This window comes from Plasmodium yoelii, assembly GCF_900002385.2.
Source record: "Plasmodium yoelii strain 17X genome assembly, chromosome: 5".
Taxonomy (NCBI): Eukaryota; Apicomplexa; class Aconoidasida; order Haemosporida; family Plasmodiidae; genus Plasmodium; species Plasmodium yoelii.
The window spans coordinates 274,348-1,210,876 of NC_036177.2; the positions used below are offsets into that span (position 1 = coordinate 274,348).

The following is a 936,529-nucleotide window of genomic DNA, read 5'->3' on the forward strand; positions in this document are numbered from 1 at the left end:
TAAATATACATATATATAATTATAACCCGCTTATTTTTGTCTTTTTTATTATCTTATAATAAGTATACATGAAAATAATATTCTCGTTTTATGTACTTTTTTTTATACCTTATCCAAGTAGAAAATAGTAAATATTATAATGTATTTTTTTTAATTTTTATTTTTGTTTTTATTTTTTTTAAAAAAAGAGACGAAATGAGGCATGACAAAGAGCAAATCTAAGACTGCGAAGTGGGTGTTTGATGATAATTTTTTATTACAAGTTGATAAGCTTATTCGTTTAGTTATTTTTTATTTTTATTCTTATTTTTATTCTTATTTTTATTCTTATTTTTATTCTTATGTTTATTCTTATTTTTATTCTTATTTTTATTCATTTTATTTATTTCCTTAATTGTGACACTTGCATATGCAATAATACTCTACACACACCATTTCAAAAAAAAAAAAAATAAAATAAGGAGAACACATTTTATACATACATAATATATATGTAGCATGTGTTAAAAGCATAAGTATACATTTTTTTAAACACAATTATGATGAATATATGTATATTTTTATTTTAAAAAAATAGACCAAACACTATGCATGCTCTTAAATATATAGTCTACCAAATTTTTTAAATATTTGCACACACATTTATTAATCTTTTTTTCAATACATTTTAATATTATATATATCTGTTTTTTTTTTTTTTTTTTTTTTTTTTTTTAATTTCGAAAAATAGTACGTTAGTATCGTCATTACTCACACTAATGATAGTGAGTATGAAATTATTTTCATAAATGTTTAACTACGTGTTTAGTATAAATTTATTTATTTTATTTATTTATTTTATTTATTTATTTATTTTATTTATTTATTAACATTTGCTCGTGATATATGGAAGAAAAAAATATCAACCAAGATAAGGAATTTATTGTTGGAAAAAACGTAATCCATAACAATTTTGAAAGCCCAAATTTTATGAGCAATTTTCGAGACCTTTTAAAAAATGTAAAAGATGCAAAAAATGTAAAAGATGAAAAGGATGTAAAAAACGTAAAAAATGAAAAGGATGAAAATTTGAGTAGCTATCCCAATTATTACATACTAAATAATGAACTCGGGGTGAAGAAATCTATAGATAATTATAATTTTATAAAAAATAATAAAGAAGATATAAATAAAGATAAACAAACAAAAGGCGATAAAAAATATATTATTCATTTAGTACCATCTAAAAACTCAAATTTTTATAATTTTATTAAAAAAAAAAAAAAAGAAGTCTTAAATATGTATGGAACTGATGAGACATATAAATATGATACACACATAAGTTTGACTGGATTTTTTTTTTGTGATAATATAAATACTTTTATAAAAACACTTTATATATATTTTTTTTATTATGCAAAATTATATTATATATACAGAAAATTATTAATAATTAATTTATTTTTTCATATACACCTTAAAAAAAATAATAACACAAATCATATTATATATACTTCCAATAAATACAAAAATAATAATTATGTAAATAATACTATTATTTATCAAGAGAAAAATGAAAAGAAAAAAAAACAAAAAAATTATGAAACTCCAAATGAAGAAATCACACACACAAAAAAAATTCGCACATACTTACAAAAATATGAAATAAAAAATTCAAATATGTACAATAATGATAAAAAACAAATATATGAAACACATGTTCTTAAAACAAATGATGGATATGTTATTATTCCTATATTATGTGATTGGATAAAAAAATTAATAGAAAATTTCCAATTTTTATTGAAAAATAATAGTTTTAAATCTGTTAATAAAAGAAAATTAAATAATCAAGACGATATATCTCGTACTTATATTTTTAAAAATGAATTTTTTTATAAATTATCAAAAAAAAATAATATTCCTCATTCCAATAATTTACAAATTATATCTAAAACTACATTAACAAAACCATCTCCTCAAAATAAAAAAGAATACACCAATTTATTACCTCACCCTAAATGCATAATAAAAAAAAATAATAATTCTATGCTAGTTTATCCTTCCCCACACATATCTATAGACAATAATTTTAAATCCGTAAAAAATGAGCATCAAACTAAGATGGTACATAATCCATATACACCAGTTTTGTCAAGCAAACAAAATATAAATAATGAAGAGAATGGCAAAAACGAGTCAAAGATAGCTTTGCTACGGTCTGAAAACGAAAATAATGAAAATCAAAATGAAAATCAAAATGAAAATAATGATAATAATCAAAATGAAAATAATGATAATAATCAAAATGATGATAATGACAAAATTGTAAAAAAACAATCACAAGAAAAAAATATAATAAAATATAAATATAGTAATACTAATGTAAATTTAACAAATTTTCGAATAAAACGATGTAGCCATATATCGTTAGCTTCCAATAGAGATGACCAAAAAATCAAAAATAATATTGCAAATATATATAATGATATTAAATATCATTTTCGTAATTGTTCATGGGATATAGTTATGTTTGAATGTGATGAAAATGATGTTAATCAAGATAAAAATATAAATAATTTTTTAAAAGAAATATTTCGATTTAAAAATTTTGCAGTTTCTTAGTTTTTCAAAATGCTGCATAGTATGGGTTGACTCAAATTTTGTATAACAAAAAAAAAAATGAAAAAAAAAAAAAAAAAATAATATAATAAATGAAAAATATATTGTACACTATTTAATTTATCTTAATGACCATATACACATAAGTATAAGCAATGGAGTATGTAAGCAATGGAGTGTTGTGCGTGTGTGCGTATATTCCATATGTGAGTAGTAAAGTAATATAATTCCTTTTCAAGCACATTTATCAATGTTGAGGGTTAATCGAAAATAAATATATAATTTTGTTTATTACATAAAAATAATATGTATTTTTTTTTCTTTTTAATTTTGAATTTTTTTTATTCATTTGTAGAAAATGTTATTATAAATTTAATATATTTTTTTATAAATAAAAATGCCAATACTGTTGTTATATGCTTAACGGCTACGAACTTGGCATTGTGTGTATAATAATGTATTCATGTTTATATTATAAATATATATGCAAATATATATACAAATATATATCTATTTTTTAATGTATTATGTTTTATTTATGCTAATTCATTATCATAATTAATTTATTTTATTAATTCATTTACCTATATTTATGTTTTTCCTTTCGCGCCATTTTGATCATATTTTTAAAACGCTTTACCATAGCCCTTTATGTTTTTATTCCTTAATTAATTTTTTACTTCACTTATTTCACTTCACTTTACTTTACTTTACTTTCATATGTTTTATTTTTATTTTCATTTATATTTTTTTATATTTTAATTTTTTTTTAATTTTTATTTTTTACGGGTTTGTCCTAAACCCTCATATATGCACACTAAGCACATCCAAACTATAACACCTTATTAATTCACAAAGACCGTTCCCTAAATTTATTTGCAATATCTTTAAATCGAATATTCGCTATTATATTGAATAAATTGTGTGCATGTTTTATGGAGGTATTTCCAAATTGGGTCTTCTCCTTGAAAAGTAAAATAAAATAAAGTAAAATAAAATAAAAGTTCTTTTCCATTTTTATCGTCCTTATATTAAAAATAAATTATACCCAAATAAATGCCAAAATGTAACCACAATTGTTTTATACTTAATTATATTCATGTTGTATATTAAAAAAAAAAAAAAAATTTACATTATATAATAAGCAACATCATATTTATTTTTATCCATAGAATATGTTTCTTTTTCCTTTTCATTATGCCCTTTTTTCTTTTTTTTTTAACATTTATTTTTCTACAAAATATTATTAAAAATTTTATTTCCTTCCAAAAAAGGGAAAAAATATTTGAAAGAAAAAATTACATAAATTCAACGATTAACGAAAAGGACATCATTTTTTAATATAATACCAATGTGTTGTATATAAAAATGTATCATAAAAAAATTTGAAAAATAAATAAGTACAAAAGATTCATATAATAACTAGCCAAATGCTCATGTTATAGAAATTGCTTAGATGGTTTACACACACAATATATATAAATATAGACATATTTATTAAAAAAAATTATAAAAAAAAATATGAAACGATCAGTATCCCAGGATTATGATGATATGCATATAAAAAGGAATAGATCTCCGTTGTACTTAAAAAAAGATAATAAAGATATTTATTTTTCAAAATATAATAAAATTTGCAAAAATTGTAATGAAATAAAAGAAAATACAAAGAAAAAAAAACATTGTAATAAATTTAGCAATTCATATTCAGACGATGATAAGTTAAATGAAAATGTGAATAAACAATTTTTAAAAAAATACGAACAAATATATAAACGGAAACTAAGAAAATATATATATCAAATTGGAGAAAATAATTCGAAAAAAATGAAAAAAATAAATAAATCCAATGAAAATGATAATAATGTAGAAAACGAACAAAATAATGATTATAAAATTCATTTTGAAAGAAAAAATCAATTTTCCAAAAATAAATCTCAAGAACATAATTCATACAACATTTTACACACAAATAAAGATATCCTTAAAAAAAACAAAATAATAAAAATAGAAAAAAATGAAACAAAATACAAAAATCAAAATCACCATATTCCATCAAATACACATAACAACATAAAACCATTACAAGTAAAATTTTTATGTCATGTCAAAAGTTATGATTTAAAAAAATTAAGTATTATTCTTTTTTATAAAAAACTCAAATATTGTTTTTTTGATAATAATAATATTTTATGTGTATTTTTAACTCCCGATAAAGTTACAAAAAGTTTCTATAGTATTGAAAAAATATATAATATTGACAACCTATCATTTAAAAATAATATTACTGAAAAAAATGCACAGTACATAATTTTTATATTCAAAAATGGATCAATAGTTATATGGGAAAATTTTTATAATTCAAAAAAATATGATTATTTTATAAATAATCTTATTTTATTTTTTAATCTATATTCTAATGAACCTTTACTCACATTTGCTATTCAGAATGATAAAATATATTATTCTCAAAAACAGAAAAAACAAACTAGTAATATTGCAAAACGACCATATATCGAATTAAACGCACATGATATAGAAAGTGAAGATAATAATGTGAATAAAATAAATGAACATATAAATCAAGATCTTACTATAAATCCTTTAGAATCAGACATTTTCAATTATGATAGTAGCGAAAATTATAATTTTTTTTTTCAGGATATAAATAAAGAAGAAAATCATGAAAAAAAAAAAAAAAAAATTGCAAGTACCAGAGTAATATACTTAACAAATAATTCTATAGAACAAAAATTAACAATATCATTTGCTTTGTCTCAATCTATTAGATTAGATGTACATGAATTTCTTATGGACAATGCTATCAACATATTATTTACCATATCAAAAGAAATTGCTTCAAATGGGAAATGCTCTGTTTCTAAAAAACAGTTATCAAATATGATAGACGTTTATTCTAGCATTATCAATGTTAATGCTGTACAGGATTTTTTAGATGTTCCCGAATATTTTTGGAACAAAGTTCAGTATGAGCACATGTGGTTTGAGGTATAAATTTTTTTTTTTTTTTTTATGTATAGAATTAAAGCTAACCAAAAAATGTGTTAGCTAATTTTAGCTCGAAAATTGATAAATGCCTGAACAAGCAAGAAAAATTATGAACGTTCAGAATTTTTTGTAGTTTTATTATTAATATTTTTTTTTTATTTTATATACCATATTCATTTACATATTTTCACATTTATAAATCTTTTATCCACCAGATGCACAAATACATGGAAATTCCCGAACGGATAAAGATACTAAACAAAAGATACACATATTATAAAGACTTTTTAAATGTCATCAAATCTGAAGTTTACAACAAGAAAACCTTTAACACATATCGAATTGTTGTTTTGTTACTATTCATACATGTGTTAGCTTTAATTTTCAATGATATGTTTTTTGAAAGTTGAGCAAATAAAACATGAAGACATAAAGCACCAAAAAAAGTTAGCGTGAAGCAGTATAATTAATTGTACAGACACAAAAAAATGAAAAAGTTGAAAAGTTGGAAAAAATTGAAAAGATTGAAAAGATTTGGAAAAAATTGAAAAAATCGAAGCATTTCGTTTACACTTCTCTGTGTGCGCACACACAAAGTGTAACAATCTATTTTTTTTCGTTTATTAAGTTAAAATACAAATATTGTGATATATTTTTACTGATATCGTTCTTATTTTTTGTCGAATTGTCATCAGAAAAATTGTTGGTGGGATTTTCCTTTTCTTGGCTCACTAATGATTTAGTATGATCAATAACATTTATTGTATCTTCATTAAAACGTTTTTCAATTTTATTATATTTATATGTTATTACTTTTTGTATTTCATTGTTTATTGGCAAGGATGATATATTTGAATTTATATTATTCTCTTGCTCAATTTTATTTGTATTTTTTTTTTCTTCAACTAGCGAATTTAAAAATTTAACCATTTCTTCCCATTCTTGGTAATTTTTATTATAAAATTGCAAAAATAATTCTAGGTCATTTAAATTAGTATAATTTTCAAATTTTTTTTTATTTTTAAATATTAACAAATCTATTTTTGACAATATATTATCATTATGAATTTGTAAATGTTTACAACATACTAATAGACGGCATAAATAAAAATAATCAAATACAAGAATAGTTTCAATGTTATCAATAACTAAATTTATAATTTCTTCCATATTATTATCAACATATGGAAGGACAGTAAAAAATTCCAAAATTAATATACGTTCTTTTAAATTTATTTTACTTGTTTTTACTTTTGATAGTAAAAAATGCAACAATCTTTTATAAATGTATAAATAATTAAAATAATTTAATTCTTTATATGCACATAATAATTTTATTAATTGATTTAACGACAAAAAGGCCAAACAGCTATTTACTTTATAAAACAAAAGAGGAACAATGTTATTTAGTATTTTTTTATGATAATCTCCACAACTACTACTGTTACTACTACTGTTACTACTACTATTATTATTATTATTTTCTTCCCCTTTTTTAGTTTCACTGTTTATGTAACAAAAATCGTCCCTTTTTTCGCCATTTTTCTCATCATTTTTTCCGTCCCTTTTTTCGTCCCTTTTTTCTTTGGATAAAACGCTCTCTAAATGTTTAATATCGTTTGTGTGTGCACCGATTTTAGCATCCAATCCGTCAAACTCTGATATGTCTCCTACTTTTATTTCGGTATCTTTTATTCTACCTATTTTTGAAGATACATTTTTATCAAAATCATATACATAATTATGATTATCGAAATATGAGCGATAAATTTGATCACGTTTTAAAACATCCAAAAAGTTTTTGATTTGTATTAATGTATTATATATAGAAATAGAATCCATTAATTTGATATTTTCATAAACATGCTTTATTAATTTATAATATAATTCTGAATATGCAATATTTGTTTTTTTTGAATAAGCATAAAATATATGATTAATATAATTATATTTCATTTCATTAAAATGTTCTAAAATATAAAAATTACATAAATCTAATAATTCATCATCAGTTATTTTTAATTTTACTAATGCATGTAATATATTACTAATTTTTTTCATACCAAATATATTTAAATTATTTTTTATTATTTTTAAAAATATTGTCATTAATTCATAATCTGTATAATTTAAATGATTACTAGCCAAAATATATCTATAAATATTATCATAAGTTAATTTATTATATTCTATTTTATTTTCTTTAAATATATATAATGTCCTATTTGACAAAATAGAATATACTTGGAAATTTCTTTCCTTACATAAAGCATAAGCTTGTAAAATTAATACAACATCTTGGAACTCAAAATTATTTGAATGTTTTTTTATTAAATCTGTGTATATATTAAACATCTTTTTATTAATAAAACAATTTTTTACACATTTTTTAATTCCATAACTTATATTTTTACTATCCATACTAACTAGCTTTTTTATTACATTATTTTCTATATCTGTTGTTATTTTTGTTGAATATCTTTTATTTTTTATGTATCCTATTAGTTTATTTTTCCCCATCCAAAACCCCATCACCTCTTTTCTTATTTCCCCTATAAAACGTATCATTTTCCTAAAAAATGTTCGTTTTTTTTTTAAATTTGAATTTTACGATACTATCTATTTTGCCATGTTACTACGGTCGATATATTTTATTATTTTATTACTTTATTATTATATTATTTTTTATTTTTTTATTTTTGTCACAATTATATACCTACATTATGTTGATAATGTAAAAAAAAAAAAAAAAAAAAAAAAAAAACACACAAAATGTATACATAAATAAGCTATATATTAATGGTACAATTTTCTTAAATAACATACCTAAATTTATAAGTGCCAAAAAAATAAAATTAACTATTAGCAAATCATTACACAAAGCTTAAGAAAAATAAATTGCTTAACTATAGCATAATAATTTTCCTACAAAAATTGTTTTGTTTTTTCTAAGATTCATGTTTATTGCAAATTTTGATATAAAATAAGGAAAGAATCACTACTATTTTGTTGTATTACATTGTTATTCCCTCTTTTTATGCCACAATATTTAATTCAAATAAAAGCGAATATATAAAAAAAACAACAAATCTTTGACATATAAAATGTAATATGTCTTTCCATTTGGTTATTTTTTTCCTTAAATCATTTAAAATAACTAATATGAACTTTTATTTTGTATGTTTTAAAAATGGGAAATAATATATTTAATAGTACAAATATACATATATGTATAAAATCGATACAATTATTTATGATAATATATATACATTTAAACAGTTTTCACTTTTTTTAAAAACTATTTTCCTATTTTATTATATATACACAACTATATGTATATTATATAAATAATAATATTACAGTTATTTATAGATCGCAATAAAACTGTGTATAAAAAAAAAAAAACATATTTTATCTTAAAAAAAACTAATAAAAATAATGTATAACTATTATGTGTAGGAGTAATATACAATAAAAATAAACAAGTATAAAAGAAGTGAAAAAAAGTGAAAAAAAGTGAAAAAAAGTGAAAAAAAGTATAAAAAAAGTATTAAAAAAGTGAAAAAAAAGTATTAAAAAAGTGAAAAAAAAGTATTAAAAAAGTATGAAAAAATATTAAAAAAAACCACAAGGCCTTGTTATTTTATTTGCGCTGATTTTTAATAAAACAATTGGAAAATTGTATTTATTTTAACATATACATTATGTTTATCCAAAACATGTTAATACAAATTTATGTGATAAAATAAAGCTAAACCTATTTTATGTGTTTGTTTCATGAGTAATTAATTCGGAAAATAGCTTTTACAAAATGAAACATATATTTTTATTGCCCATTTTTATTTTGTGTGAATTGGAACGAAATTTCTAATTATTACTAATACATCGTCATTTTGAAATGTACATAAATAACACAACAAAATGTGCTTAAACTATTGTACATATGTATTATGATATATTATTATATGTATTATGATATATTATTATATGTATTATGATATATTATTATATGTATTATTATATGTATTATTACGTATGCATGTATTATGTAGGCAAGTATATAGCATTTTCTTTGGCTAAAAAAATGTTATATTAAAAATAAATGAATGAAATATAAATAAAAAAAAATTAAAATAACATATGAATAATTTCTTCATTATATACATATATTTATTTATACACGTTTATTTTGTACACTTCAAATATAGTTATCAAAATATGAATTATACAATATAATACTACGTATAAAAATTACATAAAAAAAAAATGACTAATGTAAGAAATGCATAAGTAATAATATAACAATAATACAATATATATATTACATATTTTATTTATTTATTTTTTTTTTTTATTTTATTTATTGTATTTATTTGCTTAACCCAGTTATATACTTAAAATTTTTTATTCAATTTTTTTTTTTTTTTTTAAAGTGTATAATTTTTATATACAATATTGTATTCCCTTCTTATATATTATAATGATTTATAAAAAAGCAGAAATGCTTAACTCCATTTATTCGTTCTTATATTTTCATTTTCCTAATCAATTTTATACTCTTTATTAAGTATTTACTATTTTTTTCTGCTTTTTTTTGCTTTTTATTAATATTTACTATTTTTTTCTGCTTTTTTTTTTACTTTTTATTAATATTTACTATTTTTTTCTTATTTTTTTCTGCTTTTTTCCTGCTTTTTCCTGCTTTTTTCTGCTTTTTATTGCTTCCCCTTTTATTAAAACTTATATTTTTTTAGTATTTTTTTCATCCCATCCAGTACAAAATATACTATATATATATAGTGTAAAAATAAAAAAAAAAAATATTATTAAGTGAGAATATCAAATATATCGAAGAAATTTAAAAAAAAAAAAAAAAAAAAGTACACACATTTCAGTAAAAGGCAGTGAATAAAAATAAAATTATGCTAATCTTTATTTAAATTTCCAAGAGTTACAAATAAAGAATTCTATATTACATATATATGCATGTGCGTGTATATGTATGATTCTAATATATTACTAATTTTAAGGAAAAAAAAAAAATGAGCGAATTGCTTATTCGATACAAAAGTGGAATAAAATTATATAAATTTGAAAAAAATGAAAATAAATACAACAGTAAAATAATATTTGAATATGATGGATATATACATGATGTTATTTGGTCCGAGGATGGAAACAGTTTCTTAATTTTTCATTCTACAAATGGTGTATTATTAGCATTAAACTCATCTACTAATATAAAAATTAGTTATATAAAATGCCAAAATAAATATAAAGATCTATTTACAAAAGATAATTTAGCATTAATTAAACATGTACAATGGTCACCCAATAATAAATATATAGTAATCTTTTATCCTTATGATGAAAATAAAAATAAAGAAATCGGTAATCTTTTATTATGGAATGTAGAAAAAAATAAAGTTATATCATCTTTTAAAATAAAAAAAAATATATGTACAAATTGGCCAATAATACATTTTACTAATGATGATAAATATTTTTTTTTACAAAAAAAATCAGATATATATATATATGATACATCTATATTAGAAAATGATGAAAATACAGATAAAAATGATGTTTCAAATAAAGATATACCAAATAATTATATCTATTCATGGAATCATCTTAATGTTATTGCTATTTATTTTTCAAAATATATTGATAGTCAAGATTCAAGATATTTTATATTACATACTAAACATAATTTTTTAGGTGATATATATATATATAAAATTGATGGACTAAGAAATGATAAAACATCTTCATCAAGTTTAAATCAAAATAATAATAAAATTAATATAACCTTATTAACAAAACGAAGTTTTCAGCATTTAGATAATTTATTATGTTTATATTCAATTTCTGGAAAATATGTTATATTTCTTGTATCAACCAATGATACAACTAATAGGTCATATGGATATGTTAGTAATTGCTATTACTGTTCATTATTATCAGCATCTGTAAATATTAAAAAAATAAATACGCAAGTTGCTCAAGATGCAAAATGGAGTAATTTATGTGATGAATTTTTAATTATTGAAGGAAAATCAGATAATATAGTATATTTATATGATTCTAATTTAAATATAAAATCTAAAATATCTGCTCAATATAAAAATACAATAAAATGGTGTACTTTTGGAAATATGATAGCATTAGGTGGATTTGGAAATCTTGCTGGTGATATAGATTTTTATTATAAAGAAAAAAATTATAATATTACATTAATTAAACAATATAGAGAACCATGCACTGTTTTATGTGATTGGTCTACAGATGGTACATTATTTATGACTGCATCTACTTTTCCTAGAATGAAAGTTGAAAATACTTTTAAAATATATACATATGAAGGTGATTTAATCAATAATTATAGTTTTAATGAATTGTATGATGTTAAATGGAAAAATTCTGTTCCGGGTATTTTAGAAGAACCACCTAAACCTAACCCTAAACTTATAGATAATAAAAAAAATGTTTACAAAATTAAATATGTAAATCATGATAATTTATCTACTACTAATAATACTATATCATCTTTACGAAATGCATCTATTGCTTTTCCCGCTACTCGAATAAATCGAAACCTTACAAATGTAAATATTTCAAATAATAATAATAATAATATTGTGGATATCTCGGATTCTCAAACTTCTAACGACACAAATATTCAAAAATCCGCTGATTTAACAAATGCAAGTAATATTTCTTCAAATTTTGATACTAATAATACCGAATCAATTGATAAAGAAAAAGGTGCATTATCTGCATCTAACCAAAATAATACAAATAAATTCTCACATCTACCAAGGAATCAAACACAGAACCCACAAAATAATACATCTAATAATACAAACCATATTATTAAACAGCCAAAAAAAAAAGAAAAAGCAGCTGGAGCAAATCATTATAATTGGGATATTGATTGGAGGAAACAAAATGCGGATTTAAATTTACATCCAAAAAATAAATCAGTTTCAACATCTACTGGATTCATAAATACAAATCAACATGCTACCGATTCAAATTTTATCCAAAATGGAATTAATAATTATAAAAAAACATCTGAATTTTTAATTCAAAATGATATATATAATAATTCTGATCAAATAGAAAAGTCAGAATTGTTATCCTCTTTGCAAAAAGAATATTCAAATTTATTTAATTCGGCTAAAAACCATGAAAATGGTATGGAAAAAGAAGTTATGAACAATTATGAAAATAAAGAAATTCAAACTGCCACATTAGTAACCAATATGTCCGAAACAGATCGACCAGAACGAACCAACCATTTAAAATTTGACGATTCAAAAAAAGGAAGAAATGAAAACACTAATATGGATGACAAAAAAAAGAAAAAGAAAAAGGAAAAAGATAAAGAAAAGGAAAAAGATAAAGAAAAAGAGAAGGAAAAAGAAAAGGAAAAAGAAAAAGATAAAGAAAAAGATAAAGAAAAAGAGAAGGAAAAAGAGAAGGAAAAAGACAACTCTAGCGCTTCGATTCCCAACAATCATGGAGATTCTGTTCAAAAATCAGAAAACGATCCAGATGCATCTGCCAAAGGTCTTAGCACCGTTATAAATGGCCAAGAGTGCAATAACAAACTTCTTATACATTTAAAAAATGATGAAAATAATAAAAAAAAAGGAAATGAAAAAATTTCTGAATCAGAAAATATTCCTGAAAATACCGAAAAGGATCAAAAAAAAAAAAAAGAAAAAAATAAAAATAAAAAATCAAAAAAAAAAAAAAATGAAATATTAGGTGAAATAAATGATAATTCAACAAACAATAACGTAGATCAATTAGGAAAACGTCTTATTAATTCTGAAGATTCAAATTTTCAAAATAATCAACTTATCAATGATAATAATATGTATTCATTAATTTTCCACGAAATAATCAAAAATAACAACACAGAAGATAATAATATAAATGAAATACAAATTCTAAATGAACGTTTACATAATAAAAATATACATCATGAATTAAATAAATTTAATGATAATCGATTTGGAAATTTAAAAGGAACTGTTTCTAATGAACATTTATATAATAATGGGATGTTAAATTTGGTTCAATCTGCTTCTACTATAAAAATAAATAAAAATGAAGAAATTCAAAAAGATATAAATAAAATTGAAACAGTTAATCGAAAAAATATAATTAATGATTATCAAACAAATTTAAATAATCTTAACGAATTTTCAAATAAAGAACAATTTATAAAACATATTTTATTTTTAAAGAAACAAAAAGAAAATGATATCACTGATGAACAAAACGAAATGAATCCTCATCAAAATGAAATATCTTATAATGACCAAATTAATTTAAATAATTATATAGATCATAATGAATATCTTAAAATAAATAAAAATATTAAAGATATGAACAAAATAGAACAAGATATGCAAAAAAATGATTTGACAAATATACATAACAATTCAAAATATGTACAAAATATGAACGAATTCAAATCAGGAAATTCAAATTCTTTTTTTTATAATTTTATTAATAAACAAAAATTATCAGAAAATGATTATCAAACATTTCAACCTCAAACATTATATAATGATTCTAATAATTTTGATCCCAATCAACAAAAACAAAATAATTATAATTCTCAAAATATACAAAATATATGGAATAATGAAATAAATAATCAACCATTTAATAATAAAAATATACAACACAATGATGATATTCTAAAATTATTTAAAACTGTTCTTCCATATGCAAAAGTTAATATTGTTGGAAAAAAAAAAGATGAATCAGATATTAATAATATACAACAAAATAGAGATAAAATTAATATACAATATTATCATGAAAAAAATAATATATCTGAACAATCAATAGAAGAGAATAATAAAAGAGAAGCTCTTGATTATAATACTCAAGTAGAAGAAAAAAATAATTATATAAAACATAAATATAACAATATTTATAAAATGTCTGAAAATTCATTGAAAGAAAATATAATTAATAAAAATAAAAATGAAAATATTCCACATATTAATAATATTTCAGGAAATATCAAATTACAAATAAATAATTTCGATTTTTGTGAACTTTTGAAATTCTATCACACATTAAATATTCAACAAATACAATTAAAAATATATTGGATATTCTTTAAAATAAAAAATTATGATAATAATAATAATAATCCTGAAATTTTGAGAAAAGAAAATATAATATTATCTAAACTTAAAGAAACAAAAGATATTTCAACTTATGCTAATTATATAATTAAAATAAATTATGAAAAAAATCCAAAAAAATATCAATCTTTGTTACAACAATTTATAGTTATATTGAAACATCATGATAATTTATATCGCCAAAAAAAAGATAAAATTAAATTAGAACATTATGATAATCATTTTATTATTAATTTTATTAACAACATTGATCAAATTGTAGAAAAAACAACAGCCCAACTGACCCAACTGACCCAACCGGTTCAATCGGTTCAATCGGCTCAACCGGTTCAATCGGCTCAATCGGTTCAATCGGCTCAATCGGCTCAAGATGTTAATAATGCATACAATTATCAAACCCATTTTTATAATCAAAAAAATAAATTAAAAATTCAAAATTATCCTCCGGGTTCCGTTTCTAATCAAATTCCTTTCAATAATTCATCCTCATCAAATTCATATGAACACATCTATCATAGAAATCAAGGATTAATATCACATACTTTTAATAATTATAATTCTGGAACAATGTCAGGAAATAATAGTTTTAAAGAAAATGAACAAACTATAGATAATAACAAAAATCTCATCCTTCAAAAGCTTATTGAATATTTTAAACAAATAAATGCTACAACAGAGCAAAAAATAAATCTTTTAAACAGAATCAATTTAACAGATGCACAAAAAAAATATATTATAAATAAAATTCATTTTAATAATAATGAACAAAATAATAATTACAATCTTAACTCAGAAAATGATAATCATAAATTATATAACATGTCTATCAATCAAAATAATAAAAATAATAAAAATACAATAAGAATATTACCTGACCATTTTAACATCTCAGAACAAGTTAGACATACTACTGATTTACCTCCTTCTACTAATGATTCTATTATGTATTCACAATTTGATAATAATAATGATGGAAACATAGATGTGACCTCTCCTATTTTGAACATTATCCATAAATCTATTGCTAATAAAAATAACCAAAAAGAGTTCAAAAGTAATGTAGATGTAGATGCAGATGCAGATGTAAATGCAGAAAATAACCAAAATTTATTACAAAAATATCAAATTCTTAATATGCTTAAACAAAAAAAAAAAATGGAAATGGAAAATGTAGATACATATGAAGATATCTCCCACTCATTCAAACAGCCAATATCTCAACATCATTTACATCGCCAAGATATTAACAATTTTTTTGATCAAATAAATTTCAGAAATTCAAATAATATATCATCAGAACCCATTGATTATCCAATTCAAGAAGATCCTGATTCTAAAACAACAAATTTCTCGTCATATAATTCTAATACTCATATTAATTATCCTAACAATACAATTATCAAAAATAAATTAAATACCTTAGATGATTCAAAACAAGATAATACACAAAATGTAATGAATAGAATTTATTTCAATTTTCCTCAACAAAAAGATCATAATAATTTTACCAATTTACCACCTCTATATGATTCTACCCCCAAAATCTCCATGAATAATAGAAACAATAAAAATGAATGTAATAAAACTGAAGGGGATCAAAATGTTAGAACCCAAAATGACAGAACCCAAAATGACAGAACCCAAAATGACAGGACTATTAGCGAACTTCATTCGAATGAACATTATATAAAAATAAATAAAAATTTTAATAATAAAAATAGTGAAGGATTAACAAATAATAGAGATAATAATAAAGAAGAAAAAAATTCAGATAATAATAATTCCAAAAATAGAAATGTTAGTAAGAATGGAAATAAAATTGATCGTAACCCTGAAAGAAAGGAACATGAACAAATTATAACTAATGATGTAAAAAATGAAAAAAATAAAAAAAAACAAAAAAATCAAAAAAATACCACAAATCAAAATTCACTAAATACAAAAAATATGACTGGATCGAGAAATGGAACAGAAACTCAAGTTCCTAAAACATTACCTGAAATAAATTCGCCAAAATCTAATTTGAATGAAGAAAATAAAACCGATAACAAAACAATCAATCTTTTGCAAGAGCAAAAAAATGCAACTACTCAAAATAATATTTATGATACTGAGGATACGAAACGTCCAGATGCATTAAGAGATAAATGTTGGCAATATATTGATCCAAAAGGTGTTGTTCAGGTAAATCAAGCTATTATTTATTAACATTTTTATCTATACCAATTATCTTCTTATTTTTTTTATCGCCTTACTTTTTTACCCTTACTTTTTTACCCATACTTTTTTGCCCTTACTTTTTTACCCTTACTTTTTTACCCATACTTTTTTGCCCTTACCCTTTTTATACAGGGACCCTTTTTTCTGGAAGAAATGAGAATGTGGAGCGAATTGGGATATTTCGAACCCATGCTTCCAGTTAGATGTTGTGATTCTGATCGTTTTATTGCTTTAAACAAATTGTTTCCTCCTCCACATAAGCCATTTACTATTGTTCCTAAACCCCAACCAATATTACAATGGGAAGAAGAATTACCATGAACCTTTATTTATTTTATATATTTTTAAACTTTATTTGGCTATATGCATTTATATTATTCTCATTTATTTCTAAATAAACCCTCGCCATTTATGTTTTCTTCCTTCCCGTGCATATATACATGTACACTTATATACATATAATATATGTATAAACTTGTTAATTGTATTTTTATTATTTATCACTGTATTTATCAGTGTTTTTTTTTTGTCATTGTTTTTTGTGTACATAATTAAATAAAATGAAGAAAAAAAAAAATGCATACATATAATTTTGTATGTTCATATTTTTAACATAAACATAATATTGTCATTTTTATTATTGTTATGCTATTTTTAGTGAAACATATTATATATATGCATATGCTTGTTTATGCATGGTTATAAAAACATATCACTACCTCGTCGAGGATTTTAAATTAGCCAAATTGGAGTTTTAGCTCAATTATTTTTTTTTAATATTCGTATGTAAATACACATATTGACAATATTAAATTTAATTCATTTTCAATATGCTCTATGTTTTTTCAAATATGTGTGCATGTCCCCGCACGGGTGAGTTTTAATAAAGCTTTTTGAAATTTCTCCCAAGTAAAACAAAAAAAAACATTAACATGTCAGAAAAAATAAACGTTAATGTGCAGGAAAAAATAAACAACATTAACGTGCAGGAAAAAATAAGCATTAACATGTCAGGAACAAAACGACATTAACATGTCAGAAAAAACAACATTAACATGTCAGAAAAAACAACATTAACATGTCAGAAAAAACAACATTAACATGTCAGAAAAAAACATTAACATGTTAGAAAAAAACATTAACGTGCAGGAAAAAATATATTATTATTCTCACAATTTTAGGCGAAGCGCAACCCCTATTTTCTTACTCATTTGCACCGCAACTTTTCATACCTATTTACAAGCGCAGACGTCCTTAAAAGTGTAGTTTTTTTTAAGGCAATCCCTGATTTTTTTGTTAAATAAACTTTAGAAGGTTTATTCAAATTTTTCCCTTGATAAATTATTTCAGGTGATGAAAATTTATAAATTTCATTTTCTCTTTTTATTATATTGTTATTAATAGTATTCTTTGGAATTCTGACATTTGTTCGATTATTATTTATATTTTCATTATCACCACTAAAATAAGGTTCCACATTACTACCTTTTAACATCGTTTCTTCAATATTTAAATTATAATTGTTAATATTTTTTTTATCGTTTATATAACCATTGGTGTAGCTAGCACCATCAATTTTATAGCTATCCTTAAAATTATTTTTTTTTATACAATTTATTAAATTATTTTCTCTTGTCTTTTCTTGTGTGCAAAAATATTTGGTACCATTCCCTTTCATAATTTCCTTTATATTTACAACATGTTCAATGTGTGCATTAATTTGAGATTTCTTGTATTGGAATTTTTTTACAATAGATAAAACAGTTTGGTCCATATTGCTATCATTTCCCCTTATATTAGCACTCATATTTTGTACATAATTTTTAAATAAATTATTATCTTCACAAAATAATTTAGCTAGTTTAAAATATTCAATGTTATATTTTAATAAATACTTTTTACATTTTTCATTTGTTTGGTTTTCTTTCTCTTCTTTTTTTTTATCCTTTAAATATGCTTTCATAAGTAAACTTTTATCTTCTTTATTTATTGGCTCCTCAGAATTTGGATATACATCATTGTTATTAACATTTTTTAAATGACAATAAAAAGATTCGTTAAAATATACTTCATCAATTTTATTACTATTTATTTCGCTACCTAAATTATCACTAAAAATTATTTTCTCTTCACTACTATTTCTACACATATTAATATTATTTTTTTTATAATTATTTATACATTTAATAGGAACACTTTCGACATATATATTACTACTTTTTTTTTCATTCCCCAAATTATTTTCTTGATTTTTTTTACAATATATATCACACTTATTTGAATCTCCAAATTCTTTACTGACATTGTCACCATCTTTTCCACCCTTTACATCTATCATCTGTTTTTCTAAACCTTCTTTATTATCATCACTCAAATGTGCACTAAAGGAAACATTTCTCGATTTAATTGAGCAAGTCTGTCTATCATCAAAATTTTCTTCTACATTATTTAATAGTGTTGGTTCTTTTTTTATAATATCCTTTTTCATAGCTTCGATTTTCATCTTTAAAATTTTTTTCAAGACAGCACTTTTTATGCTAGAATTATTATTTTTCATTTTTTTTTCCACCATTATATTATTATTATTATTTATGTCTACATTTTTTATTTTAAATGATTGTTCTACTTTTTCTTCTGAACATATATTATCTTTATCTAGATCAAATAAATTAAAATTTTTTTTATTTTCCAAATTTGCTTCTTTTTCATTTTTTTCTAGTATACCCCAAAAATATTCACTTCTACTACTTTCATTATGATGCGAATCGTTGTAGGGTGAACCATTATAATGAGAACCGTTGTAGGGTGAACCATTATGATGCGAACCATTATAATGAGAACCATTGTAAGGTGAACCATTATAATGCGAACCATTATAATCTTTATGACTTTTTTTATCAAAATATTTATTTTCTTGTTTTAACTCATCTTTACATTCATTAATATGTCGAGATAAAATTTTTATATCTTTTAATTTATTACTAACTATATTAGTAGCTTGTTTAAATTTTTTTCTTTTATTTGACAATTCTTTTAACATTTTTCTTGGAGTTATCTTATTTTTATCATTATAAAACCAAGGACTTATATTTTCTTTGTTTGGATATTTATGTGAATATACATTTACATTATCATGTTCTTTATTTATATTATCCATTATACATATATCTCTACTAGAACCATTTTCTTCACTTTTTATTTTGAACATATAAGATTCATCTTTTACATATTCATCCTCACTTATATTACCAAATTCATTTTCTTTTATTTCATTTTTTACATCAATTAATTTGTGATAATTTAGTGGATGTTTCATTTTTTTATAGTCTGGATAAGATCGTGAATACTGTTCGTTTATGCATATATTTTTTTTATCTGAAAATATCTCAGAATTATAAACATTCATATTACAATTTTTGAATAGACTCTCTTCTTTCTTTCTATGAACATTAATTGGATGCATATCGTCTTCCCGTTCTTCTTCCCTTTCGTCTTCCCGTTCTTCTTCATTTTCTTCTTCATTTTCTTCTTCATTTTCGTCTTCATTTTCTTCATTTTCTCTTCCATTTTCTCCTCCATTTTCTCCTCCATTTTCTCCTCCATTTTCGTCACTAAAATGGGCATTAGAAATGCTTTGTGTATCACTTTTATAATTTCGATTTTTTATATCATTGTCTAATATATTTTCTACAGACATTTTTCTCCACTTGTTTTGATTCCCAGATTCTATCATTCCATGCATCTCTTTGTTCATATTATTTTCATCCTCTCCAATATAATAATATTTTTTTATTTTATCAAATGTTTTGTGTGGATAGCTAGTTAACAATTTAACATTTTTGTTATAATCTTGGGGACATATATATTCAGATGAAGTTAAATTAGATGATTTAATTTCATTTTTTTTTGATATGAATAATAAATTATTATTTATTTTATCATAATCTTTATGATTATTGAACTTAAACCCTTTATTATTTTCATCTTTTGAAATATTTTTATGAATTATACCACCTCTTACTTTATTTTTATTACAATATAAGCAATCATATTTATTTATATATTTATATTCTACACCTTGATGAGCCCTATCAGTGGATACATATCTCATATTTTTTTTCTGAATAAAATAATTCTTACATATTTCACAAGGATATATAACAGTATTATATTCGTTAGATCTATTGTGTTTATACAAATTATTTTTACTCATTTTTTTACTCATTTTTTTACTCATTGTTTGAAACATTTCATTGCCACAATTGCTACTATCATCGGTTCGGGCAGTTCTTACACTCTGTTCACTCTGTCCGCTTCGTTCACTTCTAAATCGTAATTTGTTTGAAAGGATGTAAGAATCACTAGCGTTTGATAATCCTATTTCATCATTTATGTTGTTCATTTTATCTAAAAAATAATTTTTTTTGTAATCATTATAAGTATAAACATTTTTTTGTGTAGTAAATAATTCTATACTTCTTGATCCCATTGATTTTTCAGAATCTAAAAAACTTTCCTTATTTGAATTTTCAAATTCTGAGATGTAGTCAGGGTTGCAACCAGAGCAACATAAAGATTCTGTATAATTAGATGTGTTTGTTGAAAAAACAGTTTGAATAGATACTCTTTTTAATAATCCTTTATTATATGAAATTGATTTTTGAGAATTTACAGACATACTTTTTATAGATGTACAATTTGAAAAAATCGAAGAACATTTCTCATTTGATATTCTTCTAGATTCTTTTCTTTTTTTTTCGAAACTTTTTATTTTTTTTTTCATTTTTTTTTCAATTTCCATTAATTTTATAAAATCACTTCCATATGTTCTTTTATTAATCATGTATCTGTTCATATTTTTTATTTTTACAAATTTGTCACCCTTTTCAAGTTCTGTTTTACAATTTACTGCATCTACTTCACTGATATTGTTTAGGCAAGTGTCATACAAATTAGCCATCAAAGGGTTACACTTTTCCGAATCTGGATGTTTATCTATGGGTTCTACAAAACTACAATTTTTATAGCATTCATCCTGTGGATCATCCTGTGGATTATCTTTTAGATAATTTTCCATCCCATTTTCCAGCCCATTTTCCGGCCCATTCTCTAGACCCGTTTTTAGGTCACAATTTTCTGGTTCCTTTTTGTGTGTTTTATTTTTTTCACCATTTATCACATATAAATTATTAATTTTACAATTAACAAAATTTCGGAATAAATCGCTTAAATTATCTTGAGCTTCTTTTGATATATATCGAAAGTTTTCCCCATCTTCACATCCATACAAATTAATATCATTTTTATCTTTTAATGAATAATCATGAAATTCTTCATCATTTTGTATCTCATCACTTTTCGAATCTAATGTATATCTTTTTTCTTTTATATTCAAATTGCCAACTTTTGAAATAGTTTTATTTTGATATTTTTTCATATTTGCTAATTTGTTTATTGTATCTTTCCCTTTCGAAGAATTTATATTTTCATTATTTAATTGTTTTTCTTTTCTATTTTTTAATATATTCATTTTACGTTTTTTTAAACTATCCATTAATTTGTTATTATCACCACTCACATTTTTATCACCACTCCCATTTTTATCACCACTCCCATTTTTATCACCACTCACATTTTTATTGTTATTGTTGGTGTTTCCATTTTTCGTTTCGTCCCATTTTTTTACATTCCCACTTCTTGTTTTTAATAATCTAACTCGATGTTTTTCCAAAGACTCTTTTAATCGAAACTTGATTCTATCCAAGCTTACCATGGCCACTATATTTTTAAATCAGAAAAATAAAAAAGAACAAAATAAAAAAAGAACAAAATAAAAGACACTAATTACCAATTTAATCAACTTGCTTCTTTGCTTTGTCTATTTTTTCCCGCCTTGAGTTACCACCAAAAATGTATAAATAATTTAAAAAAAATGTATAAAATAATTTCTAAAAAAATATGTAATTATTAATAAATAGAAACATTTTCATTGTGTTCTTATATCACAAAAAAAAAAAAATTGTATTATATTGTGAAGAACATGTATATCTACACATAATCATGAATTGAAAACAAAATGGAAGTAGACAAATATAAAACAAAATATGAACAAAATATGAACAAAAAATGAACAAAAAATGAACAAAATATGAACAAAAGATGAGCAAAAGATGAGCAAAAAATGAACAAAAAATGAACAAAAAATGAGCAAAATTGTCCTAAATTGTTGCTACTATTTTTCAGCTATTACATTAAGTTATTTTTATTTTTATTTTCATTTTCATTTTTATTTTCATTTTTATTTTTATTTATATAAAAAATTCTACATAATTTATCATACACAATATACATATAAAATGTATGACCATCTTAATATTTATGTTCTTAAATATATTAATTATATAGATAAACAATTTTTAAAAAAAATTATATAGTTCAATTTTTTACAAAAAAAACACAACACAAAGGAAAATGTACTTACAAAATTGTAATATTTCCAATGTGTTAAAAACGAAATTATTAGACAATATATTTTATTTTTAATTATGGAAAATAAATAAAAATAAATAAAAATAAATAAAAATACAAATAAAAATACAAGTAAAAATACACATACTAATTTATAAAAATATTGTATAGAGTTAAATATTTATTCCATTTTCCCACATTTTTTTTTTTTTTTTTTTTTTATTTCACAATTAATTAATTATTCGCTAAAAAATACTATTCTGTTCATTTTTTTCATTTTTTTCATTCTGTTCATTCTGTCCATTCTGTTCATTTTGTTCATTCTGTTCATTATTTTCATTTTTTTCCACATTGTAAGACATATACATATGTATGCCTATATATGGAAAGGTGGAAAAAAATAAACAGAATGACAAAATAAACAGAATGACAAAATAATATCCCATTGTTTGTTTTTCCACTCTATATGTTTATGCATATAGCAAGTATGAAATAAAAATGGTCTCTATAATTCGAAATTTATATTTTACAAAAGTATGCACAAATATATGTGATATTTTGAATTCATAATTGTATATATACATGCATACATACATACATACATACATACATGCATACATACATACATGCATACATACATACACATAGTATACGCTTTATCTTTTTATTTATTTAGGTTCCTTTTCTATATCTCTATTTTTCCTTTTTAAAAAAATATCTTTTATTTTGTTTGCACCTAATTGCATTTATTTGTTCTACAGTTTGTATTATCCATATATCATAAATATATTTTATCTTAAACCGATTCAAGCAAAAATAGAAAAACCCTTATTAAATATAAAGAAAAAAATAAAACTTTTTTAAATGGGTCTCTAAATTATATTTCAGTTAAATATAAAAATATAATTCTCTATTTTAAAAAAAAATGAAACACTATATCAAATTGTTCAAAAGTAAATTGTGGCCCAAGGCCGAAAAGAGACAAACACATACGATAGTATCTGCAAATGGCAAGATAAAAACAAAAAAAAATGAAAAAAATGAAAAAAATGAAAGAAATGAAAAAAGCATAGACAGGCGAAGTGCGATCGAACGTGGAAACAACCCCAATACCAGTTTGCTTGCCCAAGAAAATGAAAATAGAAAAAAAAATTTAAAAAAAATACAATTAGGAAACAAAAGTAATTTATGCAATTTGAATAACATTAAATTTGAGATGAATAATATAAAATATAATGAAATAAGAAGATATTATATAAATAATTCTAACAATTTTGTTAATCTGGATGGGTTAAAATGTAATATATTATCAGCAATAAATTGTGATGATAATATTTTATTTTATTTATTTGTTTTTTCTTTTACAAATATAAAAAACAATTTGTTAGAACTTATACAAATACATATTAAAAATTCCAAAACGAATGAAACAGTATCTAAAAATATTCCATTTTTTATCATAAATTCTAACAATTCTATAAATCTTGATTCTAATTTTTATAATTCTACTTATTTATATACTTCAAATAATAACAAATTTTTTAGTAATGTTAAAATAGCAATCAAAATACAAGAAGATATAAAAATGACTAATTATGCAAATGAAAATACATCTATTCAAGATATTTCTATGGATAATATATTTTATGTTATAGAATATAGAATGTATAATGATTATGATAAATTAGTTCAAAATTAATAAGAAACATGTAGATATACATATGTCTAAGACACATCTACTTATTCAAATTAGATGCACAAATTCATTTTCAATTTTTTTAAATAATTTACAACATCATAATGTATTCCTTCAAATATATTTATATAAATTTTTTTTTTCATTTTTAAATTTTTTTTATATGAATAAAAATTGGAATGCACATTGTTATTATCATAAAACTGATAAATATTATATTTTATCTAAAGTGCGCAAATAATGTTACATCTATTAATATATACCCAAATGCATGTTTCGTGCATTTTTAAAGGAAAAAAAAACACAAAATAGATAAAATAAGCGCAGTAATATAGAATACAATACGACGCAGCGAAATAGAATACAACACAATGCAGCGAAATGAAATACATTACAACACAATGTAGTAGAATACAACGCAGCGAAATGAAATACATTACAACACAATGTAGTAGAATACAACGCAGCGAAAAGATAGAGGGAAACCCCGATTTGATGGGTCCTCCACTTTAGTTAGCTGCCACATTTTCTATTCGGCACTCTTTGCAAAATTAAAAACCATGTCGCCAGAAAAATTGATCGAATATTCAGTATCATCATCTAGAGGAAAATCTTTATTTTCGAAAAAAAAATTATTATCGAAATATATATCTTTGTTATTATTCGTCTCATTCACATTTTCATAATTAAAAAGATGTGGCTGTTCCCAAAAATCGCTACTGTTATAAATGTTATTCTGATAACCATTACTCAAATTATTTAAACAATTCCTATTTATTATTAAATTTTCAATATCATTATCATTTTGTAATAACATATTATATTCCTGATTCATATAACTATAAATCATTTCATCATTTTTATTAACATTGTCTTTAAAATTATTATTATTTTTTTGTTTATTTGTTTTATTTTTATAACTCTCGTAAAAACCACATTTATTATTGCTACTATAATTATTGCTACTATAATTATTGCTATTATAAGTGTTGCTATTATAATTATTGCTATTGTAATTATTGCTATTATAAGTGTTGCTATTTTCTATTTCTTTTTTTTCACAAGCCCATGGCAAATCAAAATATCTTTGCACTTCAAACAAACAATTATTTGAAAAATTTTCATTTTCATTTTCATTTTCATCTTCATTTTCATCTTCATTTTCATTTTCATTTTCATTTTCATATATATTCGAAGTTAATGTTTTTGTTGAACTATGTTTTATTTCTATACTATTTAATTCGTTTCCATTTTCATCATTATTCATTTCACTAAATTTTGATAAAATTCCTTTTATAATACTTCCATTCCTTTTTTCTTTTCTATTATTTATAATTTCGAACTTATTATCTAACTTATTTGACTCTTCATTATGAATTAGCAAGCAGCCCTTTTTTATTCCCATGCCGTTGCAAACACTGTTGCCATCGCCATTACCAGCATTGCCATGCCCCTTTTGCAAAATAGACGCCGCAACGTCATTTTTATAATTGTCATAAAAACCGTTATAATCTTCTTTTGCCATTAAACATTTATTTATTTCATTTTGTTTATTTTTAAGATTTACATTTCCTCTACAACAATCAAATGTTGAAATATAGTTTAGATTTTCCATCGAATTTTTTTTGATATTTTTATTAAGTTCCATATAATTAATTTTACTATTTGTTGTTGTTAATTTTTTAATATCATTCAAATTATGATTTTCATCACAATTATAATCGTATACATTTTCAATTTCGTTATTTATTTTCTCTATAGAATAATTCTCACATCTATCTGAATCATCATATATATTTTCTTTTTTTAAATATTCATTTTCATATATTTCTTCATTTTTTTTTTTTTTTATTTTTTTATCAAAATTATTAAGTTTATTTGTTGATTCTACTGGATTCATTATATCTCTAAAGCAATTCAGAATATTTATAGAATTCTCTTTACTTCTATTATTATTGTCATTCAAATTGTTAAATGTGTTCATCTTATTTTGATTAGATGTGATCATATCTTGATTCATTGATGTTTGAATCGATTTTGAGATAATTAAATTGTTATTTTTTGTTTTAGGAATTTTGTCTATATAATTTCTATTTATATATATATCAAAATTATTATCTTCATTTATTATTTTTCTTTCGTCACATTTAAATATATATTTTTTTAAATACATATCATTTTCAAAATAGTTATTTCCATTATTCTCATAACGTATGCTATTTTTAATTTTATTCATCTCCATATTATTGTTTCCTATTCCACTCATTTTAATATGATCTAAATATTCATTTTTATTTTCGTCAAAACAATCATTGCTTATCATTCTCGTTTCGGTCTCGCCAATTTTTCCAACCTTTCCAACTTTGCCAACCTTTCCAATTTTGCCAACCTTTCCAACTTTGCCAATTTTTTCAACTTTGCCAATTTTTTCAACCTTTCCAACTTTTAAATATGATTCATTTATGCCATTTTCTACTGCACCACTTTCCACTCCAAACTCGACACAATCATCAATTTCTGTTAATTTAAAACCGGAATTTGTATCAATTTCTGTTAATTTAAAACCGGAATTTGTATCAATCTCTGTTAATTTAAAACCGGAATTTGTATCAATCTCTGCTAATTTAAAACCGGAATTTGTATCAATCTCTGCTAATTTAAAACCGGAATTTGCATCAATTTCTGAAAAATTCGAGTTGGGCTTGCCCAATTCTTCTGTGCTATTTTTCTCTTTATCTTTTGTATATTTAAAATTATTTTCAACAAAATTAGATGCCGAAATTCTCGAGATGTTTTGTATAGCCATGTTTAAATATTTTTCACTATTATCACTATTGCCATTGCCATTCCCATTTTCATTACCATTTTCATTGTCATTATCATTACCATTTTCATTGTCATCGTTATTTAAAAGCGCATTTGCCTTGCTTACCTGACCATTCTTCGACATTTTTTCATTTTGATGCTCTTTATATATTATAAAATCTATCTCTCTTTTATCATTTTCATTATCCTTGTTTGGTTCCACAATTTTATATTTATTTTCCAACTCATATTGTTCTTTTTCTTTATCAATATCTTCATAGTTTGGATTTGTTAGATGTAATTCGAACCCATTTCCTATATTCATTGAACCCATTACTGCATCTATACAATTTGTATTATTACCCTCATTGTTACTCCCCAAATTAAATTCACACATTTCTCTAAACCCTGAATAAAATAAATCATTATTTTTTAAATCCTTTTTATCAAAATAATTTATATTATTTCCTAAATTTGTTTTTTTATTTTTTAAATCAAAACATGTACTAATATTCTCATATTTATTATCTATTCTACTACTAGATATATATCCATCATAATCATATATAACGTTTTCTCGACTATTTAATAAATAATCATTTCTATAACATTTTTTTAATTTATAATTATATGTTTTATCTTTTGTCTTATTTTCAATTTGAAAGTATGATGCTTCATCTTTAGTTAAATTTATTTTTTCTTTTTCAAATAAATTTATATTTAATTTATTATCATTTTTGATTCTATCATATTTATTAAATTTTGTTTCAACAGACATATCTTCTTGATTATCATTATAACATAGATTCATATAATTTAAATTATCTTTTTTATCATAATAATTTACATCTATCATGTTATTCATATTGTTATAATTATCTAATATATTATTATTTGACATATTCTGTATATTGTTATATTTAAGCCCCAAATTATTATTTATTATATTTTCTTCTCCATAATTAAATTTTATTTTTTTTTGAAAATTGAGAGATGGTCTTAAAATGGAAATATTATCTTCTATTTTTGAATCACATCCATGATTTAATATATTTTTTTCATTCTTATCACCAGAAATTGAAACTAAATTATTTTTTTTTCGATTATTTTTTACATTATCATTAATATTTATTATTGATAGCTTTGTATCTTTTATTATTTCATTTTGATTATTAATATCATTTTTTTTATCATTTATATATACATTATATCCTAAAATATTGGATTCAGTTTTTACCAAATTTGTCCGATATGCATTATGCCCATTATTTTGTCCATTGTTTTGCCCATTGTTTTGCCCATTATTTTGTCCATTGTTTTGCATATTTTTTGTCACAAAATTTCGAATAACAATATTTTTTGATAAAACTGATGAATTAGAATCGTTTTCCATTAACATACAATCTAATAATTCATTTCTTTTATTAATTATATTACATTCTATTTCAAAATTGGAATTATTATTTTTCATATTGTTCACCATTAATTGTTTTTCTTTACTTATTTTATTTAAAGAATTATTATCACAATTTGATATATTATTAATTTCACTAACTATATTATCTTCACAATCGTAAAATTGAACCAGTTTTGTGTTTATGTCATTTATTGAGTGTGCGAATCTACACTGGTTCCCCTTTATGCATCGCCCTGCAAAAAATCAAAAAATCAAAAAATTAAAAAATGAGGAGAATGGAAAAGGCGAAAAAATGAGGAGAATGATAAGAATGGAAGAATGGAAAAATCAAAAAATCAAAAAATTAAAAAATGGAAGAATGGGAGAGTGGAAAAATGGAAGAATGGGAGAGTGGAAAAATGGAAGAATGGAAAAATGGGAGAGTGGAAGAGGCGAAGTTACCCTCTCGGTGGAGTTGGCAAATGGCGGGCTTCCCTACTTCCCTTAATTCGTTCACAGAGTGAGCATATATGCAACTATGGTCAGTACATTTTCCTATTAAAATAAAATAATAATATATATTATAACAAATATTAACACTTTATATGAATTGTAGATATGTATGGCATCAACTATAATGACTCTTAAATATACCTAAAATATAACTCTTGCATAATTTTGTTTTTCGCATATCTGGTTTTATTCGTAATTCATTTATATCATGTGCAAATGTACAATTTTCTCCTCTATCGCATTTATTTATTAGTGCATATTTGCACATTTGGATTTTGTATATTCTGAATATGGGAAAAAAGGAGCAAAATGAAAAATGAGCAAAATGGAAAAAGGAGCAAAATGGAAAAAGTGGAAAAAATCAGCGTGCTTTAGTTAGATACACACACAAAATGAAGAAACATATTAATATCTACGTAATTGTTGGTGTTTATATTTTTATACTTAAACCGATGCATCTTGGTTTCCTGAAATTTTTTATTTTATTTAAATAGAAAGGGTCTTGCCCACAAACAAGGACAAAATAATCAAATATAACAAATAAAACAAACTAATAAAATATAAAGAGAATTACAATATCATGCACAAGCATACAAACGCACAAGCATACAAGCATACATACAAACGTACAACTGTTCCACTCTACTATTTCGAAAATGATTAAATATGTTATGTTAAAAGGTGGAAAAAATAAACATAATTATGTAAAAAGATAGCAATTATTATATATTATTTTTTTATTCTTGTTCATATTTTTTTTAAAATATAACAAAACAAAAAATAAACAAACGATTATAATAATACACAAATAGTAGAAAAAAAAAATTGTCTATCTTATGAAAGACAAAATAAAATGAAAGCAAATGAAAGCAAATGAAAGCAAATGAAATCAAAATGTTATAAAAAAAAAAACAAAAAAATTATATTTTGTAAAAATAGCCAATTTAATAATAAATATAGCTTATTATGTATTCATAAAAAAAACAAAAAATGAAAATCTATAAGTTATGACATAAATATATGAGAAAAAATTGATTATACAGACTCAAATAATATATAATTTAAATATATGAAAATACAACATTCTGTATTATAAATAAAACTATATATTACCCATGCATATATATATGAATAAATGTAAGAATGTACACACACACACATATATACATACACATAAGCAATCGTATGGCCAAAAAAATTTTATTTTTTGTATTATATATATAAACAAAATATAATTACTGCATATGCATATCTATGTGCATATAGCATCCAAATGCTATTTATTTGTTTATTTATTTGTTTATTTATCTATCTATTTATTTTCATTACATATACATACTAAAGGACATGTCAATAAGCCAAGCAAATTATGCAACGCAAAATACACAATATAATTTTTAATACATATTTTATATTCTTTATTTTGTTCTTATATATTTGAGTTATTCATTTTGGAAATATTTTTTGCATCCTCACAGCAACTATGTGTAGATAAGCCGTGCAATAAGGCATACAATGGTCAAGATAAAATGAACAGACATAAAAATGACATAAAAATGACATAAAAATGACATAAAAATGACATAAAAGTGACATAAAAATGACATAAAAATGACATAAAAATAACATAAAAATGACATAAAAATAACAAACGCAATATTTTCAAGTTAATATTGTTCATATAACAAATCAATAAGAGTTATAAAAAAAACAACGATAAAACATATGCAGACAATGGATATACAAAAAAATACAAATTTATTAACCACAAATTGTATCAAATATTATATGATACCATAATTAAATATACACAAAAGCACAAAAAACGAAATCAAATAAAATATGTAAAATTAATTATTATCTTAATTTATAATAAACATATAAAACTATTCAAATATATGTAATGTAAATGCACATTGTAAAAAAATAAAAATAGCAAATTAGCTAACAGTATCGTATATAAAAATTAAATCTCAACAAACTATAATAAGTATGAAAAACAAATGAACATAAGAATTAATGCAAAATATCGAAATAAATATGGAAAAATAAAATCGAGTTACAAACTGGATACATAAAGCCTTAGTCTACCGAAAAAAATATATAACAGAAAAAAAAAAATTTTTTTTTTTAATATTTTCTATTTTATTAATTTTCAACCAATAGGCTTCCTCAGATTCTATGCGTAAATGTATGCACACATATATATATATTAATAAATAAGAAATGAAAATATAAAGTATTATTTTATTCTTAATTAAGCAATGTAAAACAATTGTATTTTTTTTTGAACTCTAGTGTGTGAATTGATGCATTACTGTGACATTCTACATATAAATATTATGTACAATGTAAAATGAATTTACATATCTATTAATTCGTTCACTAATTCGTTCACTAATTTGTTCACTAATTTGTTTATTATTTTATATATCTCTAATTTATATATCTCTAATTTATATATCTACTAATTTATATATCTCTAATTTATATATCTCTAATTTATTTGGCTCGTTTGCTAATTAACACAAGCTGTCTATATTATATAGGCCCACACAACATGCTTTAAATATTTGATATATAAGCATGTATAGATATATAAAAAATTACATATAAATATATACATGTAATAAAAATGTAAAAATCATTATAAAAATGCACACATATATTTAATAAATTAAAAATAAATATCATAGATCTGATTTAAAGAAAAAATCATTATTGTTCATATATTTAACACGTAAAACCATAAAAAATTATATATGTGTATATGTATATTTATATATTTACAATTTAATGTCTCTATTTGTTCTATATACATGTACATATACATATACATTTTTTTTAGCTATTTTTTATTGCCACATTAAATAAAATATATAACTTGATAAAAATATATTTTTTTTTTTATTCTTTTTTTATATACTCTTTTTACTACTGATACATAATATATGTTGTAAATGAAAAATATGAATTAAAAAATATAAACAGAATCATAATATATTCATAAATAATATCTATTTTTTTTTTCCTTTTGTTATTTATAAAACATAGAACATGTTTTTATTTAAATATAACCAATTTAACAAATAAGCATAATATTTTTTTAAAATATAAAATGTACATAAATTTATGAACAGTTAATAATTATATATATACTTATAGAGAATATATACATACACCAATTACATATCTTTATATATTATTATTTGCCGTTATAAAAATATATATAATAAAATAAAACCAACACACATATACACACATGTATATATATATATATAAAATCATGCTAGTTTTACAAGTTTAAGATGAAATAAATTTTTTTAATTTATTTTTGAAACTTTACGATATATATTTTTAATTCATATAATTTTAAATTCAATCGACAAACCTCTAAATTGTTTATATGCAATATGTCTCCAGTGCTTGTATATGATCAATGTATATCTCTATATATGAATATACAATATTTTCTATCTAGATTTATTCAATATGTATATAACATATATACGCAGCTATATATTTTTCTTTTTTTTTAATTTAAAGAAATGTATCAATACACTAAAATCAAAGTTTCATAAAAAAATAAATTAAATAATAAAATAATGGTAATGAAATAATGGTAATAAAATAATGGTAATAAATAATGGTAATAAATAATGGTAATAAAATATTTAACTTCTTATAACCAGTAAAAGAGAATTATAATAAAATAACTTAAAATGTTACCATAATTAAAAAATACACACATACACATATTGATATATATATAACATAGATATAAGAAAAAATTCCAGTTATTTTATAGGTCTATAAAGAAATGTTTCTATTTATAGATTTATGTAATTAAAAATATTATATCATATTATTAAAGTTGTAAAAATTTTCCAGGATACATATATTATTAAATAAATAAGGTAATAAAAACTGTTAAATAATAAAAAATAGAGTAAAAAAGTTAAATATATAAATAGCTTTAAATTTATGAATGTATCGCTATTCATTTTTTTTTGTATAAATAAAATATATGAGTATGCATGCAAAATATAAATTTATAAAACGTGCTACATTAAAAGGTTGTTAAAATAATAAAAATGTCTATATTTTTTATTAATAACAATAATAATCTATTCTATTCAGAAATAAATTTATTAGATTCTTTTATTTTTAAGGAATACATTATTTTATGTCTCCAAAAAAAAAAAAAAGGAAAATATTTGTGTAATAAGAACAACTATGAGTAACACAACATATAATATGTAAAATGATATAATTGTATAAACATATTAAGCATGTAAAAATTTATATAAAATACAAATTATAACATATATACACACACACAAAAAATGTATCTCTCTTTAATTATGAAACACATAACAGACATATCACGTAATAAATGTGAAAACATATTTATGCTAACCACCAAGTCGTGTATATATATACATGCATACATACATATATATATTTTTTTTGATTTTCTGCGTATCTGAATGTCATTAAAAATAATATTCCATATAGTGTGTGTTTGTATGAAAGGTATCAGTATACTTTTTTACAAAAATAAAAAATTTATAATGAAGGACACCAAAATTAATTTATCATTAAATATAAAAAATTTAATGTGTGCAATCAGTTTATCTATACATTCCTATTTAAGATATCATTCCTTAATTAAAATAAAAAATTAGGAAGAGAATCATGTAACAAACAAAATGCTTAAATAAAAGAGAATAAAAAAACACATAAGCAATAAATAAAAAAGAGAAATTTTTAAATGTAAAGATTTCTTCTTAAAATAAGTTTATCACTCTGATGATGAAAAATTTTTATATTACTTATTTTTATTTTTTTCATTATATGTATATATATAATATATATAGTAAATGTTAAATAGAAACTCTTTATAATGGACAAAGGACATATAAAAATAAATATCTCGATAATATGCAAATCAACTGTGAAATACAAAATAATATAATTTTTTTTTTTTTTTATATATAGCTTTATTTATTTTTTTTTTTTTAACGAAAATATTATTAACTGTTCATACAATAAACAACTTTAGGTACTTATACACAATGGTACACAATCTTTATATTTAAGTTTGGGGGCTTATTTTATATGTTCTCAATTTTATTAACGTTACAAATAATTATGTGTTATCCATAACATAAAAAACGTATTTTAAAACATTATAACAAATAAACTATTAATATCTTGAAAAAAAATTGTATTATTAATTATATACATGTGGAAAATAAAAAAAAAAGGTGATAGTGCATTATATGTACATATCTAACAATCGTAATATTCTTAATGCAACTTACTGTTGTAACTTAAAAATATACACATAGACCTTAATATTTTTTTTTTTTTTAATAGCACATATAATAATTCTAGTATTTTTAATATAATATTTTTACATAAAAATTGTAATTTTGCAAAATATATATATATATTTTTCTTTTTTTTTGTGAGATATATTCATTACTTAATTGTATCCCTATATTACATATTTTTTTCTTGGGTTTATAAAAAAACGCATGCACACTAGTAATTATATTTTTCAATATAAACTTAAAATATGCTTTAATTTTTAATAAAAAAAAATTCCGTATTTTAATTAAAATTAATATGCTATTTATCCATATACGTTCTTTAAGTCATTATATTTATTAACAAATAATTTATAACCCAACGATTTTACATGCTACATGTACAAAAAAAAAAAAAATATGTACATGTCATAAAAAATATTAAATTTTTAAGAATAAATATTAATTTTAATAGCTATTTTCACATTTTTAACATGTACATATGTTAATAAATATAAATTACCAAAGTTTAAATATACAATAGTTAGGTATAATATATATATGTGCCTTTCCTTTGTTTTAGGTGTAAAGTTAAAATTTTCCCTTTTATTAACAATACACCAAGAAATAAAAAGAATATGATTTCTACAAAAAAAAAAATATATATCTTAACTTTCTCCTTTAATTACACCGATAATAAAATAAATGCGTATATTAATAACAACTATTAAATTGTGCATCCTACAATGGGTTATTATGAATAGCAACTTTCGATTTTATATTTTACAATGTTTACAATGTTTACAATGTTTTACAATGTTTTACAATATTTTATTCTTTTTGCAATATTTTATTCTTTTTGCAATATTTTATTCTTTTCACAAAATTTTATAAATTGTCCATTATAATAAACAGTGTAACATAACCCATTCCAAAAAATGTGCCCAATAGAATATGTATCATAATAAGCAACCATACAGGTTTTATAAAAAGTGTGCAGAAAATTAACTCTAACAAAATAGCTAAAACAAAATGGCTAGAACAAAATAGCTAAAACAAAATAGCTAAAACAAAATAACTAAAACAATATATTTATATATAGAACTATTTTGTTTTTACAACTTGATTTGTTCTACAAAGTATTATACATAAACTGGTCATATATGCATTTCTCATTTTTGCATTTCTCATTTTTGCATTTCTCATTTTTGCAATATTTTAAAATTGTTAGCAAATTTCAAAACATAGTAAATAAATATTTGAAAAAAAAAATATATGCGACACCTTTATTAAACTTAAAGGTTTTATAAAACTGTAACATTTCAAAAATAATATGCAAACATTTTAACTGTTATATTACTACTACATTATTATATCACTACTACTACTACTACATTATTATATAATTATTATATAATTATCATATTATTTACATATTATTTTTATAAATTAAAACTAACTCATTTTCCATTTTAAAAGTTATTAACACGTATTATTATTTACAGAACAAAATATATAAAATACTATAACAGCAACTTATTTTTATGGGATATTTTTTATGGGATATTTTTTATGGGATATTTTATACGGGTATTTAATTTGGCCTTATAAGGGGTGAATAAAAATTATGACGTTATTATATTCATTAATAGTACCCCCCTTTAAAGTTTGATATTTTATGTTCATATTTTTAAATATTATTATAAAAATTTAAGTTTTTTTTAATTAAATATAAATTAAGAAAAATATTTATGCTTTATTTCTCATATAAATTATTTTTTTAAGGAAAAATTTTTAATTTAATAAAATTAACATTCAAATATTATAAAAGCCCTTGTACTAATAACAATAACATTCCATATAATATTAAATAAGGTTGGGGTAAAAAAAAAAAATAAAAAATATAAAGGTGTTAATTATAATAAGTATATATACGATAGCCCATTGCAAAGTATTTTTACTAAAATATGCGCATCTCTTCAAATAAAAAAAACAAGTGTATTTTTAATACATACATAATTATATACATACATATAAATATACATACATAATTATATACATACATAAATTATATACATCATATATGTATGTAGTATGTAGTATACACGACACAAATGCTGTAATTTTTATTATATACAAAAAATTACCTTTTTTTTAACTAATTAATTTTTAATTTTTTATTTTCTACGTAATGTTATTATTACATACAATACAGTAATATTATATATAAATATATATGTATAGGATAAATCCTTATTTCCTTTTTTCTTATCCATATTTCGAACCCTTATTTTTTTTTTAAATATCTTAATTTTTTTTTTATTGGAATATAAAAAAAAAAAAAATTATTATTTTAGGAAAAACTTTTTTTCATACTAAGAAAAAAAAAAAATATACTGTATGCTTGAAAGCAGAATTTTTGTATATATAAATTTTTATGAATAAATCGTTTTATTAATAATTTAATTCTTTTAAATTTACTGTTATACTAATAATTATCCCAAAATGGCAAAAAAAACAAAGAAAAGTGTAGGAGATAATATAAACTCAAAACTTCAACTTGTTATGAAATCAGGAAAATACCAATTTGGAAGGAAATCATGTTTAAAAGCTTTAAGAACAGGAAAAGGTACATTCATTTTTTTTTAATCTCTCTAATTTGTTATATATATATATGTACATAATACCATATCCATTTCTCAAAAAATAATTATCTTAATTATTATAAAAAATTCAATATCTCCTATATCCATTTTATTTACCCTTTTAAACTTATTACTATAATGGCAATATATATATTTTTTTTTTTTTTACTACGATTTTTAGGGAAACTAGTAATTGTTAGCAGCAACTGCCCACCTATCCAAAGAAGTGTAATCGAATATTATGCAATGCTTTCAAAATGTGGTGTTCATGATTATCATGGCGATAATAATGATTTAGGAACAGCATGTGGTAAATTATTTCGAATAAGTTGTTTAGTCATAACTGATGTTGGTGATTCTGATATAATTAAAACAAACGAATAAATAGAAAACCATTTGAATACATATAAAACAAAGCGAATACATATAAAACAAACGAATACATACAAAACTGACAATAGAAATAATAACAAGACCATATGATATAATTAACGAAAAAAAAAAAAAAAAATTATATATATGCAAATGTGAAATATATTTTTGAAACTTTTTTTCTTCGTTTTTTTTTTTTTTAATATCCATGCCTACATATATATATGCCTTCATTTTAATTGTAAACACATATATTTCAATAATAATAAATTGTAACGAAAATATGAGATAATATAAAATTTAAAAAAAATATACTGTTATATAATTTTTTCAACATATATAACAAAACAAAATGGGAAACTATATATCCCTTTGCTTTATCCCTTTGCTTTATTTCCCTTGAAATATGCAAAAATGGTTAGGAGAAAGGTATTTATTAAAAATGGCAAAAAATATCGTAAATTTAAATAAATGTTGTTTATATGTGCAAAATTTAGTACTCATATTAATTTGCCATATCAATAGTCAGTTTTATTTGTGCTTATAAAATGTATATAATAAAAAACAAATTAAAAAATTAACTTATCTATACATAATAATAAATTCATAATTGTTATATATATTAACTAATAAATAGCTAGCTATACCTACTTTCCATATTTTGAAATATTTTTTTTTTTGCATAAACACACTCTCTTATTTTGGACTCCACATTCCTAAACGCGTTCCAAATAAAACCTTCAAATATTTTTGTCTATTTATTTTTATTTTTTCTTCTATTCTCTTTAAGGTTTCATTAATTAGTAATAAAATTATGCTAAATATTGCCAGTAATAGAATTAGGGTTGTATCTGGATACTGTAAAAATGGAAATGATAAAAAAAAAAATGATGTTAAACAAATTGAAAAATAAAATAACACATATTCAATCGAAATAAAAAAAATATACACATTTATATAATTACCTGTTTTATATAATAAATTGGAAGCATATATATGCGAAAAGCCACATATAGAAAACTTAAAATAAGATAGACAATCAAACATGAAAAGTAGGATTTTGAATTTTGAATGCAACTTAATTTAAACAATGCTTCATACCTAAGAAAATGTAATAATGAAAAAAATGCAATAATGAAAAAAATGTCTTAACATATCTCTATTATTTTTTTTTATTTTATTTCATATTAATTGATTTATAATTTTCCCCATATTTTTTATAACTTACTTGTCACTATATGACAAAGAGGATACAAAAAAAAATAACGAAAATGAAAAAAAAAAAAATATTTGATATTGTTTTATCATTGAAACCCCAATATTATCTCTGTTCATATTTTGATTTTCAGAAAATCTGTGCATAAATATATGACATTTATACAACGATTCTGTAAAAAAAAAAAAAAAAAAAAAAAAAACAGAAAAAATGTGTCCGTGTCCGTGTCCGTGTCCGTGTATATATAAAGAGAGGAACTGTTAACTAGCCATATAAACATTGCGAATATATAAACAAATTTTCCCTACTTATGTTAATATTTTTTGAGCAATAATATATAACATCCTTAACAAAATTCTGACCCAAACTTGACAATTTATCGGAATTTAATGTCCCCTTTACAACATATTTATCCACAAACGTATCATTTAATATGTGTATATAATATACGGATACAATTATTGAAAATGTTAAAAAAGAAACCCAACGAATTAGGAAAAAAAACTGTCCAAAAAAAAAAAAGAAAGAAAGAGGAAATATAAGCCCACAACTATTTTATCCACATACGTTTGCAAAAATGTAAAAAAATAAAGCAACATCACATATAAATAAAACACATTACATATAAATAAAACACATCACATATAAATAAAACACATTACATATAAATAAAACACATTACATATAAATAAAACACATCACATATAAATAAAACACATTACATATAAATAATAATGGGTCCATCATTAAACTTACCAGTTTCTTTACCAAAAAATCGATACTTATTACTTTATCAGGAATATCGTTCATAATTGTTGAGTTGTTATTATTATTTAAAAGTGATATCGAAAGTATAGGAATTATGAACAAAATGAGTAATAGGTAATCCACTAGCTGTATTGGGGGAGTGAGAAAATGAGAAAATAAAAAATTAAAAAATGAGAAAATGAGAAAATAAAAAATGAGAAAATTAAAAAATGAGAAAATTAAAAAACGTGATCGGTGCTTATATTTGCACACACATAAACATTTTATGGAGAAAAAACTCATTCAAATGTATTAGCATGATCCTATAATAAAGCAACAATAATCCCTTTATCCATTCTTCATTTTTTTTCATTTCTTTTCATTTTTTTTTACCGATATAAGCGGCGGAAGAAAAAATACATTAATAACGAATAATAAAAAAGACAGGTAACAATAATAAAAATAAAAATAAAACATCGATATAGACAAATTTTTTTTGTAAATCCTCGAGCTTTTCAGCAACTTGTAAACTAATTCCATTATATTTTCGGACAAATCTACAAAATGGTGAAGGAAATAAAATAAAAAAAATAAAAATACTAAATTTGAATATATCAAATTATTGACATACACACATTCTAATTTTTCCTTTTTTATATTACCCAATATATTTTTTTCAATTGTTAAATTACAGGGAAAACTATTTACAAAGGATGAATATGCTATTAATGGATTTTTATTTACAGCCGGTTTTCCAAAAGGATTGCTTCTTTCTTTTTTTCCATAACAATCAGTACATATGTTATTGTAAGGTAATAACACAGATATAGAATAATTACATAATTTGTATAATTCAAAATTGCAACAATTCAAGCTATTTCCAACACATGTTATTATTTCATTATTTTCCTGTTAAAATCATAATTAAAAATGTACAAAAAAAAAATTAATATACATGCACAGTACATATAAAAAGGACACTGAGCTAGCTATTTATACCCATAATACCTTGCCTGTAATGTAAAAATGAACATTTAAGAAATAAAACACACTATACCTCGTTAAAACTACACACACATATAAAAAAAGTACTATAATATACTTATACATTACCAGTAAGATTTTTATCATTTCAGCTGTGTTAAATTGGTTACATCCTGAATATGATGAAACTCGAAGCGGAATATCATCAATCTGGATATCAAACAGAATTAAAATAACCAAATAAATAAATATATGCATACTAGGCCAACTCTTCAAGGGAAAATATGCATGCACAGCTATGTAATTTTTTTTTCGTTTTTTTTTACTTCTTGTATATGCGTTTTAATATTATTTATTCCACTTGGAATAACCACTTTCCCATCTCTGTTTCTAAAACTCGATCTAAAATGGCGAAAAAATTAAAAAACATAATGACCAGCTTACTCAATTCGTTAAACTTATTGTCCATCATTAATATTTGTAAATGAAAAAAAATAAACGTTAATGATGTTTTATTAATTAATTTATTTTTATTACTAACTTGTCATTAAGACTTAACGAAATGGAGGTATTCCAATTTGTTTCCATTCCCAATGTGTTGGAAATATTTCGTGTGTTTATTTGATCTTTGTTACTGAAATATACAAATCGTATTCCAGCCTAAACAAAACCATCATGCAAATTTTTATTTCTATAACTTTTCCATACACAATTAAACAGACTTATTTACATAGTTTCCATTCACATGCATAGTTTATTTTTCATTATTTTATAAAATTACATCATAAAAATCATTTATTCGGGCTTGAATATCATTGCTAGTTAATATTTTCACTGCCGAATTTCCTGAAAATGAAGAAAAACAAATACATATGTTTGACAAGACAAGCTTTTTTATACTTTCATTTCTTTGATGATTGTATCGATTTAAAAAAGAAACTAAATAGATGTACATAAATTTTATTACCAATAAAAATGCTCGTAGAAATCAAATGAGAAAGAAATCTTTCATTTTCTTTGCAAGGAAAATTTGGCTCATTATAAAAATTCTTGATGTTGTAAACTTTTCGCTTGTTTATCGTTAATATATATATATTTTTTGTAAAATTTGTTTTTAAATAATTTATTTCATCAGTACTTAGAGGCCTATATGCAAAACAAATGCTTTCAAGTCCTGCGAAAAAAAAAATTAACAAATATGCATATGTACATATAAAAACTTGAATCTCATCAAATTTTTATTTTTTTATCACAAAATACGAAACGGAGAAATTGTAACACCAACCTGATGAAATCCATTGCATATTTAAAATTTTTAAAACTTTTTTTTTTCGTCTTTTCAACTTTTTTATCATTTTCCCATCATAATAAAACATGCATTTGCTAACAAGGGCATCCAGTTGACCCTATGAACAAAATAAAACCAAAAGAAATCCATAAAAAAAAAATAAAAATATTCCCATAAATGTAAAAAAATAATTCACTCATATATTATATGTACATATTCTACTTATAAATTAGACAATAATAAATATGTGTAAAGATAGAGTAAAATATTATTACCTTAAAAAACATATGATATTTATTTTTCTTCTTTTCATATAAAATAAAAATAAAAACAAAATTATCTCTTGTTATTAAATTATCATATATATTTATTCCTAATTCATTTCCTTTTTCGTTCTTGTCAACATAATAAGGTATTTCCCCATCTATTTTTCCCTTCTTATTTCTTTTTAATTCTAAATTTTTTTTTTTATATAACTCATAATCACTCTTGTTTTCAATACAAAAAAATAACCTACACATATAAAAAATATTGATGATATTTCTAAAATCGAAGGACATACAAATTAAAGGATTTCTTTAAACATGGAGTATGCATGTATATATATATATATATATATATATATATATATATATATATATGTATGTATGTATATGTGCGTATTTTTTTCAACATCTCTTACATTCGAAACGAAAATTTGTTGTATGGATATGATATATTTCCAATGTCACACATACAAGTATATAAATGATTATAATCCTGATGGTTCATATAATTTAATATATTATTTTGAAAATCATCCAAATTTCTGTTAAAAGGGAAAAAAAAATGCTAATTAAGTTGCAAACACAAAAATGGGGATAGAAAAAAGACAAAAATACTTTTATCCATTTTATATAGATATACGATTAGACATAAATTATAATGAAGTGACCTACTTTATATATTTAAGTAGTTGTGTAAAATAAGATATTAAAAATAACGAATGTAAAATTTTGATATTCTGTATTCGTTGATAGGCATACATACTTTTATTATCCATAAATATATCAATTATTGTAAGTATGTTATTATAATAGTTATGGATTTTTTTCATATTATTATTATTATCATTTACATTTTTCTTATTATTTAACTGATTATATATACATATTTCTTTAACACTATGATTTGTATTTACTAAAATTCCATTACTGTCAAGAAAACATAATACTGAACAGTCACTTAAAATATTCAAATAACACTTATTTATTTTTATTCCCTACAAAAAAAAAAAAAAAAAAAATGTGTTTATATATTTTATAGGACATTACACATATTGCAATTGTATCTCCATTATTATAAACATTTAAAATATTTCCAAAGAAATAAAAAAAAAAAAAAAAAAAGAAAAAAAAAAGACATACCTTGAAAATTAAAAGAAAAATACTTTTAAGGGTATAAAATAATGCTAATTTTTTTTCTATAACAAAGGAACTATTTTCAGTTGCGGATGATAAATCAAATGAGGAAGTAAAACTTTTCTTTTCATAATTTGTTATATCTTTAAAATAGTTTTCATATGACATACTCAATGATGAACAGTATCCATAAATCAATTCTGAAAATATTCTATAAAAGTTGTGAACGAAATAAAAATACAAATATTTTTTTACATAAATACGACTAAAGAGACACAAAAGAATAACAACCAAACATATACATATTATCTATCTATATTTTTCCGTGAATGATTTTGTTTGGTAGCAAACCACAACCCGAAAAATACTTTCTCTTTACCTGTGAATAAATGGGAGTATAGACATGGACATTAAAACGGTGTAAGCCAGCCAATAAATTAAAAGATATTGAGGAATATCACGAATTTTTCGAAGGTTAGAAACGCTATTCAACGATAAAAAAAAAATTATAATGATCAGTATGCTTCGAATTATTAAAATTTAGACGTCTTTATATATCTCGAAAGAACGTGGAGGATGCTTTTTTAATTTTATTATTTTATTATTTTTTTTTATTATTTTTTTTTATTGTTTTTTTTTATTATTTTTTTTTATTATTTTTTTTTTTTTTTTTTTTTATTTTGGCTAGTTACTATATAAACATCAAGGCCGTGGATATCGAAAAAATAAATATCCATATATAAATAAATATTACATGGACTTTTTCCTCTAATACAACATTCCTTAGGTTTTCTTTACTTTTTGAGCTCTTACTTTTATCGAATTTCTCATTAATACATTTTCTAATTATATAGATTGATGCATTGTCATAAGATACGAATGCATAAAGGTGAAAAGATGGAAGATACTCTCTTTTTTCATCTTTTGAATATTTGGTCATTATATTAATACTTACTCGATATTTGTCCATAGCCATAAATACTTCATTACGTTGGTATTCTTTTCCATAAACTGCAAAGAAACCATAAAAATAGGAATAGATAAATATGTAGTCATAATTTTACGCAACCCATAGTCAGGTGTGTGTAGTAGCTCATCCTAAGCACATAAAAAAAATCACAAAAATCACAAACAATCACAAACAATCAAAACAATCACAAACAATCACAAACATTCACAAACAATCACAAACAATCACAAACATTCACAAACAATCACAAACAATCACAAACATTCACAAACAATCACAAAAATCACAAACAATCACAAAAATCACAAACAATCACAAACATTCACAAACAATTGAATTAGTATCAGTCATACCATTTTCATATATGTTATATTCTACACATCGGCATGGTATCAAATCTCCATCATGCAATAAAAAGACGTCATTTTTTATTAGCTAATAATAAAGGTGAAAACAAATATGAATATACAAGTAAGGGGATTAATAATTTGATATTATCAAATGGTAATACACACTAACATATATTTTATATTCCAATTTATTGACACAAATATATGAACATTTTATTTCCTACCAAATTTTTCGGTAAAAGTTCCCACTTATTATTTCTCAAAATAAATATAAAATTCGACGTTGTTAAATAATTAAAATGAGAGTCATCTTTTTTGTTTTTTAAAATATTTCGAACTGACAAAATGTTTTGCGCTTTCTCTATTTTTTTCACAAATTCTCTATTCTGAATATAATAAAAAATAAAATCGATATTTTACGGAATAAATCAAGTCTATGCCCACACAAGGGGAACAAACAATTGTGCACTTTTTTAGATAAGTTAATTCGTTAAGTAATAATTTATATTGACATATAAACAAATATATGTAAATATATTCCCATATTCCTTTAATACATACACAATAATATTTCAATTTTTTGAAATTGATTAAAAATAATATGATTACTTTCATTTTATTATTATTATATTTTTTTATTACCTGAGCTTCATTTATTTCGAAATATAATAGCACAAAAATAACCAACAAAAACGCTATTAGTAAAAACAGGACAGTTAAGAAATGTGGGCTTATGATGTTATTATCTGGTAAAAAATAATATAATTTAAAAAAAATTTAATTTAAAAAAAAATTAATTTAAAAAAAAATTAATTTAAAAATGAATACCAATGGGAATGACTTAGGAATAAATGTACATCAAATGAATATCATCTAGAAGGGCACTCAAATTATCGACATTTAAACGCAAATATTATTATATAACCATTTTCTTTTCATTTTAAAATACCTTGTAAAACTATTCTTCCAGCTATTAGGGGGATGAAAAAAAATGATATACAAAAAACTTCGGTCTTAAATATATAATCGGATAGGAAATTATTTTTGACCCTTTTCAGATATTCATCTCTTAATTTCTATAAAAAAGAATAAGCATGTGTAAATATGAACATACATGTCTACATAAAAAATAATCCACATATTTTCATCGAATTCTTTCCAGTTTTTGGATGTGTAAAAAAACAAAATATATTTTGTTACAGTTTTCATGAAAAGATATAATTAACATGATGATAATTATGATTAATGAGGGTCAATATATATACATGGGTAATCCTCGTTTTTATACTTTTAATTCCGTTTTAATGGCTTTGCAAAAATATGCATCATTTATCATTCCTACAGGCTCGCTTATCCCATTTTTCTCCATTTTTCACAAAAATATTATTAAAAATTTTCGGAAACACAAAAACCAAATATTTCTTAGGGAATGTACAATCTACATTACCTACATATGAATTCCCTTTCTGTTTGAAACATTAAATTGATTTTTTCATAAAGCATATAATATTTTGAAAATATTGGGAAGGGTTTCTCTTTTTTCTCATTCTTTAAATTTTAAATGGTTTATCATATGCTAAAATATGCATTGACATAAATTATGTATGAAAGTAGAAAGTACATGCATATGTTATTAAGAATATAAATTGTCAATGCAACGAACATATCATCACATTTTAATTTATACAAATGTGTAAAAATTCAAATAACATTTAATTGTGTGCTCTTTTTTTCATAGATTCAAATTTATCTATAAAACATGTAAGCATTTTATAAACCCATTACTATTATTAGAAATTATTTGATTTTGAATTATTTCTTCACTTCAAATATTTGTATCAATATCTTCTAATTTTTATTATTCACTTTTATCGCATATATTATCTTTTACTACAAACCTAAAAGGTGTTTATTTTCTGGTTATTTATTTACTTATTTTTTTACTCGTTTATTTTATTTTTTTTCCTTTCTCTTTTTTTTTTTTATACCACACAATATTATATATTGTAACATTTATCAAACCATACATAGGTTCCTTGGCATATTATGAATATACTTTAATTTTTATATTCTTCCATCATTTTTTCCCATTTATATAATTGTTAAAATAAGCACAAAAATTGTAATATATTTTGATGACACCGAAATTCAGTAGCCCAATGTATGTTCTCATAGGCCATTATTTTTTTTTACATTAGTTCTTCATTTCTTTTTTCACACTTTTTTTTTTTTTTTGATTATTTATTTTTTCTTTCTTTCATTCTCATCTTTTCTTTTTTTATTCTATATTTATTTCTCTTTTTTGTTTGATGATTTATATTTTAAAATCATTCTTTCTTTAAATTTTATTTTTTATTTCTTTAATTCCGTCGTTGTCTTTATCATTTAAATATATTTTTTTTAATGGCAAAAAAAAAATAATTTCTCCAACATTCTAACATTTTTATACATAAAACATTTGTTAATATTTTTTAAAAAATAATTAATATACACTTTTTGATACTTTTAAATAATTTGCACATTTTTTACCTGATTAGTACATATTTTTTAATCCTTTTTCCCTTTTTTTTCGTCTTTTTAATTCTATTTCATTCATTCCTTAACACCCATAAATGTGTAAATAAACAATAGGAATGCATACTTTATGTGTGTGTGTTTTTTTTTTACTTGTAAATATTTATTCGAAAATATGTAGCTATTAAAACATTGTCAACTTAAAAATAACCTTAATTGTACAGGAAATAAATGCGTTTGTTTTTTTTTTTTCTTAACAATTTCTGTTTTTAGCTAGATTTGTAAGCAATTTGTTATGTCATAACTATAAACACATTACCCATATGTTAAATATTTCTATATATTTACACACATTTAATTAAATTATTCCATCGCTTCGAAAATAATATTTTGTTTTGTTTTATTTTCGTCTATATGTCAATTTATAGAAAAGGCACAAATTTGCGTCTTATCCCTAATATGCAATGTTTTTCATTATTTTTTGGTATTTTTAATATAAATTTTTTTTTCGGTATTTTTCTTATTCCTTTTTTTCTGTCTGTTAACAACCCCATTTTAAAAAATGGATGAAAAACACCAGTGTAAAAATAGAAAAATACAAATTCATAACATTTATGATAAAACAATAAACAATAATAATGAAAGTAATTTCAATTTGTCTTCTATAAAATTTCCAGATTTTGAAAAAGAATTTGAAATATTTTATAAAAACACATCAAATGAAACGTCGACAAGACCTAAAACCGAAGAAAGCGAAAATATCCAGTATTTAAAAAAAACAAATAAAATGGAGCACCAACAAATAAATAACTTAAAAAATTTTAAGCAATTGAAAAAGGGCTATCAAAGTAAATTAGAAGAAGTTGAAGGAATCACTAAACCTTTTAGTGTAAATGTAAATACAAAAAATATTCAAAATGAAAATAGTTTAGGACGAAATAAATCTATAGAACAAATTTTAATGGACATTCAAGATGGACCCAATTTGAGAAATATCAATGATCACCAACAATTTATTAGTGAGCAAGAATATTCTACTTTTAACACTTCAAATAAAATATGTTTAAATCATGTAGTAAATCCAAGTGATTTCAACACAATATATGAACAGAATATGCAATATCAACAATCAGAGTCATCTAAAATCATTCATATTTGGTATGGAGATAACAAATTAACTTATACTTGGAATAGTACAATGGAAAAAGAATATATAAAAAAAGGTATATACGATCTTTGCATGAATATTATTAATGGTAATTTCTATTTAGTTCGAATAAAAAGACTGAGAAAAGAAAATGTAATCAATGCAGAGGAAAATGAAAAAATAAATGGAGTTTACTACAAATTATTTGAGGAATATTATTACAACGATTTTGTAAATATACGAAATTGTGAAGAATATTTAATAAAAAAAATCAATTTTAGTGAAAAAATCAATTTTAGTGAAATGGAAACAATAGGAGACGTAGAAAACTTGTCCATAGACAATGAAAAAAGATATGATGATAATTTCGAAGAACTTATTAATCCTCTTAATTTTCCAGAAGTTTTAAGAGCTATAGAATATGCAAAAGAAGGAAGCAATTTATTAAAACATACATTTTTTAATATTCCTCATTTAAGATATTTTATTTTAAGTAAAAATTTAAAATACATAAGATGGTTTTCATCAAGAAAATATGAAGAAGACTGTAAAATATATTTTAAAAATATTAACAGTTTAGAAATAAATAATATGAATGATCATATTTTTTCAAATTATCAAATAAATTTATTAAAAAATTTTACTTTTTGTATAATATATAATAACCAAAAAAAAAAAATAACATTAACATGTAAATGTCTTTATGAGTTTAATACGTGGGTTACTGTTATTCGTTCCCTTATGTTTAAATCAAAAAATTTAAAAACAACAAAAAGAATATTATTGTCTCACATTTATCAAAATAAATATGAATACCGAAATGGTAATGATACTAGTAATTTGGTCCAAACAAATATTCATAATAAAAATAAAATCGAAAATGACGAGGAAAATGACGAGGAAAATAAACTAAAGACATTTCACTTGTTTAATCTTATAAAGTTTCCGAATTATAACATTTATCAAGCTAAAATAAAATTTTTATTACTAAAAGAAAAATTCTATAAATATAAAATTTGGATAGAAGAAGAAATAAATGAATATAATTCGAGCAAAGAAAATGAGATCGATAAAGTTAATCTAATATCATCTCAGAACGAAAAAAATAATTCCCAAAATTTACAAATTAATGTAAATAATAGAATAAATATGGAAACATTATATGATTGTAATATTTTTGAAATAAGTGAAAGTGGATCCGATGTTATTGAAGAAAAATCTGATTCGTCTAATCCTGATTTAATCATAGATGCATATTCATATATGGATGAAGATTCAGATGAATTCAAACTTCGATTAATGATAAAATTTTATAATCAAATAGATGAAAAAATCAGAATTATTCAAAAAAATATTCTAGATGTTGGAAAATTACTAAAACGAAACGAATCATTATATATTCATCAAAATCAACAAAATGAATTTAACATAGAACATATATTTAAACATGCATTTGAATTATACAAAAGCGTAGAAAATAAATTGTTTAAAAATAAAATATCCAATCCTAATACAAAAAAAGATGACAATTATGATATAAAAGAAAATACAAAAGTTGAAAAATTGGAAAATGATCAAAATACTTTTAAAATCGAAAATATTATACCTAACTATCAATATTATAAAAATATTTTTAATAAATCTTTTCTTAATATTAATACAAATAAAACTAAAATCAAAACTGAAATATACAACATAGATACATCTGATAAATACTATGATTATGAAAATTTGGCAAGTATAGATAACAATTATCCTTATTGGAATCACCAACATAAAATTAAAGAAAATATGAAAACATCAAATGATATCGAAGATCCGATTGAAGAAATAAATAACTTAATACAAAAAATAATGTTCAACTTATGGATGAGTGAAATCAAACTAGCAAATGTAGAAGATATATATAATATATATGTTTATAATTTAAAAACAAAAAAACGAAAACAGCCTTCATATATGGCTAATATTGATACACAAAATATTTGGAAATATATTTCTAACTTGTTCTCAGAAACTATTTTGAAGCCCAGCTGCGTATGACCAATTCCTGCACACGCATATGTATATATCCATCTAGTATGATTGCTACTTATTTATTTTTTTTTTTTTTTTTTAACCCATTTTGTATATTGAAAAGCTTGTTCCCTAAAAGAGTATATTTACACATTTAGGGCGAATCCATTCATTGGATAAAAAAGATAAAAAAGATAAAATAAAAAATATATTTATTTTTTATATTATAAATTTATTCAATGTGAAAAAATATACAAGTAGTGAACCAAGTTTCATTCTTCTCACATTCACATATCACTGTATATCGATTTACACACATACAGAACTGCTATAAAATGTAAAACATACAAAAATAGACGTAAAAATAAAACTTAAAACATCAAATTACGGTATTTTGCTGATACTTATTGTTAATACATAAACATTTGATAAATGGAACTCTCCAAATGAATTAAATATCCATGTAAAATGAACATAAACATAAAACAAAAAAAATATAAAAATATAAAAATATAAAAAATAAAAAAATAAAATGAGCACATTTTTAACAATTTACAAACATGTAAGTATATATATACATGTGTTTCAAAAAAAAAATGAGCATGCGGAAATATATTTGACCTTTTTAATAAGTCAAATTTAACTGGGTATATATAATTTATATGTTTTATCAAATTCTAAAATACAAGAATTAATTTTTTTATGTAAATAATTTATTATATTTCCTTTATGATTAAATATAAAAAAAAATAGTGAATTTAATTTTTCCAATTTGTTCAAAATATGTTCTCTTTTATTTATCATCCTTTTAAGTTTTTTATCTCCTTTGAATTTATTTTGAACACTATCTTTAATTATAATATTTTCGATTCCAATTTGATCAAAATTATCATTGTCTTTATAATTTGACATAGTTGTAGATTTTGAGTTAATACTTGAAAATATTTTTAAATCATTACATTTATTTTTTTCCAATTCATCTGTTTTTTCAACAATATTATTAATCGCTTTATTTTCTTTCTCTGTTTTCTCTTTACTTAAAATAGAGACTCTATCAATATTTTCAATTTTTAATTCATTTTTTTTATCAAAAGTGTTATTATCTTCATCTAACTGTTCTATCATAAAATTATTCAAATTATTTTCATTTTTTAAAATATTTGGATTTAATGTTTTATTTTCAATATTAATATAATTATCTATATTTGAATTAACTGATGGGTTAGTAATATCTGAACTATATATTGTTGAATTAAATATATTAATTTGGTGATCTTGATTTTGTATTTTTTTACTTACATCCATGGTGTCTACCTCTTTAATTTGTTTACTTACATCCATGGTGTTTATCTCTTTAACTTTTTTATTATCTAAGATTTCCACCACTTTTGAGTTTCTTTTTTTGTATAACGCTTCATATATATATTTTTCAACATTTTTATAATATTTATATAAGACATTTATTTTATTAACAGTTAAGGTTAAACTTGAATCACATTTTATTATTATGTTATAATAAGATTTCATAAGTATGTTTAAATCTTGTACAATTGCAATCATCTTTATTTTATTTAGATCATTGCTTTGATCAATTTTCATAATTTTTTCTAACGTTTCGGAAATTCCAAATATAATAATAGGAAGTGAAGAATTATTAGAATAAACATTATTATCATTTTTATTTATAGAATTTTCTTTTACATTATTTATTTTTACACTATTTTTTAATTCATTATCATCTAATTTTATTGTATTTTTTTTATTAAGACTTCCATTATCTGTTCCTATATATTTTTCACTATTTTTCAAAATATTTTCGACATTTTTTATTACATTCTCTTTCCTTTTATAACTACAATTTTCATTTTTAACGCCGTCATTTTCACTTCCAACATTTTCAACGCCTCCATTTTCAACGCCTCCATTTTTAACGCCTCCATTTTCACTTCCAACATTTTCAACGCCCCCATTTTCACTTCCAACATTTTCACTCCCAACATGTTCATAACTTTCTAAATGTTTTAGTTCATTTGTTGAATTGGTTTCTATTTCATCGTTTATTTCTTTTGAAGATAATTTTTGTAATTTCCTTATCTCAGATTGGTTAACCAAATCATTAACCATTGTATTTTTTTCTCTGTATCTTTTATTTCGTGTTTTATTCATACTATGTCATATATACTTTATTTTTACTCTATTTTTTACCTATTTTTTACCTATTTTTACTCTATTTTTTGCTTTATTTTTTTATTTTTCACACACTTATTTGTAACAGCCCATATCGAGTACTTTCTATTTTTGCATTCTTTTTAATAGTTATTTTTTTGCAAATTTTCCAATAAATTAGTTTATTTTTATACCATATCAGTAATACACTTTTAATGGTATATGAAACATACTCTTTATTAAATTACACGCCGTAAAATATATGATATAAATTGCATGAATTTCCAAGAATATTTTGATTTTTTTTTGTAATTTTTTTAATCAGGTTTTCACAATTTATCAACAAAATAATAAAAAAAAATCGAAAAAAAAACATAAACATACAAAGGTAAATTATTATACAAGCTAAAGTATAAGAAAATAAATTATATAAGCTAAAATATAACTATATAAGCTTAAAATATAACTATATAAGCTTAAAAAATAACTATACAAGGTTAAAAAAAGTACAACTCTATTTGCCCATATCTGCACATATTTATTATATACTTTTAAATAGTATCAATACCAAACAAAAAAAATAAAAATAAAAATAAAAATAAATAAAAATAAAAAATAAAAAATAAAAATAAAAATTAAAATAAAAATAAAATTTTACTAAATGTGTATAAAATAACAAACCCGCTATTATTCCCCATTATAGTACACATAAAAAGGAAAAAATAAATAGAGAAATGGATGAAATAAAATAAGAAATGGATGAAATAAATAGAGAAATGGATGAAATAAATAGAGAAATGGATGAAATAAATAGAGAAATGGATGAAATAAAGAGGGGAGTTTCATATTTTGGAAATTATGTTTAACGGTGTTATTCATATATTATTATCTTTTCAATGTTTAAAAGGTTGTGAGATTGTTTTTTTTATGAATTTCCATTATCTTTTTATATATTCCAATGTTAAGATATTGATTTGTTATTTTTGCATTCCCAATACAATGATAATATATAGGGAAATGTAAACACTTATCGATGTTATAAATATATTGAGTTATATTATTTTTTTTTATAATAAATGGCAAATAAAAAGTAATAATTTGACCTGGTGATAAACCAATGTCTGTATTTTCTAATTTTAAATAACCTTCTTTATTATTTTTATTAAATATTAATTTTGCTTTTTTTATTTTTTCATTATTTCGTATTTTCACAAATATTATTACACCACTATTTTTTATATTTCCATTTTTATTTTTTATTTTTTTTAAATAAATCGGAATACCACCATTATCATCATATTTTCCAATCCATTTTATATTTTTTAATTTACATTTTTTTTTTAAAATAGAAAATTTTTTATCAGAATAATTTTTTGTAACATAAATAAAATTCTCTATAATTTTTTTTTCTCCATTTTTACATTTTATCTCTTTTTCCAATAATTTTTTATATATTACTGTCCATTGACATGATGAAAATAAATTTTTTTCATTTTTTTTTTTTTGAAACTTTTTTATATATAGATCATGTATATATGTAGTTATATGTTTGTTTTGTCCTATAGTATATAAATGAATATCCGAATTTTTGTCCATAACTATTTCATCATCTATATCTATAATATAATTTACATAATTTAAATTAAAACCTTTTATATCATTTTTTTTAAATCTGTATAAATCTACACTCTGCATTTCACCCTGCTTGCCGCTTTGCTCTTCACTCTGCTTGCCGCTTTGTTCCCCGTTTTGCTCTCCGCTTTGTTCCCCGCTTTGTTCCCCGCTTTGCTCCCCGCTTTGCTCTTCACCTTTAAAATAAAGCTTCAATAAAGAGTGCATATTTACATTTCCATACAAACACAACCCTTTAGTTTCGTTGGGATTATAATTGGTAATATTATTTTTTTTCATGAATAATTTAATATAATTTTTATTGTATAAACTTAAGGGAAATAAAAATTTTGATAATTGTTTTTCAGAAAAAGACGATAAAAAAAAAGTTTGGTCTTTTTTCAAATCATTACTAACAACTAATTTACATCTCTCTCTTATTTTATTTTTATCTTTTATTTTATTTATATTTTTATTTTTTATTTTTTTTTCATTTTTTCCTTTAATATATGGAAAATTATTATTAAAAAGATTGTTGCAATTTTCTGAGTTGTTTGTAGATATCATTGCATAGTGCCCAGTTGAAATATATGCATAATTAAATTTTTTTCCTTTTATTTTAGACATTTTTTTAATGGTTTTTAAAAAAAAATTATATTTTATTTTTTTATTGCAAACAATATCAGGGTTTGGAACTTGCCCTTTTGAATAACTTCGAAGCATTGGTAAAAATACATTCTCATAATATTCATTATTTATGTTAATAATGTGTAAATTATTTCGATTTTTACATATATTTTTTACATATTTTAAATCATTTTTACTACAATTATAATGTGTAAAATTAAAATAAAAGTTATCAATGTAAAATTTTTTTTTTTCTAACAAAATTAAAGCCATTAGTGAATCTACACCACCACTAAGCATATGTGCTACTTTTGGATAGCAATATATTTTCATATTTTTAGTAAAATTTATTTTTTTTTTATTATTATTTATATCAAATTTTGATAATATATTATTTTTTTTTTTTATTTTGTCCATAGTAAGATTATAATTAACAGTTTTATTCACATTTGTATTTTCTTCTTTTTTCAAATTTTCTGTCTTATTTATTTTTAAAAAAAATTTACAAATTTGTTTGTATATATGATTTACAATATGCTCTGTATTGACATATATTTCAAACATATTTTTTAAATCATTAGCTATTTTTTTTAAATTTATATTAAAAAAAAAATCTAAATCTAATTTATTTATTCCTTTTAATAATATATAAATAAAACTGCTTACTACTATATTATCACTACACCCATCAATTGTAATATAGTATTTTATTTTTTCATTTTTTAAAAATTTTTCTTTTTTCATTATTTTTTCTATTCCACTAATATCGTTCATTTTTAATAATTCTAAAATTTTTTCTCTTTCTCCTTCATTAGGCAATAACATTTCACAACCTTTAGGTTTGCATATGCCGCTTGGTGTGCTGCCTGATATGTCTTCACATCTTGTTCCTATTTCGTCATTTTCAAAACAACGCCGCTCTATATCCACACCCAAATAAACATTTGTATTGCATTTATTTATATACACATATTTAATATTGTCTCTAAGATTATTGATATAAAATTTGTGTTTTTTTGTATGATTAAATATATGTTTATTAGTAAATTTTATTTTATTTATGGGGATATAATAATCTTTACAATTTTTATTTCCTACATTAATAATATAATTAATTTTATCACTTTTTGTAATCAAACTATTTAGATCGTTATATATCTTTTCTATGTGATTTTTATAAATTTCATTTTGACATACATTATTAATATTATGACAATTAGGATGTGTATCATAAATTTTACTCTCAATTTCTTCTTTCCTGTTATATTTTATTATATTTTTTTTTATTTTATTTTTATCATCAAACAAATTTCCCCGTACATAATTTTTTATATAATACTGATAATTTATTTTTTTTACATTTTGGTAAAATGGTATTTTTTTATTTATAACAAATGATACCAACCAAATGGCGTATAATAATGTTAACGAGAAAAACATTAACTAAAATAAAAAATTTTATAACTACATTTTTTTTTATATTATTATTTTTTTAGTATTTATTATTTTTTTGGTATTTACTATTTTTTTGGTATTTACTATTTTTTTGGTATTTACTATTTTTTCAGTATTTTATATTCTCAATCTTTCCTCACTGTTTTTTATTCATCACATGTATTATCTGTGTTAATTTATTCTATACTTTGATTAACAAAACGTTATCAACAAACGTTATCACAAAATGTTATTCCCCTTCTTGTATCACCTTTATATTTACATGACGTTTCCCAAATTCTTATTTATAATAAAAATTTGCTTGATAACTATACAGCTTCAGTTCGGAGTTTGCATAAGAGTCGCTACAAATTTTACTTAAAAATGTAGCGCTGAAATAAAGCTACGAAAAGCAACAAAATATACAAACGGCCAAACAGCCAAACGGCCAAATAACCAAACAACTAAAATAGCCAAAGCGGTAAAATACAAAATTAAAACAATCTTGTAACGTATTTATATTAACAGATTAAAAATAAATAAAATTTCCCATTTTCTATTTCCATTTATTTTTTCCTCACTCTTTATATCCCTTCCAATATTATGAATATATTAATTTACTCATACCTTTTCTGTAAACCTTTAAAATGTTAATAACAATTTTTATAAAATAAATAATTTAAAAAAAAAAGAAAAAGAAAATAATAATATTGAAGTAATAATCTCAGATCATTGTATAATGCTATGATTTGGTATTTATAGAAAAGGGAATTTACAAATATCTGTTTTTATGCAATTAATGTGTCTTTATTTTTTTTCATAAAAACACATCAATGGTTATATAAATAAAATGCAATATCCCCAAATTACTAAAAATTGAACATTACAAGCCATTAACTTTTTTCACAAACTTTAGTTTTTCTTTAAATATTATTAACAAGTCATAAAATAATGATACAATTTGAGACCGCTACTTGAATATTATTAACAAGTCATAAAAAATATTAAATGCGAATGAACATTTTAAGAAATTATCAAAGTACCATTTTTTTCTCAACTTGATAAAAAAAGCAACATTTTCGTTGCTTTTGTTTTATGGCAAAATAACAATTTTAAAAGTTAATTCAAACTTCAAAAAAAAAAACAAAAAAGATAAAACATATATTCACACACAAACATACATATATATATGTGCATATGTGTATATATTTACAATGCGGTGAAGACAAAAATTAAACATAAACGATCATGAAAATATCCACATAAAATAAAATACAATAAAAATTCTGCATATTCATAAAAAAAAAAAGGAATAGAAATATGCGATATAATTCACGCATCACATATATAGACATAATATTAAATAAGTTTTAATAAAAATAAAATATAAGCATTATTAAAAAGTATAAGCATATGTATATGCATATATATATATGCCAAAATATAAATTAATTCACCCTCGATTCTTTAATAATAAATAACTATATATGTGCGTGAAAAGAGTCACACCTTTTACACATCAAAAAGTATATCATAAATATTGTTTGTAACTAAAAGTTTAAAAATAAGTAAAATACATGTACACGTATGTAATGGAAAATAATAAAACCTACAATGCTCTATAATTCTATATATTCATTTTCTATCCCTTAATGATATAAAAATATAGTAAGAATAATAATTCCTTGCTTAAATATGTATATATATGTATTATAGTCAAATCTATAGCACTATGAATAAAATATATGACTGCTTTACTATTTCGGTATATAAAATTTTATCTACAATAAATATAGTTTAACTTAATATATTTAAAAAAAATTTCTCTTGTATATCTCTCTTTATATAACATATACTTGTATTCAATTTGGTTCTATCATCTACATATAGAATTAGATAAAATTATTTATTACACAACATTTTTCAAATGGTATTAATATCTGTATACAATTCTGTATTTATATAAAAAAAAAATTAGCATTTTTTCTTTTTATCCAAAACAACTTTCACAACTGTACTCAAGATACAAATATCCATCTTCATCTTTATACATTTCATACAATTCTTGCATTAATAATCCTGTTTTGGGAATAATATTATTGACAAATAAATATATAGTTTTTTCTCTAAATAATTTCATATTATTTCCATATGCACTTTGATTTATATGTTGATGCAAAACAAATTTAAATTCACCCACTAACATATTCATAGGAACAAGAAATTTTTTTTTTTCAATTTCGGGTAAATTTGATCTATGTGCTTTTTCACATACCACTGGAATTCTATTTGGATATTTCGCTCGAATTTTATGAGTTTCTGCAACTCTACTTTCAAAGGGGATTTCTTCTTTTAATGATGGCATTTTCAAAAAAAATATAAATTAGCAAAAAAAATAAATGATAAACAAATTAACAAGAAAAATATAAATAATTAAAAGATTGTTTAAGATTAGCTACACACAGGCATTAGGATAAATGCGTATGTGTGCAAATATGTAAGTAAATAATTGGAAGAAAATTGAAAATATTTCAAAAAATTGGGGTATATAATATAGCCATAAAATTACAAAGAAAAAATCATTTTTTTCGAAAATTTCCAAACAATGTCAAATTAATTATCAAAAATATGGATAATATTTACAAAAAATATAATATTTTTCTACACACACACACATATTATCCTTTAAGAGAAGAAAACATATTAATTGTAATATACTCTTTGAAATCTTATTTTATTCTTCACTTTATATGTCTCATTTATTTTTTCATATTTATTAATATTTATTCATATTTGTTCATATTTTTTTCATATTTGTTCATATTTTTTCATACTTGTTCATATTTATTCATACTTGTTCATATTTGTTCGTATTTTTTTTTATTTGTTCATATTTTTTTTTATTTTTTTTTTTAAAATTATGTACATATTTTATATGTCTTAATAAAAATGGCTATATAGCTATATTTATTATATGAAAAAAAAAAAAAAAAAAAATTTGTTAATCTTCTATGACTTTTCTATATGCTATTTAACTGTATTAATAAATTAAGTCAATGATATTTTTTGGAATTCTTAAGATTTATGTGTGTAATAGTTGCATAAAAATGTATATGCCCACTTTTATGTATTAAAATTTTTTATTCTTCTAAAATTTTGTCGATTTTATTCTCGTTCTATTCTGTTCATAAGACTTATTATATATTTAGTATTATTCTGAAAATAACAATTTGAATAAATACGACACCATATTATTATAACACCTTTTTTATATAGAATTATAATTTATGTGTCAAATAATGTTACACTAAATGGTATTAATACCGTAATTAATTTTATCGTTTTGTTTTATGGTTTTGTTTTATGGTTTTGTTTTATGATTTTATTTTGTTATTTTATTTTATTATTTTATTTTGTTATTTTGTTATTTTATTTTGCTATTTTATTTTGATTGGTATTTGTTTAATTCTTATTACCCATATGCATATATGCACATCCATCCAGTTATCGCTTAAAACATACAAAAAATTCATATAAATTTTTAAATACAAATATAAGTTAAGAAAAGAAAAAAATAGTTTTCATTATGAATAAAATAGTATAATATAACAAAAAAAAATAAAAAATAAAATCTACATATAATATACAAATCCTGGGTCAAGTACTGGGAAAAATATTGTTTATATATTTTTTTTTTTATAAATATGTGTATTTAAATAATACATATAAAAATGCAATATATTAATTTACGAAATATTCAATTTATAAAATATACACATTATATTATATTTGACATGTGTTAATAAAATATCAACATTATTTTTAAAAAAAAATAAAAAATTCGCATGCTATATATTTGCAACATGTTTTTTTACTTACAAATCAGGGTAAATCTGTAAATATGAAGAAAAAAAAAATTAAAAAAAAAAGAAAATATAACAACATAACAACATAACAATATAACAACATAACAATATAACAATATAACAATATAACAATATAACAATGTATTAAAATGTAACAATGCATATTTCCAACATAACAATGCATATTTCCAACATAACAATGCATACTTCCAACATAACAATGCATACTTCCAATATAATAATGCATATTTCCAATGAATAATGCATATTTCCAATGCGTTTATTTATTACCCATATATTATAGGGGGTATGGAAGATGTTTCTTTTTAGTGTAAATAAATATCCTAATATATATTTTTTTTTTTTATTTTAGCATTATTTATTAAATTTATATATTCGAATAACTTAATACATTTTTGAAACAATAGGTTTTATTTATATGTAAATATACTTTGGAAAAATAGTGATGATAATATTATTACTATCTCAATGTTTTTTTATAATTGTCTGCATATGCATATATTTATGTTTTATCATATTTTTAATTCGAATATGTTATGGGAACAAATTAAAAAAAGAAAATTAACTTAAAAAAAAAAAATAATTATGTTTATTCTTTCCAATGTATTATGTAAATAAACGATAAGAAGATATAAATTAAAAATTTTGAAAATAAAAAAATAAAAAAATTAAACAACAACAAGTTTGAATAAAGTGTGTAACTATATAAATGCAAACATAAGAATAGAAAAAAATAATTTAACATTTCCTCATGACATTATTTCCAATTTTGACGTTTCCTCTTGACATTATTTCCAATTTTGACGTTTCCTCTTGACTTTATTTCCAATTTTGACGTTTCCTCTTGACTTTATTTCCAATTTTGACGTTTCCATTATTGGGGCGATGTTTGAAACGGTTTTTGTTTTTTTGTTTAATTTTTTTTGGCTCGTTTTTTTTAAAATCATTCTTTGATTTGTCTAAAATAAGTCAAAAATTAATAAAAAGGAAAAGAAATGAAATATGCATATTCTTTATGTATGTGTATATTTTTACAGATTTGCACCCAGTCAATGTGGGAATAATACGCACATATATTTATGTATATTTTTTTATATATTTTTTACTAACAATTTTTATCATTCTCTTTTTCATTTAATAACTTTTCAACAGTAATAACTCTATCCTAAAAAAAAAAAAAAAAAAAAAGTCAAACTTATGAAATGAGCTTTATATACAATTTAGATATATTTTAAATAAAACAGGATCTTACTTTTATTTCTTTTCCATTAAACATGTTTATAGCCTTTTTAACAGAAGCTCTGTTCTTAAATAATATAAAAGCAACACCCTATAAAAAAAAATAATAAAAATAATAAAAATAATAAAAATAATAAAAATATAAAAATATAAAAATATAAAAGTGAATTTATGTCTATATCTTGTATAGCTATTTTTTTTAAGAAAAATTCACACATCAAAATTATTTTATATTTCACTTTTTTTTATTATTACCCTTGATTGGCTATTTTCGACATCCCTTAATACCCGAACCCCTAAATGAGTAACCGAAAAATGTTAGAACCATTTATCATCACTGTGCATGGTACATAATAAGAGTGTATAAATCGTGTATAAATTGTGTATAAATTGTGTAACGAATCGCGTATAAATCGTGTATAAATCGCGTATAAATCGTGTATAAATCGCGTATAAATCGTGTATAAATCGCGTATACATCGTGTATACATCGTTACCAGTGTAACCACAAAGCGAGCTTTGCACACACGCTTCGCATGCCTACCTTTTATTTCATCGATATCCTTAAACAATTCATACAAATCTTTTTCGTTTAAACTTCTATCTAAATTTTTAAGACATATTGATTTTTTTCGACTAAAATAATTTTGATCGCCCAACTTATTTATTCGTAAAACATGTCCATTATACACGGTTCCCTAAAAGGTGAAAAAAAAAAAAAAATAAAATAAAATAAATAAATAAAAATAAGTAGTACAAATAGTACAAACATTACAAACATTACAAACATTACAAACATTACAAATGGTACAATTTGGCACAGTTAATATATAACAAACTTTTCGTTTCTCTTTTTTATTTTAAATTAAAAAAAAATACATTTTTATCCAAAAGTAAGGGAATATCCTCTTTCCTTTTCATTCTTATTAATGCATTTTTATTGTCCTTTACATTCTAATTTATAAAAAAAAATATAAATTGTTATTTAGTAAAATATATCGATATATGTAAATAAATTTTTATTATAATTATTATACCGTAAATTTTTTTAACATGATTCCAAGTCTTTTCTTATTTGCATATTTTTCTTCCAAAGGCAATGATCTGAATCTTACCTAAAAAAAAAAAAAAAATAAAATAAAAAAATAAAAAAAAATAAGTAAACATCACATATTTGTGAAATAAAAGGTTTCCAATTATTATGTATAAAATATATTATACCGATTCAACTAATGATTTATTAATTCCTAATATTTTTAGCAACTTCAAATTGCTTACATCATTTAAAGGTATGTTGCCTACAAACACTGTTCGATCGTTTTGTTCTAAAATAAAAATAAAAAATAAAAATAAAAAATAAAAATAAAAAATAAAAAATAATAAAATATATAACATATAACATATAACATAACATATATAATACTATCTTGTCATCTTTATAAGAAAAAAATGAAAAAATGTCAAACTATTTTTTACCGTCTATATCTGTGTTATTATTCTTTTTCGCTTTGGTTTTTTCCTTTCCTTTTCCCTTTCCCTTTTCCTTTTCTTTTTTTTGTGGACTAATTTCCAAAGATATATTTTCTTCTTTTTTTTCCACCTCTTCAATGTCTACATGTTTATAAAAATAAAAGTAAGCATGCAATATTTAACAATTTATTGAGTTATTCATTTTCCAAGTTTTATATTTTTTTTTTTTTTTTTTTACTTTTTTTATTATCCTCTTTTTGTACATATTCTGGTTCGTTTTTTTTCAAAAAGTTAACTATGGAATTAATTTCCTCCCCTGTTCCTACATTTTCATTTTTCTCATTCTCATTCTTGTTTTTGTTTTTGCTTTTGTTTTTGCTTTTATTTTTTTTCGTGTTTTTTCTTTTATTTTTTTTCTTGTTTTTATTTTTCTTGCTTTTCTTGGCACTCTTTAAATCGTCTGTTTTTTTTTCCTGACTTATAATATCCCCACCAATATTACTGTCTTTAATTTTATCACAATTTTCATCTTTTTGATGATTCTCACATATTATATCTTTCTCCATATCTATAAACTTTTGATGTTGTATTTATTTATCTATATTTTGTTATTCACTTTTTTGTTTTTTATATTAATCGATTACAAAATAAAGATGAATAAATAGTTGTAATAAATTCTATACTCTTATAAATTTAAATTAACCATATATTCATTTTATCTATACATGCATACTATTTTGATACCCAATAAAAAATACCAATTTATATGTTTTATAAATTATTATTTTTATTTTTATATTTATATTTATATTTATTTTTATATTTATATTTATTATTTTTGGGGTAATTTAAAATATAGAGATATTTTATTTTCTCTATTTTTATTTTAGTAAATATTTTTTTTTTAATTTTCCTTTGGCCATTTTGTATATAGTTCATATCAAATTGTAATTTTTTTTTTTTTTTTTTTTTAACAGAATAAATAATTTTGAAACGAAATTATTTATTCGATTTGTTTTATATATACATGACAATTTTATCACAAAGTTAGAAATATATTAAAAATGAAAAATGAAGAAGGAAAAATGAAAAATAAAGAAGAAAAAATGAAAAAAATGAATGGCGAAAGAATAAATAATATGGGCCGCATTCTAGCATAACAGTTGCTATGCTTTATTTTAAACATTGCAATTGAAAGTAATGAATAAATATAATTACCCAATTATAAGAATAACATTAAATATAAAATTTGTAAATAATCAAATATTTTGGATAATTTTATTTATTTATTATTTTTTATACAATATAATAAATAGCCACTTTTATTTCGTCTTTTATAATTTATGAATCCTAAATCTGTCTATGTTTATATCTTCATTTATTTTAAAACGTTATATTTTGCTTTTCCAAATATTCTACATAAAAATATAATAAATTTAAAAAAATAAATATGTACATGTTTGAAAACATATCTAGTTCAACAAACAAATATAAAACCATTTAAAAAAAAAAAAAAAAATTATAATTGTAAATAAATTCAAATTTGGAAATACCACTCTTGTTTAATTTTTATCCTTATCAGCATATGGATTCTGAATAACAATTAATGTGTAATCATTATCTGGTGCTATCATTATTTCATGCTTCTTTGATCGAAGCCGCAAAAAATTTATATCGTTCTGAAAAAATGAAACGAAATAAAATAAGGCACACACATATTCTCCATTTAAACAGTAAATTTATTTTTTTTTTATTTTTTTTTTTATTTTTTTTATTTTTTTTTTCTTTTTTTTTTGGGAAACCTGAGGATCTAGTTCTCTTATAATATCTCTTGCTTTTGTTGATAACTGAGTAAGTAAAGATGCATGTAAATCAGATTGTTGTTGATCAAATGTGCTTTTTATTATTAGTCCTTCATTATTAACTACTAGAACTCCTACCACCCCTCTATAGCTTTTAATTCTATTCAATATTTCGTCTGTTTCACTCTAAAATAAAAGAGAATAAGTATATATGAAAAAAAATCATATACATGGGTATTCCTTATTTTATATTCTATAAAATTTGTATAAACACAGTTATTATTGTTACATAAAAAAGAATAGAGGTATGAACATATTTAAATAAGTTATATCGTATTTACTTTCCCATTAATTTTAACTTGAAAACTCAATTTTCGTTTTCCTAATTTTAAAAAAATGCGTTTTTTCGCATATTAATGGAAAATATCATGACCTTTTATTATTATTATTTTTTTTTTTTTTTTTTACCATTTTGCTTTTGTCTTATCAATTAATTGTGTCAATTCTCCTTTTTTCCAAAAAATTTTAAATATTTCTTTTTCTTATTTATTCAATTTGTAAAATTATACAAAACATAACAAGCTCTAATTTTAACTAAACTTATGTAACGCCAAAAAAGGTAAAACAAAATACCTTCCTATACGTACCATATATATATATATATATAATATATACACACCTATAGAGGTAATTATTTTTATACAAAATTATACCTTTTTTATGTATTCATTTTATCCATTTCCTAAAGTATATTTAAATGAACGTCTCTATATAATATGGCTTGTGTGTGCAAAAAAAAAAAAAAAAAAAAAAAAAAAAAAAAAAAAAAAAAAAAAAAAAAAAAAAAAAAAAAAAAAATAAAAAAAATTATTTCTATTTTTTCAATTTTTTCAATTTTTTCTATTTTTTCAATTTTGTCGTAGCCAATTTATACGCAAAAATGGCATGATAAAAATGTGACAGTAAAATATTGGGATATGTGCTACATGAAAGGTGAAAGTGCACGCGATGCGTCTTTCCCTGTTCCATAATACTAGAACGTTTGTATTGTTTCAAGACTCGAAATCTCCTTTTCTAGCCATATTTTATTACACTATTTCGTATGTATGTATCTCGTAATTATTTTCAGCTTATCATCTATTTAATTAAATTGCGCTATGCGTATTTTATTAATGTAGAATTGAAATTTATTTATTTCGTAAGTACATAAATGTATAAAAATACATATAGCATACGAAAATATATGTACCTATAATATACATGTACATGTGCATATACATCTACATATACATATGCATATACATGGTAAGGGGAAAATAATTAATCCATAATGCGCATTTAGTATATATATTTTTATACTTCGCATATTAACAAAAAAAAAAACACAAATTGGAATAAAAAATTAAATAATATCAAAGTATTGAATATAGGTAGACAAAAAGGGTAAACACAACTGTAGATATACTCAAAAATGTAATTGAACGTATTTTTCCAAAATTTGGATTTTTATTTTTCCAAAATTTGGACCTTTTTATTTTTCCAAAATTTGGACCTTTTTATTCTTCCCAAATCTGGACCTTTTTATTCTTCCCAAATCTGGACCTTTTTATTCTTCCCAAATCTGGACCTTTTTATTCTTCCAAATTTTATATAAATATTCGTTATTACAAATGTTGAAACAAATCAAACGAGTTGCTATTGCTACTACTATTTCTATTTCCATTGCTATTTCTATTTCCATTGCTGACTCTACTACGCCCATTAATATTGCTTCCACTTCTTTGAATTTCTAAATTCGAAATATTTGTATTGTTGCTTATTTTTTTATTGTTCGAATTTCCATTACTACTTCTGCTTCTTCTATATGCATTACTAGCGACTTGATTAATTGGAGCCTTTTTTGTTCCAACTAGCGTTTGACATTCTTTCCGACTTTTTATTTTTTCTAATAATCTAGCTATATGAGGAGATTTTACTGAGCGAGTAGGAAGTTTCATACTTTTTCTGACAACATTAGGTGATGTTGCATCAAAATAACCAAATTTATATTGATCAGGCATATTATATAATTTATACTTATTTATATAAGCATCATTTTTTTGATTCACATTTCTATTATCTATTATTTTAGAATTATTACCATGTTTTGTCATTATATTATTAACACCATTATTTCCTTTTATTTGGTCATATTTTTCAGTTTCAATATTACAATTTTCTAAAGTTTTATATTCTTGTTTTTCTAACAATTCTTTATAATAATTTACTAAATCTTCTTCTTTTTTTAATTCAATATCCAATTCTTTATATTGATCAATATATTTTATTTTTTCATTTTTTTCAAATTCGACTTTTTTTAATTCATATTCAGATATTATATTTTTTGAGTATATGTCTACATCTTCTTTCATTTTTTTTTTTTCAGTAGAATTCATATCAATTTTATTATTTTTACAATTATATAAATTTTGGGTTTTTTCATCATATTCTTTATTTAATTCAGCAATTTTTATTTCCATTTTTGTTTCTTTTTCTTTTAATTTATTTTTTATATCAATTGTATTATTATGTTCTTTATTATAATTTTCTTCTAACTCTTTATTTTCTTTAGTTATAATTAATAAATTATTTTCATATTCTTTTTTTTTATCCTGAAGATTTATTAATTCATTATTTTTTAATTCAATTATATTATCTATATCATCTTTCTCTTTTTTTTTGTCATTTATTTTGTCTTCTAGTTCATTTATTTGCATAGTTGTAAGTTGAAATTCTCGTTCTATTTTCCATATAGATTCTTGTTCATTTGTAATATTTTTTCTTAATTTTTCAAGAATTAATTCTAATTTATTTATAATTGTTTCATTTATATCACAAACTTGATTTGCCTTAATTGAACAGTTTTCTTTATCTTCAATTTTAGATATGTCTACATCATCTATACAATATATTTCGCTTAACATATTATTTCCATTCATTTTTCTTTTTTCATTTAATACTAATTTTTTAATTTCATTTTTATAATTATTTATTTCTTCATCTAGGAAATCTTTTTCCTTTATAAAATCATTCACAATATTTTGATTCATTTTTTTTTTTTCATCTTCTATTTTATTCTTTAAAATATTTTCTTCACTTATAATTTTTAGAACCTCTTCTTCTTTTAATAAATATGTTTTTTCTAATTCTATTAAATTATTTTCTATATCTATTAATTTGTTTTTTTCCTCTTCTTTATCATTTTTTGTTTTTTCTATTATTTCTGTTACATTTTCTATTTTTTTTTTTGAATCATTTAATGAATCCTCTAATTCTGTTCTTCTTTTTATTGTCTCTTGCAATCCAAAATTTATCACATTTAAATAATACTCTTGTGAACATATTTGATTCTCTAAAAACTTATTTTGAGATTCCAACCTGAAATTTTCTGAAAATATATCATTTTTCTTTAGCATCAGATTCTCTAATTGGCATTTCAATTCCTTTTCGGTTCCGAGAAGACCCTTTTTATTATCCTCCTAAATAAAAAATTATAAAAAAAATGGCATAAATGAATCCGTGGCACTTCGTTTGACATGTATGCATATACACATTGCCTAGATAAACACGACGTAAACAATTCCATCTAAACTAACCAGCTCGTTTGTTTGACTAGATAAATTTTGTTGAGAAGCGGAAATGCTTAACGCAGCTTCGTCTATTTCGTTTATTATTCTCTCCTTTTCATCACACAACTTTTTGTAATCGTTTTGTAAAATTATAATTTTTTCGGAGTTTAAATGGGTCAAAATTTGAAACGATTCCAATGCTTCTTTATGCTGATTAATTTGGTAATCTATTTCTTTTATTTTATTAGATATGCTAACAGATTCGTTGTTCATAAGATTAATATTATTTTCGATTGCTTTCAATTCTTCTTTTAGTTCTACATTTTTTTCTTCATTTTCTTTCATTTCGGAATATTCTTTTTCTTCTATGCTTTTTAAAACCTTCCCAATTTCATCCGCTTCCTCATTTTTCTTTTTTATATTTACTAGAGAATTATGAAATAATTTAAAAAGAACATTAAAGTTTTCACATGACTCATGAAAATTCACATTTGTATCAAAATAATAGTCACAGCTCTTTTTACAAACATCTCCCACTTTTTTTAAAAACAGATATTCGTTCTCGACTTCCTTATTTTTTGTCTTGTTCTGCGATTGTATAAAGCAAACTTATGAAAAAAAAAAAATATACATATATATATATGCACCATTTCTATGTGTATATGAATAAATATAAAAAATTTTAATTTAATGGTACTTGTATTTTTTGAGTTATCGGCAAATTCTATGAGGGTATCCATTTTACAATTAAACTCTTTGTTCACGTTAATATTACATTTTTCATAAGATTTGCTAATAATATTCATTTTATTTGGATTCTCCAAATTTAAATCATTGACCAAATAACTATCTTTTAATGACATTTTAAAAAATTATATATGTATAACCACTTGGTGTTCATATAAATTATGACAATGCAAGGTAAAAACAAGTAAAATGTAACAAAAAAAAAAAGTTAGCTAGCTATTATTTTTTTTTTCTGAACAAAAGACAAAAGCTGTAGATATCTCGATTAGCACACACAAAAATAAACAGGTATAAAAAATATATAGATTATATAGATTATATAGAATGAATAAATAAATAATGACAAACCTACAAATAATACATCGAAAATATCAAAAAGACAAATGACTATAATATATACTAATGTATATGTGATAAAATTATTAAGAAAATCCCTAAAGGACAGATTAAATATTTTTAACGAAATACCTGAACAATAAATTGTTGGTATATATAAGTTCCTAACAATTTAAGTGTATGTACATGTAATGACAAGTAAAATAATTATGTATTCTTTATTTTTGTTCCTTTTTTTATTCATAAAAGTTTATAAAAAATGTAACACCCCTTGTAGAATTTTTATTAATTAGATTATCATCACATTTAAAAAAGAGAATAGCTAGTACATTGACATGTACAACCATACTATTATAAATATTATTTTGAAAAATGAAAAAAAATTATTTTAAAAACTTTATTATAATTACCAAATGTTTTAAAAAAAATAATTTACACACTTTATAAATTGTATATTCATTTAATAATCTTACATTTTGTAATAAACATAAAAGTAAACTCTCCTAAATACATAATTTTAAAGAAATAAAAAAAAAATTTATTAAAAAAAATAAAATGATATATTTCAACTAGTTTATATATTTCTATATTTACAGAAAAAATATTTGTGAATTTTCCTAATTATTATCGTATACAGCTATTTTTTATTTTTTACATATATAGTAAATTCTTTTTTTATTTAAAAAATTTATTATTTTTATTAAAAATATCCCTCAAAAAATAAAAAGACTATTATTATTTTTTAAGGGAAAATAAATATATATTTTTGTTTTTTTTATTGTAGAATTAGACTTATGTAAATTTTCCACGAATAATTCTACACACTCAAATTTGAGAACAAAATGTTATTTTTCATGGATAATGAAAAAAATACTTAAAAAGAAAATAAACATCCCAAAACAGGTAAAATATAAAAATAAATAGAATATACAAAATAAATAGAATATACAAAATAAATAGAATATACAGAATAAATAAAATATACAAATAAATAGAATATACAAAATAAATAGAATATACAAAATAAATAGAATATACAAAATAAATAGAATATACAAAATAAATAGAATAAATGGACGGACAAACCTAGGCTGTACGGAAACATTTTTTTCCTTTCCTTTTAAACATAAATATATATGCATGTATATACAATTTCTCTTGTGTGCAATTAACTATATTTACAAAAAGTAGCTTTAATTTATGAGAATAGCTATACACATATAAAATACTCAAAAAAATTGACCTTAAATATATTTACATAGAAAAAATCAGAAAAGGAGCTTATCTCTCTCTATATGTTCATTATTGCATATTATATAATTGAAGGGCTAAAGTAGCAAGGCGTTAAAAAAGGAAATACATGAAACATATACGAAAAATATACGAAAAATATACGAAAAATATATTCAGAAATATATTCCGAAATACATTCCGAAATACATGCCAAATACACATAGACAATTAGCGCATCCAATTTAAGCAAAACCAAAATGGACAGTGACGTGGAATATGATATACTCAAGCCAATTAATGAAGAAGAAAGAATAAGATTACAAAACAAGCTAAATGAGCAAAGGATAGAATTAGAAAAAAAAAAAATATATTTAGAAGAATTAAAAAAAATGAATGAAAATGGAATATTAAATGGTAATAAAATAACAAATGTTGAAGAAATTCCAGATCCTGATGAAATGGTAAAAAAATTTATTAATGAATTAGAAAAAGAACAAGATGAAGATGAAATAAATTTGAAGGATAAAATAAAAGATAATAGTAACATGAAATATATCGAAAATCATAGAATTAATCGGAATGCCAAATCAGATATGTTTCATGTAAAACAAAGATCTATTGAAGAGTATGTAGACAAATCTTTTCTTTTTAAAAAAAAAGCATCTGTAAAAAATTTTAATTTTAAAATAAATAAAATAAACGAAGAAAAATGTATACAAATTGAAAAAAAAATGATAACAAATTTTGACAAGTCGGTCCAAGTTGATATCATATCTGAAAAAGATGAAAATAATTTAGATACAGGAAATTATATGAAAAGAGATAAAAAAGGTTTATATGAAAAAGCAAGAGGATGCCAAATTAAACCAAGCGAAAAAGAAAAAGGAAAAAATAACGAAAAAAATGATGAGCAAAATGACGAGCAAAATGACGAGCAAAATGACGAGCAAAATGACGAGCAAAATGGCGAGAAAAATGGCGAGAAAAAAAAAAGCCAAAAAATAGAACAAGACATACAAAATAATATAATAAAAAGTAAAAGTTTTAATCAGTTTATTGAAAAATGTTCAAAGATCATAGAAAGATATATAGGTGAACAAGAAATGTTTAATGCTACACTTAATTTTGATAGAAATAAATTTAAAAATCAATCTAAAGATTCTGAAAATTGGGAAAAATTAAAACTTATAAATAAATACTATTCTAAAACATATACTAATAATAGACCAATAACAGATATAAAAACATGTAATATATATAGTGAATTATTTTTAGCTTCTTATGGTGCATCTGAAACAAGTGCATATAACGATCCAGATGGATATGTATTAGTTTGGAATAGCTTAATGACTAATCGACCAGAATATACGCTTATATCTCAATCTCCTGTATGTACATGTTTATTTAATAAATTTAACCCATATATAGTTATTGGTGGTACATATACAGGTAATATATTATTATGGGATGTAAGAATGAATCAAAAAAAATCAACTCATAAAACAATTTTATCATCACAAGGACATTTACATCCTATATATTGTGCAGAAATTATAGGAACACAAAATTCACACAATTTAATAAGTGTTGATACTGATGGAAGATTATGTAATTGGTCATTAAGTATGCTTACATATCCATCTGATATAGTTGATTTAAAAAAAATAAATAAAGAAGTATCTTGTTCATGTTTTTCATTTCAAGAAGGAGAAATAAATACATTATATGGTGGGGCAGAAGATGGTTCGATATTTCAAGCACAAATACATGGAAATAAAACTGGAATCACAGAATCATATAATATACATAGTGGACCAATCACATCAATGCAATTTCATCCATTTATTGAAGGTATGGAAGATAATAATGATCTTATGTTAACTTCATCTGTTGATTGGAGCTGTAAATTACTTAGTATAAAAAATCCAGAAAATATTTTATTTACATTTGATGGATTTGATGATTACATAATGGATGTTAAATGGAATCCTGCACATCCAGGTATATTTGCAACATGCACTAGTAATGCTAAAATTCAATTATGGAATATTTCGAATGATATTGAAAATTATTATTTTGAAACAGATCTTAATGTAAATGCTGTTAATAAAATTGCGTGGTCACATGATGGGAAAAAACTAATTGCTGCAGATTCAAATGGGTTCTTAACATTATGGAATGCATCTAGTGATATATATCAACCAAGATCTGATGAAATTGCAAAATTTGATAAACAAATTGAAAAACTCAAATCAAACTATACTGAGTTTGATATTCCTGAAGTGGAACCCATCTAATCACTAATATTTTTTTTTTTTTTTTTTTTTTTTTTCAACTTGTTACCCATAAAATATTTATATACACCAAAATAGCAACAAACAATTGAATGATATATTTTATTTATTAATTTGTCAGTTTATTTGACATTATTATTTATCTCCATCAATATATACAGTCTTTTCATATATGTATTTAAAGCAGTGAAAAATTTTTATAACGCATTTTAAAAAAATTGGCAAAAATAAGTGAATTTTTTTATAACGCATTTTAAAAAAATTGGCAAAAATAAGTGAAATTTGTTATTCCTCTTTTCTACATAATTTGCATATAAATATACCACGACAGTTATCTCGATTAGGGAATGTTCTGACACATTTATCAGAAAATTCATATTTACCGTTTTTAAAAAGGAATTTATCTGTTCCAGCATTTTCGACATAAAAGCCCATATTTTTTTCGAGCACATTTTTTATGACTTGTTCATTTTCTTCTTCAAAAAAAGAGCAAGTAGAATAAATAAATGTTTTAGCTGTTTTTATAGTTATCAATGCATGATTTAATATATCTTTTTGAAAGTTTGATAAATTGTTTATTTTATCTATAAGTGTGTTTGGGACTTTTGGAATTCTTTCCTCTGATATGTCAGAATAAATATCATAATTATTATATTTTTCACCGTCTCCATTCGGTTCATCCTGTTCACCCTGTTCATGTTTGTCACCTCCATTCTGTTCATTTTGTCCATTTTCAATCGCGTTAGCTTGTAAAAATACTTTGCGCATATTTTCTTTATGAACAAAATCCGGCATTCCACTAGATGAACATGACGGATCTATAAACACGACATCTATAATTCCAATTTCTTGGAAATCTTTATAAGTTAATTTTAAAAAATCACAATTATATATTTTTATAATTAGTTCATTGTTTTTATGTTTAATATAATATATATTATATTCACTATTTATAAATAAATCCTTTTTATCGATATTTATTTTATCTGTCTCGTTCATATTTTCATTAATATAATAACCAGTATATTCATTATTTTTTAGGATCTCTTTAATTAATGTATAACATCGTTTTTTACTTTTTTCTATACATATTAAATATCCTTTTTTTTTTAAATTGAATAAACTAAGAATTGCTTTGCTTCCAGGAGATGAGCATACATCAACAATTGTCATTCCCTTTTTTATATTTGCTGATTTAACAACTAAACCGGATGATTTATCTAATATTCTTATTTTATTATTTTTATAATATATACTATCTATTAAATTTTTTACCTTGCTTGTACATATTTTATACAAATCTTCAATATCCTCATCATTTTCTATAGGTAGCAATGTTTTTATTTCATTTATTATATTTGGATTATCATTCAAATATATTATAAAATATTTTGTCAATATATTTATTTTAACATTATTATTATTGTTATCATTTTTTAAATTATTATAAAGTCGGAATATCTCTTTTTCTTTTTTCAAAATCTCTCTTTTTAATTTCCCTCCTCCATCGATTTTTTTTCTTTGTATTAACACACATAAGAGAATAATTCCGAGGTATTTATTTTTGCATATTTTGGATAAATGAGTGTTGTAAATTTTGTTAAATATATCCAAATCTTCTAGCGATTTATGCACAATAAAATATATCTAAAAACGCATGAAGGTGATATATAAATATATAGGAAAAATGTCTCATATATAAGAATATTGTAAAATAGGTTGATCTATTTGGATACATGTTCTTATAATATAGTAGAAAAATAAATTAAGTAATACACATAATTATCAATATTTACTTTTTTTATGGATTTATCTTCTTTCTTAAACAGGACATCCTTTATTCCATCTCCTTTTGAGCATTGCATCAACATTTGTGCAGCCTTCCTATAAATAAATGACATTGTATTTTGGCTATTCCTCTTTTTTTTTTATTATTTTTGCTACTCCTCTTTTTTTTTTATTATTTTGGCTACTCCTTCTCTTTTTTTTTATTATTTTGGTTACTCCTTCTCTTTTTTTTTTTATTATTTTGGTCACCTTTTACAACCTTTAATTCGTTTCTTTTTATTTTTTCTGATTTATTTTACTCCCTTTCCCCAATTTTAAAAGTACATAATATTTATGACTTAAAAAATATTACTTGTTAATATAATATGCGCCACTTGCAAACAGCTAGTTGTATGACCCAAGTTAGTTCGTTTAATACGAACATAAATATATAATATATTTTAGGGCTAAGCAAAGTTGCGCATTTTTCGTTTAAATGGCAAAGGGAGAAATAAACGAACACCACAAAAGAAATATACAAATAATTAAATGAATAATGAATGGGAGAGTAAAACAACAAATAGTATGCTCAAAATAACACAAATAAAAATTATTGCCCAGTAAGGTATTTAAAAAAAAAAAAAAAAAAAAAAAAAATAATATGGCTAGCACAAAACAGTGTCGGAAATAGCCTATGCATAATTTTTTTTTCAATTATATTTTGATTATGTTTTCCCATTTCATTCCTTTTTATATTCGATTTCTATCCTATTTTTTTTTTCCACTTTCTCAATTTCCTCTTCTATGAATGTATTGTATCGTCCCAATGTAATATGGAGGAAAGCCACCCTCCTTCATTTTTTTACAAAAAGATACATGAACAGCAATAAAATTTTTGACACACTAAAAAAAAAAACTGACCAAAACAATGATAATAAGAATGGTGAAGGGTTAAATGAAAATGCAGGAGAAAAAATAGAGATAATAAATATTGATGAAAAGGTTTTTGAGCAAACAAATGTTTTAAAAACAAATATAATGCAAGAACAAGATTATGATGATGATGAAAATGGTAAAATTAAAGAAGAGGTGATGTATGAAAATATAAAGTCATTTAAAAATATGGATATTAAAACATTTATTCAGCAAACTTTAGATTATTATAGTTCAAATCAACTTAAAAAAGATGACAATTTTTTAGAACAAAATGAATATAATAATATAAATAACAAAAATGATGAAATCGTTAATGAAGTAAATAATTGTTACACAAATAAAATAGAAGATACATATTCTTCTAATTTTTATAAAAATAAAAAAGAAAACTATTATAAAGATGAAACAGATAAAAATACATTTAAAGAAATGACACCCGCACAAAGATTTTACGAAGAAAATAAAGACAAACTAATAAAAGAATGTATGAAATATTATAACGAAAGAAATGAAAAAATAAATAAAAATATAAATTATGAAAATAAAGAAAATTCAAATATTTATTATGACGATACATATGAAAATGATTATTATAATTCAATAAATGATCCCATTGTGAGACCAAAAGAAAATTATTTATTTGATTATGAAAATGAAGAAGAAAATGGAAAAGAAGATGAAGATTTAGAATTGGAAAAAGGAATAATGCCAACAATAGAACAAGTTGTTTGTATTTTAAAACATGAAAAAGTTAAAAATATTAAGGTTATAGATTTAAACAAATGTGGAAGAAGAGATATTGGTATGTTTTTAATTTTATGTACAGGAAATACACCTAAACATAATAAAAAAGTAGGTAAATTAATTAGTAAAATTTTTATTGATTTAGAAATTCCATATATTTCAAATATAATATATTGCTACTGTAATAAAACAGATGATTGGATTATATCACATTGTGGCCCTTTAAAAATACATATAGTAACAAAAGAGTTAAGAGAAAAATATGATATCGAAAATTTATTTCTTTATCCTCATGAACATTTTGACAATAAAAATTTCCCATCCTTTTTCGATTACACTCCTGGTATTCCTCCTCCATATATTATTAGAAGTAACAGTACGTTAGATTCTTATCATAATGACAATCTTTATCAAAAATTCATTGCCGACGTTTGAAGGGTGGTGAAACATAAAATGGTGAAACATAAAATGGTGAAACATAAAATGGTGAAACATAAAAATGGTGAAACATAAAATTCCTAATTAAATTTTTCAAATTGATTGAAAAAAATACTTATCTATATTTCATCAAGAAATAAACATCTACACATAAGAATCATTTTATACATGATATATTTTTGCAAATATATATAAGACACACACAGATAAAAAAAAAAAAAAAAAAAAAAAAAAAAAAGCGGTTGGAAATAACGGGATTATTAGAAAATTTTCATTTTTTGCTAAAATAAAAATCGGAAAAATCGGAAAAATTGAAAAAATCGAAAAAATAAAAAAATAAAAAAATAACAATAGTTATGCTAATGGAAAACAGCCTATTTATTTATATTAACTTGAAAAAAGAATGAATGATCGAATTCCAAAAAAAAAAAATAACATATCTGAAAGGGTGAAGGAGACAAAGGAAGAGAGGGTAAATAGGAAAAAAAAAAGCAAAAAAAACAAAAAAAGGCAGAAAAAACACAAAAAATGCAAAAAAAACGAAATATTTACTACCTCTTCAACATGGCGATTTTTGAATCAATCAGGTTTTAAAACGATTTGAAGAAAATAAAATAAAATGGGAAAAGAAAAGCAAAACCCTTATGAAAAAAACGAACAAAAAAGATACCCTAGCAGATCAGGGAGAAAAATACAGAGAAAAAAATGAGGTAATTTTACAAAAAGAATACAAGTATGTATTACATTAATTTTGTTTATTTGTTTTTTTTTTTTATTTTGTTTTTTTTATTACATTTTTATCGTTCCTTAACTAATATAGTTAAATACATTATTGGAATATTTAAAAAAAGAAGATGAGAAAAAAGTTCAGTGGACAAAAAATTTAAGAATGGAACCTGAAAAAATAAAATTCAAAACAACAACGAAAAAACTAAATATATACAATAATATATCAAAAGAAAATAAAAAAAATATATTTGATAAAATTTTTGAAAACAAATATCAAAATGAAGATAAAGAAAAAAATAGTGAAGATTATGTTTATGTAAAAAATAGAGATGCAAAGAAAGAAGAATATCAAGAAACTGTTGTTAATAAAATAAAAAATAATTTAGAATTTTTTTTGTCAAATTTTGCTATTCCATTATCGGATGATTTATATGTCCAAGGAAACCCAATTGAATGTGAAAATGAATCGAATTGTGAAAATGAGTCGGATAAACTTTCAAGCGAAGAGGTGAACTGTTTAGATGTGTTAGAAAAAGAAAAGAACCCGTTGGATAAAAATAAATCACAACAAGCTTACTCAAAACAAGAAAATATAAATAACACAATACATTATGATGAAATGCTAAAAGTAAATTGTTCATATATAAATATAGAAAATAATGTAACAAATATAGTAAACAAATTTATATTTCTACAAAATATAACATCATCAACAATCATATATATAATATATTTAAAAAATAAAATGAAAATAAAAAATGATGTATTATATTTTGATAAAAAAAGAAATTATAATCTTTTTATTTATCCAAAAACAGGATATATAAAACCTGGAGAAACAATAAAAATTAACTTGAATTTTATTTTTGATTCTTTTGCTTATTCTTTTGGTTTTATTCAAATTAAATATTTTTATAAAAATAAAATATTTAAAAAAAAAATTTATGTATCTATAAACCCATTTTCTGATATATTAGACACCTTTACGAAGGTTGGAAAAATAACAGATAATGACAAAAAAAAAACAAAAAAATTAATAAAAAAATTAAAAAAAAAATATAGCAATTTTAGAATACCAAATATAGATTCGGTTACACAAAATAAGACATATTTTCCAAATCAACAGAAATTAGAAAATATGATAAAATGTATATATTTTGATTACAATATAAATATAAACAATTTTGAAAGCATTTTGAAAAAAAGAAAAGAAAGCTTGGAAAATATACCCAAAATAATACCCAAAATAATACCCAAAATAATACCCAAAATAATACCCAAAATAATAACAAAATATCAAGATGATACAAACGAATCTAATATCACATGTGATGAAATAGTTAGTAACAATATTTACCAATTAAATTTAAAAAATAATATGAACTTTTTTTTTTATTATATAAAGAATAAAATATTACAACATATCAAAGAGTCATGCAATAATAATAATATTCCACTTCTTAATTATAATGCAAATGATTATGTTAATTTAGAATCAAAAATATTTAATTATAAGTTGGAAATAATTTTAAATGAAATAAATCAAATAGAAAAAGTTGAGGCTAATAATGAAATATTATATGAACCCCTTTACAATTATATTTATTATCTAATTTATTTTTATAAAACTAGAGAATGTATAAATAAAAATACAGATGTTGAAACTATTTTCACAAATAAATGTGATGATGTAAATTTGAAACATTTTACTAAAACATCAAAACTTCAAGATGCAAAATTGTCAAGAAATATCAAAACAAACATGTTCAAAAGGGAGGAAAAAAAAAAAAGCGAAATGAAAGAAGCGAGCGAAATGAACGAAGCGAGCGAAATAAACGGAGTGGCCGAAACAAAGAGAACCGAACGGGACACTCTCAATAAGACATTTGAATCCATTTTATTATATGATCGTAGAGAAAAATATTTTAGATGTTTTATGAATCATATATATCTTCAAAACAAGTTAAACAATTCATACATTTATTATTTTTATAACTATTTTAAAATAATTAAATTTATTAATCATTATTTTATATTAGATAAAAATTCAGTTGATTCTAAATTGTTAAAACAAAATGTCTTTATATATATGAATTCAAATTTATACAATATAATTTTTTTATATGTTTTAGAAAAATTGGGTTCAGATTTTTTTTCTGAAAATTATTCTAACATTTTAAATGATTCTAATTTATTTTATGAATCTAAAATAAAAGATATTATAAATAAATTAACAGAATTATTTTGGGATTATTTTTTATCAGTTATATTAAGTGTAAAAGATGGGACAAAAAATATCTATGCATATTTTGGAGACATAAAAAAAAATGAAGGGAAAGAAAATCTTTTCAATTTGTTTCTAATATTATATTTAAAAGGGTTTGTTTCTAAAATATCAAGAACACATTACAATATTCAAATTTTGGAAAATAAAGGTGACATTATTAAATATGTTGATAATACCTTTATAGAAGCAGATGCGTGTCGAGATAAGTGTAAGAATGATGACGAAAAAGATGGAAAAAATGAAAAAGATGAAAAAAATGAAAAAGATTATGAACAAAATTATGAACAAAATTATGAAAAAAATGATAAACATGGTGAAAAGATGAATAGCGACATTGCCTATACAAATTTGGATCTATTCTTTAAAAATAATAAAATATATGACGAAATTTGTAATTCTATTTGTGAATATAAAAATAATATCGATTCTGACCATTTAGAAAATAACCAAAATATGCTTAAAGGAAACATAATTTTTATAAAAGATCAAATAACGTTTTCACAAATTATTTATGAAGCAAATAAAAATAAAATACAAATAAATATAGACCATAATTTAGAAAAGTTGAAAGAAGCTAAACAGAATCGACAGGCCAAACAGGCTGAACAAGACAAACAGTCTGAACAAGCCAAACAGAATGAGCAAGCCAAGCAGAATGAGCAAGCCAAGCAGAATGAGCAAGCCAAGCAAGCTGAACAAGCCAAACAAAATGAGCATGGTAAAATAAAAAAAAGTAAAAAAAATAAAAACCGTGAAAAAAAAAAAACACACACCCTACATAAAGAAGACAAACATAAAGAAGGCAAACCTGAAGAAGCTAAACCAAACGATATTGAATTAAATTATACAAATTTTCATTTTTTTAAAATGTTTGAAAATTTGAATATTGATACATGTATAATAGATGATAAAAAAATATTAAAAAAATCAGAAATAGAATATAACCACTTTTATTCAAATATCTTTACATGGTTAAAATATAAAATTCCAGAAAATGTGAAAATAAATTGGGGATATATAATAAAAAAAGAAATGTATATTCTTCTATATATATTAAATATAATATCGATTGAACATATAAATTTTTTATTTAACCATTTTAAAAATTCAAATATATTATTGTATATTGAATATTTAAAAAGCAATGCAAATCATTTCTTAGATGTGTTTAAAAATGTTTTACAGTTTTTTTCTATGGAAAATTATTTATCGAAATTTATTTTTGAACATAATATTCCATTATCTATGCATTATGAGAATTTGGTAATAAATAAGATGGAATTTGAAAAAGAGAAAAAAAATGAAACTTTAAATTTTTCAGAAGATATTTATAAAAAAATAAGAGAAGATTGGGAAATAAATAAAATAAAAAACGAAGCGAACAAAACGAATGAAGCGAACGAAGCGAATATAGATGCAAAATACATATGTATTATATCACCAAATATAAAAAATAAAATTCTAAATTTTACAAATTTGAATGAAATATTAGAATGGGTCAAATTGTTAAATATAATTATTTTCTTAAACATTTCAGATGTATATATTTCAGGGGATCTATTTCTACTCTTTTTATTTTTTATATATGATTCAAATATTTTAAAAGGACAAATTTGCAAATCTAATAATGACATCCCAACTCTTTTTATATCTCCAAATGGTTCTACTCACACATGTCAAAATCAAAGTGGAGCCGAAAATGGAGCCGAAAATGGAACCGAAAATGAAATAAAAAATGGGGTGGAAAATGGAACAGATGGTGGGGTGGAAAATGGCTACTTCAAGATAATTGATACCTGTAACATTCCTGAAAATATTTTATTTTTACTAAAATTTTGTATATTTAACATAATAACACAATATGAAAAATATAAGATAAAGATACATTTTCCACATGATATTTATGTAAATTATAATTCTGATACTTGCCAAAATAACAACTCTACAATTTATTGTCTACTTCCATATAGCAACTATAGTATAATGATACAATATGCAAAAGATATATTTATAAAAAAATATAATGAAGATATTAACAAAACTATGCAAAAAAAACTAAAAGATCATTTGAAAAATATTATAATTAATTCGGATAGTAATCAAAATCTACTAAATGATATTTTTAATGATTCAAATAAATTATTAAAATGTAAAAATGGCCGAAATTGCCGAAATTGCCGAAATTGCCAAAATTGCCAAAATTGCCAAAATGATGATTCAACAAAATTGATAGAGAAACCAAAACTGTTTACATCTATTTTAAACATAGGTAGCATTTCAATTAATAACATTTTAAAAAATATAAATAAACAAAATAAAATATTATGGTTGTGTGGATCATTTGAAAAAAATATAAATGATGATAATACAAATAGTATGAAAATATTTAACCATATTTTAAATATATTAAAAAATGAACAAACTAATTTTATTAATATTCAAAAAGATATCCCTTTTGAATTTTATGCTAATAATTTATTAATTTTAAATAAAAAAATATATTACTTATATATATATCATGTCCCAAAAGAATTGCGTCTAAATTTTGTTTTTAATAATTATCATATTTTAACAAACATTTTTGATAATTATTCTTATTTCATTTCTCAAAAATGTGAATAAAATATTGTACAAATTTTATAAAAAAAAAAAAAAAAAAAAAAAAAAAAATGAAATTACAAATTTTACCAACTGATCTATATTAATATATTTACCAGAATAACAATCAATACTGAATTGGTAATAAATTATAGGAACCCCGAATCTACACAACCGTGCAGAAATTTACATGACCGTGCAGAAGTTTACATGACCGTTCAGAAGTTTACATGACCGTTCAGAAGTTTACATGACCGTGCAGAAGTTTACATGACCGTGCAGAAGTTTACATGACCGTTCAGAAGTTTACATGACCATGCAGAAGTTTACATGACCGTTCAGAAGTTTACATGACCGTTCAGAAGTTTACATGACCATGCAGACTTACATTTCGTATATCCCCATTAAAAATAAAGAAAACTGTGAAATAACATATTTTTTTTTAATTTCCCAGCACAAGAAATGTACATAAAATATGTTCATTCCGATATTTATCGTGAGCTGATGTTTTTCCATTTTTGATTCCTTTCGTAATGCTAATTATAAAACTTGGTTACATTTTCAGTTACCAAACTGGATAAAATATTTCTTATTTTTATTTTTATTTTTATTTTTTTACCAAATTGGGGAAAAATACAATGTATAATAATATAACAATACTACATGTTGCATTGTAATGTTATCATGTATAAAAATTATATTTCTCCATTTTGCTACATTTTTCTACATTTTTCTACATTTTTTCGTTAAGATATTCATTTTTTATTTTTAAAACGTTGCCAATACACGGGCTTTATTTTTATTCGCAATATTATTGGTTCTACCCGACGTTATTTTTTTTTTTTTTAATTTATTTGTTCATATTTTTTAACTAAAAAAATACGTTAATTTTATTTTAAAAAAAATAAGCTAATTTTATTTAAAAAAAAAAAAAAAAAATATTTTATAAAGATGAATATTATCCATTTTTAATTTTTTTTTACTTCTGGTAATACTAGAAGTTTTACAAGAGAAATAAATGTAGTGGTTTTATAAAAAAAAAAAAAAAAAAAAAAAAAAAAAAATAAAATAAAATAAAAAGATTGTATTTTACCTATGTAATATTGAATATGCAACTGTTTGTTTAAAACTCTACACTTTTTTTTATATTGCCACCTTTATATAGATACTTACAAATTCGAAGCATATGTATAAATTTATTTACGAGAGAAAAAAAAATAATTATCACTGAATTTTGATTCTGTTAATTATTATATCCTACATACACAGATTGGTTAAGGCTTTGTACATATTTTTCAAAAGCTATATTATTTTTCAAAAGCTAATTATTTTACATAGATATAAGATCCAACTTTGTATGCACTTCTAAGAATATATTATAAAATAACGAACCCATTTTCATGCATTTCCAAAGATGAAGAAAAAGGTAGACAGTCGAATCAAAACGCTTGTAGAAAATAACATTGCTGTAGGGCAACGTAGCATGTTTATAGTTATAGGAGATGAAGGAAAAAATGTTGTTATGAATTTTTATTTTTTATTAAATCGGTTAATTACAAATAATAGATCCCTTAATATTTTATGGTGTTATAGAAAAAAACTTGATTTTTTTACAAGCAAAAAAAAAAGATTCCGTGAAATGAAAAAGAAAATAAAAAAAGGAACATTTGATACACAAATAGATAATAATTTTGATTCATTTTTAAATAATGCAAATATACGATATTGTTTTTATAAAGAAACACAAAATATTTTAGGAAAAACATATTCTATGTGTATACTTCAAGATTTTTCATATATAACGCCAAATATATTATGTAGATGCATTGAAACGGTAATTGGAGGTGGAATCATAATATTTTTAATAAATAAATTAGAAGAACTAAAAGATATATATAATTTAACATTAAATTATCATAAAAAATATAATATGAATGGAAAATGTAATGTTTATAATAATTATATATATCGTTTTTTTCGATCTTTAAACACTTGTAAAAATGCAATGTTTATTGATGATGAAATGAATATATTACCTCTTAATGACAATCATTTAAGTATTAAAAAAATACAAGTTGAAGATTCTAAAAATATTGGAATCAATTCTGGAAAAACAAATAATGATGAAAATTTATTTGAAAAATCAGCAACATTAGGAGGGTTTTTATCTCCTGATAAAAAAATGCTTGCAAAAAAATTAAAAATTTTAGAAGAAAAATGTGAAAAACTTGAAAAAAAAAGAGAAGAAAGAAAAATATCTTTATATTCATCCAAATTTTATAATAAAGGAAATATAAAAAATGAAAAAATCGAAATAAATGAAACACAACAACATATGGAAAATAATTCAAATGAAATAGACAATGATACACAATATACATTCCTTGATAAAAATATAATAAAGCTTTTTAAAATATGTTTAAGTATCGATCAACTTGAAATTTTGATAAATATATGTAAAATATTACGAAATGATAATGAAAAAAAAAAAAATATAAAAGAAATATTATTTAATTTATTAGCAAATAGAGGTCGAGGAAAATCAGCTACTTTAGGATTAATTTTATCTTTAAGTATTTATTTTAATTATAGTAATATTATTACTTGTTCAGGTAATAATGATAGTGTTCATACAATTTTTGAATTTTTAGATAAAGGGCTAAATATATTAGGATATAACGAATTTAAAGATTATGAAAAAATATATGTTAATGGAAAAATAAAAGAAATAATTATATTTAAAAATATAAAATATTTAAAACAAAAAATCAGATATCTAGATATAATTGAAAATGATAATATTCCAAATTGTGAACTTATGATTATAGATGAAGCTGCATGTATACCTATAGATATTTTGAAAAATAAAATAAAAGGAGAAATTACTATTTTGTCTACTACATTAAATGGATATGAAGGAACAGGAAAAACATTTACTTTTAAATTATTAAAACAATTAAAAAAAAAATTCGTAACACAATTAACATATGATGAATTTAAACAAATAAAATATTTATATTTTGATAAAGCTTTTATAGATATAACATTAAAAAGCCCAATTAGATATAGTTATGATGATCAGGTTGAAAATTGGTTAAATAATTTTTTATGTTTAAATTGTAATGAAACATTTAGTATTAAAAATAATTTATTATCTTCTCCATCCAAATGTCAGTTATTTTTTGTTAATAAAAATGTATTTAAAAATTATAACCAAACTAGCGAAAATCTTTTAAAAAAAATTATGACCCTGTTCATAACTTCTCATTATAAAAATACACCAAATGATTTAATTATGATATTAGATTCACAACAACATCATTTATTTGTTCTAATAAGTGCATCAATCGATACAAATACAATATCTGTTAATAATATTGACCAAATAGATATTTATGGTGTTATTCATTGTTCTATTGATGGGATAATAGATCAATCAAAAATAAAAAAGCTAGTTAAAGTTGAAGATATTTCTCAAATTGTGAAAGAAAAAAAAAATATGACTGTTCAGGATGTTAACAACGAAAGTGCCAAACAAGATGGTGATGGTGATGATGATGATAATGATAATAATGACAATAATGATGGAGAAGATGTAACGGGAAATGGTGAAAATAGCAATGTAATAAGCAACCATATGTTAAAAAATGAAACTGAAGGAAATTTAATACCATATATAATTAGCGATTATTTTAATTACTATTTTTATAACTATATAGGAATCAGAATAGTTAGAATATCTATTCATCCATCCATGCAAAACTTAAATTATGGTTCAGAACTTTTAAAGAAAGTTTATGAATATTATAGCTTGTACAACGACCCAAAACGAAATATTATTAACAGTACAGAAAAAGAAAATGTCGTATTTTGTCAATGTTCAGGTGAAAATATATATTTTGATAATAAATTAAAAAAAATAGATTATATTGGTACATGTTTTGGTCTAACTAAAAATCTTTTAATTTTTTGGAAAAAAAATAATTATATTCCTGTTTATTTAAAACAACAAAAAAATGAAATAACTGGAGAATTTAGTGCATTAATGTTAAGGCACATAAATCCTAAACTCAAAAATATTTTTATAACTTTTTATTATGACTTTGTCAGAACTTTTTGTAATTTATTACCTTATTCTTTTAAAAAATTAGAATCTTTCATAATATATAATTTGTTAAATGATAATTACAATTTATTATCTAACCCCCCTCGTGTTAGTCGAATAGATGATTTAAAACAACTTATTCAAAAAGAAGATGCAAATATTAACATAAATGAACATATTCAAGAAACAAGAAACGATAATGATTCTGATGAAAATATGAATCTTGAAGATGATAATGACATAATAAATTCATTTTATAACAAAAAAGATAAACTAAATGAAGAAAATATTTTTTATTTTTTCCATGCAAATGATATATGTAGATTAAAAAGATATGTATTGGAAAGTAGAAGCTCACAAGAATTGTTATATTTAATGGATACAATAGCTAAACTTATTTTATTTAAAAAAGTAAAAATCGATTTAAGCATATTAGAGTATACAATTCTATATGCTGTTTCTTTTCAAAAAAAAACATTTTCTGAAATTTCTGATGAAATTCAAATTAATATCAACCAAACAAACGCTATTTTTAGGAAAATCATTCACCGTTTCTACAATTATATAAATGTACGTCTTCCTCCATTTTGTACACTCTCCATTTTGTACACTCTCCATTTTGTACACTCTCCATTTTGTACACTCTCTACATTTTGCATACACTCTCTACATTTTGCATACACTCTCTACATTTTTTCCTTTTATTTTTTTACACGTTTTCCCATTTTTCCGCCTCTCCTTTTAGGCCATAATGGAAAAGCAAATCGAAAAAGAGGTCAATGAAGAATTTGAGAACAAATTAAAAAAAAAAAAAAAACGACTCGTAAATTCTGAACTCCCATCAAACGAATATGCAGAAGAATTAGAACAAAATTCTAATAAAATAAAAAAGAAACAAAAAAAAGAAAAGATGGCACTTATTCAACAATTTAACTTATCAGGTATTCCCAAATTTGCCAAATCTGTTAAATTTGCCAATTTTGTTAAATTCGCTAAAATTACATCTACAATGTTTTACTTCATTTTTTTTTCTTAAACCTTTTCAGGGAGTGTTAAAAGAAAGCACATAAATTTAAAAGACAATGAATGAATATAAAAATCGGATTAATAAATATTCCTTTAAAACATTTATCATTTATTATATTCCCTTTTTTCCTTATTTTTGTTTAAATATTTGCATACATGCATACATATATGCATACATACATACATACATACATATTTATTTATTTATTTGGCCATTCATTTATTATATGAATTTATTTTTTCGCGGCATTCTAAAAAAAATAAAAACAATACAAATAAAACTCACTATTATATTTCATAGAAATATTTAACAAACAATATTTTTATTCCTATATCCCCGATTCGTATTTCTCTTTTTTTTTTTTTTTTTCATCACGACACATTTTTTCCACGATTTTTTATTTTCTCTTTTAAAGAACTATTCTTGTATATTTTTAATTCTCATATTAATTAGCTATTCAAAAAAAAAAAAAAAAAAAAAAAAAAAAAAAAAAAAAAAAAAAAAAGCTTGTTGGTTTTTCTTTTTATTATATATAAGAATATGTATTAACATTTTTATGTAGAGAAAATAAAAGAATACACAAACAAATTAATGTTGTTTTATATATTTACAACATAATAAAAATATATACATACATAGTGCATTTAAGATATAATAATAAATGAAGCTTGTGTGTGTTATAAAATATTTTACACACAAAAAAAAAAGTATTAAGTTGTATATAGAAATATTTAAAAATAAATAACTATATATATAATATACTTTATAAAAAAAAATGATGCGATACTTTATTTTTTTTCTTGCATTTTGGTTAAATATTTATAAATGTATTAACAACATTAAAAATAGAAATAGTTATGGATTCATAAATTTAAATAATAATTTGAAACTGCATCATAAAAATAAACATGTTCTCTATTCGAAAGTTGAAATTAAAATGCCTGCCCTATCTAGTACCATGACGAGTGGCAAAATTGTTCGCTGGAATAAAAGCGTTGGAGAATTTATTAACGTAAAAAATGAAAAAAAAACAAAAAAAAAACAAAAAAAACAAAAAAAAAGCATAAAAAAACAAAAAAAAACATAAAAAAAGCATAAAACAAAACAAACAAAATGACATACGACTTATCCACGTTTGCTTTTTTAATTTTTTTTTTTTTTCAATTTTAAGGTTGGGGATATAATTATGACAGTAGAAAGTGATAAAGCAGATATGGATGTTGAATCGTTTGATGAAGGTTTGCATCTGTGCATACAATTTTTTTATTTATACATTTTTGCAATATAACAAGAATGTAGACAATTTACCAATTTGTACATATTTGTTCTCTCAGGATATTTAAGACGAAAACTAATCGAAGAAGGGTCTGAAGCAAATGTTGGAGATGTACTAGGAATTCTAACGACTGAGGAAAATGAAGAAGTGGCAAATGAAGAGGCGGAAAATGAAAAGACGACAGATGTAGAGATGTCAGATGTAGAAACAACAAGTGTAGAGACGGCAGATGTAGAGACGACAGATGTAGAAGGGGAAAGTGTGGAAAAAGGGATATACAGTCCATCAGTGCAAAGTAAAAAAAATAAAGTAAGAATCGCTAAATGGTTATGTAAAGAAAACGAATTTGTGAATAAATCTGATGTTATATTTCACATTGAAGATGACAAAAGTACAATTGAAGTGGATAGTCCTTATACAGGTTAAAAAATTTTAGATAATGAAAAAAATATTGTTTATTTTTGTAATTTATATAATTGCATATAAATATATGTAACTTGATAATAAAACTATACAATTTATATTTATTAAATTGTTACTCTTTTTAAGGTATAATAAAAACTATTTTAGTAAAAGAAGGAGAGCTTGCAGATTTGGAAAAACAAGTTGCCACCATTTTAGTTAAAAAGGTGAAATAATTTCTCTATCATTATATTTTTCAAAATGTTATTTTTATTCATTTTATATTATTTATCCATATAATAAAATTCAAATTTTATAATTTTTTTTTTTTTTTTTTTTTTTTTTTTTTTATTAGGAAACAAATGAACTGGAAAACACCTCTATGAATTTGTACATATAAAAAGTGAAATATATTTTTTTATTTTTCAAAATAAATATAGAAATATATTTTATAATTAAATTTCTCTTTTTCTTTTATTTAGAAATAACAAAATAAAAGAACGTGATGTAATAACTCATTTTAAAAAAAAAATAAAAGACACTAAAGAAGGGAAACAATTTTTAAAAACATTAAAGTAAGATAAAAAAATAAAAAAAATAAAATTTTAAAATAAGACATATTTCAATTGCTAAGTTAATAGTAATACTTTATTTTATTTTTTTTATTTTTTTTATTTTATTTTTTTTATTTTATTTTTTTTTTTTTTTTTTATAAAAGTTGTGATACTGAAAAAATACTCGAGGAAAGACTCAAATTAAATAGTGATAAATATTATCAAGATATTAACAACAATTTCAAGTATCATAAAAATGAGCGAAATAAATGGAATAAAAATAAATGCACCTATTTAAGATAACGATATTAAATATATATTTTGTTTCTCTACTTAATAGATCTTCTGAAGCAGACCCTAAAACCATCAAGGAACATGCACAGCACAACCAAGAACATGGAATAGTAAACACCCCCATCCGTTTCGTTACATCCATACATGCATACAGCCATATTATATATATTTTTTTTTTTTTTTTTTTTTTTTTTTTTTGCAAAGTCTCATGAAAGAATAGTATTGCCATCTGCCATTGAACTTATGAAGAAACACAAACTAACCCCCGAAGATATCACGTAATAAAAATTGAAACCGCGTATCCGTATATTTTGTTATTTTCTCCGTGTTTTCTCCTTGTTTTTTTGCTTGCTTATTTAGTTATTTCTTCCGCCGATTGCCTTGAAATTCTCGCATGCAGGCACACGACCATACCGAACAGAATCACCTACGAAGATGTCAACATGTTTCTCGAAAAAAAAAAAAAAATTCCAAAAGTAGGAAGCGATACAAGAGTAGAAGGGGGAGGGCGAGTTGTCAAATTAACGAATATACAAAAGTCAATAAAAAATAATATGATGCTAACATTAAATGTTCCAGTATTTCGAATAACACATTTAATAAAAACTTGTCAATTATTAAAAATATATGAACAAGTCAAAGATAAAATAAGTATGTCAGTCATATTAAATAAATGTGTATCTTTGGCATTACTTAAAAATCCATTAATATATTCAACATATATAGATAATGAAAATGGAGAAATTTTATATAACCAAAATATAAATATAGGAAATGCATTAGGATTGAACGATTGTTTATTAACCCCTGTTTTAAAAAATGTCGATAAAAAAGATATATATACATTATCAACAGAATGGAAAGTAATAATAACTTATTGTTTGCTTGATATATGATTTTTATTATTTTATTTTGTTTTTTTTTCCAAATCGTTTAATTTTATTAAATTTCTTAGGATCTGGTAAAAAAAGGAAAAAGTGGAACCCTTTCAGCAAATGAAATGTCGGGAAGCAATTTTTTTATTTCGAATTTAGGAATGTTTAACACATATCAATTTGATGCTATCTTACCAAAAAATGCATCATGTATTTTATCTATCGGTACAAATATAGTTAGCATAAATCAATTTGAAGATTTAAAAATAAATAAAGGAATAATGATGACATTAACATGTGACCATAGACATATTTATGGTTCACATGCTGCTATTTTTATGAACGATTTAGCAAATGTCATTGAAAATAGTATAATGGACATATTTTTATAATCATTTTTAAAAGAAATTTATCCCAATTTTTACACTTGCATCCACAAATCCCCAAAACGGCCATATAAAAACGGCCATATGAAAGATTTATAATTGCCTTAAAAAGTAGCATGGAGAAATCTATATCATTTTGTTTCTTATAAACTTTTATAATTTATATATTTGTGTTATATTAATAAAAAAAACACACACATACAAAAAAAATATATAGATAAATATATATATATATATATACATACATACATATATATATATACATACATATATACATGCATACATATATACGCATGGTTCTACAGTTGTCAACTCAAGTTTAATATATGTATAGGGCATCATTATAAAAATGTATAATTCAATAAAAATAAATTATGCACATATATATATATATATATATATATATATATATATATATATATATATATGCATATGTATATAACAGTGTATAACATATTTATATAAATACTCAATAACAAAGTAATAAAATTTTAAGAATATGTATATATAAAAAAATATGCAGAAATGTTTACACAATATATATATATATGTATGTATGTATATATATATGCATGTATTTTTTTCTGCACTCTTCAATGCGTAACAGTTTTATCCATATTTTCTCATTACGTATTGTTTCGTCGCAAAAATAACATTATGAATTTTTTATAAAAAGTTAAAAATCTCAATGTAAAAAATTTCTATAATATTCCTGTACTTGACAAGTATATTGTCGCAAACTCGTCATACATTTATTTATTTCGCTGTATATTTTTCTGGAACATTTTGAGTATTTTCTTTGATATTAATTTTTACACACTTTATTCAGTCAAAATAACTTTTTAATTTAAAATAAATAGGATAATAAATATTTATTAAACACCAAAAATAATGAAGCAATCTCTAATCACTACTCTGCACATTCATATAATATATATACATCCATGCAAAGTATATGTTCATATAATCTTTATTTCTTCGTCTTTTAGTGTTATTCTGTAACATTGTATAGTCATAATATATTTTTATTTGGCATTATTTAAATGCGTGGTTAGCCAATCGAATCCTTCATATAATCCATCTCCCCTTGTAGCGCAGGTTGATTGGATGAACCTACAAAAAAAAAAAAAAAAAAAAAAAAAAACAAATAAAATAAAATAAAAAATAAAATAAAAAAAAATATGTAAAATAATGGCTAGCTGTGCAGGCTGATATTCCTTTTCCCCATTTTTTAAAAACATGGATAACTCACCAATTTCGTTCCCTAATCGTGTTAAGGTGTAATTTTTCAGTGACTTCAGCTGCAGACATAGCATTGGGCAAGTCTTGTTTGTTTGCAAACACTAAAATTATTGCGTCCTTTAATTCTTCTTCGTTTATCATTCTATGAAGTTCTTCACGTGCTGTAATACAAGAAAGTATGGATTTAATAAATTAGCAAAATAAAAAAAAAAAAAAAAAAAAAAAATAGCTAGCTGAATAGCCAAAATTTACTATTTTAATTTATTTCACTAACCATCGTCAATTCTTTCCCTATCATTGCTGTCTACAACAAATATTAGTCCATCTGTGTTAGAGTAGTAGTGTCTCCATAATGGTCGTATCTGGTCGAAAAAAAATGTACGTATGTTTTTCAAAGCGTTGCCAAAATTCAACACACAAGCTAGCAAGCTAACAAGCTAACACGCTAACAAGCTAACAACTTTATGAAATGCACACACACGTATGCAAGCATATGTACCTTGTCTTGTCCTCCAACATCCCATACAGTAAAGGAAATATTTCTAAACTCAACTGTTTCAACATTGAAACCTAAAAGATAAGGAAAGATGTGTCATAAATGTGTCACATTGTTAGTGCATGGGTGTGTAACGGTATAATGAATATGAAAAACAAATGAATATGTCTTTATCTGTTTTTTTTTTTGTTTTTTTTTTGTTTTTTTTTTTGTTTTTTTTTTTTTTTTTTAATTTCATTTATTAACACACCTATAGTAGGAATTGTTGTAACAACTTCTCCTAATTTGACTTTGTATAATATTGTTGTTTTTCCAGCAGCATCTAAGCCCACCATTAAAATTCTAACATCTTTTTTTTGAAACAGTCGATTAAACAATCTACTTACTAATAACCCCATTTTAACTAAAAAGTGAATAAAAATAAAAATAAATTAATATTGAGATACATTTCACACATATTCTTATATATGATAATAAAATAAAATACACATTTTATATGTACAAAAAAATGGATATATATAACACACATATATGCAGAAGCTTTTAACACACATATAATATGGATGAATATAAAGAATTCATTTTACCTTATTTATATATATAATAAATATCTTAAGAAAAATTATTATTTATTTTTCTTTAAATAAAATATTAAAAAAAAATTGTATACTACTTAAAGTTTTGGTAATGTATATAATTTTTAAGTGAAAATGTAGTGTAATGTTATTACAAAATATGAACACAAGTTTTATTTATTATTTTTTTTTCTTTTTTATTCACTTAGTATGGATATATTAAATAGTTGTATATTATATTAACCATATAATGTATTTATTAACATTTAAACTATATTTATTATATACATACATAAAACGTATATGATACACGTTAGTATAATGTTATTTTATTTTCATATTTTTTTTAAGAAAAAGAATTTATTATATATATATTATATTTATATTAATAGTAAAAATATACTTTTCCTTTTTTTCTTCGTTTTCTTTTTCTCTTTTTCTCATTTAATGACTAATAATGCATTATTATTGTTTATTTTTATTTTTATTATTATAATATTTTTTACAATATTTTTTTTTTTTATTTTATTAATTTTTCAAAACAATCTAAATTCCACAAATTCTTTATAAACATATGCAAAACTAAAATTTAGCAAATATGTAATAATAACATAGCATAAAGGGAAATTTTAAAGAAAAACGATAAAATACATTTTTATATATATATACAATAATAATTATTATGTATATGTAATGAATTTTTATTATGTATAAATATATTTATAATTATACGCATATTTTTTTCTATAAGTTTAACACTATTTTTTATTTATTTATTTTGTTTATTGCCTATATATTTTATTTATATAAATATGTATTATATATGTATATGTATATAATATATATATAATATATGCTTTTAATTATTTAGAGAAAAAGAGAATATTGATACAAAAGGGTAATAATGATAAAATAAAAAAATATATAGTGAAATAACGATAAAATAAATATATAGTGAAATAATGATAAAATAAAAAAATATATAGTGAAATAATGATAAAATAAAAAAAAATATATAGTGAAATAATACTATCAAATAAATTGAAAGGGTATCATTTTTAAAACTCGCAAAATTGTGAATAGGAAAAAAACATAAGTTGTAAAATTAGGAAGTTTTTTTATATTAAAAACTTTATTTCAGTGCACAACATTAAACTTTTTTTTATATAATAATACAAATAAAACAAAATTGTGTATATATATCAACTATTAAAAAAATGTATAAACAAACGAGTTCATTTTCCCAACAATTTATTTACATGAAATAATATTTGTATATTATTAAGGAAACAGATTATATATGTGCTATACTTTCATATGAATATATAACGATATACATATATCTATATAATAATACAAAGCTGTTTTACTATTTTTGTTTTTCAAGCAAAATCCGGAAAAATAACCAAACTTTGAAATACTCTATAAAAATATGCTAAATAAAAATGTAAAAAAATAAAATAACAATAATAATAATAATAACAATAATAATAACAATAATAACAATAAATTAAAAACACATAAGTACACAAATGCAATACCAGTTTATTAGGTTTTTACTGGGAATAAAAATTGTACATACATTATACACATATAAGCATGTATTAAAATGTGTGCGTATTATAAACACACAAATTAATGAGCTCTTATTATCATCTATATATAATTATATTGTTTAAGTACACATTTTCTCAATTCCATTGCACATTTTTTTTTTTTTTTTTTTTATAACTTTTCTATACATATAAAATAATACAACAATCTTATTGGTAGGGGCTAAAGTAGTTTATCATTTTTTAAATCCTTAAAAATAATAAATAATCAAATTAATATCTTTAAAATGAAAAATACACATTCTTTTTTTGTTGTAAAAAATAAACACAACCCTTTCTTTAATTTTTATTCCCTTTTAATTATGTACAATTCACATTTTATCCATTAATAATTATGTACAATTCATATTTTATTCATTAATAATTATGTACAATTCATATTTTATTCATTAATAATTATGAACAGTCAGCTATAATCACATTATTTTGGCTGTTTAAATTTTAATTAAAATAAAATCATATTTTATTACATAATATTTGTGCAAATTTCAGTGTCTCTATATTGTACACTTTATTTAAACACTATGCTTACACACACCGGATAAATAAGCATATGTATACTTTTTTTTCAAAAAATATGTAAATTAAAAAAAAAAATAAAAACAAAAAAAAAATACTATAAAAGATATGGCCGTTTATCGTTCCTTTTGCATTAATTTAGGCTGAAAGGAAATAAAATCAACTATGATACATTATATGTATATACTTCGATATTGTGTACTTACAAAACAGCAGTTAACAAAATATCGAATCTGCTCATCACTTTATTTTAAAGTCTTTTTAGGGAAATATACAACTTTTTCCATGTACACAAATTATATATAAGCGTTGCTAAAATTTATATCTTTTATTTTCTTTTAATTTCCTTTGTTCGCGAAGCATAATGAGGTATTCTTCTTTAATGACATCTCTAAAGTCTTCTATACCTATGGACGGTAAGGGGCAGAAAAATAAAGTGTATAGCAAAGCAAGCGGTAAAATAAAGACCAGACCAAATGACGAAGAAATGATGACGAAATGCGCACGGCTTGCTTCTCACCTTCTTCGAAAGCCTTAATAACAGCTAGCCGAGTTGGCACATGCACATTTTGGTGAACAAGTTTTCGAAACTCTTTATTTTCAGGTGTTAAGGCACATAAATTCTCCCATTCTAAATTAACATCATATACATAATAATTATACTTATCATTGTAAACACATTCTGTCATTATCTGCATCATTTGATATTCATCATATTGGGGAAATAACCCAGGGGCACATTCACCTCCATATTTTTCTTGTAATATTTTATTTTCTTTTAATATTTTACACTTTGTCCAAAATGGGGGTGGTAATCTATATTGTAAGGTTCGACCTCTTGCATAAAAAATTTTTATTTGAGTATGTATATTTGCTTGCAAAAATATTTCAAATAATGGCATTTTAACATCCAGTTTTAAATTTACTATTTTAACTTTTCTTCCGAATTTTTCTTTCACCTTGCTAATCAAGCTCTCCATTTTTTCTTTATCATTTTCCATGAGTTTACAATATGCGCCTAAATTGGGATAAAGAAGTTAAGAAAATTTTTACATGCTTATACTTCCCATATATATGAAATGAAATATATATACATATACGAAATATATACATATACGAAATATATACATACACGAAATATACGATGCAAATACGACCACTCAATAATATCTAACCCATTTTGGGGGTAACGAAATATAAAATATTTTTTTGCTTATTTTTTTGAATTTCATAGTTGCAATGATTTATTAAACGAGTTTGCCGCATTATATCCAATACTTTTTCTCGACTTTCATGAGTCAATTTATAATCATCCATTTCCCTTTTTTCATCTTCGTTTTTATTTCGTATTTCTTCTTTTATAATTAAATCTTCCCATGTTTCAACTGGTGGGAGAGGAGGAATATATCTGAGAAAGATTAAAAAAATTATATAATAAATAGATATATAAAAAAAAAAAAAAAAATATACCCACATATAAATAATGTGAGCTCGAAAGTATTTAAATACAACTTGATATGGGAAGGTCTTATCATTTCTTTGGGTAGTGCCACTTATTCCGTTCCATATACCTTCCATTTTGTTGCTTTCATTTTAGCTTCCATTTTAGCTTTCATTTTAGCTTCCATTTTAGCTTCCATTTTAGCTTTCATTTTATTTGATGTTTTGCCTACTCGTCATCCGTGAAATATTTGTAATCATCCAACTCCTCTGTCGCTTTTAGAAAAAACGAAAACTTTTTAAAATTATTGATAGGCTGATTAAGACTGTATATTTTCCTAATAATGGGCTTGGACGGATATTTCACATTCTTATATGAGATACATTTTTTAACATAATTTTCACAGAATGGTATAAAACATATAAAAATCAGTAACAACTTTTTTATATATACATATTTCGAATAATTTAGCATTATAAATATGTATATGTATATATATATGTGTACTGTACATACAAATATCGTATAACCACTGCTTATAATTATACGCTCACTATAATTCTACTATTATGGAAAAATTGAAAGGCTAAAGGTTTATTTTTTCATTTTAATATGGGGCCAATATTTATTATGTAAATGAAAAGTTAATTTCCCCCAAGTGCTTAAGCATACATACATATGCATAATAATTGTTAGCTACTTGAACAAATTTGATAAAAAAAATATATACCAAAACAAGGAGAAAAAAAATTATATTCATCAAATTGTGATAAAATATGTATCAATTAATTTTTCTTATTCTTTTAATTATCTCTTTTTAAAATTATTTATTATTCTTATTAGTTCATTTATATAATTGAAATATTTACATTCATGGCTAGAAAAAAAAAAAAAAAAAAAAACAGCCAAAATGCACTATTAACATGAACAGTTCATATTTTTTTTAACCATTAAAACTGCATAAATTCGCTAGTGTGTAGATATAAAAGTATTTGTATATATAGTAACACAGTTATATATACACCTCCTGATAGCAAAAGTTAAATGAGTTTTTGAAAGAATATGAATAAGAATAAATTATTCTTAGAAAAATAAAAAATAACTAATAAAATACGTGCAAGAACTAGCCAAAAATATAAATAAATACAAATTCACACAAAAGAAATAAAGAAATAAAGAAATAAAGAAAGAAATAAGTGTTATCATTTCTGTGCTCTATGTAATCTCAAATTGATCAACAAGTTTTTAAAATAGTCCGAGGAATTTTGCTTGATCAAATCTGAAACAATAGTTTGAAAATCGAACATATTTGAGTTATCCAGATTTTGCAATAACAATATGAACTGTTTAGTTGGCTCGATATTTACTAATTCATTAAAGCTCGTATTTTCGCTTATATTATTAAAAATATTTTTTTGTAAAAGGAAATAATTTTTGCATATTTTAATAAATGCGGATGTAAAAATATTTAAAAATGAATTAACTTCTTGTGGATCATTTTTAGTAAATATACTCATTTCTCCAATGTATATATCTATATTATTTTCGTCATGTTGAGTAAATAAAATATTCATATTGTTCATATTTTTTTTTTCATTCATATTTTGTTGTAATGTTAACATTGGAGGGTTATATAATAAAAACCCTTGTAAAATTATTTTCATAATTTGTAATAAAATAAAAAAGCTAGTTGAAGAATTAAATGTTGGCAATACACATATTGAATCAGACAAATCAATAAGACATAATAAACATTGTTTAGTAATATTGCAATCATAACTATTTAAAAGATATTCGAATGTTGGTAATACATAATTGAATAAACCTATTTTATCACTATTAAATAAATAATAATAAAAATATATTTTATTTTTATCTCCAAAATTTTCTTTAATTATATTGGAATTATTATTATGACCAGAATTTGTAGACACAATTAGCTCATTAGGTATTATAAATAAATTTTTGCATATTTTTAAAAAATTCAAAATATATTTTTTATTTTTATATAACATATCATAATACATTGAATATTCTTCTTCCCTAATATCTGTTTCATTGCTTAAATGTAAATTCACTTTTTTAATAAATTCATCTTGTTGTTTAAAATAATTATATTTTTTTTCAAAAAAAACCAAAAATATTTTAGTGAACCAATCAATTATTAACTCGTTCATATTTTTATTCATAATTAAATGTTTTATTTTTTGACTCAAAAATAAATAAATTGATAGTATATTATAATTAACATAAACATATGGATTATGTTGTAAGCCTAAAGATAAAATATCATTAAAGATATTTAATATATGATTATTAATAAATATAAATTCTTCCTCTATATATATTTTTATGATATTGCATACATTTTCATGTAATGATACAAAATTCAATTTCCCAAATCTTTTCAAATTGGCATGGTTGCTATTGGCATGGTTATTATTATCACGATTGCTATTGGCGTGGTTGCTATTGGCGTGGTTATTACTACTAGTTTTTGTCCGATTCTTTACTTGGCCATTTGAAAATGATGCAGCTTTTTTACCATTTTTATATTGGTTTTTATATGTAATAATTAATTCTCTTTCTTTTTTTCCCAAATAAAAATAATTGATATTTAAATAAAATGTTGGGCATGTATCAAAAATTAAACTGTTTATATTGTTATGTATAAATTCATTATATATAGATAATATAGCTATTGAATTAGCAAATAAATCAATAGAAAATTTTAAGATTGGGTTTTCATTTATTAATAATATATTATTATTTGCTAATTTATAAATTATATCACTATTTAGTTCTAGATTTCCATAATTTGGACAATTTGATAATTTTATCATATTTTTTTTGCTAATTTTTTTTTCAATTTTTTTATAAGAAAATTGTGAAAAAAAATCTTGTACTATTTTATATGTATCAAATAAGTATTCTACTTTAGTTAATGAATTTTTATCTGTGTATAAAAAATTGTAAAGATTTTGAAAGTTAGTAACTTGTTTATTCAAATTGTTTAAAAATTCGATTGATCCATTCATTATAATTTGAATATATTCAATGTTATCATTTATATTATCAACATTAAGTGATGATATTAACACAAGAATAAAAATCGAAAATTCTTTATTATGTTTAAATGTAGATGTAGAAAAAATCGATTCATTTTCTGATCCCATAGATGTAATAGATTTCTTACACTCAAGAAATGTTTTCAAAATGTTATGAATCACATCATTAGTTAAATGGTTTTTTAAATTTTCAATAATCGATGAAAATATAGAAAAATAATTTTTTTTTAATTCAAAACTAATGTTGTTATCATTTTGCAAAATAATTTTAAATAAATTTTCCATCATAAAAAATGCATATTCTTTTGTATAATTTAATATATATGAATTTTCTGAAATAAATTCTAATCTTTTTATTTCAAACATAATCAAATTTTTTGATATACTTATAAAATTTATAAAATCATTTTCAGATATTTTTTTATAACATGTTAATAAATTATTTATACAATTATTGTCTATTTCATAATATGGAGATGATTTATATTTATTTATGCATTTTATAATATGCAAAACTAAATTAATACGATTTTTTTCTTCTCTCAAAATTTTTATATCTTCACTTTCGCCACCATCTAGTTTATTCTCACCACCATCTAGTTTATTTTCAAAATTTATTTTGTTTCCATTTTTGTCTCCACCCATTTTATTCAATTTTATTTTTTCATTTTCCCTCTCAAAAGTTACCAATTTATCTATTTCATGATCAATACAATTTAACATATTATTTTTATTTTGAACATACTGATTCTTTGCCCAATTTTCATTATTAGAATCTGTTGTAGATGTAGAAAGTTGATACGAAATGATATCCTCATGAATTTTATGATTTGCTTCCATTATTATATTTTTACAATCTTTTAATGTATTAATTAAAAATGTTAACATTTCATAATACATTTCCAACAAGGAATAAATAAAATAATCTTTACATTTATTCGTTTCTTTAAATAAATTATCAACATTTATATTATTATAAAATTTAAATAAATCAGAAAATACGTTAATTGCTATTTGATACACTTCATGATTCATACTTATTATCGTTTTCATAAGTAAACATATCCGCTGTCTTAATATATTATTGAATGATGTGTTATTATCTTTTGTCATAATATTTGAGCATGTTTCAAATTGAAAATTAATATCATCATTATTTATTTCATGGATAGCATATTTATAATATGCATCAAACCAGTCTTCATTATATTCAGTTATATAACTATTAAAAAAATGTAACATAAATTTTTTATTTAAAGAATTTGAATCTTTATATGTTGGTATTTTTATATATCTTATATACATAAGAATAAATAATTTTTTTAAATCTTCAATAGATATTATAAATAAATTTTGATTATATTTCTTTGCATTATCATCATCTAATAATGCATTTTTTTCTAACTTGTAAATATTATTTTGTTCATTTTGAATTTGATCAAGTTGATTATTTTTTACAAAAATTAAATCTCGATTTTTTTCAAAAATATTTTTACATATAATTAAAATGTTAATTAATATATTAACATTTGGATGATGTATATTTTTAAATATACTAATCATATAAATATTTATACATTTTATTTGATTTTCTTTTTTGTGTATATAGTTAGATATTGGAATAGCTGATAAACTCATAATCATATTAATATACACATTTTCAAAATTGTAATGTTTTATATCATAATAATTTAAATCTATATTAAAAAAGTTTTCTAAAAAATTCATAAGTTCATTTTCATTAATTTGGAAAAATGTTTTATTATTTATTTTAGATACACCTTCTATTATGTTTGAAAATGTTGTTAATATTATTTCTTGTAAATTTGAATCACTAACAAAATTATTAATACATTTATTTAAATTTGAAAATTCGATTGATTCCATATTCTGGCCTTGCCTATATATATAACGTGTATATAAACAGTTGAACCCATCAGGACTCAGAAAAGTTATATTCTCACTATTTTCACTATTTTCACTATTTCCACTATTTTCATTATTTACACTATTTTCATTATTTACACTATTTTCATTATTTACACTATTTACACTATTTTCATTGCGAAGCGGCATAACTAAAACATTTAGTAAAAAATTAATAGGTGAAATATATGAACTGGTAAAAAATAAATAAATTGGAGAAAAAAAGGATAGTTCCTTAATACATTCCATTAATAAAATAAATTCATTTTTTTTTTTTAATAAAATAAAATAATAAAAACATGTATAAATAAAATTAAAAAATTCATTTATATCATTTATTATTATTGTTCTAAATGTGTTAAATTGGTGTCTTGTTAATATATTTGTAAAACTATCATTAGTTATTGTATAAAATATTTCTTTTAAAAAATTTATACTAATGTGTAATAATGCACTAAAATATTCATTTTTGTTTTTTACTTCATTTTCTTGTTTAAAAAACATTTCATAAATTTTTTGTCTTAACTCCATTGGATCTTGATTTTTCCCTGGTAATGCAATATATTCCATTTTTTTTTTCAAAAAAATAACAATAAAATATAAAATAAAATTATATAAATATCGAAAATATGTATAATCATTATACATACATATTATGCTTAATATTTGTGAATATTTATTTTTTGTTGAATTTGAATATGAACGAATCAAATAACAATCTGAACAGTTCATAAAATTTGACATCAAATAATTATTATTTTCATTTATAAATATTTCCATTAATTTTTTTTTAAATAACTCTAAAGATTTCTCTTTTATATTTAATATGTCCATATTTATAGAATGGTTAAACTCTAGTGATAAACCAAATAAAACATTAATGAAATTGTTTCGAATATTTATTTTGTCACCATAATTGTAATTATTGTAATATTTTTCTATTAACTTGTTCATATAACAAAATGATAAAAATGTTATATTTTCAATAAAATCTCCTGACTCACTATTTTGACCTCCACCCCTATTCCGAATTGAGTCCGAATTAACAAAATAAAAACATCCATAAAGTTCTAGAGAATCACCATTTTTACAATCATTTATATATTTAATACTTAAAGCGTCATTATTAAAATAGTTCATAAATATTTCACCCAACTCTTTACTTTTATTCATAATATGAACCATATCACTAGCCATCTTTCCTCAATATATATATATATGTTATGTCACAGAAAAATCTGCAACACTTTAAAATTGAAATTGAAAAACTTGGTTCCAAATTCTCCTAATTACAAATGTTTTCCTGAAAAATTATGTAAAAAGTTATGAACAGTTCATAAAAAAAAAAAAAAAAAAAAAAAAACGCTATCTGTGTGGTACATACTAACTTACAATATCTTAAATAAAATAATAAACTTGAAAAACAAAAAATAATATTTGTATAAATTATTACTATTCAACCATGCAGATTAATTAAATACTATTACTATTATTATTTTAACGGTTCGCAAAAAAAAATCATGTATATATATATATATATATATATATATATAATGAAGCGTAAATTCCCCTTAATTATAGTGTGCCAATATATGACAAGCCAAAAATGAAATGTTTTTTTTCACGTTAATGCAGCTAACTTTAAAAAAAAAAAAAAAAAAAAAAAAAAAAAAAAAAAAAAATATTTTTGAAATGGCATAAAACGTGAGTAATAAATGTGGGATAAAACGTGGCATAAAACGTGAGGAATAAAACGTGAAGAATAAAACGTGGCATAAAACGTGGGATAAAACGCGGGATAAAACGCGGGATAAAACGCGGGATAAAACGCGGGATAAAACGCGGGATAAAACGCGTATTATAACATGTACAAATATGAATAAATTTATTTTGAAAAGCTGGCTATACCCATGCATATTTCGTAAGTGTTATATACATATGTAAATATTGCCTGTGCATATTGTTGACAATATTACATGTACAAGCAAGGTATTTTTGGCTACAAAATTGGATAATGTGAATACAGTTTGTTATATATAATATATATACATACACGTTGTTATATATATCATACACGTTGTTATATACCATTTGTGTACCCACGCATTGTGTATATTATGCCAATATATGTGGGACCAATTCAACACTTTTCGCATACCCTCGAAAATATAATTGGCATTATTATTATTTTTAAAAAAAACTTAAAATTTTTTTTAATTAAAAAAATAAATGTACATAAAAAATATGTATTTTACATGCATCGTGCATACAATATATTTATATGTCCAATGGATGCATTAACTGTTCATTTTTAAAACTTGCATATATCAATTTTTATAGCTTTGATAAAAATAGACCAACATAAGAAATGCATTTTAACGAAAGGTACACAAATATACACACACAATGCAAGCAAAACGATTTCGTATTCCTTCTGTTTATTCTTTTGTTTTAGCATTTCATAGGACTAGCGAATAAAAAACGTTATGCTAAAATGTTGCAAAACGTTATGCTAAAATGTTGCAAAACGTTATGCTAAAATGTTGCATTGTTTTATGATTAAAATATAAATAATAATTAATAACGTTGAATTATAATCGGATATAATGATAAATGTAAAGAAACACATATTATCCAAGTTTTACATAAACAAAAAAAAAAAAAAAAAAAAAATTACACAAATATAATATGGCGAGTTTCCAATTACTACCTAGTTACGAGATTAAAAAATAAAAAAAAATTATTTAAATAAGAAAAATGTGGTAATAACTGTATTTATTTTTTTAAACCAACTAGCTATATACTTCTTATATTATTTTAGTTTTATTCTCCATTAATTTTTTTTTTTTTTCCCTAGCTATTCTTTTAGCACGTTCTAAAGGAGTTTCTTCAATTGTCGTTGGCGCATCTGTACTACCAGACTTATTTTGTGCATCTTGTTTACCTGAAACCAAGTTATTTGCATTGTGATTAATTTCATTATTTTTTTCACGATCTTCCAAATTATCTGTTTTAACATAATTAGTCTTATCAATTTCTTTATTTTGGGTATCTATATTAAAAAAATCCTCTTCATAAACATCCTGAGAAAATATATTTTCTTCCGAATCTTTTTTATTCTTGTTCATATTATTATTTACATCAATATTTGTTTTATTCTCTGACATTGAATTTTCGGTTTTGTTAAAATGTTCATCATGTCCTATATCATTTTCATCTTGTATTAATGAAAAATTATTTACAAATTTAGTATTATATACTTTTTTAAAATTAAAAATATTAATATTTTCATCCATTTTATGGTTTTTAAAAGTGTTATTACATATAGGATGTGTTGATTTATATTTATAAATAAGATATGAACGATAATGTTCATATACTTCTTTTTTTTGTGTTAAATTTTGTATTTTATTTAAAACATCATGTATATTATATTTTCTTCTAATTGTTTTATAAATATCAGCTAAATTATTTTTTTCATCATTTATTAATAAAACATTATGTATAGAAAAATATAATTTTGATGTTACTTCATTTATTAGATTCATAAATAAATTAAAACTCGTTCTTAGATGTTTTCTTTTATATTGTTTAACAGTTTGTATTAGTTTAACATATTTATATTCGATTCTATTTATTTTCATATTTAATTTTTCACGTTCAATTATAAAATGTGTATCAAGTTCACCTATTTTGTTATTATCGTTAAACATATATTCATTTTTATCATCATTTGGTGATTCATTATTATTAAATTCAAATTCATCCTCTTCTGATTCATTTAATTTAGACATTTTGTCTACTGTAACTTCTTTTAGATAATTAAAACAGTTACCCTTGTTATAAATATCAACTAGCTTTTTTTTTATATTCAATAAGTTATTTTTTTTATTAATTATTGGTATAGTTGTATTTTTATGTACATTTTCAAGATTATTATTTTTAAAAAATATGTCTATATCATGCACAATTAAATATTTTTCAAATTTTTTATTTTTAAATAATTCTTCAATAATCAAATTTTTATATTCATTACAAAAAGAATCTAAAACTTTTTTAATAGCATTAGTGTAACGTTCTTCAGTATAGTCTATTTTTCTTTTCTTTTTTTTTAAATTCAAATAAATATACATATCCCATAATTCATCTTTTTCATCTATAAGTTGTTTAATTTTATTTTTTTCATCTTGTACATATTTTTTTAGTTCATCATCATCATCATCATCGCTATATTTTTCTTCAAATTCGTCCTGACCCATCATATTATAATTATCATCATTATAACTATCTCTTTTTTCACTTTTTCTTTTTTTATTAATATCGTTATTAATCTGTTTTAGTGCGGCTTCATTGAATATATTTTTTAATTGAAAAGTTATAGTTTTTTTTTTTTTTTTTTCATTTTGTTCATTTTTTTCAAGCTCATCCACATATTCATCTCCATAACCTTCTTCGTTAAAATTCACTTCATTATTTCCAATATCTTCATTTAAATTATTTTCATGTGGAATTTCTTCACCTTTATTTTCATATATATCATCATCACTAAAATTTAAACTCATTCTATTATTCTGATGTGTTTATTTTGTTTGCTTTGTTTGTTTTGTTTATTTTGCTTATTTTGTTTGCTTTGCTTATTTTGTTTGCTTTGCTTATTTTGTTTGCTTTGTTTGCTTTGCTTATTTTTTTTATTTTTTTTTTTTATTTTTTTTTTTTTTTTTAGCTAGCTATTATTGCTAGTTTGGCTTGTTGTGCTTTTCTCTCTTATTTTTTCAAAAAAATTCAAACTCTTTTTTTTAATAAAATGTGTAGATAAAATAGAGTCATAAAGAGGAAGAATATCACAATTAAATCAGAGGGAAATAGAATATGAGAAAAAAAGATAAAATACGGGAACAATAAATGAGTGAAATATCTTTTCCAAAATAAAATAAAATAAAATGTTATATGCAATGAAAATTAGTGTGCATTCAAATTAAAAATTATAGTTTAAAAATGATAGTTTAAAAATGATATTTAAAAATAAAATTAAAAAAATGGAAACCTATAAATATATATGCATGAGACGTGGACAAAATTCAAGAAAAATTATATTATATATCCATATTATTTTACAAAATGTTTTAGGAAAAAAAATATATTACATGTATGCATACACACATATGTATCATAACTCTCTTACAATTTTCCCGCCATATAAAATTTTTGCTAACTCAAAAAAATATCACATAATATCGAACATAATAATAATTAAGATAAATTTTATTAATATGAAATTTTAAAAATACAAAAAAAAATGAAACATTCTTTAAATGCTTAAATTAAATTATATCGCCTTTATTTTTTCCACCTTTTTTTTTATAATTTTTCTAAAAAATATTCACATATTTACACGGCTGTTATGCCATCGGTTTGTATGCTGAATAGGCACAAATAAAAAGTAAAAGTAAAAGTAAAAATAAAAGTAAAAAAAAGCTAGCTATTTGGTAATATTCCTCGTTTAACTTTTCTCACTATCCTAAACAAATATAGGGTAACACAAATAACGAATTGCTTGTAAACACTTAAGATCTTTTTTAACGTTAAAATATTTTGTTGACAAAAAAATGCAGTATCAAAAAACAAAAAGAAATGTAATAAAAAGGAAATAATAAAAAGGAAATAATAAAAAGGAATATGATAAAAAACGTACATGTATTGTTCAATGCACACACCAGTCTTCATGTACATGCGATTAAAACTTGTAGAAAAAAAAAAAATAAAACATATATATGGATTAAAAAATAAATTATTCATGTATATATTATTTACAAATTAAAAAAAAATATCAATATACCTTTTGAAAAGGCATATTTTTATATTAAATAAAAAATTTGGCAACAAATTAAAAATATATATATTGCTCTGTGTGCATGGAAATGCGAGCATTTTCAAAGTGGAGAAATGAACAGTGAATATATAAATGTACATTGAATAACTAGCGAATGAATAGATCCTCCTCGTATCTCCTCAAATAGCTACTACTCATAAAACTTTGCAAAAAATTGTCTTGGAATTCGGGGCTCGATACAATTTTAGAATTTTCTCAAAAAGTAAAAATCAATTTTATTGGACACAATTTTTAGCATTAAAAGAGCAAATGAAAAAGAAGATACATATATGCCAGCAAATGATAAATTGTTTAAATAAAAATAAATCGAATGAACTATATATATATAAAATAATGAATTAATTGGTGATATAATATCCAATAAATATTTATATCTATGTAAGTATAATGCAACTTCATATATTTTATTATTTCCCAAATATAATTTTTTCAAAAAACTATATTGATTTAATAAGTTGACATAAAAATCCATCTTTTTCTTTTCCTTTATTTCTTTAAGTATTTCATCTTTATTAAAAAATTGTTCGTCTGTCCATTTTTTCACAAAAGATAAATTGTTTTGAAAAATCAATCGGGTATAAATAAAAAATAGCTGAGTAAGGGCAGCCCAACCGAGGATTTTACCTGAACAATTAAGGTAAAAAAATGGTAAAATCAGAAAAATGCATGACCATGTTAAGGTGAAAAATATATGACAGCTGGAAAACGATAAAAAAATAAAAATCAAAATAAACACTAAGCTACAAAAATTGGAATATTTTTATTACTTTTTTTTGACCCAAGCAAATGGAAACTACCCCAATTAGCTTGGACGAGGAGATAAGGGAAAAGAGAAATGTAAGAGAAAAAAAGAATATGAACTAAATTATTTACAAGATAAAATTTTTTTGAAAAGAAATCGTATGAATTAAGAATAAATATAAGTCTAAGAATACAAAATTTGTAGAAAAAAAAAAATAGAGTAGATAAAGTGTGTATTTTAACGAGTTTTTCTGTTTTCGTATTTTGAAATTCTCCAATAAATGCGTATCTTTTTTTAAAAAAGGCATATAAATAATTGGCTTTAAAACAAAATAAAGTAAAAAATAAAAATAATATATTAACTGAATTATAGCTTATCATTTTAGACAAATGTGTTGGCTTGTTAAAAAATGAAATTTTATTAATATACTCTTGTATATAGCTATTAGAATATCTATCTTTTAAATAATTAAATGATATATTATAATAATTTTTAAATTGATTATAATAAACTACTGAATCATCTTTTAATTTATTAGACACTATTATGTAATATTTTTTTGCATCATTATATTTATATAAAAGTAATTCTTTTGTTTTGGCTTTAACCCTTTCGATATCTTCTTTATTTATATTTAATTTATATTTACTGATAAAATTTTTTATTTTTTTTAATTTGCTTAAATCATATTTATCTGAATCATTTTCATTCATATATTTATTTCTTAGCATATCATTGTTCATATTATTTTCGAAGTTATGCATATTTATATGCATATACATTTTCTTCCTCATATGTTTATTACCATCTTTATAATATATTGGTAAATCAGAAACTATTTCAAAATTTCGATTTTTTATAACATTTAAACATATTACATTTTTAATTAACCCTACAATAATTAAATACCCCACAAATTTTATTTTCTTCATATTTTTTTTTCTATATATTCAAAAAAATTATTATTAACCTTGAATAAAATTTTAAAAAAATCTTCAAAATATTTCCACCACGTTGTTAAACAAATTTCCCCGTTTTCCACACTTCAATATGTAAAAAAAAAAAAAAAAAAAAGACACATTAATGTGAATATATAATTTTAGCTAGCTAATTTAATATCCTATCATACAAACTTTGTTAATAAAAATAATAGCGTATCAATTCGATCTGAGTTTTATAGTTCAATGGAACTTCTTTTCTTTATTTTGTCATGGCATTTCACAAACAATATTTCGTTTATTATGTTTTCTCAAAAGAAGCTAATGCGCATAGTTAAGCGAAATAGCAAAATAGCGAAGTAGCGAAATAGCGAAATGGCGAAAAGCTATTTCATCATAAAAAAAAAAAATTAATAAATTTTATGAACATGTTAATAAAAGTTTTCTTACGCTTTTGCATGTACTTTTTTATATTTATTCATATATTTGTCTATCATTAGTAGCTTTCTTTTTCTTGTTTTTTTATTATATTATTTTATAGAATGTGTGAAATTGCTTGCTTATTCTTGTCATCCTAATATATTTATATGTACTTTTATTTTAGATAGCCAATTATATATTGTGCATATATATATTTTTTACTAATTTATATAATTATATCTTTGTGTGTGCATATATCAAATAAAGGCAATTGGCTTCATTCTTATATTCCCTTTTTAGCTATTCGTTGTAAGGTTGCATAGTTTTAATCAGAGAGTTTAAATTGGGAAGTAGCCAGAAATAAAAAATAAAAAATAAATGGAAAAATAAACGACAAAATAAACGACAAAATAAACGACAAAATAAACGACAATATTATGAATGACAATATTATGAATGACAAAATATTATAATTCTAAAGATTTGGGGTAAACCCAGAAAATGTGTAAGCCACTGAATATATGTTTATTTTAACTTACACTAAGCCCTTTCCCTTTTTGGTTTTCCAATTAGTATAATATACATAAAAATGTATATACCCAATGGGAAATAAAATATATTTATAAAATTCAAAATGATAAACAATATAAATTCTTAATATTATATATAAATAGGAAAGGCTTAAAAAATGGAAACGTATTTGGCAAGGGGAAAATTAAAATAAAAAGAATAACCAAATAAAAAATGTATAAACTTGAATAAATAATAAGTGAATAGATAAATGAATATTACATAAATAATATACATATGAGAATGCTTAAAAAAAACACGAAAAAAATAATGAATTGCATAATTAAAAGGAATAAATAAAAAAATATATACATATATTTATGTATATATAGCCTTATGGTAATAGTTTTTTTTTTACTGGAAATGTATATATTATTTATTGCCCATATAAATTCCTAATATTTTTGGTTATTATTTATTTGTAGTGTTCTAAACAGTATTACATTATTTTATTATTATTTTATTATTATTTTTTTTTTTTTTTTTACTCTACAATTTTTATATATTATATTTAATTTATTTTTCATAACTACCATTCATTATCACTTTTTTTATAATCATCATTTTATTCAAATAAATTGTATATATTTATTATTTTATCATTAATTTTATTTATTTATGATTATTTTATTTATCTATGATTATTTTATTTATCATATTTTTCCATTAACATTTTTCTATTTGTTTATATATTACTACCTTTACTATGTGTTTGTATTCCTTTTATTTTGGTTACACCCTAAATTAATGTAAAATTTTTATAATACTGAGCTTGTGCATAAATAAATAAATATTATATGTACACATACTATGTGTACATGTTAAAATAAACATAGGTTGTATTCTTATAAATTTTATCAACAATAATGTTCTTATTTATTCCTATATTCCTATAAAATGCTGTATCGATTTCTTTGGATTTTTTTTTTTTTTTTCCTTTCAACTTTTTTTGTGAAAAATGTAAACTCCTATCTTCCTGGGATGAGCCCCACGGTAAGCGAAAGACAAAGAGACTATCTATATCAAAAAAAAAAAAAAAAAAAAAAAAAAAATACCAAAAAATTCAACCGAGTGAAAGTGCATGCCTGTGTGAAAATGTAATACATGAATATGTCGAATATACATGAGGTGTTTATTTCTTTTATTTGAAAGGCATATAAAGAAGGAGATAAAGTTGTTATTAATATAAAAAATTTATATAGTAGACGAGGAATTACGAGTTTAAATTATTTTTCATTTCATCTATGTTCCTCAAAAGATAATAACAAAAAAGAAGAAAGAGCACCAAACATTTTTAAAATAATATCAGGGGATATATTATATAATTCATTTATAGAAACTAATTTTAAACAAAATAAAACATGTGCAAATTATTGCGAAATATTAATAAACGATGATACTTATAATAAATATAAATATTTAATTCTATACAATTATAATATTATATATACCACTGATAATGTTGATATATTTCGAGAGGACCCCAAACGGAAAGGCCTATACTACTCAGGAATCCCCATTGGATTCATAAAAGATGTACGGAAAAAAAAATGAAAAAAAAATGAAAAAAAATGGAAAAAAAAAATGGAAAAAAAATGAAAAAAAAAATGGAAAAAAAAAAATGGAAAAAAAAATGGAAAAAAAAAATGAAAAAAAAAATGGAAAAAATGAAAACGCCGATTTTATCTCCCATGCCGACTATACACATTCTCGAATTTGTTTACAGGGAAAATACCATCTCTACAACTATTACAAAATAAAAATTTTATACAATACTGCAAAGCCAAACTCGGATTCGCATTACATAGTTGGGTTTGAAGTGAGTCCAGAAAGGTAAGGAGAAACGAAAAAATGACGAAAAAATAACGAAAAAATGATAAAAAAAATGATAAAAAATGATAAAAAATGATAAAAAATGATAAAAATGATAAACTGTGCCCTTTTACTCTTCGCACAGCCGAGACTTCCAAAATGACAATACATGTACTAATGACGAAACAAGTTTTATAATGGAAAAAAATAAAAAAGTTATATTTAAATATGATATCATATATGAAAAAAGTGACAATTCTTATCAGCATAGATCTGAGCATTATTATCGAAATCTTAATGACCAAAGCATTATACATTGGTTTTCAATTATAAACAGTATAATATTAATTATTTTATTATCTGGTTTTATAAGTACAATATTAATAAAAACATTACATAAAGATATAAATAAATATAATAGAATCAATACAAATATATTTGAAACAGATGACTTAGATGATAGAGGCTGGAAATTAGTTCATGGCGATGTTTTTAGAAAACCACGAAATTCTACATTTTTTTCAGCTTTTATTGGTGTGGGTATACAAATTATATGTATGATCATTGTTTGTGCTATTATATCATTCATAGGAATATATAAATATAAGCAAAGATATAGATATGTACAAATCATGTTTTTTATCTGGGTATTTATTAGTAGTATATCTGGATATGCATCATCAAGATTATATAAATTATTCAAAAGTAAACATGTCAAATTAACGGTTTTTAGAACATCATTGATATATCCATTTATTTTATTTCTTATTTTTTTTCTTATTAATATTGTATTAAAATATGAAAATTCTAATACTGCAATATCTTTTAGTTCTTTGATATTTGTTTGTATACTTTGGTTTGGCATATCTATTCCTTTAATATGTCTTGGATCATATATTGGGAATAAAAAAAAACCCACTGAATTACCTGTTCGTGTTAATAATATTCCAAGACATATTCCAAAACAACCTTTTTTTAATTCTTTTTTTGTTTCCTCCATTCTGGTTGGACTCGTTTTGTTTGCGTAAGCCACAAGAGACCAAAGAAAAAAAAAAAAAAAAAAAAAAAAAAAAAAAAAAAAAAAAAAAAAAAAAAAAAAAAAAAAGGGAAAAAAAAAAAAAAAAAAAAAAAAAAATGGGAAAAAACATTCACATTTATTCCACTTTTTCAGGACGATGTACACCGAGTTGTTCTTTCTGTTTACTTCCTTGTGGAAAAGAAATATGTACTACTTAGTTGGTAAGAAAAAAAATAAAAAATAAAAAAAAAAATAACCACTACGCGAATGAGCATAGTGAACTCATGAAATTATGCAATTTTTTATCTTTTATAGGCTTCTTATTTTTAGTAATATTCCTCTTAGGATTGCTAAGTGCACAATTATCAATAGCCATAACATATTATACATTATCTTGGTATGTTACCATAGTTATCTTTTATATATTAAAAGTTTATACCCCAGTTTTGCATAGTATGTGTATATTTTTTTTTTTTTTTTTTTTTTTTTTTTCAGTGAGGATTACAATTGGTGGTGGAAATCGTTTTTTGCCCCAGGATCTTCAGGAATATTTTTATTTTTATATTCAATTTATTATTTTTTTTCTAAATTAAGTATATACACTTTTTCAGAAACTTTTATTTATTTTGCATATTCATTTATTATGTCTTATACTTGTTTTATATATACTGGCACAGCAGGGTTTTTAGCTTCTTTTATTTTTCTAAAAAAAATATATTCATCTATTAAAATTGATTAAATTGATTAATTGATTAATTGATTAAATTGATTAAATTGATTAATTGATTAAATTGATTAAATTGTTTATATAATGTTTGTTTCACAAAAAAAAAAAAAAAAAAAAAAAATTACAATACTCTTTATTTTTCATTCATTACATATCCATATAACTACTAGTATATTTATTTTGTTGTATATATATTATTTTTATTTCTTTAATTTTTTTCAACTCAATATTATAATTTTTACTAACTTCTTTAGTTTTAACTTCTCATTTTTACATACTCGTTTTATTATTGTTGACAAATATTTAATTGACAAGGGTTCAGGGTTTAGACATTTAAAAAAAAAGAAATGTAATTATGAAAAATGGGGAAAAAAAAAGAAGTGTAATTATGAAAGATGTGAAAAAAAAAAGAAGTGTAATTATGAAAAATGGGGAAAAAAAAAGAAGTGTAATTATGAAAGATGTGAAAAAAAAAAGAAGTGTAATTATGAAAAATGGGAAAAAATAAATGTAATTATGAAAAATGGGAAAAAAATAAATATAATTATGATGCAAAATTTGAAAAAGTGGGAACTAGCTCGATACACGTCCCTTTCAAACTAGCCTTCCATTTTTGCTCATTTTTTTGGCTGATTTTTTGGCTGATTTACCGCTTGATTTACCGCTTGATTTACCGCTTGCCTTTCCGCTCGCCTTGGGGGGGGTCTGCCCCTGGCGAGGCTTAGCAAAGTGGTTAAATTTCGGTGTCGGGGCGAATTTAAAATTTTCCAAATAATCTGGAATTTTTGTTCCACTGTTTTTAACAAATCGTATAATATCTTTCATATATTTAATATTATTTTTAGTAAAAAAAGTAATCGCTTTACCTTCCCTTTTATTGTCTGATCTACAAACCCTACCAATTCTATGAATGTAATTATATTTATCATAGCATACATCATAATTTATAACTGTTTCAATGCCATTTATATCTATACCTCTACTTATAATATCAGTACATACAAGATACCAAATATTTCCAGACTTAAGATTGTGAAATATTTTATTTCTATCTTCTTTAGACTTATCAGAATGTAACATTTCGATATAAGAAGCACAATTTATATTATTTATATTAACATTTTCCATTAATTTTATTAAATTTTTATAAACATATTTACATTTTTCTATACTATCTGTAAATATTAAAACTGGTATATGTATTTCTTTATTTTTTATTAAGTTATTTAAAACAATAAATTTATCATCTTCACTATTTATATAAATTAATTCTTGCTTTATATTATTATTTATGATATTTATATTTTTACCAAAATAAACAGTAGCATAATTTATACATAATGTGTTTATAAATGATTTAACTTTTCCTGGTAATGTAGCTGTTGTAAATATTTTTTGAATTTTTATATTTTTTATTTTATTTAATAAATAATTAACATGTTCTAAAAACTTTATTTCAAAAAGCTTATCTACTTCATCAAAAACAATATAAAAACATTTTTGCAAACTTATTTTTTTTTCTTTTTCTAATAATTGTAAAAGTACTAAGGGTGTACAAATACATACATCGACATTTTTGTTAATTTCAATTTCTTTCTTTTGAAGATTAATTATATTAAATTTTCTGAACGACTCAAATAAAGTTATTGCATGTTCATAAATTTGGACACCCAATTCGATAGTTGGGACTATTACAAGACTTCGAAAATAAATCGACTCGCCCCCTTCGCTGTCACCCCTTTCGCTATCACCACCATTACTTACATTATTATCACCACCATTACCATCATTATTTACATTACTTACATTACTTACATTCCCATAACTAATTAACTTTAGGAGAAGTGGAATCAAAAAAGCACATGTTTTACCACTTCCAGTTTGGGAAATGCAAATTGTATTAAACCCATTTAAAATTGAGGGTATACATATTTTTTGGATAGATGTGGGATAGTCAAAATGTAATGTGTTCTTTATTGTATTCATAAGTTTTTTCACGTCATCCCCTTTTACTTCGCCCCCTTTTACTTCGCCCCCTTTTACTTCGTCATTTTTTGCTTCGTCATTTTTTGCTTCGTCATTTTTTGCTTCGTCATTTTTAATTTTTTTATCGCCAATATTATTCATCTCAGCTTTTAAAAGGGTTGCATTATTTTCTGAAATTATATTATCACAAATATTTTCTTTATTCACTTTTGGAGAAAAATTATTGTCAGATTTATCCACATTTTGAACAAGTTTGTTATGATCATAATTTACATTTTCAATACAATCAGCAATATCATTAAAAAAACGAATAGGGGTCACAACTCTGTTCAAATTAAAATACTCGATGTTTATGTCATTTTCCTTCATATATGCATTTACTAACTTTTCATTTTTTTTAAAATTTGAAAATTTTATAGATTCGCAATCTTTTATTATCCCTTTTTTTTTACTATTATTTATATCTGATACTGTAGTAGTATTTATATTTATTATATTTTTTAATGGCTTTAAATTTTCTTCTTTTAAATTCATCAAATCGTTATTTTTTAAATTTAGTCCATACGTCAATTTCTTTACTACATCCATTTTGTTTTTTTCATATCTATATAATTCTTAAGTTTGAAAAAAGGCATTTCATGTTTTCGCTAACTCACTCATTTGTTTGCAATGCTCAAGTACAAAAAAATAGCATAAAAATTGACTGATAAGTAAATAATTATGACTGATGAATAAATAATTATGACTGATGAATAAATAATTATGACTGATGAATAAATAATTATGACAAATACATAAAAAATTATGACAAATGCATAAAAAATTATGGCTATTAAATAAAAACATTTTTTGTTCTATTTTTGTCGCCCCTGATTCCTACATATATATTCCGTTTATTTGCTTTCAAAAAATGTTCTACCCAATAAATTTGCATTAATTAAAGAGGAATTATTATTCTCACATTCATATAATATGTTATCCAATTATTTCAAATTTTATAATGTTTAATTCAAAAAAAATATAACCACATTCAATGTAATAAAACATACAAATATTTATACATGTTATCGTATGTACATGTTAATATTTATTTAACTATTTGATTGTTATCCATTCGCACATTAATAATTCATTTATTCTATTTTGAATGTACGTACGTTACCCAATAATTTTCAATTAAATCATTTCTTATAATAAAATATCACACAATTATACATTTTCCGTTTTCTTACCAACGACATATAGTGAAAATATTATAAATAAGCTATTCAATTTTATTATTTTTTTTTACTACAACAATTCCGCATATTTTATAACTAGCTAAAATATTTAAAATAAAAATACCTTAACTGTTAATAATATTTTTTTTGTTTTTTCTTAATATATAATATTTTTTTTTATTTTTTTCACAAAAAATGGCTAATTATACAGAAAAATTCGCAGCGTGGTCAGTTATTTGCTTAACTGATCATACATTTTTGGATGAAAATGGCACTGAAGATGATATAAGGGAATTGTGTAACGAGTCAGTTAAGACATGTCCATTCGCAGCAGCAGTTTGTGTATATCCTAAATTTGTAAAATTTATTAATGAAAAAATAAAACAAGAAATAAATCCATTTAAACCTAAAATCGCATGTGTAATAAATTTCCCATATGGAACAGATAGTATGGAAAAAGTTCTGAACGATACAGAAAAAGCTTTAGATGATGGAGCTGATGAAATTGATTTGGTTATAAATTATAAAAAAATTATAGAAAATACTGATGAAGGATTAAAAGAAGCTACTAAGTTAACACAAAGTGTTAAAAAATTATTAACAAATAAAATTTTAAAAGTTATTATTGAAGTTGGTGAGCTTAAAACTGAAGATTTAATTATAAAAACAACTTTAGCAGTACTTAATGGAAATGCTGATTTTATAAAAACATCGACAGGAAAAGTTCAAATTAATGCAACACCTTCATCAGTTGAATATATTATAAAAGCAATAAAAGAATATATAAAAAATAATCCTGAAAAAAATAATAAAATTGGATTAAAAGTATCAGGAGGAATATCCGATTTAAATACAGCTAGCCATTATATTTTATTAGCTAGAAGATTTTTAAGTAGTCTTGCATGTCATCCAGATAATTTTAGGATTGGATCATCATCATTAGTGATAAAATTGAGAAAAGTTATTTCTCAATGTCCATTGTAATATATTTAAATAAAATTAAAATTTTATAATAACATCAAAGAAATTAAAAAAAAAAAAAAAAAAAAAAAAAAAAAAAAAAAAAAAAACGACATTATTATTTTCATAGTGTGCAAGTGCAGTATATAGTTTGAATTAATTTTCCGTATCCACACTTTTTTTTCTTAACACTTTGAAATTTACTCTTATTTTTATGTATTTTTTTTTTTCTATCATTTATTAACTAACGAAATATTAGCATATATGTTTATAGTGTTATTATTCCTGTAATGTAACAATATTAAAAATATAAATAGTAATAAAACTTAAAAAAAATGAAGACTGCTATCTAAAAGCATGTTCATTTTTTTCAAAATAAAATTAGTAACGAAGTTTATCATATTCGCTAAGTTGCTCGGTTCATATGTTTAATTAGTTTAAACGTGAAATAAATCGAATCAAGGAGTTACAAAAAAAAGGAAAAACAAAAAAGAAAAACAAAATAAAATCAAAAATAAAATAAAATAAAATAAAATAAAATAAAATAAAATAAAATAAAATAAAATAAAATAAAATAAAATAAAATAAAATAAAATAAAATAAAATAAAATAAAATAAAAAATAAAAATAAAAACAAAATAACAAATTTAAAATGATTAAATCTTTAAAGGGGGGGAACTAAAAACAACGGACATTTAAAAGCGATTTTCCATTACATGTAGAAAAAATAAAAATGTCTATCCTTTTTAATTTTAGTAAACTTTTGTAAAATGAACTAATCATTATTAACAAATCTGCATAAACATTCGAAAATATTCAAACATGATTGGAAATCCTCAAAATTTAATTTAAAGACAATATATTTTGGCACATTTTTTTTTAAATTTTTTTTTTTTTCGTTTTCAACTTGGTCATTTATTCCTTTATTTTCTTCATCATTCGATCTAGACTTAAATTTTATTTCTCCATTTTGCTTTGTTTGCCTTCTTTTAAATAATAAGTAAATAGGATAAAATACAATCGTCCTGCAAAGTAAAAATTAAAAAAAAATCAAATAAAAAAAAATCAAATAAAAAAAAATCAAATAAAAAAAAATCAAATAAAAAAAAAATCAAATAAAAAAAAAATCAAATAAAAAAAAAATCAAATAAAAAAAAGTTAAAAAATAAAAAAAAAAGTTAAATTAAATAAGCAGCTTATCCAACTTGTGCAATTCTTACAATTTCAAAAGGAGAACAATAAAAGTGGCAAATCCGTAGCCCTTCGAGCCAGTGCATCTACTCTCTATGTTAGTTTTATTTTTATTATATTTTTCTTTACTATTTTTTGCATCATGACTTGAGCTTTTAAATAGTGGAGAATAAATATTATTATAATTTTTTTCAATTTTAGAAAGATATTTAAAAAAGCTATTCGGATTATAATACACATTTTCCATTATGTTCATATTATTTTTAACAGTAATATTAATTGTTATAACATAATTTTGGTCATTATCATTTAAATTTATTATCTCATTTTTTTTTGTAAGTGCCAATTCTGAATTTAAAAAATAAATTATATTTTTATTTTCATTTTGCTCATTTGATGTTAAACTTTTGTTGTAGAACGAAGATGTGACGCTGTTGTTTCCGTCACATATTGTGTGGTCCGCTGCAAAGGTGGAAAATTGTGGAAAATTGTGGAAAATGCAAAATTATGTAAATGAAAAATTATGCAATGGTGAAAAAATTGTGCAAAATTATGCAAATGCAAAATTATGCAAATGCAAAATTATGCTACGCGAGCAAACTTGCCTATGTCGTGGCCATTCCTGGAAACGTTTTTTCTAAAAAGGCGACTTTCCTTTCGGTTATAAAAACGATTGATAGTAAAACTGTTAGTAAGTGTGTGTATAATTACGTCAATTTTTTTTAAATCATTTTTTCTGAACAGAAATAATATATTGCTTTCTTGTATATAAAAAAATAACTCTTTAGTATAAACAAAATAATTAATTTTATTTTGCGTTTTTATGTCAACAAAATCTTGATAAGTTAAAAATAATTTAAAAGATTGATTTAAAGGAATATATTTATTTAAGATATTATTTATTTTAATATAACTAATAGTAGATATATGGTTTATATTATTTTTATTTAAAAAATCAAAATATTTTTCAGTATTCTGATAATATACTAACTTAATAAATGAATCAAGTATTGTTTGTAAAATATTATTAACAGTTAATAAACATAATAATAAAAATACAATGTGTCCAAAAATAAATATTTTTATTATAGTAAATATAATTAAAAAAAAATTAAATATGAATGCAAATTTTCGTCTTTTTTTTGTATTTAATTTTAAATTGGTTTTTATCATATTATTTTCTCTTGTTATATCTTTTTTATTTTTTTTTATTTTATATAATATATTATAATAAACTAAACTAAATATATTTATATATAAACTTATATAATAATAAAACAATTTTGTTAAATTAAAATTATGATATTCTTCAATATTATTAGATACTAATAGTTTATTTTTTTCACACTTTTTATTTCTTAAAAATATTCTATTTGAATTATTTTTATTTATTTTGTCAATTATATTAATTAATGATTGTAATATTAATGTTACTGAAAATAAAAGTGATAAAACTAATTTTATAATTAATACATATATTCCTAAACAAAGACGTCGTATTTTTCGAATTAAATAAATTAGTTTTTTCCAAAATAGGACTATAAATGATATTAACACATTTTTTTTTCTTCTACTTTCTTTTCTTCTACTTTTTTTTCTATTTTTTTTTTTTTTTTTTTCTTTGTTTTTTTTTTCCGTTTGGCTAGCTGGAACTTTATTATCAAGTGTGCATTTTTTTTTTTTTTTTTTTTTTTCAAAATTTAAATAAGATATGCTATCACTTTGCATTATTAAATCTTCTAATTCTGTTTTATTCCATTCATTTTTTTTAACATCATTTATTGTAGACACAGCCGACGAATTATCACCATCACCATCATCATCATAATCTGAATAGGCAACCTTTTTAGCATCCCTTTCTTTCTCAACTTGTAAACTAATACTATTTTTAATGCTATTTAAATGGTTATCTTCATAAATTGTGTTATTTTCACAAGATGGATTATAATCATTTAATAAATGCATAATATATTTTTCATCTACCATTATATCTTCATTTTCATCTATTAATGAGCTTTCGTTTGATTTTTTAAATATATTAAATATATCTTCTTTATTTTGAAATTTTGAAAAAATATCTACATCTGGAAAATTATTACCATGATTATAATGACCAAATGAATTGTTTCCAATTTCTTCATCAAGCTTATATGATAAAATATCTCTTTGTGATAAATTTCGTGTTGCTCTTTTTGTTTTTGCTTCATTTTTACTATCAGCAATTTCATATTCTTTATCTTTTATAATTGTAAAAAATTCAACAAAAGATTTCTTAACATGTGCAATAAAAGATGTTGGGCTTCCGATTATGTTAAACGAAATTAGTAAATTCGATATATTTACAATAGTTTGGTTATAGTAAAAATTTAGTAAAAAATTAAATAAATTATTTGACCATGTAAATATATGAATATTTGAAAAGCTTTTTAAAATTATATTACAATTTGATATGTCTCCTAATTTATTATACACACTTATATATTCCTCATAAAACATATCATTAATATTATTATTATTAAGTTCTTTTTTATATTCTGATTTAAAATTTAATAATATATTTATTTTATCTATATATATATATTGTATATATACATGTTTATTAGTATCTCCTTTTTCACAAATATAAGATGTACCTTTATTATTTTTTACAGATTCTTCTTTTTTAATATATGTATCGCTATTTAGATATATTTTATCTTTTATTAATTTGTGTTTTCCTTTTTCTTTATCTAAATTGTTTTTTTTATCATCATTCCCATTTACCAAATTAGCCGAATAATAATAATCATCATCATTATTATCATCATTATTATCATCATTATTATCATTATCTACAACATTGTTATTTTTTTTATTTTCAAAATTATCCTCATTTAGTGTGTATGTATATATACTTGACTCACCAGTTTCATCTTTTTGTATTTTATTTATATTTTCTTGATCATTTTCAAAATTTTTATTATTGTAAAACGTTTTATAAAAATAAAATAAAACAGTGATTGTGTTCATATCTGCATTAATTACAAGTGGCTTTATGCTTAATAAAAAATATTTAAAAAAAATTGTTTCAAACTTTTGTACATATTGAAAATTGCATATTATAAACCCTGAGTTATCGTTAAAATTGCTCTTTTTGTCAAATTTATAATCACGAAATATAGAATCGTTCCCGTTTATATATATGTTTGAATCTAAAGAAGACGCATCGGAAATTTGGCCAGTTCGACCTCCACTTTGGCCAGTTCGACCTCCACTTTGACCAGTTCGACCTCCACTTTGACCAGTTCGACCTCCACTTTGACCAGTTTGGCAATCATTTCGGCACTTGGCCTTTCTTAGAAATAAATTTCTTTTCCTTTCTAACGTATTCATAAAAATGCGAATATTATTTTTTTTCAAATTAACTTCATCATTTGTGTATAATAATGCATAGACACTAAGATATTTATAAATAGCATATGATAAAATATTTTTTATTTTAACATCAACATTGTAATATCCTATATTTTCTATATATTCTTTTTTTACAAATAAATTATTAAGTTCAAAAGATATTAAATAATTGGATGTTTCCTCTAATAAATTTACTTTTATTCCTTTAAATAATAATCGAATATTTGTAAAAAAGTTTGTTTCAATTTTATTATTTTTTTTTGAAACATTTACAACATTGTTATTATCATAATTTATGTCTGAATAGCCATTTTTATTTTGATCACTATCTTGATTTTTATCACTACCTTTATTTTTATCACTACCTTTATTTTTATTACTACCTTTATTTTTATTACTACCTTTATTTTTATCTTCTTCACTATTAATCACATTTTCGTCTTTATCTGAAAAACATTTTTGCATGATTTCGTTGAACTCTATACTCTTAGTGTTTCTTAAAAATGATGGGTAGATTTTTTTCAGCCCTTTCAATTTTTTTTCATTATTTTTTATTTTTTTAAATATGTAGTCACTTAATTTTCTTTTTATTTTCGCATTTTTATTTATTACATAGTAGCTGCTCGGGTCGAAACCCTCAACACGTTCGCAATTTTCCAAAAGCCCAACATTATCTCCATCTTCAACCTTGCTAATCACAGAATCGCACTTGATAGAATCTTCTAAGCAGCCTGCATGCATCAAATTTGGGCAAGCCGGATGTGGATCTTTTTTTTGATCATTATCATATAAAAACTTGGTAATATTTTTTTTTTTTTTTTTCTTTCCTTTTATTGTTTTTTTAATAAACAATGCTTTTAACTTTTTTTCATCAAAATTTTTGGTCTTAATAAAACTGTTATTTTGATTTGTATCATATTCTTTAACTGATGTGTTAGACAATTTATTAGTTATGATTTTTGTATTTTTTATTTTTCTTTCAGTTTGTTTTATTTTTTGTTTTTGTTTTTGTTTTTGCTTTTTCTTTTTAGCTTTCATATAAATAACATTAAAAGGGTTTTTATTAATAATACTAAAATCTTTTAAAAAATTTTTTTTTTTTTTTTTTTTTTTAAATTTTCTATATCTCACAAATTTTTGTTTATCATCATCTCTATTTTTTTTTAATCTAAATTTTCTATAAAAATTAATTTTTACAATTTTTTTTTTTTTTTTTTTTTTTAAATTAATTTTTTTTTCATTATTTAATTTAATAAAACTTTTATTATTTGCAAAATTATTTAATTGATTAACTTCTTCAAGACAAAAAACTCGTTTTCCATTTTCAATTTTTGTGAAAATATTAATTTTTTTATTATTATTTAAAAATATACAATTATGTTCTTTAACAATATCTACATTACAATAAAAAACATAAATACCAACTTTTTTTAAAATTAAAAAAAATTTAACAACTTTGGGTTTAAAAATATCTGTCCATCCAAATATTTCTTTATCATATGGTTTTAATAAATTTATTATTTTTTTTTTAGTTTTTCTTTGATAATATACTAACCAATAATTTGTATTGTTATGAATTATTGTATCTGGATTATTATCAATAGATACATTTATTTCTATACTTGTGTTACTATTTAATGTGATATTAACTTCCGATATAATATTTTCTTCTTTATAATACCACCTTTTTCTTTCTTCCACATTTTCAAAATGGTTCGCACCAAACACGTTTCCACTATTGCCAAGCACATCTCCACTATTAGCAGCCACGCCTCCATTTTTAGCAGCCACATCTGCATTATTGCCAAACACGTTTCCATTATTGCCAACCACATCTCCATTTTTAGCATCCACATCATCGTTCATGTTTATAATAAAATTTTTGACAGATTCGATGCTATTTTTGATTGACAGTGCAACATCTTCTGTTTCATTTTCTTCATCTAATAAGAGTATGGTTTCATTTTGAGTTTTGATATGTTGATCATAATATTTTATTCCATCTACAATTTTAGTTTCATTATACATATCCAAATTTTTATTTTCGGTGTTTTCGATATTTTCGGTATTTTCGATATTTTCGGTATTTTTGATATTTTCATGAGTTTTATAATTTTCACATGGGTTACTAACTTTTATAAGAGCTTTGTGAAATATTTTTGTATTTCCAATTTTTTCTATATCTATAAGATTTGTATAAAATTGATTAAAAGATTCTTCTTTTTTTTTAATAGTTTTATCTGTATTTATTAAATATGTTGTATTTTTTTTTTTTTTTGCAATTTTTTTTTTTAAATATAATGCTAAATTTGTACTATCTTGATATTTATCCATGAATTCATAATTTTCATTGTTAGATAATATATTATATTTATTATTTATATAATCATTTATATTAGTGTATGCAAATTTAAGATAATATTTATTAGCATGTAATGGATGATAATAATAAGATTCACGTGGTTTTATTTCAAATATATTAAATATTTTATTTGAAACTGAAATATTTGATTTTTCTGTTACATCTGTATTCATTTTATTTTCTACAATTTTTTTGGGATCATTTTTTTCAATTTTAGATAAAGTTTTATTATCTTTTTTTATAATTTTAAACTCTTTACAAATTTCATGAACATATAATGTATGGTTAGTGTTATTTATAATTGTGTATCGATTATTTATTGCAATGATTTTTGTATTATATATATTAGCATATATAGTAATATTTAAAGATAAAAATAAATATTCTTTTTTTTTATTATTTTTACATGATAATATTATTTTTTTATTTAAACAAACTTCATTTATTTTTAATTTTTTTGAAACAAATAATTTATTATTATGCAAAATTTTTAAAACAACTTTTGTATTTTCCAATTCTCCAAATAGCATACATGAATTTTTTTTTACCTTTTGAGAATTTATATTTGATTGTATAATAATATCATTATCTAAATTATTTTGAAAATAAAAATAAGAATATAATAATAATTGTAAAACGTTACTATCTATTATTTTTTTAAAGCTATTAACATTATCTATACAACAAAAATCAGTTTTTTTACGAAGTACTATATTAAGAAAAAAAAAACGGGGTATGTCTTTACAAATTTGTTCATAATCTTTTGATGATATATATATACATTTTTTTGAGCAACTTGATGAAAATGCTGATATACTATTACTTATAGTTGTTTTTCTTCTAAATAAATTTAATTTGAATTTTTTTTTTTTATAAATTATATCATTTTTTTTATCATAAATACATCCTATATGCATTTTTATTTGAATATATTTACTGTTTGTATTATTTAATTGATTTATTGATATTTTTTTTGAATAAAAATGATAAATATAATTTATTTCATTATTTTCGACATTATTAGTTGAATTTCCATTCATTTTATAAAAAAATTTAATATAATTTGGTATATTATCTAAATATTTTATATTTTTTGATATAATTGTTTCTTTTTTTATTTTTTTTATTTTTTTTTGTATATTATTTATATTATACTTTTGATAATATCCAATTGAAATATCATTAAACATTAAATTGTGAATCTCAAAAATGTAATCTATTATAATTCCAAATGTATAAATTTTATTTACTTCTAAATTTTTTTGTTCACAAATTATAGTGTTACTAAAATTGCTTTGTTTTTTGGCAGAAAATATTATTTTTTTTAAATTTTCATTTTCTTTATTTTCAGTTTCGTTTAACACATCTTTCTTATTTGAAATTATGTTCTCTTTTTTCTCTTCATCTACAACATTGTTTGGCATATCACCAAAGATACTACTTGCGTTGCTTTCAAAATTTATGATATGCTCTCCATTTCTCCCCCGATTTTTGTCCACATTTTCTTCCACATTTTTTCCCACATTTTTTCCCACATTTTCTTCCACATTTTCGCCCCGATTTTCTTCCCGACACTGGCTTGCCTTATCATCTTCCCCATTAGATGAACCTTCGCAATAGTATTTAATTGCTCGAGATAAATTTGATCCCTTTCTATTTCTGTGAATATTGCCCAAATATCTTTCATTTTTTTTTATAGAATCTTTATTTAGCAATATATTACTTTTAGCGCTATTAAAATAATTTTTATTTTTTTTTTCATTTTTTTCATATAATGTCATAAATTTAATTAAATAATTTGAATCTTGAATCTGTTTTAATTCGATGCTATCTTTTTTTTCATAACATTCTATTTCTTTAACATAATTTACGCATTCTCCACCATTTCCACCATTATCAGCACAATCACCATCATCAGCATTACCACCATTTCCAGCATTATCTACAGCATCATTTAGCGTAATTTTATTTTTATAATTAAAAAGGTCAGCTTCGTTTTTATATTTTCCATTTCCATATTTACTAGCCGAATCACAACAAATAATTTTTATTGTTTTTAATTTCAAAGTTTGGGAAAATAAATTATATTTCTGAAAATCATAAGAGTGTCTATATATGATTTCCCTTATAGTTGAATTGCTAAATAATTTTTTTGCTCCATTTTTTTTAAAAAAATTAAAAATATCTAAATAACATTTTTTATTACTATAATATTTATTTATATAATAATTATAAACATCTTTTTTTACAATATAAATATTGTTTATATTTTTTATACTATTATTAATATTTTTATCATTAACATATATTTTAAGTTTTTTTAAAATTTTATTTAATTTGTATTTATAAGATTCTTTAACTTGATGTAAATTATTTTTATTCTCTATTTCGAGATTTTGTCTATTTTTTATTAAATTTTTTTTTTTTTGATAAAATATTTCTGCATCTAAAAAATTATTATAATTTATAGGAATATTATTATGTACATTATCTCTTGATATATTATTATATATATTGTTATTACTTAAGCTGTTTTTTTTATTATTTTTTAAATTTTCATCTCCTTTTTCATAACATATAAAACTGTTAGTATAACCACCATTATCATCTATTTCATTTTGTTTAAATACACCCTCTTCACAATCAATGTAATAACTTTTATTACACCTACTTAAACTGTTAACATCTGAATATGTTCCATTATATTTTTTTGAATCATTTGTTTTAATTAAATTTGCATTTATAAAATCTGCATCTACCTTTTCTGCAAAACCTGCATCTACCTTTTCTGCAAAACCTGCATCTACCTTTTCTGCAATACCTGCATCTACCTTTTCTGCAAAACCTGCATCTACCTTTTCTGCAAAACCTGCATCTACCTTTTCTGCAAAACCTGCATCTATTTTTTCTGCAAAACCTGCATCTACCTTTTCTGCAAAATCGTTGTTTTTTTTTTTCATATAATCATATATTACTAAAAGTGGTAAAAAAGATATAATTGGAAAATAATATTTTTCGTTCGATTTCAAAACTGTTTTAGTTCCTTTTAAAGAATTATTTTTTTTGTTTAAATTGGTATTTGAGGTATATATAAATATATCATTAAAGAGTAAAAAATAATAAATAACGGGATGATATAACACAACAAAATTGGTATTTGTTATGTTATGAATAAATAAGTTTGAAGAAAAATAAATAGTAACAATCCCTTTATCATCAATATTAGTTTGTATATATAATTTTATAAATGCTTTAAAAATTTTGTTTTTAACACTATATTCATTATACATATCATAATTATTATCATATTTTTTTATAACAATTTTTTTTTTTTCATCATTTTTTTTTAAATCATATATAATTGGTAAAAATCTAATATCACAAGTATTTTTATTTCTTTCAATATCTACTATTTCATATATATAATTAAATAATTTAATAATAATTGCAAGTTCACATACTTTTCCATTTTCATCTTTTAATAATCCCCCATGCCCATTATTATGTAACTCATAAAAAATAAATTTATTTTTATTTCCATAATTTTTTGTATTATAATTTCCAGTTTTTTTTTCATTATTATTTTGAACTTTACTTCTAAGAGATTGTTTAAATCTTAAATTTATTGTTAGTCCAGTAAAATTATAAATTTTGGAAATTATATTATTATTATTATTATCATATATATTATCTTTATATTCGATAACACTTTTAGGAATATTTTGATTTTTTATAATAAAAAAATTATTATAAAAATTTAATAATTTTGAATTCATTAATTGTTCTTTTCTTCGTATTTCTGCATCTATATTATCATGTCCTGATTCAATGCAAGTATTATATTTTTCTAATAATGATGTAGCATAATTTATAATTAAATCTTTTATTTTGTTTGTATATAATATATTAATATATGATGTTTCGATGTTAAAATTAAGCATATTCATTTTATTTTTACTGTTTTCAAAAGATAAAAGAATTTCAAATTTTTCTATTAAATTGTCATATAATATTTTATAGTTATCATATACATCTATGTTAAGATGAAAATTTATAAAATTCCTGATATTGTATTTTTTTTGAAAACATATTTTAATATCAAACATGTTAATATTTATAAGTGCCATGTTTAAGTTACTATTTCCTTCATATAATCTCAAATGAAAATCGTCTAAAAAATATTCAAATAATATATCATCTGTTTTATTATATAAATAATTAAGTATGTCTTTAATTATGTTATTATTTTCACAAGGTTCTTTCAAATTCTTATAATTATCTTGAAAACATTTTTCATCTTTAGAACAATTATTAATATGATTTTGTATTTTATTTATGCAATTTATAAAATAATTAAAATTATTGTAGCAAATTATCAAATTTTTTATGATTTCAATTGAAAAATTTATTATTATAGGATCATTATAAAATCGAATTATTCTTTTTATAGAATTTTTTATATTAGAATCTTCTTCTTCATCTAATATATCGCTAGACATTTCACTTAAATATGTATTTAACGAATTCATTTTTTGACAATTATTATTACCCATATTTATATCTTCATAGTTACTATTTTCTTCATCTATTTCTAAACTTTCATTATTTTCTTTTCTTTTTACATTTAATTGAAATCTAAAATCGTTTAAAATTGTTTCACTGTTTTTATCTTTACAATTAAAATTCAGTATACAAATTTTCCACCTTCGACTTTTTTTATGTTTGTACATTTGGATTGATGGCACAACTAGCTTGCTCCCGAAATTTCGGACCTGCGCGTTCATCAGGTTTTCCTCGTTTTCTGCGTTGAAGCGGGCGAAAAGGTAAAAAATATTAAAAAAACATGAACAGACATGTGAAAAAACAAAAAAAACATGAACAGACATGTGAAAAAACAAAAAAAACATGAACAAGTCATGTGAAAAGATAAAAAAACCTGAACAGACATGCGAAAAAGGAGAGAAAAACCTGCACAGGTAGCGTACGCGTGCAGAGGAATGAGCGAAAACTTACCATTGATAGATTTGTATGAACAGGAAAAATGAAATTGGATAGTAGGTAAAAAAGAGGTGTATAAATTATTTTTTGCATTTTCATAAAAAGTGTATTCATATATAGATAGTTTGTAAATTGGAATATATATTTTATTATTTTGTAAAAAAAGTGTGTAATTATATTTAGGGGTATTTTCATCTGATTTTTCATTAATACTATTGTGTGAATATGCAGCAAAATCTGAAATTTTTTTTATTTTTTCATATTTTAAATTTAATTTAGTAAACCATTTATATACATTTATAAAATAAGTATAATCAATAATAACTTCAAAATTAACTAAATGAAATGCTATATTTTTTATATCATCATTTTCTTTATGTTTTATTATTTCTATTTCTTCATATTCTTCATTTCCATAGTTATTTTCAAAATTTTCTCCATTTGAATAGCCATGTATACTTACTGATTCATCTATAGAAAGAGCACCAATTTCTAAATTTAGTCCGTTATCTTCTGCACCGTTTTCGACACCTTCAGGTGCACTATCTCTATTTTTTTCAACTTGATCAATTTTATCATTCTCTTTAATTTCTAACGAATTATATTTATTAAAATCATTTTCATTATTATCTAAATATTTCCCTTTTTTTAAATTTCGAAAAGTAGACACATCCAATTCGGATTTCCTTTTTTTCTCTAAAATCATTGACTCTTCCTTTTTCTGAGCATCTACTTTATTACTTCCGCTTGCGTCTGCTTTAATATTTTCGATTGGGTCTACTTTATTATTTTCGCCTGCATCTAGTCCGCTATTTTCGCCTGCATCTAGTCCGCTATTTTCGCCTGCATCTAGTCCGCTATTTTCGCCTGCATCTAGTCCGTTATTTTCGCCTCCATTTTGACAATTCTGAATTTCGTCAGATCGTTCATTTAATTCGCCAGTTATTTCACTCGAATTTTGTGTATTTTGTATTGATAAGAATTTATCATTTTCATCCGTAAAATAACTAACTTCATTACTATTTCCAACCAAATTTATATCTTCTATACATTCTAGCGAACAAATTTCATTCTTATTATTTATATCATTGTTTGTGTTAACATTCTCAACAAAATTCGTAAGGTCATCTATATTAGTTTTTCCATTCTCACCACAATTTGCAACGTCAACTATATTAGTTTTTCCATTTTCAATAATATTATTGCTTATTTCAGTAGCTATATTTGGAGTATTTATATTATCGTTTGTAGCTTCAATACTTTTATTTTGAGGATCTACAGGAATGATTCCAATTTCTACACTACTAATTCCTGCATCTATACTACTTGGACATATTTCAAGAGTATCATCATGATTAACTTCTTTTTTATCAGGCCCATTAAAAGTAAAATAATCAGCATTTAAATTATTATAATAATTTGTATGAATAAAATCGATACTTTTTTTATTAAATCTTTTGTTTATATTATCAAAATGAATTTTTTGAGGATTTTCAGAAATATTTATAGAAATACTATTATATAATTCTTGATAGCCATTTATTTTTTTATTAGATTCTTCATTTTCTATTTCATTATCTGAAATAACATTTTTATCATTAACACTATAAGTATCAATATTAGTTAAACTTTTATTAAATTTATTAATTTGTGTATTTTTATAATCATAAGAAAATATAAAATTACCATTTTTAGCTAATTTTAATATACTATTATATAAATATATTCCATTATAGTTACTATTTTTTTTATCATATAATTTAGAATCAATTTTATTTGTTTTATTCTGTTGATATTTATTTTCGAACCCATTGATAGAGTTAGTACTACAATATTTTTCATTATTAAAATAACGATTATTATTAGAATTTTGTTCATTTTTTACATCTAAATTATTTTCACATGTATTAGAATCATATCTGTTATTATTTGAATTGTCTATATATGATAAACAATTAAGAACATTAAATTTTTTTAAATTTAAAACGAATTTTGAAATTTGATCATCATTAAAAATATACATTAAAACATCATAAATATGTATAGATATCATACGTTTATTTTTTTTATAATTATTAATATATATTTTGATTTTACTTAAAAATGTGATAAATTCATGTTTATTACTATTTGATATTTCATTATTAATATTTCTATCATTTTTATTATTATATACTTTTTCATAATTATTTTTTTTTTTTTTTTTTTCTTTTTTTTTTTGAATCTTAATAGAATCTTTTTTTACAATTATATCATTTTCTGTGTTAATACAAACAGTAGTATTATTTTCGTCACATTTTTCAAGGTCAATTATATCAGTATTTTCTATATTTGAATTATTTATATTTAATTTTATATTGTTATTTGAATTTTCTTCAATATTATCAGGGTTTTCTATAGTTGAAACATAAATTTGATTTATATTATTATCTTCTTCATTTTTATTTTCACAAACTTTTGAAGATTCATTCGTTTCGATTTCTTTATCTATGATATTTGAATCATCTATTTCTGTGATTCTATTTTCTTCATTTTTATAAACAAATTTATTTTCATTTTCATAAACAAATTTATTTTCATTTTCATAAACAAATTTATTCTCGTTTTCATTTTTATTACTTATCAACCCGTTGTCTAATAATATCTGTAATGTTTTATAGCTTCTAAAATCAATAGTATTTAAATTTAAATTATCCGAATTATTTCTATTACATAATTGTTCATATATTTTATCCACATAAAATTTATAATGATAATAAAAAAAAATTAACTTAAAAATATGTTTATCATCAAAATTAAAATATAAATATTGTTTATAATTTGTGTGAATAAAAGTCAGTTTTTTTTCATTTCCATCTTTAAAATTATATATGATTGTATCTAAAGATATTTTCAAAGGTTTTAAAATATATTTTTTATTTTTTGAATTTTCTTCTAATAACATTTTTTGAATCTTTTCATTACTTTTATTTTTCATAAAAAAAATGGATAAATTAAAACATGATCTTTTTTGTTGAATTGCTGTGAGCATAGTTTCTTTTTCTGAACGAGTTTCACTAGTATTATCATCACTATCAATATTATTTTCTTTATTAACAATATTTTTTTTTTTTTTTTTTTTTTTTTTATTTTGATAATTATATGAATTTGTAGAATCACTTTCATTATTTATATATTCTTTTCTTTTCTTTTTTTTACATCTATCTTTTTTTTTTTTATGAATTTCTTCACTATCATAGTCATACATATAACCATTAATATGACTACTATTACTATTTGAAATATAATTACTATCATTATAATTTATACTATATATTTTAGATTTATATGAAGAGCTACTTAAATATCCATATTTATTTTTTTCTATATTATTAGATGTAGTAATATATGTATTTTTAATTTCATTGGATGAACCCATATTATTTAATTCATTATTTTTGATTCTATTTCGATTATATTTATGTTCAAATATTTTAGATTTTTCTATATTTGTTAAATCATTAACTCTTAAAAAGTCTTGATAATATTTTTTGTATTCCATCTTTATTTTTTGATTATCATCACATATATCATTATCTGAACTTAACATTTTATGATAATATGAATTAGATACAGATGTATTTTCCCTTTTAGAATCATTATAATATATATTTGAATATGAATTATTCAGTAATAATTTTGATTCATTTTCATTTATTACTTTGGTTACACTTTTCTTATCATCATTGATATTATTTATCAATTCGTTATGATTTTTTATGTGGCTAGTTTCTGAACTAGAACCATTTACTATTGAATCGTTAGAACCCGATAACATATTATTATTTCCTGTAGAACCCATGATTATTGAGTTGCTCGCATCTAATCCAGATGCATTTTCTTGATTTTCATTTTCAAACTTGTTATTATTATCATTTATCATAGTTAAATTCTCTAAATAAGCTTGAATGTTAGTTTTTGTAAAAAAAAATGAATTTAAAGATATATTTTGTATACTTGCTAATAATGAATACTTTTTATTTATAATTAAATTTATATAAACATTATTCATAAAATTAATGTTAATATCTGCAAAATCTTTTTCAGATGATATATATAATTCTCTACAATATTTTTTTCCTAATAAATAATAATAATATAAACTTTGATATGTTTTTATTTTTTTTTCAAAATCTAGACATTTAAAATCGTAATTTATATTCATTATATTATATATTTCTTTAACACTTAATGTAATTAATATATTTCGATTGCATCTAAAGTAAATTTTATTTTGAGATGTATCAAACTTGTTATAAATAAAAAATGACATAGCATGTTCATTTTCTTTATTTGAATTTTTAATTTTGTTATCACCTTTCGATTTATTATCATTCAATTTATTATCATTCAATTTATCACCTTTCGATTTATTATCTTCCAATTTATTATCTTCCAATTTGTTATCTTCCAATTTATTATCTTCCAATTTATTATCGTTCAATTTATTTTTTTCAATTTCCTTATTTTTATCTTGTTTATTTTTTACATTATTTTTACTATAAACACTTTTTTCACTTTTGGAATCAATTATAGATGTAGAACCACCACCATCTTTATCTAACCCCATTTCGTTACTACTGTTACTAACATTTGTGATTGTATCATTTCGATTAATCATCCCTTGTGAAATACTATTACACACATCTGGGTTGAATAAATAATTTATGCTTTTTCTTCGGCCTTTTTTATTAAATGATTCTCTTTTTTTTCCTTTTCGATTAACATTTCCAATCGAATTTGTTTTAAAAAGACTTAAAAGAGGATACTTTTTATTTTTATACAAAAATAAAACGTTAATATCATTTAACAATATAAAATAAGCAAAATCATTATTAATATAATTTTTTAATATTAGCTCAAAGTTATTCATATTTATTTGTATTATTTTATTTGTTTTTTCATAACTATAAATATTGAGATTTACTTTTTTTAATATTAATTTAAAATTAAGTATAACAGGCATTTTTTCGGATGATTTGGATTGCATATTTCGTACATTATGTAAATTTTCATCATTTTGTTCTTTTTGAATAACATTGTTTTTTTCTTGTTCATTTTCGTTTTTCTTTACTTTATCATTAGAATCTAATTCATTACTTACATCTAAATTAGATGCACTATTTTTTGAAGAAAATGTATCATTCTTCATATTATTATTACCATCATTTTTTTTGGTAATACTAGTTTTATTATTTATGGAATTATTACTTGCTTTACTTTCTTTTAAAATATTATTAACATGCTTCCTTAAACTATATATGATATGAAAACTATGAGTGTATTCAAAATTTTCAATAAAATCTTTATCATATTTTTCTTTTTTCCTTTTTTTTAATAATTCTTTTTTATACATTAAAATTTCTTTTACCTCAGGTATATTTAACCATTCCTCTAAATATAGTCCATTAACAAAACAACTATAGATTATATAAAAATTGATCATATCAAATATATAACATAATTGGTTAAACGATAAATTTACGTTAAACTCTTCAACATGTAAAATAAATGTAATATATTCATTTTCTTTAAAATTTATATTTTCTTCTAACATATTAAATTTGTCTATATTTGACAATTTATTTTCCTTAGCATTGAAATGTAGATTTGTTTCATTCCCATGTAAATTTTTATCACTGTTCATTTTTTTTTTACAACTTTCACAAATGTTATTATTTTTGTTATTATCTATTTTATTTTTGTTATTATCTATTTTATTTTTGCTATTATCTATTTTATTTTTGTTATTATCTATTTTATTTTCGTCCTTTTTTGTAGGAACATTATTGTTGGTATTTGGACCCATCAGTTCTTTTGCAAATTCGTCATTTTTTGATTTTTCTAAATCATTTTTTTTGCCATTTACACATATTGCACACCCTTCATTATTTAATTTATTATTATTACTATCGTCATTAAAATGAATATTTTGATTTAAAAATTTGTCAAATATTCCTTTTTCTTTTTTTATTTCTTTACATTGATACAGATATTTATCACAATGTGAACATACTAAATCAAAGCTGTTTTTTTTTTTAAAAATATATTTTGAATTATGATGTATATATTGTGAAGATTTTTCTATAGACAATATTGTAGACAATACAATAATTGGTATTTCAGAAATTATATATTTTTTTTTATGTAAATTATTTGTTATATCTTTTATTTTATTATATATTTCATCTACATTTCTATTTTTTTTTTTATTTTTTTTTCGTTTTTCTTCTTTTTTTATTATTTTATTTATCAAATATTTTGATTTTTCATCTTCCATATAAAATATAATATCAGTAAAAGAAAAATCTTTGTATATTTTAAATGTGTGATTATGATTTTTAAAGCTAGTTATTCTTTTTATAAATAACCCTAAAATATTTTTTTTTTTTTCAGACCCTTCTAATATTATTTCTACATTTTCTATATCAATAGATATATTATTATACAATTCATATAATAATGAATTTATTCCTTTATTTATTTTTTGGTTTAAATTAGCTCCGATACTATTATTTTCTTCAATTTTTAAATTATTTTTTTTCGCAATTTTTATTCCATTTATTTCTTCCACTATGTTAAAATCGTTGAAATTTTTTTCTTTTATAACAATTATCACATCTTTGATAGTTATCGTCGCTTTTTGAAACAGATACAGGAGAGGAATCTGAGAAAGGGGCAGACACAACCAGATGTAAAGGATGTAAAGGATGTAAGCAGATGCATACAGATGTAAGCAGATGTAAGCAGATGTAAATAGATGCATACAGATGTAAGCAGATGCATACAGATGTAAGCAGATGCATACAGATGCATACACCACATGGTTTGGTTTCCATTTTGTCTATTTTTATAAATACCTGAAGGTCGAGAGAGCGGATATATCCATATTTGATAGTATATGGAAGGTAAAGAATGTCAAAAAACTTTTTCTTGATTTTTACATTTTGAAGATGTACTTTTCCTCTAATTAGTGATGTCTGTAATTGTTTTTCTTCGATATTTTCAAAAAAAGACGATAATAAAAAATTAACGATATTCTTGGATAACCCCTTTATCATTATTCACTAATCTCGTTACATATTATATTGAGTAAGAAATAAAATTAAAAATAATAATTTATTATTTTTTACATGCATACACATATATATATATTATATATATGCTAACTTCAGAAAAAGAAAATGGACAAATTGTTTACGACCCATTTATCTTTTTATCATTATTATCTTCGACAAAAAAAAAAAGAAAGAGGGAACAAAGATATGCAAAATAAAACAATAGGTAGAAATAGATGTATTAAAAAAGTTAAAATAGAATAGAGTATACACGAATACATTATAAATAAATTATTACCATGTATATATACACATAATACAAAAAACGGATGAAATTAAAAATTAAAAAATATATGTTTTATATTCACGAATGATGATTAAAAGCAATATACATTATATAAATATTTTTAGTATGTATATATATAGAAGTGTAGATAATTTCTCTAAAGCAAATATATAAACAAATAGTTTTTATTTTCAGAATTATAAAATCAAAAAGCTTATAATAAAACAAAATTGTTCTAAATGTTGTTGAAAAATCAGAATAGCAAAATATATATTTTATATCAATACAAATATAAATAGGGAATATATATCTTAAATGTATATAAATAATATATCATATATTATTAACATTTGTATGTTATTAGGAATATATACAAAATTATTCCCTTTATTTATAATTTTTTAATATATTTATTTTCTATAAAATCTATATGAAAAATTCTAAATAGAAAAAAAATCAATTTTCCATTTTTACATTAAAAAAAAAAAACTAAATAATATACATTATTATAAATAATTCCATGTATTAAAACAATAGAATACCGAAATTATTTTTTATATTACTAAAAAAATATTCCATTATTAATATGTATATATATACATATATATATATACATATACATACATATACATACATATACATACATATACATATATATACATATATATTATATACAAAATCAATGGTAAATTATCGAGGGAAAAATAATCGACGTATATAATGGTATATGGGAAATTTAGAAAATTTAGAAAATTTAGAAAAATTAGAAAATTTCATTATTATTAATTGTTTTAAAACCTATGAATATAAAATATATCTAATGTAAATAGATGCACACTATGAAATAAAAAAAATTATATTTATAATATATATATCCTAACAAAAAAAACAAAAAAATAACTGTATAATATTCTCTACTTGTTTTGCATAATATATTTAACACATTTTACAATTTTCTATAAAATAGTATATAATGTAGATGCCCCATAGTCATTATTATCATTATTGTCATTATTATCATTTTTTTTTATTTTTAATATTTTTATATTTGCATAGTTTGCATACTTTCCAATTGTTAGATTTGTATAAAGAGAAAACTATTTACAATTTAAATATTATAATTAATTTTCAATGCACATTTTTTATTTATGTGCACAATTTTCCAGTTTAAAATAAAGTTTTCACATTTATAGTTAACAAAAAAAATGGTAAAAATATATGTATTAGAATTATCTTAATTTTATAAATTGTGTAAAAAAAATAAAATAAAAATATTCAAATTAAATATCACATATATATTTCGAACAAATCAAATATATCATGTATTATTTTTTAAAAATGTTAAAAAAATAATATTTTTAATTTTAAGCTATAATATATATATTTATTATATATTATATATTTTTCCCCAACTAAATAGAAAAGTTCAATCATAACCTTTAGAATAATAAAAATAGAAAACCACACATTTTAAATATCTAAAAATATAATGCACATATATATATATACACATATTTTCTTTCCCATTATGTGCATAATAATGTTAGTGTTATTTATTTATTTATTTATTGGATAAACATATAAAATACAATTGTCCCTATAAAAAAAAAAAAGTAAAAACGATGGGAAAATAAATTTATTAACACATTATATAAGAAATAAATAATTTAAAAAATGTAAAATATATATTTTGTTTTTCTCTTAAAATAATATACAACCTTTAAATGTGCATAAATGTGTCTATACATACATATTAATATTGTTCACTATTTTTTATTAATAAATCTATACCTGCTTATGTTGACAATTTTGAAAGGGGAAAATTTGGGTATGTAAAAAAACTCATCCTTTTCGAAATATTTTTCTTGGTTCTTAAAATAAATCTTTACCTTTTTCCCCTGATATATGTACCCAATCTGTATAGAAAAAATGAGAAAAAAAAATGAGAAAAAAAAATGAGAAAAAAATGAGAAAAAAACGAGAAAAAAATGAGAAAAAAACGAGAAAAAAATGAGAAAAAAACGAGAAAAAAATGAGAAAAAAATGAGAAAAAAAACATATAGTTTCCTCTTATTTTAGAGATGCTAAGGATAAAAAGGTGCATGCACACACATCATACAGTTTTGTCTTTTTATATTCTTCATTTTTTTTATTACCAAAATTTTATCATAACTATTCGAGCTATGTGCTTTGTATGGAGAAATTTGAACACAAAATAAATTTATGTCGAACTTGAAGTTATTTAAAGAGTTCTAAAAAAAAAAATAAAATTATTTTTATCGTCATGTATTATATAACCATTGTTTCTATTTATGCAATGTACTATATGTCATTATTATTTTGTATTTATTAAACCTGTTTTATAAGTGGAAAATATGCATTTCTTGTTTGGTTGCATCTATTTTCAACTGTGAAAAGAAAAAAAAATTAGTAAAATAAAGAAATAAAAATTGTGACACATTATAAATATATTAGATAGATATAAATTATACACAAACTAATAATGAAAGACTAATAAAAATTATGCAAATAAAATCAATATGTTCTAAACGTGTAAAATTGGAAATATATATATATGCCAAACAATTTATTAACAATAGTAATGATAGTTATATAAATAACCAATTATAATTTATTATTTATAATAATACCTGATAATTCTACATTAGAAGGGTAGGAAAGAGAGAGACGTATAGGAGTACTATTTATTATTTGTTTATTTTCAAAATTATTTAATATTACATTATTTGTTTTTTGTTTTTTGACATTTATTAACTCTTTTATATTAAGATATGATTTTAATTTGTCTATAATAAAATTCTGACTATTCATATTATTTTTTTTATCCTGACTTACCAAACATAATGTACTATTTTTTTCATGATCATTTTCAAGATCCTTCTTTAATTCATCACGAATATTTTCATTTGATTCCATAATTATATCTTTGTCAATTTCCTTTATATATTTACCTTCTTCGTCATTTATTTTTTTATCAGCATCTACATTTTTTATCTCATCATTTTCATTAATAGAAATTAATTCTCTTAAATTATTTACATCTGTTTTTCTTCGCTTTTGATTCAATTCATTTGTATCATAAGTTAAATTTTCACTTTTTTTTTTCTTTTTTCGACGTGTAGAAGTCTGTAACTCTTTCACTTCTTCGTCTTCATTTTTGTGGAGTTCAGAATTTGCATCTTTCGAATTTGTTGTATCATTTGTATTCATTGTATGCTCATCATTCTCATTAGTATATGAATTTAAAATGGATAATTCTTCATTTTTTTCTGTTTTTTTTTCTGTTTTTTTTTCTGTTTTTTTTTCTGCTTTTTCTTCTGTTTTTTCTTCTCCAGTTTTTATTGATGCTTCTAACTCGATGCCTCCGATTTCTTCATCCTCTATTATATCATTTTGATTTTTGTGCAATTCTCTGATTTCATTATTTATATCTTCATCATAATTTTTCATTTCTTTATTTTGCATATTTCTCTTTTTATTTTTTTTCATATTCTTAGTTTTCTTTTCTTTTGTAATTAATTCTTTGCTTTCCTCTCCCAAATTTTTATCCTGTTTACCATTTTCGCTGTCTACTTTTTCGCTGTCTACTTTTTCGCTGTCTACTTTTTCTTTACCAATTTTACTCCCCTTTTTTTTGGCACTTGCTTTTTTCAAATTCCCCATTTTTGATTTGTCTCCATTTCCTTTAGAATAAAACGAATTAAAATTAAAAAATGATAATTGTTTGTACATTTCGTCTATTTCCTTTTCTTTATTTTTTCCCTTGTTCTTATTTTTTTTCTTCTTTTTCTTTTTATCTAATAATTTTTTTTTCACATGTACATCTTTTTTCTTTTCTAAATTGGGTTCATTTTCTAAATTGGGCTCCTTTTCTAAATTGGGCTCCTTTTCTAAATTGGGCTCATTTTCTAAATTGGCTTCCTTTTCTAAATTGGGTTCATTTTCTAAATTGGGTTCATTTCCTAAATTGGGTTCATTTCCTAAATTGGGTTCATTTCCTAAATTGGGTTCATTTCCTAAATTGGGTTCATTTTCTAAATTGGGTTCCTGTTCCTTTTCATTAACTTTAGTCATGTCAGTTGCATCTGCTCCTGGTGCTTCAATAATTTCTTCTCCTTTTTCCGGAATATCATTTATTTGAGCATTATCATCAAGACTGTGTGCATCAAAAAAAATATTGTCATCATTTTCAATAAAATCGTTATCAATTGCAAGAATATTTTGATCCAAATTGTTTTGAAAACTGTGATTTAAATTTGTTATGTCATTAATTATGTTATCATTATTTGAAAAAGTGTTTTGATTATCTAAATTTTCATTTTCTTGCTCTACTTTTTTATCTATAACTTTAACTAATTTTTTTTTTGTTTTTTTTTTAATATAATTAACAACGTTAATAAACTTTTTTCTTTTCCTTTTCCCCTTTCTAGTTATTGCATCATTATCACTTCTATTATGAATTCTACCATTTACACTTTTTTTCAATATGTTACTAATATTATCATTTTTATTCACAGAATTTTCTCTATTTTGAATTTTATTATACACTTCATTTTCATACATTCCATTATTTATTTCTATCGTTATTTCATTTTCTTCATCAGTATTATCACTTTTATCTATGTTATTGTTAGTATCTTCATTTCCTTTTTCATTTGAATTATTCACATCTCGTAGATACATTTTTTTATAATAAACTGGACCAATAATATGAGGAGATAATTCTTCTAAATTTTTGCATTCACTAAAACCTACTACATCTATTTCTCCTGTTTCGGGATTTCTTCTGGTAAGTTCCCTTTCACCTATCCAGTATCGTAACGTTTTTATTCTATTTCTTTTAGGATATCTTCTTTTAGAATTGACACTACTAGTAGCAGTAGTTGTACCAACAGTATAATCATCATGTGTTGTATTTTCAAATGATATATTTGATTCTTTTTCTTTTCTTTTTTTTAATTTTTTTTTTACTAATATTACTTCTACACTTTTTTTTCTAGGAGTTCTATTACTTCTAGAAAATATAAGTGGTGAATTTGTTTGACATTCTGAATCTCTTTTTAGTTCAGAAGATTTTATAGGAGTATTATAAGAGGAGTTGGCATCTGTAAATAAATTCTTTTCATCATTTAAATCAGACAATTTCAGACCTGAACCCTTTCTTGAAGTATCATCATCATTATTATTATTATTATATATATCATCCATATATGTATCATAATTGTTATAGTCATTATTTATATCATTTTTATGTTCGAACCCTTTATTATTCTCCATGTCTAATTTATTTTGAGCTATGTTATCATTTGTATCATCAAAGTTGTCAACAAAATCGTCAATATTATTATTTATATCAAACGAATTAAGCAAATCAAAAGATTGTTCATCTTCTCCATTATTTAGATTAAGTTGATTAGTTATATCAGCTTTTAATTCTGCTAAAAAGTTTTGAATCTCATTATCTTCTTCATTAAATTTATCACGTTTGTTTTTCATCATATTATAATTGTTCATTAGTGAATCAATCTTTTCATTTATTTCATTATCATTTAAATTTATTTCATCATTTTTTATATTATCACCACAAGAAAAAATCTCGTTTTTTAATAATTTTTTTGAAAATTCAAAATCATATGATTTTAAGTTATTTAAATCATGCATCTTAATATTATATAAATCATACATGTCATTTTTTAATAGTTTATCATATCCATCACTATCTTTTAAGTCTATTTTTTCATTTTCGTTTCCGATATTCCCTCTTTCTTCCTCTGTTTTGTCATTATTATGTACACTCCCTAATTTTATTACATTACTATTATTATTATTATTATTTTCATTTTCTATGTTATTTTTTAAATCTATTAAGTTTTCATTCAAACATTCAATTTTATTATTTACATCATTCTTTGTGCTAGATCCAATTTTTAACATTTCATGACCATTTAAAGAAGGTTCTTTTGTTCCTTCTTTTGATAAATAATTGCTTTCACTAAGTGAGGCTGTACTAGATTCATTAATTGACATTCTAGTTTGTTCATATTTTTTTATTAATAAATCAAAATAATCTTTATCATCTTTACTGGTTATTGAGGGAGCTTTTTCCTCATTATCTTCTTCCTCCTCTTTTGTATGATTTGAATTTGAAACATGTTCACAATTATTTATATTATCCAAATTTTCATTATTATTAAATAGAATATGATTGTCTATTTCAGCATCTACCTTTGCCTCTACTTCTAATTCATTGCTACATGTTTTATAATCATCATTTTCTTCGCCTTTGATATCAAATGCTTCGTTATTATCTTTTTCATCACCATCATAAATGTCGTGACCATTTTCTTTGTTATCATTATTATCCTCCTCTTCACCAAAACCGCTTACATTTTTACCTTCACCAAAACCGCTTACATTTCTATCTTCACCCAAACCGCTTACATTTCTATCTTCACCAAAACCGCTTACATTTCTATCTTCACCCAAACCGCTTACATTTCTATCTTCACCCAAACCGCTTACATTTTTACCTTCACAATAATTATTTGGTTGTATTTCACTTTCCGCTTCTACATAATGTGGATTTTTTCCCTTACTTTGAGAATGATAATAAATCATATCCTCTTCGTGAATTTCATTTTCATTATCCCATGTACTGTTTCGTGGGGTTCTTACATTTTTATCGATATATATATTATGTGGTATTGAATTTTTGTTATTTTGAATTTCACTTGAATAAATAAAATCATTGTTGGGTACGCTTTCTTGACTATTATTAAAAATTTTATCATAATTATATATATCATCATTATATAAATTTTCACTATGATTATCATCACAATAATAATTATTATTATGCATATGTGCTTGTTGCTTTAAATTTTTTTGTATATAAAATTTTTTTAAAAATGTTCTATTTTTTAAAATATATTCATTTTGTCCAATTATTTGAGAATTGTATAAAGAACTATTATTCATTGATTTTCTCTTTTTTGGTAAAAAATGTAGAGACATATTTTCTTGTTTGCATATATCTCTTTCATTTTCATTAATCATATAACTGTCTAAATTATTACGATAATAATCACATACTTTTCTATTGGGCATAAAATATTTATTTCCATTTAAATTATTGACATATGCCTTTTTCATTTTTCTCCTTATAAATTCCTTTTCATGTTCTCTATAGTTTTCATATTTTATAAAATTTTCTTGATTTTTTATTTCCCTCCAATTGCTAATAACACTATCAGTCATACTGCTATATAAATTATTATCATCATCATTATCACTATCATTATTATTATCATCATTATTTAACATCTTATTCGTTCTCCCCCCACGCCCTCTTAGACGATGGTGTATGGTTAAAAATATATCACCATAATCTAAATGCTCAATATTCAATGACCCTTTTTTATCTTTTACAATATTTTTAGTTTTATTTAAATTGTGTGTGTTCACATCAGCAATACTTTTACAACATAATTGATAAAATCTATCGTTCAGTTTGTTTTCTAACTCTTCACTGCTTGCATTGTTCATGGATAGAATATCTTCAAAGCTATTCATCTCACCTTTATTCTGAATAAATATAATATTTATTTTTTCCTTTGGCATTTTGTCTTTTTCACATTTGTCTATATAATGTTTTTCATCATTTTTAGAAATTATCGAACATGTTCCATCATCGAAATAGCTAGATACAGAATTTCTATCGGAATGGTCTTTTGTATTATTATTATTATTATCGACATTTTCCAAAAGGAATGGAATTTCATATTCACATATTCCGCTATTTTCATCATAATTTGTTAACTTATCATTTTCTTCTAAATTTCCCAATATATCATTGACATTGTATCTGTTTATGTAATATATCAGATCGTCTTTATTTGGATGTTCGTTGTCTGTCATTATTTTATATTGTTTTTAAAAAAATATGTACTAAGTCATCATAAAAAATGAAAAAAAAATGAAAAAAAAAAATATAAATCGAATAATAAAATTAAAAAAATATATGATGAACCAACTTTTTAATGATAATCGTTTGGATAATTATATTTCACTTCGAATGTTCAAGGAACTAAATTAGTGTTACAAACATGAAGACACAAAATGAAATTTAAAAATTATATATGACTAGGAAAAAGGAAAAAAAAAATTTATTAGTGAACAAAAAAAAAATATATAATTAAAATGTATAAAAGATTAAAATGTTCATCATACATTCAATATATATATAAAGAACGAAATTAATAAAAGTAAATTCATAAAATAAATACTGAAAAAAATACACATTATTTTTTACTTTATATTTGTTATATTTTTATTTTATTTATTTTATTATTATTATTATATTTTTTTTAATAGCTGATTATTTGTGGTAACAATCATAATACCCATGTAACGAACATTTAAAAAAAATTTACTTTTACAAAAATAATACTCTAGATTTGTATCGTAATATTGTGTATATATAAATTTAAAATATTCAAAACATAATATTATATATATTTTTTCCGTATATATATAATATAATATATTATACACAAGTGTATAAAAATGTGCATTACTTTTGTTCAGTGCGAGTAATTGCCACATTTTGACTAAACAATAAAAGAAAAAATATTACTTAAGAAATAAATTTTTTTAAATATATTTTTTCTATTCATGTTATAAATTCCATATTTTCTTTATTTTACCCAATTTATTCTTGTATTTTATTTTTATTTTAATTCATTGCTATTATATTATTTTTTTTTTTTTTACAACTTTGTAACTGTATTTTTTTTATTATTATGCAGATAGCTATTTTGCACAATATCTTAGTAGAATTGTTAAAAAAAAAAAATAATGTAAAAAAAATATGAACATGGAATATATTTTTTCTCCTTTTAGACATTATTAAAATTCCATAAAATAATATATTGTGAGCATACCTTAAATACTCTACCCATTTCAACAAAAATATACATATTAAATGAATAATCACATTGTTACACTTTTTTTTTCTTGTGTACTTGCCTTTTAAATACAGTTTAAATCATAAATAAATGTATAAAAACCAAAGAAAATATAACTCACCATTATATAATAAAAAAAAAAAAATTTTATTTCAAACTAATGGCTTTCTCGGAAAATACAGATCAAATCGAATGCTCATAATGAGAACTGTCTACTATATACTACAATTTTAATAAATTTATTTTGAAAGATGAAAAAAATTATATTTCTTCGAAATTCTTTAAATAAATTAAAAACATATTTTTTTTTTAAAAAAACCTTAATTGTTCAGGAAAAAATGTCCATATATCTCTTATGCATAGCTGATGCAATTTTATTACTAAAAAAAATATAATAAAAAAAAACAACCATTAAAAAGACCCAGTAACATTAGTTTGATGTATAAACTCATTAAAATATGTACATATGTAAGCGAAATAATATCGAATAAACCTTCATACAAAATAATAAATGTCTTTTTGAGAATAACTGTAGCCTATTATTGAGGGATATTATTTTTCATCACCCCTTAAATTCGTCTATCTCAATTTCTATTCCTCTCTATTATAAATGTATATGTATTCAATCGTGTACAATGCTCAATCATGTGTAGTGATAGAATAATATTAAATTTCATTATTTAAAAGTAGTTAACTAGAGTATATTCGAAAGTTTAGTTTAAAAAATAATTCATCAAAAGAAGAAAAAAAAAAAAAAAAAATTATGGGCATGCCATTTTGCATTTTATAATCGATAAATACGTAGACGCTATATAACATTAAAATTAAAATTTAAAAATTTACAATAACACTAAAACATATACGCATATTATACATGTATATAAGAATAAATATTAATGGGTATTGCATGTGCACACACACAAAAATTATATTTATGGATAACCATTATAATAGTGATAATCCATTTCATTTAGCATAATTTTAGGATTATTATTTCCATAAAGTTTGTATGGATTGTTCATTAAATGCATATTTCGATTGTTTAAATAATTATTATAGTTGTATTTTTCATTTCCCATATAATCATATACAGCATTTTGCAAATTTGATAAATAAGAAATTAAATTGTTCTGATAATGCATAACATCCTTGTTAAAATTATTTGTTTTTTTAATATTTTTGCTATTAATAAAATTGTTATTATGGTTAAAGTTATAGTTTTTATTTCCAGTATTATTTATGTGATAAAATTTTTTTGATGCATTTTGCATTCCATGAAAATCTCTAAAATTGTAATATGAATTTTGAACAAAATGTCCATAATGGGGTTCCATATGTCCTTTTGCAATATCATTGTTATTTAAATTCATGACTTGTTGATTCATTTTATTTTTCTTATTATTGTTTTTGTTTTTACTGTTTTTCTTTTTCTTTTTATCCTCGTTTCCGTTAATAGGTGTGTCATTTAAAACACACAAATTTTTGTTATTTGCTACCTCTGATTCATTTTTTTCATTATTTTCAACGGATTCATTCAATTTGCTTTTATTATTATTATGCAACGTAGTTTTTGGCCCTTTGTTTTGTTTCAATGTGTAATTATAATTGCTTAAGTTAAATTTACCATTGTTGCTATCATTAGTGTTGTTATTACTAATGGTAGTAGTAATCAATGTGGTCCTAAGTTTTGGGGCCAATTTATTATTATCATTATGAGTTTGTATGCTATTTTTGTTTTCTTCGGCGTTTTTATCATTTTTTTCAGCCAATTCTCTAAGCTTGGAAGAATTTTTATTAGTATTTTCTTGGCCCTGATTTGAATTGTTCTTCAAAATACCTTTTTTTTTTCCATTTTGTGAAAAGTTATTTTTATTGTTTTGTTTTTTTTTCATGTTTGTAGATATATTTTTGTTATATTCTTTTTGATTGCTCTTTACCTGAAGATTATTATGTTCGGAAATATTTACATTTGTTTTTCTATTTTCTTTCACATTTTCCTCTTCTTGTAATATTTTTTTCTTTAATTTTCTGTACGTTTTTTTTTTCTCCTTTTCCTCCTCAACAATATAATCATATTTAAACTTGGATATAATATCATTTTTGTACATATATTTTATTAAATAGAAAAATATTCCACCTGTTGTTCTTTTCCCTTGTTTATTAGCTAATTCGATACCTCCATAATTTTGTATCAAAATGGTTTTTTCTAATAAACTTAATGAAATATAAACACCTAACGCATCAACAACTCTCTTAATTTGATCTTTATTTCGTTCTTTCAAAATAGTACTAATAGTTGTTGTTAAAATGTCTTTTATCATTTTATTATCATTATATAATTCTTTAGGATCCATTTTGTTTTCATCAACTATTTCTAATGAATTTATTGCATCACTATGAACATTTTTTGTTCCTTCTTCGATATCTTTTTTATCGACATTTTCATTTTTTGTTGATTCTATAGATGCGTTTTGTTCATTCTTATTATTTTCAGGTTCATTTATTTCTATATACTCTTTTTTCTCATCAACATTATCAGATTTAATTAGGCTCATTGTCTCATTTAACAAACCATTTGGATCATTTGGACTAAAATTTTCATTTACATATTTTGTTAAGAATTTTTTAATATCTTTAAATTTTTTAATTCGTGCTATATCTAAAGGACTCATATTATATATATCTTTTTTTTGAATAAAACTTTTATTTTTAGCCAAAATTTTAACATTTTCTAAAACTCCTCCTAAACAGGCTGAATGTATTGGTAATCTGTTATGTACATCAAATATATTTATATCTGCCTTTTCATCATAAATTAAAAATTTTAAATAATCTGAATTATTTCTATAAGCAGCATAATGTAAAGCTGTTCTATTTGATAAATCAGTATCATTTATCTTTGCTCCATATTTAAGCAAAAGTTTTGTAATATCTTTATTTCCTTTGATAGCGGCAAAATGTATGCACATACTAGCCGTTGTTTTCCCTCTATTTGGAGACAATGAATGAGGTAATAAAGCATGTATATTTGCATTATTTTTTAATAACAATTCGGTGATATCTTTATGCATTTTTGTTACTGCGATATGTAATGGAGTCCAATTTTTATAATCAGATACATTTACTTTAGCTCCATTTTTTATTAACAGTTCACAAATATCATAATATCCACCTGCACATGCATAATGTAAAGCTCTTCTACCAATTTTATCATAATAATTAATGTCAGCAACTTTTTCTAAACATTTTCTCACAACAGTTATATTATCTAAATATGCACCATGAAGTAAAGCTCTGTTTATATCTGGTAAACCTAAACCGGGGGGTATGGTAATATTCATTTTATTGTTTTCTCCAAACATGTTATTTCCACACGATGTATCTACTTTAGTTTCATTTCCAATATTTTCGGTATCTTCTTCTGTATCCATTTTTTTACTAATTTCTTTATTTTGCTTGGTATCCTCTACATTGCTATTGTTTTGGGTTTCCTCTTTGGATTTATCGTTTTTATTTTCATTCAACAATTTGTTAAACTTATCATAGTCTTCTATAATATTTTTGTTTGATTCATCGAAAATTTCTTCAATATTTTTTTCGACGTTTTTATCCATATTATTATCATTACTTAAAAATGAAAAATTTTCTTTCTCATCTTTTTCTATAGATGCAATAGCATTTAAATTTTCAGAGTTAATATTAATTTTAAAAATATTACTCAATTCTTCAGTATTATCGTTCATATTATTTGATGAAAATTCATTTAAAACATTCATTAAATACTTATTGCCATAATTTTTTACACAATAATCTATAAACTTATGTATTTCTTTATTAACTTCTAAATTTTGAGTCTTTCCTTTCTCAGTAGATGTGTCTTGTTGGACATTTTTATCCTTTTCATTAACTGTCGCATTATTTTGTTTATTCATAATATATTTTTCACCTATGTTACGATTTGCTGCAATGTTTTTGTTTTTATTTTCGTTTTTATTTTCGTTTTTTGTCTTAGGTATTTGATGGGTATTATACTTGTTATAAAAGTTGGTTCCCATATTTGTAATATCATGATATGGATTATTTGGGTATACAATGTTTTGGTAAGGAAGCATATAATTTAAATCGTTTCGATTCATTTTCATGTTCCATAGCCCATTTAAATTATTTAGTTGCATTTCTGTTCCATTATTATTTCTATAATCAGGGTTGTTCGTATGATAAGATGATTTCATGGAAGCATTATTTTTTGTATATTTTTTCTTAATCTTAATAGAAGCATTTTTATTTAAATCATTTTGTTCTTTCTCTTTATTTAATGTAACACTGTTTTGTTCTTTTTCAATATTTCCTTGATCTATGCATATATCATTATTCGATTTTTCTTTTTTATTTTGTGGTAAATCTGAATTGTCTTTATGCATTTTTTTTCCACTATCATAGGATATATGCTTGTTCAATCGATAATTTAAAGAATTTTGTTTATATGCATTTTTATTATTTTTCCCTAAAACATTATGCCCATTATTATTATTTCCATTGTAATTGCTAGCTTGATTCATGTTATTTATATAATTATTGTAATGCATACCATTCATATTGTATACTCCTTGTAGCTTCATCATATTCTCCATTAAAATGTTCCTTTGTGAATCGTTTCCATAGTATCCAGGATTATTCATATTGTTAAATGTTGCATCTGGATATTGAAAATAATAGCATTTATTTAAATTATAAACATCTAAAGGATTGTACATATAATTTAAATATGCATGTTTGTTTTTATCATAATTACATTTATTATCTTCTCCATTTGGCATTTGCACAAACTTGTTTTCCATCGCATTATTCATTATGTCCATATAATAACTATTAATCATTTGATTATTTGCATTAAAATTATTAGCTAAAATGCTTGAAGGTGCATAATTAAAATTATCTTTATTTAAATTGCCATTTTTCATATTATAAATTTTGTGATTAGTATTATTATTAAAATTGATATCCTTATTTTTCTGAAAATTTATTTTTTTGTCTTTTGTTTTTTCATTCATATTTAATCCTTTTTTTTTCTTTCCGCCTGATGCTTGTTGTGTCCATACATTAAGATCACTAGTTGAAGGATTTTTGCTACTTTGTGCTTTATTATTATATTTTTTTAAACTTTTTTTCCCAATATTTTTTCCTTCAATACCGTTACTTTCAATACTAATTGCTGTTGTAATCGTTTCATTTTCATTGCTATTAATATTGACATCGTTATTATCTGTTACTTTAGTAATATTATTTTTTACGCTGCCTTTAGTTGCATCCATGTCTTTCTTTAATTGTTCATTATTTGTATTATTATTTTTTTCCTTTTTTTTATTTATTTTTTTATTTTTCTTCGTATTATCTTCATTAATTTGGTTTCCTACAATATCATCCTTTTTCTCTTCATTTAATAAACTGTTTTTATTATTATTTTCGGAGTCCTTTTTCTTCAAGGTGTTTTTATTTTGTTCCTTGTTATTCTTTTTATAAAATCCAGTATTCTTATTATTAGTGTTGTTATTTTTAACACTATTATTATTATTATTAACATTTTTGTTCGTAGAAAGGTTCCCTTTGGTATTATTATCTTTTTTGTTTCCAGTATTTGGAGTCATAGTATTTTTATTTTGTTCTTTCTTTATTTTTCCTTCTATTTCTATTTTATTAGTGTTATTATCTTTTTCGTTAATTGTAATTTTCTGTGAATTTGATTCATCCTTTACTACGTCTTTACCTTCAACTTCTTGATCATTTTTAGTTACACAATTGGTGGTATTATTATTTGATTTTTCATTATTACTGCATACTTTGGGATCTTTCAGCTTTTCTTGGGAAACATTCACATCTTTTTTTTCCCCATTATCATCTGCAACTACAGTATTATCATTTATACTCGTATTTTTTTCTTCAATATTTTTTACGCTTTCCTCTTTTACTGTGTTTTCTATGCTCATCGTTACTTTTTGTCGTACTTTCTCTTTTTTTTTATTTTAAATAAAAAAACATATTCCTTTGGGTATACACACCTATTTGGTTATGCGGACCTCTTATGTCTGTATATAATAATATGCATATCTACGTGCATAAATGCATGCGCATATAATTATGCGTAGTTATAATTTCCATTCAAATTGTGGTATTTTAAATACCTTCCCTATTTAATTAAAGAGCTCGGAATGTTTATTTTTGAAAAGTTCTATGTATTTTGCCAATTAGCCATGCATACATATATATAAATGCATTTTTTCTAGAATTTCAACGTAATGAATTTATTAAAACACAATATGCATAAAAATATATTATTTGGGCATATATGTGTACATATATTTTTTATATTTCTTAAAAATGTGTAAAAATGTTATATAATAATAGTTATGAAGTTTTGGATTATCATATAATCTTAACTACAAAAATATACTCATTCACATTCAAGTTGCAAAAAAATTAAAAGTAATAATATGTATTTCATACAAAAAAATATCCTTTATCTTATGTTCAAATATTCTCAGAGATATGTTATATATATATATATAAATATATCTTTAAATTATATTACAAATGATCATTATAAAAAAAAATATTTTATTCTTATATCAGCTTAACGTTATCAAAACATATATTTTTTTAAGATGGGTTTTTGCTATTTAAAACTTAAATATTGTTAATATTATGATTGTTTTGTTTTGATATAAAGATTTTTAGCATGATTATTGCTTTTTTTTTTTATCCAATAATTGTGTATACATAATAGTGTATTTAACATTTTTTGTTTTTTTGTGTATGTGCGCCAAAAAACATTTTTCACATATGTTGATTATATAAGGCCATATTTAACTGATTAAAATAAAATATATATTATTATGAATAATGTGCTTATCCACCTAATAATTGTGCATTACACCTTTTTTTTTTTATTATGTATATTTTTTTTTTTCCCTATTCCAAAGCTATTTAAGAAGAACAAAGCTATTTTTATTAACAAATCATAATTTAATAGCTATACCTAGCTTTATATATTATTATATGTTCATATTTATAATTATATTTTTAAAAATATTTTATATTGTATTATTTCTAATTTTTCACGCTTTAATAATATGAAGGATTATTGAATATACATGAGCAAATATTTTATGCCACAAGTATATTTTGGTTTTTCGGTCATCGGTATATATTTAAAAATATATATATACACAATATATAATAATGCTAAAATAAAAAAACACACATAATGAAAGTACTGCGGAAAGCTAACAATCAAAATGGCTATATAGCTAAATAGCTAATTTTATAGTTTTTTTTGTTCATGTAATTTTTACATAAATTCTTAAAATAAAAAAAATGTAAAGCCATTAATGTTATGTTATACTATATAAATTAATGATAAAAATTGCACACCAATTTGGTATTTCATAGTTCTTAATAATAAAATATTCATAATGTTTATAAGGATTATATTATCAATAAAAACGCGTAATATACCCCGTTTCATCATTGAGTATTATTATAAAATTGAGAATAGTTTTGTTGTAAAACATTTTGCAATATATATAGCCATATATTTCAATATAAAACAAAAAGTGTGAATTATATATAATCCATTGATGTACCCATTATAAATGTGCGATTTATATATCCATACACATATTGTGATTAATACAAATATGTTTTTTTCATTATGAATACAAATTATATTATTTTGTGAAATTTAATACACTTCATAAATAACAAAACATACATTTGGGCAGTTTAATATGCACACTTCCTATCCTAATACATACAAGACAATTGAATAGTAAATATGAATATTTATAAAAAGCTCTGAAAATTATTAAAATATTAACAATGAATATACATATATTAATACTCTTGTTTTTTTTGGGGGGAGGGTAAAATTATAGTATTAATTTTAGTGGTATGTTATAAAATAATTAAGAAGATTTTCTTTTTCATTTTTAACTAAAAAAACACGAGAATAACATTGTAAATATAAACAAAATTACAATAACAATTTTTGAAAATAAAATTTCATAAAGTTGTCTAAAAACTTATAATTTATATTTTTAAAACGGTATGAATATACAATTCATCTTTTTGAGCTTTTGCAAACAAATACCATACAATCTTCAATTAAATAAATCTCCTATATAGTTTAATGCAATTGTTATGTTACATGTATGTATATATAATAAAAACAGGATTCTATATATATTTTTTTTTTCTAATTATTTATACACATTCTTACATACAATCTTAAGTACATAAAATAGTATATGAATTATTAAGGTTTTTTTTTTAAACCCATATTAAAAAATTACAACCATTAGTAATTTGTGTGTATTAAAAAAACAGCAACAAAGTGATACCAATCATCATATGTAGTATATATATACAAAATAATAATATGAATTAAATTATGGGGTTTGACGCTTCGAGTATATATCATATGATGTGTTTTGTGGCGTCAGAGGGGTATTTTTTTTCTAATATATACATATAATATTATATATGTACATGGTTATATATATGCAATGGTATTAACAATTTAGCCCTCCTCTATATAATATTTAAATAGTTCTTTTATTTGTTTTTGAGAACCGTATTATATATATAATTTTATAGAAACTTATTCATAGCCTATATTACAAATATTAATTAAAAATTCTGTATAAATCCATGCATAAGAAAGGAAGCATAATAATAATAATTGTATTAAAGTAAAATTATAAATGAATAAAATATTGAAATTTTATTATAATAAATTTCATTGCTATAACTTCTTTATATATATATATTTTTTAATAAATAAAATGATAATGTATGCAACTATAAATAAGTTTCAATTAAACATGCAAACAAAATATTTGTTTATTAAATTAAGCATTTTTAAAAATACAAAAAATAATTCTTTAATATAGTGATTATTATTTAGCCATAAGAATAAATATGACATATACAAATTTTTGATGTTATAAATATCAACTTAGAACTATTATTTTATTACTTTTTTTGTATTAACATGCAGGATATAAAAAAAAAGAAAAATTGTTCATATTTTTTCTAAGGAATAAAAAAAATATGCTTTTTGAGGGATAAATTGTAGTTATTTTGCCATTAAGTTTTTATAAAAAATTAATTTGTTAAAAATTAATAAATATCTTTTATGTAGGAGATATTAATGGAAAAAGAAAAAAAGGTACTTATTAGATATACAAATAAACCCGAAATAAAAATGTTCCCTTCCGTTTGAAGCTGCATGTTATCGTATAATAAATTTTTATTTATTAAGATTTTTTGTTTCAAAATAGCGGTACAAATTTTTTTCATCCACATCGCGTCTCTTTTGTATGCATTAAATATATGCAGTATTATTATTATGACAAAAAAAAAACGTATACTATCATAAATAATTCCATTTAAATATGGGGCATTTGTATGAATATAAAATGTGTCTGAATAATATCTTTTAATGAATTATTCTTTGTATCAATGTTTTTTATATTTTTTTAATAATGATTAATTTTTTTTTTGAAATAAATATTATATTTTAAGGAAATTTTGAAGAAAGCATTTCTTAAAAAAAAAAAAAAAAAAAAAAAAAAAAAAAATTATGTAAATAAAGCCATTTTATTTCGTTCATCCTTTTTTTTATTTAATAATAATAGTTACTCGATAATAATTATTATTAAATAATTTGTTTTATCATAAAAAATTATATTTTTTAAGAACCAAATATTTGTAAATAGCGTTATATATGTGTATTGACGTATGCGCATAAAAAATTTATGCCCCATTAATTTTATCTAAAACAACTATTTGTAAGTTGTATAAGTATACAGATATTTTATAGTATATTGAAAAAATATAATTTTTTTTTAAACTTGAATAATAATGAATTTATATGTCCCAATTGATATTATATTAATTTTTTATATCTTATATGCAATTTATAATGTATTTTTTTTTTTCTCAATTCATGCATCTGAGCTCAAAATAAGGGCACATATATATATTTATAATATGCATATATTATGTGGATTATTATGCAATCAAAAAATAAGAACGATGTTTTTGTAAACTTAAGCATAAATAATATTTTGTTTTATTTCTGCATTTTTTGTATTTGCTATTTACAAATTTTTTATTTTGTTGTATTTACATATATATATAAAAATAATAAATAAAAATAAAATTATATGTATCTCAAACAAAACCATTAAGACTCTTCCAAAATGTAATATATATATATATTAGTATAAATAAATGAAATGATTATATAATATATATTATTTTTTTTATAATATATTCATTTATTGAAGTTTATGTTAGTACATATGTTATGCTTTTTGATACAATTTAATACATATTAATATATTGTTCCAACATGATAATATGTTATTATATATATGGGTGTATTCGATTGGTTTATTATGCGTAAATACATGTTGTTATTTGTTTGTATGCGTTTTTTGATTATTTTATTTCGCCAGAAATAATATTTTTAGTTACCAAATACATGCATCGTAAACATTTTTTTTTTATATTTATATGCCATATTGAATGTAAATGATCTATGCTTATTTTTTTATTTCTTTAGCCTGTTTCCACTATATAATACTATATATGAAAGCGAAGCGATTTATTTAGTGGTTCATTAAATATATTGAAACTTATGAGTTACAGATAAAAATAAATTGTATGTCAAAATTTTATGTCAAAATTTCATGTCAAAATTTTATGTCAAAATTTTATGTCAAAATTTATGTCAAAATTTATGTCAAAATTTATGTCAAAATTTATGTCAAAATTTATGTCAAAATTTATGTCAAAAATTTATGTCAAAAATTTATGTCAAAAATTTATAATTTTTTTTTTCAAAGTCTCATTCTATATATTTGAATTGTTCTATGAAAATACATATATGAATATTTGTAAATTAATATGAAAATACATGTACATACAAACATAAATATATCCATATTTAATAATATAAATTTATAATACTATTTGATATAACATATTTTTATTATATATTAGCAGAATAACCTTTATTGAATATTTGAGTTTATAATTAGGTTAACACTTATATAGTTCACATACTTTTAGTACCATTTATTTCGTCTTTCTATTAAACCATACTCATAATTATTCAAATTTATTTATTAATAATCATTGGCTTTTTATATGTGTATGTATATACGTATGTATGTATGTATGCATGTATGCATGTATGTATATATTCTTAGTATTTCATATTTGGTTAGTAATATACAACCCTTTTATACATTATAAAAATATGAATTTTTATACATTTGTATGCGCAAGACAAAATTTTTGTATTAAGCATAAAATATAGATATGATATTTGTACATTTGCATGTTTGCATATTTTTAATATATTTGAACCCTATCTAATCTGTATATGTATAATGTGTTCTATATATATTTGAAATGTGTATTGTATGCGTATTATTAAATAATTGTACATGTTTACATCTAATTACATACCATCTTGTGTGTTTCAATCATTAATACCTAGTAAAATCGTTAATTATAGCGTTTTATTATTGTATTGATATGTCTATGTATGTATATCTATCTATTAATTTTCGCTTTATACTATATTAATAAAAAGAATTTGCAAAGAATTAATTATTAATTTTATTAACCCAATATTTGAACAATATAAAAATATATTGTCTAACAAATATATACAATGTTTATATGCGTTTATGTATTTTTATAAATTTAAAAAAAAAAAATTCAAAAATATATGAATCCCTGTTTCTATTATTTATACGTTATTATATTTATAAGAAATTTAACATTTTTCTTTTAATATATATTTTTTTAATTTAATTATTTTCGTTTAGTTTTTTCCTTTTTTTTAAACAAATTTTATTATACCAATGAACATAAAACATAACAACACATATTTAAACAAGTTGTATTATAAAAATAATACATCGTGTGATGTTTCATGTAATATAAGTATAAATTATCTTATATTAATAAAACCATAATACCTACATAGCGGCATGTAATATACTCTTAAAAAATAATGACAAAATATAGTTAACAAAAGATATTTCAAAAATATTTTGGAAACATTAAATACAATATCTCAAAAGCTATAGTTGAAACCCAAACAAAAATAATTTTGCATCTCATGAATTTAGTTTTATAACTAACTAAATAAAAAAAACACTAATTATAAAGAAATTGATATATATATTATATATACATAAAATTTTCAATGGATAGCAATTCAGAGAATAATGATTTATTTCTTACCGACGAAAATACTCACGCCCCCAATATGGTGAGTAATAATACAAATTATAATAAAAACGGTGATAAAATGAAAATTTTTAAAGGTTCTAATAAATTTAGTAGCACTTCATCTTCAGCCACAAATACTAGTAAATACAGCGAACATCTGTTAAACAATATTATTAAAAATATGAACACAAAAAACGGAAAAAATAAGTTCAATTTTCCTCAGGATTTAAAAAATTATGACCAAATTATTAAAGAGGATAATATAGACTTGGGAAATAACAGTCTTAATACTATACAAAATGTTCCAAATTGTGAAGAAACACATACAAATCGAAATTATGAAAAAAAAAAGAAAAAAAAAAAAAATTTGCATATAAATGGTTCAAAAAATGAACAATATATATATAACAATAATGGTAATTCTAATAATAGTATCACCACTAATGAACCTAATAATATCAACAATGCTAAGACTTCAAATTGTGCAGATGCAATTAAAAAGGGTTATAATTTATTAGACGAAAATAATTTTCACCATATGATAGATTATAAAATAAATGGTGATGAAATAAAACTTAATGATATAAATAATCAATTCACCAAGGAAATTAATAAAGATATTAAATCGATTGATAAAAATAAAGAAATTAAAGAATCCCAAGTTGGTATTTCTAATGATATTAAAAAAAATAAATCAAATTCCAATTTAAAAAATGTTATAATAACAAATGTATTCCTTGGTAATATCCCACCAAATATAACCGAAGAGAGACTAAAGAATGTATTAGAGATATTTGGATATATAATTCATATAGAATATAAGTGGTCGTTGGATAAATGGTCTTATGCATTTATTTATTTTATAGAAGAAAAATGTGCTATAAATGCAGTCAATATTCTTAACCAAAAAAAATTTTTCGATAATTCACCGAATCATAAGTTGATATGTTTTATTGTTTCGAAGCAAATTCCTAATCAAAACACTCTGCATTATAGCAAGGCAAATTTTTCTCTTTTAAAGGACGGGCCACCAGGTATGCATCTGAAAAGGTTGAAAAAACGGATACTATTGTGCACCGTTTTATAAAACCATTTTTAATGTGCACTAATTTTTGATTCATTATTTTTACTTTATTAACCTTTTTTTTTCTTTCTTTTTTAGGGGCTAATTTGTTTTTATATGGAATTCCTCTAAAATGGACAGAATTAAATTTGATACAACTTGTAAACAAATACGGGCATGTAGTTGGGTTAAGGATACCATACATAAACAATGATAATGATAAGAAGCAAGGAAATAGAGGTTTTGGTTTTGTGTCTTATGATAATAAAAAATCAGCTGTTGAAGCATTTGAAGAGTTATCAAAAATGTATATACATGGAAAGCTTTTAAAAGTTCAACTAAAAAATGGAGAAGAACATTTATTACCTGCAAAATTAAAAAATATATGTAATAATAATAAAAGTAAAACAAAAGATAGTAGTAATACAAAAACTGCCCAAAGCTTAGTAAGCACAACAGATACATTGAAAACTATCAATTCAGTAAATTCAACAGATGAAAAAACAAAATCCAAAACTAAATCATCTTCTAGTAATAATACTAAATCTATAAATTTTATAACAAATAAAAATAAGGAAAATAAAACCGATGTTCATACATTTAGTAGTATTAGTACTGTTTGTGATAATACTAGTAGTAATACATTTACTCCCGATTCGAACAAACATATGATACACCCCTCCACATATGATAACACTTCTTCAATAGACATGTATGGAAATTCTATAAAAAATATTGACGATAAAACTGTTGATAATAATGGAAGTAATAGTAATGACAGTGCTCCGTGTAATAATTCAAATTACATTGATTCATCTATTAATTATATAAACACAACTAATTTAAAAAATATTTCAGATAAATATTCCCAAATCCATAGAATAAATGAAAATATAACCAATCGCATGCTAAATAATAATTCAAACAATTTAATAACATCATCCCATTTAAATAATGAGTTTAAAAGAGAAGATATAGATTTATATAACAATACTGATGATAATAATTTTCGCTCTCAAGAAAATTATAATAAAAATAATAATTTTTTAAATTTTATAAATATGAACAGTAATACAAATATAAGAACACACATGAATTCAGAAAATGATGTAATAAAAAATGGAAATAAATATATTAACATAAAAGATAACAATAATAATAATAATGGAAACATTAAGATGAAAAAAAATGGGGTTAGCAAAAATGAATTATTATCAATATATGATAATGTAGAAAATAAATTTGAATGTATTAATGCATGCATTGATAACAATGATTTAACAGAAAAAGGGAAAAAATATTTTTTGAAAAAACGAAGGAATTTCCAACTGAATGATCAGAAGGAAAAAAATATAATTAAATCTTTTAATTATCCGAATAAAACAGATATGAAATATCATAAAAATTTAAACAATATGATATGTTCATGTACCACCAATTTTTTAGAAAATCCAAATATTAACAGAAATGAAATCTGTAAATTAAATAATTTAAAAAATAAAGGAATATATAATCCGCAAAAAAGTCATACCATAATTAATTCGAATGAATCTAACATTAATATATGTAATAAATTTTTTATAAATGATGTAAATAATATCTCATCTATTAATGAACAAATCCAAATTCCAAAAAATAAGTCTTATAAAAATAAAAGTGCAGAAGACAACAACGAATTGTTTAAGGCAGTAAATAATAAAACAATACCGAATGATGAGGGGAAAAGTGTAAGTTCGTTTTTAAACCAAATTTGGTATAATAAAAATGGCGAAAATAATATCGGTAATGATAACTACAATTCCGATCTTGAAAACCGTATGTATGAACAGAAAGCATCTTTTCATAATACCGATATAAATTACGAACCCGAATATAATACGTATAACCCGTATAACATATGTAATAATTTAAAATACAACTATGAAACGATAAGGGATAGTTGTATTATAAATAATAATAGCCAAACTAATGAAATAAGCAAAAAAAATTATATTAATAGAAATGTAAATAATTGGGAATATACAGGAAAAGAATATAATAATAAAAACTATCCTGAAAATGGAATTAATAATAAAAATTTTGATACTAAATATGAGTCTTTATATTTTCAAAAAACAAATATCGGTAATACCCAAAATAATATTAGTGATAATAACGATCGTATATATGATGACAAAACACAATGTTTACAAAACTTTAAACATATACATCAATTTTTTACACTCTTAAATACATATGCAACTGAAAACTCATTAGATGTATACGATTATATCAATAAAGAAAATATACAATTATATGAATTAATATGTTCGAAATATGATAACCAATTGGACAAAAAAAGTTTAGAAAACATATTTATAGCTTTTATGTTAAAAAATAAAGAAAATCAAAATTCTTGTAATATAGGTACAAAATATGAAAAGCAACATGGAAGGAAAATTGGCATTCAAATGGAAAACATGTTGGAAAAACGGGAAGATAATAAACAAAATGAAAATATCCCATCCTATTTAAAAAAAACAAATAACGATTCAAATTTGGAAAATGATGATTTCTTTTATAACAGATATTTTAATTCAAATTTTTTCACTTATCCTTATTTGTTTAACGATAATAATAATAATAATATAAACAACAGTATAAACAACAGTATAAATAACAATATTCACATTGGAAATATTAACAATAATAATATCATTAATGTCGGTAGTAATACTATTAATCGTATTAATGATAATAATAATAATAACAATAACAATAACAATATTAATGGAAATTGTCAAAATATTGTTGGGAATGCAAAAGAAACATATTTTGAACATGATGATATATTTGATAATGAATTGAATGAAATTTATACTTCTAATGATTATATGGGATTCCATAATTATGATAATTCATTTTTCAATTTGGATATAAAAAATTCCAGAAATAACGACGAAAATAAAATGAATGATAGTACCATACCTATTTTCCAGGATGATGACATTAACAAATTTATGTTATATTATGATGATCATAATGAAATTTAAATTAAGCTACAATTTTCAATAATATAAAAAAAAATATATATCCAGTAATTCAAGTCTTTTATAAATTTGAAAAAAAAAAAAAAAATCCCCATTATCTCCAATATCGTATATGCCTTATTTACATATGTGTATATTAGTGTATTTAGTTATCTTATATTCTATCTTTATCTTTCTTATTCACTTGTATTATCCCCATATGGCATACTAAAAATGTTATGCCGTTTTTTACATTTTTAAATATTTCCATATACATATTATATTTTATTAATATAAATAGTTTATGTACGTATGTATGTATTATATATATAACAAATTAAAGAACATTTTATTATTATTTGTCTAATGTGAATTTATTTTATATTAGTATATTTTATAGAGATATATATATATATAATTTTCATTTGCTCAGGAAAATATGTACAACTGTTTTCTCATTTTACAGAGTATATATTTTTTTTCCCAATTTTTGGCAATACCTTATGTATGTTGTACGTTATTATTATATATATTATGTTACGTTTGTATTTATTTTTCAAAATAATTATAAAAGCAAATGTCGTATTTACATAACATCATTTTACGTTAAAATGAAAAAATACCAATATATTATTATATGTGTGTATACATATCCTACAATATATATTTATTTATTTTTAAGAATATACATATAATATTGTTTATATTGTTAATTTTTATAATGTTTGTAAATATTTTATGAAAGCTGCCTTTTTACTTTTTCATTTTCCTATATTATACCTCCGGAAATGGAAAATGCCCAATTCCCAAATGAGGCATTTTTACATTTACATATTTTTTTATTTTTCAAAAAAATTAAACTTTTTTAATGTTTTAAAAATTACATAAATATTATAAAACAAATGAAAACGAATATATTTTAAATTATTAAAAAAAATAACTAATTTATTAAAAGGTAAAAAAAAAAAAGTGTAAAAAAAAGTAAAAAAAAAAAAGTGTAAAAAAGTGTAAAAAAAAAGGGCCTTTTATTCTTCTTTATTCAAAAAAGATATTTCTATAATGTCCTTAGAATAAATAGATTTACCTGTATTTGTATGAACTATTTTGGCAACAAGATTTAAATTTTTATTATTATTTATATAGTCCAAAAAGCTGATTGACCCAGCTCCATCTTCAAAGCCAAAATAATAAGATTTCGTTCCAAAGTATGCTTTTCCATTTGGCTTTAGATTTAATTTTATAATTTTTACGATACTAGAATAATTTTCTTTTCTGTATAATATTTCATTCCCTATAATATAATCAAATGGTTTTAATTCTTTAGTTTTTAATTTTTTGTTTAATTTATTCCATGGTTTATTAATAACAAAGCATTTTATGTCTTTTTCGTTTATTTTCATATATTTTTTTTTAAGTTTTTTTTTTTTTAATTTTATATCTAGATTTTTGCTTATATTTGGTAATAATAAATCATTAATTACCCTTTTGTTTAATTCTTGAAAAACAACACTCGCTTTATTTTGAAGAGCGTTTATTCCAACGAGCCCATGTGCACATCCTTGAAATAAAAAAAGTTAATTTTATATAACATATTAAATGATGTTGTAAATGTTAATTAAAATTAGTATATGAATAGCAATTGATCATATTTCAATCGTTATAGATTGATACATACAAAATAGCATACAAAATAGCATACAAAATAACATACAAAATTAAATACATACCTAACTCTAAAACGTTCGTATTTTTGAAATCGATTTCTTCTTTATAAAAGAACCTTAGCATTTCCCATGTACATTCCCATATGGTGTATCCTCCCTCATAAATGTTTTTCTTAACTACTTTTTTTTTTTTTTTTAATGAAATTTGACAATTTTTAAGAATTAATGGGCTCTCAATGTTTTCACGTTCAGTTGTTTTTTGAAATTCTTCATTTTTATCCAAATAGTATACTTCGTACATTTTTAGGAAGCTGTATTTTGAAAAAATTAAATCAAAAAAAAAAAAAAATAATAAAACTTAAAAATGTCGATAAAACGAAATTGATTGAAAAATCAGAAAAGAAATAAAAACTCAACTATGTTTTACATGATTCAATATTTTAAATACAAAGTTATAATTTTTATATTTTAATTTTTGTTTATACTATATTTTTAAAAAATAAAAGCTTAAAAAAAATTATATTTAAAATAGATGAAAAAATATTATATATAAAAAAAAAATAAAAAATAATAACAATTATAATAATAATAATAATAAAATAAATTAAACTAAATAAAAATAAACACATAAAACTAACAATAAAAGTTATTTGTAAAAATATTACAATTTATATGCAACTCATGATGAAATTAGTTATCATTTGTTCTAACATATCACAATAAAAAGTAAATTTGTTTTAAAAAAAAATATATATGCATATATTATATGCATAACGTCTTTTTTCAAAAAAACGACGGATTATTATCTGTATATTTCCTCCTCATTTCACCCTATCAAACAAAAAAAAAATAGATAAGTAACATGTTTTTCAATTTTAATATAAAAAATAAAATGAAATATAAAACTCTGAAAAATATAAGTAATAAAAAAAATTAATATAAATATTTCATAGATATGGTATATTTTACCCCTTTTGCTTATTTAAACCATATTATACTTTTGCTAATATGCATTTTTAAATACAAAAAAATAAATTATGTAACATTGGGGTTTATATATATACACACATATGGGCGATGTTGCAGAATCATGTTAATGTTACCTTTAAATTATCAATTATCAACCATTGTTCGCTATCTGAATTTGAATTTGATGATATTTGGAATGAACTATTTTTATTTTTCATTTCTTCATCTTTTGTTTTATGTGTCTTTATATTTTCATCCTTAAAACGAACAGTCTTTTTAAGAATATGGTTTTTTTCCCCTTTGTTAAATAAATTGATATTAAAATAATTTTTCTTTTGTGGCTTATTATATTTCAAATAAATATTATCTTTATCTTCTAAATTTAATGAAGAGGATATATACATGTTATTTAGTATATCTAATGAAATGTTAAAATAATAAAACAGGCTCGTACATGTAGTAAAAAAAGAAAGAAGCAAAACAATAAAAACATTTTTTGGCATCTGTAATATGATATCCCACATAAAATATCTTTTACTAATTAAGTTTGATAAATTAAAAGAAAAGATATATATATTAATTAAAGTTGATTCTAAATTTAGGGGTGCTTTTTGTATACATAATAATAATATTGGAAGTGCTAATATTTTTATAGATATATTTTGAACTATAATATTAAGTAAAATTAATATTGGGCTCACATATGTGTTCTTATTATAATAAAAATATATAAAACTTGCTATTTTAAGTAATATGTTAATTAATATAGTTATCATAGCATAATTTTCGTATCGCTTTTTATTTGTATATAATTGAAATATGGATATTCCTATTAATTTTGATGATCTGTATATATAAAATAAACAAATAAATGAATGAATAAGTAAATTTTAGATTAAAAAGGTTTATAAAACATATATAGAAATTGATGAATAGAGAACATATATAATTGTTGTATATCAAAAAAAAAGCAGTAACAAATATATAAGTATATCTGTGAAAATAATACACACAATTTTTTTCTTACTGTGATACGAGAGGAATATAATTAATCAATGAATTTGGCCAACTATAATTCTTAATTCCATGATTTAAAATTGTGAATTTTGTATCTATGGATGAATTGAATAGGATCAAAAGAAAAAGTATCTTAAGTAAATTTTCATTTAATAATATTTTTTTTAAAACAACAAGTTGAGATAATAAATCTACTGTATTTTTAACACCTATATTTTTATTCCCCTCTTTTAATATCATATTATTTTGTACATTACAATCATCATTTAATAAAAGTGTTTCTTCATTCGATAAACATGAAATGAGAAAAATAATAAAACTTTTTAAGATTAATATAAAAATACTAACTTTTAATATATATATATAATATAGCATAAGAGATGAAAATATCTTTATGCACATTACATAAGATATATAAAAAATTTGTTCAAAGTGCATTTTTCTTCGACATTTTTCAACTACAACACCTTCAAAAACACATGATGATAATAACATTTGGCTTGATATAATAAAAATTGTAAATAAATACCAATTATATTTTATCTTATTATTAAATATATATATAAATAATAATAGTATTGTTGTTATTAGTTCAGTTATAATTACATAATACTTTCTATTTAAAGGGAAATATAAAAAATTATTAACATAAGGATTATTACTATGTATTGTACATTTTTTAAAATATGTTTGTCCTGATGTTAAGCCATCTTTCAAATATTTTCTAAAAAATATCTTTAACACCATATGTTTCCCATTATATAATAGTCTAGCACAATAATATAATCCATCTTTAATCCAATTACATAATTCATGTGCTTTTTGTAATAAAAATAAAAATATATTATTTATATTAAAATATACATTATCCGTCAAAAAAGCAAAAAGTGGTTTTAAGAAATATAAAAGTATCAAAATGTTATATATGTTATTTCTAGTATCTGCATTAACTTCTGATTTATATCTGGTACTTAACACATAATCATTATATCTCAAAAATAATATATATATAAATTCACTCATAAAAAAAAGTGGAGATATGTTTCTCACCCACTTTAATGCTTTTGAATTATCAACTCCCCTTTTAAAAATATTTTTACTGGACCTTAAAGATTTCCTCATTTTTTCTGTTTCATTTTCATCTATATAATACTTTTATATATATAACATTTCAAAGTAGTACATACTTCTTTAACCTTCTGTTTCAACTCATATATATATATTTACTTTACCCTTAAATGTTATTAAGGGGAAATTATACTTGTAAAAATATACTATATATATAATATTATATTGCCAGCCTCATAAACATATATTTAAATATATATATGTATACATGCTTGGTTTTAACCATAAACGCTGTTGTAAATCCTTACAAATAACATATTAAAAGTATGGTATGTGCTAGTTTGTTTCTTTATAATACATAAACTAGATGTATTGTGTCACTTTAAGCGATAAGCACATACATAACATATAGTTTATCATTATTATTTTAATTTGTTTTTGTGGGTAATAAAGAAGTAAAAGAAATGTAAAAAATTATATTTTTTTTTGTATATTAAAAATGTTTTCACATTTATTTTTATTTTAATTCTTATTTTTTTTTTTTCTGAAATACAAAAGGGGTAAATCATTAATATATATATGTGCTTTATTATAAATATATATGCATATACTTACAACTGGAAAATATGCTTTTTTTTTTTTTAATTAAAAAAAACTAAATAAATTAATTTTTTCTCTCAAATATATAATAATGATTCTTTATGTTTATATAAATTAAAGAAATTAATATTTGAAAGTGTAACATAATATATCGATAAATTCCCTTTATATATTATATACGCATAAGAACCCTTTAAAAGTAAAGTCAACAAAAAACATATATTAAGGTTACAAAGTAGTTATCATTTTACTTAGAAAATAAATATAAGCTACCAAATAATAAAGAAAACTAATAAACATATGGTGAAAAAAAAAGAAAAATATAATGAAGCTATTTCTTAGACCTATTAACAATAATAATTTAATCCCGATAAATTATAAAATTAAACAACTTGTAATATATAATTTATTGGGAATAAAAAGTAGCAATATATTAATATGGTTAGCATTGTCACACAAATACACTCGTAAATATAGACTTTTTAATTTAGTTGGTAAAAACTAATTTCATCATATATACTATATCCCCATTTCTAACTTAATAAATAAAAAAAATACTATTTTATTCGGAAAAAAAATACATTTATATGTATTCACAAAATACATGTCGAAGGTATGTATTTCATGTACAAATAGAATAACTTCATAACGATACCTCGTAGATAATTGTATGATTTTATTATTAAATAATCTACATAAATTAAGAGAAACCCTTATTTTTTTATCAAATATATGTATATTGGGCTTTGTAACACATTCATAAATATACATATATACATTAAAAAAACAAAAAACGTCTTACACAAATAATACATTTTAATTATTCTATTTGCATATTAATAACTTTTATATCTATGTTGAGTTTTTTAAGTTTGTTAATACAAATCTGTAGGGAAAACATGATGATATGCTTAATCACCATATATATTCACCATTTTGGTTTCCCTATAACATTTCTGTCTATATTTGAGGTTATTTTTTAATATTTATCACGTAATGAATCTTTCGTTTTAAAAAGAACTTTCAATTATTATTATATTATTTACTCAGGATATATGTATATTATATATATATATATATATACTGAATGACTCACAAATTATTAGCTTTGTATTTTTATGTGCTCCGTAACAATGAAATATAATTTTATATTCATATCGACACAAACATTCGTAAAAACATGTAAACAAAATTTTTTTTTTTTCTGTATATAACTATAAAAATAATATAAAAAATAAAAGTATATTAATTATGTCCACAATATAAACATTCTTATGCGACTTAAAATATGATTCCCCTTATATATTACTTGAGTTGATGTATAAATTTTATTTGAGATAATAAAAATATCGTAAAGCAATTTTATTTTTCGTTCACAATTGGCTCTACAATATTTTCATATTCTTATATAAACACTTTTGTGTCAATATTATAGTAATTATACGAATGTAAGGATTTAAAAAACTCTCAAATTGTTATATTTCAGTATAAAAATTGTTTTATGATATAAAATATCAAAAAATAAATATAAATGATATTACATAAGATATATATATTATTAATAATACATTAAGATAATGTAGAACATAGTATTTTCCTATATTGCATGTGTAAAACAAAAATTAATATATATACTGTATATGTAAGCGTGTTTTGTAATTGATTCTTTAAAAACGATCATATATAAAAATAGCTCTCATATAAAATTATGCATATATAATATATAGATGAAATATGTTTTTTGAAATGCTACATGACTTCAAATTTATTACACATATCTTAAATCCATCATTATTTAATTTAAAAGACATGAAAAAACATCTTAGTAATTATAAAGTGAATAATAAATTTACTTAACATGTATATATAACATATTTTAAACGAATTTGATATAATATATATTTTATTTTATTTTCGCACTCAAAACAAAAAATGAGTTAAAAAAATTCATTTTGATTCGTTTTGATTCATTTTGATTAATAAATATATAATTATGGTTTAATCATTTTAATTCTGTTAAATTTTCTTAACATATTTAATTCTTTTTCTTAATATAAGTTTCATAAATCCGATTTTAATTTACAATTTTTTTTTATAAACATTTTTTCGAAGTGTTATAACATATTTAATAGTTTTTTAATATTTGTGGATTGTTTTTTATTTTTATTAAAACTGGTGAATTGTATTATATTAAGTGTTACTGACGAAATGCATCATATAAAAAATTAGCATAAGCAATATGGTCATAATGCTTAAAATATATATTAATAGTTGCATGCCGTTATTTGTATTTTCTATGGACTATTTTTATATCACAAACAATTTTAATTTTCTTTATTATTAAAAAAAAAAAAAAAAAAAGAATAATAAAATATAAATTTATATAATGTAATTTATAAAATTTATATATATTTATTATATAGACTTCAATATGACACATCGTTTATCATTTACTATATACTACATGTGGTTATTTTCATCATAACATATTTTTATATTTAACATTATATTTGATGAATATTTTTGCATTATATAAAATACTACAAACAACATTTTTATCAACAACGGATTTGTTCGTTTTTTTACTGAAAAGAGATGTGTTGCAAGACTACATTAACGAATTATCTGTAATTAAAAATTATATAGTTTTACATATATCTAATTGTACGTATAGAGAATATGTTTTTGTATAGTAAAATAATGTAATATATATAAAGCATGCTATTAATATTTAAGTTATTTTAATTTATGATATATATTTTTTGTTATTGTAATTTTGAGTATTATATATTTTATCAAAATGTGGCTAAAACTGATTCTGGCTATAGTTATCCTTATTGAATGCATTGTAGTCATTTATTTGCCGTCCCATATAGAGAGTAGGATTATAAATAAAAAGAAGCATAAGATTTTTAATATGGAAAATTTTGAAAATGTCGCAAGTGGTAAGTACATAAATATTAGCATTATGCATTATATTTTATAAATAAATATTAAAAATATATTTTTTATATACGTTCCTTATAATTAGGCGCAATTTTAGCTTTAGCTTTTATACACATGCTTCCAGAAGTTATAACTTTATTAAACAAAAACAATCTGACAATTTATTGCTGTTTTGGTTTAATACTTATATCAGTAACATTTTTGAATATAACAGATATATTATATGACCACCATATTGAAAATTGTTCTGATATTGACAACGCAGAAAATAAAAACACAAATAAATTTACTATTAATAGTACATCTGATCAAAATAATACCCGTGACCATATAGATATAGAGATGAAACCAATAAGCGTTAAAGAAAATACGAACCTTTCAAATAATTTTATTTTTGACACATTTAAATCAAACGCTTTTTTTATAGTTTTAAGCCTTTTTATTCATTCATTTGTAGAAGGTATCACGCTTAAAATCTATTTCATTTTATACTTTTAAAAGTTTAACGATGAATTGATATATACTTTAACTATTAAACTTTTTTTGTAAAGCATATATATACTTTTTACAGAATGAATATTCTTTTTTACTTATATAATTTATTTTATTATTTTTAAAGGTTTACTTATTGGAAGTTTAAAAGACAAAAATCCTATTATAATAGTTGGTCTTTCGATGATAGCGCATAAATGGGCAGAGTGTTTAATGATCTATAAAAATGCCGTCAAGAAGACAGAAGTAAGATCAGGGGAATATTAATATATATTTGTTTCTAGCATCTATATTAAACTTGTATATTTTTAAATATGATTTGTATACTTTATAAGTTGTAACGATATAGAAACGTTTTTATATTCACCTTTTTTAGGATCCAATTTTATCTTCTATATACGCATGGTCCTTTATATTGTCCTTACCGTTAGGAATTCTTGTTGCAGTGCTATCGTTTTCATCAAGTAAAAACACAATCACAAAAAAAACAAAAAAAAACAAAAAAAATATTATATTAAGATAAATAAATTATTACTTTTTAATTTGCAGATGAATTTGTGGAAATCATTTTTAGTTCAATTGCTTGTGGATTTTTTTTGTATCTCTCCTTTAATGTAATTACTAATAAAATTTAAACATAAAATAAATCAAAATAAGTAAAACTAATATAAAATGATATAAATTCATTATATTATATATGAATATATTTATAGATGACTAAAGACATAACGGTGACGAAAGATAACAAATTCTATATCTCATTTAGTTATTTTTTTGGAGTGTGTGGGATGTCAACATTAATGATAGTATTTAATTATTTAGAAAATTCTAATGTAGTTTAAAATAGTCATTCCCATTCCATTCAAATGGAATTTTCTATAATAATTTTTTTTAGAATTTTATAAAATTTACACTATCAAATTTGTATATTATATTTTGTTTCTTTTCATTTTTTTAATTAAATTGCTAATAAATGATTTTTTATAGTTTCACTATTGATGAAATATGTATTATATGTTTTCATTATTTGTTTTTATCTCCGTGCGAAATATAATACTTAATACATACATTGTTAATAAATATTCAATATTCATTTTGTTTAAAAGAATATAAAATAAAGCACTATATTTTTATGTAGTAGTATACATTTTTTTTTAATGTTTATATATAATTTTTTTATATTTCTATTAACATCATGTGATGTTTACAACTGTGTCACATTGATATATATATTTTATAAATTCAAAATAAATCAACATTAAGTTTTATACCTTTTTATTGTATATTGATAAATATTAACTATATTTTTTCTTCCAACTTTGTATTTTTCAAAAGATTTAAACATTTAAAAAATATATCAAAAGGGATATCCAAACATAAAACGTAATTATATAAGTATTATTTATTATAACTATTTGTCTAATGATAAAATGCTAATTTTAACTTAATACATCTGTATTAATGTTATTTTATAAAGTGTATCTTAAGAAGAATTGCAATTTCTTTTAAACAGTATAATTATATTTTGATATGTTTATGTATATAACAAGTTTTATTAATCCTTTTAAATTGTTATATGTATTAAATCAAAATTAAAACCGTACTTATATGTTTAATTTATTGAATTCTACAATATTACTATGTTTTGAACATATATATTAATCCGTATCAATTTTAATTTCGGATTTCCTATAAACATTATGTTTTTCTTGATGATTTACTCTGCATATAAATACATTTGATTTAAAATGTTAGCATTGTATTCGCATAAACTTAAGCAATAATTTTGTACATATTAAAAATACTTTTTATTGAGGATATATTTTGAATGATTAAGAAAATGTTACATATTTTATGATTATTATCATTATTTTAAAGTAATTCTAGACATATTCACGAGGAACTGCATTTTTTCAAAAAAAAATGTTATGACCTAATAAATGTTCCTTTATATTTTTATATTATTTATATATATTAGGATTATTCAAAGTAGATAGAAATCGTTAAAATATATTTCAGTTCAATAAATACGTAAAATTTCTTTTATAATACATTTCTTTATATACTTTAGGAAATACTTATTAGAATAAACAAGTTAAATATATATTCATAAAACATAAATAAAGAATATATGTTAAGTTGTTAAAGATTCAAAATAGTAAATGTTTCAATAAATTTAAAACATAAACGACCAAATGTATAGAATGGGAAAATGTATAAGACATGATATAATTCAAATATAACTTAATAAAGATAAGGTTAGCACAAAAAACATTATATAGTAAAAATTGTGTATAAAATAAGTTATTGTAATTAAGAAATTTTACTATAAGACATAAGATATGGTATTATACCAAAAAATTGTAGAATAGTATGTACATTTTCAAAATAATGATTGAAAGAAATAAATAATAGGTTATAATATTAAAATAGAAAGTCTATTTACGAAAGTTCTAATGAGCTTAAGTGCATTATGGTATATATAATACACACTATAATTCGAACTTGTATATAATTAAAATATAACTCTCATAATTTAATATCAAATATATTAATAAAAATTATGTACTATGTTAATAATATTAATATATAGACAAACAAAATGATTATGATACAAATACCTTAAAATAATTTAGGGATATTAATTAACAAGATATATGTAGAAACTCACATATAATTTTAATTAAAAAATAACAATTATATCAAAACATAGACATTAATTAAATGTTAATAATACATTTTTAAATACTATAAAATTAATAAAAATAATATTTATGTAATGTAAATAACAATTAAATATTTAAAATAATAAATTAAAATGAATATATAATTTAAATTAAATAATAAAATTATTGATATAATATAATTAATAAATATTTAAATATATTATATAATAAAAATATAATTAACTTATAATTATTATTAAAATAATAGATGAAAAATAAAAATATATTAATTTAATAATAAAATATATATGTTTTTATTAAAATAAATATTAAATTAAAATAATAATAAAATAAATTAATATTAAAAATTAAATATTTAAAAATATAAATCAATTAATATAATAATATAAATAAATAATTAATAAAAATAATATAAATTTATTAATTTATTTAATTAAATATAATATAATTAAAATATTTAATATAATATTTATAATAATTAATTAATTAAAATATATTTTTATTTTATAATTAAATATAATATATATTTTTTATTATCTTTAAATATATATAATTAATATAATTATTAACATAAATTAGACATATATAATATATATTAATTTAATATATTATTTTATTTATTTATATTAATTAAAATAAATAATTATTTATTTAAAAATATTAATGTGTAAAATATAATAATTATATTATAAATATTAAAAAATAAATATTATTTAGTATATTAATTATTTATTTTATATAATTTATATAATATATTTATTTTTAATTAATATAATTAATATTTTATTTTTAATTTATTAATATTAATAAAATATTATTCATAATTAATGTTTAAATATGAAAATTATTATAATATTATTATTATATTATTTTATTTTAATATAATTATTTAATTTAAATATAGTTATTAATTTATATTAATATTAATTAATATATTAATTGTTTATATTTATTTTAATATTTATTTAATTTAATTTTAATTATTAATTATATTTAAAATATTAATTATTTATATTGTTTTATATTTAAATATTATTATTTAATTAATTAATTAATTAATTAATTTTAAAATATAATAATTAATATATAAATTGTTTATTAATTATTATTTAATTTAAAATATATTATAAATTGTATTTGTTTTATATTAAATATTATTATTCAATTAATTAAGTTTAATATTAATATATTAATTATTATTATTTAATTAATTATATTTAAAATGTTTATATTAATTAATATATAAATTATTTATATTCTTATACTAAATGTATTATATATTTAAATATTAATTATTTATATATTTTTTAATATAATTATTTAATTTAAACATTAATTATTTATATACATTTTAATATAATTATTTAATTTTAATATTAATTATTTATATTTATTTTAATATAACCATTTAATTTAATTTAAATATAATTATTAATTATTTATATTTATTTTAATATAATCATTTAATTTAATTTAAATGTAATTATTAATTATATTATTATTTAATTATATTTAAAATATTAATATATTAATTATTATATTATTTTATATTTTAAATATTATATTATTAATTAATTAATTATATATTATTTTTTATAATTGTATTTATGTCTTTTATTATAAAATTCTACATATAATATATTAAAATACTAACATATTTTCCTTATTTCTTATAAAATATAACCCTATAATTTTTTATCTATACCTTTTTTGTTAAATATGACAAATAGTATTTATATGTTATTTACTGTGTGTTCTTTCCATTTTAATTATATATAACTTACATTTTTTATTCACCTTTGCATAAAAATCAATCATAATAAATAACATAGTAAATATCGAATTTACAATGTTCAAATAATTTTATAAATATTAGTGGATTAGTTTTGTCTTATATGGAAATGTCATTTCCGTGTTATGGCTTTAAACAAATATATTTTAGTAATCTTGTTACCCCTTTGTCTTTCCATATGGAATATACATAATTTTGAAACAATTTATCTTAATAAGCAATGAATATTGAATCATTCATTTAATTTGTCGTTTCATAGAAATGTATAAATTTAGTAACTTATATTTTTTGTTTTTTATGCATTATATTTCTAATGACTATCATTACAAATATGTATATTTCAAAGCTTCCATAATGTTATTCCTTTTAATATAATATAATAATAAATAGCAACTTATATAAATATATATGATCATTAAAAACGTTAGCATTTCTTATCGAAATCATGTATTATATTCCCATGAGTTTAATTTGTAGATGCTTCTTATGTATATCTTAACGTATAGATTTTAAGGTGTTATTTTGTTTGTTTTACATCATTCTCTGTATTATTTAAATGGACGAATAACTTATTGTATATTTCTTTCCTATTTATAAACTATTTCTATTCTCTATACATCATATTATCTACATTTATATATAATTAGATATAATATATATTTATTAATCTTTCGAATATCATATATGTTTAGATGTAATATAAAGAATATGTTTAAATCACAAATAACTCTAAGGGAACCATATTTAAAAACACTAATTTACACAACCCTATGTTTGTCTTAAAATATATTATTAATACTGTTTTTCATGACAGTATTTCAAAATGGACTTATAGCTATGTATCTACGTCATTAATCATATTACTATCATTGCTAAATCATAGAAAATAAATTAATGCAAAAATAAAATTATGTTAGTAATACAAATATTTAAAAGAAAAAATCCCTTTTATTAACTAGATTATATATAAATTTACTAATTTTTGAACTTTTAAAAGTAACTATTTAATAAAAAAAAACGTAGTCAAGTGAACCCTAGTTAATTTATAGATAACAATACATTTTAATCGAATATCATATATACTATTCCAATTTCCAAATCTATATGTATTGGTATCATTAAACATTCATTTAACAATGATACGTTTTTTACAATTTGTAGTAGTAATAAATCTATGTAAAGACCAAATATGTTACATTTTAATATTTATAAATAAATAACCTTTTTGGCAATTACATTTTTTAATAAACATTCATAAACATTACTTGAAAATGTAATATACAATGCATAATGAAATATATTTTCAAGAACAATTTTTGATTGATTCACCTAAATGTATAAAAAAGACTATTATATAATGCTTAATATTATAAGCATAAAATACCCCTATTAAATTTAATATATTAACCTTTAATAACAAAATGTTTTCCATAAATATATAATGTGAACAAATGAATAATTCTATTAATCATTATAAATTACAATGTTTTAAAAAACGTACGTCCTTTAATTCCTGAATCACCTTATTTCAATTAAAAAAATATACCTATATGTTTTTTGAAATGGTACTATATGTCTTTTCAACATTAATACAAACAAATAGCTTATTAAATTGCAACCTGATCTAATTTAAAAATGTGAAATATTATTTACAATCCAATAAAATGTTCCTAAAATATATATTTTTACATGGAAATATAAATTACCTCATATTATTGTTGTATTCAATGAGAAAATAATGTTGCACATACATGTATTAAAATAAATTTATACTATTTCTATGGTTTTTAATGCAATGTAATGTACTTTCAAATTATCATAAAATTATAGTATAAAGTTTTTATTGAAATAATAATAATTGTCATTCTACAGAAAAATCACAATTTTTTATCAAATATAGTGTGTATACATTTTACTATTGTTTTTATATTATATACATTTCTAACAAAAATATAAATATACATATTGGACAATTATAATTTTCATTATTTTTCCCATTTCTAAACAAAAATGTAAAAATATACTTAATTTATGTATACACATAAGTATATACAATTTTTTAAATTATATGATAATATCGTAGTTTATTTCCTCTATTTTATTTTATTTTAATAAAAGGAAATAATACATTTAATGCATTTTGTATAGAGAATCGAGTGTGAAATATATGTATGAAATAGCATATTAAGATTTAATATATTTTTATATATTAATTTATTTTTGTTTGTGTTTGTGGTATAGATGGATTAAAATAATTGCTTTTATAGTTTATATATAAAAAAAAGGGAAAAATACATATATATTTTAAAATATGTATTAAGTCTTTATAAAATATTTACAATATTAAAAATAAACATTTAAAAATACAATATAAAAAAAATACAAATATATATTTAAAAGTATAATGCATTTATAATACTAATAATGCTATTAATATTTTCTTAATTTAAAATATAATTTTATTAATAAATCCTATATACTATATAATTTCATTTAAAATAGGAATGATTACAACGTTCTTAACACATTCCTAATATTTACTAATACATTTTATTTGTTTTATTCCAATTTAATATTTAAAAATATTATGAGTACGATTAAAATGGTTAATTTTTTCTGTTTAATTTAATCAGAATTTTAATTTCCTTCAGTATTTGCTTTCTTTTTAGTTCTTCTACCTCTTTTGGGTTTTGTTTCTTCAGTTTGGTTCACTGAGGTGTCGTTATTATTCCCCTTATCTGATTTATTTGCATCACTTTTATTACCATCATTTGAAACACTTTTCAAATCTTCATTTTCACTTTTATTTTCCTTTTTTCCTTTTTTTGTCTTTTCAGCTTTTGGTTTCCTTTTAGTAGCCGTTTTCCTTCCTCTCGGAATGGCAGGAGATTTCTCATTTTTTTTAGATTCATTCACTTCATCATTTTTATCCTCGTTATCATCTCTCTTTACTTCCGAAGCTATGCTATTATGTCCTGACTTTTCAGATCCACTACGGCCTTGTCTTTCTTCTTTTTCTTCTTTTTCATCGATTAAAATATTTTCTCTTTTCACGTTTTTTCCTGCGTTTTGTTTTTCATTATTGCTAATATCTTCACTAATGCTTCTACTTTTTTCTCCACTTCTACTTTTTTCTTCGCTTCTACTTTTTTCTTCGCTCCTGCTTTTTTCTTCACTTCTATTTTTTTCTCCGCTTCTACTTTTTTCTCCACTTCTACTTTTGTATTCACTTACACTTTTACTATGACTCTTACTTTCTCTACTTCCCTTTTCTGAATGATATCTGGAGCCTTTGCTTGATCTATCCCTTGAAGTACTATAGTTAATTTTTTTCTTTTTATAAGTTCTATCATCACTTAATGAATTGCTCGATTCACTTCTACTATATTTATTATCTCTTTTCCCGTCAGAAGAATAGCTTCTTTTGTTTTTATGTCCATCTCTTTTTTTCTCCTTTTTATCATATGAAGTATCACTATCTGTCTCATATTTGTTATGTCCTTTGCTTGACGAGCTACTATATTTACTGCGTCGTCGCGATGTATTTGATTCAGATTCATCACTATATATTCGCTTTTTTTTATGTCGTGGACTATAATAATCACTTCTATGTTTTTTTATGTAAGATAAACTCCTTTTATCTCTTCTAACTTTAATATTTGTAACCTGATCATGAACTTTAAATTCTGCACGATCAAATTTTTCAATTGCATATAGCATTCCATCGCGGTCAACAAATTCCACGATACCTTTACCATGTTCAATATTGGCATATCCCACATCACCACATTGCCTCATTATATCTTTTAAATGTTGCCATTTGCAATTATCTGGTAAATTGCTAACAATAATTCGATGCTCTGTTCTTAAAGGTGGGCCAATTCCATCTTCTTTTCTTCGATATTTTCCAAAGCTAACAAAATTAATAAAGCACAAAAATATTATTTATTTCACGTATTGTTGTTATATATATTTTTTAAATGATAAATATATATATTGAAACCTTTTATTTTCTCCAGAAAATTCAACACGTAAGCGTTCCCCATCAAATTTATATCCATCTCTTCTTTCTATTGCATATTCTGCATCTCTAAAACGAAAAATATATGAAATGGTAATTTCTTGTTTTCAAAAAATATATAAACAAAAATATTCAACGTAGTAATAGTGTGTATTTTATTCTAATAGCATTGAATTTTATAGTTATATACTTTTTGGAGGGTAATATATATTTTTTTCTCATTTACACATTTTTTAAGTATTTTCTTACTTTATGTCATAATAATGAACAAACGCATATGCTGTAGAACTTGATCCTCTTGTTAATTTTATATCAATGTATTTTATACGTCCAAACTAAAGAGAAAACCAAAGATACATGTATAAATAAATTAAATAGTATACATAACATATTAGGCCATATATTATATAAACATCGAAATTTATATAAACTGAATATTTAAACAGTATATATAAACGAAAAAATTATACCAAACTAACACTATACACGTTTATAAGGGACACATATACAGACATAATTTTGTATATACCTTTCCAAATAAATCATAGACTTCGTCTTCCAGAACATTTCCTGGTAAATTTCCAACGTATATACACGATGTTCTATTATACCTTGAAGATCTATAACCCATTTTATTAATTCGTATTATAATACATTAAAATGTGTGCATTAATATAAAGTAATATATTCTAATAAATTATCAAAAAACACACATATGTAAATATAATGTAAATTCGCTTTAGGGAAAATAAGATAAAATTAAAAAATGCAGAAATTGGGTAGTAAAACAAGGAATGTATTCTTAATACACATATAACAAAACAAAAACCCAATTTAAACTATAAAGTTAGCCTTTAAAATGTTAAAAAAATATTCAACATATTTTGTATGCATTTTTTAGTAAGGGGTATATATATATATTATTCATATATACAATTGTTTTTAATAGCCAAATACATCATGTAAAATAAAAAAGTCTATCAATTTAATAGTTAATTTTTCTTAGAGAAAAATTATATAGCAAACAAAAATTATGTGAAATGTATGCTTAACATATAAATATTTTCTTTTTCTTTAAATCACATTTTCATACGTATCAATAAATTGAAATATATAATATATTATAAAAATGTGCTTTCCAAATAATACTTATAAATGTATAATATTAAAAAAAATAATAAAGGCATTACATATATGTACATAAATATCTATCATTTTATGGATATTTATTCATGAATAACTTATTAGGTTAAAAAAATATATTGCATATTGGCATTGGTTTGGGATATAAATGTTTCCTTAAAAACAAATGTATTAAATACATTAGTAAATCCATAATTCATTCTCAAGCATTTTTGTCATTTGTAAAAATATCATAAATATTAATTGAAATGAATGAGTTAAAAGGATAAAGAAAAATTCTTTTGAACAAATATAATATTACATATTTTGTATTAAGAACTGTGTGTATATATATAATTAGTGTGAATTGTTACATTAAAACTCAAACAATATTTCCCTTTATTTTGGTATTTAATATGAACATTTTACAAATGAGACAAAATTAAAATAATAAAAAATTAATAAAGGTAATTGTGTTGTATATATTATAGCACGCCTAATTGCTAAGAAAATCAAAAATCACAAAATATTCAAATATTGTATACGTATCATAAAATATTTACATATTAAGTATATATATTATCATAAGGAATATTACTTTCATAAATTTTACATTTATAAAAAAGGCCACCTTAAATATAGAAAATGTATAAAATGAAATGCCCTTTGAGTATTATATTAGATCAATTTATTGTATGTTATTTATTACATAGATTAATATTTAATCTATTAGATATCTGTTAATTTTCCTACATGAACGCTTTCATTAAATAAATAGGTCATGTTAAATTAATATTCGTTTTATTTTTTGATATAATTTAAATTGTAAAATATTGCAAAAATTAAAAAGTTTGTGTTCTAAAAGGTATTCATATTTATTTGAATTATGTATTGAAACACAAACATTATATATATTTGTTCGAAATGTATATATGGTGTGCAATATTTATCCACATTTGTGTACAGATTTACATAGGTAGAACACCGAACAAATATGCTTAATTTTTGTATATGTGGCTTAAATATTATAGCATACTCGCTTACACATGATCAAAGTGTATTTCCTCAAATAAACTTTTGAAATTACAAAAAAATATGTTAGATAAAAAAATGAATATACACATATTGCACATAGAGGTTATAATTATAACCACTATTTTAGTATATATATATATATAGCATCCTTTAAAATGGGTAGCAATATATCACGGTATAACGATCGTTCCTTCTCATTTAAAATGTATTTATAACTCGCTAAATTATTATTTTGACGCATTTTGCGCATATTTTTCTATACTTATCGTTATATTGGATTAAAGAAACAAATATAAATTAAACTCACACCTTAAAGAGAACCAAATATAGGTTTGGATGCATTGAAGAAAAATGTTCACGAAAAATCCCTTCTCGTTTTTACAACTTATGCATATATTCATCAAAAATTGTTTTTTTTTTCTTCCATTAGTTCTGATCTAACTTACTCGAATTCCTCTATTTTAACATAATTTTTTTCACAAATTTTTCTTAAATTGTATACATCGACTGATCTGGGGCGTTCTAATGGGTACATTAAACCTCGAGATAAAACTAATTGTGACATCACACCGATCGCCCTAGAAATAGCAAACAATACTGTATAATATTCGGGATACTTAATTCCATAATGATATAATAATGAGCCACTATAACAATCTACATTTGGGTAAGGGTTTTTAACTTTCCCAGTTGCTGAAAGAATTCCAGGTATTACTTTGTAGCACATTTCAAGTATTTCCACTAATGGATCATTTGGAAAGTTAGCTAAAGCAAAATTTCTAAAAGCTAAAAATCGAGGATCAGGAACTCTTAAAACTGCATGGCCATATCCAGGTATGACTCTTCCAGAATTTAAATAATTTTTTGCATATTTTTCAATAAATTCATATGATGCTTTATTATCACCTAATTTATTTTTTATATCTAGCAAAAAATTTAGACATTCTTGGTTAGCTAAACCATGCAAAGGCCCATATAATGCAATAGCACATCCAGAAAAGGACAAATATGGATTTCCTAATGTACTTCCTATTAAATGAGATACATGTGCACTTGCATTTCCACCTTCATGATCACTATGCAATAAAAAATACAATCTTAACAAATCTTTTACTTGATTACTATCATACCCGATCAATTTAGAAAAATTAGCTGACCAATCAAGATCTATGTCTAAATTAATTCCTTCTCCTTTTTTAATAGAATTGTCAATAAACGTTCTTCTAAAAATATATGCCCCTACAACTTGAATTTGAGCAATTAAAGAAACAGCGTCTTCTAAAATATATTTCCAATAATCTGATTTTAATATTCCTTCGGAATATTTTATTTTAAATAAGGATAATGATTCTAAAAAAGAAACTGTACTTATTAACTGACTCATAGGATGTGTAAATGGTGGTATATTATCTATAAATTCAAAAACAAACGATGGAATTTTGTTTGCTCGGCAATATAGTTCTCGTGAAAAAAGTTTTAAATTTTCTACTCCTGGTATTTCTTTTGTTAATAAATACCATAGCATTGCTTCAGCCATGGGATATTTACATGTTTCGTCCCATTTTGGAAAATCTTTTAAAATTTTATCTACAGACCTACCTCTAAATAATATTCCCTTTTTCTTCTCTAAAATTGATGTATCAGTAATTAAAGTTATAGTATTTCTTAAACCTCCAATCACATTATTAGGTGTACATATAGATATAGGCGTATTGGGATATGTATGTATAATTGTTTTTAATTGTTCTCTTGTTTTCTTTATGCAGGCATGTGTTTTTTCCTTCAAAACGTTCATAATTATAGATTCTTCACCATCTATGGTATTAATATATTGTCTTATCTTAGAATAGTTTTCAATATATAAGTTTGGTTCATTTATATTATTAGTAGAGAAATAACGAGCATGATTTCTGTTTAAAATATTCTCTTTTTTTATTGGAAACATATAAGAGGAAACGGAAGAAATCGACGCTTTATTCTCATTTACAAAATTTTCATTGTAGGTATTTAGTTGTTTTTCACATATTTTTTTTTTTTGTGTACTATGAAAAAATACTTTTTTATATTGGGATTTAAATATATCAAAATCTCTTTTATTTTTTGTAAATCCAGCATTATGTGATATGTTTTTTATTTTCTTCATTTTTGCAAAAAAAATGTGTTACACTTTCGTTTTTTTTTTTGCGCGCGGATTAATATATCTACACACTGTTAATATATAATTTCCCTTTAAATTGCAAATATTAAAATACAACCTTTTATGAATTTTGTGAAATACAAGGAACATATGATGAAACAGTATAAAACAAATAAAAAAGTTGTTTTTTAATTATTTATTATTATTACTATGATTTATTGTTTTGTTTGCCTTCTTTATTTTTGTTCTTTTAATCGATTGCAAGCCGTATATAAGAATTAAACTCAGCTTAAAATTATATTTTTGCACACTTTTTATTTTATTCTTTGTAAATGCATGTGTAAAAAATATTTTTAATTTTTTCTTAAAAATGTAATAAATATTGTTAATTTCATGATGTATATATTATATTATTATATAACTCAATGGCTTTTAAAAAAACATTATATTTGAAAAAAAATATTAGTAGTATATATTATTATCCATATTTTATATTAAAATGGTAATTTTTCATTTTTACGGCATTTATTTTATTTTTTTATTTGCATATAACAATATATTTATACACTTGTGCATGTCTATATCAATTAGCTGTATAGCTCATAATAATATATGACGTAAAGTAATATATATATGTAAACAAGTTGCTTCTTCATTAACTTTATTGTATATTTATTTTAACTTATTTATTTTTTAATTAATGTCATTGGAAAAATCATGGTATACAATTTTCTACATTCTCGTTTAAAACGAAAGACGTGATTATTACATGGACATGCGCAATTAATATAAAATATGAATTTATTAAAATGATTTATCTCTGTGTTTCTGTATACAATGAAAATGATGGGCTAAGCATAAATAAAAAGGGAATAGCTCAAATGAATATTTTATACAGTTTTATTCATACACATAAATAGTGCAATTTCACAAAAAAAATACTAACTGTTGTAGATCTTTAAAATTGGATAATTGTTCTTTAATAATATATTAAAATTATTTTTCGTCTATTTAAAACAAAAATATACATCACAAAAAAATACGTACAAAAAAAATTATATATTCATATATCTTATTCATGAAATTGCGTCAAAATATATAAGAATAAGTTAACATCACCTTAACACAAAAAATCAATGTTTCTTATTTTTTCCACGAAAACATAAAGGGAACTTTGAAATTAAAAAATGGATTATACAAAAAAGGAGCACTAAATTTTCTAAATACACAAATTTTATGTGTATATTACAATTTGTTATTTTATATTCAACAAGTTCATATAATTATTTTCACATTTTTATAAAATATATGAAAAATGTAAAAAATATATAAAATTCCATATTTTTATATTAATATATGCATTTTAAATAATAAAAATAAAATAATAACCGAAAATGGCGGTGATAAGAATAGCCTAGTGCTATAGGTACAAAAAAAAAATAATATCAATTGTTATAATACGTGATTACAATGTAAGGTTGTATAATAAATGGCAATAATAGAAATTTCTATTTTTTTGGGGGTCTGGAATTAAGCACAAAACTAAAAGGTATCATTTAATTTGGTATCCTTGAACAAATTAAAAAATATTAAAGAAAATATCATTTATCAGTGAGTATATATATATATAGGGTAAAAATAAAAACATGTTAGGTATGCGTTAAAAATGCTAATTAAAAATAATATTTAATAAAATTGATAAAATATAGATTGATTTAGATACAAAATTTTTAAACAATTTAATCTGAAAAATAATTACAAATGGGAAAGAAAGATAAAAAAAGTAAAGAAAAAAAGGAAAAAGCAAAATTGAAAAAAGAAAAACAGAAACTTAAGTCATTAAAATCAAAAAAAAAAAAAACAAATAATTTAAATGATGAGGATTTTGAAACAATATGTTTATACTATGAAAATTTAAATAAAAAGGATAAATATGGTCATATAAATATAAACACAACACCAAACAATAGTTTTGTAGAATGTGAAAAACCAAGTCCAAGGTCTAATTGCTCTATTACATTTATTAACGAAGAAGAGTTTCTTTTATTTGGGGGTGAATATAACAATAATAATGAACTAATACCATACAATGATTTATTTAAATATAACGTAGTAAAAAATAAATGGAAATATTATTTTACAACATGTAAAAAACCAAAACCACGATGTTCTCATCAAGCTGTTTATTTTAATAAAAAATTGTACATTTTTGGGGGGGAATTATGTACGAATACTCAATTTTTTCATTATAATGATTTTTGGGCATTTGATATAAAAAATAATGTCTTTGAAGAATTGGAAACAAAAAATAACAAAGACGATAAACCATCGCCACGAAGTGGGCATAGAATGATACTATGGAAAAGTTCAATAATTATGTTTGGTGGATTTTTTGATAACGGAAAATCAGTAGAATATTTTAATGATATATATATGTATATAATAAATAGTAATAAATGGATTAACTTGACAAACATATATACAAATTCGTTATTTAAAAAGTTAGCAGAAAGTAGTACTAAAACCACTTCTAGTAAAGATAGTCAAAATAATGATATTAATAATGTATCATCAACCGTAACAAATGAAAAAAAAAAAAATAGAAGTAATGACTCTCAAATTTTGAAAAGCAAATTTTTTAAAAATTTTGATCTCGATTCATATATGCCATCAAAAAGATCAAGTGTGAGTTTATTCACAGATATCAAATTTAAAAATATTTATATTTATGGTGGATATTCCCAAGTAAAATGTACTTCAAGAAATGCGATTGGAGTTTATTACAACGATTTATGGGTTTTAAATATAAACTTTGTGTGTGAAAATAATATTTCAGTAAATTTTAAAAAATTAAAAAAAAGCACATTTCAACCATCGAAAAGGGTGGGATTTAGTACATGTGTTTATAAAAATTCTCTATTTTTATTTGGTGGTGTTTTTGATCAAATTGATCAAAACTCTTCGAAAAAAAATACCAACAAAGGAAATAATTCAAATGCAAAAAATAACAACCAAATAGAAGAATCCTTAAATATGCACTCGATATTTTTCAACGATTTATATGTATTCGATATGAATAAAGAGCATTGGTCTTATTTAAGTTTAAAAAATATAGAAGCATCAAATTTAAAAAAAAATACTAAGGAATTAGAAGAAAAGGGATCAAACAAATTAAAACTGAAAGATAATAATGAAAATAATAGTAATAATGGTGACCTTTTAGTGGTAAATGAAGAAAAAATAGAAACCGAGGATGAGGTAAAATCGTCGAGGAAAAAGAAAAAAAATAATAAGCTCAAGGACACTGACTTTTTAGATGGCTACGATTCAACCAATTTATATAATGATGACAATGATGATGAATATTATTCTAATATTTTTGTATATTTTGATGAAAATGGAAACAAAAAAATTATACAAATAGATAAAGAGGAAGGTGAAAAACCAGAAACATCGAATGATAAAAAAGAATGTAATAGCGATATTACAAAAAACGAAGAATCAGATATATTATCAAATAAGGATGAAAAATATAATATTGTAGATCAAAATATTGATAATAATTATTCGATCGTTAAAAATTGCTCATATTTGAAGGAAAATAATAATAATAATAATAATACTGAATTAAACAATGGTAATATAAATAATTCGAACGGGGGAAAAAATAATTGTTATATAAATGAAGATATAAGTAATTTTATTATAAAAGCAGAAATAAAAGAAGAAATAAAAGAAGAAATAAATGAAGAAATAAAAGAAGAAATAAATGAAGAAATAAATGAAAAAATAAATGAAGAAATAAACGAGGAGATAAATAATTTAGCAAACTCAGACGTAGAAAGCGATAATGAAGAGCATAAAAAAATGAAATTCATAATAAATGATATCGAACCTATAGGAAGAATAAATAGTCATATATTTGTAATAAATAAAGACTTATATTTATTTGGTGGGATGTATGAATATAAAAATAATGAAATTATGCTTAACGATTATTGGAAAATTAATATTTTTAAAAGAGAAAAATGGAATTTATTAGATAAAGGTAATTTAGATGAAATATATGTAGAAGAATCTGATTCGAGCTCTATTATATCAATTGATGATTCCAACAAAGATGAAAAGGAAATTGAAGATTTAATACTTCATAATAAAATTAAAAAAATCGAAAATAAAATAAAAATGGAAACATTTGGATTAAATTTTGATCCTAACGAAAGTTTAAATGAATTTTTTGCAAGAACAAAACAACATTGGTTGAAAGAACTTAACACTCCAAATGAGAATAAGCAAAGTAGAAAAGATGCCTTTATTTTGTGTGAAAAAAAATACGTAGAGCTTAAAGTATATTACAAAAAAATTGATAAATACAGGGAATTGCTCCTAGATGAAGAATATGACGGAAGTGTAGATGATGACGATTCAAATGAAAATGAAGAAAGTTCATCTTCCATAAATGATTGATCGAATTGATAAGTTACACATATGTATATGTCCTTTGTATACCTATTTATAATTTTTTTTTTGTTTTACAATGTTTTTAATTTTAAAAAATTTGAATTTTAATAAGACTGTTATTCCTTAAGTATATTATTATTTAAGGTATGCTTAACTAAAAATATGCAAATACGCTTAGATATTATAAAAAGTAATAATAATAATAATAATAATAATAATAATAATAACAATAATGATAATAATAATAAACTCTTGAATAAACATATTAATTATATATTTGGAAACATGAATTAATTTTTACATTAAACAAATAAATATACAATAGATGCTACTAAAATAAATATTATATTAACGCAAATAAAAATATAAAAAGTTATGAGTCTTCCTTTTAGAAAATTGCTATATACTTGTACAACTCTATTATATGTGTTTTCTGACTGTTTTTTATTCAATGTTTTCACAAATTCCATTATCAAATGCATTATATTTATTTGGTATCATAATATATATAATCTAAAAATAACGAAAATGCCAAGAGCATCATTTTCCATTCTGGGTTTTTAACATCCTCAAAATTTAAAGTGTAATTATCAATATCTCGTTTTATAAATTTTAAGAAAGGAACTTCTTTTCGTAAATGTGCTATTCGTTCATGTGTTTTAGCATCACGTAAATAATAGTTGCTAAATTTACATGGCCCACATGGGCATGGACATAAAACACTCATTTGGCAACATGTATCATCCATATAAATAATTTTTTTATTTGATGCATCGAACAAATCAAATTTGAAAGAGCAACAACTAAATGGAGGCTTTATTGTACCAATTAATTTTTTATTATTATTATTTGAAAAATCATACATTTTAATAACTGGTCTATTTAAACAGCATATTGTAAATGAACAATCTTTTTCAATCACAACATCCGGTTTAACTAATTCTTTTCCATAACTTAATATTTTCATATTAATTGGGATACACATTTTTGGAAAACAATTTCTATTAAAAAATTCAGAATTTTCAATGGCAGTAAATTTTAAAAGCTCATTTCCTGCATCTAAAATTAAATATCTATTATTGAAATCCAATTTAACATTCATGATATAATCAGCTAAAAACTCTCTATCATCAAATTGTTGTTTTATTCTACAACTTTTTAAGGGGGCTAAGACATTTCTCCAATCATTAAAAAACATACCCATTTGTTGTTGTGGTGGGGGCATTATATATGGATATTGTTGAGAATTCATATTTGGGTAATTCATGTTTTGATAATTCACATTTGGATTGTTCATATTTGGATGGTTCATATTTGGATTGTTCACATTTGGGTAATTCATATTTGGATTGTTCACATTTGGGTAATTCACATTTGGATTATTTACATTTGGATTATTTACATTTGGGTAATTCACATTTGGATTATTTACATTTGGATTGTTCATATTTGGATTGTTCACATTTGGGTAATTCATATTTGGATTGTTCACATTTGGGTAATTCACATTTGGATTATTTACATTTGGATTATTTACATTTGGGTAATTCACATTTGGATTATTTACATTTGGGTAATTCACATTTGGATTATTTACATTTGGATTATTTACATTTGGATTGTTCATATTTGGATTGTTCACATTTGGGTGTCTCACGTTTTGTTGGCTGATGTTCTGATTTTGATCCTTGTTTATCATATTTGATGTATATATTGTTTTTTTTAAGGACGCATTTGCAAATTGGTTGTTCATTTTTTATAAATTTTGTATATTTTTTGTAACTTAATAACACAGACAAATATATACAATATATTTTTGTGAAAAGTATATGTTATAATAATATGACAGTGGTGTGAATAATATTATATAGGCAATTTAATATATTATTTAAAATTATGGGTCTTTAAATCCAATTGAATAAATGTATATATTACTACACTTAAAATAATATGCTTACATTTTTTTTTAAAACTCAGTCTATATAAATATTAAATGCGCATCTTTATGCATATTTACCAAAAAAAATATTTTCATAAAATTATAAGAAATTTCATGTATATACACGTTTTTGCTACCGATTTTTGTGAATAATTAATGCAGAATATATGAATAACATTTTACAGAATCAATTTTACAAAATGATAAATTTTGTGCTGTTGAAAAACTTTTCGAAAATGCTTATGTATATATGAATATCCAATTATACATTAAATTTCTCGTTTTTTAATAAAATCTGCGTATTATGGTAAATGTATATAATTTAATTAAAAATGATAATTTATTTTCATTAATGTCTTTTTTGAAATTAATACATTTCTTATATTTTTTAGCAAAGCTTTTTTACGATAAATACTTTTTTTTGTATATTTTTGTTTTTTTATGAGTTTTGAAAGTTATTTTTTTTTATTTTTATATGGTGAATATATATATATATAATATAGAACTATATTAATTTTTTTCACATTTTAAGTATTTTTTCTTATTGTGGGAAATAATATTCTCATATAATTTTTATAAAATAAAATAAAGTTTATAATGATCAGAATGATATATAAACATTAATATACTTTAAACAAAATGGTGCTAAAGGATTTATTGATTATATATAGTTTTATAATTTTATTAGTGTATAATAAAAGTAAATAATTATATTAAATAAGGCTTAACGACATATCAAAAGTTGGATTTACTTTAAAAAAAAAGAAAGTGTGCAGCAGTATTTATCATTTACAAGACGGTTATTATCACTATTGTTCATTTCTCCAAAAAAATATATAACAAATAAATAATTATAATTATACTATATAAACATTGGCAATGCTACATGAAACCTATAATAAGGGGTTATTTATTTATAAAATATTAAAAATAATATCCCTAAACTATAATATAATAGATTTAATCTTTAAAACATAAAACGAAAGTTTGTGTGAAAAAAAAACTTAGTAAAATGGGGATTTATACTTTGACAAATTGTCTGTTACTAGGAAATCAACACGCCCCCATATGAATTTACACATGCATATATCACGTCTGAAATTATATACTTAACACATATATATATAAGCTCATTGCATACAATTTTGAATATTACAAAATTCGAGTGAAAATATCCATGATATAAAATGAGATATTCATAATAAACATCACTTTTAAGATTAATATTTATTTAGACTATGTCTCATAATATAAATATTTAAATATCGTTCCAAATTTTATTGCATAATTAGCCATAATTTCATTTTTTTAAAGGAATATTTATAATACATATTAAAAAATGCTAATTAATTTATTCATGCTTGTAATAGTTAACCCCCAAAAATGCCCATAAAATTGTATGTGTTCAACCTATATTAATACTTATTTACCTATATGAAAAATCTATGGTATATTTAAATATTTCATTTTTACTTATATAAAAATGAGGATTTTTTTTCTTTTTTGTTAAAATAGTTAAGGAAATAAAACGCCGAATACAAATTATGATATAAACACAAAACGCACCAATTAGAAAAAAATACAAGCTTTATAAATATATGTGTACATATATATATATATAATACTCGACACAATCTGTAAACATATTTTAAATCTAAAACGCCCTAAAAACCAAATTTGAACTTCAAAAGAAAACATTAAAAAAAGCTTTATTTTAATATTAATTAAAAAATATACTAAAAAAAAATAATGTGTTTTTTTGAAAAGAGAAATTAAAGTTTAGTCGCCAATTTAGAGAATATGTAAAATACAAAGCCGTAATATACAATAAAACTGCCAATGATCTTTCAAATGTAAGATAAACGACAAAATTGTCATTAAATAATGGAAATGAATAATAATTGGATAAATTTTATAAGAGAGAAAAAGAACAAACCAGAGATATAATAATCCATAAAAAGGGGCACAATCAATGGCGAAAGATATACTGTTTAAGAAATGAAGATAACCAGTATGTATATTTACAGCTTGTTTCTTTATATTCCACAATTAGCTATCTTTCTCCTATATATACAAAATGTGCACATATTCCCAAATGGGTTTCTATATATGCATAAATGAATAATGTATTAGATCCTTTACTTTGTTATCATCGTTATATCATTTCTATACATTTTTTTTTCATCATTTGTTTTCTTTTATTATTATTTTTTTTATGATTTCCCACTTTCAATAATGCTTTAAATACGAAAATGGGTTGCGTAAAACGATTAATATTGTTTATAGTAGGGCTTTATTGCTATATAGAAATGAAAGCAAATATCCTTAACCACCATTCTGATATTTCTACCATATTTGTAAGAGCAAAAAATAATGATAAAAAAAATATGTACCAGTTTTTAATAAACGATCAAAGTAAGAGAAGAAGTAATAATAATGTGTGGGAAAAAGGGGATTATATTGGAAAAAGTTTACATGGAAAAATAAAAAAAAAAATGAATTTTAATTCACTTAGCAGTGATGAAAATAGCGATTATGAAAGCATTCAAAAAATAGAAACAGATGAAGACAAATATAATTTAATAAAAAATATAAAAAAATATTGTGAATGCACTAAACGGTATAAAAGATTGCCAACACGCGAAGTAAAAATTGGAAATATAAAGATCGGGGGAAATAATAGAATTTCTATTCAAACAATGACAAGTTGTGATACTCGAAATGTCGAAGAATGTGTTAATCAAATAAAAAGATGCAAAGATTTAGGTGCTGATTTAGTAAGATTAACGGTTCAAGGTGTGCAAGAAGTTGAAGCAAGCTATCGTATTAAAGATATGTTATTATCACAAAATATTACTATTCCGTTAGTAGCAGATATACATTTTAATCCTAAAATTGCTTTAATGGCAGCAGAGGTATATGACAAAATACGAGTTAATCCTGGAAATTATGTTGATGGGAGAAAAAAATGGGTAGATAAAGTTTATAAAAAAAAAGAGTTTGAAGATGGTAAATTATTTATAAAAGAAAAATTTGTACCATTAATAGAAAAATGTAAGCAATTAAATAGAGCTATAAGAATTGGTACTAATCATGGTTCTTTATCGTCAAGAATGTTATCATATTATGGTGACACACCATTAGGTATGGTTGAATCGGCTTTTGAATTTTCAGATTTATGTATAGAAAATAATTTTTTTAATATAGTTTATTCTATGAAAGCATCAAACGCTTATGTTATGATACAATCATATAGATTATTAGTGGCTAAACAATATGAAAAGGGAAATGATATATTCTTCCCAATACATTTAGGTGTTACTGAAGCTGGATTTGGAGATAATGGACGAATAAAATCTTATTTAGGTATTGGATCATTATTATATGATGGAATAGGTGATACTATCCGTATTTCTTTGACTGAAGATCCATGGGAGGAATTACACCCTTGCAAAAAATTGATCGAAAATTTAAAGAAAAGAATATTTTATACAGATCAACAAAATTCGAATTATTTTACGGAACAGAACAAGGAAAACAATAATGCCACTACTAATAGAAACAATCGTTATACCACGTTGGATTTTCATAATTTCAATGAAACATTTAGAAATTTTAATAATATAGTAAAGAGACAAGTTGTCAAAAAAAAAAATGTGCTACATGAGGAATGTACAATAGGTAATGCAGTTACTGTAAAAGAATTAGAAGATTCTTTACAAATATTTAAAGATTTAAATTTAGAATTGGATAAAAATGGAAATTTAAAAAAAGGTGCCAAAACTACTGATATAATTATTATAAATGATTTTGAAAATTTAACAAATGTAGCAAAAAAATCTGTTGAGAAATTAATGGAAGCAGGCTTACATGTATTAGTAGAATATGGACCAAAATCTGTGGAGTTAATTAAAAATTTAAAAGTAAATGAACTTAATAAACAAAATATATTATATTATTCAACATTAACAGATATATTAGATTTATTAGAAAAAAATAAAACAGATGGAATTGAACAGAATAATGTAAAAGGATATGCAATCATTTTAAATGGAAAAGAAGATATTAAAGTTATTGAAAAAATTAAAGATTTAAATCCACAGCCTTTATTTTTTATATTAAAATCAGATAATATATATGAACATGTATTAGTTACAAGAAGATTAAATGAAATACTACACACTTTAGATATAGATATACCTTATATACATTATGCTAATATTGATTCAAATATTTATGATGATATATTAGTAAATTCAACAGTATATGTAGGAACTTGTTTAATCGATTTAATGGGAGATGGATTAATTGTTAATGTAACGGATAATAATATTACTGCAAAAAAAGAACAAAATGAACAAATAAAAACTAGAGTTGCATTAAATTCATTTTTAACACTAAATATATTACAAGATACTCGTATCCGACTATTTAAAACAGATTATATATCATGCCCTTCATGTGGTAGAACATTATTTAATATACAAGAAACTACTAAAAAAATAATGAAATTAACAGGACATTTAAAAGGGGTCAAAATTGCTGTTATGGGATGTATAGTTAATGGAATAGGAGAAATGGCAGATGCCCATTTTGGTTATGTTGGAAGTGGGCCCAAAAAAATAGATTTGTATTATGGAAAAGAATTAGTTCATAGAAATATTCCCGAAGAAGAAGCATGTGATCGATTGATAGAATTAATTAAGAAACATAACAAATGGGAAGATCCATAAGGATTTGATATGAACATGGGAGGATATCGTGTACATAAGAACTATGTATATTTCCGTATATCTATATATATGCATATCATATGTATGCCTATGTATTAGCTTATTTATTAAATAAAGTTATTCTAAAAGTATTATATAAATTATAATTTTTACAAAAGGAAAAATTCTATAAGTTTGTTTTTTTTATCCGTATTATTGCTAAGCATTTACATATGTATGGATACGTATATATAGCAATTAAAAGAGGGGAAAGGAAATATAAAAAATAAAATGTTAAAACAGGCTAGAAAAAAATAATACATTTATTTTATTATCACATATTTCATATTTATGGATGAAATAACCAAGTTGTCATAATACCAAAGGAAAAACATGCAACATATGTAAATAGGGCAGCCTTCGGGATATTCTTATTTGCTCGAACCTAAAAATATTTCAAGAGAAAAATAACATATATTAACATATTTTTTGTGTTTTAAAACTATTTAATTTTTTTAATTTTTTTTAATTTTTTTAATTTTTTTAATTATTATTTTACTCATTTATGTGTTTAATTATTTATAACAAAACTTAATATTATTTTCGTGTATTATCTTTACCCATAAATCGGAAAAATCATAATGTGGCAAATGTGTACTTTGTCTGCAGCCACTCAAAAGTCTATACCCGCTTGATTGTGGTATATACATCAAAGGCTTAATTCCTTTGTAAAAAAAATGATGAAATATAATAAATAGTATAATACTTCATGTAATAAAGGATATATATATTGCGCGCATAATTTTTGTTAAAAAAATAAAATACACCCATTCAAGTATATGTAACAGCTTCTTCCATTTACACCACTTTAATATTAATGTTTACCTATTCCTTTATGTCCTCCATCACACCATGGTTGAGTTTTACTCGACCCGCACGCGCAATACCAATAAACCTATATTTACATTGCGTTAAAAAGAAGTTAACATTTTTATTGCAATTTATTGCATGTTTGCTATAGAAATAATTTGTGTTTTAACGCTCAAGCAGATATATAAATGAATAATGCAGACACACACATATGCATATTATGAAATGTGCAAATATATGCGTATTAATTATATATATGCTTATTTCATTTCTTTTTCGTACAATATAATATTTAATACCTTATTTTTTTCGACTTTAACAAGATAAGGATCAACTGAGTCTGTTTTTACAACTGGATCATGAGGCCACCATTGTCCCCAACTCATTTTTTCAAAATATATTTACTGCCCTTTAAAAAAATCGTTAAAATTGTTGTATACACACCGCTGTGTTTATAGTTTGTTTTTGCAATTATAATTATATATATACCCTTGTATTTTATTTAAAATTGTTTTTCAATGTATAAAATTTCTTGTTTCTTTACTCAATTTTTGATTTTCTTACATTTCTAAAATAAATATTCTACATATTTTTTATTTTAATCCATTTATTATTATTGAAAGAGCAATTCCATGGATGAACTTTGCCCTTCATGTGTGTTGAGTAAAATAAAAAAGTATTCATACATATATAAATAAATATATATAATGGGAAATATATTTTAAAAAATTTTCATTATCTTCCCAAAATATAATATACATAAAATAGTATTGTAATTTTTAAGGGGGAATGAAATTATATGCAAATTTTGTTTTTCGTAAATTTTAATTTTCGTATGCGATACATTACATAAAAACAGTTACCTGTGATGTGCGAATAATAAATAATTATACATATATGCAGCTTTTTTTTTCTTTATTTATTTTTTTTTATTTTTTTTCTTTCCCATTTTTTTAAAGGAACAATATTGTTCTAAAAACATTTCATAGCATATATCATATTATATGCAATTTATTATCCTTATATTTCTAACGATTTATGTTTCATAATTTTTTTTAATTATATGCTATGTACTTTTCAAAAGTTAATACAATATATAAAAAAAATTTTAATCACTAAATGCTAACATAAACCATATTGTTCAAATAAAGTCAAAAATAATAATAAAAAATAAATAAAATTAATCACGTTTTTATTATATATGTACATGTATTATGATGTATTACTATACAAGTTATATATTATAAATATTTTGGTGATATATTAGTTAATTAAAAATGGTATACAATCTTTTCACTAAATTGAATGATTATTCAATTTGTGGTAGAAATTAGTATACTTTTCCTTGCCCCTTTCAAATTCTCAAAACATTATCAATAATAGCAAGCAAGAAAGGGAAAAAGGTAAATATGGTTACCTTACCAAATTGTAAGTAACACAAAATCAATAGAAGAAAACTAAAAATAAATCTTCAAATAAATCTTCAAACAAATCTTCAAACAAATCTTCAAACAAATCTTCAAACAAATCCACATTAAAAACAAAAATTTTATATAAGAAAAAGTAAAAACAAACAAAGTGTGCAAATTAAAAACTTGTGTGTGGGGGTATCAATTATTAACTTCTTGATATGCTAAAATAGAACTTAATGTAAAGAAAAATGAAAAGGCAGTTACAGCGGACAATATTAGTATTCCCATAAAGAGGATGCTTTTGTAATTATAATATACATTAAAGTATGTTTCTGCTATTTTTTTTAAATGTATATCATGTTTTATGTTATTCTGGATATTTTCATCGCATATGCATGTTATGTCATTTAAAAAATAGTAATTATCCCAAAAACAATATTTATCATTTTTTCTATTAGTATACATAACGGAAATTAAATAATTTATTATTCCATATATCAAAACAAATAATGTTCCCGATAAAACCCCAGATGCAAAATCAAATGCATTAATATAATAAGAGGAATAATAAAAAAAATGATAATTAATTCTTCTCTTAATTAAATTATACAAAGGGTAAAAAATCATCAATAAAAAACAACTGATATACTTTAATATAAAGATAATATTATACCTTTTAGTTGAAAGTAACTTCCCACATAAAAAAAAAAAATATATATCATTTTTTTTATATTTTGGTGTATTATAAGAGAAAATTAGACTTTTTAAAAGCAATTCGCTTTCAGAATATTTCTCTTTCTTATTATTTGTGGTATTAATAATATCATAAAGGTTTTTTTTTTTAGTTTCGATAAATTCCTTTTTATTTTCATTTAAAATATTTTCGTCATTTTGATTACCAAAGTTGTCTTCAACACGATTCTCAATATGTGTATTATTTATTTTTATCATAAATTCTTCAGATTTGTATGAGTTTACTTTTGTTATTTTACCTTTGGGTTTTTCTATATCAATTTCTGTTATATCAATTTCTTTTGTATCAGTTTCATTATGATTTTTTTCAATTTTATTATTCTTATAAATGTTTTTATTTTCTAATTTATCAACTAAAAATTTCGTAATGTGTTGTGTAAATTTAAATGGGACCAATAAAAGAACAAATGTTATTCCTTGGGTAAAATGCCCTATACTTTTTTTGGTTCTAAACACAGTTTTAGGAATCCGGTCTAATTGCTTATCTTTCCCATATTTAAATATAAGTATCAGAGATACTAAAATATTAACAATTAATAAAACTAATTCCCATTTTATATAATTATTGATATATTTTCTGTATCCTCCATTACATATTTTACAATTCTTCATCTTTTCCGGCTTATTCTTATCATTAAAGAATGATGATGTTACATCACGATCGTCCATTATTTAATGTTTATATAAAAGAGACATTATATATAAATCTCTATGTATCCCTTTTAATAAAAAATTTGTATTTGGTGCTTTGCAGAAATAAATGGTGAGCATGCACTTTTATATAATACTACATATACATAAATATATATACGCATATATATATATATATTTGTTTTTCTACTTATTCCTATTTATATTTTTTACACTTATTCATTTTTCGAAAATTTGTCTTTCCATTTTATACTCAACGGTATGAATAAAAATATTTTTAACTCAAAAATAGGATAATTCCAAAGTATAAAACCCATAAACAGCAAAAAAAAATTATATCTATTTTCGTGCATGCATAATAAATATTTTTTTTTTTAAGTACAAAATGGAAACATATATAGCTAGCTGATAGCCGAGACAAAAAATTTATATTTTTCATTTATTTAATGAAATATTCTTTAAAATAAAAAAGCATCACCTATATTTTAACCTTAAGAAATATATTATATATATGTATTTTTGTATTCTTTGAGTTTTCATATACGGAAAAGCTGTAGGAGGAAAATTAAAAAAAAATGTTCCCCAAATGGTTGCACTTTATATGCTTTGGCTTAAAGATTTTAATATTTTTTAATTCGTGGTTAAAAATGAAAAATGTAATATACTTTTTCATAATTTATGTATATATTAATTACAAATAAAATATGTAAAAAATAGAATAAATAAAATATAAATTATAATTTGGCCATATAAAATAAATATGGTTAATTGGATAAAATAAAATACAATTTAATTGCAAAAAAAAAAAAAAAAAAAAATAAAGGGATTGCACTTATATGCATATCGTTATTCTATAAAAAAATTGCAATATCCATGTTTTCAATTAAATTACTCGTCAGCAATATCAAGAATTAAAGCTACTCCAGCGAGAATCCATTTTTCCGAACTTTCTTTCGTTTTTAAATTTATATTCGTTACATAAGTGTTACCTCTTGATAAAGTTTTATATACAGGACATTCATATACGTCCTTATCAATTTTCCCCATACTAACAACTGGCTTGCAATGTATAACTGGCATTAAAAAATATTTATGCTTTGATGAGGCATCACATAAAGTATTTTTCTCTATGTCATAATTAGCCCCATCTAAATATAATCCATATATATATGCACCTTCTTTTGGATATGAATGAATATCATTTAAGGATTTATTTGTTACTTCAACTTGCATAATAATTTTGTCTAATTCGCATTTTTCATTTCGAGATAATATTTGTTTAATTGCACTAAAAAAACTGTTAGGATTAAATAATAAAGAAATGTTAAAAACTTTAGGTGTTGATAAAGGATCGTTAAACCAATCCGATAAAAATGCGATTCTTTCTTTTAAATTATTTATCCAAGAAGATAAATTTCTGTTACTAGAATAAGAATTATTTTTCCATGATTCTGGTAATTTGTCTTTATATAGAAAATTCATTAAGTTTTCGATTTTACTATTCATATTAATTTCTCCTTTAATAGCTAAATTTAATTCTTTTAGCGAATCCTTCATATTTTTTGTTAATGAATTCATTAAAGTACATTCTTGAAATAAGAAATATTGTAATGGAGTTATTTGATCATCTGGTATTGATTTCATTAATTCATCCACGTTAAAAAATACATTATCTATTTCACTTAAAATTTCGGATAAAATATTTGAAGTTTTATTTTCTATAGTTTCACCTATTGTTAATTCTTCTACAAATGTAGATGTTTCTTTATTTTTTAGTTTTAAAATATTTTTTAATAATTTTGTACTCTCATTTATTCTAAAGTTCATTTCTGCATGTTGATTTAATCCATATAATATAGAGGACTCTCCAATAATTTGTGTGTCAATATATTTTAAAATTTTATCATATGAATAATTATTAGGACTAAATAATTGTGTATTTTTAGAAAATGGTATTAATTGCATTTTTTCTAATGATTGTTCTTTCATAAAATAATTTAAGTATGTTTTGCATATTAGCATGTCTTTATCATTAACTATATGACCTCCATACATAATTTCTCCAAAAATATATTTCAAATCATTCCAAGGAACTTTAATAGAATTTTGATTATCTAAATAATTGAATAAAACCTTTGCACTATCTCTCAAATCACTAAGACTAAATGGGTATTTTATGTTAAATCCCTTTGTTCCAAATTTTGCTCTTTCGACTATTATTGAATGAAAATAACATAAAGAAAATAATATATTTTTTGTTCTTAAATCTTTTTCTTCATAATCATCTGGTGAAAAGAAAGTAAAAGCTCTTTTTAAATTTTCTTTAAAACCAGTTGGTGCTTCATTTGTTAATTTTATTGATCTTTCCAATATACTTATTGGGATATTTGTTGTTATTTCTGATGTTAAGAAACAACGGAAATTTGGGTGTGAACCTTCGGCTGAATATTTATCAATTATATTTTCTAAAATTAAATTAAATTTTGCCATTAAATGAATATTTTCTAAAACTATCCAATGTCCTTCTTTATGAGATAACTCAAGTTTTGATAATGCAATAGATTCTTGTCCTTGTCCTAATGATACAACATGTAAATTATTATTTAAATAGAATTTATATTTCTTCCCTAATAATTCTACATATTTTATAAAATCAGAACCCGGTGTTAAAATAAATAATATTGGCGTAGAATTAATCATAAAGTTGTATGAAGATTCTAATGTATCTATAAATGAATTTTTTTTTTCCATTATTTCCTCACTTTTTGGTAATATATTTTTAATATATTTTTCTAATGTTACTGTTACTCTATCAGGTCTTAATGATCTAATAATTAATAATTTTTTAAAAGAATAATCATTTAATTTTTTCCATTCTAATGGTAATTTACATAATTCTGGTTGTATTTCAAAACACCATTGTTTAAATTTATGCTGCGCATCTATATGTATATTATTTGCAATGTTTTCAAATTCTTTAAATTTGGATAAACATAAAATATTTTCCCAACATTCATCACTTAGCCATTCTTTTAATGGATTTTCAATAACACCTTTTATATTATTTCGTGGAGGTTTTAAAAAAAAGTTTAGATAATCCATATTAAAATCTTTGTCATATATTTTTTTCGTTTCCAATAATTTAAATACAAATATACAATTAAATAACAATTTATCTTTTTCTAATAAACCTCGACTAATCCATGAATATATCGTTTTTCTAAATGATATAATTAATTTATTTATATGCTCATCATATATTACATTTCCATCTTCATTCATAATATTACTGTCATTTCTTTTCTGTTCATTATATTCGCCAAAATTAATATTAGATTCATAATAGTCAGTTTCATCTTTTTCTCCATTACTAAAACCTTTACTAAATATACTATCATGTTTTGTATTTATTTTGGAGTCAAGTTGGTTATTTCCGTTTTCCAATTCAGCAGTATTCACAGATTCGATCGATTTAAGTAATAAATTTATGAAAGAATCCAGAGAATATTGATACATGTAATTAATATTATGCATAAGGATTAGAATGAAGTAAACAATAGATGCTTCATTTGCCAACGTTCTATATAATTCTCTTGTTTTATTTATTTTCGTTTCAGTAATAATTGAATCTTCAACTTGTTTTTGTATATTAATAGATGTGTCTTTTGTTGTTCTCAAACTATTAATTAGAGAAATGTTGTCTATAATAGTTGATGAATCCGCTGTAGATAATTGATGTAAAATTTCATCTTCTAAATTGTTTAAAATTATTTTATATTCATTTCGATTTTTTACTAATAATTGTTTCTGTTTTTCCAATTCAGGTTTTTCTATATTCACAATAATAGCTAGTATTTGCTCTTCTAGTCCTTCACATGTAACACTAAAATTTATTAAAGTGCATTGACTGTTCATTTCTGGTTTGAAGTGAGGGTTACTTAATTTTGTTTGTAATATTAAGTTAAAGAAATTTGTTTTTAAAAAACTTCCATTAGACATTGATTTATTCACATTCTGGTTGTACTGTTTCTCATTGGTATCCATTCGGATGCTTAAATTGTCTGCGCTATCTTCATTATTTTCATTATTTTCAGCATTTTCAGCATTTTCAGAATTTCCCATATTTCCGCTCTTATCACTATTAAAAGTATTGCTAGAAGTGGTATTCGAATTTAATGTATTTTCGAAAAAATATTTAATCTTAGAAATTCGGCTAATTGCATTAGGATAATTAAATTGTATTTCTTCGTTGTCAATTTTGATATAAGTGTCGTTTCCTTTTTTGATAAATTCTCTGTTCAATAAACCATCAATAACGTTATCAATTTCCTCATTTATATTTTCAATGATTAGATACCCTCCTTTTAAAATAACGTTTTTTACTTTTTGAATAAAATTTTTGCAGTTAAATTGTAGACAAGTAATATTATTACCCCCTTTTACCTTTAACCATTTTAATCCTTGTAATTGTGGGTCGATTAATAAAGGCCATCTATAGCATGTGCTAACTATTAATGCATTTTCTATACTTATAATATCTTCTGGCAATTTTTCATTTTTCCAAGTAGCTATTTGTATATCTTGAACCATAATATCAATAGGAGAAGAAATATTACTAATTAAAATATTACTTTTTTTAATATGCTCTAACCATAAATTCTTCCATAATTTAATTCTAAAAGAACTCGAAAAAACACCGAGATAAGTAATAAAAGATGATAATAATAAACAGTCACCATATATATATTTTTTATTCGAAATAATAATAGCAATTTCATCTGACCATCTAGAATATTCATCAGATAACATATTTACTAAATTTTCAGCTCTATTTAATTTGTCTTTTGACTCATTATATATTCTTATGACATTATTTTTTTCTTCATTAACTTCATTCATTTTTCTTCTTAAATTTTCAACACTTTGTGTTAGCTCTTTTACTTTATTTTCAAGTTGATCTAATTTTTCTTGTGCATTATTTTTATTGTTTGTTGCTTCTTGAAGTTTATCCATAAGTGGTTTTACTTTTTTATATACCTCATTATATTTTACTATATTAATTAACCATAAAGCTAAATAAGCACATGCAGATGATTTTGTTTTCATCATTTCATAATTAAAAAATTTCTTTTGTATAAATGGTGCTAATAAATTTACAGTTTCATCATCCATATTTTCTGCATCAAAATTTTGTAATTTACTTAAAAATTGTGTTGGATTATTCATAATTTTTTGAGCAAATTTCCATGAATAATTTTTTATTTCTTTTAATGCAATAAGAACAGCATGTGTAACATCTAGACATTCCTTTGGGGGATTTTGCAATGATTTCAATTCTTGTATAGCCGATTTTGTTATACAATTTACTGCCTCTTTAGCTTTATTCATTATAGGTAACGCTTCACTCAATTCTTTATCGGCTCTTATTTGTATTTCTATGGCTTCTTTTGTAAATATTTCATTTTTTTTTTTCTCTTCATTAACAACTTCTTGTTCTTTATTTGTTACTTCAGTCGCCTCTTTTACTTTATTTAGTATTTCATTTACTTCTATTTTTTTCTCTTCTATATTTTTTATTTTTATCTCGATCTCTTTTTTTAAGACTTGCACATTTTCTTTAGTACTTGTTAACGCCAATAAACCTTTATTCAATCTTTCTACCGATTTTTCAATTTCAAAAGTTTTAACACTTAATAAATTTTTATAAAAATATATATACTCTAAAAAAGTTTTAGGAATAACATAATTATATCTGTTTTTTTGTTCAAGATATTTTTTGTTCATATCATTTGTACTAGTGTGGACATAAGCCATATGCTCGCAAATATTTTTTTTTAATTCTTCATTTATTTCAACATCATCTAAAAATTTATTAGATACATTTATTAAAGCTTCATATGGCCATGGTAAAAAATATATAAATGAAAAATTAGAAAGTAATGATGGAAATTTTATTAATCTGTTTCTGTATAAATTACTAATAGGTGAATGTGTGATAGCTATTTTGAAATTTTTTCGAATTTTACTAATATAATAATTAAACACATCTTCATTACTTTCACCAATATTTAAATACTTTATTTGATTACGAATTGATGAAAATATTCCTAAATATTCATCTTTTGTAAATAGATCATTACATAAACCAGTGGAAGTAAGATCATTTATGTAAGGCAAAAATGAATCTAATATTTCCTTTTCCTTTAATAGTAAAACATGAACAGTACCTGGTTTTATTGCGCATTTTAGATGAAATTCTTGTAAATCCGATTTAAAACAATTTACATCATATTTATTATTTGTAGATATATTTAATAAATTTAAAGAATTAATAAAAATACTTAATTTTATTAATGATTGCTTTCCTGAACCCCCAAAACCAACTAGCATCAAATGAGAAATGTTGAAATCTAAAACTCGACATATTTTACAAATCTGAATTATAGCATAATCAAATAATACTAATGGAAGTTCTACATGGTTGCTATTATATTCGTTTAATTTTTCTGCCAACACTTCCTTTAGTACATAAAATCGTTTCACATTTAAATACATCTTATCCATTCCGTTTCGTACAGATATAAAAGAAGTAAATATATTTTTACTGAAATCATATATTGGGTTTTTAGCCAAATTCAAATCAGCATTATTCATATCGCTATTATTACCATTACCATTTGGTAATCGTCCCCATTCTTTATTACAAGATTCATGTTCATCTGAAGAATTTCTTTTAATTTCATCATTATTTTCATAACTTGGTTTTCCATTATCTTTATCGTAATCAGAAACTATTGTATTCTTTTGAGACAATTTATTAACCCCCTTCATTTCTGCATTTACAGTGTCAAAAACTTCTTTATGTTTTTCAAAATCATCATTAAAAAATGGGAAATATTGTTGAATTAATTTATTAAATATTTGTGTAAATATATTAATATGGTCATAAGAAATTAATTTGTTTATATATCCATATTGTATTTCATGGAAAAATATCATCAAAAATTTAAATTGGTTATTATATATATCGGGATTAGTATATTTAATTATGTTATAAAATACTGTGTGTATGTCATTTAGATTGAATAAATAATGAGGTGCAAAGTTAGACAAATTAAATGCAACATTTCCATTGATACTACTATATAAATCATAAGAAAATAAAATTATATTATTTAATAGTCCTTTTATTGAATCATCAAATTTAAGTAAATGTTGTTTTAATATTATTTTATATATATTTTCAAATGTTTTTATACTTATGTCATCTATATTTAATATATTAAACTTATTTTGAATCCTTTTATCAATAAATTTGTTAGTGTTATTATTAATTGTACCAATAAAAGATATATCATGAATGTATTTTTTCTCATCTAAATTTTCTCGATCATATATTAATTTATATGTTAATAATTGTCTTAAAAATTCTAACATTTGTTGGGTATCACAATTATCTTTAGCTGTTATGTTTAAATCCTCTAAAAGAAAAATATGTTTTTTTTGATTTGGTGGACCATATGTCCTTGTATTTCTTTTTTCTACATTATTTTCAATTATTTTTTGTAAAACAAATGAGTTTGTATAATAATTTATACTTATTATTGTATGTGTAAATTTTTCGATATTCATATTTATATTGTTTTTTATACATTTGGTTTTTCCTGTACCATTATTTCCATATACTAAAATTGGTTTATTTCTTTCTAGTGAATATTTTATCATCTTTTCTATTCTTATTAATTCAATTGTATTTATATATATTTCGTCATAATTATGTGGAAGCATGCTTTCAATGTAGTTACTTGCAACTTTTTTTTTTTTATTATTTTTTTTTCTATTTTCTTTTTTTCCAACATTTTTTTCCCCTTGTATACTTTCTGAATTATTTTCTATTTGTTCAGATTCTCCATGCTCTATATCTTCATCCAAATCCTCACCTTCTTCCTCTTCATTCAGATCGACCATTTCTTCTATCTCATCATTTTCGTCAATTTCCTCTTGAATACTTTCTCCATATTCTCTTTCCTTATTTTCTGGATCGTCAAAATTCCATTTGATTCGTTGCAAAATCAAAATATCTTCGTCCAAGTATGTAGACAAATGTTTCCAACTATTTTCATAAACATTGTAAATGTAGTTACAACAATAATCATTTCCCATTTTTACCTTCAAATTACCTTTTATACTGTTATTAAAAAGATTTCGAGAATTCATTATCTTATCATCAACTATTAAATTGTTCAAAACCCACATATAGGAGTTCATAAAAAAACTATTATAATAATCTTTCAATATATCATAGTTATAATTCATTTTGTTCACTGTATTTTTTTCTTCATCAGCTAATTTCCCTTCTTTTCTATTCTTTTCAAAATCTTCTATTTTGTAATTACTATTGTTACTTTGGTTGGTGATACTACCATTAAACACTTTTTCTTCCACATTTTTTTCATTTTTTCTTATTCCTTGAATATTATCATTCTGAATTTGTTTGTTTGGGGTCACTGCTTTTCTTTGGCTTTCATCCCCTGTATGAGGAGAGACAGCATTTTCACCAACTTGCTGATCTCCGTTTTGATTATTTAAAAATATATTTTCTTCATTTTGTTTATTTTCAATTTTTTTAATTACATCATTAATATACTTTTCATATTTTGCTAAAAAATAATCTATATAACTACAAATAGATTTTGCAATATCTAAATTGGATAAATTGTACAAAAATTTACATTGTTTTCTTAGTGTTTCAATATTTTGTGCATAAAATATATTAAAAAGGTAATAAAATTCCGTTTTTGCAATATTATTATTTAACAAATTAATCCATGAACTTATAAATAACTTATAACTTATATCACCTTTATTAATGTAAAGAACACCACCTCTACTAACTGTTGCTGGAGATGCATATTTCATATTCGTAATCTCAAAAAATAAATGCATTTCTTTAGTAAAAGGAATTCTTTCATTACTTACTAGTGTTAATACTTTATTATCATCCATAACAGTATTCATACTTTCTATCCACTCTGCATCTATATTTCCATCTAATAAAATTATTTTATGTTTTATATATTCATTATAAGGTGATATATTTCTAGACATTTTTCTCATAATTGAAGATAATGCACCATCTATCCATTCATTATTTTTTGTTAAATATCCATAAAGTTCATATGATTCAATAGATTTCGGATTTATAATTTCGTGTAAACAATTTTCTTTTATTTTATTTAAACTTTTTATTAAAATCTCGATTACACTTGATTTACCACATCCATCTTCTCCTAATATAAAAACACAATGTCTTACATCCATTAAATCTTTTAATTGTTTAACTTTAAGTATAAAATTATCATCCATTTGAAGATTCGATTCTTTTAAGCATATTTTTATTGCATCTTCAAAATTGCATATTTTATTTGGGCAATTATTTTCTTCCCCTTTTGAATTTTTTTCTGAAACATTTTTTTTGCTTTTTCCATCTGAATCATCTACCAAATATTCATTATTCTCTATTCCACATTGTTCATCATTATTTTCTTTTGTATTAAATATATTACAATTTACATTTGGAAACAAATCATTGATTAGCCCTAAAAATATCGGTATATCTTCATGAGTAATTTTGGGAATATTAAAATCTTTTAATGCTTTCATTAAAATTACTTCTTCGTCAAAATTGCTATATTTCCTTTTTAAATTTCCAGCTTGAATTAGAACCACTTTAACTGCTCTTAATCCCCAATCATAATGGATATTTTTTTGTAACAACTCTTTACATAATTGATAAAGCTCGACAAATTTATACGACAATTTATTTGCTTTTATAAAACCAAAGGACATTAACATATTCTCACAAATAAATTTTATATCTGGAACTATCATAGAACAAGATCGAAATAAATTTTTTAAGTTTTCTGGTAACTCTGTTCTTCCAGCATATCCTGGGTTCATCGTTATAAAAAATCCACATGTTTTTTTTAATACTATTTCATCATCAATAAAATGAAACATGACTTTTTTTTCTTTAATAGCATCAAATATACATTTAATTTGTGTACTAACAACCGATAACACTTCTATACTTATTCTGTTAAATTCATCAAAACATCCCCATGCTCCAGTTTGAGACAATCCTATACATATCTGTGACATATTAAAATAGTTCATTTGGTTGCTACAATTAAATATAAATATAGCAATACCAATAGCCTTTGACAAATCTTTTGTTGTTTCTGTTTTACCAGTTCCAGCTGGACCTGCAGGTGCACCTCCTAAAATTAAGTTTAAAGCTTGTGTTAGTGTTATATAACATTTATCAGTTAATGGTGTTATAACTAATTTTCCTGAATTTCCAATATATTCATATAAATATTTTGTTTTAAAGTCACATATCTTTATTTCACATGTATAGTTATCTATTTTTTTATCATAAATCCAATAATATTTTAATTGAGCTTGCCAATCGAATGATGTATTATCTGATATTTTTTTTTGGATAAAAGATACGATTACATCTCTTGTATGCACATCTAATATTATTAAAGATAGCAACTTAGTCCTAATATTATAATCATCTGTTTTTTCAACCAATTTTATTAATTTATTTATTCTTTCAATTAACATCTTTTTATAATCTATAAATGCTGATTCATTACCATTTTCTAATTCATCAAAACATTTATTTATTTCTTCTGTTACACTTATTTGGTTACATGTACAAACTATTTGACTTACATAATTTGATATCATCGTTTCATCTCTTGTATTTTCATCTAAATTTTCAGAACATATTTTTGCGTTTTCTAAAATACTTCTCAGAGTAATTTTTAAATGATTTTCTAAATCTTTTAAATAATTTTCTACATTTCCTTTTAATTTTAATTCTTCAATAAAATTTAGGTATTCATTTTCAATACTATATACCCCTTTTGCTGTATATTCTTTTACTTCATATTGACTATTCCCTTTTTCATTTGTTTTAATTACACTGTTATATCCTTTGGATCTTTTATTCATTTTAGAACTATTTCCATTTATGTCTACTTGTCCTTCCATTTCGTTATCTGTTCCAGCATCTGTTGAGGAACCTGAAGATGATTTATTTTTGTCCCCATCACCATTTGAATCGCTATTTTCAACATCTATGTGAATATTCATATTTTTGATGCTGTTTTGGGGTTCTACACCTTTTTCATCACAATTATCAGAAAAATCTTCTCCACATTCGTTTTCAAATTTTATAGTTTTTATTGCATTGAAGACATCATTTATGTAAGGTAAAATTTTTAGTGGGTTCTTTCCATTACTTAGAATGTCCAATAGAGCTATATTTGAAAGAAAATAAAATCGAGGAAAAGCTTTTTTTTTTTGATCTAAATAATCGTTCAATGCCTTTTCACACAGTTCAATGTTTTTAAAAAATTTACTCAACAAATAAAATAATTCTTCATTTAAACAAACTTGTAAAACATTTTTTTGTTCAAAAGCACTTTGTATTATTTCTTTATATTCACTTTCGATGTGAAAAAACATTTTACTTTCTTGAGGTAATTGCGAATGAATATCTTCAGAGTTTAAATAAATGGGTTGCAATCTTTCAAATTTACTTAAAAATTTTCTCCATATATTAATTAATTCATCAATTTTTTTAAGGTTTTCTTGAGTATTTAATATTGTATCTTGTATAAATAATATGTATTTTTTTTGGTTAATGAAAAATAATATCTCAGATGTATGCATATCAACCATTTCTAATATTGCATCCATATTTATTATCTGTATATATGTATTTTTCTTAACAAATTCAAAAGCCATATTTTTCCATATTACATTTATTTCTTTTATTTTATTTTCAATCTTCTTTTCTTTCTTTGCTTGTTCTATTACATCATGAACTGCATCTACGTGTTTGTATAATTTTAAATCAAAAAATTCTTGCAACGTCAATTCTTTGTATTTTATTTTCAAATTTTTGCTTAGAGCCGAATCTTTGTTTTTTTCTACTCCCCAATTAAATTTACCACTATTACCCATCACACCACTTAAGTTATTGTTGCTCCTATTAATAGTATTTAAAACTTTTGGCGTATTCATATAATTTTCATCTTCTTTATTTGAAGTTGTTTGCACATTTTCACCATTTTTCACTTCATCATATACTTTTCCATTGTTATATGTATTGCTTATCTTAGTTCGAAGTTCAGAATCTAAATCCACATCTTCAAAATGATTGCTATTATGCGTCATTCCTCTTATGTTTGAATGTAAATTGCTTATTTTTCCTGATATGTTAATAATAATATTCCAATGTCTATCAAATATACAATCGTTATTCAAGTCTACTAACAAAGGCAAAACGTGTGACAATTTTTTTAATTCTTTAGTTATATATTCATAAATTGGTAAGTGTTTTAAATCAACAAAATTTTTTCTAATATATAGTAATATAAAATCAATTATATATATATTATTATTTACATCTATATCTCTCCACATTTTCTTTTTTTCTTCTTCTATAAAAAATATAATGTTATTTACTACATCCCATAAATGCTTTAAGCATTTTAATTTTACATCTATTTCATCCAATTCATCAAATACTGTTATATCTATTTCAAATAAGGTTTCTAATTCATTATGATATTTTTGTTTATCTTTATATATTTGAAATTTGTTTCTAAAATCATTAATTTTTTCATAAGGAGAATTATATATATCTTTTGGATGGCTTGGAATATTTTTAAATATTTCGTTTTTTAAATTTATTAATTCTTCCTTAAAATTTTTTATTTCTATTTTTATGTTTTTAATTTCTTTATTTTTATATTTTAATATCTTTTCTTTAATTTCATTATATTGAATTTCTACCTTTTCCTTGTTTTTTTCGACATTTTCTAACACATCATTATATTTTATAATTATGTCTAGCTCTTTTAATTTGTCTATTATTTCTTTTATTTTCTGGAAAAGTAATGGTATTATTTTCTTACTTAATTTTACACTTCTAATACTTCTCATTAGGTTATAAAATGCATCTTTTTTATTTACTTCATCATTATTAACAGTATCATTTCCGTTATCATTTTTATTTTGTACTACATCTATCATTTTTGGTGAATCAGTTGATATTAATTGTTCATCTTCCTTGTAACTGATTTCGTTCATTTTATTTTCGTCATTATTACTACAATTTATAGAAGTCTTTTTTTTGTCCTTAGATATAATCATATTATCCTTATCCATATCTTCATCATTTCCATTTTTATAAAAAAAATCGATAATATTATTCTCGTTTAGATGTGTAATAATATGTTCATAAAAAGTATTAATAGCATATATAACATCTTTTACAAAATTTTGCAAAAATTCTGTATATAAAGAAATATTTTTTTTTGTAAACTTAATTAAACATTGAATAACTTCTTCAGAGTAAAAAGATATAAAATTAATAGACTCATGTGTTTTCAAATTGTAATAATTATTTAATTCATCTTTTAGTAATAAAATAAATTTTTTATAAGAGGATATATTTGGAAATCGATGTGGTATATTTATTTTAATAATTTTTAATGAATCTTTAAAATTGTAATTATATTCAAAATAGTTTGGATATAAAGCAATTTCATTCTTTTCCTTAAAAGCTATAAACTCTTTTTTTATATCTCTTTTCCATATATTTTCATATTTTTTAAAAGTTTGCAAATATTTATATGCCTTTTCAATCGTACTTTCAAAATAATTTTCAATTCTATTCTTATTATAATTTACACTTAAACTTAAAACTACTTCGTTTATATAATCCCCATTTTTTATATCGATTCTTTTAATATCCGATGAAATATTTATAAAATCATGAACCCATTTATAAAATATGCTAGTAATAGAAAACGATTTTTTACTTCTTAATTTTAAATCTAAATTTAGTTTGCTATCAATAAAACTTATTTTAATCAAAAATAATTGTTCATCTTTTTTTCCATTTTGCATAACTTCATATAAGTTATTAAATAGCAAATTAGTAAGTTCAATCAATTTACCCATAACAATGTTATTTAAAAATTTTAAATAATTTTTCCACATTATATTATTCTTTTTTATTTTTAATATATCATAAGATTGTTTTATTTTTATATTGATATTTTTTAAATCTTCATTTAATCGATTTTTTAATATAGACATATTGTTCTTATACGTATTTAAATAGTTATATATGTCTTCGGTTTTTTTGCGTTTTTCTATTATTGGTTTTTTCATCCAACCTTTTGTTAAATTTAAGATAAATGAAATATTACTATGCAGAGAATATATACTACTATACACATCCGACATATCTTTATCGACACTCTCAATATATGTGTGTATTTCACTATCTGTCCATTTTAATTCCTCTACCCCTTTTAATAATATTCCCTTTACCAATACTAATTTGTCTTCAAATAAATCTCTTTCTACAGTTAACATTTTTGTCATTACACGATTATATTTTTTTGTTATATTATTTAATATATTAATAAAATTTTTAAACGAACTAGCTCTATTATATATTTTTAAGCATTCCTCATTAATAGGTAAATTATTTAAAAAAAAATTCTTTACATTATTTATAAACATAAATATATATGGATGAAAATTTACATAAAATATTCCAGATTTTATTTTAAAGATATTTTCATTTAAAAAGTTATTTACAACATTTATTGTATCTTTAAACCATACTTTGCTAATCTCACATATATATTTACTTATTTTTTCACTTATATTCTTATATAGTATATTTATTTCTTCAGTTTTATCATTTTTTAAATTTAAAATGTCTATTATTTTTTTCAACGGAAAATATTGTTGTTCTATCCTTTTTAAAAGAGCCATAAATAAATTTATTACTTCGCAAAATAATGCAGAGTTATTGTTGATATTTAGCTTCTTTAGACAATTATCTAAATCTCCATTGCTTTGTACAATTTCAACATTTGTAATTTCTTCACTTTCCTTCAAATCTGTAAGTTCATTACTTTTCTTACATACTTGAAATGAATTTTCCATGAATATACTCTTGTTGTTCTCTATTATAGTAGTATTTTTTATAAATAAATTGTCGACTAATATAAACTCATTTTTAAGATTCTGACAAAGCATAGAAGTGTGTCTAATTAATTCCAATTCTATAGAATGAATATCTCTTAATATCAGAAACGAATTCAATAACTTTATATTTTTGTTTAAATCATTATCAAATGAATGCACAAAAATAGAAATTAATCTTTTATTTAATTCTTTTATTTTATTATCAAATGTGTTATATTTATTTATAAAAATTGTTTCTTGATTATTTAATATTTCATGGTTTATATCTAAAAATGTAGTATTAACAGTATTAAAGCTTTTTAAAACATTATGTATTTCTTCTGTTAATCTTTTCCCCTTTTCACCTGGTATCTCAATCTTTTCAAGTTTCATATATGTTTGATAGGTCTTAACATATTCAACTAGCAATTTTAATTTATATATATATAAGCTAATAAGTGGGAAATATTTACACTCTTCTTCTACTTTTGAATCATTAAGGATATTTATTTTATCTTCATTTTTGTCGTTTTCATTTTCATTTGTTTTCACTGTTACTATCAAATCGTGTATTCGTTTTCCACTCAATTCATTTAACGATTGAAGTTTTACATTCGTTTCCTTTTCTTTATACATTTTAAATAAATATAAAAAGGTGAGTAAAAAATTCAAAGTATTATATAATTTACTTTTTAATACATCTATACAATTGTATATAGAGTTTATTATATCTGGAGTGTTCATGTTCTGATTACAGATATTTATTAATACTCTAGATAAAAAATTGAAAATAAATTTGCAATTCTTAATTAAATATTCCGATTTTTCAATTGATAAAGATAAAGAATGTACAATTGGCATTAAATATACATTTTTTTCTTCAATATTTTCTTCCTTTGAATTTTCTAATTTTTGTAAAAAATGTACTACTGGTTTTAAATGAGTATATAAATCGAAAACTTCAGATTTATGGCTTACTATCTCAGTTTTTATATTTTCAATTATATTTTTATAACTAGAATTTTTCTTTTTTTCTAATATTATATTAATTATTTCTGTAAAGCTTTCTTTATTTATCTCATCGTGTAAAAAATTTATGTCCGTATTTTTATTCTTTAGACATTTTAAAAACTCATTACAATTTTCATAATTATTTTTTTTATATGCCATAAAACTTCTTAATATTATATGATAGCATTTAATAAAATGTGTTAAATATTCTTCTAAATTACTTATATTTCCTTCTTTCACTTCTGAAGGTAAATTTGGTAATGTCAACTTCTCTTCCATCTCACCATATACTATTTTTAAATTTAATAAAAAATTATTAAATTTTTTTTTCATTTCCATAAGAAGAGACGAATTATTTATGTCTTCATTCTTGTTCATAAAATTAGAAAAAAATATTTCTAAAAATCGTCTAATAATATTTTCAGCATCATTATTCATTTCTAAGTATAATACTTTATTTTCAGGGGTTTTATAAATTATTATAAATTTTTCTTTCTTTCTTCTTTTATATAAATCTATTATAGAATCATATATTTTTAAACAATCTTTATCATTAAATATAAATAAGCATCCATCTGTACTATCATAAAACAATTGCACCATTTTAATTATATCGTCATCATTCTTTACACTATTTATAGATTCTTCCCTAAGACATCCTTGTATATTAAAATAATCCAACCCAATATTCATAATTTCTTCAACCCTTTCATCGTACCCACAATTATCATTATCTACACCATCTTCCCCATTCATTATATATATTTTATGTAAGACCAAAGGGAGGCCCTTAATTTTATATGTTTGTATACAAGTATATTATATGGCCTTATGCCAAGGCTTAGAAGCGGCTAGCCAATATTAAAATGTTCAACTGAGTATACCACGTTTAGGTATATTTTTTAGACACATTTGGAATATATAAATATATATACATGTATATACGTATATGCTCTTGTGTATCTTGAAGCATTCATACGTGCATAACTATATACAGATATTTTATGTACGTTTACATATTCACTTGGAAAAAAATTTATATTCCACAAATATAGAGATACAAATTTAAAAAAATTCGAACCTTTTCATATATAGGTAACTCTAATGTGTACCCATAAGCATATACCACATATACCATATTTATAATATAATAATATATTTCTCCTTTTTTCTCCAATCCTTAAAATTATGGCTATAAATTATTAAAAAAAAATAATATGTCTATTTTTTCATTATCTATAAATATTCCATAAAATATATTCGCCATTCATATTTATATGTGCACATGTAAAACATACGTTTATATATAGTATTATAGAGAGTATCTCCTTTTGCGCAAACTTGTGTGTGCATTTTATTAATAATAGTAACATTATTATATTTTTTATTACGAATATATGAATAAACCATATATACCCAATCTTATTCCTATGATTCCAATTCATGTGAGCATTTATTTTTTACAAGTACAGTGCTTTACGTGTGTACATTTATACACACAAAAATACGCATAAATAAATTGTCCCATATTTATTAAATTAATAATATTAAAATAATGTATACGCTATTATATTATTTCCCATAATTAAACCGAAAAAAATAAAATTCAATGAAAATAAGATGATGATAATAACTATTTTTTGCACCCATACTTATATCAACATTTCTATCAGTCTATAATTATATTTATTTAACTTCATTAATATATACAAAATTAATGAATTATAAATATATATTTTTAAAACTAATTTATTTGTCAAAATATCAGATCTATGAATAAATTTAAAAATTTTCTTTTTTTATGATACTCTCTCCTATATCCATTTAAATTACGCGGCATTTATAAAAATATTATTACTCTATTATGATGGATACATATAGCTTACTTTTTTTAATCATGAATAACCATATCTAAATATTTTCCATCTATATAATACATAGCTATATGTATGGGGAAGCCAAATAAATGTGTTATAAGAGGAAATGTATATATACACAGCGCTTAGTTCCAAAGTTTTCCATCCCAATACAAAGTCTGGCTTTAAAATGAAAAATAATCATATTAAATAATTATTATTGCTATTATTTTTATTAGAATAATTCCGTTCCTTATCCCACAAATGCTATGACATAAACATATGTTCATACATTACTCTTTTATATTTTGAGAATATTTTTTCAAAATAAATTTCATTATGTTCACCAATACTTATAATTGTATACGCTCCCCTTGTAGTATATATCTACATACATTCACATGTTTGTCTAGGAAATTATTTCCGTAAAGCTCACCATAGTTAAATTTCTCTCATTTTGATGAAATGTTTTTTTTTTGGCATTCATCAGGTAGCTAATAAAGTTTAAAATGCTTTAATCGTTTTTTTTTTTTCTTATAAATATTCTATCATATTGGAATGATAAATTTTTAAGTATCCATTGTTTTGGGCCTTTTATGCAATGTCGCATTAATTAATATGTGCAATTTTATATCGTGAATAATGTATAAAATGCAACTTGTAGGAATGTAGTATAAAAGGGAAATGTATGATAAAAAATAAATAAAATAAATAAAATAATAAAAAAAACTTTAAAATAATGTCATATGTTAAAATTTACATTTTGAATGCATTAGATCAATATATTTCGGTGTTTCATTTGGGGGAATATTTTAGCATTGGTGCCAATACACAATTCTACAATTTTGCAAGAAAAAAAAAAAAAAAAAAAAAAGTTAAACAAATAAACAAGTCACCAACTAAAATTCATAGCTAGCTATTTTTTTTTTTTAACAATAAAAAAAAGAAATAAAAAATAAAAGCGTGGAAACCAAAACAGCTTTCATAAAGGCATACATATTTATATATAAAAATTTAATAAAAATGCATTTTAAAACTAAATTAAAAAATCGAAGAAGTGAAGTAAATACCTGTTTGTGTATTGGGTTGGATCCTGATGAAGATGATATAAAAAACTTTATGAAAAATGAAGAACAAAATGGATATAAAAATATCAAAAATAACATGAACAGTAATAATAATGGAATAGAAAATATCATCAAAATAGGAAAGGAAATACTATTAACAGATGGAGAAAATATACAGAATTTAAGTGAAGAAGATAAGTTTTTTTATTTCTTTAACCACTTTTGTTTTTATATAATTAATAACACAAAAGAATATGCTTTGGTATATAAAATGAATTTTGCATTTTACATTCCATATGGCTCAGTTGGAATAAATGCTTTAAAAAATGTGTTTGATTATTTAAATAGTATGAATATACCAACTATGCTTGATATGAAAATAAATGATATCGGAAATACAGTTAAAAATTATAGAAAATTTATATTTGAATATTTAAAAAGCGATTCATGTACTATTAATGTATATATGGGAACAAATATGTTAAAGGATATTTGTTTTGATTATGAAAAAAATAAATATTATAGTGCTTATGTGCTTATTAAAACGACAAATAAAGATTCATTTATTTTTCAAAATGAACTTTCGATAAATGATAAGCAAGCATATATAGTTATGGCAGACGAAACACAAAAAATGGCAACAGAATTAAAAATCGAACAAAATAATGAATTTATCGGTTTTGTAGTTGGTTCGAATGCTTTCGAAGAAATGAAAATAATCCGAAATAAATTTCCAGATTCTTATATTTTATCACCAGGAATAGGAGCACAAAATGGAGATTTATATAAAACCCTTAAAAATGGATATAATAAAGATTATGAAAAATTACTAATAAATGTTGGAAGAGCTATAACAAAAAGTCCAGACCCCAAAAAATCTTCTGAATCTTACTATAACCAAATTATTCAAATTTTTAAAGACATAGAAAATGGTGATAATATTGAACAAGTGTAGTTATAAATATGAGTGCATTGAGTTTAACGGAACTCAATTAAATATCCAAAGAAATGTCGATGAGTGTCGGTGGCGTAATATATTATCCATATTTTTATTTTTTTACAATTAGCTGGATTCTTAAACATTACTCATATTGGTTACTTTAAAAAAAATCATTAATTCAAATTCTCAATTTTACAGTTTTGAGCCCTCAGCTTAACTTGTTTTTGTCAAAAATCGAGACCCGAAATAATAAATTAAAAGCTATCATCATTTTGTGTTATAAATATTATTATATGCTACTATTATTAATGCACATATTTTTTTTTTATAAATGTTTATATAAACATGTACATTCGAGCTGTTTTTTTTATGGATGAAAAAAAATTATTATCTGCTAATAGCAAAATTGTCCATGATACAAAATAATGTAAGCATTAAAAAATATTCGAAAAATGGAAAATCGTGTGTACACAAAAATATTGTTTTAAATATAACTAATAAATATATACATATAACAATACAACACAATTAACTTCTTCATTTTGTGAATGAATTTTAGTATAAGGATAATACTATCTAGATAGGCCAAATAAATACTTCAGAAGGGAATATATCCTAACTTAAACATTTGTAACATGATATCATATTTTGGGATATAATATATACTCCTTTAAGTGTGAAAAGACTTATGGTAATTCAATTCCATATATAAAAAAATTAATTATAAACACATGTGAAGATTCACACGCGCATACTGGGTACACACATTGATTTTTTCATTTATCTTTCATAATAATAAAGAAATTAATTAATAATTTAAAGACTATAATAGCCCAGTTTAAGAAAATTGTTATATTATATTTTTCCCAAAATAAGCACTATGCCCATATTTATAGGCTAAATAATTGCTTAACGAAAAATATACTACCCTATAAAAGCAATAACAACAAGAAATACTGCACCAAAAAATTGTGTACAATAGGCCACCTAAGCAATAACATATAGGATTTATCATATTTTAAAAAAATATACTATAACAAACTAAAATAAAATTTGTATATAAAAAAATAAAATAATAACATACTAAAATATGAATTCGTTTTCAATGTATTGTCAATATTGCATGCTTAATTTATTTTTCTGATATTTGTGTAGTTTCTACAAAATAGTAAACGAAAAAAAGTTAAAAAATGAAATATCTTAATTTATACAAATGAAATAAATTTATTAAACTCATATACATGTTTTTATTTTAAATTTTAAGAATGGAATGCAGAAAAATATTTTACATAATTACACATATTATAAATCCATAAAATAAATCGTTTTCACATATATAAAAAACATTGTACATATATCGATATGTGAAATTGTGCAAGAATATTGTTTTTTTTTTTTTTTACTTTCTTTAATTTTTTGTCTAAGTTGATATCTTTTCATAAGGTCAGATATGTCTTCATCTGATTTTTTTTCACTTTCACCTTGGGATAAAAATAGAATAAAATATAAAAAAAAGTTACATAAAATTTGTGTGTAAATTGACAACAATATATATATGAAAAAAATTAGAAAAAAATTATATAATTAATAAATATGTATAGAAAAAGAAACAGGTCTAATATACATGGAAATTAAAAAATTTCATTGTATACTCAAATTGAAACAACATGCAATGTATGCAAAAAAATAATAATAAAAATAATAATAAAATGAATTTAATAATAAAAAATGTTTTTTGTTGCACTATAGGAAGCATATATGTAATATATAATAAATTCATGAAAATAAAAAAAATAAACAAAAAATCAAAACAAAACAAAGCTAAACTAAACTATATTATTATCTTCCATACCTATGTTATAAATTTGATAAAAATTTGTGGAGCAAAAAACCACTTCAAGCAAACCTCCAATGAAAAACATCCCAATGTATAAATATGGGAGACGCTTATAAACATTTACTTTTTTCAAACTTCGTTGGCCCTAAAAAGTTAATTTAAATAATTTTTTTTTTTTTTTTCGTATATTTATGGGATAAACGGATGAAAGCTTAAATATCTACTTATACTAAGTACAATCACATATTTAAAAGTATACAATATTGAAAGATAAATATAAGAATGTATATAAATACACACATATACATTATTGTACTTTCACAATTATCAGAATTTATATTGACGTTTTATATCTCTATATTTATTTATCATACCTCCATGTTTCCAAAAAAATATCCAAAGAAAAAATGGAAACTTATTTATATGAGTTTATTGAAGCTTTCACTCATTTAATGCTTTATATAATGAGCATATATTCTTCTGGTTTGTGAGAAAAAAAAATATATAATCAAAATAAAATGGAAAATTATAAAAATATTAAAACGAGCCCATATTGATATATGTATAATTTTTTTCGTTCTTATTTTTCAGAATATTTTGAAAAAAAGAGAAAGTTCAATACTTTAGTTTGGTAATAATTAAGAAAAAATGAAAATTAAAAAAAATATATACATATAAGTGCATGTATAATGTTAAAAACATTTTAAAGGCATAACAGTTTAAAGCAAATACCTTGAAAATGTATTTGGTTTTAAGTATCTTTAGAAACATATAATATGTAGAATTATAATATAAACGAAAAAAACTAAAATAATTTCCCCTATACACAAAAAAATAAAATAATAATATAATAACAATATGCAAAAAGTAGCATAATCCTAATTCCATACAGAAAAAATTAATTCGTTTATATATATTACATTTTTGTATTCTCATTATCAACATGTTTGTTAATAAATATGTTTCCACCTAAATCATATATCATAATATAAAAACGTGATCATCATTTTATTTTTTATTTATAATGATAGGCATTGTGTGAATAATCAGATCGAGATATATATACAACAGGTTAGACGATGCTATTAATAGAAACCCATTTTGCGTCTATACATGCATATATTATTTGTGTTCATATACTTATATATCATGATTAAATATGGAAAATAAAAACCTATCTTTTGTTTTTAATTACAAGGCACTAAACCCTATAAAAAAATTTATTTTAGATAAAAGGTTACACAAATATAGACTAATTTTTAAAAATCTAAAAGATCAAGTATTAAAAATATATACGATCGAATTTGAACAATTTTATAAAACTCATAGTACAGAAATTAGTTATTCTTCCATCGAAAATTTTGTTTGGGATTTCTTTACATATGCTGAAATGTGCCTAAGCGAGCAAAATAATATAGGTAATGAAAATATATCAGTATTTCATTTTTTCTGCCCATGTATATATATGTGCATTTATCAAGGTTATTCAATTTTTTTAATTTATTTTTTGACTTTTTTTAAATAATAGAGAAAACATTTGAAATTGCCTTCGATTTATTGAAAGACTGTGAAGATAATTCCGAAATAAATGAGAGCTTAAAGGATGACTGGGAATTAATAACTCACGAAAGTATTAAATTATACACCCACACACATGCATACATAATAAAGTATTAAATTTTTTATTATAATAAAAATATACAATAAATCCTGATGTTTATATTATTCAATTTTTAGGTCAAAATATATACAAAAAACAAATCTTAAAAAGTATGCATCTTTCTGATAATAGTGATCCTAGAGTTATATGCCAAGTAAGAAAATAGAAATAGTTTTCGATCGAATATTATGCTTTATGTTTATATCTCTTTTTATATATACATTATTGCATGGTTTTGTGTGTATGAAGAATTTGGCAATCTATACTATATATAACAATACTTATCATTTATTTATTTATTTACGGATTTATTCATTATTATTCTAGATATATGTGGAAAGTTGTCTAGACTAATTTTAACAGATAAAAAAAATGCAAGGTGTACACATTATAACTTCTCAAGAATATTTAAAAAGTTGTAAAAATATCCACATGAAGTATTTATATAAAATATACATCGGAATTAAACCAACGGTTACATTATAATAATATAAAGCATATGGATGCATATTAAAAAAAAAAAAAACTGAGGAAAATATAACTGTTATTGTTGATAAAATTATTAAACATATTCCATAAAATATATTTATTGATTTATCTTTATATTTTTCGTCTGTATTAGATAAATTTATTTTTCTTTCAAATATGTTTTTAAATTCTTCTTTGTAACTGTTTTTTATTGCCATTATTGCATTCCTATATATAGTTTTACTATTATTGTTATTATTTTTTTTTTAAATACTTTTTTTCAAATTTTTTTTTTTTTATTTTAACAACCCTATATAATCGCTAGTTATTTAAATATGTCTTTTTCAAATAATGTATAAATATTTTCACGTTTTTCTTTTTTCTGTTTGGAAAAAAAAAAAAATTATATGGCGAAATAATTCAAAATGGAAAATATATGTAACTGCATAAAATCGAATAAGCATGTAACTTTACGTTTTTTGGGGAACTAACCTCTTTAAGGTTGCCGTTGATATTTTTATTATTCGATTTTTTAGTATTTTTATTTTGCTTATCGCTTTTTCTATCCAAATTAATTTCAAATCGCATTTGCTTTCTTCGCTCTTTTTCCCTTTCTCTTTGATACTCGTATATAAGATGCTTGTTTTCCTCTTCACAAAAAATAAAAATAAAAATAAAAATAACAAATAAATAAAAGCCCAAGTAGCCAAAATAGCGAAAAAGAAAAAAAAAAAAAAAAAAAAAAAAAAAAACACACACACACATATATTTTGGCGGTCTCCTTACCAGTATATTTATTAAGAGTAGTAATATATGAATAAATTTTGTTTTCCAATATTTGAAACTTTTTCATAATTTCATTAGTGTTAACATCATAAGAAAGCTGAGTACAAATATAATCAATTTTATTATTTATATTTGTAAATGTTATATTATATTTCGAATTTTTTGTAACATTATCATAATATGATATTTTATCAATATACTCTTTAATATAATTATTAATTTCTGTAATTTTATTATCCATTTCTTTATTCTTAATTTCATATTTATTTTTTTTATCTTGTAATTTTTTTTCATATTCTTCTAAAATATATTCTGCATTTTGTGTGTCATCAATTAGTTGTAAATGCTCTTCTTCCAATAAATTAAAATGGTCAATTAGTAGTTGGGAATTCTTAATATATTTTTCCATATTTTTAGAAAAATTTTTTTCTTTTTCGTCTGTTTTTATTATTATTTCATCATTTGATGGATTATCATCATTCTTATTACTACTGGCGAGTTTGTTAAGAAATTCTTTATATTTATCTAGCTCTTTTATTTTGTCTTCTTTTTTTTCTAACTCTACATTTAATTTGCTCATCTCAATGTTAAGCAATTGAACCATTTCTTTTTTTTTCTTTTTCCTTGCGTTTATTTCTTCGAATTTCTGTATAATTATATATTTTTCAAACGAAATAAATATGAAAAAAAAAAAAAAAAAAAAAAAAACAATCCTAGTATGTCTATTTTAGTAATTATATTTATATTACCACTTAGATAACTACTATTAATTGCTCTTATTTAACAGTGAAGTTGTTTAATTGTCTCTATACATAAGTTCAATATCTTATTGCCAATGAACATTTATATGAAAAAATGGAATATACCCACATTTCCATAAACACTAATTTTATAACTTAAATGTTATATTTTCATCTATCTTTATATGTATATTTTATTGCCTTTTTCATTATTTTTTTTATTAACAATTTGGAATTCCATATACTCATACATTGCTCTCATAAGGTTTATTTAAAAATTGCATACCTGAATTAAGTCCTCTGTCTTTTTAAAATTTTCTACTAATAGTTCTTGATATTTTTCAGATTCTTTAATCATATTTTTGTTAAGATTCTTTATTATTTTTTCTTTTTTATTTATATATTTGTAAATATTATCAATATTTTCCTTCTTTTTACTCATTAATGTTTTTGTAATTATTATTTCTTTTTCTAAACTAATGAATTTTCTTATATTTTCTTTATTTTTTTTAGACGTCTTTTTATTTTGCATAAAATTATTTTTATTTCTCATTCTATTTGTATGGGGTCCTTTTCTGGCAATATTAGGTTCTTCATTTTTTTTTCTGTTCTTTATTCCTTTTTGTATTTCTAAAATTTTTCTGATTTGTTCCATTTCTTTATCATCATTTATGCTAATTATATCTTTTATGTTTTTACTATGAATTTTATTTTTATATTGTTTAAAATCAGTGTATAATTATTGTAAAACATTTAGTTTAATTTATCATGTTTAAGAATGTAGATGTTTTACACATTGATCACCTCTGTGGATAAATATACCACCACAGATTTATACATGCTAAACATGAATAAAGTTTGTTTATTTATTTATAATTTTATTCTTATATTTTACTATTTTTTAGCATACCAATTTTCATATTCATTTTCCGAATCATTGTCCGTTAGAATCACTAAACCTTTATAATCGTAAAAATCGGAATTTGTTTTTTTTTTATCTGTTATTTGTATTTCTTCATCTGTGTTTATAAAATAAGAACAAATTATAAATTACTGATGGCCCATCAAAGTTATTTTCAAGATGTATACACATACATATGTCTTATTTTTTATTTGTCACCGTTTTCATATGTTATTAATCTTTCTTTATCTACAATCTTGCGAAAAAAAATATAGGTTAAAGAAAACAATATAGTATCAAATAAAATTTATTCAATTGTTACTTTTTATTTTTAAAACTACTATTGTGTTGTACTCTCTTTTTCGATTCCTCAATGTACTGTTCTAAGTTCTGAACAAGAAATAAAATAAAAATAAGCAAATATATGAACAAATTTTAGATTAATAAAACAAATGCCATGCATTAATAGGATAAAATATATAAACAATATGATCGATCTCTCAATATTTTAACATATTATTTGTGTCTAACAAGATAAAATTCGTCTTCATTCATTTTATTCATTAAATTTATAGAATTTTCGGACACAAATTAAAATAAAAGCATTTAAACAAAATTAGGTAATTGTCCCCCCAAACAACCATAGAATATATACATATATTTGTAATTGCAAAATCGTTTTATTATTTATAAAATTTGTTATTATTGTCGTATATTCTTCTACCACTTTCCTTATTTTAAAGAATGTAAAATTGTACTTTTTATTTTTCATACTTTTCTGCACACGAAAAGTCTCAACACAATATATAAATTTAAAAAAAAATAAAAAAATAAAAACAAAGAGAAAAACATATATTTACATATTAAGGATGTGGGAAAATTTAAATGAAAATAATTAGTTTATAATATATATTTAAAAGCGTGGAGAAAAAAAGACAGACGATAAATTATTATATATAGAGGAGATGAGAGAAAAAATATTTCGTCTTTCTCAAAAAATTAACACTCCGAATAAATGCGCAAGAAACGCTTATTCTTGTATGGAAGAAAATATTTTTTCCAGCATTAGGACTATTGTAGAGAATACTAAAATAATTAAAATGACTTTTATAAAAAGATAGAATCCTAAATACTTTAAAAGTTATATATATATATGCTTGTGTATGCATATCCACATGTTTATGTATAGAATACACACATCGTGCAATTTGTAAAAAGGGAATAAATGACAAAATATAGATATTTATTTTTGACGAAATAAGGAAAAAAAAACACGAAGGAAAAAAAATTTTAAGTTAGGAATAGCCCGTAAATAGTGATAATAGTCAGAAGAAGACGGCACAAAATTATACTGCATGAGCAAAATATAAAAAAAAATATTTAAAAAAATAAGTATAGTACAAAAACCCAGAAGGGACATAGTCATATATCAAAGAAAGAAAAATAAATATTATATTAACTCTGTGAAATATAATTAAAAAGTAGATAGAAATACAGAATGTTCAAAAGTAGTAACTTAAAGGAGGAACTTATAAAATGTGGAAAGGATGAAGAATGTGATTATAAATCAAGGATAAAAATAAAAATAGGAAATAATCAAAGAATATTACTTTTGTTAAAACATTATAAAGATGAATATTATTTAATATTACATCACCGAAAACTTGTAGTAGCATATCCAATGCGTTACCATAAAATTGCCCCACATAAATCAGATTTTGCATATTCCGGATATTCTGGAAAAGGGTATGGTAATTTTCATTTTCAAAATCGATTTGGAAATAGAGATTGCGTAAATTCTAGTACTCCTATTGATGAAAATACAGATGTGCCAGTATTTGAAGGTTTTAATGAAAGACCATATACAACCTGTTGTTCATGTGTTGATTACCCCTATGATGATCCTGCATCAATGCCAAAATTTCGAGGTATACCAGATTATTTAGAATTAGATTGCAGAGATCTTCCCCCTGCCGATGATGGAACAACGATTGAAAGAATAGTTGCCGTAAGAAAGACGTTACGACATTTTCTACCTCTTTATGCTTTATTTTATTTTAAGAAGAATGTAAAATATTTTACATTTTTTAATATTACAATTATAAAAAAAGAAAATAATTTTATGGATTATTATAAATTATATAAAGAAAATACACGCCTAGAAAGTATACACTATAAACATATATTAGATGAATCCACAAAAACTTTAGATATATATGATAATAAAAGAATTAGTATATCTCATTCTTCAATTGCTTTTGATAATATTAACATACCATATTTACATGATAAATATTTATTATATCCATTTTATCCTGAACAATTATATAATATAAAATATGATACATTAGAATATGGATGTACATATAATAACCCATCAGAACATTTTGAATGTATAGAAAAGGATACAAGTAAATGTGTATATACTGAATCTACGTGTTTGAATAATTCAATTTTAATACCTAAAATGTATATTGCAAAAAGAGAAGAAGATTGTAGTTTAATAGGATACAATAATGAATTAATTCATAAATACGAAACATGCCTAACAAAAGGTGACTGTTTTGAAAATACAATAGATAGTTATCTAACTGAATCTCAATTAGATGATCCAGAAGGTTATGAAATTACAACAAAATTACCAATTATAAATGGGAAATATCCTCATTATATTTATAGAAAAAGTAAAAATTGGAAAGAACATAGCGATAAAAGAAGTCTCGAATTCTTCAAAGATAATAATATAGAACATTTTATTGCTTATGAATATCTTAAGGAAGATAGAACTGAATTTGTAGTAAATATATCTAATAAATCCCCCACAAAACAAGTTGAAATTCCAAAAAAGATAACAAATAGCGGATTTTTCAAATTACTAAGCTGGATTAATCCTAGTAATTTTAATAAATCGCTTTGGAATAAAACTAAAGGAATAAATTCTGAACAAGATGATGTAGAACAAACGATTGAATATGATACAACCATTTTTTATATTGAAACATTAAAAGAATTAAAAATTATAAATATATTGTTATCTGATGAATGTAATGCAGAACGTCCAGAAGAATGTGGAATTATTATTCATGTATGGAATCCATCAAAAGAAAGCATAACAGGAAGATTAAAATTATATTGCTCAATAAATATATATACAAAATATGTTGATGAACAAAATATTGTATATGATGAAGGAGTATATCAATTTTTATATTTTTTTCAAGTACCATATGAAAAACTTAAATTATTTCAAAGTTGTACTATTAGTGCTTATGGAGCTTTTAAATTATATGATACAAAAAGTTATGCTAAAAACAATGATGGATATATTAGTAGATTATTTTATCATCAAAAAAAAGAAAGTCCTGGAATGTATTTATATGCAGACGGGATTAAAAAATTTACATGTTGTCGTGATGATGATAATACTTGTAAAATTCGAAATATTAAAAAATGTAAAATATCTGAAGATTTAAACTATTTTAATATATTTATTTTTATTTTAATAAATATATTTATTATTGTCTTGTTAATATATTATTATAATAAAAGAAGGAAAAGAAATTCAGAAAATAACCATATAGACACCCCTCAAATATAAAACTAATAGACCAAGAACTTTCAAGGAACAATATTAGCTTGCTATGCAATATAAAGAACATGGAAAAAAAATAAAATATATCAACAATTTTTTAAAATAAATTAATCCAAAATCATGATCTTAATCTTGGCCTTAGTCTTAGTCTTCATATTAATAATGCAAAGTCAAAATAAATAACACCTATCAATTTTATAAAATTTTATAAAATAATATGAATTCTCTAAAATTTAAATAAGAAAATAATTTGGCTATCTGGTTTTAGCCAGTATAACATATAATATGAATAAGTCAAAAAAATGTGTTTTTATTTTTTTCCAAATGTTGTAACACATTATAAAAAAATGGAAAACTAAATTGTGCAAATTTGCATATGTTATTTCTTTATTAAAAGTAACTTATAATCACATCTACAAATTGCATGTCTATTTTTGTGTATTTGTTTTTTTTTTATAGCTTTTTCTTTTATTTTTTTTTTTTCGTCCACATAAACAAATATTTATGTGTAACTATCTTAAATAAACAAAAAAAAATTATTAAAAAACATATAATAATTATGTACAAAAAAAAAAATTTAAATACAATGCTGTTTTGTCTTTTATTTATTTTTTTTTGTAAAATAATTACTCGTTGTGGTAGAATTACACGCCTTCATATTTCCATTTGGTGGAGCAATTGTAGGTAGCAAGTTTATATTAACAAAATAAAATAAATTAAAATAAAATACATGTATACATATGCTCCATATATATAACACATGACAATCTAAATAATTTTTTTTTGTTTTTTCTGAAGGCGCTGTTGGTTATCGACATGTCAACCTTTCCAACGTAGATTTCTTGTATAAATTTATTTAGATATGCTTATTTAACTTATTATGTATATATTGTGCGTAAAAAATATGCATGCACATATTTTTGCCATGAAATAAATCGTATACATATATATAATTGAGAGTACATCCTAACATAAATATTTATTTATTTGTTTCTCTAATTGTGAAAATTAGCATGCAGATATATTCTAATATATTCGCTACATACTTATCAGCATTTTAATATCGGTCTAATTTACAACATCTATGCAATTCAACTATTTTCGATGAACCATGTATATTGTTTTGTGAATATATACAATAGTAAAATAAAATTTAATATAAATTGTGAAATTTTTTTTTTTTTTTTTTCATGTTTCTATTCTTTTATACCCCTCTTTATTCTTCAAGCGCGTAACTGCTTCAAATTAAAAAAAAAACATAAAAAGGTAAAAAAAGTAGAAAAAAATATTACATATATCACGAACGAAATGCTAAGCCCCTTTTCAGAAATGAGTGATACACAAAAGGAGGAATATTCTTCTCTCTCTCAAAATTATAATAAATATGATTTTGCAAATATTCCTAAAAATAGTACAAGTGGTACTAGCCATTCAGAATTCGAGCATAATGATGTAAAAAAATGGTTCGTACTTGAAAATATAAGGCTCAGAAATAAAATACAAAAAATGAAATCAAAACATGAGAAACGTCAGAAAATTGCGAGTATTAAGTAAGTTTTAATCTAAAAAAATAAAAACAAGAAAATTGATAAAAAAAAAAAAAAAATAGACAATTTATATTCCTTGTTAATATGCATAAATACACACATTTAATTTTATATAAGATTACTCATTATCTTTCTCTACATATTTATATAGATATCAGCTCTTGAAAAATAAACAAAAGGAATTTCCAAACGATAATATTTATCAAAAGATTGATAAAGTATTAGGTAAGAGATTAAATGAAAAGAAATTAAAAAATTCTTACATACAAACTAACATAACATTTCTAAATCCATTTTTTGTAAGTTGGGATACATATTTTGAAAATTGTGATGTTAACAAATTTTCAAGTGATGGGGAAATTGATATTTTAAAAAAAAAACGGGTTAAGCAAAATATAAGAGAAACTAATATAAACAGAAGGTAAAATTATTATAACAACCAACTTTATTAGTGGAATATATATAAGTTTATATATATATATATATATATATATATTTTATTTTTTTTATTTTTTTACATTTCTACTTTTGTTCCCCATTTTTTAGTATAAGTATTAACCCGTTCAAAGTACCCATACACAATGTAGATAAAAATAATATTATATATAATTTATACACTGATGATAATATTATATTTATAAAAGAAACGACAGAATATTTCGATAAAAAAGAAAAATATAATAATAATAAAAACGAAAACAATATAGAGAAACCCAAACAAATAATAAAAAAAAATAAAATAAAATCACAAATTAGTGCCCTTTCAACTATTAACCCTTATGATAATAAAAAGAAAGAGAGTTCGGTAAATAGCAATAGCAGTGAAGATATATGGTTTGAATGTAGAACACCCCCCTTAACTGAATTTAAATGGCTAGACGATAATTTTATTTATCTACACTCACCAAACAATGCCCCCAATAATGAGCAAAATAATGTGATAATAATACAAGAGAATAACTATATGGAGCAAGACAAATATATTTTTTGCAACAAAAAAAATAAATTAAATAACAGTTGTAATGACAGTAATATTAATACCTACATGCTATATAAAAATGAAGATGAATTTATTGCAAAGCCATATGATGAATATTCCGTAGAGTTTGGTGGAAATACAAATGTATACGTGGATATAAATGGAGAGAAAAATAAAAATTGTGAGTCCCCACAATTTAAGGATATATATATTACTTTAAATGATAATAATGGGAAAAAATATGAACAAGATAAATATTTTGATATTCAAAATTGTGATAACATGTTTAATAATGCTAACATGCTTAGTAATTATCCATATGAACAAAAAAACAAAATTAAAAATATGCATTATCAAATGATAAGGGATAGCTTTCATTATTTAGAAAATAATTTTTTTAATGCCATGAATAAAATTTTTGTTAAGGATAAATTTTTTCAAGAGTTAAAAATCGAGTGTTGTGATAAAAAAGATAACGTATATTGTAAAGAAAAAAATAATGATATTGAAAAGATAAATAAAAATAAAAGAAAAATGGATAAAAATCAAAATTTTAAAGACAATAAATTGAGAGAGAACATAACAAACCTGACTAAGACAGGTAAAAATTGCTATATGGTTGATACTGATATATTAAAAAAGGAACAAATAAATAATAATGAAAATTGGGGTTTAACCAATGTGACACTAAATTGTGTAAAAAAAACTCCAGAAATAGAAAATAATACAAACATAAATCCATATAAGACACAATTTACAAAAAAAAAAAAAAAAAAAAAAATTAATAATCAAAAAGCTCATAATACATAAACCATAGAAATATTAACCTAAAAAAAAAATAAAAATATGGATCAAGTAATAACATAGTTGAAAAAGATTTATAATTTAACAACCCTCCAAGAAATGACGAAATGGGGAAATGAAGATAGACTGAATAAATATGCCACTTCAGAGGATATTCGAAATATTCATCATCTGGGTCTCAGCAATTGTTATTAAAAAAAACATTGGTAAGACCTAAAATTAAATTATTTTATTTTTTCAAATAAGGCCCCAAAAAAAGAAAGAATAAATCCCATACTAGCTAAATTCATGAACTAACCAATTAAATAATTCAATGATGAAAAAATTATAATGAATACTTGGAGGAAATACACTACACAAGGATGTTATTATTTGTGTTATACATAAATACATATATATGAGATAGCAACACTTGGGCAAAACTGAGGAAGGAAATATAATGTTACATATCAATGTTTCACAAGCTGAAGATATAGCGTTTTCCCTATTATAGCCACCTTTTTAAATCTATAATTCGAGCTACATAATAAATAAAACAATCCAAAGCATACCCAGATATATACATATACATATACATGTACATATACATATACATGTACATATACATATACATATTTGCGTAATTTTTTGCGAATATCCCTCACATGCCATTTATTTATAATATTATTCATAGGCGCATGTGAGGCTTTATTTATTTACATATACAAACTATATAAAATAAAAAATTATTACAAATTTATATGAAAATAAAGTTTTTACAAAAATTCCCTCATGGGATATATATGCATATTTTGCATGTATAATACATACATAAGAAAAAAATATATACAACATATAAAACGTTTTATATGCTCAAAAATAAAAATATTACAATAATAAAAAAAGAAACGATAAAATAGAAAAAAAAAAAAAAAATATATATATATTATACATAAAATAATTCCAATCAACAGAGTATTTATTTGATAATATTCAAAGTATTTTAGAGGAACACAATAATTTCTCTTTTTATTTTATTCATCCATTACATCGTCTGGATCATCTTCAGGACAAAGTAAACCCGAACATTTTTTGGAATAAAAAAATGAGATAATATTTTCCTCTGTTATATCAGCATTATCACTATCTTTTAAGTTTGAGGATTTAAATTTCTCATATTTTTCCTTTAAATTTTCACTTGTTTCGTTCACAAAATTAGATATATATTCCCAACCAGAATTATTTAATATATCTTTACATTCACTATCTACACAATGATCAAAAAATTTACCAATATAATTCCCAATATAGAAAATAAGTTCATCCGTTTTTTTACGAATATCATCAGATACTTGTTCCTCAGCTTGTCCTAATTCATTTGTTTTTGAAGATAATACCTTTTTTACTATTTTTAATAATTTTTTATATTTTTTCAAAGGTTTTTTTGTTAATTTATTTATACTATGTTGATCCATTTCTCTTAAATTGCTATTTTTAATTATTTCTATAATTTCTTCATCTGTTAACTTTTTTTTTTTTTTTTTTTTTTTTTTTAATTTTTTTCGATCATTTGAATCATTATGATATTCATCATCTCCATCAGGATCAATTGAGTTTACACATTCACTTCCCACAATGGAATCATTACCTCCTCCTCTACGTGTTCTAGTACTTCTACGTCTTGTTAATTTATAATTTTCATATGAATTCATTCTACTACTTCTGTTACTTCCACTACGACCAGATCTTTTTACAATATTAGTATTTATTTCATCATCTTCTTCTTCATCATCATCATCATCACTTCCATTACTTTTCTGTTCATTTGAAGATGAACATTCAGACGATTCAATAATACATTTACTATTTGTTTTTTCATTTTTTAATGTTACATTTGAAGATTTGGATGAAATACCTCTTCTTCTTCTTTTATCAAGTGTTGATGAGGACAATAATGTATTTTCTCCTCCTTTATTATTAATATCATATACATTCTCTAATTTAGAACTTGTTCCATTACTTCCAAGATGTGTACTATTATTTTTATTATCTCTTTCTCCCTTTCTAGAAGATACTACTCTTTTCTTTAATATCCCTCCATTTTCTTTATCTTCTTGTGAATAAATAGCTTTAACTCGTTCACTACTTCTTCGTCCATAATTATTAATACTGTGTCGACCATTTATACTATTACTCTTATTTATTCCACCAGTTCCCTCTGATTTAATTGATGTATTATTATTACCATTATCATATTCTTCTTTTATTTCATCATGGTTTTTATTTTTTCCTCTAGCTCGTCGTCGTTTCTTACCAGGTGTACCTTCCTTATTATTAGATGTATACTCCTCTATCATTTTCAATATTTTGATACATCGCATTTTTATTTTATCCCATTTTATATTTTTCATATGCTCTAAATTTAAATTCACATCTACACATATTTCATTGAATGAACCAAAACCATATATATAAATACCTTTTATTAAATTTTCATCATCTTCTTTAGTCCATGCTTTTACATCTTTTGTAGATAAATCTCTCAAATGATCAAATATATAATTTGGTAATTTTAATTTTAAATAATCATCAGAAGGATTACCACCTACTACAACCATAGATGATTCTGTAGCTTCACATTCATTAGAAGTTTTTCCTTCTTGTTTTGTTTCTGATGTAGTTGTTAAATTCAGTGTTGCTTCTTCTTCTACATCTGCAGTAGTAGTAGTAGCACCTGCTCCTTCGACTTCATCTTTTTTATTTTTTATTTTATCATTCTTTACAACGCTTTTATTATTTACTTCCACATTTTCTACCACACTATCTACCACATTATCATTATTTACAATTTCATTATTCGGATTAGTTTGAGGAGGTTTTAATGGTAACCTAAAACTATATTCATTATCATTATTTTGTTCCTTTATAAAATCATGCAAACTTTTAAATAATTGTAATCTATGGCATAAATCTAAAGCATTAGCTTTATTAGTACCAATATAAAATGTATATGCATCTATTTTCCTTCCTCTTTCACCTTTTGTTTTATTATTATTATCACTTTCATCATTTAATTCATCTTTTACTATATCATCATCCAACTCATCTTTAACACCATCATCTTCGGTCTTAGCTTTTATTCCCTTTCCTTCTATTTCATCTTCCCTCTTAGCACCAGTGCTACCTTTTGTAAATTTCATAAATTTTGAAAAAAATCCGCCACCATCACCACCGCCACTATTATTATCATTGTCATTATTGTTGGCTTCCTCCTTCTTCGAAACTTCAGTTGCTTCTACATTTTCACCAGTAGATGGGGTTGCAGTGGTTCGGACACCCCTTTTTCCTCTTTTATTTTTATCATTTTCATCATTAATATCTTCAGCTTGTTGGTCATTCTCTTCCTTTACCTCCACACCCATATCATTACTCTTTACATTCACCGAATTTGCATTAGTTGTGTTACATTCTTCATTATTATACTCAGTTTGATCGTCATTATCAGTTTTTACATTCTGGGTAGCTAAACCTGGTTGCTGACCATTAGTATTATTACCTTCTTTTGCTACCTTTTCCACGATTTCTTTACATGTATCTACAATGATATTTAACTCAGTTAGAATCACATTTCTATCAACTTTCATTAATTTGGAATCAAATTGTATATCATCTAAACGCAATGTTGGATTACCAAATTTTAGTAAAGATCTATACAAACGGAATTTATCTTTTTCTGTAATATGTGTAGATGTTCTTCTTTTTCGTTTTTTTTTATTTAAATTTTTATTATATTTATCAGTATATTTAATAGTAAATTCATCACTATCATCTCCCTCACTATTATTATTATGTGCACCACCATCATAATATAATCCTTGATTATATCTAGCATCTCGGGTTCTAGTTTTTCTAGGACCATGTACTAACAATTCTTCTTCTTTCATTTTTTTTAATTTCAATCGTTCTTCTAAAGGTATTGTTTTATCCCAAAAATCTTTATCATTTTCCTCTACATCTAATTCACCTTGCTTTGTAGAATCATTATATAATATATTGCTTTTTAAATTTTCAGGAGGTTCATATTTAAATTCAGTAATGTTATTATATGAACTTAATAAATCATCAGCAATTCCTCCACCAATATTATTTACACCATTACCACTAACCCCATTACCAAATAAATTAGTATTAGTATTAAAAAAATTACTAGCAGCACCATTTTGTAAACTATTTAATTCAGAATTTATATCTTTATTTGCATTATTAGTATTTTCATTAGCTTCTGCTTCTTCTAAAATTTTATCTAAATCAACATCAACACCTTTTATAATATTTTTTCCATCTTCCCCATCTTGTGGTGAATATTTTGAACTATTTTTTTCCCATAATTTTTGAGAACCAAATTTAAGAATTTTTGATAATTCTTCTCTTGTAAAACCATTAGAAGAATTACTACCTTCTCCACCAATAAAATTCACATTATCATTTTGTTTTTTATTTAATCCTTGAACAACTAATGTATCTAAAACCATTTTCACTTTTGCTCTTTCTAAAATAGTTTGTTCTATAGAATCTTTTGTTACTAAACGATATATTTGCACCGTTTTTGTTTGTCCTATACGATGTGCTCTAGCACCTGCTTGTAAATCATTTTGTGGGTTCCAATCAGAATCATATATAATAACTGTATCAGCAGATGTTAAATTAATTCCTAACCCTCCAGCTTTTGTAGATAATAAAAATACAAAATCATCAGAATTTTTACTGTTAAAATGATTCATAGCTTTTTTTCTCATTTCTTTTGTCATTGTACCATCTAATCTTTGATGTTTAAAACCTCTTAAAGTTAAATACTCACTTAATATATTTAACATTTTCACCATTTGAGAAAAAATTAAAACACGATTCCCTCTTTCTTTTAATCTTATTAATAATTTTTCCAACAAACATATTTTTCCACTTGAGTATACTAATCTTTCTCTATATTCATCTTTATCAATTGGTTCACAACATAAAAATGGATGATTACACACCTTTTTCAATTCCATACATATATTTTGTAAAGAATTTTTTGCACCACCTGATGCTTTAGCTAGTTGTTCATAATTTTTTGTTAAAATATTTTTATAATATTCTATCTGTATAGGTGATAATTCAACTCGTAAAATTCGTTCAACTTTATTTGGAAGTGATTTTTCAACATCTTTTTTTACTCTTCTTAAAATTACTTCATGTAATTCATGTTGTAATTGCATCAATTGTTTTTGTTTAGCTTCACCAATTAAACTAGTATTCTCAATTTCGTTATATTTTTTTTGAAATGCCTCATAATATGTATATTGTTGTGGATTTAAAAAATGTAATAGAGTCCATAATTCTTCCAAATTATTATGTAATGGTGTACCACTAAGTAATAATTTCGATTCAGCCATAAATTGTTTCAATTCTATAAATCTTTTAGATTGACGGTTTTTTAATTGATGTGCCTCATCAACAACCATTAATTGCCATGGTATTCTTTTCAATAATTCAACATCACTTACACTGTTAAGTATAGATGGTGTTGTTATACATACATCAAATTTATATCGATATCCTCTATTTTGTACATATACTTTTTTTAATTCATATGTTCTTATTAATTCTCTACTTACTGCATTACCATGATAACATACTACATTAGCTTGAGGTAACCAATTTTTAAATTCATTTAACCAATTATCTACAGTTGATTGGGGTACTAATACTAAATAAGGTCCTATTAATTTTTCTTTATATAACATATGACCAACAACTGCAATTGTTTGAACCGTTTTACCTAAACCCATTTCATCTGCTAATAAAACACTTAAATTTCTTTTCATTCTACTAACCATCCAATTTAAACCTGTCAATTGATAAGCTCTTAATTTTTTTCCATGTAAATAACTTGGTGTCTCATTATATGGATCAAATTTTGTAGCAGTTAATGGGCCTCTATTCCATATACTTGATAATGCTTTAGGACCATATATTTTGCTTTCTCTATCAAAATATTCATCTATTAATTTTCCAAAATTATGATCTAATAATGTTTGTTTAGTTTCTTCTGTACATTGATCATATGCACAACTTGTCCATTTTACTAAAAATAATTGTTCATTTGTAATTTCACATTTTCTATGAGTTATTATTCTTTCAGCATGTATTGAATCCATTTCGATTTGTTTTTTTATTTCAGAATAAATTTTTTCTTGTTCAATCTCATCTGCTGTCATATATTTTCTTTTTTGGAATGATAATCGAATTTTTTTAATATAATTATCAACTTTTTTTACACCATTAAAATATCTTAAATATTCATAAGTACAAAAAAAATTATGAATATGAGATTTTCCTATCCATTTTACTAAAAATTCAACTTCATTTACATCTACAATATCTTCTTCTTCATAAAAATCATCCAATGCTGGATCTTCATTATTTTCAACACCTCCTAATATCTTATGGCAACTAACATCAGGGGCACCATCTGTTCCAGCTGTTTCGGTAGCATTTAATGAATCAGATGACATTTCGGTTGATCCTATTAAATTTTCATTCTTTTTACTATCACCATTCGTATCACCATTCTCATTCGCATTCTCATTCGCATCACCATTCGCGTTCTCGCCTTGTTCAGGCTTCTTCCTATTTATAAACAAAAACGGGTTATTTTTAATACTATTAATGATATCCCAATCTTTTATTTTTCGATGATGAATAACACGATCAATACCTCCCATACTTTGTTTTTCTTGCCTAAGTAAATTTTTTTCCTCATCAACTTTTTTATCTTCTTCATCTGTTTCGTAATAATTATCTATTTGTGCATAATTATAGACTCTTTTTCTTTCTCTTAAATTTGTTCTACCACCTACTGCTCCAATATTTGGTGAAACAAAAATATCATTTTTTTCATTACGTTTCATTTTTTCAGTATATTTATCATCAAGACTATCATATTGTAACCAACTTTTATTACCATTACTATTTTTAGGTGCTGATTTTTTAACATAAGAATTTATATATAAATCGTTATCTTCTTCATCATCTGATTCAGGTATATTATTTTCATTTTTTTTTTTTCTTTTTTTCTTCTTATCTTTTTGTGTTTCATTTTTCTTTTTCATAGAACCAGATGTAACATTGTTATTCACATATTGTTTCCCAATACCCGTTTTTCTAACATATTTATTACCATTGTTTAAATTTCCATCATTCATATTATTATTCATATCATGATTAACTATACGATTACCCATTCCATCTGTCATATAATTTGTGTTTAAATCACTGTTATTCATATTGTTTGGAATATTTCGACTATTTAATAATCTCATATTCATATAATTCATATTATTATAATTGTTCATATTTATAATATTATTATTAACACCAACAGGTATGTTAGTATTATTGTTATTATATCGATTATCACTATATATATTCATCATATTATAATTATTAACATTTGGTAATTTGTTCATATTATTATATGCACTATTCAAATCACTCATATTATTAATTAAATTAAAACTTTGATAATTTCCACCTTCTACATTCATGTTAGATACACCTCCAATATTATTTATACCATTTTTATTGTTCATATTAAAATGGTTAATATTATTAAACATATTCATATTCATTGGATATTTTAAGTTATAATTTGGAAACATTGCATATGAATTATTACCATTACTATTAACAGAATCATTTAATTTAGGATCTTTTATCATACCATCTGTTCCATCTTTCATTTTATTATGATTTCCATCTACCTCATTTTTATATTGTTTATAACCATCAGAATCATTGTTTATTAATCCATTGGAATTACCATTATTATCTCCGATCACACCATCTTTATTATTCCCTTTTCTAATTTTAGAAATAGAAGCATTTGTTTTATTATCACCTAATAAATTTGAGTTATTACTATTACTTAATTTATCTATATTAGCTTTATCCTTATCTAATATATTCTCATCTTTAAAATTATCATAACCATATTCCATCCTATTATACATATTCATAGGATGATATCGCGTGTTATTATTATTATTATTATTATTATCGTCTATAGAATTATGTTGTTTATCTAATTGTTGATCACTATTTATTCGGTATGGAGGAATATTGTTGCATATACTTCCTATGCCTTTAAAATTATTGTTTGCCATTTTGGTCATATTATCTTTAACATTGGAATTAATTCCATTATTATTACTATTGTTATTTGTACCGCTTGTAATAGCAGTATTATTAACATGATGTCCCATATTTAAATTATTAACATTCATGTTATTTGATAAAGATTTGATTTGAGACGATTTATCCAAATTCTCAGAATCTTTATTTAATATATTGTTAATTGAATTACAATTTATATTATCACCATAATTTACTGAGTTTAAATTATTCACAAAATTGGAATTATTATTATTATTATTATTACTGTTACTAGAAATAGCATTATTAACACCACCAGGAGGTGCACTGGGGCCAACACCACTTCTTATTGTATTATCATATGGAAAAGACCCATTTATTTGATTAAAACTATTCATAGATGTATTATTATTATTAGTAGTATTAGTATTATTATTATTTGGTATATTGGTAGATGTGGGCTTAAAGCAGTTTGTTGATGACATCCCATAAAACCCATTGTTCATATATGGATAAAAATTTCCATGCATATTATTAAAATTATTTGAATTATTCCTTTGATAATACATATAATTTTGATCTTTATTATTTTGTTTTAATAATAAATCATTACCTTGCATAGAATTTTGTTTCATATTATTATTAGTCATTTGCATATTTTGATTCATTTCTTGTAATGAATAATTCATAGGGTTATATCTACTCATTACATTATTATTAGCATGATAATTTATTGGTGGCATGGGAACATTGCTCATATTATATGAGGATAGCATTGACTTTTGATAAGATTCATGCAACCCACCACCAATGTTGCCATTTTTATTTATTCCCAATTTAGATTTTATATTCATATTTTTATCATTGTTACTTAATAAACTGCTTGTTATACTTATAGTCCCATTATCATTATTAACAATATTATTATTATTCATCATGGTCATATTATTTTACTTTAAATATAAATTAGTACTTTTATAATGTTCCATATATTTATTATGACCTTTTTTTTTTTAATCACTATTTTAAATTTAATTTATATAATTTTGAAAATTACGTTTCAGATTGTAATTTTAAAAATTCGTCATACAATATTGCTATATCGATCATAACACTGCCTTTTAATATGTAATCATAAGACACTTCAATACAACATAAATGTATATATACTATTTTTAATGGTTTAAAATGTTGCTGAATTAGGAGCATTCACGCATGTGTGTGTGTGTTTTTTTTTTCTTTATTTTTTCTTTATTTTTTCTTTATTTTTTCTTTATTTTTTTCTTTATTTTTTCTTTATTTTTTTCTTTATTTTTTCTTTTTTTTTTCTTTTTTTTTTCTTTTTTTTTCTTAATATTTTTGTTAATATATTAATTTAGTGAACTTTAGAATTCCCTGGTAATAAAATTGAAATATTATTATTACAATTTTTATTATCATTCAGTCAATTCTCATTTTGAAAGTAGAATTTGGATTGTTCATCCATTCTTTTGTTGCGCTATATCTATAAACTATACTCATCAATATGCTCGTTATATATATATACGGATAAAGCGCACGTATGATCTTTTTAATTTCTGTATTTTCGTTTTTAACAATAAGTTTTATAATTATCATATAATGGATAATATTTTTACAAACAATTATATAAGAATATTTATGCATTTATTATCACCTTTATTTATGCCCTTTGTATAGAATATAAAATTTCGCATTCGATTATTCAAAATTGCTATATCGTCACATATAATATATACAAGTACGTATAGTGTGTCTTGAAATTCCTATTGAACAATCAAATATACTTTTATGTTTTCTAATTTTTTTTTTTTTTATTTTTAATTTATGTTTCTTCGATTAATTATTCATAAATTTTATTTATAATTCTCTTACAAACGATTTATATTAATTTAGCATACATATATATTGTTTTTTGTTAATATAAATAATGTCCATATCAGTTTTTGATATTGGCTAAAAAGACAAAAACTAAAAAAAAATATATATATATGCATAAAATAAATCATATATGGTATGGAATAACAGGAACGTATTTTATATTTCTATATATGTACATATGCAGACACATGCAAATATATGAAGATATAAATATACAAGTTTTGTTTATATGCTTAAAGTATAAAATTCGAGTTTTAATAAACTTCATAAAAACGAATTTTATATACATGTACACTCTAAATGATACAATATGCACGTATGCATATGCACATTTTAAATGATAATATAATCTAATTTCAAAAAAATTCATATATTACATGAATTGGTATATACATATATAGTATGCTTGTATAATAACTTCATATTATGTGTAACACAATATTATAAATAGTGAAAATACAATTTGACAAAAAATATTAACTGTAATAACTATTATAGAATTTAAAACAATGAAAAAAAGCATACATCAATTACATTGTATATTGAACATTACGCAGTTTTTATGTTTACCATTCATAATAATAACATAATAATAACATACTAAATGAATAAATGAGTGAATGAAATGTATCCCTATTGTCTAATAAACTATAACTCGCACGTACATTCTTTGTAAGTATATCGCATGCAAAGAAGAAATGCATAAATTAAGCACATAAGCATTTATTCAATATATACCCATAATTCATTAAAACTGTGAAATTGGTACTATAAACATGAGTATAAAATGCATACATATTCACATACTCACAAATATATGTACTATTTTTATTATTTTTTTTTCTATACCTTAAAACATTCCTTGAGGCTATATATATATCAGATTAATATTATATATATAGTAATAATCGTTGGTTTCACGAAATTGTGAAGCGTTTTTATGCACCAAATCGTATTAAAAATTTATGTTCATTTTTTTTTTGGTGATGCATAAAATGCTTTCTTTTTTTCTCTTTGCACTTTTAACTGTTTTTTTTAATATATATACATAAGAAATATGCGCATGATATTAAATTAAATTTTTATATATGCATAAATAAATATATATTGGAAACAATATTGCTTTTTGTAAATTATATTTTTTATTTTGTCCACAATTTCTTAAATATAATATATATGTATGTATTATATGTATGTATATATTTCTTTCCCTCTTGAGAATGCATAAATAATTGCAATTGAATATGCGTGCAAGTTTATAATATTTATTGTGTGCAAGAAACAGCTCTTCAATTTTTTTTTTTTTAATTGTTAAGTATTTACCAAAAAACAAAAAATATAATAAATAAATAATGTAAGAAATAAATAATATAAGAATAATACAAAATTATGTAATAAAATGAATATATCAAAATAAACTCTGTATTATGTAATTATATATTAAAAATTAATTATATATAAAAAGATAAAACTGAAAAATATATTGAAAGTTTAAAATAGCGTGTGCACGTATGTAATATATATAATAAAACACAATATATTTTTTTTTTTTTTATTAACGTACATAAATAAATACAGATTATTTTCTAGGTTTATAATACTATAAGTACATAACTTTTTTTTTACGTCTTTTTTTTTATTTTTTTTATATTATACTACTGAAAAGCTTATATACACAAAATAGTAAATACTTCATGCCAAGACATAAATATACTTCAATATGAAAAAAAAAAAAAATATATATGTTAACTGTTAAAAAATGTATAAAATATATATTATGTAATAAGCGAAAAAATGTGAATATAAAAAAATATAACATATACTTTAAAGGCTTTAAATACACTTCTCATACAATGTATTTTAACATATAAAATTAAAAAATTAATTAAAATTTGAAAGTTTTGTATTACCAAAATACAAACACTTTGAAAATACATAAGAGTATATAAAATATGGTATTTGTCCTATAAAGTAATAATATATATGTTAATAAATAAAGTATATACATATTATGTACATATTATATCATATTATGTACATATTATATACATATACATAATATGTACATATACATATGCATATGTCTTATTCAATAAACGATAATATGTAAACTTCCTTTTTAAAAATAATATTCAAAAAAGGTTGTGGTTATATATTATTAATGTTAATGTATAAGTGTTACAACATATCGCATTACATAAAATCGAAACAAACGAAAAAAACATGCAACATAAATTTATCACATAATTATGTATATAAAATAAATAATAAAAAAATATCATATATATATATAATACTCTTAATATTATATATAAAATGTTATTAATTTATTTATTTTTTTTTAAATAAAACATTCCCTTTTTCCTTATAAATTATATACATATAAATATAAGTACAAAAGTATATAAAATATTAAATAAACGACCTCATAATAATATAAAAAAATGCAAACTATTATTGAATTAAAATTTTTTAAGTATCACATGAATAATTTTAATACCAATTTGAATAAACAAGGCGAAAAACCTATGTAATAATAATATTATATATATGTAAGTTGATTATATACGCATATATCAAATATTATAAAAGAAATATAAAATAATATATAATAAGTACGTACATAAAATGGCACAAAACATAAGCATATAAAAAATATAATATAAATAATAATAATAATAATATTATAGAAAGGTTGCATATAAAAAATAATAATTACATGTACAAAAATAATAAAAAGCACGGCATTAATATATATTATATATATAATATATATATATTATATTTCATTGCGGGCTTATAAAAATTTATATTATATTAAGAGGCATCATGGGCTGTTCGCTATTTACATTTATATTTACATTTATATTTACATTTATATTTATAATTATATATAATAAATTATTGAGGTATTTTATTGGGTATTATTTTTTTCGGAGCATGCGCATTAAATGAATTTTAAAAATTAATAATGGTATCGAAATATTTATACTTAAAAAAGTACAGCATCATATTTTATTATAATAAAGCCCATTTTTTTTCTCTCTCTACGTTTGAATATATAATAATATATAAATAAATAATATTTACTATATATGACAATCATAATTGTAGAATTGTTCCCTATGCGTACGTACGTACCTCTATAGCATATATTTGCCCTGCATATTATACTATATATATATATTAAAGGAATTTTTTTTTAATTAATTAGATCTATTAATTTTTTCTATATATGCAAATATAGTTAGTATATATAATAATATGTGTTTTATTTATTTTTTTTAATTGCTACTGTTGGCAAAATATAAATATTTTTAAAAATCCCTTATAAATAAATATGTATAAATAAAAAAAAAACTATATATAATATATGTATATATATATATTATATATATTTATATATATATTGGAATTGTATAATAAAAAATTCCAAGATATTTTTTTTGTTTTCTACCCGCTTTTAATTCAATATTATAATAAAAAAATACTTATATTTTTGTACAATTTCAATTGACAAAATACATAGTATTTTTTAATATGCTATATTTGTAGGTACATTTATATAACATATAAATAATAGTATATATATTATTATAAAATATTTGAAATGCAATATTTTTTTTCATTATATTCAAAAAAAATATACGAATTATTTATATCGAAAAAAAAGTACTTGATAATTTTATTATTTTATCTTATATATGATTATACTATTTTTTAATCATATTATCATTTTTATAAGTTTATTTTATTATTTCCTTCTTTTTGTCGTATATATAATTTTTACAATTTTTTTATTTATTGTTTTTCATCTCAAATTAATCGTTTTCAATTGAGTAATTAGGTTGGTTATATATTTTTTGTTATTAACGAGTCTTTATATGTAATATAAGTTTATTATCTTTCGTTATTTTATCGAAATCGGTAATATAATAAACAAAAAGGGAAAGTTATATATGTTAGGGCGTATACAAATAAATTTATGTATAAGACCATTCTGTTTGTTCTTTTAAAAAAAATACACACGTAAGGTTCTCATATTTTCGAATTATTTATCATCTTAAATAGTCAAGTCACTATATCTTGAGTAAAAAAATGCATATAATACCAAAAGGAAACCATTTTAGTTTATTTTATAAAAAAAAATTATGTGATTTGTATAAGCCTTATATCATTTTTTTTTTACACAAATGTGTTTTTTTTTTAAATAATTAAAAATCTATAAACATTTAGTTATATATTAATCTTCCATTTTTAATTACATAGTAATAATATGGATGAATATTGTTTTAATTAAACATATAAAAGGCCCATAAAAAAAGTACAAAATAGTTAAATAAAGCATTACGACGATATTTTTTTTATGGTATAAATAGCAATTTTGTTAATATATTCCTCATTTTTCATTCCCCATTACTTTATTTTTAAATAAATCATAATAAATAGAATAACATATAAGTATGAAATTAGTTGGAAAGAAAACAGTTCCATTTGTTGTAATGATAGTGATGAGTATTTATCCTTATATGGAATTGTTCGCTAAAAATTTGCACACATATATTTATATAAGCATGTTCTTATTTAATTGAAAGCTTAAATTTTCATGATACTTTAAATTGCTAAGAAAAGCAATTCTTTATTATAGTTCAAATGGTAATAATATTTTTCAAAGTTGTTCAATTTTTTTTTATTTTTTCATTATATTGCATACTAGCAGGGCCTTTTATTTCACATTTTTACATGGCCTTAAAAAATTATAATCTGGCAATTTTTAAAAGATTTTCCATTTTTACTAATAAAAAAATGTAAGCTCATAACAATGTAATGAAAATGAATATTGCATTATATTGCATTATATTATATATTACTCTCCAAAACTAGGCTATATCCTTATTTTTGTTCTACTCAAAATTATTACGTTGCAGTTGTATATATATGCACGATTTTATGCGAATAAAATGTGCACATATTGATAAATATATTATATGAACGGTTAATATTTTTTTCCCCTTTTTTAAAGAAATAATTACACTTTGGCTAGTTCCATAAATAAAAAAAAAAAAAAGAAAAAAAAAAAAGTATAGGTACTATTTATTTCCATATATTGGATAATTTTTCATTTGTTTTTATCGAGTTCCTAGCAATTTCTCCCTAATTTTCTTAAGCATTATATTGATAAAAATGTAGTGTTTAAAAATAAAGGATTTTTTTTGTGTGTATGCTAAAACAATGAAAATAAAACTTCTTATAATTGTTTTATATTTCATATTTATGAGAATCAAATGTGAATGTTTAAGAATAAGAAGAAAACCGTATTTCAGTATATTAAATAAAAATGATATCAATGCAAATATAGCTAAGAACAAATTTATTAATAATGATACAACAAATCACAAAAATATAATTAACCAAAATAATAATAAAAAGGAAAGTAAGTTTATTCATTATGAAAATAATAAAAAAATATCAATAGATCCTTTATTTGATTCAGTTTGTAAGAATGTAAGTGTTAGTGAAGCTTGTTTATATAATATGCAAGGGTTTTTTAATAAAATAATTTTTAATAATGAAAATAATAAATTATTTTGTGGAATATTATATGGAAAATATGAAAATGATAATTCTGTAAAAATCGAAAATGTATTTTTTTCTACAAACAGTTCTCATCATGATTATAATGTAGATTATCTTCTAAATAGTAATGATCGAGAAAAAATGGACAAATTAGCAAAACTATTAAATTTACAAGTTGTTGGTTTTTTTTACGCTTATCCAGATATTGGGGTAGATTTAAATGAAGCCAATCAAAAAAAAAAAAATTTTATAAAATTAAATAAAAAAATTAAAACATTAAATCATGATGAAAATGAAATATTTATACCAATGGGAGGAAAAGAAGTTTTTTTAGCATTGAAAGTTATGAAACAAGTTCTGACCGAATTGATCCGAAAAAATAAACACGAAAAAATAACAAACGGAGAAGGAAAAAAAAATAATGAACAATATACACATCATGATAAAAATCGTGATAAAAATTGTGATAAAAATCGTGATAAAAATTGTGATAAAAATCGTGATAAAAATTGTGATAAAAATCGTGATAAAAATTGTGATAAAAATCGTGATAAAAATTGTGATAAAAATCGTGATAAAAATCGTGATAAAAATCGTGATAACGATAATGATAACCTTTCACATAAAGACAGTAAAAAAGGTCTTGAACAAGTTAATATCGAAAATAAAGGAAAAAAAAAAAAAAAAAAATATAATGAAAATTTAAAACCATTTATTATTTTGTCTGTTGGAATGAATAAAAAATCAAAAGGAATTATTGTTGAAGCATATGAAATGAATAATGATTTAATCAAATTAATAAACAATGATATGATTAAAGATATTGAAAAACAAAATAGTATATTGCAATTTGAAAAAAAACAAAATGTAAAGGAAACCAAAATAAAAAATTTTGATAGTGAAATAGATCTTATGAACGAACTATATTTAAAATGTAAAAATAATATTTTTATTAAAAAAATCGAAATAAAAAAAGTGGACATTTTATTTTGTGTAAATAATGTTCCTATATTTTCCCATAAAAGTAGTTATAACTATTTTTTCCCTTATCCAAATAATTCAAATTATTATAATATTCTTCAAAAGTTTAATAACACAATAAAATCATTAAAAAATAAAACCGAAATTGTAAATCTTTTTAAAGATTTGAATTTTCTTTTTTTCTTAACAAACATTTTTTCAATCCAAGATGATTTACCTTATATTTGCAAAGTCATAAATAATGCAAATAATTCATTAAGCATACCAGATCAATATATACAAATTTTAAAAAACCTGTCCAAAAATACAAATTTCATTATTTGATAATTTAAAATTGTAATAAACGAATAAATTAATATATTATTATGCGAAAATAATTGATTATAATGGCTTATCCAAATTCCATAACTTTTCATTCCTCATATAAATTGTAGAGACCAAAAAAAAAAGAACAAATTATTTTCATATAATAATATATCTATGTGTCTTATTCTATTTGTTTTTTTACTAAATCTGGCAAACTATTTTTATCAATATTTGTTATTTTTAAGTTTATATTTGAAATGTATATCTATTTTTTTTTATACACACAACACAAATTGTTTATCCTATATATAAATTTTTTTACATTTTTTTACATTTTTTTATATTTTTATTTATTCTATATATAAAAGAAATGTATATATTACTATGATAATTAATCAAATCCACTCATTTATTTTCCCAAAAATATTATCCTTTTTTTTTATAGTTTTAACTTTATTTTAAAATTACCCAACTTTTTAATATTATAAAATTTATGACCAATTTGATTATTTATAAAATATAATGTATACAAAGAAGTCAAAAAAAATGAATATATGAAATAAGCTAAGCTCAGCAAAAATTGTATCAACATAATAAATAAAGAACTAATAAAAATTATCACACTATTCCATCATAGGATAATAAAATGTGATAACTATTGTAAACAAATATCTAAAGAAATTTCCCATGAATATATTCTACACATATATCCATAGTATAAACAAACAAAAAAAACAAACAAAAACAAACAAAAAACAAACAAAAAACAAACAAATTAACAAATGAACAAATAAGCACGCAAAATACTAACTGGATGCTAAAATGCGAACCGCTTTTGTCATTTTCATTGGTGGAATACGCTCATGATTCAATTTAATATTATCTACATCCATTTGTGTATTTGCATAAAACATGTTTTGTAGGGGAAGCGGAAAATCACAATAATCCACATCATTGTCATTATTTTTACAATTATTTAAACAACATATACTAAACAAATTGTCAATAAAACCATATCTTAATGATTTAATATATGTTGTTACATGAGTATTCATGTTTTGTTTTCTTTTTTTAATTTGTTCTAATTTATCTCTTAACATAGCTAATTTATATTCATCATTCCACTGTTGTAATATTAAAAAAGAATGAGATCCCATTATATATTCGCCTTGAGATGAGTTAAAAATTATATTATACAATTTATTTCTATTGCAACCAAATAAATTATTTTTATTATGCAAAGGGTTTTGATTAAATAAATTATTCTCAGATATATTATATTCATTATTCGAACCATATCTTTTTTTGTTATACATATATTTATCATAATTACCATTTTTGTATTCCATTATTTTAGATGCAATTACATGTTCTTCTTCATCATATATTTTTACTATAGATTCTGTTTTTAATTCCTTTTTTAACTTGTCTATAATTTTATCAAAAATTTTAAGCACTAGATCCATATTATTCATTTCAATGTATTCACATTTGAATAGCTTTTTCATTAATTTTATCGTATTTTTACCACTATTACTTTTTTTTAATTTTTTTTCATATGTATCAAAAAAAAAATATATATCACTATAACATACTTGTGTTGTAGTATGTGGAAAACAATTTATAGTATCTATTTTAAATTTTTTTTCACTAATATCTAAAATATCCACATATTTTTTTCTATTCATATATTTTCTTTTTAATTTTTCTTCCTTTTTTGAAATTATATATTTCTCCAATATTTTGTTCACTTTATTATTTTTAATAATATTACTCATATTCTGAACATTCGACGGTTTGTCCTTTTGCTCAATTGAATCATCGGGTTCCATTTTGGCATTTTCTTCATTTTCTTCATTTTTTTCATCTTTTTCATCTTTTTCATCTTTTTCATTTTCTTTTTTGCTATTTTTTTGTTCGTTCTCTTTCTTTTCCCTTTTTGCATCATAACCCTTTTCTATAACCCCTTTTCCTTCCCTGTTTCTTTGCTTTGCTTTATTTTTTTTTTTTTTTTTTAAAACAGGTTTTTCCTTCTCCTCTCCCTTTTCCTCTTTTCCTACTATTTGTGTTTCTAATATATTCCTTTCCTCTGATTTCGAGTCTTTTTCATTGTTTTTGGATTTCTCTTCTTCTTCATCCTTTCTTAATTCGGCATCTTCAATTGTTATAACATCTGCTTCAAGTTTTGTTTCATTTTTCATATTTTTGGCCTCTACCAAAACTGAATTTTCTTCACCAATCTCCATTTTGCATCCTTCTTCATTTTCTATTTTGAAGTTTTCTTTAGTTTTTACTTTGGGTTTTTCGTCAGTTCCCATTTTTATCTCTTCTTCTGTTCTCGTTTCGTTTTTTTTCAACATGACAATTTCTATTTTTTCTTTCTCTTCCTCTTGACCTATTGTTTTTCTTTTTTTCTCATCATCATCTTTCACATCATCTTTCACATCATCTTTCACATCATCTTTCACAATTTTCTTCACATCATCTTTCACAATTTTCTTCACATCATCTTTCACAATTTTTTTCACATTCTCTTTCACATTTTCTTTCACATTCTCTTTCACATTATCTTTCACAATATCTTTCGCAATATCTTTAGTGAAACTTATATCATCTATATCCTTTTTCTTATATTTTGTTGTGTCTTTTATTCCATCTTTTAGTTTATCACTGTATATTTTTTTTTCTTTATATTCCTTTTTTGTGTTTATCTTTTTTCCACTTAACTTCTTCTTCATCTTCTTGAATCCCAAAATCAAACCTGACGATTTTCTTTCATTGTTATTTTCTTTTATGTATACTTTTTTTTTATCGATTGTGGTATCATTAATATTATTTTGTCTTTTCTTTTTCTGTTTAATTTTTGTTTTCGTTTTTTTTTCAGATATATTCTTTTTTTTCATACCATTTAATGAACTCTTTCGTATATTTTTTTTGGGACTGTTCGATTCACAACTTTCATTATTTTTTAAATTTTTTCCTAAATTAGTTAAATCATCTTTCTTATCGAAGTTATTACCCTCAATATTCGATTTGCCATTTTCAAGAATATGCTCATCATTTTTTTTTTTTTCTTTTTCTTCTTCTTCGGCTTCTTTCTCTTCTTTAAGCCGAATATTTATATTTCTATTACAGTTTTGTTCGATTCCATCATTTTCTATAGCTTCTGTAAGTTCACAAAATAAACTCTTATTATAATCGTTACTATTGACGCTCCTGGCACTATTGCTATTCTTAGCAGTGTTATCGTTTTTGATAAAATTTGTTATATTCATATCGTTGTTATAACCTTGCTCACTTTTTTCATTCTTATCAATGATGTAATACCGGTTTTTTATCATACTTTGCATATGTTCTTTATCATTAGTTGTATATTTTTCACTACTTTTGTCAATTCTGTGAAATGGGGCACGGTCTTTTATTTTTTCATTATTGTCCAAATTATTAGTAGGGTCATTGAAATTTTGTGTGCAAGGAGTTTTGTTTATTTCTAAATCATGCTTACCTATATCATTGGTTTTGTTTATTTCTAAATCATGCTTACCTATATCATTGGTTTTGTTTATTTCTAAATCATGCTTATCTATATCATTGGTTTTATTTATTTCTATTTCCAAGGGTGATAGATTAACTTGATTTGGTTCAAGTTCAGGTGTGTTTTTATTTTGTGTGGAAGGAAAGGATTCGTGACTTTTATGCTTTAAAATGCTAATTTTGTTTATTGATTTTTTTTTAGTTCCCTTTTTAATTTTTTTTTTTTTCTTTAACTTTTGAAATTTTGAAGATTCTCCTGAGTGTGTGCTTATGTTATTCTCATTGTGGTGAAGAAATATAATTTTTGAATTTTTTTTTTTTACAACTTTTGGTTTTAAATATTTACTACTATCATTGTTATTATAAATATTTAATTTTTTTTTTTTTTTTTTTTTTGTTTTTTTCTTATATTTTGAAGAAACCACTGATTCGTTGTCAATGTACAAATTGAGATTATTCGAGGTGTTTGTGTTTTCTATATTTACAGAAACATCCCCTATTTTTTTTATATTTGTTTGTTTTTTTTTTGATTTTTTTTTGGTGGAATTTGTTACATAACTTAATGCTTTCTCTATTCGTTTACTTTTTTTTACTTCATTTATTGAGGACTTCATGTTAATTCCTTCGTGAATTTTGTGATTATTTGGCATATGTGTTCTATTCATCCTCTTTGCATTTTTTATTTTTATTTTTACATTACATAGTATGTGTTTCTTATGAATGCTCTACAATATGAATGTATTTTTATAATGTCTATATGTTAACGGCATATAAAAATAACAAATTTTCATAAAAAATGTGTAATATTTAAATACATATATATATATTGTTTTATTGTCTTTAAGGATATTAACATGTGCAACATGTATTTATAAATTATTAATTTACAAAATACCCAAATATAATACGATTATTTTAATTAATATATATATTTCAAAATTTTTATTATAACTATTCTTAATAATAATAAAAATTAATATAGCTAGATCTACTTTTTCTGAACAATTTTCTTTCTTATTGATAATTTTTTTATGAATGTTCATAAAAAAAAAAATATATATATATAAATAAGTACATAAAAAATATAACGGGTAAAATATGTAAAAAAAAATAAAATAATTTTACATGACAAGTTAATAAAATATTGAATGAAATTGCAACATAAATTGAAAACAACTAAATATAAATAAAAAGTAAAAAAAAATACATGTACAAAATAGCTTTTTTTTTATTTGTATCTTAACCAAAAATATATAAATTTTAATTCTCTATTTTATTTTTTCCCTTGTCTATTTTTATGTGTGGTTGTTTATTTCCTTCTCTTTTCAGTATATATATATATAGCTATATTTTTGTGTTTATATGAGTTTTTTTTTTTTTCATAAATATATATATTTTTAAGGCTTTTATATGTAAAAATTAACGAATGAAAAATTGAGTGTGTTTTATATAATGTATAACAAGTGTAACATAAAAAGGGGACACATTTTTATATAACTATACAAATTGGTCTGTATATATACAAAAAATATGTAAAAAAAATTATGAGAATAATATTTTGGAAAAAACAAATTTAGGCTTTTATGTTATTTTCATAATAGCGAGAAAAAAAAAATATATATATATATATATATGCATGTTCCAAACAAAATAAAAAAAAAAAAATCAGGAAAGGAGTAAACTGATATATATATGATGAACAAATTGAAGAAGACAAATTTATGAAATTTAGGGATTAATTTTTTTTAACGAATACCAATTTGTGTTTTATTGCAATGTGTATGATATTTAAAAAAAGTGCACATATATATATTTGTGCATACAATATTTGGAATTGTTCATTGATTGTCTTTTTTGTATCTATCCCTCATCATTGTAGTTACATGTTCCTTAATTGGGGCTAAATTATGATTGTATACATAATCTATGTATATTTCAATATATCTATTTCTCAAAAATTTTCTATTTAAATTTTGGCAAGCATTTCTTGCTTCTTCAGCATCATCGAAATAAACATATGCATGCCCCGTGGGCTTATCTTTTATTCCTTTAATTATATGAATTGGATTTTTCTGATTTGCTAATTTAAAAGCACTAAAAAAATTTTTTATTTCATCTTCTGAAACATCAAATGGTAATCCTCGTAGTTTTATTCTTGGCAAATTAACTTTATCTTGTTCTATTTTACCATATTCACTAAACCCTCGTATATTTTTTAAAAAAGGTATATTATCATTAAGTGAATAAGTAACACACATTTTGTTTGTGTTATGCAATTTTTTTAAAGCATTTACATATTTCCTATTTTCAAATATTTTTAAAAACATTTTTACCCACTTAATTTATTTCCCTTTCAAATACCATTTAAAATTTGTTTATTTCATCTGCTTTAGTTGGAAATCTTGGAAAAAATAAGTAATAAAAAAAACTGCATATGCATATATATATATCTGTGTTCTACCATTTATGATTCATTCTCTATAAAAGGGACTTATTTGTGAATGTATATTTTGTTTAGCATATACAAAACACAATATTTAAGCAAAACACTATTTAAGCAAAGGGATAGTGTTTCATATGTATAAATATTTCAAAAAAAAAAAATTTATGCAATAATGAGAATTGCATTTTACATTTAAAAAAAATATACAATATATTTAGTGTATATATACATATATAAATTTATATATAACATACGCATATAATAATGTGAATTAAAAAAATGAAAATAATTGTTCTTGACTTATTAATCGGGTTGGGAAGATGAAAAATAAGCAAAATAAACAAAGCAAACAAAGCAAACAAAATAAAAAAAAGTATAATAACAATATCGAAAGTATTAACAAAATAAAAAAAAGTATAATAACAATATCGAAATATTAACAAGAAAAAAATACACTTTTTTTATTTTAGGAGGAAATAAATTGTGTACCAATGCTACATTTTATGTGTATTCAAATATGTTATGTTTCTGAATAAATATAAGTGTTTTAGGGATTAACACACACACATATATATATTTATATATAATATATATTGATACATTTCCCAGTAACAAATAAAAAAAAAAAAAAAAAAAAAAAAAAAACAATTCCCTTCTACACAGAGAATAAAATATTTTAGTTATAAAACAATGGAAAATATTAACATGGAAAAAAGTAATAATGAATTAAAAAAAATAGAAGACGAAAAAAAAATAGTAACAGGACAAAATTTAAATTTATTATTAGGGGATTTGAAAATGATGACAGCATATGAAATGTCATCAGAATGGAAAGATACAAATATGATGAATGAATGTTTTAATAATTTTTCATGGTTCGATTCAAGAATACTCAAAAATATACAAAATTATTTAAACGCTGATGAAGTAGAAAGATCAAAAATCGACTATGCATATAATTCTTTATTTCCTAAACCAATTGATATAAAAGATACAAAATTAAATATGATGTCATTATGGATAAAATCAAGGATACATTACAACAATACTTTTTTTCCTTTACATTTATCCGAATATGATTCATAAAATCTAACCATTTCACACACTACCACTTCCTTTTTACAAAACTATTTTTTTTTTTTCTAATTTAATATATGGGCATGTTGTATATTTTTACCTACATTTTTTATTGTACCTTTTTTGCTTATTTTATTTTCACGTTTTTTACAATTTTTTTGTTGCAACTTTTTATAGTTAGTCAAAAATAGGCGCAAATAAAAATATCATAACAAAGTTCAAAAAATTTTCAAAAAAATTATATAAACAACTCAAATGCTTACTCGTAAAATGGAGCCAAAAAAAGGACTATATATAGAGTAGTACTCAAATTATTGCTTGATTAATTTTATTTTGTAATTCTTTAATATGACCATAAAATTTATCAAGTACAAATAGCGGAACATCAAGTGCTTCCTTAATGTATGAATTTGCAGAAAATTCATTTTCTTCTGTTTGTTCTTTACCTATTAAAGTGAATAAGGTATATTATTTTTCAGATTTTTTTCAGATTTTTTTAAACCAATACTACACATATTCATTAATTATAAAATAATAAAATGTAGATACTAGCACATAATGAATAAATATGCACAAGTAAATATATAACCTGATTCATATTTTATTTCATTATGTGTCGAAAATTTGTGTGGTGAAGATATATTTGCAAATGTATTACAAAAAGATAAATTTACAGAAAGAGGAGGGAATAAAAATAAATATTCCAATATATTATATATTGAAAATATTTCGTTAAACATATATTTTATTATGTATTTAGCTTCATAATGTTGAAAAAGAACGATATTTTTTTCTATATTTATAGTATCAGAAGAGCTTAAATTGTTGTCAGTGATATTTTTATTATTTTTGTCCATCTCATTTTGAATCGAATTCTTTTCATCTTCAAGGATTTGCGTTTTTATATTATCATCATGGGTTTCCTTTTTATTTTTTAAATTATTATCATTTTCTATATTATTCATTTCTTTTTCCATTTTTTTTTCCATTTTTTTTTTTTCTTTTTTTTCTCTCTTACTATTTTTTTCAACCTTTTCAACCTTTTCAACCTTTTCAACCTTTTCAACTTTTACAACCTTTTCAACTTTTGAATTGTCTCCATTTTCTAATTCTCCATTTTCTAATTCGCCATTTTCTAATTCGCCATTTTCTAATTCGCCATTTCGGGTGTCTTTGCTTAGCTGAATATGATCAAGATAGCTTGTGTTTTTTTCTAATAAATTTACAAAATAGTTTATTGTTATTTCTTTTCGTTTTTTTTGTCTTTTTATATTTTCTCGTAAATTTTCCATAATTTTGTACATAACCATAATTATAATAGATAAAAATAAATTCAATTTATAAATATCTAGATTAATTTTATTTGCATATATAATAGCTTGAATTATTATTTCTATTAACAATTTATATTTTTTTGTAAATTTTGCATTTTTTGTATTCTTATATAAACAATTAAATATTTCTTCGCTAATTAATTCATGGTGATCATATGCATTTTTTTCATTAAATAAAAAGTTTTTTTTTTTTTTTTTTAATTCAAATGATTTTAATGTTATACTTTCTTTTTCATCTTCATTTATATTTTTATTACCTTGCTTGTTCATATTTTTTTCTTCAAATTTTTGATCGTTTTCATTGCTTAATAAACTTAATGAGGATATTTTTTTAATTTCCTTTTTTTCTGTCTTTTCCTCAATTACAGAATAACAATTTGAATCGAACAATAATTCACAAGAATTGCCAAAACTAAAAACTTTATGAGTATCTCTTTTTACTTGTTTAGCATTGTTAAAAACATTTAATATTTTTTCTAAATCTTTTATGGAAAAAAAAAGGGTAATATCTTCACAGTAATTATTTTCCATAATTATTTCCTCTTTTGCACACATTATTATTTATTCGTTATTTTAATACTTATTATTATATTTAGGTAAAGTTAAAAATGTGTGTTATTTTATAAAAAGACTTTATGCTAACTCAAGGAAATGCATAAAAGTAAATTTTTAACAAACCCCGTTGCTTTTCTCCATCCTATTATTCTGACCGCTGTTCCGTCTATTATAGCTATTTATTTTTTCTATTTTTAGGATATCAGCAAACAATAATAATGCATTTTTAATTATCACTTTCAATTAATTATGCATTTTTAATTATGCACTTTCAATTTTTTTGCATTTTATGACATCATTATTTGTTCATTGACTCACGAAACATTTTTGAATTATTACACATTTTGTTTGTAATAAAAAAGAAAAAAAAACAATCTTAACAGTTAAAAAAAATGCACTTTTATTATATTGCATGGTCATAATAATATGCACAATTTTTATAATAAATTTTATGAACACGCAAGACGATTTTGCATTTTAACATGATTAAGTAATATATTTTTTGAAAGGGAAAAAAGTACATATATATATATAAAATAAGATATCCTTATTTATAGAAAATATTAATTATAACACAAAAAACGTATGCTTTAAAAAAGACGAAAGTATATAATTTTTTTTATATATAATTTCTATAGCACAAAAATGATAATTATTAATCTAAAAGTAATATCTCTAAGAAAGAGAAAAAAAAAAAAAAAAAATGAAATATGATGTTTTCTTAAGCAAAAAATAAAAATAATAAAATTATTAAATTTGAAAGAATATATCTACTTATCATTTTTACAATATTTTTCAAATAAATATATATCTATTTTAATCAAGAACAATTTTTTTAAGGGCATTTGTTTTATTTCCCTATGCTAATAAATATTTATTATATTTTCTCTACTGATTGAATATCAAATTTGTGGCATGATATTATTTATGTATCATGGTTAAATATTATTATTTTTTTCCCTTTTTTTGTTAGAGGGAAATATTAAAAAAAGTAATAAAATAAGCTAGTAATAATAACACAAATCAGTTTCACCAATTCTCCTATTTTTATTTGTATAGGATATTAAGTTGGCTATCCATATATACACACACACATATATATCATACTTATTAATATACACATGAAAAATGAAAAATTATAGAATATACATTTTGAACGTTTTTAAAAAACCGTTCCCTTTAAGAATCGTCAGAGAAAAACATACAAATTCAAATGAGAGTATAGGAAAATTAAAAATGGAAGAAAAAATAATACAACCAAGCAAAAGTCAAACAAATATATTTATAAATAAAAATAAACAGAAAATATCTAATAATGAAAATAATAATATAAAAACATTTTTAAGAAAATATAATATATATATAACATATTATAGTGGTTTTATATTTATGTTTTCTATATTTTCATATTGTGTTATTAATTTGGCATGGATGTTTTTTGAAAAACCAATTCCCTTAATAATCGTAAAGGAAAATGTTTTAAAAGATAAAAAATTAATAGATGAATATGAACAAGTCATATTTTCCAAATATTGGACTGGTTATATTAATGAGGACAGTGCTCGAATTATAATTAATATCAAAAGTAAAAATAAGCGTGATAAAAAAGGGAAAATTATTAGTAATTTAATTAAAAAAAATAATGAATGGGTTATAAAAACATTAACATATTATAATGTAAAAAAAAATGATAATTTACAAACAGATGATTTGAAAACATTAAAACAAAACATGGCAAATAGCAGTTTATGCCCAATAAATAATGACAGTTTTGTATGCAAAAAAAGTACCAAATAATAATCTTCTAAAAATTTGTATTCAAATGTGTACTACAAATCTTTTTTTTTGTGGTAAAAGTGTTACATAAATATTGTGATAAATGCTGTGATAAAATTGGGAATAGCTCCACTTCTATTTTATTTTTTCCAATATATTTGTCTCTATATATTTTATTTTATCCTAAAAAAATGCAATAAAATGAAGCAAGTGGAATATAGTAAAAATTATGACTAAATATTTAGCAGCTTTTTGATAAAGCAAGCTTTTCAAGCAAATAATACGATTTTTATATTATTCACTTCGTTGTTTTTCACTTCGTTGTTTTTAAACTAACATCTTTTGATTTGTTTTTCCAATCCATATACTCGATAGTAACAATCTGTGTGCAAAATAAAATTATAAAATACCTTTGTGTGCATATCTCAAAAAAAACTTCATCCTCTTTTAAATATTTTTTTTTAAGAAAAAAAGTGGAAACTATTACCTTCCATTTAAGCTTATTTAGTATAAAATATTTAAGATTTGTTTTATTATTTATCTTTCCATCAAATGTGTAATAATGTGTAAACCCATTCACTTCAACATAAATCTACAAAATATCATACAAATTATGTTAATATATATAACTATACACATGCATACAATGATATAGAAACTTTTTATGATACCTTTTTTTTTTTCAATGCAAAATCTAATACATATGGACCCACAGGAAATTCCTTATTCACATTTAATCCGATTTCTGTGAAAATTTTTTCAACTTGTTGTTGCATTTTCGACACAGTTATTGTGTTTTTAATATTTTTTTTTTCAATTTTTTTTATAGCGTCTTCATAATTTTCCTCCATTGCCCTTAAAAAGTATAGTACTATGTGAAGCTACAAAATTTATTCATTCGTAAAAAAATAATATAACAAAATGGAAGAAGAATAACATAAATAAAATAAAAAAAAGAGAATAAATATTGTAGGTTTAAGTATCATCATTGCATATTTGTTATGTACCTGTTTCAATTCGTCATTTTTGAGCTTCTGCATATTATTTATTAACAAAAATACGATATCTTTTAATAATTCACTTAAAAATTTGTCTTTTACGGAACCCCGAGCTAGCCAAAGTGCGATGGAATATGAAATATTACACAAATATTTTATTTCAAATTTTTCATAATTTGTATATACATATAATTTTAGAAAATTCGAATAAATTTCATAATTCAAATTAAGTACAGATAGACTTAACAAAATAGTTGTTAGCACACCTTTATCCTAAAAAGATGAACAAATAAATATATACAATAATGTTATATTTTTTTTTTTTCCCCCTTTTAATTATATATCTTAAATTTTCATCTTTTCATTTAGATAGGCATGTAATAAAATTCAAAATTAATCAAGTGCACAAAAAATATATTTATATTCGGTACCTCATCAATTATAGGAATAAAATGGTCCGAAATAGTCTGACATATTTTATTGACAGTTATAAAATCGTTGTAATTATATTTATTAAATATATACAATATCATAGAAAGGTCAAATAAAGAAAAATTTTTAACTAAATTATTTATATAATATTGTGTAAAAAATGTTAAAGCGTTTAGATCTAAAGACGATGTTTTATGAAGATCAATTAACATTTGTGTTAATGTTCTTGTATTTATTACCGGTTTTTTTGTCATTATAATTTTTACAAAATTATTATATAAGGAATATTTTCTAAAATCTAATTTGCTAAAAGAATGTATAATTAAATATATTTCATCTATGGTAAATTGGTTCATATGCCTTTTTAATAAATTGCTAATATTATTTAATATACCCTTTTCTTTCAAATTAACCATTTGCATGTTCTTCACTAAATATATTAATTTATCCTTATCAATTTCTTCATTTGGGATACCATCAAATAAACCGCTTCCAACATTGCTTACATTTTTAATGTTGCTTACATTTCTGATATTACTTACATTTATGCTTATAATATTTTTATTATGATTTATAATCTTATTCTGTTTTTGTCTTGAGGCAAAACATAGAAAATTTTTCGAAACTAATTTTTTTATTGCTTTGTTAATCATCCTTTGGAAATGTAGATAGTCATATATGCTTTTCCATATTTTATTCCATGAACCAAAAAAAAAAATAAAAAAAAAAAAAAATTTAACACAAATAAAAAGCACCACAAATAATTTACCAAAAAAGCAAAAAAAAATATGAACAATAGCTCGAAAAGTCAGAAAAAAAAAAAAAAAAAAAAAAGTCAGAAATTTAAGGTAAAAAACATTACACTAAATAAAGTGAAAAATTCAACAATGCAAAGATGGAAGAATCGAATTATAAAGAAATGTTTACCATATAAGTAAAAAATAAATAAACAAGTGCGATACATATTTGCACGAATGAACGTAATAAATATAAAGTTAGTTGATTTCTTAATTTCACAGTTTATGGAATACCCAAGTGTATACAACTTTATCAAAATATTATATTTTTTTTTTCCAGAATTTCCTTTTTCATTTTTTTAATAATGTTAATAGGTATAGATAAATACACCTAAGGATATAGATATTATGTGTATTAAAAAATGCGCATGTATTTTTCGCTTTTTTTGTTATTTCATTAATATTTCAAAAGGCAAAAATAAATACCCTCAAATTATATACTATAATATATGGATAATATTATGTGAATATATATAAAGTAAGGAAAACATAGAATTTCAAAAAAATAGTAAATTAGGCAATGTATTTTTGTGTGTTGAAAAATAAAATAAAAAAAAAAAGTTTGAAAATATGTAGATATGGGCATAAAAATATTCACACAGAAATTGAACGAAACGAAAAAAAAGCTGATATTATTGAAAAGCTATTGGAAAGATATAAACATCTTCGAAATGAAGATAGAATAAAATTAATAAATAGCCATTTAGAAAATGTTAAAGAAAAAAATGTTAATATAATATATGAATTTACAAAAAAAAAAGAAGAAAAAGAGATAAAAGAAGAATATGAAAATAAAAGAAAAGCTAAATTATTCAAATTAAGAAAACCTGCTTATTTACAACCAAAAAATGTCAAAAAAAAAACTAATAATGAATTTACGATAGATAATCAATATGAAGAATTATCATGTTCAGAAAAAGAAAAAGAATTAAAACCTATTGAAAAATATACACTTATTGAAGATGTCTATAAAGCATATATCTATACTAAAGCGTTTTTCCTATTAAATAATAAATATAAAACTAAACATAAAATATGTAATGATTTTAAATATATTATGATCAACTCACTAAAAAAATATCTTTTAGAAAAAGTAAAACCAACACTAATAAATGAATTTAGTGTATATACAAATCCATATATGCTTCTAAAAAATTCTTTATATAATCTCATATTACATCAGCATGTCAAAAATAGTTATGATGAAAGCTTAATAGATAATTATATAAATAAAAAAATAAGTTTAAATATTTTAAAAATAAATAGTGCAGATGTGCCTGTCGAAGTATATGAACCCATAGTTTCATTTCATGGGAATATACATTATAATTATAATTCTCAAGAAAAATTTAAAGTATGCATAAATACGTTTCTCACCATTTTAGATGTTATTAAAAAAGGAGATGTAAATTCAAAAAATAAAATTGAACAAAATGAAACAATTCAGAAAATGAAATATAAAGATATGTCTATCTTAATAAATGATGTATTAAAAAAATTACCAGAAAATATAAAATACCCATTTGAAAATTATCCTTTCGAAAATTTAAAAGCATTTAAAACAAATATAAAAAAAAAATATATTGGAGGTATTAAAAATAATAAACCTCAAAATATAGAAGATGATGAAATCATTAATATGAGATATCCAAACTTACAATGTGTTTCTCATTCATTACCTAAAGATGAAAAATATCGAGATAATGTTATACATGCAATTAAGATTTTAGAGAGATCGAAATATTGGGACTATAATAGTAAAATAAAAGCAATTAACACATTAATTGAAGTGTGGAATAATATGAATAAAAGTGAGCATTATGAACAAGTTTTAGATAAAGCATTGCCTCCTATTTATTCAAAAGATATGTTAAGAAAAACAAAAACACGAAAAGATACATACAATAAAGGACTATCATATATACAATCTCTCACTACACAAAAGCCACTTCATATTCGTTCAAAAAAAAATTAATAATCTTTAATGCTCTACATCGTAAAAATAAAACCATTGCTTCGCTTTTTCTTTCATTTTTTTATTTCTAATAAATTGTGTCAATATGAACCGTGCCAATGTGAGCCGTGCCAATGTGAGCCGTGGGAGAGTCCGTTTTTGCATCACTATTTCTCACCAAATTTGGAAACGAAAAAAAATATGATATAGTATGGGTGGTAGAGTATAAATATGGTACCGTGCAGTTTTAACACATAACCCTTTTCTTAAAAAATGGAAAAGCCATAAATCGGAAACAAACCATAAATGTAAAATAAACCATAAATCGGAAACAAACCATAAATGTAAAATTGTTATTTATTATTATCGATTTTACTATTCCTTTTAAGTGACCATAATAATATAGAACACATTGAGAAGCCACTTTTTATGTTAAATATTTTGAAAAAAAAAAAAAAAAAAAAAAAAAAGGAAACTGTTCTTATAACTTATAGAAATAGTAATAGTAATAAATGGTGAAAAAAACGTGCCATTTTTTTGCCATTTTTTTTGCCATTTTTTCGGCATTTTTTTCGATTTTGAATTTATAAATATATTACTTATGGTAATGCCGTATTAGAGCAGGGTATTACTAATTTCTAATAGTTTTAACAGTTTCGTTTGTTTCTATTTTTTTAACAGCTTTGTTTGTTTCTATTATTTTTTATTTGCTTTCTTAATATATACTATAATGTAGTATATTCGCGTATCGCTATAATTTTTTTAAAAACATAAAATGGGGAAAATTATACAATACACTATATTTTATCACAATGTAACGATAACTTATTTATTTAAAAAAATAATTTAAAAATATGCCGATGCACATAATATATTATATACATACATATATGTAATACTAAATTACCTATTATTTTTATGTATTCCCGTTACTTTATAGTTTCAATAAAATAAATGAATATATATATGTTTAGGTACTTATTATATTTTTCATATTATTTATGCTAATATTAAAAAATTTCCTAATAAGATATAAAAAAAAATGTAATTGTTTTTCCGACTTTTTTTATAAAACAATTTGAATTGATACATAATTAAAAAAATATTTATCGTTCTTTATATATGCATATAATGACATTTTTATTTTTCTAATTTTATAAGTTTATTTTACAAAATAGTAATAAAAATAAAAAAAAAAAAAAATAATATTGATAATGACAATAATTAGAGGAATGCTTAAAACTTTCCCATATTATTATAAAATATGCATGTACGAAATTTTTTGTGATTTTTTTTTAATCTAACAAAAATAAATACTAAAAATTTTTATATATATACACAATACTAACTTAATCATTTTGTATTCCGTCCTAGCTTTAAAAAAGCTCTATATAAAATAGCATGAATATAGCATAAAATATAGCATAAAATATAGCATAAAATAATAGCATATAAAATAATAGCATATAAAATAATAGCATAAAATATAGCATAAAATAATAACATATGATTCCTTTATTTATATTGTATATTTAAAAAAAAAAAAAAAAAAACTGGTAAAATGATATTCAAAAAAAAACTCTTATTAATTATTAATTTATTCATCTTATGCGTATATTTAAATTTTCACCACGTTGATTCAAAAATAAATAAAATAAAATATAACAATGATGATCTTATAAACAATTACGTTGACATCCCAATTTCCTACTCGAATTATAATGCGGAAAATGTAGAGAATGCGGAAAATGCTGAGAATGTGGAAAATGCTGAGAATGCGGAAAATGCGGAAAATGGGGAAAATGCTGAGAATGGCCGAGAAGGAAGCCCGAGCCAAGGGTATGAACCAGGCCAGTTATTTGAAACGCCATTAAATATTAGGAAAATGTTTAAAAACCAAATGAGTATGAACAGATGGAATAATATTTTCAGCTTTTTCAAAAATAATAGAGTAAACAAATTTAAAGGAAGCAAAAATCAATTTTTAAATGAAATACAGAATAGTTATGCTTATAGAAACGGATTATATTTTAGTGCAACGAATGTTGGTGAATATAATAAAAAAGTTGATAGCAATAAATATTCTACTATAAATTTACCAGAAAATACTATGGTTTTAGTTGTAACAGGAAATAAATTATTTTTACAAAACTTAATATATTCTGTTAATAAAGAAAACGCAATTAAACAAAAATTTATATATACAATGAATAAAATAATAAAAAATTTAAAAAAAAAAATATATTTTAAAAATTATAATTATCAATATTTATATAAAAATGATTCATTTGCTAATGATGATACAAAAAAAATAATTGATATAGATTTATTAGGTGAATTATCCAATATAACACAAACAATATATGTTGATGACCATAAAATAAATATGCATAAAATATATGGTGGATGGTTTCATTTCTTGGGTATATTAGTAATTAATGGATATGATTATCAAATTCAAAATGATGTAAAATTTAATGATATACTTGGAGAAAAATCGAATGATCCTGTACCATCACATTTATTACCTAAATTTAAAAATTTATTTTCTAAAAAAAATACAAAAGAATATAAAAATGGATATTTATTAGGTCTTTGGAGAGATTTCCCAAACAATAAATTTGTAAATTGGAGATATTCTCTTGAATTATTTTTATGGGATATGTTAGGGGTTCTACCTCATGAATTGCCACATCCATCTAATCTAATTATTAGCTATAACAAATATGATGACGAGATAGAAGCAGCTCACGAGGTAGAAGCGGCTCACGAGGTAGAAGCGGCTCACGAGGTAGAAGCAGCTCACGATGTAGAAGCGGTTCACGATGTAGAAGCGGTTCACGATGTAGAAGCAGCTCACGAGATGGAAGATAATAATGGCGACATCGAACACAATTGGCATAAAATAGTTATGAATAAAATAGCATCTTACAAAGGGTTTGATGTCAGTATTGTTTCTGCACAAGATTATATGAAATATAGTGGATATGATAATGAACTATTATCTAAATATTATAATTTAAAAAATGAAAAAGATTATATATTTCTAATAATTTTAAATAAAGATTTTTTTATAGACGAATTTGTTAAGAGTCAAAATTATAGCATAAGCAAACAAAATTATTTTGAAAAAATATTAAAAAAAATAACAGATGATGTAGTTAAAGTGTTAGAACAGGTTAAAAATAAATTGTTTCCAAATAATGATGATGTTAAACCAATTGTATCAGTATATAATTATTTAAAAAATTTTAAAAATAATTCAGAAAAAATAAATCCACATATTTTAGGAGAAATTGCAGGAATAACAAAATATCTAAAATGCGAAAATTTATTAGAATCATCTAATACATGTACTAAAGATATTTCTATTCATCATAAATATGGTGGATGGTTTGAATTTGGAGGTGCTATATATGTTAAAAATGTAAATAATGTTGATATTTCATATGAACATAGAAATGATAATGAACCTATAATTAAACAAAAATATGAACAAGCAATATTATCACAAGCTAATTCAAATTATTCAAGTGCTGGATTATGGAGAGATATACCAGAAAAAAATATGACTCTATATAGATATCCATTAGAAGTGTTTGCTTTAGAAAACCCTGAATTAAATATTTTAAATTTAAGAGATATACATCCATTTATTGCAATCAACATTTTAAAAAAAGGAATCAATTCTCTACAATCTTTCGAAGAAATTACATTACACGATTCAGATCAAATTATGGCTACCTCATTTTCTTCTACAAATAGCAATTCAATTGCGTCGTCCAATGGTGATAGTGCTGAAAAGGTTGGAAATGCTGAAAATGCTGAAAATGGTGAAAAGGTTGGAAATGGTGATAGTGCTGATAATGACGATAATGATGACGACGCATTTATTATTAACGAAAATGTTGATGTACATGACAATGCTGATGAAGATAATGAATATGCAAACCCTTCTAATGGCCAAGATGATGGAATATATATAGAAATTGATCATGGAATTACTAAAAAAAATGAAGATAAAGAAACCTTAGATTTAATAACTAATAGAAATTTATTTAATACAAACACAAGTGATATGGTCACTGGAAATCCATTTTTTTCTAATAATAAGCATCAAAGTTTTATTGACAATTTTAAGTATATATCAAAAACAATCAGTAATGATAAACCATTTATAAATGAGGATGATGATGATGCATATGTTGAAATGGAAGAAGAAGATATGGATCCACGACTTATTATTCACAATAATAAATATTTTAAAAATAACAATGATTATTTTAAAAATAAACAAGAACCCGTTATTAATAGCCAAAATAAACAAGAACCCGTTATTAATAGCCAAAATAAACAAGAACCCGTTATTAATAGCCAAAATAAACAAGAACCCATTATTAATAACCAAATTTATATGATCTTGATAGTTTGTATTATATTTCTATTTATAGCTCTTTTGGCTTTAATAGGATCTATAATATATAATTTATTAAAAAAAAAAAAATCATTAGATAATAATCGAGGAGTTGCATTGTCCTTAAAAGAAAAAGGGGTTATCCCTGTTGCTCAAGGATTGCCCACCCCTTGGCTAAATGCTTAAATAAAATAGAATAGAATAGAATAAAATAAAATAAAAATAATTATATGCACATTTCCATTTATTTGTGATCACATTTAAATAGCCCGAGCAACACAGTAAAAAAGGACACCCGTTAAAACCACGTCACCATTTGATTGCATTATAATTTATTTCAAACAAATTAATTTTATTTAACATACTCCGAAACCCCGCATCTTGTAACATGTTTGTATTTCCATTTCTTAAGATAGATATATATAATATCCATGATTGGTTAATTATATTATGTATATATAGAGAAACATGTGTGCAATTTTTTAATTCGCTGATCTGTGAAATATCATTTTATTTATTTTCTTAATTTAATATTTTTAATTTCATTCCTAATACATGTATATATATATAATTGCACACGATTTAGTTTTTTTTTTTTTTATTAATAATAAAAATTAACACATTTTTGAGTCCTTATTGATTTATAGTTTTATTTTTAAATTAAATGAAGTTTCTATATATATTACCAATAAATTGCCTATAAATAATAAAGCCCTTTATGCTTTAAAAAAATGTATAGGTAGCTATTAGCAAATCCCCATATTATTTTATTAATTATGTAAAATATATATATGAATCAGGCATGTTATTTATACATTTTTTTCCAATCATCCATTGATACATACAAAATGGAAAAACCACTATTATTTAAAAACCATTCTCTCAAAAAATAATATGGCTTTAAACAAGTAGTTGCACAATTTTCGTAAACAATTTTTTTTTCCCCCACATTTTCAGAATTACAATGTTCGAAAAATTCGGTTATTTGTACATTTTTTAAGTATAAATTTTCGATATTATCAATTACAAATAAAGCTTTTTTTTTGTGTGCAGGAGATTCCTCATTTGTGTTTTCTTCCATTACAATGTCAATCATATAGGGATAATAAAAATATTTTACAAAATGAGCGATTTTTTTATTTCTGAACAAGTCAGATAAAAAAAGAGTAAATTGTTGGCTAGCTCGATCTTTTTCGCTTGTTATATCTTCATTTATTTCAAAATATTCTTTTTTAATATATTTACAAAAATCAAACAATTCATTAGACATCCTTCGTTCCATTGTCATATATAACATTTGCAACATTTGTGATATTATATTTAACAATTCATAGATTATTTTTTTTTGTTCATTTGTTTCATATTGTTCGATAACTATTTTTAATCCTCCTCTCATTTTATTACACAACATTGTCATTGATATTTCAAGCAAATCAATATTAGTTGGACATATTTTTTTTTTTAAAACAATTTCTACAAAATAAAATGATATAACTGAAAAGGCACATTGTGGTAAATGATGATCATATATATGCAAAATATTTTTTCTTAAAATTTCATTTAAATAACTGTATAATATTCGAATTTGAGATTCTTGGATAGAAGAAAAAAAATTTATGTACTGTTCAGAAAAAAACTGAAATAAAATTATTACATCATTTTCATTAAAAAAGTTTAAATGATTATGTACATAATTTATACAATAATTCAAAATATTTATATTTGTTATTTTTAAATCTGTACACACTTTTAAGAAATATATGAATGTGTTAATATCGAAGGAAAATTGTGAACATTTTTTATCAGGGAATTCTTCTAATTTTTTACCAGGAAATTCTTCTAATTTTTTACCATCAAATTCTTCTAATTTTTTACCATCAAAATCGGTTGTATTTTTTTCAGCAATATTAATGTGATCTATTTTTACATTTTCATTAGCCTTAGTGTCGCTAAAATTGGGACGTGATATTTCATCTTTATCATCTGTAGATAGTGCCGTATTTTCTTTCACATTTTGTCTTTTATCAAGCTTTTCATTATTTATGAACATAAATTGATCATATGTTATTGTTACATATTTATTTATTCCTATTTGCCATTTTAATTTCATATCTTCTACATGAACATAAATATTTTTATTTGTTTCGAATTTTTTGAGATTAAAAAAGTTTTCACGATTTAATATAAGATAAAATATATATTCTATATAAAAATTTGCTATTGAATTTTTGATATAAATATTATTAATAAAAAAATTATTTTTATTTTTCAAATAATCAATATTTTTATGTATAAGATAAAATAAATTAATTAATGATTCATTTGATAAATCTTTAATTTGTTTAAAAATATTATTTTGTGACAAAAAAAAATAAAAAAATTCTGAGTCTGTATATTTTAACTTAGACATATATTTTAACATGTACATGACATAATTTATATTTATTTTATTATTGTTATTTTTTTTTATATCATATTTTATATAATTCATAATTTGGTGGAAAATAGTAAAATTAATTTTATTTATAATAGACATTGATTTTAATAAATTAATTATAATAATTGGATGAGCAGATTTTTTAATATTATTTTTTAAATATAAAAATAATTGTTTATAAATTTTATCTTTACATTGAAAATATGAACAAGCAATAATTATTTCAATTATAAATTCAATAGGCCAATAAAAATTTAACATATGTGGTATTCTTCTTACTAATTTTCTAACAATTTTTTCATTTTCTTCTTCTAAATATTTTTTATTTAAACTAAATAAAATTAATGCTTTAGCATGATATCCATATTTCATTATATTTATATATTTATCAATTTCATTTATAAATCTTTTAATTATTCCTTTTTTTTTTATTTCAAAAATTGTATAAAATTCGAATAAATCAATTAAGTTATAATATTTATATTCATGTACACATTTTTTAAGTTCACAATTTAATGTATGAATAAATGAACTATTTTTTATTAATTCTTTAAAACTATTATATGTTTTTATTTGTTCATACATTTCAATATTTTTTTCGAAAAATTCTACATTTGTTTTATTGGAAAAAATCAAACTTTTGCACACATATCTTTTTATAAGTCTATGAATTTTTTGGTCATAATTAATATTATTTATTCCTATTGAAATAGAAAATAAAATTTTGTTTAAATGTTTGCATATAAATGTTATGTCATGTTCATCAAAATTTTCAAATCTCATAGATATTGTATTATCTAAATAATTAAATAAATTTTTGTTAAAATATAAATATTTATCTCCTAAAAATAATAATTTTATAATATCATTATTCTCTAAAATATAATTATTTATTAAATGTTTTAATAATGATGTATACAAATTTTCTAATTTATAAAATGACCACATAGGATAATTAACTGTCTTACCCACTTCTTCTATAACATTCCTTTTTGTTCTCACATTATTTAGCCCAATATGATGAAGAAATTCAAAAACATAGAAAATGTTAATTTTGCTAAAATAGAATGGGTGATCTACATTTTTGTCACTTTTTTTTTTTTCACTTTTTTTTTCACCTTTTTTTTTTTCATTTTGTATGCCTTCTTCACATAACCTTTTCAATAATTCATTTTCAATCACATAATTTCTAATATTTTTTAAATTCATAAAAATTGATAATTTTAACAAGTTGGTATTATTTATATATTTAACAACATGATGGTTATTTTTTTTTCTAATAAAAAAGTATAATTTTTTTAAATGTGTATAATTCACTAACTCTTGATTTATTTGGCTAATACTTTCATTTTCATCCATCAAAATATTATTTCCATTTTCATCCATCAAAATATTATTTCCATTTTCATCCATCAAAATATTATTTCCATTTTCATTTCTTTTTTCAAATAAACATATTTCATTGACAATTTTGAGATAATTACTCAAATTTATGTCTGACCTGTTATTACATTTGACATCACAATTTTCATCACAATTTTCATCACAATTTTCATCACGATTTTCATCACGATTTTCATCATTATTATCGACCAAATTATACTTGGGTTTGTATAAGATTTGAAAATTGTTATTAGAAAATATATTTCGGAATTTATTTTTATTGGCAACAATATTAGATATCACATTATTATCAAGATATAAATTTCTTATTTTTATTTTTTTTAATAATTTTTGTTTTTTAAATTTTTCTCTACTTTTCCTTTCATATAGTGGTATTATATTTTCTTTTTTCGATTTTCCAAAATAAGATTTTCTAATTCGAAAAATTCCAAATATGTCCATATCTTCATCTCACATTTATTATCATGTACAAATAAATATATAAAAAACAGCAACATAAACATTTAAAATAAAACAAAATATGTTCTATGATATATATATGTATATATACATGCGGCCTGCATCACTTCACAGGCATAGAGATATGGTAAAACAGTTTATTGCTACATATTTATGCAAATAAATATACATTACCACATAGATATTTACTATTTTCTACATTTATTTTTTTATCAATAATAAAAATAACAACACTCTTTCAAATATTACTAATTGCTACATTTTCCTTTTTTTTTTTTTTTTTTTTTTTTTTTGTGCATATTTCTTATAAGCAAGCAAATATTATGCGAATATATTTTTATTTATTAAAAAAAAGTTGGGGTAGTGAGCGGCGAGTTTGTGTGGATGTTGAAATGGAAACAAACAAAATAAAAAAGGTGAAAAAAATTGAAAATAAAAAAGGTGAAAAAAATTGAAAATAAAAATGGTGAAAAAAATTGAAAAATTATGAAAAAATTATGAAAAAAATTTTTAAAATAAAGGTGTTAAAAAAAACATTTGCGCGACTATGAGGCGTTTTCGTCGCTCTTAAGACTCCCATCTTTCAATGATAATTCGTTTGAGCTCTCATTCTAAGAAATAAAAAATAGTAGTAAAATAAATGAGCAATAAAAACCGAGCGAATGAAAATAAAGACCAAACAAGATGTAGCGGCTGTCACAAATTTGGGCGAACCTCTTCTTCTGGGCCTTCCTCGAGGGAGTCAATTTCATCGAGGCTGGAAAAAATATCTACACTATCCCCATTTTTAATATTTTCAAATTTTTTTATATTTTTTTTTTCGGACTTAATTTCATGATTCTGAAAAGGGTGAAAAAATGCAAAGTGGAAAATACGAAGTGGAAAATATGAAGTGGAAAATGCAAAGTGGAGAATGCAAAGTGGAAAATGCAAAGTGGCAAATGCAAAGTGACATGACGTGGCGAGCTTACCAACTCGTTAGGGATTCCCTTTTTGTCTGCAAAATACTTTCGTTGGAAAGATTGAGGTGGATTGTCATGGGCTTGAAATGTGGGGGTAGAGCAATTTTCAAGAGTTTTTTTTAATTGAGGATATTTATTTTTTAAATCGAGTAATATAGATTGGTTAGATAAAGAATTGAACAAAACAATCTGCTGATTTTTTACTTTTTCTATGTCCAAACGTTTATTAATAATGTTATTTAAATTATTTTGTTGGTGAAAAATATTTTTAACTAATAGCTGATAATCTGTATTCGTAACATCATATCTATTTTTTAAATCATTTTGTAATTTAAGAGCTTGTGCTTTTTGTTTCCTTAAATATAAAATCATATTCTTTAACATAATTAAATTTTTTTCATCTTTTTTTAAATATTTTTTTTCTTTATTTATAACTTGTTCTAAATCTTTTCTTTTTTGATCAGCCGTTCTAACATCTTTTTCTTTTTTAATATAACTTTTATTAATATTTAAATTTTCGATATTTATTTTATTTATATCATGTATAAGCTCTTTAATTTCATTTTTTATATTTTTTATATTTTCTTTTTTATATTTTATATCTTTATATAAGCATATATTTAAAAATTCAAGATTCCTTCTTTCATCTTTAAGGCATTGGTATCTTTTTAATTCATGTTCATATATATAAGATAATCTATTTAATTGATTTTTTTGTTTTTCAATATTTATTTTTTTTTCCGTATTTTCAACTTGAATTTTTTTATTGAGTTCTTCAATTTTATATATATCTTTATTTTCAATATTTCGATTTTTTATATTTCTATAATTTAATTTAGCTAATTTTGTTTCATTCACAAAATCTTTCCACATCCTATTTCGAGCTTCAACATTTTCAATATCTTTATTCTTTTCAATAGTTCCATTAGATGACACATTTTCTAATACCATGTTATTAATCTGTTCACTAACCTGTTCACTAATCTGTTCACTAACCTGTTCACTAACCTGTTCATTATGTTGTTCACTATTATGTTCATTATTATGTTCACTATTATGTTCACTATTATGTTCACTATTTTGTCTCTCCATTTTTTCTTTCCAATTTTCTTTTCCTTGGTTCCTTTGTTTTGCCCTTTTCTTCAGTTTTTCCTTTTCAGCCTTTTTTTCGTTTTTTTTTTCGTTTTTTTTTTCGCTTTTTTTTTCGGTTCTTTTTTCGGTTTTTTTTTCGGTTTTTTTTTCGTTTTTTTTTCCACTTTTTATGCGATTTTGTTTTGGGTTTTCTGGATCCATCTCCTCAATTTCAAAGCCTTCTTCATTATATGTCAATGTTTTTTCTTCGATTTTTTTTTTTTTTTTTTTTTTTTTCTTTTTATTTATTATTAAATTTTCATTATCATGATTTGAAACTTGTTGTATAATATCTTTTTGTTCTCTTTCTTCCTCTTTTCTAAAATCCGAGAATTTTTCACATTTATCCTTAAAGACCATGTTTGATTTAGTTACATTTTTTTTTTCTTTTTTCTTTTTTCTTTTTTCATACTCACTATTATCTGATTCTTCATTTTTAAACTCGAAGAAGTCAAATTCCATATTAAGCTTTTCATTATCACTATTTTCAACACTATCACTATTTTCAACATTTTCAACATTTTCGTCATTTTCATCATTTTCAACATTTTCAACATTTTCATCATTTTCAACATTTTCATCGTTTTCCGGTTTTAACAAATTTAAACAGGGAGACTTGTCAGATGCATGTGTCTCAATTTCTTTGTTCATGTGATTGAGTGAAGTATCATCGCCTACAAAATTAATCATGTCAAAATAAAGCATGTCAAAATAAAGCATGTCAAAACTAGCTATGTCAAAACTAGCTATGTCAAAATAGCTATGTCAAAATAGCTATGTCAAAATTGTAATAATTTTTCGATTTCGTTACCATTTATAACAAGATTGTGATCTGGGTTTATAGAACTAAATAATTTTTTTGGAATAGATAATGGAATATTTATTTCTTTTATTTTTCTTACTTCAACAATTTTATTCATTACACAAAATTGATTGAAAGTTAAATATCCATCATTATCATAATCAGAAATATTCCATATTTGCATGAGTTCACATATTGATATGTTTGATGTATTTAAATAATATTCTCTAATAACATTTCCTTCTATTTTTTCTTCGTTATTTATATCTAGCTTTTTAAAAATCTTTTTATATTCTTCTTTTTCTTTTATTTCAATTTTCCAATTTATATTCTCTTCTATATTTGAAATGTTTGAAAATGATTTATGTCGGATTATGTCAAAATTGGGAAGGCAAGGCGGTTCTGCAAAGTGGAAAACGTGGAAAATGAATCACTTTTATGTACATATTTATGCATGCTCTATGTATGCACGCGCTAGATGGAGTTTACTGGCACTCCAATTTACTTACGTATATTGATCATCTCGGAACTTAAAGGATTCCCATTTTGTGCATGAGCAACAAGCCTACAACAAATAAAGAAATCTTCCGGAGTCAAATATCCCTTATTTTGAACATCGCTATATTCCCATATCTGAAAATGGAATGAAAAATGGAATGAAAAATGGGATGAAAAATGGAATGAAAAATGGAATGAAAAAATGAAAAAATGAGATGGAAAAATGGAGGCGAGCCATTTTCTGCTTTCTTTATCTGCTTTCTATTTTTCCATTTCAAAACTAACTGAGTGCAAAACCGAGATAGATAAACCCGAGTTTTGTAAAAAAGACGATGCCGTTTTATTATCAATGTAATTTTTTTCATGTTTGTCATTTAGGCTGCAAAAAATGTTAAGAAGTGGGCAGAAATATAAAAACATACAACCATAGAATATATTTTTTTTTTACGATTTTTTTTACGTTTTTTTACGATTTTTATTACTTAAACAAATTTACATAATAAACATACTCCTTTGGAGAAAGTGTTATTCTATTGGTTGACCATACTGGATTTTCCGAAATGCTTAAAAGATTATTTTTATAGATTTGTTTATCGTTAAATGTGTTCATTTTATTTTAAATTGGGTTCTTTAAATAGTTATATTTCTTATATCAGTAAAAATAAATGATAAATTTGGGCTTATAAAATATATTACATATTTTTATACTGTTTAATTCTTAACATATATTATACACCAACTTTATGATCATACATTAATTCCTCAAATTTTTTGTTTCTTTTAAATTTTTAAATTTTATTGATTGGTGCTGTAGAGAAATCGGTCTTACCCCATTTAGGCACATATATGTTTAAAAATGAAAAATGAAAAATGGAAAATTAAAAATGAAAAATGAAAAATGAAAAATGAAAAATGGAAAATTAAAAATGGAAAATTAAAAATGAAAAATAAAAAATGAAAAATAAAAAATGAAAAATGAAAAATGAAAAATGAAAAATATAATAATGATGATGATGAAAAATATAATAATAATAATAATAATAATAATAATAGTGATGAAAAGTATAATAATAGTGACAAGATCAAACAAACACTGAGCGTGATAATAAACAGTGTTGAAACTATGAATGGTAAAAGGAAAGCTTTAAATAATTTACATAAATTCAAAAAATAAGAAAACGGGTATATACTGTCTTAAAATAAATGTCTAATAAAATAAAATCCTATTAAGATATATGCATACATATATATATACAATTGTTACCCACATAATGGTACACAAATTAATAAGGTAATAAATAAAAAAATAGAAATTCCCAAAACAAACTAAGCTATATGTAGGATGTATATATATCATGAGATTTGATATTTATGTATATTTTTAATATATTTCATAAAAATTTTAAGTATTTATTTTAAAACAAATATATAATATGATTGTATTCTATAATAATGTAATGACATATTACATATCCACGCAATTAACTTGCGAAGTTGATATGCTTTAAGTAACTATTTAAATATTTTTATTTTTTTAAGATAAAAATTATTGTAAAATTCGCAAAAACTATTTATATTAAAAAAATAAAATAAACTCTAAAAAAATTATTAAATAAAACTATAGTAAATAGAAAATATTAAAATAGTAAAATTATAATTTACCATAATTTTTTTTTTCTTTAGTTTGAAAATTGTTATATAGGTATACATTATTTATTATATTTTCTTTGCTCATATTTTTTTTAGTTTTTTTTTTTTTTTTTTTTACTACAAAAATAATATACTATCATTGTCCCATAACAATAAATGATATCCACATATTTTTTAAATATTGTCCAAACAAATAAAAATAAATTTATTAAGAAAAATATTTAAAATAATTTTTTATATTATAAATCGAATAAAAATATAATTAGTGTAGTATTTTCGACAAGTTCTATTATATAACCATACAATAGTAGGACAGTAAAACAGCCAATTATGTATATATGCCCTCTAAAAATAAATAAATAAATATACCACCATTATTTGACTGATTACATAATTACTAAAATAGGGATAGTTTGTAAATAAAACGAGAAATGACTAAAAAATTTATGCCAATTTAAAAAATGTACATATGTATATATTTCCAATTGAGTGGTAGTTATGGTTAAGACACCATCGTGGATATATAAGAATAAAAATTATTTAAAAAAATTATAAAATAGTGTTAAATAAATATATATGCATATACAACAACAGGGTAACCTAATATGGGTTGGGTACAAAATAGTGTTTTTTTTTTTTACAAAATAGTGTTTTTTTTTTTTACAAAATAGTGTTTTTTTTTTACAAAATAGTGCTTTTTTTTTTTTACAAAATAGTGCTTTTTTTTCCCATTTTGTAATAATTTAAAAAAAATAAAATAACTGGTTAAATATGTGTGTATTTTCCTACTAAATTAGTAGCCATTTTATTGACACATATAAACTTGTAATTTATTTTAAGCCTATCAATATGTTTATATAAAAGTCTGATAATACTAAATATTTCTATAACATAAATAGCTAATTATCTTTCTGTTTTATTATCAAAATAATTTAAATATATCATAAGGATAGAAAAGGTATTATATACATATTTAAGTGTGTATATATTCCATAAAAAAAAAAAAAAAAAAAATATATATATATATATATATATATATATAGAGATATGTGTTTGTTTTATTTTTGAGGTATATTATTTTGGTAATTTCACAAAATTATAATACATATTTTCCTCCAATTTAGTTATTTATACAATTATTAAGTCTTATTTTATTTATATAAATAAATAATTATTTTAATATATTTTTTTCCAATTTTTTCATATAATTTATTTTACCAATTTGATAAATAAAATATATTACACAATGCACAAATAAAAATAAATATACATATATAGAGAAAAAAATACAAAATAAGAATAAGGTTTTTCCAACAAAAAAAATAAAATGAGTACAATAATGTTATAATGAACAAATTTAAAGAAAATTGGGAATAAAATCATGATTACATAAAATACCCTTTTTAACGAAAAAGGGAATATAAATAGGAAGGTATGTGAAAGGTTTTAATGAAAAAAAAATACTTTTATGTTAATTACATTGTTTTATATGATTGGTATTATTAATTATTTGTATTTTTTATTATTTATCCCCATCTTATTTTATTTACAACATACAATAGTTAAGAAAAGACTTATTTTAGTGGGGACCTTTTTGGGAAGCGAAGAAAAATAAAACGGGAAAAATAAATATAAAATTTATGATTAAATATACCAAGAGGTATCCAATTAAATGCTAAAATGATGAAAAAATATAATTAATTTAGAAAATTCATTACACACACGCACATATATATATATATATACATACATGCATACATACATTTTGAATAAACCAAATAGAAAGTGAACTAAAAAAAGAGAAGAAAAAAAGAAAGACGGGCAAGCATGCCTTGTCGTATTTTTAGTTATATTTTATATTTCCAAACCTGCGAATAGGCAAAAGACTTGTAAAAAGTTGTAAAAAATTGTAAAAAATTGTAAAAAAATTGTAAAAAAATTGTAAAAAATTGTAAAAAAAATTGTAAAGAAATAACATTCTGTACAATTGTACCAACCAATTTAGTATTAATTGAATAAAAGAGGGGGGGATAAAATGAAGTCTAAATTAAATGCCTTTCTGAAGCGACTTTTAAATAAGCTCGAAAATGATTTCGGGTCAAACAAAAAAAAATATATCACTTATTTTAGGAAAAGTATATACAATGACGAGAATATTAAAAATACAAGATATAATAAATTGTGGATGCGATGTATATTTTCGTCAAAATCAGCCAATAATTTTTCTAGTCAAGATATGGATAATATTATTGAAGGCAATGGATGGAAGAAAAACAACAATAGATATAGTAATAAACACTTATCACTGAATTTACAAACATATGAATTGTCGAACAAAATTTTTTTGTTAGCCATGTTAGCTGTTTTGGGGATGTATGAAATTATGAACAGCAAGGAAGAAAAGGGTAAAAAAAAAAAAAATTTTTTTTTTGATTTTTTATTTCCAAAGAATAAAGCTAGCTGTTGTGGTATTATGGCATATTTAGGTGATGGAGATGCTTCAAAAATATTAATAGATGGGATTGAAATATTACAAAACAGAGGATATGATTCATGTGGTATGTCAACAATTGATAAAAGCAATTCATTAAAAACAACAAAATATGCAAGTAGTTCAACAGCCAATGCTATTGAAAAATTACGTGGAAATTACCTGACCAGTCATAAAAATGATAATATTGGTATTGCACACACAAGATGGGCAACACATGGAAGTAAAACCGATGAAAATGCACACCCTCATGTAGATTATAAAGAAAGAATAAGTCTTGTACATAATGGAATGATTGAAAATTATAGAGAATTAAAAAAATTTTTAGTACAAAAAAATATTCCATTTAAATCAAATACTGATACAGAAGTTGTTGCAAATTTAATTGGCTATTTTTTAGATCAAAAACAAAGTTTTCAAGATGCTGTTGTATCATCTATAAAACAATTAGAAGGAACTTGGAGCTTTTGTATTATTCATAAAGATTTTCCTGACGAAATGGTATTAGCAGCAAATGGTTCACCATTACATATAGGTATAAAAGATAATGAAATGTTTGTAGCTTCAGAACATTCTGCATTGTTTGCATTTACTAATGAATATATATCACTGAAAAATGGAGAAATCATGTTAATAAATAAAAATAATATTAACAATTTAAAAATGATAAAAAAATTTGATAATATACCAGAAATAGTTATACAAAAAACACCAGATCCATATCCACATTGGACAATTAAAGAAATACATGAACAATCTATAAGTTTGTCAAAATCTTTAAATAATGGTGGAAGATTTAATCTTAAAAATAATACTGTTAAATTAGGTGGTTTAGATCCATATGTAGAAGAGTTAAAAAATATAGAAAATATAATATTAATTGGTTGTGGTACATCATATTATGCTGCATTATTTTGTAAATACATTATGAATTATTTACATTGTTTTAATACTGTACAGGTTATGGATCCTATCGAGTTTAATATATCTGCTATTCCAAAAGAAAAAGAAGGAATTATATTTATATCACAAAGTGGTGAAACCCGAGATATTATTAAAGCTTGTAAATTAGCAGAATATTTTAACTTAAAAAAATTATCGGTAATTAATTCAGTGGGATCAACTATTGCTAATATGACTGGTCGAGGTGTATATTTAAATGCAGGTCGAGAAGTTGGTGTTGCATCAACAAAATGTTTTACATCTGAAGTTTCTGTATTAACATTAATAGCTTTATGGTTTTTTCAAAATAAACAAAATTTAAATTCAAATAATAAAGTTAGTTCTTTAATTAATTCATTATATAGATTACCACTATATGCGGATACAACTATTAAATCGTGTGAAGATACATGTAAAGCATTATCACATAAATTATCAAAAGCAAAATCAATGTTTATCATAGGAAATGGATTAAGCTATCCAATAGCTTTAGAAGGTGCATTAAAAATTAAAGAAATTGCATATATACATTGTGAGGGGTCGACAGGAAATGCTCTTAAACATGGCCCTTATGCCTTATTGGGAGGAGATGACAATATACCTGTAATTATGCTTATTTTTAATGATGGTACAAAAAATTCAATGATAAGTATTGGTGAGCAAATTAAATCAAGGGGTGCACATATTATATGCTTAACTGATGATGTAAATCTTTGTAATCATTTTGCTGATGATATTATATTAATACCAAATAACGGCTTGCTTACATCACTACTTGCTGTTATACCATTGCAAATGCTGGCTTATTATATGAGTGTTAATTTAGGCCACGATCCGGATAAACCTCGATCACTAGCAAAAACGGTCACAGTATAGTGCAAACCCGACGTTCTATTTATCCACAAGCAGTTTCGTACACGTAGTTTGTTTCGATTATATTCACCTTTTTCCACTTTATTATTTTTTACCATTTTTACCATTTTACCATTTTTACCATTTTACCATTTTTACCATTTTTACCATTTTTGATTGATTTTTTTGTTGTTACCCCTCTAGCGAATACAAACAGGGTGAACCTTTCTGGGTTACCCAAGATATCGTGTTTTTCGCTAATCTGATTATCACTGAGGGAAAAACTGTTAATTTTTTTTGATATTTTGTTCACAAGAAGTGAGATATTTGTATATATACATATATATATATATGTATAATGCATACGTATTGCTACTTGCTTTCCCATGAGTGTGTGCGCAAACTAGGTTTCGCCTAACTTGTTAATATAATTTCCTGTTTCTGTATTTATTGCTCTCATAATTAACATTAAAGATGATAATGTTAGCAACGAACTTGAATCCTTTATAATGTTAATATCGTATACATATCCCCATTTTGAAAACTGATATATATATTCCAGGTTGCAATACCGATAGACATCTTTGTAATTTATGTAACCTTTTAAAAATAAATAACTAAATATAAATGAATTTAAAATTTGTGTGCATTTATAAAAAATAAAAATTTCTGAATTGTTCATATTTTTAATCAAATTTTGAATTGTTTTATGAACATGTTCATCTTGTTCAGGTGTTTCAAAATTTTTAGCGCTATTTAATTTTATTTTATGAATATCTTCAAAAATATTCATAAATTTATTATAAATATTATTTTCTTCTTCACGTAAGTTTTTAATTTTATAATTTTCCAAATAATTAACACTATTTGGTAGATTTATAGGATTCTCTAAATCCATAATTTTTTTTTTCTCGGTTCCAAAAGAATTTATTTCATCACTCCTATAAAAAATTAAATCAGTTTTGAAATGGTCATAAATATTTTTTTCTATCAAAGCTCGTTGTATATCAAAGTGTGACATTCCTTTAATGTTGTAATTTGAAAATTTTGTTAAAAATTCTCCTGTTTCATTTTTGCAATTATCTAAGTATTTGCCAACATTGTTAACATGATTGTGAGTGTTGTTTTTTTCTTCTTTTTCCAAATTATTAATTTGATAGTTATTATTATTTTCAGTCTGAATTGTATTCATATTTTTTGTCTTTACACCTATTCCCTCTTTTGGATTTATAAAATCGATTAAGTTATTCATGAATAATGTTAAAGGCATTTTTAAAATATTCATTTCTTTACTATTTCGTAGTAGTTCTAATTTTACAAGAAAAGCTAGATCCATATTTTGAACTGCAAAAACATTTTTATTGTTTGTTAATAATTTTTTTCCATCAATAAATATTTCTATCTTGTTAATATTTTCATTTTTTTTCAAATCGATTTTTTTTAAATTCTCAAATTTCTTTAAATTATATTTTCCTTCACCAAAACAAATAAAAGAACTATTATTCTTTTTAAAAATATGAAATATATTATTTTGTATATTCTTCCTCTTCATATTGTAGAAAATTGGGAATATATATAAATTTAATATAATCTTTGTGTTAGGGTAAAAACAAAATCATTCATTGTTTTAAATTTTTTGAATGTTACAAATTGGCTTATTCATCTTATTTCTATTGTTGTTATTTTTTATAAACAGATACAAATCATGTAATCAAAAAAACAAATAAGCGAAAAGGGATGATTTCCCTCCTTAATGTTTAAAAAGCTAACAAGTTACACCCTTAAAAAAATATTGCCAATGCATGTAAAATAGTATATTGGCTAGCTGATATAAGAGAAACTAAAAAAAAAAAAAAAAAAAAAAACACATTAAATATAAAAACGGAAAAATATATTCTAAAATTGGTGAAAGAAGAATATCGAAATGATGCACATACCGACAAGCTCTCTTAGTCATAATGAGAATACATTTTTAAGAAAAATATAATAACGTAAATATTTCATTTATTTTGTTTTTTTATTTTATCGTATTTATTTTAAAAAATTCAAAAAGGAAAGCGATGACGCTATTATTAAAAAGTGTAAAAATAACAATATAATAAAATAGTTAAAAATTAACATAAAAATTTATTATTACAAAATAAGGCATAGCATTTAATTTTGAACAAAATAAAAAAATGTAAAAAGCTAAAGTAAAAAGCTAAAGTAAAAATCTAAAGTAAATAGCTAAAGTAAAAAGCTAAAGTAAAAAGCAATACATGCTGTAAAAGCATAATGAAAGCACGTGATACACACACTAAGAGGTTAACGTCATATTATAACGTTGTTTTTGACAAAGAAGAAATAAATGAAATATAAATCTATAGATTTAAAATACAATTTAAATCATTTGTTTATTCAAAAAATTCCTGATTGTTTCAACATTTGAAGTAGGTACATACTCTTGTTGTCGTTTTGTTTCTTACATGTGTCATAAACATTTTGATAACCATTTTTAACTGCATCGATAAGCATATTTCGTATAGTATCATTTTTTAAGGATTGAAGAATAAAATTTTTTAAATTATCATCATTTAATTTTTGTACTTTATTTAAAAGAAATATAATATCTACATCTTTTTCGTTTTTAATTGCTTCTTCTATTGAATCTTTTTTTTCTTCTTTATTATTATTGTTATTTTGTGGTGTATTGGTTTTAAATCCAATTACACTTTTTTTTTTTTTTTTTTTAAAAAAATTATTATCCATATTTGCACCTAACCCAAAAAAGTTATTTAATTCAGATAAAAGATCATGTTGATTATCATCATTTTCATTATCCATTTCTTCACTATCATTGTTATTATTTCCAAAAAAATTTTTAAATATTCCTGAAAATAATGAATTAGGGAATAAATCATTTAAATTATTATTCATTCCGTTATATGAATATCCTTCTCCATCTTCTTTATTATCATTAAAAAAATTATCTAAATTATTATCCTGATCATTATTATTATCATCATCAGAATTATCTGAATCTAAACCACCTCTTCGTATTATGATTTGTGTATGCACATTATTGTCATCATTTGTAAATCTTCTAACAATTACATTTCTTCGATTTTTGTTTTTATTATTAAGAGAACCATTTTTTCCGTTATTATTTTTTCCGTTAAAAAATACTCGCGCTTCTGCTACTTTTTTTATTAAGTCCTTTTCATCTTTAAAATATTTAAAATCGATTTTTTGTTTTGCCAATTCTTTTTTTAAATCGTTCAGAATTTCAAAGGAATATTCAGGATGAGATGTGTATATATTATATAAAAAATTGTATTCATCAATTAAAGCATTTTCATTTTTTTTATTTACATTATTAGACTTAAATAAATGTAAAGAATATGAATTATTATTTATTTCATAATTTACAAACTGTTCAATAAGTTTTGAAACTTTTTCTCCTCCTAAATTTTCATAACCAATAAAATTGTTATTACCATTTCTTTTCATAATATTTATAATCTCATTTAACATATTTTGTTTTTGTTCATTATTTAATTTTTTAAAAAATTCTGTAATTTCATTATATCTAATATCAAATTCTTTTTTAATATTTTCTCTATCATTAGTTTTTAACACACTTGGACCATAAATCAATTTAATTGCATATTTTTTTATTACATCATCAGTATTTTTACAATCTTTTATGTATATATTTTCACTTTCTAATTCATTTGTTATTTTTAAAAAATTTATTTCTTTTTTTCTTAACTGTTCATAAATTTCTTTACATTTATGACTTATTTCAACATCATCCAAATTTTGGCTGTTTTCGGAAATATCAACTGATGTATTCTCTTTTGATAATATATGCATAGATTTTCCTTCCAAATATAAAATTCCATTTTTTAAATCAAAAATTAATTTTTTATCTTTCAAAAAATCTAATCCTAATAATACAACATTTTTATCTAAATATTCCATATTTCCTTTATAAACATTATTTAATTCAGTATTAACTATTTTATTATTTTTTGTGATAATATTCAAATTTTTTACACCTACCTTTTGCACACTAAATTTTTTATTTAATACATTTTCAACCGTTTCACCATTTTCATCATTATATTTATCTGGAAATATGCTACTGTTTACAATAATCGTTTTAGAATTTCCTGTATCTATAAAACATTTATGAGGTTCTGATCCGTTAATATTTGCAATAAAATATTTTATACTATTTGAATAATTTCGTAATGATATTGCATACATATTTTCTTTCTCTTTCTGAATGTTATCTCTTAATGTATTACAATTTTCATTATCAATTAAATTAATTTTCATATTTATTGAATCAAATATAACCATGTTAAACTGTTTTAATATGTCAAATCCAATTATCCCATCAAAACTTTTACTAATATCATTATTTTTTATAACATAAAAATTGAATTTTTTTTTATCATCATTGCTAATAGTTGTGATAATTTTGGTTGCTTCAAGTTTTGAATTATTTAAATATATTTCGTCTTTTATTTCCTGAACATCATTTGGATGAAAATTCATGTATAACAACTTGGGATCATTCAAATTATTTGATAATGTGTTATTAACATTTTCTTTAATATCAAAAATTCCTCCTTTTTCATCTTTTTGAAATATAAAACTGTTATCGCTACATAGATCTATTACAAATTTTCTTTCCTTGTTATTTATAAAAAATTTACTATAAAAGAAATAATTACTATTATCATTACTTTTAAATTTTTCAATAATCAACTCTTTTGGACTAACATTATTTTCTGCATTTAAAAATGTATTATTTTTTTCTTTATTAAATTTTGTGTGTATGTGTGGCTGTATTTTATTCGCATTTTTTTTTTCAAACACACTATTGTTAATAAAAAAATGTCTTTTATATTTGTTTTTATTTAAGCTACTTGGAAATGTAGCTAATTTGTTACTCCCATTCAGTTGTATTATCTCATTTTCATTCCATCGTAATTTAACAGAATTGTAAAAACCGCATGATAAAAATGACCATGTTGCAAAAAGGAGTAGAACAAGCATTTTTTTTAAAATTTAGCTAGCCATATGAAAACTTTTCAAAAAAAAAAAAAAAAAAAATCTTTGAAACATGGTTTTCGTTTTTGAAAAATCTTACCTGTAATAAAATGTAGCATAAATATAAAAATAACTTAACTATACATACAAGCAAAATTAAACAAATACACGTGTGACACACAAATTACGAAACAATATCTTATTTACAAAAACTTCATTATATAATCATTTCATAGCTATCCATATGTTATAAAATGCCTGTACATGTCAGCACAATTTTATAAGTTTTTATTATGGCTATCACATATGTTCATATATCAATATATATGTATGCATGCCTTCCCCTCTTAATAACTAAGCTATAAATATTTACTTAAGAAATAAATTATCGTATTCCTTTTTATAAAATTAATGGTGGGGGCTATAAAATAATATTTTAAAAATAAATATAATAATTAACCAAATTAGCAAAATATATCTTTATTCCTATATAAAAAAATTGCATATCATAATATCTTTCCAGTTCCACAAAAAAAAAATATATATAAACAAAAAAAAAAATAATCGAAATCAGAAAAATAATAATTCATAATTTAATAGCATAGAATGATGAAAAAAAAAAAAATGTAATTTATAAATATATGTTGTACTCCTCTTCAATTTAAAGAGAGAAGAAACAAAAATATATGATGCCACGCATATATATCACTATTTATATTTCACGTGAAATATATAGACTTCTACTAATTGCACTTTTGAATTCGCGATAAATAGGTTTTATTTGTTCTTATATTAATTCAGGTTAAAAAAAAAGTAAAAAATAGTAACAGAAAAAAATAGTAAAAAAAGTAAAAAATAGTAAACAGAAAAAAATGTAAAAAAATAAAATAATTAATATAGTGATAGTGATAGCGATAGTGATAGTGATAGTGATAGTGTTCATATAGAGACTATAAAAAGCCATGATATTTTTTTCGCACTTATATGTATACACAATTCATCTTGTTATGTTTTTATAAAAATTTTAAAGATAGTAAAATAAAAAGATAGTTCCATTTCGTTGTAAAATAATAAATATATTGCATATACTAACTAATTGTGTATTGTTCAATTAAATTTTTTTTTTTTTTCCAAATCATAGTTGTATAATGAAATGCAGAGATTTGTTATTTTTCTTCGCGGGTATCCTTTTTATAGACTAAAAAAATAAAAGAGTAATAAAATAAATAATAAATAAATAAAAAAATAAAAGAGTAATAAAATAAATAAATAAAATTTGTCTCATACAACATTCATCCTCTATAATTTGAACTAAAGATCCCTTCAAATCGTTCTGTATACAAATATTTTCTTTCAATATTTCCATTTCATTATTTAGTATTTTTTTTAAATTAACTAAATGCTTTTGATATATGAATTTATTTTCACACTCTTTTTTAAGCTCAATTTTATTAGAATTAAAAGTTCGTATGCTATTAACTAATATATGTTTTTTTATTTTTAAAAATATTATATATGTATACATGGTTTTTATATTTTCAATATATTCTAAATCATTTAATAAATTTACTATCATATTTTCTAGTATGCTTTTTTTTTTTTTTTCTTTTTTTCCTAATTTTTTTTCATTCTTAGTTTTATAATTTTCTATATCCCCTGATAAAAAATTTAAATCATATTTTGTATTCAATATTCTTGTAAAAAATAAATTCATATTTTCAATTTGTCTAACAATTTCTATATGATCATCTTTTTCAAAATTTCCTTGTATGCTTTTTATAATATTATCTTCAGGTTTTGTTTCGCTATTTACGTCAGAAATAAAAGGTGTATGTGTATTATAATTTTGAGAATTGTTTTGGGGATAATTTTGAGGGTTGTTTTGAGAATTGTTTTGGGGATAATTTTGAGGGTTGTTTTGAGAATTGTTTTGGGGATAATTTTGTGTGTTATTTTGGGGGGTGCTACATATATCGATCGACCTATCCTCTAACATTTTTTCATCATTTATTTGGTTTTCTTGAAAAATATGATGTTTAAGATTTCCATCAATTATTTTATTATCGTTTGGTTGTATATCTGAACCATGATAATATGAAATATAATTTTGTTTTTTTAAAAATTTATTTTTTTTACAAACATTATTATGAAATTGTATATACTGATTTAGTGTTTGACATATATAATTACTCTCTTTTATTATTCTGAATTTTTCAAATATTTTATCTATTTTATATATTATTGCTTTGAAATATATTTGTATATCATGATCTTCAATAATTAAATTGTCTACATGTAACGAATATTCATTTTTTTTTTTAAATTTAAATTTTATAATATTTTCACTTTTTTTTAAAAATATGTATATATATATCGAAGTCATATAAAATGAAAAAAAATAAAATAATCCATCATTTAACAAATTGTAAACTGAAAAGCTAGGGCTCAATTTAATGTGATAAAATATCATTATCTGTTCTAAAAAATTTTTAGACAAACAATTAATTTTGTCGGGGCCTAAACAGGTGAGCGTGATAAAAATGAGGTAGCGAAATGTGCAGTTTTTTTTTTTTTTTTTTTTTTTTTATATTTTTTTTTTTTTTTTTTTTTTTATTTTTAAGCCTACCAAGTGCGGATGCAAACAAAACCAGGGAAAATATAGAGAGTGTTGTATAAATAAAGTAATATTTGTATTTTAAAAAAGAGAAAAAATAATGAGTAAAAAAGAGAAAAGATATTTTTAATATAGATATAATAATAATAAAGAAAGAAAATAAATTTCGATAATGTGTGTAGAAATTTTTATTTATTAAATCTTGAATCATTGATCTGAATTTTGTTAATTCTTCCATATTAAATATTATAGACATATTTTTATTTTTTATTTTTTCAATATAATCATTATAATGACTCATAGATTTATATGATATGATATTAAATAAAAAAAATAAAAATGATATAAGAAAAAAAAAAAATAATAAACAATTCATATAAATATTATTTATTTTATAATAATATGACAAATATATTGTTAACACAAAATAACCAACTATTAAGCTTCCTAATGTTATCATTTTAATTATATACATAATTGTATTCTCACTATTTATTTCATACACCGTTATTTCTTTTTTTTGTTTCCCTTGCCCATTATAGTGTGTACTCAGCGAGGTCTGAAAATAAAAAAAAAAAAAAAAAAAAATATGCGATAGCAAAGTTTGGAACATCGATAAATTGTTTATGCGAAATTGTTTATGCGAAATTGTTTATGCGAAACTGTTTATGCGAAACTGTTCACACTTCGTTATGTATGGATGTATAACTTTTATAAGAATTAGCCAATCTTTTTCGAAATTGTAGAGAACAGAATGGGTCTCATAATTTGTTTGGTCTTCTTTGGAATCATCAAAAAGAGCCTTATACGGGTTTAGTCCAGTTTTGGCTTGTTTTAAAAAGGAAAAAAAATCATAATTATGTTGTAACTGCCAATAATGTGGTGCACCAAAATTAAGAAAATATAAATGACCATTTAAAGGAATAGAACCACAGATCTGTCTTTTCTTCTTTTTCAAAATGTTCTTTACCAGTTTCAGAGTTATAGAAAAATAAAGAATTTTCAATAGTTACATTGTCTGTAAATAATAAAAATATAAAAAAAATTACGAAATATAAAATGATAAAAATAAGAGAAATTAATTAATATAATTATTCTCGAATAAACATATTCCTATAATATTATAATACCCAATCATGTTTTAATTTTATTTATTTATTTCGAAAATATAGAAAAATAAAAATTATATACCTTTTTGATTGTCTCCAAATTTAATATAAATATTGTAAGGAAATACAGGAAAATAATTTTCGTACAAAAATATATCACTATTAGCTATATCGGATTCAAGTTCATATATTTTTTTATTATCAATAAATTTTTTATTTTTCATTATATTATTTAGTATTACAAAATTTAAAAAATTATAATATTCCTCTTGTGAAGTTAACGTATCAAAAGATATTTCCTGCATCGAAACAAAAAAATGATAAGAATGTTTTTAATATATAACTGCAACATTTGGCATTTTGCCTTCCCATTTTTTTTCCACTTTTTTCCACTTTTTTTTCCACTTTTTTTCCACTTTTTTCCCATTTTTTTTCCACTTTTTTCCCATTTTTTTTTCCACTTTTTACCTGCTTCGATTCAGATGCAAACAGTTCATCCGACAAAGCCGAAAAGTGTTCATTAACATGAGGATAACAATTTTGACCAAATATTATATTAAAAATAAATAAAATAAAAAAAATGAAAAACAATGACAAATTTACTTTTTTCAACACTTTTATTTTTTCTTTATCTTTTTCAATTTTCACATTTTCAATGTTATTCAAATCTTGTTCTATTTCTTCTGGTATCTATAAATGAAAAGGAAAATGATAATTTTATCAAAAGAAATGATAAGACACTTTGCTTCAAATTTTGTCTATTTTTTTATTCGTTTTTTGTTTTTTCTTACTATTTGTTTTTTTTCTGAAAACACAAAAATATATTTTTTGATACTCTTTAAAAATGGGAAATTTATACGTCTCTTTTCTACAAATTAAAATAAAGAATAAACATAAATTGAATATCAAGTCATGAATAAAACTATTTATCAGAACAATTAAGTAATAATGATGTGTTGTATAAAAAAAATGAAGAATATATATTTTCTTCACTAATATAGTGTTTTTCCATCTTTATTTTTAGTTATTACTGAAATAGTGTTTATGCTTGTGAATAAGTAGAAATGTTGTTGTTGTTGATAATATTATTATCATAGGAATTATAAAAAATTGATAAATAGTTGTAAAAAAAAAATTATAAATATATTTTGTTTTCAATATTTCGTTGTCAGACAAATCATATATTAAGCTAAAGCTGTTGTTGGGTTCTCCATTTCCTAAAAAAAAAAAAAAATAAAAAAAAAAATAAAAAATAAAATAAAAAAAAAAAAAATTAAATTATTTTATTTTTCAAAATTATAAATAGACATGCATGAAATTAAAAATTTGATTGAGATATTCCTTTATACATTCTAATATTATAATATTATAATGTTCTAATATTATAATATTCTAACGTTTTAATATTTTATTAGTACTTGAAAAATAATTAAAAAGTGTTAAAATGAAAAAACCAAGAAGAAATATCAAAAATGAGTGGTTATGTTTTATACTATTTTGTATAATTTTTATTGAAATATTAAATGTTTTATATTTTTTTGAAAATTCATTAAATATATTTAAAATTATAAAAACATTATATATATATATAAGCCCTTCGAAAATTTGGGATTGAATCGAATTATAATATATTAACCCTATGAAAAAAAAATAAATAAATAAATAAATAAATAAATAAATAAATAAATAAATAAATAAATAAATAAATTAAGGTAATAAGAATATGTTTATTTCTCATAAAATTAACAATAATAAAATATACACATTTTATATTACCTATTATTTGTTCATAAAGGATATTTAAATTAATTAAAATTATGATTACTATATGGATTACATTTTCTAGAATTCTAATAATAAAAGAAAAAAGAAAAAAGAAAAAAGAAAAGTTTAAAAAGAATAATGATATATTTTTAAGTGTCTTATACATTTATTTTGCCATTTTTAAATGTCTAACTTATTAATACCCCATGCCCTAAATATTCTAAATGTTGTAACCACGTTAAACAATAAATATATAACCCACTCAGTTATTGTGTATTTATGAGAAATGGCTATATTTCTTTCCTCTTTAAATATTTCAGATTTAAATATTTTATTAAATGAAATAATATAATCTAGCAAAAGAAAAAAAGAGAAAAAGAGAAAAAACTATGAGAATAATGCACACATATTGAAAAAGAGAGATATAAATAAAATCTATAATACACAACAATATAACCATATTTAAATTGAAATATTTAAAAAAAAACAACCATGTATATGAAAAATATTATATATATATATATATATATATATATATATTTTTTTTTTTTTTTTTTTTTTTTTTTTTTATAAACCTATATATGTGTTAACATGTTTGTTATACAGATTTAGGGAAAATTTAAAATTATCATCTACATTTTTTAAATAATTAATTTTTTTATAATTGCATATATTTTTTATTTTTTCTAAGCTCTTGTCAATTGTTTCTATTTCATTTACATTGAAATAACCATTTTGTATAATATGGGATACTGAATTGTTAAGGCATGTTTTAAAGGTTCCATTGTTATATGTGTAATAAATGCCAATAATATTTATGTACAAAAATAAATGAAAAAATATTAAAAATATATTTATTAAAAATTCATAATCGTATTTTTTTCTATTATTTAATATCTTGTTTTGAATTTCTTCTAACTCTAAAATTTCATCACATTCTTTCATTTTAATCTCCAAAAAAAAAAAAAAAAAAAAAAAAACATTAAACTGTTCGAAATTAAATTTAATTATAGAAAATACAAAATATGCATACATATAATATATATGCTTATTTTTTTATTCTCATATTCCATCATAAGGTGTTTAGGATTTTTCATTTCTTTAGAAGTTTTTAAAAGTAAAGACATTGTATATAAATAAAGCTATATAGCTAAAAATTAACAGCTATCAAGTATATGACATATGCATATATATTTAATCATTTTGTTAGCTAAGAAAGAATCATACATCTAATTATACAATTAATTCTTCACATACACATATGTAGATATAAACCCAAAAAGACAATGTAAATTATGAAGAAATATCAGTTTACAGCTGTAATTATTTACTTTTTAGCGGAAATAATAAAAGTAAATTTCAATTTTGTTATGCACTTAATTGCATGACCAAAAAAAAAAAATACATGCACAAATATGGAAAAAATTATGAACAGACAGGTTAAAAAATTAAACGAAAAATTATAGTAGCATATGAACTTTAAATTTTTTGCAAATTATTTTGCTATGGATGCATGGCAAAGGAAGGAAAAATTGGAGACTAGGATCTGAAGGAGGAATACAAATAATAACAATAATAATGACAATAATGATAATAGTAATATAAATAATGTAGTCGAATAAATATATGATATAATAAATGAACAGCCAATTATAAAAAAAAAGCGAACTGCTAAATTATTTTACAAAAATACAACCGCATACTGATATATAACTAAATCTGCCTAACTATAATATACTATTCGAAACTAAATTAAATGCTTTAAACAACTAGATCTATTTTTCGTACAAAGATAAAAATAGTTAATATATATATGCATACATTCTTTGAGTGCAAATTTTTTCTTTTAAAAAAAAAAAAATAGCGTTCATAAAAAAGTAGACATATTTTTTTTTCTTTACCTTTTTGTACATGTGAATTAAATTTCATTATAGGACAGTAATAAATAAATTCATTATCATCAAATTTGTCTTTATTTTCAAATAAATCAAAAAATTTATTCGAAATATTTTCCATGTTAATTACATCATCTATAATGTTTTTATTCGAATTTGATTCATCGTCTTTAATTGGTTCGGTATCCTCATAATTTTCATAGTCTTCTCCAATTTTATCATGTTCGTTATTTTTTTTATTTTCCATACTCTCCTTTTTCTTTTTAATTTTTATTAGTATATATGGTGAGTCATAATAAAAACTTTTTTCCTTTTTCCTTACATATGCCATATAGCTATTTGAATATCGCATACTTATTGTTTTGTCACTAAATGATTGGTCATTTAAATTTTCTATATTTGTGTTGTTATCCTTTTGAACAGAATTTTCATTTTTTTCTTCTGATTTACTCAAATTTTTGTCTAAATTATCTTTTTCTATACTAAACGGTTTTGTATCTTCACATTTATTTTCTTCATTTTGAACTTTAAAATAAATATCATTTTTATTGTGTATTTTTTGGTGCACAAACTTCTCGGATCCTTTTACAAATAAACTTTTGTATATTTTAATCGGTGCTATCCAAATACCTCGTTCATTGCTAAGTCAAATTAAGACAAAAACGGATAATTAAAAAAAATGAAAATAGAAACGAAAAAAGAAATGAAAAGAGAAACGAAAAAAGAAACGAAAAAAGAAACGAAAAGAGAAATGAAAAGGAAAATGAAAAGGCAAATGAAAAGGCAAAATTATTATATTTTTATTGCCCTCCTTACTTGTTAATTTTCTCAGAAAATTTAAGAGAAATATTTAGCTCACGAATATTAGTTCCCATATTTATTGCATGTGTAAAATAAACTGAATAAAAAAACATCATTGGATTCGTGAAAAATGATATATTGTAAACATTTTTTTCACCTTTTTGTTCTTTTCTTATAAGTTCTTTAATATAATTTAATTTTTTTTTTAATTCTTCAAAAAATTTATATAGACATTTTTCCCCGTCTGAAAAATGGCGCCATTTCCATGGTATCTGAAAATAGATATAATAAAATTTTTTTTAAAAGTTACAAAATATTAATACCATTTAAAATTTATTGCATATTAGATATATGCATTATCTGATTCAGAAAAAAAAAAAAAATGATTCTTACTTTGTATCTCAATAAGCTTCGTTCCATTTGTTCTGAATATTCATTTGACATTTTAGACAATTTTGATGTAGTCAAATAATATTGAATTTCTTTTTTCATTTCATAAACACGAAATAGAATCATGTTGTATTCTTGGATCAGATAATTAACTGTAAAAAAGAGATGGGCAGAAATATGTGCAATGCATCTAAGCTTTAGCAGGGCCAATGCATCTAAGCTTTAACAGGGCCAATGGATCTAAGCTTTAACAGGGTCAATACATCTAATATTTAACAGGGTCAATACATCTAATATTTAACAGACCCAATACATCTAATATTTAACAGACCCAATACATCTAAGCTTTAACAGACAAATTATATAATAAATCATTTTTCAACTCACGTTGTGGTGTACTATTCAGGGGCTGATTTATAAAATGAAAAGAAGAAAAGTTATCAAAAGATAATAGAATATGATTAAAAATAGTTTTTTTTTTATATATATTAGTAATACAATATTTTGAAATAAATATTTTTTCCATAAATTTTATATTATAAGCCATTTTATAGATATTATCAAGTTTGTTTTTTTGAATAATATTTTCAAATATTTCGAAATTTTCTAAAACATATTTTATCAATTCTTCTAATGTTATAAGATTAGTAGGAATGTTTTTTAAAATATTATCATTATTAAATAAAATATTTTTGTTTGATAAATTAAAAAAATTATACAAAAATGATTCTATCATATTCTTCAATAATATATATTTTTCTGGAAATAGACGATCAAGAAAATTTTTAAAATAGTTCAAAAAAAAGGTTCTACATCTATCTGATTCATCTCTTTCATTTCGTTTTTCAGATGCAACACAAATTAAATTTTCACCATCGATTACATTGGATTTCATTTTCTCTGTCTCATCATTTTTAAAACCACCTTTTAAATTAGAAAATAATTTAACTAATAAAATAATCTCACTTATAATATCAACGTTTATATTCATATTTTCCAAATACATATATTCATTAATTAAAGTAAAAAATAAAATAGATAAAAATATATGATTTGAATATATGTGATTGGAACATATAGATAATTTATAAATTTCAGTAAAATCGAATATAAAATTAATATAATTTAGAAAATCAAATAGATCGAAACTAAAATCTAGATTAACATTAAATGAAATATTATTCAAACTGTCTGTTAATATATTTATGTTATTATAAAATATGATAAAAATTTTGGGTTCTACATTTTGTTCTGTATTTTTAAGAACAGTTTCTATAAAGCTTTCACAATTTAAAACATCCGATACAGTATATATATTTGCCACAATAATGTTACTTATTTTTTTAGACATTTTTTCGATATTTGTAAAATCTAAAAACAATATATTACTACATTTTAACAATGTATTTAGTATAATATTACTGTAAATATTTTTTTCCAAAAGAAAAATAATATAATTTTGTTTTTTTAAAATATCAAAAAAATAGAGATTATCATTTATATTTTTATTCGAATTTTCTAACACATTATTTGTGTTATCACTTTTATATTCAATTTTGTTAATAACATGATGTCTAAAAAAATTATAAAAATTGTTGTATACCATCCTTTTACCTTTATAGACAATGTCTGGTAATTTAATAAATATATATTCTTGAATAAAATTATTTAAATAATTTTTGTTAATAATTTTATCAATAGCTATTTTATAAAAATACATACATGGTTCATTTAATTCTCTAATTGGAAATTCTATTTTTTTTTTTTTTAAATTTTTTGAATATATATTGTCATAACTATTTATATATTCATTCCATTTTTCTGGATAGTCATATATATTATGTAAAACATTTCTATATATTTTTTTTTTAGAATCAACTAGATCTTTTAATTCTTTAATATAATACATTATACTCATTTTATTTTCACTTTCGTTTTCCAAAATTTTATAACCATCTTCATCATTATATGATGGAGATATCCACATTGTTTTTTTTTCATTATTTATTTCATTTTCTTTATCTTCAAAATATTTATGATATAACATTCCTTTTAGTTCCCTTTTTTTTATGTATAAAAGTGTGTATGCTTTATTTATATTTTCAGATAAGCTTTCTATTCTATTAAAAAATTTCACTTCATTATCACCATTTTCAACACTACCACCATTTTCAACACTACCACCATTTTTAACACTACCACCATTTTCAAATTTTTCAAATTTTTCAAATTTTTCAAAATTTTCATTTTTGGAGCCTTGTTCATATTTTGTTTCTTCTTCATCTATGGTGCCTAATTTGTTTTCAATTATTTGATAATGCTCATCATAGTTATTATTTAAATTTATAGAATTATTATAAAACATTTCAAAATGGTTAGCTTTTATTTTTCTATAAAAATTGTCATTTATTTTATTAGTTTCTAATATATTTGTAAATAAATATTTATCATCTTTTTTAAATTTTGTAAGAAATGTATCATCATTTTTATAAATATCTTGAATATTTTGTTCACTATTTTTATTTCTATAATTTCTAAAAAAAAGAAATATATCTCCCCATTTAATAAACTTATGTACAAATATGTCTACATATATACTTAATAAAAAATTGAAAATAAATAAATCATTTTTTTTCAAAATTGATATGATTTGAAAATACATATAAATAAAAATATCATTATAATTATTTTTATTGTTTATATTTATTTCTTCAAAACATGATTTAACAATTTTTATAAATTTACGTTCATTTATAAAATTCATATTTTTATTCACTATTTTTAATGTTTCTATTAAAACATAAAATGCATAAATTAGTAAAAAGTTTGTCTTTTCATTATTAGATCTTTCTCCAAATTGTTTTTTTTCTCCATTTTTTTTTATTTCTCCATTTTTTTTTATTTCTTCATTTAGTTTGCTTTTCAATTCCGATTCGGTAATTTCGTTTTGTAATAAAAGGGTCTCTAAGTGGGTTATCTACAGAAAAAGACACGTTTATTCATTTGGTGGCTTTTATTTATTTAGATGCAACCAAAAAGAAGCAAAAAAGAAGCAAAATGCAGGCAAAAGCGGGGATGCCAATTTTAGAAAAAGTACATACCTTGTCAATGTGATTCTCCTTTTCGATAGATAAATTTTTCACGTCATCATAATTGCCTCTATGTTTTTGATAATAATATGAAAACAAATTTAGAACGTTATTTTTTTTATAATCACAATATACATAAAGAATGTTTTTTTCATTTTCTAAAACCTTTTTGATATATTCTACTCGTTTGGAAATGTTAACAAAGATGTAGATATTTTCTACAAAAGATTTATTATATTTATTATATTTTTCGCATAATAATTGTAAAAGATCTTTATCCAAGCCTTTAAATATAATAACATAATTATTTTCTATATAATGATTTATTTTTTCCATAAAATTTTGATTAGCCATTTCGTCTTTCCCATCCTTTTTTTCGTCTTTTTTTTCAACTTTTCCATCTTCGTTATACAATTGAAATGTCATTTGATTCATGGCATGGTATTTTATATATACACATTTTTTTTCATTTTCTTTTATATTTTTTAAAAGATATTTTTTTATTTGAAAAAACGGATCTATACAAATATTTATTTTTTTTTTTATTATCTCTAACATATGGCAAGTATATATTATCATATTATCATTACATAAATTCATTTTTTTATATTTTTTTAAGAATGAAATATTAATAAAATTTTTGTAATTTATTAAAAATTCTAATTGTTCTTCTGTTTTATTTATTACATCTACTGATTCATTGTCACTTTCATTTCTTTCATATATTTCTCTTTGATCAATAAGGGTTTTAAAAAATTTTTGTTTTTCTTTGTTATTCATTTCACAACAATAACCAAAGTGTATCGATTTCATGATTAATTCTTTTCTTATCTTTTTTATTTCCAGTTTTATTTCAGAATAAAGAGACAAAAGATGGGTCTAAAAATTTGTGTAAATAAAAGGGTGTTATTAGGTGTGTAGACAATGTAGATGTAAATTTTTTCAACTTTTTTTCGTTATTTTTTCAACTTTTTTTCGTTATTTTTTCAACTTTTTTTCGTTATTTTTTCAACTTTTTTTTCGTTATTTTTTTTCTTTTTTTCTCTTTTTTTTTCTCTTTTTTACCAATAAATCCTTTTCATCTTGGGAAGAGAGGCAGTCTAAACGAAGCTTCGCAATCTGGTCATGTAACAAAAATATTTTAGAATCTAAAATTTTTATAGATTCATATTTAGATTTTAGAGATTCACGTTTTTTAACATAGTCATTGATAGATATAATAAAAAGATGAATAATATAAACAAATTTATAATTTAAAAAATTTTGAACATTTGAAATGTTTTCATATTTCAAGATTAAGCTTTTATTAATAAAATTTTCATTTATTTTTTTAATATGCTTTATAATATATTGATAATAAAATGTGTCTCGAATATAATTTTTATCATTTTTTTTATTTATATATAAATATAATATTTTTAAATATCCCATATAATTATTTTTATTTTTATGTTTAAAATATTCAAAATCTTCTTTTTTTATTTCATTTAATTTATTTTTAGCTTGTAAAATATTTTCTTGATATATTATTAACATTTTTTTAATATCTTTTTTTATATTTTTTATTTCTTTTTGATATGTTGTTATTTCATTTTTTAGATTTTTTATTTTATCTTCTACTTGTTTTATTTTATCATTTTCAGATTTATAATCATTAAATTGTATCAATTTTATTATATTTTTTATTTTTTTTTTTTTTTCTATTACTATATTTAATTCATTTTCACTTAATTTTTCATAAATTTTATACACATCTTCTACAACATCTGTTCTATAATAGTTAATATTAGAATTATTCTGTTTATTATTTTGTATTTCCAACATCTTATTTATAGATTCTGAAAGTTTGGAAATAAAACGAAACTGTTTATTTTCAAAATTCAAAACAAGAGATTGGATTGTCTTTTTGTTTATATAATTATATATAGGAAATGATAAATTAAAAGAAAATATAAAATTTTTAGAAAAATTATAAAAATTATAAAAATCTAAATGTACTATATAACATTTTTTAAATAAATTTCGATATTTATAGAAATATTTATTTTTAAACAAATCAAAATTATTAACATAAAATAAATAATGGTTTAAATTTAATAATTTGGGTATTATATAATTTTCTAAATTTCCTTCAATATTTTTTTCTTTATGTTTTAACATATTTATTATGTATAAATAATGTTTATTTATAAAATTGTCATATAAATTATCTAAATTACAATTATATAATATTAGATCATAAAAATTTAAACACATTTCATCTAATTCGATTTTTCCAAAAAATATGGTTCTTAATTCAAAGATGTTATTCATATTAGATGTATCAGAATCTATTTCATTTAATTTTGAAAGTTTTTCAATTGTTTTATCATAACTTTCACGAATTTTATTTTCCATTTCATTATCATTCCATTTTAAAAATACATAATTATTATTTTTATAATAAGAATAAATTGAAACAATTTTCTCTAATAATTTATTTTGATTATTTAAAAAAATTATATTACTTTGTCTAAATATCAAATAAGTGTTTATTATTTTTATAAATTTTATTATCTCATTATAAAATATATCAAAGGGTTCACATTTTGAAACTGGAAAATATGTTCTTAAATAATTTACATCTAACTTTTCATCCATGTTATTTTCTTCTTTTTCAACACAAATTTTGTTATTTCTTATATTCAATTGTAATGGATATCTATTATTTGTTATATATTTTTGAAAATAATTCTCAAAATTTTTTTTTACTATATTTTCAAATTCTATATTTTTATCATAAAAAATTGTATCATTGCAAAATATTCGAATCATATCATTTAAAAAGAAATAACAAATTTCATTCATATTTGTACAATTTTCTTTATCATATATTAATAAATAATTTATTATATTATTTATCATGTTTGTGTGCAAGCTTAAATTTGTCTTTTCCTTTTTTAATGTGACCATTTCAAATGTTTCTAAAATGCATGCGATGAAATTCTGGCATTCGTTTATCATGTCCTCGCAAAAGTTCTGAACAGGGGAAAACGGAAAAAATGGAGAAAAATGAAGCGGAAAAAATGGAGAAAAATGAAGCGGAAAAAATGGAGAAAAATGAAAAAAAATGAAGGGGAAACGACTTAGATGCACCTATACAACCACCACCGATTCTATGGACAAAATTGGAATAACAATTTTTCGAATGTCTTACATATTTCAGGAAAATGTATTCTATCATATTAAAATAGAGTGATCTTATATTCTTTGGGGAAAGTGATGAGATATTTAAAATGAAAAAATGCTTGTATATTTTTGATAAAACTAAATTGTTGTTTAAAGAGGGTTCTGAATATTCATGATTCAATGTTCCGAGAATTTTGCAGTTTGAAAAAGACACATTTTTGTTTTCGTCAGCGTCAAAGTATTCCTAAAATGGAGGAAAAAAAATAAAAAAATAATAAAATAAAAAAATAAAAAAATTAAAAAATAAATAATAAAATAATAAAAATAACGCCTTATTATGTCATTTTAAGGAGAATCGGGTTGGAAAGGCGTGATATCATTTTCTCAATCTTTCTCAATATTTCTCAATCTTTCTCAATATTTCTCAATCTTTCTCAATCTTTCTCAATCTTTCGGACGTACCTGATAATTTACCAGTTGGTGGAAAAACTCGAAGGAGGAACGCACAGAATTGCCACTCAAGCAATTAATGTCATCAATAAATATTGTAACATCTTGGTTAACATGATTTGTCGATAAATTAAAAGTTTTTTTAAACTTGTTAATAATATTTTTATAGTTAAATGAGTGATTAAATCTAAATATAAAGTTGTAAATATTTTGTTGATTATTCTTATTTTTTTTAATATATGAATTTAAAAAATTATAAATACATAAAGATTTTCCTGTACTTGAACCACCAATAATAATAAAAGGAATAGACATATTAGTTGATATTTTGATAAAATTTTTTATAGATAAAATATTCAAATCTTCAAATAAAAAAAAATTATTTTCATCTGCAATCATATTACTCATAAGTGTATTTTTATTTAAGCATATTTTTTCATTTTTATAAATTTTTTCTTTTTTTAAAATTTTGTTATTTTCAATATTATAATATATATGTGTAAAAGACGAATTTTTAGGTATTATTGATATATTGTTTATATATTTTATTATATAATTTTCATATTGTTCTCTTTCTTCTTTTTCCATAAATGTAGTAAACGTATAAATAAAACTAATAGTTATTATATTATTTAAATGTGTGTCTATAAGTTTTTTATTTCCTACATTTTTTTTTTTTTCAATCAATAATTTTAAAAAATAATCTATAAATTTTATAAATGTACATATTAATGTATTTATATGTATAGAAATATATCCTTCATTAAATTTTGAGAACTCGAATATTTCATCATTAGAATCGAAAACACGTTCTGCTTCTTTTTCTGCTTCGTCTTCTTTTAAATTTTTTCCTTTATTTACCTTTTTATCTTTTATTTGAGATTCTATTTTGGTATCATTCAAACTTTCTGATACATCTATTTGTCTATTCTTCTCATCTTCGAAACTATTTTTTTTTTCTCCTAAATTTGTATCACCAGTAGAACCGCCAGTAGAACCACCAATAGAATTGGCAATAGAATTGGCAATAGAATTGGCAATAGAATTTCCAATAGAATTCCCGACCGAATTCCCGATCGAATTCCCAATTTTGCTATCTTCGCCTTTTTCTTTATTTCGATATTTGATTTCAAAACGGTTTTGATTCATTCCCTTTTCTCGCTTAAAAAATTTGATCGTTTCAATTACCAGATCTTCAAAATGTCTAATGATTTTATTTTGTGCTGATTTATATATTTTTAATTTTTCAACAGAAAAAGTTAGAAAAGAAATATAAGGTATGCTATTTTTAATATGAATATAATAAAATGTTTTAAAAAAATGAGGAGATATTTTACTAAGATTTTCAGTTTTATAAATAAAACACATATTGTTAAATTCACAATTTTCTTTATTTATTTCATTATTCATTTTATTATTTTCTAAACATGTATAATTTACTATATTTTCAATATATTTAGTTTGTTCAACTTTTATATATTTAATAAATATTTTATTATGTTGTTCTGTATCAAATTTAATATTTATATTATTTTTTATGTCTAATTCGATCTCATCTTTGTTATTGTTTCTATTTTTATTCTCACATTTTGAATGTAGCAAATTATATTTTTGTGGTAAATTTATTTCATTTATTATATCACTTTTTTTTTCTAACAATATTGAATTTATATTTCTTAATGATAATTTTAAGACATCACTTTCTGAACAATATTTTAAATTTATCTTTTCTACTAAACATTCTTCACATTTCATATTAACTAATAAGTTATGCAAAATATATATTATTATACTAATACCTGAATATTCCTTTCCATTTATTATTATATTTGTTATTTTATTTTTGGTTTCTATTTCTATATCATTTATTTTTTTTTTTTCTTCTTTTTCTTTTATATTTAATTTCATATTTCGACTTAAAATATCGAAAAGTTCAATAGCTTTAATAACTTGATATTTTAAAAATATTAATTTTTTTTCTTTAGTTAAATTTTTAATAATTTCATTAATTTGATTCTCTTTTGATTCTTGTAAATCTGAAACAGATAAAATAGAAAATGAATTTCTTTTATCTACTATTTCTGTTTCTTCATTTTTTTCATCCATTACTATTTTAGATGCATATTTATATAATTGGTTCTCTTTTATTATTGGAATTTTAAATATAAGACAGATATTTGACACAACTTCCTTTAATTTGTTTGCATCTATAAAGTTGGAAACATAATTTATTACATGAGTTAAAAAATTATACTCTCCCTTTTCAGACATTTCTAAAGATTCTCTTAATAGCTTCACAACCTTTCCTTCGAAAATCCATCTCTTCATTTCGTCCTGAAAACAAAAAAGTTCACACTTTATTTCTGCACTTTTGAGTGAGCGGAAAAATGGCTACAGATGCAACGGGAAAACTGCTAAGATGGAACGGGAAAACTGCCTAAGATGCAACAAAAACGGGATCTACAGATGCAACGGTAAAACTGCCTAAGGTGCAACGGCGCGTACGTGGTGGTGCAGGTAGTTGAAGAGGCGGTACGTGGTTGCTGCCAAGTAATAAGCGTTTTTATATCCATGAGAAAAAAATATAAAAAATAAAAAAGGAATAGATATATTTTTAAAAGGGTTGTGAAAAGAAAACTGATAAGACATGTCTGTAAATTCGTTATTTGAACTTTTTGTATTTAAAGCAAAACTAGATAATGGAAAAACATTTTTCTCAAGTGAAATATATATAAGTGGTTTTTTATTTAATGTATACTCATGATTATTTATATTTATAAATTTTTTTCCATTCTTTAAATAGTTATTAATTTTACAAATTTGATCTTGTAATATTTTAACAATATCTTCTTTGAAATTATTTGCATCAAAAAAATAAAAAGAGATATTTGAAGATAAACTACAAGCTATATAATTATATATATTTTCTTTTTTTAAATATATGTTATTTATAAAAACATAATTATATCCTAATAAAATAGAAAAATTCTTATTAATATTTATAAATTTATTATTATTATTTTGTGATAACATAATTAAAGTATTGTTTATATAATTTTGAAAAAAAAATCCATAACTTTTCCATTCATATAATAAGTCTAAATTGTAATTAGAATTATTTAAATATCCATATGTATATTTTATATTGTTATTAAATTGGTTTATATAATAATTTGAATCTTTGACATAATGTTTAACTAAATTTAAATGGTCAAAAGAATTCGATGTTATATTTCCATTATCTTTACAATTTCTATTAGATATATTATTTATAAATAAACTAAATTTATCTTTAATATGTATAAAAAAACATAATAAAAATAAAACATTTTTATGATATTTATTTGGAAATCTTTTTGAAATATTAAGAGAATCATAATGTTGTATAGACATAGTTCCTATTTTATTTATATTTTTTGTTAATAAATAAATTATATTTTTCTTTTTATCATTAAAACTTTGAATAAAATTATCAAAAATATATGTAAAATATACAGATAATAAAATATATAATAATTGTAAATTATTTATATCTATAAAATATAAATATGTATTTTCTGATAAAGGTGTAAAAAACTTTTTATTATTAACATGTGATAAAATATTTTGTAAAACATTGTTTTTTATTTCTATTTCAATTTCGTTTAATAAAAAATCTAGCTTTTTAAATTTTATATTTTCTTTAAATAGAATCTGTTCATTATCTAAACTTACTATACCACATATAGATTCATTTTGAATTATAACTTTTTTAAATTGTGGAAATAATTTTTTTATATATATATTTATTTTTTTTAAATTATTAACATTTAAATAAACATTTAAAAAATCATCATCTTTTAATAAATAAAAAATAGGAAATTGTCTTTTCTTTTCTAATATATATTTTTCAACATCATTTTTTATTTTTTCTACATTTTGAAAAACCGATTTAAAATATTTAATATCATAATCTTTTTTCACATGCTTACTAACATGAGGATATATAAAAAATTCTTCACAAACATTTTTATAATTATTAATTATATTTGTAAACACATCTAAATTTGTAACATTTTTTATTTCATTTTGTTTATATTTATCTATATTTTTATAACATATTTGAATCTTTTTTATATAAATCAAAATATTTATAAAATTTAAAATGTTTTCACAAATGTTATATACAATTGTATATATATGTCTACTTGAATTATTATTTATAAGCAATATCAATTTATTTAAAATATTTTTTAATTCTATTAATATATAATCAATGTTATTTATGTAGTAAACCTTTTTATTCATTAAGCTTACATCTAGTTTATGTTTTTTTAATTCAATTTTTATTTTTTCCATGTCTTCATTTATTTTTTCTTCTTTTTCGTATTCTATAAAAATATTTTCAACTTTAGATATATTTCTAGAATAATCTAATGATAATAAATTTTTTAAAATTATATCACTATAGTTGTATGATATAACTTGTTTTTTTACATCTATATTATTATTATTATCATCATATTCCTCATTTATTTTATTATCTAAATTTTCAAACGCCTCCGAACTATTAATTATATCAATAACCGTGTTAAAATATTTTTTATTTTTATAAATTAAATTTAACATTTTTAAAATTTTAAATACATTTTCATATTTTGTATAAAATTTATTACATTTATTATATATTTTTATATCTATAAAATTTTTATTCATTTTTTTAAAATGCACATTTATATTACTTATTTCTTTTTCTAAACTCTCTACATCTAATTTTATAATTTTTGTGAGTATATATTTATTATCAAAACATATGTACATAAAATATGTATATACTGTTAGACTCGTATTTATAAATATATTTTTTAATAAACTAAAATTTACAAATTCATTTTTTTTGGTTTTTAAAATTTTTTGATAATATATATATTTATCAACATCTTTTTTTATGTCTAATATATTTATTCGTATAAATTCTAATAATGCAAAAATGTAGCAACTTTTTTTTGTTTCCTCTTCTATAACTATTTTATTATTTTCGCCAACTCGAAACGGTTCGCTCTCACTTTTTTCACTTTTTACATCTCCGCTTTTTACATCTCCATTCTTTGTTTCTCCACCTTTTACTTCTCCACTTTTTACTTCTCCATTCTTTGTTTCACCACATCTGAAATAAACTTGATCGATTTCTTCAATCGGGGTCACAAACTTAAGCGTGTGTTCCATCACATCTATAGGGTATTCTATAGAAAATATAAATATATCATTTTTTATGATATCTATAAAATTTTGTATTTTTTTTTCAACAAGATTTATTTCATTTGCTAGATCTTTAAACTGAGAATTGTATTGAATTTCATAATTTATGTCTGAATGTATTATAATTTTTAAGGAGTTTATTTTTTGTTTTATATGAAATAATTTAGTAGTATAATTTCCATTAATATTTATATAATTTTTTTTAAATAATAAAAACAAAGATGAAATAGATTCTATGCTTTCTTCAATATTTAATAAATCATTATTAAAACTGTTTATAAATTTTATATATTTTACTAATTCAGATAAACTTGTTGGAACCTTATTTATATTATTATATGCTTCATCTAATTTTATAGTTAAACTACTTATTGTTTTTTTATTTAAAGATGGTAAATAATTTATTAGTTCTGCCCATTTTCCATTAATACCTTTTAATAAATATTCTATTAATATATTATTATTTACTTTAAATATATGAACATTTATTTCTTTGCTAATTTTTTTTATTTTATTTTCTAATTCTTTAAGATTTTCAAATAAACCAGATATATAACCAACATCCATTATGTCTATATCTTCAACTTTTATATTTTTATATTTATTATGTAAACAAATTATATTGTTAAATTCATTACATGATTCTACCATAGAATTGTAGACATTTTTTAATTTTTCTTTTAATTCAATTTTCATATTTTGAATTATTTCATCATTTTCAACTTGAAATATTTGTATTTTCTCCTTTTCACAAATATCAAATTTTCTATTCTTAAATATTACATCATCTACATATATATCGCTTTTAAACATATTTTTTATTTTAAAATGATCAAAAAAATTTTCTCTTTTATTTATTATTTCTATACTTGCATTTAAATAATGTTCAATTATTGTAATAAGTAAATTACATTCTGGAAATATTTTTAATTTATCATTTTCTATTGTTAATGTAACATTAAATAGATGTATATCATTTTTTGATTTAAACACATTACCATTTGTTATACATCTTTTTTCATCTTTTTCTTTATTGATTCCATCTTTTTTTATTTTATCAAATAGTTGTAAACCATTTCCTATAAATCTTTCATTAGAATTTTTCACATCTACTTTATCAGGTGTTAAAACAAAATAATTGTTCAAAATATCAAGGAAATATTCATATGTTTGTATGATAATATTTCGTAACATATTATCACATAAATATTGACATAATTGTATAAATTTTTTAATATAAATTGAATAACAATGATTTAAAGCAACCTTATTATAATATATATATATATTTTTACAATTATTATTTTGATTATGTTTTAATTTATTTGTTTCATTATTTTTATTAAAAATTTTTTTTCTTTTTATTCTAATTTTATGATCTTTATCATATTTTGTAGATTCATCATCTATATTATTAACAATAATTGTATCATTTTCATCTATTTTATTTTTTTTTAAAAAATTATTAAGAGCTTTATGACAATATTCACATATAATAGAAATAATCTGTCTTAGTTTATCATTTACAAAACTATATAATTTAAAAATATGTTCATTTTGTAATTCTTCAAATTGTTCTATAGTCATGTTATTTATGTTTATGTCTAATAATTTATATTCCTTAAAATCAATTAATATGGAATTTATTTCTATAAGTCCCTTCAACATTTCATCATTTAAAAAAATTAAATTTTCTTTTATATATTCTTTTCTTTTTTTAAATTTATTATATTTTATTTGATTTTTTAATAAAAAATAATATTTATATAATTTAAACTTTTTTATAAAATTTAATCTCATTGCATTGTTTAACATACTTACATAATTTTTCCATTCATTTAATTCGTAAAATGTTGTCTCGTTCTTTTCATTTATCAATGCTCCGTTTAGTGATATCGAAATTACATTTCCTTCTTTTTTATTTTCGCAACTCACCTTTTCATATTGCCCATCTTGGCTGCTCAGGGGGAAGCGGGAAAACAAAAGGGGTGTAAGTAAAGGGGTGTAAATGGAAAGATAATACATGTACTGACTAGCCAGTGGCGTACTAACTAGCCAATGACGTACTGACTAGCCAATGACGTACTGACTAGCCAATGACGCACTAACTAGAGTGACGCACTAACTAGAGTGACGTACTAACTAGAATGACGTACTAACTAGAATGACGTACTAACTAGAGTGACGCACTAACTAGAGTGACGCACTAACTAGAGTGACGCACTAACTAGAATGACGTACTAACTAGGTGGGGAGCTTACCTTTTGATATACATGAACTCATTATTCTTTAAATTGTTTTTCACAAAATCAATTAAGTCAATGTGATTCCTCCATTTGTTTACAGAACTAAAACTTGACTCTACAAGATTTAAACTTTCTTTAAATATTACCTTTTCATTATTATTATTATTATTTTTTTTTTTTTCTACTAATTTGTTATTATTATTATTATTAACAAAATGAGCATCAGGAATCGTTTTAGATAAAGGTATTTCAAATTTTTTATTTTTTAGACAAATTGGATATTTACCAATATTATTTATTTCTACATTATTTTTAACATTGCTTATTATTGTATTAGTTGATTCTTTTTTAGAATTATTCAAATTTAAGATATCATTTATTTCGTTTAAAACATCTAAACTATTTTTTTTATTTTTTTTGATATCTTCATCATTATTCTTATTTATATTTTCCCACTCTGTTGTTTTATTTAGGTCCTTTTCAATAGACAAAGATACATCATTTTTTTTTTTTTTTTTTTTTTTTTCAAACTCATAATTAAATAATTTATCATTTGCATCGTTAAAGTTTTCTATTAGTTTTTTTTTCAACAAACTATAATTCATCATTTATGCAAAAACCTTTAGATTCTAGTCCGATTATTATCTTAATAGTTAAGAAAGGAAATGCGAAACTGTCAAGTTTGCTTTATATATTCTACTTATATATTCTACTTATATATATCTACTTATATATATATATATATATATATTCTACTTATATATATCCTATTCATATATATATTTTTTTTTTTTTTTTATTATTTTTTTTTTTTTTTTTTTTTATACACACAAAAAAATACATTTTCTCCTCCACATAATTATCACCCCTAGTTCGAAAATAGACAAGATGCACATATAATTAAAAAAAATTTTAATTAAAAAAATTTTATTAAATAGTTATTAATTTTATTAAATAGTTAATAATTTTATTAATAGTTAATAATTTTATTAAATAGTTAACATTTTTAATCAGGAAAAAAAAAGGAAAATGCGAAGGAAAAATAAATTATAAACAATTTTATAAATAACTGAATCGGAATATTCAAATATTATGACATTTTTTATTATCCTTAAAATTTAGTAGCTATTTTCCCAAAAAGGAAACTTAATAATCTTTGAACGTATATTCAAATTTAATAGACAAAACTTCGAATAATATAAATATCATAAGAAATGGGAAATTTATATAAATGAGTGGACAATAAAAATGGGAAAAATATAAGTTTGAAATTTAATAGGTACATTTCAAAATTGCTAAAAATTATACTCATTTTAATCAAAAAAAAAAATAAGAAATATAAATAACCAAATAATAAAAATTATTAACCATTATTATAAATAACTTATAATCCCCAAAAGGAATATAAAAAAAATGTAAAAATATACCATTACATTATCAGAGTTTAGCAAATTCATGCTCTTGTTATTGTATGTGCACATTCCTCTATATTTTTTTCTCTTTTTATCACTAAAAATTGTTAAACAATTTTAAACATTGTTAAAATAAATTTCTCATTTTATGGAAAAGGAAAATTACTATAATAAATGACGTGGCACTTTCCATAAAAATTGCGTAAAAAATTGCGTAAAAAATGTACAAAAAATGTATAAAAAATAGGTCCCTGGATAATAGAGAATTTTAATATATATAAGCAATGTTTATCCAATTTATTTAAAAAAAAAAAAAAAAAAAAAAAAAAAAATAAAATAACACATTTTTTGTGAGTTATTCATATTTTATGTTTATATTGTAAAATATTTAAATTTTTTATAAAAACATGAAATAAAAAAAGTCATCAGTAACTGAAATTGTTGAAATAATCAAAAGCAAAACAATTAATTATAAACACTACCACTCATATAAACATACATACATACATACATACATGTGTTATATTTAAGAAAAAAACAAAATGGGATTAGGTTTAACTAAGCCATTAAATACAACTGAGGAAAGTAAAACGTGTGCAAAAAAAAAGAAAATATGTTGTGTATGCTTAGATACAAAAAAATTAAGAGATGAATGTATTGTTAATTTAGGAGAAGAACAATGTAAGAAATATATTAATGATCATAATCAGTGCCTAAGAAATGAAGGGTTTGATATCAAATAATATATAGTATACAATTTGTTTTTCACATTTCTATCCCTATAATAATAATTCCTTTTATATCAAAATATTCATATATATCTCTTTATTATTGTTTAAACGAAAATTTTATTTTATGTTTCTTAATTTTGTTTTTTTTATAAACACATGTATGTGTGTAAATTTTATATCCCCTATAAAAATGCTATTAATTATTTATTTTATTCTGTATGTTTAAAAAAAAAAAAAAAAAAAAATAGCTAGCTGTCTGAAGAATTGATCTTCAAAACATTCATACTTAACCACCAACCTAGTATTGTATTTCAAACGAAAGTGCAAAAATAAATAGAGATAATAATAAACATAATAATATAGATAATAATATAGATAATAATAAACATAAAAATAAACATAATAATAAACATAAACAATAATAGGATACCATGGAATGGCTAGGGAACAAAATAATAAAAGGTTTAAACCCTAAATCAGTGTTGACAAATTATTATAAAATATATAGACAATATTGTAGTGAGCATAACGGAATAAACAAAATAGCTATTATGAATTCATTTCGAAATAGCCAAACGCAATGTAATAAATCAATTATGTTTCAAAATAATATCAATAATATAAATAATATCAATAATATCAATAATATAAATAGTATCAATAATATCAATAAAAGGTTTTATAATCCTAGGGAAAATATTAATTGGGTACTTATACGATTTCGTCATAGAGTATCACAATTAAGAAAAAAAAAATTAAAATACAAAAACCATTCGAAAGTTGCTTTAAGATTTCGTTTAACAAAATTTGGATGGGAAAGATTGCAATCAGGTAGAAATGCAAGTAAAAAAAATTTATCAGTAAAAAAATATAATGAAAAAATGAAAATAAAATATGTATCACGGGATGATATTAAAAAGTTTAAATTTCAAATGCCAAGTTATGTACTAAGAATAAGAGATTCACCTGTAAATTACAATCCTAATATAATGAAATCTCGAAAATTCTTACCATCTCATTTTGGCTAGTTTTTTTTTTTTTTTTTTTTTTTTTTTTTTTACATTTGAATTGTTCATATTAAATATGTAACCTTGTGGTTTATTTTCAAAAACAAAATAACAGTTTTAATTCATACAATAGTTATTAAAAATATTTTAGAACTAAAACTTGCAAAAAAAAAAGAAAAATTATAATTGTGCTTGTCGAAAATTTTATAAATATAAAAAAATGCACACAAAAAAAACTCAATTGTATATATAAGTATTTCATAAAAAAATTATTAAATAGTAAATATATATACACACACACAACTCTTCCAATAATCATTTCAATGTGTTAGAAATTTCTAACCCATTAAGAATGTTGACTGTCTTTATCATTCAAAACAGCGTTTTCGTCACCTAACCTGAAAAATGTAAATGCATTAACATATGGAATATAAAACGTGGAATATAAAACGTGGAATATAAAACATGTGTAAGCATAACAAGTTTCGTGTGCAGGGTTATTTTCAATGGAAATGACATGACCATTCATCATATACACACACAATTTTTGCATTTCATTGATTTTCATTTTTATAACCTCTTTGCGTTAACTTTCTCTAACCACCATGGCCACATAGTTAAGTTTGGATTTCGTATTTCTGGAATGTCATATTGGCTAAAAAAAATAATAACAATGTAGCGGTAAAATAGTCATAACAGTGTAGCGGTAAAATAGTCATAACAATGTAGCGGTAAAATAGTCATAACAATGTAGCGATGAAATAGCAATATTTTATTCCTTGTTCATGTAATTTTGTTTTTCTTACTATCTGGCTAGTTGATCTATAATGACAAAAAAACCAACGGTCCCAAAAATACTTTTGGCAAACCAGTTTTTCTTAAATATTAAATTGTATTTTCCCATTTCTATTAAATACTTATTTGGCTAGTTAAACACTTGCCACTGTATGTGTGTACAAAAGGAGGTATACTTTTTATTTTACTTTTTTAAGCATATAAATGGGGATACTAAATTACCAAATATAAGGAAAGAAAGAATGTATGAAAAATTCTACGCTTGTCGCCGTGCTATTTAAAAGAAATAATTTACGATTAAGTCTGTATTATTTATACATATATGTATGATTAAATATTTATTCGTACATATTTATACAATCGAAAGTATAATATATGTTTTTTTAATATACTATATATCACTAAAAAAAAAAATAAAAAAAAATATATAAATAAATAAAAAACAAACACTTTAAATATGTAAGATTATCTACGTATTTTATTTAAAAAATTGTAAAAAATAAAAATAGTCAAATATATTCGCTATAAATAGCATAAATTTGTTCGCACCTCATGAAAAAAAAAATATAAAACTAAAATATGTAAATAAAGTATGTATACAATATATATATCATTATATATTCACGGAATTGTATATAATCCCTAAACGAATAAAAATTATATCGTATGAAAAGGACTCATAAAGGTAAATAATAAAAATGTACACAAATAATTAGCTTCATAAATCATATAATAAATACGGAAAAAATAATACACACATTCTAATGGTTTATACATTTGCATATATTTTTGCCATTTTTTATATTTTTAATTTTTCAATAAAATGAAATAATTTAATATCGAAAGGAAATCACAACATTTATATTTTGATGTTAATTTTTAAACCCTCATTACTATGATAGGTGTTTATGAAGTTACTGTATTCTTCAAATTGTCAATACACTATAATCGAAAAAAAAAAAAAAAAGAATTTCCAAAAGTGTATAATTTTGTACAATATTTATTTCATATGGACAAATTTGCATGAATATGCACATGACACATAATGTTATATATGTATTTATTTATTTATTTATTTACATTTCCAAAAATTTTTATTTCGGCAGCTTGAGATTCAATCTAATAAAAGAAAAAAGCATAAATTATATATATATACTATATATATATTATATGTATATATAGTAGTGCACTTTGTCTATTGCTTGTTCATAATATTATGAACAAATCATATTTTTTTTTATTTATAGTACCAAGGCCAAAATATTATTTTCTGTATCATCATCAGTGTTTTTAATAGTATTTTTTATGGCCTTCAAATTGTTATATATGCTTTGTATGTTATATTCATTTTCTGATTTCTGAAAGGAAGATTAAAAAAATAAATTAATATATGAATATTATATAATTTTGTAAATTAACAAATTTAAGTACTATTACACTAAATAAATTGTCTACTAAATATATCAAACAAATAAACCTCTCATTGCATGCTTACATGTTTTCCAAACGACTTGACATAATTTTCTGTATTTTCAACGAGGTCTTCATTATGTTTTCCTTTCAAGAGCTAAACAATGAGCATATAAAAATAAATGTAAAATAAATGTAAAATATATATTAAAAAAATGAATTAATTGTGTGTATGTCAATTATTGGTAAGCCAAATGAAAGATATAATTAACTAGCCTAGTTACTAAAAAAATATATCATAGAAAATACACACACAAACACCCATCATATTTTTATTTCACAAGACAAACAACTTTCTAATTTTGAAAAATTGAAATGAAACATGCATGTTCATGTATTATTTTTTAATATTACAGCTAGTAGTTCAATCATTTTGTTTTTGCTTTTTTCCACCTAAAAAAATATAAACATATATATATATATATATGCATTTATATGCACAATTTTATATACTATATACTTTGGTGCTTTATACTAACTTCCTCGTCACTCATCCATTGCTTTTTATTAGATAAGGTATTGTCTGTTTCGCTATCTTCAGATTTTGACAAATTAGATGAACTATCTATATCCTGAGAATTTTCTTTAGATCCCTCATAAAAATCGCTATCATCTTCCTCTTCATATTCTTTTTTAAAATATTTTTTATTTTTTTTATTTTTTTTATTAATGCTTGTATCACGAGGTTTGTTCAAATGTCTGGCCCCCTTTTTAGTCTTCTTCGTTAATTTCTCTACCAAAAACTTTCTCTATAAGCATATAAAGCATATATGTATATGTATGTATATGTATCCATATATAAAGTATGTATGTATGTATGCATATGCATATGACTGTGCACCTTTAATATAAACACGCTCATACAAGCATACAATATACATAATATATATCATGATTTTAAATTATTCTTAAAAAATATTTAGTTAGCGAACATTTTTCAGAAAGCTTCCCTCTTCTTCACTCTCATTATCATCTTCGTCACAAGAGTTGTAATTTATGTGCTAAAATGTGGAGAAAGAACAAATGTGTAATCAGTCTTATGCATATATACATATATATATGTATGTGTGTGTGTGTAGGATATATTTTTATCCAATTTAATATTAGTGGAGTACATTGCTTAGGGTATTTAATTGGTCCTCAATTTTTTTTATCTAAAAAGAAAGGAAAATATATGTACATATATTTCATGAAATATTTATGTATTAAATTTATATTAACTTCCTTTCTTTTTTTCAATTTTACCTTCTCCTGTAATCCTGAATTATCTTCTTCATTTTTTTTATTAGATGATTTTTTATTGGCTACTTGACAAACATTGTTTATTTCTTTCGTCTTATCCACATTATGTGGGAAATTCTGTTCACTATTTATATTGGCTTCTGTATAAATCGTATATACATACACACATATATATATGCAACCATTAAATTTAATAAAATTAATTAACATTGAAAATATAACATTGTATTTTTCTTAACTTTTATTTGTTTCATATATTATTAAATTACCATCATTGAGGGTTTCAACTTGTTCTACCTAAAAAAAAAAAAACAAAATAAAAATATGAATGTGCATAATTAAGAAAATATTTTATTAAAAAAAATATAGAAATTTTTACCTGATTAAATTGTGACTGTAGATCATTTAGGCATAAAAATAAATTTTTTTTTCTCAAATTTTTTATTATCAATGAATGTTTATGCAATTCTTTCTCCAAATGATTAATATCATCTTCTAAAATATCTCGTGTTGGTTTGCATAAACTGAAAATATTAAAAGATCAATTACATATATGTACATGTACATACATATTATATTTTATGAAAAGACAAAATTGGCTAGCACAAAAAAAAAAAAAAAAAAAAAAAAGCTAACCATAAAGGATTTTTTCGATTTGTGTCTAAAACATGCGCCTTAACATCTTTCATTCGCTTTCTGAGTTCGTTTACTTTTACAACAATTCCATTGATCTATACATTTAAGAGCCATAAATACAAAGACATATATATGTATACATATGAAATGCACTCACACATTCTCTGAAAAACATGACAACTCATTGTTTTTAATTGCATAAAACAAAACTGTTACTAACACATATATATGTGTGTGATTATATAAAACAAATGGAAATGATTAAATTAATCACCTCGGTTAAATTCTCATTGATTATTTCTTCCAGACTTGTGACATAAAGAAGCTTTTCTTTTTTCGTCTGAACATGTTCAGAAAAAAATTAACAAAAAATAAATGTGTTAATAATAAAAATAAAATCCTGTGCACACACAAAAAATTAATTGTCTTTATCTTTTCTGCTTACATATTCATCCTCTACAATGAGAAATTTTATTTTCTCAAAAAATTCATCTATCAGATTTCTCAAATTCAAATAAAATACATTTATTGATTGGTGTACCTATGAAAAACAAAAATAATATAAAAATGTGGCATTACTTTTTTTTTTTTTTTTTTATTTTTCTTGTGAAAATAGTTACCTCGATAATAACATTTTTGGTTTGTAGAAAAATACTATCAACTGCATCAACAGAAACTTCTGATTTATTAATATTAAACATTACTTGATTATTTATGTTTTCTTTTTTTTTCAATTCTTTAATTTCCTTTTTAAATTTTTCATTTTCATCATTTAAACTAATTATTTGTTTAGCTAATACTTTTTTAACTCCAGCTATATCATGAGTTGACAAAATAGCTTTACCTAATACTTTTATTTGTTCTCTTAATTTTTCATTTTCTTTTTCAAGTTTTAAATTTTCCTTTTCATAATTTATTATTTTTTTCGGTGAAATATAATTTTTGTCTATGGCGTATGTACCAACCGTTTCACGCATTCTGTTGCATTCATTCTATATCCAAAAAAAAGTAAAAAAATTTTACAAAATAGTATCCATATTATTTAATTACATTATAACAATACAATTTTAGATATTTAAAATGTTTTTTTTTTTTTTTTTTTTTTTTTTTTTCTTACTTTGTACATTTGAGAAAGCTCATTAAGATTTTTGTTTGTTTTGGTAAGTTCAGAAACCTTGTTCTGTAAATTTTTTATTTTTTGATTCAAATTTTTTATTTGTTTATCTGATTTTTCATAATCAATAGATTCTATACTAGAAGCTTCAGTAGAACATTTATTTAATTCACTTTTATTATCACAATATTCTACTAATTTATTAATAGGAATATTATCATTTTTTTTTTCAAAATTTGTATTATTTTGTATAGGACATGTATAAGTTACTTCATGTGTGCAAATAGGGCTAGGGTGCATAATTTTTTGTTTTATATTTTTTGGAACCTTTTTTTGGATATTTATATTCTTCAAAGGAGAAACATTTTTTATATTTTTAGAATAATATGTATGAGGTGTTAAAGATCGAGTTCGAATAAATACATTATTTTTTATTGGAATATTATATGTACCATTTTTTATATTTTTTGGAGGGTTTGATAATGTATTTTTATATATTAATATTTCTGCCTTTAATTCAGGGTTCACATTTTTTTTATCATTTTTTTCTGAAATATTACATAATAGACTTTTTTTTTTGGGTTCTTTTTTTGGAAAATTATAAAATTCGGTTTTTTCATTTATTGTTACTCTATTCATTTTTTTAGAATTATTTTTTAAATGATTACTTTCATATTGTATTTTATGTACTATTCCTGGGTTAACTACATGGTTTGTATTTGCATATAAACAATTTGGTGTTTCATTGCCAATATTAATTTTATTTTGGGTTTGGAATATACGCTGATTTTGTGTATCATAATTCATATTATTGTTAGAAACTAAAAAAGTTGGCTGTATATTTTGTTGAGGAACTATTAAATGTGTTGATGGTTTTACATCTGACTGTATTATTGCATGTGTAGCAAATTGCATATTATTATAAGGGTTATTTACATTTGTAGGCATATGATCAATGTTATTATATAGATCTATTGGAATATTATATGTTCCAGAAATTTCAGATGTATTTATATATGTATCAGTTTGATTTGGTATATATTTCAAATTGTTTTGCATACTGTATTGGTTGGCATCATTATATGGGGTGCCACCATTATATGCATTGTTAATAAAAATTAAATTTTCCTCATATTGTGGATTATAGGAATTGTTATCAAATGTTACAGAATTTTGCTGTCTAATTTTTGTGGGTTCTTCATCATTTATTAAATATGCATCTGTTTCATATGTATTATATTTTTCAGATATATTATTATTACTAGATGCACTGTTTCCATCCTTTAAAATAGTTTTTTTTCTTGGCATATTTTCGTTAACAAAATTTTCAGAATTTGTATCAATTTTCTTTTCATTCTTTTTCATTTCTGTTAATCTTTTAGTGATTGCACTAAATATAGATGTTGATATATCTAAAAGTCCATTTTGTGTATCTAAATTTGAAGAATTATTTTTTTTTTCTATCTCTTTATTATTTTTTAATTTATTATCTGGTTCATTATTTAAACTATTTTCTTTATAATAATATGTTTTTTCAGATATTTCAGAACCTTTCTTATTTTCATGTAATTTGTTAATTCCATTATCAAGTTTAGTACTACGTCTATGTTGTAAAGCATTATCATTATATTCTTTAATATTTGAATCTAAATTTTGACTAGACTTTTTTTTATTCCTCTTTTCATTATGATTATCAAAAATTTCACTCATTTTTTTAAAAGAGATAGGAGATGAATTTATTGTATTGTCATTATCTTTTGTATGTATAGAATTTGAATGTGCTAATAAATTTCTATTTTCAATTTTTCCAACCATTTTTTTTTTTTTTTTTTTTTTTTTACAATTTTTTTTATTAGAATTATATAAAATTACGCAATTTATCTTCTTTACAAATTATTGCAAATATATCAAACCAAATATTTGTTTTTTCAAAAGACATTTTATTACTTCTTATATATCAAATATACAATTTTTATTTATATATTCTTAAAATGTACATTAAGATAAAATTTGCTACTATTTTTATTGTAAACAAATGTGTGAGATATGATGATAATACAAACACTGTGCAAAAAAATAATATATTAAAAAAAATTAAACTAAAAATTAAAAAAATTAAACTAAAAATTAAAAAAAATTAAACTAAAAAATTAAATTAAAAAAAAATGTTAAGCGTATAAAATGGGTAAAATACAATTCTAGAATAAATAGAAGAATACAAAAAGAGGAAAATACAAGAGGAAAATACGAAGAAAATACAAGAGGAAAATACGACAATTTTGTATTTAATTCCTTTTTATTATAAACCTTGACAATTTTATTATTTTGCACTATTATCACCTTTTAATGTTTCTCAAAAAATAGATAATTATGTAAATATGCAATGTGTGTATTACCATTTTTCCACAATTTTTCCACAATTTTTCCACAATTTTTCCACAATTTTTTTTCATCATTTTTATTTTCCCACAATTTTTCCCGCCATTTTTCACGTATAAAATTTGAATATTATATTTCCGCCCATGTTTCAAATTTTACTTGCAATAATACAAGAAACCGAATAAAAGATATGTAAAAAATAGTTGTGTAAAAATATAAATTAACTAAACAGCTAATGGCTAATATATAAATAAATACCACAACAAACTGTCTAAATTTGTAAGCATGTATGAATTATATCCTTATATTCAAATAGGAAAAATAAAATGTAGTAAAATAAAATATATACAATATGGTAAAATATGGAAAAATGTAGTAAAATAAAATATGGTAAAAATGTAGTAAAATATGGAAAAATATAGCAAAATAATTTAGGGACAAAAAAAAGTTAATAATAAATGTATATTATATATTTACATTGCGTATATAAAAATACAAAATATATGTCTGTACACACATACATATTTTTACATTGTATATGATTGAAATGGAAAATGCATGAAAATTATTATATATACTAACAAAACGCTTATAAAAATAGAATTTTGCTACAATACCGAAGCGTATACATATGCATGCGTATACATATGCATATGCATACATGATAAAGGACAAAATTATAATTTTTCTTATTCAAAGATTTATAATAGTAAAAGGGTTGCTCATTTTATTGCATCGATTTTTGTAATAATTTTAATTTCTGTTTTTCTTTTTGTTTTAATTTGTCTTGTTGTTTTTTTTTTAAATTTTCTTCCTTTTCAACAATAGCTATAATATCATCAACTTTACCTCCTTTTTTTTTTTTTTTATTTTGAATTTTATTCATTAATAATTTTATTTTTTCACTAACTCCGATTTCCTATAAAATATTAACAGCAATTAGTCGCATATGCTCAGGCACACACACATGCACGTGTACATAAATATATACATGTATAACATGCAAATATAGCTAATTATCCAATTATTATTATTTTTGTTATTTTTGTTATTTTCTATAGCTCACCTTTACATCATCTTCATTCTTATTATTTATATCACACGAATCAACCTGCTTAATTTGGGACATATTTTGACTATTTGCAGATTTCTCTTTATCATCATCATTTATATTTCCGTTACCTTTTTTATTTTCATCTTTATCATCGTCATTTATATTTCCGTTACCTTTTTTATTTTTTTTTTTTTTTTTTTTCAATTTATTAACATTTTCATTATCATCACATTTCTGATCATTGCCATTTCTGTCTTTACCCATTGGGGAGTCTGTAGGTTCATTTTCGCTCCGTTTTTCATTCTGTTTTTCGCTCTGTTTTTCGTTCTGTTTTTCATTCCGTTTTTCGCTTTCAGGATTTATATTTATGTTATTACTTTGTGCGAATTCTAATAATATATTGTCAAACTTTCCTTTTTCTTTTTTTTTTTTTTTCTTTTTTTCTGGTAAATTAGGCTTATTTTTATTAGGAGTATTATTAATCTTTTTTCCATTTATATTCATTTTATTTGAATTTAAATTATTTTCTTCATTTTCGATTTCTTCTGAGTCATCAGAATCACTACTACTATATTCATCACTTTCTTCGATAACTTTTTTTTTTTTTTTTTTTTTTTTTTTTTCCTGATTTTTATTTATTCCATTTCCACCTTGTTCCTTTAATTTATCAACTTCATAAAAAAACTCATCATACTCATCAACCATATCTGCCCACGAGGTATATTTACTTATCTGCAATGGGAAGGGGTCAGCCATTTAAATTTACGCTAGCACTACATGCATACATACATACAACATCGGAATTACACACTACGAGCATACAACATCGTCACTACGAACATACAGCATCGTCACTACGAACATACAACGTCGTCACTACGAACATACAACATCGTCACTACGAACATACAACATCGTCACTACGAACATACAACATCGCCACTGCATCGCCACTACGAACATACTGGGACACTGCGCGTGCACATCGTTTGGGTGCCGCTTTGCGCAGTTCCCTCTTTTTCTCTTTTTCTATTTTTTATTTTTCATTTTTCTATTTTTATTTTTTATTTTTCCATTTTCAACTTACGTCAAAGGAAAAGTTAGCCACCTCCTTTTTCTCATTTTCCTTGCCCTTTTCTTTTTTTTCTTGGTCTTCTTTAATTTGTTTGCTTTTTTTTTTTATTTTGTCCTCGTGCCTTAATATCTGGAACATGTTACTTCTCGAATTCATTCTGAATAAAACTTATTACAAAAAAAAAAAAAAAAACTTAATCTTATTTATGTGTGTGTAAAATATAAAATAACCAAAATATGTGTGCATAAATAGCCACCTATTATCAAATTTTGCTCTTTTTTTTTTTTATTCACTATAAAAATATATAAAAGAAAAAAAATAATTCTCAATCTCACAAATTTTATTAAAACCCACAAACCCTATATATCATATTTATCCACTTTCAAATTAATGTATTGCTTTCTTATGCATATACAATGCATATACATATATATATATAGGATTTATTTTTGGATTTTTTTTTGGATTTTTTTGGATTTTTTTTTTTTTTTTACTATGAATTTGGCAAACAAATTATCAAAATCAATAATATTTATACATGAGAATTAAAAAGGGATAAATATTTTATACATAAAAATAAATATACTATAAGTTTTAAATGTAAAATAAACATATACATGTATTAATTGGTTATATATGTGTATATTTTCTATGATTTAAAATATAAATAAAAACAAAAAAATAATTATTTTGTTGTGATGTTTTCAAAACTAACCAATATTATTAATTTTAAATAAATTTATAAACATTATAACAATTGTATAGGCATATATATATATATTCAACTTAAATGTGGATTAAAAAAATAGCTAAATTAAGTTATACTATTTTATTTAAAAACAAAATCATGTAAAAAAATATTATATATTTTAGAATTATATAATAATATTTCGAAGAAATTATAAATATTATATATATTACTATAACATAACAATATTTAATATTCGCCAGGATTATAATTTAGTGCTATAAAACCGTAAACATATTTTATATGTTGTTATTTTAAAACATCCTAAACTATTTATATAAAGATTTTTATTTCATTGAAAAGGGTATAATGTATAACATACCTATCATCTTTTATCTTATCATAAAATGTATAGCAATATGGCAATATAGAATATGGCAATATAGAATATAGCAAATAGCAATATAGCAATACAGTAATACATTATATATAATGCATATGTAGAATCATGGCGTATGCATTTTTTTTGTTTTTTTGTTTTTTTATTTTTTTGCTTTTCCCTTTTTTATTTTTTATTTTTTCCCTTTTTTTTATTTTTTATTTTTTACAAAGTTCCTCCGAAAAATGTAGATATACAAACATTGCAATAGGTTACATAAAAATGATGATGATAATAATCTTAGCATTTTTTAATGTTGCGTAAAATTAATATTTATATAAAAATCATAAAAAAATATTAAATGTAAAATAAGAGTTGGTATTTCGTCAAAATTTAAGGGTCGCTTTGGGTTAACATGTAAATATTCCAATTTAACATTTTTATTCTTAAAAAAAAAAAAAAAAAAAAAAAAAAAAAAAAAAAGTATATGTATATGTATATATATATATGTGGTACCCTTTTTAATCGTCTTTTTCCAAACTATTATTATAATAATTATTTTCTTATTTCTATATTTTGTCATAATTTCTAATTTTGTTTTATTTGTTACATTTTGTTCGTTCCAATTTTATAAACATGCAGTCTGAAATACTTAAAGAAAACGATGTGAATAAAATTATCCTAAATCTAATGGAAACAAAAAAAAAACAAGTCTTACCTTCCCCAAAAAATAATAAAAAACAAAATTTAAATAAAAATGATGTTAAAAGGTTAAATAAAACTTATCATCAAAATATTCTTATTTTAAACAACAAAAAAAAAGCACAATAATTCATTCAACTGTCATTACGCATATATATATATATATATATATATATATATATATTTATTTATTTATGTGTGCATATCTATATACATTTTAATTCGCTCTATTTTTTTACATTTCATATAATAGTACTATTGAAGCTTTTTTCAAAGAACAAGAGCAAATCTACAAGGCAGAAGAAAGCCTTACGATCAAATGTTTAGAAACTGAAATAAGAGATAAAGAAAAGGAAGTAAAAAAAAAAAAAAAAAAAAATAAAAAATAAAAAATAAAAAAATAAAAAATAAAAAAATAAAAAATAAAAAATAAAAAATAGATTTATGCTTGTACTTCTTCGTTTGCACACATTTATATACACTGGTTTTAACCCCTCATATTTATTTATCTATTTATTTATCTATCTATTTATTTATCTATTTATTTATCTATTTTGATAGCTTAATGAATATTATACTTATTGCCAAAATTATAAACAAACATATAAAAATAATTTCAATAATATTGTTAAACAAACAGAGGTTAGTATATACTTTTATTTTTTTGGTTGCCCATTTTTGGGTTAAATATTATTTCCTACATTTTTTACGAAAATAACATGTCCTCTACAAACTATATATGCATTTTTTTTATTCAGGAAATAAAAAAAGAACTTAAAGATATGCATATCGAATATATAGATAGTAAAATACTTTTAGGTATAAGCAAAAGCCAGTTATATATTCCTACCATTTTTAACACAATATATATCAACATGTGTATATTTATCAACATGTGTATATTTATCAACATGTGTATATTTATCAACATGTGTATATTTATCAACATGTGTATATATATGGCACATATTTTTTCATAGAAAATAAAAGAAAAATCGAATTAGAGTCTATGCTAAATTTTTATAAAGACAAATTATTAGACATTAAAAATCAATGGGAAAATAAAACATTTTGTGATGAAAATATAAAAAATATTGTTTATGATATATTGGGAGTAATAGATTAGTTCTCAATTTTTTGACATTGGCAATGCTGCTCTGTTTGTTCTGTTTTTTTCTGTTTTTTTTCATTTTATTATTTTTTTTTTATTATTTTTTTTTTTATTATTTTTTTTATTTTTTTGTGCTTAAACACCTAAAGTGGTGCACTTTTGATAAAAATATTTCGTTACCAAACAAATTCATCTCCAAGCATTGCGAGGCTTTTACAACGCCGTGGGCCCAACAAGCGTAAAGCGCAAGACGTGAAACGTAAAACGTAAAACGTAAAGCGTAAAACGTAAAACATAAAACAATGTAAGACGTAAAATGTAAGACAATGTAAGACAAAATATAACACAAAATATAGCACAAAATGAGAGATGCTGTGCTCGCTAGCAATCGCTCAAATCGTCCATGTCGTCATAAATGTTTTTTCGTGGCTTATTAAAAAGTTGGAGTAAAATTATATTTTTCCCATTCGAAATAAATCGGAGAATAATTTTAAATTTTATTTGTGTTTTTTCTTTATATTGTTCAGGAGCAAAAACATAGGCATTTAAAATGTCGGATCGCAAAAGTAGCTTTTCAAATTTCATAATTTTTTTTTTTTCTTGATTTGATATGTTTGTAATTAAAATACAATTTTCACTTATACTATTTATTTTTTGAATATTTAAAAAACAAAATTTTATATTTTTCATTAAAAAGGTATTACGGAAATTCTCCTTATTATTATTATTATCATTATCATTATTATCTTCATCATAATCATCGTTTTTAAATATTTTCTCCAACTCTTGACCATTAATTAGACTTAAATTAATCGGAGATGATATTCCTCCTTTTTTAAAACCCTTTTCATTTGGTTTATCCATTATTTTGTTATCATCACTTTCCTTTTCATCACATAATTCCCATTTAATAAATGATAATGCACTATGTTTGTTATTTTTTTCTTCATTAATACTAATTGGCATTGTTTCAATCATCTTTTTCATATTTTCATTTGCTTGTCTTATGGAATTTTTATTTTCATCTATTCCTAAAAAATATACTTTATTTAAATTATCATTTTTATTTATATTTATTTCATTTAACACACTATAAAAACAAGACGGAGAGTGCATTGGGAATGTTAAAATAGGATAATTAATACTTGGCGACCCATTAGGTATTGATAATAAAATACTGATAAGTTCAATAAGTAATGTACCATCATTACAAAATGGGTCAATAATATATAACTTTTTTATCGGATTTATATATTTAGCAATATTTATTTTAAATGCACCTGATGCTACTATTGTACCTTTTAATGAATGTTTACTTTTATATACTTCATATATTCGTTTATTTAAATCGTTACTTAAATTTATATATATACTCAATTCATTATATTTAAATAACACATTTATTTTTAATGGCGGTAACTTATAAGGATTTATTTTTTTTTTTTTTAAAAATATATTTTGGTCACCATTCTTTTCTATATATATCTGTTGTTGTCTTTTAATAACATTTAATATAATATTTTTTAACATACATGTATGATATAGCCTAGATTTAATACTTATTATAGCTATTTGTGGCTCGATATAAATATTACTAAAAGGAATATACAACGACCAATTTATATTTTTCACATCATTTATAAAATTTTTTTCATATGCACAAAAGGAATTATGTATTTGTAATCGAATTTGTTCGATACTTCGACTATTTATTAATAATTTATATAAATATACTAAATTCGATTCAATCTCTACATTATTCTCATTAAAAACATGACTATATCTATCCTCATATATATTATCTTCGAATGGCAAAATATTATCATTTTTATAAGGTACTAAACACGAATATTTATATACTTCTATCTCTTTGTGGTTTACTAAGCTTGTGACATTACTGTTATAAGCTCGCCTCCAGATTCTCCCCAATTTGCATTTCACAAAGGTTTTCCTAAAAGTATGCTGTAAGGTCATTTTATATTTCCATGTTTAAGCCATCCATTCACTCGATGCTATATATTTATGTAATTTATTTGTTATTTCATATTCCTTTATTGGATGTTTCTTTTATATTTTATATTTTATATTTTTAAATTTGATTTTTTTTTTTTTTTTTACAGCTTTTTTACTATCTTTTAGCTATATTATTATTTTTTATTATTTTTGCATGACTTGTTAATAAAATTACGGAGGAAAAAAAATATTCGTAGCAAATATTATGAACATGAAAGAAAAAATAACATATTTATAGAATGAAAAAAAAAGTTGTTTATGCACTATTTTTAAATACTGATATGTTAAGGCATTTTATTATGTGTGTGTTTGCATTTTATTACTTTATTTATTATTTTATTTATTACTTTATTTATTACTTTATTTATTACTTTATTTATTACTTTATTTATTACTTTATTATTTTTCTTTAATGTGTATTCCTATTTTGTAAATAAACAAAAAAATAATATTACGATACAACTTTTTATTTTATTTGGTTTATTCATTTTATTCATTTTTTCGTATCCCACAAAAACAAAAATACAGAAAAACATTGTTCTACATAAAGCCACGTCAGATTAAAAATAGCTATTTGTTGAAACAAAACACAACAACAAAGCGGAATACATATTTATTTATTATGCATTATGAATAAATGGAGGCAAATACGAAGAGTTGGATCATGATACACAATAATATGTTCCGAAAGTTTTATTTTTTTTCCTTTTTTTATTTTTTATACTTTTTCGTATATTAAAAAACGAAAAGAAAATCGCAATATTGTTTATACAAAAAGCATATGTGTGTATGTATACATATCCACATATATAATATAATGTTATATTGGTCGGGATGGAATTAGTAATAAAGACACCATATATAGAAATATTTGAAAAAATATTAAAATTATTTGCATCCATTTCTGAAAATATAAATTTTCGATTAACAATAAATAAACTAGAATTGAGTGGAACGAATAATATAAGCAACCATTTAATAATAACTATTGATAAACAATTTTTTAAATTAAGCAATGTAAATTATGATGGCCAAATGGTAGTAACTGGGACTGTAAATTCAAAAGATTTCTATAATTGTATATTTAGTAATCAGATAGTTAAGGGATTAAAAAGTCAAGGAAATTATGCACACAATCAGAACAAAAGTAGTAATAATAATAATGAAGAAATTTCTAATAATTATAAAAAAATTCAAAAAAAGAACTCAAGTAATAATAATGAAATCACAACAAGTTTAAATGTTTCTAAATTAATTTTAAAATTTAATAAAGAAAATACTAGTTTAGAAATAGGAATAAAATTTAAAAGATATAACACATATTGTAGTGCAGTAATAAAAATACGATCTTACAATAGCCCATTAAAAAGTTATATGTATAAAAATGAATCTCTTATACAAATAGAACCAACACTTTTTCTCCTTAATCTAAAAGATTTATCAAATGAAAGAAATATATTTTTAAAAAGCACCGATAACTCATTTATTATAAGTGCATTAGAAACATCAGATTTCAGTTTAAATAAAGAAAAAGTTAAAAAAGAACAATTTTTTTATAATAATAAAAAAATTAGTATCCCATTAAATAAAACAATATACTTTTTCAAAAACAAAAAATTTGAAGATCATAGTATGTCTTTACCACTTAATGAATTAAAAAATATAATTAAGTTTTGTTCTGATTTAAATTTATTATGTTTATTTTCCACAAAAAATTTTAAGGAAAATGTTATTATATATTTTGGAGATATAATTACAAATATCTTAAAAAGAAACAAAAAAAAAATATATAACATCAAAAAAGAAATGAACCAAATAAGTTTACATGAAAATACTTATAAAAAAAAAGACACTTTATGTGATGATCAAAATTGTTACGAAACTGAAAACTTTGAAGAATTTTCTTATGAACAATTATCAGAATATTCAAACAATAATGAAATAACATCATGTATATATTATATATCAGATAATAGCAATTCTAGTGATGACTATAATTCTAGTTTTGATGAAATGGAAGAAGACACTACTTTTTCATCTGAACATGAAATAAAAAATAGCATTTCCAGACCAAATATTAAGACAACATCTACTTATAATAATTATAGTAATAATTACGATACAAATTATAATGATATAATAACGGGCTATATTCATTTTAGTTCCTTTTTTAATATATCTTGCAATTTTAATGAAAATATATCTTATAAAAATTGTTTTTTTCAAACTAATAATGTAGATGTATATCCTAAAGAAAAGTTAACTGCACATATACCGAATGAAGAAAAACAAGTCATAAATGATGATCATATAGAAAAAGAAAAAAAAACCCAGAAAGATAAACATATAGACAATATATCGAACGATTTTATACACAAAAAAATCAATACATTAAATCTAAAAATAAATAAAAGTAATGATAATACAACAAATCAGAATGAAGAAGAAAATAAAATTAATAAACAAATGGAATCAAAAAATAATAATATAAATGAACTTAATATACCTTTTGAGGATTCTAAAAAAAAGTTTAAAAAAAACAATTTTTTTTATAAAGATAATTTTAAAACAGATGAAGATGATATGGAAAAACATGGAAAAGACATACCACTAAATGTAAATAAAGAAGAAAATATATTTAAGGAAAAATATGAAAAAGAAAATGATAATATTAAACAAATAAACGAATCTGAATATTTTAATTATGATAAATTTATGAGTAAAGACAACATTTCCGATGTTTATATAAATATGGATTTACAAATAAAAAAACTTAATAAAACATTAAAAAATATAAATAAATATAAAAAAAAAAAACCATTAATAAGCAAAAAATCGAACAACGGTATTTTTTATTCTAACGACCATAATAATTTTATAAAACCATTAATAAGCAAAAAATCGAACAACGGTATTTTTTATTCTAACGACCATAATAATTTTATAAAACCATTAATAAGCAAAAAATCGAACAACGGTATTTTTTATTCTAACGACCATAATAATTTTATAAAACCATTAATAAACAAAAAATCGAACAATGATATTTTTTATTCTAACGACCATAATAATTTTAAAATGAAAAGGAAGAGATCAAATAATTTTATTCCAAATTTAAAAAATATACAAATAAATAATAATAGTTATGCAAGTAGCATATGTAGTAGTGGAACCGAAAAATATGTTAGTAATAAAAATAGAGCAATACAAAGTGATACTTATTATTCATTTAGTGATGATAGTTTAGTAGAAAAACCACAAAATGAAAATAATATTGGTCATATAAATTATATAAAATATTTTGATAATGTATATTCCAAATATGATTTATGTAATAATTTCGAAAAATTGAAAAATAATATAAATAATAATTCTTATAAAGAATATGATCCTTATATAGATAATTATCATAAATGTATAAATATTTCACCATTAAATTATAATAAAAGTTCAAAATATAGACGAATAAATACTGATATTAATAATGAAGTAATAAAAGGTAATATTCCAAATCATATAAATTATAAAAATAATAATAAACTATTTTATAACAATAATCTTATATATAAAAAAACATGCTAATCTTATTAAACCCTCATCTTTTCATATCTGCTCATATATTTAATCATATAATATAAGACGAAAATAATACAATATATCATTGATAATCCCAATCTCACATAAATTTATCACCTTTTATTTATTAACCATTTGTTATTACTTCTTTAATTATTAATATTTTTATAATTTTTTAAAGTACATTTCCTGAACAACATTTCACTTTGTAATAATGTGTGCATATATGTATATACATAATTCCATCTATATTTATCATCCGAAACCCTCACCCTTCCATTTTGAGGTAGTTATATATAGAGGCATGCTAATTAGCTTCACATCCGTTGAATGAACAATTTTCATCACATTAAAGATTTTCAAGCACAATATAAGCATTACAGCCATTTTATATGATTAAGTGTTATACATATAAATATTAATTTTTACAAAATATATATTTATCAAAATTTTAAGAATTTTTCTTATAAAAAAATATAATAATCTTATAATATGTCTAAGTTTTGGGGATGCTTCGAAAATTTATGATTAGAATAATATATTTTTATTCTTCATATTAAACATCCTGGAATATATCATAAAATATTTTCTTTTCTCACACACATTTTTTTTTTTGCATAATAATATGAACAAACTAGCCAAAACTTTTTTTTTTTGCATGAACTGTTCAGGCATATATCATAAAAATGTATATTTATGTATAATTTGTGGAATGGACATATTTACTAAAGAAAAATTATCTGATTATTTCATAACAATTTTCAAAGGGAAAAAGTAAAGGTAAATTGTTATCATTGTTTTTTGGAAAAACATTCCATAATCTTATTGTTTCATCTGGAGATCCAGAAACAAGAGAAGTTCCATCAGGACTTAATGCTGCATATAATACTCTTAATTTATGATCTGTTAAGGCTGAGATTTTATTTAAGTTAGGATAATTCCATATAATAATTTGGCTATGTGTGTAACTATGTGTTGATATAAATTCTTTCGTATTTTTAGACCATAAAATATTTGAAACTTGAGAATTAGTATTTATACTATTTATACATTCTCCATTGTTAACATTCCAAAAATATATTTTTTTATCAGCTGACCCTCCACCAGTTGTTAATAAATTATGATCATGTGGACACCATGAAATAGCTTTAACAGCAGCTTTATGTTTTGTAAAATGAAAAATTGAATTATTTTTATTATGATCCCATAAATATATAGAATTATCATTACTTCCTGATGCTAACAATTTACCATTATAATTCCATTGTAATCCACAAACTTCGGATGTATGCTTTTCATATTTTATATAATTACTATCTTTAGTTCGTACATCACAATTTATTATTGTGTTATCTCGACTGCCTGTTGTTAATATATTATAATACCAACATAATGAACCAACTCTTAATTTATGATTTTTATATTTTCTTATTTTAATACCCTTTTCAATATCCCATATTTCTACTGCACCGTTTGATAACCCAACCGCCAAATAATTACCAAATATATTCCATTTTAATGATGTTATATTTTTTTTAATATCATTTTTTTTTTTTTTTTTTTCATTTTTTCTTTTTTTATTTAATATGCTTAAATCAAATAATTCATATTTTTTACATGTATAACTATTCCACATATATAATTTATCATTTAACCCAACTGCAATCATATTCCTTTTTGACCAATCTAATAAATTCAAATAAAAATTGTCTTCTAATTTTGGGGCACTTAAAACTTTATATGGCTTACTACATATTTTTCTTTTTTCATTTTTATCATTATAAAAAATATGTGATGGATACATAAAAGAATAAGTTGTTATTGGGTTATCTATACACATATTTTTATTTTTTTCATGGTTATATATATATTTATATTCATTTTCAAATAAAATATTTTCCTCAAAATTTGAATTATCATTGAGATAGTTATTATTTAAGATATTTTTTGGAGAATACATAATTTCACTTTTTTTAAAACCCATCTTTTTATGGTTTCGTCCCTTTTTAATATAATCTAAATTGTTTAAATTTCTAAAAAAATTACTATTCCAATTATTATAATTTTTGTCATTGTTTGAGATCATAGCTCTCTTTAATGTATATTCATCTATTTTTATATTATCTTCATTTTCTCGACTATATCTTGTTTTATAAATATAATTGTAATGTAAATTACTATCTTCTATATCTGATTCATATTCGTCTATTATGTTATGTTTGAAAATATTTTTATATAGATCTAAATTAGATACTGAAAAACTTCCTAACTTTTTATTTGGAATACATATTTCTTTATTTTTATTTTCATTTTTATTTTTATTTTCATTTTCTTTTAATAGACCCCCAAACAAGTTATTACCCACCTTTCCATTTGTTATAAATTCACAAAACATTTTTTATTCATTACTGTTATATCTATTATATATGACCATCCACTTAACAAACAAATTCACATGCACACATAATAAAAATATTACTATGTTCGTTAGTTTTAGCTCGATATATTGGCTTTACCAGAGCAGTAGACAGCCCATAGTTGGCAAAGTAAAAATCATTTTATTTCTTCGCGTATTTCTTCGCGTATTCCTTCCCGTATTTTATTTGGCTATTCACATTTTTATCCTTATATGCTTTTTCTAAAAATGTAAAAATACATTCATCCCTAAATTGTTGTTCTATGGAATACTAGCTAAATGCCCAAATTGCACACAAAAAATAAACCAACAAATTATAAAAATTGTAAAAATTATAAAAATAAGAATTGTAAAAATATTAACATGCGCTTATCAAATAAGGATATAAAATAAAACAGACATGACCAGAGTAAAAGGTTCCCTATAATTCTGTAAATCGATAGGACCAATTATGCATATTAGCAATATTTTCTCCTAAAAAATTTCTCCATATATTTTTATTTATCCGCTTAAGTAATATCGCATAAAAAAAAAAAAAAAGACAAATTGAATAAAAAAATTATGTACTTTTTTTAAAAAAATATCTCTATTTTTTATTCATTTTAAAATATATTAATTTATATCTCTTTTTATCAAATATAAAATAAGCTACTATTTTTTATACATAATTGCCAACTATCCTAAAAGGCGCTACAATTTTTTGATGACATTTCAAATATATATCGATATATATAATGAAGTTATAAATTTTTATAAATTTTTATAAATTTTATTTATTTATTTATTTATTTTTAATTATCGAAAAAGACAAATATATAGACATATTATTAATGTCCTTATAATCGTTTTCATAAATAAGGAATAATTCCATTTTATATTTTCTTAAAAAAATATACGAATTTAAAATATTTGCATTAGTTTTAAATTTATAAAAAAAAAAAAAATGATAAAAAGACGAATGAAGTAGTAATACGGCAATGGTTATTTACAATCAAATGAAGACATAAAAAAAGAAGAGAGTCAAAAAAAAAAAATAAGTTGTATATTTATCTTAAAAAAAATTATTAACATTTTTTTTTTGTCTAAATGGAAATTCTGAAAATTTAAATTATTCCTTTTTTTGCTAATTTGGCATTTTTAATTCTGATCTATTATGATGGTCCTTTTATTCAATTATTCTTCAAGATCCTTGGAATGGATGTAAATTATTAATTTATTTATCTCCCCATTTGGTTTCTTATAATGTTCAAAATATCAACAGAAATATTATCATCTTCCCTCACAACTTTTTATTAACAAATCAGCTGAACATAAAAAAATTGAAGCAATTGATGTTATTGTAAGAGTTACACAATCACATAATGCTTCAGTTAAATTACAACATGGATCTTTTGAACGTGGGGTTTCATATAATACATATCCTGGATAATATATTGGGGTATATATCGTATCATATGTGTAATATTGTTTGTAATACATTGTAATAAACTTAAAAAAAATAAAAAAAATAAAAAAAATAATAAAAAATAATAAAAATAATAAAAATAATAAAAAATAAATCAATATGGTACACTATAATATGTAGTAATACCTTTTGATGTGTATATAAAAATATGTGGTTTTAAATATTTTCGAATCTTATCTTTTTCGAATTTTAATTTTTTCGAATTTTATTTTTTCTCTTTTCGTAATTGTTAAAAATGTGTTTTAAATATAACTCTCTACAATTGTTCTTAAAAAATAAAATTAAATAACTACGTTTCCTTAAATTTTTTACACAAAAAATAGACAGAAATATAAACGCTGTAATTTAAATTTTTCATTGACAAAAAAAATTTACAACTCCAGTGATAAATTAAAATGAAATTATAAAAATGTTAATATAATATATTAAAAAGGTATAAAAAAAAAAGCTACTTGCTCAGAAACTTCTTCCATGGTCAGAAAATTGTCTACATAGTAAGAAAAATATCTTACACAGTAAGAAAAATACCTTACATGTTCAGAAAAAATTCACCTTTTTATTTTTTTTGCATGCATAATATACCAACTTTTTTTTTTTTTTTTAATTTGGCTTAAAAAAACAATAAATATAATATTCATAATATTGCTATCGAAATAAGAAAAAGGATTTAATTGATTATGTTGTATAAAAATGGCTTCCATAAAATGTTCATATTTACGTATTTTTTTGGGGGGAGTTAATTTATCATAACTCGTATATATATTTTTTAATAAATTGTCTTGAAATATATAAAAATGTAATTAAATAATTTGGGGATTATGAAGAAATTTTTACATTAAATTTTTCTCTGATGTGTGATTTTTTAAGTACCAAATCAACAAATTAATATATTTGTATGAAAAAATTAGTAAAATAAAAAAGGTACAATTTGTTCATTTTGGCTTTACCAATGAAAATGTATCGAAACTAAAAAACCACAATGTCTCTAAATTATAGAATTTTACAAATCGGTTAAACGTTTAGTTAATTTAAAGAAAGAATAATTACAAAAAAATGATAAAACAAAAACATCAAAAATATCATAAAATATCAGAAAATATCAGAAAATATTAAAAAATATCAGAAAGCACCAAAAAACGCATTAAGACAAAATTGAGTGCACATAAATAGCGTTATACACACAAATTTATAATATACTTAAAAAAGTCAAATATAATAAAATAAAAAAAACGGAATGTATTTATATTTACATATATATAATTTTTCCTGAAACAATGCATATTATTATATATATGTTTATATATACAACAGGCTCGGATACATATAACCCATTTTAATATAATACTGTTTTCGTTATTTAAAAAATAATAAAAATATATTGCTTTTTTAATTTATCTTAATTATATATTCATTATCGTTTAAATGACAAGTATTCCATCATTATATGTTAAGCAGCTTTGGGTTTATATTTGCTCAACATTGGTGGTTTTGTCTTTACTGCTTTTTTTAAAGAATCAATGTCTTTAGTAAAGTTGGTTTTAATAGGACCACTTATTACATTTTTAGGAAATTTTGGAACTATTTTAATAATTGGTTTTGATGGTATATGGTTTATATTTTCGTTTATTTTTTTCTCTTCATTGTTTGATTCATTTTTTATTTCCTCTTCGTGTTTATTTACTGAATTAGTGGGTTCTGCCGAATTGTTAGTATGGCAATTTGCGGTGTCTAAGTTTATAGATGATGTTAAGACAGATGTATTGTCAGTCTTAATAGAGTCTGGATTTAGTCGAATATCTCCATTTTTATTGTCATCATTTGTTTTATTCTCATCAATTTTTACATTTTCATCAATTTTTACATTTTTGATCGGCAATTCTTTTGATGGTAATACGTTTTTTATATTATTCAGCTTTTTAATGAAATTGTTTTTTTTTATAAGGGCCTTTTCGACATTGTTTTTAGGAATACCCGGCATCTTAGCTTTTAAAGGATGTTTCAGTATATTCGGTTTTTTAGTTACAAAATCGTCTTTCTCGTTCTTTTCCTCATCTTTGTTTTCCTCAACTTTTTCTGCTGCCTCAACCTTTTCTGCTGCCTCAACCTTTTCTACTGCCTCAACTTTTTCTGCTGCCTCAACTTTTTCTACTGCCTCAACCTTTTCTTCGGCCTTTTTTGCTGCCTCTACGCTCCCTTTGGAGACGCAGTGTTTGCTAGCTTTTAATGGAAATTTAAATGCGAACTTTTTTGAAATTCCAATTTTCGATACTATCTTAGAAGTACTTTGTTCCTGATTCTTCGAAGATGTGTTAGCAGTTTTATCTAAATGTGGCTCTCCACTTTCTTTCTCTTTCTCCTCCTCTTTCTCCTCATCTTTCTTCTCATCTTTCTTCTCATCTTTCTTCTCATCTTTCTCCTCATCTTTCTTCTCATCTTTCTCCTCCTTTTTCTCCTCCTCTTTTTCCTCCTCTTTCTCAGCATTTGCAACCGCCGTTTTTTCGCTGGAATTCAAGGCAAATGATTTTTCAATGTTGTCATTAATATTTTCTTGAACTGAGGAAAATAATTTTAGATTCATTATTTTAGAAATGGTCTCAGATGTGTTAAATAAAGATAAGTCAGTTGGATCCCATGTTTTTTCAGACTCTTCATCTTTCTCGATTTCTTCTTTTTCTAACATTTTTTCAATATTTTTTTTTACAGCCTTTTCTATAAATTTCCTTTCATTTGTATTATTATCTGTCTTAATTAATATGTTCTTATCTTTTTCCTTTTTTAAATCCTTCAAAGATGGTATATTTTTTACATTTTTATTTAGGGATATTTCTTTATGAACTTTTACTTTTTCTTTATCATCACATTTGGCTGTTTCTGTTTTGTTCAGCGCCACTTCATTTATTTCTGATTTTGTTTTGTTCAATACCATTTCATTTTTACCATTTTTACCATTTTTACCATTTTTATTGGAATTAGATTCTGAATCATTTTCTTCGCTTTTTTTAGAATCTTTATCATCTTGTTCATTATCATGTGTTTCTTTTTTTCCCGTTTTTAAAATCACACTTTTTTTTACCATTGATTTATTAAGACTTGGTATTTTCGGCATCATTTTTTTCACTAACACTTTATTTATGCTATTTTTTGCCACTACGTTTTTTTCGTCATTTTTTCCGTCATTTTTTACTTCTCCACTTTTTGCCTCGTCATTTTTTACTTCTCCATTTTTTACTTCTCCATTTTTTTCGCCATCTTTTACTTCTCCATTTTTTACTTCTCCATTTTTTGCCTCGTCATTATGTCCAGATTTTTCTTTTCCACCAATCGTAGCATCATTATCATTTACGTCTTTTCCTTCTTTTCCTTCCTTTTCTTCTTTTTCTTCCTTTTCCTCTTTTTCTCCTTTTTCTTCTTTTTCTCCTTTTTCTTCCTTTCCTTCCTTTTCTTCTTTTTTCAATTCATTGACATTTTGTTTTACACCATTTTTATGTTCGTATTTTTTCACCAAATGTTTAACTACACCTTTAGAAGCGGACTTGCAAACTTTAGGCACAAATTTTATTACCATTTCGTCATTTTGCTTGTCATTTTTTTCGCCATCTTTTGCCTCGTCATTTTTTACTTCCCCACCCTTTTCGCCACTTCTTACTTCGGCAATCTTGCTACCCAAAATAAGTTTACTATTTATGTTTAATTTTTTAAAAGATGGGTTGTTATTATCCATGTTTCCATTTATAGTTTTGATTTTGGTAACATTATCATTAATTGGTATCTGGTTATTTTCGTTATATTTATTTGTTTTGTTACTATTTCTTTTAGATATTGTTGGTCCGCTTCGGTTTCTACTTCCTATAAAACTATTTGAAAACTTTGAATTAGGAAAATTTTTTTTTTTTTTTTTATCTAATATATTAGACATATTTAAAGTTAATAATTTTTTATCAGAATTAAAAGAATTATGTTTTATTTTATTGTCATCTAATATATTTGCAACTGATAAGCTTTGGGTTTTTTTTTCAATTTTCCAATCCTCAGTTTTAAAGATGGTATTAGTATATGACTTATTCAAAAAAGGTAATTTTTTTTTTTTTTCAAAATTATAATTAGAATAATATTTAAAATCATCACTAATTTCATTTACACTTTTATTTTGAGAAAACCCACTATGGATAGATGTTAAACTATCACGTTTCACATTACATTTTAAAGATTTTACATTTTTTTTTTTTATATGATCAGTATCTACATCTTTGTTTGTGCTTATTTGCTCTTTGCTTATTAGAGGGTGCTTTAAAAATATAGACACGTTTTGATTTGCATCTTTTTCCATTTTTTTCACCATTTTTTTCATCATGTTTTTCATCATGTTTTTCATCATTTTTTTTTGTTTTTCCAAATCAGTATTATCTAAATGCAAACTTGTTTTATTTGGAACTTTTTCTGAATCTCTTTTTATTTCAAATTTATTTTTATCACTCACCAATGAACTTCTTTTTATATTTCCATATCTACCCATCACATTAATATATTTTTTTTCATCTTCTTCACCATTTTGAAATGGATATGCAAAATTTACATCTTTGTAAAGACTTCCATTTTTGCCACTTTCGCCACTTTCACTTAAACTCATAAAAGTTTCGTCATATTTATGACATGAATTTCTTTTATTTTGATAATTATTATTTTTTCGAGAATAATTACTGTTATTACAACTATACAAATCTGAGTCTTTTTTTTTCTTATATATATTTTTAATATTTTCTTTCATAACATATTTATTATTTTTAATAAATTCGTCTATTTCACATATTGATTTGCTTCCTATCGTTTTATCATCTAACATGTTCATATCATTTGAAACTTGTTTTCTATCTCTATTTTGAATATTTTTAAATAAACAATTAAAATATAATTTATTTTTTTCATAATTTAGACGTATGCTTATTGGACATTTATTTCTTTTGCTTAATCTTTCTGTTTCTTTTTTATTTTTTATTGGTTTGGCTTCCTTCAAATTGTAAACGCTGCCACTGCCACTGCCACCGCCACTCTCTTTTTTCCCCTCCAAATTGTAAACGCTGCCACTGCCACTCTCTTTTTTCCCATCCAAATTGTAAATAATTTCACTTTTTTTTTTCCCCTCCAAATTGTAAATAATTCCACTCTCTTTTCTTTCATTTATTTTTTTGTTACCACTCCATTTTGTTCTCAATACTTTGTCTTTTTTGGTTTCTCTAAAATTAGCTATTAATTTATTTTTTTTACATTTTTTAATATTTTTTTTTTTTTTTTTTTTAATAATTCTTTTTTTTATGCGAATAAAAGAGGACAGATTAATAATTGGAGTCCCTCCTTTTATGTGCCCATTTTTTATGTGCCCATTTTTTATGTGCCCACTTTTTGAGTGTACATTATTTATTTTCTTGTTACAATTCTCAATTAATTCATAATTTGACTTTTTTTTTAAATAAGAAGAACTATCATCTTGTGTTGTACAATTTTGAGAATGTTTTAAAAGATGTTTTGTTCGATTTTTGACTTTTTTTATTTTTCCATAAAATTTTACACCTTTATAATTTTTTAAATCGCTTGAGATATATCTTTTAAATTCATTGTTAATATTTATATTTTGTCCAACTGTCGTCTTATTATCGAAAATGTCATTATGTCCATTTAAAACATTATTACCAATTCTTTTTTTTGCTTTTCCTTTTATTTTTAAACAAAAGTTTTGATTTTGTAAAAATTTATCAAATAATTTATTGTCTCTTTTTAAAATAGAATATAAATTATTTGTAAAATCGCCATCATCATTATCATCATTTTTTAATTCTTTTTTTTTATTTAATATTTTTTTGGCAAATTTATCATCATTTAAATTTACAGTTGCCACAATATCATGTATATCATTATTTTGTAATTTTATTGAGCTCTTTATTTTTATTTCATTCATGGTTAATAAAAATTGTAATACAATTATATACCTTTATTTGTTAATCTTTACTTATTAATCTATAACTTACAGTTTAAATCTTAAGTATATTGCTATGTAAAGGACAAATCTATTCGCTTAGTTTATTTTGTCGGAAGTATATACACACTGTCATCTCTTGCCCATACATTATGCCATTATCATTGTGCTGCTATTACTATCACTATTGTGCTGCTATTATTTTAACCGTTGTTTTTACCTTGCTTTTTAAGTATAAATTTTTCACAATGTTTTATAGTTTCTACATTAGTTGCCTAAAATGCTTAAGCGAAATAAAATTTTCATTTTATACTTTTTTTTTTTTTGAGCGGTATGGAAGCATTTTTTCTAAAAAAAATAGCGAATTGTGTAAAAATAGTGAATTGTGCAAAAATAGCGAATTGTGCAAAAATATAAATCTCATAAATAATAAATCGTATTAATTTTGTTGAAGAGTCTTAAATACAAACGAGGAAATATATATAAAATAATATATGTAGAAAATATTCTGTATTTTTATTAAAAAATTATATACTTGTATAACGTTTAGATTTTATTTTTTCATCTAATAAAACAATATTGACTAAATACCTTAGGGTCTACAATTAAAAGAAAAAAAAAATAGCGAGCCAAATATTAATATATATAAAATTGTGTGTGTTTTTTTTTTTTTTTTTTTTTTTTTTTGAAAAAATCGAATAAAAATTAAATCGGTTACAAAAATGAATAAATTAGAAAAATGAAAAAATTACAAAAATGAATGAATAAAAATAAAATTGTATAGAACAAAGTTGCCGCTAGTAAATTTTTATAAAATTATTAAGCCTTTTTCTAATGTGTATATAGTACATATATACCTCTTTACAAAAATAAACAGATCATACATAAAGATTATAACAATTATTTAAAAAAAAAAATGTATAATCAAATTTACAATTAAAAAAATAAATTTCAAATATCTATATAAAAGGTAACAGGGTGGCAACACATAAAGCACAACTTTTTTTTAGAACAAAATTAAATAGTTGTAAGAAAAAAAAAAAACTGTCATTTTATATTTCAGGGAAAAATATATAATGCCACAACTTAACAAAATAAAATCATGATTTTGCAAAAAAAATTTGAAATAAATTATTAAATAATAAAGAAAATTCAGGAAAAATATAAATGTAGAATAAATAACTGAATTAAAAAGAAATCTGTATATTTATTATACACACTTTATTTGATAACAATTTCCTTGTTTTGCATTATATACCTTTCTAAGGAAGCCTTTCGAATAAATATACTTCATTTTTCGTTGTTTTGATAAATAATGAGACATCTTGACTATTTTATAAATAAGAATAAATCGTTGATTTATTTTTTTTTTCTTTTTATAAAAATATTTTATTATATCTCAAAATATAAAATTTGAGAAAAATTCAATTGGTAACTTATTCAAAAAATTGGAGGAAAAACGAAAATCATATGTAGTATTTACATGAAACTTTCAAATTTATTCTTTTGTTAAAAGCTTAATAAAAAAAATAAAGGAAGTATATAATCATTTTTTTATATTTCGAGCAGTTTGCCATTTAAGAAAAAAAAAAAAAATAAAAAATAAAAAATAAAAATATACATATATATATACACATGTACAGTGTGTGTCTGAAAGGTGGGAAGCTAAATTTTATAATAATTTTTTTTAGTTGGGAAACTTTTGCCCTTTTAACAATATTAAAAATATCGTTGAATATAATATACTGCATTACTGCATGTCTTTCAGATAGTAATTTTTTTTTATTTGGATCCAAAAAAGTGATAATAAAAAATTAAATAGTAAAGTGGCAAATCAAATAAAAAGGAAAATAAATATATATATATATATATATATATATATATATATAGGGTTCCTTAAAATAATTAAATATTAAGTGTATAAAAACACAAAGATTTATTTATATATAACCTTATCTAATTTTATAAGATTTAACGATATATTTTTTTAGCATGCATTATTACAATTTTCACATAACACCATTGTTGTATATCTGTTTGTTAGAAAAAATATTTTTAACTGACCCTATACTTAAAATTACTAATTTATTTTAAAAAAACATAATTATGATTGTAAAATTTATTAGCAAAAATATCTCCAATATTATTGCATGAAAAAAAATAAAGAAAACAAGAGACAAGTATTTTTTTGTCCATAATTAAAATTATAACTTAATAATTAAAAGGGTATAATATATATATATATAATATACACATGTATACTTATTTTTTAATATACAAAAAGTTAGCATTTAGCAAAAAAACATTTTTAAAGGTTGAAGCTATGCATAAAAGGTTTTTAATAACTTCCAAATTTATATTATAAAAATATATCTTAAAAAAAATTAAGTGTTATGAAAATGAGATAACTAATAAAGAAGAATAACGGGTTTTGTTTTGTAAAAAAATATGATATATCTTATTTTAATTGGAAAAAATATTATAAGTCATAAATAATTTTGAAATATTTTAAAAGTATGAACAGCAATAATAATAATGATAAAAATTCTGAACAGTCAGAAAAAAAAATGGTTAAATCAAAAACAATACTATTTTTTCAATATATAAAATATAATACTGAGAATAAGGGACCCCTCAATTCACCCTTGCCATTGAAAAATATAATAACCCTTATAAATATTTAAATGGGAAAATGTAAGCATAACGGAAAAAATTATATAACATCATGCATATTTATATACATTATTATATATACGCATTATTATATATGTAATATATCCAATATTATAATTTTTTTTCATATTCTGTTTTTTTTTATAAATTGCTTAAATATTTATACAAGGTTATTATATATATAAAATGGCGTGCGGGTTTTCTTAATTTTTTTTTTTATTTATGCCATTATATTATTAATAATACATTATAATATATCAACACTACTTTGTATCGTGCCCCCCCCAAGGCAATCCGTTTTTTATGAATTTTCTATACAAAAATAATATGATATACATATATTATATATCATAATAATGTACCTATAATTATGTATACACTTAAGCATATATTATTATAACGTTTTATATTCCTTTCCCCCTCAATTTTTTTTTATCGTATTATATAATATAATAATTAAAAATATATATATATATGTACATGTACATAATATTATTGCATTTTTTCACTGCTCTTCTTTTTTTAATAAAATCTATAATTAAATATTTGTAATAAATAATATATATGCAAAGTGCCTATGTAACAATATTTTTTTGATTTACAATTTTTGCATGATTTAAAAAAATAAACACAAAAAATATATGTTTTAGATAAACGAAAATAATTATATACATATAATATATTTATGATCATGTATAAAAATTAATTATCATTATATAGAAAGATACAAGCTAATTTATAATAATAGTATTGTGCTAATCGTTTTAATATAAAATAGATATAAATAAATAATATATATAATAGCTATTTTTCATACACTATTTGAATAGCCAAAATATATATTTAATAATTAATTTCCATTATTAATAATAATATAAATACTTTTAAAAAAAATATATTCAAAATGAGCAATAAGAAGGTACAATCCCCTAAGGAAGAAAGCATTGCTAAAATGCTTATTTGTAAAGTAAGTTTATAAACTTTAAAATAAACAAAAGAATGCCAACATATAAAGCGATCGTGATTTATAGAGATATGTGATAACTATACTATTTTTTTGCTACTCTTTTTCTATTTTTTTGCTACTCTTTTTCTATTTTTTTCCCTATTTTTTTCCTATTTTTTTGCTACTCTTTTTCCTATTTTTTTCCTATTTTTTTTCTTTTTGATGCACCACAAAACCATTTCTATGCATAAAAATAAACGAAATAAATAAAAAAATGGATATACAAACACGACAACTATTTGTTATATCTATTATACGCACATATGGATATGCATATGTTATATGACAGTATTGATATATATAAGCATGCACACATGAGTTTGGTTTTTTCCATCCATTTCACTTTGTTAGGTTCACATTGGAACTAAGAATTTAGAAAACAAAATGAAAAGATATGTATATACAAGAGCAAAAGATGGTGTACATATAATAAATTTAGCAAAAACATATGAAAAGCTTCAATTAGCAGCAAGAGTTATAGTAGCAGTAAGCAATCCTGCCGATGTTGTTGTCGTATCAGCAAGACCATTTGGTAGTAGAGCTGTTTTGAAATTTGCTCAATATACAGGTGCTCAAGCAATTGCAGGAAGATGGACCCCTGGTATGTTAACTAACCAAATTATCCAAAAATTTATAGAACCAAGATTATTAATTGTAACCGATCCAAGAACTGATGCACAATCAGTAAAAGAATCTGCATATGCAAACATTCCAGTTATAGCATTATGTGATTCAGATTCACCATTAGAACATGTAGATATAGCAATCCCATGTAATAATAAAGGAAAAGAATCAATTGCATTGATGTATTGGTTATTAGCACAAGAAGTTTTATATTTAAAAGGAACCATACCAAGATCTCAAGCATGGGATGTTATGGTTGATATGTTTTTATGGAGAGATCCAGAACAATTTGAATTAAAAAATTTAGCAAATGAAGAAGCTACACCTACTGCTCCTCATTTAGCTGATAATCAATATGCCACTGAAGCACCATATGATGATTGGAATAAAAAAGATGATTGGAATGACAATGCAAATGAAGAATGGAAAAATCCAATTACTGTTGATGAATGGTAATAAAAATTATCATTGTTTTTCTTATTTAACCATTGAAATATTATGAACATGTGTATATTATCTTATATCTTTCGAATAATTTTTTATTATATAAATTTTTGCGAAAAAAAACAAATCATATGAATTATTACATAAAAGCAATCAAGAAAAAAAAAATGATAATAAAACAAAAAATAAATATAGGAGTAGTACATATTACACGTTTAGATATACATTGTTATAAAAACATACATTTGTAACAAATATTATGGTCTTAAAAATTACAAAAAAAATGCATATTTTATATATTTTTAAGTCCCTTTTTATATACCCTATAATTTACACTAACTTTTTATTGACGTTTTTTATTTCATATCATTCAACTTTTTTTTTAAATTAATCATAAAACTAAAATTATAGTAAATATTTATTTATAAAAGATATAAAAAAAAAACAAAAAAATATCAAAGGAAAATACCATAGATATTTTATCATAAAAAAATGTATACTTTTTTACTATATGTATCTTAAACACGTCAATTGTTCGACAATTGTGTGTATGCGGTGAATGATACTTGGCTAGTTAAAATAAATATATTGCAAAGTCAGGTAAAATTTATTATTTATAGAGAACAATTATGTTTGTTTTGTGTGTATTCAATAAATTTACCTGACTTTGCAATAAATTTATTTTTTTTTTAGCTAGCTATGTTTGATTTCAAAGTTTTTTTATTTGAGTTGAATGTGTAACATAAATATTAAATTTGTTAATTTTTATAAATTCCGTGAATTTGTAAACATAAAAAAATTCACAATAAAAATAAATGGTGAAATATACGAAACTTTACATATGTGTATTAAAAAGTGATGTTGTTCTACAAAGGGATGTTTTCTTTTTTGAGCCCATAAATAAATACCCTCTTGATATATGCGAAAATGGCGACCACATGTACATACAGAACTAACCTATCAAATAGAGAAAAAAGTGACTAATAAAGTGGCAAATTTTAAAGCTTTAAAAATGTATGTATATTTAAAAAAAATAAAATAAAACATATTTATACAGTTTTCATTGCATCAATTTATATATTTTTTTTTATTATCTTTCTGTATCTTCAAATAAATAAAATTTTTAATACTTTTTTTTTTTTTTTTTAATTTATAAGAATAGCAGAAATGGAGAAAGAAAATGCAATACAATACGAGCGATTTTATGAAAAATATAATGCACGGCACTTGCATTTTGATGAATTGGATTCTACACAATTATATTGCAAAAGAAATATGAAGACATTTATAGAAAATGGTGAATTAAAAAATGACGAAAACATGATAATAGTTAGTTGTAATTCTCAAACAAATGGTATTGGAACAAGAGATACAAAAAAGAAAATAGATAGAATTTGGGTATCTGAAAATGGAAATGTATTTATTTCAATTATAAATTTATGGAAAATTGAACATATACAAAAAATAAATTGCTTATCTCAAACATGTACTGTTGCCATAAGTAAGACTTTAGAAGATTTTCATTTATTAACACAAATTAAATGGATAAATGATGTTTTAGTTGATTATAAAAAAATATCAGGATGTCTTGTAAATTTATGTTATTTAAATGGGTTCCCTGATTTAGAAAAAGAGTATGTTTGTGTAATTGTTGGGATAGGTATTAATGTAAATTTAACAGATAATAATAATATGTTATCAAATAATTATACATCAATAAAAAAACAATTAGAACAAGATTTCGATGTTTCTAGCTTAGTACCTTCAGTAGACCAAGTTATTCAAAAATTAATAAATCATTTTTATATATCTATTAATAAATTGAGAGATGAAAATTTTTCATATTTTTTAGAATATATAACTACTAGACTTTTATATAAAGGAGAAAAAGTTATAATAGATCAAGATAACCATCAAATTATCGGATACTTAAAAGGAATATTACATGATGGTTCAATCATATTACTAAATGACCATAATCAAATAATTTATGCAAATACTGGGCACTTGAGTTTGTACAGGGAATCTTAATTTGTATCCTGTACTATCCTTTGTCTGCACCAAGCCAAGCCAAGCCAAGCCAAACCAAGCCAAACCAAGCCAAACCAAGCCAAACCAAGCCAAACCAAGCCAAACCAAATTTTGTCTGCACCAAACCAAATTTTGTCTGCATCTGCATCTGCATCTGCATCTGCACCCAATTTTGTCTACGTTTCGTACATTTACATACGCTTCATCTTAAGAGAACTTTGCTAAATATAAAGATAATATTTTATTCATTTTTTATTAAAAAAAATGTACATAAACATACTGAACCTTTTTTAAAAAGTAAAATATTAATACATTCGTTTTGGACTTTCATATGATTCCATATTTAAAAATAAATTTATTTAATAGCATTCATTTACATGTACATTTCACATATCATTGAAAAAATGAAAGAAAAAAAAAAAAAAAAAATATAGCGAATTAAGAGATAGGCAAATAAAATGAAGTATAAATTATAATAAACATTTTTGGTTACAACTTGATACACTTTTTTTTTTTTTTTTTCAAAATTGTTATTTCTACAATTTAATAATCTGATAATGGTAAAAAAGGAGAATTTTTTCTCTCTATATTCTCTAGTTTTTTATTTGTACATGTGTTTTTTTTATTACTTGGCTGAATATATTTGGTACATAAATTGTTGTAATAATTAGTGGCATCATAAGATGGGTTTAATATTATTTTGTTATTTAAAGTGGATATATGTGAATTCATTTCAGAGTTTAACTTATTTTCTTTATGAGCTTGATCAAAGATGTTTAATTTTTTATCGCTATTTTTATTAATTACATTTTTTTCTGTTTCATCCAAATTATTTTTAAAATAGACAGAATTTTCTTTCCCTTTAAATGAAGAAATCATATTATTTATATATACATCTTTAACATTATTATTTTTTTTTATAATTTCATGAATATCAATCTTAATAGAAATAGAATCATTATTTATACAATTTTTTAATATTCCCCAATTATTATAACCAAACCAAGGAAATGTAGAATAGTTGTATAAACAATATTTTTTTTTGTAGATACCACATGTTACTGAATATATTATATCACAAAATCCAGTATAAGAAAATAATAGATCAATATAATTGTTATAAGAAAAATTTAATTTATTATTTATATTTAATAAAATAAAAAAATCATTAATAATTGTTTCAGTTTTAAATTCAGGAGATACAACATAATTATTTTCACTTGAACACAATAATGATATTTTTTTTACATTCCATTGTATAGTTAATAAAATTTTTTCAGAATTTTCTTTGATATTATAATTTTTTAAATTATTTTCATTAATTAAAATATTCTTTATATTTTTTTTTTCACATAAATTTGGTTTTATTTTTTCTTTTGTACTTTTACATTCTTCCTCTTTATTATTTATATAATTACTTTCAGTTTTTTCCTTTATTTCTTTATATATTTTTATATCATTATTTTTTGGACCCTTATTTAAATTTTCTATATTTTGTATACCATTTTCTTCTCCACTTCCATTATTATCAATATTTTCTGTACATATCATTTTATCTTTATTTTCTTGTTTTACATTTATTGAACTATCATCTAATGTCTTATCCTTCTTAAATAGTTTATTATTGATATGTGTATTTTTATTTGTTTCTTTATATGCTGAATTTGAATTATTTCTAAAATTATGGAAAAAAGCTCCAACTGATTCGAGCAAATTACTTTTCACATGACCATTACTACTACTGCTATTATTATTGTCTCCATTTCTATTCTCTTCTGTTTGTTCTGCATTTTTATAATACACTCTTTTTTTAATAATAAATTCTTGTTGTTTATCATTGTTTACAACATTATTATTATTATTCCCAATGCGTAAACATTTTCCTTTTTCAAAATTTATTTTAAAACATTTTAACAGATTTATTCCACTATATTTAGATTCACCTTTAGATGTATATACATAACTTCTATTAGTTTTATTTGTATGCATCATTTTATTAATTTCTCCTTTTAATCGACTACTAAAATAATTATCTATATTCTCGACTTTAACCATGTTTATACCTTTTGTCTTGTCATTCATATTTTCTGACTTGATCATATTTTCTGGCCTGATCATATTTTCTGGCCTGATCATATTTTCTGACTTGATCATATTTTCTGGCCTGATCATATTTTCTGGTTTGATCATATTTTCTGACTTGATCATATTTTCTGGCCTGATCATATTTTCTGGCCTGATCATATTTTCTGACTTGTTCATATTTTCTGACTTGTTCATATTTTCTGAATTAATCATATTTTCTGACTTATCATTTACGCTTTTTATTTTTTTTGTCAAATTATTTTTTATTTTATAATAAGACATATTGTTAGCTTTAAATAATACAGTATCATTGGTAGGTATAAAATGAAAATTATTTTGAGTTTCTACACAACTTTTTGAAGATGGAGATATACCAAAATTTGATTCTTTTTTGAATCTTACTATATTATGTACAGGAATTTTATTTTCCTGCTTTTCTCCAATAGATTTTCCTAAATATATTTTTTGCATACTATATAAATTGTTTTCATTTATTAAATTATGTTTTCCTAAATTGGGTTCAGGGTTTAGGGTTTTAGGATATTTTATTGATGATATAATCCCAAATTTATAATTTTTGGAATTTCGAATTTCCTTTTCATCAGTTTTATCTATTTGCTCTTTCATACTATAACTATTATTACAATTTATGTAATTTTCATTCTTTCCTTTATTATTTTGAGGATTCATAAAATTAGAACAACCAGAATAACTATCATAATTTTTAAAACATTTTATTCCATTTTTTGTTTCTTCAACATATTTACTAGAGTTATCATAAATAATAATATTATTATTATTATTATTGTTATTATTTTCTGACTTGTTCATAATATTTTTCATTTTTTTAGAATCCTCATTCATATTAAGTCTACTTTTGGATATTTCATTAAATGTATGTACATCATGTAAATATAATGGTATATCTTTGTATTCTATTCTGTTAGAATCATTATTATTTATATTTATAATTTCTTTTTTCTCGTTTTTTATATCATAATGTCCATTATATAATTCATCAATACGTATTGTTTTATTATCTATATCTCTTCTCAACTTATCTTTGCATATGTTATGTGATTCTATAGGTTTTAGCTTATTATTATATTGTTCATATTTTATTTTATTAGATGGATATATATAAAGTGTATTATTATGATCATAAAAATCATCCATAGTTGTATATGTACATGTGTGTTCCTTCGTATTTTGCAAAGAATTTGAAATATCCTGGAAAGTTTTATTATCTATATTTAGAGATAATTCTGTAATGGAATCATTTTTTACATCTGTTAGATTTTCAAGATTAGACAAAGTATGCATGTGTTTTATTTGATCATTTTTACCAACTTTATCAATTTTTGAACCATTTCTTAATTCAAGGTCCCAATCTGTATAATAACTTGCGAATAAATCGCCATAATTATTTTCTGATAAATCATTATACATTTCTGGATGTTTAAAATGTGAAATATATATTTCATGAACCTTTTTTCTAATATTGTCTGTTTTTATAGTTGTATTATCTATTGGGTCTACTAATTTATTCGAAAAGTAAATTCGATTGGTATCATTAAATTTATTATCACCATTTATCTTGTTCTTATTTTTATCTTCATTTCTACTTTTATCATCATTTCTACTTTTATCATCATTTCTACTTTTATCATCATTTCTATTTTTATCATCATTTCCATTTCCATTATTTTTTAAATTATTTATTTCATAAATTTTTTGTGTAACTATATTAGATTCATCATAACAGTAATTATTTTCTCGATTCAAACTATTACGATATTCATTATTTTTTATAAAAAAAAAAGTACCTTTATCTATTTCTTTTATTTTATCTCTACTTTTATTATGAACAATATTACAATCTATATTTCTATTTCTGTCTACTGAAAAAAAATATTTATTTTCAATATTATTATTTTGTTCAGATATGTTATTACATAATTTTTTCTTTTCTTTTAGAGATTTATCATTATCAATTTCTTTCCCCAAATATATTTTTGTATTTATTTCATTTTGCGATATTTTCAAGTTAGTATTGTTAAAATCATTTGAATTATATTCTTTACATGCATTAATATAATTTTTACAATAATCCGGTCCTAAAGATTTTTCTTTAATATTTTTTTTTGTTATTTTATCACTGTCTTTATTAATTTTATTACTCATTTTGTGAATCTCCATTTTTACAATACCATCACAAGTTTGCTTTTTTTTCGCTTTTTTTTCGCTTTTTTTTCGCTTTTTTTTCGCTTTTTTTTCTCCTTTTTTTCTCTCCTTTTTTTTCGCTTTTTTCCTCCTTTTTTCTCTCCTTTTTTGGTCCCTTTTTAGCTAGTATTTGGTGCTTCCAAATTTTGCTTACACTTTGTGTTTGCTCAATTTTCTGTGTTGCTATTTTTTTTCTCTTATATATTCTTAAAAAAAGAAAAAAAAAAAAAACTTTATTTATACCCCCAGTGTAGTTTGCAAGTGCGGCTAAAATTGGCATCAAAATCTGTATTTTATTTTATTTGTAAAATTTACAATATTGTTAAAATTAAAACAGTATGTGTTTCTTTGCAAATTTTGTGAAAAATATTATCTTATTTTACAACATATGTATATATAGACTTGAAAAAAATAAAATGAACAAATAACTAAATAGTCAGGTAAAAATCATAGAATAGCACGAATAATAATCAATCATATATGTAGTTGTATGTATATTTGTTTTATTATTATACATTTTTTGTTTTTTTTCTCGTATTCCTTATATTACAAAATTTTTTTTTTTTTTTTTTTTTTTTTTTTTTTTAATTTTCTTCTAAGTACAAAAATGTGTGTCAAAAAATATTCGTAGGTTTTATATATTTGGGTTCCTACAATAAGTATGTTTAATTAAATTTATTATTAAAAAATATATATAATAAAATAAAAAATATAAAATAAAAAATAAAAAACAAAAAAGTAAAATAGTATAATATGAATGAAAAAAGGGTTGTATAAGCAAAAAGGCAACAGATGGCTGTTCTATCACAAAAACTGTTAAGTATTTTTTTTTTTTTTTTTTTTTAATTTTATATAAATATGGTTTTATTTATGTAATGATCAAATATACCCTTATAACCAATACTGAAAAAAAATGTAAAAGAAAAGAACAAAGAATATACACACATGCAAAAATATTCATAAATATAGATTAAATATATATATGTGTGTAAATATAGGAGATATGTATTATAATTTTACAAGGGCATATTAGTTATAAATGATAGCAATACAATAATAATATTTAAAAAGAAATTCAAAAAAAAAAAAAAATAATAAAAATAAAATAATGATACTTGAGAATACCATTTAATTTAGCTATATAAGAACAAATCGTTAAAGATAAAATGTATATAAATATATGCCACTATTTGTTCGCCTTAATACTATTAATATATGCTAAATAAAAAATACATGTAATATAGCATAAAACAATTTTGTCGTTGACATCGCGTGCAATACAACTCCAAACCGATTAAGAAAATATTAAAAAATATGTTGAAAATAATAAAAAATATGTTAAAAATAATAAAAAATGTAAATAATCAAATATATAACCACTGTGTGTTGTAAAAAGAAAAAAATAAAAGAACGAAATGATTACACAGTTTTAAGCTTTATAAAAATTAATTCGATTGCATATTATTGAAGATCATATTTGTTTTTTTGAAAAATATGAAAATATATGAAAATATATGAAAATATATGAAAATGGTATATACTGAATATCCAATGGAAGAAATTCATACTTAATTTGAAGAAAGAGAACACATCAAAAGAGTCATAATATATATATATGAACAATGCTGACATCTTAATAATTTATACATATTTTTCCCCCATACATATTAAATTAATATTATGTTATCGACCTTATGCTTAATATGAATATAAGTGAAACTTTGTTTTTGTGATGTCGTAAAAAATGAAATTTAAATTTGACAAATTTTGAATTGTGTTGATAAAAAACAAATTAGTAAAAAAATGGCCACGTGTCAACATGCATAGTACGAGACCATGTTGCCTCCTTTGGAGATAAATAGAAGTATAAAATAAAAAATGTATAAAAACAGCAAAAAATATGAACAAGATATAAAAAAGGCAAAAAATATGAACAAGATATAAAAACAGCAAAAAATATGAATAAGATATTAAAAAAGCAAAAAAACATGAACAAGATATAAAAAAGGCAAAAAAACATGAACAAGATATAAAAAAGGCAAAAAAACATGAACAAGATATAAAAAAGGCAAAAAAACATGAACAAGATATAAAAAAGGCAAAAAAACATGAACAAGATATAAAAAACGCTAAAAATTATTAACGAAATGCTAACCAAAATCTTCCACGTCACAACAATATGAGCGTGTATTGGTACATGGCTATCCATATATACGTAAAAAAAAAAAAGGGATAAAGACAAGCATATTTATACATATGTAAAAAATTTCACTTTTTTTTTTCAGCATCATAAGCCATGGCATTATTTATACCCTGATTGTAATCATATTTATTTTTGACTTTTTTTTGTAATAATTGATCTTTTGATGATACACCATATTTAGCTCTATTTATTTTTTCTTCTTTACTTTTTTTATTTTTATCCATGAGATAATTATTTCTTTTTTGAAGTTCAGCAATTCCACCAGTACTACTACCTTGGGTTTGCTTGAATTGGCTTAATATTTTTTTTTTTCTTTTCATTTTTTTTAATTTTCTCAAAGATTTTCTTTCTTGCTTAGACATTTCATTAGACATTTTTACATGACCAGGTGCATAATTTTCTTCTGGTGCTTTTTTATTTTTTTCTGATAAAATAATTGGAGTATTTTCTTCAATATGTAAAGTAGCTATTTTGTCATTAGGGCCATTTAATAAAACAGGTTTTGGTATAAAATAAGAATTGGATAAAGAATCTAATGAATGCATAATTTTTTTAAATAAATTCATTAATTCGATTTTTTGTAAATTCATTTCTTTATTTTTTGATGAACCGTTCATATTATTATTTATTTCATTTTCATATTTTTTCGTATATTCATCAACTAAACTTAATTTACTTTTGGAAAAATTTAAATTATTAAAATTTACTTCATTATCATTATTGTTATTTTCATTATCTAATATTTCTAAATCTTCTATTTTTTTTTTTTCAACATCATCAAAAAGAAAATTTTTAATTCTTTGTTTTACTACTAGTTCAATTTCTTCATTTAAAATATTTTTTTTATCTATTAAATTTCGATCTTTATTATTTAATTCATCATTATCTTCATCACTTTCAAAATTTTTACCTACAGTTTTATTCAAAAATGTATCATTTTTATGTGTATTTATTTTAGGTATATCTACATTTAACGCAAGTATACTATTTTTTGGACGATCTTTTCCCGTTACTTCTCCTATCATTGACCAATGTTTTTTCGCAATTAATTCTTTTTCGATTTCTTCTTTTTCAATCTTTTCTTTCTCAAATTCATTTGTTTCTGTATCAAAATATTTACTAGTATATTCATTCATTTCGGCGAGGTCTCTTTCTAGCTTTTTGTCTGCCTCTTCCCTCAGTTTCTTTGACTTCTCACTTTTATTCTGTGCCTTCGCATGCATTTCCATGTCCTCACCACCTTCCTCTTCCTCTTCCTCATCTTCTACATCGTCCTCTTCCTCCTCATCTTCCTCCTCATCTTCTACATCGTCCTCTTCCTCCTCATCTTCCTCATCTTCTTCCTCCTCATCTTCTTCCCCCTCATCTTCCTCATCTTCCTCCTCATCATCTTCCCCCTTGTAAAAATCAGAATATTTGATTGCACCTGCCTGATTATGATCCAATTCGAATTGATTTAAATTCAAATCATCAGAGAAGTTTTCGCTTTCTTCATCATCCGAATTTTCTATAATTTGATTATCTTGCATATCAGCAAATTTTTGCATTTCTTCATAATTAAAAAATTTGTCTTTTTCTATTGTTCCTTCATTATCTTGTTCCGATTCAGTTTCTTTTGACAATTTTGATTTGGTAACTTTTCGTCGTTTTGTATTTTTATCTTGATCAATTTGGTGATCTAAAAATGTAACTTTTTTTTTTTTTTTTTTTTTTTTTTTTTTTTTTTTTTGACTTTTTTCTTCAATTTCTTTATCTATATTTTTTTCAAAATTATTAAAAAAAGCTGATAAATTTTCTAGCTTTTTTTCCTTTATCAAACATTCAATAAAATACCATAATTGTTCATAATCCAAATCAGAGTTGGAAATTAAGATTTCATCCATTTCTTTTTCATTATAAAAATATTTTATCAAAATATTTGAAAAATATTCTATCATTTCTAATAAATTATTTTTATCTTCTGTATTCCCTTTTTTCGAATTTAAATCAACTTGACTTTTTTTTTCAAACGAACTTATTAAGTTCGTATATTTTTTAATTCGTACTTCATCCATCTTAAGACAATAAATTTATATTTCTTCTGTTCCTATGATATTACATGATTAGCTACTTAATTAAAGATATATATATATATATACATATATATATACATACATCCCCCCCTTTCTGTATATATTTGATTATTTATATATATTCTTACTTTTATATGACCAAGTTAATATATTTTGTCAAGTTCAACACTTTTCTACAATATATTTATTTCTTCAATAATAATATAATTAAATTGTATGAATTAAAAAATGGGTTTAAATAAATAATACTGTTTTATAAACATTTATCGCGTACCTATATTTTACATACTCTACTATATTTTTTTTTCATTTTTTTTTTCATTTTTTTTTCATTTTTTTTAAACAAATATAAAAAATAATGTCATATTGTATGCAAATATGTACGAATTAACAATTTCGATAATAATAAAAAATATATATATGTATATATTTCCTTTTTTTTTTTTTTTTTTTTTTTTTTACAATTATAATAATAAAGTATATAGGCAATTATATTTAGTATTTTTTGCAACGCCCATATAGTAGCAGTTATGTTGCTATAAAATTTGCATAAATGAAAAAAATGAAAAAAATAAAAATAACACTTATATTTTCAGCCTATTAAAAATGACACTATTATATTTTCAGCCTATTAAAAATGACGCTATTATATTTTCAGCCTATTAAAAATGACACTATTATATTTTCAGCCATTTAAAAATAATACTTTTTCTTCATATATAAGCATAATCAAAATTGTAATTGTTTGCGTGGCAAGTTATACAAAAGTAGCCATTATGCTTAACATTCAATGTAAAAAAATTAAATTGGAAAAAAAAATATCATTAATAATAGTCAAAATAAATGTCTATACTAATCTTGTTATACAATAGTCAAACTGCTATATTTATATTGTTATAAATTTGTCTCTTTTTTTTTTATTTTCCTTTTTTTTTAATATATACAAAAATGTAAATACTATAAATTAAGAACACTTCTACCAAATTTAGATCCACACAATATACAACCATTTCATTATTATTGATACATACCTCCCATCAAAAGTGTGAATAAATATACAATATAAAACATAAGGGGAATGCATATATATGTAAATGTTGGCCCATAAATAGATACGTATATATACATGTAAATGGTGGCCCATAAATAGATATGTATATATATGTGCATATATTAGAATGTCTTTAAAACAATCTTTTATCACATTATAAATCATAACCCCAAAAAAATTAATACCAAATTCAAAAAAGAAAAATTGATCCTTGTATTATTTCACACATATGCTATTTCATATTGAGCACCAAAAAATATATAATTTGTTTATTTATATTTCGCATACAAATTGTACATATATATATTTGGATATTATAATATTCTTACTTATCTGAATGAATAAAGAGAAAATAAAATATTCCATTTTTACATTAAATTTTTAACTGTATCCTATAAATAATAAGGTCGTTTTTTTGTACACTTTTAAACATTCCGTTATTTATTTTTTTCTTATTTAAAAATAAAAAAAATAACACTTTTGCTCCAAATTAAAGAGAACATGATAAATGAAATGCTTTGCAAAATAAAACTTAACAAAATAAAACTTAACAAAATAAAACTAAATAAAATAAAACTAAATAAAATATACAAGTCAAGTTCAATAATTTTTCTAAACAAATTTGACATTTTTCTATATTCTTAAATAATCATTTAAGCAACCCTTTTATATTATATACATGTAATCCTTTTTTTTTTATTTTATTATAATAGAAAAATGTAAAAAAAAAAAAAAAAAAATTAATCTATATTTTGACATATTAAAATTTTAGTAATTAATCAAGTTTAGCTAGCTGAAAGTAATATGAAATAGTTATATTTTTTGTTTTTTGTCATGTAGAATTGTAAAAAAATTCTATAATTTTATCATAAATAAAAATATACATATATTATATATGTATTGGTTACTAAGACATAAATTTGTGTGTTATATGGAATTTACTCGAATGATGGAAAAGTCAATAATGAAAAAGTCAATAATGGAAGAGCTTCAGTTTTTTATTCCAAACATTGTATAGACTTGAGGGAAAAAAAAAAAAAAAAAAAATAAAAAAAAAAATAAACAAAAAATAATAACAAAATAAACAAAATAATAACAAAATAAATGCACGGATTTATGAAGTTGGTCAAATTAGGTATCCCTCGAATTGAGGGGAAAAGAGGAATTTCGGGGAGAGGATTCAAATTTGATAAAATCGCAGAAAGTCAAAGTTTAAGTGCCGAAGAAATTGAAGAATTTGATAAAGTAAGTATGATAAGTCTTAAGACCTTAAAAATACCTGACCATGCAAGGAAAAAGTTACATAATCTAGCTAAACAATTTGTAAAAAAAAAAGATTTAGAAAAATTAGGAAGATATATGACAAAACAATTAACAAGCCGAAATTGTGCAGAATTGCCAAGAATACTTCCATCAAAATTATTATGTGAAACAAAAGAAGAAAAAAATAAAATCGAAAAAATGCTTGATAAAAAATCTTATAAATATTTAAAAGAATTTATATCACAATATAAAAATAAATCAAAAGAAATTGAACAAATAGCATTAACACATGCAGAAGATTCAAGACATAAAATAAATATCACTTTTTTTCCAGAAGCTTCAATATCATATACATTACATCATTTTAATGGACATTATGGAATTATGTATAGAATATTTCATGAAATAAAAATAAGAGTCCCTGATTTTGTACCAAAAAATGTTTTAAATTATAGTGCAGTTCCAGCTGCTGGTATTGTTGCATTCTCTGAAATTTTTAATTCTTCTCATGAAAATATATTATCAATTGAATCATCACAACATTTAACATCTATAGCAAAATATATTCTAGACAATATACCAAATATTAAATATCAAATGAATTTATATGAACCTTTTAATTTATTTGACTTAATATGTATATCACATAAATTATTATCATTATATGATTATAATTCAAGAAATATATTTATACAAAATCTTTGGAATCAATTAAATAAAAATGGAATTCTTATTATAGTTGAAAATGGAACACCTACTGGTTTTCGTATGCTACATTCTATAAGAGAAATGTTTATTACTGAATTAAAATATAATAAGTTTCATATTATTTCTCCATGTTCTCATGAAAATATATGTCCACTAGCTTTAACAGGAAAAGATTGGTGCCATTTTTCTCAAAGGACTCTTAGATTATCTCATCATATTTATTCTAAAGGGAGTCATATGAAAAATATAGATGAAGAAAAGTTTTCATATATAGTAATAAGAAAATGTGAAGGTCCTAGAACTAAATATAATTCAGAAAATGAAGCATTAACAATTCATGAGAAATCTTTTTTTTGGCCCAGAGTTATTATGCCAACAATTAAAGCTGGAAAACATGTATTGATCGATGTATGCTCATATCCCTACAATTTTGAAAGACTTGTTGTTTCTAAAAGTTCATCTTTAATTTCAAATTTAAAAACAAAAACAGGAACTATTTTAAAAGGATATGGTTATAAAAAGGCAAGAAAAATATTATGGGGTGATTTATGGAGATTTACAAAAAGAATTAATAGACCTGATGCTAGATTATATACTCCTGACTCTACAAAAAATATTTTATACCGATTATATTTAAGACAAAAAAGAAGATCAAACATTAAAACGGTAGTAGATTCCAAATCTCAAGCTTATTATAATTCCCGATCAATTCAGTATTACGCTTCATAGCCGTGTTTCGCTATTTTTTCGATATTTTTTCGCTATTTTTTCGCTATTTTTTCCCTATTTTGTTTCCCTATTTTTTCTCACTTTTTTTACTTTATATATTCGTTAAATCAGCATATCCAAGTTTTAAAAACACAAAAATAAAAATTTCATAATACACCTTAAAAAATTATATTTATTTAAATGCTTAAGAAAATACATATATACCCCTACGTGTATATACTGGGATTGTAAAAAATAAAAATAAAACAAAAACATAGAAGAAACAGCAAAAAACATAGCAAAAAACACACACACATTATTATTATTAAATAGGAGGATTTCAAATATTTATAATATATAGTTATAAAGCATACGTGAAAAATATATATAACTGTGAAAGTGTAGATACCCCTCACCTCCACAAAGGTAACTACAAATTTATATATAAATAAAAATAAAAATAAAATAATCACAACATATGCATATACAAAATATATGCAAACTCATAACACATAAAATATACGAATGGTTCAATCAATGTTCGTTTAAAACATTTCAAATAAAGAAAAAAAACGGTAAAGGCCAATAAAAATTCGATAATAACAAACTCTTTTTCAATATACTGGCTTTCTATATTAAAAATATTTTATAAAAAAAAAAATTCGAAAAAAAAAAAAAAAAAAAAAAAAAAAAGGTATATATACAAAATCGAATAATAATAATATCACGTTTTGTGCTGTTTTATTTGTTTACTTTTTTTTTAATTTTTTTTTCATAGTATTCTTAGCATTATTTTTGCTAACATTTTTTTTGTTAATATTTTTTTTGCTAATATCTTTTTTGCTAATATTTTTCTTGTTAATATTTTTCTTGTTAATATTTTTTTTATCTATTTTTTTATTTTGAACTTTCTTTGCATTTTTTGATGAGGAAGCATGTTTATTTCCTTTGCTCATTTTTATTTGTTTTTTTTGTGGTACATTTTTATTTTTGTTATTTTTTGAGTTATTTTTTTTATTTTTATTTTTGCTATTTTTTTCATCCTTAACATTAGCTTTTTTCTTAGAATCTTTTTTAGTAATATTTTTTCCTTTGATATTTTTATTTTTCGATTTTTTATTGTCAATTTTCTTTTGTGCTTTGCTGATTAGTTTCTTTTTAACTTCTTTCTTTACTTTAGCAGATTTTTTAACTATTTTATTATTTTTGCTTTTTCCATTTTTTATGTTTTTACTGCTAATTTTATTGCTACTCTTTTTGACAACTTTTTTCTTTTTCTGTACATTTCCAGAAGACTTTGCTACTTTTCCCTTATCTTTATTATTTGTCTTTTCGCTTCCACTTTTTTCCTCTCCACTCTTTTCATCGCCACTTTTTTCTTCACCACTCTTTTCTTCTCCACTCTTTTCATCGCCACTTTTTTCTTCGCCACTTTTTTCTTCGCCACTTTTTTCTTCGCCACTCTTTTCTTCACCACTCTTTTCTTCGCCACTTTTTTCTTCTTCTTTTTCCTTTTCTTCCTTTTCTTCACCATTGATGATAAAGTTTAAGACATTCTCACAAGACGTAGCTGGTTTTACTCCTTTCTTCACATAAGACACTATAGATTCGTTAGATATAACAACATGTGATCTTAAAATTTTGTCATCTTCCTTTAAACATTCAATTTCTTTTAAAAGCTTTTTTTCTGTGTCACATAAAAGGGTGAATGGCAACTCAAGATCGTTTTTCCATTTTAACTGCAAAAAAAAAAAAAAAAATAAATAAAAAAATAAAAAAAAAATAAAAAAAAAAAAAAAATAAAAAAAAAGACATATCATATTTGGAAAAAGACAGGGCAAAGTGGCCGCTTTTAAATACGTGTCTTTTTTAGTTATACCTGACTATCGGCATTGTCTGCAGATAAACCATAAACTGCATATTTATTTTGGACAAATTCGTTATGCTTTTCTTTAAATAATTTTGCTTGCTCAGTGCAGCCAGGTGTATTGGCCTTAGGATAGATAAAAAGAGCAATTCCTTTTAATTCGCTATGTTTTTCAATTTCTGCTTTTAAATTTGTATTTTCATTCTGATCATTTTGTAATTCAATAGCTAGAATTTCGTCGGATATTTTGTTATCTAAAAAAAAAGGTAAAAAAAAAGGTAAAAATAAAGGTAAAAATAAAAAGGATAAAAATATTTACGAAATATGCTATGTCTAGTCTATATATAAAACAGATTCCAGACATGAATAAAGATGTACACATAATACTCTTTGACATTTTAGTAAAATGATATGAAATAAAAACAATTTGATATACCACCACTTATAATATTTGTTTTTAATAATTTACATATACAATTTAAATTCACATATAATTAGGACAATTTTTTTTTTTTTCCCATTTTTATAAAACTTACTTTGTATCATTTTATCCAGGGTCTTAAAAATGTATTAATAAAAAATATATATATTTATTTTCAATTAAAATAAAAATATTTTATAGAATGTCAAATAAAATACATTTTACAATATTCGATTTCTTTTAGAATTTGTAACAAAAAAAAATATTTAAAAATTGTTTATTTGGTTATTTTATTATTGTTATACTATTTTGTTTTCATATATAACTTTTATATTTTTTATCTATGTTTTTCAAAAAAAAAAAAAAAAAAAAAAAATTCAAGTACAAATTTTTATGTTATAAAATCGTGAAAAAAAAAACAATTGAAAATAAAATGGAAATATTATTTTAATTTTATAATTCTTTTATATTTTGTGCGTATACTATTTTTAAATATATTATTATCATATTTTTTTTATTTATATTTTTTTTTTGTTACATTTATATTATTTAGCACTAAATATTTTTAAATGCAAGTAGAAAATTTAAATAAAAAATAATATAACTTTTTACTATAAAATAATATAATGCATACATACATATATGTATATATAATTTTATAATTATAAAATATTGTGTTTATAGATAGTATATATATGCTAAATAAAATTAATGCACGTATCTCTTCTTGTTAATAATAATATAATATACAATGTTTTTTTAAAAAAAAAAAAAAACGCAAACTCGGGTTATCAATTACAATATTGTTTTCAAAATGTATCAGATTTTTTCTGATATGTATATAAATATTTTATGCAATTTTTTAACTTGTTCATTCCACATTTTTTTTATTTTATCGTTTTTTTATTTTTCTATCTTTTTTTTCTTTGCATTTTTAGAATAGATTTTTATTTCGTCTTTTTTGTACACATAACTTGTTTTATATCACATTAATATTTTTTTCAAAATAAAATATATTATAATAATATGTTATATACAATACTTTTTTTTTATTTAAAAAAAAAACATTTCTCTCTTTTTGTGTTGTATACAAAATTTGTAAATATTTTTCCAAAAACAATTATTAGTTAACATGCATATATACATATATTCGTTGGACATGTATATATTCAATACCGTTTATTATTTTTACATTTTTTTTTTTTTTTTCAAAAATCTTTATATAATTCGTTTCTTATAATTTTAGGGGAATAATAAAAATAAAAAAAAATAAAACAAAACCACTAACATTTTTTTATAGTACAATTATTTCTTTGGTTATCAAATATAAAATTTTCTTTTTCCCAAAATAAATCACTATGATAATATAAATATATACATTTATATTCACATCACTTTTTTTTAATTTCACATTTTTTCAATATAGTTTAACACTTTTCGTTATTTTATTTACCAAATTTTTCATATATACACTAATTTAAAAAAAAAAAAAAAAAAAAAAAAAAAACACAATGTTTTCTTTTCTCAGTTAAAATATTGTGCATGTAAAAAAATGGCTACTTAATAATAATTGTAAATTGTATATTTTTTTGATAATAATACAATTATAGTAAATAATACTGAATGCAGACAATAGAATATAAAATAAAAACAATTTTTTAATAAAAAAGACACAAATAAAATAATCGTTTATTTCCAAATTGTTGTTCCTCTATTTAATTCAAATTGTCTTTCGAAGTATTATAACCAAAAATTTCTTCATTAACAATTTTTTATTTAACTAGCGAATCGAACATTTGTGCAAATATTATCACACTAATTTAATTTCTCTCCCTTTTTGATTTTTTCAGTATATCTCCACTTTTTTATTTATCTTTCCTTGCCACCATGCGTGCATAAATATGTGTTCAATTTTACCAAACTTTTAATAATGGACAGAGGAAAAAAAGATATGTACACAATTTGAAGCATATTTGGATATTGTTATTTTTATTTTAATCTTAAAACTTTAGTGAAATACATTTTAAAAATTACTTTTTTTTCAATTTTTAAAAAAAGAAAAAAAATTATATTTAACGCATTTTATCTTTTCATTCGTAATGTCCTGAAAAGATAGACTTAACGATGCTCAAAAAAAAAAAATTAATAAAAGTTAAAAACAATAATATATAATAAATAAATTATAATATTTATGTACAGCCATGTCTATAAATATGTGTGCAATCATATATGATAAAAAAAAGGAGGAAATACATTTTATTTGTATATATAGACAAGTGTAGATATATCAATATAGCTACATAACTTGCAATGCATTTGATTCTATACATCCGAGATATTCATTATTAATAGTAGCAATTGCAAACATATTTGATAAGTCATATCTTATACCTTGTAATTTTAATCTAACAGTTGTTTGTGGCTTTATATTATGGCTTCCTGATGAAAAACATGGATAATGTGCATCTTCATTATATTCAAAATATTTGGGAATGGCAGTTCTTGATATAAATATTTTTAATGGTCCTGCTTGTGCAAAAAATCCTAACTTATTTACATCCGTAACGATTGCATCAAGAACCTATAATTTACAAAAAAAAAATAAAAGTAGCGAAAAAATAAAATAGTGAAAAAAAAAAATAGTGAAAAAAAAAAATAGTGAAAAAAAAAAAAATATACGTTTTTACATGAACAGTGCATAAAATTATGTACATATTGTATAGCTACATTAAAATAAAAAAAAAAAAAGACATAAAAAAGTGTGCAACTATCCTATAATTATGTAATACATTTTTCTCGAAAAAATATACATATCATAATAAATAAGTCAAGACAAAGGATTTAATTAATTTATTTATTAATTTATTTATTTTAAACAATACCTCATCTTTAAATGGCTTAAAAACTATTGCTTGATATTTAACTTTAACAACAATCATCCCCGTACCATCTTGAACACGCCCTGGTTCACTATGCATAATTCTAATAACACATATAATATATCCATATTTTTCAGTACATTGTCCTTCAATACTATTTCTTAGCATATCTTCAATATACTGCTGATATTTAGGGCCTAACTGACTAGGCTTTATAATCACATTTTTCCACTCTTCAATAACAAAATACATTTTTTTTTTTTTTTTTTTTTACAATTTATACATGCTAATATTTAAATAATTTTCATCATCTGGTACACAGCAATTAGGGTTTACTATATCCCATCCTTATCTCTTCACATATATATATGCATGTAGTATATTCCCCTCTTTTTTTTCACAAAAAAAGGAATTATAAGGATATTATGAAATATATAACTTTACGGCATTACAATTATTTTATATATATTCAATATGCCTTAAAAAAAAAAAAAAAAAAAAAGTTAATGTTCAATAACTATGCTTAAGCTGAATATTTTTACTTTTATATTTTTATATTTTTTTTTTTTTTTTTTTTTTTTTTTTTTCATCCTACGAATTTCCTATTTTTCGGAACCTTATGAAAAGATTATAGAACAAAAATATTTACGCATATATTTTTTGGGGAATGAAATAAATTTATGAAAATTTTTATATAACATATAACCTTAAATGTGGCAAGAAATATATTTATATGATACATGTTTAAGGGATATATACCATTTAATTGTTTTGCCCTTTATTACTCATGTATTAATATATTACATGTTTATATACTTCTTTATTTTTAAGTATATTCTATAATGACTTATCAAAGTTTTGGAAGTTTTACATCCCCATTCTATACATGCCATAGGCCCTTTATTTGACACGATATATAACCAGTATACACAAACATACAGATGTATACATATTTAAAATATATTTTTAAAAAATAAATGTAAGATGGGTTTTACTGCAGGAAAATGCTGCAAATATATCAGAAAATATTTTACAAATGGGCAAAGAAAAAATATACTACCATATTTTATGTATTGTAAAAATAAACCATTTATCATGAATCCTAAATTTATACAAAAATATTCACTAGAAGATGTACCACCAAAAATAATAAATAGGTTAGCTCAAAAGATTAAAATAATGTTAGTAAAATATTTCAAAGAAATATAAATAAAAATGAAAAAATTCAAAACAAGCTTATATAATATATACCCATATTTGTCACACTTTTTCCATAGCTTATAATTTATTACTTTTAAATTGGCGTATACATCTATATATCCATAGAAAATAATTTTTTAACTTTTTTGATGCCACTTAACAACTTGCTAAGTTGTTTTATCCAAATTTTATAAAACATAGCACCTTATTTTGTATTAAGACATTTACTCTCTTCATTTTTTTTAATTAATTTTTCAGATATATACAAGATAATAGAAGGTTAAAGGACGATTGTTTTTAAAAAAGTAAAAAATAAAAAATAATAAAAAATAAAAAATAATAAATATATATTTACCGCGGACGATTTACCGCGAACGATTTACCGCGAACGTATGGGGTGGAAGGACAGAGAAGTTGTCATTGTTGTACAGATAAATATATACATACAAAAGTGTTAAAATGAAAAAATATAAATAATTTGAAGTGAAAAATGTTTTTTTACTCTAACCACTGTTTTCTTAAAATTTTTTTTATCAAATAGTTTTTAACAAAGAATTCCATCCCTACATATTCAAAAGCTTCAATTTCAAATTTGATATTTTTTTCATTCATTTCAGAAATTTCTGTTCTTAATTTTGAGCTATAATATAATTTTTTATCATTTAATAAATTTTCTATAACATGTTTCTCTTTCATACTTAATGATAATAATGATTCTTTTGGAAAAAAATTAATATCATTAAAACACATCCCAACCCATTTCATGTCTTTACATGCATAAACAAAATTTTGATTGTTTTTACATCCTTCTTTATAACTTAAATATATTCGAATTCCATATGGATCATAGTCCCCTACATATACACACTGAGTGTTTGAAGTTGAAAAAGAAATTCATAAAATCGTATGTACAATTTGAAATCATGTAAAAGTAAACCCTTTTTTAAAAAGTAAAATAATAATTATCATCATTATCATTATCATTATCATTATCATCATCATTATCATCATTATCATTATTATCATTCCCTAACCTCAAAGTGAAACAAACTAATAAGTTCATATATGATTTTCCTTGTGGCATAATCTGGGAATCCTTTTCCAGTTATTAAAATCAATGGAAGAATCTATAAACAGTTTGTGCATGAAATATAACTTATCTTTTTTTGTTTTAAAAATGTAAATTTTCGTAGATATGTGTGCATTATATACTACACTATACTATTTTTATACTATTTTTTTTAGTACATTCCATATTTTTTTTTCACACAATTTTTGATAAAGAGAATATTTTTCCACAACAAGTATATAGTGAGCTAAACTTTCCACTTTATCCACATTTAAAAGATTATCATTTATCATTAAACCATATTCTGTTAATAAAAAATATAAATAATTCAACATATCTTTTCGTTATGATATTACTTCATTTTTTTCAAACAAGTATATGAAAATATATATAATTTTATATCTATACATTATGTTTCTCATTTTTTTAGTTATTATATACCAATATTGTTTATATTTAAAATTTCTCCTCTTTTTTTAAGTGTAAGAAGTCCAGCTATACAACCTGTACGTTCATAATTTGTGCGTTCATAATTTGGGCGTTCATAATTTGGGCGTTCATAATTTGTCGTTCTTGCACACACTTATAGCGAAATGCCTTATAACGAAAGTTATTAATATGGACATATATAGATAAAAAAAGAGAAAGTCTATAACCTTTTTCAGAGGCGTAAATATTTAAGGATGATCTTGGGAATCCTAAAATAGCACAAACATCCTATAAAGCCACAAATTTTATTTCATAAATATTTAATTTGATAAAATATGAACAATATTATTATTGCCATTTCTACAATTTTTTTTCAAAATTTTTATTAGTATAATAAAATTATTAGCTTACTTTTATATGTTTATTGGTTTGATATTGCTCATTAAAAATGTTATATAATTTGTAATAAATTTCTCGTTGTGTGCAGCTTTTATTCTTTTTATAAAAAAATTTAATTATAAAAAGAAAAAAAGTTAATGTCTTATTTTATGGTTAAGATAATATGAACATTAAACTTTACCTGTCCATTAATGTATATATTTCATATATAGTGTTTTTATTTTTTATTTTAACCTGAATGATCATATTATTTATAAGCTCGACAACGGATACAACTAAAAAAATGCACACACAATTAAAATTTTATTAATAATGGAAAATACAACTTTTCACAAAAATAGACAAAAAGTAAATGAATGAAAATCAAACAAGTGAATAAATGGAAGTAATATAACTTCGGCTTAGTTTTATCAGTTTTCTATCCAAAATGCTACTCGAATATTTTTTATTTGCATCATTCTTAAATATATCAACATTAATGTTTAGTAGCCACGAAATTATGTATAGAACAAAATCTTCTATTGCTAAAAAAAATAAATATCACACACAAATTATTAATTGTTTTTTTTTTTTGGAAATAGCTATTTTATAATAATGTGCAAATTATATGTCTTAAAAACACAATTAAATTAATTCAAAAATATAATAGACAGAAAGAACAAAATAAATAACCTTCAAAAATTTTCTCCTTGTCAGCAGAATTATATTTCATCATTTTTGATGAGAATAATAATAAATCAGTTTAAATTTAAATAAATAAAAAAGTTTATTAACAAAAACAATTTTTATCGAATGAAATTATTCAGCATGCACTGTACATGTAAATATATACATATTTTAGGAAAAAAAAAAAAAAAGAAGAAATAATATATTCAATGGTAGTATATTTTATATGTATATACATATAATGCTTTATAAAAAATTAATAGACATATAAATAATATTATAAGCCAAATATATATGCATACATATAAAATAATTATTTATTCGAATATTGAAAAAAAATAATCATCCATACATATATATAATAGCTACTTAGTTTGACATCGCTATAAAGAGGTATAGTAATTATTCAAGCTAAATTTGGATAAAAATATAAAAAAAGAAATAGGCTATCCCTCTAACGATTATATACAAACTATTACTCACACATTATAAATATTTCCATACAAAGAAAAAATATATTTATTAATAAAGACTAGTTTGTTTCATTATACTTAAAAATTCTTCTTGACTAATTTCGCCATCCATATCTTTATCAAACTCATCAATCATGGCTTGTAACTCGTCGTCTGATAAATTCTCACCCTGTGTGCAAATGAGAAAAAAAATAATTGCATCCATCATATATTTTCTCTCTATATATATGTGCATGCTTTTCGTGTAGTTATTTTTCAACTATTATATATTACCAACTCTCTGGAAACTCTTCTTAGATTTTTTAATGAAATTTTTCCTGTAAAAAATGAATAAAAATTTTGAAACAAAATCAGCTAGCTATTTTGCTCATATTTTTTTCATAATTTTTTGCCACCAATTTAAGCAAACAAAAAATATTAAATAATCTGATAGTTAACCTTATTTACAATTATTATTACCTGTATCATCATCATCAAATAATTTAAAAGCTTTTATTATTTCTTCGGTTGGGTCTCTATCACTAATCTTTTGTGTCACTTAAAAAAAAATATATATGTACCAAAATATATGAACTGTTAAATGTATATTTTGTATATGTATTACTTGTATATAAAATGGTGTATCTCTTAACATAATGCAATTAATATAGTTAGACATTTAAGGATAATCATATAATGGTAATCACATGTATTGTTCTTTTTATTTTTATTTTTCTTATTCTTTTTCTTTTTATTTTTCTTTTTATTTTTATTTTACTTATATCTAAAAAATCGTTGTAGTCTATATATCCCGAATTTGTTTTATCATATTCTCTCATCAATTCTAAGACATCAGCCTTTTTTATATCAAAGCCAAGAGCCCGAATAGCTACCTAAAAGATGGAAGGGATATAGTAGCAAGTTAAGATTAAAAGTAAAAGAAAATATGAACAGAAAAATCGAACAAGTATATTCAAATACGCCAAATAAAAATATAGCCATATGCACACATAGAAATATATATACCAATTGAAAAATAAAAAAAATATTTATACCTTCAATTCATGATAATCAATTTTCCCAGTTTTTTCTGTATCAAATAAATCAAAGGCTTCCTTTATTTCATTTTTTTGTTCATCAGTTATTTCATTTCTCCCTCGCCTTCTATTGCTACTTATGGGTCTATTAGTAATTGGTCTCGGTGTAAAACTTACGATATCACTTTTTCTGGTAATCATTAGCTAGTTTATTAAAAGTAAAAAAAAAAAAAAAAAAAAAAAAAAAGTAAAAATAAATATAGCTATCTATCAAATTTTAATATGTTAATAAATACATACACTAAAATGTTTTAGCGCAATTTGAGTAAACTTAAGTTTGTATTTTTTAGTATAAAATTGTGATGAAATAAAAACTAATCATATTTGAAATTTAACAAAGAGAGCAAAAAAATAATAATGTCAATATGATGACAATAATAATGTCAATGTGATGACAATAATAATGGTAATATAATAATAAAATGATAACAAAATGATAATAACAATTATTGAATGCAAAAATGAAAATGCTTATTTTTAAAAACATTAATAAAGGAGAATAATTTATTTTACGTTTTATATGTACCTTAAATATATGCATAAAATGTGTGCACACGTTATGACAAAAATACACTGAATAAATATTTAAGCGAAATTATTTTTTCCAATTCTCTGTTTCAAAAATTAATTATGATTTTTAAATTTTATAATGTTTTAGAAAAGGGGGAAATAAATTTATTACTAAGAGTGGTATTCATTTTTATGGAATGAAAAAAGGGGAATGAAAAAAGTGGAGTGAAAAAAGGGGAATGAAAAAAGGGAAATTAAATAAAGCGGAATGAAAAAAGGGGAATGAAAAAAGGGGAATGAAATAAAGCGGAATGAAATAAAGCGAAATTAAGATACTAATTATATTATCAAATTATTTTATAAAAAAAATTGTAACCTTGTATTACCCGTTTTGAATATACACATAAAGCATATTTATTTTTCCATCTTTTCCAATTTTTCCAACTTTTCCAATGTTGCAATATTTAATTCACGCTTCTCTTTTAAACCCCCCAAAGTATATCATCTTTATTTAAATATTTTCCAGCTCTCTTTAAAAATGAAATCACACTTAAAAATGGCAATACAATTACGAACTAGCTTTATTTTTCATCATTTTCGAACAAATTTACGAAAAAAAAATTAAAATGCGTATATGATGGGCATAGTATAGAAAGAGCATAATCAAATTATTATAAATGAGATAGTTGGAAATACAATTAGTATAATTAGTATTTATTTATTTGTTTACTTCTTATCTTTGCAGTTATATAATTTGACTAGCTGTAATGTGTTGCACATACAGGATGTGTATAAATGTATTATTATATACACATTTTATTAGTCCTTTAATAGTATAAATTTATAAATACATATTATTATAAATATTTTTGTAAAAGTTGTTCTTAATAAATTTTGAAAAATAAAAGATGAATATAGATAGAAAGAGGGGAATAAAATAATATATAAAATATGCTAATATAAATTTTCACCACTTTACATAATTGAAAAAACGCATGAATATTTACAGCACGTGTAAAGATACATATGTATACGTACATGTATATATATATACACAATACAAAAACGTGTTTTATTTTATAAATAACCCGGTGTTATCGTTTTTTTTTTTTTTTTTTTTTTTTTTTTTTCCAATTTTCGAATTATTTAATTTACCATTTGCTATTAATTAATCAATCATATCTCCCTCCCTTAGGCTTTTAAATCTTTCTTAAGAGGTCCATAATATTTAACTTTTTCTTCACTAGTTTGAAATCGTCCATGACCTAATTTAGAAGATGTATCTATAAATTTGAGAGATACTTGTGATAATGCATCTCTAGAAACTTGTGGTACTAATGTTTTTCTTAATGTAATTGGTCTTTTTTTTGTTCCAGATATACAACCTTTTAATAAAATAAAATCTTCATTTACAACACCATAATGTGGAAAACCACCCATTGGCGTTATTTTTTTTTCAGTAATATCAGCATCTGTAGATGCATTATTTTTATCTTTTTTCAAACCAATTCTATATATTTTTTTATTTCTTTCTGTTCGATGGAAATAACCTTTTTGTCCATGTCTTGGTACTTGAAATTGTACTCTAGCTGGATGCCATGCACCAATACAAGCAACTTTACGTAAACCTCGATGTGTTTTTCTTGGTAATCTTTTAACACCATATCTGCTAACAACACCTTTTGTTCCATGACCTTTTGTTACACTTATTACATCAATCATTTCATTAGTATTAAATACATTAGTTACTGGTATATTTTTTTCTAATAATTCTTTAACAAAATTTATTTTATCTTTCATATGACCTCCATTTATTTGGATTTCCATAATATGTGCTTTCTTTAAACGTAATGGTGTTTTAGAAGGTTGGGTATGACAAACAGCTCTTAAAATTGTACAATATTTTTCGATTCTATTATATAATTTTTCTTTAGTAGTATCAGGAATATTTAAACATTTTGTAAATGCTTTTTTATCAGATTTATACCAATTTTTATAATATCTTCTTCTAAATTCATCTGATACATGATTTGCCCATACAGCTGTTAAAACCTTTAACCCTTTTGGGGTTTCTCTATATCCAACCATTCCAACAACAACCATTGGTGCACATTCAACAATCGTACATGCTTCTACAATTTCTTTTTTATGTAATTTTGATCCTGGTTTATCAACTTCTCTAACTATATGTGACATTCCTGATTTATATCCCATAAAAGCTGTAAAATGGGGAGGTAGTTCTTTATTATCTTTAGGGAATGATCGTATTTTTCCTCTTAATCTTTTGCATCTTTTTCTTGGTAAAAAACCCAAGGAACCGTGACGAGGCCTTTCAAATTTTCTATGCGACATTGTATATGCTTAATTGTAATAAGTATCTATACACTATTTTTTTTTTAAAATAAACTATTTATATAGTAACAATAAAATGGGGATACTAATGTATGTATATATTGCCACAATGTGGAAAATAAATATTCTTTTTTTTTTTTTTAATATCGAATTATTACATACATGGAAATTTATGTATTGTAAAAATTTGGTCAATTGAAATTGTATATGAAAAATTATAAAAATATGGAAAAAAAAATGGAAAAAAAAATGGAAAAAAATATATGAAAAAAATATATGAAAAATATATGAACAAATTATGAAAAAATATGAAAAAATATGAAAAAAATATTTTCTTTTTTGCAATTTTAAGAATGGTCACTATTTGTATTTATTTACTGGCATTATATTCTATACTTATTTTTTTTTTTTTTTAAATTTAAAAATTAATTAAATTATTAAAAAACATAAATATAAAATGTATATATTATTCTATGTATATATATATATTATATGTATATATTTAATTTTGGTATTGTAAATAATTATTACCCACAATTTATATAGGATATAAAAATTATGCTTATATATATTTTTTATTTTTTAAGCAAATTTAAGATATATATATATAATGGCATAAATAATAATAATAATAATATGTATTTATTTTTTAAATAATCCAAGGAAAATATATTTTATAATTTTATTGTTACTAACCCAACTGTCCCGACAAAAAGCATATATAAATAAAAATTGCCGAGTTTGAAATTTATAAAACCAAAGGGGAGTTTAAATTATTCATGTACGAAATGGCATAAACTTAACAAGAATATGATTAGTAATGCATTATATATACATACATACATACATACGTAGTAATACGTTAGAATATACATACGTATAATACGTTAGCACGAATTATGTATAATCCGTTAATGCTTAACTCACTTTTGCCGACACAAAGGTTGATTGCCCAAGCCTTTTCTTTCTTAACATTTTTTTTATGCGAACATAATTTGTTTTGACTGTATACACCTTAGAGTTTAAAGTGCATTAATTTGACTTGATGGAAAAAATGAGGGAAACATAAAAAACCAATATAAAACAGTACGATAAATAAAATCGTACGATAAATAAATATATGATAAAACAGTACGATAAATAAAAAAAAAAAAAAAAAAAAAAAAAAAAAGTTACATATGCTTGTTCTCCTAATAATACTGTAATTATTTATAAATTTTTTGAAATTAAAAAAATATTACTAAAATATATTATTATATAAAATAGTTAAAAAATAACAATTTATATAGGTATATATATTTTGGCTTTCCCAAAAATAATATTTTTTTTTTTCTTAATTTATGCAGAAATGCATATATTATAACTCTAAAACTTAAACATAAAATCGTTATATAGGATGGTCAACAATTTATATTAAAAATAACGAAAAAAACGAATTCGGTTTGTATTCATTTAGTCTATATTATTCTTTGCCTTGGAATAGTAATACTACTAATTTTTTCTCCAAATTTTTGCATATAATATATTTATAATTCAAAAAGGTTTTAAAAAAATCAATCTTTTAAATATTTAAAAAGACGAAAAAATAAACAAAAATAAATGAGATAAGGGATAAGAGGTGTACCTACAAATAATACTTACAATTTGTTCGTTGTATTTTTTTTTTTTTTTATAATTTAGAGGAAAATTATAATTTCCTTTTTTTTTTGTGTGCGTTTTTTTGTCATCATAATTTGAATTAAAAATAATAATTTCAAATCGAATTAATTTTTTTTTATTTTACTATCGAACTTTTATAATTATATATACTTTTGCTATATTTATTAAAAATAAAAAAAGCATGTTTGTCTATTCCTTTTTTATTATTTTTTTGTCATAATATATTGCACCTTTCTTCTTTGGTTATATATATATCCAAATTGTTGTATATTATAATTCTATTGCCATAAATTACAACAGAAATACAACTATATATATATATTAGCTTAATTTGTATATAGTTCTAGTTATTATTATATATTAACGTTTTTTAAAATGAACGATAGCAAAAATAATGTACAAGGCATACGGCATTTGCTGCCAGTAATGGTAATGAATTATTAAAAAATAAAGCAAAGCAAAGCAAAATAAACAATTTAACATGCTACATTGTAGCTACATTGTAGCTACATTGTAGCTATCTATTTAACTAATTTATAAATATTCAAGTTTATAATATTTTTTCATGTCCTTTTCTCATACAACATGTATTTATAGCTTATCTGTTTTGTGACCCTAGTCATGTACACAATATTTGTTACAGTAATATAATTGATAAAAAAAGTGATAAAAAAGTGATAAAATAATGATAAAATGATGATAAAAATGATAAAATGATGATAAAAATGATAAAATGATGACAAAAATGATAAAATGATGATAAAATGATAAAAATAATGATAAATTCAAATTTAAAACTCCCCACATATATTTTATTCGTTTAAAAAAAAGGGAAATATTTCATCATGTGTATACGTATAGGTGTATTTGAATTGAAATATATGTTATTATTTTTTTTTACAATTTTTTCAAGTTTTACTGTTTTTTATTGTTGCAAATAAATGTCGAAAGACAATATGTAGACGAAGCATTACTAAAAGACGGATATATAACATTGATTACTTGTATAAAAAAAAATTTGATTATTTTTTATATATAAGTTTAAACATGTCCTAATATGCATATAAATATTTATATAGCCATACTTTATACAACTCTTTAATATGTGACTTTATTTTATTAACAGTTCATGTAATATTGTTCTTAATGATTTGGTCCTTTTACAAAACATATAACACAAGTCCTGGATATGTTCCAAGTATTAATACAAAAAAAATATATTTATATATAATATTATAGTGTCTATTTATTATTATTATTTTTTTTTTTTAAGATACCCATGAATGGAGAGTAGAACCAGATGTTAAAAGGATAAAGGAAAGAGAAAAAACGGGTTAAATATAAACTATGAAAAGGTGTTTTTTTTTGTTTTTTTTTAGTTTTTTTTTTGTTTTTTTTTTGTTTTTTTTTTGTTTTTTTTGCGATATTAGTGTAAGGACCATAATTATTACTCTCCCCTTTATTTTCTGCTTTTTCAAGGTGAACTAAGATATTGTGCCTACTCGAAAACATACAAACCAGACCGATCTCATTATTGCCGGTTATAATTTTTTACAAATATATTTTATAAATTTAGCTTGCATTTAGATATAATCAGCAAATTATGCATGTGCCTACTTACAATCATAATTTCATTTCATTTCACTTCATTTTATTTTACTTCATTTTATTTCACTTCATTTTATTTTATTTCATTTTATTTTGTTTTTTTTCAGAGCGATTGATAAAACTGTTTTAAAGATGGATCACTATTGTCCATGGGTAAGAAAATTATACATACTTATAATTATTTAAAAGATATATATTTTTTTTTTATTTGAACTAGCCACTTTTATAAAAAATGTGATATAATACCTGCACCGTACATGCGAATAAATTATTGTCCTACTATTTGATCTTTACAAGAAATATAAAAAAAATATTTTTATGATATTCATAGAAATATGAGTTATAACAAGCATTGTAAATATAGATACGTATACACACATATGATATTTATAATTTCTTTTGTTTTCTTTTTTGAATAAAAAATAAATATCAGGTTGCAAATTGCATTGGATTTTACAATTACAAGTTTTTTTTATTAAGTCTCCTTTATGCAAACATATGTTGTTTTTATATCGGAATAAATTGCTATTCATCTTTCCCCTATTTTTACACTAATCCCAACATACTGTTTAATGAAGTTTTTTACTTATTCCTAGAAATTGTTTTATCGGCTGTTATTATATTGTAAATAAGGAAAAATAATAAAAAAATTTCACATATATTATTGTATGTTCATATAATATTTCATTATTTATTTTTTGTGTACATATATTATTGTATGTTCATATAATATTTCATTATTTATTTTGTGTACATATATTATTGTATGCCCATTTAATAGCTAGCTAACTATTTTTTTTTTTTTGCAGAATAATTTTCCCCTTTTTTCTTTTTCATCTATATCTAACATCACAAAATTATACAACTTTGGAATTTTGTGTGGTAAGAATATTTCTTTATATTGCTATTTATTTCATCATGCGATTCAAAATAGACATATATACACACCCACTTATTTATTCATATATATTTTTATTTTATTTATTTATGTGTGCATGTGGGATTATAAATTTACAAAATTTACGAAATTTTCCAAATTTTTTAGCTTGGTGAAAGGGCTAAGCAAAACATATATAACTTGGGTATCGAGGAAAACTTTAAGCAAGTTTTGGTAAACAAATTAAAAAAAAAAAAAAAAACATATTATAGACAAATATCATGCCTATTATTATCCCAAAACTTATCTCTACATTTATATTAACATTTTATATTCACAGGGTGACAATATATTAATTTGGTTATTACCCATAGGAAAGCCCAAAGGGAATGGACTATTTTATAAAACATTATAAAAACATTATAAAAACATTAATTTTTTTTTTTATTTTATACATATATACAAATAGAATAAATATTCAATTAAAAAAAAATCACATTTTTGTGTTGGAAAAAAAAAAATCACATTTTTGTGTTGGAAACAAAAAATTGAAAGTATCTTTGTCTCTAAAAAAATATATACATAGTGCACATATACATATATGAAAGTGTTTTAAAAATAAAGTTGCTTAATATAATTTAGTATTTATTATATTGAACCTGTTTGCTTCTACGTATCAATTGGCGCCTTGTAATTTTTTGAGATATATTTTTTAAATCTTATTGTTATTATTTTTTTTTTTATTTCCTAAACTTGTAACAAATTTGTAAAAATAAATTAATATTTTTATTTATTATTTATGTCATTTTTTTTCTTTTTTTTTTCTTACATCTGTTTTTAATTTAGAAAAATAAATTATCTAAAAAAGTTGGGGATAAAGTTGGCAATAAAATAGATAAGATTGGGGATAAGATTGGCGACAAAATTTGGGATAGATTGGCGACAAAATTGGGGATAGATTGCCGATTGAATGATTAGAATGCATATTTATTATATAACTGCATATGCAACTTGTTTAAATAACAATTTAATTTTTTTTTCAAATTAAATATAAAAATAAAAAAGGAAATGTATATAGATTAAGCATATACATATATCCAAGGCAACAATTTTCGGAGGTTTGTTGAATCAACAATGAATTTTATAAAGACATGTATGGGTTCATATCCCGTCAAGTAAAAAAATAAAAAAAAACTATTTTTAATTATTTTTTTTATTTTATTTCTATTCTTATATTATTTATATTTTTTGTGTATAAATTAGTTTAAATGATATATTGTCTATATAATTAAAAATGTTATGCTATATTTACAAACATATCCAAATGTGTTATATTCATTTTTTTCGATTATAGATATTATGGAAAAACATACAAAGTTACGAACACTCTTAAATTGAATGGAATTGGATTAAAAAATTCAAGTGAAGAAGATATCAAAAAATTTTTAAGCAAATTTAATTTAAGTTGTATGGTTTATCTAATTGATAATGAAGATATAATTTATATTGAATTTCATAGAAAAAAGGAATGTTCATATTTATTTAACTTATTAAATAATGTAATAATATATAATTAAGTAAAAAATAATAATGTTATTCCATTTATATACTTTTAATGATATATAATATGTTTTTTTTTTTTTTTTTTTTTTTTTTTTTCAGAACCCTCGAAATTGTGCAATTCCATATAAATTTGATATAAAGGCTGAATATTCGAATATAAAATATGACATAAAAAAAGATTCTTCTAATATCTATTCGACAAGAATTGAAACGTTACTACAAAATAATGATAACATATTTATTTATAATGATGTTTTAGATCCAAATATGTCTAACGATATTATCCAAAATTATGAAAATGAGAAGTGGCTTAAATATACGAAGAATGATGGTAAACACCCATAAAAAAAAATAAAAAAATAAATAAAAAAAAAACATCATTAAAAATGGCATCTCTTTGTTTTACATATATTCTTATCATAATTTATATTGATATATTTGGACAGTACATACATAGACTTTTAAATGGTATCTAACAATATTTTGGTTAATATTTTTCTTTTTTTTTAGAAATAAATGTTAGTCATTATTTTTATAGAGGAACACCAAATAAGATATACAAAACATATTGTATTCAGGATTCTTCCTCTTTTTTTTCATCTGAATTTTTATCAAAAATAAAAAAATTATTAGGAGACAAAGAACCAGATCAATATACCATTCTAAAATGTCACAATAAAAAATCTATTGAATATATTGTCGAATCGAGTTATATTTTTCAAGTAACATATTTTTTATGATAATATTTAAATAAACTGAGAATCGAAATGATACACATTTCGTTATCCATTATAATGTCAGATCTTTTGTACAAATTGTTATATTTTCATATTTTTTTTTTTTTTTTTTTTTTTTTTTACAGGACGAAATTGCATTTTTGATTCTCGAGAATGATCTTCCTATGTCTTTTCTTGATATAAAAAGTGGTAAAATGTTATTATTTTTTTATTATTTATTTATTTTTATTTTTTTTTTTTTTAATGTAAGACATACAATACTTTACATCTTTTCAATCACAGAATCTAAAACAAACTTGTTGGTAAAAAAAAACACTTTCATAAAAATTAAGGGAAGATTAAGATATGAACTAGTTTATGGAATTTCTAAAAAAAAAAATATACAACTTGAAGACCAGGTATGTTAAACCAATGCATGATAGATAAGACACATTTAATATTAACATTGTCATATAACGTGATACGATGTGATGTGATGCGATGCGATGTGATGCGATGCGATGTGATGCGATGTGATGTGATGCATATGTATATCCATTTTTTTTCTAAGGCCGTGGAAAGAAAAACGAGCTATTTAATAATTTTCCGATTTATAAATAAAAACAATATAGAAGGGATGTTAGCAAATAAAACAAGAAAGGAAATTATTAAAGATCCAAAACAAGAAAATAGTTGTATATCTATCAATATAAATGAATATTCTCCAGAACATTTGGAAAAGGAATATGTCCGTGATGTCTATAATCAGATAGCCCAGCACTTTTGCTACACTAGGTATTGGAAATAAAATGAAATAAAATGAAAAGCATAAAATGAAAGGCATGCAAATTGTGATGCAAATTGTGATCAAATGTGAATGCATGGTTGAACATTTTTGACAGATACAAGCCATGGCACAATGTAGAAAATATTATTAATCAAGAAAAAGAAGGAAATATAATTGTGGATGTTGGATGTGGAAATGGAAAAAACCTTAAAGCATCTTCAAAATATTGTTTTATTGGATTTGATTTTAGTTTACATTTATTAAAGACAGCTAAAAAAAAACCAAACACAGATATATTTTTAGCAAACTGCATTAACATACCAATGAAATCAAGTATGCTTTATTTTAGTCACGTTTTAATCATATTTTATTTATAAAATATGAATATTTATATTCTTAATTTCATTTTTACAGACATTGCAGATCTATGCATCTCTATAGCTGTTATACATCACCTTGGGACACATGAAAGCAGGTAATTATCATCTCACATATTATTAAAAAAAATAAACTTATAAATAAATATAGAAAGTACACATTATTATTATTATTTTTTTTTTATTTTTTTTTTTTTTTTTTTTTTCACAAATTTAACAGAAGAAAAGCCGTTTCAGAAATGGTACGATGTACAAAAGTAGGAGGGAAAATCTTAATATATGTTTGGTACATTCAAAAAAATAAAAAATTAAAAATAAAATTAAAAAAATACCGAGTAAACAAAATAAAATTAAAAAAATACCGAATAAACAAGTAGATAACATTTTTATTATTTTTCCCAAACGTATTTGTTTAGGGCATATGAGCAAAAGGAAAATGTCGTAGGAAACAGGAAATTCGACTCACAAGATAGTAATGATTGTTTTTTAATAATTTGACATATTTTTTTAAACATTTTAATTATATATAATATAATACATAATGACCATAAATAAGTTATCTACATTTTTCTCTTTCATATATACAGTATTCGTTCCATGGTATTTACAACAACAGCATATGCCAGAAACGAATGTAGAAAACGATTTGAATGACAAAATCGCCTACAGCCCTGCCCCCAAAAGTAAAACACAAAAAAAAAAAAAAAAAAAAAAAAAAAAAAAAATTCCATTTTTAAATCCCATTTTCAATGTGGTATTTAATTGGGACCTTTTTTGGGCGTTGTGCATTTTCGTCCATTTAATTTTGTAATACCTTTTTATATTTTATTTATAGATTTATTAAAATTTCAAAGATATTATCACGTATTTAAAAGAGAAGAATTATACGGCTTATGTACCAGTATCAATGGAATACATGTTGAAGATTTTTTTTTTGATAACAACAATTGGGCAATTCTATTAAAAAAAATATATTAATATTTATTTGAAATAACAAATATTTTACAATTTTACAGTTTGGCAGTTTGGCAATTTATCATTTGCATTTTATATTATCTATTATATATCTTGCATTTTTTATTTTGTATTTTTATTATACATCTTGTATTTTTTATTTTTATTTTTATTTTTTCCGAACTATTTTAACATTATTTTTTTTCACATTTTTTGTGGCCTTATTTGACATCACATTTATAGATAATACATTTGGTTCATTTTTTATTTTAATGACAACATGCTGAACGTTAGTATATTTTAACTCTTCACAATTTATGATAAATTACATACATACATATACATATATATTTATATGCATACATATTTATATGCATACATATTTATATGCATACATATTTATCTTAAAGCATAATAAAAATTATATCCAACCCGGATGTTTATTTAGCAATATACTCGTTTGTGGACGTACAAATGTGATAAAAGCAAAAAAAATAAAAAAAATAAAAAAAAAAAATAAAAATAAAAAAAATAAAAGTCACGAATAGAATGCAATAGAGATACATATATTTGTATGCTCATTTTCTCAAATTTGTTTAACTCCCAATCTTTCGTGACATCGAGTTTGTACCCATTCAATAAATATTTCATTTCGCCATTTTTTCATCATTTCGCCATTTCACCATTTTTATAATTTTCACCATTTTCACAGTCCAATACATTGAGGGAATAACAAAACGTCTATTGCTTGGGCGATATTAGCTTAAAATAAAATATATAATATAATGCTGAAAAAAAAACATGTACTTATATTTGCAAAATAAATGAAGGGAGATGGAGGCAAACAATAAGACTTATGATTTTATCATAGTTGGGGGGGGTATATATAGTTGCTGTATATATTATTATTTAAAGAAAAATAATCCAGAATCTCAAATTTTAATTATTGAAAAAAATACCAAGTTAGGCGGATGTATACAAACAGAAAAATATAATAATAATGTTATTTATGAGTTAGGAGCAAATGTATTTAAACTATGTAATAATAGTTACAAATTAATCAAAGAATTAAATTTGGGTGATCATATTGCCGTTGTAAATAAAAAATTAGTAAGATATATATATCATGAAAATTGTATGTATCCATTATATTTAAGCTTTTTTGGATATATATGTTTTCCTTTGATATCTTTTAAAAATAAAATAAAATTAATATATAAAATATTATTTAAGAAATATAAACATGTTAATTCATATAACTATGATATATCTATAGAAAATTATATGAAAGAAAATTTTGATTCAGAACATTACCAATTTTTATTATTGCCATTAATATATGGTTCTAGTGGTGGACATGGAAATATGTCCGCACTTTCTTTTTTTTCTAGAAATTTGAAACTTGTTAATAACAATAAAAATTCATTACGAATATGGAATGACAAAATAAATGAAATGGATAATAATAGTCCTAATTATAAATCGAACTTAATAAATTTTAACAAAAATAATTTAACTAATATAAAAAAATGCTCTCAGTCAAGTTGCGCAATAACTGGATGTAATGATGATACCCAAACATGGCGTAGACCAAATTTTATTTTCGCCACTTTCAATTTCGCCACATTCAATTTCGCCACTTTCAATCTCTCCACTTTCATTTTCCCCATTTTCAATCGCTCATTAAAATTTATTAAAAATATGTTTTTTTCTATAAATTATAGACTGTTTAAATATTTTCCTATGATATATAGTAATGTAGATAATAAGTTTTTACAACATATTGAAGAAGAAGAAAAAAAAAAATATATTGGAAAAACAGTGTCACTAAATTGTGGATTATATGAATTTATTCGCCAATTAAAAAAACATATTCATGAAAAAGATATATTAACAAATAGTGAATTAAATTTTATAGAAAAAAATATTAAAAATAATATATGGACATGTAACATAAAAAAAAATAATACTGAAATAAATATATATAGTAAAAATGTTATATTAACAGTTAATTCTAAAATGTGTGCAAATATATTAAGAAAAATATTACCTATAGAAATAAAAAATAATCTTGAAAATTTTTCATATTCATCTTTAATAACAGCAAATATTTATTTTAATAAAGAAGATATAAAAATACCTGACAATTTATTTGGCTTATTATCAGCTAATATAAATGCATATATACTTGGCTGTTTTTATGCAAGTAATATGTTTTTAAATCGTTGTGAAAATAATAAAATTTTATTAACTTTATATATAAGAGATAATAATCTAACTTATCAAAATGATGATCAATTAAATAAAACTATATTAAATAATTTAAAAAAAATATTCCCATTTAATGATAATGTAAAACCAACTATATTAAATGTAACAAAATGGAAAAATATTTTACCTGCCTATTCAGAAAATTATGAAAATAAATTAAAAGAATTTCTAAATGAATTAACAAATCAAAAATATCAAAATTTATTTGTTGATGCAGGTTGGATTACTGGAACTTCAATATCAGATCGAATATCATCAGCAATGGAGTTGTCTGATTATATTATAAAAAAAAATATTATCTAGCCATAACCATTATTTTTAAAATATGAACAATGGCTAGTTTATATATCCGATTTGTTTTTATTGTCTATAAGACAATTTATATTTCTTATCCAAATGAATAGTAAATAATAATTTTTATTTAAATGAAAAACTTATGTGTCCATATGTATGTGTATATATATATTTGTTAACTTTTTTCCCATATTTTTAAAGTACGAATATGTGTTCATAATTTTGTATACCCTTTTCCCTTTCTTTTTTTGCATTCTTATCTTTTACGAAATTTAAAATTATTTGAACAAATACAATTTTTATACAAAAAAAATATAACGTTTATCTAAAACAGTGTTTATCCATATTTATATAAATGATAAAAATGATAAAAATTATAAAAATGTGGTAAAAAATGTAGTAAAAATAAAGTAAGATAATAACGACAAACAAAAATAATTTCAATGCCCACACACAAATATGTGCTTATGTTATTTACATATGAACATATTTTTTTTTTTTTTTTTTTTTTACAAAATGGCTAGCTGTAAAAAAAAAAAAATCGGAGATAATTGCACACACCAATGTTTACAAGACATGCATACGTGTGCGTTGTTTTGATAAAGTAGTTCCTGTTTCTTAATATGTACCACGTGTTAAGCGCTGTGTATCTTTTCAATTTTTCCAACTTTTTCAACTTTTCCAACTCTTTCAACTTTTTCAAAATTTGCAATTCGCCGCCCCCCGATTTCATACGGGCGAAAATACGCCCTGAGACGCAATGGGGGATTTGCAATTTGGGCAAGTAGCACTCCTGATCAGCCACAAATCAATGCAAGCTTTATGAAATGTATGATTGCATAATAATAATGTTCTGGCACATTCATTATGTTGAAGATCATTTAAACATATAGAGCATTTCAAATCTTCGGGAAGATTATTTATATAATAATATGGCAAACTATTAATTTGTTTTGAGTTAAGCCCATTTCTATATATATATATTCCATAATCTTGCATTAAATCTATATTATAACCCCATCTTGAAAAAAAATCATTGGGTTGAATATTTGTTAATCTTCTTTCATATAATCGAGCTTGATATTCAAAATATAATGATAGGGAAATAAAAAATAAATATAAAAAAATCCAAATATAACAAAGTATAATCCATAATACAATAAACCATGGATGATTATTTTTAGGCAAACATTTTGGTGTGTATTTAATAATTTGATATATCCATATTGTTCCAATTATATTCCATATAAAAAAAAATGGAAATAAAATAAATATTAGTATAGCGTTAATAATATATGGTGGACCATTTCTTCTATATATTATAAAATTCTCATTATTATTACTTAAATATTGAGATAAAATATGTGCCAATCTATATAAAACAATTGATATAAATGAGATAACTAGCCATAATTGTATTGGCTTATGACATTTAGAAAATTCTCCCCATTGCATAAATATATCACATATTGAATAAAACACTGAAACTATTAAAATAAAATCATTAAAGCTTAAACGTACCCCCGCATTGTATCTTTCATCCTCCATTTTTACACTCGTTTTTTCAATATTATTATTACTACGATTTTTTAAATTGTATTTTTACCACTATCTTTATCATCATTTTACCACTATTTTATCATTATTTTTGCTATTTTTTTTTATTATTTCATTTTTTCTATTTTTTTTTATTATTTCATTTTTGCTATTTTCTTTTTTTTTTTTTTTTATTTTTTTTTTTTTTGAGGAGACCGAAACAGGTGTAAGCCTACCTTAGGTAGACCATTCTGAAATTTTTTTATGCCAAATATAATTTTTCTAAATTAATATTCTCATGCAATATAAAGTTATAATTCATCATGTATATTATTTTTATATTTTTATATTTTTTTATTATGATAAACTACGTTGAATATCAAAATTTTCTTTTTTTTTGTAACTCAAAAGTATATATTTTCTTAATTTAAAAAAAAAATTACCATAAACTAATTTTATAGTTTAAATTTGTTATATATATATATAAAACAAAATAAATAAGACAAAAAATATATTGATGTGTTCATAACAAATAAAAAATTCATAAATTTTTAAGTAGAGAATGCATTTATTTTTAATTCAAAAAAAAAAAATAAAAAAAAGGGATAAATCACCAGAAGGAAAACATAGAGAGCAAAATAAAAAAGAAACAATGATGCTACATTAATATCTTGTCCCTATGTATGATTCAAATTAATTGATAACCTTGACTTATTGTAGCATGTTTTATTTTGGTAAACATTTTTAAAAGATATATATCTGTACATTTTTTTGTTTTTTTTTTATTCCAATAAGTATCATCATATTTACTTCAACCGTATTTGTGGCTAGTCACACAGAATATCGAATATGAAATTGTACGAGAAGTTGTAGTAACATAAATTGTAGTAACATAAATTGTAGTAACATAAATTGTCGATAGTTAAAGACAAACAAACGGCATAGTTAATATTATTTCGTGTTTTTTTTTTATTTTATTTTCTTACACTTTTAGCGTCTCTTAAATTTTTTCTTTTTTCGATTTTTTCCTCCATTCTTCCCCTTTGACAAAAATTTGTGCTTAATTTTATTTGGTCGTTTTATTGATTTTTGATATCCACTTTTTGTATCTTTATCCAATTTATTCTTACCACTGCCACTATTTTTATTACTTCCCTTTTCAATGTGCTTATTTTTATTGCCACCCTTTTCATTGTGCTTATTTTTATTGCCGCCCCTTTCAATGTGCTTATTTTTATTACTTCCCTTTTCATTGTGCTTATTTTTATTGCCCCCCTTTTGAATGTGCTTATTTTTTGTTTTTTTATTTTTCACATCATTTTGATCAACATCTTTTGAATGCTTTTGGAAAAAGTCGTGAACATTTAAATTTTCCAAATTATTCTTAAATTGTTCAATTTTTGCAAGATTCTTTTTTTTTTCAATAGCTTTTTTTTGATCTAATACTTTCATTGATCCACCATTTTTATTAAATTTTTTATTAAGTCTTTTTAATTTATTTTTTTCCTTATTTTCAGACATTTCATGATTTTTTAAAATGTGTGATCTAACTTTTTCCATATGTATATCAGTTTTTAACATTTCTGCTAAAAAATCATATGGTCTATTAAATGGGATATTTAAATTTTGTAATTTTTGTAAACATTTTAATACATTTGTGTGTGCAAATTTTATAAATTCATTTTCTCTTATATCACATTTTCCAAATAAATTTATTTTTTTTATATAAAAATTTTCTGAACAAGTCAGGTCTAATTTTTCTAACCATTCATTATTTTCACTATCTACATTTATTTTTATTTCTTTTAATTTTTTTTTTAAAAGTTTTTTATTTTCACTAAACTTTGGTAATATCTCTTTTTCATCATTGTATATATTATTATCTACATTTATTTTTAGTTCTTTTATTTTTTTTCTTAAAACATTTTTTATATTCACAACACTATTATCATTATATGGTAATATTTCCTTTGTTTTACTTATTTTATCACCTTTCTTAGATTTTTTTATTTTTTTATTCACAATTATCTCATCTTCTGATTTCTTATTTTTTAGTAACTTTATTTGTTTCATGGCTTGTTTGATAAACTGGTTATCATCATTGTTACTTAGGATTGAATTTTTTATTTTTTTGTTTTTTATTTTTTTACTATCCTGTAGGACATTCTTTTTTTTTTTTAATTTATTTTTCTTTTTCTCTATGTCCATTATATTGTCATCTTTCATAATGGAAAAATTGGTCATATATTTTTCTCAGTTTGTAATAACAGCTATTAGCAATTTTTAACTATTTTCACTATTTTTTTACAAAATAAATATTATAATATTTTTTATTTTACAAAATATGTAGTAGCATCAAAAGATATTGTTGTTTTGTTTGGCTAATTTGTTTATATTTTATATTTTTTTTATATTTTTTTTTTTTTTTTTATATTTTTGCCCTTTTTAACAATTTCGCATATCTGTAATTTTTTTCCTAATAAGAATGCTACAGTACAGTTGCTCTCTCTGTTTTGCTTAGTTTTTTTTTGGATATTTAAATGTTATATATTTTGTTAAACGCCTTTTTTATACTTATACATTTTACTTGCTATTATTCATTAAAAATAATTCATTAAAAATAATTCATTGAAAATAATTCATTAAAAATAATTCATATAAAAATAATTCATATATATTTACGAAACATTTTTTACCACTTTTAAAGTGAGCACATGAAAAAAAACACTAACATATCTATAACAATATGCATACATATGATAAATTTATTTTCACATTTAAACGGATATATAAATATATATACATACATACGAAATATAGATTAAATAACATATTTTTAAAACAATTTGGCAACCTATAAAATAAATATTTTTTTTTATTTAAATTGGCATATATTCGATCTGCTAACTATTTTGCCATAGTTATAAATTTATACTAATACTTTATTTATATTAATAAATAAAAAAATAGATTAAATATGTATGCATGTATATATATACAATTGTAAATAGCTACAACTATATTTATTCAGCTTATTAAATTTTAAGAAATCACATATTATGATGTATATATATATATATATATATATGTATATACATTCCAAAACAAGCTATAATGCAATATATATGCATATGTTTGTAATTTTTTCAATAGTTACAATTCTAACATATAATAATTTGTTAAACTTATAAACTACCTGCACTGTTCATACTAAATAGAGTTCACACAAGTAGGACTAACACAATTGGCTATTTATAAAATCAATATATTGGCAATATGTCGAACGAATTTGATGATACAAATGTTGAACAAGTTGCTGATGGAATTAAAGGAGAAAAGGCAAAAACAAGAAAAGGAAATTTAATTTTAAAAAAAAGAGAAGGAGAATATCAAGAAAACTCAAAAAATTGTTTATTTATATGTAGTAATAAAAGAACAGAAACATTAAAAAATTTAATGCATGATATATATATAATTCAAAAACCATATACATGTTATATGCCTAAATTACATCCACAATTAGTAAATATTTCTGATAAAATTAATAAACTTGTCGAAATATGTATTCATAATACATGCTCATTTTTCTTTTCAATATATTCAACAAAAAGAAATCCATCCAGATTTATTTTAGGTCGTTTATATAATAATCAAATTTTAGATTACTATACATTTAATCTTCTTTCTTTTATACCAATGAATATATTTCCATCATCAAAAGAAGTTTTATTTAACACAAAACCTATTGTATTAATACAAGGCTTATATTTTAATATGAACGAAAATACAAAATATTTAAAAAATATTCTTTTTGATTTTTTTAAACATAAAAATGTAGATTCTTTTTCCAAAAATAGCTTACAAAGATTAATTGTCATAACTGCTTTTGAAGATCAACCCAAATCTTCGTCTCAAAATTTTGTCAAAACGTCGGACCCGAACGGAGAGGCCGAAAAACAGGAAGAAATTGGGGCGAATGAAAAAAATGGGGCGGAGGAAAAAAATGAGCCGAATGAAGAAAGTGGGGCGAAGGAACACAAAAGAGGCAAAAGCAAATACGTTATGTCGTTTAGGCAATACATTTTTAAAAAAGAAACTTATCAAAATGAAACAGAAAATGATAATCCTAAATTAGAAGAAGTAGGACCCCGATTTGAGTTTACATTAGAATCATCACAGATACCAAATTATAATTTATTCCAAGAAGCAATAAAAAAACATGATATACATCCAAAGAAAAAAGAAAAAAAAATTAAAACTGATGAATTGGGTCATGACATTAAAAGAGTTTATGTTCAGAAACAAAACTTTAATAAGCTACACACAAAACATTCGAATTTTTTTAAAAAATCAAAAAAGTTTGGAAAAAAAAATAAAGGGGCCACCCAATAAATCGGAAAGGGCATCCATACATGTACATAATTAGTTACATTCTATTTTGTTTGTTTCTCTGTCGGCTTGTTTGCCTCGTATTTGTCTGCTTATTTTTTACGATTTTTGTTCTCATTTGCCACTCGTGAGCTACCTTTGCAATCGAAGAAAGCTTATCTTCTTAATTGATTTTATTTAATTTTAAAACTCAATTTTTTCAGTTTTTTTTAATATATTTTTTATTATGCAAAAACAAAAAAATAAAATACGCTAAAAAAATTCAAAGCGTGTTATTTAGGTAGTTATGCAAAAAATATAAAAAAATATGCATATACACCTTTCACAAACAAAAAACAAATAAATAATCTACACATTTTTATTTATAAAATTATGTAGAAAATATTAATCAAAAAGGGAATTCTATTTTTATATAGATCCAGTAATTTTGTATCCTTTTTTTTTAAGAGATTTTCTAAGAGATAAAACTCGTAATGTTTGTTCATTGTTCCATTTTAACATATCTTGATATTTACTAGCTAATATATTTTGAAGAATATCTTTTTGATTTATAACTTCTTTTATTAATTGTTCTTCTGCTTCTGGAATTTCATTAATTGTAAGATTTATTTTTTCTAATACTTTTTTAAGATTTGTGTTATTTTCAATATTTTTTTTTTGATGTTTATCTTTTTTATTTATCTCTTCTTGAATATTATATACATTTTTTATTTTAATTACATTCTCTTCAACATTATCTCCATTAGATGTCCTATCAATTAATTTTATTCCTCGTCGTTGATTATTTGACGTATTTATTTTTTTTATTAAATTTTTTCCAAAATCAAAACCTTTAACTCGTGAATCATTTTTGTTTGACCCAAAGTTAGATGCATCTCCGCCACCCCCACTATTGCTCTCTACAATAGTACTCTCCACACGATTACTCTCCACACGATTACTCTCCACATTATTGCTCTCTACATGATTACTCTCCACATTATTGCTTCTATTTTTCTCTACATTATTGCTTCTATTTTTCTCTACATTGCCACTGCTATTTTTCCCCACGTTGGCACTGCTAGTATTCCCCACGTGGGCACTTCCATCATTTTCTACATCAATGTTATAATATGGCTGGCCACTATTTATATCATTTTCCACTTTTTTATTTTTATTTTTATTATTGGAACCATATAATCCCTTTCCATACAACCCCGATTTATTTGTGTCAGTTTTATTATACTGTATTTTATTTTCTACATAACCATTTTCGTTTGGATTTGTCTTGTTAGATGTGGTACTAATAAATGAGTATAAAACATTTCCATAACTATTAGGAATTAAACCGTTCACTTCACTATAACCGTTTTCATATTCCTGAATGTTATTCAGTGCGTCTGTCTTTTCGCTTATTTTTTCGCTTATTTTGTTTCCTGTTTCTTCTTCTTTTGCGGTTTCTCCCGTTTTCATTTTTTTTGTATCATTTAAATATAACCCATATTCATTTTGTTTTTTATAATTGTCATTTCTTTTTTTTTTTATAAAATTGTATAAAGCATTAGGATAATTTTCTTCATGGTAATTTTCTTCATGGTAATTATATAATTTATTTTGTTTATTACAATTTTTATTTATTTGTTTTTCAAATGTTATATCTTCTTCTACAATGTTATTTATTTCATGGTTTTCTTTTTTATTTAAAAATAAATATTGTAGTTTATTTTTTATTTTGTAAAAATTGGATAATATTAATTCTTCATCATTTAACTTATTAGCATCAATATTTAAAATTCCCAAAAGAAAAAGTGTATGAATAAATGCATAATATATTTTTTTATTTCCATTTAACATATGAATAGCTGTTTCTGGACATGCCCGTATTAATTCTTGTAATTTATTTATTATTAATATAATATCATACATATTCATATTTTCAATTATTGATTCTCCATATTTTGTTATATCTCCATTTTTATTTATTAATTCGATTATTTGTTTATCAAACTGTATATTCCTCCAAATGTCTGGGCTACCATTATAATTCCCCCCAACAGTTTCCTCACCATTTTCCTCACCCTTTTCCTCACCCTTTTCCTCACCCTTTTCCTCACCATTTTCCTCACCATTTTCCTCACCCTTTTTGATATTCTCTTCATTCCCCTCCCCCTTTTCGATATCCTCCTGCTCACACACCCCGCCCTGAAATATATCTATCCATATTTTGTGGTTTTGATATATATTATTTTCAATAAATGAAATTACATCTTCTTTTTTATTTCTGAAATGTAAATACCCATAACTACTTTTTACTCCATACTTTGTCCTTTTCAAGCTAGCGAAAAAAATAAAAAAAAAAAAAAAAAATATAAAATAATATGATACAGTATGATACAGTATGATACAATATGATACAATATAATACAATATGACAAACTGTTATGTAAAAAATATATAAATTGTTATTACTTAGTGAATGTAAGATCAAGGTGTGGAGAAAAAAAATCTTTTAAACTATTTTCTGTAACTTCATAAGGTAAATTGGATGCTGCATAATAAGAGGAAATATATATATGTAAAAATGTAAAAATGTAAATATATTATTTGTTTTTTGTTTTTTTTTTGTTTTTTTTTTGTTTTTTTTTGTTTTTTTTTTTGCAAAATTCTTACCAAAAAAAATGTTTATATCTTGATTGTCTACCATTTATAATGTTGGAAATGTAGTAATTTCTTTTTAATATTAAAAGGTGAAAAAAAAAAAAAAGGAAAAAAAAATAATACAAACAAAATCGTTTGTATTTCAATTATTAATAAAAAATATTCTTTTAACTTTCATTTTCTCTGCAAAGTATAATATGAATAAATACAATGCAATTATATATTTTTTTTTTTTTTTTTTTTTCCACTTATTTTTGCTCCTTTAGAGAAACAAAACTATTTTAGAAATTATCCAAAAAATAACACTAATAAAAATGACGATGATAATAATGATGATAATGATGATGATAATGATGATGATAATGATGACAATAATAATAAATAAATAATAATAATAATATTATTAAATAAAATATGTACGCATATATATAATAATATTATTTTTTTTATTAACAAATTTTGTTACCCATTTTTTATGCTATACATTGTTAGTGGTTAATTAAAGGAACGTTGTAAAAGGGAGAGGTTTCAAAAATAAAAAAAAATAAAAATAAAAATAAAAAAAATAAAAAACATATGTAGGAATATTTATGACCAAAATAAAGTTAAATAGGTAAAATTATGATGAATTATAAAATTTGTAAAAGATAATACATAAACGGATACATGTTTGTCCCCATATTTTTATATAGTAATTATGAATTGATAAGGAAATTATTTTTTCAACTTTTGGAAATTTTAACATTTAGTACATATATAAAGAACTCATATTTATACAACTTAATATATTTATTGTAAAAAAAAATAAAAAAACAAAATAAATTTATTATATGATATAACTACATGAGATATAATATTTCATAACGATAATAATGTCTTACTACATTGTAATCTCTCTTAATTTGTATATCCTATATATAAATTATTTATAAGAATAATAAAACTTGTTTAATTAAATTTATGATTATAATAAAATATGTACTATTATATAATTACTCAAAACTGTTATTTTCCATTATAAAAGACATACACATCGAATTTGTATCGATATATATACATATGGATACGTGGATACAGCTTGTACATATTTTATGACAAATTAAGATATTCATTATCATTACTTCAACATCTTATGTTTCCAATTTAATAAAAATTGTTAAACATTTATAGCTTACTAAATAATGCAAAGTTTAACACAATGGTCATATTCCTTTTTTGAAAATATCGTAACTTATTATAAATTAAATCTTCGGATAAAATAGTAATAGTTCAAAAAAAATTAAATAAAAAAGCGAGCGAAATGTAACAAAAGATAATGAAAAAAATGTTTAGTTAAAAAAATTCACACATAACTATTATGTATTGCTATTTCATTTTATTTCACTTGATTTTATTTCAACATATATGGATACCAATAATTGCGAGAAAAAAAAATATATGTTAATACATGAATGTCGTAAAACTGGAAATTTAACAAATCCCCTTGTATTATCAAAAACGTTCATAAAATAAGAATAATATTAACACTAAGTTATGCAATGGTAAATAGTCAGGTGATTTTCTTATTTTTTTATAGCAATTATTTTGTATTGCTAAAACACATTTATACATCAATATAATGAATAGCGGCTGAAAAAAAATATATACATGTCTAAGATAAAAAAATCATCAAATATGTATATTATGCCGATTTAGCAATTATAGTGTTATATATCTATAAAAATTAAATTTTTCTGGCTTTCAATTTTTCCAATAGTTCTTGATTATTCCCTGGTAAAACTGCCTTTGCTCCTAACAAGCTAAATGTAAAAAAAATAAAAATAAAAATAATAAAATAAAAATAAAAATGCTTAAAAATTATGAACATGTAATAAATCACTGAGTTGTGTATGTACAAGTCATATGCAAAGTCGTTATCGCATAGTTATATATATATATTTTTTTTTTTTTTTTTTTTTAATGATTATTATTTTTTACAACTTCTTTTGCAATGGAATCGTATTAAGGCTGGGTGGATTTTCGTCTACATTATCTGTTGTATCATAATTCAAATGGTTATTTTGTTCAGAGACAGGTTCCATGTTACTTAATCCAACTCCGCTATATTCTTTGTAAATTCTTTCCTTATCAGCGATAATTCTGTAATAATGAGGGTAATGTATAATATTCCTCGTATACACACATATATATTTATGAAATAAAAATTATGTACAAGTCATATTTTTTTTCGAACAAAACTAATAACAACATTAACAATAATATAATATATCTATAATGATATTTTTTCAATTCTTATTTACTTGGATGCCTTCTTCATGGCTTCCATAGCCAAATTTCCCGAGAACCCACTATTATATTTCTTTAATTTAAGTATAATATGTTTTTTTCTAAAAAATAAGAAAAGGAATAGATAAAAAAAAACATGCATATATATGTATGCACACATATTCATCTCTTTGGGTAATAATGCATTTCCCTTATTTAGGGTATATTTTTTAAAGCATTACAAATAACTAAATGTAATATTTTAGTTTATATATTCACATAATATAGACATATTAAGCAACATAATGAAGCCCCGAAACACATAACTATGTATAATGATCATTCATTTATATAATAATTACAATTTGGAATTATATTTATTTCTATTTTAACATATAAATTAATACAATAAAATTATAGGCATACTATACTGTTAAATGAATTTAATGCATTTCTTTACCCGGTAGGTGTGCTTTCATCATTTTCATCATTTTCCTCATTTTCCTTATTTTCATCATTTTTCCTATTTTCATCATTTTCCTTATTTTCCTCATTTTCATCATGTTCATTTAAACTAAGATCGGGATTATTATTATTATTGTCCTCTTCTGTTATTGTATTATCACACATTTTTATATTTTTGTTTTTACATTCAAAGCATTAAAAAAAATTGTCCTTGAAAAATTTACACGACGGAATATTACTTATAAGCACGTGTACATATAAAGTAGTGAAAGAAAAAAACAAAAAAATGTAATGTGTCAAATATAAAAATAAATCAAATTGAAAATCTTATAAAGCCAATAATACTTTAAAATTGTTGCTATATAATAATAATAATAATGTACTAATTTTTATCTTATTAATTTAAAGATAATTGTTCAAAAAATATGGAAAGGGATTAAAATAAATCATAATTTCCTTTGATAGATTATTTTATTATGGTATTTTTTTTTACTGCTTTATTTCACAGTTTTTATTTTTTTATGTTTAATGTATAGACAAAAGGCAAAGCAATGTGAAAAAAAAAAAAAACGGAGAATTTATCATACTTTGATAAAATCTAAAAAAAGTGGAAACATTGTTATTTTTCGTTTTTGAGTTAATTTTTCGTTCAATTTTATTCCCTCATTTATATAATATATAGTAAGTACAATAATTTTTTTTTTTTTTTTTATTTAAAATTGCATTATTTTTTTTAACTTAAATTCGACAATATTATAAATTTTTTGTTCTTTATAATGTCAATATCAAAAGTTATGCTTATTAATCCTTTTTAAAAATTTTTTTAACAATTTTATTACTTTGGAAACATAATATTTTCTTGTCAACTTATAACTTCAAATAGTTGTTTATAATTTTACAATTTATTTTATGTGTGTTTTATTTATGCCAAATAAAATAACTACTAACTATATTTAATTTGTTGGACCTTTTTAAATTTGTTTTAATGGATTACTATGAAATATAGCCCTTAATACTAAAATATAGACAATTTCCAATATTAATTTTTTTTTTTTCCCATTTTAATTGTAACATAAAATTTGTTTTGGAGAGAACTTATAGCTTTTATCATTTGTTTCGATTTTTCTTTATTTTTTTATTTTTATGAACAATATTTATAAAATGGTGTAAAAAAAAAAAAAAAAAAAAAAAAACAAAAAAAAACAAAACAATCTATTATAATTGTTGTTACATTTCTTATAATGTACAGGTTTGTTAATTTTTAATAATATATATAATGTATTATATTCAAATAAAATTGAAAAAAAAATTTCAAGAACTGTTTGAATGATCTCATGTTTAATAAGAAGACATAAATCAATGGTACACGATGTTAATAGCTATTCAATGGTGAAAAAATGATGCTCAACAATTTTATATTAATATGTACATGTCGTTATAGCTTTCTTTAAATCTCTTTGGTTTAATGTTAAAAAATAAATTTCCCCATGCAACAGCTTTACACTAATTAATTCAACATTTTATAAGATAATATAAAGATTTTACACACATGTATATATAGCTAAATTCGTTTAAAAAATTATATTTTCCATTTTAAATAAAAAATAAAGAATTTTACTTTAATTTATATATTTTATATTTGTTTATTATTTTACACATATTATAAAAAATAAATGTTACAATTTTTTTTTTTTTTTTTTTTTTTTGAAAAAATAGCTAGCTACCATAATTTCTTATTATATTTTTTTTTTTAAGATAAAAATTTGATATATCTGTGTAATATATAATTTAATTTCTTAATCATTTGATAATATATTTTTATAACTCTTTTTTGAATGCTCATTTTTGATTTATTCTATTTTTTTTTTTTTTTGTTTTTTTTGTTTTGTTGGTTTTTAGGTGCTCTAAAAATTTAACTCACCAACATCATTATATTTTATTTATATATTTTTTATAAAACTATTCTAATTAAATTTAAGGAAAATATAGAATTTTAGTAAAAAAAACCTAATAAAAAATCTTTATCAAATATAATAAATTAATCAAAAACATATGGTGAAAATAAAAAATGCTTATAACCAATTTTTATTATATATCGACAGTACCATTAATGAAGAAAATTCTAAAGATCCATAAATATCTTGTAATTAAAGCGAGTCAAACTATTTGTACATAATTATATGGACTAATAACACACACACACACACATAATATTATATATATATTATATTATACTATATATACTATATTATATATATTATATTATACTATCCCTACATAATGTTAAGTTTGTAGACTGATTATTATATTTCACACACATTTATTTCCCATGATATATTTTTAACTAAAATAAAAAAATAGCATTCCCTATATACATGTACATATATCTACAATTCCGCCTAATTAAAGATTTTATTTTATCACATTTTTAATGTTTAATATTTTTGAAAAAACTTATTTATTTGTACATTTGTCCGCTATTATATAAATGTGAATAATATTTATTTTTCAAACATTACATATATATTTTAGTGCATATTACTAGTGCAAATTATATATGTATATAACTTTTATAATCGTTTTATATTTTCAAAAAAATATATACACACACACACACACACCTATTCTTATATATTTCATAATTGTTAAAATGTTATTATTGTTTATTTAAAATACATATTAGTTAGTGCATTAGGGAATGCTAATATTATTGTTCCGCTATAATTATTCTATTTGTACTTTTTTTTTTTTGTATATCGCTATCTATATATATATGTCGGAATATATATATTTTTTTAGTCCGATCGCGATATTTTGAAAAGTTAAAAAAAAAAATATAGAGGAATATACATGTTTTTTTTTTTTTTTTTTTTGTTGATTATTAAATGAAAAATGAAAACGCAAATTACTAATTATTTATATGTATATATAATATTCCTCATTCTTAAAATAAAGTATAACTCAGCAAATGAGACATGTGATAATTGGGGCCCATGGGGTCCATGTACTAATCAGATTACTACTAGAACCTGTTTAACTAATACATCTTTAATAGAAAAAGAAGATTGCTCACAATGTAAAGGATGGAGTGAATGGTTAGAATGTAAAAATGGAAAAAGAAGTAGACATATGATTAATTGTCCTTTTATTATTGACATTCAAGATTGTTTAACAGATATAAATGGAGAAATCTCATATAAAAATAAACAAGTTATTTATGATAATTCTGATTCTGATTCTGAAAATCAACAAACCCCATCTAATAATAACAAAAGTACCATAAAACCTCATTTCTTACAATCTCAAGAAGGTCCTCAACAAGCCTTGGTCCAAGGCGCTGACCAAAAGGGGAAGAATAATCAGGGATCAGGTAAAGATCAAGCTCCAGGTAAAGCTGCAGATGGTGGTTCAGTTTCTGCTCCAGCTTCTGGTGCAGCTTCTGGTCCAGATGCAGCTGCAAATAAAGCCGGCAAAGGCGCGGGTGATTCCCAAGGCGAAAAGAAAGTAGTTGCTGGGTCAGAACCATCGAATGCAATATCTCAGGGGGGAAGTCCACCTGCCCCTGCTGATGGGCAAAAAGTTGAAGGGAAATCTGGTGAAACTGGTCCCAAATCCGCTGCTGACAAAGTAGTTTCTGGGGATGGCGTAAGTGAAAAAGATCCCAAAGTGCAAGCTGCTAGTGGATCAGACGGAAATGTATTAAACGATGCTGGGTCAGGAGTAGCTGCTGCGAAAAAAGGTGGACCAGAAGGAGGTCCACAAGTCAATCCACCCGTAAAACAGGCACCAGAAGTTCCAGGAAATGGTGGAGTAGGCGATCCGTTGGTAGGTAATGTAAGAGATATAAATCATAGACAAGGTCATGACCCAGTCCCACCAGTTGATCCAAGTAGAAGTCCACTTTTATTGCCAACTGTGGATCTATCTTCAGATTTTAATTTAGATCCATCTGTACATCCCCCTCCATTGCCATCTCGAATCCCAATTACAAATGAACCTTTAGATCCATATTCAAAGGAACCTCCAACTTTAATTCCAAATTCAATTGAAAGTTTAATGTCAAGACCAGGTCCAGCTCCAGCTCAAGCTCCAGGTTCAGTTCCAGCTCCAGGACCAGGAGCACCTTTACCTCCAAATCCAGAAGGAAGAAGTCCTGAATTAAGTGTTAATCAAAATGATGGTGCAATAGGATCTGATATAGATTCGATAGGATCAGAATTAAACAGAAGCGAAATTTCTTCTCCTAATTCAGTAATAGATAATACAGGGCTAAATAATATGTATGAAAGAAATAATGATTTAAATTCAATGGGTATATATAATTATCATAACTCTGATATGAGTAATAATTTGCATCGTAATATGAATCCACATCATGGTGATTCATTGGATAGACCTCATAATTTTAGTGGGATTAGAAGTGGTAATATAAATAAAAATATTTCTATTTATTGTAATGACAAGAAAATATTAATTTTTATATAACTTTACAAGTATCTAAACAATATAAATGATATAAATTATAATAAATATATTTTTTTTTTTTTTTTTTTTTTTTTTTTTCAGCCTCACCATCAAGCTATTATGGACCTGATGGATCATATAGAGATGCAGATCATATAAATAATCCAAATAGCTTATATGGAAATTCTCAAAGATCAAATTTAAGATCTAATATAAATGATACAACCCCTTTTGAATATAATAACGATACCACAAGACATGATAATTATAATTCACATGGCATAAATGGACAGCCAAGATCCCATGAATCGTATGAATCATATGAAGCGAATGGGGAAGAAGAACATGATCATAATAGAGATAACAGATCAAAATATAATAATTCTGAAGACTATGGTAATTTTAATAAATTATTTGTAGCTACTGGTATGGGATTAGTTATTATTTTAAGTGGTACAATAGCTAGCTATGCTTTATACAATGAAAAAAATAAACCACCTGGGGATTCTATATTTAACAGTGGATTTGCTGATATTCCAGCAAGTAAAATGATTCATGAAGATGAATTTTGGGGCACTGAATAAGTGCATATAATTTAAGAGAGGTAGAAGACCTTCTTAAATAAAATTAATCTTTTGAAATATAAAGATATTGAATTAAAAAATCATCATTATTATATACTAATTAAATATCAGAGATATATTTTTTTTTTTACATATTTTACACATTTGTGCATGTATTTATATCCCTAATTAAAACATTCTCTATTTTTAATCAAATTCTATTTCTATTTGTTATGTATTTTATTTATAATATTTTTTTTTTTAATGATTGGTTTGGACAAATGAAAAAAAAATTTACATATTTACGTAAATGTTAATCTACATAATTTAATATAATTTTTATTTCTTGTCCAAATCAAACTAATTCAAATTAATTTTTTTTATATATATACATTTATTTAATATTTATCGTTTTTTCGTAAAAATAAAATAAGCTATTAAATTGGAAAAGAAAATATACATCACCATGAATCTTCACACAATTGTGAATTCCCTTGAACCTTTGGTAACGGTTTACCAGTAAAATAATAATTTGAGTGAAGTAAAGTACCAAAAACAATAGCCCCCTATAAAATTATAAATTAAAAAAATTATGTCTATATAATAAAAAATAGTATCCAGCTAGCCAAAAAATGCAAATCACTATTTTATTTTTTTTTTTATTTTTTATTTTTTTTTTTTTATTTTTTTTTTTTTATGAAAAAGTTACTTGTAAAAAAAGCCAACTCCACCAAACATATTCAGACATAGGGGAAACCATGTTTGTTGCAATTTCTGAGCAAGTGTAATAATCCTCTAAATAATGAGTTAAATGTGGTTTACTGAAACATATGTTTCTTTTTATTGCATAGTTAAGAGGCTTCATTCCATGTTTTGCATATATGTTAGCAACCATGTTACTAAAGGACGGGGTACATACCATTTTTGCAGTCTGAGTACTCAATTTTTTTGCAATCATTTTTTTCTTTTTTTATTAAAATGTTCTGCATATATATATGTTTATTATTTGGTTAATTTTGGGGAAAGTATTAAACATAATCACCCAATTTGTGTGTACTTTTAGAAATATATTTAGGAAAATTTGGTAATTTATTTTGGCGCAATTATAGGCATAGTAATAATTGTAAAATACAGATTGTACGAAAAAATATTTATATTTACATATACATTGAGTGTATATTATTGAAAAATAATAAATACAATAAAATAAAGAAATATATAATGTTAAACTAAATATAATATGTAACTACTATGCTATATTAATTTATAGCATAACATACGAAATAATTATATGTATGTATGGCTATACTATTATTTATTTAACTTATCCAATTTTTACATAAATCGCACTTTTCCGATATTAAAAAAAAATTAAAAATGTAACACATTAAGCTATAATTAATAACAAATAAACGAACATCAAATAAATACGGAAGGGAAATACCCAATTCCAAATATTATTAGTGCGTATAAAAATATGCACAAAAATTATATACGCCTTACAGAGTCATATTTTTTTTTTTTTTTTTTTTAATGGAAAAAAATATTTAATGGCTGTACATAAATATTGCCATATTTAAACAACATAATTTTTATATAGTTAAAAAAATGTATATATTTATTTATATTTACAAACAATACTATGCTAATTTTTATCAGAAAAGGAATAAAAGTTTTAGCCTAAGTATTATATTTATGTTATTGCATGAAACGCCGTATTTATACAGAATGTATAGTCGTAACATCATTGTCAATTTATCGTCATTTCAACATGCACACTTCATTTAAAAAAGCACAAATACGGCATCGTATAAACCGTTGAATATTTTACAAAAACGCAAATACAGCATCGTATAAACCGTTGAATATTTTACAAAAACGCAAAAGTCTTTTTTATTCACACCTAGCCACAATTCGTTTGACATAAACTAATGTATGGTTACATGCCTTCATAAATGAATTATCAATTTTAAACGTTCAACTGTGTACTTATCTTAAATACGAAACAAAAAAGATAATAAGACCTTTACTATGTGTATATGTGTATATGTATATATAGTTACATGTGTGTGTATGCCTAAGCAAGCACATGACCCAAAATTGGCAGATATTTATTCAACATTTATATCATAAAGCTATTTAAAGAAAAAAATATAAAAGAGTTTACAATAAAGTGAATAAAATAAAAAACATGTATATTAATTTTTAATTGAAAAAAAAAATATATCACAGAATATATATATTTATAGACGTTGAAGCCTAATTAAAAAGGGCTCTTAACTATATAAATGCTTTTATTTGTTTTGGTTAAATTCAATATCGTGTAACCACATTTACTTTCACTTATTTATGGTTATCATTAATGTATCATTTAATTATCTTGAAAAAAATACAAAAATACAAACAAACAAAGAATCTGAATTAGCTACAACCATGGCTATATATGCACACATACATATATATTAGTGCGTTGTTTACATGATTCAAATTCGTGAAGAATTTTCGAACTATGTTTCCCCTTATTTAAATTATATTTTTTCGTCTGCCTTGTTAAGGTGATCCCCATTTGTCTTGTTCATTTCTTTATGTCCATTTTTTGAATCAGTATGTTTATGTTTAGCGTGTGGGCAATCTTTTATTTCTTTTTTAGAATCTTTATTATTATGTAATAGTAGAGAAATTCCATATATACCCAATTTACCTGCTAATACAATGGCAACTCCTGTTGCTGCTAATATACTTGATGTAGCCTCAATTATTCTTTTGTAAAAATAATTCTGATCACGTGTTCTAATTATTGGATAATTATATCCATATATTTCATATGGGGGGTAATCATGTAAAATGTTATTTTCACCAGAATAACAAAAAGTATTACTACGTCCATAATAATTATTGTTATAGATATATGGTGTATGTTCTGAAAATAATAGCGGATCTAAATTTTCATATGTCACCGAATCAATATTATTATTAGTACCACAAAGACAACTTAATAAACCATTATTATTTGTTCTTCTATCATTTGATGCATTATAAAATGGATTCATCATATTTAAAAAATGATCATTATAGCCTTCAAAAAGTGGTAATTCTCTTGTATATGCACTATCAGATGTATTTTGTGGTTCTATAAAAGTATGATCATATTGACGTACGTATCTAGGCACAGGTACCTCACTATATATTTCTCTTCTAGGTCTAAATGGTACTTGCACTTCTTTAGGTATATACTTAAATCTTTTATATTTTTTTTTTACAGCTTTTTCTACATATTTATATTGGGGAACATTTACAACATTGTAAACAGGTTTTATTCTAACCTGTTTTTGTGGAACCTCAACATTTTTATATATATATCGATCTTGATATATTGGTGTCTCTACATCTTTTACTACAGGATATGTACGATACTCAACTCTTGGAATTTCAACAACTTTTTCTTTGTATTGAATTTTTGGAACATTTATTGTAGTTTCCTGTACAATGTTTTTTATACTGGGATTTCCCAAAACCTTTAAAAAAAAAAAAAAAAAAAAAAATATGTAAGGGAGATATAATAACTATTTCCAACACACATAAGCGAATATTTTTGTTTCATATATATGTACATATGTATTAATTCCAATTTTTATGTTACCTCGAACTTTCGAAGATCTTCCATGGTGGTACACTGAGAATTGTACATTTTCCCGGGCATATACATAGGTAAAGCCCCTATCCTGTAGTCTTTCTCATTATTGCAAATGTTATCATACATTATTATATTTTTTTTTTAATATAAATTAAAAATGCATATACAATGTACTATATATATGCGTGCAATTGTGAATAAATGTATTACTAACGCAGCATTCGATTTGATATAGGAAAAAACAAAAACGCATACGTAGTCAGGTCTAAACAAATATGCACATATGTATATCTACACTATTTGTCTTTAATTCGTTTATAAAAAATATAATTTTTTTTTAAATATAAAAAAGTGAGAAATATAATCGGTTATTTAATGGGGTGTACAATTATAATAAATGGATAAATAAAAATAATGAAAAAAAATGGAAGCTAGAATAAAACTCGTATTTGAACTTTTACAACACTCCTCTCTCTCAAAAAATTATATTATATATATAACCCAATGAAATGAATTGTATACAAATTTAAAGCAAAAAATAAAATAAAAAACTCATTTTATAATTTAAAGTGAATATTTATATATGCATATTGTACATATGAAGAATTTACAAATTAAAAGAAAAATATATATATATATATATAGACAAAATTTATATATTTTTATGTTTTATAACAAAATTATAAATTTGTGGTGCTATAAAAAAAGACAATAATTGATCGTGTGTGTGTAATAGTTGAAAATATTATGAACAAATATAAAAATGTACTTTCTCCATCCAATCATATATATATTAAGGGCGGAAATGTATATAATTATATGTTATGTACATAATATATATTTATTTATTTCTAGGTGTACATAATATATCCATTATTTTTATGAACTGTTCAGAAAAAAAAATGGACAGCACTGGATTTTTTTTTTTTTAACAGTATATTTATTATTACAATTATTCAATAAAAAAATTAATAGATAGATAGCTATTTTTTTTTATTTCAAGATATTTTAATTTTTTTTATATATTTAAAAAAATTATTTTATGAGCAGTTTTAAAAAAAAATTGACCCCAAATTTTTATATCCCAATTCAAACGCTCAACAGTTATATTTTTCGATAGACAGACTTTTGTATTTTAATCAAATATATTGTTAAAGAAGCAATTTAATAAAATAAATAAATTGGTAAAAATTGAAGGATGATATAAATATTTAAAATTTAAGAATAATTCAGCATATATATATGTGTATACAACTTTTGGGTGTATTTAAACATGTCTATAGAATTATGCTAATTTATACAAATAAATATATATGATCATATATATTTGCAAATATTAATTAAAAAAAACAGCTAAAACAAATGGGAAAAACAAATGGGGAAAAATTAATATAATAAAAAAAAAAGAAACAAACTGTATATAATACTCAAAATAACTGTGTCAATAAAAATAATAATTTTCATGAATATTAAAAATAATTTTTATTCTGTTTTTCACTATAATATATTTTTACACAATATAATATTTGCTCAACAAATTTGAAACTTACAAAATGAATGCACATTTTTTTTGAGGGGGGGTAAAGATAGGTATTATTTTACAGTTGAATAAATTGGGAAGTTTCAATTTTTTTTTTTTTTTTCACGAGATAATAAACTTAAAATTGTATCAACACCAACACTAAACTAGCCAAGATCGTTTATTAAATTTTTAACATGAAAAAGATTATCTCAAAAAAAAAAAAGTGAAAACATATACTAATAAATATTAATATATATTGTCTTTCCAAAACAGACATATAATACATCACACAATTTAATATTTATTTAAATGATCAATTTTTATTTACTAGTAAATAATAAGAGAAACTTTTGTCATTGTCCTTTTCTTATTTGAAATTTATATTTTGTTGATAGAGCATCAATATATTGAAAGCCCTTGTGATTATAAACGTTTTGAAATGTAACTAATATGAAGTAAGATTCTTTATTTTTACGAATAGTTATAAGAATATAATCTGTTAAATATAATTCTTTTATTTAAATATTGGTTATGTAAAAAAAAACATTTAATGTGATAAATAAGGTCGGTTTAAAATGTGTGCATTATTATTTTTGTGGCACTATAATTTTTGTAGCATTATATATGCCATTACAATAAACAACTATTTTGAGCTTTAGAAGTTTTATTTACAATTTGTTTACATTTCCCCTGTTTTTATTTCGCACAAATTTGAATTTTATGTGTAAACAAAATTAACAATAAAAATTGGAAGCAAGCAAGTAAATAAGCAAGTAAATAAAGAAAGAATGCCACCTAAATTTATTTCACTCGAGCAACCAAAAAATAGTTTTTTTTGTGGAAACATATTTACACTCATATCTCAAATAACTTTACACAAATGGAAAACAAGCCAACATAATTGGTATTTCCCTTTTCTCTTTACATTTTTTCGATATTGTTCTACTATTTTTTTTTTTTAATTATCTCAAGTTTAGTGTTAAGAAAAAAGGGGGGAAATAAAACATATTAACATGGATATATCACACGCACATAAAATATTTTTTTTTTTTTTTTTTTGAAGTAGAATACACGTGTCGATGTTGTTAATATTGAATTAGAAAATAAGGAAATAATTCTTTTAATATTAAAAAAAAAATTAATTCATTAATAGTTTTTTTTTTTTTTCATATAATTTTTTATAACTATTTTTTTTAATTTTAAAAAAATAATAATTTTTATTTATATCTAATTGTGTCATTTCCACAAAATATCCAAATGACATTATCTTTACAGCTTTTTCAATTTTATATTTCTTTATTTCTTTATTTTTTAATGTTTTGATAATTAAAAAAAAAAACATTCCAAATAATATAAAAATTAAGTCACATTTTATCTTTTAAATAATTATATTTATATATATATTTTTTTTTTTCCGAATTTTATCTATATTTGTAGTTGTATATGTACATGGAGAATAAAAAATAATTTCAAATTTAATCTTATTTTTTTAATGATTCAATAAAAAAAAAAATAAGCAATATCAATCTATATATTAACACCACCTTTTTGTCTTTATTCTTTTTCTCATCTTTTCAAATTTTTCTTGATTTATTTGTTTCATTTCGTAGAAAAATACAAATTAAATTATTAAAAAATATAAATATAAATATAAATACAAATAAAAGACGAAAAAGAGTTCTATCATATATGCATGTCATTGTGTATAGTCAGCTTGAGAATAAAAAACTAGATATGCTGTACAAATAGATACAAATTTAATAACATATTATATTTATTACAATGGTAATAAGTTTTATGTGTCATAATAAAAGAATGTAAATTATTTATTAACATTTTTGACTACTTTCAAAAAAAATGATTCAAAAGAAAAGTGGGCAAATGCGAATGGTTATTAGAAAAATAGAAGAACAATTTTTATATAATTCCATCCAGAATAATAAATATATTAAAAATAAATTTTCAACACAAAACAAAATATTAATTTATGAATATGTAAATGAAGAAAATTGTTTTTTATCAAAAAAAGGTGATTCGATTAAATCTATTATGAATTATAATTATGTTAATAAAAAAATTAATGAATTAAATTATATTTTAAAAAATGAAAAAAAAATTAACACATTATATAAAGACAAAATAATAGATAACTTATACATATTGTGTGTCAAAGGAAATATTGATCTATATGATGATAGAATATTATATTATGTTAATCATGTATTGGCATATATTAATAAATATATAAATAATGATGGTGATATAACTGTTTTGTCACAATCTCAAGTTTCAGAAAAAAATATTTCTATAAATAATTTAAATGATGAAAATGAAAATGAAAATGAAAATGAAAATGAAAATGAAAATAAAAATAAAAATAAAAATAAGTATGAAAATATTCTTGATATAGAACAATACATAAAATTTTTAAAAGTATTAAAAGTATTAAATATAGAAAATAGTTTTAATAATTTATTAAAATATATTAGTAAAAATATTAATTTTTTTCATATTGACATAGTTAGAAAAATATCAATAAATCATAAATTTAATAATGATCAAAATTTTTTTTTTAAAGATGTATTAAATTATATATATACTATCATACAATGTAATAATAATATATATTATAAAGAAATAAAAAATATTAACATATGTTTAAATGTTTGTACTAACTTTTTTTTTGGAAAAAAATTATCAAAAAAAAAAGCTACTTATCATTTTGTAGAAAATTATGACATTGTCTATATGTACAATTTAAACTATATATATATGAATCACATAATTGTGATTGGAACTATTTTAGATGGAAATAAAATAAATCAAAAAAATGGAGAAAAAAAAAATATACACACACAAATGTCCAATATTAATAATATCACCTGTACACCCAACAAAAGAAATGAAACAAAGACATATATGAATAAAAAAATTTGTAAAAATAATTATAAATGTGATGAAAATATTTTAACAGAAATGGAAATGCAAAATAATATAGAAAAAATAGAAATTGATACAAAATATATCGACGATTTCGATTTTAATTACAATTTAATTGACACTATTTATGTGGCATATAAATATTACACATATTTAGAAATAAAAAAAAAAAAAAAAAAAGAAACTAGCCATAATGATAATAATGAACATGGTCAGAATTTTTTTTTTTGCTTACCAGACATAAAAAAATATATCACAAATATTGTTTGTAATTTTATTAATATAATAAATAGAGATATAACAGGGGGTAAATTAAAAAATAATAAAAAAATAATCTTATCATTAGAAAGAATAAATGCATTAGTTACCTCATTTGATGTCCCTTTTAAATTAGATCATTTTTTACTTTATCATTGTAATATTTTGTTGGCTAGTAAAATAGATCTAACAGTTTTAGACAACATAAAAATATTGGGGCTTTTACGAAATGTAATCAAAAGAGAAACTAAAAATTTGGAAAAAAAAAAAAGTAGTAATGCTGTGTGCAACGATCACATAACAAAGTTAAGCAACAGCTTAGAAAAGAAAATTAAAAATGGTGACAATAATGATGGTAATAATGGTGACAATAATGATGATGCTATTATAAAATCATCTTCACATTTGACACCCTTGAATTATGAAAACGAAATAAACAAAAGAATTGACTGGTCTCTTTTTGATAACATGATTAAATTAATTTTTGACAATTTAAAAAATTGTTTGCATAATTGTCAAAGTAATGATTTATGCCTTTTAATACCCATGATTTATGAATTTCATAAATATATGGATGAAGAAATAAAAAATATATTAACTGTTCAGGTAATATTTAATAAGGATAATATAAATCAAAATAATATAATAAATATATTGAGAGTATTTTCAAAAATTAAATATAAAAATGAAGCTATTGATAAATTTTTATATAACCGTTTGAAAATATTCAATAGTAATTGTAGTGATAATAATAGTTCTTTTTCTCATGATATGTCAGAAGAAAATATGGGAAATAATGGATTTTCGTGTCCTAAAAATTTTTACTTATTTTTTTATTATAAAAGTAAAAATAAATTATTTAGTTATAAAGACATTTATTATATTGAAAATTATATCCAAAAAAATTTTTTTGAAATGAATATAAAAGATTTTCTTTATGTTTTATTAATTTATTATAAAAATGGAATATTTTTATTACCACAATTGTTGCTTAAAATTGCTGTTATTTTTAATAATGCAAAAAAAAATATATTTCATGATGATTTTTTGTTTTGTTTATTTTTACTTTCAAAAAATTATTACTTATTATCAATGGACAGTAATAATAGTAACATATTTACACACATGGATGAAGACGAAAATAATGTTTATTTAAATAAAATGAACATGTTCAGAAAAAATAAATACAATCAACATCATATCGACAATTTTATAAATATAATTAATGATATGTTGACATATCTTTATGATGATAAAATGATTAATTACAAACCAGAGCAATTAAAATATAAGAATAATGTAGAAGATAAAATAGTGAGTGATTTATATGAGATTAAGGAAAATCAAAAAATTGGTGATACATGCTCAAAAGAAATAAAAAAGGGAGATATACTACTGACACCAAATGATATGTTCAATAGAGACGAACAAATTAACGAGTTTAAGTTTGTATTCCAAAAATTAAAATATAACTTTATAATGATGAAAATATTTTATAATTTTTATTATTCTATTTTTAAAAATAATAAAAAAAATGAAAAAAAAATTCTGAACAGTCAGCACGAAAAATTTATATTATATTTATTTTCCTGTTTTAATCAGAATTTTTCAAAAGACATTAAAGAAATAAAATATGTTTCATCCTTATTATATTATTTTAGCTATTTCAATATTTATTCAGCATATTATTTCGATAAACAAATGTTGTATATATTACAAAACTGTGAATTTGATGACCATAAAATAATAACAAATATGTTGTTAAGTTATGTTTTTATCAATAAAGAAATACAAAGTGATATTAAAAAACATATTAAGGAATATATTATAAAAAATTTTGAGCATTTCAATAAAAATGATGCAATTTTATGTTTTAAGCATAGCAATTATTTTTTAAATTTACAACAAACAGAAGATATAAATAAATCACATGATTATATTTTATTCATTAAGCTTTTAAATTTTTTAGTCTCAAATCTTGAAAAATACAAACCTCAACATTACTTATATATATATACAACTATTTGTAATAATTTTGTGAGGGAAAAAAGAATTTATATTAAATTATTTTATTATATGAACAAATTTGCCACACACTATAATTTCGACCAATTGTTCTTAATACTTTTTTACATGTACAAGACAGGTTATAGCAAGCCAAAAATTAGAAAAAAAATTAGAAATTTAATCTTATATTACCATAAAAAAAGAATAATTAATTTAAGCACTTATGTTAAGTATATATTACCGCTTGATGAATTCGGTATATACCATTTGTTTCCAATTAAGTTCCAGAACATCATATATAATCAGGTACATTCACGATTTCTTTCTCTTTCTTTGCATATATAAAAAATTATGAACGTTCATATAAAAAAAAACAAAATGTGTGCACACTAATATATATTATGCATCAATTAATCTTATAATTTTAACGTATTTATTTTATTTTTTTGTAGCTTGGGGAAGATATAAAAACGTATGTAAGAAAGCCACTTATGGATAATGAGGTAAAGGAGAATGAAAATACAAAAATAATAATTTTACAAAACACAAAAACTGCATGCCATGTCATGTCATTTAGTAAATATGTCATACAATTTCATTTCCCCCTCCTTTTTTGCATATTATTATAGAACATTGGCAAAACAAATTTGAAAAATGTTACCCCAAAAGAGCAAGTAAGCTTAATATATTATATAATAGTGGCATTATTAAAATATATTTGGACATTTTTTTTACATTAATTTTATTTTTTATTTATTAATATTAGGAAAATCATGTACAAGACGATAGAAAGGAAAATAATGGAGATACCCCAATTTATATTTTTGAGCAAATGGTTAAAAATTATTGAAAATACAGAGAGAAAAATATTTATTTTTTCGTAGTATATAAATAAATGTGTGTAACTATTTGTTTTTCTCATTTGTTTTGTTATTTTTTTAATTAATATATATTTGGACAAATATATTTATATTTATTTTAACATTAAAAATTTGTGAAATGCAAAAATTTAATTTATTATAATTTTTTGTTATATTCTAATTCGTATAAAATTCATGCTTTAATTTTTTTTCACTTATATTGCCATAAAATACAACAATATGCATTTATTAAATTTTTTTTTATGTTATTATATTTCGCATTATTATGTTAAAAATGTAGTGATAATACTGTGCATATTTCATATATTCTTTTTTTTCTCTCATTTTAAAAATAGCTAAATTAATATATATTTATTCGTATATAGAATATTACTAATGTATGTTGTTTTAAATTTTGAAAATATAAATGAAAAAAGAAAATGATGAGTTTTCAATTCTACTTATTTATATGAGCATTAAGGATGTAAAAAAAAAAAAAAAAAAAAAATATACATATATATAATACATATGCATATAATACATTTTTATTTAAATAACCAAAACCAATTCGCCGCTTATGCGAATGATTATAAATTCTTTCCTCTTTCAATTTAGTTTCAAAAAAATATACCTAATAAGTTATATTATACATAAAAAAAAAAAAAAAAGTTAAAATATAACATAATGCTAGTAAGAACTATATATATAGTATGCCTATTTTCAAATGCTTATATTTTGTGAAGAGTATTATATATTAGCTAGTTACAATCTTAGAAAAATAAAATTTTTTTAATTGAAAAAATTATATATATCAAAAAATATACAATATGGACAAAGAAATTATTGATGATTTAGGAGATGATGTATTATATGATGATATTGAAAATAAATATGATATTATTGATATAAGCTCTAGTGAAGAAAATGAAGATGAAAATAGTATTGATGATAATAAAGATCCTGATCAAATAGAACTTATAAAATATAAAGAAAACTTAATTTCATATCATAAAAAGTTTTATGGAAATAAAAGCTTATATTGTGTTAATAATTATAAAAAATGGATTTATTTTGGAAGCATAAATAATAAATGTTATTTATATAATTCGTTTGACTCTGATTTAAAATGCTTTGCTAATAATAGTATTGAATTTAGTGATAAAAAAAATGTAAATATTTTTAATAAAAATGAAATAAAAGATAATAAAATAGATTTAGAGAGTTTAAAAAACCAAAAATATAGAGATACAGTAACAAATATAAAATTTTCAAAAAATTGTAAATATGTTGCTTTTTCTATATATAATGGTGATATATATGTATATGAAAATAATAATATGAACAGTTCAGAATTATTAAATTATAATTTAAATAATATAAAGAAAAATATAAATGATAGTAATTCATTAGTAAATATATATAATTGGGATATTAATAAAAATATTACAAAAGAAGAACTAATAAATGAAGATATGAAATTTATAAATATTTTAAGTATAAATAATTCAGATGATAAAAAAGATATAGAATATTTTATGTTTTGTCCATTTAATGAAAATATAATTATAAGCATTTATTTAAATTCACCAAATATATATATTTGGGATATATTAGAAAATACACCTATAAATATTGCACATACTATTGATGTACCAACATTTATAAATGTATGTAATTATGGAAATAATTTTTATCTTATATCTGGATATGATAATGGAACAACAGCTGTATATGATTATAATATATATAACTTAAAAAAAAAAGATAATACAAATAAAAAGTTTGAAAAAAGAGAAAAAAAATGTTATCATAGTATGGGAACTAGCCAACCTCGTCTAGCCAAAGAAATTTTTGATGAAAATAACGACACTACTAATGAAGGTGCATTAAAAATAAATTCTAGAAATATAAACAATAAATATTTATATAATGAAACGGTGCCAAATACACACAATATACTTAATGAAAATTGCACTAATGATATATTATGTATTGATAACTGTATTACAAATGAAATATATTTAGCGACACATAAAAATGTAATTAAATTATATAACATAAATAATAACAATGTTGTTAGTATTTATGATAATATGCATAACGATTTAGTAGATTACTGCTTATTTAATAACAAAAAAAATAATATATTTGCATCATCCTCGCTTGATAATAATATTATAATATATGATTTTCAAAATAATAAATGTATTAACACATTTTGTGCTAACTATGATTTTAATATAACTGATACAAATAATAAAATGGAAAAAGGAATAAATTTTTTAAAATGGATAAATAGTAACTTACTTTTATTTTCAAGCTTAAACGGAAATATATATATTTATGATATAAGAACAAGAAAATGTGTACATCAATTTTATTGTCACACTGATACTATATTTAATATTAATTTATCTCTTCATTTATATCAGAATAAAAATATTTTGTCAATTTTAACAGCCAGTGATGATAAATCTTCAAATTTGCATTTTGTTGATATATCTTCTTTCATATGATTAAAAAAAAAATTTACACATATATAGCTAGCTGGCTAGCCATACAAAATTTGTTCATAAATTTATGAATAATTTATTCCTTATGTACACACAATTTTTTTTTTTTTTTTTTTTATATGTTTTCGTATTTTTATAAAATGGACTATTATCCTTTTTTATTCTGCGGTTAGTTGTTAATATAGGTAGCTATAAGTGTTACTTTTCTTTCGTTTTCATTATAATTTTTAATTTTGTTCATATATTATTAGATAAAAATAAAATTAGTAAAAAACTATATATTATTCGAACTGGATGACAATATCCGCGTTAGATTATTGCATGCACACATAACTCGATTGAGGAACGTGCTTGAAAAAGTTTGTTTTTAAAATATACATAAAAATCGTATATGCTGAAATAAGTTCTAATGGTTTATCCACATTATTATTATTTAACAAATTAACATAATAAATATTGTCAAAAATATGATCATCATTATTTTCAGGGGTATTATTATTATTATGAGAATTTTCTTTGAAAGATTCTCCATTTATTTCAGTCTCTTCAAAATAACTCCTAGAAATGTTAATACCTGTTTTACTAACTGATGATGTATACAATTTTTCTATATTATTACAATTATCCATTATGAGAAAAACACCTTTTGATTTGCTTATTAAATTTAAAAAAGTTATGTCTTGTTCAGAATTTTTTTTTTTATAATTAATATATAAGTTACTTTGGCTATTATATTTTAATAGCAATATTTTTCTTTGTTTAGCATATTTATGTAATTCATATAAACTTGTATTCTTATATGGTATATCTAATAAATAACCTGATGAAGCACGTATAGTAAAAGGATGAAAAAAATCAATATTATAAATATCGTACATATTTGAATATTTATCAGAAGGACAATTTTTTATTTCGTCCATTTGCTCATTTTCAATTTCTTGTTTTTTTTTTTTATTATTAACCATTTTTATATCGTTAATATTAAATATACATTGCCATTTTAATAAAAAACAACTTCTTATAATTGTTCCTATATCACCATTACATAAATATTCTATATCTTTATAATATGAATTTTTATCATTTATTAAATTGTTTATTTTATTTTGATGAGATTGTACATGTGTATCATTGGTTATTTTAGTTTTATTTTGTTTTGATTCACAAAAATTTGAGTTTTCTTCCTGATTCATTTCAAGATTTAAAAATGTGTGTTTGTGTGTGTTTTTTTTTTCATTACCTGAACAGTTAATGTTGTAAAAACAAAAAGCCAAATAAGGTAAACCAACATCATCATAATAAAATTTATGCATGATTTCTGCTAATATACCATTTTTAAATGAATATAAAAAAGCTATTTTTTTTAATAGTTTATTTGATAATAATATAAAATTATCATAAGAAGTAAAATCTTTTAAATTATCAATACTATTTGTATATATTCTTGTAATATGGTTTTGTTGTCTTTCCATTATTATTTTTTTATTTGTTAATAAAATTTTTTCTTGTGCTTCTCTATATTTTTGATTTGTAGCTAGCTTATATAAATGTATAAAAATTGGATGATTTTGAGATTTAATTATTTTGACTTTTTTTGATGAAAAAAATATTTTAAAAAAATGATCTTTTTTTTTTTCATGTATAGTTAAATTATTATTTTTTTTATTATATAATAAGATATTATTTATATTTTTATCTTTTGTGTATTCAATAATATCACCATTCTTATTATTCTTTTTATTATATTTCTGTTCCTTTTGGTTTCTATTTGGAGAAATTGCTTTTTTCCCTAGTATTAATAAGCTTGTATTTTTTTTTGTGTCTATTTTTGTTTGATCAATAATATTTTCATTATTATTACATTCAAATTGAGACAAATTATTTTCATATCCTACATCATTATATTCGTGTTCTGTCTCTATTTTATCGTTTCCAATATTTTTCTCAAAATCTGTTCGACTTTCGGAGCAGCCATTTTGTTCATTTTGGCCACTTATTAGTTCGCTTTCTTTCCTTTCCTTTGACATTTTATAAAAAGAAAAATCATTTTTTATTTCTTTTCTTCTGTAATTATCCTTACTTTTTTTATATAATTTATGCTCCTGAACAATTTTTTTATAAATTTCGCTAGTTAAAACATCATTTCCACACTCTTGGTTTTTTACAATGTCATCCGTTTCGTTCTTAATTTTTACATTCTTTACATTCTTTATATTTTTTATTATTTTACCGATTTTATCTTGCTCACTTTTAGATATAGAATCTAAAACATTACTACTTTTACCAAAATCAGGGGAAACATTTTCCCTCGTTTTCTCTTTTATGTCATTCTCTTTTATGTCATTCGCTTCGTTCTCTTTTATGTCATTCGCTTCGTTCTCTTTTATGTCATTCGCTTCGTTCTCTTTTAATTTATTCACTTTTCTTTGACCATTTGTATTGTGAATTATTGAACAAAACTGTTTGTAACTAATTTTATTATCACCATTTTTTATTTTCTTAAAAATATAATTAAATGAAATACTACATTGTGTGTTTTGGATTATTCGGGAGTATAACATTGTATAAGGTAGATCGAAAATATAATTTTTTTTTTTTTTTTTTTTTTTATTTTTAATTTTGAATTTTCAATAAAATATAAAGGATATTAATTGTCAAATTCGATATTGAGAAAATTATCTTATTAATAAAATTTATTTCTACATTTTTTTTACTATGCTTATATTGTACATAAATATAATGTGCATAATTTCAAAAATCAAAAATTAAAAATAAAAAATTAAAAATAAAAAATAAAAAATAAAAAATAAAAAATAAAAAAATATTATTATTATTATTATTATTATTATTATTTTTTTTTTTTTCAACATTCTACAATATTTAAGTGAAGATGTTGCATTCTTTTTGCATTTAAAATTGGTAAAATGTAAAATCGTTAAAATGTAAAATCGTTAAAATGTATCAAAAAAATTAATCGAAAAAAAAAATCAAATTTTGTGAATAAAATGGCAAAACTGTATAACCACACAAATATGTCTATCCAATTTATGCCATCAAAATGGAAGAGAAAAGGAAAAAGAAGAGAAAAGGAAAAAGAAGAGAAAAGGAAAAAGAAGAAAATAATAAGGAGATAATAATAAGGAGATAATAACAAGAATATGAATATGAATATGAATATGAATATGAATAAGAAGGCTGGTGCACAGAATTGCAATTAAAACGGGATGCGGAGAGAGTAACAAAATGTGATAAAACAAAAGTCAGGTTTAAAATGAACGAGAAAAAAAAAATAAAAAATAAAAAATAAAATTCAAAAATAATCAAAGAAATGTGTGGGCGATCAAAATAGATGCATATAGTTTGGATGATATAGTTTGGATGATACAGTTTGGGTGATATAGTTTGGGTGTGCATGCTTATTTGGTCAATGCAGTGGGCAAATGCACACATTTTTTTTTATATTTTTGTGATTTACAGAATCGTCAGAACTATCCAATTTAGTTAATAATTTATCATTACGTAAAGAGTAACTATTTTTAATAAGAAAGCTTTTTTTTTTGGAATAAGCTTTTTGGTATTTTGGATGTAAATTACTCTCCTTATTATCAATTATCATTTTACAATAATCGAAAGTTTTACCTAATTTACAGAAATTTGATTTTGCTAATATAAATATGATAATAAGAATAACTAAATAAATAAAAGATAATAAAAAAAATGCATATGCTAATTCAAATGCTGCATTTCCAATAGGTCTTAAAGTAGTTAGTTGGAAATATTTTTTTGACTTCCATGCTTTAGCTGGCCATGTATTCTGATCAAATATAATTTTATAATTATTCCCCACTTTTAAATCTTCATTAATTATTCCATATGGTTTAATAAAAGATGATGTCATTGGAGGTGTGAACCAATTTTTGTATTCAGGAGAAAACATATTTAACCATATTTTATATTTCTCTGAATTTTGTTTATGTTTTTTTAAATAAAAAAATAAATCATAATAATTAACAATAGGAAATTTATTCATTTCTAAATTTTTATCTCCAACTGATAAACTTATTTTATCATTAAATATGGATCCTGATACTAACCCACATGGAAATATTTCCTGTTTTTTTTCTTCTTCTGTTAATGTGTTTATATCACACTTTTCATCATCCCCATGTTGAGCACCATCCAATTGCTGAGCACCATCCAATTGCTGAGAACCATCCAAATTTTCACCAATCATATTTTTCACTTTATATTGATTTTCCACTTTATATTGATTTTTCACTTTTAGATTCTGAGCGAGTTCGGGAAGAGTTTGCTTCCCATTTATGCATCTAAATTTGTAAAGATCTTCTATAGTTTTAATGTGTTTACATCTACGTCCATCATATGTTGAATGTGATTCATCCATTAAAAAATGTTTATAATTATAATAAAAATTTGATATTTTATAATGTATATAAATTGGATGTTTCATTTCTTTTTTTATTTCAAAGATTTTATATTTAGTTTCAGAATCATATTCAAGGGTTATTTCTACAACTTTTTCAGATTCAAAATAAATATATAATCCAATTAAAAAAAAAATTATAGATAAAAAAAATAATATAATTATTGAAAATTGCCATTTATAAATATAATGAAATGACTTTATTCTTTTAAGTTCTTGTTGTTTAAATTCATTCATTAATTTATTATATTTATCATTATTATAAAAATATGTTTTTCTTCTTTTAATTATATTGTCTGTTCTTTGAGATTTAATATTTGGAATCTTTATTACTACACTACTTTTTTCATTTTTAATTAAACCCTCATTTTTTTTAACATAATCATCATGAAAAGAAACCAGCTTTTTTACTTTTTTCTTTTGCTCCGTCCCACTATCTATCCCACTATCTTTTCCATCATCTTTCTCGCCATCTTTCCCGCCATCTTTTCCACCACTTTCTCCGCTTATCACTCTGCCATGTATGGGCACATTGACACACTTTCTCTGTTTTAGGTAAGTTTTACAAACTTCTTCACATACATCATAATTAATAAATATCAAAGAATCTTTTTTTTCTTCAATATTTCCCATTTAACTTTTTTATTTTTTTATAAAAATATTTTACTAAATTATATTTCACACACATTTAGAGGAACAAAACTCTCGAGGCTGTTGGAAATTGAGAACTTATATTTCTGTTTTAGAAAATTAAAAAAAATAAAAAAAAAAAAAATAAAAAAAATAATAAAAAAAATAATAAAAAAAATATAAAATAATGAATACTACTAAAATTAATGGTGGATCAAGATATATTGTAAAGGAAAAGAATAAGAAAAATTCAAAAAATTAGCAAAATAACGAAATCAGCATAATTGGCAAAATAACAAAATAACAAAATAACGAAATCAGCATAATTGGCATAATAAAATAAATGCATATCTATACCATAGTATTATGTATATATACACAAACGAAAAAAAAAAATCTCTTATACATTTTTATATTTTTTTTATAATAAAAAATATATTTAAAATGTTTATGCAATATGAATTTTCATCTTTTGTATATATTTTTTATTTAATTTTATTTTAAGCAAATATAAAATTGATTTTTGTATATATCTTATTTTACAAAAATTAGGAATAAAAAAGAGTAAAAAAAAATAATATATCGAAAAAAAAAAAAATATATATTATTATCATTACCCATCTCTATGCATACAAAAATCAAGAGAAGCCCTTAAACTCATTTTGTGAATTTTGCCCCTTTTGCAGTTGCCCAATTTCTAACTCTTTTATCGTCTGAACGTGGGAATAACAAAATAAGAAAGGAACAAAATAAGAAAAGGAACAAAATAAAAAAGGAACAAAATAAGAAAAGGAACAAAATAATGATCTACCAAATGTATACATATATGATACTAATTAATTTATTTTATTAGCCAAAAGATATTTCCGATTTTGTTTTATAGTTATTATGCTAAACAGTATGTGTGAAATGGAAAAATTTGAAATTTTGAATAATTTTATAAGTGTTATGAAATATATAGAAATAAAAATAAAACAAAATAAAATAAGGTTTTAATTTTTATTTTATTTTGTTTTGTTTTTATAAAAAGAAACAACATTATATACATTTTCACTATGAAAAGCCTTTTTAGGTAATATATTAAATATTTCCCAATCTTCTAAATAACAATTTTTAAATGGATTATATATAGTTGGAATGTGTTTAAAACATGTTTCATTATTTTCATTTTTATCTTTCTCTTTTTTATCTAAACATTTTATTTGTACTCCTGATAAAAGTGAAATACACATGTTAAATACTGTGTAGTTAATTATTTCATTTTTTAATTCATCTTTTGTTTTGTTTGTTAAATTGAGACTATTCTTATTTTCCTCTTTAGAATCTTTCATTTTAAATAAAAAAAAATATTGCAAAATTTTAGTTCTTTACTCTTAAAAAAAAGAAAAAAAATATTTTATGTGTATGTGGAAATGCATAGACACTTCACATTGTAAGCCGCCACTACATCTGCCCACTACACCTGCCCACTACATCTATCAACTACATCTGCCCACTACAATTTTGCATTGCATTACATTACATTACATTGCATCGCATCGCATCGCACCTCTTTTAATTCCCTGCCGGTCATGGGAAAAGTGTCAAACTCAAGAAATTATTTGATTCCAAAATAAATTGCGACTATATTTTTATATGCACATTATAGAATAAAATATTTATTTATATATGCATTATGAAAAATGATAACATAATCGTTTTAAAAATAAAAATTTATAAAAGATGTTGGAAAATTTTTATAAGTAAAAAAAAGTACACTTACCAAATAAGCCTACACAAAATAAAATAAAAAAATAAAAAATAAAAAATTCCCAAAAATTTCCCAAAAATAAGCACACTTAAATTTTTAAAAAATAACGACCATTTTTGCATTTTGCTAAAAAATGTTATGCACATAAAATTTTTTTGTAGGCTGAAATGTTTTTGACGTTATTTTAAAAATGGTGATAAAAATGGTGATAATAATGAGATGATAATAATGAGATGATAATAATAATGGTGCAATAGATATATGAAGGAATATTATTATTAATTTATGCATTATTTAAGATATCCGATTTTTTTATATTTTCCTTTATATAATAATTGTAGTAGTGCTCTATAAAATAAACCGTTATTTATAATATGTACAAAATATATCATTTTTTTGGAAATATTTAAAAAAAATAATTTTTAAATGAGATATTTATTATTTCCTATTTTTAATTGTTATATATAATTGTTTATTAATTTTGTATTTTCCAACTTAATTTTATTGTTACACAATTTTGTAATATTTAAAAAAAAAAAAAATTTTCTTAAAAACGTTAATATATCTATAGTTATATACTACACAGTATTCCCTTTGCCATTTTCAAAAAGCTGAATTTTTTACCTCATTTTTAACCTTATTTTTTTATTTTTTAATTTTTATTTTTTATTTTTAATTTTTATTTTTAATGATGGAAATTCCAACTGAAGAAATAAAGTTCCTCAAAAAGGAAGATGTACAAAACATCGATTTAAACGGAATGAGTAAAAAAGAAAGATATGAAATATGGAGAAGAATTCCCAAAGTTGAATTACATTGCCATTTAGATTTAACATTTTCTGCTGAATTTTTTTTAAAATGGGCTCGAAAATATAATCTACAACCTAACATGTCAGATGACGAAATACTTGATCATTATTTATTTACAAAAGAAGGAAAATCATTAGCAGAATTTATTAGAAAAGCAATAAGTGTTTCTGATTTATATAGAGATTATGATTTTATTGAAGATTTGGCCAAATGGGCAGTTATTGAAAAATATAAAGAAGGTGTTGTTTTAATGGAATTTCGATATTCACCAACTTTTGTTTCTTCATCTTATGGATTAGATGTAGAATTGATTCATAAAGCATTTATAAAAGGAATAAAAAATGCTACAGAATTATTAAACAATAAAATACATGTTGCATTAATATGTATTAGTGATACTGGACATGCTGCTGCTAGTATTAAACATTCTGGAGATTTTGCAATTAAACATAAACATGATTTCGTTGGTTTTGATCATGGTGGACGTGAAATAGATTTAAAAGATCATAAAGATGTATATCATTCAGTTAGGGATCATGGTTTACATCTAACTGTACATGCAGGTGAAGATGCAACTTTACCAAATCTAAATACTTTATATACTGCTATCAATATTTTAAATGTTGAACGTATTGGTCATGGTATAAGAGTTTCAGAATCAGATGAACTAATTGAATTAGTTAAAAAAAAAGATATCTTATTAGAAGTATGCCCAATATCTAATCTTTTATTAAATAATGTTAAATCTATGGATACACATCCAATTAGAAAATTATATGATGCTGGTGTTAAAGTATCTGTTAATTCCGATGATCCTGGAATGTTTTTATCAAACATAAATGATAATTACGAAAAATTATATATCCATCTAAATTTTACATTAGAAGAATTTATGATTATGAATAACTGGGCTTTTGAAAAATCTTTCGTTAGTGACGATGTTAAAAGCGAGCTTAAAGCGTTGTACTTTTAAGTTGGTAAAAATAATGAAAAAATGAAGCAAAATAATGAAACATATGTTTTATATTGTTAGGATTTGCTATCAATTGCTAGGATTCGCTACCAATTGTTGATAATTTGCAATTTTAGTTCCTATAAATTATATGTAATTGTGTATAACTCTGAGTTATTCATTTTCATATATAATGTGTGAAATATATAGGGTACCTAATTTATTTATTTTTTAAAACCACAATTTCGATTAAAGCATGTCAAACGAGTTATTATTTTTATCTCAAATTTATTTTGAATTTGATATTAAATTTAGTTCCAATTTAAACGTTGCATGCTTTGTTATGTATTCATTATTTGTACTATTTTTAAAAAAAAAAAAAAAAAAAAAAAAAACACATGCATATACATATGTATGTATATGTAGATGGTACATAATTGGTCGTGTTGTAAATTTCGAATATTGTGGATAATTTTATTCGAATTTCACACATGCTTATAAAACTTATGTTTTTTTTAAAATAACCAATTACACACAAATTACATTCGTTTGTACGAATTATTTTATCGTAGTTTCAAAATTATTTTTATTTTAATAAAAATATTTAAGGTTACTCAAAAATCTTAAACTTGATAACTTGTTTGAATTTCTTCACGAAAAAAATTAGTACTAGAATTCTTTTCATTTTTTTCTAATTGTTTTTTGGTTTTATGTGTTTCTCTATCTTTATGTTTATAATAGGAGGCATTTTTTTTTCTGTTTTTTTTTATTAACTGTCTTAACTCTTCTCTATCAATACTGTTACTACTATCTTTCATTTTTTTATTTAAACCCAATTTTGAATAATTGTAATAGGAATTATAATTAATATAAGAATATTTTTTTAGTTTTTTTTTTTTTTTATTTATTTTCCAATTTTTCATAATTTTAACCAAATTAAATCTATCATTTAATACATATCGATATAATATAAAAGATATTAAAATAATTAAAAAAATAATAATAATAATACAAGATGTGACTAGCCAATTGTTACATTCTTCTTCTGGATGTGAATAAGAATTATATTTTTTTTCTATAACATTTTGTGATTCGATTTTTTTAATAAATATTATTTTAGCATCCCAATTAGTAAAATAATGTAATCTATTTTGAAATAAGCAAAACATTTGATTACCAGAATATATATTTTTTTTATTATTTAATGAAATTGAATTATAACTTTTAAAAGCTATTTGTATTAATTTATAGCCAATTGGTGTTATTTTTTCCAACTCTTCTATATCTCTTTTATTTATTTTTGATCCAAAACCAAAAGTTCTTCTCTTAAAATAATTATTTGAATTTCTATAAGATTCTCCTAAAATATCAATTAATTCATTTTGTATTAATTTATGTTCTTTATATTCAAATCCATCTAGCGATTTTGAATAGACAGGTTTTATTAACATGTTAATAATTTTTTCTTTTATTACACTAATTTTAGTTTCTGTTAATATTTTTACCATTAAAATTAATACAATAGTTTGATCATCAAAAGGGGTTAATTTAATATTATCTTCATACATTTCTCCAAATGAATTCTGCCCATTCAAGCTGTGAATGTTGTTCGGGCTGCCACTTTTATCGCCACTTTTATCGCCACTTTTATCGCCACTATTATCGCCATCATTATTGCCATCATTATTGCCATCATTATTGCCACCTTCCCAAAATAGCAAATTGTCCACGTTATATTTATCTTTGTTAAATTCATTATATATATATATGTTATTATCTTTTTCACTAAATGCATCATTTTGGTTGTTCATATAAATAAACTTTTTTAATATGATTGATGTGCTGGAATAATAACCATTTCCTAAATGGAAATACGAATTTAACATTAATTCTAATTCAATAAAATTAAATAAATTTTTTATTTGAGCAAAATTATGAACATGGTTAATTCCAAATTCAATTTGTATAAATAAATTATGACTTGTTAATAAATTTATGCATTTTTTAAAATAATATTTTGGAAAAAACAACCCAAAATCCTGAACATGCAATAATTTATTGCTTTTTTTGTCTAAATATAAATATCCATTAATGGTTGCAGTAACTGCTTTTTCTAATTCTATATTTATATCATTACTTTCATTTATTGTATAAAGATGATTATTATTTAAATATTTTATATATCTATTTATTCCTTTTTTTATAATTTCAGACATTGATTCATTTATTATATTTCTAAATGTTACATTTATTTTATTATTTTCTTCCATATTGCTTGTTAATAAATTAATTAAACGACTAGCGTTTTTTATATTCAAAACTATTATTTCGCTTTGTATATTTTTTAAAAGTTCATCCTTATTTAAAAAATTTAAATAAATTCGATATTCTCTTATTAAACTAATGTCATTACTTAAGTTTAATAATTTTAAATTGTCTATCTTATTACAAACTACAATATTAGAAAATATTTTAAATAAATATTCAGAGTATAGACCATAATTTATTGCATATATCATACAACTTATACATGTTATTGGGAGTTTATTTAAAGGTAATGTTTTAAAAACAGCTAACGAACATTTTTTTGATGTTAACATATGGCAATAATTTTCTTCATTCCAACACTCTTTATAAATTAAATTCATCCAATTGAAATATTTAGTATCTCCATCTTTTATATCTGCTTGTATGTTCTGCAACTGTAAATGGTTTGAAATGAGAAGGGGGATGTGCGATGAAAATAAATTAGTCCACATGTATGCAATCCATATATACTTCCATATGTATGCAGCCCATATATACTTCCATATATATGCATGTATAAATTACCCCTTGGATGACATTTTTTATATCTTGAATAGAATAGCCGTTTTGCTTTTTTACAACATCGGGTTTGGCTAGCTCTTCGTTATATAAATAAATGATAGCATCAATGACTTTTTCATATTTTACACTTTGTGTAAATTTTTCCAATAAATATGGAACTTGTAATTGTATTAATAAAAAAAAAGCTAGTCGACTATTCTCATTTAGGCTGTCTATTTTGCTTTGATCATTTTCTTCACTTCCCACATAAATCTGATATAAAAAGTCAAAGTATATGGTCATATTATTATACATACACATTATACATACATACATACGCACGTATTATATTTATTTTTTCCGTACCAAGATTGGAAAAATAAGAAAATAAAACAAAGTGGCATATTTAAGTAAAACACATTTCTTCATTCTTTTATTGTTTCAATCATGAGACCCCCAATTATTTAATGACATGAACACATTCATGCTTTTTCTCTTTTTATAAATAAATATAAACATGAATACATATTTACTTATCAATATAAATTATTACATTATCATGAAAAAAATAAAAGAATTTTTAATATGTCTTATTTTATTAATTAAAACATAATTGCCAACTTTTTTTAAATTTCTTTTTCTCTGTATGTTGTATATTATGCAAGAAAAATAATTCAGTGTTTTTTTTTTTTTTTGAAATGCATGCAGAAAAAGTCTATATATAATAAACCATTTTTTGTATAGACACATAAATAGGTACAAAATTATAAAGTTGAATTCATATATTAAAAAAATTCGAGATTTACATTTTTTCCTTATTTTCAACTTGGTATCTCTCATTCATCTCTGAAAATTTTTCTTAATTTTGTTAATTTGATTTTTTTTTTTAATTTGATTTTTTTTTTTTTTTTTTTTTAGTTGTATTGGTGTTATTGTTTTAAAGTATACTAAAATTGTAAATGAATAAATAAATGAATAAATGAATAAATGAATAAATGATTAAATGATTAAATGATTAAATGATTAAATGAATAAAACAATGTAAGAAGTATAAATTAACAAATAAAATAGAGAATTGTGTAAGCATGACACATTTGTACATGTTCTGCCAAATTATCTATTTTAAAAAAAGTTAAGTGAAAAATGAAATGGTTCCATAAACAATCGCCTTATAAAATAATATTTAAAAATTACAAAAAAAAAAAAAAAAAAGAGTCAGACTGAATTAAGATGAGTTAAAAAAAAATGCAAAATTTATAAAAACAGTGAAATATGTTTGAAAAATAAAGATACTTTTTGTGTGTGTCTACATATTTGAACTTATTAAAATATAATTTTTATGTTCATGTAATAAAATTAGATATTCAACTCTATTTGTTCTTTGTTTTTATATTTTTCCATTTCTTTATTGGTTTTATATAATTTTAACTCCTTCAATTTTGAGGCAATTTCATCAGGATGTATAACTGGAGTATGTATTAAATTTTTTCCTAATGGTTCATTATTTCTTTGCTTTTTTATAAATTCGATTTTTTTAGAAATATCATTTCCCATGTTTAACCAATCAATCCAAACAATTCTTCTAATATTCCATCCTAAATCATATAAAATTCGATGTTGTAATTTAACAGATTCTGTATATTGATTTGTTGATGTGTAAAAAGATGAAGGACCATCAATAAACCAACAATTTCTTTTTTCATTAGTTTCTCCAATATCAATATAATAACAACCCCATAAAAATGTATTTCTATGTCCAACCCCAAGTTTAGCTAAACAATCAGATACTTCCCATTGAAATTCTGATGGTATTCTAGGGCTTTCAGGAATTCTTCTCATACTTAATCTAACATAAAAACTTTTCACTTTATTTGTTAATGCATCCCATACATGTGGATATAATACTCTTATAGATACTGCCGATTTGTATGCACTTTTATAATGCTGTGGTCTTGCACATATAAACATATTACTAAATCGTGTTAATATATATTTTTTGACTTCATCATCATATAAATTAATTAATGTAACATCATTTATAACGTTTCTAAAATCTTGTGCAAAAATTGTTTCTAATTTATTGACTATATTTTTGTTTATAAAACTTTTATAATTTTTATCATTAATTCCTAGTTTAGCTATTGAGGTATTTATTTTTATTAAATCTTTTATTCGAATTTCATCAAATTTATTTATAACACATTTACATAATTTTTTTAAAAATTCTTCATTTCTTATTTGCAATCTATTTAATGCCCATGCTACACACATTAATGGATGGCTATAAAAATTATCTAAACAATTTTCTACATTATTTAAAAATATATTATAAAATGGCATATTTAAAAACCCACTTTTACCCATTCCATAAAATATATAACCTATTTGTTGTGGTGTTAATGTATTCGAAATTTCTAATATTCGTTCACTATATCCTTTCCACAATCCATAATCATGTTTTCTTAGTGTTGCTGCTTTTTGCACACAAGCTGAGATATATTGCCCATCCATTAAATTTACCTGACTTGTTAAGCAAACATTCATAGGTAGCCAATATTCTCTAACTCTTTGTTGTGCCCATGAACGAAATCGCTTATGCATACGTTTCGCTTTATATTTTATCCTACTTTCCCTCCTTATAGCATTTACAATAACACGTTCTCTTGGTCTCAGAAGCCCCATTTTCTTTGACAGTATTCTTATGCTCAATCAGAGGAATATATATTTTTTTTTTTTTTCACTTTTCAATGTTATATATTTTTTTTTTTTAAATGCTTGTCATTGTGGCTAGCTATGGTTTATTTAATTTCGCAGCATCACGCAAATAGATTGGCTTGTTTCAAGAAGTTTGACCTAGTTTACCCGTTAAATCATGAAATTATAAAAAAAAAAAGAAAAGTAAACAAAAAAATTTTATTTTTACTTTTTTCTTAATATCCCATAATTAAACATATAATTTTGCAAATATTTTAAAGGATACTAAAAACATTGTATATGTGAATTTTTTTTTTCTACATATACTTGTAAATATTATGAACGCGTACATAATTTTTACATTATTTTTTTAAAACACCCCGTTGTTATATTATTAATTTATTTATTATATTTTTAAATATTTTTAGTGAAAATTCGTGTAACAAAAAATTATCATTTAGAATTTAATAGGTAAATATTTATAAATATACTAAAACAAAAATTTATTTTATTCCATTACCATGTGTGTTATACTTAAAATATGGCTCCCCCCCAACTACATTAGTATTTTCATATTATGTACATAACCCATATTAATATACCTATTATATATAATTACATATTTGTGTTTCCGTTTTAATTATTCATTTCATTATTACTTTTTAAATACAAGAATATTCATATTATGAACATATTAATATTCAATCTTTTAACTTATCAAATTTCAAGGGGATCCCAATTAACTGGGTTAACAATGCTGGTTGCTATATTCGAATTTTTTTTTTTTTTATGACACGTTAGCAAATATATATGTACAGTGTGGATAAGTACAGATTTAATAGTTGTACTTTTTCAGAATAGGAACGAAAAACAATTTTTAAAATATGAAATTAATTACATATCATATTTATTATTACCACTCATTTCACTATTTTATTACCACGAACTTAAAATAATTAGATAAGTTTTATTAATAATAAATAAACTCATCTATTATTTGATTATTATATATTTTGAACTGTTTAAAAGACCAAATCTTAAGTAATAAATCTTTACACTTATGTGTGCAATATTATATGTATTTTGTTTTTTTGATATTTCATAAATAAAAAAAAACTTTTTAATTGGGCAAACAACTTTTAATAATTAACCAATATGTCTAAATGTTTCCATAAAATGTGTGTGTGAATTATGTATATTAATTAATAATATTGGCAATATATGGCTCTTTGTATTTTTGTTTATATTTTTGTATCACATATCCGATTAACCTTTATATAATACGCTTTGATATATTACCACGTATATTACCATGTATATATATAATTTTTTCAAGCGTAGTAAATTATTAAAACTGAGAAGAATTAACGTTTGGATTGACCTAAGACATATTAAATAATATGATGATAATAATAATATAAAATAAATAATTATAGAAAATAATTAGAGAACAAATTAAAATAAATACTTTTTTTTATTCTCCTAATTTATTTATTATATATGGTTGTGAAAAAATACGAAAATAAGAGATTTGTTACCGCATGCAAAATTATAAATAACTTTAATGCGTACTATAATAAAATGGTACAGTATCGCTACAATGTAGTTTATTATTACCGTATATTATTTTTAATTAGAAAAAAAAACAACCCGATATAATATATTATAGTATTCTTTAACAACAATATACACACACAATAATGCATGTATATAATATGCTTGTAGCAATATTTATTTTATTCGAATATATATATTACCGGAATATGTGTTATGCCTTTTTTGTAAATATGCGTTATTTTTAATATTATTTGCTTTATTGGCTATTTTTTATAAGTTTATTATTTTATTTGTTTATAGTTGTAATAGTTTGTTTGGTTTTTATTAGACAATTTGTTTAGTAATTATTTGGTTATTTGGTTATTCGGCTATTTGGCTATTTTTATTTGTTTTTTTATTTGGCTATTTTATTTGGCTATTTTATTTGTTTTTTTATTTGGCTATTTTTATTTGTTTTTTTATTTGGCTATTTATTTTTTTATTTGTTTATTTGGCTATTTATTTGTTTTTTTTTTTATTTGTATTTCTTTTTGAATACACGTTTGTTTGAATTTGAGTTTGTCGCTGTTTTGGCTATTTGTTATTTGTTTTTCCCGCACACATTTGGCAATTTTATTTGTTTGTTTGGCGTTTGAGTACATTAATTTTTGTTTTTGTACGTTGTGTTTGTTTTATATATGTATGCACATATTTTTTTTCTCTTTCAAATAACATCCTTTGAATATAGCTCTAAACTACATTATGCAAAATTTGTGTGTAGAAAATTTGAGACTAATGTATTTGTTTGTTTTTGTCTATTTGTTATCCTTTTTTATATGTTTTTGAAAAAACGGGATAATTATATATTTTTCTTATTTTTATATTTTTTTATTTTTATATTTTTTTATTTTTATATTTTTTTATTTTTATATTTTTCGTAATATATATGCATATTTGTTTGCTTTCATATATAATATGTGTGTGTGTGTTGTGAAAAACCTGTCTGTTAAGGCAAAACAAGCAAACAAAAAATACATATATATTTTACTTTTCTCTTAACATATTCACTATTATATATTTTTATTTATGTATATTATTATAGATATATAGTGCTAACAAATGTGAGTATTATTTTGTGTCTTTTTTTTTATTAAAACAATAATATGACAAATTTTATAAAAAAATCGTAATAAAGTTTATAAAAATAAACAAGCATGAAATACTTTATATGATAAGAACATATATATACCTAACTTATTTATCACCATTTTATATTTTTTTTTTTTTTAAAATTATTAATTATTTCATTTTATAACATTGAAGACATGCTTAAATTTTTTCACATTCTGATATGGCTTAGTGTCTTAAAATATTTTTATTTTCATATTAATAAAATTTATATATCGTGCACATATTTGATTGTATTCAAAATAGATATTTACACACGTGCTTATATAAATATATACAAAGTGCTCGACTCGTAATAAAAAAAAGGGAAAAAAAAAGGGAAAAAAAGGAAAAGAAATTGCCACAAAATTAGGCATATAATAATGAGAAAAATCTAAAACGTTAGTAATTAAAGAGGATCTACAAAATTAATGTTTTATTTCCATATTGTATCAACTTTTTATTACTAATATTTATAAAATAATAGATTAGACAAAATAGTAAACAAATACGTTAACAAAACGAATAGTCTCATTTTAGGAGAGTAGTAGACTTAAAATTATTCTTATAACTTTGACATATATTAAATATTATAAAATTGTGAATAAAAAAAGAAAGTAAAATCACAATGGCTGAAATAAGCCCCAAACCCGTTTATATGGGAAAAGGGTTTATTTTGAAATCCGCTAGTAATGAATATATAGAGAACAATAAAAATAGTACAGGTAATGTAAAAAAGCGAGCAAAATGTATATATGTAGATAAAAAAAAAAATATATTTAAAAGATATAATCCAGTAGTTATTCCAATATTGAATCGGAATATAAAAAATTATACAAAAAAAAGTGAAAAAAATAGTGAAAAAAAAAATAGCGATATCGACATTTTTGAGGAAAGCGAATTGAATAGTTTTATATTAAGAAATCGAGCCTTTCGTTTAACATGGATAAAAATTATTAAATTAATAAAAAAAGAAATAGATATACAAATATCAAAAAATTTAAGTGATGTCTTTGAAGATATATATTTATATTCAATGTCATCTAGCGAATATCTTCCATTGATATTAATGACTGCCGGCACAAATGTTGCTGATCATGAAATTGTTATAGATACTTTATCATATAAGTTAAAGAGTTGGGTTGATAAAAAAGGGAGACATGGAAAAAAACGGATTATAAAAAATTATGCTTCCAAAGGTTTAGTTAAAAATGTTAAATCAAATAATTATCGCGATTCGTGTAATTCATTTTATGATGATTCAGATAAATCAAATTGTTTGTCTTCTAAATTGGAAAAAGGTGGAAATAGTTCAAAAAAAAAAAAAAACAACAACAATAATAATGTAAATGTAAATGTAAATGTAGACAGTGATTTACTATCCAATTCTAGTGATATAATTAATGAAAGCTATGATAGCTCATGTTATGACCATACAGATAGCGAAGATAATGCAAATTGTGACAATAACAAAGATTGTGATGTGTATGTGTGCTCATTAAATTCAAGCACTTCTAACAATGTGAATTCAGCAATATGCAATATATATAATCAATTATATAAAGAATATAAAATAAGAAATTTGTTATCAAAAAATAAGAATAAAAAAAATATGAAATATAAAAAAAAATACAATAATAATATAAATAAATTTGAAGAAGAGAATAAAATGAATCCACATTTATTTTATTCTGAAAAAAATGAAGAACCATTCTCTAATTCAGATATTAATAATGTTGAAAATGAATTTGATAATGATTATACATTAAATAGAAAATTAATAAGTGTTGATAAACTTGTTGAATTATATAACAATATGACTGAGATGAATAGAAAATGTGAAGGTAAAATAAAAGAAAATAATTTCAAAAAAAATCGTAAAAAAAATAAATCAGATTTATCATGGTTAAATGGGGAAAGAAATGAGTCTAGTGATGATAATTTTTTAAAAAAATATAATAATTTAGAATTATATAATATTGAAAATTATTATTTTAATGATGGACGAAAAAAAGTTCGAGTAATAGTATTGATTCATGATTGTGAATATTTTAGTATAAATATATTTAATGGAATTTTAAATATTTTGATAAATTTAAGAATAAATAATAAGATATGTTTAAGTGTTATATTGGGTGTATCATCTCCTTTTTTTTTTAATAATATAACAACACCAAGTACGCAAAGTAAATTACGAATAAAAAATATAGACATTTTAAATAATAAGTTAGTTTGTGAAAATATATGTGATAATTTATTATTTAAAAATGTTATTCCTTTTGTAGTTAATTTTAGAACAATACATACTATTAAATTATTATTATATAAAAATAATCAATCAATTAGTCAATTAATTCATATGCTTTATATATTAACAAAAGATTTTTATGATAATAATTTATTTTCTTTTTTATCTATTCCTATAAATTATTATTTTAATAATTGTTGTGATACTGATATTGAAAATGATAGTGAGAATGAACCAGTTACTGAATATTCTCCATATACATTTGTAAGATCAAAAAACAAAGCATTTAATAATTTTATACAATATGATATAAGAAATTTGCATAAAAAAATAATTTCTTTATGTTATTCATCTAATTTATATTATTTTCATTTATCTTATTTAAAAAAAAAATATTCTAACATCTTAATCAAAAATTATTATCTAATACATGATGAAAATTCTGATGTACACACCCCAACATCTTCGAGTATTGACACAGATGTATTTACTTTAAAAAAAAATAAAAAAATAAATTATGACCAAAATGAGAATAACCAATTGGAGGTAATCGATAAGTGTAATGCCCCAACAAAGGTAAACACTGCTAGCACTCTTGGCAAGGACAAGGAAAAAGACAAAAACGGAATATTTAGCAAAGACAAGAGCGGAGTGTTTGATAGAAAATTGTATGCATGGAAATTTAAAGCTAATACTATAAACTGGTGGCTAGATCACCCTTTCAGAGATTTAGTATATTGTTATGAAAATAATAATTCGATAAAAAAAAAAAAAAAAAAAACAGTTTTTAATATTGAAGATAAATTATTATTAGAACCAGGAGAAGATAATGAAATAAAAAATTTACAAAATTCTGAAAATATAAAAGAGATAAATAAACATTTATGTGAAAAATTTATTCCTGAAACTGTTTTAAAACTATTAGAAAGAAAATATGCATTTAGTATAGCTATAAATTTGATTAATATTATAATTAAGCATAAACCTGAATATAACAATTCGTTAAAAAGAATTGAATATTTTCGAAAATTATTTGACAATTTAGAAAAAGCAAAATGGAATAACAATACTAATATATTATATATAGAAGAATTATATAAAATTGCAGAAAATGATGTAAAAAAATGTGTACATTTTTTAATTGATATTATTAATCCATATTATTTTAAGAATCAAGAAACCCTTTTAGATATGTTAAAAGAGTTTAAAAAATATTATATTCAAATTTATTCTTTAGTATATAATTTAGAAGATTATCTATATTTATTAAAAGAAAAAATATATGAAAAAGATAGAGAATATTTAATTAATGATGATTTTTCAAAAACTTTTTCATATTCTGATTCCTTTTCCATTTATTATTCTCTTCTTTACAAATTAGATGATTTAATAGAAATGTTTAGAAAATTTTTGAAACAAAAAGATATTGACACGGATGTATTAAAAAGTGAATCTGTTCAGAAAAATTTTGATAATACTGTTGACATGTCTAATGATCAAAATGGAGATTATGATGATAACAAAATATACAAACGATATTTAACAATACATAACACCATGTTAAAGGTAAATGATATGGAAGATGATGATGATAATAATAATAATAATAATCGAATAATTACAATTCAAGATATTTCAGATTCTTTAAATATTTTTATACATGATTATTTATATCTATTATTATTACCACCATTACATTATAACCCTCTTGCATTTGATATATTGATTCATAAACCAGATAAAGATTTTACAGATATAATAACAAGAAATATAAAAGGAGAATTGTTACAAACCCTTTGTTATAATAATCCATATAAAACTGGAAATTTAATGTGTTCATGTTGTTTTTGTACAGAACATCCAGAAAATGAAAATGTGAATAGTAATATTATTTGTGATAATAAAATTTATTTGAATCCATATTATGATAATATATCAAGTTTAGAAGATCTAGTTAACCTTTATAGAATTTATGAACGATGTAATAAAACCATAGATTTATATAATTTATTTATTTTATTTGTGAATATAAAAGTAGAGAAATATGAAAATATAATTGAAGAAAATGATATCAGTGAAAAAATGAAAAAAATACCAAAGACAGGTCAAAATTCATTTATAGATATTGGAATTTTACAAGAATATTATTTAAAATTTATAATTGTAGTTACAACTTTTTGTTATATTTTTAAAATTTTGAAACAACCTAATGTATCAGCTCTATTAAATTATACTGAAAAAGATGATTATTTATCAAATGGTTATAATGAAGACATAATAAAAAATGATGAAAATGAAGAAAATGCTGAGGAACAAATTAAAAAATTCTTAATAGATATTAAGAAATCATTACAAGGATGTACTAGTAAAAAATTACTATTTGGAAAATTGTATTACAATAATACTATTATATCTAGAGAATTATGTTTACAAAAAATGATGGAATATAATTTTGAGTATAAAAGAGAAACTATATGTGTAAATGACAATTTTAAACGCCAAAAAAATTGAAAAATTAATTTGAACATTTTTATTTTATCTTTGAAAAATTTATAATCCAGTTTGTGTCTTTATCTGTTTTTATTACAAATGGAAAAAAATACCATATGTCTATATTATCCCTTCATAATCCTTATTATTTTTTTTTTTTTATAACAAAAAAGATAGCTAGCTATTATGTATTGATCAAATAGCTATCTAGCGATTTTTTTTTTTTTTTTTTTTTTTTTGATATATTGTTAATGTAATATTCGAAAACTGAAACGAATAGATTTACTATTTAAGTTAGAAAGTTTTGATCAAATATTGACCAACTGCATTTTTCAGTGATCATCTTAATTTCAGCTCCAAATAAATTATTGTACGGGTTTCACTATATGCGAAAATCGCAGACACCGCATTGTTCGTTTTAATGCATGTATTGTACATGTATATGCATATACATATATATATATATATGTGTGATATGACATGATCATACTTTCATGGGTTGTCTCGATAAGTATATGCAATGTATAACGTTATTTTTCTCACAAATTTTTAAACGGGAAATGAAAAGTGGTATTACCTTTTATTTTTTTTTCCAAATATGTTAAAAAAGGAGATACTTGTATTATATTATATTACATTATATTACATTATTACTTTTTTGGTATATTTCCAATTTTATATGAGAATTACCGTCACAGTAAATATAGCATGAAAATATTCACATTATTATCATAAAAAAAATATAATAATTTAATTCTACATTTTTATATTAGTATAATGATTAATTTTGGTCAGGTAGGGAGGAAATACCTAAAATAATTACTATATGCAAAAATATATATATTATATATGTATAATATATATGTATATAATATAATGGTATATATTTATATATGTAATTTTTTTAAAAATAAAAATTGGTGGTTCAAAGAGTTACATGTTATTCATTGGAATTGGAATTGGAATACCTTGTTACGTTAACATAATTTTCTTACATATATAGATAGTGTATTTTTTTTTCGAATAAATTATAATATATAAAATAAAATTGATAGAATAACGTAAGAAAATAATTAATGACGAAATATTATTAACAATAATAAAAAAAACGAATAAAGGAATGTTTGATTAATTTTTCAGGAAAATTATGTAAAATATTAATTTTTTAAAAAAAAATTGTAAATATATCATATATTTATGCATATACATATAGAGAAGATGTATTAATATTAAATATTTTATTATTATTATTTTATTTGGACCCACAACTTTTTTTTATTTCATTAAAATAAAGAAAAAGTGGAAAAAACAATTATGGCAACTCCAAAAGGTTAATTATTATTTTTAAAAAAATATAAAAAATAATAATAGTATTATCATTTTGTTTCATTTTTCCGAAAATTGTAAATATATTATGAATAAAATTTCATAATCCATTTTTTATTATAGGAAGGAAAAAATCAGACATGAAAAAAATTGATGAGTCATTCGTAGAACATGGGTAATATATAGCTTGAGAAAAAAAAAACAAAATAGCTATTTGCACACAACCATACATATGTACATATATATCTTAACTTTATAGAGACTCAGTTAAAAAATCGAGGAATACTGGACAGGATGATAAGGCTTTAAAGCTGCGCGCATGTTTATCTTGTCGTTTATTACGAACTGAAGCCGAAGTAATTACATATAAATCATAAAAAAAAACAAAAAAAAAAACACTACTATTTATATATTCCTTCATTACATTAAAAAATGTTTGTCAATTTTATTATCATGTATATATTATGGCATGATATATTTCTCTATAATTATTTAGCAAAAGATTATGGATATATTGCAATATGTTTTTATATTGGCTTATATAACTTTTTTATAGTTTTACCAAAGCGGGTGTACCAATTGTAAATTTTTACAAATGACGGGAGACAGACATAGAATACAAGATTGTACAACAGAAAATTTTAGTGGGTTTATAGCTATAACTACTCCTACAAAATCTTGGATAGCTCAATATAATGACCTTAGCAAATATAATCCAGGTTTTTATGCTTTACAGGTTGTAGGAGAATTACCTGAATCGATAAGAGACTTAAAGTCAAGCTACTAATTTGATAAAAAAAAAAAAAAAAAAAAAAAAAAAAAATTAGCTAGCTAATCTACATATCTTACAATTTTTTATGACCATTTAATTATTTTTTAGTAAACTTGTAAATGTTTTTAGTTATTTTTTATTTCATTATTTATGTGCACATTATTAAGATGACTGTTTGATGATTCTCTTTTAAACACATTTTTCGATTAATACTTAAAAAAAATTACAATTTTTTAACTATATGTTTAAAATATTATCAAAAAGAGTTTATATGCATATTAATAAGACAATAATTTTTTTCACATTACCAAAAAAAAAAGATAACACAGAAATTAAAAATAAATGAACAGATTGATGAGTAGCTAAAAGGTATGTACATAAAATAATAATAAAACTGAGAAGCATGACCCCCCAAAATTGGAAACAATATATTGTAAGCAAAATTATAAAGATATTTTTTACCAAATAAATAAAACTTATCCTTTTCTTCGAGATAATCGCCAAGCATTAGGTTCCTCATAATAATTATGTAATGGTTCGATCTTTTCTCGAAGTTTAATTTTTGATATTTTTTTTTCATCAGCTGGTATAAATAAGTTAGGTGCTAATTGTATTAGCCATTGAGGCTGAATTATTGTACAATCTCTTATGTATTCTTTATTGGTTAAAACAAGTTCATGATATACAACAAATAATGGGTTTTTACTAAAAAGAGTTGAAGATGGATGTATAAAAACTTGCTGATTTGTTAATAATGTTGTATATCCTTGTTGATTATCTCTTTTACATACATGGTTAAAATATCCTGAACATATACTTTTACATATATTAACATAATTCGTAGAATTGCTAATATCATTTTCTCTTTTTTTAACTTGATAATTATATTTTTCAAAAATAGATAACAACTGTTTTCTAACATCTTGAGCCCGTTTTAATGCTCTTGATTGAATAAAATTTTCATGACACCAATAATTTGAAAAACTATTTTCTTTCCATTTATTATAAATATTTAAATATGTTATTAGATCTCCTTGTGGCATTATAAATTTATTTTTTTTTTTATCAGCTAATAAAATTTTATTTTGAGGTCTATAAAAAATATTCTGAACACTGATCATACTAACAATAGTACATATATCATCAGTACAATTAAAATTAATAGATGTTAATAAAATTTTAGATAAATTAGGTTCCATTGGAAAATTTGACATTTTTTTTCCTAATTTAGTTAAATATCCATTATCATCTAATGCCCCTAAATAATATAAGCTTTCTAGAGAATATATAAGCGTTTCAATAGATGGAGAATCCATAAAATCAAAATGTAAAAAATCATTAACACCTAATGCTTTTAATAATAATACTATGCTTCCTAAATTTATTCGTTGTATTTCTGGAACACTAGTTTCTGCCATTTCATTTTTATAAGCCTCTTCAGTATAAAGCCGATAACATTTCCCAGGCCCAGTTCTACCAGCCCTACCTGCTCTTTGTTTAGCATTTGCTTTAGATATTGGAGCAATTATTAATGAATCCATATCTCTTTTAGAATCATATTTTTTTATTTTACAAAATCCAGGATCTATTACAAAAAATATACCATCTATTGTTAAACTAGCTTCTGCTATGTTTGTTGCTAATATACATTTTCTACATCCTGGTGGTGCAGGCTCAAATATGATACTCTGCATTTCTGATGGAAGTGATGAATATATTGGTAATATAATTAAAGGTGGTGGAGACATATTTTCTAACTTTTTCATACGTTCATGTAATATTTCACAAGCTGTATTAATTTCTTCTTGTCCTGTCAAAAATACTAAAATATCTCCAGGATGCTCATTTAAGTGGATATTTAAAACTGTGATCAGACATGCCTCTACGTAATCACTTTCGGGTTCCTTAGAATGCAGGATCTGGTTAAGTGGAGAAAAAGATGCAGCTTAAGTGGAGAGCAAATGCAGCTTAGGTGGAGAAAAAGATGCAGCTTAAGTGGAGAGCAAATGCAGCTTAGGTGGAGAAAAAGATGCAGCTTAAGTGGAGAGCAAATGCAGCTTAGGTGGAGAAAAAGATGCAGCTTAAGTGGAGATGGATAAAGGCTAACGCGTGTTTAGCTTCTCTCCTTTTTTTGAAAATTTTCATCTTATTTGAATTCCTTACCTCGACTGGAAAGATTTTTCCTGGAATTGTAAAAATGGGAGAATTGAAAAAGTACGCTGAGAATTTTTCTGCATCTAAAGTAGCAGATGTGACGATGAGTTTGAAATCAGATCTCTTTTTAATAACATCCTAATAATTTAAAAAAAATAAAAAGTACGCAATGTATGATTGTGATAATAAATGTGTCTATACCAAATATTTTTTTATTTGGTAATTTATATTTATGTTATTCCCTGTAATGCACATTTTGCTCCGACATGTTAATGCACCAATAAGGTGACTATATATCTTTGCTTTAAAGGGAAGTACTTATTTTTAGCCTAATACCTGTCGACAATTCTTATTTTATTTTTAAACGAAATGTCGTCAATAGAAGAGGCTATACACAGTACACACCGGAGAGAGCATATATACGTCTCTCTATTTAAAATATTAATATAAAATTATAAAATTATTTTTTTATTTTTTTATTTTTTTGTATACCTTTAGGAGACAAAACAGAATATCCGTTGAGATTGTTCTTTCGTGAGCCTCATCAAGCTGAAAAAACGGAATAAGCAAATTGCGAAAAAAACGGAATAAGCAAATTACGAAAAAAATGGAATATGCAAAATTACGAAAAATGCTTTATGCAAAATCATGAAGTGGCGAAAAGGTAGACAGCCTTACTATTATAAAAGAGTATCTGGAAAGCATAGTGTCACTTAGGGCTTCTCTTAAAAGCATACCATCCGTTAAATATTTAATTATAGTATCGGTAGAAGTGCAATCATCAAAACGTATAGAGTATCCAACTTCTTGTCCTAATATGCAACCAAATTCTTCACTGACTCTTTTTGCAATTGACATAGCAGCAACTCTTCTTGGTTGTGTGCATCCTACAATCCCATGTTCTGTATATTTGGCTTCATGTAAATATTGAGGTATTTGTGTTGTTTTCCCACTTCCTGTCTCACCAATAACTATAAGAACATTATTTTTTTTTATAGCTTTCATTAAATCTTGTTTTAAATTATAAATAGGTAATTTTTCTCTTTGTTCAGTTAAAGGTAATGGATTTTTGATACCAATTGAAATATTATTATTTATATAATTTTTTTTCCAATCTGGTAAATCATAATTTTTTCCGACATTTTTTAATGCTTCTGCTATTGTTCTTTCTCCTAAATTTGGATTAGGATCTTCCCAAGGTCTACTTATATCTTTAGGTATAGAATCAAAAAGTGCATTTTGTTCATTTTTTTTTTGTTCTTTTCTTTCTTTAGTTAATGCTGATGTTGTTGTTATTGCTTTAGCTAATGTTCCTTCACTGTTTACAATAATTTGTATAGGTGATAAATTTGCACCTGCTTTTGTAGTTTGACCTTTTAAAAAATTGGGTTCTTTTTCACTAACTTCTATTTCAATAATTTCTTCTTCATCATCTATTTTTTCTTCATTTTTTAAATTTTTATATTCATTTTTTATATTTTCATCATATACTATTCCACTTTTTATTAATTGTTGTATTTCCCATTTTGAATAATCACTTTTCATTTTTATCACACTTTCATATTTTATTGCTTCTTTTGGATCATCCAAATGTTCATAATATTTATTATTTTTATTTTTATTTTTTTTATGTTTAAATTCATTATCATCATTATTACCAAAATAACATGTTTTATTTTCATCATTATTTTCTTCCTTATTATTATTAGCTAAATTTTTACCAGTTTTTTGATCAACCTCCGACATATTTAAACTAATTTTTTCCCCAAATATTCCTTTTATTTTAACTTTAACAATCATATTCCTTTTAAATTTATCATTTAAATTTATTCTTTTATTATTTTTTTCAATATCTGTTATATGTACTAACCCTTCTTTATATCCTTCTCTCGTTTTAAACGAAACAAACATTCCAAAATCTGTAATCTTTTTTATTTTCCCACTAAATATATTATTAATTTTTAATGCTCTATAATCATCTTCACTATTTTCGTCGTATTTTACTTTCTTTATATTTCTTACATCATCCGACCCATATTTCGATTCTCTACTCTTTTTGTCCTCTCGGTCTGCCCAATTGTCTCTGTCCTTGTCTTTCCTCTTGCCCCTGTCCCTGTCTCTGCCCCTGTCCTTGTCTGCCAACTTTTCCCCCTTTTCTTCTTCCCTGTCCTTGTCCCTGCCCTTGTTTTTGTACTTTTCCCCCTTTCCCCCCCCCTTTTCTTCTTCTTCTTCTTCGCTACTCTGGTCAGTGAGGGGGGGCAGATTGGTGGTGTTTTTAATTGATAAGCATCCAAACTTTTTCATTTTTTCATTTTTTTTTTCGATTTGTTGAATTTCTTTTGAAACATGATTATAATTGCTGTCCTTTCCATTTCCCACAGATTGTTTATTAACATTTTTATCATCATTTATTTCAGTGTTTGATTGTTTTATTAAATTGTAAATATTTTTAAGCACTGATTGTTCGATCTCTCCACCATTTTCAAAGACCTCCTTACAAAACTCTTCTAAACATGTAGATTTCTCACATAAAAAAATTAAAAATTCTGTTAAATTATCATCTTCGATTCCTAAATGGTCATATAACTTTTCATTTATTTTTTGAATCAAATTTATTTTCTTTAACCCATCCATTAATTTTTATAGAAAAATTATTGAAAATGCTCTAACTGTTTACAGGCAAATTTCCAATATACGAAAGTGTTACTATATATCTATACTATTACAATTATTGGATATACCATATTTTGTTGTTTTTTTTTTTTACAAAAAAATATAATATATGCACATATATATTTTAACTATAACTATTTAAATACATTATTAATATTTAATCATTTTTATATTTTAGGAAAATTGATAATTATTATAATTTTTAAAAATAAATAAAATCGTTTATATTATATATGTATGGCAATACTATATTTTAGCTATTCTCATAAAATAGTGAAATTTTACTAAAAAAAAGTACCCAATAAATATATTAATACATACATATATAATATTTTGAATGCTTGATAAATATATATAAATTAATAAACTATTTTCTTTCATTATTGTTGCAAATAAAATGATTTATAAAATGGTTTATAAAATGATTTACAAAATAAATGAGTTGCTTATTTTTAAAAATATAGGAAACGAAAAAAGAAAAAAAAAAAAAAAAATATATATATATATATACATATACATATACATATACCTTGAATATATTAAAGATTATTTAATTTGAAAATATTTTGTTAATTCATTGTTCAAATATGAAAAAGAAGAAAAAAAATTACACAAGAGTAAAACAAACAAAAAAATAATAATACGCAAATATGAATTGGCATTGTGAGTTGCCATTTTTTAAATAACCACACTTACCATTTAAGATAAAACATTTATAACTTTTTGTTTACTCATTTTGCATGGCATACCCTCGTATTCACATATACATACCATCAACATGGGTGTTGCCAAACATAATCTGATTTATTTTGGCTAATTTAAAAACAAAATTGAGACTAGTTTTTCCTGCACGATCTAACGATTTCCTATATATAGAAGATAATATTTTTTTTGGAAATTTTTCAAAAAAATATGAGATTATTTTTTTAGTTATGAGTGGGCTCCACTACCATCCTCATTATCTTCATTATCATCGTCATCGTCATTATTATATTATCGTCATCGTCATTATTATATTATCGTCATCGTCATTATTATATTATCGTCATCGCCATTATTATATTATCGTCATCGCCATTATCATCCGCATTATCCTCATCATCCTCATCATCCTCATTATCGTCATCACCGCTTTACCGCTTTACCGATAACCGCTTTACCGATAACCGCTTTACCGATAACCGCTTTACCGATAACCGCTTTACCGATAACCGCTTTGTCAGAACATGTGCTGCTTTTGCGAGCCATACGGATTATTAATATCAAAGCTCATGCGTGAATACCCTCTTTGGTTAGGGATATTTCGCATATCCTGAATATTTCTATTTTGAAAATTCATCATTCCAAAATTTCCCATTGAGGGGGAACTTGAATAAGAAAATTGTCTTGACATTTGTGGTAAAAACATTGGATTCATATTTTGATTAGACATCATCATATTTGTATTTCCCATTCCTGATGGCATATTTCTAAACCCTGGATAGCCTCCAACATTACTTCCCATCATATTCATACCCATAGGGTTGTTCATACTCATTTTGTTGTTATTATATGGAATAAAATTAGGAGAATAATTATCAATTCCTTTTCCAAAATGCATCATATTTGAATAACTAGCACTTCTTGGCATCATCATATTATTTTGATCATATAATGGTTGATAGGCCATACCTTTTCCTTCTTCAAACATCATATTTCTATTATTTCCATGATTAAGATATGATTTTTTTTGTGAATTTTTATTTGATAAATCTAATAATAATAATCCAATAAAACATAAACCATATATACAAGTTGTTATCATAAAAATATAAAAACTATATGAACATTTTGGAAATGGAAATTGCTGAGATTTTGTCACTAAGTTCCATGATAAATCTGTTTCATAATACCAATATGTTCCTATTCCACCATTAATAATAAAAGATAACATAAAACATCCCATTGATATTAGAATATTTTTTGTAAATAATATATTCCATCCTACAGACATAACAATAAGAGAACATGCTAAAACAATACCACATAATAAAACCAATGAAATAAATGATACTCTTTCATATGCTTCTATACGTTTTATTATTGAATTTCTACATGGTTCTTGACATGCCGATGTCCATAAAGATAGTGATCCACTTGCTTCACTATTTCTTCCTACTTGTATACTTTCACTACCTTTATTTCTCATATTTTGAACTCGCTGTGTCCATGTTTCAACATGCCTATCATCATATATTACTTTATATAATCCATAATATGTATAATCAACATATAAAGAATGTTCACTACCCCTAAACATATATTTATATTCAATTGGTTCCCCTTCTCTCCAACTGGTCATAAAAGTTGTTAATATTTGAGGTATTGCAGATATAAACCCTATAGCCATTATTAAGTTCAGAACTCTTGTAGCATTTTTTGACATGGGGGGGGGTATTGCTTTTCCTTTTTTTACTTTTGGCATTGTAAATATTTATCTGTCAAAATTAATTTGTTTTTATAAACGATTTCCATAAAATACAGATAAATATAAAAATGTGCAAAACATTTATGCAACACTATCCATATGTTTTATTACGCAATAATATTTTAGTTAAAAAAAAATAATTAAAAATTAATTTTTTCTCCCTTAATACAAAAATATAAAAAAAATTGTAAAAAAAAAAAAAAAAAAATATATATATTGTTACTTTTAATTCAGTATTTAAAAAAGCAACATTTTCTACATTTTCCATTTCTGTCTTTTTAAAGTAATATATATTTAGATCGCTTTTTGGTTGCCATTTTATTTCCCATTATTTTTTTCCATTATTTTTTTCCTTAAAAAAATGGTTAAATAAATATACACACATGTGTATATTGTATTGAATTCGCACCTTTTACAAGAATATTAGATATATTGGGGAGGGGGCATTGTAAAGTTTTTTTATTTTTTTATTTTTTTCACTTTTTTCACTTTATATTTGTAAATAAAATTATTTAAATAAATGTGAAAAAATTATGAAAAAATGTGAAAAAAATGTGAAAAAAATATGGAAAAAATGTGAAAAAATTATGAAAAAAATGTGAAAAAAATGTGAAAAAATATTTTATACTGAGTTAATTTAAACAACACAAATATGTACATGCACACAACACAAAAAATTAAAAACAGGAAGTAATACATAATATCTATGTTTCCTTATATAATTGTTTGTCTGAAAATAACAAAAAATAAAACAAGGTTATGACCAAAAAAATATTTTTAACCATGCTTGTATATATTTTGTTATATTGCCAATTGGTGAAAATTGGAGAAAACTATTATAATAATAAAATAAGACATTATAAAAATATTATACTTAAAAAATGAAAGAAAACTGAATTGAAGGTATAAAAATAATGAACCAATTACATATAAATAAATAGTATATATTTTCTATGTCTTCTTTTTCCTTTTCCCGAGCTATTTTTTTAATTATATATGCATGCAATATGATGCAACATAATCCTTAATATCATATATATAATATATACATATTTGCTAAACAATTTGTATGCTTAAATATACATACAATCATAAATATGTATATATGTTCCTATAAACATATTATCTTATATGAATGATTCAAATCTCTTATCCGAATTTTCATAAAAGTTTGAAAAAGTGAAACACCGATTTTTTTTATCTTTTTACATTTAAAGATATGTGTACCATATTTTTATTTCATTTGATGCGTGCCAAAAAAAAAAATTTATTTTTTTTGTTTTTGCTTGAATTATGACAAATAATTTTGGCAATGATCATACAAAAAACGAAAAAATTAAATAAAAAGAAAAAAAGCAAAAAAAAGCAAAAAAATAAAAAAAAAAAAAAAAAAAAAAAAAAAAAAAAAAAAAAAAGGAAAAAAAAAAAAGAAAAAAAAAAGAAAAAAAAATATGCACATTTTTATAGATGCAGAAATGTGCAAGATCAATATTTAACACCCCTTTTATTGGCTAATATGGATTGAACCCGTTCTCTTGCGCTTTTAAAATTAGATTTATAGTCAAATGAGACATTCCATTTTTTCTTTTTTTTTCGTCTTCTCATATCATCATCCATTTCATAAGATAAATCAAATTTAGTATTATTATAATAATAATTTTTATAATTCTGATTCTGATCAGTATATATATAATCTTTATTGTTATTTGAATTCTTTATATTCACATTATTATCTCCTATTTTATTAACAATACCTTCTTCCCCTTTACTATTGTAATAACTAATACTATTTGTATATTCATGATTTTTTTGTTTTGGATAATTATTATTATTATTATCATTTATATGGGGTAAACATTTTGTAACTATCGAAGAGTATGTCATATATGTTTCCTTCGAGTTATCTTCACAATTGTTTGAAAATTTGTTCGAGTGCAAATTGGCAGCACTATTAGTGGCATCATTAGCGGCATTGTTAGCGGCATTGTTAGCGGCATTATTAGTGGCATTATTACTAGCACTATTATCATCATAACTTTTGAGATTGCCAATTCCATGCGTTTCGCTATTATTGGAAATGGTAATATCTTCAACATTATATTCATTTTTCTTATTATTTGATTGGGAATAATAAACCCTGTTATTTATTCCAACCCCGTCAATTGCTATATGCAATAGTGCATTGTTTGACTGATTGTTTTGATCAGGGAACTCAATAATGTTAGCTTCGCTATAATTTGAAATATTGTTTAATTTTAAATGATGCAATTCTAAATTATAATTAATATTATTATTTTTTTCACATGTTGGAATGTTGTTATTATTGTATATATTTTTTTCATAATTTTTATTTTGTTTAACATTATTATTAATAATAGCACTTGGGAATATATTTTCTGAACAGTTAATGTGATTATTTTCAATAGGAGTATTGCAGTTTGGGTCGCTATAACTTACTGCAGAACTTAGTGCACTATTCATATAATCACATAGCATGTTTATTTTATTTTCGTCTCTATGATAATAATAGTCATTAATACTATCATCGTTATTATTATCATTACTGTTAATACAGTTATCTTTAAATTCGGTATCGCTTATATGAGTATTGTTAATATTCTGACTGTTCAGGTCACCACTAATAACAACATTGTTAATAAGTTCCAATGATTTTGACATATTATCAGATGTGCATGGATTGCAATTTTCAGTAAAGGCACCTATTTTATTATCAGGCAATTTGATTCTAATGCTAGTATTTATTGTTTTATTTTCATAATAATTTTTTTTGATGTTTTTTGATAATTCAAATTGGGATTTATTATGACCATAATTATAGCCATTATTATTAACAATATTATTTTTACCTGACCGTGTAATATTATTCTTATTTTTTATGTCATTTTTGGCTAGCTGATGATAATTATGATTTAGTATATTTTTTTTTTGCACTTTATCATTTTGACCATTACTTAAATTATTTTTATTGTAAAAAATTTTAAAATTAGGAACATTATTATTGTTGTCATTATTGTAACCATTACTATTATATGGAATATTATTTTTTGAATTTAAAAAAATATTTTTTTTATTATATTTATTATTTCCATCAATATGCATAGTAGCTATTGTATTACCAGAAATACTACTAGTATCACTATTTACAATTGTGTAATAATTATCTCCCCATTTATCATATTTTTCTTTTTTTTTATTAATATAATATTTTTTAATATTTTTAGTTTTTGATGATAATTTTTTTTTCTTTTTTTGTTTTTTATTAGCTCTATTTTTCACACTATCAATAAAAACATTTTTTCCATTTCTATCTTTTAGTCCATACCACATATCACAAGGATTATCACACATATTTATACTAACTTTATTTTTTTTGTTAATAAAAACTCTAGTTGATTCATCACTAAAAATTGAAATATTATCATTGTTAATAGTTTTGTATGTATCAATATTATGAACATATTCATTATAATTTCCATCATCACTACTAGCTTCTTTTGTGTACTTATAACTGTTATCTATATTATTATAATCATTATCTTTTATATCCGATAATATATAATTATCAAAATTATTTTCCTTATTATCATTTTTAGTCCAATTATTTTTTCTTCTTTTTGTAACATTTTCTTTTTTTTCTTCAATTTTTTTTTTAACATAAATTAAAAAATCGTTAGTATTATTATTATTATTATTACATGAATCATTATTTTCTTCATCCAAATCTTTATTTCGTTTATCTAAATCTTCAAGCAATTCTTTTGTTAGTCTGAAATTATCATCACTATTTGTTGGAGAACTCAAAGAATTTATATTTCCATTATTATCATAATATGCTCTTTTTTCATTTTTAATAAATGTAGCTATATTACGATTATATTTATTAAAACTATTTGAATTATTTTTATTACGAGAATAATGATTATGCTTATTATTAACTTCGGAATTATTTACTTTATTATTATTTGTTATTTGACAATTTTCATTATTATTATTATCAAAAAATATATTATTTTTTATATTTTTAAAATTCAATTTTTTTTGTTTATTATCACGTACAGGATAATAATTATTTTTTTCATTATCTGTAAACTGACTTTTTTCTTTTTTATAAATTTCACGTTTTTTATTTTGATTATAATAACTTGAATTTCCTTGATAATTTTTTTTTCGTGATCTTTTCCCATTACTATTTTTTTCATTTTTCCATTCATAATTTTTGGATTTTTCATTTTTATTTTGGGAAACATCCTCATAAAAAAATGTATAATTGGTACTTGTAATTGTTGTCTTGTAATAACTTACATGGTTATCGTTGTTCTCCATTTTATCATCTATACTCTATCATAGAAATCTGAACAATTCAGAAAATACACAAAAAAATGTGTAAAAGTACATAATATGCGTTACCGCACGTGTACATATAATAAGAAGGCTTATATATATATGCAAACCATCTTTATATATCCTTTAAAAAATAACTATCAAATAAACACCAATCCGTATGCACACACAGGCACGCACGTATGTAACAATCACAAAATAACAAAACGCTTTATCATCACACGATTTGCTTCGCTTTGCTTTGCTTACGAAATTAACAGATTTGTGAAAAATAAACTAAAAAATAGTCCAAAAAAATGAAATTCACAAAACAAAAAAAATATTATATGTAACGGCAAATAAACAAATAGTAACATACATAAGCATGTAAAAAAATAATTGATTCATTTAAAATTATTTTTCAAAATAAATATAGCAAATAATAATTTCTATATATAAAACATATTTGTTTATATTTATATATTACCAAATTATTCGTCAACGTCTCAGATATATGATAAGTTAACAATTTATAGTAATAACAACAACCCCAAATTTAATACTATTTAACAAATCGTTATTATTTATTTTGATTCAAACCACAATAGTCTTAACAGTTTATACGCTGTTCTTCCTTTTTTGTGACAATATTTTACACCTTATTACTTATTACTTTATTACTATTATATTATATATTACTATTATATTATATATTACTATTATATTACTATTTTATTATTATATTTTTTTATTTTTAATTTTTAATTTTTTATTTTTAACTTTTTACATAGCATAAATTGATACCATAAAAAGTAAGGAAAGACAGAATGTTATGCATATAAGGCATAATATTCAATCTGTTTTATTTATGATAAGCACAATTTTTTACCCCTTTTTCGTATTTGTTATATCCACAAACTTCCGATATATAATAAATACCTAAGCATTTATCAATATATTTACTCAAAAGTGCTTATTTTCTTGTTATTTTTTATTATTTTTTTTTTAAGCATCCTTTTTTTACTATGCTGATGCTTTCAACTTGTTCATTCAAATCTGGATCATTTTTGTACTAAAAAAAAAATGCCGAATTAAAAAATATTGTTAAAATAATTTGTTTTGCTTGCTATTTAATCAAATATATATGCTAACAAAGTTGCACAAACTGCGCTCACGTATACATCCATACATACATACATATACATACATACATACATACATACATACATACATACATATATGTGTGTGTGTGCGTGTGCGTGTGCGAGTTCAATATTGAGAACTTATATTTTGCTTCACCTTTTTTCTGCTGTGTTTCACACTTTCGCAAATATAAATTGGGTAATACTATAGGCACATAAATAAATATAAATATATATGTGTATATTTATTTATATCAATGGGTTGTGGTTTTATTCGTAGCCTTATTTATAGTCTAGTTACAAGTTCTAGAAATATACATGCATATGCATACATGCATACATATGACGTTTTGTTTGCACAAATTCAAGTTCAACATATATTCCTTAAAGGGAACAAATCCAATAATTTAATAAATATTTTTTTGGAAACTCTATACAAATTTTTATGTTTATTCACAGCAATTCCCTTGAAAATATTTAGGAAGTGTAACAAAAACAATAAGTCTCGTTTCTTTATTTTGTAACGCAAGCAATCATTAACCAGAACAAGCCTATTTGTAGTTATAAAACAAGGGATGGGGGGGTAAGGTATTAATGTATACGTATATACATACAAACGAATATGCCTATATTTGTTTAATTTAAAAAATATAAATACATATATATTATTTGTTATGCGTATATGGTATGAATTAAATCAAATTAAATGTTTTTTTTTTTTTTTATCAAAATTGTGAGCATAAATCCTTAAAAATACAAGTAATTTTTTTAAACATTAATCATTTTTTTTTTTTTCTCACTTATAGAATTTTTTTTGAAATATATGAACTTAAAATTTTAGTGCCTTTTCCTTTTTTTCCTCTTTTCGTTTTATCTGTATTTTTGCTCACGTCTTGTAAGCGTTCTAACTTTTGATTTAATCGAAAAATGTATACAATTATTGTGTGGTAATATATATATATATATATAATATATATACTTATCCAAGAATGGTGTTTAATTTATTATATGTATGCATATATAAATATATATATGGCACATTTAAATATGATTAAACAGCATTTTATCATAAATTCTTTAAACTTTGACAAATAAAAAATTAAATACTTGTTTCTTATTTTTCTTCTTTTTTTTTTTTTTTTTTTTTTTCAAGATTATTACTCTATAGACAACTTTATTGGATGATTATGTAAAATAAATTTCTCTTCCAATTTCTAATATTTGATATAACGAAATTATAATGAGGAATAAAGGGGGAAAAAATAGTTAGCCAAAAAAAAAATTTTGAAATTAAAATAGAAATAATTGAAAAAAAAAAAAAATAAAGAAATATATATGTATATATTTCTTTGTGTGTGCATATTTATATATTGGAATATGCTATTTTAATAAAGTACATATATATCAATGAATTTATATGTATAGTATTTATTAACTTTCTTTGGACAAAATAGTTTTCATAAATTGTATAAATAAAAATATAGTATATATCTCGATATATATATATATATGTATATGTATATATATATATATATATGCATATGTATGTATTATGTAAAGTATATCTTCGCATTAAAACGCGTAACACACTATTTAACAAATAATAATAAATAAAAACAAACAACAATAATCATATTATATAATAGTTACTACCATTAACTATATAATATGCATAATCAATATTTTAATTAATTGTATTTTTTATTATATATATATGTATACATGTATATATATTTTTTTTTTTTAATTAATTACATATGTTCACATAAAGATTATTCAAAACAACATTAACATACAAAACTTATATATCTCTCTCTATATATATAATATGTGAGGGTATGTATATATATATATATGAATATAAATAACTATTTTTTAGTGTTAACGCACACAAAACATGTTTGTTATCTACAATTTTAAAATGGTTGCAATTTGTTCGCAATGAAAATCAACAATATATGTATATATATATATATATATATATATGCAGCATATACACGATATTATTATATTATGCCTTTCCACGATTTTATTATAAAAAGACGTTAAATAAAATAAAACAGTAAAAAAAAAATATAACATACTTTTCTATAATAAAATGTACATAATATATATAGTAAAAGTAAAACAACGAAAAATATAAGAAATTATACTTTTATATATTTATCGTACATTATATACATGCATATATATATCACTATGTTTTATATTTTTATTTGTATATTTTATTTATTTAGCTAAAAATTGTAATAAAAATGGAAATAACGAATATGTATACATATATGTAACTTTTTGTGAATATATAAACGCATAATCTATATATTTGTTATTTATATATTCATTGTTAGTTTGTATATGTATTAAAAAAAAAAAAAAAAAAAAAAACAGTATATAAATTATTATGCTTATTAATCACATAACAAACAAATACTAGTATGTATATAAATAAATCATAAAATCTTATTTTAACATAAATATTATAAAAATTATACTTAAAGAATATATATATATTATATTTTTAACATTAAAATATTTAAACTGCAATGTTAATGAAATATTTAAATAAAAAAATATAATAGCAATATAAAATAGCATAATAAATGAATATAAAAAATATAAATAAATAAATATAAATAAATATAAATATATAATAAATTAAACAATATTTGAAATAAAAATTATATATATTTTTACATGTATAAAAAAAATAATTAATATGCATGGGTACAAATTTAATATAACAATTTAGCAATTAAATGAAATAATAATTAGCTCAATTATTTTATTACAATAAAGGGCAAACGGAAAGAAAAAATGTTAGCAGTAAAAATATGTTAGTTATATATTTACCGATATTATTATGCAATATTATTTAGCGATATTATCAATATATAGTATATATACAAATTAATTATATATGTACTATATTTATACTTGAAAATTTTACGTAAAAATAATATTTTAATATATAGAAATGCATAGATTTATGCACATGTACATGCGTTTTCCCCTTTAGTGCCATGAATAATGGGCCCGGTTAATATTTTTTGATATTCCCTTTTTATATGACTGCTTACCGTAATTAATAAAAAAGTACTATATATCCTTTATACAATATTAACAGGAATAAAAAAATTAAAATAGCGAAAAAAGTCATCTCATATAAAAAATGAATAACAATAAGAATTAAAGAAATATGCATATATATATATAATAAAACATACAAATGAAATATATATATAAAACATTTCACAAGCGTGTGGCATATTATTTATATTAACATTTTATCTGCATTATGCAACAGACAAAACGTTATATATATTTTGAAATATATAGTCATATTTTATAAAACAACAATAATAATAAATGAAATAAAAAATGAACATATAGCTGTGTATTTTTTTTTTTTTTTTTTGGATGTAAAGCTTGTAGTAATTGAATAAGAAAAGGAAAATATAATTTTTTTAAATGATAGAATATATGTATTTTTTTGTATGTTACTACATTTTTATCACAAAAAATATTAAATCATTTCTTGTACAAAAAAATGGACTATGTTCTATTTTATATGCCGATGTATGTTATGTAGAATTTTTGTATGGATAACAAAAAAAAAATTATAAAGTAGTAAATTTTATTTACAACTTTTTTAATTATAAAAATATGATTTGTTCATAATTTTTAGGTATCTTTTGGTTTTCATAATAACAAAAATTGGCTAGTTTATGCATGTACATATATTTTGGTGAGTTTAATAAAATATTAAAAGTTCACATTATGCATATATTGCACTATTTGTAAAAAATAAACAAATGAACGAAAAAAGGGAATGCATTAAAAATAATACAGCTATATAAAACTATGCACTATTCAATTTGTGCATATTAAATATCGAATATATACATGAATATATAATAGTATAGACAATTGTAGTTATTCCATAAAATTTTGTAAAAATATATATGATAATAGTAAATAAAGGAATATTGATATATAGACTTGATTAACATATTTTATTTAGATTATTGTGACAGATTTCATCTAATCTTTGTTAATACAAACTATAGATATAAATCATTTGAACCATTTATGTGTGATAATTTTACGCATAATTTATTTTTACATTTCATATACATAGGTATAATTTTATTAACAAAATTGTGGTTATTTAAAAAGTCCTCTATTTTTAAATAATTTGTTTTTTGAAATAAAAAATACACAATCCTATTTGCATAAGTATAATATTCATGAGAAACAAAAGGTGAACATATTTTTGTTGCCGCATACCCATTTGCTTCATTAATAAAACCTAGCCATTCTACACAAGTATTTTTTTTTTCTTTTTCTCTTATATTACAAAAAGGTATATTGGGTTTATTATTTTCTTTGTTCTCATTTAATGTTATATCATCAATCATCGTTTTATTACTCCAACTATTTGTATCCGAATTTGTGAATTCCAAACATATTTCTGAATTATAATTTTTAATATTTTTTTCACTGTTTAATATATCCTTATCATTAGGTATGAATTTACACAAATTGAAAAGAGTTTCATGTAGTAAATTATTACTGGAAAAAAAATAGTCTGCTCTATTTTTTAATTCGTCATATTCTATAAAAATTGGAAGCATAAAATAGTAGCTATATATTCGTTTGTCTATTTTACATTTATTTATTCAACCAAAAATGTTATTTAAAAAAAAATAAATAACGGATACAAAATAATTATTAATAATAAATATGCATATGTGTTAATATACTTTTCCTACTCTTTGGTAAATTTTATTCAATCATGGGTGTGTGTCGATAAGCTTACCATGTATATTTCTTTTTAAAGAATATACTAGGGCTTCAATTTGTTTTTTGTCCCTTTTAAGAGACATTTGATCTGGTACGTTACTTTCTTCATCAGGCTGTGATTTTTTTTCTTTTTTCATATTATAAGGATAATATTATCGAAAGTGTGTACATTTATAGAAATAAAAAATAAAAAATAAATATTAAAAAATATAAAAAAAAACAAAAAAAAACATGTGTAATCCCAATTTATTTTTTATATTAAACAATATTATATGTAGACATAAGGCATGGATGTGCATCCACTTGACTTATTTGTTTTGTTACATTTTATTTTTTCGATATATTTTTCAGAATATGAATTATTTTATTCTGAATGGTCAGGTTAAATAAAAAATTTTACTTTAAAAATATGACTTAACTCACGAAAAGAGGAGAAAAAATTATAATACATCATTTAAGTATTATATTTTGTTATAGTTATATATATATATACATACACAATTGTGAATTATCCAAACAAATGTTTTATATTTTTATTAAATAATATAAATAGATAGCTAGGCTAAAATATGTTGCATGTTCATAAATGGTTGTAGAGAGAGCTAAGCTATAAAATAGACATATATCTAATATTATAATAAAAAAAAAAAATAAAAGTAATACATAATAATTTATGCTTTGAAATAATTTCTTATATTTATAATTTTCTCATTATGTATATATACACTTTTCCCATATTAGTATGCACTATCAAATGATTAGTTACATATCAAATGTGTGTGTGTGTATATATATATATATATAATTTTTTTTTTTTTTTTTTTTTTAATATAACAATGACCTTTTAAATTTGCTAATATATGATAGAATATTTTTTGTAGTTATTATATAACATGCTCTTTATTTTTAATAGCCCAATTTAGTTAATATATTTTGATGAGAAGATAAATAATATTAACCATATATTCAATTCATTATAAATAAATAAATCTACATATATATAATATTAGCTTGAAATATGATAAGTTATTTTGAGATAAAAGAATTATATGGTTATAATGTGTTTACTATAATATAGAATAAGAGGAAGAAATGAAGAAACAAAAAAAATAATTGTTATGTTTTAAAATAAAAAGTATAAGAGTATGAATATTTAAGTCCATGATATATATCAATTATTTTGAGAGTTTAAATAAATCAGGGGTTTTAAAAAATATAAGTATTTAATATAAATTAAATATATATTTATATTATTCCTTTTTTTTTCCAAGTCGTAAATTTGTTTTAAATGGTATATCAGTTATACATTTTTTGTAGGATATATTTAATAAAATAAACATTTTTGATATATTATTTATGTATTTATTTTTACTTATAATAATACACAATAGTTTTAATACTATTAAAAAATATATAGTTACAAAAAATGATGATGTTTTTTGGATTATTTAAAAAAATATTATATTCACTTATTTTTAATCCATTTTTTCCAAAATAAATAAGCACTAAAAAAAAGTCGTGTAAAAATAATAATTAGCTAACAAAAAAAAAAAAAAAATAACAAATTTAATCTGGTAATATTCTTATAACGCTTAAAAATATATATGTGATTGAATTATAAAAATAAGAAATAAAACTAAAAAAGTATATATATATAAAATAAAATATTATAAATATATATATATATATATATATATATATATATATTTTAAGTATATGTATAAAGAATAAGTGAAAAAGGCGAATTTAGGCATGTACCTAAAAAAAGCATAAATTTTGAACTTAGCAATTTTATAGTTTATATATTTCTTTTTATTGTTATCCATTATAATTGTAGCGAATTTATAAACCTTTTATTGTTAACACAAAAAAAAAAAGGAATATAACTTAAATAGATAATAAAATAAAGAAGATTATATTATATCTATGAATTGAGGTATAGATATATTAATAAAACAAAATACATAGAGAGCAATACAAACAGTTATAAAATAAAAAACTTCAAATCATGTTGTGTGTGATAATTTTCACCTAATAATTTGAGAATACATAATTATGTAAATATTTACATATTCTTATTAATAACCAATTTTAATTTTCACTCTTATTTTTAGTCCCTAATAATTGATCTATACACATTCGCCCCAAAAAATAAGGTGAAAAATAGTGAAAAAATAGCGAAAAAATAGCGAAAAAATAGCGAAAAAATAAGGTGAAAATAAAGTGAAAAAATAAAGTGTAGACAAAATGAGCTCGGGTGAAGAAATGAATAAAATGCTAAACGAAAATGAAAACGATTTATTAAATGAGTTAGAAAAAAAATACAGTTTTATCGAACTTAAGGAAATAAAAAAATACAAAGAAAAAAAGCATTATCATGAATTAACATTGGAAATTCAGAAATTTGTAAATACAAAGAATATAGAAGATAGAGATAAATTTCGTTTATTTTATACTTATTTATCACCAATAATAAAAAAAATAAAAAAAACAATATATGCTGAATTATTATATATAGTTACAAATAATTTTGATGCAGAATGGACAATAAATTATATAAAAGAATCAGAAAAAAATTTAGAAAATGATAAAGATGCTATAATAATATATAGATGTATATTAATACTAAAATATACAAAATTAAATGATTTCAAATCATGTGAAAATGAAATAGAATTTACAAAAAATATGTTACAAGGAGTTATAGGTTTAAATATTATTGCACACAAATTTTATAATTTTGCATTAATGAATTATTATAAAGCTTTAAATAAATCAGAACTATTTGTAAAATATGCATTATTATATTTGGCTTATACACCATTAAATAATTTAGATGAATCTGAACAAATCGAAATAGGAACACATATATGTATTTATTCTATTATTAGTGAAGATGTATATAATATTGGTGAAATTATACAACTACCTTTAATTAATGTATGTATAAAAAATAATGAACAAAATAATTGGTTATATAAATTAATTTATGCTTATAATGAAGGTAGTATTGATATGTTTAATGATGTAGTTAAACAATATAAAGATAATATACAAAATTCACTTTTAAAAAATTATGAACAAAATATGATTAAAAAAATTACATTATTAGCTTTAATGGATTTAGCTTTTAAAAAAAAAAAACAAAGATCAGATATTTTTTTTTCAGAAATTTCACAACATTGTAAAGTTGATATAAACCAAGTTGAAAAAATGCTTATAACTGCAAAAAGCAAAAATATATTATCATGCCAAATTAATGAAATACAAAAATCTGTTAAAATTACATGGGTAAAACCAAGAGTTCTTAATAATGAAAAAATATATCTTATGAAAGAAAGCATAGATAAATGGATAGTTCATTCAAAAAATCTTTTATCTTATGTAGAAGATTTATCAGTAGAATTATTAGTATCTTAAACTCATAGACCATAAAAATAGAAATGATAAACCCAAATGGGGATCCACACATACCACGAGTTTATCCGCCACTATCCACTCTTAACGTAATAATAACCACATTGCTTACACATGCATATATTCGTTTTCGGGAATTTTTATTTTCCCCATCAATACAAAAACATGTTTTTTTTTTTACCTATTCTAACTTTAAAAAATTATAAATGACACAATAACTGGTTAGTGACACGATAAATTTATTAAACGAAATGGCAAAAAATTATATATCACAAATTTTTATTTCATTGAATAATTATCCTTATGGGAATGGTAGCTAAAATAAGGTCGTGTCATTTTTTTTTTTTTTTTTTTTTTTTTTAAATGGAATTATCGCCATGTAACATAAACATCATCTGTTCGATATCGCTGATGAATAGATATATTATCAAAATTAAAATTATTTTTATTTTTTGAATTTAAATATTCTATATATCCAGTATAAGCAATCATAGCACCATTATCTACACAATAACTATGATCCATAAACCCGATTTTTATATTTTTTTGTTTTGCCATTTTTTTCATCATATTTTGAAGAAATACATTACATCCAACACCCCCTACAATAATTACTTCTTTACTATTTGTAAATGCAATAGCTCTTTCAGTTATTTCAATTAGCATACTAAATATATGATGTTGTAAACTATAACATATTTGAATTTTTCTTTTTTCTTCATCACTTAATTTTAAAGCTTCAACTTCTTCAGATATATTTTCTTCTAATTCTTTTTCATAATAATCTGAACTTGTTTCTATTGAACAATTATCATCAGAATATTCACTATTTTGACCATAATTTTGTTTGTTTTCATTTTTATATACAATATTTTCTTCATAATAAGAGCTTCCTTTCATTCCGTGTAAGAAACTATAATTGGGTGATACATGGTTTGGGTTCGTAACTGCTTTATCGCTACTTTTGTTTGGGTCTTCTTGGCCATGGTTTGGATTCGTGCCTGGTTTATCGCTACTTTTGTTCGGGTCTTCTTGGCCATGGTTTGGATTCGTGCCTGCTTTATCACCATTTTTATAATCTTGGCATAGCTCTTCTTCCAAAGTTAGAGTGTCATCATTTACAATAGTTGCATTTTGATTATTATAATTTTGTGGAGACATATTTTCATTTATTTTTTGTTTTTTTTTATTATCTTCATCTTTATTAATTTGATTGGTTCCTTTTTTCTTATTATTTTTATATTGAGGATTACCCTTTTTGCTATTTTTATTTATATATTTTGAAAAATATTTGCTAATATAAAAATCGTATCCACTAAAAGATATGTCCATACCTTTAATTGTATATGGGAATTGTAATAGTTCATTATAATATATAGCAGATTGTAGCTGATTTTCTTTTTTACTAAATTTTACTGAAGAACCATCTTTGGGGCTAGAAGCCAACGCGTCGCCACCACCATCACCACCAACATCATTGCTGTGTTGCCCATGTTGCCCATGTTGATAAGTTTTCCCATTGGCCTGCTTAACACAAGTTCCCCCTTCTTTTGCCTCAATCTTTTGTAATAATCTTAATAGTTTTTTTTTTCGAGCCCATAATTCTACATTATATCCAGGAGATGGGGAATTTGAAATTTGTAAAATTCGAGCAGATCTATCAATAACATTTCCAATAGCAATATCTAAAGTTTCTCCTATTATTTCATATTTTTTTTTATAATTATTATAATATATAATTTGTGTGTTACTTCCACTAACATATAAAATAATTGGATGATATAATTTTGTAATAAATATTCCCATTTCTATATGAGCAATACAATGATTTACCCCTATAACTGGTATGTTAAATAATAAAGAAAATAATTTTGATATATTATATGCTACATATAATGCTGAACCAATACCTGGTCCTTTAGTATAACATATTAATCCTATATTTGTTATTTTTATTTTTAATTTATTTAAACAATCTTTTATCATATCAATTATATAATATTTATGATGAGCATTTATTTCTCTAGGAATAAAACCACATCCTATTTCTGATACATATGTTCTTCTCATATTTACAAGTATCTTCATTTCTTCATCTATTATACTTATTCCTAACTTATTAGCACTTCCTTCCATTCCTAAAATATACATTTTTTTTTTGGAAATTTCCCCCATTTTTACAAACTAGCATATGTGTATCTGTTCAGCCCTGCCCAGAGAACCTTATCTATTCCGCTATTTTGCTATTCCGCTTTATCCGCTTTATCTCTATTCTGCTATTCCACTTTATCCGCTTTATCTCTATTCTGCTATTCCGCTTTATCCGCTTTATCTCTATTCTGCTTTTGTTTTGAAACGTATATTTCTAGTTCCACAAACTTATTTCAATACGCGAACAATATTGTGTATTGCCAAATTTTGTTAATATATATAATGGAAATAAAAAATGCTTTTCCCTTTTTATTTCTCAATTATTTTATATATTTAATTTTCCAAAAAAAACAAAACCCTTTTGCAAATAAAGTGGGAAATATACGAAACAAAAATTGTCGAATAGATGGCTCGGCTTTTAAAAGATGGCCATAAATCGGGTTCATACAATTGCTGCAATTTTTGTAATTCTCTGACTTGTTTTCTTTTTATTTTTGTAATTCTCTGATTTTTTTCTTTCTATTTTTGGTGAGCATCTATTGGGTTGACCGGGATACCGAAATATATATAACTGCGCATTGAAAAAATATAAAAAATTCTACAAAAAAAAAATCGAATATAAATATATTTTAAATAATAAAATGGGTTTACAGAACATCTTCCTCGTTAAATTTTATCATCCATTATATTTATTACATAAAAATTAGTAAAAAAAAAAAAAAAAAAAAAAATATATAAATATATAAATATATAAATATATAAATAAATATGTATAGTTCGATACAATGAAGAATGGAAATAATTTTGAAGATGACAAAGAAAGAGATGGCAAAACTAAAATGTATGTAATTATATATAATATAGGGAAAAAAAAAAACATTGGAAATATTGTACGAAGTTGTGTTGCATTTAATGTTAGTGAGATATTCGTAGTCGGGCGAAATAAAAAAGAAACCAGTTTTTTTGGTAGTATGGGAACACATGGATATATAAGAATAAGATATTTTTCAAATATGATAGAATTAAAAGAATATTTAAATGATAACAATATATTATTATATGGATGTGAAATAACAAACCAATCTATTCCTATTACTAAACAACCATTTGTGAAAAATAAAGATACAGCATTTTTATTTGGAAATGAAGGTACAGGAATTAGTGACCAAATAATAAAAATGTGTGATAAAATTATTTATATACCACAATATGGAAATGGCATTGCTTCTTTAAATGTTTCAGTTTCTTGTGCAATCATTTTACAAACCTTTGCTGTATGGGCTAATTATATAGAAGTAGATATTAAAGGAAATAAATTTATTATTCAAGAGCGTCAAAATAAATTAAATAATTATTTAAACCCTTCTGAAGAGTTAATAAAAGAAATTAATGATAAAAGAACAATTCGAGAGATAAAAAAAAAAGAAATCCAACTAGCCAATTTGGATAATTTAGAATTTTTATTTTGACAACAAATTTTACAATTATAATGATATATAACTCGCATTCTTTCCTTTCTCCTTCTTATTATCCTCTACCTTTGACTTTGACTTTTTATTGGCCATATCCATTTCATCCATCATTTCATCCATCATTTCATCCATCATTTCATCTATGCATTTCATAATAATTTGGGGCGCATGTATGTATATGTATATGTATGTATATGTATATGTATATGTATGCATATGCATGTACGGGTGGTATTGATATAACTATTATGTTTGACATATTATTGAAAGACAAATTGTTTACCACAAAATTTATAATATTTATGATATTCCATAAATATAATAATTATTTTTCTTTATATTTTTAAATGAGACTATAATTATTAAATAGTTTGCATATTTTTCGTTCCGGAAATTTACACATTTTTTTTTAAATTTGTTACTAATTTGTTACTAATTATTTTTTACATATTTTTATTGCTAAAATTGTGTGAAAAAATAAATACATGTTTGTTATGTCCTTAACACGTTTATAATATATGACTATTTGTGCATTGTACATATATAATATATATATAATATAATATATATATAATATAATATAATATATAATATAATATAATATAATATATATATAATATATCTTTTTTTTATTCTTCAAAATACATCCAAAGATATATAGTAGGAAAAAAGAGGCTGAACAAACTACAAATTGACACAATGAAAACTCAAATAAATTTTCCCATTGATAAAATAAAATTAATTGAAAAAAATTTCAATTTGATTGATGGAAATGGAGATAAAAAAATTAACACTGAAGAATTTAAAACACTGATAAGATTACTTGGGCAAACTAAAACAGATAAAGAAATATATGACATTATTAATCAGCATTTTGAAAACGAAGATGAAAAGGGAGAAGATAATAAACATATTGAAAATAATAATGGGAAAATAGTAAAAGCAAAAGAAGGTGAAATACATAAAAATAATATTGTTAAAAAAAATGGTGGAAAAACACCCCCAAATCATGATCGAATAAAAAATTTAATTAACAAATTAAATAATTTTAATGACAATTATAATAAACAAAATAACGGAATAAAAACAAACCAACCAAATTTTAAAACAGCTAATGGAATTGAAAAAGATGAAATCAAACCAAAAAAAGATATTAATTTTGAAACATTTATGAAAATATTTATAAACACATATACAGAACCTATATCATTAAATGAATTAATCAACTCTTTTGAAACTTTGGACAGTAAAAAAACAGGTTATACCGATGAACACACATTGAAACATATTATGATAAATTCTAATGAACAAATTAGTAATGATGATATTAATTTATTTATGAACTCTTTAAATTTTAAGGATAAAAAAAAAATCGACTATATTCTTTTATCGAAAAAATTAAAAAATATAATTTCTTAACAACAACCAACATAATCCTATTTTTAAGGAAATACATATTTTATTTCCAAACATGTGTGTAAATATATATAAATTTTTTTTTAACTATTCGTATAAACACAGTTCTTTTGAGGTGCAGTGTTTATATTTTTTGCTCTTTTTTTGTTTTTAATACGTATATACATACATAAATATATGCACACATACATGATCGAATATTTGTTTGTTCACTAACCCTAACTTATACTGAATTTTCTCACAAAAAAAAATTTAAATTAAAACCTATGAGTGTAATTCTAACTACATTCTATATCGGAAAAGGAAATATAAATCTATTTATACTTTATACTTTTTTTTTTTAATTTTCAATATAGTTAAATTTAAGTCATTAATCTTAAAAGGAATAATGAAAAAAACAAAACAAAAAAAAACAAAACAAAAAAAAATATTGAAAACAACAAATGAAATACAAGTTGGAAGAGAAAAAATAATATCATAATAAAAATATATACAATTAAATGTATATTTTTATTTATTTTATTATTTCCCCTCTTGTTCTCCTCATTGTATATCATATTAATGCCATTTTTATGTATTCCTTTTCCCTTTAAACGGAAAAAAAAATTTACATATTTTTAACATATTTAAATAGACAAAAAAAAAAAAAAATAGTTATTTCATTCTTGTAAACTTAGCCACGACAAATATCAATTATTTAAATGTCAAATCTGTTTTAATTTTTTTTTGTCTCTCTCTATATAGATATTCCTACAATATGCGATAACAATTGGATATATTACATTACTGCTATATAAATAACAAGTAATGCAATAATGCTGAATATTGACATTCCGTTCATAATACTACTATTTGCTGGTGTTCCAGTACCACTACCTGTACCTGAACCTGTACCTGAGCCTGTACCTGAGCCTGTACCTGGTGCTGGGTTTTTGGAAATACATTCATAATACGTTCCAACCAACTTGCATTCTTCTGTAGCTTTACATTTCAATGCACATTTGGCTTGTCCTACACCTGTACATTTACCATTCTGCATAATTTTTCCTATATCACATGAACATGTTGGATTGTTAGGGTTATTAGGATCAAGTATACATTTTCCAGAGGGACATTCATAGTTAAAACATTTTGTTGGTTTACATATATTTTGTGATAATAAATATCCATTTACACATGAACATACAAGAGCTTTTTCTAAACCCAAAGTTGCTTGGTTTCCACATATAGCATATTCACCACATACTTTATTTATATTGTCGAGTTGATCACACTTAACAATTTTCTCACAAGTGTTTTCATTTTTTAATCCATATCCAGGAATACATTTACATTCTAAATGACTAGTCATTTGAATTAGTTTTCCATTTGTACATATCGTGTCTACAGTGACTTTTGCATTATTATATCTTATCGCAAGTTGGATAAAAAATAAAAAAATAAAACTGTATTTAAAATTCATTTTCGTGAAAATTTAGTATAAAATATTTTTGTTAAAATAACTGTTGTTATGAGTATAATTTTATGAAATTGTTTTGTTTTTTTTACGGAAATTATGAGAATATAAATAATGTTAAATTTAAAAAAATGTATAAAGTGAAATCAAAATAAAATATATAAAAATAAAATATAAAAAAAAAAATATATATTGTAAAATAATATATTGTAGAATTGATATTTATTTTATTTTTTCCACTTTTGTTAATATATACTCAGTTTAAAATAGTTAGCTCAATTGTTTTATTTATTGTATTTATATGTATCATTGTATTTTTTTTTTTTTTTTTTGTAATATAATTTTTTAGCTACCTAAAAATCGAGCTAAAAAATAGACAATAGCTAGCTGTGTATATTGTATATAGCACCATAGAATTTATATAAATAAAAATTATTTTCAAAAATAGCTATTTGATCATGTTGCATATATTTAATGATTTTACAAAAAACACGTGTACACACATTATTCTACATTTTTTATTGAGCACTCAATTATTCGATAGTCTTTTTTATAAAAAATAATCAAAATAATTTGAATGGATAATATCCGTTATTTTCATTATAATTTTATGTAAAATTAAAAGAATATATTTTTTTAAATCCATGTAGACAGGCTAAAAAAAAAATTTATAAACAATTGTTTTTTTTCGATTATATCGTAGGATAAAAAATTGGAATTTGTAAGATTGTATGGTCTTTTTATAAATATATTTTCTTTATAATTTTTTAATAGTATTATCTTTTGTAATATATAAAATGAAATATAGGATGAAATAAAATTTATTTGAATTGGAATTTATATATAGGGGATTAGTAAAATATGGTACGTTCATTCCTTATTCACAATAAATATGTAAGCATACGAGGATGGTCTTTGATGTTTTCATGAATGAGCATATAAAATATATCGTTTCAGTGTCAATGAAAGACATATATAATGTATTACATTTTTTTTTATAAATATAGTTATCCCACCCAAATTATACATATATACGATATAGGTTATTTTATAACGCATAATATATATGCAACTAAATTGATCGTAAGAAAATAATTGGGAATACCAAATGTTAAATCAGTTTTCCATTTGTGCATGCTTCATTATTTACTTTTTTCATAATTATAGCATGCATATTTTTTATCGAAAACCTTTTATATGCAATGATTTGATAAATTAATATTTCATACTAATTTTATTGGGATTTATAAAATGAAAATATTATTATTTCAATGGTAGTTCGGTTGTATTAGTTCTATAATTCATATTAAACAAAATTATATAACTCAAAAAATGAATATATGCATATATTTTAAAAAAATAAATACATGTATATATAGTTTTTATTGCCCACAAAAAAATAACTATAAAGCGTTTAAACTTAAAAGTTATGGCTGCATTAGTGAAAATTATCCAGGTATATTTGTTTATTTAAATGATATTTGAGAATAATAGTAAAATGGCAAATATAATGCTTAGATTGAACATGCTATATATTGAATGTGAGATACATTTTTCTTCTTCAACGCTAAGTTTAAAACCATCTTTACAGTCACACCTATAGTAGCTATCTACTTTTTTGCATATTTGTTCTTCTTTATTACAAACTAATGAACATAAGGTATCTCCTTCTTTTGTACATTTGCTTCCATCATCAACATTTACAACATATCCTATATTACAAGAACATGTTGGGGGATCATTCACGGCATCCTCATTTATTATACATTTACCATTACCACAATCAATATTTTGGCATGTTTCTGGAACACATACATCATTTTTCTTAATATATGTGTCTAGACAGTCACATGTGTATGTCTCTACACCTTCGTCCTCATGCATAGTACATTTTGAAAATTCACCACATGGCTTATTAACTGTAGCCTTAGAGCATTCAACTTTAGTTTCACATGTATCATTAGACACATGCACAAAGTTGTTATTACATCGGCATTCTAAATGGTTACTCATTTGAGCCAAAAATCCATTTTTACATTGAGTTGCTGGTGTAATTGCTGCATTATAGTAATTTATTCCAAGGAAAGCGTATATGAAAAGAAAAACACTGTAATAAGTATTCATTTTTAAATAAATTTAAATGAATAACAAAAATAAAATTTTTATTAATAAAGTTTATATATTTTTTTTTATGGGCTTTTATGTATTGAATAAAATGGAAATATTCAAACAAAATTGTTAAATACAAATAAAAAATTGGAATAATAATATAAATAAGAAATATATAGGAAGAGCCAAATGAACAATAGTATAATTGAAGTCAAAAAACAAAAACGGAAAACAATATTATAAAAAATAAAATAAATAATAAAATAATAATATTATAAAAACATAAAATTATTCTTTTGTATATTTATATTTTAAATTTTTTTTTTTTTTTTTTTATACATATTATATATGGCTAGTTCCAAAAAATGTCAGAATAACATACAAAAAAAAAACTCAAAAGCAATATAGGTATATACAAGAAAAAAGTACATGTACAGCAAATGTAATATTATATATGTATATAATGCATTTTTGTGTGTGCATACATAGCATTTTAAAACATAAAATATATTTTTGGCTATGTAAGTACATACCACGGTATATGTTGTCTATATGGTTATATACACAAATTTGAATAAAAATATGCTCAAAAAATTCAAGATAAAAGTAAATTGTTTGTTAAAATAAATAATTCTTACAATATTTATGTAACTAAGGATATGTATATAAAATATTTTTCTATACAAGCGTAATCATAAAAAATATTTTTTTATATAAAAAACTGTTATTAGCTAGCTAAACGTATTTATACATACTAAAAAATAAAAAATATGATATGATCAGGGCATTTTTGGTGTTTTTTCTTTCAAATGTTGAAATATTTATGCATATGCATAATTATATGTACTTACAATTGTTAAATTTTTTTTTGAGGAATGTGTAAATATCCCTATGAATATAATGCATTACCCATATAAAAGGAATGAAAAGTGTTTTATAATAATATATTAGTACTGAGTAAATGAAAAAAATATATGTTAGTATTAATATCCATATTTTGTTAAAATAATTTCCAATTTTCCTCAATTATCAAGTGTATCCATACAATTTGATTATTTATTAATTTTTTTTTATAGAAAATAATTAATTATTGAGCTTTTAAAAAAATTCGTCAAATGTTGTCGTTATATTTTATTTCCTCTTAAAAATGACAATGACATAAATTTGTACTAACATATCATAGAAATAAAAAAAAAAAAGCTAAATAGTATTTTATATATGTTTAAATCCAACGTATCATTTTGCACACACATATTGTTTACATTCCATGATTAATTTGTTAACATTATACTTTTCTAATATGAGATATAAAAAAGGTGTTTCTTTCCACATTAATTGCAATCTATTAATCTCATTTTCACATGTACTATCAATATGAATAAAGGATTGATGTAATCTTTGCTTTAATTTATAATCTTGTTTAAAATATTTAAATGCTTTACTTAAAAAACGATTTAAGGAAAATAATATTGGAGATTTAATTGATGATTTATTCATTTTAATATCTTCGATTAATTTTTTTTGTTTTTTTAAATTTTTAGTACATTCTTTGATTTCAACCAGTATACATTTTATAGACTCGAATTTTTTTATAAAATCATATTTTAATTCATTTTTTATAAATACGTCCAATTTTCCATTTTCGTCAAGATCTTCCAATGGAGACACACTATAACGAAAAAAAAAAAAAAAAATAAAAAAAAAAAATATAAAATAATAGTAAAAAATTGTGAAAATGGAAAAAACATAGAACATATGAAATTGTATAACATTGTAATATTGAGAAAGAACTTACTTTTTGTTTAAGATTATTTTTATAAGTTCATTTATTTCTATAACGGTTAAATCGTGTAAGTCAAAATATTTTTTAACATAAATAATACAATCGTTTATTATTTTTTTTTCATTGTTCTGTTCTTCATTCATTATAAGTAGCTAATTAATAGATTAATTTTGTGGATTTAATAACATAATAAAATTAAGGAATGGCAAAAAGAAAGAGAAATTATATTAAGTTAAATTAGCCAATGGCTTATTTATAGTATATTCGAAATTGCATATCAGTATTATACATGAATAGTATTATATCTGCTTGTTTTTGTTTTTTTTTATTTTTCGCATTATATAGTTTAACTGTATATAGAAAATGGGATACATAAAAATTATTAAAAATTGAAAATATACAAACTTGTATAAATATGCTTTAATTTGAACGTATTTATCATATGAAATGTTAAGGTTGGATTGTTTAGAATATTAATAAAAATGAAAAAAAATTATAATATTATATTATATTATATTATATATATTTTTTTTTACTCACATTGTGAATGTGCTTTACAATAAAAAGGCTTAAAACAAATTAATACAAACATGATTTCATATTCACATAGCAAACTAGTAGAACGAAAATGAAATAAATTATTTTTTTTTATGAGTAGTTCATTGGTTGCATTTCTTAAAACTATATTATCATTTAGTTAATAGCAAATGGTTACTATGTAATTTGTTTTAAACATTATAACAATTTTCCTTGTAACAAAAATGTTATATGCACATTGTACTATAGTTTTTCAAGAAAAAAAATGACGAAAAAAATGACGAAAAAAATGACGAAAATAAATAATATACATAACTACACATTTTATAATATATTTTTATTGTTTAACTTTGTGTTGGCTTTAAAATTCCTTGTATGGAATTTGTAGAGATATAGAACAGTTTGCTCTATTCTGTTTACTAACTTGCAAGTTTTTTAAAATTAATGGATATTGCTTATTCATAATAATATTTAAAAAAGTATGAACATTCAGAAAAAAATAAAAAATTGGTTAAACATATACAATATATGCATGTGTAAATATTCTTTTAACAATCTAAACATATTTATATGTACTATTTTTAATTCCTGAAAATGTAATTTTTTATCTGTATAAAAAAATTGAAGGGAAAAAATGGGAAAAAAATAATACTATATTTTAAGATAACTATATTATTATATATTTAGAAATATAAAATTATAACAATTTCTCCTATTTTTGACAGATTAATATTGAATAGTTTATGCTAGTTTATCATCTTAGCCATGATAAATATTTTAAGTGAATATTGAATAAATATAGTAACATTATTATTGTAAAACAGTAATAGTAATAATAATAGTAATAATAATAATTAGTATTATGTATAAAGACATAATAATGTAGAAATTAACTAAATAGTTTCCACATTTTACAAAATGATCATTCAATATTTAAATGAAAAAAACATTTTACACTAAATGTTATAAAAATATATATGCTATAAAAAGACAATTTTGAAAAAAAAAAAAAATTGTATTACTGCTTTATTTTTCCTACTAATTTTTCATTTTCTGTTACTATTAGATAGGTACTTTTGTTTCAAAAAAATATATATGTATATATATTTGTAGGGGATTTTTCATGTTTAAATTTTTATTAAAATTATCCTGTAATTTTATTTGGCAAAATATATTTATAGCAGGTGCTATTATATGGAGAAAAAAAAATAATAAATATTCACATAACGTTGTTATATGGGAATTTTTTTTTTGATAATTTTTTGTTGATTGAAAAAATAAATATTTGTGTATAATTATGTCTATATAATATATATCTATTAATTATTCATGTGTTTAAAATTTATAAAAATATACATAACTCTATAGCACTTTCCTTTTATTAAAAAAAATTACACACACACATATATATATACGTTCATAGATTTACACAACATTATCTACATCGTGACCAAATTTAGTTAGAACAAAATGTCTGAAGAAATGCATTGTTACAACGGGAACATTAAGGATGGGTTATTTCATGGATATGGTATTTTAATATACTCAAAAAATGAAAAGTATGAAGGTGATTTTGCATATGGAAGAAGAGAAGGAAAGGGTAAATTTACATATGCTGATGGTGCAACATATGAAGGAGAATGGGTGGATGATAAGATACATGGGAAAGGAGTGGCGCATTTTGTAAGTGGAAATGTATATGAAGGAGAATGGGAAAATGGAAAGATAAGTGGGTTTGGTATATTAAATTATAATAATGGTGATAAATATGAAGGTGAATGGTCAGAAGGTAAAATGCATGGAAGAGGTACATATATATATGCTGATGGGGATGTATATGTAGGAGAATGGAAAAATGATAAAAGACATGGAAAAGGATGTGTTAAATATAAAGGAAATAAAGATAAAATAGCAGAAACATATGAAGGTGATTGGTATGAAGGGAAAATGCAAGGGAAAGGTGTTTATTCTTTTGCTGATGGTGGAATATATGAAGGTGATTGGGTTGATGGGAAAATGGAAGGAAAAGGTATATACAAATATTTAAATGGTAATAAATATGATGGTGATTGGTCAAATGATATGAAAAATGGATATGGTATATTAACATATGCTAATGGAGAAATGTATGAAGGATATTGGAAAGATGATAAAGTACATGGAAAAGGAACATTAACTTATAGTAAAGGAGATAAATATATAGGTGATTGGGAATTTGCTAAAAAATCTGGAGAAGGAGAATTAATATATTCATCAGGCGATAAATTTAAAGGAAAATGGAAAAATGATAAAGCAAATGGATTTGGAGTTCTTAATTATTCTAATGGAAATAAATACAAAGGTGATTGGGTTAATGATCAAAGGCATGGATTTGGTGTTTTTACATGTAAAGAAGATGGCTCTATTTATTCAGGTCAATTTTCATATAATAGAAAAGAAGGGCAAGGAACATTAACTTTTTCTAATGGAACCATTGTTGAAGGTATATGGAATTCAGGTGTTTTGACAAAAGTAACAAAATTTCAGTTATATCCATCTTCTCCCTGGAATGACCCTGATTTATAATTACATGTGGTTAAAATCGAACCAAAGGAAGAAGAACAATATAATATAATTTTTTTTTTTTCATTGATAATTAGGCACAAACATAATGTTTATATTTGCGAAAGCTTATTTTATTATTATTTTGTTTATGTGTATTTTTATGTTTGTTCTTTGGTGTTTATTTTTTTTTTATTATAATTCGTATTATTATACCTTTGTTAGTATATACATATTGTGTATATAAATCATTTTTATTCTTATAATTTTTTATTAATTTTTATTGTTTAATGAGGTTTACTTTTTACAATGTAAACGTTTCATATAATATACTACACACTTTATATTAATTTTTTATTATATATTTTTTTTTGAATAATTTAATATATGTATACTTGAACGAAAAAATAAAAAGAAAAAATTAAAATAAGTGAAATAAAATAAACGAAATAAACGAAATAAACGAAATAAAATATAACAAAATAAACTTGTTAGTAATAGCAATGATAACACTTTTTTTTTGAGGTATTAAAGACTAATCACAATGGAAGAATATGAATTGCTAGACCGAACATGTTGTCATATTTTATTTATTATATATAATATTACTTTGAACAAATAGCTAGCCATTTTATGTCGTATTATTACATCACATTGTTATATGAACTGTTCATGCATATTTTTTTGTAATTTTCTTTTTTTTTAATTTGGTCATATATTTTATTGCATGGTCATACAAATTTGTATCTTTTTCCGTGATTTGGTATTATTATTTTTTTTTTTTTTTTTTTTCATACTATTGTAGCTATTTTATTCCCTTAAATATATTTTTTCGTTCTTCACATTTATACACATCACATGCATGTCACATTTAAAAGTATACTAAAATGGAAACGCTGAAAAAGCTACAAAAAAATTCTCTTAATAAAAAAGAACAACACAGTGATCTTGAAAATGTACTTGGAATAATATTTGATGAGTTAATGCTTGACTTTAAAATAAAATTTATAGAAAAAATATCGATATTAATCAATGAAGTGAAACATAGTGACTCAATTTTGGAAATTGATAAGTGTGAACATAATGCGAAAAGGGGTAAACATAATAATCATGACAAAAATGAAGATGAAAAAAAAAAAAAAAATAAATGCTTATATAATGAGGGCAATACTCTTAGTATATACTTAGAAAGTTATATGGATAAAAAAAATCATAGTTTATTAAAAAAAATGAAAAAAGGGAATAAAGAACGAGAAATATATGGATCTTATAAAAATATCGATTCTGAAAATGATGATAACAAAATGGAGGAAGAGGAGGAAGAAGAAGAAGAAGATGATGATGATAAAAAAAAACATTCTCTCAATTTATTTGAAGGAGGAAAAAGGAATTTTAATTTTTCAAATAAAATCGAAAATGATATATATAAAATAAAAGACAAATCATCTTTTATATTAAATAAAGACACACAGATTAAGTCAGATAATGATAATAATGAAATAAATTTATTAAATTTAAAAAAAGCATATGAATATAATTATTTAAAAAAAAAAAATATATCTGAAAATATAAAAGAGTTAGGAATGTCCAACGAATTAAATAAAGATATATCTGATTTGCAAACACAAGTAGATACGTCTCAAAAAAAAAATTTAGATATATATTCGAATGTAATAAGTAGATATACAGTAAAAAGGCTTTTATCAAATAGGGGGATTGATAAATATGGTAACAATAAAAACCAAAATACTTGTACAAATAAAGAATTGATTAACAGTTCATATATAGATAAATTAATGGTAGGAAAGATGGAACGTTTGAATTATAATAGTGATTCTAATGATGAAAATATGATAAAAAATATTAACAAGGGGGGTATAGAAGATGATGATGATGATGATAAGGGAAAAGAAACAAAGTGGCGTGAAAAATATATTGGAAAATTACGTGGGAAATATGAAGAGTTAATAAGTAAGTCATTAGAGGAATTACCAGAGAAAGATAAAAGTGAATCAAATTCTTGGAAATTTAAATTTGTCGATACTATGAAAACTGATACTGCTATTTATAAGCCACGTTATTGTAACTTAAAAGATAAGTTAAGCATAGAAAATTTAAACTATAAAAATATTGAAAAAGAATATGATATGATTTGCAAAAAAAGGGAAAAACATAAAGTTGAATCATTAGCTTCAGAAAAAGATCCTATAAATTATTTGATAGAAGCAGAATTACGTGAAAAAATAAATATTGATAGTAATGATGATGATAATGATAAATGTGTGAAAAATAATTGCAAAAAAACAAAAGGGTTACATTGTGAAAATAAAAAAAAGAAACAATTATTTTTTGAAGTTATAAGAGGTAAAAGACGAAAAAATTTAAAAGGATTTGAATGTGATGATTGTAAATCTTTTTATAATGAAATATTTTCTGACCATTCAGAAAATGAAAATTTCAAACAAATAGAAGAAAATGTGAATCGTTTTGAAAAAAAAAAAAAAAATATAGATGAGGATAATAAATCAGATGGACATAGAAATCCAGTTCATGATATATTAAAAAAAAAAATGAATCAAGATATAAATACCAAACCAGGAGATATATTATTATATAAAAATAATAAATATAATTATGATAAGGACAATAATACAACTATAAGTGATACATTAAAAAAAATATATCAAAAAAATAATATTATTTATTCAAAGAATAAAAAAAATGATTCGAATTCTATATATGATAGTGATTTAGATAAATCTACAAATGATGGTAGATTATCTAATAAATATGAAAAAAATGGAAAAGAACACATTAATACATCTAAACAAGATGATGAAAATGAAGAAACATTTTACGAAATATGTGATGATAATCAAAGCAAAAAAAACGAAATAAATAAAAAAAAAGCTATACAGGCTTATTCTCGCCATAGATTTCATAATAAGGTTAATGATTCTCCTCAAAATTTTTGGGGTTTCGATTTTTTTAAATAAAAGATAAAATAATGAAAAAAGCATGTCCATATTACCAAAGGCGTATGTGTGTATGCAAACTGGAAGATTATATTTCCTCCTTTTTTGTGTATTCCCCAATTATTTGTTTTTTTTTCGGCATACATATATAGATAATTATGCATGCTCTTGTAACAGTCATATTATATAGATATATACATGTGTATTTTATACTTTTAAAGTTATTAATGTTTGACATATATAATTTTATCATTTTATTAAATTATATTTATTTTTTTGTTAGTTGTTTTTGGTGTCGTATGTGTATATGAATTAATAATAAGGTAACTGGCTTTTGCTAGCTTTTAAGTTTTTATCAGTATAATAGTTTCTCACATTTTCAAAAATAATCGCATACTTATATTATTATGGTATTTCCTATTGCTTTCGTTTTTTTGCTAATATCTTTATAGCATACAAAAGATGAAATGCGATATAGATTTTATATAATTTGTAACAAACGATTTGTTTATCTTATTAATAAGCATATTAGATATAATATGATAAATAGTCATTAATATATTATTATGGTTAATTATTTTTACACATATAAAAATATGAATGTTAAGAATGTGTATATGTAAAAAGGTAAATAAAATTTATTTTAAGTATGTACAACTATTTTTTTTATCATATATTTTTTAGGACTTAAAAAAATATATTTATTCATTCGGTATAATTTAAAATAACTATAATTAAATGTAGTATCAATAATGGTTGTTATTTTTTATTATATGATTATGCAATATAACATATATATTTCATATTTTTATTTTTTAATAAAAAAATTGTAATATTACACCTCTTTGTCATTTTGTTTGAAATGTTGTCTACTACTCAATTTATCGTCACACTATTTTATAACTATATATAATTTATGGTTATAAATATATATAGTTAGCTGTTGTACTGTATATTATTATATTACACCTATCTTAGTATTTATATTTTTTTTCACATTAACATAACGTATTGATAAGTTAATATACACACATATTTTAATTTTGTTTTTATTTGCCAATTTTTGTATTATGAGTTTAACAAATAAAAATAAACAAAATAAATAAAAGGGATATAATAAAAAATATATATTATGTTTTATGTAAGACACATACATATATGTGGATATACTAAGGTATTGTTTTTTTTTTTTTTTGGAGGGTTTATTTAATTTTGGTGATATTATTATAATTATTTAAAAGATTTAATGCAACATTTGTATGTACATATGTGTGTATAATATGCGAACTTTTGGGAATATTGCCAAAAAATATTTAAAGAAAGAAAGAAAGGGATATAAGATTTGAATGACATTCTTTTATATATTTTCATGTCTAATTTGAATAACATTTTTAGTTAAGAAAAAAAAAATGAAAAAACAAAAAAAAGACAATATTCAACATATGAAACAAGTCAAGCAGAATATGGAAATGGTAATGAGAAAATATAATATATAGCCTATGTATATTTATATATACACTTATATATATTTTTACCATTTTATGTAATATTTTTTATGCAATATATAAGTAGGGATATACATATACAATCACTTTTTGGAATTTGTAGAATTGTGAAGAATGTGAAAGAGACAATATGGAAAGCAATTGCTCATTGGTTAGCTGAAAAAAAAAAAAAAAAAAAAAAAAAAAAACACACACTTATGTACTTATATTAAATTTCTTTTTTGTCTAAAACTTAGATTACCGACTATCATGATAGCAATTTTAGAAAATATTTTTATATAAAAAATATAAGAGCAGATGGGAATTGTCTTTTCAGAGCAGTCTCAGATCAATTATATAATACTGAGGAAAATTATAAAGAAATCAGAAAGAAAGTGGTAAGCTTTTTTTATGTGTGTGCTACACTTTCTTAATTTGTACCTTCAAACGTTTAAAACGTTCAAAATATTAAAAACATTCAAAATATTAAAAACATTCAAAATATTAAAAACATTCAAAATATTAAAAACATTCAAAACGTTCAAACGGTCTTTTTAGCCTGTTCGGCTATATTTGATGGGATTTAAATACGCACATAAATTATTGACTAATGAAAAGAATAATGAATTAAACTTCTTTATGTCTCCATTTTTATTCTCTTTTTTTATTTTTTTTTCAGGTAGAACATTTGGAAAAAAATGAGGATAAATATATGAACTTTATTGAATATGATGAAAGCTATAAATCATATATAGAAAGGTAAGCAAACAGTTGTACAATAAATAAAATGGTTATAAATATGTCCTTTTTTGAATATGTGTGTATATATGCTTTTTTAAATTTTTTGTTATTTTTTTAAATTTTTTGTTATTTTTTTAAATTTTTTGTTATTTTTATTATTTTTTCGCTTTCATAGAATAAGCACAGATGGTACATGGGGTGGCCAATTAGAGCTTCAAGCAGTTGGCGAAATTTTCAATGTAAAAAAAAAAAAAAAAAAAATATATTATCCTGCAATTATCGTTGTCAATCCATGTGTGGGTTACTGAAATATTTTTATTTTTTTATAATAGATAAATATTTTAATATATCAAGAAAACGGATCCATACTTGAGATAAAAATAAATTCAAATGATAGCAATTGCATACAATTACATTATACTTCAAATGTAAGAAAAAATAGGAATATACTTATATTCGTATATTTAATGTTTGTTTTTTGGTGATATTTTTTATTATATACCTTTTCGTAGGAACACTATAACAGTGTTCGATTCATAAATCAAGCTTTAGAAAATCAACTAATGTCGATTAAAGATTTAAAAGAAATGGTAAGTGTTAATGAAAATATACAAGCTAAATGGTTATATGTATATTAATTTTAAAAGTAATTCTAGACACATTCAAATTATATTTTTTTTTTAAAGACTTCCCATTTAACATTGTCTTTTTTTTTTATAATATTGACAGATATATACTAAGGAAGAAAATGATTCAATCAAAACTTTATATGAAACAACAGAAAACGAATTAAGTGATGAATTAGAAGAAATAGAAGGAAATAATTTGAGAAAAGAAAATAAAATTTATGATAATTTATATAAAAAGGGTGATTTTTTTAAGATAAGTAATGAAAATGAAGATATATATGAAGCTAATTTTAATCTGACTGAGAATAATAAACATAAATTAAACTGTATTAATATATCACAAAATAATTGTAATAAAATAAAGCTTAAAAAAATGCGAAGTAGAAGTATGCCAAATGTTAATGATAATTTTTTATATTTTTTTGATAAAAATGGACTTGACGAACAAATTGAAAGTGATAGTACTATAGATTTAGTAAATAAATAAAAAAAAAAAAAAAAAAAAAAAAATCATATTTTGTAAAATGTACATATACTGATTTCAAATTTTAGCAATTAATAATTCCCTATTTAAAAAGTAAGAAAAATGTTTATATTTGTGATGAAAATGTTTACAATTTATTTTTTAACCATTCTAATAATAGACAAATCGTTTGTATGTATTACAAAAGGTTTCATTTATGGGATACAAAATAATTTGAACAAAAATATGTACACTATTATACATATTTAAAAAATATATCATTGAGAAGAAATTGTAATAATTTATTTTTATGTCCACCTTTGAATAAGTTTTATGAAAATTGTCGGTATCATTGTGATAATAAAAAAATCATTGAAAAGTTATTGAAAATATGAAAAAGTAATTCATAAGATTAAGGAATTCAGTAATATGGAAAAAAAACACATTTTTATTCAAAAGTATAATCATATATATATATATATACATATAACGATGAATCGTTATTATTAAAAGAATATGTGAACATTTTCGACAAATAATACATCATTTAATTTGTTTTAATATAGTTGTATATTATTATATTGTTAGTATAGACCCAATTTCATTTTGTTCTTATCTTTATAAATCAGATTTAGGAATAAATATATTAAACAATTATATATGAAATAGTCAAAAGACAATTTAGGGAAAATCAATGGACCAAATGTAGTTCCTATAAGTATAGGTTGCCACGATGAAATAATTTTAGACAATGTTCATGACAAAAATAGAGAAAATAATAACAAGATAAAAATAAAAAAATAGAAATGAAAAATTTATAAATTTTTGTTCAAAAAATTATGTATATAAAAGTTTATTTCAGTTTATTAATATTGATATAATATTTAATGAGGAAAATATAAATTATATTATTCCTTTTTTTTTTTTTTTTATGTGTGTAAATAATTAAATGTATTTAAAAAAAAATAATATTTTTGATACTAATAATATAAATTTTGATAAATTTGTAACTTTTTCTTTTAATTTAAATAAAAATAAATATAATAAACTCCTCAAAAATATTAACAACTCAATTAACCTTTCTGGTAAAATCGACATGAACAACGTCATAATATAATATTTATGTAGAACCATATTATTATTATTATTATTATTATTATTATATATATATATGTGTATATTCATGAAATAGACATGATAATTTTGCATTTTTTTTTTATTTTTTCCCTTTTTTTATTCTTAATTTTTTGAGAATTGTCTCGCATATATAGTATGAATATTTATGTAAAAAAATAATAAATAGCAAAAATTATTATATATGTGTAATGGTACATGTATTTAGGTATTAATATTGCTGTTCATAAATTATTTGAATTAAAATATTTATCGCTATTTATGTGTGTGCACACAAAATGTACCATTACAATTGTTTATAAAGCTATGGAAAGAGAAAAATAACAATTGTTATTTTTGAGAATTGGAAATATGCATAACCTAGGATGGGGAAATGCCTCAAACATATGTCGTTTTAAATAGGTGAATGGTACGTATATTGACTAGGGCATGTACTTTTCGTTTTTTTTTTAGCTGTTTTTTTTTAGCTGTTTTTTTTTCGTTTTTTTTTTTAGCTTTTTTTTTTAGCTTTTTTGGGGTAGCTTGTTAAATATGCTAGAAAGAGCTACAAATTTGTTGGACTTATAACGACTTCATAAATTTTATGGGGAAACTACATTGGTGACTGCATTATATGTGTATGTATGTTTACTGGCTTAAATTTGATATCAACTGATTTATGGAATATAGATTTTTGAAAATAAAAAAAAATTAAAATATGAACAGTTCATATGTAAAAGGTGAATTAAGCTATACAGTTAATATTTAGTTAATATTTAATTAGTATTTAATTAAAATTCGATGATCATATGTATAGATTTAGTCGAATGAAGGAAATATAGAAAAAATAATGCTAGTAAAAAGTCTTAATAAGGAAAATAAAAATAAAATTAATGATAAGAAATTTGCTAAAATTTAGCCCCAATATATCTAGCTTTTTATTTAATTGTGATATAAAATAAGGAAGAAAAGGAATTGCATATCAAACATTGTTATATTCATATATTTGTGTGTATATGTTTATATATATGGACAATGAACTATGTTTATGGGTTTCCAACATTAGATTTTAAGTTTGTAACAAACTTATGCACATAAGGGGTTTTGTATTTTTTTCTCCCCCTTTTAAGAGTTAATTTATTTTAATAAAATATATTTTCATTTTATTTGATTTCATTTAAAAATTGCTAGCTACAATGCACAATATGGCATTTTTATATATTTGCTAAACGAGTATACTAATTGTATGTATTGCGTAGGCATATATTTGTGAGTATATTTGTGAGTATACAAAATTTATGTGTAGTTTATTTGCAATACAAGTATATCCAGTAAGCTGAGCGAACGTTGCTATGTATGTATGTGCATAAAATATTGTTTTAGCACATTTATGCAATTTATTAGTTTAATATTTTTAATATGCATACATATATACATAGGGATGTACTACAAAACATATAATAAGGAGTATTCACAAATTACATATTGGCATTATTATTATGTGTGTAATTTTCTCTCGTAATTTAGTGATAAAATAAAATTGTGCATATATACACTTTTTTGTGCCCTTAAAAAAATATGTAAATAACAACAAAATAAATAAATATATATATACATTTTTAAAGTTAAATTTACAAAAAAGAAAAATTAAAGATAACACAAAATTAACATTCTTAAATTTGTTTTTTTCCAATTTTTATTGCTTAAAAAGGAGCTTATTAATTGCACGCTTAAAATATGTGCTTATAACACCTTTGAAAAATATAATGTTCTCCATATATTTTTTTGTAGCGAATTACAATAAATGAAAAGGAAACGAGAGAAGCTTTTTTGCTTTTGAATATATGTTTAATTATTTATTTATATATATTATTTATATTTTTTGTATATTTTGTATATTTTGTATATTTTGTATATATTTTATATATTTTATATTTGTTTATATTTTCAGTATACGCTGTTGTTAAAGCAATTCAACCTTTGGGTTATTTAATTGTATATAATATATATAACATGCATATATAATATATATTTATATGTTTTTTTGTCCTTTTTTTAAAATTTAGTTTTGGACATTAATTTTATTTATACATTTTTTCGTTCATTTTTATATCCTTTTTTTTTAAGCCGCTTAAACCATATCATTATACATATATAAATACAATTAAAAAGGAGATAAAAATAGAATAAAATAAATGAAATATACCAAAATAAATAACAAATACATATGAATTCTTAGGAATGTACAAAAATAAACATAAAAATATAGCATAAAAATAAAGCATAACAGTATAGCATAAAAATAAAGCATAACAGTGTAGCATAAAAAGTATAGCATAAAAAGTGTAGCATAAAAAGTATAGCATAAAAAGTATAGCAAAAATGTGAAATGACAAATAAAAAAACTTGTTCTGTATATTAAGAGAAATATATATATATTTTTTCTTTTTTTTTCTTTTTTTTTCTTCTTTTTTTTTCTCATTTTTTCATATTTTTTCCTTTTTATGCGTATATAATAACATACCGAATAACATATACATGGGCCAGAATAAATAATTATGTATATACCTACATTGGGGACTATACACATGTGTATAATTGTCCATAATGTCTCCTAATTTACTCTAATATTTAAGTAATAATTATATATCTAATGTATCGATTGAGAGTATATGTATATAACTATGTACGCATTTTTTATCGAACGTTTTCATAGACAGAATAAATAATTAAATATATGCATATATGCATTTAATTTCATTACCCATTTGTATATGCATATATATGTTCATACAAATTAGTATTCCCACGTGCGTACATATTATATACGTATAAACTAAGAGATATACAAACTGATGTTTTTTTCCCAAAAACTGAAATAAAAAAAAAAAAAAAAAAAATTAAGGATAATAAGAAAAGATAGATCAAGAAATAACCATAAAAGTTTGTAAGAAAATTCAAAATTATAAAATATTGTTGTAAAATTTAACTAAAAATGCTGAACGAACAAAGTGTTGAAGTTGATTTAAAAAAAATAGAAACAGAATTAGTAAGTTGTCACGATAATACCGAAAAAACGAAAAAAAAAAAAAAAGTCCAATTTTCCGAAAAAAATGAAACATTATATTATGAAAAAGATGAAAATGAAAACAGTTATTTTAATTTTGCATTAAATAATTTTAATTATTTTGAGTCCTTTTATAATAGAATGTATAATGCTGATTTTGATGATCAAGAAATTCAAAAATATGATACTTTTTTAAATGTTAATGATAAGATATTGGAATATAATGAAATGGATGATGAGGATGAGGATGAAGAAGAAGATATACAAGATAATTTTTTGAAAAAAAATAATTTGGTTAATTCAACATTTAAAGGAGTTAATAAATTGAAAATTGATTTACATAGTAAAATAAACAAAGGAGATTCAAATTCTACATCTGATGATAATAATGAAAAAAATAATACAAATAATTCTAAAAAAGATAAATTTGTTCAATCATTTAATGAAGATTGTTCTTTTGAAATTAATGATATTCAATCTGCTATTATAAATGCAGAAGAAAAAACAACACATTATAATAAAGATTATTTTGGATATGAGATAGAACCATTTAACATGAAAAATGAATTACAAGAAGGATACATAGATAAAGATGGAAATTATATTTATCATGATTCTAAAAATAATAAAGTAGAAGAAGCTTGGTTAAAATCAATTGATGAAAATGATTCTTTTTCAAATAATAAATTACAAACTCAAATACATAAAGAAACAAATTCAAAATCTAATAATAATATTAATACTGATATATATGACAATTCTCTTACTGTTAATATATATGATGGGCTTTATTCCTTGTCATGTTTATTAGCAGATAAAGAAACACCTATTAAAGCCATGATTAGATATAAAAATGATTTAAAAAATTGCAAGAATTATTTAAATCAATGTAAAACAAATTTAGATGAAGCAAGAACAAAAGGTTCTCAAAAAGACGGAACAGAGGAAAATATAAAATCTGAAAAGGATCTCCAAGCGAATATCACACAAAGTGATGGAGACAAGGTAGATGTGGAAAAGGAAAAGGAAGACAAGGCAGTTGTGGAAAAGGAAAAGGAAGACAAGGCAGATGTGGAAAATGAGAAAAAAGACAAAGTCGATGTGGAAAAGGAAAAAGAAGACAAGGCAGATGTGGAAAAGGAAAAGGGAGAAGAGGGTCTGGGTAATACGATTCAAGATGAGGATAAAAAAAAGATGCAACAATTGGAAGAAATTTATCAAAAAGCATTATTAGATTATAAAACAATAGAAAGACAATTTAATAACATAATTGATCTAACACAAAAATTAACTAATGAATATAAAAATGTATATTTTTTAACAAAAAATGAATTTGAAGAAATATGTAAAAAATTGGAAGAATGTAAAGAAAGCGGAAATATATTATGGCAACTAAAATGGCAAAGTGATGTTAATAATAATATATATGGACCATATAATTATTATGATATATATAATTTTATATCTCTTGGTATTGTATCAGCAGCAAACCCAATACTCTTAAGAAGGGTAAGTAACGAAAATAAAATGTTGGAGAATATTTGGCAAAGTTATGATACAGTGAATTATCTTAATTTTGTTAATAATGATAATGTAAAAAAAAAAAGAAAATTAAATGAAATAAATATCGAAGATTCTGAAGACGATCAAAAGGAAGTAGATAGCTCTACTGATGATAATGAATATGATATTCAAAATAAAAAAAAAAAAAAAAAAAAAGGGTTAATACAAATATCAAAAAAAAAGGAAAAAATAAACAATGAAGAAGATACTGATAATGAAGATGATTTTGAAAGTTATGACATTTGATTCATTTTCTGAGAAAAAATATCACCATTTTCATGAGTTTTCATAATTTTTCATAAATTTTTTACGAATCTAATTATTAAATATTTTTACTTATTTTTGCTTATTTTTACTTATTTTTGCTTATTTTTACTTATTTTTGCTTATTTTTGCTTATTTTTACCTATTGTGTAAAAAATGCAATTTTATTTGTAAAGTGGAAAATGTGGAAATCAGTTAAAATGGCTAGAATTAGAGAAGATATCGAGTACCTATTATTATATAGATTTTCGAATATATTTTTTTCAAAACAATATTACAATTTTATGCATATAATTGGAAATTATTGTATTTCCTTTTTTCACCTCAATGAAATAGCACATATATAAATATATGTGCGCGCATTTTATTTTATTTTATTTTACTTGTTTTGTTTTTTTAAAACTCAGTTTAATTCGAATATAATTTTTATTATATATACTGGCTTATTTTTGCCACAGATAAAATAAGCATAAAGATTAGACATCACAAGATCAAAATTTTATATTATTATTTTCCTCCCTTTGAAGATTGAACATTTCAGAAGCTATCAAATATAAAAATTATTGAGAGGTAGTTATGACGAGAAACACTTATAAAATGGCAATCGCAAAACGTATAGATATGTCTATGTAGATTTAGCATAATCCTTTTATACATACTAGATATATTTATTATTTGCTTACATAGGAGCATATTATATATACATATATATATACACATACATATATACATACATATATATAATGTATATATGAACAAGACATACTTTTTTGAATATAATTGAGGATATATGGAGAATTCAGCAAAATCTTACTATCCATTTGAATTAGTTGTTACAAAATAAAAAATTATATGGAAAAAAAAAAAAAAAAAATTTATGAGTATATCAAAAAAAAAAAAAAAAAAATATATCTTATTAACAGACATACATCCCCATAATAATAATAATATGCAATCATATGCATATATTATTATTGTATAAAAATAGGAACATTTGGTCTAAACATTTTTTCATTGTTATGCATTGGCGTTATTATATTTGTATATTGTACTTTTTTTTGTCGTTATTCCAATTCCTCATACACATATATGCATAATGAGGGATATTGGATTATACATGCAATTTATGATTATATTATTCACGCTACAAAATAAATAAAATAAAAAAAATAGGATTTATTTTATGGATATTTTGTAGCATAAAATCCATACTATATAAATATTCGATTAATTTTATGATTTTATTTTATTTAATTTTTTAAGTCACAAATTAATCTATAATAAAGCATAATTAAAAAAATTATAAAAATTTTTTATGTATAATTATGTTATATTTACAAGTATATATCTTTATATAATACTAGTATAATTACTAAAAAAATAGTACATTACAATTTTTTTCTTAATTGTGTATTTTTTATTATATGCTGCAAAATTAATTAATAAAATAAATTATAACTGATTAATCAAAAATTGTTAAAAAAAAAAAAAAAAAAAAAAAAAAAAAAATTAATAGTACAAGTCCAGTTGTAGAGAGTAAATAAATCGATTAAATTATTTGCAGCATTTAACACAATGTTATATTTGCTATATATAAATTTTTTTTTAACAATAATATTATATATAGAACAATGTAGGTAAACTTAAAACCATTATTTAATACACCCTGAAATACAAAATAATTAAAATAAAAAAAATAGCATTTTCTTAGTAAACTGATGAAGAAAAATATTTTGTTTTATTGCGTGAAATTTATATGAAAAAGCACCGTTATAATATTTATTGTAAGTACGTTTATATTTTGTTATTTATTGGAGACTAAGGAATGTTACTTTATTTAAAATAGCATAATATAATTAATATATATACATACATACATATATATTATGTAAGCTTTATTATAAATATACAAGAAAATAAAAGAAAAATAATACAGGGATTTAATAAATTATATATTAACTAGATTAAATGCTAGGTTTAATATATTATTTTTTTTTTGGTGTTTTTATATATAATACCTGTTGAAAACACCATAAAAATGTCCCATGGTCATTCGACAATAACATGTTTACAAGATCCTTCCTCGAGAACTGGAAGAGATGGAAATACTCGAGATATTGTAAGATTTGTAAAGCTAGCTCCCCAAAAAAAAGTTACATGGGATAAAAACACAATTGATAATGAACACGCCAACAAAAAATCGTCTAAAGGTATGTTTAACAAAAAAATAAGATGGAAAAAATTATGTACAGTCAGGAAAAAATATGCATAGTCAGGAAAAAATATGCACAGTCAGGAAAAATTATGTACAGTCAGGAAAAATTATGTACAGTCAGGAAAAAATATGTACATAAAACATTTTCTATGTATATTGTGTTGACAACTATATTAAGAATAGATTGACATTTCTTTCTATGCTCTTTGTGGATTGGCTATGTGTGTATCAGCATACTTATGCATACATGTTTGTTTGCATATATTAGCGTATTTTAAAAAGATATATATAATTTTAACTTTTTTTAGCTTGTTGTAAATATAAAAAGCCCAAGAGATTTGATGAAAGTTCTGAATCGGAATCATCAGATAGTGATTTCGAGGGGAATAATAAGAAGTCATGTAAAAAACCAGGGGAAGGTATATATATCATCTGAAATATGGATATAAAAATTTAAACTTATGCATTTATAATATAACTCAAAATAATAAACATTATAATCATTTTTTACTTTTTTAATAGGTGGTTGTAGTGATTGTTCCAAGAGGCTATCAATTAAAACAGAAATAATAGTAATATATTAAACAACTTATTTATAACTGTGTGTTTATTTCGTTATATGCTAGCTATTTATTCTTTTTTTACTGAATTTGTTATACCTTTTTAATATTATATATATTTATTTTTTAGCATCAAAGACACTGAAATAGGACAAGCCTAAATAAGGATTTCTTTATTTATTCTATCCTTCACCATACTGTATTTTTTTTTTAAATATAATTTTTAGTAATAAAAAAAATCGAGATCAAATATTCTCAAAATAGTTATCTTATTTATTGAAACCTTATAAAAGTTATAGACAATTGAACTTTCATATGGTTAACACATTTTATCCAAATTTACAAATTTATGGCTAGTAATAGCTATTATTATTCCGTTTACTATTTTTTTTTTTCTTTTATTATATACACTATTTTTTTCACACAAAATGTTTAATTTGATTCATCTTATAGATATTTTGTTTATATATTAGTATTTTTTTTTTTTTTTTTTTGATATTTTTGTTAAAATATTATATTTAAATAAAAGTAAACAAAACATTATTGTCTCATATCATGCATTAATATAAACAGTATATATTTTTAATTAAAAAAATAAAATGAATAAATAAAACTAAACATGAATAAATAAAACTAAAAATGGATAAATAAAACTAAACATGAATAAATAAAACTAAAAATGAATAAATAAAACTAACAAAATGTAGTGGGATGGTCAAAGTCAGATTTTATGCATCCCATTTATAGTGGTCTGCAATTGTTAAATATAAAGTTCTGTTATTATTATTATTGGCGAGAGGTGGAGAAGGTTGTTTGTTTCTGAATCGACTTTCCTGAAATGTGGCTTTTTGTGTAACTTTATTTTTTTCTTTGGTTGGTTCATAACCATACTCATAAAACATTTGTATCCATAATCGATGAGAAATATGATGACCAGAATTAACTAAATATTCAGTTTTTTTAAAAATACAAGAACCATTATATTTGTTTAAAACAGATAACATACATTTAATATATTCTAAAAAAAGTAATGATAAAAATTCTGGACGTCTTCTAAAATGAAATAAATTCCACATTAATTCATCATCATTAATTTGCAATCTTTTGAAATATTCTGAAATAAATTGAGTAAGTGTTATATTTTCTGATTTAAAATAAGTACTCCCTTGTATTTCATTTTTAATATTACATGTATGTGGTAATGGATTATTGTGATTACAAGTTTTAATTAGATTTTCAGTAAAATAATCTGAACTTATAAATATATTTGAAGTCATAGAATTTTTTGTAATAATACAAAAGCTTTTATTTTTTTCTAATTCGTTAAAAACTAAAGAATAATTGGTTCTGTCTATTGGTCTCAAAGTACCAGCTTTAAAAAAAAAAAAATTGATTACATTTTTCCAATAATGTATATTTGTTTTTATTTCATTGTCTTTAAAAGATAATGAATATAATTTTTTTCGTAGATATAAACTCACAACTTCGTTATCTATTTTTGAACATTCTTTAAATCTCATTAATGTTTGAAAATCCATAAAATTTAAAATATAGCTAATTAAGTTATGTTTTATAAACATTTTTTTTTCATTTTTTTGGAAAAAAATATCATGTAAAGAACATTTTTCTTGTGGTGGATTAGCTAAAGAGTCGATCATAAAAAAAAAAAAAAATTATATAATAAAAATTATATAATAAAAATAATTTCAAATGTTTTGAGAATTGAAAAAAAGACCTACCTAAGATTTCTTTCATATATAAATTAATGTGTTCTTCTGAATATTTTGAGAATTTATTTTTTACTATTTCATTAATTGTATTTAGAGCATTTTCTCTATCTTTATCATCTTCTTTTTTTTTCTGTAAGGCTTTTCTACTTGATTTTTTATAGTCCCATTTAGGAATAGCATCTTCATTTTTGGGTACACTTTGTGATCTTATTATTAAAGAAATATAATTGGCATTAGATTGTATAAAGTTATAGAGTTTCTTATAAAATTTTCCGTCTTCTGTGAAAATAATGAAAAAAATATTGTGAAATAAAGATATGCATACATAATTATTGATAAAAACAAAAGTATACAAATAAAGGAAAAGATATTTTGTGACACAATCATTAATTTATGATGAGACAAACTTAAACAATTTGTTATAAAATTGTACATTAACAAGATAGTTATATTTTCTACTATTTTTTTTTTCCATATATACATGTATGGTCATACTGTTAACTACAATAGAAAATGCTTCCACTTCATCATCACTATCTGATAAAATTTGTGACTTGGAATTTTTGTTAGCTTCATAATTAGTGCGTAGATTTAATTTAATATTTAAATTGGAATTACTCATTTTTTATCACATCCTTTTTATTAATTTTGTTTTTTTTTTGTTTTTTTTTTTAATATATTTCAGGTTATATTTACAATATATCGATTTTCATTTTGAAAAATGTAAATTATCATAAAATAAGTTTAGAAAAAAAAATATTAACAGCTAGCGATTGTAAATGGTGATTTTATGTGTATAAAGGTTAAATGGAAATTTGATAAAAATTAAATAACATAAAGAGATAACAAAAGTGCATTGAAACTAAGAAAAAATAATCATACAAATAAATGTGTAAGTATATGCATGAAAATTTATAATTGTAAAAATGTGTATTTGTGATATAATAATGTGAAACAACTTTATATGATAAAAAAAAAAAAAAAAAAAAAAAACTACTACAAGTTTAGTGGAAGAATGTTTGGTTCTATTAACATTCTCTTATTTTTCATACTAACAGAATTAACATCAATTTTATTTTTTATCATCCACTTTTTTCTTTTATATATGTAATAACAAATAATTAAACTTAAGATAATTGGAAGTAATATGCAAACGTATAGTGTGTATAATCCATTATATCCAGTTAGGCACATATCACATCTATAGCTGTTTTTTAATTCATCGTATTTTATTATGCCCTAGAAATAAAAAAGTAAACACAATTATCGCATGAACTATTTTTGTACTATCAAGAAGTGCAAAAAAAAAAAAAAAAAAAAAAAAAAAAAAAATATATATATACATGCCGTGCAGAACCTATCGGGTTTACATAAGATTTATGTAATAGTGTCTTATTTTTTCTCTGCACATGAAATTAAATGAGAACTTACATCTCGTTCGAAAAGTAGAACAGTTTCATAGTATTTCAAATGGCTACTAAATATTCTCTCAGCAATTACATCTGATTTCATTTGAGATGCATCTTCCGTTTTTTGAATAGATAAATAGATTAATTGTTTATTTGGTTTAAGGAGTGATATAACTTTATTAAGGGTATATGTACTAAGACCCCTAGAAAAGAATCCAGTAAAAGTAGGTGGTTCTAATTTATTTGTATATATGCATGTACCCATGAGTTTTATTCTTTCTTTATCTGGCCCTTTATTAATTGAAAACATAATTTCTGATAGAACCATATTATTCATATGATCTAAAAGCATTTTAATATTTATGTTAGTATCAGTTAATATAATAAGACTTAATGTTACATCATCATTTATGAATTTTTTTTCTTTTGTTTCATCAACATTTTCTGAATAGAGTAGCTGAAATTGTGTATCTTCATTTTTAGAACTTATTATAGGTTCATGTATTTCCTGTATAATAGTTTTATATATAACATCTGAATCAAAATATGTAGGATTATTTGTATATCCATCAATTATATATTGTTTAACAGTTTTAATAAGTATTATCCCCTCATTAATTTTAAGATTGTTTTTATATTTATTTTCTATTTTAGTAAAATAGTTTTTTTCCATATTATATTTTCTTGATTTATATAATCCATTTATTGTTTTTATATATATTGGTACTACATCTATATACTTAAAATAATATATATCATCAGTAGATTCTAAAAAAAATATTTTTTTAAATAAAACAAATAAATTTTGGATAAGTTTTTCTCCATATTTATTTTTTAAATATATCTCATCATATAAAGATAGTAAATTATTTCCATTCAAAGATTTAATATGAAAATTTTCTTTCACTTTTATAAACACATTAATCTCTTTTTTATATATATCTATTATTTTATTATTATGATCATTTATTATTGAAATAAAAAATGAGAAATATTTAAAAGTTTTTGATATCATATACTTTACTTCGTCTTTGTATTTTTGGTCAGATATTTCTGCATAGTTAGTAGACAATATAATTAACAACAATTTATGAAAGATGTATCAAACTTTTTCATTTCGAAGAGGATATGCAGTGAAATCATGTTGTATAGGTATATATAACGATGTATATAGAGAGAGATGCATAAAGAGAGATGTATAGAGAGAGATGTATAGAGAGAGATGCATAGAGAGAGATGCATAGAGAGAGAGATATGCTTTAGAGCTGTTGCACATTTCTTTTACCTAATTTGTCTAAAATGAAAGGAAGTATTGTCAATTGCATACTAAATTCTTCAACGGAAAAAATTGAATCATAACAAACTTCCAAAGTTAAATTTGAAATGTTTCTAAACGTGGGGCTAGCCATTCTTAATTCATTATACATTTGTATAAAATTGATTCCTTGTGTTTTCATCTTTTTTTCTATTTCCTCAATCTGGGATAAAAAATTAGAAGTCATAGAGCGGTAGATGTGGTAGAGCGGTAGATGTGGTAGAGCGGTAGAAGTGGTAGAGCGGTAGATGTGGTAGAGCGGTAGAAGTGGTAGAAATAAATGTCGCGAATATATTTTCATTATGAAGTTTTGGAAATTTTTCGAATTACTGATGATAATAAAAGTTGTGGAAGTTTAAAATCAGCAAAAATCCACTGGGTCATGTTTTGTGAATTTTTATTTAAATATGACAATTTTTCTTTTACTATCAATATTTCTTTTTCATAATTTTGATCGGGATAAGAATTAAAAACTTTTTGAGTTAATGTGCACCTTAACATATTATATAAATATAAAAAGGAAAAATATGAAAATATTGTAGAATCATTTAAAATATAATTTTTCATCACATTTTTTATTTCGTCCATGGATAGATGTTCAGCTTTAAGGGATAGGGGAAAAAGAAAAAGGAGAAAGAAATGGAAAATATTGGAAAAAATGGAAAATATTGGAAAGAAATTAGAAACATCATTGGACCTTTTTTATTGTTATTATTTATGACACTATTATTGTATTCATTATTTTTATATTTTTATTTACAAACCATTTTCTGCTATTTGAAAAGGAAATGTGTAAAATAAAATCAAGAGAAATGGCAAAATACTTTTCATGTTAATATATACTTATTAATTATTTTGAAAATGGCGTATTAATAAAAATTTATTTAATCTGCAATATTTAGGGTTGTACATATGTAGAGAAAGGTATAACCAAAAATGTTATGTACACAACCAAAAATGTTATGTATACAACCAAAAATATTATGTATACAACCAAAATTGTTATGTATATATATGTGTGTGTGTGAAATATTTGGGTGAACTCACTTTTATACGAGATAAATTGATGATTTATTTAAGCATTACAAATTAGAATAAGATTAAAAAAACGGAATTTTTTGCAAAATAGAATAAAATTTTCATTGAAGTTTTCACAAATCTGTGCATTAATGATGTAACAAAAAATGAAGAAAAATAAAAGACAAAAAATGAAGAAAAATAAAAGACAAAAAATAAAAGAAAAATAAAAGAAAAATAAAAGACAAAATAAAAGAAAAATAAATGACAAAATAAACGAGCAAATTCTGCAAATATGTTACATTTCCAGAATGTTATTTATAATATTAAAGTGGGCAATGTAGCTGTTTTTTTTTTTTTTTAAATAAATAAAATAGATGATTTAAAAACTGAATTATTTGGGGTTATCTAACAAAAAGATGGTAGATATATCTAGGTAAATTTTTTTGTGTTCATAATGTACCAATCTTATTGTTTTTTCTTTTATTATTGGAACAAAGAAACTACAAGAAAATAAAGAAAAAAAATATAAATAAAATGTGGTGTGTATTTTTGAATTTGGTAATTAAAATATAAATAAAAATAGAAATGATAAAATTGTATTAATACTCATATGTATTATTCTAAATAATTATAAAATAAATGGAGTTGTATAGAATATAAGTGAAACTTAATGTGTCAAAAAAAAAAAAATATATATATATGTATGTAAATAAATAAATAAATAAGTAGTTGTGATTTATTATAAAATTTATTTCTTACTAATTAATTTTTTTTTTAATATTCTTTAATTCATTTTCAGTCAATTCATAAAGGGATTCCTTATTGGTATTGGCGTCAGAAGAATGAAACAAAATTTCTTCGTCATGTTGAAAATGTGAATTTTCATGTTTAGTTGCTTCTCTTAAATTATCATAAATATCATCACAAAAATCACATTTATAAATTTTTTTATATGAATATCCTTCAAAATTTTCTAATGAATTGTAATAATTTTTGTCTCCTTTTATTTTATCTGATTCATTAGTATCAAAATTTTCTTCAGTTATTTTTTCTTCAGTTATTTTTTCTTCAGTTATTTTTTCTTCAGTTATTTTTTCTTCAGTTATTTTTTCTTCAGTTTGATAAAGATTAAAATTTTTACGGTTGATAAGTACCTTAATAGGTGCATGTTTTTTTCTTAAATTTTGAGTATTTTCGCTAGCTTGGCTAGCCTTTAAAATGTTAAATATTTTATTTATTGATACATTTTGATTAAGCTCAATTTTAATTAAATCTTCAGAAATATCTTGTACTGCTTTATTACATATGTAGTCATATTTAGAAACAAAAGAAAAAACAGTTCCTATTGGTATATTAGTAGAATCATTAAAAATATATATATCAAAATTAATCAAATCTGTAGATATATATTTATTTTCACCAATATCTGGAAAATTTTTTTTATCATCACATATAAGACATCCTTTTAATCTTAAGGCATCAGTTCGTGAATATATTTTTTCAATTTTAATATAAAGAAATCCAATTTTTAATGATTCTTTTACATATGTGATTTTTATAGGTATAGGATATGGATAGGAATTCATAAAAATATAACGATAACTATTTTCTTTAAATCTAATATCATTAAAAGTTGTAAAACTTACTACTTTTAGGCATCCTTGTAATCCATGTACTCCTACAATTTCACCAATAACAGAAAATTCATTTATAAATGAGATATTATTTTTGTTTATATTTTTGCCGATATTTTTTTCCACGTTTTTGATTTGGCTTGTTTGTGAATGATTAGTAGTACTTATATTATTTTCTAAATAATTATTTTTTTTAATAAAATCTAAATCATTTGGTCTCATAGAATCTGCATAATAATTTTTTATTAAAAGATCTGGAAGATTATTATTACTAGCGTTTATATTATTATTTTTTTTTTTTAAATTTTTTAAGTCTTCCAATGATTCTACATATGTTAATATATTATCATCATTTTGTATTATATTACTAAAAAGTTGATTATTATCATATATTGTATTATCGAGATTATTTTTTATATTTATTTTTCCTGCTTTAGAATATTTGCTTCGTTTATAATATTTTGTATCTGTCAAAAATTGTCTCTTTTTATTTCGTTCTTCTTCTTTGTCTTCATTTGGTAAAATATTATTTTCCTTATCTATTATGGGGTTTTGAGATGTGTCGATTTTTGATATTTCCTTTATGCCACCATTTTTTATGCCACCATTTTTTATGTCACCATTTTTTATGTCACCATTTTTTATGCCACCATTTTTTATGCCACCATTTTTTATGCCACCATTTTTTATGTCACCATTTTTTATGCTACCATTGTTTATGTCACCATTTTTTATGTCACCATTTTTTATGTCACCATTTTTTATGCTACCATTGTTTATGTCACCATTTTTTATGTCACCATTTTTTATGTCACCATTTTTTATGTCACCATTTTTTATGCCACCATTGTTTATGTCACCATTTTTTATGTCACCATTTTTTATGTCACCATTTTTTATGCCACCATTTTTTATGTCACCATTTTTTATGCCACCATTGTTTATGTCACCATTTTTTATGTCACCATTTTTTATGTCACCATTTTTTATGTCACCATTTTTTATGCTACCATTGTTTATGTCACCATTTTTTATGTCACCATTTTTTATGCTACCATTGTTTATGTCACCATTTTTTATGTCACCATTTTTTATGCTACCATTGTTTATGTCATTTTTTTCGTCCGAAGAATAAGCATGCATGGTTATGATTTTTTTTTGATTTTTGGCAAAAATATTTCTATTGCTTATGGTGTGATGACTTGAAAACGTTTTATTTCGCACCTTGATTTTGTTCAAATGTGAAAGTGTGTTATTTTTTAAAAAAAAAAAAAACAAATTTCTTTTTGTATCTTTCCTACTTTTATTTTCCACTTGATTTGTATATTGATATGTTTCTGTGTATGGTATGTCTCTCTTTGTATATATTTGTTTTCCTTCATTTTTTTTATAACCATTTAAAAATGGTATATCTCTAATTAATGGTGAACTAGCCATTTTTGATATTTTATTCCAGGCCAAACTATTGACCCCCTTCTCAGCAAACAAAAAAAAACTAAACAGAATAATTATTCCTCTCAATTTTCCAAAACATTTTATCATTTACGTATGTATTTTAACTCATCAAGGTGAGGAACAAAGATAAATAGAAGAGCTAGCGAATTAGCAAGCTAAATATTTCTTTCTTCTCACAAAAAAGGAAGAAAGCAAAAAAAAAAAAAAAAAAATATATATATATATATACATATCTCAATTTTAGGAGAAAAAAATTAATATTTATATTTTAGTTGTGTTATTACATTTAATCATGGATAACTTAGTATTTTAATTTGTGAGCGCTTTTCTTCATTATTAATTTATATATATATATATATACATATATATAAATTTTATAATAGCCGTGAAAAAAAAAGAATATATAAATACTCATAAAAGAGGCTAGAGCGAATTTCACTTTTCTGCTACCACAATAACATTTATTTTCCCCTTTTATAGGCAAACAATTTATTACACTTTCTCAATTTTTATTTTATTTTATTTTACTTTACTTTATTTTTTGTTAATATAAGATAAAGGAAAATTCTTTTTTTGTTTGTAAAAACTTATTTACATTTTAAATTTACTAAACTCAAAAAATAAAAAAAGAAAAGAAACGGTTGACATATAAGGTGAAATAAATATGGATATCTGGTAAGAGCTTATCAAAGAGTATATATTTTTTTATACAAATTTATAAATGGATTTATTTTTAATATTAATATATATACATATGTATGTATATAATAGAAAGCGATTGTATTAGGATATTAAAAGTGTATGTGATTATATTTTATTGTTCCTTACATAATTATTTTTCGAATGCAAATAAAATAATAGAAATTCCCCAAACACATCCCCAAAAAAAGAAGAGAATAAGACTTGTTTATTTTGAGAACCTTATTATGTTTCTAAAATAAGGGAGTGCCACTCATTTTATTGTGTATAAGTGTTTCACAATTTGAGACTAAGTTTTGTATATATACATATGCACATTATGAATATTTTAAAAAAAAAAAAAGGAAAAAAATAGATTTTTTATTGTTCTTATGAATATTCCTAATTTCCAATAACTTCCCATATGTTATATAATTGAGATAAAGCTAATTCATGGATTAAGTTATTTCATTTCTAGCTCTTACTCTATATATACTTTAGTTTTGATTAGCATCATTTTGATTAGCATCATTTTGATTAGCATCATTTTGATTAGCATCATTTTGATAAAGAATATTATTTTATCACAATGAAACAAACATATAAAATGGATTATATATAATGTAAAATATTTATTTTTATCAGTTTTTTTTTTTTTTTTTTTTTTTTTTTGTATAATCTTTGGCTTTTATCATTTTCTTATTTAGTATGATGATTATATATTTTTTAAAAATAATGTGAAATAAAATTCCGCATTTAAATTGCAAAGGGGGGGGAGGGAAAAAAGGAGACGCAAAATGATGAGAAATAAAAAGAAAATAACAAAATGGAAAAAAAAAAATATAATTTCAAAGGTTTAATAAAAAAAAAAATATATATATTGCTTGATCATAATGTGCTATTTATGTAAATACTTTATTTTATATTATTTATTTAAAAAAAAATTCCAATAAATTTGTTTTTATATGAGCTTAATTAAGCCCTTGACAATAATACGCAAAAAGGTATATATGCCCATATAGCAAACTTATTTTATATATGCATAACTTTGATATACTAAGAAAAAAATATTTTTTTTTTTTTCATTTTTTTATAATCAATTTTCATTTCATTTTTCCCTTTTTTTTAATTTTTTTTTTTTTCCATTTTATATCTATATATATATATATATTTTTTTTTTTTCTTTATGAATGTATTGAAATCCAGAATTACAAAGTTTTATTCCATTCATTTTATATTTGTTATAAATACATTTTTTTGTGTTCATGATATATATATATATATATATATATATGTAAAAAGGAATAAATTATAAAAAGATATTTTTTGCATGATATTTCATATTATATATATATATATTTTAAGCATATATATTTTTATAAGATTATTATGGAAAATATTAAAATTCTTACATATGGAAAATACGAAAAATATATATGATAAAGAATTCATAAAAATAATAATTATAAATTTAGTTAGCAAAATATATTACAAAATAATTTACAAAGTTTGGGTAGTATTATCACAATTTGTTGGGGTTATATTAATATATGTATACATATGTGGACATATGTATGTATATGTGAATATTACATTCGCTTGCCTATCTTTTTATGCATGTACAGTTTAATATATATTTATATAAATGCGTGAAATATAAATTTACAGAAAAGATAATCCAATATATTATTAATAAATAAGTATATATATATATATATATATATATATATATATATATACATACATGCATACATACATACATAGCGTTCTTCAGTGTGTTTATGCTTATATACATATGTAAATATATATGTGTATGTGTATGTGTATATGGTCGATTTTATAAAATAAATACATATTTCAATTTATTCGAATATTTTGTTACTACTATATTATAATTAATTATTTATTTTTATATATTTAATGTAAATCTTCGCGCATATATACTATATGATTATATTATATTATATACTTATTACATTTTCTTATATTTATTTAGCCTTATGTAGTTATTTGTTTATTTTTTTTTTTGCGTCTATATTTATTCAATTTCTTTCATAATTATTAATACCTTTTAAGACCTTTTTTCCGCTCTATTTGTGCATACAAAAAGGAATGTGAAAAGAAAACAGAAATGAGCGAATGTAAATAAACAAACAAACTATGCATGTACACCTATATGTATATATTTATAAATATCAAGAATAAAATAAAGAATGTATGAAAATATAACAATATTCATTATTCTATTTAAAATACATATACAATGTAAATATAATATATATGGGTAAATTATATTTTATAAAAAAAAAAAGACTGTAGCTATTTTTTTTTATAGCATGCCTGTGACCATTTTTACATCATAAAAATATTAGACGTTTCTTGGGGTTAATCTTTTTATTTTTATTTCTATTTTTATTTTTCATGTTTGTTAATTTGTAATAATTAGGTCTTTTAATGATATTATATATCTGTTATACATAAGTGCATATGTATATGGATTTATAGTTATACACACTTTTATAACAATTAAATAAATCCATAGAAATATATAACTATTATATTGGAACTTTTTTTTTTTTTTTGTCATTTATTTTTGATTTTATTTTTTGAGAAGATTTAAAATATATATTTCACTTATTTTAAATTTCACAATTTTTTTTTTTTTTTATAAATATGATAAATTAATATTGTGCAAGAAAGCATATATATGAGTATGTATTTTGTGCATATATGTATGCTTGATATTGCTCTATATTTCTTTTATTTTTTGAATATATAGCGATAAAATTAGTCATATATATGCATATATAATAATTTTCCATTAATTTATCTTTTATATTATACGTCTTATTATGTATTCTTTACGCCAATTGCTATTTTATTAGAAGCTTCGCCTTCATTTATTATATTTATTTTATTTTTTATCTTTATAATTATTCTGTACAAAATTTTCATTTATTTAGTTATAATCTTGCTTACTTTGTTTTTTTTTTTTTGTTTTTTTCACCTTTTCTTTTTTTTTGTTTTTGTTTTGGCAACAAGCAAAATGAAAAAAAAAAATAACGTATCCACAAATCATGGCAAGCTGAAAAATGCTGTGAATCGTTATGATATGAACTGTTCATATAATTATAATGAATATAAGACGAATAATAAGAATGTGAAAAATAATATAACAGGAACAGATATGAATAACTATAAGAATTATGATAGTGGAGGTGGATATAATAATAATAATAATAATACAACAAATAGTCGCGGAAGTTTGAATACTAATTCTGGTTATAGCCATGGAAATATAATAAGTAATAATAGTAATTATCATTATTCTTATAATTTAAAACATAATAAAAATTCATATATATATGATTATAATTCATATGGATCAAGGAAAATGTACGAATATAAGGATAAGCATAAAGGGCAAACAAATGGAAACAACATAAAAAATAATAATAATAATGATGGAAATAATAATGGTGGAAATAAAGAGATTGGAAATAAAGAGATTGGAAATAATGATGGTGGTGGAAATAATAATGGTGGTGGAAATAATAATGGTGGTGGAAATATTGCACAAAAAGAAGAAACAAATTCAAATAAAGAAGATAATAAAAATGGGCCAACAGCCATTATATCTGATAATATTAACAATTTAGAAAATACAAAAAAAGAAGAAAATATAAGTGAAGAAATGAGCTTGCTTCGAGAAAAAATATGTTTTAAAATGCTTAAAAGCATAGATATATATATAACTGAAATTATTATGAAATCATGTTTTGTAACAGTATATAAAATGAACGAAAATGAATTAAAATGGAAAAGAGCAGATATAGAAGGTTTTCTTTATATTGTTAAAAGATCAATAAAACCTTTTTATAGATTAATTATAACAAATAAAAAAAATGAAAATCATTTATTAGAAGATATTAATGATAATATGAATTTATCAACAGATCAAAATTATATTTTTTATAAAATTCTAAATAAAGAAAATAAATCAAAAAGTATATATAGTTTATGGTTTTATAGTACAGAAGAAAAGGAAAAAATATATTCAGTTTTAAAAAACATAGTTGGAAATATATCTAAAGAAGAAAAAGAGAAAAAAAATAAACAATCATATATAAATTCGGAACAATATATTTCTATTACTAATAAGGATAATGTTATGAGTGGCGTTTCTAGGAATAGCATTGCTAATTATAATAAAAGTGTTAATTTTATTTTATCAAAAGGAGATGATAATAACACTGTTAATAATTTGGAAAATTGTTCAGAAGAAAATGAAGCACGTACTAATGATAATGATATGTTGCTTGCATCTAATTCTGAATTACCATCTATATGTAATTTAAAAAATATAAATAATTGGTATGAGGAAAATAGTATAAATAAAGAAACGTTGAAAAGTATAGAACACCAATATAATTCAATTGATGGTGTAAATTTGTTAGATGATCAAATAACAAACATAAATATGAGCAATAATGAAATGGATGATAATAATAGTAAAATTTATGGAGGTATTAAAAAAGAATTTATACTTAAAAATAATGAAATAAATAAAAAAAAAAAAAAAAGTGTAGAATCATATACACATGATAATAGTATAAATGGTAATGAACATTTTATAGATATAATAACAAAACCATTAAAAAATAAAAATAGGGATTATGAGCATCCTCTTGATGTTATTAATAATGAAAATAGTGATAGTGTTGTAGATATTGATAAAAATAAAATTTGTGAAAATTATAATAATATAAAAATGTCATCATATCAAAATATGCAAGAATATAATAATGATAAGGCTGGTCGTAAATTATTATATATTATTAAAGGTCTTTCAAGAGATGAAACAAAAGAAGGGTTAGAAAAAAAATATTCTCAAGATATTTATTATGATAAAAAAAATATAGGAAATAATAATGGTGTATATAAAATGAAAAATAATTTATTGGATGAAAAAAATAATTTTTTTTCGAAAGAAATTAGTGGAAAAACAGGTGGAGAAGCTATTATGAATTTATTAGGGTTAAATAAAAATAATGATCAAAAAGAAGAAAGAGATGATGTGTCAATATTAGATATAGATAGAAATATCAGAGTAATGAATAATGAACATGTAAAAATTGGAGATAATAATAATGATGATGATGATGAAAATGATGAAATAAAAAATGTAAGAGATAAAATACAAATTAATAAAAATGGAAAAAATTGTAATAATCCAAGTATGTGTAATTTTAATGAAAATGAAATATCTGAAAGGGAAGTTTTAATAAATAATATGATGAAAAATGGAAATTTAAATAATTCTTATAATAATATGAAAAAAATAAATTTACCAAAAAGAGAATCACTAGAAACATTTGAACAAGATAAAGAGTGCATGTCAAATAATGGTAATAATGGGAATAGCAATATATATGCTTATTATAAAAATATGTATATTGGCAATGAAGGTAACATAAAAAAAAATGTGAGGAAGCATAGTAATGATAAGTTAGATGATAATGAATTAATTGAAAATAGGAATTATAATAAAGATATAAATATATTGTGTAATAATGGTCAAGATGAAAAAGCTATGACAAATGCTTTGTTAGATATTATGAAATTAGCATCAAATAAAGCTATGAATGATCAACAAAAATTAAATATAAAAAATTCTGAACAACATATTGTAAATAACACAAATAAACAACATATACATAACAATTATATAAATTCTTATGATGTTTTGCTAAAAATGCAAAACTCAATGGAAAATGAAGATAATATGACAAATTCAATGGTAAATATAATATCAAATAGTAGTAGTAATAATAATAATAATTCATATGTGTATAATACCAATTTAATGAGCAAGCATGAAAATAAACAAAATAATAATAAACGTGAACATTATGGTGATCATAATAATATAGATGATTTTGAAAATAAGAACCTAATTTTAAATAAAAATACCATATATAACGTAATTAAAGAAACATTACAATCTGAAGAATTTATAAATCTTATATGGGAAAAATTATTGGCAAGAAATAAATTTACATAATAATTTATTTTTAAAAATAATAAAATAAAATAAAATATTTATATCACCATATATGTTTTTAGCATATATATATATTCGTTTATGAAAAGAATTCAAAGATAACTATGATTATCTATCCATATTTATCTGTGTTTTTTTTTAAGTAGATATAAAGAAATATTTGCTTATATTACATTTTTAATTTTTTTTTTTTTTTTTTTTTTTTTATGGAATACTATATATTGATATTCCTATATTCTTGGTTGTTTTATTTATTGTTTTATTAACAGTGCCCATCATTTAATTAGTGACACTAATTAATGTGTACATTTTAAAAATATTGTATTTAGTGCAATATATGGAATAACGGACTATGTATACGCTATAAGTATAATCTGAATAAAAAAAAAAAATATTAACGGTAAAAGAAGGGCTCGAATTTTAATTCGAAGCCCCACGATCAATACTAAAATGGTGTATTTGGTCGTTCATTTGGTTGATTGTTTATCTACTATCCTCCTCTTCAAGAAACCTAAAATGGAAATTATACAAAAATCAAAGTAAATGTTTATATAAGCCCATTTTATAGTCCTTAAAAATATATGTGTGTATATATTTATATGATTTTTTTTTTTTTTTTTTTTTTTTTTTTTTTTTTGGGTGGGGAGTACATATCACTATCTGGGTCGACATAGTTTTTTTTATAGGCACCTTCTTGAAGAATGCTTTGTAAATTTAATCTATAACTTCTTCTCGTATTATTATTTTGTGGTACTAATTTTGTGCCCGCATTTTTGTTCTTTCGTCTATAGGTATTAGAATAGTATGCATGTATATATATATATATTTTTTTTATTTAGCACAAAAAATGATTATTCGGGGGCTGATACCATTTATGTGAATGTTAAGAAATAAATGTAAAGTAAATTCTTACTGCTCATCTTTGAGTTTTTCCCCTTCTGATTCGGATGTATATTTCTATATGTTAAAAAAAATTATTTTTTTTTTTTTGCTTTTTGATAAAATAATAGAGTAACATAATGATTGTAAATACCTTATTTGGTGTTGTTATTTTTGTCCATCTTTCAAACAAATTTTCTTCGTCTTTTTCCTGAAATATAGTAATTTTTAGGAATAAAATATGATAAAATTCATGATAAATATATAAAAATATATAAAGGTCACACTGACTTTTCCTTTAATGTATATATATGCACATGTTCATACAAAAATTAGGATATACATGTAGACAAAATGAAATGAATTCGAACTTTAACCCATTTTGTGATATATTTATTTTTTGTATTTTTTTGAAATTTATATTTATGTATATTTCTTTTATTGCCAAAATGTAAATTCCAGGCTTTACGTTTTAATTCGGCATCATTGTTTATAAAATCGTCCATTTGTTTTTTTTGTTATTTTTTATGTGAAATTTGCAATTTTTTTTATATTCAATTTTTTTTAAATAAAATTTTGTATAGTGTTTAAGCGATAAATGTATTGTGATAAAGGCAAAGTAGTCAAATAAAACATTTAGCAAGGATGTATGTGTATTACCCAAATTTATAATATACTGATACAACGTTGCATTTTTAAATTAACACAAAAACAAAAATGAATAAACGCGACATCGCGAAACTTGATTAATGAAGTAAAAATAATAAAAAAAAAAAAAAAAAAAATAATAATAATAATAATGATAATAATAATAATAATAATAATAATATTTGAGCCTTTGAGAGTATTTTTTTTTGTGTGTATAAAAAACAACGAAAAAAAGTTAAATATTATAAGATATGTGCTATTGTATATTCCCTCTTAAATATATTTTATATTTCCCTAATTCTCATATTTTGCCCCGTTGTGTTTTCCCTATTTTTTTTATTATAAAACATGATAAAATAAAATATAATAATATATAATGATATATACAATGATTAGATTTATTTTAATTCACATTTTGAAGGAATATGAAAAATCAAAGTTATATACATTTTTTTTTTTTTTTTTTTTTTTTTTTTTTTTTTATTACATAATTTCAATTGGGGTTTGTTTGAAAACATTTTAAATGATTAACCTTTTATATTTAAAAATAAATTCTATAAATTTCGTTTTATTATTTTACAAATTTAATGTGATGTTGTAATTACTATATAGTTATTTAGGTTTATTGTGATTTTTTATTAATAAATAATTATGAAAAAGAGATAAAAATATATAAGATATATAAATGGTTAATTATAATACAATGTGTGAAAGGAATTGTATAATGATTTTAAGGGAAACAAGAAAGGTATATAAAAAAAAAAAAAATAATATAAAATGATGTTATTTGGAAGAAGACAAATTATAGAAAGGAATTATAATATAAAGAAAAAGAATTTCAATGATTATTTTTTTTTGAATTATTATAAATATAGCACAAAGAATGGAATAAAATTTAATAATGAAGCCACAGAATTAAATAAGGAAAATTTTGAAAACCAATGGAAAAAAATCATTAAAAAAGATTATGTAAATAGAATAACAAATATTTTTGAGAACAATAATACAAATGATATCAAAAAAAATTGTTTCTATTTTATTCTAGGACCAAAAGGTGTTGGTAAAAAATTCTTCATAGAAAAATCAAAAGAGATATTTTTAAATCGTGAAATTCAAAGTAATGAAGAAAAAAAATCGATTAATATAAAAAGAAAAAAATATAATGAAGAAAATATGGGATATGATAATGAAGCATATATAAGAAAAATAAATGTAGACGGAATGAACAAGGTTAGGAAACAAAATATATTTTTTGAATATGATTTTAAATCTAAATGTGAAAATAATGTGATGCCATTTTCGATGGTAATTTACAACTTGGAAAATTTTTTAAGACATAAATTATTAAAAGAAATGAATAATGATATAAAAAATAAAAATATAAAATTGGAAGATATATATAAAGAGATTATAAATACAAATTACAATGATATAATAAGCTTAACAAAAATTAAGGACTTTTTTAAAGATATTTTAAATAAAAAAAATGAAGAAAATGGAGAAAATGAAGAAAATATATATGATTATTTAAATGATATTGATAAAAGTACTATAGAAAATTATATAATGTTAATAGAAACAAATAAATTTAGTTATGATAATTTGAAGTCCTTTTTAAATATATTACTAAAAAATTTAAACACAAATGTATTCTGTTCTTTTTTAAATGAATTTAGTTCTTTTTTATATTTCCTTAAACTCATTTCGCAATATGAAGAACAATTATATTATTCAAAAAATTCTCAAAATGTGATTACACATTATTTGAGTAGCGGATTATATATTTATAAATATTTTTTATTATTAATTAAGTTATTAAAAGATAAATATAATTATAATTTTTTTTTTATTTTTTATAATTTTAATTTATTATTTATTGGGCCACAACCTTGCCAAAATTTCCAATTTTTTTATAATTTTATGGAAGAGAATTTAAGAAAATATAACATCCCAGTTATTGTTCATTCTATAAAAAATTTGGAAATGATGAAGACAATTTTTTTATACAATAATTATGTTAATAATTTATTTTATAAATTATCTCTAAATTATGATAAGAATAAAAATGTTTCAAAGTCAACTAATATAAAAGAGATAAATTATTCAAAAATGAATTATAACATACCTATTGATAAAATAGCTAGTTCTAGTAATAATACAGAATATTATAATGATGAATTGAAAGAAATACAGAAAAAGATTTCTATAAATGAATCAGAAAACTGTTATGAAATTATTAAAGATAATATAATAGAAATAGAGAATATGTCATATGATATTGTTAAATTTATTTTGATGCCCAATTTTATAAATAAAGAAGAAATATGTAAATGTCTTTATGAAATAATTGGGGGTAATATAGAATTAATAAAAATAGTGTGTAAAGGATTATATAATTTAAATAACGAATTTACCGAAAAAAAAATATGGGAAGAAATTGAAAAAGAAAAAAAAGAAAACATTACTTATGATATGGATGAAGAACCAGATATAAGTCGAGATAATACAATTGAAGAAATTATTAATTATAAAAAAATAGAAAAACAATATAATTTTTTAAAAAATATTCATCAAAATGTTTTGCATACTTTTATTTTAGATTTTGAAAAAAAAATTATAAACTTTTTTTCTTTACCACATATCGAAAAAATGAAAGAAAACCATTCTTATAATGTAGATGAAAAAAATAATATAAATAAAAAACCAAATAAATGTAAAGAAGATAATTTTGAAAAAAGGGGACTAAATTATGTTGAATTTCATTTTACAATTTTTGAAGTAATAAGATATTTTATAAAAAAAAAAAAAGTGTTTTGCAAAAATATTTTAAAATTAAATAATCCAGTCTTATTAGGATTAATAGATGTCAATATAATTCACTACAACTACTCAAATAAATATCTTGAGCTTACTAATAAGTTTTATGAAGTTTTATTATTAAATTATATAAATTTTAGATATAATCAATTTCCTTTAAAATTTAAAGCACAATATAATATCAATTATGTTTTAAATTATAATACTATAAAACATGAATATAATTTATTGGAGACACAAACATAAACGAAATTATGAAATAAAGTCTCAAATATGCGTTACATTTGTGTGTATGCATAAGTTAGAAAAAAGGCAATGCTATGCATGTATGCATGTATGCAGCATGCTTATGCTATTAACTCGTTTTTTTTATGTTTTTCTTTTTATTTTTTGGTAATTTTATGTTAAGACTTTTTAATTATTCATCTTCGATCAGATGCGGGAAACTAATAGCTTCTTCTATATTTTTTCTAAAAACGTTAATAAAAAAGTAAAAATGTTAATATGATATGACATTATTTTATTTCTATAACCCATTGATTTGGTGAAAATATTAGAAAGGCAAAATGAATAGGTAAGCTTCTTAATTTTTTTTTATCTTACCTTGGAACTATCCAATCCAATATTTTGCAATAAATATGGCTCACCATGATTAGAAAAATGCAAATTTTGCCTTAAAAAAAAAAATAATTGAGTTTATGGAAGGGTGACGATACAAATGTATCTCCATTTTTTTTTCAAATATATATATATATATTTGCATATCTATTGTTTCTACATTTTTAATGACATACTAAAAAAGGTATTGTTATCATACATCGTTTGTATCCTATTTAATAGCGTCTCATTTGAGTAAGACATAACTGTGGTATATACCTTTTCCTGGAATTGGGAAATAAATTTTATTTTCACATGTAGAGATGCAAAGCTATGATATAACAATAAATGTAGCAACGATGGTGACATAAATTTGATGTCTTTAAGCATACGGTTTTTTCAGCGACTTTTTTCCAGGAGTACATTTTGGAAAGCTGAGCATGGCGGGGGAAAAGTGGAGAAAAAATGAGGAAAAAAAAGTGGAGAAATGGAGAAATAGAGAACAAAATGGAGAAAAAACAAATGGGTAATAAGAAAGTTTTATATAACGATTTGGTAACTTACTCTGTCGTGAAACAAATTTACATCTACATCCTTAAGTTTATGTAATGCTTGATCAACAGCTTTAGATAAATCAATAGGATCCGGTTTTGCTAAAATAATCATATCTTGAGGTAAGACTTCGGATGTACCGCCAACATCAGTTGATACAACAAGTAGACCCGAACTTGCTGCTTCAATAATAGCTATACAAAAAGCTTCAGTTAAAGAAGCATTTAAAAATATATGACCAGTTTGTAAAATATTTTGAACTTGTTCTTGTTTTATTTTTCCTAATAAAATAACTGAATTATGTAATCGATATTTTTCTCTCATTTCTTCAAGTATTATTCTTTTGGGTCCATCACCTCCAATTATAAAATTTATAAAGGGATATTTTTGATGTACTAAAGGAATCACTTTGGAAATTAAAGTCACCCCTTTTCTATATGTTAATCTACTTATTATTATTATATTTATTCTTGGAGATTTTGGACGTTTATTTATACAAGGAACAAATTTTGTGCTATCAATTGCATTGCTTATTACTGATGTTTTATAAGGGTTTACTTGAGTACGCAAAATAAAATTTTCTCTATTAGCATGTGAAACACATATAGAGTGATCTATATCATGTATACAATATCTTAATAATTTATTTATATGTAAACATCCAGTATCTGAGAAAGAGTAGAGAGAATGGTCTGTGTATACAGTTTTGACTCCTAATGACTTGGCATGTAATATAAATTGTTGAGTTAATGGTGATCCGGCCTGAAAAATGTGTGCATATATATGCATACATATGTATATATATATGCATATTATAAATATATTACTGCAAAATAGTGTATTAATGTACCTGATGCCCATGAACAATATCAACTTTTTCTCTATATATTATATTTCTGCACAAAGGTAATATTCCTATGAAATTTGGGAAAATGACAGTATCTGTCAATATTTGTAAAGGTAGATAATAGACTTTGATTCCATTCCCCATCCATCGAATTCCATGTCTATTACCATAACAATGCGTAACTACTATTACTTTGAATCCTTAAAAAAAAAAAAAAAAAAATCAAAAAAATCAAAAAAATCAAAAAAATCAAAAAAATCAAAATAAAAATAAAATGTTTGGATAAGCATACATGAAATGTGAATATATAATAAGTGTGTATTTTTTTTTTTATTTGGTTAACCTCTTTTTATCAATTCTTTAGATAACTCAAATATGTGAATTTCTATTCCTCCCATGTTAGGATAAAAAAAGTCACTAACCATGCAAATGCAACATTTTCTTTCCTTTTTATAAATTAGTTTGTCCCCCCTTTTTGTTTCATCATTATTTTCGAATTCCATAGTTAGACTTTTTAAAGTCTGTGTTTTTATTATATTACATCTTCATTTATTCATTATATAATTCACACCTTTTTTTTTAATATGAACAAACTAATCTAATTAATATATTTATACATGGAAATAAGTTCCATTAATAAGACAAAAAAAAATACTAATTTAAAAAAATGTGTAGAGAAGAGTACCGGAATATACGCTTAAATGCTATTACAATATTCTTTAACTTAAGATTATAACTACTAAAATGAAACATATAAGTAAGAAATTATAGTTTTTGCGATCAGGTGTGTATCTAATATATTAAAATGTGCTTATTCATAATTTTGTTAATTTGTTAATTTGTTTGCACTTTTTTTCACTTTTTTTCATTTTTTTTCACTTTTTTGCATTTTTTTCCACTTTTTTCCACTTTTTTGTTTTATTATTAATGTTGGGGAATGGAAAAAAATAATAAAAATTGCATGCATACCTATTTATGACTATTAGCTTTTATAAAATGTGAGTGCCCATTCCTATGTTTTTGTATTTACTAAAAAAAGAATTGCATTAAAAGGGAAAGAACAAAACTAAGAACAATTTTGAAATAGGAGAAAAATACCTTTGTTTTTCTTTTTGCATAAATTTATAAAATTAATAAATTAATCTTAATTATAATATCGTGCGCATATAATATTTTAAAGGTCCAAGAGCACAGAATGTGCATATGAGTTCTTCAAAAAATTGTGACACACAAAAAAATTAAAAATATAAAAAACATTAACAATTGGCATTCCCAAAAAAAAATCTTTATGATGAAAAATGAATTATGTATTTTAAAAATTAAATTAAACAAATAATTAAGAGAAAATATATGAAAAATATGAAAAATATAAAAAATATGAAAAATATAAAAAAAATAAAAACGCTTGGTATAAATACAAGTGTTGAAATAGTATAATTATGAAACATGAACTTATATTCAGTAGTATTTATATATATCAATAAAATTAATAATGAAATGAAATGGGAAAAAAATAATAGATAATAATATTAGGATATTCAAATATTTATATCGGTATATATGATAAAATTATAATATGTTAGTTCATTTATTTAGTATTGAATATTTTAAAATGATATAGGGAAAGGATATCTTTGTATATCTATATATGTGCATATGCTTAGTTAAAATTACAAACTGATATATCGGTAGTTAAATGTGGGCATAAAATATAATATAAATATTTTATGGATGTTAAAAAGAAATTCAATTACCGCCTAATCGCATACCTCTTCCAATAAAAACCCTTCTTGAACCCATATTGGTTGTTGGTGTTTGATTATTTGTATGACCATATCCATATCTGTTGTAATTATTTCTTATTCCATTATTTATCGTGAAATTGCCTAATTTTATCATTATTTTTTCGAATATCTTTGGGGTCTTTTCCACGAGATTAGGTCCGCCTGAACACATAAAAAGTGATAAAAAAAAAAAAAAAATTAGAATTGTAAAGCAATTGGTATAAAAATGAATAAGCTCAAAAAATAATAAATAAAGGTATATAATGATTTAAATGTTTTGAAAAAAACGAATAGCATTGGTGTAGCATAATTCAGTCATTTTTTTTATTTTAAAATATAACCTTCTCTTGGAAGAATTTCCCTTAAAAAATAGTAAAAGTGTCCTGATAAAAGTCCCATAATATCTCCCCATAATGATTGGCCCATTATTAAGTGTAAAAATATTAAGGCAAATGGTAATTGATATCCTTTAACTGTAAAGAAATAAATCGAGACGTGACTCCATGCTTCTCTTCGAGACCAATAATAAATTATTGCAAACAACAGGGAGTTTCCTAAAAATGGATAACCTGGAAATGAGGAAAAACGAGGAAAAACGAGGAAAAATGAGCCAAAATGAGCCAAAATAGTATTAATTATTTGGGTTAATTGTGTGTGCCTAATTATGCGGTTAATTATGCGGTTAATTATGCGGTTAATTGTGTGGGTTAATTGTGTGTGCCCAATTAGGTGGTGTGCATAACTTTTCTTTTAATGCATAGTCTTACCCCTTGGCCAATAAAAGAGGATACTTATTAGTGATAGAAAAATACAATGGATAGTTATAAAATACAAATATGAACCTGGTGTCGAAAACATTTCATTTTTTTCCAAGGATGATGAAAATTGAGCAAACAAGGACATAAAAAATACCCAAGAGAGTGAGAAATTTCCCACATAAAAAAAGTTAAAAAAAATTCTCCATATTTGATATTTATTATATATTAAATTCCAATCTAATAATATATGTACTACATTTAATAAATTGCATGTTATTAATAAAGTAACTAAAAAAATTATTATTATCATATATTTGGTCACATTTGGCAAATTGTTGTACCAAACTTCTGGGCCCGATAAATCCATTATTCTCTAAAAATTCATGTAAATTAATTTTGTAAATAAGGATAAAAATAAATAGAGAGAGAATGAGACAAAACAAAAGATGGTAATATTTTCTCTCTCTATTAATACCCGTTATATTTAACTCTTCAAATTGATACAACTTATAGATATTTCTTCACTTTTGAAATTTTATATATTCCTATTTTTTTGCTTTTAATTAATTACTCCCCAATTATTATATTCTTGTATACTTCCTATTTAGTTTCTCATTAAATTCCAATATGTTCATATACTTGGACATGAGCCAAGTTTTTTTTAGTTATTTTTTATTCTTATATATTATATTATATCATATCATAGTATTTAAAATATTCATTTATATAAAATATTCATATACAGAAAAAATTAAAAAAAAAAAAAAAAAATTCATTAATCATTCATATTAATTACACATTCAACTAAATATAATTAAAAAGATATATAAAAAAAAAATGTAAAAAAAAAAAAATAATAAAAAAATTCAGTTACGATATGTAAAGGAAATTCTCTTTCACATTTTTGTATATAAAACTTATTAACATTTCTTCTGTTAAAATATTATAGAAAAAAAAAAAAAATATATTCATAATGTCAAGCTGTGCATTCTTCATATATCCAAATATTTTATATTTTATGTTTGGTTTTCTACTAATATTAAAATAGTTAAATATATTTAAGAAACTGAGCATTTAATTAATTTTCATTTTATTTTTTCTTAATATTTTAAATAATATATGATAATATATTATTTGATATTTTTAACTTGAATACTGCGCACCCACAATAGTGTTAAATAAATATATAAAATCAAAATTTCCAACAATTGTTTTATTTTGGTATATAATTTGTTAGTTTTATTTATATTTTCCGTTACAAGCCCAATAGTTTTTTATGAGCTTATTTGAATAAGTACCAATTTTTTATTCCTATTTTTATGAGAATATAAAATTAATTATAGGGTATATATAAATATATTTGAAGTATTTTAATATGGGTAGTTAGTGAAAATTATAATTAAAAGTGGTATGCTTATATATTTTTTCCTATTTTTTCCTATTTTTTTCTTATTTTTTTTTTGGTAAATTCAATATAAAATAAGATGACACACTGAAAGGTCTCATAATCCTTTTCTACAATTAAAATTATAAATATCTCGAAATAACAATTTTATTTGAGATACCATTTTTTTCACCCCCTTTTATATTTTTTTAAGATTATTTCATTTATATACACACACAAATTCTTTCAAAGTTTGGAGAGAAAAATGTGCTTCAAATAACGATGCCTCAAAAAAAAGCAAAACAACCAAAAACCAAAACAAAAGCAAAAACAAAACAATAATGGAATTATAAAACAAAGCAATAATGGAATTATAAAACAAAGCAATAACGGAATTATAAAACTGTGCATATACCATAATAGGTAGTGGAATATATCCAAATGAGCACCTACATATAAATAATGATAATTAAAATGAGATATTATATATAGATCTAATATTATCGAATATAATAGCTTAATTTTAATGGTTTATTCTATATTCTTTTTATTATTGTTTTATTTTTCAACCTATAATTGCAACAGTTAACGAAAAAAATAATGCTTATAATTTTTAATTCCAAAAAATTGTTAAAATTTGTTTTGATTACATTTTATTTACATGTAAATATATATATATGGCAAATGTTTGTATATTAATTCGAAATATAAAAAAGAAAAATAGTCACAATTTTTCCTAAATTTTAATTAATAGTCATAAAAACTATGAAATACAGTTGTAGAATATTAAGTAGCTAGCCATTTCGCATTTACACAAAATACATACTAGTTCTGTGTACTCAGAATATTATATTAATACATTTTTTTGTTTTATAAATTAAATATATGTATATATGTACATGTACATGTTATCTTCCATTTTAAAGTGATAAGCATTCGAAAGGGTTTGTAACGAATGTTATAAACAGATCGAACAAATAATTCAATGTGTCGTTTCATTCCGACGATAAATACATTTATGCAATAAAAAATATTAACGAGATTGAAATATGTTACGATTTAAGAATAGAATAACAGGAGGAAGTATGTTTTTCCGAAGCATACCGTTTTTATCAAATAATATAATGCATTTTCATCATTCAAATAAAGAAAAGAGCATTAATAATATATATACAAAAAAGAAGATAACAAAAAAAAGAGAAAAATTATTATGCAATGTAAAACCATTTATAAATGATAAATGTGATATTTCAGAAAATAATGTAATAGCATATTATTTAGGTAAACATTTTAATTTACAAAATTTAAAGAATTTATATGAAAGTGTAGGTGCACAAGTTATATATAAAGAACCATATTTATATGTAGAAAGTTGTGAATATTTTAATCAGCAAAATAGTTCAATTGTTATATTTAAAAATGGTTGTATAGTGTTTTGGAATATGAATAAAAAAAATATAATTTTTTTTTTAAATTTTAGTAAAATTCATTTAAATATAAGCGATGGAAATACATTAGTAGAGACATATGATTTTGAAGAACTTGAAGTTCAAAATGTTAATAATAAAAGTTATGTAAATAATTCTATTATTTATTTAACATTAAATAATTATCGATGTACTGATAAAATATCATTTTCTTTTGGATTGTTAAGTGCAGTAAGATTAAATAATTTGGAAAAAAAAATAGAAAATAAATTATTATTAGAAAATAATAATATTGAAAATTTAAAACAAAAAATAAAATCAAGTAATTTAGACTTATTGTCTAAACAATTATTTTATTCAAAAACTACTTTACATAATTTAAGATACGAATTAAATATTGAGCAAGATATATTAGATGTTCCTGAACCTTTATGGGAATATGAATATCAAAAAAAATTATTTTTAAATTTATTAAATATATTTGATATTAAACAAAGAGTTGATTTATTAAATCATAGGCTAACATGGACCTTTGATTATTTAAACTCATTTTTAGATTACGTTAATCAAAAACATTCTTCACGACTTGAAAGGATTATTATAATTATAATAGGCTTAGAATTGATACTTGGAATTATGCAAATGGCTCAAACAGTTGGTTTGTAGATTAAAACTGGAAGCTATAATAGCTGATCGAAATGTATCATTGAGAAAAAAAGAGGGAAAAAAAATTGGAAAAAAATTGGAAAAAAATATTTTTTTAAGAAATTCCTTCAGAATCACCTACAACTTTTATGATGACACGGAATAAATTCGTCATTAAAAATTTTATAGAGTTATAAAAAACAATACACAAAAAAATGTTTGTCATAATATTTTGTCATAATATTTTGCCATAATATTTTTCTATTATTTTTCTATTATTTTTCTGTTATTTTTCTATTACTTTTCTGTTATTTTTCTATTACTTTTCTGTTATTTTTTGATTATTTTCGTTTATTTTCCTTATTATCAAATTTGATTGAGGGAAATTATTTTATGGTATTTTCAAATCAATTTTTTTTGTTCATTTCTCCATAATTTTTCCATAAATTAGGAATTATAAACTCCGATATTTGTTTTTTTTTATAATTTTAGGAATAATTAATTAATTAATTGATATTTTTTAATAACATGTTTACAGCATAATAATTAAGTCAGTTTAAATCATTACACTTAATAAGAATGATTAATTTGTTATTTCATTTTTCTAAATTTGGTCATAGTATTACTTTATTATCGGGTTATTGTCTATTTTGATTGCTTTTATTTTTTTTTGTAAAATTATATTGAATATTCCAAGAGGGAAGTATAGTATTAATAGAGCAATCATCAGGAAGATGTGGAGGAAATCCCATTGGATATTTTATGTTTCTATCAACAAATACATTATTTATATCTTTTTGTTCATATGTTGGATCATCATATACAAAGTCAACATTTTTTTTTCTGTATATATATTTTAGTGCATATTCTCTTATTGCTTGATTTACACTTTCTTCATCAATTATGAGAGAATCTTCTTCTTCTCTTTCTTCTTGATCATTAACATTATTGTTACTTTTTTTATTTTCATCACTTTTGTTGGCATGTTCTTTTCCATCATAATTGATTTTATCTAATTTTTCTTCAGATGGATTATTTTTTTCATTTATATTTTCAGCATTTTCAGTATTTTCAGCATTTTCAGTATTTTCAGCATTTTCAATATTTCCAGTATTTCCAGTATTTCCAGTATTTTCAATATTTCCAGTATTTTCAATATTTCCAGTACTTTCTATTTTATTGTTATTGCCATTATTGTTGTCATTATTATTGCCATTATTAATGTCAGTAGGATTACTTTTTTTATTATTATTGTTTGAGTTATCTTGTGCTGTTTCCATTTCTTGGGCATCACCAGTTTTGTCATTATTGGTTAATATGTTAATGTTAGATTGTTCATCATTTTTTTCGTAACTTTTTGGGTCATTTAATTGTATCGTATCATTTACTAGGTTTTCTTTTTCATTTTGTATACTACTATTATCAGTGTTTAATTTTGTATCTTTAGAAAGATCTTTTTTTTCTTCTTCGTTATCGTTTTTTGAAAAAAAGCTAGAAATTTTTTTAAATAAGCTGTCGTTTTTTTCTTCTTCCTTGGGCTGGATCTCTTCAGAATTTTTCTCCGTTTCATTTTCCTTACTTTGGCCATTTTTGGAAGTACTTTCTACATTTTCAGATTGTATAAGACTGTCAATATTTGGAGAATTTTGAGATCCTTCATTTTTTTGATCAAAAGAATTTGTTTTGGAAGTATAATTTGGATCATTATTTGGATGAGTAAGTGAATCATCATTTGGATGAATAAGTGAATCACCAATTGTTTCTTTTTTTTCAATTTCTTGAGAAGTGGTATTATTATTATTATCATTATTATTATCATTATTGTCTTGGTTTTTTTGATCAAAATCAAGTTTGTCATTTTTCTTTGCTTTTTTTTGAATTTTTTTAGAACTTAATAAAATTTTAAGAGTTTCATTTTGTATTATATCGATTAATAAAGTTGTTATTTTATGATCATATTTTTTAACATTAAATTTTTTTAATAAATTTTCAATTTCATTTTCCATGTGTGGAATTATGTCATAATATTCATTAATCAAATTTTCATTGATGCCTGGTTTGTTTTTATTATATGTTTCTTTTTTTGTTATTTTCATTTTATTCACCCATTAAATTGTTTTTTATAATTTCATCACATAACCCTAAATACTATATACATATACATTATGTATATATAAATTTTACTAATAGGATAACAAGGCATATCATGCCATACTATTTTAGTTTTTCATTATTTTACATTTTAAAAGAAAGCCATTTTAATAAATGAAATTAGCGCTTTATTTATTTCCATAAAAATGAAATAAAAAAAAAAATAAAAATTATATGCATATATAAATATGGAATATAAATATGAATATAATATTTATTTTTTTATTTTCTTCATGCTTGCATTAATGTATGAAACATTTTTTATCACGAGAATATAGGTGAACAAAATTGTGAAAAAAATTATTACCCCTCAAAAATATATAGACATAAAAAAATAAAAAATATTAAATTGTGAGAACAAAAATATGTCATATCATAATAAATAGTATGCTAAAACAGAAAAACAATATAAAATATATATTTTTTTATTTTTAAAATAAAATTTGTTATATTTTTATTTTTTTAAAGTATAAGTTTTTTAACCTTGGTATACATTGATTGCAATTCCAAGCATTGTTGAGATTACTAAAAGTACGGAAAATATTATTTCCTCGAATTTATATATTATATAACAAGTTAAAAAAAGTATAAAAAAAAAAAAAAAAAGCAAAACGAAGTGTTAAATAATTATTTGTATAATAAATTTTTATTGATTTACGAAAAATATTTAGTAACAATATGTATTGGGCACATAGTTTATTTAAAAATACCATAATAATAGAACGTGTATACATATGAACTTAGGAGAGCATAAGTTCGCTCATAATAAATGCAATATCCACATATATATATATATGTATATATATATACATATATGAATGTTTGAACAGACATTAAGTTTTCTTTAACATGTACGCACTCACAAAAAAGCATTGCTCCCAGTATGCTATTTCTTCACTTTTAGAACAACTATATATATAATTTGCTGAATGTTTTATTTCAGCATATGCAATATACATGGTTGGTTATTTCTTTTTTACTAAATTTGTTGGAGATACCAAAAGAGCATCCAATTGTTGTATTTGTGGTAAAATGGATATAATTTGGTCTCTATATGTATCTTTTAAATTATCTTGTATTTCATTTTTTTCTAAATACAATGTTTTTAAATTTTCATTATTTTTTAATTTGATAATCATATCTAAACTTTTTATATTATTATTATTTAACCACAATTCTTCTAAATGTTTTAATTCAGAACATATTAATATATTTTCTATTTCATTATATGCTAGATCTAAAACTTTAAGATATTTTAGTTCTTTGATTTTATCATTTATTTCATTTAATTTGTTATAACTTAAATATAACTCATTTAATGATAAAACATTATTAATAGATTTTTCATCCCATTTTGTTAATCTGTTATGTTGTAAACTTAATTTTTTTAATTTAGGCAATTCGGGTAATTCTAGTTGTTCTATTTTATTCTTACCCAGCCATAATTCTTCTAAATTTTTCAAATTTTCTATATTTTCAATTTTACGTATTTTATTATATCCTAATTCTAGCAGCCTCAGATTTTTGCAGTTCTCCAGGTTTTCAATCTGTGTGTGGAAAGAATAAAATGTGGGAAAACAAAATTTGGAATATAGAGAAAATAAATTAAGTGAAATTGGAATTAATTTTTATTCATTTATCCATTTTGTATAAATATCAACACTGTTATATAGTTAATTTATAAGATATAATATAATAGTTTTCTCGATGTATACATGTATATATATTTTTACCTTTGATATTTTATTACTAGACAAATATAATTCTTCTAAATTTACTAGTGCATCTAAATTTTCAATAACTTTAATTTTGTTAAATGACAGATCTAGGACTCTACAAAAGATATAAAAAAAAATGTGGGTATAATATATGATATGGAAAATAATTAAAAATAGTAATATTAGCAATAATATTGTATTATTATTAAGAGAAATAAAAATGAAAAATATATTACTTTAAATTTATTAGCATCGATATGTTTTCAATTTTTTTAATAGAATTCTCATATAATTCGAGATGTTCCAATTCTACATTATTTTCCAAATTTTCAATTTTTTCAATGCAGTTCGAAATTAATTGAAGGGTCTTTAGTTTGTAGATTCCATTGGATGTGGCAAAAAAATATATATGCATGTGACAAAAAAAATATACATGTGATATTGTTTTTTTAAGTATATGAAAATACACATTATAAAGAAATATTATTAGCAAATAAAGACAATAAAAATTTTTTAGAGAAAAATAAAAATATTATGAATATAAAGACTCACCATTAGTTTTTTGCATTTCTCGATATTTTCTATTTTCCTAATTCTTGAATACTGATGAGAAATAATCGTTTCATTTTCATCAAACGTAGTTATTTCCCCAAGTACATTATATGTAGCCATCTTTTGTTTTCCAAATATTTAATTATTCTCTATATTTTAACTATCATGCCCAAGCATATGCATAAAAAATATAAATAAACTAATATATGTATTATATTTTTTTTAATATTAATAAGCATATAAATTTATAGTAGCTTTTTACATTTGGGTATGAGATAAGAATTATAGGATAACTTGGTGTTATTATTTTTTTTCACCCTTTTTTGCTGTAAATCATCAATTTTAATGATATTAAAATTTAATTTTTTTAAAACACAGAAATGAGTATAGATATATTATGAATAATTAAATATATTTCATATATATACATATGTTATATAATATATATATTAATATATATTAATATATATTAATTTATTTTCCCTCTTTATATTTGTGAAATAGGCGTTCATATTTTTTTTTTTTTTTTTTTTTCATCACCTTATAATTTCAATTATGTAAATTCATCAAGAGATATTTTCAAAATTTTATCAACTTTATATAAAATTTTTTAATATCATTTTAATTTAATAAAATAGGAATTATTTTGATAAAATGTATAAATAAATTTAAAAAATTTGCAAGATCATTGTTAAGCTATGGAGATGTAGAAAATTATGTATATAATATAATGACGGGATTGATACTGAAATGTGGAAAATCATTTTAAAAATAAGAGTTGGTGTATTGTGGTAATAAATTAATATAATATATAAAACAACTTATACTATGTTAAAAAAAGTTTATACACATTTATGTGATAATACGTGAAATAGTATACAAAATTTTAATAACACAATGACAAATTTTATCTACTATTTTAGTTTTATCTTTTTTTTTCAATACATGAATAACAAATTTTATTAAAAATATTCAAATGAGCATAATAGCTCTTAGATTAGTTTTCCAGTTTATGACAATGCAGACAGATATACATACATAAACAAATAATTATGTTTGGATGCACACTATTCAAATTTTTAGAAATATACAAAATGAAGACAATGTAAATTATTATATTCAAATAATATATTATATGTATGCATATGTGTGTGTATGTATGTATGTATGTTTGATTGTTTGGCGGATCCTCTCTTTTTAATAGTGACCCTTTTGTTTGTCGTGAATTCGTTTTTTAACAAAAAATAGAAAATGTAAGAAACTTGGATCGGAATATTCTGACAGTAAATTTTTAAAATATTCTTCCAAGTTTTGGTGTAAAATAAAATTATCATAAGAATTATATATAAATGAAAAAATCGAAGGGAAAAATTTTGTTAAATCGATAATATAATTATGTTGTTTCAATCCATAATATGTGGATATTGTATATATTATATAATGGTTATTATCAAAAAAATGAATAAATATATTTTTCCCTAAAATTTTTAATATATCATAATCATTAAAAAATATATTTCTGCATTCTTGTGGAAAGGATACAGTAGAAAAAAAAAATAATATTGATAAAAGTAATGGGTTAAAAAAATATCCTAATTTAAAAGATTCGATGATTTTTTCAAAAACAGTTTGTGAAAGAGCAGAGCTAATATTTAGGCGCTTTAGTTGAATACATGATTTGATATTTTGTTTATTTTTTTCGAAATTATTTAATATATCTTCATTTTGTTCCATTGCTTTTTTCCTTTTTATTTCATTCTGGAGAAAAGAAAAAACAATATTTTCTATGCTCTTTTTATATTCCAATTCTTCATCAAAAAATGTAGTTCCACTCGTTAAATTATCAACATCACAAGATATATTATTAAATATATATAATTCTGCTATAGATACAAAATAGTTATATATATTTATGTGCTCACTCATATAGTCTCCAATTTGTTTATGGTTATTAACAAGAAATATTTGAATGAAAAATTTAAAAAATGTAGATACATCCATATGTTTTACTAAAAAATTTAAAACATTTTTATTCAAAAATAAAATTAGTACTTTGTTAATTATTATTTCTTCTTTTTTGTTTATATCATTTAATGGTTTATTACATTCTCTAAACATATTTTTTAGTAACAATAAAAATATATTTTTTTTGCTATTATATATTGATAAACTTTTTTTTATATATTTTTGTAAAAATAGGATAACATATACTACATTCATATCTTTTATGTATTCATCTTCGTTCTCATAATTTGAATATATTTCCCTTTGATCTATGCCTATATTTTTAAAAGAAGTTGGAATAGTATCCTCTGGATAGATAGGCAACGTAGATTCTTTTATCTCTTCTTCGTTTCCCATTTCCCTTTTTATATTCATTTCAGAATTATTTTTCGATAAAAATTGATCCGAATAATTATATGTGTGTCTATTTATATTGTTATTTATTGAAACATTTGGTTGCTTCGTGATTTCTTTCAAAGAATAGTAACTAAGAGAAACTGAAGAACAAAATACAAGCGAATAAAAAATAAGATTTATATTTTCATTCCTTAAAATAGTGTCACATGCTTTGATATTTTTAAGTTTATTTTGATTAGTATTCATATTCGAAACATTTTTTTCCTTATAAATATTTATATTAAAAAGTTTGTATAAATTGTAAAACAAATATGATAGGGGTAAAAACACATTGTTCGAATCTAAAATATTTTCAACTTTGAATATATCTATTTTAAAAAGTTTTAATACATCTTGATTTAAGTGAGAAAATAAATCAATAAGCGAGTTTATTTCGTCACAAATATTATCGTCACAAATATTATTGTCACCAATTTTATTGTCACCAATTTTATTGTCACCAATTTTATTGTCACCAATTTTATTGTCACCAATTTTATTGTCACCAATTTTATTGTCACCAATTTTATTGTCACCAATTTTATGATCATTATTTTGCATTTCTTCGTTCATATAATTTATCTCAAGAATTATGTTCAAAATACCATTTAACAGTTGTATAAATATGACAAAAAAAAAATGAGGATCCAAATTTTGTTCATAAATAATGTAACTGAATATAAAAGGACACTCCTTTGTTTTGTTAAATATATTTCTAATTATGTTGTCTTCATTTTTGTCATTATTCCTTTTTACATCATCTCTATACCAATCTAACAACCAACTAAGGTTTCGTATAAGTGTATTTCCAATTCGTTGAATAAATTTCATAAGTTTGTATATTTGCTCAGTATGTATACATTGTTCTATATTTATACATTTTTTTCTAATACAGATAAATAGAGTATATATATAATTAAAGCATTGATTTATTAATATCAAATCATTTAAATAGTTAAAGTCTAATTTATTTTGTTCTTTCATATTAGGGTAAGAAAAAGAATTATCTGTATGTATATATTCATAAGATTTTTCTTCTTTGTTTATACTATAATTATCTACATTATTAATTTGAATTTCTAACGTTTTAATAATTTTAGAAATATATAAAAGTCCTGATAAATCCATATCAACACATGTCAAGTTATAAGTAGAAATATATAAATATACTTGAGTTAGAAACTTTTTACAAATTATATCATTTTTTATATTTATTTTATGAATTTTATTAATAATATCATGAAAATATTCAACAGATTCTTTATATAAATTACAAGATAATAAAATTCTAAATACTTTTAACGTTTCAGTGGAAATAAATAAATAAGAATGTCTCATTTCAGTGATTGTGTTTTTTTCCATATTATCATTTATGTTTTCAACATTTTGATCATTTTCAATATTCAAACTAAATGGCAAAGTTCTATAAAAAATTAAAAATGATAAGACATCGAAAATTTGCAAAAAATCTTTATCATAGTTATATATAATTATATATCTTATTAAAGTAATTAAATTATAAACAAAATTAAGATCAGAACAGTTAATTTTTTGATTTGTATTTAGGCATTCTTTTTTTATTCTTTCATTGTATAAATAGCTACCTACAATTTTTGATTCGCATATTTTCTCTAAATTTTTTACAAGATCTTTATTTTTTAATATATTTATTTCATGTTTATATTTAATTAATAACCCTATTAAAAGACACACACAACTATTTTCTACTTCGACAACAGCAAAATTATTTTCCAAAATATTATTTATATTGTTTATAAGTTTTATAATTTCGATATCTTCATTATCATTTATTTTATATGATTTTATTATATCTAAATGGATTTCTAATAATTTACTTGGATCATCAATACTTTCATTAACATTTTTAAGGTAGCAAAGAATTTTATCATAAATTATATTATTTTCATCATTTTGTTCATATTTTTTTTTCGTTGTATTTTTTATAATTATTTTATCTACTTTTTCTTCTTCATTTTTTATTTCATTTTCTTTACATTTATTTATAAAAATTGTAATATCATCATCTTTTGGATTGTTAAGATTATTTGCTTGATTTGGGTCAGATATATTATTGTCTTTATGCTCTATCGAATTTTTCATAGTTTTTGAATTATTATTTTCTAAGGACATATCTGAAATAGAATAACTCTGTCCTTTTTTGGTTGAATAAAAAAATATATTATAACTTTCATCGAAAAAAATGTTATCACTAAAAAAATCATGATATGAGAAAAATTCATAATTTATAGAATATTTAAATTTGTTAATTTTGTTTTCTTCTGTTCCGTCAAATATGATTTGATCTTTTATTATGTATGTGTTATTTGGAAATAAGTAGCTAGCCATAGCATGAAGACAATTAAATTGTAAATTTTTATTATTATAATAATTAAATAAAAATAATAATTTTGAAAATATATTTAAATCATTATTTAAATAATTTATAAATCTATTAAATGTAAAAGTGTAAGAATATTTATTTTTTATTTGATAATTATTAATTATATTACTATCTAAAAGTACATTATTTAGTTCGGAAACTTTTAAATACATATTTATAAATATATGTTTCATAATTTTTAATGCTATACATACTTGATTTGGATATGAACTTTGGCATAAAAATAAAAGTTCAGGTAATGTATATCCACTATTTAATGGTTCTTCATTATGATGATAAAGTCCATCAAAATTATCAAATATTTTTTTTCTTTCTTTTTCATTATATAGATTTTCATTTATTTGTATTCTTAGTCTACCTGAAAAATCAAATCTGATTTCATGTAATTTTATTTCTTTCATATTTTTGATTTCTCTAATTTCTGTCTCTTCTATTGGATTAGTCCATTGTAATTTCGCTACTTCATTCTTATTCATTTTAAAAATTACGTTATATTTTTTTGTATCATTATTTTTATAATAATCACTGTGATGATTATTATGTGTTTTTTTTTCTAAGTCTATTTTCTCTACATTTGTGTCCTTTATATGGTTATCATTATATTTTATGTTTGGAATGGTTTTGTTGGCAAAATTATAATTTTTCTTGTTTTCATGTTCATTATTTTTGCTATTCTCACAACTGTGGAATGAACTATTATTATCGTATATTTTATTCAAATCTAACTTTTCATTTTTATTATTTTTTTGTAAATTTAATATACTTCTGTGAAGAGCTGGGGGGAAACTTACATTACAATTTTTTAATATATTATTATTTTCTTTTTCTGTTTTTTTATTCAAAATTTTTGGGGATTCATCAGCGAGATTAAAAGTATAATCCATATTTTTGTCATCATTTTTGAAGTGTTCTTTTTGATGATTATTGTCATTTTCTTCATCACTTGAACTCTCATCATATTTTTCTATAATATCGAATTTGCATTGATTAACTATAAAATCGTTTACTCGTTCTTTTCGAAGTTTATCCTGTAAATCGTTTGCCTTATTATGACTCATTTTTATGTACCAAAATTGATATAGTAATAAATAAACAAATGAATAAATAAAACTTATGCAAGTTTTATGACTTCTTACAACATGAAAAAAAAAAAAAATTATTATATAGCTCAATTATTTATTGGCTGTTACACAGTTTATATTTATATATCGCCATATTTAATCAGTTTCATATATATAACATATAAAAATCATAACGTATGCATAATTTATATATATTCTATTAACTCCATTTTTCTTTTGTTAATTTTATATAGTAGTAAGAATGTTACAATGAAACTCATACAGGAAAAGGAAAAATCAATTTCCACTTTTTAAAAAAAAAATATAAATAAAATATTATAAAAATAGTAAAAAACTATGCAAACATCCTAAATATTAAAAGATATAAATAAAAATATCGCGGTGCTAACTATACAAAGGTAAAATAAATCGTGGTAAAATGTATGGTAATAAAATGGAATAAATAATTGGGAGAGACTAGTATTTCAACATAAATATAGATTATCAGCCTAATGTATGTATACTATAAATAATTATAATTCGAAAAATTTTGCTAAAAATAAATAAATTTTTTTTTTTTTACATAACTTTCTTATAATCGAGTGTATACACTAATGAATTATTTATAAAGTGATCCTTACAATTTAATATAACTTTCTTAATAATGTAGCTTTATTGTCCTTCCACTATTTCAATTAATTTGGCTTAATTTGGTATAATTTGGTTTAATTTGGTGGTATATATATATATTTTTTTTTTATTTCACCATTTTTCACTTGCTATGTAGTGAAAGTTTATGCCTATGAGAAAAGGAGTATGGATATATGGGGGGACGTGATAACGTGATTTACCCCATTTTAAGTGAATTGATTAGAATGATTTTTTTTTAAATTCTTTTTTTCTAAAATTTTATTATTTATCGAGTTATTAACAATATATTAAGAATGCTTATATCTGGGATATTGTTCGGGAGGGGAAAAGTCAAAAAAATTTATCCCCAAAATATAAAGCGATGGATGTGTGCACCTTTTGTAACATGTACAACAAATGATAATATAATATTAAAAAGAAATTATGAGGAAATAAAAAATTTAAAGGCACAAGAATTACGCAAATTAAGTGAAAATTGTTGTATAAAAAAAATAAGTGATGTAATTATATGGAGTGAAATATGTAGAAATGCTATTAAAAAAAGTGATGAATTTAAACATTTTGACGCATTATTACTATTATCATGTTTTGATAAGATGAATTTATTAGACAAAAATTTATATACACATTTTTCAGATGTATTCATAAAGAATATAAATAACTTTGAACCTAGACATTTAATATTATTAATAAATTTATATTGTAAAGTTAATATATTTCCACGTATTTTATTTATTGAAGTTTTTCATGCAATAATACGTTATTCATCTAAGTTGTATCCAAGTGAATATGTTGATATTTTTGAATGTTTTGCAAAATATGAAATAGCAAATAAAGATTTAATAAGTACATTATGTAAATCTATAGTAAAAAATATCAACCTTTTTGATTACACAGATTTATGTTCTATTGTTGGGGCATTAAGATCATTAAAAATAAATGATGATGTATTTTTTTATTGTATTGACGAAAAACAATTAAAAGAATTAAAAATGTCAACTTGCCAAGAATTATTTGATTATATAAATAAAATAAAATTATTAAAATACAGTTGGGAATTATACGAAAAAGATTTAATAAAAGAATTTTTAAATAGAATAAATGATTTTAAAAATGGAAATGATATAAATCAATTACATGACCCATTTATTTGTTTAAATTATTTAATTTCAAAAAATATAATTTCTAATAACTTTTTATTAACATTAAGTATGTGGTGTGCTAATCAAGTTTATCAATATCCATCAAGATCAGCTAAAAGACCTTTATCTTATCAACTTATAAAATTATATCAGATTATGAAAGAACATAATGTCGAAAATTTTGATTTTATAGAAAAAGCAATTCATAAATTTGTTATTAGCAGAGGAGGTCTTGCTACTAATCGTGAAAAAATAACTAAACCAGTTTCTTATCAAAAGGGAAGGAAATATATATTTACCCCTGATCCATTAAACACGTATTCTGAGGATACAAACAAATATATAGATTCATCTAATAAAACAGAAAACATCATAAATAAAAATGAACAATTAGACTATTCTAATATGTATCAAGAAAATGATAAAGATTTAGATATAATAGAAACAGAATCATACAATGATAATACAAATGAACATATTAAATATAATTCTAATATACTAACACAAAAACAGAGATTGATTAATCTAAGTTTGGAGAAAAAAACTGAAAATAAAAAAGAAACATATTCTAATTCTCGACATTGTAATTTTAAATTACGCCAAAGACCTAAAAGGATAAAAAATCAGCCAATACCAGATCAAAAATAGTCACAAATAATGCATGAAAAAAATTAAAAAATCATTAAGTAAAATTGTTATAAAAAATGGATAGTAGTTAGATATTGTATGGTGAAAATATTTTTTATATTGCTTAATTTAATATCGGGAAAAAATAATTCCTAATTTTTTATTTCCAAATTGGATAGTATGCATTTTCACAAGCCAATTTTATGGCATGGAAATTATAGACATACAAATTTATTTGGATAGTTATAATCACATATCACTTTGTTTTACCTTTATTTTCTCTTATTTTTTTTTACCTTTCACGGGTCCACATGTAATAAAAGATGGTTTCATTATCATTATTTTTGTTACATATTTTACTTTTTAAAAAACTTAAAAACAATATTAAATATCGATTTTGTTTTTAAATATTCACATTAATTATTTATCCATATATATAATTAAAAAAAAAAAAAAAAATACTACATACAAGCAAAAAAAATGTATATATATATATAAACATGTTTATGATTTAATTTCAAACACGTATTTAAAATAAAAAAAAAGAGAACAAAAAGAGAAATTAATTTGTGATAAATATATCAATAATCCGAATATATACCACATGATACTTAGGTGGTCAATGTATTAATAGCGTATAGAACATATATACGCATAGTTTGATACACTTTCAAAATTTCCTTAAATGTTAAGAAAATTTCATAGTAATTTTCAAGCTAAAATTATTAAAATGCATATTGATATATTAAAAAAAAAAAACAAATATTAAAACTAGTTTTCTACTAATTCGGTATATTAAAACTTTTGGGGTCCACATATTGAAATGCGAAAGAAACGAAAAAAAGGTTCCTCCCTGTGCGGCTAGCCAAGATTTTTTTCGCGCCTAATTTATAATAAATATTTAGCATCCATTTATATATGCATTATTAATTCAATGTTTCCATTTTTCGGATTTTGTGTATTTCTCATTTATCACCCCCCCCTTTCTCTCTCCTCTTTGTGATGTGATATCCTTTACATTGTATTTTTAGTGTGAATCAGACGGAAAAGGGAAATTTATTTCGAGGGAAAATGTATATTTTTTTGCAAGGTTGAAATCCATTAAAATTTGAGGAGCTAACAAAAGTATACGCGCCTGTATATTCATATATAATCCAATCATTTATATTACATTCAGGTAAATATGTAGATGAAGTGATCATATCAAGCCCATCACATGATTGCCCAAATATATTTGTTAAATACAAAGGGGAATCTAATATCATTTTTTTTGAGTCCATTTTGTTATTATTTATAATATATATTGGCGGTCTGCTATATTCATCAAAAATAATTCCACTAAAGCATCCATAAATACTATCAGTTATATAATATGAATAATAATTATATCTATTATCATGAATATTAACAACTTTTTTTTTAATATTTGTTATATTTCCTAGTTTTGAATTATCTTCGTGATTAAATGCGCTTCCCGGAATAACAGTTTTTCCATTTGTCGTTGTGCCAAAAGAGCTAACATTTTCATTATCTGTATTAGTATTACATACATTGCTTGTTTGTATCTCTCCATTAGTACATACTTCAGATGGTAAATGTTTGCTTTCTTTTTCGGTTCTTAATTCTACATCTGGTATAGTTCCTGTGCAATTTCCTTGGTCTTTATTTTGTATATTTCCATCACCATTTTGTTGATCATTGTCGTTATTAGCCACTTGTTCATTTTTTACCTCATTATCATCATTATTATCTTCAGCATTTTTTAAATTGGATAATCTGATAGGGGAAAAAGTAGGGCATCGCTTTCCAATAACTTTGGCAGCTAGTGTTGATGAAGAAGCAACCATATATCTACCAGGCTCAGAAATAATTTTCAATTGATCTTTCATATCTTTAAAATAATGATCTATAGACATATTAATAGCAAGTGCAATTTTTTCAAAATTGTAAAAATTATAATTTTTTTTAATAACTGATTTTTCATTTAAAAAGCTCATGATATATTTTTTTAATTCTTCTTCATTTAAAGTACAATAATGTTTTTTTTCATTTTTTTTTGCGAAATCATATTCTAATTCTTCAGGATATCCACCCCCCATATTTAAAATTCTAAATTTAAACCCAAGGCGATGACTAATATCAAAAACTTCTCTCGATAATTTTATAGCTTGACAAAAATCGAATATATTTTTTGTATTACTACCTACATGAAATGATACACCTATAATATTCATATTATTTTCTTTTCCAAATTTAAGAATTTTTTCCCATTCAAATTCATTTGCACCATATTTTGACGACATATATGATTTATAATTTTTAAAATCTATATTAATACGTAAAAGTAATGAGCAAGTAGGATGATATTTACATATTTTTTTCAACTCATCAATATTGTCAAATGTGCATAAGTTTATATTTTTTTCTTTTGCATATTTTAATGAAGCTGGACTTTTAATAGTATTAGCATAAATTATTCTATCTGTTGATATATCTGGTAAAAGGGTTATTAATTTGTTTATTTCACCAATAGATGCACAATCAAAACTACAATTTAAGCCATATAAAAATTTTAAGACAACTTCATCATCGTTACTTTTTACTGCATAAAATGGTGTAACTCTTGGTAGATTTCTTTTAAATCGAATATATTGTAATAATATTTTTTGTAAATTAATGCAAAATACTGATGTGTCAATATTTTCATTTAGCATTTTATTAAATGTGGATATTTCTACTCTATTATTACGATAATAATTCATCATTTCTTTTTTATATTTTTTTTCCAAAACAAATTCGTTATTATCATCGTCTGTGATATTGCTATTCGTTTCAGAACTCGACCTACTTTTTTCATTTTGAGCTTTTTGTTCATCTAAAAGAAAAGATGATATAGGATCTGTTCGTTTTTCTGTTTCATAACTTTCTTTTAGTATATTCGAGTCCTTTTTCATATGAATATCATCAACGTTATCACTAGAATTGCTTATAGGATAATTATTATGATTTGAGTTTGAACTATTATCTATCGAATTCAAATCATCTTCTATATCAATTATATGAATGTTATTTTCTTTGCAAAAATTATAACTATATTCATACATACTGTTAACATCTTGTAGAGATAATGTTGTAGATTTCAAAGTGTTAACATTCTGTGCATTTTTGTTAGATTGTTCGAAACAAATAGAGTTGTATGATTTAATTTTTTCTTCGTTTCGAATAAAATTTTTCTGTTCATAAACACAATATTGAATTTTTAAAAAGCCAACAGATTGTTCTTTTTTTGCGCATAAACTGTAATATTGACCATTGTTTATAATAATGTTGTTATCCAACTTTTTATTTACTTCTACTACTTCATTGATGCTTTTTATATTCTTATTATTTTGAGAGGATAATAAAACCGAAAGGAATCGATTATTGCTATCTTTATTATTATCTCCAGATTTCTGCGCCAACGTATTTTCGTTAAAATCATATAAATAATTAATTATGTATAAATATTGTGCCTTATAAAAATTCAGCTGTTTTTTTATAAAATTCATAAAATTTTCTGATTTCAATACGCAAGATAATTCTACAGATACATATGAAACACAATCTTCAGGCGAATAATGAACACATAAATAATTATTTTTATTTGCAACATTACAAGAAAATCCGCATGGAACAAAATAAAATTCGTTATATATAAATTTATCATTATTTTGTGTATTTATACATTCATATAAGTTTTCTTCGATTTTTTTAATACGGATATTTTTTGATGTGTTATCTTCGCTTTTTTCGTCATTTGCATTTTTATTAATCAAATCAGAACATGCAACTGTAAAAGATGATAAGGAAGGTTCGTTTTGATCATAATTTTTATCTAAATTATTATCCAATATACTTTTGTTTGATAAGTTATCAATTTGCTCAACTTTTGCATCGATTGTTTCTTCATTGCTTATGTAACTAATATCTTCTTCTTCTACTAAAAGTCTACCATCATCTTCGATTGTATCCATAGCGTTATTTTTGGGATGGAATTCTTTTAAATCGTTTTGTAATAAAGAAGTATAAGTGCTACTACTGCTACATGTACTTTTCTCATTGCTTCTAACGCTATTAGTGTTACTATAAGTTTCTTGTACTTTAGGATTTGAAATAAAGATATAATTATTATTATTATCATCATTGAATACTTGCGTGTTATCCTTATCCATATTTTTTGAATTTTCTCCAGCTAATAATAATTTTGAATCAGATTCATTTAAATTATTATTTTTGTCATCAGAACAAGTTAATATGACTGTTTGGTCGTCTACTGTATTATACAAAGTATTGATTGAGTTATTGTCAATATCTTTAGAAACATTTACTGTAACATTCGTATTTGCAGTATTGTTTGTGTATTTTGATGAATTTTCAACTGAGTCAAATGAATATACACTACTGCTACATACCTCTATCTTTTCGCTTTCTTCAGATTTTGGAATATTTAAAGAATGGTTAGAGAGTACATTAAGGGAATCATAAGTTAAATATTCACTATGGAATTGGTTTGGCATACTATATTTTTTAACCCCAAATAAGTGCATTTCAGAACAAAAATTGGGGAATACATTCAAAGCAGAAGTATCTATTGTTGCATCTTTGTTAACTTGCGAAAAAAAAATGTAATGATTTCTATTCATAGGCAATGGTGTGTTAACAAATTCCATACTTTTTAGAAAAAATTTAAAAAAAACTTTTTCATCTTCAACAGATTTATGAGGATATTCTTGCTCATAATAACCATCTTTTGTTACATTTTTATAATTCATGTGTGTGAAAAAAGAATATTCAAAATATTTTTGTATAAAATCCAAAATTTCTTCTAATTTCGTATCATTTTGAATAAAGGATTCATTATACAAATTGGATTTTTCTAAGACAAAGTATTTTTTCCATTTATATATTAATATATCAACAAGAAAAGGAATAAAAAATAATACTTTTGTTTTGCCACAGGTTTTTATATATATCATATCATTATATATATATAATGAGCTTTCTGACAACAAATATACTCTGGATCTTTCGTTTAATGGTGCATTTATATCTTCTTTTATTTCTGATACTATATTACACCCTATTAAATTAAGTTTTTCTTCCCATAAATCTCGTGATATATCTAATAGGGAATTTATGTTTCCATTCATAAACAAATTTTTCCTTAGCTTGATTACTACGCGTTTTTCGATTCCTTCAAATACGTTGCTCATTTTTTCTGCGTTTAATATGAAGATAATTTTATCGAGGAAGGGTTTATGTGATTGATATATATGGGTAAAACTGTTTTTTTTTATGTTGGTGGCTATGTAAATATTTTTCAACGATAATTTTTTGTTTTTTTATGAATATTTAAAGTGGTGATATATATATAGGAGAGATATTATCCCGATACGATTTCGTGATAATGCGCACAGGAAGAGAAGAATAATTTTTTTGTTATTTTTTTTTTTTTTTTTTTTTTTTTTTTTTATTTTCCCTCTTTGTTATTCATCCGTCGTGGGATTTACAAAGATGTCTTGTTTGCACGAAAATTGGATGGCTAGTTAGGATATAATGTTGATATTATTTTATTACAACATTAATTATTATAAATATACATAAATAAATATTGATTCTCTATATGTATATTTTTTAAAACAAAAAAAAATTAAATATATTGAATATAATTTTTATATTTTTTTTATTTGAGGATGGGCGTGTTATAACTTAATAAAAATTGGACATGGACTCTCTCTTCTAAGATCCTTGGCTATAATGTGATTATATAAATAACTTTATACAAGTTGGAATTAATGCATATATATTTTTTGAGGGGTGTATGAATAAATCTGAAAATTAAAAAAATCTTTTTTGTGTGTCAATCTGTAAATGGATGCTAAGGAATTCCCTCCTTCACGTTGGCGCAGATGAATACAACTAGCCTGAATTTTCTTTTCTGTTGGCTCCTTCGAAAACTTATTTTATTGATAATCATAGTAAAATATTTATATATTTTAATAGGGGTAAGAATAAATATTCCTACTCAAATGTTTATTCATTTGGAATATAGAATATATTATATATATGCTTATACAAATATATATATATATATATATATATATCCAAAAAACCCGTGTTTTTTTACAAGGTAAGAGGATGGTGAAATTTAATTATTCATACAAATTTATTGTATGTATATATATATTATAGTGGAATTTAACTACAGGATGAAGATATAAATATACTTCACATGCAAAATGTTATTTAATTTCATTCGACTTTTTTGATACTTGAAAAAAGTTTTTTGCGCTTTTTGATCCTTTAAATTTGTAAGTATAACTACTTTATTAAAAATATATTGTACTTTGTGATGTTTTCCTTGCTTTATTTATTATATATTTTTTTTTAATATATTTTTTATATTTTATGGGGTTATTAAAAGTGTTTATACTCAAGTGGACTTTATTTTTGTTTTTTTTGAGAAGGATAATATGGTATGTTTATTATTATTGTTTTGGGTAATAATATATTATATATACGAATATATATAAGTTAATATTGTTTGTTGCTTAAATATAAATGATAATTTTATAAGTAATGGGATTGTTTAATTAAATGTTTACAAATATTTAAAGAAATATAACATAAATGTTTTTTGCTTTTAAATTATTATATGTATGGTTAGCGTTTATTGTGTATGTGGATTTTTTTCAGTTATTTTATATCTTTATGAATATTAAATTCTATAAATATATTAATTTAATGTATTATAATTGTATGTGATTAAAAATGGTATATAAAATATTAAATAATGTTTTATAAAAAAAAAAATAGCTAAAAAGATTAACTTTGTTAAGTGGATAGATTTTTATTTTATTGTTATATTTGGAGAAATTATAAGGAATGTGTTTTTTATAGTGTTTAATATATTAAAATAATATTTTAATAAATATTTTTTTTTTTTTTCACAGTATTTTCACATTTATTATATTTGTATGATAATAGCACATATTGTGAGTACTTTATTATTTTTATATTTTTTTTTGGAATATTATTTGGAAAATATTATAATGACAAGGGTATGTATATTATTTTTACCATTAAATAGTTAACGTTTAACTTAAATTTTTATATAATATTATTTGCCATAAAATAGTGCTTTATATATTTATTATAACTATTGTGTTTTGGGGATTTATATAAATATGTTATAAACATAAATAATATTATATATATAATATTATATATATAATATATATATATATATATATATATATATATATAAACCTTTATATAAAGAAATGTTACGTTGCATATTTATTATGTTATAAACCGGATAAAATTATATATATAATGGGGATTCCATAATTCCATTATTAAACGAGTTAAAAATAATTTTTTTTCTCATTAAACCAATGCATGTGTATGAGGGTCTAATTAAAGATAAAATTTTTCAATTACTACTTGGTTTTTATAAATATGTAAAAATATCGAGAAAATAAAATACCGTTGAAAAAAAATTAATGGCGAATGCCTATTCTAAAAGAACTAGCAAATCGTATATATATTATGTACGTTAAACCTTGAACTTAAAAAAAAACGTCATATAAATTGTTTTTTATGGTAAAATCATTTATATTAAAATATATGCTAAAATATAATATTTTTTATGGTGTGATAAAAAAAAAAAAAATAACAGCACTGATAACGGCAAGATGGTAAATATAATAGTGCCTACATTTAGATGTACATACATAACTAATCCTAATCATGTACAAAAACATAAAAAATTTATTAATTAGGTATTAAAATTTTTATTAGAATATTTTTTATCTAAAAATAATTTTAAACAAGCTAAAGTTATATATAATAAAAATAAATGTACAAATAATATAAATGAAACAATGTAATTAAAAATTAGTAATCCGCAAATAATAGAAATATAGTTAGTAATAGCAATATATATATAGTTTTAATATACGCAAATAAAATAAAAATTATTATGAGCAAATAATAAAAAATTTTGTAATGCACATAAATAAAAATAGTTTATAAATAAATAATAATAATTAATTCAAATAATATATTTTAATGCATGTCCTTACATTTAAATACTATGCGGATAAGTATGTTTTCTAAATATTGCTATTGAAAAAATTATAAAAAACCTATTTCTATGCTTTACGTTACAAGCGTAATTGCTATTATAAAAAAATAATTAAATCAAAAACAAATTATAATTATTATATTATTATTTCTATAAAATAAATATAAAATTCATAATAAATTATATTAAAAAATCGAATAAATTGCAAATAAAGTATTGTTATATATTATTTTTTTTTATTCGTTTTGTTGTTACATTATAATTTTTTCTAATTTATTTTTCTGGGCACAATGAAGGCATCTAAGATATTCGTCTTATTTAATGTTATACTAATAACGCATTATTTAGTCTTTGGCTTGTCGAAAAATGTACCCAAGAAAAATACAAGCGCTTTTAAGAAATTCCGAGATGATTTATCAAAGAAAATAGCACAAAACAAGAAAGCCATCGCGATTGCATTAGGATCTATAGCAGCCGCAACCGCAATAGCTGCAGCAGGATATGGAATTGGTGTAAGTAAATCCAAAAAGAAAGGATCTAAAAGTAAAAAATCATCAAATCCTAAAAACACAAAAGGAAATAAAAATGAACCAAAACCCGATAATGATTACAAGCCTTATAAAAATAATAAACCAGAACCATCTAATAAACCCGAACCATCTAATAAACCAGAACCATCTAATAAACCCGAACCATCTAATAAACCCGAACCATCTAATAAACCAGAACCATCTAATAAACCAGAACCATCTATTAAACCAGAATCATCTATTAAACCAGAATCATCTATTAAACCCGCAGGATCTATTAAACCCGCAGGATCTATTAAACCAGAACCATCTAATAAAATAGAATCATCTACTGTACCAGATACATCTTCTAAAGTAGAATCATATTATCCTAAATATGTTAAACCAGAATTTCCTGCTAAACCAGACCCACTTCCTAAATCAGAAATACAACTTAAATCAGACCCAGCTACTTATGTATCACCTTATACATCACCATATAACGCACATTATGGAACAACTCCTAGATCTGAATCACCTACTTCTTCTATATCATCTAATTCTTCTACACCATCTACTTCATCACCTACTTCTTTCTCTAAAACTTCAACACCTTCCACTTCTTCAACACTTACTTATTACTCTAAAAATTCAACACCTCCCACTTCTTCATCACCTACTTCTTTTTCTAAAACTACACCACCTCCCACTTCTTCATCACCTACTTCTTTTTCTAAAACTACACCACCTCCCACTTCTTCATCACCTACTCCATATACTTATGGTTCTGCTTTTAGCTCTACTGGGTCAAGTAATACTTTATATAATTCTAGTATCCCTAGACCTAATATCACATCTAACTTATTTAATCCATAATAATACTAATATTTCGAAGACTGACTCCTTATATTATTTAAAATTAATTCTTACAAATAAATCCTTACTATTTATATGACTAAATATTAAATGAATGCATTATTCATGCTTTCAAATATATATACTATCTCATTTTGTGGATGTTTTACTATGAAGATATTTCCTTTAAACTGATATATTTTAAATCCACCTTACATCAAATACATTTACTGCATAATTGAAGATACAATTGGGCACCATAAAGTTATTTCAATTGAATAAAATATTTAAGATGTTGACACGTGAAAATAATACAATATAAAATGGATAAATAGAATAACCGAAATATATAATAGTATGTAATTGTACTAGAATTTATTTTAATATAATACAAATTAGTTGTAATAGTTTACGATTCAATATGTAAAAATACATCTAAGGTTATGTATTAAAATAGTCGATGACATGCCGATGTTATATATATATATATATATACATATACATTTTTGTATTCTTATTTATATTAATTTTTTTTATTTATTTTCACATAACAAATTGAAGTTTTATTCTTGAAAGAAATTTATATTTTTGTATGTGCATATATGTATTGCTTATTCGCTTTTCATAATGTATGGTGTGCTATTTTAAAATATTATTTTATTATCTCCATTTTTTTAATGCAGTGTAAATAATTAGAAAAAAAAAAAAAATTTTTAATTGGAGATCATTATTTTTTATTTATACATTAAACAACCATTTATAAAACTGTTTTAATAAAAAATATGTTTTTATTCTTACCCCTTTGGTTTCGCATTGAAAAATATTATAATAATACCTGAAAACATAGCCCCCTCATACTATTAATATACTAGTTTTTTTTATACTAAAAAAATGACATTCAATAATTTATATTTTCTATATTTAATGGTATTACATATTTTTATAACCTAACGGTAGGTAATATATATACTTATAAGTGAGGTAATATAATAAATTTATAATGATTAAAAATAATATTTAATTTTCCCTAAATTAATATATAAAAGGGGTATTTAAAATATGTAAATTTTTATAGACATGTTAAAATATATTTAATATAAGCTAAAATGAGGAATAAATAAAAAACACAACGAAATATGAAAACAATGATACATATTATTTTTTTTATAAGTTGTGTGTACAAAACATAATGTGTATATATATATATGCCAAACAAATTCCATTCATTCCATAGTTAATATATTTTTATATTATAAAAAATGTGAAATAATAAAAGGAAACTAAAAAAAAAGCACATTGCATAATGCATAAATAAAAAGTGAAATAAAAGGGTATATGATATAATAAGCTAATTATCAATGAAACAAAAAAATCAAATAACTAAGGATGAAAATGAAAGCGTATGTAAAGAAAAAAAAATATATCTCTTATTTGTATGTTGCTACATTTTATTTATATTTTTCTACATTTTATTTATATGTTGCTACATTTTATTTATATTTTTTAAAAGCTCAGTATTTGTATTGTTGTCTTTTCGCACTCTTTCAACCTCTTTTATCGAAAGTAAATTACTATGGCAAGAGGTGCATATAGTTTTCAACCCTATAAAAAGTGTGGCCCAACGAAAATTTCAATGTAAAAAAAATATAATAAGCATCTATATATACATTCGTATACATATATTAAATGTGTGCGTAATTGTATACTTACCTTCTATAGTCTCCCAATGGACTTTAACATTGGTCTGCTTTACTTTATCACATCGCCAACACCTATAAAGCGTAGTATAAATATGGGAGTAAATAAATTAATATAATTATGGGATATACAAACGTGTCGATATATAAATATATATATTTCTTCGAAACAGAAAAGTTGCCACAAAATGAGTAAAATAGAATATAAAATTCTTTATAGCATTTGGTTTATTAATTCTTTGGTTCTTACATGTAAGCTTTTATAGCACTATATTTGTGAACTACCACATTTTTTGCGTCAAATTTATCATCTAAATGTTTTCGGGGTAATGGCTCAAATCTTTTTAATAACTTCACAGCTTTGTTTCGTTCTTTACTAACGCTAGAGGATAATATTTGTATTAAATCGCTTTTTTTATAATCTTTATGTTTAACCATATTTATTATTTTACTAATGTTATTATTTCTATAGTTGTTATTGTGATATGTATATATTATTATTATTATTATTTTAAAAAAATATGATTTTTACCCTTGTTTTATTTTATTTTTATTTATTTCCATCTATGTATTTTCATTAAGAAAAATAATACAATACTAAAAATAGAGTTATAAAAAACAAATTGGCGAAAGTTATAACTAAAGGCGCATATTGTTAATAAAAAAAAATGTAAAAATAAAAATAAAACGATACAATTTTTTAGCACACAATATTTTAATATTATATATGCATACATGTATTCAGAGTTTCACTTAAGCATAGCTGATTTTGTATTTATAGATGATGGGAAAATGCACAAAAATATTTACTTAACAATTTTATTTTTTCGATAATAGAAATTAACATATACAATTCATAAATTTAAGGACATTAAATAATATATATATATTGGTAATTTATGTAATTAATTAAAAATATGTGTTTAATTTTTTAAAATTTAGCAATATATACATTTACATTAGAGTTAAGAAAAATAAATATAACATAATATCAAAATATAATATTTTATACAATATAGAAGAACTACATATATTTATAGGATTTTGTAAATTTCCAATTTTTTTCTCCCATAAATTTATATATACTACTAAATTTTTATGCCATCTTTTCATTTCATGTAATTTATCTTCATTACTAAAAGGTGTTATATTTTTTTTTATATAAAATAATATATATTTATATAAATTAGGTTTAGAGACACGAATAAAAAAGAAAAAAAATGAGTCCAGAAGAAAATAATAATATGCTCGTTGTAAGAGATTCCAATGGGAAACCGGTCGATAAAAATAATTTAAAAAATAATATAAAAATAATTTTTACCGATTTAGATGGAACATTATTAAATGATAACAGTAAAGCATCCGAATTAAATATAGAAAGTTTAGTAAAGGCAAAAAATAAAGGAATAAAAATAGTTTTTGCTACTGGCCGTCCAATATTTTCAGCTAATGATGTAATAGGAGAAGATGTTAAAAAAAATAATTTAAGTTTGATGCCAGGAATATATTTAAATGGTTGTATCACTTATGGACCGAATGGTGACAGAATAATTGATCATTATATAAATGAAAATTTAATAATGGATATATATAATTTTTCAAAAGAACACAATTTAGTTAAACATATAGTTTGGTATAGTTTAGAAAAAACACATACGTTTGAAATAAATGAACATATTGAGGAATACATGACAGTTGAATGTATAAAACCTGATATTATTGATGAAGAAAAATTAAAAAATACAAAAATATATAAAATTTTAATTAGCTTAAATGAACAAAACTTATCAAATATATTAAAAATTTATCAAGACAAATTTTCAGATCAAATTTGTGTAGCTAACACATTTAAAACATATGTAGAATTGTTTCATCATAATACAAATAAATTTGAAGGTGTAAAAGCATTATGTAAATATTTCAATATAAGCTTAAGTGATGCATTAGTTATAGGAGATGGTGAAAATGACGTAGAGATGTTACAGGGTGTAGAAAATTCAATAGCAGTACACAATGCTTCTAGTAAAATAAAACAACTCGCAAACTACGTAGGTCCATCAAACAATGATAATGCATTACATCATGCATTACGAACATTTTGCAACATTTAAAACAAACAATTTGAAAGAAATAAACATACATATAAAATGTTATGAAATTAATATAATAATTATTACATGTATTGTTATGATTCTTATTATTTCCATTATCCTCTCCAGTGTTATAGTATATATTACTATCAATACTGTTATTCAAATTTTTAATTTAATATTAATTTTGTTTTCCTTCTACATTCATATGCAATGATAACATATCTTTATGTTGATTTGCCCCATTTTATGGCTCGTTTATTTCTCTTTTTTACTTTTTAATAACTCTTATTGGCAAAGATATAATTTTATACTATACATATTGAGGTGTGTCTCCAAATTTATGCATAAATGTATGTTTTAAGAAAGGAGAAAGGGTTTGTTGAATTTATTTTGAATTTATTTAGTTTCATAATTATTTTTTTATGATAAAAAATCGACTAGTATAAATAAATATAAACGAATATAATGACTCGCAATATAGTGCTTATACAACTGTGACTACGAATAGTATTATATATTTATTTTATATTTTTTTAGACGTTATAAAATTTTATTAAAACAATTTCTTAAAAAGAGAACTATTTATAAAGTATGAACTTAATTTTCCAAACAAATGAAAAAAAATTATTAGTTATAAAATATAAATTAAAAAAAAAAAATGGAATAATAGCGTAATATATAAATAAATTGACATAATGCAATGCATAAAATTAATGATTTTTCAATAATATGAAATGTGTTTAATTATAAAAACATTTTAGGTTAAATATTTATTTTTATAATTTTAAGATTTTGTTTTATGAAATTATCAGGATAATAATGAAAAAGCATCATGTCGCATGTCATAGGTACTTACATTTTGTTACTAACAAAAAGAACCAAAGTAGTTAACTTGATAAAAGTATAAAAATATATTAATTTGTGCTAATATATATAGTGATAAAAAACAACATGAATCATATTTGATGGCGTCTTGAATAATATAGAAGGATAGTAAAGGATATCAAACGGCATAAATATAAATTGAAAATAACATATATTTTATACGCAAAATTTTTATTTTTTTTATTTTTTTTATTTTCCCATAAAGAATATAAAGTTGTAAATGGAATAAGAAAATAAAACATAAAACAAGAATAAAAATATAATATCATAATATATTTGAAGTTACATATAATTTACTATTTTTTTGTACCTAAACTAGGAAAGTATAATGAACGAAGACGACGTAGTAGGGGATAGCGAATACTCAAACGAGTTTTCGGATGGAGATGGTTCAAATGAATTTAAATCTGACAATGAAAATGAAAAACAAAGTAATAAAAGTGTGGAGGAAAATAATAGTTCAGAAGACGTATATAATAACGAAAAAAATGAGATAAAGGGAGAAAAAATATTTTTTAATATGAAAAAAGAGACAATAAATATAAATAACAAACATATATGTAATACTAAAATAATGAATAATGGTAATAGTCTAATTATATCAGGTAATGATCATAATGTAAGAATATACGAATTTAAAAATATGAATAAATATGAAAAAAATTATACAAAACTTATAAATTTATCAGAAAATTCTATTGTTAATAGTTTGGATATAAATAATAATTTCATTCTTTTGGGATATGGATATAAATGTTATGTTTATAATATGAAATGTGAATTAATTAAAAATACAATTCGAGGTGATATGTATATTACAGATGTTAATAAAACAAAAGGGCATATGAGACAAATAAATTGTTGTAAATTTCACCCTAATAATAATAATATATTTATAAGTGGTTCGTTAGATAGTACACTAAGAATATGGGATTTAAAAAATGAAAAAAATACTTATGGTATCGATAATGAATTAGTACATAATCAATGTTTAAAAATTTTGAATGAAAAAAATATTATGAATAATAATGTATTGTGTTGTGATTTTAGTAAAGATGGTAATACAATATTAATAGGATGTGAAAATGGCCAATTAGATATCCGAAATAAAATATCTAATGATTACATGTATAGTTATAGATCAGATTATAATATGAGTAGTGGTAATAAAAAAGGGTTATGCCATAAAAATTCTATAATTGATATATTAACTTCGAAAAAAATGGATTATTATTTTTTTACTAGAAGTTTAGATGAAACAATCAAATATTGGGATCGAAGAAATTTACAAACCCCAATTAATACAATAGAAAATGTGGATACATTTATTTCGAAAAGTAACATGTCCTTTTATGGGCCTGGAGAAAAATATTTAGTAATTGGAACACAAAGGAAAAAAGCAGAAAACAAAATAAAAAATAGAAATAATAATGATAAAATAGTAGGATCAAGGAAGGCAAGATCCGATATCAATGAAGAAGATACATGGGTAAATGAAGACAAAGAAAATATAATTAATTTTGAAAATATGGTAGATTTAGAGGAACATGAAAACAAAGAAGCTGAAATAAAGGCCAAAATGAAAAAGTATACTATGGACAATTATATAAAAGTGTACAAAGGAGAAGATGATATTAACAAATATCTTAATGAGATGGCTTCATGTGATAATAAAATAAATAAAAGTATCGAAGGTGCATTAAAAATATATGATATATCAAGTTGTAATTTTAATATGGTTTATAGTGAAATATATGAGGATTGTGGAATTATATCTACATGCTATAATGAAACAATAAAACAACTATTTTTAGGTACCACTAATGGTAATTGTATAATCTATTATGATAATAATTCTCAAAATGGAGTTTTACAATATATTAACAAAGAGGCAAATGTAACAAAAAGTGTAGATAATTCATTTTATGTGAATACAGAAAATATATTTAATATGGATAATATACCTGAGGATATACATATTACTGAATCGGGAAAAGTTATAATTAAGAAAAAAAATAAAAGAGTAAAAATGAATCCAACAATTGGTTTGCATACTTCAAATGCATATGAAAAGAAAAGACACATCGATCCATATTCTAAATATATTGTAAATACAAAAGATGGAAAAAATACTTATGAAGATATAGATAATGAAATTAAAAACACAGATGAAAAGGAAGATGATATTGTTGACATATTAAGAAAAAGAGAGTTAAATAAAAAAGAAAATGACTATTTTTTAAAAGCTTACCAATATACTCAACCCAATAAAATAATTGATTACTCCTCAGGAGATGAACAAGAATACTCAAAATTTTTGACTATGCCAAAATGTCCACAATGTGGAATCAAAAATTGTGTTTGTGGGTATATGAAAGGTAAAGGAAAAAAGTGAGAAAAGTTCCAAGTTTCAGATAAACAATGCTGATGAACGATGAAGTTGATATACATTAGGGAAAATAACCCATTTTTTTTTTCATATTTTTTTGTTATATATATATATATACATATATTGCATGTATATACATATTTTTTCATTTTTTGAAGTAAAAATTTAACTTATCAAACAAATTAAACTAAACTGTTTTATACATTTCAAAAAAATTTAATTTATAAAATAAAGGACACTCGTTGCATTCAAGTGTGGGAGTAGTTAAGAAAAAATATAATGCACATATAGGCATAACATTATAGGGTGAAGAATATACACATAAGAAAATTTTACGCATCGTAAATCGTATAAGAACTTTAAAGCGATACGTGATAAAAATATGTCACTGTTTTGTTCTATTTTATTAATACAAAAAAAGAAAAAATCGAAAAAAAAAATGTGAAAAAATAAAAAGAAAAATTGGATTAAATTTCGAATCATAATGTAAGGGTGAACTTTGGAAGAACACCTGCGGTTCATTAAATATAATTAAAACGCGTTTTTTTAATTTTTTTATACTTTATATATTTCAGACTGGTATAATTATATATATTTTTATTTATTTCTTTCAGCATGTTTCAATTGTTCATTTGTGGCAAGCAACTCAGCATATATATTTTGTAAAGATTTGTGATATTCTAGCTCCTTTTTATTTTCTTCCTTCTCTTGTTGCATACGCTGTAATGCATAAATTTTTTCCCCTTCATGCAAATTATATAAAGCTTCTTGTTCGCTCAAATGATTAATATATGTATTAAAATTAGCGTTAAACGTTTTTTTGTAACTTTTTAGTTTTAGTTGATATCCTTTAGTATATATATCATATTTATTTTCAATTTTTTTATACATCTCCATATTTTTATTAATTAATTTTTTTAAATTATCACATTTGTATTTATAGCATTCTATTATATCCTTTTCTTGCATATTTTCAACAAATGTATAAACATTTTTTGAAGGGAAAAACATAACTTTTTCATTTATATCAGCCCAAGGATTTTTATCTCCCTCATCAATTTCAGTTTCATTATTTGTTCCATTTGAATTTTCATTTTGTTCATTTTCTTTTAACGTAGTATTAGGATTTACTGCATTATTAACAAATTGGATAAACGAATACCCATTTTTAATTCCAAGATTCTTATTTTTTTCGATTTCTGCATTGATAGAGTTTCGAGCTAGCTGTATATAGGAATCTTCTATATCGTCAGAATTTGACATCATACTTTGGACAGGCTCAGCTCCTTTAATGGGATAATTAAACATATCATTTTTTATCAAAGATAATAATTCTTTTTGTATTAATTTTTCTTCTTCATTTATATTTATATTTGGTACATTGAAAATATTTATTTTTTGTAAGAAATATGGTCGTGGTAAATTCCATTGAATAACTTTATTTTGTTTATTAAATTTATCTTGTTCTTTTTTTATTTCTTCCATTTTTTTTCTTTTTTCAGCTTCTTGTGCATCTTCTTCTAATTCCAAACCCATTTCTCCATCATCATTTGGAATATTATCTTTCTCTGGTATTTGTAGTTCGATAACATTTGTTTCTTTTGGCAAATTTGCTAAAGACGATTTTATAAGCAATTTAGCTCTATCTACCCTTTCCTCATAATTATCATCATCTTCATCAATCATATCTTCATTTACTAATGCACTAGGATTAATCATCGAGTTATCATTTTTAAAACCTTTATAGGATATAATAGATTGTGCATATACACTTATATTTTTTCTAAAACTTTTTATATCACTAATAATTTTATTTTTGGCGGATATTCTTTGATTTTCTGCTATATTTTCTTCATTTTTAATTTTATTTTTATTATTTTCAATTTCTTCTTTTATTTTTTTTGAACGTTCTCTAATATCATCAAAGGCATTATTATCATCATCATCAAATATGTTTCCTTCTTCTATAGTTTCATCATTTTTAGAATAACTTTTATTATTTTGTCCTTTTTTTTGAGAATCTTTTGTGAATTCTTCATTTCTATACAAGATGGGCATATTCATATTGTTCGATATTATACTTTGAGCCGCTTGTTGTATACTATGATCTAAGACGCTTGAGAATTTTATTGACTTATTGTTATCATTGTAAAAATTTGTTCCTATAGATGATAACATATCTCCTTGATTTAATACAAATGGTGTACTGGCGATACTAGGTAATATATTATTTATAGGACCGTTTGCCAGATTATTATCATTATAATCCTTTATTATTTGATTAAAAGATGTTGCTTCTTTATTAATTTGAATAATTTCATCTAATTCATTTTCATTTAAAACAGGTTCAGGCAAATTTAATCGAACCCGTTTTCTTAGATGACTTAATTCGTTAAATTGTTTATCATAATTTTCGATAGCATTTAAAAGGTCATGCTCTTCGTTTTTATTTTTTTTACCTCTTTTATTTTGTTTATTATCATCTTGACCCAAATCAGTTAATTTATTTATATTTTCTACTTCCATCGATTTTATGCTTCTTATTTTGTTATTATTGTCACCAGATATGCTTTGGTCGTTATTATTTCTGTATTGAGATTGGTCTTCAATATTTTGTTCATTTTCTACATTGTAAAAACCTTTTAATGGTTTTCTTTCAAATAAAATTTCATTAATATGATCGATTTTATTTTTATCATTTTTTTTATAATGATTATTTGAAACAATACCAGCTGCTTTTAGTTCTCTTTTTTTTTGTAATAATGCTAATCTTCTTGCTTGTTCTAATTGTTTTTCTCTGGCTTTTCTTTTAGCTTTTTTCCCTTTAGTATTTGCTAATCTAGCTTTAGCTTCTGCTAACATTTCTTTTTCTTCATCATCCATATCAACAGGATCAGCACGAGCAGGCCGAGTTTCAGGAGCAGGGTCAATTTCACCTGGTCTCAAATGCCTAGGATTTTTATTTTTATCATAAACTTTTCCTTCAGCTTCATCTAATAAATATTCATAATGTTCTAAACATTGCTGTGCTGTTCTCCCAACTATAGGGGCAATAGTTCTCCATTGAGTTGGAAATAATTTCGCTAGATGTAATAATTTTTCTTCTTCTTCTTTGCTCCATTCCGTTTTCTTAACAGATGGGTCCAACCATTCATACCAACGTGCTTTACATTGCTTTGCTGATTTTCGAACAAGTAAGGAAGCAACACGAGACCAATTATTTAATCCATATTTCATAACAGCTGCTTTCAGAACTTCATCTTCGCAGTTTTTCCAAATTCCTCCCTTAATTTGAATCCTCATTTTTGTTATTTCTTGGTATTAACTAATTATACAGTACAAATATGTGTAGTTTTTTTATGAATGTCTTTCGAATTGACACTCAATTTTTTTCTTAGTTTTTTTCCTTAGCCTTTTTAATTTTGTTAATTAAAATTGCTTCCACGCATTATGTTAGAAGTATTTCATAAACATAATCGTTAGATATTATTTATTCGAATTGAGGGGATTATTCCCGTGCTTTTGTTAAAATTATTATTTTTTTTTCTTTTGGTATAACCAACTAAAAAATAAAAATTACTTCAATTATAAACTTTTTTCTCCTGTCTCCATTGATGTATTATTTATTATAGTGGTATTCGCACAACTATTGTTGTTATTATTGAAAAATTGACAAAAAATAATATCCCCCAAGTAAGTTATATACATATATATAATATACAATTGATCATAACATTTAAAAACATGTGATAATTGTAAATATGCATTTTCTTGATGATAATATATTTTTTCGTGTAAATAATTATATATGATATTTATTTATGTATATATTAATATAAATTAGGGGGTAAATGAATCTAAATCGATTTCATATATATATAAATAAGGTTATAATGCAAATATAGATAAACTTTTAAAACAAATCGATATATTAAAATAAACAAAAAATGTATGAGGAATAGTGATAAACTATATATTGTTTATTTTAATATGGATATATATAGCTACATATTTTTGTAAAATAAATTATATGCATATAATAAAATATAGGTATTAATACATACGTGCATAATATCATCCCAATTATATATAAATACTTTGCATTTAATATGGTAATTTCTCGTATATTTATAAAAAAATATATATTTAATTTTTATTAACAAAAATTTACATTTTTTTAGCTTTTCATCATAGATATAAAAAAAAAGTTGAAAAAAAAACAAATACTTTAAATTAAAGAATTATTATTTTTTGTCATTATAGGAAGTACCATTTATTTGATTATTTCCTTTTCGATTTTTTCATTTTTAATCTATGATATGTATATTGTATATATAAATATATATATTTGATTATTTATTTTTTCTATGTATATTATTTGATTTTATTTTTAATATAATAAATTTGTATTGAATGGCTATATGGGGTCACTGAAGTATTATGAAATATAACCCACATTTAAGTTGCATATGTATAATGCTTATTTATATACATATTGTTTAGAAGCATTAATTATATTTATGCTAGCATTAAATGATATAGAATGAGATAACCTGAGAAACAAATTTGAATAATATCAAAAATATAAAATAGAAATTCGTAAATAATAAATAAATATATATATATAAATATATATATAAACATATATATATAAGGATTGTCAGTATATATAGGCATATATATGTATATATGCACGAATAATGCCTCGATATTAACCCTTGTTATATAATTTTTTTTTTTTGTGGGGGGAATAAATGATGTACGAAGATTTTAATACGCTGCCATTGATAAAATCAATTAGAGAAGACTCCATTGAAAATGTACACAAATTTTTAGAAGAGAATTATAAAGAATATGAAGCAGATGAAAATGGAGAGTTTAAAAAGAAAATTGAGATAATAGACAAACAAACACAATCAACACCATTATTTTATGTAACAGCAAGAAAAAATGACGAAGAATCAGTAAAGATATGTCAATTATTAATTGAAAAATTTGGTATATGCAATCCTGTATCAAAAGATTTGATGAAACAAACCTGTTTATTTTATGCAGCAAGGGAAGGGCATCTTCAATTATGTAAGTATTTAATTGAAAAAGGTTGTAACCCTAATGATGCAGATAATTTTGGTCAAACATGCTTATTTTATGCATCGAGAGAAGGAAAAACTGAATGTGTTGATATTATAATTAAAAAAGGAGGAAATCCAAATTTATTAGATTTAAATAAACAAACATGCTTATTTTATGCATGTAGAGATGGTAGATATGATACAGTTAAATGTTTACTCGAAAATGGAGTTAACCCTTCAATAAAAGATGCACAAAGAAGAACAGCTTTAACTTTTGCTAAAGGGAATGGTCATAATAATATTATTAATCTTCTAAAAAATGCTGGTACTTTAGCGAAATCTGGAAGTGTCGTACATACACAGCCCAAAAATGCAAGTAAGTTATAGAAGGAAAAATAAAATAAAAAATAATTTACTAATTTTATATGTTTATAATCCCCCATATTATTGCATTCCCATTAGTATTATGATGTATTTATATTTTAGTGTTTTCATTTTTTATGCACTTATTAATGGTTAATATTGTAATTAATTTTATTGTCTCTGAGCGATGAAAAAAATGCGAATATCTCGTCTGTTTATCATATTATCATTCATGGATGAATTAATACTTCCATTTATTTTGCTCATTTTTTTTTGCAGAATTGAATGCAACCCAATCTTTGGGCTCTGTAAAAAGTGAATCCAATGCCAACGTGAGTTCCAATGTGGACCCTACTAGCAGTGGTAACGAAAGAAGAAATAAAAATAAAATAAAATAAAATATAATAAAAATAAAATAAAGTATAATAAAATATAATATAATATAATATAATAAAATAAAAATAAAAGGCATTCCATATATACACATCAACTCCCCCCTTTTGAACTTACTAGGTGACACACAAAGAAAGAAATACAAATTGCAATATCAGCCCTTAGAGGAGGACCCTGAATTATGGTTAGATGCCCCTTTAATAAAAATAAAAGAATTCGAACGTAAATTTCCAGATTTAGCCTTATGGCCGAAAAATGGGGATGTAATAAAAAATGAAAATAGTAATTTAAATGACCCATTTAACAAACAATGGTATTCATTAGCTAACCAAATAATTCAGTCATTAAGTAAATATGAAGGTGGTCATATATTTGAAAGATTAGTGGATACTAAAAAACAAAATTGTCCTGATTATTATGATGTTATTAAAAATCCCATGTCATTTAGTTGCATAAAAGCAAAATTAAAAAAAGGCCAATATTCATCCCCTCAAGAATTTATAAATGATGTACAGTTAGTTTTTTATAATTGTTCTGTATATAATACGCCTGGTACTATTGTAGCAATTACAGGAAAAAATATTGAGGCATATTTTAATAACCAATTAATTGTTACTGGATTTAACAATTTTGTTCAAAAAGAGAAAAATATTAATGAGCATTTACAAAAAGTCGAAGAAGAAAATGAACGATGGGCCGAAGAACATCCAAATGTTGTAAAAGAAGAAAATAGTGAAAATAATAATGAGTTAAATCAATTGAATAATGAAATGAATAATGAAATGAATAATGAACAAAATAGTGAGATAAATAATGAAGAATAAATAAAATAACAACACTATGAGGGGATATATTATTAAAGAATAAATCGAACAATTATTATGTAATAGCAATATATTTTAATATACAATTGTTTTCTTTATTTATATTTTATATTGAAGTAATTGTGTTATTATATCCATATTAATTCATGTGTATATATCACATATATAATATTGTGTGTATTGTGAACATTTTTTATTATTTTGAAAATTCATATTATCAGAGTACTTTGGGAATTATTTCAACATTGACTATTTAAAAAAAAAAAAAGTATATTTGTAATAAATATTTACATTTTTGAAGATATACATATTGCATATAGTTATATGTATAATATTTTATTAATTTTGTTTTTATTATTACTGTATTTGTGTGTATGTTGTTTTTGATAATTTAAGTAAATAAACTTATTTTTATTGATATTTAAAAATAAATAAGTATTTAAATGGATACGCAAATAAGTGAACGAATAATGGGTAAACGGGATAAAAAAAAATAAAAATAAGTGTAGGGACATTAAACAAATTTAATAGAACTAATAGACATGCAACATTTTTTTATATTTTATAAAATATTGTAAACTGTATTAAAATAGAAAAATATAGAGCCATTCGAAAATATGTATTTTTCCTTGATAATATGTGTGCATAATTAGAAAGGGTATTTTTTTTTTTTCTGTTTTAATATTCTCAACTTCTTAAAGTTCTAAGCTTAATTTGTTAATTTTTTTATTTTACCACATTGGCATTTTCGTATCAATTTATATTTTATTTGTTTTTTTCTTTGTCGTACAAGTGTATAAACCATGAAAAGTGTGTATCACCATTTTGCCATTATATTTTTTCTGAAATTGTTTTTATGCAATTGCATATTAGCTATACCCCAAAAAACTCTTGGTAAAGGTTTATTTTCTTTAGGGTTAAACGAATTAAAAAATAATGTAGACAATAATTCTTTAAATATATTAGGAGAATTAAAAAATTCCAAACCTTTTATAAATAAATCTTTTATACAAATAAATGAAAAAAAAGACAATGTTTTGTTATTAAAATTGTATAAACAAAACATAGCTTCTGATAAATTGTCTACTTATTATGGTAAGATAGCAATAGGTGATAATTCAGAAAACATATTTAATGTTTTATTTGATACAGGTTCAACTGAATTTTGGGTACCTTTTAAAACTTGTAAATTTACAAAAAATAATATCCATAATAAATATGAACGTACCCAATCGTTTAAATATAAATATGACAATAAAGGGTTACCAAGTGTATTGGAGATAAATTACCTCAGTGGAAAGTTAGTAGGATTTGATGGTATCCCTACTGTATATCTTTTAGATAATATATTATAATTTGTTTTTAGGCTGTATTACTAACTAATCAAATGGTCATGTTAATATTATTCATAAATGTGAAAATCATCACGTGAAAATAATTATATAGATTGTTTCAAAATAAAATATTCTCCAATATTCGTCTCAAGTTTTTATATATCTATATCACTTCTCTCTACATATAATATATGATTTCATATTGGTTAATTATTTTAGGCTATGATACGGTTTACCTAGGCCCTGGCTTTGCCATTCCCCATACGAATATAGCATTTGCCGTATGAAAAATAAGCACTATGCTTATAAAAATAAATAAAAATGCAATAAAATAATAGTAAAACATTTAATCATCTGAACATGCGAAATAAAAATCATTTATTGGTTATAGACAAGCATAGATATACCTGTTTTGGAAAAATTCAAATGGGTAAATATATTTGGGGGCATATATACACTGTAATCTATTCCATTAGTTCATTTTCATTCAATTTTATTTATATACTACATTAGTGTTTACTCATTTATTATTTTTTTTAATTAATTAGGATGGGATAATAGGACTTGGATTCGAAAATGAAGATTCTCAAAAGCGAGGAATAAAACCCTTGTTCGTCTTAAAATTTTTTTACATTCTTCCTTTCAATTTTTTATAATTCACATCCAGTTTTATTTTCATTTATTGTGTAATTTTTAAATGAGGTAGAAAAAATTCGATATTTTTTACAAATATCTTAGTTTAGATCATTTAAAAGATGAAAAAATTTTAACAGATAAAAATTACAAGAACATGTTTGGTTATTATATAACTAACACAGGTAAAATTAATAGCAAATTATTCTATATATTTTTATTTATTATAATAAGTTATTTTTTTTATTTTTATGTATCTATTTTTGTTTTATAGGAGGGTATATAACACTAGGTGGAATAGATAATCGTTTTAAAAGAAGTCCTGATGAAAAAATTATGTAAATAAAAAATATATTTAAGCATTGATTCATTTTAATTACTAAAAAGAATGTTAAACCGAATGAAGATATATATATATACATTCATATGCTTATACCTTTTTACGTATTTTGGCGGATTTTCCATTTATGCTAGTTGGAGCCCAGTTTCAACAGAAATGGGGTTTTGGACAAGTTTGTATAAAAGAAAGTTCAGACGACATTATTAGTTTGCTATCTTTTCAATATATTTATATGCGTGTAAAAATAATAATATTCATAACGGATTGTTTTCCACTATTTCTTTTCAAAATAGTTGACATTTTAGGAATACGAAAGGAAAAACAACCATATATGAATGAAAGAAAAGATGAAGTTATTGTAAAATATGAAGGATTTCATGATGGAAGTAATAGATCAATAGTTGATACTGGAACCTTTTTAATATATGCGCCTAAAAAAACAATGGAAAATTATTTAAATGATCTAACAATAAATTCTTGTGAAGATAAACACAAATTACCATATATAATTTTTCAAATAAAATCAAAAGAAATTGAATCAATAAAAGGATTGTCTGTTATTGAATTAGTTTTATCTCCTAATGATTATGTCATAGAATATATAGATGAAGTAAATTCAACAAAAGAATGTATCATAGGTATACAATCCGATGAAGACAATATAAATGGTTGGACATTAGGACAAGTTTTTTTAAAATCCTATTACACTATTTTTGATAAAGATAATTTACAGATTGGTTTTGTTCGAAATAAGCAAACATTAAATGATGAAACTTATTTAAATGAATCATTTCTAAGGGTTAATAAAAAAAGAAATAAAAAAAAGAGTTATAATGGACCACTAAAACAGTGAAAATATTATTTTACAAAAAAACATATATCGATGTTGCTTGAATGTATAGACAATACTGAATGGAAAAGAACACATATTATATATGAATAAAATATGTTTTAGTTTTAAAAATATGATATATTTTTTTAATTTAGCTAGTTTAGCCTGTTTTACATTTTTTTTTTTTTTTAAAACATAAATTATACTATGTTTTTAACCCTGTTTGCATACATATTAATCAAACGAAACGATGATCAATTAATTACATTTGATAAATAAAATTTTTAATTAAAATAATAAAAAAAAATCGGTTTTGTCCAAGGTAAACCTATAGATGTAAAAAACGTATATTTTTAAAAACTTAAGAAAAAATGATAATATATGGAATAAAAATTATATTAAAAAAATATTTATAATATTAAAATGTTTTTTGTCTATGAAATGTAGAATAAGCTATATGTATATATAAGAGATATATGCATATATAATAATATATAAAATAATTTTGGGTATATATGCTTAACAAGTGAAAAAAAAACGAAAAATATGTAAATAAAAAAAAATATTAGTTTTTCTAAAAAAAAAAAGTAAATATAAAAGTGGGATAAATCATTTGGTTAAATAATGGATTTGTGTGTATATATAACTATTATTGTATTGAGAAAACAGATGTTTATATATCATGTTGATCTCATTTTAGCAACCATTTCCTTTATTTGTACCAAGATTTGATATTCTTTTATAAATAAGGAGTATAGATAGGTACACACGGTTATGTGTATAAACATAAAAATATATACAAAAAAAAAATTTTTAATAATGCATAATTATTCGGAATTATAGAATTATAGAATTATAGAATTATGAATATTTTATAGGTTATCCAAATCTATATCTTGAATTTCTTGGTCAGCATATGATAATTCACTAACAGGTGATATATTACCATTCATTTTTGACGGATTTTTATCTTTTTTTTGCTGTTCCCATAAATCTTTACTTGCGTATAATTTTACATACTCTGATAGAAGACGAATAAAAAATGATAATATGTAATGAATCATAGTAATTATATAACAAACTGTTTCCAATACCAAGAATTAGCATAAAATATTTTTTGTAGAAATAAGTGAAAATAAATATAATGGTCTAAAAAAATGATATTGTAATACCTTTTACTTTTTCTTCGTAAATATTTTTATCTTTCATAAGTAGGGAAGCAGCATCACTGTTTAAGGGATCAGATGGATTAGGGTAGGTAAGCAATTGGGGTAAAAATACTTCAAACACGTTTACAAGACCTTAGGAGAAGAATAAATATATAATGTGATACTGATATATGAGATTTAGGAAAATGTACAACCTAAAATATGGATATATTGGATATGTACACATGTTTATGAAGTTTCTAAAATGTATACTATATAAGGGGGTCCAGGTTTGGTTAATAACATCTAAACATACAGATCCAGATGCTTCATCAACATTAGGATGTAAGAGTTTATTAATAAATCCAATGGAAGGAGATGCAAATGGGTAATCATCTGGCAAAGTTACATGAACTTTCCAAATTCCTCCTTCATAGGCAGCTATTATATAAAAGGAAATAAAAAAATATATATACAACCATAAGTTATATAATATGGAAATTATAAAATATTAAGGAATTTGAACTTTATTTATTTTATTACTTCCATTTGGCCCATGAAACATAACATCAAAATCTTGTGTACTTCCATTGTTTAATTCTAAATCGTACCCAGCCATAATACTGGAAAAAAAAATATAAAATGTATAAAAGTGGCTATTTTTGTATTAGTTTTTTTTTATGAGACTAAGACGACTATGATAGCATAATTAAAGACACAAAAATTAGAGAAAGGAAAAAATGTAAACATATAATAAAAGCACAAATGATAAATCGACATATATAGATAAGAAGATATGTGTAATTTCAATTTTCAACGTTATTTATAATTTTTTTTTTTTTTTTTGAAATACTAACAGCTTGGTGAAGTCACATTGTTTTCTCGTCAAAGCTGCTTGGTGATTCATTATATATCTTATGGTTGTTTATTATTATAATTATATTTTATTTTGTTGTTTTAATTTTCTCTAGGTATTTTTATCTTATAATGTCTTGATTAATTCCCTTATCACTTTAGAAGTTATAAGAGTAGAAAGTTGTTATATCGTTTATCCTTTTTCGTTTTAATATAATATTAATGTATATGAATCTCTGCTTGATATCTTTGTGAATATTTCCAAAGAGAGTATTATTTTATAATTTCAATTAATATCCAATTTTCAATACTAATATATGTGTTCCCTCTTTTTCTTATACTTCTTTCTTCTTTCCAATCTTTTGAAGTGATATCCTTTAAATGCTATACACTATAATGTTTTTACGAATATATGAAATATGGGTAAGATTAAAGGATAATTTTTTTAATTTATAAATTATAGTATAATGGATGAAGAAAAAATAAGCGTCATTGATATTATATATTATTTTAATTCTTCATTAGCGCATGCATTGCATGTATTTATACACATTTGTATGCATGTAGAAATATATAATATATATAATATAATTTTCACAATTTAGAATTAATTATCAATATACCCTTTGGGTAGCATAAAATAAAAATTACTAAAAAAATGAACGAAAAAAATATTACTTAATTATGAATATTGTTTTATTTTATACTACTAATTATATATATAATATACTTTCTAATTCAATAACTGTAAAAAAAATTATGTAATAAAGCAAAAATAATCATTGAACCATAAGACCTATTTTATATTTTTATAAAAGCTGGGATAGTTTGTCGATTTATTTTTAAGTAAAATTTTAATATGTTTATTGAAATGTATTTTCTTTAGGGTTTTACAAGAATATGCTATATTATTATCAAAGGCATATTCACATCCCTTTGGGGAATGCTTTATAGTCTTAATATATACATACACAAAAATACTATATATATCCTTTCTAATTATAATAATATGCTTTTGTTGGTCCCTTTTTTATTTCAATTTATACATAAAATAGAAAAGGCAAACACACACACCCCAAAAAATGAAAAAGGAAAAACATTTCGGAAAAACTCCTCTTATTAGAGCTTAAACAAAAAACAAAAAAAATACAACGAAGTTATATTGCGTCAATTAATCAAAGCAAGCATGAAATCTTATTAACTTTTACTTTTGGATTTGCATATGTATGGATATATATATAGAGAGAAATATATATATAATCTTATGTAATGCAGTTATAAATTTTAGTAATGAAGATAAGCAAAATACCAACATATATACATGGTCACGAATATATAAACTACATGTGTATAAATTAAAAACAATTTATAAACATAAGTCTTTAACTTTTAATCATAAATTTCCTTGAAAATTATTGATATATATCTTAAAAAAAAATAATAAATGTGAAAAAAAAAAAAAAAGAATAAGGGTAGTTATGATATATATGCAAAAGAAAAATACTAATATCTTTAAAGCGACCTCATCAATGAGTTTTTTTCCATATTTGTGTATATGAAAAATGTGTATAAATAAATAAGCTCAGCATAAATTTATGGCGAGAATTTATTTTCTATTAAACTTCGTCTTATTATGTTATTTTAAAAGTGATGTAAATAAAAATTACACATATATATACGTACATATTCAGAGGAGAATCGACAAATATAGCACAAGGTATCATTGAAAAAAATAATCCAAAATAAAAAAATAATTCAAAATAAAAAAGGAAAAAATAAAAAAAGACAATGCATTTATGTTAATATATTAATTGATGAAAATCAATAGATAAAGAAAAAAAAAAAAAATATAATAAAAAATGAATAAAGTATATACATTATCATGCTAAGTATTTCTCATATTCAGTTATTATGTGTTTTTGTAAAATTCAAATAAAGGCACAAGGAGATATACTTATTCATATATTATGCGAATTTATCAGGTTTGCCACTTATTTCATAAGTTTTTGAGTTTGTTACAATTTTTGTATTTGCATTGTATAAACACACACAAATGCAATATATGCATGTGTATATGCACACATAGATAAATTAAATTCGAGGTAAAAAAAAATAAATAAACAAAATATGTGGGGGGAAGGGATATTTTCCACAAAATATATAAAAGGTATATCTGCATGCTACACTGAACTTAAAGATTCATATTAAAATGAAAATTATATGCATGCGGAAAAGAAAAATAATTATATTTTTTAAATTCAAAAATGAACAAAAAAAAATAAATACAATAAGATAAATTAGAAATTATTGGCATTCAATTGATATTTAACATTATAGCGACATCATCATTTTATACAATTTTGAATATGTGATAAGCATATTATTCCCTCTAAATATAATATTGTTAAATGTTATTACAAGCCATTTTTGATATTTCATTATAAACAAGGCAATAATTAAAAAATTGAAACATCGAATATACGAATAAAAGAGTTGTTATATACATTTAAGTATTAATACATATTTTTTATTTATTTACAAATTTATAGTTTATTTAAAAAAAAGACTATTATTTATTATTGTAATAACTATGTGTTATATTGATATATTATTTAATAAAATATCTAGATATATTAGTTTGGGTTTTTGGGTAATCAAAAAAAAGTTTTTAAAGCACACATAATAAATGTACATATATGTGTGCCTATTTATACTTGGAGTTAAAAAAAAATGAAAGTTTTTTTTTATGGTAAAAACAAAGATATCATTGTATACATAAATAGATATGTGTATGTTTCGATACTTGGAAAGTGAAGATGTTATGCAAATGTTGTTTTGGTGTTACTACAAAAAAGATATTAAACATTAACTAAAATGAAGTATATTTGTGTATATATAGAAAGAATGAGAAAAATCGCAATGATAATCAATGTATGTAAATTATGATTATACAATAATATGATCAAAAATACAAAGGCGTAATTATTATGAGATTTTCCCCTTCACTAGCATATGCAAATAATATACATAAAATAGTTAGGTATATATATATGGGAAAATTGTTTGGTTATTGTTTTAAGTAAGGTTAAATATTTCACCTTGCTTATCAATTTCAACATTTTAAAGCTCTTCCTGTTTCGTTGAGCTCTTGAACAAAGTTTTCGGCCCTAACAAAATCAGTAGATCCGTATATAATTTTTTTATTTAATTTTTCTTCCAAATCTTTTAATGCTGAAACTTCTATATAATTTCCACCACCAATAATAAATATTATACAATCTTTTATATTTTCATTTTTAATATATAAATTGTTCATTTTAGTATTTGGTGGATTTTTCGGATCAATATAAATAAATTGGTCATTTAATGCGGAAGGTTTATTTTCTATAAGCGTTTCAACTAGCTTAGTAATTTTTATTTCTCTTCTTTTAGGTAATAAATTTTTAGCTCCCTGTAATATATTAAATCCTTTGTCAATAAATATATTACTATATGTATTAAATTGTTGTTTAAATGAACTGGTATTATTAGTCGGGTTCGAAATAGTATTGCTAAAACCATTACTAGCTGTACGATTTAGTTGTGAATTAATATTAATATTAATATTCATGGATTTAAAATTTTCTAATTGTTTAATAAAATAAATAGCAGATGTATCTATATTTAATTGGTTTAACTGTTGAATAAATTGGTCTACGGTTTGTGAATTTAAATTTCTTTTAGCTATGTATAAACATAAAAAGGCTCTATATTTATCATAATTATTTGCTTTTGCAGAATTTAATATATTATTCATATGTTGTATACAAACTTTATCATTAGAAGATTCAAAATCAAATTCATTTTCATAAAATCGATCTAGTTCTCTTTCTTTTATTTCTTTAATTAATTCGGTTAATATATTTGTATGCATATCTAATAACCTTTTATGTTCAGCCATTTCTGGCAATATGTTCATAGCAGACATCAATCCCCCTGTTATATTATCATTGTTATTGGCACTTTTATCATTTTTATTTAAGTTTTTCATTTTTTCATTATATTCATTTAAACATTCACTTATATTATTTGCAACTTCTGGAAATGGTTTATTACAATTGTTTAAAAAAAATGAGTCATTATTATCAATATCATAATGTTTCGTTACATTTTTTTCAGAACTTTTCGGTGTGTTACTACTCCCACTACTCGGTGCTAAATTAATTTTATTCAATTTTATATCAAAAACATCGTGAATTAATGCTTGATATGTCCAAGAATGTTGAACCATAACACTTAAATCAATATCTCTATCTGCTAATATTAATAATGGTCTTTGTGCATTTTTTGAATTAAATATATAATTATTTGTCGATCTTAAATTTAATAATTCATAAATATTTTTGTGTAATTTTTCTGCAATCATTTTAGAAGGATATGAATCATTTGATGAAACTCTTATAATGGGTACAACACCCAATGTGACTAATAATGAGATTAAACCTTCTGTTATTTTGTTCATAACATTTTGTATTAAATTTTCATCTGTTTCATGCAGTATTTTAAAGCAACGAGGGATATTTAAAGAAAATGTAGAGCTAGATAAACTAATAAATTTTAAGTATCTATCTGTTATTTTTGATATATAAGAAGCTACATTGTTTTTTACGCACTCATTGGCAAAATATTCAAATATCTCATTATCTATATATGAAACAAAATTTATATAATAACTCCCATACATATTGTTTATCATATCTTTTATAACTTTATCTATATTTTCTTTATTACTATCAATAAAATAAACGGCATTCACCTCTGGTATTGTATTTCTTTCGTTGTGTAAATTTAAATTTAATGTCACACCATGGTGCCTTAAATTACCAATTTTTAATAAAGGGGCTAATATATTTTGGCCCTCAGAATCATATATTAAAACTTTCCATATTTTATCATGAGAATAATATGACATATTACCACTATTATTTAACCCTTCACTATATTCATTTAAGTTCAGCATATGAATTGCGCTGTTTTTTTGTTCTTCTTGGATATTCATCGACATTGTCTCTCCATAAGCTTCTGTATGTATGAAATTAGTTATTTATTCAATTTCTTAAAAAAAATAACAATAATAGGGGCGCCCATGTATTATATATATATAAATATATACGCATGTATATATGTTTCTTTCTTCCCCGTCCTTAATGTAATTATCCCTTTGAATGATATTACTTTAGGGGGTACAAATATTTTCACTTATATTTCATTCAGTATGAGTCATCTTTTTACTTTGTATAGATTTTACTCTCTTTTCCCTTAGTAATATTAAACAGTTTAAATATTTATATTCCGTTCGTTTACGTTTCACAGTTCACATTACTATATTTTTTTTATATTTGATTACTAAAATATGATTATTATTATATTTTTTCATAAAACATTATATTTACCCTTATAAAAAAATTTATAATTCCAGAAAAATATGTGGATATTTTAATGGCAATAATACTACTCCGTTTAAATATTTTTTTATGTATTATTTTAATTTTATTCATGGAGTTAAACTGCTATTTTGTTTATGCATGACGGCATTGTGTTCTTGTAAGTTTCTAAATGCATGAACTAATAAACACAGTATAAAATATTATATTTACATATAAATATATATACATAAAAAAATATTTTATCGTATACGATGGTACTATTCTCAAAAATTGGAAAATTATTGAAATTATTTTTTTTTTTTTATTTACACTATATATAATTGTATGTATATATTAACACGTATTACACTAAACAAATGTATACAATATATATATATAAATCTTCTTAACAAGCTAAAGTTCCTCGTTTATTACATTGTTCTTTTTGTAATCCTTTAGTGTTACTTCGTAATATATTTTTCCAATATTTCCAATACGTATGCCAATACGTCTGAAAGGGAAAACCATTTCCATAAATATATAAATATTGCATATATACATTTAGGTATGTTATATATGAAAATATTTACGTTAAAAAAAAGGGGAAGAAAAGAAAAAAAAAAATCTATGGGAAAACAAAACAAGAAACATAAATAAAGGAAGAAAAAAAAACTAAAGCCTATTTTCAAACCTCAATTCACCAACGCACATTCCTATTAAACCCTTGTTTAATGGAGTAACATTATGTTTCCCAACCTTTGAAAATTTTTTAAACATTTTCGAAAAAGAAGGTAAAAACATATGTTAATAAGGAATTTCAAGACAGTAAATATGTGCATAACATGATGTACAACTAAATAATGTATTAAAATTATTGAAAAAAACTGAATTGGTATAATACACAAAATTATGAAAGCTCGTTTACTATAAATGTCTGTTCAGCGTAACCAAATTTATAGCCCTGAGAAATTAGAACATATCAAAAAAGGGGGAAACAAATATATATTATGTAAATGTACGTAATAGAAGAAAGAGGCACACATATATAGGGATGCATATATAGATATTACTGATAATATATTAGGCATAATATCTACCCCTGGAGCTACAAGTAACAATTTGTAATATATACAGAAAATATATGATCAGGTAATATAATAATGGATAAAAATTACACACAAATGTAATAAATATAGGAATAAATCATGTGTGTGAAAATAAACCTATAGGTAAATATTTTTTTTAATTAACGTTTATTTTTTAAGATTATTATATTTTTTATGATTTTAATGAGAATACAAAAAATATATAATCCTTACAGAATGTCCTTATATGAATTGTTGCCCGGTCATTCACTTTTAAACCACATTCTATAGTTGATTCTTTCAATATACGAACACTATATTTATTTTTTATTTCATCGTCATTTAATTTGATATAAGTTTCATCATCAGATTTTGCGATATATAATATAAAATAAAAGAAAACAGAGAGATATAAAAAATTCATTCTGATAATAAATATATACACCACTTGATTGTTATATATGTGCGTATTATATTTATGTATCTAACATAATATATATTATTCTTTAAGTCTATTCGTAATTCATATGTTTAAGTGTAAAGCTGTATCATTAGCATAAAATATATGGTATGTATATGATATAAACACAATATATTTTTTAATTTTTAAAATATTACATTTTTTCTATAACATCGTTTTTAATACTTTGATACATATTTCTATGTGTTCATATTTTTTATATTTGTGTAATCTTATTTATTATTATATATTTTATTCATTTTTTTGCCGATACACATTCAAGTGTGCACTACAATATAATTTGTATACAACAATAAACATTTGTGCATTCATAATTTTAATGCATATGTCCAATGTTAGGCGCGAAATTAGTGTATAAAGGATCTATATATATATATTCTTTTTATTTATTAATGTTTATGAATATATTCAACATATGTATGGGTAAATTGTATTTGCGAAAGTTACTTATTTAATTATTTATAAATTGCTTATAAATGAAAATTTATTTTTTGCTTACAATTATTTTCATATTAAAATGTTATATATGTGCAAAAACAAAATATAATAGCTATGGGTCGTGGATAGATTTAAAGTACCCAGGGAAAAAAGAAAGATCAAAAACCTACAGAATAAATTTGATGCATATCAATAATACAATTCCGATAGAAAATATATATAAAAAAATACACAATAATTTGAAGGGTAATATAATTTATAACGTAAAATACTACACAAATTTCTTTATAAATAATTATTATAAAAAAACGAATATAGTAAAAGTTAAACGCCTTAATAATTTATGGGCTAAAAAAAAAGGTGTCGGAAGTACAAAAAATGGTAGAGATAGTAATCCCAAAAATTTAGGTGTAAAAATATTAGGAAATAATTTTGCACACGCTGGTAATATTATTGTTAGGCAAAGAGGAAGGACGTTTAAACCAGGTTATGGAGTAAAGCAAGGAAGAGATTTCACTTTAGTTGCAACTAAATCTGGAAAAGTTCATTTTTTTAATCGTGTTGTAAGTATTATTGACGTTAGTTCCCCAAAACTAATGACGTATAAAGATGTTTATCAAGAAAATCCAACAATTCTAAGCTTATCAAAAATGTGGACTTCTGCAGCTTAGAACAATACCATTTTATATTACTAAAATAGTCAAAAAGTAAAAACAATGAAAATGAAAAATGACAAATATTATAATTACGCCCTTAATACATTTTATAAAACTATATCATTTGCACGTATGGAATATTTATAAAAGTACGAGGGCATTCATCATGTTTCGTTTGTAAATTATACATATATATATGTATGTATTATATTTTTTATGTTAAAAATAAATCTACAATTTATACTTGCATTATATGAAAACTCGTTTGCTGATATTATATTGTTTGTAAACATTATTTTTTTATCTTGCATAATATAGATACAAATTTGTGTAAGACAAAAAAAAAAAAAAATAAAAGCAAATTTTTTTTTAATTTTTTTATGATTAAAAGATGAAATATATAAAATATTTAATATATTTTCGAAATAAATACATAAAAAAAAAAAAAAATTAATATAATATTCATGTAATATTAAAAAATTTCATAAAATGGTGATAATATTTTTTTAATTTAGCTATTTTTTTTAAATAATTATGAACAAGACATATTTTTTATTCGGTTTATTTGATAATATAAAAATAAATATACATTACAACATACAACTATAGATAACAACTAATTTTAAGGTAAAAACCAAAGAATGTATTGTTATTTAAATTCAAATAAATTTTATTCTTGAATTAAAGAAATGCATAATACTAAATGGTGTTATTTATAAACTTGCAGTTTTAGAAATGTATAATAAAAAAAATAGCTTGCTTTAATATGTAGCTTGGATATTACATAAAAAAAAAAGTGTGTATGGCTATTTATTGTTTTTAAATATAATAATACAATATTAATTATAAAATAAATATTTGTGAAAATCAATATTTCAGTAGTATTCATAAAAAATAATAAAAAGTATAACATTTGTATGATTCTTGATTAAGAGGAGAATATGAGTAGTGTGAAACATGTATTTATTTATTTATTTATTTATTTATTTATTGAATTTAATTTTTTTTTTTTTGTAACTAGTTCATATAATTTTATGCGATCAAAAAGACAGGTAAAATAATAATAAATAAATAAAACAGTAAGCTTAAAAAATAATAAAAATCGTTATTTTACCAACACAAAATATTTTAGTTATTGTTGCAAAAGGTTATAACCGAAAAACGAAATAAAAAATGTAACGTTCTATTTCAAGTTAATATATTTGGAATGGTTGTTTTTTTAATATAAAATTATAATTGAGCAGTAATACAAATATCGTAATATATTCAAAAAGCACAAAACAATGTACACACGCGGTGGAATGAATTATGAATACGCCAACCCAATGGTGTTTAACATAAATAATAAAAATATAGAAAATATATCTCATGGCTCTTCTCCATCTGTTCGTCCAGTGCCAATAAATTATCAAGGGTACACATCACAAAATACAAGTTTAGTTTCATTTAATAATCAAAATAATATTAATAGCAATGATAATTCAAATTTTTATATCCAACGTTATAAGAATCCTGAAAATGCCAAATCATCTTTGAAATATAGTACTACGCAATATATGGCGAAAAATAAAATAGATGAAAGAAATGAAATGATAAACATCCGTAAACATCGTAATTATATAAATGATAATAATAATGGAAATATAAATAACCGTATGAATCAGAATTCGATTGTATTGCCTGCAAATTATAGTTCATATAACAGATTGCCGATAAGTCCCTATTATGCAAATGGATCAGAGCATACCATCCAAAACAATGAAATGAAATTAACTTATGATAAAAATAATTCATCAAATAAACACGAGAAAATAAAGTCTATGATTATTCCCAATACTATGGAAGCTGATAATCCAAATTATGAAGAAAAACGCCAAAAAATGAAAAATGTATATATTCAGGATCCACAGAAAAATAATAATTTTGTAATAAAAATGAAAAGGGATGAACAAATTTCCAATTCGAACAAACAACATTATATAAAAAAAGAAAAAGAAGAAACATTGTTATTAGATGATATAAATCATTCAAGAAATGTAATATTTGCAAAATCTCCAAAAAATAATACAAACTCTCCAATAAATGATATTTTAGATACAAATAAAAAGTTAAGACTTCAAAATCAATTTGGAAAAGAAAGGAAACTAGCTGTACAAAATGAAATAGAAGATAAGGGGAAAAAGGAAAGAGATCTGTATAATAAAGTTAAAGGGGGTATAGAGAGTCGAAAAGGCGAATATTTATATAAAGAAAATAATGATGTAAAAGATAAAAAAAAAGTAAATATAAAAGAAGTAAAAAAAGATAACAATACATCGCTAAAAACTGATGCAAATAAAAATGAAAGGAAAACAAATATTTTAAAAAACAAAAAAATAAATGGAAATAGTATAGACAAAGATAAGAAGAAACTAGAATGTATTGCTTCCATGAATTTTAAGGAAGATGCATTTGATTTAAAAAATGGATTAAAAGCATTTAAAAACATTATTATTGTTGATAGAAATAATATGATAAAAAAATGGAATGGATATGAATGGACGAAATTAGAAAATGATTTTCATTTTTTTATTAAAGCAAGATATGATAATAAAGGTAATATATGGCTCATAAATAATTCTTATGAAATTTTAAAATTAAAAGATAACAAATATAAAAAATATGGCAATATAGCCAACCAGGAAATTGTAGACATAGGATTTGATAAAAAAAATATTTTATGGTGTATAAATCGTAAAGGGGAATTGCTTAAATGGGATAAAACACAATGGAAAAGAATAAAGTATTCAGGATTTCATAAGTTAATAAGCTTAGCATTTGATATTAAGGGGAATTTATGGGGTCTTAATTCAAAGAGAATATTAGCACTTTGGAATACAAAAAATAAATGTTGGGATGAAAAAATTGTTAATTCAGAACTAAAAATTTCTTCTATGGATTTTGATAAGGATGGAAAAATATGGGTAATTTCAAATAACGGTGCGTTATTAACATATGTATCTGATCAGTGGATAAACTTTGGATATGTGTGCTTAGATGAGTTAATTTCTATCAGCTTTAGAACGTAGAGAGTTGTGAATATGCAGGAACAAAATAATTTTAAATAAAAAAAGTTGTGTAGTATTTTGAGATAATAATATTTTTTTCTTTGATTTTAAAATTGTAAAATATTGCAATGTTTTTTAAAATTGACACTGCTTATACATTTTTTTCTGTATTTATTTTTCTGCTTTTTTTATTTAATTGGGATAAATCATATCCTTAATCATTTTTTACATCCATAGCTGTTTAGAGGTAGATATATCAACATATTTATATACCTCACCAATGGATACAATTTGAACTACACATATTAAAACCATCAATACTTTCTTTTTAAAACATTATAATACGAAGAAAGAAATTATTGCTTAATTTGAGAATGATATAATAGGAAAAATTATATATTATGAGTCTGTATATATAAGACGTAAAATATAAGTTTTTTTTAATAATATATATAAATATAATAATAAATAGAAAAAAAAAAATTGATTTAATCCATGGAATATATTAATTGAAAAATTTTACTTACGAATTGGTAAAGCTCGTTATTCATGCAGATGCATTTAAAGCATCTTCATTTTGTGTATGCTATATGCAAATAATAGTAGTTGGTAAAAACAAATAAAAATGAAGATAAAAAAAAATAACAAACTTTTAAAATATGTAAAAATTAATTCAAATTTTTGGAATAAAAAAAAGGATAAATTTAATAAACACGTTTAACTGGAGGTACGTACTCCATTTCATTGTCTAAAGGTTTTGTATTTACGCTTCTATATGTCGTAAAAAAATCCGATTTTTCCACATCCCTATTTGTCATCCATGTTAAGGAATGTTTCAAATAGTTTTGATCATCTCTATCAGGGAAATCATCACGAGCATGTGCCCCTCTTGATTCTTTCCGATTAATAGCAGCTAATATAGTTTGGGCTGATAATGTTAATAAATTTTCCAGTTCTAATGTTTCTAATAAATCTGTATTCCATGTTAAAGTTTTATCATTAATATAAACATCTTTAAATTGTGAACAAATATCAAGTATTCCTTTATACCCTTTATCTAATAAAGGGCCTATTCGAAAAACTGCTGCATGCTTTTGCATACATACTTGCATATTTTTTCTAATATTAGCTGTTTGAATAGTACCTTTATTAAATCTTATTTTATCTAATCTTTGTATTGTTTCTTCACCTATATTTGTATTAGGATTAATTTTGGGAATATTTGGTTTATCAATTTCCATAATAGTTAATGCAGCTCTTTTTCCAAATACAACAATATCTAATAACGAATTAGCACCTAATCGATTAGCTCCATGTACGGATGCAGATGCAGCTTCACCTGCAGCATAAAGTCCTTTAACTATTATATCATCTGTCGAATTATTTGTGAGTTTATCAAAATTTGCAGATTGTGTTAATACTTGAGTTTTATAATTAGTTGGTATACCCCCCATATTATAATGAACTGTAGGTAAAACTGGTATATATTGCTTTGTTACATCTACACCTGCAAAAATTTTAGCCGTTTCCATAATACCAGGTAATCTTTCTTTTATTGTTTCATGTGGCAAATGTGTTAGATCTAGATAAATATGATCTGCATTGGGACCACATCCTCGATTTTCATTTATTTCTATTGTCATAGCTCTACTCACTACATCTCGACTAGCTAAATCTTTAGCTTTTGGTGCATATCTCATCATAAATGCTTCCCCTTCTCTATTTCTCAAAATACCCCCTTCTCCTCTGCAACCTTCTGTAATTAAACACCCAGCAGGATATATACCAGTTGGATGAAATTGAACAAATTCTAAATCTTGTAAAGGCAATTTACTCCTAGCGACTATAGCATTACCATCACCTGTACATGCATGCGCAGAAGTACAAGATAAATATGCTCTACCATATCCACCTGTTGCAATAACTGTATGTGGTGAAAAAAATCGATGAATTTTTCCATCTGCAATATTAATGCATATAACCCCAATACATTCCTCAGGATTTAACATTAATAAATCTAATACAAAATATTCAACAAAAAATATACAATTATGTGATAATGATTGCCCATACAATGTATGTAACATAGCGTGTCCTGTTCGGTCTGCAGCAGCTGCACATCTATATGCTTGTCCTCCTTTACCGTATTTTAAACTTTGACCACCAAAAGCCCTTTGATATATTTTCCCATCTTTTGTTCTAGAAAAGGGTAAACCAAATTCTTCTAATTCAATAACAGATTCAGGGGCTTCTCTACACATGTATTGAATAGCATTTTGATCACCTAGCCAATCCGATCCTTTAATAGTATCATAAGCATGCCATCTCCAATCATCCTCAGTCATATTCCCTAAGGCAGCATTTATACCTCCTTGTGCTGCTACTGTATGTGATCGAGTTGGAAATAATTTACTTATACATGCCACTTTATATTTATTTTTTGATAATTCTAAAGCCGATCTCAAACCTGCACCACCTGCTCCTACAATCACAGCATCATAATGGTGATCTATAATATCATATGCTTTATTTTTAGTGAAGGAAAAATGACAGTAACTGGAACGAATAAAATTGAATTTTCGTACTCCTCTTGAGATCATTTTCTTTATTATATGTCCTTGCTACAAAATTGTTGATTTTGAAAATATTTAGATAGTTTTATTACGCCCTTTTTCTATTTATTTTATCCTGAATTATATTATGATCGATTTAAAATCCATTAATTTTGTATAAATAGCGTGTAGCGAATTAACTATATTGTGAGCATAAATTATGTAGTAATGTGAAATATATTGATAACTGGCCAAGCGTAGTATGGCCCCTTTTTTACAGAATATATGCACACACACATATACATGTAAAAATAAATATATATATTTTTATTCTAAATGTGCAATGTTACCACTTTTTAATTACACATGTTTTGGTACTTATTTTGTGTATGGTTCATATAGGAAGGTTATATATTTTTTAGAATTTGATTTTCTCTTTTCACAGCTTTGGAGCAGCAAAATAATTCGAAAAAGGAACTAAAGTATAAAGCTTATAAGTATATAATATATGTGTGTATAATATGCACCATATTGTTTCTATGATATATTAATGATAGTATACGAAATAAATAAATAAAATTAATTATGTGATTTTTGCCAAAATCTTAAACAAACAAAACATTTCTCATTTTACGATATAATATTAAATTAATACAACGGAAGGAATAATCAATAGATTATCTTTTTTTTTTTTTTGCAAACATCATCCAATTCATATAACAATGTTATTTTCTTCCATAATAAAAAATAATTATAATGCCAAAATGGATAAATAATAACAAAAATATGAAAACGGTGATAAATCCAGGTAATGTTTCTCAAAACACAGTAGATACCCTTCAAGTACAAAAAATAAAAAATAAAAAAATAAAAATAAATAAGCAAATATGTATATTGTGTAAGCATAAAAATGATAGTAGTAAACTGGTGTTTTTTAGCGACGGCCATTCAAGTGTATATAATTAGCAACCCTTTAAAGGGACGATAAATAATATATTAATATATTTATATGCATATGTATACATATACGTATGCAGATATAATTCGTTTTCTAAGGAATTAAAGTATGTTTATATATTTGTGCACATAGTTATGTTTTTTAATCTTATAATTTTAAAATAATATAAGGTTAAATGAAAATATTAAAAGTAACTTGCACGTTTTCATGGCTAATATTTACGATAAATATAAATGTAATATAACACGTGAAGTTATAGCCTATTTTTATTAGTGACATATGCATGTGCATATAAGGATATATATTTTTTCAGTAATTCATAAAACGAATTTATATAACCATTTTTTAGTCTAAATTATACGAAGAAATAAAATATAGAATAGATTTATTATTTAATAAAAAATAAAAACACACCAAAGAAAATATATAAGAATTATTTTATAGTGTATACATAAAAAAGGTCTGAGTGTATGAATTATGAACTCATAGATGGTATCATATGTACACGCAAGTTTGTATATAATATATATATGCATAATTATATTATGTTTATAGATGCATAAAACTGTTTTTTTACCCCTGCCTAGTTTTTACACATATTTAATTCAAGCAATTGATTGTTATCACGATTTTGAACTTAAATATTTTTTATGAGTATTATATAATATACATAATAATTGGGTAGGAAACAGGAAAAAATACAGGGAATAAATAACAGACGAAAAAACCCAAAGAGAAGAATGATGCTAAAGTTATAATGTTATGACTATGTTACACCTTTAAAGCAGACTTACTAAAAATTAAAAATATGTATTATTAGTATCTTTTAAGTGTAATAGGCATATTGAGAACAAAATATACGATTAAAATACTAGATTAGATAAAATAATTTTATATTAAAATTAGATGACTAGTTTTTTTATTATTGCACACCGTTACACATACTATGAGAAATAAATTATATGGGGCGTTTTTTTGGGATATGCACACATATTTAACAAAATATAGGTTATGGTTACGATAAGTTAATAAATCAGGAAGTGAAAATATTTATAAAAAAGGCTACCAAATTTGTGAAAAATTAAGATTCATTAAGTTTACGCTTATAATATATAGATGTAATGAAAGGGAGTTAATATAATGAATATCGTATATATGGTTCATAGGTAGATGCATATGTATATGCGTTCTATATACATCGATATATTTTCTCACTATACTTTTAGTTTATTCTATTAAAAGGGTGAAAACTATTTTCCTCTCCACATATTAGAAAAAAATAATAAAATGGCGAACCAAATTAATGGGATTTTTTCAAAGTTGGCAGGTAAATATTAGTTTATTTTAAAAGAAAAATAAAAAAATAAAAAAAATAAATGAAATAAATGAAATATATGAAATATATGAAGTAAATGTTTTAGGAGAAATGTATTTTTGAATTAATTTATGATTATTTGTTGGATGATTAAAAAAACGACAAAAAAATGCATGATCATAATTTTAGTGCTCGATTTTCCATTTTTGATTTGCATAAATGAGTGATAATTTTTGGGGGTAGTATGTCTATGTAATTAATGGTTATAATGAAAAATAGTAGATACACTAATTGTAATGTATCTTTTTTATTAACCTGTTATTTTCATTACAGATATGACCATAGGTCTGTTTAGATTCCAAATGGATAACATAAATGAAGAAATCGATGAAAATATGAGCCCATTAGAAAAAGCTATGCTATATGGGAACAGTAATTTAAAATGTCGTAAAATATTATTTATAAAAGATATAATAAAACTATTAAATAATATAGACTATACAGATTTTCAAAGAGATATATATCCATTAATAGTAAAACTAAGTGATGAAAGTAGTGAAATAAAATATGAAATTTGTAATAAAATAGGGGATTTGTGTGCATATATATTACAGAATAATAATGATGGTTGTAGTGATGTAATAAGTTTATTATTTCCAATTGTTGAAAAATTTATAATTAATTATGAAAATAATAAAAATATATTAAGATATATATTAAAATCGTTATTAATATTATCAACACATGTTAATATAAAAACTCGAAAAAAACAAATATTTCCATTTCTTATATATCTAATATGTAATGATGCTTATAAACAGATCGGATTTATTCTGTTAATTAAAATGTGTTATATTTTTGATAGAGATAATATAGTTATATATAAGGTATTGATTCCTTTTATAGAAAAACATTGTATAAGTAATAACATTGAATGTAAAATATTGATATCGTCTTATTTTTTTAATATTTGTAAAATGCTAGATGAAAGTAATTTTATAAAAAACCAAATTTTTATTTTTAATAAATTATGTAATGATGAATATGATACAATAAAAATTATTAACATTTTTAATTGTACTCATTTATCATCTATATATTCAAAAAATTTGTTTTTTAATTTTTTTCTTCCTATATTTAATAATTTTCTAAAAAATAATAATCTCTATGTTTTTTACTATTCTTTAATAAATCTACTATTATTTTTATGTATATTTGAAGATATCAATATAATTCATCCATTTTACATTCGAAAAATAATTTTTTTTTTCAACAATTTGTTTTCTTCTCACCTTTTTACTCTGAATTATTTGAATGAAATGGCCAAGAAAAAGACAAACTACATTTTTCTCGATAATACTGATGGGGTATATGATGACTCGAATTCAGCCAAAATTTGGAATAAAGATGAAAAAAGGGACGACACACCATCATATCCATTAAATGAAACTGATATGGTTACTGATTTTCAAAATTCTAAAAGTGAAAAAAACAATGAACACACTATACAAAATACCATTTCGAATGAATTAAAATATTATGATAATTATTTAAACGAAGATATGTGTAAAGAAAAACAAAACAATTTAGTTGAAATTAGTGAAAAAGATCCAACTAGACAGATATGTAATGATGAACAAAATTTAACTACTGGTTGTAATATTATAAGCCCTATAAATGGAAAGGGTTTGTGGGTAGAAGATAACAAAAATGCACACAAAAATAGCCCAATGCAAGAACTACCACAAAACAAATCCGATAAAAATATTAATAATGAAAGTGATGAACGAGATAAATTGGGCATTGGAAATATATCATGTGGGATTGAATCAACTGAAGAATCAAAAAATTGTAATTTTTCCAGTGAAAGTGAAATATTAAATAAGAGGAAAATGGAAAAAGTTTTATTTTCATCAGAAATTTCAGAATTAGAATGTTCATCTGTCCAATCATTATCAAATGAAATTATATATGATGAAAATGTTTGTATTTTTATAAATAATAAATTAATAAACGATTTAATTATTAAAAACCATCATTTTTGTTCTAATATAAGTCAATTTTTCAAAACACATGGTAATGATTATTATAAAAATGGTAATTGTGACAAATATTTTGGTCGAAAGATAATAAATTTAATGGAAAAAAATAGTGATGATTTGATTTTAGAAAATAAAATAAACGGAGAAACAATTGAAAGTGAAGAATTTGAAAAAGACAAAGAAAATTATTTTATTAACTTAAATGAGAAAGACATAAAATATATTGATAATATATTTAATCATGATGATAATATTGACATATTACAAATTAAAGGGTGTTATTATAGTGAATTAGAAATAATAAAAAATGATATAATATATGGAAAAATGCTATTAAGACAAAAAAGGAACATGTACAAAATTAACAATAATAATAAGTGTGATAGTAGTGATAATATAACTTATGATATAGATTATGAAGATATATATGCTATTGAAGGTGTTGATACAGATTCTTTAAAAAAGTTATTTTTATTTGATACCCCAAATAATGTAATTGTTTCGTATAATATAAATGCAGTATATATTATTACTCTTCATATACCTGGATTAATTTTAATATTAAAAGAATATTTTTTCCGATTTTTTTCACATGTATTTTTTTTCATATGCACATATCCATATTATTTTGTAAGAAAAACAATAGCATCATTGTTTTATGATATCCTTAGTAATTTGATGGAATCACCATTTTTTAAAATAAATACAGATAAACTGTATGAGGACAGAATAAATATGAAAAAGCAAAAAAAAAACTTAAAAAAAAATAAAAAAATTGAGGAAACAGCTAAAAAAAAATTAAAGGAAGAATGTTCAGATGATATAAAAAAGAAAGAAAATAATTATGATGGTGAAGATTCTACTGAGCAATCTAATTTATATACATACAAAGAGAATAATATAAAACATCAGGATATAAATCATATTTATAAAAAGGAACCCCCGGAAATAGTTCAAACATTTAACAATGATTATGCGACATATAATAATATGAAGCGTATACAAAATAATAGCTTTTTAACAAGTGACAAAAGTTGTGAAAATACTGAAGATTTTATCAATAGTTGTATTATGGAAAAACATGAGGATGTATTAGAAAAAGAGGAAAATAAATTATGTGATGATACCTTGGATATGATATATTCTAATAATAGCAACACTAACGGTAGTCATTATAGCCTTGATCAAGATGATACAAAAAATATTACAACAGATACAATAGACCAAATCAAAGAGGATAAAAATGATATTCAATTAAAAAGGGTGAAAAAGAATGCACAAGGTTATAGAAAAAAATGGAGCTATGATAAGATGATAAAAAAAGTTCAAAATAAAATAAACAATAATTTGTATGCAAATGATTTTTTTATTAATGAAGAAAATGAGAATTTTTTTTTTTATATAAATTTTCTTGGCAAGTATGAAATGATTTATATAAAATATATTCAAAAGTTTAAGAAATATTATTCTGATAATTCTCCGTTACATTTTTTTCATTTTTTTATTTATTACTTTTTAAATGATTCAAACGTATTAGTCAAAAAGGCAATTTTAAAAAATTATGATAAAATTATAGAATTTTTTCCTAATAATATTCAAAAAATTTTTATAAAATACTTGTCTGATGTTGTAAATTTCAAAACATTGAATTATTCTTTACGCAAAAAAGTTTCAAAAATAGTTTTTAAAATTTTATCCAAAATTAATGATGCAAAGATTGTTAGGAATTGCCTTTTCCCCATTTTTATGCGGTACGTTTTTTTCTTTATTCATTAAATATGTATGTATTCAATTTTTCGATTTATTTTTGTTTTAGTCATTTCTACCCTTTTTGCACAAGTTGAACAAATTGTGAAACTATATGTATTTCGTATCTATCTATTTATTCGAATTGATTTTATTTTATTCATTTGTATGTGCGTATTTCCCCTTATATAGGCTATGCAAAGATGAGGCTGCAATAATACGTACCTACACCTCGAATTACTTTTATTTATTCATAGAAAAGGGATGCCCTCGCATATAGTATATTTATGATAAAAAAAAACGTATTATATAGTTTGTTATGTTTATAAAATAAATCATTTCTATAGTAAATTTATGTTTCGAAATAGCATGACAATGTATAATCATTAATTATATGTTATATATGAAACACTATTATAATTTTCTTCCCTTTTAATAGCAATTTTTTTAAGAATGGAGGTGAAATATTACCATTGGAGGATTACAAAAAGGGTTAGCATATTAAAAAAAGATAATCATAATATAATTTTTTCATTTTTCATATAATTTTCATGATATCTCCATATTTTTCAAAAGTTTTTACTAAGCATATAATTTTTTTTCCTACCACATGCTCATTTTTCAGATATAATATTAACAAATTTAGAAAATGATGAATTAAGGAGTTTCCACTTCATAAGCGGAGAGGAAATATATATATTAAAAACAGTTATAACCACATTTTACAAGTAAAAAAAATTCATATAAAAATAAAATTTAATTACATTTTTTGGATCAAAAAAGGGATAAATTCAGAATGCATGATATACATATCACTCTATTGTATTTCTTAGGAGCGACCGTTTTTATGATAGACAGGTTTTCATAAAAATATGCGATGGCATAATTAAGTAATGTTAAAAAAGTTATAATAAAAAATATATTATGAATATGGGTGTGTTTTTACTATTGCCCCTAACATCTGTTAATTTTTTAGTATTTATGTATAAATTCCCCTTTTTTTCAGTGAATGTCCAAAGAATTTGTTTTTACTATATTTTTTGAAACCCTTTCTGAACTTGTCTGATGATAAAGTTCACGTTGTGCGAATGACGTGGGAAAATTGCGTTGTTTCGCAAATACAGAAAAGGGGATATATACTAAGCATCCCAAGCGTAAGAAATTGCACATTTACCACTATGCATTTGTATTTGTACATTTGCTCACTTCATATTTATTATATCTATACTATTGCACTTGGTTTTATTCGTCAACAAATTTGTAAACTTACTAGTGTAGTTTCATTTTTTCCCGATTTTTTTTCAGATTTTAGAAAAACTAAACAATTTCCATGAGGAAAATAATATAAACTGTATAGGAACAAATATAGATTATGACGTTAACAAATATAATAGCATATCCATTGAAACGTTTGATGTTGATGACCTTGCTTCATAACACATATTATTTATGTGAATATGATATCATGTTGTGTATAGATAAAGAAAGATATATAAAGTAACATTTGTTTCGTTTTTTTTATTTGTTTTCGTCTTTTTGTTTTTTGTGTCATTTATACGTAATAATATAAGTAAATTATTTATTTGATATAAGCACCTCGAAATTAATAAATTAAAACAGGAACGCCGATTAAATATTCCCTTAAATATTTTCAAGTTATTTTAATTTTATTTTAATTATGCTTATAAAATAGGTGTTTTCCACTTGAGGATTTATTTTAATTTATTTTCTCAATAGTTCTATAACTGTCATCATTATTCTATTATCAATCCAAAAATTTGGTAGTAGCCATTTTCGCCTTGAATTCTTAAAAAATATGCACACACATATATATGTGTGTATATTTTATGTATATAATAAATATTTATACATATTCAAATGCGAAATAAAAACCTATTTTATTTTGGATAAACTTTTATTAAAATGATATGATTTTGATTTTTAATATGTCTAAATATATCATCAACATATGCAATATTTCTTAAATGGTTTAATAATAAATGGATTTTTGCATAAGTTTGTAAAGAATATTTTGTTTGATTAATTTTTTGAAACTCTGTAAAATTTGTATATTTATTACTTATTTCTGAGTTTGATAGTGTTTTATTTCTATTTTTAAAACTTGAATTATTATTATCATGAACGCCTTTTTGTTTATCAATATTTTCCTTTGTACTAATGTCAGCGTTGCATATTAAAAGAATATCTACAGGATTACTATTTAGAAGATAATTTTTTATTTTATTAATTTTACGATTCATATCATGTGTTTCACAGTTATGATATATTTGAATTTTTTTTGTTTTAACAGATGGATCTATGTTATAATAAGGAATTTTTTTTTTATAATTTCCTATATTTAAATTAGTTCCCAAATATGACGATTTACCCTCTTTATCAATAAATATATTTGATGATATGGTATTGGGCATATCTTCTATAGTAACTTTATTAGTAGTAATTTCTCCATATTTTGTTGATTTTGAAATATTTTCTTTTTCTTCTACATTTGGGTTTATCCTCTCTGTCTTTCGTTCGTCATAACTATTTTTTTTAACAAATGTATAATTATTGATTTTTTTTTTTAGTTCGCCATAATTAGTATTGTATTCCCTAATTGAAGTATATATTTTATTTTTTTTTAAAAATGGTAATAAAATATATTTTGGGTTTATATTATAATAAAATATTAACTTCATAAAGTTTCCTTTTTCGATAAAGGGCATCCTTATTCTAGCATTGGTATCCTTTAAAAGGGAAAAATTTATGTTTGGCATAAAAATAATGTAATTTAATAAAATCAAAGATAATGTCAAATTATGTGAAAAAAATACAAATATTTTATTTTTTTTATTTCACGGTTATTATAATATTTGCTTAATCACGGTATTTTTTTTTTTTTTTTTGTATTAAAAAGAAATTTCCAGGAATTTTGATATATGCATACATCCAATATTGTTTCATTAAAATCGCAAAAGAATGTTAACACATTAAAATTTGATAAGTAAAAAAAATGTTTATTTGTTTTTATAATATTCCTCACACAATATCATTTATAAGGTAAAAATAAAAGTTTTCTAAATTTGTAAAATATATATAATTTTTATGAGAATACACAACGAAAATAGTAAGAATATAATACACAAAATAATACTCAATCATTAAACATTGCTTATGTTATTATGATATAAAAGGTAATATCAAAAGAATGATAATAATATATAATAATAATTAATAAGTAGTAAAATAGAAAAGTGATAAAGCAAAAATAATAGTGAAATATCATATATTACCTCATTCCATCACTTAAAATACAAAAAAAAATATTAATATATTAACAGATACATATGTCATGAAGGCAACAAAAAGGATTGCTAATACGCATATAGGGTAAATTAATCAGAACATACATAATTAAGAATAGTTCGATGTGTGCAAATTTTCCTTACTAGAGGAAATTATATACATATACGCACACATATTTATATATATGAATAAAAATATTTGTATGTTCACAATAAATAAAAGATATTTGTGAATGTCAATATATATTTGTTTTAAAAGGTAACGCAAATAACTTAATAGTAATATAAAGACAAAAAAATAAAACCAGAAGGCCAAAGAGTTTCGATATAAATATTGCAGAAAATTTATAGCATATTCATAGGAAATCTCTTACTTATTGTGTATTTTGTATGTGATTATATATGGGTATATGTAAATGTAAAATAAACCAAAAATATATTTTTATAAGGGAAAAGTAAAATTATACATGCGTATATGCACGCTTACATACAGGCACGCAGATAACTAAAAAGAAAAAAAAATGGGATTAATATTTTCTTCAATATTTTCTCGTTTATTTTCGAATAAAGAAATAAGAATATTAATATTAGGTTTAGATAATGCTGGTAAAACAACCATATTGAATAGATTACAATTAGGTGATATAGTTCAGACAATACCAACAATCGGATTTAATGTAGAAACAGTGAATTATAAAAATTTAAAATTGCAAGTGTGGGATTTGGGAGGCCAATCCTCTATTAGACCATATTGGAGATGCTATTATAAAAATACAAATGCCATTATTTATGTTATTGATAGTTCAGATGATGAAAGAATAATTAATACGAAATACGAAATAAATACGATTTTAAAGGAACCAGATTTAGAAGGTGTTTTGTTAGTTATATTAGCAAACAAACAGGATGTAAAAAATTGCCTTCCCATATCGCAAATATCAAAAGATTTAAACTTAACATCAATAAGAGATAGACAATGGGCAATTTTTAGTACTAGTGCTACGAAAAATGAGGGAATTACAGAGGCTTTAGATTGGCTTGTTAGCAATTTAAAATGATTTATATATATGTATATGGATGAATGAATGCACAGCGTGCTTTCTATAAAAATAGGATTCGATTATTTGGGTGTATAAACCTAAGAGCATGTAAATTCTGCAATTGATACATACATTTTACACTTTTGTGGAAGTTTGAATTTTCATTTTTGAATTTATACTTTTAATTTATAATAATATTTGTGTAGGAAAAATATTTATTATTATTCTTATTTATTTTGTTGCATATGATACATTTTTTTCTTAAACTATTAAATACTGTTGTTTGGCATTTGTATGTATATATATATATGCATGCATAATTATATGCGAAATTATTATTTTAATTTTTTTTTAGTTATTGTTTTGATTATAAATTCTTCGATAATTTTGGAATGTATTTTTTGTTTTACAATTCTGATTGTTTTTATATTTTTTTTTTTATCTTCCATATATTATTTATTTTTGTATAAATATTAGAAAACTTCGAACTAATTTTATAAGGTATGTGTATTAATACGTCGTTACCTTCCATTTGCTAAGTTGAAAAAGATATGTAAATAAAGAAAAATTTTCCATATTAAATAGTTTATAATAAAGATAATTTATTTTAAAGAAATGTAGAATTATTTTTTTTGTGAATATTTTGGGCTCATTTCTTAAAAAATAAATATTTCCCTTTTTATTCGATTTATTGGATCCTCATTATTTTACCGTTTTAGCCATAAAATAATATGAACACATCATGAAACGAGCCAACAAATTGAAGCATACGATTTTTTTGCAAAGTTTACGATAGTAAGTTTATATATGGGGAAATAATTACATAATTGTTCTTAAATAGTGTAGTTTTCAAAATTGAAATTGATTTTGTTTAATATAAGGAGTATAATGGACATGCGTCATATATAAGTGTGTGAATTTTATTTAAAAAATATGTCCCTTCTTTTTTTTTTCGTTTCCCCAAAGCTTTAACACGTCACTTATTAAATCAAAGATAGATGTACTTGAGAATTACGCGAAAAAAAATCAGTTGCACAAACTGAGAATGGATAATCTATTTGAAGTGTTTAAATTGTAGGTGTATATTTTAATGATAACAATAATGATGAAAATAATAATATTGAATAATTATAAAATTGGGTAAAATAACATTTTTTTAGGTCAAAGACTGAAGAAGATTATAAATTGTCTCTGCATTTATTAAATGTTTACTATAACTTTGGTAGAAATTTAAATACGCAACAGGATGTCAATTTATTTTTTGCATTAATTTTAAGGACAAATCAGCTAAATGAAGCAAAAGATGTAATATATAATAAAAAAGGAAATATGTAGTATTCTAAGGAATAAATATTTTTATATTTTTCATTTATTGAAATTTATTGTTGTTAACATATTATTTTTACTTGTTATTTTTGAAGCTTTTAAAATATTTCAATGGATGGTTATTATGCCCGCCCTCTAACAAATATATACTATTATGTATGGAGGAATTTTTTAAAAAAAAACAATATTATGATGTCAGGGAAATTTTTTCTTTTATTAGACAAAATAGGTGATATATTTTTTTAAGAAGAAACAAAAAAATATATGCTTATAGAGATATCCATATAAATAAATATATATATGTGTGTGAATATATGGTTTCGTTATTTTCATTTTTATTAGTCAAATACAATTAGAGAGTGCCTTCTACACAATAACAATTAAATCCATGATAATGTTGGAAAAAAACTCCATTGAAGAGGCGATGATAGTAAAACAAAGAATTGAGCTACAAATATATATTCTTCTAAATTTTGCAGTATAAGTTAATAATTTTTAACTTACATATCATTTTATTTTTTTTTTGTCATCCCCAGATTTATGACGATTCCTATAATATGTCCATATATTTAACAAATGAAATTCACAATTTATTATTAGGTTAAAAGGATAGTAAATATTTATAATTTTTTCCACAATATTAATTGCATGCTTACAAATCAAAGAATTGTGTGCGCACATATATATATATTTATTTATATATTTATATATTTATTTGTTTGTTTTATATATGCATATATATAATGCTTTCCCTACCTATCAGAGAACAATTTATATAATTATTATCACGAGAAATTGGAGAAACCAGAGGTAATAAATATTTAGTGTATTTATAAAATGAAATTTATTTAATTTTACTATACATATATACCAATTCATATATAGGTATTCGATTTATTTCCCGTTTTTCTTTTTTTAATTCAGAATTTAGAAAAATTGGACACTTATGAAAAGAATATCAAAACAATTATTGTAATATAAAAATAAAAAACACAACAAATTATGGAATAATTGTGAAAGATTACAATATAGACTTATGCTTATTTAATATTTTAATAATTCTTTACATAAGGATTGTTCCCATATTTTAGTTCTGTTCATATAATTGTATTTTTTTCCATCATTTCCACTATACTTATAGATACGACTGATAAATGAATCAATAAAAAATCGAAGATACGTAAAGCTATCTTCCAAAAGTTTGAGTTTATTTGCTTGGACAAATATTTACTTTGATCTAAAAGATATAATTTCGTAATATATATTTAGAAAATTAAATACAAAAAAAGGATATACAAATAAAAAGAAATAATATAAATATATATTTCTTGGTTAATCTTTCGAATTTATAGCTCAAATGTTTTTTATATTTAAATTTATTTTTTAGGAAATCAAATCATAATCTAATAGATATTGAGGAATGTAACGGATGGCTGGATATTTTAAAACTATCGTGCTTGTACAACCAAATAGCCGAATGGTACATACATATAAATTGCTAATAAATGCAAATACCATATATAGATATGCATTTATATATATACATGCATTTATATATACATGCATTTATATATACACATGCATTTATATATATATAAGAATTCATATTAATGCAATTTTCAATATGGGCATATATATACATACAAATAACCCAATGAAAAAATAGGAAATTATTATATCATATTTTTAACCCGATTAATTATTTTTTTTTTAGTTACAGCAATTATTTTTCAGAAAAGTTTAAAGATGTATTAAAGGATATGAAAGATGATGAAGACGCTATTAAGGTATGGATGAAAAAAAGAGACATATTTATTTTAAATATTTTAAAATAATACTTTGAAATTATTAATGATTAATTTTTATTATTATTGCAGGCATTGGAATATATCAACACATATTTTGGAGATGAATCTTAGAAAAATTTGATTTTCTCAAAGTTATGTAAATATAAGGATTTTTTTATCCAATTTATAAAAAAGTATATTAATTTTAAATATTTTTCCTTTGTAAATTTCATAGTACTTTCTTTTATAAAAGTAATTAAGCTTAGTAGCTTACATATACAACAGTGGTTATACATATTAAAATAAAGAATAATAAATTATACACAGTTTAAATCAATTATTTCATTTGATGTTCATTTATCCCATTTTTTTTGTTCATTCTATTTTGTCTCCTTCATTCCTCTTTCATTTTTTTTGTAATTTCTTTAAAATATGTTTTTTATAAAATAAATATATTATATGATCATAATAAAATATCATAAATAATTTTTTTTTTATATAATACATCTTTAAGCATATGTGCATGTAAGTGTTCTACACATTTGGGGTATATTTAAATATTATTTACAACGTCGTAAAATTGGCAATAACAATTTCAAAAATATTTTTTGGATTTTATTATATTGTTTAAAAAGTATATATTTTAAAATATTTTAAAAAATTAATAAATTAAAGAATATTATTATTGAATTTAATTAATTATAACAAAAAAAAATATAAATAAAATATTAATAACGACTTGCAATATTTATTACATAATAGCTGATTCGAAATAATAAAACCACAAACTCTATATTAAAAATATAAATAAATGAATATTATGCATATATCAATTGAATATGTAATTGTGCAGCCTCATATAAAAAAATAAGTAAACCCTATTTGGTGACGGTAACATAAGTTTGCATGCTTATTTATTATATATATATATATATATATATATATATATATATATTATAATTATCATTTTGAATTATATTTTTTTTTAATTACAAAATAATTTAATCTTGAAAATATTTTACCTTATTGTGGTGGAAAAACAAAGTAAAAAATATATAACATAAATGTAAAAAATTGTAGCATATTAGGATAAGTAAAAAAATAATAAAATTGAATAAGGATATACGAATAAATATGCATAATGAATGTAAATACATACAAAAAATTGTAAATATGCAAGAATGAATACAAATACATACATACAAATGTAATATAAGAATACAATTAAACGCGAAATATATCATGCAATTTTTGAAAATTTTCCATTTTTCATACGAATAAATCTATATAATATATTGTACATAACAAAAAAATACATATAATATATTATGTATGGCATTAAAATATATTTTAGCAATTATTTAATGCTCACAAACCATGCCATTTTTTAATTTTAATGAAATTCTAATTTTTTTTCATTACAAAATTTACTCGTGATTTATATTTTTAGATTATGTTAAGTTGATCGAATTGTAAATAATTTCCCCCTCACATTAATTTTACTTTTCTTTTCGTTTTTTTTCAAACCAAGAAATATATTTTAAAATCAGTACATTATAAAATTGAAGAACAACTTATTCACCTTATTATATATACGCTAATTAAATACGTTTAATATACATATCTGTGTATATTTACTCACATTTTTTTATCTGCACCTCTCCCTTTCCCTTTTTGTACCTCGGATATTATCTTAAAAGGGGAAAGTGGATCGAAAAATAGAAATAAACATGATTTTGTATCCAAATAAGTACTTACTATCCGGCACATTAAAATGTATGCTGGCAGCTCACATATATAAATTACCGGTAGAGCTAAGTGATGATTTTTTTTTCACTCGTACATTTGAAGTTGATAAAAGTCTGATAGTAAATAAGAAGCCACTACTTATATATGAAAACAAATTTATAAGTTCCACAAATGCAATATGTTTTTTATTTCATCGATTAAAAAATAAAGGTATAAACACAAAAGGTTTAGATGACAAACTACGTTTATATTTGACATGGATTGAATGGAGTGATATATTAGAAAAAAATATTGAACGCTTGAATAAAAAAAAAATAATCGAAAGTTTAGATTTGTTAGAGTCTTATTTGAGTGAGAATAAAAACAAAAAATTTATATGTGATGAAGTTGATCAAATAAAAAGAGAGGATGAATGTAGTGAAACAGATCAAAATCAAAAAAATGATATATGTGGAATTACATTAGCAGATATCTATGTATATACATCTCTGAAATATTCGAATATTGTTATATGCAATGAAAGCTGGTCACATATAAACAATTATATAGAAAGGATACATAATTTGGAAGATGTACAAAAAGTAGTAGAAACCGTTGAAAAGGTTCATAAATTAAAAAATATATATAGTTTATTTATATCAAAAGTTTGTGAAAAAAATATTAATGATCATGTAAAAAATGATAATTTTTATATAACTACTGCTATTAGCTATGTAAATGGTGAGCCACATATAGGACATGCATATGAAATCATATTAGCTGATGCAATAGCTAGATATCACAGAAATTTAGGAAGAGATATATTTTTTACAACCGGTGCGGATGAGCATGGATTAAAGATAGCAAATCAAGCATTAAGAAATAACATGACACCACAAGAATTATGTGACCTAAATGTAATAAAATTTAAAAAATTAAATAAAGATTTACATACTACTGAAGATTATTATGTTCGAACAACTGCAGACATTCATAAAAAGATTGCACAATCTATATGGATGAAATGTGTGGAAAATGGTGATATATATTTAGGTGAATATGAAGGATGGTATAATGTTCGAGAAGAGACATATATACCCGAAAATGAAGCTAAATTAATGAATTATATTGATCCACTAAATAATGTAAAATTAGAAAAAATGAAAGAACCATCGTATTTTTTTAGGATGTCTAAATATCAAGATAGATTGTTACAGTATATACATGATAATCCAGATTTTATACAACCAGAAAAAAATAGAAATGAAATATTACAACGATTAAAAGAGCCATTAGAAGATTTGTCTTGTAGTAGGACAAAATTCACTTGGGGTATTCCTGTCCCAAATGATCCAAAACATGTAATGTATGTATGGATGGATGCATTAATAAATTACTATTCGAGTTGCTTTATAAATAATCAAGAAAAAGTTAAATATTGGCCAGCAGATATTCATATAATAGGAAAAGATATTGTATGGTTTCACGCCGTAATTTTCCCAACAATTTTAATGTCTGCAAATATAGAGTTACCTAAATGTGTATTTTCACATGGTTTTGTGTTAGCTGGTGATGGTAAAAAAATGTCGAAATCTTTAAAAAACGTGATCGATCCAAAAGAAATTATAGAATCATATGGGTCAGATGCGTTTCGATTTCATGTAGTAAAAGAATCTAAAAGAGGGTATGATATGAGATTTGATGTAGATAATTTAGTGGATATGTGTAACTCTGATTTAGCTGATACAATAGGGAATTTAGTACAACGAACATTATCACTTTGCATTTTATCAAATAATGCAAAAATCCCACCTTTATATGATGATATAGATATTGATTTGCCATTCTGTATGCTCCATTTTATTAACAGAATAGAATATTATATGAAAAATTTCCATATTCATAAATTTTGTGAGAAAACAGTAAATGTTTGTAAAGATTTAAATAAATTTTTAACCGATTTGGCCCCATGGAAATATAAAGAAGAATCAGAAAAGAATAAAAAATTACATATTATAAGATTAATGTTAGAATCTATTTATTTTATTGCACATTATATAGACATAGTTGTCCCAATGATAGCATCAAACATATTTAGTCAATTAAATACACCGAAAAAGAAAATTGTGGATTTAAATCCATGGCTAAACAATTTGCAAGAAGGTGTAATAATTAATAATGATAATGTTTTATTTAAAAAATTTGAAGTAGAAACTGCTAAGATAAAAATACAAAAAGTTATTATGAAACTATCTAAAGTTATTAAAGTTATAGAACATGGTGAATTAAAAAATTCAACTATTTATGAAATTGAAACAGATGACGGAAAATATATAGCTCTTCTAAATTTACCACATAATGAAAATCATATTAATACACTAACAGTAGCTATTATGAATATAAAGCCTCTTACCATAAATAATATAACAGTAACTGCTATAATTCCACATGTACATAAAGAAATTTTTAAATTTCATCCAGACGAAAATATACCCGTTGGTACTTTAGTACATGCGCAAAATTATAAAACTTTAGTTAAACAAAGGGATAATTTAACAAAAAAAGAGATTAACTCATTGCAGCTCTCAATAATTAATAAAAATTGTTTTTATGAAAAAAATATCCCATTAGTTTTTGCTTCCTCTGATAATCCATTTTATCACGCAACTCAAACCTCAGGTGTCCTCAATTTTTTTTAGATAATTTATAGTCAATTCATGTGGTTGGTCCTACATATACCTTGATGGCGAATATACATATTTGTTTATATATCCTTTTATATTTTGGTCGATATTTTTTTTATTTTTTATTTTTTTCCTTATTGTTTTAAATATACATATTTTTCAATATACGCGGATAGAGTCATTGAGTTTTTTCTTCTTTATCTGCATAATTCGTTTAAAATGTTTATATATACATGATACATAATCTTAGAAATGGTAGATAATAGATCATTTTCAGTATAGATACAAAAAACAACTTTTCTTAGTTTTTAGTTCTTATGCACAGATAAATTGTGCATATAGACATATATATGTAAAAATATTTATTTATATTTAATTAATATTGGCATATTTTTGCAATATTTGTACTGTTTGTATAAAAAAATAATATAAGGCCATATCAATTTCTAATTTTTAAGCACATTGAAAATGTGTTATTATTAGTTATAATACCTCACAATATCCATTTGAATATGAATAAAGCATGGCGCATGCATTGCAGTTTCTCTTTAAAATATATAAGTTTTTTATTACCCCTTCAATGGTTTAATTTTCCATTTTATAAATTGACTTTACGCCGAATTATTTGGCCCGTTTTATAATTATATCTATATTCACAACAAATATGTAAAACACTTTAAAAAATATTTCAGCACATAAACATTAATGCATAAGGATAATTACATGTGTATAAATCGAATATTATGTAACATGAAAAATAATAAGCATAATGAAAATATTTAAAAAAATGTACATAATTGCATACAACAGTTAATTATTTGATTATTTCCATAAGTGCAACAGTAATATAAGAAGATTTAGGTAAAGAGCAAGTTAAAAAAATTGACGACATTTCTTGATAATTTGGTATTTCTTTAATTAGATGATCATGATATAAACTGCTGTTAGTAAAAACAATATTTTGGTCAAGTTGTTGGTCGTATGTTTGTTCACTTTGGTCATTTTTATGATTTATTAAATTGTATAAGTCGCCTTTTATTATCGGTATTGTGTTTTTCTTCGTTAAATCCGCTTTAATAAAAACTGAATGAAGATTAGATGGTTTGACTACAATTTTTCTATACCCTCCTGATGCATTAAATAAATGTTTGTCTGATTTAAAATGATCAAATGATAATTCAAAAGATTCTAAAACTTTTTTATATTCATCAATTAAGTTAGAAGGGAAAAGTGTATTTTTATCACCAGGAAGAGGTAAAACGACATCGTAAATATTATATTGGGAAATATTTTCTTCTGTTATTATAATTATTTTTGTTTCATCAAAATCAATTTCATTATTTAAAGATGAGTCATTTAGTTTTTTGTCAGAATAATTTGTTTCTGATTCGCTCATACTGTCATATGTGTAGTCTGAATTTACTCCATCGGGACTCTTTAATTCAGTTCCATAATTGCCTTTATGGGATAATTGAACTAAATCACCTATCACAATTTTAAATCCAAATTTGTTCATTCTTATATTAACTAAAATATTAAAAATTAAACTTTGCGTTGCATGTATAAACAACGAAAATATATCTTTTGGTATATTCATAAATGCATTTTTAAAATTGTGATTATTTTTTAATGACCCTAATATAATTTTTTCAACATGAGAATTGTTTGATATCGAATTGATTATTTCTTCTATTTCATTAGGTATTATATTTTTTTCGTTTTTCTTTTTGTTAAGAAAACGATTTAAATGATCATTATTTTTCTGGTATTTTTTTTTTTTTTTTTCGAAATTTTTTTCATTTTTTATTGTGGCGATTTTTATTGGTTTATCTGAATTCGAGTTCAGAATTTGAGTGTCGTTGTCTGGTTTTAGGCCTGAGTTTGGATCAATGGGTCCTATTTCATTTAGCTCGACATTTGATCTATCATTTTTATTTTCACTTTCATTTTTACTTTCATTTTCACTTTTATGGATAATATCGTTAGATTGAATAAATTCCTTCTCCACCTTATCCAGATAGTCCATCAATGTCTTCTTTTTCTCAGAATCCAAATCCGTATTTTCAATGATAAGAAAAAGGGCTTGCTTGTAGTTTTTTTTTAAAATAGAAATACCAATTTGATAATTTTTAATTTTTTTACTGCCAAATCTTTGATGGCCATAGTAATTAATAAATCCAAAATTTTTTAAAATTTCAAAAAGGTTATGAAATTTTATTTTTTCATCTTCATTGTTATTTACTCCCCTAATTAAAATTTTGAAAAAATTTCCTTTTAAATATCCTAAAGATAATTTGTTTTTTTTATATTCTAAATTGGATAGATAAACATTATTACACCAATTGTTATTATTAATCAACATTTTATATATGTCTTCTTTTTTTATTTTTTGTATGCAAAATTTTTGTATTGTTATTCCTCTTTTGTCCTTAATTCCACAATAAGATATATCAGAATTATTTTTTTTTAAATTTATTTTTAACTTTTTCAATATTTCGCATATATCTTTATTTTCTTTATACAGGTTAAAATGTAAATATTTTTTATCTCTTTTTATGCTTCTTTTTTCTCCTCTCATTTTGTTAATCTTATCTATAAAGTTGTCACTACTTAAGCATCGTCCTTCCTTTTCCTGAGGGATTGTGTAACTATTATTGTCGTTTTTTAAGCAATTATGTTTATTTTCTTCTTTCATTTCGATTTTTTCCGTTTCTTCTTTTATTATAGGAACAGTTGTATCGATCCCAATTTCTGCGTAGATATTTTTTTCACTTTTACTTACTTGATCTGCTTTTTGGCTATCTAAGTTATTGGTGTTACTCAATATAGGAATAAATTTTTCTTCATTTGATAGTTCGTTTATTTTACGTTTTTTTCTGACCGAGTTGTTTGAAAAATTATCACATTTACCATCATCATTAATTATGCTATCATAACATGACCCCAATTGGTTATCTTGAAATAAATTTAAATGAGTATCTTTCTGATGATTTATATCATTATGGTATTCGTTTTTTTTTTCCATGGATATTTTTATATCGTGATTATTTTGTTTATTTTTATCCTTACTAATATCTTTTAATTTTTCTAATCCTTCTAAAATAACATTTTCAAAATCGTCATTTTTATTAGAACGTAATTTTTTAGCATTCGACTTTAATTTATCAAATATCTCAGGGGGTGTAATAATTTTAAGACAATTAAAATTGGGATAAACTTCTATGATTGTAAAAGGTTTTTTATCATTTTCTTTATGCTCACTTTGGATTTGAGGATCAGTATTAATTTGATGATTTAAGTGTTCGTATGTATCTGATTCATTTAAATGGTCTGTTATATGATCGCTTAATATATTTCCATGAGATATAACTGTATCCAATTTAGTAACAGTTTTTGTTTCAGTTAATAAAAAAGGACAATATTTGTTTATAGCATTATGTATATTTTTTCTTGCGATTTTTTTTTTTTCATCAACTGATAGAATATCATTTGATTTGCTATTTTGATCCCCATTGGTTTGATCATTATATTCGTATAAAGTAGGATCATCAAATTTTGTTAAAACACAATATGGAATTGTGAATTTTCTTTTTGATTTTTGAAAAGGTTCAATATTTGAAGATTCGATTTTATTGTTTTCTACCTCGGACTGTTCATCCTCATTTTTTTGTTCTTTTTTTTGTTTTAGTAAATATATTTGGTGCAAAATATTCAAAAACTTTTTGAAAACATTTTGATCAGATTCATTTATATATTTTTTAAAATGTTGAATACATAAATCTGAATTACTTATATTTTGAAAAATATTTGTTTCATCACGCTTTTCTTTGTCTTCTAAAATTTGATTAATTTTATCCTTATTTATTATCTCATCCAAATGTAGAATAACGTTATTTTTTGTTATTTCGTGAACATGAAAATCTTCGAAAATTGTTTTTACTTTACCATTTATACCTTCGAGATTATGTATATTTTTCCTAATCAGATATTCAATTCCATGATTCTCAATATAAGGTAAATACATCGTTCATAGGAGAGTCAGAAATAGAACTGGGGATATACAAAATTAAAGAAAAGATAATATATATACCATTATATAATATATTTATGGATTTTTATTAGACCTTGGCAAAAAAGGGAAAGGATATATATCTTTTAAAAAAATATAACTTTTTTATTTTTATTATTACTATTATTTTTTGAATTATTATGTTAATCATTTAAGAGTGCAAAGAGGCAGGTTGGTAGCTCTATAAAACATTTTATATATAAATATATATGCAATACTTTGCAATGTTTACGTAATAATTTGTAAAATTGTTACTCATATTTTAATAAAACATAAGAAACAAAAAATTATAATGAACAAGTATCAGAGAAGGGGTAAAAAAAATTATATATAATCCGAAATTATATTGAATTATTTATTTTATTGTCGTTGTTATTATTACAAAATTTTCTTTTTTAATTGCTTTGGATGCAACAAAACTGGAATTTAAACATTGTTGTGCATATTTTTGTATTTTTTTACTATTAAAAAGGTTGTAATCATGTGGGATCCATATGATTGAGTGAGAAAAATAAAATTAACAAATATATTCCCTTTGAAGGGCTTGCAAATTAAATAGTAAATAAATGAATATACATATATATACTTCCAACGATGAAAAATTTAACCCTCTCTCTTTAAAATGGGAGAAAAAAACACATGGGAAAGGAAACCATAACACGGCTTCTTATGTAGTTTAATTATAGATTAATTTGTGTTAAGTATATCCCTATCATATAGACGGTTAAGTATACATTAGGTTATTATACAATTTCAGACATACAAAAAAATATATATATATACGTATCTACATTGGAGCTACCCAGATAAAAAGCGAACATATTTTGCATCAATCAAAATATAATGATCATATATTTTCATAATTTATGGAAAAGGGGAAAATATTATTTTATATGTTCCTAAATATAAACAAAACACTATTAATTTCCTACCTTTTTTAATTATTTGAATAGTGATTAATAAAATAGTAAAAAAGGATATATTTTCTAGTATTATTTTTTTCATTTTTTAATTAAGAATACATTACAACCTTTTCGAAGTTGTTAGTAAAATTTAAGGAATACTTATAATATATATATATGGTCAATATTATATATTATTAAATTATAGATTTTTTATTGAAATCTTTGTGAATGTTTATATTAATGAAAAAAATAAAATAATGGAGGTTGTTGCATATACAACTAGAAAAATAGTAAAATTGGCATCATTATTTTTTTTCTAATTTTTCTTTTTTCCTTGTAATTTATATTTGTGATAAAAAAAAAGACGAAAAGTTCAAATGTTATAATATTATGTATTCCTTCATATTTAATAGAATTAATTGATATTTTTGTTATCCATTTTAATGGTTTAATTTTTGTATAATCAAAATAATTTATTCCCCATGCTGGCTATGTTTTGAGTATTTTCTTTTGTTTTCTGCATCGATCATAGTTACAATATTAAAATTATATAAAATGAATATATTTGTATCAATGATATTAAAAAATAAAAAGAATATATATAGTATGCAGACCACATGGAAATATACACACAAGGTTTCTATAATTGCCTCGATTTTCCAAGTAAAAAAAAATATATATACATTTTGGTAGACATACCTTTATGATTGCTCAATTCGAGAAAATAAATAAAGGCTACAAGCTTGTAATATTGTTTTATTTTATGTTTCTATAATTAACTCAAAATAAAACAATTTGATAATCTTATATCAATATATTTTATGTGGTGTATAATTTAAAAAAAAAAAAATATGGCGATTCAATAAGCAAGTAAATATTTTTTTAAGTAACCATATTAGCTTTTTTCATGAATTAATAGCGTAAATAATTGCAATCAATGATTATGTTCAACAAAATATTTATATAGATCATTCGAAGGTTTAGAAAATATGTGTATGTATCATTTTGTCTATTATTATTACCATTTTTTATAATAAAGATGGTGGCACCAAAATGAAGAATAAGCATTTTTACTTAGGAATCGAAATGAATATTTTTTTAATTACAATTTTTTTATATGATAATATAATTTTTTTTTTATTTTTATTTATAATTTTTATTTAATATTTTTCACTTTCAATTGTTCCATTGTTTCATTTCATTGTATTTTATTGCTTACGAAATTTTCTTCTTACCATATAAATTTGAATAGACGTAAACATATGTATTTTTAATAAACTTGTTTGAAAAGAAATAATTGTATTTACTAATCATATGAATATATGTATTTCCTTATTAGTATAGTAACATATATACGCGTATTACTTTTGGAAAATATATATAAAAGGGAGAATTATTCTAAAAAATATTATTTTTTAACTTTCTTAAAAAAATAAGTAGCAATGAAGAAAATTATATCTATTAATTTTTATGTGGCTCTTATAACAGTATACGCATTTTATAATAATGCTTTATGCCAAGTAGAAGCAAATGAAAAAAAAACATCCCTAAGAAATGGAAATGCTTTAAGCTGGTCTTCATTGGACCATATAAATTTCAGTGATTCTGAGCATAAGGAAAATAAGTCCCAAGAAACGAAACAATCTAATGCTGATGAAAAAAAATCCAATGGTATTACCACGCCAATTGACTTATCAACAGTAGTAGAAAATGGTAAAGAAAATGGAGATAGCAATGGTCAGACGGGTGGCGCCCAACTTACTGATAATAAAAAAGAAGATATAGTTCCAACCGCTTCAAAAAATATAAATGGAGATACAGTGACTCATATACAAGAAAATAATACGAATCCTTCTTCAATAGTAGAAAGTGAAAAGGCATTAACGAAGTTAGAAGAAGTTCAGCCTGAAAAAAAAAACATAGAAAAAAATAAAGAATTAGATGAAAACCGTTCTAAGGTAGCAGTAAATACAGGGAATTTGTCTAATATAAACAATAGTGTAAATACTGAACAAGTAAATGGTAAAAACGTATCTGGGGGAAATATATCAGTTTCCCATGAAGAATTACCAAACGCAGGAGTGGATTCTAAGATCAATAAAAATGGAGATTCTTCACTAAATTTAAAAATCGAAGGTAATCCAATAAATGTAGATAAAAAAACACAAGATAAGGCAACAGATGAGAAAAAAAACATACCGAATAATGGTAATAATAATGGAGAAAAACTTGTTCCAAGTGAACAATTAGAAGGAATAAATGTACCAGATAGCGCAAAGAACAAAGAAAGTGAAAAAGAGAAAAATGATACTGATAATAAAAACCCAAATGAAAAAAACAATTTGGGATTAGAGCATGATATAGCAAAGACTATATATGAATTTATAATGGTCGAACTTCCAAAAGATAATGTTTTTACAAAGAATATCGAGGATACGGTTAAAAGTATAAATAATGATAAAAATTTAGTAAAAAATACGGAGAAAAATGGTGAAAATGAAAAAAATAAAATAATACAAGAACAACCAATAAAGAACCAAGGAGAATTAAATAATAAAAATGAACCTAAAACAGAAGGAAAGGAAACAACTACATCTAATAATGTCAATGCTAATAATACATTTAGTAAAATTGTTGAAAATATTAACGCGATACAAAATGAAGGTACATTCTTGAATAATATAATAAATTTATTTGGTAATCCAGGTTTTATTTCAAAGGATGTAACAAGTTTAGTAAAGGACGCAGTTTCTTTAATTTCAACTTTTTGAAATGTATTTTAAATAGGCGAAATAGTGTGTATTTACAATTGAGTTATATCATACATATGTATTATGAATCCCCTTAAATTTTCTGAACACTGAATAATAAAGTAGGATGTTTGCAATAATGATATATTGAGGTAACAATGGTATATATAAAGAATATAGATGATAATAATAAATAAAAAATAAACGGAATCCTCATATATGCATAAAATATAGGTAAGTTACTATGTGATCAATATGAATATTATTAATTTTTTCGCAAAAATAAAATTTATTTCAATTAAAAATTGAAAAAAATGAAAATATTAAAAATTTTACACACATTCGGATGATACCACTCTTGGTATTTTTGTCCATTTTGCTTTCTTATTACCATTTTTTATTTTTTTACAATTTGGATATTTTATTTTTTGTGTTATGAAAAATTGCTAAAAAAAATTATAAAAATAAATACGGAAACAACTAATGATAATAAATAAGAATTTTCAATTGGTGTTACGTTGATCAAATTTTATAAGTTTTAATATTTCTTATGCACATATGTGCATATTAAATTAAATATGTATTTATTACCTTCCGGAATATTGTTTGTCTTTTTTTTGTTCTGCCACCAAGAAGTATCAATCTAATAGTTAACTTGTATTTAAAGCCTATTTTTACAACTAAAGAATACTTTTTCATATTATAAAAATACACACACATATAATATAAATGATTATTATTTTTTATATTCTTACATTCTAATAATATTAGGATATTTTTAAAAAATTTAATATACATATTTATCATATAACTATTAATATTTTTTTATGATTTTTTTAAACAGAATAAATAAACATATTTATCATATAACTATTAAAATTTTTTATGAATTTTTTAAACTGTACAAATAAACATATTTATAATATATCTATTAATTTTTTTTATTGTGTTAATATAATAAAGGTAAAAATGAAAAATATTTTGTCTGTTTTTTATATTTTTCTTCTTTTGAAGATATTAATATTAGACAACAATGGCGTAAATAGCGAAAATACAAATGTACAGAGCCCATGTTTAAGGGGGGGTGGAGAAAACGGTAATTTCAAAATAAATACAAATAAGGAAAGTGAAATGTATAATGTCGCTAAAGGGGAAGAAGAGGAATCAGGAACTGAACAGGAAATAACTGAACAAATAACTAAGGAAGAACCCGCAACTGAGCAAATAACTGAGCAAACACCTCAAGAAGTAACTGAACCAACAACTGAACCAGAAACTGAACAAACAACTGAACCAGCAACTGAACAAATAACTGAACCAGCAACTGAACAAATAACTGAACCAACAACTGAACAAACAACTGAACCAGCAACTGAACCAGAAACTGAACCAGAAACTGAACCAGCAACTGAACCAGAAACTGAACCAAAAACTGAACCAACAACTGAACAAACAACTGAACAAACAACTGAACAAACAACTGAACAAACAACTGAACCAGAAACTGAACAAACAACTGAACCAGCAGCTGAACAAACAACTGAACAAACAACTGAACCAGAAACTGATCAAACAACTGAACCAGCAACTGAACAAATAACTGAACCAACAACTGAACAAATAACTGAACCAACAACTGAACAAATAACTGAACCAACAACTGAACCAACAACTGAACAAACAACTGAACAAACAACTGAACCAACAACTGAACAAATAACTGAACCAGAAACTGAACCAACAACTGAACCAGAAACTGAACCAACAACTGAACCAGCAACTGAACCAACAACTGAACCAACAACTGAACCAGAAACTGAACAAATAACTGAGCAAACAACTGAACCAGAAACTAAACAAATAACTGAGCAAACACCTCAGGAAGAACTAATAATTGAAGAAATAACTGAACAAATATCTGAACAAATATCTGAACAAATATCTGAACAAATATTTGAAGAAATACTTGAAGAAATATCTGAACAAACACCTCAAGAAGAAACTGAACAAACAACTCAGGAAGAACCATCAGATGAACAAACAACTCAGGAAGAACCAGCAGCTGAACAAATAACTCAAGAAGAACCAACAGCTGAACAAACAACTCAAGAAGAACCAACAGCTGAACAAACAACTCAAGAAGAACCAACAGCTGAACAAATAACTAAGGAAGAACCAGAAACTGAACAAATAACTAAGGAAGAACCAGCAACTGAACAAACAACTCAGGAAGAACCTAATCATGAAACGAATGCAGATAAATCATTCAAGAATATAACTGATGTAATGAATGACGATAGTAATTTTGATGATGTATCATCATTTTTTGAAGAAGAAATATCTCATCATTTGAAAAAGATTGAAGAAAATTAAATACACTAAATAATATAAATTTGGGTGTTATGCTCTTATGTTTCATTTATATTTATTTAAAGTTGTGTTATTTGTTAATAGGTTTTCACATGAATGCTGCTAAGGATATTAGGAAAAAATTAATAAATTTGTATATAGTATTCCTTTTGGAGTATGGTTATACCCTTGAAGAGGACAAATTATAAAAAAAATAAAATAATAATAAATGAATGGGAAGAATAGATAAACAAATTAATTATGTTGGGGAATATATATTTTTTTCAATATTAACTCCTTAACTATATCATATAATGGAACATTAATTTAAATTTTTATTATCAAAATATGAGTTTAATAATTTTTGTGATAATTTCCTAAAATTGTTAACTCAAATAATAAACTAAATGGTAATTTTTTTTACAATTTTTTTTAAAGATTTGTTTTATTATTATGTTATGTATATTTTTTAGTAAATTGATAAATTGCGAGTTCTTTGAAATGAAAATTTATATATTTTTAAGAAAGGCATGGTAGTTGTTCTATTTCGTTATATTTTTTCATATTATTTAATAATATAATATATATATATATATATATGTGTGTGTGTGTATTTTTTTAATTGTGTAATAACACATTGTAGATGTTTACAACTGTACACATTTTACCAATATTGGTAATATAATACTAGGCTTTAAAAACATTTATTAATAAATGAATTTGTGATATCATGGATAGTTATATTAGAAGATGCATATATATTTGTGGGGGTATAAAATATACTTTATATATTAGCCGTCCAAATATAAAATTTACCAAATTTAATTCCTTAAGACATGATAATGAAATTATAGTTAATTTCACATGAAAAATGTACTACTAATTTTATTTTATGTACCAACTTATAATAAAGATATTTACATAAATCATTACTAAAACCCTTGAAAAAACGAACAGTACAAATTTTATAAATACCTATTTAATACATAAACATATACCTTTGTGGATTTTTCTCTTTTTGCGATGTGTATGTATATGTTAAAATTGATTTTTTAACAAGCGAAAATTATCAATTAAAAAATTAGTGTTCTATTTGTATATTATGCATGTTTTATGAAACCTAATAAATTAAGTAATTATTGAAAGATATTTGCATATTGTAACAATAATTACCCTTTAAAAGACATCTTATTTTTTTTTTACTTTTGCGTATATGAACGAGAAAAATTGTACAAAATAAAAAAATTGGTATTAAGAACGGTAATAAAAAATTTATAATGGCTAAGGAATAAAATTTTCAAAAAATTTAGAAAAATGATGTGTAATTCTAAATATATGGTTTACATGTACGCAATAATTGTAAACACTCATAATATTTTAGAACAATTTTTCTAGGTGCAAACACCGAAATTTGCTTTATATTTTTTTAAAATTGTGGATCCGATATTTCATATTTTTCCTAAAGTATTATAATTTCTGCATGTGTGCAATAATTTTTTTTTATATACTATGAAAAGCGTTACACATAAAAAAAACATATATAAATAACAATACAAATTAAGAAGCACACTCTCCAATTTTCCATTTTTTTATAACAAATTAGATGGTTGTGGTGTGTAATATAATTAAAATTATAAAAACATATTAATTTACAGTGTGTAACTAATTTTAATTTTTCTTCCTTTTTTATATGCTAATTTTTTTATATTGCACTTTATATAATAAAAATATTTTATTAATAATTTATCATGAATTTTATTGTAATATTTTTTTGGAATATTTAACAAAAATTGCCTTTTTGGAAAATCGAACATTTTTTAATTATTTAATTTTCCAATATATGATTGTTAAGTGATTAACTATAATGGTTTATTTATTTAATGTCAATAGTAAAATAAATTCACAAACAATGATTTAATTGTGATAGAATAATGTCTTATTAACCTTTTTTTCGTTTTTTCATAACGCTTTTTGTTTTTTTATTCTAGTGTATTACTTAAAATCAAGAGACAAATACCATACATGTTCGCATTAGAACACAGAATATTATTATAAATATATTTTATCCTCTTGTTTAATTTATTGTAAATTTTTGTGACGTATTACTATAAATTATATAAAAATGAAGACTAATTTAGTTTTTGCTTTATTTTTTTTGTTCATAAGTGTGTGCGAATCCAATGCTAGTTTAAGAGGGCAATCTGAATTAAATACTTCACAAGAAGGGAAAAATGCCGAGCATAGTCAACAAAAAGATTCTGATGTACAACCTGAAGGATCTACATCTATAACTGGTAATAGCGACACCCTTTCTGGTGTTGGTGATGGTGCTGTTGTTGGTACTGGTCCTGGTGCTGGTCTTGGTGCTGGTGCTGGTGTCCCTGGTGGTGTTGCTGGTGTTGGTGGCGTCCCTGGTGGAGTTGGTGTTGGTGGTGTCCCTGGTGTTCCGGGTACTGGTGGTGTTCCTGGTGCTGTCGTTCCAGGAAGTCCTAGTTCAGATTCAGAAATTGAAGAACCACAAAATGTATTGACGGAAATAACAATAGAAAGCACTGAGAACGTTCAAATAACAGAAGAAGAATTAGCTGTATGTGAAGAAATTGAAGAAAGTTATGATGAAATGGAAGAAGAAGAAGAAGAAACTGAAGAGCAAATACCAGAAAACTTTGAAATAAATATTGAAGAAGATGAAGATGAAGAAGAGGAAGAAGAAGAAGAAGAGGAAGAGGTCGAAGAAGAAGAGCAAACCTCATCAACAGAAAATCCCGAAGCAGGAGAACAAGGAAGTACGCAAACACAAGAATCAAATGGTACTAATCCTGAATCATCTACACAAACCAATACTGATGAAAATGGTCAAACTATAAAGAAAGGTACAACCGGAGGCGCAGCGCCTTTAATTAATGCCATATCTAACGATCCAATTAATGCAGAATCTAGAAATGTTGTTGAATCTAAACAAGAAGCTAAAGAAATAATGAAAACCTTAGTTACTATGTTTGACGATGTCGATGTATTTGATGAACCTGTATTTGATTTCTCAGATGATATTTCACAATTTCTTATTATATAAACGTTCTAAAAAATGAACATATTTATCATTTTTTAACCTATTTTTTTTTAATATATTCCCATTAATATATTGTTATTAATTTATTGACTTTTTTATTGTAAAATGGGGAAAAGTGTTTTTTTATTTATTTATTTGTTAATTATAAGCAAATAGACAAATAAAAAAGCATTATATATAAATATACATACTAATGTGTGTCTATATATATACAAAGAATTGTTTTTAAAATGTGTTTCTTTTTATTTAATTTCATTTAATGACAATCCATTATATATTCATAAAAATAATAACATAATTGTTAATATTGGGAATATTATACTTTATAATTATAATGAAAAATTATATTTTTTTGTATACCCTGAAGAAAGTTATATTGTCCATGTTTCATTAAACCTAAACTTAAAACTTGATTGTTTTCTAAACAGTGTTTTGAATATGTAAAAACTTAAAATTTATAATATTTTACTAAGGTTTCTTTAAAATAGTAATAATATACACATTTTGCAAATCCAAATAAATATAATTTTATCCTTATAGGATATGTAAATTATCATATTATTTTGGAGAGGTGATAAGATATATGTTAAAGAACATATCCTTAAAATTTTATATTTATATGCTATAATTACCTTTTTTTCTTATTTTTTATGAGAAAACTATTGAAATGTTTAAAATAATTATAGGATCTTTTACAAAGTGTAAAAAAAAATAATATTAACAACGTTTTTATTATATTGTGTAAATAATGGAAAATTGTATTAATCTAATATATTAGAACAATCCTACTATTTTTTTCTTCTAAATAATAATTTATTATATTGCACTAAATTATGTATAGTGTGAATTTTTTTCAATTACCCTAATTTAAGCTGTTGTTATGATGTTGGTTTACTAATCCTTTTTTTTTTAATATCCCATATTTATTTGGATAATTATGTGTGTGTGCAACTGAAAATTATAATGACTATTATCCATTCAAGAAATGAAAAATAAAATTTATATTATTTTGGAAATCATGAATCTATTTTTTTAAAATATTGCAATGTTAATTTTTTTTCATTTTTTCGTTTTTTTTTTTTTTTTACAATTTAATGTTATAATGAACACTCAATTAGGAAATTTAGGTCGATTAATTCTTATTATAATTTATACCATCGGAGTGAAGGAGAAAAAATTAATATATATAATTTATAACTAAAATTAATTTTTTTATATATTTTTTAATTTTCACAATTAACAAAAATTATAGTTAAAAAGAAGAAATTGTTATTTTATTTCTATATTTTTATTAAATATTTAATATAATTCAATGGTTCTGGCATTTAATTACTAATTATAATTTTTGCACACAAATAGTTATTTTACCTTTATTAGTATTACAACCACTATTGTTATTTTATTTCTATTTTTTTTTGAAAACATAAATTCACAATGAAAAATAATATTATAAAAATTAGTTTTGTTCTTTTGTTTTTAAGCTCTTATGTTAGTGAAATAAATGGAAATGTTACAAATAAAAATAAATATAGCTTAAGAAGCCATATTACTAAAAATGAAGATTTAAATAACACTTTAGATAATGGAAATGTACATGGAGAATCTGAGGATGACATATCTACGAGGGGTACGGAACAGACACTTAAAACTGGTGCAACTGGTACTCTAGATTCTAGTAGTCAACATCAGGCTGGGGACGTAGGATCCTCTGGTAAAGGCCTTTCACAAGATAGCCGTACTGAGGAGTCATGTCCTGAAGGTTGTGAAGGTTGCCCTGAAGATTGTGAAGGTTGCCCTGAATGTTGTGAAGGTTGCCCTGAATGTTGTGAAGATTGCCATGATGAAAATTGTCCAGACTGCCAAACAGAATGTACTGATGAGTGTCGAGAGGAATGTGCAAAACTTAAAGCTGCTTCTGCCCAACTCGGTGAAGAAAATATTCAAATTTGCACACACTCTCCACCTAATGGTACAAATTGCGAAGAATGTAAAAAAATAACCACTACCAGACAAACAGCAGCACCTGATGTTAGGGATGAAACAGAAACTACATTAATTCAAAATGCAATAGAAGATATAACAGATGATACGAAAACCATGCCAGATGAAAATGAACCAGTATGTGATGAACAATTGGATGAAGATGGTGATAATGAAGAAGAGGAAGAGATTGTGGATAGTGAAAATATTGAAATTATTGAAAATATCGAGGAAATTGAAAATAGTGATGATAGTGATGATATTGATGATAGCGAAGAATTAGAATTAGAGTTCGAATTAGAATTAGAAGAACCTACAGATATTGACAGAGATAGCCAAGAAGAAAATGAAAGCGAAAGCGGAGCAACCACAACAAATGAACAGGGAAATAACCATAATACAAATACGGATGAAGTGGCTAGTAATAATCAAACTAGTAATAATCAGACTAATAATAATCAAACTAGTAATAATCAAACTAATAATAACAATGTTAGTCATTTTATTATAAAAGAATATAAAGGAAACTCTGGTTCTAAAACTCAAAATGAAAATATTTTGGATAATGCTTTGAGTGGTATTGACGATAATCAGTTTTCTAGTGATATTCAAGATTTCGTACAAGATATAAATGAATTTGTCTTAATGGAAGAAGATATTTGAGAAGGAATATGCATATACATATATATAACAACATGCGATAAATGAAGAATTCTAAGATTATTTCATTTATTTTAGTAATTAAAGATAACATCTCAATTGTATTATTTTTTAAAAATTCATAATTTTAAGTTCATATTTACATATAGTATCCTTTTTTTGATGTAACAAATAAAAGCGCGCAATTTTGTGTTTGTTTTTTTTACGCTTAAATGCATGAATTGATGATTTTATTTTATATTTTTTTTGTATTGTCAATTCATTATGATTAGTGAAATAAAACTTATTATAATCATAATTTTTTTTTTTCTTTCAATTTTTAAAAAAATTATTTTATCATTTTACTCTAGCTTAATGGGAGCATATTAAATAAGTAAATAAAAATATGTTTATACCCTAAATTAAATATAAGGTTTGAAATAAAATGCAATATTAAATTGTTCTTATATATGTGTGTGTCTTTATATATATATCTTTTACTATGTTCCCATATTATGGAACAACGCTATAGTTGTTAGATCAGAACAAAAAAGAACACAACTAAAACTGCAACCTGTATTATAGTTATTTTATTTTCTAAATTTATCAAAAAAAAAAGAACAAGATAAAAAAGAATGAGTATTTATTTTATGCATTACCCTTCTATAGTTCTTCATTGCTGATAGAGCAAATACGTGTACATTTGCCATATACTTGTGAAGTGTCCATATGACAATTACAAAATTGGTATAATTTATATTTCCTCTTTTTGTTATTAATATTATTATTGTTATTGACACAATATAATTTTATTTATTGTTTTCCTTAGTGTGTGCAACTAACAGATTTTTTGGTTGTATAGAAATACATATGTATGTATTTATTTTAAAAACATTTAAAACTATTTTATTTTATTTTGTATTTATTTAGAAAACTGTATATAAGTTGGAGATATGCTAGTTTGTAATATTTTTAATTATTTTATTTATTTTATATTATTTATTTGGATAATAATAATAATAATAAAAATCTTCAACAAAAAATAATTAATAAAAATTTTTTAAATATTTTACACCATAAGTGTGCGCATTGTCTTTCTCAAATACAAATTAACCTGACGAAAAAAATTTATTATTTTAAAAAGTAGTCTTCAATGTTGCACAACATTTTTTAAATTGTATTATATCAATATTATTAAATACCTTTTAATTATTTTTATTTTTTAGTAGTCTGTTTAATAAAATAAATAATAATAATTTTAGAACATCTCAAAATAACAAAATTTTAACTATAAAGTTTTTATTTGATTAGTCTTTTATTCCTTATTTTTTATTTTTTGTTTTAAAAATAAAAAATGGGTAAAAAAATTAATATTGCAATTTATTTGGTTCTATTAAATTTGTTTGTTTATGGAATTAAATATGGAGAAAGTGGTATTCCAGTGAAAAAATCTGTTAACTTGAGAAATAGTTACGAAAACAAAAATAACTCACAAACAGACATAAATGCTATAGATAAAAAAAACTTCCAAGATGATCAAAAAACCTTTGCAATAGAAGGTAACGATGAAAATCAACCAGAGAGTAAAGAAGAAAATATAAACGGAAAAAACAAGGAAAAACAATCGTCTGATTCCGTCAAAGTATCTGACAAAGGTTTCAATTCTGATACTTTAAAAAAATCCGATGGTACCTCAGATAAAGGCGATGTCACTGATAAAAAAGAGAAACAACCAGATACCTCGTTAGATAAAAAGGAAGACACCCTTTCCAAAGTTGATGAAAATATTCCATCTGAACAAGGTGTACAAAAAACTCCCCTTAACCCAAATAATCAAACGCAGACTGTAAGGAATTCAGAAGGCGATAGCCCTACTGCTATGAAGAAAACAGTTCAAGAATTTTCTGAAGGTTCTTTAGGTGATAAGAAATCACAAACTGGTGATGTAAATCATGTTGTTCAAAATTATAATAAACAAAATGGTCAAATTCTATCCCATACGCCCCCGAAAGGTAAAGATGTAACGCCACCAGGTAAAACTAATGGTAAATATGCTAATGATTCATCAATTTTAGGTAATACACCATTAGATGGTAAGCAACCTAATAATGAAGGAAGTATTGATAATAAAGATAATGCACCTACTAACCCTAAAAATGAAGATACTTCTGCAAATAATACTAACAAGGAAAATGCCACTGATAAAAATAGTGACAAAATTTATGGTTCTTCAACTGAAGATGCTATTGATAACACAAAAGGTCAAACCAAAGAATTTCAAAGTGGTATCGGTGAAAATAGTAATACTCTTGCTGGTGATATTAAAACAACAGAACCTAGTGAAGATGGCAAGCAAAAAGAAGAGCCTAATTCAATTGTTAAGGTTCCACCTGTTGCTCCTAGTAATGTTCCTGAGCAAAAGAAAGCCGATCCTGACACTTTGAAGTTGCCCCCTGCTAACTCCAATAATGCAAACAACAATAATTTGAATGATACTGAATCTAATGGTAAAATTAGTAATGATGCTACTCCTAAAGAAGATGTAAATAATAATCAAACTATTTTAGAAGAAACGGAAAATAATCCTAAAGTTAAAACTAACACCAAAGATAATGCAGTAAATAAGAATGTTGAAATGAGATATGATAACGAAGAAGAAAATAAAAACGCCATAAATGAATCGGTGAATATTATGGAATTATATACAAAAGACCAAAACAATGCCCAAGAAAAAGTAAAATTTGACAATGCTAGAGATATTCCACAAAATAATAAAAGAAAAAAAAAAGAAAAAAAAAAGGTGCCAAAGGAATCGGGAAAAGGAAAACCAAAAAAGAAAGAAAATAAAAATGAGCTTATTACCATTTATTATAAATCTAAAAAAATAATTTCTGAATATTATGAAAATATGAAAAATATCAAGAATCAAATCGAAGATTATGTAAAATCGATGGTGGATTTAATAGACACTAATTATGAAGTTTCAAAAACTTTATCCAATTTTTCAGAAAATGTAAGTAACTTTATACGTAACATATAAAGAAGTATTAAATAATATTAACGTAAATTATAATTTTTTTATTTTTAAAATGATAATATTTTGCTTTAGTATGTGATAATTTGTGAACAGATTTTAGCAAATAGTAATATGCTAATATATATTTTTGCATGTTATATGTATGCATGTATATACAATACATACAAATTTTTTGAAAATAAACAAGCCAAAAAATATGTGTTATTTATTGTATTTTGTTAAGGAATCAAATGAAGATTTACAAAATTCTCCAAAGTGGAAGTATATTATTATGCATATTGTATTGTATTTTCTTGTTCCTTTTTTTTTAAATATATGTTTATATTTACATTTAAAGATTAGTTTTTTTTTTTTTAATCGATATAAAGAAACTTTAATGAGCTTTGTTATTTTTTTTTATAATAAAATATTTTTATACATATTTGAATATTATAGTTGTATTTTTGTTCCCTCTCATAATAAACTTTCGGCTAAAATATTATATTTTATAAATATACTATATAATAAATCAAGAACATATAGCATACATATATGTAATATAATTATACATGTGTGTAATTAACTTAGCTAGTTTTTAAGGACTAATATATACATAAACTTTCATAATAGTTCAAAGAACAATGTGTATTTCCGTATTACAATTCCCATTGTGCATTTTTTTTAGATCAAATTAATTAAGAAAATTATAAAAATATAAGATTTTCCAATTTTAATTTGGTTTTACTTTTTTCGGAACAAATTAGAGAATAATTTTATATTGCAATATATTTTTTTAAAGTTATATTTTGTTTTATTTAAAAAAATTTGTTTTTTTTAATTGTCTGTCCATTAATGTTCATTCCCTTTTACTGGTAGCAAATATATTTTATGTATATATATATTTTTGTTTATTTTCTGCGTGTTTTGGTTTTCATTAGAATAAAACATATATTTTTAATATTCTCATAGTTTTATTATAAAAGATTATTTTAATTCATCATAAGATCAATGAAATTTAATATAATAATAAAATAATAATTATTTTATAATAAATGTGAAAACATAAGACATTCACCGATACTAACGAGGTAAAAAAAAATAAAATACACACAATATTGATATTACTTATAACCAATTTTATGAAAAATAAAAAATAAGAATATATAAAATAAGTAAAATAAAAAGTAATAATATAAAATTATTCCATAAAAAATAATATTTACATTTATTTTATTATTATTAAAAGTATATTCTCCATATTACTAACTTTTTAATTTGGGGTTATCCGCATATATGCATGTGTGTGTGTACAAAATCATATTTGTTGTGTTTTTTCTTGTTTGAAATTTATATGATTAAATATGTTAGTACAATCATAAAAATCGTAAAAATAAATGTATAATGTGCTATGCATACCCATTTTGGCGAAATACTTACTATATATACATACATGCATACAAATTTTTGTTATTTATTGTTAAATATCTAAAAAAATGAAAAAAACAATCAACGTAGCCATCTTTCTAGCCCTTATTAGTCTTCATATAGAAAATAACTTAGTATCCACTGAAGTTACAAATAAACGGGGGAATTTGCGAAATGGCTCTAATTTTATGGATTTATTTTCATTAAATAAAAATGATGATTTAGAAAATGAAGACAATGAAAATAAACAAATTCAAGGAAATTCTGATGATCTCCAAAAGCCTGAATCAGATGACAATCCTTCTGGAGATGATTCATTAAAGGGAGATACAGGTGGCACAGGTCAAGAACCTGGAAAACAAACTACATCTGGTGATAGCTCATTATTGCCCTCTGTTCCAGGGAAACCTACGGTAGAACAAAGTGAAGATAGCAAATTAAAAGAAAAAAAGGGGAAAAAAGGAGAAGGGAATCCTGGAGATGGGGATTCTGTAAGTGGAGACGAAGAAGAAGACGAAGACGAAGATGACGACGACGACGACGATGACGATGACGAAGAAGAAGAAGAAGATGGAACAACAGAAGAAGAAGGTTCTGCAGATAAAACAAAAGGAAAAGACAAAGCACAACAAAATGGAGAAGAAGGGGAAACTGGAAAGCAAGGGAAAACTGGAAAGCAAGGGGAAGATGGATCATTGTCAGTAGAAGACGGAGGGTCAGTACAAGGGCCAAAAGCACCAGAAGTACCAAAAGCACCAGAAGTACCAGAAGCACCAAAAGTAGGACCACAAGCAGCATCAAAATCACCAGCAGGGACAGAAGTAGGATCAAAAGAAGAATTGGGAACAGGATTAGGAACCGGGACAAAAGTAGAAACAGGAACAGGTGAAGAAGAAAAAAAGGCAGGACAAGTATCAAAAGTAGGAACAGACACAGATCAAGGAGCAGGAACAGAAGAAGTAACAGAACCAGGAACAGAAGATAATGCAGGAAAAGAAAAAAAAGTACAAGGAGAAGGATTGGGAGGAGGAGGGACACCAGGATCTGAATCAGACCCCAAAACTAAAGGGGATGTAGAAGGTCAAAAAGATGATAAATCAAAAGAAGAAAAAAGAACTGATGAAGCACCTGCTAATCCGCCGAAGAAAGAAGGCGACGGATCAGATCCATCAAAATTACCACAAAAAGTGAAAGAAGAACCACCAAATAAAGACAGTGAAGATGAAAGAGAAACACAACATACGAAACAGGATTCTCCAGGTCAACTTCCAGCCCAACCTCCAGTAGATAAACAGCCTCCAACAAATCAACAACCTTCAGTAAATCAACCATCGCCAGTAGAGCAACATCAATCAACTGAAAATCCTACTAGTTTATCAAATACAAACGTTCCACGTACGGGGGAAGGAAATAGTATTCAACAAGAAAATAGATCTCCAAATGTTGCAGATAGACCACCTACAAAAACATCTGGTGTAGAAAATCGGCCAATGATAATAGAACTAGAAGTATCATCTGATGCTAGTAATTTTATTCTTGATAATGATGAAACAGAAGAGGAACATGACGAAGAACCTGAAGAAGAAGAAGCTGAAGAAGAAACAGATGAAAATTTACAGGATATATTAGAAGATATAGAAGAAGGTGAGGATGAAGAAGATATGGAAGATGATGATGAAAATGAAACATTAGAAGAAGAATCCAATGAAGTAACAAGGGAAACATCATCTGGGGGAGATGAAAGACCAAACGTAACAGACGAAGCATCCCCTACAGAGGGAGAAACAACTGCACAAGAAAACAATTCAGACAATTCAAGAACTAATGAAAATAGTACAACTGAATCAACAAATGCTGAACAAAAAAATAAAAAACCACCAAAACCCCAAAATGAGGTCATTGTTAATATATCGGCTTCTAGTGATTATAAAGAAGAGATTAAACAAAAAAAGGATGCTGATCAATTTGTGAAAGATGCTTTTAGTTTTCTTAACGAGAAAGATGATGAAAATGGAAATATCGATGTTAGTGATTTATCAAAGGATATGCTTCAATTTGTTTTGAGCTAATAAGGAAAAAAGTACAAATTCAGAAATTTATAAATAAGGTTTATTAGTATGTGCCTATATATATTTGTATTGATCACTTTACGAAGTGATCATTAAAAAAATCTTAAAAATATCTGTTGATATAGTTATATTTTATATTTAAGGCATACAATACAACCAATCTCACTTTAAAAGGCATATTTTTTTATAAATTTATTTATCAAAATGACTAAGCATTTATATATATATGCGTATTTTTGATAAAATATATCGTAATTATTCAAAAATCCTTGTCGTAAATACACTTCAAAGTAAAAAAATATAACCATTTTATTTGGTTGTAATATATGCATGTGTGTGTATGTATAAACAATACATTTATTGTTTTATAATATTTTTTTAAATAACTTTTAAATATAACTTAAGATATAATTTTTTTTAACAATTTTTAAACTAATGTTTTAATGGTTTTATTTTCGAATTGATATAATATGTTAGAGCACTATGATTTGGATATTTTAATTGTGCAAATAAACAAGCTAAACTATATAAATATATAATATATATGTGGTTATATTCATTTCTTGAAAATATATCAATACTCATTTATTTTTATAAAAAGAATAAAGCCATAATTTTGTGATTTTGTGCAATATATACTACTAAAGAACAATAATTGAAAAAAAAAAAGTTATAATTCAAAAATGTATACTGGAATATAAAAAAGTAGAATAAATCTGTATGTACTGAATTCAAATTCGAACGATTGGTCTACACCGTTCAATCGACAGAGTCTATATGAAGAATATTTTTTGAGCATGTAAATATAAACAAATTGGAGAAAATGCGGGATTCTAATTTTTATTATGTATCATTTTTTTTAAATGCTGCATATTTATATATTTTATTTGATAAAATATTCTTGTAGTTATCACCCCCAAAAAATTATAGGAAAGATAAATAGGGGGTGTATAAAATAATTATTTAATCTTCTCTCCAGTTTATTTAAATTTATCGATTACATGCCTCCGTAATAAGTTAATGTGGATAATTCTATTTTATTTGCAATTTTATAATTGTTTTATATATATATGTGCTTGGGTCTTTTAAAGATTTATGGAATAAACAAATAACATGCATTATCGAAATTAAAGTAGAAAGAACAAAAAATCGACCTTAGCTGATTGGATACTGTATAGTTGCATGCTTAATACAGTTCATTTTTCGATTTATTAATATGTTGTGTGTATAAATGTGCAGTGGTGAAAAAAAAATGATCATAATTTTCAATTAATTATTTTTTTCTTATATTTGCGATCGAATTATTAGTACTTTTTCATTGGAAAATATATAATATGTTAAGAAAATTGATAAGAAAACATTATAATGCATGTTACATAAATGTGTGAAAAATATACAATATAGAAAAAAAATAAATGGTTTTGTTTATTTGCTCTCTTAGCCCTTTGAAATATTTTTTGTAAAAACTTTTAGTACAAATTGATACAACTATTGCATTACTTTTTTGTAATTAATCATCTTAAACAAATAAATATAAATAAAAGTTAAATGAACCAATATATGATATATTTGAGTAATGTAAATTACTAAACAAATTATATGCTACTAACTTTTCCCTTTTAGGTTGTAATTATTATTATATTTTTAATAGACGCAAAAAACACACACAAATAAATATATGTATATATATGTGCTCCCCAAATAATACTAAAAATGAATATCCTATACATTAGTTTTTTTTTCCTTGGAATTTTTCATTTTTGTAAAACTGCTAGTATAAATGAAGCCAGTAACACATCAGTAAGCGAAAAACAAAATATAGATAATTCTGAACACGCAGAACAAAAAACTAGTATTGTTCATTCTGAAAATGAAGGAAATATAGATTCTTCTAATGATGCAAAGGATAAAAGCCCTTTACCTAAAAATCCCCCCAATACCACACAACCAAAAATAGATAAAAAAGGTGATAATAATAATTGTGAGAAATCACAAGATAAAGCAAATACAACTAATCCAAAGGAAGATACAAAACCACATCCTAATCAGCCTGAACGTAAAAAGGTCATTCTAGTTAGACCATTTCCTCGAAAGGATGATCATGAATCAACAAACCAAAAAGAGCAAGCTGAGACAAGTGCCGCGAAAGAACAAAGTGAAAGTAAGGCTTCAAATAGTGAACATTTCAAAAAGGGGGGGGGATCTAAATCATCAAAGCACAAACGAAAACATCATGGAAAAGGGTATAGATACAACACGGTGAGGGGAATTAATAAAAGTGATATTGATCAAGCTAGTTTGGAAACCATTAAGGAGAGACCTGAAGATAATGAAAAGAAGAATCCACCTACAGACGATAAAACTTTAGATTTGTCAAAAAAAAAAACATAGGAAAATGTAAAAGGAAATGACAAAGTACCACATTCTGAGAATGTTGATGGATCATCCAAAGTTAAACCTACGAATTTGAAACGATATAATATATTATTAACATAGAATAATATAATTGATTATAAAAAAACAAATGGAATTACTTCCATAAACAATAAACCACAAAACAAATGATAATAAATCTGTGGAAATGGTAAAAGTAACAAGAGACAATGAAAAAAATGATACAATTTTATAAAAAGTTACATTAAAAAAAATGTATATATAATTTATTCAATAATTTACATAGCTATAATAAAGTAGTGAATATATACACGTTATATGTATTGGCACCCTTTCATGCTCATTTTTTATACAAAAAATATACATATATGTATTTTTTTCAAAAATATAATTTTATTTGATAAACATGCATTTTTTTATATTTATTAAACTTGATTCGAAATTTGTATATATAAGCGTAGTTGTAGCTGTTGGTATTTAGTCAACAAATATTGTCAAATCATTTGAATACTGTGGAACCCTGGAACTATAATTATACAAAATATAAAATTGTAGATTCTATATTAAACTAATTTATCCAATTTTGTATTGAGTATATATTTAATCGTAACAACCCATATTTGCTCTTTATTCAACTCTTTTTATCAACTATTTTTAAATTATTATCTTTCACACACGCCCTTAAATATTATTTTTAATATTTGTGCTTTTGCTATTTACACTATTATCCAAATGTGGGAACTTCTAAATAGCCCAAAAAATAAAATACCATTTTTTTCTCATTTTTAACCTTTATTTTAAGAATTAAAAAAATGTATAGTTGTATGATAATTATGTTTATTTATTAAATTTTAAATATTTGGGTTTATATTACTAAGAATATTAAAATGATATAAAATTGCCTTTTACGAAAACGGTTTTATTTCCCACAAAATATTATACATGTAGCATATTAATTTTTTTTTAACATGACTAATAGTTATATTCCCTACCCCTTAATATTTTTTTTGAAAGAGAATGTTGACCAATATATTTTACTTTGTATTTACTATAGAATAATTCATTTATTTATTTTTTAATAAAAGGATGTAATTATAGTTTTAGGATTTTAGTTCACAAATGAGTTCATTTTTTTTTACACTAATATAAGAGAACAAAAAAATATAGCTATGCCGTGATTTGTGATAATAGTTTACATTACATCATTTTATAAGTGTAAAAATATATATTGTTCCACTTTTTACCATATATATATATTTGTTTGTTTTATTTTAGCATATATTTGTTGATGAAGCGTATTAAAAATGAAAGAGAAAAAATTAAATTATGGAAAAAATTAATTTTCGAAAAAAAAACTTATAATTTTACAGCTGTAAAAAAATAAGAATAATTTTTAATACAAAAGATAATGATAATATAATATATAGAGAGAGAAAAATACACATTTAACGGAATAAATTTATTGTATATATTTAATAATGCTATCACGAGTATATTTATGGGGTAAAAATTCTTGTCCGTTGTCTTTTGTGCCAATGAGAGCACCTGCAAAAAAAAAAAATGTTCAAGATAAAAAAAAAAAAGAAAGGTAAGCTGCTCCATTTAAAAGATAAAAACAATATGTCAAAGTATAGCTATGTAAAAAATAAAATTATTATATATGTTATATTTTTTGATGTTTTAAAGCTTGGAAGCAAAAAGGGATTTATCAGAAACGAGATACTTGCCATATATACCACCAGCTTATGTAATTGACACAGCATCGTTTTTCAAAGATAAGATTAAATTAGACAGTTTATTGTCCTTAATTTTTAGTCCACAAAATGCAAACGATACATATGAAGATCGAGTAGAATATCAAAAGAAATTTGAATTGTACCAACTTTTGAAGGAGGTATAAAATCGATAAAATTATATCCATATATATGTGTGTATAATTTAATTCCAATAACTGGAAACACGTATACATAGTCACACATTTTGTGTATTATTCATATATAATGAAGAAAAATATTTATATATGGATATTTATTAATTTTTTTTTCGTTACTTTTTAAAACTATTTTAGAAGGAAGAGCAAAGATACGCAAGGCACATTGAAAAAATGAGGGAAAATGTTTTTAGGGCCATTCAAGAATTGCCCGAAGAATTATATGATGAAAGTATTAAAGGAGGTGAATTATTTGACAATAAAGAAATTCAATTTGGTTTGAAATATGAAAATAGTTTATTAAATAATTTAAGTAATTATAAAAAAAAATTATTGCATGTGTATAAAATTTTACTGCATTTACGATATCCATTTTATTTAATAAAAGAAAAAAATCCCATGTTATTTTATATAAGTGAAAGTAAAGCCATAAGCAGACAAAAACAAATCAATGCTCAAAGGAAAAAGTTAAAAAAAAAATAATTTCTCATATTTTTTTTTGTGTGAATATATACAACTGATTTGTGTTTAATTATAATGAACAAGAGCAAATGATAATTTAGCAAATATGTATGAAATAGTATAAATTGAGAATGTAGATATGTGTGGGTGAAAAATACTGAATATATATAACCATGGAGGTAAACCCACACATATATAAACGGATATCCAAATTAATAAAGTAATAATAACTAAATTAAAATGGAATAACTGGAGGAGAAGAGGAAATCCTTAAACCCGATTAATCTTCTTCATCACTTTCGTTGTATTCCTTAAAAAAAATGAAAAATATTATTTATATTTTATGAAGAATAACATTTGAAAAAACAACGATTTTTTTTTAAACATTATTATATCAAGTGTGATTTTGTTTAAGTTAGTTTTATTTCAATTCATTTATATATATTTTTTTTTTTACCGTATTTCTAATAAGATTTTTTTTAAATAAAAACACTTCCAGATCCTTTGTTTTAAATTCATCTTTATCTGTTAATTGAAAATAAATTTATAAAAATATGTAGAAATGTGTGCGTAGTTATAAGGTATTGATTATGCATATGCACATAAATATTTTATTTTTATGTTTCTTTCATTTTTTTTGGAATACTCCCAAAATCTTCAAATCCAATACAAGTCTTAATGAGGACCCCATCGATAAAAAGGCATAAACTCGGCAAAACCTTTATATTTAATTTGTTCATAAAAAACAGGCAATTTTTAGCCTCTACTCTGAAATTGGACAAAACAAAGGGAAGATAAAAAATTTGACAAAGAATGTAAATTTAAAGAAATAAAATATTTATATTAATAAAAAAATTATTATTTATTGATTTTTATTATTTCTATATTTACTTAATAAATTTTGTCGCTAAATGAATATTTGCTAATTTAATTAAATGGGTATGTAAAATATGGCATCGTTTAAAGTTGTTATCATAAAAATGGCAAACCTATTTAACAAATTAGATTAGTAAAGATGGGAAAGGTATATTAAATGTGTGGCAAAATATTACATGAATATACTTGTATAGAGAGTAATAAAGATGAATGTAGAGAAATATAGAGAAATAAAGAGGAATGTAGAGAGAATAACATGTCGGTAAACATAGATACTTACTACGCAAGCATTTTTAACAACTGTGGGTATGAAATCCTTTTCAATTACATCTATATAAACACCATCTTTTTTTAGCTCTTGCTTTTTCTATTTGTAAAGGAAAATGAGAATAATGTGAAAATTGAAATGTGTACATATTTTGCATAACTTTTATATAACTTTTTATGACTTTTTTCCTTTTTTTTCATTTTTTACTTTAAGCTGCATTAATCTTTTTTCTCTCCATTTTCGTATCTCCTCTTCATCACTATTTTCGTCTACTGTAAAATTTTATATTATAATTCATTTTTTTGTTTCTACATTTGTATGGAATTTATATAAATGTTGATATGCTTTTAGAAAGCACATTTAAAACACTCATAAGTACTATTACTTATACATGTCATTTATTTTGCTACATTTTTTAGTTTTATTTGTCATACTTTCATTGGAATTTGGGGCATTGATATTTTGATCCAATTGATTTTTCGATAATATATCCTTTGGATATTTATTTTGCTCCTTCACCAATTTGCATTCTTTGGTTATGTCCTCTTTGGCTTGTTCCTGGAGTTTTTGAAATAAATAAAATAAAATTCAGAAAAAAATTACAATTATTTATTTAGCTTAGCTGTTTTTACAGTGCATAGTTAACAGACATTCATATGTGTACATATTAAAGTCTGTATTTATTTATTCGATAATTTTTATGTAGGTAGTTGATAATTCATATGTTATGTATTACTAAGGTTAGAGATGTGCAAATATCAGTTAGTTTATTTTTGGGATTCATCTTATAGATCTATATATATAATATTTACTTTGTTTAATAAAAGTACTATAATATTTTTCTATAATTATATATGCTTTTTTTCTTATTGTTAATGTAAAAAATAAAATAATAACTTTTGTAATAAGGCTTGAAAATGTGTTTTACAATTATATAGATGAAAAATACGAAAAAAAGAAAAGTTATTATGTAAAATAATAAAGGGAAAAAAGGAAAAAATTAAAAAATAAATAAAATGCCAAGCTATATAAATGCAATAAATATTATATGCATAACAATAATTATGGTGTTATGAAAAAGGGAACGAAGAAAAATGTATACAAAAAGTGATATGAAAAAATAAATAAGTACATAAATAAATGAATTCAAATGGTAGAATTTAAATTAAAAAAAAACAGGAACTATATTCCTTCACAATGTTAATATAGCAATTACTATTATTGGAGTATTTTATTATTCTTTAATTTTGCTATTTTTATATATACATATAAATATTATTATGTATAATATAAACTTTTTTGAAATGTGTATATTTATAATATACTATATGTTCCTGCATATTCATTTTAAAGTGTATAAAATACGGGTACTTTAATTTATATGCTTTGGGTAAGTAATAAATATGATATATATTAAAGTTTTTTTTTCTTGAACTATATGTTGACTCTTCCAAGCTATGAATATTATTGTGTATACACATATTCATATGCAAGTCTATTCCTTCATATATATATATATATATTGTATAAGTATACACATTCACATTAGCAGAGCAATTTCAAGGGAAATTAAGACTTTTCCAATATATTTCACTATATTATCATCTTTTGTTTTTTAATTTGTTATTATTATTACTTATTTTTTTTTTTTTTTGCAAACTTTTAAACTAATTAAGCGAAATGCTATAATATATACTAAAAAATGTAAATATATGCTTCACCCATTAAACAAATGATATTAACATTTAAATTATTTAATATATTTTACTAATTATTTTTTTTTGTAATACTATCGGAATATGTTCTCCAGTCTTCTATTGGGAAATTCTAAAAACAAAAAAAAAACAGTTATGGCAAATAAAGTAATGAGCTAATTTTGTAGAATCATGTGTTACTTCGTTTTTCACACATATTATATATAATATAAAATATGTATATGTGAAAAATTAAACGTAATGATCCTTTTTTAGTATTTACATAATTTTACCTGCAATTTTTTAATACATTTTAAAACAAAATTATTAATTAGTAACCCAACTAAGAATGAGCATATCATTTGCGTGTAGAAACCATCAAAGAATATACATTTCTCTGCAAAACAAAAAATATATATAATTTGAAATGTGTCATTGTGTACATATGAACGTATAATTGATTAAAATGTAGCATGTGTCAACAATAATGTAAGAAACAGTTTGCATATTTAAATATAAAATATTCATTTATTGATAAAACTAAGGAGTAACCAAATATTATTATGAAAAAATAAAGTGTGTATATACCTCCGTAACAAATTGTCATATCTGTATAATCAAGCAGCCATAAAAATATAGTTGACCACTAAAAAAAATAAAATAAAAATGGTAATATGAGTAACTGTTATTCGTATTTTATTGTCATTTTAATAAAATGCTATTATTGTTTTTTTTAATTTCTCTCTTTTATTTTTTTGTATATTACATGAGAGCCCATGTTATTAATAGTATTTAAAAATGTCATATATGTTCCGCCTATCTGTGGATCTGATATTACATTTTGAAATCCCATCTGAAAAAAAAAAAAAAAAAAAGTAAGAAGTGTGTATGTCGATTCCCCAATATGAGCACACATACTATATGCACATATGTAAACTACTTTAGAAACAATGCATATAACTACGTGATAAAATTACCGATGAAACTGTCATCAAATCTATACACATATTATTAAATATTTGAGCGCCAAATATATACAAATAATAAATATAAAAAAATATTTGGGATATGTGAGTTTTATTTGAATACATATATCCGGTTAATGGTAATAATGTCGATAAAACAATATTAGAAATATATCGTAATATATATCCATAGTAATATACATTTAATGGATTAGTATTCTGTATAATTTTTCCAATAATAGCTGGTGATATAATTGATATAGGTATAAAGAATGGATTAAAAATTGCAAATTCTTCTTTTGTTATTCCTTTTTTTAACATTTTAAAATTTGTTGCAACTTCAACAGATGCAAACGGTAATCGATTTATTAAAAATAAAATAATAAATATTTTCATTGGTGGTAAGAATAATAATTCATACAAATTTTTATATGTTTCTTTTGCATTTCTAAATTCGTTTTCTTCTTTTTTTGGAACATTTGATATATTTTGTGATTTATTATTTTGCTCTTTTTCTTGTTCAGTAATTTTCTTATTTTCTTTTTCCTTATTATTTGATGTTTCTTTTTTAAAAAATGTAAGTATGGTTAATAATAAAATAAATATCCCCCAAAATTTTAAAAACACATTCATATCGACAAAAGGCTGAAAAGTAGGATATATCAAATCTAAATTGGTGTTCAGCATTTTATAATACTCTGACTTATAAAATATTAAATGCATTATTTTGGCATATTTCTTAAGTAAATAAAAACATATTTTTTTATTATTTAGGGTTAGAAATGATAGTTGAGATGCACAATACCCGATATTTTGTCCTAAAATATTGCATATTGAAGCCAATCTGCATTGAGAAATTAAAAAAAAAATAAATACATGAAAATGCTATATATCTTCCTCATGATTGTTCTTAGTGTATGTTCTACATTCAAATATGTGTATATACATATGTGTGTAGTTCAATTTATTTGATACCCCTTATTCTTCTCCGATAGCATGGTTAAGGCCCAACCATCCACTGCAATATCTTGGGTTGCCATTAAAAAAAACAAAACAAAAAAAAAGGAGGTCAAAGAATATAAGTTTATTGACCCATTTCTTTCTCCTAACCATGTGCTAACACGTAAACTATAGAATATCATCAAAAGGCTACATATTAACTGAAAATTTTATAAATTTTTTTTTTTTTATGAATTTAAAGGAAAAAAAATTATTTAGTTATATAATATTTTGTATTGATTTCATTTTACCTGTAGGGGAATTATCCAACTCTTTCTCCTTCCAAACCTCTTTATATATATGGCATCTATAATGGGTGCCCATAACAATTTTAAGCTAAAATCGAAAATAATTTCATGCATATATATGTATATATACGTGCTAGAGGGCAAATAATATTTTCCATAATATATATAATGCGTTTTTTATGTGAGTGTGCGTTAAATACGAACCTGAATGGTATACTAATTAATGACAACATGCTTAGCTGGGAGTAACTAACTTTATCCTGAATTATTAGGGGGACTACAGATGAAACCCCAATGGGTACACCTAAAAAAATTAAATAAATCAGTTATTATAGTTTTGCTATAAAAATGGTAAAGATATGAAATGGCAACAAAATAAATTATATGATTCAACATTGGTTCGCGTTCAAATGGTATATACAAACGTAATTTATAACATAAATAATAAAAATTTGGTATAATGTTTGAACAAAAAAATTCAAAAATAACAAAAAGACTAGCAACACATTAGCTTTTGTATAGTTCTCTCTATCCATGTATTTATGTACACAATATTTTATTTATATATATAAATTTTATGTGTATGTAATGGAAATTGTGATGTAATGGCGCGATTAGCAACACACAGAAAATATATTATATTCCTTTTTTTATTATAAACAATTGTTTAAACATAATAATCAAAAACATATAGACGAATATTATGCTAAAATAGTTGATAAACTCAAAATATGATACCTTGTATAGTATAAAGCAATAATAAGAAGATCACATTATAAAAATCTGTATTATTCTTTGATATTTTTTCTTTGGAATAATCTTTTTCATCATCTGTTTTTTGCTTCGGCCTTCTTTCTTTCATTAAATTTGTATTAGTGTTTCCATGTGAAGATTTAGTCATAATGAAAATTCTTTCGTATTTTTTTTTTATATTTTTATAATAATATCGAAATTTCTATTAATCTCATAATTATTTTACTTTTTCCTATTTTATATATTTAAAACAAAAAAATATATATTATCTATATATGCTTTCTTGCTAAAAAAGAAAAGTGAAGAATGGGTGGGAAAAAAAAAATAATAAATCCTTATTTGCACTATTGCAATGTACACATATGCATACATTATATATATTCATCTTACGCTTTAATTTTTTTTTAATGTGTTATTTTCCTTTTTGTAAATCTTTTTTATCCATTTAATTTTATGTTACTTTTCTTGCAAGCTTGTTATTGTTATTATTATATTATTATTACTATATTATTATTATTATTTGGTGATGTCAAAAAATAAGAGCAAATAAATAATTTTCCCCTTCTTTTTGAAAGATAGAAAAAAGGTGAAATTAAAAGCTCTAATAAAAAGGATGATGTTTTTATGATTAATATATAACGTTATTTGTTTAAAAAGATATTTCTAATAGCATAATTTTTTGTTTAGTATACATGTGTATACACACATGAACTTATTATATATTTACACGAAGAGTTATTATAACAATAATCATATATTTTATTATGTATAAAAATATAGTAAGCATACACAATCGGGTGGATTGATTCGATTAAACAATACAAAATTTTAATTTAAAATAGGTATAAGTACACATATATATTAAAATATGTGTAAGAAATTGTTTGATATGCATATCACAAAATACATTAAGAAAATATAAAAAAAATAGAAATACATATAATGAAAAAATATAAAAAAATAAAATATAAGGTTAAAAGAAAATGAAGGAAAACATAAAACTATAGTAATAGCAAATTATATATGATATATATAGGAAAAAAAAAATTATAAAAATGGGGATGTATGGAATGGTAATCTTATTTTATTCCGTTAAAAGTCAATCTTCTCTATCTGTGAATTGTAAAAAAAAAATATGAATATGAATAAAGAATGGGAACAATATGAGAATGTGCAAAATGGAAAGAGTATGATATATCATAAAAAAAGGAATAAATGAAAATATATGAAACAATTTATTATTTTGTCAAATAAAGGATAATAAACTAGGATGAAAATATCATAATATATTCATGATATATATGTATGTTAGCAGTATCTATATTTCACTTACTCCACATAGATAAATTGTTATTATATCCGGAATAATTGTAACTTCTGTTGTAATTGTTTTGTTGTTGATATTGAGTATTTTGATAATAATTTTGTAAACCTGGTGGGGTTTGCAAAGCATAACTAAAATTATTATAATTAAAAAATGTGTTTGTATTATCTCGAGTTCCATTATATCCATTACTGTTATTGTAATTCCTATAAAGATAAATAAAATTATTTATTAATTAGAAAAAAGTATACATATATATTATTACGTATAGATAAAAAAAAAATTAACTCAAAAAGGCAATATCACGGGGTATCTCAATTGCTCTCTCACCCTCCTCTGCTTTTCATTCAAAGGAAGGTGATATTGAGATACGTTAGTTATTTCCCGTTTATTTGTATACTATTTATGTAAATATATATATGTATGTGCACCATAATGTTATACATTTTTTATTTCTTTAACTTACAAGTTGCTAGTATAGTTGAAGTTGTTTTTGTTTCCTCGGTTGTAATTATAATTCATGCTGTAGTGGTTAAGATTTTTTTCATTAATACTATTCCAATTATTTCTGTAAGCTGCTACATTTGTATTAGCATTGGTAGTAGTAACATTGTTGTTAAGATAATTGGCATTTTGTTCTTTATCTTGTGACATATTAAATCCAGGTGGTATATTATAACTATTTGAGTTTATGTTATAGTAGTTATTATTATGATATAATTGTTTATTTAAGTAATTATTTTGATTATTTTGTGATGCGTTATTGTTTAAACTATTTGTTTCTATTTTTCCTGTTAAAGAGGAAGAAGTCGATGAAGCTGTGTTTTGTGAATTGTTTTGATTTAATTGATTTTGGGAATATTGATTTATAGAGCTATTATTAGTATTGCCATTATTATTGCCACTATTATTAGTGATGATTAAATTTTGATGATGATGAGCTGAATGTTTACTATTATGTGGATGTTGACTGCTCATATTATTCGAAGCAGTAGATGTAGTCGTATTACTATTGTTATTGTTACTTTTAGTATGAGCGTTTTGGCTTTGTTTCATTGATTGTATAGGTGCTTGTAATTGTAAATCGTTAATATTTTTATTTAATTGTGATTTATTTTTTAAATCGTTAGTATTACTAGTACTAGAGCAAGGTATATTCATACTTGGGTTCATATTATTTAGTGATAAATTATTAATAGCATTATTATTTGTTGTATTATCTATACATGATGAATTATTCATATTTGTTCCATTGTGATTAGAATTATTATTCTGATTATCATGAGATAAATTATGAGGTTGTAAAGCACCTGCTATAGATACATCACCAGAGTTACTTAAGGCGTCATCATCTGCATTTAATTGATTTTTTTTTATATTAGAATTCATAAAATTTACATAATTATTCATATGCATATTATTATTATGAGCATATAAATTAGTTTCGTCAAAATTATCATAATTCATATTATAATTAAAATTGTTATTATGAATACTATTATTTTTATTATAGTGATTATTTATTAAACCATATTGAGGAACTAATGTTTGTGTAGTATATCCACTGTAGTGCATGTTATTATATGGGTATGATAAATTAGTAAATGAATAATTAAATTGATTAGCTAAACCTGGAGGAGAATTATATGAATTGTACATATTATTATTACTTAAATTATTCATTCCTAAATTTATTAAATTCATATTACTAGCATCTGCATTTGTATTTTTATTCGACATATTATTTGTTAATCCATTGCTTGAATTTACACCGATATTTATATTACCATTGATATTGTTGGTGTTACTACTATTGTTATCATCGACAGTATTATTATTGTTATCTGTTGATAATTTATTGTTTCCTGAATTATGTTGATTTTGTAAATATTTCTGAGATATTTGATTTAATTGCAAAGTATTTGCATCTTCATTATCATGGTCATAATTTTTGTTTTTAATTACATTATGTGCATAATTATTATTATGTTTTCCATTAATGAGAGATGATGAAGAGTTATTATTTTCATGTGCAGAATGATGTTGTAATGATTGGTTCATATATACTGATGAAGAATTATTAATCAAATATTTTGTATTATTTTGATTACTATTATTAACATTATTGTTTAATGAACTATGAATTTGATGATGTTGTTGACTATTTTGATGATGGCTACTAATTGATATATCATTAGTTGATGATGTTCCTATTGCTCCGGATATTTTTGGTATGTATATATGATGCGATTTTGCACTAACTTGTGCTTGTTTATTATTTTGAGTATGGAATATTCTTTTTTGTTTATCATCACTTAATATTTTATTGCTTTCATTATTAATGTCTTCTCTCTTTTGGCTTTTATTTTTAAAGTACAAATGTTTCATTTCTCTCTCTTTTTGGTTTCTTAAGTCAATATTGCTATTATTTTCAGCACCGTTATTAATTCTATGATTATTTTCATAATTTCTATTTTCACTATCCTTCATATGTAATAAGGATCTGCCACTATTATTATCACTGTTAGTTATTTCGGCATTTATATCAATTTGAGATGCATCTACATCATAATTTTTTCTTAAGCTATTTTTTTTTCTACTTTCAGAATTTATCATTCTGTTATTATTAGCATTTTGATAACTGCTATCATTTTTCATTAGCTCGATGTCGCTATCGGGGACATGGAAATTTTCTATTTGATCTCCAGTAATGTTAATATTACCAAAAAATATATTTTTATTTACATTATTACCCATTAGAGATAAACCGGGCATAAATATTGGGACATTGTTTTTATCTTTCATATTGTTATAATCATCTGACACCGATAATTGGTGGCTATGTACTTTATCCATCTGTGAAGAAATTGTGAATTTTGAACTATTATTTTCGACGTTGTTCGCACCAGATTGATTTATTTTGGTTTTTCCTTTTTTAACGTCACTAGATAATTCTTTAACATTTTTTGATTTTACTGAAATATTATTATTTTCATTACTTATAACACATTCTTGGGCATTCTTTTTCTTATTTGTTTCAATTGCGTGTTCGTTTAATTGACCTTTTTTATTTCCCTCTTCTAATATTTTTTTTTCGAAATTTATTTCTTCTTTATTTTTGGAGATATTTTCACTTGATGTAATTTGATCTTTTCCTTGAGTGTTTTCTTTTTTTTTTTGCTTTGCAATTTTATTATTTTGAGCACTTTTTTTATTTGCATCTTTTTTTAAGTCTTTTGAATTAATATCATCATTTTTTGTAGCATTATCATCTGCATTTTCTGCATTATTATCGTGAGTATTTCCATTTTTACTACCTTTTGTAATAATGGATACCCATAATTTATCAGTTTTTCCGTCAGTGTTGCTACTATTGTTGACGGAATTCTTATTAGAATTTGGTGACTGATTTTTATTATTTTTTTTTTCTTTTTTACAACTCTCATCTTCCGTTTTATTTATAGCTTGATCGTTTGGTGTGGGTTTTTTTCCTTCGATTTTTTGTATAACACCTGAAAAGGCGTCTTTAAGTTTTTTATTAACTATAGAAGCATAAGACATATTTTTTGTAATACCCTTTTCATTTTTAACTTTTCCATCTATATTTTTTTTTTGGGGTTTATCATTATTATTTTCATCACTATTTGAAGGTTTATTATTTGGTGAATCGCCATTTGGTCGCTGATCCGTAGAAGGATCACAATCTAAACCATCTATGTTATTATTTTTACTGTGATTTTCCGTTTTATTAGTATATTTGTTCAAATTATTTTTTTGTTGAGTTCCTTTACCATCATGGGTATTAATATGATTATTATCAGAATTATATAAGCCTTGCTTATTGTTATTTATGTTGTTATTACTGTTATTATTGCTAAAGGTGGAATATCTAGTCTTATTACCATTATTCCGTCCATAATATGAATCGTTTAATGGTTTATTATATCTATTGTAGTTTTTATTAAAATATTTATCATGATAATTAAAATTACTATATCTACTAAAATTTGAGACTGTTGTCGATCCAGACACATTAATATTAGTAATACCTGTTGATGGTATATTAACTGTCTTGTTATTTTTACTATTTTTTATACCTAATGCTTTATCATTATATTTAGATTTCTCTCCTTCGTCGGATGCTAATAGCTTTTTTTTATCAAAATTTTGTGCATTATTGTTGGAGTTATTATTATTATTGGCTAGAAGGTCACCCTTTTTGTTTGTAATTTCTTTACCTTGTAAAAAATTGTCATCATTTATTATAACATGTGACGATGATTGTTTAAGATTTTTTTTATTTTTTTTGCCTTCATCTTCTTCAGATAATTTTATTTCTCCGTTTTTTTGTAAATTTGATTTTATATTTGTAAATGTTCGTGAGTCTTCACCTATAACATTTTTTTTTGTCATATTATCATCATAAGGTTGTTTATTACCGTTATTTATTAGTGAAATATCTTCATTTTTTGAGCCAAAATTTACAATATATGTGGCTTTATTATCATTTTTATTATATTTATTATTTTTTCTTAAATCTTTTTCTTTTAAATTAAAACCTTTTGAAAATAATTTATCAATTTTGTTATTTTTTCCTCCAATTGTATTATTTTGTGAAAGGTTATTTTTTTTCCCGTTTTTTGCGGGTGTTTTTTTGCTTTTTCGAGTTTTCACTGTTTCCCATAAGCCTTCTTCATTACCCTCTTTAGATTCCACAATATTACCTAATTCTAATTGAATTTTTTCTATATCAAATTTGTATAAACTAATAAAATTGTATACATCTTCCTTATTATATCCATAATAATCTAAAATGGGGGATATTACTTCAATCATTTTTTCTATTCTAGGAGAATAGCATGATTTACCTTCTATTTTTTTTTTGGATAATGAGCCCCATTTATTTTTTCTTAAATTTTTTAAAGTTAAAGCCATTGTTTCTTTCGTAGTTGATTTCTCCATTATTTTAATTAATTCTTTTATGCATATTTTTTTCAGGATTATTTCCTTTTTGTTTATTTATACACTTATTTTATTATATATATATACAAATATATATATATATATAATATTTTCTGCTTTTCGTGTATATATTTTTTTATTAATGTGATATGCTGCTATAAAAGCGTATATGTGTTGTGATATCTTGGATTTAAAATATATATATGTGCAGATATTTGTCCAATCATATATTCAAACATGCAACAATTTTTACTTCAAAACTAATTTAAATATATAACCGGTTAAATGTGTATTTAAAATATATATGCATACGTACATATATATATATGTGTATTATATAACTTTTCTTTATTTGTATTTTACTACAAAATTGTTTTTCTGCTCTTGTTTGACAAATATTAAAAAAATATAATAGATATTAGTTTATTTGATTGTAATATTCCTCATAACATATACATGTTATAAGATAAAAAATGTATATGTATATATATTATATGCATATAAAACTTTATAGGATATAATATAGTGTAAATATTACTCTTTAATTTATATTTTTATCAAAGGCTTCTAATATATAATTGTATTTAAATAACACTATTTTCTTTTATTTTTTATAAAATCACACTAATATGTAATTTACATGTTTTCTTACATCATTAAATATATATAGTGTATTTAATAATGCACATGTATAAATATATAAGCTTATATAGAGAGAAAAGAAAGAGAATATTGAATATGTTTCTTACTCTTTATGAAATATATATATATAATCAATAAAAGCAAGAAAAGTACATGTACCATAAATAGTTTTTAAAAAAAAATGTATAAGCCTATATCTTATTAACTAAAATAAACATTAATTTCATTTTTTAAAATAAAATTATCTAAAGAAAAAAAAATATATAAAAAGTACATAAATATAAATAAATATTGTACACATATTTGTACTGTATAATATATTAAAATCGATGTAAATGAGAAAAAAATAATATATCAATTTTAATCTTATAAAAATTAATTCAAATGCAATTAGTAATATATTTAAACAGATGTTTTAAAAATATATATAAAATATAAAAATAAAAAATACTTAATATATGTATGCATTATTCATTTGTTCATAAAACATCTTCAAAACGATACAACGTAGTATTAAGATACGGGCAAAAAATATAGCATATCCAAGTAATACATATATGCATAAATATGAGCATATTTTAATATTCCATTTGTGATTTATGCCAACAATAGTTTATATGCATAATATTGAATGAATATCAATATAAAAATATTCCTATTATATAAAGTTCATTGTCATACTTGTAAGCTGTATGTTTTTTTCTTTTTTTTTGGTTTGCTTAATGTTACATATATATTTTTCTAAGTATAAATATGTATTTATAATAAAAAACCTATTTTATCAGCGTTTTCAAAAAAAATAGCTGTCCTGGTATAATATAAATTATAAAGTAAAATATTTATATATAAAAAAAAATACATAAAATATATATCGTATTTTTATACATATATGAATTTATGTTTTTATTTTTTGCGATGAAAGTACTCAAATTTTGTACATATATTTGTAAAAAAAATTTTAATATATAAACGGGTGCCTCATAAATGTAGCAAATGTAATATTATATATTATATACTATTTATAGGTATTTTATTTTACAATATATATAACGATTTTTATATACAATAAAATAAATTAATTAACAAATTATTTAAGCCCTACTATATAATATACATAAGATATTTAATTCTTATATATAGAATTTTATAAAGCCAAGATAAATGAAATATTTATGGGCGCATTCCTTTTTTCTTTCTATAAATTAATAAAAATATAAAGCCAACAATATATATATATTTTTTTTTATTTTTTTTCTCTATTTTTTTTTATTAATAAATGTAGTTATTTATATCATATTCATATTATTCTACTTTTGTATTTTTTCTATAACATTGGTAAATGAGCTGCTATATTGTAAAATTGTTTTGGTATTTTTATTTTCTGCGTTTTAATGGTTACATATAATAATATATAGGCTACGTACGTGGAATGATTTAAATTAGGAAATAAAAATGATAATAATAAAATAATTTTTTTTTTCAAAACGCTAGCTTGTTATGTAAATACAGCTTTAATGAGGGATAATAAAACCACATTTTATAATTTAGCTAATTGTGAGAATAAAATTATTCCTGTTCATATATATATATATAATAACATCAAATAAATATAAACAATATTTACGAAAAATACCGATTTATTAATTTATTTTTGTCTATATATGGAACACAAAATTATTATAACAGTAAAATTCCTTTTAAGTTCATATCTTTCATTTAATAATAATTCATAAAAATCATAATATCGTGTTTTCCTCCAATAAATTATTACACCATATAAGTGGCATTGTAAAGCATAATATTTTATATTATTTGGTTGTAGGATAGTATAATTGAATATGAAAATACTAAAACCATCTCCATATGTTTAATTACTTATTCTTATTAATTTATAATTATAAAAATTATATCTTTAAAACTTTTCTGTAAACAATTGGAGGGCAACAAAATGCAGTGTACTTTTTTTTTCACAAACACGTATTTGTACAACAATTGTAAGGTTAACTGTATATAAGTGCGCATATATTTATGTGCTAATATTCAATGGGTTATTATAATATATATGGTTGTTAACTAATAACAACACATACTTTATAATAAACAATCAGGTCATTATCATATTCACAGATATAAATAATTTTTTATGTTTTCCATTATATAATAACCCAATATTTGATCTTTCATACGATGTAGCATTATACTTAAGTATGTTTTCAAAAAAATGTTTAAAAGTATAAGAAAAACAAAAAAGGGTTAATTAGTATAATAAATAAAAATATAACAAGGAAAAATGTAACAAGCAAAAATATAAAAATGGATGAAATAAGTTTATATTGCATTTTTTTAGTATGAAGAAAATCATTATGTTGTAGAATAGTATGTACCTATGGCAATCGTGTGTGTACAATGTTTTAACGATAAACTACATGAGTTCTGTTAAAGGTGCCACGATTTCTATTGTTATACTTTCCATGTATATCATTTGCGATTATTTTTTTTAAAAACTAGCCAAGTTTATATTTAAAATTTGTTCATAAAAAATAAAAATACAGAAACAAACATAATAATTGTGTTGAAAATGTACACTGAGTATAAGTAAATAAGTGAATGGGTAAATGTATATCATATTTTCATCGCTTCATCACGAGAAAAAGTTGCTACTTCCATTTTTTTATGAGAAACAGCCAATGTTTAGTTTTCTAAACATGGTTGACATAAATAAATCAAATTAGCCGAATTTTTAATATTTTCAGTAAATGTAACAAGCGAATATTCATCAGGTGAAGTAACAAAACCTTCTTGTTTTGAAATTTGACATCCATAATTAATTAAGGATATAAAATCTTTATTTGTACCAGTTTCTATAGTTGAATAGTATGGATATATACCCCATGCTAATTGTAATTTTCGTGACAAATGTTTATTATCAGTCACAACAACAATTGGTGCTTTAGTTTTTAAATTACTTAATTTTAGTATTTTATTAAAGTCATTAGAAAATAAAACTATCGATTTGAGGTTTATATTGTTGCTTATATCTCTTATACTGTATATTAATTTATCAAAATGTGAGGTATCTGAGGATGTTTTTTTTTTCTGTTCATTTGACGTATCGGAAATATTTCCAAGTTGTTTCAAATGATTATGTGTATTCACAAAGCTGATATTATTGCTATTAATATTTTCTGCCTTCTTCTGTGTATATTCATAAAAATAATAATCCTTCTCCACATTTTGTATTATACTATTTTGCGTTGAAGATGATAAAATAGGGTATTTCCCAGTAGCTGTTTCAGCGGATAACATAACACAATCAGCCCCATCATAAAGAGCAGTAGCAACATCAGTAACTTCAGCTCTTGTAGGAGATGGTATAAATCTCATACTTTCTAGCATTTGTGTAGCCACAATAACTATTTTGTTATATTTTGTTTTACATAAATTTATAATTTTTTTTTGCAATATTGGTAAATTAGATAAATTTGTTTCAATTCCTAAATCACCTCTTGCAATCATAATACCATCCGATAATTTTATAATATTATCTATATTTTTAACAGCTGATGGTTTTTCAATTTTCGAAATTATGAATATCTTATTCACATCCTTATTAAGAGTATACTTAGATATTTCATTATCCAAATTTTTATTAAATGAGGAACTTTCTCCAGAATTGGCACTAACTACATTGGCATCTTCAAAGTGTGTACCGCGATCATTCATCTCTTGATCCATGTCACCAACATCTAAATTATTATTTTTATACACATTGTATATTTGTTTATATGTGTGATAATTTTTTAAATAATAATTATTATAATAATCATTTATTTCTTTTATATAAAAATCTGTGTTATCGTCATAATCTTTATATTGTAATTCATTTACGTCATAAACAATTCGATTTTTTTTTATATTTTTATAAAAATCACTTTCATAATAATCATTAATAATATTTTTTAAAAATATTAAATCATATTCAGTTTGTACAAAGGAGTAACCTAAATAATCCACACCTTCATTAATACAAAATAGTATATCTTTTATATCTTTTTCATTTAATACCTCTATTGGCATTATCATATTTGGAATACAAAATCCCTTTTTGCTGTATAGTTTTCCTCCTGTTAAAACAGTAGCTTTTACTGAGATATCTTGATCGCTATTATATGCAATACCTTCTACTTTCATTTTTAAATTTCCATCATCAAGCAATATTATTTGCCCTGGTTTTACATTTTTTAATAAATCTGGATAATTTAAAAACACTCTATTTTTATTTCCTAACTTGTTTGATAAATCGAAGGAAAATGTATCTCCTTCCTTTAATTCTACAAATGTATTTTTTTCATCGTCAATTTGATTTTGTTCATTTTTTTCAAATTCACCTATTCTTATTTTAGGGCCTTGTATATCCCCTAATATTCCGATTGATGTGTTATATTTCTTTTCTAATATTCTTATAGCATTAATTATATACTTTTTGATACTTTTGGGACCATGAGAAAAATTTAATCTAAATACATCAATTCCACTTAAGTATAACTTTTCAAGATTTTCAAACATTTCTGTTGATGGTCCTACTGTGGCTATTTGTTTACATTTTGTGAATGATAATTTATTTGTTTTCGTATCTGTATTACTAATGTTTGTATTTTGTAAATCTTCAAAATTATTTTGTGAATATATTGCATTTCTTTTTTTTCCTGATGCCGTTTTTGCTGTTATCCTATTTCTTTTGTTTTCTAAAGTCTTATTTATATAAGCGTTATTCAAAAATAATAATCCATCTCCTGTGTGATGTAGATCCAGATTATTCAAATGTGAATTATTTTTTAGTCCGTAAACAAAACATGTTATTAATTCTGCGATGAGGTAAAAACTAGATAACCTCATTTTATTATCGAATATACTTATATTTTATAACCCTATTTTTTATGTGATATTGACACCAGGTTAACCTTTTAAAGAGTATATGTTTGCTAGGTAGGAAGAATATAGATCGGGCATACGCATATATATATATATATATTGAAGATATTTATAGGTATGTATAATTTATTTATTCGTTTGTTTACATGAACTTCTGAATGTGTATAATACATACTACTTTTTTCAAAATACCAAGTGGCGAAATAGTAAACATATCCCAATTTTATTTTTTTTATTTTTAAATTATTTCCTCAGTTTTTTTCATTTGCAATAATAAAAAAATATATTTATTTTTTTTTAATATGACATGTTTTACTGATTTATTTTCTTTGAATCTATAAATTTAATTATGGGAAGTGAAAAAGATAATATTATTTTTTTTTTCAGCCACATAAAAATATATATTTTTGTGCGTGCAATATAGGCATATATTTTCCCCCCGTTATGGTGTTAGATTTATTTTTTCTGTACCCAACACATTAGATCATTTAAGAAATGTGTTTATGTTACAAAAATAAAAAAAAAATATAACTTTTTTTAAGTATGAAAATTTAATTCTTTTTTATTTTCACTTTTTGGTATATTGTTTTGTCGAAACTAAACCAAATTCACATTTTATGGTATAGCGATATACCCTGTCGTATTCAATAAAAAGGTTGCATTTTCTTGACAACTTTTATCATATTTTTTTTCTATAATATTGAAATTATTCATTTTGTTTACTCTTTCTCGAGGAATAAAACATAAGGTAAAAAGTATTTTACATAAAAACGGGTTACACTTTAAATAGGTGTATAGTATGTGTCGATCTACATCGGTATGCACATACACATCATATTTTTTTTTGAAAGCTTTTCATATTTTTAAAAAGTAAAAATAATAGAAAAACAACAATATTTATTTATGAATCGTAAAAATAATTGCACCTGTTTATAATACTAGTATTTTGTTACCGTATATATGACTATATTATACATGCTATATGTTGTAATATAAAAAGCATTGTAACTAAGGGATTATAGATCCTTTAGCTAGTTTTTTATGAAATAAAACATATTTACAGTCTAATCTTCCTTTATATGTGGTTTTTATTAAAATTGAAAAAAAAAAAAAAATTGTCAATGGTCATGTGCATGCCAAGAATTTTCCATATTCCTGATTTTTGAGTGATGTTCGAAAAATTTTTTTTTATTCGATTTTATATTTATTGTATTCCTTTTAAACGTGTTAACATAAATATGATAAAATAAAAATGTAAAATGGCTTCATATAGAGAAAATGAATATGTTTAGGGGGGAGCATGACCTTTCAAGCTATGATTACCGTGTATATACATATGTAAAAATACATATATATATAACTATATTAAAATTAATACTACATATATCTTTAGAAAATCACATGATTGAATAATTCATGAAATAAATAGTATTAGGTATTGTTAAAAATGACGAATAGTAATCATATGGTCACTGAAATATAACATTTCCTTGCGTCTATGAAATTTTTGTTGACTATATTATTATAAATGCATTTTTTTGTGAAAGGAATAGTTTATTTTATATTTTTTCTAAATATACCGTTTGAAATATTTGTTTATGGTTAATATTCATATAACATATTAAAAATGATTTTTAATAAATATAAAAAAAAAGTGAAAAACACAAAAAGGGAATATTGTGATGTACCAGAAGATGATAACAAAGAAAAGACGGTTTTATCAGATGTAGTTACTAACGAAAATAGTTTTAAAAATATAATATTAAAAAATTATTTTAAAATAATCCTAAAAAATATATACAACAATTTTTACAAAAATAATTATTTTTTTGAAATTGTTCTATATGTGGACATAATCAAAATGTTAGTTCTAAGGAAAATAATATATATGTGCATGTATTGTGTATATATAATATATTATGATATGATAATGTAGTATAATATACATAGGTTTTATTATTATGTATTATATTTTTACTTCTTAATATATTTTTACTTCCTAATATATTTTTACTTCCTAATATATTTTTACTTCCTAATATATTTTTACTTCCTAATATATTTTTACTTCCTAATATATTTTTACTTCCTATTATATTTTCCACTTTTTGCGTTCTTCGAAATATAGAATAGACTCAGGATTATATGACGACTGCCAAATAACTACAAACTTTATTTCATTTACCAAAAATTTTAACAAAAATGTGTACATTTTGTTTTCGGAGTTTTTAGAAAGTTTTAGGGTAATATATAATTAATTTCATATGTTTAATTATTTGTGAATATATTAATATGTATATATAGAGACACATAATTTATATAAACTAAACATATGTTAGCTACAATATTAATATATTAGTTGAATTTAAAAAACATCATAAATATATTATACTACAATCAGGATGAAAACAATAAAAAAGATTTTATAAATTATTTGGACATTTTATTAAAGAATAAATTTTTTACTATTATTCTTGTTCCTATTAATACCCCTATAAAAGTATTAAATAATTTAAGTAAAAAATTAAATATTTAAGAACAAACACATTAGTTGTATATTTTTATATGACTATACATGTATAAACATGTTCTTTATTTTTGTATTCAGACGGATTGTATTACTAATCTGAGCAAATCAAACAAGCTAGAGAAAAATATTTATGAAGTAATTGAACTTATTAATGCTACACTTATACGAAAAGATAAAAAAAGTTTCTTATATAAAACTTTTTATATGAGAATATGTGATTGTTCTCATAAATACATGCCTTATCAAAATATAATTGTAAAAACCTTTAAACTTGGTGGAGTTAATAAGTAAACACACTTTTGAAAAAAAAAAAAATTGTTTATGCATCTGTGAGAATGGAATATATTTTTTTCTTTATTTTTAACAGAAGCAACAAATATAAGGGGAAATGTCCCTTTTGCTTTACCAAAGAATATGAAGAAATAATAATAAAAAGAAAATTCAAAAATTTTTTTATCTTAACATTTTCATTTACCAAAGATATGGACGAATACAATAGCAAAGGTTACATTTTCATATTTTCGAAATTTATTAATGTCTATATTCATGTGAACCCATGGAAATGATAACTATGTATATGTTTGTATTTATATGTATATCTATCTATATTTGTTTATATTTTTTTTCAATGTTTAGATGAATGTATAACGTTTGATGTATTATATCATGATGTCAGTGAAAAAAATGAGCCATTTGAAAATGGGCTAAAATACAACTTAATCGTTGTACCTATTCCTGATGAAGTTTGTATTACACATATGAAATTTAACAAAACAGATATACATAATAAAAAAAAACTATACAATATATATAGAGACAAAGATAACACAGAAACGTATTTATCTATGTTTGGTAATATAATATCGTATATTTATTATTTAAAATTAATTTTTTATTTTTTTTTAGCTAAGCAAAAATGGTTCTAAAGGGGCACATACTAATACTCTTTGGTTGTTAAACTATAGGGGGCATGTAATTATGAAAAAAAAAAAAATATATATGCATATACCGCATTAATAATCATTAAAATGATGATGATAAACTGTGTATACAATATATGTGATTATCTATACAGATAAAATTATATTATATTTTTATATGAAATTGTATATATATATATGCATTATATATTTTAAGGAAATAAACAAGTTTGAGAGCGGAAAACTACCGTTAAATGGAAATTTGAATCCATCCTTATTGATGCAACAATTTAACTGCTTTATAAAGGACCAAAATTTATGCGGTATATTAATTCAGCTAAATATGTGTAAACCTGACTAATCAATATATCATCGAATATATATATATATATATAGATGCAGATGTGAACATAAATTTTCCCATACACATTTTTTACAACCAAACAGATATGAAAAACATTATTTTTAATATTCTAAAGATTCCGAGTGACAATTTTTGTTTGAATAAAATATGCAAAACAACGAAACTTTCCCTAATTTTAATTAGCATAAGTAGTAACTTTTTAAAATATTCAAAATTAGATATATCAGCATATCATATATTTAATAAGATAAACACTGGAAAATCTGTAAATAGTTGTAGCATCAAGGAACATCCCTTAAAAAGTAAACAAACATGAAAATGTATAATTTTATTTACTATATTATGATAAATATATATATTATTAGTTGTTTCGTGATAATTTCCATGTATATGCTTATAATTAAATGGATACTAATTTATTATTGATATATATATATAGGGATAAGAGGACCACATTGTTTTTTCATATGTTCAGATGAAATAATAATGACAGAAATAGTTAAATTTTGCAACTATTTTTGCAATATAAAAATGTTAAATATGAAAGTCGATTCGTTTAGTATATTGTTAACACAAAAATATGACATATTAGTTATAAATATAAATAATTTTAGTAGTTCTCAAATAGATGCACTAGAAGAAATATTAAAAAATGGGGTATACAAAAATAAAAAAGATTCCGTTCCTATTTCAACAACCTTTTGGGTCTATGCTGCAAAGCCATATATTCGAAATGAATACGTAAGAAATGAGCATACACAATGTTCACAAATATTAAATATGGAGAGAAAGATTGATACCGCATATGCATATACATTTTCGCAATCCTATTGACTATACATATCCAAAAAATTGTTGGTATATTATTTTTACAGGAATTTAATACATATATAAAGGGAAATTTGTTAGCGCGTTTTGATTTTCTTTTTGATCTAAACTTTGGAGACGATGATGAAATTATTGATGAAATATTACAAATGACAGATAATGATGAAGAAAAAAAAATGTTTGATTATTATTTTGATCTAAATAATGAATATAATTATTTAAAAAAAGGTAATTTCCCAAATTATGAATTTACTGAAATGAGTGATATGTCTGAATCTATAATACAAAAATATTTTCATATGGCCTCGGATTTATCAACCCTAACTATGTAAGTTTTTATGTAATTCGATATTTCATATCTATGTGTATAATATTATATTATATTATATTTTTCCTATATACATACATTAAATTTTATTTGGTTAATTTATCACTCATTAAACATTATACAATTTTATTTTGATGGTATGCAGTTATATAATTATTTTTCATATTCAAATGTTAAATAATATATGTTTTTTTTTTTTTTTGGATGTATTTTTTTATACAGACATCATATAGGAATTTGCGAATTGCTATGTATCAGTATTTCGATATTGTTAAGAAAAAAAGAATGTTCAATTGAACATGTGGTTTTAGGATTGTTTTTATACGATAGATTTGTATCTTCCACAAAAAATAAATTAACTCAATTTGATAAAAATATTTTAAATGATATAATAAACTCCAAATCAGATGAAGATAATTCTTTTTACAAACTAATGAATTATTTTTCTTCTTATTTAAGCGCAACAATAAATTTGTAAATTATATAATAACCCATTCGTATTTTTCTAAAGATGTACATACACCTTTTGAGGAATTTCATATTAGGTTGTGCATACAAAAACTGATATTCATTTTTATTATGCTTCACTAAAATAGTTTGTTACTGTTTTTTCTTGATACCAAAAAAAAGATAAACAAGCAGCAGTTATTATTACATTAGTAAAATAACGACTAATTTTAAATAAAAAGCGTATGCAACTCATATAACGGTATATACATTATTACACGTATACAATATGGGTGTATATAATTATGCATGTGAAATTCTGCTACGTGTGAAAAAATAAAAGTAATGCTGATAGATATTTGGAATAAAGTATGAATAAAAAAAACACATATATAACTATGCATATGTATATAAATGTGTATATACATGCATTATATAGTTTATTATTATACAATGTAATAATTAAAAAATGATGATATCTTAAAGTGGCTTCCTTGAAATTATAAGCAACTTTTAAGTCATCTTATAATATATTACTTACTCTTTTTACACAAACGCAAATATATGTAATAAATTTTACAAATCGAAGAAGTATATTTTATATCAACATATTTAATATTTTTCTTATGTTAATAAATATTAATAGCTACATGCTTAACATATGAATACAAACTATTTTTTTTTTCACATTTTTTTATTCAGTTAAAGCAATCTTTGCAATTCGTCATAAAAAACGAGAACAAGAGCTCCACCAGCTCCTCTAATAACATTAGCCCATGCTCCTTTGAAAAATCCTCTAATACCTTCATGTTTTAATATTTTAATCCAACAGTCAATGGTATTTTTATATTGAATATCTTCTTTTGCTTTTCTACCTGACATCATCATCATTCTTCTTCTGACTGTATCAAATGGATATGAAATTAAACCAGCCAAAATAGTAACTGATTGTGCAACTGACCATTTCAAAATAATATTTGTATTTTTATCATTATTAAATAATATAGCCTTAGCACTATCGTATAAACCAAAGTATGAACCTCTATATACAATAATACCCGTAACTGAAATACCAAAACCGCTATATAATGATAGAATTCCTGTTTGTTTGTATATTTTTTTTAAGCAATCAAATAATCCATTAAATTGCCTATCTTTTCCTTTTCCTATATCTGATGCTAATCTTGTTCTTGCAAAATCTAAAGGATAAACTATAAGTAAAGAAATAGCTCCTGCGGTTGCTCCTGATAATACATTAACACAAAAAAATTTCGCAAATTCTGTATTTTGATCATATCTTGGAAATATATTTTTAAAATAATCTTTGAAAGCAAAATTAAAAGCTTGTGTTGGGAAATATCGAATAACATTTGCTAAATTTCCTCTCCATAATGATGTAACACCTTGTTCCTGTGATACTCTTTTAAAGCAGTTTATTAGCCCAGAATATCTTTCGACCTGACCAGATTTTATTTCAGGTATAGAATCTTGTGTTTGTATTAACATTTTTACTCTTTCTATTGGAGCAACTACAGTTTTTGAAATAGCGGCAGATACACCGCCCATTAAAAAGTCAGCAGCAAAGCTTGTTTTGAAATCTCCACTCATTTTGAATAAATATAAAAATAAAAATAATAAATTGTTTTATATTTATTTTTTTTTTACGCAAAAATTGATAAATTTATTGCAGAAATTATATATTTCTACGCTATTCAAATAGAATATAAATCGAATTTCTGGATAATAAAAAAATCAAAAAATTTATATTTTGATTTTTCAAATATATATGATATATTATTGAAAATTATTAAATTTTACAAAAATATATTTGTATAATCTATACACATAAAAAAATATATAATTTGTTATTATTATACTATTTTTTTTGAAATAAGTTGTTTATCTTCAAATAAACTTGTATTATGGATATTTTATCTTGAGTTAGCTTTCGTTTTGTTATATGTAACTTTTATTGTGAAATATTTAGCCACTACATTAAAATTTTATCTGAAAGAAAGGAGTAAATATGCATATATTTATATTTTTCTTGCTTATATATACATAAAAATGATGTGCGCGCATATTACATATATGTATATACGAAATGGTCTGTTTTTTTTTAATACAAATTTAAGTTTGGGTATTATAAAAATATTGTAAATATTTATTCATCGCATTAAAACATAAAAACAAGAATAAACATGTTTCAAGATATAAATATCGTGTATAAATTATGAATACATTAATGCGGACCAGAAAAAACAAAGTAGTATAATAGATAAAACATGTAAGAATACTGTTTGATAAATGTTTTTTTAATTCACAATTTTTTTTGTATCGATTATGCATTTGTTAATACATATGGAAGTATATTAGAGCATACATAAGGATAATGTAAAGTATTAATTATACATATAATATTTTATGTTGGTATTTCTTATTTACTTTCTGTTTGTATTTCAGGATTAGTTTTGCTTTATCTTATTAATTTACAATTAAATATTATATTTTCCTGTATTTTTTTTTTTCCTTGATAAATTTTAATGATTTTGTTTAATAATCTAGAATCCATAAAATTGTTTCAAGTTTCATAAAACCATTTTAAAGATATTTTTATTGGATTATTATAATAAATAAATATTTATTTAATTTATTATTATTATTTTTTTTATTTTTTTTTTTTTTAATGCGTGCTTCTTTATCATTTAAATGAAGTTATTATTTTCTTTGATGCATGCACATTGTTATATATTATTTTTATTATAATATTTTATTGCCTATTAAATTTATATATTTTCCCTTTTATAGTAGGGAACATATATCCATGAAAATATTTTAATGTTCATATTATAATTTAAGTTACTTTTTTATTATTTATTTATGGCGTTTTTAATTTATACGTATGACATTGACACAATTTTTTTGATAAAAATAAATATTTTACAATTTGTAACCTCTTTCTTTGCTTAAAATTTTGGAAAATTGTTTTATTTTACAATTTGTAACTTTTCTTTGCTTAAAAATTTGGAAAATTGTTTTATTTTACAATTTGTAACTCTTTCTTTGCTTAAAATTTTGGAAAATTGTTTTATTTTACAATTTGTAACCTCTTTCTTTGCTTAAAATTTTGGAAAATTGTTTTATTTTACAATTTGTAACTTTTCTTTACTTAAAATTTTGGAAAATTGTTTTATTTTATTTTTTTATTTTTTATTCTTTATTATTAAACACAAATTTATATATAATAAGCGTTATATATATTATTTTACGAAAAAAAAGGACGAAATGATATAAAAAATAAGAGTTACAAAATATTTTCTTAATTTATATTAAATGTTATCATCCATAAGGACAACTTTTACAATTTCATGAAACTAGATTGAAAATTTATTATATTTTATGAAAAAACTATGCACACTTATGACATTTTATAATATTATTCTCATATATAACTTAGTAAAAAAGAAAGCAAATCTTTTTTTTGCCTTTTTTAGCTATTTCTTAATATAGTATGTTTCATATTTTACTAATTGGTATTACATATGTTACCATTTTATTACGTATCTTAAAAATAAACAAATTGATATTATTATCGTTTGGTATTCTTTATAATATTTCAAATAATCAATTTAAAAAATATAAAAAGTTAATTAAAATGAGCATTAAAAGACAAAAACACATAAGATATGTAAGGTATGAAAACATTAAATGAATTTTTATAAGAAAACAAATATATTATCACATGAGAAAATAAAATGTATTAATTGTTTGATAAAAGAGGTTTAGAAATAAACTGAAAAATATTCATAAATAAAAAATACAATTTAGGGAAAATGTCAAAAATGTCAAATGGATACGTAAAGGTTTATATACATTGCATTTTAATTAATACATTTAAACGGTACATAACAAAACAACGGTTTCATTTTTTGGGCATGCTTAATTTTCATGGAAGCATTTTAATTTGTATTTATATTATTATTATTGTTGTAGCTATTTTAATTTATATTTCCATGTGACCTTAAGTCATTCCAGGAAATATGTAAAAAATGTAGAATGAATTTATAAAAACATTTTTTTTTAACTTAATAATTAATTCGCTATTTGTATTTCCAAAAGAAATATATGGAAATGAGTTTACATGAAATTGGTTGGATTGGTTTAAATTGTTTTCAACATTGTTTTCTTCAATCTGTTTGTTTTTTTGATATAATAAATAAATAAATGAATTTTCATACATTATTTTCGTTGCATTAAAAAGGGATTCTTCGAATTCGGGAAAATATTCCATTATTTCTTCATCATAGTGCGTTTTGAGGTTGTTATTATAAAAGCTGGTTGTATTTTGTTTTTTATCTTTTAGTTTGTTAATATTATTTATGTTTTTATCAGAATAATTTATTTTTTCTGTTAATATGGATTTATTTTCACAATTCTGAGCATTAAATAAATAATTTTTTTTTAAAAGATAAATTAAATATTCATTATTTAGTGGAATATATGAAAAATTTGATAGTATTTTTAATTGACAAGTGTGTAATGCGTTAATGCAGTTTTGTACTTGTTTTTGTTCTGTTTGATTTTTTCCTAATATAGAAAATTTTTCATTTTTTAAAAAATTATTCAATTTAATTTCATATATATCTGATAATATTAATAAAAAATATATCTTCAATTCTTTAGCATTTATATTATTAGTGTTAAAGTCTATATTATTTAATAAAGTATTATTATGATTATAAAAACAATTATAAAATAAAAAATTATTTGTTTCTTTTTTATCCCTTTTTTCCAATTGGAAATTGCATGTTTTTTTTATAATATCGCAATTATAAATTGTATTTACGTGTTTTATATTTTTTTCATTGTATTTATCTAATATTTCATGATTTTCCATTTGTTCCAAATTTTGAGTATCGTCACAGTTTATTTTTTTATCAAAAATTATAGCTTTAAATATATTTTCACAAAATGTAATACACTTTTCATTTAGAAATAACACTGGGTTTATATATATATGCAATGATAATAATATTTTATCCTTTAAGCTAAGAAAAGGGCTGAATTTATCTAATAAATCGACTAATTTGTGTAAAATATATGTTTCTCTTTGTAATGTTTGTATAGAATATACTGACAATATTTGAAAAATAAAAAAGAAACTCTTTGAACTTTTTATCTTTGAAAATAAATTATTTATAGCTGAATTAAAAAATATATAATTAATATCATAATTTCTCTTCTTTATAAAGTATAAAAAAGGTAGTAATATTTTTTCATCTATTGATTTAAAGTTATTAAGTATATCTATACAAAGATTTTGTAATAGCATATCACTAAATCGAATATTAAAATAAGCACATGAACAAAATATATAAATAATATTAATATAATTAAATTTATTTAATTTATGTTCTATTTGTGTATATAAAAATTTTAAAAAATTTGATATTTCTGAATTATTTTTACAACTTGTTATTTGTGTGTATTTATAAAAAGACAAATATATATCTGTAATATCTTTTTCGTTATAATTATTTTTATCAAATAATATTTTTAAATGAGATAATAACAAATTAAATAAATTTTTATCCAATAAATTTAAATTTACTAAAAATTTTAATATAATACATGAATTATATACATTAAATATATTTATTTGTTTTTTTGTTTCAATTTTTATATATTCATATATATTATAATAATTAGGAATTTTTAATTTATCTATGTTACATGCTAAAAAACATAAATCTTTTTTATTTAATTGTATTAAATTTTTTTCTTTTTTTGTATGCATGATATAGCTATTATCGTTTTTAGAAAAGTAATTCACAAGGATTGCTCGTTTTTCTAGCATATTATTATGACTATATGAATATTCCATGTTATTATATATGTTATCATTCTCACTTGTGTTATTTATACCTTCATTTTTTATTTTTTTTTCGTCAGTGTTTTGATCCGTATTTGAATGCATAGGTAATTCATAACTATGTTCATAAACATCAGAGATAGTATCACTTAACATATCCCCATTACTGTTTAATACTCCTTTTTTGAGTTTATGCTTTTTTATTTTATTTAAATTGAGATTGACAACACATGAAAGAATAATATGTTTGAATAAATTATTGTCGTTAATTTTATGTATCTTTAGAACATACATTAACATATTTAAAGAGCATATATCGATAGTGTGTATTTTGCACAAATTTGTATGCTCTATGCTATGTTTAGTTAATAATATTTTTTTTATTTTTGAAAATACTGATTTATCAATAGTTCCTTTTAAATTTGTGTAACTATAAATAAACAAAATTAAATGATTATAATCCATTTCATTATTATGAAAAAATAAGAAATAAATAAAAAGTTTATAAATAATATGTTTAAATTCTTGTATATATTCCAACTTATTTACAATATTTATTTTTGAATAAGTATTACATAATATAGTTATGTCAAAGAAGTTTAATCTGTTTATATTTGTTCGATTTTCACTAAACATATTTTTATTTCCATTGTATTTGTTATTATTACTTCTATTGGTCATATTAAAAATTATTTTGAAATCTGAATAATCATTTTGACTTATTAATTTATTCCACCCTTTTTTTTTACTTTCATTATAAGCAGAAATAGGGCATGAATTCATAATTTTTTCATTTTTCTTAGTAATTTGTTCTAATTCGTTAGCTACACATGAATTAAAAAAATTTACAAAATATTCTGCACATTTTTGTGTGTTTTTGTTTTTATTATTTATTAAAATGAAGTATTTCTGATAATATAAAATATAAATTAGTTTAAATGTAAAAGGATTTAAAAAGTTCAAATGAATAAACGGAAATGAATTCGAAATACTATAAATAGTAATAATTATTTGTTTTAAATTCATATTAAAAATAAAATTAATATTTTCAATATTTGCTACATTTCTCCAAAAGCTGTTATCTCTAATTTTTTTTGTGTTTAATAAATGAATTATAACAGAAAAATCATTTTCATTTAATTTCTTTGATTTTAAAAGGTCTAAAAAATGATCATTAAATTTGTATATACTACATAAATCATCCTTTCTGCAAAATTTTCGTATTTTTCTAATCATCTCAGATTGTTTCTCTTTTTCAGTTTGACTTATATTTTTTGGAGTACTATATTTTATGTTTTCTTCATTTATTTTATCATTTTGTGTATTTACAAAACTGAAATATTTCTTATCCCCTTTTAATTTATTATAATCCAACGAAAGGTGAGTTAAAAATCTTTTACCCCCATCATTTTTTTTTATAAACCCTTTAATTTCATTTATATATTTTTTTTGGTGATTTATAACTTGTATTTTAATATGCGGATATACATGATCTTGTACACTTCGAATGCCACATTTGTGGAGGTGTTTCATTTAACTAATTTATATATTATGTATTTATATATTTATATATTTGAACTTTTATAGTTAATAAAAACTAAGCATTTATTTAAAAGCGATTTGTGGGGGATATATGCAAAACGTGCACACATATAGCGAGATGGCATATATTAAAAGGGGATAATTAAGTATGTTAAAAAATTAGGCTTGTAATGCTAAATTATATAGTATAATATAATGTGCGTATGTTTTATAATGAATATATTCTTCCATATGTGTGTGTATTGTAATATTGAGCTGTTTTAGTTAAAAATGTGCTACTTTTTTTCAACTATAGTTAGGAACTGTCAAACTTCTGAATACTATATATATATATTGTTTGTATTTTCCTTTTATTATTTCGACGTGAAAATTCTGTTGTCCTGATTGTTTATAGTATTTTCATAATTTATAAAATTTATATTATTACTTAAGATTTGATGTTTGATTCTCATAAAAGTGCTAAGAAAAATGGAAACTAAAAATGATAAAAATTTTCCTTTACTTAATATATATTTTTCCAAATTATTTGATATTACTAATTTTAAAAAGCAAAGAAAATTATTATATCGCTTTTATATTAATTTTGTTATTTTTATTTATTATTATTATTACTTTATTATTTTTTATCTTAACTGTTAACATATATAGTTTTGTAAATTATGATTTATATAAAAAAAAAATATGCATACATCGTTGTGCGGTGAAAATATGCAAAATTACAAACGTTAAAATTTTCCCTTTTAACATTTTACTATTATTTGAACATTGCAAATATGGTAAAACATAATATATGGATACGTATATAATGCTGTATATTATGTATTACTATTTTTATTAAAAAAAAATATAATAATGTTTATAATATTTGGAAAAAAAAAAATATTGGAGCATATTGCAGTTTTCTTTTCTTGTTTATTATATTTTTTATTTGTAAGTATATTGTTTGACTAATTAAACATCTTAAAAAAACACACACATACATAAATACACGTGTTTTTAAATTTTATATGCATAATAAAGAATAAAAAAATATATAATACGTAGTATTTAAGACATTTCCATTTTGTTTTTACCACCATTGTAATGTTATATAATGGAAGAAATCTTTTTGGTTTTTTCGTTTTGTTTTTTATAGCATAACAAAAGTTTGACGTTTTTATATTTAATATTAAAAAGATTGAGGATATATATAATTATTTGTACAAATAAATATCCCCATGCCCACACATGCATATGTATATAATATATGATACATATAACTACGTATAAATGCATACCCAATATGTACATAATACATATACAATGCGCACTTTTATATTCAAAAATACATGCATAGACACATATTTTTCAGTTATATAGTTGTTAGGAGGAGGGGGAATATAATGAAATAAAAGTTACATAAGTAAAAAGTATATGTTAATATACAATCAACATTAATATTGATAGCAATTTTTTTTATGGTGGTTTAAATTAAAATAGGATTATAATTTTATTTATTTGCCTAAATTTGTAGCTGATTGACGAAAAGAGATAACATAAAATTGTGCACATATATGTAAATACATATATCATAATAGAAGTTGAAGAATTTGGGAAATTAGCGAAGGTTATGTGCATGCTAAAAATATAAACTAAGAAAGAAGAAATTTATAAATTGGATTTTATTTTTATAATTATATATATTATAGAACAAAGAGAAAATAAATGTGTAGCTTTTATAATTTTTAGATATTTATGGCATGTTTTTAAATATATATGTGTCATTTTTTCTTATCCATTTTGTTTTATTATTACACTTTCAATATATTCATTAATTTTTGTTTCAATTTTGCTGGATTTATATTTTATATTTTTTTTTTTTGTTCATTTTTTCCTAGAGCATTTTTCAGTATTTTCATTCCAACGTGTTTTGTGTTTTGCAGCCATTTTGTGTAGCTCATTTCATTTCGCTTTATTATATCGGCGGATTGTCGTATGAATATTTACTTTTTTCCATGTTTTTGTGCGTATATATAATAGATATATACATAACTATATGGATAAACGTGTATTTTTATCCATTTGCCCATTCGTTTATTTTTAAGTACATATATATATTGACAGTTAATTACATTCATGCCTATACCTGATAATATTAAAGTAAGAGTTCGTGATAAACTCAGTTATATGCAAGTATACAATTATTTTTGCATCAATCATTTGTGTATAATTATCCAAATCTAAATATTCTTTACCATTTGATTCAATGAGTAGTGAATAAAATTAAAAATTGGGTAAAGTACAAAATAAAATCAAGAAACGGGTGTAGGCAATTCTCATTTTTACTATTTGTAGCGAAATCATACAGAATATTTCAAGAAAATAATATATGTTTATAGAAAGAACGAATTTAACACACTTCTTATACAGCATATATACCACATTTTTATAAATTTCATAAAAAATGGATAAACTAGTGCCTATTGTTAATAAATTACAAAATGTACTTTCGTCATTTATCAGTAGTGAAACATTAAGCCTTCCACATATAGCAGTAATAGGAGCGCAGTCTGTTGGTAAAACATCTTTATTAGAATCACTTGTTGGTTTAAGTTTTATGCCCAAAGGAGAAGGTATAGCTACAAGAACACCAATAATAATACAATTAACTAATTCCAAAACAGAAGAATGTTATTGTACATTGACATATTATGATTGTGAAAGTAATCGAATAGAAAAACATATAGATGATTTTTCGATTTTAAATAATATGTTAATAGAAGTGACCGATGAAATAACAGGAGGAAATAAATGCATAAAAGAAACTCCTATAATTATAGAAATTCACAAAAATGATGTATTAGATTTAACATTAATTGATTTACCTGGTTTAACAAAAGTACCAGTTGGAAATCAACCACATAATGTAGAAGAACAAATTGGGTGCTTAGTTAATAAATATATTAAAAATCCTAATTGTATAATTTTAGCTGTTTCTTCAGCTAATATTGATTTAGCTAATTCTGATAGTTTAAAAATGGCTAGAAATGTAGATCCAAAACACGAAAGGACTATAGGTGTAATAACAAAGTGTGATGTTGTGGAAAAATCCGAAATATGGAAAAAAATGATTAGTGGGACTTTATATCCATTAAAAAAAGGTTTTGTAGCTGTAGTTTGTAGAAGTCAAAAGGATATTGATGATAATGTTAGTATTGATCAATCGTTGAGAAAAGAAGAAGAATATTTTAATCAATATATCGATTTTTCGAATCAAAATGAATGTATTATGGAATGTGGAATAAAAAATTTAGCAAAAAAATTAAATAATATACTTATTGAACATATAAAAAATACTGTACCATATTTAAAACCCAAAATAGATGCATTAAAAAGTATTGAAGAAGAAAAATTATTAGAGCTAGGTGAACCAATGGATAACATGAACCGTTCAGAATATCTAGCAGTTCTTGTTAATTATATTACAAAATTTTCTCAACAATATCAAGATATAATAGATGGAAAAGTATTCTATAAAGATAGAGTAGATGAATTAAAAGGAGGTGCAAGAATTCATTATATATTTAATGATTGGTATATTAAAGCATTAAATGATTTTTCCCCATTGGAATTATTAAGTGATGAAGAAATACGAATAGCTATTAGAAATTCAAGCGGGCCAAGAGGTGCATTGTTTGTGCCAGAAAGCGCATTTGAAACGCTAATAAAAAAATTAATAAATTGTTTAAAGGAGCCATCACTTCGTTGTGCTGATCAAGTATATGAAGAACTTATTAAAATTGTTGATAACTGTAAAATAAATGATATGGAAAGATTTACAAACTTAAAAAGTGCAATAAATGAACAAGTGAAAATTTTACTAAAAGATTGCTTACAACCAACAAAGGAAATGATCAAAAATCTTATGTTAATTGAGTTATCTTATATTAATACGAGCCATCCTGATTTTTTGAATGAACATTTTATGAAAAATGTATATGACAAAGATAATGAATATGTCGAAGATATGGAACCTGTTATTAAAATGCACAGTAACACCAATAAAAGCCCACATCATAAAAGGGATTATCACGAAAATTACATGAACTCGAACGGAATTCACAATAATGGGTATATACAATCACATCATCAAATGCATGATGGTATACATGGAACAATGAATAATGTGAATGATAAAATGAGCAGTAATACAGGAGGAAATATGGGGAATATCAATCATGCAACTATAAATCATGGCATTACATATAAGGAAGAAAATAAACTTTGGAAAAATAAAGAAGATTATAAATTACATAAAAATAAAGAAGGTACAAAAATAACTAATTTAAATAATAATAGAGAGAATGTTTTTGTTTTACCAGTTATTCCTGAAAAAATAATACCAGAATGTTCATCTTCTTCTAAAGAAATTATTGAAATTGATTTAATTAAATCATTAATTAATAATTATTTTAACATTGTAAGGAAACATATAGCTGATGCTGTACCCAAAGCTATAATGCATTTTATGGTTAATACATCGAGAAAAACAATGCAAAAAGTTTTAATTTCAAATTTACATAACAGTGAACTTCTTAACCTTTTTAATGAATGTTCTTCTATCAAAGTAAAACGAAATAATTGTAAAAAAAATTTAGAATCCTTAAATCAAGCTATTAAAATGTTAGCAGAAATCAGAAACCAGGACATTTAGTTAAAAATGAAATTAAGAATGTGAATGATTTGTTAAGAAAATTGAAAGGAGGGTTTAAAAATTTTTTTTTGTTTGACTGTTTTGGATTTTGAGAAATAATGTAGTAATTTAAATGATGACCAACTGAACATAAACATATATATAATGGTACTTTTAATATATACTATGTCATATATATGTGTGCATAGCATATCTTATATTTGAATTTTTTATGCATACCAATTTTTTATAAATTCTCAAAAATATTATTCATTTTATCAAAGCGATATGAAAAATAATAAATTGTTTTATTTATTATATGTTGAGATATCGCTTTTTTGTCTTTATTTTTTTTATTTTGTGTAATAAATTTACTTGCCCATATTTGTGGGTGCAAACAAACTTCCTACTGTAACAATAATATATATGTAATATTTAATATATGTAAACATTTAAATGAGATATTCATCATTTTTTCTTTTTTCTGACCCTTGAAACTTGGATTGATTATCATTATAACAAAACAAATCATCAATATAAGGATGTGTAAACGGGTATTATATATAGAGATAGGTAGATAATATGGTCTCACAAAATAGTGTGACTATCTTCTTACTATTTTTAGAGAATAAAAGGTAACTTGGAATAAAAAATTAATACTAAAAGTTTACTCTAAAAAATTAAAATGTAAAAAAGAGGGTAAAAAAAATAAAAGAATTGAGTGAATATGAAAAATATGGTAATTAGCAATATATATATAAACGTATAAAACATAAATGCAAAATTTTTGCTACGATTTGAAAAAAAAAAAAAAATCCACCCATAGTAATAAAATTATAAACATAATATAGTATATTTTTATCATTTCATTTTAAGTGTATGTTTATTTTTAATTATAGTGATAAACTATTTTTTTTCTTTTTTTTTTAATTTTGTTACTTGATGAAATTGCTTAATTGTTAAAGATGATACTTTAGCCAATAAGGTATGTCAGAATAAGTGAAATACTATACTTAGGGTAGTTATGTTTTATCTTTTTGTTGTATACACGTAATAGTGGATATATTTCCATAAAATACTACAATTGATCTATAAGTAATGGACCATCTTTGAATATATATGTATGTATCGTTTATAACCTGAAAAAAAAAGTTTATTAGTGCTAATTTTATGTTTCGTATTTTTAAGATATTTTGAAAAAAACTAATTTACATTCAAAACGTAAAATGATCGCATTTTGAGCCGAATAACAAAGGAAGGAACATTAATATTTTTGACTAACTAGGTACAAAACGTTTTATGGAAACATAAAATCTTGAATGAAGATGAAAATATGGATGATCCAAACGATTATATGTATGATAATATTAACACACATGGATTGAATAAAAGATCAGATATTTTATATGAAGATTATTATGCAAAAAATGTGAAACGACGGAGATTCAAGTCTTCCGAGAAAATGTTAATAAATAAAGATAAAAATTAAAGTTATTCATGTGTTTTCTCCCCATATATTAAGTTTTATTTATATATTTTTATGAATGTAGCTTATTAATACATATATGTGAGAATATCATTTGTATTTTAAGGGAATATATCATAATATATATGATATTGGTTTTCGCTTTTTTTTTTTGCTTTTTACTTTCAGAACGGAAGAAAATGAAGAGTTACCCAAAAAGGGAAAAAGGAAGCTTAAGGAGTATTATGAAGTTTTATTTGATAATAAAATAATAAATTTACCATTTAGTGCTGACTCAATAAATGTACAACAAAGAGGGTTTCATGATTATAGCAAAGAAATGAAATTAAAAAAAAATCATATGAACAAACCATTATGGATATGTTCAGATGGGTTTATATATTTGGAAATGTTCAACAGTTGTAGTAAACAAGCATCAGATTTTCTTATAACAATAGCAGAACCTATTTGTAGGCCTGAAATAATACATGAATTTCAGTTAACAATTTTTTCATTATATGCAGCTATATCTGTTGGTATAACCTTAGATGAATTATTATTAAATTTGGATAAATTTTCAAAAAACATATTACCTAGCGAATTAGTATATAGTATAACAAAAAGTGCTGAATCATTTGGTAAAGTAAAATTAGTATTAAGAGAAAATAAATATTATATTGAAGCTAAAGATAAATTTGAATTAGATTATTTATTAAATAATAATATTATTAAAAATGCACGTGTGTATTCAACAGATGTTAATAATAATAATAATGATTCAAAAAAAACTAATATATTTAATTTAAATAATAATTTTATGGGAAATAATAGAGTTGATAACAACACAGGTGCTTCTTCAGGAAATATTTTAAACGAAGAAGTGGAAAATAAAAAACAAAAGGATGCCTATGTCACATATGAGGCCCCTGTACTCGATACAACACAATTAGGTGAGTTTGATAATGGAATTGTAAATTGTGTGAATATATCACCACATTATATATATGTACATGTTTTTTTTTTTTTTTTTTTTTTTTTGAATGTATGTAAATCAATTAAAAAATTTCACAATCGATTTATTACTATTTTTGCAGGATTCAAAATAAGTGAAAGCGAAAAGCAGTTGATGCTAGAGGAAACAAAGAAAAATGGAAATGATAATTCGAACGAAAATTCAGCAGAAGTTTATTCTTTTGAAGTAAATTGTGATAAAATAGAAGAAGTTAAACAAGAAGCATTACAAACAATGCAAAGACCATTATTAATGGAATATGATTTTCGAAGAGATAAAAAAAACCCTAATTTAAATTGTTCATTAAAAAGTCATGTACAAATAAGATATTATCAAGAAAAGGCATTAAGAAAAATGTTTAGTAATGGTAGAAGCAGATCAGGTATAATAGTATTGCCTTGTGGTGTTGGTAAAACATTAACTGGTATAACTGCAGCAAGTACTATAAAAAAATCTTCCTTATTTTTAACAACATCAGCAGTAGCTGTTGAGCAATGGAAGAAACAGTTTGAAGATTTTACAAATATTCATCCAAGGCATATAAGAATATTAACATCAGATTATAAGTTTGATTTATGGCCAATTAATGAGGCTGGCGTATTAATATCAACATATACTATGTTGGCATATTCAGGTAAAAGAAGTGAACAAAGTTTAAAAATTGTTAATGATATAAGAAGAAGAGAATGGGGTTTATTAGTTTTTGACGAAGTGCAATTTGCCCCTGCGCCATCATTTAGAAGAATTAATGATATAGTAAAGTCACATTGTAAACTTGGGCTTACTGCTACATTAGTTAGAGAAGATTTGCTTATAAGAGATTTGCAATGGATTATTGGGCCTAAGTTATATGAAGCTAATTGGGTAGAATTACAAAATAAAGGATTTTTGGCAAAAGCTTTATGCAAAGAAATTTGGTGTAGTATGCCAAGTTCTTTTTATAAATATTATTTAAAATCAAATAGCTTTATAAAACGACGATTATATACATGTAATCCTAGAAAATTAATGATGTGTGAATATTTAATAAAATATCATGAACAAAATAATGATAAAATTATAGTTTTTAGTGATAATATATTTGCACTATTACATATAGCAAAAACTTTGAATAAACCTTTTATTTATGGTAAATTGTCACCTATTGAAAGAATTGCAATAATAAATAAATTTAAAAATGATTCAACAATTAATACTATTTTGTTAAGTAAGGTCGGAGATAATGCCATAGATATACCTATAGCAAATGTTGTTATACAAATATCATTTAATTTTGCTTCGAGAAGGCAAGAAGCACAAAGATTAGGAAGAATTATTCGACCAAAAAACAAAGCAAATGAAAAAAAAAATATCAATGATCCTGATTCGTTTTTTTATTCTTTAGTTAGTAAAGATACTATTGAAATGTGTTACTCAGATAAAAGGCAACGATTTCTTATAAACCAAGGATATGCTTATAATGTTCTTAGTGATAATATTGTTGATTTTAATAAATTAAATTTAGTATATAAAAATAAAAAAATTCAAGATAATTTACTTAAATGTATTTTGGCTAGTACAGATGATGGAAATAATGATGAAGATGATGATGCATTTGATGATATGAATTTTAAAAAGGAAACCCCCAAAACTAATAAAAGGAATAATAGTGTTTTATCAAGTAATAATGACAATTTATTGAGAAAATCAGATAGTGACGGACTTTTAAAATTATCTACAAATATGGATATAACATTTAATGATAAAAAAAAAACTGCTTCGAAAAAGTTTGCAGATAAACACATTCTTTTCAGAAAATTTTTGAATCAAAACCGATAAATCAAGATATACAAAGAAGTTATTGTTCGAAGGGATAGTTTTTAATTTTGTTTTGTGTGTCCCTATAAATATGAAAATATAAAAAAAACGAAATTGCAAAAATACAGCCATCAAAATGTATATTGCAATTCTTTGCATCGTAACAGTTTTTTTTTTTTCATTTTTTTTCCCATTTTTTTTTGTAAAAATATATATTTCGGTATATTTGCTACTATACCATGTATATATAAATAGTTACACGTTGTTATGCATATTTGGCGAATATTGAACTAACATATTTTGTAACTAATATGTGTTACAATTAATTTGGCATGTTTAACATGCATAAATATAATAATAATAATAAAATAACCCAGACATATTAGTGTAGTTTTTACCGTTACTAATGCTTTATAAATATATTCAACAAAATAATTTTTGGTATTCACAAAATGAAAATGAATACTATATAGATTATCATTATATATACATATAATATGTGATTAAGCATTTATTGTATTAGGATGAAATATAATTTTTTTTGAACTCACATGTTCTTTATTTAAAATTCGATGAGTACATAAATATATCACATGTGTTGTATGGTATACTAATTTACAATTTTTTTATTCTAATTTTTTTGTTTTGAAGATTAGTTTGTTGTATACTGATTATGAATACATATTTTGCACAAAATAGGAAAACTACCAACATGTGTTAAGTCTAATATACAAATATGCATAAAGCTTGTATACTTTCTTTTTAGTCGTTTTTTTTTTTCACATTGAAAGAGAAAATGAATATATGGATTAAACAAAAGAAATATATATAATAAGAAATTATACTTAAAATATACATTAATAGGTTACTTTAAAAACTTAAATGTTTTAAGTATAGCAATTTAAAGTGATATATATATGTACTTATATTTCGCTAGTATACTTTTGTTTAGTATTTTTATGAATTTTTCTAGTTTTCGATAGTTTTTATATATAGGAAGAAAACATAAATCTAAATAAATTGCAAAGATTTAAAAAAAAAATTATAGATTAGTTGTTTTGTATTATAATTATTATATATATTTATTAATTTCATATATTAAAAAATTTTTTTAGAATTATAATACAGTATTTTTAGTGTTAAAATAAAAACACATAATTATAGGAAAGTGCTCATTCATAAGTACTCCCTATAGTTTTATACTATTTATCCCATTTTTGTGAACAACCGATGTAAACATTAACTTTTGCGCATATGTATATTATTATATATATTATGTATACATGATAGAAAAAAAAAATAAATAAAACAAAAAATATATATAACCATTTATTTAATTTAAATTATTAAAATATTTTTTGAATGGAATATTAACTTTGTTATTTAATGTTAAAACTTTAAGAGAAGAATAATTAAAAAATAAGGGAAAGGGAAATATAAAAAAAGAGAGAAAAAAAAAGGATAGCAAATATATAATAATAAAGAATTTTTTTAAAGAATAAATAAAACAAAAGATAAATAAAAAGGTAACTGAATAATCCAGCACATTTTAAGTTAAACAAAACACCAAAAAACAGAAAAAATGAGTGCAGGTTATAGTGATGTTGTATTATTAGTTCAGTTCTCAAAAAAAATAGAAAGTAGAACGTTTGTTGAATATAACTCATTAAAATTGGCCTTAAATGGTTAGTATATAATGGACATAATATATATATGTGTATTATATGATATAATGCATCAAAGATATGTTTCAAATGTGGTCATACACATATTCAAGCATTATACGGATTTGTTTATCATGCATATGATATACATATATATATGCATCCATTTTTTATTGTTTTCCTTAGGAATATGCCAATTGTATGAACAAGCAATAAAAGAAAATGATCCCTCAGTACAAAGAATAACATATAGCATGAATGATTTGTTTGTGTATATTGACAACATCCAAAAAATGACAATATTATTGTAAGATTAAAAAAAAAAGGGAAACAATATATACGAATATAATATATAATATAGTTACAATAATGAGTTTAGTTACGTAATATTTGTATTATATTAATATATTCGTATATGCAGATTTTTAAGATTTTCGAATGATGTAAAATTTCAATTCATCTATTAAAATGTGTACTAATATGTATATGTAACCTTTTAATTTTTAGATTTCATCAGCCCACTTGGTCATATAGACTTCATGATAAAAAATGGATAAAACAAAAATTAGTTGAACATATTAAAGATCAGATTGGACAATAAGAGTCAATCTTTATTTAGTTTATCAATGATGGTATCAAATATATTTGTAAATGTGCAATTGTACACATTTTATATTACAACAAAATAAACACTGATATTATAATTTATTCTTAAAAGAAGAAAAAAAAAAAAAAGGGGAAGCGAATTTAAAACTTCCATGATATTTTGAGATTATTATTATCAATATTTACAGTTTATCCCCTAATAAATATCTTTTATATTTCTCCATTACTTTTTTGAAATCTTCATTTAATTTAGTTTCGAGTTGTTCTTTTCTTTCATTTGCCTATACAAAAAGGAAACATCAGATAACAAAAATAATAAGATTTACAAGCATATACATGTGATTTATGTTGATTTTTTTATGAAGGACGTTTTTGGTTTTTTTATCACTTATAAGTAATGAATTTTTTTATTTTGTTAGTTTATAATAATATTTATTATATAATTCCTTTCATAACATATTAAGGTGAATATATACATACACCACATTTTCACGCCACATATATATAAAGTGTATGCATATGTGTATGTTTATTACATCTTCTATATCCTTCTTTAACATTTTATCTTTTTCCTATAAGAAATATAATTAAAAAAAAACTTACAGAGTATCAAAGCTTACACAATTTTATTTTTTATAAATTTGTTTCCACTATTTATTGAAAAAATATGTATAAAACACATAAATAAAACATGTACATATTATTACCTTGTATAATTCAAATTGCCTCTTAGTTTTTTGTTTATTCACATATATTTGGTTTTCCATCCAAAGTATAAACTCATCAGTTTCTTCCTTCGTCTGAGATTAAAATAATGTATCATATACCATCATACAAATGTATATATATATATATATATATATAAATTGTGTTTCAGATTTTATTTTAAATATATGAGAATGAATTACCGAGTTTAGAAGATTTTGCTCCATTTGATAAACATAAACACATCCATTAGAATCGCCAATTATTATTTTGTTGTAAGAATATTTATATGCATCTACAAAAATGGAATAATTTGAAACTGTAAAATGGGTCATACATGTGTAGTATAGATATGTACATTTTTTTTTTTATTACCATCTTCATTTTTACTTCTTAAGTAATCATTAGTATCTATAATCTCATTTTCATCATCATAATTTGTCTGGTTATTATTTTCTACTGAAATGTTGTTTTTCTTTTCAAAAGAATTAAATATACTTGGATCCGTATTTTGCAAAATGCTTATACATATTAAACTCGAATTACTAATGGATACTGAATGTATACATTGTTTTTTTTGCTCTAACAAATTCCATATTTCTATATGACCATTTGTTTTTCCTATATATATGACACTTATTTTAGTTTGGCTAAATTCGCAACACGAGTATATTTCGTTGCTTCTATAAAAGGAAAAACATAAAAAAAAAAATAAAAAAAATAATAAGAGACGAATAATGGAGTATAAAATGTGTTTCAAACTGTATATAAGAAAGTATCGTTTATATAATATGTAAGATAAGCACAAGCACACATATGTTTATTCAAGTATATGGTAATGCATAATTTATTTGCAAACTTTGGTGAAATAAAAAAGGGATGCTTTTCATCTTCTTTCCACAAGTAAAAATTATGGTCAGTTAAAGTTAAAATTAAACTTTTTATTATATTATTTCTTTTTATAGATAATAATGTCTTAAAATTTTTGTAATCCTATAAAAAAGGAGCATTTTATTGAATTTTATTATTTTTTTCTTCTTTTTTAGAATAAATTATTAAAATACAATTTTTATTCATGCATTTGTATATAGTTTATATTTGTGAACAGACGTTGTATATTTATTCAGGTGTACATTGTTGAATATAAAATATATGAAATATACAAAATTCTTCGTTTATTTATTACGCTGTTGATTTCAGAAACAATAGAAAAGTTTTTGTCTTTCTGCATACAATTGTATATATTCCCAATTACATATTCCCCTTCTTCCTAAAAAAATAAATATCATAATTGAAACTGACATATAATTTATTTGATAAAAAGGGGAGTATAAAGTACACAGACGAAAAAAAATGATACTATTCAGCGTGTATATATGTGTAAAGGAAAATAAAAGATAATTATTATAGTATATGTAAATGTTTACGGAAAAGGCAAAAAACTGGGAATTATGTGAATTTATCTCCAAAAAATGGAAATATGTAAATCCTAGTGAGTATTCTACAAAGGGAAATGTATGAAGATATAAAAATCAGAGATATATGTGCATATTATTAAATATGGAATAGTTCAAATAAATTTATTTAAATATATAATGGATATATAACTAATGTGTAATTGAGTATGCATATATATATATATGTATACCTGTGTTGGGTCGTGTAATATTTATTTTGAAAATCGGTTTAAAACTGTATAATTTATCTGCTAATTCATTTTCTTTTTTTTTTATTTCAGTTTTTGGTTCAATTCTCTCAATATTTGTGGCATTCCATATTAATATTGTCCCATCGACTAATAAAAGTTTGTTGAAATATAAATGAACAATGTGTAGTGATATGATTGAATATGCATTATATATGAATACATAGGTTTATATATTACCCGAAGCGGAAAACAACAAATGGGAGTTTTTTTGGCTATTTATTGATATTTTTTTTTCATTTAATATTAAAGTTTTGTCGCTTAAAAATATTAGGGATGTTACTTCCCTTCGATGTGACTCTTCTATGCAGCTAAATAAGTATGGTTCTACATCTATAGTTTTTTCATCTGTATATAAAAGAAAATCGAGTAAAATATATAATTCAACTATATATATATATATACAATAGTTCAACCTTATTTGATTTCGTTATTTTTGAATATTATGACTTTTTTTTGAATTTAAAAAGAAATCTCCATGATAATTTGGGGGTAATTTCCAAATAATTAACTAGAAAAAAATATTTAAAAATATTTGAAAATATTTAAAAATATATAATGATGCGGGACATTATAAGAATAGTGACATTTCAATAGATGTATACATAAGGTATAACATTAAATTATTTTTTATTTTTTAATATTTATGCGAACCAATCCATTGTTAGATCCAGCAATAATCATATGGTTGTCTTTTTCATTCACAATTGCAGTAGAAATTTGCTGCAAAAAAATATATGTATTTATTTTATATATTGTTTATGCATTTGTATGTAGTAAATATTTATTTCTTATTTAATAATTTCTTATTTTGTTACATATGGAGATATCAAGGCATAAAGGGGATTCATGTAATTACTGTAAGACCATATAAGAATGTAACTGTCTGTGTTAACTCCTTCAATTTGTAAAGTATTTTTATAATTATTAACATATATTATAAATATTAAATAATTGATATTTGGTAAGGATAGGGTAAATAAAGCAACCTTATCTGTTGTATACTTTATATCTGTATATATAAATATTTTATTTAAGTATTTTATATTTTTATATGATAATATATCTATGCTATTATTATTATTTGGTTCTTTAATTTGTTCTGAAATTATAATATTTTCAATCATCGATTTTTCCACAAATGGTAAAATTTTATGTAGATATTTATTTATCTTATTTGATTTCATAATTTCTTCTTTTTTTTTTTTTAAAAATTCTATATTATATTGAATTCCAATATTTTTGTGAATTGGTTTGTATGTTTGACTGCTTTTTTCTTCATGTATAATATAATTTTTTGAACAAAAATCTAGCGTCATTTGTTGTAATGTTCCATTTGACTAAAAAAATTAAGGATATATTTAAATTGTTTTATTATTACCATCATACAAATACACATGTTTGTTTATTCCTTTGGACATACTAATACGCACATACATATATTTGGGTATTTATTAGGAATGTGTATATAGCTAGCTATGTTTGTATAGTAATACTTCAGTAGTTTCAATTATATAATAATATAAAACTTTTTATATTTTTTTGATTTTTTTGATTTTTTCTTATTACTAAATTTCCACTGATAGACAAAAATTTGTTATAATTAATGAATTCTTCTATTTTTTCTCCTTTTTTATCTTTATTAATATATATATATTTTTTTAGTTTTTTTCGACTTTGAACAACTTTTGTTGAATATATTTCCTTTTCTATTTCCTTTTCATATGGTGAAATGTAATTTTTTGGCTGTATAAAAACACATTTTAAGTTATCTTTTTCTTGAAATTCTTCGATTTGAGGGTTTTCTTCATTTTTTTGTTCAGGAGATTCTATAAAAGTTTTATTCTTTTAATAAATTATAAATAAAAAATGTGATGAAATAAAATGAATAATCAAAAGATAAAAATAGTTTCCTTTTGCAATCAATTACGAAAAGAGAATTGATATACCTTTAAGAAGTATATAAAAACTTCTTCGTCAGTAATTATAATATTTTTTTTTGTATAATATTTTTTTGTATTTTTAAAAATTAATACATCATCAAGATTATATTTCTATGAATTAGGAAAAAAGATATTAAACATGTGTATGTCTTTTTATGCATTTCCTAAGATGATATGTTATATAATTTATTATTAATCATAGGTAAGTATGAATGATGAAAAATATGTGAATCATTTGAGCAAATTTTCTTTGGAAATTCAATTATACATGTATATGTATATATATGAAAAATATAATGAAGTGTATATCTATATTACAGATAGTGCATCCTTAATAATAATAAACTCGTCAGAATTAAAGTATTTTGGGAAAAGAGAAAACATATAGTTTTTTTTTATAATGACAGAATCGGTATCTTTTAAAAAAATTAAATTATTTAGATCATTACTAAAATCGATTTCTAGTACATTTTGTATATTATTTTCTAACTCTATATTTACTGCGCTAAAACAGGAAAAAATATAATTATGATACAAATGTATGTCTATATCTATATATATAATAAAAACCAAAATGAGAGACGAAACATTGCCTACAACTTAATATTTAACTGAATTGGGTTAATCGATTAAAATTGCATATATGGTTGAGGATTTTCACAATCTACTATTTGTTTGGTCTTTCGATTTATTTCTCTATAACTACCCATGTTAATCGATATTCATATATTTCATAATTTTATTGCTTCATAGTTTTATAAACAATTATTTATAATCATTAACCTTATTATATTGCTATTATTTTTATAGCACTGATTTACAGAAGTTGAGTCTTCTGTTTCTTTAGAAAATTCCGCCATATCGGGTAATGTTTTATTTTTTATAGGATTATGTTTTTTATCCACACTTATATTTTTTTCTTCATAATAATTATCATTTTTTTTTTCGTCATTTTCTTTTTCATTTTTTGAAGCAATTTTTTCCAACTTATTTTTAACATCAGTTTCGATTTTTTTTTTTGTTATAATTTTTTTCTTTTTTGTGTATTCCTTTTTTCCATACTCATTTTTTTCATTGTCCTTTTTATTTTGTTTTTCTATAGGGACTGTATTTTTAGTTTTCATTTTTCTTTACTTTTCAAGTTATAGAAAAAAAAATTACTTACAAAATATTAATTAATTTGTAAGAACTAATAAAATAGAGTCAAACATAAACATGTATAGTTTTTTTTTATTTCCATCATTCAAATAATTAAAATGGAGATCTAAGAAAAAACATAAGACAATACGAATTAATTTGTATGTATAAATATGATACATTATAGTTATTTATTATTTATCATTTATTATTTATTTTTTCAATTAATGTAGTTAATTAAACTATGTGTAACATAGGTAAATATTCACGACAAAAAAATTATAAATAATATAGATACAAAAATATGAGTAAATTATAAATATATTAACATATAATGCAGTGGAAAATAAATAAATTAATATAGACACGCGTAAAAAAAGTGTATAATATATATACATATTTATATTTATTTATTTATGTATCAAAATACTTTCGTGGAGAAACTATGTGACAATAAATCGGATTAAATTAAATTAAGTTTTAAAGAAATGATAAATGTAGTATACGAATATATGCTATATATATAATATACATTAATTAATTTGTTTTCAGAAAAAATATATTATACATGCGTTAGAGCAAACTGAGGAATATATATATTTCTTTAACACATGGCAAAACAAATATTATTTTTTATTTTATTTTATTTTTATTAAATCATTCTCAAGTTTAGTTAAAATATTGTGTATATCCTTTTGATTTACTAATAATTTGTTCTTGTTATCATTTAATCTCTTTTCGATATATAGCATGTCATTGTTTTCCTTCGAGGCTTTACGTAATATGTAAATACCATAGATACTTGCCTTGATAATAAATAAAAAAAATATATATATATATAAAGAAAGAAAGCATAATAAGATGGTATTTTAATTTATCTCAGCGTTTTAGCCCTTTCACAGATATAAACTTATAAAAAGGGGAGAAAAATAAGCAAAGACGTATACATGAATATTTTTCGTACAAAATGTTTTTAAATTATTATTTTGCATTATATATTTTTTCAAACCAAATAAACCAAAGGATGAGTAACTGAACCAACAGCAAAAAAAAAACCAGTTATAAATAAACCAATAATTTCCTTATTTTTATACCGTTCTGACCTCTTTTCAGTTAATATCTAAAAAAAATAGCATATACATAATGTGATGGAAGAAAAAGAAAGAATTTATAGTATTTTTTCTTAAGTATGTGAAACAAATAAGGAACAATACAATTGTAAGATTAAACTAAGAAAAAAAAAATATATATACTTAAACAAAATATAACATCACTGTATTGGTACATACTTTTTGTCTTTCCTCTGTTAAATTCGATTTATAAGTCAATAAAATATTTAACTCTTGAATTACATTTTGGAAATGTGTTTTTTTTTCCTGGCTTAAAATTTTACAATTATTGGTAATTGACTAAGATATTATAAGAAAGTGTATTAAAAAAAATGATCAAAAGGTAAATAAAGATTTATTTTGGGAATACATAAATTAAAATTGTAAAAAAAAATTATTATCTACACGATAGACACATAAAGCTATTTTTTAGTATTAAGTCAAATGAAATGTTGTGTATTTGTTTATTTATATCTATATTTTTGTGAAATATATTGTATCAATAAGTTGTTATAGCCAGACGTCATATATAGTTTTATAAATTCGAATATATATATGTAATGATTAGGTAAATATTTTTTATGAATACATGTATAATTGTATTTTTCATATAAGAGAAATAAAAGAAATATACAATATTGTAATAATATAAATATGGTAAATGTGTTTACCTTTTGAAGCAAATACAATGATGCTCTATCTAGATCATTTTTTGCATTTTGAATTGAATTAATTATTGATTGGTCTGAAAAATATTTTTTACCAATTATATGAATATTGGTATTTTTGGTTAAAAAAATAGCATTAAGATTTTCCAAACGTTTAAAGTTGTTTAAATAATTTGGGTAACATTCATTTTTAAAAAACAATTTAGATGATAAGGAAAATAAATTGTTCGATAAATGCTTGTTAACATTTCTTACATTTGTGGAGAATGCAATATTACTGGTATATAAATACATTTTATTATTATATACTTTTGACGGTTATTAATTATACAAAAAAATGAAAAAAACGAAAAGAAATATTTAATGAATTTTCATTTTATGTAAATAAATTATTATTATTTTATTTTATTATTGTTACACAATTATTGCATACCCTTTATGTTTTATGTTTTTTACCAAGGGTTGTTCATTTGATCTAGTATTATTATATTAAATTTAATAATATTGAAATTAATAATAAAAGTAATAATGTGTTTAATCAAATATGATTATGCATATAAAACATTAACTATTTTTAATGTTTACTTTTTATTTATTTTGAGAAATAATTATTTACGCTTCAAAATATTTATAATATATAATGCATTTATAAATATTTGTTTCAAACTAAAAAAGTTTACATATGCGCATTGTATACATAAAAAAATGTATATATAATTATTATTATTATAACCATATACTAAAAAGATAAACGTGTGTTTGATATATTATCAGTATTATATATATTCTTACTGAAAACAATTTGTGCATATATTTTTTTTTTTCATTTTATCGTCGAAACAATAAATATGCTTAACTAATATTATAAATCCTAATATATATATATATGCATTTGTATATAATTAATTCTTTTTATCCATTGCAAGGTATTTTAAGTAAAATTTGAATTAAAAATAATAAAAAAAAATATATATTTTTTTTATAATAAACAAATATATAACTATATTTTTCTTTCTAAAAAAAATATAAAATAATATAATAGTACTATATTTAATTTAATGTATTTTATAAATACGAAGTAATTAAATTATTTTTAAATACTTAAAAATAAAATAATTATAATAAAAGGTTTTATATTAAAATTATATTTTATTTTTTAATATTCCTTTCAAAAATATCATTCTTATATTACTAAAAACACGAAAACATGGGATCGCATATTCAGCCATCACGATTTTTAGATAGTAATAACAAAAAAAAAATTCATTTTTTATATAATATCTAGCAGTTATATAAATTATCATGTACATATTATATACATGTTTATATTTACATAAAATGCTATATAAATGTGATTACAATATGTATCCCCAGTTTGTGTATTGATACAAACACTTTGCTGGAATACATATATGAATGGCTTGGTTTTACATATGCTATGTGACTTAATGAATACATATTAGATATTAGTATTTATACTAAACTAATGTATAATATAAAATCGATATATATATAAATAACCTTTTTTTTTTTTATTTTGTACTCCAGGTGCTATACTATCATTGTTTGGCATGGTAATTTCGGCATCATTCCTTTATATGTTTTCAGAATTTTATTTGTTAGCATTCGAAGCTAAATTGTTTGACAACAAAGTGAGCATGGTGTTGAATCGTTTGTTCCCCTTTAAAGTAATTGATTCAAAAATCGAAACAAGAGAGTTATATATATGTATATTCTACTCATAAAACAAAAAAAACATTAATTTTCCCCCTTTTGCTTTTTTATTATAGACATTTGAATACAACTTAACCCATATATTACTCTTTACCCTATGTATAATTTTACTTAGCCTTAAGTAATACGCTGAAAAAAATTGAATAACATAATATATATATGTGTGTATGCTGATTTGTTTTGTTTTTTTCACTTGGCACATGAACATGAATTAAGTTTACATGGATATCTTTTATGAAAATGTTTATACTAATTAAAAGTAAATAAATTGAAAAAGAATATATGATGCTATCAATTATCTCATTTTATTTATTATTTTTTTTTTAGACCTGATTATAGTTTTTGCAGTAAAATTAGCTCAAGGGAATCTAGAAGATATCAAGGAAAAGATGAATCCTCTAGAATGGATGATTCTGAAAGATCTCAAAGAGACAAAAAAAAATAAATATAAAATAAATTGAGATAACAAGGTCGTAGAAATATGAGATATATAACTTGTAAATGAATTGTTGACATAAAATATACACTTTATTTATATTAATATGCATATAAACACATATTATACCATAATATTTTTTCTGTATTTGTGTGCCGTCTTTTTAATTATGGTGATTGAAATAAAAAAAAGCACAAAAAGAAAGAAAAATATATATTGGGTAAAGAAAATAAATAAAAAATGCAAGTGGTAAAAAAAAAATATAATAAATTTATTATTGTTATACATCTTATTCTATTATTATTGCATGTTTTATTTTTTAATAATTGAGAAAAGGAATGTTTTATGAATTATATCAAAGTGATTGTTTTTATATTATTTTTATTTCATTATTTTTTTTAAATGTATGCATAAAAAGAAACGCCAAATTTAAATGAACATATCTAATACTTAAAAAAATATAAATAAAAGAAATAAAGAATAAAAATGCGGAAAATATAATATATAGTATTAATAAAAATATTTTGTATCGAAATTTGGAAATAAGAATGGGTTTTAAACTTTATTTATTTTATTATTATTAAAATATGTTTTTATCATATTGGCAAATGTATCATATGTTGTTTGATAATAATCGGATTGACTAAAATTATTGTTAAGTTTATTAATAATGTAAAAAAAAGTAGAAACATCTTCAACGAGAGGGTATATAGGGTAGTTGTGTATATCATTAGTAAACAACAAGTTGGAAATTTTTGCATTTTCATCAAGTTGATAAATATTTGTTTTATTTAAATCATCACACGATTTATTTTGTTTTATGTTTTCCTGATTATTAATATTTAAATCGTTTTTTTCATTATAATTTACATGCACACTTTTTTTTTCGCTCGATTCAGTATTTTTATTTTCATCCTCAGTTGCATAATTCAATGTGGATTGTTTTTTTTCAACCAATTCGATGTTTTTATGGGCATCTGTAATGTTTTTTTCTACATTTTCAAATATTTTTTTATATAGCTCTATATTATGATTAATTAATTTAATAGTATCTTTCCTGTATATTACAGGTTTGTATTCGTAATATGCACAATAAATAATACCTTCAGTTTTCAATAAATTATTAAAAGAATTTAAGAAAAAATTATTTTTTTCATTTTGTTTGTTTTCTACAGTTTTGCTATTTTGTGAATAGGAGTCATAAATCTTAATTACATCATTTGCATCATTTACATTATTTACATCATTTGCATCATTTACACCATTTACATTATTTACATCATTTGCATCATTTACATCATTTACATTATTTACATCATTTACATCATTTACATCACTTTGTTGATATGAACTACAATTCACTGCTTCTTTTTTTTCTTCGTTTTTTGCACTTTCAAGTTTTGTAAACTCATATGCACAGTTATTATTATTTGCAAATTCGTTGCTAAAATAGTCAGAGATTTTGTTCATAATTCCATAATAATCATCGTTATATACATTTTTAGCTGATAAATATTGATCTACATATGAATTAGAAAGTCCTTTTGATTTTTTTATGAATAATTTTAATACATCAAATAAAAGCAAATAATTTAATGGTTTTTGATTTTTTATGTGTGTATCACTTTTTTTATCGTTTATTTGATCATTATTAATATTATTAGGCAAGTTGATTAAGTTGTTATTTGTTATCTTTTGTTCCTCTATAATATCTAGATAAGTAAAATATGTTAAAAAAAAACCTGGAGGACATGAACCACTACTATAGTCTAATTGCAATATATGTACATTGGTATTTATATTATTCGAATTTGTTTCCTTCTTATATTTATTATTTTTATCTTTATGTATGAAAAATGATACACCATCCTTTCCAAGAAATGAGTACGTACTTAAAACAATTAATCGGCTTGTTACAATTTGGGTACGAAATTTATTATTACTATTGTTGTTAATATTGTCATTTTGATTACTACTGTAGCTATTAATTTTTTTTTTTGGTGAAGAAAAAAGAAATTTTTTTATTTCATGGAAATTTATGTTAGATCCAGATGATATAACAAACTTTGGTTTTATAACATATTCATTATCAAGAATTACTTCGTTTATTTGTGATAAAGTTGGTAAACAATTATCATCGTTATCATTATATTTATTATTTATTTCAATAGAATTGGTTTGCGTGTGAAACTTTGAGTAATTAATATTTTTAATTTTTCTGTTAATCATATATATGGCATTATTTAGGCATGATACCCTTGACATCGAAAATATAATATCATTCAATCCATATGATGGATAAATGAAAGCATTTTCAAAAAAATTTTGTAATTTAAATTTATTTAACGAGTTTATTAATATATGCAAGCGTTGCATAAATTCTCTTTTATTCATAATAAATTTTTTTTCTTTTGTAAACCCATTTAAGTAATATTCGGATATATTTTTTTCATTAGTTTTTTCTATTTCAAATTCAAATAATCCTATTCCATAAATAACATAATCAGTTAATTTATCTGTTATTTTGTATGCCTTTAAGTAATCTAATATATTTATATTTTCATCGTGTTCTTTTGTTTTATCTTCAATATTATTATTTTCATTTATTTCCCGTTTTAATGTTTCATTGTTTACACAATTTTTATTTGGATCATCAGGCTTATTGTGTTCATAATTATTTTTTATTGGTAATTGGTTGTTTTGTAGTGTGTTTTCTGTTTTTATAAAATTGTAATTTGAAAAACGTGAAAAGGTGTAATTTTTATCATGTATAATGTGTTTATAAATAAAATTCATTATCATTCTTTTTTCAATAAGAGTTAGATTTGGGTCTAAAAATACTTGCGATTTATTTAGTGGGATTTTTAGTATTATTAAATCCGATTGTTTTTCATTGTTTGTAAATGTATTATTTGTCTGCTCATCATAATTTTGGTTTTTATTATCATTCGTATTAAGATCATTTTCTTTATGTTCATCATTTGTGTGTGATAAATAAAAATGTTGCATTCCCACAAAGCTAATATAGGTATGGGCATTTAAATTTAAAAGTAAATTAACAATATCACTCTCATTATATAATATTTTTGGATTAATATCAATGTTAAATTTATTGTTATTTATTTGGAAATAATTTTTAATAATTTCTTCCAATTTCTCTTTTTGTGTTTTTCTCTTTTGTTTTTCACTTTCTTCTTGACTATTATTTATTTTATAAAAAGGAAAATATTCCTCGTAAAAGTTATGAAGGTTATTTTTTTCATCTTGAAATTGATTGAAACTCAAAGAACAATTTACATCACCATAGTAATTATTTTTATCAATATTTATTACTTTATAACCTTTTAGGGAGAAATAAACTGACAATAAGCTGTTCAACAAGCTAGTACCACATATTAGAACATCACAATTGAAAACTGTGCTATTTTTATCATCCATTCGATACGAACAAAAAAATTTTAAAACATGTGGGTAAATAAAGTATCTATTATAATAGTTGAGAAAAAATATTATGTAAAAAAGGAAATGTGATATAGGTATAAATGTTAATATAATTTTTAGTTTTCTATATATGGAAAGTGTATATAATTCCTTATATTTTTTGTTAGCATGATTTTTTTCTTTTTATATGTAATATATATTTGGTTATATCAAAAATGATACAAATCTGGTGCTAATTTTAAATTGACATTTTGTCGTATTATTTTTTTGTACATATTATACAATCATATACAAAGAATATTATCATTAACATAGTTATATGATTTTACATTACTAAAATATTTTTAGATATTTTCTACTTTTTATTAAGTTTTTTTTGTATATTTTAGTGTATTATTTAATCGACATTTTAATAATACTATGATTTGTATATATTTTTTCAAATATATATCTACGCAGATTTGGGGCATCTTTAAAAATATTACACAAAATAAAAAAAATATAAGATATTATAAAAAATGTAAAAGGTGATATGAGTCCAAATAACGATTTACGATTTCAATATTCTTAGTATGACAAAAAAAAAAAATATATTGTAATAATCTATAACATTTTTGATTGTGTAACGAAGTAATTAAACAAAATGCTAAATTTTGTCAATTCAGTTTTTTTAAAACAGATACGGAGACACTTTTTAAGTTTAAATAGTATGAAACTAAAAGGAAAATAAAACAATATAAATTTTTTAATGAAAAATAATTAAAAATGTGCATATATTAATATTGTATGAATAATATACATAATGTATATGTGAAGTATTAATTAAATTATATTTCTATCAACATGTTTTGTAGTTTTTTTTGTTAGCAAACTGTCTTGCTAAGTTCATGTTTCGACATCTTTAAGCAAATATATAATATTATCTTAATTGTCTATTTTTTTACGTATTTAAGGTATCTTATATTCCAAAAGGACGTGGCAAACAAATATGAAAAGGAAAACATATAGATCAAAAAAGCGGAAAAAGTATATACGAATAGGAGAAACGTTAATAAGAATTCAATAGCAAAATAGTTACCTGTTTTTTTCTATCTTTTATATATTTTTTGTTTCTATTCAGCTATTATTATGCTTAAAATTAATTTATGCGAATTTTATAATTGTGAAAAATTAATTATTTTTTTTATGAATTTTTTCGTATTTATTTATATATTTATTCGTTTTAAAATATGTTTCCTTTAAAAGTGTTTGAAAGTTTTTATAATGCTTCTATCCCCTTTAAATAACCTTCTTTTTACATTTTTTTTTTATTCTTTTTCTTTTAACCAACTTTAAAGTTATTTCCTTTAATATTGCTTTGTCAACTCTGTATAATTAATGCAGACAAATAATGGATAATACAAAAATATATGTTTTAGCATTATTCTTTATTATATTATTTAATATTTTTTTATGCTAACCCATTAGGTAATTTTAAAACGGAAAGGGACTTATTAAAAGTCATTGCATCATTTATCTTAGACAAATTGTCGTTGTCCAAGAAATTGCCAATTAGTGATATACTTGAAATATTCTGAAAAAACATTAAATTATTTTTTTTAATTTTCATACATATGGGGAATGGAATTGTATCACTATGATTCATGGATATAAAACGGCATCGTGTGTAAATTATATGAGATTAATTACGATATGTTTAATATTATATTTTCTCAATTCTACATTATTGTGCATATAAACATAATCATAAATAGCTAATAAACTACATTTCCCTAGAAAAATCATAATTTTTTTTTTCTCTACCGTTTTATTAATTATAATTTTGGAAAGCATTTCAATGAATGGGCTAGATAAATTAAACATGTTATAAGATACATCGATATTAGACAAAACATTGTTTAATAAAAAACTTTCAAAAAGCTGATATTTGAAAAAAAAAAAAATATGTATGCATAATGTACATATTATGATAATATAAATTATGACTGAATCTTTAAAAATAACAAATAATAATAATTACTGAGCATATTCCTTCTTCAGTAAATTTATTTCCAGATAAATTCAAGGTTGTTATAGAGGAATTCACATATATGACTATATCGATAATATATTTGATAGCGTCATTGTTTAAGTTACAATACTAGAAGGAAATAAGAGGCACCGAATGATGTATTAGCATAGCATGAATTTATTTATATCTACACTTTATCGGGTCATATACGTATATATACACAGATAGAGATATTATTGTATAAGCATTTTAAAATTACTTGAAGACTTAAAGATTTTAAACTATTATAATTGCACAATGATAAGGACATGTATTTGAGAGAATCGTTTTCTAAATTAATACAATCTATTGCCAAATGTTCCAGCTTTAAATTAAACGGGTGAGCATATAAATAAAATGGGTACGTGTATATATATATATATATTTATTTATTTGTTTATCTATCGTTATTTTGTTTCAAAATCTTATAATTCGCATAAGCATGTAAATGTTTAAAATCACTGCCTATGCGAATTGTGATACATATATGCAAATATATATTTCTAGTTATTTTTATCTGACCTTTGAGTAATTATTGTCATATAAAATTTTAGAAAGGAGTATTATTGCGTTAATATCTATATTAGTATTAAATATTCTCAAAGATTTTATATTGCATGGATTTTTTTTAATTGAATCACTTTTTTTTTCGGGGTCAATTGTTTTTTTTTTTAAATTCAATTTATTTTTTCTTTCAACAATGGGGTTTGCTTTCCTTACATTTTTAATGTTTTTTTTTAGAAGGTCACATATTTTTATATTGTCTATATAAAAACAGAGGCCCTTGATTATATCATTTCCGTTTTGCATATTCATAATGTTAATTTTGTTAATTCTCTAATATTTTATATATATAAAAATGGAGTAAGATGAATAGACAAATAAGCAAACACATATATATAATAATTAAATATAAATACAAGTATTTTTTGTCGAAATAAAATATCAATTAATTACTTACATCATAATTAGAATCAATCATTGCTAAAATTAAAAAGAAAAAGGCATCTGAATTAATATCCTCATATAGTATCAAAGATCCATCCCCATTCTTATTTTCCTTTTAAAAAATAAAATATAAATTTGTATAAATTTTATTGATGTTATGAAAACAAATTATTTTTATAATGTTTATTAAAATATGGCACTTTAACTAAGGAATACCTAATAATTTTAGTGTGTACCTTTATTAAAAACTCATCAATGACATAGGCACTTTTTTTCTTAAATTTTTTTAATAACAGGTAGTAACAATCAACCAAATTCTTTGAAAAAAATATAAATATTCATTATTAATGTCTTTTTTTATATTTATGTGGATATACTTATGAATATGTATTTTTGATTTTATTGCATTTACGTTTTTACTTTGTATTTTTCATTATTTATAGCAGATTTATCTTTTTCCATTTTATTTGAGTTGCTATACAGTCATTTTGTGTAAAGATATAGCAAGTTTACATATAGAAATTTTTGATAATTTTATTTTTACAGTTATTTTTCTTAACGTTATTACTATAATAGTTATATTACTATTGATATTGTTGTTATTATTATATATGTTATAGATTTTACTTATTTAGAGATGTATGCAATACATCGTACACGCATATTGAATATATAAATTATTATTATTGAAACTATTTAATATACATATGAAGTAGTATAATACTATAATTTTGTGTATTATTATTTTAAGGATATAAAAAATGTGTTAATATTTAAGTACAATTTTAAAATGTACATGTTTTTTATAATATGATGTCTTATTAGCTTTTTAAGCCCTTTAATCACATTAAGGTGACGCATTTATAATTAATTTCACATTTAGGTATCTACGCAATACCTGCACATTTATATTTATTTTGTCTATGCATACTAAATAATAAGAAAGGTAAGGGAAATGATCGAAAAAAAAGAAAATATGTCGTATATATAAAATTCCCATAAAAATATTATATTGAATATGTTTTTATATTATATTTCTCTTGATAATAAATATATTAATATTTTGCTATTATATCAGTTTTTCGTTTTCCTTTTTTCGCATTTTTAACTAAACAATTGCAATCTTTAAATTGTGCACAAAATATATATTTTATGTAAATTTTGAATTTCACTAAAACATTTGAATAATTTGGTAATCAAATTAATAATATTTCGTTAAAAGGATTATATAAAGTAATAAGCACAGCTTACCATAATATACTTTTTAAGGTGATAAATATAGTTTATATTTTAAAATAAGGAGTATGTATATGTAATATATTATTGTATTCTTAGTAAGAATATAAATCTACACATTAAAATTAGGAATATACATATAAATGCATAATTTTTTCTAGAATATAAGGATATTTACTCGTTTAATTTGTTCGTGTGCTAATGTTATTGTTCTATTTGTTATTACACCTTGTAATATATTTTACTTAATATTTTGCATAATTAATAAATTACTTGAAATTTGGAGATATTTTATATTATATATTTTGTTAGTATACATATTTAAATAAAATTAACGGTATATTTGGAAATTTACTCAAACTTATATGTCTATCAAAAAACGTTGAGAAAAGTTATATAAATGTTTTTTTTATTACTAAACCATTAGTTTTATGAATAAAATAAGTAAAATTTTTTACATGTTTTTAGTATATACATATATTTCATATACTTGCGATACAACATTATATATATGTATTTATTTATTTATAAAACAATTTCGAGCAAGTGTATCTTAAAAAAAAAGGTACCAACAAAAAAACACATCATTCTTATCTGAATAAAAACGCATTTTGTAGTTTTTTTGATTTCGTTATTTACAAAATAAATAAAAAAAAGTGTTATTCATTTATGTAGATTCGTATGTATCATAATATGCGAATAAATAGTCAATTAAATTTCTATAGTATTATATATTTAAAATTTATAAAAAAACATTTAATAATATAAAATCACGTTAATAAAAAAATATATAAATATATTTATATTGCGTATACAGCTAGCCCCGATTTTTTTTTTTTATGAGCTAATCGAATTGATATATAACATAAATGATCCATACATACACACATATCATAAGATGGTAGTTAAAGTGGTCCATATGAATAAATTTCAAAAAATTATATTTGAATAAATTTCAAAAAATTATATTCTGTAGCAATAAACTTTTTATAATAATGTTTATAAAATTATATAATTTCAAAAAATAAATAGATAATAGTATATTCAGGCCACCACATGTTAAGTAGTATATATACTGTTGAAGTAGATACAAATATTAGTGTATGCTTCAGCAGTGGTGTATTATTTACGCCAAGTAAATGTATTGATGAAATTCGAAGCATCTTTGTGTTTATTTGTAATTTAATTTTAGAAAGTGTTTTTTATATGTAATTGATGTAAATATCATTTCCGAACTCGTATGGGAAAGAAGTATCAAGTCAATTGCATATAAAAATAAAATTGGACCAATGATTGAAAAATCGAAATTGTTAATCATTATATGATATTATATAATAGTTGATAATAAGTAGTTTAGTTAGTTTTAGTTATTATATGTAAATTAATAATTTATGTATGTTTCTGAAAGGTACGAGGTTTTAAATAATACTTTCAATTTTAATTTTTTAATATTCGAATGTATAATGAAACGACGACCAACCAATGTATATAATTATTTTAAATAATTATATATGCAATATGTAATAAATATGTTTTAGGATATATTATAGCATTTGAAAAAATGTGTGTAGTGTGTTTGTAAAGTTATAGAAAACATCGTGGTGTTATGTTATAACAATATAAAACAAAATACACGATAATATAGAATAAAAAATATAATACATAATAATGTATATTATTTTAAGCAAAAAAATAATTTTGTTAACCCCTTGTTTTTAATTTGGACCACATTTGTTAAAAAATTAGTTTAATATAAAATAAATTTTTAATAAATAAAATCGTAAAGAATTGTAAAAGAGTTTCAATATTATCGGGACCTTTTATGATATTAATGTATAAATCCGTAATTTGTATACTATATAAATTAGTTTTTGAAATTAGCAGCATAGCAAAAAATATATTGTCTTTTAAGTGTGTGTATCTAATACCACCCAAAATAAAGGATGATATATTTTTATGCTAGGTGCATTTATTTTTTTTATTATACTATAAATAAAATATAGTATGATAAAGAAAAAATAGCAAATAAAATATCACATGTAAATGAAATAAACACTATAATAAGTGTATTTTTCTAAAATATGTAAAACCTATATAATATTATTAAAATGATGATGTACCCATCTATTATATATAATATAATTGATATACTTAATTTTTTTTATGTATATTAAAATTATTAAATGTAATATTTGGATATTTCATATATTATTAATATTTATATTAACCTGGTTGATCTTGCCAGTAGTCATATGCTTGTCTCAAAGATTAAGCCATGCAAGTGAAAGTATATACACAATTATTGTAGAAACTGCGAACGGCTCATTAAAACAGTTATAATCTACTTGACATTTTATTATAAGGATAACTACGGAAAATCTGTAGCTAATACTTGTTTTAAGTACTTTTACTCCTCGGAGTAATTGTATGTATTTGTTAAGATCCCTAAGAAAAAATGATATTAAAGGAATTATAACAAAGAAGCGACACATAATGTAATATTCAGTGTGTATCAATCGAGTTTCTGACCTATCAGCTTTTGATGTTAGGGTATTGACCTAACATGGCTTTGACGGGTAACGGGGAATTAGAGTTCGATTCCGGAGAGGGAGCCTGAGAAATAGCTACCACATCTAAGGAAGGCAGCAGGCGCGTAAATTACCCAATTCTAAATAAGAGAGGTAGTGACAAGAAATAACAATATAAGGCCAAATTTTGGTTTTATAATTGGAATGATGGGAATTTAAAACCTTCCCAAAAATCAATTGGAGGGCAAGTCTGGTGCCAGCAGCCGCGGTAATTCCAGCTCCAATAGCGTATATTAAAATTGTTGCAGTTAAAACGCTCGTAGTTTAATTTCAAGGGTAATATTATTTTAAGTACTAACTTGGAGAAAATTGCGACTTCTGTCACTGTTTTCATCCTTGCTGATGTTCTTTTAATTACAGACCCTTTGAGAGCCCATTAATTTATGACTGGGTTTCTCGTTACTTTGAGTAAATTAGAGTGTTCAAAGCAAACAGTTAAAGCGTTTTCGCGTTTGAATATTATAGCATGGAATAACAACATTGAATAAGTCAAAAGTTTTTGAAAAACTTTTCTTATTTTGGCTTAGTTACGATTAATAGGAGTAGCTTGGGGGCATTTGTATTCAGATGTCAGAGGTGAAATTCTTAGATTTTCTGGAGACAAACAACTGCGAAAGCATTTGCCTAAAATACTTCCATTAATCAAGAACGAAAGTTAAGGGAGTGAAGACGATCAGATACCGTCGTAATCTTAACCATAAACTATGCCGACTAGGTTTTGGATGAAAATTTATAAATAAGATTTCCCTCCGGGGAATTCTTAGATTGCTTCCTTCAGTACCTTATGAGAAATCAAAGTCTTTGGGTTCTGGGGCGAGTATTCGCGCAAGCGAGAAAGTTAAAAGAATTGACGGAAGGGCACCACCAGGCGTGGAGCTTGCGGCTTAATTTGACTCAACACGGGGAAACTCACTAGTTTAAGACAAGAGTAGGATTGACAGATTAATAGCTCTTTCTTGATTTCTTGGATGGTGATGCATGGCCGTTTTTAGTTCGTGAATATGATTTGTCTGGTTAATTCCGATAACGAACGAGATCTTAACCTGCTAATTAGCGGCGAGTACGCTATATCCTTTATCGGGGGATTGGTTTTGACGTTTATGCGGTCATACTGCTTAATCAATTGGTTTACCTTTTGCTCTTTTGCGGTATGTTTCTCGCATCTTCGACATGCCTCTCTTCTGATAAGGATGTATTCGCTTTATTTAATGCTTCTTAGAGGAACGATGTGTGTCTAACACAAGGAAGTTTAAGGCAACAACAGGTCTGTGATGTCCTTAGATATACTAGGCTGCACGCGTGCTACACTGATATGTAAAACGAGTATTTAAAATTATATCTGCGCGTGGGTGTCAAAGCCTACACGTCAGCATATATTTTTCCTCCACTGAAAAGTGTAGGTAATCTTTATCAATACATATCGTGATGGGGATAGATTATTGCAATTATTAATCTTGAACGAGGAATGCCTAGTAAGCATGATTCATCAGATTGTGCTGACTACGTCCCTGCCCTTTGTACACACCGCCCGTCGCTCCTACCGATTGAAAGATATGATGAATTGTTTGGACAAGAAAATAGAAATTTTATTTTTATTTTTTTTGGAAGGACCGTAAATCCTATCTTTTAAAGGAAGGAGAAGTCGTAACAAGGTTTCCGTAGGTGAACCTGCGGAAGGATCATTATTAATACGATTTAAAGATTTGTATACTAATATTTAATGGATAATAATTTTGTATTTATATGAAATTGTTATTAATTTCATTAAATAATAGTATATTAATCTTTGTATATATTTTTATTATTGTATTAAATATATATATATTGATTTGCTATATATACTTGTATATGTAATGAATTGATTTATATATGTTTAGTATATATAATAAAAATATATACATTACAAGTCTTAACTATCAATTTTTGCATAACTTTTATTTTAATTATAAATTTTGTGTTTATTTTTTTATTATAAATCGATTTAATATATTATCTGTATTTAACATATAAAATTGTATTATATAAAAATCTAAATTTATCACAATCTTATTAGCACAATCTTAACGATGGATGTCTTGGTTCCTACAGCGATGAAGGCCGTAGCTACGTACGATATACAATGAAAAAAGCGATTACTGTGAATCATCTGAATGCTGAATGTAAACTACTCTCTGCCCTTTTATAAGGGTGTTATAGGGAACTCCTATTCCATAGATCATAGTTGCATAAATTTTACAGGGGATTGGCTTATTTCCTTATATTTCCATGCATAATAATAATTTTACATGGAAATTTGGGTTATGGCCGACGGGTTTGTAATGTAGGTTTGTGTGTCTATTATTTATTATAACATGGAGATATTGAAGGAATAAGTCATACGGCCGGGCTATTATGTAAAATTTAACCACGTGCATACATGCGTGTATGCAAAGCTTAATACTACTTGTTTGGGCCATAACATTTAGTAAGACTACAATATGGATTTGCTCGAGATCTGGGGTGGCTGGGCGGACCGCCAACATATAAATATATGTATGTTGGTAAATATTACAGTGGAAAAATTATATTTGTGTATATAGTTATCCTTTGAGTAATTTATATTCAAAGGGTGGGTATATAATATAAACACATATATAATAATAATAATACACTGGAAAAAACACACATTTATATAGGATTTTGTATAATAGTAAAGGCATGCAATATGCATATAGTAACAGCCAAGTGTTACAAAAGTAAACAGTAACATATACTATATATCATAATGTTCTTGTAACATTGTAAATGTAACATATTATTGTTTGACGCTTCAATGTTGTGAATGTGTAATAAGCTAGATAGTCGGAAACCCTATGTGTTATGGACACGTTGCTCATGGGCACGTCGGCTTATGGCACTTGGCCATTGTAATTATGTACTTACATTGGTGTAAACCCTATGGGTTATGAACTACAATGATAATGTAAATGAGTATATAATGCATTGCGTGTTGTTTACGGTTATTGTTTCCAATTTCAATGCTGTTAATATGTAGTTATATTGCATGTTGTTAACATGTATATTGTTAGTTAGGTTCTTGAGGTTGGTTCATCAATGGAAATGATGTTTATATTGTTGGAAATATTAATATTTTCTTACTATTATGATTCATTGATGAACCACTAACAATATAATGTTAGGAACATGTAATATACAATATATGTATGTACAACATTTGTATCTTGCAAAAACAACATATAACGCGAGTTATATGTTGAGATACTAATGTCTATTATATACATATATTTAGTAACGTTGCAAGTTGAAAATATATACGGGAATATCTGCTAGTAACATCAATATACTATACATCACATATGCACCCCATTGTAAGTTGTAAACATTATTGTTAGGAACTCAATGCTGTATATATTGTAGTAACATTTGCATGTTGTAAACATGTTATTGTTAGGTTCACCAATGAGTATATGTATTATGTAATAACATTGTAAGTTGTAAACATGTTATTGTTAGGTTCACCAATGAGCATATATGTAGTAAATATTGTAACTTGAAAACGTAAACGAAAACGTAAGTAGTTTATATAGTTGGAGATATCAATGCCTAATATATATTTGCAACCATTGTAAGTTGTAAACATGTTATTTATTGTTAGGTTCACCAATGAGCATATATATATGTAGTAAACATTGTAACTTGAAAACGTAAATGAAAACGTAAGTAGTTTATTTAGTTGGAGATATCAATGCCTAAATATATTTGCAACCATTGTAAGTTGTAAACATGTTATTGTTAGGTTCATCAATGTCTACTATACATTTACAACCATTGTAAGTTGTAAACATGTTATTGTTAGGTTCACCAATGTCTACTATACATTTACAACCATTGTAAGTTGTAAACATGTTATTGTTAGGTTCATCAAATGTATCTATACATATTTACAACCATTTCAAGTTGTAAACAATATTTTATGTTAGGTTCATCAATGAGCATATATAATAGTATCATTGCAGGCTGAAAACAGATACGGGAATATATGTTAGGAACATCAATTTTACTATGCATATTTGCAAACTTGAGGTTGATAAACAATATAATGTTAGTGACATTCAAAGCCTATATCACATATTTACAAAATTGTTGTGGTTGGAAACTCATAGGGTTAGGACACCAGTGTTATGTTACATTTTTACAATGGACGTGTCGGAAACACATATAGGTGTTAGGGGCTACATTGCTTAAAGCATATTTGCACTTTGTATGTTGAAGGCAGTATAATGTTACAACATATCAATGCTGCGAAGCATAATGGTGTAAAGTGTTATGTTATCTGTGAACTTTGAGATATTTTAATTAGCATATATTGCGCGGTGTAGTCGTAAGCTAATAAAATGACCTGAACAGTCATGTTTAAAGATAAAGACAATAGAAATACATTAACAACTTCAAGTAACTAACAACTTCTAAGTTAAACAACTTAAACTGGTTCACCCAAACCAGTTAACTACTTAACTGGAAAAATACTCATATAGTTAGTTGTATAAAATCCTATATAAATGTGAGCAAACCTGTTGTAATGACAAATAAGCTATAAATAGTTAGATGGAGATGGATAAATGGCTAATTACATGGAAACTATGAGAGGTGATTGCATATTGACATATGGAATAGGAGAGCGAATCCGCCGAATTTAAGCATATAATTAAGCGGGAGAAAAGAAAATAACAATGATTCCTTTAGTAACGGCGAGTGAACAAGGAAAAGCTCAAAAGGAAAATCCGCATTGTGGTGAAAACTGCAGTGTGGAATTGTCTGGTTGAGGGGTTCATCATTTTCTATTTTATTTGCTGGGTTGTGAAATGAGTAGGAACGCTATTCCATAGAGGGTGAAAGACCCGTAACTCCCAACATATTTAGAAAATGATGATTCTCTATAGAGTCGTGTTCTTTGAGATTGGAGCACAAATGTGTGTGATACATTTCACATAAAGCTAAATATATGTAGGAAACCGATAGTAAACAAGTACCGTGAGGGAAAGATGAAATAGCACTTAGGAATAAGACTTAAATAATACCTGAAATCGTTAAGATGGAACGGATTGAGAGAGAAAAAACGTAAGGATAGAAATTCATTTCTTAATATACAGAATTATGATTTAATTTCGAAACTTATTAAAAGAAGCATCAGTGAACTTTAGGGTTATAAAATATAAAGCCTTGTTCCGTTTATTCATATAATACACATGTATTGTATTTATAACGGATATCGTGTTACTTCCGCTAAAAATGGTTGGATAACGAGCTATTTTTATAATTCAGTTTACTGAGGGTTTATTACAATCTTAGGGATGTCCTCATGTCCTCGGTGGGGCCCTCTATTGATTTAAGTTGCTTCTAAAAAGTACTTTCTTAACCCACCCGTCTTGAAACACGGACCAAGGAGTCTAACAAATGTGCGAGCGTATATATGTTTTAACTATTAATAAAAGAAACATTTCAACCTTTTATAATACGCGTAATTAAAGTGTAAAGAGCTTAACCTTTTGTAGAACATACTAGATTGATCCATTATATTTTCACGTGGCGACTGAAAAATAATGTGCTTCAGTTAAGTATATGCATACAGATCCCGTTTGACAAACGTCAAACCGAGAGTGAGTATATTTGTTAGGACCCGAGAGGCTTTGAACTAAGCGTGGTGAGATTGAAGTCGGGTGAAAGCCTGATGGAGGATCGAATTGATACTGACGTGCAAATCGTTCATTTCAATCACGTTTAGGGGCGAAAGACTAATCGAAAAGCCTATTAGCTGGTTATTTTCGAAAGATCTCTTAGGATCGCTGGAGTTTATTAAATAGTTTTACGAGGTAGAGATAATGATTAAAGGTCCCAGTGGAACATTCCACTGTCCTATTCTCAAACTCCCAATACGTAACATGGGATAATATCTTAACTGTAATTTTCTCATTATAAATAAAGAACTCCTAGTAGGCCATTTTTGGTAAGCAGAACTGGCGATGAGGGATGCTCCTAACGCTTGGATAAGGTGCCTAAATATTCGTTAATAGATACCATGAAAGGTGTTGATTCATAGTGACAGTAGGACGGTTATCATTGAAGTCGAAATCCGCCAAGGAGTGTGTAACAACTCACCTACCGAATGAACCAGCCCTGAAAATGGATGGCGCTAAAACGGATTACCGATACCAAGCCATAGAAAGAGATTTAAGGGTTATTTGGGTTCGCCCGACTAATCTTTTTTTAATCTTTCTATGAGTAGAAAATCGTGGGGTTTGTGTAGAAGCAAGATGCGTGAGCTCTTGTGGAACATATCCCTAGTGCAGATCTTGGTGGAAGTAGCAAATATTCAAATGAGAACTTTGAAGACTGAAGTGGAGAAGGGTTTCTTGGCAACTTTGATTGTACAAGAGTTAGCCGCTCCTAAGGGAAAGCTGAAAAGCATTTAAATTGGGATTTGGCGTAGCAACTGTTGCGTCTTGTCTCGGTCCCAAAAGGGAAACAGGTTAATATTCCTGTGCCTAGGTTAATGTTATATATGGAAGATGGTAACATAAATTGGAATGAACTTCTTAACGCAGGTTTTTCGATCGAGATGCGTTATCTTTGCATTTTAACTTATAGCAAACACCTTGGAATCAATTTAATTGGAGAAAAGGTTTGCTGAATTGCAATTCATGATGTTTTTAATTGTCGGGATAAATACCTTATTCCACATTTAAAAAATAGTGTTTTGTAGTAATAGTAATTCATTATTATGAATTATTCGATTTGTAAAAACTGCCCTTGAAAAAAGAAGGGAACAGCTATATGTAGTGGGCGTATTGTGAACATTTCATGAGATTATATACGAAGACGAACGTTGCTTGTTAAGCGGTAATTTTCTTATTTGTATATAACCCTCATGAAATTGGTCCAATATTTGTTACATTATGATAGCATAGATAACGATGCCATTTAGAGCGTACCCATAACCGCATCAGGTCTCCTAGGTTAACAGCCTCTGGTTAAATAGAAAAACGTAAGTAAGGGAAGTTAGCAAAATAGATCCGTAACTTCGGGAAAAGGATTGGCTCTGATGGCATAGAGTAAAGAAGTTAACATTAACATCTGAATAAGATATTATGAGTGTGTTATGGTTCGCCATATACATTTATATTATCCGTTTTTCTTATGTTTTTTTATCTAAAACTTTATTCACGACCATATAAAAACCCTTCATCATGCCTCTTTCGCATGGGCTGTGTTTTAATATGGTATATAAATGTCAGCTCAGAACTGAAACGGACAAGGGGAATCCGACTGTTTAATTAAAACATAGCATTGTGAAAAGCCAGAAATGGTATTGACACAATGTGATTTCTGCCCAGTGCCATGAATGTCAACTTGATGAAATTCAATAAAGCACAGGTAAACGGCGGGGGTAACTATGACTCTCTTAAGGTAGCCAAATGTCTCGTCATAATTAGTGACGTGCATGAATGGATTAACGAGATTCTCACTGTCCCTACTTGCGATCTAGCGAAACCACAGCCAAGGGATCGGGCTTGGCTAAATCAGCGGGGAAAGAAGACCCTGTTGAGCTTTACTCTAGTCTGGCTTTGTGAAACGACTTAAGAGGTGTAGCATAAGTGGGAGCAGAGATTGAAATATATTTTTGCGACAGTGAAATACCACTACTTTTAATGTTGTTTTACTCATCTATTTATAGGGATTAATACAGGATAATCCAAGACTGGCTTGGCCCTGTGTTATCATTATGAGTGTTGTATGATAACTGCAAGGTTGTTTGTTTTCCCATAAAACGAATATAGAGACATAGCCAGATGGGGAGTTTGACTGGGGCGGTACATCTGTTAAAAAATAACATAGATGTCCAAAGACAAGCTCAAAGAGAACAGAAATCTCTTGTAGACTAAAAGGGGAAAAGCTTGTTTGATTTCGACTTTCAGAAAAAGTGGAAAACGTGAAAGCGTGGCCTATCGATCCTTTGATATTGCAAAATTATAAGACCTCTTGGTCTCTTTGTGCATACAGAGGTGTCTGAAAAGTTACCACAGGGATAACTAGCTTGTGGCTGCCAAGCGTTTTTAGCGACGTAGCTTTTTGATCTTTCGATGTCGGCTCTTCCTATCATTGGGACGCAGAAGTCCCAAAGTGTCGGATTGTTCACCCGCTAATAGGGAACGTGAGCTGGGTTTAGACCGTCGTGAGACAGGTTAGTTTTACCCTACTGATGAATTATTATTTTTATATATATAATGTATTGTGACAGTAATCCAACTTGGTACGAGAGGAATAGTTGGTTCAGACAGTTGGTACAGCGATTGGTTGACAAACCAGTGTTGCGAAGCTAAGTCTGTTGGATAATGGCTGAACGCCTCTTAAGCCAGAACCCATGCTGATTAAACAGTATTATTTTGTTCTTCTTTGACTTACTGCTGATTTAAAAGCGAAACTATATGTATAATACTTGTTATATACAATTTATACAATTAATCCTATTGCCATTTGGAGGAGGAGTCATGCCTCCTTTTGGTTCTTGTAATTAAAAACAAAGATGAATTAATACAAACTGTAGACGACTTTTAGGCCTCGGGGTGCTGTAAACATGAAAGTAAACTTAGTTTTACGATCTGTTAAGGCTTATCCTCTGTGGTAAAGTATTTTTTTAAACTTAAATAGTATTTTTTTAAGCTTAAATATAAATAAAAAAAATACATATTATAATATATTATAAATTTATATTGCATAAGTTTGCAAATATAAATTTATGATATATTATATATATTAACAATTTTTAATATCAATTTTTTACATTTTTGATTATGCAATTATTTGTATAAAAAAAATATATATTATAATATATTATAAATTTATATTGCAAACTTATGCAGTATAAATTTATGATATATTATATATATTAACAATTTTTAATATCAATTTTTTACATTATTTATGCTCGTGATTGCATGGATTTCCTACTTAGGGTTTTTTAAGTAGTTAATATATACAATATGTATAGGGTTATGTATTGATAATACAAGTAGGTAAGTATTATTAATACAAGTAGGTAAGTATTATTAATACAAAGTATAGGTAAGTATTGATAATACAAAGTATAGGTAAGTATTGATAATACAAAGTATAGGTAAGTATTATTAATACAAAGTATAGGTAAGTATTATTAATACAAAGTATAGGTAAGTATTATTAATACAAGTAGGTAAGTATTATTAATACAAGTAGGTAAGTATTATTAATACAAATAGGTAAGTATTATTAATACAAATAGGTATGTGTTATTAATACAAGTAGGTAAGTATTATTAATACAAGTAGGTAAGTATTATTAATACAAATAGGTAAGTATTATTAATACAAATAGGTATGTGTTATTAATACAAGTAGGTATGTGTTATTAATACAAGTAGGTAAGTATTATTAATACAAGTAGGTAAGTATTATTAATACAAGTAGGTAAGTATTATTAATACAAGTAGGTAAGTATTATTAATACAAGTAGGTAAGTATTATTAATACAAGTAGGTATGTGTTATTAATACAAGTAGGTAAGTATTATTAATACAAAGTATAGGTAAGTATTATTAATACAAGTAGGTATGTGTTATTAATACAAGTAGGTAAGTATTATTAATACAAGTAGGTAAGTATTATTAATACAAGTAGGTAAGTATTATTAATACAAGTAGGTATGTGTTATTAATACAAGTAGGTAAGTATTATTAATACAAATAGGTAAGTATTATTAATACAAATAGGTAAGTATTATTAATACAAATAGGTAAGTATTATTAATACAAATAGGTAAGTATTATTAATACAAATAGGTAAGTATTATTAATACAAGTAGGTAAGTATTATTAATACAAGTAGGTAAGTATTATTAATACAAGTAGGTAAGTATTATTAATACAAGTAGGTAAGTATTATTAATACAAGTAGGTAAGTATTATTAATACAAGTAGGTAAGTATTATTAATACAAGTAGGTGGGTGATATTATCGATCATATGTGTCGTGTTGATATGTCATGTAATAGTTTATTCGGAAAGCACTTGTATATTTCCTTATACCAGTAAATTCTTTTTAAAAGACGGGTAACTAGTATATTGTAATTATAACAATATGATGAAATGTATTTAAGATTAAATTGTAGAATTTTGAATAAACTAGTTAATGACAATCTATAGTAAATTAACAAAATTGTAACTAGGTTTATCTCCAAATCATAATTCTATATACTATTTATATATATATATATATATATGAGGGTGAACTTTATTTATTTTGAACTATTATAAGAGGATTTCATAGATGGGGGAAACACATTATTATAACATAGTAGGGTAGGTAGTAAACTCGGTAAAAATATTAAATATAATATGCTTCATTATAAGTTAAAAATATTTATAAATGTATATTTTTAATTATTATATAAATATGAAGTTATAATAATATTTTTATATAAAAATTTGATAATTTAATAATTTAATAATACTTAATTAAATGTGAATAATAAGGGTTGTTGTATGGTATGTTTATAGTTGTGATATATATGTTGTGGTCGTTATAAATGTATAAATGGATGTATTGGAAATCCATTATATTTTTAAATTGCAATGCATTAATCATTTATCCGGTTATTCATTTAAAATGTCAAAATAATATAATTAGTTTTAACTTATTCTTTAAGTTAAAGTTGAAGTTAAAGTTTCATTATACGAAATATAATATGTATGGTTATAAAACATTTATTGTATTATTTTATACATTTTATTAGCATTAAAAAATATGGTTGGATAATAGGGTATTGTAAAATAAGTGTGGATTGAATAAAAATAAACCATAATGTGAATGATTTTTAATTATTTTATATGTGTAAACAATTTTTTAAATCGTTAAAAATTTTTAATTGTTCAAAAAAATTAGTAGTATAGTTTATATATAAATATAGCATAACAATTTATTTAATCATATGTGCATCGAATAAAATGTGGCAAGCCACAAAAAAATAATAAATAAATACAACAAATTAAAAATATAATAAATAAAACATATTTTATTTTATTTTATATATATAACTCCATGCACAGGCACAAAAATATATATGCTATAAATTAACATAAAAAACTTAATGGGTAAAAATGTGGATATGTTGAGTGAGTCTATATAATTGCATACATATTATTATAAGGAGCTAAAACAAAATAGGAAAATATAGCGAATTATGTTTTTGTGAATAAACGAAAAAAGTTTCAAATAATATATATTTCAATTTTTTACACATTAATAATAACATTTATGAATAAATATCCGTTGTTGGTGGTGGTATAATAAAAAATATTGTTAAAATTTGTGTATTCGATTTTGTTTGATATGGATATTATTTCCATATTTCGAATTGTTTATATTTGCAAATTTTTCATTTCTCATTTTATTTTTTATAATGTCATCTCTTGTTGGACTATTATTTCTATGTTGATAATAGTTTTTGTAATTTTTATTAATTAATTTTTTATTTGAATAAGTATGAAAATGATGCCCCCCATTTCTGTTATAATTATTGTTCATGTTATGTTTTTCTCCATTTCCATAATAATCATAATTTTTATTATATTTTTTATAATGATATTCATCATCATTATAATTTTCAGTGTATTTATTTTTATAATAATTTTCAGGATGATGATAAAAAGTTTTTTTACTACCACTTTTTGGATAATGCTCTTTTTCGTATTTGTTATAATCTGGATATTTTTTTTCATAATCACCACCACTTGTTATGTCTCCATTATTATTATCATCATTCCGTTCACTATTTCGCTCATGATGTTCATTTTTTTCATCATTATTTTTTTCAGTATCATGTTTTTCCCCGTTATATTTATTAAGTTCATCTTTATTGTTGTTATCATTATTGTCGATAGGGTGTCCATTTCCATTGTAGTAATTATTATTATTATTATCCTCATTGGTATTTTTACTCTTTAAATTGTCTTCGGCTTTATAAGTTTTATTGGTATTAATTTTTTCTTCTGAATTTGGAGGTGCAGTGGTATTATTAGAAAGCAATTCTTCGTCATCATGTTTTATTTTTTTTTCGTATTTATTTATTATATACCTATTACTACTATTGTTGTATTTATTTGGATATTTTTCATAATTATTATTATGTATATATTTATTATCATAATTATTTCCATTTCTTTCATATTTATTATGATACTCGCTCCTATCATATCTATAATGTTCATTCCGATCATATCGACGATCTTCATTTCTACTATTATTATACTTATGATGATAATCATATCTGTTGTTGTCATATTTATTATGGCCATATTTATCATATCTATTATTTTCATATTTAGTATGGCTATATTTATCATATCTGTTATTTTCATTTTGATGTTCATACTTATTAAAATCATATTTTTTGCTAAATCGTTTATTCATTTTATCTTGTTCATTATTATTACTGTGTCGATCGTATTTATCTGAGTAATATGGATTATTATTTTTATAATATTTAGGGTTTATTGTGTCTTCTTTATTTATACCCTTTTTTTTAGATATATCATGAATAATATTATTATCATATTTATTATCTTCATTAGTCATTGATCGATTTCGAATTTTACTATCTCGATTTTCTTTTTCATTGTCCTCCATATGGGTGATAATATCCCCATTGTTATTATTGTCATCAGTTCCATTATTTTTGTTAAATTTATCATATTTATTATTAAGATTGGTCTCTTTTTCATCATTATCATTATTAGCATCATCGTGGTTATGAGTTTTATAATTAGTACTACTATCATATGATTTATTATATTTATTTTCTTTATATTTTTTGTCTGATTCTATACTCTTATTATTATTTCTGTATATTTTATTGTTATGTATATCATTTAATGAACCTTTAGAACGATATTCATTATATTCTTTATGGTGGTTATGATAAAAATTTTCTCGATATTCTTCATTTTCAATAATTGGTCTATTTTTATCATCTCGGTTCCTTTTATTATTATAATAATACCTGGCATCAGAATCGTCATTATTCTCACTATAGGATGAGTAACTATTTCGACGATAATAATCATAATAATTATGTTGGTTTGTATTTCTATTATAGTATTTGTTTTTATCGATTTCATTTTTATTAAATGTATTATTATGATACATTTTTTTATATCGATAATGTTTATCATCATAATATTTATCATCATAATGTTTATCACCATAATGTTTATCATCATAATATTTATCATCATAATATTTATCACCATAGTGTTTACTTTTACCATATTCGTCTTTTTCAAAATAATTTTCATGGGATCTATTCCTTTGGCTATCATTACTGTACGATTTTTTTCTTTTAATTTTATGATATTTTTTATCATCGTAATATTTATCTTTATAATAATAATCTTCTTTTTCATGTTTACTATATTCACTTTCATTGTGATCATTATTATTTGCATCGTAACATCTTTTTTTATGATCATTTGAATCATCTTCTTTATTACAATTTAGCTGTTTATAGTCTGTCTCTTCTTCGTCATCATCTAATATACATCGTTTTCTCTTACTTCTGGTGCTCGTATCAACAATAAAGAATCCACTATCATCTTTGCTTTCTTTATCTTGTAAATGATTATCAATTGGGGAATTTGTTTCTTTACTGTTACTTTTTCTATCTGGGGTAATTGAACGACGGCTCTCTTTTAATTTATAAGAATTTTTATTCCAATGTTTCGAAATATTTCTATGTTTATTTTTTTTATTATTATATACATCTTGATCACTTTGACTTTTGTCATCCTCTTCATATATGTTCGAATTTCCATCATCAGCAGAAGAGTCCTCGTCTTGACTTGTATTATTATTATTATTATTTGTTATGTCTATTTTATTTTTTTTATATTTTTTATGAATTTTTTTCTTTTGTTTATCATCAAGATGATAATCACCAACAATATTATCATCATTTGAATATTTTCGTTTTCTTTCTCGATTTTGTTCACCACTATTATTTCCATCGAATTCGTTTGGAAGAAAAGTGCTACCACTACTATTATAATTATATTTTTGTTTAATATGATCACTATTTTTATCTTTCTGTTCTTTGGATTTTAAAACATGATTCATGTTATTATCTGTTGGGAGTATGTCATTTTTTTTATCAAGTTGATCACTTAAATTAGTCATGTCATTTGGGATGATAATATTTTGTTCATGTTTTAATTTTTCTAACTCGAATTTATATTCATTTTGTTGCTGATTGCTGGTTTCTTTCTCTTCTTTGCCATCTCCATTATTTGATAATTTTTTAATCTTATTATTATTTATTTTTTTTACAATTTTAAAAGAATTATAATCATTATAATCATTATTAATAATATTGTCATTACCGGAAAGACCTTTTGTATTATTTTTTGTAACATGCTTTGGTTGAGTTTTATTTACTTTTTTTAATTTTTCAGTTCGTATTTGATTACTTATTATCGTCATTTCAGGTTTTAAAATATTTTTATTTGTAGTAATTTTTTCTTTGGAATAATAAATTTCATTTTTTGTTTTATCTTGATCATCATTTTCAGAAAAATTGTGATTATCTGAAATTTCTAAGTTTTTGCTAGTCTCCAAATTAATAGTATTATTTTTTTTATTATTTTTTGGAATTTTTCCTTTATTTTTTTTCTTAATAGTATTGTTTTTTGTATCATCATTTTTATACCAATCGATACTATTATCATTATTACTACTCTTTAATTTGAGTTTACCTTTTTTACTATTTTTTACATCGCCATTACTTACATTGCTATTTTTATCATCCAAACTATTTTCATCGTTGTATTCATTATTTTTTTTAATAGTATTATTTAATTGGTCTTTGGTATGGTCAGTATATGAATGACTTGTTTGATTATCTAATTGGGGTTGATAAGTTTGTTTTTTTTTCCCTTTATTTTTATCATCTTCCAAATGTGTATATTTTTTAAATTTATACTTTAAGTTGGGAATTTGGAATTTTATATTATCATTAAACAAACTGATTTCATTAACAATTTTTTTATAATCATAATTAAAAACTTGGGTAACAACTTTTTTCATTTTATTTAATTCGATGTTGTTATTATTATTATTATCGCTAAAATTAATATTATGGGCATAATTGAAATATATATTACTATTTTCTATATCATTTTGTAGATCTTTATTAGGATCATCAACATTTTTTTTACTTTTATTATTTGCATTAGTAGTGTTAGAATTATTTGTAGCAGAATTGGTGTTGTTCGAATTAAATTCAATAGCATTGTTTCCACTTACAATGTCAATTTCTTCGTTATTATAAAAATAAATACTATTTTTATTTATTTCTTCAACATTAAATGTTAAAGAAGCTCCTTTTGAATATATAATTACTCTGCTACTTAATATATGTTTTTTTAAATTTTTGGCATTTAATATTGTTGTTTTTATGTGACTTCCATCATATTCACCATCTATATCATTATAGGATAGAGATTTATTAGAAACATTTCCTTTCGATATATTTGTATTTAATGTATTATTTCGATTTCTTATTAGTTCCTTAATAATGTTTTTATTTTCGTTACATCGCATGCTAAATGTTATGTATTCATTGTTTTCATTTTTTTCATTTTTCTCATTTTTGTCGCTTTTTTCTGTGTCCTTTCTATTTCCAGTGTTTCCTCCAATCAAATCTTTTTTTAATATATTTTTATCATTACTTTTATTTTTTGAGTTTTTATTTTCATTATTTAGTTTTAGCTGTTGTACATGTTGATGTTGTTTCGCATTTTTTTTTAAACTCGCTTCATTTTTATTACTGTTTATTATGTAATTTTTTAATGGGTTCTTTGTAGAAATTATTTTGGTCATTTTTTTTCCACCTTTATTATTATTTTGAACCGGGTTTGTATTTTCAATAACATTTAAATAATCATTGACCAACGATTTTACGTTTGCATTTTTTTCCCTAGAATCATTTTTGTTATAACTTTTTTGTTTTTTCATTAATATATTATTAACATTTAAATTGTTAGAATTATTTAGAATGGGTTCATTAATATTTTCCATCGGAATTGTTTTCATTAATTCATCCGGATAATAAATTTGTGATGATAAACTGTTAAAATAATTAACACTTGCAATAAATTTTTCATAATTTGGTAAAATTTTATTTTTTTTTTTATCACTATTATGATGTGTATTATTTAAATCATCATTTATTTTTGTTAGATTTTCTGAATCCAATTTATTGATATCATCTATAAACGAATTATATAGTTTTTCATTTTCTAATTTTATAAAATTATTATTTATTTCATTTTCTGTTATTATTATATTTTTATTACTTTGGTTGATTAATGGAGATATATTTTCATCATTATATTCTTCAAATGGGAAATTTACAAATTCATTTGTACTTAATCTACTAAAAGAATTGCTTTTTTGTGTCAACATTTTATTATTGTTTGGAATTAAAAACTTATGATAATTTATATCTGAACTACTTAATGATTTACTTTTTGGAGAGCTATTTATTACATTTTCATTATTTATATAATATTCGTTAAATAGTATTTTTATCTCATTTTTCGAATCAGAGTTCATAAGAATATCACCATCTATGTTGGATTTGTGTTCGTATGAACTCGATTTAGTTGAATATATATAGGGGTTAATATTATTTTTTTCCATTTCCAAATGCTTATCATCATTGTGATCATCATTATGACCATCATTGTGACCATCATTATGACCGTTGTTATGACCGTTGTTATTTTCTTGATTGTCTTCAAAGACATCGGAATGATTATTATTTTTTTTTTTAGATTTTTCATTACATTTTTCGTAGTTTAAATAATTTTCCATTTGCTTCCTATTATATAAAACATAATTTCGCATTATTTCATATTTTCTTTCATTATAAAACTCGTTAATTGTATCACCACAATCAAATATATTATTGTACGTACATTTATTAGTTTCCTCTTTTTCACTTTTAGGGCTATCTGTAGAATTGCATTTATATGTATGTGCTTCTCCATTTTTGTTTACATCATTTTTATTAATAACATTTCCTTTCCATTTATTAATTCTAAATTTATTTATCAGCATATTCCATATGTTTTTATTTGAATCCCCTTGATTAGTTTTGGAATTATCGGTTCCCTCATATTTGTGTTCACTTTCAAAATTATCAACATGCTTTGTATTATTATGACTTATAATTTGAAACATTCTCAAATCTTGTATATGGGAACTATTTCCTTTTTGACTTTGCTCATTTTCTGGGTCGTTAATTTGTTCCAATTTATCCCTATTATTATCATTATTTTCGAAATTTTTATTATCATTATTTTCGAAATTTTTATTGTCATTAGTAATGTGTGCTTTATTAAACTTGATCATGTCAACTTTGTTTGGATATAAATGATAAGGTAAACTATCATAACTTTTATTATCACCCAATTGGTTGTAAAAAAATTGTGATGTTTTACTTCTATAATTATATATTTTATTTTTTTGAATTAATTTTTTTTTTGAAACTTTTATTTGTAAAAAGCTATCTGATAAATAATTTTTATCATATTCATAATCAAAAGAAACAGTTTTATTTTCATAACAACTAAATGAATTTGAGCGTTTCATATAATTTCCATTCCTCAAATTCCAGACATTTTTATTAGTAGTTTGATTACCATAACTATTAATGAATTTTATAAATGCACAAATGCTATTCCAATGTTGTTGATCTATTTTTTTATTTTTTATGAGTTTTTTATAATCAATATTATTAACAATATGGTGTTTTTCAACATTATCTTTATTATCGTTGAAGTTACTGCAAGCATTGTTAGTTTCATATTTATTCGTTAAATTTTTACAATTTTTATAATTTTTATGTTTTATATTATTATATTTATCTACACTATTTTTTCCTTTAGTTTTCCCTTGTTTTGAATGTTTATCACTTTTGTCTTTGGGAAAATTATTGAGAATATTATCATCTTGATTTTTTTCTAAATTATTTATATTTTTATGACTAAGATTATCTTCTATATATATTTCTTCTTCGGCATCACAATTATTATATTTATTCCAAAAGTTTAATGAACAATACCATTCATCTGGTAATTTGGTAACATTAACATGTGCATCAACTTTTCTCCATTTTTTGCAATTTTCACATTGTACCCAATTTACTACATTATTTAATGGGTTGTTATTTTTTTCTGAATCGTTTTTATTATCATCACTCATATGGTCTTTATTAATTAATACTGTTTCAGGATTATAACTATTTGAATTTAAATTCGTTTCGTTATGTATAGCGGCATTGATATTTTTTTCATTTTTGTTGGCCTTATTTTGGTTAAAATTAGAGTGATTTGTTTTTATATCATGATTTTTTTTTTTTTCTGAATTTATTTCATTTTTTTTTGAAATATAATTTTTTATTTTATTCATATTATGAATATATTTATTAGTTTCTTTTGAATTATTTTCATCTATAATATTACCAGTTTCATCTTTACAAGTATTTTGAAAAATCGAAACATCTTTATTATCAAAACTATTTTTATCATATATTTCATTTAGATTTATTTCATTTTTTATATGACTAATTTCTTTTAATTTTTTATTTTTTTTTATTTTTGTATCATCGAATTCGCCTTCATCACTTATATTATATTTGTTATTTTTTTTTTTATGGTTTTTATTTTCTTTTAATAGATCATTTGAATTTTTATGTGGATTACTACTATTTAATAATGTTATCAAGTCTTTTTCATTTTTGTTTTTATTATTTGATTGTTTCCTTGCTTTTTGTTTTTTCTTTAATATATTGTTGACAATAGAATGCATAGATGAATAAGATGATGAATTATTATTGTTATCATTTTTTTTATGCATTCTTATATTCTTTTTAAAATGACAATCACTATTTGTATCACTATAATATTGGGTATTAAATTTTATTCGACTTTTGAAATGTCTATATATCTCTCCATCACTATTGCTCCTATTAAATTTATTTATATTTTTTTTGCTATATTTTGAATAGGGCATATTAATTGTATAGTTATTATTATGATTATAAAAATTTTCATCATAATTATGTATGACACTATTAAACCCATTATTTTGTTCACTATTTATTTGCTTTTTTTTATGATTTACTTTTTTGATAATTTTGGAAGGGGATTTGGTAACACCCTTTCCAGAATAATTACCAAAATCTAAAGATGTATTATTTAAAAGAATTTCATTTTTATATTCTTTTTTATTAGTATTATATTTATTTTTTGTTTTTTTTTTATCTTCTTTATTTTTTTTAATATCATATTTATTTTTATTATTATTATTATTATTATAGTTAGATGAAGTTATATTATTTGATAAAATGTTATTTCCATCATTATGATTAAAAACAGTGTTATCTCTTTGATTTATATATATATTTAAATTATTACTATTTTGTGATATATTTTCTTCATTGTGAATATTATTTATTTGTTTACAATTTTCAACATTATGTTGGTAACTATTTATTTCATTATTGTTATTCACATGTACTTGCTTTTTATTATTGCTGTAAAATTCACTTTCGAATTTAGTAGCATCCTCTAATGAATCCACATTTTTATATGATTCACTGGGAAGGTTAGTAGTAATATTATTATTGTTTAAATTATATTGAGGAGAAATAACAATTTCCTCTTCTATTTCACATGAATTATATCGAGTATCACCATTTAAACTACAATACCATGTGTTTGTTAATTTACTTATATCAGTATTTGAAGGTAGTTTCCTCCATTTTTCGCATTTATCACATTGTACCCAATTATCGTTTTCTTGAATATTTAAATCCATATTCTTATTATTACTTTTTATTATTACTTTTTATTATTACTTTTTGTTATTACTTTTTATTATTACTTTTTTGTTATTACTTTTTTGTTATTATTTTTGTTCTTCCTCATCATTGAAAAAGTATATTTTTTAGTATAACTTTTTTTTTTTTTTTTTTTTAATTATTTATTATAATATATGTTTTATATTATTATAAACTTTTAAATGTTTAAGGAATTTATAACATTATTTTGCAATTTTTTTAATGTTTTTTTAATTTTTTTTGTAAATTGTTTTTATTATTCATAGTTCATTTTATTCATTGACTCCAATTTAAAATCAACAAGTATCTATACACACATATATGTTATAAAAATTGTTTTATTTTGATTATAGTTTAGAAATATATTTCTCTGTTTTTTTCATACATATACAATATGTCTATTTATTTAGACATATTATATTTTTACTAAAAAATGAATAATAACACTTTTGATACAAAAATATGGATGAAATTTGTATTGTTTGCTAACTCGTATTCTCCTTTTTTTGTTATATTATGTATTTTTATTTTCTCCAAAATGTTATGACAATTGTACATTTAGTTTTGCTTTGATTTATATTCATAGATTTCTGTGTTACATTAGTAGCTATTATGCGATATGTATATTTTATTCACTTATAAAATTCTGGCTTTATAGCTATTTATAATATGATATATTTATAACAATAAAATGATGCTACAAATAAAAATAGGAAAATAACAACTGTGCAATATATATATGTATATATATGTATATATATATGTATATATATATGTATATATATTTATTTATTTATTTATAATTATATAACATACACATATGTAGACTATTTGGCAATTTTAATAAAACAGTATATTATTTGAATAAATTTTTCTTTGAAGCCTTAAAAATAGAATTGGTATTTTTTTATATCTCTTTTAACGTATCACAAATAAAAACAAAATTTAAAATCATATGAAAGTGTAAGAATAAACAAATATACAAAATATATAAATTTATTTGTACTATGTATATTGTAATTATTTATCACCCCGAGTAGAGGGAATATATGCATATATATAAATCATATTTGTCAAATGCTAATTATATACATATATTATGTATTTAAAAACAATTTCATAATCATATTTTTAGTAAAAAATTTAGAATAAAAAGGTACTGAAAAAGATAAAGCATTACAATACTTTTTTTATATAATACATTTCATCACTTACAGACACATACACATATGATGATATAAATTGTGGAGCAATATATGTATTATGAAAATATAAAACATATAATATATATGTATATATAAACAATAATCAAATAATATAACAGTTTAAATTGTACATAAAAAATTCAATACTGTTCAAAGAAAAAAAAAAAAGGTATATATAAATGGTGTTCCTTTTAAAAAGAAGTAAAACAAAATACTTAATTTTTAGTAAGTCATGTCCTATATTTTACAAAATATATATTATATATTTGGATATATAGGGCTTAGCTTTTTTTATATAATCACACCAAAAAAAAAAAAAAATGACACAAATATAAATATTATACTATATATACAACATACATATGTAAATAAAACCAGCTACTGATGTATTAAATTTTATAATCAATTATAAAACAGTAAGAATATAAAGGGAAGATAATATTATATGTCTGTTTTCTTGTAAAATATATAAAATTGATCAAATTTTATGTTTTTTTTTAATTAAAATGAAAAATAAAAATTGGAATAAATCATACTGAGCCTTCTGTTCATATTCTCAATTTTTATTTTGTTTGGCATTTTCATGTTTGTATTTATATTTTGATTAATGTTTCCTTTTTTCGTTCTTCATTATATGATTTGAAATATATTTGCTTGATTTTTTCTTTTTATATTTTATTTTTATAAAATTGTCGTTATTTTATTCGCTTGGAATGTATATAACAATTTTATGTTTGGGTTTTGATATATTCGATAGATTTGTCATCAGGTATGTTTTATCATCCTTTTAATTTAAATCTTTCATCTTAATTTGCAATTGCATATATTTAAGTTTTATTTCAATGTTAAAAAATATATGTATATAATAATATATGTATAATATATATAATATATATATGTATATAATATATATATTACTCGATAAAATGAATAAATACATATATGATGATAAAATTTTACTAATTATTTCATTTTTATAATTCTACTGAAAAAAAATTATAAGTTCATTTTTTTTTTTTTTTTTTTTGCATATTATATATGTATATGGAGTAGGAACGCTGTACTAAAATTACGATTGTTATATTTGCAAAGAAATGAAGAAAAATATTTTTAAAACTTCAAATTACCCATTGTTTATATTTTTAATAAATAATTAAACATATGAGCAAGGCCCATATAAAATTAATCGGAATAAAGCAAAAATAATAAATGCTTTTATTTAAAAAAAAAAAAAAAACATAATTATCATCAGTATCTTATATTATTTCTGTATTTATAATAGCTCACCAATTATATATTTTTATAAATTGTTTTTCAAATATTAAAAAAATACAAAAAAATAATGATAATAAAGTGCAAACCAAATAAATAATTATAATGCCAAAAAGTGAATGTTATAATATTAAAGCAAAATAAAAATACATAAAATATAGAACTTGTAAATTTGGGGATAAGTACAAATTTGATTTTATTTATTGGAAATACAAATTCAAACCATAAAATGTGAGAACAAAATCAAATAAAATTAAATGACCAAAATATTATTATATAACATACGTACTTATTATTAAGGGCTATTAAATAACATTTCAATCAGCATAAAACATAAAAAACATAGAAAAATTAAGAAAATTTAAATATTTAAAAAATGGATGAATAAATTTTATTTTAGTAACAAACAAAAATAATATAAATGGTGTTGAACTTTTAGTTGATGGCATGTCGTATTTTCCATGTAAATTTTGAATGCATAGAAATTAATTTTTTTTATTTTTTTTTTCAAATAAGCATATATACATATTTAGTATATTTTGCTATCTTGTGAAATCAGCAAATATTCCAGTAACGAATATTATCCAAATAATTTTTTCAGTCTTAGTACATTTTCATAGTTTTTTTTTTTTTTTTTTTTTTTTTTTTAAAAAAAAGACCAAAATAGAATGAATAATTACTGTTACAATAGTAGTTGTTACATAACAAATATCAGAAAACACAAATTAATAAAATATTAAAAAAAAATGAAGCTCGACATATCATGCTTTTGTTTTTTATCCAAAAATGAGTACAGAGTACTTACAGCTATAGAAATGGGTATGAAAAATCATGAATATTTAGACGTACAATTAATAGCTAGTATAGCAAATTTAAGAAAAGAAGGTATTATGAGTGTATTAAAAAAATTGTTAAAAAATAAATTAATAAGTCATGAAAATAAAATATATGATGGATATAAATTAACTTATTTAGGATATGATTTCTTAGCATTAAGAGCTTTTTTAAATAGAGGTATATTAAAAAGTGTGGGTAATCAAATAGGTGTAGGAAAAGAATCAGATATATATATATGTAAAGATGTGAATGATAATTTATTATGTTTAAAAATTCATAGATTAGGTAGGATATCATTTAGAACTATAAAAAATAATAGAGATTATTATGGAAAAAAAAAATTTCGAAATTGGCTATATTTATCAAAAATAGCTGCAACAAAAGAATATGCATATTTAAAAGCATTATATGAAAATGATTTTCCTGTTCCTAAACCATATGATTTGAATAGACATATGATTTTGATGTCTTATGTAAATGGATATCCATTATCTCATGTAAAAATAAGTAACCCTTTCAAAGTTATCGATTTTTTGTTAAATACAATTATAAAATTTGCAAGGTCAGATATAATTCATGGTGATTTTAATGAATTTAATATATTAATTGATGATAATGAAAATATAACAATTATAGATTTCCCTCAAATAGTTTCTTTACATCATGAAAATGGAAAAATGTATTTTGAAAGAGATGTAAAATGTGTTATTAGTCATTTTTATAAAAAATATAAAATAAGAATTGAAGATTATCCATTATATGAAGATATTGCATCTTTAGAAAATGAAAAAATTATAAAAGATGAAAATAATATTTCTAATAAGCATGATAATGCACTTTTAGAAATTTTGCAAAATGATAAATCTGATTATGAAACTAATTTATCTGATACTGAATCTACTATAACACTTCACAATGATAATAAATCAATTGGAAGTATAGTAGAGATAGATAAAAATAATAAAACAATTGAACAAGATTTAAAAAAAAATGATGATAAAAATAGTGTCTTAAAAAATAGAAAAGATGATACTTTTAGTGATATATCAACGAATTGTTTAAACGAAAGTTTAGATAATCAATATAAAGATGCTTATGAAAATAATCAGGAAAGAGAAGCTGAAAATAGTAAATTATATAAAAGAGAAGATACCATTAACGAAAATATTAATGATGATATTTTGGAAAAAAAAAATGAAGAAATAATTTCAAACTTGTCAAATAGTATATCTGATAAAGAAAATGACAACATAAATTTAGATGATAAAAAATACAATGATAAGAAAAATTCTGAATTAGATGATAGTTATCAAGATATTCCAAGTGAACAAAAAGTTACGTCTCAAAATATGGGAAATGAAAAAAGTGATGATGATAATACTAGCGATAGTGAAGATAAATTAGATAGCGAAAATTCAAGTGAGGAATCAAATAGTCATAGCGATAATTATTTGACCGAATATTCGAGTTGTGATTCTAATAATAGTCAATCTGGGGAAACTAAAAAAAAATTATCTGACACTTGGAATCCACATATTAAAAAATATACGAAAGAATATGCAAAAAGCAAATTAAAATATATGGATAGAAAAAAAAAAAAAAAGGAAAAATTTAAGGAAAATTTAAAAACAAAAAATAAAAAAAAATTGATGGAAAAAATTAAAAATTATATCTAGTTCAAACTATGTATATATAGTATATAATTTGATAAGAACAAATTATAAAAAAAAATGATAAATCAAGGAAGCGGGATGCCAATAAAACTGTATAAAATAAAATGGGTGTACTAATTCAATCGTTACAATAAGCGATAAATGATAATTTTATATTTCTATATACTTCCAAATTAAGAAAAATTAGACATGTGCCTAATTTTTACCTTTTATATGTTTGGATGGGTGTATATATTTATATGCATAATTGCAATATTTTCGTTTAATTGATATACATCCCTTACTTTTATTTGTTTTGTTCATATATATGCGCATATTTTTTAAATAATTTTTATTTGTTATTTTATTTTTTTTTCCTTTTTCTTGTTTTTTTTATTTTACATATATGAGTAAAATAAAAAAAAAAAAAAATTAATTAACCTTTTCAACCTATTAATAACCATTTAACCATGGGAATAAATATATGAATAAAACTAAGAGGGTGTGAGCATTGTTGCAATTTTGTATACATACGTGACAATGTAATTACCATGTGCACACATATGTATATATATAAATATTAAAAAATATATATATACATATGTAGAAATGTGGGCCCCCCTTTTTTATATTTCATTGCATATCCCATAAGCATGACTTTTCAACTCTGATAAAAACTTCGGATTAAAATTCGCGTCGCTGTGGGGTATATTTGTTCATGTCTAATTTGTGTAGCATAGTTCGCGCCTACTTGGTTGGTATGTTTCTTCGATTGTTTGTTATTTTTTGCTATTTTCTTCTATTTTCTTCTATTTTCTTCGATTTTTTGCTATTTTCTTCTATTTTTTGCCATTTCCGTTTTAACCATAAAAATTGTATACATGGTCGAGAAAGGAAGCAATCTGGTTGTCATCATTTACATAATTAATGTGGGTAATGTGAAAATCTGGACGTATAAAAATATATATTGCGGATTGTAAATTTGGTTGATAAATAAAATTATTTGGTAAATAAAAGTTAATATTATATTGCTTTTGAAAATCATTTATAAAATCATATAAAATAACTTGATCTTTTATTTTTGAATTTTTTATGGTATTAATTAATTCATTTGGTATATTATAAGAGCTAATAGTAAAATTTCGTGTATATACATTAAAATTAGTAGAACATATACTTTTGTTAGTTTGAATAAAATCACTTTTATTTTGATTACATAAGATCCATAAAATTTTTAAAAAAGGTTGATGTCTACAATTGTTGTTGTTATTTTTAGTTCCTTTTTTTCCCATGATATTATGAGTTAAACGAGCAATTTTTATTAATTTTTTTAAAGCTGCTTTATCATATGTATAAGCAAATTGATTATTATAATATTTTTTATTATATTTATTTTTTAGTAAATGTGTGGTAATATAATTACAAATAGGCTTTTCTTTTTTTGATATATTTATACACAAAATTAGTGTGTGCATTTGATTTTTTAAATAATCATATAAAGAAACATTTTTATTTTCTTTAATTTTATTAAATGAAGAAATAAATTTTAAAATACAATTTTTTGCTCTGTCTGCACATATATTATTATTTTTATTACAAAAAAATATATTTCTTGTATTATTAATAACATAATTAGTATAATTATGTTGTAGCAAAAATGTACTTAAATATAATTTTTCAAATATGTTATAATTAGTAGGAAATTTTTGAAATATATAAGCAAAAAATTTAAAAAAAAGTATATTATAATATGTACAAATATTATTATTATTACCATTATTATTGATAAAAATAAAATTTAATTTATCTCTATTCCATGATACAACTTTTTCAGATATATATTTTCTTTCTTTTTCATAACCTTCTAATAATATTAATGTACATCCATGACTAATAATATATTTTAGTTTCCATCCTATATTATATATATCATGTATAGTTAAATTAACACTTACATTAAATAATGGATTATAAAAACAGTTAGCTTCTCCTGCTAATACAACATAATTATTATAATAATTTGTACATATTTTATCTTTATGTATTCCTATTTTTAAATTATATAAATAATATAATTCAGTATTTGGAAATATTTTATTTATTAATTTTATAACTTCTATATATTTTATTTCTTTAGATTTTTTAATAGGATATAAATATTTATTTTGGGAAGATTTGTCTATTTTTCTACATATAGTTATATGCCAATTATATATCCCTAATTTTGCATATTCTGAAGCTCGATTATTTATTTCATTCATGGAATTATTACTTAATGCATCAACATAGTTATTATCTGTATCTTCTTTTAAACTTTCATTTGTTAAATTTTCTGTGTTTTTATTTTTAATTAAAATAGAATTTGTATCGTTTTCTTTTATTGAAAATGAGGTGGTTTTATTTTTTTGTGAAAAATCTTTTGGGAATTTATTATCATAATTTTTAATATAATAAGTAAATTTTTCTTCATATTTTTTTATAAAATTCATAAAATATTCTTTTGTCTTTTTTTTTTCAAGATTTATATTAAGTTCGTTTTTTTCTACAAGACATTTATTCATTAAAATATTATTTTGTTTTTCATGATAATCGTTAATTTTTTGACAAACACTTTTTGGCTTGTTCATTTTAAACAAATTTTTTTTTTTATAAATATCTTTTTCTAATATTTCATTTGTGTAACTTTTATTAAATCTATTTCGTTTTTGAATTAGTTTATTTAAATTTTGTTTATTATCATCATAATAATTATGGAATTTATTGTCTTCTATATCATTTTGTTGTAATAATTTATCATGAATTGTTTCTCTTGGTTTATCTCTCTCTTTTTGTACATATTTTTTTATAAATGTAATATTATTTGGCTCCATCGTATTACATTTTGGTAAGCCACTTAAGGTGTCAACTGGTAAACCGCTCAAAGTGTTGATTGGCAAACCGCTCAAAGTGTTGATTGTTAATTTTTGTGGATTCTCAATTTCGAAAGATTCTTTTTTGATTGGTTTGGTGAGGGTTTTTTTATAATTTGAAGAGGTATTATTTTTTCTTATATATAATTCTTTTTTCATATTTTTTATGGTATCTTTAAATTTTGGATTGGTAGAATAAAAATTATTTTCATCAACATTTGAAATATCGAAAAATATGGGAAAACAAGTAACAAAACCATATTCTGATTGAAATAAAGATAAATTATAATAATGCATTTCATTACTCCATTTTGCACATATATCTGCAGATATATATTCTATATCATTATTTTCATTTTCTTTCATTTTTATATTAAATAATTTTCGAACTATTGAATGTTTTCCATCAACACCAACTATAAATTTACTATTAATAGAAGAATAATATCGTTTTTTTTTTTTTTTTTTTTTATCTTTTTTTATTCTTAAACTTTTTGAATTATTTTTTTCCATATCCCAATAATTATAATTATGTTTTACCCGAACAGTTGCTCCAGTGATATTACCATTTCGAGCATTTTTTTCGTAGAATATATTTGGGTCATTTTTTTCGTAGAATATATTTGGGTCATTTTTTTCGTAGAATATATTTGGGTCATTTTTTTCGTAGAATATATTTGGGTCATTTTTTTCGTAGAATATATTTGGGTCATTTTTTTCGTAGAATATATTTGGGATATTTTTTTCATTATTAATATCGTGTGTCTTTTTTATGTACCCTTCAATTTTATACTTATTATTTATATCTGATGAAAATTTACTTAAACAACTTGTATTGGAACTATATGTCTTATCACTATTATCATAAGAAGGAGTATCATTTGAATCTGTACTACAATAAAAAGAGAAATTACTTGATATATTTTTATTTGATAAATTTGAAAAAATAGAATTACTATTTGATGTTATTAAATTGACGTCTATGGTATTGTCTTTTTCATCAGAAATATTTTTAGATGTATTATAACTTTCATTATTATTTTCTATGTTGTTATTATTTTTAATAAGAGCATTTTTTACTTCTCTATTTTTCAAAAGTGATGGTAATGTGTATAATTTTTTAACCTTTACATTATTATAATAGAATTTTAATTTATTATTTTTTGATATATTTTCAGAAGATTTATTTTGTTCATTACAATTTATAAAATGTGTTGATTGATTTTGAATTGGTGATAATAATGTATTATACCATATTTTGGAACCATTTAATTTTATTTTTTTTAATAATATTTTATTTAAAGACATTTTATTAATACTTAGCATATATGGCATATTTCCATTTATACTTTGAAAAAAATTTTTACTACTTTGATTTATTAATTTATTTTGTATATAAAAATTAATACCTGTTAATTTCAAACTATTTGATAAAATTTCAGGAAGAATGTTTAAATCGTGTAACATTTCAAGGGTTCTAGGATAAAGTAAATATTGTTCATTTATTTTTGTATTTTCTACATTTTTTTCACATGAATCTATAATTATATGTTTTATATTTTTTCGAAATAAATCAAGAGACAAAATAAGTCCTCCTGTAGTTGCACCAACTATAAGTACATCTGTTTCCATCCTTTTGTTTATTTTATCTTTTCTTCTTTTTATATTTGTATAAAAATTACTGAAATTACTGAAATTACTGAAACCACTTCCATTCTCATTCTCATTCTCATTCTCATCATTATTATTATCCATAAGTACAAATGACGTTATGAAAAAAGACTAAAAATAATTTGGTCAATATACTTAATCTCACATATGTACATGCAAAATATATTATAATTTTATTCTTTAATTTTGCATAATTATTTATTTTTTCATATAATTGGCACATTAAAATGGATAAGCTTAATTAGTGTAACCAATTTGAAATTCTGTATACATGCATGTGCATCCATTCGCTTTTTTATGGAAGCTCATTGTAAGAGAAACTAAAAAAATGAAGAAACGAACGACTAAAAAAAAGAATAAAAAAATGAAGAAACAAATGAAGAAACAAACGAACAAACGAACGAACGAACGAACGAATAAAATATCTTAAGTCTACAAAATTGTAGAATATTATTATGTTGTTTTGTTTTGTTTTGTCTTTTTTTTTTTTTTATTATATGTGCATAAATAAGATCGTTGCTTTTGAAATTTGTTTTATTCCAAACTTGTCGTTGTGTTATGTATTTATTAATGAATTATTAAGATAGTGTAATGCGTTATGATTTAAAATGGTTAGGAAATATATTACTATTATCAAATTGTGTATTCGTTATTTCATTTATTTTGTGTGTTATATTAATTTATATATATAAGAACATTATTAAGAGATCCACAAACTTAACGAAAATAAAAGAAAAATATTATTAATAAAAAAAAAATGTCTTTTGTTGTTTTTTTGAATTATATTTGCACACAATTGCACTTTGGAAATAATTTTTTTTAGTTAAAAAAAATAACAATAGGGAATTGGACATATTTTTAAATTTCATATGTTTACAATATATTAATACTAAAACAACTATTAACATTCTGTAAACTATTGTAAAAATATATTCGAGAAAAAATAAGTGTAATAAACTATAGTGTTAAATATTGAAAAATAAAAGACAATTTTTTAAGCCCTTTTATTGTATAGTGAGTAATAACGTTTTGATGATAATTTTATTTGTGTGTAATTCTACACATATGCATATATCAATTATACACATATGCATATCTCAATTATACACATATACATATCTCAATTATACACATATATTTAAGTCATAGTATAATTGTAAAGGCATATTTTTTGCATGAATAATTTTAAATAGTAAAGACTGTTTAAAAAAAATATGCCCTTTTGAAAAATAAAAAGATAAATTTTTTTTTTTTTGGAGAAGCCCATTTAGAGGGGTGTGTATCTCATTCAAACGTTCTACAATAATATCGTAAACAAATAAGCAAAGATATGTTGACAATGCTGAAAGTGGTGATAATGATGACAATGTTTAGAATGGTAGAAAGATTTTTATTTATTCATATCATTGGTGGTTGCTTGGCTGTTCTTTGATAAGTGGTAAACATTTTAAGGTTGCAATTTAAATCAATGTAAAATTCATTTAAAGGTGTGATACTAGAAAAATTACGACAAAAATAAAAATTAAATTATATGGAATAACAAAAACAATAAGTTTTTATATATACCAAAATAATGATGGTTTCTCATTTTTTTAGTAGGTGTGATTATAAATTGTTATTATTTAAAAAAAAAAAAATTATCATATAATTTATTCTATAAAAAAAAAAAAAAAAGGTTAAAATGTGAAAAAAAAATTGTTTTAAATATTATATTGCATATGATGAAAAAATATAATTTTGATAGCTTGAATATATATACTTGTTTATAGTTATAGGTTCATATAATTACATATCAGTTGTATATATTTGAAAGAGAAAAATAAATAATATATTAAAAATAAAACTAAAATGTAGTAGGAACAATAAAAATAGAGAAAAAAAAATTGTGTAATAATAAATGGATAAGATAAATTAAGACTTATTTATTGTCATAATATTTGTGTTTTGATGAATTTTAAAAGTAATATGGAAAAACTTAACATTTATTTGTAAAAAATTTGTTCTATATTATAATAATATAATGCCATTTTTTTTCATGTTTCCATTTAAAAATATATGGATGAAAATAATAAAAGTGATAATTTTCTACTTGTTTATATATGATGATAATATTATTCGAAATGTCGTAATAAACTGTTTACATATAGTTAAGCAAACTAATGATAAAAATTTTAACAATTTTGAAAAAAATGTTTTTCCAAAATACTTTAGGAAAAGTGTGAATACAATTTTCTATCCCCAAAAAAGTTCGATAAATAAATGTTATATTACTAATCAATTATTTACTAACAAAAAAATCATAAATTCTTTAAAAAAATATTCAAAACTAAAAAGGAGTTGGTATAATGGAATATTTAATACAAAAAAATTAAAGACACAAATATATATGATAGACAATAATGAAGAAGATCAAACTAGCGAAATAATTGATAACATATTGTTGAATAATAAAGGATATAGAGAAAATAATGAGGGTTATTCTTTTTTAGAAATTTATAATGATCAAATTGATGTACCTATTGATTTAGCACATTTTGAAAAAGAAACAAAAAAACTTATTAATATATTAAATTTGAATAATGTTCAATTAATTATAAAATTTGTTAATTTGAAAGAAATGAAAAATATAAATAAAAAATATAGAAATAAAAATGAGCCAACAGATGTAATATCTATTTTGAATGTTGTAAAAAATGATAATACAAATAATGAAATTTTAGATAATAGTGATTTTTTTTATATAAATAATTCCAAAAGTGGTGATATATTTTTATGTCCTGAATATATAAATAAAGAATGTGTTATATCAAAAATGAAATATGAACAAAAAATATTAAAAACTAATAACGAACAATTAATAGATGAATATATTAATACAAATTCTAATGAAGAAGAAAATAAAAGAGGTGTAAATAAATTATTTCAAAATATTTTTGATGTTAATGAAAGACTCCCTTTTTATGTTTTACATGCATTAATACATTTAATGCATAAAGATCATGTAAATAGTTTTAATGAATATACAGAATTTATGAATTTAGAAGAACAAGCCATTGAAAAGTATTTTAAATTTCACAAATTTACAAATACATTTTATTCGCATCATATAATAGGTATTGGTACAGATATTTTATGTGTTAATAGAATTTATAAAATTCTTGAAAAAAATATAAATTTTATTAAAAAAGTTTTAAATCCATTTGAATTAGCTGAATTTGAAACACAAAAAAAAAAATTAAACGAAAAAATAAATAAAAGTAATGAATTAAAAAAATTAGCAATTTATGTTAGTAAAAAATTTGCAGCAAAAGAAGCTATACTTAAATCTATGGGTCGTGGATTAAGTTCTATATCTAAATATGGATTAAGTATGAATGATATTGAAATAAAGAATGATAAATATGGAAAACCTCATGTTTATTTATATGGAAAAGCTAAAAAGGTAGCTTACGAAATGGGTATAGTCAAAATATTTTTATCAATTAGTGATGAGAAAATTATAAATAGCCAGACAAATAATATTTCGTCCAATTTTCCGACATTTATTATACAAGCACAGGCTCTAGCTGTAGGCTCAAATGTATAAGCAACATGAGTAAGGATAAAAAAAAAAAAAAAAAAAAAAAAATATAAGTGAAATTTCTAACTATTTATAAAACTAGTTTTATAATAAAAAAATCCATTTTGTTCTTTTTATATTTGCTCGTCTTTATTTTTTTATATATTTTTTTATTTTTTTTTATTTTTTTTATTTTTTTTCATTATAATCCAACTAGTTATATACCATTACTTTCATATTTGTCATTTTTTTAATTATTTTAGTAGAAATGAAATATTTATATTTTTCTTGCATTCTTGAAAAATGTAATAAAGGGATAGAAGTAATAAATGAATAAATTATAGATAATCATAATAATTAAAATAGTATTAATAAAACACTGCTAATAAAACACTACTAATAAAATACAATTTTTATATTAAATTAAAAATTATATATTTTATTCAGCCAGGTAAAAAAAACATTCTACTTATTTTTTAAGCATATATTTTTTTTATCTCTTGTTTTTTTGTAATTATGCACATGTGTATTTTATATATTTACAAAAATTTTATAATAAAGGAAAAAATAATAATATAAATAAATATATATTATATTATACTAAAAAATTTTTCTAATTTTTTTTTATCCATAATTAATAAAAGGTAAGATAGAATTTCACTATAGGTGAAATAGCTTTTTAATAAAGGAAAAAAAAAATATTTTTTTAAGTGCATTAACACATAATAATTAGTATAAATAATTTATTAATAATATTCTTCTAATATGTATACTAATTTTAATACCACAAAATTCATAGGGTAAACTAGATTATACAAGTATATTATATTAAAATATGTAATGCGATTTTTATCGCAATTATGTATAAGGCTATAGTATCATATTTATAGGTATGTATTACTATAAATAAAAAAAAACGATGTACTTATTTTTTGTGAAAAGTTAGTAAAATAGTCTTAATTTTAGATATATACTTATTAAAAAATGACTAATTAATATAGAAATATTAAAGTAAAAAAATATAAGAAAAAAAATTAATATATAGAAAATGTTATACACCTTTTTTTAAGTTAAATATTTGTTCCGTTTCTGTGTTATTTCATACACGTTAAAAAAAGCAATAAATGTAATAATTATTATATATTTATCTAGAGTATTGAACAACACATTAAAATAAAAAAAAAAATTATATGCTTGTAATAATTTAAAAAAAATCTGTTTCAATAGTGTATAAAACCTATAATGTTTATCTTAAGATACATTATTAATAATTTTTTTTTTTTAATATAAAGAGTTATGTAAAAAAATTATTATATAAATTGGGACAAAATGAGGTTGTAAAAATGTTATGTATATATTTATTAGTGTATATATATTTTATGTAATTTTTAATGAATCTAAATTTTTATTGTCCCACAAAAAATAGCTATATTTTTTTTTTATATCTAAGGGACGAACTTATAAATATAAATATGCATGTACACTATTTTATATACATTTTATACAATTTTAATTGAAAAAAACAATATATGTAAACACCGTTGTTTTTTTTCATAAGCTTTTTTAGTACCTAAAAATTTATATTATTTTTTTTACAATTTTTATTTTTTTCACAATTTTTATTTTTTTTTACAATTTTTAATTTTTTTTACAATTTTTTTTTTTTTGCACAAGTTCAATTTATGCTTTAATTTATGCATAATTATATAAACAATTTAAAATAAAAAAAAGTGTAAAAAAACATTTATGGTATATATATATATATATATATATAAATTTATTAATTTAAATGCTCGAGAAAATTATTATATATAAAACTATATATGTATCTATAAAGTTATATAGATAAAACATTCTTATACAATTATGTTGTTATTGTAATTTATGTGTATAATATTTTTTAATTTAATACCATTTACCACTAATAATTTTTTTTTTATATTTATCTGCATTATATATACACAATTTCCTTTTTTTAAGCCTTTTTTATGTTTCTTATTACAATTTTTTTCATTAATATTAATATGTTTAATTAATTTTTCTATTTATAAATAATTTATTTCATTTATTATGCATATTGTAGTTATTTATTTATTTGAAAATTAAACAAATGTTAAATATTTTGAATAAACAATGAAATTAATTATATTATATATGTATACACCACAACGTGTTTTATAAACACATGCATATACACATTTTTATACACACTTGTAAATTAAAAAAATTAATTTTATAAAAATGCCTTTTGTGTTTTTTTTTTTTTAATATATCTATAACGTAAATGTTTGTTCATTTATATAAATAAATAACGAATTAAATCATTTTTTTTTTTATTATTAATTTGAATTAAAAAGCCTTTTTTAAAATATTATAGATGTACTATATATTTATATAACATATAATATATATGTGGTTATGTATGTTACTTAAGTAAATAATCAAATGAACGATGTACCTAAATTTTCGTTTGATTTAATTGTATGTTAATTTGCTTTTAATAATTCCTATTGACGTAAATTGAATTTTGTATTTTAAGAAGTTATCAAGTATATATATATGTATACGCTTATATATTATATATATATATTATATATATATATATTTGCTCCCACATATATATGTGTTATAATATATTAATTTTGTTCTTTTAATATATTATTATATATATAAATACTATCTTAATATTATTGTTCGTTTAATATGTTTAAAAGGCACTTGTTTGTAAGTTTAAAAATTTATAGTATATACACAAATTAAAAATATATCATATATGTATATATATTGATGTATTGTGAAGTATGCTTATATTTTGAAAATACTGTTGTTATAGTCTTATGTGTTATATATTGATTATGTCATTCAGTGAAATTAAATCCATATAATTAATATTTGTGTATTATATAAAAAACAGGTTGCGTTTAATTAAAGGTGTAAGTAAATTCATGGGTTAAACTCAATTTTTTTCATTCGCTAATTTTTTAAATATGCAACATTTAAATTTATAAACACCTATATATATATATATATTTGCCTTTATTTTATTTTTTAACTATCTGTTGCTCATTTAAGTATAAATGTATTTTGCACACGCATGTGAATGGATGTTTCTTCTATCGCATGCATATGTAAATAAATAAATATGTATATTGTGTATCCAAAAAAATAACCACTGAAAATATGTTTTTATACCTATATACACATTCATAGTAATATATATATGTATATATATATATGTGTGTGCATGTGAGTCGTTTTGGTTTGTATTTTTTGTTTTTTCCCGTGTAATTTTTTCTTTTTATAATTATTTTTTATAATGTAACACATGTTTATTGTTATATGTAATATATATTCATTGTATTTATGTTGTATAATTCATGTATATGTATATTATAACATTTTTTTGTATAAAAACATTGACAATATATAAAATACATTTGGTTTCTTATATATAGAACAATTTTTTTGCAGTGCTTACGGACAGAATGTATAATATATAATTTTTTTAAATAAGCAAAACAATTTTGGCAGTAAACATATATAGAGAGATAAAGAGACAGCAATAAAAATATATGACAAATAAAGAAGGTTTAATTTTTAAATATTTAAGTTTTTTTGGTAATTTTGTAAAATTTTGTTAATTAAAATATTTTCTATCAACTTTAAACATTTTATATAACAAGTGTACTAAATATATATATATGTATATATATATATAATTTTGCGTGTATGTAGCTTTTTTTATTAACTTTTTAATTTTCATTCTGTATATATAACCTATATAATATTTTTTTTCTTCGCAAGCCAGGTAAAATATATATAGCTATCTATTATGTATTTCAATTTTTTTTTTTTTTTTTTTTTTTTTTTTTTTTCAGTTAGCTATAATTATATATAACTTTTATTGAAGTATTAATGTTTTAAAGAATATGTACGTGTTGTTATAATCATTTATATGGATTTTTAATATACATATATATGTATATATGTTTACATTTAATGAGATAACGTTTTGTTTTTAAAAAAATAATACCATGTGATTTTATGTCATAATTAGTGTACAACATACATAATTATTCATAGTGAGAGAAAAAAGTATAAATATAATTTGAGTGAGCTATTATACATTATTCCACATAAATTACAACTATGCATTTTTGCTTATTTGTTAATTTTCCGTAATAAAAAACTACCAACGAGTTATTTATTTGAACATGTTTGTAACATTATAAAAATTACACTTATATATATACATACATACATACACACACACACACATTTATATATGTAATTAAATACGTAAATATATATATTTATTTATATGCATATTAATTTTTATTATTATTCACATTTATAGTTGCCTACAATATTAATTCTTTAATAATTTTATTTGTTGTATCTTACCGATGTTTGTATATCATTGAAATTTCATAGTTCAATGTGTGAGATTTATATAAATACCATTAAGAACTTTTTTTAGATATATGTTTGAAGTGTTTTAGATACTTTTTTAATATATGTACATTGGTATTTTTTTTAAATATATACAATAATTAACGCTACATTGTTCTTTTGTATATCTTTATATATTTTAAGCACATAGATTAATTATGTGTTTTATTTATCTATATACATATGTATTACACGTTTGCATATTTTTATTTTTGAAATGGTAATGTGAAATGTTACATGAAAATTGTTAATTCTACATATTTTTATTCGAAAGATTAAAGACATATTTTTTCTTTCGATTTTTTTAAATTATTTATTTTCATATGTACATTGTGTTTATTAATGTATGTAAGATAATATTTAGTTATTATTATAAAATATAAATATACAACATTAATGTAGTATCATGATATTGTTATAATAATATATATATAAATTGTTAAAATTTTGATTCCTTAAAAAAAATGTCAAGTTGCAGTCTCAAATGTAGTATGTTGCCTTGTGTACACATACAGAATTCAAATAATGAAGTAAATATCGAAGACTCCAAGGAAAATAGTTCGCCGCAAAGCGATAAAAATGATACATATGTCAATGAATTGAATAATACTAGTAACTACAATAATAATAACAACAGTAATAATAATATGTGTGATAAATCGTCAGACGATTTAAATTTAAACATCGATCCGTGTTATACCAATTCTATTAATATAAATTCTAACATGGACAATATAAATATGAATGAAGATTCCAATGAAAACATGAATACATATGTAAATACAACTATGAATCATAATGTAAATTCAAGTACAGATTCCCATAGGAATGATGATTTTAAATTTCATATGAAAATAAATTTAAGCGCATATAGAAATATTTATGAAAAGGGGAAGGGTAATGCGCAGCCGAAAAAATATAATTTATCTGTTCAAAAGGGTAGTAAAGGGATTTTATTAAATACATATAATTATTATTTTTATAACAATTTTGGTGATATAAATAAAAGAAATAAAAAAAGAGAAGACGATGTAAATATTTATTTTTATAAAAAGGTATCTCGTAATGTACCTAACTGTTATGAAAATGAAAGTAATCAGAATGATACCGATGATGATAATGTTGAAAAATCAAATTTGGACAATTCGAAAAATTATAATTACAATAAACAATTTTTCGGGATAAATTCTTATGATAAAGTCTTTTTAAAAGAGTTAAAAATAACTAACATAGATAATAAGTATAAAAAAAAGAGCGTCAAAAAATACAATATTCCCTTCGAGCCAAATTTTTATAGTAATCGATTTTTTTTTTCTGATAAAAATATAAATGAAAATTATATTGGAAATAGTAAAAATGTAAAAGTTAACAGCCCTTTATCCGTCAATAATAATATTGAGAGTTATAATGACAGTGAACATTATTCATATGTCTTACAGTTTGAAGGTCCACCTCCTCATTTCTTAATAGTAAAGCAAAACAATATAACAAAGCAATCAACTGTGGTTAAGAAAATATCTATAAATAAAAATATTTCTTTTAATCTCGCCAAGTTTATTGCAGAAAAGTATATACATATATTAAATAAAAATATAAAAAGGGTTGAGAAAAGACGGAAAAGGTTAGAAAACAATAAAACTGTCAATAATAATAGCAATGGCAACTATAATGCTATTGGAAATGTTAACGAAGGTGACAAAGTAAACAATGTTAGTAACAATGAATGTGTTATTGATAACAATAGTAATAGTCTCGTAGATAGTAATAATCATAATGGTTTGGATAACCAAAAAAATGATGACTATAATAATAGTACGAGTCCTAAAAATGATGATGAAAATAATAATAATAATAGCAATGATTTGAATAATAGTAGTTCTTTGAATAGGGATGATAATACTGTTAATAATAATGTGAATGTTAGCTTTGCAAATGGTGAAAATGACAATGATTGTAATAAAGCAAATCCTGAATGTGATATAAATAAAAATAATGAATATCCAAAATACCCTTTAAATAATTCCCCTGACAATATAGATATAAATTATTTAAATTATGAAGATGAAAATATGGGAAATTCATATGATGAACAAATGTTTGCAAATGAATGTTTAAATATTGACTTGGATAATATCATTTTTAACTCAGATGCAGAAGGATATATAAAATTTTTGAATAATGTAAAAATATATGTTTTACAAAGAATAGAAGAAGAAAATAACATTCCTTTAGACGCAAAAGAACTCCTTGGAAATAAACTGGTTATTTTGGTAAAAATGAAACAAGGATTTTGTGTAAAATCCAAAACATTTATTTTTGAAAATGTGAAAGGTATAGAAAACGAATATAAGTATAAAAATAAAAATGATAATAATAGTTCTAATTGTTTGGAGACCAAAGTAGAAAAATTTAGTGACCACGATTCTTTAAATAGTAGTAAAAGTGTTAAAGGTGTTGATATTTCGAACGCGTGCAATAATAGTAATAATAATGATGAGCCAAACAGCGAAAATGGGAATGGAATATCATGTGAAGATGATAAAGAAGAAAGTAATAAAGACGTGGGTTCAAATGGCAAGGATCATGATAATAATAATGATTTAAATAATATTATTATAAAAGAAGAAGTACCTGACAAAGAAACTGGAAATAATTGTAACAACGATAAAGACGCAATTATAAAATGCGAAACAGAAGATAAGAATGTAAATTCAGATAATATTTTGGATGGTGATGCAAATAACGAGGAACAGGAAATAGAATTATCAGAAAATTATAAAAAACAAATATACAATTTTGTACATGATAATATATATATAAATTCGTATATTTATGACAGTTTTGAAAATACTTATATGAATAAGAAATTTTTTAAAAATGATGTTATTATAGTTAATATGGAATGCCCCAATGATGATATCATAGATGATGCCCCAGATTATATATATGAATTAAATAAATTTGTATTTATAAAATTTGTAAAATATGAGAATTATATAAAAAAAAATCATAAAGTAGCCGAAGGATATATAGAATATTTACTTCGAAGTAATATAAAGTGTATAAATAATTACATGATAGGTATAAGATGGATACCCGATTTGTTTTCTTATGAATACTATGTTTGCAAAATTACTGAAAGGGACACAACATCTAAAGATAGTTTAACGAATGTAGAATATAATTATTCTTTAACATCAGAAAAGGACTCAAATGGAGAACCACTAAAATATTTAGTCGATTATGAGAATAAGCCAATTGATAATGTTTTATGGGTTTTACATGAATATTATCAAGCAAGTTTATTTACAGAGAAATGTATTTATAATTTGTTTAAACTAGTATTATTACGTATTAGTATGTATATATACGTTTTTAATGCAAAAGTTATTACATTAGACTTGGATAAAGCTATGTATAGAATGAAAAGGTTTTCAGAGCCGATAAGTTTATTTGATGATAATGGACTGAGAGAAGATGATAATATGAATCAAAAGCGTGACCACAATGATGTTCTTCTTGATAATATTACTGACAATAATTATAATAGCGAGGAAGTAAATAAAAGCGATAATTATTTTAATACAATTATAAATCCACAAAATGAAAATAACAGTTATAGCAGTGCCAATGATGGAGACCCAACTGGTATAGATAATAACGATAATGAAAAAAACAAAGGAGAAAGCACATCAGACAATGACACTAATAATGCTATCAATAATGAAACTAATAATGAAACCAACACTGGGGAATGGATGCATGACAATAGCAGTAATATCAACTACAATGAGATACTTATTAAGCAAGCAGAATATGAACAAGATAAATATTTTCAAAATAAGTTACGAAGTAAAAAAAAAGTAAGTTATAATTTAGATAATATATCTTTATCATTGAGAAATAAGGATAAACATAGTAGTCATAAGTTTGGAATATTAAAGGAAAATGGGGTAAATAATCACAATAATATTTTTACAAAATACTATACAGCATCAGCTGATAATAAGATTGTGACTATAAACAATAATGATGGTATTAGTAAAGGGAATGGAATTTTAAATAAAAGAGGATACAATTCTAATACAAGCGATATTAGTGATGGGTCTCATTTAACAACTAAACATAAATATCATTTACGTAGTAATAATGCTCAATCTACGGATAATTATTCTTCTGAAGAAAATGCATCACGAAATAATTTAGAAAATCGAAATAAAATTGTTAGAAATAGAACGCTATATAAAATGATGAACAAAAGTGGACTTATAGAACCATATTGGTGGTTTTTTTATAATTTATATGAAAATGCAACAATAAAAGACAATAATATGATTGAAGAATGTAGCAATACTCGAAGTGGGAAAAACTTTAATTTGACAAAAAGTGGATCTGCATTTCGATCTGGGGAAAAGAAAATGAAAGTATTTAATAAATTTGATAATGAATCTTCTTTGAAAAAAAAAGAAAGGAAGAAAAAATTGATATATGATAAATTATTAGAAAAGAAGTACAATAATAATTTGTTAAATCATTTATTTGAAAAGAAAAAAAAAATAAAAGTGAAATATATTTCCATGGTTCATGATGTTATATATAAAAAATTTATTTTATTAAATAACACAATATTTCCACGAAATGTACATGAATCTGAAATATTATATGCATTATTTCCTCACGAGCCTCAAACATTTATGTTTTTATATACTAATGATGATTACCAATATCAGAATGAGGTGTTTTTAAAAAACATAAGTTATAATGAATATATAATGACAAGTAACAATAATCACTTAACTGGAAATATTCAAAGGGGGTTATTAGGAGATATTAGTAACAACATTGACAATAATTATTATGGAGATGGCATAATACCAATAGATGGAAAATATATATTGGATACTATTAATACAAATTCAAGCAGAGTGATTGGGAAAGATTTTGGAGTGGATCATTTGATATTAGGTGGTGGTGGTAGCGGTGGTGATGCAAATGTGAATATGATAAATTATGATGGGGATTCATCAAATTTATTATTTTCCACATATAATAATTTGAAATTTAATAATATTCCTAATTATGATAAAATAAAAAAAGGTTCAATGAATGAAGAAGGAATTGGTGATTATAAAAATCGTTTTATGGATAATTATAATATTTTATTAAGTAATGGAAATGATTGCTTAAATAATATTAGTATTGGATATAATGATATTGATAATAATTTTGGATACATAAGTAATAATGGTTATGATATTGTTGGTGATGGTACTAATGAATTGATTGAAAATAACTTTTTACAAAATCCACCATCTGGATATCATAAAGATTTTGATTTTGAAAAAAAGAATACCAAAAAGAATAATAATGATAATTATTATTATTACAATTATTTTGTAAATGGCGAAAGAGGTGGTAAAGGTCGAAATAATAATAATAATAATAATAACAATTCTAAAAGAAGTGTATCTAATGCAAATTTTGGTAGAGAAGGTGTTGGTAGTAGATATTATGATAATTATGATGATGATGAAAATAAGAAAAATAAAAGTGATTATGATATGCCATTAGTTAAGAAAAGGAAAGGTAGCAACAAAAGGGCAAAGAGTAACAATTTGTCAAATGTAAGAAATTATGATACATTGTATCATAGTAACAAAGTTGAATCAAATACTAATGGAAATAACAATAATGATCCATCACTAATACCTATGGGTCCATTACCAACTGGTGTTTATTTTGATTCTGCAAGAAAATTATGGAGATGTCAATGGAAAGAAAATGGTAAATTCAAAACAAAAGGGTTTAGTTTGATACATTATAATACGTTAGAAGAAGCACGAAAGCAGTGTATTATTTATAGATGTGATGTAGGAAATATTCCCGTAAAAAGTGAATGGTTAAATCCAGTATATGTTAATTCATCTTATTTTTATAATAAAAAATGTGCAAGTAGTAGCAATAATAATAATACTAGTGTAAACTTTGGAACACCCCATAAAGAATTAAAAGCAAGTTCATTAAATTTAAATAGTTTAAAAGATAAAACAGATAGACTTTCTGGATTGAGAGGAGTTGATGGAGGTAACTCAAAAGTATTTGTATATGGTTCTAGCAAAGATTCAAGTGATAATTATTATGAAGGAAATAATAACAATGGTAATAATAATGTAAATGGACGTACCCGATATAGTACTAGAAATAACACAGCACCTAGCGAATCTCGTGTAACAAATAATGACAATTTAGATGAAATTGATATATCAATTTTAAAAGAATTTGTTCAAAGAAATAAAAAGAGTGACCCGTATGAGAAATCCGGAAAAGAATTAAATGGATATAATAGTAAAAATGATTATTATTATGATTATGATAAGCTAAAAAATGCAATTCCAAATGAATTAGATGAACATAATGATGATGATAATATTGACATGCAACTATTAAAACAAAATAAACGTGTAAAAAGCAATGACCATCCTAATAATATGAATTCAAATTATAATATTGAAGTAAACGGAGATATGAAAGATGGTAATTATAGAAATAGCTACATATCCGATTTAAATAATAATTTAGGGAACAATGTTGAGAGGGCAAATGATATGAATAACACATTTAAAAATAATTACCAGGATAAATTGGCTAATGGTGCATCGAATCCGTTTTATTTGAATGTAAAGAATGAAGACAATGAGGATGGAAATAATCAGAATACTGAAGAAAAACTAAAGTCCGGATTTCAGGCATTATTAAATATGTTACGTTTTAAGGGTAAGAAAGGAACAACAAATGGTTCGAACAATAATACGGGAAACTTGTCAAATGGTATAGATAAAAATGTGTCTTATTTAATTGGGGATAATAAAAATAATGAAAAGCATAACAGCGAATTAATAAATGGGGGATATGGTGTGAATGGTAATGTTAGTGATATTGCTGAGGGCGAACGAAATGGAAATCACGAAGGGGGAGGAATGCATTTAGTCGACGGGAATGAAGAAAAATCATATCCTGATGATGGTGAAGAATATTTAGATAATAATAATAATAACAGTAGTACTAGTAGTAATAATAGTAACAATATATATGATAATATAAAAAAGAAAAATAGTGATTTGGAAAAACTTAGCAATCTTGGTGAGATAGGTAAATATTCTATGGACTTTTTAAAATTTATTAACGTTAAAAATAATAAGAATAAATATGACTTGCAATCTAATTTAAAAAATGGATATAATGGGATGTTACCCGACTTTTTATCTGGCACCAATGGAAATGAAATAGCTTTAAATATAATAAACAGAGGGAGAAAGAATAGTACTAGTAGTAATGGCAATAATATTAGAGAAGAGACTAATGGAAAATTGGATAACAATAATAATAAAGACGAGTTTGGATATACTAACAATGATGGTTCTGGATTATTTTTTAATGACATTCAGAACTTTTTAAATTTTGCAAAGAGAGGTAATCCCCCTTCTGGTAATAACAGCGAATTTATGAACAAGTTAGAAAATATTGGGAATAGAAACATGTTAATAAATTACCCTAAAGGAAGTAGTAAAACAAAAAAAAACGCTCAGCACAATAGCAATCACAAAGATGTGTATGAAAAGATGAAGTACAACAATAACTGCATTGGGTTAAGTAGCAATGGAAATATATATGGTCCTGATGAAGATCCTCATCATTCTGTTAATAATAATAATAATAGTAACAACAGCAATAATAATAACAATAATAATAGTAAATATGTGTACCTACTTGATAAGGATGATAAAAACAATAATTCTGAAGATTTTTTCTTAAGACATTTAAAGTTGTTTACAAGGGAAGGAAAAGGAATGAACAATAATAATGATAATAATGTAAATTCTGAAGAAGTTAAAAATAAGTTGTTGGTAGAAAATGGTAAGCAAACATTGGATTACCCAAATGTTGAAAAGGAGACAAATGATTATAACACTCGTAAAAAGAAAAAAGGAAATACTTTTTATGAAAATAATGACGATTATTATTATTATGATGAAAATTCTAACGAATATTTTAACAACTTCATGGATAATTATAATGAGAAATATAATAATGATGATGGATATAATAATGGAGTAAATTTTGAGAATAAATTATTGAATGATATGGATTATATAGATTCTGGATATGGTAATAAGAAATCTAAAAAAAAACCTAATAATTATATGGATTCAAATATGGTTGTTAATAATAATAATAATGTGTCTGAAGTTGAAAGGAAGCATATTGAAGATATGGGCAATATGAATAACACTAATAATACTATTGGTGGTAATGAAAATAATGGTATGAAAAAAGGAAATGTTGGAGGTGAGGGTAATTCTAACATAGATATAAATTTGATAAAACAATCATTGCCCAAGGGTATATATTATGACCATGCGAAAAAATTATATAGAGTCCAATATATTGTTAACAATTCAATTAAGACTAAAGGTTTTAGCGTAAAGAAATTAGGTTTAGCAGAAGCAAAACTTGAAGCAGAATCTTTTAGAAATTTTTGTTTAGAAAATGGATTGTTAAATTCGCGTAAAAGACGAATAAATTCCCCTTATAATAATAAAAAAGATGAAAAGAATTTTAAAATGCTGAAAGATGATGATGAAATATTGTCTAACTTATTGTATTTATACAATTCAAATGCCAAGGACCAGGTTTTATCTCCGTGAATGTGCAATATATAGACATTTGTAATATATATAATATATGTATGCTTGTTTGATTTGGTGCAAAGATTGGGTAAGCATTATTTATTGCGAGGTATCATATTTTAAGGATATCATAAGCGAACAAGTCAAGTCCGAAAGAAAGATACAAACATATATTGCACTATTTGTATTCCTCTGTATGTTTGCAGTTAAGTTAGGTTTATATTAATATAAAAAAAAAAAAAAAAAAAAAAAAAAAATAGCCAAGTCTATACCTGAAAAAATAGATTTGCGCATTTTTATGTATTTTTTTGTGAGCGTGTTTTAAATTATTAAGTTTACTTTTTAACAAAATAATATGAGTTATTTGCATTATATTTTATACGTAAACATTTATGGTACATTCTGCTTAATATATTGTTTGAAACCCTTTTTGAAGAATTAAAAAAAGTGGGATGTTAGCATTTTTTCTTTTATATATGTATGCATATAAATTTTACAAAATATTTGGACATGTCGTTTCTGTTAAATTATGCATATTTATTGTTACGTATATTTTATTTATGTTCGTATGTGTACTTGCCAAAATATTTTCCTTTCTTTTTTTCTTTTTTTCTTTTTTTCTTTTTTTCTTTTTTTCTTTCTTTTTTCCCCTTTTTTCTTCTTTTCTTTGTTTATTTGTTTGTATACATTATCGATGTTTTAATTTTGCTATTACACTATAATGGTTGTAATGGATGTGAGAAGTCATTTTATATAATTTTGTTCACATTTTTTATGAGCATTATATTGTTGTGTTTTTAAGTTTGCGTATACATAATTATAAATGTTATGAGCAACATATATGAAGTTATAATTATTTGAATATATATATATACATATATATATATTTTTTTTTAAATATTTATAAAAATATTGTTTGTATATATTTTTGTTAATGCTTTTAAATTATATGGATATTAGCATTTATTAATTTTTGCTATGTTATATATTTATTTATTCTTTTTAAAAACCTGTTTGAGACACCTTTTTTAAGAATGTTACGTTTTTATCTTTTAACAAAATGTATTAGTAATAGAATTTTGACCAAATAAATGGTGAAAATTTTTTAAGTAGATCGAACGGAATTAATGTTGTTTTATGATTTTTTAAAAAGTGGAGATCGATTAAGTTTATTTTGTATGTGTTGGTTTAGTATGAGTTCTTTAAATGAGGGGTATGTGTATTTCATATAATTATTAAATTAGTTAATATTATTGGAATGGTAATATATATTTTTTTTATTAATTATCATTATTAAGAGATTGTGTGGGTAATTATTCAGAGATCAATGTTTGTGCGTATGCATTAAAGGAAAAATGGAATGGGTTTTCTTTTATTAATAAAAAAATAGTTATTTGAATTCAAAATATGTTTATTGTTTTTTGCAGCATTAGGAAGTATGATGTAACATAGAAAATGTAATAAGGTATTATATACAAAAAGTGTGAAAAAATTATAAAAAAATTAATAAATAATATTTAAAAAAAAAATATTTTTTATCTTTTATTTTTGGGTAGGAAATAGTATTTATTAAAAATTGTGATTTGTTTATGTATAACTGTAGATATATCATAAGCAAATGAATTTTATATTTTTTTCAAAATTTTATGATTCATAAATTTGTTATAGAATATAAGCCAGTTGGGTTTTTCGTTTTAGCATTGAGAATAATTTAGCACACATACAAATTGTACATTGTTTATTCATGCATTATTCATGCGTTTATTTATGCATTTATTCATGCGTTTACTTATGCATTATTCATGCGTTTACTTATGCATTTATTTGTATAATTCCTATTTTCACCTTTAATTGTAGTGACTGGAATAGGCTGATTATATATATAGGGGTCACAAGAATTGTTATAAGAAGTGTATAGCATTGTATGTATGTATATAGATGTATAGTACAGATATAGAATCCTGGCCTTTACTTAATTTGTCTCCTAATAATATGGTAAAATAAAAATGAAAAGATCAATTAGAAGATTGAGTATATATAGTAGAAGTTATTTGAGCCCCATTGTTAGCAATATTAATAAAGGATGTTATGATTTTTTGTGTGTGCAAGGATTAAATTTTGGAAGTAAAAAGGAAAAAAGTGATAAAGAAACAAAAAAATTTCGTAATTTATTGAAAATATCAGGGATAAGAAATGATGAAATAGAAAATAATGATAATACAAATAGAAAAGGAAAAGAGAATGTAAAAAGAATAACAAACGAAAATAATAATGTAGATTATAAATCATATGATATAAAAATTGAAGAAATTATAAAAAATTTTGATATAAAAATGAAAAAATTATTAGAAAATACATTAACTGTTGATTTTTTTAATAATATTGTAGTTACAAAAGATAAGAAAAAATATAAATTATCAGATTTATCACAAGTAGTTATTAAATCATCTAAGACTATTTTTTTTTATCCATATATAATTAGTGATATACAAAAAATAATTCATAGTTTAAAAATTAAGGATAATACTTGGAATCCTACAACACCTAATGATGGGCAATACATTTTGTTACATATCCCACCATTAACCAATGAGATTAAATTAAAAAAAAAAAAAGAAGCAAAAGATATATTAGAAAAAGTAAAAAATGATATTAGAAGTATTCGGCATAAAATTCGAGATTTTATAGGTAAAAATATTGAGGGAGATGAGTGGAAAATTGAGGAAAAAAATAAATTAGACAATTATATAAAAAATAAAGTTAAAAATATTGAAAGTGTATATGAAAAATATACTAAGAATTATTAGCTAGCTCATACCACATTAAACTCGTTACATTTATATTTTTCAATAATTTGTAAAAAGAAAATATCTCGATTCTAGAAAATTGGATAAATGAAAGACTTCCCTTTTTTCTCACTTAATTTTCATTCTCCAAATTTAAATATATATATATTTTTTTTTAAGTGACAATTTCGCTAGTTGTATTTATTTCAAGTCAACACTATGAATTATTTTGTTTATTTATCTATTTCTATGCATAAATGTGTGAAAATAAAAAATGATTAAAAAAATAAATTAAAAGTTATGACGAAAGGTGATAGAGATATGGGAAAAAAAACATTAAAACGTTACAAAAAAATGACTAAAAAAAAAGAGGGATCCTTTTTAAGGTATTTATTTTTATGATTAATCTCAATCTTTAGCATCAAAATAAGTTGTACATTCTCTGTATTAAAAATTAAATAAGTAGATAGATAGTTGTATATATAGGAGAGACGAAAGAAACTGCACTCTTGTTTGTTCTATTACATATATTATATATATTTTATATATTTTATACATTTTGTTTTATTTTGTTTTTTTATTTTTTTATTTTATTTTTTATTTTTTATTTTTTTATTTTTTTATTTTGGTGTACCCTGGATAATAGGTTAGCATGTGTCTTTTTGTAAAATAATATATTTGGTCAAAATCATCTAAAAAAGAGAGGGTATAAAATGTGCAAATAATAAGAAGTTTTAAATGTAAAGATTAATTTTTATTTGTTTTTATTATTTATAGATCAGTTTAATAAACCTTTTAAATATTACCAATTGGGATTATAAGATTGGAAAATAATTTCTTTACATATGAATAAGCATCATTAATATTACAATTTAAGGTTATATTTATGTAAAATATTATTAAATATAATATATCGTTAAGGTTAAAATAGCTAAAGGGTTATGAAATAAAGTGTGTGTGTGTGTGTATAATGTAAGAATGAAGGAGAATTATTAAAATAAAAGCATTGCAACAGTGTGTGGATTAGCGTGTGGAATAGCGTGTGGAATTGCGTGTGCATGTATGTACATTGATACCTATGAATAAATAGTTTATTATTTTTGTTTTCAAAAAGTATATCATCGAGTAAGCATTTAAAATGTGAATAAACTGTAAAATCAAAATCCTCTTTTATATCAATAATATAATATTCAAAATCCTTTTAAAAATAATAAGATTAAGGTATTTATTTTAAACAAAAATAATGTAAAGGTAATAAAAATGTATAGATATATTTGTCTATTTTATAAAAAAATAAATAATTGAAAAATTTTGAGTTTTACATGAGGGAACATAATCCTGGCAATATTATTTTCTTTAGAAGATCTTATAATTAAAATATCTAGAAATAAAAATATGTTTATTAAAAAGAACTAAATTATTTATGAAATGGTAGGAGAATCTATACTTGTATCACCATATATAATGGGAATAATAAAATACAACATTTTCTAAAATATTTTTTTATTTTTTTTGAGATACGTGTAATGCCAGTATTTTTTAAAAGAAGAATGTTTTTTGAATCCTCATAAATTCCTATATATACTCTTTTTAAAATTTCTTTAAGTTTTTTTTTGTTTCCTCCTTTTTCATTGTTTGAAATATTTTCTTCATCAACAAATTCAATCTGTAGTTCGTTTGAATTAGTGGGCTTTAATTCGCACATGTTTGTACGAAGTATAATAGACATATATATTTATTTTATAATTGATCAAATTTTTATTTAGGAGCTATATTTAAAAGGTCTATATGTATGCAAACTTGCTATATATATACATACACACATGCATACACATTTTTGTTTTCGTTTTATGTTAATAATTAATATGTATTAAAATAATGTATTCAAATAATGTATTAAAATAATGCATTAAAATAGCAATATAACTTGATTACACAAAGACATTTGGCGATAAAACCCTTTCCCCAAAGATAGACATATGCACAAGGGGAATAAAATTGTGATTTTTAAAAACATTTATCATTAAGATATTTTTTGCACTTTCTTATTTTCGAAAAAAAAAAAAAAAAATGAAAATGGGAAAAAAACGCTAAAAAATGTTAAAAAAAACGCTAAAAAATGTTAAAAAAAACGTTAAAAAAATGTTAAAAAAAAGTTAAAAAAAAATGTTAAAAAAAATGTTAAAATGCTTACGACAGGCATATATGTGTATTATATTACATACAAAATACCTTTTTTTTTTTTATTCTAAATTTTGTATATATTTCCAAAATATGCATATTATATAATTTTTATTTGTAAATATTTATATGTATTCATTTTTTCTCTTTATTCCCAATTACATTTTGTACATTTTTTATCATTTTTTTTTAAAAGTTGAAAAAAATTAAAATATACAAAAATTGTGTTAAAAAAAAAAAAAAAAGGATTGCTCTGATATATTTCCTAATTTGTATATGATAAAATAAATTAATGGCATTTTGATTAAATTTTTACATTCCCATAAAATAATTTGTATTTTATATTTTAATTCCAAAAAAAAAAAAAAAAAAAAAAAAAAAAAAAAAAAAGAGTGAAATATAAATATATAAATAAGGACTTAAAATAAAAGATAAAATGTGTTTGATCAAGTAATGCATTAATTTTATATAATTTGTAAGAGGTACATATTTAAAACTTGCATAAAATTGGAAGAAGAAAAAAATACATATAATAATATTGATATATAATTTTATTAGGTTAGTGTGTATTGTCAAGAATATCGTTTAAAACGCCAAGTGGAAAAAAGACCAAAAATAACAAAAAATAACAAAAAATAATAAAAAATAACAAAAAATAACAAAAAATAACAAAAAATAACAAAAAAGGAATAAAACAAAAAAGGAATAAAACAAAAAAGAGAACAAAACAAAAAAGAGAACAAAACAAAAAAGGGAACAAAACAAAACAGTTCATATTTGTGTGTGCGAAAATAGTACATTGAATATGTACAACTTATTTATTTTCAAATGGCTAGATTTGATATAGCTAGCTTTAAAGTTTTAAATAATTTATCAATTTGTTTTTATTTGCACACACACATTTGTAGAATATAAAGATTTGAAAAAAAAAAAAAAAAAAAAAAATGAGTATGTATTACGAAAAACAATATATAGATAAGGAAAATAAAAAGGAGGGAAATATGTTTATCGAAGGTGAAAATAAAAGTGAAGAAAATTATGTATTTATCGATGAAAAATATAAAGAATATTTTGATAATATAAGTGATATGTTTGAAGAAAAAGTTGATTATATTTTAAAAAAACATTTTAAAAAAAATGACCCAACAAATAAAAATAAATTATTATGTTTAAATGCTTGTGTTTTATGGAGAAAAAAATTTTTACAATTGCTTGGGAAATCATTAACTGAATATGATGAATATTGTAAAATAAATGAAAAAAAAAAAAAAAAAGACGAAACAGCTAAAAGCACAAAAGATATAAATCAAGAAAAAGAAGATGAACAGAAATATAAAAATGGGACTGAAAAAGGAATGAATAAAGAATCTGAAAATGATGGAGAAACCAAAAATGTCAAAATGGATAATGCCGAAATGGATAGTGGCAAAATAGATCATGACGAAAAAGTTAATGTAAAAAATAATGGAGAAAAAGATCTTAAAAGTTTTATAAAAAATGTAAAAATCATAGATAATAAAAATATAGAAGTTATATATGATTTGAATGAAAATAATGAAGATAATAGACCATGTGCAGAATTATCAACAGATGAAATATATTATTTACTTGTTGAATCTAAAAAAAGTGAAAATGAATATAAAAAAAAGATTTTTACATTTTTAAAATATTTGCCATTATTTATTAAATCTATTGAAAATAAAAGTATTATGGAAAAAAATATATTAGAAGAAAAGCTTTTAAATAATTCATATGAACAGAATGAGATTCAGAATGAAGTAGACACATCTAATATTAATGATAATATTTCAATTTTAGAAATAAAAAATAAATTAGATGCAATAATTAGTTTTAATTGTAATTTATCTGAGAATTTAGAAACTGTATTTAATAATGGAATAGATTTAATAAATACTGATAAAAATAATAGCAATTCTGCTAACTTTTTTCAATATAAATATGATACATTAAATAAAAATGAAGATAATTATATGAACAGTCATAAGAATGACAACCTATATGGATCGAACAATCATAATAATAATAATGGTGATGATAATAATGGTGATAATAATGGTGGTGAAAATAATAATGGAGATTTAAATAATTTTGAAAATATGTCTAACAAATCTTTTAATCAAAAAACAAATCAGTCTTTTATATTACCTTTATCAAAAGTTAACGATTTATCATTGATAAATAATATAAATTTAAAATCGGATATTGGATTAAATGATGATAATAATAAAAATGATTCACATTTTTATATATACAAAAATAATATGAACAAAATTAATATATATGGTCTAGATATGCTTATTAATTTAAATAATAATTTAATATATAAAATAAATCATGTTTATAGTTTAATACAATTTTATACAATTTTAACTAAAGACATATTTAATGATACTTGAATTGGATATTGTCTTTTATTTGGGTATCATATATGTATTGATATATTAATTTTTATTTTTTATTTTTTATTCATAATATTTTCTGTTAATTTTTTTATCGTTTGAAATTATTTTGATTATTTCTATTTTCTTTGCATCCATCTTTTTTGTTATATCTGCATAAAATTTTTGCATATATTTTTCAATTTTCCTAAGAATAAATTATAAAAAATGTTTTCAATTTGTTTTTAATAAGAAAAATGATGAAAAATGATGAAAATTGGTGAAAATTGGTGAAAATTGATGAAAATGGACGAATGTTCTCTTTAATTATGGGATTTTTTTTTTTTTTTTTTTTACCTTTCTAATTTATTCACAATATAGGAATTTTCATTATTATATGGCATATGAAAATATTCTTTGTTTAGATTATTGTTTATTTTAATATCATTGATTTTTTTTTTTTTTTTTTCATGATTAATTCCATATACACTTTCTACTTTTTTTTTAATATCATTTAAGTTATCTGAGAAAAAGAGAAAAATGGAGTGTTATATTTTTATTTGAATTTGTGTAGGAATATTTTGAAGGGACGGTTTGAAGTACGGTGGATGCATTTCGTTCGGTTCGTTCGGTTCGATTATTTCGTTTTCGCTTATTTCGTTTGTGTACAATTTGTGGAAATGTCCAGAAAGTGTATTTTTGCAAATCTTATGTTACATTTTTGATGGGGGGTATCATGAGGTTGTCTAATGATATGGGGGTAGGATTATTGTGAAAAAAATGTTTACAACACTAGCTATTTTACATTTAGTTATTTACAACACTAGCTATTTTATATTTAGTTACAACATTACACACTTGCATAAGCGCTGGCTGAATGCGTATAATTTTGCAAACTGAATAAGCAGCGGATAGATTGATTCCGTTTCTTTTTTGTTTCTATAGTTGCAACTAAAGTTGTAAATATTGTCTACTATTAGATAAGTTGTTATTCCTTTACAACAAGTTTTATTATTTTATATTAACTGTGCATGTATATATATTATGTCTATGATTTATTTTACTCGTTTTGATGGGATCCAGAATTGCAAGGTAACATGTTTAAAAGATATACGAAAAAAATAAAATTACTATATAGATTTTCATATAATGAATATAAATGATTTGACAAGATGTGTTTGATTCCTATAATATACAAGTTGAATAATTTATATAATTCTGTTTTTCTCATCAATTTAGTGTCTGGAATATTGTCTTTTATTTCTAACTCCTCATTTATTTCTTCAAATTTTAACATAAAATTTTGTTGCATTATGTCTATTCGTTGGCTTAAATATTTTTAAAAAAATGAAAAAAAATGAAAAAAAAATGAAAAAAAAAACATTTCCACCCGATAAAATATTCATAATGTTTAGAAAAAAAGGTTGTAGTTGTAAATGGTGTAGTCAATATGTGCCTACTACTTTTGCTTAATCGGATTCTTGCTTAATTTCGTTTTCATTTTCAAGATTTGTCTATACCTGGTAAGATAGATGTGGTGTTTATAAATCTCTTTAAATGTAAAATATGCAACTTTTTTTGAAACAACTTTTAAATAAATTGATAATGTGAAAAGATCTTCCATATACTGATAAAGAAATAAATATTTTTGTGAATAGAGATATAAAAAGTTTGTATATTAAAAATAAAATTTGTAGAAATTGATTATTGTAAGATAAAATATATCTTTCTTATTTTACCTCTTTCTGAATTTTAATCCAATTTGGATTTTCTTTGTTTGCATTAATTTTTATTTTACTTAAAGTGTAGAAATGGGTATGTATAAAATTTTCTACAATTTTTTTTTCGAAATTAAATAAATTAAATAATTTTATTTTATATAACATATTATCAGTAAAATAAATATAAGATGACATTGCATCTTTTTGTATCTGTAATTCTTTTAAATTATTATTTTTTATTTTTTCATCATTTTGTAATATATAATTTTTATATATTAAATATGAAATGTCATAATAAATAAATAAAATATGGTTATATTCTTTAGTATTTTCTTTAAAAAAGTTATTGTTATATGGTGTTAGGGTTTTTATTATTATACATATAATATATGTACAAGTATATAAAAAAAATTTTAAATCGCTATATTTTTTTCGTGTCAAAGTATTTTCTATATATTTGTTTACATCATTTTCTATGTCTATCAATTTTAGGTTTGGTTCGTTTTTTTTTTCTGAAACGTTTTCTTTTTCTGAAACGTTTTCTTTATCTGAAACGTTTTCTTTATCTGAAACGTTTTCTTTATCTGAAACGCTTTCCTTATCTGAAACGCTTTCTTTATCATTTTTTTTTCCTGACTCGTTAAAATGTTCAGACATTCCTAAGATATCCTTGGCAGATTTATTATTTTGTAAAGAAAAAGTAATTGCATAATCAATTTCTGATTTAAGATTATTCTGACTTTTTGAGAATAATAGACTGTTGATATTTTTTGAAATATTTGTGGAAAGAAAAATATTGTCTAAAATAGAATTCATACTTATTCTTAACTCGTATATATTTTTTATTTTTTGGAAAATTTGAAGTTTATTATATATATGTTTGTCTATTTGCTCAAATTTGGTTTTTATATTTATTTCGTTTGTTTTTATATTTATTTCGTTTGTTTTTATATTTATTTCGTTTGTGTTTATATCTGTCTTTTTATTATCACAAATAGAATGAGTTATTATTTTTTTATTTTGTGGTGTATTAACTTTTATTTCATCTTTGTTATCATTTTTACCTTCCCTTGTGTTCGATTTAATGTTTGTCTTTTTTACCTGACTAGGCAAGGTATTTATGAGAGAAGAGAGTTTAGTATTATCACCATATTGGGGATTATTTTGTTTGGTTATTTTTGTAATAAGAATTGAATTTTTAATATGATATAGTAAAAAATAAAATATCAAAATAATATTTTTAATTTCTTCTTTGGTATGTAAGTATGTAATTGTTTCATTACTTGTTAATGTTTTTTTTGGTACTTGTGTTGTTGTAGCATTATTTGTTTGTATTGATTTAATTTTATTGTTAAATATATAAATGTTTGAATTATATAAATTTTGAATATCATTTTTTTTTTTTATAATATTTTGACGGAAATTTATCGAATTTTGTAAACATTTTTTTATTTCTTCAATGTCTATATTTTTTTCCTTTATTTTTATGACCATGTCATAATATATTTGGACTTTTTTAATCTCTTTATTTAATTCATTTATCATATCTTGTAATTTATCTTGAAACAATTTATAATTATTTTTGAAATTTTTAACAAGTACATCATAATCTTCTTCTCCATGTTCATAGTCATTTTGATATTCGCATTTGTAGTTTTTTTCATTTTTTTTTTCATTTTTTTTTTCATTTTTTTTTTCATTTTTTTTTTCACTTTTGTTTTCACTTTTGTTTTCACTTTTTTTTTCACTTTTTTTTTCGATTTTTAAAAATAATTTGTTGATTTTATTCAAAGATTTCATAAGTGGTTCTTCGATATTTTGGTTGTCTATAACGGATGTATATTCATTTATTAAATTATTTAATTTGTTTATTAAATGGTCAAAATTTTCTTTGTTTTTTATAAATTTACATTTAAGATTTTCGGCTATTTGACTAATTGCTTTTTCATTCTCTTCTATAATTTTTATATAATTATTTTTGTATATTTTTTCAAAATATTTTGTATATTCTTCTTGTTCGACATTTTCTTTTATTTTTAACATATATTCAAAGAGGATACCTTTAAAATTTGTGTAATATGTTTGTAAAAAATGTTCAAATATATTTTTTAAAATTTGAATATTATACATAATGTTATCATAGTTTAATTCATCAATTGGAATTTTATCATTTTCATCTTCATTATTTTTTTCTTGATTTAAGAAAGAAATTTCTTCTGTTTTTTTGTCTATTTTAGCTACTTGATCTATTTTGGCTAGTTCTTCATTTTTTTTTTTTTGAAATTGGTTAAGCATATTTCTTACCAAATTTTCGATACTTATCTTTATCTTTTCTCTATTTGTTTGTACGTTGTCTATTTTTTTTTTTCGATGTTTTTTTTCTTGGGTCTTATTCTTTTCATTCTTTTTGTATGGAGAGTAATTATTTTTTGATTTAAATTCTTTAGAGGATAATAACATTTTAATATTATTCTTATAATTGTCATAAATAGTTTGAAAAAAACTTGTAAAATCAAAAATGTATTTATAATTTATTTCCTCTCCTATAAGTTGTTTAATCACAATATTATCATCTTCACTAATGTTTATTTGTTTCACATTTGTACTGTCTTTTTCTGTATTTTTTATTATTTTTTTATTATTTTCCTTTTCCTGTTTTACTACTTTTAAATCTGTATTATCATTATATGTTCTGACATGTTCATAATTTTTTTTTTTGTTGGAATTATTTTTTTTTTCTATTATTATGTTTTCTTGTGTGTCTGTAGAAATTATTTTTGCCTTTTTTAAAATTGACAAAAATAAAACCATCAATTTTTCTTTCAATTGTGTAACAAATTTGTTATTGGTAGAATTAGCGTTTTCTTCAACAGTACAAAAAAATAATCTAATATTTTTGGCTAGTTCAAGGTTTTCTTTGTGTAATTCGTTTAGCTGTATATAATCTGTACAGTTCATACATTTTTCAACATTAATTTTGTATTTATTATATAAAATATCAAAATTTGTTGTCAATTTATTGGTTTCTATTTTACAATAATTATTGTAATGTGTTATATTTTTTTGTATTTCTATATAGGAGATAATTACACAGCTTTTTAAATTTTCTAAAAATTCAAAAAATGTTAATAAAAAATAATCATCTCTTAAATTTATAGCATTGTAATAATTTAGTATATTATTTATATAATTTTCATAAATTTCTCTTTTTAGTTTTTTATTATCAAAATGTATAAAATTTTGGGGCACTTTTTTTTTTTTTTTTTTTTTTTTAAATTTAGATAGAGTATTATAGGGTTTGTCTTTTTCTACTGGTTCATTTTTTTTAGTATTATTTTTTATAATATTTGTAAAATTAGTAAAATCAAAAAATAAATTGAGGATAACATTTTTATAACTAATTAGGAGATGTTTAATTTGTTCATATTTATTTATATAATTTTCATAACATTGATTAAAAGGAATAAAGAAATCTTGAGAATTTTCTAGAATAAAAAAATTGTCAAAATATTCATCTTTTTTGATTTTATTTATTCTGTCATTATATATATTTACATAATTATTTTCAAACATATTAATTATATTTTTTAATAACTTTTCATTTTTTAAATTTTTTATATAATTTTCAGAAATAGACAAATAGACATAACAATTATCATCATAATTATGTTCATATAGAATATTATAAAAAACATGTTCACATTCTTTATATTTATTATATATATATTTATATATATGTAATATATAATCATTAAAATAATTCAAAAGTTCAATAAATATATTATTTTTTTCATTTTCGTTATCAATTAAAACATTTATTTCGTTATTAGTAAAATATATTGTTTCTTTTAATTGTTTTTCTAATTCTTGTATCTTTTTATTTACATCTATTTTCGAATCTTCATATTTTTTTTCAAAAAATAAAATGAATTTATTAATATTTTCATTTAATTTAGTAAATATATTTTCAACCAGAATCCAATTATTTGATATTTCTTCTATTCGTTGAGTTAGATGTATGTTTATTTCTTTTATGATTTGTAAATTTATTGATTCTGGACATAAATAATAGTATCTAGATTGTATTTTAGATTCATTTTCAATTTCGCTAGTTTTGTTGTTACTTTTATTTGTTAGTGTGTTGTTGAGAATGTTATTTATATTTGTTATAAAATTTTTGTTTAAATAAAATAAAAAAATATTTTCATAATATTCTATTGCAATTTGATAATTATCTTTTTTGTTTTCAAATCTTTTAATATCAACTTTTGAATTGTTCCATTTTATGGTTATTGAATTTTGAATATATTTATCGATTAAATCATTTGAAATTTCTAAATCTTTTTGTAATAAATTTGTTTTAGTTAATGTTTCTTCTTTAATTTCATCTATTATTTTATTTACAGAAATATAATATTTTTTTAATTTGTCGGTAGATACATCATGACATTTATCTAGATATTTATTAATTTTTAATTTTATATTTTTTATTTTTAAAATAGAAGAATTAGTATAACTTTTTGGAATTATTTCATCAATATTTTCAGTTTTATTATTTTGTTTATTTTGTTGTATTGCATATTCAACAACCTGATATTTATTATCGTCTTTTTTTTCATTTTGCAAAATTAAATGTACACTATTTTTATTTAATTCATTAGTTAAATTTACTTTAAAATTATTTATATTATATTTTTTTTCTTTTTTTTCTTTATCACTAACTAATTTATTTTCTCTTATTTTTTTTTTTTTTAAAAATTCAATAACTTTTTCGCTAAATATGTTGGAATTTTCCATTCTTTAGCTCAAATGTTATTACACCCACACTTGGTTTTATAAATAATGATGTTGATTCTATTTATTACACATCTGTCAAATTGTTTAGTAAAGATATCATAGAGTTTATTTTAGATGTACAGTTAATTAAATTATATGAGTTTTGGATTCTAAAAAGACAAACTATTTGAACCTGGAAATTTATCGAATCCCTATAATATGCCACACTTTATTATTATGCAAATATATTGATATTAAAAAAAAAAAAAAAAAAAAAAAAAAAATTTCTGTAAGCATACAATTAGTTATGCTATAAAAATTACTGTCTTTTTAAGAAATAAAGATATGAGAATAAATACTAAAACTTTAGAAAAATATAACATTTTTTTATTATTAGTAGGAAAAAAGTCAGAAAAAAAAGTCAGAAAAAAAAGCCAGAAAAAAAAGCCAGAAAAAAAAGCCAGAAAAAAAAGCCAGAAAAAAATTCTTTGTCTTATATATGCACATAGGTGTTTGAAATTAAATTATGGAATAAAATTGTGCAAACCTTTTATCTTATATTTCGACAGATATATTTTATATATTTTATATATTTTATATATTTTAAATTATTTTTACAAAATTATTTTTTAATCGATATGGGGGTATGAATAAAGATGTATATATTTGATCTTTATAAAATTGATAAATAATTTATTGTGCTTTTGTTTGAATGTGGAACTTATTTGTATTCCTACGTTCGTGTATTCTTACATTCGTATATTCTTACATTCGTGTATTATTACATTTACAGTCTTATATTATGTTTAAACGATATTAAAAATATGAACGAAAAGTGAGAGACTACGAAAATACCAATCCAGCATCACCTTAACATCTTAAGAAATAAATGACAAAAAAAAAAAAAAAAAATGATCCTTTTTTTTTTTGAAATTCGAGGTGTTGAATAAGTCAATATTTTTCATCTCCAAAAAAGTTATAATAAAGAAATAAGTGAAAAATAAAACATTTGTTTTTTTTTATAAATTTTATACAATATATATAATATATTTATTTTATGTATTATAAAAAAAGTGAAAAATTTCACTCAGTATTTTGATAAAATTTTGGATATGCATGTTATTAAAAAGGTTATGTATATTATGTGTCTTTTTATTTTGTAGAAAAAAAAATGAATAAAATTAAAAAGAGTGGTTTTAAATATAGTATTATTATAAATATTTTGGACTGAATATTTTGTATGGTATATAATATGCATGTATTATTTTTTTTTTTTTTAATTTATTTATTTACATGTCTATAATTCAACATTTGAAAGATTATATTCTTCTTTTTTTTTTTTTTATATTTGCTTATATGTTTAATTCTTTGTTCTTTAAATGTGCATCAGTTTAGCATGTTTTTTTTTTTTTTTTTTTTTTTCACAAAAGCTAATATAGCATATTTTTAAATGGTACATTGGCAAACAATTTTGTTGAAATTTTTTTATAACTTTTAAATAAGTCTTATAATTTCTCAACATTATCAACATTATCAACATTATCAACATGATCAACATGATCAACATGATCAACATTATCAACATGATCAACTTTATTTCACTTGATTTTTAACTTGTTGTCTTTTTATGTATACAATACGAAATTGAATAATGAAAACATAAAATTGCAATTAATATTTTCGACAATAATTTATAAAATATAATAAGCAGAATATTTATTTTGTATTGAGATATAGAGAAACGCTATCAGATTGGCATAAAAAAATAATTGTAGCATTGTCCTTTTATTTTATTATGTTATACTATATTACATTTTTATTTTCACATAATTAATGTCATTTTTTTTATTATATATATTTATGCTTAAATATGTGCAAGTATAATTTCATTTTTTTTTTTTGTTTAAAAGAATAAATCTATATAAAATATTATTACTCATATTTACATTTCTTTAAAATTTATTATAACATTTTTATTTCTTTATCATTGTAATATTTTATTGTTTTATATAATTTAGCATATATCCAAACTTGTATTATTTCACAATTACACACAAACGCAGATATATAGAAAGTTGCAAATATACGATTGTTCATAGTTGAATAGTTGGTCAAAAAGGGAAACAAAAAGGGAAGCAAAAAGGGAAATAAAAGGGAAAAAAATAGATAGAAAATAGATAGGAATAGATAGAAATATAGTAAAATATATGATCACTTCTTAAAATAAACAAATTAAGTTATATTTAATAAAATATGGCCTTTTGTAATAATGAAGATACACATATAGGAGAAATAAGTTATAATGATTGTAACTATAATTCTGATACAACAGCAAGTGCTTATTCCAGTTCAAGTGAAAATATTAACGAAATTCAAATAAAAATAAAAAGAGCGATTGAAAATCGAATATTAAATGAAACGAAAAAGACAGGAAAAAGAAAATTACATAGTTGTAATAAAAATTCAAAAAAAATAAAAAGCATGAAAATTGAAGAAATGGACAATTGTAAAATAATAGCTAGAAAAATATTTTTTTTTAAAGGTAATCAAATAAGAGAAAACGAAAACCATATTATACATTTAGATGGTACAAAAAATGATTATATTAATTGAAAAAAATTAAAATTTTGTAACTATTTTTCTGAAGATATATAATATTTATACTTATAAATGAATGGAAATGGATTAATAGGAAATATATTTAATATGTACATAAAAAAATACCTGTACATATATTCACAAAATTATGAATTAGCAATAAAAAAAACACATTTTACCTTAACATGTTATGTAATTTTAGCAAAATAATTTTAAAGAAAATTTTGTAGGCATAGTTGTTTTGCACACTTAATATATAAGAATAAAGATCCTTAGTAAATAGCTTTCATTAATTTTATTGACAAAAAATATATATATATATATATAATCTTGCATAATAGTAAGACTCATTTTATGCATTATAAAAAGACATTTATTTTTTGTTACATTTTTTAATGTGAGAACAGTTCAACCATATTTATGTGTGTGTCATTGTGTGTTACCTTTTGAGGTTTTAATATACAAGATAAATACACAAAATAATGGCGGGAAAAAATATATTAGAATGTGTAAAAGCAAATAATATATATCATTGTCATCTTATAAAAATATTTATACGTTTGTGTATATACAAGACAATATATTTAATTTGTGTTGGCACTATTAAATATTTTTTTATTATTTTATTAACAACTTTTAAATACATGTGTATACATTTTTCATATATTAAATAAACCAATGTTCATATAAATTTTTTTTTTTTTTTTTTTTATTCTCTCTTCATTTTCCATTGTTTTGTTTCATCACTATTTTGATATAATTTTTTTTTTTCTGTGTATTATACATTAGCAAATTTGTGCAAAGACACCTTTTTTATAATTAAAAAAATATTTATATTTTATTTAAAAGAATAAAAAAATGAAGTTAAGTCGATATATTAGTATTATTTCATTTTATTTCATACTTTTTTTTATGGTTTGTCTTTCTAACCACCATAGTAAAAATGTAGAAAATGATAATAAAAATAAAAATCAAGAAACGAATATTATAACAATAGAAATTCTACCCCCAGATGATGATCAAGATAGTTTTGAATTTAATGACAATTTATTAGATGATATTATTAATTTTAGTGATAAAAATAACAAATAAGAGAAATACAAATTTAGAAAAATATTTCACTATCGAAGTTGATAGAATAAGAAAGGGGAAGTATATACACTTATGTTACTATATAAAGAATAAAATATATTAACAAGAAAATTATATACAAAAGAAATAATTATTATATGATCGATAAAAAGGATTAATATCGTTTTAAATATAACAATTTTGAAAAAGTTTTATGATATGTGGATATGTAGTTATATGTAAAAATTGCACACTAATATGATGGTATACAAATTGTAAATGTCGGGTATATAAAGCATTTATTTTATACTTTTTCATTATATTTTTTTCCAATACATTATATAAATGTATTCAAACTGATTGTAAAATAAATATATGTACATGTGCATAAGTATGTGTATGTTTGTATTAAGTGCTCTTAACATTTATGATGTGTCGAACAAAGTTTTTCGTAAATTTAAAAAATTCAGAATAGAACAAAGAACATTGATATAGAAAATACATATGATATTTTATTTTTTTTAAAATGATATTATTATAAACTTTATAGAGGTATTACCAATTTTAATTCAACTATATTATCGCAGGTACATATGTGTATTTCTTATCATTTTATTTGTTATTTCCTAAAGCAAAAAAAAAAAAATAATAATACTATTATATGTGTGTCGCCAAATTCATTATTTATGCATACTCTTGATAATAATAATAATAATATTAATCGTCTATCTTTTGAAAGAAATAAAAAGCTTTAATTTTTTACGGCGTCATTATAATTTTCAGTTTGATAATAATAAATATTTTTTCTATAAGAACGATTCAGATTGAAATTATTTTTTTCATTCATATTTATTTTCACTTTGTTTTTTGTTTTATTTTTGCATAAAATGCTTTGTGTAGAAATATGTGTATGTTACGAATATATATGTGTGTAGCAACAATTTTATTTATTATTTTTTATGTAGCATGAGCATTTATTTATTTATATAATGAACTAAAAAAATTGGAATAAATTAAGTTTTTTTTATATTTCTTTTTTTTAATGACCACATATTTTAGTTTGGAAATTTTATAAAAAAAATTTATATTTATATGCATAAGCTACACACGAAAAAATATATATAACTATTTACAAAATGATAACTTATTTTGGAAGACGTGCTTTGAATCCAATATTTTATATTGGTTTAGTCGTTGTTTTGAAAAATGTCTTGTTTGGGATATATTGGTTATTAAATTATGTAAGTTATTTTAATTTTTTTTTCTTGCTTGTTCATAAATTTTTATATATTTAGTGGATAATGAAAAAAAAAATTATGAACAGACATGTAAATGTATAGTTATATATTTGTATTACTCATTTTTATTTTTTATTTTGTAGTTGAAAGCTAAATTATTTTTAAATGATTTGAAAAGTTATGGGAATACAATAGTGATTACAGGATGTACGGATGGGATTGGGAAAAGTTTAGCTTATTCATTGGCTAAGCAAAATGTGAATTTATTATTAATTAGCAGAAATGAAAAGGAATTAAAAAACATAAAAAAAGATTTATTAGAAATAAATAAAAATTGTCAAATAACTATTGATTATATAGTTTTTGATTATAATGAGCATAAATTTTCTTCATATAAAAGTTTACAAGAAAAACTTCAAAAAATTGATGTTGGAATTTTAATTAACAATGTTGGAATTTCATATCCAAACCCGTTGGTAAAAAAAATATATATATATAACATTTATCATAATAATACATAATGCAAAAATGGTATATGTATTAATAGATAGAAATATAATATGTATGTAAATATGTAGAATCGTTAAGTACATTATTTTATTTTTTTTTATTTTTTTTTTTTTATTTTTTTTTTTTTTTTTTTTTTTTTCAGTATTTCCACGAAATGGAAACAGAGCTAATAGAGCAATTAGTGAATGTAAATTTGATGTCTGCTTATTTCATGACAAGATTAGTTTTACCAAGTAATTTTAACTTTTCAAAAAAAGACATAACATACATTTTAATAGTTCTTTGGATAGACATGATTTTTTTTTTTATTTTTTTTATTTTTTTTCGATTTATTAGCAATGATAAAAAAAAGAAAGGGTTTAATTTTGTATACATCAAGTGGTGTGACGTCTTTACAAACGTCCCCGTTATATACTGTCTATGCATCTGTTAAAGATGGAGTATGTTCATTTGCGAATTCTTTGAGCGTAAGTATTTAAATGGGTCTTATATATATATGCAATAAAATTGTGTTTCCCACTATATGCTCTACAATTTTTCTACAATTTTTTCTACAATTTTTCTACAATTTTTCTACAATTTTTTCTACAATTTTTTCTACTATTTTAATAATCATGTATATATATATATATATATATATATATATACATACGTGTGTGACGTAATTTATTTTTATTGATTCGTTATGCTTTTTTAGGCGGAGTTAAAGGAATATAATATACAAGTCCAGTGTCATACCCCTATGTTCATTACAACAAAATTATCAAAAATAAAAAAAAGTAGTTTATTTGTGCCCACACCTGAAATATATTCTGAATGTATCATCAGAAAAATGAAGGAAGGGAACATTTTACCATACAATGTTATATCTTCTCCATATTTTTTTCATAAAATTCAGATTTTTTTTTATAATTGTCTTCCTAAATGGCTATTCAGTATGGCTTCGTTAGCCTCACTTAAGATAGTCAGACAAAAGGCATTGAAAAAAATGAAGAAAGAAGAATAAATTATGTTCACTTTTTTGTTATTTTGATCTTTGTCATTTCTTATTAATCACTAATTTTTTTTTTTTTTTTGAGATTTATTTTTCCTACCACAATTTGTGAAAATGTATATTCACATTTATCTTTTAGACTTTATATTAATCTTAACTTTTATGAAATAGAAAAAAAATTATGATATTAATTTTATCATATAAATATACCTTTGTAATAAATTTACAAAATATATTTTTGATTCTTCTTTAGTTTAACATAAATGACATACTTAGCTTTGTGCATAAAAATAATCATTTTTTTAGTATATATAAATTAGTAATACATAATGTATATTTTTATATGAATAGAAGAAATACATATATAGGGAATTTTTTTTTTTTTTTTTTTTTGGGGGTAGGAGAAAGGTATGAAATTATTTCTTTTTAAAATAGTATATAATTAAATTAGTATAGATATAATATATATGTGCTTATTTATGGGTACTCGTTTAGCTAGTATTTCGTTGCATTTGGTTTTTTCCAAATTTGTTTTTTTTTTTTGATAGAATGCATTGCTAGCTATTATCATCATTATTATCATCATTATTATCATCATTATTATCATCATTATTATTATTGTTATTTTTTTTTTTTTTTTTTTTTTAATTTCACGAAAATTATATTAAATTTGTAAAACCGGTGGGATATGAGAATATTTTGTTTGACATATTTTGAATTAAAAAAAAAGTGTTAGTATTAAAAGTATGGATAGATTATTGAAAATTTAATAATTTTATGATAAGAAGATATATTTATTTATATATCACTTTAGTTAATTTTTTTTGGATATTTGGCTTGCTTATTTTCCAAAGGCTTTGTTACAAATTATTTTTTAAAAAAAGTTATATAAATTAGAAAAAATGAAAAAGAAATACCTTCATATAATTATAGTTATTTTGTTGATTATATTCAACTTATTAATAAGTGGGGTTTTGTCACAAAATAGTAATAATCATGATAACACAAAAAGTGTAGAAAAAGAAAAAGATGGTAATAATAAAAAAAATAACACAAATTCAACTAGCAATAATAATAATAAAAGTTCAAGTAAAAAAAAAAATAATGGCAATGTGAATAATGGGAATGTGAATAATACGAAAAAAAAAACAGAAAATATCATAAAAAAATCTGATAAAACAAAACAAAATGAAGTATTGGATAACCTTAATAAAGCTATTAATGATAATAGTGATAATAAATATATGGATGAATATAATAAATTTGAAAAAGAATTATTAGACATTGAAAAAAATGAAGAAACATATGACGAAATAGATAATTTTGAAATTAATAATAATCAAAAAATTATAGAAAATAGTAATGAAATGAAACCTAATGCTAATGATTATAAAGAAGTAGATACAGATGATTTGATAGAATATGATGATGATTTAACAAGCATATGGAATGAAAATATGAAATATTTTGAACCAAATACTATGCTAACTTTTGAAATTTCTGGAAATTCAGAAGAATATTTATTTGAGGATATACAAGAATTGAATACATATTTTCGAGGTATTTTTTATTTAAATAATGAATTAGATGATAGTAAGATCTTATTTATTATTTCAGATCCAGATGGTGAAATTGTATATAAAAAAGAAGCTAGCGAAGGTATATATTATTTTCATACAAATAAACTTGGAGTATATACTATAACTATTAAAAATACAAAATGGATGGAAAAACAAATGGTTACTGTTGCTATAGGGTTAGGAGAAAGCCCTTCATTAAGGTCAGATCACTTAAAAGATTTTTCTAGCTATATTGAACAAATTGCTTTAGAAGCAAAAATATTAAAAAATGAAATTAAATATTTATCATCAAAACATGTTGCACATATAGAAAAAATGGAACAAATTACAAATAAAGCTTTTTTATATTGTTTCCTCAAATTATTTGTTCTTATAGTTCTTTCTTTTTTTACAATATATTATGTTAAAAACTTGGTATCAAATAAAAGAGTTCTTTAGGGTTATTTGATGTATAAATTGAAATAAATATGTGCGAAAAAATGTTAAAAAAATTGAGATGGCTTACATATGAAATTATATATGGTGTAAACTCATGACCCAACTATTCCAAAATAATTTCAAAAAACATTTATAAAATGCGGTTTAGCATAATTTTAGACACTCAACGATATGTCGATAAAAATAGTCTAAATCATTGGTGCGTGTATGCACGTGGTTTTATCTATTAGCAAGCATTTTTTCTTTTTATTTTTCTTTTTATTTTTCTTTTTATTTTTTCTCTTTTTCTTCATTTTTTGTGTTTTTTGTTTTTTTTGTTTTATTTGCAACATTTGCATTTAAATGTGAATATTAAAATGTAGAAACATTTGTCATTTCATTAAAAACTTTTAATAGACAAAACGCGAAACTTTTATAAACTTTTATAAATTCTTATAATTTTTATAAATTTTTATAAATTATGATTGCCATAGACAGCTAGCTGTATGTTAGCAATATTTTTTTTTTTAATTTTGGCTAGTTGTCAAATTTATTCTGACTAATTCAGAATATTTTTAAATATTAAAAAAAAATATTTTTTGAGATAGAATTTGTATGTGGAAACAATTTTATAGTTGTATCAGGAATATATATGTGTGTATAAAATAAATGGTATGTATTAAAAATTTAATAGAAATTTCACTAAAAATGATTTTCCAAGATATGATGTAAAAACATATAATTAAAAAAAGACATGATAATATATTTATCGAATAGCTATTTCATTAGATAAATAAGAAACAAATAGTTTTAAATTGAAAGCAAATAGATTGTTAAAGTTAATTAAAAATGGAATATTCAAATTATAAATAAATATATATGAAGAAACAAAAAAGGAAAAATGTAAGCAAAAATACTTTGACAAAAAAAAGGAAAATAAAAATCTGCAAAGTTCATTAATATAATGCTGCATTTTTTTTTTTTTGCGACGATATTTATACATACATAGGGAGGGGTGTATATATATGTTGGTATTTCCATGGTAATTTGATAATTCTTTACAATGGAAATAAAAGTGAATATATAAAATTTGATAAAAAGTAGATTTAAAAAATTAAGAATAGAACTTTATTTTAGTTACGCGGTATATTTCAAATTGAACTAATGTGTGATACAAAATATGTTGTATATTTGGTAATTTCGATTATCAGTATAATTAAGGGTTTAGGGTTTTATTTTTGTCACTGTTCGTAAAGGTTTTTTTTTTTTTTTTTTTTTTTTTTTTTTTTTTTGTAATGATGTCACATATAATTGTAGCTAATTCTATTTTAGCATCTTGATATATATTAGAAAACATAAAATGATTTGTGTTTATATTAAATATTCCTTTTGTTGAACAGAAATTACAAATAGATACAGGTTGTTGAAGAGGAGTTTTATTAATATTTGAAATTTTTTTTGCAACTTTATAATAATATGGACTATTTTTCATAATTTTGATTAATTCTTTATATCTCATTATTTCACATCTTGGAATAATTTGTATGGAATATATATCATCATTTGTTTGTTCGTTATGTTGAATATTGTTTGAATTATTTTTTTTTTGTTTTTTTTTTAAGTTTTCATTAATATCATTTTCTTTAAAATTTGTTTTTTCAAATATGGTATTTTTTAAATCTTGATTAATAATATGTTTACTAGAAACATAAATAGTTTTCACATTTATCCGAGTTACAAAATTGCATGGGTTTACAAGAAGAATGTTATCTTTAGTATTGTCTTGACAATTATTGGTAAATTTATAATTATCGTCATTTTTTGATGTTTGATATTTTTTTTGAATTTGTATATTTTCCTTATCTGATTCTGTTTCGATATTTGTATATTTGGTGAAAATATTTTTTCTATATTTATTTTGATTTATTAAAATACCGATATAATTATTTTTATCGTTATAAATAAAATTACTGGATTTATGTATTCGTTTTTGTTTTTTAAAATTCCAGTTTTTAATTTTATCTTTTATAATTTGCTCAGTACCTGCACTTCCTACAGTTTCGTCATCTTCATCTTCATCTTCATCTTCATCTTCATTTTCATTTCCATTTTTATCTTCATTTCCATTTTCATCTTCATTTTTGTCCAATGCGTATTTAAAATTTATATCACCTGAATGTTGTGTATTCTTAAAATTGTATGTTTCACATTTTGATGGTTTTGATTTATCTTCCTCAAGCATATTTTGTTCATAATATATTTTATCATGGTTTACTGATGAGAAAGTGCTTTGATTATTTTTTTTTTTTTTTTTTTTTTTTTTTACATTAAGCTCACTAGAGGTAGTTTCGCTAGTTGTTTGTTCAGATATTAATTGATGATAAATATTTTCATTTGTGACTGATTTATTTATTTTGAATAAATTTGTAGAAGGAATATTTGTGTTTAAATTATTTTCAAGTATTCGATATAATTTATTATTTTTTTGGGAAAAAGATATTAGTTTATTATTGTTTTGATTCATTTCCTCGACTATTACATGTTTGGAGTCATATTCTGTAATTTTTGTAGAGCTTGTTTTAGAAGCATTTAAATATTTTTTTTTTTTATTTGAAACAAAAATAACGTCCATAGGTTTTACATGCATAACCGTTTTTATGTCTCTTCTACATAAAAATAATTCATTCCAGAAATTTTGTTTATCAACACACACATTTAAAAATTTAACAAAAATAAGTTTGCCTTCAATTAACACCAACCCAAATGTGTTAATCATGCTATCATCATTATTATCACTATCATCACTATTTTTATCACTATTTTTACCACTATTTTGACTAGCTATTTTTTTATAATTCTTAGTAGAACAGTTGGATAAGTCGTTGTCGAGAAGTGGTTCATTTTCTGGTGAGGTTATACTAGGGTAAATATTTTTTTCTGCACATTTTTTACTTTCATCATCTTTCGTATTTTGGTCTGAATTAAAACGGAATGGTAGTGTGTATATATCACCTTTTGTTTTTTCGAACAAAATAATTATAGAATAATTTAAATTTTGAATTATTGATTTTAAAATTTGTTTCATATTTTTTATAAGTTTTAAAGTTTTTTTTTGTTTTTTTAGCTTCTTTAAATGTTTTTGTTTAGATATATTTTCATCAAAATTTTGAGAACATATTATTTCATTTGATATATTTTTTCTGACTTGTTCATAATATTTAGGAAGTTCTTTTAATTTTGCATGTCCATGGTCATAATTATTATCATTTCCATTGTTTAGTGTGATATGATTTTCGAAGTTATTTTTTTTTTTTGGGGATAGTAGTTTGGTTGTTTCTTCATCTTCCTTCCAAATGTCTTCCCTCTTTAGAACAATCCATTTGTTGTTTTGGAACAACTTGAAGTTTTGGTCATATTTTTTTTGGAGGTTTTGGTCATATTTTTTTTGGAGGTTTTGGTCACATTTTTTTTGGAGGTTTTGGTCACATTTTTTTGGGAGGTTTTGGTCACAATTTTGTTCGAAATCTTTGAGTAGCTTTTTAAATGACATGAGCATGTGCATGTGGTGAATATAATAGTTAATAAAAAAACTGGCCCGTTTTAATTCGTATAAATAAATTAACCAAGTTGCACTACTCACCTTGCTTGATAAATCAATATTATGTTCATACAATTTTTCAAAAGCATTATTTTTGTAGTTATTCCTAATTCGAGAATTTTGATTGTATTTATTGTTATAATTTTGAGTCCATATAAGTTCATCTAAATTGCATTCATCTTGGCAATTATTTGGGTGGGCACTATTTTTATGAACATTATTTGGGTGTGCATTATTTTTATGAACATTGTTTATTATTTCCAACATTTTCCTTGCCTGTTCAGGTTTATTTTGATTACTATTTCCAATTTGCTCAGTACACTCTTTTAAAGGTGCACACAGATTTTCATTGTATTTTTTTTGTATATATGAATAATTTTCACATTTTAAATCATATTGATTATTATAATTTTCCATAAAATAAGTATCATAATTATTTACATTTGTTTTATCGCTCGAATTATTTTCAGAATCTTCATTTATTGTGCTTATTTCGGATTCGCTATTTTTATCCAAAGAGTTGTAAGAATATAAATTATTCCAATTATTTAATGATTTATTTTTTTCAAATTGAAAATTTATATTTTGTTTAATATCATTTTTTTTATTTTTTATTTGTTTGTCTAAATTATGATAAAGCTCAGATTGATCATTTGGTGATTTCCTCAAAATTTGACTCGAACTTCGACTTGAATATTTATTTTGCGTTTTATTTGAGAATTTGGATAGATTTCTTTGAAGTGCTGTTCGAATTTTATCATCATTATTATTATCACCTTGTTTTTTTTGATAAATAAAATTTTTAGAAGATGAGATAGTGAGTCTATTATAATCTTTTAATTCGAAATCGCTTTCGTTTTTTCTTTGATTCGTAGTTCCTATTTGAGGTTCTACAGTGCTTCTAGCGCGTAGTCTATAAGGTGGTCCGTTAGAATTTGAGTGCATTAAATCGGTGCATAAATTATTTGATTTATTAAAAAACATATCATAATTAAAACTATATATCGGATCATAAAGAGTAAGTAAATCGTCCCATACACCTCCATGACATGCAGATGATAAAAGTTTTTTATTTGTTTCATTAATATTTTTTTTATAACATCTATTTTTATCATTTATATTAATAATTTTCATTAATTTTTTTCGTGAATTTAAAGCATTATAAAAAATAAATAATGAATATAAAAGTGGGGATACATATAAAAAATGTTCTTCTTGTATTTCTTCTTCTATATTATGTTGAAGATTATTTAAATAATTTTTTATTTTTAAAGGTGATTGTTTTTTTTTACTATTTATTATATTTTGATATTTTGCAATTTTTTTACTATTTTTTTGTAAAATTTTTAGAGAATTTATTTTGTCATTCCGATTTTTTTCATCATTTTTAAATTTTTTATTATTGTCTTTTTTTTCATTTTCATGTTTATTATTATTTTGAGGGTTGTACGAATTTTCTGAAAAAAATTTATGGACATAATTATATGACAAGTTCAGAAACTGTTCGGTAAGGGCATTGTCGTTATTATCATTATTATCATTTTTTAAATTGGACAGATTTGATTCTAGAATAGATGTAATGTGTTTAGTGCCGGTGTTAGAATTTGTGTTAGAATTTGTGTGTATTATTTGTTTGCGGGTTTGTGTATCAGTTTGAAGATTGTCTTTTTTATTTGAGATGTTTGATTGTGTCGCGGATATTTGGTTAGTTGTAGAATGGTTAGATTGATTTGGGGGAAAGATAAATGTTTTTTTTTCGTCATGATTCAATTTTTTATTTTGTAAATAATTTTGATAAAATAATAATAAATCATAAAAATGATCGTTATAGGATATAGGATCAATTATTTGGTCAAAATATTTATAAGAGGTATTTTCACAATTGTTATATTTTTTTATATCATAATTTTTTTCAGAAATAGTAGATTCAGGATAATAAAATAAATGTTTATTTGTATGATTTAAATTTGTATTTTCTGGAAATTTACAATAACGTATACAAAGCATCATCCATAAAATAGTTGGTAACCCACCTTGTTTCATAGATGGAATGGTTCTGTTTTTTAATAATAGTTTTATAAGTTTCATAACATTTTTTAAATTAGGATAATGTTTTAATATATTTAAAAAAAATTCAGTATGTTTTATAGAATTATTTGTATTAACCGATAAGTCACATGCCACATTATTTTTTTTAATTGTGAGAATAGGAACTCTAGCAGATGTAATAAGTTGCATTTCGACATCTTTAAAAAAATTATAAATATTATAAATATTATAAATATCATAAATATCATAAATATTTTCTTTAGAGTTGTTATTGTAAGAATAGCTAGCTGAAATATCATTTTGATTTGTATTATATTTTTCCTCTTTTATTTTATTTATAGAAGTGTATAATTTTTGAAGAACATATATACTAGAATAGTTATTTGTTTGTATGACAATGTCTAAATCGCTTGTTTTAGAATCAATACCATATGCACTAGATCCGACTATATATATATGAATATTAGAATCAAATAATTGTTTTATTAATTTTAATAATGATAAAAAAAATAATTTTTTTGTTAATACAATATCTTTAGTAGGGTTAGCAAAATTTAATATATTTACTAAACTATTTTCAGTTTTCCGTAACAAATTAAATATAAATAATTTATCATGACTTTCCATAGATGCATCAAATGGTGAGCTGCACGCATTTATTTTATTTATTACACAATTAGTCGGCAAGTCATTATTATTATTATCACTGTTATTGTTATTATCATCGTTATCATCGTTATCATCGTTATCATCGTCATTATTGTTGGTTTTATTAGCTGGAGGTATGGAAACAGATCTAGCAGTATTTATTATTTGGCTATTTTTTATTTTATCACTTATTATTTGGCTATTTTTTATTTTATCACTTATTATTTTGCTATTTTTTATTTTATCATTTTTTTTTTCATATGTCAAACTTATTGATCGAATTTGATCAATACAAGGATTATGCATTTTTTTGACACTTTTATTTAAAATGAAATTAGAATAAGATCTTAGTTTTTTGGACAAATTTGAAACCGGAAATATTTTTTCGATATAGTTGAAATTATTTTTTGGTATGTTATTATCTAAGAGTTTATTTTTTTCATTTATTTCATAATAATTTATATTTTTTGTTTCTACTTTTGAATTATTTTGATTCTGTTCGATATCAGAATCTTCGTTATGTTTTATATATTTATTGCAAGGAGAATGGTGTAAATTTATATCTTTATCTTGAAATAAATTCATGTGTGGATGCAAAGTAACTACATGTGAAGAAGTATTATAATTATATTTATTATTTGTTATGTTGTTGTTATAAATAGAGTTGGTAGGATAGAATAGATGATTTGTATACGGAAATGGATAGGTCCATTGTGTCATAGATTTATTATTTCCACAATTTTTCATATTTTCAAAATTAAAAAAGGAATAATTTGATTCTTTATGTGTAATAGAGATGTCATTATGTTGTTTTGAAAAGGGTGGGATATTATAGTTGGGTATAGATGAAAATTTGAATTTATTTTTGTTAAAAATATTATCATAGTTTTGGTTATTTGGGTCACAATTATAAGAGCATTCATTCTTGATTTCGCTATTTACAAAATTTGGGGACTGAATTTGAAAATTTTGAAACTCGTGAAAATTTTGAAACCTTTGAAGCTCTTTTTTTTTATACTTTTTTGATAATTTTTTTTTTTTTTTTTTTTCACTTTTAGTACCCCCATTTTGATGACTATGGTTATATTTATAAAGGTTGGTAAAATGTTCATTCAAATTTGAATTCGAATCAGGATTGTTAATGTCGTTTATATTCCAAAATGAATAATTTATGGTCGGATCATAATCACAATAAATTTTTTCTTTCATTTTGTAATTTTCCATTGAATTAAATGAGGTCATATTATATTTATCGGAACATTGTCTATCATATAGACTATAATTGGTAAAATAAGTAAAATTAGGAATTTTATTTTTCAAAATTTGGTTTTTTTTATTATAAAATTTTTTGGAATAATTATATAATAGTGTATTTTGTGAATTAAGAGAAATTTTATTTCCCCATCTATCAAAGTAATATAAATTATGTGGATTTATAGTTTTACTAAAATTTTGATCATAATTTGGACCACAATTTTGATCATAATTTGGACCACAATTTTGATCATAATTTGGACCACAATTTTGATAATTTCGTAGCACATGAGTTGGTTCAATGTTATTAATGGGTATAGACATAATATTGTTAAAATAATAATTATATCCTAAATTATGATTGTAATATGGTAGATTGATTTTTTGTTTTTGCATGGCTATTTCATTTTGTTCATTCAAATATTTTCTATTATAATTTTGCACACAAAATATGTTATTTAAATAATTATTGTATAAATAATCTGGTGAAAAGTTTAGATTTGGAGTAATAAAATTATTTTCGTAGTTATTTATGTATTGAGGATATCTTTCATGGAAATTTTCATCTTCATGATTTTTATTTTTCTGAATGTTTATACTAGTAATGGGTGTTGTATTATTTTGGCTGTTTTTTTTTTTGTTACTTTGAATATTTTTTTTTTTTTTTTTTTGGCTATTTGGGTTACTGTTAGATCGATTATTTCTATCGGCACATTTGGTTACTTCATTTTTTTGAACTTGGAATGATTCTATAATTGTACTTTCATTATTAGAATTACTACATGTGTCAAGTTTATTTGTTTTCAAATTTATAAATTCATCTTTGGATATGGTTGTGTATTCATTTTTGTGAGATTGTTTGTTTTTTTTTGAAAATTTTTCATTATTTACCTTTTCAAAATTAGTAAGTTGGATGTGTTTTTTTTTTACCTTACCATGTTCAGGTAAATTTATTGTCGAACTAGCTATTTTGTTCATTTCATTGTTATTATTTTCTTTCTCTTGTTCTAATATTTCTTCAAATTCATTTTTTTTTTCTTTCCTCTTTTTTTGTTTCTTCCTTCGTCGTCGTTTTTTTCTTTTCACGATGTTATTATTTGTTTCATCATTTTGTTGAATATTTGACGAATTTATAGGATGAATTAAATTAGGGGATATATTTTCTTTTTGTTCAGAAAAAAATAAATCCTCCTTATTATTGGCTAGAAATTTTTCATTTTCTGTGTAATTACTATTAATGTCATTATGCTGATCATTGGAATTGTATAATTTATCTGTTTGTTGAAATTTATTTTGTATGTATGAATTATTAGAGGTAGGTAAATATAATGAAGTAAAACTATTTTCATTAATATTTGCAGAATTTATTTGTTTTTTTTGATTTGTATCCAACACATTTTTAATATCATTGCTCAGATGATATTTATAATTTTGATGGGATGGAAAAATAAAATTATTACTTGGAGAAGTACTATGATCTGAAAGGAAAGATTTGGTCATAATATTATTAACATTATGATTTTTTTTTTCTGAACAGTTAATAATTTTATTTTGACATGCAGGATTTTCGCTATTATTATAAATTAAAGTATTATCATTATTTGTGTCATGTTTTTTGTGGTTACTAATTATATCATTATGATTATGGATATTAGAAATATTTTTTTGAATAGTTAAATTTATTTCTTCAGTATTTTGTGTTGGTTTATTTTCAAAATAAGTTATTTCAGTGTTATTTTGTATATTTTCATAGTTATTATTTTTTTTTTTTTTTTTTTTTTTTTTTTTTTTTTTTTTTTTTTGTCTTTTTTTATTTAAAAGACCTTTTAACCCGATATGAAGAAGGGACTTAAAATATTTATCATTATGTATTTTTTTTTTGGGGACATTTTTATCACCATTTTTATCATCATCATTTTTATCATCATCATTATCACCATTTTTATCATCATCATTATCACCATTTTTATCACCATTTTTATCATCATCATTATCACCATCTTTATCATCATCATTTGTGGTTTTAAATTTTGAAAGATCATTTAAGGCTCCAAAATTAGAAGGGTTGTTATTATTATTATCATCATTATCATCAATATCTTGGGCTTTAGTAGTATTTTTTTTGACACAAACTTTATTAGTGTGTGTTTTTTTTTTCATTGAACATTTTAAATTTAGACTTTTAAATTGAGTAAAATAATTTAAATTATATAATATTTTATTAACTTGTTTCATTTTTTTTTTATACATAACATTGTCTAATTTATCAAAATCATGAGTACCATTACTATCATAATTAAAATGCTCATTATTATTTTTGACCAAATTATGTTGACAATTTTCATATTCTGATAGTATAGAATTAGTAGTGATTGTCTTTTCATTCTGCCCGTCATTTTGCATGGCATTTTGCCCGTCATTTTGCATGCCAATTTTTACGTTATTTTTATTTTTAATTTTTTTTTTTTTTTTTTTTTTTTTGCATGTGTATATTTTGCTGTCACTTCCATATCCCTTTGAATAGATACTAAAGATTGAAGCATTTCTGATATTATAATTATTTTTTGGATTTCTAGATGTGTATAAATGTTTGGTTTTCTTTTCTTCATCATCATTATCTTTATTTGAATTTTTGACTTTGTTTTTCTGAATGTAATTTTCTTTAGAATTATTATGATATAGTTTGCAACTTAGCATATTTTTATATTCACATGACATATTTTTATTTTTTTTTTTCATCACATTTGTAACTTTTGTTATTTGATCATTCATATTATCTTTGATAAAACATATTTTATTAATAATTTGTTTATTAAAAATATCTTCCATTTTTATTTCAATTGAGTTTGGGAAAATATAGTTTTAAATATATGAAGGTGTTCAGTGTGTAGATATGGCTAGGCACGTACTCTTCGCTTGTATATGTTCGCTTTATTTTGCTTTATTCTTCCGCTTTCTTTTGTTTTATTTTTCTTTTTTATTATGAGATGCCGTTAGGGCATATCCTTTTTGTGAGCAAATAAATTTGAAACTTCGATAAAATTCCCCATATTTTGATAAGGGGTTTAAAATAAATTTTTGAATTATATAACTAATATTTTATATAAATGTGTAGAAGAATATATAAAAACATTTTATTAATTTATTTTGAAAGATAATGTGATTACACACATTATGGAATATCTCTAGAAACAATGTTGTTTTTATTTTAAAGAATTGTAATATAATTATTATTTCATATTTTATATAATTTCAGTATAAGTTATATCTGCATTTTTATATTTATTTTTGCTTCTATCAAAACAAATGGGTAAAAATATTTGTGGCTAATACATCCCCAGTTAAATATAAGGACTCGAAATATCAGAATAAAACAACATGTATATATTGTTACAATTGTAATATTTTTTTCAAAGTGAAAAAAAAAGTGAAAAAAAAAATGAAAAAAAAAATGGAAACAAACGAATATATTTATAAATGCATGAACTTATTATAGTTGAAAAAAAAAAAATCAAAGGTCATAAATAAATTGTTCAAAATGCTTTTTTTTTTACAAAAACATAGATAACTGTATTTGGAAATAAAACAGCATAAAACAGCATAAAACAGCATAAAACAGCATAAAATAGCATAAAATTTGAAGTTAAAAAAAATAAAATATATAAATATATAAATATATATAAATATATATATATATATATAAATGAATTAAAAATGTTGTAATTATTTTTGTGTATACTAAATGGATATATGTAGATTCTTTCATTTTAATATGAAGATATATAGCGCTTACATAATTATTTTATTTTAATTTAAAAATAGTTTGTAAAATAAATGAATATCATAACAAGTTATAATATTTTACATTTTTATCTTTTTAAAAATATATATAAAGATATTTTTTTAATTAAAATGTGAAAAAAAAAGTATATATAATAAATATGTAGTATATATATAATTATGTGTATATACATGTATATATATATTTTCCAATTATTATATATTCTATAGTTAATATTTTGATAATTTGTTTGACATATTTATTGTATACTTTAATTATGATGTTCTCAAAAAATGAAGAATAATAGACTTTTTTTTTTTTTTGCACAATTTATTTTTTACATTTTTATGTTTTATTTGGAAAATATAACAAATTGACATATTAATGGTATGGACACAAAATATATAGTATGGGAAAAAGGAGAATTTTTTATTTTTTTTATTTTTTTTATTTTTTTTATAAAAATAGTATACGTATAAAAATATAAAAGCTTTTAAAGCTTTAAAATGCACATGCTTATAGTTAATAAAGGTATAGAATTTTGGGGTAAGCTTAATAAAATTGAATTAGTTAATAATTTTGTAAATATGTTGATCATATTTAATTATAAAATAGTACAAATTTTTGGAGATAAAAATGGAGAATTGGTTTTTTTTTTTAAAATAAAACAGGAAAGCATTTAAAGAAATTTGGATTTATTTTGTTCATTTTGTTTTATTGTAAATATAAAACATGTAGATATTTATAACATTATTAATAATTTAGAAAATATATCTAAATTGTTTATATTGTCTTTGATATGTTGTATTTTATTTAGAAGAAGGGGGGTAGGGTTACTACATGTATCATTTTTTTTATTTTCATGGATAAATCTTTATTCCATATATATTAAATTTTATATTATCATCTTTTGAATACATAACATTTTATTTTTATTATCTATTTAAGATTATTTTTTATTTCTTATAAATAATTTCGTTACTTTTTTTTTTTTTTTTTTTTTTTTTTTTTGAAAATATGATTGTCTCTTCTAGTGGTTATAAATTAAGTGTATAAAAATGTTAAGATGTTTTATTTTAGTAATAGTTAAAACGTGTAGGGAATATAAAAGTGTATACATGGTGAGGTATACATGGTGAGGTATACATGGTGAGGTATACATGGTGAGGTATGCATAATGAGGTATATGTGCTTTTTTTTAATTTGTTTGCCAATTTGAAAAAACGAAATAAGATATTGGTAATTGTGGAAGGCATTAAAACATTTGCAATACTAATCATTATTATTTTGTTTTTTTTGAAAAAAAAAATAAAGTTTATATATTTAGGTAATATATTGCTTGGTACTGATAAGAATTTTTTCCCGTATTTTTATTTATCATTAAAAAAAATGGGTAATATAATATTGCATATTCTAGGATAGTGTGTACGTAAATGTAAAAGTATATGTAAATGTAAAAGTAAAAGTAAAAGTAAATGTAAATGTAAATGTAAAAGTACAAATGTGCAAATGTAAATATTTTAGTTATCGTGTACGTGGCTTGGTAAATATGTTATGATAATTATTTCTCTATTTTTTTTTAATTTGATCAATATTACTGTGCGTTTAAGGAATGCACATATCATAGTAATGCTTGCACAAAAAAAAAAAAAAAAAAAAAAAATGAGAATAAAAATGAGAATAAATAAAAGATATTTGAGAATACATCCTAATAATTTAAGGGACTCATTTTATATACAATATTTACAAGATTATATGTTCTTAAATTATTATAAATTTATAGATTCGTGAAAAAAGAAAAAAAATATATTACTATTTGCTAACACTGCTAACACTGCTAACACTACTAACACTACTAACACTGCTAACACTACTAATTTAGTAATAGCTATATATAGATAACACATTTTATTATAGTGTATTTATTTTATAATTGACAATAAAATTTATTGACACAATTATATATAGCAAAGGAGTATGAAATAAGCCTAGTAAATAAATAAATAAAAATAAAATAAAAAAGTGAAATAAAAAAGTAAAAAAAATAAACTAAGGTAAGAGACTCTTGATGTGCACATGTATGTATGTATGTATATATATATATATATATATATATATATATATATTTCATTTATTTCATTTATTTTGTTTATTATTTTTTTAGCTAATTTTATATACTTTTAGAAAAATTAACATGTATGCGTACAGAAATAATTTTCCACAAAACCTATGATATATATATATATAAGAAATAAAAAAAATGTTCATATATACATGATGTGTCTTTGTTTAATGTAGAGAATATAATAAAGATATATGTTATAAAGATAGTTTGTAATTAAATATTCTTGTCTCTTATTTAGTGTACACAAAAAAAAAAAATCGAAAAATTTTGCTAATTATATAAAAAAAAGTACATAAAAAAATATTGAAAATATATATTATTTTTTTATTTATATTTCCGCGATTAATTTATATTATTGTATAAGTTCAGTATATTTTAGAGACTTCGCACAAGAAATATTTCTAAAATGTGCATATCTGTCTTTACGTTTTTTATAAAATTTTTAACATAGCAAATATATATATTATCCGATATTTTACAAGTTATACATTTTATGAATTTTAGTACTATATTTTTTTTTTTTTTTTATATAATATATAGAGAAAAAAAAATATAATAAGTATTATTTATATGCACATACATATATAGTAGATATATCCACATTTTACACAATTCATTTTTTTTTTTTGTGTTATTGAAAATAAATAAATTACTAAAAAGATTGTAAATTAATAGTTTATACTATATAAAGAAGAAAAGATATCAGATATTATATATTCAATTATTATGTATAAATATATAAAGATATAAAGATATTAAGATATATAAAGATATATATATACTTTTTATTTCGAAAAAGTATAAGTGATTTTATGTAATTTTATGTAATTTTATGTAATTTTATGTAATTTTATGTAATTTTATGTAATTTATATTCTATAAGCATTACATTCATTGACTGTTATAATCAACAAGGTAATAAAAATAAAACTTTTTTTCATATTTTTTTTGTATTTTTTATATTTTTTTTTGTATTTTTTTATTTTTATTACCTTTGCTTTTAGAAATGCATATGCTTTTTGCATAATATATATAAATAAGTTCTTTGTGTAAGTGTGTTTATATATATATGTGTGTGTTTCACTAAATGATATGGCTTTAGTGTAATAGACTTTTGTAAATATGTCTGATTTCTTTTTAAGTTTTTTTTATTTACTCATCTATATATTTATAATTGTGTGATATATGCACATAGCTATATTTTATGTGTATCTTGTGTAGGCATGAATTCTTTGGTATTATTTTTAGAGTTTTGAATTAAATTTTATTTATACTATATCCTCTTTTTTCTTCTATCTTAGATAAACTTATTCGAAAATGAGAGAAGTTATTAGCATCCATGTTGGTCAAGCAGGTATCCAAATCGGAAACGCTTGCTGGTAAGGCTCCTCTAAAAAGTTGAAAAGGCTGAAAAGGCTGAAAAAGATGAAAAGGCTGAAAAAGTTGAAAAAGATGAAAAAGTTGAAAAAGATGAAAAATGTGGCCATTTCGATGGATAAATAAGACTGTACATGCAGGTCGACTTTGTTGGCTTTATTTGAATATTTTTCTAAAATCATTATTTATATTATTTAATTTTTAGGGAGCTTTTTTGCCTAGAACACGGAATCCAACCAGATGGTCAAATGCCCAGTGATCAAGTTGTGGCAGGTGGCGATGATGCATTCAATACATTTTTTTCTGAAACCGGGGCCGGAAAACATGTAAGGAGATGGAAAAAAAAATCGGAAAAAAATTGGGGAAAAATCGGAAAAAAATTGGGGAAAATATCGTAGCCTGCTTAATGAGGCATTGTAGAATACATGCCTTTCTTAAAACCGGGTATCAATTTAGTACCCGTTTTTTTGTTATGAATATGGTTGGTCATGTATGTTAAATTTTGCTCTTTATAGGTTCCTAGATGTGTATTCGTTGATTTAGAACCCACTGTGGTTGATGAAGTAAGAACCGGAACCTATCGCCAATTATTTCACCCTGAACAATTAATATCAGGAAAAGAAGATGCAGCAAATAATTTTGCAAGAGGACATTATACAATTGGAAAAGAAATAGTAGATATATGTTTAGATAGAGTTAGAAAATTAGCTGATAATTGTACAGGATTACAAGGGTTTTTAATGTTTAATGCTGTGGGTGGAGGTACAGGTAGTGGTCTTGGCTGTTTGTTGTTAGAAAGATTAGCTATTGATTATGGAAAAAAATCCAAATTAAATTTTTGTTCATGGCCATCACCCCAAGTTTCTACTGCTGTAGTTGAACCATATAACTCAGTTTTATCAACCCATTCATTATTAGAACACACAGATGTAGCTATTATGTTAGATAATGAAGCTATTTATGATATATGTAAAAAAAATTTAGATATAGAAAGACCCACATATACAAATTTAAATAGATTGATTGCACAAGTTATATCATCTTTAACAGCTTCATTACGTTTTGATGGTGCATTAAATGTTGATGTTACTGAATTCCAAACAAATTTAGTACCATATCCACGTATTCATTTTATGTTGTCATCATATGCTCCAATTATTAGTGCTGAAAAAGCATATCATGAACAATTATCTGTATCAGAAATTACAAATTCAGCATTTGAACCAGCATCTATGATGGCAAAATGTGATCCTAGACATGGAAAATATATGGCTTGCTGTTTAATGTATAGAGGAGATGTAGTACCAAAAGATGTTAATGCTGCTGTTGCTACTATAAAAACAAAAAGATCTATTCAATTTGTTGATTGGTGCCCAACTGGATTTAAATGTGGTATTAATTATCAACCTCCAACTGTCGTACCAGGTGGTGATTTAGCAAAAGTTATGAGAGCTGTTTGTATGATCTCTAACTCAACTGCTATTGCTGAAGTATTTTCAAGAATGGACCAAAAATTTGATTTAATGTATGCAAAGAGAGCTTTTGTTCACTGGTATGTTGGTGAGGGTATGGAAGAAGGTGAATTTAGTGAGGCTAGAGAAGATTTGGCTGCTTTAGAAAAAGATTATGAAGAAGTCGGTATTGAAACAAATGATGGTGAAGGAGAAGACGAAGGATATGAATAAAGAACCTTTTTATGTATCACATAAAATGTGTTTATACCAACGTGCATGCACATATATATATATATATATATATATATATGTACATTACTTTGCATACGTTGAATTTTTCTTTTTTTTTCATCTCTAACTCCCGTACCTTTCATAGACCAATTATACTCTATATCTGTGTATACAAATAAATATATATAAATATATACTACCTATTTTTTTTTTCAACATATATTCACGCAAAACATATACATGCATAATATATATGTGTGTGTGCATTCCGTAATAAGTAAGACAACTTCCAATTAGTTCAATATATATAAGCGTATGTATAGGCATAATAAAAAAAAAAAAAATGTGTAGAATTAACTATCCCCGCTATTTATAAAACCGTGGTATTTCATAACAAATTAAAAAAAAAGTGAATAAATAAATAATACAAACGATCGGAGTGAATTATTATTATTTTTAAACACAGTTTGTCAGTATGGTATATTACATATCGCCACAATATTATCATTATTACGTATGACATTAAGGTAACGGTGAAATTATGTAGTAAAAAATTGGTTCAAATATTTTTAATATATAAGAAAATATAAATAAAATTTTATACAACTTTTTGGGGATAGTACATGTTTTTATGCACCGTTAATAATAAAAAATGATATTATATGACTGTTCAGAATTTTATATGCAATTTATTTTTTTTATCGCTGTAATTTATAGAGTTTCCATATGAACATAATAGAAAGGTACAATTTTTCAGGGAATTCCTGAGAAACCTTTTAATGAAACATAATAATTTTATCATTTGTTTTGGTCTTATTTGGTTATATAGATATATTCAAAGAGAATAATAATAAGGCAACTTTTAGGAAAATGTTGATTTTTTACATGCCAAATAAATGTTCTTATATAAATGTCCTTATATAAATGTTTTTATTTTGTATACTAGCTATTATATAATAAAAACATAAATGTTGAAGATTAATTTGAGTAATTTTTTGAAAACATATAATATAGAATTATTTAATATGCATAATTAAATTGGTGTTAATATTTCCCTTTTTATGAACAAGCAATATAATTTTGTATAGTTTTGCATAATTTTGTACAGTTTTGCATAATTTTGTACAGCGTAAAAATGGATATCTATATCTATAGCTAAAATTAACAACTCGTAAATATTAAAAAAGTAAGAATTTGTTTTTTTTAAACTTTGTAAAAAATATATTATTGTAATTTTCTTTTAATTAAAATAGTAAAAATAAAAAAGGAAAAAATATGTCATGTATATATATATACATATATATATATATATATATAAAATAAAAAATAAAAAATACATTTCCCTCTTATTTTTGTGTGGAGTTGTGGGGGGTTTTGAAGAATATACATTTTTTATACATATGCTAAAAAAATGCTACTTATTTAATGTAAAATTTATTATGCATAATATATAGGCCGAAATAATTAAACATGATATTAATATATTTATTTATTTATTTATTTATTATATAAATTGAAAAACGGGGATATAGTATTTGTTCAAAATGGTAAGCAAAAATACATAAAGCGTTTTTTTCCGATACTTGCAAATAACTTAGTATATATAACTAATTTGGATATAGGATATAATAAGCCCTATGTGAATAAAAATTAGCATGTACATATAATATATATAATTTATATATATATGCAATATTCCAATTTGTAAATTATTAATAAATATAAAAAAATGGCCAGTTAAAATATGTATATATTATTTAGAAATATATAATTTTTGGTACGACCGTATTTTTTTTTCAAATAATAAAATTTTTATACATATTAATAAAGCCTTAAATCTATAAATAAAAACTTTTCATTGCGCTCAAAAAAAAAAAAAAAAAACAGAATATGTAAAATTTATTTACAATTATAAAAAGATATAATTAAGAATTTCCATCATATAATGAAAATATAAATTATATAAAAATATATTTTTTATATTAAGGATTATTGAAAAATAAGCAAAAAATTATTTCTCAAAATATTATTAATTTTTATTATTTGAAGATAAGAAAATGGTAAGTTAAAAAAAGTGGAAAACATAATATGTATATGTATTATATATATGAAAAAGTAATGACTATTTATATATTATATTTGGAAGTATATTAATTTATTTGTACATGTGTTTTTTATTAAAATGTATGTAACTATATGAAATGCGGTAATGGCATGTAGAAAATATGTATAACATTTTATATATACATTTGGTAAGATATATTTGGTTCGAAAATTGTATAAAAATTATTGAGCAAATATATCAAGAAACAGAACATCGAAATTGTATTTATATAAAAATATACTATATTGGAAATATAGCATATTGAAAGTTTGCTATAAAAATGCATATAGAGTTTGGAAATATTTATATTTTTTTTTTTTTTTTATATTATGTTGTTTTAAATATGGTTATAAAGAGGTGGATATAGTGGTATTTATTTTGTTTTATTTTTTTCATTTTTTTCATTTTTTTCATTTTTTTTTATTATAGGCAGACGAATTCACTGATGACATTGGGGTATTCAGCAAGAAATTGTTAGAACCCGTTCCATTTGTTAGAACAAATAACTGCATAAAAGATGTAGATGCTGAATTATTTATTAGTGCTTATGCAAAATATTTAAAACTACATAATAAAATAACATTTCCAAAATGGTGTAATTTTGTAAAAACCGGAAAAGGAAGAAAATTAGCACCATTAGATGAAGATTGGTATTTTATTAAAACATCAAGTATTTTGAGAAGATTATATATCCATCCAGATATCGGTGTTGGCTTTTTACGAAGACAATTTAGTTATAAACAAAGAAGAGGAGTTGCCCCTAACCATACTAGTTTGGCAAGTGGTAAAATATTAAGATCTATTTTGCAGCAATTAGAAAATATAGGATATGTAGAACAAAATCCTAAAAAAAAAGGAAGAAGATTAACAACAAAAGGTGAAAATGCTATTAATAATTTTGCTAGGTATATTAATAAAAAAGTTTATAAATTGGAAAAACAATAAACATATAGTTTATAATTGTTATGGATATATTTAACAAATATATAATAAAATATTTAGGACTTTTAATATATATGAGATGTGAATATTTTCTTTTTTTATTATTATACATATTTAATATTTTTTATTTTATTTATTTATATATCTTTTTCCTTATTAATATCATGGATGCTTAGTATAGTTAAATATGTATATATGCATATATTACATATTTTTATTCTATATATACAGAAAAAAAAAAAAAAAAACACATAGAACATCAAAATAAAAAGAGCATATATATGTATGTATATATGGACTATATAGTTCTTTAATAAATTTATTAAAAATTGGATTTTGAAAAAAATAAAAATAGTGCGAATTGTATAATTTTGTAATGACCACGTGTTTGGTTTAGGTAAAATGAGTAAGAAATGTGTAAGAAATGATTAAAAATGAGTAAAAATGAAAACGTGCTAATTTAGGCGAAACAAATAAGTTAAAGATTAAATTTGAAATGGTAAATAGTTATATTTTTATATTTTTCTTATTTAATAAGAATTATAATTTCTTAACACTTTATGGAAAATTGTATTGTACTAATTTAGGTGAAATATTGTATAAAAAAAAGGAATATATGTTTATAATTAAGTTTGGTAAAAATATTAATGAATATATTTTGTCGTAAAAGTTGAAAATATAATTCGTATGTGTATAGTTGTAGTTGTTAGAAAGATTTAATTTGGTAAGAGTATTGGTGATTGAGAATGGGTAGGTATAAATGTATAATTTTCCTGAATAAAACGATAAAAAAATAAAAGATATATAAAATATTAAATTTGTTAATTATAACGGCATAAATATGTTAACATTTAAGTACGTTAAGTATACTTTGGGTTTTATATACACAAGTGAAAAAAAAGGAAAAAAAAATGAAAAAAAAAGGGAAAAAAAAATGAAAAAAAAAAATGAAAAAAAAAGTGGAAAAAAAAAGTGAAAAAAAAAATGAAAAAAAAAAAGGAAAAAAAAAGTTGAAAAAAAAAGTGAAAAAAATATACATCCGCATATCATACAGTATAATATATACGGGAATATTTTCCCATTCTGATGGCAAAGCACGGATTTATTTTTACATTTTTTTACTTTATTTTGTTTTTATTTTTATTTTATTTCTCCAAATTTAACAATACATTTATGCACAAAGATTATTTATTTGTTTAGTAAGAAATAATTAAAGTAATACATATTTAAAATGATTATAAAATAGGGATATAAAAATAGTATGTATTATTTTTATTTATATATAGTATATTATACAAAATTTTTATATGTCATATTTTGGATATTATATATGTATACATATTTATATCCTATCTTTTGGCTTTGTTCTTTTTTTTTTCCAAACTTAATAAAATAGAGAAAAAATAGAGGAAGCAAAGAGAACAAAATAGAGGAAGCAAAGAGAAACAAATCGAGGAAGCAAAGAGAACAAAATAGAGGAAGCAAAGAGAAACAAATCGAGGAAGCAAAGAGAACAAAATAGAGGAAGCAAAGAGAAACAAATAGAGAAACAAAAATGCCAATGCATATATTTATCCCCAAAATGTAATTATATGTACATGTATATGCATGTATATATGTTTGTATATATGGATGAGAAAATACGTTAAACATTCTACGAAGGGTTTTCTAATTTAATAAAAAGGAGACAAAGAAATATATTAAAGAAGAGATGTATCAACACACCAAAACAGAATAAGTATATATATTTAAAAAATTGAATCGATTGAATTGTTGAATTGTTGAATCAATTGATGTGTTGAGATAATAAGTTAGGGACATTTAAAAGATATCATAAAAAGTGTTTTTTTTTTTTTTTTTTTTTTTTTAATACAAAATGGCAGAGGAATATGAAAAATTTAAAAGGTTTGAGTATCGTATGAACTCAAATTTAGTTTTGCAAAGAGAAGGGCCAGGGCCGAATCAAAATGAGCCAACTGGTGAGAGTGAAAGTTTGGTTGGTAAGTTAAAATATAAAATGGGTGATAAAGTAGAATATAATAAACCATTAAATTTATTAAAAAGAAAAGATAATGAAAAAAATAATAAAAAACGATTAGATGATGATGATAATGAAATATATTTTGATAAAAAAATAAAAAGAATTAAAAATAATTCATATATAAAAGAGAAAAGTGTTTTAAATATAAACACTGATGATATATTTTTATACAAACCAACTACAAAATATACAGAAAATGTTTTTAGTAAAATTATGAATATAATAAGAAATATATTAGGTGATAATACATCTGATATATTAAATAGCGCATGTAATGATGTAATAAGCATTTTAAAAGATGAAAATATTCAAAATGATGATTCAAAAAAAACAGAAATAGAAAAAGTATTAGAAGTTAATATATCAGATAATAATTTTATTAATTTAAATAATCTAGTTAAGGAAATATATGATTTTGGCAAAAAAGATGAAGACCAAGAAATTGGAGATGATGAAGGTGTAGCAGTTATATTTGACGAAGCAGATGAATATTTTAAATATAAAAATAGAAAGAACCAACAAACAGACAATTTAATGGATGATGTGGGTACCAACATAAGTGAGTTGAGTGTAGAAGATGAAGAAGATGATGAAGAAGAAGATGAAGAAGAAGATGATGAAGACGAAAATGATGAAGACGAAAATGATGGGGATGAAAATGATGGGGATGAAAATGATGGGGATGAAAATGATGAACTAATTTTAAAAAAAAAAAAAAAAAAAAAATCTGAAACATATTTGAGCTTAAAAAATATGAATAAAGATGTAAATTTTTCAAAAGTTAGAGAATCAGAAGAATATGAAATTGATACAAATAGTATAGATCCACATTGGCTTCAAAAAAAATTAAATACAATATTTAGTGAAGCAAGTTTGTGTATAGAAAAAGAAAAGGAAGTATTGGAAATATTAAAAATATATGATATACAAGAATGTGAAAATAAATTAGTAAATATATTAATGTGTGAAAATTTTCCAATGGTTAAATTGTTTATAAAAAATAGATGGAAAATATATTATTGTACATTACTTGGTCAAGCTCAAAATGAAAAAGAAAAAAATATAATTATTGAAAATATGAAAAAAACAGAAGAAGGTGAAGAGATATTAGAAGAACTATCAAATTTTAGAAATATAAAAAAAAATAAACAGAGTGAATTTACAAAAAATTTAAGAAAAGAAGCAGATAATTTAATACATATGAAAATGAAAGAGTCAAACAAATATAAACTAAAGGAAGGATTAGATGATTCAAAGCAATTTATTCATGATGAAGCAGAAGATGAAGAAGAGGATGAAGATGAAGCAGATGACGAAGCAGATGACGAAGCAGAAGCAGATGACGAAACAAATAATAGAGAAATAAAGGTAAACGTAAAAATAAAAAGTAAAGATGGTGAATTAAAAGCTAAATATATAGATTTAGAAAAATTAAATTTAAAAATAAAAAATAACAATTTTTTAAATAAAGAAATAATATTACCAGATGGAAGTAAAAGAATTGAAAAAAAAGAATATGATGAAATTATAATATCGGGAAATAAAAATGATGATAAAAAAAATAATTCTCGAATCAATAAATATAATTATTATACAAATAAAGATGATATAAAATTAATTAAAATAAATGAAATACCTGAATGGGCACGTGAAACATTTTTTTGTGTTAATATTAAAAATTTAAATGCAATTCAATCAAAAGTATATGATATAGCTTTTAATCAATTTGACGAAAATTTATTAATTTGTGCTCCTACAGGTTCTGGAAAAACTAATATTGCATTATTATGTATGTTAAATGTTATTAATAGTTATCGTTTATTTAGTGGTGAAATTGAAAAAAATAGTTTTAAGATTATTTATATATCTCCAATGAAAGCATTGGTAAATGAGCAGGTACAATCATTTGGCTTACGATTGAAAGCTTTGAATCTAAAAGTTTGTGAATTAACAGGAGATGTACATCTAAGTAGTAAAGAAATAGATGCGAATCAAATTATTGTTATGACTCCCGAAAAATTTGAAGTAATTAGTAGAAAATGGAATGAAAAAATTATGTTAGAAAAAATTAAGTTAATAATTTTTGATGAAATACATCTATTGAATGAACCACGAGGTCATGTATTGGAAAGTATAATTACTCGAATAAATAGATATGCTGATAATAGTGCGGTTGGCAAGGGGATGGATAGTAACAATGCAACTGATAAACGTAATGGAATAAGGTTAGTTGGGTTGTCGGCTACACTTCCAAATTATGAAGATGTAGGAATATTTTTAAGAGCAAACCCTAAAAAAGGGATTTTTTATTTTGACCAATCTTTTAGACCAGTGCAATTAGATCAATATTATATTGGGTTAAAAGAAAAAAAAGGAATAAAAAAATATAACCTTATGAATGAAATAGCATATGAAAAAGTTTTAGAGGAAGCTGGTAAAAATCAAATATTAATTTTTGTTCATAGTAGAAAAGAAACATATAGAACAGCTAAAATATTAATAGATAAATTTGTAAAAAATGATAATATAAATTTATTTTTGATGGATAAAAAGATATCTGTTGAAATATTATTATCTGAAAAAGAAGCAATTGTAAATGAAGAATTAAAAGAGTTATTACCATTAGGTTTTGGAATACATCATGCTGGGTTAAAAAGAACTGATCGTAAATTAGTAGAAGATTTATTTGCAGATAAACATTTACAAGTATTAGTATGTACAAGCACATTAGCATGGGGTGTTAATTTACCTGCACATACTGTTATAATAAAAGGAACATCTATATATAATATGAATATTGGAGATTTTGATGAATTATCTTTTATGGATGTATTACAAATGATAGGAAGAGCAGGTAGACCACAATTTGATAAAAGTGGAAAAGCTATAATAATTACAGAACATAAAAATTTACAATTATATTTATCATTAAATAATGAACAAATGTATATTGAATCTAAATTAATGGAAAATATAATAAATATAATAAATGCAGAAATAGTTTTAAAAAATATTCAAGATTTTAGAGATGCTATAAATTGGTTTAAAGAAACATATATGTATATTCGAATGTTAAAAAATACAAATTATTATGGAATAGAAAATAGTAAAAATCGAATTATAAAAAATGTACAAAATAGAATAAATGATATTATATATTCATCATTTTTAACTTTAGAAAAATATGGATTAATTAAATATAATAAAAAATTAAAAACTGTAATTAGTACATATATTGGTAAAATTAGTAGTTATTATTATATTGATTATAAATCTATAGATATGTATAATAAAAGATTAAATAAATATACAAACGAAATCGAATTATTAAAAGTGTTTTCAACTAGTGATGAATTTAAAAATATATTTATTAGAAATGAAGAAAAAATAGAATTATCAATTTTGATGGAAAGATTACCAATACCAATTAAAGAATCTATTAATGTACCTTTTACAAAAATATGTATTTTATTACAATTATATTTATCAAATATAACATTAAATGGGTATATAATAAATTCGGATTTGGTATATATTCATCAGAATGCTTTACGTATATTTCGTTCTTTTTTTGAATTATCTTTAAAAAAAGGGTTTTATAATTTAGTATATTTATGTCTAAAATATTGTAAAATGATAGAACATCAGATGTGGAGTAGTATGACGCCTTTAAGACAATTTGGATTATTAAGTAAAGATTTGATAAAAATAATAGAAAAAAAAAATATAAGTTTTAAAAATTATTTAACTATGGAATTGAATGAATATATAACAATATTTAAAAATAAAAAAATAGCAAAAAATATATATAAATTAGTACATCATTTTCCTAATATTGAATTGAGTGCATATATACAACCTATTGATCATAAATTAATTAAGATCGAATTAAATATAATACCTGATTTTATTTATAATCCAAAATATCATGGATATGTTATGCTATTTTGGATATTTGTTATTGACATTGCAAATGAAAATATTATACATTATGATTTGTTTACATTAAAAAAAGGGTTAGAAAATGAACCATTTTTTGGAGATAATAATAAAAAAAATATATGTGATAGTTTTGATGAAGAATTGATTCGTTTTTATTTACCAATAAATGATAGTCCATATTATATAATAAAAGTTATTTCTGATAAATGGTTAGAATGTGAATGTACAATTAATATAAATTTGAGTAATATTTATATTCCATCTAAACAAAATAATTTGACTCAATTATTAGATTTACAATCTTTACCAATAAATTCTTTAAGATATAATAATGGAAAAAATATATTTATAGATAGAAATATAGAAAATTTGAATCCAATATGTACACAAACATTTACATCTTTATATGAAAATAGTGGAAATGTTTTATTATGTTATTCTAATTGGAAATATTATTTAATACCTGCTGAATTAGCAATTTTGAGGATAGTCAAATATTTAGAAGAATTAAATAATTATGTAAAATGTTTTATAAAAAGTGAAAATGATTTAAAAAAAATTATAAACGATAAAAAATTATCAAACATTTTATATAATGACTATTACAGTTTAATAAAAATTGTTTATATTGCACCTTTAGATGATATAGTTTTAAAAACATATAAAAAATGGATTCCTTTAAAAAAAAAATTAAATTTGAAAATGTGTATATTGACTGGAGAAGTAGGAATAGATATGAAATTATTTCAATCAAATCATATTATATTATCAAATCCGGAAAATTATGATAATATATCTAAAAAATGGAGACGAAAAAAAATGTTTCAAAATGTTAATTTATATATTTTTGATCATATAGAATTGCTAAATACGAATTCTGGTGCTATTATGGAAGTTTTAATAAGCAGAGTAAGATACATTTCGACACAATTGCAAATAAGCAGTCGGAGTCGACCCGATTCTGGCAAGGTGACCGATTCTGGCAAGGCTACAGATTCTGGAAAGGCCACCGATTCTGGAAAGGCTACCGATTCTATAACTCATAATGATCTCGATTTTGTGAAGGAGTATATGGAAAGTGAAAAAAAAAATAAGAATATGAAAAAAATGAATAATAAAGAAATATCAGTACATTTAAATAAATTATCTAATTTAAAAATGGAAGATATTTATGAATTTATAGGAATAAATAGAATAGTGTGTATGTCAAGTTGTTCATTACAAAATTCTAAAGATGTATCTGAATGGATAGGATGTAAAAAAAATGACCATTTTAATTTTGCATCTACAATTCGAACAATACCAATAGAAATATATTTATTTTCAGTAAATATTATGAATCCGCAAAATAGATATATATCAATGCAACGTCAAATTTATCAAAATGTTAAAAAATTCAATAAAAATAAAAAAAATGTAATAATTTTTGTTACTAATCAAAAGGCATGTAAAACATTAGCACTAGACTTAATATTATCATCCTGTAGTGATGAATTTTCTTTTAATTCGGTTATTATTGATAGTGTTGAAAATGAAGAGAATAAAAAAATTCTGAACAATATTAATGATAACATATTAGTACAATGTTTAAAAAAAGGAATAGGATATATACATAATAATATGTTAGATATAGAAAAACAAATTGTCGAAAATTTATTTGATAAGAAAGGAATAGATATATTAATAATATGTTATGATTATTTATATAGTTTAAATGTATATGGAAATAATGTAATAATATTAGATACAATAATAACACATTATAATAATAAAGATGAAGATTATTCTATTCAAACAATTTTGGAAATGCTTAGTTTTGCTGGTAGAGAAGAAGAAGATGATAAATCATTTGTTTATATATATACATATGTAACAAAAAAAGAATATTATAAAAATTTCATATATGATCCAATATCAATTGAATCTAATATAGAAGAATATTTACCAAGTTTATTAAATAATGAAATAGTTATGAATGTAATTGAAAATTATCAAGATTGTATAGATTTATTAACATGGACATTTTTTTATAGACGTATTAAACAGAACCCAAATTATTATGGATTAAAAAATGTTAGTAGTGAACATATTTCTGATTATTTATCTGAATTGATTGAAAATAATATTGAGCTTTTATCTATTTCAAATTGTGTTAATATATGTAATAATGAAGAAAATGAAGAATCATCAGATGTAACATTAAAACCATGTAATTTAGGAATCATTTCTTCATTTTATAATATAGATTATCATATAATATATTTTTTTAATCAATATATTACCTTAATAAAAGGGTTGAAAAAAAATAAAATTTTAGAAATAATTTGTTTAGCTAATATATTTAATAATAAAATAAAAATTCAAAATCATGATATATATCTTTGTTTAAAAATAGCTAGATCATGTAATATACAAATAAGTTATGCCTTTTTGAAATTAGCATTGAACAATAAAACTGTTTTTAAAGAGGATGAAAATGGCAAGGTAGCCAATCTAAACGATGAAATGGCAAATTTAAATGATAAGATAATCAATTTAAGCAGTTTTATTAAAAACCCATCATATTTTACAGCAAATATAAAAGTATTAATATTATTACATGCACATATGAATAGATTTCCAATACCTATAAATTATGTTAATGAAATGAAACATATTTTACTAAACGGATTCAAATTAGTAAATTCTTTAATTGATGTAATTAGTAGTAATAACATATTAAATTATTGTTTGTTTGTTATGGAAATGTCTCAAATGTTAACACAATGTTTTAAAAGTAGTGATATATCAAATTTGTATCAAATACCTTATTTTAATGAAAATTTAATTAAAAAAGCAAAAGAATTAGAAATTACAGATATTTATGAATTAATTAATTCTGATGATGATATAAAAGATGAACTTTTAAAAGGGTTAAGTGAAAATGAAAAAAGTAGTATAGCCAATTTTTGTAATTTGTTTCCAATTTTAGAAGTAAATTATGATATAGATTTAAAAAAAATATATAAAATTAATGATCTTGTTGAATTAAATATAAATATAGATCGAGATATTTCAGATGATGGACCAATTGGTTATGTTCACTCAAATTATTTACCTTTTGAAAAAGAAGAATCATGGTGGTTTGTTATAGGAATTAAAAAACTTAATTTATTATTATCTATTAAAAAGCTGTCTTTATTAAAACAGATGAATACTGTAAAAGTTAATTTCGAGCTTCCAGATAAACCAGGAACTTATGACATAGTCATGTATTTGGTTAGCGATTCGTATATAGGGTGTGACCAGGAGTACGAGTTTGCGATGGTTGTTTCCGAGTGAGCGAAAGTTGGAAAAATCGAAAAAAAAAATCGAAAAAAAAATCGAAAAAAAAAAATCGAAAAAAAAAATCGAAAAAAAAAATGGGAAAAAATGGGGAAAAAATGAGGAAAAAATGAGGAAAAAATAGAGCGTGGAAATGGATAGCATAGAGGAAGGCCAACCAAATTGTTTTTTTTACGAAGTTGTTTTTTTTACGAAGTTGTTTTTTTTGCGAAGTTGTTTTTTTTGCGAAGTTGTTTTTTTTGCGAAGTTGTTTTTTTTGCGAAGTTGTTTTTTTTGCGAAGTTGTTTTTTTTGCGAAGTTGGCTATTTTTTACCAATTTGGTCATAATTTATTGTTTGAAAAAAGTGCTTAAATAGTGAGTTGCATTTTTTATCATCATTGTGTAAGTGCATACAGTAAAATAAATTATAATAATTATCGTGAAATAATTTTATAAATTTAATATTATCATTATTGTTAGTAGTAGTATATTTATATCCTAATATTTTAAATGACTCTTTTAGGGTTTTATTACATTTTTTATTTCCATCCAACACAATTTTTGAAACATCATATTTATCATCATCCTTAACTACGCTTCCTAAACACATAAATTTTTTTATGTTATAAAATGAATCATTTTGTTTTTGGGTATAATATTTATCTTGGCTATATATAGACAATGTGTCTTGGGATTGATAGATAGCATCACTTAATTTTGAATAACTATTTTTATGTGTCATGTTATAATTGTTTATAGAATATGGCTTCAATTTGGCTAAGTGGGAAGATGAAAAATGGAAAATTAGCAAATTTGGAGCCTAGTATATGTTTATTATTATACCATAAATTGGGGGTCCTTTTATATTTTCTTAATCTCTTTTTGAAATGAAATTTAAACTAATTTAAAACGGTTATTTATTTTGTGAACATGTACATTTATTTTGTAAATATGTGAATTTTTTTACAAATATGTACAATTTATTTTGTAAATATGTACATTTTTTTCCTTTTTTTTTTTAACTTATTTGCTAGTAACTTGTAATATGGCACACTTCTTACGTTTTAAAATGAGGAAGTAATTATTATTGAATTTGTGATAAAATATAAAAAATGAAAAAAAAGAGTAAATTTGTATGCACATGCAATGTTAGGAAAAGGGATTTATTTATTTCGTACATTTATTTTGCAGTTGTAACAATGTGAAACAAAAAAATCTGCGAATATATACATACATATATATGCATATATATGGATACATATTATGGATACATATTATACGTGCTTATGTATTCCCTTTTAATTAGGGAGTTGGGACAAAGGTTTCAAGAAAAATGTCGCTTATCATTTTTTTAAAAATAAAAAATTCATAATTTTTATAACATAGAAAAAAATAAAATTAGTGATTTATTATATCATTGTTTTTAGTTTTTTTATTGAATATTCTATTTTAGTATTATCGGTTAATGGTATTATTATTATTATTATTATTTTTTTTTTTTTTTTTTTTTTTTTTTTTTCAAAAAATCGAGAATTAAATTCAAGTGGCTATTTATAGTAAAATAAATTGATAAAAATATGAACAAGCTATTATAAATATTTCAAAAGTATAGAGGAATAGGAAAATGAGTTATTGATATAGTGAGTATAGTATTATAGTTATATAAATTATATATATATATATATATATTACCCTTTTTTTCAACTAAATGTTATATTTAAAAAAATTACCCTTATGGGTTTTATAATAAATGAAAAATATATGAGTGACATATTTTCTTTATTTAAAAAAGACCCAAAAGAGAGTGGGATGAATAAAAAAAACATTTTTAAATAGCATTTTCCTATTTTATTTTATTTCATTTTATTTTATTTTGATTGAAAATTCAGAAAGCTTATACATTAACAGTTTCCCATTAACTTGTATATATATGAGCATATGTTTTATGTATTTTGAAAAAAAAAAAAAAAAAAAAAAAAAAAAAGTGATAAAATGGATAAAGAAGAAACTTATAAATCCTCTGAAAAATTAGAAATATGTACAAGTTTTGAAAGTATAGGAATAGATGAAGGGTTATTAAGAGGAATATATGCTTATGGTTTTGAAAAGCCATCAGCAATACAACAAAGAGGTATTAAACCAATATTGAATGGAAGAGATGTTATATTACAAAGTCAAAGTGGAACAGGAAAAACATGTGTTTTTGCTGTTGGTGCTTTAAATTGTGTTAATAGAAATATAAGCGAAACTCAAGTAATAATTTTATCACCCACTAGAGAATTAGCAGAGCAAACACAAAAAGTTTGTTTAGCATTAGCAGATTATATACATGTAACTGTATATTGTTGTATTGGTGGTAAAAAAATGAGTGAAGATATAAAAGCATTAAATAATGGTGTTCATATTATTAGTGGAACGCCTGGAAGAATATATCATATGTTAAATTTAAGACATTTAAAATGTAAATATATAAAACAATTAGTTATTGATGAAGCTGATGAAATGTTAAATAAAGGGTTTAAAGAACAAGTTTATGATATTTATCGATTTTTATCACCTAATACTCAAATAGTTTTATCATCAGCTACTTTACCACATGAAGTATTAGAAATAACAAATAAATTTATGCACAATCCTGTTAAAATATTAGTAAAAAGAGATGAATTAACTTTGGAAGGAATAAAACAATTTTTTGTATCAATAGAAAAAGAACAATGGAAATATGAAACTTTAGCTGATTTATATGAAAGTTTAACTATTACTCAAGCAGTAGTTTTTTGTAATACTAAATTAAAAGTAGATTGGCTAGCTAAAAAAATGCAAGAATCTAATTTCACTGTGTGTAAAATGCATGCAGGAATGAGTCAAAGTGAAAGAGATGATATTATGTTAAAATTTAGACAATGTAAATATAGAGTTTTAATATCAACAGATATATGGGGAAGAGGGTTAGATGTACATGAAGTTTCGCTAGTTGTTAATTATGATTTACCAAATTCTAGAGAAAGCTATATTCACAGAATTGGAAGAAGTGGTAGATTTGGAAGAAAAGGTGTTGCAATTAATTTTGTAAAAAATGATGATATTAAAATTTTGAGAGATATAGAACAATTTTATTCTACACAAATAGACGAGATGCCAATGAATATTACAGAGTTATTATAAACAAGAGGAAACGAGAATCATAGCAAAATAGCAAAATGGCAAATGTATAAACTATCGTATATATTAATAATAAAATGAAATATGACTCTTCTCCTATCAGATATATTATATGTATTCCCATACTTAGGATAAAAGTTATATTAATTTAGTTTCCTACTTTATAGTGATAAAGTGTGTGTGAACTTATTATATCGCATGAATTATGATTTTTTTTTTTTTTAAATTTTGTAATTAATTTGCGTATTTTCAAGATACGTATTAAATATATACATATTTTTTTAAACAAATACCCAGAAATATCACTTTTAGAAAAATGTGTTGTGCGATTTGCAAGATGGGAAGTAGCTAACTATGTGTATATAGTAAATTAAATATGTGTATTTTGAAGCCAACTCGGTTCCTTTCCTTCTTTCTTTACTTCTTTCTTTACTTATTATTTTATACTTTGGACAATGTGCATAATTGTATAGCTATTAGTCCCCGATTATCATGTTTGCTTCGTGAAGGAATTCATTATGAAGTATTTTTTCCTATTTTTTCATATTTTTTCCTAATTTTTCCTAATTTTTCCTAATTTTTTGTTTCACTATTTTAGTATATTTTTATTTTGTAGTACATGTATATATATACATTTTTATCTTTTTATTACCATTGCTAAATTTAATTAAAAACATTTTTTAAATATAAAATTAAAAGAACATAAAAAGCTGTTTTCTTTTTTTTTTGGGGGTATATTATATGACTTGTTCATAAATTATTAACAGGTCATGTAACTTAGTAAATTAAAGGAAATTTGTGTAGAAAATTGATAAGTTTATATTTAAGTAAATTATCACAAAATATATATATTTATTTGTTTAATTTTTTTTTGAATATTTATATAAAGGGAGTAATATAAAAAGAGAAATGAAGGAGAAAAAAATAGATGAGGTGTAAAGACTTCGGTAAGTGTAATGCAGATATAAATAGGAATATTTCTATTTATATTAAATAGATATATAATGTATATATTGTTATGTGTGTACAATAAAACGAGGCTTTTGATTTTTGAATGAAAAAAGATAAAAAAATAAATATATATATATAATATATACATATGGTACTAATTTAAAAGTATAGAAATATATGAATTTATCATATAAAATAAAAGAGCATGATAAAGGGAATAAGGATAACACCAGTATTTTTATGTGCATTTTTTTTGTTGTATAAATGGGTAGATATATATATATATATTTATAAGTGAAAAATAACTTTTATGTTTTGTAAATTTAAGATAATAAGTATATTGCCATTGATTACATAATTACACTAGAATGGAAATAAAATGTTAGTAGTGTATTTAGTTTTTTTCTCTTTTTTTATATATTTTTTTTAATCTGGTTATATATATTTTTCCGTATTATTAATTTCATTGTGAATAATTAAGGTTTATTTTGTTTATAGATATATAAAATAGTTTTGTTTTTATTTTAATTTATATCACACATATATTTGTAAATAAAAAAAAAAAAAAAGGAAAAGCCTCAAAAATATCAAACAACGGTAAAAGTAAAATAATATCTTTTGGTTTTCCATGAAAAAATGAGCAAGTTTTATCAAAGAAAAAAGGTATTTGTCTTTTTGTTTCTTTTATTGTACATATCAAATTGGTGTAATCATATTTTATTACAGTACAAAGATTCATATATAATTGAGTATAATGAAAAGGGTAAATATATGTATTTAATTTTATTTTGGCTAGTTGAATATATTAATGGAAGTAATAAAATTTTGGAAAGAAAACCATTTTCTTTTTTTGTATCATCAAAAGTAGTATATGGATTATATAATAATAAAAATTATAGTAAATTTTCTGATTTTTGTTTTATTAAAAAAAATAATGAAAAAAAAGGATCCGTTATTCTTTCAAGTGCATATTCCCCTACTACTAAGCTTTTGATTTTAGATAAAACAGATGATGAAATTTATAATTATACAGAAAATAAGAATGGAAAAAAATGTGAAGATTTAGAAAAAGAAGCATTGTTTGTGTATCGGTTTAGTGACATGCCACAAGAGTATATAAATAAAAATTATATTTTTTATAATAAAGATATAGACAATCAATTAGAAAACAAGTTGCTAAATTTTATTATACTTCATTGTGACACCAAATTTAAGAATGCATTTAAAATCGAATTTGTAAATAATGACAATTTTTTAAGAAACCATTTTTCATGTGAAGAGCAAGGTATGAAGAAAGTTATTTCGCTGTTGTTTGTCCGCCTTTTTCATTTCGCCGTTGTCATTTCGCCGTTGTTTATTTTTTTATTTTTTTTTTTTTTTTTTTTTCCTCTTATTTTTATGTAGGGCTGATCGAAATATCCATGCTACTGTTCGTAATATTATCAGTTTTGTCGCTGATATATTTTCGAAAAAGAAATATGTTGAGTAAAGAAAATGGAACATTAAAAGAGTCGGTTCATTCTGGGGCTTTGTTTTTTTATTTTTCAAATATTTTTTATTTAATTCATATATATGCGTATGCACTTAATGGGGCAGGGTTTAGTGTACTAAAAGTTTTAAGTCAAATATATGAATCAATTTTTGATTGTATTATTTTGACAATACTTTTTTATTTAATAAATAGCATTCATAATAAAAAGAAAAGAAAAGAAGATACTATAAAAACTGGATTTATATATTCCATGTTAAAATTTTTTTATATTTTATTTGAGATACAGAATCATCAAACTTTGAATGCGTATTCAAGTTTACATTCCGGTTCGGGCAAAAATGAAAATGAAAATGAAAATAAAAATAAAACATATATATTTGTGTTGGGAGTGTTTACATTTATTTACTCATTTATTATTGATTAACCTTTTTAGTTGTAGCATTCCCTTTTGTTAGTCACAGAGTTGTTATTTCTGGTAAGAATCATAAATATATTTATTTTTATTAAAAAAATCACCATTTTGACATATTATAATGTGAATATTTATTTATTATAGATCTATATAAATGTGTCTATATATATTCTTTCCTTTTTAGTGTTAATATATAACAATTGTAGAAAATTATTGAAGGAAAAGACAAACATAGCTGATAAAACTAATGCTCTTTTGGATGCATCTATGTATGAAAAAAAAAAAAAAAAAAAAAAAAAAAATAGTATCACAATGGAGAGTCGTAATATACATACTATAACCATTTTGAGATATTGAATTTTATTCTATTTTACAAAAATAAATATTTTTTAACATTTCTTATGTATACATATTTCCTTATAGATATATCGCATGGATTCTGTCCATTCCGTTTATTTATTTTTTTTTGTGGAACGCTTCAGTGTAATAATAGGAAAGATAAAATAAGTTGATAAATAATGAAATTTATCCCCAAAACAATATATAGCTATTTGCAGAGTCTATTGCGTGCTTTGTTCATAAAACGGTTCCTTCCTTTTTTCATTTCTTTCCTTTTTTCACACATTTAGGCACTTTACCCATTTGTTCATTCATTTTTCCAACCTATCCATTTTAATATGTAATAATAAAAAAAATAATATTTTTAATTTAGATACGATTTTATTTAACCAGTTTATATGAAATTATTTTATTTGGTTTTATTTGGTTTTATTTTTGAAGGTTTGGTGTACAAAATTTCAGAGAAAAAGTATAACAGTTTGGAATCTAATCACCCATATATAGATATGGAATAATTTTTTAATATTTAATAAAAAAAAATATATTTTACATATTTATGTATGCAAACTAATTGTAGTCCGTAGTTATATATTTTTATTTCGTTGTGGGGTTTTAATCACATTCTGTGTTCACATTTTTTTCACAATTTTTTCACAATTTTTTCACAATTTTTTCCACATTTTTTTCCGCATTTTTTTCCGCATTTTATTTGGTACATTTTTAAAAAATAATTTTTTTTTATATTTTCGCTTATTTTTTTCAACTAACAAAATAATTAAAAAAGATGAAAAAACTGAAATGTTTGAATAAAACCTATATATACTTATCCTTTATATTATTTATATTTTTACAATTTGAATATAATTTGTAAAAATAAATATGTATTATGTAAAAAAATATGAACACAAAATATTGGGAGATACACTTCGATTTTTAGGTTTCACAATTAATTGGGGAATTCATGAAAATGGTTATTGGCTAACAAATCTTAATTATTCGTTTGATTATATTTTATCTAATTTAATTATAAAATATTTTAAAGGGAAAAGTAATAATATATTATTTAGTGTGTATTATTGTATATTTTGTTATTTTAATATAAATGAATTATCTATAGTTTTATCAAAAATAGAAGACTTATTATATAAAAATAAGTTGATATTTTACTTATAATCATTTTATTTTTAACCATTTTATTTTTAACCACTTTATTTTTAACCACTTTATTTTTAACCACTTTATTTTTAACCATTTTATTTTTAACCATTTTATTTTTAACCATTTTATTTTTAACCATTTTATTTTTAATCATTTTTTTTTTTTTTTTAAGATATAAAAACAGTTTTAGATATTGGGTGTGGACATGGATATTATGTGAATGAATTAAATTTCCATAAAATATGGGCTGCTGGAATAGATGGGAATCACAAACTTGTTAGTTCGCTGAACAATGGTAAGTTGTGCATCTATGCATCTGTGCATCTGTGCGCCTACACATCTACATATGCACCTACGCACCTACATATTCATGTATACCTTTGGCTATTTGTTGCAATTGCAGAGAGGATATATAGCCTTGATGTAACTGATAAAAATTTTATCCACAAAATTATGAACAAAATAAATAATTCAATAAAAGTGGAAAATGAGAAAGGAAACAAATTATTAGAAAAGACAAAAGTTATAAATAAAAATATCCATATCCCTCAAAAAATATTAACATTTGATTATGTGTTATGTTTAAATGTTGGGGAATATATTCCAAAGGTGAGAACATAAAATGAGTATATACATGCATGTATGTGTACAATTTAAAGGAGTGCACTAAAAATGAGATACATTATGTTAATTTTGTAGAAAAAGGAAAAAATATTTCTTGAAAATCTTGATCGTATTAATAACAAGGGAATAATAATTTCATGGGATATACCCGGAACATTTAATATAGGAACCATTAATGAAAAAAGTGGAGAAGAATTAATAGAAATATTTATGAACGATTATAATTATAAATATGATGAAAAAAATAGTAAGTTGATTAGAGAAAATTGTAATAATAAATCTTTTAAAAGGTGTTTGTATATTTTTGAAAAAAAAAATATGTACATTCCGTCTTTGTGAACATAAGCATACGCGGGTATAAAACAAGCTATGCGTTATTAGCACTGCTGGAAATGGCAATAGTGATATACCAGCATTGGTGACATTATATTGCATAACAAATGTATTTGCGCTTTGGCATTTGACTTATTTTTACCTGAGTTAAAGATTGTTTTTTTTATTTTAATACATAATTTATAAAATAACAAAAACTGCTATGTAATACCATACGCACACATGCATTTTTTTTTTTATCAAAAATAGAATAAAATATTAACCTTATACATTTTCAAAAATAAATGTATTTAAAGATAGGAAATATATGAACTATCATTAAATAGATGTATATATTTTTTATCATAATTCAAAAAAAAAAAAAAAAAAAAAAAAAAAAAAAAAAAAATATATATATATATATGTATGTATATTATATATATGTATATACATAATTGGTTAGCACTATAATAAGAGTTATGAAATTATTATCATGTATATATATTTTTATATAAATAAATACAAAAATAAAATAAATTATAGTGAAAAAAAAATGAAATAACAATTTTGAATCAATCTAAAATATTCGTTAAATAAAAACTTGATAAAATTGTTATAAAAATATTGTTTACAAATTTACAAAAAAATAAATCCAAACATGAAAATATACAGGGTATCAAAATATTCAACTTTAAATAGTACACAATAATAATAGCAATAATAATTAAATATAGTCATAAATAGATGCAGTTACAAATAGGTGTAGTTACAAATAGATGTAGCCATAAATAGATGCAGTGACAAATAAATAAGCAAATGCTTTATCGAACGTGCGAATAAATAAAATTGCAAAATAATAATAGTAATACATGAATCAGACAAAGAAGCGAGCGAAGCAAACGAAGCAAACAAAATAAAGTGAGATTGATATAAAAGCTAAAATGCGAGGAACAAGGGAAATGAATAAATGAAACAAAAAATAATGCGTAGTAGATAAATGTGCAAAAATAAATGTTCCAAAATAAATGTTCCAAAATAAATGTTATAGAAAGATTGTACTCAATTTTGATGATATTCTTTAAAAGCAAATTTATAATTAAAAAAATAAAAAAGAAAAACGAATCAAGAGGGTTAGTTAAATAAGACATATTATAGATCTTTATTTTTTTTATTTTTTATTTTTTTATTTTTATTTTTTTATTTATTTAAAAAAAATAAAGAGGAAGAATAGAAGCAGAAATGGAAGGAAATATCCAAACGAGAATGCAAACAAAAATATTAGAAAAATTATACATGAAAAATGATATAGCAAATAAAGAAAATTCAAAATTAAAAAATAAAACAAAGAAAAGAAAAATCGAATCTAAAGATAAGAGGGTTAATAAAAGAAGTGTAAAAACATATTTGAAAAGTTGTGATAGAAAAAGGGAAAAAGGAAAATTATATGTTAAAAAAATTGAAAGCTCGAAAAAAAAAAATAATAATAATAATAAAACAGGGTTTTCATCCAAGCTGGGTATAATTAAAGAGCAGAAAAATAAAAGAAAAAATGACGCAGTAAATAGTGATGCAATAAATAATTACAGCGATTTGAACAGCAAAATGAATACATGTATTTATTTTCACAATAATTATAATGATGATAAAGATGGAAAAAATGAAAAAAAAAAAAAAAATAGCGATGATACAAAAAAAGACAAAAATTATATATATAATTATTTAGAGGATAATGGTATTGAAATAAAAAATGATAAATATATTTTTAAATATAAAAATACATTAAATAAAATTCAAACATATATATTTCCTATATATAAATATGGTGATAATTTAGTAGCTAGAAATAAAGCAATCTTTTTGAAAATACACATACATACATGCTTATTTTGCCAAAATGGGATACTTTGCAATTTTGTAGAAAATTATATGATATAAATATAGTTAGAATTATGTTCTTTGATCGTTTATATCCGTGGTTATTTTTGTTATTTTTACAATTTTTACAATTTTTGCAATTTTTACAATTTATACAATTTTTACAATTTATACAATTTTTGTTATTTTGATTATTTTTGCTATTTTACTATTTTGTCATTTTGCTACATTTTTTAATTTAACATAATGATATATATTAATGAAATGTAGAGATATCTTAGGGTTTGTATAATAAATACATAGCTGCATGTGCTATATATGTGTATGTTTATTTATTTTAATACATTTTTAATTTAATACATTTTTAATTTTACACAAATTTGGGTATATACATGTATGTGTATATAATATTGCCGTTAATAATATAATGATGATCTATATTTTTGTGATTCATTTTATCTTTTAGTTAATTTTAATATGAATACATCAAGTTTAGTAGATGCATAAAATATATTATGTTATATACACACACACATTTTTAGTTAATTTATTTTGGTTAACTTATTTTGGTTAATTTGTTTATATTTTTAGTGAATATTTATCCATTAGTATTATCGGTTTTAAAACATTATTTTTATTCATATCACATATTTCACCATTACATATAATTTCATCAATAATAAAATGTGTTTTATCTATGTTAAACATAATATCAAGTTCACATACGTTTTCATAATATTTATCTAAAATCTCAATTATATTGTGTATCATTTCAAGGATAGCAAATTCATTAACATCTTGGTTGGTGACTCCTACGATTAAGTATAGGCTGGCATATCTGAATGGTGGAAAAATGGGAAAAAATAACAAACATATAAAAATTGTTTCATTTTTTTATTTTATTTTGTAAAATATAGACATAGAATATAGTATATGTTATTATATATATGATCACTATTTCTAACCTTCTGTATATAATTTTATATTCTCTAAATTGCAAAAAAGAGCATTGATAATCTACTCTGGATAAACATTTTCGGATTAATTCTCCTTCTAATATTGTTTTTTCTTCAATACTTAAATTGTTATAATATTGGCTAAGTCGGGTTTGACCTTGTTTGTTAACCATCAAAATAAATTCTATCATTTTTTATTAAAAAAATAGAGACAAAAAGGTGAAATAAAACGAATTAAATGAATATATATAAAAATAAAAATAGTTATATAACACAGAAAAATGTGATGAAAAAATAAAATATTTTTATTTTGTGAAATAAATTATTTCGTTTTTTAATTGTTTTTAATTGTTTTTTTTTTTTTTTTTTTTTTTTTTAAATATGTGCCTTGAATTTGCAAAAAATATTTTTTTGTATGGAAGTACAAGATTGAGGATATGGGTATTTACGTAAACTGGTGCTTTTAAATTAACAAAAAAAATACAATAATACACAAAATATGATTTAAAATGAGTTAAAATATGTTAGCTGTAAATTTATTATAATGGGGAATAAACAGGGGAAAAGAAAAAAATATGAACTATGTGAAATTCAGTACGAAAAAGGTGATAAATATATGCATAAATTTATACTATATATTATGATTTATATATTAATGAGAAATTTAGTACATGTTACCAAACTTTTGATGGCATATAGGCATACAATTATTGTATTGTACTATGCTTGTAATAAATATATACTTGGTTAAAACAAGTTTTATAATGTTATAAATATGAAATAAATGTGTTAGCATTACCTTAGGTTTATATTCGCTTTATTTTTTGATTTACAATTTTGTATTTTCTTTGTAGAATTTGAAGTAAAACCCCCATGGAATGAACTTATTATATGGGGACTTGAAGATTTAAACGCAAACTTAAATATAGTTATAATTAAAAATATAATTGAAGAAATAAAAGATATAACAGCAAATGAGGAAACATTTTTTAACACAACTGAAGGATATACTATAGGAGGTTTTATGTTTGACAATAAATATGTTACATGGGCATCATTTTTATTAAAAGAAATTACAAGCTTAAAAAAAGTGAGATATAATATTGTACCTAAATTAATTAGCGAAGATGAATTTTGGCTAAAATATTTTTCAACTATAAAAATGATAATAGTCAAACAGGCGTTTGAAAGTAAGAAGATATGACAAACGTATAGGACAATTTACCGAGTTTTTTTTTTCATTTTTTTCTCATTTTTTTTGTGTGCATATTTATTTATATAGCAATTGCTTGAAATATTTAACACTTTATTTTTTTCGACTTACTGGATTAAAAAGTTTATAAGTGTGTTTCTCAAATAAGTAGATATACATTGCATTAAAGATTAAATATTAAAATAAAAAAAAAAAATTAAAATGGGATACAAAAAAATTAAAAATAATGCTTAAAATAATGCTTAAAATAATGCTTAAAATAATGCGTAAAATAATGCGTAAAAATAATTCCTCCAAATTGGAGGTATGTCTATTAAATATTTTATTATTTTTTTCCAAATATGCTATTCTATATATGTGTTAGGTGATATTTTAAAGGGGGGTTACTAAGATATGTTCTATGATGATGCCTCCAATGAATGTATAGATGTTAATAATGCTACCATGTGTTTTTCCGCATTTTCGAGAATATCTTTCTTTTCTTCCAATTCGTGAACAACTTTATTAACTTCTTCAAGTTCTTGTTTTTTTTCTTTTAAATTGTCTTTATTTGTATCATCGTCATCATTTTTCTTTTTCTTTTTTTTTTTCTTTTTCGATTTAATCTTTTCATGGGAATCATCACTATCGGAGGGGTAATCATAGTCATAATCATAATCGTAATCATAATCATCTATTTCGTCATATTTTTTATTTTTTTTCTTGTGTTTTTTAATATTTCGTTTTCTCCTATAATCATCTTCATCATCTACATATTTTCGTCTTTTTTTATAATTATCATCATCATCATCATCATCGTCTATATATTTTTTTCTTTTTTTTTTATAATATTCGGGTTCATCATCATCTGCATGTTTTATTTTTCTCTTTCTTTTTTTGTTTTTTTTTTTTTTCTTTTTTTTATTTTTCTTTTTTTTCTTTTTTTTTTTTCTTTTTTTTGTCTTTGTTTTTTTTTTTCAACGATTTATTCTTTTTTTTTTTGCGGCTTTTCGCTAATGAAAATAAAGTTCGCTTTTTAACAAGTCTATTTTGAATATAATTACTAGATGCTAATAAAGTTTTTTGACGAATTGCGATATTTTTTAAGAAATCATCATTATTTACCTCAACACTTATCGAATTTTCGTCATTTTCATTTGAAATGTCTAAGAGATTAGCAATATTATTTATTTGCATAAAACTGTATCCATTTTCTTCCTTAGAATAACCTAAAAAACATTTCAATAATTGATAAGTAGATTTAGTTACTTCATTGTTACCATAATTTTGACCATATTCCGTATGTGGATAATAATAGTATAAATTTAAGCAACTTTTTGCATTGTTATAAAAATGGTGTGTTATATTTTTACTAAAACATAAAATGACAATCGTATTAATTAAAACAATAATATGCTTTCTCTTTAATAGACAGTTTATGAGTGCATAGGCTGAAAATTTAAAATTAGACATTTTGAACTTGATTATTTACATATACTTTATATATATTCATTTGCCATTCGTTATTTTTTTTATATTACATAAAAATTAATATTTTATCATTTTGTTTTCTTTTTTCCTATTTTGTATAATTAGTAAAAAAAATCAAAATTTGTCTGCAAAAATGGAAAATGCTATTTTTCATAAAATATATAAAAAAATTAACAATAATAATAAGTAATAATATAATTTACCAAAAATCAAAGGTGCATCAATGTGTTTGCTTTATTATCGTTTGTTGTGCAATTGTTTTGTAATTATTCTATTTTTTTTTTTACAACATTTTTCTGTTGGTTGTGTAAAATAGGAATATGTTTTTTATTTATTTTTTTTATATAAAATCATAATTTTTTTGTATTTATTTGTATTTATTTGTAAATATTTAAATAAAGTATTATATGCAGTTTAATATTTTTTTCATTAATATAAAAAAAAGTTAAAAAGAAAAATAACTTATAGATTATAAAAATATAACATATATGCATACACCTGTATTCGTTAGCACATATATATATACATACTTTAAAAACAATAGGAAAATAAATAATTAATAATTTATTAGGGCTATTAAAAATTGTTGTTTTGATATATTACAATATATGGTAGAAAATGCAAATATTTAAAACGTGAAAAAAAAAAGACATACATTTTTTATGAGCATACATAAAATATTATTGTTATTGGCTAATTTTATTTCAAAAAGGTGATTTGTTAATATTTTTTTCAAAATAATTGCATGGTTGTACATATTAAAATGTTGGAAAAAAGTAAGAATGTATTTTCGATAAAATAATTTTATCGAATTCTTTAAAAGCTTAATGTTGTTGAAATATTGTTTGATTTTAAAAAGGAGAAAAAAATGTAGCCGTAAACATGTTTTAAAGGATTTGAAAATAAGTTAAAGCTAGGTTATCGTTTATATATATTTATTACAACAATGGTAAATAATATGAACAAGTCATGTTAAAAATGTACATATAATTAGCGATTTTATTATAAAGAGACAATATTTAAATTATAATTATTTTTCATTTTTAATTAAATGATCTTTATTTATATTAAATTTTGATGTCATTAGAAGAGGTGATTATACATCATATGAACAATTTATAAACCTATGTGATCATCTGTATATATGCACATGTGTATTCTGAGATGCTTTCTTTTAGGAATTCATATAAATTGGTGTGTGCATACTTATAAAACCACACACATAAATATGGTACAACATTTTTTATATTTTATATTTGGAAATAATTGCTACTTTTACAGCAACTTAACGTTCTTATTTAAATTGGTAACAAAATAATAGTGCTTTATAACTACAAGTACGTATAAATTTATATTGTCTTAGTTTTTAGTTATTTCATTGAAAAAATGTGTTATAGTAATAAAATAAAAATGGGAATATTTAAATTTATGAATATATCAATATATTTCACAACGTATTATCAGATTCGATGGATATATAATTTGATTAAACAATTACATAGTTGAATAATTTTAAATAAAGAATTAATTTTCATTTGTGTATGGTAATTTTTATAACATAATAGAAACCTTTATATTCTATATTTGTTTTCTTTAATTGAAAAAGAAATAATTGTGTATAAGACAGTATATTTTACATGTGTGTATGTGGAGAATATATGAACATTATGTTGGAACCGTTTATTTTATTGAAACAATTTTTATTATGCGAATTGAAATTTATTGAATTGTGTGGCTGCGTTGTGGTGCTTTAGCTAAACTTACGATAATGCATGGGTGTTAGGAATATGCACATATATAGTATATAACACATTTGGTTAGCATATTTTTTCGAATCTGCATATTAAAAATAATAATTAAACAAAATAAGGAAAAAATAGGATATTTTTTCATTAAAATATTTGATATTGTTAATTTTTTTTCTTTTTCTTTGGAACACCCTTTAATACTAAGGCAATAAATTTTATAAAAATTTTAATAAAAAAATACACATTCATTATATATATATATATATATATATACATATTCGTTAAACAGTAAAATATTGATAGTGATTCTAAAACTGATTAAGACATCAGTAATAGGAAGAGATAGATAAATATAATTTAACACAAATAAAAAGTTAAATGTATGTATTGATTCAGAAAGAAAAACATCTCTATAAATTATGAAAATATAGGATATAATATTTATATGTAATTTTTTATGAAAAAAATGTGGTCGAAAAAAATTATTAATCTATTTATATTTTGTACCTTTTATTATTCCATTGGTCAAATTAGTTCAAGAGAAAATGAAACTAAAGTTAATGTATTAAATAGAATGGGTCGTAAACATGGGAATTTAAAAAAAATAAACCCTCACAATAATATAAAGGAAAATGTAACAGATGATTACAATTTTGATAAGAAAGAATCTTTCATTTTTTTAAGTCAAAAATCAAAAGAAGATAATTCTAATGATGATGAGGAAGACGATGAAGAAGATGAAGATCACGATCAAGAGCATGACCAAGAACATGATCATGATCAGGAACACGATCATGAAAATAGTGATGATAATAATGATAAAGCTAAAAAAAACGAATCTACACAACCCCTCAAAGAAGCTTTGCCTCCTCCCCCTCCACCAGTAGTTCCGCCTCCACCTCCTATGACACCATCAAGTATTGCGGGACATGTTGTATCAAATGTTTTCCAGGCTGGATTGAAATTAATAGGTATTCCATAAATGAATTTTATAGATTTTGATTTTTATTATGAACAAGTAAATTATTTTTTTTTTATTTCATAATGATATCTATGAAAATATACTTTGGGGATCACAGTTTTCATTTTTCACCTTGTAATTTGTTTTATTTATTTTTAATTTTTTGTTAATTTTTTTTTTTTTTAAATTAAATAGTTTAAGTTATAAACAAACGACATACATGTATAGTTTTTGTTATGAAAATCTTTTAAAATAATTTTTATTAAAAATGGGAAAATAAATGAAAGTATTAACACCAACAAATAATATTAACAATGCTACTTTTAGTTCATGAAATAGACTGGTATTACTTGTGTGTGTGTGTATGTATGGATAATAAAAATAAAATTAAGAATTAATATATATATAGTAAAATAAAAGGAAAAAAATTGTCTGACTTTAAAAAAATAGCAAAATTATATAATAAAAGGGATTTAGACAAATTAATTTTTAAGCGTTGTTTTATATATGTGTGCACATATTTTTTTCAATCAACTTAATTGTAATAAAACAGTTTAAATTTGTGTAAATAGTTTCATTAAAATTAGTTATTGTATTTTTATTATGTTTTAGTTTATTTTCCCTTTATAATTATACCTACAATTTTTTTTTAATATGTATATATAATAATTAGAAATAAAAGGTTTATACAGTTAATTAGGTATAAATATATTTTGTCCATATTTTTGAATACTGTAAATTTAAAAAAAAATACTTTCCATTTTAAAGTTAATAAAAATTGTTTATAGACTTCTATAAATTTTTTTAAGGATGTGAATTTTGAGATTAATAGAATTCTCAGAAATTCGATAAAAAAAAATATAAAATAATGTAATTTTTTTTTTTTTTAATAAAATAGAGAAAAAATAACCAAGAAAGTAAAACAACGAATGTAATGGGAAATGTAAAAAACGAATGTAAGAAACGAATGTACTTTCAAATTATTTTGAAAAATGAAAATAAATAAAACACGCATATTTCAAATATGTATAATGTGTATATGATAATAGATATAAATATTTTGTAATTTTTTGTTGCACCGTAGTACATACATGGTAATTTTAAAAAAAAAGATATAATGGAAAAGAATTAATATTATATGTATATGATGAAAAAAAAATTCTATTATATTTTCCAATAAATACACATATATGTATAAATAATATATTTCACGGAAGAATAATAAAAAACATATTTTACGAATTTAGTGAATAATTACGTTTATTGTAAATGTCTTTTTTCTTTTATCATGATTATGTTTAAAAAGTTATCATAAAAAAAATAAAATCATATTATGTATAATAATATATTTTCCTTGATTTGTTTTTATTTTTCAAAGAAAAAATAATTAAAAATATAAAAGTTTCCGTTTGGTTAAATGTGTGTGCTACACCCTTTTATGAAAGAATAAGCGTATATGTAAAAAAAAAAAAAAAAAAAAAAAAATTAAAAATTAAAAATATAAAAAAATAATATTTCCATCATATTCCCTCCCCCAAAAAAATGAAGAAAAATATTACGTATCTTATAATACACAGAGGAGTATGGAATTAATATAAGTGCTATTTACATAAATATCAAATTATTACTTACCTTTTTTTTTTTTTTTTTTTTTTTGATACAGATATGAACTAAATTGATATATACAATGAACGCATTAAATTATATATTTTTGATGTTATTTTAAGTTTTAATTCATTGTTTTAATTAGGAATTTCGAAGAATTTTTTCCCCAAATATATAATTAATTTGGCTGTATAGATTTACACAATAATTTTAAATTTAGAAATAAAAAAATATATATAAGGGGGTATTATATATATTTGAGCAATTTTTGCAAATATTACCTAGTACATAATTTTATATGTAAATTATATGTAAAATTGTGTAAAAATAATTACGTGTATACATATATTAGTTTTATAACACATTAAAAAATAATTGTGATTTATAATATATTCACGTTATATTTTGTAATAAAAAGACAGGTTTAAAACAGAAAAGTAAAGAGCATATATTATATATATATTATATATATATAAGCAAAAGACAAAAAACCATATATATTTTTCATTAATATTGTAAATACAAAATGTATTCATACGGTATGGAAGGAGATGATACTTATTTACCCCAAGTTCAGTATCCATCTCCATATGAAAATCAATATCAAGATGAAGAATCACCAAGCCCAAGAGGAGAAAGCCATACACCTTTCATAGGATATTTTAGTTCGCATTTATTAAGAACAGGGTTTCTTTTACAATGTTTATCATTAATATTAATGTTTGTATTTTATTGGGCATTTGGAGGAACTGGAATTTTTATATTTGATTTATATGCAGGACCAGAATGTGTTAAAGTATCAAGTGCATTCCATTTAACAATATCAGTTTTAATGTCGATATATTTATTAGGTACATTATATATAGCAATGTTTCAAGTTTTTGTAGCCGATAATAGTAAATGGTGTAGAGGGTTTAGAGCTGGATCTAAATTATTATCAGCAGCTGTTACTTTAGATCTTTTATCATCAATATTAAGATTAGTTCAATATTTATATGCATATTTTTATATGAATATGAGATGGTGGGCACGTTATCAACAAACAAAATCAGATTGGACTCTATTACATTTTGGAAGTATCGTACATAGCTTTTCACTATTTATTTACGGAGCAGCATTTTTTTATATGGAGGCTTATCATGATGAGGGTACATATGAAGAGCTTGCATGGTCTAATTTGACTTTATTTAAGTTAGCTGGATTAGCAGGTACGCATTTTTGCAGCATGTGCAACTATAACTATGTGTGTGCAACTATATATGTGTGTGTGTGCAACTATAACTATGTATGTGTGTGCATGCTACATTTTGATGAGACATATGCTTATTATACTACTCTTATTTTTTCAGAACTATTAATGGTGTTCTCTGGCTTTGGAGCCTTCTTTTCAATTCTTTTATTGGGAGCAATAATGTGTGCAACAGTTTGGGCCTTTTCTTTTGAGCCATTGTTAGAAAAATGGTCACCAGAATTACATAGCAGAGATATAAATGCTGATGTATTACCAGAAATAAAACATGATGACGAAAACTGTGGTTATAATGAAGAAAATATGTACGAGCCATATAACGGTAATCCCGAAAGCATGGAATATAATGAAGAAATGATTAAACAGAATGGGAATGAGAAATATATAAATGGAAATTCAAACTTTTATGAACATAATAATGGAATTCCAACAACTTATGATTATTCACAAATTGAGGGTCAAGTAAAACAAAATGCTGAAATGGGAGTTTCTGAAAATAAATATAATATTGGCCAATATTAAAAGAAAAAAAAAATAGTGAAGCTAGCTAAAAAAAAAAAGTATGAGCAAAAAATATATGATATGTGCATATAAAAATCCACATATATAATGGGATTTTAAAGTTGTGTGTAAATGTTTGTATATATATATATTATATGTTTGTAAATGTCTAATATAGTAAAATTAGACAAATATGGTAAAACCGCAATATTTGAAGAATATATATGGTTGTAAATTTTAACAAATTTATTGAAGATATTTAGTAAAATAAATTTTTTAGTTATATTTTTATAATTGTTTTATTATTATTGTTATTTATATGAACGTTAATAATTTTATCATTTTTTTTTTTTTTTTACGCTTTTACTTTTTTTAGTATTTTTTTTTATGGTATTAAAAATACGTTGTTTATGTAACTCAATATGCATATTTATATAGGTATATATTTTTCATCATTTTCCGCTGAATGTTTCATAATTTTAATACATATTATATTTCCAATGTATAAGCGTGTCATTTATATAACACTTTGTTAATATACGAATGATCACATGCATAATTACATATTTATATGCATGCTTATGTGCACACGCCAATGTATCAGTTTTGTCATATTAAACTAGTAAAATGATGTTTATTTTATTAACAGAATATAGTATATACCTCTACATGTATATCCATGGATATACTTATGTATGTACATGCATATTATGGATACAAATAATATATAGTGTAGTTTTATTTCTACTAAAAGAATTATGACCGATTAAAATAGCGTGGAAATTTTATTGATTTAAATATTTTCAGTTATTACAAATTTGTTGTAAAATTGAACGGAAAAAAAAAACAATAAAAAACAATGAAAAACAATGAAAAGCAATGAAAAACAATGAAAAAATAAAGTAAAAACAAAATAGATATAGTGTGTGTGTATCCTTATATTATATAGGATATATGATACGCAAAAATAATTTAATTTAATTTGTTAATATAATATTTGTAGAAAAATAATTTTCTTTTTTGCATTTTGATAGATATTAAGAGGGTTGATATGTATCAAAGTGTTTTTTCATGTGATTCTTCTTCAATTTGTTTTTTGTCTAAAAGTTGTTTTTTTTTTTCTAAATTTTTATCCATTTGTATCATTAAATTATATAAGAAATCACAATTGGTTGATAATTCTTTATTTTTTACAATAGTATACAAATCTATATATTTAAGAATAAATAATTTAGCTAATCTAAATTTAAAAACTGGATTATTTTTACTTTTTTCATCTTCTTCGATTTCATTAATTGGGTCATTATCAATATCCATTTTTTTTTTATAATCTTCTAATTTGTCAATTAATTTTTCTATTAATAATTTATTTTCATTTTCATTTTTCTTAGAATTAGTAATAGTTTCATCATCATCGATTTCCCAAAATTCGCTTTCTCTTCTTAAATATATTTTGTTAATTTCGAGTAAATAATTGTTCATATTTTTTAAAAGTTTGTGATTAGTAGATGTGTTATTCTTAGATTTATTATTCAATTCGTTAGATGCAATATTAGATTTGGATAATTGATTTGAATCAGTTATATTTGTATTGTCAGAAGGGACAGTATCTAGAACTTTTGTGTATTGATAAATATTTTTAGTAACATTTTGATTATTTTGATTCATTTCATAATAATAACTCATTATATTATTTAATGTCTCATAGTTCTCAACTATATTTATTAAATTATAAAGAGGTGAATTATTATTTATTATTTTTTTACTATAATTATTAGCTTCATTTTCGATATCAGGATAATTATTATTTATTTTTAGCATATCTATATTTATATTTTTAAATTGGAAATTTGTATCAAAGTTATCTTTAGATTGTTTTGTTATAAATTTTTTTTTCCAAATATACCAACAATATTCTGTAGATAATAATAATTTAAAATGATTATAGTTTTTCGAATTTTCTAAATAATTAATTAAATCTGTCATAAAATTGTACATAATTTCTTTAGTTTTTTCACTATATTTTTTTGAGTTATTCTGGGAATTATTTTTTGTATCAAGATGTTTAGATTTTGTATTTTTATTATCATGACTATTGCTCATTGAAATTGTGGTAGTACTTGTATTACTGTTAATATTTTCTTTCATATCTTTTTGATTTAATTTTATTATTCTTGCACCTGATGAAATATTGTTATTATCTTCATTAGTGTTATTATTGGAAGATGTATTATTATTTTTATTTTCATTACTTGTATCTTGATTAGTTATTATTTTTTTTTTCTTTAATATATTAAGTTCACAATTTAAAAAATTTAATGCCATAAGTATTTTGAAAAAATATATATTTAAAAAGTTTTCATCATGTATTAACATATTATATATATGTCTATTTCCTAAAAAATCAAAATCTGCATTATATAGATATTCTTTTATAGTATTTATATTTAATATATTTGTTTTTTTTAAATTTTTTGTATATGAATAAAATGTTTTAAATGCATTATATATGTCTTCTAATTCTTCTGTTTTTGTTTCTGAAATGAACATTTCTGGATATTTTATAAACATAATAATATAGATATATGAAATATATACATTATAATTTTCAATTGGCTTATTTTTTACATTAATTTCTTCATTTGAACTTATTTTTTGATTTTTTTCTGGTTTTAAATCGTCTAGAGATATATCTTCGTTTAGTTTTCTTTTATGGTTGTGTTTTTGATTTTCATTATTTTCTTCGATATTTTTTTTAACAGAATTGGGTTCATTTTTTTCAGAACCCATTTGAGCATCTAAAATAGATGCAGATGTGTTATTTGAACGAATTGTATTATGGTCATTTTGTGTGTGCTGGTTTTTATTATTATTATTATTATTATAAATTTCGCTTTGTTTCAATTGGGGTGTACCAGTTTGGTCATGTTGATCTAAACTTTCATTTTTGAATAATTGATTTTGTATTTGTGAATGTATGATATGTTTTAATTGTTCATAATTTCCAATATTTTTTTTAATGTTTAATTGAAATTGGTCATAAATAACAGAGTGATCATTTTCTGTATCTACGTGAGATTTAAAAGAGTCGTAAAAAAAAAAATTAATATTATTTTTTAGAGACTGTCTATTACAAAACCCTAAATGATTAATTGGCAAGCATTCAGATAATAATATATTTAAAAAAAAAACATTTTGAGATTCTTTTTTTTCATTATTATTACATTTTTTTTGTAAAATTTTAATAAAACCAATTAGCTTTGCTCCGATTGTTTGTATTTTTATGACATCATTAAAAATGACATTATTTTGAAATTGTTTATATTTTGATATAAAATTATTTTTATTTTTTATAAAGAAATTAACAAAATATTTTATAAATTTAATCGGAATTATATTTGAAAAGTCAGTTAAAATTTCGATAAAGTGAGTTGTATTAAGATAATATGGATTTAATAATAAGCAAAGTTTTGAAAAGATTACAATTAATTTAGCAATAAGTTTAGGTGATGATACTTTCGAAATTATTGAAAAGAAAAATGTTTTTAATTCAGATACAAAAGTGTTTAGAATCTTATTAAAATTTGCATCGTTTATTTTTATTGGGTTTTTGTTTTTCTCTTCATATGTATCTATATTTTGAGTAGAGGGTGATTGGAAATTTTCACAATTATTATTTGGTGATATATTATTGACAGTCTCTTCAATATTATTAGAATTTTTATCAGTAGATAAGTTTATATCATAAGTTTGCAAATTGGTCATATTATATTTTTCTTTATTTTCTTCCATTTGTGCATATTCAATAAAATGAAAAGATTTATTTGTTATATTTTCATTTTGCAAATTGTTTAAAAGTGTTTTAAAATAGTTTGCTATAGATAATATTGCTTGATGGCCATTAAAAAAAAATATTTTTTTTTTTAAATCACTGTTTTTTTTTGAACAATTTTGACACTGTTCTTCGTCATCATTTTGGTTATTATTATTGGTCGTATTATTTTTTGTTAAATTTTGGGGGTCTGTAGATTTAATTATTTTGGCACTGTCTTTATTTATATATAAGCCATGAATAAAAACATTGTAAAAAAAAATAGAATATGATCCATCGTTTAATAAATCATTATTAATATCATATCTTTTTATATTATTTAAAAGTAACTTATCTTGTTCATATTTATCTAAATATTCTTTTTCCGATTTTAATATGTTTAAATAATCACTGGTTAGGATATTTTTTTTGTTTTTTCTTTTTTTTTTTAAACATTTTTTTTTTAAACTTTTTTGTTTGTTTTTTAATAATAATACTAAATTAAAGTGTTTCCTTTTTTTAATATTCTCTATTTTGTATTGTTTTAAGAGCATAGACAATTTTTTATTAACAATATTTGTATCAACATCTTCCTTATTTATATATGCGCATTCAGTATTTGTTTCATCGTGGTCACCATGGTGCATTGATTTGGCATCTAAACATTTGTTATCCAAACATTTTGCATCTAAACATTTTGCATCTAAACATTTTTGATCTACACATTTGTTATCTACATGTTTGCTATTATTAGGATTTTTTTTCATTTTGTTTGTGATTCTTTTTTTAACTCTTTTCAGTATGTTTTAAAAAAAAATTGTAAGTAGCTACCTATCTAGCTAATTGGTCATTAATATATGTTATTCCTTATTTTATATTTATTTAAAACTTGATAATTGGAATCCATTTATTTTTAAATGAATAAAAATTGCGATACAGTTTTTGTTTATGGAAAATATATGAAACACCAAGAGGGTATATGCACTTATATGTGTATTTATTTTCGTGATGTTATTTTGATTTTAAACAAAAAATTGGGTTGGTAAAAGAATATCGAAAGGTATTTTTAAATAGCTGATTGTTCAGTTGCATTATTAATTGAATAAGTGAATAAATACATTATATGTTATTCATGATAATAATAGTGGTAATAATAATAGTGATAATAATAATAGTGATAATGGTAAAGATGTGTATTATGTCATTTGCCGAGTCAAGCGTGTAAGCATAAATATATAAATGAATATAAATGAATATATATATATAATACTGTTGTGTTTAGTTTTTTTGACCTTACAAATAAATATTATAATTGCGAATAAAAATAGATAAATGCTGGCGAATTGTATAAAAAATGACTCAGCTTATAATGTTTTAACATTTTTTTACTCGTTAAATAAATATATAATAATTTTGTTCGTTAATAAAGAGATAAAAAATAAAAAAATAAATAAAATAAAATAAAATAAAATAAAAATAAAAAAATAAAAAAAACAGCTTTTTATAATTTTATATTTTTCAAAAAAATATGTTATTTTTGTAAAATTATTGTGTTTAAGGATATTATATAAAGCTAAATTGGGGTTTACCAAAATAAATAACATAATTATATGGAACAATATTGCACTGCTATATTATATAGTACAATAATGTTGTGAAAATAAACAGAATATACTTTATTATTTACGAAAAAGGTTGGGGGTATGTGATTATTATAAAAAAATAATAAGGCAAACACAATGGGAAAATAGTTTGAAATAGTTTGAAATATTTTCGAAATGGTGAATAAATAAAAAAAAAAAAAATAAATAATAAAAAATAAAATAATAAAAAATAAAAAAATAAAATAATAAAATAATAAAGCAAATACAAACAAAACAAAAATAACAAAATTATGGCAGTAGCTAATCAAGTGTAGCATACTAATTTGTCGAAAAAGATTAATGAATTAAATTTTCATAATAAGTCACATTTGTTTTTATTAGTAAAATGAAATAAATAAGTGTGTGTTGTATTTGATTGGACTGAATGTGAATATATTTATAAAGTAGGTAAATAAAAAATGTTTCAAAATAAATTAATATGATAATATTTTTTTATTTGACTTGAATGATAAATAATATGTTCACTAATTTTAAACAAATATATATTCATATATCTATTTAAAAGATCTGTTATAAAAAATTTTATTTTTTTTATAAGTTTGTGATAATAACTTTTACTAAACAAATTGATAAGGAACTTATAATACGGAATTAAATTAATGAGTCAAAAAAAGTTGAAACTAATTCACACTATTTTGTATATGTCGGAAATTTTATTTTGGGGGGTATAATTAAGTATGAAATTATTTTTCTCAAAAATAGAAAATTAAATATATTGAATGTAGTATGTATATATATTTCTATTCAAATTGTAATATGTTTTATCCTGTTATATTTGTATGTCTATTATTAAAGATTTATCTATTTTTTAATAAAGATGTTATCAAAAAGGTATTCTGAATCAATTTATATGACTAAGAGATTTTTATGTTTTATTAAATAATCTTCGAAAATAATTATATCAATTTTGTTTTGATAATGCCATTAATTTGAATGAGGAATTGTTGATATATAAAAAAATAGAAACGGATTTGGTCAAACAAATGTTTACTTAGTATTATATCAGAAAGATAGTTGAACTAAAAAAAAAAAAAAAAAAAAAAAAAAAATATAAATATGTATGTATATATATATGTGCACATAATGAATGGTAAAAAATTAGACATTTGAACTTACGGTAGATAATGCCATCAATTTCTGATAATGAAACGTTAAGATCGAGCATTTTAAAATAGGTAGAACTTCGATAATTTTTAATACGTTTATGAACTTTATATTCAAAGCTATTATGATATTTTTCTTTTTCTTCTAAAATAGATGTATTACGATTCCACATTTTATTAAATCTTGTAGTCAAATCACCATCATTTATATAATCTACATAACTATAAAGTAAGAATGGAAATGAACTTAACAAAATCAATAAAATTGTTGTTCCAAAAAAGAATGTTTTATATTTTCTACATTTTGATAGTAAATTATCTGCTTTTAATTCTAATTCTAAGATTTTTTTATTTTTGTCGGATATGTATTCAATTAATGTTAATGGCATTTTTGTTTCCTTTTTTTTAAAAAAAAAGTTTTTTATTTTATTATACCATAATTTATTTAATTCTTCTTCTTTTTCTTTTTCTTCTTTTTCTTTTATTATTTTATTATCTATTTCTTCTTGAGTTGTGATATAACGATTTAATATTTTTTGATACAATTCATGGTCTGGTCCTATTATTTGAGTTTTTTCCGTCACATCACTTTTGCCATTATTATTATTGTTATTTTTATCAGAAAGATTATTAGAATTTTTTATTTTTTCTGAATTATTTGATGATTCTGTTTTTTTTGATTTAAATACGTTTCGAATTCCATTAAATATTCGTTTAACTCCAAAAATTTTATCAAAAAAATTTAATACAGGACTAATAATTATTACACTATCTACATTTTTGATGCTTAATGCCAAAATAAATACGATAAGGAAAATCAATTTTTTATATGACATTATACAAATATAAAATATACCTAATTGTTATAATTCATTTGTATAGAAAATGGCACATTGTTTAACTATTAGTTTATTTTGCGGTAGATATAGATATAGATATATATAGATAGATATATAGATATAGATAGATATATAGATATAGATAGATATATAGATATAGATAGATAACAATAATTTTTCTTTATTAATTATGGCCATTAGTACATCAACCAATGAATTTAAGAACATTTAGAAATGTCCATAAAAATATATATTATTTATTTTTGTTGTATATTAAATATTGCTTATGTAAGATTTAAAAAATAAAAAAAATTGCCTATTAATAAGTTATCTACGACAAAAAAAAAATAAAAAAAAATAAAAAAAAAATTAAAAAATAATACATATTAAATAAAAAAATTATAACAAACCTTTTATATTACTATTTCATTTTTATGGCTTTTTTTTAATATATAATAAATTTTGGTAAATATGTGCATGTTGAATAATAAAAGAGAGGCATTTGGTAAATATGTACATGTTGAATAATAAAAGAGAGGCATTTGGTAAATATGTACATGTTGAATAATAAAAGAGAGGCATTTGGTAAATATGTACATGTTGAATAATAAAAGAGAGGCATTTGGTAAATATGTACATATCGAATAACAAAAGAAAGGGGTGATTGGTTCTCTCATTTTATATTGGCAAATTTGCTAGTTTCATGTGTTACTGCTTTAAAAATGAGTTAACAAAATTGCTAGATAAAGGAAAATTAAAAAATAGTTTAGCCAATTTTTAAAGACATAGGAATCTGAGAATATATATAGCACAATTATAGTACTATTATTATGGTTTATTTATGAAAAATGAAGTTATATAAATATAAAATGACATACTTAAAAGTAAATAAATTATTATCCCAACCCATTTACGTTTGGTTTTATTTTATATTAACGTATAATAAATATTTTTTTTGTAAGGTTATTATAATTTTAATAGTTTATTATAATGTTACATCATATATATGCAGAAAAAAAAATGATGTATATATATATATATACATATTTAAACAGAAACATAAAATAAAAAATAGTATATGTGATATAACATTTGTATTAAATTATTTAATAAAATCATTAATATGAATATAATAAAATAATATTTTCATCACAAAAATAAAAAATATAATACAATATTATAATATAGCGGATTATAGACAATAAATTATAATTTATTTTTTACTATAAAACTATCATCTCCCCTTAATATTTTATATGTGTATTAATTATATTTTCAGTGTATTTTTTTTAATATGAACAATATGAAATTATTCATAAAATAAAAATATTTTTTATAATAATATACACGAAAAAATTTGAAATAAAAAAAGAGAATTATTTTAATGTAGCTTCGGTATTAGATCATTAGAATAAAAAAAAAAATGTGAATATAAATATATTCTGTAATTGAATCATGAAAGATTTTTTGATCTAAACAAGCATATTTTGTATAAAAATTAAAATATTTGAATATATAAATTGGTATATCTAATAATATTTAACTTAAATAATAGTTGTTTTATTAGTTTGGATAATTATATTAATTTAATTTTACAGTATATGGGGCAGTTGGGGTTCTGTTGCTATTCTCATTTGGTGAATTAGATGGTTTATATCCATCAGAAATTGGAGTAAATGATGGGGTTTTTCTTTTTGGAGTAGTACTTAAATTATCTTTTGAGGGTGTGGGATCTTCTTTTTTGTCTTGTGGTAAACTTTCGTTTTCATCTTTTTTATTACCCCATAATAATTTTTCAAAACCTCCATTTTTTTGATAATACATTACACCAAATGTAGTAGCAATTGCTAATGCTACTGATGCAGCTATTGAAGATATAATTGCAGCCTTGTTACTTTTAGTAACTCCATTATCTTTGGCTTTTCCTTTGGCTTTTCCTTTGACTACTTTTTTTGTATTTGCGGGTTTAGCTTCAACATAATTGTTAGCTCCTGGGATTAACACTTTTATGGCCAATAAAAAGGCAACAAAATATAATGCTTTTGCTAATTTCATTTTTGCACAAGTAAAAAAAATATGATAGTATTGATAAAAATAATAATAGTAGAAAAAATAAAATATATAATAAATATATAAAGGGGATTATTGAATTATAAGAGTTTGTTATAATAATAAAAAACAAAATAAATAATGCTAAAAAATGTTAAAATGATGCTAAAAAATGTTAAAATAATGCTAAAATGACGTTAAAATGTTAAAATAATGCTAAAATAATGATAAAATAATGCTAAAATAATGATAAAATAATGCTAAAATAATGCTAAAATAATGCTAAAATAATGATAAAATAATGATAAAATAATGATAAAATAAATAATATTTAGTAATATTTAATATTTTTTAAAGAGTAAAAAAAATTATGGTATTTATACTATTAATTTTTTTTTATTATATAGTTAAATATAACCTAATATTTTTTTTTAGTGAAGCTGCATATAAAAATAATATATTCTTATATAGCATAAGTTGTTTTGTTTTATTAGTTTTTTTATTAATTGCTATATATTTATTATATTGACTGAATTTAATTGTATATTATTTTAATCGATCTTTAAATTACATGCTAAAAAAATATAGTGCATTATTATTAACTGGTAAATTTTATAGTTCTTTTATTATAACAATTTTTATCGGGACAATTTTATACTATTTTATTAAAGCTAATAAAGTATTAAATTATATAGTTAGTAAATATTAGATATTTTTTTGATAACAGCATAAAAATTTATAGATAGAAATAATTAAGAAAAATTATGTATATAAAAAAAAGCATGATAATATATATAGCGATGGTTAAATATTCATAAAATTATTAGGCCCTTTTCTGTATTAAATAAGAAAATCTAAATTTAATAAGGCACTTTTTTAAAATATTATTACATTCACACTTGTTACTAAAAAAATAATTTATAACTAGCTAACTAAATGTTATATATAGTACATATAATTACATAATATTAAAATTTTTGTAAATATTCCAATATATTATCATTGTTTTTAAAACATTTAATTCATAAATATCTCTAATATAATGTATGGTGATAATAAATGAGTAATATAATAACATAACATATTATAATAATATGTGTGTATAACACATTAAACAGATAAGATACAATTATAAAAATGAGTTAGCTATATATTTATCGTTTAATAAAACATATTATATGTGAATGTAAAATAAAAATAAAAATAAAAACAATTTCAAGAAATAAGCAAATGTAAATTTTTCATATTTAAAAATTTGTTTAATATTACAAGTTTGAGTAACTACGTATTTCCTATATTTGGAATTATTTAATTTTACCCTATATTATTATTGTTATTATTTTGTGATATATTAAATAGCATTAAAAATTATATTTATGTGAAAAGGTTTTGCAATTCTTAAAATTTATGCTCAATAAAAACAATATTGAAATAATATCAACATAGCTAAAAAATAATAAATACTAATAAATTATATAAAAAACAAATGTTAATATTTAGCCTTTTGGGCATCACACTATTACAAGACATTATAATGTTTTTTTTTTAAAAAAAAATGAAAATAAAATTCCAAAAATATGCGACCGTGGGAATATATATGTGTGTTATACATTGTTATTGTTTCCTTTAATGCTTATGTATATTTTGTTTGTGAAATTTACATGATAATTTTATATATATATATATATGTTGTTATTTTATTTATGGCTAGTATGTGTCTTATAATATAGTATGTAGGAATAAGACACTAAAATATTTTTAGTGTGTTAGTTATATATGGTAAAATGTTTCTTATATATTACAATCTTAATTATAAAAAATAATTCATAAATAAGGTATTTTTATTTTGAATTTCCCATCCTTATTAAATATTGTAATAATAAATATATACGAAAGTATGTATAATATGTTTGTTTGTTATTTTGATTGACGCAAATATTCCATAATTAATATATTAATTTTTTTTCATTTTTTTATCAAGTATTATTTAAAAGGAGTATATATTTTTTTTAAATAAAAAATCAACAATAATCAAAAAAAAATAAAGTAAGAGATTAATAAAAATACATACTTAGCATTATTTATAATAATAAGTACTAGTAATATTATTAATGTGGGAAAAAAAAATTAAATAGACAAATGAACAATTTATTTAAAAAGGAAAAATAAAATAGTAAAATTTTGTCTATGTGTCTTGGGTATATACATATGAATGAGAAAATAAATTAAGACCGTAATAAATTGAGTTATTTTTTAGAAACACACAGTTTTCCTGTTCCTATAATTCAGTAATATATTGATCAACCATTTTATTATTTATTGTTTATAGAAATATTATGCCTAATAAATAGGAAAATTAGTATTGTTTAAGTGCTAATTTTAATAATTAAATATATTTTATAAGGTTAACGTGAAAAATAAAATTATTTTTATAGAACTCAAATGATCGTGTGGATATGTTTAATCAGGTTAATTACAGATAAATATGGTAACTACATATATATGAATAAGTGCATTTTGCTTTTTATGAATAAGCATAAAAATTTAATTAAATAATATATATGTACTATTGTCAAACTTGTGGATGTATCGAAAAAAAAATAATATTTATGAAACAAGGGCAGCAGCATTAAATAATGATATATATATATATATATATATATATATATAATTGAAATAACTTTCTAATATTATTCCATAAATATGTTATATATATAATGCATATAATAAATAACTATAGCAAAAATACATGTTGCAATTAACATAAATTAAAAAATAAAAACACACACATTTAATATATTATATGTAATATAAATATATTAATCGATTAAAAATATTCAAATATGGCAAAAACTTATATAATTTTTTTATATTCAAAAACGTTTATCTCAGTTAAATTACTTACATTAATAATTTACACCCATTTATATATACATGTATATATCCTTATCAAATATATGTAATTTCATTTTACATAGTAAATATACAAGGAATATATTTTCTGAAAATTATAATAATGTAAGCCTTCCCCATCATTTTATTACATAATTGATTTGAAATAAGGATTAAATTTATTCAAACCATATCATGAAAAAATAAAATAATGAATATAAGGCATTATTATTAAGTGATTGCATAAATATTTTTATTTTTTTGAGTTTTTTTTGGGTTTTTTTTGTTTTTTTTTGACAAAATATTTATAAAACAACTTAATGATTAGTTAATAATTTTTATAGTTTATTGGAATTTTATATATCTATTTCTTGCGAAATAATCATTTCTTTCACTTGTCCATATAAACCAATGTTTTTCTTTAATCCATTCATCAACAAATGAATCTAACCACATGTCAAATAATGCTTGTTTTTCAGTTTTCCATCGTCCCCAAGAACTTGATCTATGATCTATAACTTGTTCTTCTTTTTTCTTTGTCCATTCATTCCATTCGACCATTTCTTTATTTATTCTAGCTCTCCAAGCAATCCAGCTATTTCTTTCTTCACAGTTATAATGTTTAACCCAATTTTCTTCCCATCTAGCCCAGTATTCATCTTCTTCCCTTTTCCATTCGGATGATATCCATTTAGTTATTATTTGATTTCTCCATGATACCCATTCCTTAATACTCCATACATTTAAATAAGATTCATTATAAGCTATCCATTCTTCTACATCTTTTCTGATTAATTCTTTTCCTTCTGATCTCATCCATTCATCCCATTCACGTTCGTCTAATGTTTGGTTTCTTTTTAAAATATCTGATTTTATAAGTTTTTCTAAATCTGGACTATAATGTGTCCATTTATATTCAACATATTTTGTATATTCACTCCAATCTCTTTCTTTTGCTGTTAACCATTTTAATCTTTCTCTTTCAATAACATCATTAAAAGTTTGCCATTCTGCTTCGATTTTTTCTTTCCATGTTTCCCATTCATTGGCTTTCCATTCTTCTGTTTTTATTGGATCGTCAAAATAATATTCTACGGGGTTTTGAGAATTTCCTTCATAATCGAATGGATTAAGTTGAAACTAATAGGTTTAAAAAAAAAAAAAATATATAAATATATATAAATATATATAAATATAAATATATATAAATATAAATATATATACATATAAATATACATACATATATATACATATACATACATATACATATACATTATTGATGTACAAAATGAAGAGCAATAGGAAATACGTTTATTTTTTATATTACCGGTGAAATGTTACTCAAGAAGTTTGAGCCATTTGCCACAATGCACATAATTGATGCCCCAATAGAACTAAGAAGACTTGGTTTTTGAGATATAATTGGAACTTTTCTCACTCTTAATTCTCTTTGAGATTCAAGTGATCTTGGATCTTGATTATCATGAATAGGGTTTGTAGAAGGTCGTGTAAAAGAAGGGGCAAAACGAGAAGTAGAGGGTGCCTCGTTTTGTGCGGTATGAGAATTTTCGTATAATTGCTTATAATATGGATCCATTTTAAAGATATTTTATAATATTAATGATAAAATTGATAATAAAAATTATCGGATAATGTAAAAAAATATTATAAAATAGTTTATATGTTTTAATTTTTTAGTTTTATATTTTTTTTTTAATTTATTCGGCAAATGTTTTCGTATAAATATAAACACTAAACGATGCTCTAAGTTTCAACTTATGGGAAATTATATGGAAAAAAAAATAAAAAAGTATTTTTGACAGTTAATTAAACAAAATAAAAGTATAAATAAGCGCGCAACGATTCAAATGCACACAGAACAGCACAACGTACAGAAAAATAAAAGGTTAAAAACAATATACATATAAATATAATATTTACTGGTTTATATTTATATAATAAATATATGTACTTATAAATTAATAATAACAAATATCATAATATTCATTCTAAAAAAAAATATTTCATTTTATATGAAAATTTTTTTATTATTTAATTTATGGAGTATGTTTTTTTTTTTTATTATTTATTTTATTTATTTTTTATTTATTTTTTATTTTTATATAATTTTTTTTTTATTTATTTTTATATAATTTTTTTTTTTATTTTATATATACTATTATACGCATAAATAAAAAGAGAAAATACATATACCGATTAAATTAAAATACATAAATTAACGCCTACTTTTTTTTTTATGAAAGCGCATATCTAAATAAAAATAATTTATAAATGCAACGAGTATGTTCTAATTATATTTAAATTATATTCCAATTATATTTTAATTATATTCTAATTATATTTTAATTATATTCTAATTATATTCTAAAATTTATATTTTGTCCAGTGGTAAAAAACTCAAAAAAAAAATTATAGTAAATAATAAAAATTAGAAAAAAAAAACAAAAAAATACAAAAAAATATATCTAACGTATAAAGTATAATAGAAAGTTTTGCATTATGCAGAATACACATTATAAAATAAAAATAAAGATAGATCTAAGGTAAACTATGGAGAACATTTAAAATAGTTACGTAATTTTTTATATGAATAGAAAAATATAACCTAAATAATAGAATTAACAGATACTAAAAATATAGTTTTATTATTTAATTAAAATTTTTAACTCTTTAGTTGACAATTTTTAAATTCAATTATCTTAATGTTATTTTATGATGTCAAATTTTTGATAACAAATAATCTAATTACATATAATATAAAATATTATTATTTATAATTTTATTTGTATACTTATGAAAAAAAAAAACAAATTTTTTGACTCATTTATTGGTAGAAAAAAAGAGGAAAACAAGTAATAAAAAAATTGTATTTGTTTTGTTTGGTAAATTTATATGCATGCAACATGGGGGAGGATGTTATATAAATATATATTCATTAAAAATATAAAGCCAACAATAATATTATATATTATTGAAAAAAAGAACAAATAATTAAAATATATTTTATATGAATTTATCTTATTAAATATGTTTTTGATAAATCATATATGTAATTATAAAATGAATAATAACAACAGTAATAATGATAATAATTTATTTTTATACCTTCATTAATTATTTTAATATTTTTTTAATTATCGCTATAATTTTATAAATATTATATTTAAGATAAAATTCTTATATATCTAAATGATGCATAACATAAAAGCATTCATACAAATATTGTGACAAAAAAATAAAACCAAATATATATTTTTTAATTAAAGGTGAACATAATATATTACCAAACATTACTAATATATCGATTGTAACACTAACAAAGAAAAAAAAAAAAAAAATTTTGAACATTTTTATTTTAGTATACATAAATGTCTCAATTTATAACTATAAACAAGTAAAGGAGCAGTAAATGAAAATATATGCACATGAATTGTGAAAAATTATTACAACGTATAATTTTTCAGATAGTAAAGAATCAAAATGTTTCTTCATTTGGCGTTTCTTCATTTGGCGTTTCTTCATTTGGCGTTTCTTCATTTGGCGTTTCTTCATTTGGGCGTTTTTTCATTTGGGCATTTTTTCAATTTATATATGAATGACCTAGGTTTTGTTCCTCAATCCAAACATTCCATTGTTTTTTACTTATCCAATTATTAACAAATTTTTCTACCCATTGTTTATACAGCATATGTTTATTATCTTTCCAACTTAAATATTCATTTAATACACTTTCAATAAATTTATCGTCCTTTATTTTGGTCCACGCATTCCATTGATTTTGTTCTTCTTTTGTTCTGGTTATATATTCATTATATCTTTTGGTATCAAGGAAGTAGATAAATTTGAACCATGTATTTTTTTCATAATCTCGCCATTTTTGTGATTCTTTACGTTTCCAATCAATCATGGACCATGATAATATTTTATTTTTCTTCCATTCCAGCCATTTATCTACAAACACATTAGCAAATTTACTATGGCTTTCTAGAACCCATGCTTTCCATTGTATATAAATAAAATGAATTCCATCTGTTTTCATCCAATCGATCCACTGTTTATCATCCCAATTAGAATAATCTTCTAGAATATTAGTACTAAATTCTTTATCAAAATTTTCATTATAATGATTCCATTTATTTTCTAATTCGTCTAAAAATGAGTTCCATTCTTTTTCTTTTTTTTCAATCCACTTATCTTTTTCATTATTAATTTCTGAAATAAAATCCATCCAATCATGTTCCAAATTCTTCATCCATTTTTTCCATTCTTTATTTTTCCATCGTGTTGTTTTTTCTTCATCATATGTTTCTAAATTTGAATCAGATAATTGATCTTCATCTTCATCTGCATCATCATCTTCATCTGCATCATCATCTTCATCTTCATCGCTACTTTCGTCACCGTTATCGCGAGAACGATTATTTTTTCTCTGATAAAATAAATGAGGAAATAATTTTTGTGAAAAATAAAATAAAAATGTAATATCTATGAGTCTATATATAATTTGTATTAAAATAGTAAATATATTATTTTCATCAAATTATATAAGTTAAAATATACATTTGATTATTTATATTTTATTGGTTAATTTATTGATTATTATTTATTTTTATAATTTTTTCAGAATTTATTATTTTATTTATATTACCTCTTTGGCTATTCTATATAAAGTATACACAGCTATACAAAGCTGTATAATCCTTAAAACAACTGAAAATGATTTGATGTAAAATAAACTATTACTCTTTCTTTGAAAAACAGAATTGTCATAATAGCCCACTATGGGATTCGATATTTCATTTACATCTTCTGTGATTTGTTCCATCGTGCCTTTTTGTATTTTAGAAAAAATATTAATAATGATAAAAAAAATAACAATTTTAATTTGCGGATAAAATATTTACATTCCAAAAATGTATATTATATAAATGATTTATTTCCATTCGATATATTATGCAAAAAACAAGGAAATATTAATAAAGATGTTTATAATTCTTCACTATAATATGAAAAAAAGGAAATATGTTTTGGGTATTATGTATGTATTTATTTATTTTGACAAATTGTCATTTTCTACTAATATAAATATGTAAATATACATAATTTTACAAAAAAAAATAAATAAATGCTTCAAATAACTGTGATATATAACGTTTTTTTCTTAATATTAGTATATGTTATTTTTGGGAAATATGTTATTTTCTGAAAAAATTTTATTTTTTGAAAATATGTTATTTTTTGAAAATATGTCATTTTTTGAAAATATTTTATTAGATGTAAATGGGAGATATATATATTTAAGGCATACATTAATTCTATTATACTAGTATCGAAGTAAATATTAGCGTATATGTATGTATAATATTTAAAAGAATATAGTAAACCTAAATCGGGTATATATTATATTTTATAGTAAAATAATTTGTTTTCTATATATTTTATAGGACGGAATTATACACAAAAAAATAAATTTCTTATATATATAAAATAACAATTAAATATAATTTGATATATTATAAGTACGTTATGATAATAATAATAATAATAGTTAGAATAATTATAATATCACTATATAGACTCAAAGAATAATCTTTAGGTGATCCATATATTATTTTTTTTAAATATATGGATTTAAAATTGTGAGATAGAAGAATACATATTTTTGGTTAAAGGATAAATAAATGATCTCAATTTTATGTATTTATATATACTTAAATTGGCTAATATATTATCAGAAAATTTGTGATTTTTGTTATAAGCTTACACTATAATTTTAGAGAAAAGGGTTGTAATTAAAAAAATAAAAATATGAATAATTTTAAGTTTTTTATAAATTTGAATAACTTGTATTCTTTAAATTATTATTATTTTGATTTAGACATACTATCTATAAATATAATTTCAAGCATATTATAATATAGTTATGTTAGTCTTCCTTTTTTTTATTTGCTTATTTTATTATACTCATTTATTGAAATGGTGCTTATTATATACTTTTTAAATATCAACATAAAATAAAAAAAAAATATAGTTTTACCGTTTTTCCAATTTACACAACTTTTGAAATTAATAAAATAACATTTTTCATAAGTTTAAAAAAATTAATAGAATATTATATCCTTTATATTATTAATAAGCAAAATGAAAAACATTATATTTGGTCTTTTCAACTTTACATTAGTTAGGAGTATAGATTAATAAAATAGTTTGCTTATTGTTCAATTGTAAATTGGTTTGAAATATTATATGAAATTTGAAGTGAGATAAAATAATAATGATTTTATTTTTGTTTATGTGAATTATTTAATACGTTTTTTTATTCAAATATGTTTATTATTTTTGACAAATGAAAAAAATATAAAAATTATTTAAGATTAATATAAGACACGAACCAAAATATATAATGTGGATAAGTGCTTGTATTAAATGTTTTATTATAAACAATGTGTAAAAAAATAAATAATAAGCATAAATATTTATATATTTTTATAATTTATAAAAAAAATGAATAATCATTTAGACATAATTACAAAAAATGTTTTAAATAATAAATTGTTGATCAAACCTCTTGTATTTTTATTGAATTTTCTAACATATGGTTTTATATTCATTACAAAAGTATAAATACCATAAATGATGTTAAAAATTATATATAGAATGGATATTTTTAGGATATTACTGGTTCTTTTATTGGCTTTCAATTTTATTTAAAAATATAATTTTGTTATATAATTTAGTTTTCGTCTCAGATTATATATTTTTTATTCTTAATCGAGTTACTAACCACCCAAAAGTGTAAGGATTATTAATATTGATGCTACAGATAAAATATAGTGACATCCTATTATATGATATGCAATGTTTTCTATTTTATTTAATATTTTTTCCACAATATTATGTTTATCTGTTGGTGATTCTTGGTTTATTATCCTTTCGAATAAAAGTCGTTCAGTTTCATCATATACTTCATCTCTTAATGTTACATCTATTTCATCTTTTAATTCTACATCGATTTCATCTTTTAATTTTACATCTAGTTCATCTTTTAATTCTACATCTAGTTCATTAGTATTGGATATTTTGGTCGATTTATCTAGTTCATAATCATGATTAATTGAATCCACATCCTTACTTTTATCTACTAATACACTTGTCTTTTTTTTTATTTTCTCATTTTTTATATATGAAGGTTTATCCTTAATTTTTGGTAGTTTGGATGGTGGTTCAACTATGGGATCTCTTTCAACATAAAATGATACAGGGGAATCTCCTTTATTTTTGTTTATCATCTTATAATCATATTTATGATCATCTTCATCCGCATCATCATCTTCATCCTCATTGATATATTCATCATCATCATATTCGTAATTATTGAGATATTCATCATCTTCATCCTCATTGAGATATTCATAATCATCTTCATCATCATATTCATCATCATATCTGTTGGGATATTTGTTACTATCTTCAAGTCCATCTCCCTTGACATATTTATCATCATCTTCATGTCCATCTCCCTTGACATATTTATCATCATCATAGAGATAGGGATAGGGATAGGGATATGGATAGGAATCGTCTTTGTCATCTGCATTATCTAATAATTATATTATATTTTTTATTTTAATAGTGTTTTAATTTTTTTTTTGAATATATATTTTTTATAAATATTTTTGTCTTACCTTTCAAATAGTTTGCAATTTGGTTATTTTTTTTTCTAAAAAATAAGTCAATTACATCATTTTGATTATCTATATTATTTTCTCTATTATTGTCTTTTAGTGCATCAATTTCTGATTCGAGTTCCTTAGAATATGGAATAACTTCTGGGTCATCTTCTAAATAATAACGTTCACCATTTGAATTTTTTTTTAATAAATCCGATATAGCTGATTTTATAATAAATAGTTTTTTTGCTAATTTTTTTGCTAATTTGTTTAATAATTTGTTTAATAATTTTTTTGATTTTCTTTTTATTTTTAATTTATATTTATTACATAATTCCTTTAGCATTTTCTCAAAATAACTTACATTTTTATGACCATTTTGATTATATTGATTTTTTATTTTATTTTTAGGAGAAGTAGGGAATGGTTCCTTAAAAAATGAAAGGATGTGAAAAGACAATATATATATATATATTAAAATTATATATAGTCATATAATTACAAATATTATATAATAATGGTTTCTTTTCTTTTTTTTATCACCTTATAATAACCATCATATTCATTGTCATCGAGATAGGAATAAGAATCGTCTTTGTCATCTGCATTATCTAATAATTATATTATATTTTTTATTTTAATATTGTTTCAATTTTTTTTTGAATATATGTTTTTTATAAATATTTTTGTCTTACCTTTCAAATAGTTTGCAATTTTGTTATTTTTTTTTCTAAAAAATAAGTCAATTGCATCCTTTCGATTATCTTCTCTATTATTGTCTTTTAGTGCATCAATTTCTGATTCGATCTCCTCAGGGTATGGAATAATTTCTGGATCATCTTCTAAATAATAACGGTCACCATTTGAATTTTTTTTTAATAAATCAGATATAGATGATTTTATAATAAATAGTTTTTTTACTAAGTTGTTTACTATTTTTTTTACTAATTTTTTTGATTCATTTTTTATTTTTAATTTATATTTATTACATAATTCCTTTAGCATTTTCTCAAAATAACTTGCATTTTCATGACCATTTCGATTATATTTATTTTTTATTTTATATTCATTTTGGCAAAATGCAATTATTTCATTGCTAGATTCCTTTACAGGGTTATCATTTATTGCCAATATTTTGTTTTCATTTATTGGCAATATTTGGTTATCATTTATTGCCAATATTTTGTTTTCATTTATTGGCAATATTTGGTTTTCATTTATTGCCAATATTTTGTTTTCATTTTTTATTTGATTTTCAGGAGAACCAGCAAGTGATTCCTTAAAAAAATGGAAGAATGAGAAAAGACAATATATATATATTAAAATTATGTATAGTCATATAATTATAAATAGTATATATTAATAGTTTCTTTTATTTTTTTTTAAATTGTTACATGTTTAAAATATAGGAATATACATATTAGGACAAAATATGGAAACATATTTGCAGATTTTTTAGTGTCATCTTTGTTCTTTTTTAGTTCAATTCATTTAACTTTCTTATCATTACATGTCTAATATAATAATATATACATTTCCTTTATAGCTTAATTATGTTTTATTTTTTACTCCTAAAAGGTTTCAATATATATTATATAATTATTAATATAATAGAAGAGTTATTTGTAAATATATGGATATATATATATTATTGATGGAAATTAATATACATTTGGTTTATACACACATTAATTTTTCATAAAATATAAAAGAGTTAAAATTCTTTTTATATGTCTTAAAAAAAATTTTAAATAATAAATTAGAAAAAAACAATTTTATTTTAGAAATATCAAATAAAAATTGAACAAATTATAGTTGTTACAGATTCGATATATAACATCATCTTAAAAATGTTGGGTATAGAATAAAAAATTAAAAATTATATTATTTATAATTTTTAATATAATACTTTTCTTTTTCAACGACCATAAAATTAAAAATAATTATAGCACATTATTTAATATATATAACCAAGATAAATAAATGTGTAATTGTGTGCTGTTATTTTAGGTGGTGGTATAGATTTAGGAATAGTTATAAATTTAATTAATAATGTGTAATTGAAATATTATAAATATTATTAAAATGGTGAACTTAAAAACCAAAGAAAAAATCTTATATAAATATTTTTATTTGTTTTAAAATTTTTTTTATAAAATGTTACGTTATATTAAAAATTTATATATGGTTATATAGTTGTCTTTATTTTTTGTCTAATAAATATATAAAGGAAAATTTGAGTAATCTGTTACAATATTGCTTTATTTATAATTACAAAATAATGAGATATAAATAACAATGTTTATTATTTATAACTTTACAATTTCAAATATTTATAAAAAATTTCACAATTATATGAACGTTTACAAAATAAATATATAAAAAAGTAATATGGGGTGTAAACACACAAAACCAATTCGACATTAGTATATTATAATTTTATATGGACACACTATATAGGGATATTTTATTTTATAAAAAAAGTTATATTATAACACAAATAAATTATAAAACATTTCAAGTATAATAATTCATAGGGTGCTTTCATTAATCTTTTATATTGTTGAATGAATATATAAAAAAAATAATAATAAATGATTTAATTACAAAAATGTCATTATTGCTATATTTTTTCATTCTTTACCAAATGTAATTAGTAAATAGTCTTACATGAAACAAGGAAGTTTCCCTAATTATTTTGTAGAATCTAAATATTTATATTGCATGTTTAAGACATAATTTTTAAGTTATTTAGAAGATTTATACTTGCCTCAAATATATTGTATATATACAACATATAAAATAAGTCAAATGATATCTTATGATAGTATAGTTTAATTAAAATTATTTATTTTATTTAATTTATTTATTTATTTAATTTATTTAATTTATTTAACACATCGAATGTTATTTCAAAATACAAAAATATAACCTATAATAAAAAAATAGAGATAAATAATATGGCAATATTATATGATACTTTAGTTTTTTGTAAAGTGTTTATTTGTATATATTATATGGGATAAATAAGGTGTACTCTCTTTTTCGATTTAATATTAAAATATTTCGATTCGAAATTTATTTATACTTTTAATATTAGGTATATTATATTACTCCATGGTATTTATTTTTAATATATACATTCTAAGAATGTGTATAAATAGGGTGCACCCTTAATGTTTTAATAAAAATGTCTTTTCAGGGTTTATTTTTTATTTGGTACATTTCTATATACCTACCTATATCGATATTCGATATTCGATATTTGAATAATTGAATGTACAGAAACCCTTGTTAGTAGTAGCATAATTAAAATTAGTACTTAAAAGTTTGAATTAGTGTTTTAATCATACAAATAGAAACAATTAAAGATATGTCTATGATTTATGGAAAAAAAAAATAATTTAACAAAGCATATAATGGTAAAATAAAAAAAGTTAATTATATAAATTAATAAAATTATGACTAAACAAAAGTGTAATTAATATATATGGAGTTTATATATCTAACATAAAACTTAAATTATAAATTTATTATAATTTATAAAAATCGGAAACAATAAATATATGGTATTATGTAATTATATTATATATTCCTTCTTATTATATTTCAATACTATGTTCATTAAATTTTGATGAGCACAAAAATTTAAATATTGAAAAAAAAATTATAAAATTAATTAAAATTAAAGATATCTTGCTAATTTTGAAAACATAGTTACAGTTATAAATTTATATTTATTTTTAAACAGCTATCTTAGCATTGCATCACAATAATTTTAATTATTTGATTACTGTATAATATATAGGAATTGTAATTCAATATGCGAAAAGGATATATATATATTCGCATTATTTTAATGTATTATATTAATCGAAAAAAAATAATTAATGTTATTTATTAAACGTAAGTAGTTTATTTCTTATAGAGCTATGGAATTAGGTCTTGTTTAAAAATTAAAAAAATATAAGATTTTATATCCACAATTATATAAAAGATATGGATTTCATTATATAGGTAATTCTGTATTTGTCAGGTTTTTATTCGTTATTACTTGACTCTGGATGGTCTTCATCTTTTTTATCTTTTCCATTTTCTTCTGTCACTTGGTTTTCCTTATTTCCTTCTTCGGTGTCTTTTTTCACAATATTTGTTTCCTCTTGAATATTTTCTTCGGTTTTGTCTGAAAGTTCGATCTTAGTTCTAAATATAGATTTCATCCAAAGCTCAAAGGATGTAAACTGTTATTATAAAAAAAAAATATAAATGTAAATGTAAATGTAAATATAAATATAAATGTAAATATAAATATAAATGTATAAGGAACCAATAAATTTAAACAATAATAAACACACAAAAAACAAGTGAAAATATAAAATTTTTGAATTATTTTTACCTTATAAATTATTAATAAAAAAAATAGAATAAATATATACATAAATGAAAATAAAATTCGTGAGTTAAATAGTTTATCATTTGAATTATTTTCCTGTTTCAAATATTTCGTATGTTCACATTCCAATTGTCCATTATTATTATTATTATTATTGGATTTGAAACATTGTGGTATTTTGAATAATGTTGGTAATTTATTTATATATTTGCTATTACGTAGAAGAAATTCATTGCGAGCATTATAATAGTCATTTCCCAAATTATATAATTCTTTACAATATGGATTGCATTTATAAAGATTACATTTTTGTGCAATTTCATTATATTTTTGTGAAAATTTTTCATAATACGGTATATAATATTTTACATCCTTTTCATCACTTGCATGAGATATTGCATAAATTAATGATATATTTATATAATAATAAAATAGACGGTTAAGTTCATCTAAATATTTCTGAAATATTAGTATCAATTCTTCTGGTGGTAATTCACACAATGACATTTTTTTTGAACATTCCCAAAAGTACACAAAATTTATTGATAGCGATTGAAATTTGTCTTGAGTGTATTTGTTATTATGTGTGTATTATATAAAGCAAAATGTGCATATATATACATATGTTTATTTGTTTACTTACTTATTTCCATTATTTTAACTATGATAATATAGTGTGTATATAATCTTAAATTGTTATATATTCATAATAGTCCCAATTTTTTGACTCATTGTGTATTCATTTATAGGATGAAAATATAATATATATATATAATTTAAAAAAAATCAAAAAGAAGAAAATGAAAAAAAAGGTATAAGCATTTGGATTAATAGGAATATTAATATTTTAATTCATGTTGAATTAAATTACAATCGATTTTAATTAATAAATGGTGATAACTAAATTTATACTAAAATAAATATATATATATATATGTGTTTATTTATATAAGAGTAACAATAATAATATATATTTAAAATTAATGAATAAGATATACTTACATGATAATGCATAAAAAAATAATCCACATTGTCTATATTATAATTATATATTATTTATGTGATTTTAAAAGGTTTATTATTATAAGTTTGGACATATATATATAATGTGAATATGCCAAAAAGGTGTAATAATAAATAAAATGTCGTTATTATATATAATCTTAATTTATATATGATAATTGAATTAACATTTTTAAATACATTTAATGGTCGATTTATTTCAAAAAATTAAGAGTTATAAAATATTAAAAAAGGATGGATTTATATAAGATAAAAAATACCATTTATTATGATAATTTTTATTAATGATTGCAAACTGAATTTCATTTCATTTAATTTAATTTAATTTACATCATTATAATAACACAAATTGATGGTAGCTATAACACAAAATATATTTATGTGGATAAATTATATACAAATAAACTGATACACATATATGTATAAATATAAACTAATAAAGAAATGATATTGGTTACAACTATATTATTTATAAAATTTCATCAACGAGAAAAAAAAAACAAAAAATTACTAGCTTTTTAATTTTTGTTTATTATATTTATAAAAAATATAGATCATTTGGGGAGTTATATTTTATAAAGACATTGATATATATTATAATTTTATGTTTATATGGAATTGTTTTAATTAAAAATGTTTGATTGCATTTATGAAATTAAATAAACAAATTTATACTATAGCAATTTTAATTTTGTTATTCATATTTATGGTTGTACTATGGCTTTCACTTGAAAAAAAAAAAAAAAAAAAAAAAAGTTGTAATATATAATTTAAAAAAAAAATTGTGATTGAATAAATATAAACAATCATAGAATAGATTATATAAAAGAGATAAACTGTAATTTTTCATTACGTATAACAATTTTATGTGAGGTTGTCAAATAACGTGTAAAGATTATAATAATTATAAAAAAAAATGCATATATAGATTCATTTTCTGGATTTCTAATTTATAAAGGTTCTACAAACTTAAAAATTCGTAGTTGGTGTAATTGTCATTTAACTAATGAAATTTTGAATTGTTTCTATCTACAATTTTGTGTTTAAATAAATTTTTATCATAAGAAAAAATATATAAATTATTTAAATGAATAATAATAAAAAAGAAGTGTTTTTAAACTGAATGGGGTAATAAAAACGCAAAATAAATGTACAATGTGTGAACAATGAATATTATATATCTTATATGGATTGGCACTATTGCTGGAGATAGTTATCTGAATTGCCATTTATTTTATATTTATAATTATGTATAAACTTCTGAATTATAAATTTTATATTGTGTGTGTATAATTAAAAAATGTCTATACATTTTATAATGATCATATAGATATATACCAAATTAAAAATATTGGAATAAAAATGCCTAAATATATAAAAAGTAATCAATATAATCGCATAAACATTATGTTGATAAATAAATAAAAGATTAAGGAAAATAAAAATATAAAATTTTTTTTTTTATAAAATAACATGTATATGGAGAGTGAATCAAATTATAATTTTCTTTAAATAAATAAAAAATAAGTTTTGCAATTGATGTCGTATAATTTTATTGCATAATATATAATAATATTAGTAAAAAAAAAATGTGTGTAATATTCTGTTTATGTAATTATTTATTATGCATTTCTTAATAAAACAACATATCATTATGTAACGTTAATTTGGCTTATCTTTTTAATATTGGGTTTTTCATTTTAAAAAATAATATAAAAAACATATAAATAATAATTTATATATCATTTTGATGTGTCCTTCCATCTTTTGGATGATTTTCTTTAAAATGTAACTTCTTTTGATACATAATTTTATCTATGAGTTAATATATATATGCATATATTTGTTTATGTAGATTTGTTTTATGATGGAAATATGAAATTGCACACTTAAAACCATGGTATATATTCCTACTTAAAAGGGTTTGGTTATTAATACAATATTTAGAAGATTTTAATTTTGTTAGTTAAATTTTGAATGTAACTATAAAATAATATTGAGTAATATATCGAATAAAACCAAAATTGTGTTAACATGATATTTTTTAATTAATAAGAAAAGAAATTATAATAGTTCATTAAATAATGTACACACGAAAAATAAAGAATATTATTATTTTTTTCCTGAACTTTCAAAATATGGTTTAATTGACATATATTATAATGGTTTAAGTAAAATTGGTTTAATTTAAAATAATAACGATATATATAGAGTGTACATTTGATTATAAATATTTTACTGTTTTCAAGAACATGGCTAATTGAAATATATTATTTTAATAAAACTTGATATATAGTTGCATATTAACTATGATTTTTAATACTTATTATTAGTAGTATCTCATTATATGGTTTATGTTATAAATAAAAATACATAATATATGATTTGTGTACTTGTTAGAATTATGGAAAATATCTAAAGATATATAAATTTGGTGTAACAATATTTTTATATTATTTGATAATGTTATATATGAATAAATAAGCTAATATATAATTTGCTAATAATTTAATTTGGTTATTTATAAAAAATAATACATATTTATAATAATATGTGAATACTTAATTGTAAATATAATTAACATGTTTTATTAATTATATTTATACACACCTAACAAATTAATTTAAAACATAGAAATATGTTTGGATATTTCTTATGTATTATATATGTGTTACATACACATATGATAGTTTAAAGATATAATTGTAAAATATTTAATAAACAATGAATTTTATCTTAATTCGAATAATAAAAAAATTTTTAATATTATAAATAACTGTTATTTACACAACCATACACCATAATTTTATAAATTATTTTCAATCTTATGGAAATTTTGTATATTAGCTAAGAAAAACGATTTATTTTCAATTATCAATAAAAAATTAATAATAATATTTTACTCTCAAATTTATTATTCTTATAAGTTTAATTGTTATCACTCAATAAAAAAATAATACAAAACAATATAAAACAAATATGATACTATATAAATCGGTATATTATTTTCTGTTAATTTAAAGTAAGAATATTTTAATATGATCAAGTAGATCTATTATGTATACATATTTCGTTTTAGTTATATACTACGATGTATATATAATTTGTTATTTTATAATTGTAAATAGTTTATGATATGCATTTTTACAGGTTGCAATATATGTTACATGTATTGCATGCTATGTATTTAAAGATGCATTTTTAATATATTTTTATGTTATAAATAGTATAATATTTCAATCTAATTTCAAGTTTATGATAAAAGTAAAATCAACCATATTTTAAGAGTTAAATATATAACCATAATGGTGGAAATACTATTGAATCATAACAAATATTTAATAAACTATTGTATGGGTTACATGAGTGGTATAACACATTTATTGATTTATTAACACTTGTGTAGTAATGTATATATAAATATAATATATATAAATATAATATATATAAATATAATATATATATATATATATAACAGTAATATTTTGTGCGCAATGATTAAGAAGAAATTTTTGGAAAAGAAATATATCTTTAAAAGTGGTATTTTCTAGATATAACTATATTTTAATAATAAAAAATAAATTTAACGAAAGATATATATTTTTAGAAATTTCTACTTAATAATAATTTTATAATAAATGGCATATATAATATATATATAATATATTATATATATATATATATAATTATATATATATATAGTTTCATTTTAGATCGCTAATTTATACACATAACTATTTTCCATTTTATATATAAAAAAATAAATATTATAATATCATTAATATATGTATACATAACTATTAATTTATTAAAAGTAAATATCCTTAATTTATATAATTATTAATTTTTAATCTATATATACATATATTATATAGAACAATATAATTTTTAAATTAGGGATAGTGTATATTAATAAATATGTATATGATGGGGTATATATTATATAAAATGTAGAATGGATAAATTGAAATAAATAACGTTTTTATTATATCTAAATATTTAATTGAAAATAATATATTTTATATTAAATATGAAAAAAAATTCTATATAAATAAAACAATGGTGTATTAAGAAAAGCAAATATAGTTATATTTTTATATAAATTTACATTACAAACTCTAATCAACACTAAACTAAAAATATAATTAATATATTATAAAATATTATATATATTATTACATAAATTATATTTATATTTTATTATTTTTATATGATAAATCAAAATATATTTATTCAATATATAATAAAAGGATTAATAATTTTCCACTTTATGGAAATTATATAAAAAAAATAGTAATGATTTATTATATTATATAAATATATATGAAGATGAAAAAAAAAAAAATTTATAATTTATTAATACATTATCTTTGTTAATATACTAAACATTCATATATTGTGAGTTTTAAAATGTATGTTTTTTATTATTTGTTTAATTTATATGAATTATATGTTTAAAGTGAAATATTTGAATATATATTATAACGATGATATTTTTCATATTTTATATAATAATCAATATATATTTTTATTAATTAGTTTATTTGGTGAATGTAATAATATGTGAGTTATGTTTTTAAGTATATATATATGTTTTACTATATAATAAATGTCTATAAAATACCTTAATGAATATATAAATGAATTATAATGATATATATTATGTGTAGAAATTATAAGGTTTAAATGTGAGGCTGATTTAATTTATTATAGTTTCCTATGACAACCTTTATTTTATTATTAATTAAATAAATGTAAATAAAAAATGACAATATTAATAATAAAAATTATTGATTTAATGGTTATAAATCATATAGTTTAATATAGTATTGTTGGTAAAGGAAATAAAGTGAAGATATGTCAAAAGGTGGAAGGAAATGTCAAAATAAAACATATATAATATGATTCAATATATTACTAAAATATTGATATACAGTATTGTAATATATGTTTATCTAAATTATAACAAAGTAATAATTTTAAAATAATAATAAAATGATTAATATTCATTATGAACAATTTTATGATTGCCATAATCTAACACATACATATATTTTTTTATTTTTTAGAAATCCTTTTCCATATGCATCTCTAGGAAAAATATAAATAATAACACAAAATTCCTAGCACATGCTAGAATTTTGGCTAGCCTCGATACTGAACCGTTGTTATCTCCAAACAATTGTAATAAAATAAAGAATTATAATAAAATAATTAAGAAAACTAATCAAAATGGGCAAACTATTGTACAAAGAATTGCAAAAACACCAAACAATGGCTATAATAATAAATATATAAAAGAGAAGATGACGAAAGAAGGGGTAGTAAAATATGTGCATATACAACCCGATCTCGTTAAGTCAAATATAAAAGATGTTTTGGAAATTAAGTTACATGAATACCAAGATAAAAAATATGTATTAAAAGAACCTAAAATTAGCACAAGGCATAAAAACAGTAAACCGGTGATAGATTCAATAAAAAAACAATCTCAAATTTCCCTAAGCAATAGATATACAAAAGATAATAAGTTTGTGTTATATAATGATTATAACTTAACCAAGTTAATTTCACAGCATTTATTAAATTTAAAAAACAATAATGTGTTAAAAAATGAATCCATCGAAGAAATTAAGTCATATATTATAAAAAATAAAAACAAATTAAATGAGTATGTGGATTTAGAAAAATTAGATATCTTAAAAGTGATATTAAATAATACCCAATTTAATAAAGTTAGTCCAGATGAAATTAATATAATGTTATATTATGCATTATCTGAACACCCTAGACCCCATAGAAACCTTCCATATTATCATGATATTATTTCAAAAGACAGAAATAAATTAAATCAAGCTAATATAAGAAAAGAAACAACATTGAAACAAAATAAAGTAGGAAAAAACAAAATACTACTACAACCAAATACGAGAAGACAAAAATTACCACATGGCATTTTAGTGGATACAAATAATATAACGAATAAAATTTTGGTAGACAGAACAAATTTACCACATAATATTTTGGTGAATAAAAATAATTTAATGAATACAAATTTGGTAGAAAAAAAAAATTCGACACAAAAAAATGCAGTGAGAAAAAATATCAACGATAATAATTATACTACAATAAAAGATAATTTAGAGAACAAAAAAGAGTTGTCTTCAAATTATGATTTGATAAAAAAACAAAATATTGCAAAAATAAAAGATGAATCGAATAAAGTGCATAATCCTATAGAAAAATATGCGAACACGGAAAATCAAATATCACATGAATATAACAATTCCATAAGCACAGGTAATAAACAATATGAATTAAAAGCGGTAAATAAAGTAAGAGACGTATACGGGAATATAGCAAATGATGCATCAACAAAACAAGAAAAGATGATCAAAATATATATGGAAGATGAAAAGGGAGAGCAACAAGAATCAATAAAAAAAGAAAGGATGATCAAAATATATATGGAAGATGAAAAGGGAAAGCAACAGCGATCAACAACAAAAGAAAGGGTGGCCAGAATAAATATGGAAGATAAAAAGGGAAAACAACAAGAATCAACAACAAAAGAAAGGGTGACCAGAATAAATATGGAAGATAAAAATGGAATGGAACAAAAACCCAAAAAAAAAGAAATAGTTATCGAAATATTTATGGAAGATAAAAAGGGAGAACAACAAGAATCAAAAAAAAAGGAAAAAGTGACCAAAATATATATGGAAGATAAAAATGGAAAGGAACAAAAATCAAAAAAAAAGGAAAAGGTTATTGAAATATTTATGGAAAATAAAAAGGGAGAACAACAAGAATCAAAAAAAAAGGAAAAAGTGACCGAAATGTATATGGAAGATAAAAATGGAATGGAACAAAAACCAAAAAAAAAGGAAAAAGTGACCGAAATATATATGGAAGATAAAAATGGAAAGGAACAAAAATCAAAAAAAAAGGAAAAGGTTATTGAAATATTTATGGAAAATAAAAAGGGAGAACAACAAGAATCAAAAAAAAAGGAAAAAGTGACCGAAATGTATATGGAAGATAAAAATGGAATGGAACAAAAACCAAAAAAAAAAGAAATATTTATCGAAATATATATGGAAAATAAAAAGGGAGAACAAGAATCAAAAAAAAAGGAAAAAGTGACCGAAATGTATATGGAAGATAAAAATGGAATGGAACAAAAACCAAAAAAAAAAGAAATATTTATCGAAATATATATGGAAAATAAAAAGGGAAAGGAACAAGAATCAAAAAAAAAGGAAAAGGTTATTGAAATATTTATGGAAAATAAAAAAAAACATTTATTCCAATCAAATATTATTGATAAAAAAGACATAATTATGCCACAACGTGAAAATGTAAAAGTCTTAGACTTATCCCCGATAAATAAAAAAAAGACAAATAATAATAAAAATTCGGATGAAAACGATTTTATAGATTTATTTGATAATGATGATGAAGAAAGTTTATTAACTCAAGTAAAAGATAATAACAAAATAGATGTATCTATTGTGGACGAAATATATGCAGAAACTGAAAGACTTTTATTTGAACAAATCATTGGGAAAAAAAAGGTGAAAGGAAAATATTATAAAGTAAAAAAATATTTAAAAATATTTGGTTTGTATGTACTACCCATAATAGCAGCAACTGTTTCGATTTCATTATTGGGACTACAAATATCGACTGTTATGGCAACTGATATTTTCAGTGGATCTCTTATAACAGCTGGAAAAACAACAATAGTTGAAGGAGGGCAATGTTTAGCAAATGCTGCAACTGATGTTATGGAAGGACTTGCAACTGAGGTATTTCCGGCTATATCGTTTAGTGATTTTAGCTTTAGTGGCTTATTTGATTCTTTTATTACCACTCTTGAAAATACTGCAATAGTTGGTATGAAAACCGTCAGTAATACTACATCCTGTGTATCTGATAGTATGATACCTAAAACGATTAGTGCTGCTACAACATATGGAGTTTCAGTTGCATTTTCTCAAATATTGTATCCGATGGGAATTGCAATAAATATTGCAATTATTATATATATAATCACAAAGATAATAGTGAAATTAGATGATATGGGTAAGTTCAACAAACTCCATAAATATAGAAAAAAGGTTATAAATAAATTAAAAAAAAAAATTAATACAAAGAAAAAGAGAAAAAAAAAACAATAATTTATATTAAACCATCTAATTATAAATAATAAAAATTAATATTTATAAAAATATAATTTCATATTGACAATACATTATATGCATATTATATGTAATAATATATTTGTTTTTATTGAATTAATTTTTTTTTGTTTTTGTGTTGTTATCAGCCTTTTCATTATACCATTTAATAAATGTGCTAATGTATGTATTATATTTTTTTATTTATATGGTAATATTCTTCACTATATAATTCATTATATTGAAGAATTATTTGATATTTGACAATTATGATTAAATTATAAAATATATATTGTTTTATAATTATTTCTGTCATTTAATAAATGCATTATTACATAAAACATACATATTTATATATTTTGAACGTTTTAAAATAATATTTTTTATGTTTATAAGTTTATAATAAACTTTTATATAATTACAGATTAATATTTGTATAATATTTCTTATTATTTTAATTAAAGTGAGTATTTTTCTTGTCTACAAATAATTAGAAATAAATATTCTTAATATATAAATACATGAAAAATTCATTTATATTTTTATAAAAATAAGTAATTTTAGAAAGAAAGGAAAAATGTTTATAACTTGTTATGGATAGTATTGTGTATTACGCGGATTTTATATTTTACCTGTTAATATAGATTTGTTTCAAAGTGAAAAATGGATATTGCATATTATAATTATGTGTTAATTAGACAGCAAACAAGAATTGGCGTGTGAATTTTCTACAGTGTCTTATATGTATATGGATAATTCATACTATTTTATTCATAGTTATAATAATTTTGTATAATATATATTAAAATATTTGTCGTATCACAATATTATTCAATATATATTATGTATTCATTAAAAACATTATCAACACATTTTATTTGGTAAACTTAAAATAAATAATAATTATAAATTATTAATTCGCATATATAAATTTTGCTTTCAAATATCATCTATTCCTTCAGTTTCCTTAAAAAAATTAGTTATTATGATAATATCATTTAAAGAAGCATTAATATTTTGTTAAAATGGTTTAAGGGAAGTGTTATTGATTATTAGCATATCAACAAATCAATTTTTTGTAAATGATTTTTATGAATCAAATGGGGGTTTTGCAGATCAGAATAATGATAACAATTATAATGATGATAAGCAATTTTTTAAAAACGCTATAGATTCGCAGATAAAAAACTGTACATACATTAATGCATTACTCAAATTAAAAGGTTTAATTGTAAAATGAAAATTTAACTCAAGATATTTAAGGAAGATTAACAGAAATTATAAAAAAAGAAATAATAAAAAAGAAGACGAGATGTAAATACAACAAATATCGTATATTACACCAAATATATTGGGTAGATATTCTCCTGTATCCGATTATGAAATTTTTAAACCATTTGGAAATGATGTAAATAACTTTGATATTAATTATTATAAAATTGAGAGTGAACATAATGAAATTATTACAAATGATAATTATAAGAATATAGAATATGATGGTTGATATAAAAAATAATTACTAGATGTATCAAAATATTCAGTATTAATCATATGATTATTTTTTTCGTCTTTATTTTGAGTAAGATCGTTCTCCCCCGTTTTATATTATAGTTAATTTATTATGGTATCCAAAGTTAAGAAAGCTTGGAAAAAATATAAATTCGTTAAAATAAATAATGAATTTAGATTATCTCAATTTATTATTCTTTAAAATTTTATTTGTTTAAATAATTAATAGTTATTTTTAAAATTAATAATTGTCCCCAACATTACATAAATATAATGATTTATGACATCAACATTACAGTTTTTTTACATTTTATTAATATTTAGCATTTCATTAATATTTAGCATTTCATTAATATTTAGCATTTTTTAATATTTAGCATTTTATTTGCATGTCTTATTATATATATATATCCTTTTTAAGTAATAATATTTCAATATATTAAATACATAAGTGATTTATCTTTTTAGTACATTTTCTACGAAATTTATTATACCGTATCCTGATACATATGCAACTATTTATTTAATATAAATTTGTCTTGATTTATTTATTCATTCACTTTTTACCATTTTTAACTATATTCAATTATATTTATAGTCTTTTAAAACATTTAATTTTAAATATATTTATTAATAATATATAAAATATATACAACGTCTTATGTAGGTTTGCCCCTAGGTTCTGAATTGTAGGTTATAATTTGGTGTTATCGATTCGATGTGTTTGAATTTTTGAATTGGAATTATATTATGTTTTAATTTTTTATAATTTGATAATATTTATGTAGTATTTAAATTAATTAAAATATATTACTGATTATTCATTAAAGGAAAAAATATATGTATCATAACTCATGGTTTTCTAAATTCTACATTAACCTTAAATATGAAAAACACAAAAATTATGACAATTATTAATTCGAAAGATATTTATAAAATATTTTTCATAAATGATATGCAAATAATTTTATTGTCAATATAAATTAAATAAGGTTAAAATATAATATCGATATTTTAGTGTTAAATATTGTCTAACCATATATGTGAATTCGTAACATGTTATAGCATAAGTCTTTATTGCATAAGAAATGGTAATGGTGATTCAGGGTTATATACCACAATACATTTATGTTTAGCCTATTTAATGAATAACTTTATTTAACAAAGGTTTTTATTAATATTTCATATATTTTTTAAGTCTAATATTACAGTTTACCACAACCAAACAGTATTAATAGCAAAATGTAATAAATAAATTACTATTTCTATACCATTTATATTTATGTTGTATTTTATGTAATTTTTCTATTAATGCATAAAAAATATTTTTTTATTGTTATATAGTTTTAGATAGTTTATTATAATATTACATATATATGTGCATAAAATATATTGGTATTATATGTTTTAAATAACAACATAAAAAATTATTACATATAATGTAACATTTGTATGGAACATTCTAATCATCTCATTAACTTCATTACTATAAATGGTATTACGATCAAATATCACTTACATAAAAAAATATATATCACGGTACTACTTACAATAAACAATAAATCACGGTTTATTATTACTATAAAGGACACGAGTAACTCAACTAAATGCATTACACACACAATATGTTTTTTAATATTAATAATATGAAATTATTTTTAAAATAAAAAAATATTTTTTATGCTAATAAATGGGGAAATCGGAAAGCAAAAAGCTGTTTTAATGTAATATCGGAATTAAATCGTTCTAAAGCAAAAATGCGAATATATATATGTTCTGGAATTGCAATATCAAATATTGGCGCTTTTTAATAAATCCAATAAATTATTACATATATATATGGCATATGCTAATTAAAATAAAATGTTATAAAAAAGGAAGATTTATAACATAAATATATTTAAATCCCTCGAACTATTACCACCTTATTGGTTTGTTTAATTCTATTAGTTAATCTTTACATCGTGTGGGATATACTTGAAATTTTGGTCTACTGTCATATTATGATATAAAAACAGATAATAACCATCAGAAATTAGAATTAGTGTGATGCTGGTGGATAAGCTCTTGAATTACCACTAGATAGTGTTGGTTTTGTATTTATTTCTGGTACTGGTTTTGTATTTATTTCTGGTACTGGTTTTGTATTTATTTCTAGTGTTGGTTTTGTATTAGTTTCTGGTGCTGATTTTGTATTAGTTTCTGGTGCTGATTTTGTATTAGTTTCTGGTGCGGGTGGTGTATTTTTATTATCTGATCCTGAGTTTGAACGTGGAGTGATTAAGGGTGTCTTTCCATCTGATTCTAATATTTCTTTTTTATCATCTTGTTTCTTTTGAAAGTGCATTACACCAAATGTAGTAGCAATTGCTAATGCTAATGTTGCAGCTATTGTAGATATAAGTGCAACCTTTTTATTTTTAATTTTTTTAATAAATGCATTATCAGCACTTTTTGTTACTTTTTTTGTATTTGCGGGTTTAGCTTCAACATAATTGTTAGATCCTGGGGTTAACACTTTTATGGCCAATAAAAAGGCAACAAAATATAATGCTTTTGCTAATTTCATTTTTGCACATGTAAAAAAATTATAATATTAATAATAGAAAAAATAAAAATATATAATAAATATATAAAGTGGATTAATGTAATATAAAAGTTTATTACAATAATAAAATAAAATAAATAATATTTATTAATATTTAATATTTTTAGTATTTAAAAATATTTTTTTAAAGAGTAAAAAAAATTATGGTATTTATACTATATATTTTTTTTTTATTACATACTTAAAATTTAATATTTTTTTTGTGAATCTGTGTATAAAAATATATACCTTTAATATAACATTTGTTAGTTTTATTAGTTTTTTATTTTTGTTTTCTTAATTTTTTAATATTTTATTATATTGACTGAATTTAATTACGTATTCTTTGGATTACATGCTAAATAATATATAGTGCGTTATTAATTGCTAAATTTTATAGGTCTTTTATAATAACAATTTTTATCGGGTCAATTTTATACTATTTTAAAGCTAATAAATACTAAAATTATAATAGTAAATATTGGGTATTTTTTTGATAACATTATAAATATTTTAAGATAGAAATAATTTAGAAAAATAATGATATAAAAAAAACATGATAATATATAGTGATGATTAAATATTCATAAAATTATTAGACCGTTTCATGCATTAAATAAAAAAATATAAATTTAATAAGGCACTTTTTTAAAATATTACATTCAGACTTATTAAAAAATTAATTTGTAGCTATCTAAATGTTATATATGTACTATAATTACATAATATTAAACATTTTGTAAATATTCCGTTATCATTTCTTTTGAAAACATTTAATTCATAATTATTTTTCATGGAATTTATAGTGATAATAAAGGATTAATATAATAACATAATATTATTATAATGATATAGTGTGTGTAATATATTAAACAAATAAGATAAACTAAATGAATTATTAATAGTAAAAGTGTGTGATTCTTTTTAAATAATACTAATTAGTATTATCATTTGTATGTATATATTATTGTATGCTTAATAGTTTTATAAGATTAATATGGGGAACTATTTTATAATAATATGTAAAAATACGTTAATACTACGTAAATAATATAAAAAAAAATACTATTAAACGAACAAATAAGTAAATATGTACACAATTAATATATAAATAAATACAATACTTTTATAAAATTGTCATCATTACTAGATTAAATAAATATGAATGCATTATAAGTTATGTAGATGTTTGTAATTTGGGATTTATTATTCAGGGTTTTTTGTTCGAGTATGTACCCTGATTTTGTTTTGGCTAATTTTTTAGTATTAATAATTTGATTGTATGTGCAATATTATTATATGCATATATAATAAAATAATGGTCGAGCTTGATTCTTATAAATTGTATTAAAATAATTATAAAGACCGTTTTTTTTTTTTTACAAATTAATTTAACATCAATAAATATTTATCACTTACACCAAAAATATAAAAGCTGGTGGTAATATAATTATTATTTTCACTGCGCACGCATAATTTTTTTTTATTTTTATAAATATGGTATTATATAAGTTTTCACATTAAATAATGAATATTTGAAAATAGCGAATAATTGGTTGTAATTTATTAGACACCAAAAATATTTTTAACGATATATTGTTTTGCATACACATTATTTGGTTTGCAAAAAACTATAATGTTGATTGCTGTGGAACGAAAAAACAATGAGAATATATACTTATTTGCATTTTTTATATTTTGTATGAAAATATAACACAAATGAATGTTCTTTATGTTATCATTGTTGGTTATTCTGATAATAGTGTTAAAATAAGATAGAGTTGGGATAATATAGATGTATATATTGTTGTATTTTTTGTTTACTTTTATACTATGTTGTTTTCCGCGTATTTGTATGAATTCCTATATTTTTATCTTTTTTAAGGAAACAATTATGGAATTATTAAAATTTTAAATAGTCCTAAAGTGTCTTGAATCTTTTTAATAATCGAATTTAATAACAAATTTAATGTTTTGATAAGAAGGTTTTTTAAGTTTTAGAAAATAAACTTTTAAAGCTATTAAAAATAAGAAACGAAATGATTATTTTTTATTATGGGATTTATTTTATAGGAAATGCTTCGTCGTTTCATGTTTTTTTTACGTGTCTTTCCGATTTAAACATAATATAAAAAACAATATGTATAGAAAAGGAAATATAAACTTAAAAAAAATGAAAAAGTATATATATTTGTTATGACGCTTACACATTTTTAAACGTGTTATATACTAATATGATTGATGCATAAACAAGTTTATATATTTCATGGGTAGATAACTGCGACATTGTTTTTTTTTAATTATTCTTTTGTATTGTGTTACATGCATTATTTATACGATAATAAAAAGAGGAATAACTTGAAATAGATGAAAATTCTAAAATATAACATTAGTATGCGAACTTATAAACTTATTAAAATATAAAGAATATTTTTGTATATGTATTTTATATAATAACCAGGATTAAGTACCCCATTAAAAACATAAAAAATGTTACTACTGAGGATATGATAAAATTTTGTTATACATACTTTTTTTCTTAATTTAATTTTTGGGTGCTTATTCGAAGAGGGTGTTCAAAGGTATATTATAGTGTCTATTTATGATGGGATTCCAACATTTAATTAAATTATCCAAGGCAAATGCAAAGGGCACAAATATAATATCGATGGATGTTATGTGATATACGATTCCTTTTACAAATGACAAATGTGCTATTGTACACCCCCCGTTAATATTGGAATTACCATTTTAACGAGCAAAACAATAGTTGAAATTGGTTTATTAAATAAGCTTCTCATCTTTTATGATTTATATATATTTAGGGAACTTGTTATAATAGTTTTATCATAAAAATTGTCTATTATTTTAAATAAAAAGGATATACTAAAAATTTGTTTTTTTTTGTATGAAATTTTTTTTATTTTTCTCAGGGATTAAAAGACAACCGTTATTTTCATTGTTACATAGGTTGGTGCAATAGTGTAATACAGTAAGTATTTTCTATAAATTATTGGAAGTAAATAATTATTTAACTCTGAATCCTCATAATATTTTAATATACCAAATAAATTTTAGAATCATTAAAACCTTATAATTCTCTAATGATTTTTTTTAGTACTTTTATCTTTTTCTAATTGAATAACTATAGGGCCACCAAAATTAAATCCTTGTACTTTTTGAATTAGGTTTTTGAGATGAATACCATATTTAATAGTACTTATTTTTTCTTTTAGATCATGTGTGTATTCATCTTTTTGTGGGCATTTAGAATTTGAATTTTTGAATATAAATTTGAGGCTTTACTAGAGACGCTGAAAATGTGACTTTTATTCAGTTTGCATGGTTCGTTTGATATGATATTAACTTGATTCGATATTGTTATTATGTTACTTAACACTCTTGTAACTTTAAGTGAGAATGAAATGATAAGCTGGGTATCCACATTACATGAGGTTTTCAAATATTAGACTGGAAATTAAAAAGTTGGTAATAACATTCTATGGAAAAGAGTGCAAACATAATTGAATGTATACAAAATATAGCTTCACATATTTTTTGAACAAAAACATGATACTCATTTATAAATATTTATATGGTACTTTAATGGAAAAGTACACAATCCATATTAATAATGTAAATATAAAAAGGTTGTATAATGGAAACAAATTATTTATTTTTACTACTATATTAAATCTTAATATTATAAATTATGTTAGTAAAGAGATACTATTGTTTATATTCTGGATAATGGCCAATAAACAATTAGTTTGATTTTGTTTTTATTTTTTTTTTGCTCATTATTATTATTTTATGTGAATAATTTTTGAATTTTTTAAGTAATGTAATTCTCCACATATGGAAATATTTATTATATATGGATTTGTGTTTAAATATGACCTAAATGAGAAAAATAAAATTAGGCATTTTTTAACTAACTTGGAAGTAAAAATTCTTAATGTATTGAATGAACTAATGAATAAATAACAAAAATTATGTTATTTTAAAAAAAAAATAGATAAAATATTTAAAAACGATGTTATAGATAACAAATGATACAACATTTGTATAGTTCTACAATGATGTTGTTTGTATTAATTTTTTTAAAGTGTAGAAATTATTTTTTTATATACTTAATACTAACATTTGTTAAAATATTAACATAAAATGGGGATATTTACAAACAATTCTTTGAATATTTTTTAAAATGAAATATTGTGAGGTATTGAAAATGAACAAATTTTAAAAAACAATTATAGATACATATAAATTATTTAGATTTAAACATTAACATATCGAAAAGATAGCAAACATTAATAATAAATAAAATGTTCATGAATTAAGCATATATCAATGTATCTCATATAGTTCATATATTTCATGTATTCTTATGTAATTATAAAGGATAGTGGCACTGATCATCGAAATAGATACATCGAATTATTTATACTAGAAATATTTAGGAAATTTTATAGTTATATAATGTTATAAAAAAGTGTTTTATTATATTAATTGAGCATTGAAAATAATAATAATTATTATAGCTAGGAAAAAGTGTCGTATAATAAAATAGGTGTTTGTATATGCTTGCATAAATAATATTATAGTAAAATTATTATATTAATTTTTAATGTTTTTACAGGATATCATTAATATTAAAACGCCAAACTATTATTATGTTTGAGTAGTATCGTATATTTATAATATTTATATTAGACGTTAAATGTTACTATGTTTTAATTTTATTGGGGGGTTAAATATGCAATAAGCATTTGTATTAAAACACCATATTATCATTTAAAACTATTGAAGGCATATATAAATAATTGTATTATTTGGGTATATACTTTTTGTATTTAAGTTAAATATTGGGGTCGATTTCAGGTTAATATTATTAATATAATAATGTTTTATATGCGTAAAACATTTTTATGATATTTTTAAATTTTCATTTAAACACTTTAAGATGTTATTATAAACGAAATTCTATTATGACATATTGTTGTATATGTTTATCATTATTATAATAATTTGATTTTATTTATATAAATTATTTTGTTAAATTTAGACAAATCTATTCAAAAGGTTTTATTTTCCTTAATTTTATATAGTTTTGTTTTACACGTTATATTTTCCAATGATTTAATTACTTAATACTCTTGTTCTGGTTATTTTATATAAGATTGACAAAGGAATATTTTTTGTAGAGAAATTAGATTTCTAATAGTATACGAGATAAATAAAATTAGTGCATTACATATAGTTATAAAGAAAAAAATATGTTATAAAAAGTTATTTATTTACATTTGCAGTGCCAAGTAAAATGAATCTTTTCTCCTTTAATTATAGCTACATCTCGCAACTTATTGTTATTACTATTATTATTAATTTATTAATTTATTATTTTACTATTCTAATTATGATTTCTATTATTTGATACATTTGTCCGTTTTAATTAATTTATTTTAATTATATAAACAACATTATACTAATTATACATTTATTAAAAATTCTTTATCCAAGTTATTATAATTATATAAGTTATAGCAAAATATTATTATAGTTTTTGAGATTATAAATTATATTGGTATATTTTATTATATTTTCTTAGATATAATTAGTTTAATAAATACATCATAAAATAAATTTCGAATATTAATATACCTATGGTATTATTATTTGAGAGATAGATAAATAAATATAACTATATTTTTCTTTTATTTAATTATTTAAAATATTATAATATAATATTAAAAAATGAATTTAATATTTTTGGTTAAACTTATTATATATGTCCTTATAATATGTTGTGAATATTACCAAAATGAGGTAAGAATAAATATGATACTTAAGCTGATTCTATTATTATGATGCATTATATTATTATTCTAATATATATTTGATTTATGTGTATATTTTTTAGGTGAATAAGAGCGAGAATATATTTAAAAAACACAATGAGGTAATTACACTGCCATCAAGAATTAATAGATTATTAGCAGAATCTAAAGCAGGACCAAGTACGAATCCTCTAAGTTTACGTTGTCGAAAAGAAAACGAATTCGATACTGAATCACAAAAAGAAAAATTGGAAGAATATATAAAAGAAAATATTAATAATAATAATATGATTGATGACGACGATGATGATGATGACGATGACGATGATGATGATAACGATGATGAGATAGAATCGGAGAACGAAGGATATTCTTCGAATTATCGAACATACAGTAAACGAGATTACTTAACAAGTGATTATATACCAAAGTCCGGATTATTTAAGTATATTAATAAAAAAAAAATAAAAAAATATATAACCAATACTCATATGGCATTAGGATCTCTTGGTATTTCAGTTTTTACGATTGGTTTTCCAGTTAAATTCGCAATTTCAAGAGACATGGGTGATGCTGGTGCTGCTGCTGGTTGGGTTTTAAGCTCAGTTGGATGGGGATATTTCGGAAAACTATTGTATAACGTGTTTTTTAAGACCAGAAAGGTAAATATTTAATATCATTTTAAGGGAGTTTTAAAATTAGTATATACAATGAAATTTAAAAAATACATGGATTGAAAGCTTTAAAATATTAATATTACAGAAGAAATATTATAAATAGTGATAAATAAATTTAATACACAGAATTATATTCAATTGTAAATATTCGTACTTTTTATATAGCTCGATGCATAAATTGTATATTTAAAAATTTGTTCACGTTTTGACAATAACAGCTTTAAAATGATAATAAAAAATAGTATTTGTATATATTCCCCAGAAATATGTACTATGTAAGAAACATATTTATAATATGTGCTTTCCCTTAAAAATGCTTATTAACTGCATATTTTTCATATATTGATATATTTAATGCATTTACATATAATACGAAATTTTTCATAAAAATTGAACTTTTCTTTGGATTCAATTTGTTCGAATTTGATATTGGTTTGTCTTTGCATATTTATTAATGTTATTACATGCCATTAGATCGTTTTATTTGGAAATTATGAATCTATTATATATAAAAGACGAGAATAATTTGATTAGTCATTTAAAACAAGTTCGTATATATATTCCATGGTGGTCATAAATAGTGACTCCGTTCAATTTTGATATTATCCATATGTGTCCTTTACATTTTTAATAATACATCTTTATTCTGTATCATTAAGAAAATAAATAAGTTAATAGGAATAATTAAAGATTAATTTTTATGCGATATTTTAACGAAAAACAATCCTTTTGTTTTATATTTTACATATAATAATGTTATTTAAGATGTTTATTTAGTGTCTGATTATTGGTTTACTTATCATGGTTCTAAGAATAGCAATAATTACCATATAATCAAGTAATTTAAAAACCACATTTGTTTATAAAATCATTTCAAATTAAAAAAAATATTTTAGATGTAAAAAATGATCCGAAAATATCCTGTGAGATGCATCTACATGTAATTTCTTTCTATATATATTCAGTAAAATTATATAAAAATAAATGGCATTTCCTAAATTTTTTTGTAAATATACGTTTATATGCATTTTAATAGTAGACCAATAATATGTTATTAGCAGTTTCAATATTATACACTTTTATACGAGATAAATTAGTTATATATAAATTTGACACTATAAAATAATGAATAGATAAAGAAAAATTTATAGACTAATTCATATTAAATATCTCATCGTTCTATGTTAGTACGTATTATATGGTTCATTACTTAATGAAACGTGTATTTTAATCAAAATTGTCATTTAATATATAAAGTTATAAAATAATATTTTATTTATTAAGGTTATTTTTAATAAACAAATTTAATGTGTATGTATTGAAATCTATAACTGTAAAAAAGATAAGATAAAAATTAACTATGTATGATAAATAGGACATATATATCAAAATTTGTATTTTAAAAGGACATCGCTATCTTACATTTATTCATCAAATGGGAAAATTTATAACTTATCACACATAATATGCTGTTACATCTTAAAATATGTTTCTTATTATTTACAAGTTAAATAATAAATCCTAAAAGAAAAGGAAATAATGTTTAATATATATTAATTACTGTTCTAATACTATTTGTATTCGGATTATTTAAACTTGTTAGTTGATAATATAAGTTATGTGATATGTTATGTTTTAAAACATCAAGAGAATGCACAAAATGTCTGTGAAATTCCCTAATAACATATATTTGTAAATTGAAATACATAGGAATAAAAATAAAGTTATTGAACCCATTAAAATGTTTTTTTAATTTATCTATATCATTAAAAATTACATGAAAGTTATATATGATATATTGAGAAGAGCAATAATGCAACATATTTGAAAATATTATTATTTGAACAAAAACAACGCTATATGGTGTTATAAACAAATATATAAATGGATATACTATAGTACAAATTAACTATTTATATGTGTTTATAACAATTTTGGCAATACTATACTTCTTAATTTTTTATATGTTTGCAGTAAAACTAGTTTTAGGATCCTATTTATTAGAACAAAATATATAAATTAATTTTTGTTCTATGCTCAAACATAAGTATAAGAAGATATATTTTATAATAATTACAAAATTAATTGAATTTTTATAATGGATGTATACCAACAATTATTAATAATAGTATTATTGTTGATTAATTAGATTATATCTGTATATGTATGATCAACCATGTATTATATAAACCTTAATTTACGGAAATTTAGTTAATTGTTAAAAACAGAAATATAATATTTCTTTAGTAATAACACTTTATTATCTCATATTATTTTAAATTAATATTAAGAATAATATCTTTAATTACATATAATTTCTATATAGAGAACTAAAGTATTTGATCCCCATATTTGGCGCATTTTATATAAAAATTAATATGATACCACTTAATATACAAATGACAAACAATATTACATTATAATGAATTACAAAACAGTATATACTTTTTTTAAATACAGATATTTTCTTTTATATTTTATGATGTTATATTACATATAAATTCCATTGAATTTATTTCAATACTATTTGAATTAATATGTACTTGTATTAAATTTTAAACTAATTCTTATTGTGGAAGGTTTACACATTTGAGAATATTTTCCTCGATGAATTTAACAACTCTGAACTGTCTTTTAATAAAAGTACAAATGTAAACAATTGTTTCCTTAAAGCAGGATAAGGAAAAAAGGAACATAATAATACAAATATCGATATAATTAACGACTGTGGTTTATAGTTGTTTAATAAATTTTTTAATAAATTCAATAAGGATTATTTTAACTAAAACTTTACAAATACAATTATCATATACATTATGATATGGTTAAGTTACAAATTAAATCAAAATTCAGAGCACAGATTATTATCTTAAACATGTTTTATACACAATATATAGAAATAGATGTAAAATATATTACTCCTATAGAAAATGGTACGATATATAATATTTGTAAGAATCTTATAAATAATAAAAAGGAACTTGTGAATATTAATATTAAAGATATGTTCACATTTTATGATATATTTAAAATGTTATATACTATGTACGGTAATTATAATGAATATAGTTCAGACACCACGTCGTATTTATAATTCTATTAATAAATAAAGTGATCTTATTAAAAATTTTAATGATAATAAAAATTCATGCAAATTTTTTCTATAATTATCCTATGTAAAAAAATGGAATACAAAATTCGATGACACCATCAAGCTTATAGTTACTAAAAAAATAATTCCGATTTTATCTATATTCCTTGTAATACTAATATGTTTAGGAATTACTTCAAGATAAATAATGAGTTGAAAAATATATTATTAAAAAAAATGTTCATCATTATATATACAAGCTTACAGGCTTAAAATATTTTTTTTTAACATTTTTATATTATATTTGATATTCGAATCTTAGAAACGATTTCGAAGACAAAGTTTAAGAGAAAAATAAGAAAAGGTGTCAAATAACCATTAAATTGTTCTTTGGAGGATAGGGATTGATATACTTAAGACACTTCTATGTTTAAATAACAAATTTAGAGTTTTATGAGAATAATTAAAATAAAAAAGCAGCAAAAGTATAAACATATTTATTTTAAGAATAAAAAGGAAAATTAATATTAATAAGAAAAAACAAAAACAAAGAAAGATGCTTAATAAATTATAATATTAACATTTGTAGACTAAAAAATTAAATATATAGGTCATTATATTAAAAATGCATGATTAGACTACATGCATATCAAACTTTCATAAAACGAAAAAATACGCTTAATGATAATAATTAAAAATAGACATATGTATTAAATAAATTGACTTATTAATATATGTACCAAAAAATTAACTTTTTAAAAGATTAGCATACAAAATATTTGGTTATTTCATAGAATATTTATTTTTTATATTAATTAGAATCGTTAATTTGTCTCCTCTGAAACCTTCTTCAATAGATTTTGGAGCATTGCGATTATCTACTTCAATCTACGAAAAAACGAAATGAATAAATATATAAAATAAAATATTCAAGATATTGGGTGAATGAATATCATATATTATAAATATGTGATTTATAGAGAGAGGATATATTTTTGATAAATGGGTAAATGAGTATAAGGTAACAATAAAATAAATGGTGGAATAAAAGTATTATGCTATTAAAATTTTTATATTGCTTACAGCGTTAATACTGGTAATCTGAATAGATTTGCTTTTTTTTTTAATGATATATCCGGATAAGTGAACAAATGCCTTTTTTAAGTATCTTTTTCTAATATAATTTTCAGAATCTACCTCAGTTTCGAATGAGTTTGCACTTTCTACAATAAGGTTTTTAAATAAATTTTGGTCTACATGGTTGTAATCATTTATATTTGCCGATGTTAAAGCAATTATAGTAGTGTCTTCAGATACCTACCGAATGAATAAAAAAATGTATGTATTGGGATAAATTATGGAGTAATAATATGAAGAATACGACTTTTATATAAATAGAGAGAAAATGCTTCCTTACTTGCTGTTTTGTAGCTATGGCATACAAATATCCTCTAAAATGTTGATCAGGAATATCTGAGAAACGTTGTTGTATCATTACTAAATTGGGATTATATTCACGGGCAACTTTTCCTAAAAAAAATTATAATTTTGCATAAATATAAATTAAAATATTATGAAAAATAACATAATTATATATATAAAATAGTAAAATAGAAAATTTATAATAATAATAATAATAATAAAGCAATAAATATGGATAAAAGTTGATAACCATATATTAAATTGATTAATTAAATATTTTTACATACCTTTAACCTCGACACCACCACAATATAAATCATTATTAAAGTTGAATAGTGTATCTATTATTTCTTCATACTAATATAACAAAAAAATATATGTACATAATTAATAAATATTAATTTTTATTTGGCCTTAATTTTATGGGTTATAAAATTTTATTTGTTAATACATACCTTATCGGTGTTGTTGATTTCAATATCAATTTTGTCAACGATTACATATTTATGTCTCTTACGATATATATCTATTTCGTTAGCATAACGGTAATGTAAATTGTAATCATTTGAATGTATAGCATGTTCTTTCAATCGTTCTATAGCCTCCTCCATAACATTTTCTGCTTTTTTAATTTCACTACGCTTGGTGCACACAAAGGGGATGCGTGGTTTAAAAATATTATCAGGATTGGTAAATAATACGTAGATGGGTGATCTACATATTATACTCCAGCTGTTATATGCCGAAATGAAGTCAATAAATTGTATTTATGTTTTTAATTGTAAAAATGTATTTATATAACGGTATTTTCATTATCACATAGTTATAGACATGTATGAGCATGTATATAATATTTTCATAATGAAACAGATAATGTATGCGTAGATATGTTTTACTATTTTATTACATATAATTGGATATATCTGTTTTGGATAAAAAACGTGTTTTAGTTTTTTTTGGAGAATGCTCGGCTGCAAAGGTATTATTGTTCATATATATGAACAAGCTTAAAATAAAAAGAACAACTCTAATGTAAACTTTATTCATTTTGGGATTGATAAATAAAATATGAGTATTATTTTAAAAAATAATAATAAAATTCCGAAAATGTCGTGTAAGTGTAATTATAATAAAAAAAAATAATTTGGGGAAGCTTATAAAACTAGTATATATTTAAATAAACATAAAATAATTATTTAAACGATAAAATTGTATATTTTTATTAGATTTATAAATTCAATATACTTTTTATTTAAACAATTTGAATACAAAGAAATACCAATAATAATATCTTTATAAATAATGAATATATAAAAGCATAATGATTTATAAACCTTCGAATATTATAATATCAAAAAATATATAACTTTAATTATTTGTTCTATTATGGGTATACAACTCTGTTGTTTTTATAATTATTAAACTAAAATAAAATTTATAAAATATATCACGTATGGAATTAAATGTATATGTCATATTATATTTGAATAAGCATGAAAAAAACTTTATATGTTTTATCATAGTCTACCAATATTTTATAGAATAAAATTTAGAAAAATATTATAAAAAATACAACGGTTTTTAAAGTAATACAAGTTGTATATACAACTTTAATATAATTATAGGTAAAAATATATCAATTAATAACCGTTATGGTAGATCGAATAATATATTAATAATTATATAAAAATAGTAATTTTAATATTTCTTTCCATTTATTTTTTTTGTTTTTTAGATTTTCTTTTACTTTGAGTATAAAGCATGCTTTTATATTTTTTAATATTAAAAAAATTTAATTTAAGCTAAGAATTATATTATGTTTATACGTGGTTGAAACTATAATACTTCTACTCATAATGACAATAAATTATAAAATTTATATAAAATAACAATTTTTGATTATGGTAAATTTTTTGTTTGATTTTTTTAATATTTTTAATCGGAATTTTTATAAATCCTAAGATGATAGAAACTGTATATTGCTAGTAGTATTGATAGACATCTTTTTGCATATTAATGCAAGTTATAAAATTGTTTTTTATATATAACAACAAAAGTTATATATACAAATAATAATAACAAAAAAAAATATAAAAGTTAAAAAAAATAAAAATTTGCAAATATTTTAATAAACATGAGACAATTTTTTTAATTATTTTATTTTGTATGTATATAATGGCTATTAAATTTTTAATTTATCATTATAAAATTACAATTTATAAATGCGTGCCCACATATAAAATTCGACAACTAGCATTTATATATGTAAATAAAAAAATTATTTTTAATATAAAAATTGTTGCATTCATATGGTAAACATCCATATAAAATGCCTTTTGTTAATTATAGTTGTAAATTCCCTATAATATTAATTTTTATAAACAAATGGTTTTTAATTAAATCATAAATCTTCATTTATATCTATTTCTATAATTTCGTCTTCTCTTTCAAAATATATATTTTCCGATTCACCATAATTTTTTTCATCATTACCTAAATTAATTTCATTTTTTTCATCTTGTTTTTTGAAAATTGAAATTGCATAACACACTACTAAACCAAATACAATTGCTCCCGCATATTTAACAGAATCTCCTGCATTTTTTGTTTTGGAGGAACCTTTTTTACCTGAATTTGAGTGTTGGTGATTTTTATACTTTGTATCATTAACATTATTATAGTATGTATTACTAGGATATTTTATTTTCGATGTTTCTTCTTGACTATTAATAGTATGTAAATTATTACGACTTATCATGTGCTGTTTTATATTTTTTAAATTGTTTATAATGTTTAAATTTCGGTGTATTAAATGATTAAGCATATTTTGACTCATATTTAAATCAAGAATTATGTTATTGGCATTTTCTGTATGTTTTATGGCAACATTATATGATACATTATTATTGTTACTATATTCTGATTCGATTAAATTAATGAGATTTTTAATACGAGAGATTATTGATGTAACTTTATTTTGATTATCTATAATGGCGTGTAATTTTACTTCTGGTTCTTTATTATAATTGATGATTTTTTGTATTATATTGTCTATTTCGTTTATTTTGTATACTTCATCTTTATATGAATTATTTTGAATTTGTTTAGTTTGCTCTTCAATATGATTGTATATAGCATTGACATATTTTGTTATTTGTTCGCTTCTTATTTCATGAGTAGAATTTTGAATATCTTCTAAACTCTTTTGTATTTGGATGAGTTCGTTTTCTATAGTTAAGTCCTTAGAAAAGTGGTTTTTAACATCATTTACATTTTGTGATATTGTAGTTATAACATTACTTATATTGTTATTACCATAAAATTGAGCTTTGATTTCATCTATTTTATTTAGAATTTCCTGAAATGATTGAATTGTTTTTTTTAAATTATCCTTAATTTGTGATACATGATTTTCATCATTGTCTTGAATATGTTGTTTGATTATATTATTATTATTTTCATAAGTTGTAACAAAATTTAAAATATTTTGTACTTTTCCCGTTAATTTGGTAATTGTGTCTATATATGAAGTTATATTTTCGTTTTCTTTATTACTAATATTTTTTATTTCATCTAGCTGTCTTTCATAATTAACAATATCATGATATATCTCTTTAAGCGTATTTAAGTTTGGATTTGTAGTTTCATTTAGTGCATGAAGGAATTTATTTTTTTTATCAGAAATATATTGATCAATTTGCTTTAAATCATTTAAATTTTCTGTTAATTTATGTTTCTGCATCTGTAAAATATTATCAAATTCTTTGGATATATCAAAATATTTTCCATTAATGTGCGATATATTTAATAATTTAAAGATATTCATTTTTTTATAAAGTTGTTTTATGGATTCGATTGATTTATGAAGTTCAGAATTGAAATAAATTATTTGTATTTTATTATTATGTAATGTATCGGCATCGATATTATTTGAATCTATTGTAAATAGCTCGGTCAAATTGTTGATTATCTTAGTTGCTTCCTTTTCCTTTTCTATTAAATTATTATGATCTTTAGTTGCATCTGCAAGTATACTTGGTACATGTTTGTTTGTTTGATTTAAATTATAATTTATTTGTAATGTGTCGATGTCATCATTTAAAGAATTGGAAATATCCTCAATATATTTGAAAAAATCTTTTGAAAATTTAGCTGCAGACGTTATGAATTCCGAGTGATTAGTCACTTTACTTTTAAGAGTCTCGACTAACGTTGTATATGTAAAAAGTAGACATTGCTTTCTCGTTTCTATTAATTTATTAATTAAATCATTTTTTTCTATTATTTGATCCTCAATTTTTTTTATTTCAGTATTAAATGCGTTAGTTAGTTCTTTTAGTTTTTTTTTAGATTGTAAAATATTATTATTTTCCTCTGAAAAATTGTAGTTATCTTTCTCTGAATGTTTGTAATTATTTTCTAATTTTTCTATATCTTTAATATCATTATTAAATTGTTCTTCCATAGCTTTTACATCAAAATTTATCCCAAGGTTTTCTTTTTCCTTTTCATAATTATTGCTTTTTTCTTTTATTTTATCATACTTTGATGATTCTAAAATGGTATCATAATTTTGAGAGTTACATGATAATTTGTTTAATTCGTTAGATTTATGCAAAAGTAGTTTAACTTCATTTAATATTTTTTCTTTTTTATATTTTAAATCACTTAATGTGTCTTTTAATTCATTGGTTGCTTGGACTTTTTCATATAAACGTCGGTTTTCGAATATAAGATTTAATGTTTGCTGTTCTTTTTTGTGTAAATATTGACTTTTTTTAAATATATCAAGAAGAGTATTGTAAGAATCGCGTATTTTTGTATATGTTTCTGATTTTTTTTGTGGAGATGGAATAAAGGTTAGCGTATCTTCTTTTGGGGAGTCCAAGTAAGATAATATAGCTATATTAATGTTTTTAAGTAAATCTACTCCTGAGCTATTTTGTATTTGAATATTTAAAGAATTTGCTAATTTAGAAATATTTATAAATATTTTTTCTGCCTCATATTTATAACTATAATATTTTTTACTGACAATATTTGCATACATTTCTTTTGTTTGGTTTAGTATATTTAATAATGAATTTTCATCAGTTGAATTTTTAACATTATTAATAGATTTTGAAATATTGTCAAACCCTTCGTTAACTTTTGAATATTCGTTTGTAAATTTAACATTCACATTATCTAATTTTTTTTTTAAATGTGTGACTATTCTATCAAATTCATTTGCTTCTATATCATCTAAATAGGACTTAGATTTCTTTTCGCTTTCTATATTTTTTAAGAGTTCATTTTGTGCGTTAATTCGCGTATTTTTAATTTCATTATATGTTATGGACTCTTTTGAAACCGTTTTTAAATAACCTGCTATTAGATTGTATAATTCCATAAACTCATTATATATGATACCCATTTCTGTATTATATTCTCCTAGTTTTTCATTAGGGTCAATACCTTCTAAATCATTAGTGTTAAAAGAAGATATTAGCCTTTCTATTGTTGGTTTTATTAATTCTTTTGTTGATTCAATTTTGTTTTTATTTGCTTTGGCGATTTCATTTATTTTTTCTACAATTCCAATTTCGTAATTTTTTTTATGCTGGTTTACATCGATTTTTATTTTTTCAATTTTGGAATTGACTTCATCTAATTCTTTTTTTTTGTCTTCAATATTTTTTTTTTGATTTTTGAGAGATTCTAAAAATTCCTGAAGGGTATTTAAATTGTCTCCGTTCTCTTTTAGTTTTGTTTCTTGAGTGTCTATAGACAAAGTTGATATTTTTTTCTCTATGCTTTCGGTCTCTTTTAAACAATCATTTGATTTTGTTCTTATATCACTTATTTTTAAGAATTTTGTTTCGAATGGCTCTACGGATAGTTGAATATCTATTATTGCCTTATTAGATTTATCATTTTTAGCGACTTCGTCTTCAATACGAATTTGTTCATTTTTTATTTCCTTCATTTTTTGTTCAGATTTACCTGCTTCCAATATAAACTTGTTGTGTGCATCTTTTATTTCCTTTATGATTTGTTCTGAATCATTTTTTGTTTTATCAAATTTATTTTTTAGTTCTACCGCATAATATTTATTTAAAAGTACAGTTACTTCTTGTTTATATTGCTCAAATAATTCCTTATTTTTTTCGATTGCTTTTTTATTTTTATCAGCCTCAGTTTTATAACCATTAGACTTATCCTTGTGTTCTTTCAATTCGTTGATATTATAATCATGGTCATTAGTTCCATTATTTTTTTTAATTTTTAATATGTATTGTGATTTATTATCCGCCATTTCTATATTATTAAAGTTTAATAAAACATTTTTATTATACTCGTCGGCATTTTTAAAATAAGTGTTGATATTAGTTTCTTCGCTTAAAATATGTGTTTTTAAGACTTTAATATTCTGTATACACCCATCAATATCTTTATCATCTAAAGTTGATTCTATTTTCGATTTACATTCTTTTAAACTTATATCGTCTTTGATTTTTTTAATTAGTTTTTCTGAATTACTTAATTCATCATTTATGTTTTTATTATTTTTTTCAATTTCATTGGTATATTCTTTTACTTTATTAATAATCTTTTTAATTTTATTTAATTTTAAAATGTTATATATGTTCGCAATTTTGCTTAAATATTGATTAATTTCACTATTATGCTTTTGAGATTCAGAAACATTTTTCTGTAACTCCTTTTTAATATCATTTATATCTGATTCCCTAGAAAAGTCTTGTATTATTTTTAAAGATTTATTACGGATATCAGAAATGTTTTCATTATGATTCTTACTTATAGTGTGATATTTTTTGTCGTCATCATGTGATATATTAAGCACTTCCATTTCCTTATTTATGTCCATTTCTATGCCCATTTCGTTTTCTATTTCTTGTGATTTTTTTTTTATATTATCAAGGTCCTCCATATATGCTTCCATTGCTTTTATCGTATGCTCAGACTTTTTCTTTTCTTCATCAATTTGTTCCAAAAATAGGGTGCCTAAATTTTGTCCATATGATAAATTAATACCTTTTACTTTTTCTAACGATGTTTGATCTTTTTCTATTTTTGATATTTCACTTAATAATTTATTTATTTCCTCATATATATTTTTTTTTTTGTCTATTTTTGTTACTATGTTTTGTTGTTTTTTTTCTATTCCTTCTACATTATCGTTAGATATTGCGGTATCTGCTACTTTTTCTAATTTATTTATTTGTGCTTTCATTTCATCAACATAGTTTTCTGATTTTTTTTTTATTTCCTCTAATTCATTTATATGGTGATCGATTTGTTGGTTTACATTCTTAATGTCATCTTTAATTTTGTTAACTTCATTAGTATATTTTATATTCCCTTCTTTCCCAAAATCACTAAAATTATAAAGTTTTAATTTTTCCTTTATTTTATTAAAATTTGTTACGTTTGTATTTACCTTTTCAAGTACATTGGTATTTAGTGATTCTATATTTTTTCCAATTTCATTTTCTATTTCTTCACTAATATTATAAATGGATGTATAAATTGCTATTTCGATATTTGGAATATTTTTGTTTATGTCTTCGATTTTTTGTATAATATTATTAACGGCTTTTTCTTTTTCATCGAACTGGTGATATAACATGTTTTCTTTATTTTTCCCTAAATTTGCTTTTAAATTATTGAAATATTGCATTAATTCATTGTTATTTGATTCGTAATCATTTAAAGAGGCATCTTTAAATGCTTTATCTAACTCATTAATTTTATTGATTAATGTATTTTCAAACTTGTCTTTATAAGATTTTTCTATTGAATTAGTTTCTTTTATGGTTTTAATATTTTGATTTAATTTTTCTTTTAATATAGTTTGTTTATTATGAAAATTTTTTATTGACTCTTTAGTGCTTTCGCATACTTTTATATACTCATCTACCTTTTTAAGGGTATTAATGTTTTGGTATTCCTTTTCAATGGAGTTATTTGTTTCATTAATTAAAGATTTACTATCATTAAATTTGTTTTCATATATGCTTAATTTTTCATCCGAAACTTCTGCTTTTATTTTATTTGTTAATTCAGTAAATTGAGTGTGTTCTGAATCAACATTTTCTTTACAATTATTTTCAAAATTAATATATTTATCTACTTTACTCAAGAATTCGTCTTTCATATTTTTTACTTCATTGATGGTTTTTGATGTTTCGTCTTCTTTGATAGATATTGTCTTGGTATATTCTTTGGATTGGTCATAGTTTTGTTTTGCTTCTTCTTCCTTTGTATTGTCTATACTAATTTGATCATTATAATGATTTCTGATTTCTGATATTTTAGATTTATATACATTTAATTGGTCATTTTCCTTAGCGTAGTCATTTATTTTATTTGATAGTTCTTTTTCTTTATTTTTAAAGTCTTCTAATGTTTTATTTAGATCTTTGCTAATTTCTCCATATATATATTTTTTTATCTCCACAATTGTGTCTGATAGTTTATTTTTGTTAGTTTCGATATTCGTTAGATGTGATTCAACTGTTGCAGTTTCCATGTTTTGGATTTTACTATATACATTATCTATTTTAGATTGTAAATCGTCAAGTTTCGTTTTATCTTCTACATTGTCAATGTCATTTTCTTGAACTATAGAAGATAATTCATTATAGAGTTTATCAATGTCATCTTCATAAATTTGGGATAACTCTGATTTTATTGTACTATATATTGTATCTGTGCTCTTTAAATGTTCCGGAACTTGATATGGCGAGGTTTTAGCTAATTCATCAATGTATGCATTGTTATTTTCTATTATCTTCTTTAAGTCAACTGCTTTTTTAATATATTCATTTTTGTCAGATATATTTTTTATTTTTTCTTTTAATTCTAATTTTAACTTGTTTATATATATATTTTCATCAATTATTTTCAAATATTGGTTAAATAAATCTTTAATTTGTGTTTCCAATTTAATAACTTTTTCATTTTCCTCCTCTAATTTTTTGTTTATTTCGAGGATTGATTTTCTCCAATTTTTTACTGATTCATAAGATTTCTTCACTCCAGCTTCTACTTCTGAATAAAGTAATGCTTTTATACGCCATTCGACTTCAAAACCAATTATCCTTCTTGTAGGAACTTCATCTGGTTGGTAATTTTCCATAAAATCAATTACGTCTGTTAATTCCTTCATGTATTGCAAAATTAATTTCACAACATTATATTGTTTACTATTTTCGTCAATATCTTTTTTAATTTCATAAGAATTCCATTTCTCTTCAAATATTTCAAAAAATCTTTTTTCTAATAATGTTAATTTCGATTTGGGTATCCAGAGATTAAATTCATAAATATATTCTTTAAATACGTTAGTATTATTTGGATCTGGTTTCCCAAATATTAGTCTTTCTATCGTTTTATGAAAATTTCTCATTATGTCTTCTTGCTGTTTATATAATAATTTCAAATGTTTTAGTTTATTAAAATTATAATTGAAATTAGCTCTTTGTTGTGCTATTTTTTTAATTTCCCTCAAGTAATAATAGTAATATTGCGTATATGTATCACGTTGTACATAATTGACCATAAATGTATAATTCGACGTACATTCGTCTTTGTAATTATCAGATTTGTTTAAAGTATATTCAATTTCGTTTGATAAAAATTTTAGTTTACTTATAATATTCCCTTGTTCCCCCTCAGACTCTAAAATTTTAATTAGTCTGTTTCCATGTGAACGAAGTCCCATATCATAGATCACTGAATGAGACTTTATATTGTACAATTCAGTGTCCATATATTCTTTTGTATTAGCAGAATACTTTTTATAAAGAGCATCTACATTCCAATATTCATAATAACACAAATGATCATATTCGGATTGCATCGATGAAATAGCAGCATCTATTTTGGATGCTAGTTTTTTGAATCGTGGAATCATGCAATCTACATAAATTTTTCGGTAATTTGAATATGGATTATAATCATCTTTCGTGGGTTCCTTATAAAATTCATATAAAGGATTATGTAATTTTGACATTTCATTTATTATGTTGGTTTTTAGAGGTTCACATTCTTTTATTATTAGATTTATATCATTATCTATTTGAAGGGGGGTACTCCGTGGGATATTTACTGGTTTTTTTGCATTAGAATAAATATTATTGAGGAAGGTTCGAAGTTCTTGATAAAAATATAATTTCACATAAAAATATTTTAAATTTTCGTTGGGACCTGATACATTATACAGAATATCTATTGTATTATACATAGAGCTATCGAATCTTGTTGGATTGGAGTTTTGGATAAAAGAACTTTTAACTATAGTTGCTTTTCTATTTGTTTTTTCATTATCATTATTAAAAATTTTAAAAGTATCTAAGTCGTTTTTATTTGTGTAGTCATTGTATAATATGACTTTGTCATTCGCAGTGTCTTTTTGATTTTCTAAGTAAGTAATTGAATTTGGTTGTATAAATTTATCATTAATGACATCATTTTTATTATTATATTGTTCTTCATTTGAAGAGTTTGAATTATTAAAATTTATTCCTTTTAAATTATTATATAAATAAAAATTGTTTAACTGACCATCGTGGTTCTTTTTTCCAGTTTCAATTTTTTTCCCATAAATTACCCCTAGATATAAAAGTTGAAAAAAATTATATATGTTAATATATAAGTGCACAGATTTATATGAATATATGTTAAATAAATTTGTGTATTATAAGAATTGTAACTATTAGTTAAATATTTCTATTATTACCTAATGAAGTAAACAGAACAATATAAGTAGTTGTAATATAAATAAGTTTTTTCATCGTTAAAATATAATATATATTTTAGAATATAAAATTATTTGTGTTACATATGTTTATTTCTCTATTTAATGACAATGTTTTTTATTTTAATTTTTTTCATTTAGAGTTCTCTCTTTTAATATTCTTTCTTATATATAGTTACATTGTTTTGTTTTGTAAAACTAAAAAAATGTGTGTATAGAGAACAGATAATTAATAATTATTAAGTAAAAAATTATAGCCATAATAGATAATTACTAATGAACAATTGAATAATTGATGGTGTGGAAATAAAGAAAATAAATTAATTATTATTTCATACATCTTTAATAAATTTCTACAAATAAAAAAATTGGTAACTACAACTAATTTGTTTAAAATTAAATTATGCTGCAACTCAAATGATAAAATAAAATTATAAGAGTTAATTAACAAAAAGGAAAATAAATAATAAGATAATCCTCTCTTTAGTGAACACATAATTAATTTACACAAAATATAATGATAGATAGATGGATAAATAAATAAATAAATAAAGGAAGATGGAAAATTGTAGCATCGCATCTTTTTATTTTTTTTTGTACATGAGTAAATGTTATTTCGTTTTTAATTTAAAATAAGATGCATATTTTAAATAATAATAATTCATGTGTCGTTTTATAATAAATAGTTAGCGTTGTGTATGTAAAATATAATTTAAGATAATGTGCATGTTCCACGTGTAGAGTTTTATTTTAATTTAATTTTTATAATATTCATCGAATCAAGTTTATCAAGCATTACACAGAAATAAAGAACTGCTTAAATATATAAATAAAAAATTATAAAAAAAAAATGTGCAATAACGAAAATTTGTTAATTTCTAGATTAAATCTAAACTTGTAACACACAAAAAAATTATAACAATAATTTAAAAGAAAACTGTAAATAAAAAAAAATTTATAAGTTTAAAATTACATTTAGCGATTTAACATAAATTATATCATAAATTGCAATCATTATATTTGAAATTACATTCAATTATGTATTAATAAAAAAATTATAATATAAATATCTGCATAATAAATAATGTAAATGTTAATTTATTAATCAAATTCTGAATTTCATTATTTTAAATTCCTGTTAAAATTTAAATTCATGAAATAGGGATATTTTACACGATTTAATTTATTTCCATAAAGTATAACATTATATTATCAACATTGGTTTGCTTTATTAGTTGTTTTTATATGTGTAGATTGGGAAATTTTAATATACATAAAATAAATACATTTTAAAATAGCTAAAATGAAAAAAAAAAATTTCATAATATATTTTGGTTGCAACATTTTATAATGATTAATAAAAAATAGGGATATAAAATTGGGGCCATCTATTATACTATATATTTTTTTTAACAGTTATATTAATGGTTAAATATTTAAATATGTTTAATTCAGACAATTCTATATTTATGTGTGATGTAAATTTTGTATGGAAATTATATAACAATTAATTTTTTTAAAATTATAATTTATTGTTATTATAGATATGCTAACTTATAAATCTATATTTTAAAAATGACATTTTTATAAGAGGAAATACATATCACTCTAATTAACTCATTTTAAATACTTAAAAAAGTAAATGTTATAGATAATTTAAAAAATATATATCGAGGGCATTAATTATGCCACTGCGATATACAATGAGGCAACATCAAAAATAACAAGGCAAATAATAGTAGTAATAATAATAAATAAATAAGCAGAATTCTCATATAAGGCCAACTTATGCGTAAACCAATATATGCTCGTTGTGCATAATATTTTATATATCTATTTACTTTAGTGTTAAAAAGATATGGCTTCGTATTTAAAACTCAATATAAGCATTAAAAATGATAAGTAAACTGCTTATTAATATAAGCAATTTTTTGTAACATTATAATATAAATATATGAATTTTAATAATCTATATAAAATAATGTGGTATAGTCGATTCATTTGATTTCGAATTATAATTTCCTTTCATATAATTCTAAAAATATATTAGTATTCATTATTTGGAATTCGAAAAGACTTCCAAAGAGAAAAAAAGAAAGATAAAATAAATCATTAATAGATTATTTAGAGGATGGTGATTGATATAGTTAATGATTTCTGAGCTTGTTAATAACGATTTGGAGTTGTATACGAATAATGAAAATAAGACAAATAGTACCATAAAATTACTAATTTATACATTTTTACATATAAAAGGATTATCAATATTAATATGAAAAGGGAGAATAAAGAAATATTTTTCAAAAATTATAATGGTTATATTTATGGTATTTACCAAAATAAATATATGCATCCTAATATTAAACATATGTAATGGAATTATACAGAAACAAAATGGATTGAAAAATGTGGTTATGGTAATAATTTAAAATAGACAGCATATGTGAAAGCATATTCATTTTATTAATAATGTATTACAGCATTAAAATGATCAAAAACATTATGAGGAATCCACATTTATTTCATGGAAATTATGGTGGTTAATCTCAGAATATTTAGTATTTGTGATGAGTGAACTATTCCAATTAATAATTCTTCAAACATAGGGGTATTAATATTAATCTGTGAACAAAAAACAAAAATGGATAAATATATAAAAGAAAATATTATATTTTTGTGTGGGTGAATATGATATATTATAAATATTTACATTTATATAAATGGTATGTATTTTTTATAAATGTTAAAATAGGATAACGAAATAATAAATTAAATTGTGGAATAAAATGATTAAGTTATTAAAATTTATAGATTGCTTACAGAGTCGACATAGGTAATATCAACGCAATCGGTTTTTTTTTGAATTATAAATCCAGATAAGTTAACAAACATTTTTGTCAATTCTCCATTTATAATATCCTTTTCCGAACAAATCCTTGGTCTGAATAAGTTTGCACTTTCTACAATAGTATTTGTATATTTTCTTTCATCTACACGGTTGTAGTCATTTATATCAGATGATGCATAGACAATTATAGTTGTGTCGTCTGATACCTAAAAATGAATCAAAAATGTATATATTTTGCATAAATTGCACTATATAATGTAGAAATGTTCATTTTTAGAGGGATGAGCGAAAAAAATGTTTCTTTACTTGAACTTTTTTGGCTAAAGCATAGTAATATCCATGGAACGATATAGCATCATTCTTGTAACGATGAAGAATCATCATTAAATTTGGAGAGTATTCACATACAATTTTTTCTAAAAAAAATTATATTTTTACATATATGTAAATTAGGATATTACGAAAATTAACGACTAACAGATAAAAAACAATATTATAGAATATTGAAAATAATAAAAGATGAAATATTGGATATTGTGAATCGTATATTAATTGATCAATTATTTGGTTAATACCTTTAACAATTTGATTACCAAAATATTTGACATGCGGATTCCATAGCATGTCTATTATATCATTATACTAATGAACAAGGGAAAAGTATATATATACATGTAGTAATTATTTTTTAATTTGAACTTAATTTCATGACTTAAAAATGTTTCTTTGTTAATTCATACCTTATTTGGATATTTGATTTTATGATTAAATTTATAAATGGTTGTATTTCCATGTTTCTTAGAATATTCAATTGAGTTCTCATCGTGTTTATGATATAATTTGTAATAATTCGTACTTGCAGCATGGTATTGTAATAACAATTCAGCTTCGTCCATAAGTTGCTCTGCTATTTTAGATTCTTTATGACCAATATATAAGTTGAATGGTCGTTCACTTGTTCCTTCTAAATAATCATTGAGGGGAGTAGACCTTTTAATTTGTAAAGAAAAAAGATAAATGCATTTACAGACTGATATTTTTACTATTAAATCTTATGTAGGTATACATTTCCATAAATATTCATTATATTCGATGCGAATATATACACTGTCATATGTCCTTACGTGTTAGGTGATCTAATCAATCTTCGTAAAGCTTCAATATATGAATCACCCTCACTTGCAAGGATTTTATTGCTCATATATACGGATGATATCAAAAAAGAAAAAATTATTTTAATATATCCTTTACTCATTTTCGATTTTAATAAACAAAATATTAATAAATTTATTTATATTTTTTTTAGATTAAAAACTATAAATCAGGAATTCGAAAAGTTGTGTAAATAAAACTAAAATCGACGTAACTTTTCGAAAAAACAATAAAAATAAAATTTATTTAAAAAATATAAAATATATATTGAAATGTTAATTTTCTATAACTTTATTATATTTGTAAATTTAACATATTTTATATTTAATTAGTTTGGTTGCAAGCAGCGGATAACCAAAGATTTCATAAATAACGAATGTGCATAACATTATGGGTTTTAGTTTATCAAATGTTATAATGATAAAAATAAATAAATTTAATTATATAATATCTTTAATGCTGCATTATTAATATAATTTTTTTTATTATATAGTTCTTTGAATTAAAAATAAAATATTTGTGGTGATATGCAGGGTTATATTTGCTCATATGCCGAAAATCCTATATTAGCCTTTTCTGTGTTGTTTTACCTAGTAACAAACTAATAATTTAAAATATAGATTATAAATTTTAATGCAACATTTGATAAACATTATTTTAATATAACTATTGATGCATACATTAGTGAATGAACTATTATATTAGGAGGATACTATATTAATAATTATATTAAAAAATAAGCATGTTGTTTATTTTGAATTTAATTATGGTTTTTATATTTTTAAATATAAAAAGAATTTAACTTAATCACAAAATTACAACACAGTTGTACATTCGTGTTATTTATAGTACAATACTACAATAATAATATTTGTCAATTCATGATAAAATAGTTTAATAAAATTTGCATTATGGTAAATTTCGTTTTATATTATTTTTTTATCGATATTAATCGAAATTTTACTATATTATATATTCTAATATAATTCATAAGGCGATAAAAATTGTGCATTGCTAGTAGTATTGATACATATTTTTTGCAAATTGATGTGAATTATAAAACATATTTTTTATTTAGCAAGATATATAATATAAAATAAAAGCTTACAATACAACATAAATCATGGAGCATTTATACACAAAAAATGTTTTTATTTTTTAGTTACAATATTCTCTGTGTTAAGGTGTTTATGGTTCTGTTTCTGGACCCAAGTTGGTTTAATTGGTTCATATTTAATAATATTTGGTTGTTTGAAAGTCTATTAAATAAATAAATGAATATATATATATATAAGATGGTGATGGTGTGTGATTCCCATGAGTTATATTTAAATAACCATAAACACATTGTTTTTTTAGAAGGAATGAATAATATATTTATGTTAAGAGTTTCAAAGAGTTATTATGTATGAGTAAAAGAAGAAATAATTGATGGTATTAATAATAGTATTTTTTCGAGGTTTATATGTCTCGTTTGATTTAATTTTGAAACACTTATTAGTTTAACATTCTTCTTAAATAGTATAAATAAATAAAAAATCGTTTAAATATATGCCATATACCCCAATATTTTACTATAGATGATGTCTATGTTTGTAAACAAAAAGGGTGATAAGTATTAAGTGAAAGGGATATCATAAATAATAACAGTTCTATTTGTAGTATTCAAAAAATTAATACATATAGATACATTCTAATATTAAAAGACATGAACAAAAATATATAGACTTTTTCAAAACGGAAAAATATGTTTTATGATGGTAATTTAAAGCAACCAATATGCATGGACATAAATCATTATATTAACATAAATCTTATAATATTACGGTGTTGAAAAATATATTTAAATATATGTTTATTTATGAGGGAAAAATAATCTAAAGCTTTTCCAATAATACTTTTTTGTTAAATGGAACCATGTTCATTCTAAGAAAAAAAAGATAAATGGATGATTATATAAAATGTTTAAATTTTTTGCAAATTATAAATATGTACACTTATTTAAAACGATATTTTTTTAACAATTGTTGAAATAAATTATTATATTATTAAAATATGTATACCGTTTACAGAGTCGACATAGGATATATAAATATGTTTTTTTTTTTTTTCAATAATGTATCCATTTAAGTTAACAAACATTTTTTGTAATTCTCCATTTCTAATATCATCTTCAGAATCAATGTCAGTTTTGAATAAATTTGCATTTTCTATTATTGTATTTTGAAAGGATTTCTCATTTTTACTGTTGTGATCATTTATATTTGCTGAAGTCATGACAATTATAGTTTTGGTTTCTGATATCTACAAAATTAATAAAAGTGTATTTGAATAATACAAAAAATATGATTTATAACGAAATAGAAGAAGAAAGTTTTCCTTACTTTAAATTTTGCAACTAAAGCATAAAAATATTTCTCATGAGACCATGGCCATTTTTTGGAACGTTGCTGTATCATTACTAAATTGGGACTGTACACACGGGCAATTTTTCCTAAAAACGTATTATAAAATTGTATATATATAATTAAAATATGATGAGTTTGAAGATATGGAAAAGAATATATAGTATCATATAACAATAGTAATAATAAATCACGAAATGTCGAATAAATAGTAACAATAATATGTTTAATTGTCTAATTATTTATGTTTTGTATACTTTTAACCAAGCCTTTATATAAAAAATTGTCACAATCTGGATCCCAAAACCTGTTTATTAATGCATTATACTAATGGAAGCAAAGAAAAATGTATGTATATAAATTATAGTAATTTTTTAATTTCAATTTGGTTTACAACTTTTAATGTTGTTCTTTAATTGATACCTTTTTTTGATTATCAATTATATATTGAATTTTTTCAACATCTGTATGGTCTTGATGTTTTTTTTTATAAAAATACATCTGGTAAGGAAAATATCTACCATATAATTTATAACCATCTTTACTTTTAGCATGCTGTTCTAAATGCGTTACAGCTTCTTTCATAAGTTTTTCTGCATTTATAGTTTCTTCGGGATTGGTATATAATAGGTGCTTGTTTTTTTCATATATTTCTTCTGAATTATCATTGCTAAAAATGAACATATTTTTAATGCGTACAAAAATAAAGGTATTGTATTTATATTATAATATTGTTGCAAAGACGTACATTTAATATTTTCATAATGAAATATGTAACATATAGTATATTATATATATATTGCAGTATTTTCTTACGTAGTATAAATTTTTTTTAATTTGAATGGTATATGTATTTTTAATTTGTGTTTTGTATCTTTTTTTGGAACAAGCTCAGTTGCAAGGGTTTTCTTATTCATATATAGGGAGATTATTAAAAGAAAAAAAACAATTTGGATATAAAATTTACTCATTTTTGAAATTTACAAACAAAATATTAAAATATATATTATTATTTTTTAGTTAAAAATTAACAACTCAAAACTTGGACAAGTATAATTAAAATTGAAGCAAATAACGTTTTCTAATCAAATATAAAAAACTATTATTTAAACGACAAAATATATTATTCTTTTATTAGATTTATAAGTTTAATATATTTTTAATTTAAATAATTCAACCAAAAAACGACATCAATAAAGGTATCTTTCATAAATAATGAATATCAAAAATATTATTATTCACAATTTCATTAATATTATAATATCTAAAAATAAATAACTTTAATTATATTATATAAATGATATTTTCAATATATAGCATTATGAATCCACAAATTATATATTTTTATAATTGACTAAACTCAAATTAAAATTTATAAAACATCACGTTACATATGGAACTACATATACACTTATATTTATATATAATAGAAAAAAACAATGCTGTTTTTACCTAGTAGAAAATAAATCATTTAAATATAAAGTAAGAAAATAATAAAAATATATATATTTGTTTCAATATAATTATATATACTTACATTAATAATTATATTAAAATAATTATTTTCCTATTTTCTTCCATTTGTTTTACAAAATTTCTTTGGTAATGCACAGTTTTTAATATAAAACATGTATATTCTATTTTTAAATATTAAAATAGTTAATTTAATCTTAGAAATTTAGTTAATTTTATATATTACTAATACTACTATAATAACAATATTTTTTATATCATAATAATAGTATGCTAAAATTTATATTATGAGGATCACGCATTCTATGATTTTTTTATTACTTTTAATACAAATTTCACTAAATTACATTTTTCTAGCAAAATTGTTAATTTTATAAAAATTATTTTGGGTAATAATATTGTCGCCCATGTTTTTTTATAAATGAATACAAATTATAAATTCCCTTTTAATAGTAAAACATAGTATATATATAATTTTAAAAAATACAAATAAATAAAATATAAAAATATAAAAATAAAATAATGAGACACAATGTTGCAAATTCAATAAATATATATATATAATTAATTTAGTTTTTAATTATAATATCCTTGATGTAGAGGTGTTCATGTATTATGGGTCAATGTCATGGTTATGGGTTATATTTTTGTTCACTGAGTCTGCGTTTTGATTTAGGGTTCAGGATATACTGTAATTTAATTTTTTATAATTTAATAATATTTTTGTCTGTAAATGTTGATTAAATATATGTACTATCCCTGTATTCTTAATCTCGAAGTGATTTCTAGATATACAACCACCAAAGAAGCATAGTCATTAATATGAAAGAGGCTACATAACATGTTTTATAAGCTATAATACTTATGTTTAATTTGTTCATATATATTAAATGTGGCAATATTATAACTTTGAATTGTATATGTTATTACTATTTTTTGGCTAACTATACATAAAAACCCTTATTATCTATTATATAAGGTTTATTAACCCAGAGCTATATTGAATTATCCACATTATAATATAAATGCATTTTTATGTTTGGTGGAGATATTTATTTAGTAAAACTTATTATTTGTGTCCCTATTATTTTAATTTAATTATAACTTTCCAATCAACCATATAGTAATCTTATATATGAGGCTATAAATTATAAATAGGTTCATTTGGAATAATTGTCTACAATATAATATACCTTGAAGTGAATGTGTATATTTTTAAGATTAATTAAACATATTACCAATATATAATAGGTAGTCATAAAATATAGATTCATAAAATATCGATCGAGGCTCAACAACACAACAATATCTATAAAATACGTTTTATGTATCTAACATTTTTAATAATATAGCAAAAATGTACATATTAATAAAAAATTACATTATAGATATATGTATAAAATCCTTTTAATTTTTTATTATATATAGTTTCATTTTATGCAAAATTTTAAATTCAAATAATAAAGATATTTCTATATATATTAATTTATTTACTATAAAGGTATAATATTAGCTTAATCATTTTAATTTTTAAACTTCATAGTTTTGAAGTATATATAAATTGGAAATATAATACATTTAAAATAGTTAAAAATAAAATATAAGTATATTAATAAAATTTAATATTATAGATTGTTCTAAAAATTATAAATAATATGATAAATAGAACTAGAGTTATTATTATATATCTATACATATAACTAGTAAATTTTTATAATAATAAATAATATTGGAATATTGTTTTATTGTGGAAACTTCATATAATTAAATATTAATATTAATTTTGTTGAAAAGGCAAATAATAATTAATTTAATTTGAACTAATAATATGTTTATTAGGTTATTATATATGCACAAACTTATAAATTTATATTTTAAATACAGTTTTATTACAAAATAATATACATGTTCTAAAATGTTATACTTTAAAACAAAGAAACAAGGAAAATTACTAGTTGATTTAAAGTATTCCTCTTGAGTGAATTAATTATCTCGTTGTAGTATACAGTGATGTAGCACACGCCAACAATAATAATATTAGATTAATACATTATTAAATACGAATAAATATATTATACTTATTTGATATACTTATATGGATGTAAATCTATTATACGTATTCTTAACATGTGATACGATTATAATTGTACGTATAAAATATCATATGAAATATTATAATTTTTAGTTAAGTATACTTTTAATGAGATAATATTAGAATTAACTATACCAAGCAAAACAATATTAATACTTCTATGGTTTCCTTAAAAATATAGTTCATTCTAAAATATAAAATCAAATTGTATATTTAAAAAAGTAATAATTCTAAGTTATTTTTAATGTATAAATGGATTGAAAGATTTAATGGTAGAAAATATAAAACATAATTAAACTATATAGAATAAGTAAATTTTATATGGTTACATCCTTGTCTTAAAAAAACATATTTCCCTTATCTCTCCTCTCAAAATGCAATATACCAACCTAATACACATAATTTTCTATTGTACTTTAAAACATGCGCCAATACTTATTTATATGTTATATATTTACTAAGTATTATTTTAAAAACAACATGCGTTCAAAGACTTATTTAAGCTTATAAATACGTTTTCAGTGCTAATTGTCGTTTTAAAGAATGTAAAAGATGGTAACATATATTATAAAATTACCCAATAAATAATACTTCTATATTGAAGTATGTAAGAATAAAAATAGAGCTATTGGATTCATTAAAATGAATTATTAATTTACATTAAAAACAATATAAATTTATATAATTTGCATATAAAATGGAGCATGTAACTTAATTTGAAAAACCTATAATTTTAATAAAACAATGGTATATAGTACTAGAAACAAATATATTTTAAAAAATGACTATTTATATACTTTTAAGATTATAGTAATAATGTATTTCTTAATTGTTTCGATTTTTGCAGTATATTACTTTTGTGGCACCACTTATTAAAACAAAAGATATGACGTTGTTTATTTTCTATATTAAAGTATATGTGTAAGAATATATATTCTAAATTCATTACAATGTTACTTTAATTTTTATAATAATGCTCATATAAGTGTTATTAAGGATAACAATTTATGCAAATTTGTATTATATATACATACGATAAAAACTGTATTAAACAACTCCCAAAACAAGGTAATCTATCTAACTACCATAAACAAAAATATAATATTTTTTTAGTAATATTATTGTATTATTATTCATATTAATCTAAAATTTATATTAAGAATAATAATAACATGTTTAACTACAAATAATTGTATCACTTATTTTGACGGAGATTATACATTTTATATAAAAAAACTATCATGGGGCAAAATCAAACAAATGACACAGAGTACTTCATTAAAAAGGACAACAAGATAGTATATATAATTTTTTAATAAAATCTGGATATTCTTATATTTATTACGTTATATTACTCATAAATTAATAGTAAAATTAACATTATAAAAATATCATTGATATTTATTTTTATTTTTTTTTTAAATGACTTATTAGTGTAGTACATTTGATACTTTGAGGAGATTTTTTCCTGATAAATTGAAGAGTTCTGGAGAATATAATTTTAAAGGCACACATTACAAAGATTATTTTCATAATAAATCAATATATACCGATATCGATAAAATTAATGGTTATTGCTTATGGTTATTCAATAATATTTTAAAAAAAATATATACTTGTGAGTCTAAAGAAAGTTGTATTACCCTGGTTGTTGTATACATGTTGGCGTGGTTAAGTTATAAGTTAAATCAAAAAACAAACAATGGAATCACTAAATTAAACGAGTTTTATAGTAAGTATATGGAAAATGTCGATGAGTATAAAAAAACTATAGATGGCGTTACAGAATATAAAAATTATATTGAGTTTATAAATAAAAATAATAAATTGATGGATATTGATATTAATGTTATGTCTAAATTTTATAATTTATTTAATAATTTATGTAAAATGTATAATGAGCTTTCATTGACGATGAATAATAAAGGTGAAGAATATTTAAAATATGTTGAGAATTTTTATAAAAATTATAATGATCTTATTAATGAAAATTTTAATGATACAAACAGTAAAATTTTTAAACGAGTATTATCTGTTGTATCAAATGATTATGATCATATAAAAAGAACATTAGAAGTTGAATTTGTAAGGAAACAAATTCCAGAACTTCCAAAGGAAAAAACAACACAAGTTTCTACAATTCCTAAAGAATCAGAAATGCATGAATCCTTGAGTGAAATACCAGAATCAAGTTCTGGAACTGAAATATCAACTTCCGATACTGAATTACAAAATTATGAAACTGATAAATTAAATTCTGAAACGGCACTATCGAGTTCATTGATAATAAACAAACTGATTCCAATTCCATTTATATTTATTGTAATATTAATTCTATTAGGAATTGCACGCAAGGTAAATAATAAGGCAATTAAAAAATATATTCAGCACTGAATAATTTGTGAATATAAATAAATTATACATTTTTTAAAATTTTTATATTAGTATTCGTTGTTTGGATTTCGGAAACGAGCTCAAAAACATTTAAGAGAAAAGCTAAAAAAGTAAAGAAGAAACTGATCATTAATATATTATTCGAAGAGTAGTGACTATTTCAGGAATAGTAATAATGATTTATATATTTTAAGAATCTGTCTATTGGGAAGTAATATTTGCATAATTTTTATATAGTTTTTATGCTGTGGGTCAAGGTTGAGGTTATGTTTGTGGAACCCATATTCGGGTTAGGGATAAGTATTACATTGCATTTAATTTTGTATAATTTGATATTATTTATTAGTTTAAGGAATTCTTTTAAATATATTTAGCAAACAAGTTATTAAAGATATGTATAGGATAAGTTATAGTTTTTAAGATTTATATTAAGTCTAAATATGTAAAAAAAAATGAAGATGAAGATGACTATGAAAAGGAACGAATAAAGAAATATATTTTGATAAATTATAAGAATTGGATTTCGTATTAATATAATTTAATGGTAAATGTGTTGAACTATACTATGAATTTTTGTATTTATTGTTAATTTGTGGTTAATGGTTTATGGGGAAATTGATCAAATATTGGAATCGATGTAGAACGATGATGCCAAAGCATCAACTTGGTCCTAGAAGAAAACATTGATTTAAATAATTACAATATTTAATATGAGAAACTAGAGGAGAATGGGAATTGCAAGAAATGATATATTATGATTTCTTCCCCCAGAATAACCTGAACCGAATGATTAATGGAATAAGTGACAAATGAAGGAAATGATGAAAGAAATGATGAAGGAATGGGTTTGAATGGAATAAAAGGATAAAGTGTTATCTAGAGGAAATATATATAAGAGAGAGAAGGCAAGTTACGTTAAGGTATATTTATTTTAATACACATTATTTTATAATTTAGTATAATATTTAAAAAAATATCTGTCCACTGGAAAATATTATACATTTTGGTGATTTTTACGTTAGTGTATATGATAGTATTTATAAGTTGGGGAGAAGTGGAAGTAAGGAAAAAACATGAAAAATGTCGTAAATTGAGTTAATGAGAAAATGGGATTATTAAATATATAGAAAGTTATGCAATCCAACCCCCATTTATTAATTTATTTTGTTTGTTGATATTTTTGTTTATAAAATAAAAAGCGATTATTTATATGATAAATTTAATTAACTTATATTTGAAGTCAATTTAAAAAAATATATAAATTTAAATAATAATAAATAGTAAATTTGTCTATTAATATAAAGAAGTATTGTATATATATGATACATATCAAGAATCTGTTTCTTATTTTATAATAAAACATAAAATAAATTTTATATATGATGGAATTCTTTATTATAAATGAATTATAATATTTATTTATCTTTAATTATTATTTATAAAAGCCAAAAATTTGTATTGTTTAAATACAAAAAATTTTTAACATATGTTAAATGAATATAATGAAAATAAAAGTTAATATTATTAAGTGTATTTAATTTTTTGACGTGAGATAAAAATAAATTGGTATCTCATTCAATATATTGGTTCTATATGTATTATTTTTGTGATTTAATATTATAATTGATTTTTTTTTGAATTGTATTTAAAAATATGAATATTTTACATGATTTTAATAGAAATAATATATTTGATGTTGTATATTTTGAGATATATTTATAAATAAAATTATTACATAATAACATATAAAAAAATATTTTTTTACACAATTGGTAAATAAAGTGGAGAATAACATTAATATTTCAAATTGGAGAAATATTATAATAAATTAGAAACGAATTAAATGTAAATATCAATGGTGCTTTGTTAATATTTTCATTATATGTTTGTATTTATTCATATAAAAAAATATATTTAATGTTTTATTATATTAATAGATATTTATTAATGTGTTCATATGTAAATAATAATAGAAAAATATAAGTTTATAAAATATTAAAACCGTACCACTAAACACACCGATGTATTATAAATTATATTAAAAGCCTATTTGTATACCAATTTTCCAAAAAATATATTTAGGGAAAATTATTATATACATATATTTTTTTTATAATTATAATATTAAAAATGGTGTATTTTTTAGAGAAAAGTTAATATTTATTTGAAAAAAAATATAATATTTATATCCATAAATAATTTTAATGAATATAACGAACATTACTACAACAATACATTTATAAATCCTATAGAAAGTGCAAAAAGTTAATAAGTGAAATATGCCCCGTTTTTTTATAGATATATTCATTTATTCATAAATTTTAGAACAAAAACTAATAAATATTATTATTTTGGGAATAAATATCAATTTATCAACATTATTTCAAATTACACATATTATTTCATTTATTTAATAAATAAAGTTAAAAATGAGAGTCAATATTTTAAAATACGTTTTTTTTTCAATTGTTATTTGTTCTTTTGAATATGCCAAAGATGTAAGTTACACATTATTTTCTTTTATTATTAACATTTCATTATAGTTTTTGTATCTATTGTTTCACATAAACCTTATATTATTGTTTATGTATTGGTAAAACGCTTATGCTAATTTAAAGCACCAATAAAAATTAATTACATATATGTTAATAAATATTTCATTTCTTTTTAGGAACTATACTTTGTAAACGATAGAGGGATATACCTTGAAAGGAATGCAATAAACTTTAGAAATAATAGGATATTAGCAGATGCAGACAATCAATTAGATTTAAATGAGTTTTATCAATCAACTTTGAGTCTTGCAAGTCAATTTAGTGATTGTATTGAAGATAACAAAGAAATAACAAAGCTTCGAAATATTATAGATTCACATTTAAATAATAAAGAATGTAACACAATACTTGATTTAAAAAATGTAGATAGTAAGACAAAAAAAATAATTAATAAGTTTCGAAAAGAATTAGAAGAAGCAAAAAAAATGGTTGATAATCAAAGGAATGATGAATTACCAATACAGCGAATACATGATAAAATAATAGTAAAAAAAGATGAAAATAGTTCTGTATCAGAACATGAAGACTTTAAACAATTGAAAAATTATGAAAATAATGTAATTACATCAAGTAATCGTTATATGGAATTAAAATTGTCTAGAAAATATAAAAAAGAATCAAAAAAATTCCTCTTGTCATGTTTTACATTTGTAGCAATTGGTTTAGCGGCAATACCAGGGTCGTTGTATGTAATGATACTATTTATACCGACTTTTTTTTCCATATTTTTTTACTTATGGAGAGTTAATAAATATTCCAATAAATTAAAAATATAAAAATAACCATTTTTTATTATTATGATTTATTATACATGTTTAAATGATTAGAAATAATATATTTAATAGTTTATGCCATAAAAGTTATACTTTTTACATTTTATATAATAATGAAATATAATTTAATTCTTTGTTATATTATTATATTTTTTAATTTAATATATAATCACGTTATATAATTAATTTATATGTGCTTCCGTTTGTCAAAAACCCATTTGTTCTTATTTCTTTGCATATGTATTGTGTATTAATGAATTTTGAATGTACCAATTTTTAGTTATTTGTATAATTATTTTAAATAAATTAATTTAAGTACACTTATTAATGAAATTATAAGCTATATTGATAGTTCATATTTAGGTTTAGAGTTGCGTTTTGGAGAACTCGTATTTTGGGTCATGGTTCTGTAATGTGGGTTATAGTTGTGTTCTATGGAATCTATGTTTTTGGTTATGGTTATTAATTGTATCTTATTTAATTTTTTATAATTTGAATACTAATTATATATGTTTCATCCTTATATTTAATCTCGATATTATGTCTAAATATGCAACAAACAAAGGAATATAGCCATTAATATGAAATGAATTACATAACATATATTCCACAAAGTATGATATATACAATTGCATGTTAATATATATTTAAAATGATTAAAATAAAATATCATATTGCATATATTAATATAAATATTGTTATATATGAATTCATATTATGTATATCATAATTGCCTATTATATAAAACTTGTTAATCAGTGGTTATATCGAATTTTGCATAACGCAATATAAAATATGTTTCTTTATTTGATGATATTTTATTTAGTAAAACTTATAATTTGTATCATATTTGTTTTAAATTAAATTACGTCAGTTGAACTGTAATAATAGCATTATATATGAAGCTGGGTATGAATTATAAGGTGATTCATTTTGAATATTTATCTACATTACAATATATATTCATGTTAATATGTTGGTTTTTAAGATTAATTAAACACACTACTAATATATAATAGATATTCATAAAATGTAGATGTATGTTATATCGATCGATAGTCGACATTACAACGTTATATATAAAAGACATTTTATGCATTTAACACTTTTAATAATCAATAAAAATATGCATATTAATAAAAAATTAAATTATAGATATATGTATACTATCCTTTTATTTTTTTATTATATATCGTATCATTTTATACTAATGTTCTAAATTCAAATAATAGAAATAGTTCTATATACTTTAATTTATCTACTATAAAGGTATAATATTAAATTAATCACTATTAATTTTTAAGCTTTATGATTTTGAAGTATATATAAATTAGAAGTATATTATATTTAAAATAGTTAATAAAATATGATTATATTAATAAGATTTCATATCATATTTTGTTCTAATAATTATAAATAATATGATAGATATAATGCGTTATTATTATATGCTTATACATATAATATAATAAAATATTATACCAGTAATTAATATTAAAATATTATTTTATTGTGAAACCTTCATATAATTAAATATTAATATAAATTATATAGAAAAAATATATAATAATTAATTTCTTTGAACTAATAATATTTATATCAGGTTATTATATATATACAAACTATAACTCTCTAATTTAAATATATTGTTGTTACAAAATAATATATATGTTCTAAAATGTTATACTTTAAAACAATGAAACAGGGAAAATTACTAATTGGTTTAAAGTATTCATATTAAATGCAATATTGTCATGATGCAGTATACAGTGATATAACAGAAACCAACAACAATAATATTAGATTAATATATTATTAAATACGAACAAACATATTATGTTAATTTGATACGTTACATGGGTATAAATTCATTATACATATTCTTAATCATTTGATAATATTATAATATTCGTATAAAAGATCATATGAAATATTATAACATTTATTTAATCAAGTCCTAATGCGATAATATTAGAATTAACACTACCAAGAAAATTAATATTAGTAATTTTATAGTTTTTCATAATAAAATTAAATATAGTTTATTATAAAATATAAAAGCAAACTATATATTTAGAAAATAATTCTAAGCCATTTTTAATGATTAATTTTAATTATATACATGGGTTGAAAGATTTAATGGTAAGAAATATAATTAAACTATGTAGAATAAATAAATCTTATATGGCTACATCCTTGTCTTAAAAAACATACTTCCCTTATCTCTCCTATCTAAAATGTAAATATACCAACTTAATTACACATAGTTTTTTATTATACTTTAAAATTTGCATCAACACTTATTAATTTATTAATATTTAATATCTACTAAGTATTATTTTAAAAACAATATACATTTAAAGACTTATTTAAGCTTATAAATACGGATAAAATGCTAATTCTCGTTTTAAACCGTGGAAAAGATGTGCAAAATATATTATAAAATTACATAATAAGGTATAATTATAAATTGAAATATATAGGAATAAATCTACTTAATTCATTAAAATTATTTTTAATTTATTTATATTAAATAAAAACAATATTAAAATTATGTATATGCAATTAAAAAAGGGAACAATGCAACTTATTTTGCAAATGTTATAATTTTATAAAAATAAAAGCTATATAATATTAGAAACAATTATATAAATATTTAACATACTTTAAAAAATTACTATTTACATACTTTTAAGGATTATAGTAATAATATAATTTTTAATTTTTTAGATTTATACAGTATTAAGTTTTAGAAGGGCAATCATTAAAACATAAAATATAAATATATTCCTTTTCTATGTTTAAACATACTTTAAATTATTTATAAAAGTATATCCATTTTTATAATAAAGCTATACCATATGTTAGTAAGAATAAAATTTTTTGTATAAAATTCATCATATATATATTTAATCAAAAATGTATTAAGTACCCCTATGTTTAAGGTAATTTAGCTAATTATGATAAACAAAAATAGAGCGTTTCTTTGTAATAATATTATTATATTATTATATATAAATTTAATTATTAAAATAATTATACTATATTTAACTACAGAAAATTGTTATATATAGGGTTAAAGCATTTGCGTTATATATTGGGGATAATATATATCAAACAGCATGATTTTACTAAATTTACAAATCAAAAATAAAATTCCTTTATAATGAATGACTATATGGTATGTGCATTTTTTTAATAATAACAATTTCCTTAGATTTTTTGATAACGTATTATATATATCATTAAACTTTATTTTATAAGAGTTTCATTAAAATATATTTATATTATACTTTTTTAAATGTTTTCTTAGTGTAGAAATTTCTTTGCTATAAGGAACTCGATTTCCGATAAATTGGACAATAAAGGAAACTATCAAATTATTATTGAAAATAATTTAAATGGGTATTGTAGTGGTAATAAGTGTGTTCATGAGCTCGAAAAAATTAATGCTGGATGTTTATATTTGCTTGATGCATTTTTTAAGGATTCTTCTGTGTTTAATTCGGTTGCAAAAGGTAACATCAATATTGTTGATTATATTATAATATGGTTAAGTTATATGTTAAACCTAAAGCCCCAAGTAGGAAATACAAGCAATCTACAATATTTTTATAATACATATATAAAGGGTGGTGATAAGTATAAAAAGTCTATAGCTGGTGTTGCGGAGTATAAAGATTATGAGGATCTTATAAATAAAAGACTTGATTTGATAAATATGGATATGAATATTATATCTAAATTTTATGGTGCATTTCATACATTATGTATGATGTATATGGAATTTGATGAAAAAAATCCAAATTGCAAGAAATGTTCGGAATATGCTAATGAGTTTGTTAAAAAATATAAAATACTTAAGGAAGATTCTAATATTACTAAAAATAGTTCATGCAGTCAAATATTGTTTAGTTTATCAAATTATTATGATAATTTTAAAAGTTATTGTAATAGTAAAGGTGGTAATTGTGAAAAGTATCCAGCTCTTCCAACGGTAGAAAAAATACAAACTTCTGCACAAGAAATTGTACATATTTCTGAAGATACATCATCAAGTTCGTCGATAACAAACAAATTATTTATAGTTTTATCGATATTTGGTGCAATAGCATTTTTTTTAGGAATTTCTTATAAGGTAAATAATAAGGAATTAAAAAATAATTTTCATTACATATATGCAAACGCTAACATAAAAATCGTACATTTCTTAACATTTTATATTAGTATTCGTTATTTGGATTTCGGAAACGATTTAAAAAACAACAAATAAGAGAAAAAATAAAAAATATAAAGAAGAGAATGAATCATTAATATATGATTCGAAGAGAGTGACTGTTTCATGAATAGAAATAATGATTTATATCTGTTAAGAAACTGTCTATTGGGAAGTAATTTTTGCATAGTTTTTATATAGTTTTTATGTTGTGGAACCCATATTGGGGTTAGGGCTAAATATTATATCTTTATATAATTTTTCATAATTTGAACACTAATTTAATATATGTACTATACCCGTATGTTTAATTTTGAGCTGAAGTTAAAAATATGTATTTCCAAAGGAGCATTGCCATTAATATGAAAAGGGCCACATCACATTTCATAAGTTACAATATATATAATTGAGTGTTCATACCGATTTAATATGATTAAAATAAAATATCTATATTGTATATATTAATATAGATATTGACTATATATCAAGTCGAATTATGAAATACCATAATTTCCTATTATATAAACCTTGGTAACCCAGAGCTATATTGAATTATGCATATCATAATATGTTTTTTTATTTGATGAAAATTTTATTTAGTAAAGCTTATAACTTGTGTCATATTTATTTTTATTTAAATCGTGTTATCCAACTGAAATGTAATAATAAATATTCATAAAATATCGATCGAGAATCGAGAATACAACGTTATCTATAAAAGGCATTTTATGCATCTACCATTTTTAATAATACAATACAAATATGCATAATAATAAAAATTACATTATAGATATATGCATATTATCCTTTTATCTTTCGATTATATATAGCATCATTTTATCTTAATATTTTAAATTCAAATAATGGAAATAGTTCTTTATACATTAATTAATTTCCAATAAAGGTATAATATTAAATTAATCACTATTAATTTTAAACTTTATAGTTTGAGATATATATGAATTAGAAATATATTATATTTAAAATAGTTAAAAAATAAAATATAAGTATATTAATAAATTTTAATATCATATTTTGTTCTAATAATTATAAATAATATGATAGATATAATGCGTTATTATTATATGCTTATACATATAATATAATAAAATATTATACCAGTAATTAATATTAAAATATTATTTTATTGTGAAACCTTCATATAATTAAATATTAATTTTATCGAAAAGACATAATAATACATTATATATTTGTTAATGATCCAATTTGGAATTTCTAGTTTTATATTCTAAAAATCTATATAAATAGAGAAAGTGTTAAAGACTCAATCAACGTTAAATTTCCTTTTATTAGTCCATGTTAACGAATATTATATTATCATTGTTTTACCATATAATTAATAAAATATAGAATTTTTAATAAATTATTTGAATGTACATACATTGATAACTATATCAATAAATATATAAGATAATAATGAAAAATTCAGAACATTTAAAGAATATTTATCTTAATTTAAATATTAAAAGAGCAAAGATATCTTATCTCTCTTCTCTTAAAGGTCAATATAACAACTTAATTACGCATAGCTTTCTATTATACTTTAAAATGTGCATCAATACTTATTTATATGTTATTATTTAATATATACTATGTATTATTTTAAAATCAATCTACATTCAAAGATTTATTTAATCTTATAAATATATTAATAAATACTGGTTCAGTGCTAATTGGTTTTTTAGAGAGTGAAAAAGATGGGAAAAATATTATAAAATTACCCAATAAGGAATACTTATAAATTAGAATATGTAGGAATAAAAATAAAGTTATTTAACGCATTAAAATTACTTTTTAATTTATCTATATTAAATAAAAATAATATAAATTTATATAATTTGCATCGAAAATGGAGCATGTAGCTAAATTTTAAAATGCTATTATTTTAGAAAAAACTATAATATATATTATATGAAACAAGTATATAAGTATTTAATATTTTTTAAAAAGTTATTATTTATATTCTTTTAAGGATTAAGTAATAATAGATTTATTAATTTTTTATATTTGTGTAATATTTGAGTTTTATGACGTTTGTGTTCTATATTAAAGCATATGTATATATTTTTTAAATTCATTATAAAAGTATATACATTTTTATAATAAAGTTATACCAAATGTTAGTAAGAATAGTATTTTTTGTATAAAATGTATTATGCAACCCTCTATTTAAGATAATTTACCTAAATGCCATAAAATAAGTATAATATGATTTTAGTAATAATACTATATTATTATTTTATATGAAGTTAAAATTAAGAATAATATGTCTAACGAAAGATAACTGCTACATAAAGAGCTTAAGTAAATACAACATATATAAATAACATCATCCCATATAATCTCCAAATTATAACGGAATTTCATTATAATGCCTACTAATCTGGTATATATCCTTTTTCTTACATTATTTGGATGTTGCATTAACTATAAATTATATTAATTTTCATTTTAGTAACATTTATATTAATACATTCTTTTGTTTAATTCGTAAAATATATTCGTAGTGTGATGGGCTTACAACGGCCGATAATGGTCTTGTCTTCGATCGAAATTCTCAAAGTTATAAGTTCACAGGAAGTTATACCAATATTTATTGTCCTGATAATAATTGTGATAATGATAATAATAAAAAAATTAGTTCTGCTTTTATAGGATTGCTAGGTTTCTGTAAGGAAGTTGTTGATATGGAAAATTTAGAGAGTGATAAAATTGCTGAATACGCTATTTTATGGTTAGGTCACAAACTGAATCAGAACACAGAAAATGGAACCACCACATTAAACGAGTTTTATACTGAACATATAAAAACAAATAATCATTATGAACAGAAAACATTTGGTGATAGTAATAGTAAGATTAATATAAGTGTTATAGATACAAAAATAGAATCGATGAATATGAATATTAAAGATATATCTAATTTTTATGATGCATTTAAATTATTATGTAAGATGAATAATGAAATTGGTACAAAAAAAATCCAATGCAATACATGTTTAAAAAATGCTGGAGAATTTTATGAACAATATGAAAAACTTAAAAATGCTTTAGATATTAATAAAGGAAGTTCTTATTTTCAACTATGATTAAGTTTATCAAAAGATTATGACAAATTTAAAGAGAAATATAGTGCTAAATGTAATGATATCAAATTCCATGAAGCTTGTCCACGAAGTTCAGTGACAAAAAGTCAAGTGACAAATTGTCCAGTGACAAATTGTCCAGTGACAAATTGTCCAGTGACAGAATGTCAAGTGACAGAATGTCCAGTGACAAAAAATACACTAATTACAATTGCAATTATATTTGTTGCAGCATCAATTTTATTGGGAGTTTCTTATAAGGTAAATAATAAGATATTTAAAAATTATTTTCATTATATATATGCAAACGTTAACAAAAAAAATCGTACATTTTTTTAATTTTTTATATTAGTATTCGTTATTTGGATTTCGGAAACGATCTCAAAAACAACATTTAAGAGAAAAGCTAAAAAAATAAAGAAGAAACTGATGATTAATATATTATTCGAAGAGTAGTGATTATTCCATGAATAGTAATAATGATTAATATATGTTAAAAAATTGTCTATATTGAAATAAGTAATTTTTGATCATAATTTTTGCATAATTTTTATATAGTTTTTATGTTGTGGAACCCATATCCGGGTTAGGGCTAAGTATTACATTGCATTTAATTTTTTATAACTTAAACACTAATTTAATATATGTATCATCCCGTATGTTTAATCAAGAGATGATGCCCAAATATTCAACCCCAAATGGGGATAAGCTAATATAAATGGGATTGTATAACATTTGTTCATAAGTTACAATATATATAATTGAGTGTTCATGCCGATTTAATTTGATTAAAGTAAAATAACTATATTACATATATTGATTCATATTATGCTATATCGTAATTATTTATTATATAAAGTTTGTTAATCATAATTATAATGAATTATGCATATCATAATATGTTTCTTTATTTAATGAAAATTTTATTTAGTAAAACGTATTATTTGTACCATATTGATTTTAATTTAAATCATGTTATCCAACTGAACTGTATAATAATATTATTATCAGAGTATAATTATAATTCGATTCATTTGAAGCAATTACCTACATTATAATATACCTTTATATTAATGATTATATTTTTAATGTTAATTAAGTACACTACTAATGTATAATAGATAATCATAAAATATAGATTCATAAATATCGATCGATATTCGACAATACAACATTATCTATAAAAGGCATTTTATGCATTTAACATTTTTAATAATACAATAAAAATATACATATTAATAAAAAATTAAATTATAAATATATGTATCTATTCTTTTAACCTTCGATTATATATAGTATAATTTTATTCTAAAGTTTTAAATTCAAATAATAGGAATAGCTCTATATACATTAATTTATTTAATATAAAGGTATATTAGATTAATCACTATTAATTTTTAAACTTTATATTTTGAGGTATAAATAAATAATATTTTAAAAGATTTAAAAAATAAAACATAAGTATATTAATAAAATTTCAGATAATATTTTGTTATAATAATTATAAATAATATGATAGATCGAATGCGCTACCATAACACGTTTATACATATAATACAATAAAATACCCTACCAATAACTAATATATAAATATTGTTACATTGTGAAACTTTATATAATTAAATATTAATATTATCGAAAAGACACATAATAATACATTACAAATGTATCACTTTATATATTTATTAAAGATTCAATTGGGGATATGTGGTTTTATATTTTAAAAAACTGGATAAGTAGAGAAAAGGCTAAACTCTCAATTCACTTTAAAAGTCTTTTTATTATTCCATATTATATTATCATTGTTTAATGAATAATCATTTTATAATATAAATTAGCATTGTTTTATCGTAGAATTAATAAAATATAGAATGTTTAATAAATTACTTGAATGGATATACATTGATAACTATAACAATAAATATATAAGATAAGGATGAACAATGCAGAACATTTAATGAATATTTATCTATATTTATATATTAAAATGGAAAATATATCTTATCTCTCTCCTCTTAAAGGGAAATATAAAACCTAATTAAACATAGTTTTATATTATACTTTAAATTTTGCATCAATACTTATTTGTTAATATTTACTAAGTATGATTTTTAAAACAATCTACATTCAAAGACTTATTTAAGCTTATAAATAGCATATGTACGGATTCAGTACTAATTGGTGTTTTAAACTATGGAAATGATACGCGAAATATATTCTATAATTATCTAATACGGAATATTTATAAATTGAAGTATATAGAAATAAAAATAATGTTATTTAAAATGTTATAATTATTTTTTAATTTATCTATATTAAATAAAAACAATATTAAAATTATGTATATGCAATTAGAAAAGGGAACAATGCAACTTAATTTGAAAATACTATAATTTTAATAAAACAGTGGTATATAGTATTAGAAACAAGTATACAAAAATTTAATATATTTAAAAAAATGACTTTTTATATACTTTTAAGGACTACAGTAATATAATTTTGTGTTTTTTAGATTTATACAGTATTTTATTTTTAGAAGGAAATTCATTAAAACAGAAGATATAAATATATTCCTTTTCTATGTTCAAACATACTTTAGATTCATTATAAAAGTATATTAATTTTTATAATAATGTTATACCATATGTTAGTAAGAATAGCATTTTTTGTATAAAATCCATCATATCTATATTTAATCAAAACTGTATTAAGGAATCCTCTATTTAAGGTAATTTAGCTAATTATCATAAACAGAAATATAACGTTTCTTTACTAATAATATTATTTTATTATGTATAATAATTTAATTATTAAAAAACATATAATATATTTAACTACAGAGAATTGTTATATATAGGATTAAAGTATTTGCGTCACATATTTGATGTATCGTATATAAAAACAGAATGATTTTACTCAATTTACAAATAAAAAATAAAATATTTTCACAATGAATGTAAATATGGTATATGCATTTTTTAATAATAATAATAATATACTTTACATTTTTTGATATTGTATTATATATAAATATCATTAAACTTTATTTTAATAAAATTTTCAATAATGCACATTTATAATAATTGTTTTTAAATGTTTTTTTATAGTAAGTTCACTTTTGTAAGGACAAATTTTACATATCAACCGAATAATGGAAAGTATACATTTTTGAATGATAGTCTTTTCAAAGATTATTGTGATAATAAAAAATGTGTGACTGATCTCGATAAAATTCATGCTGTATGTTTATTTCTCTTTGATAATTTTTTTGGGGGGGTTGATTCGTTCACGGTTAATGCAAAAAGTAATATCAATATTGTTGATTACATTATCATATGGTTAAGTTATATGTTAAGTTTAAATAAAAATATGAATTATAAGAATATATATGATTTTTATGAAAAGAATATAAAGAATAATAATAAGTATACTGCGAGAATAAGCGGTGTAAATGATTATAACAGTTATAATGATCTTATAGATAAAAAAAAGGATTTGTTGAATATTAATTTTGAAGATATGTCTAAATTTTATGATGCATTTAATAAATTGTGTACCATTTATGGTGGACTTGATATAAACTACTCAAATTGCGATAATTGTTTAAAAAAATCTAAAGAATTTGCTAAAAAATATGATGATCTTAATGAAAATTATAATAATACTAAAGACAGTCCATATGTTCAATTATTATCTACATTATCAAATGATTATGATAATTTTAAAAATATATATAAAAATGCCAAATCTATAAATTTTCCAATCCTTCCAACATATTCACGAAGATCAGTAATAAAAAAAACATTAATGTCAATTGGATTTGTATTTGTTGCAGCATCAATTTTATTGGGAGTTTCTTATAAGGTAAACAACAAGGAATTTAAAAATTATTTTCATTATATATGCAAATTTTAACAAATGAATCGTATACTTCTTAACATTTTATATTAGTATTCATTATTTGGATTTCGGAAACGATCTAAAAAACATTTAAGAGAAAAGCTAAAAAAATAAAGAAGAAAATAGATCATTAATATATTATTCGAAGAGTAGTGACATTTCAGGAGTCGTATTAATGATTTATATATTTTAAGAAACTGTCTATTGGGAAGTAATTTTTGCACAATTTTTATATAGTTTTTATGTTATGGGTCAGGATTGTGTTTGTGGAACCCATATTCGGGTTATGATTAAGTATTACATTGCATTTGATTTTGTATAATTTGAACACTAATTAAATATATGTACCATCCCTGTATGTTTTATCTCGAGCTGAATTCTAAATATGCACTCCCAAAGGAACATAGTCATTAATATGAAAAGGACCACATGACAATTTGTTCATAAATTATAATATATATAATTGAGTGTTCATATCGATTTAATATGGTTAAAAAAAAATGTCTATATTGCATATATTAATTCATATTATGATATTTCATAATTATTTATTATATAAGACTTGTTAATCCATAGTTATATTGAATTATCCATATCATAATACATAATGTATTTCTTTATTTGATTAAACATTTTATTTAATAAACTTATTATTTGTATCATATTATGTTAATTTAAATCATATTTTGATAACCAAACAGTAATAATATATATTCATAAAATATAGATGCATATAATACCGATCGAGAGTCGACAATACAACGTTATCTATAAAAGATGTTTTATACATCTAACATTTTTATTAATACATAAAAATACACTATAGATATATGTATAATAAATTTATAAATTATAAATATATATAATACTCATTTTTTTCATTTCAACGATTTGCATTTATGTTAAAATTATAATTTATATTGATATAAATAGTTCTCTCTATATTAATTTATTTATTATAAAGGTATAATATTAGATTAATCATTATTAATTTTTAAGCTTTATAGTTTTGAAGTATAAATAAATTATATTTTAAAATAGTTAAAAAATAAAATATAAATATATTAATAAAATTTAATATCATATTTGACTCTAATAATTATAAATAATATCATAGATATAATACGTTATTATTATATACCTATACATATAAACTAGTAAAATGTTATACCAATAAATAATACTGAAATATGTTAAATTTAGGAAGCATATACAATTATATATTAATGAAAAATATACAGAAAAGGTATGTAACAATTAATTCAATTTGAATTAATAATATTTTTATTAGGTTATTATATATATGCAAATTCACAAATATATAATTAAATATATTGCTATTTCGAAATAATATATGTTCTAAAATAATTTAAAAACTATGAAACGAGGAAATATTATACATTGATTTAAAGTATTTTTAATAAGCGCATTAATTATCTCATTGTACTATACAGTGATATACCATTAATAACAACAATAATAATATTAGATTAATATATTATTAAATACGAACAAATATATTATGTTTATTTGATATATCACGTTGGTATAAATTCATTATATATATTATTAAACGGGTGATAATATTAAAATTGTATGCATAAAGATCAAGTGAAATATTATAAGATTTATTTAAGTATGCATTAATGCGATAATGTTAGAATTAGCACTACCAAGCAAAATAATATTAATAATTATAAGTCATTTTTAATGTATACATGAGTTAAAAGTTTTAATGATAGAAAATATAAAATGTAATTAAACTATGTAGAATAAATAATTTTATATGGCTACATCTTTGTCTTAAAAAAGCATATTCCCTTATCTCTCCTATCTAAAATGTAAATATAACAATTTAATTACGCATAGTTTTATATTATACTTTAAAATTTGCATCAATACTTATTTATGCATTAATATTTAATATTTACTAAGTATAATTTTAAAAACAATATACATTTAAAGACTTATTTAAGCTTATAAATGCGGTTACAGTGTTAATTGTCGTTTTAAACCGTGAGAAAGATGTGCAAAATATATTATATAATTATCTAATATAGTATATTTCTAATTTAATTATATAGGAATAAAAATAAAGTTATTGGAATCATTAAAATGGATTATGAACTTATTTATATTAAATAAAAATAATATTAAAATTATGTATATACAATTAAAAAAGGGAACAATGCAACTTAATTCGAAAATAATATAATTTTAGAAAAAACTGTATTATATATTATAAGAAACAACCATATAAAAATTTAATATATTCTAGAAAATGATTATTTATATACTTTTAAGGATTATAGCAATAATATAACTTTTTATTTTTTAGATATATACATATTTAAGTTTTAGAAGAGCAATCATTAAAACATAAAATATAAATATATTCCTTTTCTATGTTTAAAAATACTTTAAATTATTTATAAAATTATATCCATTTTTATAATAAAGCTATACCACATTTTATTAATAATAGTCTTTTTTGTATAAAATCCATAATATCTATATTTAATCAAAAATGTTTTAAGCAACTCTCTATTTAAGGTAATTTAAATAATCGTCACAAAAAGAAATAAAACGTTCCTTTAGTAATAATATTATTTTATTATTCAATATTAATTTAATTATTGAAAAACTTATAATATATTTAACTACAGACAATTGTCATACATAGGATTAATGTATTTGCGTCATATATTGGGGGTATTGTATATAAAACAGCATGATTTTATTCAATTTACAAATCAAAAATAAAATTCCATTATAATGGATAAGAGAGTGGTATATGCATTTTTTAATAATAATAATAAGTTCCTTTACATTTTTTGATATTGTATTATATATATCATTAAACTTTATTTTAATAATTCGCGTTTTTATTAATTGTCTTTAAATGCTTTCTTAGTGTAAATTTTTCTATGCTGTAAGGACCTCGCTTTCCGATAAATTGGACAATAAAGGAAACTATAAATTTACTAATGAAAGAAATTTCAATGAGTATTGTACTAATAGCAGATGTAGTGATAATCTCGGAAAAGTTAATGCTGGATGTTTATTTTTGTTTGATGCATTATTTAAGGATTCTTCTGTGTTTAAGTATCATAATGACATCAATATGGTTGATTACATTATCATATGGTTAAGTTACATGTTAAACCTAAAGAAAAGTGAAGAAAATATGAGCAATTTACAATATTTTTATAATATGTATATAAATAATAATACATATAAAAAGTCTATAACTGACGTTGCAGAGTATAATAGTTATAAGGATCTTGTAGATAAAGCAAATATGGTGAATATGGATATGAAAATTATATCTAAATTTTATGACGCATTTAATGAATTATGTATGATATATATTGAATTTGATGAACAAAGTCCAAATTGCAAGAATTGTTTAAAATATGCTAATGGATTTGTTGAAAAATATAAAAAACTTAAGGAAGATACTAGTATTACTAAAAACAGTTCATATAATAAAATATTATCTAGTTTATCAACTAATTATGATAATATTAAAAAGAAATGTAACAATTTTCCATCCCTTTCAACGATAGGAACAGCAAACAATTTTGTACAAGATTCTGCATACAGTTCTGGACAAATTTCTGAAGATACATCAAGTTCGTCGATAGGAAACAAAGTATTTATAGTTTTATCGATATTTGCTGTAATACCAATTTTTTTGGGAATTTCTTATAAGGTAAATAATAAGGAATTGAAAAAATATTTTCATTATATATATGCAAATTTTAACAAAAAACTAATCCGTTTACCATTTTTATATTAGTATTCGTTATTTGGATTTCGGAAACGATTTAAAAAACAACAAATAAGAGAAAAAATAAAAAATATAAAGAAGAGAATGAATCATTAATATATGATTCAAAGAGAGTGACTATTTAGGAATAGTAATAATGATTGATATGTTTTAAGAAATTGTATATTTCGAAGTAATTTTTGATTATAGTTTTTATATTGTTTTTATGTTATGGGCCAGGATTGTGTTTGTGGAACCCATGTTCAGGTTAGGGATAAGTATTATATTGTATTAATTTTTTATAATTTGAACACTAATTAAATATATATACCATCCCGTATGTTTAATCACGAGATAATGTTCGAAAGTCCAAATATGCAACCCAAAAGTGAATATAACCATTAACGTGGAAGGGGTTACATAACATATTTTATAAGCTATAATATATATAATTGAGTGTTCATGCCGATTTAATATGATTAGAATAAAATGTCTATATTGCATATATTAATATAGATATTGTCTATATATAAATTTATATTATGCTATATCATAATTTTCATTATATAAAACTTGTTAATCAGAGACTATATTGAATTATATATAACATAATATGTTTCTTTGGTTGATGAAACATTTTATTTAGTAAAACTTATTATTTGTATAATATTTATTTTGATTCAAATCATCTTATCCAACTGAAATTTAATATTAGATGTTCATAAAATATCGACCGAGAATCGACAATACAACGTTATCTATAAAAGGCATTTTATGCATCTAACATTTTTAATAATCAATAAAAAATTGAACTATATATAATATTTGTTAAGTTTTAATTGTGTTTATATTCCTTTTTTGTATTTCCTTTACATTTGTATTAATAGAAGTTGTATTATATACGTTAATTTATTTATCATAGGTATAATAATAGATTAATCACTATTAATTTGTAAGTTTTAAAGATATAGGTATATATAAATTATATTTTAAAATAGTTAAAAAATAAAATATAAGTATATTAATAAAGTTTAATATTATATATATGATGCATTATTATATGCCTATACATATAATCTAGAAATTACAAATAGTTAATATTAAAATATTGTTTTATTGTGAAACCTTCATATAATTAAATATTAATTTTATAGAAAAGACATAATAATACATTATATATTTGTTAATGATTCAATTTGGAATTTGTAGTTTTATATTCTAAAAATATGGATTAATGGAGAAAGGGTTAAATAATTAATATTAAATATCATTTTATTATTCAATATTAACGCGTATTATATTATTATTGTTTTTTGTAGAATTAATAAAATATAGTATTTTTAATAAATTATTTGAATGTATATACATTGATAACTATACAATAAAATGAATTATGTAGAACATTTAATGAATATTTATCTAAATTTATATATTAAAATAGCAATATATCTTATCTCTCTCCTCTTAAAGGCAATATAACAACCTAATTAAACATAGTTTTCTATTATACTTTAAAATATCATCAGTAGGTATATATGTTTAATATTTACTAAGTATTATTTTAAAACAATCTATATTCAAAGAATTATTTAAGCTTATAAGTACGGGTTCAGTGCAAATTGTTTTAAAGAATGGAAAATATGGCAAAATATATTATAAAATTGTCCAACAATGTATATTTCTAAATTAAAGTATATAGGAATAAAGATAAAGTTATTTATTTATTAAAATGGATTATTAATTTATTTATATTAAATAAAAATAATATTAAAATTATGTACATGCAATTAAAAAAGGGAACAATGCATCTTATTTTGCAAATGCTATAATTTTTAAAAAATATATATTACATATTATAAGAAACAAGTATATAAAAATTTAATATATATTAAAAAATAACTATTTATATACTTTTAAGGATTATAGTAATAATAAATTTAGTAATTGTTTCGATTTGTTCAGTATATTAGTTTTGGGGGACCGTTTATTAAAATAAAAGAAATGACGTTTATTTTCTATATTAAAGAATATGTATAAGAAAATATATTCTAAATTCATTACAATGTTACTTTAATTTTTATAATAATTATCATATGAATGTTATTAAAGATAACAATTTATGCAAAATTATATTATATATACATATGATAAAAGATGTATTAAACGTCCCCAAAACAAGGTAATTCATCTACCATAAACAAAAATATAATTTCCTTTTAGTAATAATATTATTATTCCGTATTAATTTTAAATTGGATCTAAGAATAATAAAAATAATTTTATCTACAAATATTTGCTATATATAGGGTTAAATAATTGTATAACCTATTTTAGTATATATATATAAAACTAATATGATACACCCTTAACCTAGAGATTATAAATTATATTCCATCATAATGAATGCTGAATTGGTATATACACTTTTTGATATTATATTTGCTATAAACTTCATTAAGTTTTATTTTAAAAACATTTTCTTAGTACATATTTTTATCATTTTTTTTTAAATGGTTTTTTAGTGTTCAAAATTTGACTATTTGAGGAAGCATTTACCCGATGAATTAGGAAAAAATGGAACACTCGCTTTTGATGATAATAAGGATTTAACGCAATATTGCCCTGAGAAAGATTCAGGAGTAAATGAATGCAATAATAATCTAGATAAAATTACGGCTGGATTTTTATGGTTACTTGAACAATATTTTACTAAATACCCAAAGAAAGGTCGTGATGGAAATAATATTAATCCAATTTTTTTTATACATATTACTATATGGTTAAGTTACAAATTAAATCAAAAATTAGGACACAATTTCACTAAAATAAGCGATTTTTATACTAATAGTGTAGATAATAGTGGTAAATATAGTAAATTTACAAAAGATGCCTATAAATTTTCAGGTCTTGGTGAATTCATAGAGAAACAAACAGATTTGATGAATATTAATATTAAAGATCTATCTAAATTTTATGATGCATCCAAATTAATATGTAGTATGTATGGTAATTTTTCAAAGAATATAAATAAGGATGAGTTGTTAAATAATGCGAATGAATTTGTTGTAAAATATCAAGAACTTGATGGAGATTCTAATAATACTACTGATAGTTCATTTAAACAAATATTGTCTGCGTTATCAGCTGATTATGATCATTTAAAAACTGAATGTAAAAATGATCAACCGCTTCCAGAGATAACAGCAAACATTTCTGCACTAACATCTGGAGAGACATCATCAAGTTCGTCGATAGAAAACAGATTATTTACAGTTTTATCGATATTTGGTGCAATAGCATTTTTTTTAGGAATTTCTTATAAGGTAAATAATAAAGAATTAAAAAAATATTTTCATTATATATATGCAAACGTTAACAAAAAAATCATACGTTTACCATTTTTATATTAGTATTCGTTATTTGGATTTCGGAAACGGGCTCAAAAACAATATTTAAGAGAAAAAATAAAAAATATAAAGAGGAAACTGGATCATTAATATATGATTCGAAGAGAGTGACTATTTCAGGAATAGTAATAATTATTGATATATGATAAGAAACTGTCTATTGGAGAGTAATTTTTATATAGTTTTTATGTTGTGAGACCCATATTCGGGTTAGGGCTAAGTATTATATCTTTATTTAATTTTTATAATTAAACACTAATTTAATATATGTACTATACTCGTATTTTTAATCACAAAATGAAATCAAAAGTCCAAATATGCAACCAAGAAGGGGCATAAGCTAATATGTAATGAATTGCGTAACATGTTTTATAAGTTATAATATATATAATTGAGTGATCATGGCGATTTAATATGATTAAAATAAAATGTCTATATTTCATATATTAATTCATATTATCTATATCATAATTGCCTATTATATAAGCCTTGATAACCCAGAGCTACATTAAATTATGCATATCATAATATGTTTTTTTATTTAGTAAAACTTATAACTTTTGTCATATTTATTTTGATTTAAATCATGTTATCCAACTGAACTGTAATAATATATATTCATAAAATATCGATCGATATTCGACAACACAACATGATCTATAAAATGCATTTTATGCATCTAACATTTTTAGTAATACATAAAAAATGTACTATAGATATATTATAATAAATTTATAAATTATAAATATATATAATAATAATTTTTTTCATTTCAATAATTTGCATTTATATTAATGTTCTAATTTATATTGATAGGAATAGTTATATATATATTAATTTAATTATCATAAAGGTATAATAATAGATTAATCACCATTAATTTTTAAATTTTATATTTTGAGATATAAATAAATATTATTTTAAAATATTTAAAAAATAAAATATAATTATATTAATAAAATATAATTAATAAAATTTAATGTTATAGTTCTAGTAATTATAAATAATATGATAAATATAATACGTTATTATTATATGCTTATACATATAATTTAATAAAATACTCTATCAATAACTAATATTGAAATATTATTTTATTGTGAAACCTTTATATAATAAACATTAATATTAATTTATCGAAAAGACGCATAATTTTTATATATTTGCTAAAGATCCACTTCGGGATATGTGGTTTTATATTATAAAAATTTGGATCCATGGAGAAAATGATAACGACTCAATTAATGTTAAATGTCATTTTATTATTACATATTAACTCTTATTATATTATTAGTTTTTATTGAATAATAATTTTTTAATCTAAAACATTACTTTACCATATAATTAATAAAATATAGAATTTTTAATAAATTATTTGAATGTACATACATTGATAACTATATCAATAAATATATAAGATAAGAATGAACAATGTATAGTATTTAGGAAATATTTATCTAAATATATATATTAAAATTGCAAATATATCTTATCTCTCTCCTCTTAAAGGGCAATATAACAACATATTCACAAATAATTTTATATTATACTTTAAAATACTATTAATATATATTTATATGTTAATATTTACTATGTATTATTTTAAAAATAATATACATTCAAGGGCTTATTTAAGCTTATAAATACTGTTTCAGTGCTAATTGTTGTTTTAGAGAGTGGAAATTATGGATAAAATATATTATAAAATTACCCAATAAGGCATACTTACAAATTGAAGTATATGGGAATAAAAATAAAGTTATTTAACACATTAAAATTGTTTTTTAATTTATATATATTAAATAAAAATAATATAAATTATTTGATTTGCATAGAAAATGGAACATGTAACTTAGTTTGAAAATGCTATAATTTTAGAAAAAACTATATTATATATTATTAGAAACAAGTATATACTTTAAGGATTCTAATAATAATAACTTTTTTAATTTTTTATATTTGTGCAGTATTTGAGTTTTATGACGTTGTTTGGGTTCTATATTAAAGCATATCTACAAGTATGTATTTTTTAAATTCATTATAAAAGTATATTCATTTTTATAATAAAGTTATACCATATTTTATTAATAATAATCATTTTTGTATAAAATGCATCATATATACATATGGAAAAGATGTATTAAGAAACCCTATATTTAAGGTAATTTAGCTAATTGCCATAAAATAAGTATAATATGATTTTAGTAATACTAATGTATTATTATTTTATATGAAGTTAAAATTAAGAACAATATGTCTAACGAAAGATAACTTCTATGTAAAGAGCTTAAGTAAATACATCATATATTTTATACAATATATATAAATAACATCACCCCGCATAATCTCCAAATTATAACAGAATTTCATTATAATGTCTAAGGGATTGGTATATATCCTTTTTCTTATATTATTCGTATGTTGTATTACTATAAATTATATTAATTTTAATTTTAGTAACATTTATATTAATACATTTTTTGTTTAATTCGTAAAATATATTCGTAGTGTGAAGTAATTAATTTGATCGATAAATCTTTTGATGATGGTCCGAAAAACCAGGGAGAATATAATTTTAGTAATTTATTAAATATTGTTTTCTCTGATAGTAACTGTATTAGTGATGAAGAAGAGATTATCTCTGGTTTTATGGTGTTACTAAATATGATTGGTAATATTGGTGAGGAAAATATAGATAGTGATAAACTTGCTGAATACGCTATTTTATGGTTAAGTTATAGACTAAATCAAAAAGCAAAAAATGGAACCACTACATTAAACGATTTTTATACCGAACGTATAGAAACAAATAGTTGCTATAATCAGCATATAACTGCTGATAGTGATAGTGATAGTAAGATTAAAAAGGATGATATATGTAAAAAAATAAAATCGATGGATATCGATATTAAAGATATATCTAATTTTTATGATGCATTTAAATCATTATGTAACATGTATAGTGAAATTGGTGCAGAAGGCTACGAATGCAATAAATGTTTTGAAAATGCTAGAGAATTGTTTGAAAAATATGAAAAACTTAAAAATGATTTAGATATTAATAAAGGAAGTTCTTATTTTCAACTATTGTCTAATTTATCAAATGATTATAAAAATTTTGAAAAATTATATAATATGGCATGTGCTAATTCATCACCACTTGTAGCTTGTCCACGAAGTTCAGTAACAAAAAATATACTAATTACAATTGGAATTATATTTGTTACAGCATCAATTTTATTGGGAGTTTCTTATAAGGTAAATAATAAGGAATTAAAAAAAAAAATATTATATATATGTAAATATTAACGAACAACCATATGCTTCTTAACATTTTATATTAGTATTCGTTATTTGGATTTCGGAAACGATCTCAAAAACAAAAATTAAGAGAAAAGCTAAAAAAATAAAGAAGAAACTGATCATTAATATATTATTCGAAGAGAGTGATTAATTCAGGAATAGTAATAATTATTTATATATTTTAAGAAATTGTCTATTTCGAAGTAATTTTTGCATAATTTTTATATATTTTTTATGTTGTGGGACCCATATTCGGGTTAGAGCTAAGTATTATATCTTTACTTAATTTTGTATAATTTAAACACTAATTTAATATATGTACCATCCATGCATGTTTAATCTCAAGATGATGTTCAAAATATGTACCCCCCAAATTGGTACTCCCATTAATATGAAAGGGGTTATATAACATATTTATAAGTTATAATATATATAATTGAGTGTTAATATATATTTAATATGATTAAAGTAAAATAACTATATTACATATATTAATTCATATTATGATATATAATAATTCCCTATATAAAAGTTAATATTTTGTTATATTGAATTATGCATATCATAATATGTTTCTTTATTTAATGAAAATTTTATTTAGTAAAACTTATTATTTGTACCATATTGATTTTAATTTAAAACATGTTATCCAACTGAACTGTAATAATAGATCTTCATATAAATATCGATCGAAAATCGACAATACAACGTTATCTATAAAAGGCATGTTATGCATCTAACATTTTTTGTAATACATAAAAAATACACTATATATCAATATTTTTGATGTTTTAATTTTAGTTACTATTCTCTTTTGTATTTCCTTTACATTTGTGTTCAAATTAATTAGTATTAATAAAAGATGCTTTATATACATTAATTTATTTTATATAAAGGTATAATATTAAATTATTAACTATTTATTTTTAAACTTCATAGTTTTGAGGTACAAATAAATTATATTTCAAAAAATTTAAAAAATAAAATACAAGTATATTAATAAAATTTCATATCATATTTTGTTCAATAATTATAAATAAGATTATAGATATAATGCGTTATTATTATATGACTATACATATAAACTAATAAAATACTATACTAATAATTAATATTGAAATATTGTTTTATTATGGAAACTGAATACAATTAAATATTAATTTTATCAAAAAGACAAATAATAATGCATTATAATGATATAATTTTTATATATTTGTTAAAGATCCACTTTGGGATATGTGGTTTTATATTATAAAAATTTGAATCCATGGAGAAAATGATAAAGATTTAATTCATGTTAAATGTCATTTTGTCAATGTTTAATGAATAGTATTTAATTAAAAACAACATTATGTTATCATAGAATTAATAAAATATAGAAATTTTAATAAATTATTTGAATGTATATGCATTAATAACTATAACAATAGATTATATAAGATAAAAATGAACAATTCAGAACATTTAGAGAATATTTATATAAATTTATATATTAAAAGAGCAAAGATATCTTATCTCTCTCCTCTTAAAGTGAAATATAATAACTTAATTAAACATAGTTTTCTATTATCTTTAAAATTTCCATCAATACTTATTTATATGCTAATATTTAATATTTATTAAGTATTATTTTAAAAACTATTTACATTCAAAGGCGTATTTAAACTTACAAATAGCTTAATAAATACAGGTTCAGTGCTAATTGTTTTAAACCGTGAAAATTATGCGTAAAATATATTATAAAATTACTCAATATGGTATATTTATAAATTGAAGTATATAGAAATGAAAATATAGTTATCGGAATCATTAAAATGGATTATGAATTTATCTATATTCATCAAAAACAATATAAATTTATATAATTTGCATAGAAAATGGAGCATATAACTTTAAAATACTATAATTTTAGAAAAAACTATATTATATATTATAAGAAACAAGTATATAAATATATATTTATATACTTTTAAAAATTATACTAATAATAGATTTATTAAAGCATGAGAAAAAAAATTGTATTTTTCTATATTGAGACACACAAATAAGAGGGAGTATTTTAAATTCATTACTAAACTACTTAAATTTTTATAATAAAATTATAATGGATGTTATTAATAATCATAAATTATATTATGCATCTGACCAAAATGTATTAAATATCTCCAATTTAAGGCAGCTTAGTAGTTATCAAAAAAAGGAATAGACCGTTTCTTTAGTAATATCATTATTCTATATTAATTTAATTATTGAAAAACTTATAATATATTTAACTACAGACAGTTGTTATATATAGGATTAAAGTATTTATGTCACATATTGGGGGAAGTGTATATAAAACAGAATGATTTTACTCAATTTACAAATCAAAAATAAAACCCCATTATAATGAATAAGGACGTGGTATATGCATTTTTTAATAATTTCCTTCACATTTTTTGATATTGTATTATATATAAATATAATTAAACTTTATTTTATAAAAGTTTCATTAGCGTATACTTTATTATACCTTTTTAAATGTTTTCATAGTGTGATATGTTCCTTGCTGTAAGAAGTTGGTTTCCCGATGAATTGGATAGTGGAAGTTATAAATTTCTTGATGATAATCAATACAAATCGCATTTTACTAAAGATTCATATACTGATATCGATAAAATTAACGGTTGGTGTTTATGGTTGTTTAAAGTAATTTTCGGAGATTCTGTTTCGTTCAAGAAGTATGCAAACAGTAATATCAATGTTGTTGTATACATTTTGGTGTGGTTAAGTTATAAGTTAAATCAAAAAACAGATAACGGAATCACTAAATTGATGGATTTCTATACTGGTCATATGCAAAATGTCAATGAGTATCAAAAATCTATAGACGACGTTGGTGCTTATAATAGTTATGATGATCTTATAAATAAAAAAAATTATTTGATGGAAATGAATATCAAAGATATATCTAAATTTTATGACGCATTTAAATCATTATGTGAAATGTATACTGAATTTGATGAAGACAATCAAAAATGCGAGAAATATTTGGAAGGTGATAATAAATTTGTTAAAAAATATGATCAACTTAAGAAAGATTCGGATATTAATAAAGACGACTCATATAGTCAAATATTTTCTATATTATCAAATGATTATGATAATTTAAAAAATAAATGTAATAATTTTCCATCTCTTCTAACTTATTCACTAATTTCAATTGCATTTATATTTGTTGCAATACCAATTTTTTTGGGAATTTCTTATAAGGTAAATAATAAGGAATTAAAAAAAATATTATTATATATATGCAAACATTAACAAAAAAATATACGTTTCTTAACATTTTATATTAGTATTCATTATTTGGATTTCGGAAACGATTTCAAAAACAAAAATTAAGAGAAAAAATAAAAAATATAATGAAGAAAATGATTCATTAATATATAATTCGAAGAGAAGTAATTATTTCACGAATAGTAATAATTATTGATATATGTTAAGAAACTGTCTATTTCGAAGTAATTTTTGGTCACAATTTTTGCATAATTTTTATATAGTTTTTATGTTATGGGTTAGGATTAAGTATTATATCTTTATTTATTTTTTATAATTTGAACACTAATTAAATATATGTACCATTTCCGTTTGTTTAATCATAAGATATAGTTCAAAAGTTCAAATATGCAATCAAAAAGGGGCATAAGCTAATATGAAAAGAGTGAATATCATATTTTCCATATGTTATAATGTATATAATTGAGTGTTCATTCCGATTTAATATGATTAAAATAAAATGTCTATATTATATATATTAATATAGATATTTTTATATATGAATTCATATTTTTCTATATCGCAATTCCCTATTATATAAAACTTGTTAATCAGGGGCTATATTGAATTATTCACATAATATACAATGCATTTCTTTGTTTGGTGAACACTTATTTAGTAAAACTTATTATTTCTGTCATTATTATTTTGATTTAAATTTTATTTTAACAACCGAACTGTAATAATAGATATTCATAAAATATCGATCGACATTCGACAATATAACGTTATCTATAATATGAATTTTGTGCATCTAACATTTTTAATAATACAATAAAAATATGCATATTAATAAAAAATTAAATTATAGATATATGTATACTACCCTTTTAACTTTCGATTATATATAGTTTCATTTTATGCTAAAGTTTTAAATTCAAATAATAGGGATAGTTCTATATACATTAATTTATTTATCATATAGGTATTATAATAGATTAATCACTATTACTTTTTAAACTTTATTGTTTTGAAGTATAAATAAATTATATTTCAAAAGATTTAAAAAAAAAAATATAAGTATATTAATAAAATTTTATGTTATAGTTTGTTATAATACTTTAAACAATTTGGTATATAAAATTAGCGTTATCATTATATGCCTATAAATATTAACTAGTAAAATGGTATACTAATAACTAATATTGAAATAATGTTTTATTGTGAAACCTTCATATAATTAAACATTAATATTATCGAAAAGATAAATAATAATACATTATAAAGTTATCAATGTTATATATTTTGTTAAAGATCCAATTGGGGATTTGTAGTTTTATATTATAAAAAACTGGATAAATAAAGAAAGGGTTAAAGACTCAATTCATGTTAAATATCATTTTATTATTGCATATTATATTGTCGTTGTTTTTCCATAGAATTAATAAAATATAAAACTTTTAATAAATTATTTGAATGTATATACATTGATAACTATAACAATAAATATATAATATAAGAATGAGCAGTGCAAAACATTTAGCGAATATTTAACTTAACTTATATATTAAAAGAGGAAATATATCTTATCTCTCTTCTCTTAAAAGGGAATATAACAACCTAATTAAACATAGTTTTCTATTATACTTTAAAATATCATCAGTAGGTATATATGTTTAATATTTACTAAGTATTATTTTAAAAACAATATACATTCAAAGAATTATTTAAGCTTATAAATACGGGTTCAGTGCTAATTTTTGTTTTAAAAAATGGAAAAGATGGGAAAATATATTATAAAATTACCCAATAAGGAATACTTATAAATTAGAATATGTAGGAATAAAAATAAAGTTATTTAAAATGTTAAAATTATTTTTTAATTTATCTATATTAATTAAAAGTAATATTAAAATTATGTAATTTGGATAGAAAATGGAACATATAACTTTAAAATACTATAATTTTAGAAAAAACTATATTATATATTATAAGAAACAAATATATAAATATTTAATATATTTTAAAAAATTATTATTTATATGGTTTTAAGGATTATAATAATAATAAAACTTGTTTATTTTTAAATTTATACAGTATTTAAGTTTTAGGGCGTTGTTTACGTTCAATATTAAAGGATATGTATATATTTTTTAAATTCTTTATAAAATTATATCCATTTTTACAATAAATTTTACCAAGTGTTAGTAAAAATAGAAATTTTTTGTATAAAATGTATTAAGAAACCCTCTATTTAAGGTAATTTATCTAAATGTCATAAAATAAGTATAATATGATTTTAGTAATACTACTATATTATTATTTTATATGAAGTTAAAATTAAGAATATATATAACGAAAGATAATTGGTATGTAAAGAGCTTAAGTAAATATACCATATATTTTATACAATATATATAAATAACATCATCCCATATAATCTCCAAATTATAACGGAATTTCATTATAATGGGCGTTAATCTGGTATATATCCTTTTTCTTACATTATTTGGATGTTGCATTAACTATAAATTATATTAATTTTCATTTTAGTAACATTTATATTAATACATTTTTTTTTTTAATTCGTAAAATATATTCGTAGTGTGATGCACTTGAATTATGCGATAATGGTTTTGTCTTCAATCGAGATTCTCAAAATTATACGTTTAGTGGAAGTTATACCAATATGTATTGTCCTGATAATAAGTGTGATAATGATGATAACAAAAAAATTAGTTCTGCTTTTATAGGATTGCTAGGTTTCTGTAAGGATTATGATGATATTAAAAATTTAGAGAGTGATAAAATTGCTGAATACGCTATTTTATGGTTAGGTCACAAACTGAATCAAAAAACAGATGATGGAACCACCACATTAAACGAGTTTTATACTGAACATATAAAAACAAATAGTCATTATGAACAGAAAACATTTGGTGATAATAATATTAAGATAGATGTTATAGATGCAAAAATAGAATCGATGAATATGAATATTAAAGATATATCAAATTTTTATGATGCATTTAAATTATTATGTAAGATGAATAAAGAAATTGGTACAAAAAAAATCCAATGCAATACATGTTTAAAAAATGCTGGAGAATTTTATGAAAAATGTGAAAAAGTTAAAAATATTTTTGATATTAATAAAGGAAGTTCTTATTTACAACTATTGTCTAGTTTATTAAAAGATTATGACAAATTTAAAGAGAAATATAAAAAGGATGTATGTAATGATATCGAATTCCTTGTAACTTGTCCACGAAGTTCAGTGACAAAAAGTCCAGTGAAAGAATGCCCAGTGAAAGAATGTCCAGTGAAAGAATGTCCAGTGAAAGAATGTCCAGTGACAAATAGTCCAGTGACAGAATGTTCAGTGACAAAAAGTACACTAATTCCAATTGCAATTATATTTGTTGTAGCATCGATTTTATTGGGAGTTTCTTATAAGGTAAATAATAAGGAATTTAAAAATTATTTTCATTATATATGCAAATTTTAACAAATAAATCGTATACTTCTTAACATTTTATATTAGTATTCGTTATTTGAATTTCGGAAAAAAACCCAAAAACAACATTTAAGAGAAAAGCTAAAAAAATAAAGAAGAAAATGGATAATGTAAGATTATAAGAGTAATGACCATCTCAGAAACAGTAATAATGATTGATATGTGTTAAGAAATTGTCTATTTGAAAATAAATAATTTTTCATCATAATTTTTGAACATAATTATTGGGTCTATAAGAATAATTAAATAATATAACCAATAATATATAATGTTATATATGTATAGTTATAATATTTTTATACTGTTTTTGTATAATTTTTAAATAGATTTTATGTTGTGGGCCAGAATTATGTTTTTGAACCCCATATTCGGATTAGGATTAAGTGTTATATTGCATTTAATTTTTTATAATTTGATAACATTTATTAGTTTAAAGAATTGTTTTAAATATATATAGGAAATAAATTATTAAAATATGTAAGGGATAAGTTGTAATTTTTAATATTTATATTAAGTCTAAATATGTAAGAAAAAATGAGAATAAAGATGAATATGAAAAGGAATGAATAAAATAATATATTTTGGCAAATAAGAATTTGATTTTTTGTTAATATAACTTAATGGTAAATGTGTTTAACTAAGTCTTTTTGTATTTTATTGTTAATTTGGGGTTATTGGTTTATGGGGGAATTTATCGAATATTGGAATCGATATAAAAAGATGATTCCAAAGCATCGATTTGGTCCTAGAAGAAAAGGTTGATTTAAATAATTACAGCATTTAATATGAGAAATTAAGGAGGGAGTGAATTGGAAGAAAATAATTATTATGATTTCCTCCCTCAGTGACAACGGAACAAAATGATAGATGAAGTAAGTGATGTAGGAATGGATTTGAATGGAATAAAAGTATAAGGTGGTATTTGGAGAAAATATATATAGTGAAATAAGTTACGTTAAAGGTATATTTATTTTACACACATTATTTTATGAATTATGACAAGGTAAATAAAAAGAAAGTTATGAAGTATACAATTTTTAAAATATTTCTTCACTATCAAATATTATATATTTTTACTATTTTTATTTTAGTATTTGCCATTTGGATGGAGAAAGGAATTGAAGAAAAAAAAATATGAAAGAGGTTATAAACTCAACTGATGAAAAAAAATAAAATGCAAATAATTATAAATTCATCTAATCAAAAAAAACAGACTAAAAAATCAATAAATTCCGTTTATGTGGAAAAATCTCCATAGTTAAATATGTACCAACTTATGCAGGCCGATCCTGTATCATTTATTAATTTATTTTTTTTTAATTTTTTTTGTTTATAAAGAAATCACAATTCTTTAGAATTATAAATTTAATTAATGTCTTATATTTTTTGTTAAATAACCAAAGCTCAGATGTTTATGATTCTGACTTTAAAATTCAATATAAATATTAAAAATAACAAATAAGTAAATTCGTTTATTATTATAGGTAAATAAACTCATAAGTATCATCAAAAAATATATATGTGTAATATTATAATATAAATATATGTATTTTAATAATCTATATAAAACGATGTTGTTTAATCAATTCATTTTATTTCCATTATAATATTTCTCTAAAATTATAAGAATAAAATAATTAATAATATAATGAATGAATAAAAAAAATATATTTTATAAAATAATTTATTATTGAAAAAATTCATAATAATATTTTTAAAAAATATAAACAGTGACCCTCTACGTCTCTATCATACATTGCAAAATATAATTGTTTTTTATGCATATTCAGTAAAAAAAATATAAAAGTGGATATTTCCTATATTAAAAGCTGTGTTATGAAATAAAAAATCAATGATATATAATAATGCATTATAAAGATATCAATTTTATATTATTGTTAAAGATCAATTCGGAATATGTGGTTTTATATTATAAAAAACTGAATCAATGGAGAAAAGGTTAAAGGATCATTTAATGTTAAATTTCATTTTATTATTCTATATGAACGCATATTATATTATCATTATTTAATGAACCATCTTTAATAACAAACAGCATTGTTTTATCACAGAATTAATAAAGTATATAATTTTTAATAAAATATTCGAATGTATATACATTGATAACTATAATAATAAAATATATAAGGTAAAAATGAACAACTCAGAACATTTAACAAATATTTATATAAATTTAAATATTAAAAGAGCAGATATATATTATCTTTCTCTTCTTAAAGGGTAATATAACAACCTAATTAAACATATTTTTCTATTATACTTTAAAATTTGCATCAATATTTATTTATATGTTACATATTTAATATTTACTATGTATTATTTTAAAAAAAATCTACATATAAAAACATATTTAAGCTTATAAATACGGGTTCAGCGCTAATTGTCGTTTTAACAGTGGAAAAATATGCAAAGTGTATTATAAAATTACTCAATAAAGAATATTTCTAAATTGAAGTATATAGGAATAAAAATAAAGTTATAGAAATCATTAAAATGAATTGTAAATTTATCTACATTCACTAAAAACAATATAAATTTATATAATTTGCATAGAGATGTAAGCAACATAACTTAATTTGAAAATACTATAATTTTAGAAAAAACTATATTATATATTATAAGAAACAAGTATATAAAAATTTAATTTATCTTATTAAATGACTATTTATATACTTTTAAGGATTATAGTAATAATATAATTTTTTATTTTTTAAATTTATAAAGTATTTAAATTTTAGAATGGCAATCATTAAAACATAAGATATAAATATATTCCTTTTCGATGTTCAAACATACTTTAAATTCTTTATAAAGTATATTAATTTTTATAATAATGTTATACCAGTGTTACTAAGAATAGCATTTTTTGTATAAAATGCATCATATATACATATGGCAAAAGTGTACTAAGCACTTTCTATTTAAGGTAATTTAGCTAACTATTATAAACATAAATGTAACGTTTCTTTAGTAATAATATGATTTTGTTATTCAATATTAATTTAATTATTGAAAAATATATAATATATTTAACTATAGACGATTGTTATATATAGGATTAAAGTATTTGCGTCACATATTGGGGGCAGTATATATAAAACAGCATGATTTTACTCAATTTGCAAATCAAAAATAAAATTTCGGAACAATGGCTGAATTTATGGTATATGCATTTTTTAATAATAATAACAATTTCCTTTACATTTTTTGATATTGTATTATATATATCATTAAACTTTATTTTATAAGAGTTTCATTAACGCATATTGTTATTATACTTTTTTAAACGGTTTCTTAGTGTAAAAGGTTCGAGAATATATGGATTGCTTTTCCCGATACATTGAGTAATGGAAACTATCAATTTAAAGATTATGAAATGATCAATACACATTGTAATAATAATTGTACGAATGAGCTCGATAAAGTTAATGCAATATGTTTATGGTTGTTTGATAAAAATTTTGAGAATAATTCTTCGTTTGTGAATAATGCAAAAAGTAATATCGACATTGTTGAATACATTATCATATGGTTAAGTTATATGTTAAGCCTAAAATCACATGAGGAAATCACCAATATAAATGATTTTTATGTAAAATATATAAAGGATGATGCGAAGTATAATAAGAAAATAGATGGTGTTAATGCTTATAGTAGTTATAAGGATCTTATAGATAAAAAACAATATTTGATGAACATAAATAAGAACGTTATATCTAAATTTTATAATGTATTAAAATCATTATGTAACATGTATAATGAATTTAATGAAGACAATCCAGATTGCAAGACATATTCAGAAAAAGCTAAAGAATTTGTTGAAAAATATAAAGAGCTTAATGAAGATTACACTAATACTAAAGGTAGTCCATATAATCAAATATTGTCTACATTATCAAATGATTATAATATTTTAAAAAGCAAATGTAATTCTGATAAATCTATCAATTTCCCATCTCTTCCAACTTTTTCACGAAGATCAATAATAAAAAGCACACTAACTTCAATTACATTTATATTTGTTGCAGTATCAATTTTATTGGGAATTTCTTATAAGGTAAATAATAAGGAATTAAAAAAAATATTATATATATGTAAACATTAACGAACAACTGTATGCTTCTTAACATTTTATATTAGTATTCGTTATTTGGATTTCGGAAACGATCTCAAAAACAACATTTAAGAAAAAAGCTAAAAAAATAAAGAGTAAACTAATCATTAATATATTATTCGAAGAGTATTGATTATTCCAGGAATAGTAATAATGGTTGATATATTTTAAGAAATTGTCTATTTCGAAGTAATTTTTGCATAATTTTTATATAGTTTTTATGTTATGGGTCAGGATTGAGATTATGTTTGTAGAACCCACGTTTGGGTTAGGGTTAAATATAATATTTCATTTAATTTTGAATAAATTTATAATATTTATTGGTTTGTAAATGTTGATCAAATATATTTACCATTCCCGTATGTTTAATTCGAGATTATGTCTAAATATTCAACCAAAAAAGGGGGTACATAACATATTTTATAAGTTATAATACATATACATAATTCGTTCATATATATTAAATTTGGAAATATTATAACTTCGCATTATATATATTATTACAATTTTTTGGTTAACCATGCATAAGAACCCTTATTATCTATTATATAAGGATTGTTAATACAGAGTTATATTGAATTATACATTACACAATACATTTCTTTATTTGATGAAATATTTTATTTAGTAAAACTTATAATTTGTGCCACTAATATTTGATTTAATTATAACTTTCCAACCAAACTATACAGTAATATTGCATATCAAGGTAAAATTATAATTTAATCCATTCTGAATATCCCTTTACAATATAATATACCTTCATATTAATATGTGTTTTTTTAAGATTAATTGAACATATTACTAATATATAATATATATTCATAAAATATAGATGCATGGGATATCGATTGAAAATCGACAATGTAACATTGTCTATAAAATATTATTACGCTTCTAACATTTTTTAGTAATATATAAAAAATTGAACTATATACAATACTTTTTAAATTTTAATTGTAGTTACTATTCTCTTTTGTATTTCCTTTACATTTTTATTAAAATTAATTAATATGAATAGAAATTGCTTTATATACCATAATTTATTTATCATAAGATACAATAATAGATAAATCACTATTAATTTTTAAATTTTATATTTTGAGATATAAATAAATTAAATTTTAAAATAGTTAAAAGAAAAAATATTAGTATATTAATAAAATTTAATGTTATAGTTTGTTCTAATATATATAATATTTTATCAAAGATTAAGCACTGGAATATGTTAAAATTTTGAAACATATACAATTATATATTAATGCAAAGTATATAGAAAAGGTATGCAATAATTAATTTGAACTAATAATGTTTTTATTAGGTTATTATGTATATAAAAACTCTAAATTTATAATTTAAATATATTGTTATTACGAAATATTATGTTCTAAAATGTTATACTTTAAAACAATGAAACAAAAAAATTACTAATTGATTTAAAGTATTTTTATTAAGCGCATTAATTATTCCGTTGTATTATACAGTGATGTAGCAGTAACAATAATAATAGTGATAACAATAGAAAAACGTATTAAATACGAACAAACCATTAAATTCATTTGATACACTATATGGGTATAAATTCATCATATATAGTATTAAAGGTATGGTAAGATTAAAATTGTATGCATACAAGATCAAATGAAATATTATAAAATTTATTTAAGTATGCTTTAATGCTATAATATTAGAATTAACACTACCAAGAAAAATAATATTAATAATTTTATAGTTTTTCATCATAGAACTAAATATTGTTTATTATAAAATATAAAAGCAAACTATATATTTAGAAAATAATTCTAAGCCATTTTTAGTGATTAATTTTAATATATATACATGGGTTGAGAGATTTAATGGTATAAAATATAAAACATAATTAAACTATGCATAATAAGTAAATCTTATATGGCTATATCCTTGTCTTAAAAAATCATACTTCCCTTATCTCTCCTCTCAAAGTGCAATATACCAACCTAATACACATAATTTTCTATTATACTTAAAAATGTTCATCAATACGTATTTATGTGTTATATATTTAATATTTACTAAGTATTATTTTAAAACAATATGCATTAAAAGTCTTATTTAAGCATATAAATACGGTTTCAGTGCTAATTGTCGTTTTAAACCGTGGGAAATATGTGCAAAATATATTATAAAATTATCTAATAAGATATATTTATAAATTGAATTATATAGGAATAAAAATAAAGTTATTGAAAATCTTAAATATAATTGGAATGGATATATATTAAATAAAAATAATATTAAAATCATGTATATGAAATTAAAAAAGGGAACAATGCAACTTATTTTATAAATGTTATAATTTTAGAAAAAACTGTATTATATATTATAAAAAAAAGCATATAAGTATTTAAAATATATTAGAAAAAATATATTTATATACTTTTAGAAATTATACTAATAATTATATTTTTTATTTTTTATATATATACAGTTTTTATGTTTTAGAAGGATAGCTATTAAAAGAAAAGATATGACATTTATTTTCTATATTAAAGCATATGTATAAGAAGATATATTCTAAACCCATTACAATGTTACTTTAATTTTTATAATAATGCTCATATGAGTGTTATTAAGGATAACAATTTGTGCAAAATTGTATTATATATACATATGATAATAAATGTATTAAACATCCCCCAAAAATAAGGAAATTTATCTAACTACCATAAAAGTATATATTGTTCCATATTATCTTTAAATTGATATTAAGAATAATAAAAATATTTTTATCTACAGATAATTGCTGTATATATGGTTAAATAATTATATTACCTATTTTAGTATATATATAATATGATATCCCCTTAACCTAGAGATTATAAATTATATTCCATCATAATGGATGATAATCTAGTATGTATACTTTTTTGTATTATATTTCCTATAAACCTCATTAAGTTTTATTTTAATAACATTTTCTTAATACATATTTTTATCAATTTTTTTTAAATGGTTTTTTAGTGTGGAAAAATTAGTTTTTTGAGGAAGTATTTACCTGATGACTCGGACAAAACTACACCACTTGATTTTTATGGATATCAGAGTTTCGAAAAATACTGTCCTAGTAAAAACTGCCATGATGATCTCGAAAAAATTACGATTGGATTTTTATGGTTACTTGAACAATATTTTACTGAATACCCACCTAAAGGTAAAAGTGAACATAATACTAAACCATTTTTTCTATATATTATTTTATGGTTAAGTTCCAAATTAAATAAAAACACAGAGGAAACATTCACCACAATAAACAATTTTTATACTAATCATGTAAAAAATGGTGGTAAATATAGTAATTTTAATGGCGATTCCAATAAATTTACAAGTCTTGATGAATTCATAGAAAAAAATAAAGATTTGTTGAATATTGATATTAAAGATCTTTCTAAATTTTATGATGCATCCAAATTAATATGTAGTATGTATGCTAATAAATCCATGAATACAGATGACAACAAACTGTTAAATGATGCTACTATGTTTGTTAAAACATATGCAGAACTCAAAGATGGCAGTAATGCTGAAGGTGTCCCAAATAATCAAATATTGCCCACTTTATTAACTGATTATAATAATTTAAATGAGAAATGTAGCAATATACCATCTTTTTCAGAGCTAGCATCAAACATTTCTGCACTAGCATCTGAAGATACATCATCAAGTTTGTCGATAGGAAACAGATTATTTACAGTTTTATCGATATTTGGTGCAATAGCATTTTTTTTAGGAATTTCTTACAAGGTAAATAATAAGGAATTAAAAAATTATTTTCATTATATATATGCAAACATTAACAAACAACCGTACGCTTCTTAACATTTTATATTAGTATTCGTTATTTGGATTTCGGAAGCGAGCTCAGAAACAATATTTAAAAGAAAAAATAAAAAAAATAAAGAAGAGAATGAATCATTAATATATGATTCGAGGATAGTGATTATTTCAGGAATAGTAATAATGGCTTATATATTTTAAGAACCTGTTTATTGGGAAGCAATTTTTGCATAATTTTTATATAGTTTTTATGTTGTGGGACCCATATTCGGGTTAGGGCTAAGTATTATATCTTTATTTAATTTTTTATAATTTGAACACTAATTTAATATATGTATAATTCCGTATGTTTAATCACGAGATGAAATTCAAAAGTAAAATATGCCCCCCAAAGGAACATATCCATTAATATGAAATATGTCGCATAATATTTTTTCATATGTTATAATATATTAAATTGAGTGTTTATGTCAATTTAATATGATTAAAATAAAATGTCTATATTGTATATATTAATATAGATATTGATTATATATGAATTCATATTATGCTATATCATAATTGTCTATTATATAAAACTTGTTAATCAGGGGCTATATTGAATTATCCACATCATAATATGCAATGCATTTCTTTGTTTGGTAAACACATTTATTTAGTAAAACTTATTATTTGTGTCATTATTATTTTTATTTAAATTGTATTTTAGCAACCGAACAGTAATAACAGATATTCATAAAATATCGATCGAGTATCGACAATACAACGATATCTATAAAAGGCATTTTATGCATCTAACATTTTTAATAATCAATAAAAATATGCATATTAATAAAAAAATGAATTATAGATATATGTATACTATCCTTTTAATTTTCAATTGTATTTAGCATCATTTTGTGTTAAATTTTTAATTAATATTGATAGAAATAGTTATATATACATTAATTTATTTACTATAAAGGTATAATATTAGATTGATCATTATTAATTTTTAAACTTTATACTTTTGAGGTATAAATAAATTATATTTCAAAAGATTTAAAAAAAAAAATATAAGTATATTAATAAAATATAATGTTATAGTTTGTTATAATAATTGTAAATAATTTGATAGATATAATATCGCTATTATTATATGCCTATACATATAATCTAATAAATACTATACTAATAAATAATATTGAAATATTGTTATATTGTGAAACCTTCATATAATTAAATATTAATATTATTGAATAGACACATAATAATACATTACAAAGGCATAATTTTTATATATTTGTTAAAGATTTAATTTAGGATTTGTAGTTTTATATTATAAAAATTTAGATCAATAGTGGAAGGATTAATGATTCAATCAACATTAAATTTCTTTTTATTATTCAATATTAACGCGTATTATATTATCATTGTTTAATAAATAATCGTTAATTACAAATAGCATTGTTTTATAATAAAATTAATATAATATAGAATTTTTAGTAAACTATTTGAATGTATATATATTGATAACTATAACAATAAAATGTATAAGATAAAATTAACTATACAGAACAATTAGCGAATGTCTATCTAAATTTATATATTAAAAGAGAAAATATATCTTATCTCTCTCCTCTCAAAGTGCAATATACCAACCTAATACATATAGTTTTATATTATACTTTAAAATTTCCATCAATACTTATTTATATGCTAATATTTAATATTTACTAAGTATGATTTTTAAAACAATCTATATTCAAAGACTTATTTAAGCTTATAAATAGCATATGTACGGATTCAGTACCAATTGGTGTTTTAAACTATGGAAATGATACGCGAAATATATTCTATAATTATCTAATACGGAATATTTATAAATTGAAGTATATAGAAATAAAAATAATGTTATAAGACTCATTAAAATAAATTACTAATTTATTTATATTAAATAAAAAAAGTATAAATTATGTAATTTGCATAGAAAGTGGAGCATGTAACTTAATTTGAAAATATTATAATTTTAATAAAACAGTGGTTTATCGTATTAGAAATAAGTATATATAAATTTAATATATTTTAAAAAGCGACTATTTATATACTTTTAAGGATTATAGTAATAATAGTATTTTGCATTTTTTAGATTTATACAGTATTTAAGTTTTAGAATTGAAATCATTAAAATAGAAGATATAAATATATTTTTTTCCTATGTTCAAACATACTTTAAATTCTTTATAAAAGTATATCCATTTTTATAATAAAGTTGTACCGGATGTTAGTAAGAATATAATTTTTTGTATAAAATCCATCATATCTATATTTAATCAAAAATGTATTAAGCAACCCTCTACTTAAGGTAATTTAAATAATTGTCACAAAAAGAAATAAAACGTTCCTTTAGTAATAATATTATTTTATTATTCTATATTAATTTAATTATTGAAAAACATATAATATACTTAATTACAGACAATTTTTATATATAGGGTTAAAGTATTTGCGTCACATTTTGGGGACAGTGTATATAAAGCAGGATTATTTTATTAAATTTAGAAATCAAAAATAAGATTCCATTATAATGAATAAGAAAGTGGTATATGCATTTTTGATGTTGTATTATATTTAAATATCATTAAACTTTATTTTAATAAAATGTTCAATAATATACATTTCTAATAAATGTTTTTAAATCTTTTCCTAGTGTGAAAAGTTCGAGAATGTATGGGGTAAATTTCCCGATAAATTGACCAGTGATAATAAGTATCAATTTAAAACAGAAAATTTCTTAGATGGTTATTGTGATAGTTATAGTTGTGATACTGATGCCGAAAAAATTAATGGTGGATGTTTATATCTTTTTAATCAAATATTTGGGACTTCTCAATTGTTTAAGTCTGTTGCAAATAGTAACATCAATATTGTTGAGTACATTATGATATGGTTAAGTTATATGTTAAACCTAAAGGAACAAACAGGAAATGATACCAATCTACAATATTTTTATAGTACAACTATAGATAATGATAGGTATAAAAATTCTATAGCTGATGTTAAAGAGTATAAAAATTATAAGGATCTTATAGATAAAAAAAAAGAATTCATGGATATTTCTAATGAAAAAATAACTAAACTTTATGTTTTATTTAAAAGTTTATGTAATATGTATATTGATTTGGGTGAAAACAATGCAGATTGCACGAAATATATATCAAACGCTAATGAATTTGTTAAAAAATATCAAGAACTTTATGGAGATTCTAGTAATAATGATAATAGTTTATATAGACAAATATTATATAATTTATCAACTGATTATGGTAATTTAAAAAAGAAATGTAAAAATAGTTCGCCCTTTCCATCGATAGAAATAACAGACAATTCTGCACACACTTCTGAAGTTGCATCATCAAGTTCGTCGATATCAAAGAACTTATTTATAGTTTTATCGATATTTGGTGCAATAGGATTTTTTTTAGGAATTTCTTATAAGGTAAATAATAAGGAATTAAAAAATATAGCGTTTTAAATATTATTTTCATTAAATATATGCAAACATTAACAAAATTATACGTTTTTTAAAATTTTATTAGTATTCGTTATTTGGACTTCGGAAACGAGCTCAAAAACAATATATAAGAGAAAAAATAAAAAATATAAAGAAGAAAATGATTCATTAATGTATAATTCAAGAGCAGTGACTATTTCAGGAATAGTAATAATTATTGATATATTTGAAGAAACTGTCTATTTAGAAATAAATAATTTTTGCATAATTTTTATATAGTTTTTATGTTGTGGAACCCATATTCGGGTTAGAGTTAAGTATTATATTGCATTTAATTTTGTATAATTTGAACACTAATTAAATCGATATACTATACCCGTATGCTTAATATTGAGATGAAGTCCAAATATGCACCCCTAAAGGGGTAATGTCATTAATATGAAAAGAGCCACATCACATTTTTCCCTTAAAGTATAATATATATAATTGAGTGTTCATGCCAATTTAATATGATTAAAATAAAGTGTTTATATTGTATATATTAATATAGATGTTGACTATATAAGAAGTCATATTATGCAATATCATAATTGCCTATTATATAAGCCTTAATAACCTAGTGTTATATTGAGTTATGCATACATAATATGTTTCTTTATTTTATGAAAATTTTATTTAACAAAAATAATTACTTTATCATATTTATTTTAATTTAAATCATGTTATCCAACTGAACTGTAATAATATAGATGCATGAAATACTGATCGAGAATCGAAAATACAACGTTATCTATAAAATCCATTTTATGCATCTAACATTTTTAATAATACATAAAAAATGTACTATAGATATATTATAATAAATTTATAAATTATAAATATATATAATACTCATTTTTTTCATTTCAATAATTTGAATTTATGCTAATGTTCTAATTTATATTGGTAGGAATAGTTATATATATATATTAATTTAATTATCATAAGGTATAATAATAGATTAATCACTATTAATTTTTAAATTTTATATTTTGAGATATAAATAAATAATATTTTAAAATATTTAAAAAATAAAATAAAATATAATTATATTAATAAAATTTAATGTTATAGTTCTAGTAATTATAAATAATATGATAAATATAATACGTTATTATTATATGCTTATACATATAATTTAATAAAATACTCTATCAATAACTAATATTGAAATATTATTTTATTGTGAATCCTTCATATAATTAAATATTAATATGAATTTTATCGAAAAGACGCATAATTTATATATATTTGTTAAAGATCCACTTCGGGATATGTGGTTTTATATTATAAAAATTTGGATCCATGGATAAAATTATAACGACTTAATTCATGTTAACTGTCATTTTATTATTCCATGTTAACTCTTATTATATTATTAGTTTTTATTGAATAATCAGTTTTTATTCTAAAACATTACATTACCATATAATTAATAAAATATAGAATTTTTAATAAATTATTTGAATGTACATACATTGATAACTATATCAATAAGTATATAAGATAAGAATGAGCAATGCATTGTATTTAGGAAATATTTATCTAAATATATATATTAAAATAGCTAATATATCTTATCTCTCCCCACCAAAGAGTAATATAACAACCTAATTAAACACAGTTTTCTATTATACTTTAAAATATTATTAATATATATTTATATGTTAATATGTGCTAAGTATTATTTTAAAAACAATTTACATATAAAAACTTATTTAAGCTTATAAATACGGATTCAGTGCAAATTGTTTTAAAGAATGGAAAATATGGCAAAATATATTATAAAATTGCCCAATAAGATATACTTCTAAATTGAAGTATATAGGAATAAAAATAAAGTTAACGGACTCATTAAAATGAATTATGAATTTATCTACATTCATTAAAAACAATATAAATTTATATAATTGCATAGAAAGGAAACAATGCAACTTAATTTGAAAATACTATAATTTTAATAAAACATGGTATATAGTATTAGAAACAAGTGTATAATTATTTAATATGTTTTAAGAAATGACTATTTATATATTTTATGTATTATAGTAATAATATAATTTTTAATTTTTTATATTTATACAGTATTTAAGTTTTTGATAGACAATCATTAAAATATAAGATATAAATATATTCCTTTTCTATGTTCAAACATACTTTAAATTCATTATAAAAGTATATTAATTTTTATAATAAAGTTATACCAAAATGTTAGTAAGAATAGTATTTTTTGTATAAAATGTATTATGCAACCCTCTATTTAAGATAATTTAGCTAAATGTCATAAAATAAGTATAATATGATTTTAGTAATATTAATGTATTATTATTTTACATGAAGTTAAAATTAAGAATAATATGTCTAACGAAAGATAACTGCTACGTAAAGAGATTAAGTAAATATACCATATATTTTATAGAATATATATAAATAACATCACCCCGCATAACCTCCAAATTATAACGGAATTTCATTATAATGGTTTCTAAAGTGGTATATATCTTTTTTCTTATATTATTCGTATGATGCATTCCTATAAATTATATTAATTTTAATTTTAGTAATATTTATATTAATACATTTTTTGTTTAATTCGTAAAATATATTCGTAGTGCGGTATAATTAATACGGTTGATAAATATGTTGATGATCCGAACAACCCGGGAAAATATAATTCTACGTATTTGTTAAAATTAGCTTTCAATAAAAATGACTGTAATAGTGATGACCAAGAACTTAGCTCTTCTTTTATAGCATTGCTAAAATTACTTAATGATATTGATAAGAATGAAAATTTAGAGGGTGATCAACTTGTGGAATATGCTATTTTATGGTTAAGTTATAAACTAAATCAAAAAAAAGAAAATGGAACGACCATATTCAACGAGTTTTATACTGAAAATATAAAAACAAATGATTGTTATAATAAGCATATAGGTGATATTACTGGTGATAAGATTAAAAAGGATGTTATAGAAACAAAAATAAGATCGATGAATATTGATATTAAAGATATATCTAATTTTTATGATGCATTTAAATCATTATGTAACATGTATAGTGAAATTGGTGCAGATGACTACGAATGCAATAAATGTTTAGAAAATGCTGGAGAATTGTTTGAAAAATATGAAAAACTTAAAAATGCTTTAGATATTAATAAAGGAAGTTCTTATTATCAACTATTGTCTAGTTTATCAAATGATTATAAAAATTTTGAAAAAATATATAGTGCTAAATGTAGTAATATCTCACTTGTAGCTTGTCCACGAAGTTCAGTAACAAAAAATATACTAATCACAATTGCAATTATATTTGTTGCAGCATCAATTTTATTAGGAGTTTCTTATAAGGTAAATAATAAGGAAATTAAAAATTATTTTCATTATATATGCAAATTTTAACAATTAAATCGTATACTTCTTAACATTTTATATTAGTATTCGTTATTTGGATTTCGGAAACGATTTCAAAAACAACATTTAAGAGAAAAGCTAAAAAAATAAAGAAGAAACTGATCATTAATATATTATTAGAAGAGTAGTGATTATTCCAGGAATAGTAATAATGGTTGATATATTTTAAGAAATTGTTTATTTCGAAGTAATTTTTGGTCACGATTTTTGCATAATTTTTATATAGTTTTTATGTTGTGGAACCCATATTCGGGTTAGGGCTAAGTATTATATTGCATTAATTTTTTATAATTTGAACGCTAATTAAATACATGTACTATATCCGTATATTCAATCATGAGAAGTCCAAATATGTAACAAAAAAGGGGGTATATCCATTAATATGAAAGGAGTAGCATAACATATTTTGTAAGTTACAACGTATATTTCTAATTTGTTCATATATATTATAACTTTGCATTATATTTTTTTGTTACTATTTTTTGGCTAACCATATATAAGAATTATTATTATATATTATATAAGACTTGTAAGCCCATAATTATATTCAATTATGCATAACACAATATGTTTCTTTATTTCATGAAGGTTTTATTTAGTAAACTTTATTATTTATATCATATTTATTTTTATTTATATTATGTTATACAACTGAACTGTAATAATAGATGTTCATAAAATATAGATGCATGGAATATCGATCGAGAATCGACATTGTAACATAGTCTATAAAATATAATTATGCTTCTAACATTTTTTGAAGTTTTAATTATAGTTACTATTCTTTTTTTGTATTTTACATTTGTATTAAAACTAAATAGTAATAATAGAAGTTGTTTTATACACTTTAATTTATTTACCATAAGGTATAATAATAGATTAATCACTATTAATTTGTAAGTTTTAAAGATATGAGGTATATATAAATTGGAAATATATTATAAATAGTTAATTGAAAAAATATAAGTATATTAATAAAATTTAATGTTATAGTTCTAGTAATTATAAATAATATGATAGATAAAATCCGTTATTATTATATGCTTATACATATAAACTAATAAATACTCTACGAATAACTTATATTGAAATATTGTTATATTGTGAAATCTCCATATAATTAAATATTAATATTATTGAAGAGATACATAATAATACATTATAAATGTATCATTTTTGTATATTTGTTAAAGATCCAATTTGGGATTTGTAATTTTATATTCTAAAAATCTGGATAAATAAAGAAAATGTTAAAGACTCAATTCATGTTAAATTTCTTTTTATTATTCCATATTATATTATCATTGTTTAATTAATTACCATTTTATAATCGGAATTATCATTGCTTTATCGTAGAATTAATAAAATATAGAATTTTTAACAAATTACTTGAATATATATACATCGATAACTATAATAATAAAATATATAAGATAAAATGATCAATGCTGAACATTTAACGAATATTTATCTAAATTTATATATTAAAAGAGTAAATATATCTTATCTCTCTCCTCTTAAAGGGCAATATAACAACCTAATTAAACATCGTTTTATATTATACTTTAAAATATCATCAGTAGGTATATATGTTTAATATTTACTAAGTATTATTTTAAAAACAATCTACATATAAAAACTTATTTAAGCTTATAAATATGGGTTCAGTGTTAATTGGTGTTTTAACAGTGGAAAAAATGGAAAAATATATTATAAAATTACCCAATAAGGTATATTGTAATAAACATAAAGTTATTTAACGCACTAAATTTCTTTTTTATTTATCTATATTCATTAAAACAATATACATTTATGTATTTTGCATAGAAAATGGAACAATTCAAGTTATTTTGTAAGTGTTATTTTAGAAAAGACTGTATTATATATTATAAGGAACAAATATATAAAAATTTAATCTATCTTACTAAATAACTATTATATACTTTTAAGGATAATAATAATAACTTTCTTAAATTTTTATATTTGTTCATTATTTAAGTTTTAGGACGTTGTTATGTTCTATATTAAAGCATATATATAAGTATATATTTTTTAAATAGATTATAAAATTCCTTAAAATTTTATAATATAAATATGTAGAATGTTATTAGTCATATTGATCTTATGCATAAATTGTATTATATATGCATATGATCAATTACGTATTAAACAAACTTTAATCTAAGAGAATTTATCAAATGTCAATAAAAGTATATATTGTTCCATATTATCTTTAAATTAATATTAAAAATGATAGGAATTTATTTAACCACAAATAATTTTATATTGGACTTCAATTATTTTGTCACTTATTATGCGTAAAATATATAAAATAATATGATGTTACATAATCTACATATTATAAACAAAATAAAATTGCAATGTATCATTACCTGGTATATAATTTTTTTAATAAAACCTGCTTTCCCTTTACATTTTTCGATGTTATATTACCTATAAAATTCATAAATTTTATTTTATAAGAGTTTCATTAACATATATTTTTATTATACTTTTTTAAATGTTTTCTTAGTGTGAAACATTCAATGTATTGAGAAACTATTTACCCGATGAATTAGATAATTCTGCAAAATACGAATTTGATAAAAATGAGTATCTTAAGAAATATTGCCCTAATGGAGATTCAGATAAAAAATGTGAGACTGATCTCGATAAAATTAAGGCTGGATTTTTATGTTTATTTGAACAAATTATTGTTAATAATATTGATGATTTAAGTAAAGAACAGGCTAAAGCGTTTATTATATACATTATGATATGGTTCAATTATATGTTAAACCTAAAGAATGTTAATGACATCAACAACTTAAATGATTTTTATATTAAATATACAGAAAATAATACGGATTATGAATATTGTAAAACAGATGGTATTGATTGTGGTAGTGCATTAAAAGATAAAACGGGATATAATAATTTTAAGGAGTTCATAGAAGCAAACAAATTTTTGTTGAATATTAAATTTGAAGATGCTTCTAAAGTTTATGATTCATTTAAATTATTATGTAATATGTTTTATGGAGTTAATGTAGCCAATCCAAATTCCGAGGAATATTTAAGAATAGCTAATCAATTTGTTGAAAAATATAAAGAACTTAATGGATATTCTGATATTACTGAAGATAGTCCCTATTATCAAGTATTGTCTACATTATCAAATGATTACAATAATATTAAAAATGAATGTAGAGCTTGTCAATCTAGTAATTTTCCAACACTTTCAACATATTCACGAAGATCAGTAATAAAAAACACACTAATTTCAATTGCATTTATATTTGCTTTAGTATCAATTTTCTTGGGTATTGCTTATAAGGTAAATAATAAAGAATTAAAAAATAATTTTCATTATATATATGTTAACGTTAACAAAAAAATAATACGCTTCTTAACATTTTATATTAGTATTCGTTATTTGGATTTCGGAAACGATTTCAAAAACAATATTTAAGAGAAAAAATAAAAAATATAAAGAAGAGAATAAATCATTAATATATGATTCAAAGAGTAATGACTATTTCAGAAATAGTAATAATGGTTAATATATTTTAAGAAACTGTCTATTTAGAAGTAATTTTTGCATAATTTTTATATAGTTTTTATGTTGTGGGTCAGGGTTATGTTTGTGGGACCACATTCGGGTTGGGGCTAAGTATTATATCTTTATTTAATTTTTTATAATTTGAATACAAATTAATATATGTACTATATATATATATGTTTAATATAGAGACGATGTCCAAATATGCATCCCAAAGTGTTATAAGTTAATATAAAAGGGATTACATAACATATATTCATAAGTTATAATATATATAATTGAGTGTTCATGCCTATTTAATATGATTAAAATAAAATGTCTATATTGCATATATTAATTCATATTATATATATCATAATTGCATATTATATAACCCTTGATAACCCAGAGATACATTGAATTATGCATATTATAATATGTTTTTTTATTTGATGAAAATTTTATTTAGTAAAACTTATAACTTGTATCATATTTATTTTTATTTAAATCGTGTTATCCAACTGAAATGTAATAATAGATATTCATAAAATATCGATCGATATTCGACAATACAACGTTATCTATAAAATGCATTTTATACATCTAACATTTTTAGTAATACATAAAAAATGTACTATAGATATATTATAATAAATTTATAAATTATAAATATATATAATACTCATTTTTTTCATTTCAATAATTTGAATTTATGCTAATGTTCTAATTTATATTGGTAGAAATAGTTATATATATATTAATTTAATTATCATAAGGTATAATAATAGATTAATCACTATTAATTTTTAAATTTTATATTTTGAGGTATAAATAAATAATATTTTAAAAGATTTAAAAAATATAATATAAATATATTAATAAAGTTTAATATTATAGATATAATACGTTATTATTATATGCCTATACATATAATCTAATAAATACTCTACCAATAGCTAATATTGAAATATTTTTATATTGTGAAACCTTCAAATAATTTTATATTAATATTAATTATATCGAAAAGACACATAATAATACATTATAATGATATAATTTTTATATATCTGTTAAAGATCGAAATTGGGATATGTGGTTTTATATTATAAAAATTTGGATCCATGGAGAAAATGATATAGACTCAATTAACATTAAGTGTCATTTTATTATTTCATATTATATTATCATTGTTTTCTCATCAAATTAATAAATTATAGAATTTTTAATAGATTATTTGAATGTATATACATTAATAATTATAACAATAAATATATAAGATAAAAATGAAAAATGTAGAACATTTAACGAATATTTATATAAATTTATATATTAAAAGAGAAAATATATCTTATCTCTCTCCTCTTAAAGTGAAATATAATAACCTAATTAAACATAGTTTTATATTGTACTTTAAAATTTGCATCAATACTTATTTGTATGTTAATATTTACTAAGTATTATTTTTAAAACTATCTATCTTCAAAGGCTTATTTAAACATATAAATAGTTTAATAAATATGGGTTCAGTGTTAATTGGTGTTTTAAAGAATGTATAATATGGCAAAATGTATTGTAAAATTATTCAATAAAGAATGTTTATAAATTGAAGTATATAGGAATAAAAATAGCTATATGATTCATTAAAATGAATTATGAATTATCTATATTAAATAAAAATAATATGAATTTATGTAATTTGCATAGAAAATGGAACATGTAACTTAATTTGAAGATACTATAATTTTAGAAAAAACTATATTATATATTATAAGAAACAATAATGTAAATATTTAATATATTTTAAAAAATGACTATTTATATACTTTTAAACATTATAGTAATAATGGATTTCTTAATTGTTTCGATTTTTTCAGTATATTCATTTTGAGACACCATTTATTAAAACAAAAGATATGACGTTGTTTATTTTCTATGTTAAAGCATATGTAAAAGAAAATATATTCTTAATTCTTTACAATGCTAATTTTTATAATAATGTTCATATGATTTTTATTAAGGATAGTAATTTTATGTTTAAACTTATATATATAACATATAATGCACAAAATAACCTTAATTTATGGGAATTTAAGTTCCATAAAAATATTATATTGTTCCACATTACCTTTAAATTAATATTAAAAATGATAGGAATTTATTTAAACACAAATGATTTTATGTTAGACTTCAATTATTTTGTCATTTATTAAGCGTAAAATATATAAAACAATATTATGTTACATAATTTACATATTATAAACAAAATAAAATCACAATGGATTATGACCTGGTATCTGCATTTTTTAATAAAATTTGCTTTTCCTTGTATTTGTCGATATTATATAATCTATAAATTTCATTAATTTTGATTTTATAAGAATTTCATTAACATATATTTTTATATACTTTTATAAATTCTTTCTTAGTGTGAAAATTTTGATATAGTAATTCAAAATTATCCCGATAAAATAAATTCTGAAGAATGTGATATTCATAATATAGATGGTATTGAGGAATACTGCCCTCATGGGAATTCAGGAAACAACAAATGCATTACTGAGCTCGATAAAATAAATGCTGCATGCTTATGGTTGTTCGAGCAAAATATTTCTCATAGGATTGATGATTTAAGTAGTGAACATGTTAAAGCGTTTATTATATACATTATGATATGGTTAAATTATATGTTAAACCTAAAGAAAGATGAAAAAAACAACCTAAATGATTTGTATACTAATCATATAGAAAATATTGAGAATTATACTAAATGTAAAAATTATGATAATGATTGTAGTAATACATTAAAAGAAAAAACGGGATATAATAATTTTAAGGAAATCATAGCTAAAAATATGGATTTTGAAGATATATCTAAATTTTATGAAGCATTTAAATTATTATGTAAAATACATACTGAATCTAATGAAAACAATCTAGAATGCACGAAATATTTGGAATATGCAAATAAGATAGTTGACAAATTTAAAGAACTTAATGGAAATTCTAGTGTTACTGGAAACACTTCATATAGTCAAGTATGGTCTACTTTATCAACTGATTATGATAATTTAAAAAATAAATATAATGGTATTAATTGTATGAATATTCCATCGTTTCCATCGATAAAAAGAACACAACAGCACGTACAAAGTTCTGGTGTTACATCATCAAGCTTGTCGATAGTAAACAAATTAATTATAGCTTTATCAATATTCACTGCAATAATAATCTTTTGGAGAATTTTTTATAAGGTAAATAATAAGAAATTTAAAAATTATTTTCATTAAATATATGCAAACGTTAACAAATAAATCGTATACTTCTTAACATTTTATATTAGTATTCGTTATTTGGATTACGGAAGAACTCAAAAACAATATTTAAGAGAAAAGCTAAAACAGTAAAGAAAATGGATCATTAATATATTATTCGAAGAGTAGTGACTATTTCAGGAATAGTAATAATGATTGATATGTGTTAAGGAAGTGTCTATTTCGAAGTAATTTTTGCATAATTTTTATATAGTTTTTATGATGTGGAACCCATAAACGGGTTAGGGCTAAGTATTATATTGCATTTAATTTTTTATAATTCGAACATTAATTAAATATATGTATCATCCCGTATGTTTAATTTCGAGATGAAGTTAAAAATATGTACTCCCAAAGGAATATTGCCATTAATATGAAAGGGGTTACATAACATATTTATAAGTTATAATATATATAATTGAGTGTTAATATATATTTAATATGATTAAAGTAAAATAACTATATTACATATATTAATTCATATTATGCTATATAATAATTGCCTATATAAAAGTTAATATGTGGTTATATTGAATTATGCATATCATAATATGTTTCTTTATTTAATGAAAATTTTATTTAGTGAAACTTATAAATTGTGCTACAATTAATTTAAATTATACTGTGCCAATTGATATGTAATAATAGCATTATATATGAGATTGGCTATTATTATAATTCGATTCATATTAATGATTATATTTTTAATGTTAATTAAGTACACTACTAATGCATAATAGATAATAATAAAATATAGATTCATAAATATCGATCGAGAATCGACAATACAACATTATCTATAAAATATTATTATGCTTCTAAGATTTTTTTAATTTTTAATTGTAGTTACTATTATCTTCTTGTATTAATAGAAGTTGCTTCATACGCTTTAATTTATTTATTATAAGGTATAATAATAGATTAATCACTATTAATTTGTAAACTTTATAGTTTTGAGGTATAAATATATTATATTTTAAAATAGTTAAAAAATAAAATATAAGTATATTAATAAAGTTTAATATTATAGATATAATGCATTATTATATTCCTATACATATAATTTAGTAAATTATTAATAGTTAATATTAAAATATTGTTTTATTGTGAAACCTTCATATAATTTAATATTAATTTTATCGAAAAGACATAATAATACATTATATATTTGTTAATTATTCAATTTGGAATTTGTAGTTTTATATTCTAAAAATATGGATTAATGAAGAAAGGATTAAATACTTAATTAATATTAAATATCATTTTATTATTCAATATTATATTATCATAGTTTTTTGTAGAATTAATAAAATATAGTATTTTTAATAAATTATTTGAATGTATATACATTGATAACTATAACAATAAAATATATAAAATCAAATGAATTATGTAGAACATTTAGCAAATATTTATTTAAATTTATATATTAAAATAGCAATATATCTTATCTCTCTCCTCTTAAAGGCAATATAACAACCTAATTAAACATAGTTTTCTATTATACTTTAAAATATCATCAGTATGTATATATGTTTAATATTTACAGAGCATCATTTTAAAAATAACATGCATTCAAAGACTTATTTAGGCTTATAAGTATGGGTTCAGTGCAAATTGTTTTAAAGAATGGAAAATATGGCAAAATTTATTATAAAATCGCCCAATAAGATATACTTCTAAATTGAAGAATATGGGAATAAAAATAAAGTTATTGAGCACATTAAAATGAATTTTGAATTTATCTACATCCATTAAAAACAATATAAATTTATATAATTGCATAGAAAGGAAACAATGCAACTTAATTTGAAAATACTATAATTTTAATAAAACATGGTATATAGTATTAGAAACAATTGTATAATTATTTAATATGTTTTAAGAAACGACTATTTATATGTTTTAAGGATTATAGTAACAATATAATTTTTAATTTTTTATATTTATACAGTATTTAAGTTTTTGAAAGACAATCGTTAAAACATAAGATATAAATATATTCCTTTTCTATATTCAAACATACTTTAAATTCATTATAAAAATATAATAATTTTTATAATAAAGTTATACCATATGTTAGTAAGAATAGCATTTTTTGTATAAAATCTATTAAGCAACCCTCTATTTAAGGTAATTTAGCTAATTATGATTAATGTAACTTTTCTTTGTAATAATATTATTTTATTATTCTATATTAATTTAATTATTGAAAAACTTATAATATATTTAACTACAGACAATTGTCATATATAGGGTTAAAGTATTAGCGTCAGATATTTGGTGTAGTACATATAAAAGAACATGTCTCTACTCAATTTGCAAATCAAAAATAAAACCCCATTATAATGAATAAGGAAGTGGTATATGCATTTTTTAATAATAATAGTTTCCTTTACATTTTTTTATATTGTATTCATATAAATATCATTAAAATTTATTTTAATAATTCGCGTTTTTATTAATTGTTTTTAAATGATTTCTTAGTGTGAAAAGTTCAAGAATATTTGGGATGCTTTTCCCGATACATTGGACAATAGTAAAAATTATCAATTTAATGATTTTGTGCTTTTAAATAATAAGTGTAATAAAGATAATTTTTCAAATAATTATTGTAATAATATTGATTTTTCAAATAGTTTTTGTGATATTAATAAATTTCAAAGTGATTTCAATAGAATAAGTGCTGGATTTTTATATTTGTTGGATGAATTCATTAAGGATTGTGGTGTGGCCCCCTCTCCTGCAAAATATAACATCAATATTGTTGATTACATTTTGATATGGTTAAGTTATATGTTAAATCTGAAAATTAGTGAAGAAGAAAATATTATAACGTGTTTTTATAGTGAATACATATTTAATTGTGGTAAGTATAAGACGCAAATAAATGAATTAACTGATTATGATAGTTATAAGGAACTTATAGATAAAAAATTGGATGTGTTGAATATGGATAGTAATAATGTATCTAAATTTTATAAAGTATTTAAATCATTATGTGAAATGTATAATGAACTTGATGATGACAAAACAAAATGCAAGAAATATTTGGAAGATGATAATGAATTTGATCAAAAATATAAAGAACTTAAGAATGATTCTGATATTGCTGATAAAAGTCCATATAAAGAAATATTGTCTACTTTATCAACTGATTATGAGAATTTTAAAAAGGAATGTAACGATACTTCATCCTCTACATCGGAAGAAACATTAAAAAATCCTGAACAAAGATCTGTAGAAGGTTATAAACAATTGTTTGGAGGAGATTTTGGAGGAGATTTTGAAGAAATTTTTGGACAAGGTTCTGAACCGAGTTCTGAAGTTATACCATCAAGTTTGTCGATAACAAACAAATTAATTCCAGTATTATTGATATTTGGTGCAATACCAATTTTTTTTGGAATTTCTTATAAGGTAAATAATAATGAATTAAACAATTACTTTCATTATATATATGCAAACGGTAACAAAAAAATCATACGTTTCTTAACATTTTATATTAGTATTCGTTATTTGGATTTCGGAAGCGATTTCAAAAATTAAGAGAAAAGCTAAAAAAATAAAGAAGAAAACTTATCATTAATAAATTATTCTGAATATGGCGATTGATTTATTTTAAGAAACTGTCTATTTCGAAGTAATTTTTGATCATAGTTTTTATATTGTAGGTCAGGATTGTGTTTGCGGAACCCATATTTGGGTTAGGATTAAGTATTATATTGTATTAATTTTTTATAATTTGAACACTAATTAAATATATGTATCATCTCTATATGTTTAATCACGAGATGAAGTTTAAATATGCAACCAAAAAAGGGTCACATAAATTTTTTTCATAAATTATAATATATATAATTTAGTGTTCATATCGATTTAATATGGTTAAAAAAAATGTCTATATTGCATATATTAATTCATATTATGATATATCATAATTATTTATTATATAAGACTTGTTAACCCAGAGCTATATTGAATTATGCATATCATAATACGCAATATATTTATTTATTTGATGAAACATTTTATTTAATAAACTTATTATTTGTATCATATTTGTTTTAATTTAAATTGTATGTTAACAATCGAACTGTAATAATAGCATTATATATGAGGTTGGATATTAATTATATGATGATTCATTTGGAACAATTGCCTACATTACAATATATATTCGGATTAACATATGTGTTTTTAACATTAATTAATCACATTACTAATGTATAATAGATAATCATAAAATATAGATTCATAAAATACCGATCGAAATTCGACAATATAACATTGTCTATAAAATATTAATATGTATCTAACATTTTTAATAACACAATAAAAATATGCATATTAATAAAAAATTATATTATAGATATATGTATACTATCCTTTTAACTTTCGATTATATATAATATCATTTTCTTTATATTTATATTAAGGTTTTAAATTCAAATAATAGAGATACTTATATATACATTAATTTATTTACTATAAAGGTATACTATTAGATTAATCAATATCCATTTTTAAACTTTATAGTTTGAGGTATAAATATATTATATTTAAAATTTTAAAAAAATAAAATATAACTATATTAATAAAATTTAATGTTATATTTTATTATAATAATTATAAACAATATGATAGATAAAATTAAATTTATTATTCTATTATTTATATATATGATATTGTATCAATGACCAAGCATTAAATACATTAAATTTGAGAAACATATAAAATTATGTATTAATGCAAAGTATATAGAAAAAGTATGTAATAATTAATTTAATTTGAACTAATAACATTTTTATTAGGTTATTATATACATACAAATTCACAAATATACAACTTGAATATAATGTTTTTACGAGATAGTATATTTGTTCTAAAATAGTTGATTTAAAAACTATGAAACGAGGAAATATTATACATTGATTTAAAGTATTTTTATTAAAAGCATTAATTATTACGTTGTACTATACTGTGACATAGCAGTAACAATAATAATACTAATAACAATAGGTAAACGCATTAAATACGAACAAATATATTATGTTAATTTGATACATTACATGGGTATAAATTCATTATACATATTCTTAAACATTTGATAATATTATAATATACGTATAAAAGATCATATGAATTATTACAATTTTGACTTAATATTTTTTAATGTGGTAATATTAGAATTAACACTACCAATAAAATTAATATTAATAATTGTATAGTTTTTCATTATAAAACTATATATAGTTTATTATAAAATATAAAAGCAAACTATATATTTAGAAAAGTAATAATTCCAAGTTATTATTAATGATTAATTTTAATGTATACATGTATTGAAAGTTTTAATGGTAAAAAATATAAAATATAATTAAACTATGTAGAATAAATAAATATTATATGACTACATCCTTGTCTTAAAAAAACATACTTCCCTTATCTCTCCTATCTAAAATGCAAATATACCAACCTAATTAAACATAGTTTTCTATTATACTTTAAATTTGCATCAATAGTTATTTATATGTTTAATATTTACTAAGTATTATTTTAAAAACAATATACATTTAAAGACTTATTTAAGCTTATAAATATGGACCAATGCTAATTCTCGTTTTAAACCGTGGGAAAGATGTGCAAAATATATTATAAAATTATCTAATAAGGTATATTTCTAAATTTAATTATATAAGAATAAAAACAAAGTTATTGGACTCATTGACATAGATTGTAAAGTTATCTATATTAAATAAAATAATATTAAAATTATTTATATGCAATTAAAAAAGGGAACAATGCAACTTAATTCGAAAATAATATAATTTTAGAAAAAACAGTATTATATATTATAAGAAACAAGCATATAAAAATTTAATATATTTTAAAAAATAACTATTTATATACTTTAAGGATTATAGTAGTAATAAATTTCTTAATTGTTTCAATTTTTTCAGTACATTAGTTTTGGGGATCCATTTATTAAAAAAGAATATATGACGTTTTTTTCTATATTAAATCACATGTATGAGGAGATATATTCTAAATTCATTACAATGTTGCCTTAATTTTATAATAATGTTCATATGAGTGTTATTAAGGATAACAATTTATGCAAAATTGTATTATATATACATATGATAAAACATGTATTAAACAGCCCCCCAAACAATATAATTTATCTAACTACCATAAAAGTATATATTGCTCCATATTAATTTTAAATTAATATTAAGAATAATAAAATTATTTTTGTTTACATATAATTGCTGTATATAGGATTAAATAATGTATTACCTATTTTAGTATATAATATGATATCCCCTTAACCTATAAATTATAAATTATATTCCATCATAATGAATGATACTCTAGTATATACAATTTTTGATATTATATTTCTTATAAACTTCATTAAGTTTTATTTTAATAATATTTTCTTAATACATATTTTTATCATTTTTTTTTAAATGGTTTCTTAGTGTTCAAACCTTGATTTTTTGAGGAAGTGTTTACCCGATGAAATAGGTACCCCCGCAACAGATAAACTTACTACTATTAAAAATTACAAAAATTACTGCCCTAGTGGAGACTGTAATACTGAACTCGATCAAATTACGATTGGGTTTTTATGGTTACTTGAGAAATATTTTACTGAATACTCAAATAAAGGCAAAATTGAAAAAGACACTAAACCATTTTTTCTATATATTATTTCATGGTTAAGTTACAAATTAAATCAAAACACAGAGGAAAAATTCACCACAATAAACGATTTTTATACTAAACATGTAAATGATAGTAACAAATATAATAAATTTAAAGAAGATTCCAATAAATTTACAGGTTTTAATGAATTCATAAATGGACAAAAAGATTTGTTTAATATTAATATTGAAGATCTGTCTAAATTTTATGATGCATCCAAATTAATATGTAGTATGTATGGTAATGTTGCACAGAATCAGACAGATAACATACTGTCAAATAATGTGAATGATTTTGCTAACCAATATACAGAGCTAAACAATAAATATAATGATGAAGGTTCCCCGCATAGTAAAATATTGTCTGCTTTAACAACTGATTATAATAATATAAAAGAGAAACGTAAAGATTATCAAACGCTTCCAGAGATAACAGAATTTTCTGCACTAGCATCTAAATCTGGAGTTACATCATCAAGTTCGTCGATAGGAAACAAATTATTTACAGTTTTATCGATATTTGGTGCAATAGCATTTTTTTTAGGAATTTCTTATAAGGTAAATAATAAGGAATTAAAAAATATTACATTTAAATATTATTTTCATTAAATATATGCAAACGTTAACAAAAAAATATACGTTTCTTAACATTTTATATTAGTATTCGTTATTTGGATTTCGGAAACGAGCTCAAAAACAATATTTAAGAGAAAAAATAAAAAATATAAAGAAGAGAATGAATAATTAATATATTATTCGAAGAGAGTGACTATTTCAGGAACAGTAATAATGATTTATATATTTTAAGAAACTGTCTATTGGGAAGTAATTTTTGCATAATTTTTATATAGTTTTTATGTTTTGGAACCCATGTCGGGGTTAGGGCTAAGTATTATATATTTATTTAATTTTTTATAATTTGAACACTAATTTAATATGTGTACCATTCCATATGTTTAATCACAAGATGAAATTAAAAATCCAAATATGCAACCAAAAGGGGGCATAAGCTAATATGTAATGAATTGCGTAACATATTTTATAAGTTATAATATATATAATTGTGTGTTCATGCTGATTTAATATGATTAAAATAAAATGTCTATATTGCATATATTAATATAGATATTGATTATATATGAAGTCGTATTATGGAATACCATAATTTCCTATTATATAAACCTTGATAACCCAGAGTTATATTGAATTAAGCATATCATAATATGTTTCTTTATTTGATGAAAATTTTACTTAGTAAAACTTATAACTTGTATCATATTTATTTTTCTTTAAATCATGTTATCCAACTGAAATGTAATAATAGATATTTATAAAATATAGATACATGGAATATCGACTGGGAATCGAAAATACAACGTTATCTATAAAAGGCATTTTATGCATCTAACATTTTAGTAATGCATAAAAAATGCACTATAGATATATTATAATAAATTTATAAATATATATAACACTCATTTTTTTTCATTTCATTACTTTGCATTTATGCTAATGTTCTAATTTATATTGATATAAATAGTTTTATATACATTAATTTATTTACTATAAAGGTATAATATTAGATTAATCATTATTAATTTTTAAATTTTATATTTTGAGGTATAAATAAATTATTTTTTAAAATATTAAAAAATAAAATATAAGTATATTAATAAAATTGAATCCTATAGTTTTTTCTATCAATTATAAATAATATAATAGATATGATGTATTATTACTATATGCCTATATATATAGTCTAATAAAATGTTCTACTAATAATTAATATTAAATATTGTTTTATTGTGAAATAATCATATAATTAAATATTAATTTTGTCGAAAAGACACATAATAATACATTATAAATGAATTATTTTTGTATATTTGTTAACGATTCAATTTGGAATATGTTGTTATATATTTTAAAAAAGTGGATAAATAAAGAAAAAGTTAAAGATTCAATTCATGTTAATTCCATTTTATTATTCCATATTAACTTGTATTATATTATTAGTGTTTATTAAATAATAATTTTTTAATCTAAACAACATTACGTCATCATAGAATTAATAAAATATAGAATTTTTAATAAATTATTTGAATGTATATACATTGATAACTATAATAGTATAATACATAAAATTAAAATGAACTATGGAAAACATTTAACGGATATTTATCTAAATTTATATATTAAAAGAGCAAATATATCTTATCTCTCTCCTCTTAAAGGGCAATATAACAATCTAATTAAACATAGTTTTCTATTATACTTTAAAATTTCATCAGTAAGTATTTATATGTTATATATTTAATATCTACTAAGTATTATTTTAAAAACTATTTACATTCAAAGGCTTATTTATGATTATAAATAGCATAATAAGTGTTGGCTCATTGTTAATTGGTATTTTAACAGAGGAAAGGGTGCGTAAAATATATTATAAAATTACTAAATAAGGTATATTTCTAAACTGAAGTATATAGGAATAAAAATAGTTATATGATTCATTAAAATGGATTATGAATTTATCTATATTAAATAAAAACAATATTAAAATTATGTATATGCAATTAAAAAAGTGAATAATTATACTTATTTTGTAAATGTTATAGTTTTATAAAAAACTATATTATATAAAATAAGAAAAAAAATATAAAAATTTAATATATTAAAAAAAATTATTATTTATATACTTTTAAGGATTATAGTAATAATATAATTTTTTATTTTTTAGATTTATACAGTATTTAAGTTTTAGAATAGAAATCATTAAAACATAAGATATAAATATATTCCTTTTCTATGTTCAAACATACTTTAAATTCATTATAAAAGTATATTCATATTCATAATAATGTTATACCATATTTTATTAATAATAGTCTTTTTTGTATAAAATGCATCATATTTATATTTAATCAAACTGTATTAAGCAATCCTATATTTAAGGTAATTCAGATAATTGTTATAAAATAAGTATAATATGATTTTAGTAATAGTACTGTGTTATTATCTTATATTAATTTAATTATTGAAAAACTTATAATATATTTAACTACAAACAGTTGTTATATATAGGGTTAAAGTATTTGCTTCACATGTTGGGGTGAGTCTATATAAAACAGAATGATTCTACTCAATTTACAAATCAAAAATAAGATTCCATTATAATGAATAAGGAAGTGGTATATACATTTGTTAATAATATTAATTTCCTTCACATGTTTTGATATTGTATTATATTTAAATATCATTAAACTTTATTTTAATAAAATGTTCAATAATATACATTTCTAATAACTGTTTTTAAATGTTTTCTTAGTGTGAAAAGTTCGAGAACCTATGGAATGATTTTCCCGATAAATTGGAGAATAATAAATATCATGAATTTAAAGATAATAATTTTTTAAATAGTTATTGTAATAATAATAATTGTGAAGGTAATCTCGATAAAATTAATGCTGGATGTTTATTTTTGTTTAATAAATTCTTTGGGAGTTCTGGTGTGTTTAAGGATAATGCAAAAAATTATATCAATGCTGTTGAATACATTATCATATGGTTAAGTCATATGTTAAACCTAAAGGATAAAAAAGGAAACATTCTAAAAAATTTTTATGAAATATATATAAAAAATCAAGAAAAGTATAAAAATACTATAGATGGTGTTGATGGTTGTAGAAATTATAATGATCTTATATATAAAAAAAAAGAATTGATGGAAATTACTAATGAAAAATTGTCTAAATTTTATGCTCCATTTAAATCATTATGTAACATGTATAATGGATTTAATGATAGCACGTCAGATTGCACAAAATATTTGAATGATGCTAATGAATTTGCTAATAAATATAAAGATCTTAATGAAGATTCTAGTATTACTAGTGATAGTTCCTGTAATAAAATATTGTGTACTTTATCAAATGATTATGATAATTTTAAAAAGAAATTCAAAGACAGTTCATCCTTTCCAACGATAAAAAAACCAAATATTATTCCAAAATGTCCTGAACAAATTTCTGAACAAAATTTAAGAAGTTCTGGAGTAATTTCTGAAGATGTGGCATCAAGTTCGTCGATAACAAGCAAATTATTTACAGTTTTATCGATATTTGGTGCAATAGCATTTTTTTTAGGAATTTCTTATAAGGTAATAATAAGGAATTAAAAAACTATTTGCATTAATATATGCAAACGTTAAAAAAAAATAATGTGTTTATCGTTTTTATATTAGTATTCGTTATTTGGATTTCGGAAACGATCTAAAAAACAACAAATAAGAGAAAAAATAAAAAATATAAAGAAGAGAATGAACAAATAATATATGTTAAGAAGCTGTCTATTGGGAAGTAATTTTTGCATAATTTTTATATAGTTTTTATGTTGTGGGTCAAGATTGAGGGTGTATCTGTGGAACCCATATTGGGCTAGGACTAAGTATTATATCTTTATTTAATTTTTTATAATTTAAACACTAATTTAATATATGTGTCATTCCGTATGCTTAATTTCAAGAAGTTCAAAAGTACAAATATGCAACCAAGAAGTGGATATAACCATTAATGTGGAAGGGGTTACATAACATATTTTATAAGTTATAAAATATATAATTGATTGTTCGTGCCGATTTAATATGATTAAAATAAAATTACTATATTGCACATATTAATATAGATATTGACTATACATAAATTAATATTATGTTATATCATAATTTTCATTATATAAAACTTGTTAATCAGGGGTTATATGAATTATGTATACATAATATATTTCTTTGGTTGATGAAATATTTTATTTAGTAAAACTTATTATTTGTATCATATTTATTTTGATTCAAATCATGTTATCCAACTGAACTGTAATAATAGATGTTCATAAAATATCGATCGAGAATCGACAACACAACGTTATCTATAAAATATGTTTTATGCACCTAATATTTTTAATAATCAATAAAAATATACATATTAATAAAAAATTAAATTATAGATATATGTATACTATCCTTTTAATTTTCGATTATATATAGTTTTATTTTATGATAAAGTTTTAAATTCAAATTATAGAAATCGTTTTATATACATTAATTTATTTACTATAAAGTTATAATCTTATATTAGTCATTTTAATTTTTAAATTTTATAGTTTTGAGGTATAAATAAATTATATTTTAAAATAGTTAAAAAATAAAATATATGTATATTAATAAATTTTTTTATCATATTTTGTTTTAATAATTATAAATAATATGATAGATAGAATAACGTAATATTATATACCTATACATATAAACTGGTAAAATATTATTCAATAACTAATATTGAAATATTGTTATATTGTGAAACCTTCATATAATTAAATTTTAATATTATCGAAAAGACATAATAATACATTATATATTTGTTAATGATCCAATTTGGAATTTGTAGTTTTATATTATAAAAATATGGATTAATGGAAAAAGGGTTAAATACTTAATTAATATTAAATATAATTTTATTATTCAATATTAATGCGTATTATATTATTATTGTTTTTTGTAGAATTAATAAAATATAGTATTTTAATAAATTATTTGAATGTATATACATTGATAACTATAACAATATAATATATAAGATAAAAATGAACAATGTAGAGTATTTAAAGAATATTTATATAAATTTATATACTGAAAGAGAAAATATATCTTATCTCTCTCCTCTTAAAGTGCAATATAAGAACCTAATTAAACATAGTTTTATATTATACTTTAAAATATCATCAGTAGGTATATATGTTTAATATTTACTGAGCATTATTTTAAAAATAACATGCATTCAAAGACTTATTTAAGCTTATAAGTACGGGTTCAGTGCAAATTGTTTTAAAGAATGGAAAATATGGCAAAATATATTATAAATTTGCCCAATAAGATATACTTCTAAATTGAAGTATATAGGAATAAAAATAATGTTATCGGACTCATTAAAATGGATTATGAATTTATCTACATTCATTAAAAACAATATAAATTTATATAATTTCCATAGAGATGTAAGTAACATAACTTAATTTGAAAACATTATAATTTTAATAAAACTGTGGTTTATTGTATTAGAAACAAGTATGTAAATATTTAATATATTTAAAAAAATGACTATTTATATACTTTAAGGATTATAGTAATATTATAATTTTTATTTTTTAGATTTATACAGCATTTAATTTTTTGAAGGACAATCATCAAAACATAAGATATAAATATATTTCTTTTCTATGTTCAAACATACTTTAAATTCATTATAGAAGGATATTCATTTTTATAATATAGTTATACAAAATGTTAGTAAGAATAGCATTTTTTGTATAAAATGCATCATATATTTAATAAAAAGTTTATTAAGCATCCCTCTATTTAAGGTAGCTTAGCTAATTAGCATAAACACAAATAAAACCTTTTTTTAGTAATAATATTATTTTATTATTCTATATTAATTTAATTATTGAAAAACATATATATATTTAACTACAGACAGCTGTTATATATTGGGGTAAAGTATTTATGTCACATATTGGGGGCATTGTATATAAAACAGCATGAGTTTATTCAATTTACAAATAAAAAATAAAACCCCATTATAATGAATAAGGAAGTGGTATATGCATTTTTTAATAATAATAATTTCCTTTACATTTTTTGATATTGTATCATATATATCATTAAACTTTATTTTAATAAAATTTTCAATAATACACGTTATATTAATTGTTTTTAAATTATTTCTTAGTGTAAAAAGTTCAAGGATCTAAGGGACGCGTTTTCCGATAATTTGAACGCTAGTGGAAACTATGAATTTACAAATAAGGAAAATTTCGATGAGTATTGTACTGATAATAAATGTAATGATAATTTGGGTAAAATTAATGCTGGATTTTTTTATTTGCTTGATGCATTCTTTAAGGATAATTCTGTGTTTAATTCTGTTGCAAAAAGTAACATCAATATTGTTGAATACATTATGATATGGTTAAGTGGTTCAGGGTTCAGGGTTTAGGGTTTAGGGTTCAGGGTTCAGGGTTAGGGTTCAGGGTTTAGGGTTCAGGGTTCAGGGTTTAGGGTTCAGGGTTCAGGGTTTAGGGTTTAGGGTTTAGGGTTCAGGGTTCAGGGTTCAGGGTTTAGGGTTCAGGGTTTAGGGTTCAGGGTTCAGGGTTTAGGGTTCAGGGTTCAGGGTTTAGGGTTCAGGGTTCAGGGTTAGGGTAGGGTTCAGGGTTCAGGGTTTAGGGTTCAGGGTTTAGGGTTCAGGGTTTAGGGTTCAGGGTTTCAGGGTTAGGGTTAGGGTTCAGGGTTCAGGGTTTAGGGTTCAGGGTTTAGGGTTCAGGGTTCAGGGTTTAGGGTTTAGGGTTCAGGGTTTAGGGTTCAGGGTTCAGGGTTTAGGGTTCAGGGTTCAGGGTTTAGGGTTCAGGGTTTAGGGTTCAGGGTTCAGGGTTTAGGGTTCAGGGTTTAGGGTTCAGGGTTTAGGGTTCAGGGTTTAGGGTTCAGGGTTCAGGGTTCAGGGTTTAGGGTTCAGGGTTTAGGGTTCAGGGTTAGGGTTCAGGGTTTAGGGTTCAGGGTTAGGGTTAGGGTTCAGGGTTAGGGTTCAGGGTTTAGGGTTCAGGGTTTAGGGTTCAGGGTTCAGGGTTCAGGGTTTAGGGTTCAGGGTTCAGGGTTCAGGGTTTAGGGTTCAGGGTTTAGGGTTCAGGGTTCAGGGTTAGGGTTCAGGGTTAGGGTTCAGGGTTTAGGGTTCAGGGTTTAGGGTTCAGGGTTTAGGGTTCAGGGTTAGGGTTAGGGTTCAGGGTTTAGGGTTCAGGGTTCAGGGTTCAGGGTTAGGGTTCAGGGTTTAGGGTTCAGGGTTTAGGGTTCAGGGTTCAGGGTTTAGGGTTCAGGGTTCAGGGTTTAGGGTTCAGGGTTCAGGGTTTAGGGTTCAGGGTTTAGGGTTCAGGGTTTAGGGTTCAGGGTTCAGGGTTTAGGGTTCAGGGTTCAGGGTTTAGGGTTCAGGGTTTAGGGTTCAGGGTTCAGGGTTTAGGGTTCAGGGTTCAGGGTTTAGGGTTCAGGGTTTAGGGTTCAGGGTTCAGGGTTTAGGGTTCAGGGTTCAGGGTTTAGGGTTCAGGGTTCAGGGTTTAGGGTTCAGGGTTCAGGGTTTAGGGTTAGGGTTCAGGGTTTAGGGTTCAGGGTTAGGGTTCAGGGTTCAGGGTTTAGGGTTCAGGGTTCAGGGTTTAGGGTTCAGGGTTTAGGGTTCAGGGTTCAGGGTTCAGGGTTTAGGGTTCAGGGTTCAGGGTTTAGGGTTCAGGGTTCAGGGTTTAGGGTTCAGGGTTTAGGGTTCAGGGTTCAGGGTTCAGGGTTCAGGGTTTAGGGTTCAGGGTTCAGGGTTTAGGGTTCAGGGTTCAGGGTTCAGGGTTTAGGGTTCAGGGTTCAGGGTTTAGGGTTCAGGGTTCAGGGTTTAGGGTTCAGGGTTCAGGGTTCAGGGTTTAGGGTTCAGGGTTTAGGGTTCAGGGTTCAGGGTTCAGGGTTTAGGGTTCAGGGTTTAGGGTTCAGGGTTTAGGGTTCAGGGTTCAGGGTTTAGGGTTCAGGGTTCAGGGTTTAGGGTTCAGGGTTCAGGGTTTAGGGTTCAGGGTTTAGGGTTCAGGGTTCAGGGTTCAGGGTTTAGGGTTCAGGGTTTAGGGTTCAGGGTTCAGGGTTTAGGGTTCAGGGTTCAGGGTTCAGGGTTTAGGGTTCAGGGTTTAGGGTTCAGGGTTCAGGGTTTAGGGTTCAGGGTTCAGGGTTCAGGGTTTAGGGTTCAGGGTTCAGGGTTTAGGGTTCAGGGTTCAGGGTTTAGGGTTCAGGGTTTAGGGTTCAGGGTTTAGGGTTCAGGGTTCAGGGTTCAGGGTTTAGGGTTCAGGGTTTAGGGTTCAGGGTTTAGGGTTCAGGGTTTAGGGTTTAGGGTTCAGGGTTCAGGGGTTCAGGGTTCAGGGTTTAGGGTTCAGGGTTTAGGGTTAGGGTTCAGGGTTTAGGGTTCAGGGTTTAGGGTTCAGGGTTTAGGGTTCAGGGTTCAGGGTTCAGGGTTTAGGGTTCAGGGTTCAGGGTTTAGGGTTCAGGGTTTAGGGTTCAGGGTTTCAGGGTTTCAGGGTTTAGGGTTCAGGGTTTAGGGTTCAGGGTTTAGGGTTTAGGGTTCAGGGTTTAGGGTTCAGGGTTTCAGGGTTCAGGGTTCAGGGTTCAGGGTTTAGGGTTCAGGGTTTAGGGTTCAGGGTTTAGGGGTTTAGGGTTCAGGGTTCAGGGTTTAGGGTTCAGGGGTTCAGGGTTTCAGGGGTTCAGGGTTCAGGGTTC

At 22.1% G+C, this 936,529-nt stretch overlaps 245 protein-coding genes, 3 non-coding genes and 1 pseudogene across 248 annotated transcripts, besides 2 other annotated features; 126 read left to right on the top strand and 123 right to left on the bottom strand.

Moving 5' to 3' along the window:
- Positions 1-885: 885 nt before the first annotated feature.
- On the top strand, positions 886-2,604 carry PY17X_0504000 (conserved Plasmodium protein, unknown function; the record flags this gene model as incomplete). Its single annotated transcript, XM_022955169.1, has 1 exon — positions 886-2,604. The coding sequence occupies one exon, from the start codon at positions 886-888 to the stop codon at positions 2,602-2,604; it is 1,719 nt and encodes a 572-aa protein (XP_022811631.1).
- A 1,824-nt stretch (positions 2,605-4,428) lies between these two features.
- Positions 4,429-6,020, top strand: PY17X_0504100 (conserved protein, unknown function; the record flags this gene model as incomplete). Its single annotated transcript, XM_022955170.1, has 2 exons — positions 4,429-5,610; positions 5,826-6,020. The coding sequence occupies 2 exons, from the start codon at positions 4,429-4,431 to the stop codon at positions 6,018-6,020; spliced, it is 1,377 nt and encodes a 458-aa protein (XP_022811632.1).
- A 196-nt stretch (positions 6,021-6,216) lies between these two features.
- PY17X_0504200 (conserved Plasmodium protein, unknown function) lies at positions 6,217-8,178 on the bottom strand (the record flags this gene model as incomplete). Its single annotated transcript, XM_725285.2, has 1 exon — positions 6,217-8,178. The coding sequence occupies one exon, from the start codon at positions 8,176-8,178 to the stop codon at positions 6,217-6,219; it is 1,962 nt and encodes a 653-aa protein (XP_730378.2).
- A 2,474-nt stretch (positions 8,179-10,652) lies between these two features.
- PY17X_0504300 (uncharacterized protein) lies at positions 10,653-17,330 on the top strand (the record flags this gene model as incomplete). Its single annotated transcript, XM_719195.2, has 2 exons — positions 10,653-16,973; positions 17,142-17,330. The coding sequence occupies 2 exons, from the start codon at positions 10,653-10,655 to the stop codon at positions 17,328-17,330; spliced, it is 6,510 nt and encodes a 2,169-aa protein (XP_724288.2).
- An 886-nt stretch (positions 17,331-18,216) lies between these two features.
- Positions 18,217-22,782, bottom strand: PY17X_0504400 (conserved Plasmodium protein, unknown function; the record flags this gene model as incomplete). The annotated part of the gene is made up of 1 exon (XM_719196.1): positions 18,217-22,782. One exon carries the CDS (start codon positions 22,780-22,782, stop codon positions 18,217-18,219), a length of 4,566 nt encoding a protein of 1,521 aa, XP_724289.1.
- Positions 22,783-24,402: 1,620 nt separating this feature from the next.
- On the top strand, positions 24,403-25,176 carry PY17X_0504500 (conserved Plasmodium protein, unknown function; the record flags this gene model as incomplete). The annotated part of the gene is made up of 1 exon (XM_022955172.1): positions 24,403-25,176. One exon carries the CDS (start codon positions 24,403-24,405, stop codon positions 25,174-25,176), a length of 774 nt encoding a protein of 257 aa, XP_022811633.1.
- Positions 25,177-25,702: 526 nt separating this feature from the next.
- On the bottom strand, positions 25,703-30,155 carry PY17X_0504600 (zinc finger protein, putative; the record flags this gene model as incomplete). The annotated part of the gene is made up of 3 exons (XM_022955173.1): positions 25,703-29,628; positions 29,837-29,929; positions 30,029-30,155. 3 exons carry the CDS (start codon positions 30,153-30,155, stop codon positions 25,703-25,705), a joined length of 4,146 nt encoding a protein of 1,381 aa, XP_022811634.1.
- A 7,552-nt stretch (positions 30,156-37,707) lies between these two features.
- PY17X_0504700 (60S ribosomal protein L30e, putative) lies at positions 37,708-38,231 on the top strand (the record flags this gene model as incomplete). The annotated part of the gene is made up of 2 exons (XM_720539.2): positions 37,708-37,831; positions 38,029-38,231. 2 exons carry the CDS (start codon positions 37,708-37,710, stop codon positions 38,229-38,231), a joined length of 327 nt encoding a protein of 108 aa, XP_725632.1.
- Positions 38,232-38,915: 684 nt separating this feature from the next.
- Positions 38,916-46,543, bottom strand: PY17X_0504800 (conserved Plasmodium protein, unknown function; the record flags this gene model as incomplete). The annotated part of the gene is made up of 24 exons (XM_022955174.1): positions 38,916-39,077; positions 39,185-39,320; positions 39,448-39,607; positions 39,744-39,939; positions 40,192-40,329; positions 40,576-40,739; positions 40,845-41,091; positions 41,296-41,376; positions 41,493-41,568; positions 41,708-41,826; positions 41,948-42,012; positions 42,134-42,340; positions 42,452-42,572; positions 42,730-42,967; positions 43,137-43,262; positions 43,393-43,715; positions 43,861-44,065; positions 44,234-44,338; positions 44,547-44,865; positions 45,178-45,259; positions 45,399-45,560; positions 45,817-45,920; positions 46,124-46,250; positions 46,463-46,543. The coding sequence occupies 24 exons, from the start codon at positions 46,541-46,543 to the stop codon at positions 38,916-38,918; spliced, it is 3,744 nt and encodes a 1,247-aa protein (XP_022811635.1).
- A 1,707-nt stretch (positions 46,544-48,250) lies between these two features.
- On the top strand, positions 48,251-50,878 carry PY17X_0504900 (uncharacterized protein; the record flags this gene model as incomplete). The annotated part of the gene is made up of 1 exon (XM_720525.2): positions 48,251-50,878. One exon carries the CDS (start codon positions 48,251-48,253, stop codon positions 50,876-50,878), a length of 2,628 nt encoding a protein of 875 aa, XP_725618.2.
- A 612-nt stretch (positions 50,879-51,490) lies between these two features.
- Positions 51,491-53,017, bottom strand: PY17X_0505000 (conserved Plasmodium protein, unknown function; the record flags this gene model as incomplete). Its single annotated transcript, XM_720524.2, has 1 exon — positions 51,491-53,017. One exon carries the CDS (start codon positions 53,015-53,017, stop codon positions 51,491-51,493), a length of 1,527 nt encoding a protein of 508 aa, XP_725617.2.
- A 900-nt stretch (positions 53,018-53,917) lies between these two features.
- On the bottom strand, positions 53,918-56,695 carry PY17X_0505100 (tRNA-methyltransferase; the record flags this gene model as incomplete). Its single annotated transcript, XM_720523.2, has 1 exon — positions 53,918-56,695. One exon carries the CDS (start codon positions 56,693-56,695, stop codon positions 53,918-53,920), a length of 2,778 nt encoding a protein of 925 aa, XP_725616.2.
- Positions 56,696-58,679: 1,984 nt separating this feature from the next.
- PY17X_0505200 (uncharacterized protein) lies at positions 58,680-59,054 on the bottom strand (the record flags this gene model as incomplete). Its single annotated transcript, XM_720522.1, has 1 exon — positions 58,680-59,054. One exon carries the CDS (start codon positions 59,052-59,054, stop codon positions 58,680-58,682), a length of 375 nt encoding a protein of 124 aa, XP_725615.1.
- A 2,341-nt stretch (positions 59,055-61,395) lies between these two features.
- On the bottom strand, positions 61,396-63,851 carry PY17X_0505300 (RNA-binding protein 34, putative; the record flags this gene model as incomplete). The annotated part of the gene is made up of 10 exons (XM_022955175.1): positions 61,396-61,535; positions 61,687-61,741; positions 61,829-61,906; positions 62,071-62,111; positions 62,360-62,513; positions 62,695-62,769; positions 62,853-62,930; positions 63,037-63,140; positions 63,292-63,426; positions 63,524-63,851. The coding sequence occupies 10 exons, from the start codon at positions 63,849-63,851 to the stop codon at positions 61,396-61,398; spliced, it is 1,188 nt and encodes a 395-aa protein (XP_022811636.1).
- A 996-nt stretch (positions 63,852-64,847) lies between these two features.
- PY17X_0505400 (flagellar outer arm dynein-associated protein, putative) lies at positions 64,848-65,558 on the bottom strand (the record flags this gene model as incomplete). Its single annotated transcript, XM_022955176.1, has 3 exons — positions 64,848-64,964; positions 65,088-65,273; positions 65,556-65,558. 3 exons carry the CDS (start codon positions 65,556-65,558, stop codon positions 64,848-64,850), a joined length of 306 nt encoding a protein of 101 aa, XP_022811637.1.
- Positions 65,559-66,751: 1,193 nt separating this feature from the next.
- Positions 66,752-69,558, bottom strand: PY17X_0505500 (conserved Plasmodium protein, unknown function; the record flags this gene model as incomplete). The annotated part of the gene is made up of 3 exons (XM_022955178.1): positions 66,752-68,605; positions 68,723-69,303; positions 69,393-69,558. 3 exons carry the CDS (start codon positions 69,556-69,558, stop codon positions 66,752-66,754), a joined length of 2,601 nt encoding a protein of 866 aa, XP_022811638.1.
- Positions 69,559-71,268: 1,710 nt separating this feature from the next.
- On the top strand, positions 71,269-73,308 carry PY17X_0505600 (cytoplasmic dynein intermediate chain, putative; the record flags this gene model as incomplete). Its single annotated transcript, XM_720518.1, has 1 exon — positions 71,269-73,308. One exon carries the CDS (start codon positions 71,269-71,271, stop codon positions 73,306-73,308), a length of 2,040 nt encoding a protein of 679 aa, XP_725611.1.
- Positions 73,309-73,590: 282 nt separating this feature from the next.
- PY17X_0505700 (rRNA (cytosine-C(5))-methyltransferase, putative) lies at positions 73,591-75,206 on the bottom strand (the record flags this gene model as incomplete). Its single annotated transcript, XM_022955179.1, has 2 exons — positions 73,591-74,952; positions 75,102-75,206. 2 exons carry the CDS (start codon positions 75,204-75,206, stop codon positions 73,591-73,593), a joined length of 1,467 nt encoding a protein of 488 aa, XP_022811639.1.
- Positions 75,207-75,876: 670 nt separating this feature from the next.
- On the top strand, positions 75,877-77,187 carry PY17X_0505800 (ribosomal silencing factor RsfS, putative; the record flags this gene model as incomplete). Its single annotated transcript, XM_022955180.1, has 1 exon — positions 75,877-77,187. One exon carries the CDS (start codon positions 75,877-75,879, stop codon positions 77,185-77,187), a length of 1,311 nt encoding a protein of 436 aa, XP_022811640.1.
- Positions 77,188-77,593: 406 nt separating this feature from the next.
- On the top strand, positions 77,594-82,828 carry PY17X_0505900 (conserved Plasmodium protein, unknown function; the record flags this gene model as incomplete). The annotated part of the gene is made up of 3 exons (XM_022955181.1): positions 77,594-77,662; positions 77,778-77,900; positions 78,011-82,828. 3 exons carry the CDS (start codon positions 77,594-77,596, stop codon positions 82,826-82,828), a joined length of 5,010 nt encoding a protein of 1,669 aa, XP_022811641.1.
- A 1,390-nt stretch (positions 82,829-84,218) lies between these two features.
- PY17X_0506000 (N-acetyltransferase, GNAT family, putative) lies at positions 84,219-87,999 on the top strand (the record flags this gene model as incomplete). Its single annotated transcript, XM_022955182.1, has 3 exons — positions 84,219-87,479; positions 87,655-87,850; positions 87,956-87,999. 3 exons carry the CDS (start codon positions 84,219-84,221, stop codon positions 87,997-87,999), a joined length of 3,501 nt encoding a protein of 1,166 aa, XP_022811642.1.
- A 712-nt stretch (positions 88,000-88,711) lies between these two features.
- Positions 88,712-91,729, top strand: PY17X_0506100 (dihydrolipoamide acyltransferase, putative; the record flags this gene model as incomplete). The annotated part of the gene is made up of 11 exons (XM_022955183.1): positions 88,712-88,948; positions 89,108-89,174; positions 89,271-89,633; positions 89,762-89,841; positions 89,970-90,004; positions 90,097-90,189; positions 90,333-90,413; positions 90,509-90,572; positions 90,667-90,740; positions 90,863-91,325; positions 91,418-91,729. 11 exons carry the CDS (start codon positions 88,712-88,714, stop codon positions 91,727-91,729), a joined length of 1,869 nt encoding a protein of 622 aa, XP_022811643.1.
- Positions 91,730-92,748: 1,019 nt separating this feature from the next.
- PY17X_0506200 (ADP-ribosylation factor, putative) lies at positions 92,749-93,859 on the bottom strand (the record flags this gene model as incomplete). The annotated part of the gene is made up of 5 exons (XM_719795.1): positions 92,749-92,836; positions 92,976-93,126; positions 93,240-93,327; positions 93,465-93,535; positions 93,712-93,859. The coding sequence occupies 5 exons, from the start codon at positions 93,857-93,859 to the stop codon at positions 92,749-92,751; spliced, it is 546 nt and encodes a 181-aa protein (XP_724888.1).
- A 2,621-nt stretch (positions 93,860-96,480) lies between these two features.
- On the bottom strand, positions 96,481-98,083 carry PY17X_0506300 (conserved protein, unknown function; the record flags this gene model as incomplete). Its single annotated transcript, XM_022955184.1, has 4 exons — positions 96,481-96,575; positions 96,689-97,186; positions 97,344-97,576; positions 97,842-98,083. The coding sequence occupies 4 exons, from the start codon at positions 98,081-98,083 to the stop codon at positions 96,481-96,483; spliced, it is 1,068 nt and encodes a 355-aa protein (XP_022811644.1).
- Positions 98,084-98,811: 728 nt separating this feature from the next.
- On the bottom strand, positions 98,812-103,800 carry PY17X_0506400 (conserved Plasmodium protein, unknown function; the record flags this gene model as incomplete). The annotated part of the gene is made up of 1 exon (XM_722257.2): positions 98,812-103,800. The coding sequence occupies one exon, from the start codon at positions 103,798-103,800 to the stop codon at positions 98,812-98,814; it is 4,989 nt and encodes a 1,662-aa protein (XP_727350.2).
- Positions 103,801-105,410: 1,610 nt separating this feature from the next.
- On the bottom strand, positions 105,411-107,165 carry PY17X_0506500 (conserved Plasmodium protein, unknown function; the record flags this gene model as incomplete). The annotated part of the gene is made up of 1 exon (XM_720239.1): positions 105,411-107,165. One exon carries the CDS (start codon positions 107,163-107,165, stop codon positions 105,411-105,413), a length of 1,755 nt encoding a protein of 584 aa, XP_725332.1.
- A 1,512-nt stretch (positions 107,166-108,677) lies between these two features.
- Positions 108,678-110,167, bottom strand: PY17X_0506600 (apicoplast integral membrane protein, putative; the record flags this gene model as incomplete). The annotated part of the gene is made up of 2 exons (XM_022955186.1): positions 108,678-109,117; positions 109,261-110,167. The coding sequence occupies 2 exons, from the start codon at positions 110,165-110,167 to the stop codon at positions 108,678-108,680; spliced, it is 1,347 nt and encodes a 448-aa protein (XP_022811645.1).
- Positions 110,168-112,060: 1,893 nt separating this feature from the next.
- PY17X_0506700 (endomembrane protein 70, putative) lies at positions 112,061-114,732 on the top strand (the record flags this gene model as incomplete). Its single annotated transcript, XM_022955187.1, has 7 exons — positions 112,061-112,123; positions 112,316-112,699; positions 112,890-112,996; positions 113,121-113,999; positions 114,147-114,214; positions 114,309-114,390; positions 114,489-114,732. 7 exons carry the CDS (start codon positions 112,061-112,063, stop codon positions 114,730-114,732), a joined length of 1,827 nt encoding a protein of 608 aa, XP_022811646.1.
- A 582-nt stretch (positions 114,733-115,314) lies between these two features.
- Positions 115,315-117,294, bottom strand: PY17X_0506800 (ATP-dependent RNA helicase; the record flags this gene model as incomplete). Its single annotated transcript, XM_725030.2, has 1 exon — positions 115,315-117,294. One exon carries the CDS (start codon positions 117,292-117,294, stop codon positions 115,315-115,317), a length of 1,980 nt encoding a protein of 659 aa, XP_730123.2.
- An 827-nt stretch (positions 117,295-118,121) lies between these two features.
- Positions 118,122-118,910, top strand: PY17X_0506900 (deoxyribose-phosphate aldolase, putative; the record flags this gene model as incomplete). Its single annotated transcript, XM_725029.1, has 1 exon — positions 118,122-118,910. One exon carries the CDS (start codon positions 118,122-118,124, stop codon positions 118,908-118,910), a length of 789 nt encoding a protein of 262 aa, XP_730122.1.
- Positions 118,911-119,661: 751 nt separating this feature from the next.
- Positions 119,662-137,930, bottom strand: PY17X_0507000 (conserved Plasmodium protein, unknown function; the record flags this gene model as incomplete). The annotated part of the gene is made up of 5 exons (XM_022955188.1): positions 119,662-119,911; positions 120,107-120,539; positions 120,683-130,633; positions 130,846-137,536; positions 137,730-137,930. The coding sequence occupies 5 exons, from the start codon at positions 137,928-137,930 to the stop codon at positions 119,662-119,664; spliced, it is 17,526 nt and encodes a 5,841-aa protein (XP_022811647.1).
- A 1,840-nt stretch (positions 137,931-139,770) lies between these two features.
- Positions 139,771-146,151, bottom strand: PY17X_0507100 (schizont egress antigen-1, putative; the record flags this gene model as incomplete). Its single annotated transcript, XM_022955189.1, has 5 exons — positions 139,771-139,810; positions 140,005-140,129; positions 140,370-140,465; positions 140,569-140,621; positions 140,865-146,151. The coding sequence occupies 5 exons, from the start codon at positions 146,149-146,151 to the stop codon at positions 139,771-139,773; spliced, it is 5,601 nt and encodes a 1,866-aa protein (XP_022811648.1).
- A 1,981-nt stretch (positions 146,152-148,132) lies between these two features.
- On the bottom strand, positions 148,133-153,184 carry PY17X_0507200 (PHAX domain-containing protein, putative; the record flags this gene model as incomplete). The annotated part of the gene is made up of 1 exon (XM_724754.2): positions 148,133-153,184. The coding sequence occupies one exon, from the start codon at positions 153,182-153,184 to the stop codon at positions 148,133-148,135; it is 5,052 nt and encodes a 1,683-aa protein (XP_729847.2).
- A 6,302-nt stretch (positions 153,185-159,486) lies between these two features.
- On the top strand, positions 159,487-163,607 carry PY17X_0507300 (uncharacterized protein; the record flags this gene model as incomplete). Its single annotated transcript, XM_720073.2, has 2 exons — positions 159,487-160,546; positions 160,675-163,607. The coding sequence occupies 2 exons, from the start codon at positions 159,487-159,489 to the stop codon at positions 163,605-163,607; spliced, it is 3,993 nt and encodes a 1,330-aa protein (XP_725166.2).
- Positions 163,608-164,608: 1,001 nt separating this feature from the next.
- On the bottom strand, positions 164,609-165,548 carry PY17X_0507400 (methyltransferase, putative; the record flags this gene model as incomplete). The annotated part of the gene is made up of 2 exons (XM_720352.2): positions 164,609-165,141; positions 165,311-165,548. The coding sequence occupies 2 exons, from the start codon at positions 165,546-165,548 to the stop codon at positions 164,609-164,611; spliced, it is 771 nt and encodes a 256-aa protein (XP_725445.2).
- Positions 165,549-166,030: 482 nt separating this feature from the next.
- PY17X_0507500 (conserved Plasmodium membrane protein, unknown function) lies at positions 166,031-168,355 on the bottom strand (the record flags this gene model as incomplete). Its single annotated transcript, XM_022955190.1, has 3 exons — positions 166,031-166,078; positions 166,351-167,062; positions 167,244-168,355. 3 exons carry the CDS (start codon positions 168,353-168,355, stop codon positions 166,031-166,033), a joined length of 1,872 nt encoding a protein of 623 aa, XP_022811649.1.
- Positions 168,356-171,701: 3,346 nt separating this feature from the next.
- PY17X_0507600 (ZIP domain-containing protein, putative) lies at positions 171,702-173,181 on the top strand (the record flags this gene model as incomplete). Its single annotated transcript, XM_022955191.1, has 6 exons — positions 171,702-171,846; positions 171,933-172,307; positions 172,467-172,585; positions 172,716-172,803; positions 172,889-172,953; positions 173,053-173,181. 6 exons carry the CDS (start codon positions 171,702-171,704, stop codon positions 173,179-173,181), a joined length of 921 nt encoding a protein of 306 aa, XP_022811650.1.
- A 2,087-nt stretch (positions 173,182-175,268) lies between these two features.
- Positions 175,269-176,673: a sequence feature.
- A 2,782-nt stretch (positions 176,674-179,455) lies between these two features.
- On the bottom strand, positions 179,456-181,470 carry PY17X_0507700 (splicing factor; the record flags this gene model as incomplete). The annotated part of the gene is made up of 4 exons (XM_724358.1): positions 179,456-180,731; positions 180,822-180,908; positions 181,089-181,174; positions 181,369-181,470. 4 exons carry the CDS (start codon positions 181,468-181,470, stop codon positions 179,456-179,458), a joined length of 1,551 nt encoding a protein of 516 aa, XP_729451.1.
- A 1,968-nt stretch (positions 181,471-183,438) lies between these two features.
- On the bottom strand, positions 183,439-185,139 carry PY17X_0507800 (citrate synthase, mitochondrial precursor; the record flags this gene model as incomplete). The annotated part of the gene is made up of 1 exon (XM_724359.1): positions 183,439-185,139. The coding sequence occupies one exon, from the start codon at positions 185,137-185,139 to the stop codon at positions 183,439-183,441; it is 1,701 nt and encodes a 566-aa protein (XP_729452.1).
- A 1,755-nt stretch (positions 185,140-186,894) lies between these two features.
- Positions 186,895-189,600, top strand: PY17X_0507900 (uncharacterized protein; the record flags this gene model as incomplete). The annotated part of the gene is made up of 1 exon (XM_724360.2): positions 186,895-189,600. One exon carries the CDS (start codon positions 186,895-186,897, stop codon positions 189,598-189,600), a length of 2,706 nt encoding a protein of 901 aa, XP_729453.2.
- Positions 189,601-190,081: 481 nt separating this feature from the next.
- PY17X_0508000 (phospholipid scramblase, putative) lies at positions 190,082-191,347 on the bottom strand (the record flags this gene model as incomplete). Its single annotated transcript, XM_022955192.1, has 1 exon — positions 190,082-191,347. The coding sequence occupies one exon, from the start codon at positions 191,345-191,347 to the stop codon at positions 190,082-190,084; it is 1,266 nt and encodes a 421-aa protein (XP_022811651.1).
- A 2,438-nt stretch (positions 191,348-193,785) lies between these two features.
- On the top strand, positions 193,786-196,266 carry PY17X_0508100 ((E)-4-hydroxy-3-methylbut-2-enyl diphosphate synthase; the record flags this gene model as incomplete). Its single annotated transcript, XM_724363.1, has 1 exon — positions 193,786-196,266. The coding sequence occupies one exon, from the start codon at positions 193,786-193,788 to the stop codon at positions 196,264-196,266; it is 2,481 nt and encodes an 826-aa protein (XP_729456.1).
- Positions 196,267-196,594: 328 nt separating this feature from the next.
- PY17X_0508200 (CDGSH iron-sulfur domain-containing protein, putative) lies at positions 196,595-197,501 on the bottom strand (the record flags this gene model as incomplete). The annotated part of the gene is made up of 4 exons (XM_022955193.1): positions 196,595-196,690; positions 196,866-196,969; positions 197,131-197,200; positions 197,415-197,501. The coding sequence occupies 4 exons, from the start codon at positions 197,499-197,501 to the stop codon at positions 196,595-196,597; spliced, it is 357 nt and encodes a 118-aa protein (XP_022811652.1).
- A 1,224-nt stretch (positions 197,502-198,725) lies between these two features.
- On the bottom strand, positions 198,726-199,949 carry PY17X_0508300 (conserved Plasmodium protein, unknown function; the record flags this gene model as incomplete). Its single annotated transcript, XM_724365.1, has 1 exon — positions 198,726-199,949. The coding sequence occupies one exon, from the start codon at positions 199,947-199,949 to the stop codon at positions 198,726-198,728; it is 1,224 nt and encodes a 407-aa protein (XP_729458.1).
- An 870-nt stretch (positions 199,950-200,819) lies between these two features.
- PY17X_0508400 (dynein heavy chain, putative) lies at positions 200,820-216,770 on the bottom strand (the record flags this gene model as incomplete). Its single annotated transcript, XM_718566.2, has 1 exon — positions 200,820-216,770. The coding sequence occupies one exon, from the start codon at positions 216,768-216,770 to the stop codon at positions 200,820-200,822; it is 15,951 nt and encodes a 5,316-aa protein (XP_723659.2).
- A 2,123-nt stretch (positions 216,771-218,893) lies between these two features.
- PY17X_0508500 (orotidine 5'-phosphate decarboxylase, putative) lies at positions 218,894-219,892 on the top strand (the record flags this gene model as incomplete). The annotated part of the gene is made up of 1 exon (XM_724198.1): positions 218,894-219,892. The coding sequence occupies one exon, from the start codon at positions 218,894-218,896 to the stop codon at positions 219,890-219,892; it is 999 nt and encodes a 332-aa protein (XP_729291.1).
- A 1,117-nt stretch (positions 219,893-221,009) lies between these two features.
- On the bottom strand, positions 221,010-222,094 carry PY17X_0508600 (conserved protein, unknown function; the record flags this gene model as incomplete). Its single annotated transcript, XM_022955195.1, has 4 exons — positions 221,010-221,035; positions 221,281-221,358; positions 221,730-221,859; positions 222,089-222,094. The coding sequence occupies 4 exons, from the start codon at positions 222,092-222,094 to the stop codon at positions 221,010-221,012; spliced, it is 240 nt and encodes a 79-aa protein (XP_022811653.1).
- A 27-nt stretch (positions 222,095-222,121) lies between these two features.
- PY17X_0508700 (HORMA domain protein, putative) lies at positions 222,122-223,728 on the top strand (the record flags this gene model as incomplete). The annotated part of the gene is made up of 7 exons (XM_022955196.1): positions 222,122-222,197; positions 222,306-222,345; positions 222,746-222,785; positions 222,913-223,132; positions 223,243-223,344; positions 223,452-223,528; positions 223,702-223,728. 7 exons carry the CDS (start codon positions 222,122-222,124, stop codon positions 223,726-223,728), a joined length of 582 nt encoding a protein of 193 aa, XP_022811654.1.
- A 44-nt stretch (positions 223,729-223,772) lies between these two features.
- Positions 223,773-224,060, bottom strand: PY17X_0508800 (conserved Plasmodium protein, unknown function; the record flags this gene model as incomplete). Its single annotated transcript, XM_022955197.1, has 1 exon — positions 223,773-224,060. The coding sequence occupies one exon, from the start codon at positions 224,058-224,060 to the stop codon at positions 223,773-223,775; it is 288 nt and encodes a 95-aa protein (XP_022811655.1).
- A 107-nt stretch (positions 224,061-224,167) lies between these two features.
- PY17X_0508900 (conserved protein, unknown function) lies at positions 224,168-226,824 on the bottom strand (the record flags this gene model as incomplete). The annotated part of the gene is made up of 8 exons (XM_022955198.1): positions 224,168-224,224; positions 224,335-224,492; positions 224,629-225,274; positions 225,655-226,066; positions 226,279-226,387; positions 226,489-226,525; positions 226,624-226,659; positions 226,801-226,824. The coding sequence occupies 8 exons, from the start codon at positions 226,822-226,824 to the stop codon at positions 224,168-224,170; spliced, it is 1,479 nt and encodes a 492-aa protein (XP_022811656.1).
- A 943-nt stretch (positions 226,825-227,767) lies between these two features.
- On the top strand, positions 227,768-229,867 carry PY17X_0509000 (conserved Plasmodium protein, unknown function; the record flags this gene model as incomplete). The annotated part of the gene is made up of 1 exon (XM_725074.1): positions 227,768-229,867. One exon carries the CDS (start codon positions 227,768-227,770, stop codon positions 229,865-229,867), a length of 2,100 nt encoding a protein of 699 aa, XP_730167.1.
- A 1,302-nt stretch (positions 229,868-231,169) lies between these two features.
- On the top strand, positions 231,170-233,197 carry PY17X_0509100 (conserved Plasmodium protein, unknown function; the record flags this gene model as incomplete). The annotated part of the gene is made up of 3 exons (XM_725075.1): positions 231,170-231,411; positions 231,560-231,829; positions 231,955-233,197. The coding sequence occupies 3 exons, from the start codon at positions 231,170-231,172 to the stop codon at positions 233,195-233,197; spliced, it is 1,755 nt and encodes a 584-aa protein (XP_730168.1).
- Positions 233,198-234,204: 1,007 nt separating this feature from the next.
- On the bottom strand, positions 234,205-242,307 carry PY17X_0509200 (SNF2 helicase, putative; the record flags this gene model as incomplete). The annotated part of the gene is made up of 1 exon (XM_022955199.2): positions 234,205-242,307. One exon carries the CDS (start codon positions 242,305-242,307, stop codon positions 234,205-234,207), a length of 8,103 nt encoding a protein of 2,700 aa, XP_022811657.2.
- Positions 242,308-248,494: 6,187 nt separating this feature from the next.
- Positions 248,495-250,144, top strand: PY17X_0509300 (conserved Plasmodium protein, unknown function; the record flags this gene model as incomplete). Its single annotated transcript, XM_022955200.2, has 1 exon — positions 248,495-250,144. One exon carries the CDS (start codon positions 248,495-248,497, stop codon positions 250,142-250,144), a length of 1,650 nt encoding a protein of 549 aa, XP_022811658.2.
- A 788-nt stretch (positions 250,145-250,932) lies between these two features.
- On the bottom strand, positions 250,933-254,325 carry PY17X_0509400 (conserved Plasmodium protein, unknown function; the record flags this gene model as incomplete). Its single annotated transcript, XM_022955201.1, has 1 exon — positions 250,933-254,325. One exon carries the CDS (start codon positions 254,323-254,325, stop codon positions 250,933-250,935), a length of 3,393 nt encoding a protein of 1,130 aa, XP_022811659.1.
- A 1,173-nt stretch (positions 254,326-255,498) lies between these two features.
- PY17X_0509500 (RNA-binding protein, putative) lies at positions 255,499-255,987 on the bottom strand (the record flags this gene model as incomplete). The annotated part of the gene is made up of 1 exon (XM_022955203.1): positions 255,499-255,987. One exon carries the CDS (start codon positions 255,985-255,987, stop codon positions 255,499-255,501), a length of 489 nt encoding a protein of 162 aa, XP_022811660.1.
- Positions 255,988-256,793: 806 nt separating this feature from the next.
- PY17X_0509600 (ATP synthase-associated protein, putative) lies at positions 256,794-257,189 on the top strand (the record flags this gene model as incomplete). Its single annotated transcript, XM_720289.1, has 1 exon — positions 256,794-257,189. One exon carries the CDS (start codon positions 256,794-256,796, stop codon positions 257,187-257,189), a length of 396 nt encoding a protein of 131 aa, XP_725382.1.
- Positions 257,190-257,486: 297 nt separating this feature from the next.
- PY17X_0509700 (conserved Plasmodium protein, unknown function) lies at positions 257,487-259,045 on the bottom strand (the record flags this gene model as incomplete). The annotated part of the gene is made up of 2 exons (XM_022955204.1): positions 257,487-257,626; positions 257,770-259,045. 2 exons carry the CDS (start codon positions 259,043-259,045, stop codon positions 257,487-257,489), a joined length of 1,416 nt encoding a protein of 471 aa, XP_022811661.1.
- Positions 259,046-260,197: 1,152 nt separating this feature from the next.
- Positions 260,198-260,866, top strand: PY17X_0509800 (conserved Plasmodium protein, unknown function; the record flags this gene model as incomplete). Its single annotated transcript, XM_720291.1, has 1 exon — positions 260,198-260,866. The coding sequence occupies one exon, from the start codon at positions 260,198-260,200 to the stop codon at positions 260,864-260,866; it is 669 nt and encodes a 222-aa protein (XP_725384.1).
- Positions 260,867-260,980: 114 nt separating this feature from the next.
- Positions 260,981-262,928, bottom strand: PY17X_0509900 (RAP protein, putative; the record flags this gene model as incomplete). The annotated part of the gene is made up of 6 exons (XM_022955205.1): positions 260,981-261,028; positions 261,183-261,227; positions 261,333-261,437; positions 261,517-261,726; positions 261,853-262,116; positions 262,275-262,928. The coding sequence occupies 6 exons, from the start codon at positions 262,926-262,928 to the stop codon at positions 260,981-260,983; spliced, it is 1,326 nt and encodes a 441-aa protein (XP_022811662.1).
- Positions 262,929-263,592: 664 nt separating this feature from the next.
- Positions 263,593-265,047, top strand: PY17X_0510000 (DNA double-strand break repair Rad50 ATPase; the record flags this gene model as incomplete). The annotated part of the gene is made up of 1 exon (XM_720293.1): positions 263,593-265,047. The coding sequence occupies one exon, from the start codon at positions 263,593-263,595 to the stop codon at positions 265,045-265,047; it is 1,455 nt and encodes a 484-aa protein (XP_725386.1).
- A 1,540-nt stretch (positions 265,048-266,587) lies between these two features.
- On the top strand, positions 266,588-269,626 carry PY17X_0510100 (exported protein 3, putative; the record flags this gene model as incomplete). Its single annotated transcript, XM_721246.2, has 1 exon — positions 266,588-269,626. One exon carries the CDS (start codon positions 266,588-266,590, stop codon positions 269,624-269,626), a length of 3,039 nt encoding a protein of 1,012 aa, XP_726339.2.
- Positions 269,627-270,245: 619 nt separating this feature from the next.
- PY17X_0510200 (conserved Plasmodium protein, unknown function) lies at positions 270,246-273,722 on the bottom strand (the record flags this gene model as incomplete). The annotated part of the gene is made up of 1 exon (XM_022955206.1): positions 270,246-273,722. One exon carries the CDS (start codon positions 273,720-273,722, stop codon positions 270,246-270,248), a length of 3,477 nt encoding a protein of 1,158 aa, XP_022811663.1.
- Positions 273,723-274,285: 563 nt separating this feature from the next.
- On the bottom strand, positions 274,286-277,743 carry PY17X_0510300 (EF-hand calcium-binding domain-containing protein, putative; the record flags this gene model as incomplete). The annotated part of the gene is made up of 7 exons (XM_022955207.2): positions 274,286-274,351; positions 274,455-274,580; positions 274,712-276,507; positions 276,645-277,037; positions 277,145-277,268; positions 277,419-277,512; positions 277,616-277,743. The coding sequence occupies 7 exons, from the start codon at positions 277,741-277,743 to the stop codon at positions 274,286-274,288; spliced, it is 2,727 nt and encodes a 908-aa protein (XP_022811664.2).
- Positions 277,744-280,818: 3,075 nt separating this feature from the next.
- On the top strand, positions 280,819-283,092 carry PY17X_0510400 (glutamine--fructose-6-phosphate aminotransferase [isomerizing], putative; the record flags this gene model as incomplete). Its single annotated transcript, XM_723760.2, has 1 exon — positions 280,819-283,092. One exon carries the CDS (start codon positions 280,819-280,821, stop codon positions 283,090-283,092), a length of 2,274 nt encoding a protein of 757 aa, XP_728853.2.
- Positions 283,093-283,471: 379 nt separating this feature from the next.
- PY17X_0510500 (ATP synthase mitochondrial F1 complex assembly factor 2, putative) lies at positions 283,472-284,620 on the bottom strand (the record flags this gene model as incomplete). The annotated part of the gene is made up of 1 exon (XM_022955209.1): positions 283,472-284,620. One exon carries the CDS (start codon positions 284,618-284,620, stop codon positions 283,472-283,474), a length of 1,149 nt encoding a protein of 382 aa, XP_022811665.1.
- Positions 284,621-285,465: 845 nt separating this feature from the next.
- Positions 285,466-288,117, bottom strand: PY17X_0510600 (conserved protein, unknown function; the record flags this gene model as incomplete). Its single annotated transcript, XM_723758.2, has 1 exon — positions 285,466-288,117. One exon carries the CDS (start codon positions 288,115-288,117, stop codon positions 285,466-285,468), a length of 2,652 nt encoding a protein of 883 aa, XP_728851.2.
- A 1,160-nt stretch (positions 288,118-289,277) lies between these two features.
- Positions 289,278-294,543, bottom strand: PY17X_0510700 (conserved Plasmodium protein, unknown function; the record flags this gene model as incomplete). Its single annotated transcript, XM_022955210.1, has 13 exons — positions 289,278-289,309; positions 289,399-290,628; positions 290,738-291,284; positions 291,435-291,553; positions 291,696-291,743; positions 291,917-292,133; positions 292,303-292,524; positions 292,626-292,702; positions 292,866-293,051; positions 293,253-293,471; positions 293,611-293,684; positions 293,792-293,951; positions 294,174-294,543. 13 exons carry the CDS (start codon positions 294,541-294,543, stop codon positions 289,278-289,280), a joined length of 3,501 nt encoding a protein of 1,166 aa, XP_022811666.1.
- Positions 294,544-295,058: 515 nt separating this feature from the next.
- Positions 295,059-311,483, bottom strand: PY17X_0510800 (conserved Plasmodium protein, unknown function; the record flags this gene model as incomplete). The annotated part of the gene is made up of 11 exons (XM_022955211.1): positions 295,059-295,144; positions 295,500-296,134; positions 296,310-296,566; positions 296,688-296,836; positions 297,072-299,661; positions 299,786-300,652; positions 300,839-302,791; positions 302,970-303,185; positions 303,404-305,725; positions 305,897-310,586; positions 310,891-311,483. The coding sequence occupies 11 exons, from the start codon at positions 311,481-311,483 to the stop codon at positions 295,059-295,061; spliced, it is 14,358 nt and encodes a 4,785-aa protein (XP_022811667.1).
- Positions 311,484-312,829: 1,346 nt separating this feature from the next.
- On the top strand, positions 312,830-313,030 carry PY17X_0510900 (cytochrome c oxidase copper chaperone, putative; the record flags this gene model as incomplete). The annotated part of the gene is made up of 1 exon (XM_718936.1): positions 312,830-313,030. One exon carries the CDS (start codon positions 312,830-312,832, stop codon positions 313,028-313,030), a length of 201 nt encoding a protein of 66 aa, XP_724029.1.
- A 419-nt stretch (positions 313,031-313,449) lies between these two features.
- On the top strand, positions 313,450-314,046 carry PY17X_0511000 (conserved protein, unknown function; the record flags this gene model as incomplete). Its single annotated transcript, XM_718935.2, has 1 exon — positions 313,450-314,046. One exon carries the CDS (start codon positions 313,450-313,452, stop codon positions 314,044-314,046), a length of 597 nt encoding a protein of 198 aa, XP_724028.2.
- A 325-nt stretch (positions 314,047-314,371) lies between these two features.
- On the bottom strand, positions 314,372-314,929 carry PY17X_0511100 (conserved protein, unknown function; the record flags this gene model as incomplete). The annotated part of the gene is made up of 3 exons (XM_718934.1): positions 314,372-314,423; positions 314,603-314,680; positions 314,832-314,929. The coding sequence occupies 3 exons, from the start codon at positions 314,927-314,929 to the stop codon at positions 314,372-314,374; spliced, it is 228 nt and encodes a 75-aa protein (XP_724027.1).
- Positions 314,930-315,726: 797 nt separating this feature from the next.
- On the bottom strand, positions 315,727-321,097 carry PY17X_0511200 (conserved protein, unknown function; the record flags this gene model as incomplete). Its single annotated transcript, XM_022955212.1, has 16 exons — positions 315,727-315,762; positions 315,901-315,939; positions 316,071-316,178; positions 316,316-316,387; positions 316,645-316,683; positions 316,770-317,039; positions 317,223-317,291; positions 317,406-317,444; positions 317,536-317,672; positions 317,802-317,829; positions 317,912-318,056; positions 318,169-318,263; positions 318,443-318,508; positions 318,614-318,709; positions 318,789-319,160; positions 319,286-321,097. 16 exons carry the CDS (start codon positions 321,095-321,097, stop codon positions 315,727-315,729), a joined length of 3,423 nt encoding a protein of 1,140 aa, XP_022811668.1.
- A 1,291-nt stretch (positions 321,098-322,388) lies between these two features.
- Positions 322,389-323,946, bottom strand: PY17X_0511300 (conserved Plasmodium protein, unknown function; the record flags this gene model as incomplete). Its single annotated transcript, XM_022955213.2, has 3 exons — positions 322,389-322,580; positions 322,728-323,447; positions 323,803-323,946. The coding sequence occupies 3 exons, from the start codon at positions 323,944-323,946 to the stop codon at positions 322,389-322,391; spliced, it is 1,056 nt and encodes a 351-aa protein (XP_022811669.2).
- Positions 323,947-325,493: 1,547 nt separating this feature from the next.
- Positions 325,494-326,685, top strand: PY17X_0511400 (conserved Plasmodium protein, unknown function; the record flags this gene model as incomplete). The annotated part of the gene is made up of 5 exons (XM_022955214.1): positions 325,494-325,627; positions 325,813-325,915; positions 326,121-326,201; positions 326,318-326,378; positions 326,540-326,685. 5 exons carry the CDS (start codon positions 325,494-325,496, stop codon positions 326,683-326,685), a joined length of 525 nt encoding a protein of 174 aa, XP_022811670.1.
- A 366-nt stretch (positions 326,686-327,051) lies between these two features.
- On the bottom strand, positions 327,052-328,644 carry PY17X_0511500 (conserved protein, unknown function; the record flags this gene model as incomplete). The annotated part of the gene is made up of 1 exon (XM_022955216.1): positions 327,052-328,644. The coding sequence occupies one exon, from the start codon at positions 328,642-328,644 to the stop codon at positions 327,052-327,054; it is 1,593 nt and encodes a 530-aa protein (XP_022811671.1).
- An 873-nt stretch (positions 328,645-329,517) lies between these two features.
- Positions 329,518-332,265, top strand: PY17X_0511600 (conserved Plasmodium protein, unknown function; the record flags this gene model as incomplete). The annotated part of the gene is made up of 1 exon (XM_723305.3): positions 329,518-332,265. The coding sequence occupies one exon, from the start codon at positions 329,518-329,520 to the stop codon at positions 332,263-332,265; it is 2,748 nt and encodes a 915-aa protein (XP_728398.3).
- Positions 332,266-332,995: 730 nt separating this feature from the next.
- Positions 332,996-334,654, bottom strand: PY17X_0511700 (uncharacterized protein; the record flags this gene model as incomplete). Its single annotated transcript, XM_723306.2, has 1 exon — positions 332,996-334,654. One exon carries the CDS (start codon positions 334,652-334,654, stop codon positions 332,996-332,998), a length of 1,659 nt encoding a protein of 552 aa, XP_728399.2.
- Positions 334,655-335,944: 1,290 nt separating this feature from the next.
- On the bottom strand, positions 335,945-336,154 carry PY17X_0511800 (conserved Plasmodium protein, unknown function; the record flags this gene model as incomplete). The annotated part of the gene is made up of 1 exon (XM_022955217.1): positions 335,945-336,154. One exon carries the CDS (start codon positions 336,152-336,154, stop codon positions 335,945-335,947), a length of 210 nt encoding a protein of 69 aa, XP_022811672.1.
- A 1,433-nt stretch (positions 336,155-337,587) lies between these two features.
- Positions 337,588-342,090, bottom strand: PY17X_0511900 (conserved Plasmodium protein, unknown function; the record flags this gene model as incomplete). Its single annotated transcript, XM_724730.1, has 1 exon — positions 337,588-342,090. One exon carries the CDS (start codon positions 342,088-342,090, stop codon positions 337,588-337,590), a length of 4,503 nt encoding a protein of 1,500 aa, XP_729823.1.
- A 3,595-nt stretch (positions 342,091-345,685) lies between these two features.
- Positions 345,686-346,867, top strand: PY17X_0512000 (40S ribosomal protein S2, putative; the record flags this gene model as incomplete). The annotated part of the gene is made up of 2 exons (XM_721549.1): positions 345,686-345,748; positions 346,139-346,867. 2 exons carry the CDS (start codon positions 345,686-345,688, stop codon positions 346,865-346,867), a joined length of 792 nt encoding a protein of 263 aa, XP_726642.1.
- A 1,155-nt stretch (positions 346,868-348,022) lies between these two features.
- PY17X_0512100 (biotin--protein ligase 1, putative) lies at positions 348,023-348,886 on the top strand (the record flags this gene model as incomplete). Its single annotated transcript, XM_721550.1, has 1 exon — positions 348,023-348,886. The coding sequence occupies one exon, from the start codon at positions 348,023-348,025 to the stop codon at positions 348,884-348,886; it is 864 nt and encodes a 287-aa protein (XP_726643.1).
- Positions 348,887-349,429: 543 nt separating this feature from the next.
- Positions 349,430-353,170, bottom strand: PY17X_0512200 (conserved Plasmodium protein, unknown function; the record flags this gene model as incomplete). Its single annotated transcript, XM_721551.2, has 1 exon — positions 349,430-353,170. The coding sequence occupies one exon, from the start codon at positions 353,168-353,170 to the stop codon at positions 349,430-349,432; it is 3,741 nt and encodes a 1,246-aa protein (XP_726644.2).
- Positions 353,171-355,462: 2,292 nt separating this feature from the next.
- PY17X_0512300 (uncharacterized protein) lies at positions 355,463-357,451 on the bottom strand (the record flags this gene model as incomplete). Its single annotated transcript, XM_722670.2, has 1 exon — positions 355,463-357,451. The coding sequence occupies one exon, from the start codon at positions 357,449-357,451 to the stop codon at positions 355,463-355,465; it is 1,989 nt and encodes a 662-aa protein (XP_727763.2).
- A 2,173-nt stretch (positions 357,452-359,624) lies between these two features.
- PY17X_0512400 (uncharacterized protein) lies at positions 359,625-361,220 on the top strand (the record flags this gene model as incomplete). Its single annotated transcript, XM_718946.1, has 1 exon — positions 359,625-361,220. The coding sequence occupies one exon, from the start codon at positions 359,625-359,627 to the stop codon at positions 361,218-361,220; it is 1,596 nt and encodes a 531-aa protein (XP_724039.1).
- A 728-nt stretch (positions 361,221-361,948) lies between these two features.
- Positions 361,949-363,612, bottom strand: PY17X_0512500 (uncharacterized protein; the record flags this gene model as incomplete). The annotated part of the gene is made up of 3 exons (XM_718947.2): positions 361,949-362,938; positions 363,079-363,320; positions 363,603-363,612. 3 exons carry the CDS (start codon positions 363,610-363,612, stop codon positions 361,949-361,951), a joined length of 1,242 nt encoding a protein of 413 aa, XP_724040.2.
- A 2,171-nt stretch (positions 363,613-365,783) lies between these two features.
- Positions 365,784-366,618, bottom strand: PY17X_0512600 (DNA-directed RNA polymerase II subunit RPB7, putative; the record flags this gene model as incomplete). Its single annotated transcript, XM_022955220.1, has 2 exons — positions 365,784-366,068; positions 366,370-366,618. 2 exons carry the CDS (start codon positions 366,616-366,618, stop codon positions 365,784-365,786), a joined length of 534 nt encoding a protein of 177 aa, XP_022811673.1.
- Positions 366,619-367,350: 732 nt separating this feature from the next.
- PY17X_0512700 (conserved Plasmodium protein, unknown function) lies at positions 367,351-367,867 on the top strand (the record flags this gene model as incomplete). Its single annotated transcript, XM_022955221.1, has 2 exons — positions 367,351-367,523; positions 367,825-367,867. 2 exons carry the CDS (start codon positions 367,351-367,353, stop codon positions 367,865-367,867), a joined length of 216 nt encoding a protein of 71 aa, XP_022811674.1.
- A 197-nt stretch (positions 367,868-368,064) lies between these two features.
- PY17X_0512800 (meiotic recombination protein SPO11-2, putative) lies at positions 368,065-370,178 on the bottom strand (the record flags this gene model as incomplete). Its single annotated transcript, XM_022955222.1, has 9 exons — positions 368,065-368,433; positions 368,601-368,693; positions 368,815-368,939; positions 369,077-369,139; positions 369,292-369,352; positions 369,476-369,559; positions 369,698-369,738; positions 369,859-369,987; positions 370,136-370,178. The coding sequence occupies 9 exons, from the start codon at positions 370,176-370,178 to the stop codon at positions 368,065-368,067; spliced, it is 1,008 nt and encodes a 335-aa protein (XP_022811675.1).
- A 473-nt stretch (positions 370,179-370,651) lies between these two features.
- PY17X_0512900 (centrin-3, putative) lies at positions 370,652-371,819 on the bottom strand (the record flags this gene model as incomplete). Its single annotated transcript, XM_721323.2, has 5 exons — positions 370,652-370,771; positions 370,876-370,919; positions 371,062-371,139; positions 371,360-371,474; positions 371,637-371,819. 5 exons carry the CDS (start codon positions 371,817-371,819, stop codon positions 370,652-370,654), a joined length of 540 nt encoding a protein of 179 aa, XP_726416.2.
- A 1,560-nt stretch (positions 371,820-373,379) lies between these two features.
- Positions 373,380-374,540, bottom strand: PY17X_0513000 (60S ribosomal protein L3, putative; the record flags this gene model as incomplete). The annotated part of the gene is made up of 1 exon (XM_721324.1): positions 373,380-374,540. The coding sequence occupies one exon, from the start codon at positions 374,538-374,540 to the stop codon at positions 373,380-373,382; it is 1,161 nt and encodes a 386-aa protein (XP_726417.1).
- Positions 374,541-376,574: 2,034 nt separating this feature from the next.
- PY17X_0513100 (palmitoyltransferase DHHC10, putative) lies at positions 376,575-379,099 on the top strand (the record flags this gene model as incomplete). Its single annotated transcript, XM_022955223.1, has 11 exons — positions 376,575-376,628; positions 376,797-376,841; positions 377,113-377,203; positions 377,326-377,397; positions 377,473-377,532; positions 377,679-377,739; positions 377,915-377,960; positions 378,241-378,431; positions 378,617-378,689; positions 378,853-378,918; positions 379,025-379,099. The coding sequence occupies 11 exons, from the start codon at positions 376,575-376,577 to the stop codon at positions 379,097-379,099; spliced, it is 834 nt and encodes a 277-aa protein (XP_022811676.1).
- Positions 379,100-379,818: 719 nt separating this feature from the next.
- On the top strand, positions 379,819-383,105 carry PY17X_0513200 (methyltransferase, putative; the record flags this gene model as incomplete). Its single annotated transcript, XM_022955224.1, has 13 exons — positions 379,819-379,859; positions 380,039-380,243; positions 380,347-380,578; positions 380,758-380,969; positions 381,110-381,173; positions 381,267-381,382; positions 381,535-381,758; positions 381,866-382,083; positions 382,165-382,225; positions 382,348-382,413; positions 382,544-382,599; positions 382,715-382,810; positions 382,963-383,105. The coding sequence occupies 13 exons, from the start codon at positions 379,819-379,821 to the stop codon at positions 383,103-383,105; spliced, it is 1,734 nt and encodes a 577-aa protein (XP_022811677.1).
- An 810-nt stretch (positions 383,106-383,915) lies between these two features.
- PY17X_0513300 (protoporphyrinogen oxidase, putative) lies at positions 383,916-385,655 on the top strand (the record flags this gene model as incomplete). The annotated part of the gene is made up of 1 exon (XM_725813.1): positions 383,916-385,655. The coding sequence occupies one exon, from the start codon at positions 383,916-383,918 to the stop codon at positions 385,653-385,655; it is 1,740 nt and encodes a 579-aa protein (XP_730906.1).
- A 720-nt stretch (positions 385,656-386,375) lies between these two features.
- PY17X_0513400 (uncharacterized protein) lies at positions 386,376-387,194 on the bottom strand (the record flags this gene model as incomplete). The annotated part of the gene is made up of 1 exon (XM_725812.1): positions 386,376-387,194. The coding sequence occupies one exon, from the start codon at positions 387,192-387,194 to the stop codon at positions 386,376-386,378; it is 819 nt and encodes a 272-aa protein (XP_730905.1).
- A 978-nt stretch (positions 387,195-388,172) lies between these two features.
- Positions 388,173-389,408, bottom strand: PY17X_0513500 (rRNA-processing protein EBP2, putative; the record flags this gene model as incomplete). The annotated part of the gene is made up of 1 exon (XM_720885.2): positions 388,173-389,408. The coding sequence occupies one exon, from the start codon at positions 389,406-389,408 to the stop codon at positions 388,173-388,175; it is 1,236 nt and encodes a 411-aa protein (XP_725978.2).
- Positions 389,409-390,458: 1,050 nt separating this feature from the next.
- Positions 390,459-391,574, top strand: PY17X_0513600 (nucleolar preribosomal assembly protein, putative; the record flags this gene model as incomplete). The annotated part of the gene is made up of 1 exon (XM_720886.1): positions 390,459-391,574. One exon carries the CDS (start codon positions 390,459-390,461, stop codon positions 391,572-391,574), a length of 1,116 nt encoding a protein of 371 aa, XP_725979.1.
- A 405-nt stretch (positions 391,575-391,979) lies between these two features.
- PY17X_0513700 (uncharacterized protein) lies at positions 391,980-394,254 on the bottom strand (the record flags this gene model as incomplete). Its single annotated transcript, XM_720887.1, has 3 exons — positions 391,980-393,885; positions 394,020-394,098; positions 394,221-394,254. The coding sequence occupies 3 exons, from the start codon at positions 394,252-394,254 to the stop codon at positions 391,980-391,982; spliced, it is 2,019 nt and encodes a 672-aa protein (XP_725980.1).
- A 1,677-nt stretch (positions 394,255-395,931) lies between these two features.
- PY17X_0513800 (conserved Plasmodium protein, unknown function) lies at positions 395,932-397,103 on the bottom strand (the record flags this gene model as incomplete). Its single annotated transcript, XM_720888.1, has 4 exons — positions 395,932-396,007; positions 396,186-396,347; positions 396,509-396,595; positions 396,934-397,103. 4 exons carry the CDS (start codon positions 397,101-397,103, stop codon positions 395,932-395,934), a joined length of 495 nt encoding a protein of 164 aa, XP_725981.1.
- Positions 397,104-399,830: 2,727 nt separating this feature from the next.
- Positions 399,831-401,986, top strand: PY17X_0513900 (merozoite TRAP-like protein, putative; the record flags this gene model as incomplete). Its single annotated transcript, XM_022955225.1, has 2 exons — positions 399,831-401,361; positions 401,505-401,986. The coding sequence occupies 2 exons, from the start codon at positions 399,831-399,833 to the stop codon at positions 401,984-401,986; spliced, it is 2,013 nt and encodes a 670-aa protein (XP_022811678.1).
- Positions 401,987-402,426: 440 nt separating this feature from the next.
- PY17X_0514000 (conserved protein, unknown function) lies at positions 402,427-402,923 on the bottom strand (the record flags this gene model as incomplete). Its single annotated transcript, XM_022955226.1, has 2 exons — positions 402,427-402,531; positions 402,675-402,923. 2 exons carry the CDS (start codon positions 402,921-402,923, stop codon positions 402,427-402,429), a joined length of 354 nt encoding a protein of 117 aa, XP_022811679.1.
- A 1,570-nt stretch (positions 402,924-404,493) lies between these two features.
- PY17X_0514100 (inner membrane complex protein 1m, putative) lies at positions 404,494-405,725 on the bottom strand (the record flags this gene model as incomplete). Its single annotated transcript, XM_722810.1, has 2 exons — positions 404,494-405,480; positions 405,606-405,725. 2 exons carry the CDS (start codon positions 405,723-405,725, stop codon positions 404,494-404,496), a joined length of 1,107 nt encoding a protein of 368 aa, XP_727903.1.
- A 3,253-nt stretch (positions 405,726-408,978) lies between these two features.
- PY17X_0514200 (conserved Plasmodium protein, unknown function) lies at positions 408,979-413,176 on the top strand (the record flags this gene model as incomplete). The annotated part of the gene is made up of 4 exons (XM_725726.2): positions 408,979-412,632; positions 412,779-412,829; positions 412,956-413,000; positions 413,093-413,176. The coding sequence occupies 4 exons, from the start codon at positions 408,979-408,981 to the stop codon at positions 413,174-413,176; spliced, it is 3,834 nt and encodes a 1,277-aa protein (XP_730819.2).
- An 837-nt stretch (positions 413,177-414,013) lies between these two features.
- Positions 414,014-415,702, top strand: PY17X_0514300 (WD repeat-containing protein, putative; the record flags this gene model as incomplete). The annotated part of the gene is made up of 1 exon (XM_724836.2): positions 414,014-415,702. The coding sequence occupies one exon, from the start codon at positions 414,014-414,016 to the stop codon at positions 415,700-415,702; it is 1,689 nt and encodes a 562-aa protein (XP_729929.2).
- Positions 415,703-416,013: 311 nt separating this feature from the next.
- On the bottom strand, positions 416,014-418,260 carry PY17X_0514400 (conserved protein, unknown function; the record flags this gene model as incomplete). The annotated part of the gene is made up of 1 exon (XM_022955227.1): positions 416,014-418,260. One exon carries the CDS (start codon positions 418,258-418,260, stop codon positions 416,014-416,016), a length of 2,247 nt encoding a protein of 748 aa, XP_022811680.1.
- Positions 418,261-419,123: 863 nt separating this feature from the next.
- On the bottom strand, positions 419,124-420,776 carry PY17X_0514500 (uncharacterized protein; the record flags this gene model as incomplete). The annotated part of the gene is made up of 1 exon (XM_724838.1): positions 419,124-420,776. One exon carries the CDS (start codon positions 420,774-420,776, stop codon positions 419,124-419,126), a length of 1,653 nt encoding a protein of 550 aa, XP_729931.1.
- A 1,001-nt stretch (positions 420,777-421,777) lies between these two features.
- Positions 421,778-422,104, bottom strand: PY17X_0514600 (conserved Plasmodium protein, unknown function; the record flags this gene model as incomplete). Its single annotated transcript, XM_724839.1, has 1 exon — positions 421,778-422,104. The coding sequence occupies one exon, from the start codon at positions 422,102-422,104 to the stop codon at positions 421,778-421,780; it is 327 nt and encodes a 108-aa protein (XP_729932.1).
- Positions 422,105-423,214: 1,110 nt separating this feature from the next.
- On the top strand, positions 423,215-424,306 carry PY17X_0514700 (adenosine deaminase; the record flags this gene model as incomplete). The annotated part of the gene is made up of 1 exon (XM_724840.2): positions 423,215-424,306. The coding sequence occupies one exon, from the start codon at positions 423,215-423,217 to the stop codon at positions 424,304-424,306; it is 1,092 nt and encodes a 363-aa protein (XP_729933.2).
- A 602-nt stretch (positions 424,307-424,908) lies between these two features.
- PY17X_0514800 (conserved Plasmodium protein, unknown function) lies at positions 424,909-427,522 on the bottom strand (the record flags this gene model as incomplete). Its single annotated transcript, XM_022955229.1, has 3 exons — positions 424,909-426,987; positions 427,118-427,366; positions 427,460-427,522. 3 exons carry the CDS (start codon positions 427,520-427,522, stop codon positions 424,909-424,911), a joined length of 2,391 nt encoding a protein of 796 aa, XP_022811681.1.
- A 927-nt stretch (positions 427,523-428,449) lies between these two features.
- On the bottom strand, positions 428,450-429,775 carry PY17X_0514900 (heptatricopeptide repeat and RAP domain-containing protein, putative; the record flags this gene model as incomplete). Its single annotated transcript, XM_724843.1, has 1 exon — positions 428,450-429,775. The coding sequence occupies one exon, from the start codon at positions 429,773-429,775 to the stop codon at positions 428,450-428,452; it is 1,326 nt and encodes a 441-aa protein (XP_729936.1).
- Positions 429,776-433,118: 3,343 nt separating this feature from the next.
- Positions 433,119-437,249, top strand: PY17X_0515000 (conserved Plasmodium protein, unknown function; the record flags this gene model as incomplete). Its single annotated transcript, XM_719265.2, has 1 exon — positions 433,119-437,249. The coding sequence occupies one exon, from the start codon at positions 433,119-433,121 to the stop codon at positions 437,247-437,249; it is 4,131 nt and encodes a 1,376-aa protein (XP_724358.2).
- Positions 437,250-438,542: 1,293 nt separating this feature from the next.
- PY17X_0515100 (transcription initiation protein Spt4 1-related) lies at positions 438,543-439,341 on the top strand (the record flags this gene model as incomplete). The annotated part of the gene is made up of 4 exons (XM_719266.1): positions 438,543-438,558; positions 438,678-438,729; positions 438,814-438,910; positions 439,111-439,341. 4 exons carry the CDS (start codon positions 438,543-438,545, stop codon positions 439,339-439,341), a joined length of 396 nt encoding a protein of 131 aa, XP_724359.1.
- A 461-nt stretch (positions 439,342-439,802) lies between these two features.
- PY17X_0515200 (pre-mRNA-splicing factor ATP-dependent RNA helicase PRP22, putative) lies at positions 439,803-444,114 on the bottom strand (the record flags this gene model as incomplete). The annotated part of the gene is made up of 4 exons (XM_022955230.1): positions 439,803-441,245; positions 441,490-441,618; positions 441,973-442,029; positions 442,159-444,114. 4 exons carry the CDS (start codon positions 444,112-444,114, stop codon positions 439,803-439,805), a joined length of 3,585 nt encoding a protein of 1,194 aa, XP_022811682.1.
- Positions 444,115-445,372: 1,258 nt separating this feature from the next.
- On the bottom strand, positions 445,373-446,617 carry PY17X_0515300 (claudin-like apicomplexan microneme protein, putative; the record flags this gene model as incomplete). Its single annotated transcript, XM_719792.1, has 1 exon — positions 445,373-446,617. The coding sequence occupies one exon, from the start codon at positions 446,615-446,617 to the stop codon at positions 445,373-445,375; it is 1,245 nt and encodes a 414-aa protein (XP_724885.1).
- Positions 446,618-448,105: 1,488 nt separating this feature from the next.
- PY17X_0515351 (conserved Plasmodium protein, unknown function) lies at positions 448,106-450,964 on the bottom strand (the record flags this gene model as incomplete). Its single annotated transcript, XM_719793.2, has 1 exon — positions 448,106-450,964. The coding sequence occupies one exon, from the start codon at positions 450,962-450,964 to the stop codon at positions 448,106-448,108; it is 2,859 nt and encodes a 952-aa protein (XP_724886.2).
- A 5,200-nt stretch (positions 450,965-456,164) lies between these two features.
- On the bottom strand, positions 456,165-457,043 carry PY17X_0515400 (conserved protein, unknown function; the record flags this gene model as incomplete). Its single annotated transcript, XM_022955231.1, has 2 exons — positions 456,165-456,718; positions 456,923-457,043. 2 exons carry the CDS (start codon positions 457,041-457,043, stop codon positions 456,165-456,167), a joined length of 675 nt encoding a protein of 224 aa, XP_022811683.1.
- A 2,110-nt stretch (positions 457,044-459,153) lies between these two features.
- Positions 459,154-460,326, top strand: PY17X_0515500 (26S proteasome regulatory subunit RPN9, putative; the record flags this gene model as incomplete). The annotated part of the gene is made up of 1 exon (XM_720010.2): positions 459,154-460,326. One exon carries the CDS (start codon positions 459,154-459,156, stop codon positions 460,324-460,326), a length of 1,173 nt encoding a protein of 390 aa, XP_725103.2.
- Positions 460,327-460,692: 366 nt separating this feature from the next.
- Positions 460,693-462,498, bottom strand: PY17X_0515600 (O-sialoglycoprotease; the record flags this gene model as incomplete). Its single annotated transcript, XM_720009.1, has 1 exon — positions 460,693-462,498. One exon carries the CDS (start codon positions 462,496-462,498, stop codon positions 460,693-460,695), a length of 1,806 nt encoding a protein of 601 aa, XP_725102.1.
- Positions 462,499-463,259: 761 nt separating this feature from the next.
- On the top strand, positions 463,260-463,943 carry PY17X_0515700 (RNA methyltransferase; the record flags this gene model as incomplete). Its single annotated transcript, XM_720008.1, has 1 exon — positions 463,260-463,943. One exon carries the CDS (start codon positions 463,260-463,262, stop codon positions 463,941-463,943), a length of 684 nt encoding a protein of 227 aa, XP_725101.1.
- A 702-nt stretch (positions 463,944-464,645) lies between these two features.
- Positions 464,646-465,365, top strand: PY17X_0515800 (calmodulin, putative; the record flags this gene model as incomplete). The annotated part of the gene is made up of 1 exon (XM_720007.2): positions 464,646-465,365. The coding sequence occupies one exon, from the start codon at positions 464,646-464,648 to the stop codon at positions 465,363-465,365; it is 720 nt and encodes a 239-aa protein (XP_725100.2).
- A 775-nt stretch (positions 465,366-466,140) lies between these two features.
- On the bottom strand, positions 466,141-466,824 carry PY17X_0515900 (ookinete surface protein P28; the record flags this gene model as incomplete). The annotated part of the gene is made up of 1 exon (XM_720006.1): positions 466,141-466,824. One exon carries the CDS (start codon positions 466,822-466,824, stop codon positions 466,141-466,143), a length of 684 nt encoding a protein of 227 aa, XP_725099.1.
- A 1,464-nt stretch (positions 466,825-468,288) lies between these two features.
- PY17X_0516000 (ookinete surface protein P25) lies at positions 468,289-468,942 on the bottom strand (the record flags this gene model as incomplete). Its single annotated transcript, XM_720005.1, has 1 exon — positions 468,289-468,942. The coding sequence occupies one exon, from the start codon at positions 468,940-468,942 to the stop codon at positions 468,289-468,291; it is 654 nt and encodes a 217-aa protein (XP_725098.1).
- Positions 468,943-470,163: 1,221 nt separating this feature from the next.
- PY17X_0516100 (conserved Plasmodium protein, unknown function) lies at positions 470,164-470,853 on the bottom strand (the record flags this gene model as incomplete). The annotated part of the gene is made up of 2 exons (XM_721454.2): positions 470,164-470,596; positions 470,723-470,853. 2 exons carry the CDS (start codon positions 470,851-470,853, stop codon positions 470,164-470,166), a joined length of 564 nt encoding a protein of 187 aa, XP_726547.2.
- Positions 470,854-472,717: 1,864 nt separating this feature from the next.
- On the top strand, positions 472,718-473,812 carry PY17X_0516200 (uncharacterized protein; the record flags this gene model as incomplete). The annotated part of the gene is made up of 1 exon (XM_721455.1): positions 472,718-473,812. The coding sequence occupies one exon, from the start codon at positions 472,718-472,720 to the stop codon at positions 473,810-473,812; it is 1,095 nt and encodes a 364-aa protein (XP_726548.1).
- Positions 473,813-474,675: 863 nt separating this feature from the next.
- Positions 474,676-476,784, top strand: PY17X_0516300 (conserved Plasmodium protein, unknown function; the record flags this gene model as incomplete). The annotated part of the gene is made up of 1 exon (XM_721456.1): positions 474,676-476,784. The coding sequence occupies one exon, from the start codon at positions 474,676-474,678 to the stop codon at positions 476,782-476,784; it is 2,109 nt and encodes a 702-aa protein (XP_726549.1).
- A 1,388-nt stretch (positions 476,785-478,172) lies between these two features.
- PY17X_0516400 (uncharacterized protein) lies at positions 478,173-480,104 on the top strand (the record flags this gene model as incomplete). Its single annotated transcript, XM_721457.2, has 8 exons — positions 478,173-478,235; positions 478,372-478,419; positions 478,505-478,645; positions 478,927-479,006; positions 479,164-479,227; positions 479,321-479,416; positions 479,501-479,578; positions 479,718-480,104. 8 exons carry the CDS (start codon positions 478,173-478,175, stop codon positions 480,102-480,104), a joined length of 957 nt encoding a protein of 318 aa, XP_726550.2.
- A 4,084-nt stretch (positions 480,105-484,188) lies between these two features.
- On the top strand, positions 484,189-486,069 carry PY17X_0516500 (conserved Plasmodium protein, unknown function; the record flags this gene model as incomplete). The annotated part of the gene is made up of 1 exon (XM_721453.3): positions 484,189-486,069. One exon carries the CDS (start codon positions 484,189-484,191, stop codon positions 486,067-486,069), a length of 1,881 nt encoding a protein of 626 aa, XP_726546.3.
- Positions 486,070-488,125: 2,056 nt separating this feature from the next.
- On the top strand, positions 488,126-489,007 carry PY17X_0516600 (protein phosphatase inhibitor 3, putative; the record flags this gene model as incomplete). Its single annotated transcript, XM_022955234.1, has 4 exons — positions 488,126-488,297; positions 488,611-488,721; positions 488,825-488,874; positions 488,993-489,007. 4 exons carry the CDS (start codon positions 488,126-488,128, stop codon positions 489,005-489,007), a joined length of 348 nt encoding a protein of 115 aa, XP_022811684.1.
- Positions 489,008-489,590: 583 nt separating this feature from the next.
- Positions 489,591-491,214, bottom strand: PY17X_0516700 (conserved protein, unknown function; the record flags this gene model as incomplete). Its single annotated transcript, XM_022955235.1, has 3 exons — positions 489,591-490,504; positions 490,602-490,871; positions 491,088-491,214. 3 exons carry the CDS (start codon positions 491,212-491,214, stop codon positions 489,591-489,593), a joined length of 1,311 nt encoding a protein of 436 aa, XP_022811685.1.
- A 374-nt stretch (positions 491,215-491,588) lies between these two features.
- On the bottom strand, positions 491,589-494,147 carry PY17X_0516800 (conserved Plasmodium protein, unknown function; the record flags this gene model as incomplete). Its single annotated transcript, XM_022955236.1, has 5 exons — positions 491,589-491,831; positions 492,024-493,054; positions 493,287-493,479; positions 493,647-493,918; positions 494,081-494,147. The coding sequence occupies 5 exons, from the start codon at positions 494,145-494,147 to the stop codon at positions 491,589-491,591; spliced, it is 1,806 nt and encodes a 601-aa protein (XP_022811686.1).
- Positions 494,148-494,727: 580 nt separating this feature from the next.
- PY17X_0516900 (ribosome maturation factor RimM, putative) lies at positions 494,728-497,512 on the bottom strand (the record flags this gene model as incomplete). Its single annotated transcript, XM_022955237.2, has 2 exons — positions 494,728-494,836; positions 495,096-497,512. The coding sequence occupies 2 exons, from the start codon at positions 497,510-497,512 to the stop codon at positions 494,728-494,730; spliced, it is 2,526 nt and encodes an 841-aa protein (XP_022811687.2).
- A 3,637-nt stretch (positions 497,513-501,149) lies between these two features.
- On the top strand, positions 501,150-504,167 carry PY17X_0517000 (mRNA-decapping enzyme subunit 1, putative; the record flags this gene model as incomplete). The annotated part of the gene is made up of 1 exon (XM_723326.2): positions 501,150-504,167. The coding sequence occupies one exon, from the start codon at positions 501,150-501,152 to the stop codon at positions 504,165-504,167; it is 3,018 nt and encodes a 1,005-aa protein (XP_728419.2).
- A 483-nt stretch (positions 504,168-504,650) lies between these two features.
- Positions 504,651-505,552, bottom strand: PY17X_0517100 (conserved Plasmodium protein, unknown function; the record flags this gene model as incomplete). The annotated part of the gene is made up of 5 exons (XM_022955238.1): positions 504,651-504,678; positions 504,818-504,952; positions 505,081-505,124; positions 505,201-505,257; positions 505,418-505,552. The coding sequence occupies 5 exons, from the start codon at positions 505,550-505,552 to the stop codon at positions 504,651-504,653; spliced, it is 399 nt and encodes a 132-aa protein (XP_022811688.1).
- A 919-nt stretch (positions 505,553-506,471) lies between these two features.
- On the top strand, positions 506,472-508,757 carry PY17X_0517200 (conserved protein, unknown function; the record flags this gene model as incomplete). The annotated part of the gene is made up of 1 exon (XM_022955239.1): positions 506,472-508,757. The coding sequence occupies one exon, from the start codon at positions 506,472-506,474 to the stop codon at positions 508,755-508,757; it is 2,286 nt and encodes a 761-aa protein (XP_022811689.1).
- Positions 508,758-508,929: 172 nt separating this feature from the next.
- PY17X_0517300 (phosphatidylinositol N-acetylglucosaminyltransferase subunit A, putative) lies at positions 508,930-511,010 on the bottom strand (the record flags this gene model as incomplete). Its single annotated transcript, XM_022955240.1, has 7 exons — positions 508,930-508,981; positions 509,115-509,184; positions 509,306-509,393; positions 509,501-509,542; positions 509,673-510,422; positions 510,511-510,707; positions 510,851-511,010. The coding sequence occupies 7 exons, from the start codon at positions 511,008-511,010 to the stop codon at positions 508,930-508,932; spliced, it is 1,359 nt and encodes a 452-aa protein (XP_022811690.1).
- A 1,243-nt stretch (positions 511,011-512,253) lies between these two features.
- Positions 512,254-513,416, bottom strand: PY17X_0517400 (uncharacterized protein; the record flags this gene model as incomplete). Its single annotated transcript, XM_726024.1, has 3 exons — positions 512,254-512,453; positions 512,633-512,860; positions 513,059-513,416. The coding sequence occupies 3 exons, from the start codon at positions 513,414-513,416 to the stop codon at positions 512,254-512,256; spliced, it is 786 nt and encodes a 261-aa protein (XP_731117.1).
- Positions 513,417-515,482: 2,066 nt separating this feature from the next.
- On the top strand, positions 515,483-516,526 carry PY17X_0517500 (uncharacterized protein; the record flags this gene model as incomplete). The annotated part of the gene is made up of 1 exon (XM_725411.1): positions 515,483-516,526. The coding sequence occupies one exon, from the start codon at positions 515,483-515,485 to the stop codon at positions 516,524-516,526; it is 1,044 nt and encodes a 347-aa protein (XP_730504.1).
- Positions 516,527-517,143: 617 nt separating this feature from the next.
- Positions 517,144-518,601, bottom strand: PY17X_0517600 (uncharacterized protein; the record flags this gene model as incomplete). Its single annotated transcript, XM_725409.1, has 1 exon — positions 517,144-518,601. The coding sequence occupies one exon, from the start codon at positions 518,599-518,601 to the stop codon at positions 517,144-517,146; it is 1,458 nt and encodes a 485-aa protein (XP_730502.1).
- Positions 518,602-519,621: 1,020 nt separating this feature from the next.
- Positions 519,622-521,046, bottom strand: PY17X_0517700 (leucine-rich repeat protein; the record flags this gene model as incomplete). The annotated part of the gene is made up of 4 exons (XM_022955242.1): positions 519,622-520,203; positions 520,390-520,489; positions 520,611-520,741; positions 520,927-521,046. 4 exons carry the CDS (start codon positions 521,044-521,046, stop codon positions 519,622-519,624), a joined length of 933 nt encoding a protein of 310 aa, XP_022811691.1.
- A 1,077-nt stretch (positions 521,047-522,123) lies between these two features.
- PY17X_0517800 (RNA polymerase II-associated protein 1, putative) lies at positions 522,124-526,806 on the bottom strand (the record flags this gene model as incomplete). Its single annotated transcript, XM_022955243.2, has 1 exon — positions 522,124-526,806. The coding sequence occupies one exon, from the start codon at positions 526,804-526,806 to the stop codon at positions 522,124-522,126; it is 4,683 nt and encodes a 1,560-aa protein (XP_022811692.2).
- A 947-nt stretch (positions 526,807-527,753) lies between these two features.
- On the top strand, positions 527,754-529,250 carry PY17X_0517900 (heptatricopeptide repeat-containing protein HPR1, putative; the record flags this gene model as incomplete). Its single annotated transcript, XM_719997.2, has 1 exon — positions 527,754-529,250. The coding sequence occupies one exon, from the start codon at positions 527,754-527,756 to the stop codon at positions 529,248-529,250; it is 1,497 nt and encodes a 498-aa protein (XP_725090.2).
- Positions 529,251-530,266: 1,016 nt separating this feature from the next.
- Positions 530,267-534,481, bottom strand: PY17X_0518000 (S-adenosylmethionine decarboxylase/ornithine decarboxylase; the record flags this gene model as incomplete). The annotated part of the gene is made up of 1 exon (XM_719998.1): positions 530,267-534,481. The coding sequence occupies one exon, from the start codon at positions 534,479-534,481 to the stop codon at positions 530,267-530,269; it is 4,215 nt and encodes a 1,404-aa protein (XP_725091.1).
- Positions 534,482-537,647: 3,166 nt separating this feature from the next.
- Positions 537,648-538,742, top strand: PY17X_0518100 (uncharacterized protein; the record flags this gene model as incomplete). Its single annotated transcript, XM_723325.1, has 1 exon — positions 537,648-538,742. The coding sequence occupies one exon, from the start codon at positions 537,648-537,650 to the stop codon at positions 538,740-538,742; it is 1,095 nt and encodes a 364-aa protein (XP_728418.1).
- Positions 538,743-540,204: 1,462 nt separating this feature from the next.
- PY17X_0518200 (conserved protein, unknown function) lies at positions 540,205-540,856 on the bottom strand (the record flags this gene model as incomplete). The annotated part of the gene is made up of 3 exons (XM_726033.1): positions 540,205-540,323; positions 540,432-540,493; positions 540,669-540,856. 3 exons carry the CDS (start codon positions 540,854-540,856, stop codon positions 540,205-540,207), a joined length of 369 nt encoding a protein of 122 aa, XP_731126.1.
- Positions 540,857-541,638: 782 nt separating this feature from the next.
- Positions 541,639-542,529, top strand: PY17X_0518300 (Cof-like hydrolase; the record flags this gene model as incomplete). The annotated part of the gene is made up of 1 exon (XM_726032.1): positions 541,639-542,529. The coding sequence occupies one exon, from the start codon at positions 541,639-541,641 to the stop codon at positions 542,527-542,529; it is 891 nt and encodes a 296-aa protein (XP_731125.1).
- Positions 542,530-543,724: 1,195 nt separating this feature from the next.
- PY17X_0518400 (WD repeat-containing protein 70, putative) lies at positions 543,725-545,791 on the top strand (the record flags this gene model as incomplete). Its single annotated transcript, XM_726031.1, has 1 exon — positions 543,725-545,791. The coding sequence occupies one exon, from the start codon at positions 543,725-543,727 to the stop codon at positions 545,789-545,791; it is 2,067 nt and encodes a 688-aa protein (XP_731124.1).
- A 591-nt stretch (positions 545,792-546,382) lies between these two features.
- On the bottom strand, positions 546,383-549,088 carry PY17X_0518500 (uncharacterized protein; the record flags this gene model as incomplete). Its single annotated transcript, XM_726030.1, has 1 exon — positions 546,383-549,088. The coding sequence occupies one exon, from the start codon at positions 549,086-549,088 to the stop codon at positions 546,383-546,385; it is 2,706 nt and encodes a 901-aa protein (XP_731123.1).
- Positions 549,089-550,539: 1,451 nt separating this feature from the next.
- PY17X_0518600 (bromodomain protein 1, putative) lies at positions 550,540-552,437 on the top strand (the record flags this gene model as incomplete). Its single annotated transcript, XM_022955244.1, has 3 exons — positions 550,540-551,233; positions 551,500-551,583; positions 551,734-552,437. The coding sequence occupies 3 exons, from the start codon at positions 550,540-550,542 to the stop codon at positions 552,435-552,437; spliced, it is 1,482 nt and encodes a 493-aa protein (XP_022811693.1).
- An 803-nt stretch (positions 552,438-553,240) lies between these two features.
- Positions 553,241-555,597, top strand: PY17X_0518700 (plasmepsin VII, putative; the record flags this gene model as incomplete). Its single annotated transcript, XM_022955245.1, has 8 exons — positions 553,241-553,754; positions 553,991-554,052; positions 554,163-554,201; positions 554,320-554,381; positions 554,510-554,589; positions 554,679-554,742; positions 554,879-554,916; positions 555,038-555,597. The coding sequence occupies 8 exons, from the start codon at positions 553,241-553,243 to the stop codon at positions 555,595-555,597; spliced, it is 1,419 nt and encodes a 472-aa protein (XP_022811694.1).
- An 851-nt stretch (positions 555,598-556,448) lies between these two features.
- PY17X_0518800 (ubiquitin-conjugating enzyme E2, putative) lies at positions 556,449-557,631 on the bottom strand (the record flags this gene model as incomplete). The annotated part of the gene is made up of 5 exons (XM_022955246.1): positions 556,449-556,597; positions 556,749-556,877; positions 556,998-557,165; positions 557,268-557,347; positions 557,582-557,631. 5 exons carry the CDS (start codon positions 557,629-557,631, stop codon positions 556,449-556,451), a joined length of 576 nt encoding a protein of 191 aa, XP_022811695.1.
- A 3,060-nt stretch (positions 557,632-560,691) lies between these two features.
- PY17X_0518900 (uncharacterized protein) lies at positions 560,692-562,623 on the bottom strand (the record flags this gene model as incomplete). Its single annotated transcript, XM_719515.1, has 1 exon — positions 560,692-562,623. The coding sequence occupies one exon, from the start codon at positions 562,621-562,623 to the stop codon at positions 560,692-560,694; it is 1,932 nt and encodes a 643-aa protein (XP_724608.1).
- Positions 562,624-563,398: 775 nt separating this feature from the next.
- On the bottom strand, positions 563,399-564,493 carry PY17X_0519000 (conserved protein, unknown function; the record flags this gene model as incomplete). The annotated part of the gene is made up of 5 exons (XM_719514.1): positions 563,399-563,495; positions 563,676-563,740; positions 563,910-563,945; positions 564,055-564,089; positions 564,304-564,493. The coding sequence occupies 5 exons, from the start codon at positions 564,491-564,493 to the stop codon at positions 563,399-563,401; spliced, it is 423 nt and encodes a 140-aa protein (XP_724607.1).
- Positions 564,494-565,026: 533 nt separating this feature from the next.
- On the top strand, positions 565,027-565,659 carry PY17X_0519100 (ribosomal protein L27, putative; the record flags this gene model as incomplete). Its single annotated transcript, XM_719513.1, has 1 exon — positions 565,027-565,659. One exon carries the CDS (start codon positions 565,027-565,029, stop codon positions 565,657-565,659), a length of 633 nt encoding a protein of 210 aa, XP_724606.1.
- Positions 565,660-566,927: 1,268 nt separating this feature from the next.
- PY17X_0519200 (thioredoxin-like associated protein 2, putative) lies at positions 566,928-568,712 on the top strand (the record flags this gene model as incomplete). The annotated part of the gene is made up of 1 exon (XM_022955247.1): positions 566,928-568,712. The coding sequence occupies one exon, from the start codon at positions 566,928-566,930 to the stop codon at positions 568,710-568,712; it is 1,785 nt and encodes a 594-aa protein (XP_022811696.1).
- A 683-nt stretch (positions 568,713-569,395) lies between these two features.
- On the bottom strand, positions 569,396-571,291 carry PY17X_0519300 (succinate dehydrogenase flavoprotein subunit; the record flags this gene model as incomplete). Its single annotated transcript, XM_720837.1, has 1 exon — positions 569,396-571,291. The coding sequence occupies one exon, from the start codon at positions 571,289-571,291 to the stop codon at positions 569,396-569,398; it is 1,896 nt and encodes a 631-aa protein (XP_725930.1).
- A 2,197-nt stretch (positions 571,292-573,488) lies between these two features.
- On the top strand, positions 573,489-578,741 carry PY17X_0519400 (conserved Plasmodium protein, unknown function; the record flags this gene model as incomplete). The annotated part of the gene is made up of 8 exons (XM_022955248.1): positions 573,489-573,528; positions 573,850-577,309; positions 577,497-577,583; positions 577,744-577,796; positions 577,930-578,032; positions 578,138-578,194; positions 578,311-578,458; positions 578,610-578,741. 8 exons carry the CDS (start codon positions 573,489-573,491, stop codon positions 578,739-578,741), a joined length of 4,080 nt encoding a protein of 1,359 aa, XP_022811697.1.
- Positions 578,742-579,202: 461 nt separating this feature from the next.
- PY17X_0519500 (translation initiation factor IF-3, putative) lies at positions 579,203-580,030 on the bottom strand (the record flags this gene model as incomplete). Its single annotated transcript, XM_022955250.1, has 1 exon — positions 579,203-580,030. One exon carries the CDS (start codon positions 580,028-580,030, stop codon positions 579,203-579,205), a length of 828 nt encoding a protein of 275 aa, XP_022811698.1.
- A 1,100-nt stretch (positions 580,031-581,130) lies between these two features.
- Positions 581,131-581,667, top strand: PY17X_0519600 (ADP-ribosylation factor protein; the record flags this gene model as incomplete). Its single annotated transcript, XM_720840.1, has 1 exon — positions 581,131-581,667. One exon carries the CDS (start codon positions 581,131-581,133, stop codon positions 581,665-581,667), a length of 537 nt encoding a protein of 178 aa, XP_725933.1.
- A 724-nt stretch (positions 581,668-582,391) lies between these two features.
- PY17X_0519700 (conserved protein, unknown function) lies at positions 582,392-584,894 on the top strand (the record flags this gene model as incomplete). Its single annotated transcript, XM_022955251.1, has 12 exons — positions 582,392-582,444; positions 582,616-582,723; positions 582,810-582,954; positions 583,071-583,204; positions 583,318-583,405; positions 583,512-583,575; positions 583,739-583,785; positions 583,900-583,947; positions 584,117-584,229; positions 584,363-584,455; positions 584,690-584,762; positions 584,853-584,894. The coding sequence occupies 12 exons, from the start codon at positions 582,392-582,394 to the stop codon at positions 584,892-584,894; spliced, it is 1,008 nt and encodes a 335-aa protein (XP_022811699.1).
- A 1,598-nt stretch (positions 584,895-586,492) lies between these two features.
- PY17X_0519800 (methionine--tRNA ligase, putative) lies at positions 586,493-589,189 on the top strand (the record flags this gene model as incomplete). Its single annotated transcript, XM_719023.2, has 1 exon — positions 586,493-589,189. The coding sequence occupies one exon, from the start codon at positions 586,493-586,495 to the stop codon at positions 589,187-589,189; it is 2,697 nt and encodes an 898-aa protein (XP_724116.2).
- Positions 589,190-589,988: 799 nt separating this feature from the next.
- Positions 589,989-593,198, bottom strand: PY17X_0519900 (U2 snRNA/tRNA pseudouridine synthase, putative; the record flags this gene model as incomplete). The annotated part of the gene is made up of 1 exon (XM_719022.2): positions 589,989-593,198. The coding sequence occupies one exon, from the start codon at positions 593,196-593,198 to the stop codon at positions 589,989-589,991; it is 3,210 nt and encodes a 1,069-aa protein (XP_724115.2).
- A 2,392-nt stretch (positions 593,199-595,590) lies between these two features.
- Positions 595,591-596,919, top strand: PY17X_0520000 (uncharacterized protein; the record flags this gene model as incomplete). The annotated part of the gene is made up of 1 exon (XM_723177.2): positions 595,591-596,919. One exon carries the CDS (start codon positions 595,591-595,593, stop codon positions 596,917-596,919), a length of 1,329 nt encoding a protein of 442 aa, XP_728270.2.
- A 948-nt stretch (positions 596,920-597,867) lies between these two features.
- On the top strand, positions 597,868-599,271 carry PY17X_0520100 (S-antigen, putative; the record flags this gene model as incomplete). Its single annotated transcript, XM_723175.1, has 1 exon — positions 597,868-599,271. One exon carries the CDS (start codon positions 597,868-597,870, stop codon positions 599,269-599,271), a length of 1,404 nt encoding a protein of 467 aa, XP_728268.1.
- Positions 599,272-601,369: 2,098 nt separating this feature from the next.
- Positions 601,370-602,320, top strand: PY17X_0520200 (latency associated antigen; the record flags this gene model as incomplete). The annotated part of the gene is made up of 1 exon (XM_723174.1): positions 601,370-602,320. One exon carries the CDS (start codon positions 601,370-601,372, stop codon positions 602,318-602,320), a length of 951 nt encoding a protein of 316 aa, XP_728267.1.
- Positions 602,321-603,751: 1,431 nt separating this feature from the next.
- On the top strand, positions 603,752-604,960 carry PY17X_0520300 (uncharacterized protein; the record flags this gene model as incomplete). The annotated part of the gene is made up of 1 exon (XM_723173.1): positions 603,752-604,960. The coding sequence occupies one exon, from the start codon at positions 603,752-603,754 to the stop codon at positions 604,958-604,960; it is 1,209 nt and encodes a 402-aa protein (XP_728266.1).
- A 1,330-nt stretch (positions 604,961-606,290) lies between these two features.
- Positions 606,291-607,976, top strand: PY17X_0520400 (conserved Plasmodium protein, unknown function; the record flags this gene model as incomplete). Its single annotated transcript, XM_723172.2, has 1 exon — positions 606,291-607,976. One exon carries the CDS (start codon positions 606,291-606,293, stop codon positions 607,974-607,976), a length of 1,686 nt encoding a protein of 561 aa, XP_728265.2.
- Positions 607,977-609,445: 1,469 nt separating this feature from the next.
- Positions 609,446-611,446, top strand: PY17X_0520500 (retinitis pigmentosa GTPase regulator protein; the record flags this gene model as incomplete). Its single annotated transcript, XM_723171.2, has 1 exon — positions 609,446-611,446. The coding sequence occupies one exon, from the start codon at positions 609,446-609,448 to the stop codon at positions 611,444-611,446; it is 2,001 nt and encodes a 666-aa protein (XP_728264.2).
- Positions 611,447-613,159: 1,713 nt separating this feature from the next.
- Positions 613,160-613,837, top strand: PY17X_0520600 (conserved Plasmodium protein, unknown function; the record flags this gene model as incomplete). The annotated part of the gene is made up of 1 exon (XM_723170.1): positions 613,160-613,837. The coding sequence occupies one exon, from the start codon at positions 613,160-613,162 to the stop codon at positions 613,835-613,837; it is 678 nt and encodes a 225-aa protein (XP_728263.1).
- A 1,481-nt stretch (positions 613,838-615,318) lies between these two features.
- PY17X_0520700 (conserved protein, unknown function) lies at positions 615,319-616,253 on the top strand (the record flags this gene model as incomplete). Its single annotated transcript, XM_022955252.1, has 3 exons — positions 615,319-615,428; positions 615,527-615,734; positions 615,909-616,253. 3 exons carry the CDS (start codon positions 615,319-615,321, stop codon positions 616,251-616,253), a joined length of 663 nt encoding a protein of 220 aa, XP_022811700.1.
- Positions 616,254-616,512: 259 nt separating this feature from the next.
- On the bottom strand, positions 616,513-618,160 carry PY17X_0520800 (uncharacterized protein; the record flags this gene model as incomplete). The annotated part of the gene is made up of 8 exons (XM_723168.2): positions 616,513-616,542; positions 616,690-616,757; positions 616,879-617,000; positions 617,124-617,221; positions 617,389-617,475; positions 617,584-617,648; positions 617,811-617,934; positions 618,113-618,160. The coding sequence occupies 8 exons, from the start codon at positions 618,158-618,160 to the stop codon at positions 616,513-616,515; spliced, it is 642 nt and encodes a 213-aa protein (XP_728261.2).
- A 983-nt stretch (positions 618,161-619,143) lies between these two features.
- Positions 619,144-622,183, bottom strand: PY17X_0520900 (acetyl-CoA transporter, putative; the record flags this gene model as incomplete). Its single annotated transcript, XM_022955253.1, has 9 exons — positions 619,144-619,203; positions 619,364-619,467; positions 619,659-619,716; positions 619,837-619,923; positions 620,048-620,879; positions 621,011-621,195; positions 621,286-621,370; positions 621,487-621,586; positions 622,021-622,183. The coding sequence occupies 9 exons, from the start codon at positions 622,181-622,183 to the stop codon at positions 619,144-619,146; spliced, it is 1,674 nt and encodes a 557-aa protein (XP_022811701.1).
- A 951-nt stretch (positions 622,184-623,134) lies between these two features.
- Positions 623,135-628,321, bottom strand: PY17X_0521000 (conserved Plasmodium protein, unknown function; the record flags this gene model as incomplete). The annotated part of the gene is made up of 3 exons (XM_022955254.1): positions 623,135-623,148; positions 623,369-623,565; positions 623,826-628,321. 3 exons carry the CDS (start codon positions 628,319-628,321, stop codon positions 623,135-623,137), a joined length of 4,707 nt encoding a protein of 1,568 aa, XP_022811702.1.
- A 3,333-nt stretch (positions 628,322-631,654) lies between these two features.
- On the bottom strand, positions 631,655-633,859 carry PY17X_0521100 (pyruvate kinase 2, putative; the record flags this gene model as incomplete). The annotated part of the gene is made up of 1 exon (XM_719002.2): positions 631,655-633,859. One exon carries the CDS (start codon positions 633,857-633,859, stop codon positions 631,655-631,657), a length of 2,205 nt encoding a protein of 734 aa, XP_724095.2.
- A 1,663-nt stretch (positions 633,860-635,522) lies between these two features.
- On the top strand, positions 635,523-639,343 carry PY17X_0521200 (conserved Plasmodium protein, unknown function; the record flags this gene model as incomplete). Its single annotated transcript, XM_022955255.1, has 12 exons — positions 635,523-635,758; positions 636,024-636,138; positions 636,297-636,395; positions 636,504-636,712; positions 636,793-636,929; positions 637,062-637,168; positions 637,332-637,397; positions 637,563-637,668; positions 637,793-638,011; positions 638,149-638,450; positions 638,585-638,865; positions 639,088-639,343. 12 exons carry the CDS (start codon positions 635,523-635,525, stop codon positions 639,341-639,343), a joined length of 2,133 nt encoding a protein of 710 aa, XP_022811703.1.
- Positions 639,344-640,014: 671 nt separating this feature from the next.
- On the bottom strand, positions 640,015-640,920 carry PY17X_0521300 (ADP/ATP transporter on adenylate translocase, putative; the record flags this gene model as incomplete). The annotated part of the gene is made up of 1 exon (XM_719005.1): positions 640,015-640,920. One exon carries the CDS (start codon positions 640,918-640,920, stop codon positions 640,015-640,017), a length of 906 nt encoding a protein of 301 aa, XP_724098.1.
- Positions 640,921-643,333: 2,413 nt separating this feature from the next.
- Positions 643,334-646,717, bottom strand: PY17X_0521400 (conserved Plasmodium protein, unknown function; the record flags this gene model as incomplete). The annotated part of the gene is made up of 1 exon (XM_719006.1): positions 643,334-646,717. The coding sequence occupies one exon, from the start codon at positions 646,715-646,717 to the stop codon at positions 643,334-643,336; it is 3,384 nt and encodes a 1,127-aa protein (XP_724099.1).
- Positions 646,718-649,169: 2,452 nt separating this feature from the next.
- Positions 649,170-651,419, top strand: PY17X_0521500 (uncharacterized protein; the record flags this gene model as incomplete). The annotated part of the gene is made up of 1 exon (XM_719230.2): positions 649,170-651,419. One exon carries the CDS (start codon positions 649,170-649,172, stop codon positions 651,417-651,419), a length of 2,250 nt encoding a protein of 749 aa, XP_724323.2.
- Positions 651,420-652,731: 1,312 nt separating this feature from the next.
- PY17X_0521600 (TFIIH basal transcription factor complex helicase XPB subunit, putative) lies at positions 652,732-655,693 on the top strand (the record flags this gene model as incomplete). The annotated part of the gene is made up of 3 exons (XM_022955257.1): positions 652,732-652,862; positions 653,053-653,813; positions 653,958-655,693. The coding sequence occupies 3 exons, from the start codon at positions 652,732-652,734 to the stop codon at positions 655,691-655,693; spliced, it is 2,628 nt and encodes an 875-aa protein (XP_022811704.1).
- Positions 655,694-657,254: 1,561 nt separating this feature from the next.
- PY17X_0521700 (uncharacterized protein) lies at positions 657,255-657,937 on the top strand (the record flags this gene model as incomplete). Its single annotated transcript, XM_719232.1, has 3 exons — positions 657,255-657,357; positions 657,523-657,643; positions 657,844-657,937. The coding sequence occupies 3 exons, from the start codon at positions 657,255-657,257 to the stop codon at positions 657,935-657,937; spliced, it is 318 nt and encodes a 105-aa protein (XP_724325.1).
- Positions 657,938-658,124: 187 nt separating this feature from the next.
- PY17X_0521800 (conserved Plasmodium protein, unknown function) lies at positions 658,125-663,419 on the bottom strand (the record flags this gene model as incomplete). Its single annotated transcript, XM_022955258.1, has 17 exons — positions 658,125-658,223; positions 658,479-658,514; positions 658,650-658,742; positions 658,851-658,942; positions 659,023-659,330; positions 659,507-659,640; positions 659,834-659,917; positions 660,075-660,148; positions 660,296-660,442; positions 660,533-660,700; positions 660,803-660,863; positions 661,007-661,075; positions 661,171-661,692; positions 661,922-662,197; positions 662,302-662,406; positions 662,614-662,800; positions 663,079-663,419. 17 exons carry the CDS (start codon positions 663,417-663,419, stop codon positions 658,125-658,127), a joined length of 2,796 nt encoding a protein of 931 aa, XP_022811705.1.
- A 651-nt stretch (positions 663,420-664,070) lies between these two features.
- Positions 664,071-665,503, bottom strand: PY17X_0521900 (conserved Plasmodium protein, unknown function; the record flags this gene model as incomplete). Its single annotated transcript, XM_022955259.1, has 4 exons — positions 664,071-664,238; positions 664,442-664,552; positions 664,722-664,841; positions 665,213-665,503. 4 exons carry the CDS (start codon positions 665,501-665,503, stop codon positions 664,071-664,073), a joined length of 690 nt encoding a protein of 229 aa, XP_022811706.1.
- A 913-nt stretch (positions 665,504-666,416) lies between these two features.
- PY17X_0522000 (antigen UB05, putative) lies at positions 666,417-667,388 on the top strand (the record flags this gene model as incomplete). The annotated part of the gene is made up of 4 exons (XM_022955260.1): positions 666,417-666,453; positions 666,758-666,897; positions 667,000-667,064; positions 667,271-667,388. 4 exons carry the CDS (start codon positions 666,417-666,419, stop codon positions 667,386-667,388), a joined length of 360 nt encoding a protein of 119 aa, XP_022811707.1.
- Positions 667,389-667,934: 546 nt separating this feature from the next.
- Positions 667,935-670,817, bottom strand: PY17X_0522100 (GDP dissociation inhibitor, putative; the record flags this gene model as incomplete). The annotated part of the gene is made up of 1 exon (XM_722439.1): positions 667,935-670,817. The coding sequence occupies one exon, from the start codon at positions 670,815-670,817 to the stop codon at positions 667,935-667,937; it is 2,883 nt and encodes a 960-aa protein (XP_727532.1).
- Positions 670,818-671,463: 646 nt separating this feature from the next.
- Positions 671,464-671,886, top strand: PY17X_0522200 (conserved Plasmodium protein, unknown function; the record flags this gene model as incomplete). Its single annotated transcript, XM_022955261.1, has 2 exons — positions 671,464-671,527; positions 671,774-671,886. 2 exons carry the CDS (start codon positions 671,464-671,466, stop codon positions 671,884-671,886), a joined length of 177 nt encoding a protein of 58 aa, XP_022811708.1.
- A 212-nt stretch (positions 671,887-672,098) lies between these two features.
- On the bottom strand, positions 672,099-674,280 carry PY17X_0522300 (conserved Plasmodium protein, unknown function; the record flags this gene model as incomplete). The annotated part of the gene is made up of 9 exons (XM_022955262.1): positions 672,099-672,186; positions 672,281-672,393; positions 672,624-672,740; positions 672,841-672,960; positions 673,091-673,195; positions 673,393-673,707; positions 673,832-673,930; positions 674,055-674,135; positions 674,239-674,280. The coding sequence occupies 9 exons, from the start codon at positions 674,278-674,280 to the stop codon at positions 672,099-672,101; spliced, it is 1,080 nt and encodes a 359-aa protein (XP_022811709.1).
- Positions 674,281-677,279: 2,999 nt separating this feature from the next.
- PY17X_0522400 lies at positions 677,280-679,327 on the top strand. Its single transcript, XR_002696555.2, has one exon. It is a non-coding gene; the product is annotated as an 18S ribosomal RNA (ribosomal RNA).
- Positions 679,328-679,697: 370 nt separating this feature from the next.
- Positions 679,698-679,859, top strand: PY17X_0522500. The gene has a single exon (XR_002696556.2). It is a non-coding gene; the product is annotated as a 5.8S ribosomal RNA (ribosomal RNA).
- Positions 679,860-682,313: 2,454 nt separating this feature from the next.
- On the top strand, positions 682,314-686,339 carry PY17X_0522600. The gene has a single exon (XR_002696557.1). It is a non-coding gene; the product is annotated as a 28S ribosomal RNA (ribosomal RNA).
- Positions 686,340-689,031: 2,692 nt separating this feature from the next.
- On the bottom strand, positions 689,032-697,608 carry PY17X_0522700 (zinc finger protein, putative; the record flags this gene model as incomplete). Its single annotated transcript, XM_022955263.1, has 1 exon — positions 689,032-697,608. One exon carries the CDS (start codon positions 697,606-697,608, stop codon positions 689,032-689,034), a length of 8,577 nt encoding a protein of 2,858 aa, XP_022811710.1.
- A 3,245-nt stretch (positions 697,609-700,853) lies between these two features.
- Positions 700,854-702,620, top strand: PY17X_0522800 (serine/threonine protein kinase RIO2, putative; the record flags this gene model as incomplete). Its single annotated transcript, XM_721820.2, has 1 exon — positions 700,854-702,620. One exon carries the CDS (start codon positions 700,854-700,856, stop codon positions 702,618-702,620), a length of 1,767 nt encoding a protein of 588 aa, XP_726913.2.
- Positions 702,621-703,456: 836 nt separating this feature from the next.
- On the bottom strand, positions 703,457-707,260 carry PY17X_0522900 (conserved Plasmodium protein, unknown function; the record flags this gene model as incomplete). Its single annotated transcript, XM_022955265.2, has 1 exon — positions 703,457-707,260. The coding sequence occupies one exon, from the start codon at positions 707,258-707,260 to the stop codon at positions 703,457-703,459; it is 3,804 nt and encodes a 1,267-aa protein (XP_022811711.2).
- A 1,936-nt stretch (positions 707,261-709,196) lies between these two features.
- Positions 709,197-710,762, top strand: PY17X_0523000 (holo-[acyl-carrier-protein] synthase, putative; the record flags this gene model as incomplete). Its single annotated transcript, XM_721818.1, has 1 exon — positions 709,197-710,762. One exon carries the CDS (start codon positions 709,197-709,199, stop codon positions 710,760-710,762), a length of 1,566 nt encoding a protein of 521 aa, XP_726911.1.
- A 4,889-nt stretch (positions 710,763-715,651) lies between these two features.
- On the top strand, positions 715,652-723,892 carry PY17X_0523100 (AP2 domain transcription factor, putative; the record flags this gene model as incomplete). The annotated part of the gene is made up of 1 exon (XM_721868.1): positions 715,652-723,892. The coding sequence occupies one exon, from the start codon at positions 715,652-715,654 to the stop codon at positions 723,890-723,892; it is 8,241 nt and encodes a 2,746-aa protein (XP_726961.1).
- Positions 723,893-725,880: 1,988 nt separating this feature from the next.
- Positions 725,881-726,681, top strand: PY17X_0523200 (ribosome-recycling factor, putative; the record flags this gene model as incomplete). Its single annotated transcript, XM_721869.1, has 1 exon — positions 725,881-726,681. One exon carries the CDS (start codon positions 725,881-725,883, stop codon positions 726,679-726,681), a length of 801 nt encoding a protein of 266 aa, XP_726962.1.
- A 387-nt stretch (positions 726,682-727,068) lies between these two features.
- Positions 727,069-728,365, bottom strand: PY17X_0523300 (conserved Plasmodium protein, unknown function; the record flags this gene model as incomplete). The annotated part of the gene is made up of 6 exons (XM_022955266.1): positions 727,069-727,102; positions 727,295-727,352; positions 727,467-727,591; positions 727,737-727,858; positions 727,983-728,041; positions 728,182-728,365. 6 exons carry the CDS (start codon positions 728,363-728,365, stop codon positions 727,069-727,071), a joined length of 582 nt encoding a protein of 193 aa, XP_022811712.1.
- A 1,420-nt stretch (positions 728,366-729,785) lies between these two features.
- PY17X_0523400 (conserved Plasmodium protein, unknown function) lies at positions 729,786-731,258 on the top strand (the record flags this gene model as incomplete). The annotated part of the gene is made up of 1 exon (XM_725255.2): positions 729,786-731,258. The coding sequence occupies one exon, from the start codon at positions 729,786-729,788 to the stop codon at positions 731,256-731,258; it is 1,473 nt and encodes a 490-aa protein (XP_730348.2).
- Positions 731,259-731,324: 66 nt separating this feature from the next.
- PY17X_0523500 (conserved Plasmodium protein, unknown function) lies at positions 731,325-737,758 on the bottom strand (the record flags this gene model as incomplete). The annotated part of the gene is made up of 6 exons (XM_022955267.1): positions 731,325-731,448; positions 731,598-731,763; positions 731,910-731,986; positions 732,305-732,568; positions 732,761-732,867; positions 732,980-737,758. The coding sequence occupies 6 exons, from the start codon at positions 737,756-737,758 to the stop codon at positions 731,325-731,327; spliced, it is 5,517 nt and encodes a 1,838-aa protein (XP_022811713.1).
- Positions 737,759-739,990: 2,232 nt separating this feature from the next.
- Positions 739,991-740,350, top strand: PY17X_0523600 (conserved Plasmodium protein, unknown function; the record flags this gene model as incomplete). The annotated part of the gene is made up of 1 exon (XM_723526.1): positions 739,991-740,350. The coding sequence occupies one exon, from the start codon at positions 739,991-739,993 to the stop codon at positions 740,348-740,350; it is 360 nt and encodes a 119-aa protein (XP_728619.1).
- Positions 740,351-741,193: 843 nt separating this feature from the next.
- On the top strand, positions 741,194-741,427 carry PY17X_0523700 (conserved Plasmodium protein, unknown function; the record flags this gene model as incomplete). Its single annotated transcript, XM_022955268.1, has 1 exon — positions 741,194-741,427. One exon carries the CDS (start codon positions 741,194-741,196, stop codon positions 741,425-741,427), a length of 234 nt encoding a protein of 77 aa, XP_022811714.1.
- A 1,115-nt stretch (positions 741,428-742,542) lies between these two features.
- PY17X_0523800 (steroid dehydrogenase, putative) lies at positions 742,543-744,160 on the top strand (the record flags this gene model as incomplete). The annotated part of the gene is made up of 5 exons (XM_720946.1): positions 742,543-742,647; positions 742,788-743,120; positions 743,297-743,387; positions 743,491-743,621; positions 743,852-744,160. The coding sequence occupies 5 exons, from the start codon at positions 742,543-742,545 to the stop codon at positions 744,158-744,160; spliced, it is 969 nt and encodes a 322-aa protein (XP_726039.1).
- Positions 744,161-745,050: 890 nt separating this feature from the next.
- PY17X_0523900 (transmembrane emp24 domain-containing protein, putative) lies at positions 745,051-746,166 on the top strand (the record flags this gene model as incomplete). The annotated part of the gene is made up of 1 exon (XM_720945.1): positions 745,051-746,166. One exon carries the CDS (start codon positions 745,051-745,053, stop codon positions 746,164-746,166), a length of 1,116 nt encoding a protein of 371 aa, XP_726038.1.
- A 1,195-nt stretch (positions 746,167-747,361) lies between these two features.
- PY17X_0524000 (erythrocyte membrane-associated antigen, putative) lies at positions 747,362-756,523 on the bottom strand (the record flags this gene model as incomplete). Its single annotated transcript, XM_022955270.2, has 1 exon — positions 747,362-756,523. The coding sequence occupies one exon, from the start codon at positions 756,521-756,523 to the stop codon at positions 747,362-747,364; it is 9,162 nt and encodes a 3,053-aa protein (XP_022811715.2).
- A 4,394-nt stretch (positions 756,524-760,917) lies between these two features.
- PY17X_0524100 (uncharacterized protein) lies at positions 760,918-762,662 on the top strand (the record flags this gene model as incomplete). Its single annotated transcript, XM_719220.2, has 3 exons — positions 760,918-760,979; positions 761,183-761,303; positions 761,493-762,662. The coding sequence occupies 3 exons, from the start codon at positions 760,918-760,920 to the stop codon at positions 762,660-762,662; spliced, it is 1,353 nt and encodes a 450-aa protein (XP_724313.2).
- Positions 762,663-764,719: 2,057 nt separating this feature from the next.
- Positions 764,720-765,711, top strand: PY17X_0524200 (40S ribosomal protein S19, putative; the record flags this gene model as incomplete). The annotated part of the gene is made up of 2 exons (XM_022955271.1): positions 764,720-764,722; positions 765,196-765,711. The coding sequence occupies 2 exons, from the start codon at positions 764,720-764,722 to the stop codon at positions 765,709-765,711; spliced, it is 519 nt and encodes a 172-aa protein (XP_022811716.1).
- Positions 765,712-767,584: 1,873 nt separating this feature from the next.
- On the top strand, positions 767,585-775,012 carry PY17X_0524300 (uncharacterized protein; the record flags this gene model as incomplete). The annotated part of the gene is made up of 1 exon (XM_719218.3): positions 767,585-775,012. One exon carries the CDS (start codon positions 767,585-767,587, stop codon positions 775,010-775,012), a length of 7,428 nt encoding a protein of 2,475 aa, XP_724311.3.
- Positions 775,013-775,317: 305 nt separating this feature from the next.
- PY17X_0524400 (conserved Plasmodium protein, unknown function) lies at positions 775,318-775,737 on the bottom strand (the record flags this gene model as incomplete). The annotated part of the gene is made up of 1 exon (XM_022955272.1): positions 775,318-775,737. One exon carries the CDS (start codon positions 775,735-775,737, stop codon positions 775,318-775,320), a length of 420 nt encoding a protein of 139 aa, XP_022811717.1.
- A 1,250-nt stretch (positions 775,738-776,987) lies between these two features.
- PY17X_0524500 (eukaryotic initiation factor 4A-III, putative) lies at positions 776,988-778,160 on the top strand (the record flags this gene model as incomplete). Its single annotated transcript, XM_722011.1, has 1 exon — positions 776,988-778,160. The coding sequence occupies one exon, from the start codon at positions 776,988-776,990 to the stop codon at positions 778,158-778,160; it is 1,173 nt and encodes a 390-aa protein (XP_727104.1).
- A 1,584-nt stretch (positions 778,161-779,744) lies between these two features.
- On the top strand, positions 779,745-781,866 carry PY17X_0524600 (serpentine receptor, putative; the record flags this gene model as incomplete). The annotated part of the gene is made up of 7 exons (XM_022955273.1): positions 779,745-780,393; positions 780,513-780,926; positions 781,034-781,075; positions 781,197-781,281; positions 781,436-781,495; positions 781,642-781,691; positions 781,793-781,866. The coding sequence occupies 7 exons, from the start codon at positions 779,745-779,747 to the stop codon at positions 781,864-781,866; spliced, it is 1,374 nt and encodes a 457-aa protein (XP_022811718.1).
- A 364-nt stretch (positions 781,867-782,230) lies between these two features.
- On the top strand, positions 782,231-783,472 carry PY17X_0524700 (methyltransferase, putative; the record flags this gene model as incomplete). Its single annotated transcript, XM_022955274.1, has 4 exons — positions 782,231-782,399; positions 782,682-782,804; positions 782,913-783,118; positions 783,209-783,472. The coding sequence occupies 4 exons, from the start codon at positions 782,231-782,233 to the stop codon at positions 783,470-783,472; spliced, it is 762 nt and encodes a 253-aa protein (XP_022811719.1).
- Positions 783,473-784,684: 1,212 nt separating this feature from the next.
- PY17X_0524800 (conserved Plasmodium protein, unknown function) lies at positions 784,685-785,380 on the top strand (the record flags this gene model as incomplete). Its single annotated transcript, XM_722014.1, has 1 exon — positions 784,685-785,380. The coding sequence occupies one exon, from the start codon at positions 784,685-784,687 to the stop codon at positions 785,378-785,380; it is 696 nt and encodes a 231-aa protein (XP_727107.1).
- Positions 785,381-785,899: 519 nt separating this feature from the next.
- Positions 785,900-786,467, bottom strand: PY17X_0524900 (AP-4 complex subunit sigma, putative; the record flags this gene model as incomplete). Its single annotated transcript, XM_722015.1, has 2 exons — positions 785,900-786,158; positions 786,286-786,467. The coding sequence occupies 2 exons, from the start codon at positions 786,465-786,467 to the stop codon at positions 785,900-785,902; spliced, it is 441 nt and encodes a 146-aa protein (XP_727108.1).
- Positions 786,468-786,820: 353 nt separating this feature from the next.
- PY17X_0525000 (BSD-domain protein, putative) lies at positions 786,821-787,480 on the top strand (the record flags this gene model as incomplete). The annotated part of the gene is made up of 2 exons (XM_022955276.1): positions 786,821-786,881; positions 787,131-787,480. 2 exons carry the CDS (start codon positions 786,821-786,823, stop codon positions 787,478-787,480), a joined length of 411 nt encoding a protein of 136 aa, XP_022811720.1.
- A 407-nt stretch (positions 787,481-787,887) lies between these two features.
- Positions 787,888-788,941, bottom strand: PY17X_0525100 (conserved Plasmodium protein, unknown function; the record flags this gene model as incomplete). The annotated part of the gene is given in 2 exon segments (XM_034637427.1): positions 787,888-788,376; positions 788,393-788,941. 2 exon segments carry the CDS (start codon positions 788,939-788,941, stop codon positions 787,888-787,890), a joined length of 1,038 nt encoding a protein of 345 aa, XP_034493401.1.
- Positions 788,942-791,164: 2,223 nt separating this feature from the next.
- On the top strand, positions 791,165-791,689 carry PY17X_0525200 (apical asparagine-rich protein AARP, putative; the record flags this gene model as incomplete). The annotated part of the gene is made up of 1 exon (XM_722018.1): positions 791,165-791,689. The coding sequence occupies one exon, from the start codon at positions 791,165-791,167 to the stop codon at positions 791,687-791,689; it is 525 nt and encodes a 174-aa protein (XP_727111.1).
- Positions 791,690-793,799: 2,110 nt separating this feature from the next.
- Positions 793,800-795,044, top strand: PY17X_0525300 (glideosome associated protein with multiple membrane spans 2, putative; the record flags this gene model as incomplete). Its single annotated transcript, XM_722019.1, has 2 exons — positions 793,800-794,481; positions 794,623-795,044. 2 exons carry the CDS (start codon positions 793,800-793,802, stop codon positions 795,042-795,044), a joined length of 1,104 nt encoding a protein of 367 aa, XP_727112.1.
- A 1,035-nt stretch (positions 795,045-796,079) lies between these two features.
- On the bottom strand, positions 796,080-799,601 carry PY17X_0525400 (conserved Plasmodium protein, unknown function; the record flags this gene model as incomplete). The annotated part of the gene is made up of 1 exon (XM_722020.2): positions 796,080-799,601. The coding sequence occupies one exon, from the start codon at positions 799,599-799,601 to the stop codon at positions 796,080-796,082; it is 3,522 nt and encodes a 1,173-aa protein (XP_727113.2).
- A 1,899-nt stretch (positions 799,602-801,500) lies between these two features.
- On the bottom strand, positions 801,501-802,437 carry PY17X_0525500 (conserved Plasmodium protein, unknown function; the record flags this gene model as incomplete). The annotated part of the gene is made up of 2 exons (XM_022955277.1): positions 801,501-801,517; positions 801,615-802,437. The coding sequence occupies 2 exons, from the start codon at positions 802,435-802,437 to the stop codon at positions 801,501-801,503; spliced, it is 840 nt and encodes a 279-aa protein (XP_022811721.1).
- Positions 802,438-804,021: 1,584 nt separating this feature from the next.
- On the bottom strand, positions 804,022-804,495 carry PY17X_0525600 (early transcribed membrane protein; the record flags this gene model as incomplete). The annotated part of the gene is made up of 1 exon (XM_022955278.1): positions 804,022-804,495. One exon carries the CDS (start codon positions 804,493-804,495, stop codon positions 804,022-804,024), a length of 474 nt encoding a protein of 157 aa, XP_022811722.1.
- A 3,231-nt stretch (positions 804,496-807,726) lies between these two features.
- PY17X_0525700 (tryptophan-rich antigen) lies at positions 807,727-808,978 on the bottom strand (the record flags this gene model as incomplete). Its single annotated transcript, XM_718716.1, has 2 exons — positions 807,727-808,521; positions 808,709-808,978. The coding sequence occupies 2 exons, from the start codon at positions 808,976-808,978 to the stop codon at positions 807,727-807,729; spliced, it is 1,065 nt and encodes a 354-aa protein (XP_723809.1).
- A 2,004-nt stretch (positions 808,979-810,982) lies between these two features.
- Positions 810,983-812,227, bottom strand: PY17X_0525800 (tryptophan-rich antigen; the record flags this gene model as incomplete). Its single annotated transcript, XM_718714.1, has 2 exons — positions 810,983-811,831; positions 812,051-812,227. The coding sequence occupies 2 exons, from the start codon at positions 812,225-812,227 to the stop codon at positions 810,983-810,985; spliced, it is 1,026 nt and encodes a 341-aa protein (XP_723807.1).
- A 1,954-nt stretch (positions 812,228-814,181) lies between these two features.
- On the bottom strand, positions 814,182-816,514 carry PY17X_0525900 (conserved rodent malaria protein, unknown function; the record flags this gene model as incomplete). The annotated part of the gene is made up of 5 exons (XM_022955280.1): positions 814,182-815,002; positions 815,088-815,502; positions 815,616-815,683; positions 815,768-816,350; positions 816,467-816,514. 5 exons carry the CDS (start codon positions 816,512-816,514, stop codon positions 814,182-814,184), a joined length of 1,935 nt encoding a protein of 644 aa, XP_022811723.1.
- Positions 816,515-819,112: 2,598 nt separating this feature from the next.
- Positions 819,113-819,972, bottom strand: PY17X_0526000 (PIR protein; the record flags this gene model as incomplete). Its single annotated transcript, XM_723396.1, has 2 exons — positions 819,113-819,313; positions 819,469-819,972. The coding sequence occupies 2 exons, from the start codon at positions 819,970-819,972 to the stop codon at positions 819,113-819,115; spliced, it is 705 nt and encodes a 234-aa protein (XP_728489.1).
- A 5,417-nt stretch (positions 819,973-825,389) lies between these two features.
- On the top strand, positions 825,390-828,671 carry PY17X_0526100 (Plasmodium exported protein, unknown function; the record flags this gene model as incomplete). Its single annotated transcript, XM_022955281.1, has 2 exons — positions 825,390-825,458; positions 825,558-828,671. The coding sequence occupies 2 exons, from the start codon at positions 825,390-825,392 to the stop codon at positions 828,669-828,671; spliced, it is 3,183 nt and encodes a 1,060-aa protein (XP_022811724.1).
- A 3,550-nt stretch (positions 828,672-832,221) lies between these two features.
- On the bottom strand, positions 832,222-832,749 carry PY17X_0526200 (early transcribed membrane protein; the record flags this gene model as incomplete). Its single annotated transcript, XM_720054.2, has 1 exon — positions 832,222-832,749. The coding sequence occupies one exon, from the start codon at positions 832,747-832,749 to the stop codon at positions 832,222-832,224; it is 528 nt and encodes a 175-aa protein (XP_725147.1).
- A 5,775-nt stretch (positions 832,750-838,524) lies between these two features.
- On the top strand, positions 838,525-839,281 carry PY17X_0526300 (Plasmodium exported protein, unknown function; the record flags this gene model as incomplete). Its single annotated transcript, XM_723462.1, has 2 exons — positions 838,525-838,596; positions 838,691-839,281. The coding sequence occupies 2 exons, from the start codon at positions 838,525-838,527 to the stop codon at positions 839,279-839,281; spliced, it is 663 nt and encodes a 220-aa protein (XP_728555.1).
- Positions 839,282-843,158: 3,877 nt separating this feature from the next.
- PY17X_0526400 (fam-a protein) lies at positions 843,159-844,844 on the bottom strand (the record flags this gene model as incomplete). The annotated part of the gene is made up of 6 exons (XM_022955282.1): positions 843,159-843,263; positions 843,459-843,692; positions 843,793-843,905; positions 844,085-844,154; positions 844,253-844,529; positions 844,705-844,844. The coding sequence occupies 6 exons, from the start codon at positions 844,842-844,844 to the stop codon at positions 843,159-843,161; spliced, it is 939 nt and encodes a 312-aa protein (XP_022811725.1).
- A 1,354-nt stretch (positions 844,845-846,198) lies between these two features.
- Positions 846,199-854,599, bottom strand: PY17X_0526500 (reticulocyte binding protein, putative; the record flags this gene model as incomplete). The annotated part of the gene is made up of 2 exons (XM_720951.2): positions 846,199-854,417; positions 854,545-854,599. 2 exons carry the CDS (start codon positions 854,597-854,599, stop codon positions 846,199-846,201), a joined length of 8,274 nt encoding a protein of 2,757 aa, XP_726044.2.
- A 2,480-nt stretch (positions 854,600-857,079) lies between these two features.
- On the bottom strand, positions 857,080-858,665 carry PY17X_0526600 (fam-a protein; the record flags this gene model as incomplete). Its single annotated transcript, XM_722472.2, has 6 exons — positions 857,080-857,184; positions 857,383-857,616; positions 857,717-857,826; positions 857,986-858,052; positions 858,151-858,400; positions 858,535-858,665. The coding sequence occupies 6 exons, from the start codon at positions 858,663-858,665 to the stop codon at positions 857,080-857,082; spliced, it is 897 nt and encodes a 298-aa protein (XP_727565.2).
- Positions 858,666-860,467: 1,802 nt separating this feature from the next.
- Positions 860,468-861,884, bottom strand: PY17X_0526700 (fam-a protein; the record flags this gene model as incomplete). Its single annotated transcript, XM_022955283.1, has 6 exons — positions 860,468-860,488; positions 860,633-860,866; positions 860,947-861,056; positions 861,225-861,294; positions 861,391-861,637; positions 861,784-861,884. The coding sequence occupies 6 exons, from the start codon at positions 861,882-861,884 to the stop codon at positions 860,468-860,470; spliced, it is 783 nt and encodes a 260-aa protein (XP_022811726.1).
- A 3,889-nt stretch (positions 861,885-865,773) lies between these two features.
- Positions 865,774-867,040, top strand: PY17X_0526800 (PIR protein; the record flags this gene model as incomplete). Its single annotated transcript, XM_022955284.1, has 3 exons — positions 865,774-865,830; positions 865,967-866,887; positions 866,978-867,040. The coding sequence occupies 3 exons, from the start codon at positions 865,774-865,776 to the stop codon at positions 867,038-867,040; spliced, it is 1,041 nt and encodes a 346-aa protein (XP_022811727.1).
- Positions 867,041-869,355: 2,315 nt separating this feature from the next.
- On the top strand, positions 869,356-870,257 carry PY17X_0526900 (fam-b protein; the record flags this gene model as incomplete). Its single annotated transcript, XM_022955285.1, has 2 exons — positions 869,356-869,424; positions 869,598-870,257. 2 exons carry the CDS (start codon positions 869,356-869,358, stop codon positions 870,255-870,257), a joined length of 729 nt encoding a protein of 242 aa, XP_022811728.1.
- A 3,163-nt stretch (positions 870,258-873,420) lies between these two features.
- On the top strand, positions 873,421-874,568 carry PY17X_0527000 (PIR protein; the record flags this gene model as incomplete). The annotated part of the gene is made up of 3 exons (XM_022955286.1): positions 873,421-873,435; positions 873,568-874,392; positions 874,482-874,568. The coding sequence occupies 3 exons, from the start codon at positions 873,421-873,423 to the stop codon at positions 874,566-874,568; spliced, it is 927 nt and encodes a 308-aa protein (XP_022811729.1).
- A 2,294-nt stretch (positions 874,569-876,862) lies between these two features.
- On the top strand, positions 876,863-877,995 carry PY17X_0527100 (annotated as a pseudogene).
- Positions 876,863-877,995: a sequence feature (YIR protein, pseudogene;~PIR protein, pseudogene).
- A 2,532-nt stretch (positions 877,996-880,527) lies between these two features.
- PY17X_0527200 (PIR protein) lies at positions 880,528-881,591 on the top strand (the record flags this gene model as incomplete). Its single annotated transcript, XM_022957850.1, has 3 exons — positions 880,528-880,542; positions 880,737-881,441; positions 881,529-881,591. The coding sequence occupies 3 exons, from the start codon at positions 880,528-880,530 to the stop codon at positions 881,589-881,591; spliced, it is 783 nt and encodes a 260-aa protein (XP_022810822.1).
- Positions 881,592-884,252: 2,661 nt separating this feature from the next.
- Positions 884,253-885,366, top strand: PY17X_0527300 (PIR protein; the record flags this gene model as incomplete). The annotated part of the gene is made up of 3 exons (XM_022957856.1): positions 884,253-884,267; positions 884,392-885,192; positions 885,280-885,366. 3 exons carry the CDS (start codon positions 884,253-884,255, stop codon positions 885,364-885,366), a joined length of 903 nt encoding a protein of 300 aa, XP_022810823.1.
- A 2,282-nt stretch (positions 885,367-887,648) lies between these two features.
- On the top strand, positions 887,649-888,746 carry PY17X_0527400 (PIR protein; the record flags this gene model as incomplete). The annotated part of the gene is made up of 3 exons (XM_022955289.1): positions 887,649-887,663; positions 887,772-888,572; positions 888,660-888,746. 3 exons carry the CDS (start codon positions 887,649-887,651, stop codon positions 888,744-888,746), a joined length of 903 nt encoding a protein of 300 aa, XP_022811732.1.
- Positions 888,747-891,030: 2,284 nt separating this feature from the next.
- On the top strand, positions 891,031-892,066 carry PY17X_0527500 (uncharacterized protein; the record flags this gene model as incomplete). The annotated part of the gene is made up of 3 exons (XM_722490.1): positions 891,031-891,045; positions 891,165-891,914; positions 892,001-892,066. The coding sequence occupies 3 exons, from the start codon at positions 891,031-891,033 to the stop codon at positions 892,064-892,066; spliced, it is 831 nt and encodes a 276-aa protein (XP_727583.1).
- A 2,281-nt stretch (positions 892,067-894,347) lies between these two features.
- PY17X_0527600 (PIR protein) lies at positions 894,348-895,384 on the top strand (the record flags this gene model as incomplete). The annotated part of the gene is made up of 3 exons (XM_022955290.1): positions 894,348-894,362; positions 894,492-895,211; positions 895,298-895,384. 3 exons carry the CDS (start codon positions 894,348-894,350, stop codon positions 895,382-895,384), a joined length of 822 nt encoding a protein of 273 aa, XP_022811733.1.
- Positions 895,385-897,686: 2,302 nt separating this feature from the next.
- On the top strand, positions 897,687-898,827 carry PY17X_0527700 (PIR protein; the record flags this gene model as incomplete). Its single annotated transcript, XM_022955291.2, has 3 exons — positions 897,687-897,701; positions 897,823-898,674; positions 898,762-898,827. 3 exons carry the CDS (start codon positions 897,687-897,689, stop codon positions 898,825-898,827), a joined length of 933 nt encoding a protein of 310 aa, XP_022811734.2.
- A 3,076-nt stretch (positions 898,828-901,903) lies between these two features.
- PY17X_0527801 (PIR protein) lies at positions 901,904-902,961 on the top strand (the record flags this gene model as incomplete). Its single annotated transcript, XM_034637428.1, has 3 exons — positions 901,904-901,918; positions 902,054-902,812; positions 902,896-902,961. 3 exons carry the CDS (start codon positions 901,904-901,906, stop codon positions 902,959-902,961), a joined length of 840 nt encoding a protein of 279 aa, XP_034493402.1.
- Positions 902,962-905,746: 2,785 nt separating this feature from the next.
- On the top strand, positions 905,747-906,824 carry PY17X_0527901 (PIR protein; the record flags this gene model as incomplete). The annotated part of the gene is made up of 3 exons (XM_022955812.1): positions 905,747-905,761; positions 905,870-906,649; positions 906,738-906,824. 3 exons carry the CDS (start codon positions 905,747-905,749, stop codon positions 906,822-906,824), a joined length of 882 nt encoding a protein of 293 aa, XP_022810676.1.
- A 2,424-nt stretch (positions 906,825-909,248) lies between these two features.
- On the top strand, positions 909,249-910,347 carry PY17X_0528001 (PIR protein; the record flags this gene model as incomplete). The annotated part of the gene is made up of 3 exons (XM_022957647.1): positions 909,249-909,263; positions 909,372-910,160; positions 910,261-910,347. 3 exons carry the CDS (start codon positions 909,249-909,251, stop codon positions 910,345-910,347), a joined length of 891 nt encoding a protein of 296 aa, XP_022811131.1.
- Positions 910,348-912,692: 2,345 nt separating this feature from the next.
- PY17X_0528101 (PIR protein) lies at positions 912,693-913,720 on the top strand (the record flags this gene model as incomplete). The annotated part of the gene is made up of 3 exons (XM_022957654.1): positions 912,693-912,707; positions 912,827-913,567; positions 913,655-913,720. The coding sequence occupies 3 exons, from the start codon at positions 912,693-912,695 to the stop codon at positions 913,718-913,720; spliced, it is 822 nt and encodes a 273-aa protein (XP_022811132.1).
- A 2,291-nt stretch (positions 913,721-916,011) lies between these two features.
- PY17X_0528201 (PIR protein) lies at positions 916,012-917,143 on the top strand (the record flags this gene model as incomplete). Its single annotated transcript, XM_022957658.1, has 3 exons — positions 916,012-916,026; positions 916,164-916,967; positions 917,057-917,143. The coding sequence occupies 3 exons, from the start codon at positions 916,012-916,014 to the stop codon at positions 917,141-917,143; spliced, it is 906 nt and encodes a 301-aa protein (XP_022811133.1).
- A 2,303-nt stretch (positions 917,144-919,446) lies between these two features.
- On the top strand, positions 919,447-920,592 carry PY17X_0528301 (PIR protein; the record flags this gene model as incomplete). Its single annotated transcript, XM_022957665.1, has 3 exons — positions 919,447-919,461; positions 919,598-920,353; positions 920,512-920,592. 3 exons carry the CDS (start codon positions 919,447-919,449, stop codon positions 920,590-920,592), a joined length of 852 nt encoding a protein of 283 aa, XP_022811134.1.
- Positions 920,593-922,830: 2,238 nt separating this feature from the next.
- Positions 922,831-924,051, top strand: PY17X_0528401 (PIR protein; the record flags this gene model as incomplete). Its single annotated transcript, XM_022957670.1, has 3 exons — positions 922,831-922,845; positions 922,970-923,902; positions 923,992-924,051. 3 exons carry the CDS (start codon positions 922,831-922,833, stop codon positions 924,049-924,051), a joined length of 1,008 nt encoding a protein of 335 aa, XP_022811135.1.
- A 2,796-nt stretch (positions 924,052-926,847) lies between these two features.
- On the top strand, positions 926,848-927,943 carry PY17X_0528501 (PIR protein; the record flags this gene model as incomplete). The annotated part of the gene is made up of 3 exons (XM_022957675.1): positions 926,848-926,862; positions 926,971-927,753; positions 927,857-927,943. 3 exons carry the CDS (start codon positions 926,848-926,850, stop codon positions 927,941-927,943), a joined length of 885 nt encoding a protein of 294 aa, XP_022811136.1.
- Positions 927,944-930,371: 2,428 nt separating this feature from the next.
- Positions 930,372-931,525, top strand: PY17X_0528601 (uncharacterized protein; the record flags this gene model as incomplete). Its single annotated transcript, XM_719210.1, has 3 exons — positions 930,372-930,386; positions 930,524-931,354; positions 931,439-931,525. 3 exons carry the CDS (start codon positions 930,372-930,374, stop codon positions 931,523-931,525), a joined length of 933 nt encoding a protein of 310 aa, XP_724303.1.
- Positions 931,526-933,830: 2,305 nt separating this feature from the next.
- Positions 933,831-934,244, top strand: PY17X_0528701 (PIR protein, fragment; the record flags this gene model as incomplete). Its single annotated transcript, XM_034637429.1, has 2 exons — positions 933,831-933,845; positions 933,978-934,244. The coding sequence occupies 2 exons, from the start codon at positions 933,831-933,833 to the stop codon at positions 934,242-934,244; spliced, it is 282 nt and encodes a 93-aa protein (XP_034493403.1).
- Positions 934,245-936,529: the final 2,285 nt, after the last annotated feature.